We start from the raw sequence: 1,070,793 nt of genomic DNA, 5'->3' as shown, positions 1-1,070,793 counted from the left end.
CGCAGCAGGACGCCGTGAAAGCCGTGATTTGTTTTTCTGCCTGTCCTCTAACTGCTCTGCCGTCATCGTCGTTCTGTCCCAGAATAACACCTTCCCTTTCGCTCAGGCCAATAACCACAATTACCCTAACTCCGGGCCACCATCCGTGCGTCCTAAATGGTCTCCCTGGTTTGTGTCTTGCCTCTGGATCTTTTTACAACGCAAAATTACATCGCTCTTGCTGGAAATGCACCATTTCCCATAGCAGTTAAATACTTTCCAGTCTCCTGTCCCTGACCTCAAACTCCACAAATACACCTGTTGTCATTTGTCAATATCATGTAGGTCGTTCAGATTAGAGGTCCCAAGAAAAGCCTTTGCTGTCCACGCTGCCTAAAATAAAATAGTATCCCACATTTTATCTCTGGTAGAGCACTGTTTTCCTTTCTCATACTTAATGATACATAAATGGTATGTTTATGGTCTATGCCCTCTTCTAAATGATAAATGATAAATCCTGTCTAAACTTCACTATGGAGCACTTAGGACACAGCAAAGTGCATGGCACATAAAAAATAAGCACTCAGTAAATATTTGTTAAATTATCACAACCCCAGCTCTGATAGGTATTAGCCTATTACAGTGTGGTAGTATGGAACCAGCCAGTAGAGGGAGAATAAGTGAATGTATTATAGTAAATCTTGAATCCGCAGTGATGCAACTCTTAATAGTACACAAGACATGAGAAAGTGCATTTGATAGTCCTCCAGAACATGCCTGGGAAGACAAGAATGGGAACCCAGGTGGTCTAACTCTGAAGCCCACACTCAGTATTCTGAAGGAAGGAACGTTTATTGTCTCTTATTTACTCAATATTTTTTTTCACGAAATAAAAACTCCTGCATTTCATGTAAACAGTAATTTACCTTCCAAGATGATTACATCCCATCTTCCACTTCAGTGTCACAAAGATTTGAGTTTAGGCCTGTTTCACATTCAAAATTTAAAGTCTACTAAATCCTGTTTGATCATCTAGTATTAATGTATAGAATGTTGGTGAAATGACACATTCAAAACCTGTGGAAGTTTTTGGTAACAAGGTGAAATTGATATAACAAAATTAATCATTTTTAGGTAAACAAGTCATTGGCGTTTAGTACATTGACAACGTTGTGCATCCACCACCTCTATGTAGTTCCAAAAGGAAATCGTGTCCCCATTGAACAGTTGCTCCCCATTCCCCTTTTCCTGCACCCAGTGGCAACCACAGTCTGAGTTCTGTCCCTATGGATTTACATCTTCTGTAATGGAATTATACAATATGTGACCTTCATGTTTAGCTTACGTTTTTGAAGTTCATCCACATTGTAGCATTTATCAATACTTCATTCCTTTTTATGATTGAATGATATTCCACTATATGTATAGAATATAATTTGTTTATTCATTCATTCATCCACTGATGGACATTTGGGCCATTTCCAACTTTTAACTGGTGAGTAGCGCTAGTGCATTTGAGTCCCTGTTTAATTCTTTGGGGTATATACCTAAAAGTGGAATCACTGGGTCGTATTCTGTGTTTAACTACTGGAAGAACTGCCAAACTGTTTTCACAGCTACTGAGCCATTTTACATTCCCACCAGCAATGAGTGTTTCCATTTCTCCACATCCTAGCCACACTTGTTATTTTGTTATTTTCTTTTTTTTATTATATCCATCCTAGTGGGTGTGAAGTGGTACCTCATTGTGGTTTTGATTTGCATTTCCCTAATCAGGAACGATGGTAAGCATCTTTTCATTTACCTGTTGGCCTTTTGTATATCTTCCTTGGAAAAATAGGAAACTATTCAAGTACTTTGCCCAATTATGTTTTTTAGCTCTAATTGTTTTCACTGAAGTAGTAGTAATAGTGAGTTAATGTGAGACAAAGTAAAATCCAGGACTACTCAGATTTTTCTTCTTTTTATGTATTTTTTTATTGTGGTAAAAAACAAAATTTACCATCTTAATCACTTCTAAGTATACAGCTCAGTAGTGTTAAATATAATCGCAGGGGCACCTGGGTGGCTCAGTTGCTTAAGCGTCTGACTCTTGATTTCAGCTCCGGTCATGATCTTAGGGTTGTGAGATCGAGCCTCGCACGTTGGTCTTTGTGCTGAGTGTGGAGCCTACTTAAGATTCTCTCTCTTTCTCTCCCTCTCCCACTTGCTCATGTGAGCTCTTTGTCTCTTTCAAATAAATAAACCTTTAGAAATATGTATATAATCACATTGTTGTGAAACAGATCCTCAAAACTTTTTCATCTTGCAAAACTGGAACTCTATAACCATTAAACAACTCCTCCTCCTCCCCACCCCACCCCTGGTAACCACCATTCTACTTTGTTTATATAAAGTATCTCAAGTAGTCAGATTCATAGAAATGGAATCATAGATATGGAATCGTATCTTTTTGTGATTGCTTATTTCACTTAACAATGTCTTCAGGGACGCCTGGGTGGCTCAGTTGGTTAAGCGTCTGCCTTCGGCTCAGGGCATGATCCCAGGGTCCCGGGACTGAGTCCCCTATCGGGCTCCCTGCTCAGCGGGGAGCCTGCTTCTCCCTCTCCCTCTGTTGCTCCCCCTGCTTGTGCTCTCTCTCTTTCTCTGATAAATAAATAAATAAAATATTTAAAAAAAAACACGTCTTCAAAATTCATTCTTGTAGCATGTAGAAGCCTTCCTTTTTAAAGCTGAGGAATATTCCTTTGTATCTATATACCACATTTTGTTCATTCATCTGTTGATGAGTATTTGGGTTACTTCCACCGCTTAGCTGCTATGGATAATACTGCTATGGCAGGTGAGAATTCTACCACTGAACCACCAATGTGTGAATAATGCTGCTATGAACATATATGTGCATATACCTGCTTAAGCCCCTGCTTTCAATTCTTTTGGATATATACCCAGAAGTGGGATTGCTAGATCATATAGCAGTTCTGTTTTTAATTTTTTTTAAGATTTTTATTTATTTCAGACAGAGAGCACAATCGAGGTGGGGGAGGGACAGGGAGAAGCAGACTCCCCACTGAGCAGGGAGTCCCATGCTGGCTCGATCCCAGGACCCCAAGATCATGACCTGAGCTGAAGGCAGAAGCTTAACCGACTGAGCCACCTGGGCGCAACTATTTTTAATTTTTTGAGGAAACTCTGTACTATTTTTCAGAACGGTCACACCATTTTATAATCTCATTAGTAGTATACAAGGGTTGCTTGCTTACTCATTTTGAATTAGCATGTCTTGTTGAGTTGTAAGAGTTCTTTGCATATTCAATATTACACCTTTCTTAGATATATGATGTGCAAATATTTTCTCCCATTCTGTAGGTATCTCCACTTTCTTGATAATGTCTTTTGATGTACAAGAGTTTTTTAATTTTAATGAAGTCCAATTTATCTTTTTTTTTCCTCTATGATCATGCTTTTGGTGTTATATCCAAGACAAATCCATTGCCAAATCCAAAGTCAAGATGATTTACCCCTATATTTTTTTTTTTAAGATTTTTACTTATTTGAGAGAGAGAGAGCATGAGTAGGGAGGAGGGGCAGAAGCAGAGGAAGAAGCAGAGTCCCCAATGAGTAGGGAGCCTGACATGAGGCTGTATTCCAGGACCCTGGAATTATGACCTAAGCGGAAGGCAGGTAAGTATCACCTGAGCCACCCAGGAGCCCTGTGTTTTCTTTCAAGAACGGTATGGCTTGAGTTCTTATATTTAGGTTGTTGGTCCATTTTGAGTTAACTTGTTAATATGGTGTGAGGTAGTGAATCCAACTTTATTCTTTCACATGTAGATATCCAGCTGTTCCACCACCATTTTTTAATGAGACTATTCTTTCCTTCACTGAATGATCTTAGCACCCTTGTTGAAAATCAGATGGCCATAAATGTATGAGTTTATGAGTCTGGACTCTCAATTCTATTCCATTGGTCTGTATGTCCATCCTTATGCTAGTATCCTGCTGTTTTGATTTGTAGCTTTGTAGTAAGTTTCAGAATTCAGGAAGTCTGAGTCCTTGATTTGGTGGTTCTTTTCAAGATTGTCTTAGCTCTTTGGGATGCCTTATAATTCCATATGAATTTTATGCCTGTTTATACAAAATATGCCCCCTTGGAATTTTGAGAGAGATTACATTTAATCTATGGATCAGTTTTACCATCTTTACAACATTGAGTTTTCCAATTCATAACACACAATGTCTTTCTATTCATTTAGGTCTTCTTAAATTTATTTCAGCGATGTTTTGTGGTTTTCAGCTTGCAAGTCTTTTACCTCCTTGATTAATTTTATTCGTAGGTATTTTATTCTTTGGGATTATTTTCTTAAATTTCCTTTTCAGATTGTTCATTGCTGGTGTGTAGAAACATAACTGATTTTTGTGCATTCATCTTATTTCCCAAGACTGCTGAATTTATTAGTTTTCTTGTGGAGTCTTTGGCATCTTCTATTTATGATCATGTCATCTGTGAATAGAGATAGTTTTACCTCTTTCTTTTCAGTTTGAGTGCTATTCATTCATTCATTCCTAATTGCTCTGCCAAGACCTTCCAGTACAATGTCAACTAGCAGCGTTGAAAGCAGACATCCTGTGTATGTAGTCTTGTCAGTTTTAGAATCACCTGAAAACTTTTGAGGAATAGAAACAATAGCTGGGATTCCAACTCTGTTTTCTATTTGGTCTTTTTTTTTTTTCCTCAATAGTAAAGCTGGGATTATAAAAGCTTCTCTTGGAAGTCAACTGAAAGCTTTTCAGTGATAAACGTCTAGCGCTTGTGTACTTCCTGATGCATAAATGGCTCACACTAACCTTTGCCCTGAAATTTGTCATCGCTCCCAAGAGGCTTGGCTGTTTCTATATTTAATTGCACTGTCTGGTGTGTGACATGCAATCTTTTGCATACATGGCAACCTTTTGTTTCAATACTGCATCACAATAATTTTAAGAATATGGTCAACAACAAATGGCGATCCAAAGTATGCAAAATTGAACTTCATGACACTGCTCTTTCAAGTACTTCAGTTGCATTAAGAAGCAAATGAATAGGGAACTGTCCGGGAGAGAATGGTCACAACTTACCTCTCAGCCTTGTGGCTGGTAAAATCACTTGGCACTGATTTAAGACTGGTTTTGATGTTGAAATGCTGAACTAGAAAGGAATGTGAGTCTTAGAATTAAGAAAACATGGTACATTGCAGTAAAAAAAAGAATGAGGAATATCTCTAGAAAATACATAGCCTGGTTTCCCAGATGTTTTTGAGTGAGAAAAGTTACTTTTTTTTTAATAAGAAAGGGAATGATAAAATAGAGATGTGTTTGTTAATTGATTACCTAATTAAAGTGGTTACTTTTACCAAGGGGCAGTAGGGTAGAGGTGTTAGCAATGACAACAGAACGTCCCTGGCTGTGGAGGCATGGATTGGCCTGGCTCCTGCCAGATCCCTGGGTGGGCTGGCTGGCTCTCTGACCATGGCTAGAGGGGCCGGAGCCAAGGATAGGGCCCTTTCAGGAGCTCCAGGTCATAGACAGGAAGATCTCCTGCCAGGTCTTTGTGTCAGCAGGACTGTTCACAGGCTGCTGCTGAGATGGGCTGGAGTCCAGTTCCAGGGCTGTTTCAAAATCTGCAGTTTGACCAAGTCTGACAGGCTTACTTCCAGGGGCTCCTGGATCCCAGCCAAGAGTGTCTTGGAGCCCGTTCATAGGCCACCTCAGGGTTTGCAGCCAGGACTGAGGTCCCTATGGCTGTTACCCAAGGCACCGGTAGGTATGACTCCCCCCAAGTCCTTTAGCATATGGTGCTGCTGACAGAACCAAAGCCAGATGGGTCTGTAGCCAAGTCGTCAGGGCTACAGAGCTGTTTCTGCATCTGTGCCCATGACCACGGTTGGCGAGCCAGCAGCCTCGGTGCGGGCCTGCCTTCTCAAAACAACTCTCCTTGGTCTTGGCCTGCATCAGGGTTCCACAGCCTACCTGGATCTCGAGGCTCCACCAAAGGCATTTTTGTCCCTGGTTGGATGCCAAATTATTGTTGTCGGGGGTATAGATATGAGCAAGGGATGTCTTTTTTTTTTTTTTTTAAAGATTTTGTTTATTTATTTGAGACAGAATGAGAGAGAGAGAGCACGAGAGGGAAGAGGGTCAGAGGGAGAAGCAGACTCCCTGCTGAGCAGGGAGCCTGATACGGGGCTCAATCCCAGGACCCCGGGATCATGACCTGAGCTGAAGGTAGATGCTTAACCAACTGAGCCACCCAAGCAACCCTAAGCAAGGGATATCTTATTTGGCCATCTTGCTGACATTTGTACTTTAAATATTCCTTTTATAAAGGTTTGACTTCTGTGTAAATGTTGTATATATTTTTAAAAATAAAAGGATTTTTTAAATCATAAAATTTAATCTAAACAGAAACAAATTAACAATCAAATTGAAATATAGTCAGATAAGAAATTTCAAGAAACTTTTGAATACAGTATTCTGTGTATTCCTGGTGGGGGATATATTCTAAGGACTAAAAGAAGTGCAAGAAGGTCTTAAATTTTACTTAGTAAATTTGTTAATGATAGTTGTATTAGTCTCATAATTCTGAAACTATGTTGTATATATTGTAAGATATAGAGCCAATAAATCCATTGATGTCTTGGGAACCAGGATTTTCACTGTGGGATATGTAAATGTAGAAAAAGTATAGAATCTTGTGGAGTTAGATTTGAATTGGAGGTATCAGTATGCACTCATATACACACAGTGTGTGTGAATGGGGGAATGGGGAAGGGAAAAGGAAGGGGAAAGAAAAGATATTTGGAAACAACTGGTAAAATTTAAATATGGATAGTGTATTAGAATGTATTACTTCAATAATGTTAAGTTTTAGGTATGGTGTGATATTGAGGCTATGTGGCAGAATAGCCTTATTCTTAGGAAGTGCATGCTGAAGTATTCAGAGATGAAATATCATGTAATTTACTTTCAAATGGCTCAGGAAAAATATATACATAAATAATATATATAATATATATACACCAAAGGGTATATATATGGGGGAAGTGGAAGCAAATATAAAAATATTAAATGGGGGGGTGCCTGGGTGGCTCAAATCAGTTAAGGATCTGACTCTTGATTTCGGCTTAGGTCATGATCTCAGGGTCAAGAAGTCAGGCTCCTTGCTCAGTTGGGTGGGGATGGGGATCTACTTGGATTCTCTTTCTCCCTCTCCCTCTGCCCCTCCCCCAGCCCATGCATGCGCATGTGTGCACATTCTCTTTCTCTTTCTCTTTCCCTAAAATAAATAAATCTTTTTAAAAAATGGTTAATTTTCACTTCATTCTTTCAAATTTTCTTTGGTTTTGACATTTTTCAATGCAAACAAAAAGTTAAGAAATGAAGAGATTCAAGGGGTAGAATGCACAGAACTTTATATCTAATAGAAGCGGGAGCGGAGGGACAGCTATATCAGGAATGGCACCTGGATTTCTGCCTTGTCACAGGATGTCATCCCTGAGATGGGGAGCTTTGAAAGAAGGGCAGGCATACAGAGAGTGACGAGACTTCTGCTTTGGACACACCGAGTGTGAAGTGTCTGTGGGATACACGGGTGGAAACATCCGACAGGCTGTTGGACATACAGGTTTGGAGGCTGAGTGACCGTGAAAATGGCGAGCTTTGAGTTGGGGGCCTCTGTTAATCTGCTAGAGCTGCCATAACAAAATACCACAGACTAGGTGGTTAAACAGCAGAAATTTATTTTCTTACAATTCTGGGGCTAGAAGTCTGAGAACCAACGTGTTGGCAGGATTGGTTTCTTCTGAGGCCTCACTCCCTGGCTTGTGGATGGCCTTCTCTCTGTGTCTTCAATGGTCTTTCCTCCATGTGGGTCTGCGTCCTAATCTCTTCCCCAGTCATATTAAATTAGAGCCCATCTTGGGGCGCCGGGGGGGCTCAGTCGTTAAGTGTCTGCCTTCAGCTCAGTTCATGATCCCAGGGTCCTGGGATCAAGCCCTGCATCGGGCTCCCTGCTCGGCGGGGAGTCTGCTTCTCCCTCTCCCACTCCCCCTGCTTGTGTTCCCTCTCTCGCTGTGTCTTTCTCTGTCAAATAAATAAATAAAATCTTAAAAAAAAATTAGGGCCCATCTTGAAGACCTCATTTTAATTGAATTACCTCATTAAAGACCCTATCTCAAACTAGTCACATTCTGAAGTACTGGAGTTAGGACTTCAACTTAAGAATGGGGGTCAGGGGCACAATTCATCCTGTAACAGGGCCTGAAGGTAGTCTCGCGACCAGGAGAAACCTGACCAAACAGAATACTTTTTATGTTCAGTAGTGTTAAGTTAAAATAATCCCCAAGAACAATCAGTAAAAGTAAAATTTCCCCTAACTCACTGGTAAATGAGTTTTTCAAGTGGTGTTTGGAAAAAGGGATATTTTCCAAAGGGAGGCATAAATAGAGAAAGGAAGAGAAGTAGTAAGGGAGGAAATGAGTTTGTGCATTTTGGTAAGCTGTCTCCTATTTGGCCCAAGTCAAGGAAACAGGAAAAAAGAAAGATCATTTTAGGCACAAAAAAACAAAATTTCAAGGGCAATTTCTACTTGTAGGAAGAAACTAATTTTAAACATGCCCCACTGTGTTTGGGAAAGGAAGTGAAATCAAAGAAATGAAGTTAGGAAAACTCCTTGGCATTCTTTCTGTAACTATATCCAGGAGCAAGAATTAGAATGGATTCCTCACCCACTTGGGTCAGGGACTAAGGGATGTTTTTGCAGAGTTGTGGCAAATAAGCTCGGCATATATTTATGAAATATTTGGTGGTGGGAAGGAAGGAACAGGAATGACAGGAAAGGTACAAGAATGAAGCTGGCTTTTTGTTTATTTGTTTGTTTTAATCAAATCAAGTCACTATATTAGGGCAATCGTTTTGTCCCATGTGTTTTCATTCCTTCATAGCTGTGTGAACTTGGACGACTTACTTGCTCTCTCTGTGTCTTAGTTTCCCCATCTGTAAAATGGTGGTAATACCTTTCTTCTAGAGTTCTTGTCAGGGATAAATGAACTTGCAAGTGAAAGAGTTAAACAGTTCTTGGTGCACAGCAGACTCTCGATGGAGGTTAGCAATCCTCCTCACCCTACACCACATCATCATCACGGTCAATAGCCAGGTCCCTCTGATTTTGTTCGTGTCCTTCCTGCTGCCGGCAATGCCTTCCTTTCTCCTCTCCATCTCCTTTAAGTTGTGCTGCTTTGGGAGTCTTTCCCTGAGCATGTGAACCCACGGTGACCTCACTACAAGATAAAAATGGAAGTCTGAACTGGGGGCTGAGGTGTAATGAATGGATTGATTCAGATGGTGGACAGCCATGGGGAGAGTCTTCAATAACATCATTTAACAAACACATGCTGAGCACCTATTTTATGTCAGAACCAAGCTAGGCGCAGGAGATACAGAGATGGAAAAGGATGGGCCTCCTTTTCAGGGTCCCAGGGTCCTGGGATCAAGTCCCGGCATGGAGCCCTCACATAGATGCTCCCCCCCATCAACAACTCCCTTCTCAGCGGGGAGTCTGCTTCTCCCTCTGCCCTTTACCCCACTTGTGTGCGCGCTCTCTCTCTCTCTCTCTCTCTCTCGCTGGCTCTCGCTCTTGCTCTTGCTCTCACCTTCTCTCAAATAAATAAATCTTTTTTAAAAATCTTTTTAAAAAAATACACAAGCAGACAAAGTTGTAGCGGGGCTATTTAAAAGGTTCAATAATGTAGCAAAAGGCATACAATCTAAGTGTCTGGATCATTCCCAACAGCCTAAAAACAGGCTGAATATCTCCTAGCTCTAAAAAGTCTCATTTTGACCCACCGCCTCCCTCTGGCTGCCAGTTCTTTGCAGAGTCCCAATCCCTTATTGAAAAGCTGTAAATAATGGTGCTATCAGTTAACTGTTTTTGTCCTCCTAAAATTCATATTGAAATCCTACCCCCCCAGTGTGATGATATTGAGAGGTGGGGCCTTTGGGAGGTGATTAGGGTGGACTTCTCATGAATAAGATCAGTGTTGTGTTTTTGTTTTTTTTTTTAAGATTGTATTTATTTATTTGAGAGAGAGAGAGAAAGAGCCAGGGGTGGGGGGCAAAGGCAGAGGGAGAAGCAGACTCCTGGCTGAGCAGGGAGCCTGATGTAGGACTCGATCCCAGGACCCCCAGGGTTCACAACCTGAGCCAAAGGTAGACACAGCCTACTGAGCCACCCAGGTGCCCAAGGATCAGAGTTCTCATAAAAGAGTCCCCCCAAAAGCTCCCTTGCCCCTTTGGCTAGCGAGGACACAGCAAGAAGTCTATGAGGATAGTCTGGTGAGGCTCTGAATCTGCCCGAGCCTTGATCTTGGACCTCCTGGCCTCTGGAACTGTAGGAAAGAAATTTCTCTCGTTTCTAAGCCTCTCAGTCTATGGATTTTTGTTATAGCAGTTCAAACAGACTATACAGATAAATTGCTACACTTCTTATTTCCACTTTTTCACCTCACATTCCTTCTTTTCAATAAAAAAAATGCTTAAAATTTTAAAAATTACGGAAAAGTATATAGCTTTCTCACCCCATCTTCCAGTTCCACCTCACACCATCCAGTTATTTAGTAGTATTAGTTTGTTGATACATTCAGAGGTTGTTTTTTTGGTGGTACAAATGTATCCCATCTTCCTTTTTAATATAAATGACAACACACCATACATGTCATGCTGCCCTTTTTTGTTTTGCCCTTAACAATACATCATAGGGAACTTTCTCTTTTAACACATAAAGAGCTTCCTCATTGCCTTTACTGGTCTCCTCCTCGTTGACTTTTTTTTTTTAAAGAATACCTTTTTTTTTTTTTTAAGATTTCCTAGTTGACATTTAAGTTGTTTCCAGTCCATTACTATTACAAAGAAAGCAGCGATTACACAGCGACCCTGCCGGCAAGTCATTTCCCATGTCTGGAAGTAAAAGCGGTAAATGACTAGAAGTCGATATGCCTGGTCTGGCGTACAACAGTTGTAATTTTGATAGATCCGGCTAAGTTGTTCTCCATAGGGCTGTCACCTTTCACGCTCCCACTAGCAATCAGCAAAGGACCTGCTCCGCTGAAGGCTTGGCCAGTGTCCTGGCACCTTGCACCTTGCGGGCTGTAGGCTGCGGGGAACCCAGCCGGGAGGCGGGCCGCGGGGGAAACACAGCTCTAGGGGTCTCTCTGGGCCCTCTGCCTCGCTAGGAGCTAGGAGCACATGCCTTCTCCCGGCTGAGCTCGGGAACCCCCTTCCCCCACCCCACCCCACCCCCAAGGCGCTTGGGGCAGAGGAGAGGCCGTGCTTCCTGCACAATCCCCTCTGACTTCCAATGTTCCACGCTCCCGGCCAGAGCCTTCTCGGCTTCTTTTTCCCTCTCCCTCCCCTCTTTCTTCCCCTACTGCCTCCATTTCCCTAAGGGAGGGTTCCCCACTTCGCAACACACCCTAGTGATACGGCAAGCGCAAGCTGGGCAGATCGAGCGGCAGAATGTTCTAAGAAATCACTTCGCCCAGATGTCCAGGAACAGACAGGCAGAGGTCTGATGACCAGAGCCCCAGCGCCGGCCGTGTGGTTCTGATGGACCAGCAAGAGCGAGTGGCTCCCAAGCCTGAAGAACTTTCTGCCACCTTGCGGAAGAACAACACCACACTCTCTAGCAAAACCAGTGCTGAAAGGACTCAGGAGGAACTGGCTGAAGGAAACCTTGATCCTCCTTCTAACGACAGTGCTCGGCCTAAAGGAGAGCACATTTATGAATGGAGAGCAGCTATACTTGGCCCACTAGGTTCTATCTATGAAAGTGGGGTGTTTTTTCTGGATATCACCTTTTCATCCTATTACCCATTTTAAGGTAGCAGTGGTTACTTTCTGCACCAGAATCTGTACAACAACTGGAGTCCTGCTTGGATTATTTCAAAGGTTTTGCTGTCACTCTGTTCTCATTTGACACACGGCGTCCCTGTGGATCCTCTGGTCCAAAGCATAGCCTCTCAGTATCTGACTAACAGAGCAGAACACGATGGGAGAGCCAGACAGAAGAGCAAGAGCGAGGCGGCATAATTCGTAATTTGTATGCGGTGTGAAGGAGCCCAAGGATTCTTCTCGCTGTGCCGCATATTTTATAGCTTTTCCAGGACAGCCTTCTCTGTGTGTGTTGTACTGACTCCACCCACTCCCTGATTTTGTCCTTTGGAGACTGGAAGACTCCCCCGAGAGATACATGCTGGCCTCAAGAGTAGAACTTTGTAGCTGTAGTTAGGTTTGCCACACCTACTTGCAAGTCTTGCTTCTTTGGGATATCAGAATGTATTTTGTGGAGTACTAAGGATACTGATCCTGAAGTCCCCCGGATAGCATAGTGCCTAATTCATTATCTATATAAAGTTATAAAAGTAGCCAGAGAGGACTAGGAATTAGGTCATTTCTATAAAACCCAGATCTATTTGAGTGTATGGTTCATGCTATTGTGAAAAATGTTTTAGCTTTCACTTTGTCAGTTTGTAACGAGAGGCTTTCCTTTTACCCTTTGCAGCTCAGACAGCACCTGATGGATCATCTCGGACACAATAAACATGCTCCTGAAAAAATAAAAAGTAAAGTCTTGGCAGGTGTTACCACACTTCGGGATTTTGTCAGTCTGATAGATGAAATAGCTGTTAGTTTAACGTAGTTATAATTTACAGCTCTATTACTATGAATCAAGCATCTTTTTATATATTCTTCTATTCCAACTTTTACCATTTTCCCCCCATTGGATTATTAGCTGTTTATGTAAGGGAAATTGGCCCTGCATAAAAGTTCTACATGTTTTCCCAATGTGTATCATTTTCTTTTTTTCTCCCTCTCTCCTTTCCTTTTTTAAGCAGCTTTATTGAAATATAATTCACATACTGTACGATTCATCCATTGAAGGTATGCAATTCAATATTAAAAAAATATATCCCAGAGTTGTGCAACTATCACCACAATCTAATTGTGAAGTATTTTTCTCGCCCCAAAAGGAAACCCCATACCACATAGTAGTCATTTCCCATCTCTATTTTTCCCAAACTACCCCACGCCCCAGCCCTAGACAACCACTCATCTATTTCTGTCACTATACGTTGGCCAATTCTGACATTTCGTGTAAATGGAATCACACAATAGGTGGCTTGGGTAACTTTCTTCTTTCACTTTGCTTCTATTCTTTCTCAAACCTGCTACAGTCTGGATTTTGTGTTCACTTACACTATCCTTTAAGAGGTGGTTAACTAGGAGTGCCTGGGTGGCTCAGTCCCTTAAGTGTCTGACTTCGGCTCCGGGTCCTGGGATCGAGTCCCACGTCCCCCTCAGCAGGAACTCTACTTCTCCCTCCCTCCCACCCCCACATGGCTCTCCCTGTCCCTCCCCCTCTTGCTCCTGCTCTTGCTCTCAAATGAATAAAATCTTAAAAATAAAATAAGGGGCGCCTGGGTGGCTCAGTCATTAAGCATCTGTCTTCTGCTTGGGTCATGGTCCTGGGGTCCTGGGATCGAGCCCCGCATCGATCAGCCCTGCTCAGCGGGAAGCCTGCTTCTCCCTCTCCCACTCCCCCTGCTTGTGTTCCCTCTCTCGCTGTGTCTCTCTCTCTCTAATAAATAAGTAAAATTTAAAAAAATAAAATAAAATAAAAGGTGGTTAACTCTAGCTACCTTACATGTTTCTGCTTGCCCTCCTACCTCCCTAGCTGTCCCTTCTTGCTGCCTTTCAAGCTCCTCCTCCTCTTCCCTCTGGACATGAGGGTCCCCAGGACTCAGTCCTTGCTCGTCTTCTCTCTCCTACCTCCACCCCCTCGCAGCTGCTCGTCTGGGGAGACCACTAGCTTGCTCTAAAAGTCTGTTCCCCTAGAATTCTGGTTCCAGGAATATGGAGTAGACCTACATTCCCTATTCCTCCTGCTAAATACAATTAAAAACTCTGGACACTGTATACAAAACAAGTATTTGAAACGTGGAGAGAAGAAGACAGGCTGGCCAGGGACATCAGGACCCAAGGAATGGTATGGTGGGGACTTCTCTGCATTTTCTTCTTGCCTCGCACATCCCCAACTTGGAAGTGGAGAAGCCCGCCACTCAAAATGCCAATAGGCATAGACCAAAAATTCCACAACAAAAGCTTGTTTACTCTTGTCAGAGGGACAAGTCAGGGGAAGTCTAACAGGGCAGAAACATTTAGAGAATAACATTCTGCTCCAGCCAAACACCACAGGAAAAACAAACAAACCATGGCCCAACCCCAACCATACAAGCAAAGGCTGAGTGGACACCTAGACTTCCACTCTTATCAGCCTCTTCTGAGGTTTTCCAACAATCCTGCTGGGGGAAGGGGTGTCAGAGAAAGCTCAGTAGGGAGTTGAACTTTCAGCCCAGCTGGCCAGTCAAGAGCCTCCCCTGCCCCCTGTGAAGTCTGGGGAGACTATATGCAGAACTTGGACGTCCACCCCCACCATCGGTAAAGAAGATTCCCCTCTCTGGTGTCAGTTGGACGATCTGGGTATCTCTCTCCACCTGGTAGGACTTCCCCTTCCCCTTCAGAGGAAGCCAGCGAAGACAGAAGGTTTAGATAAGATCCATAATTTGTATTATGCATAACTTCGCATAATACAAAAATATTGAGGCTTTGATAAAAAAAAAAACACTCAACATACCAAGAATGAAGAAGATTTCAAAGTGAGAAAAAAAAACGTAAAAGCAGAGATGATGGTTAACATTACCAGACAATGATTTCTTTTTTTTTTTAAGATTTTATTTATTTATTTATTTTAAGTAATCTTCACACCCAACATGGGGCTCAAACTTACAACCCTGAGATCAGGAGTGGCATGCACCACAAACTGAGCCAGCCAGACCCCTCTCTGCCTGACAAGGATTTTAAAACAGCCAAGATACAAATACTTCAGTGAGCAATTAAGACTATGCTTGAAATAAATGAAAAAAATAGAAAGACTTAGTAAGAAAACAAAGTCTCAGCAAAGTAATGCAAGCTATAAAGAAGAACTAAATGGGAATCTTAGAACTGAAAAATACAATAACCAAAATAAAAAGCTCAGTGGGTGGGCTGGATGGTAGAATGGAGGGGATAAATGAACCAATAAACTAGAAGATAGAAAGACAGAAATTACCTAATGTGAACAACAGATGAAATAGATTTTAAAAAATGAACAGAACTAAGGGAACTGGGAACTACCAAAAAAAAAAAAAAGGTGGTGGAGGTGGGGGGATGGGGTAACTGGGTGATGGACATCGGGAGGGTATGTGTCATAATGAGCACCGGGTATTATGTAAGACTGATGAATCACAGACCTGTACCCCTGAAACAAATAATACATTATATGTTAGTTAATTGAATTTAAATTAAAAAAATAAAAAAATAATAATTTAAAAAAATAAAAACAAAGAACAAAAACAAAAAAAACCCAAAGTCTAATATTCATGTCACTGGAGTCCTGGAAGGAAAGGAAAGAGAATGCAAGACTGAAACAGTACTTGAAGAAATAGTGGCTGGAAAGTGGTAAGAAACATAAACCTACAGATTCAAGAAGCTGAGCAAACTCCAAATGGACTGAACCCCAAGAAATTCACATCAAGACACAACCTAATTAAGGTTCTGAAAACTAAAGACGAAGAAAAAAAATTTTTTTACGATTTTATTTATTTATTTGACAGAGAGAGAGACAGTGAGAGAGGGAACACGAGCAGGGGGAGTGGGAGAGGGACAAGCAGCCTTCCCACTGAGCAGGGAGCCCAATGTGGGACTCCATCCCAGGACCCTGGGATCATGACCTGAGCCGAAGGCAGATGCTCAACGACTGAGCCACCTAGGCGCCCCAAAGAAAAAAATCTTAAAAACAACCAGAGAAACACAACATCTTACTTATTAGGAGAAACAGTTTGCAAGACAGTGGATTTTTCATCAGAAACCATGGAGGCTAGAAAGAAGTGGTGTAATATTTCTTTTAAGGACTGGGTGGGAGGGAGGTGGGGAAAAACTCAACACAGAATTCTATACCCAGAAAAAGTATATTGCTTGGATGAGGGGGGAAAACAAGACATTCTCAGAGGAAAGAAAGTTTAAAGAATTGTTGCTAGCACACCCACTTAAAAAAAAAAAGTCCTGTAGTCATTCTTTTAAAGATTTTATTTATTTCAGAGGGAGAGGGAGAAGCAGATTCCTTGCTGAGCAGGGAGCCTGGTGTGGGGCTTGATTCCATGACCCTAGGATCATGACCTGAACCGAAGGCAGACACTTAATTAACTAAGCCACCCAGGTGCCCCTAAAGGACATTTTTTAAACAGAATGTATATGATAAAAGAATGAAGCTTAGAACATTAGGGAAAAAGAACAGAGCAAAAATATGGGTAAATACAACAGACTTGCCTCTTCCTCTTGAGTGTTCACAATAATGTTTGATGGTTATTTTTTTAAAGATTTTATTTATTTACTTTTGCAAGAGAGAGACAGCACACAAGCAGGGAGGAGGGGCAGAGGGAGAGGGAGAAGTAGACTCCCTGCTGAGCGGGGACCCTGGTACGGGACTCAATCCCAGGACCCTGGGATCATGACCTGAGCTGAAGGCAGATACTTAAGCGACTGAGCCACCCAGGTGCCCCTGGACCTCTTATTTTTAGACAACTTTTTCTCCCACTTCTCTCAGAAGTACGAACTGCCCCAATCTTCCCTCATTCTCAACATGTTTCCAGGTGTTCATATATACTCTACATTCCCCCCTTCCTTGGCATAGAATTCTGTTAGGATACTTGATTTCAAGTCACGGAAACCCAACTCAAACTAGCTTAAGAAAAAATGTGACTTCCCTATAAAGGTCCTGGGGTGTCTTGGGAACACTTGTATGTGGCTAGGTCCCTGGGCATAGTGGGAGCCAGGGACTTGTTTTTTCCATTTGGACTACCATTTGTCTGGACAATTCTTTTTGGAACTGCTTCATTATTTCTTTGCACTTTTGACCAGTTCTGCCACCTTGTCCATCCCTCTGGTGGGACAGGTCATCAATAGTGCCCAGGTTCAAATTTCTATCCCATTAGGCAGTCAGAGCTGCAAGAGCTCAATTCTGATCCCAGATTCCCACTGATGCATTCTGATCAGCCAGCTTAGGTCAAAACCCACTGCTGGGCCAACAAACTCTAGCCACAGAGTTGGGGTCACAGTGTGTTACCATGACTGTTCCTATGGCAGCCACCTGAATGGTGTAGGGGCAGGGGAAGGTGGGAGGTGGGCAGTCCCCATCAAAGAAGCCATGGAAAGTCCCAGAAAAGGAAGAGATGCTGGGACAGATCAAACAATATGTGTCTACTCCACGCCTTTTCTTCTTTCCAGGTAGACTGTAAGCTCTTAAGTTTTCAATTCTACCTATTTCCATCTCCTTCAGGATCTAGTTTCATGAATTACCCTTTTATTTTTCCTTTACATTTTAAATCTGTTCCTCTACCTGGGATGCCTTTCTCTTAGGCTGAAATTTGCTCAAGATTCTCCTATACTAAAGGAAAGTCCCATAACTGTTCTTCAAGATCCTGGCCGATCTATGGACCTTTCTTTTTCACCAAAAATAGGTCACCTGGGTACTCACATTTTAACCCACCTGACTTCTTCCATCTTGACTTACTCCACCTTCATTTCCCCAAGGTTTCTTGGTCTTTGAAAGGCTGAAGACAAGGCAGAGTGAAGGAGGCATGGAGTTTATAGGCTGTTGTGATGCATCCCTTCCAGTGGGTAGAATGTCTGATGTGCCAGGGTCAACTCCCTCAAGGTACATCTCAGGAATCAGAGAGCCTAGCCTCAACGGTTGGGGAGGATTGGGAGCATGGCACTGACCAGTCCCTGACCTTTCTAGCTTCCTGGTTCCAGAGAGTCTGTGGTCACAGCACCACCTGGACACCACCCAGGCTGCCGAGAGCTTGTTTACCAAAGGCTCCCTGGTTAAAGGCCTTCTCACGCACAGGCCCGAGAGGATTTCTCTCTCAGGCCGTTTGCCATTTCCTTCGTCAGGGGAGGGTAACTCCCTGCCATCCTGTGCCCTTGGAATGAAGAGAACAGGTAACAACCACAGGTTCAACCAGAAATGCTGCTTTAATGGTAGCGGTTGCTAAAGGCTGAGCCCTTCGCCCTCACTCACACTGCCTTTCTGGTGCTCTCGGCTACATGGGTGCTTGTGGGGGACCGCCCTGTTTAGTGAAGTCCATTGCTTCTTTAGCTTTTAAAATTATGGAAAGTTTTTTTTTTTAAGATTTTTATTTATTCATTTGACACACAGAGACAGACACAGCAAGAGAGGGAACACAAGCAGGGGGAGTGGGAGAGGGAGAAGCAGGCTCCCCGCTGAGCAGGGAGCCCGATGTGGGGCTCCATCCCAGCACCCTGGGATCATGACCTGAGCCGAAGGCAGACGCTTAACCAACTGAGCCATCCAGGTGCCCCTAAACTTATGGAAAGTTCTCAACACATACAAAGTAGAGAGACTATTGTGTCTACCACCCAGTTTCAGAACTTATCCATTTAAGGCCAGTGTTTTCCATCCGTACCCTCAAACCGACTTCCTCCCCATTCATTCTTTTTTTAAAGATTTTATTTATTATGTATTTATTATTGTTATTTATAATTTATTTATTTGTTTGTTTTTTGATCTAAGACATAGTCTCCAGGCTCAGAATTGTGGCTGCAGGAAGCAGGGACTCCCCAGGACCACACATCAGGAACATGGCGGTATTTGCTGTAGTTTACGGACAGACTGTCAGAGGCTACTTCCCGCCCTTGTCCCTGGGCCCCTCTCCTTTCTCTAATCTACGCTGGAAAGCCACAAACAATTTGTTAGGACTGGATGTATATATAGTACAAGTCAGTCAATTCTGATTGGAAGTCTGAGGCTTTTGCCTATGTCTGCAGTGCATGGAATTTGTTAATGTGGGTTTTGACCGCGGCTTCTTGACAGAGAAGGTGTTACTCTGTTAGAGAACTAGCTTGCAAGGGGACAAGGGCTCGCTAAAGCAGACATTCACTCATCTACATGTGATTATCGAGCTCTTGTTCCATGCCTAGATGCTTTTCTAGGGGCCAAGGATAAAGTGGTGAGCAAAACAGAGGCTGTCTCTGCCCTCATGGAGCTTGCAGTCTACAGGGAAAGTCAGACATTGAAGATTGCATAAATAATTCATTACAAGTGTGCCGCAAAAAAGTGCAGGTACCACGACAACAGACAGCAGTGGCTCTGACCTTGTCTGAGGGCGTCAGGAAAGGCTTCCCAGAGCAGGTGGATTTTATGCTGAGAGAAGGGAAGTTTATGGCCAGGGGAAAGGGAATTGAAATAAGGGATGCAATTCAGATATAAAAAAGGAGTTGTGATAGATTGTACTCTTGATTCCAGATACTTGAACACACTTCCCTAACCCACTGTCAGGGGACTTGACCTTGTCATTGGCTGTGACCAATAGAATGTGGTGGAATGGGTGTGTTCCGTGACTGCCAGAGCCTTTGAAATCCATCCCTAGTTCTGCCATTCCTGGGTGCCCTCTGCCATATGCCAGATCGGGACTGCTTCTTCAACGTGGGCTCCTGGAATGAAGAAGACACGTGGAGCAGAGCAGAACTGCAGTCACCCCAACTTAGAATGTCAGCAAATAGAACAGTCTTGTCACTGAGATTTTGGGGGACATAACGTAATGGAGGCTGACAAATACAGGAGAATTAAGAGTTTCCTAAAAGAGGTAGGACATGAAAGGGGGAGAAACAGAAGACCACTTCAAATAGTCTAGCCTGAGCGATCAGAAGATGGCCAGGTTACTGACCCAAAAGAGAAGCTAGGAGGGAAAACTGTGACTGAGGCTTGGACTTGTTGAGTTAAAGGTGTAGGCTGAACCTCCGCGAAAGATCTGTTCTCTCTGCAGCTGAGAAGGCAAGTTGAAAGACCAAAGGCAGGTCAGGGTTAGACAAAAAGACGTGCGAACATGATGAGCAGACAGAGCCCTGAGAGGCCCGTGGGTTAAGTGTACTCACCGGAGGCGGCAGGACCAGAGAATGGGGGCCGGCAGGAGGCGGAGCCTCGGGCGTGGCCACATTTCCGGAGGCCTGAGGAACCAGGGACCCGCCAGTCCCCGCAGACTTGAGCGGCCCCACTGGGCGAGAGAGGAGCAGGTGTGCCCGGTTAAGAAATAATAAGCGCTGTTGCCTCCCTAAAGGGGGAAAAAAAAACCAGAACGTAGACCAAAACTCTGGCTCTCACTACCATTCACAGGAGCTGGAGCTGAGTCACCTGGGGATCTTGTAAAAATGTTAAAAATGCACATTCTGATTTAGTAGGTCTGGAGCGGAGTCCAAGATTCTACATTTCTTAGGAACTCCTACGTGACGCAGATACTTGCTCCTCCACGTTTTAGTAGCGAGGCTGTGGGGAACAGAGGAGAAAACATGCAGGTGCAATCAGTAAGATTCAGATTAAAGGAAACTCTTCATGGCCACCCAATGTCTTAAGCAAAAGCTGGAGAAGAAACGTACGGATTTCCTATCGAAACCTAACAATCAGTTGCAATGTGTAGCCTTTGTTTAAATCCCACGTCAGAAGGCAAATACTTTTTAGGACAAATGTGGAACAGGAAACACTGGATATTTGCTGATACTGGGAATTATTGTTGGTTGGGAGAGACGTTGATAATGGTATGATGATTATGTTTTAAAACGTGAGTCTTCAGAAGGCTACTACCTTTTTTTCCCCTAAGATTTTATTTGACAGAGAGAGAGAGAGCGCGCGCTCGCGCGCCAGCGCGCAGAAGCAGGGGGAGCAGAAGAGGGAGAAGCAGGCTTCCCGCGGAGCAGGGAGCCAGAAGCCGGGCTCCATCGCAGGACCCCGGGACCATGACCCCAGGCTAAGGCAGATGCTTAACCCGACTGAACCACCTAGTCGCCCCCTAAGGGACTATGAAACATCCAATAAAAACTGTCTGGGCGCCTGGGTATCCATGCTTCCTGCAGCCACAATTCTGAGCCTAGAGACTTTGTCTTAGATCCAAAAAAAAAAAAAAAAAAAAAAATCCTTGCTTACTTTTCTTGTTTCCCTCCTAACTGAAGAGGGCGAGCAGACTCTGAGCCCCTGGTTTCCTGGTGATGACTAGGGGAAAAGGAGGATGGTCTCTCTTGGGCTCCTGTCTTCATCCTCCTTTTGTTGGTGGCAACAGTCTTGGCTTGGATTTGATTTTTCAGGGAAGCAAAGCATACTGTCCATAGGGGAGTTTTGCCCTGCCGTACATCGGCTAAAAGAGTGGTTCTCCAAGGTCAATGTGGGTTGGAATCTCCCGGAGGATTTGTTAAGACTGTTGGACTGCACTTGCAGAGTTTCTGAGTCAATAGGTCTGGGGTATGGACCTAGAAACGTGCATTTCTAAGAAGTTCCTAGGTGCTGCTGCTGGGCTGGGGGGGCGGCCCTTTGAGAATCACTGGCCTGAACAATGAGCCTCAAGCAAGGCTATAAGGACAAACTCTGGCCAGACCGGAAAATGCAGAAAATCTCATCCATGATCATGCGCTTTGTGCTTCATTGGCACGGGTGCCTGCAATTTTTTCCAAGGAAGACTTTGTGACTTGATGATTTCCACTTGTAGAACCAGTTGAACTGGATATTTATTATCAGATATTTACTTGGACCAAAGAAACATAGTTAAAAGCTCTGTAAAAAGAGAAGATGATGGCACCCTGCCTTCCCTGCAGGGGTAGTTCCCTTAAACCCGCTCTTCATGGATCTGTACCGCTGACTCCTATTTGGACCAAAAGCAAAACAAGCAAACGCATGGTCAGAACTCAGCCGTGGCCTCTTCCCTGCAGTCCTATCCCCCACCCCGCTCTCCCCAAGCTCTCTGCTTACACCTGATTTCAGAGTCTTCTATTCCACCACTGAAGGTAGTTGCTAAGGCATATTGTTACTATAAATCAATTTCAAAATCAATCGCCAACGGTAGGTCCTAATGTTAAATTATTAGGTTATATTCATTGAAAGAAATGACAACAATGGGGAGAGTTGATGACAGCATCAAAAAAACTTTAACACAGTCCCAAGAAGACCAACACTGGTGTCTTTGGAGAAACATCCTTTGTGTCCCTGATGCTGCTCACCAATGGCCTTTGGCTTAGCACTGTCTCTCTGTGCAATTGTAATTAAAACCCAGGTGGCTGGTTTTGATCTTGAACTAGGATGGTCATTGCCAATAAGAGTTCCTGCGTAGGAGGAAAACTCCTCATCATTCCCTAGCAGGACCTGCAGAAGGAGGATTTATATCCAGTGGATTCTCTATTTCAGTGGTGCTAAAAGTCACAATGCTTTGCACTGTAACATCCTGAAATCCAGATACATCTTAAGGCAGATGGCATTTTATAATCACGGTTGGCCAAGTGGGGGTCAAGATGTGTTGTCAGTGCCTGAACATGCACGAACTCAGTGGTTAATCCTGGTGGAATGACTTGGCACCTGTAATCTCCATGTTTCTGTCAACAAATCACCTAAGGACTGTCTGGAAAGGAAACATGATGCCTATTGTCTGAAAACTTTCCCTTGCAACTTTCAGGTAAGATCAAGAACGTGCCAGCATCAAAATATGTACACCAGGTTTGGAAGCATTCAGGAGAGAAGTGAAATTTAAAAATGCTGCATCACCAATGCCTGGTAATTCACAACACGAGGACACCAATGACTCAGTTGAAAAATGACTAAGAAAAAGAATAGAGGTTCTGAGTGTGATTATAGGAATTCCTTAATAAGTTTATTGTGCTTATATTTTCCTTTTTATATACACACAAGAGTGATATAAAATAAGTATGTCTAAGTCTAAAAGCTCTCATTCAATAAATACTTAAAAAGTCTAAAAGATAAAAAACATTACAAAGAGTTTTGGGGCACCTGGGTGGCTCAGTTGTTAAGTCATGATCCCAGGGTCCTGGGATTGAGCCCCGCATCGATCAGCCCTGCTCAGCGGGAAGCCTGGTCCTCCCTCTCCCACTCCCCCTGCTTGTGTTCCCTCTCTTGCTGTATCTCTCTCTGTCAAATAAACAAAATCTTAAAAAAAAAAACCATTACCAAGAGTTTAATTGGGTATATCTTTTTTTCCAATAGCAGCTCTCAACCTTTTTGATCTGAGGACTCCTTTTATACTGGAGATTGAGGATCCTAAAATTCTTTCATTTATGTGGTAATATCAATCAATATTTATCATATTCAAAAAATTTTTTGAGACAGAGAGAGTGCATGTGTTCGTGTGAGAGCAGGAGGGGCAGAGGAAGAAGGAGAGAAATCTTAAACGGGCTCCATGCTCAGCGCTGAGCCCCATGTAGGGCTTGATCTCACCACCCTGAGATCATGACCTGAGCCCAAACCAAGAGTTGGATGCTTAACAGACTGAGCCACCCAGGCACACCTCATATTCAAAATTTAAAGAGACTTTTAATACCACAGAACACACAAGCACAGATTCTATTAGCTGTCAGAGAGATAATGGTATCACCTAGCCTCTGAAAAGCTCCAGTGTGCACTGGTGAGAGAATGAGATCCAAAGGGGCAGATCATGTTGCTGTGTTCACAGGAAGAGAGTTTTCACCTTGTGGATCCTCTGAAAGGGGAACCCACTTTCAGAATCACTGGTATAATGGTGTGTTTTACACCAGTAGAGTTAATACAGACATGTTTCCACCTTAAGTACTGGAAGGAGTAGAACGTGGAAAACTGGTGTTGGACAATTGGGAGTGCTGCGAGGCATGGAGAAATTAGCTGATTAAATGTCCTCTGTGGCTGTGAGGAATATTCCCCCTCCCATTCAAGTGGCCAGCTCACACTGGGTGTCCTGCAGGCCTGAGTCATGCCGACCTTAGGAGAAGGTACCCACGGACCTGGGTTCCAGGACGGTGGAACTGGCTGTCTAGGAGGAGGACAGAAGTTGGGACAGAGGAAAGGAGGAGTGTGGTTTGCTCCCCAGGGTAAGAAAGCTGGATTTTTCTGGAGACAAACAGAGGAGCTGGGGCGTGCAGTTTCTGGAGATCTGGGGAGGCCTGCAAATGGCTGTGTGGGTATCTGCTGATGGACACTGGGGCGCCAGCCAGAGTTCCCCTGGACAGTCAGGCCTAGAGAGGGCAGTGCCTGGGGAGCTGCTGGCCTTCAGAACACCATGCGGTTTCGAGCAAGCAGAGGCTAGTGCCAGGCACCACAGACTGCTGACCAGAAGCTCCTTCTGCCACTGCCACTGTCCTAACCTGGTAATCCTCAAACCCCACCCCAGTGTTGGCTTTAGAAACTACAGCTGCAAAGTAGTCACCAGCAGGTCTGAGATCACCGGCATGAATTTGATTTCTAGCGCTGCCTTACTGGCTGGGATGGCATTGTCAATAGAACCCACTTGGCAGGATTCCCCCCGCCCCCCAACAGCAAGGAAGTGGTGCGTGGAAGCTCCTCAAACAGTGCCTGGCATCATAAATGCTGTACATATCATCTCTTGCACTTTGGATGTCCTGGGGATGTCATACCTGCCACACCGTGTCCTCCGAGTGTTGCTATGGCTAAAGTTTCGCCCTATGTTTAATTGATTAAAGCCCTAAGGCTGGAGTCCAGGGGACCAAGAGCGTCCTGGAAATTGCAGAAGTGCTCTACTGAACAGAGGGTGGCAGAGGCTGTGTGTGTGTGTGTGGGGGGGGGGCCACAGAGCCGGCCACTCCAGCCTGCAAGGTCTTCCTATTCTAGCCCATGGCACTGGGTCCTGCCAAGCAAACCCTTACGGGCTTCAGAGGGACTGAGGGCTTTTCTTTGAGTGTGAGCCCGGGCGTCCCACGCAGGGCACAGCCAGATCAGTGCAAACTCCCTGAGAGTCCACAGGGGCCTGGATCCTCTGGGGGGGGGGCGTGGGGGGAAAGTCGTGGCGCCTGTGAGTCTGAGCCGGGGAGGTGGGCGTGGGCAGGCATAGGCAGGCACCGGGCCGGGCCGTCAAGGTTTCTGCCACCTGCCGTAGCCCGTAGCCAGGGTATCTGGACTTGCCTGGAACTCTGTCCCCGCTTCCGGACTGCCCCTCTTCCCACATGCGTCCCGCCCCTCGGCTGGGCGTGGCCTGCTCCTACCCTCGCCTTCCCCTCCAGGGGGCGGAGCTGGGGGAGGGGTCCACGAGCGAGTCACGTCCAACAGGCGGAGCCGAGCACTAGGGGGCCGGCTGGGGAGGCGCCACATCCGGCGGCTGACTCGTCGTGTATAAAGCCGAGGCCGCCGCAGTCAGCGTCCAGCAGTAGCCCTGGGCTCTTTTCGGCTGCGGGAGCCGCTGCTCCAATGCCCCACAGCGGCCATGAGCATCCCACACTGGTGGGACCAGCTGCGGGCCGGCAGCTCGGAGGTGGATTGGTGCGAGGACAACTACACCATCGTGCCTGCCATCGCCGAGTTCTACAACACGGTGCGGGAGCGGGAGCAGGGATGGCAGGCGGGCTGGAGGGAGGGGACCGCCCCTAATCGTGGCTGCGCCTGGAACCTGGACGTGGGTCTCTGCGTGTATTCGGGGTATGCTCTCTCCAGGGCCAGAGTCGATCCGCGCGCCCCCTCCTCTGCGCTCTTTCTAGCTCTCCATCTGTCCTCTTCTGTCCCTATCCCGACATCTGGGCTCATCCTCCCCTTGTCATTTCCGTCTGATGGCTCTATTGTCTTGTTTGACCGGCACCTGTCCCGAAGCCCGTGGTCCGTGTCAGCCCTTCGCCCAGGTGGGTGACTCAGGGGCTGGTGAACCCGCCGGGACAAGTCCCTTCCTCCCCTAGGATCTATGTGGTGTGACGCACTTGGGTCGCATTGTGCGGTTTCTCCCTGAATACCTGCCGGGGGGGGGGGGGGGGGGGAGGAGGGAGTCCCCGGGCAGGTCTCAGGAGCAGGGCCCAGGGCTGCTGTGCTGACTGGCCCCGCCCCACTAATACACCAATAATAGGTCGAGTTACTTTTGGCCAGAATCACGTTAATTGCTACTAGTTCCTAGTTCTTTGCCTTTGGTTACCAGGCTCAGTCCAGCCCCCAAGTCAACTCCCCCAGGCCCGTGCCCTCTCCAATGATTAAGCCTGGGGAGTGAGCGGGAAGTTTGGGAGTGATTGTGTGCGTGTTTCATGGGCTTGCCTCGGTCCCTGCTACGGGCAGGCTGAGACTTCCCCACTGCAGTAGCCTGTGTGCTGTTAGTATTTATGGGAGGGAAAGCTTGATGCTGGCAGGAAATGCCTCTTCTTTTCGTTGTGCGGGTGGCTCCAGGTTCTCAGACCAAATAGAAGACTCTGCATGGTCATTTCTGCAGCTGCTCAACCACACACACACACACAAAAACAGGAACTCCTGGTTTACAAGTCACTGTGAATTTGAGGTTGTTCTTTCGGATTTTCTCCTTGGATTTGCTGGAGAGAATATACTTGGCATGAGTCCGTCTGGAGGGATCTCCGATGAGCTTGTCCCAGCCCTTTCATTCATTGATGAAACTGAACTGTAGAGAAGGGAGCGGTCATACTCATGTCTCCGGCACAATCCAGAAGTGTGCGCTCTCCCTCCTTCTGCCCTCCCAAACACTCCTGCTTCTTAATTAGGACCAGGTTAGTTCTTCAAGAAAACCTGGCCCTCTGCTGTCTATAGATCCTGTAAAAGACTAGTGGAGGTGGCTACAGCTCACTTGTTGAACCCCTTCTTTCAGGGTTTACTCTTAGGGGTAGACGTGGGGGCGGGGCACACAGGATGGGCTGGGGATGGCTCGGTACTTCCAGTAGCCGTAACTCATTTTCTCCTTTTATAAGGTGGAGAGTACTATTAAGGATTTCACCAGAGAGTTAAGGAACAAATGACAGGCTGGGGACAAGTTCTCACACACCCAGCAAGGTAATGACCTGTGGAGACCGAGGCCAGCTGAGAGTCAGGCCTGGTTCCTTGGCCAGAAGTTCATTTATAGCTGTTCTGTGCCTGTCTTGAAAAGCCCCAGAGTGCTGGATGAGGGGGGGAGACTTTATGTTGTTGCTACTTTTAATCTAGTCCCTTTGGAGCTGTTGTGGAGTGAGTGCCAAAGTTTTTTTTTTTTTTTTTTAGAAACGAAGTGTTGCTCTTCTCTTGCAGTGTCTGTAGGTGATTAGCCTGGTTGGTCCTCCTGACAGGACTTATTCTTTGGAATACTCCTACAAACCACAAAATTTGCTTTAGCCCCACAGAGAGCTTTAAACCTCAGAGCAGTAGTTGGTCACCTAAATTTGTTGAGTCTAGGTCCAAAGAGCTTAGCAAAAACTGTTTCCTTCGCTCTGTTTCCATGCCCTACTTATTTCTGAAGCTTATCATAGGACAAACCCATGCTTATCCTTCTCTCGTATTGAGGAAGACAGTCAACTATTACACGGTGATAAACAGCTCATTAAATCCTCATAGGAAGGCCGCAGCTCTAATTATCCATTTTAGAAACATCATTACTAATTTTGAGGAAAAGTTTAAGGAACTGAAGATACACAATCGGGAGGACTGGGAGCGGGATCTAGAACCTTCTTAAGGGGTCTTGGGGGTAGCACATCACTACTGCAACTGCAGTCACTACTGGCTACCATGAATTGTTTGCTAGGTGTTGAACCTCTGCTGCATAGTGTACAATCACCCTCAGTGGTGGGCCCTCATTATTAGATCCACTGGATAAAAGGAAGAAACCAGGGTCTGGAGAGATGACGCAATTTGCCGAGGTCAAGAAAATGGCAGAATTAGAGTTAGAACTCGGTCCATTTGACTCTACAAAGGTACTCCTCCTGAAGATGCAAATGCCGTATAGCTCCTTTTGACTTCTTTATTCTCCACAGCACAGCTGTTTATGATTGAGCCATTCTTTAACTGGAAACTCCTGCATTGGGACCATATGAACCACAGGATAAAACTCATGATGTTGGATATGAAAAAGTTTGTTTAGTTTTTTGTTACAGTTGCCTGTATTTTAAAATGTTCACCTTAAAAATAAAAGTTACTTTACCAGCAAACATGGGTTTATTTCGGAAAAAGAAAACTGCCGTTCAGGACAAGCAAGCTATAGGAAAGCCATGGGCAAGACCAACAAAGGAGAGGAATGTTATCTTATGGAAAAGGAGGAAGTCGGGAGGGGTTGTTTTGAACTGGAGAGCTCAGGGTGATTGTTTCCCATTGGCTGAGTTGCAGGGGTAGTGAATTTCTTGTGGGAGATACAATGTACATCTTTCCCTGTTGGGGCCTGGAATAGATCATTGGTTCCTGTTGGGGAATCTTCTATTTGATATTGAGTGGTTGGTATGGGCTTCCCCCTGGAGCCTCCCCTTCTTGCATCTGGAGTCTAGGTCAGTGAACTTTCCACTTACCAATTTTCACAAAGTAGCATGGTCCTGGTAAAAAATTCAGAGTGCGCAAGTTATAAAGTGAAAAATCTGTTTTTGTGTCTTTTCAGACCTTTTTTCAGGCATTGTACAAAACACATGCATTTGTGTGAGTATATAAAATACATATGTCTAATGTATACACACAATATCTAAGTTTTTATTTAACCCAGTTGAGATCACACTACACAAGCTCCTCTTGATGTTTTCACTTAATAGATCTTAGAGATGGTCCTATATTGGCTCTGAGTTATTTTCCTCTTTACAATGTCTAATCAGTGTTGCATTTAATGGATTGACCGTAATTTATTCACCCACTCAGTCTCTTATTGATGGACTCGTAGGGCAGTTTGTTTTATGCTTTCATTTTGGTTTCTAGAGAGCAGTGATGCAATGAATATCCTTGCATGTGCATCTGGATGTGCTTACACAAGTACGAATCCTCTAGAGTGAATTGCTGGACAAGGAGAGTGTTTACTCGAAGACTGATAATTATTGCTAAATGGCCCACCAGAGAGTACCCTGGTTTATACTCCCACTGACAGTGTTTGGGTGGACAAAGCATTTTGCTTTGGGGCCCTGCAAATCTCTGTTGCCTCAAGACTTGTCATCATCCTTTGCTTCAGCCAAGCCCAGATCTCCCTTCCAAGAACATGTCATGTTCTTCCACCGCCTTTTGCTTCTGCACATTTTGTACTGTTTCTTCCACATACAAATTTTATTGACTTGAGTTCCTTTTTATGTTTTAAATTTCCAGGCTCTAGTCACACTGAAGAGAAGTCCTCTAGAACGCAATGCTTTAGAGAAAAGTAGCATCTGCTTTTTAACCACTGGCTTAGCTTTTGGGGACTCTGTTGCTGGGCAGGGACTCAGGGGCTCAGGAAGAAATCCACTGGTGCTGAGAAAAAGTCTTGAAGCAAAATATATGCATAAAACCAGCCCATCATCTGTCGCCTTTCCCAAGGAGCTCTGCCACCCATCAAGATAAGGAAGTTAGTTCTGATACGCTAAAGCCCATGTCCCTGTCGGGCAGAATGACCTATATCCTGTCTCTGTTCATCTCTAGATCTGTCTGTTTACTGGGCAGCTACCGTGTGCTTGTCACAGAGACCAGACCTGCAAACAGTCATCTGGGTGGTGACGGCCAGACCAGAGAGGTGTACAAATTGGCAAGGGTATTATTAGTATTCTGCATGGGCTTGGTGTGCTGTGGGGGAATTTCGCAAGAGGTCTTCTGAGTGTGGTGGCCAACTTGTCCTGGTTTGTCCAGGCCTTGCCCGATTTTGAAGCTGAAAGCCCCATGCCCTGGGGAACCCTCCTCAGTCCCAGGCCGGCCAGGACAGTTGGTCATCCCAGAGGAAGGAGGGGAGCAATGGAATGGAGGATTAGAAATCTGCATGCAGTCAAGATGCACAGACCACCTACCCAGCCAGGGGAATACCCCTTAGCTGTTTCTGAACCTCATGTTCAGAAACACTTACAGCCTGTTGCTTTGTCAGCATTTACCCTCTGCCTGGGAAAGTGCACACTCCCATGCATCGGGAGGAGATTGCTGTCTGTTCCTGAGATTATTTTGGTGCGATGTTATGGAGGAATTCGTGGAATGAGGAACTTTCTAAGGAAATAATTAATACATTTTAAAATTGCGGTTTCCTTTTAATTAAAAAAAAAATCTGTTCTGCAGACATTAAGCAAATTAGTTCTCCAAAACAGTAGGCTTTAAAAAATACCCTTGGCTGAACTATTCAACTTGAGTGACCCACACAATTGTTAGGGGAAGTTTCATTTCTCAGAAGAGATGGAGCTACTAAATGTGTGTTTTAACCAGGGCTCGTTTGCTTTTCTGTATTTCTTTCGGAGTTCCTTCCTCTTTTTGTGTTGGGGAGAGAGAGTCTCCCTCCGATTTGGTCTTTCCCTTTTCATAGATGGAGGGCTTTAAAAGGCATGGTGAGTGCTGTGAATTGTGTAAGACTGTTGAATCACAGATCTGTACCTCTGAAACAAATAATACATGTTAAAAAAAAAAAGATAGCAGGAAGGGAAAAATGAAGGGGGGAAATCGGAGGGGGAGAGGGACCATGAGAGACTATGGACTCTGAGAAACAAACTGAGGGTTCTGGAGGGGAGGGGGGTGGGGGGATGGGTTAGCCCGGTGATGGGTATTAAGGAGGGCATGTACTGCATGGAGCACTGGGCGTTATACGCAAACAATGAATCATGGAACACTACATCAGAACCTCATGATGTAATGTATGGTGACTAACATAACATAATAAATAAATAAATAAATAAAAGGCATGGTAGAGGCCGGCTGTCATTGGTAGCAGGGCTACGGAGAGGCAATAAGGTGATTTCCCTGTTATCTGGGAGATGTTCAAATGGTGCTTCTAAGTTGAACTCCTTAATATGTGCTTTAAGAAAAAAATGTTTGAAGTCCCATGACTTTCCTGCAGGTGTAATGAACGACTTCATGCCTTTGTGAGTAGTGTGTAAACATTTAAACGTGATTAACACAGAAACCAGCATTGTACCGTATGTTACCTAGAATTTAAATACAAATTTGAAAAGAAAAAAAAAAGATAGGAAAAAAAGTGAAGAACACAAGTCAACAGAGCTTGTTGGGAGTCGGCTTGGCAGGAGCTGGTTGCACTCGTAAGGGAGATTGCAAGGACTTGAGGCAGTGAAGACAGGGTAAAAAGCAAACCATGTCCTACCGCCCCCCCCCCCCCGGCCTTTGTAGAAGGGGTTGTACATTGGGGCTCTTTCCCCTGGGGAGGGACTAGATAAACCGCTCCCACGTGTGGCACTTACAGCAAATGAGGTCAGTCTATCTGAACTACGGGGAGAAGGTTTGCGTAGCCTATTGTTGAAGGCAGAGTGATAATGTTATTATATGTGATACATATGTATTCACATAAATGCAAGGAAGATGACTCAAAGGCTGTGAATCTGAGGATAACCATTATCCCTCGGGAGGAGGATGGCAAGGAGACTTTCAAAAAAAAAATTACAGAATGAAATAGGAGAACACATATATGTCTAAGAAAGGAGAAAGATCAGGTTTTGAGTTACCTCTGGTATAATAATTCCATTTTCCCTTCTCCCCCTTTCCTTCCTTCTCTGCTTAACAAAAGGAGTCACACTTAAATCACATCACAGGTGTGCAATGCAGGGATAAGTCAGGATTTTTAGAGAACCAGTGAGGAGTTAAGCCAAGGAGGTCAGAGTGTGGCTGGGGGTGGTGGGGTGGGGCTTGGTGGGGAAAATCAGCTCTGGGCAGGGGAAACAGCTCAGTGCGGGTTGCTGCTCTGTGGGTGATTGCCTTTTTGACCTCGGCCAGCCTGGGGAGCCCCTTCTGGGTGCTCACACATTGCCCCTTGTCAAACAAGGGATGGTCTTGAAATGCTCTCATTTTTACTCCTGAAGATCTCTCGTCCTTTAAATGATTCGTTGGAAAATTAAAGGCTGTGATAGTAATAACAACCAACAGCTTACTGCTGACAAGGTACACGCGTTGGCAGAGTGGTAGAGATACTAGAGTCCTTGTACATGACTGGTGGGAAGGTAATATGGTCCAGCTACCGTGGGAAATGGCTTGGCGGTTCCTCATTGAGTTAAACATGGAGTTACCATTGGATCCAGCGATACCAGCTTGGGCATATACCCAGAAGAAAACAAATCCTCAAAAACGTGTATGTGAATGTTCATAGCAGCCCTGTTCACAACAATCCATCGATGAGTGAACAGATGAACAATGTGGTCTTCAGATGATGGAATATTATTTGGCCACAAAAAAGCAGGAAGTATTGTACGTGCCACAGTGTGGATAAACTGCAGACCCGTTGTGCTAAGTGAAAGAAGCCAGACACAAAGGTCATAGTGTGTGTGATTCCACTTTCATGACATACCCAGAATAGGTCAACTCATAGACATGGAAAGCAGATTAGCAGTTGCCAGGGGTTGGGGGTCGGGGCTGGGGGGGGGGAGGGGAGCGGAAAGTACCTGCTTAATGGGTATAGGATTTCTTTTTCAGGGTGATAAAAAGGTTTTAGAACTAGGCAGAGGTGATGGTTGCGTATTCTGAGGGCATTTAATGACATGGAATTGTATACTCTAAAATGGTTAATTTTATGTGATGTGAATTTTGCCTTGATTTAAAAAAATTGGGAAAACAAAAAGGGGAGCTGGCTGTGACCTCCTAAAAACAAAAAGACAAAAAAAAATTAAAAACAAAACTAGAGGGGAGATTCCAGAGTTACGTGGACCAGTATGGTCATCACTAGGCACCTGTAGTTGTTAAGCATGTGGAATACAGCTGGTTCAGATGGAGACAGGCTGTAAGTATGAAGTTCACTCTGGACTTCAAAGCTTTATGTGAACAACAGAATGGAAAATACCTCGTTAATGGTATTTAAATAGTGATTAGGTGTTGAAATGACAGTAATTTGAATATATTAGAGAAGATCATATATTTTTGAAAAGCCAGCTCCCCCCCCCCCCATAACAGGCTTAAATCCATACTAAAATGTGAAAGTTTGATCTTTACCTAAAAATAGATTTGATCAGGGGAAGAAATTGACAAAGGCAGACCCTGGAAACTAGGAAGCATCCTGCCTTCGTGTGGGCACCGGAGAAAAAAGCTGGCCTTGCTAGCAGAAAATTTGGGGGAGCTGGGATGTCTAGTACTCACCTCCATATTAAGCTTTATTTTTTACCATTACTAAGTGTGGGCCTTACCTTTAAAAATGTATGTGCAAGTAGATCAAAGTGCTTCACAGTTAGTCTTGGGCAGAAAAAGAAGATTCTTGGAATCCAGAGAGGGGGCTGGGCAGCTTTCATAAATTGATCATGGGAGCAGCTATTAAAATGCTGCAAAGAGATGGGAAGAATCCCCCAAATGGCCATAAAGAAGGCTTAAATTTCCCTGTATCTGCAGTTAAAAAAAAAAAAAAGAAAAAAAAAAGAGATCTAAGAGCTTAAACAAGACGTGTGACCACATTCATCCCAGTTTGCAAAGCTCATATTTGGAACACGCTGCTTTATTTTTTTGCCCCTTTACTTAATATTCATCTTTTCATTTTCCATCCCCCCCCCCAGATCAGCAACGTCTTATTTTTCGTTTTACCGCCCATCTGCATGTGCTTATTTCGCCAGTACGCAACATGCTTCAACAGTGGGATCTACCTAATATGGACGCTCTTAGTTGTAGTGGGTAAGTGGATTCGTGTTCGAACAGGGGCTGAAAGGGAGGAAATGGAATTCTGCACACTTCCTGTCCTATTTGAACATTATGTTTTGTAAACCAAGGTCACTCTGACGTCTTAGCGAACTTTTATTTTTGCTTTGACGCCAGAAGGAGGACGCTTCTGGACACGGGCTGGACACCAGGGGTGACGCCAGTGATCACTTAATGGCACGTGAGGGCTTATTTCTCTAACAGCTGTGGGGGCTGTGCCAGTGCTATTTTCTGAGGACTTGTGAAGAAAATCACACAAAAGCGATTGAGCTCTGATGAGACTTTAGTGGATCAAAACGAGAAAAAAAAATTCTAGATGTTTGATCCTTCCATTGTTCTGGGAAATGCTTGTATAATTTCCATTTCCTTCCACAGGCAGATTGGGAATTCTTAACGGCGAGACAATGTTGACTTTTATTGAAAGCCTCTTCCCCCCAAAGCCTCAGCCTCGTGGTAGTGGAAGACAGAGTGTTTAACTGGCATTACTCAAGCTCTGATGTGCTGATCTTGGGGCCCTGCTTGCAATCCTCTTTCTAGGCTTCAAGGCTGCCTGTCTGGGTGGTGTGTGTTTCCTCCTTCAGCTGCTTCTTTCAGTGAGAGTGTGATCTGGTGATTGTGACCGTGGTTGGTCGAATGGCTGGCATTCAGCAGTGTGTTGGATTTGTGGGTCTGTTCTTCTGTGGTGACTTTTTTTTTTATTGGTTGTAATTCATTCTAGGAATTGGATCCGTCTACTTCCATGCAACCCTAAGTTTCTTGGGTCAGATGCTCGATGAACTTGCAATCCTTTGGGTTCTGATGTGTGCTCTGGCCATGTGGTTCCCCAGAAGGTATCTACCAAAGGTCTTTCGGAACGACAGGTAAGCTTGTGTTAAAACAGTTATGTTTTACTGCTGAGTGCAGCACACCCAACATCTCCATGTATGTATCAGGAAAACAGCACACAGTGGCGCCTCACCTTATGATGAGCTTATCAGATACTTGTTTAATATCCACTGATTGTTTATGCTTTTAGACCGTACACTGATGAAAGAGGGAATTTTAATATGCTTGGCGAAGAATTTATAGGATATTAGGGGTAAACGGTCAAGTGTCTCCCTTAGAGGATATGAACAAAAGTGGAAAGATTTTCAGTGGGAGAGGAATTACTGAATGGTAGTTCAGAGACCTTTGATTTTCTGCTAGAACATTTCCTTGAGTCCAATCCAATTCTACCATTTGATAAGTTTCTAGAATTCCATTAAGGAATTGGTTTTTGTAGCTGTAGATCCCATGGTTGTCAAATGGTATTGGTTTTACCTCTGCTGAGATCTACACACACACACACACATGCCCGCCCGCCAGGCTGGAAAACCAGAATTTCAGGAAGGGATGCTTATATGGTTATTCATCCAGTAAATATTTTTTTGAACCCTTACTCATTTTTTCCAGACACTGGGATATAGCACTAAACAAAACAATAGAGCCTCTTCCTTTAGTGAACTCATACTGAAGTTGGGGAGGCTACAAATCAATGAACAAACAAACAATACAATGTTAGGATAAGTGCTATGATAAAAAAATGAAGCTGGAAGGGAGGTAGAGGTGACATAGGGTGCTCATTTGGAGTTTGGTCAGGGAAAGCCTTTCTGAGGAGCTGTATGAGGTTTGTTAATATCCGAAGGAACCAAGGAGAGTCAGCCTTATAAAGAGGAGAAACGCTCCTAGAACATATGACCCACGCATATTTCTCTGAAGGACGCTGTGTTGTATATGGATCCATATTTTATATATGGGTAAATAGTCTAAAAACATGGATTCAATTAAGCAAGCTGTTGGTACCCAAGGAAGAGCTGTGCTAGGAAAATAAAGAAGTTTTCCTGGTACTGTGGATAGGAATAGGGATTTTGGAGCTATTAAAGACAAAGGCTGTTCTCTATGGATGGAGGTGGGGAAGTGTCCATAAAACATGCTGGCTGCAAAGAGCACATGGGAGAACTGTGTGTGGGATAGCATAACTGTGGAATGAATTAACTAATCTTTCGCGTCTAGGCCTTTGTGTGCGCATAGAAATACCTAGACGAGGAGGATAAACAGCCACTATCATTGGCTATTCTTAGGAATGGGGAAGGGGGGCGCCTGGGTGGCTCAGATGGTTAAGCGTCTGCCTTTGGCTCAGGTCACAATCTCCAGGTCCTGGGATGGAGCCCCACATCGTCGGGCTCCCTGCTCAGCAGGGAGTCTGCTTCTCCCTCTTCCTCTGCTCTCCCCACTGCTCCTGCCTCTCTCTCTCTCTGTATCTCTCTGTCTCAAACGAATAAGTAAAAAATTCTTAGCTGTAGGACCCCGAACCCAAATGATCCTGCAGCAGCCCCTGGAACGAGGCCCCGCAGGTTGGGCCCAGCGTGACCCACGGGCCGCGTCGGGGACGCCCTGAGCCCAGGACATGCGCTCCCGTCTCCGAGGAGCTGTGCCCATGAGCACCAAGCGGCGCCTAGAGGAAGAGCAGGAACTCTTTCGAAAACAGTTCCTCTCTGAAGAGAACATGGCCAGCCACTTCTCTCCACTCAGCCTGCACAATGACCACCCTTACTGCAGCCCCCACTCAGGAGCCCTTGCTCTGAGCTGCCCTGAGGCCCTCCGGCTCCTGAGGCTAGGGGACACCCCCACCCCACACTACCCTGCAACCCAAGCTGGGGAGGTAATGGAGAGCTCTGAGTGCTGGTGGGCAGTAGTTCTGCCCACCTTCCTTCTTCCTCACAACAGAGAAGACCACCATCCCCACTAAGGAACCAGGTGTTCTGAATATTCTCCAGAGCAGGCCTCTGGGCCCCAGGACGCACGCTCAACAGAGGAGGACACTGGATCCCACAGAGCCCTGGGGTGAGAGGGGCAGGAGGGACGAGAGCACGGGAAGGGAGGCATCCCCCCCAGAACTGAGTAAAGATTGCTGAGCATATGAAAAAAAAAATTTCCTATAAAAAAAAAAAGGAATGGGGGAGGGAGTGGGGGAGAGAACTTTCACTTTTACCTTTAATCTATACTCTTGTGCAGGTTTGTTTTTTAAACAGAGAGCACATGTTACTTTTTAATACTAAAAACGCGTTTTTCAATGAAGTAGGGAGAAAACATACTTCAGATGAACCAGCTGTACCGTCTTCACTGTACAGAGCAGGGTTGGAATTAAATAGTGTTTTCTTTGACTGTCATTGAGCAGATAAAGGATTCTCAAGGTTACTTATCCAAAAAACGAGAGTGAGAGAGCCAGCAGTTGATAGGAGGTGACGAGAAGGGCATTCCCGGCTTCAGGAGAAATACGGTCTCTGCTGGCTGTGGGCTTCTCAGTGGAGGAAGGAGGCTTCAGCGCGTGGCAGGTTGGCTGGGGCGGTTTGGTGTCTAGTCTTGTGCTTGCTTTTCCAGCTTCTGGAGAATGACAGGGAGTGCTTAGAAAGCCTCATGAGGTGGAGAAGGGGGGCAGCGCCAGGCAGGGTCAGGAGGGGCTTTGCAGGAGGGGCTTTTGGGCTCCGAGAAACATCGTTTACCTTTGGCCTGTCCTGTCGAGTCAGAGGGTGGCCACCAGTCACCTCCATCCCTGCCCGAGCCTGGTGGGTGGTAGGTGGAGAGCTGAGGAATCTCTTTGCTCTTAGATCTGATCTTTCAAGTCCTGGGAGCTGAGTGAGAAGCTTCACACAGGAGAATGGTTTTGTTCTTGGCACTCTGGAGGTGCCACTTGAAATTCCAAGCGACAGTTTTGTGTGTGTTCATAGTAGAGAATCTTTTTCTTTTATTTTCTTTCTTTCTTTCTTTCTTTCTTCGTCGTCGTCGTCTTCGTCATCTTTTTTTTTTTTTAAGTAGGTTTCACACCCAGCGTGGAGCCCAACACAGGGCTCGAACTCATGACCCCAAGATCCAGACCTGAGCTGAGATCAAGAGTTAGATGCTTAACCACAAACTGAGCCACCCAGGCCGCTCCTGTCTTTTTGATTTCTTGAAGGGAGGGGTGAGGGAATGTTATGATCAGGAGAAAAGAAAATGGGGCAATGGATGTAGTTATAAAGCTTACCAACTTTAATAATGAAACTGTACCGTGGGACAGAGAGGTGACCACTTAGGACTTTTTTTTATTGCCGGCACCATTTCTCTGGGGAGACGTGACCATACTGTCTTCAGCTCGGAGAGAGTCCTTTGGAGCCCTGAGCACCACAGATGTCTATGTCCCTGGTTTTGGAGACTCCCTGGGTTTGAATCCTAGCTTCCCTGCTTACAAACGGTGTGACTTGTCTTGACTCTTTCATTTTCTATTGCGTCATTTGTCAAATGAGGTAAATAATCCTCTCTTGAGAGGATCCTGCAGCACACTGTAGAGTGTTAGAAACATGGCGAGTGCTCAGAGTTAGCTTCCAGTACTGCCACACACACACACACACACACACACACACACACACACACTGAAGGAGAGAATGGGAATGGGAGATGCGAATGAAGATAAGGCATGTTATGGGAAAGTAGCACACTATAAATAAGGATTTCAACTCTATTTCTCTGCCTTCAACTTGCCAATAACAGGGACAACAAGAAGACAAAACCCCTTTTTGTGGGCCTCATTGCCCAGGACGGGGACAGGGGCAGCTCTGAGTCCAAGTGGCAGCCAGAACAAAAACTTCATGTCAAAACGAGGATTTCTCTAGACCAGGGATGGTGTGGTTTACCTATCCAAGTTAACGTCTCTTTTTGTGGTCTAGACTTTGCTGGAATATTTCTAAAAACACATTAAAAGTAGTTCCAGTGTGAGATTTCTGGAGAAGGGGCAACAGAGCATGGTGGCTAAGTGTATCAGACGGACATGGCTTTGGGTAATAGGGTTGGTTGGTTTGTTTGTTTTTTTTAAAAGCTCTGGTACCTCATTTTGCTCATCTGTAAACTGCAGATATTAAGAGTATCTTATGGGGTTGGAAATATAGGGGGACATCCTAGAAGGTGTACAGTGTCTTGTCCAGAGTAAGGACTCAATAAGGGCTAGCAGTTGTTAAGAATAGCTAATATGGATAAGTTTTTTGAAGAATGTCTAGAACAGCAGGGAAATTATTAAAGTTTACCATATAAATAGGAATAATTGGCAAGTCAAAAAAACCCACATTTTTTTATCTTGCCTAGAATGTCCTAAGAATCATCATACACTCAGCTGCTGATGGTTATTAATAATTTTTAGACATTTGAGAAAAAAAACCCTAAGAATAAAGAACTATGATGGACTAATTGTTTCCATTTCTTAAAGATTTATCCTGCTGTGATTTTTATGATTTTGCCCTCACTTTATAATCCAATTCAGGTTTTGAATCCTGAGTTACCAGGCTGGGGTCTGGCCATCCTGCTCTAGCTGGATGACTGGGGGCCGGGGCCTTAGACTCCCTGGGCCTTATCAGTTCCTTACTTAGAAAAGGACATGGGTGGGGGCGCCTGGGTGGCTCAGTCGGTTAAGCGTCTGCCTTCGGCTCAGGTCATGATCCCAGGGTCCTGGGATCGAGCCCCACATCGGGCTCCCTGCTCAGCGGGGAGCCTGCTTCTCCCTCTGCCTCTGCCTGCCTGCCTGCCTACTTGTGCTCTCTCTCTCTCTCTGTCAAATAAATAAATAAAATCTTAAAAAAAAAAAAAAAAAAGAAAAGGACATGGGTGGACCTTCCAGGACCAGATGCTGTAATTCTGTGACTATCATGGGCTAGTTGTTCTACATAGGTTATGTTTTAGTCCTAAAGTGTGGTTTAAAGCAGTGGATCCTAACTAGGGTATCCCTTGAGGGTACCTCTGGGAAGTTTGTGGACAGGTTTTTGGTGGTTACCGTGAAGGAGGTTTTATCATCCATAAAATACATTTCACTTTGGAAGAGCAAAGGGGGCGTTACCAGGTATTTGCTATAGAAAAGGAGTACAGGGTCTGGCAGGGTTGCAAACCTCTGCTCTAAAGGGTGGCTGATGGTAACAGCCGTAGCAGCTTTGTTACGTTATGTTGATGGTGTTGGGCTGTTTTGATTTGGGGGAATTGAGGAGGATGGGGTGATCGGGGTTCCCTGACCCGGTGTTCCAGTTTGAGCCCATAATGGGCTGGAAAGTGGAGAACACGACCAGAGACCAGGGGTTGCCTGGTGTCACTGATAAGACAACACTCTGTCAGAACTCTGCGCTCCTGGACATGGCCAGCTCTCTTGTCCTCAGGACCTCTAATGACTCTGGGGTTGGCCGGTCTGGCTCTGTGACTTGTGTGGACTTCTGCTGGCTGAGCTTTTGTCTGCTCAGCCACCTTCGTGAAGCGCATTCCTCCACACCCTCTGGACCGACATGGGCGGCGTCTGCCTCTGTTCTCCTTTAAGCGAGTTTTGTCAGGCTTGCTGCCTTTGAACTGTTTGGTAATGCCCTCCGGAGCCTTTGGGGATTGCCACACCAGCCCCGTCAGATTTTCCTTGAGAGCTGCTATTATTCACAATAACATTATTTAAAATAGCACTTATTCTCACACAAAGGGAATGATAACAGTAATAGTGGATTTTTATTAGCACAGAACCATGTACCAGGCACCATGTTAAGTGCTTTAATGCTTATAGGAACACCATGGGGTAGGGGATCTTCATTTTCATATGGAAAACGTGAGGCTTGGAGGGTTTCGGGACTTGACGAAAGGTCCCATGGCTACTAAGTGACGGAAGCAGCAAGTGAGCACATATCTGTTAGCTGGAAAACCTGTGCTTACGTCACTGTTGCCCGCACTCCTGAACCATTGATCTAGAGAAGTAATGCAACTTACAAGGTTTTTGTTTGTTTGTTTGTTTTAACTGTTCATCCAATCTAAAAAGGCTGAAAAGCCTTAGTACAGGTCATAGCACCTCAAAACCCAGTGAAAGAGTTATTGTGGGTCCCCAAGGGCCATTTGCATGACGGGGATGGGGGAGGGGAGCTGCGGGCCATCCTCAGGCTGGAGCAGGCAGGCTTTCCTCCAGTGGCGAGGGATGCCAGCCAAGGCCAGGAGGAAAACAATTCTCCTGAGGATTTGCTGCCTGGACCCTTTCCCGCATATGTATTTTTTCTCTGGTTGAAGTTCAGGGCTACACTTCCTGTTCATTCCAGTCAGAAAGTTGGCAGCTCAGTCAATGATTTCCTGCACCTTGATGATAAATGGTTTTCCTCTTTAAGAGATAAATTTGTATTTTGGAGGTTTCAGTGTACTTTGATTTCTCTATAATGGAATTTCATTCAGATGAGTTTCCCAGCTGTGACCTGTTCCAGGGCTTTTGGCCAAGGTAAATTGTGCTAATGAGGAATAAAAGAAACTTCAAGAAAATCATGTGCTCCTAAATTTCAGTCATGGATGAGGCCTTGGGGATCATCTAGTCCAGCTTTTCACTTTATAGATAAGGAAATGGAGTCCCAGGGAGAGAAGGAGGAGAATGTCCAGGATCACGTCGCCACTTCTGGCTCTTTCTCCTGAAAGTACATCCACTGAAGGGTGTGAGGATGGTATTTTTCTTGTTTCTTTTTTCTACAATTTTATTTATTTGAGAGAGAGAAGGTGAGAGCGAGCACATGCGTGCGTGGGCACGAGTGGGGGGAGGGGCAGAGGAGGAGGGAGAGGTGCCAAGCAAGCTCCCTACTGAGCACGGAGTCTGATGTGGGGCTCGATCTCATGACCCTGAGATCGTGACCTGAGCTGAAATCAAGAGTTGGCTGCTTAACTGACTGAGCCACCCAGGTGCACCGAGGATGGTATTTTTCTAAGATCTGTTATGTCAAAAACTTGTCAATGCAAAATTCCAGTGCACGCTAGTCTAAGTTGCCAGTAAATAGACGGTCTTAGAATTTATTCTTAAGACTTTTCGCTATATGTGCTAGACACAGATTTTTTTTTAAGATTTTATTTATTTGACAGAGAGAGAGCACAAGCAAGGGAGGTGGCAGTGGAGGGAGAAGAAGAAGCAGGCTCCCCGCTGAGCAGGGAGCCTGACATGGACTCAATCCCAGGACCCTGGGATCATGACCTGAGCCGAAGGCAGACGCTTAACTGACTGAGCCACCCAGGCGCCCCAGATTTTTTCTTTTAAGCTAGGGAGCTTTGTGGTTTGTAAATGGTCCCTGTTTTTCTTATAAAAGTCTTCCACGCTCAACCTTGTAGAACAGGGGTTGGCAAGCTGGGTCCTGTGAGCCAGATGGATCCACTGCCTGTTTTTGCAAATCAAGTTTTATTGCTGTACAGCCACGCCCATTGCCTTACCGCTTGTCTACAGGGGCAGACCTAGGGAGCTGCGGAGGTCCGAGGACCTGCAAAACCCAAAACATTTGCACTCTCACCCTTTACAGAAAACGTTTGCTAGACCCTGCTGTACAACATCTGAAAAAAGTATAGAAAAAAGTAACACTAAGAAAATAGTTATCCATATCTGACCCTCAGGGACTGAGATGGATTCTCATTTTACCATTCTCCTGGCTAAATGTTTGTCAGATTTCTGTTATTGCCTAAGCATAAATTGCTAGAAGTGGAATTCCTGAGCCCGTGAGCGTGAGTGGGTTTGAGACTCCCAGTACTCGGTGCACAACTCCCAGCTCGCACACTTGTCTGCAGTTCCTGTACTTCGCCAGCATTCACCAAACAAACGAGAGCTCCTTGGCTAACAGTTTGGTTTGCTTTCATTGATTCAGGGGCAGGTTCAAGGCGGTGGTCTGCGTCCTTTCTGCTGTCACGACTTGCCTGGCGTTTGTCAAGCCCGCCATCAACAATATCTCTCTGATGACCCTCGGGGTTCCTTGCACTGTGCTGCTCATTGCAGAGCTAAGAAGGTGGGTGCCTTTGTTTTTCCCACCTGCCCCTTAGGCTGTCCCTGGGTTGGGAACACACCAGCTTCTGTTTTTGTCTTTTTTAGATTTGAGAGAGAGAGAGAGAGAGAGAGAGAGCGCATGAATGGGGAGAGGGCCAGAGGGAGAGGGAGAATCTCAGGCCAAATCCCCGCTGAGCGCAGAGCCCAACAGAGGGCTCGATCCCACGACCCTGAGATCATGACCTGAGCTGAAACCAAGAGTCGGTTGCTTAACCGACTGAGCCACCCAGGCGCCCGGCTTCTGTTTTTTTTGTTTTTTTTTTTTTGTTTTTTTTTACTGCCCTCAAGTGTGGAAGCAGAGTTTGACTCTTCACGTAGAGTTAGTTCCTGACTGTTGGATTGGAAACACATTTGATGGTTTGGCTCAAAATGTTAATCTCACTTCCAGAAAGAGGGGAGCGGCTGGTTAGTGGATGCAGTGCATCCCAATGATCCGAAGCTAGCTTAGCAGGAACATCTCAAGGACCTGGTGAGTGCCTAGACCAGCTTGTGAGACTTATTTCTGTACAAAGAATAGATTTGTTCATATGAGAAGAATAAGAAGAAAAGTCCTAAAGAGGCCATTGCATTCACACACAGAAGGAAAAACAAACGTCTCTATACAAGGCAACATTGACTGGAGGCATAATACTGTTGACTGTGCTAGTCTCTCGGACACTTGGTTACTTATTTGCAACCTATCCGGTAAAGCCTTTGCTATTTGCTTAAGGATTTTCCTTTGGAAAGTTCTGTACTCAAGTTCAGGTTGATATCTAGAAACAGTTTAGCCTTGTGTGTACGTGACTTCTTCTTTAACCCCAAAATACATCAGACCTTATTGTAGTACTCAGAAAATGTTGCTTTTTCTTTGTGCCCATCTTTAGCAGTGCATTTTAATTCATGACTTTCTCATTGTTACAGACATGGTATTTAACCGAGGTCTCATATTTATCTTCTTTTGTGTGAGAGTTGCTCGTGTGTTGACAGCTTTCTCTCAGTCTTTGTTTTGAGAGGAGATACATGGTTCTTCCCACTGCTTTGCCTCTGGGGGCTGCCTTCGGCTCAGGTCATGATCCCAGAATCCTGGGATCGAGTCCCGCGTCGGGCTCCCTGCTCAGTGGGGAGCCTGCTTCTCCCTCTCCCTCTGCCTGCCGCTCCTCCTGCTTGTGCTCTCTCTCTCTCTGACAAATAAATAAAAAAGGCTTTAAAAAAAAAAATACTGGCTGGCAGACGAAGGATGCTGTCCGGTCTTGTCTTGTTGGCTTTCCTCAGTAGCCTTGAAGGAGTGGAAAAATAAGAGACTGGTTTCAGAACGCTAACAGGATTTTGAAGCTCTTCGGAAAACACACAAATTGCCAGTAAAGAGATCTGAAATGAATTTGTAATAGTCCAGGGGTACTGGCTTATATTAGGCCTGAATTGAATAGAATGTTCAGGACCTAGCTATGTTTCTTGAGAATTCATTGCAGTCTAGTTCATTTTAACTCTTGATACTATGTTTTAGCCGAAAATTTTGTTAGGAAGTAGCTTAAGGAAAGGGAAAATATTTTTAACTCATAATATTTAAACAAGAACAAATGAAGGAAGACAGTGGTTAGGGCAGATTGCGGTTTAAATAAATTATGCTTCAAGAGTGTGACCTATGAACAGGGAAACATTTTCCTTTTTTTAATTTTTTATTTTAAGATTTTATTTATTTATTTAAGAGAGAGAAAGCACACAAGCAGGGGGGAGGGGCAGAGGGAGAAGCAGACTCCCCGCTGAGCTGGGATCCCAGCACAGGACTCGATCCCAGGACCCTGGGATCACGACCTGAGCCGGAGGTAGACGCTTAACTGACTGAGCCACCCAGGCACCCACATTTTCCTGTAATACTCTTGATCTTTGTACATGATTACAAAGGAAATCATCTGTTTCATACTTAAAAATTTTTGCCCCTCGGGCGCCTGGGTGGCTCAGTCGTTAAGCATCTGCCTTTGGCTCAGGTCATGATCCCAGGGTCCTGGGATCGGGCCCCGCATTGGGCTCCCTGCTCCGCGGGAAGCCTGCTTCTCCCTCTCCCCCTCCCCCTGCTTCCGTTCCCTCTCTCGCCATGTCTGTCTGTCAAATAAATAAATAAAATCTTAAAAAAAAAAAATCTTTGCCCCTGAAAAGCTAGCCCCACTGCAGCTCATTGGGTCTCCATCATTACATTTACAAATGGCAGCATCATGGGAAGTATCCCTCCTTCCTGCCGGGGTCTGTCTTTCTGCCTATGGATCATTTCCTCCATTCTCCTATACATACTTTACTCCTTCCTGTAACTAGTCTACTGGGGCCTCACCCCTCCTTAAACCGTCCTTCCCATTGGCTTGTAAAAACACTTGAGCCTCTCCCATCTTCCCTAGCTCTCAGCCTGGGCTCAGTCCAGGTCTGTCTCCAACCACCACCTTTCTTTCTCTCAATTGTCATAGCCCAACGTCTTAGAAGTGCTTACTGTTATATGTAAGTGATCTCTATGCTCAACATGGGGCTCAAACTCAAGACCCCGAGATCAAGAGTCACACGCTCTACCAGTTGAGCCAGCCAGGCACTGCAGCCCAACGTCCGTAAAAGTTGTCTTCGTCCCTCAGCTCTCCTGTCTTCTTCAGCCCACTCCCATCTAGCTTCTGCCCCACTTCGATACCTAAGTCCGCCTGGGTTGTATGCCCAGTGATGGTTCTTCTGTAAGAGTGCTCTTCTCTCAGCTGCTTGCACAATTCACCACCCCTCATCCTTGACACGTTCTTCCCCATGCTTCCTAGGACACCACACCTGCCTGGGATTCCACTCACTCTTTGGCAGCTTCTCTTCAGTCTCTCATGTGAGCTCCTTGTTTGCTACGCACTTTTGCATGTAAGGGTCCCTTAAGGGGGACCTCTCACTTTGGCTTTCCTCCCTCTACACTTGGCCCTGGAGGATCTCACGGACAGCCATGGCATTCGTTACTGAACACGTGCAAATGACTCCCAGGTGTGTGTCTGACTCTGTCCTTCCTTCTTCCTCCACCACGGCGCATCTAGCCTCTGACGCCACCTGTCACAGCTGTCTTGAATTCAACCAGATTCCTGATCTGACTTTTCTAGTTCCGGTTCTCTTAGTACTTCCAGCAAATGGGAGCACCACTTACCCATTTGCCCAAAGCAGAAGCCTGCTCCTTCTTTCTTCCCTGAACATCCTGTCTCATCACTTTCATTTTTCTCTTAGTTGACATGACGATTGACATCAAGTTCAATATCCTCAATAGGGCCCCTATGTGCCTCTAATAGTCTTTTTTAGCTGACCTTGCAATTAGAATGAATGTCAAAATCCTAACATGGCCCCCACCTGCTGATCTGTCCTGCACGAAGCCCCCCCCCCCCCACACATTCTGTCCGCTAGCTGTTCTGACCTTTCCTGGCCCCCAGGTCCTTGCTCCTGCTGTCCCTTCCTCTGACTCTCCTGCTTGGCTCACTTCTGGCTCATCGTTGACTCACCTATTTGGCTCAGTTGCTCATAGCACCTCCAACTTCTTTCTGCACCCCTCCCAGATGTAACTGAAGAATTATTCGTGCTGGTTTTTTGTTTAGTGTCTGTCCCTTTTCTTGATATAGACTCCATGGACAGGAACAAGGCCCCTATGTTCACCGCTGTGTCCCAGTTCCCCCTGAGTCCCAACAAGGAAAGAGAAGATGGTTGTTGGCCTGCTTTGATACAATTCCCAGACAGGGGATGCCCTTACTGCTCTTTGCATTTCCTTCCGGGACCTTCCCTGCTGACATTAGCGATAATCTGTAATGTAGCAGCTAAATATTTCTCCTCCGGCCTCCCTCTGCTCAAAGGAGCTAGGGAAGCTTTCTGTTTCTCATTAGCCTTGTTGCTAGAGCTTGTTTCTAGTTTTTTATTTTCATTGTCCTTTCTGAACTTTCTCTCAGACCATGTGGCAACAACATTTTATTTGGGGTTATGACCGGACATTTACTGAAATTTGTGTTGTCATATTATGAAGTGATTCAGCTGCATTTAATATATTTTAAAGTAGGTGTTTTTTTTTTTTTTTCCTGATTATAGGAGTGAGTCTGTTAAGGACAACTTTGAGAATACAACAAAGGGTTAAGAAAAGGAGAACAGATATCAGCTCAGATTTTTTTATCCTATAATAGGGTCCTGTTGTATCTATCACCTTTGATCTGTTTTTTTCATTTAATCTCACGTTGGTATTTTGGTAGGAGCCCTGAGAAGTGGGAATAAAACCCAAAGGAGCCCAGGTTTGGGCAAGACCCAAATGCAGATAGGCCTGGTCAGCAGCAGGTAGCAGGACCTGTCCCTCTAGCAACAGAGGAAGGGACCGTACCAGGCCACCCTGAGACCCTGACTTTGCAGGGCTTTCCCCCCACATGACTCATCCCTGGCAAGAGAGACAGAATGTCACTCGACACAGGCACTGCCTCTCCAGCATGCTGTGTTCTGGGGTGTTCCTTAACTCAAGGTTTCTAGGTTTAATTGAATTGAGTGTACATGGGTTCTCTTGTACCAAATTGTCTATAGTTGTTGGCACTTGTTTGTCCGTTTTCATTTTATCTTTTAAAATAGCGAGGCAAGAGGCCTTTTCATTTTTTTTTTTTTTTTTTAAAGATTTTATTTATTTATTTGAGAGAGAGAATGAGAGATAGAAAGCACGAGAGGGAAGAGGGTCAGAGGGAGAAGCAGACTCCCCGCTGAGCAGGGAGCCCGATGCGGGACTCGATCCCGGGACTCCAGGATCATGACCCGAGCCGAAGGCAGTCGCTTAACCAACTGAGCCACCCAGGCGCCCGAGGCCTTTTCATTTTGCCTTTCACAAGTGCCTAGCATGCATTCAAGAGAATTTGGTACCCAATCAACGTGGGTACTGTTTAAAAAAAAAAAAAATCTGGGAAAAAATGTGCTCCTTAGATCACTGGAATCCAATTAACATTTTCCTTTACTTCCTTGTTTTATTTATTCATTCAGCTAGCATTTATTTCATGCCTCTTCTGGGTCATACACCGTATATACTTGGTGAAAAGCAGGTAGAGTTCCTACTCTCGCCGAGCTTACTGTCTACTCGGATATTAGACCTTCAACAAATAACTACACCAATGAAGACAATGTCAGTTTGTGTTGAGTGTTATGAAGGAAAATGGCTGGTGCTCACGGTGCGGATGACGTAGTAGGGGTGGGGGCTGTCGGAGAAAGTCTATTTGAGAAGGCGCCCTGGAAGCCGAGACCTGAGAAGGCAGAGAAAGCTGAGCTGAGAGAGAGGAGGAGCCTCTGTGAGGGCGAGAGGTTCAACAGAGCTAAGTAGGAATTTAGTGTCTCCAGCCCTGGGCCTCTATTGTTTCAGAAATTTTTTTTCAAGGAATACATTTAGCTCTCCTCCAAAAGGGCATTTGTTTTTTTGAGTAGGCCTTTATGAACCTACTGCCCATCCTGGTTTCGCTGATGCTTCCTCAGGCGGCTGGGAAAGGTACCAACCAGTCAGGTTTCTGACACTTGTACAACAAATATGAACAAATAGCTGCGGCCCCTTCTCGGGGGGCAGATGTTACGTCGGACTCTGGGTCCCAAGAGAGAGCTTGACTGACCTGGGAGTGGTCTGTGGAGGGAAGGAGTCCCTGAGGGAGGGCCAGGAAGGACCCTCAGCCACCAGCTGCCTCTGGGCCTTCCCACCCTAGGACTGGAAGTCACCCCCTCCCCGCTTTATGAACGATTCAGGAACAAGGAAAGGAAATGGAAATGGAAATTTCTCTGGGCTGTTAACTGAAAAACATTTCTGAAAAACGTTTTGTCCTGGCATATGTGAGAGCTCTTTCATTCAGCACATAGTGGGAGCCTTCTGTGTGTCCCCCGCTGTTCCAGGGGAAGACCAACTGTCAACAGGGAAAACATGGAGGCTGCTAGAGGGGTTATAATCCCTACAGAGAAATTAGAGGAGAGAAGAAGGAAATGGTGGGGGCAGCGTCGCTTAGGGGGTGGAGACCCGTGGTGCAATTGTTAACAGTGGTCAGGAAAGGGTTTACTGAGGGACATTTGAGCAGAGACTCGGGAGTCGGTGAACCAGGTGGTTATGTGAGGAAGAGCATTCCAGGTGGCAGGAACAGCCAATGCTAAGGTCTGGGGAACATGACGGGGCTATTTGAGGAGCGCAGGGATCCTTGGGGGGGCGGGGAATTGAGGAGAGGCAGCGAGGGGCAGAGTATGTAGGAAAACAGGAGTTCATTATGGACATGTTAAATTTAGGTCTGTGTTACACATGGGTGGACATGTCCGGAAGGTAGCTGCATATGTGAGTCTCGAGTCAGGGAGAGGCCTGGGTGAGAACACGGCTTTGGGAGTCATCTGTGTATGTACGTATGGTATCTATATCCACAGGCTTGTGGGGTGACAGGATGTTGGGTGGGACCTCCAGGGCCGAGGGGCTGGGGTGGGGAGGTGTGAGGAGCCAGAAGAAAGGGGCCAGCAAGGTGGGTGACAACCCAGACTGAGGGTGACTTGCTTTCTGGATCCCTGTGCAGGTGTGACAACGTGCGTGTCTTCAAGCTGGGCCTCTTCTCCGGCCTCTGGTGGACCCTGGCGCTCTTCTGCTGGATCAGTGACCGAGCCTTCTGTGAGCTGCTTTCGTCCTTCCACTTTCCCTACCTGCACTGCGTGTGGTAAGCCCCAGCCACCGGACGGGGGTCTGCACTGCGTGTGGTAGGCCCCAGCCACCGGACGGGGGTCTGCACTGCGTGTGGTAGGCCCCAGCCACCGGACGGGGGTCTGCACTGCGTGTGGTAGGCCCCAGCCACCGGACGGGGGTCTGCACCCGCTGTTCTTTTCCCTGCACGGTGCGGCAGGTGTGCAAGAGGACGGAGCACGGCCTGGGTGCATCTCTTTCCTCACAGAGACGGTCAGACCTTCCGGAAGCAACGGAAGGTATTGTCAAACGCAGCATAGGCTCCAGGGAGCAGGCTCAGCCGGAACAAAAAGACCTGTTGTGTGTGCCTCGAGTCTGCGGTCTCTTACCTCTAGCTCCATTACTAAAGCATAAAGGAGTTTGAAAACCGAATCCGTAACCTGAGCTCTAGCTAGATCGTCCAGGGTCGGGTGGGGGTGGGGAAAGCTTGGGACAGAGGTGATGTGGGGACTGGGATGCCCGAGTGACCAGGTGAAGGCATCACAGGCCAGCTGGGGACAGTCTCACCCATTCACTTTACAGGTAGAGACCGATGCCCAGAGAAGTGAATTCATTGTTCAGGATCACTCACCTGGGAGTTGAGTCATTGGGAACTGGAGCAGCTATGCGTTGGCATGCTCAGGATACACGGTTAAAGGAAAAAAAAAAAAAGCAGTTTATTAAACAGCATGCAGACCCCTACAGTCAGAACACTGAGGAGGAAGTCGGGTGGTTTTTTCCTATGAACTGCTTCAGCACCCAACCCAGAGCCCTGTTTCCCTGTCCCCCAGAACTTCTGATTGCAAAAGAGAACAGGGATCTAGGGAAATCTGCTTTAGAATGTCCCTTGTAAATTGAGAGCCCCCAGGGAGAATTCTAGTGGTAAGGAGTTGGAAAAACTTTATTAGGTCCGAGGTTCAGAAGACGTTTGACTTCTCTCAGGAGATGCCTAAAACTCTAGGGTTTGAAAGAACTCGTGTGAATTTCCTTGAACATGGGAACTTGTATAGATCTAGCATGAGACCCGACTTGCTCTCAGTTTAAGGCCTGGGGACTCCAGGACTGTTTGCAAAAGACAGAACAAAGAGAAACGGCACAGACCGGAGATTCCAGTCTGAGGGTCCTTTTCCTGGTATTTTTTTTAGGTTCAACCTCGACTCACACTAGTGAATTTACGCACTGTAAATTTGAGTTATAACGGAGATAATAAAATGCAGATTTTAAGTGTATGCTTTGATGAGTTTTGATATATGTATACACATGTGTAAATATGACCTCATTCAAGGTAAAGTACATATTTTTATCAGTCCAAGTATCTTGGTAACGTTAGCTATTTAAGCAAAATTCAAAAATTAGATTGTAATAACTTTGGCTCAGACTTGAATTTGTTTCTAAGTTTGGTATACTTCCTGCTTTTTCAAAGTTGAACCGTATTTTTGTCCCAGTTATGGCATTTTAAGAACAAATTTAAACAGAAGTATAGAGGGGCTTTCATAATTGTGTGCACCAAAGAGTGATAATTGTTAACAGCCTGAGGTTAATCCTTCCAGATTTTAAGATTTTCAATTTTAAGTAATTACTGTCCCTAACGTGGTGTTTGAACTCACAACCCCGAGATCAAGAGTCACACACTCCACCGACTCAGCCAGCCAGGTGCCCCTCCTTCCAGATTTTTTTAAAAAGACGATTTATTAGAGAGCATGCACGCAAGCAAGCACGGGTGAGTGAGCATGGGAGGGGAGGGGCAGAGGGAGAGGGAGAGAGGAACTTAAGCAGACTCCACGCTCAGTGCAGAGCCCAACGTAGGGCTCGATCTCACAACCCTGAGATCATGACCTGAGCCAAAAACAAGAGTTGGCCGCCTAACTGACTGTGCCACCCATGTACCCCACCTTCCAGATTTTTCATGTCTATTTCTCTAATTCTACTTTTTAAAAACATAGCATCATTCTATATGTGATACATGTGTTTTGTTTTGCTTTTTCTTACATAGGGAGTACTAGGTTGTGGACAACTTTCCTTACCAATGCACACATATTATCTTCCATTTTTTTGTGTCCAGTTAATATTTCACATTATAGATGCTTTAGAATTCATTTAGCCAATCTCTCTATTAATAGATAATTAGGTTATTTGTTCACATGCCTGAACATTTCCTTTGGTTAAATTTTTTATATCTATAGATGCAGGTACATATATAGATCTCTATCTCCAAAGTATTAATGCACACTTTTTATTAAAGTCTCTTTTACCCGTACTTTCATATATACTAGATATTAACTCTTAAATCTTGTTAACCTGATTAAAAATATTTTTATGTCTTTGTAAAAAATTAGCATTATTGTTGAGCATCTTTTCCAGTGTAAGTTCACTGTGCACATTTCTTAGGTTGAAAGGTACTTTTCATTTGTCTTCCGTGTGCAGTGTTCCTATTTTTAAAAATTTATATCTAGCACCTGGTGTCTGGCACAGAGTAACCAGTCATTACTGTCCAATAACTGTATGTATTATGCAAATTTGCATCATTTTCAAGAGTACGGAGAATACTACATTGAGCCCTCATGGAGGCAACATCCAGTTTCAGTATTTATCAGCCTGAGGCCAAAGTCAATCATCTTTACCCACGGCCTGCCCCCACCCTGATTGTTTTAAAGGGCATTCTGTGAAATGATTCCTTTTTGAGAGTTCTTTGGAATATAGGGATTTTATTTTTTTATTTTTTTGAGAGAGAGCACATGTATGCGAGGGAGAGGGAGAGGGAGAGGGAGAATGCTAAGCAGGGTCCATGCTCAGTGCAGAGCCCCACAAAGGGCTGGATCTCAGGATCCTCAGATCATGACCCGAGCCAAAATCAAGAGTTGGTTGCTTAACGGACTGTGCCACCCAGGTGCCCCAGAATATAGGGATTTTAACTCTTTGGTCATATGGTACAAATATCTCACCCCCCTACCCCGTTTCCCATTGGTCTTTCAGTATATGATGGTATTTTTGTGCCCTATTGGTTTTCAACCTCATGTTCTCCCATCGTCAGTCTCTTCCTATAGGATTTCTGGACTTTTCAGTATCAGAAAGGCCTCCCCCACCACAGTTCATAATAATATAGTCAAAGAAAATATCTTAAAAATAGGTTTTTGGTCTTTAGCTCATCTGGAATTCAATTTCAGTCTAGAGTAGAGGGAAGGGTTACCTGCTTTTAAATGGTCCCTTGCTTGATAAAAGATTCATGTTAAAACTTTTTACAGACACAGTAAAGTAAAAAAGTTCCCCTACTAAACTGTAAAAGCAGTTTAGTCAGTATAAAAGGATTTGTAATAAAGGCCATAAGCTATGTATAAAAACTGTTGGAGGAAGAAGGCGGATCTTATCATCAGATGTTCTCAGTTGGTCGCATCTTCTTAGCACCTATTTTAAATCCTTGGGCCTCGGTCTTCAGGGTTGAGCTCCAAAGGCATTTGCATGTTTGTTCCTGTTACCACGTGGAATATTTCAGAACTTTCTATAACAGGCCGTGTTTGCTCCAGATTTATAGCTCTCCTGCTATTCCGAGGCTTGTTGGTTACCTTACTCCTTCCTTGTTGGAAGGGGCGCTGTGCAGTCCTTCCCTTCAGGGAGGGCGGAGCGGGGCGGGGCAGAGCAGGAGGGGGGGAGGGGCAGGCTCGCCGGAAAGCGGCCATCTTTGTTTGCGCCTGCTGGGTGCTCACCTCCTGTGTCGTTTTGCAGGCACATTCTCATCTGCCTTGCTGCCTACCTGGGCTGTGTATGCTTTGCCTACTTCGATGCTGCCTCCGAGATCCCCGAGCAGGGCCCTGTCATCAAGTTCTGGCCCAGCGAGAAATGGGCCTTCATCGGCGTCCCCTACGTGTCGCTCCTGTGTGCCAGCAAGAAATCACCGGTCAAGATCACGTGATGGCAAGGCAGTGGCTGGCTTCTCTGCTTGTTTTCCCTCCTGCACTGGGCTTCGCTTGCCGGCAAAGACAGCCGGTGGTTTGTAGAGTTGGGGGTAGGGTCTGTCTTCTTAGTATTCTGTTCCCTTGAGCTCTGACTAGCGTGTCTGTGGCCCACCAGGACTCCAGTGTGCATGAGGAGGAGGGTCTGCCCCGTTCCCGAGGATGGAAAGTGCAGAACTGAGGGCCACCAGGTAGATCTTCTCAGTGTCCCTTTCAGATGCAGTGACTGGTTGGGCTGAATCCTTTGTGATGGCAGAGCAGTCCTTTTGGGGAGCCTCATTTCCCAGGAGGAGTTTGCTGCAGACCCCACGATTCCCATGGGCTCTCAGAGTGGACGCTCTTGCTGACATACAAACTCTGTGACAGGCAAGACGGGCTGACTGATGGAAGATGCCAGGGATTTTCATTTGGGAAAACAGTCCTAAAATAAAAGCAAGCCAATGAAACCCCCACAGGGCTTGTGGCTGAGGAGGCTGCTAGTCCACTGGGAGATCTCAGTAACTGGATTTTACATGTGCTTGTGAATCCTTTCTCTACTACCTCTGCTGAGTGACGGGGACTTCAGAGGAGGGTGAAGCAGACGGAAAAACCCTCTGTGCCAAAAGCTACACTCCACTTTAAGCCATTCTTGAAGATGAGCACAATTCCTAAATGTCGACTTTGTTGCCCGCCCCCCCCCCCCCCCCAGCCCAGTGGCCTCCAGCACACCGAGAATAGGTGTGGTTGAGCCCTCTGCACATAGACCCCTGCTCCTTACTGCTGAGCTCTGTAAGGTCAAGGCCTTGGGATGGTCACGGTGGGGATCCTCGTTCAACATCTGGAGCCAACACGAAGTTCTGGAAACTTTTGCTGATGGGAAGCCTTCTATTCTGGAAGTCCGGTATTTCCTGCGGGAGTCGTACTCCATAGTCTCACAGTACAAGGTGCTTCCTGCTGTTTCTCCGAGCATCTGACCACTGCTTCTCTCGAGGACTGAGGGGACTACATGCTGGCTTTTGGGGTTGCGGGTGCAGTGGGCAAGTCTGTTGCCTTCAGAGGTCTTCCTCAGCTCAAATGACACTGGCTACCACTAACCTCTTCACTGGGCTGAATGAAGACTCCAGAATGGTCATCACGGTGTGTGGGGGGGAATACAGGGCCTCAGGGATACTCACTGAAGCTCCGACATCTCCTGCCTTGCAGCATTCCATTGTGAAAGAGCAGGAGGAGGTGCCCTTGTGAGGGCAGGAGTTGTGTCACCAAGGACCGAAGAGTTGGGCAGTGCCAGTCCGTGGCATGTCTGGGAACTCTTGCTTTGATTAGAATTTTGTACAGGATCGAAGGTGAAAAGTCCAATAAGGAGCAATGAACCGAGGGTTTAAAAATGAATGACATTGTTCTCCTGTGGTTTTCAAGTTATTTTTAGCAGAACCCTACTTACACTAAGAAATCTTGAGGGAACCCAAATGTGAGAAATATGTTCTATCCGTTTAAGTTTATTTGAAGGTTAAACTTATCTATTTCTCTAATATCATGCAGTGAAAGTGCAAGTTAAATTGTGGTTTCCATGGTAAAAAATTTGGTGTTGAAGGAGTGTACCTGTTTATTATGGTTTAAAAAAATACTTTGAAGAAAGGTATTTATGTATTTGTGGGGTTCTAACGCACCTCTGACACCTAGGTGGTTCCATCCGAGAGTTTTAAAACTGTGGTCTAGAATTTTTTAAAGGGAAATAGCAGTCCTCGATTCAGATTAATTTTACCAGGCATGGATTCTGGGCTCATCCATTCTGCAGTATAAAAATGCTCCAAAGTAAGGGGAAGCTTTGATGTACTTCAGGTCCAGCTGTCTTAGTGTGGAAGCGTGGTTGGGGAGAGGCAGGGGTGTGGGAAGTGTTTGTGTTATATGTGAGGTTTAATTGCTGTCTTGGGAGTTCCTCAGTGATGGGAACATTGTTCCAGCAGTCAAGGAGGGACTGTGTCTCCCTAGCAGGTAAAGGGGTGGATCCCTGAGGAACATCACCTCCAGCTCTCAACTCTTTGACCTTGCTCTTCTGGAAATTTCTGAGTGTCCTTTGGAAATAGGGATACAACATGACTGCTGGAAATAAGGAAATCAGTGCCCCCAACTCACAGAGCTGTTTCCATCCATTTTCTACAAGACAAACGATTTAGTTCAGATGTCAGAAGGGATGTTTTTGCTGTTAAACCCAAAAAACAACCCCCCAAAAACAGAAGGCCCTTCTAGAGATTGTTTTTAATGAGCTGAGGGCTGATAAAGAAGTACGGAATGGGTCTATTTGAGGACAAAAACAGAACTCTTGGACAAAAAAAATCACTCTAGCTTGATAGTGTGAAGATGGTAAATTGAGAAAGTAGGAGTTGAACAATCTTTTTTGAAGTTAGTCTTATGGCATCATACTTATATTTACATTTATATTTATGATGCTTTTCTAGCACTAAACACTCTTGAAAGAAAATTGGAAAACTACAGGAAAGTTGAAGAGAAAAAAAGTCTGCGTTTCTACTGGCCAAGGACAATCATTGTTAATATTTTGGTATTTGGTGTATTTCCTTCTCATCTTCCCCCTTTCCTCCCACCACAGAGTTGTAAGTAGCTGACTTTTAGAGTGGACAGTTCATCCGATTGCTTGAATGGATTTTAAATGCCAATTGTGTGTTTTTCATGAAGAGCAGCTTTTGGGACACACACCGGTTGGAGCTGTACACTTGAGAGCTCATCACTGGATTCTGACTTACTGCTGAGTCTTTTTAAATTGAACCTGGCATGAATGGGTCCTAAGAAATAATGAACTGAATTCTACTTTTCGAGAGGCCTCTGCTCTTGGATTGACAGGTCACGGGAAACCGCTGTTAAAAATAGGGCTCTACAGGTTTTCAGATTTAAAAAAAGTGAATAGCTTATTAATTGATGTGCAATCAAGAATCTTTTTGTTTTTTTTCCCCTAATAATGCAGGGACATGGAGATTTGATGTTTGGGAGTTAGTCACAGTGAGGGGCTGCCGTGACCTATCACAGTTTTATTCTGCTTAGATAGAATTTGCAAGATCGAGAACCGGCAGGAATTGGATCTAAGATATTAAACATTATTATCCTAGTTACCAAGCAATCATTTAAGTCTGATTCTTATTTTACAGTGTTTGATTGAATCTTGATTTTTAGAAAAAAATCTTTTCTCTTTATGATTCTGATTGTATTTGTTAGCACTTCAGTGAATATATTTAAGGTGTAGGGGGAAAAGATACCTGACTCTGGTAACAGGCTACATTTTGGGGGAAACTAGGCCTGTCCCTCGGATGAGTGCCCACAACGTTATTTGCGGACCCAAGATGTTCTGTTGGGGGGATCTAAGCTTGATGGTCATCAAGCACAGACTTTCTGAAAAATACCGTAACTTGTTCTTTTTATTGAATTCTCAGGTGTTTTAAAACTTCTCACCAGTTCGTCACGCTTATGTGAGCCGGCGCCATGTCGGAGGCTCTGAGAATGGGATGGAGTCTCCTTGGCTCTTCATCCCTGGGGGCTGACGCGCAACCATCTCTGGAGGATGGGGGAGGGCCGAAGCTTGTCCAACGAGCCCCCCTCTCCTAGCTCCTTTTCCCCAAATGAGCTTGGAACCTTTCATTGCCAGCTCTTTGCCTGGGTGCTACCATTCCAGCTGGCTAAAGAGAATTGGCAGGCCAGATCGGGGTTCTCAATGGATTTTAAGGACATTCTCCTACAGATTTAAAAAAAAAAAAAAAAAAAGGACTAATTGAATGGTTTCTTTCTCTGTTAAACCAGATTGAAGACTATTTTATAATCACAGTGTGTAATCAGAGCATATATATTTTCAGATATATCCCTTGTTTTATACTTTATAGAGTTGTGCGGTATAAGGGTGGTGTACCCACTGGCTGTGGTAGCATTTAGTCTCCATTGTTTGGGAGTGATTTGAAGCCTTTTGAAATGGAGCTTTTGCACTTTATGCTATTTTTGTGAGCTATGATGGTTATATTCGATATTAAAGCCGTAAGTGGCATTGTCTGTGAATATGTATGTTTGTGTTTATTTCCAAAATGATTTCTGAAATACCTGAAAATGAAAAATGCAGTTAATGGATTGTCAGGCAAAGCACATTTTCCCCAAATCAATGTGTTAATGAATTTGGGTGTCGTTATTACTAAACATACTTTCGATTGGAGTAGTTGTTTCTTCTCAGAGCTTTGAAATTAACATGCCTAGTATTTCCCATATGAAGTGCCCCAAATGCACAGTGAATTTCTTTAGCAGGAAAATTCTGTATGTACCTGTTTTTAATTCCCTATGACCATTTTTTTTTTTATTATTAAAGATTTCATGGGCCATATTTAAAAGAACAGTGTGACCATCAGGAGAGAGACGGGGTCAGGGTCAGCATTATTGGCATCATTACAGTGGGTTTTTTAGACTTTTTTTTTCTGGCCTGGGTGAAGGGATAAGGAATGGCCACATAGACTTTTTACAAGCTGGTGGGAACAGGAGTCTTCTCCCTAGGAAAATGAGTATCCATGTAATTTTCTGGGAATTCGGCTATCCCTAGGAGCCACCCAAATAAAGAGCTCCCGCAGGATAGGTCACTAGACCAGGATTCAAATCCTCCTTGGGGCTGAAATTGGTCACCTCCACGGGTCTGCGTTCCCAACTGGCCTCTAAAACCAGTGGTCTGCCCCTCCTCTAAGTCAGGACTTGCCATTATGAAGGGCTGGAGGGGGAGACCCACGATGCTAGCAATGCACATTTTAAGTGTCCTTAACAAACTGGGAGCTTACATTTGCCTCAAGGCTCTTTCCTGGTTTATAGTAGCAGACCCTCCATATGATTGTATCAGGGTCTGTCCTATTATTCTAGCTTTTGTATAGTTGAATTTTTCCATAATAAAAAAGTTTAAGAGGTAGAACATTTGGGGTTTTTGTCCTTCATGCGCTGGGGGGGGGGCTCAGCCTCCTTCCTGCCCCAACGTAAGGGCACTGGCAGCCTATTTCCCCAGCTAAGGATTTGTCTTAGAAACAAAGGTGCTCACTTAAGGCTATCTCCAGGCCTGGTGGGTGACACCCCACCTCCCTGGGAAGTCTCTCTGGATGGTAACTGACACAAAGGGAAAGATCAACCTCAAGTGTTTTTGGTTGGTTTATTTTATATTTCTTATTAAGACATTTGATTCAGCTGCTTTTACAAGAGAATAGAGACCGTATCACTATCTTAAAAATTTAACAAGTAGCAATAAAAATCAGTAGCTTTTGCATTAAGGCTAGTCACAAGAAAGTGGCTTATGGGAAGGCCAGGAGCATGAAGAGACACAAAATGGACGGTGGTATTGGTGACATTTGCTAGGGAAGGAGGTCTGAACAAAGAAAGCCATAGCTACGGGGTGGGAAGGACCGGGAGCGACTCATGGAGTGATATTGCCATCTTGTGGCCTTTTCAGGTATTCCTCTCAGTGGTGCACTTGGAGAACTTCCCAATAGCAAATCACCACCGAACTCAATATAACTATCTCAAAACTCCCACAAGTCACACAACTTCTTTCTGTGTCCAAGTAGGTGTTCCTGCTTTTTTGCCCCCAAGCATCACTGCTTTTTTCCCCCCTCCTCGCTTCCCCCAGCGACTCCTTCACCCTCTAGATGTTTGATCTCAGAATTCTAAAAATCGGCCGGATACCATAAAGCAAATGGTTTCCTGCACATAAAACTGAGTCAACATAGTTGTGATCTAGAGGAAGTTTTTTTTTTTTAATCCATTGGAGTTAAGTTTTGGGATTAATCGTTCCGTTTACACAAGTCAAATGCCAGTACAACCCCAAAAATCTTTAAGACTGAATCCAGTTTGAACCAACACTTGGCAAATAAATGCCGGCTTTGTATTACACGTGCTAGCTGCAGAGGGCTGTATGATGAACAACACAATGTGCCCTGTGCAGGAGGAGAGAAACTGCCAATTGCTGAAATCCGTGCATACAAGATGCATCAATAGTGCTAGGAAGGCAGGCAGGAGTGGTAAATCTGAGCCGTGGGGTGTTGCTTTGAGACTTCTAAGCTTTAACTGATGGACCGCGAGCCATATTTAATAATATATAATCTCCCAGACCAATGTAAGAAAGTGTATATTGCCTAGGAGTAGTGTTTTCTTAAAGTAAACCCTATTTGAGAGCTCAGCACGTAAGTTAGCTTTCACACAAAATGGTCTTGTTTAGTCCTCACGACTTTGTGAAGCTAGTATTACTATTATTCCAGGTTTGATGATGATAAAACCGAGGCTCAGAAAGGTATTTTGATCACAGCCATTAGGTGGCAGAGTCAAGATTTAGATGCAAGGCTTTCAACTCTTCTGTTTCTACAAAGGATTTTAAAATTTATTATTTTTACTTAAATTCAATTGATTAACATACAATGTATTATTAGTTTCAGAGGTAGAGTTCAGGGATTCATCAGTTCTATATAACACCCAGTGCTCATTACATCACCTGCCCTCCTTAATGTGCATCCCCCAGGTACCCCATCCCCCCACCTCCCTCCCCTCCAGCAACCCTCAGTTTGTTTCCTTTGATAAGAGTCTTATGGTTTGTCTCCTGCTCTGATTTCATCTTGTTTTATTTTTTCCTCTCTTCCCCTATGATCCTCTGTTTTGTTTCTTAAATTACACATATCAGTGAGATCATATAATTGTCTTTCTCTTATTTTCTTAGAATACCCTCTAGTTCCATCCACGTCGTTGCAAATGGCAAGATTTAATTTTTTTTAATGGCTGCATAATATTCCATTGTATATATACACATCACATCTTTATCCATCTGTTGATGGAAATCTGGGCTCTTTCCATAGTTTGGCTATTGTGGACATTGCTGCTATAAACATTGGGGTGCAGGTGCCCCTTTGGATCACTACCTTTGTATCTACCCAGTAGTGCGATTGCTGGGTCTTAGGGTAGCTCTATTTTTAACGTCTTGAGGAACCTCCATAATGTTTTCCAGAGTGGCTGCACCAGCCTGCATGTGTAACAGTGTAGGAGGGTTCCCCTTTCTCTGCATCCTCACCAACATCTGTCGTTTCCTGACTTGTTAACTTTAGCCATTCTGACTGGTGTGAGATGGTATCTCATTGTGGTTTTGATTTATATTTCCCTGATGCTGAGTGGTGTTGAACATTTTTCATGTGTCTGTTGACCATTTGTATGTCTTTGGAGAAATGTCTGTTCATGTCTTCTGCCCATTTCTTGATTGGATTATTTGTTCTTTGGGTGTTGAGTTTGATAAGTTCTTTATAAATTTTGGATACTAGCCCTTTATCTGATAATGTCATTTGCAAATATCTTCTCGCATTCTGTCGGTTGTATTTTGGTTTTGTTGACTGTTTCCTTTGCCATGCAAAATTCATTTTGCCTTTGTGTCCCTTGCCTTTGGAGACGTGTCTAGCCAAAAGTTGCTGTGGCCGAGGTCGAAGAGGTTGCTGCGGCCGAGGTCGAAGAGGTTGCTGCCTGTGTTCTCCTCAAGGATTTTGATGGATTCCTGTCTCATATTTAGGTCTTTCAACTACAAAGGATTTATTTTCGAAATGGCAAAAGAGGTCAAAGGTTTTCATATGGGTGGGCACCAAGTTGGGAATATCAGGTTCATAACTGTCCTGTTAATACACAGGATTAGATAAAATACAGAGTAGCAGGGGGCATAGAGGAGGTGCTTAGTGAGTGGCAGCTGATAAGATGATCTCCCACCAGACAGTCATGGAAGTCAGTGTGGCCAGTGAAGAGCTGCACCCCATCCCCCATACTTCCCAGGGGTGACAGTGTGTGTACACATGGGAATCCTCCTAATCCTGGTTCCACAGTCCAAGCTCTCTCTTTCCATAGTGACAGATTTGCAAATCCAAGTCTTTCCTGGCCATCTCTGGACATCCGCTAGGCACTTCACATTTGCCTTCATTCATGCCTCTCAAACTTGCACCTTGTACAGTTTCTCAGTACGCCATGTACTTTCCATTCATTTGCCAGGGAAATCCCTGCCTTCCTGCTGTTGTCCATATCTAACCTAACAGTAAGAGAAGCCTCTGGATTCCACTTCCCCAATGTCTTTAAAATCCATCCATTTCTCTCCATCCTAGTGAAGCAGCTACTATCTCTTGCCAATCCATCCTTCATCTGGAGCAACAGCCTTTTTTAAGATTTATTTGATGGTGGTGGTGGCGGAGGGTGGGAGGAGACGAGTGGAGGAAGGGGCAGAGAGAGGGGGAGTTAATCTCCAGGAGACACTTGGCTAAGTGCCGAGCCCGATGCGGGGTTTGATCTCAAGACCCTGAGATCATGATCTGAGCCAAAGCCAAGAGTTGGCCACTTAACCAAATGCACCACCTAGGCCCCCCTCTCCCCGCCAGTCATCTTTCTGAAGAAAAATCTGACCAGGTCAATTCACTGCTCAAAGCCCACCAATTCTTCTCCATCGCTCTGAAAGCAAAGCAAACTTAATCTTTAAAAAAAATTTGGGGGCGGGGGCAGAGGGAGGGAGAGAGAGAAACCCAAGCAGACTCTGCGCTGAGGGCAGAGCCCGATGTGGGGCTTGACCCCACAACCCTGAGATCGTGACCTGAGCCAAAATCAAGAGTTGGGCGCTCAACTGACTGAGCCACCCAGGCATGCCCCAAAGCAAACTTTCTTTGAGGGCCTTAACATGATTTAGAATCTCCTTCACCATCTGGTCCTTGCCTTCTTTTCCAGCCTTGTTCTGAGCTGCTCTCCTCTTGGACCCTTCACTTGAGCGAAGACATTGGTGTAGCTCTACATGGTCTTTCACATGGCCTTCGGGCCTTAGTTACACAGTGCTGTGCAACAAGTCACTCCAAACTCAGTGGGCTTGCAGCAACAGATTTACTCCCTTAGGTCATAAATTTGGGAGCAGCTTAGCTAGGTGGTTCTGCCTCAGCTTGACCACCAGCTCATGAAGAACTGATCAGCTGGGGCTGTAGTCATCTGAAGGCTTGACTAGAGAGGTAGGATTCACCTCCCAGGTACCTCACTCACAGGGCTGCTGGCTGAAGGCCTCAGCTCCTTGCTGGGTAGAGGGCTCCGTAGGGCTCCTCCACAATAGGGCAGATGACTTCTAGACTGAGTGACTTGACAGAACAGATGGGAAGCTACAAGATCTTTTATGACCCAGCCTCAGGAACCACAGTCATTTCTGTAACATCCTGTTATGTAAGTCAGCCCTGTTCGGTGTGAGAAGGGACTACACAAAGGTACCATGAGTTAGGGATCACTGGGGGCCAACCTGGAGGCTGGTAAACACAGGGCCTTTGCAGAAAAGATTCCCTCTGCTAGAATACCCCATAGCACATGCTCCTCACCTCCCGAGACTTCGCTTCCTTTCAGGAAGCTTTTCCTATTACTTCCCTCCTTCGTCTCCTTCCCCCCCTTTATTGCAGCACTTTTCACACTGTGATGTAATAAGGGCAGGGGTTAGGTCTTTAAAAATGCCCATTGCCTTCCAAATCTGGCACAAAGGAGAAATTTGCAGAACTCGATTCAGGGAACCGAGGACTAAACTGGGGCACTGGTTGTGCGGTGAGGAGGGATTGCCGAAGACATAATGAGGGCAGAACCAGCCACTTTTCCAGCGAGTCAGAGTGGAGGGCATGGGAGAGTAGTCCAGAATGACCCCAGCTTGTGTTTGCTATTTCTGCAACAGCACAGCTTAGTGGCTCAGAACAATCCGAACGTCATCTTGTAGTTCTGGAGGTCAGAAGTCCCAAATGGGTTTCACAGGATTAAAATCAAGGTGTCTTCAGGGCTGCATTCTGGAGGCTCTAGAGGAGACTTTGGTGCCTTTCCTCTCTCAGCTTTTAGAGACTGCCTGCCGTTCACGGTTCATGGGCCTCTTCAATCTGCCCCACTGGCACTGCTGGCCCAGGTCCTTCTCAGGCCGCCATCTTCCCGGTTCTTTTCTGCCCCGCCCCCTCCTTTACTTATAAGGACCTTGTGATGACCCAGGGCCTACCCAGGTAATTCAGGAGAAACTCCCAGCTCAAGGTCGGTTATTAGAAACCTCAATTCCATCTGCAACCTTAATTCTCTTTTGCCTTGTAACCTAACGTACCCAGCCTGTCCCCATGTGTCAAGTTTGTGTGGTGGGAGAATAAGGGTGCCAGGAGTCAAACCAGAGATGTCAGAAGAGGAAATGATGAGAAGATAGTGCACTCTTAGTGAATGCTGGTTGTATGTCCCATACTTCACTATACAGGTTCATTTTATCCCACAACTTTGTCCTTCTACGCTAGTAATGGACGGGATAGTACATCTTTGTGGGCTTTCCCACCAGTGGGGGCTCCAGGAGGGTGGGGACTTGGCCTAGCTGTCTACTGGGCAACCAGAACCTGATGTACTTATAGGAGCTCAGCCAACATTTGTTGAATGAGTGGACAATTCACTGTGTCTTTGCTCAGGCTTCCAGAACAGAATACCACAGGAAGGAAGCTTAATCAATGGCCATTGATTTCTCCCACTTCTGGAGGCTGTGAAGTCCAGGACCAAGGTGCCCACGTATCTGGTGCAGCTGGCCTCCTGCTTACAGATGGCCGCCTCCTCCCATGGTAGGGAGGCAGAATGCTCTGAGATCTAGTCCTTCTCCCTAATCTTATCATGAGGTTCCACCCTCATGACCTCCTTTAAACTGAATTACCTCCCAAAGGCCCCAGCTCCAAATACCATCCTATTGGGGGTTAGGGCTTCAACAGGTGAATTTTGGGCAACAGAGTCCCTAACAAACTACATGAGGGAGGTTTTTATTCTTTGTTTTCTGGATGAAGTCCTGAGGCCTCACGGAGCTGACTCTGGAGTCCAAGATCACAGAGCTGGAAAGTAGCTCAACTCTCCCTCACCCCCAAACCCGGGCACCTTCCTGGCTTTGTATGGCATCAGACAAGGAGGGACTGTGGCCACGGGCTGAATGGGGAGAGTGAAGGGTGAGCGGGCCATGATTAGTAGGTACCGGGCACCTTCTGGGTGTGCCGAGTCCTTCTTCTGTTCCAGGTCATTGGTCACAAGGCCTTGGAAACTAGTATCCTGACATGGAAACACAGACGTGCAGAGGCACGGTCACCTGCCTGAGGACGTGGAGCTGGTGAGTGACAGAGGCAGGGTCTGGAAATCCCAACTTCTGCTCTCACACCCACTCTATGTGGGTGTGGGTGTGGGTGTGGGTGTGCACACGTCTTTCAGATTGGAGTTTCCTGTGTTTACAGTAGCAAACTACCATAAACCAGGTAGCTTAAAACAAGAGGAATGTAGGGACGCCTGGGTGGCTCAGTCAGTTAAGTGGCTGCCTTTGGCCTGGGTCATGAACCCGGAGTCCCGGGATCGAGTACCACATCAGGCTCCTTGCTCAGCAGGGAGCCTGCTTCTCCCTCTCTCCCCCTCTGCTTGTGCTCTGTCAAATAAATAAAATCTTTAAAAAACAAACAAGCAAACAAACAAACAAAAACAAGAGGAATGTGGCTCTTGCAGTTCAGGAGGCCAGAAGTCTGGAAATCAAGGTGTTCACAGGGTTGGTTCCTCCTGGAGGCTTGGAGGGAGAATTGGTTCCATGACGCTCGCCTGGCTTCTAGTGGTTGCCAGCCATCCTCATTCCTTGCCTTGTAGATGGATGCATTCCTCTACTCTCTGCTTCCTCGGTCACATGGCTTCTTTCCTGTGTCTCTGTTGGAATCTCCTCTCTTATAAAATCATTCATTAGGGGCACTTGGTTAAGCGTCTGACTCTTGGTTTCAGCTCAGGTCACAATCTCAGGCTTGGGAGATGGAGCCCCCCTTCGGGCTCTGCACTCAGCATGGAGTCCGCTTGAGAGTCTCTCTCTCCCTCTCCCTCTGCTCACTCTTGCTCTAAAATAAATAAAATCTTAAAAAAAAAAAAGACACCAGTCATTGGATATCAGGCCCACTGCAATCCAGTAAAACCTCATCTTAATTACATCTGCAAAGACCCGATTTCTAAGTAGGGTCACTGGGTGGACATGAACTTTGGGGGGACACTATTCAACCTACTACACCTTCCCACAAGCTGTTTCTTGCATCTGCCAAGAATGTGGGATCCCCTGCACACATGCTTAGCCAAACACCAGAATCTAGTGTTTCAGAGTAGCTAGATTCTCACTGTACACACACACACACACACACACACACACACACACACACACACACACACACATCCCCGGGGCTAATTTATCTTCTCTGGTCCCTGTGAGTTTCTTGCAGTACCTTTCATGTTCCCCCATCTGAGCTGGGCAATGTGTGCCCCACCCACAACCAGTGGTGGAAAAATAACCTTGAGAAAAGGAGTGGTGGTAGCCAAAGGAAGAAAGGCTTGCGGGTGGAAGTAGGAAAGAATGGGTCTGAGGAAGCTTGCCTGGAGCTTCACTTGGCAGACAACCCCTTCCGTCCTGGACAGTCAGGGCGTCTGGTAGGGAAAAGCCAGGCAGCTATGCACCGCCCCAACACCTCCTCATCTTTGTAGTGCTAGAGGCAAGCCTGGGGCTGACCTGGCAATCTGTGTTTAGGAGATTGAATCTAAACCTCGATTTATCAATCAATCAAATCATAAAGCAAGAACAGTTCAGGGTGTGGTGGCAATGCCTCACTGGGACAAGGGAGTCTTCCTGGATTAGAAGGCAGTGTCGGAACAGAGATGTCCAGGACTGATGAGGACGACACCGAGTAAAAGATTTCAGTGGGTGGGACCAAGCTTGGCAGAGGATGGAGCCTTTGTCAACAGCACCTGTTCTGTCTGTCGGGAGTAGGAGTTGTTGTATGTTGGGGGAGGGGGCTGGGGGGAGGGTGGAGAGTGTTGTGCAGGGAAAGCTTTGAGACAGATCAGCAGGAGCTATGCCTAGGAGTTGAAAATATCAGAAGCAGGGACTAGGACCTGCAAGACCCGTTGTGATTGTGCTTCTCGGTCACGTTGGAGAGAGGCCGCCTGCCGGTGGGGACTGGACTAAGGCAAGGATACACTTGAGCCTGGGTGCTGAGCTGGCGTGGGGGTGCGGTGGAGGGTGGGGGAGCGGGGTGAGCACCGGCTCCGGAGCCATCGGCCCGCGCCCGGGCAGACGCCCACCAGGGGGCAGTGCAGCGGAGCACGATGTGCGGCTTAGCTCGGGGCTCGCACGCGGGGCGCCCAGCAGGCAGGTGCCAGGCACCCAGGGAACTGGCCTCCCTTGCGGGCAGGAGAGGTTCTCCTGTGCGTGCTGCTCCCCTCCGTTGGGAGGTTTTCAGTCGAGCTGCGGTGGCTGACTCCCGGCTGTAGGCACGCGCCTCAAGGGGCAAGGTTTGGGTTCTGTGGGGGGGATCCTACCTGGGCTTCTGGAGTGGATTCACCCCAAAGCTGATCACGTGCTTCAGGGCTCCTCGCTTGCAGGGGTCCACCCAAACGCCTCGTGCATTTTTAAAAGTGATGCCCCCAAAGTATATAAAGTTTCAGGCCGCACAAACTCAGGCTCTGCCTCTGGGTGGTTCCTTCCTTGAGGATCTCAGTCCCAACTCAGAAGATGCACCAGCAGCCGCTTGGCAACCAGCTCAAGTGCATGCACAGAGCAGAGCCAGAGGCTGAGGTCTGGGGGGGTGGGGGGTGGGGGGGGTGGGCACAGGCTCATCCGTGTAGCCTAACCCCAAATCTAGTTCCAGAATGCTCACCCCCTTAGTCCCCTTTGTTCGGTGACATTTTTAGGGGAAATCCTTATGTTGTGGGCCTCTGTTCTCGAGTACCCTCATTTAGAGGTTCCCCATCCTCAGCTCTACTAGTATTCCCATCAGGAGAAGTCTCCCTGTGGGGGATTGTCCTGTAAATTATTGGCTCTGCAGCAGCATCCCTGACCTTCACCCACCTAGATGACACCACTCCCTCCCTAGTTGTGACAACCCAAAGTGTCTCCAGACATTGTCAAATGTCCCCCGGGGGATAAAATTGCCCCTCATTGAAAACCACCCACTTGGAGATATTACACTGGCCAGGAGGCAAGACAATTTCAGCTTTCCTTTTCCAGTATGTGTCATGGTTAAGCCTCAAGTCTTTTCCAGAGAGGCTGAATGGTGGCCCCTTCTAGATCCTCTTTCTAGAAATTTCCACCCAGAGGTTGGAGGTTCCACAACTTCCGTGAGTTCAAAGCCCTGGTCCCAGGCAGGGGGCAGGGGGGCTCAGTAGGCTGGACACAGGAGGTGGAGAGCCTGGTGAGGGGCCACAGGCTCCAGCCCCAAGAGCTGTGGAAAAAGCAGCTGCTGACCTGGTCTGAGGAGCCATGCTCACCTCCCATAGCTTCAGTCGTCTGGCAGGAACAACAGTAAAAGCTGGAAGGGATTGGAGAGGTCATGTAGCCCAACAGCTGCCCCTTCCCTTTAAGGAAGTGCTTATGAGAATTCTGGGGTCCAGGGCCTGGAAGGGCCCCTTCCAGAGCTGCATGGTTATGAGGTAGAAGGACCACATCCAGGTCTTTGGACTTTGAGCCCAGGGCTTTTTTCCTGCTATATAGGGAATCTCTCCAAGAGTCTCCGATTTTTTTTTTTTTTAAGATTTTATTTGTCAGAGAGAGAGAGAGAGCGCACAAGCAGGGGGAGTGGCGGGCAGAGGGAGAAGCAGACTCCCGCTGGGCAGGGAGCCTGATGTGGGGGGTGTGGGGCTCAATCCCACGACCCTGGGATCATGACCTGAGCCAAAGGCAGACACTTAACAGACTGAGCCACCCAGGCGTCCCGGAATTTTTTTTTTTTTTTTTTAAAGTAATCTGTACACCCAACATGGGACTTGAACTTACAACCCCAAGATCAAGAGTCACATGCTCTCTACTGAGCCAGGTGCCCCCAAGAGTCCCCTGGGAAAATGCAGTCTTCTTAGAAGACCCACACCATAAGCTATAGGAGTGATTGCGTACCAAGTTACCCCAAAAGCAAGTGGCTTCAAGCAAGAGTAAACATTTACTCCCTCTCAGTGTCTGAGGGTCAGGAGTTAAGGAGTGGCTTGGCTGGGCAGTTCTGGCTGAGCAGTGCTTAGGAGTTTCAGTCAGATGATGGCCAGGAATTTTGAATAAGAGATCTCGTCAAGAATTCTAAGCCTTAGTTTCCTCATCTGTAAAATGACAGAAGTTACTTCGTAAGTTTGTTGGGAGGATTAACGAAATAATATTTGAGTGGCAGAGACTGTTCATTGCCTACCCGAAGATCTATTACAAAGAAAAGGGGAACTGAAGTTCCAATTTTTAGCTGTGAAGGTGGCCACCTGGAATAGAAGTCTGCATTTCTGCAAACCCCCCACCCCCCAATCACTTATCTTTGAAGCAAAGTAGAAATGGTAAAGTGGTAGCTTTCAGGAATCTGGCACTGAGGGTTAATTTTATGTGTCAACTTGACTGGTTCAGAGATGACCCAAGAGCTGGTAAAACATTTCTGCATGTGTCTGTGAGGCTGTTTCAGAGATTAGCGTTTGAATCAGAGTGAGTGAAGATGATCCCTTACCAGGGTGGGTAGACCTCATCCTATCCATGGAGGGCCACTCCAGAACAAAAAGGTACGACAAGGAACGCTTGAACATTGATGTTCTGTTCTCTTTCAGATTTGGACTGGGACTTACACGCTTGGCTCCCCTCCCCTTCGCAGGCCTCCAGGCTTAGACCAGAATTACATCATTGGCGTTCCTTGGCCTCCATCTTGCAGAAGGCAGACGATTGCATGAGTGAGGCCCTCATAAATCTCTATCCATCATATTTTTTTCCTATTTCTCTGGAGAACTCTCACTAGTACACTCTCCTTAAAAGCAACTTGTATCTCCACTTATTCCTTTTCTTGGCTGCCCTTCCTTTATTCTTCCTAGAATGTGGAGGTGGTGGCTAGAGCTCTGGTTGCCATCTTGAAACAGGAATAAAGCAGCACACCCTTGAGAGGACAGAACCCTGGGGTTTGAGAAGTTTTGTGGAGAAGCCAGACCAGCCCTGGACTGCGTTGTGATACAGAAATCAACTTTTTATTTGGGTAACTTATCTAGGTTTTCTGGCTCATGTAGCCAAACTGGAGGTTTACTTCATTACACCTCAGCAAATGCCTGGTAGGCAGGCGGTGCTCAGCACAGTGGTGAGTTTTTCCAAAGGTGGGGTCAGAGTGGTCAACCACATGCCATCACAAGGATGGTGGACAAAGAGCACCAGGGCCGGGGGACCTGGGTCATATTTTCAGCTCTTCTCTCTTGAGCTCCATTTAATTTTCTTCCATGAAGAGAGGCTGGACTAGCACTCGAGTTTTCAGTCTGTTCTCAGCAGCAGATGGGAACCAATATATGAAAACAGCAGAACTTGTAATCCACCCAATCCTTTTGGTTCTGGCCCTGAACTGTCCTGGGAGTTGGGGGGGGGGCAGTCCTGAGGTATCTAGGAACATTATTTGACCAACACAGAACCGATGGATTCCCCAGGTTGTGTCTAGGAGCACCAGTGTGACCCTAAGATGCTGAGCTCATTCTAGGCTCTCTAGAATGCGCCATCATTGGGGGAAAGGGGAATGGCAAGCCCCCCCCCCCATGGTCCTGGGTTCCCCCAAGGACTCTGGCTTTAGGTGTGCTGATGCTAGAGCCAGTGAAGGAAAGCACACAAATTCATAACCAGGTCACCCCAGGAAGCTTTTCCCCTTTGCAGTTCTAGGCTACATGTTACATCGGATGAGCCAGAACTTGGTCAGTGTTATCAAAAACGGGAACATGTGAAATTTCACGTTGCTGGGGCTGCAGGATAGAGGTCAGCCTTTTCTACCCACCTAAGCCACAGGTGAAGGAGTTACACCACAGATCAAGAAATGGGGGCCAAGACCTAAATCCTTCACTTGAAAATTGGACTCTAGACTGCAGGAAATGAACAATGTTGCTGTAGAATGCAAACCTCTCCAGCCTGTCGCTGTGGTCACTGTTCATCAATGGGGCGAGTCAGCATATACTCAGTCCGGTTATGTGAGGGTGGGAGGAGGTAATCCACAAACATTCAGAGACTAGGTCAGGAACTAACTCTTTCTCCAGTTTCTTCAGTGGTTGCTTCAGTGTTTTTCTTATTGAGAAGGCTATGGGCAAGGAAGGGAGCCCTTGGAATATAGTGGTTACTGCTATTCTTTAACACACAAACATTTCAAAGTTTTAGGTGGTCAGATTGGATAGTTTCCTTAGCAGTAGCAAATATCCATGTGTGTGTGCACCATGCATCCAGACACGGTTGCCTTTTTAATCTTTTTCTAGCTGGTTTATCAAGTCCTCATCACAACCGGAGGTGGCTATGGTATTTGTATGCATCTGATGATTAAGCCTGCAGTTTTCTATAGTCCCCACCTAGCATGCCTGTGGGATGCCCTGTCCCCACTGGCCACAGGGCCTCACAGAGGTTCTTTTCCTTTAAGGCAGGTGCAGGGGGGTGGGAGAAGCCTAGGAGCATGTGGAGGGGGGAAAGGCCTTGGGGCAAGGTTGGGGGGGGGCGGCACACAATCTCAGTGACCTGCTGAGTCAAGTGAGAAAAAGCCTTGCAGGAAATTCTGCTAAGTCCAGCAGGATGTGCCATCCCGAGAGCCACACATAGGTTCAGACACTTACTGACTGTTCTGGAAGGACAATGGAGGAGAAACGTTCACCAGAGCAGGTTTTGATTGCAGACTTCCACTCCCCCTAGTTCCTTGCAAAAATCACCCCCAATACAAATGCTCTTGCTTTTAGTTTTTCCTCCAGGATTATCAGCCAACCAGCCACTGGATTTGGCAAGTTGGCTATGGAATAGAGGTTGGAGCTTTGACTTGAACTTCGGGAGTCCTGGACCGGCCACTTAATAGCTGTGGGAGTTTGGGCAGGTGGAATTGCTTTGTGAACTACAGAGGTCTGTGTACAAAAGCACAGGGTGAATACTCAGGGCACTCTTTATTGAGTGACATCGCAAGCTGGTGGCCGTGACCTTGTTAATGTGGATGCTGAGAAGTGTTTTTGGCCGTCTTCCCATCTACATCATGGTTTAGCGATTGGCTAATACCCTCACAGGGAACACTTCTGAGCAGGTTAATGAATTCCATCACTTGGCACCTCTCCAGGCTCCCTGGTCTCCTTCTTCCAAACTACACACCATCTATATGGAGTACCCTCCCTCTCGTGTCTGCCATTTCCATGCACTTGGCCCAGCTAGCTTTCTTCCCTTTCCACATTTCCAACACCCTTACTTCTCCTTCTCCTTCAGGATTCTATTTACCTAACACCTCCACCAGGAAGCTTTCTTTGCTAACTCCCCTGCCACTCCCTCGCAAGGTTGGCTTAGGTGCTCTGTGTGTCCGTAGCAACTTCTGTTTTCCCACCACGGGGCACATCAAACTGTATCCAGCGGTCTTTAACCCAGAGAAGAAGTGAACAAGATACCTCTGCTGGGGAAAGTCTACACGTCCTTCCTAGCATTCTAGAATTACTCAATGTTTGAACTGGAAAGGATCTTAAATGTTTCCTGGTATCCCATCTTCACTTTACAGAGGAATAGCTGGGCGGGGAAAGATTTTGTGATTAGCCCCAAGGCCTACAGCTACTTGCTAAGAGAAGTGAGTCCAGAACTCAGGTCTTCAGACAACAGAGACTTTTTCCCTTCCATATGGAAGGAGTGAGACCAGGGCTTGGATGCTGGTGTATCCTCGTACCAGCAGCGTGGCTTTGAGCCACTGCCTTCACTTGGGGGTGTCTGCGCATGTGGAAGGGAAGAACAACAGTACTGAAGACCTACCATGATTGCGGGGAGGATCGATTAATGGTGAGCAGAGAGCCCAGTGCTTGCTCAGGAACAGGGGTGGGGTTATGAATTTAAAACCAGGCAGCTGTTGCTAGCTATCATTATCTTACATGGGCTGAACTGGATCCATGATATGGTTTGGCACCATTTTTATCTTATGGGTCACTCCCTCCATGTAAGCTCCATCAGGGAAGGTGTATGTTCGGCTCACGCTGAATTCCCAGAGCTTAGAATAGCACCTGGCCCACAGTGGGTGCCTGGTAAATGTTGATTGAAGGAGCAAATGAAGTACCAAGGGAACCCATGGGGTGGTTAGAGATAAGTGACCCGTCCAGTGGTCCCTGGTTCAGGACTTCTTTCTTGGTCTTGGAACCTGGCTAGCTTGTGTCCCCAAAGAAACTTCCCTTATCCCAAACCAGAGAACCCCAAACATTTTCCCTAACTTCCCTCAAATGCATGACAAAGAAAGGATTTCTCTTGAAGAGAAAGGAGAGAATGCCTTCTCTTAACCTCCAATGACAAATGGAACCTGCAATACACACGCCTACATGGCTCATGTTCTCGGAAGATACAGTAGCATGCATCTGGAAAAAGCCCATTTGAAGCCAAATTTGTGTCAGTTGCTTCTGTCAGTCTGAGCTTCCCCACCGGAGTGTAACACAATGACAGTTCCACCCAGTTTTCTGTCCTTGCTTCTTCCAAAGGAAACTTTGATGGGGAAAAAATTTTAGAGGACACATGGGGAACAAATGCCTAGCCCATAGACTAGCATTTATGCATTCTAGCTTTCTGTGATGGAAATGTTCTATAACCTGCACTGTTGGGCACATCGGCACCAACCACACGTGGCTATTGAGCCCTTGAAATGTGGCTGGTGCAAATAAAGGAGTTTATTTAAATAGCCACGTATCATTAGTGGCTACTCAACATAGTGGATAATGCAGATGGATGAAGAATGGGAATGTCCTCATTTGGCTATTTCCCAGGGACCAGAATCAAGAAAAGCCCACCAGCTTTTCCGTGCTTTTTAACGATAGGTGCCCCTTGACCAGCTTAGATGAAGAAATGAAGTCCTGTTCCTTTTCATATTCAAGCCACAGGTCTCTGAGCCCTTAGTCCCAACTCTCTTCTCTCCTGCTGGGCTTCTCCCTCCTCGGAAAGCTCATAGACTCCTTCTGGGCCTGCTCTGCCCAAAGGTGCGCAGGGATCATGCTCCGCTCCAGGAGAGAAAACCACAAATCCTGGCTCTTCTGTTGCTGCCTCGGCCTTGGCCACTAGATGTCAGCAGTGCTCCCTCAGCGGACCTCCAGGCACAGGCGGGTGTGAGGTCTGGGGACATCTGGGGGGCAGAAAGTGGAGGAAAAAGTCCCCTTCCTGAATGGTGGAACGAAGACAACCGTACCAGAGGCACCAAGCCACGTATGGATGTGCAGGGAATGTGTGCAGGAAGCTGGATGGGGCCCGGAGAGGTTGGCCACAGGACTTGCCTGGATTCCTAGTCTGGTTGTCCTAAGGGAAGATTGATCACTCATTCTGCTGAAAGAAGAGGCCCTTAAAATACCTGCTCTCAGGACATCTGGGTGGCTCAGTCGGTTCAGCGTCTGCCTTCGGCTCAGGTCATGATCCCAGGGTCCTGGGATCGAGCCCCACATCGGGCTCCCTGTTTGGCAGGGAGCCTGCTTCTCCCTCTCCCACTCCCCCTGCTTGTGCCCACACCCCTGGTCAAATAAATAAAATCTTTAAAAAGGATAAAATACCTGCTCTCTTGCCTCAGTGGACATCAGCAGGCAATACCCTTCATAAGAAAATTGATGGGCTCAACCTGCTGTTGGTGTGCTCAGTATCTGTGGTCCTCTGAGAAGGGAGAGGTTCTCGCAGCAGGAGAGGTGGACAGACAGACTTGGGTCCTGGGCCCGGCAGCACCACTCACTTCTGGTGGGTCTCAGGGGGAGCCTCCCCAACCCCCTGAGCACCTGTACCAGAGAGAAAGTAAGACTGGCCACACATTTTTGCAGATCTTTGATTTTGTCTCCAAGATTAGATTTTTAGTTTCCCCAACAGCTCACAGCACAGTAAGGGCTCACATCGTGTTAGTTGATGGAATACTAGTTTGAGGGTTATTTAATGTAGTGGGGCAGAACTGGATTTTTTTCCCCCCTCCAGGTGAGACTCAGTGGTACTCACCCCACCCCCAACTTTCTGGAGTCATGGGGATTAGGGTTTAACTACAGCCTGACCTCCAAACCAGCTTCTTGATTGGGTAGGTCACTTAATCCTTCTGAGCCTCAGTTCCCTCATATGCAAAATGAGGGCAAGATTTACCTTTCAGATGGGGTGATGGCTACTTTTATAGGTCAGTTTCACTGGGCTTCAGGTGTTCGGTCAAACATTCTGGGCATTTCTGTGAGGGTTTAGGATGAGTAACCCTTATATCTATAGACGTTAAGTAGAGTGCCCTCCATAGTGTGTGTGGGGCCTCATCCCATTAGTTGAGAACTCGAATAGAACAAAGAGATCAGTCTCCTTAGAGCAAGAATTCTCCAGCGGGCTGCCTTTGAACCTCATCTGCAACATTGGCTCTTTCTGGTTCTAGAATAGATGGCTTTTGGGGTTGAACTGGAACAGTGGCTCTCCTGGGTCTCTAGGCTGCCCACTGCCTGCAGATCCCTTGTATAATTCCTCATAATAGATCTCCGTTCCCTCTCCCCCCATACGATTGCTTCTGTGTCTCTGGAGAACCTGGGTACAGAAGGCCAGGAGGGCTAACAGAAGTTATGATGTAAAAGTGTGTAGTATATACCCAACGTGTGGAATAGAGACTACTTTGTTAGCCAGCCTCCCAGTTCCCCTGATCAAGCATTGAATAGACAGAGGAAGAGAGAGTTAGACTCTGGGCCTTGAAATTCACTGGTCACTCTGTTCATGTTGCCCACTGGCAGAGGGCCACCCAGCTTCTGTCACTTTATTCCTGTGTTAGACATTTCCCCTGCCCTCTCTACCCGGCTCTCTTCTCCCAAGTCTTAGACCAAGAAGGCAGGTAGTGTTCTGTTACCTGTCACTAATTGCTTCTGGGTAAGAGTGGGAGCAAGAGAATTCTTCTCCTCAATAGTCTCTATTAAGCCACACGTGTATTTGGAACCTGAAAGGTGAGGGGGTGGGTTCATTATGCTTTTTCAGATACATGAGCTCTCTTCTCAACGGAGTGCTTCTCACCAATTGGTAGCAATTAGAATCATTTTTAGTGTATTTGAAAAGTTTTTTCCCTTACTGCACTTTGGAAATCTAAAGTGCTTTGCTCTTGTGAACTTTCTTCCCCCAACTTATTTACAATGAACACTTTAATAAAAAAGAAAAGCCCACTTACACGATTGCATTTAGGTCATTTTAAAAATGCTTCTTCTCATGGCTTAGAGCTTGGTCTGCATGTTGGTTTTCTACTTGGCCTAACACAATACCATCAGCTTAGCAGCTTAGAACACCACCTACTTAGGATCTCCCAGCTCTGAGGTCAGAGGTCCAGGCATGGTGTAGCTAGCTTCTCTGCTCAGGGTCTCCCAGGACTGAAATCAAGGCATCAGTCGAGCATTTTTCTCACCTAGAGCTCTGCCAAGTTTATCCAGGTTGTTGGTAGAATTCAATTTCTGGTGGTTGAATGTCGGAGGATCCTATTTCCTTGCTGGTTGTTGCCTGGGGGCACCCTTGGTTCCTAGAGGCCCCCCTCCATGGCTTACCACTAGCCAGGCCCCTCTGTAGGCCCCCACCTTCTCACACTTTGAAACTCTTAAAAGAAAGGCCCAGTGCCTTTTAAGGGCTCTCTTGATTGGGTCAGGCCCACCAGGGATAATTTCCCTTTTGATGAACTCCAAGACAACCGATTAGGGATCTTAATCACACTTGCAAAACCACTTCTGTCCTTTAACACAGCGACAGGAATGACAGCATTTGCATTATACAGAGTCGGGATCCTCAGGGGTGGGGAGCTTGGCTGCTCTATTCATTTCCCAGGGCTGCCCTAATACGTACTCCACGCTGGGTGGCTGAAACAGGATTTAGGATCTCGCAGCTGTGAAGGTTAGAAATTTGAGATCAAGGTGTTGGTAGGGGCGTTTCCTTCAGAGGGCGGGGCGGAAGAATCTGTTCCGTGCCCCTCCTCTGGCTGTGGGTGGATGGCCAGCAATCTCTGGCCTTCCTCAGCAAGTGCAAGAGTCAACCTCTGCCTTCCTCTTCACATATTCTTCTCCCTGGGGGAATTTCTCCCTTTTATAAGGACACCAGCTGTATTGGGGAGGGGTCCACCCTGCTCCATCATGGCCTCATTGCATCAAGTACTGGGTGTTAGCACATCAAGCTAGGAATGTGGGGGAATACAATTCAAGCCCTAACAGGTGCCATCTTAGGATTCTGCCTTCCACAGCCTGCAGAGCATCCTCATGATTAACATCTGTACCCAGTGGTTCCTTTTGGGAGTCTCCTGTCCCCACAGGAACACTCCAGAATTATAGTACATATACAGTCCATTTCCTTTGTCCTTTTCCCACCAGCTGGGGTGAGAAGGAAGGGGGCGGGGATGATCGACCCGGTCACGAGAATCGTTTCCAGCCTCAGATTCTCAACCAGCAGCATCAGAACAAGGGGGCTTGATGTCTCCTTCAATTCACCTTGGCTTTGGAAGGATCCAGGGGGACTACCCTTTCTCAGGCCACCACTGGAGTTTTTCCCTCAGTGGCTTTTGCTGCTTTCTGGTCCACCTGGGGACCTTGATCCCTGATAGGGTTCCCCCTTTCCGAGAGGATTGGGATGGGCCTTCTGCTACCACACAGGCCATCCCTCTGGCGCCATGTGCTTATACTTTCTCTTCTCTCTGAATGCTCAATCAGGGGTGGCAAACTTACGGCCTGGGGTCCAAATTGGCCCTCTGCCCATTGTTGTGGCGCCCGAGAGCAAAGAACGGGTTTTTACACGTTTAAGTGGGTTTAAAAAAAAATTATTTTATCACACCTGAAAATGATATGAAATTCAAATTTCACTTCCCATAAATAAAGCGTTCCTGGAACACAGCTGTTTGCATTTGTTTACCTGGTGTGTGCCGGCTTTCACATTCCAGTGCTTCAGCCCAACAAAGCCTGGACTGTTACTACATGGCCATTATCAGAAAAGTTTGCCAGCCCCTGTTCTAAATGGTCATATTTGGGAAGGCAGGTCCCTGGACCCTCACTGAAGTTTTTCTTCTATACTCTTGTTCTTGGTGATGCCATCTGGTCCCAGGACTTAAGGGTCATCTGTTGAGGACTATATGGAGTTACAGACTCCTGGGTCTTGGGTAACCCTTTGGCTGCTTGCACCCTTTGCTGTGCAGTGGGCCGCCAGCAGGCCTTGTTGGTTCTACCACCAGAACGGCCCTTGAACCCAGTTCTTGCTCTCCATCGGTCACTTAAGCCAGCACTCTCTTTCCTGGACCACCATACCCTCTCATCTCATCTATTCTCCACCTAGCAGCAAACGTGTGATCTTAAAAGTTAGTTTCCCTCATGTCACTCCTTTGCTTTAAACCTAATATAGCTGCTACTGTGCCTAAGGAAAAAAACCAACCCAGACTCTGTACTCCAGCCCCTGGGACCCTACAGAATCCAAACCCTGTTTACCTCTTCATTCTCTTCAAGGCCCACTTGCCTCTCACTAACTCTAGCCACAGTGATTTTCTGTCAGCTCAAGTCTGTCAACTTGTCCAAGGGCTTTTTACCTCCACCTTCTGGAATGTTCTTCCACCTGCTCTAACAATCACAGACTCCTACTTATTTTCAGGTCCCAGATTACACATTGCTTCTTTCATGGTCTTCCCTCACCAACCCAGCTGTGTAGACTTCACATTCTCCGTTCTTCTGCTTTTACACATTGCTTATTTCCTTGTTGGAGCCCATCAACATTTATAATTCTATTTATCAGGCTATGTGTTGTCTTTCAACTAGGATAGAAGCTTCAAGCGGTCAGGGAGTTAGGTCTGCCTTCTGCACGGAATCTTCAGTGCCTGGCATAGTGCCTTTCATTTAGTAAGTTTATAATATTCATAGAGATAACTAATGAAGAGGAGGCAGAGTTGGCAGCGGTGGTGGTGGTGGTGGTGGGTGGGGGGAAGCATCCCAGAAGCCTTCCCGAGTCACTGAAATGGAGATACTGTATTTAAAAAAATTACTTTAAAAATTAAAAACACTTCATGGAAGCCACATATCTGTGTGACAGTGACTTATTCCAACGCAAACACCTGTGTAACCACTGCTAAGTCAAGAAACAGACCTTCACCACCATCTTTGAAGCCTATCTAGGTCCCTGTTCTAACTCCCATTGCCGTCCTTTCCCCCTGACAAGCCATCAATTTCCCAGTTTCTTTTTTTTTAAATCTGAATGTGCTTCCATAGGCACTACAGTTTCATTTTGGACGTTACAAAATGGCAATATTCTGTTGTTCCTTTGTCATTAGCTGGAATACTTTTATGCAGCAAAAAATTCTCATCTATTTTGTTAGCCAGTGATAAAGAGCATATAGAAAAACAAGAGAATCAAAGATGTGTCCTATGTTATCAATTTAAGTTTAAAATTGGTTCCCTATCATCCTCCAAAAAGGACCAAATATATGTAATTATGAACTCATTGATTTAAATGTATCTGATGGATTTCAAGCCATTGCTATTATTTATATGCCAATTGTTCCATCTTTAACCAGTGTGGCTAAGTTGGTTCTTGAATTTTTCTGTCATGACCCTACTAATTGGTAGTTTCCTTATTAACCAGTAAGAATGTGTTTCAGGGTCATTTTGTCCATTTCTTACTAGACCTGGACTCAGACATTTAAGTAATGGCTATTTCAATGAAACACTATTTCAAGAACTAATCTAGGTTCTAGCTAACGGGTTGGTCATGGCTTCTAATTCTTTTTGGTGGACAGAGCTAGTAGATAGATTTGAAAGTCATGAGAGAGGTGAAGAATTACTCTTTGTAAATAGTCCATAGTACCCAAATCCTTAACACCTTGTGGACTTAAAAGTTCTCCAGTATTGTTCTCTGTGGGAAACATGGCGGCTTTGCCATCTGAGTCAAGCCCTGGTCTTAGTGACGGCGTTCTACCGACCTAAATACTTCCATTACAGCTTTAGTTAAAAATAGCACTACTTCACTCCGTTTTCAACTGCCACATGGTTGCCACACAGGGGCTCATGTGGAGGCTGTGTCCCCTCCCCCAGAGGTGAGATCATCCCTATAGATAGCTTCAGTGTCCCCAGAGTTCTTGTTAGCACCTGATCATTCCTTCCTGCCATGCTGTTCCTACAGTACCTTCCCAGCTGCTTGTTCACTCCCTCACATCAGGTCTCTGGAAGCCTTCCAGGGCTGCGGAACCCTCCATGTACCTCAGCTTTCACATCTGTGAAATGCAGAGAACTCTACTCACCTCATCAAGTTGTGAAGTTGAGATGAGGTACCAGCTAGACTAAGGCTTAGCACAGTAAGTCTTCAATAAATTTGTGCTTTTATGTTCACACTAGCCAGAGAATGCGCTCTCCAGCTGCAGGTTAGAAACATCTGAGAAGGCTTTTAAAAGAGAAGGACGATCCTTTGAATTCTTGGAGGTTCTGACTTCATTGGTCAGGGCAGTTGGAATCTTTCCAGTTCTTGAGGGGATTCTGGAACAGGGGTTTGCAACCTATACCACAAATGGTCCTCTCCATTAGCACTTTGTTGGCCCTCTGAGGGGAGCTACTTTTGTGCCATTTTTTTATTTTTATTTTTTTTAAAGATTTATTTATTTTGAGAGAGAGAATGAGATAGATAGAGCACGAGAGGGGGGAGTCAGAGGGAGGAGCAGACTCCCTGCTGAGCAGTGAGCCCGATGCGGGACTCAATCCCAGGACTCCAGGATCATGACCTGAGCCGAAGGCAGTTGCTTAACCAACTGAGCCACCCAGGCTCCCTGTGCCATTTTAATACATTTTTTTCCTGACTCTAGTACATAATAAATGCTCAGTCATTGTTGGGTGAATTAAAGAAATGAATCTGGTCCCACTAAACCTTAATTTTAGCAGTCTATTAAGTGTGGGGAAATCCAATTTTTAATTATGATAAAAGCAGCTACCATTCGTCGAGTGCTTATAACAAGTACTATCTCACCGGTTCTCAAATTTGGCTGTGCACTGAAATACCTAGGGAGATTTTTGAACTATTGATGTGGATAGCTCCCACAACCAGAAATTCTGACTTACTGTATCTGGGTGCTGTGTGGCATTGGGATTTTTTTTTTTTTTTTTAACTCTTCCAGCAATTCTAATGTTCAACCAAGTTTGAGACCCCACAGCCCTATCTCATTGAATCATGGCAATAACTCCAGGAGGTAGACTGTTTTTATCTCTGTGGTGCAAATAACTGTGTTGGAACATTGGGTGATCTGTGTTTGTGAAAGAGATTGAGGGGCTATTTATGAGTCAGGGTGGAGTTTATCAACTGTTGGCTTGTTTAAAGTCTTAGAATTGAGCCACAGGCAGGTTTAGCAGAGGAAGAGCTAGGCTGTTAAATCTCCCCAGAGTTAGAGGCCCAAGAGTAGGGTTCTTCATCCCAGACCAGAAAGTGAGCCTAGAAAAGGGATAAAAAGGAAGATGGCGGCAATTAGCTGAGGAAGGGTCGAAGAGTGAATGCTGGCAAGCTCTTCTCATTCTCCTGCCAGCAAAAACAGCTGGCTGCTCTTTTAATAATTGTCTTCTCCAGAAGGACAAAACTCATTCTACAGAGATGCTTCTGTCAGCAGCTGCAGTGGCTGGTTTCAAAGGCAGGGGTGGGGGAGGAGTAGAAAAGACAATGTTCATGATTTCTTTTCCCTCAAATTTATTGAGCTAATGTGATAAGAAAAGAATGTATTACTAAATCAAGTAGCTGGGGGTCTCTACAGATGGGGACAGCATTAAACAGTACGCCCACTATGGTAGCATCAGAAATGCTACCTTCTCCATACTCTCCTCTTTGCTTAGAATGCCCTTCCCACATTTTTCCCTCTGCTTTTCCACCTGGCCTGCCTTATAGGATGGAATTCCTGGTACAGAACCCGAAGAGCAGGTGTGTGCCCAGCACTCCTTGGCAGACCTCAGCCATCCCCGCTGTTACAGCTGGCTGGTATCCTACCAGCTTCAGGATTCCTTGAGGATCCTGCCGTGGGTGAATGATTTGTGCTCAAGGTCTGCTCTCTGCAGAGGGGCTGGACAACTCTCTTCTCTATGCACTCTCAGGCCTCCCTCTGGCAGAACCCGGCCAGACTCAGGCAGACTTTCTTTCCTCGGTCTTGTCCGAAGGTCTCTGTGGTTCCCAGCCCTCACAGAGATACTCCCCAGGGCCCCTCTCAGGGAGAGAGCTCTCCCTCTTCAATCACCCAAGGGGGGCACCTCAGAGCCCATAGCTCAGAATGGGCTCCGGCCTGGAGGCTGGATCATCTGGAGTCACTGCAGGATTTACTCTTAATGTTCCCGTAGATTATAGAGCAGTGTTAACTCTAGTCCTGTTGTACATGACATCCCTAGCATTTATCTTATAACTGAAGTTTAGACCTTTTGACCACCTTCCTCCAATTTCCCCTTCCTCCACGCTCCACCTCTGGTGGCCACAAGTCTGAGGGCTTTTTCTAGGACTTTGGTTTTGTGATTCCACATATAAAAGAGATCATACAATATTTGACTTATTTTGCCAAATGCCTTCAAGTTTCATCCACATTGTTGCAAATGGTTGGATTTCCTCATTTATGGCTGAATATTGCATTGTATCTTCATGGATCTTGATGCCCACATACCACCTGTCCAGGTTCTAGCTGGAGACCCGAGTTTTTACTAGGTATATATGGTCTTTATGAATAGCAGCTTGGTGGTGGTCAGAATCTGGAGGTGGCAAACACACTCCTACCTATTTCTCAGTCCCTGACTACGTCCTTGAGTAGATGTAGCCAGTAATTCTGCCAAAGGGAAGAGCGGGGGGCTCATTTCTGTGATGTGGGGAGTCTCCATTTCAGGGCTGTTCTGCAGGTAGGTTAAAGAAATGGACTTCCCATGATAGTTTCAAGAATTACTTACTTAATGGTTTGAGTTCTTTAGAGAATTACAGGCATGTGCCTCAGAGTTCAGAGCAGGAGGTACCCAATCTCGCATCTGTTAATGACAGAGACCCTGCAGCTGTCAAAATGCGAAGTTCTGAAAGGTTCCTATTTTTAGAGTTTAAGGAAGAACACTCCTTTACCCCACGGTACACTGAACAGTGAAGAACTTAAGAGCGGACCACTGGGCAGTCACATTGTTTCTTCATGTACTTATTCAACATTTATCGTTGAATGCCACATTGCAAACACCGGGCTGGGTGTTGTGAGATCTAAAGTTAAAACCCAAATATAGCCTCTCCTTGTATCAGCTCTGGCTATATGACAAACACACCTAAACATAGTGGCTTAAAACAAACTGAGGTTTTCAGTGCTTTGGGGGGCAGCTGGCTAGTTTTTCAGAGCTGATTCAGCATCTGTGGCCAGCCAGGGGCTGCTGGTCTCAGGGGTTCTCTGCTTGGCAGGGGTTGGACGGGGGGCTCATGCTTCCAGTATAAGCCTAGGCTAGCCTCGACTTATTCATGCAGTGACTAAGCAAATTCCAAGACAATGAGTGGAAGCCTGCCAGGCCTCTTGAGGATTAGATTCTGAACTGACATAATGTCCCTTTAGCCATTCTATTGGTTAAATCAAATCCAATGCCAGGTCAGCTTCCAGGAAGGGGGGACTACCTCCTGATCTGATAGTCCTTGCTAAGGAATTTGGAAACAGAGGAATAATGGTGGCTGAATTTTGCAAATGGTCTAGCTCAGTGCCCTTTGGTCTGGTAAGAGAGGGGAAATTATATTAAGTGTTCTTTAAAAGTCCCCCCCACCCCCAACTGCCAACCTCAGTCTTTCTCTAACAGGTTTACATTTTACAGCACAGAAATCTAGTAACTCCAGTTAAAACACGGAGTCAAATGTCTGGTACAACACGAGTATTGTACGTTTCTACTTTTTAATCTATAAGACAGTTGGAGTAATGCATAGATCAACCGCCAAGCTGCTGACCCTAGGGTACAGTTGGTAATGTATTTGAAAGGCAGACCTGTAATGACATAATCAACATTCAAATTGTGCCTAGGTTTTGTTGAAACACACGGTATATCTGGATACATACATAACATTTCTTTAACTGGAGACAAAAAAATCATTTTGTTAAAATGAAGGATGTGAAACCAATGAAAATAAGCTAGAAGCAGAGCCATGCCTAGAAAAGAGGATTTTTTTTAAACTGAGCGTCTTTTTGACTCTGGAAAGTAAACACCTGTGAAAGGAGGGGCTGGTGGTGCCAACACCAGATGCACCTCATTAAATGTGTCACATGCTCATTGTGTGACATGTGTCCTCTGGGTCCCCCATGGAGGGAAAAAGCCCTACATGAGTGGTCCTCAAACTTGTGTGCCCAAGAATCACCTGGCAGGGTGGGAGATGATTCTTATTAATACTCTACCCCTCATATCTTCCTAATTCCTGCAGGTAACTTCCACAGGTCGTAACGATCACACTTGGAGGCTCACTGACTTTATCTTAGAGAATTTTTTGTTCCAGAAGCAAAGCTTTTAAAGATTTTATTTGAGAGAGAGAGAGAGAGCGCACACAAGGAGGGGGAGAGGGAGTAGCAGGCTCTCCGCCGAGCCAGGAGACCGACGTGGGGCTCGACCAGGACCCTGGGATCATGACCTGAGCTGAAGGCAGATGCTTAACGACTGAGCCACCCAGGTGCCCCCAGAGACAAAGCTTTTAAGAAGGAATTAGGACTGTCAAACTTTCTCCGTATCAGGCAGAAAGGATCAACCCTTTACTAACCTCTTTCTCACAAACTTATGGAGAACCTGAGATATAGAACAGCAGTAACTCACTAACCAAACGCCTTTCCAAAAAAAAAAAAAAAAAAAAAAAATCCCTATTTATCTCAAAGGGGAGCAACTGCAGCTGTGATTCGTGGATGGGCACAGTGCTCGTTTGAATGTCCTCTAGGATTGTAGATCTGTGCAACGGAGGGGTACAAAGATTTTGAATCCACCTATCTACACTCCATTCTGTGGACAAAGAAACTGAAATAAAGGGGCTTCTCTAAAGTGGCAGAGATGGGACTAAAACCCAGGTCCTTCTGATTTTCAAAAAAATGGTTAGTGTTCTCAAAATAGTCTGCTGCGCTCAGCGTACTAAGAGCTCTTTGGTGCTGGTTCCCTCATGAGGCAGCCAGCCTAGCGGTGGAAGAGAAGACCCCTCCCCCAGCACTTTCTTAAGGCCCCTTTCTGATAGCAGTGCACTGGGTTGGAGTCAGGAGACCTGGAGCCGGGTTCCTTAGCCCCAGCCAGGACGCTGGATAGAGCGCCACACCGGGGACTGTCAGGGGGTATGTGTGCTGGGGTTACCCTGCCATGCTTGCCAGCCTCCCTCTATTCTGGGTTCTGAGAGGCGGCAAGACACGCCTCCCTGCAAGATCTTCACACCTGCTTAGAATCTGCGGGTGCGGGCTACGCGTCTACGTTCCTCCTCTTTCCCCACGTGAAGCGTCGTTAATCCATTATGACTGTTATTCCAGCAGAGCCAAACCCTGATTTCAGAGTGCTTTTCAAGATGGCTCTGTAGGCATCCACTTTGGATCATCCAGGCAGTGAGAGGGGAGAGCTGTTTGCAATCCTGCTTCTGTGTGATTGTGTAGGAGAGTGATTCTGAAATTGACGTCCCAGGGAGTAGGGCTTACAAGACCCCGGGGAGGGAAAGAGCAGAGTCAGGGTTACTGAAGAATAGCTGTTGCTCAGGGCTGGTTCCCTGGGGCAGTCCAGGTACAAGATGCTAGCCTCTGGCGGGTGGGGGGCGGGGCTTTCGGGATCCTTCCCATTGTATCGCCTCTGGTCCTGTTAATGTAACAAAGACCCAAGATGACCAGCTGGACCCGGGGGTTCAGTTCACAGCCACAGAAGAGAGGGACCCCCCACTGATGGAGGTCAAGTTGATGTCCTTGACTTTCCTGGTGTGATTCTCAGCTAGTTGTGCTAGCTTGTGACCAACAGAAAATAAAGGCTTGTTAGTCAAAGTAGAGCCCAAAGACCGGCACATTGGCCTCCCTGGGAGCTTGTTAGAAATGGACAATCTCCGGTCTCATTCCAGACCTACTGACATACCAATTCAGACTAACAGGTTAACAAGTCATGTATATAGGTGATTTATATGCACAGGAGTGAGATGCACCAGCTTAGAAAAAAAAAAAAAAATCACCCTATAGCCCAAAGACTTCAGACTGGTTATTTTCATGGTCTGTGTGCCCAGAAATGGGAGCTCCTTGGCTGATGTCGAGTATATGACTGGTCCAGTCTTTAAAGGTAGCTCAGTGTGTGCAAAGGCACCAGGAGGAACAGGGAATGACTTTGTGATCCACGGTGTTCTGGAAAGAAAACCTTGTTCTTATTTTGTTCAGCCTTTTTTCTTCCTCCCTCTGCTATTAATTCTTTGCTCTTCACTGCTTGGGTCCTAATATTCTGCTTTCAGAATTTCTTCCAGCCCTCTTGGTTGCTCAATTACCTGCTTCTCCACCACCTTCCCGTTGGCTCAGGGTTTTGACGGAGGCCCCGATTTTGCAGAGCACACCGATATGGCTTTTCTCTACCTCCACTGATGTTGATTTGCTTATCACATTCAAAAGGGCCCAGAATCTTCGGCAATTCAAAAGGCAAAGAGGGTTTGGAGCAGAATTGCATAGTGGATCCTATTTGCTGACAAGACACCAATCTTACTTAATCAGTGCCTGAATTTGGAGTTCTTTACCTGTTCTGGAATCTACTGAATAGCCCCCTTGGTCTGGGATTCTCATTTAAGCAGGCACAGAATGGCCAAGTGACAGATGCCCACTATGTTAAACCAGGTGACATGCCCTATAGTCTTCTCAGCACAAGGCTGGCTTCTCTAGGACTGCCAGCTTAGAAGACTGCTTTTCCCAGCACCAAGTAACCGCTAAGATTGCTGTAATCCCTACATTCATTGCTATGGGTCAACCGCCATGGTGTAACCATTTCACCATGTCCTCTTAATATTTAGAAAAATGAGGATTATAAGAAACAAGCCAGGGGGGAGGTCTCCAAAGTCTGTCAAATGGCAAGGAGATTAAATGCTAAAATGTTCCACATGCCTTCACTATCCTCATCCAGGCCATTAGTTGTTGGCACAGGGCATCTCCCAGCTGCCATCCCTGGCTACCTCTGGCTGCCAACATTTGGAGAAGGTAGATCTCTTTAAATTTGAATAATTGATTCAGGATTAATGTGATTCCTTAACTCAGACACTTAATGGAAATGGTGGCAGATTCTTAAGATTAATGAGTACTATGATTAATTGCTAGTTATACCAATGGTCTTAGGTTTATTTTTTTCCTCTGGGTTATTTGGGTGAAGACTTCCATTCCTCCACCATGCAACAGATTAGCCACCAACCACATGTGGTCACTTCAGTTTGAGTAAAACAGGAGATGTACTCCCTCGTTGTACCATCCCCATTTCACCTGCTCAATAGCCAGAAGTGGCTAGCGGCTACCGATAAAGGACATTTCCATCCTCGGGGAAAGTTTTAGACAATGTGGACAAAAGCATAGAATTTAGAACATGGCTGAGTCTTCCAAAGCTCATTTCTCTTAAGCTGAAGGACCTTGGACAAGTCATTTGATGTCCCAAGGGGCTGTTTCTACATCTGTTAATACCACCTGCCCCATAGGGTAGCTGTGAGGATTAAAGGCAGTGGTCCTTCTGAGACTGGCTGGTGTAAGCGCTCACTGTTCTCCTCCTTCTGCCTGAACAACCTCTCTCCCTTTGCCCCTAGATCACCTGCAGCCCTGGGAGCCTGGTCTGAGCTTTGCAGTCTGGCCAGGAGCAGAGAGCATTGCTCACTGGTAGGCAAAGGGCACCTTGGCCGGGGGTGGGGGGAGGGGAGATCCTGAGGCTCTGATTGGGATGCCTTCCCAGGCAGGCTGAGGGAGCATCCAGGGAAGGGAGGAGTTTGGATTTTTCTGCACGCTCTGGCTTAGATCTTAGCCTTCCCTGCAACCAAGGTGGGGGGGCACAATCAATAACATTTGTTCCTTAAGTAAGACACCCAAGTTTCAAATGAATGCTTATATAGCAGTGGTTCCCAAATCTAAGGGGCATCAGAATCAGCTGGAAGGCATGTGAAAACAGTTGGCTGACCCCAGCCCGGGAGTTTCTGAGAATGTGCCCTTGAGTTGATACGTGTTGCCCGTGGCAGCTGCCCGGAGTCCTGGAAGCCAGGGCGCCTTTATCCGCAAAGAGCAAATCACCTGTAACCTTGCGTTACGTTTAACCTTGGATGTAGTGTTTCCCTAACTTGGTTTGGTGGGGGTCTAGGAGTCCAGGAATCCTCGTGTTTGAAAAACAGAGCCCCGCCAATGCAAGGTCTTACCAGTGTTTTTCCACGGAGAGAGCTTGTGGCATTTTGAGTGGAATGATTTTTTTTTCTTTGCAGGACTTTCCCCTCACTTTGCAGGATAGTTAGCATTGCTGGGTCTTAGCCCCTTAAATGCCAGGTGGTGCTCCAGAGTCACGATACAACCCCAAGCCATTTGCACCCATTTTCAAATCCCCTGAGGGGCTGGGGGTGGGAAGTGGGGGGGGTGTCAGTCTGATAGCTTTTAGGTGAGAGCTATGGAAAGCCCGAAGACCATCAGGTTTGCCTAACACAGCTCAGCCTCTGCTCTTTCTGGGTCTGGGACATGGAGCTAGCCCATCTTCAGGACTCTTTCAGCGGGGCCATATCCATGGTTGACTATTTTGCCTGTAGAAGGCAGCAGCACCAGGAGCTTCCTGGTTGCATTTTAAAGATTTGAGAGACAGCGAGAGCACAAGCAGGGAGAGGGGCAGAAGGAGAAGCAGACACCCCGCAGAGCAGGGAGCCCGATGCGGGGCTCGATCCCAGGACCCTGGGATCATGACCTGAACTGAAGGCAGACGTTGAACTGACAGCCACCCACGTGCCCCTTCCTGGTTGCATTTTAAAAATGTGCAAGGTGGTAGTCAGCCTAGCCTCTCTATTCTTCCCACCTTACCCTTTTTTTGGCGGTCACCCTGAGAGAGAGAAACTTTCAGAGTGCCCCTGCTGGCCTGGCAGCTGATGGCCTGGAATGTCGCCCAGTGAGCAGCAGGAGTGTTGGCTGGAGCCCCAGCTGCTCTTCTGGAGTGGCGTGGAAGGAGCGCCCCTCTCCCTGCAGCCTAGGCATCTGGCAACGCTTGGCAGCTTGGGAAGCCCGGGTTGGCTGCTCTCCTAGGAGGCTTTTACCCCACGTTTCCCCTCTGGTTCTCCTGCCCCACCCCCTGTGTGGAATCTAAGAAGCCAAGTCAGTCTCTTATCATTTGACGAGTGTCTGCTACCCAAAGGCAGATGTCAAAGTGGTGGACAGGAAGATGGCAGTTGCCCCTGCCCCTTACTCCAAAAAGGGGGAGAATGTAGAAAGAAAAGGAGAAGGTCAAGCAAAGGTCTGAGGAGGGGAGATGGTGCTCTTTTGGCTGCTCAAGCCCCATTCCCTTGCAGAATATGAAGAGGACACAGGAAGGAATTCCCCTTAGCTCCCTAGTAGAATAGTTCAGAATCTTCAGATTTGATGTTGCCTTAGAACCAGAACAGTTTTCCTTTTTTCGAGAAACATCTGAAAGCTTGGCCTACTCCTTTCTAGAAGCCCGTTTTTCCTAGGATTATTTCTCTCGGACTTCCTGGCCCACGCACCTCCACCAGGCTCTCTCCTGCTCTGGCTCACGCCCGCTGCCTTCCATTTATCTTCTTGCTGTGAAACAGGCGGCACCTGTCCTATCATTGGCGGCTCCTGGAGCTCACGGAGGCTGAACTGCCTTCTGAACCTCCTGGAGGTCGCTCTGGGGTGCTCCCAGGAGTCCTGGCCGTTCGGGGCCCTCATCCTGTAACTCTATCCTGTTCATGACTCCAGGTCCTGGAGGGAACTCCAGGCACACGATGCGACGCCCCTAAGATCCAAGATCTCAGAACACATCACTGCTGAAAAAACTCGCCATCGTGATGCTAAAGTGGGCTCAGGGCAGTCCTCGAGTCCCCTGGACCTCCTCTGGTGGGGAGAAGTCCATCAGCAGTGGCCCAGGGAAATTATTAGCACCGAACCCAGGCAGTAGTAGCAGAAGTGGCCTGGCAGAGAGCTGATTGCCACAGTCTATGTCAGGTGCACTTAATCCAGGTGGAGGCATGGGAAAGCGTGTGGGGGGGGGGGGCGGGGGGAGGAGGCCAAGTGGTGTCAGGCAGCCCCGACCTCCTGGCTGACCGCCTTCTCCTTCCATCATTTTACTTTTATGGCCTCGCCCCCCACAGGCAGCCTCAGCTTGCTCTTCGTTCCCACCGGAGCGTTCCTCCTTTCACACTGAGGTGCAAATGACCGGTGACAGCAGAGTGATGGTGCCTAAGAGCTTTCTCCCAGCCTCCTTCTCCAGATAGTTGTTTATGATGGAAACTTTCAGTCATATAAACACAGAGTAATATAATGAACCCCCATATATCCATCACCCAGCCTCAATAATGATCAACTCGGAGCCAATGCCGTTTCTTCTCTGTCCCTCAAGCCCTCCACCCCCAGGGTCATTTTGAAGCAAATCCAGGGCATCATTTCTTTTCAGGATGTGCAGGACTTTCTTGAATCTTGATCTGACCATGTCACATGAGGGTGAAGAGCTTCCGGTGGCCTGAGAGAGTCCAGGCGGCTTGGGTTGGACAAGGTTCTCTGCAATCTGCTACCGCCCACCTTTTCAGCTCCCATCCCTCCATCACTTGGCAGACCCTACCTACCGTTCTAGCCACACCAAATGTTGTTTCCCCAAATGCCACACTTTTTTCTCATCTGTCACTTGGTACAAGTTTCTCTAGTTAGACTTTTGGCCCTATCCTCCCCCCCCCCCCGCCAGCTTCAGGGACATCTTTTCTCTGTAGCTTTCCCTGATTTCTGAGATGGAGCTGATCAGGTCCCCCTCTGGGCTCCAATGTCACACAGACACCTATTTAGAGCACTTATCAAACAGAGCGATATTGCTTACCCTAAGGTAGGCACTATTCTAGGGGTATTCCAAATAAATATGAACTGATTTAACCCACATACAACAACTCTCATGAGGTTATAGGTGGGAGAAGTAAGGCACAGAGAGATTTAGGTCGCCCAACTAGGAAGTGGCAGAACTGGGGTTTCAAACCCAGGCGATCTGGTCTCTTAACCACCCTCTAAGGCTGCTTATTCCAGCGCAAGTCCTGTATTTGTCACATACTTGTTGTCCTCTACCAGCCAGCGGAGCTTTGAGAACAGGCTGGGGCGTACTCTCCTTGCCCCCAGTGGTAATGCCTATATCTGGCAACTGGATGCGGGCTGGTTTTACGTGCGGAATTTGAAGAAAGACTGCAGGTGTTTTGGATGTGCCCTTTGGGCACAGCCTCTTGGCTGAGAAGCACTGAGCTGGAGAGATAAGGCACCAAGACAAAATTCTAGGCAACAGTCTGGGATGGAGGAGGAGCTTGAGGATGCTGGGGTCAGGGTGTTTCTCCCGTCTTTCTCCCATCTCCCAGGCTCGTCTAGAGGCCATTCCTGACCTAGGAATGGTTGACCTAGGCCAACAGGAGTGAGGAGCATTACTTTTCTTGCAGAGAACAGTTTTTTCTTTTCCTTTTCCCCTGAAGTCTAGTGGAACTATTACGGGGATTGATTGCACATTTGAGCAAATTCCTGTGAGGAGACAGGAAAGCGTGAATGTTTACAACCTTCTCTGACCTGATTCTATTTCAAGGACACGGGTCATTAGGTACTGGCAGCAGAGCGCTGCATGCATACCTTCCAACTGTTCTGTAACCAAATTTGGACATAACTTTTTTTTTTGGTCCCTGAGGTGTTATTATTTACCGGAAATTCTATGATCAAATCCCAGCAGCAAAAACCTTTCTTTCCTTTCTACACAGTTCTCACTAATTAGAAGCTGTCATTATTCACTGTCTGGCTATAACCTAACTAATGACCTAACTTAAGCCTTTTAAATGGGAAGACTTCTTATCACGGTTGCCTAGCAAAGACTATACACAAAATAAAAACCAGACCTTAATATCCAGTTGGACAGCTTACTAGTGTGACCTCAGGAAAGTAGCACTGCCTGTTTAGCTCTCATTTTCTCATTTATTGGCTGGGCTAGAATGTGACAATAAGGTTTTGTCTTGCATGCCAGGAGAAGTGATGGGTACTGGCTGCCTGGAATGCTCGGCTGGAAAGTGTAGTGGGAAATGGTGCTGTGATTGATTGATGATGTCTGCTGAGGGCCAGGGAGCATGAGTGGTGTAATTCACCCAGTGTTTGCCGACTCTGGGTTTGCAAGGTCCTAGGGCTATCCCTGTAGGGATATACAGAATGTATTTAATGTGTGAGCTGGCCCTAAAGGCAAGATGGACCAAGCAGGAGGTTCGTGTTTTAGTGTGTTATTCATAGGTATGGTCCCCAAAGCCTCTGAAAGATGTGGAAATCCTGGGGGCTTTGGTGTACCCCAGAATTTTTTATGTCTTGGATGAGGCTGACACCTAGAAAGAGAGCTCCTCTTGGTATGTTGTTAGTAACTGAGCTAGGCTTTTAGATCCCCAGGGCCCAGGCACATTGCTGAGTGAGGATAGGTGGGGGGCTGAGCTCAGTGGCATCCCAGGAAGAGATGGGCTTTCTGATGTGTGCAGTGTTAGAGTACTGAGACAAACAATTAGGATTCCTGTAATCTGTAAGATTAGGAAGTGTCCAGATATCCCAATAAAGGACCCACTTAAGACACCTTCTCAGTCTTAGAGAGGTTCTAGAACTTATTCAAAGTCACATGGGATGGGGAGGAGGGAGCTGACATATACTAAAAGGTTACTGTGATACTTGATACTTGGTTATATCAAGACTTCTGTATATTTGGTAATTGTCAAAGCATTTGGACCCCAGTATCTTGGTATTTGTGACTAAGGAGTGTTTTTTTTTTTTTAAAAAACCAAACATTAATTACATGGGTGTTTGTAGGCCAACTGCTAACCTAAATAGTTGCAAAGGCAATTTTTTTCATAACTTTTTATTTACAAATATAATTTGATAAAACTTAATAAAAGACTCATGTGATATATTTTCCTTTAATACTTTATAAGTTAATCAGATGCATACCATAATAGATTTTGTTGTTGTTGTTTTAATAGAGAGTTCTCATGATTTTAGTATTATACAACTTTAAGCTGAGACTATACTCAGAAACAAATTTAAAAAATGGTATTACAAAAGCATGGGGATAGTAAAAAAAAACCCAACCCAAAACAGCAACAATAAAAAAACCCATGAAGTTTTTGCTGTGCTGTGGGAAATCATGTGTTTATACTGACATAAATCTTTACTGAGGCCAAATGTAAAAACTAGTCCTAAAAGGTGAAGGCGCTTTTGCAATTCCAAGGTATACTATGGTTTTTTCTTTAGCAACATAACCTGCAAAGAGTACAATCTATTCTAGAGTTGCAAATAAAAAAATTGATGGAAAACCTAAATATTCTTGGTGAAATTTAGATCTGTAAAATTGTACCAATAAAAACTGGGTTCAGTCAAAATCCTGGAGAAGATTCTGTTAAAAAACAACCTTTAATCGAGTAAATTTAAGGATCAGATCGGCTTTATTAAACAATTAATAGATTCGGCAATATCCCATCTAGCAAGTAGAGGGGAGCTCCACTGAGCTAAAGCAGAGAAAGATTTTTAAAGGCAGAGAGAGGGCATAAAAAAAAAAAGAATTTATTGCCAAGGAATGCATTGTTTAGACAAGGTTGCCCTCTTAAGGGCGGTGGAAGGGGTCTGTCAGTAAATTTCCTAGTATTGTCCAGGAAATTCCATGTTGACTGGCTAAAGATTACATTCCTGAGGGGTTGAAAATGCAGTTAGGTTAGGTATTAAGTTTTGGTTTAATGATTTAGGGCCTAAACCTAAATGATGCTATTTGGGGCTTATGGTTTTCTTTTTAACAATTCCCAATAGCTATTCCCAATAGTAACTATGGTGGGTAAAAATTTTGATATGGGTACAAAACATAACTTAGTTGATGAGTTGAGTTCCTATTTTATTATTTTATTTTTAAAGATTTATTTATTTATTTTAGAAAGAGAAGGAGCGAGGGAGTGTGGGGGGTAGGGGGCAGGGGGTGAGAGAGGCCTGAAGCAGACTCCCCACTGAGTGGGGCTCGATTCCAGGGCCCTGAGATCATGACCTGAGCCTAAATCAAGAGTCAGATGCTTAACTGACTAAACCACCCAAGTGCCTCCCATTTTAAAACTTATACAGAAAGCAGCGTCTCTATGAAAATTTCAATAAAATAAAAATGGTTAGAAACTGTTCTCTATAGACAATTGATCAAGGATTTTAATCAACCTAATGAAAGTTGCCTGAAATCAGCACTGGTAAAATTAGCATTAATGGCATTGGGATGAAAATATTTACATTCTCAAACATAGATCAAAATACCATCGGGGCCACAAACATCACTGTGTTGAATGCACTGCTAAAATGTGTGTCCCTTCTCCCTAAATATAAAGCAGTTCCTAAATCCTCATCTCTGAGAAGTGGGATTCATTTTGGAAGGAATGAAGATGAGAGCAAGCACAGATTTTAAGCTTTCCTTAAAGTTGACTGTTTGCCCTCAGCCCATCCGCTATGCGGATGGAGAAACAGACCTTTAAATCTTCCTCTGGGGAGGAACCCAGCTATGAGGACAATGCCAATGGATGTTCATTAAAGAGGTCATCTCGGAGCATGATTTTGGGATTGCTATTGTATGGTTGTGGCTTGCAGAAATTCCTTCAAGAGAATGGCCAAGCTTTGCCCAGGAAGAGACCCGGAGATACATGAGAGGCAGACCTGTTAGAGCCAGATTACATGTGGTAAACTGTCCATCCATGTGGAATGGGCTGAAGGAGGAGTCCCAAAGTTAAGCTTCAGGAGTTTCTGATCACATGGAGACCATTTAAAAGTTGAGGCCAAATGGACTCTCCCTGATTAAATTTTTACTTCTGCACTGTTGTGGGTGGGGGATAGGAGATTGTGTGTGTGTGTGTGTGTGTGTGTGTGTGTGTGTGTGTGTGCGTGCGAGAGATAGAGAGCACGCATTGCTCTTGAGCAAGCTGAAAAGGCAACATTGGCTGAAGTGCAGCCACTTTGACCTTGCAGACTGAATTCTACTTGACAGAACTGTAGTAGTTCTCAAGCAGGGGTGATTTTGCCCCACCCCCACCATACCCCCCGGGGTACGTTTGCCAATGTCTGGAGACATTATTTTTTGTTCGTTGAAATTTGTACCTAATGGGTAAAAGCCAGGGCTACTGCTAAACATCCTATAATACATAGGACAGCATCCACCAACAAATAATTTTCCAGCCCCAAATGTCCATGGTGCCAAGTTGAGAAATCCTATGATGGAGACACCAAACTCAGTCAGTTGCAGCTGTTGTGCATGTATTTTTTTTTTAAGGAGGAGTTTAAGTTTAGGAATGCCGAAAGAGGCCCAACACTTGATTGACTTTGGTGTTTTCACCCTGCCTAATGGCTTGTGTGGTCCATAATTTTAAGTCTTGGGACTTGGGGTAATTATGTACCTCATGGAAGAAGGCAAAAAGCTCGTTTGGGTATTGGAAGGACTCAGACTTAGTTTTATATTCTGACACTCACTGTGTGAACTTGGGCATGTAACTGAACCACTCTGGGCCTCACATTTCTCTTTGTAAAATGGGAATAAAATGGTACCCAACTCAGTGAGTTGTTATGAGGATTAAATGAAATGTATACAAAGTACTTAGCATTAGTGCACACACATAGTTGTTAACGTTTGGATTTGTGGTCAGAACAGACAAGAAAGTTAGGAACAGAATGAAGAATCCAACCAGGCAATAAAGAGATTAGTTGAATATAATCTTGAGGTATAGAAAAACTGGCTGTAACTCAGGTGGGCTACAAAATTCACCTATTCAAATGAGGAGACAAAACTGAAAGACATTTCGAGTTAAAAAAAAGTAATGGTAAAGATGCTCATTGGATCGCAAAATTAAACTCCAGCTGAGAGGCTTGGGCTTGGTGAGGAAGGGGCTCTCCATAGACACGAAACAGAATTTGACTCACAGTCTGAGTGCTATGTGACTATTGTTGGCTCCAGTAGAGTCATCTTGTATGTAAAGATCATGTGTCATGTTCTGGGGTCCATTCTCTCAAAGATAAATCATGGTATTGTGACTCAGGTTCAGTCATCTCTTCCTTATTCTGCTAGAATCTGCTCATTAGTCAGTAAGGTGATATTGAAAAATAGAGATAATAAAGTAAATCGAATTGATAGCATTAATATTTTGGTGTGGTTTAGGAATAAGTTTTATAATCATTGGGATGTTTTGTGTGCATCTGTGTTTTAAGATACTTTAAATAAATCTGGCATATGAGATAATCAGATTAACATTTGAAATGCATAACTGATATTAGACTCACGATATTCATTTTGAAGATACAGATTTTTATTGTTTGTAAATAGTATTTAAATGTAGGAGAAAACCTGGTTTACAATATTTATTTGATATATTAAATTAATTAAGAATTACCAAAGTGCATAGGGAAGATTTTGTTTTTTTGGTTTGTAAGTCTGTCAGGCTTTTGGAGTATTTCAGAAAATTAGGTATGTTAACTGTGTAAAATTTAAAAAGTGCCTGAGGGAATTTAATTCATAAGTGAGGTTGACTATTTAGAATTTAATCTTTTAAACTTTTCAGTTACTTGAGTATAATCAAAGAAAACAGTGATTGTGAATTCTTATTTTTATATAAAATATTAGATTTATAACAAGATTCCTAAATTGAACTTAAAGGCTTAGGGAACACTAGGCTTTTAAATATATAATTTCAATATATTTAATAAAAATCTAATTGTTTATATAGTCCTTTCAACGAGGTTCCGTCAGACATTTAAGAGCTCAAATGACATTAGTAAGCATTCAGTAAGTGGTAGTTGTAATGAACAGTACGCCTTGCTTGCCTTTTTGTTCCTTTGAATCCCTGCAATGAAACCTTTATGACTGTATATCTATTTCTTGAGACCCTGAGGGTCCTGATTAGCTGAAGGCAAGGATTATTCCAAAAACAAAACAACGTTTTTTTTTTTTGAGTCAATAATTTTATTACTATCATTTTTCACACCGAGGAGACTTAGTTACATAAAGTGATATTCTATGAGTTGATACCAGTAGTAGAAGCACAAAGGTGTGGAAAGTGTAACAGGAACACAGTGAAGAAACAAACGCCCTTTATCAAGTGAAGTTCATGTGACAGAAACACATTTTACTGCAGACAGCCTATGTACAAATAAGTATAGCTTTCGGTCTATGTATAGACATATTCACAGAGAATAAACTGACACAAACTCTCCATGTATCTGTCATCCAGTGAAAACTGCATGTAATAAACAAAACACACTGAAAATGACAAAAAAAAATTTGGAAGTGCATCAGCTGGATTCTTGTTAGGGGTTAAAATGCTTCTTTAAAATGGAGGCAAACAGAGAAAGCGTGAGACGACATCTATCCCTAAAAAGATCCTTTACAAAAATGGCATTCTGAGATTTTTAATGTAACCTGTCCAAAAAAGAGTTTATGTGTTCTAGGGCAAATGGCTATGTTGGGGTCAGCGTCGGCCACATTTTCTGTTTTACCAATATGCAAAGAACAAATGTATAATTTATCTTTCCTCTAGGGCTAACAGCAACTGCATTAAATATCCAGGAAGGTAGCTTTGGCTACTCCCATTTTTGATGGCTCTTTGAGACTGCGGATTGCTTGGAGATAGAAGTTCTTGCTTCTGGAGCTCTCTCAGACTCGAGCAGAAGAAACATCTGGGCTAGATGCAGGGCACAAATACGGCCTTTGTGTGCAGGGTTCAACAGGGCTACATGTCAACAGAGGCTCCCTCTTCCGGGTGGAGAGTCTCTGCCCTTTGGAGAAACTGTTCAGACCACAAAAGAGTCCCCAACAAGAAGATCACTGGCTCTGGGACTAGATCCTCTCCCTTAGGGCAAATGGCCATTTAAGCATCAAATTGTCAGGGTCATTCAATTTAATATACGTGTTTACTCTATATTGATAATTTAGGCACCCAGTTGTGGTGAATATTTCTAGGCTATTAAATGCTTTTTGGTCATTTTTTTAACTTTCCCTCAAATTACACAGAAAGTTGTGATCAAGTGAAATATTAAAGTTTTTAGTTGTGGGGACCTCTGTGTGTATAGGTAAGTAGTCTACCATACTGGTCAGAATTTGTGTATTTTAGCAGAAAGGGAATGCATTATGAAGTCTGTTATTTTCTATGTCCTCCCAAGGAAGGCTGATAATGTCGGCATAGGAAATTATCGACAAATTGTATATCTATATTTGCCATTTTTATAAGGGAACTTCTTAGGCCCATCCTACATTTATATAAAAACTCAAACAAACCTTAAATTTCCCAGGTATGTATTTGCCTCATTATCCATTTCACTCACCATATGGGTGAACCTTGCTTTACATAACAAATGGATTCCTGAAAAATACTAAATCTATAATTTAGAAAGAGAAATACTTGCAATATAGTATCAGAACTTGCTATTTCAAGGAACCGTGTCACAAGCTACTTTGAAGATGAAGAATGCTTTTGTGAAATGAACAATTTCTTTCATTTTCAGAGTTTTATTAAAGTACACATCTAAAATTTATCAGTAGGTTAGGATTGTCTAGAACAATAATTGTATGCAATAAAAAATGGAACAGATAAACTCCATTTTACAACAAACAATACAAAACAGGAATGACTCATGACTGCTTATTGATTGACTATATTCAGAAGCCCTGAATATATGTATTATTGGTATTTTATGGCTTTAATTAAGACAATTGTCTCTTGTGAAGTACTATAAAGTGCAATATTAAAAAATTAAAAACCCAAAAGGCATCCATTGTCCTTCAGTTTTATCCTGATGAGAATTGGAGATTCATTTAATTAAATGGCAAGGAATTATCTATCCTTACTGCATGCATGTAATTTGATCCTTAAAATTATTTAATTCAGGGATTCATTCCTGTGTGTGTGTGTGTGTGTGTGTGTGTGTGTGTGTGTGTGACATGATTTAAAACATTAGTATTCTCTTTCGGTGAGTTGACTGTTTTAAGAACTATCAGTCCCAAGGCTTTCGTTACTTACGGATCCATTACAAAGGAACATGCAGCTCAGTATGTGAGAATGCAGGAGAGAATTCCCATCCTTTTGGTGAACTGTAGCTTGGTTTCCTGGGCCAGGACCCAATCTACAACCACACAATTCCTATTCAACCTAGCAATTCCTATCCAACCATTTCTCCTATTTCCTATTGGAGTGAACATAACGAATTCCTTTTGGTAAATCAAAGCAGGTAGAGCATTTGAATGATTTCCAGTGGTGTCTCCCCCACTTACAGTTCTTTGTGAGTGTCGAATTATGACCTTAAAAATGAAGCTCATGAGCTTGCCCTCCCTCCCCGGGCCTCATGCTCATGCTGCATCCCGTGTTCATACTTTTCTCCACTGTTAGTTCTGTTGTATCAAGGCCCTGCTGGTGCTCAGAAGGTATTTCTGTGACTGTACTGTCTTAGGGTTGTGAATTCTGTTCGCACTGTAGTAGCAATCAGGAGGGATTTTTTTCCCCTAAGAAATCGCCAACTGCATGAAACAGAAATTGTTGGGGGCAGGGGCCCAGCATTTTTGAATATTCACATTAATGAGGAGGTGCAGAAAATGCTCATTGGACTTGCCAAGTGCAAGCAAACCGGGGATTGGTGGGAAGAATCTCGATGGGGAGTGAGCGCTGAGTCCAACCTGGACTTGAAAACTGGAAATGGCATTAGAAATAATCAGACTGAGACTCAAAAAGGCCAAGTGGAGACTCAAAAAGGCCTCAGAGTAGGAAAAATGGCTAACCAAATGCACTGGGGCAGGCTGAGAAATGCACCAGCTTCACCTCCGTGTCTTGGAGAAGAGATAGCAAAGTGACAGGGAACAGAAGATGGATGTGAATTAGCAATGAAATGTGACTTTCTAAAAGTAAGAGCAACAGAGGGGTGCATAATAAGCATTAGGTTTGTGACGGTAAGTCAGCCTTGTCGAGAACCGACTTGTGTCATGATTAGTCATAAGGTTCTATAATCTAGGAGCAACCGAAAGCATTTAAAAAGGGTGAGTAGAGAAGAACTATAAAAATCAAGAGGGTGAGGAAAAAAGGACTCTGAAATAAAACTCTAAAGACACTTTTGATGAAAACAGAGAAAGGGTCACATAGTGGCGGCTCCCAAGTGTGTCAGGGGTACCTGGTGAAAAGCGTCCAGACTCAATTCTTTTCTGCCCCCCAAAAAGACAGAGGTGGAGTCATCAACTGTTGGGCTCGGGTTAACCTTCTGGTTGTTAATGTTAATAGTTGATGAAACCTGGTTCCGCCAGGAACCCCTACGCCAGGACCCGTCTCCTGCGAAAGAACTGTCCTTTTGATGAGGGTGATAGGTTGGATGAACGGTCTTAACAGAATTAAACCTTTGGCAAACTCAAGGCAGATTCCATGGCACTCTTCCAGACAGGTAGTTATCTGTTGTTTTGTTGTTGTTGTTTTGTTTTCAATTCTTTAAGGTCTTCCAGTCTGTCAATCAATCATTTAGTGAAAGTGCTCTGGCTTAATTTAGTGTTCTATGCAGTTTCCCTTGTACATTAATTTGAACAGAGATGTCTCTCCAGCTGTAATTACAGGGTCATTTTTGTCTCTAAAAAAACTGGCTGACTTGTGGATTCACTTTATTATTTTTAGCTCTCTCTTGCTGTTTTTAAAGGACACTTTGACCAGTCAGACGAAAGACCACTGTGGAATTCAGGTGGTTCTGAGCAAGGCTGGCACCCCGGGGGGTGCGGAAAGCGTGGAAAATGGCAGCACAGACATTGTTTGGAGGGAGGCGTCTGGGTGGAAAGATGCGTTACTTCCATACCAAACACAAGTGCACCCCTGCTTTCTACAGATGCTTGAATTCTCCCGGCGATCACATGCCATAACCTGTGCAGTTTCAAAGCTCCCACTGAAGTGAAAAAAACAAAAACAAAACCCCAAAAACCCAAACATTGCAATGTTGTAATGATAAGTAATAGAGTGGTGCGCATGTCCTTTATTGCTTTTCTTGTTTGTTACATAGTTTAAAGACTGTGAAATTAAAGACACACAAAGAGACAGAAGCAACGAGCTAAGCTGAAATAGTGGGGCAGGGGCATATGACCTTTCTGTCCCAAGGCCTTCTAGAGACGGGAAGATACTTTTATCTTCGGCAAGCACGTTCTTATAATTGGTTGAAAAAGCCTGAAATTTGTAATTATTTTAAACTACATGGGGATATATATCAGTGTGACACTTGTTTTCTTGGCAATCGCTGTAAAAGTAAATACATTTTTCCTTTCTTCCTTTTCCTTATGCTTCATTTTCCCCTCAACTAATTCTCTTTTAATGGCAAAGCCCTTACTTACTAATTAAAGACAATATTGCTGAGGGAGGTTTAGGAGTTGAAGATGTGTCTTTTTAAAAATATTAAGCCACGTGGTTATGTGAGATCTGGCTTAGCAAGAATGAGCATTAGCTTCTATATCAAGCCTTCAGGAGACTGCTGATTTCCCCAGAAATCACCCTGAGGACAGTTTCCCTTTATTTTTTCTGGAATAGAGCTGCCACTTCTAATATGGCCACTTAATCAGTGGAGTAACAATCTGTCCAGGTGGAAGGAAGCACGACATCCTCGTAATCTTGTGTGTGTGTGTGTGTGTGTGTGTGTGTGTGTGTGTGTGTGTGTGTGTGTGTGTGTTGGCAGGTGCAGGGAAGAAAGCATACTGATGTTTCCCAAAATGCTTGTATTCAGATAGGTCATCAGACTCCTGTCACATATTCTAACCCAGCAATCTCAGCCGAGCACTGAGCAGAAGTCCCCTCTTCTTCAACTGAGTCTCTGGCCAGCATCTCTAGCTGTTGTCATTTCCTTGGTCAGCTTTCTGTTAAGGTGGTCTGGGGCGGGGGGAGCTTCCCTTTACGGCTCATCGCCCATCTCCCTGTTACGGAGGAGTTGAAGAGCTGTGAGCGTTGGTGGGGGGTTTGCCAACTTTCTCCCTGCCCAGGAAGGGATGTACATTAATATTATCAACTGTCTCATCAGTGAGGCAGCTGTGTTTTGCTGAAAGGCCTCCAAACCACCTGATTCATGTCTTTCCTAGAAAATAAATTATAATGGCCCCTGTCAGGTGGCACCTGTTAGAAGCCTTACAAAGCATTTTCCCTGACTATGAATCAGTGTGTGCCTCTTTTTATAATCTTCTGGGCAAGGCTTTAGGATATTCTGCCACAACTGCCAAATTGATAAACAGCCCTACACCTTGGTCTGTGCACATGTACTGTGGCTTCCTGATCGGTCACTGCTGGCCTCAGCTTAGGTCCTGGGAGAACGCATAGGTACCATCCATCTCATCTCCAGCTTCAATGCTTCAGGGACTAGTTGGGTTCAGAAGGCAGCTGGACCCAGCACAGGCATTTCCTGATGCAATTTAGAAGGTTCCGTTTGGGCATTCCTGGTTTGAGCCAGGTTGCTCTCCTGTGCGGAGGCTGCCTAGGGTGACGGGAGGTGACGGCAAGCAAGACCTGCTTGGTTTGCCATGGCTGACTGGAACCCTCTGGGCACGGCTTGTTTGTTTAGATTGAGAAGCAAGAAGGTGGTTCTAGAATTTTTGATATTTATACACCCTGCTACAAGAAAGCAAAGAATATCTGTGGTCTAAGCTTTTCTGTTGGTATTCTTTGCCTGTACGTCAGCACTGGGGCTATGGCTGGCCATTTCCATAGGCTGTAACTCCCCTCTTGGTGTGGGAAAGTGTATAGGATGGGGGCCTACTGTGTAGGTTTGTATGTACATGTGCCCAGAACAAACCTTATGAGGTCAGGAAGAGATGTTCCCTTGGGCTGGTGGTGTGGGTGACTTTTCTTTTCCTTCATTATGACAGACTTGATGTGCCCTGCTTTTGAATCCTGAAGGTGACAGGTCAAAGGGTGATGATGTAAGCGGGTGTACATACAGATCTGCTATAAGGATATATTTATGTATGTATATACACAGGCATGCAGGGAAAGGGCTAGAGATGACCTGCTCAGGAAAGTTCTTTCTTACAATTGTTACTGATTTGAATGCTTTTCAAGATCCACTGTTGCATTCTCTACACTGCTCTCTGGACTTGGCCTAGCCCAACACATGACCTCACAGACACATCCTGAGGACAGCAGTGGCAGGGGAAGGGGCCTGCATACCAGCCAGCCAGGGAACACAGCTGTTGTACATCATGCTCACTGCTCCTCACAGGGGCGGGAATGGGCTCCTAAATCCTGTCTCCTCAAGTGCAACTCTTCATTAACAAGCACAGCATTTCGTGTGATGTGGAGCTCCTAAGGCAAGTAAAATGCTCCGTGGCCGCTCCGTACAGGCTGGGTCCTCACCTTAAGTAAGCTGGGAACGACTGGGAAGGAGTGCGGGGGCGGGCAAGTATCAGCAAGTGCTGGGACAAGAACAGGGCTACAGTGGGCGTTCCTCATCCTTTTTTGGTTTCACGTAGTTTATCTGCAGCTGCGTTAAAGTCACCTGTTCAAACCTTCCTTCAAGTAACAGACCAGCCAATAACACATACTCACACAGTAACCCAGTTTGCGCCCCTTTGAGTAAAGCGCGGGGAAAACGACCCGAGGTTTTGACCAAAAGTTCACTTACCCATTCTCTTTCCCTCTAAGGAAGTAGCACAGATTCTTGCCTCAATACAACACCCTGCCCTTGATGAAGATGCGCGCTTTTCTCACACAAGTGACCACCCGACTTCGCAAAGCGGGAGAGACTCGAAGGCCCGCCTCCTGCGGGGCGGCCATCTTGCTTTCTTGCTCTCCCAGGGAGCCTCCACTCAGAAGCGCCTTCCGCTGGCGGGTGATGCGCACTTCCTGGTACTGCCACGCTCTGTGGACGGAGCTGGGGTTTTCTGGAAGGAGCCCTGGGCTTGATCTGGGGCTGTCAGGTCTCCCTTCCTCTCTATTTAATTGTGAGTTGTGCCTCCTGTCTCCCCACGTTAGGAGGTACGTGCCCACAACCCAATCACAGGAGGCATCAGGGATACAATAGACTGGAGACATCTCGTATAGTTCCCCATAGGTGGCGTGTGCTGCCTTAGATGGAAGATGGGTGCAGAATAATGGGCCATCCTCTGTTTACTTTTGCAACTGACTGGAAGGAAAGTGTGACTTGGGCGAATGAAAAACTATTTTTTTCCCATCAATTTAGTTTGTCTTTTCCACCCCCCCACCCCCCATGGTTTTATTTTCTATGGACATAGACCTGAGAAATCATACAAGGTGTCAAGCAGAATTTGGGGGAATGAATGAAATGAAAATGTCACATGAATGCGGAGCAAAATCAGGAGGTCAAAACCTTGGAGTTACTGGCTTGGGGCCAGCGTGAGGAAGTCTTCAGTGGACTCAACGCTCGAAAGAGTCCCACATGGGGTCCTGATGGAAGGAGAGACACAGATTTTGCACAGGCTTTAACCAAATCCTGGTCCTGGTACCACCTGCGGAGGACTCAAAAACCTTCCCGGGTGCGCTGAGTGTAGAAATGCCTTTCCAAACATCTCTAAGCTGCCTCAATCCAAGCAGTATTGATCAGAATCAGTTTAGTTCTATTGGTGGAATAATGATTTCTATAGGCACTGAAGCCCTTTATGAACCACATTGGAAGATGCTTTAAAGAACTACGCCCTTATATTCCCATTAGGTGGCAAGTTCCACTGAGCCCCTCTACTGGATGATATTTCTTATTATAGATTGCAGGCTCTCTTGGCAGGCATTTTGATTATATGTGAGCCCTTAGCATCAAAATACGCCTAAATGACAATCACAGCTAGACTTGCCCCCCTTTTTTGGGATGATAATGGGACATGCATTAGAACAATATAGGTTCAGTTTCTATAGTCTTGTTGTCCTAGAAGAGCACTAATTTGGTTTGCAGTTATATTTTCTACTTGCATGCTGGGGCAATATATAAAAAAATCCAAAAAATTCCAACCCTGGTCACCTCTCCCCTGTCCCCCAAAGCAATATCCACCCAGTCTGGGTTTTACCTCTGTCTGTCCCACATAACCCCATGGGGTTTGGTCAGTGTGCCCCAGTGGGGGTGGGCAGATAGTCTTCACTGTTTGGCTGGTGGGAATGTTTTGGAGGTCTCAGCTTAGGGTCCCTACAGACCCTCTCCACCAAGCCCTCCCTCCTGCAACATATTTCTCTAAAATGCCCACCTTACCAGGCAGGATCCCAATAAGTCCAAGGTAGGCTGAAGGTCACAGCAATGATTCTATTAGTTTACCTCTTGCACTTAAGAGGTAAAGCTCAGACCGAAGGTTGATGCCCCTCTTCAAATAGGTGCTATAAATATACTAGAGCTATCCCTGAAAAGATGCATTTGTATTTATATATATATATATATATATGTGTGTGTGTGTGTGTGTGTGTGTGTGTGATGATTTTATATATATATATATATATATATAAAATTTTTCTTTGTGTTTGTATACAGGTATGTATTACTCTATAGGTATGAAAGGAGAGGTATAATACAGGAACAGGCAGGGGTGTGTTCATGTGCATCTATTTATAATTTGTATATTTTGTATGTATACATAGAGAGAGCCTCTGTCATTGTTTGCATCATTACAATGAATGTACCTCCGACCAGCGAGGAGTACCTGTCAGTGGTGAATGGAGAGAAGCCCCAAATGGACGGTTCTTGCATGGTCTCTTGCATGAAGTGGTTTCAGTAGGCAAGGTTGGCAGCAGCTTGTGAAATGAGTGGGCCCAGTGTAAATCCATCCATCCTCAAATCCGCCAAGGAGGGACACTTGGAAATGCCCACGGCTGTGTGCTAGCTGCCTCTTCTGGAGCGGTCAAGGAGCCTAGAACCCAGGGCGGGGAGGGACCATCCATGCTGTTAGTTCAAGCTATGGCTTTTCCTACTAGATGGAGACAGGGCACACAAGAATCCTGTCTTCTAGGAGGACACTGACCACCAGGAACACAAAGTAGAGGCCGAACATGATGAAGCCCAGCACTTTGTTCATCCGCCATTTGCAGAGTGCAATAGAGAGAATGACGAAGAGCAGCATGATGAACAGGAGGACGATGGCACAGAAAAGGCCGTTGCTGCTGACAGCCACTGGTTGGAACCTGTGAATGATGGTGTACAGGAGCCAGGGCAGTGGGAGCCTGTGAGGGATAGATGGGGGGGGGGGGCAGTCAGACATGCTGAAGAAGGCTTATGGTATAACCTCAGCTTCTTGGAATCTATAATCTGAGGAGGGTGTCTGGTTGGGTTCACTAGGACTTGTGTGAGGTCGGCCCAGGAAATCACATACGGAAGTCAGGTGAACTTCAAAAACCTTTATCTATTTCCCGACTGAATTAAGGAGAAGAGAGAATTTGTTCTATGGTTGAGTAAGATCAAAGCTGTGACCACTGCAGGTGATTTTATTTATTTTTAAATTTTTAATTTTTAAAATTTATTTGAAGTTTGATTTATTTTAGAGAGACAGCGAGTGGGGGGGGCGGTGGGGCAGAGGGAGAGGGAGAGAGAGAGTCTTAAGCAGACTATGCATTGAGCGATGAGCCTTCCATGGGGCTTGGTCTCATGACTCTGAGATCACGACCTGAGCTGAAACCAAGAGTCCCATGCTTAACCCACTGTGCCACTCAGGTGCCTCTATTTATTTATTTTTAGAGAAAGATAGAGAGAGAGCATAAGTCGGGGAAGGGGCAGAGTGGGAGAGAGAGGGAGAGGGAGTCTCAAGCTCGGAGCCCAGCATAGGGCTTGATCCCATGACCCTGAGATCATGACTTGAGCCAAAACCAAGAGTCAGAGGCTTATCTGACTGAGTCACCCTCTCACTCCAAAAGACTAGTATGACCTGTGCAGGTGATTTCTGAATGTGATTTGAAATAGTGTTTCTTTCTTACCCTAAAAAGGTGAACTGGAAGATTTGTACAGGATAGGAGAAGGAGCAGACAAATGGAGAAAAGGCATAGAAATCAGTGGTGAAAATGGCAACATTATTTTTAGGAATGGAGACAAGGAATAGCAATGACTTAATTAACAGTCTACCAGCCAGTGAAAATATATGATACATGATACAATATAGCTGTCTGAGATTTATTTTGGAAAAGATGGGACAACCTTTTGACTAAAAATTGGTCTTCCTGAAAAATTTGAGGACGACAGTATCTTACATTTGTGATGTGATTTTAAAAAATCTTATTATGTATTTTTATACCTGTTCTCTCCCTTTGAATTTGACTTTTAAAAAATCTGGTAACATCTTTTGTTTCCTATCCAGAGTGGCGACCCTGGAAGACATCAGAAAAGCTAACGGTCAGGTGCATCCTGGGAATGAGTTAGGACTCTGAGTGAGAGGAAAATGGCCGACAACACGTGACCCACGTGGCCTGTGCCATCTCCAAGTGGCTGGGTGAGACACAGTTCTATCCATTGAGCCTAATGATGGAACGTTGGCTGGGGAAACATGGACCCAGCTGCCCAGCTGGATGAGGCTTCTGCAGAGTCTTAGCCTTTGGTTAAGGGAGATTCATTTCTGGCCTGACCTCGGAGAAATGGAAGAAGAGGTGCTCTTTTGAAGCACAGAGTTTTCCAAAGGAAAAGCAAATAGCTTGAGAGAAATAATGAGGTCAAGGGGGTAGTGAGTTTACACATCTGGTCTCCTCTGCTGGAGGGAACAGGTGAAGGCAGAGCCCATGAGTTAAGAATCTTTGAATATCCAGGGCTTGGCACATGCAGGCCCCATCTGGGTACATATTTAACCTGGGCAAAGCTGAAGTGATTGATGCAATTGCCTCATGACAATCAATACAGCTGTTTTGCTCACTAGAGCCTGGCTGGGAGGCGCTGATTTCCTCCACCATGCCAGGAGCAGAGGGGTTGCACAGGCCAGCTCTGGGCACAAGGTGCAATTCCAGCTCTCAGCAGGAGGGGGCAGCCCTGGCATCCTGCCATCAGTAATGGAAAGTCAGGAAAAGAGGGAGCGGGTGTGTGTGTGTGTGTGTGTGTGTGTGTGTGTGTGTGTGTGTGTGTTGGGGTGGAGTGCTTGAGAGGGGATGGTTCAAACATGAAAACCTCCACTAGGGACTTGTCCTGGGGAGCTCTTCTTCCATACTTCCCATCTCTTAGGAAGAAAAAGACCGAAACCATTGTACTCCTATTAAGCTAGATGTACATGTGCCCACATACACATCGAATTCTGGTGAAACTGTGCTTGATGGCACTACAAATAGGTAAAAACCCTTTGTAGGAAAAATTACATTTTTTTTCATGCCTTTAGATCTATCAATTCTATTGTCAGGGATCAACATAAGAAATATTTGAAATGTTGGGGTGCCTGGGTGGCTTAGCCGAATAAGTGTCTGACTCTTGATTTCGGCTGGGGTCATGATCTCAGGGTTGTGAGATCGAGCCCCAGGTCCGGCTCTGCTCTGTATGTGGAGCCTGCTTGGGATTGCCTCTCTCTCTCCCCCTCTTCCTCTGCCTCTCCCCTGCCCACGCTCACTCACTCTCTTTCTCTCTCTCTCAAATAAAATAAATAAAAATATATATTTGATATATACATAATACTTGCGAATATAACTTTATTCAGAAAAATGATCATTTCAGTATTACTTTGAGTAGTGAAAAACTGGGGATACCTTAATCTCTAATAAGAAAAAACTGGTTAAGTAGCAAACTACTAAGTCGAGATAATGTTATGTAGCCATTAAAAATCATAAGCTTATAATGATATAGGCAAATACTCATGATGTAATCCTGTAGTTGAAATGAAGGATGAACATAAAAATGGCAATGTAATTTCAATAATATAAACCATATGAACTAAAACAGGGTGGCGGATTATCATTGATTTTTATTTATGCTTTATATGTATTTTCTAAATCTTTTACCATGAGTATGTATTAATATTATAAGCAAAAGGAAAAAGCCAGCAAGACTATGAAATAGCTTTTATACTCAATATATTGCTAACAAGTTCATCAATTGGTATAAACTCTTTTTGAAAAGTATACATCAAAAGCCATTAAAATGCTCATAATCTTTAATAAGTCTTGAAGGAATTTATCCTAATAAAAATAATTAAAAGATGAGGTTTTCTGCATAAAGGTCTTCATCAAAGTACCCATAACTGCCAAAAATTGGAAAAAGTAAAAAAACAAATTGTGGCTCAACTGAAAAGCAACAGGATGAAATATTTTGAAGTGATAAACTGTTAATTATGAGAACTAAAAGAAACTTGGAAAAATAGTTGATTTACTAACTAATAGATGTCTACATTGTGCCAGGCATAAATGGCTTTAAAATGGAAAAATAAAAGCCCTCCAAAAGGACAAAACTGAATATTCACGAAGAAAACTTTGTGAAATATTTGGAAGATAACACACAAAAATTAAATGTTGCTTTTGGGTAGTAGGGTTAAGGGTTATTTTTCTTTACATTTTCATTTAACCTGCGACTATATATATAATTTAAGAACAGTGAACATAAAGCATCTTGCAATTCCCTAGAATATTTATTTTTCAAAAACATGACAAGTAGGTGTTATAATTTTTCCCAACTTGTAGGATTTTCTCTCTTTATACTATAGCACATTTTATTTTCCTTTTTTACAGGAGATTGACCACAAAAACTACTCTAAATGTGTAAGCGGTGCAACTGAGAAATACTGTGTCCGCTAGAGACACCCTTCCTTTCAAACAGGTACCCTTTAAGGCAGTCATTCATACATTCATTCATTCAGTCTGCAAACATTTGTCAAGGCACCGCCATGCATTAGGCATTGTATAAGGCTTTGGGGAGCTGCTTTTGAGCAGTTGACAGTCTAGTGGGCAGACTGATAAATATGACCATGACAAGAGTATGATCTGCAGAGAGGACCAAGGAGCAAGAATCCCCAGTCAGGCCCAAGGGCATCAGGGAAGCTGGGATTTGACATTGGTAGGGTAAGTTGGAGTTTTCCAGACAGACAAGCAGGGAGGAATCTTGAGTGAGAGGGGCCTGTGAAGGAAGGAAATATGGCAGGAGAGGGAACCTTTGGAATTCAGAGATGGTTAAGACTGTGGGAGCTCAGGGCAGGGTTTTATGCAGAGTGTTGTGGTGGAGAACACAGACTCTGTGCAGACCCCAGCTATCTCACTTACGAGTTTTGTGAACTCTGTGCCCTTCTGTTTCCTCACCTGAAAAGTGGGGATCATAATACCTACGTCATAGGATCATTGTATGGCTTAAATGGATACAAATGTACATATAGTACACAAAGTAGACACTGAATGAGAAAACACTAGGTAATGCAAAGGTATAAGAGAGACTAATATTCAGGATGTTCAATGCAAAAGTCGATCCATTTTAGTGAGTTTCTAAATTCAAGTGTCAAGAGCTCAGTTCTGGGAACATAGGATCACATCCCATGTTTTACTTTCTCAGGGGTTCTCATTCAGGGTTATTTATCAGACACTTTTACTTCTGACAAGTTAAATGCAATGACAGAAATAATAGCACCCCACCTCAGTCTGATCCACTTTAGAGATTATTCATATTGAGAACTCCCGTTTGCTTAACTGTAAGAATAGATCTTGTCTTCTGACTTTCAAAAAACCTAGAATATCTTTACCAGCATACATAAATGATAATGCCAAACCTACTAGCCTTCTCCAAGGAAGGAGATGGGATATTTTTGCTGGGTCTATGTTTGTTCCAATCTGTTTTATGATCCAAAATCTCACCCAAGGCTGGTGGGGACTTTATTTAGAATTAGAATATGGAAAAAAAATACAGGAAAACTGTACAGCATCTCCATCATACCTGAATACTGAATATTCTTAACTTGTGGCCAATGCCATTATATAAGCAAAATTCTTAAAGTATTTCCTACAATAGCCACTGCGTATGCAGGTGTGTGTTTCTGCCTACCTAGGGGTAGCTTATTTTTCACTACGTTCTCTGAAAATGAAAAATGGAGTCAGTGAACTTGAATGGCACTCCCAGTGTTTACTTTCTATTGGTATCGGTTAATTTTGGGCTCAGAGATCCTGGTCGTGTCTCCACAGACTCTCAGAACTCAAAGACAGTGATAGAGCTGGTGTGTGCACCTTCACAGAACTATCTCTACTCACCCTACGGTGATGTCAAAAATGTTGCTTCCAACGGAGCTGGACACAGCCATGTCCCCGAGCCCTTTCCGGGCCACTATGACACTGGTGATAAGATCAGGGATGGAGGTCCCAGCAGCCAAGATGGTCAGACCCATAATCTCTTCACTAATGCCAATTGTCTCTCCAACCTAAAAGGAATGACAGGGACACATAAGAGTTTCTGAAGTCACAAACCCAACAAACCCACAAACATTTCCATGTAACTCCCTTTCTTTGAAAAAAGATTTGTTTATTTATTTGAGAGAGAGAGAAAGCAAGAGCGCATGCCTAAGTGGGAAGGGCAGGGAGAGGGAGAGATCAGGAACGTTCACATGAGGATTAAACAGATAATTTCAGGAAAGAGCTCTAGGGGGACTGAATGCAGTCTCTGTGTGATGTCTGTTAAGACTGAGCAAGGGAGTTCTAAAAGCCAACTGGCCATTGGCTCCAGGGCCCAGTGCCTGACAATGGTGCCAAATCCTGTCACAGATCTGCCTTTGGATTAACAATTGAACGTTAAGGACGGACACCGAGTGTTCCCATTTTTTCTTTGACATCTCCTAGTGTCTGTAACCCACTCTTAAACACTTTTAGACTACTGTTTCCATTGGAAACTTGATTTGGGGTGTTTGGGGGTTTGGTAATACATGACTGTAAGTCAGCAAGGCGGCTGTGGAGAAACCAGCAATTAGGGAACCACAAGTCCAAGGCCTGGCTCTGGCATTTATTAAGAACTTGACCTATTGTTAAGTTAACCAATCGTGTACTGTCTTTGATCCTTGCTTTCTTATCCTTATAGCGGGGATGATAATACCTACTTTACAAGGTGGCTGGGAGGACTAAGAAGATCATTTGTGGAAAAATCCTTTGCAAATAGTACAACATTAGTGAAAAGCAATGGGGCATGGTTATTATGTTTTATTTTGCTCTTTGCCTTTTCACCCTGATGAAATCTATTTTGGACAGTTGGTCTAGCCTCGGATGGAGGCTTCTCCATTCTCTTGAGCAACTTTTCTAAGAGTCTTCTTGGGACTTTTAAAAGCTTTGTGTATTTTCTGGAGCTGGCAAACTGCAGTTCTGAAAACTTTTAAGGTAATGATTTCAATTTAGTTTTCAACAGCCTACTCGATGACATTCATCATTTTTGAAAAAAAACCTCAAAGGGCCAGAGTAGCATGTGAGAATAAGGGTTTTTAGGGAACAGAATAAACTCGTTTTTATTTATTTATTTTTTTAAATATCTGATTTATTTATTGGACAGAGAGATAGAGAGCACAAGCAGGCAGAGTGGCAGGTGGAGGGAGAGGGAGAAGCAGGCTCCCCGCGGAGCAGGGAGCCGAACGTGGGGCTCGATCCCAGGACCCCGGGATCATGACCTGAGCCGAAGGCAGCTGCTCAACAGACTGAGCCACCCAGGTGCCCCAATAAACTCGTTTTTAAATACCTTTCGTGATTTATAAGTGATAGCTTGGTTTACACTAACTTAAAATCATAGCTGGGAGCTATTTTTGTTTTGATGGTCAGGTCCACTCTAGAGCCTGGCTAGCTAAACTAGTTTACCCTGTCCTCATGGAGCAAAGATTCACTCTTCCCCATCAGAAAGGAAGTCTATGGGGGAGTGTGGTGGGTGGCTCAGTCGGTTAAGCGTCTGCCTTCGGCTCAGGTCATGATCCCGGGGTCCTGGGATCCAGCCCCGTGTTGGGCTCCCTGCTCCGTGAAGAGTCTGCTTCTCCCTCTCCCTCCCCCCTCTGCCCATCCCCTCTCCTGCTCTCTTGCTTACTCTCTCTCGTCTCTCAAATAAATGAAATCTTAAAAAAAAAAAAAAGAAAGGAAGTCCATGTGAGCAGAATCACTGCTCTGATCACTATGGTCTCCCTAATACACAGAATATAGCCCAGCGTTTAGTAGACTCTCAATACCTATTTGCTGAATAAATCAGCCAATCCACATACTTAGGTGATTTTACTAGCATGTTTTCCACTGATTCTCCTAGAAAAACTTAAATAAGGGTGCTGTGCAGGAGTGCCCTATTTGAGTAGAATCTCCTTGATGACCTATTTTTTTGGGTAAGATTTGTAATGAAACATTTTCAGAGACTCTGAAGATGCTGACTGAGTGACTGTCATCCCCAATAAATAGGCTGATTCTTCGAGGGAGCTCTACAGCAGTGACTACTTTAAAACAACACTTATATTTAGAGTTCGAATGGCTCTTTAGACAGAAAAAAAGCAAAAATTGAAGAAGGGTGGTTTGGTGGTGTGGTTAAGAGGGACGGCTTGGATACAGGGAGACCTGGGTGCCAATCTGCCCCTGCTGTTCCCAGTATGTGGAAGCTAACATCCCCGAGCCTCAGTGTTCCTCATTTGTAGAATGGGGATAATAATATCCACCCTCAAAGCTGTTGTGATGATTATATGTGATGATGAGACAGAGCAAATAGCACAGTGTCAGGTATAAATAGTCAATAAATATCAGCTATGCTAACTCAGACCCTACTCCTTTCTCTCTCCAGCTTATCAGACTGCAGCCACTGGGTTCTGGCAGCAGAGACCGAAGCTAGTGAGTAGGTGTCAGTCTCTGATGTGGGAGATCACCAGGATAATGAAGACTTTTTATCGTACATCCAACTCCTGATGAATCTGTGCGGCTCCTAGAAACACTTGCGCTAATTGAGAACTAGTCTTCCTAAGTTCATTTTAAGACCATTTCACTGCATTTGGCTTTCCATGAGTTAGAGGCAAGATGACAGGCACAGGGATGGGACAGCGCTTATCAAATTGGCAGCATGAGAGAAGTTAGAGTTAGAAAGGACATCAGCCGTCTCTTGCGGGGGAGGGAATGCCTTTGTTTTCTAATGCAAGTAGATGGTGGGGTGACTCAGAATCCAAATCCAGTGCTGCTCCGAATATCTCGGGCTGTGGTTCCTTGCCTTGGTTTAAGGAGGAACTGCAAAAATGTCATATTGGCGAAATGAGACACAAGGTTGTATCTGACTCTTAGAATTAACATCTCCTATTCGATGCAGGATGGATTTTAACCATATGTTCTCATCACCCAAGGAATTTACTAATTTCATGATGCAAAAACAATAAAAGGTAACAAAAACTAAAGGAAAGTCTGCATAAAGCATTTTATGGAAAGGGCATTTATTTTTGGCCAAACAGTAGCTAAATAATGATATTAAATAGCATTTCTTGTTGGTAAGACTGTGGATAACAAAACAGTTGAGCACTAAATGGTGCATTTGTTATCTTTCTGGCTTTTTATAGCTCAAAAGTACAAGCAACAGAATTAGAGCTAGACTTCTTTGAACAGAATCTGCTATTTTGATCAGCTGTCTGGATGTCTTAAAAGAGAAGAGCATTTCTATAGGAGACAAGAAGGGGAAGCTTCTCATTCATTACTAGAAAGTAAGGTTTCTCTTTATGCACTTTATGTTCCTGGGCCTTTTGGCAATTAATATTGTTCTGGGCACTGTGTTTGCATTTTTCTACAAGAGAATGAAAAGGAAGCAAGAGTATGGAATTAAGATAATCATTAAAAAGGACAGAAAAAGATGGAAATCTATAGGATGATGTTTTCTAGAATGGCTAAAGAGAGATAGCTAGAAAACAAGTGAGAAAAAAAACCCCACCACTTTTTTCTTTATCAGTATATGAAAGAATAAAAATAATAATAATTATTTTTTTAAGAATAAAAACAATTATTAAGAAAAACCATTACTTGTTATACATGGCAAACAGTCCTTCTAGCCTGGCAATCTGGAGACTGAGAGGCAGCTCATCTTCTGCAATAATTTCTGGGTGGTATTGGTAGCAAATGACTTTCAATGAATGTGGAAAATCCTGACTTTGGGGCAAGCAGAACTTCTTCCGGGGGGTCAACAAGTTTTTGGAAATATCCAGGAAGAATAATCTGAAGTCAAACATCATAAAATGCCTAGGATAGGAATAATATAAAGTATCTCGTGGGAATAATACTGGGTACACTAACTGACATTCCCAGTGGCTTTTTTTCCATGATGTTATATGTTCTTTTTCTTTAAAAAAAATCAAGGTGTAATTTACATACAGCAAAGTAGAATTTTACACCCAATAAAACTCACCCTTTAAATAAGTGTATAGCTCTGTGAGTTTAGGTGAATGCATGTAGTCCTGTTTCTCCACATCCTTATCAACATGTCTGGGTTTTTGAATATAGGCATCCTAGTGGTTGTGAAGTAGTATCTCATGTTTATTTTATTTTATTTCTTGAGAGAGAGAGAGAGTACGTGTTTGTGAGTGGGTGGGGGGAGGAGCAGAGGGAGAAGAGAATCTCAAGGAGGCCCCCCACCCAGTGCAGAGCCTGACATGGGGCTGCATCTCGCAACCCCGAGACCGAACTGAAATCAAGAGTTGGACGCTTAGCCAACTGAGCCACCCAGGCGCCCGTTATGTTTATCTTTAAACAACTCTCTCTCGAGATACAATTCACATACCACAAAACTCACTTACTTAAACTGTATATATAATTCAATATTTTAGCATATTTATAGATTTCTAGAGCTATCACCATAATTTAAATTGAGAGCTTTTTCATCATCCCAGGAAAAAACCCTGTACCCATTAGCAGTTCCTCCCTATTCCCTTCAACAGCCCCAACTCTAGGCAACCATTAACTTTCTGTCTCCCTATTTTTCACACTTCATATCAATGGAATCATTCCAAATATGATCTTTTGTGACTGTCTTTTTCATTTAGAATATTAAAGGTTCATTCACATGGAGCATGTACCAATACTTTGGTCCTTTTTATTGTGGAATAGTATTCCGTTGTATGGATAGACCACATTTTGTGTATCTGTTCAACAGTTGATGGACATTTGAGTTGTTTCCACTTTTTGGCAATTCTGAATAATGCCGCTGTGAACATGTGTGTATACATTTTTATGTGGATGTTTTCATTCCTCCTGGGTATACAGGCAGTGGAATCACTGGGTCATATGGTAATAACTCTATGCTTAACATTTTGTGGACTGCCGAACTGTTTTCTAAAGTGGTTGCATTATTTTACATTCTTACCGTCAATATATAAACGTCAATATATAAACAATTTCTATACATCCTCTCCAACACTTGTTAATTGCCTGTCTCTTTGATTATATCCATCCTAAATGAGAGCCAGGTGGTACCTCATCATGGTGTTGATTTGCATTTCTCTAGTGAATAATGATGCTGAGCATCTTTTCTTGTGTGGGGGGGTATTATCCGTTTTGCATATCTTTGCTGAAATATCTATTCATATCTTTTATCCATCTTAAACATTAGGATGCCCATAGATGCTTGCCTAATATTTATTTATTTATTTTTTTGAGTAGGCTTCACACCCAACGTGGGGCTTGAACTCATGACCTTGAGATGAAGAGTCGCATGCTCTGTCCACTGAGTGAGTCTGGTGCCCCTTGCCTTTTTATTACTGAGCTTTAGGAGGTGTTGATGTATATTTTAGGATTATATTAAACAAAGAATACAAGTGGGAAGTTTGAAATTTGTGTAGTTTATAATGGAGGATAAAAGCATGGGTTCTGGAGTTTCAGAGCCCTGGGTTACAATCTCAGTTCTGTTATTTAAACCTATATGATCCTGAGCAATTTTATTATTATCTCTAAGCCTAACTCCTTTATCTGTAAGTATGAGTAATAATGGTGCCTCCTTCATGGGGTCCGTGCCTATGTAGAAGGTGACTGTCAAAGTCATGAGGATGAAGTGATGTGAGTTATCCGGCATCTGGTACCTATTCAATCAATAATGGTTACGACCACTATCTCTGAGAATGTGAAATGTTTGCATTTCATTCTTTCATCCATGTGTTACAACAAACAACTCCTGAGAGTTTATTCTTGTGATGGCCACTAGGACTGGCACTGAGTTAAAAGTGTTGGAGTAATGTGGGTACACAGTGAAAGGGTTATCTTTGTATTATTTCTAAGAACTGCATATGAATGTACATTTATCTTAAAATTACAAGTTTAATGAAAAAAAAAGGTGGTAACAGCAAAATACATCATCATTCTAGCAAACTGCAGTTCAAGGAAGAAACTATTTTGTCTCCAGGTCTCTTCCTAGAGCCAATTTGAAAGGCTGGTGAGAGCATGAGGTGAGTGGCTGCCCAAGAGGAAATAAGTGTCATGGAGTTGGGCAAAAGCTTGACATTCTTCCTAGACTGGGCTAGGCCTGGATTCAGGCTACAGAGGGCAAGAAGAGTTGCGGTGACATTCTCCACACAGATGTCCAGGGTTATGCTGATTTGACTCCCCACCATAAGAAAAGGTCAGGAGGCATGGGGAAGTTCAGTGGGGTAAAATCCTTTAGTCCTGGAATATGTACCTTGTCTTGTTGGACATAACACTACTATTCTGACTCTTTCCCAAAGCAAACATGTCGATGAACCCTGTGGCAACCACGAGCAGAACCAGGCAGATGGGCATTCCTCTCAAGGTCTTACCTGGTGTGCCCACCAGACCATCAAGTAAGAGAATACAGCAATCCAGGTGATGGAGCCAAAGAACGTGATGGGAAAAAACTTTCTTGATGACTGAAAGAGAACCAGGAAGAGGCGAGAGCATCAGTGCCACCCATGAGATGGACCTGAGAGACCAAAGCTAAATCCACCAGTACTGCTACTCCTCCCCCATTGCCTTCCATCTTTGTAGGTTCAGCAATCAAAAGGCCCTGCCTACCCTCAGTCAAGCTGGGCCAGGAAGATTCTCTCTTGGGAATGTTGGTTGGAGCCAAATCATCACCAAGCTCGTTCCTGAGATGGAAGTCTCTTGAAGAGAATGTCTGTTCCTGTTGTTGGCTGCTCAGATGCCCCCTGTCCCTGTCCTTCCCATGGCCTTGTCTCTCAGTCTTGCCCTCAATCCCTTGATCACCCCATAGCCTTCCTCCATCTCCTGTTCCCTTCTGCTCAAGTTCATCAGAATCAGTTTCTATTGCTTCACCCCATGTATCCTAGCAGTCCATTGGCCAGAAAACCTAGATGATTAATTGCTTTTAACAAGAAGGATCAATAGGTTCCAAAATAAGTTCATCTTACTGCCCCACAAATTACTGGGAAAAGCCACATAGTAGAAGAAGCCATCACCATAGTTTCTATAGATTCCTGAGGACAGCCGCCTTCCAGGACGTTTGAACCACTGGTGTAGAGTTAAGAGCAGACAGAGGCCCAGCACACTGCTCTCCACAGAGGTGGCAGAGTAGATGATCTTGGGACGGTTTTCTCTCCTGTTCTCCACCCCAACTGTATTATGTCCATTTCTGCTTTGAGCACTGGCCTTCGTGCAATCTCAGGCTTACAGTGTGAGCACTTTATTTTTTAAAATTCAATTATAATGAACATACAGTGTTATATTGGTTTCAGGTATACGATACAATGTAATGATTCACCAATTCTATACGTTGCTCAGCGTTCAGTGTGAACACATTTAGTTTCTTTCAAACATTAGCCAAAATCAGACACTCCAAATGCAGTGTTTCTTACCTGATAGGGAGATCAGGCTTGCACGGGACTGCAGCGGTGTTTTGTTGATAGCTTTTTTTTTTTTTTTTTTTGCAAAATTGGGGCCCTTTAAAACATGCTCAGATAGCAGAATGCCCTCAGCCTTTCACCTATTACTGCCAAACACTTTTTATTTCAAAGCTTTCCACTATGAGAAAAAAATCTCATTTTTTGCTTTGATAATGCCATCCAATTTTGTCCAGAGAAGTGAATCCTGGAGTTGACTTGGATGAAAGCTATCTCAATTGTCTAAAGAGCTGACCTTGGGCAGTCACACAGAATGCTTTCTGTGATGGCTTTTGAGAGCTTCATTAAGAGGAAAAGATAAACTTGTACCTAGTAATCTTTTGAATATCTATAATAATAACAAACATAGTCTCTATCACGCCAAACCAGGCGTATGTTCTCTTTACTAATTTTGAGTTTTCAATATATGCTTTTATTATCACTCATACCGTTCTATTTCACAATAACCATTTCTTTCACTTAACGAGTGCTGCCTTTTTTTGGGCTATTTGTTAGCTGCAGTTATCTACAAGACCCGTGGGCTTGATTAAATTGGGGGAGACATCAGGCCACAGGGAAAAGGAAGAAAATATTTTGGCTAAAGACTCAGGCTCCTCATGGGGGCCTGAGCACTTTAGTGAGTTATGGAAAAAAAAAAAGTAATCAATTTTTCAAAGTGGATGTTGAGACATTCACTTCGGAGGGCGAATTCCTTTAAAGCTAAGGATTCAGCTGGATTCTGGAGACCAGATTCCCCAAGTCTTGGAATTGCCAGCACTAAGAAGGCAAGTTTCCCCAGACATGGCATTTAGCTGACTGGAGTCCCCATTCTTTTCCTCTGGTCACAAGTTACTGTTTCAGGATCCTAAGTGGGATGAGCGTTTCATCTCCGATAGCCAGGCTCTGTAGCAGGGAAGGAAAAGGCCTTTCTTGTGATGTGGGGCCCCACATGAGATTGGGGCAGCCACCAGGATGTAATTCTGAGCATCCTGTGAGGGAATGGAGTACCATCTCCATACTTTATGGTATGGTGTATGTACTGGAGATCTTGGGAGAGTCCTCATTTCATAGATTGCTCATTTTACAGCTTAGGTCATTTATTAAATATATAATTAATATTTTATTTATTATGCCTTCGCACATCTGTACATTGATGTAATGTGACAAGTCAGAATAAAATTATTTGAACATATTTCTCATCTGAAGAACATCATCCCTGAACCATGGAACATTCCTAGTCAGAAGGTAGAAACTAAGGAAGCAGACTAAGGATGTAAAGGAACTAAATTCACATCAACATGCTAATGAAAACCTCTTTCAATGATGCTTGTGATTCTTGATCAAGAGGTCAACTAGTAATTAATGGACATCTATGTGTATCTAGTGTTCTATTAGGGGCTCAGTGAAAAGGAATTAAAGATAGTTTTTCTTTTGTGAGTTTCCAGGTCTTCATCATAAACTAGGGGTAGGTAAAGGCTGGGTACCTACTCTATACCCAAATCTTGAACTAGACCTGAAATTCAAACCTACATCTGTCTGACTATCCAGCATGTATTCCTGATATTTAGGTTATACTGATTTGTTCTTAGAGAAAAAAAGGGCCAATAATGCTCAAAATATGCCCACCTATGGACATAATGATGATGATCATTGTAATACTAGCCTGTGCTCTGAATGTCAGAAGATACACAAGGAGCATCAGGGAGATAGGGGCTAGTATTCTGGCTGAACAGCCATCTGCCTCACCCAACCTGTCATACTGTTCCTGATTGGGAAGCATCAACCCTTTACGCATTGGCAGTTTAGTTCAATGTTTCCCAACTGTCCAACTACCTTATCCTTTCCAATCTCACAACCCAGGTAATTCCTTCCTCTTTCATTTTTTCTGAACGACTCCCCTTATTTGGACTCTATGGTCTCATTCCAGATGTCACTGCCCAGTCGCACTTGTGCAATTATTTAGTTACCAGTCTCACTGGAAGGAAGAAAATAGCCCTTGAAGCCAAGGTCTGACATGTCAATTTTTGGTTAGTAAAGGTGGCTCATCCTAACATCTGCTGGGATGAACCTCCTACTAATTAGCAAAAAACAAATTGTGTCCATGTGCCGGCCATTTTGTTCCCAATGTAATGGTTTGCGTGTATAATTGACAGCTAATGTTCTCATTAGAAGCTTTTAGTACATCAGCGTGATACTTTCTTGGCTTGAAAAATGTTTCTGGACGTTAGCTGGTTGCACAAATTGGCCATATCCTTACTGATCTAAATTTGACAAATATTCACTGAGCATCTATTCTGTGTAAGGTTTGAGGAGCATACACATCTAACAACAGTCCCCCAAACAATCCTATTAAAGATGAAAAGTGTGTTCTCTGGATGAATATGACCAGTATTGAAATCCCTGCTCACAGATTACCAGTAATGTGACTTAAGACATATCATTTCATCCCCTAAGCCTTAGCTTTTTCATCTGTAAAATGGGGGGGTGTGGTTAACAATATCTGGTTGTTCTGAGGATTTCAGGTCTATAAAGTGTCTACCAAAGTGCCTGGCACATAGTAAGAGCTCAGATAATAGTGATGGTTCTTACTAGATGATGTTCTCCTCGTTTTGGTTTTTAAGAGACAAGGAAACTGAAGTTCAGAGAGGTGCAAGTGGCTGCAGAGACCAGGCTGAGGTTCTTGGCTTTGCCTCTCACTTGCTGGGTGTGCTTGGACAAGTCACTAAACCTCTCTGGGTCTCAATCACTTCTTTCTTGCTAGAACTGTGCGCAGTCCACAGCAGACACAATAAATACTTGGTGAACAAACCAATGACTGGTATAAACTGCAAAAACAGAGCTGACTTCTTAGGTATCTTCCTAGTTTAGATGGTCACGCTGTGATGCATTTAGATGCATTCCTGTTTTGTAAGAGCACCCATCCTCAGTCAGGAGAGAATATAACTTTTGGGGGTCTTTATTTCCTTTATGATTTTCAATGTTTATCAAAGACATGTTCCTTGTTAAGCTTTATATTTTAGTTCTTTTGCTTTGAAACCAACGCCATTATTTGAAGAAAACGATAAAAGTGAATTAATCTGAGCTGGAAGTGTGTATAATCCAACAAACACTGTCATATAATTTGCATATAAATGAAGTGGAAATAAAAACAAGTGGGAGTACTGTTTACTCTGAAACTGGATGGATACTAAAAAATCATGTTTTCCTCGTAATTACTGTCAAGGTTCGGAACGTTCATCTCCACGGGTAATTCAAAAACCACTGGGGAAACAGAGTGTCAGGTACTCCGGAGGAGCAAATGCTTATTAATTAATAATTTTCTCCTCTCTTTTTCTTCTCCCTTGATATTTTTTCAGAACGCCCTGGTGGCAGTGCATGAAGGCCGTGGTAGACTGCCAAAATGGCCGCAGCGACTTCCAATCTTTCTTAACAAGAGTCAAGGTCTGTTTCCCCGTCCTTTGAATCTGGGCTGGCCTTATGACTTTCTTGGACCGACAGAATATGGTAGAAGTGACAGCATGCAGAATCCAAACTAGATCTCAAGAGGCTTTGCAGCTTTCATTCTTGCTGCCCTTGGAACTTGGCCATCACGTGCCTCAGCTCTGGCTAGCCTACTCAAGCGTCAGGGACCGTGCGGGGCAGAGATTAGCTTTTCCCACTGACATACTCCTATGCCAACAAGCCCTCAGCCCTCAGCCAGATCAGTGAGCAGAACTGTCCAGCTGAGCCCAGGACAAACTGTCCATTCAGAGAATTCTGGACTAAAAGATCGCTTCCTTTTTTAAGTCACAAAATTTTGGGCTGGTGTGTTACACAGCAAATGATCACTGATACAAGATCAAACCTACTGAAACTCTTCTGTGCTAAGCACAATCAAGAACCCATTTGTTGTCTTTTGTATCAACCGGCATGGTTTCTTTCATTTGGCATTGTGTACATGCAAAGGATGGCCATATAATCCATCTGCCAAACCAGCATGCTTTGGGATTAAATTGGGACTATCCCGGGCAAATGGGGATGTATGGTCCCCTTAAATTTGCAGTGCGGTAGTGGGGGTTATGTCTTTATGCTTTCCTTAATCACAGGATGTCACGGCCCGCAGGGAATCGGGAGCTCTTCTCTCCCCGTGTTTCACAGAGGAGGAAAAGTGAGGTCCAATGACGAGAAGTGACTTTCTCAAGGCTGCGCAGCTCCTGCGTTATGTGGGGGAAAACCCACTGTCGTCAGCGTGGTAGAATGAGAACGCTTATGGAGTCAGGAGGCTCCTGTTCGAATGGAGCTGCTGTCACGGACACAGCTGTGTAGTCTTGCTCTATAGTGATATGCCTTGTTTCTTCTACTAAGTTTAGAGCTCCTTAAAGATAGGAATTGGGAGTTCTGTGTCTTCACCCATTGGCCACAAGCTTGATGCTTGGCACCTAAGAGGTACTCAATAAATATTTCGCTGAGGAAATTTTAAAACAACCAAACGCTCTGAGAGTCGCATTTTTTGCTTGGGAGAGCACACAGTGTATGTAGAAAAAGAGAGGAAAAAAAAAATCCAGTCCGTCCCAGGGATGGCTCTTGGCAGCGCGAAGGGCAAAAGCCTCATTGGCTACCCTGGCCCAGAGGCCGGCTCTCAAGGCTCGTGCACAGTGAACGCCCAGTCCGTGGTATTACAGAGGAGAGCATCACGTACAGCTGTGTCTTCTTGCTCTGTATCTCTGGGGGCTGTAGAGTCAACCAGCACAGCTGTCGTGATCTGGGGAATTATTGCCATGGTGGAGTCCTGTGTGTTGTCCAAGAGTCGCTGGTTCACAGCTTTGATCTCCCTTAAGTGTCCTTGTCCTCTGAGCTCAGATCACAGAGATGATCGGCACTCTGCCAGGCCTTGCCCTGGGAGTCCCGCCCAACCTGAGCACCCAGGCCTTGATCGCTGGCCTCTTCCCTCCACTCCTGCACACTTTCCTGCCTGTTCCAGTGGCTGTGGGCTGACACCCTCTCAGCCGTCCATCAGCCCCTTCTACTCGGGGCCACGCTGCACTAGGCCGGCCGCATGGATTTAGGAAGGCGTGTCTGTCCTCTGATTTTCCTCCCTGGGGCAGAGCAAAAGCACTGGTCTGAATAGCAGAACAATGGAAGGAGAGAGAGAGAAAAAGAGAGAGCGTGTGTGCAACAGCACACGTGAGCACGCACATCTCAGAAACGTCACTGTGATGTGAGCCGTGAAGGAACGTAACACATTCCAGCTCTTTGGCTGGAGGTTTCCAGGAAGCCAGGCCTTTACACGGAGCAGATATTCTACAATTGCATCGTGAATAAAGTGTTGCTTGAAGTAAGCCACATCTGTTACATGCCCCCCTTTACTGGGAAACCTCTCATGTTGGGAGTCCTTACATGAGGGGGTCCTTTTCTGGCTTGTAGGTGACGAGACATGGCTCTCCACCAGGCTGGATTGCCTATAGGCCAGGCCAGTCACACAGGATTTCTCTTCTGTCTTCTTCAAGTATGGAAAGTGGGATCACCACGGGGCTCTTAGGACTTTGGCTAAATTTTGCTGTATGTTGCCACGGTGTCCTATTGCAAATGCTTTCAGAAATGATGTTCTTGGACTTCTACTTTCTGGTATCATGAAATATGAGGGGTGAGCCCAGGCTGTGTGGTCACACAGACCTGGGTCTTAATCTCCACTCTATCCCCAAGGAAGTGATCAGGCAGGAGTTCATTAACTTCTCTGTGCCTAAGTTTCTTCCTACTTATGCCAATAATATATAACATTATATATAAATTATATAAAATATGTGTGTGTGTGTGTGTGTGTGTGTGTGTGTACACACACACATTCCTATGCTAGCTGTTTGAGATTCTACAATGTAGCTTATTGGAAATACATGGTACATAGTACATACTGATGCATAGTAGGTACACACCTTTGTTGAATGAGATATGTATGTAGGGCCCTAATAAAAAGTACAGCTACTTGTTATCATCGTTCCCTTACCCTTTGGGGCACTGGCCTAAAAACCCAGTTCAACAGGAGGAGAGATGTTCTTTTGTTTTGATCTCTATTTAGGTTGTATTTTGCTGCTCATAAGATGGTATTGTGTTCAATGCACCTGGTACATACTAACGGTAGAAGAGAATATTGATTATAGTAATGATAACAATACAGGATGGAGAAGATCAGACAGGTAGGCATTTATACTACAAGAATGCATTTCTTTAAATTATTTTTTGAATTGAATGAATGAATAATGTACACATACACAAATACTCTGTAAAATAAAATGTGAGTTCCCCTCCTGCTTCAAACCTTCAGTTCCTCTTCTCAGAGACCATCACTGTGGTGGTTTGAAAACATGGTTGCCAATTCTTGGACACTCCTTCCATTAAGGGTGTCATAGCCTATATGACGCTGATATATTCTAGATAAATTTTTTGTCTCCTCCCCCTTAATCAAGACAAATTTATGACTGCTTTGCGTCATGAATAAAGTGTTGCTTGAAGTAACAAGTCTAGTCTAGTCAACTAGACTCTGGTGGAAGTGACTCTCTGTGGCTTCTAGGTCATCAAAGACCATGCAGCTTCTGCTGTGTGCTGCTGGGATACTCATTCTTGGAGCCCTGATTTCTTATCTACGATATCTGACTCTCTTGAGGCCACCATGCTGTGAGGGAACCTGAGTCGCATGGAGGAGCCACATTTAGGCTCTCCCATAGACCATCGCAGGTGAGCCCAGCCTTTGAATCATCTCTGCCCAGGTCCCAGGAACATCAGCGAAGAAGCCTCCAGATGAGTCCATCCCACAGCCAAAGTCTTCCCACCAGAAGCCTCAGATGTTGTGGAGCAGAGACACGCCATCCCCAGTGTGCCCTATTTGAATTCCTGATCTACGTGATCCACAAGCAGATCAACATGTTTGTTGTTTCCGCACCACTGTTTTGAGGTGGTTTGTTACAGAGATCAGATAACTCGAACCATCACTATTATTGTGCACCTTTCCAGAGAGATCTGAGACATATATAAGTGTACGCATGTTCATACGTCACCCTCCCTTTCCTCTTAAGGCAAAAGGAGGCAGCCTATGCACACTGTTATATACCGTGCTTTTCACAAGGAGTCGACTAAACAATGATCTACTCACCGGTTTGCGGACGTCAGGTAAGGTAATCCAGAGAGGAAACACTATGGGGAAAACAATTAGGAACGTGACTTGCTTGCGGGGGTTGGAAGGCCAGGCCAGGCTGAGAGGCTGGTCCTCCTCATGTTCACCCGTCTCTGTGGTCTGTTGCAGAAAAACAGAGATGAAAGAATAAACAAACAAAAAAGACAACAATGTACAAGAGCAAGAGCACAAAGCCAGGGAGGGATGCTCGGGTCACCATCAAGGGTTTTCTTGGGTCATCCCAGCAGCTTCATCACATGATTTTTAGGTTTGTCCGAGAACCCCGTCTGTCACAGTCTGAGTCCCGGGAACAAACAAGACACGCGCACCCAGGAGGACTGAGGAACTTCCTTTTCTCTCCCCGAACACTCTTCAGCTTCTCCCTTGAGGGGATCATTCAGCTGGAGTGGGCTACAGCCAAGATCCATGGACTTTTTAAGAGAAACCATTTCCGCAGAGCAAAAGACCCAATGCCCACCTTCTCCTCTTCCCTTCACCTTGAACACAAAGCTACAGGCTTCATTATGGGAATCCTTGGAAAGGTGTTTTTAAAATTAAAAATTAGAAAAAATTAAAATAAATATCTTATTTTTTATTTTTTTAAAATAAATTTATATGTATTTACAACATTGACTTTGAGTGGGCAAAGGCAAGTAACCATAGAAACAATTCAGTAACAATACTCAGCTTCCCTCCCAGGCACTGGAATAGTCAAGCTCATGGATTATTGTGTGGTTGTGAGTTTTTAACCATGCACAATCATCTTGTTAAATTCTAAGCCATTTTAATTCCAGCCGAAGGCTTATTACGCAAACATGTGTCCCATTCTCAGAGAAACAGAGTATGGGGGTTGAGCACGACACGGAGCCCAAAGGGTATCAACGGCACAGGACCTCAGAGTCTGGGGTGAACTTGAGAGCTTCTGACTTAGAAGCAAGTGGCCAGGGTTTTATGTGCCCCTTGCTGAAGTCAGTGGCTTCTGAGGTCCCAGAGCTAGAAGGGACAGAAGGTAGCTCCAGGCCCGGCAGGTTGACCATTAGCCTGTCAAGATGGGCCCTCCGAACCTTCAAAACAGCACTGCAGACAGCATCAATCACTCCCTTCCCTGCTTGTTTAGAAATGAAAGTGCAGCAGGAGGATCAAGCATCAGATCTAAAAATATCTACAGGAACTTTTCCATGGATGCTTCCTTTTGAGACCATATAAATAACCCTTGTAGGCTTCGTGAAGCTCCTGGCCCCCTGTGGCTCTTGCTTCCAGCAGTGTGCCCTATTTCCAGCAGCAGCCCTGACACCCCCACCCCCTGCAGCACACCATCTCCCTACGAGGTGGCACAGGGGGCGGGCTCAGGCCAGCTGGATGGGAGGAAAGGACTCCACCAGACGCAGGGCTGGGTGTGAGGCCCGACGCACTGCGGTGTTATGTTTATTTATAATTTAAACCCTAGTACTGCCGAAAGGATTTGTAGTGGTTTACATAATCACCCACACTCTCTCTCCAAGAGTGAAAATTAAGTAAATATATGTGTAAAAGGAATCTTAAGCCATACTGAAAAAAGTTGGTAATCACAGGTCCTATCTCTCTGGGCATATGTCCTTGGCAGTGGGTAAAAGAGTTTATAAGCAGCAAATATGAGGGAATTAAGAGGATTAGGTAAAAAGGCAGAATTGGGAAGTTGGCACAGTTGTATTTTTTTTTTTTTTTGTCATCTGGATCCTCGTTAAATATACTTCTCACGCTCTCCATCTCTTTGTTATGCACCATGTTGGAAAAGAAGAAAGATAAAGACAACAATCTATGTTTCCTCCTTAGGAAACTAGAAAAAGGAGAGCCAATTAAATCCAAAGTAAGTAGAAGAAAATAAATAATAAAAAAAAGTTACAGGAGAAATCAATGAAATTGACAGGGAGGGAGTCAGTAAAGTCAACAAGACCAAAAGCTGATTCCTTTGCTCCCCAATTCGTGTGGTTCTACCCACTGCTTTCTTTTCTCCATCCTGAGGGCTCCCCTCCCTGATGCAAGCTTGGGTGTACTTTCTCTGGCTTCTCTTCTGAGACAACACCACGTCCTCCCAGGAGATACAGCAGCTGTAGGGCCCACATGAATAATCTCTCTGTAATGAGGCCAATGAGGATTTAGGAGACAGGTGCATTTTAACTGCTCCCTCCCAGACGTGATCTTTCTTGTTGAACCCAAATGAATGACTCCCCCGCCACCCCCCCATCGATGCCTCAGAAATGGGGAGAAATCATGGGGATAGTTGAAGCATTGCATCATTCCTAATAAGTACCTCATCTCACACCAGATGGGTGGTTTGATTCAGGTAGAGGATTCCAGCACTTCTCTGAAGACTCCTTGAGCTGATCTGACAAGTTCATCGAGGCTCCTCCCCTTTCCAGGATTGACACTGCCCCCCCTCGCCCCCGCCCCGGGCCCATCTCACACTGCCATCTGCAATCTAGCAACTTCCCCCTAAACCCTAAGCTAACCTTTTTCTGAGAAAAAACAAAAGCAACTCTTTATGACTCATATCATTTTAATGACACCAACAGATGGTGACATTTCATCAATAACCCTTCTGCTTATAACCTACGGATTAGCTCCTTTCTCCATCTGCCAAAGTTACCAGGCAGGCAGTGCCACTAGCAAATAGCAGAAAATAATTGTCTGTTTAGATGCATAAGCTCCAAACATACTACTGTCCAGTGCAAACAATTAGCTATATTGTACAGCTGCCAAAAGCGACGTTTGAGGTGGCGTTGCTAGGGCAGAAGTGGGCAAGGGGAAGAGCTTGGGCTCGGGCCATACAAACAGTGCTCTTCAGGCAGAATCCACACAGCCCTTTGGGGAAGAGTCCTGCCACTGAGTACAGGAGCCCAGAAGCTTGGGGTGGATTTGAAAGCTGTCCTAGGAGCAAGGCTGTCAGCATATTTGGGGGGAAATTTTCATTGTCTTCTTGCCAAGTGCAATAGCACTCTGGTTCAATGGGCGACAGCTTGCAAGCTGGTCAGAAAAGTGGGAAAAAATATACCATTCAAAGTCTGGAGCCCGTTTTGCCTTTGCCCAAGCTGGGGCTGCTAGCATGTTCACTGGCCTCAGCCCTGGTGAGAGGCCACTGAGGTTACTGCACCGATTTTTCAATTTTTCCTAGAGTTGTGGCATCTTGGCTTTGACCTTGTAGCAATCCTTCCTCGCCTCCTAAAGCTTCTGTGGCGTGTCCGCAGAAAACAAAGCAATGAAAAATGATCTGGAAAAAAATTCAAATGACTTTTGATAGAAGGGTCTAAAATAGTTTGATGTCTGCTGGGGTCTCTGTAGAAGCCCTAGAACTGTGTGAAACCAGGGCCAGCAATCACTGCCTCAAGGCTTTATAATTTCTGATATGGGAAATCTGAGACTAAACCACATGACTTTAAGTTCCCAGAGAATGTGTGCTGGTTGTCGGAGCACGAAGGGATCAGGGCAGTGTGGTGGGAAGAGGGGATGCTGGAGAATCAGGAGTGCTGGCTTCCGGGCTCTGCTCCTGCTGTGATTTCTTGGGCAGGGACCACCATCATGTGCAGGTATTCATTGAGTGCCTTTTGGCATGAACTAGTGCACTAGGTTCTAACTCTTGGTTCCAAGGAAACTTGGATTTAAAACAGGAGACAGAACAAATGGCCCCTAGGTGGCTCAGTCAGTGAAGCGTCTGCCTTTGGCTCAGGTCCTGGTATCAGCGTCCTGAGATCGAGCCCCGAGTCGGGCACCCGGCTCAGGGGTGCTGGCAGAACAGATGGCAAGAGCTTCTGATTCTGCCTGTGCCCTCCCCTAATTCCTCTGCCAAAACCCTGACCCCAATACCTCAGAATGTGACTGGATTTGGGGAGAGGGCCCTTCAGATAAAATGAAGCCATTGGGGTGGGTCCTTGTAAGGTGTCCTTATAAGAGATTAGGACACACAGAGATGCACCAGCGGTGTGCACGCACAGACGAAAAGGCTATGTGAGGCCACCATGAAAAGACAGCCATCTGCAAGTCAAGGAGAGAGGCCTCAGTGGAAAACAACACCGCTAGCACCTTGATCTTGGCCTTCCAGCCTCCAAACTGTGAGGAATCATTTCTGTTGTTTAAGCCATTCAGTCTGGTATTGTTAGAACAGCCCTAGCAAACTAATATAGTGCCTAGCTGCATGGTGGATAGAAAGCCCACTTTCATCGAGGCCCAGAATAAAGACTCTGTTTTCAGCCTCTCTTGCAATGAGGCGTGGCCCTATGAGGTTTGGGCCGGTGGGAGGTAGCCAGAAAAATCCTCCGCAGCTTCGGGATGTATCTTTAAAGGATGGAAGTGTGTCCTTCATCTCTCCTTCCTCCTTCCTGCTGGCTGGAATGGGAACATTTGGGAGAAAAACTATAAAAGGATCTGCGTTCCTGACACGCCATCAAGAGCTGTTCTAGTCCTGAGCTACCTAAACTGACTTGAGAGAAATAGAAAATTCTGTCTTACTCAAGCCACTGTTACTTTGGGTTTTGGTTGCTCCCAGTGGAACCTGACCTGGACTAATCCAATGTCCTCTTTATGAGGAGTCAAGGGGGAATCACATCGCAGCACTGGGAAAAGTCATGCTTCTTTTCAGAAACTTTGAAAAATCTTAGAAATACTGTGACTCAGGTAAATGATACTATTTTTTCCCCTTCCTGGGAAATTCAGAGCCAAATTTGTAACCTCCACCCACAATCACAGCTCTAGGGTCTGTCTCGCTTCCTCCGGTCCCACTCTTTCCTCTTCCTTTACATCTTGTGCTGAATTTTCTCAAAAGTCTTCATTTTATCCTTTTTCCTCAGACATCTTTTTACAAGCAGCCTCGAATCTTTGTAAAACAAGGTAGGGCAGACTCAAAACTGTAACTCATCAGGGGCTGAATGGAATTATTTGGATAACTCTCTGTGTGTGTGTGTGTATATGTGTGTGTGTATGTGTGTGTATGTGTGTGTGTGGGTGTGTATGTGTGTGTGTGTATGTGTGTGTGTATGTGTGGGTGTGTGTGGGTGTGTATGTGTGTGTGTATGTGTGTGTGTATGTGTGTGTGTGGGGTGTATGTGTGTGTGTGTGTGGGTGTGTGTGTATGTGTGTGTGTGTATGTGTGTGTGTATGTGTGTGTGTGTGTATGTGTGTGTGTGTGGGTGTGGGTGTGTGTGAGGGAGAGAGAAAGAAAGAGTGTTACCCTAAGTGACAACTGGACAATCACCTTCTAGGATTCATTTATCAAGACTGAAGGTTGGACCCTGGAGGTCCGGCCATCAGAACACTTACAGATAGAAGAGAACAGTTCCAGAGGTCAGTTGGTATCTATTGGGAGGTCTCTGGAGTCACCACCTTATTTTTTATTTATCTCATGAACCGGAGGATAGCCACAGCCTGTCCATTTGTGGCCTACTGTCACGAGAATCTTTTTTATTTATTTATTTATGTATGTATTTATTTATCTATCCATTTATTTATTTATTTAAAGGTTTTATTTATTTGAGAGAGAGTGAGAGAGATCACAGAGGGAGAGAAGAGAAGGAGATGCAGATCCTGCTGAGCAGAGAGCCGGATGCGGGGCTCCATCCCAGGACCCGGGGATCGTGGCCTGAGCCAAAGGCAATTAACCAACTGAGCCACCCAGGGGCCCCTCATGAGACTCTTTCTAGCTTCTTTGCATGTACATCTTATATACTGTTTTTACTTGTGCCTGGCAGGGATGGTTTGCTCCAGAAGAGGCATCAGATTTCCAGTGGAGGGGTCTGAGCTGGATTCAGCAGTCTAGAGGTTGCTTCTCCAGCTAGAAAAATATTTCTTGGGAGCAATCCAATTGCTTATTCTTGTCTGTGAAGGGCATTGTGCAAGATTTCAGTGTGAAGGTGAGCCCATTTTAATGCAATCTCTTCTATCAGAGAATTATAATGAAAACCCAGGAGGCATCTGAATATAGGCCATCTTCAAATTCAGTTTCATCGATTGCTAATAACGTCTTATCTCCAGTTTGCAAGGAGCAATCTCAGAGGATCACCTGGATCTGCCTAGGTTTGAGCTCGGTTGGGGTTTGATTCGAGTTGGAAGTGAAGTTCTCACTTCTCTTTCCCCTACAAAAGGACGACACACTTCAGCTCTTGGGAGCGCTATTTCTTCTCCCTGGGGAGCCCCTTCAGTGTGGCATGATGCTGGAGAGAATAACATACCAGCACTTAAATAGCCATGAAAAACAGAACTCATTTACTCTAAAGCATTGGGCCATGGGTAAATTGGGTGAAGGTTAAGATTTTAAGTGGTTTGTATTTCTCCTTAAAGAGAATGATCCTTAACATATCTGCTGTTGTTGCTGTTTCTATCATTTGTATCTGTAGGAAAAAAAATAAGTTTATATCTCCATGTTGTTCAGCCACATAGATGCCCATATGAATGACCAAATGGGGCAAAGCTCACCAAAAGAATGTGATGCGTGCTAGGAATCACCTACAGGGCCTAGGGGGGCTGAGAGTGGGAATACAGATTCATAAAAACATCTGCTGAGCCTAAGGAGTGAGGTTGGATGGATGCATAAGGAATATTAAAAATATCACACTCCAACCAAGTTTTCAACAAGGCACTAATATAATGTGTAATGTCTAGACTATGCGGGGGCCATTCATCTATAGACTGGGGATGGTAACTCTGAGGCAACTGTAGGATGTACAGTGCCTGGTAGAGACCTAGGGATCAATACACGTTAACCCTCTTCCCTTCTGCCATGAATCTTACCTCTGTGATTAACTAGTGGTGAGGTCTTAGGCAAACCAATGGGAATGATGGCATGGCCAAAGAACATATACTACATGTGATCTGTAAAGCACCTGGTCCTGGTACCCCTCACTGCATTTTAGGCCCTAGCAGCCCTTAAAATCTGTGTCATCATGAGGCAGAACTTCTTTGCCCCTGCAATTCTTTACAGTGGGACCACCTTTCTGACCAAGAAATTCTGTTACTTGGTTCATCGTGTGGACACTGATAGATCATAAGAGACAAGCTGCAATCAAAGCCCTCTGAGATCATTTAGGATAGGAGCTTTAGGCTCCAAGAGAAGGAGCCCCAGAATTTCAGGGTTGAAGGGCACTGGTCCATTGAGACCAGCACCCCGCTTTGGTGAATGTGGCCCTGGGATGAAGTGGTATGCTGAAGAAAGGTCACGGTGTGAGGCCGGACCTGAGTTACCTCCTACTTCTCGCCCAGCTCAAGGCTCTTTCCCCATTTCACACTGCCTCCCTTCCTTACTCCTAAAAAAAATGTATGCTAAATAAAAATATAAATGTGCATTTTGCCCAATTACACCAGCTTTATTTGCAATAAACTTGACCTATTAAACCCTATACTAGCTATAGCAACACTAAGCATTTAATCGACATAATTGTGCTTAATTTTATCGAGCCTACAACTGATTTCTGGTGCTTTGGATGGCCCACATTGCTGTTCTTAGTTGCATTCTTTTCCTTTTCTCTGAGTCTGCTGCAGACTGAGTGTTTGTGTCCCTCTGAAATTCATGTTGAGGTCCTACTCCCCAGTGTGATGGTGTTCGGGGGTGGGGCCTTTGGGAGGTGATTAGGTCATGGTGGCAGAGCCCTTGTGACTGGGATGAGTGTTCCTATAAAAGAGACTTCAGAGAGCGAGCTTGTCCCTTCCGCCATGTGAGGACACAGTAAACAAAATGGCCATTTATGAACCAGGAAGTGGATTCCATCACCTGTCACTTGATCTTGGACTTCTCAGCCTCCAGCACTGTGGGAAATACATTTCTGTTGTTTCTAAGCTATTCGTGCTATGGCATTCTTGTTATAATATCCAGGGCAGCTTTGAAGGGGAAATAAAGAGCAGATTTGGGGGGTATGTGGATAGGAGGGCACACTGTGATGCCTTCTTCCCTCCTCTGTCTCTGTGGGTAAGGTGCCAGGTGCAAATTTAAAAATGAAATGTGAGGCTAATATCAATGGATGCCAGGACTTCAAACATAGGTGAAAAAGAAAGACTTGTTTTTTAGTACCTCTGTCCAAGGAAAAAGTACTGAAATCTTGCCCAGGCTTCTTGTGGTGGGGTGGGGGGTCGGGGAGGTGACAACTAAGCCACATCAATGGCCAAAATGAGGGCTTGAGATTTGTTGTGCACTTCATTGCTTGATGCTGCCCCCGATTCCCACCACTGTGGATAATCTTGCACTAGCTACTTCTAAAATGAATGTCTAGGGGCCATCGTAGAAGATGGATTAAGCCCTTTATAATAATAAACTTTCCTGAGGCTAACTTTAGCAAGAACTGAAATAGGAGGTGGGTTATTTCCGGACTCCAGCATTCAGTGTTCAAAGGCCAGTAGAACCTCAGGGGAAAAATATGGACCACAAAACAATGTTGGCTTTAAACAGGGACTATCTGCTTCTCCTCCAACCTCTGTCCTCTTTCATTATTGAAGCATTAAAAATACTCTCCTTGACAAAGATGGCATGTTTTACTTTTCCAATTAGATTTCCTTGGGAGCCAGTGAAAAGGTGAGTGTGCCAGGCTCTGAGAGAGAGAAGAATCTTGAAGGTGACTTACCCAATGAAGGAATTGTTGGAGAGGGATTAATAGATCAAGAAGACCCACTTCTGCTCCAGAACAGTCTTTTACAACATTATTGCTGTTATAAAATTAACTGAGATAATTCATGAAAGTTATTCAAAATGGTATAGTGAACACTCATGAAAAATAATAGTAATAATAATATCCAACATTTACTAAGTGGTTATGAAAACAATTTCTTCAAAGACATCTAGGAGAAAGAAGTTTGACAAGTGAATTAAGATACTTCCAGCAATAAAATTCTATAACTCAATTAGTTGGCATAAAAGTAGAAACTAGTAATTTTGTTCCTCCAGCCATGCATTCATCCAACATTTACTGAGTGTTCACTGACTGTAGTGATATCGACAACCTAATTTATTTTCCTTTTAGGTAAGATGACTAAACAGAAGTCCTTTATAAATAGGATGAAAGGGAAAATTCCACAGCTCTATGGAGAAAATGCTATTTTATTTCAGTAGGTAGGCTGTAAGTAGACTTTCTATCAGAAACAAAGCTTCCAAGCAGATGGCAAGACTCATAATATTGTGACACCTTGATTCTGTGTTTTGTGCAGAGCTCAAAACAATAGCAGAGTTGGAGCTCTCAAAGGTATGCACAGTCACATTTTAATACAGTGAAAGTCTCCGAAATCAACAACTATTTGGCAAGTAAAAGGTGCCTCCCAAGCAACATTCTAGAGAGCGCTCTCCATTTTGTAAGCTCAAATCACACCAGTGCTTTACAAAGGAAATCTATTAAAAAATGAGATATTTAGGGGTGCCTGGGTGGCTCCGTTGGTTGAGCATCCTACTCTAGATTTAGGCTCAGGTCACAATCTCAGGGTCGTGGGACTGAGTCCCACCTCAGGCTCTGCGCTCAGCAGGGAGTCTGCTTGAGATTCTTTCTCTCCCTCTCTCTGCCTCTCCCCTGCCCCCCAAAATTAATAAATAAAAAAATTTAAAGAATGAGATATTTAAAAAGATAAATATCCATATGGTTAGTGTATTAGTCTGCTTGGGCTGACGTAACAAAATGCCATAGACTAGGTGGATTAAATAGAAGTAGAAATAGTGTTAAAAATTTATGATAAACTCCCACCCACAAATACCAGCTGGCTTAGGGACGGATGGTAAGTGATTCTCTTCTCCATTTTTCCCTAAATTGATTGGTCAATTAGTGGGGTCAACATACCGGTGGCCTTCATTATATCTATCACAGAAATAGAACATCACGCTTGAAATTGGCATATGAAAAAGATTGACCTATAAAAATATTCACTACTGGGTTGCGGATCATTTTGGTCTCACAGACCCAAAAATCTGTACTCAAAATCTCTAAGTGGCACAAGAAAAAATAAATTTGGGGGACACTAGAGCCATAGTTCAGGATTTGCCAAGTTAAGTTGTGTTGTGATTCATTTTGAAAGCAAACTCAGAGTTCTGGGACGGGTCAGCTAAGGGCTCTAGTGGCTAAGGGAAACCTCATTTGCCATTTGCTCGATTTTTCTCTCTGAAAAGGGAAGGAAAACAGGACAGTCTGGAAGAAGAAAAACTGTTAGATCCAAATGATGGAAAACCAGAGAGTTGCATTTGGAAAAAATTGTTATTTACTCAACTCTAAGATGAGTACTTAGTGACTGTTAATAATGGACAGAATGTTTGTGTCCTTCCAAAATTCATATGTTGAAGCCCTAACGCTTAGTTTGACTGTATTTGCAGATGGGACCTTGAAGGAAGTACTTAAAGTTAAATGAGGTCAAAGGAGTGGGTCCCTGATCCGACAGCATTAATGTTCTTGTAAAAGGAGACATCAGAGGGTGCCCCCCACCCTGCCTTATGTGTACAAGGAAGGCCATATGAGGACATAGAGAGAAGGCAGCCACCTGCAAGCCAGGAAGAGAGCCCTTGTCAGGAAGTGAATTGGCCAGAACCTTGATCTTGAACTTGGAGACTTCAGAACTGTGAGAAAACAAATTTCTGTGGTTTTAGCCATCCAGTCTATGGTATTTTATGGTAGCCCAAGCAGACTTACACACACTGACAATATGAATATTTATCTTTTAAAAATTTCAATAGTTTTTTTTTTTTGGCTTTGAAATAAATCATTGTGTTCACTTGCTGTAATTTATTTTGAAATCATCTTTTTTTTTTACTCATTCTTTGAGTCTGAAAAATTCCTTTACTTTTGTTCTTAGTTTCTCAATGTCATTGCATTTTTATATATATTTTTACCAATATACCTCATTCTTTCCACTCTGTTTTTTATCTTCTATGTTTCTATCACTTTTTTCTAAGAGATATGTCAAAAAGAGGCAAGTCAAAAGCATCTTATTTTTGGAAGGATGCACCATCTGAGACATTTATACTGCCTTCTGTGTGGACATCCTGAACCAACAGACCTAACATTTAAGTAGCAAACAAATTTTTTAAAAAGTGATAAATCTCTGCCCACCTAGTGGTAAGAAATAACTCACTCCCCTTATAATACCATCATATGGTTTGTTTTATATATAGATGGAAAAATAAAAAAAAACCCCAAACATCAAGAATTTAACATATTAAAAACAAATAAGGTTTCACTCAGCAATGGCAACCTGAAAAAAGCGTAATCTGCTTCTACATGACTTTGAATTGAAATCAAGTTTTCAAAGGATCTTGCTGTGAGTGATGGAGCTGTCTGGACCTAACTTCTCCGAAAGCCAAGAAACCATTTTATTGCAATATAAAATGGCATTTGAAGAGTCTGGTGGAATGCAATTGCTTTTCTTCACTATGCATTTTGCCCAAATAATTCTGAGGTGCAACCTACGGACAAGATGGATTGCTTTCTGTGTTGCTGTTGTAAATGTTTTTTTTTTTTTTGTATCGTTTTCATGGGTTTTGTAAATCTTGCCGATACAAATCATAAAAGATTTGTCAACATAAAAGCTACCGGAAGAATCATAAAAAATAATTCAAAAATAATTCCCATCATTTTAAATGGATTAGACTTACTCATAGGAAGAGTAATATTAATGTCAGTATTTTTTTTTTCCAGGGAGGTAATAGAGTTTTTTTTCCTTTTTATTAATAGTCGGCCCTTAATGTACTTTATGTGCATGATTAATAGACATTCTTCAAACTCTTTCAGAAAGCACAATGACAAATGGTGTTATTAACAGTAAGATTCTCAGTGAATATATAATTCTTTGTTGATTTCAAATTTAGTCAGAAATTTGAGTCTGATCTTAATTTCATTTTAAAATGTATTTGAAGGCCTTTGGGTGCATCTTAAGCAGTTCGTAATTATTGTTCAGGTCATCAGATATACAAACTGGATCTCAACTTTTCCTTAGAAAAATATATGTATAGGTTTGAAGAACAAATGTTCTCTCTTTCAGAAATGGAATGAACTCCTGCAGTAGGGTCTGTTAGGTAAGACACTATAATATCTACTTTCTAAAAAAAAAATTGTATTGGGTTTTCTCTGATACTAATGAGTTTCTTTTCTGAGGCAATCATAGTTCTAACATGGCGTGGGCCTTGAAAAGTCCAGTCAGATGGAGAATCTTTGGATATTCTTTTCCTTTCACTATCGGGCCTTTGCATCTCCCCCCAGCCCTGCCCTGTGCTTTGGCAGCGTCAGGCACACAGACACATCCCACTTTCCACCAAAGCCTGCATTTCTTGGGGGCCAGAATCCTCTTGTTAGGCTTCACTCCTGTTCCAAGAGGTTGAATAATCCCATCAATAGAGGGAAATGCGATCTTTGGCTATTTTCAAACTTTCCAAGATGGCAGCCCTGGCTCTTACACCTTAGTCACTGAGGAAAGATAACTGCTCTTTGAATAACAGGAAGGTTCGAGGTTCACAACCCTCTGTTAAACCTCACTATTGCCGAGAACATAAACGTTTGCTAACTAAGGGTAATATTTTAGGAAGACATCATGGGGATTCTAGGTACCATCTGCTTCAATAATCTTGGAAATCCCTATCAGCGCTAACATTTTTGACCAAAATTTATTATGAAGTCTCCCGAAAGAGCTCCAAAACTGAAGAACAACAAGAACAACCGGTAATAAACTGCTACCTTGTTAATGATGCTGGCTTTTTTTTTTTTTTAACCACCCTCAGAGATCCAAATTTAATGGAAAGGAGATATTTCTGTGCATTTTGTCTTTTTTTTTTGAGAAATCTAAAATCAACTCACTTTCATCATCTTTCTCTACTCACTCTTAGTCACATAATACTGAAACATTTTTATCAGCACTATGAGGCTTTATGAAAGCAGACCTTAAAAACTCTCCTGAGCTTAGGTAAAGGCCAATGCTAGACTGGGGAGAAATAAATCAGGACTGAGTTCTCAAAGGGAGAAAGGAAGGGCTTACCACACTAAAGTGATATTTAAGTGTACAGAAAGCAAGTAAGAAAAGAAGCATGCATTTTATACATTCTTGGTCTGTTTATCTTTTTTTCCTAGGAATGTGATTTTCTTATATAAATCTGTTTGCCCACTGGTGCACCTGTGTAACTTTTCACCAAAGCAAGGACAATTCTGATTTCCCTAAGGACAGAGCGAAATCTTAGAGGCAAAATGAAATAAAAGCTGCAACATATAAAACACCAGCTCCCGATACATGACACATAGGACACAATAAAAAAGAAGTCAGACTTTCAGACTGCAGAATCTAAGACGTTTGCAAGGCATTGCCCCTTCTGCCCTGTCACCGTGAACGTGTATTTAAAGTGTTCTGCCGTGTCTTGCATCAAGCACCATGATGCATTGAGGTTGGGCATCTTCATGCAGCAATCCACCCAAGTGCCATTACCTGGCTGTTGTCTAAATGGCAGAAGGAAAGTGTACGAAAATGCTGGGTTCTGGGTGGGACTGTTTCTTTCAATTGTCTTCCGAACCTGGATAAAGTCCCAACACTGCAAATTTGGAGGCGACTTCTCTGCGGCAGCTGGAATCCATTCTGAGTTAAAATGACTGCATTGTGTCAGCAGTCACTGGGAGGAGATAATTAGCACCAAGCCGTTTACAAGTCAGATTATTTCTTGGTTCTCCAGAGAACGTACAAATGAAGCAAAAAACCTCCTGCAAAGGGGCTCCCTCTGTGAAAGAGACTATTTTAAAATGTTCTTCATTGCCAGTGTCAAGTCTGTACTGGAGAAAGCTCTCAGAGATGAGGTGTCAGTGTAAAATTAGTTCCCTTGTAAATAGGGATTTTGAAAGAGCAGGTTAATTACATGAGACAGGCTCAAGTCTCCAGAGAATACCAGCAGTGCGTGTGTGGTGCATGGGCCTCATAATTTCCATTAATAAAGTCAGGATGCACACCTCATTCTTCATGTAGTGTGATAAACATACAACTGGGAAAGAGATGAAACTAACACCATAAAGGCACTGAATATTTCTGGGGAAGCTGTGCTTTGGGGAGTGAAGGGGGGGAAGGGGCTGAGTGTTCTGATTTCACATCTTTATTCTGATTCTGGAGTCCTAGCCCTAACGTACCTCATCACCCAGTGTCCTCAGCCTGGCAACCTCAGGATCACCTACACCTTCATTTCCTGTTCCCTCTCCAGGTCCGGATCTGCTCAATGCCATCTCAGACATGGCTCTCAGATCCAGCCGTTGGCTGTCCATGTCACAGCCAATACTTGGTCTAAGGCCTTGTCACCTGGGCTACTTGATAGATAACCATTTTTTAAGTTTTACTAAGTACTGCTCATAATAGCAAACACCCAGGCAGTGTTTTCTATGTGCCAAGAACTGTTCTAAGAGACTCTAGTCTCACGGTAATGGTATGAAATAGGATTATTATCCACGTTTCACAGAGAAGGAAAATGGAGAACAGAGAGGTTAAGTAAGGTGGCCGATGTCACAGAGCAGGTAAGTGGTGGATCTGGGACTTGGATTCATGTGGTCTGTCTCCAGAGTCTCTGATCTTACACTACTAAAACATACTGATTCTGTTTTAATTTCACCCATTATTTTTATCGTTGTTGCATTTTTTGGAATAGGGAATACAGGTACCTGGTTCAAAATTTAAAAGCTACAAAGCTGCGTACCGAAAGGACTCTTTGCCGCCCTGGTTCCCCATCACCCACACCCTGGTTCAGGAGGTAGTCAGCATGACCAGTTTTTTCAGTAGCATCCCAAGCAAATATATATGTCATTTCCCTCCGTTTTCTCCCCTCGTACAAATATCCTAGACTGGGTACGATTAGGCAGTATGCCTTTTTCATTTAACATATATTGAAGATCATTCTGTATCAATACATGAAGAGCTTCCTTATTCTTTTTCTTTCTCTCTCTCTCTCTCTTTTTTAAAGACTGCAGATGGTCTAGGGGTGGGCAAACTTTTCCTGTAAAGGGCCAGATAGTAAATATTTTAGGCTTTGTGGCCCATATGGTCTCTGTCACATATGCTGCTAGTGTTTTTTTTAAACCTTTAAAAATGTAAAAACATTCTCGTCTCACGGGTTGAATTAAAATAGTCTGCAGTCCAGATTTGGCCATGGATCATAGTTTGCTGATCCTTGAACCGAGAGGCTCTTCCCTTGCTGCCCTGTATCTAGTCTTCCCTCACTCTGGGCCCTTCTTGAGCATCCTGAAAGCACTATGCTCCTCTCTTCCAAATCTGACACTGACAGTGCTTCCTCTAAACCCTCTGCGGCTCCCCACTCCTGACAGGGTGAAGTCCAGACTGCTTGGTGGAGCCTCCAATGCCCTTCACGATCCACGTATTTTTCCATACCTTCAGGTCTACTGCACTGGTCCATGCCACCATTAGCTCTCAGCCTCAGCTCCTACAGTGACCCCTTTGCCCCACTATTGGTATACAACCCTCCTGCCCCAAATTCACTCTCCACATGGCAGCACAGCCCTAGGGATTTTGTAGAAGAGCAGATCATATCTGGGAAGCTCCAGTGGCTTGTTGCTACCCTAGAAGGAAGTCAACTTCTTTATCACGGTCTACAAGGTGAGCCAGCTCTGCTTGGCCCTCCTGTACCACCTCATTGTCAGCACCCTCCCTCCCTCTGCTCCCCACCCACCAGCCACGCTGACTTTTCTGCTCCTCGAAGAAGCCTAACTCATTTCTGCCTCTGCGGGTGCTGTTTCCTTGGCTGCGACCTTGGAGTTCAGCCTCAGTTCAAATGCCACTTCCTTAGTGAGGCCTCCCCGCAGCTCCCAACCTACAAGGGCCCTCCACAAGTCCTCGCCACACCACCATGCTGAATTTGCTTCTTGGCCCTTGTGGTCATCTCTATCTTGGTTCGTATCTGCAGATTCTCTGCTTGGCTGGAACATGTGGGTGTCTCCAGGGCCCAGCCCAGTGCCTGACACATATTAGATGAACACTTAAAATTTTTCTGATTGAACAGTTGAAGAGTTTCAACCCCATTTACCTTTCTTAGTGGATCTCTCTTCATTCCTCACCTTCTGCCTCAGTCTCCGGGTCCACTGGCCTTCTCACCCATCACTAAACATGAACTTCCCTCTTAAGGTTTTACACCTTTGCACTTGTCATCTCCTTCTCTGAGCAATGAACTCCTACTCACCCATCAACACCCAGTCAAATGTTACCTCCTCCTTGAAGCTTTTACACTTTCTCTTGTGTCAACTTCTTCCTCTGACAGGCTCCCAGAGCACTTTGCACAGAGCTCTGTGGTCACACTGGGCTATAATTACTTACCACAAGTGTTTGTTTATTTATTATATCCTGAATACCCCCAGAGATTTTATATATATATATATATATACACACACACACACATATGTATATGAATAAGTATTTTCTTATCTGTTTATGTGTGTTTGTCCATCTATAGCATCTCTATCTATATATATTACATTTTCATTTTACTTAAACAAGCTCCTTCAGGGAAGGAACACCTTGGCTGGGATTTATACGGTAAGTGTGGGCACAGAATAATATAAATAGCAGCATTTAGCTCTGTGCTAAGTGCTTTCCATACATTTTCTCATGTAACTCTCCTAATAACCCCAAAGAGGCCGGCACCGTTATTATCTATAATTTGTCAACGGGGAGTATGAAGCGAGATTAGGTAACTCGCTCCGGGTGGATCCGCCATTCCCCACCAGGCTGTCCTGCGGCCAGCACGCACGACTCCTCGGAGGTCTCTTTGCCCTTGAGGTGGTGCACAAAACTGTCCTGTTTCCCTGTGTGAGACCTGGGGGGCACGACTCTGCTCAGAGAGGGGCCAGGTGGGGCTCTCTCACTGCCCTGCAGCAAGGTCCTCCCTTGTGGGGGGCACAGATGTCCCTCTGCCAGCCAGATGGAGAGGCACAATGAGGATGCTGCCCTCCGCACACCTGTGACCGTGCCATCCCCAAGGGCAGCCAGATGTCCTTGGGGCCCACCTCCTGTTGCCACATGCTGTTTAGCCATGTGGACATAAGTGGCTCTGCCAGCTTACACTTGAGCTAATGCGAGGGGACCACAGAGCTCTGGGCAGAAGGGCAAGAGCCTAGAAGGCAGAGGAGACAGGGCAGAAGGAGCTCCCTTTCTTTATCATTTCCTTTCGTTATTTCTTTTCTAGCTTTACTGATGTGTAATGGACAAATACAAATCATATCTATTTAAGGTGTACAACATGGTCATTTGGGGTGTGTGTATGTGTGTGTGTGTGTGTGTGTGTGTGTGTGTGTGTATATACATATATATATATATATATATGAAAAGCACAGCAAAGGAAACCCTTCCCAAAATGAAAGGCAATCTATGGAATGAGAAAAAATGTGTGCCAAGCCATATATCTGATAAGGGGTTAATATCCAAACTATATAAGGAACCCCTACAACGCAATAGCGAAATAAAAAAATAACCTGATTAAAAAATGAGCAAAAGACCCGAATAGGTATTTTTCCAAAGAAGATATTCAAATGACCAACAGGTACATGAGAAGGTGCTCAATATCTTTACCATTTCCTTTAAGTGAGGAGACTTTTCTTGCCTATTCTTTCAGGGAATAAGGGCAACGGGCAACAATTAGCATGTTTTTTTTTCCCCCTAAGAAGTGCAGGCTCCGTTGCAGAGTGTATCCTGGCATAAAGGAGAAGAGGGTGCTGGAATAGATTTGTTGTAGTCTGGCTTCTGTTTGTGGGCACCATGTAACTTTCCAGCTCATTGGGAAAACTCTTTCTAGAGAAGTAGGTCACAAACTTTACAGCAGTGCTATTCAAAGTGAGGTCCTTGGACCAGCCGTGGCAGAACCATCTGGGGGCTCGCTAACTTTGCAGACTCTGGGACCCACTCCAGACCTGACATATCCAATTCTGAATTTTAACATGATCCCCCAGGAGCTTTGTAAGCACATTCGAGTTTGAGAAACATCGACCGAGTGTGCCTGATGAAAATGTGAGTTGGGGCCCTATGCCTTAGAAATCCTGATACACTTAGTGAGGAGGAGATCCAGAAATGTGGCAAGCATCACCTACTTTTGGGTGGCTCTGTTTCCTTTTGTGAGCAGCTGTGGTCCAGAGGCAATGCTGTGTGCTGGAAATAGTCCAGGCACTGCATTTAGATGGACCGGGGATTGAATCTCAGCTCTGCTACCTACCAGCTAGGTAGTCCTGATTAAGCACTTCATCTTGTCACGCTTTAGCTTCCTCAACTCTAAAATGGAGAAAGGAAAGACCTACGCCTTCAGCTGTGAGATTTAAAGGCAATATATGTAAAGTGCCCAGTACCAAGTCCGTGGCATAGAGCACGCGGAAAGTTGAGTATTACAACTATTAAATCGAACAGCTGCCTATTGGTTGCACCACTGGATGGCAGAACGGGCCAGAGTATTGATTAATTTCTATTGTGGAGAGAGGGAAGGCCAAGGGGCGTTAACCAGGGTGTGATGGCTGTAGTTTCTTGGTTACTTACCCTTAATCTTAAAGACACATCGAAAGGATTAGACTGTGACAGCCAACGAACTTTATCATTTACTGAGAATCACCGGGAAGCGAGTTTAAATGTTGATATCTGGAAGATGTTAACCCAAGATTCTGTTGCATCAGGTCTGGAGTATGGCCCAGGGATCTGTATTTTGATCTTGGGGAGATGAAATGGACGAGGCCGCCGATCTCACTCTGAGACTCAGAGAATGTGTGAATTCATTCAGTACACGAAGAGCGTGACACACGTGGGGGGCCTTTGCTGGTACTGAGCAACAGACGCGAAGAGAACCCATTCTCCCGGGTGTCTGCCCTGCCTGGGAGCGTGGGCCTCCGAGAAGGGAAGCTGTGTTAGGACATCAAGAACAAGGGGAAAAAGCCGTACCTGGGCTTCTGCAGCTTCGATGGTGTGGGAGAGATTTCCATTTTGTACGGGTTCCGAAGCATCACTGGGTGGTGTCATTTCAACCTCCGTGCTGGTGCTGTTTGGGAGCTCTATTTTTTCTGTGGTACAATGTAGACACACACAGAGAAAGCAAATGGAGTCAACGGGGGTAAGAGCCATGTTGGAAGGAACGTCCTGAAATGTTGGGTCAAAGAAGACAGTGGTCCTGGAGGGGTTAAGGCCCAGGGCTGGGGTGGTGCCAAATGGCAAAGGATTTTTACCATTCTTTCCAATACCTCTCAGCGTTTTCAGTCCTCCTCTCTTTAATAGCTCTCTGGCTCTCTCAGTCTGGCCTGATATCTTGAGTCCCCATTCAGCTCCCCTGGCACACATTCTCTATGCTAGGCAAAGTCACCAAGTAGCCATTCAAGAACATGAACACAAACATTTTTTCACCAAAACCATGCTCAATCTGTACACTAATATTATATCCAGGACCACACCTCTTGCATTTTTTTTACATCAGGATCTTCTCTTTTATACAACATTCTGGAAAGGATATTTGTTGGCTAGGGACCCAGGAGACTTGGGTCCAAGACTTTGTTCTGCCATTATCGGGCTGTCACTTCAGGCAAATCTCCTTTCTCTGGGTTTTAGGAACCTTATCTGTGAAATGAGGGGGTTTAACTGGTTGACCTTAAGGCCCACTGCCTCCAGCTCGAATTCTCTAGGTGCGTTGCACGCACAAGGCTGCCAGTGTCTGGGTGGTGGGGGCAGGCTCAAGAGCCCGGCCTTCTCAAAATGCCTGGAGAATGCTATTCAGCACATTCTACACCTGGGCATCCTATGGCAAATAAGGCGAGGGGAAGCCGAACAGGTAACAGAGGGAAACGTCTGTCATTCCTAAGTGCGAGATAACATCTGCCTAGCATGAAGCCACAGGTCAGCAGGTACCAATTCCAGTTTTCCTCTGGGAGTTAGAAGTGCCTCCAGGGTCATGGTGAAGCACTGGGACTCTCTGATACTGGGCATCTCAGACAGGCCTGGGCTCATACTCTGGTTCTACTGCTTATGCTGTGGGATGCCTAGTAAGTAATTCAACTTCTCAGAGATTTAGCTTCCTTGCCTGTGCAAATGGGGTGATGTGCTAATACTGTTAACAACGATACAATCAAAGGGTACGCCTGCAAAAATTAAACAAGAACATGCATATAAAGCACCTGGCACAGAGCTGGGACAGAGCAAGCAAGCAAGCAACAAACTATTCTGATCATTATTATAGTCACTGCCTGGCACTAGATGATTTCTTTTGGGGGCTCAGGGGAGCACCTCATGTGATCAGTGATCAGCACCACCAAGGTCTGCCATGACTTCAGTGGGAGTGAAATAGAAAGGTGCTTAGGCCTTCTGTCTGTGCTGGGACCCCGTCACTCAGTTCAGGAGTGACCAAGTGAACCGTCTGGCAACTTAGTGGGTGTGGCATGGGCCATGTCCCAGTCTTCTTGGATTTCAGGAGACAATGAAGCCTTGGGGGTCTGTGTCAGGCTTGCCGGGAGCATGGTCATGCTCCTCGGTCTCAGATACAAGCAGTATCGGGCCACTCATAGAGTGTCAGAATGTTTGTTTCTAGTAACTTCCGAAGGACGACACACTTTTATCAGTAGAAAATATTTTGAGAGTTACATAAAAATGATTGGGCTTGAGGTGGCCACATTTTGGAAATCACAGGGAAGTGTTTCTGTTGACTCATGTATTTAGTGGTGGGATACAGAGGCATAAGTATATTTAAATACAAAAAGCCACAGAAGCTCAAATGTATTTTATCTTTCCATGTTTTTAATAGTAGCAGTGTTATGTATGTGGTGTTTTGCTGTATGTGGCTGCACCAACTGATCCTAATATGCTTGGTCCAGTCATGAAAAATACCAAACACCAAGTACCTGGGGAAATATTAAAACTGGGTTTTGGGGTGTCTACTGGCTGAAGTGAGACAACATTGAGATCAGCCCACGATGGCCAAACCTGACCCTACCAACATGGGACGATCAGGTCCCAAAGTGGAATTAAGATGTTCGAGAACAGACGTGAACTGATGAGAAGAAACAGCTCCTGCACACAATATTTAACATCTCAGCTTATTCCCCTCAGGTTTTTCTTTTCATACCCAATAGAATCTTGACTGTTCCTTGGCCAAAGGTTGTCAGGGAGCCAGAAGTCAGGCAATCAGGAGAGGCAGAAACTCTCCTAAGGAGTGTCCCATATTTTGAGTGCAACACTGTTGCATTTTGTCTGCAGATCATTGCAGTTTCTTGGGCAACAGCACTGTTTGTAGCAGAGATCCAGATTAGGTTAAATTTAGTCTGAATTTAGAATTAGTGGATTATATTATAGTTGCAGACAGGAGAGGAGGAACATCATGTTCCGAGTTAAAATAAGATGTCTGAATGTCACGATCTGGTTCACACGGGCACTCAGAAAAAGTCAGCCCAAAGAGACCTGGGCTGCAATTGCTGAATTCTTGAGAAAGGAGAGGTGGTGTCACCTCGCAAGGACCCCGTCACTCAGTTCAGGAGTGACCAAGTGAACTGTCTGGTAACTTAGTGGGTGTGGCATGAGCCATGTCCCAAGTATAGCGTGTCAGCATCTGGTTACCAGGCAAGAATCTCAGAAAGGATACTCTCACATTTTGTTAAACATTAAAAAAGACAGGTGTATGTGTGGGTCGTCCTTCTGTGGAATTCCTGAAATGAAATGATTTTCTACTCTTCAAGGGAAATGCCTGGTTAGAAGCCGGTTTTACTTTAGGTTCCTCAGAGAATCATTTTACTCTTCTTGGAGTTCCCCCGGAGTAGGTGACATAGTGTATCCATTTATGCCCTGTGCCCCCCAGGGAAAATGGGCTCTTGCGGACACCCAGGAACGGGCTGAGCTGCAGGGTTGCGGGTCCGCACCGAGTCAAGGGGCCCACGCTGGGCCCTGCCTCCCCGCGCCCCTCCGTGCTCTCCGGGAACGGCATGGGATGCGAGTTTCTCTGCACTCACCCACGTGATTGGCAGCCCCGTTCTGCCTCTCGTTCTCATCCACCTGGCATTTCTTCTTGGCGATCTTGTGGAGAATAGAAGCCTTTTCTCTGAACCTCCCTGAAGCAAGAGAAAGCAGTGGAAAAGGAGACACAATGAGGAGGAAGATAAAGAGAGGGGCTCGCGGAAAATGGCGAAGCACTGGCCCAACAGGCACGTGGCTTGCACAACTTTCTGCTCAACCCAAACACCCTGTGCCCTGCATGAGGGGTACGTTCTTACCTTTGTGGATTCTTTGAGATTCTCTGTTGAGAATCTCAAGCCACCAGACCACAGATGAAAGGTTTGCCTTGGACGTCCTCCCTCCCTCCTGCTTGCTTACAAAATAAAGGAAGGCACCAGTCATCACTAAACCCCCCTCTCCTGCTGAGATCCAAAACAGGTCTAAAAACATGGAGCTGCTCTAGAGACAGCCATTTCTCTGGAATTAAATGTCCATCCCAGAACTGGCTTTCGACCATGAAAAGCCAAGCCCAGGGGTCCTTTGAGTTGACTTCGGTTTCCAGACATCTATCTTAACCAACATTAAAGTTTCTAAACGAGCTGGGAGGATGCATCCCAGCTCTCCAAATTAGCTGAGTCAGCAGCAATTAAAGCATCAAGGAGGCATCTGCTTCCACCTGGGGATTTAGGGCAAAGAACGATCAACTGAGCACAGCAAGTGAAGTCTGCCGGTGATGAGCCACTTACGGGAAGGTGCTGGAAAAATACTCCAAATTCTCAAAATCATCATTTCAAACAGCTATACCACAAGTAAGACACTTAATTTCTTCTCCATTATTGACATAATTAATGGTTAAATGCATGCAACAAGCACAGGAAAATAAAAAGCATGCAAAAATGTAGGAATTAGTGAAACATAGCCCATTTTGCTTTCTTTTTTAATCCTTGATCCCCTCTGCACCTCCCCCCGCCCTGCCCAGGAACATTCAAGGTACAAAGGAGTCTCATTTTAAATGGACTGGTTCTTGCCTAGATTCAGATAGGATGAGCCCTTCAGTGCACCACAAGCTCTACAGTGTTCTCAGTAGGGATTTGTGTTGGCTGGATTCTCTAGCGTACTAACATGGGAGCTCATTTTACCTTTCTAGTTAGACCCAAACGGAACCAAACCAAATCAAAACCCAGACGTTTCTCTTGGAGGGTCTCTTTTCTTAGGATGGGACATAGTAGGTCGACATCGACTTAGCTCCCCCTCCTCACGGATGGAAGCCATGGAGTGTGGTCATAGCAGTGACTTGCGTGACAGGGTGAGGGCCACAGAAGCTGGAAGCTAGAGTGGCATCAGCTGATTCCAATGGTGAAGGTGACCCCAGATGGAGCCCTTTCTGTTTCCCAGCTCCATCAGTCATAAGCCCAGGCACCTTGCTACCACAAAGGCGGCCTCTAGGACGGGAACGCCTCTGTGTAGGCGATGAACGTGCACCAGAGCTCACACTCTCGAAGGGAACAGGAAAGGAAATGTAACACAGAGCCAAGTAGGCTGGCATGGGGCTTGGGCTTCATGAGGAATGAGGAAGAAGGATGAGGTGATAGGCGCGATGTCCATCTCTGAGGGAGCTTGACCGTCAGCGTTAGGGTCACCATGCTGAAAGGTATTTTGAATTCAGCTGTTTTTATTTAATTTCTGAGGGAAACTGGGAAGAAAGGGGGAAAGAAAAGAAAGCCTGGGGATTAGGAGGAGGAGGAGGTGAAAGGGAATAAGAAAGGCCAGAAAATGAAGAGAAAAAGAAGGAGTTCAAGGAAGGAGGAGGGAAGGAGGCGGTTGTGACTGCTTGCAGTTGGCAGCGTGGGTGCCAACCTCTCTCCAGGCTGCCGAACCTAGTCTTATCTGCTTCTCCATACTCTGCAGCCATAAGCCCGAAGAGGTGTACTTCTTGTGGGAGACACTTCCAAGAGGTCCTCACATCGTTTGCTAAAAAGCCCAGAAGACGGAGAAAGAAGTTCGGAAACATGGAAGATGGTGCTTCTACCAATAAAACGCTTCAGTGGTCTCAGGGTCACTGTTTGAACTTAGAACCTTCTAAAGCTCTGTGAAGTGAAGATGGGCAATAATTGCCATTTAACAATTACATAAAAATGATAATAAAGCAGGAAAACATTCAGAAGACCAGACAAATAAACCTGTGGAAACAACGTGAAGTAACCCAATCTAAGGAATGCCCCAAAGTCTGGAATCACGGCAGAGAAAATATTTGACAGGAAACCGCTGATCGCCTACCGTGTGCAGTTACAGGAGTATTTTCAGGGCTTAAATGGAGACCAGAGGGAAATGATGAGGAAAGGCACCCCAAAGCATGGAAGGGTCCTGCCACTCATGGGCTGGCTTTCCCAAATCCTCTAAAGGCAGGCTGGGAGCATAGGGTAGGTAATGATTCTAGACTTGGGATTTTGTAGGTTCTCAAACATTTTCACAAGTCAGCAAGGACTTTCTAGATAGCGTGTCCCTACTTTTCCCACTGCAGCAACACTTGAGATTTTCTAGGCGGCTGAAAGGTGGGAGGGGTTGGCTCTCTTTGTTTTCTCTCAGCGTTTAGCCCTAGGGGCAGCCAGGCAATGCTGGGAGGCTGACTGAGACCTCTCCTTTCTACACACTTCTTCAACTTCTTTAATTCAACCTTTGTCCCAGTTGGCATGACCTGATTACCATTCTGCATTCCTCCGCAGCCTAAAAGGATTTTTCTCTTAAAGATGAGTTTCTAGAAAAGCAGCAGTTGAAATGCCACCTTCAGAATTCAGCACTCAGGTGTGCTCCTCGAGGGTGGTGGGGCAGAGCCTGACAAAGTAAGGCAGCTCCTTTCAGCCCAATGGACACCCCAGGGATCACCACAGGGCGCCTCCTGAGCAGAGTCGTGAGGATGGCTGGATAGACAAGAGTAGGCATGAGGTCCCCGGGGCAGAAGCCAGCACAGAACCTGTGATTCTCAAAGTGACCCTCTCTGTGCCTTGGGGTAGGAAGGAAAGGCACCTTCAGGACCTATGCAGCTTGATGCCACAACCTGGGGAGAACACCAAGTAGGTTGTATGTGTGTTGGGGACAGCACAGTATTGTGGTTAAATTTTGGACGTGACTTAAAGGCAGGTAGATCTGGATTGAAGCCCTATCTCTTTCAATGACCACTGGGCGAGTTTTGGTTAAGTTCCTGAATATTCCTGAGCTTCAGTTTTGCCATCTGTTTAACAGGGATTCCAATGGCATTGGCTCATGAGTTAGACGCAAGGCTTAAGTGAGAAAATGTGTGCAAGGGGCTTATCACAACACCTGGCATTGGAAGAAGTCTGTAAATAAGAGGAAAAAGAAAAACTAACGAAAACCACAGGGGCAAGGGTGACATGACCCCGAGTTGCCTTAGGAGAATTGTTGGCATCTTCTCTTCTCTCAATGCAAACATGCAAGCCTGGAGAATTAGCTACACCCCGACCCAGCGGTTTAAAGCCTAGTGGGACCAGTGTTCGGGTTTCAGTGGGTCCTCCGAAGTCAGTTCCAAAACCGATTAGGAAAAGGATCACTTTGCATCTTCCTGAAATTGAGAAGTCAAGGCGATAGAGCTGCCATTCTGTGTCTTAAACATTGATACCTTTGTGATCTGAAAATGGAGAGATGGTGGTCAGCTTTTCCCCATCATCTGGGAGGACAGAGTTCAGGCAAGGAATTACTGCTGCACCATGATCTGTGGGCTCCAAAGAACTTCCTGATGTACGAGGGGTTTTAACTCCTCTGTGTCTCAGGCTCAGAATTTTAAAAGGGGGATCATACACCCTTCTCATACAGCTGTTGGAAGGCTCAATGGGTTAACAGACATCAGGTTAATAATACACATGGCCTCTGACATACATTAAGTGCTCAGGATGTCCTTCCCATGAAGTGTTGAAAGTAAAAAGATTGATATTCACAACAGGATTAATGTTTAGCCGCCTCAGGTGGGGGAGACCTTGGCAGAAAAGGGGCTGCTTCCATAAACTATTTTAGGCATGGACTCCACATTGGCATTAAAGGCTGACACAGAGGGGCAGATTTCAGGAACAACTGTAGCTCTGTGCCTGGGGATAAAGGACGAAGACATTTTTGGGTACTTTTCAAAGTGAGGGAAGGAGTGATTTTTAACATGTTTTAAGGCAACCTTAAAAAAATATACTCTGTTGTGGTGCGAAGCCTTAAAGTGTTGTATTTTTACATAGCGACAGATATTTGTATACTTAAAATCTCGGAAATAGCAAACTCTGCTCAAATCGTGAGGCACCTACGTCAAAACCTAGTACACAGTTTTAATATAGCTTAGCTTGTTCTGAAATTTGCAAAAGAATACCAGCTGAGTGTCCTCAGGGGAGCGTGTGTTGAGGGGGTGGTAGGGAAGAGCAGAATGAAAGATCAAAGCAGAGGGACCTAATGTGTCTAAGAACAAATTTCGAGAAACAATCAGGAATCAAAATCCTTGACCCTATCACCCAGACATAAAAGAGAAGCCCCAAGCTGCACAGCAAAATAACCTTCAGGGGGTCTGTTCACACAAAGGGAATGAATTTTGTTTCTGTTCTGCTGTTAATTAATTAAACCAGTCCCTGGAAATTCCTTCACCTCTTTCCCACCAAGCCTGTAACAGGCAGTGTTACAAGGGAACTCTTTGGGTTGGTGATCAGATTAACTTCTAGCTGCTGCAGAACATTCTGAGCCTCAGCATTGCAGAAAAGGGACAAAAGAGATATATAGATGCAAAGGGAAGCACACCTCAGTGAACAGAACTTGGTTTGGGAGAAGAAAAGAAAAAATGAAACAGAAGGGAAAACTTGAACATAGTGCTTTTACATCTATTTTTGTGTTTTCAGTTCTGCCTTTCCCATCTCTGTCTTTGAAGTTTAGGATTTGGCAGGTAGCTTAGAAAGCAGAAGTGCAGCTGGACGTTCCTCTTGTTTATTCATTGCCTTTTTTTTTTTTTTTCTGGAAGCAGAGACTCAAGTCAGAGAGGCCATCATCACTGAGAAGGCATGCAATGAAATTGATGTGGCCATAAGCAAACACTGCCCTTGGGGTCAGCTTGGGCTCCTCTCTTTCCCTTACAGCCCACATGCTATCCATCAGCAAACTGGTACCTCTGCTTCCAGAATATTTCAGAAGCTGACCTCTTCTCCTTCCTCCCCTCCCAGGCCTAGCAACCATCCTGCTGGTCTACTCACCAGCCTGCCCTTCCAGCTTTACCTCTGTCTCCCAGGCTGGTCTCACCCTAGTATCCTTAGTGATCAATCGGATCATGTCACTCCTCTGGGCAAAATCCTACAGTGGCTCCCCAGGTCAAAGTGAAAGCCAAGGTCATTACCAGGACCTGTAAGGGGGGTTAGCCACCGAGGCTGCCCTGCCTCGTCCTTCCCCTCTCTCCAGGCTCACTCTGCTCCAGCCATGCTGGTCCCCTTGTTGTCCCACCTCAGGGCCATGGCATTTACTGGTCCCTCAGAGATCCATTGTGTTCACTCTCTCAGCTCCTTCGAGTATTTGTTCAAATGTCACCTTCTCACTGAGGCTTCTCTGAGGAGCCCATTTAAAATTGTAGCCTCTCTTTCTCCAGTATTTCCTATCCCCAGCTTGTTTTCTCTAACATTCATCACCATCTAACATACATACTGATTATCTGTTGCTTTCCGTTAGCAGCCAAGCTCCACGAGGATTGGGGTTCCCATGGGTCTCGTTTTCTGTGGTAACCTCAGAGCCCCATAGGGCTTAATAAATCCTTCTGTTTGGGTTTCTAGGCAAGTAGACGAGGCAATCACTCCTTAGTAGGCTTCTTGTTGGCTAATGACCTAAAGTAAATCCTTTCACGTCTACCCAAACCAAAGGCCCCAACCCTACCCGTTGAACCCCAGGAACTTCCTGAGGTAAATAGGAGAAAATGGGGTGGCTAGGTGTCCACAGCCCAGAGACGGGTGACAGGGGTGTGTCAGTCATCCCCTTCCTGCACATTGTGGGGGCTGACACGGTGGGTGCTGAGAGGGGTCTTTGTGACAGAGGAGGTGCAGAGAGCACAGTAGGGGGCAGAGAAGGGAAAGCAGGGCTTTGGCTTCTCCTTCATTATCAAGATGCTTCTCCTCAAGACCTAACTGAAGGCCCGCCCTGAAGGTTTCTTTAATGATACTTCATTCCAGTCCTTGAAGCCCTCCTTCCCAAGTGGAAATCCATCACTACAATGGCATTTTGATTATACCTCATCACAGCCCTGATTCCAGTTTGCTGCCCACATATCTGCTTTCCCATCAGACAGCAGGTTTCTCTGGGGAAGGGACCTTCTCTCGCCATCTTGTATCCTTCAACAAGCATCTTAGAATAGTGCTTGGCACATCATGGGCACTCACTGAATTCTAGTGAAGTTCTCCCTACGTCAGCTCTCTTTGGAAGTATGAGCTTTGCTTTCAAGTGGGTGCAAGTCATGAACAATCTTCCACTCTGCAAATATTAACAAAACCTGCGCTGTGTACCAGGCAGTGTTTGGCGCACAAGATAGATCTAGCTGGTGCCCTGTAGAGTCACCGCCGAGAGCCAGAGAGACAAAAAGCAAGGACTTAAGGTTCATGATGGTGGGGGCCTTCTCAGAAGGGTATGGAAACTCACAGAATAGGGAATGTTCCAAGATACAAGATATCACTTAGCAGCTTGAAGGAATAAACTCCTCTTCATTCTATAAACTGTCTTCATGGGGCAGCTTCTTCATCTAAGAGGATCTGGTCTGACTTTTATTGTTTTGTTGTTGTTGTTGTTGTTATAAGTAAGTTCTATGCCCAAAATGGGACTTGAACTCATGACCCTAAGATCAATAATCGCATGCTCTCCCGACTGAGCCAGCCAGGTGCCCCCTGATTTTTATTCTTACAAGCAAAACATTGCAAAAAATTTTCACCTTAAGCAAGAATGCCAAGAACATAGAGTGTATTTATTCCTATATTTATTTTTGAAGTACAACCACTAAGCTATTTTTTCTAATTTTTGTGAAGCATCATGTAAAACCAATTATGACTACATTGATATTAATGGAAATTAAACCAGTATTGTAATGTTTTGTAAAATGTCTTTAGTAAATATTCTGTGAATGAACCATATAATAAGGGTAATCAACATAATTTAATTGTATTTGTATAGACATAATCATAGGACTAGCTTCTGTAATTAATGAGAATATATACATAATTGTATCTCAACTGGTGGTCATCATGTAATGAAATGAAGCAGCCAGATTTCCTTATTAAGGCTTTAAAAAATGATTTTCCATAAGAATGACCTTCAGAAACACCCATAAAGAGTGGATCTTTCCGCATGTGAATTGATTCTATCGTCTCCCCTGGCATGGTCACCTTATCATTGGAAATGTGGAGTGCTCTCATAAATATTTTGGAAGACTTCCAGTGCTTTTCAAAATTTGCTATCTTAAAGATTGATACTTTGTCCTTTATTCCAATTTCTTGCCCCTGCAGGGACTTTGCCTACTCACTCATCGTGAACCTTCAATCCTTCGTTAAGTCTCTCCACTGGGAACCTTTCTCTTGACTTTAGGTTTCCTGCTGGCACTGCCCTCTCTTGCCTTCCCTTCACAGCCAAGCCTCTGGAAAGGTCAGTCTATGCTGGGGCCTTGGAATCCTTAGGGCTCCTTCGTTCACCTCTTCACTCTGCATCTGGCCTTGGCAGCATCACTCCACTGAACCTTCCCTTGGCCACTTTTTGCCTCCATGTGACTGGGTCTCTCAGGGCATCTGATATTCTTCACCCCTGTCCTTGAAGTCCAATCTGATTTTCCAGGACTCCTGAGAGTGACCCTTAAGCTGCTCTTCCCTAGGCTCCCTCCTTGCTCCCTGACCCCCATGCCCCACATTCTCCCAAAGAACCCAATGGACTTCCACCTGAATATCGGTGATTCCCAAGTCAGATCTCTGGCTCTGATCCTCTTATCCAATGGACTTATGAACACTTCACTTGGAAGCCCCCCACCCCCCGACAGTTAAACTCAGTATACCCCACATTCCCACACATCATCTTTTTCCTGGGAATCCGCCTGTCTCCTTGCATTTTCTATTGGGGATTTCCTCACTCCTAGGGTTTTCCAGCCATCTTAGAGATCCCCCTCACACCCCACATTCAGTGAGTTGCCAACTGCTTCTGAGTCTACCTTTGGACACTTTAGGTCCAATATTTCCAGCCTGGATGTTGATTACAGTCTCTTAGCTTCTCTCCCAGTTTGTAAGTTACACTTCTAGTGGTTTGGAATGCCCCACACTTGTTATTTCCTGTCTTACTCCTTTTTAAGACTGTTTTAATGCATCTCATCTCTCAGGAAGCTTTCCCTGAGCCCCTTTCCTGGGCTGGCAGGGCACCCGGGTACTTTCCTCTATCACAGCACTGATACCTATTCTATCATACCCATTATCATAGACCCACAGAGGCATTTTACCAACCTCTCTCCAGCAAGCTGTGGGCCCCTCAAGGATAGGGGTGCCATTTCTCATCCGCTCCCCAGTGCCTATTACTTCGGCTGTCGTTAGGGTTTATGGATATAACAATATTAACACAAACGACAAAGGGTGTGTGTGTGTGTGTGTGTGTGTGTGTGTGTGTGTGTGTGTGTGTGTGTGTGTGTGAGGTGCTTACAGTGCTTGTTATGTGAAAATCTATTCATAGTTTATGTTCCTTCTGGGGCAGAGAAACAAGGAAGGACCAGAAGCACAGTGCAGAAAACTCACCAGGCGCTCTTCTTCGTTAAGGCAGTGATTAAGCCTCTAAAGTCTAATAGTGTTTACAGTTAATATTTGTCTATTTCAAGACTCTTTTAAAATATATACATAATCCAATCAAGTTCAGGCAAAATTGGAATTTTACAAACCAAAAAACTTGCAACGGGGAGCAGTCGCAGAATGTGGTGTTTCAGGAAAAGAGCCAATTTACTGAACTTAGCTGAAGTTGACACTGCTGGAAAGCTAATGTTCTTTATCATTTTAGGTCACCTGCTTTATTATTTTAGGAATTAATTTTCTGTAAATTTCTATCTCATAGACAGAGATACAAATGGCTCACAGACACAGAATTCTCAAAGGGGTTTCTCTGATCTCAGCTTTGGAGTTCTGAGCCAGGTAGGGGTTGCCAGATAGAAGGTTTGAATGTCTTCCTCTTGTTCCCATCCTTTGCACCCTGCAGATATCTAAGAGATAAATGACTAAAGAATCACTGTACTAGGGCAGACCTCAGATCTCAAGACTCGCCAACATCCAGCCCCACTACCACCTGAGGGGTGCAAAAGATCTCTTCAGAGTCACTTTTCAAAGCCTCTATCTTGGATACGTCTCTGCAAGTGGGTTGTGACATTAATGTACTCATTTGGGCAAAGTTTTGATTTGCTCACAGTACCTGACAAAGAGTGGGTGCTCAATAAATGTGTATTGAATGGTTACTCTGACTTGTATATAAAAAAGCCGAGCTTAAACAGTTCTTTCTCACGATGAGCCTATATATTATCCATTTATTTATCTTGATGTAAAGTGAAAGACTTTAGATTTGGCTGACATTCATTCAGGAGCAGCCCCTAGATCATGTACATGCATCATTTCCTGTCACCTGGATTTCATGTGTCTGGGAACTGTCAATTAATTTGAGTTCCTACTTCCTAGTTTCTTGCATCCTTAATGTTACATTGTAAACTGGTGTCTGTAAATTTCATTTGGAAGCAGGAGTTTGCAACAGAAGTGCCCGGCACATGCTGAGCATTCTTAACTAACTGCTCCTGAGGGCTTAGTGGTCCATGACTAAAATGAGATGACTCAGTTCATTTCAGATTTAATCAAAAGAGAAACTTACCATGCTTAATTGAACATGCCAGCCTCCTGGTATTACCGATTCCCACTTTTTTTTTTTTAAGAGAAAGCTTCATGGGGGTGGGAAATTATATCATTAACTTATAATAATAGTATTCAAGTTTGACTAATGAAGGCAACTTAACATTTTCAGCTCTAGGGATGTCAGAAATAGACAAAAAGCAGCATCCACAATTTGCCTTCTGCTGCAACTTAACACCTTCTACATATGCAAAGTGACAAAATCTGCCTTTACTTGCCAGGTCCAATCTTTCTGCTTTTACTGCTGAGCGGTTTAGATCACGAAAATAAGATGCAATGAAGTTTGAAAAACTGGATGTATTCTAATTAGACTTCCTTGGTCCTGGTTTTCAGGAAGACTGGATTTATCCACACAGCTGGTTTGGTATTTCTGACAGATCCGATACAGGTTACTAGCTGTGTAGTCTGGTTATACACACTTACTAGGCTGCTGTCTTCCTAAGATCCAGCCCCAGGGAGATACTTGTAAGAATACATCTCTAAAAAAGTAATGTGGTTAATAGCTGTTGAGTTAATACATTTTTTTTTGGGTGGGGAGAGGTAAGGCAGAGCCTTACAGAGAGCATCTGGTCAAGTGCCTTGAGATATCCTCTGGTTATGGAAGGTTGGACTGAATGAGTTAAACCATAAACCTGGAATGAATGAAACATAACATGGTATTGGAAATGGTGTCTGTGCACAACGGGGCTTCCCACTTTGGTAATTGGAAGGCAGAAAGTTAACTTGCAGTGTACTTCTCAGACATTCTCAGGGATGTTGACAGTCTTGTGGTAAGAAGGGTACATGCTGTGGTGGAAATTGGATAGTCTGTGTGGGAGGAAGAGCCTTGTCATGTAATTTACAGAGGAAAGTCTTCCATCATAACTGTACCCTGGCTTTAACTCACCTTGGGTAAAAAAAAAATTCAGGTTTCTAAAACAAGTAAAGTAGAAGGTAAGTTATAATACAAACGCTGATCTGCTTTGTATGGAAGTCAGTTATGAATCAATGTTCAAAGGACTTAGTTAAATTTGTTGGATGATCTCTCATTCACTGTTGGTGGGAGCACAACCGGGTGCAATTGCTTTGGAGGGAAGTGCCCTCCAAAGCAGTATCTTTCAAGATTTGAAATGTGCATATGCTTTGATCTGGTATTTCTATTTCTAGGGACTTATTTCATATGTATACATTCCCTACTCAGTAGAGTTTGCTCTGTGGGCAAAGAAGATGCTCATGTCATGTTCTAATAACTGGATAAATCCACAAAAACTGGAAATACCGTAAATGTCCATCAACAGGGGACTGATGGAACGAACCTACCATGGAAGAGCCAAGCAGTGGAATACTATGCGGCTACTCAAAGGAATGAGGGCAGTGCTGATATGGAAAGGTCTCCACTATATGCTAATAAACAAAGGCCAGGGAACAGCATATAGAAGAAAAGAGCCTACATCAGAAAACCAGTAAGAGTGGATCACTCTAAGGAATGAGGGGAATCTGGGGTAAAAGGAAGACTCCCTTTTATTGCCTTTCCTTAAATAGTGTTTGCTTTATACCTCTGTGTGCGTGTAATGTTTTTATCATAAAAAGGAATAATTAAAATTACTTTGCAGTTACACTTTCTACTGTGCTAAAAGTTCCTATCTGCAACTAAAAGGGAAGATAGTTGCTGTTGTTTTAAAGGTCTATTTCACAGGAACTATGTAACGTCCTATTTGCTACATATGTAGCCACATTAATCAACAGTTTATCTCTGAACTGGATCACATAATACCCAAGCCTTTGATTTCAGAAGCTATGTCCCAGGAACCTACCTACCCACAGTCCTGGTGGCGGCTTAACCAAAATGGAGGATCGAGTTTTCAAAAGGTTTAATCTTAAGTGTAAATTCTAAACCAACGGCTGCCATCACATTTAGTAAAAGGCACCAGGGCAGAATCTTGGACATGGGATTGGAAGGGGCATCAAGATGTCCATTATCTGAACACTCTTGTGAGATGGAGGTTTCCTTGGCTTCTCCTGCCTCCTTTTGAGGCAGGCCATTGCATCTTTGGCCATGTCTGTAGGAAAGGTCTTCCCAGGCTGGGCTGAACTCTCTCTCTGAATTGAGGAGGGCTCCTTCCTTAGCCTTCCTCACCCCCAGCTGGACGTAAGGGGGTCCCCAAGAGCTCTCCTCTCCTGGAAAGATAGACCCTACTTTATCACTGCAAACTTGTCTGTGAGGCCAATCCCAAGTTAGAACTTCTAGCACATTGGTAGGCTGTTCCCATTCTATCCTACATCCTTGTCCAATTCAGCAGAGCCTCTGGGGCCTCTAGCACGGTCCAGAACGCCTTCATCTCCATGTGGCTTTGAAAATGCCTGACCTGACTCAGTCTCCCACCTCTGCCGTCAGAAAATCTGTGTCTACATCCTTAACCTCTGCTCTGAATATTCTCTTTGCCTTTCTGTTTCAGCTGAAACTCAGCTGCTTCCTGAAGGTCCCTTTACTCTCCTGAAGATCCCTTGAAAGGGGCAGCTGCTTGTCTCTCCAAATGCCCCACACTCCAGCCCCCCCTTCCTCACTACTTTTAGACTGTTTCTCCTCCCTCCTTTGAAGCACAAGCCACCCCTACCACCTCCACTGCAAATGGCTTCCTCATCCCCCTTCCCTCATTCCTGCAGAGATCAGAATGCAATTCACTATTGATTTACACCATGGCTCCTGTCACTGGCCTTGGTGACTTTATCGGAAAGCCCTGCAACGCTTGGTTCCTCACCACCCCAACCCGCTCACCTCCAGCTCCTCTTCCCTCCAACTCACCATATCTGCCCAATCCTGCCGCTCGGCCCTAAGCTTTATCATTAGCAATAACCGCCCCACTTCCAAACTCCTGATTTGAAGCATCTCACTTTGTGTTCACCACTCTTATCTTTGTACTACAACAATCTCTGATTTCATTGGTCAATTCATTGAGGCTATCACCTTGTCATTGCCTTCCTGTGGCACAATTCCTTGACTTCTGGGACGCCGTTCTCTCCTGGTTCTCTGCCCACCCCAGTCTTCTTTGCCGGGTCTCTACCTTCTTCCCAGACTCTAAACTTTGGAGTCCCCGGGGTCAAACCTGACCTCCTCTTTCCTATTGATTAGTTAGGTATTCTTACCAGTTCTGTGGCTTTAAAGAACACCTCTAATATGATTCCCAAATCTGTATCCATAGCTTTGACCTTTCTCCCAAGATCCAGACTCCACCTCCAGTGCTTCCCGCACGTCTCCATTTAGGATGTCTCATCGGCATTGCAAACTTTACGTGAGTTTCCAACATCGCTCCTGTAGCTTGCTCTGTTTTCCATCCTCCCCATCAACACACAATTATGCAAAAGTGATAGTTCTCTTTTGTGGAGAGATTGCATGTTGCCTATCTGATATCGATTCCCTTTTCATTTCCTAATGATATAATACCTAAATTATTTGGGACAGCAAATCACCTGGTTTAATAAATTACATCTCCAAGCTTCCTTGAAACCAGGCGTAGCCATATAACTGAGTTTTGGGCAGTTTTGCTGGAAGGGTGTAAAGGGAAGCCTCCTGGGACGCCTGGGTGGCTCAGTCAGTTAAGCATCTGCCTTCGGCTCAGGTCATGATCCCAGGGTCCTGGGATCGAGTCCACATCGGGCTCCCTGCTCAGCAGGGAGCCTGCTTCTCCCTCTTGCTCTGCCTGCAGCTCCCTCTGCTTGTGCTCTGTCAAATAAATAAAATCTTAAAAAAAAAAAAAAGGGTGGGGGAAGTCTCCTTAAAAAGAAGGTGAAACAGCCAGGGAAAATCATGTTAGCTCTTCCTCCATTCCTGGAATATAGGCCTGATGGCTGGAGCTCTAGCAGCAGCCATCTTGGACCATGAGGTGCCCTTGAGGTTGAAAGTCATATATTAGGATTGCGAAGCAGAAGATGGAAGGAGCCTGGGGCTTGGATTACTGTAGAGCTTCCATATCTGCCATGTACAGCCTACCTCTGGAACTCTTTTATTGAGAGAGAAATTAACGTCCGTCTGACTTAAGCCACTATTAATTTGGATTTTCTATTATACATAGCTGAACCTATCCTGCTTGATATATGAGTGTATATAACAGAGTCTTATCCATTTAGGCAAGGATTAAAATATAATGTGAAGGCCACAGATAACACCAAAGGCCTGTGCTAAGACTACATTTTCAGAGGATACATCTTGGGCAGTGGAAAACACTGTTAAATGATATTCCAAAATTCAATTTCTCCTTGAAAAATAACTGAACTATTTCACTGCAATTAAGAACATCAAATGACTGGTTAGACTATGTGACCTTTAGGTGCTTTTGTTTCTTTGAGATAATGGGGGTTTTCAAAACTCAGCCACATGCCTAATTTAGGACCCCACGATTCAGGTAAGACATTAGTTTCTCAGCTTGGTAAAGGGGCTCTTGGTTGCCATAAAGCCGTATCCTTAATTTCATTAAGGAAAAGGTCATTGTAATTTTTTGCCCTTGACATTGCAACAACTTTTTATATCTTTTTTTCTCTTATGCAAGTGAACAAAGACTTTTTAAATGATGGAGAAATGATTTTTCCTGGAAATGGCTATTCTTAAGTGGCAATGACTTTAGGACCGTACATTGCAGGTAGCTTTCCCCATACATCACTTCTTTGCAAAATATTAGTCAGGATTTCTGTCTACCTATCCATCTACATATCTCTACGAATGTTTATTTCCAAAGAGTAAAAATTAGTAGTTCTATATAATGTGATTGGTGGAAAGGTCACTTCTCTTTTTAATTCATCTGTTCTATCACGTAAGTTTGTTTTCTTTTGAACTAGCTTTCTAACGTTCTCATTTGGAGTAATTTTAGTACGGAAGTCAAGTTCAATTTATTGAGAATTTTCCAGAGTGAGAATGGTATGTAATTTTGGTATCTGCAGATAAGAAAGAAACTATGGGTTATTAGCTTCAAGTAAACGTTGGAGACTGCCCTTCCAAGAATATGTAGTCTTACTGCACAAAGAAATAAGAGGAGGGCCACCCATGTAGAGGGATCTGAGGTCATCAGAAGACCACTTCTAGAGTAATTTGTTCATATCCCTGGAAACATCTTTTTATAGATCCTTGCGAGGAGTAAGGCTTACTAATCTAGCAAGTCTAGCCAAATGTGTTGTACAGAGTGGGTGCTCCATTATGATTCAGTGAACACACATTAGTATCAGGTGGCCAGTAAGACTGTTGTCATCTTGGGATGCAGGAATGAGGCAACGGAGACATCACCTCTCTGAGAAACCTGCCCTCATTTCCCAAGGCTGAACATGATGCCTTCTGCTGGGATCCCCCTCACCTTGGTTCTGTCCATCACACCACTCATCTCTTGGCCTGTGTCCTCCACTAGAGTGTGAATTCTTTAGGAGAAGGGTTGTCTTTAATTAGCCCTGCACTCAGTCTAGTGTCTGGTACATACTAAGTGTTGTTGAGTCAATGCATTAAGGAATGAATGAGGGAGTGAATAAGATTCTGATTAGCTTGGGGTGGGGAGGAGGTTGAGTGTGGCCCAGGGAGCTGTTCCTTCCAGTTTAGGTCCTAAGTCACTGAAGATGGGGGAGGGGGAAGGGCTCTGAGGTCAAGGACACATTTTTAAAAATGTCATGATTTTGTCCAGTGTCTGAGAGTGAGTATATTATTTTACTAAAATAACTTTTTTTTTTTATGGTGGAGTGTTCAAGTAAGGGCATGTTTTATTCAGTAACTCCTTGTTGCTCACTTTATGATGTCCTCATTCTAAGTCTGTGGTTGAAATCTTTCCCACGATTGGTTTCCATCAAGCATTTCTTCCTGCTCCCTATACTGACACCATCTTGAACTGTCCAGCTCCTCATACCACCTGGTACGGCAAACCACAGTGGTGCCAAGAGGGCAGAGCTTGGGCACACCACAGTCCCGAGTTCAGGTCCCAAGTCACCACTTACTACCCCTGAGTCCCAGAACCAAATACTTTGCTTTTCTGAGTCTTAGTTTTCTCATCTAATAAAATTCGTCTTTGAGCTTTGGCTTTCTCATCTTCAAGAAAATCTACCTTGTGTGGTCATTGTAAGGATTAAATGACATAGAATATATAAAGCCCACAGCACTGTCCCCGGCAGGTGGGAGGCACCCAGTAAAGGCTGGTGTACTCCCATTCTTTGATCCCTTTCTCAGCCTGGTAGGTCAGAACTTACCACTCCTCCTTTCCCAGTATCCCCAATATTGACTGGTCCTTGGGGTCCAGTTCACTTTCTCCACTAATCTTCCCCCTGACTGAAAGCAATCCTTCCTCTTCCTGCGTAGCCTGCCATCTTCTTCCAAATACCTATGGTTACCACTTTCTTCCTGGTGGCTCAGTGCTTATTTCTCTCCCTGTCTATAAATTCTGTGGGGGCAAACAGCTCACCTTTTAATCTCGTATTTTCCCAAAGCACCTAGCAAAATAATTTGCATATAGCAGGTGCTTAAAATCGGGAGCTGAATATGTGCAGGATAATTCTCTATATTTAGGAAATCATCACTCAATTCCTCTTAAGAGATGGGGTGGCATAGAGAATCCATCTTTCCATTTGCTCCACTTGAGGGGAAAAAAAAACAAGCCCTTATTTAAACCTCATTTAAAGTAGCTGACCTCACGTCCCATCCAGAGAATTTCCTGGAAAGGGCTACAAAGGATGACTAGTCGTATGGGCAAGTGTAATAAAGCCCTGCTCCAGAGCTAGTCACATCTCGAAAACTGTGAAAAGAGATGCTTAACACGGAGCGGGGTATTTCCTGAAGGCCAGCTAGCCCACGCTTACCGCCCCGACCATCTTCGTCTGTAGGACACTTCCTTCAGTTGTACGACATGGAAGAGGCACCAATCATTGTTCTTATTTCTGATGGGAGGGGAGAGGCCCTCGAGGGTTTGAAGAAGTCACGCGTGGCTGTGGCGCGGTCTGAGGTTACTGAGCTGGCTTTGAGCCTTTTAGACAGAATCCCAGGGTTGGGGGTAAGCCGGGCCTGGCCTGTCGCGGAGGCGGCTGCCGGAGGGTGTGATCTGATGTGGCTAGAGGAAGACCTCCTCTTCAAAGTATCCCTTCTGTGAGTACCTTCGGGGGATGGCTACGTGTGGAGAATGCTTATTTTCAATCTTTCAGAGGTTCCTATTCCAGGGGGAGGAGAGCACCCTTCCTCAGCATTTCCAAAACAGTCCTGCAAGAGGCTCCATGGAAGAAAGAGTTCTCTGATCTAAGAAGTCTGGGAAATACTATGAACTGCATCCCTCTCTCTGACTTCCTCTGTGTTGCAGCATATAGCAGCATATATCACATGGGAAAAAAAATACTATTTAAACTCAGAAGCTCTTCCACTTAGTAAACTATGAAATCAGACTTTCTTTCTTTCTTTTTTTTTTTTTTTTCTGGGTTGTTGCAAAATTCCTAGTGACATCATATGAAACCAGTACATCATAGAACACGATTTAAAAATGCTGCCTTCACTACGATTAGCTATTACTGTACGAGGGATGAATATTCAGCTAGGAACACAAAGTGATATGCAAGAAGGGATGGGAAAGGGAAGTATAAGAAATGTGAAAGGGGGCGCGGGGGGGGGAGCCCTAAACAATTTCCCAGCCTTGCTAAGGGCTAGCCATGATCTTCCTTCCAGACATGATTTTGCTTTTGTTTTCCTGCCTAGAAAGCCCAGTTGTTATCAAGTGGACTCATCGGATTGCAAGTAGGCTTTGTGCTCCTCATGTGATCTTGAACTGTCTGGTTTAGGGGGTCTGAGAAAGGGAGAGCTCGGGTGGCAACCTTTGCTCAAATGGATGTGGAAAGAGGCAGGAAAGGAGCAGAGTAAGGGGGGAAATGGGGTGCTTAAGGCAACAGGGAGGCAGAAGCTGCCCTGACAATGGGAAGGTAAGGGTGGAAGGCAGAGGACACGAAGAGTAAAGAGAGAAAGTAGAGGGTTGTGATGGGTCTGGTGGAAGCCAACAGACCCACCTGCCACCTGAGCCATGAAACGGAGGCTGGGGGCTAGCGAGATGCCTGGGAGGAGCCATCAAACTATAGAGTCAGCGAGTCCCAAAGCTTTGGCTTCTCAAGCCAACCACCAATGAAACTCCAAGTGGTCTGAAGACACGGAATAAAAATGAGAGGTCGGACAAGAGCCTTCCTTTATGTTCTGGACTGGTCTTTCTATCCTCTTGGTGGTAGGACACTCATTCTCATGGCAGCTTTCTGTCCCCCAGGGCTCTCAATGCCCCAGGTTCTTGGGAGGGTCCTGGGCCATAAGAGGACCCAGTCTAAGATCCCCTTCATGGCCTGCTGTTTTAGAAACCATCACAGTGGTTAACTGAGAGCACAGCAAGAGCAACAGAGGAGGGCCTGGGGGTTGTGCTGAAGCCAGAGTTGTGAGGGGAGGAGAAGGGCTTTCTCTTACCAAGGGCTGTCAGATGTTCACTTCTCGGATGCAAAGCAACTCGGAGATCTTTGGCAAGCTAAGGCAACTTAGAAATACTAGACGCTGAAAACAGGATATGCAACACATTTGGGAGTTTCTCTCATGTTAAAGATAAAATTAGCTGATTCTCCTTCTAGGCTACCTTTGGATTACTTGTCAGAATCAGTGTAAAAGTCACATGAAAACCCCACGTGTTTTCTTTGGCATCACAAATATTGTTTCTTATTCACAAGGTGGAGGTACGTGTGGGGTGAAATGGGGGCTGGGGTGATAGGATAACTCCCTTCAAAAGAACGTAGAATTTTCAAATCGCTCTTCCATGGTGAACTTATTTCAAGAGAAGTGATTTTCATTGGATCAAGACGGTGCTTCTGGATAGTGCCTGGAGTTCATTAGTAAATTCATTTTAAAGTAAATCTCTGCCAGGTTTCATTTACTACTCAGGGGGAAATGGCTAAAATGATATGCTCAGTTTCACAGAGTGTGAACCCCAGTGAATTCAGTTCCATGATGAGCCCACAGCCCTCTGCATCAGAAACAGGTCTCCAGCTGGTTTGGGGTGGAGGAGTTACTTTAGATCACTCATTCCTTTGCATAGATCGGAAGGCATAACAGGGCATATTAAAACAAGAGTGGTGACTGGGTATGTGTCTGTGTGGTGTTGTGAGCACAAGCAGGAAATAATGCCGACCCAGTGGGTGTGTGCTTGTGCTTATGTTGCTGACACCATTTCTCTGAGTGTGTTAACGCAATTGAGATGGTTTGGATTCTCTGAATGGAATAACATGATTACCCATGGTATTGCACGTCTCCAATCCCAAATAAACACGATGGCAAAAACTAGACGAAAATGTGGAAAGAATAATAAATCACACAATGTCACTGAAGTCATGCAAAGAGGAAAAGAAGATGAAAAAAAAATGGGCAAGCACCAGACACCATAAATGAAAAAAAAAAAAAAGCCAGTGCATACAATTCTAAAATCATTCTTACCTTCTTCAGTCATTGTGTCATAATATTTTAGTTTTCCATATGATCCAAGTTCTACAACATCACAGTAAAAGACACAAAGATAAGGAACGAGCTGTAATGCAAGAACTTTGTTTTTACACATTCTTAATTAATCAGATTCAGAGTTATACTGTCAAATTCCGCAATCGTAACTATATAGAGATGTGCAAACATGGGCCCATGTGGCAGACAGCCTTCACGGCCCATTTTCAGAAATCACTTGAAATATGTTATTCTACTGGGGGTAGGATGTACCCTGCATGACAGAAGAGGACACAGTTATTTTAACATCTGATGAAACAGAGTACTCGGCAAGAGAACTTCACACCGGGTCTAGGCTTGGCCCTGTCATTTGTATAGAGGTGATGCTCTAAGAGAAAGTGTCGATCAAGGACAATGTCCGGGGCCCTGTGGGGCTTGCAGCCTGGCATTCCTGGCCAGGGAGCCTCGGGCCCAGAGCTTCCTTTCACAGTTCCTCTGCAACAGAACCACTTTCTAGAGATTAAGGAGGCCACTTGGGAAAACCCAAATGCAAAACCAGCTTCTAAACTCCCCTTTGACTTTTAGTTCACATTTTCGACAGAAAACAGTGAATACCAGGAGTACAGCCTGCTGAGAAGAGCTGCAAAAGGTGCAGAGTGCTCTGGGAGGAAGAGGGAAGACACCTGGCTCAGGCAGGTGACAGAGGAGTCACGTCTCCCAGACTGAGGCACAGTCACCTGCTGCTCCTTAGATGGCAGGGGGCAGGAGGCTACCAGCAGCCCCTCCAAGTGCAGGGATCGGCAAGGGCTCCGTGGTCATGGACCCCACCAGCAGAAAGCGCAGCTGGGCTGAGTCAGCTGGGGGTGGGAAAGAGAGGAGGCCGGGATGCACTGTGTCTGTTTTCTTACTTCAGTTCTAAAATAGAACCTTTCATTCTTGGTCATCTGAAAATTCCAGATTGTTTTAAGTGACATGGTGAGTGGGTTAAAAATATTTTTCCTGGTCATAACAACACTCTCCCAATAAACCTCAAGAAATTAATGAGACTCGAGAGATGTTCCTGTGATTGTGCTGAATGCTTCGCTGGCTCATTAACTTGGGAAGCCAGTGAAAATCCACATATGAATCAACTAATAATTGATGGGTTTTGTGAGCAAGACGAAGGATTTAGCTTAAAAGACAATAATAAATATTCTTCCCTTTTATGTTTGTATTGTACATTATAAATATATTACATATATAATATGTATATGTACACACACATACACACATTATATATACTCTTTTTCCATTCTGCCTAAAATTTTACTAAAGCTATTTTAGCACACTGATGAAAAATTATGCCTCGAGGAGAAAAATCACCTCATCCTCATCTTTCTGCAAAAACCTGCCTCCTCTGGTTTTGTTAGATACATGACAAAAGGCATAAGTACTTCAGTAAGAAATTGAATTTTGTGTAAATAACAAGAAAGTCTTTTTAATGACTCCTGGGGATTGCCTTCAGTGGAATATAATTTTTTTCTGGGTATTTTAAGAACAGTAGTCTATTATACATATGACATTGCACAAACTTGGAATTCTTAAACGATCTAAATACCTTCATAAATATTAAACACATGTTCATGGTGGCTTTACACATAATATATGCGTGTGTGTGTGTGTGTGTGTGTGTGTGTGTGTGTGTGCATGTAAAATCTTATAGTAAAGTTCATGAATTATATCAGCCAACTCATTTTTTTGTAGCCTCTACTCTTCCCCTGAGGTAAAGCGGTAGCATAAGCAGCTGCTATTCTCAACTATCTGCTCAGGAAACAGAACGTGGGTGGCTCTGGGTTTTGCAAAGTGGGGTGTAAACCATATTCTATACAGGAAAGATACACCATTGCAATTCTTATGGATCTGTCATTTTAGATGCAACCTCTCCATAGACACACACCTGTTTTCATGGATCAATTACAAACTGTCAAACATCTGCTTGTGACAGGTGTGATTATTTTTTTACCCCATCTCTTATGGGATCAGGTATAAATAAATACAAACACATTCTTCCATTGTTCTATTTTTACACAGTCGGAATTGGAACCGTTCATGTCTGACAAGGCTCACACATGGCTGCTGCCGCAGCAACATCCAGATTGTTTCTTAGCTGCTTCCTTGGATGAATGGGACAGAAGGCTAAGAACTGAATGGAATGGATAAAAAATGAGGCTAAGACGGTGCAAGAGAGGGAATACGAGTAGTGAAAAGCCAAGTAACGACAGGTGACATAGCAACTCGAAGCACAGGGAGGAAGTCGGACAAGGGAAGAGCATCTTGCCCAGGTGAGGGAATCCTGCTCGTTGCATACTAAAGCAAAGGCAGAAAAGAACGGGAAGGAGACCAGTCTGCTAGAATCATCTTTAACGCACACCGTGATGAGATAGTGAGATGCTGGGCTCAGGCTTCCCATGCTCTCAGGTGGTCAGGGCAGCATCCTGGGGTCGGTGGGGTGCATCTCCAAGAGCTGGTGGCTCTCGTTCCTGAACCGGGGCCTCGGGGGATGCAGGAAGAGGGGTGGGACAGGTGACAAAGATGAACATGACATGCACACATCAGCCAGAGCCCATCACACACCTGGCTGGTGTCCCACAGACCATGGATGCCTCATGGAGAGTGGTCTCAGCCACCCTGAGAGGGCCTGAGAGGGCCTGAGAGGCATGAATGAAAACTGATCGGCAAGGGGAAATGGCCTCCAGTCAGCACACTCCCCACAGAGACTAACCAAGGTACCATCACACCACTGGATTAGGATTCCAGCTGGGCCTCAGCCAAGCTGAGTTTCCTTGGGATAGGAGGAAGTGCGGGAGCTCAAGAGAGGGCTGTTTCATCCCAACTGGCAACACCCATTATATCAACTGAGCGAGAGATAGCTAAGACCGGAAGAGGGATGAATCACCAGTGAATATCATCCTGGGTACCACCTGGTGTCTCTTCACTGTAACATTTCTCTAAGAAACCCACACAGCCTAAGAAAAAATTCCAGAACCTGGGGGTTGGTGTTGGGAGTTGAGCCTGCAGGGCGATCGTGAATGCCGCCTGTCATGGTGACCACACCTGCTTTCACGCTATTTGGACAGCTGCGGCCACGGGCATCCATGCTCCCAGATCTCTAGGACTGATAGAGCCTTTTGTCAATTCCTCCGTCCTCTTCTTTCCACGTCTTGCAACATAATGGCCTGCTTTAAGGTGCCTCCCGATTCCTGTCCATCCTTTCTGACTGACAAGTCAAGGGAAGGGTTTTATCTTCAGTCTCAAAGAATCAGTGAATAAGGGCTAGTGTTTTGGGCTCCTACTCTCCTCTCTTCAGAATGGCATGGATACAGATTTCTCCTTTCCAACACTGACTTTCTCAGCTCCACTTTTGAGGCCTCTGGCATTCTCAACCCCCTTTTCAGCCAATCTTCCCCGACAGGAGCAGGAGAAAAGGGACTTCTCACCTTTTGGGCCTCAAAATTCTGATACATAAAACCGAAAGTCAATAGCAGCATCTATGCTGGGTTCATAATATTGGAATGCAAAACAGAGGGAGAGAAATCAGGGAGAACAGGTATTTATTACTTAAGTGTTAGCTGATAGGAAAACAAAATGATTCCTTGTTCATTTTTTAAGTCAAAGAGCTTCTTCATTTTTGGTATTAGTTTGAACTCAATGTGGAAGACCTACAAATTAAGGCTTTCTCAGTACAAAAGATAGTCTCTCAGTCCAGTTGCCTTACCTATCGAGAAGGTGTGTACAGATACTGGATTATATCAACCCATGGAAGGATTATTTTCAGTAGCAAGTGGAAGTTAAGGACATGGGCTTTGAAACCAGGGTGTAGGCTTGAATCCATGGTCTACCACTTATCAGCTGTGTGACTTTGAGCAAATTGTTTGACCTCTCTAAGCCTTGGCGTCCTCAGCTGCAAGGGGCATAACTGTACCAACCCCATAAAGCTGTGGTAAAGAGTAGATGAATAATAACACCCACTACGCTGTCAGTAAGGGGCAGCTTCACTACTGCAAGCACCACCAAGTAGCCTGAAGGAGAACCCGTGGGACATGGAGCAGAGCAGTGAGAGAATTTGGTATTTTACACACGTCTGTTAAAGCAAATTCAACACTACTTAAAGAGGTTTTAAATCCATATTCATTGCTCAGCACGAAAGGCTATTGTGCCACATCGGGGCCAGCATGGAAAAGAAATGTCTTCATCAGTCCTCTCCTACTCGCCGATCTATGGGGAAGGTCACAATGTGGACTGTAACCATTGGGATAGCACGTGACGCTTCATCTATCTAAAAAATACCAGTGTTCCATTCGGGACCTACGTGCCTGCCTTTCTAATTTTGCACAAAACCCTGTCTCTCTAATCAGGTTATCCACATGTTGAAGGCAGAGACCCTCTTCCTCTTAGAGCTCTTCCAACAGAACCCAGAACAGTGCTTTCCTCTTATCGCACGCTCTCCTCACATTTCTTCAAGTGCATAAATGCACAGCTCCCAAATGACAGTGAAGTTTAGGTTGCTGTGGTTTGTTAAACTTCCCTAGAAGCTGAAGTTAGGAAGGCAGGCACCGATGCCTGAAACTTCTTGACATCATTATCAAGGTTAAGAATGCTTCTGAGTGAGATGGACAAGATGGCTGATTCAGAGTAGTGGCTCTACTACTTATGAGCTGGGTGGTTGTCTCTGAGCCTCAGTCTCTTCTTCAGTTAACATGGGGACAAGAACAAGGGTGCCTGGGTGGCTCAGTCAGTTGAGTGTCCGACTCTTGATTTTGGCTCAGGTCATCATCCGGGGGTCCTGGGATGGAGCCCTGCGTCAGGCTCCATGCTCAGTGGGGAGTCTGCTTGAGGATTCTCTCTCCCACTCCCTTTGCCCCTTCCCCCACCCTGCTCATGCTCTGTCTTCTCTCTCTAAAATAAATAAATAAATCTTAAAAAAATAAAATGGGGACAAGAACAATAAATACCTCTTCTTTTTTTTTTTAAAGATTTTATTTATTTATTTGAGAGAGAGAGAATGAGAGAGAGAGAGTACATGAGAGGGAAGAGGGTCAGAGGGAGAAGCAGACTCCCCGCTGAGCAGGGAGCCCGATGTGGGACTCGATCCCGGGACTCCAGGATCATGACCTGAGCCGAAGGCAGTCGCTTAACCAACTGAGCCACCCAGGCGCCCCAATAAATACCTCTCTTCTCAGGAGGGTTTTTGGAGGATCAGATGAGGCCAAGTATATAAAGCACTGGGATGGTGTAGACATCCTTAGTAACTGGTACCCCCCTCTTCATTGTCTGCCAAAGGTCCAAAATGAACATCAACTCAGCTTAGCAAGAGGTTGCTAATAGGTTGAATCCTTTTCAAACTCTGATTATCTCTGCAGGTGGGCACCAATGTCAATGTCTACACTTGCCATGTGCAAGTCAACAACACCCTGCTCCCGCCCCCCCCAACCCAGACTTCTTCCCTTAAACACAAGGAAAACTGTCTAAAGAAAAAACTTTCCATTTAGTGAAAGGCTGCCCTGGTTAACTTCCAGAACCATGTGTTGCAGTTTTAGACCGAGGGTGGGTTTTTTTTTTTTAATTTGTGAATTTATTTCTATTACTGAAATGTTGTGAATGGGGGAGGGAAGTGTGACAGTTGAGTATTTGTAATCTCCCATCCCACTAAATGTAGCATTTACAGTTGCAGATCTATGTAATTTTTAATTTTCTTGCAGCATATCCAGCCTAATCTTTTCTCTCTTGTCTTTGCCTCATGTGAAAAACTTGCATTACAGTTAGCACAAATTCTGAGTTAAAAGGTATTTTCCAATACAGCCCAGCGTAAAGCTTTTGGTTTCATGTCACCTCAAAAAAGGCTGCACGAGCCGCCACAATTAATTGCTTCCCATTAAAAGGCTTTCTTTGGTCATTATTTTTTTATATCCAATTCATACCAATGCCAGTAACTTCTTTAACTTAAGAATGATCTTGGAGAGACTGAGGTTAAATGGGGAAAGAACCATGAGTCCTCACTTCCTATTCAAGTCAGAAGGAAAGGAATATTTTAACCTTCAAAATCTCACTCAAAAGAAGCTTTCAAAGTACTGACTCACTGCCAAAGCTTCTACTTACCATTCTGTTGTGGGGGGAGGGGATGATGTTCACGTGTTAAGCTTCTCTAAGAGGCTCCTAATGTGTGCACGCTTGCCCGAGGACAGCTGTCCCCTACATGTGGCCAGACATAGATGTCACATGCAAGGAGTTACCAGAGAGGCTTTTGCTCTATGGAGTTCTTTGACATCTGACTCTTCCCTTTCTATGCTAACCTGTACTTCTTTTTCTTCTGCAAGATGAAAACCTCTCACTTACTTAGGCTTTTGGACGCCAGGCAAGAACTGTGCAAATGAAAATAAAGGGCTCAGCTGGTGCATTGTCTTCCATCAGCTATTGAGCTTCAAGAAGGATTTCTGAATAGACTGCTCAGGAATTTATCACCTGATTTTCATGCCCTCTGAATCTCGCCCCTTTGTGAAATATTCTTCCTTTTCAGGCTCCCCACAAACCTGGACCCACTGGTTTGTCATTGCTGATATTTCTGTTGCCCCCTCTCTCCCTTTCCTTGTTTATGTCCACCTGCTGACATTATTCTGGGGCCCGAGCTCCCAGCAAAACACTGATGTTACATCACCGGCCAAATCCGGAGTCAGATCGGTCCTCAGCATCTGGCCCAGTGTCTGGGGCACAGAAGGCATTCTGACAAAGCACGAACGAAGCACTGGCACCAGGTAGGGAGGTGAGCAGAGTGGGCTGGAGACAAGGACAGGGAGAGGCGTGATTAGGGACACCTGGACAGTGCATGCCTACATGGGCAGTGATCACACACCTCCAGCTCCATGAGGAAACGTGGGTACAGTGTTGACAGACCTGCTGATTATTCAAGGGAAGCCAGATATCTGGCTTTTTATGTCTGCTTTTTAAATGTTGGCAATGGATTCCAAATTAAAAAACACCACCTGGAGGGGGCACCTGGGTGGCTCAGTCAGTCAAGTGTCTGAATCTTGATATCGGCTCAGGTCATGATCTCAGGGTCGTGAGATTGAGCTCCGCGTCAGACTCTGTGCTGGGTGGGGAGTCTGCTTGAGATTCCACCCCCCTCCCCTGCTCCTGCTCTCTCTAAGAAAAAAAACAACAACAAAACAAAACACCACCTGGGTCTCATATTTGGCTCATCGATTTGTAATCTTTGGCTTAAAATCAGGTTGCTTGGTCTAACTTTCTTATAAATATTAGTTGGATGAATGAGTGAACAAATGAGACCAGCTTGATTATTGGAACTGGGAGGGATCCTTGCTAGGCAATCCTTCACCAGAGGGTGAAGGACTTGGGCTCACTTCCTTGTCTCTCCAAGCTCATAGATTTCACCTGGTTTAAGTACCGCAGTGTGCTCATCTCTGGCTTAGAACCAATTGAATCTAATTACCTCAGGCTCCCCTAGGACAACCAAGGTGGAGCCCATATCAGGCCCACGGAGCTGCTAGGATCCTGTGACTAACTCCCTCCTTATGCGTGTTCTTGCCCAGCCAGCTCTGCCTTCACACGAGCCAATGGAGTGGTTTTGTTTTGTTTTGTTTCAAATCTTATTTTGGGAAGGAATGAAAGCTGACCATTAGGTATAACTGTTCCCAATGATCTTGCAAGGAACTATCTGGATTATGAAAAATCCAGTGGAAGGTTCTGAGAGGTAAGTTAGGAGCACAGAGGGAGGTGCCGTATAATTACATGGGAATTATCATCCACGAACAGTGAACAAAAATGTGTGGTCATCACTGTGGATCATCCAGATGGTTCATAATGAAATGCCCAAGTGAGTCCCCAGATATTCTGACTTCTTATAAATTTGCCACCTAATTTGCAGCCTCCCTCCTCTGTGGTGTTGCTTAGCAATATCAATGGTTACTGATTTCTGTCCTGTGAGGAGCTGACTCAGGCCATATTTCACTGTAATTTACATGCTCTTGATGATCAAGCAAGAAAAACGGGACTTGGATGTGCTGTTCTGTTGCTTTCCTTTTGAGGTGGGTTGGGGGCGGGAGAGAGTACAGGACAGAGCAAGCAGGTTTCTGGGAAGGATTTTTAAAGAAAAAAGGGGAGCAACCTACGCAGGAGAATCAACCCAAAACAGTGAGGCTAAAAAAAGATTTCCTGGGCTTCTAGGAGTATCCTTTTAATTGTGTAATTAAAATCTCAATACCAACCTTAACATAACTTTAAATACTGATACTCTGTCAGAATGTTTTTCTCCCCAAAGGGATAGAGAAAAGCAAGTGATGATAGAGCATAATAGCTGTATCATTTAGAGTTAGGAGCCCTACAGACCTTGACCTGACAACTGGGTCAGCTGTGTACTAGCCATGAGACCTTGGGCATATTACTTAACCTCTCCGATACTCTTGTTCCTACCCTTCTGTAGGGAACAATAATGGTTGTCTTGTAGGGTTGCGGTGAGGACTGCAGGTCCTTAACACATAAGTGACACATATATTCATTAAACATATGGTAGGTATTATTATGGCTTTAAGGCATCTATTGGTTTTCCTTCAAATGGGTAGCATTCTTCTGATCTTTACAAAATCAGAGTGAACCTGGTATCAAGAGACCACACCAGGATGCAGAACATGGAGATCTTGTAGCATGGTATAAGTTTTAGAGTCAATGGATATGGGTTCTAATCCAGAGTTTAATTCTTATTAGATATGTGACTTTGTAATAAGATACTCCTTAGTTTACTCATCTGTAATGGGGCTAATTCTACTACTCCCTATTGCATTGTTGTAAGGGGCTTCACTCGATGCCTGGAACATTGGAAGTGCTTCATCAATGGAAGCCATCATTCTATGATTGCGCCAAAGCCCAGTGAGTGATGAGTATCCAGGCTAACACAGTAAGTCACGGTAAGTAACCTAGCATTAGAAACTTGTTCTATCATCCTTTTGCAAGCTTATATTGGAGGAGAAACAGGTAAAAGGAGAAGAATGACAAAAATAATGACCAATTACATCATGACAAAGGAAGTCTATGAATGTCATATTCTTCTAATCTGACATCAAGTACATGGAGACTGTTCGCATTTTTTAAAGAAAGTACAACTTGGGGAAAGAGAAAATATAGTGATCTTTTAAGTTTTGATTTTCAAAAGGAAAGCTCAAAAGGGACTTCAACTGCTTAGGAAAGTGGGTATTGTCCAATGGTTAAGAGAGTGAGTTCTGAGGTCCAACAAATCTGGATTTGAACATGGCTCCATCAGTTGCTTCTCTTGTGTCCTTAGGCAAATTATTTAACTGCCCTAACTTTCAGGGCCTTTATCTATAAAATGGTTATCATAGAAGTTCCTATCTCATAGCGTTGATATGAAAATTAAATGAGTTAATTTATATAAAATGCTTAACACAGTGTCTGCCACATAGTAAGTATTCAATAAACATTAGTTATTCCAGTGATTGTCATTATAGTTGTCTCTGTGGGCATTTATTCAGAGTTTTGCCTGAGTAGTCAATACTTTTTCTGGTGTCTTCTTTTTTAGCTGCAGTCTCCAGGGAGAAAATGATATTGTCAAAGAGAGTGAAAGACTATAGGGTTTGAATAACAAAGAGCACAGCGTATCAGGTACCATCCGTATAACATTTGGAATTTATTTCTTATTTTCAGAAAATCTGACCTCTTCTAATAGCAAGGTATCTAAAACATGTTTTTGATAAGTTTTTTTCTGTGTGGGTAAGGGGTTAGGAAGCTAACATTTTCACTAATGACATCTTCTAACATCTTGAGCACACTTTTGCATTTCTGGAAATTGAAAGATTATGTTTACAAAATCAAGCAAAATGTACTTTCTGATGAAGGCTTATCAAATTTGGGGTGCCGGATGCTGACACATAAATTACTCTTGAAAGTGGCAAAACACTCCATTCCTTTTTCCTGTCTTCCTCCTTCCCCCAGACTCCTTTTTAAAAAAAAAAAGGACTTAGGAGGTGGTATGTCTAGATAGGCCCATCATTTTCTTTTGTAAACACAGGAACTTGGCTCTATTACATGTGACCAAGATCCATAAGGTGGGGCCCCAGATGGTGCTGATGCTTCTATATCCTAAGCCACACCCACATCCCAACCAGTCAGGAAGCCCTAGCAGTTCTACCCCTACACGCCCTCAACTCTGTCTTTTCTGCGCCATGCCCACTGCCCCCACCTTAGTCCAAGGCTCTTGGCCATGGTCTTATTTGAACTCTCAATTCCTGATCTTTCTCACCTCCTACTGTCTCCTCCCAGCACCTCTCAGCAATCTTTCACACTTTCCAGGGTAATGCTTTCAAAACAGAAAATCCAAATACGATAGCTCTGAAACCTGAACTTTTTGTGTTGGACTTTTATTAGGTTTCCTAGTTTATTCGATCCTTCAGAACCCAGTTCTGACATTCCCTCCTGCAGGCAGTATCCCTGAACGGCCCCCATCCCTGGTGGGAGTCAGGTCCTCCTGTGTGTCTGTTCCAAGTACATACTTTTGTTGTGTGCTCATCAAATGCACCCTAACCGATTTGCTTTTTGCCCTAGAGGGCAAAGAATCATCCTACTCATTTTGGTAATTTCAGCACCCAGCAGAGTTCCTGGCACTCTGTAGGTGTTCAAACGTTGCTGAATTGAATTAGATCTCTATTTAATAGTGCACTGTTGATCTTCTTCAGTTTAGTTGCTTTGGTACTGATGCCTATGGTTCCTTCCATTTTAGTATTCTAACCCTGCAGTTTCAACTATTCTGTTTCTAGTGTCTCTGCAGGGAGGAAGATGTCTGTGGCCTCAACTCTTGGATTCCTTTTCACTGCCTCTATAAAGTAGGAGGATTTACGTCATGCACAAACCCCATCAGTAGAGTCCTTGGCACACAGAAGACAAAATGGCAGCGATATCTTGGAAATGGAGGTGGTAAAAACACTGGTGCAGAGAATGGATGCTGCATGCTGGCTATGGAACAACTTGAATGTTCTCCTGGATCCCATCTTGCAGCCTGGCTGGATGCAGTGGTATTCTCCAGGCAGAGAGAATCGGTGCTAAATTATATCCAGCCACTGGGTCAGCACAGCTGAGTTTCTACCCTATGATGTACTGAGCATCAAACAGTATCAGAAAAGCACACAAGAAAAGCATCCTAGGGGAAGAGAGGAAAAGCAACACAATGAAAAAACAAAACAAAACACTCCAGCCATCTGGGGGGGGGGGGGAGGTGGATAAAAGGCAAGGGATGAGAGAGAAATCTGAGAAGTTAAAAGAATTTGAGAACAGAATGAAAAAGAAGGGAAAAAAAGACTGCGAGAAATTAATGCCACTAATGTGGAAGGAAATTAAAAGTAAAAACTATCCTTCTGATTATGTATCTTGTGCTTCAGTCTTGTCCAGGTTGTCATTTTACTGATTACTTGGATCTCTACCACGACAGAAACAATCATCCCAAATTAGGAAGAACTTAAAGGATCAAATTTAAAGTAGAAAGAATTGGCATGCAATTCTTTAAATGTCATTAAGTGTAAATCCATTTACCATTATTCCTACTTAAATGCCATATTGTATAACGTGGGACTCTACAAGTGAGTTTAACATCCAGAGGTGAAGATACGGTGGAAGATTAAGATGTGTTTCATAAACAGTCCATTATACACCTTAGATCAAATAGCAAATGCCTGCCAGTGAACCAGAGATCTGATGATGTCAGATGAGGCCAGCCACGGCAGGACCCTCTAATCCCCACGTATATAAATGGTGGCCTGACGACGTCTCTGCAGGATGAAAAAATTAGTAGAGTAATTGCTTTTCCAGATTTTTATCAATATGTTAGAAAGAGGAATTTTTTTTGTTTTGTTTTTAGTCTGCTGAACATCTGAAAGCTATGAAGCCCAGATAAAATCAGGACTTTCTGGAAGGAAATGAATTAAGTACCATGTCACACGTTTTCCTTCTTGTCCAATGGATAGGGCCACTTCGTAAACACATAAACTACAACCATACAGCCTCAGGATAACTTTTGCTCCACTAAATACCTGGCTGCCAAAAAGAACAGTTCCCATGTGATATTCTAGATAGGTATAATGGTATCTAAAAAATTGGCACATGGCAAATAGGCTTCTTTTTAAGGGAAAATATGGAAAAGATAATTCAACAACTTACTACTGAATTACCAAAAAGTATATGAAAATATGATTGCAAGGAAAAAGAGAGAAGAACAACTGAAAGCAATTTATTTGACAAATATCTACATGGGACTAATGATGTGCCAGGCAGTGTTCTGCGTGCTCTATGAATAGCACTGTAGTCAGTATACTTAATAGGCCGAAGAGACAGATATTATTATCTTCCCTGTTTTACAAAAGAAGAAGCCAAGCTAGAGAGAAGTTAAATAACGTGCCCAGAGTCATGCAGCAAGTAAGTGGCAGACCAAGGTCGCTGGCTTCACAATGGGTCTAACAACTACAGGACGCTCCTCCTGCCATGAGTCGGCTGGGAAGAGGCTCCCATGAATGCGCCCAGCAGGGGACGGAACCCATCTCAATAGGCAATGGTGTATGATGCTACCTTTATGCTCCAAGGGTTGGCTCCTCATTTTCTAATCCTCACTAGCATTAAGAAGATGGCGTACACTCCTGAGGTTTAGAAAAGAGTTTGTAACTTTTTCTAGCACGGAAACGCTGCATGACCTATCGCGTCATGAATGGAAATGTGCATAGAAAGGAAGGTGAATCACTGGATATAGTCTTTTCAGAAATGGCAGAGGAGTATTTTCATCACAAAGAGTTTTCTGGGATGAAACTGACTCACTATGATTTTTAACTCCTGGTGATGATGGTTGTTCTGGTCTAAAGGCCATCACGTTGAAGCCAAGCTGCCCTTGCTAACCGTTATTTGGGATTAAGTTGCTGCCTCCCTGGGAAGTCAAAGGGAGAAATCCCCACCCCAGAAGTAGCCATGTGGGGTTACCGCAGCTGCATTCGGAAGCTCAGATGCAGCAACGTCGTTTAAACTGGTTTTCAGGAAGTTGACTAGTCTGGGATGAGCACTGGCTACCGTTCCCCCAGAGACTTATCTCTAGTGGGGGCTTGTAAAGAAAAATCTTTCCCAAAGGAGCAACCACTCACATCAGCTTGCAATAGGAACGTGTTTTGTGCATGAATGAGTGAATGAATACATGAATCCCCACACAAATAAGCAATCCATCTGATGATGTAGACCCATAAGCTTTACGTAAACAACAATCTTGCCTGATTCTTGATGTGTGTGTGAATGTGTGAGTGTGTGTGCATGCACACATGTGTGCATGTATATCATACAGTCTCATTCGAGCCCCTAGACAACCTGTAAAGGACAGTTGGGTGTGGGGTGAGGGAACTCTTTGTAGTGGCCCAGGCGAGGAGGACAGGTTTGGGGGACCTGATATCGTGGGGTCACAGAGAAACAGACCCTGAGAGCAGCTTGAGGATGTGTGTTTCCAACACGATCAACCTCCAGAGGTGAGCGTGCCGCACAGTGCACATCCCAGACACGAGAGTCAAACTGGGCAGAGTTTTGGCTCCTATCACAGCAAACTGTCTCCTAACTGAAAATGAGTCATCCAACCTGCTCTCCATGAAGCAAAGCCCCGCTGTTCATGAAGCCAGCAGAGGTGTCTTTAGTGTTTCATTTGGAAGAAAACACCTTTGAATGCTCTCATGTCCCAGATGGTATTTATGTATCAACACCCATTTTGAACGGGCAGTCGTCGGTAAAATCAAAGCGCGTTTTCAGCGGTTGCCCCCGTTCTTTGGTCCTCCACATAATCATGCCTGTGACAGCTGCTTGCTATCTCTGGAATTCTGAGTCCTTCGCTCTGAAGGAGTTCTCACTGCATCTGCTGAGCATGTGATAAGTTCAAGAGCACAGAGATGAAGCTGTAAGATTATGGATGCTTGTGTGTCTTTTTCCTTATTCGTGCTATGTATAAGCGCAAGTGCCATCAAAATTGGGTTTTTGGCCACATTCCTTTGTGGCCTTTATTTCAAAGCAAATCTTGAGAGAGAGGGAGAGAGAACCCCTTTCCATACTCAAAGTCATTGATTTCAATAAGGCCATTCACATTCTCTACGTGCCCCAAATGAAACTTATTTGTAACGTGTACAACCCAAAGAGAGATTCAATTTCAACCATCTTGGCTGTTCAAATCCAAGAGTAATGCTTTACTATTCCCCAAAGCGAGGAGCTATTTGACTTGTCCATGCATTTGCTCTGTGAGAGGCATGAATAGTCTGTCTTCCTCTAACCAGGCATTTAAACTACTGTCGTCTTATTGAAAACACAGCCAGTAGATTGGCTTTTATTCTTCTCCAACAAAGATGTTCACTCCTGTTGCCTATTCACTTACCAGCCGAGGCTGCACGCAAACATTTTTCTTGCTAATTTAAATTGACCTATGACTTGGGATAAAGAGAAAGTTTACAATACTGCCTTTCTGGGCCAACTTCCCCACATTTGGAATGAAATAGGCCTGCAAATGACTTGCTTCTGGGATCAAATGACAACTTATGAAAACCCATATTGAAGCTGTTTTTAAAAATAGAAGCTAGGGAAATAACAAGTTCTACTGTTTGGTGAGAAAAAAAAAAAAAAAAAACCCAGCAAGCAACAGAACGTTTTTAATCTTAGTGTCAGCTTCAAGTTAACACTAAATGTATAGGTTAAGGAATTGGAATGATTTTACAGAATAGATGTTTGGCTCTGTGAGAGATGGACATGCGTGGCGAGATGGGAGTCCTGGCAGCGTGGAAAGCATTCAGTCTCCGAGGACAAACTTAGGAGCTAAGTGACTATGAGCAAGTAACGTCACTCTGCACCTCAGTTTAGTCAGACCTAAAACACACAAAAAATTCCCACAGCCACTGTGGAGGGCATCGCCTGAGAGGACTATCAGCTGTGTGGCACAAAAGGCGCACTTACAAATTCCACTCCCACGTGTTCCCTCTTCACCATCTGTGAGACCCTTTGCTTCCTACACTTGGATTCAAGCCTCACACCCCAAGATGACCTTCCTCAAGATCTGGCGAGCCGAGTTCACCGCCCCCCCCCCGAGTGTCTATTCTGCCCACCGCTGTCCTCGGTGCTCTATGTGCCCCAATATGGCTTCCCCATTTGGTTCATGACTCTGCCCTTGTCATTACATGATGTTGCCTCCATAAATGTGTGCTTTCACGGCTTCAGGATTGAGGGACTTGTTCCTTCAAATAAATGGTTCTAGTGCCCCAGGAAGCCCCTCTCCTATCCCCCAGAGTGCTTCACCTAGAGCGATGAACAGATTCCACGGGACAGTGGCTCTCACGCCTTATTGCTGTTCCTTAGGGGCTGCCCCCTGGGGAGCCCCAGCTGCCTCGGGTCCAGCGTCTCCTCCTTCCTGCCAAGTACTTCAACCAGAGCATCTAAAAGCTGCATTTTGATCTCTGATGGGCCTATTTTCCCTTTTTGTTCTTCTTTGTGAAAAGTGTCTTTGCTCTTCTTACTTATTCTATATAAATTTACAAACCAAATGATGAAGTCCCGTGAAATATCTTTTTCGGGATTTCAATTAGGGTTGAGTCGCATTTAGAGTTTAATTTGGGAAGAACCGATATCATTATAATATATCAACATTTATTTAGATTTTCTATGTTCTTCAGAAATGATTACTTATTGTTTTTGCTATAAAGTTCTTAAACATTTCCTCTGGGTTAATGTTTGGTACTCGATGGCTTTGTTGCATTTTACAAGTGGTGTCTTGATTGCTTTTATGTTGATTTTCACTGATCTAGAGGAAGGCTATCGAATCAGGCACATTGCTAAAGGATTTGTCCTGAGTGAACTCAACAGTTCTAACAGTTTAAAGTATTTTTTTACTCTTCCCTGTGGGAACTCTTTTGAGCAAAGTTTCTACTGTTAATTTTTTGTTATAAGTTTGAAAACCCATGGGAAGAGGGTGAAAAAAAATAGGTATTTGCTACTCATTTGTGAGGCTTTTACAATTGAGATGTCCTGGAATTCAGGTCACCGAAGCTGCCCGCTCACCTCCCACGGCCTGAGCCAGACTGATAAAGCACAGGACAGATGGCCCAGGGATGTCACACCAGCTCCTGGAGGGGGAAAGGAGGGAGCAAAACTGTCCTTCAGGAAGGCAGCAGCAAGGCTCCCAGGACGCTCCCCCAACCGGTCTGAATGAAGGTAACGTGAATGCGTTGGCTGGAGAGTCACAACAGTGACACTGGCCCTGATAACGTGAAGTGAATTTACAACGGGAAAAATGTGTCTGTCTTTCTAACAGCAAATAAGGTAGGTAGGAGTGCAGTGTCATTTTCAGACATCTCCTTACGGGATTCTGAAGATTTTGTCATGAAAAACAGCCTGAGGGGAATTTCACAGCAGGCATGGGGGACCCACTGTCCCAAACTGCCTCAAGTGCCGTAGTGAAATCACCCTTCAGTTCCATGATGGCCCGCTGGGCAAGTATGATTTCTGCTTTTGTATTGCCAAGGTATCAGGGGCACTCATCTGTTAGATCTTGTTATTCATAATAAAATTGTTTTTGTAAAACAAAATGTAAAATCAAGTTTTAAAATTCCACAAGGCAGGAGACATTACTGGGATTGTAGAAGATAACCCCAGAACCCACGGAGATGGAACGAGGAGCTGCTTTTGTGATTTTCTTCTCCCACACAATTTCACACACAATTATGGGGTAGATGCTATTTTATAGGTGTTTGATGTGGTAAAATGAATGAAAGACTCAGACAAACTTTTTAGGCTTTCATAGTGATGGTAATTCTTTGACTGTATAAAATTAGGCCCCTGGAACACAATAAATAAAAGAACCAAAGGTATATCAAGGGGAAGAGGAGGAAATGAAATAGGAGAACCAAGAGTTGGGAAAGAAAAGCAGAAGTGGGCAGGACATCTCACCAAGAAGGTGAGAGACAGCCAACGTTTCCCACCACGGCAACCCCATCAGAACTAGAGGGAGATTGATTCAATCATCCAGCAAATACTGACGGAGCATCTACCTCACATCAGTGTCATGTGAGGGGCAGGGGACACAACGGTGGTCATGGCAGAAATGACCGCTGTTCCCTATTGCAGAGACAGCCCTCAACTGACGAGGACTTTGTCAGTCACGACCAAAAAGAGCCCTTTAACAGGGCATGGGCTAAGACAGTCCCCATGGCTACAGGCATAGAGCTCTCCAGCAGGAGAATCATAAAGGCAAGCACTCATTTCTGCATTCAACAAATACACAGTGGGGTCCATATGCGTGCTGGGCCCTGGAGATACGGCCTGCCCCATGTCCTGTCCTGTCCGAGATATCAGGGGGACACAGGCAGCAAACAACAAGTAAATACATTCATGGTGATGAGTGTTACAGAGAAATAATAAAGCGGGTCAGGGAAGATCCCAAACTCTGCCTTATTGTCACTGTTTTGGTGTTGCTACTTTTCTAAGGCTGAATGAATAAGGCCTGTCTGGTCAGGTGACGTGGGAAGGCTGATTTGAAGGAAAGGCAAGCAGGGGCCATTTGGATGTTTGGGGGAAGAAGGAATATGTGTCCAAGCCCTGAGGCGGAAGTGTGCTTGGAGTTTGTGAGACGAAGCTGGTGGGCAGCCATAGAAGTGAGGAGGGGAAGGAGGGCTGAGCGAGAGGAGGAGAGAAGGGGAGGAGTGGGGAGGACAGCAGAGAAGGGCACAGAGGAAGGGAGGAGGGAAGACAGGCAGGGCCCAGGGGGCCTTAGGGCCACTGTAAGCCCTAGAGCTTTTGCCGTTGGTGAGATGGTTGAGCAGAGGTTGGGCATGATTTAACTTCTGCTTTCAGGGAACCAGGCTTCTTAGATGCCAGGTTTGGGGGCATGCCTTTTCTGGAAGAGGATCCAGGGCCACTGGATAAAAGTTGGACTTGTGGGCCAACAGAGAGCCCTTTGAAGGGAGAAAGAAGGGAAACGTCACCTTTCCTCTCTGTAAATCAGGAACCTGAGAAGACAGGATTAAGGCTACCAGGGATAGGAAGAAGAAGGGGAACGCATTTGACCGTTGCTGGGATCTACACGGAGATCCATGTTGGGGGAGGCAGGGTGCCCCGTTCTGTCTCCTTTGTAAGCTGGGGCAGTCACACAGCTCTGTGGTGACCTATGTGATGGAAGTGGAAGTCTGCTTCTGGGAACACTCAGGTTTTTCTGATTAAAAAAAGACAGCTGCATGGTCTTCTTCCCAGAATACAGATAAAAGGGCGGGGGAGGGGCGTTGGAGGGGAGCAGCTGTCTAACTCTGAGGGTGAGGATGAGAGAAACAAGCTCTAGACTGAAGAGTGAACAGAAGGACTCTCTGTTCCTCATGGCAGAGGGGAGCTGTATGACCAGCCTTGGACTGCTTCCTATTGGGCTTCTGGTTAAATAAGAGAAATGGAACCCTAAAAAGCTATTAAGACCAATCTGGAAAGGCTATAATATACTGTACAATTCCAACTCTGTGACATTCTAGAAGAGGCAAAAACTATGGAGACAGTGAGAAGACCAGTGGTTGACAGGGGTGTGTGTGAGTGTGCATGAGAAGCATGAACAGGCAAAGCACAGAGGGCTTTTAGGGCAAGAAAATACTGTTTGATATTATAATGATGGATATATGTCATTGTACATTTGCCTAAACCCATAGAATATACAGCACCAAGAGGGAACCCCAAGGTGAACTATGGACTTTGGGTGGTTATGATGTCAGTGTAGGTTCATCCTCGGTAACAAAGGTACCATTCTGGTGAGTGGCGTTGATAATGAGGGAGGATATTCCTGTGTGGGAGTAAGTGGTATATGGGAAATCTCTTACCTTCCTCTCAATTATGTTGTAAACTGAAAACTTCTCCAAAAAAAACCCAAAAAATAAAGTCTTAGAGAAACCTCTTACATTGAGCCATGGCAGTTAGATTCTATTACATGACACTGAACATAATTTTAACTGGAAAATCACTGCCAACACTCAATGAGCACTAATTTAATGACTGGGGGGTACTATTGTAATGAATGCTCACCATAAGCTTTTATTAGTGAAGCTATCATTCCCTTTTACAGGTGAAGAAACCAAGGTCCTAAATGGCGGAGCACTACTAATCATAAACATATGCTGGTGATGCTATCATTATCCCATTTTAAAAGTGGGAAAACTGAGGTCCAGTGAGGTTGAGAAGCTTGCTCAAGGTCTCAGAGCAAGAGGCCGAGCCAGGATTTGAACCCAGGCAGTCTGACTCTTGGACCACAGGCTGACCTCGTTGCTACATAGCCAAACTCTAATGGCATTCCACATGCCTTGTCCCCACATCAGCCTCCGCATTCCATCACCCAGTCATTGGGCTCTCCTGCAGTTGCAGAGTTAGCTACGGGGTCCCTTTCCCTGTGTAGGGTAGTACCCATGTCATCCTGGACAAAGAGGTCAACAGTAATTCATGCACTGAGAAGCAGCTGAGTTAGGAGAGCAAGGTGCACAGAGGGCCCCCAAGAGTGGTTGGCACTCAAGGCATGGGGCTATGATGGGAGGATCCAAGGCCAAGGCTGGCCTTGCTGCAAAGGCACGTATATGGGAAATTCACATCTTATGAACCAAGCGTATAACCGGTCCAGGGATAGGTCAGAGGGCCTGCAGTTTAGGCTGGCACCTACACTACGACAACAGGGGACAGAGTCGGACGTGAGATTACACGAGGCAGCAGAGTAACACAAGAAGCTCAAACACAGACTGTGAGTCAGGCAGATGTAGGTTCAGACTGTGGCTCTGCCATTTGTTGCCTGTATCACTTGGTGAGGCAAGACGCAGCCTCTTTACACTTTGGTGTCCTTCTCTGAATGAGGGAGTAGGGCTAACATCAGGGTTACAGGAGATGGCTTATGTAGACCACCCCACAGGGTGCCCGGCTCACAGTAAGCACTCTGCAAATACTAGTGAGCGGTATTGTCATTTAGACAGATTGATAGGAGAAGCTATCCAATCCCAAAGCGCTACATCCAGCATCCTTATTTTAGGTTCATAAAGATGTATATCTGGGTAAATATAATGGCTTGTTTCGAGGAAATGTTAAAATCAATATGAGACACTGAATGTACTAGAAAGATCAATTCAGACAGCCATACTGTGACCCCCCCGCAATTAATAATGCCAGCTTTCTAGGGCTTTCTTATGAAAGAAACAAATTCCTTATTCCAACCATTTATGTGAGCTATAAGCAGACTCCTTTCTTTCATGAACAATATCCTGTTCATTTTGTGGCCCTTGGAAGGGCACTGCTCCATCTTGTTTTGGACTAAACCTTCATCCAAGGCAGCCTGACTATGGCTTTGGACATAGTCCAGACAGACCACAGCGTGGTCTGTCCAGAGCACACCAGTGAACACACAAACTAATCAATGATCAATGATATGTGTCCCTGAAATAGACTGGGTTCGATTAAAGGTGGTTTCAAATTCTTTGGTGTCTTTCCATTGAGAGGAATTTCCTTCTCTTGTTCTAGAGTCTGGGCTGGGCTTTGTGACTGCTTGATTGGTAGCATGCCGAAGTGACGTTCGGGGACTTCCCAGGCCAGGTCACTGGAATCCTTGCTGCTTATCCCTGAGCCTCTTGGAAGATTTGTTCTCAGAACCCTGAGCCACTGCGTCCAACCATGTGGAAAGGCCCTGAGAAAACATGGAGAGTCAGAGGGGGTCCAGCTGAGCCCAGACTTCCAGCTGTGCCTTCAAAGGTGCCAGATGTGGGGCGCCTGGGTGGCTCAGTTGGTTAAGCATCTGCCTTCAGCTCAGGTCATGATCCCAGGGTCCTGGGATTGAGCCCCATGTCAGGTTCCCTGCTCATCGGGGAGCCTGCTTCTCCCTCTCCTTCTGCCCCTCACCCTGCTCATGCTCTCTCTCTCTCACTCTGTCTCTCTCAAATAAATAAATAAAATCTTAAAAAAGAAAAGTGCCAGATGTGAGTGTAAGGCCCTTTCAGACCTTCTAACCAGCTCATCTACTAGCTGAATAACACCAAATGACCTCCATCTATACCACCGGGAAGGGAAGAATCACCCCGCCGATCCCTGCCCAGGTTCCTGATCCAGGAAATCATGAGCAATAATAATATAGTGGGACTTTTAAGCCACCTGCACCTTGGGTGCTTTGTTACATACAAACAATAGATATGTAACAGCTGGATCTGTGACTCAGGCTCAGAGGCCAAACCGACCACCAGTTAGGGCAACGGCTCAGTCACTATATCGTGGAAGACAGAAGCCCTTGTTTCAAGAAAATGAGACCAAGGGACAAAGGTCTTTTTGTAAGCCATCAGTCCTAGATGACGTTTCCAGATGAAGCTGAAAATTTGCCTTTGTGAACACTGACTCTATGGCCCGTGGGGCCAGTGCCTACCGAGGTGGCTGCCAGGAGCATCGGGGAGCCGCCCTTCAGTGTAACGGGGAAGCTGCCGCAGCGTGCAAGCCATCCACTGGTGATGTAACCAGCACGCTCTATATTGTTAAAAGGTGACAGTTTGGCACGAGGACGTGTGAATTCAAGTGATTAGATGCAAACTAAAAGAGAGACGACTATTTCTGAGAGCCGTGGGTTAATTTTTTGGCTGTTCTTGGAACGGAAAATGATTGTGAATTTTGGGGGAAAAATACCCAAGCAATCTGTTTTCTTGGCCGCGTGCTACGGAGCAATTTTAAAGCATTGAAGTGCTTTCCATATTTTCTAATCACTCAAGTCCAGAACTGATTACGGCTCTCCGCATTCTCTCAGATTCACACCACCAGAGCACTGCCCGTCTTTCAGGGAGAGGTTTCTTTCACCTTGAAAGCAGGCACCGGATTCGGAAGGCACATCTTGCTACAGTGGGAACAAACACTTTAATTGCACACAGCCCCACAAGGGCCAGGTGTTTCGGAAAATCACTGATGGCTCGACTCCGAGACAAACCCAGATTCACTTTTTCTTATCTCACGGAAACAAAGCATAACCTCTCCCATGAAAGAGGAAGAATGAAAAGCCCTACCAGAAAGTCAACTCTCCCAGACAAACACCAGAGAAATTTAGATTTTGGGGACTTGTGGGCATGGACGTGCACGCATGCATGCAGGCACACAGTTGTATATACACGGAATATCTCTAGAATGAGCCCTGATAATTGGGTGCTGTGTGGTTTTCTCTAGGGAGAATTGGGGGGCTGAAAAAACTGGGAGGTTGATGGCAGGGGGAGACTTATTTTTTTATCATAGCCTTTTGAATATTTTAAATTAAAAAGAATCAGGGGTACCTGGGTGGCTCCATTGGTTAAGGCCGACTCTTGATTTTGGCTCAGGTCATGATCTCAGGGTTGTGAGACGGAGCTCTGTGTCGGGCTCTGTGCTCAGAGGAGAGTCTGCTTGTCCCTCTCCCTCTACTCTTCTCCTCTCATACACACACACACACACACACACACACACACTCTCTCTCTCTCTCTCTCTCTCTCTCAAATAAATAAATAAATAAATAAATAAATAAAATCTAAAAATAAATCACATGATGCATTATTTTTCAAAATAATGAAACAGAATAATTCCAAACCTGTATATGATACTTATGATCTGCTAGGTAGTGTGTTAAATGCTTTATGTATATTCACTCCTTTAATCCTTACAACAACCTTATGACGTAGGCATCCTGATTTTATAGATGAGGAAAATGAGGTACAGAGAGGTTAGGAAACTTGTCCAAGGTCACACAGCTAGTAAACGCAGAGCTGAGATCTAGACCCAGAGAGTTTGGCTCTGGAATCTGTCCTCTTAATTACTACATAATACTGCCTTGCAAAAAATTAACATACTCAGTTGCCTGCTCATAATCACATTGGGGCGGATAAAATGGTTCTTTTCTTCTCACATGGCCCTTCAGGGTGACGGCTCAACACAACCCAGATACAATCCACGCGGCTTTAGAGGGCTTTGAAATTCTGGGAATATCAGGTCAAAAGCTTGACATTGGCCACACTGCTTAATCTTTCTTGAGTTTTAGCAGCTACTCTGTGCCAGGTACTCCGCTAGAGTTCGGGGGAAACTAGTGAATAAAATAGAGTTCCTGCTCTCTGGAAATTTACTGCATCCTCAGGGAGACAGGCAGTAAACAAATAATCACACAAATTACAATGCGAGCAATAAGGACAAATGAAAGGGGGCCCTGAGAGATGAGGATTGGGGCTCTGATTTATACTGGGTGGCCGGGAAATGTCCTGTCGACAGCCGGCTGAAGAATGGGCAGGGGAAGTGGAAGAGGGCGGGAGAACGAAAAGGATTCTGGGTAGGGGTCATAGCCCATGCAAAGACCATGAGGCAGGAAAGAAGCACCTGTCTGAAGACAGAAAGGCCTCTGTGGCTTAAGCAAAGGGAGTCGAACCGAGTCTGGAAAAAGAGGCAGATCATACACACCATGAGAAGTAGCTCACAGTTTTTTCAAGAGCCATGGGAAGCCACTGCAGGTTATCAGTAGGAGTGACACAATCTGATTTACTTTTGAAGAGGACTACTTGGGGTGCCGTGTGAAAAACATGCAGAGGAGGAGGCAAGGAGGCAGTGAGAAACCAGTTAAGAAGGCCCCAACAGGAATCCAGGCAAGCGATGGGGATGGCTCGGAATAAACAGCTGGCCGGGAGAGGAGGTCGGCTTGCGATCTCCTTGGGTGGTATGATATTTTATGCGATTAGAATAACAATGTTGGCTATGCAGAGTAATTATGGAGCGTAAGTTCACAGGTGTGAAAATGCTTTGTCAACCGTAAAGCATTGGGCAAAGGTAACTCTTACTACAGAAGAAGAAACCAAGTACTAGAGAGACTCCAAGTTGCCCAAAGTCACACAACTCCTTAGTGGCTGGGAGGAAGCTGGTCTGCCATCCCTTCACTCCTTCTTTGGGGTGATGGCGTTGGTGGGGGGACCCAGGGGAATTAGAAGAAGGCTAGTGACCACGTGTAATTCCCTCGTCTAGTGGGCCTCTGAGCGAAGAGAGTGATGACATTCAGGACGCCCCTGGCTAAAGACTACCTCTAGTAAATAGGACTCACGATCTATTCTTGGAGAATATCATGTCAGCTATAGAACTCTCTGGGGTAGAAAATGGAGACATTTCATAATCAAAATGTTCTGTAGTGAGAGGTGACCCCACGATCCTCACCTATTATTCTGGGTGAGAGCTGAGTATGTAGTGAGGGAAGACAGGACCCGGGGAGCCGTTCTTGAGGTCCCCAAATGTTCTTTCCTTCATCTGAATCTCCTGATGACCTGTACCCCTGAAATTATTCAGCCAAGGTTTATATTGGGAAGAGCTCTGATTTATGTGACATGATATGACAGGCTCATCGCACGTGTCCCAGGCCACGCTCTTCTAATGATTCCTGTTAGCCCCCACGTAACATCAGGCCCAATTACAAGGTCCAGAGATGAAGGGAGAATATACTAGCTTACATTTGCACCCCTTGCTAGCAGCCTAACTCTGATATTTATTTGACACATAAGATATGTACCTACTGGAAAATTAAGTTTTTAGGACAGTTATGCAAGTTAAGAAACAGGATGAATCTGTGAATCAGTAAAACTTAAAGAACATAATACCAGATTCTTTGTGATGGTTCACAGGATTACCCTAGGAGGTAAACCAGGCCTGTTGAGACTGATCCTAAGCAGTTACCTGCGAGAAGTCTCCTTGGACGCTTAGCCCAGCCACCACCCTCCAACTGCCAAAGAATCAGGACAATATCAATGTTCTACAGTGAACATCATTCCCCAAATTATTCACAGCCCTAAGTCATGGGGTTCTCTTCTCTCTTTTTTAAAAATGCACAATTAATCTCCATCTACCGCCTCATTTTGGAACTGAGGAGAGATGATGAAAGAGAGCTGTCACTCCAGTTGGGAGGGAGAGAAACCTTTTTGCCTTCTCTGCCTCATCACCAACTCTTTATGCTGGAAGCATCAAAAGACAGAATCAGTACACAGACCTCAGGTCCTACTCCTGGCACAACACTCTCCAACTGTGAACTGAACTGCTGCAGATAAAGCACACCAAGGGCCCAGGGCTTCCTCTGGCAGATGCTTCCCACGAGGACAGTGGCAGCCTTGTGTGATGGAAGCGTTGTAAACATCCTCTACGCCCCCTCCCCCCGCACAAGCTCCCCAACTAACGCCTGATATTTACCTTCAGCGAGTGGGTCAAGGGTGTGAATCATGAGCTGGAAGATGCTATTCCTCATGAGACTGTTGTGGAGAGAAGCAGAACTTCCACCTCGCTGGAGACGTGGCTTAGTCTGAGCAGAGAAACCAGACAAAAACGCTGTTAGTTCTCGGAAACCATGGGCAAGTGTATTGCAGATACACTCTCACTTAAGTCTGGTGGTCACTGATTTCTGTCACATGATGACATGCTATTGTAAGAAAGATGTTTAAAGCGCATTTCAAATCCTGCCAAGGAATGGCTTTCTCACATCCTAAATGAATTCATTGCTACCATTTTTTTTTTTTTTTTGGAGCTTACTAAATGCTAGTCAATGTACTATACGCTTCACCCCCACTAGTTTATCTCAATCTCACGATGAGCCCTCTGAACTAGACATGGTCATCATTCCCTTTAGACAGATAAGGACACTGTCTCAGAGAAGTGAAATGAGACGAAAAATGGTGGATAGAGAAATGGATCTCAAGTTTGTTTCTCTCAAAGTTTGTTATCTGAACTGGTGGATGGTCTCTAAAATGTTTAGACTGTGCACCCTATCTATAAAAGTTTTGAGTATGCATATATGTATCTATCTCTGTCTCTATATCCACACATACCAAAATATGAGCATAGTTATGATAAAACATTTGCAAAAGGAGAAATTATGAAGAATAATATAGAAAGTAAATGATAGAGGTACTAATATTTTCTCCTTGCTCCCCAAAAGAACAGCTTGCGTATCTCCTGGGGTACCTCATCTCTACCCTGGGGACCACAGTTCTAATTCATGAAGCCCTGTGGTCTATATTAAGAGAGATATAAAGGGAAAGAACCTCCTATTAAGAATCCACTGAAAAACCTCTTGACTTCCATGCTGGGGGGAGGGGGGGGCTCCTTTTGCATAAACTACTGGTGTGACCCTTTGGCAATGAGGTGAAACTCACAGGTAAGAGAGGAAGAAAGAACTTCTAGAGATAAGTTACCAACAAACTCTTTTTATGGCTCTTTATCTTCAAAAGCAAATAAATTTGCTAAAAAAAGACACCCTACACCCGCAGGATTTGATGGATGTTTATCCTGACTAGGAAGTGCTTCCTCCCACTTTGGTTGATTTTGTGCTAGTTCTCACAGGGGAAGAGGCTTTAGAAGCAGCCAAGCTTTACAGACAGCCAGATTTAAGAGGGAGCAAGGTAAGGTAATGTGAAGGAATTAATTGCTTATTGAAATTTTGATCCAAAATCTCAACATAAAATTTTTCTGGGGCCAGGTAAAAATAAAATATGATTTTCCATGAAGTCTTCCAACTATCTACATTACAGGGCTTTCCAATATATCCCATCACAGTCAAGACCCACAAGGGGGCTTCCCAAGAAGAGTCCCCCAAGAGACTTCACAATCATATATATTTGGCAAGCGCCACATCCTAGACCAACCCACCTTTAGCATTTTAAGATACACATTAGACCACTGAGTGTAACACTAAAGAAATCTGGTTAACTTGGTTAACTTGGACAGTGCCCCGAGGTCTCTTATTTTGTAGAATACTTATTAACAATCGTGGTCCACCCATTTGGGGACAAAGGTGAAAGCCATGGCAACTTAAAGTATGGGCAAAATGCCAGTATGAGATACATGGAGAAATCTGAATTTCTTAGTGTGATTTTATTATCATTGATATGCTATCAGAAATCATACTCCTAACTCTGACGGAAGAAGAATCAGAGGATATTGTGACACCGATCGTGAGTTCCTCAAAGCAAGAGATTGGGTCTGTATCCCTAGCCCAGTACCAGATCTGGCATATCTGATGGGCTCTCAGTGAATGTCCTGAGTCTTTGCTTTGAGCACTACAGGAGGATGGATGGCGTCATATGTATCTTTATTACTAGTCTTTTCAGTTTTAAAAATCTGTAACATTTTTAATGCGTTGTAGTATTTGATTCAGATGATGAAGTTTCAAAATATTTTAGGGGCAAGGTTAAGAGACTTGACTAGAGTTGAAATGTAATCACTGTTTGATGGCTGAACACACAAAACTCTGAAGGTCATTTCCTTGCCATCTTGCACATTACAGAATGGGATATGTTAACTGGATAGGAACTGGAAAATGTGTTTGTTGTTAATAATTTGTCATAATCACTGTTACTATGCTCATTCTGGGAAACTGGAAGAACTTTGTTGTGGAGATCTTCATTGGCAAAGAATTATATCTCTTTGGGTATTCTTTTGGGTATTAGGTATATATTAAATACATAAGTCTCATGCAGCATTTCTTTTGATGAAACCAAAAGAAATTTCCAATCAGAAATTAAGGGCATGCAGATACATAAAAAATAGATATCAAGCATTAGATCCCACACTGTCCCCAAATATCAGCTCAACAGCCCATGGGATGCAGTTTGGAAATATTTCCTTCTTTCAACTCACATCAAAGTTTATGCCAAATGAAAGAGAGAAGGCAAACTTTTTGAAATCTAGTCCCAGAAATAATTTGAGTATCAGTGAATATCAGAATACAGTTGACACTAATTATAGGACTGAGTATACGTATATACCGGTAGATTGAGCCGTTTAAGTATCCCAAGGGGGAGGATGGTTTGTTGAGCACATGAGCCCTCCTCCCCAGCCCTGTCCCACACTCTCCACAGGCACACGAACAGGTAAAGACAGAGCCACTTCTTCCTACCGGTAGAGCCTGCTCATCCTTGTCCCTGGCTGTAGATGACTGCAGAAGAGAAAAAGGCAAAAAACAAAAGACAAAGAAATAAATAAACAACAAGTCCCATGTCGGTTTTACATTTAATAACAAGCATCAGTATAAGGAAAGATTTGGCTCTTTCTGCTTCTGGGCAGGGAGGAACCAACACAGGGGGCCAACGGTATAGATTACTAGCCAATATATAATGGTTTATTGAGGCCCATGGTACATTCTCCTGAATGCTCAAAAAGGTGAATGGCCATCCCAAATGCCCAGCGATGGAGGGCAGTTCAATCCACTATGGCCCATCCATGCAGTGGAATCCCATGGGGTCATTAAAATAAACGAGGTAAGTACACATGTACTGACATGCAAAAATATCTAAGATATACTGTTCAGGTGACAAAAATTAAGATCTTATCTGTCATGTCATTTTATAGAGGAAAATAAATGAACAAAGCTTTAGTATATGTAAAGAAAAAATGCTGCAAGAATCAACAGCAAACCACTATTGGTGGTTATTGTTGGGGGCTGGGATTACAAGGAAGTATCATCTTCCAAGTATTTTGGAGGGAGTCCACATTCACCACCCCATATATGGTGAATAAAATAAATCCTGAAGAATTTGGACCCCTGAATTGAAGACTAAAATCATCACATGCAGAATTCAGATAACACACCTTTTCTGCCTCTACCACTTCAAGTTTTCCATTCTAAAAATGGAAATATCTGTCAAGTAGAGAAAGGTTGACTAAAACACCAGGGCACTTGAGGGCCTGGTTATCTGTTAGGAGAGAACACTGAAAAAGGGACACAGGAGTTCTACCAACATGACCCACCCAGCTGGCTTTGCTTTGTCAATTTAATAGGCATCCTCCTTCAGCAGAACCAGGGCACCATCCCGTTATCTTTCCAATGATGTGCAGGTACCTTGTGACTTTCCTCATGCTCAGACCACACTGCTTTTGTCACTACACCTCCACTACGGGTTCATACAGCAAGAACAAACTGGAACCCTGCTCCCGGCTTGCCTCTGGTCCTCCCCATTAGTGTCTTTGGTGATCAATGTCTTCAGGAATAATCAATCCCATATGGAGATGAGTACACGGTGCAGAGCTGTTTTAGAACCTGCATGAACCCAGGCTCTCTTTTTTAGTCCTACCACACGTCTTTATATATAAAGAATGTTAAGTTGCTCCCATATCCCACCTAAAATATACATTTCCGTGTACAGAAATGGAAAGGATTCTTATAATCCTTTTATGATTTTTATTTGAAATTATTGGCTACATGCAATTCATTTAATTATGACTGGCATGCTTGAGATCTTGGAACATGAGAAACTGAATCCATAATTTGTTTTCACATATATTGTAACTTTTAAGAAGACTAAATCTCATACTTAATGAAGTTGATACTAAATATTTGTAGACATTCAGTTAAACATAATAATCTTGTGAGTACCTTTTTTAGATTTTAGAGTCAATATCAACATATATTTTTTCTTCTGGTTCCAAACATTTTTATGGGCCCTTGAAGAGCTTGTAAATCTCAGGCCCAGACAGAATTGTTCTGCACTGGCTGTAATTTTTTTTTTTTTTTTTTTTAAGAGAGGGAGAGAGGTGGGGGAGGGTCAGAGGGAGAGAGAGGGAGAGAATCCCAAGCAGGCTCCACGCCTAGTGCAGAGCCTGACAAGGGGCTGGATCTCACGACCTTGAGATCGTGACCTGAGCAGAAATCAAGAGTCAGATGCTTAACTGACTGAGCCACCCAGGCGCCCCTGCACTGGTGGTAATCTCTAAGCACAGCCCTTGGGCATTCTAAATTCGCCATTCCCTTGATTTGGGGCTTTCTCTCAGAGACTTCCCCAAAAACATGAATAAGGCAATATCGCTGATTCCCTAGTTCCCAGGAATGTGCTTGGAGACTGAAGTGGACCTGAAATTGTTCTTTGATTTCCCTTTTTTTGCTCTGAAGGCACTGTATGACCCCACTTCTCTCTGGCAGGTCCTTTCATTTTCTCTTCTTCTACATCAGACAGCTCAACAAATGGCCCCACATTTTACAGAACAATCCCCCAGGGAAGTTAACCAGTGCAGCAAGCTCAGCCTTTGGACATACAACGAGATTAGCTGTCAGAGCACGCCTTTTCAGTTAGCAAATTTACACCTTGTGGCTAAATGGGAGACAAATAATTAGGAGCTGGGATTGATACCACAGTGACACTGCAGAACATGAAGGAACAGGATGAAAAGGAGGAAAGAACTGGGTGGTCTTTATAAGAGCAAAACCGTAACCAGCCACAAGTTTGGATTTAAAAATATATATATATATATTTAAAGAAAATATGTGAGGAAGGAAAGAAATCAAACCTGTCTTTTGGTCTGCAGGGGAGAAAAAAAGATCTGCCCCATTGACTTCCTTTTTCTCTCACAAGCAAGATGGATCCTAAGACACAATAAATGGAAGGGAAAGGCCTTGTGCATTTCTACAAAGAAAAAAGTGAGTGCAGAGCAAGGTCTGGACTCCTTTACAAAATCTCCCACTGTTTCATGTCAGCAGAAGTTGACATCATTAGTTTTCTTTTAAGTGTAACTTGCAGACATGAATATATATCAGATTACAACATGTATATTTCATTATATACATAAATGGCAACTGAGGTCATTAAGATACCCCTCCACTTTCCTTTTATGTAGCCCTGTTGCAAAAGAAATGAGAAGTGTGCCGTATGGTCATAACTGCTCATTTTTGGAGGTTCACCCACATCTACTGATAATTCCTCATGCTCATGGGACTCAGCCTCACCTTAACGGCATGGGGTGAAGCCGCTTCACAGTCCTAGTGATGTGATGCTGATTATGTCAGGAATTCAACTTCAAATGGGTATTAATTACACTGGAAGTAACTAGTGAAGATAACAAAGAAAAGATCCAGATGTGTATAGCCGATACTTATAGGCCTGTAGTATTTCTAACCACTGAATAATTTAGCTAACTACCTGGGTTTGGCGTTGGCCTCAGTGTTGTGAATTTATTTTCAGGGCCACTGAACAGGCGGCAAGTTCATTTTCATCCACTGTATACTACAGAAGACAGCTTCTTCAAAAGAAGACTAATGGGATTTTAAGGATTGATCTTGGCATTCTTCTTATGCATTTTGTGTTTAAATGCCCTCGATTTTAAACCCCCCAAAATACCACACATTTGGGCTGTACTAATTTGAAAACCCAATTCCTGGTGGTCAGTTGAAAGGCTGTACCGGCTACAGGAAAAATTTGTTAAGCCAATTGGGAACATATGTGGAAATTCTTGAGGAATATTTAAAAGAATTCATAAAATGCATCCCCAAGGGTCCCAGGTTGGTGTATCAACACAGACCCTCCTCTTCATTCATGAAAGAAGGACATCTACAAGGCCAGGCTATAAGGAATACATCTTTTACTTAAAAGAAAATATTGTAATTCAACCTTTTATTTAGCTTAAACTAGCCTCCTCCCTCATCACTGCAAGTAAGTGAGAAATTGAGCAACTGGAAGGATGCCATTAGTATCTGTTGTTCTCCCTGGTAGAAACCTCAATTCTATACAGGAATTTTGCTACCTATTTGTTACGTGGTTTGGAAGTGCCCCACACCCATTAAAAAACCCATAGCCCATTCAGAAAGCATTTTTTAAAAAGATTTTTATTTATTTATTTGAGAGAGAGAGAATGAGAGACAGAGAGCATGAGAGGGAAGAGGGCCAGAGGGAGAAGCAGACTCCCTGCCGAGCAGGGAGCCCGATGTGGGACTCGATCCCGGGACTCCAGGATCATGACCCAAGCCGAAGGCAGTCGCTTAACCAACTGAGCCACCCAGGCGCCCCGGAAAGCATTTTTAAGACTATGAACCATTCATAAGCCCTTAAATTGTTTCTCTTCCTTTGACCTCAGAAACCACCGGTTGAGCAATGATTTCCGTGACTACAAAGTGATCTGAACTTATACAGAGCTTTGTCTCACATACAGGCCCCACTTCCACCTCAGACACATCAACATTAGGCAAATATGACACAGTGTAGCTTTATCATAACCACACAGTCCTTGTTTCACTCTGACCAGTAAATGCCCACCCGCAAATCACATAATCAAATGGGTCCCTGGAAGATGTCATGTACCAAAAGACAACTGGACAGTGGTATGGCATCAGAGATAAGCAATTACTCACAACAGTCAAGGAACATCCATCAACTTCTGCCACTATAATCTCTCACTAGATCTGTGAAATGCACCAGAATTTATTGTGCCAAGGACCCAGAAGCACTGTACAGAGTCTATAAAAACAAATTTGAAAGTATTACTGTTTTGTCATAAATGTGACCTAAAACATATATGCCAGTGATTAGAAATGTTAATCCAATATTTAACTGACACTATTATGGCGTCTTGGAATTTAGAAAGGTTGGGTGGAAGGGAATGATGGATTTTTGCTTAGGAAATTAACAAGGTTGTATGAAATGACGTCTTCTTTTTCTTTCAATACACTTAGCTGTAACAAACAATAACTTTCAAAACCTCTCCTGGAAAGAGATGAATAAACCTCAAAGTCTATGGGAAGACTAGAAGGTACAAAAGTCTCAAGCCTGAAAATCTAAAAGGAAAGAAATCTTACCACTTAATCAGATGCAAAATCATCACTGTCTCCCTCTCTTTTTGGTCTTAGCAGACTCTCTAAAACATTGAAGGGGGAGGGATTAAATAAACTCCTAAAGAAAGTAATACTAAGAGATGTAAATTCAAATGACTTTTACCATTGGTTGCTGGGTAATTATCCCACTATCTCTGCCCATTAAGAAAGTGAGAGTCTCAAAGATTAATGAAGGACTGCAGGTGGCAGCCCAGGATGCAGGAATACCCACTTCGCAACCCTGGTTTAAAGAAACACCTTGGGGGGCACCTGGGTGGCTCAGTCGGTTAAGCGTCTGCCTTCGGCTCAGGTCATGATCCCAGGGTTCTAGGATCGAGTCTCGCATCAGGCTCTCTGCTCAGTGGGGAGACTGCTTCTCTCTCTCCCTCTACCTGCCGCTCTGCCTACTTCTGACCTCTCTCTCTGTCAAATAAAACCTTTTAAAAAAATAAACACATTGGAAAAAATAAGAAAGAAACACACTGGAATGGAATGGAAAGAAAGGGTAGAAAATAAGTAAAAAGTGTAGCAATGGAAGCTCACATTTTGGAAGCAAAGCGTTTAAATGGTTTGCTTGAATAATTCCCATGATCATATAATATTTGGGATGGTGGAAAAAAATTTCAAAAGAATAGGTATTGCCCAAAATAATGACAGTTAAGGAACAACATTTTGCCTTGTAGAACAGAGTGGCTTCTGGGATGAGGAAAATTCCATTTTTCAGGATGGTGCGAGGTGACTTGTGTAGGACACTGTAGGATGGTTTACTGGGCATATCCTAATTTGGCAGCTGAGGGAGGAGGAGATGACAGAGGAGGTTATATTTCCTTGACTTGGCTTCCACGAATCAGCATATCTCCCATATCTTAGCAGGCCTGGTTTTGATCAGGAAGCTCTGGAGGTTGGAAAATTCAGAGAAGGCAGAACTCACGCCTGAGCCAAAAGGACATTCCCCACCCCAGGAACTCTGCAAGTTTCTGTTCAACACTTTCACTTAACAGGATGTCACTTGTGAGAAGAAAAAGGGAAATATCTGGATCAGAAAGGCTGCAGGCTTAGCCGTGAATTCAATTTCTGCTGGAGCCATTTCTCATTGGGTAACATTCTGAACTAGAAGTTCTCTGAATCCAGGAAGCCAGGCTGTGCAGAGATGATATGTGAACGTGTCCAGTATGAGCACCTCTCACATCTGTTGAGTCGTGATTTGGATAGGGTGAAATAAGGTCCCAGTTAAAACTTGAAAAAAGCTTACCCCATGAGAGGGCAGCTACTCATAACAGATGGGATGGGGCAACTGTTATGATCTACTCTAAAATTGGTAGGAGATACAGTTTGGAAATTCCCGCTAAGGCCAAGGGGACAGTAACTGACCAGCTGAAATCTACACAACTGCATATTATCAGTGTCTCCAAACTTCACTGATCATATACCATTATCAAAAAATTCTGAGCAAGTATCACATACATAATGTGAATGTCTATCATCTATCTTCTAAATGTATTTTTAAAAAAAAGATTATTTGAGAGCACACTTGTGTGTGCACATGAGGGGGGAGGGGCAGAGGGAGAGACTTTTTAAGCGGACTCCCTGCTGAGCTCTTGGGCTGGATCTCAAGACCCATGAGATCATGACCTGAGCTGAAACCCAGAGTTGGACGCTTAACCGACTGAGCCACCCAGGCACCCCTATCACCAACTATCTATCTATCTATCTATCTATCTATCTATCTATCTATCTATCTATCTATCTATCCATCCATCTATCAATCTATCCGTCCATTCAACCATCCATCCATCCATCTATCATCTATCCTATTTATGTGCTGCTGTCAATCATTAAGTAAACATAGACTAATTTCTTCTCTCTCTATTTTAAACAATTTATTTATTTATTTTTGAGAGAGAGAGAGAGAGAGAGAGAGAGAGAGAGATTTGGGGGGATGAGGAGGAGAGAGAGAGAGAAAATCCAAGCAGAGTCTGCACTGAGTGAGGAGCCCCACACGGGGCTCGATCCCACGACCTGGAGATCATGACCTAGGCTGAAACCCAAGAGTTGGACGCTTAACCGACTGTGCCACCCAGGCGCCCCTCTTCTCTCTCTTTTTAAGAAAATAATACTTAAGTTGGTACACAGAAAAACAGTAATCCTCTTTATATAAATGGAGAGAAAGAAGTGGGATGTTCCTCAGCCTGTTTCTGTACGCAGGATGCTAAGCTCCTGTGTTAATTCACTTAATTAAGGAATTAACAACCCAACTATCACTGTCATCTCTCATCTCCCCGCCAAAATCCAGATGTAGTTAATATACTTTGTTGTATTCCTTGAGCAATCCTCACAATTGCTAATGAACCGTTTTGATATGCCAATCAAACACAATCTGCTGGTGGTATTCTGGCTATAGTTACACAAATTTCCTTTGACCAGCAAAGAATCCCAAATGCACTCACATATTAAGTCTGGATTGCCTTGCTTCTTTGAAGGAAAAGTGTCTAAGAGGATGTGAGTTTTAAAGAAAACTCCAACAAATGCTGGTGCTGGATAAACCACAGACCGATTTGCCGCAAATCAAATAGATTCCAGTCATAATGGATAACATTTACTGAAAGTTCAATATGTGCCAAGTGCTTTATATATAAATATCTCATTGAACCCTCAAAATAGGTATTATAACCGCTCCTGCCACCTTTAATACATAAGGACCCTGAGGCTGATGGAAGTTGGATAATTTGTTCAAGGCCACGTAGCTAGTCAGTGGCAGAGTTGGGATATGAATTCAGACAGCTGGGCTCCAGAGCCCAAGCACCAGAGAAACGAGAAAGGGGAATTTTCCTTGCAGTGGCCTGTGGGAAGGAGCCTGGAGGCACTAGACTCCAAATACAATAAAAAGTTTGTGTACATTAAAAGCTATTTATGAGCTCTAACTTCCAATAGAGGCCAGAAAATGGTATTGCTAAATGACTGATGTGAACGAAAAATGACAGGTTTTATTTGTGTTTGGTACAAAAAGTGGATGCCTGGGAATGCAGCAAGAATAGAGGTTATTTTCTCTGTCTCTCCCAGCATTATTATTTAGACTCACCTATAATTATCATGAATTTTCATTATTGGTTCTATCTCTTGAAGGTCATGGAGGCACTTTTTATGACCTTCACAATGGCATAAGTTCAAATTAACTCTGCAAATTAGATTATCCATGTATCAGGTTGACGTGTATGAAGGAGTTTATAGCTCAGCAGTAGGTGGGAAAAGTTGGGGCCCTCTTGTGGTCCCATTTATCACTGTGGATGTACGATATCAGTCTATATTTAGTTGACTTGGAAGCACGTTGTGCCCAGTCTTCAATTTATTTCTGTCACTTGAAGGACTACTGCTGTTTCTTTGTTTCAAGGAAAGAACAGCTCAAAAAAAAAAAAAATTAGATAATCACATTCTCAGTGTCTGAAGCATTAGTGAGAGACTCTGAATAGGAAGTTTTGAATTAAAAAATTCAGTCATTTAAAAATACTTATTTGATAATATTTATTGGACACTTACTATATGCCAGGCATTCTTCCAGGTTCTAGGGATACATATGTGACCAAAACTGTAAGAAATCTCTGTCCTTGCGGAGCTCACATCCCAGAATATATTATTATTGTAAAATTAACTAGACAGAAAGGACAGTAGTTAGATCACTTAACATTAAGTGTTATATTTAAGGATATACTTAAGTGAATCAACTGTGGCCTAACCATAACTTTTATAAACAACCTTATGATTAATTTATTAACCACACATTAAACATCCACTCTGGTTTGAAGAGAAGCTGGCAAAGGCTATGAAGAATATAAAGAACTCAATTCTGTCTATAGAATTATAAACCCAGCATATAGAAAAGGGCACTAAATATTTAAAGTGCATCTTGAAAGTAATAAAATTGGAAGTGTGATTAATTTTTGGCAATATTATTGGCAACAAACTTTGTAAAAGAACTTTCACATTTTTAAGACTAAAAAAAAGAAACTGAACTCCAAGGAGAACAAAAGACTGTAATTTGAATGTAACTTTATGATTTTGGTATATGTAACTTTTCACTTTTATGATCTCCTAGATACAGTGTAACCTCATTAATATAACATATTGATTCTCCACCACATTTTAACTTGTGATCTAGAAATTTCACTTTCACCATACCAGCACCTGGCTCCTACGGGATGTGATACAATTTCCACATGCGCAGAAAATGAGAGATGCCAGATTTCCTCACCTTGGTTTTGGAATTCCCAGGAGGCAAATGTGTATCGCATAAACCCAACTTAAATATTTAATAATACAAATGAAAATGTAATTAAACTTTGTGTAAAACAATAAAGGGCACAACTATGAAGTATACAACATTTCCTGTCGAAAATGTACTGATATTGAGAATTGGTCCCATTTCTTGACCTGCTCTCTTGTTCCCAAGAGAACCCAGGAGGGAACTAAGATCATTCATGTCACAGAGATGGGACAGTAATGGCATTCATTTGGGACACTGCTTGGCTACATCCATATTTCATTCACACTTGCTGTATCTCCCTATTTGCTTCCTAGTTCATTCTTTTATATTACTTGTCTCATTTCTCTCTTTCCCATTACTGAACACCCTTCTGAGGGCAGAGACCATTTTTCCCCATTTTACATTATTTCATAGTACCTAGCACAGTGGTGCTAGATGCATGTTGAAAATTAAATAAGCTTGGTGATGGGTATTAAAGAGGGCACATATTGAATGGAGCACTGGGTGTTATACGCAAACGATGAGTCATGGAACACTACATCAAAAGCTAATGATGTAATAATGTATGGTGATTAACATAACATAAATAAAAATAAATAAGTGAAATTAGATATATTTTTTAATGAGCCTATATGCTCAAGTATAACAAAGTTGGAGGCAAATAGCTTCTTTTCAGCCCAACATGGAACTATGTCACTGTTCTCTTACCATTTGATACTGCTAATGACCCCACTCTTTCTTGATTTATTCTCCTCCCATGTATCTGAGATGTATACACTGACCAGGCCTCTATTTCCTCATTCTTGTGCAAATGTAACAATATAAAACCTCCCTTCTTTGAACTCCTATTTTAAAATTGGCATTTCACACTTATTCCTGATTGCTGGTGTTTGCCACTTTTTTTGCTTGGCTGGGATTGTCAACCTCTTGAACATAGGTATTTTTGCAACTTTGAACATTGATGTCTTGATTGACAGTTGCAAAGAGGTGGGTCTAGGGCTTTGCAAGGAAGGAGGATGCTCAAATAGGCAGGAAACTCATTCTGAGAGGGAAAAGAGTTGAGGGGCCTGGATCCAGTGTTGGGGCTAAGACCAGGGTCAGCAGAAACTATTTTGACTAATAGTGGCATCAGTAAACAGTTCTTTGGCTTAGTCCCTGGGACCATGTGCCCAGTCACTATTGCATGGGTCCTTTAACCTGAGAGAGCCAGTCTTCCTTTTGGTGGTCCAATACAGGTGCACCTGTCCTACTAATGGCAGAGGAGAGTGTGGTAGTAGTGATCTTTTAGCTGGCAGAAGCACTGAACGGAACAAGGCATTAAGGAGCAGGTCCATTGGGCAAGGACCATGATATACCTGGGCACCCCAGGAAAGCAGAGTGCCTGGTGAGGACTAGAAGTCCCACGAATGGGCTTGACATGAAGATGGTTAAATTCTAAATTGTCCCCCTAAGACTACTGCAATCGAGGGAAGTGAGAGTCACATTGAGGTTCAAATTTATCCTCAACATCTTCTGGGCTCACTTACCTTTCCTATCCAGAAGGCAGTCCTGGCAAATTGCCATTTTAGCTCTTTTATTTGTGTCCTATCCTGGATATGACCAAGTTATTCCCTCTTGCTCCATATGCCACATATTTTCCTTCATGGTATCTTCAAAATCACTCATTCAGTCTCCAACACATACTTAATGAGCACCTTATTTATATGTGCTGAACTGTTCTAGGTATGGGGATACAACAGGGAATCAAACAGCCCAAATCCTTGCTCTTGTGGAACTTATATTCCAGTTTAAATCTCTCTTCTCAGACATAGTCTTCCAATTAAGTAGCAACAGCAGAGTTCATATAGAAAACCCCTGCTGACTTTTGCTGAGCACTCACTACGCTTGAGATACTGTGCTAAATGCTCACCTTTTTCACAATCCTAGGTGGTAGAAACTAATAGGAAGCATTTAAAAAAAGAAAACCTTTTCACTTTGAAATAATTACAGATTAACAGATAATTACGGATTAACACAACCGATTGTAGTTGCAAAAAAAAAAAATGTACAGGGCGGTCCTATGCACCCTTAACAGGTCTCCCCCACCCCAAGATTACATCTCATATTAACTATAGTTCAATATCACAGACAAGAAGCTGACTTTGGTACAATCAATAGAGTTCATTCAGATTTCACCAGTTATATGTGCATTTCCTTGTCATTGTGTATGGTGTGTGTGTCACCCTGTGCAATTTAATCACATGTGTACCTTCATGTAACCACTGATGCAACTGAAATAGTTAAGTGTATCATTACCACAAGCTTGCCTTGTGCTACCCCTTTATATCTCTACCCACCCCCTCTCCTCATCCCTAACCACTGATCTGTTATTCATCTAAATTATTTCATGATTTTATGTAAGTGGGATCATGCAGAATGTATCTTTTTGAGACTGGCTTTTCCCACTCGGTACGACTTCCTTGAAGTTCATCCAAGCTGTTGCATGTATCAAGAGTTTGTTCCTTTTTTACTGTTGAGTCGTATTCTATGGTATGGACGTACCACCTCCTCCCATTGAAGGACTTTTGGATAGTTTCCAGTTTGGGACCATTGTGAATAAAACTATGAACACTGATGTACAAATGTCTGCATAAAAATAAGTTTCATTTCTCTGGGATACATGCCCAAGAATACAATTTCCGGGTCATAAGACCATTTTTAGTTTTAGGAAAAAACTGCCAAACTATTTTCCAGAGTGGCTATACCATTTTATATTCCCACTGGCAATGTATGAATGATCCAGCTCTTTTGCTTTCTTGCCAGCATTTGGTATTGTCATTATTTATTTTAGCCATTCTAATAGGCACAGTGATATCTCATTGTGATTTTAATGTGCATTTCTCGAACGGTTTATGATGTTGAACATTTTTCACGTACTTACTTGCCTGGGTCCAAGGCACTACTCCCTTTGCATTCTCTAAGTAAACATAAAACACCCTCTGAATTCACCTTCCAGGCAGGATAGAAGGAAATTTATTCAGTAAATGGAAGCCATCTAATCTTCATAAAACTATTTAGGGAAATCAAGAGCTTTAATCATTAACTTTTCTTTGAACAAAAAGTACATGATTTTAAAAGTATTTTCAAACATCATGCATCCTTCTAATCACATAAAAACAAAGTATAAACAGAAAAAGAGAGATGAAACTGAGGTCTGCCATTTAGGGAAGACAGTGCTCTATTTTTGCTGGTGAAATAGTAATGGACTAACGATGTTGGAAGGTTCAGGCCTTAAAATAAAATTTCTGGTTCCAGATAGTGGCTGTGTTCTCCTAGGGCATATCTTATCTGTTATCTGTCAATAGCATAGCGGAAATTGTGTACTATTGAAAACAGATGTAGCCTTGCAGTAACAGAAATGGAAAAGATATGCTCTGGGAATCCTAACTGCATTACACTCAAATGGAGCCAGGAGGTATGGATACTATGATTAGTACCATCTTCTTGGCCAAATATTCAGCACTATTTTCAGTGCTGGAATTAAAAATCTGTTGCAGAATTAGGGAATGATGACACGGGGAATATCTTGTAGAAGCAGCTTTCTTTGTAACTACTGCTGGCTCTGAAGCCTTGGTTTTAACCATTAGGAATTTCTCAAAATAGTTCTACACACATCATTTTGTAGCAGGTTCTACTACACGAGTTATTGCCTGGAGAGCTTCTTAACTGCTCATAATAATCACATAGTGCTGTATAAAGTATGATATGTCATCATTGGAAGTTTATTTTTTGCTAAAGTATAGTAGAAACACTGGACATCTTTGGGCAGGATTCTAAACCACAATGAAAAATATACTGGACCGAAGAGAAAATGATGCTCATCAACTGATGGAAGAAAATCCACTCTGAAAGTCAAAAACTGTGCTTATATTAAAATTTTTCTCAAAATAATGTGTTTATTCACTATGTTTTTATAACAAAAGATTTCAAACAAAAGAAAAGTTTGAAGAAAAATACAATGAAAAGCCATATTCCCACTGCTTAGATTCAGTAACTATTAACATTTTCTGTTTGCTTTATCAATATATGTCTATATTTTTTTTTTCTGGATCATTCTAAAATAAGCTGAAGATGTCATGCAATCTTCACCCCTACACATTTCACATGCGATCTTCTGAGGATCTGGGCATTATCCTATATAATAATAACATGTGTGTGCATTTTGTATGCATGTCATAGGTGATGTTGCATTGGCAGAATAACACTACTCAATGTGGTTTTTTTTTTGACAACATGATCAAATATGTTTCTATTTATACTTTTGTCTCCAAAGTTAGTTAAGCATACGTAAAACAAAATATCCTTTTTATAAGTCAGAGACAAATACCATATGATTTCACTCATATGTGGAATTTAAGAAACAAAACAAGTGAGCAAAGGAAAAAAGAGAGAGACACACACACATACACACACCTAAAAACAGATTCTTAACGATAGAGAACAAACTGGTGGCAACCAGAGGGGAGGTGGGTGGGGTGTGGGTTGAAAAAGGTGATGGGGATTAAGGAGGGCACTTGTCCCAGTGAGCACTGAGTGATTCGTGGAGTGTGGAATCACTGCATTGTATACCTGAAACTAATATAGCACTGTATGATAACTATATGGGACTTAAGATAAAAACTTAATTTAAAAATATCCATTTTACTTGCCAAGACTTCCTCCCTTCTCTACTTATCCCACCATGACAGCAGGTCACCAATCATTTGGTTCATTAAAAAAAAATGTTGCTCCAGACACCAGTACTCATTTCCTGCCTGCTGTTGGGTATTAGCTTATTGATGAACAATATTAAGCATATAGGCCTCCATAAATGCAAACACTATTTAATGCTGGAATTTGGGGTCCACAGTCTGGATTTAGGGAAAGAATGTGGGAAATTTCTGATAATGTAGAATTTTGCATATGCATAAATTTTCAGGGGTAGGAGGAAGAGCAACCATAACTTCCATGAGATTCTCGGAAGTGCAACCCTAAGAAGGTTAAGAACCATTGATTTAGTGGCTTCAAAGTGCTTACCCTTTGGAAGCTGGGAGATATAATTACAAAGGGCATAAATTATCAACTGCTAACTGACAGAATGGAGGTATTCCAGAAAGACTCATCTATTCTATCCAGCTGACAGCCTGGTGCCACTGAGCTGGGTCCTGGCAGAGTGCTGGAGCAGAAGGCAGCACGAAGCGGATTACACACTCTGACAAGTTCCCAATTAGTTCAAAGTCTAGGAAAACGATCTGAATGTTACTGCAGATGGCCTAACTCTCTTCAGGGGGCAGAGGCCAGGCAGAGCGCCAGAGGTCCGCTCCAGGGATGAGGTACCCATCTCGTCCAGACTACGTTTGTTCCAAACGTTGCCCCTCAGTAGGCTTTGACAGCCTGTGCGGCGGTTTGCAACCGTGACTGAGCTCACCTTGAAGAAACACAGAAGGGGGAGCAGAAAAACCCCAAATAAACAAGTGAGAAAAAGGAAAGGAGCCTCTGGATACCTGGACATTTTAAAAATGGGCGCACTTTCTTGCAAATGCCAAGGGGAATAAGACCAGGGTATCACTGGGAAGTACCAGGCACTGTGCTAGGAGTTCTTACATGGCTGTCTCACAGTATTAGCAGAATTAGCAGTATCTCCCTTAGCATCTTTGTTTATAGCTGGAAGGAATGGAGCAATTGGGTGGGGTAAGGATAGCTAGTTACTCAGTGAGCTGACGTCTGTTGAATGCCATTTCCCATCACATTTTGTTGTTTTATAAATATTCACTCGGCAGGGGAGGATAGGTATGGAAGACACAGTGAGAAAGAACAATAAACAAGTGAAGTCAGCTTACACTGTGGGGTCATTTGCTTCCTGTGCTTTATTTTGAGCTAGCTTCTGCTGAAAAGGCATGCTGAGGGACAAATCCATAGCACTTAGCATTTGAACCATTTGCTTTAAATGCATTATCTCATTTAATATTATAGCTCCGTAAGCATTACCAATCCTATTTTACTGCTGAGAAAGTAGCCTGGAGAGGCTGAATAAAGAGCCTAAGGCCATGGATGTAGTATTTGATGAAGTTGAGGTTCATGTTTAAGACTGGCCCAGAGGGGCGCCTGGGCGGCTCAGATGGTTGGGCGTCTGCCTTCGGCTCAGGTCATGATCCCAGGGTCCTGGGATCGAGTCCCGCATCGGGCTCCCTGCTCCTTGGGGGCCTGCTTCTCTCTCTGCCTCTCTCTCTCTCTCTGTTTCTCATGAATATATAAATAAGTATCTTTAATAAAAAAAAAAAAAAGACTGGCCCAGAAACTTGTTCTCTGTAGTCTTGAGGCTATGGACCAGGTGGGATCAGGGACATATGTTAACACCTGGGAGGGCACAGACTTTTAGGCCACCAGAGAGCATGTAGTTGGATGAGAAAAGGTTACTTTTTTTTTCCCCAAATGAACCCTTGTTTTATCCAATAAACACATTCTTGAGAAGTTTTTTAGAAAACTGAGTTTTAGTAAATTGAATTTCTTTTTACTGCCAATGGATATGCATTAGGCAGATGATTCTTTTTTTAAAAAATATTTTACTTATTTATTTAACAGAGAGAGAGAGAGAGAGAGAGAGAGAGAGAGGAAACACAAGCGGGGGAGTAGAAGAGGGGGAGGCAGGCTTCCCGCTGAGCAGGGAGCCGGACGCGGGGCTTGATGTGGGGCTCCATCCCAGGACCCTGGGATCATGACCTGAGCCGAAGGCAGATGCCTAATGACTGAGCCACCTAGGTGCCCCTAGGCAGATGATTCTAATACTTCCTGTTTACCCACATTGGAGATCCACAAATAAGCATTTAAACATCTTAGGATATCTAAAGGAATCTCTATTTTGTTTATTTTTTGATAATGGATAATTATTTCCCAATGAGTTAGATTTTGACATTTGTATTCTAACATTAAGTATTAAGAACAACAATGATTAGGAAAATAAGTAATGGGAAAGCTCACTAAAGTGGAGTCAGGAAGTAGGCAGGGGGAGCTCTCATGCCCTACTACTTGTAGTCAGTTGAAGACCCAACAGGAAGTGATGAACTTGACCGTACATGAACTTGACCTTGCCCATGGATTCTACTCTACTATTCCAGCTGGAGGAAGAGAAACTTTCCTGCCCTTCCCCCACTTGCCCCCCTTCCCCCAAGAGCTCAGCCAATGAAAAGCCACCATACTTTGAACTCCCAGTTACTCCAATGGACTTTTAGTTTATAATAGCCTTCCCAACTTACCCCTTTTTCTCCACAAAAAAGTGTACCTCTCCTTTTCAACTCAGACTTGCCTACTGTTTTGCTGCAGCTTGTTTCTCCCAGATTGCAATTCTTGTTTATTCCCGGATAAACCCATCTTTTGCTGATAAAATAATTGGCAGTTTTTATTTTTATGGTTAACACAGCGTGTGATTCAAGAGGATAAAGCCATGGAATGACACTACAGAATAATGAAAGTGTTTTAAAAGCCCTGGCTCTGCCAGTTATTAGTTCTGTGGCCTCTAGCTAGTTCCTAGGGGGCTGGAAACCTGAGTTCCTACACTGTAATATGTAGATGACAGCTATCTCAGAGGGCTGTTTAATTACCAAATTAAGTAAGATGATACATGTAAAATTCCTGGATCCCTACTGGCACTTAATAAACATAGGAGAAGAGAAAATCACAAGAATCTGTCATTGGAACAATTAGATATATCTAAACTCAGAAGATGGCAATCAGGTTGGAATCCTTGTCTCTGAACAAATACTGAATCTCTCAGAAGTTTTGACCAAGAATTGCAGCTTCACAGAACCATGGAGAAGGGGCAAGGCAGTCCTTGTCATCCCAGTCAGACGGGAATGGAGTCTGCTATGATTTGTCCATTTTCTCATCAAACAATCAGCATTTTGCCTTTGCAGGTGGTTCTACCAACATGAAGGTTCTCTCCCACAGCTCTTCGTCTACCCTTCTCCCATAATAACCTTGTGAAAAAAATCACCAGGTGAAGCCACTATACTATAGGGGAACGAGTGGGTTTTCCCCATTTTATTAATTGTGGTAGTTTGCAAAATGGTTACAATTATTCTCCTCCCAGGTACCTTTGCAACAGTGACTTTGTGGTGCCCCCCGCCCCCCCATCAGGAGGTGGAGTCTATTTCCCTTCCCCTTGATCTGAGCTAGTCTTGTGACTTGCTTTGGGCAATCAAATGTGGTAGAAGTGACAGTGTGCTGATTTCCAGCCTAGACCTCCAGGGACCATGCATGCATCTAGATGTTCTTTTGGAATCCTGCCCAGCCACCATGTGTACAAGTCCAGGCTAGCCTGCTAGCTGTCCCCTGCTAGACGTCATGCCAGACATCATCTCGATGACAGACATTACAGCTGAGCAGTGAGGCAAGTACTTTAGGGACGTGTATGTACGTGGGACACACTCCGGTGTTTTTCTCACCAATGATCTCGTTTGGACATGCAGTTTACATTGGCAATTTCTGGATAACCAATTTCCAGTGGTAATGATGACAGCATTTTGCATTAGTGGATTCTCAAATCTCAAATAGGGAAACTGAGATAGACACATCTCCTGTAATATTAGTGCTGCACTGAGAGTCAATAGCTTTTAGGTCCTGCTAAATCCACTTATCCACAGTTACTCAGAGAGGAAGCAAGTCAACCTTCACAACATAAGGCATCATGATGAGGGAAGAGAGGGGAGGAGAAGCTAAGAGAGAAATATTTCTTGTTAACTTGGGAAACCTACAAATATTTATTAAGCAAATAAATACACACTCTTAAAAATTTGTTAATGGATTTCTAAGATTCTTCATGCTTCAGTATAATAACTGGAGTTCTTTAGGTGAATGAAGAACTTAAAGCTGCCTGAAAGAAATTAAAGTGACCGGTTGACAACCTGGTAAATAAGATAAACCTCTTCTCTGGGCTGGAGAAGTCACAAAAATTATGATCATAACATATTTAAGCAGTCAAAAAGCATTATGTCTTATGCAACTTTAATATGCCTGGAATGTTTCCATGAAAGCATCATCAGTTTTGTCTAAAAATGGCTCTCTTGCTGTTATTAATCCATGTGCCTTGCTGAGCACCTACTGTGTAAGTAAGAGCAGATCCATTTGGAAAATAAGAAGTTGAATCTTCACCTTTTTTAGATGGTGAAGTTGGGTGCCTTTCTGTATTACTGGGCAAAACAGCTTCAGATATCTTGGGCTTATTTTAGGTTGCTTAAACATTTTTAAAAACTTAAACTAATATTTATGTTTTTGACCATAAAACAATATGTGTTCACTGGAAAGCACAGGTCTTGACATGGAGTTTGCAGAGCCAGGGCAAGGGTGAAGAAAATGTCTTACTTGCCTCATGCACAAAAATTTTGGGGGACACCATAAAGCTCAGTAATATAAGTGATATAAATGCAATATTTCAAAAATCAAAATGAATGCAAAAATTCCACAACTAACAAAAGATCAAGATTTTAAAGACCGGCTTTGACCCTGCATGTGCCTGACCCTTTCTTACTTACCTTACCTGAATCCTGGCCCTGGTTCCAATAAAACAGCAGTTATAAAAACAAGAAGCTGAAATCCTATGGTATTTGTCTTTCTCTGACTTATTTCACTTAGCATAATACACTCCAGCTCCATCCACGTTGTTGTAAACGGCAAGATTTCATTCTTTCTTTTTTATGGCTGAGTAATACTCATATGTGGAATTTAAGAAACAAAACAGATGAACAAAGGGGAAAGAAAAAAAGAGGCAAAGCATAAAACAGATTCTTAACTACAGGGAACACACTGAGGGTTGCTGGAAGGGAGAGAGGTGGGAGAGGGGGTGGGTTAAATGTGTGACGGGGATTAAGGAGGGCACTTGTGATGAGCACCAGGTATTGTATGTAAGCGACGAATCACTAAATCCTACTCCTGAAACTAACATTACACTGTATGTTAGCTAACTGGAATTTAAATAAAACTTGAAACCAACAAAGAACAACAACAAAAGCCAACCAGCAACCATGGGCTGCAGTTTGCCAACCTGATTTTAATAAAAAAACACTGCACTAAAATCTTATTTATTAATTTTTATAAGATAAAAAATTAAGAATTTTTATCTTAATTACTTAATTACTGAGATTTTGGGCGCCCCCTTCATTTTGGGCCTTGCTCACCTTGCCCTAGTCCCAGCCCTGGGAGTTTGGATTTTGTTTTAAGTGCAAATGGCAAGCCAATGAAGGTTTTCAAGCAAGTGATTGACGGAACTTAAGGTTTAAAAAGACGGCTTCAGTTGCTGTAGAGACTGGAGGGAGGTCAAGTGTGGAGAGTGGGAGATTAGTTAGGAGGCTGATGTCCTGGTCCAGTGATTCTACTCTCGTCCAAGTCACCAAACCACTCTGAGGTGAAGACAGTGGCCCCTCCCTGTCCTCACAGCTCATGGGCCGTGTCAGCGTGTGTCTAACTTCTGTCATTCTCTCCTTGAGGATTTCCTTCTACCTCACCAACTCTGCCCTCTTCTGTTCTCAATCCCTTGGCCTGACACACCATCAAGAGACCCCTCTAGTCCTGACTTTGTCCCCTCTGAACATGCATATCCATCTGCCACTTAGCCACCTCTATCCATTGGCTGTGTGAAGTCTGTTGCACCCACTAGACCAAGTTCACTTTCAGAGATATTAATGCCTTTCTCTCTGTACTATTGAAATCAGTCCAATCATACACTTAGATGTTATAAAACATCTCTATATTTCTTTGGTTTATTTTAGGTTGTTTAAGCATTTTTTTTTAACGCTTAAAATAACGTGTATGCGTTTGGACTATGAAAGTTAGTTTTGGACTAAACTAGTTAGTTTGGACTAAACACATGCTTACTAGAAATTTTTATTTCCACTCCCCAACCTGTTAATCTTCCAGCTACCTTTTCATAGAGGCTGGCACTACCATCTACCCAGCTGTCCAGACCCCCCAACTTAGGAATCCTTCTTAATTTTTCTCTTGCCCTTTTGTCCTACATTCAATCTGCTAGCAAATACCATGAATTCTAGTGCCAAAATGTGTCCCCATCTTTCTTTTAATAAAATCATCACCAACCTCAGTGGGTCTAGTAAGGACATGGCTCCCACACAGTTAAGGTAGGGACTGCTCCAGATGGAAGAAGCTGGGGTGACAATGGGTATGAGGGTGTGATGGGCATTGTTGAATTCCCAGCACAGGCTGTAGAGAGGCAGACTGGACTGGCTTTTGGAAGGCAGAAGACATAGCCTGGAGAGAACTGGTTCTTGATGCACCTGGGTCTCTTCTGGTAGAAGAGAGGCTAGAAGGTGTCCCAAGTTTAGGCCTATCACACACACCCTCTCCTATCCTGTGCCGGGTCCACACATCTGGATCTGGGACCAGAGGGAGGAATACTCCAGCAGCTGGTTGGTCTTGGAGGGAGTAGGGTGATTTTAACGAAAATGTGTCTAGTCATCATCTGGGAGGTTGCTCAAGCAGGCAGGGTTGGCAACAATGCTCAGCAGAGCTTAGCTTAAGTGGCTCAGAATCCATTGCCCTGGCACAGGGGTGACACCAGGTGGCACTTTCCAAGCTCAGAGTATCCTCCTTCGGGAGCCAAGTTCGCCAAGGTAGAGGCCACTAAACGAGCAGCTCTGCCTACGGGTCCTGCTCCCATAGACCAAATGAATGAAATTTGCTTGCTTGCTTTGTTGTCGGTTGATCTGGCTCTGATGGTTGCTTATACAGGGCTGTGACTTCTCATGTTTTGTGACTGCAAGATCCTGCTTCTAGAGACGGCATTCATTTTTTTTTTACAGATCTGGTTGAGTTCGTCCATCAACTACCCACTTACAAAAATCAGTGGATCTGATTTAGAAACTACTGATTTTAGGTGCTCTTTGCATATCCAATGTAAGCTGTCTGACCGTATTAAGATGAAGAATTTTTATCTTAATGTTAAATATTAAAAAAATCATGAGTACCTGCTCTACTTATACCTGCATCTTCCTAAACTCAGCAGCCTCTATAGTCTAAAACTCTTAGGCTTATTATCTCTTTCCTGCTGAAATGTCTTTTTGCAGAGATCAAAGGACCCATTTTCAGGCCAGATGTTATGTTTTTCACTAATCTTATTTCTCTGAAATACTTCTAGCTTAGTTTTTGACATGTCTCTGGTACTTCACACTTTGCTACTGCCATTAGATTTGAACAACGGGTGCAAATAACCCTAAAATGGTAGCAAATTGAGCACAGAGTCTTTGGGTATATTTCTCTGTATGTGGAGTCTTAGCTACTAAGGGGCCAGCAAGGAGCCCAGTGAGGATATGCTCCAGAGAATGGTTGAGAGGGGCTTGTTGGCACAGAAGCCATGTCCCAGGACAAGAGCCCCACATATTCTTGCTACTTTGGAACGAGCAGCCTTGTCCTGTCTGAGCCTCCTCTCTGTAACATCTATTTACAAAAATAACTACGAGTACCCGTGTATGCCTTGGCTGTTTGCAAAGCATTTGCAATATGTCATGATCAATATACTGCTTAGGATCACCATTCTCAGCATTACATTTTTTCTGCACCACATGAAGATGACACTGAGTGCTGGCACCTGCCCAGCCACGGACCAGTGATGTGCTTAATCCACAGAGTGTAGGACTGCCCAGATTTTATATCTTTGCAACCGTCCCGCTTGTGGAAGCTTGTTGGAACTCAGCGGAGTGGGGCTGAGGTTATTGTGATAACCTTGAGACCACTCTAATTGGTGAAAGTAAATTTACGAACTGGGTACGTTAGTCGTTATGATAAACCACCGATGACACACCTCACACCTAACAACATGCTCGTCCCACTCAACGCTGCAGTTGGAAACAGCTTCGTGAGGAATGGCATCTCTCATCTAAAGATCAAAGATTTATGTAAAGTGAGAATAAGGTGTGGTGTTAGACAAGGCAACGGTGGAAATGATTCAGTGATTCAGACGAAGGTAGGAGGAAGACTGGCTTCTGAGGGATTAGGACATTCAGCCTAAATGGACATGGTTGTAATTTTTTAAGGTAACACTTACTGCATGCTTCCTATACCAGGGAGGGTCTTATGATTCACTCAGTGAATCTTTATAACCGCCTTTGAGAAACATTCTGTTTTCATTCCTAACTTATGGAACAGGAACATTGAGAAAACAGAAGAAGGGGAAGAATAAGTCATTCACCCAAAGCACCCAGGCAGTCTGGACCCAACGTCTGTGCCCTTGACCACCATGCTACTCTATCTCGATTTAAGCTCACTTAATTTTAAATGCCAGTCCTGTTTTCCTCACCTGACTTTGGCTTATGCATATTTTCTCTACATTTTTACATAAGTAATCTGCTTGAAACATAAAGAGTTCATGTTTATGTTTAAAAAAAACTAATGATGACATTTTTCATGTTCTGCTTAGTGGATACTTGTAAATAACTGAAAATAGGATTCTTCATAAGGAGTATTTGTCATCATCAATGTTAGTTGTTTGCATTGAAAATTTTGTAAGTGAATGACTATCTTAGTATTCTCATTCTGTGATCTCTAAGTAGAAAAGTATTAAAAAGGGTCTTTTTCATGAACTAGCCATGAATTGGAACTTCTAGAACAAATTTGGAATAAGCATAAAACTAAAGAAGTAGAATAGGAAATCTATGGTACTTGAAGATGAGAAAAAAACAGCTTATTCTATTCTATTTTATTTTGTATAGGTTAGATGCTCCTCATCTCCACTGATAATAATAATAATTTTAGTATTCAAGCTATACACTATAAAGATATAGACAGAGGGGACACATTAGCAAGAACATAACAAATATCTGAATGTTATAATATATCCAACTCCCAGAGATTAAATTAGTACTGTATTAATATAATTTATACTCATGTTCATTTGTAAAGACAAAGATAACTGGAATTTTCATCATCGTAGGAATATCTCATACTATAAAATTGACATTATTATTTTACTTAAAATTTCTTTGCTCCTTATAGAGTATGCTGCATTATTACAATGATTTATTTAGGACTATTTAGCCTAATCTAGTTTGAGAGCTTATGAGTATAAAAGAAAAGTAAGGACATATTCTGTATTTTGGAGTAAATTCACCACATGTAACAAACACGATGCGTGTTTTAAATGTGGTGGCAAAAAAAAAAAATGTGTGCTTTTAAAACATGATGGCAAGGAAGGGTGTGGAAGAAATGGGACTTAGGACAAAACGTGGAAATTATGAACATTTTTTAAGTAGGTCCCAATGACAGTGGGTCTGCGGTCATGATCAGCATGGACTTGGGTGATGGTGGCGGTAGGGGAGGGGGTATCTTCAGTAGCCCAAGCTCCCAAAGACTCTGGCCCACTCCACACCTCGATTTTGGGATTTCCTACATTGGTTCTGCAAGAAAGAAGACCTGGCACAATTTTTTCACCATGAATCACAAATATAAATTTTTCAGGTCTGCAAGGAACCTCTGAGGGAATTGTCCTTCCTCTCTTTTTAAAGAAGAAGAAACCAATCCCTAGAGAAATGGCTGTGTTTGAAATGCAAAGAGCACTGGGCCTGGGTCAGATGGCCCACTTGAAGTGATGGTCCCGCATCGTCCCACTGTGTGATTTTGGGAATGTTACCAGCCTCTGTGGCTCCAGCTTCCCCAACTATAACATGATGATAGGCCTTCCTCAGAGTGATGTATATGAAATTCCCTTGGAAATGATGTAAAGCCATACAATACAACCTTTGCTATCAAGTAACCCACTTCAGACACAGTTCTGTAGGATCTGAGTTTGAGCCCAAATGCAAAGACTTCTAGCCATTTTGTATAACCAAGGGTCAAACAAACAGGTATATTTTGGTATATCATCTCATACATTTCTTTTTCTCACAAAGTAAAATATAAACCATTTGAGTTTCTTGCTTGTTCTCAGGCTCCCCTTGAAGAAGATTTGAAGAGAGACTGTATTTTCACCAACAGATCATTTCTCTTCTCTGAAATTGCCCTTGCCACTGATTATAAAAAACAAAACAAAACAAAACAAAACAAAACAAAACAAAACAGAAAAACCTGTATCCTCCTCAGAAGCAAGCAGGGGGGCTATCACTTTAGGGCTGACACACTTTCTTTCAGAAAGAAATGCCTCTTAAAGCTTTGAATGCTGAATTCAAAACATCAGCGATGTCAGGCCAGGTTCGCCTTTTAAAGAAAGGTCACGGCTGTGAGAATGGACCTGTGTGCGGGGCCTCAAATTGAGTGGGATCAGATTGACAGGCAGAACGATTTTGATAGAGAACAACAAGCTTTCCTGTTTCAAGGGTGTGCTAATCAGACAAGAACAAGACATAAAGACACTGTTTGCCAATCTTCTCCCTGCCTGCTATTATCTCGTTGGGCATGTTTAGAGTAAAAAGAGGTTTTTGTGGCTTTTAGGGACCTAAAAATATGGCAGCAGCCAAGTGTCCCTGGCATGCATTTCCCACTAGAATTCCTTCCCTCATCCTCAAACGCATATGTACACACACACACAGGTAAAAGAGCTGCAAGTTCTTTAGTTGTACCTCTTGTCTGGAACACCATCCTTGGCCATCCCCCCTGTAGAAGCTGGATTTCTCTCTATCCTTTAACTTTCACCTCTTCCATGAAGCTTTCCAAGATTTTTCCAGATAAACTTAATTTCCTTTTCCTTCTTACCCTGAGAATTCCTCAATTATAGCAGTATTCGCAGTCTGCCTTTAGTGGTCTATTTTATTTGTTTCCTTCCTATGTTGTGAACTCTTCCTTGACAAGGAGAAGTTAGTTATCTATGTTTCTCCAGGAGAAAGTAAGGTGTTAGCAAAGATATTTATAAGAATATTTCCCTGTCAAAACTCTTTAAAGTTGTCCTTTTATCTCAGGGAACTTATAGATGGTCTGCGCTGGGGTTTCCTAAATCTTCTTTATTGGAAATTTTGGCTGAAGAGGACAAGACCATGAGCAGATCTCAACAAATAGAGAAGGAGCAGTGGGAGGGATGAGAAAGAGGTGGCGTTCATGGCTCTGTTTTCATGTGACAGAAGTCCCTGAGATGAGATGGGGCAGCATGCAGTGCTCAGAACAGCACTCTACTGGTTTAGGAATATCATCGAGGGGTCAGGGAATTGGGGCATTAAAAATAATTTAAGGGTGGGACAACATAAACCTATTCAAAAGAACATTTCTGGATTAAGATGGAAGGGGGAAATAAACAAGATTTATTATCAGCAGGAAAGAAGGCTTATGAAATTCATCAGTAGGGGACCATTTATGTTTCTGTTGTTAACCCCAATCCTTTAAGTGAATGTAAGTTCTCACCTTTACAAGAATCATTAACTCCTCTCAGTAGATGGGAAAACGCTTGATTTCACAAGCAGCACAAAGAGAAGGCTTGTGATAAACGAGGTTACAGGGGTCTTACTTGAGTTGGCCAACATCTATTTTATAGTGGATTGTGGATTCACGAGGATTGTGAACCCTGAGTTTGAACCTCCTTCTATTGGTGGTAGTGGTAGGGGGGATTTGTGAAAAGCAAGAAAGGAGGATAAAAGATAAAAAGCTAACTAGCCAAGACGGCCCTATTAACTAGTTCTCATAAATAAAAATGGCGCAAACATTAACTGAAGTGCCATAAACTGTATTAGGCAGTGGGCAGACATTAGTTCAAATAATAGATACAACATCCCTGTAAGGTGGTTATTGTCTCCATTCTCCAGATGGGCAGCAAAGTTAAGCAAGGTATTCTAAGGTCATCCGATTAATAAGTGTTATTTTCACGTCTGTCTGATTCTAATAAAGAAGGTCTGGTTCTAATAAAGAAGGAGAATCTGCCAAACAAGGATAATACCTTTCAAAAATATTAGGTTTAATGGATTCAGAGGAGTAGCAAGAGATGAGATGGGGACACTGAAAACCAAAAACCAAGAAACAAAGAAACAAAACACCCAAAGGAGTTGGATGTCACTGATGGAAAGAATTACAGTACATGAGAGAAAAAGTGAAAGTAAGATAAAGAATCAAATTGGCTAAAACTAGAACCTGCACCAACATAAGAGAATGCTACAAAACCTGGAAATTAAGCCAAATCATTTCAGGAGAAGCGAAGGAAATAAAATTCACCTGTAGGAAGAAAGCCCCAAATGGGAGACAGTTTATAAGCATTATTTGGAATAGGGAAAGCATTAATTCTATTCGGCAGAAGGGAACCAGGTAGACACTGAATCACTGACAAGGGGAGATACCTCACCAAACAGGACACTTTTAAGATTAAGGGGTTCGGGTTGGTTACTTAGTTTTGTGTTTATAAAACAATCCACAAAAAGGGTCAATTTGTATTCAGTTTCACAGACTCTGTACCACCCACATGTGTTGGCAGACTGGGAAGGCTAGAACAGGAAGGAAATGACTCAAAGTTATTTAATAAAACTGGTTTTGCTCAAATTGTCTGGGCCTAAAGTTATTCATTCCAAAATAAGAAGGCTTAGTGAGTTTCACCATTGTCGATCATGAACAAATTACCCTTTCCCCTCCCCCGCACAATTCTTTAGAAGATGTAGATGATGGGAAATTTAAATACTAGAAAGGAATCAGTGCCAAATATTACCCAACCTGTAAACACTGTAAGTGTTTAGAGGTTTGGAGATATAGCTAAATAGCTTTGAGAATTAAGGTATACAAAACTTTTGCTTCTTGAGTTGAGGCAGTAGGCATTTTGTATTTACGTTTATGGTAAGTATTGAAAAGTATGAAGCGTTTGTTTTTAAAAAGATAATACTTGTTGATCTGCAGCTTGCATTGTCTTGCACAAAAATGTATTGGGTATTTCAAAATCGACAGGAAGACATGAAATACTAATGCATTTAAAAAGAAAGCACTGATGTTATACCATTCAGTTTCGTAACTTATCATTCTTCATGATAAGAGACAGGGTTGGGGAGGTCAGTAAGAATACTATGTTTGGACCTTAATGTGGGGCTTCTTTCCAACATTTGAAAAATCACTTCGAAAAATATGGTCTAGTACACACTGACATTTGGAGAGAGCATGTCTGGATCAAAGGATCCCCCAAATGCAGGCTTCATTTGGTCCCAAGTACTAGCATGTTCAAGCATCTCTGTTCAATAAAGTATTTCTGAGGCGCAGGCCATAGTCCCCCAGTGACATGTGATTCAACTAGGAAATATGGATGGTGCACAGGAATAAGATTTAATAGCTGACACATAATAGTTTGCCCAGTTGGCTCAGTTTGCCAGGTGGTCATCTTGATCTAGCTCCAGCAATGGTGACACAATATAAGAGCATCCCCCAAATCAGAAAGCAGTTCAGTGCAGTGTGAATTTGCAGTAATCACCCAGTTGCTAGTTCTTCTGTCCAGAGTGCACGTTTGCAGTTAAGTGTCCTAGCACAGTGGCTAAAGAGTGCAGGATCTGGAAATAGCTGCAAGAGTTTGAATCCTCACTCTGTGTACACCTGGCAATGGAACTGTTCTACACCTCCGTCCTCACTGGAAAAAAGGAATATTATGTTCTACCTCATAGGCTATTTTGAGAATTAAAGAAGGTAATTCACGGAGAAGGTCTTGGCATCTGGTAACTAAGTGCTTAATAAATATTAGTTCTTATTAGCAGATTCTTTGAAAATAGATTCAAGAGCTGAAAATTTAAGAAACTAAAGATGTAATACCTCCAGAAGACAGAGAAATAGTGGTACTAATTGGGTCCCAGGAGTCTACTCTGGCAGTAAAGACGATGGATGCTGAAATGATTTAATCTACTGGTTAAGAGAAACAGCCCAAAACAGATTTCTGCAGGAGCCCAACCCAGGGAAAATTAAGAAGTGGTCATCACATGAAGACAAAGAAGAACAACCTGATGAGTGATCATAGCTAACATTTCTGGAAGCCTCTGGTTTACCATTAGCTTGACCTGCAACTGTGGATTGGCCCTGATGATCTGCTCCCTGCCCCCAACCTCACATCCCACAAAACAGCTTAGATGTGGTTAGGGAGAAGCCTGTGGCTATGAAAGAAAGCAGAGAGCAAAGCTAACTGGCCAAATGGAAACGGAAACCATGACCTTGGCCTCATTAAAAAGAGTCAGCAATGTCCCTGAATAGACGAGTTTTTCCCAGAGAGCTAAGCCATCTGCAGAGAAAACAAAACATGGCAGCACACACATACACACAAACACATATGCATACACAAATAAAAACACAAAAGCAAACAACAAACAAGATTTACAACCAAAATAGAAATTAATTCACAGGTATTTTTACAAATCAGTTTCTGTTTTTCTTCTGGTGCCAGCGTCAATAGCCTTCTATGAAGTCAATTCTGTTGGCAGGGTTGAAATGCTTCTGAAGTGGAGAACCACACTATAAGTTACATTTGAAGAGAATTCATAGCTAAGTGGTCAACTTGAATTGATAGGACATCCACCTGCCTCAAAGATAGTGTGCCGCTTTCCAACATTTAAAAACTGGAAAATGAGTATTTCTTCAGAGACAAGCTCAGATGTGGATCTAACAGTACTAGACAGTACAGATCCAAAGCCCTGATGACCTCATTCGCTTTTACAATGTGATGTGAAACAAACATTCTTAGTAAAGCTACAATACCCCAACGAGGAGCTGGGTCAGCAGTAATTGCACTTAATAATAATGCAAGCACTTAAAACACTACTTACTGTTTTAGGCACCTTAGCATGTGTTGGCTAGTTTAATTCTTGGAACAACCCAATGACAAAGGTGGTATTGTTATTTCTATCTTACAGACAAAGAATATGAAGCAGAGAGAAATTAGGGAACCCGGTCAAGGCCATATGGTGAGTTGAGTCAGGATTAGACCCAGGATTAGACCCAGGATTAGACCCAGTTAGACCCAGTCTAACTTAGAAGCCATGATTTTACTACCACTCCCCTTGGTAGCCAATGGGTCCTCCTGGGACGGATGAAAGATGACATCCGGCTCTAAGGAACATACAGCTTGCCAATGGGACATCCTCCCCCCTCATCTTCATGTTTCTCTCTCCTTTTACTTTATGAGGGCTATCAAGCAAACCATCACTATTTTATAAAATTAGGTTAAAAGTAAATCACAGAGTTGTCTTATCTAATCAATGCCTTTATTTTGCAAATGAGGAGACTGAGAGATCAAGCTAATGGCCCTAAAACATTACTGGGATCATCAAACTGATGCCAGTGTACACTGTAATAGGACCCATTCCTTCCTAATCTTCCAGGTTTCCCGATGAAGTTCTCCAGGGACTTCAGCCACTTCCTTACAACTCAGTTTTCAACCCTGACCATAGTTATTTCCCTCAGAGAGAAGCCAGTTTTCCTCCCCCTACAGACCTTGGTTCTTCCCTTCCATGTGGGCAGTCCTCTGTGAGCTGGTTCCAGCAAATTCTTACTCAGGTAGACTGCCTGAGTGCTGGTGACACCCAGGCTAATTTGTTCCCTAAGGTGATGCTCACTAAACGTCCTTGCGCTTGGAGAGAAATTTCAAATCTTTTTGAATCTCTACTGCTAAAGCTAATTAGTAGCACCTTCTATTTAATCTGTATGTGATTAAAGGTTATTGATTATTATCTTCTCACCTTTCTTTTGTTTGTTTTGGAGGTAGTGTACTTCCTGTAGTTCCTGGCTTTTTGTTCCGTGAAAGGAAAGATTTGGGGGGCGCCTGGGTGGCTCAGTTGGTTAAGCGACTGCCTTGGCTCAGGTCATGATCCTGGAGTCCCTGGATCGAGTCCCACATCGGGCTCCCTGCTCGGCAGGGAGTCTGCTTCTCCCTTTGACCCTCTTCCCTCTCGTGCTCTCTATCTCTCATTCTCTCTCTCTCAAATAAATAAATAAAATCTTTAAAAAAAAAAAAGAAAAGATTTGGAATTAGATATTACCATGGTAGGCTAAATAATGCCCCCCAAGATGTCCATGCCCTGTCCTAACCCCAGGAATCTGTGAATGTGTTACTTTTTATGGCAAAAGGGACTTTGTGGATGTCCTTGTAAAAGAGAGGCAATAGAGTTAGATTTAGAGAAAAAAAAAAGACTACAGAGCCAGAGGTAGGGGTGAGGCACTGGGGATGGAGGAAGGTGCCATACACCAAGGAATGTAGTTTGGCTTCTAGAAGCTTGAAAAGGCAAAGAAATGCATTCTCCTCTGATGCCTCCAAAATAAATGCAGCCCCGCCAACACCTCGGTCTTAGAATTCTGGCCTCCAGAACTCTAACATAATAAATGTGTGTTGTTTCAAGTCATAACATTTGTGGTACTTTGTTTCAGCAGCCTTACGAATCTAAAACAACCATACTTGTTCAGATCCTCAGGCCTGCTCAAAACTAGTGTCCTTCCTTTCAACCTTTCCTCTTTGTAGTTTGTCCCACCAGATTCAATGATTCATTCATCCATTCACTGCGCTCACCTAATATTTACGGAGCCCCTGCTATGCACCAGGCACTGTGATATCGTGAACACAACAACATGCCCTGTCTTTTTCCTGCATACACCCATGACATTCCTTCCACGTTCTATGCCCGATCCATTACCTGCCAGGGAAAAATCAACTAGTCGTACACACCAACACACCTGGCTTTTGTTCATTCTCACTGTTCCAATTTGGGACCTTGACACTGACTTACGATAAACTCAGCCCACCTCAGGCTGCCTACTGCCCACCCCTCAATCCTTGGACACATTCAGCTAAGCGAACATGCCGCTCTTGAGGACAGAGGCCTTTCACCCTCAGGGCCTGGGCCCAGGTCCAGATAACAAAGGGTCAAGAGCAAACAAGATTTATCACTGAAGTATCCTACAACATCCTGGCAAGAAGTGAGGGTACACTCTCCTGAGCACCATAGCACATCGACGTTTTCTTAGGATACTTGATCACGTGCCATCTTTGATTATGATCAGAGTAGTTAGATTGCCTTCTCTCTTCTTCTAGTGTAGGGACCCATTCATATGTGCATCTTCTTCGGTGCCTGACATGGTAGGTGCTCAAGAAATGTGCTGAATGAACACAACTACAAGCTAGCACTCATCGTGGATAACTATTCCTGCCTCACTATTTATCAACCCTGATTAATATTCTTCATTCTGAAGGCATTGTTTCTAGCTAAAAAGTTTTAACCTCCCAAAGTTATCCAAATAGCCATGCTGACAAGCTTGATATAAAATAGTCCAAATATCAGTAGAATGTTGAACTTGGCATCAACTTTGGAGTTAACTTAGTGATTCCTCTGTCATCATTACAGCCTTGGGGCCTAGAACAGTGCCTGGCACATAGTAGGTGTGTGATACATGTTCGTGGAATAAATGTCCCAATGCTACAGTGGTCTGGCCAGGTTACATCTGTGCTAGCATCTCTCTAATGCCTCATGCCCAGTCTCATCTGCTGGTCCTTGGAGTTGCTGCCTCAATGTCAAGGTGTTCTGTGATTCCACCTCTCTGCCTGACTATACACCTGATTTTTGAAGAACAGCTTCACTGAGGCATAAGGTACATACAATTCATCCACTTTACATGCACAACTTGATGAGTGTTGGCAAATGTCAATGTCATGAATCACCACTACACTCATGATACAGACATTTCCATCTTCTCAAAAGTTTCTTCATGCCCCTTAGCATTTAATCCCCTTCCCAATCCCTGGTCACATGCAACCGCTGATGGGTTTTCAGTTATTCAAGTTTTGCCTCTTCTGTAAATGAAATCATACAGAATATAGTCTTTTATATCTGGCTTTTCCCCATGTTTCTGAGATTCATCCATTCTGCTGCATGCATCCATATCTATGAGTTTATCTTCTGTCTTGTCTGGGTGTATTCGGCACTTGGTGTATTCCTGACATTTGGCCTGGCTGCCTGTCCTCCAGCACCGTGTGCTCCCAGGAAGCTGAGGGGTCTGAAATCATGGCCTTTTCTCCACATGACAGACCCCCAATTTCCAACCACATGGAGAGCCTGCCCTTCTCCTCACTTAGTTAGCGGCCCCCCTTCTCTGTCTACTCCTTGCCCCAGTGAGGAACCAGGAGATTATCTTCCATCTTCCCTCTCCCTTAGACATATTATCCATTAGTTTCTTTCCAGGCAAAGAAAGGGGGCGTTGCAAAATATGGTGTAAGAGATTGTTTTAAAAATGTTTGTCTGGCAGGTCTGAGAACCATGCACCATCTGCAATTCTTTGTGAGCAACTTGAGGGTAGAGATCCTTTCTCATTAACCTATGGATAACCTTTGTTCTTGCCCCCCAACCTCAACGCAGTTTATCATCCCAGTTCCGTGGTTCTACCCATTTCCAGTATTGTCTCATATTCACCACTGCCCTGCAAGTATGAGTATTCACTTTGGAGACAATGGAAGGGATCTTGGGCCAAGTCTGCAACACACACATGAGTGATCATTCCCTCATTTTCTCAGGCCCAAGTTCAGCAAAGCCATTCTCCTGATAAATATTCATGGCTGATGGTCTGTGACTTAGTTATAACCTGTGATTCATATTAGTTTGTTCTAGACAAAACAAGTAGACAAAACAAAAGAAAATAATTCTCAGGAAATGTCCAAATAGTCCATTACTCTTGAAATTTAAATTCCAGGGCCTCACACATCTGTAACACAGCCTCAAATTCAGAAGTATGTAAAAGAAGTATCGGTCACCGCAGAGGGGAAAGATTCCTTACCAAGCCCATCTACCTTGCTTTAGTAATATATGGAAAATAGGTTAATGATTTAACATTCTTAGTTCCCCCGGGTCTTTGTGATAGCCTCTCATACTGCTTAAGTAGCCTCATACAGAAAACTGGAAGGTGATGAGACCACCAGAAGCTGACCCAAACTGCATTCTAAAGACATAGAAGCTAATCGAAAGAGAGGAAGATGTCTTCTGAGCCATCTCTAGAAGTGCACAAAATATTTTAAAATACATTCAAAAAATGAAAGGCTAAAAAGAAAAGATCAAATGGAATCTAATAGACTCTATTTCCCAAGCAAGGAAGAGAGTGGTGAGTGCTCCCTAGAAAGGTTTCCATCAGAAATGGCACTTGACGCGAACAGGCTTCACGTCTCCGTATTTGTTCATAGTCCTTGTTCAGTGATAAGGGGGGATAACTAGGTGTTATTACATTAATTGGTGAAGGATTTTCTTTGCTACAGATTTAGAGACTTCCCCAGTGGTACAAATTCCAGCCACACAAAGTTCTTCTAAGAAAGACTCTCTTAGGGCCAGTGGCAAATGGGTCTCAACTCCCCTGCCAGTTATAGTTGGTGGGTGGAGGTTGTCTGGAGAGCTGTGGTGAGGACAATTAATAGTTCATACCTGGCTGGGCTGGCTGGGAGAGGCCACTGGCATAGACTCATGATGTCTTCCGTGGGCACAGGAGGAGGGCACGGGGGCTTGAAACCCCACTTCATGTTTAGCATTCCAACCTGAGGGTGTCACAGTTGATTGTGAAATGGGATCACGGGAGGCTCTGAGTTCTAACTGCCCCAGGCAGAGCCCCAATCACTTTCTCACACATGGATTTCTGAAGCTCCATCTGCGATTACGACAAGTGACCCCTTCCAGAACTGTTTGTGCAAGTCCTCAGATCATCAGCTTCAATGCTGTGCGCTAGCTTGTGTGTCTCTCCGAGACCAAGGAATGGATCGTTTCCATAGACAGCACTTCCATTTAAGTCAAATTGCGATGTAAGATGCCACAATGAACAGAATGCAAAGTCTTTGTGGTTGCCAAGACTACAACCAATATGAAAAATGAAAATAGAAATACTAAAAACTTATCCGTGGGAAGTCAGGATTGCTCTGTGTGGTGAATTCTGTCGCCCTTCCACCGGTCTGATGTCATCCCTGTTTGTGGATAACAGAAACTGCTCTTTTGGTCTGCAGAACTCTAGGGTGATCTTCTCTTAGTTGTGACCAGTCTAAAATCTGTAGGGTCTCACTGCCTATCTCAAGTCTCTCTGATTTCTACTTGATGCCAGATACCCTCTCTGAAATCTCTTTCATTGCCCCCCACCCCCACTGATGTGACTTTTCTTTCCCAGATTCTCACTTTTCCCATTTGGAAGATTCCCATTTTTCATTCCCACCTTCGGAGCCCACAGAGCAGACTCACACTACTCCCATGTTCCTTGTTCTCAGCTCTTGGCATCTTCTTTCCAGCTCCTTTGCCTCTTTTGAAATCTGATGTGCAGCTGGGGTCTCTTTGCACTTCTCACCCCTCTTCTCCTCCCACTTGTGGTTGAAATGCCTTGATTTCTCTTTTTCCACCTGCTTCCTCTCCCTGCTTCCTTGGGTTTAGTCCCTGGGACCTCTCACCCTCCTGGTGAAGCGGAATCCCTTCCCTGGTGTACAGCATCTACCCCTCCCACCTCCTCAAGGATCTCACCCCCACACGCACTCACACCCACACCTGCAGTGGAGGCCCGTGCCCCAGGCTGCCCTCCACCAGGGCATCTCTCCCTCTGGCCCTCCTAAAACTCCTGGGTGCTGCCTTCTGTATGGTGACAGTTTGTTGACTGGTGGCTCTGGGTATCCTACCTTTGCAGTGGTCAAATAACTGCCCACCTCTGGCTTCTGGAAGATGTCTACTTCAAATACAGGCAATAGTCTCAACTCAATCTCAGAAGAACCTTGAAAGAGCCATAGAGATTTAAACAGGGCCAGCCCGGGGAGGGAAGAAGAACCAGTTTACTTTCACAACAGGAGAGACCTACTGCTATAATCTTGGCAGTCTCTGTGTCGTCACGAGTGCTATGTGTTCAGTGGAAACTTAGCCAAGCACTCTAGGTCCTTCACCATTATTAGTGTTTTTAGTCCCATTCCTCTATAATCCTATCTGTTGGCTTGTCCCTTACCTTCTACCTTCTCATTTACGCCACCAGATCTGTTCATGTCCTCTGTGATCTTTGTGCAGTCCCGTTTCCCCTGTCCCCAATCTCCACGTGCCCCAACTCCACTTTTTTAAGCTCCAACCTAAATGCTATCTTTTCCACAAATCCTCTCAGATTTCCTACTGCAGAGCTATCAGTATTCTTTTTTTTTTTTTTTAAGATTTTATTTATTTATTGGACAGAGACACAGTGAGAGAGGGAACACAAGCAGGGGGAGTGGGAGAGGGAGAAGCAGGCTTCCCCGCCGAGCAGGGAGCCCGATGTGGGGCTCGATCCCAGGACCCTGGGATCGTGACCTGAGCCGAAGGGAGATGCTTAACGACTGAGCCACCCAGGCGCCCCGCTATCAGTATTCTTATCAGTCTTAAACCCTCACTGATTGTGACATGTAGCGAGAGTTATCTGTGTCCTCCTAGACTCTGAACTCTTGAGGGCACCAGCCACAGGATCGCCTCCAAAAAATGTACTTGGAGTACAGGACTGGCCCTGCCTCCATCATGGAAATGACCTCAGCCTTCGCCCAAGCTGCTCTCTGGCCTGCATGGGTCCCAGGGGTTGAAGAACATTCACTTGGGTTTATGACTCAAAATATCAGAGAAGGTTGCTGAGAAAAATGATGGTAATTAGTTTCTCTTCACTCCTCCTCATCTAGTCTTCACCCACTTCATCCTGTTCCATGCTCCAGGATGCCAACTTTTAGGAACTGCAACCATGGGCTGCTGTCCTTGCGCTTCCTGTTGGACTCAAGCAGTGGGGAGGTGCCAGCAAGAGATCCAGGAGATCAGAGGTTGGGAGGAGAAAGAGGTCAGAATGTTTTTTTCCCCAGCTCCCCCCGCTTCCTGCCTGGCTGCCCACTCTCAGGGGCTGCAATTCCCTCCCCAAGGCCACAGCTCCAGTCAGGCATCCTTTTCTACAACCCTGGGTAGCAGAAGCTTCTAGAAATCCCGTCCTTTGCACTTTCAGGCAAGAGATGAACCCAGGTGCTTCAGAGACACGTGGGGGCTTCCCTGAACCTTACTGTGTTGGGTTGAATTGTATCCCCCCAAAAGAGTTGCTGAAATTCTAACCCCCAGTACTTTAGACTGTGACCTTATTTGGAACTAGGGTCACTGCAGATGTAATTGGTTAGCATAAAAGTAGGGCGATCCTAATCTAATACGACTGGGGTCCTTATAAGACAACAGCCATGTGAAGACAAGGGGGACAGGGAAAGAAGGCAGAGTTGGGACTTAGGTGGCTGCAAGCCACAGAGCACCAGAGCCTGCTGGCCACCACCACCAGCTCAAGAGAGACGAGGGAGGATTCCCCAGGAATCAGAGGGAGCCTAACTTGATTTCCAATACCTTGATTTCCGACTTCTAGCCTCCAGAACCGTGCGATACTAGCTTTCTGTTGTTTTACTCCGTTCAGTCTGTGAAGCTTTGTTACAGCAACCCTCAGAATGCAGCCACCTGTACCTTTGACAACAGTCCCTTCATTAAATTCTCTTCAATTACTTATTTTGAGTGTGCTATGTTTCTCCTGGGTCCCTGACTTTCCTAACGTGAAAACCTAGGAACTGGACCCAGGGCTCTGATGGCAAAACTCAAGTGCTTATCCTCCATAATAATTCTAATAACCTTGTGGGTGAAACTTACACAGTGCTTATGTTAACTCCCTTAATGCCATTCGGCCTGAGCACAGTGTTGCAGAGTGTACACTCATCATTGATGACATGCCTGATTTTTTGCTATCAGACCAGCTGTGTCCACGTTAACTGGCAGAGCTCTGATGAAGAATAAGCTCTTGAGAAACTGCTTTCCTAAAGAGGAGCAAATACCCTCGGAATGGGACAAGTGGAAGCCAGGGTCCCTGGAGGTCAGGATTTTCAAATATGCTCATGAGCTTCTCATGAATACCATTAGGAGCAGAGTCAGGCAAGTAGCTCAGGCCCTGACCTCCATTAGCCTCAAAGCCTAAAACCACAGGGCAGGATCTCCATTTTTTAAGGTGAAGAGGCAGAGCATTGGAATTGTGAAGGGGCCAGGCCCCTTTTAAATGCAAATAGGCTGGCTAGTTGGCTGCAACGCTTCCAGCCTAAAAAGAACTAAAAAGCAAGCAGATGAAAGGTATAGATCTGAAAGTTGGCCTTTGTCACAGAGGATCCCTCTGATTGTTCAACTCGAAGACTCTGTCTTTACTTACCCCAGTTCCTGCCCCAAGGAAGCAGGTGGAGGAAGCTGCGCTCTGAGTAACTACTGCCCTACCATTTCTCCTTAAGGATGTCACTATTTTTAGAAGTGACTCATTCATATAAGTGCAGGCCCTGGTGGGGGGAGGCTTTTCATGATGACTTAACCCTTGTGTCTAGGTGTTTTTATATTTATCCTCCTACTTTATCCCTCCTCTTGACTTGATTCCTTTGATTCAGGGCACCAGTGAAAACACACAAATCCTCCTTCGAAATAATTTAAAGTGTTCTCAACCCAGATATCTGAGAAGCGAGAAAGTTCTCAAAAACCTCTGTGCCTAGGAGTGAGAGCAAGAAAGAGGAAGTGGCTCCAAGCTTCCTGAGAAGGGGCACAGGGGACGGAACAGCCAAGTGGAAAGAAAGACTGAAGAAATCCGACTTCAGAATGCCTTATATTTTGCTCTGGAGTAGCTGGGAAAACTGCGTGTCAGGAATTGGAAGATTTAGAATTCCTGGGGCAAAAGCGCTTCACACTAAAAAAGGCAGCTTCCTGACTCCTCTTGTAAAGGCAAGCTTATATTAGAACCCCCAGGACAACCAACACCACCACAAAGCTTACAAACCCCTTTACACACTTTATCTCATATAATCCTTAGGACACAGGGAGTGGTATGAGACAGACAGGGTTACCATCCCATATGACAGATAAGGAAGCTAAGGCTTAGAAGGGTTTTGTAATTTCCTAAAGGTAACACACCAATGAATGCTAAAGCCAGGCTTGGAACTCAGGTCTGCCTGAGTTGTGACATGCAGTATTTGTGGCCCACTGGGGCGTCGTTGGTACATAAGAATCTACCAACTAACGAGCCTACTCAAGAGCTAGTTCTTGAACATTTTGGCAGACCTTCCCACATGGGATTAATTGCCTTCCCCAGTCAGGAGAAGCTCCATCTAGGTGATTCTGTGGGTTTGCTGGAGAAGAGAAATGGTAAAATTTTTGCCATTATGAGCACTTTGGTTAAATAACCTTTCTTGTATTCCCCCTCATCCAACACAACAAGGTAATTTACCCATGACTTGTATATTTCACATCCATGTATTTTTGTTTATTTAACTGACATTAGCCCTAATTACCACCTTGCCTGTTTTAGAGTATGAATCCCTATATACCATGAACATTACTGTATAAACCACTAGATAAGGTACCCAACACAGTATCAAGGCAGGATCTTCTTTTAGCATCCTTTGCATTAAGAAAAGTCAGCAATTATCATAAAATCATCGTGTCCAGGATATTTTTCTTTTTTTTTTTAAAGATTTTTATTTATTTATTTATTTATTTGAGAGAGCGAGAATGAGAGAGAGAGAGCACATGAGAGGGGGAAGGGTCAGAGGGAGAAGCAGACTCCCTTTTGAGCAGGGAGCCCGACGTGGGACTCGATCCCGGGACTCCAGGATCATGACCCGAGCCAAAGGCAGTCGCTTAACCGACTGAGCCACCCAGGCGCCCCCAGGATATTTTTCTTTTAAGTTCTTTAAATACAAGAATAAAATATTATGTTGGATCAATTCAGCTCACAATTTCTTTTCTTTTTTTTTTTTTAAAGATTTTATTTTTTTGACAGAGAGATAGAGCCAGAAAGCACAAGCAGGGGCTGGGGCAGAAGGAGAGGGAGAATCAGGCTCCCTGCTGAGCAGGGATCCTGACAAAGGACTTGATCCCAGGACACTGAGATCATGACCTCAGCTGAAGGCAGATGCTTAACCGAGTGAGCCACCCAGGCGCCCCCAGCTCACAATTTCCTGTGGCAGAGGGCTCATGTGGGGCACACCTAGGAGTTGTCTCACAGGACATCATCATGAAAGATTAGAGACATTTCTTAATTCTCCTGTGAAGATCCTCATGCAGGGGTCTGTACCTGTGCCTTCATCCGTATCTTCCTTGAACACATATTTATAGCTTTAAGAAGTCACAGTGTTGAGGAAGTTCACAGAAAGGGCATGACAAGACTCATTAACACTTTCATTTTTTCCAAAACTAATCATGAGATAATATTTTAATGTTCTGTAGGGTAACCCTTAACTACCATCCAAAGTGAAACATTAGGAAGCCTCTCTGTAATTTTCCATTGTTACTGCCAGAGATGGACATTTCTTCCTCTTTCTCATTCACATGAAGCCTATCAACATATCTGAGTGTGAATGCTCAAAATGCATCATTTTATCAAAACGCCACTGAGAGTTTTTCACCTGTTCCATCCAGTCTACTCATGATGCCCTAAATGGGTCTTGCACTTTCTACCTTGGTGCTTACACACTCATCACTCTGCTTTTGGAAAATCCTTCCTCTTCCTTCATATGTACCTGAGCCCTACTGATTCTCCACAGCAGTGTTCAAGTTCCATGTCCTTCCCTGTCATCCCAGGCCAAGACTTTTCAATCTCAAGACTAGCACTGTCCAATAGAAATATAAAGAGCTACATACACAACTGTAAAGTTTCTAGTAACTACATTTAAAAAGTAACGACCACAAAAGATCTTAAATAGCCAAAGCAATCTTGAAAAAGAACAAACTGGAGGTATCACAATCCTAGATTTCAAGATATACTACAAAGCTGTAGTGATCAAAACAGCATGGTACCGGCACAAAACAGACACATAGATCAATGGAACAGAATAGAGAGCCCATGATATATCATCAGTTAATCTTCGATAAAGGAGGCAAGAATATGCAATGGGAAAAAGACAGTCTCTTCAATAAATGGTGCTGGGAAAACCGGACAGCTACATGCAAAAGAACGAAACTGGACCACTTTCTTACCCCATACACAAAAATAAGCTCAAAATGGACTAAAGATCTAAATGCGAGACCTGAAGCCATAAAAATCCTAGAAAAGAACACAGGTAATAATTTCTCTTACATCAGCCATAGCAACATCTTTCTAGATATGTCTCTTGAGGCAAGGGAAACAAAAGCAAAAGTAAACTATTGGGACTACATCAAAATAAAAAGCTTCTTCACAGCAAAGGAAACAATCAACAAAACTAAAAGACAATCTACTGAATGAGAGAAGATATTTGCAAATGACATTATCTGATAAAGGGTTAGTATCCAAAATATATAAAGAACTGATACAACTCAACACACACACACAAAATAATACAATTAAAAAATGAGCAGAAGACCTGAACAGTTTTCCAAAGAAGACCTACAGACAACCAACAGATGCATGAAAAGATGCTCAACATCACTAGTCATCAGGGAAATACAAATCAAAATCACAATGAGATATCACCTCACACCTGTCAGAATGGCTAAGATCAGAAACACAAGAAACAACCAGTGTTGGTGAGGATATGGAGAAAAAGGAACCCTCATGCACTGTTGGTGGGAATGCAAACTGGTATAGCCACTGTGGAAAACAGTGTGGAGGTTCCTCAAAAAATTAAAAGTTGAATTACCACATGACCCAGTAATTCCACTACTGGATATTTACCCAAAGAATACAAAAACACTGATGTGAAAATATACGTGCACCTCTATATTTATTGTAGTAATAGCTAAATTAAAGAAGCAGCCCAAGTGTCCAGTGACAGATGAATGGATAAAGAAGATGTGACACAGACACACACACACACACACACACACACACACATACACATACATACTCACACACACAATGGATTATTACTCAGCCATAAAAAAGAATAAAATCTTGCCATTTGCAATAGCATGGATAGATCCAGAGGGTATAATACTGAGTGAAATAAGTCAACCAGAGAAAAACAAGTACCATATGATTCCACTTATATGTGGAATTTAAGAAACAAAACAAATGAATAAAGAAAAAAAGAGACAAAAAACTCTTAAATATAGAGAATAAACTGATGGTTACCAGATGGGAGATGGGTGGGGGAGGGGTGAAATAGATGAAGGGCATTAAGAGGTGCAAACTTCCATTTATAAAATAAATAAGTCATGGAGATGAAAAATACAGCATAGGGAATATAGTTGATAATATTATAATACTGTTGTACAGTGGCAGATGGTGACTATACTTACTGGTGGTGAGCACTAAGTAATGTAGAGAATTGTCAAATGACTATGATTTACACTGAAACTAATGTTATACTTCAATAATAAATTAAAAAAAGAGAAACAGGTAAAACTAGTTGTAATCATAGATTTTACTTAACCCAATGTATCTGTATTAGTATAATCTCAACATGTAATCAATATAAAAATTAATAATGGGGTATAATATAGACCAGAGTATATTTTATACCTACAGGACATCTCAATCAGACTAGCCACATTTCAAAGGCTCAGTCCTGGCATGTACTGGGTAGTGTAGCTCAAGACTGTACCATCCTTGAGGACAAGGGCAGTGCCTGACACACTGTAGGAACCAAATGCTCATTGCTTGAAGTTCTCATTTTTGGGTCACAGCCATGTCTTTGTGCTCAGGGTGCAATGATCATCATGCCCTGTATTAGTAACCCTCCAAGACATGCACATATCCCCTCAACTAATTTTCAAGCCCTTGGGCAGAGACCCAGGATTACACTTTGATACTTCCACAGAGCATATTGAGCTACCTGTGGTCCCTAAGCCTGGAGTTCCCATCCACATCTCCTTGTCTTGGTACATGTTTTCGCTTCTGCCCAGAATGTTCCTTCCACTTCTCCTTTAAAAAGGCAACATCTGCTCTCAGAAAAAGCATCTTGTCCCCTGACACTTTTCAGTTTGACTTAATGCCTATTTTCTGAACATCTTTTATCAGGATTTAGGTGGTACTTTCACAATTAATTTGCTTATTGGTCTCATTCATTGCCTCATGCATTGTGTGTTTGTGTGTGTATACATGTATGTGTATTCCCTGTCTTACTGGTTTTAGATCACTAATATCAAACACCACCCCTATAAAATTAATGCAGAAACAGTATATAGGATATATATAGCATATAGGATACACTAATAAAATATTAATTTATCTATATAATTTTGAAAGAAAATAGGCTTCTGCCTGAAGATACACTCTGCATTTATCACCTGCAAAGCAGGTCAATGGCTAAGTGTTCAGTAACGGTAAGTTCACTCCCTGGAAAAGTAAAAGGAAAAATGGGATCCAACATTCACCAATTGCTTTTAGTCACCTATGCCGTCTCATAGAACTCTCATGATAAGCCCACAAGGGAAATATCATTACCCCTATTTGACAGATGAGGAAACCTAAGTTCAGAGAGGTCAAGAAATTTGACCAAGGCCACAGAGGTAGTGAGTGCCCAAAGAGGAGATGTGATCCAGGTCTGTCTCTGAAGCTGATCTTTGTACCAGTGCTCCAATTACAACAAAGTTCTAGAACAGTTGCCTTCTGATCGTTTCAAACAAACCCTAGCTCAGGGGTACTTTTTTTTTTTTTTTTAACAGATAATGGAGAAAAGTACAATGCAGAGCCAGGCATCTCTTCTATCTCCATCCCCCCACCAGGATAACCTGCTTTCCTCTCCACTCAGGCAAACATAAAACGTAGTGACAAAAGATGCTTCCAGACTTGGCAGCAGAAGAGATTCCCGGAGACACAGGGATGGATTGGATCAGCAGGAAAGGCCCTGGGTCTACATCCCCCAGGCAGTCCGGCTGTCAGGGGACAGGGGTCAACCCCAGCTTTTAAGCGTGAGAAACAGCTTTACTGTGCCCATCCTGTTTTCCAAAGAGGCTCATGTTTTCTCTCTCATTACGCATTTCGGCCACCCCCTGCACGGGAGTCTGCCTAAACAACCCCCAATTGCACTGATTAAACCAAGTGTACATACGCCCAGCAGTGTGGTTGGTGCCGTCACGGGCAATCCCCAAGGCCACTGAGACGCAAAAGCAGGACGCTAAAGCTATTAGTGACAAACCGAAGCGACGGGCAGAACACCAGAGTGCGAACCCAAATTTGCAAGCAGGGATCGGCTTCCCTCCCAATCTTCCATCTCGCCTCTGAGAAGCAGCCGGACAGATGGAAGCAGAGGATATTGGCAGGGCTGCCCTTGGAAGCATCTGCTGTCCTGAGCACTGTGGCTCCTCCCTCTGGAGGGTTGTGACCCGCAGGAACGTCGGATGGGTTTCCTCACTAGGCTTCTCTGCAGGCTCTGTCTGAAGTCACGTCACACCATAGATTAGCACCCTTGAGTGCACCTAACTTGAATTTGGATTTTGATTTGTTTTATAATGGTCCTTGTATTCTACTCTAAGGAGATGCAATATACAGAGATCAGAATAAAAATAAATTGGTAACCATTATCGACTGTGTTTCTCAAGGGATTGGATGCAGGGTTTCTTGAAAGGTCATGTTTCCTCGGAGCACTGAGAATGGAGGTTAGCTCCCAGATAATTCTTTAGAGGAAAAAGTCTGGCAATAAGTCATAGCTGCCATTTCCTGAGTGGTCTCTATGAGACGGGCACTCTGATAAACACTTCATAAGCATATCTCCATTACTGGTCACAGGAGCCCTGGCAATGAGATACTGTCATTCCTGCTGAATGAATGAGAAATTCAAAGTTTGAAGAAGTGCAAAGTCAGAGGGCAAGGCTGCTGTGGGTTGAACCGTGTCCCCTGAAAAGATAGGCTGAAGTCCAAATCCCTGGTACCCGTGAATGTGACCTTATTTGGAATAGGGTCTCTGCACATGTCAGCAGCTTAAGATTAGTTCATATTGGACTAGGGTGGGCCCTAAATCTGATGACTGATATATTTTTTTGAAAATTTTATTTATTTGAGAGAGAGAGCAAGCGAGCATGAGCGGCAGGGAGGGGCAGAGGGAGAAGCAGACTCCCCGCTGAGCAGGAAGCCCGATACGGGCCTCCACGGCAGGACCCTGGGATCATGACCTGAGCTGAAGGCAGACACTTAACTGACTGAGCCACCCAGGCGCCCCTGACTGATATTCTTATAAGGAGAGAGAAATTGGGCACAGAGGACACACACACACACAGAGGAAAGCCACATGATGACAGAGGCAGAGATTGGAACGATGCAATTCTACAAGCCAACGAATGCCAAGGTTTGCCAACGACCACCAGAAGCTAGGAAGAGGCAAGGAAGATTCTTTCTGAGAGCCTTCGGAGGGAACACAGTTCTGCCAACACTCAGATTTCAGACTTGCAGCCTCTAGAACCGTGAGATAACAAATTCCTGTTGTTTGAAGGCACCCAGTTTGTGGTGCTTTGTTAAGGCAGCCCTAGGAAACGACCACACCTGGCACCCAAACACCAGGTTCTCTGATTGTAGAAACCCTCCATCTTCCTGGTGGAACATCAAGGCTGCCTGGCGCGTGTGCTTATTGAGATTCCAAGGCTTCACTCTTGCCATATCTGATCTGCCTGCTCCCGAGGCAAACCAGAGAGAGGCAGCAAGCAGGGCAATAGCACAGTGTATCAGAGGTGAGTTTTCCAAACATGGCCCTGGGTGAAGGGGATTGAGATGGCATCAGAACAGATGCAGGGGGCTTTCTAGGAGTGCTGCTCCTGTCCAAGGAGAAAGGAAGGTGGCCCGGACCCACATGGGAGCAGTGGGGATGCCGTGGAAGGGATGGCTTCGGGAAGTGTTGGCAAAGTAGCATTGTAGGACTGCCGACCCATTGGATCTGGGGTGGGTATGAGAGCTATTGGCTGAGAAGCCATGGTTTCTGGTCCGGGTAACTGGGAAAGCAGTGGTGCCCCAGGGAGGAGAGGGGAACAGTTTGCTGTGACTGATCTTGACTGGACTGACTGAAAATGAAACAGATTGGTTGCAGAGTTCCCTATGGGCATCAGGCAGAAGTAAGTATGAACCCTGGGGTGACAACACACTAGCTACAGATGAGACTTAACCTCATGGGGCCTTAGTTTCCTGATCTGCAAAAGGAAAGAATGAGGGAGAGCCTGGGTGGTGCAGCCCATTAAACATCCGACTCTTGGTTTCAGCTCAGGTCCTGATTGCAGGGTCCTGGGAGCAAGCCCCACGTCAGGCTCCACACTCAGCGCGGAGTCTGCTTGGGGATTCTCTCTCCCTCTTCCTCTGCCCCTCCCCCACTCATGCACGTTCGTGTGCTCTCTCTCCTTCTCAAATAAATAAATCTTAAAAAAAAGTAAGGATGAGGGTACACTGTAGTATATGTAAAGGATAACGTAAGCAAATCATAAATGGTTAGCAAGCAAATCATAAATGGTTAGTTTTTATAAAATATTTTATAATTAACAGAATGATTTCTTCCTGAACCCTATCACGACACGCCTTTTTAATTCTCGTTATTTCCAAATGAGGCCGAGGGGATCTTGTTTTTATTTCTTCAATTAAACTGTGAAAAAAATGGGAGGAAACCTTGTGGTGGTGAAGGACCAGGGCAAGCTCCCTCTGACGTCTCAAGGAAAAAAAAATATTTTCTGGCTCTCTGTCCCTGCAACTATACAGTCTCCATCATTCTTAGTGCAGAGATTTGAAATCTTTGATTTAAAAAGACTGTAAATGAATCAAAGCCCAGCAGTGTAGAGAGTATGTATTTATTTCCAACAATTCATGGGAACAGCGTGTACCGGTAATAAAGTAGCACTTTCTCCTCCCTAGCAGATTTTTTTCCCCTCTAAAGGTCTACTAAAACTGTTAAGTTTTGTTCAGTGCAGGACATCTTGTCTTTTTCCCTGAGGTTATATTACTTGGTGCCTTTCATGATTTCAGATAGTAAACCACTCGATAAGTGGGGCTCTGTTCCTTGTCCAGGACATTTTAGCTATTATAAAGCACAGTGAGTCTACCACGACAGGTGCTATTTATGTGCACATTTTCAGAGCTACCCAAACAATAATTTTCACTCTTAAAATATCTAAAATAAAACACTCAGTACATGTTAACAAAGAGCAGGCCCTTTTATATTAGTGTAATTGGGGTCTGTTCTTTCAGCTTGAGATACTGATAAATCTAGGTGCCTCTACAACGGAGAATAACTTGATTTCCCTATTTAAGAACAAACCTAAATGAATTATCATATAAAAAGAGAAAATAAAATCTTAAGGATCACAATTAAAGGAAGAAGGTGCTAAGATAATAAAGACAGAGATCTTGCCAAAGCCATTTCTTCTCTAACCTCTGTATTTTCCTCAAGTGTCTCACAAATATTCAAAAGTTAACACCCTGTGATTTATCCTTCCTACTCCCCCCCCCCCCCACTCCCCACAGACTTGTTTCCTCCCACATTTCCGTCTTGGTTCATGGTCTGGAGCCTTCCCGAACCTTCACGATCACTGCTTGAGCCTGACCGGTCACCACATCCTCCTGACTTGACCTCCCAATCACTGCTTTGCCTCCTTCCTTCTCTCCAGCCCCAAGTCTGTCCTCTGGACCACACATTCTTGATGGCCTCTTAGAGGATCTTCTTGCCTCTAGGTTTGGAGCTCCACTGCGGTCAAAGGGAGCTTCTTAAATTGCCGTCTCCCTCTTCCCGGGTGAAGCTCTTCACTGAGACCTACAGACACTGGAGCGCCGCTCATTGGAATGGTGTGGGAAGCTTGCCCGTGATGAACTCTTCCTCCTGTGGAGCCGCTCCGCCTGAACAGCCCCTGATATTCCAGTTGCCCCATGCTGCTTGTGGCCTGTTGCTCGCTCTTCCTGGAAGTGTTTTCCTCCACCTTGAAACCCTAGAGAACTATGCTTAAACACACCACTAGTTCTGATAGCACCTCCTCCAGGAAGCCTTCTGTGACCTTTCTCTCTCACCCACGGCCACCTCAGCACCCCCTTGGACCTTGGACCCTAATGCTATTCTTGTACATTTTACACTGTGTTTGTCAAGGATTAATTTACATGCCCTATCTTCCTGGCCACGCTAGTGGCTCCTTGGATGTGGAGACAGTCTCTAATTCATCTCTGCCTCCCCAGCAAAGCAGCGTGATGCCTGGGCACTGGAGGTACCCATCGACTATCGAAGTGAATTATGTTCCCAGTTGTTCATTGCCAACATTCTACCTTGATTCAGTATCACCTCCTACTACTCTACATCCTCCCAGCCTATTTTAAGATTTTAATTATTTGAGAGAGAGAGAGAGAGAGAGCGCGCGCACGAGTGGGGGCAGGGGCATGAGTGGGGGGAGGGGCACACATGGGGGGAGGGGCAAGGGAGAGGGAGAAGCAGACTCTCTGCTGAGCAGAGAGCCCCACGCGAGGCTGGCTCCATCCCAGGACCCTGAGATAATGACCTGAGCAGAAGTTAGATGCCTAACTGACTGAGCCACCTAGGCGCCCTGCTCCCAGCCTATTTTATTTTCCAATCTTAGATGACTCTTATCTTCATTTGATACATGAGGAAGGTGAGGCTCAGAGCATGCAGGCCATTCTCAAGACTGCACTGCTAGTGAGTAACAGTCAAAACTTGATCCCAGAGCTCAGAGCTTCCAGCGCTGCACTCTGCTGCCTTCCCAGAATATAAGCGGTAGATTGGGACCAACTTTGTAAAGGCATAAAACATTTCCACAGCTGCATGTCCATTCTTCTTCTTCCCATCCTCCCTCAAAAGCCCTTCCCTCCTCTCCTCCACCTGTGGATGTCCTACTTCTACTCCCCCTTCAAGGTAGAGTTCAAATGCCCCTGACTTTGAAACATTTTCTCTTCTTGCTGGTTTGAAATAGTAAGTTTCCCCTTCTGTGCAAGCACAGTATCGACACACACGCACACACACACACTCACACTCCTACATCTTCTCTTTGATGGCCTTAGTTATTTTCTAGCTCCTACAGTGGTTATTTCTGCAAGACTTTCTCCTTCATTCAACCAAAGTGCCACAGTGGGGGGACCGGGTCTTTTCCATCTTGGTATGGCCACAGCACCCCACACAATGCTGTGCACATGAAAGATATTTCATAAATTTTGGCTGAATGAGTGTCATATTTCATTGGTCCCTCTCTGTCTGAGAATGGGGGCTTTCGAAATATCCTTGCTCTGATAACCTGAAAATAAGTATCCTACCCTGTACTTGGCTCAACGGTACAATCACATCTTACACAGTACAACTGTTCTTCACAATTTGAGAGAAAGAGAAGAGAATAGGGAGGGGGGAGGCATATGTCATCTGGTGCTGAGTCCCTGAGCACCAAAACTAGAAGAGAGAGGGAGGGTGCAGGAGAAGCGAAGGAGAGAGAGAATGATTTCTGGCTCTGGAGACCATTCTCAGCCAGGAGTGTCACATGGCTCCCCTACGGTGCGTGTGGAAATGTGTGTGTGCAACAGGAACGGGGGCGGTGGGACAAGGCACTGAGTGGGCCATGGTGGCATCGGTGGTCAGAGCCCAATGACATGCTCAAGGCCCCAGAATGCCCTGGGCGGTCCCCCACAGTGCACTGTGCTGCCCAAAATGCTTATGGTGCCTCTGTTAGTTTTTTATTGCTGTTGTGACAACAGAAACTCAGAAACTCCCACAACACATTTACTCTGTTACACTCCTATAGGTCAGGATCTCACCCAGGCCTCATTAGGTTACAATCAAAGGGTCAGCAGGGCTAATACCTGTCTGAAGGCTCTAGGGGAGGATCCATTGTCTTGCCTTCCTGAGCTTCTAGAAGCCACCCACATTCCTAGGCTTGTGGCCTCCTGCCTCTACCTTCAAAGCCATCCATAACGGGTGGAGTCTGTCTCCCACTGTGTCACCTGATCGATCTCCCCTTCTGCTGACCTCTTTCATTTTCAAGGATGCTTGTGACTATATTAGTCCCATCTGGACAATCCAGGGTAATCTCCCCATCTCAAGGCCATCTGGTTAACAACCTTTATTCCATCTTTAATCTTAACTCCCCTTTGCCATGAGATATAACATATTTTCAGGTGCCAGGGGTTGGGAGGTGGCCACTATCTGCCCTTGACGGAGCCCCCACTGAGAAATCCTGGAGGAACCCCCACACGTGTTGGTAAGTGGTGATGATCTTCTGAGTTAGATCGGTCTCCTCCAGGACAGGCACTTAGGAAATGGTCTGAACCCAGGGAGCTCCATAATTTAACTAACCCGATGAAATTCTCAGCACCTGGTGGAAATATCACTGCATTCTCAGAGGCCTCAACGTTCCTTCCCGTTCCTCATGGGACCACTGGAAGCCATCAGGAGTATCAGACCTCAGTCTTAGGATCCCTCCTCTTTTATAACTGGAGATGGGAGGCTCAGGTGAGAATTAAGGTCACAGGGAAGCATGTTATCTCACCACTCTGGGTTAGTGCTGTGCTTTATTAGGTATTTTGACATCCTAGGTCCCAATGCTAGAAGCTTCCAAATATGACCACACAATGACACATTTACAACTATTTATTACTCATGTAATCTTATGAAATTCAACCCCCTACAACAGTCACATATTCTATGAAACTCGAAAGTAAAAAGAAGGGGGTGGGAGGGCTGGGGTGGCTGGGGAATGTACACTGGGGAGGGTGTGTGCTATGGTGAGCGCTGTGAATTATGTAAGACTGATGAATCACAGACCTGTACCCCTGAAACAAATAATACATTATATGTTAATAAAAAAATTTAAAAAAAGAAAGTAAAAAGAATTCATGGAATCCCGTGCATGACTTGTTCCTTAAAATAACAATAATTATTATGGCTAATCATTGCAAATTGCCAGATGCTTTATGCACCATATTTCATTTTTTCCTTATGACAATCCTGTCGATTTACTCCCCCTTTACAGATGAGGAAATTGAAGCATAGAGAGATTACATTATTTGTCCAAGAGCACATGGCTAATAAGCCCAGCCAGACTGTGATCCAAGCTCTGCCAGCCTCGAGAGCATGCCCAGGCCCATAAAAATGCGTTGTTGGGGGGGGGGGAAGAAGAGGCAGACATTGCCCAGACTTTGTATGTCTCAGAGTGAGGCTAATTGTTCTGTGTGCTCTGTAAGTCGCTCTGCACTGTCTAGGTCACCAGGTGGTAGAGCAAAGCCTGCTTCGTCTGTACTGGATGAACTTTATAGCTTTCTAAGGAACATTTCTGGTATTCCTGATAAAAACTTAATCCAGCCATCAGGCCTGAGACCTCCAGCTAATTAACCTAAAGTAGTCAGATTAGAGTGGGGTTAATTCTACAATCATTAAAAGTTATTTAGTGTTTCTAGGGAATTTTCTTTTCCCTTTTTTTTTCTTCACTAGGAAGTTTTGGTAATATAGAATCCCTTAGATCTTTGTTTCAAGGGGTTTCCCCCAAACACCAGCATTTACCAATTATAGAGCTTACCAATGATTTGTTGAATGTGTGAATGCGTGAAAATAGCATTTAAAAATTAGATGCTTTAAGAAACCTAGAAGTCTATGCTTCTTACATTAGCAATGGTCATCTCTGGGTGGTAAAATTATAGGTAACTTTTGTTTATCTGTATTTTCTATTTTTTCCCACAACGAGGCACTTTCTCCACATGTATATCTTACATAGTGGGAAAAGTTTTTTTAAAGAATTTTTTTTATTAGAAATTAGGTTAGTAAGATAAAGACTAAGAAAGAAGCATATAAAACAAGATAATGAAGTCTTGATTATTTTTACAATCGGCAATCCTATTCTGATTCAAATGTCACATAAACCTGATAAAACTTGGGGCGCCTGGGTGGCTCAGTCATTAAGCGTCTGCCTTCAGCTCAGGTCATGATCCCAGGGTCCTGGGATCGAGCCCCGCATCGGGCTCCCTGCTCGGCGGGAGGCCTGCTTCTCCCTCTCCCACTCCCCCTGCTTGTGTTCCCTCTCTCGCTGTATCTCTGTCAAATAAATAAAACCTTAAAAAAAAAAACAAACCTGATAAAACTTTGTACCTCTATCTTTGAGGTGTATACTAGGAAGGGCAGATTTGGCTTTGGAGAGAAATTATTTTATTATTTAATATTTAATTTCTACCCAAGGGATTCCTCCCTTCCTTCCTTCCTTCCTTCGAGAGAGAGAGAGAAAGAACAGGGTGGGGGAGAGGGGTGGAAAGAGAGGGAGGGAGAAAGAGAATTTTAAGCAGGCTCCATGCCCAGCATGGAGCCAGATGAGGGGCTTGCTCTCACAACTACCCAAGGGCTTTCTTTACAAACATTTTAACGATGAAGTTTTTATTAGAAAAATTCAAATTAAGGTGAATAAAACCTTCAATTCTCAGGTAATTTGAAAATTTAAAATCAAATAAATATTCTCTATTTAAAAAACTATGCAAATGTATTTACTATATCTCTATAAAAATTGTATTCTATTATATGTGGTTACATTACATATAATATACACTCTATATACTATGTGGTATTATATGTTATAAATTGACCTAGATACAATAAGTATAGGCACATATAAACATATGCTTATATAAGCAAATATTTATATGTAACACACAAATATATGTAAACAAATATGTACAAATATAAACATAAAATATAAACACATGTGCACAAGCACACATTACAAACAGTGAACAGTGGATGAAGGAGCCAGGCCCCATGCAGCAATGTGCCACAGAAAGATCGTGGGGTTTCAACCAGACACTGCTGGTCTCAAGTCCTCTCTCTGTCACGCTTGCTAAGTAATCTGAGGCAAGTGACTCCACCTCTTTGAGTCTCTTTCTTCATGGCGACACTTGGGCTCAGCACACCAACCCCCAGAACGGACTCAGGGAGCAGGCCCAGCAGAGTCCCTACTCAGGAAACGGCAGCTATTTCCAATTGTTATCCTGACTCTAAATTGGGTACTTTCTACCACCCCACCCGCAGGTGCTAGTCTATGTAATTTTCAGTACACTCTCCTATGTCCATTTGCAGCCCACTCTGCAGTTGCCTTCCCAGCCGGAGGACTTCCCGGAACGTGCACCCTGCCTGCCTGCTTCCCGAGACATGGGGCCGGGGCAGTGACGTGATGAAGGCAACTGAGTAAAGCATTAGCCTTTTGCTTTCTCTCTAACTTGGCTGTCTAGTGTGACACTTTGTCTCTACATAATAGACACCGAAGGTCCTTTTTCTTGTCCTCATTTCTTAAATTTCACTTTTTACCCAAAGAAAAATCAAGGGCATTCCCATAAGGCATTCCCATAAACAGGTCAAGAAGACATCTAAAGAGCTCCTTCTCATGAACAAATACAGATGCTTTGCCTTTTCAACGAATTCCTGATAAATAGCTCGTACTTGCCTGCCACTAAAATAAAATTCATATAAAAATGAAAATGTCTGGAGCCAGGAGACTGCCTCTCTGAGAAGCTATCACGGATTTCTTTTAAATACCTTCTCACTGGGTTGCCTGGGTGGCTCAGTTGGTTAAGTGTCTGCCTTCGGCTCAGGTCATGATCCCGGGGTCCTGGGATCGAGTCCCGAGCCTGTTTCTCCCTCTGCTTGTGCTCTCTCTCTCTCTCTTTCTCTGACAAATAAATAAAATCCTCAAAAAAATTAAAAAAATAAGTACCTTCTCACCATTCACAGAATTGACATGAATCAACTAATAAATGATGCTACAAATTGCTAGCTCTTCCAAGTAACCGAATACAGAAATGTCCCTTCATAACATAAGTGGGAAAAGAAAACTAGTTGTGTAAATGTGCAGTTCTGCATTAGGAGGTTAATGAAAAATAATCTGTTTTACTCTGTCGACGCTATCACAAAACCCACAAAAGCAAAGGTAGTAAAACTTACGCAACTGTGTCCTGAGGTGAAGGAGTTTCAAATGAGCACCAGGCAGTCATGCCCTGATCCCGCATGAAATCTATTAACACTGAGAAGTACTACAATGGAGGCTACAGGAGAAGCACGTGATCCTGCTAGAAGGAGTGTCACTTGGGCTGAGGTTTGAAGATTGGACAGTAGCAGGGAACTGGGCACTCCAGAAGTCTCAGATATGGAAAGACCTGGATGCACAGAGTGTCAGGGCCCATGGAGAGAAGAGTATGGCTCCTGCGGCCCACAACCAGGCAAACCTGCTGCCCAAAGGCTGAGGACGAGAATGACGATGAAGGGAGCTGTCCTGAGAAGAACTTCCTTAAATCTTATGGGAAATGCTGATAGTTCTCTCTATATGTCACTTTCATAGCTGAAATGATGAGAGTATAAATTTCACTTTGGGGGGGTCCCTTGCCCTTACAATCTTTCATATGACCCAAATTTACTTTTTTAAGGGAAAGATTCATGGCTTCAAAACATTTTAAAACCCCTTGTCAATTTCACAATGTTGAGACGTTCACAAATACAACTAGTGACAAACTTCTTTCTTTCCCATCAAGAGCCGACATGGTAAAGGCTCAGAAAGTTCTGTTGACTTGAAACACTCCAAATATTTGGCAGGTGTGGGTGTGTTTCACAGTGCATCTAGACTCAGACTCCTTCGTGAAGGCCCTGCCACCATGACCTGGTCCATCCCTTTCTACCTGGTAAGTGCAATAGCATCTGAATTGTTTCTGGGTTTCCCTGTTCCCATCCTCCCGCTCATCTTAGCCTGTTCTCAGCAGAGCAGCTGGCGTGACCCCACATAAAATGTCAGAACATGCCTCTCCTCTGCTGAAAACCTTCCAAACGGATTCCCATCTAGAAGCAGAAGCCAAAGCCCCTACAGAGACCGTCCAGATCTATATGGCCCTCCATCCCGACCACCTCTTCCAGCTCACCTGTCCTTGCTCAGGTCTGCTTCGGGGTCTTGACCTTGATTTTCCTCTCTGGAATGCTTTTCGCCTCAGATATCCTATAGATCTTAGATCTCTCCGTCCTCTCCTTCAAGTCTTTGCTCAAATATCACTTTTTCCAAGGAGACCTTTCTGACCACATTATTTCAAATTGCAGCCTCCCCTGCCCTCCAGCATTCCCTCCCTTTCTGCCTCAAGTGTCTCTGTAGCCCTTCTCACCTGCTAGCATCCTATCTAATTTACTTATTTCATTTCCCGGCTTCCTTCCCTGGAATGTAATCTCCAAGAGGGTAGGAATGATTGTTTCTTTGGTTCACTGCTGTATCTCCCAGCTCGACCCAGTGGGGTTCTGGGGTATAGTGAAGAAAGCCAACCAGGTGTGGTCCAGCAGAGAAACTGGGTCTCACTGGGATTTCAGTATTTCATTTTTCCCTTTGTCCCTGGTTCAGACTGCTCCGCTAAAAAACAAGTTTTGGAGGCGAGACACTTTCTTTGTAGCACAGCCATAAACATGAAAGTGGTGGGCAGTAACAGGGCCCCCTAATGTACCAACAGCAGGTGTGGCTGTTTTTCTCAGGGAACATGACCATTACACACACATCCCGAGGATCTATAGATTAATGAGTAGGGACATCATTTACTTTGCCTCTCTAGAGATTCATTCTGTCAACCTTTGTCTGGGAAACAGTAGATTATGTTTGCAGAATAATTGAGAGAACACTAGTTTGCAAAAACAACTCCTTCACACGCCGGAAATAGGCACTGATGGATGGGTTCCACCAGTGTGATTTATCATAATTTCTTCTGCCCAAATCCACCAGCTTCATTTTCCTGTTGACATTTCTCAGGCAGTTCTCTCTGCCACAGGTTAATTGGAGCTGGGAACTCAAGAGGGGCCTCTGACACTCATTATCCTGCATCATGGATGTGCTTCGTGTGAACATTTACCAGAGGTGAGATTCTAATTTTAACAACGTTGCTGTGTTGTGATGAACACCCAGAAATGTTTGCTGGGCCGGAGTAAGGTCCTCGGGGTCTCAGGAGGCAAGCGTGAAATTACACTGAGGGTTCCTTTTGGTCCTGGGAGTAAATAGTTGCATACAAGATTTAGGTAGACAAGTGCAAAACCTGGACAATTCGGTAAGCCCGAACGGGAGAGACATGACCTTCAGCTGGACTGCTAATGAATATTAAGAGCAATAAAGATGTCCATCTCCTATGATAGTAATCCTCCTTCTTATAGCTGTTTCCTCCTCCTGTGATTTCTCACTAGAGTTTCAAAAGGGGAAAACACTTCAATACCAAACCCCAGGAGTGGAAGCGTCTCAATCTCTGTGGCCATGGTATGCAGGAAACCCCAAAGGAAAGGCCCGTTTCCATGGCAAAATGTAACCAGCACATGATCTGGTGTGACACAGCCGCCGACCGGCGAGCAGGAGGAGCCCCGCAGAAGTAAGCACACAGGTGCACCCTAAGAGATAGCAAGGCGGCTCTCATTTGGGATCAGATACATGTATAGCTGATCTTAAACCACACCACTGCTGAAACCAATCTGTACTTATTCTAAGCAAATGATGGAAGATATGGAAGCTTTTCGAAGATGGGGTCCAAAGAGAAACTCCAGAAAAAGTAATGGCTGACATCCATTGTCCATTCTTCTTTTTTAATTTTTTTAAAAAAAATTTTTATTATGTTAATCACCATACATTACATCATTAATTTTTGATGTAGTGTTCCATGATTCATTGTTTGTGCATAACACCCAGTGCTCCATGCAGAACGTGCCCTCTTTAATACCCATCACCAGGCTAACCCATCCCCCCACCCCCCCCAGAACCCTCAGTTTGTTTTTCAGAGTCCATTATCTCTCATGGTTTCTCTCCCCCTCCGATTTACCCCCCTTCATTCTTCCCCTCCTGCTATCTTCTTCTTTTTTTTCCCTTAACATATATTGCATTATTTGTTTCAGAGGTACAGATCTGTGATTCAACAGTCTTGCACAATTCACAGCGCTCACCATAGTACATACCCTCCCCAGTGTCTATCACCCAGCCACCCCATCCCTCCCACCCCCCCACCACTCCAGCGACCCTCAGTTTGTTTCCTGAGATTAAGAATTCCTCATATCAGTGAGGTCATATGATACATGTCTTTCTCTGATTGACTTATTTCACTCAGCATAACACCCTCCAGTTTCCTCCACGTCGTTGCAAATGGCAAGATCTCATTCCTTTTGATGGCTGCATAATATTCCATTGTGTATATATACCACATCTTCTTTATCCATTCATCTGTCGATGGACATCTTGGCTCTTTCCACAGTTTGGCTATTGTGGACATTGCTGCCATAAACATTGGGGTGCACGTACCCCTTCGGATCCCTACGTTTGTATCTTTGGGGTAAATACCCAGTAGTGCAATTGCTGGGTCGTAGGGTAGCTCTATTTTCAACTTTTTGAGGAACCTCCATACTGTTTTCCAGAGTGGTTGCACCAGCTTGCATTCCCACCAACAGTGTAGGAGGGTTCCCCTTTCTCCGCATCCCTGCCAACATCTGTCGTTTCCTGACTTGTTAATTTTAGCCATTCTGACTGGTGTGAGGTGGTATCTCATTGAGGTTTTGACTTGGATTTCCCTGATGCCGAGCGATGTTGAGCACTTTTTCATGTGTCTGTTGGCCATTTGGATGTCTTCTTTGGATTTTTAAATTTTTTTAATTTTATTATGTTATGTTAATCACCATACATTACGTCATTTGTTTTTGATGTAGTATTCCATGATTCATTGTTTGCGTATAACACCCAGTGCTCCATGCAGTAGGTGCCCTCTTTAATACCCATCACCAGGCTAACCCATCCCCCACCCCTCCCTCTAGAACCCTGTTTGTTTCTCAGAGTCCATAGTCTCTCATGGTTCGTCTCTCCCTCCGATTTCCCCCCCTTCATTCTTCCCCTCCTGCTATCTTCTTCTTTTTTTTTTTAAACATATAATGTATTATTTGTTTCAGAGGTACAGGTCTGTGATTCAACAGTCTTACACAATTCACAGCGCTCACCATCGCACATTGGGGAGGGTATGTGCCATTGTCCATTATTCTTACTTTGTATATGTATTGATTGCCTGTACTGTCTTGGAGGGAGATGGATTGAAAAACAAAACAAAACTGAAAGCAGTTGTTTGCCCCCCACCCCCCAAAAAAGGCTTATGGTAGAAAAATGCAGATTAACTAAGGGGGCAGTGAAGTCATGAACTCACAGTGACTCTTCTGCTTTGCAAACCTCACTCCTGGTATAATGTTGCCGTAAGATTCTAATGCAGGGCTTTTGCCGAAGAGAGGAGAGCAGGTCCCTTGAAAGAACAATGAATTACCTACTGAGTGCTTACTCTATGCCAGACACTGCGAGAAGCCTGTGGTGAAATCACAGAAAGCAAAGCCCCCTCAGGCAAGGAGTTTACAGTTTAGTGGGGGACTTGGGGGGGCATGAACAATGACAAAGCTGGAAGTTTTGCACCTTTGTTCATGGGCTATCACTGGAGCAAAGAGCAAGGGGTGATTGCCTCAGCAGAGGGAACTGAGAAGGTTTCAGGGAGGTGACATGGACATGAGTTGTATTGTGAAGGATGCAGAGGAGTTCACTGTCCTTCTGGAAATGGAAGGGTCCGGAGAAAACGGTGGCCATTTGGTCTGGTTGTACGCAGCCATTCTGATCAAGTGACCTGCATTACACACTCAGCTTCTGGTGTCCCGCCTCTAAGTTGTGCTCTGAACAATTTTTTTTTTTTTTAATCTCCAAGGAATGTCTTTTAATTTTTTCATGAAAGATGCAGCCAACCAAACTTCATTAAACAGCATTTAGTTCATTTTTCCACTTGTATTAACTGGAGGCTTCCAATGAAAGCTTCTGAAGCAGCCCGAGAACAAACAGAACTGCAATAGATGTACACGGGGCAGCTTTAATGGGGGCATTAAAAATTTGGGGGGAGCAGACATTTAAGAAAGCTGTCGGCGATCGGGTGCCAAGGACACCAGGTAGGGGGCCTCCAGTCCTGCGCACAAGGGCTTCCCACACCTCTTTGCCTTCTCTCACTTCCTGGCAGGTCCTTCCTAGGTCTCTGGCCCCCTGCTGTCTTTTCTTGGAGGGTAGCCCTTAGGATTCTATGGTTCCAAGCAAAAGAAACCTTCTGGTGTAACAGAGAAAAGGGAATTTATTGGAAAGAAATGGGGGACCTTCATGGATCGAAGGAAAGTCAAGAATCAGGTTTAGAAATAACAGGTATAGGGTCCTCTGAGGGTGTAGGCAGCATGAAGAGATGGGTAGTCTCCCTGAAGGGCCAATCAGCTCCAAGCTTTTTTTTTTTCCTTCTGTTTTGGGGTCATTTCACTCAAATTCCCAAGGCCCAGGCGAGAGACAGAGTCTTCCTTCAACTGTGTGGTTTTTGATAAAAGAAGCAGAGATTGCTCCCCTCCCCTGCCCATGGAACTCAAGATGCCCCTTAGGGAAGAGGAACCCCCCCCCCGCCACGGTCTCCTTCTAGAATCAGGGTAACAACCTTAGAGCGACCCTTCACCAGGAAGTCCTTTGATTAAGATGGCAAGGCGAGATGGTGCACATTTGCTCAAGCAGTCAATACTTGTGGCTGGGGGCGGGGGGTAGCGCTTTACAGAACCACACTCTAACTGAGCGTGACAGCGCCGAACAACTAAGGACGAGGAACCCCCGAGTCTGTTTGACAGATGAAGATAAATTTGATCATCGTGCAAGTTCCTTCTAGACTTGCTGATGGCTGGAATATGGTTCTCCCCCGTACGGAAGCCAAATGGCTAGGAGAGGAAGTAATCAGAAACCTGGAAAAATCTATCCCAGAAGATAACAAGATGGTAGCATTGCAGTGTGGAATTTGAACCTGGGTCCGCATCGACTTTATCATGGACGAGTTTAAGCCTGGATGAGTTAACCAGTTCATTGTGTCTTAAGTATGAGATGTATAAAATGGGATATTATTTACCCACATGTGCATAGTCCTAAAATTACATATTTTATAAACCATTATGAAAGTCTATCAGGGATTCATGTGGTAGACGTGAAGGTGGGATCCATGAGGGAGCAAACAGAGAAGTAAATTCCTTTAGCCCATTCCAGTGGTCCCACATATCAGGCAGTGAGTGTGACAGAAAAGGGCTCCGAGTAGCTCACGCTGGGCACATTCTCCATTCTGGAACGACCGCTCCAATGTGTCCCAGGCCATGTTTCTCAACTCGTCTTCAAGCTTCCAAGGTTTTCATCTCATGGCTCACTTCCTTTTTGGGGTTTGCCCCTGGTCTCCTCCCACATGACTTCAGTTCTAACTCTCTGGTTTTGACCTTTGCTCCCCGCCTTGAGTCTGACTTAGGTTCCCACCAGCTACAACTTTTGGCTATTTCAAGATTGACACCCCAAGTTACAGGATTAGTTCGGGGCCCTGTAATTTAAGTGGCCAGTGTTCCATTCAGGAGCTCTGATCCCTTAAAACAACCCAGACGATGACTAAAACAGCCAGTGTTCCTTAAGTGTTATTCGGCCCTGAAGTTCAGTGGGAGTCACCTCTATGCCCCCACGTGTGCTTTCCAGTGTTTGCGCATAAACACTCTGCCGCTTCCAATAATTTCTCTATTTTTTCCATTTCATTAAACTGCCAGGCAATATTTTCATGTGCTTTTGAAAAGCTCTGCCAAGGCTGCTTTCAATGATGGGTGAAATGATTTCTATAAATAACTTGCAAATCAATTTATTTGGCTTGTAGAGATCTTGATGAAGAAAGGTGCTATTAAATGTGAAAAATCAAAAACGCCATTTTGGTTGAGAATAGGTTCCTGGTATTCCAGGAGAGGTGCCCTGAATAGAGAGTAGCCCAAACCTAGGCTTTTATAATTCTGGCTTAGTGCCTGTGTGGCTTTTGGCAAGTCCTATCACTTCTCTAGAACCTGTTTCTAATGCAAGACGAGGGAATAACATCTCCCTGGTTGCCCTGTAGCAGAACCAAAATGAGGGAACACATGAAAATGTTGCTGATAAGATGCTGGCCACTTTCGGGTAGGCTGCAGATATTTTCCTTAAATCTGAATTTGAAAGCAAAATAGTGATTGAGGTACATGGGTAATCTCTGGGGATTTTTTCAGTTTCAAAAAAGAGTTGCACTTTAGTTACATTGACTGAAAAGCAAATTTCCTTAGAATGGCCTTTGTTTTTATCTTCATTTTCAAGATGCAAATCAGAATGTGTTCCTGGTGAGAAAGGTTCACCGAGGAAATATACTAGGCGTGCATTGTAGAATTTCTTTTTTTTATAATTTCACTGATTCTGGGTTTCTTATCTATTCCCAACATTCATGTCCTTCTCGAAACGGCAGAAATGTCTGTAATTTTGCATGTCTCCTGATGCCATGCTGAGAGCTCCCAGAATCTAAATTCTCTTAGTTAATTTGAAGAAATACGGTGCCTCATAGGGTTAATGGCAGATTGTGAGAGCTATCACTGAGGATGTAAGATAAATTAGCTTGGTTCAACTCTGACATAAACTTGACACTTTAAATTCTATGAAAAAATTAAGGTACATTTATTAAAACTAGACATCTACAATGAAGGAGGGTTTTCTTGATGTGTAGGAGAGAGAACATACATTAGATACCACGCTGACACACTGGTCACATTCTTCATTCTGAAATAGCCACCCCAACGTGTCCTAGGCCATGCTTCTCAACGCGTCTCAGAGCTTCCAAGTTTGTCATCTCATGGCTCACATCCCTTGCCCCTTTCCTAGTTGTTTTACTTATTCTTACTTCATCATATTTTCAATATAACCTCATAAAACCTATATCATCGTCACTTTCCAGATGAGGTGACTGAGGCTCAGTGTGGCTGATTAAGTGGACGGAACCATGAACAGTGCCGCTTTCCTGGCTCCTCAGCCAAGGCCCTTTTCCCCAGAGAAGTTGCAATGGTTACACTAGGTCTCCCCAAGGAGGGAAAAACAGCCACTAAATCAGCCACTTAATCGTACAATTTTTTTTTTTTTAAGGTTTGAGCTTTTCTCCAAAGGTCACTTTCTGAGTGTACTCAATTGAGAATCAGTAAGATTCATCCAGCTCGGATGATTTGATATTCTTACCAGTAGGAGGAGCTAGTGAGAGAGATTTGGATGTTAAGGAGTTACGGAGCAGATCTTTCAACATATCTGACGAATGTTTGGAATACCCATTCTCTTACTGTGGTAATGTGATACATGACATCATGTTTATTACGGTTTTCAAAGAGTAAATGCCACAGCCCAGTTGACACGAAGGGGAAAGGACTTGCCAGTTTGGCACATCTAATGTAACCTTCATCACAGGCAAAGCCTTCCACTTCTGGCCACCTGTCATTATATCAGGCCCTATATGAGATCTGATGCTTCTCAAGCCCAGCATCCTCTTCTCTTCTTTCCAGAAACAGCAACTTGTCTGTCTTGGAGGACCCCTCTCTCTTCTACTGTGAGTCCATTTGATTTGGGCGGGGATTCCCCACTCCCCCCGCCCCGAATGGGAACTCAGACTCAGGCCTGTCAGTCCATCTCACCTCCTGGCCACGGCTGCAAGCTGGTCCAAGACTGGGATTGTTGGCCGACCCAGTGGGAAAGAGGAGCTGTCTTTCCTTTGGGGATTGTTAGGTTCTGAATATTTGCGTCCCCCCAAATTCATATTTTTTTTAAGGATTTTATTTATTTATTTGACAAAGAGAGGGAACACAAGCAGGGGGAGTGGGAGAGGAAGAAGCAGGCTTTCCCGCAGAGCAGGGAGCCTGATGCGGGGCTTGATCCCAGGACCCTGGGATCATGAACTGAGCTGAAGGCAGATGCTTAATGACTGAGCCACCCAGGCACTCCCCAAATTCATATGTTAAGCTCCTAATGCCTGGCGTGATAGTATTAGTAGGTGAGGTTTGGGGCGGTGCTTAGGTCAGGAGGGCTTTACCCTCTTAGATAGAATTCCTCACAGAGGAGACCCCACAGAGTTCCCTAACGTCTCCCACCTAGTGAAGACATGGGCAAAAGGCACTGACAAAGAATCAGGAAGTGGGCTCTCTCCAGACCCCGACTCTGGGGGGACTCTGATCTTTGATTTCTAAGCCCTTGGAATTGTGAGAAATCCATTTATAAGCTACTCAGTCTCAGGTATATTTTGGTGTAGCAGCCCAAACAGACTAAGATGGGGTATTAAGCTGATGTGATGTAAGCTAAGAGCTGCTGGTGGCTTCTTGTTTACTTGTTTAGTGCTTACTCGTGTTTCCAAAGAGTCTGCCTGAGAATGAAGCTGTCCCAGGGAAAAGCAAGGCGGAGTGCAAGAGACAGACAGAGACAAAGCCCAGATGGTACGGCCTGATGCCTCCTGAGCTCCAGCCAGGCCTGAAGTTACGGGACAATTCTGCTTGAAAAACTACAGCATTTTCTTTTTAAAACTTGTTTAACAAATACAAATGATTCTGCTTCATATGCCAGGCTCTTACGTACTCTCACTTAATCCTTATCCTAAACCCAGAAGTATAATTTCCCCCCATTTTCCACGACACTGAAGCTCAGCAAAGGCAAATCATTTGAACAAGGCCACGTTCAAACTCTGGTTAGGAGTGAACTTGGAATTCAGTCTGGTTCCAAATCCTCTTCCTCTGTAATCCACCGGCTATCACCTTGGTGCTCAATAATGGATATTCCCAGGGCTAAGTGGATCTTGGTAGGATTGAAAAGTGTGAATCGGGTGTAGCATAGTCACCAGCAAGGGAAGTCTATTTCCTTTCTCTGTGCATATGAGCATGTGCGTGTGCACTGGCAAAAAATAAAAAGCATCACATTCTAACAACAGGGGCACCTGACAATTGGTTCCATAGTGAATACCTTTGAAGCTGCCCAAGATAATTTCAGACACCAGAAGCCTAGCACAAAGTTGGCCCACTGGCAACACTGGTTTCCTGAAGGAGTAACCAAGAAAGAATGAGATGAACCTACAGACCTAGAATGCACCTGCCTGTAAGAGATAATTTGGAGGGGTCTTTTATCCACACAACCACAGGGCACATTGAAAAGCCAGAGGTCCAAGGACAGAATGATGCTCAGTGTGGTTTCTTGCCAACCTTCCCATGACTCACATGAGTGGGGTTCCTACAAGGCAGGCCCAGGCTGTGAATCCTCTACCTCTGGGGAAGAGGACATTTTAAGGGCATGCAAAGATACATGAGCAGAAAACAAAGGGCCACAGGGAATCCGTCTTCCCAGGGCTTGTGGTGACCAGCGACCATAGTGAAGGTTGTGTTCACTCAGCCTTAGACCTCCTTGTGCCATTGCCATGGTTTTTCCATGTCTGTATACCCTATACTATTTCTAACCTAGGGCTTTTCTTTAAGTGGACTCACTTTTCTTTTACTTAAATACTTCCTTGCTGATTCTAGGTAATAAATTTAGAGAAATCAGGGGTTTAGCACCAGTTTTTCTAGTACACATTAAAGTAGGCATGTAATCATGAAAAATGTTTGTCGTACCACCTAAATCCTTTCAAGTGCCACTGTGGTGTTTATGCTACTCATGGCGAGGTATGGTCTATGGAACAATGACATATGACTGTGCCCCAAGTCAGACACAGCACATGTGGGGCCTACCATTCTTCCCCTGAGATGCTGAGTAGTCCCAGGGAGCCTGCATTTCAGAGCTGTTTGCACGAACCCCTCTTTTTCTCCTCTCCTCTGCTCAGACACAGCTCCAAAGCCTTAGGTTTATATTCCAAGGGAGGATGGGTCTACAGGCAAATACAAAAATTGGAACGCAGAGTAAAACAGTCAAATGTGGGACTTTTTGTAAGAGGCTTGCCTCCTCTATTATCTCCTGTCCACAGGAAGGAGTAAAGAACGACCAAGGAGTTCACTGCATGACCCCATCTCTAGAGGCAGTGGATACAAATGATATACGTATGTCATAATGAATGGGAATTATGTACACATAATTTATTCCAGGAGGCTTAGTAGGAACAACATTAAGCAGACACAAGCCATCTATCTTTAAAAGGCACAAGACAGTTGCCACCTGAACTTTGGCAAGAGACTGATTCCAACAGTGATGGGCTTCAACAGTGGTTTCTTTTCATCTGAATTTTATAGACACTAACAATGACCTGTTTTGATTCTCTTCATGTCATACTTGAAAAAGCATGATTGTAATGTAGACATTGTTTGATGGTGGATGACAATACTACAAAATCGCAAGATGAAACTGGAAGTCTTTCCTTTTTTTATTCTTTCAATTAACGTGTTTTAGCTTCTCTGTGGGTAAAATATGCCAGTAGTAAAGCATAAAACATGGTTTTCCTTCTGAATTGGTAGGAAAAAAATGCCTCATAGATTTTGTGATTTCAGATGGAGCACTCTTCCCTTCCTTCTAATGATCACTCTTTATTCTCTCAACCTGTTTTATTTTTCTTCCCAGCACTTGTCATTATGTGTCACTATCTTATTTGCTGTGTTTACTGTCTCTTTCCTCCCCTAGACTGTCTAATGTATGAAGACAGGGACTTTTCTTCTTCCTGTAGTTTCCCCAACGCCCAGCAAAATACCCAGCACCTAGAAGGTGCTCAATAAAAATTTGTTGGATGAATGAATATTAATGACCAAATGTATACAATTACCAAATCCTCTCATTTTGCAGGCTCTACTCATCAGTTACCAGATCTGAAAAATATACACCTGTTAGCCATTTGAGCTTTGGTTAAGGTCATTTAACCATATGACCTCTCACAGTTTATGTGTCTCTACAAAATGGAGACACTATCAACTCATGCGGTATTTATGAGAATAAAATGAGGTAACATCCATGAGGTGTTGGCCCCTCTCTGTTAGCATCTGTGTACCTATCCACGTGTCTATCCATGTATGAATGATACAGGATCTACCCCGTATTATGTGAACCATAAATGTTTTTAAGTTTATTCACTTTTCAGTCATCAATTTTACTACAGAACGGAATTATTTCTTTTCCGGTTCTTGGCGGTCCTGTCCAAAACCAAGGACAGGTAATCAATAGATGAAAGCATTACCTTTATATAACTTAACTCTTACTCATCATGTATCTCTAATATGAAGAGGTTTAAAAACACAGTGTTCTCCCCAGTCAGGTACATTTAGAGGGCAAAAAATAGAACAGGACATTGACGAGATGGATAAGCACGGAAATCTTTTCTGTCTCTCCTAAAAGGTCAGTTTTGTTTTTAAGATGCATCTCACATAAAGAAAATAGGAGGAATTTGAGTTTTGGGAAGGTGATTTACAAGGCACTTTTTCTTTCTCTCTTTTTTAAGTCATTCTGCCTGCCTGTCTTCCCTCTTTTCCTCCTTCACTCTTTTCTACCCTTCTAAGGGTCTTTGCTCATTAACTAGAATTAATTTTTTTTGGTTGTTTTCACATAAGATAAATATCTAAAAAACTAGGTAGGTCAGAAGGAGGAAAGAATGGCCATAGAATCAGTGGGAGGAGAAAAAATGGTCATAGAAGATTTCCCAGAAGATTAATGTACATTAAATCCTCTTCAAATTAGGATTTTCACCATGAAGCCAAAATGAACTGGTTGAACTATAACAGAGTTGCATATTCAAACGTGGTCAACTGGTATGCTCTACAAAGACCCTGAATCATTACAATGCCTATTCTAAATAAATACATTTTTAAAACATTAGAAAAATAATGGCCTATTTGCTCAGGAAAATAATAAATGATGGAATTGCAACTGACAGGTTAGGGGTATTCTTACAGACTATTGTCTTAGCCATTATTTCCCACCCAGTTTAAATGACTCTAGAGGTATCTTATATGAGGAAGGACCACAAGAATTTTACAGATTACATTTACCTAAGCATTTATTCTCCCCAGCAATGGAGAATTTTCCTTCCACTTTATATCTTCTTTAAGAACTGATTTGTTATGCAGAGGGAAAAACAAAGTATATATACTATATGTATATAATATATATAAAAATATAACATATATAAATCTATATTTATACAAATATTTTTCATATATTTGTATATTTCATATATTTTTATTTCATATATTTATACATATAAAATATATATTTTTTTTTGAGAGAGAGAGAGAGAGAGTAGGGAGGGCAGAGGGAGAGGGAGGGAGAGAGAGAATCTTAAGTAGGCTCCACATCCAGCATGGAGCCCTATATAGGGCTCGATCTCACAACCCTGAGATTACGACCTGAGCCAAAATCAAGTTGGATGCTCAACTGACTGAGCCACCCAGGTGGCTCAATAAGATATTTTTTCTAGTACTTGTTTGATTGGAGATTTACAATTTATTTTACTTATAGTCACAGACAAAGAGAAGCCAACAGGAAAAGTAACAGGCTAAAAGACTTTCTAAAGATGAATGCTGACCACAAAGGAAAGAAAAGAACTGATTAGATGAATATGCAGAATTAGTATGTATCAAGGGTTGAAAATGCTTAGGCCAAGAAGTGCATTTTAAGTTGCACATATTTTGGGGCACCTGGGTGGCTCAGTCAGTTAAGCCCTGACTCTTGATCTCAGGGCTTAATCTCAGGGGTTATGAGTTCAAGGCCCGAGTTGGGCTCCATGCTGGGTGTGGAGCCTACATTTAAAAAAAAAACTGCGTGTATTTTTTAATACCACTTCTGGGAATTTATCATAAAGAATTCAGATACGCATAAAGATTTGCTATGCGAGGACAATGATGCCAATGTTGGTTATAGAGGTAAAAATTTGCAGATCCTTGTTCCCTACACTTTTCAGGCAGGTGAGACTACCTATGGAGCCAGGAGGCTGAATGTCAGGAAATTTATTCTGGGAAGCAATGGAGGGATACCAGACCCCACCAAGTGCCAGCATGGAGTACCAGGAGAAAATGGAGGACAAAGGAAAAGGCTGACCCAGCTCTTCACCAGGTTGCTTTCTCTGCTTCTCCTCCACCAGGAATAGGATGCGGAAGGAGCCCTTCTGGAGAAAGTGGTGACCCCAGAGAAGTTCTCCGAGGGACTTAATTTTGGAGGAAATACAAGGGCCAGCCAGCCCCTTATTCATCCTAGAGCAGGGGACATGTGGAGACATCTCTGATTGTCATAACCAGAGAGAGGTGTGTGGTGCTACTGACCTCTGATGGGGAGAGGCCCAGAACATGACTAGGCATCCTACACTGCCGAGAACAGCCACCCCACAGTGAATCGTCCAGCCCTAAATGTCAGTGGTGCTGCTGCCGAGGAACCCTGTCTTTGAGGGAAGTTCACGGGGTCATGCTTGGTCCCCTGTTCCCATCACTCATGCAGGCCCTCAACCAGCTCTTTCAGACTTTGTCCTTAAATATGAATGGCTGACCCTTCACCACACGTTTGAAGAAAGCCCCACAGTGAAAGTCAGAGCTGAAAACAAACACCAACCTAATAAGAAAAACAACCTAGTATGAACAACGGATCGGAGGAAAGAGAGACCACGCAAAACACTTAAAAAGAAAAACTGTAATTGGTACAACTGAGCCTAACATGCAATTTGGCAACATCCAGCAAATTTGCAAGCGAACTAACTGACCCAGCATTTCCTATCGCAGGGATAGGAACTCAGGAACTCCTGTGCAGGGTGCTAGGTCAGGTGCACAGATTATCTATGGCAGCATTGTTTGTTAGTAGAAACATTCTTTTTGTTCACCAAGAAGAGAATGAAGAGATTAATTGCGCTCTGTTCATATAACCAAATACCATAAACCACTTCAAATGAATACTCTATTTCAATACAGGTAAATCTCACAAATCTAATGTTGGCTTAAAAAAAGCCAACTGCAGTAGACCATATTCATTGAGATACTATCTACACAAAGTTAGAAATATGTACAACTTTACTATGTATCCTTAAGGATTTGTACCTGTCTATTAAATCTGTAAGGCCATGCATTTTAGCTATTTACCACATTCAGGATGGAGGTTACCTCCAGAAGTTGGGTGGGAAGGAAGCGTGACTAGGAGGGGCATGTGGAGAATTGTGACTTTATAATGGTTCATTTATTACATTGCTTGTTATACTTTCCCTTTATATTTTTGGTATAATTTAAATTATATGATATAAAAACTGTTTTTTAGTATCTTCAGAAAGATAAAAAGAAAATATGGCATCCAATAAAATGTATTGAGTCTCATTCATGAAGTAGGAATTAATTTCTAAAATTACAGTTGTAAGAAAATTTACTGGGTAGTCAACTTATCCCATGCTTTAAAATCTAAAATAAAAATGTGTAGGCTTTCTTTAAAAATCTTTGTAGTTTAATTTCAAATACATAATTTAAATTTAACCCCAGTGGCATCATTCTAGAACAAACTGAGTTTTTCTTTTCTAATAACAGTATATAACTGAGTTGTGTACCTGTTTGGAAAGTTCTATAGATTATCCCCAATAGGTCATATTGCCATGTGCAGTCATTTTCTTCTAAATGTTCTCTATGCTAAGGATTGGGGAAAATGATGAATTGCTACAGAAGAGAAACTGATTATATTTTAGGCATTTAGCAGTCATGGTCCAATATAGAAACTCTAAGAAATTAAAAAACAACATGTTTGTCAATTTTTAAAATCTCATCAATGAATTCAGTCCCTCAGCTAAGTGACTGCATCAAAGGCTTTTAAAATTGTAATAACAACTTCTGCCATTACATAACAAATGCCTTTTTCTTTGGCACTAATTTGTTCTAACTAGAGAAATCATTTGGGAATTGAGAAAAGCATAAAAGTCTGTCATTTTTAATTGTATAAATAAATGATGAAAGTTGTGAGTGGATTAGTTTTAATTTCCTTTTCCAGCTTAGCTAAAATTGTCATTTTAATTGTCATTTTAGAAACCCTGTCTATTTTAAAATATTGTACACCAAGGAATGAAACATTTAAAGACAAACATATTCAGCAGGTTAAAATAAACATGTTTCATTATTTAGGAAGAAAAAAGAGCCTCAAAGAAGATACAATTTGTACTTTCCAGTTTTCACTGGCTTCATAAGTATACATTTAAATTGGCTTTGGAAACTGAAGTGACTTCACCACTTTTGGATATGATTGTAAAGTTCATCTGAAAAATTCATTTGTAATCTAATCATTGCTTCATACATAGTGTGCTTCCTCTAAAAGTGAAAACTCTATGCTTTCTTGATTAGTAAATACATATTAAGACCATGGCCATCGACAAAACAAAGCAAAACCCAAAGGGCCCAAAATGTTTTAATATGGAAGATTTGTATCCAATTTAATTTCCCCAGCTAGTTATTTAGATTTATTCTAGCAAGTGTCTTTAAGATGAGGAGAGCCAGCATAGCTATGTTTACAAAAACAAAACAGTGACCGAGAAGATGCCCTCTAAAATGAGATCTGTAAGATCTCTTCCAGTGCTCACCATTCATTCGCTCATCCTTTCATCAGGAATGACCCCCTCCTTCCCTGCCTCCCTTCCTGATACATCCCGTGTGCCATGCACTGTGCCAGACTCTGAGAATAGAGAGAGAAACCACGTGAAATGGGCTCTAGCCATAGGACATCAGCATGAGAAGGTGGAAGGAACTGTAAGCCTGAGTATCTACTATATATGGACTTCTCCACACTCTGCAGGAGAAGGACAGGCACCCTGTCCAGGTGACACATGCTCATACACAGCTCATACACTTCTGTATGGAAGCTTCAGCATTTCTGTGGCCTTTAGTTCGTGCAGCATATCACATCGGGTTTCCATTTATTTATAGTCAGAGACATGGAGGCACAGAGAAGGGACCTAATTCATTGAAAGTCACAGAGCAAGTCAGAAGGCTAAAATTACAATATAAGTTCTTTTGTAATGTTTTCAACAAATGTATTGAGAACCTGGCATGTGTCTGGCTCAGAGCCAGGAATTGGGGACAAGAAAGATGAATAAGACCCAGTTCCTGCCCAGAGGTGTTCATGCTCTCACGCAGGCACTGGCTCGACGTGGGAGTTCTGGGAATATTTTAACATTTGATTGTCTTGGTACCCACTGCTGGGTCTCTGAGGATGGTGGTATCATATGTGGATCAGAACCCCTGATAAAATACACATGCAGAAGCAAGTTCAGCTTGGCTGTCATTTTTCTAATGCCCAATTAGTTTTCTTTCCTCTATCAATCTTGCAAAGGTTTTAAAATAACAACATGCAAGATGGAGAAATCACCCCTCTCGTCCACTGCAATTGGAGATGTAAATTTTACGTTTAGATACCAAAATTGCAGCATGATGTCTAACAGTTTACAACCAAGAATGATTTCTATGTTCACCAGTAAGTGAATATTTAAATAAATTAAGGTTATGTTCTTGCAATATTATGGTATGTGAGACAGTTACTTAAGATTAGTTAATGACCTGGGGAACTACTCATCCTCTAATGGTAGAAAGCCTGGGTATTAAACTCTATACAACACGATCTTACTTAAAATAAAACAACAACAATATACATGCATACCTGCATTATGTACACTGGAAGGAAATGTATCAAACTAATACTTGTGATAATTTCTGGGCGTTGATATTACAAGTAATTTTTCTTTTCTTTTTTTCTATATTGTCCAAATTTTCTGTATGCGACCCCATTAATTTAATAATTAAGAGAACAATTAAGTCTCAGTTAAATTTCTTCTGACCAGAATGATTCTCTGAAATGAACTGCCTGCTACTGACTCGTTTCAGGCCACCATGACTCAGCCCCTTCTGGTCTGGACACAATGATGGACTGAAAAGACCATGAGACCCAAGCCCTACAACCCAGACCTGTTTTACTGCTTACTAGCTGGATGTCTTTGGGGAAAAACAGTTCTGAACCTTTGTAATTTTAGGCATTAAACGTGGCAGTTGATGTCTGCCCACAGGTGAAATTTAAAGAGAACATAAGAAAATGCCTTTTTTATTTTCAGAGAGAGAGAGTGAGCATGCGAGCACATGAGGGAGACAGGGGCAGAGGGAGAGAGAGAATCTTAAGCAGACTCCACACTGAGCACAGAGCAGGACACGGGGCTCGATCTCACGACCCTGAGTTCATGACCTGAACTGAAATCAAGAGTCAGATGCTTAACCAACTGGAGCCACCCAGGCGCCCCAAGAAAATGCTTTCGAAAAACATTCTATAGATGCAAATTACACCTTCCATGAGAAGAAGGCAAGAGAGTACAGATGCTAGAATCAGACTGAGGCCCATATCCCATCTGATCAACTTTTAGTTCCATGGCGTTCATCAAATTATGTAACCTCTGCAAACCTTCGCCTCAGCGTTTGTAAAGTGAGCTATCAATGCCTTCTCCAGGGGGTCAGTGAGAACCAAACCCCTGTGTGATGCTCAGTGCAGGCTCCATTCCTTCCTTTCTTAGGCTCTGTCTTTCACTGCTCCACCCTTACTCTGAAACAAGGATAAACCAAAACCAAAACCAAAACCAAAACCCCTCCAGCAGCAAGCATCTTCTGTCCTAACTTTACAGCATATTTATTTTCGGTATGTTAAAAATGTATAGACTCTTTTTTTCCCTTTTCCTGCCCCTAAATGGTCTGGACCAGTAGCCTAGAGTCAGTGCAGCTTGGGAAAGTCAAGGTGAGGATGTGGACAGAGTCTTGAAGTTGGCCACACAAAGGCCCTGAAGTTGGCCACACAAAGGCTCTGAAGTTTGCAGCGCTTCCCATTAGGGCAGGCGGAGTAGGAAGGGTGAGTGTCCCTGCTTTTTTGCATGGAAGTTATTTCAGCCTATTATGTCTCCTTAGATTTGGGGCTTATCTCAATATACGTGTGACATTCTGTAAATGTGCAGAACTCAGACTTTCTCAGGCTCGGCTTCTCCAGTGTCAATTGACAAGTGCACATCTCGAATGTTTCCTTTAATTAACCTTCTGCATTTTCAAATCAATTTTCTCACTTCCTCCTGGTGTTACTGCTATTCTAAGGAATGCAGACCTAAGGGATCCACATCTCAAGGCTCTAAAGGTTTGTATGCCCAGCCTGGAACTCTGTACACAAATAGATACCTAAGCACATCCTCGGTCTCTTCTGCACAACCAAATTTTAAAAGTTCAAGGGCGAGATTAAAGTATCAGGGGATCCAGCCCTAAGTTTGATTTTTTTGACCTCTGGGTTTCCTTTTGCAAGAATCTTTCCTTATGGAAGCATTGAAGATTTTTGAGAAAGGGGGCAACTCATGTTAAGGTCCTCCCTGTTCTGGAAAAATTAATCTGTAAGATGTTGGGGGATTTTCTGGAAGGGCTGATCCAAAGGGGAGGTGATCCAGGAGGCCAATTAGACAGGAAGAGCTGATGAAGGACACATTAGGACGGACTGTTGGTGTCCTGTCCATTTCCCTGGAGTCTGAGCACATTAGCATGTTCTGGCTGATTTTGGATCAGTGTCTACCCCCCTTTACCAGTGAACTGAGGGATTCACACTTCCATGCACTCAGCCAAATAACTGACACGGGTTAATACATAAACATCCCAATTCCCTTGCTCTCTGGGTGGAAGAATTCTGTGGTGTGTTATATTTATTTCCTATTACTGTTGTAAAAAATGACCACAACTCAGAGGCTCAAAGCAACTCTCTAATTTGCTATCTAATAGTTCTGGTGGTCAGAACTCCAAAATGGGTCCAAAACGGGCTAAAAATCACGGTATCAGTAGAGCTGGGTCACTTCCGGCAACTCCAGGGGAGAATCTATTTCCTTGCTTTCCAGCTTCTAGATACTGCCCTCATTCTTTGGCTCTTGGCCCCTTCCGCCATCTTCAAAGCCAACAGCTTAGCATCTTCAAATCTCTTTTTGACTCTGGACCCTGCCGCCTCCCTCTTATAGGGAGCCTTGAGATTACTTTGGGCCTATCTGGATGGTCTAGGTTAATCTCCCCATCTCAAGAGCCTTAATTTAGTCATATATGCAGTCTCTTTTACCATTTAAGGCAACATATTCACAGGATCTGGGGATTAGGACATGGCCATTGGTTGGGGGTGGCATTATTTGGGCTACCACAGGTGTGCTTTACACTGTCCCCCAGTTTCCTCCTGAGGAATAAGCTCTAACCACCCCCAGTGGTGGTGGCTTTATAACACACCACATTCGTCTGCTTTCCCTTCCTTGCTTACTTCCTACCTCTCCTATCGCTCTCCCTGCTCTTGGTGTTTTCTGGACCTCCCAGGTAAACTACTTGCACTCCAAGCCTTGTCTCGGGGTCTGTTTCCAGGGGAACCCAAAATTAAACCCAAACTGCAAAGGCAGAAGCTTATGGTAGACAAAAGGAAGAGTCAAGGAAGTTGAACTGGGCCATTATGGGAGAATGTTAAGTCTGGGGAGTCAGAAGGGCATCTGAGTTTGAGAAGGAGATACTGAGTTCTGTTTTAGTTGGGGTGACATCAGGATGACAACATGGAAATATTAAAGGAATAGAATGTCTTCTATGAGGTAAGGTCCTTGAGACAGGATAGAAAATGTTGTGCTTAGGACTTTTTTGATAACAACTTGTTAAAGAAACAAATAAGAGACCCAAAGGGCATTGCCATCATCTGAGGTAAGGAGAATAACTTCCACCCCAGCGGGGCCTGAAATGTCTAAAATACTGGCTCACACTTTCCCTTTTAGAAATATTTTTAATCTTCTTAGTACTTTCTATACCGCAGGCAGGCACTGTTCTAAACACATTTTTTTTTAAACCCCATTAAATCCTTGTTATAAGCAGAGGCGGTAAGGACTATTATTCTTCCCATTTTGTAGTTGAACTAAAGATCAGAGACATTAAGTAACTTGTCCAGGAGACTACGGATAATGGTCAAAGCAGGATTTGAAACTAAACGGCTTCAGCTCCAGAGCCTAAGACTTTAATCACTGTATTCTCCTGCACTGGTTTTGGATATATGGAGAAGAGGAATTCAAGAAGCCTCCTTCAGGTCTTATGAAAATAAGCTGCCCACGATTTGGTCTACTTGCATCACGAGTTTGGGCAGGATCCTTCACACTGAAGATTTCTTTCTGTTCTCCTCAGAGAAGATCATTTCTGTCTGTTCTCCTCAAACCAATCACACTGGTCCTCATCTTAATCCCCCTTAATTTAATTTAACCCAACTACTGCACAGTCCAGGTCTAAAACCATTGAATTGAATCATCTGATCCTCCCCGGACCAGCAGGAAGATGTAGCCTCCCAGAAGCCCTCCCCGGAGAGAAATCAGGGATGAAAGTATAAGATCCACAGAGCCAGAATCTCTTAGTTTTCATTCTGGCTATAAATAACTGCATGATCTTAGTCAAATCATTTAATCTCTCTCTTGACTGATTTCATTTCTTTAGGTAGAGATAGAATTAAGAAGATCTGCCCCTTCTTTGAGATATGTCACAGCATTACCTGGAAAATTCTAAAGTGAACTTGTTTTGAGTTCTAATACAATAGCAGAGCATAGTAAATCTTTTGTTTTTGTTTTTTTCCATGAATGCAGGTTTCAGTCAAATCTTTCCCAGTAAAGTATCCTCTGTACAATTGGTGTTCCTCAAATATTTATTATTTTTGGTAATGAAAAGAAATGTTTCACTGCCAAGTTAACATACTCTCCAGTTTGTCCTCATTGTACTGGTATGTGTTGAGCCATCCCAGTTACTTTGATCAACTCCCTTAACTACATTTATATCTGACTTTTTTTTTTTAGTCAGAAACAAACTAGCTTTTCTATGCTCTTTGGATACTTCTGCAGACTGAAACAATGGATAGTCATTTGTCAAATAATAGAACACTTGACTTTTTGGTCTATCTTTAATCACACCTGGGTAGTTTTCATTGAGAATCTATTATGTCTACAGTTCTGTTGGAGAACGAACCCCAGAACTGATCTTCCAGTAGTTTCCATAATAACAGCTAAAATAAAAACTGACATCCATGTATTACCTTACAGTTGGAAGGCAGCTTTCTACAGTTAGATGTTTCTTAAGCTTCAGTCATTTTATGACATCAACACGATCTTTTGCTATATTTTCATAACTTATGCTCTACTATTTACCAACCATTTTACTTTAAATTGTCTTGCCTTTTTTAAACTTAAATAAGCTCATTTAAAAAATGAACTTCATATTACTACCATAACTAGCAAAACCGATAATGCTTGCCATAAACAGAAAGTAGATAAATGCAATGAAAACAAAACGACACTTCATGCCTGTTAGACACTGTTTCAGGCAAGGGTCCCTGAGCATGAGATCACCTTTTATTTTTTTGGTGAAGGGTGGGGGAGTGAAAGAAAGAGTTGCATCTTTGAGTTCAGAGACAAATAAACTCCAAATTGAGAATTTGTGAGTCATTTAGATTCGGGGAAATGGTCTAATGGATTATAGTCTTAATTTGCACAACCACCTCGTTATTTGTTAAGTAAGCTACACGGGTACTATTCCCATTTTACATATGACAAAACCAGGGCTCAGAAGTCATGTGACTCACGCCTTGATTCCACCGATGGTAAATAACAGAGCCAGGCCTCAAAAATAGGCCTGCTCATTTCAGATGGTGTGCTCTCCCTTCTGCGCCAAAACCCTCTGTGGAGTAAGCCCCCAGGAGACGGGGCACAGAGGGCTTGGATGAAGCACGCTGAAAATCCATTCTCTCCAGCATTTCATTAGCTAGCTACAGAGCTGAGAGATGCCAAGTGGCATATTCAAATGGCATCAGAGAAAGTAAGTGTGCTTCCAGATAAGTGACTCAGAGACTAATGGTGAAAATACTTAGCCAGTGAGCTCACCATAAGTGGGATTGAGAGGGAAGACTTTCTGGAGGAAGTGAGATGAGAATGGCACGTGAAAGGGAGGATTAAAATTAGAGGAACTGAAGACAAAGGAAAGGCATTTTAATAAAAACAACACGGTGATCACAATTACCCAAAATATCACAGAAAGCTCTGTCTTGGTTCACTGCAGCTAGGGGAAAATGCAGACGTGACAGGAAGTGCTGTGGCTACAGTTTGGTCTTATGTGCCATGAGGTGGACTTCATTATGATTTCAGTCTCTTTACAAATATATTATTTCCCTTAACAATATTTATGATCCAGTAAGCTACTTACAGGGCTTTTTTTCCTAAAGAAAGAATGATGGGTGTGTACAAATATTTATAAAGGTATGCCTCATTGACAAGGAAACCGGAAATAACTCTGACGTCTGACAAGATGGGGCTTAGGTACACTGACTTTGACACACAGACACTGGGGACACAGCTCTCTTCACGAAGGGTGTTCACGTGTGCTACTGAATTGTGGCTCCTGGACTAACATCATCACCTTCATCTGAAACTTCTTAAAATGCAGTTTCTGATTTAGCAGGCTGGAGCCGGCTCTGAGGTTCTGCATTTCTACCAAGCTCCCAGCGGTTCACACATGCATTCAAGTTTGAGAAGCACTGAGGTAGATGATCAGTGGCACGGAAAGATATCTCCAATTAAATGGTCAATTAAACAAGTCTATTTCATGCAAATTATGAATAGGACACTGGTGAGTTTTTAAAAGTATGTATAATTTTTACATAAGAGACAGACAAATATACACAGAAAGAGACAGAGAGACAGAGAGACAGCAAGACAGATAAGAATATACACCCAAATCCCAACAGTGGCAGAATTAAAGGAGATGTAAGTTTTCTTTCTTGTTGGCTTCTCTGTATTTGCTACTATGAACATGCCTCTTTGAAAAATAAAAGCAATACAACTCTCTTTTTAATTCCTTTTCTGTTTTCAGAATCCCACTCAGCTCTTTCCGGAAAAATAAACATGAACCAATAGGCTGAACTGGAAGAAAAACAACCCACAGGGATTTCATCTGTGTAACATGACACTGTCAGAAGAAAGACTTAGAAGGTAAGAATTTTCCAGTAGGTGTGAAATGAAGCTGTGTAACCTCTACACTGTAGTCCCTGGAGCTCTTGGGAACACCTCAAAAACAAACAACTTAAAAAAAAACACGAGGCCATGAGGCTATAGGAGCATAGACATCTTCAAGACTGCCCACTGGGAAAGTATTTTTATGATGAAACAGATCAATTTCCCTTAACAAGTATTTTCCATGGCTTTATTCTGACTTCCGTCTGGGAAGATAGATTCCAACGGTGTTGGCTGGAAGCTGAAAGAGGACCTAGGTGCTTTGTTAGAATGATTCTTAGCCTGCATTCTCTCTTGGAAAATTTACCTTAAACTTCATTCCTTTCTACCAGTTGTTTTCCATTTCAGTGACCCCTTTATTTCAGCATATTGGGGTAGGAAAAGGACTCAAATCCCAGCTTCGCAATTTCCTAGCTGCTGGGACATTTAGGCAACAGAAGTAAAGGGCCCACATCCCTTTACACAAAATTGGGGGAAATAGTTTCTACTTCAGTCAAGAGAACTAAATGAAATAATGCATGTAAAGCATTTATTATGGGGCATTAGGATAATGCTTAAAGAATTGACTGACTGGTTCATCATCAACAACTACGTATTGTGTGTTCACCATATGCCAGAAACTGCTCTGAGGGCAGAGGATGTGCATGATCCTAGACATTTTCCCTTATCTCAAGCTTCCAAGCTCAGGGGATTTACTCAAGGAAACACCGTTACTCCACCGTGTAACAACCGAACAACAGGGAGAGGTCCATCTATCACGGGAAAAAACAGAGGTGCACCTAACCCAACCACAGGGGTGGGGATGTTGAGGAAGTCTTCCTGGAGGAAGTGACATTTATTGGAGAGATGATGGACCAGCCAAGAAAGGCTGGAATGTTTTAGACAGTGGGACTACCACATTTCAAGGCTCAAATGTGAGAAAGACCACTCGTGTTCAGGTGCTTAGCAGACTAAAAGGGTGAGAATATGAATTTGGGGTAGAGGGTGGGGGCAGTGGCAAGAAGGGAGGTGATATTGGAGGAGTCAGTAGAAACCAGTTGTGAATGGGCCTTGGGAGCCATGTAGAAGAAGTTTAACTTCACCCAAAGGGCAGTAAACATTGTCAGGGTCAGTCATGGTCTGTCTGGGGTTTTTGGCAGAATGCTCTGGCTACAGAGAGGACTGGAGGTGAGGCAGGAGAATTGGAGACCAGCTAGGAGTTTGCTGCATTAATGCAGGTGAGAGATGAGCCTACTCTGAACTAGGCCAATGTCAGTGGAAGTGGATGATCGCAAATGGAGTGAGATTGGGGATTAACTGGAAGTCGGGGTTGATGGAAGAAGCAGTGAGAATGTACCTAAAAATGCTTTTTTTTTTTCCTTCCTGCCCTCTCCATAGAGATCTACTGGCTACTTCGGGCCAGGGGAAGATTAACTCAGCAGCAACAGAAAAAATATTCCCTGGTCACATAAGTGGAAACAAAAGTTTCCATCACTGAAAAGACTTCAGGATCCCCTATGGACCGTTCCTGGTTCTCCTTAAGGAGTAACTGTTTCAGGTTTGTACAACAGGCTAGCAGTTCTCAAAGTGAGGTCTAGGCATCCTGGAGGGTCACTGAATTTACAGTTAGGGGGGCTGTGAGGTCAAAACTATTTCATATTAATTCTAAGACACTGTTTGCCCTTTTCGCTCTCATTCTCTCAAAGCACACGATGGAATTTTCCAGAGGCTAAATGTTGGTCGTGATGCATTTGCTGTCATGGATAACATTACATGTGCTTCAATTGTCTTGGGCTTTCAAGTTTTCTCAGTTTTGATTTTGAAAGATAGTAAATATAGAAAATCAACAAAAGCTCTTTGGGGTCCCCACTAATTTTTAAGAGTGTAAAGGGGGACCTGAGACCCCAAAATGTGAGAGCCACTACTATATGCATTTAAAGAACATCTTAAAGGCATGCACTCCCAAGGGCTCAGCAAAGTTATGAGTGAGAGTTAACTCTACTGACTGTAGAGCCTAATCCTTATCTGAGGTTTGCTGTCCTTTCAAATCAGAGCTATTTTTTGTATAGCATAAGGATAATACCTGGGATTTAAGGATGCCACCTAACTCAAGACATTGAAGCACAGGACATACAGTTTACTAAGTAGAAATATGAGATCTCTATCTGTGATTCTGAAGATACTTCGTTCTTGAAACTAGTTTTTAAAGTTAGAAAACAGAGTCACTTAGTAATACTCATAGCTGAGAACAAGCTCTCTGGTGTGTGGGCAGAAAAGCAAAATAGAAGCTGCAGTGGTGGGCATGTGGAAAATAACAGTAAGGAGAAAAGATGCGCAACTAGACTCAGAAAACCAGGAGCTCTACACTCAAAAGTTTCCATCACTGAAAAGACTTCAGGATCCCCTATGGACCATTCCTTTAAAAAATTAAGGGAGGGCCCCTGGGGTGGCTCAGTCAGTTAAGCATCTGACTCTTAATTTCAGCTCAGGTCATGATCTTGGGGTCGTGAGATTGAGCCCTGCATTGGCTCTGCGCTCAGGGGGAGTCTGCTTAGGATTCTCTCTCTCCCTCTTCCCCACCCCCACCCTGTTCCTGCTCTCGATCTCTCTCTAAAATAAATAAATAAAATCTTTAAATCAAGATTAAGGGAAATGCACTAGCTAATCAAGCACAAACCTGGCAGTCACCTACTCACCATCTGAAGAGGTCTGGAGACAGCAAAAGAAGCTTTATTGTGCCCCTGAACAATACTGGGGTGTTGACCTTCCAAGAGGTCCTTGGATGTCTCAGCATGAAGAGCCTGGAGGGAGGTCAGAGTAAGAGCAACACAGGAAAGGGCCCAGGAGACTGAGGCCAGTTAAAACTTGAGACATAAGACCAGGTTTCCATATGGCTCTTAGAACGAGAAATCCGTAAGTGCTAATGTGAAATCATCTCCCAAATAAATAAAGTAGAAAAAAAAACCAAAGTGGAGAACAGAGTGTGTAATATAGTCTCATGTGTGGAAAAAAAGAGGTGGGAGTCTATGCATATAAAAATGCTTGTATAATCCTAGACTACTGATAAAAGAATCTATGAGAAGTGAAATGAACAGAGCCCCGATAGGAAGGGATATTGGGAGACTGGGACTTACCATGCCCAGTTTCCTACTGTTTGGATTTTTTTTAACTATGTAGAGTTTTTCAAGTAATAAAAAAAAGTTACAATGAAAGTGAAACATCTGAATGCAAAATAGGATTCATTCATGGGTAAATCAAAGAAGACTAAGAAGTGCTCGTGACTGAAATGTATGAAACCCCAGAAAGGGTGATATCTTCTAGTCTTGATTTATAAAACAAATGGCTGTCCCAGAAATTTCTGAAAGAGACTGATTTAAGATATCTTCTGCTTTTTAAAAAAAATTACATTGAGCTCTATTTAGCAAATAAAACATCTTATCAACTTATCATCCTTAACAAGTACTGCAGGAAGGATTTAGATAAATTCATGAATTATTTTGGATTTATTTATTCTTCTGTCAATTTTTGCCCTTTTGCCTAAAGACAATAGCATTTGAATCTAACACTGCTCAGAAGTGAATGGTTTCCAAATGTTTTATATTATAGGAAATAAATTTTAAAAAGTTTTTCTGATTGTAAAAACAATTCATGCTTGACTGTAGAAAATAAAGAAAACATGAAAAATAGTTATTTAAAATTAGAATAAACCTATGTACACAAATTTGAGCATTTTATACCATTTAACCTTGTAGCCTAAAGATTTTGCTGTTTAATGAAAAAAATATATTACGAATTTAATTTTTAATGATTAGCATAATGATTTACCGATTGCTTTGTTGTTGCTCCATTAGATTACTACTAATTTTTCACATTGATAACCATCATTGCAATTAACATTCATGGACATTTCTTGTTGAGAGTATATCTGAGCACTTGTTGAGATAAACTCCTTGAAATGGAAATTCTGAGAAAACTGTAGCAATATTTTAAAGTCTTTTAGTGCATTCTGCCAACCTACTTTCAATAAAGGTTGTTCAAATTTTCATGGAAGGACTTCAGTATGATTTTTAAAGGATTAATAATACAAGAAAGCATGGACTGTAGCCATGCTGGATGAGCCCACTTAAAACCTGCATTGTATACCTGGGCTCATCTTTTACAATCTTCTTCCACCTATCACAGCAGCTGACCCTACGTTCCTATTCTGTCCCCGCGCTGAGACTCCCCTGGGCTCCAGCTTCTTTTCCCTGATTGCCCTCAATGTGTCTCCATTTCCAAAATTAGGCTTGTGCTTTAAGATCATCCCTTCTTTGGCTACCATTTACATCTAAGTTTTGAAATAGCTTCTCAAAATTCTTCCTGTATATTTTACAAAATAAATTCTGTTCTTTAATTATGTACCTAAAATTATCTGTCATTTTCCTATATCAGTAATATGAGAGAATGAATTGAATACTAATTGAGTATCCCATTTGTTGGAATCCAAGGCTCTTGTTTTTTTTTTTTAATTTCTAAATGTATAGGAAATAAAAAACACAAGTGCTAATGGAACAGGACTTGGAAGGTGTGAGAGAAAGGCGACAGGAAAACCCTGAGGAATTTAGAGTAACATCACTAGACATACCAGACTTGGGTTTGCATTCCAACTTTCAACTTATTACCTGTGGGATGGTAGTAAGTTTTTAAAAATGGCCAAAATTCTTTGCAGCTCCTTCCATCAAGAATCAACGTCTCATTGGGGAGGGTACGTGCTATGGTGAGCACTGTGAATTGTGTAAGACTGATGAATCACAGACCTGTACCTCTGAGACAAATAATACATTATATGTTAAAAAAAAAAAAAGAGGAAGATAGCAGGAAGGGAAAAATGAAGGGGGGGGTAATCGGAGGGGGAGACGAACCAGGAGAGACTGTGGACTCTTGAGAAACAAACTGAGGGTTCTAGAGGGGAAGGCGGTGGGAGGTTGGGTTAGCCCGGTGATGGGTATTAAGGAGGGCACCTACTGCATGGAGCACTGGGTGTTATAGGCAAACAAGGAATCATGGAGCACTACACCAAAAACGAATGCTGTAGTGTATGGTGATTAACATCACATAAAAAAAATAATCAATGTCTCCACCCTTTGAGTGTGGACTCATGAGATGATTTGCTTTGACCATTATAATGAAGCAGAAGTGATGATGTGAGAGTTGCAAACCCGGGCTATGGCCTTGTTTTCATGGCCCCTGCTGCCACCACCAAGTGCACCAGACCACAGCTGTCCACTAGAGAGGGCAGTGAGCATGATGGCTGAGGCTAGCCTACACCAACCACTCCCAGCCGACTCAGTAGCAGACACAGCGGTCATAAGTAAACCCAGCCCAAACGGGAACTGCCATGCCAAGTCTAGACCAAACTCTGGCCCACAGAACTGTAAACTAAATAAATGATTTCTGTTTTAAGGCGCTAAGTTTTGGGGTGGTTTTTTATGGGGCTAAAAATTAACTGACACAGTTACCTTGTGTATATCAGTTAACCTTTCTTGGTTCTAGTTTCCTTATAGCTCACACACACACACACACACACACACACAAATAAGTGCTCAATTCAAAGTTTCCTTATATTATTAATATTTAATTATTTGAGAACAGTATTGCCCAATAAAACAATGATTGAATGCTCCATGTCTGAGCTGTCCAATATGACAGCCATAGTCACACGTGGCTGTTGAGTGCTTGTAATGTGGCTAGCACATCTGAGGAACTGAATTAATTTTATTTCATTTCTATTAATTTAAATTCAAATCGCCACAGGCGACTAGTAACTACCATATTGGAAAGCTCCATTCTAGAACTTCAGTGGACTGCTCTTCCAGATCTCTGGAGAGCCAACTTGAAGATCCCCCACCGCTGGGTAACATAGCTGAGGAGAACTCACTCCTTAGGTAGACAAGTAGCTGAAACCTTTTTCTTTCACAAAAACCCAGAGTCAGCTTCCTACGACATCTGCTAGCAAAGCTGGCTAGTTCTCCTAGGAGAGTTGTGGAATAGGAGTTTAATAGAGTGGGAAGCAGGGTCAGAGAACACAGAAGCAGAGGTCTTGACTGTTACCCCATGGGACCTGGCTGTAAGCTCCTCTTTTAAATTCTTTTCCCAGTAAACATGCTTTGTCACCGAGTTCCAGCCACACAAACCCCCTGGTTTTCCTCAAATGTGCCAAATGAGTTGCCATCTTGGGTCCTGTTGTGTATTAATTTAGCCTGGAATGTTCTTGCCTTAGATGAGGGTTTCTTAACCTCAGTGCTATGAACATTTTGAGCTGAATAATTCTTTGTTATGGGGGCTGTCCTGTGCATTGTAGGATGTTTAACAGCATCTCTGGCCTCTGGTCTCTAGATGCCAGTAGCACCCTCCCACCCCCAGACCAGGTTGTGACAACCAAAAACATCTCCAGGTGCCGAATATCCCATGAGCAGACAAACAGCCCCCAGTTAGGAATCACTGCCCTAGATACCCGCATGATTCACTGCCTCACTTAATTGAACTCTGTACTCAAATGTTACCTCTAGGGAACCTTTTTTTGGAACCCAGGCTAAAACAGAAACCCCCTCTCTCTGTCCCCTTTTTCTGTTTTATCTTTCCTCATAGTAACCTATCACTAGCTAACCTTGTATCAGATAGTTCTTATTGTCTGTCTTCAATGTTTTGTATATTGTTGTAGCCCTAACACCTAGTACCCCGACAATGGTAGATGTTTTGCAAAATCTGTTGAATGAAGGAAGGAAGGAGGAGGGTTCCCCTTACATAGTTGGAAGAAAAAAAAAGAGAAAGTTCTCATTTTAGGGGAATGGAGACATGCCACCAATGGGAAGGCTTCAATTCTATGTAGCTACTGAAATCTGTATTGATGGTTACATATAACAATTGCCGGGTTTTAAGAAATTTTCTAATAATGGGCACACTTTTACTCACCTTCTCTAAAAGGATGCTTTTAATGCAGAAATAAAACATTTTTAAATGTATTTGTCAACCACATTTATGAGTAGCATGGGCTTTTGAGACCTACAATTAGTCATTTTATATCAAAATACTATGTTCTCACCCATTATGAATATCGATATCTGCCTGCCATTGAGCGAAAAGCATTCTCAAAATTACAAAAGTATCTGATTAAAGACCTATAAGTTGAAAATGTATTTCTAAGAGGTTTTTATTAGCATTACTGTAATGCTAGGCCTATCAGTTTAGTGGGTATTAACCAGTCTCCAGCCCTAGTAAGTTTATTCATGTACTGAAGTCCTTACTTAATTATATGATTGAACGTATTTTTTTTTGGAAAATTTGTTATATTCTTTCTGAATTCCTTAAGACATATTAAACTGATTTCTAAGATGGTGACTTTCTTCTGGAAAGAACTACAAGTATCCAAGAGAAATTACAAGTGCTAAAAAAATCGCACATTCTGGAGGAGGTAAAGATATCTCCTGACTGCTGGTAGATTCATATGAATGGTCAGAATACTCTCACAGAACTTGATTCTAGCCAGCTATTAAATGCAGCTCCATAACACTCCATCTCCTGAGACTCTCTAGGAAATAACTTCTGAATACGTTAAGTAGAACTTCCAAAAATTAAGTAATTCTTTCATAATTTCCAAGTCTTCACTAATTAAAATCTTGCTGAAACACACAATGTCACAATACTTCCTTCTCTTTTAAAACAGAATATCTGTAACTGTGTATGTGTGGGTGTGCGTGCACGCGCACCCGTGTATGTGTGCGTATGTGCGTTCCCACGTGTTAATGACCTAGGCTCATCCTTATGAACAGTAGCTCTTTTGTGAAACAGTGCATATGCATTAAGCTAGGGTGGGTTCGGTTCTCAGGGTTGGGACCCCAAGAGTAGCCCTAGAATTTACTTCTCTCATAGGTGAAGTGCAGCATGTCCAGAACCATGATGGCAATGTAAAAAGCCTGCCTTTTCCAAAATGGATTGCTGAATCCAAGACTGAAAGTAACCCTTCCCTTGTGGGGTTCTCTTGATCAAAACAAACAAACAAACAAACAAACAAACAAACACTTCTTTGCTCTTTTTAGAGTCTCATTAGCCTCTCAGTAACCTTCCAAAGCTTGTTTGTGATCTCTTCAGTCAGCCCTCTTGGCAACTCACATCACTCATCTATTTCCCTTGTGTGGAGGAGGAGGATTCCTCACTATTAGCCCACGAATGTATGTGAGAAGAAGTGGGGAAAACCTCCTCCTGAAGTGCCTCATTTTCTCTAACTCCGTTAGCATCATCGGAAAATGAACACACCCAGAGATTTAATACCAGACTCTATTTTTCTTGAAGCATTCCCCAATGTTTGACTTTGAAAAGAATTCTAGATGCCTACAAAATGCACTTAGTGGACATAAGTTTGGATGTTTTGTGTAATATTTGTAGAACATATCAAATGTTTCTTTTATTTTCTTTCTAAATAATATCCCAGTTGATACATGGGCAGGAAGGAAAATGATCTAAGATAGTAATCCTGCCTCTTCAAGGTTAAAGCCATAATTGCCTAGCTGGAGCGTAGTTGAAGTATCCTCAAGTAAGACTCAGACTTGAAATAATCTTTCCCTGAAGGTACTAAAAAAAAATGGAACCTCTTGGGAAGTATTCTTCATCCAACTATGCATTAGCCTGTCCTCTGGAATCAACACCGTGACTCCTTTGAAAGCTCTGTACTAAAGATTTTTTTTTCCTACAAGGTAAAGATTTTATATTCTAGGAGTCTATAAGACTAGCCCCTGCAGTTTTGATCAACCTGTCCTCATTATGTTTAAAAACCAGGGACAGACCACAGCGAATCTGGCAAATGTGACCAAAGCACACTATTATGTGTAACTCCGAGGGTGGGGGACTATTTACAAATGAGTTATATGAAAGGAATAAGCAGCTCCATTATATATATATATATATATATATATAAAACCATTATATGGTGTCTATTTAAAAAAGTTAAAACTAAAGTACCTAGCAGAAAATACCCAATGCCTTAGCCAACTAAGAATCTGTTGTTTTTTTAATTTGCTCTTTAAAATATGTCTTTTCACATTGTTTTGAGTTGCAAGTCATTGTGGGGGAGGGGAAGGGAAAGGTATTTTCTCTTTTCACTGAGAAATACTCAAATAGAAGAGGTACCTCCATTCAGCCAAGCATAGCAGCTTATACATCAACAGAACATACAACATAAAAGCAGAAAGCTTATGAAGCGCATCTCTTTCTGACCAAGTTATACAACAGAGAAAAATGAATAACACACTTGTCCAGGCTAGGTTTCCCAGGCTTGCTCATTTCAAGTACCCTTGGGTTCCATTTTCTCTTCCTATTTCCCTTTGCCTTTCCCAGTCCATAGCAGGGTACTGTCTACAACACGCTCACTTCCAATCCAACTCCATATTTCCTTTATTCTACAGCCAAAGACTCTACCAGATGACAATGATGATGGCTCATTCATTATTTCATTCAGCATACATATTGTGGAGTACTATACGCCAGGCAATATGTGAGTCCCAGTGATAGAAGAAGGTCTCTAGACTCATGGTCATTAGCCACTATTTAATGACATGTCTGAAGGCTTTCAATAAACTTGATATGCAGTGACACCCTTGTGTGATCTCTGGGGGGTATCTGATTTATCCTTATCTGAAATATGACCCTCCCCACCCTAGACAGCAGTGTTATCCTAGAGCTGATGTCTGATAGTTGTTTTTGGACCAACCATGTATTGTGGGACTGCTGAGATCTATAATAATGTTTTGATAAGCCCTTCTGCTGGCCTCCTCGAGTTGATCCCTTCTTTCTCACAGGCTCCTAGTGTTTATATCTTATAGCCACCATCATCCTTCTCATCCAAAAGCCTCTTCCTTTTCCTCTGTTGTTTGTCATCTATTCTCTGCTTCTGTTAGCTTCTTTCTTTTGCTTTGGTCATGTCTTCATGCGTGTGTATTCATGCTTTCAGTCTGGTCAGTCCATGGTACTATATAATCTCTAGGTGTCCAAGTCTTCTTGGTTACCATTGTTACTTTTGTCTGCTCAAAGTCTGGACAAAGGATCCTTTCAAACACACATTTATCTGTCTCCAGCAATTCCTTTCTCTCTCATCAAACCTGGTTTGTTTGGTGCTATTTCAGATACTTGAAATTGTTTATAATTGGACATCTGAGTTCTGCATAATGGATGAACTACTGCAGTTCACTTTGCCAGAAACAGTGAGAGCTTTTCCGGAGACACCAGGTACACTCACATCATTTGACAAAATGTAGAGGAAGAATTAGAAGGTACGAGCTAATGAATAGCACCCTAGAAACAGGCCAAAGGGCTCTAAGCTTTGCCATATATTTCTCTGCAACCTTGAACATACTGTGCTGACTCACTGGTTCTCATTTTCAGAAAAAAAAAATGGGAATGTTAGATCAGAAAGAGACCTACACTAAGGTTCCATGGGAGAAAGGTGCCTCATAAATAGCCTAGCACACTCCAGTTTATTTGGAAGTGGTGGTAGAATGAAATGGTTAAGTCAACTTAATTCTTTGATTAACCAAGATTTGCTATTTGCACAATATATGGATTTCTAATGTTCAAAGAATGAGGATGAATGCGCTTAATAAAAAGATGCTACCAAAATATTTGCCTCAGAGGTCATAAAAAACATTAAAACAATAACAGCAACAATAACAACAACCTATTTGATTTTTTTTAGGATTCTAGAAAAATGGAAGTCTATATAAATTTGTTTAAATTTGAAAGTTAAACTGATACACGATAAAGTTACATAATATCTACTTCACCTGATATGGGCCCAATATATTGCTTGAGATTCTGTATTTTTAACCTGGCTTTTAATTTATTTTCTTAGTTGTTCTCTACAGCGTCTTCTCTTTTTCCAGGATGAAAATTATTTGAAGCTTCTTGCAGTGATTATATTGAATTAGGCTTTCCAATAAAAGGGTCTAAGAATTAGTTTTTTGATGCCTCAACTACCTGAAAATTCAAAACCTTAGAGGAAGACCATGCCTGCATATGTTAGGATTAGGATATATGAAGACAATGATGACAGCTGGGTGACTTAGCACTGTGATAGCATCACTGGGCTACTTACACTGGCACCTCTGGCCCTTCTTGATAGGTCACCATGTCATGGATACTGAACACCACGAATGGGAGATGAATTCTCATGCATGTTCAAATACTCGAATCAACAGTTCCCACTGTGGGAATGCCTTTCTATTATCTCATTAAAAGGTGACCCATTTTCACTCCTCTTCAATTTTTGGAACTTTAAAGTGTGGTGTCAACTTATTTCCCTCATGACTCTCTCTGAAATTATACTGGAATCTTGCCTTTCGAAATTTCAGAGCTGGTCTGAGAAAAGTGGGACACATTTCCCTTGACACATTCCACTTGTATGAGAAAGAGGAACCCATCTGCAACAAATTGTCAAACAGAATACTGGCAGAAAGCAGTAAGTCCTCTGCAAAGTAAGTCTCACCAGCTCCCTTCCACCTCCACTTCATATAATATTCCAAATGCCAGGATTCCTGATGAATCTTCCTTCTGGGCACGTACTGCTAAGTCTTTATTGTTTGACATTTTCTGAGGCATAGTTTCTCATCCTGGTGCTCACAGTCACAAGACTTTCTTTTCCTTGGTTACCAGCATCATGCTTTGGGTCAAAAGAGTCTCACTGTTCCTCAAGGGACCTATCACAACACTCTTGTCACCAAATTAGTGGGGAAGGAAGCATGGCTACCATCTTAAAACCTGGTAGGTGATGAGTTATCCAGCTCTAATCTCTGTAAGCACTATTATTCTGTTTCATATCTGACCTAGACTATTCCACATAACTTTTTTGTTGTTGTTTTATCCTTGTTCTTAACAATGCTCTTAGATGATGCTCAGTGCTCTCAAGATGCCTTCACCATGTTGGTTCCTAGACCTTTGTTGTACAGGGTAAGAGCTGATGTTGAGAAATGAGGGGAATCCAGCCACTGGAGGATTTGCGTTTAACCCCCCCCCCACACACACACACACTAATGGCAGAAGAAAAAGGGTCCAGAAAGTGAAAGCAGAGCTGAAAAAGACAGGAATCAGCATGGGTTGAATTTAGGAATTTATGAAAAGTTTCATTTTTGATTAAGGTAAAATCTTCAGTATTTATAAGAAGTGAGCAAGTTCACTGACCAAATAAAATGGATTTCAAAGCTAAACAAACTTCATGTAACTTCATCTCAATGACTCAGAATGTTTTGTCTCATGTTATTATCTACCTTTCTGGATTATTCTCTCTCTGAGTTTCCATTAATGTACATCATAGAGTTCATCACAGCTGGAAATAATGTTTAGCAATATATATAACATATACAATGTTATGTGATTTCAAGCAAGCCACATCATCTTTCAGGGTCTTAGTCTTTATTTGAGACAACTCTAAAGTCCCTCAAAATTCTATTGGAGCTCTATGATATGGTTCATAAAATAAAATTCCTACAGGGGCCAGGGTATGTTGCTAGTTTTGTGATCGACCAACACAAGCAATGCTTGCCTTGTTATGTTGTATCTTAAAAATCCTTGCCTTGCTATTTGATATCTCTGTGTGTGCCAAACAAAACTGAAGGAGGCTGAGTTTAATTTGGGGGACATCAATTTGACTCTTTCTGAGAATCTACCATAATTTAGCAGACTACAAAAGGACTTGTAGAAGACAGTACACGAACTGTTCAACAATTGAGTGGGAAAGACCCTTTTGAAAATGGAAGTGCTCACCGGAGACAGCCTTGTCTGAAAATGCAAGGGTGAAATTTCACAGTAAACATGTGGATTATGAGCCCTGAATTTGTTCATCACTGGTCACTGTTAGTAAACTACAGAAGTGCAGGAAGAAACCTGCAGCTGTCCATGGTGCTTAAGAATTCTCCATAAAGCTAGAGTCTGAGGTACAGGAATACTTTATACTGAACATATTGCATGTTAAAACAAACAAACAAACAAACAAACACCAAAAAACCCCCAACAAAACACCAAACCACCTCAGTCTGGGCAAGAGAATCTGATGTATTCTTGACTTAACTCAATAGCAAACACTTAAGTGGAAATTCATGTCCTCAATTTCCTTTCCGTAGTCCTGAAACAATTTGTGTTTGTACGGTAGTTGGTGCACGTATGCGTGTGTGTGTGTGTGTGTGTGTGTGTGTGTGTGTGTGTGTGATTCCTCTGAAAGCTTCTACATATCTCCATGATGTTAATATTATCTTGACTTTATTCTCTAAGTTTCCAAAAAAATGCTTGATACAAGTGATCATTTATACAAAGTCCCAGTAATTCTGACCTGGACTGTGTAGTTCTGTGATATATAAATGTCAATTTCTGACCCTTCTTCTTACAAGTTTCCCTTCTTGGTAACTATTCCCTCTTATAAATTTAAGAAAAATCACTGTTGTCCCAAAGTGATGGGAATTAAAAATTTTCACAACACACATACACACACACAGGTTAAAAAACAGCATCTAATTCAGAAATTTTCCACTCTGAATACCTCACTTTTAAAATACAACTCACTTGGTTTGTTTTGAAATCAAAACATCAATTCTGCATGTTCATGAAGATCCAGAGCAAGATGATCTCTGCTGGATTTCAGCTACAGTCATCCTTTTCCATTAAAAATATTCTTAAATGTTGACCCTATGTTGATACAGGCTAGAGGAGTTCTTGGGCAAATCTGGATTATTTCTTTATTTTGGAGCTAGTGATTTGCCTTGGAGTGACAACAATAAAAGAAGAAAAACAATAGAAGAAGAAAAGGGAACAAAAATATGTATTCCAATAAAATAACTGAAAATGGAAGTGTTCTCCCTTCCTTTGTAATGAAGGTTTAAAAAGCCTTTAATCATGAGATGATGATAAATCTGACAGAATCAGAGAAGTTAATAAAGAAATTAAATAATAAATGGAAGTGAATCTTAAAAACCATTAAAATAGGAGGCTCTTTAAAATATCATTTAGTTCCCATCATTTCAGACACTTATGTGTCTTCCTCATTCCTATGACTTCCTAATGAAACAATTCCATAGTCCTTATAAATCAATCATTCTAACACACAACACCCTTCACTTGGGGAATATTTTCATACAATCTAACCTGAATCTTTGCCATCTAAAGCTTATTTCCTTTTTTTTTTTTTTTAAAGTCTCTCTAGCTGTATATTCATGGAGAAAACACTGGTCATTATTCTTTATATAACTGAAAGCAGTTACCAAATTAGTGTGGCTTATTGCTCTTTTTCAGATAATAGACCTTATTTCTTCAACCTTATTTTGTATGCATTTTTCTCTCCATTTTCTAGTATAAGTTATTTTTCATGATGCTTCTCCAAATTTCCCATATCCCATTGGTTATACAATCCCTCCTAAGAGGAGAAACTACCTATTATATTTTTAGTATATGCTATTTTCATGGTCTTACTTAATTTTAAATGTAAGTTATAGAAAACAGTAAGTAGTTTCATGCATAGTAGTAGGTGGGTGCAAATAGATTTATTGAGGTGAAAAAAAAAACTGGATTGGGATGCCTGGGTGGCTCAGTTGGTTAAGCGTCTGCCTTCGGCTCAGCTCATGATCCTGCGTCCTGGGATCAAGTCCCTGCATTGGGCTCTTTGCTCAGTGGGGAGACTGCTTCTCCCTCTGCCTGCCGTTCCCCCTGTTTGTGCTCGCATGCTCTCTCTGTCTCTCTCTGGCAAATAAATAAAATCTTTTTTAAAAAAATGGGATTAAGGAATCCTAGAGCAGATGAAATCTGACACCATCATCAAGAATGTTTCTCAGAAAGTTTGTGAGATTAGAAATTCTATTGAAGCAATAAAAAATATGAAGTTAATTGGGCTGAACTGAGAATGTTGGGTTGGATACATATTTTGATATCACTTTAAAATAAAAAATATTATGACTTGCTATATAGTAAAATGAATAAAACTTCCCCTTCCTTCGGCACTATTTCATCTTCAACAGGGAACCTGAGAAGAGTTGATTAATATTTGTAGTTCTTATGAACAGCAAAAAAAATGCATGATAAATCAAAACAGTCTTTAAAGGAATAATGGGATATTTCATCAGAAAGAACCAGTTAATAATATCCGATGCCCATTAGGTACAGGGATCTGAATTACACTCTCTCGGCAGTTACAAAGGAATAGGATATTTAATTCCTGTCTTCAAAGTACTAACTTTCAGCCGGAAGGGCTGAGGCAACAAAAATGCAAGTGGCAGAATCACACAAAAATGATAAAGAAGACTTCCAAACAACCTGAACACATATCTATTACTGACTCCAGGTAGGAAAGGCAGAGAGGGAAGGAGAGACTTTACAGAATATTTGCAGGTGCTAGAATGAGGTGAAGCCAGGATGGAAAGATAGGTTTTGAGTGACATTGTTAAAGGCTCTTTTCCTGTCCTAATAGGATCTGGAAGGTCACCTCTGAAAGTAATGAAATCCTCTCTGCACTGCAATAAGATTTTTCAATTTTTAATTCAAGGAAAATCCCCAAGCAAACGGCACATAAAATACTGGGGCTTGGGGTGGTAGTGATAAAATTATCATCAAAATTTAAAAACCTGTCAATCTAAGCAGTGCACATGGATCCATTCTAAAATAAATTACTATATTGTTTTAAAATGACAGATGCCACATTTATCACGCACATTCCTGCAATCTAATTCACAATAAGTCTCCAAGTGGCTTATGGCAATTATTTTAGGTGCTGCTTTATCTAGCAGTCATGTCATTTGTTCTCTTTTTCTATTTCTGTTGCAGAGATGTGAAAGAGCTTTAATTTATTTCATATTTTTGCTAACGACAAAGAAAAATAAGATGCAGTGAAAAAGAAGGAGCCCACAGAACATCTGGCACTCCTCCCCCATTAAAAATGGTATTTAATACAGGTGTTTCCACTCCAAACATTATATTACCTTCCATTTAATTTACAGCCAAAATTTCCTCCCCTTAAACTCTATCTAAAGTCATTACCTGAATCCTTCATAGTGACTTTAGCATAGATTCTCTGAAACAAGCAATTTCTGCCATATGACTTCAGTACTGATTATAGCACTAGAAGGGATCCTAAAAAATATTAGGGCTATTACCCTGCCTTCCAGTATAGCTGAGTCAGATAGAGACAGATCATTTACTGTCCTATTCATAGAATTCTCCTTGAAAGATAATTTCAAGAGAATTTCTTTTAATAATTAATAACAGAAGTTCAGGGCCAGAGTCAAAGAGAGAAATCATTGAGGCAAAATTCACAACGGGGAAAGTCTTCTATACATCATACTTCAGGACAGTTATTATCACAAAGAGCCTATTTCGAACACTTTTTGAGAACTTACATACTGGGTCCTGTACAAGGTATATCTCTTATAATATGAACATTTTGCCATATTGAGTATTTGCAATTAATAAATTTACATTGGTTGAATGCATTAAGCTATTGAGATGTTTTTGATTTATGAAGTGATCTAACCATGGTATGATATGATTGGTGGTACATGGATAGTAACGTTTCTATCCAAACACATGTTCTGCCATAATCCTACAATTTAATTTGTTATACAGTGATATTGATAGCGACACAATTATTATATCTGGAAGGGAATAATAATTCATTTGAAGAAGAATTGAAGAGCAAGTCATCCCAGAACACTTCTGTTTTGGATAACTCAGAGCTACAAAGTTTGGTGAACACAGACTCATGGTTAATCTCACACACTTGGTTAAGTGCATGGCTGATTATTGCTCAATCAGACTTAATGAGGCTTGCTACCAGGAAAAGAATGACATTTCAATACACCAGAATGCAATAACATCTGCTTTTCAAACATGACACAATTTTCAACAAGTCATTTCCTTTGAGAAAGGTGATGCCTTCAAAGTTAAAGCTACGTTGAAGATTCAACAAATATTTGAAAGTCAACCATGCACAATTTTGATCTGGACTAAATGCATTGGATACAGGATAAAATGTCTAATGGAGTTGACATGGGTTTTGCTTTTTCTTCGTAGGGGGAGTTGGGAGGAGGTCCTGCCAAAAGGTAACATTATTGATACAAGGCCAGCTATATTACTTCTCTTTCAGTAAGGTAATGCCAAATGGCTTTTTTTTTTTTTTGGTGGCATTTATAAATGGAGAACAGCAAGTTTATACACAATCTGATTACCCTCAAATGCTCCAATTCCAAAAAAGCCACATTATTAAGTTCAGAAATAATTCAGTCTTAGTTTTAAAAAGAAAATAAAAATTATTTAAATTCTCTCAAGTTTTAATTCAAGCACAAATTGTAATTTTGGCATATTTATACATTTAAGCAGCTTTGATACCAATAGGGCATATTTCTTTTTTTAATTTTTTTATTGTTATGTTAATCACCATACATTACATCATTAGTTCTTGATGTAGTGTTCCATGATTCATTGTTTGTGCATAACACCCAGTACTCCACGCAGAATGTGCCCTCTTTAATACCCATCACCAGGCTAACCCATCCCCCCACTCCCCTCCCCTCTAGAACCCTCAGTTTGTTTTTCAGAGTCCATTGTCTCTCATGGTTCGTCTCCCCCTCCGACTTACTCCCCTTCATTCTTCCTCTCCTGCTATCTTCTTCTTCTTTTTCTTTTTTCTTAACACATGTTGCATTATTTGTTTCAGAAGTATAGATCTGTGATTCAACAATCTTGCACAATTCACAGCGCTCATCATAGCACATACCCTCCCCAATGTCTATCACCCAGCCACCCCATCCCTCCCACCCCCCACCATTCCAGCAACACTCAGTTTGTTTCCTGAGATTAAGAATTCCTCATATCAGTGAGGTCATATGATATATGTCTTTCTCTGATTGACTTATTTCACTCAGCATAACACCCTCCAGTTCCCTCCACGTCGTTGCAAATGGCAAGATCTCATTCCTTTTTACGGCTGCATAATATTCCCCAATAGGGCATATTTCAAATATAAACATGAGTTGGAAAAGATACCATTAAAAGTAAACCAATAACCAAGCCACAGTTTAACCAAAATCATACACAAGCTTCAAGAGCCATTTAAATCTCACCTCTTCCTGTAGCCTCCCCAACCTTTCCCCCTGGAAACCACCTCCCACCCCCTTCACAAGTCTCAAGGCTGTGGTCTGCACCATTCAGAACTTTGTCTTATAATGTAATTATTTTTATCCACTATAGTATATACCAGTGGGTGACTCTGCACCTCAAGGGCATTTTTGCAATGTCTGGAGACATATTTGCCCCAACTAATGAGTGCGGGGGCGGGGGGCGCTATTGGTAACTAGTGGGCAGAAGCGAGGGATGCTGTTAAACCTCCTTCTGTGCCGAGCAAGTACCCTACAGCAAAGAAGTATCCAGCCCAAAATGTCAATAGTGTCCGGGCTGAGAAGCCCTGGAGTATACCCTGCACACTGTACATCTGATAAGTGGTTAACTTCATACTGCATGTTGTTAATTACATATAACTCAGTCAGTTGTTTCTTTAGTAGCTAACGGAGCTAATGCCAATCCAGACATGCCTCCTTCAGAATAAGCAAGGAGTTTAGGTAAGAGAATTTGGCTCAACGTTTTATTTTTACTCTATTTGGCTTAGGATGAAATGTGTGCAAACTCTGTTGAATGTTTTGATAAAAGCTTTCAGATTTGGAGGCAGTCTACAAAACAAGCTATCTTCCTAGGGCTTCGTTTATACCTATTACAGCATTGTATTTTATTATTTTTTTACAACATTTTATACTACGTGCACATTAATTTTTGTCATTTTAAGGGAAATATAAACAAGAAAATGAGATGGTGTATGAATGAAGGTTAGAGCATTAAAAATACAAACGAAGGCCACTGTTACTGTGGTATTTCAGGGGTGAGAGTTTGGGAAAACAGCTTATATGCACTCCTTCTCCATGTTCCAAAACACACAGAACTGAATGGGTGTGGGTCCACAGTTCAGCATTAGATGAGGCGTATCATTGAGAGTTTTTCCCCTACTCCCAGCATACCCAACAGTTGCTCACATTTCCCTCTGGGGCAGAGTTATGCCAGATTTGAAAGAAAAGTCCAATTCTTGCTATGTGTGGGCCCTTTATATGTAGACTTACATGGTATCAGGAAGAAACTTATGCTTCAGGTCTGTATGGGCTTCTGTTCAGCAAGGCATATTTACAAACACTGTGATCTCTCTCTCTTTTTTTGCTGTTAAGCACGGTTTTATTTTATGTTTTATTTTATTATGTTATGCTAATCACCATATTACATCATTAACACTGTGATCTCTTGATTCTTGAAGCAACCTCATCTCTAGGGAGGCCATATCTTCACCAAGGAAAGAAAGCAGAGTCAAGGCCTATATGCCCTGATTAAATTTTTGCCTCCAGCTTTATAGGACTTCAAAAACCAATCTCCCAGGAGTCACCTCTTGGCAAGACCTTCCATTATGCAGACAAGCATTTCACATTAAACATGGTGTAGGATTACACTTCCTTTCAACTGGCAGTACAATATTCTAATTGCCTGCAAGAAAATAAAACTTCAAGAGTATCTTATGTCCAACCCAAAAGGTAAAAGGAGAGGGCAAAAATCTCGGCAGTGTGGTTATGGCTTCCAAACAGCAATCAGAAGGCAGAGCGTTCCCCCCAAAACAGGAAGGGAGTTGGAAGAGAATGCTGTGATCGGTGCTCAGACCTCAGCCACCTTCTCCAAACTGAACAGAGTGCGAAATGTGATTTTGCTCTCTTCAGAATGATTACCCAATTCCTGTTGGCTAATAAAACCAGTTAGCATTAAATATCCTCTAGTTGTCATGCAGATGACTCACTTAAAATCACTGGATAGCATTATTCACATATGGTTAACTTAGTGAAATTCATCTGCAGTTTACCAACTGTTCTATAGAATACTTTCTATCCTGTAGAATTGATCTGTTTACCCCAAGGCAAAGTCAACCGGATCTATAGAGTCTTTCTTTTCTTTTAAACCAAGGAAACTTTTTGATTAACTTTAAAGTTAAAATGAATGCTCTGGGTCCATTTGGATTTTTTTCCTTCACATCAGAAAGACTGTATTGTATCTACTGTTTGGCAGTCCAGGGCGGATCATAATCCTGCTGGATGCCTCCGTGAAGTCAATGCCAGACTTATTATTTGTACCCACTTCATTCAGGCACGGAAATAATTGGGGATGAAATTTTTTCACTACTAAAGAAGCAAAGATCATGTCATCTTCTTTTAAGGAAAGTAAAAAGAGCAATTCTGTATCTGTAAGCTTTACCATACCTGGTTCTTCTTATCAAGGAAATCTGCTGAGATTTTAATGCTATACGATCCTAACTTGAGTTGGCACAAATACTAGACATTTTTCTGTGGACAGACTCAAAGAAGAGGGGGATCTTTATGCAGTGACTTTTTTATCTCAAGAAACAAAAAAGAGGGGTGCCTGGGTGGCTCAGTCATTGAGCGTCTGCCTTCGGCTCAGGTCATGATCCCAGGGTCCTGGGATGGAGCCCTGCATCGGGCTCCCTGCTCGGTGGGAAGCCTGCTTCTCCCTCTCCCACTCCCCCTGCTTGTGTTCCCTCTCTTGCTGTGTCTCTCTCTGTCAAATAAATAAATAAAATCTTAAAAAAAAAACAAAAAAAATGCTTCAGATATAATCCAGATTATGAAAAGTGGCCTTAAATAACTTGTATCACATACTTAGCTCATAATCACATCTCTTTTTTGAATTAAGAATTTGACAATATAATTCCCCCCTTCTTCCCTAATTATATTTTCTCCATACACCCTGCATCCTCCCCCACACTACATCATTTACTTATTTATTTGGTATTATCTGCTCCCACCTCCTCCTTCAAGAAGGTCATCTCCAAGAGGGCAGGGATTTGGGCCAACTTCATTCCCTGCAGGTGCCTAAGCACTTAGAACAGTGGCTAGCATGTGGTGGACACTTGTAACTATTTGTTGGATGAATGAATACCACATCTTTCTTTCTTTGTCTGTTTTTAAGGTCTTCAAATAATTTCACTGTAGACCCTTTTCTAGAAGAAATATTTTTTAAAAATTCATTTATCCTAAGTATTGAAAAAGATGACTCTATCCAAAAAACTACCCTATAAGAGTTTACCCTATCTCTAAGATCAGATCAGTTTTATATTTATTTGAAAACAGGGTCACTACTGAAACCAGAAATCATAAACTAAGATTATTCTCAATTCTTTCTCAGTGGGTAAGCGGGTTGCTTCCATTCTCCACAGCACACCCCCAGAAGTTCATAAAAGGGAAAGAAAGGTTAATCTTAAGGGCCTAAATAGCTCTGGGATGCCCACCTCATCAGGCCTTCCCAAGTGAAACAGACAAGGTCCCAAACAGTTCAACTGCTGGTCAGGTAAGGAAGTGGGGAGTTGGAGCGGGGTTATGTGTCCTGGGTTTGGAACCTGTGCCTTTCTAAGTGAATCAGTCCCAGCTCAGGTCCAAAGAATACAGTCCCACTTGCTCTTTGGGTATTTAATGTTTTCTGAAAGGCAGATGGTCTCATGTGAGTTGATTGGTATGACTAGCATTTTTAATGAATTAGTGACAAAAAAGAATTGACTCATTCCTAGCTGGATAATTTTAAAAATACCCCACTGAAAAGAATGATATCTCATCAATTCAGACAAATGGGCATTAAGAAAGCTAAGTTGGCTGTCCTTTTAATATACGGAGTATTAGCATTTTCCAGAGCGTCAGGTTGGTAATGCGGTTTCAGCTCCAAAGACTACACCTTTTATTCATTCTGCTTTGTTGTAATGAAAAAAGTCTTAAGTTGTCACATGTAATGATTATAGAAGGTTCTCAACTCTGGCTGGGAGAAAAAGGCAGGCATAAAATTCAAAGGCTACATCATGCTTATGTCAAACAAAACAAAACAAAAACAGCTGTAACCCACATTTTACTTTAAAAAAAAGTTTAACTGAACAGACCTTTGATGTAGGAAACTCTGCATATTGGAAGGCTCCTACATAGAAGCCCAAAGAACTCTAGGCTAGCTGCTTTTATTCACTGACAAAATAAAAGATGTCTCAGTCCATCTGCGCTGATATAACAAGATGCCATAACCTGGATGGCTTGCAATATAGAATTTATTTCTCACAGTTCTGGAAGCTGGAAGTCTGAGGTCGGAGTGCCAACGTGATCAGGTGAGGGTTCCCCTTCAGGTCGCAGATTTCTCCTTGTGGAAAGGTCTGGGAGACCTGTGTGTGGGGTGTCTTTTATAAGAGCACTAATTCCATTCATGAGGGTTCCGCCCTCATGGTTTAAATACGCCCCAAAACCCCACTTCCTAATATCATCATGTTGGGCATTAGGATTTCAACATATGAATTTGTGGGAAATGTAAATGTTCAAATCATAGTAAAGGGCATATTCAATAGCAACAACTTGTTTTTATTTGTTTGAGCTGAGGTTTGAATGAAAAAGCAAAGTGGTGTACCAAAAGGACTGAATTTTGCCATATGTAAATTAAAAACAAATCAAAATCATTGACTACCAAAAATAGAATGGTGAAGTACATGAATCTGGGAAAGGTTCTATTTGGCTTATTCATCTCTGGAACAACTGTAGTTGCCATCACCTTGCCTTCCACATAGGAAACACTCAATAAATGCTTGTGGAATGAACTGGAAGAATGAAAAGGAGAAAGGAACTACCATTTCAATGAATGAATATCCGTTCACCTCACTGGAGTCCACAGGTAAATTCAGTGGATTGTTGTTTTTGCTAACACATTCCAGAACAGCAGGGCTATCTCCCTCAGTTCCTTTAAGCCTCTGCTCAAATGTCACCAAAGGAGAGGGAGGCAATGCAGCAAGAACTACAGCATTATTTCATCACACTTGAGGTGGAATGTGTCTTTGGAAATGTTAAATGTGAAACTTTATCTTGAATTTGATTTGGCAATATCTATCAATGTCTTGATTATGCATGCTTTTGACACAGGGATTGCATTTATCCGACAGAGACATTACATGATTTATCTGCCCATGTGTAGAAAAAGAGAAATGCAAAGATGCTCAAAGAGAAGTATGATTTTTGTGATTGTGGGAAACAATCTAAGTGTCCACCAATAGGGAAATAGTGAAGTGAATGATGATCCAACCTTACTATGGGATGCTAGGCCAGTGTTTCACAGAATGAGGCAAATCTGTGTGCAGCAACATGAGAATATACCTAACTTATATATTACATGAAAAAAGCAAGTGCATAATATGATGTCCAAGAGTCATTTTTGTTTAAAAAAACATATGTATACCTCAATATCACAAAAGTCATCTATGAAAAACCCACAGTGAATATCATTCTCAATGGGGAAAAACTGAGAGCTTTCCCCCTAAGGTCAGGAACACAGCAGGGATGTCCACCATCACCACTGCTATTCAACATAGTACTAGAAGTCCTAGCCACAGCGATCAGACAACAAAAAGAAATAAAAGGCATCTGAATCAGCAAAGAAGTCAAGCTCTCACTCTTTGCAGATGATATGATACTTTATGTGGAAAACCCAAAAGACTCCACCCCAAAACTGCTAGAACTCATACAGGAACTCAGTAAAGTGGCAGGATATAAAATCAATGCACAGAAATCAGTGGCATTCCTATACACCAACAACAAAACAGAAGAAAGAGAAATTAAGGAGTTGACCCCATTTACAATTGCATCCAAAACCGTAAGATACCTAGGAATAAATCTAACCAAAGAGGCAAAGAATCTGTACTCAGAAAACTATAGAACACTCATGAAAGAAATTGAGGAAGACACAAAGAAATGGAAAAATGTTCCATGCTCATGGATTGGAAGAACAAATATTGTGAAAATGTCAATGCTACCTACAGCAATCTATATATTCAATGCAAACCCTATCAAAATACCATCAACTTTTTCAAAGAAATGGAACAAATAATCCTAAAATTTGTATGGAACCAGAAAAGACCCCGAATAACCAGAGGAATGTTGAAAAAGAAAAGCAAAGCTGGGGGCATCACAATTCCGCACTTCAAACTCTACTACAAAGCTGTAATCATCAAGAAAGCATGGTACTGGCACAAAAACAGACACGTAGATCAATGGAATGGAATAGAGAGCCCAGAAATGGACCCTCAACTCTATGGTCAACTCATCTTCAACAAAGCAGGAAAGAATGTCCAATGGAAAAAAGACAGTCTCTTCAACAAATGGTGTTGGGAAAATTGGACAGCCATGTGCAGAAGAATGAAACTGGACCATTTCTACACCACACACAAAAATAGACTCAAAATAGATGAATGACCTAAATATGAGACAGGAATCCCTCAAAATCCTAGAAGAGAACACAGGCAGCAACCTCTTCGACCTCAGCAACAGCAACTTCTTCCCAGACACATTGCCAAAGGCAAAGGAAGCAAGGGCAAAAATGAACTATTGGGACCTCATCAAGATAAAAACCTTTTGCACAGCAAAGGAAACAGTCAACAAAACCAAAAGACAACCGACAGAATGAGAGACGATATTTGCAAATGTGACATATCAGATAAAGGGCTAGTATCCAAAATCTATAAAGAACTTATCAAACTCAACACCCAAAAAACAAATAATCCAATCAAGAAATGGGCAGAAGACATGAACAGACATTTCTGCAAAGAAGACATCCAAATGGCCAGCAGAAACATGAAAAAGTGTTCAACGTCACTTGGCATCAGGGAAATCCAAATCAAAACCTCAATGAGATACCACCTCACACCAGTCAGAATGGCTAAAATTAAGAAGTTGGGAAACGACAGATGTTGGCGAGGATGCGGAGAAAGGGCAACCCTCCTACACTGTTGGTGGGAATGAAAGCTGGTGCAGCCACTCCGGAAAACAGTATGGAGACTCCTCAAAAATTTGAAAATAGAGCTACCCTATGACCCAGAAATTGCACTACTGGGTATTTATCCCAAAGATACAAATGTAGTGATCTGAAGGGGTACATGCACCCCAATGTTTATAGCAGCAATGTCCACAATCCCAAACTATGGAAAGAGCCAAGATGTCCATCAACAGATGAATGGATAAAGAAGAGGTGGTATATATATATATATATATATATATATATATATATATATATATATATATATATATACACACACACACACACACACACACACACACAAAGGAATATTATGCAGCCATCAAAAAATGAAATCTTGCCATTTGCAATGACATAGATGGAACTAGAGGGTATTATGCTAAGCGATATATGTCAATCAGAGAAAGACAAGTATCATATGATCTCACTGATATGAGGAATTCTTAATCTCAGGAAACAAACTGAGGGTTGCTGGAGCGGTGGGGTGGGAGGGATGGGGTGCCTGGGTGATAGACATTGGGGAGGGTATGTGTTATGGTGAGTGCTGTGAATTGTGTAAGACTGATGAATCACAGACCTGTACCCCTGAAACAAGTAATACATTATATGTTTAAAAAAACAAAAAGAAGAAGAAGATAGTAGGAAGGGAAAAATGAAGGGGGGGAAATCGGAGGGGGAGATGAACCATGAGAGACTATGGACTCTGAGAAACAAACTGAGGGTTTTAGAGGGGAGGGGGTGGGGGGATGGGTTAGCCTGGTGATGGGTATTAAGGAAGGCATGTATTGCATAGAGCACTGGGTGTTATATGCAAACAATAAGTCATGGAACACTACATCAAAAACTAATGATGTAATGTATGGTGACTAACATAACAATAAAATAAAATTTAAAAAATATGTATATTTACATGTTTTTATATATTTTCTATTGCTTGAATTGCTTAAAATATGCATATATTACTTTTGCATTAAAATGTCTAAACATCTAAAATATTTAATACATATCTTTTCTAAATATGTATGACTGCATTTAAGTTCTTATTTAATAGTGTTTTCAACCATTCCTCTTCCTATCTACACTTAAATCCTATGGCTCTCAGGTTATTTTTTACCTTTGGTAGTAAAATTTTCTGATAATTAAAAAAAAAAGAAGGTACTCATCTTTTAAGCACTGACTATACTTAAAACTGTGCAATTTTCATTCCATTTTGCTTCACAATCTATTTGTTCAAAAGCTAAGTGACACTGATTTGTCCTGAGGTACATCTTTTAAAACAAGTGAGCACAAAACAAACTAGCTTGTGCATAAGATGACCGATAAACCAAGCTTAGCTATTCTTGTCATTTATATTTTGTCTCGATATTGAGCCAGTGAATAAAGTTTAGGAAGTGGTCTAGGGGAGCCTTGGTGGCTCAGTTGGTTAAGCGTCTGCCTTTGGCTCAGGTCATGATCCCAGGGTCCTGGGATTGAGCCCTACGTCAGGCTCCTTGCTCAGCGGGGAGCCTGCTACTCCTTCTCCCTCTCCTGCTTCCCCTGCTTGTACTCTCTCCCTCTCTCTGTCAAATAAATAAAATGCTTTTTTTTTTTTTTAAAGGAAATGGTCTAGCTGGGGGAAAAGATGTGGATTTTAGAATCAAGTCCTGGTTTGACCCCTGTCTCTGCCATGAAGATGACTTACTGTAAAATGTGTTTCTTGTGAGGATAATATACATAGTGCTATGGACAGAATGTTGGTGTCCCCTCACCCCCAATTCATTTGTTGAAGATGATCTAAAACCCAATGTGTCTGGACTTGGAAGAGAGGGTCTATAAGGAAGTAATTAAGGTTAAATGAAGTCATAAGTGTGGGGCCCTCATCTGATAGAATTAGATGCCTTTATTTACCCCAAAGATACAAATGTAGTGATCCGAAGGGGCATGCGCACCCCAAGGTTTATAGCAGCAATGTCCACAATAGCCAAACTATGGAGAGTCTAGATGTCCATCAACAGATGAATGGATAAAGAAGATGTGGTATATACATACAATGGAATATTACGCAGCCATCAAAAAATGAAATCTTGCCATTTGCAACAATGTGGATGGAACTAGAGGGTAGTACGCTAAGCAAAATAAGTCAATCAGAGAAAGACAAGTATCATATGATCTCACTGATATGAGGAATTTGAGAAACAAGACAGAGGATGATAGGGGAAGGGAGGGAAAAATGAAACAAGACAAAACCAGGCAGGGAGACAAACCATAAGAGACTCTTAATCTCAGGAAACAAACTGAGTGCTGCTGGAGTGGTGGGGGGTGGGAGGGATGGGGTGGCTGGGTGATGGACACTGGGGAGGGTATGTGCTATGGTGAGCACTGTGAATTGTGTAAGATTGATGAATCACAGACCTGTAGCCCCGAAACAAATAGTACATTATATGTTAATAAAAATAAAACAATTAGATGCTTTTATAAAAAGAGATATCAGAGAGCTCACTTTCCCTCTCCTTCTGCCATGTGAGGACACAGCAAGAAGGTTTAGTCTGCAAGCCAGGAAAAAGTCCTCTCCAGACAGTGAATTGGCTAGAATCTTGCTCTTGGACTTCTAGCCTCCAGAACTTTGAGAAAATAAATTTCTGTTGTCACAGCCCCCGAGTCTGTGGTCTTTTGTTACAGCAGCTTGAACTGATTAATACACAAAGCCTGGGTAAAACATCAAATGCAGTACCAAGTTCAGAGCTGACATTGAATAAATGGTGATTACAGACAGTTCTCACTTTGCACGGGAACCTGTTAGTGGAACCTCACGCACAATGGCACCGTGTCTTTGCTCTGCATGGCAGCCGCCCCCAAAATGTGAAAAGTAAGGACTGTCTGGATACTTATATTTATTATGATAATCATTTATTGCACTTACATTTCTGTGTATTTTAGACATATTTATAAAAACATACACATTGTTAATAATAGAACTGTTATACACAATAATAATAATGATGCCTAGAAATCATCAAAGAGACATTGATTATAGTCATCAGTCCATTCAAATGAAACCGCTTTTGGCTTTGATATAAGTGGATGCCATGATCCCTAACCACTGTGGATATTCAAGGTGAGAAGCTAAAGGACTGAAAATTCATCCCTTAGCTGAAGTGATGATCTTAGTATTTTATACCTCTTGCCATGAAGAGAATGGAGTGTTATAGAGAAGAAAACTGATTGTCACCTTGACATTGAGTGATGACTTACAAAGAAGACAGAAGTTCTGAATGGGGTGTAATGCCTGTAGGCAGGTGGCAACCTAAGCTAAACCAGAGATTCGTTTGCCTTGATGGTACCATTGCTTATGGAGAGAAAGAAGAGCAGTTCCAAAATCCATAACTTAATATTAGGGGAATTAAATGATTATGTAAATTGTCACCAACACAGACAATTTCTAAAGGTGCACAGTGTCATCAAATTGAGCTGGATATGAACCCCAGCTTTGCAACCTACTCCCTGTGAGTCAATTTCTTTAACCACTTGAGCATTATCTTCTTGGTCTGTGAAATGGGTGTAACAACATGTACTTTGCAGGGCTGTAAGGACTGGAGGATGTGGCAGAAAAGGGCTGAGATAATGCTGGCATATTGTAGGGGCTCTAAAGCAATACCTCTTGCCATGTTTTTTTGGATGTCCAATACAAAACCTTAAAGAGTTGCTTGTAGGGTTAAGAAAAATCATGAAGACTTGGATGTATCTGAAAAGGGGCAGGTGCAGAGACACCTGTCTAGCTACACTCAGTGCAGGGCCTGATCCCCAGTGGGTACCTAGTTCTGTCTGCCACCCAAACAAACATTCCAGGTAGTTTAGCTCCACTGGCTGGCACGGAAGAGGCAGAGGTTGGGGGGATAATCTCCACATAGTTCAACTGGCTTCCAGAAAAAAACCAACAGCAACAAACCCTGATTAGTGGCTTGGACCGACAGGGCGCTGCAAGACCAGCACTTGTGGAAATACTAGAAACACTGGCTGTGTAATGGCATGAGCACATCCATTCATATGAGTTCTTCAGGGCTGGTGGTCTGTCAAGTGTTCCAGCAATGTCGAATCTGCCTCAGGATGAGATCCTAATATCACACCTGAGAACTACCTCTTCTCCATGGCCATGCTGGTTCTTCCTCTGCAGGTACCCTGCCTGCAAATGCCAGCTGCATTCCACATGCAGAACCCAGGGCTGACCATGAAATGGAGGGCCTGGCTGCTAGGATCACTCTCTATTATAGGCCCAGCTGCCTTCCCGTCTGCCTGTCAGGCTGGAGAAAAGGTTGAGAGCTGAAAATGTGTAAATAAGATAGCCCCAACTATTTAAAAAAATGCTGATTTTTTTTTACATTAGCCATTCTGTGAGTACAACCTACGAATTAGCCCATAACCCCCCCCCTTTTTTTTAATTGAAGAAATGGGCAAAAGCCAGAGGCAAGTATCCCGTACACCATGTCAGGCTCAACTGCTTACAAGGGAAGAAAATGGTGACCATAAAACCACATAAGGATAGAACATTTCAGAAGTCTTCACATGTGACTGGTGAATAAAAAAATAAAAACAAAAAAGGCTAATATGGGTCCAAGCTAACCCTTGGTATCTAAGCTGCTCTCTGGATGGGACCCTGGTCCAAGTTTCCAGGCCTGATAGCCTTTGGTTCTTGAGTCTCAGCAATGAGGAAAACAGGGCACTGTACCTCCAGGGGGCTCTGGATTTAGAATTTTCTTGGATCAGTTCTCAGTACCTTTATGTGTGAATACTCTTTTGCATCATGTTTCAACATAGCTGGCCTAAGGGGTATCAGGATCAAAGCTCTTGATTTCCTTCAGCCCAAGAACACCTCACCAGCGGAACAATCTGTTTCTTCCTTTTTTTTTAATTAGGTTTTTTTTTTAAGATTTTATTTATTTATTTGACAGACAGATAGAGAGCACAAGTAGGCAGAGCAGGCAGAGGGAGAGGGAGAAGCAGGCTCTCCCGCTGAGTGGGGAGCCCGATGCGGGGCTCGATCCCAGGACCCTGAGATCATGATCTGAGCTGAAGGCAGATGCTTAACCAACTGAGCCACTTAGTCGCCCCCGGAACGATCTGTTTCCTTCTGTTACATTGTTCTTTTTAGCCAGGTCTTGTTTCCCAGGATAATCTATGAAGGGATTTTGTAGAGAATGCTGCTCACCACACATAGCATGGAGTCTAGCACAGTACTCAGCCCCTAGCTTGGCGCCCAGATTTGAACAGGTATTCAGGAAATGTTGAATGAATGGAAAACATGAAAAGAGGAAATATGCCCACTGTTTTATTTCTGGAGAGATCCCAGTATCCCACCCAAGTTTTCCTGATATAAAATCTCTGACTTGTGGTTTGCAGCAGTTCTCCAGTGCCCAATGGGCCTCTGCTTTCTTCATTTCTGAGAGTTAGTGGCTCTGGTCTCTGGGGGGAACCTTTGACCTACACTGGTGAGTCAACATACATTTATTGGACCAAGTCCTGGTGAGGAAGACAGACAGCCCCTGCCTTTATGAAGTTTACATTCTAATGAGAAAGACAGAAAACAAACAAATACTTCATTTCATGTGGTAAGTCCATGATGAAACACAAAAAACAAAGGAATGCAGAAGAAAGGCATGAGGTGAGGCTGTTTGAATTAGGATGACGCAGGCAAGGCTCTCTGAGGAAGCGACATTTGAGCAATGACGGACAAAAATGGACAGAGCAGTTTGAGCCAGGCAAACACATCTTTAGAAATAAAATACTTGAAAACAGTAACACAGAAAGTGGGAAGGGATTAAATAGAACTAACATATCCTAAGATTCTTAATACACATTGTCCAGAAAGTGGTAAAAGTACTAATTTATACCAGACTTCAGTAAGTTAAGCCTGTGTGATGTAATTACAGTTTTAATAAAATAATAAAACAGAGGAAGTTAACAAAATATAGTAATAATAATCCAGAAAGTAGCAAAATAACAAGAGAAAAAGAGAACTGAGAATGTTGGTAAGACATAAAGAAAATAAATAAGATGATGGATTTAAGCCCAAATATATCCATAATTACAGCAAGTATGAATTGACTAAACATTCTAATTAAAAGACAAAGATTGTAAACAAATGATTGTAAATAAGATTGCAAGGCATGCAGCTTACAAGAGACACACTTTGATTATATGGGTATGGAAAGATTGGAAGTAAAGAGTAAAAAATTCCAGACAGAAATTAACCAAAAAAGGCTCATATGGCTATATTAAAATGAGACAAAACAGGCTTTAAAGCCAGAAGAGTGACGAGAAATCAAGAGGGCCATTTCAGAAGAATAAATGGGTTACCTCAACATAATGATATAAGAATGTGCAATTTATGTGTCTAATAACATAGCTTCAAAATATACAAAGCAAAATTAATAGAAAAATAGACAAATCTACAAACATCATGAGAAATCTCAATGTACTTCTCCCTGAAATCGATAGAAAGAGCAGACAAAAAAAAATTGATATTGAACTAACTGAACATTTGAAGATTGTGATAAACACGGATGCTGACTATCTCTTCTTCTATACAGCGCTGAACCCAAAGTCCTAGCCAGACTCACCCAAGGTCATTTGCAAGGACAAGGGTAAGAAGAAAAATGGAGGCCACATTCTATCCTCCAACCTTGAGAAGTTTACCTTTATGAGGACAAAATAAAAAAGTAGAAAACTAGTATTTTTATAGGACTTAAAATTGACAAAGTATCAAAGATGATTAAATTTAATTATTATGGTACATATCTGGGTGTCTTGTTGATGGACTGGCCATGTTTGCATAAGTCATACAAGGAATGCATGAATAATTCATCAATTATTACATATTTATTCCATAAGATTATTTTTATAACTTTGCAAATTTCTCATGTTGTTATGGGTTAAGATTTTCATAGAATAGGTAACATTGAAAGTAATGATTTAAAGGATTAAAAAATAAAATATGATTGCATTCGAAGTATATAAATTTTAATGTTTTTATAAGAAATAAAGAAAATGTAAAATATCAAAAGTTTTTTGATTTCAAAAATGCCACTTTTCTCCTAAAATCCTCAAAATTATATATTAAAACTAAAGGCAGGATGCAAACAAATTAGTGAATCTCAAAATTTTTAAATCAAATTTAAAGAAACTTGATATTTTATGTTTTTGCAAATTTAATAAATTTGATTAAATATTGTTATAAATTTAAAACATTTTCAATTCTAGCATTCAATGTTCTTCTATATGCCAGTGAAAAGAATCAGTATGAAGCATCACATACATTAGATCTAGAGTTAAATACAAATTTCAGAGTAACATAAGTTGTTTTCTTCTGGAAAATGCTCCTCAACTGGGATGTACAACGACTGCAAAAATGTTGATTTATGCAAACCTGTCAATCCCTGGGACCACAAGTAAGAGCATAAAGAGAACACAGAAGCCAAAACTAGTGGGAAACAATGCTTCATTATTCAAGGAATCTATGCATTCACGCTAGCTAGGAGGAGAGATGTGTCAGGTTAATTAATCTGCCTTTTACATTAAGTGCTTCTGCCACTCCAACCTCCCCTCACCACAAAGCAAAGCAGTGTTTGTCCCTACTATCAACACAAGACAACTCACAAATTGTCGTGGAATCTGGACACCATCACCTTTTGTTTCAAAGACAATGCAAGAGATGTGGAGACCCACTTTTGGGGGGGGCTGGATGGTGTTAGGGTTAAAGTGGATATTTGGGGTAACATCCCATGTGAAAGAGGAGCCCGTGTCTTTTTAAAATAAATGTATTATGTTCAATGTGTGTTTGTGATATGCTGGTCTAAAAGTGGTATTGGTCCTAACTAGTGCAATAAACCAAAAAATAAAAAGGTATAAAGATTAGAAAGGAAGAAATAAAGTGTTAGCATTATTTGCAGACAACATGATTGTATACACAGAAAAAAAATCAAATTATTTTCACATAAACTATTTGAATTTTGAATAACTGAATTTAGCAGACCAATTAGATTTCCATATGCAAGCAAAAGGCAGAAAATAAAAAATGTAAAAAATTAACCATTTAAAATGGCATAAGCCTATGAAAATCATACATCTAGGAATAAATCCAATGAAATAAATGTATGCAAAGCCTCTACAAAAAAAACCCCTACATTACTTAGAGAAATTTAAAAAGTCTAAATCAATGTAAACTTACAATATGATTATGGGTAAAAGATTCCATTTGCAAATAAGTCATTTCTATTCAAGTTAAATTACAGATTAATGCAATTCTAGTCAAAATTCATTCAGGTAGTTTAGAAATTGATAAGCCAATTTAAAATTTACACAGAAATTAAAAAAAAGGCAAGAATAGCCATGAAAGTTCTGAAGAAGAACAAACTTCAAGAATGTACACCATTAGATGTCTCAATCCTTATTACAATCAAAAATACATGGTATCCACACAAGGATATACAAATAGAGAAACCATAAACAGACTCATACTTACACCATCACTTGATTTATGACAGGTAAAACTGCTGTGCAGTGAGGAAATAATAATCTTTTTAAGAAATGGTGCAGGTCAATTGTATATCCATATGAGGGGGAAAAAAAAGACCTTGTTCTGTATCTTACATCATAAACAAATTTCAATTGCAGGTGGATTATAGACCTAAACGTGAAAGGTTGGGGAAAAAAAAAGCTTCTAGAATATAACACAAGAGAATATCTCTATCACACTGGAATAGGTAAAAGCTTCCTAAACAAGAACATGATAAGCACTAACTATAAAGAAAAAGTCTGATAAATTGGACTACAACAAAATTAAGAACTTTTATTATCAAAGACACCATTAAGAGAATGAAAAGGTGAGCAACAGTGGGAGAAGATACATGCAATGTTTATGTCCAACAAAGACTCAGATACAGAATATAGGAAGAATTCCTACAAATCAGTAAGAAAAAAGATAGATGACCCAGTAAAAGCATGTAAAATACTTGAACAGACTCCTTAGAAAATATATCCAAAGAACCAAGCATTAGAAAATGTGCTCATCATGGAAACACAACCTAAAATTATAATGAGATACCATGACACACCTATCAGAATGTTTAAAATGAAAAAATACAGACAATGCCAAGTGTTGACAAGGATATGGAGCAATAGGAACTAGTGGGAGGTAAATTGGTCTAACCACTTTGAAAACTGTTAGACAGGATTTATTGAAGTTGGACATGTGCATATTCTAAGATCCCACAATTCCTTTCTTGACTTATAACCAATGGGAATGCATTAAGATTGTTCATAGCAACATTTTTGTAATAGCCAAAAGCTGGAAACAATTGTATATCAATGGCAGAATGAACAAATAAATTGTGGTATTACCCTACAGTGAATTAGCTCAGGACAATGAACATAAATGAACTATGGCTACATGCAACAACATGTTTACATTGCACTAACAACATTGACCAAAAGAAGCCAAACTCAAAAATGTACACACTATATAAGTCCATATATTCAAAATTCAAAACAGGTGATAGTAGTCATTCTTTAGGGAAATATTGGGGAGAGGACCTAGAAAAGAACTATACAGGGACTCTGAGTGGTTTGGAACATTCTTTTTCCTGATCTAGGTGGGGTTTACATGAGCATGTTTGATTTGTGGAAAGTCAGGAAGCTGTAACTAAACATATTGAATTGTTTAGGAATAAAATTACATAGTTCAATGCGAAGCTGGAGGAATAGAAAGGGAGTGTGGGGGGATAAATAAAACACAAGTAGCCAAATGCTTATGATTGTTATAGTTGGGTACTGGGTACAATTGGGGGTTCATTGTATTTTTCTTTGTACTTTAGGTACATTTGAAATTTTCCACAGTAAAAATAAATTATTTGCAGAGACCTACAACAGCCTCATGATGGTTTACTGTCCTCTATGACTGAATTCGTTTTACTGGCTTCATTTGAAGGTTAATAAACACTGTTAAAGCTGACTGTCATTTGAGGACAATCATTAAGATGATGCTACATTTTGTATGCCTTTCCTGGCATCCCGAGGGCTACCTAACTCTTCCTAAGAGCTCATAGGTTTGGCTTCTTCTGCCGCCATCCACTAGCCTTCTTGTCTGAAAACTTTTGTGCCAGTGATGAAATTATTGTCTCTTAGATCCAAACCCACCCTTATATGTCCTGGCTTTCTGAAACTGGGGATGCCACCCTGCCAACTAGGTTTCTGATTTGCCAGCTGACCCTGTGGTTCTCCGGAAAAGGGAGCTAGAGGGAGACCGGAAGTGTGTAGGTGGAAGAAGGGACTTGCTCCTTCCTCTGTACTTCCCGCGCACTTCCGGTCTGTTTCCTGATCCTGTGAGTTTCACCCCAGGGGTGGCACTCCTTTCCCTTGGCAGCAGCTAAAGCCAGCATGCTGTTTCTTGTAGAATCGGGCTCATAGCCCTCTGCTCAAAGACCGGGGCATCAGTGAGCAGCCTCCTCCTCCAGGTTTCTAAATTTTAAAAACTCTAACCTCTTCCCTGTTTCTCCGCTTCAGCTGCTTCCTGCATTTCTACCTCCCTGGTACCTTACAGTTCTCTTACACTTTAGGTAACTTTATACGGAGGTAACCATTCTTTAGGTTAAGTTCATCCTGTTCAAGTAACAAGTGAGATTCCTGCCTCCTCACTGGATCCCCACCGATACAACCTTCAAAAATTATAATCTGGGCTTGACCTAAAGCTACGGACTATTTTCTTTTACTGAGCACACGTTTGTGTAAAATATCAAACGCCTCTTCTTCCCACCCCAGGTAAACAGACAAGAACAATTTCAACTATTTGAATATTCAGCTATCTCCATTCTTACTTTTTTTTAAAAGGACCATTAAACAAGTTTTGGCTTAGCAATGCTGTGATTAGCATGGTGTCTGCTGGAATAATTTTGTCTGAAATGTATCTGAACTATCAGCCACACATCTCTCACATGTTTACATTATGTCTCTTAGAGGCTCCCAGTATGAATGAAATTGATATGGCAATACTGCAATTCAGAGGCAAAAGAGCCAAATTCCATCTCAGAAGCAATCACCATCAAGGCACTGATGTCGTTAACATGCGAGAGCTACAAGGTAGGTGCTTATTTCAAAGCAGATGAGAGAGGGACACCTGGGTGGCTCAGTCCGTTAAGTGTCTGCCTTAGGCTCAGGTCATGATCTTGGGGTCCTAGGATCGAGTCCTGCATCGGGCTCCCTGATCAGTGGGGAGCCTGCTTCTCCCTCTCCCTCTGCTGCTCCCCCTTCTTGTGCTCTCTCACTTTCTCTCTGACAAATTAAATAAATAAGATATTTTAAAAAATAAATAAAAGCAGATGAGAGGAAAGTTGCATGTTATATGAATGGGTATCGCCAAAACCAGAGAATAACCGATTGCAAGTGTAGTCAAAATAAGCTGTGGGAAGATGGGCAGGTATTATCTTAAGGAAAACAAGCCAGTAACACTAATGAATTCACCTGGACTAGACTAGCTAAAAATAAAAGACAAGAAACTGGCAGCTCGTCTATTTCCTGTTAGCCTGTTCTTTGTTGCCCATCTTTTCAGAAGGCGTGAAAGCAGGAAATAAACCCCTCAATAGTAGAGAAGTTATAGAGCCTTCTTAAATCAAGAAGATATTCCCCTAAGTTAGGAAATTTTCTGTTTTCCATTTTTGTTAGACTGCCTCGTAGTTGTAGCCAATCAATATTTGTGTGTAAAGCAATCTCCTCTGAGCAAATTTCCGAGACATATCCTGAACACAGCCGTCGTTGGTGTTCTATTTAATAATCTTCAATATTTGTATATAACAAGAACCATCCCCCAAAGAGCATTTTCATTAGCATGACGGCATTGAATTCTAACAATTGTCTTACGGAGTAGAGCTGGTATTACCATTCTCCTCTCTGTACTCCCTCCCCTATATCCAGTCTAAAAATTTTTTTAAGCACAGGGAGGTTGGAAACTTTTCTTAATTCAAATATAGGACAAGTGGCTAAAGAGGGGCTAGATCCTGCTCTATGATTTGTAGCCTGGCCCTCCTTTTCTAAAAGCACTCTGACCAGTATTAGAACATGTCTCCTTTCAAGAATAAGGCAAACTAAGAACTGACCTGTGAAAGGAATCAAAGACCTTAACCTCTCACCCCTTTCGACACAGGTACCTATCCTTAGGACTATCCCCTAACAGGACACTGAGTCAGTTGGTGTCTGTGGACCATAAATGTACTCCTAATGGTGAGAAAGCAGCCCTCCCTTTGGAATGGATGACAGCTTCATGGCACCATATTGTGGCGTTTGGAGGGAAACTACCGGGACCCTTTATCAACAGATGGCAATCCCAATGGGACATGGGAATTTCTTTTTTTAGTTTTCTTTTTTATTATGTTATGTTAATCAACATACATTACATCATTTGTTTTTGATTTATTGTTTGTGTATAATACCCAGTGCTCCATTCAATACATGCCCTCTTTAATACCCATCACCAGGCTAACCCATCCCCCAACCCCCAAGGACATGGGAATTTCTAATTAAAGCCAGAGAACTCTTTTGTGTTTCAATGAAAGACTTAAACAATTTTTAAATGTCTTTGAATTTTTCATAAGTCTGAGAAAAACCTGTTATTTTGAAAAGTAAGGGAAATTCAGTGCTTAACATCTCTTACAAAATAGCAGTATGTAAAAATTAAAAAGTCAAAATCAGTATTGGTATAAGAAGGCCGTTAGAGCTGAGTTGGATAATTATGTCTGAGGTTATGTCATAGGGGTCAATCAGTTTTTCACTTCTGTTCATGAGAAGCTGATCATACACTGATTTGTAATTCTCCTTATAAATTATACAGAATTTTAATCAGCTGCTTTTTAGGGAAACAGTATTTGAAATACAGGTGACACTGATTTTCTACATTTTTTAAACAATGATCATTTACTGTACTATAAGTACAAGGTGGAAGAATGAAGTGTTTTCCTTCAGTGACATTTCTCGGACTTTGCCATTGTCCCAGAGCAGACGACAGAGGGTGGGTGTTGGTGGGGGCTGGGCAGAGGCCTATGGCCCAAAGTGGTTGCTGTAAAGTCTAATTTCTTGGAAGTCTGTGTTATATCCAACAAAGATAGAGAGATTTTGCATTCCACCATCTGTTCTTGTTTGCATAATATAAAAATGTTCTAAATTACTTACTAGGTAAATTATTTAAGTGCTGCCCCCTTCTAAAATATCTAGCAGTAAAATTATGCTCCGATTCTAGGGCTCTGTTTATCCTGAGGCATGTTACTGCCTTTCTGGATTCAAAAAGCATGGAGATTTAGATGCATTTCTTGGTGTTCTAGAAACTGCACAGGGCACACAGGCCAACGGCATGAATGCACTGATGTTTTGGTGAGGTTGCGGGCGAGGGGGATGCTTCTTAACTTTATTAACTCACCTCTAAACTGGAGAGTTGTGCTTGTTTGATTAGTCAGTGGTTTAAAATGAAAAATGGCTTCACCCCATTCAGTACTGGATCCTCTGTCCTGGGTCCTTCACCTTCACCACCATGCTGCACAGTGTTGCTGGAGGAGAAGATCCAGTCTATTTCATTTCAAATGGGCTTGCAGAGCTGCTCTGTGCTGTTTTATTACCTCGTGTCCACTCTCTGGCACATTCTGTAGCCAAACCTCTTCCTTCCCCAAGGACAACAAGCCCCCTCCCTCAGATTCAGAAGAGGATCTTGTCTATGTCACTGCAAAGGCCAAGACCATGGTCTTCAATTCAAAATAACACTTCCTTGCTAAGAGAGTAGATCCTAAGAGTTCTCATCATAAGAATTGTTTTTCTTTGCTTTTTATTGTATCCCCAGGAAATGACGAATGTTAACCGGTTGGAGTCAGTTCACAATATATGTAAATCAAACCATCATGCTGTCCACGTAAACTTATACAGGGATGTATGTCAACTACTTCTAAATAAAACTGGAAAACAAATGCCACTTCCTTCCTTCACTTCCATCTTTTCTCTTTTCTTCCTTTCCACTTCGGGGGAGACAGATGTTCTCATTCCTTCCCCAAACCAACTCTCCCCCTTGTGTCCTTGATACAACCATCTCCTTCTTCCTCTGACTAGTATTCCTGGTACAGCTAGGTTAGACTTTTGTTGTCGTCCTGGAGGTTGCCTCAAGGTTCCAGAAACTTCCTTGAGGCTAGTTCGCCTGCCAGGTGATTCTGTCCTTGGAAAGGTATGGGCTGGTGCCCTCAATTTCCGCTTGAGCAACATTGCCTCTTAGCAAGGATATAAGCATGTTCAGGAACCTTCTGGATTATGTCTTTAAAGCACATGTGCGGTCAAATCACCCCTTGATACCTGGCTAAACAAGCAAGTTCTGGAGGTCAGATATCTAAAATGGGTTTGCAGGACTGTATTCCTTTTGGAGCCTCCAGGGGAGAACTCATTTCCTTACCTTTTCCAGCTTCTAAAGGCTACCCATGTTCATTGGCTCCTGGTTCTAGGCTCCTCCTACCTCTGCTTCCATCTTTGTAACTCCTCCTAGTGTGCATTTTCTTTTTGTCTTTTTTTTTCTTTTTTAAATGCATGAGTGCACACGTGGGCGAGTGCAATCCTCTTTTCAACTACACGATATCGTCAGGAGATAAGCAGCTCCCTTGTTTTCAGAGCCTATGGCAACCTTCTAGTAAGCTCATCAGTGAAACATTCAAATATTTTATTTAGTTTCTGTGCATCAAAGTCAGAAGTCACCCCTAAACTAGAAGCAAAATCTAAATGGAATGAAATCAGCAGTGCTGATTTTTCTAGCAGCCATGACAGGCAGGGGAAATTGCTAATCCTGATATGAAAATATTCAATATCTCTATGCTATTAGAGGAGTGCCCGAGGCGACTCCAACTGCAGACAGTGTGTGTAGGCTTACTGTGACTAAGTGTAATAGAATTCAATAATAAAAAAAAAAAAGCCATTACCGTAACAGTCTAGTGTCAATAAAATTGATACTGCTTCTGCAATCAGCTAAAAATTACAAAATATACCCAAGGGCATGCAATGGGAAGCTTTTAATTTTTGATTGACCCAGAGAATTATTTTTCCCTGATTCTGGTATTATTCTCAAAATAGTACTCCCTACCTTATTTCTTTAACTCGTGTATTTAAAAAATGAAGGCCAAAAAGCCTACAGAGGATTCATGGGGAGGCTAAGCTAAGTGCTATTTCTGACAAGGAAGATTTATTTTGTGCACTTGAAGATATGTATTTTTAGTCACACTTGCTTATGTTGTTGGTGTATGTGACCACTGTAAGAACATTCCCAAAGGTGTTCTGAGTGCCTTTTGGGAATTCATAGAAAACTTTCTAACTGTTGCATCTTTGCTGTGGAATGGAATTCCAACAGTGAAGTCCGCACTGTTACTTCATAGCAATACTTCTGGGGGGAGAAAAGCCAACTCAAAGAACAATCCCATTTGTTGCGTGTTTGTGTGCGCCCGTGCTGTGCTAACCCTCTCCAGATCGCTGTGATAGAATCTCTTCCTAAAATTATGAAATATTTTAAACATTCAAAAGGTACAGAGAAGATACTAATCACCTGTGAATCCACTGCCTGACTTATTCAGACTTTAGCATATTGCCCTATTGACACTTCCTGGAAAGAAGGTATGACAGATCAAGTTGAAGCTCTCTGTCCTCCCTTCCTGTCCCATTCCTCCCCTGCTTTTCCTAACCCTGATTTGCTATTTATCATTCCCATGCACTTTTTATACCTTTACTTTCTCTCTCTTATATACATACATGCATATGTATGTATCTCGAAAACATTTCTATAACTGGTTTCATAATATACATAAGCAGCTTGCTTTTTTTGCCCCACATTATGTAACTTGATACACATATCCTTAACCTCAATTTCTGTAGCTGTCAAACAGGGATAATAAGCCTACCTACAAGAAGACTACATGAGGCTGGTAAAGTGATTAGCCTGGTGTCCGGCCTGTAATAGGCAACTGACAGAAGTTAATTACAAAATTTTTATTATCATCTGACATACCAAGCAGTCTTTCCTGAGATCAGCCAGAGCAAATTCTTCTTGCCTTATCTGGAAATTAACTTTTACTATGAACGTCCTCCATACACTCACATGACCTAAGAACAGATCAGATGGAGGGAGCACTGTAGGCTGCTCGAACTCACTCATGACTGCACAGACACACCCCACACGCACAAGGACTATGCACAGGGACCGACTGCGACTGCCCTGCTTTAAGCCATTTCACCCACACAACTCTGTGCATTTCGCAGGTGAGGAAACAGAGGCACACGGAGGCTAATAAATTGCTGGGGATCAGAAAGGTAGGAAATGGTGCCACTGCAGGATGCTAAATGCAGGCCTGTGCTCAGGGCTGACACTTGGCTCCATCTCGACCTCTCAGCCCATCCAGATTTCTCTGTTTTCTGGTTTTGCAAAAGGGGCACGTTCACAAAAGAGATCTGCATTAGCAGAAGGCCTACGAGCCTCCCTGGGGATTTGTTGAATTATTTACTAAAAACAAATACCCAAAGCCATTAGCATTTGACAGGGGCTCACACTCAGCTGAATTGAGGCAGATATAAATATGTTGTGCAGGAGAGCAGATCTGAGGTTTCGGTTCCCTGGCTCCCACCAGTACTCATAAACAAGCAGGCACAATTCCCCCTTTACCATGAAACACTGGTTTCTTTGTGTTCAACAAAGTAACAAAACATTATTCTCTTCCCTCTGAAATTACACCAAGGAATGACACAGGAATTTTTAAGACTGGCCTTCTACTGATGTGGCGGGGTACGTGGCAGAAAAAAAAATTATTGAGGCATTTTCTGAGCGTGTTTAATCAAATGTGTAGCCACAGCTAAACAGTAAGGATTCTGTAGGATGGTTGCCAGATGTGGCGGGTTGGTGAAGTTCGCAGCAATATTGGTCAGCCCCTTTACTAGGTAGCCGAGACCCAATGGTTTCTGTTGTTCCTTTTTCGTTTTGGGTTTTTAAAGAACACAGCTCAGACATCTTCTCGGCTTTCTAATAGCACTGGTCTGACCAGAAGGGTTAAAGCATCCCTAGGTGCAGAACGATGGAAGAAGCACAGGATACAGTTCAACCTCAGGGGAGGGTGATAAGCAACCCTTCATTTCAAATGGAGAGAGTGCAAGAGGAAGTGGGTTTGTGTTAAATTAGAAACAAGAACCTCCTCCTATCTTGAACAGGTTGCTGCACCAGATTGTACAATTTCTCTCTCTCGACCTTGTGGTGCAGGATAAAACACATCTGATCGGATCGGCACAACCAGCTTCCAGAACTATTTCCAGATGCCATCAATAAGCCCCAAAGAGTCTCATGAATCAGCAAGACTGATGTGAGCATTCCAGACACTGACCCAAGTCACCTCTCTTCTTGCCCTGGGCTCAGGTTACTCAGGGGAGAGAGGTTAAAATAAATGACAAAAGGGCATGCAATACAGATTTCCAGCATCCTCAGCAAAATGTAGGTATTCGCTAATTCTGTTTAAAGGAGATAGGGAAATAGCATTTCATTTCTTTTGGCTGATCTCCCCGTCTGAATTTTATTAAACCAACCAGGATCTCTTTTTTGGCTCTCTTTTTATATTTGGTTGGGTACCTGTTTGTTGTTTTTTTTAAAGGTGTGTGTTCAAAGAATAAAACAAAGACCACCAGAGATCTAAAACAAAACAAACGAACAAACAACCTACAAAGATAATTTATTGTGTGGGGGATAAGGGAGAACCAGGGCCATGTCATTCCAGAATCGAGTTCAGCTGATCTCCTTGTGCTAAAGGCAAAAGGAGCCATTTATTTCTTATTAGAAGAGTTCGAGGCAAGACAAGAAATGTTCCAGGTGGACTGGGTTTAGGGAAGCCAGGTTTAGCAAATAAAAACCCAAGACGCTCAGTTAAATTTGTATTGCAGGTAAACTAGCAATCACTTTTAGTATAAGTTTGTCCCGTGCAAAATTCGGGACATACTAAGAAATGATTCCTTGTATACCTAAAATTCAAACTTAATCAGTTGCCCTGTATTTTACCTAGTAATCCTAATGAGGTGAGGCTTTGTGGGGGTCAGGGTCATGCAGCAGCACGTGTTTATGGGCCACAACTTGGGACGGAGTAAATTTTTATTTAACAGCATAAAGTCATTGACGCACTGCAGCTCATTCTGCCACTGGGACCATGAACCAAATTCCTCCATCTGGAATACCCTTTGTGATGAAGCCTAGTGAAATATACCAAATTGGGGAGCCATGCAGGCCGCTCCTAGACTCTAGAACTCAAGCCAAGACACAAAGGATCACAGTTGCCAGGGCCTCCCGGACAAGGAGGGTGTAGATTGCTATTGGTGTTGTGGTTCAAGAACAGCAAGTCTTTGAAGGGGATTCGGACTTCTGGTTTGTGAAGCTGATTGGAGGATAAAGTTTTCCCAGAGGCCCAGAGTACAGAAAGATTTACTGGGACGACTGGAAAGGCGTAGGGGTGTGACAATCTCTCTCTTCAAGCTTCCTGGTGAAGAACTTCTACCTAAATGTCTTCTACCTGGCTATCCCAGAAGGCTCTCACTCTCAACACGCCAATGCTTAATTCACTCTCTTCTTCTCCAAACCCGCTCGTCCTCCTAGAATTCCTGTCTCAAGTGTAGACCGCACAGCAAGGCTGCAACAGCCGCAGGCGGGCAGCCTCCGTGTGCCCCGCCCCTGCCCCGCCCCTGCCCCGCCCCTACTTCCTTACACCTCAATCAACTGTCACATCCGGGGAGGCTGCCTCTCAAGTCCCTCCCCCTGTCTCTCCCTTAGTTCAAGGGGGTCAGCTGTCAGCGTCCCTCACCTCACCCATCAGCAAAAGGGTCTTCACAGAGCCCCCTCCCCACCAGCCATTTCCTCTTTTCGTCTCCTCATTGCTAGGAGGTAACTTTCTAAAATGCGATTTTGAGGATGTTTCTCCATTTCTTAAAAACCGATGCGGCTTTTCGTGCCTGTAGGGTAAAATCCAGTTGCCTCCGGGCCGGCACGCAGGTCCTTCAAGGGTTGGCATTAGTCTTTGTTTTCAGCCTCTCAACCATCACTGTCCCCCAACAACAGATGGTGGCACGCTACGGCCAGTTGTCTGCCATCTGATGCTCCTGCATGTTAAGATGACTTGGTAAAGACTGTTCCTTTACCTGGAGTGTCCTCTGCCCTGCTGGTGTCCAGCAAATCTGTCCTTCTAGACCCTGCTCAAGGGGTAGGCCTGCTTCTGGGAAGCCCTTTACCGCTGGAGAGAGGTTTCTCTGGTTCCCTAGTCTGTGCCCACATAAGCACATTGTGCCTGCCTTCACTCCGGCGCTCTTTATGTATTTTAACCCTTTAATCCTGTCAACAACCCTATGGGACCAATACTACTGTTATCTCTATTTGGTAGAAGAAGCAAAGATGTCAAGGGCCGGCCGATGCTCCATGGCTTGTTCAAGGGCGGCTTCAACTCAGCTGCGAAGCAGAAGCACCTGGGGAACCTTCTAGGAATACTGATGCTCATGCCCACTCAGGAACCACTGAATCAGAATCTCTGATGTCCTGGGACCTGCAGGAGCTTATTCAAACTTCCCAGGTGATTCTAATGTGCAGCCAGCTTTGAGGATCACCGAGCTACTCGCTTCATCTGAAGAAAATGTGACCAATATTGGGGAGAGAGGAGTCGGACGATTTTTAGGGGGAAAAGGGACCCAGACACTGGCCGCTGAGAGTTCCATGGGTCTGCCAGCATGCCCCTAAGTCTCCCATTAAGCATTAGACTCCTGTAGATGACTGAAGGGCCACCCGACGTGTTGCTCTGCATCCTTCCCCAGAATTGCAGAGAGGACCACAGTTCTTTCTTTAGTACGTGCGTGACCTGAGATCAGGAGTGGGAAGGGGGATGGAGACAGCTCTCTTCCAACCTGAGAGTGTACTTTACCAGGCCATGAGGGAAGGAAGTGACTGAGTTAGACATTTCTGAGCACATGCACTCTGATTCTGCCTAATCTGCTCCAAAGCTAGGACCGGTCCTGTTCCTCTCTGTGCACCAGCAGCTTCTCTGCAAAGAAATCATTCCTTTGCCAAAATTAGAATGTGCAATGCACTAACCATTTTCTCTTTTCTCGAAAAGCTGTCAGAAGGCAGAATTTGACCTTAAAACTGTTCATTTGATGAGAGCCTGACAGGTATTTGGTTATGTGACATTGGCACTAGCTGCTTCCCAGGGAAGAAATGAGGAAGAACAAAACCTAGAGAAACTAGGTGCAGAAAGAATGAGGCGTTGATCCAGGATGGGGATAAGAAGGCAGGCGATTTTTCTTGGCAGATAGAAAAGACCTAGGAGAGGTGCGTGACTTCAGAAGTGTTAGTAGGAATCAAACGTGGGACAAAGATGGGGTTCATAACGTGAAGGAGAAACCCAGAAACAGAGGGGTTATAGCTGCATCCTAGTGAGCAAAGGATTCCTTGTGGCTGAATAAAGAACATCTCGTCTCTTCCAGAGTTAAACGCAATCATCAGGGCGAATGAAGATGCCTTTTAGCACAGGCTCTGCAGTCACTCAGTCCTGGGCATTTGGACCCTGGCTCAACCCCTTGTAAGTTCTGTCCCTTTGAGCAAACTCCTTAAACACACAGATCCTCGGTTTCTACCTATGTTTAATAGTCTTACTAAAGATCTACCTCATAGGGTTGTGGGGAGGAAGAAACAAAGAATCCACACCAACAATAATAGCTAATTTTTATAGAGGGGTGTATGTGTATAAGTAATCTATTTACCTAATCCTCACAACAGTCCTAGGAAGTGGGTACTATTATCATGCCCATTTCACAGATGAGGAAACTGAGGAACAGAGAAATTAAGTGACTTCCCCAAGTCACTGTATTGTGACTGTATCTGTATTATCATACAGATAATACATGGCCAAGCCAGATTTTGAACCAAGGCAATCTGACACCAGAATCTAAGCTCCTAACTACTACACTATGCTCAAAATTCTCTATATGTATTAGCAGACAGAATAAGGACAAATGTCAGAGGTATGAAAAATGGAAATGCCAGGACTCCTAAGTGACAGCTTCCAAACAGGGAGTCCCCGGATCCCTCAGGTACCAGGAGTGGGATTTAGATCTAGACTCCTTCTTTATCAGATCCTTTTCTTTGCATGCTCTGGCTGGCTGAAGAGCCTTGTATGGAGACACAAAAGGCCCCCTTTGATGGCCTCAATCACCAACAGCTTCCCTGACTCAGCAGACAGAGAGGAGAGGAACACCCAGCTGAGTCATTTCTCATCTAACCACATCTCTCAACTGGTCGCGCCACCCCCCCACCCCCGGCCAAGTCCCAGCATTTTTGAAACCCTGAATTGTATCTGGGTTGACAATCAATAAAGCTTTTAAAAACAGAGATGGCTCTTATTCTGGAGAGTTCTAAGTGCTGATGAGCAGAGCTAAAAACGTGGAAAAAAAATTAATGACCCTCAACTATGAACATCCCCAAATAGTTTGTCCATTTCCTGTGCAATTGGGTGCTTATCAGTCAGACTGGCACACAACCAATCTTCATTTTTTAAACTGTCATCTTCCCATAATATCATGTTCACCTCTAACTTCTATGGAATGAATTAAATTACACCACTGTGAACTGTAATATCCAAACCTCCAAGTTTCAAAGACCTTTTAGTACTTCTTTGTTTTGGTATGTTCTCATTTTTTTCCACCAAGCCCAGTATTTGCTTACTTAGTCACCTGTTTAGAATAAGATATTCCTTCAAAACTACTGTCCCACCACAGGTATGCACTAGTAGAAAACCAAACTGAGGACCGGGCAGTGATCCTACGGCATCTGACTGTGGATTAGATGGGAAGAGTGACTCAGTCTCCCCAGACTTCTCTCTGTCACTGCAGAGGCAGGAGATGTACCCCACAAGCCTCTTCTGCTTCCCACAATTGACATCTGCCAGAATCTCCCACCTACGTCAACCACCAAGCTTCTTTGAGAGAATGAAGCAGTCTTTCTAGCAGGAAAGGTATGTAAATTATTAAATCATATATTTGAACATGCATGCAAGAGAGATACCCTTCAAAAAACCAAATAAAGGAAAAACTAAAGGCCCTAAACTTTTCCACAACCCTAACAATTTAAATTACATTATGGAGGTCAGAACACTCACTATTTCACTTTCATGGAGGTAAGCCACTGTATTGATTCCTCAGAGACTCTGAAGAAGGGGTCACAACCTCTGTACCAGAGGAAGAGGGAGGATGCCCCTTCCCCTGCAGGCCCTACCCTACCCAATGCCTTCCCAGGATCTAGTCCACCCCTCCTTCAAGATTCAATTTCTCCATGAAGTTGTCTCTGGAAACGTTCCTTTCCCAACTGGGTGGAGTTAGGCAATGGAGAGGAATGTGAACACAGAGCTTAGAATGTGACCCATTCTGTGAGAGCCCCCAGCCCACCTATCCCTCACTGTATGACCTTGGGCACATCCACCTCTGAGTGTGGGACTCCTCAGTGACACAGGTCTGGTGCTCAGCATCTGGCCCACCTTCCTTCTGGTATGCCTTCCTGAACTGCAGGGGTTGGCCAATCTGGCAACGACATTTCCCAGCCTCCCTTGTGGCTGTGGTGTAGGATGTCATGGAGGTTTAGTTGATTGGAGACTCTCAAACTCGATTTAGGAAGGGAAAGTGAGATACATGCTCTGCTTCCACTACTTCTGCTCTTTCCCCTGGCAATCACAGAGAGAATTTCTCTTATTAACCTGTGGTGTTTAGTGACAAGGATCATAATGCCAAGAGGCAGGGCACTGGTGGCTTGTTCCAGAAACAACAGTCCCAGGGGCAGCTTCCTGATTCCTGCCCTTCCTGATGGAGGCAGAAGCAGCATCTCTTTGGGGCAGGCCAGGCCTACTGTGTGGTTCTGGAGTCACGCCTGGAGACCTAGCCCTCCCAGTGATTTTGCAAGCACTCTGCTCCTATGTTAAAACCCTCGCTCTCTTTAAAACAACGGGGCGCCTGGGCGGCTCAGTTGGTTAAGTATCTGCCTTCGGCTCAGGTCATGATCCCAGCGTCCTGGGATTGAGCCCTGCATCGGGCTCCCTGATCAATGGGGAGTCTGCTTCTCCCTCTCCCTCTGCCTGCCTGCCTGTCTGCCTACTTGTGACCTCTCTTTCTCTCTCTCTCTCTCTGTCAAATAAATAAATAAATAATCTTTAAAAAAAAAACAATAGGGTGGTTTCCAATTTCTGCAACTGAGTCCAGGCTGACACTCTTCTCCATCTTTCAGGGTGAGTGAGACGACTAAAAGACCAAAGGAAGCACAGCAGTTGAGAACATAGTCTTGGGCTCACATGGCCTGGTTTTTAACCCTGGTCCTGTCTCTTACTCACTTTGTAATTACAGGGCAAGTTTCTTAATGTCCAGTTCCCACATGAAGGGGTTATTATGGATTACATGAGTAATACATGTAGAATGCTGGCCACAGTACTTGGTCCCTAGAAGGAATTCAATAAGTGTTTCTTTTTATCCCAAGTTCCCATGGGACCCTCTGTACACTTCTGTGATAGAACTTATCATATTGTATTGATTAGCCCTCTGTGAACACAAACCCAAAGGGACCATCTATAACATGGGAGTAAAGAGCATAGGAATATCCCAAATTCCAATCAAGGAGTAACCTTAAAGAAGGAGAACTGAAAACTACTTCTAACTGATTACCTGGAAACATAATTGTCTATATTGTACTGTGTTATGTGCTGGGTTATGAACAGGTGGCCAGGTGTTTCAGAAGCACAGCAAAGAGCAGGAAGCATCATAATGAGACAGAGTTGTCCAGGCCTGTCCAAGGGCTCTCAAGGGTAGAGGAAATCTTGGCTGAGCAAGTGTAAGGTCATCCTGACTGTGGTGAGAGTCTGTCAAGCATTTTAGCAAAGCAACACTTCTTAAATCCATCATGATGCCATGATCTGGCTTCACATTTTGTTATCTCTACAGAGCCAATGTGTTGGTCAGATCAGTCAACTTGACAGTTTAATTCCTCATTGCAAATTAATAGATTGTCACCCTGATTATTATAATTTTGTTTTCCATGTACTTGCTTACTGGGGGATAATAAGGTACTGATTTTCTGATTTGAGCTTTCCGTTCGGTTTTAGAGATGTAGCTCTCATTGTATTTTAATGGGCTCTAATTGGATTTGTATTAATAGATAGCAGTCATAATGAGCTTGGGCAATACGAGTCCACCTCTGAGAGACAATTCCTTTGCAATGCACCATCACAATCAGGTTTATGAGCCCACTGGGCTGACAGCCAGGCTCCTGAGCATGGCAAATTCACCAACGTAAAGGCCACCTGCTTCCAGTGCCCTGTGTAGTCAGCCATAATCTTCAAGTGTGAGCATCCAAACTGGATGCAATGATCTACTTTCTGGCCTGAGCTCCTGGTGCACAATGACCATGCATTAGTCAGATTTTACTTCCGAATGCCCAACTGAGCACCAGGCACATACATAGTTGATATGTAATAAATATTTGATTCACGAATCCATAAATGAATGTGTCTTTCTGCAGAGGAATTTTTTGTTATTGTTGTTGTTTTTTTTTTAACTATAGAAACCAAGAGAAAAAGAAAACAGTTCCAGAGGGACTCCAAGAAAAGGAGAATCATGAGCTTAAATATTCTATGGTGATTCTTTGAAAATACTCAAAGCTTAGCTATTGGTGTTCCAACATTTTTGCATAGCTTTTTTGTTTTCATTTTTGAAGATTTATTTATTTATTTTAGAGAGAGAAAAAGAGTGTGTGCATGCACAGGTGGGGGAGGGGGAGAGAGAGAGTCTTACGCCGCTATGCATTGAGTGTGAAGACTGATGTGGGGCTTGAGCTCACGACCCTGAGATCACAACCTGAGCCAAAACCAAGAGCAGGACGCTCTACCATCTGCGCCACCCAGGCTCCCCTGGATAGCTTTTTATACAATGTTGTTATCATGGGTGCCTTACTTCTTTATTGCTGTCTAACAAATTGCCACAAATTCTGAAACTTAAAACAGCATCCAATTATTGTCTTGCAATTTCTGTAGGTCAAAAGTCTGAGTACAGCATGACTCTGCTTGGGCAATCATGTTATTACGTGACAACTAATTCACCTTTGGGAGGCACTAAAGATTAAAGTAGCGTTCCAGAAGCCAGAAGCGTTCCAGATTATTCTGGAACTAGAAAACCAGATGTTATCTGATGCTATTTCAGATGGGGTTCTTTGAAAGAGGTCTTGACATAAGTTTGGTCACTTTACTCAGAAAAATACCATGTTGCTGTAGTCCTCCCAGCAAATGCTCAGGCTTAGAGAAGATTTTGTGGGGAGAAGTCTATGGCACCAGAAATGTATAAAACTAGAGCTTGGAATCCATGCTCCAGGCTTCTGCTCTGGCCTCTTAACAACAGAAATGCTGACCTCAAAATTCCAGAGTCAATCTCTTCGATTTGCCCACTTACAATTGAAACAACTGACTGGCCAAATGATGACAGTGTCAATTCTGGGAAGGCAAGCCTCCATCTTCTTTATCTCTGTTCAACGTGCCGAGCATGGGGCCTGTCCTACATTTAGCACACCATGTGTTTGATACATTTGAGAGTTTTATTTTTTTTTAAAGATTTTATTTATTTATTTGACAGAGAGAGACACAGCGAGAGAGGGAACACAAGCAGGGGGAGTGGGAGAGGGAGAAGCAGGCTTCCCACGGAGCAGGGAGCCCAATGTGGGGCTCGATGCCAGGACCCCGGGATCATGACCTGAGCCGAAGGCAGACGCTTAACGACTGAGCCACCCAGGCGCCCCACATTTGAGAGTTTTAGATAAAGCTAAACACAGCAGCAAAATACACAGCTGGATCTTAAAAAATGATCAATCCTTAGAAGACTTCACTGGTTCATAAATTTGGTTGCAAAGAATGATAGAAAAAAATGTAAAGCAATTTCTTTTGTTTCTTTTCCTTCTCCTCTTCCTTCCTCTTCTTGCTTTAAGGAATACTCACTTAAAATTGGAAAAGGTTATTATTTTATTTGTTGGCAAAGATGTAAAACAGAAATATCCCCTTGGTAGTTAAAAAATGGTGGACGGGGGTGCGGGGCGCCTGGGTGGCTCAGTAGGTTAAGTGTCTGACTCTTGATTTCAACTCAGGTCATGAACTCAGGGTTGTGAGATCGAATCCCAATTCAGGCTCTGTGCTGGGCATGGAGCCTGCTTGAGATTCTCTCTTTCCCTCTCCCTCTGCTCCTCCCTGCCTCTAAAAAAAATGGCTTGAGGAAAAGGCAAAGCTCAAATACCCTAATAAGCCAATGGGATTTCCTAGGCTTCTAAAATCACAACCCAGTAAAGATCTTGACAATGATCTAGACAAACCAACATGGAAACTTAAGAGATTCTACCACTGAGTCTGTGCTAGCATCATTTCAATGTCAAACAGGAAGAGCCAGTTTCCAGAGCATGAAAGAAAAAAATAGCCTATGACCCACCAACAGACACAAAGTCCATACTTTTGCCTGAACTAAGTTGGTGAAGAAGACAGACACAGAAAGGGCCCACGAGTCCCAGTTCCCATCATCATTTGCTCGTCCACATGATTATTACTTGAGCCCTTCTCTGGAAGAGAGAGGAAAGGACCACCAATAACCTGTTGTACTGCACTTTGCAATTGGGACCATTTCATACGGAATTCTCACCTTCCCTTGTTTGTGTCCATTAGGTCTTTAATTAAAAAAACAAACCAACCTAAGAGTTAGACTCTAACATTGTTTGGAAAATAAATTCTACTTGCTCAAAAAGAACAAGAGAGCATGGTTTCCTTCTGTTGGCCCTTGGAACCAGAAAGTCCCATAGGAGTGTTGTACATCCTAAAGGTCATTCAGTGGGGTTGCCTTGTGCCCATAAGGGGGCCCAAGGGGAGGGGAGACCCTTGTGAGATTTGGTTTGTTTTTAGTAAGGAAGATGACCCCCCCTTAAAGAGCATGGTAACCCAATACCTCAAGAAACGTGTTTTTTTTTTTTAAGATTTTATTTATTTGACAGAGAGAGACACCGCGAGAGAGGAAACACAAGCAGGGGGGCGTGGGAGAGGGAGAAGCAGGCTTCCCGCCAAGCAGGGAACCCGAAGCAGGGCTCGATCCCAGGACCCTGGGATCATGACCTGAGCCGAAGGCAGACGCTTAAGGACTGAGCCACCCAGGCGCCCCATCAAGAAAGTTGTTTTACTACCTACTAATCACTAGTGTCTGTCAATCATTCCTGCTAACTGGACAAGTTGGAGCTAAAATATATCCTTCTCTTCTACTAAAATAAAATCATCTGTTCTTCTTGACTCCATAGCTTACCCCATACTGCAACTTACCTTTCCTCTGAGACTTCTGGGACTGACTGCAAAAAAATGCTTGCACAGCTGTTTTGTGGCAAGACTGCACCGAAATCAGTAGGCAGCCTATTGATTTTTGTGAAGACACTCATCTTGCCAAGCAAAGGGAAATAAAGAACAATTAGCTTACTCAGAGATCCTACTGTTTACAAAGAAAATCAAACGAAAGACAACAGGCGCCTAGGCCGGGAATACAAAGTGTAGCCCTTCTACTTAGCTTCTGATTCTTATCAGGCCTGCCATATGGTAGCGAGTCGGCATCACTTAAGTACCAGAGGACCTTGTTCTGAAATTCCACAACCATATCTGGTTGATCAGTGTAGGTGTCCAACTCACCAACAGATGGTACCCAACATTGTACCCATTAAACGCTATGATCTCCATAACCATTTCATAATGAGATTGGACCTGATAAGATCAGGGAGCAGATTTTCATTCTGCACAGAGATTCTGCCAGCTTTTTGACAGCAAAGTGACTTTATGGATTAAAAGCCTCTGAAATTATCCCATAAAAACAGAGCTATAAGCAATATTCTTCAGCCAGTTCTGAAGTATAAAGCATTTGGGGGAAAAAAAGGCAGCAATGTAGCCATATGGACACTCTCACTTGGATGATGAAAAATTGAGCGTGTAGAAACAGATCACTTAAAATCATTGGTAACTATCCTTTTCAATAAAAAAATACTCTGGTTGCCCTTGGTTTGGCATTGATCATTCATTCAATAATTGTTTACTGAGCATTTGTTATTTGCCAGGCACTCTTCTAAGGACTCATGTGTGAGCAAAATAAATTCCTGCCCTAACGAAGCTTGTATTTCAACAGACTTCTACGTTTCTATAGGAAACCATGTCCTGGCTTACCTGGGGCTCCCAAGAGAGTGAGAACACCACCCGGTAGGCCCACTGAACTACACATAAGTGCCCTGCTATATCCTGTTGTCAAAAAAATAATGCAGTCTTTTAAAAGAAGATGGGTTAATGTTTATCACTCTGCTTCTTGGCTTCCCAAGGAGTACAGATTTCTGTAATTCAATCTGAACCACACAACCTGATTTTATTGAATGTTGCTGTGATCGACAGATTTTATTACTCATCAAAGCATTTTTCAATCAGATTTCGGAAATCCGTTGAGAAAAGAGAAACAAAGAGAGACCTTGCCCAAGTCTTAGAACATGTTCGCCCATTCCCCGCAGCCTTGCAGTTCGTCCGCGGACCTCTTACTTAGTGCTGCTCACCCCGAGCAACCTGTTTGGCCCAGGATCTCCTCTCCCTTTCGCCACTTACTCAAGGAGGAGCTGCTCCTGCAACTCTCCCCTCTTTGCTTCATTGAATCTTCCCACTTGCCCGTGTCATGCCCATGACTACACCCACGTGCTAGGGTTCTTCCCACCTGAAAAACATCTCCTGGCCCTACATCTTCTCCCAGCTTGTCCCCCATCTGTTCACCTGTACACCTATCTCTAATTCCCATGCTCCCATTTCCCAGACCCACTCCAACAAAACTGGTCTCAGCAAGTCACCAAGGGCCTCCTTACTGCTAAATAGATCTCATTCTCTGTCCTTGTCCTACCAGGTGACTGCCTGACCTCAAGAAAGTATCTTGAGATACCTTCTGCACCCGACTTCCTCATTCTGCAGGTGTTCTTCCTTCCTCTGTAGCTGCCTCTTCTCCAGCTCCTCCACCTCCTCCTCCTCCTTTCCCTCCCATCTCCATGCTGGAAACCTCAGGACTCAGGCCTTTGGCCTCTTCATGTCTTCTTCTAGGCTCACTCACGGCGGATTTTATTCAGTGCCTTGGCTTTACGCGCTACCGAGAGTCTCAGGATTTCTGAACTTGTATTTCTAATCTGAATTCCAGGAGCGCCTCTAACTGCCTACTCGACATCCCCATTTCGGTGTTAAACTTAACCATTTAGGTCTCAAAACTGCAACTGAAAATGGAGCCCCTGTCTTCCACCTGAGACCTGCTCCTCCTGAAATCTTCCCCATCTCAGTTAATGGCAATTCCACTCTTCCCGTTACTCGGGCCCCAAATCTTGGCATCATCCTGCCTTTCTTTCTTTCTGTCACACCCTGTACCTGATCCATCAGCAAATGCTCTTGGCTCTACCTTCAAGAAACGTCCAGAATTTGGCCACCTCTCACTGCCTCCGTTGTTACTAACCTGGCCAGGCCACCACCATCATCTACCTGGACCATGCACCATTTACATGAACATGTAGGTCACTGAGCTCCCACTCTATAGTGCCACTCCTACAAGCTACACTGAACAGAATTCAGACTCTCTCAGTGTTTCTGTGGGATTATCAACATTAATTATTATATGACTTTCATGCCTGCTGGTGCCATAAAAAGATGCAGTACTCTGTTTTGAACCTACACTTACCCCAGACATATTTTTGTGCCGTCTCACAGTTCTTCAGATTCTTGTTGCCATTGGCTGTCTTTCTGATGTGATGTGTATCTGCAGATGTGTGTAACTTTGTATGTGTGCCCCGCCCTGAGGTGTATGGCTGAGGGGTGAGCAGAGCCTGTGTTTCATGCCAAGACATGAGTCCTGGTGGGCACTGTATTTGCCCACCTCGAGGAGATGGCACCTTTCTCTCTGCACAAAGATGCCTTCTGCTCATCACATCCTGCACCTATAAAGCTGTCTATAGCTAGAGGAGGAGCGGGGTTGTGCCTTTTCTAATTGGTCTGGTCAGAGCAGGGAGCCTTTTAAAATCTGCTTAAAGACAGTGACTAGGTCAGTGGCAGGCCTGGCTATCTGTGTGCATGGACAGAGGAGTCTCCCCTGCCCCACAAAGGCTATGTTGGTTGCTTCTAATTTCTTTATGGTCTGGGAAGCCAGGCAACCTAACTTGTTTGAACTTTGTCTACGGGAAAACATATCAACAGAATCTTATAAAGAGACTTCTGCAGTTGTTGCGCAATTAAGGGCCTGAAATTTAGAGCACTCATCTTCTGGCATCTATTTCGCTCTTGAAAGTCCACTTGGCCTTGGATCTTGGTTCTGTTCTGATCATCCAGACACAGGACTTCCAGAAAAATGGAAGTTTATGAGATTACAATCATACACAAATATAGACTGCCAGACAGTGGTTTATTATTCTCCCAAGATGACCACGTGAGCATTTTTTCAGGATATTCACCTTAGAGTGGTCCTTTCCATAAAGACAATGTATGTGAACCTTACAGGAAAATGTACTCAAAATCCTTCTGGTCCTATGTCCTAGTATTCTCATTCAGTGCCTGTCACTGTCTCTTTGTGTCTGCAGTCCCATCTGCCTGTGGGCTCAGACAGACAGTGATCCATTCCTATCACCTTGTTAATTATAGCGCTATCCCACGAGACAAGGGGAAAGCTGTCTGCCCCCGTTTCTTGATGTAGAAAACCCGGGGACAGATAGACACATATGTAACTCATGAAATGTTGGAGCATTTAATGGAGTAGTAAGAACACAAAAATATTTTAAAATAGGGGTGCGTGGGTGGCTCAGTCGTTAAGCGTCTGCCTTCGGCTCAGGTCATGATCCCAGGGTCCTGGGATCGGGCCCCGCATCGGGCTCCCTGCTCAGCGTGAAGCCTGCTTCGCTTCTCCCTCTCCCACTCCCCCTGCTTGTGTTCTCTCTCTCGCTGTGTCTCTCTTTGTCAAATAAATAAATAAAATCTTTAAAAAATATATTTTAAAATAGGGGCACAGAAACCAGAACTGTTTCAGAACAGCCATTCAGGGAGTCGGTGAAATTCTTGAACAAGCATTTTTACCCCTAGACTTGTGAGGTTAAGGTTAAGAAGAACAAAGAGCATCTCACAGCACATCACAAAATACTTCATATTATTTTTGTAAAGATGGCTAAAAAAAAAAAAATCTGTAAACCTCTATAACCCAACTCTAAGGCTTTAAGAATCTTAATAAGAGACCTCATGCTGATAATATTCTTAAAATGAGCTATTCAACTACAGAAGGGTCTTCCTGTGATCCACATTTGCAAGAAACTGAAATGGTGGTATGGTACTCTAAGCACTGTTTTATTACAAATAAATAATAGAAATCATGCGCCGGGACTGCTGAGAGCATAGCTCAGCATTGACATACAGCAGACATACCGATCCAAGGTGACCATGTGCTGAACATCACTGACATTACCAGGCATTTGGGGCCTGTCTCCCAGAGCCCCAGTGAAGTGAGATAGAGTTGGATTCATTTTTAGCACAGTTTATGATTATCTACCGGTGAAGCATGTGGTGCTACTTCCCAGGGCATTCAAATTCTTCCTCCTAAAGCACAACATTATCTTGTCTTGTTCTATTTATTTTCCTTAAGTGTGTATGACTTGCAGAGTGCTAACATGCCAAAACATATGCTTCCTGAGTCTGTTCTCCCACCTCACCTTCATTTAGACTTTCAAGGTCAGAGCTATTTGAGGCTAGCCACTTAATTGGACTTAAAATAAAAGGCAGCCGAAAACAGCAGATTTGTAACGGTCCTTCAAAATAAGCATCAAGAGAGCAGCCTGGCACATCTGAACCTATTTAAATAAATCAGCCTCTTGTTCAGGGCCACAAAACTCCATCCACCATACCACCAGTCACTGTGCAGCTTAAACAAGCTAGAAGCAAGAAAGAAGATGTTTCCTAAGCCCCTTGGTAACTGCTGGAGCTTTGAAACAATTGTGCATTTTTGTACCAAGCACAATTGCTTGGAGAAGTTCTCTTTACTCTCAGAGCATGCTCATTAATCAGGTTCGTGCAATTACTGCTCATGGTAGACAATGATGAAGTAGATCATTACCATATTGTTATTATTTACAGTATGCTGCTCCATACACTTACAAAATTTTGTTTAAGATGAAGGCAAATGTTCCTAGAGCCTGGAGTGGGAAGATTTATATTGAGGAGAGAGGGGGAAATGGACAGGACTGGCCCACAACCAAGATATGTAAAGCTAAGTGCCAAGGTCCAGATGGCATAATGGACTAGGCTCTCATCTGGAAGTGAAGGCCTGTGGCCCAACTGCTTTCCTGACAGGGCTTCTGGGTAAGATGTAGGGAGGGGGATTTGATGACAAGAAACTCTCTTAAATAATACAGGGAGAAGAGTCAGGAGTAGGTAAGGAGGGGTGAGGCAGCCAGCAGACCACAAATATCTGGGGACCAACGTTCAAGTAGACTCACACATTCCCATGATCTCCATAATCAGGAAGCCCTGGATCCCACACAAACTCGAATCCTCCTCCAGTCCTTAACTTCAAGGGGATCAATCTTTTCTCAAGAGCAACTAAACGGAAGAGGCAGCTTTAGGGTTGGACCCAAGGGACCCAAATCACTCTAGATATAAGTATGGGTAGAACAGCTTGGAGATCCAAGGGTCCCCAGTCTAGGAGCTGCCCCATCTATGGAGCACATTCCTTAACAACCCACACAATAGGAGAAAATATTTGCAAATCATATATATGGTAAGGGATTTGTATCCAGAATACATAAAGAACTCTTAAACTCAACGATAAGGCAAATAACCCAATTTAAAAAGGGGCAAAATATTTGAATAGACATTTCTCCAGAAAAGATATACAAATGGCCGATAAGCTCATGAAAAGATGCTCAACATCATCATCCTTCAAGGAAATGCAAATCAAAATCATAATAAGGTACTATTTCACATCCACTAGGATGGGTATAATCAAAAAGACATAATAGCTGGCAAAGAGAAATTGGAACATACATTGCATTGCTGGTAGGCATGCAAAATTGTGTAGCCACTTTGGAAAACAGTTTAGCAGTTCCTGAAAATGTTAAACATAGAGTGAACAATGACCCAGCAATTCCACTCCTAAGTATAGACCAAAGAGAACTGAAAACATACATCCACAAAATACTTGTATGCAAATGTTCATAGCAACATTATTCATGATGACCCCCCACGTGGAAATGATCTCAATGTTCATAAACTGATGAATGGATAAGCAAAATGTGGTCTAGCTGTGCAGGGGAATATTCGGCCATAAAAAGGCTACAACATGGATGAACCTCAAAAACAGTATGCTAAGTGAAAGAAGTCAGACACCAAAGGCCACATATCACATGATTCCATTTCTATGAAATGTCCAGAACAGACAAATCTAAAACAACAGAAAGTAGATTGATGGCTAATAATCTACGGGGAGAGAGAAAAGGAGGAATCACTACTAATAGGCATAGGGTTTCTTTTTTGGGGTGATGAAAATGTTCTAAAATTAGACAGTGATGCTGGTTTTACAATTCTGTGAATATACTAAGAACCACTGAATTGTACACTTAGGCTAAATCCGATGGTAAATTAGAATTCTATATAATAAATAAATAAATATTTTATTTATTTATAAATAAATTCTATAATCAATTATATCTCAAAAAAAAGCTTCTTAAAGCTACAGCTGGAGTGATCTGACTTTCAGACTTGGGGGTCCTTACCCATCCTGATACCCATACTTGCAACTTGAGGGGACTGGGGAATTTCAAATGACTCCTATTTCCTAAGTTGGAAATTTGTTGTTTGCCACTTGACTTTAATACATAAGCCATTCATGGTAAGATTTTTTTCCAGACCCAGACTTTTTATCACGAACACTCATCACTACCATTCCCAACATCTCTCACAGGGCATTAGGTGCCCTTTACACTCTTACCTATGAGCCTGGGAACAAATACTGCAAATGGGATTGGTTAGTCCCTGAGTCAAGGGCAGTGACTGAATCCAAGGCAGAAAACACAGATGCTGACAAACCAACATCAGGTATAGCCGTGACCGGATGGAGACATGACAAGCTAAGATGAAATATTGATGGTGCACATAAGAAAAGAGTAAATGCATTTATAGGGCAAGGACAGGAGGGCTCAGGAGATTTTCACAGCTGAGTGAGGTTCAGTTTCATAGATAGGGAAACTGCTTCTCTCTTAATCCTCTGCAAGAACGGAGGGAAAGCAGGTTCAAGTCCGAACACCGAGGATTTGGCTATTAGTTAGGGATTAGTTGGGGCAACTGCCCCTTCATATGGCTGCGTGGGAGGCATGGCGGCAAGGTCCTGAAATGACAGGAGGAAAACACCCTGGGGAGCTGGGGGTGGGGGTACAGACACTGGACTTAGGGACAGCAGGCTAGTAGCTCAGGGAAGGGACTCAGATGCCAGGAGTAGGGCATCTTTGGGTAGGCAGGTGGGGCAGTACTCTGCTAAGCACTTTTCCTGTGCAGTCTCATCAAAATTCACAGCCTCTCTATGAAGAAAATTCTATTATTTTTCCGAACTTATAGATAAGGAAAGTAAGTCCAGAGAGGTTAAGTAACTTGCCTAAGATTGTCCAGCTAGGATGGTCACACTCTATCCCAGACTTAAATAATAATTCCATCGTGTTAAACCTTCACTGTCATACTTCATCTCAGAAAACAAAGTCCCAAGTTTCTGGAACACACCAATGCTCGGGGTCTACCACAGGCCTAAAATAACAGAAGTGGTTCGACATGTATTTAACTGCTATCAGGTGGCATGGAAAAATGAAACCAACTCAGCCGACTTGAGGGGTTAGGGCAACAGATGAGATTTAAGTGGGAGAAAGACGGCTGCTAAAGGTGAAACCTGTGTTTCTACCAGCAGCCTGCTTGCTCAGCACAACGTCCATCAAACAGCAAGAGAGAAAGGGACTTACCATGCACCGGAAACTTGGCCCCTTCCAGGAAGGTCCTACGGATGGGTAAAGAAGCCCTCATTACCACTCCAAAGGAACTAATCTGCTCCAGTTGGGTTCCTTACTTGGAAAAGCCCTTGGAAGGAGGCAAGTTCAGGGCTTCATTACCTGATCACCTCCTCTATTGGCCAGTCCATAATTACAGGCATATACTTGTTTCTTTACCATTCATCAAGAAGCACAGGGGCGCCTGGGTGGCTCAGTCAGTTAAGCATCTGCCTTGGGCTCGGGTTGTGATCCTGGAGTCAAGCCCCGTTGTCGGGCTCCCTGCTCAGTGAGGAGCCTGCTTCTCCCTCTCCCTCTGCCCACTCGTTTGCTATCTCTCTCAAATGGGTAAATAAAATCTTAAAAAAAGAAATAGAGAAGCACGGAGTTATCAGAACTGATGGGGATCTAGGAGATAAACTGGCCTCTTTATTGTCAAAGAGATGTTTGGGGCAAAAGAGCCTGGACCAGGGTTAGACCACCACAGTGTGGGATGAAAAGGACATCATCTCACGAGGCTTGGTTCCAGCCAATGTGGATTCTGAGTGTATCCTTTAAAGCTGTAAGCATGGCTTTACTACTGCCTGGTGCCCAGACCCTTTCCAAACCCACTAGCTTTTACCAGCACGAGAACCATGTCTGCATCGTTTTGCTTACAAATCCAGCCTTTGAAAAAAAAGGAAACCAACCTAATTGAAATGCAGCTTTGGTCTTCTTGCCAAGGTTCTGCTTTCCTCTGATTTCATCTCCCTGTTTCATCCACATTTCTTTTCCACCCGATGACAAGCTCACTGGGAAACAAGGATGAGTCGAGGCTCAGGGAGCATATCATGCTTTGATCTGCCCCTTCCTTCCCCTGCAATCAGTCTATGTCAGAGCCAGAGAGCAAGACACAGCTTGGTAGATGCTGGCATTTTAGGACTCTGCAGAAATCTGCATTGGTCAGAGGGCTGAAGTGACCCAGCTGAACACGGAGTGTGTGCGCTTGGAGAGGAAGCCAAGACAACATGTGGATCCAACTCTAAATGGCTGAAACAGTCCCAACCATGAAAATCAGCATGGATTTATGTGCACATAAGGGTCCCCGTGAATTCATGGCTCTGAAACTCTAAACAGTCAATTAGAAAAAGAAGTTGACCCACCACCAGCCCAAAGGGCACTTTGGTTGAATGAAGAAAAGGCACCCCTTTCTCTGGGCAACCACAGTTCCAGACCAACGCACACAGCTTATCCAGCAGAGTGATGTCTGAATTTCTGTCCCTATTCATCCCCTTGATCAGAAAGATGCCCTTGTGCAGTAAACTAGCACAGCTTTGCAGGGCAGCCCTGCAAAGAGGAAGAGAAGAAAAAAGAAATTTCTTAACATGATACTATTTTTTAAAACTCAGGTGACAACTCATTGGTGGGTCATGAAATTACTTGAGAGGGTTGAAACTGGTATTTTTGATAATATAGAAAATTTAAGCAATAAAAAATTCATCATACTTAGATTTTATTTTTATATGTGTATGTCAGCCTATGTTACACAGAATGTGCTATGTAACACGACAGGTTAGGATGGAAAATGGATTTCTTAGTGGAGGTCATGGTAAAAAATATTTGGAAGTCACTAACCGAATGGAGCCTAATATGTAATGTGAATCTAATTTGGAAGGTTTGCTTTGTGTTTATCCCCAATTGTCCAGTGAGAAGCACCAGGAGAAGGAGCAGACATTTAGGAGTCAGACCCAAGTTCAAATGCAGTTTAATACCACTCAATTGGGACCTCAGGCAATCACTTATGTTTCCTGACCCTCAGGTTTCTGAGGATTCACAAAGTTTAGGTCCTCTCTTGCTGGAGAAATCAGAGAAGCAAGGATGAAAAGCCACAGCTAATCTGACTTCTGTCTATTAAAATCTGCTGGGCTTTCTGGGTCTGTTGAAATGCCTGTTCATTCTCTGAATCACATGCAGTAACCAAAGGGTTTGCTTTTAATATAAGTAGAAGGAAACAAAGCAAGGAAAAGAGCACCATTCTGTATCCCTAGATAAACATACTACATTCACAGACATCTAGTCAGTTAAGAATTTTAATGCCTAAATTTTCTTTCTTGTGAGGACAGAGAGTTTCCAAGTCTACGAAGTAATCCTACCCTTTTATTTATTAGAAGGATGATCTTACTTTACCTTCCTTGAAGTTTGTACATTCATTTTACTCATTTATTTATTAGGAGGGGAAACAAAAGTTGAATATATAGTATCTTCTGTGCCATAAGCAAGCTTGGACCTACACATTTGTATTGATAAAATTATTGATGGTTTAGCACCTTATAAGAATGGCTTCACCTTGTGAGGAATATTTATAGTATTGTTTTAATTTTGTTTTTCTCATGAACATTAATAACAATTTGAACCACAAAAACTCTATTTACAAACAACTTTTCAGGAACATACAAACTGAATAAAGCAAAACACACCTAAATTACTAACTAGCTTACTCTTCAACGATCCAGCCTTGAGCCTCTTTATTTAGACCATTCCTTCATTAGAACTGGGCTGACTTGCTGTCCGATTATAATGCCAAATCTAAGAAGAAGTTAAATACCATGGACAGCTGCTTTCTAGGCCAATGATGGCCTAGCACCGAACAGATCAAGGGACCTTCATCACCCAGGCCAGAAGCACAGCAAAATGCTCTGGATGCCCTGAGATTTCACTGCTTCACATCCTGCAGGATTCAGAGTTATTCCTAGCCAGCCATTGGAGAGGTTTTTAGAAGAGAGTCCCAATCATTTAAAAATAAGAATACCCTGAAAACAAAAATCTCTGCTCAGCATTGATATTTCTTAACCCCAGTTAATGGCCTACTTATTTCAAGCAAAAGTCTACACAATAAAATTTCAGGACAATAAATGCATTTGGAGGTTTCCTTAGAGTTTATGATAATAGCTGGCCTGCATATATTCACTGTATGTGAACAAGGGCTTATAAATATCATACTATGACAAATAGCCTATGCCCCTAAGGGAGACAATGACCTGCTTAACTCAGTGATTCACTGGCATGAATTCCAGTTTTTAAAAACGTGAAATTCTTGAATTTAAAATAATTTATTTTAGGGATGTTTGGGTAGCTCAGTCGGTTGAGTGTCGGATTCTTGATTTCTGCTCAGGTCATGGTCTCAGGGTTGTGGGATGGAGCCCCACATCAGGCTCTGTGCTCAGCAGGGAGTTTGCTTGAGAGTCTCTCTTTCCCTCTCCCTCCGCCCCTCCCCCGCTCACATGCACGCTCTCTCTCTCTCAAGTAAATAAATAAATCTTTAAAAAAATAATTTATCTTGACTCACTTTTCATTTAAGAACAGATGATAAAAGGAAAAGAACTAACATTTATTGAACCCACATTTGCCAAGGACTATGTTAGCTGCTTAGTGTTCATTTCTTCATTTAATAGTTTTCCTAGCTCCATTTCATGTTCAAATTAGGAAACCGAGGCTCAGAGAATTTATATAACTTCTGAGATCACCAGGCTGATTACACACTGGGTTCAAAACCTTTTTTTACCCTGAGTCAAAGCCCCAGATCTATTTACCCTGTCATGACACCACACAACTTTTTAAAAAGGGTCTTATTATCACTAAAAGAAATAATAGTAGTAACAAATAAAAACCATACACAGGGTATAAAAATTAAATGAGATGAGAAACTATTAATGTCACTATAAAAAAGTACACAGCTCACATCTTCCCATGCTTCCCAATTGCCCCATGACATATACCCTAATGGAAACAAATTAGAATTTTCAACTTGTCTGTGAAGCAAATAGTTTCCAAAACAGTTCACTGCCAAAAGCCCAGCAGAGTTGATGATTTTTTAGCAAGAACATCTAAAATATGTTTCCTCTAGTTTCCCAAACTCCCATGCTCCATAGTTGTACAAAGAAGACCACAAAAACATGCTGAGTATTTTGCTTCCTAAATTCTTCTATAGTACATTCCTTTCCATGAAGACTTCACTGAGGGCTGCACTTGGGTTACAGTCTCTTTCCTGCAAGGTTTGATGATATCAGAAGCACTAGTTTCTGTAGGATGGTGGGGTATGTAGTCAGAAATCTACTCTGCCGGTTAGAGAACTAGATGGCCACATTCAGGGACTCATCCCTCTTTGGGACACATTATGTTCAGTGCTTGGGCATAAGATTCTGAAATCAGGCACATGATAAAGACAATGCTAAAACAATTTTTTTTCCCCAACAATACTTCAAAAGTGAAACGGCAAGGTGAAATTTCCTGAAGGAAATCACCTATCATTATACACTGTTCCTCCTAAAAATGTGTTCTAGCATTTTTGAGGAATACCAAACAAGACATAGCTATGCTTAAAAAAATTCTATTCCCGTGATACTTTATAGTTCAATTTAGTTACTGAATGCCAAAAGAAATAATAACGATTAAAAGGAATAAATTAAAGCTATTCAGTGCTAACAAGGGAAATAATACAATGAACATATTTTGGGGGGAAATAAGAAACAGGAGAAACAGACATGAATCTAATCTACTTTCTTTTTTAATTAGATAAATCCAGAACTTCCAAATTTAAAAACTGCACAATATTAAGCATAGCACTAAATTATGGATTTGAATAACAACTGTTAAGGATTGTCAACCTAAGCTGCTGACTTTTAAAATATCATAAAATTAACATGACAGTCACCTACTGTAGTAGGTAAAGATCCTGCCAGAGCTACTAAAGTAGCTCAGTGCCCAAGCACTGAACATAATGGTCCCAAAGAGGGATGAGTCCTTGAATGTGGCCATCTAGTTCTCTAACCGGCAGAGTTGATTTCTGACTACATACCCCACCATCCTACAGAAACTAGTGCTTCTGATATCATCAAACCTTGCAGGAATGGTTTACAATTGATTAAATATTGCCTGTAAACTGTATTTAAAAAGTTATTCCCAAATGCACAAAATCAGCTCCTCCTCAAATCAGAATATAAAATCCCCCTGCAATCTTAAATACACCATCAGATTGCTCTGCAAATTGCTTTATCACAAATGTTGTCAGTATAACCTTCAGCAGAATCTGTGATTAAGTTAGTGAAGTTCCACTGTTATGTAACAAAACAAAATATAAAACAAAAATATACTAAGCCCTCGAAAAGACTTTTTACCCTTGATGTGCCCAGGATATTTATAAGACACCAAATTGTTTCCTTGACTTTAAAAAAATTTGTCTTTCCCTTGGCAATTATTAAGTACTCTTAATTGAAATAAACACATAGATTATTAATGTGAACTGCTCAAACTAGCCATCAGGCTTGAGGGATCATCCTTTTGGCTACAAAACTAGAGTGGGGAGAGGGGTCCAACGATGCCCTCAAGGATATGTATTCAGTTCTAACATCTGAATGCTTACTTGCCATGTCTACTGCTAAATGACTTTTTTTTTTTACTAGTTTCTAACAAACAACCATACACTGAGTGAAATGTCAGAAAAAATATAGTAGAAAACATTTTTCTTTTACACGTAATAAACAGCAATATTACTGGTGTTTTGGGTTTTTTTTGCTTCCATGTCATGGTTGCTACAAAAATGATGGGTGGTCATCCAACCTGGACATAAAGAATTATGCTAAGTTAATATCTTTTATTTTGTTGATAAAATATCTCACCCTCCACTCAACATCTTTTTTTTTTTTTTTTAAAGATTTTATTTATTTGACAGAGAGACACAGTGAGAGAGGGAACACAAGCAGGGGGAATGGGAGAGGGAGAAGCAGGCTTACCGCCGAGCAGAGAGCCCGATGTGGGGCTCGATCCCAGGACCCTGGGACCATGACCTGGGCCAAAGACAGACGCTTAACGACTGAGCCACCCAGGCACTCCTCAACATCTGTTTTTTGCATACATGAGATTTTTCCCAGATACTAGTATGAAAAATCTGCATATGTATTTTGGTTTTCTGTTTAAAATCACATTCAGAGACAACACTCCAATGTTAGGATATAAATCAGAACTTCATTACTATACTTAAGATTTTATTGGTGTTGTTTATCCATTATTTAAAAAAATTAGTTTACGTTTTTGCAGATCAATTTATTCTCAGCCCTATACCAATCTGCTCACCACCTAAGTGGAAGAATGGCCACTCTTCTCATGAAAACTCCCTCAAATTCTACTGTAAAATTATCTTGGGTGATGTTTATCATGGCATGCAAAATGGGTCATCAAGCCATGGAGACAGACAGGAGGGCTTGGCAATGATTCCCTCTCATGGATCTCCACCACCTCCTGGTCAAGTGGTCTGAAGATCATCATGTGGATCAAGAAAAATGGCCATGACCATTCCAATGACCAGTCCTTCTGGGCCCTGCTGCGGACCTAAAGGTACAGCCCTGGTGACACAAACAAACTTTCTTCCTTAAACATCTTTAAAGAGATGGTTCTTGACCATTGTCATGTGCCTACTTAAAAAAGAAAATACCTGCAGTTTGCTAAGCTACACATACACATACTCTCCCGTGAAAATTCAATGGCTCACAAAATCATTACGCCTACTTCCAGATGTAAATAACTTTTGAGTCCACTCTGGGATACTTACATAACCTATATTTATCAGTGTTTTACTCTGAAGCCAGGAGCTTGAGAACCTAGGAGATAACCACCAGAATATCCCCAAATTCTGTTTTCCCACTGCCCCAAAGCAATCTGCTATCCACACTAGCCCCAAACACCATCCCATTAAAAAAAGTGGCAGATCTCGAAAACATAATTATTCAGAACATTAAATAAACAACCGCCACCACCAACCTTTGCTTGGGTCTCTGGTGCTGTCACCTTGACGACTTTATTGCGATTTATCATTTGCTTCGCCCATCTTTCTACTTGGACGTTGAATTTCATGAAAACCACATAGCCGAAGTAAGCTGTTAAGAGAAGCAAGCTTTCCCACCACATGATAACATTATCCAGGAAAAATATGATCAGCATGATCAAGTCAACGATGTAGAAGGACACATCCCGAAAGAGTGGCCACCATGTCAGGTTTAAGATTTCTCTAGAAAACAGAGCACACATGCCAATAACAAAGAGGATATTGAACACTGCTGAGCCCACGATTGTGCCTATGCCAACATTGCTGTGAGCAATAAATACCCCTATGAGAGACGTGAAAAGTTCTGGGGCTGAGCCCCCCGCAGCCATGAAGGTGGCTCCGGCCACATCATCAGAGATGCCCAATTTCTCAGTGATGACAGTCAAAGAAGGGACAAAGAATTCATCACAGACAATGGCTAAGGCTATGAACATGTAGATCATTCCAATGACGTGCAGAATGATGGCACCTTTTCTTCGCTCCTCGAGGGAGAAGATGTCTCTTGGGTAGTCTCCTTGGGCATGATCTGTAGTGTTCTCAGATGTGCCTTCCTGAGAAAGAGATGGCTGTGGAGTATAATCCAGAATCTTGTCATTTAAATCTAAGAGAGTTCTCTGATGGTGACCGTGTGCTGCGCTGGGACCACTTGCACCAACAACCTCTTCTGTGCTCTGTGTCTCTGTCTCAGAAAAGGCACTGATTGAAAATGGGACAGTGCTAATGGCTACTAGGCCCATGAGAAGGCCCAAGATTCTAACTAACTTCAGTTTTTTCCTGACATTATAATGTCTCCTGAAGCCAGACAGTGACTTCTCCAAACACCATTTCTCAAGGAAAGGGATGGCAGTGCTTTGGTGCAGATCCATCCTGGGTCTTCTAGTGGATGTGGTGGTCTTCCGATTGTTGACTCAACCAGACGGTTCTCTCATACTTTTCTTCACTTTATGGTCAACGGTGCTTGTGGGGCCCTTCCACAATCAGGGGTTCTTATGCTTCACAGGAAATATTTTCGACATTTACGCTTAAAGGAAAATTAAAACAAGGAGAGGTAAATGATAAAATCATATGTCTTTTCTACAAAAAGAACTTTGTGGGTATGATAAAGTCCCATCTTGTGTTTGACCTTGGGTAAGTTACGTAACTTCTCTGTGCCTCTGTTTCCCCATCTCAGAAATAAGAATAATTACAGCACCTGCCACCAAGGACTGTTTTGAGGATGAGACACTTAGAATAAGATGTGGCACCTACTAAGCACTTAATAACAATCATGTACGTATAAACTCAAACATTTTGGTAAATCCAATGTTGGTTAGACTATGTAGATGTGTGTGTTAAATATAAAAAAAATTGTAGATGAAAATCTATCAGTTTATCCCACCTTTAATCACGTAACAAATAACCGCCCAGTGATAAAAGATACCACTTCTTTTAGAACTGTCTAAGTACTTGACAACCAATAATTACTCACTGCATTTTCTTTCAGCCCAATTATGTAATTCCAGTTAAAGGCACGCTTTTCTGATCTAATCTATCATTTGAAAGCACTGAGTGTCGGAGGAGATAGCACTCTTTTCCTATACACATAAAGACCTCAGCATCTTATTTTTCATGAAAAGCTTCTCCTATGTCTGATGCAGAAAAATAGCCCCTTAAAATTTTAAGTTTACAAAAGAATGTTCTGGTGACATGGATTGTCTTCCCTAAACATCTAGATATTGTTTTCAGCTAAAGCTTATTTTTAAAAACAACCTTAAGTCATGTGTAAAATAGACAACATAGTAAATCAAACAACTCCTAACAAGTAGGCTATTTCTAGAGACTCAACGTGTATTTCGTAAACAATATGCAAGCTGCAGCAATACCTCTGTCCACAAAATCTGACAAAAATAGCCCCAACACTGACTCTTCTAGTAGGTTAGATATCCAAGCAGTTTTCATTCTCTATCCCACAGAGATGGGTAAAACTAGATATCTAGACACGACAGCGGCTATTCTGAAGGTTCCTATTTAAATTTTTCTTTATAAACACTGTTGTTGCTTTTTATATCAACGATTTCATTTTAGAGGCTCGCTGAGATCATTCCAGGTGTAAAATAAGCTAATTAAACACACGCCATTTAAACACTGGGATTAGCCGCAGCTCAGGTTTGCAGAGCAGAGCAAGAACACAAGTCAAACCAGGCTAAGATGCTGCTACCCATCACAGAGATTCTCGGCTGGCTGCAGATGTCGACGCTTAGCACCAAAGATTAAGCGACTCACAGGGCTCCGGGGATTGTCACAATGCCTGGCCAGGGCTACCGGCAGGGACAGACTCAACTCCCAGGGTGCAGGATCAGCTCCAGCGAGCCGGTTCCACCTGCAAACCCGCCGCTCCGCTCCACCGGAGCTGCCTCTGCCAGAGAAGTGCACCCCCAGCCGCGCCCCAACTTTGCCTTGTGTGGTCCCAAACTTTCTCTGGTGGGTTAATAGGAAAATAAAACTAAAGGACAGACGCCCCACGAGCAAGCGGGGACGCAGCTGGGGAAGGCGCTTGGCCCGCATCTCCGCGACTCGTTTGTGGGTGGTTTGGGGAAGGGGAGCTTTCCTCTGGCGTGTCTTACCCCGACGGCAGGCCCTGCCCCGCCGCGCCCCCCACCTCGGAGCCGGAAGCAAGGGTGGTTGGGGTGGAAGAAGCCGGGGGCTCGGCCGGGGGCTCGGAAACCGAGCCCCTGAGCGGAGAGAGTTCGCTAACTCCTTGCGGGGCCTGGGGCCCCCACGTCCACCGCGAAGCCACCTGTGAGCCTGTGGTGCAGCAGCGGGATGCGCGCCACCGGATCCGGGGACAACGACCACTGCGGCCACCAAGCCTGGAGGCTGGCGGGGACTCGGCCGCCCGCACTTACCGGGATCCTCCAGGAGGACGCGCACGCGGAGGGGGCCCGAGCGCGGCCCTCCACTCGGGTCCACCGCTTTCTCTGGTCCTCCGCCTCCCTGCTCCGAGGCCCGGTCTCCGGCTCCGGCTGGCGCTCGCCGCCGCTCTCGCCGGCCGGGGCTGGGCTCGGGAGGAGACTGAGCAGCGCGAGCCCCGCGCGCCGCCCTTGGTGCTGCCCGGCCCCCGCCGGCCCCTCCCTCTCGCCTCTGCGCGGGGAGCGTGGCCGCAGCGCGCTCAGCTCCCGCGCCCTCTGCTCCACGCCTTCTGGGTGCAGAAGCTACGCTGGCAGCCGTCTCTTAGGAGATTTCTCCGCAGTGGGGACGGGGGTCAGGATTTGCTGGCGAGCAAGGACAGAGAGGAGAAATCATACAGGTCGGTGACGCGCCTGATTCCCACAGCCTGAAAAGTGCTGCCAACTTTGGGGTTTCTCTATAGCCGGGCACCTCCTCTCCCAATTAGCTGCAAAAAGTGACAGCCGTCATCTATTTCTTTAGGAGGCTGTGTAATGTGTAATGGTGGAAAAGACGTTCAGTGAAAAGGCATAAAGGCCTGCAGGGCTGTGAGTTCAGGCCCAGGAGTCCTGAAATCTCGGGTTTGGAAGGTTGGGACACTGAAGGATCTTGAGTCTTGCGGGCTGACCTTTCATTTAATGGGTGATGAAACTGAGACCCAAAACGGTGTCATTTTGAGTCACAGGGCTCACATGCTGGCTTCTGGACTCCCAGCCCAGTGCTCTTTCCTGACCTGTTTGGAAAGCAAGATTTCCTGGACCCCAAGAAATTGAGTCAGTCTTTTTGGGGATCAGAGGCAGGAATCTGAGCTAAAGAGTGGAAGAAGATGAGACAAACAGGTTACCCTCAGAAGCCTTTAGGCAGCCCTGTGACCAAGACCAAAACTGTCAAGAGGTACCCACCAGGAAGAAAACCTTTGGGGCTTTTAGCTCACCGTTTTCTACTCTCTTCACCCTCCACCCTCCTCTTACTTTCTGACTTAGAGGGGTTTTCATGCCTTCCTGGGGCTGGGGGAATGTCCTTATATCCAGAAAGCTCACTACCTCTGATTTTGAGGAAAACTCTTAGGTTCAGATCTCTATATTTTTTCTTGATAAATCAAGAGAAGCCTTGGAAACGGACAAATCCCTTTTTCTCCCATCAAAACCAGGCATTTAAGACTACTGTCTTACTAAGGATTTCAGGGTCCTATTTTGGAAGTCACAGGCTGAACTTTTTTAATCTTTACTTTTTATTTTGGAAATTTCAGACATATACAAATGTAAGAGGATAGTGTAAGGAACCTCCATGGGGCCATTATCAAACCATGGCCAATGCTGTTTCATCTCTACCTCTTTTTCCTGTGCCATCATTTTAAAGCAAATCCCAGACATTTTATCTGTAAATATTTACAGAGAGCAAGGAAGCTATCAACCACTACCAGGGTTGTGTCAAAAGGACTGAAGAATCTATCAAAATAGGTTCCCACTAGGCAAGGATGGGTCATTTTGAGCACCCAAAATTCATAATAATTGCCATTATTTCAAACACATCAAATATGATTATATCTGTAAGTTCCTAATGATTCTAAAGCAACTCAGTTGATTGGTCACTGTTGAGGAATAAAAGGGAAGGAGCTCACTATTTTGAAGCTGTTTTAGAGAAAAGAGAAAAACATGCATTTATTTTGCCTTTTCTAAATACAGAATGGACTTCAGGGTAACCAGTTAGGTATAGTTTTACTCTGCCTTTGTCTTTATTTTCCTGGTCTAACAATCCTAATATTCTCTGATGCAGTGGATGTCTCTGGCTACATGGGGTGGGGTGGGGGTGGGGACTGGATCTTCTATACAAGGTTCTGCTTAAGAGGAGAAAATTGTAATATATTTTTATCAATATTCCTACAACTATAAAGCACCAACTCTTTATTTTTTTAGATACCTGCATAAGTATAAACATTAGCTGGCATCATATTTACCCTTTTATTAACTGTGATTTCTTTGAACATAGAATTTATAGGAGTCATTGGTAATTACCAGTTAAGAATGTTGAGCTCTTTTTGTAATTCTGGAGGGGAGCCTTTCAAAAATGAACAATGAATTTTAAAAAGCGTGGGATCATCCTTAAGCTAATAAGGTCTTTCTTTTTTTTTTTTAAAGATTTATTTATTTATTTTGAGAGAGTGAGAATAAGAGAGAGAGAGAGAGTACATGAGAGGGGGGAGGGTTAGAGGGAGAAGCAGGCTCCCCGCCGAGCAGGGAGCCCGATGCGGGACTCGATTCCGGGACTCCAGGATCATGACCCGAGCCGAAGGCAGTCGCCCAGCTGAATGAGCCACCCAGGCGCCCGCTAATAAGGTCTTTCTAATATAAAACCGCCAAAGGGAGAAAGGAACCAGGTTCCGGTTCAAGATGGAGACCTAAGAGGATCCTGAACTCACTTCCTCCCGCAAACGCACCGAATCTACAGCTACGTGGGGAACAACTTTCTCTGAAAACAAAAAACAAAAAACAAAAAAATACCCAGAAACATTGGCTGAGAGACTCCTACTTGTCAGGTAAGAGAGGCTGGGACACAGTCTTGCCAGGATCCCCACCCTGGGTGGGAGGACCGACCTTGTGGAGGGAACTCAAAAGGCAGGCCTTCTCCCTGAGGAGTTGAGGGCTTTGAACCCCCTAGCAAGGCACCCCTCCTTTAAAGACCTGCACCTGACAGACAAGTCCCCCTGAAACATTTAGCATTGAAAAACCAATGGGGGTCGCACCCACGAGCCCCCGCAAGGCTGTGATGACCTGAGAAGCAGCTCTTAAAGGGCTCGCTCCGACTTAGCCACCCCAGGGCCCAGGGCAGAAACCCTGGTTCAGGGGCGCCAGGATTTCGTGTGGGGAGCCCCCTTGCGTGTCCTGGAGCTTTGCCCTGAGGGTCAGGCATCCTGTCTGACACACATGTGGGGCCTACGGGGTTGCTCTCCTGGGTGGGAGCCTGGCAGGCGCTCTCTTTCGCTCTGCTCCTGTCTTGCGTCGGCAGGGTTCCCGCGCCATCTTCTTTGTGTTGCGGTGTTTGTTTTTAATCCTAGACTTCTCCTTCTTTGGTTTTTCTTTCCTGGTTGGGTGCCATCTCTACACGCTGCCTCTGCCACAGGCCTGGAACAATCAAAGAGCTAGTTCTTGGCAGGCTGTGCACCTCCCCCCCCCCCCACCCTCCACCCCAGGGCTCTGCCTAGACAGCAGCCTGAAACACACCCTCGGCCTTTCTGTGGAAGAGGCTCATTTGCGTGTTCTGGAGCTTTGGCCCGAGGGGCAGGCTTGACGTTTGGCATACAGCTAAGGGTCTAGACCAGTGCATACCCTCTCTGTGCTCTCTCTCTGCCTCGCTACAGCTCCCAGGTATCTCCTGGGAGGCTCCTACACTTGTCTGGAGCCCCGATTTTTGCGACGGCTGCCAAGGACACGTCTAGGTCGCTTAGCACTGGTGGCCTGTGGGGCTTACACTTAGCACTGGTGGCCTGTGGGGCTTACACTTGTGGCCCCGTAGGACTGTATATATTTGCATACTTTAAAAGCTGGTACCTGGGGGTCTGGCTTCTAATCAGCCTGCATCTCTGGGCTGAGGTCCTCCCTTCTGGGACACTGATAGGTCTTGGCACTCCCTGAACTACAGTTACAAATAAAATAGGCTGCGTGGACAATCACAAAGGTTTGAGAGATAAGGAAGAGCTAGGACAAATTTGCAGAACAAGGTTCATCTGTTATATGAGGCCACTCCTGTGGGACTGGAAGAGTTGGCTATTTCATCTAATGCATAGAAACCAACCCAGAGAGTCAGGGAAAATGAAGAAGCAGAGGAATAGGCTCCAGATGAAAGAACAGGATAAAACCTCAGAGAAAAACCTTAATGAAAACTGCCAAAGGGCTATGAATTAATAATTTACTAAGCACCCATATCATTTGGATAGAAACATAGAAACATAGGATGGCATGGTGTATGATAGGATTGGTGAGTTCCCCTTGCTTCCACCCAAAATGACACCCCCAACTGGCACTGTGCCTACAATTTCACCATTAGAAATTTATTGTTTTGGACTTTTTATTTCATATCTTCTCCATAATAAGCTGAGAATTTTTAAAAAGTAAATGGCTCTAAAGTTATAATAAGCAATTCTATATTGTTTTTCACTTGATATTCAGTCTAAAGGAAAATTTTCATGAGGGGAAAGTGGAAGAGAGATAGCTGAGCCAGGAAGTTGTGGGCAACCAAGAGACAACATGAAATATTCACTTTTTACTTTGTCTGTTTAACCACCTCTTTTTTCATTCTCCTCTCAACACACAACCTTCTTCCTTTCTTTCATTAAAATCCCACCCTTTCTGTTACTAATATCTGCAGGTAATCAGGGCACAAAGGAAGGATTCCCTATGCACAAAAGCAGTAATTCTCATCCTTGACTCTCATTCAATATTAGCATCAATGGAGGGATGTTTTTAAAAGACTCCTGACAATGACCCTCTTCTTTCCTTCTTCCTTTGAGCTTCTTCTTTTATTTTTTTTAAAGATTTTTATTTATTTGACAGAGACACAGCGAGAGAGAGAACACAAGCAGGGGGAGTGGGAGGAGGAGAAGCAGGCTTCCCACTGAGCAGGGAGCCCGATGCGGGGCTCGATCCCAGGACCCTGGGATCATGACCTGAGCCGAAGGCAGATGCTTAATGACTGAACCACCCAGGCGCCCCTTCCTTTGAGCTTCTTGAGGACAAGAATCAGTATCCTATATTTCCCAGCATCTAACACAGTGCTTGGCATTTGTTCAACACATATCGGTGGCATGAATTCATGAGTTGATGGCAAATGCAGTTACTCAGAGGAGAATGAATCCATCAGGAGGTACAGGTTCTGCCACAGTAACAAAGAGCTCAAAACTCACAGTGGCTAGAAATAAAGGTTTTTGTTTCGTATTTATGCAACCTGTTCTTTGTGAATTTTGTCATGTCATGCTCACTCCTGACTCCAGGCTGGTCACTATCTGGAACATTGCCAGTTGCCACCAGAGAAAAAAGATGCATTGTACTCGATTTTAAAGCTTTAGCTGGGAGGTGACGCATTACTGCCGTTCAGATTTCACTGGCCAAAGCAAAGCGCCTGGCCATATTTTCAAGAGAGCAAGAAGGTACAGTTGCACTATGTGCTTGGGAAAGAAGGGAAAGATTTGGTGGCCGGCACTAATGACTACCACAGTGAAGAACAGGAACAAACAAAGGGAACTAACATGTTGCATAGCTGCCCTGAACAAGTTTTCATTTATCTCTTCTAGCTCATGACTTTTATCACTATTATTCCCATTTTACAGATGGAAGAAACTGAGGCTCAGTGAGGTTAAGTAGCTTACCCAATATTAAGTGGTTCTCATTTGCCCAATATTGGTTCCAACATCCAAGTTCTTTCTACTAATCCTCATTTTACATGACTGAGATTTTTAGTCCCTGCCTAACTAAGAGTTAGTTGCATTTTTTCCTGTTGTGATTATATCGTTAGGTGATGCCTGTGGGATTCTTTCTACCACCAGCTGGTCTATAATCTAGGATAACTTTCTACTTCCTAAGAAGATCTGTTTTGCTTATTTAAAAATCACAGGTGTAAATACCAAAATAAAATCCTGACGTTCTCTGAAAAATGTTCTCCTTTGGCTCCCAACCCTGGGCCGACTTTGGGCCAACTTCGTTTTCCTTTGCATTTGGCTCATTTTTTTGGCCAGTGGCTCTCCCCTTCCAGTTCAATAAGAACCATAAAAGCAGAAAAAAATATCTGTGGGGTTGAGGGATGTAAGTACAGACTTCTTTGCTTTTGACAGTGGTTTTTGCAATAGCACTTAAAGCAACACACCTAAATTATTGCTCTTTTTTTCTTTTTCATCTATTTAGATAATGAGAGATGATGAATGCCTGAGATTCTTACATTAGGGACAGGAATTTTTCCGGGCTTAAATGCTCAGGAAGCACAAAAATTGAGTTTCTCTCTGCAACACCAGCTCAGCTCAGGCCTCCTGGGCACCAAGGTAGGCACAGTGCTGAGGCAAGGCTTACAGGAGGGCAGGAGCGTGGTCTATTGATCCCACCAAGGGAAAACCCTGGCTGTCTTCCTGATTCTAGCAGGGACTTCCTGAGTGACATCCAGGGTGCCCCTGACACTTAGGGGCTTCTTTTCCTTGCGACCTTCCTGTCGCAAGGAAAGAAGGATAAATAATACTGGTAAAAGGAGACCTGCTGGGCAAAAGGCAGAGTCAGGACAGTTCACTGGGTGGGCAAACAAGGAGCACTTCTTTCTAACAGCTCAAAAAAAGTATACACCTGCTACCTTCCTTCTTAAACTACATTCTCTCTTTACCTATCTCTGGCTCAAAATTTTAATATAATATAGAGTTTAAGATACTGGGAAAGAAGAGATATGTGCCTTGAGCATAAGCTTTTCTTCCATACGCTTTGACTTCTTTTCTAGTTTAATGTAGGGCAAGCCAGCTGGAATGTGCTACTGGATCTTTGGTTTTGAACACTGAAATAAGATCCTTGTTTGATTCAACTCATGAAAGTAAAATGAATGTATCACTAATCATTTTCCCAGTTCAGGGGTCTCAGGCTGTTCAGTTCAGCAACACCCCTCCCCCTCCAAATAATGGATATGTGTGTGGTGGTACGTTTGGGGGTCCTGATACCTTGGGAGCAGGCCTCCCCTGGCCCAACACTGGGACTCAGTTAATAAGTCTGTCTGGTGCTCCTACTCATCACCTCCCCAAATTAGCTTTTATCGGAATAAGAGTGATACCTTATTGTGTTAGGTGATAGAGTGATACCACCTGCCACCCCATTTTGCTTATTTCTCAGTTTGTTCAGAATCGAGACGGACAACAGGTCATATCAAATACTGCAAATAGTACTACAAGGCTTATTTAAAAAAACTGCAGCTTTTTCTCCCCACAACTCCTGCTTCCTTGTCCCGGATGTATCATTTTTGAGGGTTTTAGCTGTTTGTTTGTTCTTCCCTGGTCCTTATCATTACCTTTCAAAGTAGTGGGCTTGTTTTTTCATCTCTTAATTTTTCCTATGGGGATGTTAGCTATTAAATTCCTATTGTTAAAGAAAAGGATTTCTTCCTTTTACAGTGTCCCCACACTCACTCCCTAAAGCCCTCATCTCAACATAATCCTCTCCCCATTCTTTCAACAGAGTTATGTCGCCATTTTGAATAATTAATATTCACATATTTAATCAACAATACATTCTTTGAATTATGCAAATATAATCATCAGTTGAGTTGTCTAGTATACGAATTCACCCCAAACTCTCTGATGGCACTGTTCATTTTTCCCTCAGTATTTTCAAATGTCTCAGTTGATCTGCCTGTTGTGTGGTTCCCCCTCAGGAGACATCACTCCTACCTTCTTTGCCTAATCCTCTAATTAAGGCATATTTTTTTCTTCTCCATTTTATTTCTCTCAGAAGATTTTCAGCTTTATCATTTAATCCTTCTAGTATTAAAAAAGGCCACTTGTTATATTTTTAATTTTTAAAAACTCTATCATGTTCTTTGACTGTTTCTTTTATATATACTAATTCTCTGCTTTTAGTCCTTAGGTCTAGCAGCTTCTCTTCCCTTGCTTAGATAATAAAGCCTCATAAGGCCACAGACTTTTCCTGCCTTGTTCATTACTTTATGTTCAACACTTAGAACAATGAGTGAGAATGGCCATCTTCTAACTACACAGGATGGGGAAGGATCTTTGGAGATGTGATTGCTTCTTTAAGACTTTCAACGAAGCTTTCTATCTTCGGGGCCTATCCTGTGTCCTTGCTCAATTAGTTTTCTATTGCTGCTATTAAAAAAAAATAAACAACACAACCTCAGTGTCTTAAAATTTAAACTTAAAGTGGTTCTGTAGGTCAGAAGTCCAGTATAGTCTCACTGGACTAAAAATTAAGGTGTCCACAAGGCCGTTTTTCTGGAGGCTCAAAGGGAAATCTGTTTCCTGCTCATTCAGGTATTGGGAGGATTCTGCTCCATGCACTTGTAGGACTAAAGTCTTGATTTCCTTGCTGGCTGTCAGCTGGAGACTGTGTTCAGTCTTTTTTTGTGGTTCATAATGAAGGCTAATAGATCATAGACATTTTGTGTTTAGCCATTGGGTGTTTATTTCTATTCAAGCCACTTTGGTCAGCACTGCAAATCTGCTTGATACTCCCTCCCTCTCTCCTTCTTCACACTCCAGTTTATTTATGTGGTATATTAGTTTCCTCTGGCTACCAGAGCAAATTACCGCAATCTTTGTAGCTTAAAACAACAGAAATTTATTCTCTTACAGTTCTGGACGCTAGAAGTGTGAAATCAAGGAGATGGCAGGACTGTGCTCCCTCTGAAGGCTCCAGGGCAGGATCCTTCGTTATTTACCTCTTCTACCTTTTCTGGTGGGTCCCAGCAACCCTTGGCATTCTCTGATAAGTAGCGGCATCCCTCCATTCTCTGCCTCTTTCTTCACATGGCCTTTTCCCTTGTGTGTCTCTCTATATCCTCTCCCCTCCTTACAAAAACATCAGTCATTGGTTTTAGGACCCACTCTAAATCTGTGATGATTTCCTCTTGAGTTCTTTAGCTACTATCATTTACAAAGACCCTATTTCCAAAAATAATCACACTCTGAAGTTTCAGGTAGACGTGATTTTGCTGGTGGGGTGGGGGTATTCAACCCAAAACATGTGTAGTTAGGGTCCAAGTCCGAGAAAACAATAAGGCTAGCTCACATTCTGACCACTCCAGCCTTGCCAATCTATGACTTGAACCTGTGGCACTAAGGTATATTCTCCCCTCACTTAGCCTACTTTAATTATTGTTTCAAGCAAGAGATTAGATTTCTCATGCCCGCCACTGATCTTGAGGGAATATCATTGACCTCTTGCTGTTGGGAACTCTGGGAATTCACATGTGTCTTTCTCTCATGAATGGGTTGACAAGGATGAATCTTCTCTGCTAATACTCTTCTCTGGATATCTCTACTTCCCCCCAATAACCAGTGGTAATTTGCCTCGTAATTTATTCTACTGAGAGGACCAATGAACTTCCAGTCTTGACTTGGCCAAGTCCTTAGCAAAAGTATTAGGGAAGGGTCACTATTTTCCCTCAAATACTTCCTGTTCTGACAGTTTTCCATACTAGGCACACATCAGACTGTAACGGAGAACATCCCTTATATTTTTTATTTTTTTAAAGATTTTATTTTTATTTATTTGACAGAGAGACAGCGAGAGAGGGAACACAGCAGGGGGAGTGGAAGAGGGAGAAGCAGGCCTCCTGCTGAGCAGGGAGCCCAATGTGGGGCTCGATTCCAGGACTCTGGGATCATGACCTGAGCCGAAGGCAGTTGCTTTACCGACTGAACCACCCTGGCACCCCGAACATCCTTTATTAAGAGTAATTTTCTTGATCCTTACATGGAGCTGTCCATGCAGACTTAGGACTGATAGTTAGTGGCCAGATCGGTTATTAAAATACTGAAATATTTCTATACCTCTTGGTAAATGTTATTATAGCAACAGTGAAGTTCATTCATAATATAAACTCACTAGTTCTAGTGAAATATTGTAGGATATATCAGCAACCCTTGATAAATGGCCACCTGTCATAAAAACATCTGAGAAACAGTGATAGCTCTATAGTTAGTTGGCCGAAGTCCAGTAAACAGTGCGGATAGATTGTGTGTTCTTTATAAAGCTGCCTGTGATTTAGGAGAATGACCAGTTTATCTTCATCCTGGAATTATAGTTGCTATTGAATCTAAATAGTGTTTTTTATTTGTCTCTTATAGTTACTATGTTGTAATTCTTGTGTAAGTATATATTTTAATGTTTTGGAATGTAAGTATTTATAACAAAATGTTGAATAGAAATACCTAGAATGAAAGGACAACAGTTTGGATATGTTTCTCAATATTTCTATTAAATATAATTAACAGGAATAATTTGAATCTGGGAGTATAAAGAAGAAATGACATCAAAATTTTATTATTAAAAGGTAAAAATGTTAAACATTTTATTAAATTAGGAATCAGGTGATGGGTATTAAGGAGGGCACATACTACATGGAGCACTGGGTGTTATACACAATGAATCATGGAACACTACATCAAAAACTAATGATGTACTGTATGGTGGCTAACATAACATAATAAAAAAAATAACTAAAAAAAGACAAATAAACAACAAAGAAATAAATAGAAGGAATCATGTTTTGTTAAATCTTATGACTTAAGCATAAGAAATTTATGATCATCATTAAGGAAAAAATTTTAAAATATCAAGAGTGAGTGAAATAATAAAAATTCAAAAGTTCAATAAAAATTCAATAAATATTTCAAAAATTTAAGTCAAATTCTTAAGAAAGTAAATGAAGTTACTTGAAAACTCTTAAAAAGAATGGACATTTTTAGGCATGAATATTTAATAGAACTGTGAAAAAAGAATGATATCAATATAGATACATAATTATAATCTATATTGTAGTCCTGGCATGTCGAAAGCATAGGTTTACTGGAGCACCTGGGCGGCTTCGTTGGTTAAGCATCCGACTCTTGATTTTGGCTCAGGTCATGATCTCAGAGTCATGAGATTGAGCCCTGCATCATTGGGCTCTGTGCTCAGCGGGGAGTGTGCCTCTCTCCTTCTCCCTCTCCCTCTGCCCCTCCTTCCTTTCCTCTCCTTGCTCATGTGCATGTGCATGCTCTCTCTCTCTCAAATAAATAAATAAATAAATCCTTAAAAAAATATATGTTTACTGACAATAGAACACTACTTGTTTTTAAACTTTTTTTTTAATTTAAATTTTAGGTACAGTTTCCAGGGTAGAATTCAGTGATCTGTCACTTACATACAACTCCTAGGGTTCACCATAACAAATGCCCTCCTTTATACCCATCATCCATCTAGCCCATCACCCACCCACCTCCCTCCATTAACCCTCAGTTTGTTCTCTATCATTAAGAGTCTCTTATGGCTTATTTCCCATTCTTCTTTTCCCCCTTCCCAATGTTCGTCTGTTTCCTTTCTTAAATTCCATATATGAGTGAGATTGCATGGTATGTGTCTTTCTCTGACTGACTTATTTCACTTAGCATTATACACTCTAGCTCCATTCATGTCATTGCAAATGGCAAGATTTCATTCTTTTTGATGGCTGAGTAGTATTCCATTGTATATATATACCACCTCTTTATCCATTCATCAGTCAGTGGACATTTGGGCTCTCTCCATTGTTTGGCTATTTTTGATAATGATGCTATAAATTGGGGTGCATGTATCCCTTCAAATCTGTATTTTTGTATCCTTTGGAAAAGAACACTACATTTTGAAAAACATAAATCAAGAGTAAAATTTCAATCAGTATTGATGTTTCAATTACTTTATGTAAACACAGAATAATTTCCTTTAAGTTTTTTTTAAAGATTTTTTATTTATTTATTTGAGAGAGAGAATGAGATAGAGAGAGAGCATGAGAGGGGAGAGAGGGGAGAGGGTCAGAGGGAGAAGCAGACTCCCTGCTGAGCAGGGAGCCTGATGTGGGACTCGATCCTGGGACTCCAGGATCACGACCTGAGCCAAAGGCAGTCGCTTAACCAACTGAGCCACCCAGGTGCCCAAATAATTTCCTTTAAATGAAAAATTTAGCCCCTTAAGGAAATTTAGAAATTGCTTTTTTCTTTTCAATATTGATCTAATAAGCTAATATAAATATGTTATAAAGAGCTGACATAGATAAGATCGGAAATACTATAAAAAGTTTTTGTTGGTAGTGCCAGAAAGAAATAATTTCAGTGAAATATGTTGACATAAAAATTCTACTGAACTTTATACAGATGTGCTAGTGTAATGTTAAAGAGAAAATTTGGAGTTTTAAGCATGATTTAAAATTTTTCTGGATATTTTAATTTGCTATTAACCACCATATTCAATAATATCTGGATGACAACTAAAGATATAAAATATATATTTTTTATTATGTTATGTTAATCACCATACATTACATCATTAGTTTTTGATGTAGTGTATCATAATTCATTGTTTGTATATAACACCCAGTGCTCCATTCAGTACATGCCCTCTTTAATACCCATCACCAGACTAACCCGTCTCCCCCCCTGATTCCCCCCCTTCATTTTTCCCTTCCTGCTATCTTCTTTTTTTTTTTTTTAACATGTAATGTATTATTTGTTTCAGAGGTACAGGTCTGTGATTCAACAGTCTTACACAATTCACAGTGCTCACCATAGCACATACCCTCCCCAATGTCTATCACCCAGGCACCGCATCCCTCCCACCCCCCACCACTCCAGCAACCCTCAGTTTATTCCTGAGATTAAGAATTCCTCATATCAGTGAGGACATATGATACATGTCTTTCTCTGATTGACTTATTTCGCTCAGCATGATACCCTCCAGTTCCATCCATGTCATTGCAAATGGCAAGGTTTCATTCCTTTTGATGGCTGCATAATATTCCAGTGTGTGTGTGTGTGTGTGTGTGTGTGTGTGTGTGTGTGTACCACATCTTCTTTATCCATTCATCTGTTGATGGGCATCTTGGCTCTTTCCACAGTTTGGCTATTGTGGACATTGCTGCTATAAACATCGGGGTGCATGTACCCCTTCGGATCACTACATTTATATCTTTGGGGTAAATACCCAGTAGTGCAATTCCTGGGTTGTAGGGTAGCTCTATTTTCAACTTTTTGAGGAGCCTCCATACTATTTTCCAGAGTGGCTGCACCAGCTTGCATTTCCACCAACAGTGTAGGAGGGTTCCCCTTTCTCCGCATCCCCACCAACATCTTTTGTTTCCTGACTTGTTAATTTTAGCCATTCTGACTGGGTGAGGTGGTATCTCATTGAGGTTTTGATTTGGACTTCCCTGATGCCAAGCGATGTTGAGCACTTTTTCATGTGTCTGCTGGCCATTTGGATGTCTTCTTTGCAGAAATGTCTGTTCATGTCTTCTGCCCATTTCTATTGGATCATTTGTTCTTTGGATGTTGAGTTTGATAAGTTCTTTATAGATTTTAGATACTAGCCCTTTATCTGATAGGTCATTTGCAAATATCTTCTCCCATTCTGTCGGTTGTCCTTTGGTTTTGTTGACTATTTCTTTCTTTTTATCTTGATGAGGTCCCAGTAGTTCATTTTTGCCCTTGCTTTCCTTGCCTTTGGCGATGTTTCTAGGAAGAAGTTGCTGTTGCTGAGGTCGAAGAGGTTGCTGCCTGTGTTCTCCTTTAGGATTTTGATGGACTCCTGTCTCACATTTAGGTCTTTCAACCATTTTGAGTCTATTTTTGTGTGTGGTGTAAGGAAATGGTTCAGTTTCATTCTTCTGCACATGGCTGTCCAGTTTTCCCAACAGCATTTGTTGAAGAGACAGTCTTTTTTTCCATTGGATATTCTTTCCTGCTTTGTCAAAGATGAGTTGACCATAGAGTTGAGGGTCCATTTCTGGGCTCTCTATTCCGTTCCATTATTCGATGTGTCTGTTTTTGTGCCAGTACCATACTGTCTTGATGATTACAGCTTTGTAATTGAGTTTGAAGTCTGGAACTGTGATGCCCCCAGCTTTGCTTTTTTTTTTTTCAATATTCTTCTGGCTATTTGGGGTCTTTTCTGGTTCCATACAAATTTTAGGATTATTTGTTCCATTTCTTTGAAAAAAGTTGGTGGTGTTTTGATAGGGATTGCATTAAATGTGTAGATTGCTCTAGGTAGCATTGACATCTTCACAATATTTGTTCTTCCAATCCATGAGCATGGAATGTTTTTCCATTTCTTTGTGTCTTCCTCAATTTATTTCATGAGTATTTTATAGTTTTCTGAGTACAGGTTCTTTGCCTCTTTGGTTAGATTTATTCCTAGGTATCTTATGGTTTTGGGTGCAATTGTAAATGGGATCGACTCCTTAATTTCTCTCTCTTCTGTCTTGTTGGTGTATAGGAATGCCACTGATTTCTGTGCATTGATTTTATATCCTGCCACTTTACTGAATTTCTGTATGAGTTCTAGCAGTTTTGGGGTGGAGTCTTTTGGATTTTCCACATAAAGTATCATATCATCTACAAAGAGTGAGAGTTTGACTTCTTTGCTGATTTGGATGCCTTTTATTTCTTTTTGTTGTCTGATTGCTGTGGCTAGGACTTCTAATACTAGTTGAATAGCAGTGGTGAGAGTGGACATCCCTGCCATGTTCCTGACCTTAGGGGGAAAGCTCTCAGTTTTTCCCCATTGAGAATGATATTCGCTGTAGGTTTTTCATAGATGGCTTTTATGATATTGAGGTATGTACCCTCTATCCCTATACTCTGAAGAGTTTTGATCAAGAAAGATGCTGTACTTTGTCAAATGCTTTTTCTGCATCTATGGAGAGGATCATATGATTCTTGTTCTTTCTTTTATTAATGTATTGTATCACATTGATTGATTTGCGGTTGTTGAACCAATCTTGCAGCCCAGGGATAAATCCCACTTGGTCGTGGTGAATAATCCTTTTAATGTACTGTTGGAGCCTATGTGCTAGTAATTTGGTGAGAATTTTTGCATCCATTTTCATCAAGGATATTGGTCTGTAATTCTCCTTTTTGATGGAGTCTTTGTCTGGTTTGGGGATCAAAGTCATGGTGGTCTCATAAAATGAGTTTGGAAGTTTTCCTTCCATTTCTATTTTTTGGAACAGTTTCAGATAATAGGTATTAATTCTTCTTTAAATATTTGGTAGAATTCCCCTGGGAAGCCATATGGCCCTGGGCTTTTGTTTGTTGGGAGATTTTTGATGACTGCTTCAATTTCCTTAGTGGTTATAGGTCTGTTCCAGTTTTCTATTTCTTCCTGGTTCAGTTTTGGTAGTTGATACATCTCTAGGAATGCATCCATTTCTTCCAGATTATCTAATTTGCTGGCATAGAGTTGCTCATAATATGTTCTTATAATTGTTTGTATTTGTTTGGTTTTGCTTTGATCTCTCCTCTTTCATGATTTTGTTGATTTGGGTCATTTTTCTTTTCGATAAGTCTGGCCAGGGGTTTATCAATCTTGTTAATTCTTTCAAAGAACCAGCTCCTAGTTTCGTTGATCTGTTCTACTGTTCTTTTGGTTTCTATTTCATTGATTTCTGCTTTGATCTTTATTATTTCTCTTCTCCTGCTGGGTTTAGGCTTTATTTGCTGTTCTTTCTCCAGCTCCTTTAGGTGTAGGGTTAGGTTGTGTATTTGAGACCTTTCTTGTTTCTTGAGAAAGGCTTGATTTGCTCTATACTTTCCTCTTAGGACTGCCTTTGCTGCATCCCAAAGATTTTGAACAGTTGTGTTTTCCTTTTAATTTGTTTCCATGAATTTTTAAAATTCTTCTTTAATTTCCTGGCTGACCCATTCATTCTTTAGTAGGATGCTCTTTAGCCTCCATGTATTTCAGTTCTTTCTGACTTTCCTCTTGTGATTGAGTTCTAGTTTCAAAGCATTGTGGTCTGAAAATATGCACGGAATGATCCCAATCTTTTGGTACCATTTGAGACCTGATTTGTGACCTAGGATGTGATCTATTCTGGAGAATGTTCCATGGGCACTAGAGAAGAATGTGTATTCTGTTGCTTTGGCATAGAATGTTCTGAATATATCTGTGAAGTCCATTTGGTCCAGTGTGTCATTTAAAGTCTTTATTTCCTTGTTGATCTTTTGCTTAGATGATCTGTCCATTTCAGTGAGGGGCGTGTTAAAGTCCCCCGCTATTATTGTATTGTTGTCGATGTGTTTCTTTGATTTTGTTATTAATTGCCTTATATAATTGGCTGCTCCCATGTTAGGGGCATAGATATTTACAATTGTTAGATCTTCTTGTCAGATAGACCCTTTAAGTATGATATAGTGTCCTTCCTTGTCTCTTATTATAGTCTTTGGTTTAAAATCTAATGTGATATAAGGATTGCCACCCCAGCTTTCTTTTGGTGTCCATTAGCATGGAAAATGGTTTTCCACCCCCTCACTTTCAATCTGGGGGTGTCTTTGGGTCTAAAATGAGTCTCTTGCAGACAGCATATTGATGGGTCTTGTTTTTTTTATGCCATCTGATACCCTGTGTCTTTTGATTGGGGCATTTAGCCCATTTACATTCAGGGTAACTGTTGAAAGATATGAATTTAGTGCCATTGTATTGCCTGTAAGGTGACTGTTACTGTATATTGTCTGTGTTCCTTTCTGGTCTATGTTACTTTTAGACTCTCTCTTTGTTTAGAGGACCCCTTTCAATATTTCTTGTAGGGCTCGTTTCGTGTTTGCAAATTCCTTTAGTTTTTGTTTGTCCTGGAAGCCTTTTATCTCTCCTTCTATTTTCAGTGACAGCCTAGCTGGATAAAGTATTCTTGGCTGCATATTTTTCTCATTTAGTGCTCTGAATATATCATGCCAGTCCTTTCTGGCCTGCCAGGTCTCTGTGAATAGGTCTGTTGCCAATCTAATGTTTCTGCCATTGTAGGTTACAGATCTCTTGCCCCGAGCTGCTCTCAGGATTTTCTCTTTGTCTCTGAGACTCGTAAGTTTTACTATTAGATGTCGGGGTGTTGACCTATTTTTATTGATTTTGAGGGGGGTTCTCTGTGCCTCCTGGATTTTGGTGCCTGTTTCCTTCCCCAAATTAGGGACATTCTCTGCTATAATTTGCTCCAATATACCTTCTGCCCCCCTCTCTCTTTCTTCTTCTTCTGGGATCCCAATTATTCTAATATTGTTTCGTCTTATGGTATCACTTATCTCTCGAATTCTGCCCTCTTGATCCAGTAGTTGTTTCTCTCTCTTTTTCTCAGCTTCTTTATTTTCCATCATTTGGTCTTCTATATCACTGATTCTCTCTTCTGCCTCATTTAGCCTAGCAGTTAGAGCCTCCATTTTTTATTGCACCTCATTAATACCCTTTTTAATTTCAAATTGGTTAGATTTTAGTTCTTTTATTTTTCCAGAAAGGGTTTCTCTAATATCTTCTATGTTTTTTTCAAGCCCAGCTAGTATCTTTAAAATCATCATTCTGAACTCTAGTTCCAATATCTTACTAATATCCGTATTGATTAGGTCCCTGGCAGTCGGTACTGCCTCTTGTTCTTCTTTTGAAGGTGATTTTTTTCTGTCTTGTCATTTTGTCCAGAGGAGAATAGATGAATGAGAGAACAAAATGCTATCAGGGTAACAATGACCCCAGAAAAATATACACTAAACAAATCAGAAGAGATCTGAAACCAGGGGAAAAGAAATAGAAAGAAAGAAAAAAGAAAATGATAAGAAAAAAAAAACAGAATATGGTCAAATATGATCAGGCTGGTACATAGATCAGTGCCACACACTAGATTTTGGGCCTATTTTGGTCTGTTAGAAGAAAGTGCCTCCCAAAATTTTAAAGAAAGAGAAGCTTATATATGTACAAAAATAAGGGTAAATACGATGAAGGGATGGACTGTGACTGTAAAGATGAAAATTATAAAAGATTTTATAAAAGGAATTGATAAGATAAGAAGTTGGTTGAAAAAAGAAAGAAGAGGATTTAAAAAAAACAAAGGGAGAGAATATGATCAGGCAGGAGACTAGAACAAAGCCATATACTAGAGATTTAGGGTATATTTTTGTCTGTTAGAAGAAACTGTATCCCAAAATTTTAAAGAGAGAACAACTTATATATATATACCAAAAATAAGATTAACTACTATGAAGGGATAGAATATGACTCTAAAAATGAAAAATTAAAAAGATTTTTTAAGAAGGGATTGATAAGATGTTGGTTGAAAAAGGGAAAAAGAAAAATTTAAAAAAATAGAAAAGAAAAAGAAAAAAATAAAATTAAAAAGATTAACTTTGAAAGACTAAAGAATCATGGGGGAAAAGCCATGAATTCTTTGTGCTGTATTCCCCTAGCGCTGGAGTTCGGCCATTCTCATTGATCAGTAAACTTGGTCTTGGCTGGCTGCTCTTGCTGATCTTCTGGGGGAGGGGCCTGTTGCCGTGGTTCCCAAATGTCTTTGCTGGAGGCAGAATTGCCCCGCCCTTGCCTGGTCCGGGCTAAGTAATCTGCTCAGGTTTCTTCTTGGGAGCTTTTGTTCCCTGCAAGCTTTCCGTACAGCTTTGGAGGAGGAGAGTGAAAATGACGGCCTCCCAATCTCTGCCCAGAGGAGCTGAGAACTCGGGCCCTGCTCCTCAGTGCGCCCCCAGAGAAAAACAGTCACTCCCGTCTCCTCGGTCTCGGCCGCACTCCGTGCTCACCCGGCCTGTGACTAAGCGTTTCTATCTCTGGCACCCGACCCTGTGTGGAGTCTCCAAACCCAGCATATCCCTGTGGTGCACTCCTGCGCCGCTCCTCCCGGGGGAGCGAGGGGAGTCTCCCCGGCTCTGCCGCTTGTTGGGTCCCTGCTGGAGGAGCAGTGGCCCGACTGTGCCGCGGATCACAGTGTATGGCAACCCCGAGCTGAGAGCCCGCGCCTCGGCTCCGTCTCTGCAGCCGGCTTCCCCGCTCTGATTCCTGGGAGCTCTGTCGCACTCAGGCACCCCCGGTCTTTCTGTGACCCCGAGGGTCCTGAGACCACACTGTCCCATGAGGGTTCCACCCCCCACCCATCCCCCCTCCCCCTGCTTAGCCACTGGAGTGACGTCCCTCAGCGGAGCCGACTTCTAAAAGTTCCAATTTTGTGCTCTGCGGCTCTAGCACTTGCCAGAAGCGGCCGACGGAGGCCCCCTCCCCCGCCGTCTATCCTCCCGAATATCGCCTCGGATTCACTTCTCCGCACGTCCTACCTTCCAGAAAATGGTCGCTTTTCTGTTCAGAGTTGTTGCTATTCTTTTCTTCGATCTCCTGTTGAGTTTGTACGTGTTCAGAATGGTTTGATCCCTATCTAGCTGAATTCCTGGGACCAGATGAAATTTAGGTCTCCTACTCCTCTGCCATCTTGCTCCTCCCCTCAAAATATATATATTCTTGATAACTTTATATTTACTACTGTTCATCAAAAAACATCAGAGAGAATTAGCTAATATTTTGGAAGATAAGGGAAATGAAATAATGAAAATTAGAAAAATATTTGCACCTCAGTTGGCAGCTTGTAGTGCTAGAGCTAAAAATTAGTTTGGAAATTATGCCATTATTAGAAATTGTGAAAGGGGGTAGTTAAATATTTGAGAAATGAAAAAATTTCATTTTGAAATGAATTGGAGAACTAGGGTTTTTAATACATCTTTACTGAGATGTAGCACACATACCATTAAATTTATATTTTAAAAATGTACAGTTGTTTTTAGTGAAGAAGAATTTTATTTAGTGAGGAAGAAATGATACTGACAATGAATGGTGGTCTAGAACATCTGATGTTGTGGAAAAATAAGGACGTGTGTGTCCTACAACTTTTTTTTTTTCAATATTGTTTTGGCTATTCTGGGTCCTTTGCGTTTCCGTATGAATTCCTACAAGGAGGTCACCTAGGATTTTGACAGGGATTGTGTTGAATTTGTAGTCTAATTTGGGGAGTGTTGCTATCTTAACAATATTAAGTCCTTTGATCCATGAACATGGGAATTCTCTCTATTTATTTAGGTCTTCTTCTTCTTCTTTTTTTTTTTTTAGGTCTTCTTTAATTAATTTGTTTCAACATTTTTTTGTAGCTTTTCAGAGTACATGTTTTATGTCTCTTTAGTTACATTTAATCCTAAGTATTTAATTTTTTTCAAAGCTATTATGGATGGAATTGTTTTCTTAATTTTATTTTGGGATTGTCCATTGCTACTGTAGAGAAATACAACTGATTTTTGTATATTATCTTATATCCAGCAACCTTGCTGAAATCGTTTATTAGTTCAGTCTTTTAGTGGGTCCTTGGAATAGCTTATATACAAGATCATATCATTTGGAAATAGAGAGTTTCACTTCCTCCTTTCCAATCAAGATGCCTTTTATTTCATTTTTTTTCCTAATTATCTTGGTTAGAACCTCCAGGACTATGTTGAATAGAAGTGGCAAGAGCTGTCTTTTCCTGACCTCAGGGGGAAGTGTTCAGTCTATATGCTGGCTGTGGGTTTTTCACAGATGGGCTTTATCAGGTGAGAAAGTTCTGTTCTATTTTAGTTTACTGAGTGTTTTTATCATGAAGAGGTATTTGATTTTATCATGAAGAGGTATTGGTATCATGAAGATGCAGGAATGCTTTTCCTGCATCTATTGAGATGATCATGTGGTTTTTGTCCTTTATTCCGTTGATATGGTATATTACATTAATTATTGTCAGATGTTTGGAGATTTTGTTTTAATAAATAATATTGTAATTGAGATGTCAGTACTTTCTTGAACTTTATAAGAAAGAAATGTTTCAGTTATTAAAACTGACATTAATTTGGCAAACTATCACAGTGATTGAATACATGCTAACATATTATTGACACCTGTCAACATAATGTGATAAAGAGACATGATGCTGTCGATAATGGAATAGCCTTGCATGAAAGCCCCCCTACATTTCATGGAAAATATTGACAAGTCTTGATTTTGTCATTCATCATATTGACTTACACTCTTCGGCTGTACATTTAATAAGGATGCTTGTGTTTTACATTTTAGATTGTTAGTAAAATAATTGAATAAAGCAATGCCATTGACTGACATCCCCTGTGCTATTCTTTTAGAGACTGCTGTCCAAGTGTACATGAATCCATTAATCAATTCTTTAATGTTTGGCCATTCCCCTGATAAGAAATCTACCCAATAATGTTATCATGAAGGGCACATAACTTCATCTTATTCAAAAATACATCTTAGGAAGCTTATTCAAAATAAAAATATATATGGTTAATTTCATTGTACTGTGTGCTCTGTGAGGACAGTTACTTTGTTACTGTGTTATCCCCAAACCTTGAACAGATCCTGATACACATAAGGATCTTAATAATCATGTTACATGAGTGGGTGATTTCAATCTCTTGTACTAACCTAGTAAGCAATCAAAAAAGGAAAAGAAATTGGGATACCATGATTAGTTCTTGGTGAATGATTGCCTTCAAATGCATCCAAATTATGAGCTTGAGAATTTTTTTTCCACTGTTAGATCCAGGTATTGTGTAGCCTGAAGTTCAAACACTTTCATGGAGTTAAGAAAAATAATATAAACTTAGTCATAGGATTTTTTTTTTAGTCATAGGATCTTAGATGAGGCCTGGGCAAATGTGGGTCCCTGAGGCTTAAGATGTATTAGCTTTCCAGTAAATTGTCTTATCTAAAATGTCACAGTGAATGGATGCTTGTATAATGAATGAATGCATGCATGCATGCCATTTTTTCCTCCTAAAAACTAAATCAAAACTTTTTCTTTGCCTCATTTCACTCTATCTTTGATTGCTTAACTAGATGAAATTAGAAAGGGTGTGCTGTTTATTGATATTAGGATAATTTAGGCTAAAGAGCATTATTTAATTTTATTTTAAAATTTACTTATCTGGAAAAATCATAGCAAGATATAAAATTCTGAAATTTAAAGTTTTAAGGAATGTGGTAGAATCAGCATGGTGTGAAGATTGAGCATATAACGGGAAGAACACACAAATCAGGAGTAGGGGGCTTGACTTGAGCCATTAACTAGATGTATGACCCTGATTAGGTCCCTCATTTCTTTGCAGCTTCAGTTTTCTCACCTGCAAAATAAAGGCTCTGGATGAGATAAACTGAGGTTTCTTCTGCTCTGAATTTTGATGCCTGTTTCTAAATAGAATGGATTCAAAAATTCCTTTCTGTAAACATAAAATCAGATGTCAAAACAGATCCTAAAACAGAAATACAGGGGAAAATGCTAATTTTACATGATGTCTTCTATCTCATTTGAGATTTTTCCTTTATAAAAAACAAACAAACAAACAGAAAATGGACTTAAAGTCTCTCTAGCATTTGGATTCTCTCCTCTTTTGGAAACAATCTTACTGGTCTGACCCTTGAATTTTACAACCCAAATGGGACCATTTGTAATCTCAGGAATTTAAGTCAGTTAAGTGGCATATCTTTATGGTAACAAGGGACAGAAGGAATGTTACAGGTTTGAAATATATGTAAGAACTTGGCTCCTGCCATATATCTGAACACAGCAACATCATCTTGCCTTTCCTGTTAGTCTAGGAAGCTGTTTCTTAATTTTGTTATTCAATATGATATTTTATTTTGCTTTTCTCACATCCTTTAGGGTGAACCAACGTGTTAGAAGAAAAGAGTGCAACAGTGGATTCTGTTAGAAAGAACAAAGGGGAGAGAAATTTGGTATATTTAGGAGGGAGCATAAAATGAACGGCTCAAGTAGACTTGTAGCTGCAACCAAATCTAAATATAACAGGGTTACTATAACTACAAAGGTGGCATATTTGATTAAACTGGATATGAAAGTATTTTAAAAGCTAATTGTAATTGGAGGAAATCTGCCATTTCAAACTGCAGACAGGGCCCCCACCTCCTCTGATTCTATGGCTACTGAAAGGCCTCTGCTTTATTTTTTATTTTATTTTTTTATTATGTTCAGTTAGCCACTGTATAGTACAACATTAGTTTTTGATGTAGTGTTCAATGATTCAGTAGTTGCATATAACACCCAGTGCTCATCACAACACGTGCCCTTCTTAATGCCCATCACCCGGCTGCCCCATCTCCTACCCCTCTCCCCTCCGAAACCCTCAGATTGTTTCCCAGAGGCCTCTGCTTTAAACAAAAATTATTGCCCTGTGACACTGTAAAGTACTTGGAGTTCCCTTGCATAAGGGGTACTTTATACCCGTTCCAACATTGTGACTCTGATTCCTCATTTGTTCAGAGTCAGGGCCTCAGGACCCTTTTTTTGTGATGAACAGCATGACCACCTGAAAAATCATTAAGGCATAGTCATCCATTCTGAATGGATAGGACTCCCAGTCAATTCAGAGAACATTTATAGAGCAAATTCTAAATAGAAGGAACTATGGGGGAAATGCAGGTAGATAAATTTGGGTTCTGCTACCTAAGGACTCCCTATAGATGGGGAATTATACTGAGTAATTTTTTTGGGTTCTTTCTAGATCTTGTTTCAGACTCCTAAAAGAAATAGTTTCTATTTTTTTTTTTTTTTACAGTTAAATATAGATGGTGCTGGAAGGTGCCTGAAATAAAACCACCACGATAGTGTCAGCATTACCAGATTAGACAGATGTTTGCGAAACTACTGCAGTATTCTCTCTCATCTCTGGTAAGTCTGAAGGACACACATGCGGTCTGTTTTAAAAGGCATGTGAGTAATGAAACTGGAACACCCATGAAAGAAATGGATGACATTTACATAAAGAGTATTTGACCACATAACTCCTTGTCTTTAGAAAAATGACTAATAGCTCTAAAACAAGAGTTTTCTGATACAATGTGGGACGTGAACATTCCAAGATTATTTAAGAAGGTTTTTCTACTGTTAAAAAACAAAATTCAACTGAGTAAGTTTTATAAGTCTTACTGGCTTTATTCAGCAATTCATGAATTGGGTAGCATCCCATCTAGCAAATAGAAAGGAGCTGCGAAGAGCTGCATGAAATGAAAGACTTACAGACACAAGAGGGCAGAAAGGAATTATAAAAGCAAAACACAGTTGGTTTCAGGCAAGGTCATCTTCTTTTGGGGGATGGCAGGGGTCTGTCAGGCAGATTACCTTACTAGTGCTGATCAGGTAATCCCAGATTGACCCGTATAAATTTCCACTCCTGGGAGAGGTTGAATATAATTAAGTTAGGTAGTAAGTCTTGGCTTGGTGATAGGGGCTTAGCCCAAGTGACTCCATTTGGGGCCTTTTGTCTTTTTTTTTTTTTTTTTTTAACACTCTCCAGACCACAAAGAGGGCTTATTGAAGAGGGGCTGGACCTCCAAAGACTGCAACATCTGAGTTTTACTTCTGGTTCCCTCAGGACCACTAGTTACATATCTGCAGATAAATTAGTTAATGAGTATACTCTTCACCTTTTGTTTCATTCTTCTGTTACTTTTCAGTTATATACAGTTTTGTTTTTGTTTTTAATGTCCACAGGAGTTACCTGGGGGATAGAGTGATTGGCTAGTTTTTGGTTTCCTTCTTTATGCTTATGTTAAAAAAAAAAAAGAAATCCATCAACAATGAATTTTAAAATGACACCAAGCCCTGTTGGATTTTTCTATTACACAGGAACAGGTTAAGTGCTCTGAGATATAACAGAATACAAAGAAATAAAGACTAAAATTTTAAGGATTTTGAAAACATGTACCTGGCAAAAAAAATTATTTCCTCAGCATGCTAATCAACCAGAATGTGTCACACTTTGGGAAACTCTGATTTTATGCCCCTGGGCCATAAAAAACCAGACTGTGGCTGGGATCCTAAGAAGCAACAAAGAGAAATTTAGCTCTGAGTGAGTAGGGCACCGTAAGGAAGGCCTGAATTGCAGATAGGAGGTTCTGAGGATGAGGGGACATTGGCTTGGAACCAGAATTGTCCCACCTCCTCCAAGAGCCCTTGTAGCTAGGCAAGGCACAGTGCCAGGAGACCAGGTACCAGTCACAGGGAGCATGGATATCCAGAGTAGAGGGAACTCAGTGTGTGAGGGTGAGCATCTAGTAGAGCAAATGAAGTTCATATTTGTAGTCTTTTTATCTAATCTATTAATAAAGTGTCTATAAAGACCAGATGTTTGTTTTTTAATATTTAATTAATTTATTTATTTGACAGAGAGAGAGAGAGAGAGAGAGAGACAGCGAGAGAAGAGAAGGAACACCAGCAGGGGGAGTGGGAGAGGGAGAAGCAGGCTTCCCCCAGAGCAAGGAGCCCGATGTGGGGCTCGATCCCAGGACCCTGGGATCACGACCTGAGCCGAAGGCAGATGCTTAACCGACTGAGCCACCCAGGAGCCCCATGACTAGATGTTTTTTAAAAAATGGTATAAATAGGGAAGAAAAACTAGGAACTATATTGAGAACCTGAAGAACTGATCAGCTTTAATGGTCGTAGGTGGCAATGGGTTTCAACAGTTTGGTAAAATTATACACATTCATAATATAGTAGAAAGAGGGAGTACTTGTGTAACCCAAGATGATAGAATATCCTGATATTTGAAAGAGGAGTGTTAATTCAGTTAATGAATCCAGTAAGGTAGCTGGTTCTAAGAAAAACCATGATAAAATTCATAGCTCTCTTTTATATAACCAGTAACTTGTTAGAAAACAAAATGGACATTGAGATCACACCACAATAATTTTTTAAACCATATAATAGGCAATGTTAAGAATAACCTTAGCAAGAAATGGGTGAGGTCCACAGGAAGAAATGGATAAAACTTATAGAATATTTGGCTAAATAGGTATATAAAATATCACATTTTTCTTCCTTTATTTATTTTTTAATTTTTAAAAAAGATTTTATTTATTTATGTATTTGAGAGAGAGAGAAACAGCACGAGAGGGGAGAGGGTCAGAGGGAGAAGCAGGCTCCCCGCTGAGCCGGGAGCCTGATGCGGGACTCGATCCCGGGACTCCAGGATCATGACCTGAGCTGAAGGCAGTCGCTTAACCCGCTGAGCCACCCAGGCGCCCACATTTTTCTTCTTTTTAAATTTAATTTAATTTAATTTAATTTGATTTGATTTATTTATTTGACAGAGACTGCACAAGTAGGCAGAGCAGTATATAGAGGGAGAGGGAGAGGCAGGCTCCCCACTGAGCAGGGAGCCCGATGCGGGGCTCCATCCCAGGACCCCGGGACCATGACCTGAGCCGGAGGCAGACGCTTAACCGACTGAGCCACCCAGGCGCCCCCAGTTTTCTTCTTTAAAACATGCGTATAGGGAACATTCCTAACAATCAACGTTTTGGAAAATAAAATCCTTCTTATTTTTCCCCAAACAGTTTTCACCCCCAGAGGTGCCAGAGTTAGCAGTTTGCTGCATATCTTTCCAAATATTTGGAGCATTTGGTTCATCTGCATCACAAACTTACATTTGCAATGGGTTCATTTGCATATGCTGTGATTACTAATACATTTGGTTTTGATATATGTCAAACTTTTTTTGACTGGTCTATTTATCTTTTTCTCTTTTTTTCTGGACTTCTTTTGGAGTAATCAATTTTTATCATTCCGTTTACCCCTTTATCAACTGTTATTTTTCTATCCTTTCACTATTTCTTTAGAAGTTATGAGATTTCATCATGTAGTCCTGATTTATTATAGCCTAATATGGATTATCTTCTACCACTTTCCTAATATTAAAACCTTTAGATCATCTTAATTCAATTATCCCTCTGTTAACCTTATTTTAAAACCCTGAAAGACATTGTTTTGTATTCTCAATGGTTTTATTTATCCTTTCCATTGTTCTTCTTTACTTCTTGCATTTTTGTGTTTCAGTCTGGGATTTTTTTTTTGGTCTGGAAAACTTCCATTAGTACACGTTTTCTGGTAAAAATTACATTTCGTTTGTTTGAAAACTTCCTTATTTTGCCTTAATTTTTGAAGGATATGTTTACTATAGAATTTTAGTTTTAAACTTATTTCCTTTTTTTCTCTTGTTTTTATTAAAATATCGTTGACACACAATGTTACATTAGTGTCAGGTGTACAAGTCTATACGTTATGCTGTGCTCGTAAGGGTAGCTCCCATCTGTCATCATACAGTGCTATTACAATACCATTGCTATATTCCCTGTGTAGTGCCCTTCATTAAAATTATTTCCTTTCATCACTTCCAAGATGTCATCTTGTTATCTTCTGATGTAAAGAAGCATTTAGACAAAGTACAACATCAGTCATGATGTTCTGAACAAAGAAGTTCTGATTTTGTTTTTGAAGGTAATATGCTTTTTTTTCTTAGCTGATTTTTAAAAAAAAATCAGTTGCCCATGATCTCTCCATTTTTTTTTTCTTTCTCATATTTTTTCTTCTCTCCTTCTGGAAATCCAATTATATTTACATTTGTTTTTTTTATTATGTGTCTATTATACTCTTGTAAATTTTTAACCCTTTTTTTTTTCTTAGCGCTTCCCCCTAGATATTTCCTAGCAAGCTCTCTTCCACCTCAGTAATCCTCTTTATTGCTGTCTCTAATTGAGTGGTAAACCCGAGTTTCAAGTATTGGGCTTTTCGGTCCTATAATTTACATTTGATTCTTTTTATTATCATTTATGATGAAATTCTCCATGTTTTTCATCTGTTTTGTCTAACGTATTAGTCACTGCTATTTTAAAATCTTTGGTAACTCCAATATAAGAGCCACCTGTGGTCCTACATCTGTTACCTCATTTTTCCCTTCATTTTAAGTCATACTGTACTGTCTCTTGGCATGTGTAATAATTGTGATTGAATGCCAAACATTGTTTATTACTATATAGCCCCCAGATGATTTTATCTCCTTCCAGAAAGTATTCACCATTTTCTTTTCTAGGCAGAAAGAATTGGGTCTGATTATCTCACTTCATTTAGGCACCGAGCTCTGTAGTTTTAGTAAGTCCCTACCTACCTATATTCTCCTCTGCTTTTAAGCTATAATTAGCCCTTCAGGGCCTGACCTGTTCTCTGGGCCTTTCTTTCCAGAAGGTCCTGAACTCTAATCCTTGACCTTTAGCTAAAACTCTGTTCTGTTTTCCAGAGGCTTTCTTTCTGCTTAGCTTCTTAGCCTCTTGCACTGTGTAGTTTCAGAATTTGATAATTAGTTAAAGGAATAAACCAGCCGCATGTCAGGCTCACTTCTCTGTACCCACTCCCCTCCCAACACACACTCTGTCTTGTCTTATGATGTCTGTAATTTTGACTCGCTGGCCCCATGAAATGACCAAAATCTTTACTTGTTTCTCTATTGGCCCTCAGCATCCCTCTGTGTGTGCAAAGCCTAGGTTCTCAGCCTCTTGCCCTAGCTCCAAATGGACATATACCCTCAGAGAAAAAGCAATTGCAGTTGCTCAGTTCACCTCTCCATTGTTGCTTGCTCTCCAAAATCTTGGTCCCTCTAATTCTGGTTGCTTTAGTAGTCCTTTAATGACTTTAAACGTATTTGTTGTTTGCTTATTTTGTGCTAATTCGTTCTTAGTGGGAATGTTGCTATGTTATAAGCCATTCCATCATACCCATCAATATCTTGTTCAGACTTAGTCATATGGTCACATTCTACATAGTAAAAGGTAATTTAAAAAGTTTTGAGTAATAATATGCCTAACTAAAAATCAAGATGCCATTCTTAGGAAAGATAGGAAGAATGGGTATCAGGGTCAACAACTTGTGCTGTGTTCCAAAGTGGATAGTGGAAGTCAGTTATAGTTCTGGGGTGGGTTGTGGGGAGTGGTCTTCCCACATGAGGGGCTTTGGGTTTCCAGAACACACCCATGCCAGAATTTGACCGTTTTTATGGCCCTCTTACTAAAGTACTATCACCATTTAGACATTAGGCATCACTTTGTAAGTTTCGCAGCAGGTCCTCTATGTGGAATAAAAAAATGAATCCTCTGTTTAGAAAGATCTTGCAAATGATATCTAAGTTTCTAAAATGGAGATGAAGTGTAACTGTGATGAACACTGGAAAAATCATGTCTGAAAACTGTTTCCTCATTATGTCAGATATGCAGTTGGACAATGTGGTCCTGAAATGTGGTGAAAAGAAAACTCAGAGAATTCTAAAAGATCATCTTTCAGACTGATTGGTCCGCAATTTGAAGGTTAATAAAAAATGTTCATTCTTTTTCAAGGTAGAGCTTCAGAATATAGATTTTGGCTAATGTGAGAGAACTTCCTTATTAAGTTAATCACTGCAAACATTGGGCTCTAACACACAGATGACATCTAAATTTTGAGGGTAAGAGCTCTCTTGGCACCCATTTCAATTTTATGGGAATAATCAGCCAGTTAAGAGCAAAAAGCAGTAACTAGAGGGGTCCTGGGATTCTCCTGAAAATTCTGAAAAAGGCACTTAATATTTCTAACTCTGATTTTTTCCTTTTTCAGTTTGTTGCAGAAAATAAAATATGGCCTCTGAGGATATATTCGTTATACCAATGAAATAATAATTGGAAGGTTGCTTAGTTCATTGGATGGGCCCTGGGCCAATTTCCCTAAACCCTGTTCACGCCTAATTACTAGCTCACTTAAAATTCAGCACTTTATTAATTTTTTCTTGGCATCATTTGGACTGTTTGATTCTCTGCCTTACTTCTAAATATTTCAGACACTAGTCCATTTAGTTCTTAATCTTGTAAAATCAGATATGTGTGTGGAACCTATCCCTAGAAGAAGGCATCTCTGCACAAAACCCATAGACTTTTGCCTGCAGTTTCAGGAGATTTATAGACTCCTTGGAGCCCATGCAAAGACCAATTTTTATCTTCTAAATTAAAGGAAATATAACATATTTAGATTTTTTTCTAATATGTATTTATCAGATTTTGAATATTTTCTGAACAAATACGTTCTTTGGTATCCCCCTTCTGAACATTCTACTTTTCAACATCTCAAGTTTATAATATCATACTGAATTATAAAACATAAGGATCTATACACAACAATGGCAGCCGGTATAATGGGCAATAGAGCAGAAGTAGTACCAAAGACTTCCATGTTGGGACAGATGTTATTATCCATTTATTTTTCGCTCTGTTTTTTTAACCTTAATCAGAATTTTTTTGTTTTTTGATGGCCCTGAACGCTCCACACACACCCTCCTTCCCCCCTCGATGACTTACATGGTACTTGGCAACCAGTTGCTGGTATTAGCAGGGACATTCTGGTTTGTTTTAGTCCCTTGCATATACTTTCCTACGAGGAGCACCTTATACATGCTTTTCTCTCTGCCGTTCTTTCTCTTTTTGCGTAGTTAAATTCTCCTTATTCCCGGCTGGTTGGTGAGTGGCTTCCCTCACGTGGTTATTTAGGGACCCAGGTTTTTTCCATCTGATAGCTCTATTGTCCTCTAGGACCTCAGAGTCCTCTGCTTCCATGAGGGAGAATAGAGGATAGAGAAAGCACCCACTTAAAATCACCTTGACCCAGGGGTGCCCAGGTGGCTCAGTTGGTTAAGCATCTGCCTTTGGTTCAAGTCATGATCCCAGGGTCCTGGAATCGAACCCCACATCAGGTTCCCTGCTCAATGGGGAGTCTGCATCTCCCTCTCCCTCTAACCCTTTACCTGCTTGTGATCTCTCCCTCAAATAAATAAATAAAATCTTTTTTAAAAAAAAAATCACCTTGACCTAGAAGTGACAAGCATCGCTTGCAAATGTACTCTGATGATAAAAACTGCTCCCATGGCTGTACCTAAGGTACAAGGGGGTTTGGGGACATATAACTTCTTTGTAGGAGCACCTCAACACTAGAAGAGGGAGCATGAAGGTTTGATGGCATCTACCTATCTCTGCCACACTATTGTGTACCACTGGCATCAAGCACAATGCAAACCAATAGTAGGCACTCAATAAATATTTGTAGAGTGAATGTAGTTGTTTGTGATGAGTAGTAACATAACAATTTCACATCTGGTGTACGGGGTTTGGAGAAGGAGCAGCTCCGTTATGGTGTAGATGCCCAATTTACATAGTCTCAGAGTAATAATCCAGGAGAGACTGTGCTTTCTTGGGCTTACTATGTTAGAGTGCACCCAGATTAGGGTAGCTTCACTCTTAGATCTTCAGTCTGTTGGTTTGTATCACTCCACAAATGCATCAATAGTAATAGAAGAAGCAACTGTAGTGAATTATGCTGAGAACCCAACCAGAATTGGTTTTATCTTGGCCATTTCAAACTGCACTAAGAGGTTAATTGCCCAAAAGGGCCAAAAGAGAGTATAATGGGTGCCTGGGTGGCTCGGTCGTTGGGCATCTGCCTTTTGCTCAGGTCATGATCCCAGGGTCCTGGGATCGAATCCTACATCGGGCTCCCCACTCAGCGGGAAGCCTGCTTCCCCCCTCCCAAAAAGAAAAAAAGAACAGATAAATAACCAATCAAAAGTGGGTTCAACTGATCATTAGGTAAAGATCTTTGAGCAAACCTGTTCCCAATGAGTGAATTTATACATGTATAATATGTTTATTTTATATATATATACACACACTTTATATATATATTAATTTTTATAACAGCCATATGAAGTATTATACATATGAAAAATTTGGCATATATAGAATACATCAGGAAACTGTAATTACATTGTTTGCGTGTTTGAAAGAACCATTTTGGGGTGCCTGGGTGGCTCAGTTGGTTAAGCGTCCAACTCTTGATTTTGGCTCGGGTCATGATCTCAGGGTCACGATCTCAAAGTTGTGAGATGGAGCCCTGCAGTAGGCTCTGCACTCAGTGGGGAGTCTGATTGAGATTCTCTCTCTCCCTCTGCCCCCCCAAAATAAATAAATAAATCTTAAAAGAATAAAATAAAATAACCCTTTTGCCATTTTGTATTATAATTAAGACTTGATTATCAAACGTAAGAGATTGATTATGTAACAAATGAAATTATGTTTCCACCAAGTCTCTAAATTTTAACCTTATATTTCAAAGTGTGTACCTTTAATAGGGACTTTACAAGATTAACAGGGACATTCAAATGACCATGAAGAAAGAGCAAATACTTATCATTTACAAAAAGTACTTTCTACAGAAGATATTATTAGCTTTATTAACATATTTTCTTGGTTTTAAGATGCACATTTTCATGTATTTTGACATTTCTGAAATGGGAATATGGCTTATATTCAACAGGCATGTTTAAGTAGTGTCTCTTTGTTTTCCTTCCCTCTGCTTTTTTCCTCCTCCCTCCCCCATATCCAACAAACAAGCCAAAAGCTCTTATTAAATTGTTGTCTTACTATCAAGGGAATAGGGTGATATTTTCTAGTTCCTCATTCCTGTCCCCTGGAGATACCCCTTCTGCTTATTAGCTGTGTGAAGAGAAGTCACCTGCTTAAAATTTCCTATTGCGGGTTAAACATCCTTCCTTAGAGGATTCTGTGAACTCTGGAATCACCCATCTCTAAGACATGTCTAGACTATTTCTGTCAGCCGACGCCATTTTCTCTGCAAACCAGTCTCATCTGAAGAGTTTCCACACGTGCATGTCTTTTTGCTGTCCAACTGTCCTCGCTGTCCTTCATGATAGCAGCAAGGGATTAATTTTTAACGACCCCAGCCTGCTTTTTATGATGGTTGGTCTTATTATTTTTTTATGTACAAATGGTCTTATGATTCAATTACAAGCAGAAGTACAGGCACTTTGTTTGGTAGATGGCTTTATTTAACCCCCATAAAGCAGAATATGAATATTAAAAAAAAACCAGGAAGTTGTTTTCCGAGAATTGTAAGTATAAATTCATGAATGAGAGGAGCTCATATCTAGATTTACATGGAAATTGGGCAAATCATGTCTTATCCCTGCATTTAATCCCTGCCCCCCCCAGTTTTGAAAACTGGTAAGATCTAGTGGAAGTATATAAGATTGGACATAAGGCAAGGAATTTTAAAAGTGATCAGGTGTCATAAAAGAACACATTGCCTGAGGGGGTGGGTATGTGGAGGGGAGAGGATGTTGGTAGGTACCCAGCACCAGCTGCTTTGCTGAAGGTAGGAGGGGGCTTAGGGGAGGACTAAAAAGGGGAGGGTCTGCTGCTCAGGACCAGAAATGCCCTGACTCTCTGCCAACATTCTATTTGCTGTCTGCGTGGGGTCATTTTACCGGAGTCGACAGTTTTTCTTCTGGATCACTGATGGACCTTCAGCAGCCCTTTTCTCTACCAGCTAGTCCCCACACTGCCTGCCGTCCTCTCCCCATGCTCTTTTTCTTACCCTTCCTTTTCGTCTTCAACTCTGTTCTCACTTTTTTGGGTCTCTACACAAGAAGGACCAAAATCCAACTTCCCCAGTAAAGCTCTCATTGTAGAGACCACACTGTCTTAATGTACCTGAAACTCACAAGATGTGAGGGTTTGCATAGTTTTTGGTCCTCTGTGCCACTTTTTAGCACACACGCTCTCTCGCTCTCTCGCTCTCTCTCTCTCTCTCTCTGTGGGTCTCTGTCTCACTCCCCCCACCTCCCCCTACTCCTCAGTGACCCATAGCATCATTTCCATGGCTCACATGGAGGGATACCGAGAGCACAGTTTGGAGCACAAATGTGTTTGACACCTGCCTCCGCTTCTCAGAGACTGTAAGACCATGCTGAGTGCTTGTGAGGAGTCCATGATTCACTGTGAAGAGCATCTAGTAGAGGGCCTGGCCTTTGCAAGCACTCCATATATTTCTTCAGTTCACTTTCTTAGCAACCACCCCCCCCACCATCCCCATTCTTGATTGTGCCATCTGCACAATTCTTAGAAAGTCTTTTCATTTCTGAGAACTAGATTTTATCATCTGGATCACAAACTGGTAAGGTATTTCAGTTTCATCTAAATTAATGGCCCTTCTGATTTCTTGCGTTCACAATTCTTTATTATCCTCTATCGTAATTACCTTCATCTTGAACAGCTTCATCTACAGGACCTTGAACTTCAGCTCTTTTTTTGACTATCTCCATGTAGACTTGAATCACCTCTCTGCAACACTAGTTGTATAGAATTACCACTTATGATGGTGTCATTTGTTTTTAATGAGGACTCAGTACGGACAAAAATGGGCCATATGTGCAATACAGAATATCATTTCATTGAAAAAAAATCACTTCACAGCGTCAATTTTTTTTTTTTAATTTGCTTTGTTACCACAATCTAGGATATTATTGGCTTAATTGGCTTCCTTGACCACCCAGCAGGAGTGGTCAAGGAAGTGATGAGTGATGAGGTAGCAGGTCTGTGATGGAGATAGAAGTCTTTTAGTAGTTTTCCAACAGAGTGCCAAGGCACCTCCCCAGGACTGCTGTGGAGGCCTTGAGACTGCTGTGAGCACAGCCTATGAACATGCTCTATCTTAAATATTGGGTTTTATGGCTAAAAGAAATCTGCTAGATACTGTGTTTGCTTCAAGTATGCCAGGACATTCTTGCCCCAGAAAAAGTAAGTTATTTTGGGGAATCCCTCAGGAATCCAAGATCTTTAAAATTAATTGACATATATTTACAATAACACTTTCTACGTATTTACTTGTCATGGGGCATTGTGCTGGATTTTGATATGCAATAGTTTATTAGATTCTCACCACAACGCTGTGAGGTAAGTATTATTAGTCGCTGCATTTTACAAACCAGGATGCCAACTCTTAGAAAAGTTAAATAATTTACACTAAATTACACAGTAAGAGCTGGGCCCAGAATCATCCAATTGAAACTTCACCCTCCCAACTACATTAGGATCTCTCAGGTGGAATGAAACGGATGGACTCTCCAAAGAGCCTTCTGTTTGTTCCAGGACCCAGTAAGGCCCTGTAAGGTTCACCTGAGCAGTTCTGCAGTGCGGTGAATCATCTAGACCCAGTGGACCTCAGACTCCTACCCTTCCCTAACTGGACATTACAGGGACTCTGAGGACCTTGGCATTGACCCATGAGCAAAAGAACCAAGCAAAGGACATTAAATGGCTGGCATATGCCTGATTATATGAATTCTGGTCACCAGCTATATCAAGTACATTTATGTATTTTAGTCTGGCTGCCCAGAGAGAAGACCATTCAAGTTCTCCTTGTCATATCTCAAGCAGTCTGAGTAAAAATCAAGTCCATTGTTTTCTTTTTAAAAAAATTTTTATTTAAATTCAATTTAGCTAATATATAGCGTATTACTAGTTTCAGGGGTAGAATTCAGTGATTCATCAGTTGCATATAACACCCAGTGCTCAGTACATCAAGTGCCTTCCTTAATGCCCCTCACCCAGTTTCCCCACCCCCCCACCTACCTCCCCTCCAGCAACCCTCAGTTTGTTTCCTAAAGTTAAGAGTCTGTCAAGTCCATTGTTTTCTATGCCTCTTAAAACTCATCCGCCACTCTTACTGTGTCTTCCATCTCTCCTCTCTACTAATTCATAAAGTAGAACCACTTATGAGCTATTTTGAAACTCGAAAAAAAAGCATGTGTTTTTAAAGCATGTCCCCAAATAAATTTGAAATCAAATCAGTCTGAACAATTGTAGTGCTGCAAATGTCATTGGATTCTCAATTACATTTGATTCATAGACCTTTTATTTCCCCAACTGAATTTTAAAAGTGATTTTTAATTTGGCAGATATAATATTATCTTAAAATTTATCCAGTTGTTCATAATACAAAGAAAAGAAAGTTGTTTATCATACAAAAACTTCCAGTAGTGAGAAAAAAATCTCAAACCATCAATATGCCAAATATTTATCTTCTTTCTGAAATAAAGTTATTAATTTCCAAATTTTTGAGGAAGAGATACGTAGTTGCTGTCACCAGTCTGCAGCAAAGAGGAAAAAATATGAATTACGTAGCCAGGTTTTTACAAAGCTAATATATTCAAGCTAGAGGACCGTCCTTTATGTTGAAGTTATGGCTTTCATACTATCCTTGTGTTAATATGCTCCATCTTTTTTAAAATTATAGTAATAATAGATGTAGGGTTTTCTGAAATCTTTCTTTGATGAAATTTGCAAAATCAGGAGTTCTATATCTGTACCCCCAGACATGAAGGATTATAGTCCTCCATAAAACCCCAGAGTCTAAAAATATAGTGTACATAGCTCTTAGTGCAATGTCTTTTGGAGAATTGTGGTTTAATATGTGTTTATTCATTTCGGACTTCACTAATCACTGAGTCCTTGCCCTTGAGGAGTCCATGGCATCCTAAATTCTTGTTCAGAAATTTCCACTTGTATTAAATGTTGGAACAGAAACGCAGATCTGGCTTGGGTTCTGTTCATATGATTTTAAGATAATTTAGTGGGGGAGAAATGGCTTTCTAATTATTTGACATTACACAATTGTTACATTGGATTATTTGGGGGGAAGGGGCTAATGCTACACAGCTGCAAGTAAACAGAGATGTGAGAAAACAGAGAATGATTCAGAAGATAAGAAACAATAGAACTTTCTGCCTCTTTTACGATACTGCTGTCCCATCTGTTCCTTTAATACTGCCCATTGCTTTTATATCCCTGAGAGAAGTTTCTTGTAGAATTGAATGTTAGGAAAAATTTTGTGTGCCCAGAAGAACAAACTGCTATCTTGTATCAGATAATGTGAATCACATAATTTATACTCTTTCTCTTTTAGCCTTGGCTGCCAAGTTCAGTGTGCCAAATGTAACTCTTGGTCGGTCAGCAGGTCACATTAACCTGTCTTTCTCAGTGCTTGATATAAATCTCTTCCTCCACTCTGACTTATTCTCTTTTCAGATTTTTTAAAAACTGCCTTTACGTACATGTGTTTCTGAGGTCTCAATTACAAAAACAATAAATACATCCCCAATGAACAGAATGACCCATAGTGGCAGAAAAACTCGGAGCTGACACAGCAGGCAAGCACAACACATATTTTGCTCGTCCCATGTCAGCCCTTGCACACCATCCTAATCCCCATGAATTTATTTTGAGTAATTCCTTTTTTCACTTCATGCCAGTAAACAAGTAGCCTAATTTGCTTAGAACAGATAAATGGTGAATTCATGTGGCCTGCACTAATTATTTGGTCATTTTATGTTTGGATGGAAGAAGCTTCCAACCTGGGTTGCCTGCAAGGCTTGATCCCAGCTTTCAATTGGATTTCCAAAGACTTCTGTTTTTCAATGGGAAGCTGCAGTTCAAATTTGTCAACTGTCAGCGATTCCCTTGTGACAGCCATTCTTGTGTGGGATCAGATTGTGTTATAATCCCTGGCATTGTTATTTAAATTATTCAGAACAAAGGGACTTTTCTGAATTTAGATGTAAGTTAACTTGATAACACTAAATTTTTTGTGTGTACAGAGGAGGAGGTTTAAATTGTAGATTTGCTGAAAATGTTATGCTCAAACTCAGGGGAGAAAGTGAGCAGGTTAAAATTTTGGCTCTTCCATATTCTATGTTAAATGACTTGTGCAAGTTATTTAGCTTCTCTATGCTTCTGTTTCTTCATCTATAAAATGGGCAAAATGGGAGTAATTGGGTAAATAAATATATGATATATATTTATATCATATAAATAAATAAATGATATATTGTAATGTAGATAAAATATTGTATATAAATTATATATACATATTGTATATGAAGTATTGAGTGTAAATGATATACAGTATTGTAGGTAAAGCACTTATAATGGTCCCAGGGAGAGTTATCTATTATTAATATTTAAGAACTATAGAGTTATAATTATAGATAATAAGAGTGACAAACAAATGTTTTAAACGCTTTCTAAATATGTTGCATACACTTTCACTTAAAGGGCAGTAGGTGAGATAAAAAAAATGTAAAAGTCTTCTAACCACAAAAGCTTCTTCTTTAAATTGTGATATGCTTCAAGTTCTTGCAGTCCACAGAATCGGATCCACTCATTCTTGTGTTCCCTACTTGACCGGACCACTTATCGATCAGCAGATGTTTAATAAACGTTGACCTGAATAATCTGCATTCTGACTAGCAGCTACTCAAAGGCTATATTTATTTGAGTGCCAAGGATGTCCCAGGCACTGGGGGTAGAAAGATAAATAAAACATGGACTCTGCATGCAAGGGAAGCACAACCTAGTGGGGAAGGCACACTTGGAAGGAGACAGCTGCATCCCTAGCCAAGTAGCGTGTGTGAAAATGTGTAGGGGCCTAGCGGGCATCAAGGGGGCGCTGAGACCCCAGGGGCAGGGTGGGTATCAGAGGAGGTTTTCCAGGTAGTGCAGTCTTGCATCTGCTCTGTTTGGGGATTAGGTACTAAAGTCAGCAAGTAAAGCAAGAAAAAACCGAACTAGTATTAGGTCCAGAGTACCATTAAAAAAAATCTCTTAATTGCCCATTAAGTATGTATAGAATAAATTCTGTACAGATACACATCTGTATACATGTGAAATGTCTCTGTTAATGTAAAGTATATAATAGTAAGTATACAAGCAATATTTTGCAGTATTTTAGTTTAAAAAAGTGTTATCGTGCTGAGGTTATAACATTAAATTCAGTTAATTTAAATGTGCATATGATGAGATTCTGTTCACATTGGCTAATGAACATTGCACTATTATTACATTTATAACAGTAGTTTGCAAATGTTTCATTAGAAAGGTAAAGCACCATTGGAAAAAAAAAGATTTATGTCTATTCTTTTTTATTTATTTATTTTAATGAGAGAGAGAGCGTGTGTGTGCCCGAGAGCAGGGGGAGGGGCAGAGGGAGAGAGAAAGAGAATCTTGAAGTAGACTCCCTGCTGAGTGCGGAGCCGGCCTGACTTGGGGCTCAATCCCAGGACCCCGAGATCATGACCCGAGCCAAAATCAAGAGTTGGCTGCTTAACTGACTCAGCTACCCAGGTGCCCAGATTTATGTCTGTTCTTAAAATGGAATTCATTATGAAATAGTTGTGAATATGAGTGACAATAAAATGTCCTCACCAATGTATAGCCTATAGCATAAAAATGTATCTATTTTTGGGCTCTAGACTTTCTGTCAAGCAACCACGCAAACATCTTTATCCTTCTATGTCTGGAATGTTATGACTCTAAGAAGACATAAACATAGCAGGCACCAGTCTAAACTGTGAAGACCAAAACACTGATGTGATATTTCATCAACAATCAAGGATATTTAAAGTGAATGTTTCTATAATGGATTTCGACACACAAAATTCTTAAAGGATTGTTGTGGGGGAAAAGAAGAGCTGATACATGTGAACAAATTTTAAAAACAGTTGGCTAAACTTCCCAGCAGGTTATTTTCTCAGAGAAGAGGCCCAAAGTCTAAATCTTAACAAAACCTGCTTCTTTCATAGGATCAATATTATAATATAGGGTTATGTTTCTGAGTAAGGGCCTGGTTCTCAATTCCTTATAAGAATGCTCTACCAAGATTATATAAATAAATGCCTGTACATTATGAAAACTTTTAAATTATTAAAAATCGATTAGGCAGGCATCAGAATAATGGTTTAAAATTATATTTAATATGATACAGTAGTATAAGGTATTATTCAGTGATCTCATCTTCTTTCTCCATAATTTAGTTTATATTGCAACAAATGACAAATCCAAAGAATTCTTGTACTGAGAACATTTTTAAAAACAAAGAAAAATTGAGGAAGTAGATCATCTGAACTCTTCTAGATTCATTCATCATCTAGAGTCAACAGTTTTTAAATGTAAAAAGCATTATGTACAAGCAATTACACCTCCTTGTAAGTATGCTTACATTTTATTTACACCTTTATTAAGGTATAATTTACATATCATAAAATTCACCTGTGTTAAGAGTGCAAGTCAATGACTTTTAGCCATTTATAAGTTGTGCAGCCATGACCAAAATCCAGTTTTAAAACATGTCCATCATTCTCCCCAAAGTCCCTTGTGCCATTTTCAGTGTGTTCAAGCTCCTTTGCATTTTTATATAAATTTTAGGATCAGCTTGTCAGTTTCTTAAAAAAGAACATCATATTGGGATTTTGTTGAATCTGAAAATCAATTTAGGAAGATTGTCATCTTAGCAAGTGTTTTCGCATTGCTGTTGTAACAAATGACCACAAGCTGCGTGGCTTAAAACAACACAAACTTATTATCTTACCGTTCTGGAGGCAAGAAGTCCAAAATCAATCTTACTGGACTAATGTCAAGGTGGTGACAGTTCCCTGGTGCGGTTCCCTGGGCGACAGGCCCATTTGTAGAATCTGATGGCTGGGACTGGGTGGAGAAACTCAGTATGTGGCAACAGGAAGGCAAATCAAAACCCTGGGGCATATAGGAACAGGGGCTGTCGGGAGATCCAGGCAGGTAGTCGGCTCTGGAAGCACCTGGGCTCTCACCCCACCCACTGCTGTCTGGGGAGAAGACCCCTCTGATGAGTAACGCAGAGACCTGGAACGAGTCAGGGCATTCTAGTGTTAAGCATAATCGTTAAAAACAAAGTTGTTTGATGGGCGCCTGGGTAGCTCAGTCAGTTGAGCGTCTGCCTTCGGCTCAGGTCATGATCCCAGAGTCCTGGGATGGAGTCCACATCGGGCTCCCTGCTCAGCGGGGAGTCTGTTTCTCCCTCTGCCCTTCACCCTCCTTGTGTTCTCTCTTGCTCTCTCTCAAATAAATACATAAAATCTTAAAAAAACAAAACAAAAATAAAGTTGTTTGGAATCAGAAAGCTTCAAGAGATAGTATGTTCCTAGTGGGAAGGTTTGGATGGTGGAATCAGATAACTGTGGTTTTATTTAAGAAGTATTTATTGATGAAATAACACGCATGTAGTTCTCAACACCAAGTAAACCATCTCAACCTTATTTTTTATTATAGTCCCACTTGTACCAGGGGCCTCATCTAACACCTGGAGGTAATGCAGAGTGAACTGACATTTTCCACAGAAAAGTCAACCCTTCCTTGAATTTCATTTTCCTTCCTTTGAACTTGACCACAATCTCACATTTCAGTTTTTTAAAAGCTTCTAAGTGTTAATTTTCAAGGTAGACAAACTCAAAAGGTCATAGAAAGCTGACTTTTTCCCTAATCCTCATGAGTTCTTTTTTTATTTTTTATTGTTATGTTAATCACCATACATTACATCATTAGTTTTTGATGTAGTGTTCCATGATTCATTGTTTGTGCATAACACCCAGTGCTCCACGCGGGACATGCCCTCTTTAATACCCATCACCAGGCTAACCCATGCCCCTACCCCCCTCCCCTCTAGAACCCTCAGTTTGTTTTTCAGAGTCCATCATCTCTCATGGTTCGTTTGTCCCTCTGATTTACTCCCCTTCATTCTTCTCCTCCTGCTATCTTCTTCTTTTTTTTTTCTTAACATATATTGCATTATTTGTTTCAGAGGTACAGATCTGTGATTCAACAGTCTTGCACAATTCACAGCCCTCACCATAGCACATACCCTCCTCAATGTCTATCACCCAGCCACCCCATCCCTCCCACCCCCCACCACTCCAGCAACCCTCAGTTTGTTTCCTGAGATTAAGAATTCCTCATATCAGTGAGGTCATATGATACATGTCTTTCTCTGATTGACTTATTTCACTCCGCATAACACCCTCCAGTTCCATCCACGTCATTGCAAATGGCAAGATCTCTTTCCTTTTGATGGCTGCATAATATTCCATTGTGTATATATACCACATCTTCTTTATCCATTCATCTGTCGATGGACATCTTGGCTCTTTCCACAGTTTGGCTATTGTGGACATTGCTGCTATAAACATCGGGGTTCACGTACCCCTTTGGATCCCTGCATTTGTATCTTTGGGGTAAATGCCCAGTAGTGCAATTGCTGGGTCGTAGGGTAGCTCTATTTTCAACTTTTTGAGGAACCTCCATACTGTTTTCCAGAGTGGTTGCACCAGCTTGCATTCCCACCAACAGTGTAGGAGGGTTCCCCTTTCTCTGCATCCCTGCCAACATCTGTCGTTTCCTGACTTGTTAATTTTAGCCATTCTGACTGGTTCCTCATGAGTTCTTAGACTCTCTGTTTTAGTCTCTGTGATAGAGATTTACTCTATTTTTTTTTTAATGGAAAACCATAAAATTTTTTTCCAGTTGAAATTATTGTATTCTATGATGTGGAACTTGGGGCTTTAACTACCCATTGCTCTTGGGAGTCAAGTTAACCCACATTACATTCAGGAGAGAATCTTTACCTGATAGGAGGAGGAATGGACATTTATCAGGTACGAATTCTTGGAGGCAACTCAGTTCTATTATGAGGATTTTAATTCTACCTTAGTAATGCTGAGAGGTAAAGGATATAATGCAGCACTCAAGCTGCAAAATAGTCTGACTGGACACCATGCACTTGCCCAGACCCCAGTCACTGCCTCCAATGTCCATCAACGTCCTGGTTCAAGGATAATATTTATTGCCTGCCTTAAGGGTAACTAGTGCAACCGTTTCTCTAGATCAGCAATTCTAAAACGTTCTGGAGTCATGAACTGCTTTGAACATTTGCCAAAAACTGTAGACTCCAAATCCAGACAAAAATTCTGTAAACTTGTACATACACTGTTTTTCAGTTAATATAATTTATTGCACTGGAAATTGATTTCCTTCACCTAGAATAGAAAAATGTTTCCCAGAAAGAATTATATCTTCCATTCTCATTTTTCATATAAATATAATTGAATCCTTGCTTTTAAAAAATGTTAAAACATGCAAACAAAATTAAAAGTAGAATTTAATTCTAATAGTTTATTTCAGGATCAAGGAGGTTGTCCTTGGTCTGTTTGAGAACTTGGAAATGGTGTAATGTTCTTGAATATGTATGAGTTTGACCCACATGCTTTCTAACGTTTTACATGAATAGCCGAAAATTTTTAGAAATGTAGATGGTATCAGTAGCTCCCTTTGCCACACAAGGACGGACTTATTTCTGGGTGCTTGAATTCCCTCTTCCAGTTGAATTCACATTGTATCACCTTCTTTGTCCTTAGGCAATGAAGTGAGCTTTGTCTGTGTCTGTGATGCCTGCAGGCAAGGTCGGAGGACCCAAAGGTAGGGGGTCCCGTGGAACCAGCCAAGAGGGTCCTTGCCTTCATGCAGGATGGAAATCAAGCATGAGCCAGCAGGGGGTGAAAGCAGAGTTTATTGAAGACACATGTATATGAGAGAGAGAGAGAGAGAGAGAGAGAGAGAGAGAGAGAGAGCTACTGACGGAATGTCCGGGAGACTTGGAAAGGAAAAGAGCGCGAGTCTTATCTTTGGGGTCTGGCTGTTCTTATTGAGGATGGTGGTCTGGTATATGTGTCCTCTCAGGCATCCAAGAACAGTTAGAACAAAGACAAGGGCCCAGGTGTTATTCTTTGGAGTCAGGGAGTCTTGGCATGGAGATGTCTAGCTCCAATGGTCTGGAATGCACATAGGATAGCTTCCTCTGGGTCACTGTCACCTGGTGCTTCCTTAAATGTTATTTATTCTAGAGAATCACTAACTCCTTGTCCCTTACAAGGAGGATGTAGGCTATTTGCATGACAAGGCATGTGTAAAGTGAGGTATGGGTTCATATTCTAGTAAGAATAGAAGCCAGAAGAGAAGCAAAGGGGAAAAAATGCAGCTTTTTCTCTCATGGGGTCCCTTCTGTTTCCCTGTCTCATCTGCATTATTGATGCTATCTATCTCATCAAGGAAAGGATGTCTTCTGAATCTGCGTTTCAAAATGTTAAGCAAATAATCTGAGCAGAAGTATTTTTCTGCCGTGTTCGATTGTGTCTTCAGATTTCTGCCTACACCAAACTCTCTAAGGCTTTATCCTCTCTCCTCTGTTTACAGAAGCACTTCCTCTAGCTTTAAAAGTTAGCTCAGCTTTCGATGTCCAATTTTATCTTCCAGAATAGAAAAAAAAATAGCTTTGCCAAAATAGTTTTTGTTTTGTTTTTGCCAACATCTCTACTGGTGACTGAAGTTTTGAATGGAAAGATTTTACTCTTGCCTATGGCCACAAGTATTGCCAAGAAAATCACCTCATGAATGAATATCTTCCTGTCAGTTTACACTGAGGAGGTTTTCCTTTTCTCTCTCAGGAAGTTGAAATTTCCCCCTGACGTTTCAATCGACTCTCCAAAAACACTCAAGAAAGCCCGTGATCTTCTCTTTAGTAGACAACATTTCTATGTTGCTCTCCTTTCTTAACACAATCATTTTAAAATGAGGTGAAAGAAGGCCAAGGCTCTGATGCAATGGAGGACTTGCTTTAAGTAGATGATGACAAAACTTCGTCAAGTCCGTTGGCAGAGTCTCTGAGCGAAATGCATGCTGATGAGGACAGCGATGAGTCATGATGACATACGGAGCCTCTTTGTTCATCAAAGCTGCAAACCAGATGTGTTACCAAGTCCTGCAAGGACTCCATCTGTGCCCAGAATATCAAGATTATCCTCATGGGGAAGTTTTCTTGGCAAGGAAAGTTGTCACCATTTCGGAGACAGTGAGGGCCTTTGAAGTTTCAAACCAGGGCTCAGGAGAGAGGAATCCTTCTTTGAAGTAGAGGCCTGCCCCCCAGCAGCTAAACGACAGTATGGAATGAGGTGAGAAATACAGGGGTCTCATCCACTGACATGTTGAAAGAAAAAGGACAAGTAGCTGCCAAGTCTTCTAAGATGGGCTTAGAAATAGGAGAATTGGGGGTGGATTTTGTCACTTGAATAAGACACTGCCTCAGATTTCTTCCTCTGTTTCAAGTGACATCCTAGCTTGACTGTTTCCCAAGACACATGGATCCACCAAAAGGCTTCTCCAGTTTTGCCTGGTAAATGATAAACAACTTTATTCAGTGCCTCAAAACAAGGTTTTGTGTTTGGAAAAATTTCAAGATTTAGTTGAATCCCAACTTTTTTCTTACAAAAAAACCCCCAGCAACAACAATCCTCACTGTTTGGCTAGGGGAGAGGTCTCTCTTCAGCATTGTTAGCTCCAGCAAACTTATTTATGAAAGCCAACTCAAAGGACACATTAGTGTTACTATACTTCTTTTTCTTGAATATTTTCCAGTTTAGGCCAGAGTGCTCATAAATGTAGAAAAGATGTCTGTAATCATAATTGCCAGAGCATGTTCACTCGCATTTATTTAGAATGAATCAATATCTCGACTTATAGATTGACATTAAAGTGTATTTTTTTTTAAAGATTTATTTCTTTGAGAAAGAGAGAGATCATGTATGAGCAGGGGGAGGGGCAGAGGGAGAGGGAGAGAATCCCAAGCAGACTCCCTGCTGAGCTTGGAGCCCGACTCAGGGCTCAATCTCAAGACCCTGAGATCATGATCTGAGCTGAAACCAAGAGTCAGATGCTTAACCAGCTGAGCCACCACGGTGTCCCTACACAGTTCTCTCCCTCTCTGCGATAGCCACAAGGAAAGTTTATTGTTATCTTGAAACACAAAGTGAATCATGTTTTCCTCCACATGGTTTCAAGATTTAGAACCATATTTGTAGTCCACCAAAAATATTGAGTCAGTATTTCTGAAATCTTGATGGCACTAAGTCAGTTTGAGCTGCCATTTTAAACAGTTATTTTCTGATTATTTTTGAGAAGGACTATTTTCTATGTTAAGAAAAATATTTTCATTTCTCTTTTGCAAAGGTAAAGCCAAAATCTTACTTCAGAGAACTTTGGACACTATGGGAACTAAATATCTCTGAATGTGAAATTGAAATTGACCTTCTTTAGGGTATTCATATCTGTGCAGATTTTTATGCTATTGTCTGGAAGAAGGGCCTGACACTGAGGGGAGGGGGGATCATGATTTTCTTCCCTATTATCAGGCCCCAGTGAAAGTTGGGGTCCTGCACTTTCAATAGGGAAGTCAGAATCAAAAATTCATTTGTGGTAAATAAATAAATCTTAAAAAAAAAAAAGAGGGGGGAGGGTTTGCACGGCACCTGGCTGGCACAGTCAATTAGGCATCCGAGTCTTGGTTTTGGCTCAGGTCATGATCTCAGGGTGGTAAGACTGAGCCCCCCATGGGCCCCACGCTCCGAGCAAAGTCTGCTTGAGATTCTCTCTCCTCCTGCCCCTCCCACTCGTCTCTCTCTCTCTAAAATAAATAAATAAATCTTAAAAAAAAAATATTCATTTGTGGGCAATAAGCTGGAACCTGCCACTAGACCAAGTCTGAGGCAAAGGATAAGGGAGTAACTGCATTAGGTTTGGCCTATGGATTCTAGAAGTTGTGACCATTGTAATATCTAATTAGTTTACCTTTTCTGTATAGAAATTCTCTTGTGATATTTCCTTTACTTTTAGTAAAGTCTTATATATTCTAGAAATTCGCCTCTGGTGTGGAATTGCCGAGCGTTTGGAGGGAAAGAATATGGGGAAAATAGCAGAGGTCTTGGCATGAGGCTGGTTCTGAGATGGCCAGAAGTGACCTGCTAAAGTAAGATGGCAGGCTGGAGCACTTGGGTGGCTCAGTCAGTTAAGCTTCTGTCTTTGGCTCAGGTCATGATCTTGGGGGTCCTGGGATTGAACCCTACATCAAGCTTCCTGCTCCACAAGGAGACTACTTCTCTTTCTGCCCCTCCCCCCTGCTCATGCTCTCTCTCTCTCTCTCTCAAATAAATAAATAAAATCTTTTAAAAAAATTAAAGATAAAGTAAGATGGCAGGCTGGGAAATAGTCACCACGTGACCATGACTACCAAGACAGGATTGTGGCGTTATGGAGGCTTTCTGCAGGGCTCTAGATATACTCACTGAGTGGAACCTAGAGAAAGAGTGGACTGCCTGTGGTCCCATGGAGTGGGCACTTGGACTCTTGCTTTGAGTATTACAGGGAATAAGGACACACAAGTGCTGAGGTCACTGTGACTTGGAGCATACAAGAGCGTAGAACTTCGTGGCATGCACTCAATGTATGTCATCAACCCTAGTTCCATCTTATCCTTATTTTTTTAAATTACTCCTATAAATTTATGTATGTACTTAATTTTTCTGTGTTGTGAATCTATATTGTACTGAGTCTTGTGAATAACACCAGCAGGGGCAGATGGCGTTGGCTAGAACTCATGGTCAGAGAGGCAACAGATGTGTCACCACCCTGTGTGGAAGCACCTTGGAATGGGCAGATCTAGAGTGCTCCAGGGAAGAGAGAACAGCATTTCTTGCTCTTCCTTTTATGAGTGAGCATGCCAATGCCCTTGTCAGTGGTGGGGACTCCTTGTTGCCAGGCCGTCAGTGTTTAGGTGCCTGCTTTTGCAGCAGCACTGGGAATACATCTGCATATCACCTGGAGACCTGGAGACCAGTGGGAAGTCTGAGGCCTTGCTGCAAGGGGAAGTTGGAGTTGGATGCAAGTTTCCCACTGGGAGAGGGAGGAGGGCCAGTCCCAGCCAGCTCACCGTCTGGTAATCCAGGAGGAGCACCTGAATTTTTTTAAAAAATTAATCCTCCTTGTTACTCTACAACATCTTTGGAAATTATCTTAAATCCCTTTTGGAGGAAAGCAGGATATAAAAATTAACTAAAAAATAAAATAATAAGGGTGCCTGGGTGGCTCAGTTGGTTAAGCATCCGACTCTTCATTTAGGTTCAGGTCATGATCTCAGGGTTGTGAGATGGAGCCCTGAATCAGGCTGTACTCTAAGTGTGGAGCCTGCTTAAGATTCTCTCTCTCTCTCCCCCTCTCCATCTGCCCTCCCCTCCTCTTTCTCTCTCTCCCTAAAATAATAAAATAAAATAAAAATATAATCATACTGACAATATCCCCTCTACCCCACTCCCCAAAAACCTGAATCATACTACCAAAAAGAATACTGTCCTTTGAAGTAGTGCTCTTTAGAGACTGTAGGCAATAGTGTCTCCATAATTCAGTACATGCTTGGACTTCTCTTTGGAAACCACCTCTAAAGCCATTTATCAAGCACAGAACAAAATCATCATTATTTTATGCCAACTGGACATGCTCTCTCAGTCTGCTGATCTTTATTCCTTCTTCCCTTTCTTTTTCCTGTTGAATGCACTCTTTCCTTCTTCTGTCTCTTCCTCGTTTTCTACACAAGCAGCAGTGACATCTTGAGATGCCATGCTGGGGCTGGTGCTGGCATAGAAGGGGAGGTGCTGGGAAAGGGGGCTGTGAGATAGGACCAGCTGGGGGTCAAGGAAGTGAGTTGGAGCGCAGAGAGGAGGTTGCTTGGGGTGAAGTAATTTGTATGCAGTCTGCAAAGGGGTATTTTACAGCTGAGTGCTGTACATGTGAATCCTGGTAAGGTGAAATCACGATAAGTCAAATAGCTGTGAGTTGAAGAACATCTACCGAGAACATCATATAAATGTCTTGTGCAGTCATTATTACTTTTGTTTTAAAGGAAATAACAAGTTGTTTGGGGCCCAACAGAGCCTTGTTACAAAGACGTCTTGAATGTTAAAATGTTCCTAGTTTTGTGTGTCTGAATAGTTATGTTTTTTGTTTTGTTTTGTTTTTTTGTCTTATAGGAGTATCAGAAAAACATTCCCCCAAAGCTAAAAATGCAATAGTAGAAAGCCAAGAGACAGCTAGCAGACAGCCAGCAGAGGGCGCATGGATTAGAATGAAGTGTCTTGAGTCCACTGCTTTTCCTTTTTCTTTCTTTTTTTAAAATTTCCTTAGGTGTAAGAAGTATTTCAAATATGGATTCAAAGGTCAGCATTTGAAATTTTTATATTCTTCTTTGCTTTCAGGATTCAAGTATTTGTATAGAGGAATGAGTGAATTTTTAAAATAATAGTAGTGAATAAAAAATAATATACTTCACAATTACCTTGATCCCATTCTTTTTGAATATGAAAATACTCTCTCCACAGTCCCTCTTACACCTGGCTCTTAACATTGTTTTCCTTGATTATCAAGATAAGATATCATTCTGAAAAATAGAGGGGAAAAAAAAAGCAAAACAACAACAAAACCCCATACGAAGAGTGCCCAGAGTTGAATGAATACTAATTGTGATTTGATTTATTTTCTTCTGCTTTTTTCCCATGCACATTTTCCTATTTAAAATTATAAAGAAGCATTATAATGGGATTACTTTTTTAAAGGAGCACTTATGGCAAATGTGCAATGTGGTGAGACATTTTCTTCTTAGTCTGCACACAGGGATTCCAGGCTTCCAAGACTAGACTTACATAACAGGCCTCAGAGAACCAGGGCAATAACTCAGCGCTCGTTGGCTTACAAACTTACATCATGTATCCCCCAAAGTTATCATCTGATTGGGTTGGTGAGCCGCCACTCATATGGAGAGTCCTTATGGACTAAAGAGGTTTAACCTTCCTTATGGCCACTTATGTATAGTTAACACTAGCTTAGACACTGATCCCTGGACCAGTATGTCACGGCTAGGGTAGTGGGGCTAACTTTCCTTAGCACATAGTATATTCTCAATTTATGTAGAGATTAGGTTATATAGGAGTCCAGTGAGAAAAGTTGATGTGCTTTAGGGTGGTAGTTATGAAAAATACGAAAAATAAAAAAAAAATTCTTGATTTATTTGGAGACAGAGCCAACAGTATTTAAGTGAATATGGGAAATGAGAAGGAAAGTCAAGGATGGCTTGAGCAATTGGAATAGTGGGGATGCCAATTTACTGAACTGGGAGGCTACAGGAGGAAGAGACTTGAAGGGGAATAAGAATACTATTTTGGATATGTTAAGTTTGAAGTTTACATTAAGCATCAAACCAAAGATGTCCAATGTACAAATCTTAGGTTTTAGAAAGAGGTAACAGGTAGAGGTATAACTTAGGAATCACTGAGGAGGTGGTGTAGTATAACACAGGATAGTACTTAAGAGCAGGTAAGTTGCAGCCAGAATGCCTGGGTTCAAGTCTTGGCTCCATCTTCTATTAGCTGTGACTCTGGGCAAATTATTTAATTTCTCTCTGCCTCAGTTTTTCTTTTAAGATGATGATAATAATATGAGCTATCTCATAGCACCATTGTGAGGGTTGATTAATATATGTTATATATTTAGAATGGAGCACAAAGTAGGGGTGTCAGTCATTAGTCCTATTATTATCATATGACTGCAGTTGATATTTACAGCCATGGTTCTCAATGAGATCACCTGAGTCTAGCCAGAGAAGATGTTGAAAGACTGAGACCTGAGACACTACAATCTCCATAGACTGAAGGAAGAGGAAAAGGGATCAATGGAACAGACTGAAAAGTGAACAGGATGAGAAGGAAGAGAGAATAATGTTGCCAGAAGTCAAGTGAGCCTTTTCTAGAAGGAAGCAGATAAATGTATCAAGTGCTATTGAGAAGTTTAATAAGATGAAGCCTGAGAACAACCTGCCGAGTTGGGCAACACAGAGACCCTAGGGGACATTATAGGAGCTGTGCGGACCAGAGCAATAAAGAGCTCATATGCAAAGGAGAACGTTATAGAATTGTATCTTTATACTCTAGATTTACACACATTTTGGCAAGATGCCCCCAATATGACCGCTCCATAGAGACTGAAATTTCTGAGGGAACAGCAAATTCCTAATTCCCATGCCATGCTCACTTAGGGGCACGCACTTATCGAGTGGAAATTGCCAGCGCCATTTCAGAAGTTATTTTTCTCATTTTATTTTTTGCTGGGGTCATAGAATTAAATTTGCATGAGTTAAATGCTGTGATACCACTATTCTCTCAAGCTAAGGCAACATTCAGCATAAACAACCACTCAGGGTGGTTTCCTCAAATGGAGGTTGGGGAGTAGCAGGTACTTTCAGTTTCACAGATTCTTCCGCAGTACATTTGTCGCGTGCCCTCCTTTCTTCATGGTGTGAAATCATGAGAATTTCTCCATGTTTTGCGCATTTGCAGAAACGTCATTTTTAATAACCATTTAATAATTCAACCCATGACTGTTCCATAATTCATTTAACAGTTCTTCTTTTGCACGTTGATGGTGTTTACATTTTTTAATTGCTGCAAGCACCACCAAAATAATCTGTCCCGCATTAATCTTTGCCTTTGCTCTGATTATTTTCTCGTAGGGGGTGGTGGTTCTCGAAAGTGGGATAAAGTGTGAATATTCTAATAGAATAAAGACTCTTGATATACTGTTAAATAGCTTTCCAGAAATATTATACTGTTATAAGATATGCCAGCAGAGAGAGCATGCCTATCCCAGCACACTCTGGCCAGTATTAAACACACATGTATAAGTCATTGCTGTTTTTATTAGCAAAAAAAGGTATCTCGATGCTGTTTTGATTTTCAGCCTGAAGGTTAATGTCTTTATTTGCTCAGTAAGCATTGCATTTTTTTCTTCTGAGACTTTTGTGTTTCTGTTCCTTTGCACCTCTGGTTTTTGGCATCTATGATTATATGTTATCTTGATATTAGTATGACATCTCTTCCTCGTGACTGGTAGCTTTTAAGACCAGCACCACATCTATCCCCTACACTTTCCTTAGTCCCCTGAAAAAGCAAGGGAGGAAAAAGTTGGCTAAGAAAGCATACATAAATCATAGTTCTGAGTTTAGTAGAAGACTCAGTATTGCCCACTGTCAGTTTTAACCCACTAGAGGTTTGGTCCCTCTGTAGGAACTTTCTGGGACTTGACAGGGATGGGGGATAGGAGGTGGCAAAAAATTGAGAATCAGCTTCCACCCAGTCCTTCTTGGGCAAAAGTAAAAATATACAAGTTATATATGTTATAGTATATAAGAAGACATACAAGAAAATACATAGTGTAGAATAGTATGTAAGAAGATATACACATTGTAAAGATATACAAAAAACCAACCCATAGATTGGAACATTGACCTCAGTAATTCAAATATAAACAAACAGCAAACAACACTGAATAACATCTGGAAAAATGACACCTTTGAAAATCCTATTTTGAGCTGTGCTTCATTGAATGAAAAGGATAGTTCACGGAGGCAGCTGATATATGATTCCTGTTGGGGCTCCTTCAGTTCCATTAGATATACAGAAAGATTGATGAAAATAATTGCGCTCTAAGAGAAACTGGTTAAACAGTTGTGACTTAGAACATGAAATGATTAAAATTACCTAATACAAGAATTACAGCAATAAGGATTTCATCAATTGCTTTAAGAACCACCGGAACATTTAATAGTATCATGTTTCACCAGGCAATTGTCTCTACTTCTTCAAGATATTGGGATTTGCCAGTCTAAACTTTTTATCTATCCCAGTGCTGACTCATTGAAATGACTCTGAATTTCTGATATCATAAATAGTGTGTCCAGACTGGAATTATATATAGATGCAACACATGCTTTCCTGAGTTGTGTACAAATCAAAGTTTTACAAATTTAATAGAGTTTTTTTAAACATGGTCATAGATTAGGAAATTTATATTGTAAGCATCAATTAAAATGAAAAATATAGTGTAGTGTTTTGTAAAGCAAAGAACTATTTTATTTTAAGATTTATTTATTTATTTTGAGAGAGAGAGTACATGCCTTGCTCACATGTGAGTTGGGGGAAAGGGCAGAGGGAGAGGGAGAGAGAAACCCAAGAAGACTCCCCACTGAATGTGGGGCTTGATCTCAGGATTGTGAGATCATGATCTGAGCCAAAATCAAGAATGGGACACTCAACTGACTGAGCCACCCAGGTACCCCACAAAGAACTATTTTATAAGCAAATAATCCTTACCTAATTTATTGGCAAACTGTGAACTTGCTCAAGTTGCTTCATATTTGGGGCACTCAGTTCCTTCATCTGTAAAATGATGTGTCTTTACATAATTTTAGATGTATCTCTAAGGCTACTCCCACTCGGGTTCATGATAAGTACTACAGATAGACAGAAATTGACCTTGTTAGAGCTCTTCTCTATAAAGTGGACCACTTGTTCTAGAAAAAGTCTGGAATGGTCAATGCACCTAATTTAGAAATTCATCTGTAATGGTCTTTTTACTTAGGACTTTATGGCAACAACATGTATTAGTTTAGAATAGCTGACCAAAACTGTCAAATTTCTTTTTAAGGAATTCAGTGTTTATGAACAATATTCCTTAAGAGGCTTGTTTCCTCTACCACATACTAATGTGGTTATTATTGCTACCTGATGATATTGGAGGACGAAAAGCTTCTCATTCTGTGTACGCTATGCTGAGGCTATTCATATATAGGTTCTGTGTTTTCACTATTCTGAACACTATCTATAGTTTGAAAAGGAGACAATGAGCAAGTTCTCCTCTCTCCACGTTTTTTAATTTGAAGGTTTGTCATTGTGCAATCTATGTTAGCCAGACTCTTTGTTGGAAGTGACTAAAATGCAACTCAAATGCTTACGTATATGTGTGTGTGTGAGTGTGTGTGTGTGTGTGTGTGTGTGTGTGAGTGTGCATGAAGTTCACGTAAGGAAATTATGGGATGGACAGGGCTGGGGCTAGCCATATAGGATGATGGAAATTCTTTCAGTACTCTCTCACTTCTTGTTCTTTCCACATGTCAACTTTATCCTGCGGGGGATAGGGGAGGATATGGTCGCCAGTGTCTCTGGGGACATATTCTTATAGTTCTTGGCAAGAAAAGACAGAAGAAGCCAAGAAGAACTGTGACTGGACTGACTTAAAGGACACGGCTGTCCTGACCCATCACTAGGGCCAGCTGCATGGGGTGCGGTGAATCGCTTGGTCAGGATGGGGAGTGGGCACTCCCTCCATAAAATAAGGAAGAACAGTTCTTCAGTGGAAGGGAAGCTATGTTATTACTGGAAGGAGGGCAGGGGCCTGGGTAGACACAAATAATAGATGTTCAAATGATAATCAGTTTCCTGTAGATGATGATGAAGATATTTTTATGTGTAGAGAACTTTACAGTTTATAAAACACTTTCACATACACCATGTCTATTGATTCTCACAGAAATCCCATGAAATTTGGCTACTATTCCCATTTTACAGGTAAGAAAACAAGTTCAGAGTTCAGCTCGAATGTGCTGTAGTGGTGATTAAGCACTTAATTAATGGTTAACATAATTTAAAAGTATCTTCCAAACTTTAAGTGGGCTTTTTGCATTGTCACCCTGTAGACAAATGCGGTTCCATTATGTTTTAATATTTCTGAAAAATTTTTATATAACAAAAGAGTATTTCTTTTAAAGTTCATTCCTGGGGTACCTAGGGGGCACAGTGGGTTGAGTGTCTAACTCTTGGTTTGGCTCAGGTCGTGATCTCAGGGTCGTGGGATCGAGCCCCATGTTGGGCTCTGCACTCAGTGTGGAGAGAGATTCTCTCTCTCCCTCTCTCTCTGCCCCTCCCCCTGCTCTCTCTCTCAAATAAATAAATCTTTAAAGTTCATTCCTAAGCAGGTGCAAATGTCTTAAAAGTTCTACTCATAACCTTCCTTTCATTCTCTTCGCCCAAATTTGCTATCTTTCCTTCTACAGTCTCCCAATATCTTGATCTTTCTTGCTCACTGACAAAAGCTAAAGTGAATGAGGATCATGCATTAAGCAGCCCAGTTTTGTCTTCTATATCATTCAATGTCTCCAGCCTTGAGTATGTAATGTGACTCAGTTTAGAGTGATTCAGTCCTAGTGGCACTAGTTTTTTTTTTTTTTTAGAATAACAAAAAATATTTTACTAAAACCTAAGATTTACAGAAGTTTCCAGACAAGCCATACAAAATGGTCACAAGCTTTTTCTTGAAGGAAGGATTCTACACTTGACAGCAAAGTCACAGTGTTATTAGCGAGGGCTGTGATGTTTGTTTAATGTTCCCGTTTTGGTTCAAACAATCAAGCTTGTCCATCTACAGCATCTAAATAAAGTTAGACTTGGCTAGAGAGCATATTCTAAACAACTGGTTAGCTGCTTTTAACCAATGCAATTAGATCACCATAAAAAGGGGGAAAGGAGCCCATAAAATTAAAATAAAACTACCTCTCCCCTTCAAAAAAAAAGTAATAAAGAAAAACACCCACACCCCTGCAGCTAACCCTGACAACTACCTTCATTCACAGTGCTTTATACTCAAACCATGATGGGGGAAATGAATAAAAGCAGAGAAGGGCCCACTGCTTTTAAACGTTTCTAGTGGCACTAGTTTTATGTGTAAGCTTTTTATTTTTGATTCTTGTGGTATTTCATTAAATATACCATTTGTTTGTAGGCTTAAGGCATATCCTGGAAGAGTAGAAATGAGAAAGACTTGTATTTAGATAAATTATGGTTCTATTGTGGGTTACCATTTCCTAATGTCTGAGATTAGAGGTGTCAGGGAAGCTGACTCTCTGAGTGATACAGAATAGGAGATTCATTCCGCATAGAGAACCTATAACTTCTGGGTCTGGGGGTCCCAGCATCTGTCTCACTGTCATTCTTATCATCTATCTGGGGAAATCCTGGATGACTTCCACACTTACATCTGTGAGTCATTCTATACCTTTAGTTTCTTTCCACATTTTCCTTCACTCTCTCTGAGCTACTGACTCTTAAGGTTGTACTGTAGACATGACACTCACTAAAACATGTTTCAAAATGTCTATTTGAAGCATTCTTCTCTCTACCCATTACCTCTTATCCTTTCTCCTCAGTTACTCTGGTGTTCCACCAGGTACTTATTCTAATCCTTTGTCCTACTACATCTTCTCTTTCCGTCACACACTTCATGTTCTCACTTCTGTCCTCATGCAGCTTAAGAGTCTAGAGACCACCAGTATAACTACTCCCTTACAAACCTCTTTAAGTCCCACACCCCTCTCTTCCTCTTTCATCATTCCCTTGAAAAATCCCTACTCAGTTTAAGCCTAACTGTCTGTTTACTCTGTGCCAGCACCCAAGCCAAACACTAGAGAGAGATAGCAGGATGGAAGCCACTGCCATTTTGTAACCTAGATTCAGAAGTTACATCACTTCTGCTGTATTCTATTAAAAGCAAGTCAGTAAAGGGGTGCCTGGATGGCTCACTCGGTTAAGCATCCAACTCAATCTCAGCTCAGGTCTTGATGTCAGGGGCAAGCCCTGTGTTCAAGCCCTGTGTTCAAGCCCTGCTTTGGGCTGGAGTGGAGTCTGCTTTAAATGAATGAATGAATGAATGAAGGTCAGGAAGTCCAGTCTGTGGTCAAGGGGAGGGGACTGCACAAGAGCATGGATACCAGGAGGAAAGACTCACAGGGGGCCATCTTAGAGGCTGCCTACCACATCCAAGTTGCCAGCGACCCATTTCTTACCAATACCAATAGGCAATTTTCTGTCCTCTGCTCACTGAACCTCTCAGTGGCATTTGATACAGCTGATTAACCTCTTCCATAAGACATTGAGTCTCTAGGTTTCTGAGACAGCATACTGGTTGGGTTTTCCTCATTAGTGACTTCTTCTCTACTGACCTCTAAATATTAGAATGCCTGAAGGCTCTTCCCTTGGCCTTCTAGTTTTGATATCCACATTCTTAGGTGATCTCATTCTACCCCATAGCTTTGAATCCCATCTAGGTGCTGACAAATCTCAAATCTGTGGTGCTCCAGTACCTTTCTGAAAAGCTCTAGAATCATATATCCAATTGCTTACTCTACATCTATTTCCACTTAGATGTCTGATAAACATCTCAAACTTCACATATCTAAAGAAGAACTATTGATTTCTCCCAACTCTGCCTTTCTTCCCCATCATCTCCTACCCCAGTATTCCCCACTGCTCAAATAAACATCCTGGATTTCATCTGGTGCTTGACCTTGATGACAGTTGATGCAACTGTCAGGGAATGGGAGTTCTGATTCTGTTCAAGTTTTAGAGATTTGTGGAGCATGAGCTTTGGAAAGACAAAGAACATTAATAAAATAATCGCTACTATTTATAAAAATACTACTTGGATACCAGGCATTATTCTAGGTGAATTAAATTTATTTACTCTTTTAATGCAGTCCTTCCAACAATTATAAAAATAGGTATTATTATCCTCATTTTGTAGATGAGGAAACTGAGTCTCAGAGGGTTTCATGAAGGTTGTATTTAATTAAGGTCTCATTGTTGGTAGCACCTAGGATTAAGTTCAATGCAAGTGACAGTAGTGACTAAAACACCTCAGCTTTATTTTCCTCCCACAGGCCACATGGGGCTAGTACAGTGGCTTCATCTCCATCCGACTCTGTGGCTCATGTTGCTCTCTGTCCTCCACACAATGTTTCCATCTAATGGTCTAAGATGGTTGCTCTAGCATCAGCTTTCTGTTGGCAGAAAGCAAAAAGAGAGGGGGGAGAGAAATCTCTTAAGGACAGTTCTTAGAAGTTACACTACCTGACTTAGTCCATCAGGCTGCTCTAGCAACTTAACCATAAACAGGGTGGCTTATAAACAATGGAAGTTTATTTCTCACCGTTCTGGGAACTGGGAAGACTATGATCAAGGTGCCAGCAAATTTGATGTCTGGTGAGAGCCCTCTTCCTGGTTCATAGACAGCTGTGTCCTTATGTAGCAGAAGAGGCAGGGAGCTCTCTGGGGTCTCTTTTATAGGGGCCCTAATCCCATTCGGGAGGGCTTCACCCTTGCTGAACTAATCACCTCCCAAAGGCCCCACCTCCTAATACACATTGTGGGTTGGGATTTTAATATGTGAATTGAGAAGACACAAACATTCAATCTATCACAACACTGACTAGAACTTAATCTCCAAAGCCTTGCACAGCTGTAAGGGAGACCTGAAACGTAGTCTGCCACAATAGGGATGCAAACCCAGGGCTGTGTGGTTCTTGAGATCACAGCCTTTCTGTCATCCCACACTCTGCCTCTGAGTACCTTAGCGACTGAGGGTTCCAGAGACAGCTTTACCATGTATCCTGTGGCAGCCTGTGTGCCCCTGAAACTCAGCCTCTGTCACATATGCTACAGGTGAGGGCTTGGTTATTTCCTCAGCTTCTTGCTCCCTCAGGATTTTGAATGCCTTTTTATTTAAGTAAGCTCTACGCTCAATGTGGGGCTTGAACTCACAACCCCAAGATCAAGAGTCACAAGCTTTACTGACTGAGCCAGCCAGGCGCCCCTTGAATACTTTTATATACGCATCTCATATGTTATAATTACTTGTTTTCAGTTTTCATGAATCAAACATGGGCTAATTGGTAATGTTTATTACATGAATAACTGACTTAACGAACAACACAATTTTGTTTCTGTATGTCTAGCACATTGGCCTTTTACAGATATTCAATAGATACATGGACGGATGGATGGATGGACGGGTGGATGGATGGATGGAAAATCAACAGCTTTCCTAATTCAACATTTTTTCTTATTTTAGATAAGCACAGTCTACACTCTCAGCTAATCCCTTTGCCTTCAGGGCTGGGAGAAGAGAGAGAAAAGAAAAAAAGAAAACAGGAAAAGGAGACGAGGTATACTTAACAAATTCTCTCATCCCCTACTTCCTTCACTCACTTTAGTATTGATGCCACAGTTATGAATTTTTCTATTCAAATGGGCCTTGATAATATGTCCTGGGAAATGTCTTGAGGATGCCACATTCAAGCCTGAATGGTCAATGTATTAATGTTTCAGGATTTAGGAATATTTGGGGAAGTCGCAACTAATTTTGTTCAGTGAAAGCATACATACTTTCGCTTTGTGACATCTTCACTACATAAAATTTTATATTTCAAAGCCCTAAAGATGAAATAAATTTTTAAAAATCCCCTACGAGGTAGTATTGGTAAATTCACGGTTATTTCAACCCCATAAAGAAGTAAACATCATCATATTCCTCATGAAAAACTCCAGCAAGAGCCATTGGCATGGTCTGAATATAAACATCTAGCAACTAAATGACTTTATCAAGCTACAATCCCTGTGCTCAGCGATTTAGAGGAAATCAGCAGCTTAACCAAGGTTTTTTTTTTTTTTTTTTTTTTTTTTTTTGCTGAGCAATTGGGGGCCAAAAATAAAACACTATTACATCAAACTGCCGACAAACAAAAATCTGAATAAGTTCGCTGTATTCTCAGGGCATTTCTGTACCTAATGAGCACAGCTGAGCCCAAAGGCGTCAAGATGTTCCCCGCCATTAGGCAATGGGGTGGAGGATTATCCAATAATTCCTGGGTGGTCATTGTGAGTTCTTTTGGGTAAAATAAGGGGAAGGTTAAAAGAGGATGCAAATATTTTTTAATCAATGAAAGAGGGAACTAATACATTCCTCTGACCTTTTGATTGCAGGGAAGATACATTATCTGCATTAATTAGCATGTTGAAAAATTCCTTCTGGATTGCCAAGTCCCTTCCTATGAGTAGTGGGAAATAGGTTTGTAATATGATGTGCAGCAATCTGTCATAACAAGCTAATTTTTTGGACTTTGTCTCTGAGTACAAATGAAATGTGAAACAGCTTAGTAAGTTGTGTCGCATTAGTCTTCCTAATTGGTGAAAAAGGTTAACATTTGTCTAACAACATTAGTGCACAGTGCTTGGGTTTTGAAATGCCAGTTTGCTTAAGATACTGGGTGTTGTTAAAAGGAAATACTTTGGGAGGTAATATAAATCATTATCATCTCTAGCATAGTTCTCACTTGTTGAACACTAAACAAATGGTTTCATTTAATCCTTGGAGGGAAGTACAACTGGTGTTATCACCATTTAACAGATAACAAAAATGGAGGATTGAAGGAACTAAGTAATTGGCTCCTAAACCACAAAGAAGGTAGTCAGAATTTGAACCCAGGTCAGTCTGACTCCCAGAGCCAATATCCTTTACCATTCATCAGTACGGCCTCAGCTTTTGTCCTTCTAACTGGGTGCCATTTTGAGGGTTACTTAGCTTTTTCTCTGCCTCAATTTCCTGGTCTGCAAAAGGGAACAAGAATAATTTTGTGTTATTGGGATTGTGAGGTTTAAATTATATACTGGATATAAAAATGCCTTATTCCACATACCATGCTATTATTATTCTTTTAAATTATCACATTCGAGGGTTGGGAAGAATCTAATTATCACCTGCTTTTCTCATTTGGTGAGGAGGAGGAATAACTGAGTAAATGTTATTTATTGCTAACAGAGCTCACATTCATGGTTCCAGAATGCTAGAACTTGGGAGACTCCACAGGAAGCTGCCTTTGTAGTAACTGATGAGGAAACTGAGACCCAAAGAGCCAAGTCATCCTTGGGGTCGTAGACTGGGAGAACCATGCCCTTGGTGAAACTATTTTCAAAGCTACTAATGAGCCTCTCCATGTGAGTACAATGAACTCTTAGCTCCTCTTCTTGTATTTTATTGTTAAATGTGCCACCAACAATGAGTTATCGATCAAATATATGCTATGTCTAACATTTTTTTCCTATTTATAAATGTGAAAGATGAAATTTTTCCTTTCTGAAAACTTAAAAACCCATAGCCTGTGAAAACTTACACTTTTCTCTGAAGTATATTAAAAGATGCATAGTACAGTGCTTGCTTCGGCAGCACGTACACTAAAATTGGAATGATACAGAGAAGATTAGCATGGTCCCTGCACGAGGACGACACACAAATTTGTGAAGCATTCCGTATTTACAAAATAAATCAATAAAAAATAAAAGATTACTTTTAAAAACCAATTTGAGAGAGCAAATCTAGAGTGATCACAATTCTGTTTTGATATACATTATTTAAAACTTTGGGTTTTATAAAGGTACTCATTTTTACCTTGCAAGTCCTATAAATAACTATTAAAAACAAGAATTCTTGGGGTGCCTGTGTGGCTCAGTTGGTCAAGTGTCCGACTCTTGGCTTTAGCTCAGGTCATGATCTCAGGGTCATGAGATCGAGCCCCATGTCGGGCTCCATACTTGGCTTGGAGTCTGCTTGAGAGTCTTTCTCCTTCTTCCCCTGCCCCTCCCCCCACTCATGTGTGCCCTCTCTCTTTCTCTTTCAAATAAATAAATAAATCTTTAAAAAAAACCAAGAATTCTCAGTTAAAATGGGCAATAAACACACATCCTCATTATATTTGATTTCTAAACATTGGTCACAAAATGGAAAGGGCCTGAGATTTGAATCTATTATGTTCTCAACACTTTAAAACATTCTTATTTAATCATCACGAAGCCCATGAAGCAAATATCATGCCCATTTTGAAATGAGACGATGGAGGCTCAGAGATGTTTAGTAATTAATTTACTGAACATTATAGAGCTACAAGAGGCGAAGCTGAGATTATAACCTGACTCTTTATGATTCCTGAAACTCAGGGTTTTTCCATGATTCTAGTTTGCTTTGAACAAAATGCATTTGAGATTTATCTTTACCGTACACGGTATTTCCCATCGCACTTTTCATTGTACTGATCATATCAGTTACAGTCCAGGCAGAGGAAGAGGAGCTGTGTATTTTGGAAATCATGACTTTAGTTAGGGATTAGAGCTTGCATGACTGTGGGGAGTTGCAAAGGAAGGCCTGGGTGGGGGGGGGGGAGGGGGGGTCCCTGGGTCAGAGAACAATCTCTAGGCACTTTCTCAGAAGCACTGTTAATGCACACGGTAAGTCAGAGCTTGTGGGAGAATCTAAAACACTTTGTGCGTCTGGCTGCCAGCATGGGATTGCAGAGAAGAACCTCATGGAAGGGTCTGTGGAAGCTGCCACCCCCACATCTGCAGCCAGGTACGTGGTGTTCATCTTACCTACAACCTGGGGTGTGTATTATGGCATGCTTACGGGAGAAGGCACGAACTCAACAGCTGACAGACGGGAGCCCTCGTGATCTCTGGTGGGTCAATCTTGTCAGCCTCATCCCAAGCCTTATCCCCTTTTTCTTTAGCTCTTCAAATTGTATTTGTCCTGTAGGTTGTGTGTCAGAATCCAATGGGCTGAAGCATGGGACAGTGCTGAGCACAGTGCCTGGCACAAAATAGAAGATCAATGATCACTCTACTTCTGGGTTGTAAACAACAGCACCTGCTTCAGCTCGTTGAAGCAGAGGATGAATTTATTGCAGGTCATTAGGTAGCTCAGAGAATTTCTGGGAGGGCTGGATCCACTGGAGGGCACACAGACAGAAACAATATCAAACTACCCATGAGTTTGTATCAGAGGCAGCCCTCTTGCAGCCTTCTCTAGGCACAGATATCATAACAAGCAAAGCTGATGTTGGGCCCTCGATTCCAGAATTGGAATTTCCCAGAAACAGAGGTCTCTGTTATTGGCCACCGCAGGAAATGTGTTTCATGCTCCTGTATGCTCACCCTGCTCTCTTCTAAATCAAATCTCACGTGGGCGTGTCTGCCCAGCAGAGCCTGGATCACACACCTGTGCCCTTACTGCAAGGGAGGCTGGGAAAGCAAGGGAGAGAAAGGGGTAATTTGTCTAAGACTGACGCTCTCTGCAGGTTGCCTTCTACACCATGAGTTCCTCCCCTGGAAACTTCCTGGAAACTGGCTATAGCCCAGTTGGCTTAAGGCAGTCAACTCTGGCCAACCACGAGGCTCAGGCGCTAGCACTCTGATCATACCCAGGGAAGGCTGGTACTTCTGCAGTCTTGAATGCTGCTTGGTTGCTGGGGTTCAAGCAATAGTTTACCATATCCTACAACTACAACTGTGAGCCTTGGTCCCCAGCTTCCGCATTATACCAGAGGAAGGCCTGATGTTCCCCAAAGCCATGAAAGATGAGGGTAGGGCTGGAGCCAGTTTTCTACCATGCCATAATACTACGGTACACTGACCCCTAATTACCTGATGAGAGGGGCCAGTGCTTTTCTAATCATGTACCTCGTAAGCCCCATGGCCCAAGATTAAGGTCACTCTCTGGGATTCTGCTGTCTGGCCTTGTTAATCTTCGTGCAAATGCCTTAGAACTGCTGAAAAACAAACTGAGGTATATGAAACATGTTTAAGAGTTTACTTGAGCAAGAATCGATTTGAATTGGGCAGTGCCAAATGGGAAGTGGTTAGGAGCACTCTGCCCACAGGGGCCAGGGGAAAAACTTGATAGAGAAATGTAGAAATTATGTGATTGGCTATAGCTTAAAGCCTGCTTGGCTGTTTATGATTGGCTATCTTTAGTATTTTGATTTCATAACCTGAGGCATTTGTAAAGGTTAAGGTTTAGATTTTGGTCTGCTTATGTTGGCTGCCAGGGTGTTAGAGTCACTCCTCTCTATTGACCTCCTTGTTTAATGAGTTTAACAGAATACAGTGGGTAATAGGGACCAGTGAACATGCAACTGCTTCTGTTTTTGTGAGGTCTATTCACTTATTCATTCAGTCAGTCCTTGTGTGTGTATTGAGTGGCATTTTCCCTTTTTGCACTGGTGCAAATGTCTGGTTTCCACCTTTGGGAGGGCGGGACTCTTCATGTGGAAAATTACCCAAATATGGGAAAGGTGTTCAAAGATGTTGGGTGGCCACAAAGCCTGACAGGTATCCATTACCCTAATAAATACCAATTCCTAATTCATTCCCCTTCCCTCTTCCTTACTGGCATATTCCATGTGGACTCCATAACCTTAAGAGAGTAGACTTTGACATCAGGCATGCCTGTGCAGGCTTGGGTTCCAGTTTGGCTACTGCTAAAACCAGCGTGGCCTTGGGCAGTTAGCATGATCTCAGGAGTCTCAGTTCCCCATACCAGGAAGGCTTCTCTCAAAGGGTAGTTGCTATGATTAAATGAAAGTATGCAAAATCTTACCAATATGTCAAGCACACAATAAACATAGGAGAAATGCCAGCGATTCTTTTTTTTTTTTTTTAAAGATTTTATTTATTTATTTGACAGAGAGAGACAGAGCGAGAGCAGGAACACAAGCAGGGGGCAGTGGGAGAGGGAGAAGCAGGCTTCCCACAGAGCAGGGAGCCCGATGTGGGGCTCGATCCCAGGACCCCGGGATCATGACCTGAGCCGAAGGCAGACACTTAACGACTGAGCCACCCAGGCGCCCAATGCCAGTGATTCTTAAAAGAAGACTTCAAGGAGAGTTCTCTCCAGCTCTTGACTCTTTAGGGCTCAACCTGATGATAGTTCATTGTGTTCTTTTGCTAACACTCACCCAAAAACTAAGTTCCAGCGGCAATTCTGGGACATCTACTCTTCACCAAAGCAGGGGCAGGGAGGAGAGAGAGGACTGGAAAAATTTGGAAGGCTCATGACAGTTCACTCCTATTTATTGTAAGTAGACGACAAGCTTCCTCAATCTGAAAGTCCAAAAGTTCAAGGCAGCGTGGCGGCGGGCCAAACTGGACCTGGGGGTCCCGGTCCACCGTAGAATTCCAGCATTACTTTTTACTACCTATGGGGCCTTGGGCACTGGAACTTGAGACCCACTCACTTATTCTTTCAGCCGGTCACTCAGTCAGCAAATACTTATTGATCATCTGTGTGCCAGACTGTGGACTGGTGTGAATAATACAGAAAATTCTGTAAGGCAGAGCGATGTGGGGGCAAATACTCCTGACTCACCGTGAATGGTGTGACAATAGGGTGCTTACAAGCTAGAGCAATGGCGCATAACAGAGAACTTTAGTCTTTCTGGGTGCAGGGAATGACTCAGAGAAGGCCACACAGAGTCGGCAACATTACAGCTGGGTTTTAAAAACTGAGTAGGAATTTTCAAGGCAGACAGTGGGGTAAGGACATTCCAGACAAGGAGAAAAGACTTTCCCCATACAACAAATTAATCCTGACCTTACAGAAATCAGAGGGCTTAGGTAATCAATAACCAGCTATTTTTTAGTGGATAAAGCCTTTAACAACAAAAAGCTCTTTATCATCACCAGCAGCGGCAGTGACAATGACCAGAGTACCACCAGAGCTGTTAAGTGTCAGTTCACAGGATCTGGTCTGGGCAGAACAGGGGTTCTCTCCATGGAATGAAGGCTCACTCTGGAAGAGAATATTGATGGGGTCACTTGCCTTGGTCCCTGGACCTGTCACATGCCTGTTGTAAATATCATAATACCAGTCAACTTTATACTGGTGAGCTGGGTCTCTAGAAAGGTCTAGAATTCTAAAATAGGACAAGAGTGTAAGGTAAGGTAATCACTCTATTACAATTAGGTCAGAAGGGAAGGAGAAACAGAAATGGGCTATGTGAATTAGCATTTGTGAGACGTGTGAGTATAGTTATAATGTGTCCGACATAGTAAACCAATATAGTTTTATTTCCTCCCTGAGTCATGTTCCTGTACAGTCTTTTGCCTCCATGGCTAAACCTTAAGGCTCACTGCTTTAGGAGAAGAGAGAACAAATCCTACCCAGGAAAAAGCCATTGAGTTTCAAAGTCTATAGCAAGCCTTGAAAAGAAGACTTTTTCTAAATAAAAATGTTTCTGTCATAGAGAAGAATAGAACAGTGGTTGTTAGAGGGGAGGGCAGTTGGCGGGTAGGCAAAATGGGTGAAGGGGTGAAGAGGTACAAATTTCCAATTATAAAGTAAATAAGTCATGAGGATGTAATATACAGCATGGTGACTATAGTCAATAATATCGTAGTGTATACTTGAACGTTGCCAAGAGAATGAAATCTAAAAGTTCTCATAACAAGAAAAAAATTTTTTTTCTATAATTTTCTATGGTGATGGTTGGTAACCACAGATTTACTGTGGTGATGATTTCTCAGTGTATACAAATATTGAATCATGTTATACAGCTGAAACTAATATTAGTTATATGTCAATTATACCTCAATTTAAAAAAATGGAATGGAATGCATAAAATTTCAGATACCTAATCTATATTTGTAGAGAAGTGTGATTTTAGTTTACTTATGATATGCTTATTTGCACAGAAAAAATGTAGACATTTATTAAACAAATTGAAATATTTGTTCTTGCAGAATAAATAATAAATACAAATAGGGCAGTTTCTAAATTTCTTAAACTCCCATTCGACAGATCAAGTGTCAAGCCTCCTGAGACTTGATTCTGCTTAGGGAGTTTCTTAGTCAGTTTGGGCTGTTGTCGCAGAATACTATAGACTGAGTGGCTTCAGCAAAAAACATTCATTTCTCATAGTTCTGAGATCAGGATGCCTTCATGGTTGGCTTCTTGGTGAGGGCCCTCCTCCTGGTTCACAGCCCACTTCCTTCTTGCTGTATCCTCACACAGGGGAGAGTGAGCTCTGGAGGCTTCATCTCTGTATAAGGCACGGATGGCGTCTGACCTCATTGAAACCTAATTACCTACCAGATGCCCCAGTGAGTACCATCCCATTGGAGATTAGGGATTCAACATATGAATCTAGGGCCTCACCGTCACAGGGAGGCATTACTCAGGATGTGATGGAGAGGAAACAAAACGTCCAGCCCTTCTTGCTCAGGTGGGCTGCAACAGGAGGGAGGCAGAGCCAGAGCCAGGCAGAGGCATGTTATGATTCTATTTTCCCTTCTTGAAGCTGCACTCTGATAGGAGACCTCAGAAATATCCAGCTAGGTATGAGAAAATTATGGGAGTTAGAGGTGGCCAGTGATGCGGGTCAGAATATGTTACGCCGAAATGTGGTGCCTTGGCATAATGAACATTTTAAGATGAAGCAGTTTGAGAAATGGCAGAAGCAGGAAGGACTCTCAGACCTCCCGTGTCTCTCCCCAAGCAGGTCATTAAACCCTCATGTGAGAGATGTTCTCCCTATGCCAGGAGGAAAGGAGCAAGCTTGTCTCTGCAGATGAGGGGTGATGAGAAGAATCTGGATGAACAGAATTTGCCAAGTTTCCCCCGCAGCTTACTACCTTTAGCTCATACGCTTTTGTCCTATTACATCTTCCCTCGTATAAACATGCACAAGTTTCACTGTTCCTTTGGGTCTTCGTTTCCTTATGCAGGCTCCAGTGTTACATAAAATTTATATTAAATAAATGTGTATGCTTTTCTTTCATTAATCTGTCTTTTGTCAACCAATTTACACGGCCTCAGAGGGAGAACCCAGCAGGGTAGAAAGAAAAGGAATTTTTCCTCCCGTACAATGGCTTCTGACGTGATGCTAGAGGAAAGCTGTGAGCCTGAAGGGTTCTCATGTGTGACCTCTTCCAGTATGACACAGAGTGGTGGAAAGTGATTGAGGAGTGTGAAGTTGTACTCTGTGAGGTGCTCCACGACTTGTCTGGCATTCAGGGAACCCAGACGTTCCCTCACGTCTTGGTGAGTAGGTGCGCATGCTCTGAGAGAGCCCTAGAGCTGTGCAGTGTCAAAGAAGCCCCTATGCCAAGACTTTGTAACAGAAGGAAGATGGCTGAGACTATGGGTATCATTTGTGAGGAGCAGCATGTCATCTCAAAATGTCTACTGGGTCATACCTCAGGGGTCGCTGGCCTGGAGGCTAAGCAGACCGGACATGTGACATCGGAGACCTGCAAGGATCTAGGACCTCAGTACTTGAAATGTATCCAAAGACCAGCAGCATCAATATTACCTGGGATCTTGTCAGATGTGCAGAGTCTTGGGTTATCACCCCAGACCCTGTGAATGAGGATCTGTATGTACCTTAACAAGGTACACAGATTATTCACATCACATTTAAGTTCCAGAAGCCTTGATCTAGAAGACATTGTGTGAATCCAAGGGCTCTGCCTCTCCTTTACAATCCACCATGAGATGTATAGCACAGTCACCCTCTACAGCCATGTGCTGTCTTAGGGAAGAGCAAAAGAAGGGGGAGAAAATGCGAAAGACTCAGCATTATCCAAAATAGACTCAGTTATCTGAAGAGACTCTCTGAGTTCCTGAATTGGGTCAAGTTTCCTGGGTTGGACCAAAACTGTCCCCCTAAGGTTAAATCAGTGGTAGAAAAATAACAGAACTACATTTTCTTTGATCAGCGCCTTTTGAGGGTAATGGTTGTTCTTTTTTTTTTTTTATTAGTCATGATTCTTTCTCACCCAGACCAGATGAATAATGTACACATTGTGTGGTTTCTCATTTGCTGTTTCATATTGCTCACTTCCTTTTATAGTCTTTTGTGCATTTAAACTTTTTTGACTCCCCTCTACATGAGTGAATCCATGGGTCTATGACATGAAATATTTTTGTAAATTTGCATAGCAGGAGACCCAGCTTAAGGCCAGTTTTTGTTTTTGTTTTTTTCCCCTGCCCTGAGATTCAGTCAAGCCTGGACATGTCTGCACAGCTGCTAGAGAAGACTAGCAGGACTCTATTTATTTCAGGCACTAAAAATCCTCATAAAAGAGAATTCATCTTAAGGGAAAAGAGTAGTAGTAAAGGACAAAAGGAGCACTGAGTTTCATAGTATATATAGCAAGTCTTGAATTAGGCTTTTTTGGCAAAACAGTTTCTGAGCCTCTTCAACATTTTATTCAATAAAGTGCCAGGCCTCAAATAAAGTTTTGAGTTAAGACTTGTTTGAAACACTAGTTATATATCTATCTGACTCATCACCCTCCAAGCACGCACACCCTTGTTTTGCAACACACTTGGTGACTACTTTATTTATTCATTCTTTTATATCATTCTGTGTCTTTTATTTTAAGCCATATGCATGAATTATTTTATGTTAAAATAAACTGTTACACATATACACACACACAAAGTGCCAGCCTTGTGGGTCTCAATTATACTTAGAGGGGCACAACCCAGGATCTGACAGAGAGGGAAAGCAAAACCCAGCCCTTCTGGCTCAGTTGGTTCAAAGAGAGGAATGCCCGATCAGAGGTGAGGAGTATCACTCAGACCGCCTCTTACCAGTTCAAAGATATGAGAGCCCATCAGGCATAACCTCCTTCAACTTTCCAGTATTTTCTCTATAGACACTTTTATTTGTTAACCCATCCTCAGCAACTTTTCTCTTGTCTCAGGGCATGTGATGTTGCGCCTTTTGTGAAATGACCTTCGCCCTTGCCCCTATCCCTTCCCACCCTCTTTAAGGGGCTTGGCTGTTGTTGGGGAGGAACAACCTTGCCTTTACCCCTCTTGGGTTCGGGTCTGGAGGCATGCAGAATAAACTAACAAAAGACAAGTTAACAGGAGTAAGGCACAATATTTTCTGAATATTTATTTACACAAGGGTTCGTGGAAAAGAATTGAAAATTCAAGAAAGCTATTGGACTCTATTGGAAGCTATTGGGGGCTTATATAACATTTTAATGAAGGAAAGGAGGTTTGAGCATCAAGAGAAGATTGAACATCAAGGAGTGAAATCTATGGGGGAAATTAATGGAATATAAAGGTTATTTTAGTAAAGTTTGTTTATGAAAACTCATCTTGCTATTGATTGTCTATCTCTGATGGTAAGAACTGCTCTTCTCTTCCTGATGGTGATGGGGGCAGCTTCACAAAGAGAAATTTATGCCCTGTTTTTTAGGCCGATAAGAAGAGGGCAGAGAACTCTGCCTGCATCTGTTGATTCTCAGTTGCTGTCAGCTCGAAATAATCCTTAGCCAACGTGGCCTCTTTGGGGGTGGCATATTTGGATCTCTTCACTATATCAAGCATACATTTCCTCTGTTATAACTTCGTTTCCTTCCCCAGTGGCTTCTTCCTCTCTGCTTGTAAACGTGCTCAAATCTTTCTCATCTAAGGATCCATCCTTCTAGTGGCCCTTCCACATTCACTCAAAATAATATTTATTCAGGGTTTACAAGCACAGACATTGATCTAGGTGTTAAGGACGTTGTGGGTGAATAATACAGATACAGTCCTTGTCCTCCTGAAATGTATAGTCTGTTGTCCAATCTCATTTCCTTTTTTTTTTTTTTTTAAGATTTATTCATTTCTTTGAGATAGAGAGAGAGAGTGCGCATGCATGCAAGCAGGGGGAGGAGCAGAGGGAGAGAGACAAGCCGACTCCACGCTCAGTGTGGAGCCTGATGTGGGGCTCGATTCCAGGACCCTGAGATCATGACCCGAGCTGAAGGCAGATGTTTAACCGACTGAGCCACCCAGGTGCCCCTAAATATATATATTTTTTAATGATTCCCTTTTTCCATCCCTACCATCAGGTTTCTAGATTGGCCACAATCATCTCTGGCTCATCAGTGGTCATTATAACTGGTCCTCCTGCCTCTGGTTTCAGCTCCGTTAGATCCCTCCTCCAGATGTCAGCTATAAAGGTCACTCCTATGCTTTTGATCCCTCAGAGACTCTCCATTTCCTATCGGATAAAGTCCAAATTCCCCAGTGGGGCCTCACACTTTTGTCACTGCCTTCATCACCAGCCTCCCCTCCCTGACTTGTTCTCTGTCCTTGCAGGTTCCACATACAGCATGTCCAGTGTGTGTAACTGCTTAAGCTCAAAACTGCCAAGAACATCCTTTCTTGGGCTCTTTTTGCTCATGGACACCTGGCTATATTTCCTAGCCTCATTTTTCAAGTTTTGGCTTTTTGGCTTTTTGCTACCTACTCTAAAAATCTTCCCAGGTTTTTCCCCTTCCTTTTTTTTTTTTTTTTTTAAAGATTTTTTAAATTTGTTTGACAGAGAGAGAAAGAGAGTACATGCAGGGGGAGTCGCAGGCAGAGGCAGAAGCAGGCCCTCCGCCGAGCAGGGAGCCCGACACGGGGTTCGATCCCAGGACCCTGGGATCATGATCTAAGCCAAAGGCAGACGCTTAACCGACTGAGCCACCCAAGCGTCCTGGTTTTTCTGCTTCCTGAAGGGAGAGATGGGTGTCCTTCCTCTATGCTTCCGTAGTGGCTGTATGTATCGCTATCGTTAGCGTCACTATGCTATTATTTTATAACTACTCATTCTGTCTTTCTCACCAAGCTTTGAGGTTCTTCAGAAAAGTGTTTGGAGCATAGTAGGAACTCAATAAATATTTGTGGAATGAGGCATGATCTGCGCTTTTCCATCACTAGATGAGATTCCCCGGACTGTAGACATGGAACTTAGTCCTAACTGGTTTTATTGCATAGTGTCATTGGATAACGAGCATCTCCACCAAGAGATGAGATGTTAATGACTCTACCTTAGCCTTTCACTCACTACTTCATTAAGCCTGTCCTGTGGTGGGAAATGTACTTCACCCATGGCTATAAGATAAACACCCATGATGCACATTCATTACCACTTGTTTTTTATTTCCTGCCTCCATCATATCCCAGCACACTGGTTTCTCTTTCCATTGAGAATAAAATCAGACATTTAAGGGTGAATTTGGGAGTTAGGTAAACAGATAAGGCTAAATTTGAGAAAGAAACCATGTGTGTAACATGCCATTGAGCCTTTCAGTGTCTGAGACCTAAGGTTATCTTTGTTCACTTATCCAATTAATTGTATATAAATGTGTATTTACATTTTAAGCATCCTTTGAAAACTACCACATAGCTTCACAGAACGAGGATTGATCACAGAATGAGAATGCTTACTATGGGGTGTCATGAAGGTATTCAAACGCCCAGTGCAAGGACTGAGGGCAGCCGTTAGATGTTGGGTAAACCCTCTGTGGAAATCCACATCCTCCTTACATGTGCACAGATGCAAATGTTCTAGCTGGAAAAGACCTTAAGGGATTATTTTGGTGAACTCTCACTTTACAGATTCAGAAACCGAACCCATTAGAGGTTTAAGTCAGTGTTCTCAGTGTTCCATGGACAGTGCCGGGAAGCAGTATGTCCTGGAGAAAGGGCTACAAATGTGAATTTTCTGTTTCCATCCATCAGCAGGAATTTGACTGAGGTGTGGGTTGGAAATCAAGGGCTTCAGTAAGTTGCCAAGTTATCCTCCTCTTTTCCACGGAAGTCAGGTAGGACCCTCACCCTGCCACACCAGTTCCTTGTGATTCTTTCCACCTTTGTGCTATTCATAAATTGGATAAATATATCATTCTTGTTTACATCCACACAGTTTATAAAAAGTTCACAAAGACAAGACTGCATTAGAGCCTTCCAGCTTACATTAGAGCTTCCTTTGCATTATATCCCTTTGGGGTTCTTCATTGCCTGATTGGTAATCCTCCCAGCTGAATTTTATCCAGTGTTTATTTCTCTATCTTGTCCCAAATGATGTCATGAAAGATGACCGATGCCTGGCTGATACTCAGAGCACTGGATCTACCTTTTCCCTCAACTTGCAGGCTTATGAAACTATCAGAACATCCTTTTTAAAAATTAAGATGAAATTGTTTTTTATTTCTAAATATTCTCTCTTTCCTCAAAGTCTCTCCTGTTTTTTTTTTTTAATCTTTCTCTGACAATGACTTCTGCCATTCATTGACTCTTTTCCTCTGTTTCTTTTAGCCCAGTTTTGTTTTGTTTTTTAAAATCACGTCTACATACTCATTATTCTACGTACGGAGGTGGTTTCATCTAGACCAATGACTTCAACCACCATCTATTTGCCATTGACTCCAAAATCTCCAGCCACCCTGTCCAAAATGTAAGTCCCATATTCTCAGCTATATCTGGTGATTGGCGGCAGCCTTGTATTAGAGGTACAGCCACTTTCTGTCTGCCTACACCCCCTTCTTAGGGAATATGCCTTCCTGCAGCCCATCAAGGGTAGCCATGCAGATCACCATGTGACCTCTTCCCTCAGGCCATAGCTGATTTTACCAGAGGGGCTACCTGTTCTAAGCCAGTCCAGTCAGTTTCCTTTGCCTGGAAATCCCTGGCCAGAAAGGCCCACAGCTATAAGGTGATACAGGGCTTGAGACCTTATCCAGTTGATAAATAAGCAGAGGAAGCCAGTATAGAGAGAGAATCTGGTGAATGGGGCAAATGTGCAAAGTGAAGCCAAGCAAAGGGCAATAGGATTTCAGAAAGATCAAGATTGAGCAGGTGGTTGCCCAAGAATTTTCTGGTGCCAGTGAGACCCCCTGTTGTGTTGCCTTCATTGTAGTTCTTGAAATGCAGTCATTCATTTCTCAAATATTGTTTGATAACCTACTTACATCAGGAACTTTGGTATGGGCCAGAAATATTTTGCTGAATAAGAAAAATGTGGTCTCTGATCTCACACATCTTACATTTGAATCTTTTTTCAGAGTAAATTCCTTGTCACTTGCACATGTCTGAGTTTGTTTCTTGCAATCCAGTGATCCACGGTCAGTATATAACTTAATTCTTAATATATCCCAAATCAAACTTTTGATCCTCACTCTGCCAGCTCCTCAAGAAAGCCCAATCTTGATCAGTGGTATGGTGGTACACCCTTGTTTTTAAAAGCAAAAACCTTATATTTGCGTTTATTCCTCTTCTGCTTAATACATATCTAACTAATGGCCAAATACTTTAGATTCTACTTCAAAATGTCCTTTCCTTCAGATATTCCTTTTTATCCTTACTTTTATCCTCACTTTTAGATCCCTGACACTTCTCACCTGCAGTGTTTCAACTACATTTGTCAGGTCCTCCTGTGGTCAGCCTGCCCCTACGTTGGCTCATCCTCCATGATGCCACAGCGCTCCCTCCTAAGACCCATTTGTCATCTTGACACCCACCCCTCAACATACCCATTGCCTCCTTTTTGTTCCAAGGACAAAGTATAAACTTCTTAAACAAGAGGCCCTACATGACCTGCTCCCAAATTCTTCTCCATTGTTCTCTCCCACAACTTGGACTCCAGTGATTTCCAACCACATGAAACACCTAGCATTTCTGAGTTTGTGTTTTTCCAATACACATTTCTTTTTGTCATAAATAATAATGAATTAAACTTGCTTATAAAAAAGTCTTTTTGGGGCGCCTGGGTGGCTCAGTTGGTTCAGCGACTGCCTTCGGCTCAGGTCATGATCCCGGAGTCCCGGGATCGAGTCCCACATCGGACTCCCTGCTCAGCGGGGAGTCTGCTTCTCCCTCTGACCTTCCCCCCTCTCATGCTCTCTCTCTCTCTCTCTCTCATTCTCTCTCTCAAAATAAATAAATAAATAAATAAATAAAATCTTTAAAAAAAAAAAAGTCTTTTTGTACAACCCTAATATTTTTTTAAGGATAAATGCCTAGAAACAGAATTACTGCACCAAAGTCTATTTTAAGATTTTTGATTTTAATCGTTAAATTCTTTTATTAAAGAGACTGTAACAATTTGCAATCCCATTGATGTATGAAAATGCCATACCTCATAGACTGAATATTATCACTTTTTGACATTTGCTAATTTAATGGAATGATAGCATTTTATTTAGTCCTTTTTTTCTGTTTCTTTTCTTATGTGAATATAGTTGACACACAGTGTTACATTAATTTCAGGTGTACAACTTACTGCTTTGACAAGTTTATACATCGTGCTACATTCACTACAAGTATAGCCATCATCTGAACCATTACATCCCTATTACAGTATGATACTTTTTATTCCTGTGATGTACTCATTCCATAACTGGAGGCCTATATCTCCCTAATTCAATTTTTAAAAATGAATACTTACACTGAAATTGTAGTATGTTTTATTGGAGTTATCCAGATGTTTATATTCTGTATCCATTGTTCCATGAAGATTTTAGTATGTTTCCTAAAGAACTGTCTGCATTCTGAGTTCATGATGGATGGATGCAAATACCTTGTCTGTCTTACTTGTGGCAAATTTTCTTCTCGGTGTGTTGGGTCTGCATTTAGTTGTGATCATTCTATTCTTTGACTTACAGAAGCTTCACATTTTCCTTTCAATTCAGCCTTCCAAGTTTTCTTCTTTGTATTTTCTTCAACAGCTTTTAGATTTGGAATGTCTTTATTCACAAAAGGACCACAAAGATGCTTTTCTCTCTGTTTCCAGGTTTTGATCACTTCTTACCACCTGGACTTGGCTGCAGTGTCGTCTTCAGGAAAGATTTAATTTTATTTTTTTCTGAAATTTTAGTCTCCATTTTTTTTATGATGGCCCAAAAATTTATAGCTGGTAGGGCCCATGTTCATTGACGATTCTTCCTCCTTATGGCCTTTTTTGGCATTTCATGTGTATTTTTGCCTCCAAATGAATTTTATCATCACACTGTCAAATATTTTAAAAATCCCGTTGAGATTTGGATTGCATTTAGACCTATAAAGTAATTTGACATATTTACAACATTCATTTTTCCCATCCAGGAACATCATATATTTTTCTATTTGATGTCCCATAGCCAGGTTTTGCAATTCTTTTGATATAGATCATGCACATAAACTTATCCCTACAGTTTTGTATCCCTTTCGTTGTTAAAATAGCAAATAGGACTGTTTCGTTGTTTTTCTATTTAAAATATACTCTTGCTGATATGCAATAAATATTTCAATTTATATTTTTGTCTCAAATCTGTACTTTAATAATTTTTCAATAGATGCTTTGTAGTTTTAAGGTTACATGATGTGATATTATTTATATATAGTTATTATGTTGTCTCTTCATTTTCTTTTTAAGGTATTTTTTTTTTTTAAAGATTTTATTTATTTATTTGACAGAGAGAGACACAGCGAGAGAGGGAACACAAGCAGGGGGAGTGGGAGAGGGAGAAGCAGGCTCCCCGCCGAGCAGGGAGCCGGATGTGGGGCTCGATCCCAGGACCCTGGGATCACAACCTGAGCCGAAGGCAGCTGCTTAACCAACTGAGCCACCCAGGCGCCCCTTCATTTTCTTTTTTTTAAAGATTTTATTTATTTATTTGAGAGAGAGAGAGAATGAGAGATAGAGAGCATGAGAGGGAAGAGGTTCAGAGGGAGAAGCAGACTCCCTGATCAGCAGGGAGCCCGATGTGGGACTCGATCCCGGGACTCCAGGATCATGACCTGAGCCGAAGGCAGTCGCTTAACCAACTGAGCCACCCAGGCGCCCATCTCTTCATTTTCAATAACTAGAATCTCTTTTCTTTTTCAAATATTAATATAGTGTTCAGGACTTTAAAGACAGTATTATATAATAATGGGATGGAGGGAATCTTTATCTTATTCCTACTGTTAATGGGAATGCCTCCAGTCCTTACTTTGCTGTTAAGAAAATGGCTGGCTATTGGTTTAAATTAAATATTCTTCCTCACATTAAGGAAGCATCCTTCTATTCCTGGTTTGTGAAATGATTTTTTTTTTAATAAGGAATTAGAATGGAATTTTATTGCCATCTTGTCATTATCCTTTGAAATAATCATACATTTATTCCAACAGGGGATATCACACACACATACTGATTTCCTAATACTAAGTCATTTTTGCATTTGTGGGAAATACTTCATTTGGTTGTAGTATTTCATTTCTTTGATTAACTGCTGAATTATATCTGTTAGTGTTTAGGATTTTTCATATCTATCTTAAAAAGTAGGATTAACCTGGAGTCTTTATTGTTGTTGGTGTTATTTGTGTCATTTTGATATCATGTTTATCTGGCTTTATAAAACAAAGGGAAGCATTCTGTCATTTTCTATGCTCTGGAATAGTTTGTGGGTTTTAGATTCATTCAAGGCAGTTTCCTCTCTCTTGCTTCTCCGTGTCACACCATTCCCTCTCCATTCCCACACCCCTGTTTTCACTTGCTTCTCACCTGGGTCACCATTCTGAACCATGGGAAGTTCAGGGTGAGATGCAGGTTGATGTTACCTGCATGCTGCAAACACAGCCATGGTATGTCTCCCCAGAGTCCAGCTGTGGATGCCTTAAAAGAGTCTCAGCAGGAGCCATCCAAAAGGCATTCACCAAGAACACCATCCAAATCAGGAAGCACCTGTGCCACAGGGGGTCTTAGAGAAGCCCAAAGATCGGGGACAGCCAGTGTGCTAGCCAGAGGAGGCATGGTCTGCCTCTGGGGAAACTGCTCGTTGCAGATGTCCAAAGGGGGAACTCCAAGGAAAACACCAGAGCCGTGGGATGAAGGGGCCAGCCACTGTGCAAGCACCACATAGGAGGTCCTGTTACCATCATAGAATGTCCCAGGCAGGTAAGATCAGTTAAGTCCCAAGGTTCCCTTCTCCCTTCCTCAAGACCTGAATCTTAAGCAGAATGCAAAGTCACCTACACCTCTCTTTGCCTGAAATAGGCCAGTGTTGGAGGAAGGGGAAAATTTAAATTAAGTGAAAGTTGGACTTCTGATATTATACTGAATGGGGTTTTAATTATTTAACAGTTGCTGGAGAACTTCTATTACCAGAAAGTGCCTAGAAAGCTATGGAACCTATCCAAACTTGTGTCAAGGGAAATGATTTCACAGAGCAGAGTGAGAGAGGGTAGTTACGTGAAAGATCAGTGCTGGCTTCTGCTTGTTCCCACTGAGTTCAGCTCAGTTGGCATGCAGGCCCAAAGGGGGCACTGAGAGTGATTCCTGGCCTTCTCTTATATGATTACTTTTAAAATGTTCTACTGTATTGTGCTTTGGAAGTTGATGGCAATACACTGCTTAATCTAAATCTTGGACATTGTAATTTGCCTTTTATCGATAGAGTCTGTAATTGAAAATAAAATGAAGGACAGGGAAGAGCTTGAAGGGAACAGTGAAAAAGGCTCACATGAGATTTGGGCAAAAGAAATCTAGATGCCAATGTATTTGGGACAAGTAAAATGTATTTTAAACAGTATTTAACTGTATGTTAAACATCACAACTCACAGTTTTGGGGGAAAAAAAAAAAACCTTTTTTCCCCCAGAGTCCAAAGCATTTCTAAATATATTGGAAGAATCTTAATGGAATGTGGCATTGTTTTTTTACTTTGATCTGGGTATTTTTAATGTTCTGTTTATTTGCATTCTTACCTTTTAGGTCAGAGCCTGAAAATAATATGAGGTCCTTGGTATAGTCATGTAACATTTGATGTATTTCCTTTCTTTGAAGTTATATTAAGGCCAAGTTTATGTTAAGAAACAACTTACCAAATTCATTAGGTATAGCAGCTTGGAAATAAATGATCTCTTCTAATTATCAAGAATGTTTAAGATCATTTGGTAGGATTTTGACATTTCCAGATTTATCCTCTCTTTTTTTTTTTTTTCAGGGGGGAGAGGTTTGGGTAAATTCATCATGATAGGAAAAAATAGTTTTAGGACAATTCTCACATCTGCCCAGGATTAATTTAGCACTCATGATTTTTCAAAGCCCACGTTCCCTAGATATAGACTCTGAGGTACAAGCAGTTTATTTAGGGGGAGATGCCAGGGAAGTGATGAAGTCAAGACGGGGAAGGAAAGGAAGCCAGAAATTACCACTGTGGGCTGTCTTACAGAGAGCCTCTGAGAGACTGAGGAAAGCGTGCCTCAAGCTGGAGCTCATCCACCGTCTCTTGCTGGTTGTTGGTGATGAGGTGCTGGGGTGCCAGTGGGTGTTAAGTATCTAGCACTTCCCACAGGCCTATGTGTGACAGGTCTCTATGACCAGAGTCCTCAGGCAGTAAGGGACTCTTGGCCTCTGGAAGAGCTGTGAGCTCTGAGGAGATCTGGACAGGACAGCTACAGAGTCTGCAGTACTCGAGCTGGATTTGAGAGGCGGAAGATGGTAGTGGTAAGATTGCGGAGTCTAGAGCCAAACTGGGTTCAAACCAGCTATGCCCCTCCTCACCTGTGACCTTGAGGAAATTATTTAAGCTTTCTGTGCCTCTGTTTCCTCATCTGTAAAAAAGGAGATAGTAATAGTACCTAATCTATTGTTGTGAGGATAAAGTGGGTCAGTATAGATAACGAGCTAAAAATAGCATTGACACATTGTAGGCTGTCTAGCTATCTTTACCATTTGGGAACTCCAAAGTAAATTGCCAACCCGTTCCCAACAGTGCACCTGTGCTAAACAATTACCATTTACCTGTGTTCTCTTCACTGTCACTTAGTGACATGAGACACCTTCTGATAATTTTAATATCTTCACTAAGAACTCAGAACTTATAAAAATAGAATTATCCTATGACCCAGCAATTGCACTACTAGGCATTTATCCAAAGGATACAAAGATAGTTATCTGAAGGGGCACCTGCACCCCAGTGTTTATAGCCGCAATGTCCACAATAACCAAACTATGGAAAGAGCCCAGATGTCCATCAACAGATGAATGGATAAAGAAGAGGTGGTGTGGGGCGCCTGGGTGGCTCAGTTGTTAAGCATCTGCCTTTGGCTCAGGTCACGATCCCACACTGGGCTCCCTGCTCAGCGGGAAGCCTGCTTCTCCCTCTCTCTCTCCCCCTGCTTGTGTCCCCTCTCTCACTGTGTCTCTCTCTGTCAAATAAATAAATAAAATCTTAAAAAAAAAAGGTGGTATATATATACAATGGAATGTTACACAACCATTAAAAAGAATGAAATCTTGCCATTTGCAATGACGTGGATGGAACTGGAGGACATTATGCTAAGTGAAATCAGTCAGAGAAAGACAAATACCACATGATTTCACTCTTTGTGGAATTTAAGAAACAAAACAGATGAACATAGGGGAAGGGAAGGAAAAATAAAATAAGATAAAAACAGGGAGCAAACCATAAGAGACTCTTAACTATAGGGAACAAACTGAGGGTTGCTAGAGAGGAGGTGGGGTGATGATGGGCATTACGGAGGGCACTTAATGTAATGAGCACTGAGTGTTATATGCAAATGATGAGTCACTAAATTCTACCCCTGAAACTAATACACTATATGTTAACTAAATTGAATTTAAGTAAAAGAAAAAAATGAATTAAAAAAACCTCAGAATTTAGCATGCTATGTATGATATTGAGTAACCTCATCTCAATTGGTATTTAAAGTTTATTTTCCATTCAGGGTACCTGGGTGGCTCAGTAGGTTATGTGTCTACCTTCAGCTCAGGTTATGATCCCAGGGTCTTGGGATCGAGCCCTACCTCAGGCTCCCTGCTCAGCGGCAAGTCTGCTTCTCCCTCTCCCTCTGTGCTCTCTCTCCCTCTCTCTCAAATAAATAAATAATCTTAAAAACAAAAGTTTATTTTCCACTCATATACATATAGATGTATTCATCATTCAGGGGAGCATTTAAACCCCTCCCCTAAGCATCTTTTGATAAAGTTCAGTTGATTCTCCTTTTCTCCTGGAGATCACACAATACTTAGGCCCACATCTCCACAGAGGACCCTATGGTCCGAGGCCACTTCCTGTCCCCTGCCTTGTCCCTTATCTTCCATCCATGGTACTTTGCAGACAAGAGGCCCCAAGTCCCACTGGTAATTCACATAACAGAAAGCACATCTGTTATTTATATGGAATTTGAACTTAATATGATAGGAGCAAAGCACTTTTCAAAATAACCAAGAGGGAAGAAAAGGGTTAAGAAGCCTCTATGGCCATAAGGCACAAATTAAAAGCAGAGATATAAGAAATGATCCTCTTGGGGCACCTGGGTGGCTCAGTTGGTTAAGCGACTGCCTTCGGCTCAGGTCATGATCCTGGAGTCCTGGGATCGAGTCCCGCATCGGGCTCCCTGCTCGGCGGGGAGTCTGCTTCTCCCTCTGACCCTCCCCCCTCTCGTGCTCTCTATCTCTCATTCTCTCTCTCTCAAAATAAATAAAATCTTTTTAAAAAATCTGTTTAAAAAAGAAATGATCCTCTTGTCCCAAGAAGGCTGGGAGTGGGGTTTTATGCTCTTTAAATACATCTGCTTCTATTCACACACATTTGCATGTATGTCCACCACAAGCAGCTAGAGAAAAGTGAGTGATTCTTTTAGCAGATAGAAAAAAGAGAACCAAGTGAATCAGGCCCTTTCTGTTATTTCACGAGCAACCATCTAGACTCAAAGACTAGGCCAGGAATTCTGAAGTGGAAAATTTAGTGTTTTGCTCAGTAATTTTATAAGCCATCTCTCTAAGTATCGGATAGCTTCGAGGAGTTGTATTTTTTTTTTCTGCTAGTTTGCCCCTAAGTATTTGAGTCCATTATTTTCAAGGGAGCCAAGAGATCTCCTAACAAACTGCACTGGCTTCCTCTGATGCTTAAAAAAAAAAAAAAAAGAAAGAAAGAAAAGAAAAAGAAAGAAAAAGCAGTTGGAGAAGTTCAATAAAATATTTTTATGCACCCTATTTATTTTCCTAGACATTTAAATTTTTCATGCAGGCCTGGCATGCTCAATAATTCAAGATTATTTCAAAATGGCCAGGTTTTATTTTCCATGGATTATCCTCAGGGACTAAAGGTTTAAAGAGATGACAACCATGAAAAATCCCAGAACTGCCTCCAGCCATGCACACTGGATACTATCTCTACCAAAAAAGTAACCCCTGTCTGCTCCATAGGAGGCATCCGACAGTTAACGTAAATAATACCACGTTGCACAGCTAACTTTAGAGCAATGGGGCCATCTAGATTCCAAATAGGGAAGTACTGAATGGAAAAATCCTACCTGGGATTAATTTCTAGAGGAAACTTGAGATCTGGGTGCTGAGAGGATGAAAGGGAAGCATGTATGTGTTGGAGCCTCTTTAGCAGGTGATCAAGACAATTCAGCTGCATGATGACTCTCCTAGGTAAAGCACATTGAACATTAAACGTTAAATATGTATAAGCATTTAAATTAAATATCGTAAACCTCATATATTTTATGAGTGTGTTGGTATAAAAAGGAATATATTCCTGTTTTATATTAAAACACTTTATTCAATCTAAAAGCTAACTTTTTATTTTTATTTTGAAAGAAATCAAAACACTTGTGGGACCCTAGAAGTACTGGGGGCCTTAGGCACTGTGCCTAGTGGATAAATCCTGCATGCACACATGAAGGAAGTCAGGGGCTTCTAAAGTCCAGAAACCTTCCTTCCCTTGTACTTTGTGTACTGAAAGTTGTCCAAACATGCGGAAGGACCTGCCATATTTCTTTGTATTCCCTGCACTTGTTTCATCTTTTAGAATTTCTCACATCTATAGTAAGGTAGATGACACAGGTAACATGGTCGTGGTGGTCTTTTTGTTCCCTAAGGGCCTCGTTGAATTAATGACACTTCTCACCTAGGAAACCTCTCAGATTGTAGGAGATATGGTACCCTAGCTGTGATGAGACATACAGCGTCCCTCTCAGAATGGCTCCAACCTGGCTCTCTGCCCCCCCGCCCATCCACCTAGCCACACATCAAGAGGCAAGTGCTTTGTCGTTTTTCCCCCCTCTTGAAAGTCACACAGCATCAATTCTGCTGTCCTGTAGGTTGAAGCAGTCACAGCAACCCCCCACCCACATTTACAGAAGAATGACAAGGTCACCTTGTAAAGGAACACGAGGGAGGAATGTGATCTGGCAAATGTCCCCTCCCCAGAGACAAATTAATAGTGGTTTGAGGCCATTTCTAAAGGGAAGGGGGTGGCGAGGGTCATGAACATAAGTGACATTTTGCCCATTTTGGTGTACTGCAGTCATCCCTGTTTCTTTAAGAGACAGGGAGACACCCCAGGTAGGCTCAGGTGATGCGGGTTATCGTGGAGTTTTGCTAAGGAGTTGGGAAAACAGAAACGGCAGAGGGTGGCTGGTATGTCCTTCTTAGCCAGCTGAACCACGCCGTGAGGTTTTCTTTAGGGCTGTTGGGTTATGACGTCATCACTTGATCCCTTCTCCAGAGCTCAGCCATCAGGCTGCTTTCTGGGGGGGACTCCACCACCCACTTCTCTGGCCCTTACTGGTTGCCCCGCTGTCTGTTCCCGCCTCCCCATGGCTTTTACCTGCATCTTGTCTTGGCTGAGTCCCCATCACTGCTCTAGTGAGCTGTGTGCATCGGTGGCAGGAAGCCCGGTGCTTCCAGACAGCTTTGCCAGCACAAGCTGCTGGCACACCCTCCTCTGGTTAACGTTGATTTTATCAGGGATACTGGGGCACTTGGCAGCAGGGTGGGAGAGGAGTGACTCCCTGTCTATCTCGAGAGTCACACCATAGCGGTTTCTATGAGCTCCTAACTATGGGGCTGAAATTTTAGAAGATGGATTTGCAACAGTCCATAGTAAATGTGACTGTGAATCTAATCATGTATCACAGGCATCCCTGCTTCAGAAGGGAGTTCTTTTCCCAACTGACTCCTAGGCAAGAGCCAATAGGGCTCTCAGGTCATTTGGCTCAAGAGAAATACCTCTCATTGCCTGCAGAAGTTAATTTTCTAAGACTGAGACCAGGGTGAATAAACAGGGAGAGAAGCAGGTGGAATCTCTGAGAGTAAAACCCAGCAAAAAAGTGAAATAACTTTTTAACCAAAGCAACTGCCAAACTCCTTAATATCTTTCTCTCCTCCTGTCTCCGTGAGAGTCTATTGTCTGCTCTGTAATTGCTGTCCTTGAGCTCATTTGGCTCTTAAAGCAAAGAATCAGGCCTTTGAATGCAGTACATTCGGAACCAAACCGTGAGTCTGAATGTGCCACACTCAGTGCTCTTGTAGGTCAGACTTCAAGTGGAGTTAATTACCACAGGCTCTTTGGACCCAGAGCAAGCCAATGCATCAAACTGGAAATTTCCGTGGCACCCTTAAACTTTACATCTCTGGTGCCGAAGTAAAGCACAGCTTGCCTCACATAAAGGAACATATATCATCACCCCCAGAATGACCAGCGACCTCAACAGACCTGCACAGGTATGCTCTGGAACAAACATCGGACTTTCTCTCTGTAGACAAATCTAGGCAGCACCTTTATTTGTTGATCAGTCAAAAAATATATATATTTATAGCGATCAGGAAAGAATACAGAGGAGCCTAGAGAAAGACTGCTACTTAGATCTACAATTTTGGTTTGTCTTGTAGATACAGGCACAGAAAAATGGAATTTTAAGAGCCTATATTTACTTGATCTTTTTGTCGCAATCTCTTAGACTCTAACACACATGAGAATTTTTGGCATGGCAGATATCCAAGACTGTGGTGAGCCTAAACATTCAGAGTATACATGTATATTTCTAAAAGTGTAACTTTATGTACAGATGTATTTTATTCCTAATATCTTAGTTCTTGCTGCTGAAAAGCTCTCTACATTATTTCATCTGTGAACGCTAGTACCAAGATTTGAATATTTTGTTATTTGGAAATGGGGGAAATCCTGCAGAGAAAAAAAAAAAAATGACCAGAATCTTCCTTATGCGTTTTTCAAAGGAAAGCTAATTATTAGTTGAGGAAAAAACTTGGGGTTCCCCCACGAGGGACTGCATCCTGGCCAATGAATCCATGTAACTGCCTCCCTGGTCTCTCCTCCTCAAAACTTAACTATGTTTGGCTTCTGGATAGTGTCAGAAGCAGAAGTAACACATAGTCTTGACGAATAGAGAACCAGTTTTTCCTGAGGGACATTTTAATCACGTACTACACATGTGAATCCTTTTAAAGAAATCGCTAGGTGCAGTCCCCACCTCCGTTAATCTGCAGGGTGAGCGAGACACATCTGTCTTTTAGTTGCGCAGTGTTTTCGAATCAAAACAAACACACCCTTCCACGGAGAAGGGTCTGCCGTCCCAGTCAAGGTTTCGGCTCGAGTTCTCCTTTGTGATGCTGGGGACGTCTTCTCTTTGGGCCCCGGAGGTAGCCATCTCCCGGCACCTCCCCACGTCAAGATCACCCGCGGCAGCGTGTGCTGCAGTCCTGAAGCATGGCCACTAGATGGCGGGAGGGGACTGAGTTGGAGCCCCGGCGGCGGCTCCTTTCACCCTGCAGGGGGAGGAACACTTCTGTTTCAGTGCTTTTTCTTCCTGCCCCTTTGTTTGACTTCACCATTTTCCGTCCTCCTTTCTCTCGGCTGTAGTTATGTGGCTTGCTTTTCAGCACCTCCGTTCAAGGAAAGCCAGCCCGGCTCGGTCTCGGGCGGCGCGGGCTTGGGCCGCAATGACCCTGGCTCTCCCGCGCCTGCCGCCCAGCAGCCCACCGCAAGCATTCGCTCCCAGGTCCTCCGCACCATTCTTTTCAAATGTCACCCGGTCCAGGGCCAGGTGTTCATGTCTCAGAATAGGCACACAGCTCTGCATAACTTGGAGGTAGTGCTATTTATGCAGGTATTACCTAAACAAAACAAAACAAAACTAAACTAAAAACAGCTTCAGACCGTGTAAATCAGAATATTATAATCTTATGATGGGGATTAAAAAAAAAAAGATTCTATTGAGGGGATGCAGACCAAACGGGCCCCAGACCTTGTATTGGAATTGACCTTCACTATATGGACCCAGAAAGGGGCATAGAAGGGGATTGAGAAGGACTGCTCTGCTAAGATTTTTTAAGAAGACATTCTAAAGAGCACATCAGTTTTTTCTTTTTTTTAAAATGACCTAATAATCTGAGAAGCCAAACCAAATGCGGACTCACCCGCCTGCCAACACTGAGCGAGAGGGGCTGCCAGGCCTTGGGCCCCCACAGTGGAGAGTAGTGGGGTGGCAGTGGGGGTGGGGTCTTCCAGGTCTCTTTCACACCGATTAGAAGTCTGTGTTTTCCTTGAAGCATTGGAGTAATTCCCATTAATGTTAACAGGATTTATGAGAATAAGAGTTGGAGAGGCTTTGGGGCCAAATCCCTAGTGGGGTCTTCCCTACTCCAGTTGGACCTGCAAGGTCCTCGGAGTGGCAACGAGTCAGAAAGAACCATAGTAGGTGGAATTCAAGAGCACTTCCTAGGGAAGTTCTGCTAAGTTTTTAGCCAAGTCTAGTTTCCTAGGGGATGATAATGGTACCCACCTCGTGGGGTTATTTTGAGAATCAAATGCAGGAATGAAAGTCAAGTGCTTAGTGCAGTATCTGGCCCACATATATCTGCATCTCAGTGAGGATGATTAGTATTCATTTGGGCCTGTATTGGCAGCTTATTCCTATCAGGCAGAATCTAGTTTTAAGGAAACACACCTGAGTGCCATGATGGAAACATTTCATCATAAAAACCCAAGCAGGTGTGAAATGAAAATCCCTACCTTTTCCAACATGCTACCCCCCCAACCCCCAACGCACACACATACTTGGGGTGAATTAGACAAGGTAGGCCGAATTTCTCATCTCCCCTCTTCTTTTGCTCTGTGGCAGCAGCGTGATTTATGGCTCTGCGGGGAGAGCCGACCAAACTCAGTTGTTTCAGCTGACCTTCCCTGTGAGTTTTCAGGTTGAAGTGAAATCCAATGGGGTGTGAACTGAAACTCAAGACTATCTTCTGAAAGCCCAATGCACTGAGCTCAGTGAGGGATCAAGCCAAACTAAAACCAAACCGTCCTCCCTCTTGCTCGGGGCGCCTGGAGCTCACAAAGCACATGCCACTTCAGAGCCCTGCCCCGTAAGGAAGGGTCTGCAGCACCTGGCTGGGAGCAATGGGCCATTGTCTTCCCGGCAGCAGCAAGTCCTCTGCTCACCCCTGGAGCTGGCCCTGTGCCAGTGCCCTTAGCAGCCTGGCAGGCTTTTGTCTTGGGGGCTCGAGGAGCTCGTTACATTGGGAAAGTGAGACTGCCAGAATACTCACGGAGGCCCAGTCAGGCTTTCTTCCCACAGCTGGGAAGCAGGTTCTAGCTCTTTCCAAACCACTGATACATTCTAGCTGCAGCACACAAGTTGGGGCTAGGGCATGGAGATGCAGAAGCTTCTCAGAAAAGGGAGTCATTAGTGTCTCTCTGAAAAAGCCAGTGTGGTTTCTAGGAGATTCTGAAGTGATGTTCTTAGCACAGAACTAGAGTCTAAAAAGATGGAGGGAGAAGTTACTGGTCAGGGTCAGGGGTTAAAAGCATGAATTTTGGAGCCAGACAGACCTGAGCTCCAGTCCCAGCCCACATTCTTCACAGCTGAGTGACCTTGAGGAAGTCACTGAATCCCACCGAGCCTCTCTTTGCTCCATTTCTCTGTCCATTCTTCATCTTACCCTTCCTGGCCCAACACGTTTTATACTTTGTATTCACCAATCAGAAGGCTGCAGCAAAGAGGGGTTTTTATCAATCTAATCATCAAAATTAATTGAGCAGCGTGCTCAACACTTTATAGTAATTTTATTTAATCCTCAGAACGCTTCTATAAGGTAGGTATGATTCACATTTGACCAATGAGGAAATAGAGATTTAGGGAGGTTGCCTTAGATTTACAATGACCTTTCTAAATTATAAGTCTGGGTATGTTAGTCCTTGGTTTAGAATCCTACCATGGATTTATCTTCAGGATAAGATAAAATTCTTAACACAACACACACAACCCTTCACATTGTAATCTTTGTGATTTGCTACTTGGCCAGCGTCATCTTTCTAATTTCTGGATTTACAGCCCACCCTGTGTATCGTTCTCACACCTCCCAGGCTCTGCACAGACTCTTTCTTCTCCCTACCCCTCCTTCTCAGCCAGACAAATCCTGACTATCCTTTATCATGTGGCTCAGGTACCTACCTACTCACAACTAGGTAGGAGCAACTTGGTGACAGGTTTTGTGTCTTTTTTTTTTAAAGATTTTATTTATTTATTTGACAGAGAGATAGAGAACACAAGTAGGCAGAGAAGCAGGGAGAGGGAGAGGGAGAAGCAGGCTCCCTGCAGAGCAGGGAGCCCAATGCGGGACTCGATCCCAGGACCCTGGGATCATGACCTGAGCCGAAGGCAGACGCTTAACCGACTGAGCCACCCAGGCGCCCCACGTATTGTGTCTTTTACTCTTGTATCCTCAAGACTTAACAAAGTCCTTGGCTCATAGTAAGGTGATCAATAAATGTTTGTTGAGTGAATAATTAAAATATAAAAAGGTATAGAAATGATAGGAAGGCAGATTTGTGCTCTAAAGTCCTTTCTAACAGAGCTATCTATGAGTGACAACTCCCAAGTTTTAAAGAGAAGTATTCTAATCTAACAAATATGTTATCTATAGAATCATCATTAGCAGTGGCAACATTTATATCCCTTGAGCTTTGTTACGGGCCAGGCTTGTGTAAGTAAGCACTTTACATGTATTATCATGTTAATTTCCATAACAAGCAAGTGATCAAGTATCCTGAGTGCCCCCTCTTTCCAAAACAGGAAGCTGAATCACAGGGAGGTTAAGAAACTTGCACAAAGTCATTGAGCTCCTCGTGGTAAAGGTACCCTTGCAGTCTGACTTCATAGCTCATGCTCTTCACAGCCACTCGCGGACTCTGCGGAATTCACAGGCATTGGTAGAAAAGGTCCTGGCCAATTAATAGTGGAAAAGGCCTGTGTTCAGTAGCACCCGATCATTAAAAGTTTTGAAAATCATGGGATGAAAACTTGCTCACTTTGTAACTCAGCATTTCCCCAGATGATCGACCCTGGCCACTTTTGGAGGGTGTGAGAACCCCTGTTCACATGTGTCAGGTCACTAGAGTAACAAGGCACATAGATGAGGAAACACTGTCCTGTAAGATGATGCCTTTGGTATCTCCATCCTCTTTCCAGATCATCCTACCACACTGATTCCATTTTGATTTTCCCAAAACAATGCTTTCATCACACCACTTCCCTTCTCAAAACCTGTCAACATGTTCCCCCATCCCGAAGGTTAATTCCAAATTCTTGAGCCTGACACCAAAGAGAACTGCTTCTGCTGCCCTTATTCTGGATTCGCTTCAATGCAGCACTCGTGCAGTGGAGAGACCAGGATGCCGCTGCCTCAGAGCCAGCCATTCACATTCCTTGTTTTGAAAATTTTGATAGGTTCTGCGAAGTCGGTTTTTAAAGAGGCTGGACACAATGATATTTGAAAACTTATATATCATACATTTTGCCCCAGAGTCTTCTCAGAGAACATCTGGCTCAGTGGTTGTCAATCTTTTAGGTCATGAACTCCTTTGCGAATATAGGGGAAGGAACGGAGCCTCTTGGTGGGGGTACACATAGAGACATAGTAACTAAATGTAATTTTAGGAGGGTTCACAGATAACCTGTGGTTCATGAGTGGCTGTCAGGTTAAGAGCCTCTGAAAAAGTCCAACCTTCTCATTCACAGTTTGGGAAACTGAGTCCCACGATCTCACATGATTGTACTCATTCAGATAGCCAGCTATCCAGCAAGTGGTTAAGCTAGAATTTGTTCCCAGGTTTTCTGACTCTTTAAGCATATGTCTATTTTTAAGGTTTCTAATGAGGGAAACTTGATTAATTTTACTGCATACCACAATAGGTCTGCATGGAAGGCTTATCTCTTGTGTTTCAATACAGGATTGGGTTTGGGGAAATCCATTAAATTCATGTGACATGAGCACTGACCAACAGTGACTGATACTTTTCCAAAAAAAGACATTAAATAATGATGATCACAGAATATGAAATAAAAGAGCAGGAAGCAAAAGCTCATTAACCAAAAAACACGATGGTTGAGATAGAATGACAATATTCAAAGCTATAAGCTATTAAAATGAAAAGGGACACAAGAACGTAGCCCCAGATGAGTAAGAGGACAAAATGTGCAAGGTCAAGATGATCTCCAGATTGTAGTCTTGAACCGTTGGGCATTCAGACTGAGGCCAATAAATTATCCAAGTGAAAGCTTAGCAGCAGAGCAATTATAATTGACAACTGAGAAGGGTGAAAAACTCACAGAACTTCCATGTTCAATAGTCGATTTAAAAATGGATTTTTTTCAGCAATAAGTATAGGCAATAGCTGAATACTAAATATAAATAAAGATATTAGGTAGTAATACATCTAGCACATAAAACACACAAGGGAAAAGTAACAATTCTTTTCCATCATGCGAAAATATATTTAGAATGTTAAGGATGTTAATTTCATTCCAATGTCCCTCTTGTTGTAATTAAGGCTTATGAACATCATACTGACGTAGATAATCCATTCACTTACACATATTCCTTTTCACACCAAAAGGGAGTAGATGTAGACAATAAGAAAGTCTAAATTGATTGACAAGCCTACCACAACTTTTAGATTTAAATCATAGATAAAATGGTACATGTTACCTTTCAATTAGAGAGACTGACCGATTTGGTTTGCTCAGCCCCGCCCGTCCTGGATTCAGCATGGGAAAGACATTTGGTCACTCGACTTCAAATAACCACCACCACTCCTCGAATAATTATGTCTCTATAATCCATCTGTATAATTTCTAACAAATTCATTGAATAAAGAAATAGAAACTGAAGTTGGCTATTTCACATTACAGACCAAGCTGGTTCATTTTTACTTTAGAGATTTAGCTTTTTTTCCTTATGTAGAATGAATAAGTTTTGTTAATTTAGTAAAAAATCATCCGTTATGTATCAGCCATAATGGCTAACAGCTGAAATTTCTCATATATTTACATACCATAATATTCATGGCCCCATTAAACATAGAGTAGAAGAACAAACAAATACGAGGAATAAATTCATGTGGAGAAACTCTGAAAAACATTACTGAGCCATAAGAGAAAAGGGAAACCATTTAAATAGTCACAGATCTCAGGAAAACATTTCTGTTCTGTAATGGTCAATATTTCTTTGTCTCGGACGAGAGCGTGTGGTGTAGAGATGAAAGCTTGGGAAAGAAGGTCGGAATTCCTGGTTATATATATTTTAACTGCCACTAATTTATTGCCGAATAACTTTGGACAAATTATGTAATCCAAGTTTATCTCGCATAAATCTTTTGCAATACTGTAGTGAAATTTAGCTTGTAGAAATATTATGAGCCTAAATTAATAACAATAACCTTGCATCCCTTGAATGCTTTATGGCAAATTTAATATATGTCAGGATGATTTCCATTTCATTGTCTGGGTGACTAAGATCAGCAGAAGCTACCCGAGTTCATCCAGCTTATATGCGGAGGGAGAGGGGCTAAAACTCAGAACTTCTGACTTCTATTCTGGTGTTCCCTTTCGTTTTCAACTCTTTCCATTGTGGTTCATATTTTTTGAGGCCTTTGAGAATCTCATGACAGCTATATACCCTCTCCTTATAAACAACAACCACCACCACCACCCACATGCATGGGTCCCCCCTGACACAGGCCTGGGACAAGCACACAAATGGAAATGGGGACCTACGTGCCACATGACACAAGATGTTTCCTCATCCTTCCAACCCTGTTCTGCCCATGATGCCATTGATGCCATCATCCTCTTGAGCATTTCCGAGGAACCTAAGACTGGAAAGCCAGGTTTGAATTTAGAGTTCTTGGGTCTCTTGGAGTTTCTCACTCGAACGTGGTGGCTGGAGAGGGAGCTGGTCCTCAACCCTCAGCTGCTAACCCTCAGCCCAGTCCGCAGCTTGCCCTCTCCCCTTCTCTTTCCATCCCTGGGGAAGGTGGGGGGGTTTCCTAAGCACCTGTGGTATAAAATCCCACCCTGCAGATTCCACCTGTGTCTGCACTTTTGTCTACAACCCTCCTTTGCCCAGAGTGGCATGAATTGCCCCCAGGAGGATGAAGTTGGGGAAGAGACTTGGGCTCCTTAGGCTAGGAATTCCAGGGTTTTAGGAGCAGAACCATGTGCCATGAAAGGAGGGGGTCAGCTTATGGTGGGCACGTTCCCTTGGCCTCTGGGACACTGCATCCTATTGAGAGGGGCACAGCCTGAGCAGGGCACTCTACAGTATTCCATTTGCCTGATCCAAAAACAACACTACATGCACACATACTCAAACAATTCTACGGTATGTACAATTTCTGATGATTCACCACCCTTCTGTAGCTCTTCCATAGATCCCAGATGAAGAACTTCTGATACCATTATTTAGTAACAGTAAATCCCATCTGTACTGCTCTTAATATAGTATAAAATGCGTTTACACTCAAAAACTCAGAACCTCACTCATTTAATTCCTAATTTCTTTCATTGATTTAATTCACTCATTCATTTGTCAAAGAACATGCCAGAGGCTGGGCTGTCAATGAGGAATTGCAGCAGTGGGTAAAAACAGATTCTTTCAAGGGGTTCAACACAGAGTTGCCATAGGACCCAAGCAAGTCCATTCCTAGGCATAGTCAAAAGAAATGAAAACATATGTCCGCTTAAAAACACTTGTACATGAACCTTCATGTACATTATTCATAATAGCCAAGAAGTAGAAACAGCCCAAATGTGCATCACCTGATGAAGGGATGCACAAAACGTGGTCTGTTCACACGGAATATTGTTCCCCAATAAAGAGGAATGAAGGACTGGCATATGCAACATGTGAATGAACCTTGAAATATGACGCTCAGTGAAAGAAGCCACATGCTGAAAACCACAGGTAGTAGGATTCCATGTATATGAAATGCCCAGAGTAGGTAAATCCATAGAGAGTGAAAGTAGATCAGTGGTTGTGGGGAGGAGGGATCGGGGGTTACTGCACAGGGGTAGAGAGGCTTCGTCGGGTGATGAACATTTTCTGAAATTAGAGTGGTGATGGTCACTCGACCTCCTGAAGACATTAAAACCCACCGAATGGCATACGTTAATAGGCCAAATTTTATGGCATTTGGTTATATCTTTTTATTTTTTTTAAGATTTTATTTATTTATTTATTTGAAAGAGAGAGCATGAGCTAGGGGGAGAGGGAGAAGCAGACTACCCGCTGAGCCAGGAGCCCAGACATGTGGCTGGATCCCAGCACCCTGGGATCCTGACCTGAGTCGAAGGCAGACGCTTAACCAACTGAGCCACCCAGGCGCCCCTGATTATATCTTTTTAAAAAGGGAGGAAAAAAAAAAAAAAAAACCACAGGGATGAAAAGTACAGCAGAGGAAATATAGCCAATAATATTGGAATAACTTTGTATGGTGACAGACGGTGACTACATTTACCATGGTGAGCAAGAATTGTCGAGTCACTATTTTGTACACCTGAAACTAATAACACATTGTATGTCAACTACAACTTAAAAAAACGTGGGGAAACAAAAACAAAACAGATCTTGTTCTTCCTTTCATGGCGCTCACAGTCTGGCTCCATGGAGACCTCTGCCCCTATGAGGGCAGGCTCCGAGATGGGTGGCCGGGCGCCAAACTGGCCCATCTTTTCCTCTGTGCCCCGCCCCCCCCCCACACCTGACAGGCCAGTGAAAGACTTGGCAGGAAAGGAGCAGATGGCTTTATTTCCCAGTGTTGGCTTCCCCAGTGACATCCTCAGGCCTGTCGTGCCCCCCTACAGGCTCCCCCCTAGCCCACGTGTGGGCCCCTCTCCAGTCCCCCGCCATCTCATCCCTCGCTGCATGTGTGCTTGGCAGAAGCCAAAAAAGCAACCAGCACATCCTGCCTAATTTAAGTGGTAATTTCCTTTGGGAGTTTCACTCAAGTACAGCCCTGGGAAAATCGTGGCAAAGAGCTTTCCAAGAGGAAATGTTACTCTGGACTTCCCGGAGAGTTTTTAAGACGGGGAACTTTCTCTTTTGCTTGACGAGAGCCTCTTAAGAGTAGCTAATTACAGAGAACAAAGGGGTGGTTCGGGGTGGGGGGGGTGGGAGGGGTAGGGATGGGCCAAATAGGTGAAAGGGATTAAGAGGCACAAACTTCCAGTTCTAAAATAAGTCAGTCATGGTGATGAAAAGTACAGCACAGGGAATATAGTCAATAATATTGTAGTAACTTTGTGTTGTGACAGATGGTGACTACCCTTACGAGCATTTTGAAATGTATAGAATTGTCGAATCACTATGTGGTACCCCTGAAACTAATATAGTATTGTATGTCAACTGTGCTTCAATAAAAAAACCAGAGTGGGGATGGAGGGACTCTACCGGGGGTGTGGTGTGTGGAGGGCAGAGTGGTGTTTCTGTTTTCTGCCCCTCTAAGGAGCTATGGAGGAGGAGATGGTAGAGGAGATTTTAAATGTAGAGGTTTGGGTGGAGGAGGGAGGGCTGGTAGAGGCCTCAGAGATTTGAGATTTGGTCATCCTTGGAATTTTGTTTTCCTAACGGTAAAGGGTGTTGGTTCCCCCTTTAGCCATAGGGGTAGGGTAGAGTGGGGACAAAGTGGGGTGAAAAACACTTCTCACTATCGGGCGGAAGATACCTGCGTGTCATTGGAATTGCTGGTAAAAGTCAATCCCCAAGTCTCCACCCTGACCTACTGTATTAGAAATCAAGGAGGCCGAGATGGGGGTTCTAGCCCAAGAATGCGTATTTTTAACGACCTTCCTGGATGATTATTAAGCAGACTAAAGTTTAAGAGCCTCTGGTGGGCACAGGTCCTTGCTGCTGAAGATTTCAGTACTGGGTGGGCTGAGGGTTTCCCAAGAGGATCCAAAAGGAACTAAAAGCAAAAAAAAAAAAAAGAAAGAAAGAAAGAAAAGAAAAAAAAGAAAGAAAAAGCAGCAGGTTTAAGAGGGACTAGGTAGAAAATACAAACTAATGGCCCATTCCATTAAGAGAAATTAGGAAACAAAGCAAAGCTGCCACCAAACCCTCCTGCACTCATCCACTTGCCCCGGGCACAAGCTTTTTAGCAATGTTGTGGCATTTAAAATGATGCATTATAAATTTTCCTATTATACTGGAGAAATGAGAGCAAGCAAATATAATCAGTTATGGCAGATCTGAGTCAAAGGATTTATTTCGGTATTTTTAATTAACTTAGTACACAGCTTTGTTAAAGCAGTGCTTCTCAACCTTTTCTAACTTCTGGTCTTTCCCTCAAATTTCGGAGCAAGGTAGTCAGGTGTGTTTTTTTTTTTTTTTTAATCTGTCTCCTACATAATGTTATAACATTAATCATAATTTTTCAAACCCATGCCTGTCCCCATCTAAGAATTCTTGCCATCTGGTCATACTTTCTTTGATTCCCTGCCCCTCTACTTTATTAGATCCCTGATAAAACACCTGGGCAGTTTTTTTGACACCCCCCCCCCACTCCTCTCCCACCTCACTTTGCTGCTTCCCTGCTTTCTCTCAGTGCCGCTCACCACACCTACTCTTCATTCTTGTCTAATTAGCAGCCCCTGTCCTTGCAGTTAAGACCTGGCTTATTGTCTGTACAGGGCATGGCTGATGCTGAATGACACGCGAGGCTGTCCTGCCCTTGTCATCTTCGCCCGAGCTGTCCTAACTGCTCTTCAGCAAGTCCCCTTTGTGTCTCATGTGTGTCCCAGCATGAGGAGCCCAAGGGAGGCATGTCACCAAGGTAAACCATGGAGAGGTCATAGAGATAGATCTGTACACTCCACCGACCAGCTGAAGTCAACACAACCCCTAATTCTGAGCCTTTGAAGATGTGAAAATTAATAATTAATAAAAGGAAACCACACTTAAGATGGAGTCGGGAGACCAGAAGGGGGAGCTCTCTTGCCCTACCACTCATTGGTCAGTTGCAGAATCTAAGGGGAAGAGAAGTACCTTGCAAGTCTCATGCTACTTATCTAGCTGAGGAACCCAGCTGGAGGAAGAAAGATCTCTCCTCCCCCAGCAACAGCCCAGCCAATGAGAGACAGTCACAACTCAGCCAATGAAAAGCCACTACACTTCGAACTCCCAGTTTCTGCCAATGCACTTTTTGTTTATAACAGCCCAACATCCCCTTTACCTTTATAGGAGAGCATTTTTCTCCATTGATTTGAGGGTTTGGCTCTGTTTTTGTCTTAGCTTGCTTGTTCTGAGTTGAAATCCTCTGCTGTTCCGAAACAAACCTATTTTTTGCTGGTAAAATAGCTGCCAGTTTGGTTTTTAAGGGTAACAAAGCAACTTTCAGGTGGGCGGTGTTAAGAAAACAAAATCCAACTGAGTAAATTTGAAGATCTTACTGTTTCTACTAAGCCATTCATGAAATGGGGCAGCATCCCATCTAGCAAGTAAAAGAGACGCTCCAAAGGGCTATAGGAAGGGAACGGTTCTTAAAGGCCTGACAAGGAAGTCATAAACAGAAAAAAGGATTATTTTAGGTGAGGACAGCTTCTTTTGGGGAGGAAGGATTTTATTGGGGGGGATTACTTCATCTTTCTTTTGGGGGATGGAAAGTCCCGGCAGATTAGGTTGGGGGCTGCTCAGAAAAGTCCTGAGTGGGAAAGACTACGTTTCTGGGGGAGGTTGAAACTGTAATCACATTAGGTATTAAACTCGGGTTTGGTGACGTGGCCTAGCCTAAGTGACTCCATTTGGGGCCTTTCCTTTGTAAGAGAGTCAGCAAGAAGCTAGGAGGAGAAAAGCTTTTTTACTGGAAAGAAGGAGTATTAAGCAAGTACCTTAAACATTTTTGGAAAGACAAACTTTGAAACCCAAGTTTTCAAGTAACCACAAAAAGTTTTGAAAGCATTTCACCTGGGTATCAGGTAGACGCCTGCACCTCATTGTTCAAACTTTAGTTTAAGCTGTATGTTTCCTGTAACTGAGGCTGCCGCCGAGATAAAACTGAGAGCTTACCATGATGTCTGGGACCCACCTTGCCTGTGTTACCATCCTCATATTTTCTAGGCCTCCTTAACTATTTAGCTTTGGATTCATCATGTAGACTTTGTGGCCTTACTGTTCTGGGACTTTTGTTGTTAGTTGTCTTCACTTGTTAGAATTTGGTAGCTCACGAGAGTACACACAATTCAAAATCTGGGAGCGGGGGGCCTCTGATTAGAAGATTTATATCTTTAAAGTTCCAAAGGTAAGAAATGTAGAACTGAAAATAATGTAAACATAAAACACTTGGAAGTAGAGGAGGCTTCTAGTAAATGAGCTAAGTCCTCCCTTTTCATATTAAGGTGTCTAGAGATATTATCTCAAGTTGATAAATGGAGAAAAAGAGGTTAAGCCTCTTATCTAGATTTATGGAGGTACTGCTAAAGGAACTAAAAACAAACAGTTAAGAGGTTGAATCTGGGGAGCAACGGATGGGGGTGGAGGCAGAAAGCAGAGGGGCAAGACGTGGCTACTTTTCACCTTAAGTTCTTCTGTCCTTGTTGATTTGTTCCCACGCACATGTAGTTGATTTTTTTTCTTTTTTTAAGCAAGAAACAAAGGGGAGAGAAAGAAAAACATGGTGGGAACATAAAATTGAGTCAAGAATTAGGTTTAAAAACACACACCACATTGATTCGCACATTTGCTGCAGCTGGGCCACACATTTGGCTCCCAGCTCTGCAAGGGCAGTCGGGGAAGGAACCCCTGGTCAGCTGATTCATATCATCCACACATGAAAACAAACGAGTTCTTTGGGAGAATTTTGCCTGCTCTTTGTTATTAAAACATCAAAATGAAATTTCTTCCTGGAGCCTTCTCAAGAAGACACGGAGATGCGATTAACATCTTCAACACGCTTTTCCCCCCGCTTAGAATGAGTCTCAACCTGAATAGTTGATGTCACACTCAAGTGCAAATCAGATAAATAATTCCAATGGGAACCCAGCTCCCTGCTTGGTCTAGGGTTAGACTTTGGAATATTTGGAAGATTAGAAGTAGTTTTATAGCAATAGAATCCTTATTTTTAATTTTTAAAAATTAAAAATGGAATTTCTCTGAACTTTACTGAAAATTATCAGATGACCGTGAGCTTGAAACTATACTTTCTAATGAGAACCTGGATTAAAACTAATCAGTGTTGGCTGTTGAAATTTATCCATGTATCCTAATAACCAGTCAAGTTGAGAGAATTTTGTATATGACATTTGTGTCTATGCAAACAGAAAATATTATGAACACAACCATATAGATTACACATATATAAAATCTATGCACACATATATTTCTCTGGACATGGAAGCTGTGTTCTAATGATGTCTTCACAATGCATGTGGTGGGACAACCTTATAGATGAAATGGTTATATTTCTAGTACTTTAGCAGTTAAATAACATTGCACAGAAACTAATATTTACACCAACAATTGTGATTTGGTTATTACAGAAGCAATATGTTTATTAAAAATGCAAATATATGAAAAGGAGAACATAAAGCACCTGTTAATAGAATTACCACTCAGCCATTTGGTGAGTTTTCTCTGTATGTGTAGATTACAAATGAAATAATATTGTAAGATACATTCTTAGAGACTATTTGCTTTAATACACTGTTTTTATTTTTCCATGTTATTAGCCATTCTTACAAAAATATTTTTTAAAAGTCTGCATAACCCATCATTTTGGTACATATTTGGGTTATTCAGCCAATTCTCTACTGTTGGACAACCATTTTTTAAAACATAGAAACTCAAATTTTAGGGCTGAATGGTTAGGCTTTTAATATGCTATTTTTTTTTTTTTTAAGAAAAGTCTGACAAAACAAAGATTCTAAACAGGATAGAAATATTTTGAGGTTGACTTGACTTATATGCACATGGTTTTAAGGCTACTATTGATGTTCCCAGTACTTTGACGCTTTCAGTTTTAGGAGAAATTTCACGGTCCTGGATAGAAGTATGGTTTATTAAAATGTCTTAAAGCACTAACTATAGACTCTGAAATAGTTTTATTTTGTTTCATGGTATTAAATATTATTGATTAGACAAGACACTAAAAACTCACCCTGACCAAGTTTCTGGGTCTCTTTCCCTTATTTTGGTACTTAAATGAGCAGAAATATGACTTCTGGTTTAACCCTCTACTGCACTGGTTCTTGAATTGTACCATGGCTCCTTGGTGTCCTGTAAGCTCGGCTGAGTTTGTTGTTGTTGTTGTTTTTAATCACTAAAATTCAGTAATCATTGTCTTCTCTAAATTTCTGGGGGGAAAAAAGTCACCAGGTATAGTTTTCTAATTTCGAAGTTTTCCCTCCACAGATTTTACTTCAAACTTTAGCATTTGCTACAGCTTGTCTCCCTGAGACAACTTATAAAACTTAGGAACAAGTGATGATGAAATGGTGATGGGAAATGGGAAAACATGTTAGGTGTCTGCTGTGTCTGGTCATATTTTTTTCATGGACACGACTGCTTATGGTAGATCATATAAATAGATAGGATTACTAGCAGAAGGCATATACTGTGTCTGGGTTCTAGTTTATGTAATCGAATGGAGTATAGTAACATATCCTGGTGTTCTGCAAGGAGTACGGCACCACGTTGGTGTTCTATCCTTTAAACCTATCTGAGAATTGGGGAACCTGGGCGGCTCAATCGGTTAAGCAAGTGACTCTTGATTTCTGCTCAGGTCGTGATCTCAGGGTTGTGGGATTGAGCCCCATGGGGCTCCACACTCAGCAGGGAGCCTGCTTGAGGATTCTCTCTCTCTCCTTCTCCCTCTGTCCACCCCTGTGCCATCTCTCTCTCTCTCTCTCAAATAAATCTTTAAAAAATAAAATATATGTATGTATATAAACCTGAGAACTAATGCTGTAGATAGAACATAAATAGCCAACTCTTAGTTAGTGATAGCCATGCTAAAAATCACGACTTGTGCCCGAGTCCTCCAGGCACACTCAGATAAAATGCTCTAGCTTGTCTGGAGTGTTCTGTGGTAGCACAAAACTCCAACACGTTTTTCTTAACCCCAGGCTATGCCAAAAGTGTTTGACTTGATTGTATGCTCCTCTCTGCCTGCTTTCCCACTTCTCATAACACCCCTGGGTAGGGTGACACTCCCATCCCCACTGTACCCAAGGGAAATGAAGGGTTCAAGGGTAAGAAACTCCTCCAAGGCTACAAAGCTGTTAAGTGCCACTTTTGCATGGTTTTCCTTTAGGGTATTTCTCAACGCTGCTCCCAGCTCCTGTCTGAAGGAGAGAGTGAGAGGCATCTGGTACTATGTTTTCAGGGCAGCTGAGGATTCTCGAGTGTGGGGCTTGGGAAATAATCCCAAAGAGGGGAACGTTCGCAAGAGGCTTTTGCTGACTGCTTTGTATACCCCTTGCTACTATACGGAATTTTAGGTCTTTATTTCGTGGAAGACTTTTTTTTTTTTTTTTTTTTTACTCGTTGCGGGGGTAATTTTAAGGACCAGGTCCTACACTGCTTCACACATTTGTGGCGGACTCCATGTCTAGCACCTGTGTGTGACCTTGGAGAGGTGGCATCTTCTCATGGGGCCTCAGTTTATTTGCAGAATTAGCAGCTTGAACGAGATGATGCTTCTGGCTCTTCGAGCTCCTGTCTTCTGTGGCCCTGTGACCCAGAGGGCAGGCAGGATCTGTGAACCCTGCTGCATTTTTCACGAGCGTCCCTGTGGGCTCACCATGTCAGGGCGTCGATAGATTCAGTTCTGAGGACTTGCTGACCTAGGGCTATTCATTCACTCCCACTCAAGGTGAGAACTTAGAAAATGGTGATTTTATTTGGGACAGGCCTTGTGTCCTACAACGCATGCTCCCAAGGGTGCTCTCTCAATGCCCTGTTCAAAGCACTGCCTAGCACACAGCCGAATCCCAGTGTGACTTTTTGTAAAGCCAAATGCCACTGACAAAAAAAAAAAAAAAAAAACAAAACGAGAAAGCCTCTCTCATTTTTATTGTGTTCCTGGCCATTCCAAGAGTCATTTCCTTTCCTTTCAGGGAGATAAAGAGACATATATTATGTGGGCAGAAGATGCTGTGTTCTGGTCAATAACGTAGGCCACAGAGGTCAATGGCTTTAAGCCAAGGCTGGCTGAAAGCTGCCATAAATTTTCAAAGGTGGGGGGGAAGATTTAGAGACTGATGTACACTGGCTGAGAAGAGGAAAGACACTGGGCATAAATGGCCCTCTAAAAAAGAAGAGTATCAGTCCCATAAAATCCTACAGCAGTCTATACAGGGTCCCTGGAATGGGGAGAATTTTGCCCACCCAAGTTTTACTATGCAGCAGAGACAAATAAAAAAGGTCTGAGAATAAATCTCTGAGGCCAATCTGTCCTGGGAGACTGAAACTCGAAGCCCTCTTCCCTGACTTTCTCATTCCTCAGCATCTTCAGTGTTGATGAGCTGACTCCAGGCTTGATGGCACAGCCCCATAAAGCCTCCATTTTGTCTGGTGTTAACTTGTTTCGCTTTCTGAAGGTCTACTTTATGGACCACTGTAGTATAGAAGGATCCTATGTTCAGGCTACCCAGACTCCTCTTGCTGGAGGACCCAGAGAACCACAACACCTGCTTTAGAATGCCACCAGATTTATTTACCAGATTTTGTAGAGGATTGGGAGTGTGTGCGTGTTTGAAAGGGTGAGCTGTGTTGTGAAAAGGAAGGATGGCTTTTTCTATTCTAAACCCATCTGAGCTAAAATGCCCATCATATGGCATTTGTAATTCTGTACTTACTGCAAGTACATGATAAATTTACTTTTGTTTTAATAAAATTTAAGGATATTGTATAGAACAAGATACTGGATGAATATACTTGCCATGAAGGTCTGTTTCTGTCCCATAAAACACATGACAAACACGACTAATAAGGAGTCATTACTGCGAAGTAACCCACGAGGGATACTTTGTGGCCGTGTGTATGTGTTTGCACACGCATGTATATGTATGTTTACAGGAATTTCTCTCAAAAGATAAAATATGAAAATTTAGGGATTTAAAACAAAAAATAATCTAGCAGCTTAAAAAAAACTTACCTTGTTTTATTTACCTATCATTCTTTACCTCAGTTGGCATTTTGCTAGCCTTCATAGAACACTGAATAGTTTTCTAAGCCTTACACATGTTTTATCTCATTCTGTCAACCCTCTGAGAAACTAAAATTCAGTAAAAGTAAATATCTTAATTTTCAGCAGCAGAGCTAGGGAAAAAATAGCAGTGAACACTGATGTGGCCTTTATATGTGACCGAGTTGCTGCTGAGCACATCACAAATATCAGCTCCTACCCTCCCAGCGAATCTCAAAGATACAGATGCTGTTACCATTGCCTTTTTATAGAGGAGGCCACAAAGGTGCAGAGAGGTTAAATAACTTGCCCAAGGTCACCTGGAGAGTCAGTGGCTGACTTGGGCTTTGGAGCCAGGTGCTATCCAGGCCACATTTCCCGTAGGACGAATTTGAAAGGAAACTGCATCTGCAGTCACAATGCAGGCCGTGGGCACATTTATATCAATTGTGAAAGAATATGGGAATTTCTTAGGGGGAAAGAAAAGGACAGCTTAACATGGTTAAACGGCATATTGTGTTTTTAATTTACCCTGGCTAACACAATCACCTTGTCAGCTGAGTATTTAGAAGTAAGAAGATATTTATAACCAGATTGCTTAAGTGTCCTGAGGCCACCATTTAGGTCCATATGGCACTGTGCCCAGGAAGATGTCATCTGTGTCACAAAATCCCTACTTAATCCTGAGAAGAATTTAGACCTAAGAGAAGGTGAAGCCTATTGTGCTGTCATAACTGGGACAGTGATTGTCCTAGATGTCGACGGTGTAGCCTCCAGGCACTGGCAAAACCAAAAGACATGTGAACCTGGAAAGAAAGTTCTTGGTCTCTTCCACTGGTCGCCTCTAAAGAAGGGCTCCAAAGGAGCTTTCTAGAGAAATCTAGAAATCTACCTGAGACCCTGAATTAGAACTAGAAGTAGGTGTTTGTTTTTTGGTTTTTTTTTTTGTTTTTTTTCCCCAGAAGCTTAATAAATTATCGGTCATCTTTATGAGGGTCTTGGAATATTAAAATATTTTTTAAAAGCTTAAATGGGGTAGCAACAATCGTGTATTTTAAATGATGACCTTAACCTGATTAATGCTCTTAACACCTGCCTCTAGCTATAATGCACAACAAGTGTGCTACTCACAGAATAATTATAGGATATATAAAAATATATAGGTATACTCCACTAATGGGACACTCATTTAAAGTTGTATAATGAACGGCTTCTGTTACTGTATTGAAAGGAACAATTAAACCTGGGCTTTCATGTGCTCACCCTAATTACTTTCTACCCTAGAAGAATTTTATTCGAGTCTACTATTCCAGCTATCTTTCATAACTTGCTCCCAGGAGGGAAGTACGAAGAGGAAGAACTGTTTATTTTCATTATATCTCTTATGTCCCTTTTCATTAATTCTTTTTTTTCCTACAACTCAAGCCATTTCTTTATTGTTTTAGAGTATATACAGTGCTTTTGAGCCCAGCAACTGCCCAAAACCCACTATTAGTTGCTAGCAAGAATCTTTCTGAAAGAAACCTCGAGAGTGCATTTGTGCCTCTTCTTGGAAAATGTCAAGTAGAACATTTTGCAGCTCATTCTCTGCTGAGATATCTATATATTCATATATAGATAAAAATATATCTATCTATATCTGTGTCTACATCTGCATGTGTATATTTTTTGGGGCTGACCCGAAACGCAGAATGGTATTATCTTCAACACTGCACAGTTTTGTCATTACCTCAAGTAAGAAAAGTACTGCTCCCTTTTATTTGAAAAGCTTTAAAAAGTTACTTGGCCTGCTCTATTCACTGATATTTGAAAGCTACTACAACTTGACCTTTCATTCATCAAAAATATGTTGAGATTCTACTTGGTGTAAGACACTGAGCTAGAAATTGGGAATACAAAAATGACTTCAAAAAAAAAAAAAAACCCAACAACCCTGCTGTCAAGTTTCAGCGTCCCTTTATTTCTTTTGGACCATGAGGCATGATGTTCACTCTGGTAGAATGCACAGCACCTGGGTGGCAAGAGGCTGGAGAAGCTAGAAGTCCTATTTCATTTATATGTGCCCTCATTAATGGGCTTCTAGGTGTGTGTGACTATAATATATGATAGATTACATATATGTACACATGTGTGTGAGTATGGTAGTTATAGGGGAAAACGACCGTTCTGAGGTGCTGGACTTAGTTGTTCAGTCATATTTCCATTTAGAGGAAAAGATTGTCCAATTTCTGTTTGATCCGCCCCCAGCTTGTCCCCTCAGTATTCTCTCCATGGATGGGGCTTTCCTCCACACATGTCCCTTTTGTACATACAGAGTGGTCCTGGTAAGTCAAATCATATACATCTAACTCAGCTGTTTCTCTTTGAATTAAAGAATAAGGACACCAAATCAGAAGATTAGTATGTTCAACACAGCATTGAGTTGTCACGGACAAGCATAAAAGACATTAAATTGCAGACTCGGCTGTGGCAATTTTATTTGCAATTTCTCTGAATCGGGAACAAGATGCCTCTGCTTTATAAGAAAACACTAGCAGCACCAGGCTCTTCCAGTACAAAAACAGGTGGAGAGATGGCGGGGGGCGGGGAGGGGGATGCGAAGAGAAAGTTGGGGGGGGTAGGTAGACCATCAGAGAGAGAGAGCAGGAGAAAGCAAAGCAAGTCTGTGGACATGGACTCCCTTCATGTGAGAACTATTCCTCAGTCCCTACAGCTGCTCACCAGACTAAACTCCCCAAACATTTTAGATCTATGTTTCCTTTTTTCTTTTCCATGTTCATTGCTTTATACAGTTAAAACTAGAAGTGAAAAGGAGCGATTTTTCACCTTGTTGTCGAGGGCGGACCACAGCAAACACCTTGGTTTGGCGAGCGGTTAGTAAATGCCAGGCACTAAGCACCTTACCCTGATCGTTACATGGAATCCCCACAACACAGCTTTGTGTTAGGTGTTATTATCACCCTTATTTTGGACATGAAGAGACAGAGGTTCAAAAAGATCTCACGGATGAGGCAGCCAATAGTTCTCCAAAGCCCACAGTCCGAGTTCCTAACGCTCAATGAACCTCTGATCGTTGAAACGGAGGTCTCTTCCCATTACTGTATGAACAGACTGTTTGGGGGCATACATCCCTCAGGGACTTGGGCACTAAGGGAAGTCCATCTCTTCCAATGGAGACTGCCAAGTTCCCATCCCACACCAGCTGCAGCTTTGGAAGTAGCCGGGCATTTTCGAGATTGTCCAGGATCTGGGCACCCTCCCCAGATGCAGTGGAGAAGACTGCCACTTTGGGGTCTCAGTCACGTTCAACTAGGAAATGCGAGGACTTTGGAATTTCATGTTTATTGTGGTCAGTGGTGAAAGTTGGCTAAAGTGGTTTTCTTGAAACTGCAGCCCCCTCTTAACCCTCACTTAGTGGTTCATAATTGACCCCAAGCAAACTGTCACCAAGCCTCTCCTGCCTCCCCCAAACTTGAGTACTGCTAGTGAGTAAAACTACTCGATGGTTTGAGTGGAGTCCTAATTAATGAGTCTGAGTCCTGCCTGACACAGGCTCATTCTTACCTGGTAAACTCATTAAACCTCTGCTCTTCATTTAGCCACGGGTGACTAGAGTATCATAATTTCCACCAAGTGTGCTCAGTGATTTACTGGCCCTTGAGTTTCCCACATTCCCATTGTGTCCCATCTGAGGAGCTCCATCAGTATCTTTAGAAGTTTTTTTTTTTTTTTTAAGATTTTATTTATTTATTTGACAGAGAGAGACAGCGAGAGCAGGAACACAAGCAGGGGGAGTGGAAGAGGGAGAAGCAGGCTTCCCGCTGAGCAGGGAGCCCGATGTGGGACTCGATCCCCGGACCCTGGGATCATGACCTGAGCCAAAGGCAGATACTTGGCACCTGGGTGGCTCAGTCATTATCTTTAGAAGTTTATTTAGTGAAATGAGAAATCTCTCTGATCTATCCTGAATTCAACAAGTTACCTTTAAAGACAAATGAAAGCAAACCGCTGGCTCCATAATTTCAAACAACCCGTCTTGCCCTAACCGTAAATCAGCGAAGGGGTCTGAAACGCAGTTTCCAGACAGACCAGGCCATCCCCTGAGTTCATGAGACAACCTGTGCTTTAAGGACCAGTCCCCACCTCCACCAGCCGATGCTAGCCCTTCCTCTTCTTGGATAAGAAAGGGCCCAGGGGTTCCATCTCCATTCCCCACATCCGGTGGTTTCAAAAATAAAGGCAACTTGAAATCCACAAAAACAAAGCAAACACGCACACACTCACATGCAGAATTCAAGGTTGTCCTCTATCTGCTTTCATTCACCCAGTGACTGCCCAGGTCAGCACATCAAAGAGAATTCTCAGAAAGTGCTGTGTTGTCATTGTTGTTACTGCTGTGTTTGTGTCAGTGTGGAGATCTCTACAACACTGCCTCCCTCTCCCCACCTGAGAAAATCCACAAAGCTCCAAAAGGCCAAGGTGAGTTGGTTTCTAGTTTTAATGAATTCTCCTAAAGCCCCTGTCGGGAGCAAGTCCCCAGTAAGTGTTTTAGAACAGTGACAGCTTTGCAAATACTGTAACATATGTAACTTGGACTGGGTCAATACATGGTGGGGAAATCAGATTGTGAGCTGGTCGAGCTGTTCATTTTGGCTGTCTTTACAATCAATCAGCCTGACCAACTGAGCCTGCAGTGATACTCGCTGATTATGGAGAAAGCTAAAACAAATGGATTGGCCATGCTGTCCACCGGGGCCCATTCAAAAGCTACAGCCTCTGTCGATACATAGCCAGGTGCCATCTTTGAAAATCGGTTATCAGAGATGACTTCTGGGCCCATCTAAAAGGGAGACTGCATTTCGACTGCCCCGAAAAAGTGGATGCGTTCAATTTATTTCAATAAATTGCATTCCGTAGATACTGTAGACCTATTTCAGAAGCCCGAAGTTGATAGGTGTTGGTGCCAGGCCACAGCAACAATGATTATCCTGCTGGACCCCAACTTGCGTCTTGTTTTTCCTTAGGGTAGCTCTTGCTTTTGTGCTTAAGTCAAAAGTTGTAAACAAAGCAGTCATCTCAACTATATTTCCCAACTGTGAAGATAAATTTCTTTCAAGAAGATCCAGGTTCCAGAGTGCTATGCAGGACTCCTAAGCCCTTTCTTTCTTTTCTTTTTTCCTTTAAGATTTTATTTGAGAGCAAGAGCAAGAGTGAGAGCACAAGCAGGGGGAGCAGCAGAGGGAGAGGGAGAAGCGGGCTCCCGACGCGGGGCTGGATCCCAGGACTCCGGGATCATGACCTGAGCCGAAGGCAGACGCTTAACCGATTGAGCCACCCAGGCGCCCCATCCTAAGCCCTTGCTTATAACCTGCACAAGTGACTGGACAGATTCAAGCTACTGTGGCTCCTCACTGCCTTCTTTACTACCAGCCAACTCATCCGTGACTGCCGGCAGGATACGTGCATTGTGTGAGTCCAAAGGTCTCTGAGTTGGTGGGTTGAGGCTAAGATGTTCCAATAAAAATGAAGGCAGCCTCCCAGTCTTTGCCCAAACTTGATTCCAATCACATCTGCTTGGAATAAATCACCTTCACAATATTTTCTTCACAACTTCTCCAGTTATAATAGAGATAAGAAACGAAGAAGCTGCTTATTAACATTTCCAGATAGAGAAGAAGAGGAGAAATTCATCAAAATAAATCAACGCAAGGACAGCATTTCCTCCTCTATGGAGTTTCCTTCAGGTTCAGGTAGAGATTGCAAGTCGATGGGCCACTAAAGAAATAGGGCTAAAGCAAGATGGGGGGAATGCATATGTTTAAAACCTTCATGTATTCATCATAAGCTATGATCTTTAGGGTATGCAAGCATTATGGACTGTCCCTTTCCACTTAAGCAGGACTCTGGAGGCATCAAATTAAGGGAGATGACTTCATGATGAAATGGGTTTTTCTGGACACAAAGGAACTTGCGTGCAGGTCAGAAGGTGGAAGGGATGGAAGAGGTTGGATTAGATCAGTCTAGGAAGAAAGCAGAACGAGAGGTGATGAAACAGTCGAAGGCTTTTAAACACACTGGGGCAGAGACTGTTAGTTGTCTCAATAATCCACATCCATTTTCAAAGTTTTATTTTAGTAATAGGACCTCCTGAGTTTTCGCTGAGTGGCTGTCCAGTTGGAGACAAAATTTACCGGCCTTCCTTGCAGCTTTGGTATTTATGCCTTGACTAAATCTGGCTGATGGGCAGCGCAGAAGTGATGTGTCACTTCTGATGATGCTTTAAGGAAGCTAATTGCTCTCCACTTTCTCTTTCTTCCCAAACACCTCAGTGTGGACGTGGCGGTTCATTTTTGACCATGCAGATGAGGGCAATCTCTAGTGGATGAGGTAAAGAAAGAAGGCACCTGGACCCTTACACCACCTTGTGGAATGGAACCACCGCACACTTCTGGACTGCCCCCCAGTGTAAACCGGCTGTTTAGAAGAGAGGTGGTTTAGCGCAGTGCCTTGTGAATCCAAGTGTGGTCAGATCAGCAGCAGCCCCGGGGAGCATATTAGAAATGCAGAATCTCTGGTTCCACCTCAGGCATGCTGAATTATATATAATCTGCATTAGATTTTGGAGCCAGAGCCTGAGTTTATATCCAAATCTGTGACTTAATTAGCTGTATCACTTTGGGCAAATTATTAAAACTCTCTGTGACTCAGTTTTTTCATCTGTACCTGGGGGATATTAATACCTCCCTGAGAGGGTTGTTGTGAGGATTATATCAGTTAATATAAGTGAACAGGTTGATGTAGTGCTATGTAAGGCTTGCTATTATTATTACTATTATAAAAAACAACTTTGTTTAAGCCACTTGGTCTCTGGTAATATACAGCCTCATGAAGCTTGTATTTTAGTGGAAGAGAGAGGAATGACATGGAGATGGGGATTATCTATGAAGTTTGGGTCTCATTATCAGGTTGTGGTTCAGACTGTGTGTCTTGATTACTAGGTTGGAAAATTTAAGCACCATGAAAAGAGGAAGTGAAAAATAGATCAAAACCTCCTAGGGCCAATGAGGTTGTGGTTATTACATAATCTGTCTAGGGCCAACAAGATTTTTGCTTAAGAGACTTTTGGTGACCACAGGAAACCTATATTCCAAAGCAAAGTCAGAAGATTACTAAGTGGGATGGTTGGCCCCCAGTTTAGTTCCCTGATTGGGCTCACTCATTACTGAAGAGCAGGCAAAGGCCCCTCCCTGAGGCCTTTGATGGGTATCACCAGGAAATATCACTTCCTCATGGAGAACCTTGACCAAAATGGGAATTCATTCATATAACTCTGGGAAGTGTCCAAATCTTCCACTCACTTTTTTTAAATTGTGTTTTTCTTAAGTTGTCACGGTTACTTATATATTTTGTTTTTTACTTTTTAAATCTGTGATTTATCTTTTTTTTTTTAAGTGTCTTGACAGGGAAGAATTTCTAATTTACCAATTTACCAATTTTTTTCTCTTATAGTTTGAGTTTTTTGTGTCCTATTTAGGAATCTCAATGTCACAAAGATTTTATCTCATTTTTTCTCTAGAATTTTAATAGTTTTAATTCTTATATTTAGTTCTATGACACAGTTTGAGTTAATTTTTGTGTAGACAGTTTAAGTTAATTTTTGTATAATGTGTGGTGTGTAAGGGTCAAGGTTCACTTTTTTTTTATGCATATATTTAGTACCCAGCATAGTTTACAAAAAAACAACCAAAACCACTCTTGGGGTGCCTGGGTAGCTCAGTTGGTTAAGCATCTGGCTTGATTTTTGGCTCAGGTCATGATCTCAGGGTCACGAAATTAAACCCCAAATTAGGCTCTGTATTGGGTGTGGAGCCTGCTTGAAATTCTCTCTTCCTCTCCCTCTGCCCCTCCCTTGGCTCATGTGTGCTCATGCGCGTGTGCTCTCTCTCTCTCCTTTTCAAATAAATAAATCTGTTTTTTAAAAAAAGACTATCCTTTTTCCATTGAATCGTCTTGACTCCTTTGTCAACAATTAATTGATTCTAAATGAAGGGTTTATTTCCAGATTATTTAAATGTTTATCCTTACACCAATATCACAGTATCTTGATTACTGTAGTTTTGTGATAAATCTGGAAATTAGGTAGTATAACTCTTTCAGTCTTCTTTAACAAAATTGTCTTGGCTTATCTAAGTCCTTTCTGTTTGATATAAATTTTAGTAATGTTGGAAAAATAGGCCTAAACACGGGCAGTCCTGGGAAAATTGGCATGTCTGTTCCCCCAAGCGAGTTTGGAAATCATTGATTTTTGCAACTTCAGCAGGACTGTGCATTAGGCAATAAAACAGCATTTTCTACCAGACTTCTTCAGTCTTATTTTGGGATTCTTTAGATTCCATTTTTTTTTTTTTAAAGATTGATTGATTTGAGAGAGAGAGAGAGTATGTGTGAGCAGGAGGTGGCGGGGGGTGCAGGGGCAGAGGGAGAGGGAGAGAGAGAATCTCAAGCAGTCTCCATGGTGAGCTGGGAGCCCAACACCAGGCTCATTCGCCCGACCCTGAGGTCATGACCTGAGCCAAAACCAAGTCAGACACTTAACCCGCTGAACCACCCAGGCGCCCGTAGAGAGTCCATATTATATCAGCCTCTGTTTGTAAGAATTGTGAAATGATTCCTTGGGCTTTCCAACCCCCTTCTTTGGAGGAAGCAATGCAACCAAATCTTATTTTATACAGAAGCAGAGTGTCAAGAAGGCCAAAATTGCCATAACTAGTCAGTGAACATCTCTATGACTTGCCAATGCTTTTTAGGGGAATTGGCAGCAGTAAGGGAATCAAAAAGCCTAAAATCCCAAAGGAGAACACAGGCAGCAACCTCTTCGACCTCAGCTGCAGCAAATTCTTCCTAGAAACATCGCCAAAGGCAAGGGAAACAAGGGCAAAAAACGAACTATTGGGACTTCATCAAGATAAAAAGCTTTGGCACAACAAAAGAAGCAGTCCACAAAACCAAAAGACAACTGACAGAATGGAAGAAGATATTTGCAAATGACATATCAGATAAAGGGCTAGTATCCAAAATCTATAAAGAACTTATTAAACTCAACACCCAAAGAACAAATGATCCAATCAAGAAATGGACAGAAGACATGAACAAACATTTTTCCAAAGAAGACATCCAAATGGCCAACAGACACATGAAAAAGTGCTCAACATCGCTCAGCATCAGGGAAATCCAAATCAAAACCTCAATGAGATACCACCTCACACCCGTCAGAAGGACTAAAATTAACAAGTCAGGAAATGACAGATGTTGGTGGGGATGTGGAGAAAGGGGAACCCTCCTACACTGTTGGTGGGAATGCAAGCTGGTGCAGCCACTCTGGAAAACAGTATGGAGTTTCCTCAGAAAGTTGAAAATAGAGCTACCCTACGACCCAGCAATTGCACTACTGGGTATTTACCCCAAAGATACAAATGTAGGGATCTGAAGGGGTACGTGCACCCCGATGTTTATAGCAGCAATGTCCACAATAGCCAAACTGTGGAAAGAGCCAAGATGTCCATTGACAGATGAATGGATAAAGATGTGGTATATACAATGGAATATTATGCAGCCATCAAAAGGAATGAAATCTTGCCATTTGCTACAACGTGGATAGAACTGGAGGGTATTATGCTGAGCGAAATAAGTCAATCAGAGAAAGACATGTATCATGATCTCACTGATATGAGGAATTCTTAAACTCAGGAAACAAACAGGGTTGCTGGAGTGGTGGGGGGTGGGAGGGATGGGGTAGCTGGGTGACAGACATGGGGGAGAGGGTATGTGCTATGGTGAGTGCTGTGAATTGTATAAGACTGTTGAATCACAGATCTGTACCTCTGAAACAATACCTTATATGTTAAAAAAAAGAAGAAGAAGATAGCAGGAAGGGAAAAATGAAGGAGGGGAAATCGGAGGGGGAGACGAACCATGAGAGACTAGGGACTCTTAGAAACAAACTGAGGGTTCTAGAGGGGAGGGGGTGGGGGGATGGGTTAGCCTGGTGATGGGTATTGAAGAGAGCACGTACTGAATGGAGCACTGGGTGTTATATGTAAACAATGAATCGTGGAACACCACATCAAAAACTAATGATGTAATGTATGGTGATTAACATAACATAATAAAAAAAAAAGGAAAAAAAAAAGCCTAGGTTATGGAACAACACAAATATTATTTACCTAATAAGCAATGATCAAAGTTCTTGTTTAGTTTAAAAGCTATGAAAGTAGGTAATGAAGTCCCCCCCCCCCCCATATCACTGCTAAGATTATTTAGTCTGACTTTAAAGCAGTACAGGGGTGCCTGGCTGGTTCAGTTGGGAGAGTCCTGCTTTTTGCTCAAAACCCTTAATGCTCCTCTAGGTCTGTTCTGTGAACAGAGACCTGATGGCCTGGGCAGCTCAGACCTTCATCACTGGGACCTTGTTCACACAGTCAGTGCCATAGTGTCCCAGCAGGGAAGGGCATCCTGGCCTTTTCTTAGTCCCCCTTGTCAAGGTCCTGATACTTGAGCTCTGGAGTCCCTGGCTTTCCAAGGCTGCTGCCCGTGACTGATGGAGGAGGAGTCGTGGTATAGGGTTCTCGAGGACCTCATCATGCCTGACTGCCTAGCGGTACATCCCGGTGGGGGAAGGGCATCTTGCCTAGAAGCCTGCTAGGCTCAAGAGCAGGTCTTTTAGGTTCTCTCAAAGACATTGAAAGACTGGGATCCAGGTGCTTTAACTAGATAGACTTGAGCTGAGTCCTTGTCCCCACAGTGGAATGATGTGGCCACCATGCTGAGAAATATTAACGAGGAACAGTGTCCAGCTGCTGCAAATTAGCAAAGCTTCCCTGAAAAGTCTGCCCAGAGGTTGCTGTTTCTTCACCATTTTGGAGCTGCCTGAGGCCTGAGCTCTACCACTGAGGACTTCTGAGACCCACATCTATGGAAAGTGGTGCAGTTGCACCCCAGTGATGGTATACTGGATGTGTCTGAGCCTCATGCACTGATCAATAAGGGCCGGCTGCCCCAAGTCTCAGACTCCAGTATTATCCCCTGCCCTTTAGGAGCTAAGTGACATTGGGCAAGACACAATCTCTCTAAGCTTCAATTTCCTTGTCTGAAAAATGAGGATAAAATACTTGTTTTGTCTACTTCACAGAGAGGTTTCTTGTAACATCAAATAATCTTTATTCTTACTGGCTTTATGAGGCACTGGAGGCATCAGATAAGTGTGTGAAATAAAAGGAAATGTGGGTGAAAATATTTTGTCAAGGTTAAAGGGGCACACGAGTGTCGACATCACTGCTTGTGACTTTTTAATAGTAAATACAGGCTAAAATGTCATCATTTTTATGTTCAGTGAGAATCAACCGACAGTTTCGAGGCTCTGCTTTTGTACGTGAGCCTTTGGGAAGGAGTGGTAAGTCACACACAAGCACCTTAAGCCTGGAAAGGCCATTTTTGTGTGGTGAGCTCCAAAAGAATTAGAAGCCAGTGTCCTTTCACTGTGGCTCTTTTCCCCTAAGACTCACACTTCGATTCTTGCTAATCTACCTCTCATTGGAAATGTGTAAAGGAAAAAATGTGGGTCCCCTAGCTCAGGGCTGGAGATAATTGGCAGAACACAAGAGAAGAGTCTGTGATCAGGGGAGGGTATAGAAGTGAAAAAGAGGGACCTGGGAATTGGCGAGAAGAAAAGATAATGGACAAGGAAAATCAATCCTCCTGATTGTGGCATGTAGAGAGAAGGGACTAAGCTATAAAAATGGAAAGTGGGGACCTTAGATTCAATCAATCAGATGCCATGTGGACATAGCTTTAAAAAATGAGGCTATTATCGCTCAAGTTCATTTGACAGAGCTTACATGTAAGAGTTCAGTGATGATCACTCTTGTCCACAATCGTAAAATAAGGTGCCAAAGTGATTTATCACTCCGCTCCTCTGATATACCCCAACTTTAAGAAGTATCTATAAATTTTGGATTTCACCTTTAAAAACCCTTATGTTGTAAATGAGCCCAGTATCTGGCACACAGTAGGCATTCAATAAGTATTTGCTAAATAAATGAACTGAAAGGATGTAGACCTACTTGTGTTAATTTGTTGTCATGGAGTTGGAGGGTTCAAGGCTGGAAAAGAATACATTTCCCTCCTTACCCTTTTATTTCCTTAAACAAACATGAGACTCTCAAGACTCTTCCAGTCTTTGTAGATAACTTAATAGCTGGTGCTCATTTAATGATTGTTGTTAGGCACTATGCTAAGAAGTTCACGTGATCTCAGTCAATCAATGTAAGTGAGAACATAATCACCCAACTTTCAGGATGGGAAAAGCAAAATTCAGGGAGGCTACTTTTAGAAAGGTCACGTCACTCCACAAAGGTCCCACAGCTGGTAAGTTGAGATCAAGTTAACCAATTGCATATGGTTGCCTTTAATAATTTTATTTTAGTAGAAAGGACACTAGGAAGTGGAACAAGAATTGTAACTACCCTTTTGTAGGTGCTTAGGGCCAGAGGAAAGTGTGTATAGAGGGTAAGCTACCATTAAAACCTGAACACTTACCTGTTGGCAGTGACCTTAAGAATAGATGGAGGAGGGGCACCTGGGTGGCTCAATCAGTTAAGTGTCTGTCTTCGGCTCAGGTCATGATCTCAGGGTCCTGGGATTGAGCCCTGTGTCAGGATCCCTCTCAGCAGGAAGCCTGCTTCTCCCTCTCCCTCCGCCCTTTCCCCTGCTCGTGCTCTTGCTCTCGCTCAAATAAATAAATAAAATCTTTAAAAAAAAAAAATAGATGGAGTGACTAGGGCAGAGGCTTTCCAATGCTTTTGATGCAACCAAAGTAAGAAATGCACACACACATAATCATACACACATACAATCTCACAATCATGCACACACAATCTCACACAGGCACAATCACACACACACACACAATTACACATACATACATAACTGAAATAAAACTTTCATTAAGCAACGCTTACTATTACACTTCTTTCCTTCCATTCTATTCTACTCCAGTATTTTTCTGAGTTTAGTTAGCACACAATGTTACATTAGTTTCAGGTGTACAACAGTGAGTCAACAACTCAGTACACTATGCTGTGCTCACCACAGGTGTAGTTCCCATCCGTCACCATGCAACACCATCACAGTATCATTGACTCTATTCCCTATGCTGTAACTTTTATCCCTGTGACTTAGTCATTCCATAACTGGAAGCCTGTGTTTCCCACTCCCCGTCACCTATTTTTCCCAGTCCCCCAATTCCCTACTCTCTGGCAGCCATCAGTTTACTCTCTGTATCTATAGGTCTAATTCTGCTTTTGGCTTGTTTATTCATTTGTTTTGCTTTTTAGATTCCACATAATGATTGAAATCATATGGTATTTGTCTCTGTCTGACTTATTTCACTTAGCATTATACCCTCTAGGCCTATCCATGTTGTTGCAAATGGCAAGATTTCATTCTTTTTATGGCTGCATAATATTCCTGTGTGTGTGTGTTTGTACCACAACTTTTTTTATCCATTCATCTATCAGTGGACACTTGGGTTGCTTCCATATCTTGGCTATTGTAGATAATGCTGCAATAAACATAGGGGTGCATATATCTTTTCAAATTAGGGTTTTCATTTTCTTTGTGTAAATACCCGGTAGTGGAATTACCAGATCATATGGTACTTCTATTATTTTTTAATATTTTACTTATTTGAGAGCGAGAGAGCATAAGCAGGGGGAGTAGAAGACAGAGAGGGAGAAGCAGGCTCCCTGTGGGGGGCTCGATCCCAGGACCCTGGTATCGTGAGCTGAGGCAAAGGCAGATGCTTAACTGACTGAGCAACCCGGGCACTCTGATACTTCTATTTTTAATTTTTTGAGGAACCTCCATTCTGTTTTACTTTCTTACACTATATACAAAAATAAACTCAAGATGGATTAAAGACCTAAATGTGAGACCTGAAGCCATGAAACTCCTAGAAGAGAATATAGGCAGCTATTTCTTTGACATCAGCTGTAGCAACATTTTTCTAGCTATGTCTCTTAAGGCAAAGGAAACAAAAGCAAGAATAAACTATTGGGACTTCATCACAATAAAAAGCTTCTGTACAGCAAAGGAAACTATCAACAAAACAAAAAGACAACCTACTGAATGGGAGAAGATATTTGCAAAGATATATTCAATAAGGGGTTAATATCCAAAATACATAACTTATACAACTCATTGTCAAAACCCCCCACATAATCTGATTAAAAATGGACAGAGGAGCTGAATAGACATTTTTCCAAAAAAGACACACAGATGGCCAACAGACACATGAAAAGACACTCAACATCAAGAATCATCGGAGAAAATCCAATCCAAACCGCGAGATAACACCTTACATGTGTCAGGATGACTAGAATCAAAAACGAGAAATCACAAGTGTTGGTGAGGATGTGGAGAAAAAGGAACCCTTGTGCACTGTTGGTGGGAATATAAATTAGTGCAACCACTGGAAAACAGTATGGAGACTCCTCAAAACATTAAAAATAGAAATATTTACTTCAGTATTTTAAGTGCTGGTTGGGACACACTTAATTGACCTCACACGCACTCCTAAGTTCTGATCTGCCAGTTTGAAAACCACTGAGCTAGAAGGTAATAAAGGTGATGGAAGGGGCACAGACTTTTGATTCATTCACACAAGGTGGGGCTTGAATCCCAGGCTGCTGTTATGTTAACTGTGTGGGCTAAATCAAGTAACCTCTTCTTTGAACTTTCGTTTCTCATCCACAAAATGGGGATAATAATATCTACCTCAGAGGTTATTGAGAATGGCAAGCAATGAGCAATGAACGTAGACACCTACACTGGCACCTAGTATCTCTCAGAGGTATGATGACAGCAGTTTGATGAGGCATTCAAAAATGAAGAGTGCCAGGGTGCCTGGGTGGCTCAGTTAGGTAAGTGTCTGATTCTTGATCTCAGCTCAGGTCTTGATCTCAAGGTCATGAGTTCAAGCCCCTCTTTGTGCTCCGTGCTGGGCATAGAGACTACTTAAAAAAAAAAAAAAATCGAGTTCTGGCCCTGGCACTAGCCAGCTGTGTGAGCTTAGGTAAGTAATGTCTCTAAACTTCTAAATCATGTCATCTCTCTAAGCTTCATTTACTCACCTGTAAAAAAATTGGAGGAATAGTAATACCTACCTCATGTGATTTTTTGAGAATTAAGTGTAATCATATACATGTAAAGCCCTTACCACACTACCTGGTGCTTAGGAAGCGCTCAATAAATTATTGGCTATATTAGCTCTTCAACAAATAGATCTGTTATTGTCCTGGAACCCTCTAGACAGGTTACAATATTTATTTTGACAAGACAAACTCAGGATTTTGTGTGTGTGTGTGTGTGTGTGTGTGTAATCAAAACTGCCTTTATTTTGCTCATCAGTATTCTCTAGAGGCCAAATCAAACTTGGCTGCAGCAAAGGAAATCATTTTTGTAAAGAAAGGTTAGGTCCAAATTTGATTCCCTCTCCTTGTTCTTCTTTGAAAGTATTTCCACAAAATCCAATCTTTGGCTTCACACTAAAGGCCTATTTTTAGTTTGAGTAGACTTTACCAAAAAAAAAAAAAAAAAGGAAAAACAAACAAACACTGTGACTCTACACACCATGTAGTGGGGAGTGAGTTTACTTTTTTGAGTTCAGCTAAAGAATGCTATCGCATGGTCTCCTGCCTAAAGCCTTCCTTTTTCCCACTTGTGTGAGGCAGCCTTTAAGATGGCCTCTAAATGATCAAAACCTCATGGTATTCATACTCTGTGTAAACACTCCTCCTGTTGAGTGTGAGCTGTACTTAGTGACTCACTTCTAACTGAGAAGATAAGGTAGAAATCTCAATGTAGGACTCAGAGTCAGTCATAAAAGGCAGTGTGGCACCGCCTCTCTCTTCTGCATTCCTTGCTCTGGGAGAGGCCAGCTGCCATGTTGGGAGTAGCCCCATGGAGAGGCCCATGTGATGAGGAAGTAAAGCCCTCTTGTCAGTAGCCGCGTAGGTGAGATTGGAAGCTGAATCCTGCAGCCCCTTCAAATGACTACAGCCACAGCCAGTAGTTTGACTCTGACTTTACCAGAGATGCTGAGCCAGAATGACCCAGCTAAGCTGCTCCCGGATTCATAACTCTCAGAAACTGTGAGATGCTAACTGTTGTTTCAAGCTGCTAAGTTTTGGGGATGGTTTGGTAGGTAGGAATAGATCGTGAATACGCTGCCCTTGAATCTTGCTTCCCACAGCATCTCATTCATTCATTCCCTCATTCATTCCATGAATGTTTATGAACTCCTTGCTACTTGTCGGGCAGTGTAACTACCTTCAGATCCTCACTTTGAGGAGCCTACAGTCTAGTGGTAGAAATACTATGTGCAAACTAACAGTGAAAGTGCTGCGTACATGTGAAATGCCACCCATGTGGTTTTGCCGGGGCTTTGGGGACGTGGAGGAGGGAATGGGAACTTCCAGCCTGACCAGAAGAAAGGGGGATAGAGGTAAGAGATGGCACTTGACTTAAGCCTTGACACCAAGGTGTGATGGCTTTGCCATGTGTCAGCTAGGCTTTGCCATGTGTCAACTAGGCTAGGCTGAACTACGTTCCCCAGAATTCCCTTTCTTCTATGTTTCGGTTTAGGGTGAGGCACAAGGGAGATTCGGAAGCAGCAGCCATTTTGTAGTGCACACATGTCACTGCTGATCTGCTAACTTAACTTGTTGGCGTGAGGCAGCACCAAGCCTGTGATTGCTCTACCTTGCCCTGCATCCTCCTTTAGCTTTCCTGACTTCTGGGCCGGACATGTACATTTAGCTCTGTGATAAAGGGGTTTGGCTTCTGAGGAATAGTCTCCTCACCAAAGTGAGAGGCAAGAGCAGACTAGGTTTGGATTGTTCCTTGTGCCTGGGGTGCCAGGCTTCCTGACTGCCTGCCACATGGATTTAAGCTCCAGTCTCAGATGACAGTCTTCTAGAGACTGCTTCACCAACGCCCACAGTTGTGGAAGCTAGTTCTCTGTGACATACATGAGGTCCAAGGTGAATAGGTGAAAGAGATGATTCAAGGCAGAAGGAACACTGTGAACAAAAACACGGAGGGGAAAATGTAGGACTGATAAAATTCTTAACCACTGACACACCCTTGGTACTGACTCACCAGAATCAATGTTGGTCCCAGCACTGACCGGCCAGAGTGAACGGTGGCACCAGCACCAGCCAGTCAGAACAGATGCTGGCTGTGGTACCCGAGCAGGGTCTTCAAGGGTTCTGACTGTTCCCCTTTAGTTACTGAATTATGGAAACTAAAGGGATGTCTGAGTGGATCTTGAGGTGGTTAAGAGCATTTGGGCCATCAAAGATGTGACTATTTCCCAGCTGGAACAAAAGTGTTTTCTACTTTAATAACTTGTGCTCTTTCCACATGGGGGCCCAGTGTACAATGGCTGCAAACGGTAGTCTCCTTGATAGTGTATGCAGCCTGTTGATTGAATGGGTTGCCCCAAGAGATCTTGGAGACAGCCTTTTCAGCAGACATTGATGTCTGACCTCATGCTATCCCCAATCCAGGCTCCAAACAGGTATGTGGGGTGCCTTTGGAAAGCGCCAGGGTCCGTGTTCACCAAGTCATCATGTCCATCTGTACCCACCTGCAGAACAAGGAGCATGTGATTGAGGCTCTATGTAGGGCCAAGTTCAAGTTCCCTGACTGCCAGAAGATCCACATTTCCAAGAAGCAGGGCTTTCCTAAGTTTAATGTGGATGAATTTGGAGACAAGGTGGCTGAAAAGCAGCTTATCCCCAATGGCTGTGGGGTCAAATATATTCCTAGTCATGGCCCCCTGGACAAATGGCAGGCTCTCCACTCATGAGAACCTCGGCACTACTCCCGTCTTATTCATGCCCACCAATAAATCCTATTTCCTGTCAAAAAAATTTTTTTAACAACTTGTACCATCATATTGATGCATTCCAGCTGAATGCCAGCTCTGAAGAAAATATGCAAGGGGAGTGCGATGAAGAACAAATTGTTTAATGTGACTGGAACATTGGCTGGCTTGGGGTGTGCCTATAGTTTTCAACCCCAGTTACTCAAGTCAGTGAAATTGATTTAACCTGTTGTGTCTTATGTGGCTATAGTCAAAATAGCTATTAAAATGGTTCCATGGAGAAATGCAACTTAATCCAATTATAGGAGACCAGGACCCTATCCTTTTACTAAATGAAGGATCAGAAAACAGGAATTTTAGCCTCTATTCTGCCACTGACACACTGTGATCTGGCAAGTCACTTACCACAACTCATCCTGAAGCCAGAATGTGGTGACTTGACTTAGGCTTTTCTCTCTGCAATTTTCTGGAGATCTGGAATGCTTTTCCATTCCTTAAAACTATAGCCACTAGTCCCTTCAACTCTGGAGTCAAGACAAATTTCACTCGAAAAGTTTGCTTTGTACTTTCCTGCCTTGAAACCACAATTTTACTCCTACCATTCCTTGTTATGAGTTGCATTTTTCTCTCTCTAGGTAACATCACAACTCTAAGTTTATCCCTCCTTTTGAGTGATTTGATCTCTCGGCAAATTATTTACGAGGTATTTCTTTTATACCTCATAAGGTCCCCTGGTACTTAGAAATCTGTATACAGCAGGTGCCTATTAAATACTTAAATATTCCTGTATCATTTGGTAAGTTTTCCAGTTCCAAAGGGAAGTCAAGCAGGACATTCTAAACTAAAATATTTAAGGGTTTTGGATTGCGTACAGCTCTGTGTTGTCTCTGCCTCCCTTCCACTAGCATGAATAATTAAGAATAGAGTTGGACCCCTGTGTGTGCATGCCCATAATAGCATTTGTGTGCATATAATAATGGTGTATAAATTAACTTCTTTTGCTCCAAATGAAAAGGCAGCCTTGTTCAATGATGAGTAAGTATGAATACAAAGAGCATTTCGGCATCCTCAGAGCGATTAATATCTCTTGTATAATATCTCAAACTATAAGAAATTAGTATTTGCCATTCAAGAGAAATTCAAATCATAAACAAAATATATATATATAGTCAACCCTGAGATACTGAACAGAAAGGACTATAACCAAAAATCTTAAGGCTTTTGAAATTACTATGAGGCAACTTTTCCTTCTTCAGCCTGGAAAGTTTCCGAAAAAGTGAGGTAGGTCTTTCATCATTTCTACTTGCCTTGTTTTTGTATTTAGCAACTATATATTTAATTGAATTTGAATACACTTGCTGCAACCATGGGTGAAAAAAAATTAACATATACACTTAGCATGACCTTGTGAAGCATACAAAGCAGGACAGAATAAGAATTATTCATCCTCATTCTGTTTCCCTGGAATAAATCCTAGGTTGGTCCACTGTTACTAAACCATTTTTCAATAATAGTTCATCTGCCAGCATTAGCATGAATAAATTTCCCCTCACAGTATAGGAAGCAATTCACCACTTTCTTTATCTTTCTTAAGCACATCCAATCCTTCAACAAGTTCACTTGTCCACTTACACATACAACTAGGTATATATAGCTCCTAATTCTTAGCAAACTTCTCATTCCCCAATACAAAAATGTCTCCATCTACCCCAGTAGATTTAGTCAGAATTGGTCTTCTGAGTCCATATTTTGCCTCCTGTAGATTTCCTTTCATAAAGAGCATCACAGACGCTTTATTCATTAGCATTCTGAGTTGGTCCTCTAACGTGGGGGTAGCTCTAATGCAATTTATATTCAGTTCATCCCATGCTTCTAGTTCTTTACATCAAGCCCCCCTATTTGTGCTGAGGATAAGGGAGCCAATTGGAAAAGGTTTTGAACCCTTGGCAATTTCACCGTAAAATCCACCAAAATGCTATAATCTGTATGCAATCTTCATTAAGAATTTCTGCCACCTGCTTGCTGAAGCCACAGCACAGCTCCACTCATAATCACCATGCAGGGGGCAGCATTAGTTAACGTCATTAGACAAATGTTGAGATCTTCTTTTGCATGTTCAATAGCACCAGGTGGGAAGAAACTGCTAGATCCAGGCATGGAACTTTGGGGGCTAACTTGGGCTTATGCATTAATCAGCCAACTTTTTGAGCATCCACAAAAAACCAAAAAGGCTAGACTGCCAGTAATTGTCTGTTGTTTTTTCCAGATATGTTAGGGACAGTGTCAATTTTCAACTTCACTGAGGGTGATCTGTAGGAGCTGTGTGGGCAATGAGCAAATCACTTAACCTCTCTGTGCCTCAGATTCCTGGTCTATAAAATAGGGATGATAATTGGATCTACCTCCTGGGGTTGGTTTGAGGATTAAATGAGTCCATACAGATGAAGCACTTTGAACGGAGCCTGGAGAGCTGTTATCACCCTCTTCCTCCTCATCTTTGTTTTGCTAACTCTGCTTTACGCTGTTCCTTTAACCGCACTGGGGACCCCACAGTGCCCAAATGGGGAGGCAGGGAGTGATTGGCCCCTGAGGCTCTGAAGAAGCACAGCAGCTTCTCCTGTTTTTTGTTTTTTTTTTTCTTGTTTAACCTTCATTCTTGGGGCACTTCCTAAATGCCAGTCCCTATGCTAAACTCTTCACAAACACATTTTCTCATGTAAACCTCAAAACAAGCCTAAAAGGAGAAACGCTACTGTAATTTCCATTTTATAGATGTGGACATTGGAATTTGGAGAAGTTAATTTGCTTATACAATTAAACTCCACAGTCTCTAAGAAGTGGATGGCTTTCTTATATGTCATATTAACTTTGCTTTAGAGGTTACAGTCACCTCAAGACTAGTTATAAGAACTTTGAGAGCTGAAAGGACCTTTACCCTTGATGTAATCCACACGAAGGAGTTAAGCCTCAGAGAAGTCAAGGACTTCACCCAAGGTCACACAGCCAGTTGTGACCAGCTGTGACCCAGGACTTTTGCAGGGATCCCTGCCCCTACAATGCACTGCTTTTTATCTTCATGTTATTTTACATAATTAATAGAGCCCTTCAAGTGTGCAAATACTTAAAAGTATGCATTCCTCTCAGGGCATGAGTTTCTTCAGCACGGAAATCATATACTTAAATGGAAAATTAACTGAAGGGAGAAAAGAAATACTTGGGAGAGGTTTTTTCTTATTTAAAATTAAACACAATTGCTTTAAGTGAGCAACATCTTAAAAGATGGGATTAAAGTCCTACCCCAGAAGCCACAAATATGATAATAAAAGGTTTACAGTGCTTGTTATGCTAGACATTCTTCAGTTCCATGTTTCTTTCCTGTGTTTTTAACTAGCGTGGAACTGAGGGAATTAAGTATTCTTTCAGCTTCTCTTAAGCCTTTTCCTGCTTTAAACCTGAACGCCTGGGGCGCCTGGGGGGCTCAGTCATTAAGCGTCTGCCTTCGGCTCAGGTCATGATCCAAGGGTCCTGGGATCGAGTCCCAAGTAGGGCTCCCTGCTCTGCGGGAAGTCTGCTTCTCCCTCTCCCACTCCCCCTGCTTGTGTTCCCTTTCTGCTGTCTCTGTCAAATAAGTAAATAAAATCTTAAAAAAAAACAACACCTGAATTCTGTATGGCAGAGAAGAAAAGGGAACTCCTTGTTCCTGCATCCACCCCATCCCCTGCCCCATGCGGCTACACACACACACACACACACACACACACACACACACACACACACACACACACACACACACACACACCCTCTCAGAATGAAATCTCATTTTTTTTTTAAATCTCTTCTTTCTCACAGCCTCCACACCCTCCCCCAAACCCCCCCCCCCCAAAAAACCTAAACCTCAACATTTGGCTCAGTGACGTTCTCTCAAGATCAAAGTCAAATGATCATTTCCATGAAAATCAAAGTAAAGTCAGTCTCTCTCCTTCTCTCCCTGGAAAGCCTGGGTTTCCAGCCTGTGAAAAACTAAAAATTCCACACTTCCCCTCTTCTTAGGACGAAACCCTCTGCTCCCTCTTCCTTTCTTCAGCTGCCTCTTCACTTCAAGCACATTTCTGCTTTTCTGCAGAGACGGTGATAGAAACTTTCAGTGTCAAATCCAAGAACTAGCGACTGTTAGTGTCTCTCTCTTCCTGGGGTCAGCAATGCCTGCGAGGCTTGAGGTGAAGATGGGACAAGAGAGCCGGGGGGGGGGGGGGGGGGGGGTGGCTGGAACAGAGCAGGGAGGCTGGAACAGAGGGGGAGAGGGGCAGGAGGTACAGTGGGTAAGGTAGGAAAGCCCTACTTAGTGACTTCCTATAGGTCAGGCGTCGCCGTACAGGTAAGAAACATACTCTTACTTTACATGTGAGTGGCCTCAAGTTCACAGAAATGGTTTAAAACTTTCAAGGTCACAGAGCTTGTGAATGGTCTAGTTAAAATACTAACCCAAGGCTGTCTGACCTCAGAGTCCAAGTTTTGTGCCAGGATGTGAGGTCAGTGACAAATATGAAGAAGAGTGGAAGGGGCTCTGTGCAACACCAGGATCCCACCGTTACATACCTTCATACATCTTTATGATGAGTTATCCACCTGACCTCGTTTAGCACAAATGATGGGCCAAAAGCAACTGCAAGCTAAACTGTGGACGAGGACTCTGCCCCCTGTCACCGGCCCACCCTCCCTCCGTGCTCAATCGTACATATGCCCAAGTAGCTCCTATATTGCAGGGGGACTCAGGAGGTTGTGGTTTCGCTCTTAAAGTGGAAGGGTCCTTTCTGAAATCATTGCTGCTGTCCAGGAACCCTCCCATAAAATCACTAATTGAAGCGTTAACTGATAATAGGACTCCATACTTCCCTTTTGACCAAGACGTCATCTGCGAAGTTTCCCACAAGTGAAAATAATTTTCCTCCTCAAGAAATGGCAATAGTAATTCTGTGCTAGTTAGAAAATGCCTTCAGAAAGGAAATACAGTTTTTTTTTTATTTGAGAGGAAAATATCAAATAACTAACACAGGAAATCTCCCTAGAGTCTACCTCCAGTAGGAAAGCTCATTTTATATTTTGCAAGTTTTATGAGAAAAGCATTCAACTCTAATAAGTAGCTATTTGAGTATTATTCCTTGTGTGTGAAATTCATTTGTTGAGACTAGCATAATACCATGGGATGAAGACTGGTCCCAATAGGAGCTATAAGTCATCCTAGGGATTATGACATGAAATGTTCAGATATCCATTATTAAAAATGAATGTTTTCTTTTGCTACTTTTTGGCCTAGTGGGGAAAAGAAAGAAAAGTACCCTACAGATTCCATTAAAACAAACAAACAAACCAAATCCTAGAGTGTATATTCAATAAAATCCTGGCTTGACACACGGTCCTGAGTTGGTAATATGAATCAGCAAGTGGTTTTCCTGATCTGATTGGACAGGAGTATAAGGAAATGGAAGGCAAAACAAGCCTTTAATGAGCACGCTACCCTTGCCTATTGCCGTGGTACATTGCAGCACTGTTTCACTACTACTCTGGACTTAGATCTGTGACCTGCTTTTTGGCCCATCTGATTAACAAATGTGTGGCAAGTAGAGACCTGAGAAGTGTTTCAGTTCCCACTTGTTCTTGTATTCTGCCATAGCCATGAGAACATGTCTGCATTAGTCTGCTGGAGGATGAGACACACACAAAACAAAGCTAAGTCACCTGTCACCCCAGCGGAGACGATCCTAGATCAGTCAACAACCAGACGATCCTCCCACACATTAGCAAGTCCAACCAAGACCAGCAGAATTACTTAGCTGAGCCAAGAGCAGCAAAGCTTCTGAACACACCTTTTGGAGGCAGGAGTAATAAATATTTGTTGTGTGGTTTATGGTGGTTTGTTATGCAGTGTTACTGTGGCACTAGATAATGGATACAAAACCCACAGTTAGGAAATAGTTTCTGGATATCAAAACATATTGTAAGTTGTGTTGCATGTTATGTGAAAGCCGCGGTAAAGATTTGTGTTAAGATAGACTGTAGCCCTGTATGGGTAAACCACAGCCAGGTAAGAAGGGGAAGGATTCTCACTTAAAAGGTAAGCTCATTTCCCTACCAATCACTCAAGGAAAAGGAGTATCTCCCCAAGTGGAAATGAAATCTAAGAGTAAGGGTCATAGTCAGGTAGGCGCTATGACAGGATCTCTCCTAGGAGAGGATTTCTCTAGGGTCCATTCAGAATGACTTCTGCTTTATGGGGATTGACCAGGAGCTGAGAAGTGAAGGGTTCAGGGGTTTCCACATGACAATGATGATGATGATGGCATGTGACACTTTATTGAGCAGGTTGCTTATTTTGTCCCAGGGTCTCCACTCAGCTCTTGATATGTATTAGCTCATTCAGTCTTCATACCAGCCCTGTCGGGTATTGCTTTTTCTCCATTTTATACATGCAGCAGTTGAAGCCCACAGCTATCATTAAATAACTTGCCAAAGACAAAGAACAGAGCTGGGTGGTCACCAATCTGACTCAAGGACCTCTATGCCATCGGACCATGGAACCACACATCAGACAAGTGGGGTTGGGGCCAGACTTGATACTTTGTACACTCAGTTGTTGTTACTCTGTTTCTGACTTGGAATGGGAAGGAATTTCATCCCACCATAAGGCCAGTATCATGGTGGCAGCAGGAAGGGAATAGGTAGAGAGAGCTGGAGTGAGAGAGAACAAAAGAAAATACCAATGGGAAGGTCAAGCTGGGGACAAGGTCAAGTGCCCTTAGTCAGGTGCTTTATCTCATTCACTTTGTCCAGGATATTCTCAAACTGGTGCTGTTTCCTTAGAGTTTTGGGGTTTAATTTTATGGCAGAGATTAGAATTTCCTTATGTTTTGTACTTGGCACTTTTCTAAGCATTTTACATACATTATGCATTGAATTCTAGCAACAACCCTTCGGTGATTAAAGATATTTTTTATCCCTAATTTTAAAGATCAGTGTGATTTGAAATGGAGTTTCTGGACTGATGGCAGGCTGTGAACTCTTTTCAGGCCTCAGTGAGATGAGAAATTGAGGTGAAAAATTGAGAGTAGGTGTTTAGAAACTTTTAACAATTAGAGCAATGTTTTGCCTGTTGAATCTAATAATCTAAAACAAAATGAGTATATACTCCATGAGTTTATGTTTTCTATTTCATTTTCCTGGTAATTCATTTTAATGCATTTTACAAAAGCATTTTTCCTCAAATGGATTAGATATTTTATTTTATTTATTTTTATTTTTATTTTTTTAAAGATTTTATTTGTTTGACAGAGAGAGACACAGCGAGAGAGGGAACACAAGCAGGGGGAGCGGGAGAGGGAGAAGCAGGCTTCCCGCCGAGCAGGGAGCCCGATGTGGGACTCGATCCCAGGACCCTGGGATCATGACAGGAGCTGAAGGCAGATGCCCAACCAGCTGAGCCACCCAGGCGCCCCTGGATTAGATATTTTAAAAATGGAGTTTGAGAAGCACTTCTGGATAATAGGATTGAGGATCAGAGAAATAACTTGCCAAAGTGTTAGTCGTTAAGAGGCAGAACAAGACTCAAACTCAAGTCTTAATCCAATGCCCATCGGATCACTTTATTATTAAAATTAACATCCAAGTTGATTAAGACGGTGTCCACCTGCATCTGCCTATTTAAACAATGATGTGAAGTTTGACTGCGGGGGGTGGCGGGGCGGTGGGGGGGGGGTGGTTGGGAGGAGAGTAGTAGGCACCGGGGCCTTTCTATTGACAATCAGTCAAGTACTTACAGAGCATAGAAATAGGACTTGGGAGCTGAACTTTAAAAATCAAAAGAATGCCACCAGTGTGAACCTGTAATACACACAGTGACAGCATGATTCTTGCAGATCCCTTGGAAATACCAGCACAGAGCTTTTTCCTTTGCTCCTTCTGCAACTCCCTCAAGGAGAAATGTAGGAAATACAGAAAACTCTCATTTGAGAAAAATTGTCTAACAGATCCTACACCAAGTGAAACAGTTGATTTTGTGGTCTTAAATTCAAAAGCGTTTCTTCCCATCATCTGTCAAAGTAAAACTGTGCCTTGATTATCGCCAGTAGTAGTAGATCTACAAGGGCTTTGGAGCCAGACAAACCCAGACTTAGGTCCCGCTTTTTCCTTTTTTTTTTTTTTTTCTCTGTAACCTTGGCATCAAGCTAACCTTTCTGGACTTTTTTTCCTCATTTGTAAAACGTGAATAATTCATACCTCCTAGGATTTTGAGATAATTTAATAAGGTAACTCGTATAAACTGCTCTCATCAAGTATGAAGTAAGAGGATAATTACATCAAACGCCCCCAAACCAAATACATTTAACCAGCTTGTTTGAGATCCTTTCAAATGCTGTGGCTGTACCATCTCAAAATAATTAACTGAAAGATTTTTTTTTTAATTTAGTTATTCAGCAAGTAGGTTTCTTTTCAGCAAGGAGTAAAACAAGGTCATCTGACTCAATTTTAAAAATTGAATTAACTGAATAGTTTGCATGTTTTGTTTCCGTATGTAGAGAGTCTAATAATTCAGGATAATTCTGGTCTATTGTACACTGAAAACTGGTTTCATTAAATTTGTGAGGTAGTCACTTTTATGGATTACTGATAATCTTATCTCACAGGGATGTTGGGAGAGCCAAATTAGATTATGTAGTATATAGTTTCTGGTACACAATAAGCCCTGAATTAGTATATTTTCCCTGTATTCCACTTTATTTACAATTGCCACTGTTTTTAGGTTGATGTCACTTTATAGCATTTGATTAGGTACAATGATTAGCACCTTGGTCAACTTTTTTACTTCAAGACTTAACAATGAAATTATTTGTACTGTGACGGTGAAAATATGGGCACACGTGATTTAAAGCCATTATGAATTTGCCTTGAAGCTCTATGGTGAAATTTCTTCAAACGAATGATAAGAAAACCTCTCTGATACACGATCCTCAAGGTCTGCACTCCAGCCAGTTTCTGAACTGGTATGGTGCCTTTGGCATTTCCTCAGCAACTGGCCCCTAAATTGTGTCAACAAGTGCTTGTGTACCCTTTATAGTTTCGCCTAACCTTTAATCATTCCAGCATTCTTTTCTGAACAAAACACAAACCTGTGCTTTAGATCATTAATTGATTTTCCTTGTGACATCCTGGGGATCTGAAGTCTGAAGTCTCTTTCGGGAGCATTTCAGGCAACACTGGAAGGGATTTCAGAACACTCTAGAGGACCAGTTAGAAAACCAGCTGCAATCTCACCCCAGACCTCTGGAAGGAGACGGTGTTCACCAAGTCTCCATATCAGGAATTCACTGACCATCCTGTGAAGACCCACACCAGAGTCTCCGTGCAGAGGACCCAGGCTCCAGCTGTGGCCACCACCTAGTTTTATACAAGAAAAATAAAGTGAACTAAAAAAAAAGAAAAGTTCTTTTGTTAAAAAAAAAAAAAGAAAACCAGCTGCAAACATTGAGTAATTTTATTTCCATCCTCTGGCTGTTGCTTTGGTGGAATCTACAGATTTTAGATCCTTCCAGAGCACACATAATAACAAGATCGCAGGATCATTTAAGCGTTAAATGAGATTAGGTATATAAAAGTACTTTTCAAACTATCAACCATAGACAAAGGATATACAAAGCTCAAATACTGTTATTTCATAGGATGCTTTTACTTCTCTGTGGTTCCTTTATGGGCACAAGATGGCTGCTGGGGCCAGATGTCACATATTTATTTATATGACTCTGTCCCAAGCAAGAAGGGAGGAGTGGAAGGATTTTTCAGAATTTTCTTTATTTGTATCAGGCAGGAAAGTCTTTCCAGAAGCCCCCCAATCCAGTTTTCATTGACCCAAACTAGGTCACATATTCGTCCCTAAGGGAGGATCATAGAATTACCCATTCCAGGCAAGGAGAAACAGGATTATCATGATTGGTTTAGGCCAAAGGGGCACAAATGGTCTGATTTAAAGATCTCTGATATTTAGCCTCTAGTCTTAAGAGCCTAGCATAGCTCTTTTGGGCTCCCTTACTTCTTGGCTCCTAGCCTGCTTCCAATGGATATTTCTCTCATCTCAACACTCCCTGGACATCTTGACTATATGTTCTGATTTTTCCTCTTAAAATATACTTTTCAATGAAGGAAGTATACAATCTCAAAAAAAAAAAAATCTTTCAAGTGTGCCTGAATTCTGCTACATGAACTCTTCCATGTATGTTTCCTTCTCTGTACCTCTTGACCATCCAGGCCAATATGGAATTCATGAGAAATGATGAGCTTTGGAATCAGTTGGACCAAAATTTTAATCCTAGCCCTCTTACAACTTAGTTAAGTCATGGAACCTCTTTGGACCTCCATTTCCTCATCCGTACAAGGAACATTAAATGTCTACTTCAAAGGATTTAGTACAAGAATAGAAAGTACCTGGCAACCAAAAGAAATGATCCATTTTTTGTTATTTTCATCATCAAGTCACACATCAGTTGCTATGATTGCTGTATCTCAAAACCTGGTCAAATTCTTCACTCAGCTCACTTGAGTTGGAGACTTGGTTTTTGATGACTTATTCTGGCTTTAACGCTGTACTCCTTTAAGGGCACACTCATTGTTTCCAATATTCTGTTCTTTGCTGGTTGCAGTACAATTCTGGATAAAAGGGTCTCAGACCCCTGTGCCCTAGTCTGAAAGACATGACAATAATAAATGCTTGTGAAAATAAAAAAGTAAGATAAATGTAATGAACCTATAAGAACAATAAGGATCAGCAATTGCAGTCATAACAAAGACTGGACAGGTGGCTAATTGCAGTGGGTAACCTAGGCTTTGGCAACTTGAATAGCAACAAGGACAGTAAAACTTCAAAAGACGACATTATGCAGTATTGGTAAAGAGAGCAACTGAAACAGAGATCAGGAGAAGACAATGGATCAAAAGAGAAAGGGACTTGGGCATGACCCCAGCTATTCCAGTAAATGAACTATTGAGAAAGACTTGGAAGCACAAAAGATATTCCTTTATTTCCTTTATTTTTTTTTTTTGAGATTTCATTTATTTATTTATTTAGAAGAGAGAGAGTGGAGGGGAGGGGCAGAGGGAGAGAGAACATCTCAAGTAGACTCCCCGCTGAGCATGGAGCCCGTCCTGGGGCTTAATCTCACGACCTCAAGATCATGACCTGAGCCAAAATCAAGAGTCAGATGCTTAATTGACTGAGCTACCCAGGCACCCCCCCATTTCCTTTAAAAGATAATGAAACATTTATAATTAGCTGTATTTGTTTAATTTAGATACATAGTCGATTTATGTTATAATCTTTTTCTTGGTGTATTGTTACACCAAGTATTTATTTTTATTTCATTTTTGGATACATAGATCTTCAAAAGAAGCCAGGCAACATCTAATACAGTTCAATCTGGCTCTTGCCACTGATCATCCCTCGTTGTGTTCATCCGCACTCTTACCCGCACAGGGCTAAGGTGAGGCGAGTTGTCTCACCCGGGTCTCCTATCTCCCACCTTACATTCCTGCGGAAGATCTGAATCTTATGGTGTTGGTGTTAAGAGTCCACGTTTCTTCTGACTTCAATTACCAGTATGCAGCCCTGTTTCCATTCATCCTCAGACTTTTCAGCTCCCTCCTTGGCTTTTCTGGCCTATACCCAACCAATCCAGGGAACCAATCCTCAGAACCAGTCCTCTGTGGAGCCTTGCCCTGGGTCCCAGTCTACTTTCAGGTCTCATTCCCGGCTTCAAACTCTGAATTTGACCTGCTGTTCCCTGAGTTCCCGGGCCTCCCCAGATTCTGAGCTATATTTTGGTTCAACCTCATTCTTGCAATAGTGAGAACACTGAGAGGGAAAGAGAAACCAGGATCTCACCAACACTTTTCCACTTTTTTGGGCCCCGTAGTCCTACAGGCAAGGCCCAACACTGAGATGGTGAGGACGAAGCTTCGCACCAAGTGGTTGTTTAGAAAATGCTCCCTTTTTCTGTCATTAGTATACTCCTCTCTTCCTAACTTTAAAAAAAAAAAAGATTTTATTTATTTGAGAGGGAGGGGGGAGAGAGAGAGTGTGTGCAGGTGCGCGCGTGCATGCGCATGAGCGGGGTCGGGGGCGGGGGGCAGACGGACAAGCAGACTCCCCACTGAGCAGGAGCCTGACTCAGGGCTCCATCCCGGGGCCCTGAAATCATAACCTGAGCTGAAGAGACACCGACTGAGACACCCAGGTGCCCCTACTTAACTTTTAAAACAACTGTAACCCCTAGATCAGAACATCAATTTTATTTCTATGGAATCTCAAGAGGAGTAGCTTTAATTTCATCAAATCTAAATGATGATAATAACAGCAACCTTTCATTGAGCGCTTAATCGTGATAACTAATACACTCATCACTCAGAACCTCTGAGGTATCATTGTTGTCACCCCCACTTTATGTATGAGGAAACTGGGAAACAGAGAGGCCAAGTAACTTCCCCACGATCATACAACAAATGATTGCCTGACAGGATTCGTACTTGGACATTCTGCAGTCTGAGGTCTCAAGCATTAGGTCACATGCTTCTAGATCTTTGATATGGTCCTTGGTATAAATAATTAAATAAATCATAGAGGATATGCAAACTATGAATTTTGGCGGGGATTTTTTAAGTTTGGAGATTTTTAAAAAATTTTGCATGTGAAAATAGATAATTCATCCTTTAATCAAAAGGATGATGCATTGAGATGTGTGATGATGCTCTGAGAAGCACATAGTTTATCTATAGCCTGAAGTGTAAAGTCATTTATATAGCCTAGCTGATTACAAATGCAAGGGTGCTCTGGTTGCCTTCAAACTGCAGGAAAAGCTAGAGGGCATGTATAGAGGCATGCCAGCCCTCCCCAGCAATGCTGCTTTTAATAATTATGATGGTTAATAGCAGTGATAACTCCTCATACGTATATAGTGTTTTACAGTTTATAAAGCATATCTCCATGATTTATTTCCATTTTTGTCCTCCTGATACTCATTTGTAAAATGACTGGGCAAACAGCTCATTTAATTAAATGAGCAAACTGAGGAGTAAAAAGATTAAGTGACTTGTCCACAGTACTTCGATAGTGGATGACCACAGCCAGGTAAGTTCCTCTGCCACACACCCTCAACCCAGGTGTTTGTTACTAGACCAGACAAGTCCCAGATATATGAACTTAAAGGAGCTTTTAGTATCTAGAAAATAATCATTGGATTGAAATGTTTAATAGCTAACTGAAACATGATGATAGAAGTTTTTCTGTCTACTCCAGAAGTGGTCCACATCACTGTGATTTTAGACGTACCTTTATGCTGTAAGTGTATGGTTTCTCTTCTGTCATGAGAGGACATAATACTCTGAGTTAAGAAATGGGGACCAATAGGAGAAGTTATTTTCAAGGCAAAACAAAAGAGGGATCTGGACTGTGTAAGGAAAGCCTACAAACAACAATAAAATACAAGACACTCAACAGGAAAATGGCAAAGCAATTAAAAATGGAAAATTTAAATGGCGATATTCTAGCCCACTAGTAATCCTAGAAATGCATTTTCTCCATCAGTTTGGAAAAAAATTAGAGAGCTGCATAATGCCATGTGTTGGTGAGGATATGGGTAAAGGAATCTTCACACACAATTGACAGGAAGATGAATATTTTGGTTCTGCAACCAGTTCTGATTCATGGGGGGAGGGGCACCCCGCCACTTCCAAACAAATAATGTTCTGACACCAGCTGGGTGTCCTACCATTTAACTCACTGTCTATCACAAAACAGTATCAGGTCCCTTGGGTTAAGGTGTCAATCCTATGAGACAACCCCACCACCACCACCCGGCCCCAGTTCTGGCCAATGGCAAGCTCACCTGTGCTTCTCACCAACTGAGTATAAGTCAAGAGTGTCCCACAACCCCTTCCTCAGCTTCAATTAATTTGCTAGGTGGCTCACAAAGCTCAGAGAAACATTGTTCTTACTAGATCACTGGTTTATTAAAAAAGGATAAAACTCAGAAACAGCCAAATGGAGGAGATACAAAGGGCAGGGTATGGATAAAGAGTGCAGAGCCTCCATGTCCACATATACCACTCACCCAGCACCCCAAGTGTCCACCAACTCAGAAGCTCTCCAAACCCAGTCCTGGGTTTTTATGGAGGCTTCAATTCATAGTCATGATTGATTAAATCATTGGCCATTGGTGATAGATTCGGCCTCCTTCCCTTCTCCCCTTCCCAGAGTTCAGGGGTAGGACTGAAAGTTCCAACCCTCTAATCACTTGATTGAGTCTCCTGGCAGCCAGCCGGTGAGTACCTATGGTTGCCTCATTAACATAACAAAGGACACCTCTATCCTCTCATCACACAGGAAATTCCGAGGGTTTTAGGAGTTAGGTGCCAAGAACAGTGGAAGAAGACCAAATATATATTTATTTATAAATCACAGTGTCACAGCAAACTAGCATAGCCATTCAGGAAAGTAGTTCTTTGTGTAATTAACATATATGTACTTTATACCCAGTAATCCTGCTCTTGGGTATAAATCTTAGAGAAGCCCTCAACCAATCTGTAAAGGAAAATGTATAGGGATATTCCTTGCAGCATATTACTTAGGTTGGAGGAAATTCCAACTTTCGTGTGTCCTTCACTAAAGAATTAGATGAGTAAAATGTGTATCAAATGCATTTGATAGTGTATTATGACCTTGCTAAAAGCAATAAATACATGTAATTACAGGAATAAAAAATAAGTTTCTTGAATGAATCTTACTGAATGAAAAGTTGAATGAAAAAAGAAATATTTAGATTTCAAATCCATTTGTGTAAATCACAAACACATTCACAATGGCATCTAAATACCTTCAAAGGTACTCCTCGGCTAAATCTCATCATTGTGTTTAGGCTTTTACCAAAGAAGGGAGGTCCAACTATCTTCAGATACCTGCTGTCTTCCGCCTTGCACAAATCCCCAAAGCAAGGCAACATCAGGGGTCCAGCTACTTGCCTGAAACACAAGAGAAAGGGAAAGATTCTGTAAATCAAGTCCAAATTAGTATCTCAGGATAGCGTTCCCACTTTAGTGAAGGAACTTGCACCCATCTTCCTGTCTTCTTTTCCTGACCTTGCTGCAGAGAAAAGAGGTACACACAACTAAAGACATACTTAAATACGTGCAAGTGGGCACCTTGGAAGAGGTGGCAGAATGTAAGTTGAGATAAGGATAAAGGAGAAAGATAAGGAAATCCAGAGTGGGACCTTGCTTTAGCCGATGAGGGTCATGAGCTATGAACTAAAGAGAAAGACAACCTCTTTCCTCCTATGGCCTTTCCATAACCCCCAGGAGAGTCTTGTTAATAACTTAAATTTCCTGCCAGGAGAGATAGATAGGTACTTAGGGGTAGATTTAATTTAATTGCAGAGAATGAGAGAATGGGCATTTCTGCACTTTTCAATTTGTCAAATAAAACTCCAACTTGCATCAACTACATGCTTCTATTCATAGAAGAGTCCTTTACTAAGCAGGTTTTCCAGCTTTATAACTGCATGTAATGCCCTGTATAATATCATGTCGCTGTCTGTATCATGACCACTTGATGCCATCTTTAGCAAAAGGATAGAGGCACTTTTATCAGTTCCTTAAGAGAGCTTTAGAGAGAAATGATAAGTTTCAGTGCACTCTTGTTCAGAAACAACCCCTCGTTATTATCTTTAGCTTGCTTCAATTGCCAATTGTTCTTTGAGTTGAAGAATGTGTTACTCAGTAGAGAGAAAAAAAATGCGACCCTAGGATAATTTCTATACTCTTAAAAAAAAGTCTTGGTTTAAGGGACAGGTGGTGGTAGTAGATGAGGAAAGGAGAGAGAGTCAGTGCAACCAACCAATACTATGATTACCAAGACAAATTCAAGGAAAGGAAAGGGCATATTTTCTTCAAAGTATTTAGCAACTTTAGAAATATCAGTTGGTCCCAGCTACCTTTAGACAAAACAAAACAGACAGATACCCACATCTAACTCTTCGGGGTGGGGCAGTGGAGAAAATGAATAATTTTCTGGGTTGTCAGAACGAAGGTCAGTGAAGAGAAAAGTTATCTTCTTGCTAATGAGTGGCTGTGGAGGTGGAGAGGAAAGCTAGCAGAGACAGGAAGGAAGGGGCACGTGAGTAGCTCTGTTGAATGAAAAAGGCAAGTTTTTCCTGTACACTGAGGAAGGCCTTAAGGCCAAACCAGATCATAAAGTATCAACAAAAGTTCAGGTATGTTCTGTGTGCCTGTGGTGACACATGTGGGCTCTCTTTTTTAAGTGGTAAATTAGATCTTTGTCTACAGGTGTGTGAAGAGCAGAGGCATGAGCTAATGATCCCAGCGTATGGCAAGTAACTGAAACCTCTCTCGGGCAGCTTTTCAGCATCTTTAGCTTAGACCTGACATGACAGCCTGTCCTGGCATACTTGGGATGATTTAGAACAGTGCTCTCAAACTTTTATGTTCACATGAATCATCCAGGGATCTGATTAAAAATTCAGATTCTGGTTCAGTATGTCTGAGATGGTGCCTGAATTTTTGTATTTTCACCAATTTCCAACTGATGCCAATGTTGCTGGTCCTCCAGGCCGTACTTGGAAGAAAGAGCAAGGGTCTAGAACACACAGTCACAGATATACATAGCTATTTTAGATGTGTAATATACACACATGAACTTGGACACACACATAGGTGCAAAGAAAGACATTCACTCATTCACTGAAACAATAGATTTTGAGTACATTTTTTTTAGGGCAGCCACTGTACACATACAGACATACATATGAAGAACCTCCAGATAACACACTTTAAGACTGATCTTTGCAGAGGGACCTTAAAATTACAGAATATTTCTTTGGTTTCCCAAGACACACATACTTTCCCAGCACCAATCTCTTTAGCCTTACTTTCCTTACTCTTAGTTACTAGACTTTCCTTACTCTTAGTTACCAACTTTAGAATAGGCAGCTGCCCACATGCAGAAAATCCCAGTATGCTAAAGTATCTCTCTTCACTGTCTAAAATTCTTAAAATGGCTGTATTGGCATAAAGATGAGAACATGGCTATTGAAATGATACCTGGGCTCCAATTTCAACTCTGTCATTACAACACAACTTTAACCTCCTAGGGCTCCAATTTCTGCATTCACAATATATGGATAAAAAGTCTCCCTCATGTGGATGGCTATTCACCTAATTCAACAAATATCTATTGTCGGTTGATTGCCTGCAAAGGACATAGAAATGAAGTCGATTCAACTTCTTGACACAAGGAATTCATAGTCTAGTAAAGAAAACAGATGTGGTAGAAGGATGTAAAAGAAATAGCACAGGGAGGAATTGATTAATTTACCTGGGGCATGGGTGAAGTCTTCCTAGAGGAGGTGATAGCTAAGCTGGGCTTTGAAGGATGGGAGGAGTTATCTGATAGAAAAGGAGAAAATAGACCCATGTTTCTCAAAATTAATCTGCATCCAAATCACTGGAGTTACAGATCCTGACTTAGTTGCTGGGACAGAGCATGTAATTCTGCATTTTCTAACAAGCTTTAAGTAATGCTGTTGTTGGTCCTACACCTTAGAGAAGTGAAGGAGTTAGGCATTCTGGTTAAGGAAATAACCAGCACAAAGGTGCACTGAGAAACAGTATGGTGGATTTGAAGAATAATAAGCAGCTGGGAATGGTTGGACCATCAACTGTAAGGTAAGAAGTCGTGGGAGTTGATGCTGGAGAGTGGGCAGAGTTGGATCAAGGGAGAATTAAATGAAAAGACATGAGTGACTCTTCTTGGCACTTAGTAGGGACTTCAGCAAAGTTGCAGGATATAAGATCAACACACAAATATGTTATATCTTTCTATTCCAGCGGTGAACAATCTGAGAAGGAAATTAAGTAAACAATTCCATTTACAGTTGCATGCAAAAGAATATAATACCTAGAAAAAAAATCGAACCCAGAAGATGAAAGATCTGTACACTGAAAACACAAAACATTGCTGAAAGAGATGAAAGAACTATATAAATGGAAAGACATCCCGTAATCGTGAATTGGAAGACAATAATATTAAGATGGAAATACTACTCAAAGTAATCTACAGATTCAGTTCAATCCCTATCAAAATTCTAATGGCCCTTTCTGCAGAAATGGAAAAGCTGATCATCACATGCATATGGAATTGCAAGGGGCCCTGAATAACCAAAAGATACTGAAAAAGAGCAAAGTTAGAAGACTCACACTTCCTGATTTCAAACCTTACTACAACACTGCAGCAATCACAATAGGATGATACTGGCATAAGGATAGATGTATAGACCAGTGGAATAGAATTGAAAAACCAGAATAAACCCATACATTTATGGCTAATTTGTTTTTGACAAGGATGCCAAGACCATTCAGTGGGAAAAGAATATTCTTTTCAGCAAATGGTCCTGGAATAACTGGATATCCACATGTAAAAAAAAAAAAAATGAAGTTGGGCCCATACCTCACACCATCTGTAAAATTTAGGGGACTTGGGGAAAGGAATGTATAGAGACTCTCTTTACTTGCTGTGTAATTTTCCAGTAAACCTAAAAATACTCTAAAAATAAGTGTAATTAAAAAAACAGGGGCGCCTCGGTGTCTCAGTCGTTAAGCGTCTGCCTTCGGCTCAGGTCATGATCCCAGGGTCCTGGGATCGAGCCCCGCATCGGGCTCCCTGCTCCACAGGAAACCTGCTTCTCCCTCTCCCACTCTCCCTGCTTGTGTTCCCTCTCTCGCCGTGTCTCTGTCAAATAAATAAATAAAATCTTTAAAAAAACAAAAACAAAAAAGTCCAGATGAGACAGGAATCCACATTACTAGAATAGCTACAATGAAAAAAGACTGACAATAACAAGTGTTGTTGAGGACCTGCAGGATCTGAAACATACACTGTCAGTAAGAGTTGAAAATCATATGCCTATTTTGGAACATAGTTTGGTAGTTTTTTTGTAAAGTTAAACATACACTTACCACATGACTCAGCAATCCCACTCCTGGGAATTTCTCCAAGAGAACTAAAAACATATGTCCATAAAAAGACTTGTATGAAATGTGCATAGCAGTTTCATTTATAATAGCCAAAACATTGGAAACAAAAGTTCATCAACTGGTGACTGGATAGACAAATTGTGATACAAATATATATAATAGGCATACTACCCAGAAATAAAAAGGAATGAATTACCGATACACATAACTTAGGTGAATCTCAAAAAGTATTATTATAAGTGAAGTAGCCAGTTATAAATACTACATACTATATGAATCAATTTCTATGAAATTCTAGAAAAGGCAAAACTGTATTGACATAAATCAAATTAATTTTTGCCAGGGACCAGGGTCAGAGAGGGCATTAACTATGAAAGGAGGCAAGAGAATGTTAGAGGGGTACTGGAAATGTTCTAAATCATGGTTGTGATGGTGTTTACCTAATTGCACACATTTGTCAAAACTCACCAAGGTGTACATTAAAAATTGAATGTTTTCATATGTAAATTACACTTTAATAAGGGTGATTTTTAAAAGCATTGAAAAAAATGAACTCAGAATGGATCAATGACTTAAATATAAGAGCTAAAATTATAAAACTCTTAGAAGAAAACATAGGGGTAAATGTTCACAATGTTGGATTTGATAATGAATTCTTACATATGACAAAATCTAAGTAATCAAGAGCATTAATAACAATAAACAGATAAAATGGATTCTATCAAAATTTAGAGTTTTTGTGCATCAAAGGACATTATCAAGAGAATGAAAAGATAACATACAGAATGGGAAAAATATTTGCAAATCACATATCCAGTAAGAGTTTAATATCCAGAATATATAAAGAACTATTATAACTCAATAACAAAAAGACCAACAATACAATTAAAAAATGAACAAACGACTTACATAAACATTTCTCCAAATAAGATATAAAAATGGCCAAAAAGCACATGAAAAGATGTTCGATCTCATTAGCCATTAGGGAATTGCAAATCAATGGCTCTAGGATGGCTATAATAAACAAATGGAAAAGAACAAGTATTGGTGAAGATAAGGAGAAATCAGAATCCTTGTAATTGCTGGTGGGACTATAAAATGGTTCAGCTGCTGCAGAAAGCAGTTTGGCAGTTCCTCAAAAGTGAAATGTAGAATTACCATTTGACTAAGCAATCTCAACCCTCTGTAGATAGCTCAAAGAATTGTAAAGCAAATTCACGTGTACCTGTGTTCATAGCAGCACTATTCACAATAGCCAAAAAGTGGAAACAACCCAAATGTCCATCCGTAGATGAAAGGATAAATAAATTATGGCATATACATGCAAAGTAATGTTATTTGGCCACAAAAAAGGAATGAAGAACTGACACATGCTACAATGTGGAGGATCCCAGAAAATACTATGCTAAGTGAAAGAAGTCAGAAACAAAATATTGGCCTGTTGTGTGAATCCTTTTATACAAAATACCCAGAATAGGTAAATCCACAGAGATAGAAAACACAATGATTGTTACCAGGGAGTGGGGATGGGAGGGAATAGAAAGTAACTGCTAATGGGTACAGATTTCCTTGTGGGGTGATGAAAATATTTAGGAACTAGGTAGAGGTGGTAGCTACACGATATTTGTGATTGTACCAAATTGTTGACTTTAAAATAGGTAATTATGTTGTACACTTTAAGTTTATATATTTTTGTCTTATCTTCATAAAGCTGGGAAAAAATTATAAAACACAGACAACCCAGTACAAAATAAATAAAATGGTTAATAGGTGAATTTCAACTCAAGTTGAAAACAAAAAGTGATGAACGACAATGAACTTGAACTCAAGCAGAATCAGTGACAATGGAGGGAATGAAGCAGATGAGGAGTGGTATGGGACCAAGGAGAGTGAGACAGAGGAGGAGGGAGTCAAAGGTGATGCTGAAACTTCTCACCTGGAAGAACTGAAACTACATTGGGAATGTGGGAGGAAGATCAGGTTTAAGTGTGGAGACCATGAGCTTAGTTGGGTCATGAGGATCCGAGGTGCCTGTGGAAATGTGCAGGTGGAGTGCTCTCACAGTCATACATATCCTCTGGAATATAATGGGGGAGCAGAGCTATAGGATACCCTAGGGGACAGATTTTATGCATGAAATTCCCTTCTGAAGTAAAATATTGATCATGTACGAGAAATCATTAACTTCTACCTTCCTACTTTCATGACACGAGTCTTTGAGTAGATTCAGTTTTGCCATTTTACTTTATTGGCGAAGACTGAAGATTATAAATATCAAGGATTCATCTAGGGACCCATAGCAAATCCATCCTGGAGCCAGAGTTGGTCCAGTGCTGATGCTCTCACCACTCCTGCTTCAATACCACACACACTAGGCACCATTTCACTGCTGACAGCATCATTGGGCTTAATTCCAGACTGCAGGACCAAGAATTATATCACTTCTAAGGCTGGTTGGCCTTCTGGGGAAATGTATCTATTTCCTTAAAAGTCTTTCTAATTCTGGGGCGCCTGGGTGGCTCAGTTGGTTAAACGTCTGCCTTCGGCTCTGGTCATGATCCCAGAGTCCCGGGATTGAGCCCCACATCGGGCTCCCTGCTCTGTGTCTGAGAGGATCCTGCTTCTCCCTCTTCCTCTGCCTGCTCCGCCTGCTTATGTTCTCTCTCTCTGTCAAATAAATGAATAAAATCTTTTTTAAAAAGTCTTTCTAATTCCAAAAAATTGGGGGGATCAGGTTTCATTGGTATCTTAAAGCTAGAGTAAAGTCATGGGTCTTAGCAAACTCTGTTTTAGCCTGAGAATCCTACGTCACACATCTGTACTCTTAATTTCCTCTGGCCACTTTCGCTGCTGTGTCTTCACTCATTTACCACTTTCACCCAAAGAAAAGGGAAACCGTGAATCCCCGGGTAGAGGAAACTTTGCTGGGGACGGGGGGGTGGCGGGCACTGAAGCAACACCACCATCTCTCTATATTCTTACCACTCCCCACTCTGTGTTCATACCCATAAGCTCCAAGTTTGGTAGTCCATTGGAAATGTCAATTTCATTGAAAACAAAAATACTTTTGTAAAATTATACTAAAGATGCATCCAAGAATCAAGAAGAACTTGTGAGTGCTATATAAATAGTTCTTTATTCACATCTGGAAAACATTTGGTAGGGGCACCAGGAGGGGCAGATGAAGTACAGGTATGTATAGGAATCTAAGTGGTTTTTTTTTTTTTTTCTACTTTTCTTGAATCCTTTCTCCCTACAACCTCTTTGGCTCCTCTTTAGTCTTTCCAAACAAGCTCCCTTGGAAACCTGCCCTTGCAAAGTTCTCCCTGTCTCCATTTAATTCTCTTTTCCTCCTTTGTAGCTGGTTTTGAGCCACACGGCCCCAGATGGTCAGTCTGGGAACAGACACAGGCTTTTTTCAAAGAGACAGTATTGATTCTCTCTAGACCCACAATGACCTCTTTCTTCTGCTTCTTCTTACTCCAGTTCACAAGGCTTTTAATCCTCACTGAAGACAGTGCTTCAATATGGGTCAGAGAATGGGCCACAACTCAAAATCCACTGTTCCAATCCAGGAAGCTTCGATTGGCACAAGCAGCATTCCATTAAGTGGGGTCTGGTGCCATTGTTTTTGACAAGGCTCTCACCAGCTGGTCTTGATATGCTTGGCTAAGATTTAGACAAGAGAGGGAGGGTCTGGCTTGAATGGGAAGAGAGACAAGAGCTGGCTTTAAAAAGGTGATACCCTCAGGACAAGCTTGAAGGGACAGGCAACAGGCGGTGTCCCCCACAGGGGTGGTTCTGCTTTTGTAGAAGAACCAAGAAGGCAGACAAGACACAAGTTTTTACACACTTAGCTGTCTCTGGAATAAAACTGAGCCCAGAAAAACACTGAATTTACTCATTCCAATTTGCATGCCCACCTTTGACACCAGATCTAAGGAAAACCTATGATGAAATAAAACATAAAATTCTGGTTGAAACTTTAATTTTCACAGTAGGCATGTGAAACACAAACATGCTCACAGCCATTAGATTTTTCTTGTGGGGAGCTAACTTTCCTAGTCACCTGTTGGAAATATCATTTATCCGGCAGCAGAGAAATACGAGATGTCCTTATGAATTCTGCAGCTCGCTAATACACCGGCATCTAAAAAATGTGAACGGTGCTATGTAAAACAATTTAACAAAATACGTTTTAATCATACGGATATTAATAATAAACATTATGTATTATTCTATGCCTGTTTAAGCAGAATTTGTCAGATATAATAAACTTATAAAGTAGCAATATTATGAATGGTTGGGATCACTAGTCTTAGAATCAATAGAACTGCCACTCACCAGCTGAATACCTAGGATGAGTCTCTTAATTTCTCCAAGCCTTTTTCTCATTCGTAGAGTGGAGAGTGATAACACTATGCACAATGAGAGTGAGTCAAAACTCTTAACATAAACACTCAGCATAATGCTGGCCTGGCATAAGCACTTATACCTTTTATTGCTAATTTTTGATGATTTCGGAGTCATCATAAGGGATGTCAATTATTGCACCTAGCCCAGTCAATCCTTTTATGTAAGTGTCTGTTAAAGTGGATATTAATACGTGAGGTCCCTATAGGCCATGCTTTATGCTAAGTAATCTGTCCCTATTCCTGTTTCTTAGGTTTTGCTTCCCCTTGCTGCTTTCAGTCTGATCTCCTTATAAACTAAGAACACCATTCCCTCTCCTGCTCACCAAGGAAACTAGATAATCTTGTGTGCTAAGTCAGTAGGTTTAAACTTCCACCCAATTCTAAATAAACAGACTAAGGCTCCAAGACTTCCTTGCAGAGAAAAGTACATGGGCTTTATGACAGTTCGTTCTTTTAACCGGCAGAGAGGTCTCTTGGAATGAGGACATGTCTGTCAGAGGAGAGGAGAACAGCAGCGTGTAGAGAGGGAAAGGTGCAAAATCATGGAGATGGGCCAGGCCATGTGGGAGAAGGGGGAGACGGTGCCCTGAGGGAATCAGGTAACTGTGACGAAAGGCTGTCCAATGATGAGATTGGAGAGCTAGGGCTCAGCTATTCAGGGTAGTGTATAATATTAATAAAGAGGACTAAAACTGTAAGCATTTTCAACACTTTGGGTGCTACATTAAGCATTATATGCATATTACCCCACTGAATCCTTACCATAGTCCTGTTAAATCTATACTATAATTGTAGGTGACCGTAGATGACAAAACTGAGGCTTGAAAAGACTAAATAAATTGCCCAAGGTCTATCCAGGACTACTTGATTTCAAGTTCTATACTTGTAACTACCATGCTAGTCTCTGCCCTAGAATTAGTGTCTGAGAATAATTTTGGCTTCTCCGTGGGAGCGAAGGGGAGCTAAGTGGGGTTCTAAGTGGAAAAGTAATGTGATGAGATTTATTTTTAGGAACATAACTCTGAACGATGGGTTATAGAAGAGAGAGGCTGAAGGTAAGGAGAACAGTCTGGACGTTCAAAATAGATCCGAGCAGGACCTAAGCTAAGGCTTTGGCATCAGGGATAAAGAGGTGGGGAGGGACTCTTGAAACATCCCCAAGGTAGAGGCAATAGGACTTGGAGGACCGGCTGGTTGAGGGCAGAGAAATAGGGTATCTTACCCAGGGTTCTAGACTGATGTTTGAGTGGCTGATATGGCTAAGCTGGGGCAGCACTTTTTTTTTTCCTATTTAAATCCTTTCTTTCTTTTTTTTAATTGTTATGTTAATCACCATACATTACATCATTAGTTTTTGATGTGGTGTTCCATGATTCGTTGTTTGCGTATAACACCCAGTGCTCCACGCAGAACGTGCCCTCCTTAATACCCATCACCAGGCTAACCCATCCCCCACCCCCCTCCCCTCTAGAACCCTCAGTTTGTTTTTCAGAGTCCATAGTCTCTCATGATTCGTCTCCCCCTCCGATTTCCACCCCCTTCATTCTTCCCCTCCTGCTATCTTCTTTTTTTTTTTTTTAACATGTAAGGTATTATTTGTTTCAGAGGTACAAGTCTGTGATTCAACAGTCTAACACAATTCACAGCGCTCACCATAGCACATACCCTCCCCAGTGTCTGTCACCCAGGCACCCAATCCCTCCCACCCCCCACCACTCCACAACACTCAGTTTGTTTCCTGAGACTAAGAATTCCTCATATCAGTGAGATCATATGATACATGTCTTTCTCTGATTGACTTATTTTGCTCAGCATAATATCCTTCAGTTCCATCCACGTCACTGCAAATGGCAAGATTTCATTCCTTTTGATGGCTGCAAAATATTCCATTGTGTGTGTGTGTGTATATATATATATACCACATCTTCTTTATCCATTCATCTGTTGATGGACATCTTGGCTCTTTCCACAGTTTGGCTCTTGTGGACATTGCTGCTATAAACATTGGGGTGCATGTACCCTTTCAGATCCCTACATTTGTATCTTTGGGGTAAATACCCAGTAGTGCAATTGCTGGATCGTAGGGTAGCTCTATTTTCAACTGTTTGAGGAACCTCCATACTGTTTTCCAGAGTGGCTGCACCAGCTTGCATTCCCACCAACAGTGTAGGAGGGTTCCCCTTTTCCTGCATCCCCGCCAACATCTTTTTATTCTGTCTTCTAGGGAATTGAGATATGAAGGCTCTCATTCAAAAGGAACCCATTATCAAACATGGTTGGGTTAAATAGGATTGTTTTGCAGGACTTTTCGATATGTTTAAACACTACTGTTCATTGGGAGTTCTCAAGGGAACAACTCCATATGCATCAGGGGATGTCTAGGAGCCTTTGGCAATATGGGTCTGGTGCTCAGGAGGGCTGGGCAGGAGGTAGAGCTCTGAGGATTGTTTCATTCAGATCTTTGACAGCATTTCTGTCACAGTGACTGCTCACTTGATAAGTGTTGCCAAATAAAGATATTTTTTAAAATTCCAAAACCAGTGGCTATACAACAGGAGTTGGAAATGCAATCTGGGTGAGTACTAAAATATATCTACCTCTGGGTGGAACCAAATAGCTTTATATATGAACTGTGTACCATCCAATTCAAATCGGCAAGCTTCTGGGATGGGGATAAAATGTTTATAGACTGAATAAAGAGCCAAAGACAAGATGTGGTTCATTGTTTCATCTGCCTCTGAAAGAATCAGGAGGGCCCAGGGCCTCACTGGAACAGGCTCAAGGGTTCAGAGTAAATTCAGCTCGGTTGACTGGGGACATCCTTGCCTCACAAGAAAAGCCACCCATGCCCTTGTTTGTAGAATCACGTCAGCTCTTTGTACATTGGCAGAAGTATGCGCCCAGCTGCCCATGTATGTGGTTTCTCTGGTCATACGGTAAAAGGACTTGTGACCTTAAGTAACCCACAGGGTTTAAATGACAGAGCACAAATTTCTTTCTGGCCACCACGGTGCAGTCTGTTGACCTATCACTGTGTGTCAGCGTGGGGCAGGGTGATGCTTACTCTCAAAGACCAGTTCAACACCTGGTACCTCCATGGTTGGTTCACTTAGTCAGTGGCAGTCCCCAAACCAAGATAACCCTCATGATTTTTTTCTCTTACTCTAATTAAACTCTTAACTTGTGCCAGGCAGTGTTACGAATGCTTTATAGATATGAACCATCCCCATAAGGTAGCATCATAACTATCCCTGTTTAATAAATGAGGAAAATGCGCTACAGAACCGTAAAAGCACACAGCCCCTCACGGCAGAGAGATGAAGATTCTGGTTCTTATCTTTTCATCCAGAAGGTATCCAGAGACTAATCATATTACTTCTAGCAGAGTTTCCCAGACTTTAGTCATTCACATACCACATACCAGTGATTGTTGGCATACCTACATACCACCTTTAATATTATTTAATGTATTTTAAAACTCAACACACTCTTAAAACTTCAATTTCCCCCCAAGATCTAGAATATAGAAACTCATATAATGCATGTGTTAATTTTTTTCTAATCCACTTGAAAATAAATTCCTAACTTTTATAATTTTGTCCATGTCCTTCCTAAAATTTTTCCTATAACCATTCATGGACAGACATTTACTTTTCCTCTGAACAGCTTACATTGTAAACTAGAAAATTATTCATTCCAAACATTAAATATGTACAATCATTCAACAGAGTTAACAGTTATAAAGTATCTGGTACTCCATTCAGGGCAAGGTACTCCATCCACATTAATTCCTCATTCCACGCCCTCCCTCCATGAAGCCGAACCTGATAACCAGAGCCCACACAGATTTCTTCCCACCCCGGGCCAAAAGTATGCACTAGGTAATTGAACATTTTACGGTAGACCATCCTACTCTCTAATTATGTCTTTCCCCAACAAGATGTTAAGCCCCTCTAGAAATATTACTGTTATATTCCCATAACCACTAATAAAAGAGCTTTGAACTTCGTGCTTAGTGATTGATAAAGCACAGTCATTAATGCCCATGGTGAAAGTGATCAGATCTAAACACAGGAAGAGCAGAAGAAAGACACGGTAATTGAGCCCCTGCTATATGCCAGGCAGCCTTCCGTTATTATCCTGTTCACTTGTAATTAATCTCCACAGCAGCACTGTGTGTAGGAAACTGAGGTGAAGAGGGGCCAAGTAGATTGCAGAGGTTCATGCTACTGGCAGGTGGCAGAGCTGGGAGCAACACGGAAATCTGGCTGATTCCAGATGAGTGGCTTTTTCTACTGCAGCAGGCTTCTGCACTCTGTTTCTAGTAGAAAAAGACACTTCAGGAGGAGGGAGGACAACCTTCTTCATCAGGAAAAGACACCACAATTTCTCATTATCTCAGAACATGAGTCCTCTGCTGACAAGTACTAAATTAATAGGCAATAGCAAACTGTGACCATTGGCAAAAGACTATGGAAAGAAAGCCTTAGCATGGATGGCCAAGGTAATTAACCATCAACACAATAAATTCCGTGGGCAAGAGTCTTGGGCAGGCTCTCATTCTCTGCTCTGAGTCATACAAGTTCCCGACTAGAGCATGGCCAATTGGTTTATGTGTCCGAATGAGCTGGGCACCTGTGGGTGCAGCAGCTGCAGGGTTTCTCATCTTGACTCATTCACAGCGGATTAACAAATCATCCCTGGGAGGGAGAGACGACCAGGCCCTTGATTCTGTTCAAAGTCTCACTTAACACTCTTGGATTGAGAGGCGGGCAGGAGTTGGCAAGCTAGAAGGGAATGACCAAAGGGGGAGCAGAGCAGCGTCTCGGGGACCCAGAGGACCTCCACATGTGTGAGGAAGGGGCACTGGCTGCCATCTGCCGACCTGCAGACGGTGTGGCTCCATGCACTGAGTTTCAACAGCTTTCCACGGCACCCTAAGCCCCTTCCTTTCGTCTGCCCTGGAGCCAGCCTGTGCCGGCTCACTCTGCAGAGAGAGAGAGAGAAAGACACTTCCTAAAGAGGTCTCTTCAAATATGCAGAAAGGGGTGGGACTGGAGGGGTCTATTTCCCACAGAATGCAGATTTCATTAATTAAAACTAACTAAAATAATAACTGTCTTAAAAAGCCAAGGATATTGAATTTCAGTAGGAGCAAGTGCCATTATTTTTTTAATTTGGGGGATGGTTAGGGGATTTAACCCCTGTGTGAGCTAATATCTCAGAGCTTGAGTTTTTTTCCATACAAGGATAACTGTTCCTTCATGCAGGATTATTATGGGAGTGAGGATTGAAGACTGGCACATGAATTTACAACAAATGTCAACTCTCTTCTTTTTCTTTCATCTTCCATGAATATCTTTTGGACTTAAAAATAAGAATCTTGGGGGGCACCTGCCTGCCTTAGTTGGTAGAGCATGCAATTCTTGATCTTGGGGTCGTGAGTTCAAACCCCATGTTGGGTATAGAGTTGACTTAAAAAAATAATAATAATCATGGTATGTAAATTATATTTCAGTTAAAAATCTTAATCAATTCAACATTAAACTCTTCTCTTATGACCTCTATCCTCCTGATCTCTACCTTTGAAATATATTCATCCTTCAGTCTCTCTTTCAACACTCATGCCTCAAGGAGAAGAGAGGGTAGGAAATGTGTGTGGGTATAACAGAATGTCCTGCCCTCTGGAAGAAAAAAATGTAGAAAGAGCTAAATTTATTCCATGGGAGATACTTGTCCTGTAAACCACAGGATCCAGGCTCTGAGGAGGCCATGTGAGAATACCTGGGGACCAGGATCTTTTCCATCTAACACCGGGCATTTTGAGCCAACTGCCTCACAGAAGAAGGAGCGCTTAATGATGACCATAGGTCATGTTCAGTCAGAGGCCAGTCTCTGAAGCATTTAACACGTTTGGACTCTTTGCCCTTCTTTACCAAATTATCATCCTGCTATAATCTCCATTTTATTGATGAGCCAGTTGAAGCACAGAGAGTTTAGTCCAAGATCATCCAGTTGATAAGTGAAGAAGGCATAGCCATAGCATCCAGGCCTCAATCTCTCACTGCTTCCTAATGTTCAAGAGATGGGGCACCATATATTTACTCTAGGCAGCATGGCTTATGCCTCTCCCCACCTTGGACGTGAACAGGTACATGCTCAGTGCTGAGCTAACCTCTCAGAGCCCACTCTCAAGAGGCAGCCGAATGAGGTTCTTTGGGTGAGAGGAGGGAAGGGTGAGAGAGAGCATCGTCCTCCAGCTTTTTAAGAAGATGGGTGCCTAAAAGATATTCCAGAGACACAGAACAAAAGGGGTGTCATCAGCAAAGATACTGATGTGTGCAAACTGCAGGAAGTGTGGGACGTTGGAAAGAGCATGAATGGGGGAACAAACATGAGGCTGGGAAGAAAAAGCAGGCTCCAGATCTCAGAGAGCTTTGTTTGCACCAAGGAGTTTGATTTCATCCTTCAGGTCAGTGCTCCACTAATTTCTCTGCTTTAAAGTCTTAGGAGAGTGATGGCTTATCTCCTTAAGTACTGGGTCAGGAGCCAACAAATCCAACTGTGAAGTTCCTCTGGAATCCCATGTTTCATCTTTGACAGCCAGGAAAACTCTGTGTTGTATTCCACAATGTATTCATATTTGCTAATATAAGGGTAAGCTTTTACATTTATCACCAGTGGCATTACAGAAGATCTGTCCTGTTTATCCTGTGCTCTCCCATGCTCCACGAGGCCCCTTTCCTCAAAGTAGCCCTTCCCTGGTTCGACAATGGTAGGTCTAGACGTGAGGAGCCTGACAGTCCATCTAGGCAGTGACGTCATTGGGTTTGACTTGTAGAAAGTGGTCACAGCACAGAGAACGGCGTGGAGAAGAGGAAGGCAAGACAGGGAGACAACTGGTCAACTGGTCGGGAGACGATGCCAATGTTACAGGCAAAAGGTGGTGCAAAAACCAGAAGGCAAACAATCTCCTGAGCCCTTCAGCTGGGTGTTTTTTGAGGATAAGAACCAAAAAAGAGGTATTTTCCTCAAGACGGGAAGAAATGTCTAAAGTTTGGTCTAGAAGAGGATCTTTACTCTTTCCTCTTCGTAATTTGTATCATCTTAATGTTGGTGCTGGATTCTCCATAGTCAGACTAGGCATGAGTTTAGGGTACCAGCAGAACCGGGGCACAGAAAGTGAAATTATAGTGCTGTCATCTATTTAAGCTTTATGTCATTTTGAAAGATGAGTTTATTTAACAATTTGATACTGTTTTCATTTTTACTTTCATATGGGTGTGGGAGTACTATTATCTCTCATGATGCTCCTTAAGCTCTTAATCCAGTCCTTAAACGGGAGGAAGCTGAGTTCCTCCATCTGTGAGCCCAGAAGGGAAGGGGTTAGGGTCATTGTGCACATTCATTCCAAGGGTAAGGTTCACCCAAAGACAGAAGGGTTTTCCCAATTGCTGATGTACCATTACTGATGGGGAAAGGCACAGGGAAGTTGTACTGAGTAGTTAAAAATGGTTTCATTGCTGAAAAAAAAAATGGCATACAACAGCAGCTGTGAGCCTGGCAAACAAACTTCAGGCTTCACACTTCCACACAAGTTCAGCTCTGTTTAGATCCCACTTGAGGACATGCTTGGATTCAAGCGATAACATTTTACATGCCAATGGAAACACTATTTAAATAAACAGTTAATTTGCCACTATCCCTCCCTGCAAAGGTGAAGCTCTCATTTTCCTTCCCACCTTAAGCCAGAATTCAATCCTGATTTTATCAATAGAGAATGCATCATTAATTTTCCCTGACTCCTTCCAACAGGCTCTCCTCATTGTAAGCTCTTAGTTCATATCTGGCATCCTCATTTCCTGGGCAAAAAAAAAAAAGCCAATAACATTGGGGATAAGCCACAGCAATAATAAAAATTATGGTAATAATAATGTATCTCTCATTTATTTAGCACTTAACTCTGTGCCAGTGTCTGTGCTGGGTGATTTACATTCACTATCTCAATGGATCTCCATGAACAAATCAGCAAGATCTGTGATCATCATCACCTTCATTTTATCCACAAAAAGACTGGGGTTTAGAGAAGGCAGAGCTGGGATTCAGACCCTGGCAGATGAAATCTGTCTCTCTTGGCCCATGAGCTATATTGACTGCTTTCTGCCAACAAGCTTGGGTCTTCCGTCTGGGGGGAGCTCAGCCAGAATTGGTCTACACGTACCCCTTTTTGAGTTCAACCCCTTCCTGTCAGTGGTACTTCCTGAAGCATTTCAGTGATGCACTTCTGGGTCACCTCTACCCTATGTCAGCCTTGTGGACATTAAATGCCAGGGCCACACTTGTCCTTTTTAGCTACTGCACTTCTTTTCCTGAGGACATGCTATTTTCATTAGGATTAAAATGGCCCTCAGCAATAAATATTAAAAACCTGCCCAGTGAAAAGACCAGTTTCCTCAGAAGCTTATGAGGATTAGAATTTTTAAGTAGGCCCTGTTACATATGATCACCCCTCTCCTTCACCACCCCTTTGTGTGCTCCCACACGGGTGTGCTTTCAGCATCAATCAGATGTGGTGTTTTGCTCAAATCTGTTCATACTAATTGTCTGCCCATATTGCTGCGTGCTCTGGATAGAATGGTCCGGGGAAAATAGGACCTCACCCCTTCTCCCACCCCTGAGGGGATTCAGATTCTGTGTGCTTGATCTTTGTTGGTGGCGAGATGAAAACGCTTGCTATACATAGCAGCTTTGCTCCTTGATGTTCAACGGGCAGCCCCTCGCCTGGGGAACCTCAGCCATCCTATTTGTTACAGAGCCACCCACAGAAGCCTCAGACCAGCAGAAGCCAGGAAGCAGCTAGTGGGAATCTCTGATCCAGCAGAGAGATTTGGGAAAGTAAATTCTTTTGGGTATGGATTGTGGTTCCACTGCTTCATGGCATGATATGGTGATCCTCAATTTACTCATTTCTAAGATGAAGATGATAATACCTACCCATTGGGGCTGCCGGGAGAGTTAAAGGGGCCTACATAAAGTGTTGAGCACAACGCTTGTAGCAGGGAGATGCTCTTCTGAAAATTAGTATCCTCCCCTCCCCTCTCCCCTCTCTGGCTGCAATCCTGAATCGTAGGTGAGGCATTTATTATCCTAAACATCCCTGAAGACTTGTGGTTCCTGCATTAAAAACCACATTGACTGTTTCCAGCTAATTGGGTGTCCTTGGGTCTGAGTTTCTCCATATGAATATATGAGCTTGGGAGTTTTAAAGAGTATACAGTAATTATGTTCTTGGACAAATGGTACATTTTCTAGAAAAGCACAGAGAATTTATTCAGCACCCGGAGCTGGGTAGGAATTACTTGATATATGGGTAGAAACTCACAGTAACTAATGATTTACAATAAATACTTCAGCAAAGAAAAGTCTGGGTATACTCTATATTTTATCCTTCTGGCAATGAGCTACAAAAGGTTTGCATCTTAAATCAACTGGTGGTTTGCACCAGAAGGATGTGGTCTAAATAGATTTGTATGACGGGGCAATTACTCATCATGGAAAGGACCCCAGCTGCTGTCGTGGCTGCTCCCTATGCAGTCAGTGAGCAAGCAGTTATGGAATTACAGAGCTGACCTCCTGTCCACTGCCCCAAAGTTTCCTGAGCCAGAGTCATAGGGGATGTTCATCGGTGAGACCCAGGAGGCACAAAGAGCTGTCAACACCCACAGCTGGGAATATACCATCTAGAAGGGGCCCCTTGTCTCCCTCCTTATTTTGGTCCCTGGTGCTGATTTTGGCAGGTGGCAGGAGAGCTCAACCGGGACTGCCCCAGTTCAGGATCCTCGTGGCCAGAGTGCTAAGGATGGTGTGGAGAGGTCCAGAGACTGTAGTTTTGGGGGCACAGGAAGTGCAGTTTTGTGACTCCCTGAGTGCATGACCCGGGGCGGGAAAAGCACATTTCTCTGACTTGCTGTATTTTTAGCTACACAATGGAGATGACAATTCCTACCTAAAAGACTCTTGTAAGCTAATGTGCACACAAGTCGTTGGCACTCAGTGAGGATTATTATCCCACACTTTCTGTGCCAGTTCTCAATACACAACGTGCAAGATCTTCATCCTCAGTGAGCTCAAGTCTCATTGGAGGGCGATATAGAAATAGCAGAAGACAGAAAGCACATGTAGACAAACCCATGATAACTGGGACAGGAGCTCAAGGAAGATCATGAACTGGCTCCAGGAAAACGGATCCTTTCTCCCACAGCTTCCATTTCTGCCACCTTTTTGCATTTGGGTTTTTTTGTTTTTTTTTTTTTTTGTTTGTTTGTTTTTTTTTTAGTGTCAGTGTTTTACAGTTTTAAGGCTCCGATTTTGAACTAAAAGATGAAGCTTGGCTTTGGCTGAAGCAAAAAGAAAAGAAATATACATGCCAGACGGAGAGAATTAATAGTAAGGTGTAAGACTCTTTCTCCTTCATATACAGAGAAATGTCTCATGGGAAAACAGAATCACTGTGGACAGGAGAGTTATGTGTAAGGAGGTATGGGGGAGCGAGGCAGAGAGCATCAGTTGGAATTACTGTTTTGTAAGTTCAGAAGGATTCCCTGACCCCAATAGATAGTAAGATGAATACTATCTTGGTATCCGAGACCAGAGATGACCACCCGTTGCTCTAATGGCCATACTCTCACTTTTATTTATTTTTTTTAAAGATTTTACTTATTTACTTGCCAGACAGAGAGAGAGCGCTCGTGAGAGGGAGAGAGAGAGGCAGGCTCCCTGCTGAGCAAGGATCCCCATGTGGGGCTTGATCCCAGGACCCTGGTATCATGACCTGAGCCGAAGGCAGACACTTAACAAACTGAGCCACCCAGGCACCCCCACACTCTCATTTTTAAAATAAATAACCAAATGGAAGGGTGGTAGTTGCATCCCATAGGTCACAAAGGAACAAGCCAAAGGCCAGACTGTGAATCCCTGATAAACAAGATGCCCTGTCCTCATAGATCTGTGCAATGAATGGGGGTAAGGGTGAGCAGGGAGTGTGTATCCACCTTCCTGAGAAGCTGCATATTCCTACGTGGACAGCACCTGCCAACTCTCACGGAACCCTGTTCCCCTCCACTAGCTACACTTGGTGGTCCTGTGTCAGCCCTCAGCAGCACAAGAGCTGTAGCCTGAGTCCAACCCTACATGGGGAGGGAGGAACTGCCCTGTAGAATGAACCCCGATGAGGGCATGGCAGGAAGGGGACAGGGCCAAGGCAGCCAATTAATTTTCCTGTGCTGCTTAAATTGTTATCTCCCAACCTGCTCTGCTGAGAATAAGCATAACTGTCCCCAGGATGTTAAGGCCCTGTCTTTTCAGTAAATCACATGGAAATCAGAAGTAGACTCACTATGTAACTCTGAATAGAGGTACCTCAATCCACGCTCCAGTGGGAATGGTGGTTTGGTGGATAGTCCGCTCCCCTCCTTGTCACATGTCACCTGCCATCTTTGAGACCTACTTGCCTCATCGTGAACAGGATTGCTAGGCATTTTCCTACTGGGCCTTTAAGACTCTTGTTACATGGATCTGGCCATTAAATAGCTATGTGTCCTCTTTATGAGGTCTCCAGCTAACAGTCACCTGTCCAAAGAAATGACATTTTACAAAGCAACACCTACTTTGATCCAGAACTAAAGTATTTAGTAGAGCAGTACCTCCTAAAAGGTGTTTCTTGGAAACATCATTGGCCCCGTGGTATGTTCCCAGAAAAATGGACTTCATGGAAAGTATACAATACAGCCTCTTTACACACTAGCACATTGAAGGTGGGAAGTATTGTTTATACGAGTTCAACCCAGCATTTCCAAAATTTATTTGGTCAATGAATTCTTTTGCTTTCCAACATCTAGAGGCAGCCCTCAGCCCTGGTTTAGTAGAACATACTTGGGTAAGTGCTGACACACTCTGGAAGGATTGCTTCTGTTCCATGCTCTCTAGTGCAGAGACAGGCATTCTGTTTTTCACCACGTGACTTCAACATCAAAAGAGTAATAGTAATACCCATAATGCTCTCATTCTATGCCTCACTTCAACACTGTGTCTACAGAGGCAGACAAGCCAGCACTCTCTCACCAGTGATTGGGAGGTTTCTCTGTGCAATATGTATTGCTTCCATCTTAGGGAAACAATTAGCATTTTGTTCTACAAAAAGGCTTACTGCAATTTACTAATTTTTCCCCCTAGTAAAAATGACCAGTTTGATATCCCCTTGAAGAGATAATAGTATAACACCAGGAAAATCCACAAATGACCCAGGGGCACCATCAGGCCTAAAAACAGAAGGACCTTCACCATACTTATCATTTCCCAAGCAAACCCTACAACCAGGTCCTCTTATTACACCCATTTTTCACATGAGGAAACTGAAGGTAACTTCTCCAGGCTCTTACAAGAGAGCCCAGGCTCTTAACCACAGAAGAGCAGGTAGCTGATGGGGACCCCAAGGTGGTACCTTCAGAGTGACTGCCACCTCGGAGGCCATGGAAGTTCCTGACATTCCCTCTTCCAGATACAGAGTAGTTAAATACTTCTACATTTTTCTGCCATCCCTGCCCACTGCCCATGTCTGATGGTTCCAGGAGAACTTGGCCACAGGGGCTGGCTGTCTTCTGTTTAGCAGGGTCCTTATTAGCTGTGACCTCTACATACAGCCTCTACCTACCTAGAGGGCTGGCTTCATGGGTCTGCATTCACACGGGGCCCTGTACTGTGCCGTTGCCATCTTGAAACTCTTAAAAATTAGACAAGTACGTGTTGCTTTGTAAAATGTCATTTCTTTGGACAGGTGAATAAGGGGCCTGCCACATTACTTTTGCCCTAGGCCCCCCAAATTATGAAGCTGGTGCTGCCTGCCTCTTTGATGTTCATTTTGTTTGTCAAAGTGGATATTGTGGTAAGAGGATTTTGTGCAGCAAATCTCTGTGAAAGGATTCTCCCCGAAATGTATGAAGAAGGGCCACTGCAGATGATATGTAGCAACTAGCTAAACAATTTGAACACATAACACACACTCATGTTAGACAAGTATGCCTGTGACAAGGATGATGCTCCCAAGACTCAACTCCAGCAATTAGTCATATATCCACAGGTTAGCCAAAATCCACACCTGAATCCACACCTGTTCTCTGCATCCATATGGTTGACAAGGACCCTGTTATCAGAGAAATGCATTGTTCTAGGACAAACTGCTTTGTTTCAGGAAGTTTTATCTACAAATTATGAGCTATCAAAATATTGATAGCTTTTGATGGAGTAATCCTACTTTAAGGAATGTAGGCTAAGGGAATCTTCTTTAAAAAGGGAAGAAAATATATGAACCCTGATATTCAGTGAAGTGGTAGCAAGAAGAAAAAGAGAAAGCAAAGTAAATGTTCAGAAACAGAGGGATGGTTAAATTGAGTTCAACTTATTGGAAAATGTGTCAGGAGTTGGTAAACTTTTTATATAAAGGGCAGAGTAAATATTTTAGGATTTGCAGGCCGTAGGGTTTCTGTAACCACTAATCAATTCTGCCACTGTAACAGCCGCAAACAAAGCAAAAATGAATAACCATGGCCAAGTTTCAATAAAACTTTATTTGGAAAAACAAGCAATGGGCCAGACTTGGCTAACGAGAAGTTGTTTGCTAATCCATGGCATCATCATCATTTGAATGATGATTGTGAAGACTGTATTACATGGGGTAGTTAATGAAAATGAGCAGGATAAAAAAACTGTATATCCTCAATGATTGCAACTGTATATTTGTATGTCTGTATATTTTAAAATCTGGAAAGAAAACATACATATATGCAAGTGGTAGTTGGGCTGGAGAGCTAGGATTATAGGGTGATTTTCTTTTCTTTATTCTGAGATTTTTCTCAGCCTTGATGTTCTTTCATATGTCTAATGCTGAGTTATGTATAAAATAGATATAGGTGCCCATCCCTTAAAACCAAGCAGCCAACGATGCTTAGGAAGCATGGGCTGTGCTTATGCAATCTCCACTTGCATAATAGCCTCTGCTTCCCAAATCTTTAGTCCCCAACATTTGGAGGTTTCCCTTCAATTAGCATTATATCAAAAAGAAGGACACTTTTGCTGACCAGTGCTCAGCTGGGCCCGTGGCCACTGTGTTGGATGGCCTTTTCCAGGGAAGCTGGGCACATCACTGAGCATTCCACACTCTGCAGTGGGAGAGAGAGGAAAGAGAAGTGACATTCTTTGAAAACCATGCTAACTCTATCTTACGATGGATCCACCAGTTAATAACTGAACATAAGCTATCATGAATTTGCGTTGGGAGACCACCTGCCTAAAAGACTCTCTTGTTTTGTTTTGTTTTATTGAACTATGGGGTGGTCTCCATTAGTGGATTTCACCGTATACAGATTTAGTCAAAGCCATTATTATATTTAAATTTGTTGAGCTGGAGTTTTATAAGAGATTTATCCCCAAAGGAAATCGACTTGCTTTTGTATATGTGTTCATTTCAAAATGCAGTATCTTGTCTCGTTAAATCCCAAAGAATGAGGGATTATAACAAAACGAAGCAGGCACTGCTTTTATTAAGCAGGCCAAACAATGTGCAGTAAAGACGATGAGTTTTCTTTTATTCCTTTGGGATTGCATAATTGAACCTGAGTTGATATAAGGGAAGACTTCTGAATGAGACAAACTTGAAAACAATCTCATTTAAAATAAAAACACATTTTTTTTTCTTTTCTGGAAGGATCTGATATTAAATAAGAGATTTTTTTCTCTAGTGCTCCAGTCTGTTAGTTATCATAACAAAATAATTTCCCAAACTATACCTCTTGTTACTGGTTGTCATGGAAATAGTTGTGCTATATCCACAGTTGAGAATTAAAATATCACAATGAAATTCATAGAGAGGAGAGTGCTTGGAGAAGTCTTTAATTTTAATCTGCATGCATCTGATAATCACCTCAAAGATAAATGGTTACCATTCCCTTTATCCACAATTGATCAAAAAAAGTCAGGCAAATAGGAAGGCCCTCTTCTCTTTTGTACAAATTGTTGGGTCTACATTTTGTAGACCCTGGTAAGAACTGGGAGAAAGATGTTCAATCACCTGGCAATTGTAAAAATAGAAGGCTTTAGGAAACATTAATTAAAGAAACATCTTTTGACAGCTTGATCTATGCCTGATACTATGTTAAAGGCTTTACATATATTAGCTAATTTAATCTTCATAGTAGCCCCAGGTATAGACGCTGACATTGTACCCATTTTACAGACTAAAAAAACAATAAGGTCAAGCATCTTGCTCAAGGTCACAGAGTTACTAAGTTGTTGAGCAAAGACTTGAACTCAGGTCACTGGGATTCTAAAACCTCTCTTAGTAGCTAGTCCAGTATGTTGCCTCACCAAAGAGAAAGGTCCTAAAGGATTGGGAAAGGGAGGACTTTTTTTTTTTTTTTTTGTATATCAAAAGAGGATTCTCCCAGGAAAAAAAATTCTTTGGGGTAGGAGTGGAGGAAGATAATTTTACATTGTTTGTAGAATGTGACTCTAGTCTATGAAACCAAAGACCAGTGGTTTAATCAGGTGCTAAAGATGGAGTAGAGATGGGAAAAACATGAACAGTCAAAATGATCAGGAATTCCAGGATCTAATTCCCTGTTTCTAAAACAGAACAAACAACAACAACAACAAAAAACCTGAAAAATTTAAGGTTATTTATCATTTGAAAATAACCTGAAAGTTGCGGATGGGGCATAGGGTCAGCTGGAAACTAGTGTTTCAATAGCTTCTCTTAGGAGATTTGGACATACATTCTGTCATATCATATCCATGTGCTTATACATGCATAAACATAGTTACCCAATTTATCTGGCTTTATAATGGACTATATGATATACCCTATATAGTGTCATACAATATATATACATAAGAAACCCATTTTAAAGCATTTTAATTAAAAAAAATAAACTATATTCTACATTTACTTACCTTTCTTATTTATAGAGCATATTAATTTAACATTTTCTTTTTTTTAAGATTTTATTTATTTATTTGAGAGAGAGAATGAGAGAGAGAGAGAGAGCACATGAGAGGAGGGAGGGTCAGAGGGAGAAGCAGGCTCCCTGCTCAGCAGGGAGCCCGACGCGGGACTCGATCCTGGAACTCCAGGATCATGACCTGAGCCGAAAGCAGTCGCTTAACCAACTGAGCCACCCAGGCACCCTTAATTTAACATTTTCTTAATGACTTAGGGTAATCACCAGAAACATTACATATTATTCTATTCCAAAGTTCATGGCTTTAGGTGTCATTGAATTCTAGGGGACTGTCTGCTCCTACCTCACGTGACATCAGGCTACTATGCTCTTAGAAACCTGAAGCTTGTAATTTGGAGGCAGGGTGGGTCTTAAGCAGTGTCAAGAAAATAGTATGTGCTTTGGAGTTTTAAAGACTGGGATTGACTCCCAACTGTGTGTTCTTGTGTAAGTCACTTAAGTTTTGTGAGCCTGAGATCTTCTCATCTATAAAAATGGGAATAAATTGAAATACCTTACTTAGAGCATTGTTTTGAGGATAAAAGAGAATATATATATATAAAGGAACAAAGTTAAAAATGCTTAGTAAATGGAAATTTTTTTTATTTATGTCACCTTTTTGTCAGTATCCTGGTTTCCTACCATTTTTACTCCAGCAAAATCTCAGCTCTTAATTAGCTCACTCTTTCAAGCTGTGGACTGATAGATGACAGCTGATAAAGCTTCCTAAAATTAAGCCCTGGGTAAGAATAAATAGGCTCTGAGCAAATAAAAGGCATAGTTCTCAGATTGCTTAAAACCAGACTCCCAGCTCCTGATCTCTGGTCTAGAATCTTGAACAGGGATGGTAAACAGGTTTCATCTTGTATGCCAACTCCAGTCTCTTGGAAGTGGCTGTCTGTAACACTGGGTTGAAAAGGATTCTGTACCTGGGTCCTAGTTCAGCATGAAAGAGGACAGTGATCAATTAGTAATGTCTGCCTTGGGCAAGGGATGGGGTGGGGTGAGGTGGCTGGCACATCAGTCACATATTTGCAAAACCTAATCTAGGTTTTGCAAATCCTTCACTGTCTCTCACTTCAAAGATGGGGAGTCTTTTAGAACCTGGTGCCATTTGCGATGGAGCTGAACACACATCTTCAAATAAGCTTCAATTCTTGAGCTTTCCGACTCAATTATCTTCCTATAAATGAGGGGTGTATACATGTATGAATATATGTGTGTATAAACCCACATACATAAACCCTTATATGTGTATACAAATTCATTCATGTGTCTTTATTGAAAAGTCTGAATGCATTGGGGATTCTAACATGAAACAGTTTTATTTTTCACTAGTCAGTGTTCTCTGCTGTTATGTTTAAGGTCCATTTGGGCATCTTCCATGACTTTTTGTAAAACTTAATTGTTTAAAAAAGAATTAGTTCAGCCCAGTTTGAAAGTCTAATCCCAAAACTAATCCCAGTTTGAAAGTCTAATCCCAAAACTCTCCTTTTCTCTGTAGCACAGGCTGGATCTGTATTTCAAGACACTTGCAGAAGTGAGGGCAAGTGGGCTTCCCTTTAATTCCTCTTCCCCTTCCCCCTCCTAGGTCAGGCTTTGGGATACTTCCGTTCCCCCCAGCCCCATCCATTTCTGGGTCTCTGGGTTTTCTGGGAAGGGGAACTTGGGAGAGGGCAGAACTCCCTGGCTGCCTATCTATAATGGAAGACAGTTTGGTCTCACTCTGGCGTGGCTCAGTTTTGTCTGCCAGCAGTGGCTTCTGTGCATGGAGAGTTTACACGTGGTTTTAAGAGGTGATGGTCGTCTTTACTCCACCCCTCTGTTGCTGACAGGTAGTTGTGTCTACCTTTGTAGACATAGTTCCTCACCTCTACCCCCCTCTCCAGATGGGGCAGCCTTCACTTGGTTGCCACCTGGGTAGCCCCATAGCTTTTGCCTTTTGCACTGGAGCTGTGGGTAATTGACATTATACATTTCAAAGGTAAAAATGGATCAATGCCCAACCCCCCCCCCATATTCTTCTCAAGTACACTACACTGTTGTGGGTCAGCCTGCTATCATTAGAGACCTCTAGGAAAGAGGCAGACTCCAGACTCCACATTCCTCATGCTACAAACTCCAGAGGATGCACTGAACTCCCACTCATTTTCTCTCCACCCTCTGCTCTACCCCACTGGCAGGGCCAAGGAAGATCTTCAGGTTTCTAGCTCAAAAGAATATGCAGTTGGCGTGGGGAGATGCTGGTCTTCCCTTCATTGGGAACCCTTAATTTCTGAGTCATTCTCTTAAGTGCCCCTTCTTTATGTTTATATGGTTTATATTCAGCTATAAGTTCAGCATCTGGTGCTGGGCGAACATCAGCAGCTCAGGCAGTCGGAAAGGAAAGATGGATATAAAGTGGGGGAGAGCGAGAACGAGCTGCAACCCACGAGGATGAACTGGAACATGTGTCAATCCTTCACTGTCTCTCACTTCAAAGATGGGGAGTCTTTTAGAACCTGGTGCCATTTGCGATGGAGCTGAACACACATCTGACCCAGGAGTTGAGCTGAAGGAGGAAATCTGATAAGAACCAGAAGAGCTGTGGGCTGTAAAATGCTTGTAAAATATGCTAGCGGGTTCCTGACAATATGCTTGAGCATAAGCTCGGTGTCTGAGCTTCTAAGAGAAGGCTGCTGCCTCCCTTCTGCCTTGCGGTTCTCCTGGGAATTCCTCTTGTGGCCAATCCTGGCCCAGACTGTACTGAGAAGGGGATTCTGGAGAACAGTTCTAGCTTGGCTAAGTTACACAGCACAAAATGCCTAGGACTTTTAACTCCAGTGATTCTTTTGTTTCCACCCACTTCCAGTCTTCTCATCTAGACGTGGATGGGGATCAAAATTGGATGGTGGCTAGTGGCAGTACAGCTAATCTCTTAAGAGTCCTGGATGGAACCTAAACCCATTTGTTTGAATGTGGGCTCCCTGATTCCTCCTGTTCTCAGCTTTGGGTCCTGGTCACCATTTCCAAGGCAGTAGGAAATGTTTCACTACGTAAGACTGTATTTACCTAAGATTGTATTTTATCACACTCCGTAAGGTTCTATTTCACAACCCCATTAGATGAGATTATACTTTAAAAGAATCTTCTGAGAAGGAAGGGATCAGTACCTGGACCATGCTAGTGTACTGTTAGCTGTTTAGACATTTCTCTCTATCATCACCTGAAAAAGTATAGAAGTATAGCAAGCAAATTTAAAGTATAATGACAATTTTGCTAATTTATATCTGTACCCCAGACTGGAAAATCCAAGCCAGTGCTTTTTAAACTATGAGAGGACGAACCATGAGAGACAATGGACTCTGAAAAACAAACTGAGGGTTCTAGAGCAGGGGGGGGATGGGTTAGGCTGCTGATGGGTATTAAAGAGGGCACGTTCTGCGTGGAGCGCTGGGTGTTATACACAAACAATGAATCATGGAACACTACATCAAAAACTAATGATGTAATGTATGGTGATTAACGTAACAATAAAAAAATTTAAAGAAAAAAAACTATGAGAAGAGTGTAAAAAATGATATCAACTACTTGATAGTTATTAAAGAACTCAGAATCCATTCACTTGGATATTGATATTAGGGAAAACATAAAAATGTAATAGATACTTTATTGATTGATACATATAATATCTAATTCTAGGGCTTGGATTAGAAAGACATTATTCAGGATATAAATATAGATGTATAATAGAGACGCTTATGAAATAGTTCATGAGGTTAAATGAACTGTACTCTACATTGATTCCTAAGTGATTTCCTGAATATGGTTTGCTTATAATTTATGTTACATTCACCCATATCCATCCACTACCAAAAAGGATCTGAGGTGACTGATTTTCTAGACTTAACCTAATCCTGTGCATAATTCAAGATAAATAAACAATGAACTATGTATGATTTATTTAACTCTTTCACTAAAGCTGTCTAAATATTTTCTCTAAGTACTAAATATTTCTAAATCATACAGGATATATTTAAATTCAGTCACTGATTTGTTGAAAGTAAATGTAATAAAAACCTACAACTACATGCACACACATGCAAATGTTCAGAAAAAGGCATGGGAGGATTCAATCCCAAGTGTGAGCAGCAGTTCTCACTGAGGAGGAGAGAGGCACTGTGGAGGGAGGCAAAAGGGGAATAATTGGTATTAGGGGAGAAAAAGAAGGGCTTTCATTTGCAATTTTTACAATACATGCGTGTTCATGTACTACTTGTATATTTAAGGAAACAAACATTTCTAATTAAAAGTTAACGTCAATTTTAATTTAAAAAGGCATAGATCTGTAAAAAATTTAAACAGACCGATTACCAGCAATGAAGTTGAATCAGTAAACAAAAACTCCCAACAAACAGAAGTCCAGGACCAGATGGCTTCACAGGCAAATTCTACCAAACATTTAAAGAAGAGTTAATGCCTGTTCTTCTCAAACTATCCCTAAAAATAGAAGAGAAAGGAAAACTCCCAAATTCATTCTAGGAGGCCAGTATTACCCTGATACCAAAACCAGATGAAGGCACCACTAAAAAAGAGAACCTACAGGCCAGTAGTCCTGATGAACATAGATTCAAAAATCCTCAACAAAATACCCGAATCCAACAATACCTTAAAAAAATCATTTACTGTGATCAAGTGATCAAGTGGGATTTATTCCCGGGATGCAAAGGTGGTTCAACATTTGCAAATCAATCAACGTGATATATCACATCAATAAGAGAAAGGATAAAAGCCATATGATCATTTTAATAAATGGCAGAAAAAGCATTTGATAAAGTACAACATTCATTCATGATAAAAACCCTCAACAACGTAGGCCTAGAAGGAATATACCTCAACTTAATAAAGGCCCTATATGAAAAACCCACATCGAACATCATACTAAATGAGGAAAACCCAAGAGCTTTTCCCCTCAGGTCAGGAACAAGACAAGGATGTCCACTTTCACCACTTTCAAAATAGTACTGGGAGTCCTAGCCACAGCAGTCAGATGACAAAAAGAAATAAAAGGCATCCAAATCAGTAAGGAAGAAGTAAAATTTTCACTATCGTGAAAACAATTGCACATGATATTATATAGAGAAGACCCTAAAGACTCCACCAAAAAACTGCTAGAACTGGATAAACAAACTCAGTAAATTTGCAGGATACAAAATCAATATACAGAAATCTGTTGCATTTCTACACACCAATAATGAAGCAGCAGAGAGAAATTAAGAAAACAATCCTGTTTACAATTTGCACCAAAAATAATAAGATACCTAGGAATAAACCTTACCAAAGAGGTGAAAGACCTGTACTCTGAAAATCATAAAACACTGATAAAAGAAATTGAAGATGATACAAAGAAGTGGAAAGACATTCCATGCTCATGGGTTGGAAGAACAAATATTATTAAAATGTCTATACTACCCAAAGCAATCTACACATTTGATGCAATCCCTATCAAAATACCACCAGCATGTTTCACAGAGCTAGAACAAACAATCCTGAAATCTCACGGAACCATAAAAGACCCCAAATAGCCAAAGCAACCTTGAAAATGAAAAACATAATTCCAGACTTCAACTTATATTACAAAGCTATAGTAATCAAAACAGTATGATACTGGCACAAAAATAGACACATAGATCAATGGAACAGAATAGAAAACCCAGAAATAAACTCATGATTATATGGTCAGTTAATCTTTGATGAAGGAGAAAAGAATATTCAGTAGGAAAAAGAGTCTCTTCAACAGATGGTGCTGGGAAGACTAGACAGCTACATGCAAAAGAATGAAACTGGACTACTTTCTTTCACCATATCCAAAAATAAACTGAAAATGGATTAAAGATCTGAAACCATTAAAATTCTAGAAGAGAGGACAGACAGTAATTTCTTTGACATTGACTATAGCAACATTTTTCTAGATATGTCTCCCGAGGCAAGGGAAATAAAAGCAAAACTAAACTAGGAGTACATCAAAATAAAAAGTTTCTGCACAGTGAAGGAAATAATGAAACTAAAAAGTAACCTACTGAATGGGAGAAGATTTTTGTAAATGACATATCCAATTAGGGGTTAATATCCAAAATATATAAAGAACTTCTACAACTCAACACCCAAAAGACAACCCAATTAAAAAGTGGGCAGAAGATATGAACAGACATTTCTCCAAAGAAGACACACAGATGGCCAACAGACACAAAAAAAGATGTTCAATAAGACTAATCATCAGGGAAGTGCAGATCAAAACTACAATGAGATATCACGTTATACCTGTCAGAATGGCTAAAATAAAAAAACACAAGAAACAACAAGTGTTGGTGAGGATGTGGAGAAAAAGGAAGCTTTGTGCACTGTGGGTGGGAATGCAAACTGGTGCAGCCACTTTGGGAAACAGTATGGAGGTTCCTTAAAAAGTAAAAAGAACTACCCTCTAAGATCCAGTGATCATGCCACTGGATATTCACCCCCAAAATACAAAGATACTAATTCAAAGGGATACATGCACCCCTGTTTTTTGCAGCATTATTTGCAATAGCCAAATTATGGAAGCAGCCCAACTGTTCATCAACTGACGAAAGGATAAAGATGTGGTATATATACAACAGAATATTATTCAGCCATAAAAAAGAATGAAATCTTGCTATTTGCAACAACATGGATGGAGCTAGAGAGTATGATGCTAAGCGAAGTCAGTCAGGGAAAGACAAATACCATATGATTTCACTCATATGTGGAATTTAAGAAACCAAACAGACCAACAAAGGGAAAAAGATTAAGAGATTAAGAGAGAGAGAGAGAGAGAGAGAGAAACCAAGAAACAGACTCTTAACTATAAAGAACAAGCTGACGGTGACCAGAGGGGAGGTGGGTGTGGGGATGGGTGATATAGGTGATGGGGATTAAGAGCACACTTATCATGACGAACGCTGAGTAATGCATAGAATTGTTGTGTCACTATATTGTACACCTAAAACTGATATAACACTATGTAGTTAACACTATGTCAACTACAGTGGAATTACAATTAAAAACTTACTAAAAAAATTATGTCAGTTTAAAAAAAGGCTATGTAGGAGGTGTCTATAACCCTGAGCTCAACCCATGACCTGGGATTCCTAATGTTTAAACAAAGTTTAACCAGTGAACGGGTAGATTCTCCCTGGCTACACACCCTTTCTGCTCACGTGGCTGCTATAAGTATTTGATGGGGTCATGGATATAAAACACTTTGCAGAGGAACTGGCATATAGTTAGCACTTAACTATCAGGAATGACTGCCGTCTTTATGGGTTCACAACAAAATGGCATAGACCTGGATGAAAGTCATTACATCGTATGCCTGTTAATAATTATAATGAACTTTTCTATTTTTGGTGTGAAAAGATCTTTATCATATAGTAGTAAGTGAAAAAAGCAATATTTAAAAGCATGCTCTGGGTGAGTACAATTTTATAAAACTCTGGAAAGTGTGTGTATGCTTGTATTTTTGCATGTGTGTGTGTAGAATTGGTACGAGGTTAATCTATACACCAGAACATTAAAGTGGTCATCTCTAAGTGGAGATTGCAGGTGGTCTTCTTCTCTTATGCTGTTTTTACCTTTACTTTTAAAATTTAGGAAAGTCAAAAACATTTAAATCAAAGACTCCATTAAGTTCAACATCATTTAAGTAAGATGATCTGGAAAGAGTACCTTCCAGGTGGCTCTTTTCCACAGTCTTTATTTTTCATTTGTCCCCTTGGAGATGAGGCGTTTACACTGTGTACACTCATATACTTTTGAGACCATATACTGCATGATAGACATAATTTATATATACATAGTCATGTGTATTTGTGTATATACATATCCAAATACAGAAGTAGTAGACAAAAAATGAACATCTTCACACTAAGTAAGTAATCATTATAATACAAATAATTAAATAATTTTCATTTTTTAAAAAGTTACATGGGGACGCCTGGGTGGCTCAGTCAGTTAAGCATCCGCCTTTGGCTCAGGTCATGATCCCAGGGTCCTGGGATCGAGCCCTACATCAACAGGGAGCCTGTTTCTCCCTCTGCCTCTGCCACTCCCCCTGCTTGTGCTCGCTCTCTCTCTCTGATAAATAAATAAATAAAATCTTTAAAAAAAAGTTACATAGATAAATTGTAAGGGAAGTGTGGATAGGTGTGTGTGTGTGTGTGTGTGTATACAATTCATTTTTTCTTAAAAGTATTTAGTGGATTGTGCTGATTTATACACATTGCACACACACATAATATAAAATCTAAGGCAGCTGTCCCAATTGTTAGTAGTCCAGATAAACTCACAATAGCCTCAGCACCAGGAGAATGAGCCCCAGGTTTTCTTGCTCTGGTGTGTTTTCCATGGTGCAAAGTCCATGGGGGCAAAGAGCAGTGAGGCAGCATAGGTTCACCCAGAGTCAGACGGTGGTGCCAAAGGAGTTTTCCAGAGAATGGGTGGGCTCAGTACCATCTCCCATCGGAACCACGCTGCCCATTCCTTGTGCTGTCTTCTGCTGTCTACTTCCCAACTCCCTCCTAAACTCCAGCTCAGATCATCCCACCATGTGTGGGGCTACTCCTAGGAGCCATGTACTTATTTTACATCTGGAATTTCTCCTTATATGATTATTAGAATGAGGAGCCACTACCCTCCCGCTGCACCAGCATCACCCCCCACCATGCCTGGTAGGAGCTGGGACAGAACCGCTGGGACTTGGCTTCCCCGCAGGCTCTGCCTCAGTTGGCTGAACTCCATCCATGACCCCAATTCACCACACTCTACTGAGGTCCAGAATGAAAATAGTCTATATTCTTGTCCTGCCTGTTGCTTCCAATATCTCCTCTAAAACCCATGATTTAATTTATTCTGGATCTACCAGCTACACCTGAGCCATCTTCCCCTTCTTCATTGTTACTTCATTTAACATATCTTTTCTGGCCAGTACCACCCAACACTCTCTCGCTAGTTCCTGTCCTTCTAAAATGTCTTTGTTCTTGGGATGCATGGGTGGCTCAGTCGGTTAAGCTTCTCCTAAGGCTCAGGTCATGATCCTAGCGGAGCCTGCTTCTCCCTCTGCTTGTGTTCGTGCTCCTCTCCCTCTCAGATAAATAAATAAAATCTTAAAAAAATAAATACATGTCTTTCTTCTCTCCTTCTGAAAGGAAACACATCTCAGGATTTCCTCACACTCCTTCCTTCTCCGTATCATCTATCAAACCTCCTTCCACTATTTTCCACAAAGAAGAGGGTAATTTTGCATGATAATATTGTCAAAAACAGAGGCGCCTTGCTGGCTCAGTGAGTAGAGCACGTGACTCTTGATCTCAGGGTTGTGAGTTCAAGCCCCATGGTGGGCGTGTAGCCTACCTAAAATAAATAAATAAATAAAATAATAGTAATACCAAAAACATACACAATTCTTAAGGCAATTTTTATATATTAATCTGTACAAAAACCTTCAGGGTAAGTACATTATTAGCTACAGCTTACAGATGAGGGGACAGGGCCACAGAACCATCAGACAGCCTGCCCAAGGTTTCATAGCTTCTAAGTGGTGGCGGGGGTGGTTCAAGCCAACTCAGTCTGGGGTCAGAGGCCAGGCGCTCAATGACAGCACCTCCCTCCCTCACACAATCTCTATGATTGAAGTCCAGGGCAGTGTGGTCACTGATCCACGTGCTCACTCTCACACACAAAGGAACTGTGGCAGCTAAGTTATATTCCTGAAGAAGAGGTTTCTGCAGCTTCCTTCTTACCAATTCCTTCCTGGGACCTTAGTCCAGAAACTTGGTGGCCGGGATGTGAGTTGACTGTTACTAAAGACAAAAAGTCAGTCACACAAACAATCCTGGTCTGTGGCTGTTATCCCGCCTTGACTCTTTCCTTGAGCAGCCATTTATCTGCTAATGAAGATGATCACATCACAGATCTGAAAGGGGTAAAAGCAGGTACTAAAACACCTACTACACCCTGGGCATTATCCTAGGCAAGGTCACCTGAATTAACTTGGTTTGATTCAAGAAGATGATCGGGGGCAGGTATGACCATGGGGAGGGTGGGGATCTGGAGTCAACAGCAGGCAAAATACAAAGAATATTAAATTAAATTTAAATGAGAAGTGCTTCAGTTATTAACAGAAGAGAAAATGAAATGGCACTGTGCATCTATTGCCATTTAGACACTGAGCAGTCTGAAAAATCAGTCCACTCAGTTATAAAAGCTATAATAGACTGACTCTCGAGTCACGCCCACATATATTTTCGTAATAGATTTGAATGAGAACATGCAAATAAAATGCGTGGCCCAGAGGTTTGAAATGATCCATTTGACCTGATCTCAAAGTAGTGCAACAAAATATAGTTAATAAGATCAATACACAAAGGACGGGTTTCCCATGCTTGCTTTTAAAAATATTTTATGTAAACCACTCTGTATTTCCATGGAAACACAAAGAGAACCTCATAGTGAGGTGAGCAGGAAGTGGCAGAGAAAAGGGACAAATTAGCAGCCTTGGTTACTGTTAATAATTACCTGTGTAAAGATGATTGTGCAATTTCCAAAAGCAATCTTTGTAGCTGTCACTCACTTGTGATCTCAGGTTTCACTGGGACTGGAAACCAATGGTTTTGGTTCATTTCATTTGCATTCAGAGAGGCTCCCCGCCCCCCCCCCCCCCCCCCCCCCCCCCCCACCAATCCAAGAGATGATAAAGTTCTTTTTCTCCTGTCTTGCTTAGAAAGAGCACTCAGCTGCAGGAGAAAAGGCACAATCTGTTTAGCCTTAAGGTTACCTACTTTTTCATTCACCCAGCTCTTGGCTCCCGGTGATTTTTGTTTAGGGTTCGAGAAGAGTTAGCCAAATGCCCGGAGAAGCAGCTGTTTCTCAGAAACAAACTGAGAAGATAAACAATCGACCCTCCTGTTCCTCAGCTGGGGAAGACAAATGGCTGGCCAACAGGTTCAAAAAAGTGATGTTTTCAAGGAGTGCCTACCACTCGACTTGAGAACATATTTTCCAGTGAGTGAAAGGCCTGTGGACCTTGTGGAGCTGGGACCTTCTGTACTGTAAAGGAATATGGTGCTCAGACATAAGAAAAGAGCCTAAGAAGATCACACTGGTTCCTCTAGCCTTTAATTAGCTGCATCTCCACGGAAACACTTTCCCCTTTTCCCAGTTGTCTCTGTAAATCAATTTAGAGCCACTTTGCTTAGGCTCCAGGCAGACAGAGCAGGATCACAGCTCTTCCAAGAAGTGTGAGTTTCTCCCATTTATCATCCTAGGGTGCTTGCTTCAAAGCCGAGTCCGAGGACTACTCAAAGGCAAACAAATCTAAACAAAACGGGCCTCTGCTGTCTGGATTGGGTCGAAAATCTTGAGAATGTGTGGCAGAAAATTCCAAGCACAGACCTGGAAAGCGATTTGCAAGAGACCTCACAAAGGGCTTAGAAAAAATAAACAGTCAATGAACTCCCCTCCACAAACACACAGACTCACTCAAGCCATGGGACTGGAATAGAAATGTGAACTTTATTGGAACCCGTATTTGGCACAGGAATTGGTTTTCCCAGCTTTGGCCTTCAGCAAGGAGGTTACTACTGAATTATTGACAATGCTGCCAAGCTTGACAGCCTTTTTACATTTATTGGTTCCTACTGCAGCCTGTAAATATTTAAGCTATTTGTGGTGTTGGGAATGTGATTATGTGATTAGAATTAGTGGATTCTCTGATAAGGAAACCCATGGGGTTTATAGATTTAAAAAGAGTATAAAAATGTGTGTGTGTGTTGTGTGTGTGTGTGTGTGTGTGTGTGTGTCTAGCTGATTTCAGTCACTATAAAAAAGAGAGGTACTGAGGTTTTAAAGCCAAAACAGAAGTCTAGTCCCAAAGCATGAAGCATCTGAACCCAAAGAATTTTGGACGAGCATTTTCAAGTGCTTTTCAATCCGTGGACATCTGTTGACTTACTGAGAAACACCTGAGGGGCAAAGGAAACTCTTGTAATTTGGCCATCTGGTCATCTTCTGGTTCAAGCATCTGTTCTTCTGGACCCTCTTCCCTAGACCACCAGACAAGTAGCTTTCAATGCTTTTTGATCTTAGCCTACTGCAAGAAATGCTTTTTCACCATGCCACTCAGGATATTTGCAACACACTCATAGATATTATGGAAATTAATGTTCCTAAAATAATACGCAAAGTCCACTTTGGTATTTTCTGTTCTATTCTGTTGTATTTTCTCAAATGCTTGTCATGACTCACTAAATTAATTTTATGTCTCACTAATGAATTGTGTCCTGCTGTTTGAAAACATTGTACTAGCATGAATTAGGCTGAAGTGCAGAACCTGTAATCACCCTGTATCCCAGCTCCTAACACTTGGCCGCTTGATAAGTATTTGCTGAATAAATGAATGGCGAACCAATAAATGGATTAAATTGAAGTTAATAATATCTATCCAGTATGTTAAGCAGAAATATTGGTCAACCTGGAATATCATTTAATTTACAAATTAGAAAAGGTACAATCATAAAATCAAAGGGAAATGTTACCTTTCCAGTGGTGGTTTTGGATATTTCAGTGAATATTATTACCTTTTAGCCAGCTCCTTGATAGTAATAATAATAACTAATAACTATGGCAGTAGCAATCATAATAATAATAGTCCACACTTATCGATCAGCTACCATGTATGCTGGGAGGTGATGCTATGAAGATGGATGCCCCTAGTTCCTGTTCTTGGAAAGTTCCTGCTATGACCTTCTGCATCTCCCAGTCCAGAAACCAAATGTCCTGGAATTCTAATTACAGGCAACATTATGGTCTTTGGCTAAATGGAAGTGATATCTCTAAAGGAGCTGGAGGTGGGAGGGAAAAGATCCATATGCAAACAGCTTTCACAGACTACTTTTCCACAAACAAAGACACAAGGAGGTAGAAAAGGAGTAGAGGATGCATTGCTGCTATTAAAGAATTGTTCTGGACAACTTCTCTTGCCCTAAACAAAGACACTATACCATCATGTGGAAACTTTGTCATGATAGCAAGGGAATATAACACATTGGCTAAGGGCTTTTCTATGGTCAGAAGAATCTGTTCAAATCCTAGACCCCTTACCAACTGTGTGGCAGGGGTCAAGTTGCATATTCTTTCTTTGCCTCAACCATAAAATGGCGACCAAGTATGGTCTATTTCATCGGGCTGTTTTAAAGCAGAAGTCACAAATGCAACTGCCTACAGGGGCCTGGCAATAATGTCAATGAGGTAAGGGGGTAAAAAGTTCGGAGATAGTGTGGGCTGTGGAAAACTGAAGAGCCCAGACCCTCTTTAAAGCACATTCAAATTTATATTTGGGAAACAAGAGTTCAGTCTATGGGCCAAATTGGCCTGCGTGCCACCAGTTTGCAATTAAATAAGACAATGGTCATAAAACACTTCTCACAGTGCCTAGCACATAGTAAGCACTCCATAAATTGAAGCTATTATTAGCTATTTTTTTTATCACATTTGTAAAATCCCTGGAACCATTTGCAGATTCTCTTTAAGAGAGAAAATAAATGGTCTCAGAATTACTCCTTTGCATGCCTCAGTTAATGGCATCATTAAAAATATAGACGGGCCTTAGGCGAATCCAGGGATAAAGGAACTAGAGGGGCCTGTGGTCTGTTGTCTGCAGATGAGAGAATATGAACAAGTTCATGCCTAGGAAGCCAGAACCATCTCTGGGCCCACACTTCGGGGACCCTCCTGTAGCATTTGCAACAATGAACAGCGAAGCGGTCCCTTGCAGAGAAAAAAATGCATTCCTGACAGCTGGTGCTAAACTCCTGCCTGTCCCTTCCAAGGCAAAGGAATAGAAGGCTCTGGAGTTGGGCAGACCTGGGTACAAGCCTCATTTCTGCCACTTGCGGTGCACCAGGTGACCGTAAGCAGCAGGCACGAACGCTTTCTCCTCTGTTGTAATGGGTTAGCCGTTGCCGTCCAGCCAGCACTTGGCCGCCTAAGAGGGGCCCAATACTTTTAACCTTCCTTCCTCCCCATTTCCTGTGAATGGTTTTAAATGGTGGTGGCTTATTTTTTTCTCAAACATCATCTTGATTGCCATCTGCCTAAAAATGGGAACAGGATGGCGCCCCAAACCTCCTTTGTCCCGCTCGGTCCTCATCCCTCCACCGCCTTCCCTGATTCACTCCCATGGGTCCCAAATGACCCAAATGGCTGCCCACCCTTCCCTCATTCTGCGGTCATTCACAGAAACGTGCCATTCTACTCGGGCTTCCGCCCAGCCTCACCGAGTCCATCAGGCTTACTAGAAAGCTCCCCAAAGGGCAATAAAAAGTTTATGTTAACCTCAGGCCCACCTGCAGCATCTCTCGAGTACACATCCTCCTGTCTGCGCTCCTCCTTTGATTCCGGGCTTTGTAAATTTTTTACCACATGTTGTCAAAAGCCTGGCAGATCCCCAAATCCTTCCCTGATAACACTCTTTCTCTTTAAACAACCTGGCAGCACTTCTAAGTGAGAAAAAGCCCTAAAATAAAATACACTGTGTTTAGTCTCTAAGGTCATTTCCTGGCTTTGTCCTGCAGTTTCTGTTTCCTCTAACTAATCACCAAGCGACAGTCCTGGATTTATTGTGAGGCTACTTGAAAGTTTGGGTGAGCCTCTCGGCCAGACTGCACACCCCCTCCATCACTCTTCCTCCCACTCTCAACAATTTATCATTTGCTGTGATTTAGTGTGGGGGCTTGAGGTGCAACTCTAGCAGGAGCCCGATCGTCATCACAACAGCTTTTCAAAAGGCAAAAGGGCCAAGCCATCATGATCTGCACAGCTGAGCGCTGCAGTCACGGCGGGGCCCGTGGGTCTGACAGGGAGCGGTGTGTCCATGTTGGCGTCCTCATCAGTTTATTTCCAGCTTTTATACGAATACCTGGCCTTTACTAAGTATTTACACGGGCAAGGCGAATTGCTTTAGTTCATTTACTACTCACAACCACCACGTAAGGTAAGAACTCTTACTGTATAATTTTAGAAGCTACCCCAGCTCAGCGTCGCAACCCGAGCCCATCTGACAGCAGAGCCCATGCTCTCAACCCCGGTCTTGGTTGATCTGCTGTATTTGAACCACAGTGCTGATCCAACAATGTTGAATGGTCCCTGATCACAAGGGAAAAAAAAATCCAATCGCATTTACTGAGCACTTAGGAAATGTCAGGCAGCTTTTGAAAACTTCCATAGATTATCACATTATACTCACAACAACCCTACGAGGGATTATTCTTAGGAGTTCCAGTCTACCAATGTGGAAGTGGGATTCTGTGGCAGAACCAGATTTGAACGCAGCAACATAACCTTTAACTCCAATGTCAGCTGTCATTGCTAGGACGTGTGTGTGTGTGTGTGTGTGTGTGTGTGTGTGTGTGTGTGTGTGGTAGGTGAATGGAGTGAAATGAGCAAACAATGTGACAAATACTAAAAGACAGTGTGCCAAGCCCCATGTTGGAGTTACAAAAGGATGCTGTGGATGCATCAAAAATGGGCCTGTTTTAGTCTGTTCTGGCTGCTATAATAAAACACCATGGAATGGGTAGCTTAGGAACAACTGAAATGTATTTCTCACAGCTCTGCAGGCTGGGAAGTCTAAGACCAAGGCACCAGCAGAATCCGTGTCTGGTGAGAGCCCACTTCCTGGTACGTAGATGGCTGCCTTGTTGTTAACCTGCTCACACGGCAGAAGGCGTGAGCGAGTTCCCTTGTCGAAGGGTACTAATCCCAGTCCAGGTTAGTTTTCAACATATGAATTTTGGGAAGGCACAAACAGTCAACCTATAGCACCTACATCGAACCTCAGGTTTTTTTTTGGATTGGTATCAGAGAGTGGATGATGTTGGAGGTGAACCTTGAAGGAGTAGAAAATTTACCATGGTAGAATGTTCTGTGGGGGTTCTCTGGAGAGCACATTTCAGATCGAAGGAAGAGTATGTGTAAAGGCATAAAGCACGACAGCCAGGATTGAGACATGGCACTGGTGGTGTGGCTGGAGGCGAGGAGCATGGCATGAAGTGGCTTCACAGTGGAACAGGGGCCAGATGTGAAAGGCCTTTTAAATTGTTCTACCACAGGCACCTGCACGGCTCAGCCCGTTAAGCATCTGACTCTGGGTTTCAGCTCAGGGTGGCGAGATGGAGCCCTGCGTTGGGACTCCGCGCTCAGCACAGAGTCTGCTTGTCCCTCTTCCTCTGCTCCTCCCCCGACTCCCACTCTCTCTAAAATAAATAAATCAGTAAAGTCTTTATAAAAAATAAAAACAAATTGTTCTACCACACTTGAAATCCATTCTGAAAGTTATGGGGAGCTTTGAAGAGTTTTCAGGAGAGGAATTGTGTGGTCACGTGTGTTTTAGATAAATCACTATCTAAGGGGTGGACCAAAGAGGAAATCCTATCTGGGTTCTAGAGAGAGGGGGGCCAGGGAAGGGGCTGCTGCAGTAACTGAGCTTAGCAGCAGGAGGAGGACCTGAGCTTCTGTCACAGAATCGTGCAGATGGGAGGTCTGCCATGGGGGAGCACAAGTACTCCCCGTAGGAGGACTCCAAATGCCATACAGTGAGCAGGGAGGCCCCCAACCAGCTGTACCCACAGAGTGAGCCGGTCATCTGGTCGCTCATCACATTTCTGGTGCTCCTGTGAGCTCTGGGGTCTCGGCACAACTTCTTGCACCATCCCCCATTTCCAGCTCCATATCTTTGCATATGCTAAATTCTTTGCCTCTGAGGGCATCTCTCACACAGCTCTCAATATGTGCCAGTCACTGTTGTCGGAGGTCTGTGAATGGTGACTCACGTCATTCTTAGAAGGTAGGTATGAGGTAGCTCTAACCATAATTCGTTTTACAGATGAAGAAACCATTAGTAACTATGTAGTAAAATGAGCCCTTTTAGAAGAACAACCAGGAGAGAGGAGAGAGAAGGGGAAGCTGCAGATGTATTTCTCAGAATGGGATGTGGTGTAGTTAAGTGATGAATTTATCCAGTCAGAACCCCCACCTACTCCCACATCACATCTTCGAGGGCCAGCATTTCCTGCCAGAAGAAACCCTTTCTGTGAGGAAAATGTTTGTGAGACTGCCCTGTTATTCCTTGGCCCCTACAAAAACATCATGGATGATGCCATGGGAATGCCACTCTGCCTTCGATAAAACATAAAAATACCCCTAAAGACATACATTTTATTCAAGATATAGATGTACACCCACAAACTATACAAATAGAAAAAAACTTATTGTTTATTGAAATGCTAAGAATTTGTTACTTTTTTTAAAAAAAATGAAGAGTAAGCCACTAACAAATAGATTATAACTAAGTTTTAAATGAATGGAGAATAACCATGAGGGAAGTATGTCCTTTTTTGTAAATGAAGAGACTGCTAGGAACAAGAGCGATGTCTATCACAGCTATTTGAGGATTCACTAAGAGACACTGTCCAAAGCTGCCATAATCCTGGGCCTGGAGCATAGACTCAGTAAACATCCATTCCGTTCCTAGCTTCCCAGGGACAGAACTGCAGCCTGCAGACCAGCCCCAGAGCTGACTAGGATTTTAGCATTTGTAGACAGTCTAGAACTCAGCCACAAGTCCCCTCTGCTGCTCTAGGACTTGGGTTGTGCTAGTAAATGTTAAACAACCAGTACTCAAAAAAAGGAAGGAAAAAGCCCCGATCTGTAACATTCCCCCATTTCTGCGGTGCAAATCCTCCCATGCTGACTGATTTCAAACTGTCGACGTGACATCAGAGAACACAGAATTGGGAAGAGATTTGCACAACTGGCCACCCTTGGCCGGGTCTGTGTTTGCAGTACACAACCGTGCCGAGGACCCTGACCACATGTCTGGTCTCCTGGGCTCCTGCTTTGCTCCCAAGATCTGATCTGTACCTCAGACACCCCTCTATTAACCATCTTGTCCAAGTCTTAAGTGTGAGTTACTCTGGACTGTTTAAGTTGGTTAATGCTTTGGGTGGGAGCTGATGTTGTCTCTTCCAAACAGGAGATACGGTCCCCCCGACCCCTTTCTGGAAGGAAAGTGTTTCTATGAAACCCTTCATAAGCTGAAATGGCATAAAATGAAGAAGCAATTGCCATTAATGTGTATGGAAAATACTTTGAGTGTTCCTAGACCCCCAAAATAATGTGTCTTACTGTTTTTTGATACCTTAGGACAGGTCTTGCTAATGGGTACACAAAACAAATCTAGATAGAGCACAGATGCTCACAAAGTTCAAAGTTATGATGGCTTGATGCTGAGATGTTGAGTGTAGTTCCTTGGGAAGGAGTTTGGGGCACGCACTGCCTCTGTAAAGGCTCACTGCAAGGCAAACCCTGTATGCCATTTTCACTTTTTGCCTTTTCTTGTAAAAGCAAAACTCCTCTTCACATTTCTTTTGGTTAGAGAACACAGTTACTAATGTAGGTCTTTTGTAAAAGCGAGGTGGCATAAAGTGAACTCTCGAAAAGCAAGGGATACCTGCACTTCAATTTAAATTCCCTAATTCTCTCTTACCATGATTTCAAATCTCTGCACTGTTTAATTAACGGAGAAGGATAGCTCTCTTGTATATTTGGCCCAGAGCAATTAAGCCACCAGCAAAGTTTGCAGGGAAAGGAAGGATGATCGTTTAATTAGAGGTTAAATAATGAATTATTAATTATTGAATTGAGTTAGTATTCATTAATTAGTTTATAAAGTGCAATAATTACATCTTTTGTGTTTTAATATGGAACTGTGTTTTATAATTATCTGCTAAGTCAATTATGTAGCCATTAGCATTTTGCCCAAGGGTCAGGTTACCATTGTTTTTTGTTCTCTGCAGACTGCAGATGACAGAGGAATACGGTAACCGCGTTCTTTCACATAAACGGTATCCTGTTTATGGTAAAATGTTAGACAACTTGGGTCACCAAGTCAACTAACTCAGGGCAGTTAATGTAGACAAGAGGACAGACCATTCTGCATCATCTGTATTAGAAGGAATTCTGTCAAGAGGGAGAGTTTCCTGCTGTGAATAAGATGGCAGTGGGAGCTAGTTCCAGTAGGGGCAAGGTAGGACCCCAAACAGGGAGGCGTGGGGCGAGATGGGGTAAGGATAGGCGTGGGGCTAGGGGAACACACACAGAGTAAAGACTTCTACTTCAAGCTGACTTAATTGTTTCTTATTCCCCACAGCTGACCAAAAACTAGAAAATGACAAGACACAATCCCAATTTGCCTTTTTTTCCAGCTGGTGTTCTTTGTCTTTTCGGGATCAAGGCCCCCTTTGAGAATCCAAAAAAAGGTATTCTCTAAATAATATACAAACAACACTTGCACAAGAGGTTGAATGCAATTCACAGACCCCGAAGTCCATTCGTGAACTCCAATGAGGAGTGAATGTGAATGAGGATTATTTGGGGGTCCATGTTAAAATGCAGATTCCCAAGCCCCATTCCCATAGATTTGGATTTCCTGGAAATACTCATTTTAAACACATACTCAAGAGAATTTGATGTGTCTGAGAACGTGACTCCATGGTTCTGCAAGTTAAAACCCCCTCTTTGTGTTTGCAAAAAGACCTCAAGGAGCATGATACCAGTGAAAAAAATAAGAGGGTTCAACTCAGATAGACCTGGGTCCAAAACCGTGTTGCTCTACTTCATTGCTAGGCGTGTCGTTTAGTTGTTTTTAGACTTAGTTCCTTCGTCTGTGAAATGGATATAACACCTAACGTGCAGGGCTGCTGAGAAATAGATGAGAAGATGAATTGGAAAATGCTGGCCATAAATAATGTTTGTGATCTCCCTTTTAATCTTTAGCAGACAAGGTAGATACTTGATAGAAAAAAAAATGTAACAATGGAAAGAATTGTCATTTCAGAGCCTGGGAAAATCTGAATAGTTGCTGATGAAATGCAGGAGTTTTTACATGTGTTGGCCAGCCTTTGTTACATCATTCTCACCCTGATATAGTAAATGAGAAATATCCAGGCCAAGCAGGAAGGGCATTAGCTTAGAAAAATTAAGGAACACTTTAGCACTAGAGATCTTCTTCTAAACTACACTGGAAGAGTGAGGATGAAGTTGACCAGAGAGAGAAAGTTACAGACATGGGAGTGGTTTTGTCAAGGATGTAAACGTTATTGAAGATGCCTCAAAAGCACTTTCAGCTCTAGCTGAAAGTCCCCAGTCCCCCATGCCTGGTTATTGACATACCCCTTCCTTACAAAATGGTTTCAGTCTGTCTAACATTGTTTCTTTACTAGAGGAATGTTCTTCGGGTTGATGTAAAAGCACAAGCTCTGCTCTACACAAATTCTATGTGTGAACTAGATCTCAGATAAAATAAAAGATGCCTCTATTGATTTATTTTGGCAACTCTTTGTTTAAGACACTGCATTACATTTGCCTTCACGCCATTCTTTTAGATATTCTACAAATCGACTCAGCTACTGGGGAAACTGTGCTTATTCCTAAGTACTTTGGCCCTTTCAGATTCAAGAACCAGTAGCTACTGTTTCAAATAGAACTGGCATCGATCCCACAATTGTCTGTGATTGCTCAACAGGGAAAAAAAAATCTTCATTTTAAGGGAGCTTATGTTACAAACTTATATTGATGAACATGGGTATTTGAAATTCATGCTGCATTTCTGCTCTAGGAATATCATAAATTGAGACATTCCCCCAGATTTTCTCAATAATCCATTTTTCTAGAATGTGGCTAAAATATACCATGTAACTAAATAGAAAAGATAGAAAAAGCCAATGCTATGCTATTTTTAGAAATCGAAAGGAAAATGAGAAACAATGAATTTAGTGAAATGCTGATGACCAGGGCTTGAGTCCTCGTTCTGACTTTTCCTGACTTTGGGAAAATCACTTAAGCTCTTCAAAGGTCCACAATGCTTAGATTATGCAAATCTTTAACTTGATGTCTGGAATTATGTCAATTCCAAATAACTTAGTTAAATTGTGATGATGAACTAAGACAGTGCTTGTAAAGCTACTTGCACCCATCATATAATAAGTGCTCAATAAATACTATCATTACCAATATTGTTGAAAATTTAATTATGATGTATAGGTTGGCTAAGAATATGCTAGTTCCTAGAAAAGCAGAGACTTGCAATGAAAAATGAAGCTGCGGAAGAAAATCTCTATCAAGTTTTGAAAGGGACATCTGTCCACTTTTGAAAAGCTTAAAGGTTGATGATGGGGGGTTTTTATCTCACCCGATTTCATACCAAAACATCTGTCTTTCCTTTTTCCTGGAAAGGAGATTATCAACAGCAGAATAGTTCATCCTTATCTGAAATGGCTAGGATTCTATTTTAGCTCCTACAGGAGTGAAGAGGGAGAGGAAAAAGGAAAAGAAGGGGAGAAACAGAATGACTCATTAAGGTAATTGGGAAAAAGAAGAAAGAAAAGATGAAGAGCACACGAGGTTGCCAAGAATTGAGCGATTCTCTGGGGGAAAGAAGTTGTGAAAAGTGGGAGAAATAGTTGCCAATAGCTCTGCACACTATCTCCCCACCTCCCTAGTGGCAAGAACGATTTGGTGAAGCTCTGGGGCAAGAGTGTGTGAAACGCTGGTCGCATTTATAAGACTCTAAGTCAGGACTGATGATTTGAGCGATGTCTAACAGAGCGGTTCTCAGCTGGGGGTGGGGGTGGGGGATGTGATCTTGGCAGTTGTCTGGAGACATTTGTCTGTTTGGCAGTTGTCTGGAGACATTTTTAATTGTCATGATTTCATGATTCTGGGAAGAAGGGAGAGAGGACAACAGATGAGGGGTGTTCCTGGCCACTAGTCGGTAGACATCCCACAATGGAGGGGCCCAGCCCTTCACAACAAAGGATCATCGAGCCCAAAATGTCAATAGTGCTGAAGTTAGAAATCCTGACAAGTGTAATCAGTGTAATCTGAAAAAATTAGTTTTAGGATTGTGATTATAATAATGCTACTTTATTTTACTTTTTGAGAGAGAAAGAGTGCACCCAAGGCCGGGGGGGGGGGGCGGCGGGGGATGGGCAGAAGGAGAGAGAGAATCTTAAGCAGACTCCTCACTGAGTGCGGAGCCCCCCCCCCCACCGGCCTTGACACAGGGCTTGACAGGGGGCTTGATCTCAAGATCCTGAGATCATGACCTGAACCAAAACCAAGAATCAGATGCTTAACCGACTGAGCCGCCCAGCTCCCTGACAATAATGCCATTTTAAAAGGCTAGGGCTGAAAGTATCAGAATTGGCAGAGTTCACAGAAAATGTAATCATTCTGCATTGTCTGACAATGTGAAGTTTGGATCCTCCCAGGTTTCAGCCCCTTGGGCTCATCTTAACTCCAAAGTATGGCAAAATGTTATAAAAACAAGCTTCCCCCCAATATTCCTGTATCTTTGGACACACCAGTTCTGGAGCTGCTAGCTTTCCTGTGCTTGAATTCCAACCCTGCCTACAGTAGCTGTGTAAGCCTGGCCAAGTCATTAGCCTCTAAGCTTCGCTTGCTTCATCTGTGAAATGGAAGGAATGGGAAGAGAACCCGCAGGAAGTTGTGAGAGAGGAAGGAGCTAATCAATGTAAAGTGCCCAAGACTTAGGTCTCTGTGCCCAATACCTTCGTAAGGACTTGACTGTTTCTTGGTTTCTCCTAAGGCTAGAACTACATAGTCAGAGGTGGCAGGCCCAAGACAGGAAGCCTGACTCTCAACGCAGTGCTCTCTGCAGATGACCCTATGAATAAAAGTTCAGTCCATAATTTCAGAAATGTGGAACATGAGGCACTTTCACATATGATGCGTCCCCTTCTCCTGCCCTCTCCCCTTCTGTGACCTTTCTGCAACAGAATCAGTAAAAGTTCCAGCCAAAAGGCTTTTCCCCCAATATAAAATAAGGAATTAAACTAAAACCACTGGTTTCCTCATTTGCATTAAAAAAATACAGGTTTTGCAAATAAGGAGCAAAAATGGATTGTTAGATCACAGGCCTGATATGACAGTGGTGCGGATAATAGGAGGAGCAAAACTACACGGAAGCAGAGAATAATTTCTGCTGCTTAGGAGGCAGGAAAGATAAGCCAAGAAAGGTGCTAGAATGAAAGAAGTTACATAAAAAATTTTTAAAACAAATTCAAAATGTGTTTTTTAAGAAAAATGGATGGGTCTTAAGTGGAAATGGAAATTCAACATAATATAAAATGTCACAGAAATAATGGACTAAGAGAGAACAGATGTTAAAACTTAAATTAAAAAGGTGTGGGTGAGGGAGAAAAGGAAAGCAAGAGGAAAATACAGACAGAGGGGGAGAAGGAGGCAGCATGGTGTGTTGGAAAGATGCTGAACCAGGCACTGGACCTCTGTGTTCTAGCTCCGTCCTGTGTGTCTTGCTCTGTGACCCTGACGAAATCCCTGAACTTCCTCGGGCCTCCATCCAAATGAGGGGTGGATTAGATGGGGTCTGCTCTGTCTGGAGGCACTCTGGGCCTTGTCCTGGTTAGTTGCAGGGGTGCAGAGCAGATCAGGGAGAGCTGGAATCTGGAGCTGAGCATGCCCACTTGAGGGGCAGCTAGGGGAAAGGTCGGTGGCAGGGTGGACAGGAAGTCCAGTTCCGGGGCAGAAGGAAGGAATGGGAGGGTGCAACAACAATGGTGAGCACTAGGGGGCAGAAGGTGCTATAGCAAAAGTGTTCCTCTGGGTGTTTCTACAACTACAGCAGGTGAAGCAGGCAGGTAGGAGGTTGGCATCATAGAGATTGGCCGTCAGGCTCCAGCTTCTGGGTTTTGGTTTGGGGCACGTTTCCCACTCCCTCAGAGTGGCTCACTGGTGGGATAACTTGGAGCTCAGTGCTGATGACATGGAGGTACTGGGTACAGGGGAGGAAAATGGGGACCCAGCTAGAAGGAGTGGAGGATATGGTAGCCACCAAGTCACAGAAACGAGGATAAGTTTCTCCTATATAAGGGGAAGGGCAGGGCTGAAACTGTAGGGAAGACATAGCAAAGATCCAGGGTGCCAGATATGGGGATGTGGATCAAGTTCTCTCAAGCTCTAATATTCATCCATTCATTCACTCAGTATAGGGTCGCAGTCAAATCTTGGGCTCTGAAGATGTGCCAACTTGAGGTCAAGTCTCATGTCCTCCATCTCCCAGCTTGGTGACATTGGGCGAGTGACTTAACACTGCTAAAATTCAATTGTAAAACATGGCTGAAAGAATCTCTGAAGGTGGTTGTGAAGTATCTAAATGTGGGCTTGGCACCATCCCTAACACAGAGTATGTGCTTCATACATGTAAGCTATCATCATTTGTTCAGTCCAGATTTATTTAACCCTTACCAGCGTGTGACTCCCAGTCAAGGGAGATGGAACAACTCTTTTGTTGCTCTCTCAGAGCAATCTTGGTGGTAAATGACAACAACAGGTATATGTGAGACGTGTAGGAGAGACACTGCACTGAGGAATGTGTAAAGCAGCTGGAGACACTCACGCTAATGCATACAGTGCAGAACGATTCCAGGTTGAGGGTGGGAAAGAGGGTTGGGGAAGACGCAATAATGAATCAAATGTTAGCTGTACTGTTGCCAGGACTTCTGAGCCCACAGCAAGACATGAGAGGGCCCGGCCGGCTCCATCCCAACATGCGTCACCCAGTTCTTTTGAACTTCCACCAAATGACCCAACGCAAAAATGGCTTGAAGGGCAGGAATCTGAGCTCCGTTTGGATCTGTTTCCCTGAGTTCCATTTGCAGACTTATTCTTTATGGCTGCCCAAAAGTACATGAAGTGAATTCTGAGGTTCCAAGTGGTTCCAGAACCTTCTGGAATTGCCCAGAGTCCCACCCCCCCCCCCCCCATGGCTTCCACTCGTCAATGAAGATACAAGTAAAGTCTAATGTCAGGGCTATTTACCATTGCTGGCCCTCTTGGCAAGCTGACTCAGGGAAGGGAAAGGAGAGCACTTCTTAGAGCCTACTTGAGGTACTTTCTTCATGTGTTTTGTTGTTTCATCCTCAAGACAAACGTGAGCATGAAGTCCACCAGAGGCAGATGAAGTAAGAACTTTAATAAGTTTCTGTGGGTCACACAGTCTATGGGAGATAGAAGTTGAACACAGGCTTGTTTAACTCCCAAGATGATGCTTTTATTCTCTCCTAGAAAAGACATTTCTGCTAATAATAGACTTCCAGTTTTTAGGACATCCACTTTTTTGAAGGTAGTGATGTCTAAAAGTAAAGCAGATTAACCTGTGTGTATGCATGTGAGTGTGAGGAGCATATGTGTGTGTGTGTGTGTGTGTGTGTCTGAGAGAGAGAGAGAGAGAGGTTCTTTTATGTATAAAGCAGCAGACCCTCCCCTCCCTTTTTCATTCCAGTGTAATCTATGCACATGCAAAATAATTACTTCTTCCTGTAGGAAGTGTCAGTCCTCCAAGCAAAGAAGAAAAGGCTACAGCATATGTTACCGACACATGTTTTTGCTAGTCTTGTCTCTGTTCCGCCTGCTGTGGCAATCAGCTTTTGCAAATACTGTCACTTACCAAATACAAAAAGCATGTGAATGCCCAGCCAATGGCCTGGGATAAACACAACCAGGCTTTCTGACTTGGAACATCCACCCAGAACAGAGGCTTTGTTTTAAAAGAACAAAACCAGCCTTGTATCATCAAAATCATTTGTGGGGAGAGAGGGGGCAGTTAGGAGAGCGGAAAGACATGGCCCCAACCCAACAAACTGCTTCAGGGTCAGCCTCATACGTATGAAGGAAAATTGATAGTATCTGATAGTGAGTCTGCTGAATCCAGCCAAGCCAGAGATGGGTGGGGCTCAGAAACACTGCTGGAGAAGTTGGTATCTGGCCAACTAGCTAAGTAGCCAGTTGGGGGTCTGAGAAGCACATGCACAGAAGGGCTTTGAGCTCTGCCTCTTGGCAGGACGCCCACCCATCAAGTTCTTTCAGAGGGAGTGTTGGCAGTGGGCACTCCTAATCCCAGAAGCACTTGACAGGTAGGCCGGCTGCCGAGAGCCCCCCTGTTCCCCCTCAGGTGCCAGACTCTGCACTTTGGCCACAGCAGCTCCAAGCACGACGATGAGACAAAGGAGGGGAGTCTGGCACCTATGGTGGGGAGCCTGTCATCTTGTGGTGGGACATTTGTTGAGTGCTTCCTGGCCTGGGGAGTGTGACACCGAGGGGCACGCTGTCCCCGGTGAGCAGAGCATGGCAGGAGTTGGCTGGGGTCAGGAGGGCACAGCTCTGGGCATCTCCAGCTTGCCACCTGTCCAATACTTGTCAGAGGGCAGCCTCTATGCATATTTAAATAATAAACAGGGAAACGATGGTGGGAATTTGCAGCATCGGCTAAAGGAAAAGAACAGTCTCATTTAAAGACAGTGTCCCAAGAGAAATCTGAACTAAATTTGCCCCCCTGAGGAACTCTGGGATACTGAGAAGGCATCTGAGATTCCGTTTGTATAGCACACTTGGGCCTTCTGGAAGAAATGCTAGAGAGGATTTTTGGAGCCTACAGTTAGAACTAATGTCCCTGAAGAAAGAGTAGAAACCCAAAGTGCCCGAACTTTGGGCACTGAGTCCTGGAGGAAACTCCCCCTCTTCCGGGTAGGCGTGGAGTGGCTCGGACTTCCTTTTTGGGAATGAGGCCTTGTTGGGGAGGAACATGCTTATGTGACCTTCCAACACCCCTACTTCAGGAATGAGGAATATATGTGTTACAAACTGAATGTTTGTGTACCCCCAGAATTCACATGTTGAAACCTAATCCCAAAGTGGTGATATTAGGTAAGGTCTGTGGGAAGTGCTTAGGTCATGAGAATGGAGCCCTTACTAATGGGATTCGTGCCCTCATAGGAAGGAGCCAGAGAGCTGGCTCACTTTGTTTCCACCCTGTGAGGATACAAGGAGAAGCAGGCGATCTACAATGCAGAAATAAGACCTCACTCAGAAACCATCCACACTAGCACCCTGATCTTGGACTTTCCGTCTCCAGAGCTGTGAGATATAAATTGTTGATTAAGCCACCCAATCTATGGTGTAATTTGTTAGAGCAGCCCAAAATGATTAAGACAATATGCTAAGCGTTGCAGAAGGGCCTTTGGGGCCTTAATGGGCTGCAATTGCAGGAAGGAAAACCACCATCTCTGCTGTGCCAGGAGCAGGATTTGTGCAAGCAGGATCCTGAGCTGCCACAGACCTGCAGGGAGGGTGATGAGGAGCTTTGGGCTCATTTTACACTTTGAGGCAGGCTGTGCTCAGAGCTGCAAAGGCATCTCCCCCAAACCCCATCCCCTACCACCCAAATTCCCTTTGCTGGTTCACAGGAGGCCAGAGGGTCCAGGAGGAAGAGTGTGGACTTAAGTCCTCCCTGGGTTCTTCATATTGCACATTTTTCTCTCATCTAGCAAACTGATGATGAAAACTATGCAATGACCCAAAAGATCATAAAGGGAAACTGATATAGAACTACAAAGTTAGAAAGCTCCAGAGAAATGCAAATTGTTATTTTCTACTACACAGTTAGAATTCTCCTAATTATCCTGTTTTATTTATTTGTTTGTGTGTGTCGGCCCTAATGCCACCATGCATACATCTATTACTAACAAATTAGGCTTCCATAATATGTAGCCAAGCAAAAATCACCCCAGCAATTCATACTCGGTTGTTGTTAGGCTAACACATGGCTTACGTAGGTGTCATCCCAGTATGTATGCTGTGATTTGATTTATCTGATACCTGGCTGTTGACCTCTTACAGAGGGCTTCTTGAGATCAGGAACCATCTTTTCCATCCCTGCCTGATCAGCTTCTAGCACCATGTCTGGTACAGAGCATGTGCTTGGTACATTTTTGTTGAATTGAATACAACTTCAGTTTAGCTGCTTTAAACCTTTCTCTCTTTGGGTCATTCACTCATGCATGTGGCAGAAATTTATTGAGAACCTACTACATGGTAGACACCGTGTCAGGCACTGGGTGTACAATGGTAAAAGGGAGCTTACAGCCTAGTCATGAAGATAGACATATACCAAGCGATGACACTCCTCAACATATGATTATGAAAAAAGAGATTTCTCAGAAACATGTAGCAAAGCGAGGTAGTAAGGTTTCTCTGAGGCAGTGACACTTAAGCTGAGATTGGAAGGCAGGGCAAAGATTAATGTGGTCATTTAAAGTAAGACATAAAAAGAGAACACTTACCACTTACGTACTATTACTGCGTGCCACACACTGTTCTTGCTTTTATTCTCCAACAACGCTGGGATGGAACTGCCATCATTATGCCTCATTATGCAGGTGAGAAAATCAAGGAGGTTAAATAAGAGGTTAAAAACTTGCCTGAGGTCCTACAGACAGTGAGTAATGGGGTTTGAACTTGGTAGACTGGCTCTGGAGTCATGTTCCCCACACGTGGAGAAGGAGACCAGCTTGTGCAAAGGGCCTGTGCCTTAGCAAGCAATAAACAGCAGGTCTACTCACCCCCAGGCTGGACAGGCTCCTCCCAGCTGTCACATCAAGTCTTTTCCTCCACTGACAATTCCCTTTCCTAAGGAGAACTTTGGCCAGGGCAATGTCCTCCATCTTGTTTTATCTGTAAGGTACCTTTCATGATGGTAACAAAAAATGTTTTTGGAGCCAAGGCACTGAGGCCAGGTGGTGCCCACCGTGTGGAGAGGCCAGAGGCAGTATCTCAACAAGGAGACTTGTTGGCATCCATCTTCATACTGTCTAACTGCTTCCAGAAAAAGAGAGGAAAGGAAAAGAACAGGCTGACCTAGGCCGGTTTCCCTGTTGCATCTGTGACTGCGAGTCGCGGAGTAAGGAAGCACTTACTTAGGCAGACAAAGCAAAACTTCCACCAGAATGGCAACACCAAGGGCTTTTTCATGGGCCCTTAAAATCGGTTGTCAACAGAAATGCAAATGGAGCCCGTCTTCATCTTGAAGCCATATGTCCTCTGCGATAGGAACATTTTTTCCTGCTGAGAATACTGTTTGGGGTTTACTTGGTGTGTACTGTATGGTAATCAGGGCGGGGCAGTAAGAGGGAAAAGCGAACGCCCAAAGAGCTACAACTGAACGTGGATGATCTTTACAGAGACAGAAAAGAATTCGCAAGCTGAGAAGCCACCTATCACCTGCCATGAGGGAGAAGGAAAGCTGCTTAGCGATGGGCTTCGCTCATCTCCCATCCCCAGGGAATCTCGTTTGCTTTCCTTCTCACGTATCACCTTCCAGTTTTTGAAAGCAATGTTTTGCCTCTCCTTAAGTTAGTAGCTAGCTGATAGTACTAGTCTATACATAAAGTAGGTAGGTTAGTTAGTAGCTAGCTGATAGTACTAGTCTATACATAAAGTAGGTAGGTTAGTAGCTAGCTGATAGTACTAGTCTATACATAAAGTAGGTAGGTTAGTTAGTAGCTAGCTGATAGTACTAGTCTATACATAAAATAGGTAGGTTAGTAGCTAGATGATAGTACTAGTCTATACATAAAGTAGGTAGGTTAGTTAGTAGCTAGACGACAGTACTAGTCTATACATAAAGTAGGTAGGTTAGTAGCCAACTGATAGTACTAGTCTATACATAAAGTAGGTAGGTTAGTTAGTAGCTAGATGATAGTACTAGTCTATACATAAAGTAGGTAGGTTAGTTAGTAGCTAGACGACAGTACTAGTCTATACATAAAGTAGGTAGGTTAGTAGCTAGATGATAGTACTAGTCTATACATAAAGTAGACAGGCTGGTAGTTAGGAATTAGGTTAAAGTAGATAAAATGGGAAGAGAACAGAGACAGGAGCAGTGTCATGTGGCACCTATGCTTGTCCCAGCTTGATCCTTGGAGCAGGAAAAACCCAGGATCTGGGTATAACCTCAGGTCATTAATAATAACTACCATTTATTGAAGCCAGGAACAATGTGAAGTGCTTTAAACAACTTGTTTAATAGAGTTCCCATAGTACTGTGAGGTTAGTTTTTATATTCTTGGAATGTCTAGCACAGTGCTTGGCACATAATAGATGCTCAGATGCTCTTCACGAGAGAGGGAACACAAGCAGGGGGAGTGGGAGAGGGGGAAGCAGGCTTCCCGCGGAGCAGGGAGCCCGACGCGGGGCTCGATCTCAGGACCCTGGGATCATGACCTGAGCCGAAGGCAGACGCTTAACAACTAAGCCACCCAGGTGCCCCAGGCGTTCACCTTCTAACCACCTAAAGCACAGGAGAATACATGTATGTGATCAAATCTGTTGGTGAGATCTTGCCCCATGGGGGAGAAGGCTTTTCTACATTGGCCGACATTGAAAAGGAGGAGCACAAGCCAATGATGGGTCAAAGGGGGCATTATTTAGAGAAATTGCTTCAGGTCTTATAGGCACACAGCGCTAGACTGAAAAATATTCTTCTTGGCAAACGAGTTACAAAGTAATTAAAGGAGTCAACATTCAAAACAGAGAATTGAAAATCTAAAACAGGCAGAGACAAATAAAACATGAGTACAGCTTCAGCTGGCTGGGGAAATACCAATTAATAGAGCTATCTCTAAAAGAAAAAGATGGAATTCTCTTATGTAATCCCTCTTAGTACTTTTTTATTTAACCAGAGATCTCAATATTTCTAATGTGAAAAAATTTTAGAAATAGCAAAACCAAGGTTTAAAAATCCTCCCAGAATAATTTACGTTCACAGTTTTTTTTCTGCCCATTCCTATTTTTAACTATTTGATGGGTGTTGGGTGGTTGCTGGGATCTTCTATCCCATTCAGAGGACAGGCATCATTGAAGAGCAACTCTAAGTGGCAAGGATTTCCCTGGGATTATCTAGCAATAGAGAAGATATTAAGATGGACAGCAAACTCTATTTTCTTTCAGAGAATGAGGAAATAGTCGAAGTGGAAAAGGGACTATTTTCTATTTTGTGATGGTTATTGTTCCAGAACCATCACATCAATCAATCAGCAACTGTATGTTTGAATACCTATGAAAATGTTCATATAATTCATTGTGTCACACCTCACTGAGTGGGTACCTTAAGTCATTCAGTGACTCCAATGAATTTTTTTCCCTTGGAGTATCTTACTGGCTCATAGTTTAGCAGCTACCAGTTTTTGGCAGTGTGTAGAAAGCCACAGACACTAAAATGGGTGACTCTACTTTAATTCACTTCTAAATATAATCTCTCTGTGTGTTTCTCTGTGTTTCTCTCTCTCTCTCTCTCTCTCTCTCACACACACACACACACACACACACACACACACACAGTCACTTATGTAGTTTCAATCATGGTCCGACTAGGAAAACAGAAGTCACACTAAGTATACAAGAGCACATTTACTCCAGATGACCAGTTACAAAGATAATGGAATACTTGAATAGTCACATGGGGATCATGTTAGCAACCAAGAGATTGGCAACATCAGGAAACTGCTGCCATCCTAAACTAGAAGGATTAAAGGAGGTTTACCAGAGCCCAGAGGCAGAAATCACTTGAGTGGAAGCTAGAAATGCACTGCATCTGCTCAGGGAAAATCAGAGCAATGGAATAGACACAGCCACTTGGGAGATGGCCCTGGATGCAAAGAGAAGTGGAAAATCACCCAACTTCTTTCATTCTCTGCCCACAGTCTTACTGGTGTGTCCCATTGGTCAAACTTAGCAGGAAACCAGCTGATAGGAGACACTGGGAAATACAGCTTTCAGGTGTCAGTCACTCGGTAGAACTGAGCAGAGGAGGGAAGGGACATGGAACATACCTGGTGTCAACAGGCCAAGAACTGACATAAGCATATGCCCACATATACACACACATACATAACTTATTTCCAACATCAGCATTGTCCCTCTCTGAATTTGAAGCTATGAAGCAATGTAAAATAAATAAGGCCAGTCATTTGCAAGATAATTTACTCTCCAAGTCTACTTGACTTTATGATTCCAGGGAATCTTTTTTTAATCTGGTCAGGATGCAGCTTAGAAAAAGAAAGGGGAGAATAGAAAAACCAAATGCTTGATTATGTGTTAGGATCAGTGTTCAATGCTTTTTAAGCATTATCTCACTTTATCTTCACATCAACCCCATAAGTTTATTATAGACTTTAAGATTAAAGTTGTATATCAACCGTGGTGCACAAGTGAAGAAACTCAAGGAAGTGAGTATATTATCAATGATAATACAAGTAAATATTGGAGCCTAGTTTTATATAGGTGGGTCTGACTTTAAATTTTTACTGACAGCATGCAGCCTAGGATGTAAGTGATACAAAGTTGAAACCTATTCATTTGCTTTGCATTCTGCAGTTCATTATAATGAAGCAGTGATTGAAAATAGGAGAAGAACAATTTGAACTAAAGAATAATAAAAGGATCTCTGACTTTCAAATTACAGAGGAAAATGGAAAAAAATTCAATAACCAAAATATGGGAAGAAAAGGAAAAAATTAATATGTAAAAGAAGAAAAATTAGAAAGCACATAGTAAGATAGTTTATCTAAGCCCAGATATATCACTAATTATATTAAATGTAAATGTACTAAGTGCACCAGCTAAAATGAAGGTTATCAAACTGGCTAGAAACACAAAACTCAACAATATTTTGTTTACAAATAATATATAGAAGACACAACAGAGATAGTTTAAATGTAAGTGGAATGAAAAAGAGTATTTGGCTAGCTAATACTAACCAAAGTAATGATGTTAATATCAAGCAAAAAATATTATTAAATATAAAGAGGGACACTTCATAAAGTTTTAATCAATATTAAAGATCAGTCTAATTTTTTATGCATTTAACATAAAAACTTTAAAACATATAAAGGAGCTTTCCAACCAGGGCCCGACAGAATGGCTCCCACGAAGAAGGGTGGCGAGAAGAAGAAGGGCCGTTCTGCCATCAACGAAGTAGTGACCAGAGAATACACCATCAACATTCACAAGCGCATCCATGGAGTGGGTTTCAAGAAGCGTGCCCCTCGGGCACTCAAAGAGATCCGGAAATTTGCCATGAAGGAGATGGGAACTCCAGATGTGCGCATTGACACCAGGCTCAACAAAGCTGTGTGGGCCAAAGGAATAAGGAATGTTCCGTACCGCAGCCGTGTGTGGTTGTCCAGAAAACGTAACGAGGATGAAGATTCACCAAACAAGCTCTACACACTGGTTACCTATGTACCTGTCACCACTTTCAAAAATCTACAGACAGTTAATGTGGATGAGAACTAATCGCTGATTGTCAAATAAAGGTATAAAACTGAAAAAAAAAAATAAAACATATAAAGGAAATTGACAGAAGTACAAGAAGAAACAGACAATAATCACACACTAGGACGTTTACACATCAGAGAAACTGATAGAACAGACAACAAATTAGTATGGATAGACAAGATGCAAACAACATGATTAACAAACTGAATAACATGATTAACATACTTGACATAATAGATATATAGAGAATAATACTGTCAACAATTGCAACATACCCATCTTAGTGAAGCACACATTGAAACTTTACTGAAAGTTACCATATCCTGAGCCATAGATTAAGACAAAGGCACTCTACCTTTGTTACTATAGATTAATTTCTCTCTCTCTCCTCTTTCTTTCTTTTGCACATTCCTCTTGTTTGCTTGTCTTGGTCTTTGTATTTCATTTTGGAGGATTTCTGAAATGTATGGTGATTTTTGCCTATTTGTTAATATTTAGAAGAGCTTGTTTTAAGCTATAAATATAGGAAGAAGGGCTTTAATTATGCACTAGGGGACCCCTAATGTCACTGTCTGTGGTCTTTTCTCTGGGATGATTCAGTTTCACTGAGAAAAATACTAATCCTCTTTTCTCATGTGTAAACTCAGGATAACAATAGTTTCTAAGCCACAAGGCTATTGTAAGGATTAATGAGATAATCTATATCAAGTGCTTCAAATATTTCCTGGCACATTGAAACGTCCAATATATATTAGCTATTATTATTTGAAGTTTTCAACTACTCTCATAGTTTCTATATCATTGATTATATGTGTTGATGGTACCCAAATGTATATAACCAATCACTTTTTTAACATCTCCATGTGGATGTATCTAGGCCAGACATAACATGTTCATTCTCTTCTATCTCAGTAAATAATCATTCAATAAATCATTACTGCCTTAGTCAGCTCAGGCTGCCATAACAAAATACCATAGAATTGGATGGCTTAACCAACTAGAATGTATTTTCCACAGTTTTGGAGGCTGGAAGTCTAAGATCAGGGTGCCAGTATGGTTGGGTTCTGGTAAGGATCCTTCTCCTGGCTGGCAGATGGTCACCCTCTCACTGTTTCCTGATATGGTGGAGAGAGACTGAGCTCGGGTCCTTTTCTCTACTTATAAAGACACTCATCCCCTCATGGGCATCTCACGCTCATGACCTTATCTAAACCTAATTACCTCCTCAAAGCCCCATCTCCAGATACCATCACATTGGAGTTTAAGGCTTCAAGATATGAACTTAGGGGGATATTAAACATTAAGTCTATGAAGGAAAATTGACAGATGGAAACAGACAATAATCATAATACTAGGACATTTACACATCTGAGTGACCGACAGTACAGACAACAAATCAGTATGGATAGAGAAGATGTGAACAACATGATTAACACACTTGACATCACCTTTGCAATTGCTAAAACCAAAATCCCAACTTGGCCTTGAATCTTCCCCTTTATGAGTTTATGGCCTTTCTCCCCAACCAAAATGGATGCTATTAGACTACAAAGACATTTTTGGTCTTCTTTGGGGTATGGGAAGTATATGCCTGCAATGGCTGTGTCTAAACCAGCATATACAATAAAATGAGGCATTAAAATGAAGAATAACTGCACTTTACAACCTTGTAGCTGTAAAACCATATTCGTTAAAGGTTGGATTTGTTTCAAACTGGTTGATTTTCCTCTTTGCCCATTTTTTTCTGTTTTTGTTTGTTTTCTCCTCGCTTCAATCCACCCCTAATTACTTTCAGATAGAGCCCTCACTCTCTTCTCCATTTGGATGTTGCTGTATCTTCTTCTCTCTCCCTTATAACATTTGCTGATGAGGACTCTCTACCTGGTTCCCAATTTTATCCCTTGACTGCCATTTCCTGGGCGCCTGGGCATCATAAAATATCCTTGGATTCTCCACAGCAGAATGTTGAATTTGGAAAGGTAGACTTTCTTTCAGATATTTTTGGCTTTTCCTTTCAGACTGCACTGTTAGGCCTTTGGGGCTTCATGTTGTTTATTCTTGGAGACTTCCTGGAGCGTCAAAAATGGCTTAAAATGATTAGTATGCTGTGCACTGGCATATAAGACATTCAATCATCCTACAACCGAGCTGTATTTCAATGAGATTTGCGTAAAAGAATCAGAAACATATGGATTTCATCCTTCCTAACTACCTCTACTTTTTTAAAAGCAGGGTCTCAGCATTTGAGCTTCTCTGGATATAAAATGTTTGAAATTGAATGAGATAGGGCAAATAAGAGTGAGAGAGGCTTTCCCATTCCTGATGGCTGTCTTATCTCTTATATCATCCTAGTTAGCGATTACGTGTTTGTTAATTTCTGCCCAACTTCTCTCTCTCTCTCTCTCTCTCTCTCTCTCTCTCCCCCCCCTAGGTTTTCCTTCCTTACCATAAGTCACTATTAACCCCCTTCTCTCCCTCCATCCTTCTGTCCTAGAAATAGCTACCTGTTGGCCACTGCCCTGCCCTACCTAAGCTCACATCTTGAGAGGTGTCAGAGGGATATAAAACCAAGGAATTCCAACACATTGTGAAAGTGTCATGATAGAGAAGCATAAAAAGAACTTTGAGGGGAGAACAACTTTTGGGGCGCATCTTGTATTTTCCTACCTTTTGTTTGCATTATCACTTTCTTCACAGAAGTGCTTTCCATTGTATTTTTTTTTTTCTTTTGCCTCTGGTCTCCATTTCTGGTCTTTTTTCTCCCACCTGAGTTTTCTACAGCCACATTGGCTCTTTCCAATTCCCCATTGTAAAAATTCTTTATCTCCATCTGGTGCTGCATATGCATGAGGGGTTTGGTGCTTTCCTCTCCTAGACTCTTATCCATTGTCCTTCATGGAATCCTCACAGTTGGAGCCTTTTGCTGCTCTTAGGCTGCCTCAGTTTGGTGTAGGTCTCCAGAGAGCAGAGCTAGCTCCTGGTAGAGCATAAGCTGAGTGACTGCATTGAGATCTCCAATTGCACAGCACAGAGTATGTGGCCATGAGTAGATAAGACTGATGTAATTCTATCACAACATGGAAATAAAATGAAGTGTTGCGTTACGTGAGTAAATAGACACCCATAACAGATACAGTCCATGGGACAATCAGCAAGTCTGATTAATATTACCACCCCCCCTCCCCCAATAATTGCATTAACTCAGCCCCCTTGCTGCCAATCATAAAATATAAGTCAGGAAGCATTTCTCTAAGAAGTTTTTCTTTAAGCACCTCAACAAACTAGTGTCATTTCGTTCACCTTTACCCCGTTGAAGCATTCTGCTAAAAGACAATGAAATATTATCAGTTATGAATATGTCCAGCAAGATAGGAGATCTTAGAGGGTCAGGAATGTTATAGATATGAACATAAGTTCAGGTGATCATTAAGCTCTTTTCCATCTATCTACACATTTCCTTGCTGCATCAAGCTCTTTCTCATCCCATAATGAACTAGCTAAACATCTGTAGGTCAAGTATTCTTATGGGAGAGCTAAAGAGGAGATGCTATTTCTTCTGCAAATTGTCCATTATGGGATTCACAAAATTAAAATTGAGGTAAAACTGAAGGAAACAAACTACATGGTACAAGAGAGGGGTTAAAGTACATAGTATTTGATTTGATTTTTAACATTTTACCTAGGAATCACTAATATACTGCTTAATTATTTGCTAGGCACTATTCTAAGCATCTTACAGATATTAAAATGGGTAATTTTCATAACAGTGCTTCAGTAGGGGTACTACTATTATCCATGATTTACAGATGAGAAAACTGAGACACAGCAAGATTAAGTGATCTGCACCTGCTCACACATTTTAAGGGACAGAGCAAGGATTTAAATCTAGGCATCCCAGCTCCAGAGTCCATGTTGTACTCTGCTATACTGCTCTGCAATGGTAAAGATTGCAGATATATATAGTAGTTAAAAGTTTAGAAATTGGCTGTAGTATTTAAATTCTAAAAGGAACCGGATATATGCTAGAAGCCATCTGCCTCACAAAGATCATCTGTAAAATGGGAATAGTACCTATCATATAGGAAATTATGATATTTAAATTAGTTAACATTTTTAGCAAAGACCCTGGCATTTGATTATAGTGTCCATTTTCTCAAGAAACAAAAGCCACACTGAATACTATGTATCCATGCATTAATGAATGAATGGGTGACTGGCTGGATAGATGATTAAATAAGCAAATAAACAAATAACCATATTTCCCAGATTCAAGGGGAGGAAAAAGACTCACCTATCAATGAGAGGAGTATCGAGGCCACACTGTTTGAGAAGGATGGGGGATGGAGGATGTTGTTGTGGCTGACTGCAGAATACTGTCTGCCAAACAAGGTTCTCGTTCCAGTTCTATGAGCAAACCAGTAGATCTCACTGTATCTGGTCATCCCGGTTATACACTTTTTCTAATGAAGTAATTATGTAATAAGTAGTGGGCATTTTTTTGTTTTTGGCTCATTGCTACTCAAAAGTGTTCCTCATTTGGGAGAATTCCCTATTGAACATGTCTAAATAGAAATCAGATCCTTACCTTCCACTATTTTTTTTTTTATGTTTTATTTATTTGACAAAGAGAGCACAAGCATGGGGAGTGGGAGAGGGAAAAGGACCCTGGGATCATGACCTGAGTTGAAGGCAGGTGCTTAACCAACTGAGCCATCAAGGTGCCCCCTTACCTTCCACTATTAAACCTGCTGACAATCCAAAGCTAGGGCGCATGACCTGATCTCAGCTAATGTAACTGCTTTTGGTCTTTGAAGCTTGACTGGGTCACATTAAGACCTAGGGATAGATAGATATGGACATATGACTTTGTTCTAGAAAAGGAATGCCCAGAAGCGAGTGCATCTCCACGCACTTGAATGACCCGAATGAGCAGATGACCCTATATTTCCCTCTTATTTCTCCTTTTTCAAATAAAAAGGAAAAGAAAATCAAACCTTTCTCTACAGCACTAAATTCTCTATAAATCATTTTAAATTATTTGGAAAGAGACATTTCTTTTAGTTCTTCTTGCGTGGTGTTGGAAGAAATCTCTCTCTCTAGAGCATTGATTTCATTTTGAGCCTACAATGGAGATTAAAGACATAATTTTTTAAAAATCCCTAGTAACTTTTTGTTCTCCGAATTGAACACTTGTTGACCTAAGTGTGTATGTGTATATACATCATATAGATTCATGGGGCGCCTGGGTGGCTCAGTCGTTAAGCGTCTGCCATCGGCTCAGGTCATGATCCCAGGATCCTGGGATGGAGCCCCGCATCGGGCTCCCTGCTCTGCAGGAAGCCTGCTTCTCCCTCTCCCACTCCCCCTGCTTGTGTTCCCTCTCTCGCTGTGTCTCTCTCTGTCAAATAAATAAAATCTTAAAAAAAAAAAAACAGATTCACAAATATTGTATTAGAAGTACAAGTCCATTATTACTATTCAATATGGAGTTTTTTCATTTGAGAGGAATGGTAATTCATTTCATTTGTTTAATACATTACACTTTCAAAGCATGTTTTCATAATTCTCAAAACTGTCTGAGGTGGATATTATTAAACTCATTTTACATATGAGAAAAATGAGGCTCAAAGAGATTATTTTACTTCCCCAAGGTTAGGAAGATTGCAAGTATCAGAACCAGGACATGAAACCATATCATCTGATTGCACTCCAGTAGGTTATCAAAATTATCACACATTATTTTCCATTGGACTTGGTGGTTATCCTTCAAAAGTCCTCATCTTGATAAACAAAAACTTTAAAATCAGATCTAATAAAGGAGCTCAACATTTAACATTAAATTTACTGGTCAGAAAGTTCCTGGCTCACCACTAGGGATTTTTAAATGATGGAAAGAGAGCAGTTCACAGGTTGTGCTGTTCTCTCTTTCAACCATAATTTTTCTTCTAGGTTTATAGTTATGGTTTGGCGTTAAGAGTACAAAGCAGTAAAACTTAATTGAATAGAAGCCAGATCAAGGTCTTTTCAAGCTGGACATAATGTTAAGTAACACAAATACAGATGAATCAACATTTAGAAAAAATTTCAGTTACAAAGACCCCAGGGAAATCATAACTCCTAATTTATAAAATCTTCCCACCATGAAGCATAGTTATTGTGACATACACAGGAATAGGCCCATAACTATTATTAATGGAAATGAAAACTATGCAAAATTCGTATCTAGAGGCTCAAAGTGTACTTCTAATACAAACCTATGCCCTACCAAAAAAAAAAAAAAAAATACAAAACAACAAATATTTGCAGGTCACTCAGATTTTCCTTACTTTAGCGTGTAGGAAAAATGACTCCCCCGTGTAAAACCTCTTACTAAGTCACATTAAATACATTCAATTCAATAAATACATTAAATACAGTCTTCCAGCCTAATTTCCATTGTCTTATAAGTTTGAAGCCCCCTTTAATGCTGATGGAATAATATCCATCATTCTGATACTTTGGGAATTTTTCAAAATGCTACTTTGATATCATATTTTGCCCCATGCTATTGTAGTTGTACACTCTTCTCCCTATTTCTGAGCCAGAGCTGTCCTACCCTGGAGGTAATGAGTGTGCTGACTGTGGAGAGATATTAGCCAAGACGATCCAGTTACTGTGGTAGGCTGAATAATGACCTCCTAAGTATGTCCACTTCCTAATCCCTGGAACTTGTATATATATATTTCCTTCAGAGGAAAAAGGGAGATTGCAGATGTGATTAAGTTAAAAGTTCTGAAATGAGATTGTTCTAGATTATTTTGGGGGCCCAATATATTCACAATATATGGTAAGTAGAGGCAGGAGGACATCTAAGAGAAGATCAGCAAGGATATGAAGGACTTGAGGAATACTACAAACCAAGCAGACCTCACAGACATACATAGAACACTCGATCCAACGATAGCAAAATACACATTTTTCTCACATGCAAATGGGATATTCTCCAGGATAGACCATAAAGCCACAAAAAAGTCTCCATAAATTTAAAAAGATTGAAACCATCCAAAGTATCTTTTCAAACCACAATGGAATAAAACTAGAAATCAATAACATAGGAAAACTGGAAAATTCACAAATACGTGGAAATAAAACAATACTCTATTAAATGGACCAAAAAGGAAATCAAAAGGGAAATTATAAAATACTTTGAGATGAATGAAAATGAAAACACAACATACCAAAACATGAAATGCAGCAACAGCAGTGCTCACAGGGAAATTTATAGTTGTAAATTCCTACAATAAAAAGATCTCTCTCAAGTCAATAACCTAACTTTACACCTCAAAGAACTAGAAAAAGAAGAGCAAATTAAATCCAATGCTAGGATAGGAAGGAAGAACATAATGAAAATTAGAGCAGAGATAAGTGAAATAGATTCTAGAAAAAACAGAATCAATGAAATCAAAAGTTGGTTCTTTGAGAAGATCAACACATCTGATAAATCTTTAGCCAAACTAAGAAAAACAGAGAGAAGATGCAAATAACTAAAATCAGAAATAAAAGTGGGGACATTATTATTGACCTTACAGAAATAAAATGAATTGTAAGAGAATACCATAAACGATTATTAAGCCAACAGATTTGATAACATAGATGAAATGGACAGATTCCTAAAAACACACAAATTACCAAAATTAGTATTTCTGTTTCATGACAAAATAGAAAACTTGAACAGATTTATAACAAGTAGAGAGATTAAATCAGTAATCAAAAGCCACTCAACAAACGATAGTCCAGGACCAACGGCTTTACTGGTGAATTCTACCAAACATTTAAAGAATTAGCATCGATTCTTCTCAAAACCTTCCAAAAAAATAGAGGGAACACTTCCTAACTCATTCTATGAGGCCAGTATTATCCTGTTACCAAAGCCAGACAAAGATATCACTAGAAAAAAAAATTAAAAACCAACATTTTTTATGACCACAGGTACAAAACTCCTTAAAATATTAGCAAACCAAATTCAGCAACATATAAAAGAATTATAGTAAAAACCCAAGTGAGATTTATCCCAGGAATGCAAGGTTGGCTTCATACATGAAAATCAATTAATATAATATATCATTGTAGCATAATAAAGGATAAAACCCATGTGGTCATCTAATAGATGCAGAAAAAGCATTTGACAAATCCAACATGAATTCATGATTAAAATCTCTCAGCAAACCAGGTATAGAAGGGAATTGCCTCAACTTCATAAAGGGCATCGATGAAAAATCTTCAGCTAAAATCATACTTAATGGATAAAGACTGCAAGCTGTATACTAAAGAAATTAAAATTAACCAGATTGGAAAATAAGAAATAAAATCTTTATTTTCAAGTGACATGGTCCTATAAGTAGAAATTTTTGAAGAATACACACACACACGCACACACACACACACACACACAACCTTAAGCAAGGTCACAGAATGCAAGGGCAATGTGCAAAACTCAGTTGTATTTCTATATACTGGCAACAAACAATCCAAAAGTAGATTTAAGAAAATAATTCAATCACAAAGAACAAAACAGAATAAGGTAGTTAGCTATAAATTTAACAAAAGTTCATTATTTGCACAATGAAAACAACAAAGCATTGCTGAAAGTAATCACAAAATATATCAATAAGTGGAGAGTCATTTCATGTTCATCAATTAGAAGTTGCAAGAATCTTTTGTAGAAATTGACAAGATAACACTAAAATGTACATGGAAATGAAGGGACCTAGAATAGTCAAAACAATTTTGAAAAGGGAAAGATATCAAGACCATGTGGTATTTGTATAAAAATAGCCCTATGGATCCATGGAAGAGAATTAAATCCAGAAATAAACGCTGACATTTATGGTCAGTTGATTTTTTTTTTAACATTTTATTTATTTATTTGACACAGAGAGAGACAGCGAGAGCAGGAATACAAGCAGGGGGAGTGGGAGAGGGGGAAGCAGCCTTCCCACAGAGCAGGGGGCCCGATGCGGGGCTCGATCCCAGGACTCTGGGATCATGACCTGACCTGAAGACAGACGCTTAACCAGTTGAGCCACCCAGGCGCTCCTGGTCAATTGATTTTTTTAATAAAGGCACCAAGACAACTCAGGAAAAGGTAGTCTTGTCACAAAGACAAAGCACCATATACAAAAATTAATTCAAAATGTATCATAGATATCAATATAAGAGCTAGAAGTATAAAATATCTAGAAGAAAACATAGGAGAAACTCTTTATTACCTCTGGTTAGGCCAAGAGATCTCAGCTATGATAGGAAAGGCAAAAGCCATAAGAGAGAAAACTAAGAAATTGGACTTCATCAAAATTAGAGCTTTTGTGCTTCCAAAGACACCATTAAGAAAATGAAGGGGCAAGCCATAAAGTAGGTGAAAATATTTGCAAACCATGAAGGACTTGTATTCAGAACATATAAAGAACTCTTAATGCTCAATAAGAAAGCAATCCAAATACAAAATGAGCAAAATGGCATATGAATGGCTAACAAGTACATTAAAAAGTGTTCAACATTTATGAGTCATCGGAGAAATGAAAACAGTAATTTGCTATTGTGTAGCCACTGGAGGGGCTAGATTTAAAAAAAGACAATATCAAGTGTTACTGATGATGTGAAGAAACGATCTTCATAAATTGCTAGTGGAAATGCGTATCTAACTTCACAAAAACAGTTTGTGTTTTTTTTAAAAGTTACATAAACTTACCAAGGAATTCAGCCAACAATTCCACTCTTAAGAATCTACCTGAGAAATGAAAACATATGCCCAAAGACTTGAAAATTACTATAAGACTGGAAGCATTACCACAACGGGCCCAAACTGGAAACAATCTGAGTGTCTATCAACCTGACAAGTAGATGAATAAATGTGGTATATTCGTACAATAGAATATTATTCACAATCAAAAGGAATTAAATCATGATATATGTTAAAACATGGATTTAACCTCAAAAACATGGTAAATGAAAGAAACCAGATCCATAAGGATACACACTGTGTGATTCCATTTACATGAAATGTACAGAAGTGCACATTTATAGACACAGAAAGTTGATCAATGGTTGCTGGGGTTGGAGGTGTGTGAGTGGAGATTGCAAATAGGCTTGAGGAGAAGTTGGGGGGCGATGGAAAAGTTCAGTACAAAATGATTGTACTGATGGTTGTAAAACTTTATAAATTTATTAAAAATCCCTGAATTGTACACTTAACTTATGGCATATGAACTATATTCCAATAAAGTTTTTTTAAGTTGTTGGAGGAAAAAAATGTTAGCCAGGAGGAAAAAAAAAATTAAGATTACATAGCCTGCTGTGTTTACTTTTATCGTAGCACTTAATTATACTTTTTCAAATCAGCTGTCTTCTTCTCCGACTTACACTCCCCATTGGAAATGTAAACAGAAGCATAACTGATAGATATGTTAACTGTTCTTTCCTGCTCAGGACATTATCCCACATTAGATCCTTCGGTGAAGTGTGTCTGTCTTGGCCAACTGACACCTCAAGCACCTGGTGCTGAAACCAGAGACGGAAACCAGAAAGAGCCAGGAGAGGAAAGAGAACAAAGGCCCATGATGCACAATTCTGAGAAGCCATGGTTCGCAGAAGTGTTCAATGCACCCTAAGAACCCAGTGTGAGAACCCCGCTGTGATGACTCTTCGCCCTGCCAGCCAGGCCAGGGCGGGGAAGGGATGGATGCTAACCTTGAGGAGAAAGGGAGGAAGTGAGGAGAGAGCACAGTGTTGGCAAATAACCCGGTTTTACACGCTTTCTGTTATTCCAAAAAAATGGTATCCCATGGATGGGCCGCGAGAGGCATGTGAGGGCCATTTGTCTTATCAGACAAACTGAAAACATTTGGTTCGTGGCCCTAAAACACCGAATCCTAGAAACTTACTATCACATTCCATAAATTTGGGGAAAACCAGACAGGATTGGGCAGGGGTTTTATTGAGGAAAAACCTCTGCCGAACCAGATCACAGGAGCTTCCTCTCTCTGCATGGACTGGGAGCGTGGTGTCTAAAGCAGGCTTTACCCCCACAGCCTCTGGACCAGACAAAGGGTCTTATCTGTGAATCAAAGTTTAATGGTGTGACAGGCTGGGGCAGGTTCCCATCTCATCCATATTTTTCCCTGTAAAAGGCAGAGGAGACAACAAGATGCTGGTTCCCCATGTGTGCAGGTGGAGGTTTATGTGAGCTGAGCAGAGGAGGGAAGAGAAAAGGGGGAGGCCATCCTCCAGGAAACTGACATTTCTTAAGGGCCCCTACACCAAGCACTGTGCGCCAAGCCCTGTTTTATTTGATTTAGTCCTTCCAGCACCTTGTGGGATGAGGATTTTACCTGCATTACAGATCAGAAACTAAGGCTCAGAAATATGTCCTACCTATCAGATAGGTAACATTATACATTAGATACAGGTAAGAACTTGCAGCTCCAAATTTGGAGGGACCAGTGTTGCATATTTAGTAAATGGCAGAGCTGGTATTTAAATTCGGGTCCCTGGGAGCCCTGAGCCTCTGTGCTGTTACACCACATTGTGTCCATTCAGGTTCGGGTGGTTTTAAAAAAAAAAAAGTGTTCGGCCTTTCAGCTTAGTCTCTCTGATTTCTTGTTTCTGGATGATAATAAGCCAGCCAAAAGTCCTCCTGGGAACTCTTTCCTCCCCTAGGGCCCAAAGAATAGAAAAACGCCACCGTGCCCTTGAAGTTTCCCTAACAATCCCAGCTATAAAGGCCGGAGTCAATGCTGAGAGGATATTATTAACAAATGGCTTAAGCAAAATCTTCAGAGGGCTTGCAGCCACCCACACCATTTGTAATGTCTTAGGGAAGAAACCCGATCCAGAAAATGGCTGGCAGCAACAAACCCCAGTATCAGACGTCTCAGAGGAGGAGGATCATTGCCTTTAGAGCACTTGTTTTATCATGGACAATAAAAGGGTTCCAGTGGATTCAACAAAAAATAACCAAAAACAAGGCTATTTTTAAAAAGGCATTTATAGGACTACGGCTTTCATTTCCTTTGCCTTTAGATCTTTCGCTTCACATTCTGAGTAGCAGATGCTGTCGTATAAGGAAGACCACCTGCTTTCCAGGGCATCTCTGCAACAAATAGCTTTGAGAGAGAGAGAAGAAAGATCATAGGATAAAAAGGAGAGAATTAGAAATGGGGAAACGGGAAATTAAGAAGTTGGCTTAATGCATAGCTTCTGAATTATTCAACTGCTAGAAAGCTGACAGATTTCTTTTGACATTTGACTGTCTCACTCTGAGTCTCTATCCATATTCCACTTTTTAAGGACCTACTTTAAGAGAATTCTGTCCATCTGCACATATTTGTGACATATTTATCTTTCCTCGCAAAATGTAGACATAAAAAATTTATAGAACATAGGTATTAATTAAATGGTATTTTAGTTTTAGAAAAGTTGCTCGGCTTTAAAAGGACTTCCAGGGGTGAATCTTTGGGTAAAAGGTATCTTCTTTCAGAAATTAAAATAGCTCATACTCACTATCCTTCCCCCACCCCATTACTTAGTACTTTCGAATTTCAAAGTTTCTAAAACTGCGTTAAACTCTTACTTGAGGCAACAGGTATGCCTTGAGTCACTTGAAATTATAACCTCAAAGGCTCATTCCCCACATGCCAAGGAAAATAAGACATTAAGGAAATTATTCATATAATTCCAACCAAGTTAACACACTCACCTGAAACATACCAGTAATTAAAGTAATAACAGGAAAAGTCTACAGTTTGGAAGACTCAGGAAATAATTTGTTCTAGAAAGCTGTATTTTCCATATACTAAAATTTTTCCTTTCATTCAATACCCAAACATTGTTATTTTAAATTTTAACTGGTTTTAAGATCTTTCTCAAATATATCAGACATTGCTTTGCCTTCTTAACAGTGTTTATTTAGCTATAATTTATTCTATTAATACTTTCAAAAAGGATTTCAGAGAACGATTAAACTTTATTCTCTACATAGTTTGAACTCTTTTTGATGTCCCGGTGTCTTCATATCAAACACCAGTGACATTATGAGGCTGTAACAAGGCAATGCCCTTGGAGAGATAAGCATACTAAATCATCTTATTCTATGGTGTCCATATCCTCCTGTGTTGTTTTACTTCTTATATCTGTTTTTTAATGTTGCTCTATCTCTTCCCTTGCTGCCAAGCAATTGCATTTTGTTCATGTGACAAGGCTACCTCTGATGGTCCCTTCCCTCTCACAAAGTATTACTGCTAATATTCCACAAGCGTGGAAACCAGATGACCCATTAGAATTAAAAGGTGTTAAGTAGGGGCACCTGGGTGGCTCAGTCGTTAAGCATCTGCCTTCGGCTCAGGTCATGATCCCAGGGTCCTGGGATCGAGCCCCGCATCGGGCTCCCTGCTTGGCGGGAAGCCTGCTTCTCCCTCTCCCACTCCCCGTGCTTGTGTTCCTACTCTCACTGTCTCTGTCTCTGTCAAATGAATAAATAAAATCTTTAAAAAAAAAAAAGAGGTGTTAGGTAAGGGCTTAAGAGGTTGAAAGAAGCAGGTTGAAATAGGTTTCCCTGAATAGAGGTGACAGATGGAATGCAGAAGCCACAATATTTGAGATATGCTCAAAAAGTATTTGTTGATCTGAATTCAAATTTCACTGGACAGCCTGTATTTCTGTTTGTTAAACTTGTCAACTCTAAGAGGCACTGCTGACCAAGAGCCTCCAGGCTGTTCAGTGCAATGGTTAAGTGGAGTTGACCTGACCCCAACCAGATATGGCTCTCAAAGAATTCTTTAATTCTAGACATTATGGCAGCAAAAATATTCATTGAACAGTGACTGAAATCACACACTCTGAAAAGAACCACACACTCTCTTCTATTTAGCTAATGTATAAAAACGTCTCAATAAACTATAAAGATCATTCATTAGGGTGCCGGTATTGATCCTCATCTTCTTTTTGTGATGTACCACTCACTCTGCATGGCTAAATGAAGAGACTGTGGGCTAGGCTGGGTCTTTTTTTTTTTTTTCCTAGATTTTGCTAATGTTCTTGTGCCTGTGTTGTCTGTGGTTGGGGATCCTTAGAACCTGAAGCTGAAGAGTATTCTTAGTTCTGCTAATGGAACTATTTAAAGTGACTTCAATAAACCCATCTTCAAATGTTGGTTTTTCTGGATATTTAACCTCCTGGACCGTACTCTGTAAACTGACCATTAGAATGTACATTTTTACCTGGGACAGCTTAACAAAGGAGACAAGAATATATGGTAGGGAACTGATAGTCTCTTCAATAAATGGTGTTGGGACAACTGGACTCTTGCTTTACACCATACATAAAAATCGACTCAAAATGGATTAAACATTTGAACATAAGACCTGAAACCGTAAAACTCCTAGAAGAAAGCATAGGAGATCATCTCTTTGACATTGGTCTTGGTAATGATGTTTTAGATTGGACACTCGAAGCAAAGGCAACATCACTGGCATCCCATAGTTGCCCACTCATCCCTTGCAGATCACAAACTTCTCTCTCCCTTTTAAAGTAACCATTATTCTGCCTTCTTCGGTAATGATTTCTTTTCTTTCCTTTATATTTTTACCACCTACATATGCATCCCCAAAGAATATAGTTCCGTTGCCTTATTTTTTTTTTACATTTCTAGAATGGGATTGTGCTGTATTCAACATTCTTTCCTTTTTTTTCGCTCAACAATACATTATATTCACCCATGTTGTTCTGTGTAACTGAAGTTTTTTCATAATTCACTCTTTATATCTCTCTTCCAGTGGACTCTCAGCATCATGTCCCTTCTCTTCACCATTATATTCCCACCACTTCTTAGAATGTGCTCAAAAAATAATTTTGTGTGTGTGGAAACCGAAACCGTCTATGTCCCCACTGCTTACGGTCCACATTAACAAAACTTTATTATACCAATCTTACTCAATATTATTTCATTATTCCAGGAAAATCCTGCCCAGGAAGACAAAAGTTGCAAATAATTTTATTTTTCATTTCAGAAACTGCCTTTAAAAATCATTTAAATAAACATTAAACTCTCCAGTTCTTCAGTAGATAGCATCAAACAACTGAAACGACTATTCATTCTCCAAGATTCTTTGAGCACTCGCCTCCATTGGCTCTGCCTTGTTGTATCCACCAGTGCTAGACTATTATATCACACTTCTCACCTAGCCTTAGTCATGTGTCCACATTGAATGACTTGCCTTAAACCAAACTCCAAAACTCCATGAATATCCTGATTTTGTCCTCTCCTATAGATACACTCAAATTCTGTCAAGACAGTGGGTGGTAATTACACAAGTATTTGCTCTGTAACTATTACCCTTGCCATGGTAAAAATGAACTCAGCTTTGTATTGTAAGAGGTCCTTTTGATGATATTTTCAGGCGGCCATCACTGTGCATTTGATTGAGTTTGTAAATGAACCAAAGAAACCACAGGCAGCATATTCAGGTTAGCGAGTCAGTGTGCTTTGGCACCACACAGCATTCCTGCTAACTGCTAAAGCATCCAGTACTTTGCAAAGATTAACAGAGAGGCAAAGCTTTTCATGGAAATGAAATTATAAAGGCCTGATACTTAAAGATTCTACTTTATGCAGAAGCATTAGGAAAGTCTAAGGATAGATCTTCAGAACAAGATATTAATGATTCTCCGTAACTCTCTAAGGACTTAACAAATAGAACTTCAAAACAGGACTGCTTAGCCCACACTTAATGCTTTCTAAGAAAAAGTAGAGAGCGTAGTCTCAGGTGTCTGGACAAATATGCTTCATGGCCAACAAACTTACTAATGCCTCAAACACACTGACCCTGAGAAATTGGAGTTCCACTCATTAGAAGAATGAAGGGTCCAGAGTCTCTAAGCATCATTACCACCATCACTGATGTCTCACCCTCAGTTCAAAGGGTCATCTCGGGATGAAACAACAATGTAATGGATGCGACCTTTGGGAACCTTAGAATGGAGTGTTATGCGCATGAGATTGATATCCATCTCCTAATCCTCAGAACCTGTGAATGTTACTTTATATGGCCAAAGGGACTTTGAAGATATGGTTGTTAGGGACTAAGATGGGAAGATTATCCTGGATTATCTAGTTGTCCTGATGGAATCACAGTAATCCCTATAAGAGAGACAGGAGGAGTCGGAGTCAGAGTCAGAGGAGAAGGTGATGGATGACAGAAGCAGAGATTGGAGTGATGGTCTTCAAAGATGGTCTTTGAAGATGGAGGGAGGGACCATAAACCAAAGAAGGCAAAAAGCTGAAGAAGGCGGGGAAACAAATTCTTCCCTCAGAGCTTTCACCTTAACCCAGTGAAACTGATTTTGGGCTTCTGAGTTCCAGAACTGTAAGAATAAAGGTGTTGTGGTGGAAGTCACTAAGTTGGTGGCAATTTGTTACAGCAGCCATAGGAAGCTAATACAAACAGATATTATACATGGTCCCACTAACTAAATTAAGACCCTGTATTCCTTTTGGATCGTTATTTAACAAATTATCACAAATGTGATAGCTTAAAAACAACACACATTTTATTATCTTGGTTTTCATAGATCAGTTCAAGCATGACTTAGCTGGGTCCTCTGTTCAGGGTCTCACAAAGCTGCAGTCAAGGCATTGGCTAAGGCTGGGGGTCTCTTCTGTGGCTTGGGGTCCTCTTCCAGGCTCATGCGGTTGTTGGCAGAATTCATTTTCTTGCCGCTCTAGAACCCATGTGTCTTGGAGAGTCTCTGTTTCTTCCATATCTGACCTCTAGACCCTCTTATAGTGGGCTCATCTGATTAAGTTGGGCTCACTCAGGATAATCTCTTTTTTGATTAATTCAAAAGTCAACTGACTCGGGATCTTAATTAATCTCGTAAATCTTTTCACCTTTGCCATGTAACATAACCTGACCTTGGGAGTGATATCCCATTCTTTTCTCAGATCCTGCCCACACTCAAGGGAAGGAGATTATACAGGGTGTGTACATCAGGTAGTGGGGATATCGGGGGCTGTCTGAGAATTCAGCCTCCTGAAGACACATAAAATGTCTTTTATTATATGCAATGTGCTATTTTAACATGGTTAGTGGATGTTAACATATATATATATATTTAAGTTCCATAAATTTAGCTAAAATTCTCATTCACTATTTCTCTTTTTTCCATAAAATCTTAGGTTCCTAACCTAAAAATTCTCATATTTCTAGGATTTACAGAAAACCTAACCCTGGCAATAGAGGAAGTTACTTTTCTAGATACAAATATATGTTCAGTGTGTATGTAAATATACATAATCCTAAAAAAATTTAAATATATATATATCCTTATGCTGGAAGTTATTCTGTTTTATTGATTAGGAATCTTGGTCAGTGGAAAACAAATTGAGTGGCCTAGAATTATGAAACAAATGAGTCAGTGGAGGCCTGCGATCAAAATCCAGGTCTGGACGATTCTTGTTCAAAGTTCTACCCACTGTACCATAATATAATCGGTGTTTGCATCTCAGAAAACACATTATGAGCTCAATATTAGAATTCAGATTTATATGCTATCGATGGCAATAATTTCCAGCAGGACAGTATAATACAAGTCCTCGCAAATGCTGGCATTTTCCCTTCACACCCCTAGGGAAGCTTTAATCTTCCAATATTCTCAATTAAGCACTAATCCTGTGTTCTGTATTGCCTTGTGTGTGTGTTTAAGAAATTGACATGGCCTCATTGCTCAATGCACACATACTATTTATAAGGTTCGTGTCCTTGCCACTTAATCACGGAGTCCAATAATTTATTATTCATTTTTTCAGGACAATTAACGGTTTTGTTGGCAGTCATTTTACAGCTACAATTTGGCAGTCCTGATGAAGTCATGTCCAGTGACCAAATGGAAATAATCAGAAAGAAATAAGAAAGAGAGAGAGAGGAAGGAAGAAAACTTGTATCTTTATTTGGTATCCCCTTTCTTCAGAGCTTTTTCTTAGAAGCCCATGGGTCAGTATAGATCAAGTTTTTATTGAATATGCTGACCCTTTAGGCCCAGAAGGGATCTAGTAGGTTTAGAATTTTCTCTAACATTCCACACTGCAAAGAATGCTTCTGTTTTTTTTTCTTCTTCTTTGCTTTCTCATGGAAATCAGAATTTCTAGTGCAGTGGACACAACTCTAGGACAGAAGCTCGGGGTTGTGGCTTCTAGTTCCAACTCTGCCTCTAACAAGTTCTGTGATTTTAGCAAATAACTCAAGGCCTTGGTTTTCCACCTAAGAAATAACAGAAGACTTCTAAGCTCCATCCAGCTCTAAAATTCTATGAATTCTCTATTGAACTAAATCCAAATGAAGTTCAGCATCTTTATTACAAAACATTAGTTTGTGTCACTACTTTGGTATTACTGCTTTCATTGCTTTTTAATAGCTTGGAAACAACTCAGATTCACTATAACAGCAAAGTAGAAATGAAACAGGGAGCAGAAATCATGATAAAACTGCCATCTAATGAGCACTTCATATGTGCCTGGCACCATCCTAAATGCTTTCCACATTCTATTTGATCCTCAGGACAGTGTTCTAATAGGATGATTACCTCCACTTTACAGATGAGGAACTGGAGGCTTAGAATGGTTAGGTGTCATCCCCAAGTTTGCTTTGCTCAGCCAGTCAGGCACAGAGCTCAAGTCTACCACTGGACTCCAGAGACTGTGTTTTTAGTTTTTCCCATCACTATCTGCCCTGTCAGTTGTGCAGTGGTCAGTCAAGCCTAACATTGCCCCACTGGGGGATAACCCAGATAGGGAGCATACCGTCTGCTTCCCATTCCCCCTCCCACACCCTCTTTGGATGACATGGGGTAGAGGTCAAATGGCTTGGAGGTGTGGGGTCATTCCTTTCTGCTTTCAAATATTCCACTTCTCAGGGTCTCTGCTGGTCTCATCAGCTTTAAGAATCAGGGGAGTTAAAAGGCAGAGCTCCCTCTAGCAAATCTGGAAGACCACCTGCATTTCTGCATCCCACATGACTCCTCTTTACTGATGTGGAAGTGCGGGCAGAAATTGACCTCTCTTTTTCCCAGTCTTAAATTATTGTGAAGTGAATACAGGACACTTCAAAATTTAAGACTGATCAAAAGGGTAAAAGTAAAAAAGTTAGAGTTCCCTAGAATTTAATAGTGGAATGGCCATTAGAAATCAGTCTTATTTCCTACATGATAAGAAATGATTTAATGAGTTTGTACAAGTCACTCAGCTACTCAGCGTGGTAGGAACAGAATCGACACCCCGTTTCTTGGCTCTCTTGGTTTGCTGCTGTACCTACCATGGGGAGTTCTGATTTACAAAGAACACAAGACACATCACTTTAAGATTTGAAAAGAACACAAGACTTGTAAGCTCCATCCAGCTCTAAAATTCTATGAATTCTCTATTGAACTAAATCCAAATGAAATTCAGTATCTTTATTAGAGGAGAGTGCCCCGTAAGGACCAGGGCAGAGACTGAAGACCAGACTTTGCAACTGCAAACCAGAGAATGCCAAAGAGTGCCAGTCAGCCACCAGAAGCTAGGGTGAGGCAAGGAAGGATTCTCCCCTACAGCCTCAAAGTTCCTGCTGACACCTTGATTTTGGATTTCTAGCCTTGAGAGCTGTAAGAAAATAAGTTTCTTTTGTTGTAAACCACCCAGTTTGTTTTGACAGCCCTGGGAAATTAATATACTTGTTGATTTAAAGTAATAATTATTGCGGCCTGTTGGGTATAATTAGCGATGGATGTGGCAGGACGACAGAGCAGAGTATTATGAAAGCATGGGCATTGAGAATAAAATGCCCTGAGTTCAAAAAAGGGAGAACACAAGCTTTGCAACTACCTTCCCAAATGTAAACCTGCTTGGCAGTTGTTGGGGTTGTTGGGGTTTTTGTTGTTGTTGTTGTTGTTGTTGTTTGCATAAGCCTTCCTGCAGTTTTCTGTAGAAACATACATATGCTTCTTCTTTTAACACAAGTGGGATTATCCTATTCTGTGTTGCCACTTGTTTTTTCCACTTACCATGGACATATTGCACATTGGCCGCAAAAAGATTTGCCTCATCTTTTGATGGCTACAATATTTTCATTGTAGGACTCTACACAATTTATGCAACCATTCTCTGTAGAAGGACCTTTTGTTTGTTTCTGGTGTTTTGCTATTTTAAATACTGGTACAATGACAGCAATGTCATTGTACCAGTACATATATCTGTGTATACTTGGCAAATATACCTATGGGATAAATTCTTAGAAATAGAACCTGTAGGCCAAAGAGCATGTGTTACCCAATCACCTTCCCAAAGGACTGCACCCAGTTTTAACCTCTCAGGTTTTGAGAGGACCCATTTCCCCACGCCACTGGCCACACCAGGTACAGTCAACAACTTTAATCAATACTGGACAATATTTTTCATATTCAGATGTTATTGGGTGTGGGTGGAGAGAGAAACTTTCTATGCTGGAAATTATGACCCAACCTCAAAAATTCTAACTAATGTTATTTTTCTCCTCTAAGGGAAAATATCCTTCCCAGATAGATTATGTTGTAGCATTGTTCCCTGAACCGTGCCACATCCAGTTGGTTAATCCCAGCCATCCCTCAGCACCTTTCAGGGGATTCTCACTGTGACCTGAAAAATACTTTGACTTTCCAAATCCTGGGTTGAGGACTTGAGTGAATTTCATGCTGCTCCACTAATCTTAGGTCAGATAAATTTGTCTGTAGCGCATTGTACCTGAGGTCTCTTTTCCAGTTGACTCAGATTTTATGTGGTAATTGTTTGACATTGATTGACAACATTCCAGGAAATCAAGAGACAAACTTGATACCCTCAACCAGAGGGCCTGCCCGAGCCGGCTGCTCTATTTATTTGGGATAGCTTGCCTCTTATTAACCCTGATTCTGTATTTGTGCACATTGGCTTCTCAGCACCTGGCAGATCCAGGTCCTGAAACCTGCTTTTCTGGCTAATTCCTCTTTTCCAGAAGAATCATGTGCAGAGAGTATGTTGGAGGGACCCCCACAACCTCCATCTTTATCCCAGTTTATCCCCATGTCTGCTTGCAGACCTCTGTGCCTGACACCCGGAAGCAGCAGATTTGCTGTTCCTCGAAGCCACCATTCTCCTGGCATCCTTGCCAGCAAGGGGCTGCAGCCCCTCATGCCACCCGCTCGCTCCCCAGGCTCCGCAGTGGCATCTCTCTGCGTGACTGCTCCAGGGCACCGTCACCAGCTGGCTGCCTGTCAGCAGTGTGAGATGTAAATGTCCCTGTGCTTCCAGCCCTCCTCTGCCTGGTTCTTGACATTTTGCTGTAATCTGGAAAAGGGAGCTAGGAGATGCTTTGAATTCCCCACCTCTAGTCCCCACGGTGGGGCAGGGAGGGTGGGGGCTGCAGCCCATCTCCTGGAGTGGATCTGAAATTCTTCCTCAAAACGAATTCAGAAATGCAAAGTATGGATATGTTACCACAGTAAAAAAGAAAACCAAAAAAAAAAAAAAAAGAAAGAAAGAACAATAACAACCAAAAACAAATTAAGAGCTGAGCGCATTCCATTATTCTCCTTCCAAAAAAAGCCACCGAAAATAAGGTCTTTGATCCAAACGGTATCTCTCCCTCCTGCATTATTATGTGTCTTCATAGAGAAACAGGAGGGCAAGTGTGCCCTTCCTCAGCATGACTTCCCTGATTTTGAGGGTGCTGGAAATGTACATATGTCAGTGATGTACTAGCGCTGGGGATACTAAGCATAGCCTTTTGTAGATCTCACTCGGACAGCAAATGATTAAGTCATGGATCTGAACTTCTGAAATTTCTGTCTCATAGTTACAGTGGAGTCATGGATATTTTCACCTCCGGATTGCCTCGAACCTTCCCTTCCCACGGGTCTCTGTGCTATCAGAGCACACACCATCAGGTGGAAGGCATAATAAAGTACAATGCCCACAGCTTTCATTTTCCTAAGCTTCCCAGCCTAGACTATAACAGTATTGTTTAAGTAGTATCTTAATTACACTTATAGTACAAAATCAAAAGTAATATATCCTGTATGTCCTATCCACGCAGCACCTCATCCCGTTATAGTGCTCTTTGGGGCTTCAGGGAAGGCTACCTTCATCTCCCGTTCCCCCTTCCCAGAAGCTCTGCACCAGCTCTCACTGGGAGGAAATGGCAGACACCATCCTTTGTATACCCCAGCCCGAGTCTGGGCAGGATCTGGGCAGAGAACTACAGAAAGATATAAAGAAGTGAGAAATGAGGCAGAGGGTCCCAAACCAGATGGGGCTAAAACATGGAAGCAGAAAGAATCATGGAGAAGGATTTTGATCCCAGCAGTGTGACCTGATTACCGCACCTTCTCACATGCTGTATTAGAGATGCATTAGCAGCTGAATTGCCATTCACTCGAGTCTGCCAGTGTCTGGAAATCATTTTAAATACCATTTAGTAGCATTTAGATTGTTTTATGATAACACAGTACCCATTGAAAGGATTATTGAGCTCGTATTTGCAGTGGCCTGGGAAAAAAAATAATAAAACTTATCTCTTCCAGAGATGACTCCCACAATTGCCCCTTCAGCAATTATTCATTCAGGAGCCTCTCTGCCTACATACATTAGAACCTAAGATAAATTGGCATATGTTAATTCGGGGCTCTGCTGTGGGTTTCTCCTTCAGGAGTTCAGGCTCTCATTACCTGCTAGTTGATGCACAGGATCCGGGACTCCATTTCCTCCAGTTTGGTGTCGCTGTTATAGTGTTTGCTCTGAGCCAAAGTAATTTCTTTTCCTTTCCATATACCTATTGCTCCTCTAATAATGGGTTTCTAGGGCAATATTGCAAATAATAAGCCAATGGTCAGAGCTCGCGTGCTTGCCTCCAAAAATAATACCTCATTAGGCAGCAGATCTCAGCTTTTCACCATGGAACAGGGAGATTTTAAAGTTAAACCTGGTGAGCTTCTCAGCAAGCACCTGAAAGGTGAAACAGGTTAGTGGTGGGCTACACTGATAGGGCTTGGTTTGGGAGAACCAACGTTGTACATCTCTTCCCAAACCCAGGTTCAGTGAGTTGCTATCAGGCAGGTAACCTATAATTGGCCATGAATATTGGGAAACACTACAGATCAGAATTTTCTTCCTCCTTCGCATCCTCTGTCTCTGCCTTTTCTGTTTTTCATAGAGCTGATGATTAAGCATATGCCACACTCCCCCACCTCATTGGATGCTCAGAGTGAAATGGTTCCCCAGACACAGCTGGGTGGAAACCAAGACTCACTCATTGCTGTGGCTCACCATGAAAGGGGGCTGGTCTGTTCCCTGAGTAGCACCGCCTCTGACACCAGGCTCACTATTTCTATCCAATTCATTCAATCCAATACCTACAACTCCAGCTTCTCGCATATTCCCTTGGACTGTAACCAAGAAACTTCTGGAGTGAAAGTACCATGAGCCTGATTATACTTGGTTTTGAAAGGGAAAATCCTTCTTCTTTTCAGTAATTTAGTTTGAGGTTGGGTGGATAGTTTAGGGTTTCGCTGGCTTCGGGAGAATGGGAAAAGATCGCTTCTGTTATTACATCTATTGTTTTCCTAAAACACTGGAAGCCAGACGAGTCCCAATGTCTGTTTTTAATTCCTTTAGCTTAAGGCTTTAATTATTATCGAATCAAAATTTCATTATATAAACTCTTATTATAGTCTATGTGAAAGAGAAAGACTTTCATGGGGGATGAAAGATACAGAGGACAGAGGGCTCACGAGAACGGAGCTCCCAAATCAAAATGCTCTCACTTTAGCATTATTTCTAGAACTAGCCTAGACTATAACTGTGTTGTTTAAGTAATATCTTTTTTAATTTTTTATTGTTATGTTAATCACCATATATTACATCATTAGTTTTTGATGTAGTGTGCCATGATTCATTGTTTATGTTTAAGTAATATCTTAATTACAAAAGCCCATTGTTCAAAAATACAAAGGGCCAAGTACAAAAGCGAAAGTAATATATCCTATCCATGCAGCACCTCATCCCACCGTTCATAGGTAACACTGGCAAAATTTTATAGTGTACCTTTCCAATTTAAAATAGTATATTTGAGTGCTAAACATACTATTGCCTTTGATTATTAAATATTCATCATATACTCACAATAGTTTCAATTTCTTTTCCAAATATGCTTTTACTCAGACATACAGACATCAAACAATGCTCATTAATATTAAAAACCTGGCCAGTTTGCCGCATTAATTACAAAAACCTGTGGTTTTGCTGCTTTCCCCTTGGAATATTTTTCCAACTTAACCTGAATACACTAGAGAAAATGCAGAGGAAGTGAGAATCCAGAAGCCGGCTCAGCTATAAGGGTAGGATTTTCTGCCCCCAAAAGATATGTGATCCCAGAAGGGGGCAACCAGCAGAGGAAGGGACCCTTTGGTAGAGTCAAATGCATAAAAAAAAACAAAACAAAACAAAAAAACCACCTCACAAAATGCTCACAATGGCAGCCCTCTGCTGTCTCCTCTCCAACATATCAAGGGCCCGGATTTCCTGGCTCGCGTCCTCAACTACAAAGCCCTGGGTCATTTCTGGGACCATGTGGCCCATAGTGCCGGGGCATCTGCTTCAGGGCCTGTCACCTCTGTTCCCCAGGGCTTTGAAGCTTGAGATTCACGTGTAATTCACAAGGAGCCCCAGCCTCCCAGCCTAACTGGTGCTTTGCATTTGCCTGTTTCTGATTCCCACCCCCATGGAGGAGGTGAATCCTTAGGCTGTTGAAATGGACTTTGCACTCCTTTAGCTCAGGCCTCGGAACAGTTTCCTTGTCAGCAGAAGTGGGCTGTGCCCAAGTGCCTTGCTACAGGCTTCTCTGTGGCTGGGGGGCCTCCGCTCCTTGATATTGTTTCCATTGTTACCGTGTCAGGCTTATCTGGGCAGTGAACAGTCTATTTCCAGGCCTCTCGCCTTTGCTCTTCCACTAACCCTTCCTGTTTTGTGCATCGCTCAGCTTCTTGGAGCCCCACAGCTCCTAAAGCCTGGGCAGCCCTGACCTATTTGAGAAACGTATTATGTTAATCTTTCGGCTCAGGCCCAGGAGCACCTCATCCCAGAGCATCATGGAGCAGCTGGGAAGACACTTGCGGGGGGTGTGGTTAATATGCGGGAGCCTGGTCTTGAGCACCCTTGCCCTTGCCGGAGGTTATTTGAATACTTATGCACCCCCCTCCCTCTACCCCCCCCCCACACACATACTTCCACTATATGCTCTTTTCTAGAATGATGATGCAAGGGAATGGCCACCTTCCTGAATAAAATACAGCTCAAATCCTCCAAGGGCGGTGGTGAAGTTTAAATTTCCCACAAGGGGAAATGATAGCTGGACCGTGTATGTCTGGCTGTTATATGGATTTGGGGCAGATCTTCACTGCCTCTCTGCTTCCCCATCATGCTAGTCTAAGGATTAGAGGTTGAAGAGGCCCTGGTTCATTCATTCAATAAATATTTATTGAGCACCTATTGTATACCAGACATTGTTCTAAAAGCTAATGATATCGAGGAAGATGCTTGATCCTCTCCAGCTTCCCTGTAGTACAACTGGAACAAGGATGGAATGTTTACATAAGAATAGATGTTAATAATGGGACATAAATAGAGAGAACCCAAGAAATTGAAATTATCTGGTTTACAAGATACACTTGATCTCTGGGGTTCATATATCAGGCCACATGTGAAATCTCAGCCTCGATATTAGACTCACCGCTCAGGAAACCATTTACATAAATCTACTACCCTCAAAGCATAGACCCCACTGCTCAAGTCTCAAAGAGAGATAATATTTCCTCTCCCTGTAGCTTAGAGCCTGTCTTGTTCTGCAGGAGGCAAAATGGATATAAAATCATCATGTGTTTTTTGGATGCTCTGTAGCCTGCCTTTCTCCCTTTCCTACTTGATCTAAGAAAGATTTTTTTTTAAATGTCTTGATTTACCATTTCTAGTATTTTTCTTTCAACTTCTACTTGTATTTGTATGCCTGTTTTTATTGTGTTTATTCTAATAGATAATATATTTGGTTCATAAAGGTTTAAGGCGGTAGTTCCTTGCTTGTGGAATGAAACCATGGCCAATAAAAACAGCTGTCTTTGTTCTGTTTAATGGTTTCTGATGTGAATTATACTTCCATAACATTCGGATTCTCATTTCCTTTATATTTTCAGATTTTTAAATACATTTATGCACCCTTTTCTTTTTATCTCTTTTGAGTCACTTTTTTTTAGGTAGGCCTCTTTGAAAGAGTATGTGAATGAATTTTGTTTTTCGATCCCCATGAAATGTTTGTCTTTTAGCAGGGAGAATGATGTATTTACCAAAAATATGTAAGACATCTTGGGTTACAACTGTATCTCTCAAAATTTCTGTGGCGCCATTATATTCTCACATTTGGTATGACAGAGACAAGCTGAATTTTTTGTTTTTCCTTTGTAGAAATTCTTTTTTAGTCTGTTCGGATGCTTAGGGAGCAGTGCTTCTAAAAGTGTGGTCTGTGGACACACGAGGGTCCCTGAGACCCTTCAGGGTGTCCATGAGGTCAAAACAGTTTTCCTAATTTTACTAAGATACTCTTTTCTTTCCCAGTGTTGACATTTGCACTAGAGTGGAGTACAAAAGCAGTGAAGCCTTAGCAAGAATCAAGGCTGTGGTAGCAAGTTGCTCTATTAGTCCCTGGATATTCTAGTCACTGATAAGGAGAGGAACTCGTAAGTCACTTCCGCAGCACATCTAAGTATGAGGACTACCTTGAGGGGAAGAAAAACCCACTTGGGCAATTGTTTGAATTGCAAACTGAAGTAGTCACATTTTTTATAGAGCACTCCTTTTTACTTGAAAGAACAACTAACAAACTATGGTAACTCAACCTTGAGTATTTGTCAGACCTTTTTTTCATGGACTGAGACCGTCACTTCGAGGAAAAGTATTTGCTGTCACGGATAATATTTAAGCTTCCCGGCAAAAATTAGAGTTTTGGACAACTTTGAACCACCACTGTGAGCTTGTCAACTTTGCAACACTTTAAGCTTTTCTGATGGTATCAACCGGTGATATCAATAAATGTGATCTTTAAAAATTGTATAATGAAATGTGTCCACATTTGGAAGATCTTCATAACTCAAGGAAACCATGTATTTCCGAATGACCAATGAATGATGTCATAATATATGGGCAAAGATCCATTTAAAGCATAAGATAGACCAATGGATTTTGCTAAAACTGAGCATGAAAGTTATTTAATATAAGTGCATTTCCATATTTCCATAGTTAACCTTTAATAGCTACCACTTTTCAAGTTTTTGGTGCAGCATTTTAAAAATATCTATAATCGTCTGAAAAGGCTGTTAAAATACTCTTTTTTCCAGCTACACATCTGTGTGATGCTAGATATTTTTCAAGCACTTCAACCAAAATAACATGTTAAAACTGAGTGGAAGGCAGAAAGAGATGCGACTCCTTCTGGATTCTCCTAAGCCAGACATTGGAGAAATTTGCAAAAATGTAAAACAATGTCACTCTTCTCATAATTTCTTTGTTTTGGAAAATATAGGGCTTTTTTCATTAAAATATGCTATTGATGTTAACGTGTAATGGGCTTATTTTTTCAATAAACACCTAAATATTTTCTTCACATTCTCCATTTTTATTTCTAATATGGCAAACATTGATAGATATAATCTATATAAGCAAAGTCCTACCCACATATGTCCAAATCACAGCTTTCCTGACAATTTCATGAGTCCCCTTTAATAAACACTTACCTCTGAGCATGTCATGAAGACTTTCTGTGTCGTGCCAACTAATTGCTTATCTCTTATCATGAAGTTGCCTTCCATCTCATCTACTCATCTTTCAGTTCTTCCCTTGAGTGTCCTTTTCTCAGGCCAGATTTCCCTGATGTTCCAGATTAGATTAAATGCCCTTACTACACACTCCATACCCAGCTGCATTTCTCTGCATATTGTTCAACATACGTGCAGATACTCGAACAAGGTCTGCTTCTCGCTAGATTCAAAGTCCCTGAGGGTAGGAACCTTGTCCAAGTTCACAACATGATTTCCAACATCTAATACCGTACCCAACACTTAGTAAGTAGTCAACAAATGTTTTAAGTAAGTCATTCATTAATACATTTTGAATATACCAATGCCACTATTAATACTTAAGGAGGTTAGTAAGACTTCTTTTTATTACCACATACTCGTTTTCAGTCTTAATATTTCATTTTCCAAGTAGTATTTATTTAAAATTCCTTTCACCCTGATCATTTTCCTTTTTCAGGGATGATTTCTGGTTTTGTTTTTTCTTTTTCATTCCTTTCCCTTACCCTATCCCCCTGGCTCATTTAGCCTTAGAAAGAAATAAACTTCTTTTTTTTTCTTTAAGATTTTATTTATTTATTTGAGAGAGAGAGAGAGAGAGAGAGGTAGCGAGAGAGAGCAGGAACAAAGGGGGAGAAGGAAAAGCAGGCTCTCTGCTGAGCAGGGAGCCCAACGTGGGGCTCGATCCCAGGACCCTGGGATCATGACCTGAGCCGAAGGCAGACACTTAACCCACTGAGCCACCCAGGTGCTCCAAGAAGGAAACTTCTTATAGATAGACTCTTCCTGGAGACATTATGGTCTCTCTACAGCCTAACTTACACCATAGCCCTAAGTCCATGAAGGCAATTTATGCAGGCAGGCAAGGCCAGGATTCCTTGGAACCACGGTCTCATTTCTGGACTCTTGAGGAAATCCTACCTGTACTTCTTTTGGAGGCTGATAACTCCATTAGCAGGTAGGATGTTGAGTATCACAAAAAAAGATATGGCTTTAAATGCAAGTTTTTACAAGAGAAATTGTACTTTTATTTAAATCTCATTTAAGGTCTCAGTGACTTCTCATCATCCTTTCTGAGAATATGTTTGAAGGATGGAAGTGGCACCCAGGGACAGGAAAGACCGGGAGGGGGTCAGTGGAGAAATGCTCCTGCATTGCCATTTTACTCGGGGCTAGGCTGGCTCTTCACCTATGACCCTCACAGACCTTATTCAACATATTTTTGTAGTGTAGTAACGTAAGAGAAGCTGCCATGTAAAAGGTGCTGGTGCTTTCTATATGGCCTATATTCATAGAGACTACCTACCTTGAAGGAGATCTTTGTTCTCAGAAGACTTATTGGAACAGCCCATTAGTTAGGAAAATAGACCAGTTGATATTCATTGCTCTTGAGGAATGGTGTGACAGATCATTTTCATCTTCATAAAGGCTGTCTCATCCCGGGGTGCCTGGCTGTTTCAGTCAGTAGAACATGTTTCAGTCAGTAGAACATGAGAACTCTTGATCTCAGGGTTGTGAGTTCAAGCCCCATGTTTGGCGTGGAGCCTACTTAAAAAAAAAAAAAAAAAAAAATGGCTGTCCCAACTAATACCCCTTGGGGGACTGAACTCTGAGGTCTCTAGGTTAAGCAAATTTATAAGTAAGTCAAGAAGTTTCCTGGAAGGAAAGGAATGGAGACTTGACCTCTTCCCTTTTGAAGATTAATGGTATTAAAATCTCTAATGATTTGAAGTCGTTTTGGGTCAGTCTGGAAAAAAAAATGTTAAAAAGAAAAAGAAAAAAAGAAAGATACCAAAAGCTGCCAAAAAAGAGCTCACAATGAGGGAAGGGGGCGCACACGTGTGGAGAGGAGATCACACTGAAAACCATGGCTACATCATTGAAAGCCTGGGTAAAGATCTGTGAACCTGGAGCCCTGGCCTGGGTGACAGGGGATAAATACATGTGAGATTAACACTGGGGAAAAAGACCTCCCTTTTCTCCCTCAATAATAATTGTAGCCCCCTTTATACCAATGAATAGAGACAGTATCATACCGTGCCAACTCTCATGTATTACACCAGGTGTTAGCCACGGAAGCAACAGGAATAAAATCTGGACTCTTGCCAGTGAACAAGATTCCCTAATTCTTCCTTTCTCCACAAGGAGTTGAACTCTATCCTTTGCCTTCTGGAATGAGTAAGCCCATGGAGTATTTAGATTATTGGGGTAAAAAGGACCCTAAGAGAGATACTAGACTTTCTGCTCATCTAGGTAGATACGGAATTTAAAAACTAATATGAATAAAAATAATTTCAGAAATATATGTAACCTCAAGTCTACCCCAGGCTGGTGAAGCACATTGTGCAGAAAGAATTAACATACAGGCTTAAGACTGTTACCCTCAGAAAGGCCTGTTTGTAAGGTTGGCTCTAGGCAGGCATCTGGAGACCTGGGTTTGAGGAATATTCCCACGACTCTGACAGATGGGTGGCGCACTGGGCCTAAGCTGTGCAAACAACAAGGTTTATACTCCAGACCTGCTTGTCTTCTGGGATCTCAAATTTTGAGACCTGCTAAGCATAGGGTATCTGTGTGACCAGTCCCAACATAAACCCTGGGCCTCAAGTCTCTACTGAGCTTCCCTGGCAGACAGTTCACACGTGTGGTTACAACTCGCTCTGGAGGCATGAAGTGTGTGGCTCCACTGGGAGAAGACCTTTGGAAGCTTGTGCCTGGTTTCCTCCAGACTTTGTCCCCTGCACCTTTTCCCTCTGCTGGCTCGGCTTTGTATCCTTTTGCTGTAGTAAATCATAGCCAACCATCAAGACGACATGCTCAGTCTTCCCAGGGAATCACAAAACCAAGATTGTGATCTTAGGGGGTCCCCCAACACACAAGTAAAACACATTATTTTTTAAAATCTCCTTATGTTTTTGTATTTACTATTGTATTCTTATACAAAAAGCTATTCATTTTTCTTACATATTAATAGTTATGTTAATTTTTTAACCATTTTCTACTTCAATGTCAAGCCGTCTGAACTGGAAGGGATTTTAGAAGAAATACAGTCCTATCCACTCCCTTCATGAAGAAACTGAAGCCACAGCAGAAAAAAAATATAAGGTGGGCTTCAACTGGCTTTAGGAATGAGGGCTTAGGACATGTGGCTTTTGTAAACCACTTTAACCCTAAATACAAAGTCACCATATACAGTCCTTAAAATAGTGACATTAAAACAAATATATATTCATATATTATATAGTTATATATAAAGTAAATATATATATATATACATATATATATATATATGTATATATATATATGTCAGTGGCCTACAATGTATTTTATAGCAGGAGATTTCACTCTTGCTCTGAAATTGACCCAATTATATTAGGGGTTCAAGAAAGTCTGTTGACATGAAAACTATTTATTTATTTATTTATTTATTTTGCAGTCCATAAGAAGTTTATTACATCTTCAAGTCTTCAAGACATTACAGTGTAGACTCCTCTCCCAGAGAAGGATCCTTCAGACACTGGGAACCACTATCCAGATGAATGGTTCATTTGTCATTTTCATAGGCAGCTGGATTCTTCCTCTTGAAAACTATTTAAAAGCTTCTATAAATAATCAGATCAACTGCAAAATAAAATCTCACCCAAAGTAGCCCAACTTTTTCTACTACATGCATTTCTTTTTTTAACTCTGACGTTAACCCAGATCATTGTAACAATTAAAGGCTGACTTGTGTACTTTTATCATATTACAGTCCTACCAGTCTTTGCCTCTTTTTGGTCTCCAGACTGCAAAAGAACACGTCTTACCTGCAACCCAAAGTATCAGTAACACATAAGACTATGGAGTACCTCTCTTTCTTAAATTTCCCTTTTGGTCCTCTTGTGTGGATGGCATTGAGCAGGCTCCCTCGCCCTACTGCTTTTGGTTGGATTTAGATAATGGGAGGCCCTGGCAGGTGAACTGAAGGGCAGGAGGAGACTGAGGTGAGATATTTATTCCCACTTTCCCCCTACTCCCCCTGCAGAGTCACTATGGGTTGGCTCAGTCCCCTTATTGAAGGCCAAGGTTGCACTCAGTCTACTCATCCCTCTCCAGTTTGTTCTCTGCCCTTGCTCCTTGAGATCTAGGGTTCACGTTGCCATCCAGGTGCTGCCAGCCCAGAGGCACTACACCATCTCTTGCTACTTTTCTGAAAGATGTCCACACATTTATAAATCAGCCCTTAAGTAATCTTTCCTCAAATTTCCATTTTGAGTATGCCATCTGTTTCTGCCAGGAACCTAATGGATGCAAACATTCTTTAACCCTGGCTTTAACCCTTGATGACCAGCAGCATCCACATCAGCTGAGAGGATTTTAGAACTGGAGATGCTTGGGCCACTTCCAGACCTACTGAAAGAGAATCTTCTTCATTTTAACAGGATCTTCAGATGAGTCACGTGCACATTAAAGTTTGAAAAGCACTGGCTTAACACATCAGTGGATATACTCAAATCTAGCATTAGAATGTTAATGGCTTTATTGAAAGACTATTATCTGGTCCTTAGTGTCCATGCTTCTCCAACTCTTCATTATTTGATCCAAGAAGAGAATACAAAATCTAAAATGAAAATGTCCTTATTTGGTAAACCTAGAGAATCTTATGTTCAAAAGTTGTTGATTCTAGTCTCAAAATAATTTCATTTTAAAATCAGTAGAACATTTGGAAGGAAAAGCAGAGGAAAACAGTGCTTACAGATATAGTTATGAATAATAATTAAGTCCACCTATGCCAAACACCATGAAAAAAGGAAAACAGTAGAGTTAACTGGATGAAAATCTTTGCCATATTGCGTACAAGTATTGGTAATTGGAGCCTCATTTGTCAGCACTAAGCTATTCATATTGATTTTTCTACCTCTGCAAACTGGAAGTCTGCGATGCAGAATGAAGAAATAATTGTCAACAAGATCTCTCTGGATGGAAAAAAAAAAAAAAGAACATTTAGTCAAAATAAGAAAGCAATCCTTGGTAATTTTCGATGCTTGTCTACATGTAGAAAGCAAAGCAGAATCCAAGGGAGGGTTTAGAACTCTGCAAATTTGCTGGTCTGTTTAAAACACTTCGCACATTATTCAAGGAAAAATCAGACACATCATGTATGCAGATAGCCTTAAAGGCTTCCTTCCAGGTTAAAGAAATTTATGAGAATTCGGTTTAAGCTATTCATCCTCCTTACCATATAAGATTACCTCACTTTGCACCAGGTGTTCTTGAAAATAATCTGCAACTTCCTTATATTAAAGGAGAAACGTTTGATTTATAGCTTGGGTTTAAACCTATAATGAGGCATTCCATTCCGAGTGATCTCATAAACCCAAAGCAATAATAACCCCAGGGTGTCAGTGTATGGGAAGCCCTGCCTGGATGGACATTCTGTAGTCTGGTATCAGCTCTTTTTCTCTCTGCTCAGCATTGCTGGGGAGTGCGGTCTCTGGGGCTCCAGACGGGGGCTTGGCTGAAGGCATGCTATCTTGGTGGTAGTGGGCCAATCTTTAACAGACTTCCTCCCCTACCTCTACTCCTACATCGTTCTTTTATCTAGTTTGTATGATGCAAGAAGACAGAGTAAGGCCTTCAATCTCCCTAGATGCCAGGCCAACAGTCTCGTGGTGAGAGGCACCTGGTTAGAGTTGGAAGAGCACAGGTCTAACAGGTTGCTTTGGGCTCAGACTGTGGCTCTATTATATAAACTGTTTGGACCATGCCATCTCAGGCAACAGCCCTGCCATCTGCTCAATCCCCAGAGTTTTCCACCCACAGAGCCCTCACCTGCAATTGAGCATCTCCCAGTCTTATGACCGACCCCTTCGTCTTGCAGTCACCTGGGCTCTTTCCCCAAACTTGCTCAGGAAATCTTCTCAAGCCCTTTCGAACCTCATAGCTCTGGGGAGCAAGGCAGCAGAGCATAACAATCAAGAACGGACTCTGGACCCAGCCTGCTTCAGGTCAAATTCTGGCTTTGCCATTTAGTAGTTTGGAGAGAGTGATTTGAATTCTCTGTGCCTCAATTTCCTTAGTGGAGACGTAATCATTACTATTTTAAAGGGTATTGTGAGGATTAAATGATTACCATATAAAAAACACTTAGAATAGTGCCTGTCAAATAGAAGAAGGCTATTTATATTTATGATGATTATTATTATGTTCATTAAAAATAGATTCTTGATTTACAGTAAAATTTATCTTTGCTGGTTCTTTGCTGAAGTCTTAGCTCTTGAAAAGTTTGATTAATATTTTTACTTGATAATTATATTTTGATTGTAAAAATTCAGAAAATATAGCACTGTTAACATTTTTCTATATTTGCTTTTAAGTCTTTCTTTTTATGAATTTTTTAATCCATTATATTAAAAGCCATATATATGTTCCCTTTTTTACATACATATTAAAATATATGTTTAAAAAATATATTCATATAAAGTATACTTTTATATACATTTAATGCATCATACATATGTATTTATATATTATATATTCATTATTTATATTTGTTATCCTATAAATACATTATATAATGCACATACTTATATAATATGTGACATTATATACATATATTTATAGAATTTAATCTGTATGGACTTAATATACACTTATTATATGTTAATGTATATGTAAATTATATATGAGATATACATTTATATTATAGTACATATAATATATATTTATACAAAATTGAACTCATAAAAAGAAATTTACATATGCCCTTTTTAATAAACATAACATCACAAATACATTCCCATGTCAATAAATATTCCTTGAAAATGTGACTTTTAGTAGCTGTATAGCATCACATTACATAGATGCCACAATATACGTTATGTGATACCACAATCACACCATCTCCTGTTTTCTGTTTTTGCCTATTTCCAATTACTCTTCATAAGCAATAATACTTTGGTGAATTGTTCTTTTACATAAATTTCTATGCACTTTCTGCTGCTTTCAGCCAAGATGGAGTAACGGAGATCAGATTTATATTCCCCCATCAAAAATCTAAAACAATCAGAAAAAACATGAAGCAATGGTTTCAGACCTCAAACAACAGGCAGCGTAGGACAGTGACCCCTGAGGGAGGGGAAACACATGAGAGCAATTCTCCCATTGCCCCGGCTTACTACCTGTAAAGAGAGGCCAGATCACATCCCAGGGAGAGTCCAAGCAAAGGTCCGCAGTTATACTAGACAATAAACATGGGTTTGGGAGTTTGAAGAATTTAAGGTAGCAAAGTATCAGAGAGGAGAGAGCTCCACCTAATAGAGGGTTATCAAACTGACTGTTAGAATGTTGCAGATATCTGCACAGGAACCCCACTCCCACCCAGCAAGGCCAAGGAAAGAACCACCCTCACAGGGGTAGATGAAGTAACCTGTGCGACTCACGCAGGGCCAGGAAGAGTCTATGTTCCTTCCAACCACTGGCAAAATCTCATCCCTGGAGGACCAGGCAGAGTGCTCAGGAAGCAGTCACCGCAGCAGGGGGGCAAAATTTGCCATATAAAAATGACTGCTCTAGGGGCACCTGGGTGGCTCAGTCGGTTAAGCATCTCCCTTCGGCTCAGGTCACGATTCCACAGTCCTGGGATCAAGCCCCGCGTCAGGCTCCCCGCTCAGCAGGGAGCTGAGTCAGTCTGCTTCTCCCTCTCCCTCTGCCCCTCCCCTGCTCCTGCTCTCTCTCCCTCTCTCTTTCTCTGTGTCAAATAAATAAAGAAAATCTAAAAACAAACAAACGACAACAAAAGAAACGACTGCTCTGGTCCCACCTAATGAAGTCTAAAAGCTAAGACCAAAAAGGACAAACTGTTCCCAAGGAATTTACCTGCATCACCTGCTAGTATTTGCTCACAGATGAAATGAGGAAAAAGTTCCCGGAGAACGCAGTGTCATCACAAAAGTGCCATAGTGCACCTAAGGAGAAATGTTTGGAAGAAGATAAGCCTAGCCTGCTGTGGAGAAGGGGAAGTTCTGATCCAATAATGTTCTTCAATCAGTCCATCCATTCAAGTATATAATAAGCCTCTATGCATTTTAACACCAACCAGTACAGACAATGCCTTCTCTACAGTGGTCAGCCACTGCTTGGGGAGCGAGGATATGGCCAATTCCTTTGAACCCTCTGGCCAACCTCCCTGCAATATGCCTATATAATGAAGGGAAAGAAAAGCATCTGATGAACATGTCAAATCTGGTTTCTTAAAATACAATCAAACTGCACTTCCTCTGAAGGCTTGATTTGATTTGTGCTAAGCCAACAAAAGGATCTGCTGGTAGACCACCCTGTTATGAAAGTTGCTGACACTTTGTGTCCAGGACAAGATGAACAGAGAATCTGCTCTGTTCCTGTTCTTGTATCACACACTCTATGAATGGACTGTCTGTGGTGTATTGAATTTCTCCCATCGTCTTCATTCCAAAAATGGCTATTAGATGGTTTCAATTTGAGACAATTTTCAAGCAGTGATTGCATCAAACTGGAATCTAATTGGGGGAAAGTAATTTCTGGAAAAATCCCAAGCCAGGAGATTTTCTATCTGAGAAAATTATATACTGAGGCTGCCAACTCAGAATGGAAAGCTTAGCAGCATTAAACACAACTCTGCCATTGTCCATTTTTGTACCCTGTATTTGGTGAAGAGCCACACAGGACAAGGCAGAAGTTGCTGAGATTTATTCTGTGGTTGTCTCAAGACCAAAGAATGAGACATTTGAAGGAAACTTAATGATAATGTCTAGGACATTTTCTGACTTCAGAGACTCAGGACATGCCATGCCTTTGCTCAAACTGCTCCCACACTGGAATGCCATTCTCACGTCTCTAAATTGATCCAACCTCTTCCCGAGACTTACATTATCCAAAAGCCTTTGCTCTCTGCTCCAGCCTCATGGATCTTCCTCTACTCTAAAATGCTTGCAGATCTTGGGAAACCTAAACATTTAATGAGGTGTGATTTAAAAAAAAAATAGCGTTCGTTGTTTTCTGACTGTTTTGATGGGAAGTGGCACATCATCCATCATAGCAATTGATTCAATTCAGGGTCCACCCCCTCCCCGAGTAGCAGCTACCCACTGGGTGCTCATAGCACCCTGCGCTGACTGCTTTCCCAGCAGCTACTGCACCGTGTTGTGTGTTCAATGCTTGTCTCTCTTCCACTAAACAAGAGTTCCATGGGGCCTGAGATCATGTCTAGGATGCATTAACATTCCCAGAACACAGTACAAAGTAAAACTCAATAGATATACTTATGGAATAAGAGAAAACGAATAAATGAATGCATGAATAATAAATGCATGAATAAATGAATAAATTCTAGAAGCTCAATAACTACTTATTGATTGATTCATTGTTTCTGGGGCAAAAGAACAGAAGCAGCGTTGTGCTTAGTGGAAGTTGAAGATAATACAAAACTTAGATCATTCCTAGCAAACATTAATTGTAATAAAGGAAAGAAATGAGAAACAAAAGCAACCACAGTCATGTTAAGCCTTGTTAATACCCAAAACATGAGCTCAGTTATGCAAGCATACAAGTCTCTTTCTTTGGAACAATCAAACACTGTTTTTTCTACTCTCATCCTCCAGGAAACTCACCTCCACCACTTTGGAGGGAAATACAGTCTTGTGCTCTCATTTCATCTGGTAGGATTAGGCTGGAAATGTATTTTGGCAGGGACTGATGGCCCCACCTACCACCCCATCCTCGTGCCCAGCCAAAGATAACACCTCCTTTCCTAGCAGGTAGGTGTGGTCAAATAACTAGCTTCTGGCCAATGGTACATGAGTAGAAGTGAGGCGTATGGGTTCTGGAAAATTTCCTCCAAAGAAGGAAATATGTTTCCCCCCTTTCCATCTGTCCCTTTTCCAGAGGCTAAAACACAGAGGAGGGCCGAGGAACAGCATGGAAGGACACTGCATCCCTGATATTGGGTGACGTACTAGCTCTTGCATGAAAGAGAGATCATTCTGCAATTTTATTATTTCAGGGTCTCTTGTTCTTCAGACAAGATGCCTCTAAAAGAACACTAGAGAAAAGATGAAGAACAAAACTCGCCTTTGTAAAATGCTTTCTGTGCAACAGGTACTCTGCTAGATGACAATCCTAGAGAGTACTCTCATATTCCTTGTGTTAGAAACAAGGAGCCTGAAGTTAACAGAAGTCAAATAACTTGCACAAGATCACATGGCTGGGAAATGGTGGTGCCCACATTTGTTGGTTTCCAAAGCCCATACTCTTTCCACTTGACCATAACAGTGGAAGTGATCGTAAGAGATAACATTTATTGAGTATTATGTGTCAAAATCTGTGTCGAGCATTATGCATGAATTAACTTACTTAATTCTGACAACTCTTTGATGTAGGTACTACTATTGCATTTATTTTATCAATGACGAAAGGGCAGCTTAGAGTTCTTTAATAACTTTCCCAAAGGCACAAAACTAGGAAGAGGCAGTGTCACAATTCGCACAGGGTCTGACTGACTCCAGAGCTACAAGTCTTACCCCTCTGCCTGACTACAAGCACATCTTTAGATTAAGTTATTCTTCAGTTACAAAAGGAATAGCCAATGCCCAGAGTTTTCCATTAGGATAAAGAGCAAGCCATGCTTCTGAACCCAAGGGCTTAATATGCTCATATGTGGCCAATTTGACCCCAGTGTAGAGCTGGTGAAAATTAAAAAAAAAAAAAAAAAAAAGCCCTTTTATTAAATTATTTAATGCACAAGAACTATGTAATAAGACCAACTGTCAATTTGCTATTACCAGTGTTTACCTTACTGTCACCAGCTGTTAATTTGCAGCCCTAAATAGATAAGTCATTGTATACAAGCTGAAAGAAATTCATTATACATGATTGAATAATTTAAGTTTAATTCTGCTAAAATCCTATTGAAAAACTAGGGATGTTATGGAGTATGATGGACAAAACATAGACGTAAATAAAGCTTCTGTAGGCCCTTGGCTGAGGCTTGAATGATGCTCAGTACTTTTTAAGTGGCCATTGTGGGCTCACTCAAAAATAAAACTATTAATTCTGTTCTCAAATATAGAGTTTTGTTTTTGTTTTTATTTTAATATTTATTTTAAATCATATGTTCCACTAACAGAAGCTTAGGTGTTTCTATCAACCCATCAATACAGAAAAAGGGGATTTATTCCAAAACTGCAAAGTTGGCTCAACGTTCAAAAATCAATAATTTGCCACATTGGTAAAGGAAGTAAAGCCATATAATCAGCACAATAGTTGCAGAAAAGGGACTTGACAAAATTTAACACCTCTATAACAAACATTCTTGGCAAACCAAGAAAAGAAGGGAACTTCTTCAATGTGATAAAGGACAACTATGAAAAACCTACAGCTAACATCATACTGTATGGTATAAAAACTGAATGCTTTCCCCAAAGATTGGGAACAAGACAAGAAGGTCTACTCTCACCTTTTTGGTTCAACGTTATACTGGATTCCTATCCAGTACGATAAAGAAAAACAATGAAGTAAAAGTCATTAAGGTTAGAAAGGAAAAAGGAAATTGTCTCTATGCAGAGACAACATGATTGCTCACGTAGAAAGTCCTAAGGAATTAACATTAGTTCCCTATTGCTGCTGTAGAAATTACTACACATGTAGTAGCTTCAAACAACACAAAGTTATTGTCTGGCAGGTCTGTAGATTAGATGTCCAATATGAATCTCACTGAGGTGCAATCTTGAGTGTTGGCAGGGCTCTGTTTCTTTCTAGGGGAGAATCTGCTTTCTTGACTACTCTAACTTGGAGAGACCACCCATATTCCTTGCCTTGTCACCCCCTTCCTTCACCTTCAGAGTAAGCAACGTTACATCTCTCTAACCACTCTTCATAAACAAATGTTTTCTCAGACTATGCATTGCCCTTTGCTTTTCTTAGTGGTGTCTTTTGAAGAACAGAAGTTTTAAATTTTGATTAGGTCAATTTATCATGGTTTTCTTTTATGGTTCGCTCTTTTCTATGTCCTATTAACAATGTTTCCAACCTAAGGTTGCATAGCTTCTAGAGATTTTATAGTTTTAGCTTTTATGTTTAGGTCTATGATCATTTTCAGATCCATTTCAAAATAATTTTTTTATATCATGGGTGACAGGGTCAAGTTGGTTATCCAATGGATCTAGACCATTTGTGAAAAAGAGTATCTTTCTTGTCAATAAATTGCTTGTATATGGGCAGGTCTGTTTGCAAACTCTATTCTCTTCCTCTATTTGCCTATCCTTTAGGCAATAACACACTGTCTCAATTACTGAAGTTTTATAGTAAATGTTGAAATTAGGCACTGTGGCTCCAACAGTGTTCTTTCTCAATCTCTTCTAAAATCGCTGTGGTCATTCTAGATGCTTTGCATTTCCCTATATATTTTAGCATTTCCTTGCTAATTTCTACCCCAAAAACCCACTGGGTTTTCATTTGGAATTGCATTGAATTTATGGGTCAATTTGGAAATAATTGACATGTCAGTAATATGCAGTCTTACAATCCATCAACATTGTATAGCTATTTATTTAGACCTTTAACTTTTTCAAGAAATACAATACAGGTTTAGGGAGCCTGGGTGGCTCAGTTGGTTAAGCAACTGCCTTCGGCTCAGGTCATGATCCTGGAGTCCCGGGATCGAGTCCCACATCGGGCTCCCTGCTCGGCGGGGAGTCTGCTTCTCCCTCTGACCCTCTTCCCTCTCATGCTCTCTATCTCTCATTCTCCCTCTCTAATAAATAAATAAAATCTTTAAAAAAAAAAAAAGAAAGAAAGTCTAAAAAGAAATACAATACAGGTTTTGACGTAGACATCTTGTAGCTTTTCTGGTTAGGTTTATTGGATGCCATTATAAATGGAATGTTTTTAAATGTAACTTTACAATCATTCGTCCAGGGGTGAGCAAAATCTTTTTTTTTTTTTTTTTAAGCTGAAAAGGTACAGATTGTGTTTACAGTGTCCTTTAACAAAGGAATGAAAGTCAAGTTTGGTCTCCCATCAGTCAGTAAAAGTTGGCTGAGTACCTACCTTATGCAAAACTCTAGCTGCCCCAGGAATACAAAGTTGATTACATACAATTCTCTAGAGGATTTTTTTGAAGAAATTCTATCAGTGCTTTCCAGAAGTGTTCACTTCTTTCAGCAAGTTTTTAACTCAGTGGTTCCCCTGGGGCATTTTAAGAAAATACAGATACCCAGACCCCACCCAAAGCTACTCGTAAGCAGAAATTCAAAACTTCCCTATGAAGAATTCATTCCAAAGTACGATTATCCTCCACACATTCATTTTGGCCACAGTGCTGTTTTCCTTCTTAAAAAAGGAATTACTGTATTGCTTTCATCCTTACACACCTAGACCTTTATACATAGCATGCATTATACATAACCTCAAAGGATGGGTGGGTGATTGCTTGCTAACAAAAACAGAAGGAGAAGGGAAATCTGAGGCAGCATTCTCTGTGATCTCCTGGGAATGTGTTCATTGGACTGAGGGCATTTCAGTGAGGTAAACTGGGGGACACCAAAGGTTCTGAGGAGGACTGCATACATAATTTGCCAGGCTAAGTGAAAAATGAAAACCTAGGTGACTTGTTCAAAAATTATTAGGAATTTCAAGACAGTGAAAGGAGAGCACTTATCCAAGTGTGCGGCCCTTCTAAGCATGGATCTCTATGCAGCTGCATAGGTTACTTGTCGGTGAAGCCAGCCCTGGTTCTGAGGACGAGAGTGCTCTGTTTATATTCAACAGTTCCGCACACTCGCTGGTAATCAGACAGGCAAAGTCAAGGGGTTGATTGCATTTCCATCCCAGTGGCCATGTTAAAAAACAAACAAACAAACAAACAAACAAAACTCTTGAGTTCTGAATTTTTTATTTAACCCTCTTTTGACTGCTAGAGAAATTATTTGAAATGACCGTCCTATATCCACGCTCTTGTTTTGGACAAGGATACATAAGTTTAATGTTTCGAGTTTGCTTTATTGGCCAATTCCTATAAAACTTAAGAACCTGAGAAGAGGACTTGAATTTTTACCTTTTTTTTTTTTTAACCTCCATTTTTACCTGAGAGTTGCTAAATGCCATTCCTGTAGCTTTCAGCTTTTGTCTTAGGAGAAGCCACATCTACTGAGCACCCAGGGAATGTTTTATATTGATTTTTCCTAAGAACAAAACCAGGAAGGAAGAAATATTTTCTCTACTTTTCAAATGACAAGCCTAAGGCTCAGAGAAGTGAAATAACTTGTGTAAGTAGGGGGTACAGAGAAGTAATTAAGATCATTGACTCAAAATCAGGGCATCTAGGTTCAAATTTCATGGTTGTACTTACATGCGTGATACTTGGGGAAAATTACTAAACTCCTATGAATTTTATTTTCTGTAATTGTACAATGGAAAGAATAATATCAACTCAGAGGATTGCTGTGTGGATTAAGATTATATAAGTAAAGTGCCCAGTATGAGGTAAACATGTGGTAAACAGTGATGATGATGATGATGATTTTTTTTAAAGATTTTATTTATTTATTTGAGAGAGAGAATGAGAGATAGAGAGCACGAGAGGGAAGAGGGTCAGAGGGAGAAGCAGACTCCCCACTGAGCAGGGAGCCCGATGTGGGACTCGATCCCGGGACTCCAGGATCATGACCTGAGCCGAAGGCAGTCGCTTCACCAACTGAGCCACGCAGGCACCCAACAGTGATGATTATTATTAAAGTCACATCTAGTAAGTAGCAATAGTCGGATTTTTTTCTCCTTCGATGAAGATAGCTTTGGTAAATTTCCACTCTTGTTTTAGATAATCCCTGGATTAAAAAAAAAGCCATAAGCATCAACTGCTTTCAAGTTGAGCTTGAGGCTAGGACAAGAAACTATTACGCGCAAACACTGGAGAAGATACTCACAATATATAGTGCTGACTAACGTTTTGAAAATGCCACACTTAGCTATTCAAAGCTTTGACTTTCTCCTCTCCTCCTGATTATTAGTCTTAAAATACCAAGAATATCAACTCATAGAAGAGTATGAAGAGTTGTCTTATAGATGCACTTAAATGAGTGAACCGCCTTTCCTAGTACTTTCTGTCCTTCCCTGAAACAATGGTAGGACATTTAGCATATTTTACCTCCTATTATAATTTTCCTCTTGGGGGAGTTTTTCCAAGGGGAAGTGGAGATAAGAGCCCTGATCCTATTTTATTCTTCCTGATATAACTGTGTCTTTGGCTAAGTGCCCTGTATACAGTAAACAGGAAGATATGGTGGTTGATTACAATGGGCAAGGGAGAGGAGAATTGGACCAAAGTATTTTCAGAGTTCTCCAAGCTCAAAAAAAAAAAAAAAAATCTGTGATTCTGTGCTGCACACCTATAGAGGGAAAAGGCAGATATGTTTTGTTTTTAAGTAAGGCTTACAGGTTTGTTTGGGTTTTTTTTTTTTTTTCCTTTACAAAACCCCTTCTGTTCATTGTAAAAATGTTGGATAATACAGAAACGTAGAGAAATTTAAGAGAAAAAATCATCCACATTTCTACCCTCAAAGCCAATCATATTTTGATGTCCTTTCTTTAGGTGGCCTGTTGTTACCAAACTTCTGCCTGTACCCTTCCGTCCCCTTCTCTCCTCCTTCCTTTGTCACATACTTAGTGCCTTCATGCGGCCTTTCCTATATTGTCCCATCCACAACTCTTGTCAGTTTTACCTTGAGAAGCTCAACCAGGTTCTCACAGTGAATATCAGAGAAAAATCCCCTCTTGCTTCCTACAGGGGAAGGGGGAAAGGTGGCACAGTGTATCTCTGTGGCCGTATGGATAGTCTTGTTTGAATAGAGGGTCAAAAATCTAAATTTGAGGCCTTAGATCTCCCACCCCAATCCCAAACCCCCTTCTGTCACGGTTGAAATTGTAGACAAAATTTCAAAATGGGATCCCATAGTTTTGCTTCAGCAAGATGATGTTTGCCGACCATTTTGAAATACACCAGAGCATTCTGTTCTTAGCAAAGGGTTGCCCTTGCCCTCAGGGGAAACTTTAACCAGAGCCTAACCTTACAGGTGTTTTATCAGAGCCCAACCAACCTGGGGAAAGGGAAACACCCAACTCCAGCCGGCTCTAGCCTTCCATACAGAGGAAGGGAAATATCCAACCCTACACATTCTAACGGTCCTGTCCCACCTTACAGGGGACTGAGAAACACTTGTGAGTTTCACAGTCCAGAGGCACAGACTCACTAAAAGACTGAGACCTAATCATAGGATTAGAGATTACCTCCCGTCGCCCCGCGCTCATCACCACTTACTACAGGCCTCTTCATGGCAGTTCCTTTTACCCAGTGCTGTCAAGTCCAGCTTAGGCAGAAAACAAAGTTTGCAAAGATAGGGCAGACATCACAACCAGACTCAGATATGGCACCGATGTTGGAATTATCAAACCAAGAATTTAAATCACCTATGATTAATATGCTCAGGGCTCCAGTGGATAACATAGACGGCACTACTTACTAGGCAATACAAAACTCCTTCCCACAGTGATTTAACCCATTTACACTCCTGTAGCCTCCTACATCTCTACTCCTGTCATTCTACATCCTTACCAACTCTTAGCCTGAGTTTTTAATTTCTGACAAACTGGTGGGTATGAAAACATCTTTCTGTGGGTTCAAATTGCAATAGATTAGGTTCAGCATCTCTTTATATGTTCATGAAACATTTGTATTTCTTTTGCGAAAGCCTGATTATACCTTTCACTTTTTTTTTACTAGATTGTTCATTTTCTTTTTGATTTGTAGAAGCTATTTTCCAGATATTCAATATCTATCAGTCCATTGCCCTTAATCTTCCGACTTCCACTAATTTACCCGTGGCCGTCAATCAACAAAGGTTAACTTTCTGTGGAAACACTCATATTCATGCCTATCTAATCGTCTCAAAATTTGTTTCAGAATTCAGCAAGGAAAATTAAAAAAAAAAAAACTTCTGAACACAATTGTTATAATTGAACATACTTTTTCTTTTATCCTTACCCCAAAGCTAGGGAAAGTGATGGAAATGGGTGAGTCTTTAAGGATCAAAAGTTTTCAACAAAATCTTAGAAGAGGAATTTTGCTCATTCACTGCTTGACTGCCCACCTTTATCTTTTTGGTTTGACAGCACAATTAAACATACATATATTTTATGTTCGTGAATAACCTTAATTCCCCTAATTATATCGGCTCTGAGCTGTAGGCAGAAACAGAAGGTGTTGGGGGGCGGGGAGAATGTGGAGCCAGAAGCAAGGAACTTTATTGATGTTGCCTCTGTCTATAGGGTGTATCATATTTTTAGGAAGAGGAGGAAAAAATGCATTCTGAACTGGTTTCAGTTACTTATGTTACAGAGGGGATATCCATGCCTAGAACAGCTTTCATGGATTTATTTGCCAATTGACATAAATTAAAACCAGACCAAACTTCGTTCCTTCTCTTGAGTTTTTCTCTGGTAGATTTTCCTTGCCTTCTCCCTGTACTCTCTATCCTACCCCAACCTCTATCCTCTCAACGTCTTTAAAAATAATTTTGCTTTGCACATGTTTTCTGCTTTCTCAGGAAACGTTTTCCCATTACTCTAGTTCCCATTCTGCCCAAGGGAGCATTTTCTTCTCTCCTTCCGTTCCTTCATTTTAATCCTCTCAATTACATAAGCCGCTGCCTAGAATCCCTAATGAACATTCGGAAAGAGGAGAGGGCTAGCTCAGTCTTGTTGATTGAGTGATTTTAATTTTTTTTTTTTTTTGAGACCAGGAAACTTGAAGCCTAACATCTTCTTTTAGGAAAAGATCCTTTTTATATTAAGACAATTGTTTACATTTTTTTGGTCATTTTAACAACTGAGGACTCCTTAAAATCATAAAAATTTCTAAGCACAAAATCTTATCCAGCTCTGAAAAGGCAGCCTGCAATGATGGAAAAAATAAAGAACACTGTCCTTTAATAAGATTTTTTGAGTTCAAGGGCCCCTGTTCCATCTCTTCCCTGGGCAGGCCCTCCCTCTGAGTCTGTTTGCTTTTCTGTAAAATAATGTGCAGGTATGGAGATTTTCAACAAGATAATGGTCAGGAAAGACTTTGCTCATTGTTCCAGTTAGAAGAACTCTAAGTTAAGGCAAAGGAAATTTATTAGGATTTAGGGAGCCAAGAGATGGCTGGAAGATTAGGGAATGCCCATCACCAGGAGCCCTAGCCATGCTGCTCTGCAGACTGAAGCATCAGCAACTGCAGTAAAACCCAGGGAGTAGACGAGGGAATGAATAAGCTAAAACCGTGTCCGGTCCCAGGGCAGTTACTTACCTAGAGGAGAAATGGCCACCCTATTAATACCCTAATCTTTTCCCCAGCCAGATAGCCAATTTCCCAAAGAAAATTTGGATTCTTTTAGGAAGGAGAAGAGGATGCTAGATGACCAAAAATTAACCAATGCATACATAGGTTCTCGGTGCTAATTTCTCTCCTTGAATAAAAAGATCCAAAGAATGAAATTAGGCATACTTACTTCATGTAAAACGTAACAGTCACCCACCCAGAATGACCATGTTCCTCTGCCCAAATCTTGCTGTCCTTTAAGGTTCTGTACAAAACATCACTTCTTCTCTGAAACTTTCCTCCACTATCCCAAACTGAAAGGCTTTCCTCTGAAAACACCTCCAACCCACATTCCAATACTGGATACATACTACCTGCTATTTGCAATCCCAGCCATTTGTGTGTGTGTGTGATGGGTCTGTGAGAGAAACAAAAGCCTTACAAAACACTAGTTAGCTTTAATATGTGTGATAAATGTTGATGCTTTTTGATTATATTCTATTATTTTTAATGCTGATGATACTAAATTCATTTCACAACATGCCGATGAGTTGCCACAGTTTGAAAGTCACTGACCTGGTGGTTGAATGGGGGCTATGGACTCAGAGAAACCAAGTTCAAGACCTGCCTCTGTCACTCAGATGTGTGGACTTAAACAGGTCACTTTGCCTCTCTGAGCCCCAGATTTTGTCAAATAGAAATCATAACCATTTCCTCTACTTAAAATAACTGTGAAATGATATACACAAAGTATGAAACATAGTATCAGGAATGTAGTAATGCTAGCCATTGTTAATATTAAATACTTAATAACCAGTAGAATTAGAATAAAAGTGTAGAAAACTGTGAAATGGGAAGAAAAAGAGAAATGTCAGCCCAAATATGGTAATGTAACATTCTTCTTCGAATGGACAGGATCTTTTTACAAAGCCTCAGGTGATGATATTACTAAGGTAGAATTTCCTTCTTTTTTGCCAGATTATCTGAATAGTTCTTATTCTTGGCCAATTTTAAAGACAGAAAGTGACCTGGGGTTTGGATTTTTCAACCAGGTGATAAATCTTTCCATCGATCCATCTTCTTCCTTCCCATCCACATGGCCCCATCGGGTTTCCCTTCTTATTCTTCATTTCCCTTTTGGTATCATAATCTACATAGTTCCTCAAACTAGAAACTTGGCCTCACTCCTCAACAACCCAACCTCCACCCCTAACAATAAATTCTGCCAATTCTACCTTTAAAGTATCCTTGGGACCCATCACTTCCTCTGTGTTCACACTGACACTGCCCTCGTTTAGGCTCTCTTCAACCTTCCCTTGGACTATCATAGGCTCCTGTATGGTCTCGCTGCCCATCTCCTCCAACCACAAATCCACTTTCTTCTGTGCTCCCTAAGTATTCTTTCTAAAATACAGATAAATTTTCATGTAACTGTTGTGTCCCCCACTTCTGCCACCAACCTGGGTTTATATACGATCCATTGCTCCCTGTAGCCTGCAGAATAATCTCCAAATTTCTTAGTGTTACATCTGAGGCTCCCTATGAATTCATCCTTGGCTGCTTTTCATCTTCATCCCCTGCTGCCCGTGAACCTTCAGACCCTTCCAACCTTGTTCAATGGATGAATCACACTCATAAGCCTCCGTGCCCTCGTAACGTGCTGTTCCCTCAGCCTAGAATTCTATTCTCCTTTTCTGTATGGAAAACTTCTATTTACCATTCAAGTCTTAGTCTGTCCATGTATTCAATAAACATTTATAGAACACATAAATGCTCAAAAGTTCTTCTCAGCAATGGGAGTATGAAGGTGGAGAAAGAGAGTTCTCACCCTCAAGGAGCTCTGTCTAATAGAAGAACTGTGAAACCCTGGCAGGATTCATCACTTTCTTCCCCATGCTATCTGAATACTTTATACATAACCTTTAGTGAGGCCTTTATAACATTATAGCCTAGCTCTATGCTTATGTATATGTTCCTCATCAGACAGTAAATATGCCTCAAAACCAGGGAATATCTCATATTCTTGCAATATCAGAATCCACTCCAGAGCCTGAAACTCCATAAATAATGTCTCTTATAAGAATGAAAGTATGAGCTATGTAAAATGGAATAGTTTAATCTCGGATTGATTTCAGCAGGACCCATATTACCAAGTCCAGGTCAGCCGTTTATTTAAGTCTTGAGTCTGGTGAAAGAAAGGGTGGAAAAGACAGATGATTCATGTATTTTAGAAATGATTACATTTTATATTCCACACAGTTTTTCTTCTCCCCTCTGTCCATTATTCAGTTCTTAAGATTGTGAAGGGACTGGTCAAGGAAGAGATATCATCTTCAAATGTGGCCAAAAAGAGGTACAGGCCCTGAGAGAAACATTAACCTAATATTTATTATTGGATCATATGTCTTAAAAGATTGTGAAGATTCATGTAAATAGAGACCATCTAGAATTCCCATTACCGTTACTTCTAATAATAATGTCAATATCATATCAGCAGGATTTTTTTTTTTAATACCAAACTACAGTAATTATAATTTACTTGACTTTGGGGCTGCATTCTTCTAATGTGTTAAAACTAGATTAATCAGAACAACATTCAAAAGGTAGCCTGAAATTTTCTAAGGCCTTTTCCTCCAGGATCTCAAAACGTATTAACAGTGCCTCCTTTAAAAAAAAAAGTGTTTTGATTTCCTATAGAATTAAGAGACAAGAAATAAATCCATACATGCATGGTCAATTGATTTTCAACAAGGATGCTGACTACTCGACGGGAAAAGAATAGTCTCTTTAACAAATCATGCTGAGACAACTGGATATCTACATGCAAAAGAATGAAGGTTGAACTCTACCTCACACCATATACAAAAATTATCTCAAAATGGACCAAAAACATATAAGTTTAAAAAAAAAACAACACAGGGATAAATCTTCATGACCTTTGATTAGGCAAAAGATTCTTACTTATGACGCTAAGAGCATGAGCATGAGCAACAAAACTGAAAATAGATAAAATGGGTTTGATCAAAATTAAAAACTTTTGTGTATCAAAGGACACTTTTTGTGCATCAAGAAAATGAAGATAATCCACAGAAGGAGGATAATATTTGCAACCTACTTATCTGATAAGGATCTAGTATCTAGAGTATAAGAATTTTTATAATTCAACAACAAAAAGACAAACAAGCCAATTTACAAAATGAGCAAAGGACTTGAGTAGACGTCTCCCAAGAGAAATAGACATATAAATGACCAACAAGCACATGCAAAGATGCTCAGCATCATTAGTCATTAAGAAGTGCATGTGAAAACCATAATGAGACACCATTTTATGCCTACAGGGATGTCTATAATGTTTTTAAAACCCCCAAAGTGAAAAAGCACAGGAGTTGGTCAAGATGATGTGGAGAAGTTGAAACCCTCATACACTGCCAGGGGAGATGTAAAACGGTACAGCTGCTGTGGGAAATGATTGGTGGTTCCTAAATAAGTGTATTAGTCAGGATTCTCTAGAGAAACAGAGCCAAGAAATTTATTTTCAAGAATTGGCTCACACAATTATGGAGGCCGAGAAGTCCCATGATCTGCCATCTGTACGCTAGAGACCCAGGAAAGTGCCTCATATAATCCATTCTGAGTCTGGGGCCCGAGAACAAGGGGAGCTGATGATGTTTCTTCCGATTCAGATTTGAAACCTGAGAACCAGGAGCACAGAGAGCAAGAAGAGATCAATGTGCCAAGCAAGTAGTCAGGCAGGAAGAAGCAATTTTTTCCTTCCTCCACCCTTTTGTTCCATTCAGGCCCTGAATAGATTGGATGAGGCCCACCCATACTGGGGAGGGCCACCACTTTACTGACTTCACCAATTCAAATGCTAATGTCATCCAGAAACACCCTTAGAGACACACTCAGAAATAATACATAGATAAATATCTGGGCACCCAGCGGCCCCGGTCGAGGTGACACATAAAATTAACCATCACAATAAGTTAAACATAGAATTACCATAAGACTGAGCAATTCCACTCCTGAAACTGAACCAAAAGAATTGAAAACAGGTGTTCAAACAAAACCATTTACAAGAATATTCGTACAGCACTATTCACAATGGCCAAAAGATAGAAACAACCCAAATGTCCACCAGCTGATGAGTAGATAAACAAAATGTGGCGTATCCACACAATTGAATAGTATTCAGTCATAAAAAGGAATGGAGTATTGGTACATACTACAGCATGGAGGATGGACCTTGAAAACAAATTATCCAAAATGAAAGAAGCCAGACACAAAAGGCCACATGTTGTATGATTCCATTCATATGACATGTCCAAGATAGGCAAATCCATAGAGACCAAAAAATAGATTAGTGGTTGCCAGGGTTTGGAGGCAGAAAGGGGAACAGAGCGACTACTTCCTGGGCCCAGGGTTTCCCTGGGGTGCAGAAAATGTCCTGGATCCAGATAGAAGTGATGGTTGCACAACATTGTGAATGTACTAAATGTCAGTAGTGGTAAATTTCATGCTATGTCTATTTCACTGCAATAAAAAAAAAAAGTAAAGATTTCCCAGCAGTGGATTTTGGGGCCAGCAATTCCCATTTCAACCTGAAACCGCTATAGAAAGACTCTTTGCCTGTGGATCTAAAATGTGGTTCCCAGCGGCACACCTTTGGCCAACTTTATGGCAACTCAATTCTCCAGTGTATACTAATTCTAAGAATAGCTCATAATGGCGGGCCAGGAATATATATATTTTTTATTTCTTAAATACTTGCAAAACTCCTGCTATGTGGCAACCTCTCTATTAGACACTGGAGACACCATGGTGAGCAAGACCAATGAGAAATCTACTATCAAAGAACTTAAATGCATGGACAAGAGACAGACAGGAAAGAAAGGAAACATAATTTCACAAGCATCCGCGGTTACAACGAAAATGAAACAGAGTGACATGATGGAGAATGATAGGGGAAGACGGGAATCCAGTTGAGGTGAGAGCCTGAATTCAGGAAGGAGCTGCTCCCAAGCAGAGAGAACTGCGCCTACATGAGCCTAAGACTGGAAAAGCCAGGGCTTACTCAGAAAAGCCTAGAGCGGCCAAAGCAGAGTAGGTGGGAACTGTAGGCAGAACTAAGATCCAGTAAAAGCTGTTGGTTATTGGGAAGCCATCGTAAGGTTTTAGGCATGTGAAACCATGATCTGATTGGTGCTTTAAAAAGCCCCGCCCTTCGGCTGCGGCACTCTTGGAGAATGCTCTGTCGGGTGCAGAGTGCAAGTAGAGAGACAGTTGTGTTCGAGTCCCCACGAGAGGCAGTGGTGACCCAGAAGTGGGTGGGAGCAGCAGAGGTGGAAAAAAAAAACCACCCAAGATTCCTCACCCTGTCCCCTGCCTCCCATTTTCGGCCACTTTTGCCTTTTGGCAAAATGCCCCTGCCCCAAACCCACTCTTAGTACCCTGCCCCAGCATGACTTGGCTACCAGCACCTTGTCAGGACCTATCCTATGCTACTCTCCTTGCCCGGGCTGAGGGGCAGAGGTCTGAAAATACCCATGACAAAACAGCAACAACAAAAAAATTCAGAACAATAGCCTGAGATTTCTGCTATTTTCCTGAATGTGGGCTCTGTTACAAGTACGTTGGTCCAGACACTTCCTGTTTATAAAAGGAGGTCCTGCAGTTCAAAGCAGGGCTTGCTTTAAGGAGAGGCAATACGTGCCCCTGCACACAATAGGAGCAAAGGCTCTTAGCTCTGTCATTATTCCATGCAGGCTGGTCCCTAAAGGGCACAACATCCTTCCTTGGAGAGTAGTTTGTTTATCCCATTGTCAATGGTGAACCCCAGACTGGGGGCCCAGATTCTGGGTCCCCTCTGTTTTTTTCTGCTGTTCATCCTTGAGGACTAGCTTAGGAACTGAACCAGAGACAGAGAGAGTAGACCAAAGAATCCAAATTAGACAAAGAATTTGAATGAAAGGAAAAGGACACCTGTCAAGATACATCCTAGACAACAAAACTCGTACTTCACCTTCTGTAGGGAAGGCCTGAGGTCCTAAAGGAAGATGCCTCACATGGATTCCATGTTTAAAGAAAAATATAACTTTTCTGGAACAAGAGGTCAAAAGCCTAAGAAGCAAGATTCGGGAGCCTTTGTGAGATGAGAGAAGGCTCTAGGAGGCTTTGATTATTCTTATTTCAATGCGTGTAACAGCTGGAAAGGAAGAGATGCCGAAAGCTTGGGGAGCTACCGTTGACTCTTGCAAAAGTTCGGAGGTGTGGCAGTCAGAGCCTGGACAAGCCCCCACCCCCCCACACACAAGTTTTCCTAATTTATAAGCAAATGATCCCACAGCACATTCAGGCTACAGTAATCTTAGTAAAACTGTCCTAATAGAATAAAATTTACCGGCAGGTTAACCTGACATACATAGCTAATGGGGTGCATAATCATGACTGTGCTTTGGAGTAATTAGGCATAAATGGTAAATAGTTTACATAATTAAGTATAATTGGTTACTATTACATAACTGAAGACATTTTAGCTTTTCTTTTCTCACCTCAAGTTTTCCAGTATCTGTACTGCTATCAGTGGGGCCCCATGTCCCCAACACTCACAATGAATGATCGCCATCCGAAGGAACAAACACCTAAACCAATGGGTGTGTGAATGTCACAGTCTCTCCCTCTACTCCTCCTAAGTCTTGAGGTCTCCCTTGTCCTCCAGCGAGGGTCCTCCTTGGGTAGAACAGCTACTTGGAGCTTTATCATGCAGAAAGAGAAAGAAGGCAAGAGAAACAAGACTAGGGCTGAGAATGGGGGGAAAATTTGCAGGGGAAATTACAGAAGTGTCACAAAAGGGAGTTAGACAACGCACAAAAGGGGAATTCTCTTAGAAGTATTCTTGTGATTCACTGTTGCATCAAGAAATGCAAGCAAAACCCTCGAGTTATTTTGAAATTTCTTTTGATTGCTGGATATTACTATTATTTTTTACCATGATCCAGCTCTGAAACTGGATTGCACAGATCAGGAGATTGTGTGTTCATCATTATCATTATCAAACACTGAAACAAATATATTTTTAAAGTTCTCAAATACCAGTCCATAATCGCTTGAATTCCATCTTCTGTAATTCCTATGCTATGTGTCAGGGCTGAGGACCCCTGTGCTGTATCCAGTTCTACTCTGCCAAGTCTCGATCAATTGAGGATTTTCTTTTTTTACAAATGTGGAAAGCGTTGTGCACAGAAAAGACCATTTGCAACTATTTGATTGATTATGATTGCTACAATCATAAATACTAAAACCTAGGCTTTCTCATGTCTTTAGGATCATCTTATAAATTGTGTCAATCTATTTAAAAAACTAGTAATTCTAAAAAAAAGAAAAAAAACTAGTGATTCTATCTTAAAAGAAAAATATAATGTATGCTTTTACTTTGTGTTATGTTTAATGATAAATTTAGCAGATTAAATCCCACTAAAGGGTACAAACCATTTATAAATTAATTAAAATATCTTTAACGTTTTTCTGATACTTTTTGATGTGTCTGTTTGACTAGGCTACAGTCTTCCAGTTAATTAGCCAAACATTAATCTAGGTGTTGCTGCGAAAGGATTTTGCAGATGTAATTAGCACCCTTATTCAGTTCAGTTTAAGCAAAGGAGATTATTCTGGGTGAGCCTGACTTTGTCAGTGAGAAGGCCTTAAAAGCAGGGCTGAGGCTTTCATAGGAAGAAAAAAAGAAATTCCTCGTCTGGACAAAGCTTTGGCCATGTTGATGGAGTTACAGCCTACTCAGCTCAGGATCTTCCCTAATGACCTTCCTTACATAGACTTTGGGTTTGCTCAGCCAGGCCCACCATTGCACAAGCCAGTTTCCTTGTGATAAACCACATACACACACACACACACACACACACACACACACGCACACACCTCCTGCTGGATCTGCTTTTCAGATTGAATTCTAACTGATACACATTTTAGATCTGATATAGCTGGAACTCTCACAAACTTCAAATGCCTGACAGGGCAGACTTACAAACCCTACAAGCAAAATTTCTATTAATCTAATAAAAGAAACTTTTAAAAGTGGAAAAAAACTAGGTTTTCTTAAATATGCAACACTATTTCCAAACCTAATCATAGTCTTACTTTTTTTAATTAAAAAATTACACATTTAATAATAACATTGCAGGGGCGCCTGGGTGGCTCAGTCGTTAAGCATCTGCCTTCGGCTCAGGTCATGATCCCAAGGTCCTGGGATCGAGCCCCACATCGGGCTCCCTGCTCAGTGGGAAGCCTGCTTCTCCCTCTCCCACTCCCCCTGCTTGTGTTCCCTCTCTCTCTGTGTCTCTCTCTGTCAAAATACATACATAAAAATAATAATAATAATAATAATAATAATAATAACACTGCAAATTCAAACCACAAAGCAAGCATCCAAGTTACTCTAAACTGTCAAATTTTCTTACTATGTCAAAGAACTAAAATAACAAAACAATGGATTATGAGAATTGTTTTAAATTTTTTCCTAAAAGCACAAAAAAATAACTATGGGTTTAACTTACTTTGTTTTATATATACGTGTGTATGTGTGTGTGTGTATTTGTGTAAGTTGCCAAAGCTATAATGTCACTTCGCTAACTCTTTAAAGGTCATAAAAGTAAAACTGAATTTGAATCAGGGTCAATAGTTTTATAATTCAGATAAATGTTACCAACAACTGACAATAACCTCATTCAACCTCAAATACATTCAAGAGATTTAATTCTACAAATGTGTCAAAGAGAGTTTTAAAGACAAATACTGAAGAGATGTATCTAAATGTGAATTTCAGTTTAACCTAATAAGGTCAATTCTATTGGAACCTTCCTTGATTTGACAGAGGGAAAATGGCTAAAAAGCTGGAGGTGTCTGAAGTGAAGAGAAGGGGATGTCAATAAGAAAACATGGGAGCAGAAAGCAGAGGACAGAATTTGGGGAATGGATCCAATGATGGACGTGTTTTTGTCAAAGCCTTCATGAAAACCATTATATAGGTGAGGGCTGGAGCTGGGGGAGTGGAGAGCAAGAAGGATAGTTAAGAAAACTTCCTACAGAAAAAGTGGCAAAGCTTGATGAGGCCACCGGAAAATTCTAGTGTAATTTGAGAAGCAATGCTTCAGGTCAATTAATTGATTCTAAAAACTACCTGTATCTCAGCTTTAAAAGAAATATATATATATTTATATATATAAATATAATATATTTATATTCATATATATAAATATAATATATTTATATTTATATAATATATTATATGTATTTATATTTATATAAATATATATTTATTTTTATAAATTTATATTTATATAAATATATATATATATATATATATATATATATATATATATATGGGGCGCCTGGGTGGCTCAGTCAGTTAGACATCTGACGCTCGATTTCGGCTCAGGTCACGATCTCAGGGTCGTGAGATTGAGCCCCATATAGGGCTCTCAGCATGGAGCCTGCTTGAGATTCTCTCCCTCTCCCTCTGCCCCCACCCCACTCACATGCACTCTCTCACCCTCTCTCGCTCCAAAAATAAAAAATAAAAAAGAAGAAGAAGAACTATATATGATGAAGTTAAGGACTTTTTTTTAAGCAAAAATTCTCCTGGAGGAAAAAGAGAGAGAGGGAAGAAGGAGAGCGAAAGAAAAAGAAAGTAAAAGAAAAAGAAAGGGAAAGACAGAGATAAAGAGAGAGACACTTCCAAAGGTGGGGAGAAGGGGTCTGAGGTCACGGAGGCCAGGAGGCTACTTCTGGAGAGGTGAGGCCACTGAAACCCCAACAAGGGAAATGAAAAGAGGTCTAGGTTTAAAGAATCGAATGGAAGTTTGAGTGGAGTCTGAGAATGCAGATGTGGAGACCGATGGGGATGAGAGCAGCCAAAGACAGAAGAAAATTAGAGAATCGAGAAAGGGGAGCATCTTCAGAAGTGTTACTAGATTCCCTTTAATTTCCTTTGAACAATTCAAATAAAGCCCAGAACTACACTGTAATGACTTTTGCTTGCAGGATTGTATGTCTAACTGTACCAGCATGTTGAGTCTGGGCCCCCAGGCAGCCTGGGATCGATCACATATTTTGGAAAGTGATTCACTAAATCCTTAGATCAGAAATGGGGAAGAAGATTTTGTCTTGCTTGCAAAAGTACATATATCAGCTACTTTTCCAACAGAGTCAATCTGCTTTACAAGGGTCATCTCTTTCCTTTTACTCGGGGATAAGAAACCTATCTGACTTTTGTGGGTTTATATACTTTTAAGGCACTACATTATGTGGGTTTCAAAGGAAATCTACAATACTAGTGGCAGTGTCCATTTATTCAATAATTCATTCGGCAGACATCTGTGAAGAAGCTACTCTGTGCTCAGCACTGTGCTAGATTCTGAGATTAGGGAGATAAAACACGGACTCTTCCTCTGAGAAACATGCAGCCTGGCGGACTGTGAATTCATTCTTCCAATCCCTCTGGAAAGTAGTTCAGCCACAACTATTAGAAAGCATACAGATTTCGCTCGCCCCAATAAATCCATTGCCAGAAATTTGACCAAATGAAATAATTTTTGTAACTTTTATTTTTAATTAATTTCCGTGTAATTTAAACTTTTAAGTTTTAATAGCCTTAGTCAGACAGATGTCAGTTCAAATCCCATGTCTGCCACTTATTAGACTATTGCTTAGCTTCCTCTGGGTAGCGCTACTTGTAAGACAAAGATAACAATTCCAGCACATCGAGTCATTAGAAGTATTTACTGAGATAGCATGCACATCATTTGTCACTGTGCCTAAGATACGGAAGATGCCTTATAAAACAATCTTGTCTCCCCTTCGGTGGTAACCACAGAAGGATTACAACTACATAAAAATCTATAAGCTTACAAACAAGGCTGAGAAAATAACGTTCTCAAACAATTTTGCTAAGGTGATAGGGTTATTGGGTTGGTTTTTGTTTTCCCTCTAATGTTTTTCTGCAGCTGAAACTCTGAGCTCCAAGTTCCAAATAATATTCATATACTTCGTTGTGTTGGGGGACACGATTCTTCGTCTTTTTCCAAAGGCAAGACACTTTTGAAGCATCATGAGAAAGAGCAATGCTTTTGGGTTTCCATGCATCATTGGGGCTGGGGATTCAGTAGCACTATGTAAGCCGTGCATTTATTCACAACTCAAGAAACATTTTTTGAAGATCTATGACAGGCCAGATACTGGGCCAGGAACTCGGCGTTCGGCATGAAGTGACGTGATTCTTGCCCTCAAGGGGTCTATTTCTGGCCTTTATGGACAAATAAATTTCTTATTAAGGAACAAGTAAATCCTACCACAGAGTTATGCCTGATGTTACCACAGGAGCCTGGAGGAGAGGCATCTACACCAGACTGGGTAGGGAGGGATTCCCAAGGTGGTGCTTAAACTGAGCTTTGAAGGATGATGAGGAGTTAGTTAAATAAAATAACAGAGGAGCCATGCTAGGAAGAAAGAAAAGTCTATACAGAGAAACAGCATGAGTGACCATGGGCGCCAGAAACCATCATTCCACACTTAACATTTACATTACGTTCTCTGGAATTGTTCTTTAGATGAATTTAAACCAATTTTCTCAATTACTGAGCTTTCTCACACGAGAAGAAAGAGAGCCCTAACTCCGAAATTACCTCAGAATCTTCACCTTGATGGTGGCCTCTCTCCGAGGAATACAGAACAATAGCAATGATTCAGGAGAGCAAGGAGACCGAGCATCTCCTCAAAACAGTCATTTTTCTTGGCCAGGTTAGTCTGGCATAAGATGGGCTTACCTGGAGGAATCAACAGCCCTGAACTTTTACCCAAAATGCATCTGCACACCTTTCCCCTTCGTGCCAGCTCACCTCCCATTGCGAACTCTTTGGTTACCTTAAAGGCAAGAAGTGGAGATGGGCAAATGGAGCGTGACTGGCCAAAATGGTGTGTTTTATTATAATTGACATAAAGCTCTCTGATCCATAGACATTATAGTAAATGGAGTCATATCTGTCACAGGATTTAGTTCCGAAGTTTGGATAGAAGGCACAGGAGTGTGGGCAAAAGAACTCTTGAACATCCCATAAGCCACCCACAAAGAATAATGTGCATGTTTTGTGTTGATGACCCTGTTTGATATTATGTGTGTATAAACGTATAATGCATCCAATTGTGGGAGTGTAAGCGTATAAGGCATATAGCAAATGGCATATATGCAAGATAAACATTTAAGGCATTCTCATATGAATTATTTAAAAGAGCACTTGGATAGCTGAATTTAAAAACTTAAACTTGTGATGGGTCCCCACTTTATAAATCCTTGTTCAATACTAGTGCCAGTCCAGGAGCCTAGGATTTTTAGAGACCTAAGGAATTTATTCTAGAAGTGTGAGCACAGGACTTAGCATCAGAAGACCTAGGATCCAGTCCTGCCACTGTCACTTATTGATAAAGAGGCCTATGGATTTATAAATCTAAGTCTTTATTGGGTTTTTCCAAGATAGTCTTGGAAAATATTCATTGTCTATATTTGGCATTTGATGTGTTGGCACCGTGCACCAGATATGGTAGTAAAAGACCCATGACTTCTCTCCCTTTCTCTACTTAATAAAATTCATCCAGGGACCTTTTTATTTCCCTTGGGTACCTTCACTCATTTTCTCATTCACTACTCAATAAATGTTTAGACTATTTTTAGAGCAGACTATTTTTAAACTGTAACAAGATTTTTAAACAGAGTTAAAGAGGTTTCCCCACAACTTCATGTATGGAATGAAAGATAGCCACAGGAATCATAATGTATACAATAAATTGGCCACAGATTATTTTTCAGAAAGCCAGTCTCATTCAGCATTGACAATGATTGAGCTGCAAAATTAGGGAATACAGTGAACGGCCAAGGTTTTAGCCTATCTACCAAACTGGTACTAAGAGGAGAATCAACATTGCCCCACTGGTTCCTGCCCTGGGGTTCCCGGAGGTCATGTGTATGATCATCACTGTCATGGGTCCCCTCATCTGGGAAATCCCTCAGAATTTGGGAAAATCAGCTACCTTTTTATCTTGAGCTCTGTGCACTCTAATGGAGATAGCCCTTTTTCTAGGAATGGCTAAATTTCATTTTTCAAAGATGGTCCGTACACTAGGCTCCACTGGGGATTTCGAAGATATCACGGGACTGTTTTCCAAATAATTCACGCTCAATAAAATTGCCAAGGATGCTTTGCCATTGGATTTTTTTTTCAAATATGGGTAATTTAATCCATATGTTGCTCATTCATAAAAATTTCTACAATGCAGTTTAAGATTTTTAAAAGCCACTTGTTTTCCCAGGAGGTCCTGGGGCATACTTAATGCTTTTCTAGAAACTATTTTTAAATCAAATTTCCAAACAGGCAGCTCCCTTTTCCTTATGAAATCTGGATCCTGAAATTTTAGGTTGGGTTGGAAAACAGATCCCAAATGTTTTGCCTGTTATTTTGTTTGTAGACTATTTATGCTAAGCTCTATTTCACTGGGAACTTCAACTCCATTTTGTATGGAACTCAGTCTCTTTTAGGGAAAGAAGGACTATTAAAGGATGCAAGCAATATTAGTTGGATTCCACTGCACAGTTTGGTTTTTTTGTTGTTGTTGCTGTTGTTTCACCCCCTGCAAGTGAAATCCTGCATCCCAAGAGCTAATGGAAAGATCCTAAATTTCCTTCCTCATTTAGGGGCTGTGTTTTCCCAGGGAACTAAGGTTTCATTTAGAAAATTACTTTTTCAGGGTTCTCATTATTCTACTGCCCTGGAAGGTTAACTTACGTCCTGCAGACATGAGGTGACATCTCTGTCTCAGCTAGAAGCACTCTCCCCCGAGCATGTGGTTCGAGTTCTAACCTCAGCAAAGCTGTTCCTCTCCCAGGCGAGGGCCCCACCCACCATGCCTGTTCTCAGGCTCTGCCTTGCTTTTCTCCTCTTTTCAGCGTCTGTCTTCAAAATGGTAAGATCTGCCTCAAGAACAGCCTAGAAAGCTGCTCTCCTCCCCCACTGCTCCGTGCCTCATAGTCACCCTCCGCTTTCTTTGGTCCGAAACCAACTGTGAATTCCCGTCTGCATTGCTAAGTGCTAGGAAAGCTGAGAACTCAAGAGGCTGCAAATATTGTGTCTTTGTTTTGCTTGTCATTTTGAAGTAAAGCTAGTTTTTTCCCTGCTTTGGGAGAAAAACTCTACCATGCAAATGGAAGAGGCCTGCGAGAGTTCCCCGTTCCTTCATGGTTAGATGTAGGACTTCTGTAGAGTTTGTAAACCACTTCAAAGAAAAAAAGAGAAGGGGCACCTGGGTGGCTTGGTCAGTTAAGCAGCCGACTCTTGGTTTGGGCTCTGGTCATGATCTTGGGGTTGTGGGATAGAGCCCTGCGTTGGGCCCTGTGCTCAGCTCAGAGTCTGCTTGTCCCTCTCCCTCTGCTCCTCCCCCAACTCTTGCTCTCTCTCTCCCTCAGTTAAATAAAATCTTTTTAAAAAAAGAAAAAAGGAGAAATGAAATTACATATTTAATGAGTGAACATGTAGAATTCACCACTGGGAGGAGGTGACTTTTTGTTGGGTGCATCTAAGTGACGCTCACAGGTATGGATATTCATTGTGTATAATTTTATTTCATTCCCAGCCTTGTTTCCTTTTATTTTGGAGCTAATGTTGGCTGTGTGTCTAGTTGTGAGGGCAGTAAAATGGAATCAGCAAATTACACTTATTTTTCATCCTTTTCCAGGATTTTTGTTTGTTTCTGTAGCAGCAACGTCCACCAAGTTTTCCTGTATATTGCCTTTTTGCCAGAAAATGCCGCATATTAAGTAAAATGTTCTATAAAAACTAAAAACAAAAACAAAACAAAAAACAAAAACCCAAAACTGTAGGACCTCTGGAGGCCAACTGACTGCCTGAGTTAAAAATCCCAGCACCAGCACTCACTACCTGTGTGACCTCAGGCAAGTCACATTAGTCCCTCTGTGCCTCAGCTTCCTTATCTGTAAAATGGGTATGACAAAAGTGCTGACCTAAAAAGATTATTGTGAGCAATGAATGAAATGAAGGAGTTAGAACAGGACCTGGCATATAGTCAAGCATTCCAAAACCATTAGCTTTCCCAGAATCTCTTCTGTATCACTAGCCTCCCCCTCAGTTAACAGATACTCTTCAGAGAATTCCCAAAGGCTTGTTTGAAGAGACATACGCTCTATGTTTGCATCTACCTGCCATTTATCCCACAAATATCTATGGAGCTCTTGTTATGTGGCCGGCTCTGTGATAAACACGGGGGTATTATTTTGCCCCCCTAAAAACATAGACGCAAGACTCATTTTCCTCAAATGGTAACAAAGAAAGCCAAATGCTCTCTTCTGCCCCTACCCAGCTTCTGTTTGAATCTGTGTGGTGAGGCTGGAGAAGTAAATTTGTCCCAAAGGATTCTCGCACACCAGAGAACCATTAAATTAAAAAGCACTGGTGCTTCTGGGGGGAAAAGACTGGAAAATATCACCACTTTGCATTAACAGCATCTACCCAGCAGACCCAGGCTTCTGACCCAGCCAAGGAGCCCCTTTTGCATGGAAAGAGCCCATGCCACTGAATGAGAGTAAGTGATGCATTCCCATCCAGGTGCCCTGGGACTGATGTGTGCTGCTCTTTACTAGTAAACGGTAGCTACGTGTGGCAATCCCAGCACACTGGAAAGAGAATACAACCCTAAGGAACCATAAATCACCTGCATTGATTCTAAAATTGACTGAGATGTGGCTAGAGAGTTGTTTGTTCAGAATTTAATTTGATTCACCAGCCATTGGACAGGCCTTTATTTGGTGTTAAACTGCTACATTTCCAGCTACTGAAGCTGACTCAGGTGTTCCTGAGTTTTTGTCTTTTTTTTCTTCTTCCTCCCCAGAACTGCAGTGGAATACATTCCTTTCAAACCCCGCTTCTGCGTGTGTTGAAAAGCACTCAAGTCAAAGCTGAAACACACTGATCAAGTGACATGGTAAAGCTGTAGCGCCTCCCACATGGGTGAATTCACAGCTGGGCACAGCTGGATGTGGCTTAGGTTTGGCATCTTCCTACCGTGACCTTTCTATTCCTTTATAAAGACCAAGACACAGCAGAAAATCCAGACCAGTGTATTTATAGCCGTCGGGTGCAGTTCCAATTGGCAGGCCAAAATGAAAAATATGAGCCCCTTATTTCCAGCACTCAGTTAGCTAGCTATCTGAAACCCTGACCTCGGAATTTCTTACCTTCTGCTTTCGACCCGCTTTCATCTCCTTCCGTGTTGGCTCTCTGTACCAAGCCTCGCCTGAGCCATCCCATGGGAATGCTCCATATCCAAGGTTGTGGCGTTCCTTCTCTCCATCTACGACCTTCCCCTTCTCCCATTTCCTCATTCTGGCTAAGGCCATTTCTCTCCTGTTTCTTTACTCACTCCCGGCCTCAAAAGTCCATTGGCAAGCTTTTGATTGCATTTGGCCTCCTCGCTTAGCTTGTGCTCTGAGGTCAGCTATATTTAGGTGACCTTTCCTCATTCACGCCTTTAAAGTGCCTCTATACCCAAACAGTAAAGGCCCCACCCCCCACACTAGCCATCTGTAGAATGTGTTCCATTTCTGGGCCTGTTCTGCGGGACTTGGAGGGAAGTCTTGAATTAATTGTTGGCCATTTACAATGTGCCCAGTCCTTCCAGGCTCCCCTCCAAAGCCATCTCCTTCTAGATGTCCTTCTTGATGGTCTCAGCCAGATATGACTGCTCCTATCTACGAATTCCCACAGCTCTTTTCTCATGGACCGTTTACCTCCTTATACCCTTTCATGTTTCCGTAGTCTAAATAACCTTATCTTCCCCACAAGATTATGACTCCCTAAATGCAGGAATTATGTTTTATTTATCTCAAGCCTATTCCTTTGCTTTTTGCTGTAGTGTGTGTGTTTTGTTTAATTAACCTGGATGGGGCAAATTGTCATTTGGTAATACCGGTAATTTATAACCCTCACATATTAGCCAGTGTTTTTATACATTATATTTGTAGCAAGTATTTCTAAACATCTCTGTGCCATTATGGCAAAATCATGTAGCTTGTATAAGTGAGAAAGAAGTTAAAATTGAGGAAAATCCCGACCCAATAAGAAAGAGGAATAGCAGTCCTTCTGTAAGGGAAGGGGACATCAAAGAGAATAAGAGGAAGGAGAGCAGAGATGTGAAGACACAGTCCTCCAGAATTCAACTAGTTTGTGTAGGGCTCAGTTAGAAATGAGGAACCCTAGATAAATTGGGGAGGAAGGTAGCAAAGAAGAAATCCTAACTTACTAAGGTTATGCCATGTACTACAATCTTCATGAAGAAGGCATGATCCAATATGAAGTCACCTAGCAGTGGTGTGTAGGTGGTGGCTTCATGGAATTGGATAGAGAGAGAGAGCGAGCCTGAATTAGTGTCCCAGCCACCCTTTGCTCTCTGAGAATGGAAGAGATATGCACATTCCCTTATGCCAAGAGACAGCCAGGGATACAAGCTGGGAGACTGTAAGCCAAAGGCTGCAGTGAACTAGAGCAGAATCTTCTAAGTGAAATGGAAGCTGTGAAAAAAAAAAAAAAAAAAAAACACAGAGAAGTGAAGAAAACTCAACCATAGGAGGTCACTGGGCCCTGATCAATTTAAGAGACTTGCCAGGAGAACATCAACTATAGACACAAGCTGAGGGCGCAGTGTCCAGATCTATAAGAGAAGCTCACAAGAACTGCCTGCTCCTCTCCCAAGGGAACTCTCCCCTTAACCAAAGGGCTATGTACCTGTCTGAAAGAGACAAGGATATCATTCACTGGGGAGCTTAAGTGTGCCTTGCTCTACAGAGATATATACATGAAGATATCTATGTTTACACATTTATAGGTATCTAAATACACAAACACATACGTACATACACACATGTAAAAATATATACTGTCATGGAAGAAGACAGGTAAGTTTCCTCCATCTCTACTTGAGTGACCCAGCAAGTTCTAGCACGACAACATTAAGCTGTAGGCTCAAGGATCATCCAGGCTGTTCCTGAGGCTGGCTTGGAGGTGATTTTCCTATCCCCATCCTTTCCCCCCAGAAGGCAGCCCCATCTCTGGCCATGTCGAAGCCTTTTTTTTATCTGCTGGATTGCCCATGTTCAAGCAAGGAAGTATCCGCTCAAGACTATCATTTGGGAATTTTGTGATTTTTCAAATATCTGTTCTGCCCTTTAGTAGCTCTGTGACCTTGAGCAAGTTTCCATGTCTGCACATTTCAGATCATCATTTCTATGACATGTAACTATGACAATGAAAAAGAAAGACAGCATTTGCTGGATCTAGCTGGTACGCATAGAAGACTGCATTATGAAATCAAAGTTGTATTCCTTTCTGTCCTCTATGTGCTACAAGTCTTGGCTCCTTCCCTGTCTATGTTCTCTTCCTTATTCCCTTCCACTGTTTCCAGGGACTTGATCCCACAGTTCTCCTCACTCCCTCCAGGACCATTCATGGTCCTCTTGCTGTTGTGGTTTTCCTCTTGATCATCTAACATGCCCTCATCTTTCCTATCCTGAATAAAACCCTCTCGAGCCACGACTGTCATGGCTGGGTCTCTCAGTCTCACTTCCAAAATCACTGTTAAGAGCGTTCAGCTACCTGCTGACTCTACATCACAGTCTCAAATCTCCTTTTAACTGCAATCTAGTTTAGATCCTAACCATTCTACTTGGAAAAACCCGTTCTCTTGATTCTCACCGATGACCCACCCTTCCTAAAACATGAAATACTTGAATCATGACCCTTGCCTTTCTAGAAATGCCAGTGCCTTAGGGTAAAGTTCTGATTCTTCACGTTAGCATTCACCTCCTACGACCCCAGTCTATCTTTCTATACCCAAGATGGCCATAAAGACAAAATTAAAATAAAGAATTCCATGACCATGGAAGTCTAGAAAGCTTTACTTACTATTCCTTTCTTAGAGATTCTTAATGTAAATTATGATATTAAAGTCTCTGTGAGGAGCTATACAGGAAAAAAAAACTTAATCAATGAATAAGTGCCTGCCTCTTAGTAATATCCATGAAATACTTACTTTGATTACTATTCAACCTTTTACTATACAAATCTTAGCTCAAGAAGTTTGTAAGGTACTAGAAAATATGCTTTGGGCTATGTATTTGTATCTCTCCCAGAACCTTTCTAGGACTTGGATATAGTATGTGCTCCATACGACCTGGAATGCCAGGTTATGTCCCATCACCAGAGGAGGCATGAATTTTCCTTGCTTTTTAAAAGAAATTAATTTACAGCACATTTGTCTGAAATGAACAGGAAAGCAATGAACTATAAAATCTCTATGACACCAGTGTTTTCTTTGACTCTCTCAAAGGCCTCATTTCTCCATAGGACTTAAGGAAGGAGTGGGCATTTTTTTAACCGCTCACTAGAGCCAGGAGCCAAGCTTCGGTCAAGTACATGATCATGTGTCAGGTTCATAACCCTATGAAATAGACAAGATATATCCACATCTTTGCTGATGATAAAACAAGGCTCAGAGTCACCCACCAATGAAGTTACACTGTCTGTCTGCAAATTCAGGTATGCCGATCCCAAAAATCTTTGCCCTTTGCATAAAACTGAAGCTTTTGCAAACAATGAGGTGAAGAGGGACATGCAAATGTTCACGACGAAAACAAGGGAAGGAAGCCAAGATGAGAAAAGCATTTGTCCGGTGGCCTGGGTTATAAGTCTTTGCCAAGAACATTATAAGGAGGAGACACTGTAGCTACGAGCTGCGAAGTCCCAATCTTAGGCCATGGAGAACCAAAAAGAAGGAGAACTGACAAAGAAGGAAATGACAGTGTGCTCTGATTGCCTCAGCTGCTGCAAAGCTACCTGCCCTGGGGGAACCATAAACTGTAAATTGTAAACTGTTTTTCTTGCCTTGGGTTGATGCTGATCACCCGATATCATGAAAATTCGACCAGACTATGCTTAGCAGATTGTCCCCTACAGAAGATGATGAGAGAAGAAACAGAATTTCTATTAGAGCCACAGACTGTGTTTTATACTTTTCCCCACACTTGCTAACAAACCATTAAATCATGAGTAGTCACTGAAAGCCATTTGAAAATGAATGAATGAATGAATGAATGAATGAAAATAGGTTTATGCCAGAGAACTCTTTAAATTCCCTACCTCCCCTTAATTAGTTATGGTAGACTTGCTATCTATGAGGAATTAGGCATTTGTAAGTAAAATTATTTTGAAATTTGTATTCTGAGAATATAGCAACATTCCTTGTGGGTGGCTTTGTACATCAGTCATCAAAATGTCAATATTTTCTACACACATGACTATAATATTTTGATGTTGCTTTATCATAACACCTAGTGTCCACTCAACACTACCACGCATTTTTAACCTCAAAAGCAAATCAAACGGTATCTTGTCAATCTACGTTGATTGTGCACCCCACTGATGGAAAAACCTCTCCCTCTACATGACACCGATAATGCTCCTTGTGTGTTACAGGGTGAGCAAAAGCAGAACAATGAGAAGAATGTAGCTGGGTGGCAGCACTTTACTGAACATTTGGATGATAGGGTTAGAAATAAAATAACCCCCTTTTCTCAGTGTTTTCTGCAGAGGATTCTTGGACCCTCTGTGAAACCCAGTTCTACAAGTCTGTTTTCTGCAAAATTACTGGCAGATAGGAACTTTTCAGCTAGCACATGTCAGAGCCTCTGCCAGGAATGTAAGCTGTACAATAATTTTTTTTAGTCTTTAGACACCTAGAACAGAAACCTTAAACACCCAAGTGTCAAAATAAGACAGATAACCCAATAAATTTGCTAGAGCCGGGACAGGGAAAACAAACACAGCCTTCTGTTATACGGATGTCTTTTAACTCTCTCTGACCACTAGCCTGAAACCTTAGCCTGCCACACGTCTTTCCTGTCGAGCTGTTTATTTAGACTCCTGTAAAGCCTCTCGGCACCCATTTTTAATTTTCAGCTTGCTTCTTGTCAGCTTTCTGAAAAGCATAGCAAGATCCACTGTTTAACAAAAACAGACACAAATCAGGGAAGGAGGAGATGGATGGCGGGAGGTGGTGGGTGCAGGCGCCTCCCAGCAAGTGTGAGAGAAAAGCATTCCTGGTCCCATTTGTTTGTGACTGGGCGTTAAGGGTTGCCAATCGAGGTCATTCAATCTTGCGGGCTTGGGTTTAATTATCTGACCATTCTTCCTTTGGCATATTCTGCGTTCATTCATTCATGAAACACTCTGTAAGTGTTCTTCTGTAACATTGGTAAGAAAAGGAATCTTTGGTTGGAGTTCATTGCATTCTGGTAGTTTCCTGTGCTTGATTAGAGGGTTTGGGGAAGCTGCAAGCAATCATCTTGTCCTTCTAGAGAGGAAAGATAAGAGGCTTGAATTCAAAGATCATCATCAAGTAGTGTTATTTTTTTTTTTAACATAAGTGATAATCCACGGAGTAGCAACTATTTGTCAAGTAATGTTCCATGCGAAGTGCTGTGCCTGGACCTACAGGTAGAGGGACCGTATTTTGTGAACCAAAAATTGGAAATTCAGAGTCTCACGTGAAATAACCGTGGTGGGTTCCAACTCAAGAGGCGGTTAGGGAGATGGAGTGTGGGTGCCTCAAGTCCTGGAATCCACAGGCCTTTGATGACTTAAGGAGAGCAGGGTTACCGACTATTTAAAAGTGGGCTGCTTGCTTTGTGAAAGCAAGGCTTATGGTCTCGGTAGTTGTGGGAAATAGAAAATACTGCCACCTCTTCGCTGTCTCTCGACTCCCACTCCCATGCAGTTGGAAGCAATCTCTGTTTCCTAGGAGCGCAGAGGCTCAGTTTATACTTCTTTGATAGTATTCATTCATTTCTACGGTGGATAGCAATTTATTCTAGAATCATTTATCATATAATGTGTCCTAATAGTAGTGTATCCTATTACATAGTGATTTTCTTAAAATCGTAAGGTTTTGGGACACTGGTAGGCAAGAAAGGAAAGAAAAATGTTCTTAGGGAAAAGAAAACCCAAAGTAAATTGCACCCACGATCCCACTGCATGTGTGTGTGTGTAGGGGTGTGTGTGTGTGTGTAGGTGTGTATGCTTACATAAAGGAAGAGGGGAAAGTCAGATCATCTCCAACATACAATCCCACCCCTCCCCCAGGGTTAGCCACTGCAGCATTTGAGTGCGTTCCTTTCCTGGATTTTTCTTGTGCTTATACCTGATCTCTAAGAATATACATGTATATGTATGCATATAGGTATATATCATCACAAACAGCACATATATGTGCATTTCTTTTACACAAAAGTGGAATCCTGCTATACCTATTGGTATACCACTTATTTTTATAATAGCATTTTTTATGTCTATCTTGTCAAGTCAGTATGTACTGTTCCATGTATTCTTTCTAATGGTTGCTTAGTATGCCTATATAAATATACCATTTTTATTTAACCAATCCCACAACTGCAATTAACAGCCTTGTATATATATTTTCACTGATTGGTATAATTATTTCTGAAAGATAGATTCCTGGAAATAGTAATGCTGATAACTGGGCCTGGCCTTTAGTTATTCATTTGTCAAAAGAATGAATTTGAGGTTGAGGGAGAAGGGATCATAGGCAACAGAAACACAGAGTCTGGAAGACAAATGTTGGCAGGGTTCATCCAAACACTGTTGAGAGAAAAGGAAGTCAGAGTCTCTGACATCAGGTATCTGTTTCCATTAATAAGGGATCTCTCTCAAGAGATCAGTGTCTCCAGCTTTCCTGAGTCATCATTTTAATTTTAGGTAATAATTAGGTAAATTTAATAGTATCTAATTCTTATAACTTACTCAGATTTTATGCTCACAAAGCAACATTCTGAATGCCATATGATTTCCCCAAAGATTTAACTTGAGAGAGAATTGAATATAGGAAAAATGTAGATAGTAAGCTCTCTGCCAGTCTGTGTTTTGGGTTCACATAAATCTGCCCCTGAGAAATGGATCCTCCCAGCATGCTTATAAAATTAGTTATTGAAACTACAGAATTAGTTTTTGAAACTGCAGAATTACCTATGGTGCTTTTTGGAAGACATCCTGTCATTAATACAGTCAACATCTCGTCTCCATTATGTATCTCCACTTTCAAACTTGGTTAGACAGTAAGCTCCTAGAAAGCAAGACCCACCACCCTTATTTGAGTTTGTCATGCCTACAGCTTGAGGGCAATGGCAGAGTGGGCATCAGTTGTCGTGTCAGTTTCTCAATGTTTTTAACATTGAGATCTCCTGGTTCTGCCTCTTAACCGTAACATCAACGCTGCCTGCACCTGACTCCACTGTCTTCAGTCTCACTCTCCTCAAAAGCACACAAAAATAGCATCCTGTTGTTTATAGAGCAAAATACAGTTCCCTAAGGGCTGGCATTTAGGACCCAAGATCTGGACCCATCATGACTTTGCAATCCAATTTCTCACTATACCTTTCATTTCCATCTATATGTGTCTGCTTATGTTATTTTCTCCACCTGAAATGCCCTTCCATTCCCACCACCCTCTCCTTGAGAAATCTAAAATATAGATCATAGGAACAGAAATCTAATATATTGTAAGATAGAAGGTATAAATGTTTCCCTGATGGGCAGGGGCTTCCATAGTAAAACCAAGGTTGATAAGGTTGGGAGATGGGCAGGGATGGGGGAGAGTTTTGGACTCACGAATCACATGGGCCTATTTGCCCCCACCCACCCCCGACCCTATCCCTGGTTTTTCTTTTTTTTTTTTTTAATTTTTTTATTAGCATATACTGTATTATTTGTTTCAGGGTTACAGGTCTGTGATTCATCATCAATCTTACACAATTCACAGCTCTCACCATAGCCCATACCCCCCCAATGTCCATCACCCAACCACCCCATCCCTCCTACCTCCCTCCACTCCAGCAACCCTCAGTTTGTTTCCTGCGATTAAGAGTCTCTTGTGGTTTGTCTCCCTCTCTGGTTTCGTCTTGTTTCATTTTTCCCTCCCTTCTCCTATGACCCTCTGTCTTGTTTCTCAAATTCCTCATATCAGTGAAATCATATGATAATTGTCTTTCTCTGATTGACTTATTTCGCTCAGCATAATACCCTCTAGTTCCATCCACGTCATTGCAAATGGCAAGATTTCATTTTTTTTGATGGCTGCATAATATTTCCATTGTGTATATATACCACATCTTTATCCATTCACCTGTTGATGGACATCTAGGCTCTTTCCGTAGTTTGGCTATTGTTATCCCTGGCTTTTCTTTTGAGCTGTCCTGCCCACCAAAGAATAAGGTTTAAAGGAAATTATTTTCATAAATGGTCATGATTGTGTCTATATTAACATTTTTTATAAAAGTAAATTTGGCATTATATTCAACTTTTCTTGGGTGAGCAAATGGAAAAGTAAGTTTGTGAAACTCAGAAATTAAATCTGTATTGTCAGATTGACATGAAACTGTCCCTTAGGACTGAACAAAAAGAGAATTCTTCATTGAAGGGGGGGACATCTTTATTTCTTTCTAATATGAACCAATGTGACATTTGTTTTATTTTTGAACTTGGTTATCTGACACCATATATATATATATATTTTTTTGACCTTGGTTACCTGATACCACCACCAAGCAATCATTTATAAAGTTGTTGTAGAAAGTCTTTGGTCAAAAGCTCCCTGGTAATATTCATTATAAATTTAACATTTTTCCTTCTCCTTGTGAAAAACCGGTAATTATTTAAAAATTTGTTAAATGTTACTCTAATATAAAGCAACCCAAGATCTAGAGCACCTTTCTCAGGATTCTTATTTTATTTTATTATAATATATGGAACATGCAGTGCTTTCCAAGTTCCAAGGATTAACCTTTGTCTAAAAGTTGCCCTTACTTGCTGTTTACCTTGCTGCTAAAGAACAGAAAATCCCAACCATGAACCCTCCTCAAATGAAATATAGACTTGTTTGGATGTCTTTGCTATCAATCAGTTCTGCCCCCCAAAAAAGATTATCAAAAGACCCAGAATACCTCTCTACTTTGAATCAGATGTCCAGTCTTCTCAGTATCCCCACCTCTGGAGTTGGGATACCCTGATCTGCTAGATACATATATTAAAAAAGGGGGGGGGGTAAAAATTTCACAGAGGACTGAAAACCATGTGGTAAGGAATAAATAATGTATAATAAAGTTTTGAGACAAAAATAAATAGACAACATAATAATAACGACTGGATTTTTGCTTTCTTGATGTCTGAAAATACCTTATTTTAGAAGAAATAAAAATTGGGCCATAGCTAGAGAAAGGAGCTAGTCCTGAGTTTGGCAAGTGTCCAGTATAGCTGTGCAATAAAGATTTGATCAAACAGAACCCAACTCAAAGATTCTAGACTTAATCTGAAATAAGGATTTATTTTTAAAAGAAAAACCCACCTGCCGTCCTACATCTGAGGATATCCTGTGGTCAGGACCTTATACTACCAGTCTTGAGGAAATAGCATCACAAAAGAATACAATTAACCAGGAGCAAAGAACTAGATCTTATGTCTATCCAGTATGACTTCCTTAGGTGAGTCATGTAGTCATTTTAAGTCAATTTTCTTATTTCTGAAATTTGGATAATAACACTTGCCTCCCTGTCTCAGAGGAAAATTGAGAGTATTAAATGAGGTAATATAAGTGAGACTGCTCTATGACCATAATACATAATTGTTGTTATCACAATATCAATTTCTTTTCAGCCCCAAATCATCTCCTTGTTCTACATAGTCAGGCAGGTACTCTATGGTCAGAATAACTATATGTCCCAGATTTTCCTGGGTGACCTAACTTTTAACAGTTCTGTTCTACCGTCCTCATGAGTACACTCCTCAAATCATGTATCCTTAGATTGGAAATCACAGCCACTTAATCTTTAGTGAGATGTGTCCATATGCATCATATAATTAGAAGTCTATACACAGGGGCGCCTGGGTGGCTCAGCAGTTAAGCATCTGCCTTCGGCTCAGGTCATGGTCCCAGGGTCCTGGGATCGAGCCCCACGTCTGGCTCCCTGCTCAGCGGGAAGTCTGTTTCTCCCTCTCCCTCTGCCCCTCCCCCCAACTCATGCTCACACTCTCTCTTTCTCTTGCTCTCTCAAAAAAATACAATCTTTATAAAAAAAAAAAAGTCTACATGCAAACAGTATTCTAATAGTGATCTCCTTCTGAAAGTCATAGAATGCTCAATACTTTTATAAGTCTTTTATAAGAAAACTGGCCAAATGCAAAAAGAAAGAGAATGAAATAAGGACCCATCTCAAGAGAAGAAAGGGAAAACAGCTATCAGAGGTGTCTGTTGCCAACCCAGGTCCAACTTACCCTCTGAAATTGGATGAAACTAACCTCTTATACTTTTGACTATGGCATGAAGCCATGAGAGCCCCTTCAGTGAGAGGCAGTTGTGAGTTATGACTAGTTGAGAAGAAAATGCCTTTCAGAGCAAGCCTTTGGCAGCTGTGGAAACTGGATTAGAAAGGAGTTAATTTAAGTGCACAAATAAATAGAATCCATATACATGGGTATTAGAAATGTCATTTTTGACATTTAAAAAGAATAGATCTTGACCTCAGCTGGAATATGTATGTCTGAGCCTCCTATCTCATTCCTAGCATTACTAACTGGGCACATTATTGCTTGGACACTAAATGAAGAGAAATGGCATTCCGTCACTGGATCAACACGTTACTTCCGAAATCCCAGTTTTAACACAAGGAGTATGTTGACAATGGATGGAGCATGCATACACCGAAAACCTCACACAGTGCAGCTGGTAAATCACCCAGAAAGCCAAGTCCATTTAAATGCTTATGAAACCTCAGAGGAAAAATTCAAAACATCTTTTTAAAATCACAGTTGAAAGTAAAGCGATATCTTCCAGCAGCCATAGGCTGGGGAAAGAGATGGCAAAACCTGGTTTTTTTCCTCCCCTCGGGGAGCCCACCTTTCCTTCCTTTGTTTTCTATGTCTTTATGTTAACAGAAAGCAATGAGGGCTTATGTTTGCATCCAGGTCGATTCTAAAACATTGAGCAGATTTATATAACAAATCCCCAGGACGGTGAAAGATCCCAGAGAGAAACTGATATGGTCTAACTGACCACTGCGATGTCTAATTTAGGCAGCCTCTGGGTACTTCCAATAGCCTTCATCTCTAATTCCAGTCCAATTTGGCTGTTGGGTCTCAATTCTCATTATGCTTCTTTCCATCCATGGCTCAGCCATAGCCTTGGTAACTACGCACATGCACCCTGAGATTTTTTTTAAAAACCTTTTTTGTTTTGAATCTAGTAAGCTGAATTTGAAACATCTAGGAAATAATCACGTCCCAAAAGGTGATTGGGGGGGCAGCCATATTAAAATGACCATAGGCTGCACGGTAAGTGTCTTCAAGTTGGTGACTATAACACAAAAGCAGTCATAGAGAATACTAAACAAGTAACAATGGCTATGTCCTAGTAAAACTTTATTTATGGACACACATATCAATTTCACATAATATTTTATGCATTATACAATATTATTTTCCTTTGGAGTTTTTCCAGCCTGTTAAAAATGTAAACATTCTTAACTCCTAAACCATTCAAAAGCAAACAGCAGGACACATTTGGCCCCATAGGCCACAGTTTGCTGACCCTTGTCTTAGAAGCTCAGAAGGGAAAAGAGCCCTAAGGAACGCTTTGAGAAGTCACTCTAGGAAGTTAGCTATGGGTGCAGCCTCTTCCTCAAAGGTTAAAGGTCAGTCGTGTGTGCTAGTCATTAGTGTTGTCTAGTGACTATTTCCTGGTCTGCTCCTGGGCCTAGGGTGGCATCATCCTTTCCCAGACCCTTGTAGTCAGTGTGGTCATATGGTTTACTTTGGCCAAGGACCTATAAAAAGTGACATATTCCCTTCCAGGTAAAAACTTCAGGAGCAAAAACATGATTTACCATATTCCCTTCTCAAGGTTAGAGCAATTATGAGTGGACAAAGTACCAACTATTGACCTGCAGTACAAGGAGACTGAGCAAGAAATAGAATTCTAACAAGCCACTGAGATTTTGAGATGGTTTGTCATCATAGTTTACTCCAACCTGTACTAAATGCAACCAGCTTATTATATACTATGATCAGAGGACACTTACGGTTCCTTAAAATGAAACATTTGTACTCACTTCAGCAGAAGACAGCCTCTTTGGCAACTGAAAACTAGTTAGCAAATGTAGCATGGATCTTTGTGTCTTTGGACTGTGGAGAAAACTGTAAAATGTAGGTAATTTTTGTTTAATGATTCTATTCAATGCAGATGAAAGTATGATAAGACAGGTCGTCTCCTATTCTGTTAGCAGGAAAACAAACTTCTGTAACTTTTCAAGGAAGCTGGTTTCCTGTACTCATTGGTGTCTTTCACAATTTTTCAAACTCTTTGACCATGAATTCTACTATTAGGAATCTATCCTAAAAAAATAATCAAGGATAATCAATGATAACAGGCAAATACTTATGAATAATGAGATCTGTTTTTGTTAAAATAAGGAAAGGAAAAGAAAAAACCCTGGAAAAATCGTGTCCAACTTTATGGAAAAGCCAAAAATTATGTTATATTCATATAATGAAAAAATTACAGAACAATTTAGGTTAAGTTTATGAAGAATTTTAATGGCAAAAACAGATGATATATTATACATAATACAAATGGTGTAATTCAATGGTTTATACATACATTACATATGATACATGTAGAGAGATACAAAGAACACTGGCATGAAACACACCAGAATGTGGTAGGGTTACAAATGGTTATTATTTTATTCCATTGATATTTTTATATTTTCCAATTTTTCTACAAGGAATATATATTACTCTCATAATCAAAAAAGCAATAAAATGTATTTTTTAAAGTAGTCCCAAGCCAGCCAGCTTTAGACTCCCCCATACAGAGCACCAAGTTCTTTTCCTCTTTCCATAAGCTATGAAATGCCCAAGTACCCTCTTTATTGAAACCCCCCCCTTCCTAACAGTTTTACTTTGGACCCCAAATTAAGTTGTACGCATAAGATCAGCCCCCAAAATCATGACTCATAGAGATCCACACTGAAAAGAATGACCTATGCTCCTTGCTGACACTGGCATATATAAATTCAGACCTTATTTCTATTTAATTTAATGTATTATCTTAATTCTTGTAAACGACTTGCTTCCAGAGGGTTTCATAGGCCTTTTACACCCACCTTTCAGCCTTACCGTCTCCACTCTAATGCTAGCTCGCAAATCTCAGTGGCTTACCAACTAATTCTTGCTCACTTCATAGCCTAATCAGGTATTTGGTGGGCAGCCTGCTCTTTGATGATTCCAGCAGCCTGGGTTCTTCCATTGTATGGGACTGCCACATGCCAAGGCTTCTTTAGAGGTCTTTGTTGGAATCTAGGAATTCAGCTAACCAACAAGCAAAGAGAGAAAGTTAGAAGATGGCCTACAATCACTCTACCTTCATTCCATTTGCAGAAAGATGGTCACATGATCTCATGTAACCACAGGGAGCCTGGGGAATGTAGACTTTCCATACGTTTAGGAAGAGGGGATGGTGTTGAAGGATATCAAGCCCTTCTCTGCTGTATTCATTACAGGCGACTGACAGGAGTTCTCAACTGTCCGTATCACCTGTGCGGGTTTACCTTAATCCCTTTACTAAAAGAACTCCTCCACCCAGCTAACCTTGCTCCTGCCAGAGCTCCCAAATTCCCTTTGACTCTCACCTTTAAGAAGCTTCTCTAAATGTTTCAGTCACAGTGAACTTGTCCTTTTCTCCGTGGGCCTGTTGCAGGAATCTATGCTATAACACTTCTCAGAGTCTGACCTGTGTTAGAGAAAATCGTGTATGTTTTTTCCTTCATCAGAGCAAAGGGACCGCACTGAACTAGGTGTTACACTTTGTGGTCTCCCCTGATACCTAGCATGATGCTTTCACATAGTAGGCACTCAGTGAAGGTTAATTTCCTTCCATGCTTTCCATCAACATTCGTAAAAGCTAACTGAACAAAAATGCACTGGCTTACTAGTTCACATAAATACTGGTTTTAGCTCTCCCTCTTAGTAGATATTATATGAAGAACATTTATAGGATGTCCAGAAGAACCATCCAAGAGTGTGTGAGCTTTAAAACCTCTTTGGGGATTGATTTAAAAACCAAAGGATCTAGCATAAGATTTCTTATTCCTCTGATAATCCTGTTGTATTTTGCAGATTTTAAAACTCTCTGTGGATTTTTCCTTTTCCTGCAAAATCCAAGTTCTTCAGTAAATCAACTTTTCAGTCCAGTGGGTATAAAAACAGACTGTATAGCGAATGGGCTTCAGCTTTGCTGAGTATGCAGGCAAATGGGAAAAAAAGCAAAGAAATAAAATAAAAGTGAGAGGTGTGAACTTTCCCCATCCATCTTAATGGAGTGCTAACCTTCCTGCCTCACGGTGACCGGTTGAATTCTAGAACTATTAAACAATGAGCTGAAATCCAAACATTCAGTCTGGGAGTGAAATCTCCTTGAGAAACAACAGCTGTGTCCAGTTTTGACTACAATTCGGGCTTAAGAAAGCAAACACATGCCAAATAAAACTGATCTTGGCTGTCCTCTGTCAGTTTTCGGCTCTAGAATCTCTCCTCTTTGCTCTACCCTGAAAGGTTCACCCTGTTTAAGAGGTGGATGGGGCACAGAGCGTGGCCCTGCTTTTAAAGATGGCACCTGAGACAGGGAACATTAAGTCGAAGACCTTATCTTTCATCAAGGAGTGCCTCAAAACTCTTAGAATTTAGGATCTCAGCAATTGTTGGTGTTCACCATTTGGAGTGATCTGTATGAAGTCCTGCTCATTTAAATAAGGGCTCCGCAAACACATATGGATTGCATAGAGGGAAAAGGCACAGAGGCCAAAGACTGGCAGCAGAGCTTAACAAGAACACAGAAAGAGCAAGTAAAAACATTCATTTCCAGGGCATTCTTCTTCATAGTCTACTTTATAAAATACAAGGGACTGGAACCAAGTGACCAACAACTGCCCACTGGTTCTGATGGTTTGGTAATTGCAGAAAAGCACCAGAGAAAAAAGAACACCTGCTTTGAAGCCAAGTCAGAGGTGGGTTTCATGTCCAGCTTCAGGACTTAGCAGCTGCTTTACCTCAGGCAAACTCCTGAATTTCTCTTAACCTATGTACCTCATCTTTAAAATATGAAGAATAAGGGCACCAGGGTGGCTCAGTCGGTTAAGCATTTGCCTTCGGCTCAGGTCATGATCCCAGGGTCCTGGGATCGAGCTCCGCATCGGGCTCCCTGCTCCACGGGGAGTCTGCTTCTCCCTCTGCCTCTATCCCTTCCCAACTTGTGCGCTCGCATGCTCTCTCTCTCTCTCAAGTAAATAAAATTTAAAACAATAAAAATAAAATATGAAGAATAACATTGGTTCACAACTGTGTTATTTTGAGAACTCAAGGACATCATGAACACAATAAGCAATCAAAATTGTAATTACTCTTCCATGATGACTAGGGGCTCAGGAGGAGTTTTGGGGGAGCCTTTCCTAATACACACTCCTTTAGTTTCTCCTACCACCTCGATTTTGCCTGGCTAATGGCTGCAAACAAACAAAAAAACAGAAACTCCCACTGAGGGGCACCTGGGTGGCTCAGTCAGTTAAGCATCTGCCTTCAGCTCAGGTCATGAACCTAGGTTCCTGGGATCGAGCCCTGCGTCGGGCTCCCTGCCCAGCGGGGAGTCTGCCTCTCTGTCTCCCTCTCCCTCTGTGTGTGCTTGCTCTCTCTTGCTCTCACTCTCTCTCAAATAAATAAAATCTTTGAAAAAGAAAGAAAGAAAGAAAGAAACTCCCAGTGAAATCTATGCAAAGAAAAAAATAATGAGAAAGTAAAACACTGAAAGGTTAGCAACACTATTTTGGAGTATAGGGTTTTGGGTGATTTGTGTTTCTTTTTATCTGCCTTTTCCAAATTTCCTATATAAGCATATTTGCTTTTAAATATTTTAAAAAATATTTTTGACTAGAAAAGAAGGGTGAACCCTGAACAAAAACAGTGATCAGTAGACTAGTTATTCAGCAGCTCTTTGCAGGTTGCTATACATAAATTAGGCAAATGTATATCCAGGTTTCATGGATCGGTTCTACATGTGGATTTTCTGTTCCATGTGTTTGATTTGGTCTGTCATGTACCATTACTTTGTATTTCAAACGCTGTAACAGATTAGAGAAAACACACATGATTCCCACCTCTCTGGGAACTTAGATCTTAAAAAGGTCTGTGTATATTAAAATAATAATGAAATCAAACCATGTGATCCCTGAGCAGAAAGCAAGCACACATGAAGGTGGGGAGTGAGGAAATCACACTGGGTGCAGACAGCCCTGAGTACATAAGCAGAGAACTCCTCTGGATCTAATGGAATGCTTCATGTTGATTGGTGGGAGAGATGGCAAAGAAATAGAGAATCTGGGGAAGGTTAAAATGCAAGCTAGACACGGTGAAAGGCTTTTCATGAGGGTTGAAAAAATGCCATAGGGAAGGAGCGCTAAGAATTCTGGAATTGCAACGATTGTAGAGAAATTCACGGATGTTGGGTTACAAAAAAGGAGAGTTGATGAATGCAGATATTGGTCAGGTAACAAAATGACCTGTGATGCAACTATAATCACATTAGCTTTTTGCCACTTTAGTACTTCTTAAATGTGAAAAATTGGATACCCTATTTAATTAAAATGTGGTTGGCTGCATGTAATAGAATGTGTAATTAAAAAGTGACCCAAGGGACGCCTGCATGGCTCAGGTTGTTAAGCCTCTAACTCTTGATTTTGACCCAGGTCATAATCTCAGGGTCATGAGATTGAGCCATGAGTCAGGGTCCACACTCAGTGGGGAGTCGGCTTCGGATTCTCTCCGTATCCTTCTCCATCAGCCCCTCCCCCTGCTCATGTGCTCTCTCTCTTTCTCTCTCCCTCCCTCTGCCCTCTCTTTCACTAAAATAAATAAATACATCTTTTTTTTTTAAAGTGACCTGAATAATAGAAGCCCAGAGGCAGGTGGTCTCAAGGTTGATTCAGTGACTGAATAACATCAAGGATCCAAACTATTCCAAGCTTGTTTCTCTCTACCGTCTTCAGAGTGTCAGGGCTCCCTGCATAGCTGCAAGATGGACACAACCATTCCAAGCACCATATTCTCATTCAGCCATCAAGACAGCGGGAAAGAGTGGTGGTGGGGATGGGGCAAGGAAGGCAGGAGTAGCAAGGAAATTCTCCGGAAGTGTCTCTCTATTCTTATCAGGGAGAAAGACATTTCCTCTAAGCTCCCCGACAAACTCCCCTTATGTTTAATGGCCACAATAGAGTCAAAAGACCACCCCCATCAAGGAAGGCAGGAAAGCAAGGGTCTGCATTTTTAGTTCCTAATGTGGGCTGTTGTCCCTCCCCACATGAAAAATACAGGGTAGCAACTAGCTGTTACATAGAGGATTAACAAGGGGCATTACAATTATCATTTATTAAATAAATTAAAATGCCTTCCTTCTGTTAATTCACTTCCAAGTTTTCTCTTCCTACAGAAAACTTGCTATTTCACCAAGTGATTCCATTGAATTAGTTATTTTAGCAGATATCACTTAAAATAAATGTACTTATACTCCTCATAACACCTCTCCTGCACGTGCACGTATACACGCACAGTAAACACTCCTAATACTGGTCTCTGATTTTATTTTTTTTTTTATTCTTCCTACAATGTTTGTCCTTTGGCTGACATTACAGAACAAGATCCTCTCATAATCACAGAAGATAGCACTTATTTCTTGTTCTTTAAATTTTTGTAGACTTTTCCTTTTTTTGTTTCAGATGTAACTAAAGGAATTGTAACAACAATAAAAAACAGAGGCCAAGCATGTGTGGTTTCTGTGAATGTTTACCTTTCTTCTGTGAAGTTTGAAAGAAATATTTTATAAACACTTTTGAAATCATACAACAAATGATGAAAATTATATGCCCTGAGGCATGGAAAGAAAATTAAGCAAAATAAAAGTTACAGAAAAATGCAGCACATAATTGGAGCAGCTCCTACTAACTTATTCAGATGCCATCAATATAGTAATTTTAAAAAGAAAGGTAAATATACATTCATCATAGTTTCATTTTTAAACAAATAAAACTTGTTTCTGAATAGTATTTGAAATCAAATGCCAGCTGTCCTGGATGAGTTAAGAATGATTGAAAAGTGAAACTAAAAATAAATGACAAATACCTGTTTTGTTTTGCTTTCCAATAAAAACTCAGTACAACACCAAATAAGGAGAGCGATTTAAAATTTTCATGCATTATAATAATTGCTTTGTAATTAGAACACTTCATCTTTTATAAGAGCTTATTACCTGTGTAGTGTATTCATCTGCACAAATATTCCTGAATTCCCTCAAGTAATTAGTTTCATGAAATATTGCTGGATGGCACATTCTCCCTCACCATTACTCCTGAGATTTCATAAAATACAAGCACTCTTACCACAATGTTATGTTGAGAAATGTAATTAACAGAAAAAATTATACGATATTCATGTCAAACATTACTTGGGCAAAATGCATATAGACCCTAAGTATTCCTAGATGACCTAATTAGGCAAACCAAATTTATCTCACAAGCCTTAGCACCATATTCCTTCTCCAGAGAAAACATTCAAGGCCTTGGGAAACATCTGATTCTGTGTTTAACCTCATGGCTTCCCAAGACTCCGTATCATGCAGTGAATCTATGAAATCACCCAGGAGAATTCCCTTCAGTTCCTTTTCAGTAAAGTCCTCATCTCCTCATCTTTCTAACCCACTAGAGCCAGTCTTACCTCCCTGCTGGCTCCTCTTTATGAGATCTTTATTTCTTGCCTTCTTGGAAGCCATGGGCCTTATGAAGTCTTTTATTCATCATCTGTCCACCCAAGGCACCCAGTTGTGGAATTCTCTCTAGTAATTCAGAAGAAAGGAAACTTCCTTTTGTTTGACAGTGGCATCATACAGTTTTCTTCTCCTTTCTTGTTCGTACTGAATCCCACACATGCTCTTCCACCTACCTAATGCCCCACCAATATCTAAAGTTTATCTATGTAGTAGAGTCTTGCACCTTTGTACTGTCCTCTTAGCACTAAGTACAAGAAAGTTACTTCAATTTAAAGGTAACTATTGCTGCAGTATTGCAACACATCAATTAACATTTTCCCAAGTCAATAGCACAAAGATCAAGACCAAGGCAAAGAAAGGAAATCTCTCTATTCACCAGACTCAAAATTGCAATTGATTTTCCAATAAAAAGTGGCTGTCATGAGAAATGATTGGCTCTGAGACTAAGATGTCTAATAAAGCTACTATAACTTATAAGCAAAGCAATAAGACAATAAAAAATGATTTTTAAAAACATTCATTATAATTTTTACTATCAATTCATTTGTTAAACATCTAGTAAGTACTCACAACTTGATAAATAAGTAGGGAAGACACAGCAGAAATAAAAAACACATCAACTGTGTTAAAATGAAAAAGTATGTTTCTATTAAGGATAATTATCACCACTTGAATCAAATCTCTGTACAAAACTATAAGATCAGCAAGAGGGAATAAGGAAATATGCATGACCCCTACATTTTAACAATACCTCAAAATACCACAAACTTTCAGTTACGCATGATAACACCAGTTTTCAAATTCCCACAGAGCTCCACATTTACAACATGTTTACGAATGCAGAAAATAGAATAAAATGGCTTGAGAGACTCCATGAAAAGGAGAAGAGAGTAGAGTATTTGGATGGAACACAGAAAAAAACACACTCAAAAAGATAAAATCTAACATTAAATGCTGAATGATCTGGGACTTGATGTTCCAAACAATGCCTATAGGAAGGGACTTGAAAGTGAGACATGTTAGAGATGGCAATTTCAGAGAAACCTTGCTTCTGTGGGAGAATTTGATAAATACAGAAAATACTGTGACCCTTGGAGATATAGCAGTGATGAGAAAGAAAGAAAAAAGGAGAAATACAAAATAAATAATCCTATAGAAACAAGAGAAATAAGATACATCAATCTTTCTTCTTACATCTACCACCATCAGCATCCTCCATTAGAGAAATTGTGTGATACTAAAGAGGGCACTCTTGAAACTTAACCACAAACTACCTAAAAATGAAATCTAAAAAAGCAATCCAGTTTTATGCGAAGATCCTTTAAGAAGAATATAAAACTGAGTTCTAGGGGAAAATTCTCCCCAATAAACCATAAGGCAGAAAAAACAATAACTAACTTCCAAAGTAAATTAAATAGCTGTAAGCAATCATTTAAAGAGGTTTTTTTCAGATTTTTTTTAATGCCTAGAATGGGAAATATAAAAACTAAAACAGCCATAGGGAAAAAAAAAACTAGAAAGAAATGCAGTGAGAATTGCTAGAATTCAGAAAAGAACTTGAAAAAGACAAAGTCATGAAATGAGGAATAAATAACTAGTTGCACAAGGGAGAATCAGTTAAAATGAAAAGTTAATAAGATTTTGAGGAAAGAGAGGAAAACAAGTGAGAATGAAAATGAGAAAAGAAAGAAGTAAAAATGATCAGAGAGTAAAGAAGGCAAAGAAGGTCCAAACTGCATATAACTGGAGGCTCTGAGGAAGGAAAACAAAACTATGGAGTCAAAGTAAATACTTATAACCAAGTAAATAAAAGAATATTTCCAGAAAGAAAAGAATATTTGAATCTATATAGTGAAAGGATCACAATATACCTGGAAAAAAAGGACATAGAATCATCCCAATCACCCTTCTAGACCTATACTAGTAAATATTATATTTTGAAGACCAAAAAAAATCATCAGGGCCTTCAGGCAAATGATCAAATTATCTATGAGGGCAAAAACTTAGGCTGACATCAGATTGTCAAGAGCAACATACAAAACATGGCCACAGTGAGGTTGAATATTTAAGCAATTCAGAGAATGAAGTGCATGTCAAGAATTTTATAATTAACCAAGCTTTGCTTCAAGTGTCAAAGCTGTAGGAAAACAGTTTTGAGTATCAGTCACCTCAGGGAATACTATACACATGAGCCATTCCTGAAGAGTCCACACTAGAGCACTGTTTCTCAATCTTTTTTTCCCATTATTGCTCCACTAAAAAGCTTTTTTAGATATTCCTAGACACGCATTCCACACCATGAAATTTTAATACCTCACCTATCCTGTGTATCTGTTTATGTACTGTTGTCCTTTGGAAGGTTACATGCCAGTGTAATATGGCCACAGGAACCAATTTTAACCCTCTTGGATGTACTGAAGAACAAACCTCTTTTAACCATGAGATAACTGAAATTTTTTGGAGAAGGATCAATGAAGCATATATTTAATTGTAGAGATAGAACTAAAACAATGGTAAGGACATGAGATGAAAGTAATATTTAAACATTTTATATTCTGGGGCACCTGGGTGGCTCAGTCATTGGGCGTCTGCCTTCAGCTCGGGTCATGGTCCCAGGGTCCTGGGATCGAGCCCCGCGTCGGGCTCCCCGCTCCGCGGGAAGCCTGCTTCTCCCTTTCCCACTCCCCCTGCTTGTGTTCCCTCTCTCGCTGTGTCTCACTCTGTCAAATAAATAAAAAAAATCTTTAAACATTTTATGTTCTGACAAAGTAGAAAGAATATTAACTCCCCAAAAAGAGAAAAGGAGAAAAGGCAAAGTCAGATAAGATCATTTGCCACTGTCTAGGTAATCGGTGGATATCGACAGATAATACCTATTTAATACAGGCAAACCAGGTAATAAAAACTTAAGTAATATGGGGATTAAAAAGAATACATATAAAAATAACCACCTAGAAGATTCCTGACTGGATGGGAAAAAACACTATGAAGGACAGGTATCGGGGCAGTTAACAAAACTGGGATATGTTCTACAGATGAAAACATTGTACCAATGTTAACTTTCCTGGATTTGAGAGCTATATTTTGGTTTCCTAAGAGAATATCCTTGTTCTTAGGAAATACACACTGAAGTATTAAGGGATAAAAGGATATGATCCATGCAACCTACTCTCAAATGGTATAGAAAAAAATGTAATCATGAATACTGATAGATGATAGATGATAGTCAAGACAAATGTGACAAAATGCAAAAAATTGGTCAATCAGAGTATGTGGGAGTTCTCTATGTTATTCTTTCTGCTTTTCTATAAGCTTAAAATTATTTCAAAATAAAAAGCTTAAAAGGGAACTTATGAGATATGACACCAAAAGCATAGGCAACAAAAGAAAAACCACATAAATTGGCTTTATCAGAATTGACTTTTGTGCATCAAGGAACACATTAAGAAAACTAAAAGTCTACAAAATGAGAGAAAATGGTTGCACAATCATATATTGGATAAGGGATTAATATCCAGAAAATATAAAGAACTCCTATAATGCAACAACAATTAAAACAAAAAGCAAAACCCTAGGGGTGCCTGGGTGGCTCAGTTGGTTGAGTGTCCAATTTTTTTTTAAGACTTTATTTATTTATTTGTCAGAGAGAGAGAGAACACAAGCTGGGGGAGTGGCAGGCAGAGGGAAAAGCAGGCTCTCCACAAAGCAGGAAGCCTGATGCGGGGCTCAATCCCAGGACCCTGAGATCATGACCTGATCTGAAGGCAGACACCCAAACCAACTGAGCCACCCAGGGGCCCCAAGTGTCCAACTTTTGATCTCGGCTCAGGTCATGATCCTGGGGTTGTGAGACCAAGCCCTGCATCAAGCTCCATGTTGGGCATGGGGCCTGCTTAAGATTCTCTCTCTCCTTCTCCTTCTGCCCCTCCCCAACTGTCTCTCTTAAAACAAAACAAAACAAAACAAAACAAGACAAACCTAGTTCGAAAATGGGCAAAGAACTTGAATAGACATTTTCCAAAGAAGATACGCAAATGGCCAATAAGCTCATGAAGAGATGTTTAATATCTTTAGTCTTTAGGGAGATGTAAATAAAAACCACAAAAGATAGCAATTTACATCTACTAGGATGGGTATAATTTTTTTAAAAACAAAAAATAACGTGTTGACAAGAGTGTAGAGAAACAAGAACCTCATGCATTACTGGTGAGAATATCAAATGAGGCAACCACTGTGGAAAACACTTTTGTGGTTCCTCAAAAAGTTATCAACCTATCATATGACCCATCAATTCTACTTCCAGGTATATGTCCAAGAGTATTGAAAGCAGTGACTCAAATCAATACTGTACACCAATGCTTATAGAAGCATTAGTCACAATAGCCAAGAACAGAAACAACCCAAGTGTCCATTAACAGATGAATGAATTTTTAAAGGTGGTATATTTATAAAATGGTATATCATTCAGCCATAAAAAGGAATAAAGTCCTAGTACATTATACAGTTTGGATGGACCTTGAAAACTTTATGCTAAGTGAGCTAAGCCAGACATAGGACAAATATTTTAAGATTGCATTTATATGAGATCCCTAGAATAGGCAAATTTGTAGAGACAGAAAATAGAATCAAGATTACCAGGTCCTATGGGGACAGGGGATTAAGTAGGTAGTGTTTTATGGGTACAGAGTTTATACTGAGCTGATGAAAACATTTTGGGTTAGAGATGGTAGAGATGGCTATACAACATTATGAATCTATTTAATGCCACTGAATTGTATACTTACAAATGGTTAAAATTATAAATATTATGTATATTTTACCACAATTTAAAAAAATTAAAAAGGAATATATGTGGGAAAATGATTTTGTAACTTCAAATACAATACAGGATGTACTAGAAACCCTTCAAGTATTCTCTGTATCTTAAATACAAAGAATCTGGCAATACAAAGAATCTTGATATTTTCCTTAAAACAAGAAAGCAAGCAAGCAAACAAACAATAAAACACTTTAAAATCTTTTTTAGGAAAAAAATAAAATCTTCTTAGGAGAGAGAAAACCCTGAGTTATAAATTAATTATACCACTCACTATACACTATCACTATATTACTTTTTTATTATAATCTAACTATATTGTAAGTTCCTTTATGTTGAAAATCATTACTCACCTTTGTGCTCCAGGCCCTGTTGTTGGATGAATAACTGAATGATGGAGGGATAAATTAACTGGACTAAGGACTCAAGGAGCTATTACAAGCTAAAGAGAAACCAAAGTCCAAGAGGGTTGGGGAAGAGAACATGGAGGGGGTCTGATCTGAGATAGGAAGATATGAAGGATTTGGAAATGCAGAAAGGTAAAGTGAGGACTCATTGAGTGTGAACAACAGAGAAGCATGGACAAGTCACAGGATTCCATCAAGTACAATAGCACTAGGATTTTTTCTTTCTTAACCTTAGAGGCACTATGTTGAAAGCTTTTGCTTCTTGGGTTAGAGCCTCAGTGAAGCTCCAAATTGTCCTGTGAGCAAATATGAAGCTTAATATTAGAATAACCAGTCTTGTCTTCTATTCTGCCCCCAAATTAGCCATTTTTCTGAGTAAAGCCATTTTTCCAGTATCTTCTGATTTAGTTAATTTTAAGTTAAAGTCAAATGATTTCTGATTTATAAAGTTATAGCTGTGATTTTAGTTACCTGAATCAGATGGTGAATCAAACCACAGAGAAAGAATCAACACTCTGTGGTTCAATCACAGACTATTTGAACTGAAATTTCAAGGACAAAAAGAAAGGTCAACAAAGGTTTAGGAGAGTAGTAAGAAACCTCTTTTCAGGAATGTAGTCATTGAAATAATTTCCTGTAATCTCCCCCCAGAAATAAACTCTGGAAGGGTCTGGAAACAGCAACGTCTTAGGAACATAGTGTACTATTTTGCAGATGAGAAATGCCAGCCATAGGAGCTGTTGAACATGCATAAATTTTATTTCCAGGAATTCAGCCAGGTATATAAATGAGGGAGCTGCTAGTAGACATTAATGACTATAGTGTTGGTCTACTTTGAGTATAAATTCTACCTCCATGTCTATTCTTCCCTCACTAGTTTGAGAAAATAACTAGTCTTGAACTTTAATGTATTGAAATTTGAAGATGCTAAATGAAAAAAAGCATGTTGCAAAATCTATAAATACATATGTACTAATATAAGCATTAAAATTCTGGAGAAATATACATTGAACTTTTTTCCTTAGGATTTATTTATTTGAGAGAGAGAGTGAGAGCAAGTGCAAGCATGCAAATGGGGGGAAGGGGCAGAGGGAGAGAAAGAGAATCTCAAGGAGCCTCCCTGCTGAGCACAGAGCCAGGCTTGGGGCTCCATCTCAGGACTTGGAGATCATGACCTGAGCTAAAAATCAAGACTCCTCCACTTAACCAACTGAGCCACCCAAGCACCCCTACACTAAACTTTTAATAGCTATCTAAAGTGGAAGATGAACAGAGTGGATGGAGAAGCAGAGAAAATTAGGGAGAATTTCCTTACTATCTATTGTTCCTCATATTTTTTTTTCTCGTGTGTTTTAACAGCAGTAATATTTATTAACACTTAGTGTGTACTAGACACTCTTCTAAGTGTACTTTAGATGCATGAACTCATGTAATATCCACCTAAATGTCATGAAGTCAGGAATATCCTTATCCCCATTCTATAAATATGGAAGCTGAGGCCGAAAGAGGTTTAGCACCTTGCCCAAGGTCACAGTGCTAGTAGGTCAAGGAGTCAGGATCCAGCCCAGGTGAAATGGCTCCACTGTGCTGTACCTTCAAGCACACAACAATCTGATACTCAGAGAAGAGGCAAAATTATCACTCATGAAAGGAACATAGCACTCACTCTAAAGAACTATTACTACCCTGGGGCAGGGCTGGATAGGGCTGGCAGGGTTCAGGAAAGTAATAGCAGCCGACCCAAGCTGTCCAATCAGAATTGTTCTTCCAGATTTCTTCAGCTAGATCTGGAGGGGCAGGCAGGATACTCAGAGAACAAAGAAGAATGCATATTCACAATAAATAAACAAATAAATCTCATAAACACGACTCACTGATTCACAGAAACGTCTATTTCCAACCATTAGCATGGTTATTTTGACCATCTGTCTCCATAGCCAACATTAGATTAACTGGTATGTACTTTTACTCATTTCTGTGAAGTGCTTTACTCGTTTCATTTGCTCTTATTCTTCATAATATAACCATTTGTTAAATATACACGTATGGATTTCAGTTTTATATTTTCATAAGACTTTTTTTTAAGATTTATTTATTTTGAGAAAGAGAGCAGGCGGGGAGGGGCAGAGGGAGAGGAAGAGAGGATCTCAAGCGGACTTCGTGCTGAGCGCTCAATCTCAGGACCCATGAGATCATGACCTGAGCTGAAATCAAGAGTGGGACCCCAGCTCAACCAACTGAGCCACCCAGGCACCCCTCTCATAAGACTTTTTATATAAACTTCCAAAAATAAAAAATACTTTATCCGACCATACTTCCTGACTTCTGATTTTTTCAATGGTCACTAAAAGCTATGCTAGTACCGTATTTACTGCTCACCATCTTTAGAAGGAAATATTCATTTCCTTTCTCTAAATTATTTCTCCCCAAGGAGCTGCTCTGTCTTCTCTGCAGCAACAGAACAATACCTACTCCAAAGACTCAGATCAGAGTAGCCAAAGGGGTACAAATGACCCTTTTTCCTGAGGAACAGGAGTCCAGGAAGAGGTGTCAGCTCTAGTTATATGATCTGATCCAATCTTGAGAGGAAGTGTATGGTGGTTTTGGAACGAGCCAAGTAAGCTGTAAGATCGGGAACCAAATTCTCACCTATAGTAGCTCCAAGTCTTAAGTTGCTCCTTAAAGCTTCAGGTAAATAATAAATTAATTAAAATATATTCAAAATATAAAGAAAATAGGCAAGGCAAGGTTAACAAAAACTAACATTTATTGAGTGCCGATTATACCATATACAGTAAATGTTCACAATAACCTGAAAGCAAGAAATAAGAGTTCTTATTTTGAAGATGCGGGAAACTGAGTCACAGAGAAATTACATAAATTGCCCAAGGAAGCAGTAAGTGGAGAGCCGAGATTTGGACCCTTCTCTGTCTACCTCAGGGGTCCATATTTTTCCACTAGACTGCATTACTTTTTTCTAAGCCAATATGCCACTTCATCCATTCTAGGTAATTAATTACTCCATCATTTATAGCATCCAGTATTAATTATAGAGTCTGGATTGATAAGATTCTGTGTATTTCTCTATTATAAGCTTAAACATTTTCAACCTTACAGGTGCAGGAATTGAAATGTTCATGGTGTACCCAGATCCACAGCTCTTCTCAGAAACAAAATCACACTGGTTTTCCTATGCCGATTTTGGCAGGGCAAAATGTTTCTTAAAAGGCAATAAAGTCATTGTCAGGGTCCTGTAGCCATCAGCTGTAACTGTCCTCCACACCCCCTGTCTTCGGGTGCTAGACTGCTGTCTGCCTCCCCACCATGCCGCCTGCAAAGGGCTTTATTATTACCAGCTGAGAGCCAAGGCAGCTGAAGGGCACATTGTCACTACAGTTTGCTCCCCCACATGTCAACATATTCTGAAAGCTAGTGACATCTGATTTTAGCTCTTTGCTGCCTTCTGTTCCTCTGGCTTTGACAGATTTTAATGAGACAAATGCTAGCCGTGGGTTTCCTTTATCCATCTTCCCCTACCTCACCCCTCAGGAACTCACATTCTGCAGCCATCCTTTGCAAAATGGCAAACCCAACATAAAAACTGCTGATAAAGAGGAATAGTCCTATGGCCAGGAGGTAAACTTAGAAGAACCCTCCCGGCCCGTCTGACATCAACCCCTGCCTCTACCTTTTCAGTACCAGGCATACTTCTGACACTCAGGGACATGGACATCAAATCACTCATAAGAAAGAAAGAGCTGATGCTTCCAGAAGTCTTTTGTGTAATGTAAATGCTAGGAAATGTGTCAGGTAGGACTCAGGTTCTTTGGCAGGTTGGGAGATTTGGGGTTTCTTACCGAAACCCAAGCAAGTCAGCAGGTATATTCTCAACCCAAATACCTAGGAGGATTCTCAGAATAGCAACGATTCACTGAGGATCAACCATGTGTCAAGTACGATTATCCTCGAAGTTGAAGCAATAATATACTTCTATGACACTGAAGCCCAGTTTGAGGTTGGACAGACTTGTGTCCAAAATCACATTTCTATCACTTGGGGACTTTGCTTTATAGTTTGAAAAATGCCTTTCCATATGGCAGACCTCCAGCCTGATGAGCTAGGATTAGAGTGACCACCTCCATTCCCTCATTTCCTACCAGATTTTCTAATATCTCAACTTAGATGTTCAAGGGTGGAGGGCAGCTGGAAGAAAGAGGAGACCATATAAATTCTGAGTAGGTAGGGGAAGACTTTTGGGGCACAGAGGATTTGTACCTCGCTTGCTGGGAAAGCAAACACTCATACCTGGCTTACCCTGTGGTGCAGAACACTGGAATGTCTTCAGGATGATGGTCTGAGATAATGTATCTCATTCCCTACAGCTTGAGCAGAGCCCACTGGTAATTGAGAAGTCCCCACATGCCCCAGTAAGATGACAAAGGGAATGAAGTGGCCTGGTGTATGGACGGACAGAAGGCCCCAAATATGAGGCCATCATGACTGAAGGCTGTGGTAAGATTTTCATGTATCAGCAGATGTTGGTCCCCGGCCAGAGACCACATGGGATTCGTTTTATCACCAACAGAGACTGGACAAGGACCTAGAAGCCAGACAGCCCTTCTCCTGTGGCTATGGTGCTATTTATGGAAGCTTCCCTCTGTATACAGACATCTTCTGGAAGAAAGAAAGGAGGAGAGAGAAGAGGAAGCAATCCTGAAAAACCCATGCTTTACTCCAAAGTAAATGAATTAAGACTGAGATGACACTTAAATTGACTAGAAAAAAATCAGCCATAACAAAATGGAATAGAATAGGTTGTGAGCCCTAGGACTTAAGAGAAAAGTTGAATTCAAATATAGAAAAAGAAGAAAATTGTATTTTGGTACATGTGAGTTGCAGAGTGTGCTAATATTACCTGATATATGTGTTGTTCATGTTTTTATCTATTGCTTAAAGTTATTGAACAAAACTGGACAAAGGAGAGAGCTTGGCATACATATGACCAAAGAATTCTTTCTGAGACATCAATCTATAAATCAATATCCACTGATTACATTGATACAATACAAAGCAATATACTTGTAGTCATCCATTGTGCCCCTTACTTTACATGAGAATATCAGTAAGGATTTGGCCATTGCCTAGCTGAAATCAAGATACAGAATTATCTTCAGAGAGTATAAAGTAAGAGTATGAGTAAGAATGAGTAAGAAATATGTATAGGCCCTGGGGTCAGAAAACCTCTTCAAATTCCATAATTTACTAGCTGAGGAAGACTGTATAAATTACTTACCTTCTCTAAGATTCCATTTTTTAAAGTTTTATTTTCTGTAAAATGAAGGTCAAAATCATCAATAATACCTGACTCAAGACCTGTTATGAAGATATGAGGATCAATTGAGGTCACATATATGCTGAATATTCATCAGCACGCAGATTTTGGCTATTATCTCTTGACAAAGGACAAGTTGTATTTAAATCTCATTATTTCAAAAGGAATGGTTGATTTAGAATATATCTTTGTAACAAACCCATGTTGGCTCCTGGTGATCTCCACTTAATTTTCCAATTAGTTATAAGCCATCCATTTAAAAATTCATCCAGAAATTTTGCCATGGACAGTTTCAGACATCCCTTATCCTTTCATGCCCTGTGGACAGAGTAGATCTGCTTTGTGGACTTTTTTTGGCCATCTCTCCAGTTTTCTGTGATTCCGCGAAGATTATTGGCATGGTTCAATGTTTGTGTTCACAGTTCTTTTAAATTTCCTGAGACCTTAATAGTCAGAGCCTTGAAGACTTGTGCATAATTATCATCCTCCTTTTCCCTCCTCAACTAACCTGTTCTTTTCTTCCTTTTTCTTAAGATTTTATTTATTTATTTGAGAGAGAGAGAGAGAGAGCATGAACTGGGTGAGGGGCAGAGGGAGAGGGAGACACATGCTCCCCGCTGATCAGGAAGCCCCACATGGGACTCGATCCCAGGACCCTAGGACCATGGCCTGAGCTGATGGCAGCCACTTAACCATCTGAGCCACCCAGGCATCTCTGTTCTTCTCTTCCTATGTCAAGTGAAACACATACATCTCTCAGTCATATTGGGTTTCTCTTTTCCAATTTGAAGATAATCTTCCTAAGAAGAGCTCTGCTTTCTCTTAGTTCTCTTGTAACATAGCATAATGTGCCACAACCAGTGCCAACTGGCAAGACTAGTACAGTCTGAACTGTTTCCAGCAGCACCAAGTCACCCTGCTCTGTTGGGCACAGAAAGAAGCTTGGTAAATAAATAAATAAATACATACATACATACATACATACATACATACATACATAAATTCATGTCAATACATTAAGTATAAAGGTAGGGAAAAAATTTTAAGTAAGTAACCAAAATCTTAGCAATCGATGTGCTTGAGCCACAGTCTTCTGTTCTTTCTACTCATCTGAATGTCCTAAGATCTCTTTAAGAGGCAAGAATTAGTTTTGAAATTGTCTTCTAAAAAAGTTTAATAGTTCAATTCTCTTTATACGATGGTGATAAGACAGTTTTTTGGTGTTTTGATTTGTTTTCTTTTTAACTACTCTGTCTTAAAAAGTTGCTTACAAGAAATTCTCCCTGGAGAGAATGCAATGTTGGACTCAACCTAAAATCTAGATCCAGGTTAGTGACTCATAGCTGGACTTAGGAAAAGAAATTTTAGTTTGAGTATTTATGGAGATGGGGAGCAGAGGGGATGAGAGGCTAAGTATATCTGATTCCTGATCTCAAAGAACATTTGGCACATTTGAAAAAAGAAGATTAACTATAATATAAGTAAGTATCCTATTTTGTATTAGAAATAGAAGTATAAGAAAGAAGTTCAGAGACTAGGAAGATATGCATTGCTGGGAGCAGTATGTTCCCAGCTGTCCTATACAGAAACATGAGGGATGCTCCCTCTTGGAGAGTCATATTGTTTGTTAGCATATTTAAGCTTCTGAGAAGTCTGCAGTTAAGGGAACTGTTTAACTTTGAGTAACTACCATTACCTAAATATATTTGATTTGCATTCTGACCTTTGGGCAGGGGTTGGGTGGGGGACTGAGTTCTGAGTGCTGGCCCCCTGCATACCCTCCAGACGTGGCACCTTTAAAGAGGTGATATGCTGACTAGATTACTGTTGAGACTAACATGAAAGATGTGAGAGGAAGTGGTATGAAAGCAAGACCTTGAGACAGTGTCCCTCACTCGCCAGTAGAGCAGGTCCTGTTCTCCCTCACCCCCATGCCATCCATGCACCCAGGCTCATCTCCAATGGTCAGGACCTGGTTCGGCCCTGGCCACTATTCTGTAATGGAACAGAGCTTGGCTGACCTCAAATATGGCAGTGCCCTGATATGCCCATAGGCTCTAAATAAGGTCTATTTTTTAAAGCCAAAGTTTCCTGTCATTCATTTAATTGCCCTATGATTTGCCATTCAAAACAAAGGGCACATTTCCCAGAATGGGTCATAACAGAGATAATTCTGTCTCCATTTTCTCCTTTCCCTTAATTAAAAAACAAAACAAAACAAAACACTTCTTCCCATTGCTTATCCGATGAAGCCCAAACTTCTTAGCCTGGGGTACAAGGTCCTACACGATCACTCATCTCGTGCCACTCCCTCATCCCTCACCTCTGCTACTGGCGTTGTGTGATTCTTGCAGTTCTAGAACTCTACCGTCTCCCACCCTTGTACGTGCTGTTCTGTCTGCCTGCATCCTTTCCCCCTGAATCTTTGCCTGGAAAACTTCTATTCAAATGTCATTTCCTCTAGAAATCATGCCCCCTCCTTCACCAAGCCTTGGCTAGATGTACTCTTTTGTGTTCGCAACGTTTGTGGATTTGGTGGCAAAACACTTATCAGATCATATCATAATTAATCATGGTGTAGGTCAGTCTCCCCTAGACCCTTGCTACTTGAAGTATCAGAAATGCAGACTCATCAGACCCACCTCAGACCCACTGAATCGGAACTTTTTTATTTTTTTGAGGGGGGAGGGGCAGAGAAAGAAAGAGAGAGAGAGAATCCCAAGCAGGCTCCCCACCCAGCACGGAGCCCAATGTGGGGGCTCAATTTCACAACCCTGAGATCATGACCTAAGCTGAAATCAAGAGTTGGACACTTAACTGACTGGGCCACCCAGGCACCCCAGAATTTTCATTTTAACAAGATTCCCATGTGATTCCTATGCTCATTAAAGCTTGAGAAGGCTTCCCTTATAGGTAGACTGTGAGGGGCCTCATGAGGTGAAACTGTCTTTCAGCTCTGCATCCCCAGTAACTACCACGGCATCTGGCATGTCCTGGGAGCTAAATTTGGCACTGTGCCTATACCTGAACCCCACCTGACCTCTTAGATTGGTTTTTCATCCCCGTCAAGAGAGGGTTAGAGCCAGAAGCTATTTTCAAGAGCAGTCTTGAAGAACTCCTATCACAATAGTTTGTGGGGCCTACATGACAGGGTGCAGCCCAGGGCCATTCTCCACATCTCTCCCGTGGGATCCATCACTGCGCTGGGAGGCCCACATTCCAGGCCTGGGCCTTGGAGTTCTCATTTTAGTGCCATGGCAAAGCTTCGTCAGCTCACTTTCTGAGGAGCAGCCAATCTTAACAAGGGGGAATCTGTTGTGAGCAACTGGTCGGGGGTCGGGGCACTCCTAAGGAACTCCAAATAGCATGATAGAAACAACTGCAGGGGTCAAAGTTCCTTTATAAACAAATGGGAGCAAGATAGTGGGGCAGGCAGAGTAATGGCCCTCCCAAATATGTCCATGTCCTAGTTCCCAGAACCTATGAATGTTATCCTATGTGGCAAAAGGGGCTGGTGAATGTTACCAAGTTAAGGATCTTGAGATGAGGGAATTGTCCTGAATTGTCTAGGTGGACTTGGTGGGGTCACAACAATCCTTATAAGTAAGAGAGATGCAGGGAGCATGAGAGCCAAAGGAGTAAGAGAAATGACAACAGAAACAGGAGTTAGAACGCTGTACGAAGGCGCCATTAGCCAAGGAATGAGAACAGTCTCTAGAAAGTGAAGAAAGCAAGGAAAGAGATTCTTCCCTACAGTTTCCTAAAGAAACCAGCCCTGCTGGCACCTTGATTTTAGCCCAATGAGACCCAAATGGGACATCTATCCTACAGAACTACAAAAGAATAAATATGTGTCATTTTAAATTGCCAAATGTGGGGTAATTTGTTACAGCAGTACTGGAAAGCTAGTATGAGTAGGAAATCTCAGCTACTCATATGAATGTGGATTCCCTTTTGCACACAAGCTGGGCCATGTGGTAACGTCTGGGTTATGCAAACTAAACTCCTGCTGTCCCAGGCTGCCAGAAATGATTTTATTTCCAGCTGATCAGCTCTTGGAAAGCTCTAGAAAGGAATATACTCCCTTGGGTGAGGGGGAGGAGTAAGAGGTTGGTTCTATCACAATTTCAAAAGATCCAGCATTTTTCAAGCAGATGTACTCCTTCATATAAGAATGCTCTCCCAAAGGCATCTTCCTAGCCTAAAACCCTGAGTAGTTCTCAAGAGCCAAAGCTTCCAGAGAACAACAATGAACTTGTCATCCTGTGTTGATAAATTGACTGCTGGGAGCTCTGGAGGCTTGGTGGGGAAAGCCAGTCATCATAACCATGTAGCAAAAGTCCCTGGGGCCATCAATGCAGAAAACCAGTAGCTTCTATTAATAAATCAATCCCTTCCCAGAAATGTAGGTTTTTTTTTTTTATTACTGTTGGTTTATGGGGGAACCTTAAAGAAAAAAAAGGGGGGGATGTCAGATCTGTCTAGACCATGAAATCCACCTGACGTTATGATTCTTATGGACCATTTGCGCTATCCCCTTTGAAAGATCTCATTAAAAGTGGAGCTCTCAGCAGCTTTGAATTCACATGGCAGGGGCCTCCCTCTGGAGAACTAACAACGGTCTAGATGCCGCAGAATCCCAAATGCTGGACGGTTTCCTTGGTGTCCACAGCTACCACTACTTTATCAAGATTTCTGCAAATCGCATTACTTTAGCTACAGGTAGCTGACTCTGCATCTCTTAGAAGAGGTTTCTCTGGAGTTTCCAACCCTAAAGGGGCAGTGGGGTGCAATTTGGCTTTTGAAAGGGAATACCCCTCTTACCTGCTCAGGGCAGTGTTCTCAGTTCGAGGCACCTAGGAAGGGAGGGAAGATGGGCTTCTGTTCAGAATCTAAGACAGCCACAGAAAAGGGGCCCAGTGCACGTACAGGAGGAGTGACAGCTTCATTCCCGGCCCCCCACCAGGAAACCATGGCAGGGGTTAATTAATTTCCTCTCTAGCTATTCCCTAGGAGAGTTTGCATTGGTCCATAGCTGTGTGAACCCACAACACTCCCTGTGTGAGGCCTGGTGAAGGAGGCAAAATGAGCTTTTTGCTCATTGGTATCTTTGTTTCTCTCTCTCTCTCCCTCTCTCTGGAAGTAAGTCAGGTAATTCTTTGACTGTGCTGAGAAGGGGCAGCACCCAGGGCTGTCTTCAGGAAAACTGCAAAATAGACAACAGTTGCCGCTGGCTTCTCAAGGTAACGTTTTTAGGGCCCCTACATTTATATACAACCTCTCACCTCTCTTGGATCTACCAAATTAATCTAGGGGAAACCTTAGATAATATCTGAAATGTTTAAATCACCTATTATATTTATTTAATAAATATAGATCTACTCTGTACCAGAGACTGGAAAGAAAAGATCTCCTAAGGGAAATAACATTTACATTTACTAAGCACCTACTATGGGCCATACATTGTGCTCATTTATACTCACAATTCTGTGAAAGTACAGATTCCTGGCCCCATTTTATAGATGAGAAAAGTGAGGCTCAAAAAAGTAAAGTAATTCACCCAGCATCTTATAACTAGTAAACTGTGAACAAAACAAGAAATTAAACCTGGTGTGCCTGCCTCTAAGTCTGTGCTTTTTCTGTACCTAGCTATGAGCTAGAAATCTGGAATTAAAAACAAGAGAAATTTTAAAATCTAGGTTCAACTCTTGGCTTTGCTACTGAGTAGTTGTATGACTTTGGCCAAGTTATTTAAATCCTTTAAGCTTAAATGTTTTCATCTTCAAAAAGAGATGATAAAAAAATATCTATTTCATAGGATTGATGAGAACTAAATAAGGTGAATGTTTGGTGCATTATTTAGTACAGTACGTGGTACATAAGAAGTTTTCAAGAAGTGTTAACCACACATGATGATGATGACTTTTCCATGCTATTCTCAAGGAACTTATCCTGTGATGGTAATTCCCTCACCGACACATTTCCTCTTTTCTAAAATTTTAACATTTGAGATTGACTTTTGAGGATTGTTTCTCCATTAGCAAAGATCTCAGACTGAGTGATCTTGAGTTATTCAAGATCATAAAATGGGCCAAATCAAACTGTAGTCACTAGGTTTTCTAGACCACTTCTTCTTGGGACAGACCAGACCTTGGGATCTCTTACTCCCCCTCATAAAAATATCTATTATTACCTTTAGTTTATAGAATATCACTGATGATCTCCTTCATAAGTGTATACTTTTTGTAATTATTGTTGTAGCAGACATAAGAATATCTCAAAGGGTTTTTGAAAAATTACAACCTCAAGATCCTCACTCACTTTTTCCTCTCGGGCCTTGAGTTCACAAATGGTGCCTCCCCTTGCCAGGGTGGTTTAGAGGGACAAAGGCAAGTGTCCGAGACCAGACAGGAAATGCAACTGCGCAGCCGCCTGGCAGATGTCCTGGTAGTGTCTGGTGAAACTGAGGCAGCACAGGTCCTGTGACTAGGTAACCCCATTCTTCAGTCAGTGTTTCAGAGAAATTCTCATACAGACCCATCAGAGGCCACCTCAGAGAATGTTTGCTGTGGCCTCTTCAAGACAATGGAGTGTTGGGGGCCAACTGGCATCCTTTAAGAGGGGAACAGACAAGGAAACTGTGGTGAATGCCCACTAAGGAATACTATGCAGCAAGTAAAAGTAATGAATTTGATTTGAGTTTAACAATGTAGATAGATCATAAAAAATCTGGGGTGAGAAAAGAAAGTGAGATGTACAGCATAAAACCGTTTATGTAAATTAAAAACATCTACATACAAGGTAACATGACTTGTTTTAGGAGGATACACACGTATTTTTGGATACTGTTCAAACGTATTAGAGGGGACTTGCATTAACCAATGAAGAGAATGTGCTGGACATAGAGGGGTATGATGAATTCAGCTTTCTTTTTTTTTTTTTAAAGATTTTATTTATTTATTTGAGAGACAGAGAATGAGAGATAGAGAGCATGAGAGGGAAGAGGGTCAGAGGGAGAAGCAGGCTCCCTGCTGAGCAGGGAGCCTGATGTGGGACTCGATCCCGGGACTCCAGGATCATGACCCGAGCCGAAGGCAGTCGCTTAACCAACTGAGCCACCCAGGCGCCCCTGAATTCAGCTTTCTACAGCTCAAGTCCAACCAAACCAAACCAAATAAGAGAGAGATGCAGCTCAATTGCAATAGGCATACAGAGAAAAGCATGAATTATCCTCATTTGAAAAGATCAAAGTTTCATGAAAGTCATAGCATTCTAGCTGCTGGAGAGCAGGATTTAGGTGGGTCAAGGTGGGAAAGGCTTTTGAAGGCAGAGGTGACTACATAAGCAAAGACTCTGAGAGAAGGCAGAAGTACTTCAGGAAAGGGTCTAACATGCATGTTAAGAGATGGTTGGAATGGGGCGCCTGGGTGGCTCAGTCAGTTGAGCATCCAACTCTTGGTTTCAGCTCGGGTCATGATCTCATGGGTCGGGAGATCGAGCCCACATTGGGCTCCTTGCTCGGCAGGGAGTCTGCTTGAAGATCCTCTCCCTTTGCCCCTCACCCCACTCTCTCTCTCTCAAATAAATAAATAAATCTTTTTAAAACGTGGGGTTGGAATAGAATGCTTGAGAAAGTCAAGTAGATGGATGAAAGTTGGAGGTAGGGGAAGACCTTCAAAGCCACGCTAAAGACTGTGTTTTGAATACAATGGGCAACCAGTGAATGTTTTAGATTGGGGAAGGAATAGCTCTTTTTGAAAGATATTCTGCAAGCCAAGTTATAGGTAGAAGGGGAGAGAATGGACTGCAGTCAGATAGACCCGTCCTTGGATACAACAGGAATCCTTTACAGCACAATCACGTAGACCATATGAGAAATGCAGATTTTTAGACCCCATCCCAGTTCACTGTGTCAGAAGTTATCTAGGTAGAGCCATGGTATCTCGATTTTTAAACTAGTCCCAAGGTGACCCTTACTTACCTCACTGGGGATTGAGAACTATATCATTTTCAACCATGACTGCATAGGAGAATCATACTAGTTGGGGAGATCTTTAAATTCCTGCTGCCCAGGCTATTGGTCAGACCAAACTGAACTCTCCGGGGACAGGGGAGTCTGGGCATCAGTATTTTTTTAACCCCCCACAAGTAATTCTACAGCCAAGGTTGAGAACCACTGCACTCCAAGAAGCCTCCTTTAGATAACTCAGGAAGCAGCAAGACTTCCTCCTCATTCCATATTCATTTAATCTCCAGCTAATTTGATTCTCCACTTAATTGGATAAAAGCCTCGGGCCCTAAATCACTTATATTAAAAATATAAATTACCTACCCTTTTATTTCAAGAACCCCAGGCACACAGTGCAATGCTTTTCCATACCTGGCAATTGACATTTGATTATCATAAAAGGACCAAAGTTGGAATTAAATAAAAGTAGTAAGATCTCCACTCTGGTTGGGTCTGATGAAAAGCAACAGTGACAGGTGCTAGAACATGCCACATACTTTGTATATTAAGTACACCATGAAATCACATGCATTTAAAACTCAAACACAGATATTAGCTGCATATATCAATTAACATGACAGGAATGGGTTTGAAATAAAGAAAGCAACAGACTGGGTTTGTAACCTGGAGCAGCGCTAAGACACATAAATTAGGCTTCGGAAGTCTATTACTTATTAGTCAGTGAACAGATTTCTCATTTAAAATGGTATCTGCCTAGATGTTCCTGGTGTATCCTCCCCAGCTTTCTACTAAAATAACTATGGAGACACAGAAAAATAAGAAAACTTGAAAAAACACACCACCCAAAACAGAGACTGTCACTCAGTGCCAGAATCTGGGAAGATTTTCCATTAAATAGAAGGAAATATAATGTATTAAAAACAACAACTGACATCCCCCAATGAAATGTAGCTAATACTTTAATGTAGAGACAAATAACTATCAAAGTAGCTTTTAAAATTGATGCTGAATGCTGAAACTGATAAACAAGATAGTTTATTTAGAGATCATAAATAGTTAGGATGTTGATAAAGAGAAATAAAAAACCCAATAGAGAAGTATACAAAAATAATCGATTAATAAGAGACACAAGTTTTTTGAATAAGAATACTTTGTATTGGGGCACCTGGATGGCTCAGTGGGGTAAGCATCTGACTTCGGCTCAGGCCATGATCTCAAGGTGCTGGCATCAAGCCCCAGGTTGGGCTCCACGCTCAGTAGGGAGCCTGCTTCTCCCTCTCCTCCTGTTCACTGGCTCCTGCTCACTCGTGCTCTTTGTCACTATCTTTGTCTCTCTCTCTCTCTCTCAAACAAATACATAAAATCTTATGAAATGAAATAAAATAAGAAAACATTCAGTAAACATTATTGAATATATATATATACATATATATATATGCAGAAAATTCCTGGGTCACAGGATATGCATGTCTACACTAGGAACACTATGCTAGGAGCTTTTCCAAAAAGATTGTATAGTCACATCAGCGCTTTAGATGAATTCCTGATATTCCACATCCTCAAAAACATTTGGTGGCAGCAAACATCTGATAGGTATGTTTTTATTGATGTTTCAGTTTACATTGATCTGATTACTAATTAGGTTTTGGAAAATTTACATACATTTATTGGCCATTTGGATCTCTTATGAAGTTTCTGTTCAAATCTTTTGTCCATTTTTCTATTGATTGTTTACCTTTTTCCTCTCAATTTGTAGCATTTCTTTATATAAACTGAATACTAATACTTATGAATTATATGTGCTGCAAAATCCCCTACTTTTCTCTCTTTTTATTGTGTCTTTTATTAAACATTTGCCAGCACTCCACTGAGTTTGGCTGTCCCTTTGTTTCACTGTTTCTGTACAAACTGCCCTCTCATTGTCTATAATCTAAGTGATTCCTTAAACTATTCTCCTAAGCAAACTAATTTCCCACTCAAAACACTCTCGACAATTTTAAAATAATAAAAATGTTACCCCATTATACAAGGTTAAAAGACAGATGACAAATTTTTTACAATGTAATTCATATGAGAGAAAAAGTTAATATCCATAATATACAAAAAAGAAAAGGGTTATATAAACCTATAAGAAAAAGTCCAAGAGACAATTCTTAAATGGGCAAAAAAATAGAAACAGCAATTCCTAAAGAAAAAAAATACCAAAGGTCAATAAACATATGAGATCTGTTTAATACCATTAATTAAACAAATGCAAGTTGATATAATTTGATATAAACATTCATCTCTAAGATCAGTGGTAAGTACAAGCTTGGGCAAAAACAGTGAGAGTGTGAGAAATGGAGAGCAGTTACTGAACAGTTAATGGAAATAGAAACTTGTGTGCTTACTGAAAAACTATTTGACAATATGTGTCCCAAATAACCCCCAAAACATTATGTCCATAACTTTTGAATCTAAAATCTACTTTCTTAAAGTTTACCTTAAGGAGATAATTGCCTAGATATGAAAAGACAGATGCAGAAGGCTCTTCATTGCAGCATTAGTAATAGTAATGAAATCTCTGGAAGGTCCCCAGGCTTGTGGATGACTCCCCAAGAGTACGCTTTCACTGTCTAATGAGTAGGTTTCAGAAAGATGCCCAGCGGGCTGGACTTTTTGTTTGCCCAACACATGTAGCTGATTTCTGTTTAATGTGAGTTCATTGCCTTCACTTAAAAATCAGTCAGTTTCAGGGCCCCTGGGTGGTACAGTCATTTGAGCATCTGACTCTTGATTTCAGCTCGGGTCATGACCTCAGGGTCTTGGGATCAGGCCCTCAACAGGGCTCGGTTCTCAGCGTGGAGTCTACTTGGGTTTCTCTCTCTTCCTCCCTCTGCCCCTCCACACTATTCTCTTTCTCTCTCTAGAATGGATAGATGAATCTTTAAAAAGAAAAATAAAATAAAATTGAAATTGAAATCAGTCAATTTCACTTAAAAATACTGATTTAGGACTTCTCTGGAAAAATCAGATTCAGTAACTCTGAGCCACTTATATTTCCACATGATAAACATTAGCAGGATTGAATATAAGCTTCTGAGTGGTTTGTCATTTTCTTATCCAGTCCTGGCTCACTCATTTATATTACCTGCCTAATACCCACGGCTTTTTAGTGTACAGTCCCCAGGGCTAAAATTCATTATGTCCTGCCAAGGTCACTGATCTGCCAGGGATTTGATTTTTCCCCCCTTTAAGACAACTTCTTTTTCCTGATTATAAAAGTAAGGCATATTCACTATATAAGATTTAAAAGTACAGAAAGGCCTAAAAAAGCAACAGATTTTAGTAATATTATCCCATTCTAAAAATAGCTCGTGGGAATAGTGTATGTGTTCTTTTAATCCTCTTGCCCATGCCTGCATCATCTCATACAAAGTTGAAATTGTTTTGTATTCTGGAATGTTCCAGCACAGCATGTCCAAACCATTGCATCGTAAACAGGGCTCCATCATTTTTCACGACTGAATAATGTTCCATAATATGACCATAACAGTTATTTATTTCTTTAATGTTGGGCATTTAATTAGATTCTTTATGATTAGGGAGGTTGTTTTATTTTTCTTTTTACTATAATAAATAATGCTGGAGTGAAGATCATCACCATAGCTTAGTGCGTGTCTGTATTATACGTAGGAGAGAGTCCCAGAAATAGAACTCTGGATCAAAGCATATGAGCATTTTTAAGACCCTCGATATCTAGAGGATTGCCAAATGGCTTTTCTGTGGGTTTGTTGGGTCAACTGATATTCTCACAATAGGGAAAAGGGTCCCTTCTTGAGTTTGTACGCTTTCCCCCAAATTCAGATACTATGGGGCCATTCTCACCGTGAAGGCTTCTAAAGTCAATTTAATTCTGTTGATTGGAGCCATTGTCCATTATCAGTTAACACCTTAATAGTCTTTGTCAACCAGGGCTTTGCCAGACTATAGAACAAACACGGGCAGAATGGATTCAAAAGACCAATATCATGCCTAAGGTGAGCTCTGCAATCACTCATGAATGTAAATGTGAAATATGGAAAGGTATCCCAAACGCTAACCTTGACCTCACTGTTTCCCCCTGCAAATCCTTACTGTAGGAAGATCAGAGGGCTATCTCCCAAGGAAGAAAATTGCTGAAGACCTCTCTGCCACTTGGCTGCATCAATAAGAGTGACGCGGGGGGGGGGGGGGGGGGGGGGGGGGGGGGGGGGTCACAAAACCCTCCATTTCCAAAGACAGTTACCTCCAGATGTGACTGCCCCAGGTGCCGAGGCTCCCCACCAGATGTGATCCCCTGGGAGTTGAAGTGGCGGGGGGCAAGCTCAGAGCACACAGCTGCAGCTGATGAGGTCATCAGCACAATTTGGGGGACTAGATGAGTTCACTGGGGAAAGGGAAAAAAACATGTCACTTTTCTTTTTTCTTGTTTGAAGTCACTAAGCTTCAGGGTTCAGGAGGGAATTGTTGCTCTGACTTTATTCTTTGGGAGGCGGGTGGCTGCCTGCCAGAGGCAGCTGCACGCGGGGTCATTTGCATTGCATGCAGGCTCTGGTTTTAGAGGAAGCTCTTCCCTTCCTTAGATCCGCTGTTTCTTTCGAGTCAGGGCCACCGCCTCGCACAGATTGTGCTCGCTCTTTCATCTTTTCCCCCAGCCCTCCCTCTCCCTGACTTACGCGGTGCAGTTTAACAAGCTTCCCAGACAGGTCCAGCAGGCTCATCCCGACAGCTTTGAAAGCCAGCTGGTGGACAAAGGAGGAATTATTTCATACACTCGTGGCTGGGTGCAGGAGAGAGGCACTTTGCGGAACACACGGGTTCCCCGGCCTCCCTCCCTCTCCCTCCCTCTCTCTCTCTCTCTCTCTCTCTCTCTCTCTCTCTCTCTCTCCCCCTCTCTCCCGTTCTCCTCCTCTCTCCGCTCCCTCTCTGTCCACTGCAGTCCACCCCTAGGTGCTAACACCTTACAGCCTGGACCTGGGCTGGATCTGACATCCGGAAGGACAGTTACTATGGCTGAACTTTCAGCTGGGTCTGGCAAACCTGATGGGGGCCCTGAGGCAGCAGTTTCCCAGAAGGAGGAGCAAATTCTCTTTTGTGTTGGGGCACATTCTTGAAGTTTCACCAAGGTGATGCCACGGGGCCAAAAGGGACCAAAAGAGATGGGGATCTCGTTCTCCAAAGTGGGGAAAGTTGCTTTCAGTTCAGTGAGGCACCTCTTTTCTTTTGGATGTGGCAGTGGGAAAAAAAAGCAGAAAAAAAGTGTAACAGAAGGTAGCCTCGGCAGAGGACAGGGGCGCGTGGCCTTTTCTCTGCAGAGGAAAGTGTGTTCCTAGCCTGCCGATTGTTGATTCACTGACAAGAGTGTTTCAGGTGTCATTTTATTTATTTATTTTTTCTCTCTCTAGCTAGAGATGATTTCAGCCATTACTTTAGAAATGGGGACAAATGGAGAATAAGTGGTCCACTTCAATTTCATCTTTAAAGCTTGGACTGGATAGAGGCCAGGGACCAGGAGCCAATAAAAAGAACAATCTGAGATGTGTAACAGTCACTGTTGGGTGTCTGTGTCATGGGACAGGCACCATACATTATTAAGTCCCAAAATGTTCTTCTTCTCCTCAGAGAATCTAGCAATAGATAAAGCAAAGAGCTGCTTAATCATGTCAGATGCACTTTGCTTCTTACCGGTAGCATTTGGAAGGTCTTGATTCCTATTACTAATGTCGCTGTGAAGCACCTTGAGGACGTTGAGCATTTTAATCCTTTAGAGTGAGGACACTTCTATTATCTGGAATCCAAATAACCAGTATCCTCAATACTTTCTCCTATGAGTCGTTTTGAGAATAAAGAGGCAAAAAAGAGGAAAAGGTAACATGAGATTTTTTTAGAATAATATGTTTCAAGGGCTATCATAGTCGCCCAGGTATCCTGCTACCTGGTTTTCATAGTGATGATACCAAGATGCTCCAAGTAAGAAATGAAAGTACCTTTATTCACCAACCAATACTAAACACCAGTCACCACTTCCAACACACCTTATTTTGCTTAATCTTCATTATAAGCTCACGATGTATTTCATCCCCATTTCACAGACTAGCCTCTGGCTCTACACATTTTCTCCTCCTCCACTGCCCATATATTTCCAGGGCCAAGCACCATGGAGTACTTTCACATGGAGAGTCCATTTTTGGCCCTGCCATCTTGTGTCACGATGCCAGGCGGGTCAGCACGATGAGGCTGTAGGTGTGTGCCTGGTAGCCATTCCTATACCAAGACAGCCAGCAACAAAGTGACCAGACATGGAAGTGACTTTGATCCTCATAAATCTGTCTCACTAAACTCAGATTAAATGTATCTCTAACTCTGGATCCTTCCCTTTGGATCACTCCGACGCCATGCAACAGGAGGAGAAATAGAGCAGAGCAGAAGAGACTTGGAAATGGAGGTAGCGGTTGACTCACTGAGCCTTGGTTTTAGCAGATTTTGCAACAAAAATGCAAACATGTGAACACATTGTTAGGATCCCTCTCAGGGCCTCAAAAGGGGCCCAGGAGCTTAAGCTTTATTAGCTTCATGGTAAATTGGCCTCTGCCCAGGGATCCTGCCATTGTCCAGAGCATTTGGCATTGACTTCAGAGCTTACTTCATGCTTGTCTGAATAGTCTCACTGGTAGCTTTAAGGGTTGATTGGATTTTTGGAAACAGCCAAAATCCTTTGGACTCGAGCGTTATGGTTCAGGTAATTGGTCAAGATGTGGAGTCCTGTTTTCAGGTCAGAAGTTTGGGTGGTGCTCTATAGATCATTAACTATATCTGAGAACAGTTCTCTGAAATAGGGTGTTTGCCCTGAAAATAGCAAAGTATAGCCCAGGATTATTCCAAGAGCATTCAACAAAGAAGTGGCAGATTCCAGTTTTCAGCTCCCAAGAACCAAAGTCCAGAGTGTAACGCAATCAGTTGTCTGCCTCCTTCACGTGCACAGAGAGTGGAACCCAGGGCAGGAGTGCCACCCGGCTATCCACTCCAGACACTAGGGATTTGCTTATCCTTACAGCTAACAACTACCATGAGCTGTCTTTGGGGAAGGGTTTTGTTTTGCCCAAACTTCATCCCAGGGCTTTAATCTCACTGCATTTGTCATCTTCAGCCTCACTGAATACAGAGAAAGAGAGGCTTCAACCAGCTTGCCAGAGAGGTAAATAGGTTTAAACTTCACCACAGATGGTCTCATCTCTCCGTGCCAGATTTTCATCAGGAACTGGTGTAGCTAGTGACATGGCAAAGAACCACGACTATGCCTGGCTCTTGTCCACCTCTCGGATCACAGAGACCAACAGGGAGATGGAGAGAACAGACAGTTTGGTGTGGAGGAAGGAAAAGGGAACCGAGGGATTGAAGGGGAAAAAGAGATCTATCACATAAGGTGGGAGACGCATCTTAACACAACAAGAGTGGGAACTTAAGCATATTGTGTACGATCTTAAGTTTACTGACTTAATGCCTCAGTCTACAAAGGACCGATGCCCCCCTTTTATTTTGAGTTAGGGCTGAAACCATTCTTTTCCATTCTCTTCTTTGGGTGTGTGGAGAAGGGAAAGGTAACATTTACAAACTGTTTATTATTTTAAACTTTCGTTCTTTCTCTTTCCCTACGTCCTCACCCCCCACTTGCTCACTGTGTTCGATGTCTTTTCCTCAAACACATGGCAATGGGAGGAAGTATGTATTTGCCATTGCTGTGTGGCCACACCTCAGCAGTTGACTAGAATGGGGAGAAAATAGAGGCAATAACAACAAAAGGAAGAAAAAGGGAGAACCCTGACTTGGCCCGTAATCTTTGGGTGCCGGAATCCTTCTCCAGCAAACCAATCCCCTGTAGTGTGTGTGTGCGCATGTGTGCACACGTGTGTGGGTGCTGCTCATCTCTAAGCCTGGGTGAGCACAGAACACTCAGATCTCCATACATTTCTGGGATATATGAGGCTGAAGACGTGCTCCTAGCAGCCGTCACGGTCCAACCAATTATCAAAGAACTGCTCTCCTGATCAGGTTTTGTGCTAAACACACCAGAGGAAGAAAGGAAGGGCTGGTGACTGCTTGTTTGGCATTTCTTTGTAGTCGGGGGACTTTTCTTCCCCTGAGGTGGTTGTTGTTGTTAACCGGGTTTGTGTGAAACCCCTTCCGTGCAGAAACTGGGGCTTCCGCTTTGAAGCTGGAGTGTCTTTGTTCTTCACCTAAGTTGGTGCCATTTTAAACAGAAGCATTTGTACTGAAGTCTGGTCAATGCCCGCCACCCAGAATTCAGGCAGGCTATTTGCCAAGAGGGAAAACACAGTGATGGTGGAGCCGGAGGGGACAGTTCTGGGGTGGGGCCGGAGGAGAGATGGGAAAGAGTTGCCTGCATATAAAAATACAGAAAATACAGAATAAGATGCCACAAAAATTGGCTTGGATTGGTGGGTCAAAGTTCACAGTTCTCTGGAATTTGAACACTCCAAAAAGTGGAATGGAGGAGGGGAGAAGGCAAGTGGAATGTATTATTGGATTACAGAAAAAGAAAAGGGAGCAAAGGTAGACGTTTACAAAATATAATCCCAATAGAACCCCTTGATAACTGGCACTGAAACCAGGAATGGGTTTAGGAGGTATTGATACAGACAGCAGTAGTTTCTAGGGTTTCCCCCAAAACATGCCAATCTTACTTTCTGAAATTTATATTCAAAATTTTAATTTAGGAAATAACTCAAATGTATTAAATGCTAAATTTCTAATGCACGAAAGCAGATTTCCATCTCATCCAGAGTCAGGCTTCAAGGTTGGCAAATATTGCTTATTAGCAAAGTTGACTCGAATATCCTTAAATCTCCCATTAATTACACACATCCCTGAATAATAATTCTTCTCCACACTAAAGTTGGAGAACCACTGACCTCAAAGAAGAAACAAACAAACAAGACTAGGTTAGAATATTGTTTTTCCTTTAACAGCGCTACCAAATTCAGGCGTGATTGGGACAAGAGAGGAGACCTCTGTATGCTCAGTGAGAGTCTTCTTCAGCACAGAGTCCCTATTACCTCAATGCATGTTATGATTTGTTTGTTGCCGTGACAATTAAACTAGTCCATGTAGTTCTTCTTATGGCAGGGAGTTACCCCTAAAGTTGGCATGTGAATTCACTCCTGATTCAGCGCCACTGTACATCAAAGCATTAACTTGTTGGCTCAGCCCTACCACTAATTAGTGGGGGAACTCAGGCAAGTAACTTAAGCTCTCAGTACTTCTATGTATTTGTGGACTACATGGCTTCAAATCCCTTGAGGACTAACAGTCTATGCCGCTACAATTAGAACCTTACCTTTAGGCTCATAGCATCAAACTGCGTTTTAACTGTATGCCATACATTAGGACAGCAACAGGGTCACTCAAGTAGGGAAAGATCATCAGCATATGGGAGCCAGAGGCTGCTCCCCACACTGGTTGGACACTTACAGTCCTGGACCTTGGGACTCAGTGATACCTAGGGAAAACGGGCAAATACACTATCACTAACTGGAAAAAAATGCATCTCAACCCAAACTCTGGGGCAGTGGCCCTTCTTATTTATGTTTTTTGGGATGACCTATGATACATACACATTCACAGACTCATAATGTGGGACCCCTTCAAACAAATATTCTTTGACTATTTATTCAAAATGTGGAGTTGAGGGAAAAAGAACTCTTTTCCTAGTAACAAAAAATTATTTTCCGAAATAGATTCATATTACTAATTTACTCTCCTGGGCTGAAATAGACTCAATACACCAAAGAAAGTTCAACAAAATATAGTGGGAAAAGATGAGTGACTTAAAAATATTTTAAACATAGATGTAATGAGCTCTTAAATGCAAAAGAAGTATTGCTTACATCTTTGAACTCCAAGTGAAGAAGCCGGAAGGGTAAATCATCAAATTGCATTGACTGGAGAAGCATACACAGTAGCCAGGAGACAATAAAGCCTCCTATAGTTGAAGTGCTGGATGCCTGCTGAATGAAAAGTCAGTAAAAAGAATTCACAGCACCACCACTTTTCAACAACCTGGTCACTTGATGAATTAAAGATTTAGCTGGAAACAAGAAGCCTGAGTTATTCTCTTCTGCACAATTGTACTTTTGCCTTATAAATGGAAGAATCTAGAAACATGACTATATTGCTTGTATTTATCCAACATCAGCACCAAGCGATCATTAAAGAAGATCATCTTTTATGTGAATGTCTGATAACAAATATGAGTGGTGTTGAAATGTTCAAAGTGCTCAATCCCTTTTTAAAAATCTATTGATTAATCCTGGAACCACCAGGTCCGCAGAGCGCTGATCTTGCAAAAGCAACAGTGGATAAAACTGCTGGTGTCGGGTCTGGGCACAAATCGTGGCACCAAACTGTGCCAGGAGCCATTGTGTTCATCACCACCACACACAAAAAGTAAAGACAAACAAGCACTTGTTTCTCTTAATCTTATGTTTGCTAAAACAAGAAAAAGTATTGCTGTTATTAAACTTGGCTCTTCAGTACACATTTTTTAACTCTATGTGGCAAAATGGGAAGTACGCCCAAAGCACCTCTGCATATGAAAGTGTGATAGTTTACTTCTGTGGATGTCTTGAAGAAAAGCACTTGTGTGCCTGAGTTGTAGGCTGAATGACTTATGTAAAAACTGGCTATTTAGACTGAAGTATTTACCCGACATTTTCTAGAAAAGGAAAAAAGTGAGCCAGTCACTTGTCACTTTAAAGAAAACAGCTGACAGTATTTGTTGCCAGTGATGAAACTTGAACTTCCAAACACAACTTAGAATTCTGGTAAACTTGTCACCGCGAGCTTTCTAGCTTCCCAGTACTTACAGACTTTTCTGATGAAGTCAGCAGTGATATGAATAAATCTTTAAAATTTTTATGTTTATTTATGATGTTTCATTATGTTATTATATTTATATTATGTTTATATTATGATCTGATGTTTTTGTAATGAAATGTATCTGTGGTTCACTCAGTGAACCAATATTTTCCAAATGACTAATACCTGATGTTACAAAATCACACTGAGTTAAAAGATCCATTCGAAATGCAAGGTAGACCAATACATTTTCATATGACAGAATACAAAAGGTTTATTAATTAATTTCAGATTCCACACTGCAACGACTTTTAAGAAACTATCACTTGTCAAGTTTTGGTGTAATGTCAAAGAGGAATATCCATAATTAGTGGAAGGGCTACTGAAATACCTCCCCCCTTTTCCAACTACATAACTGTGTGAGCCTGGATTTTCCTCAAGGCCTTCAACCAAACAACATCTCCCATCAGACTGAATGCAGAAAACAAATATGAGAATCGAACACTTACGAAGCTAGGCTTGGAGACTTGTGAAAATGTGAAACAATGGTACCCTTTTCACTAAATTTTTTGTGAAAGAAAAATAACAAGATACAGTTATTTTCATTTATGTTAATGTGTAATCGGTTTATAATTTTTAATTAGTTAATAAATCTTCTTTAAAATTTCTATTTTAATTTCTAGTACTATGCATAGATAGTACTATATATGCCTCATCAACAAAAGCCCTTGGGGATCATCAATAATATTCAGGAGAAAATAAAGGAGTCCTAAGACCAAAATATTTGACAAGTGCTGACTTATACTTTTATACACTTTTTTTTTTTAAAGATTTTATTTATTTATCTGACAGAGAGACACAGCGAGAGAGGGAACACAAGCAGGGGGAGTGGGAGAGGGAGAAGCAGGCCTCCCGCGGAGCGGGGAGCCCGATGCGGGGCTCGATCCCAGGACCCCGGGATCATGACCTGACCCAAAGGCAGACGCTTAACGACTGAGCCACCCGTTGTTTTTACTCTTGTTTATTCTTCTGTCTCCCTCATTATACTGAACTCCTTAGAGAGGATAAACATTGTATCTTATTTGAATCTGTAACTATCTTGGGTGCCTAGTTCTCAACAGATATTAAGTAAACATTCACTGAAGGAACAAATGAATAAATTATTCAACGTTAGTGTCTGAAATTTTCCTGCATTTTGTAATATTGGCCTTGGTCTCACTGACCAAGAAAATCTTCAGCAATTACAATGTCCAGGTTGTAAATAAAAATATAAAGGAAAACCACACATTCTTTTGTCTATCTCCTAAGATCATGCATGACTTACCCTTCGCCTCACTGCCCCGACTCCCTGCCTCATGCTTCACGTTTCAGTGGCATCAAACTGCTGCTGAATCATTCTTTTTCATTGCCCCCACCCAGGATCTGGAAGCTGTTCACACACACACACTCTTCATAGTTCTAACTCTGAACTTTGAAGATTCAGATCAGGCAAGGCAATGAGGCTTCTCTCTGTTCTCTGAGCTACTGTAATACACTCTGTATATCTTTTTAATTGCTCAGGCAATATCTTGCCTGTAATTATTCGTTTGTGTGTCTGTCTTCCTTTCTAGACTGTCAGTTCACATGTTTTTGTATCTTCAGTACCATACCTCTGATGCTTAATGGGTGCTTAATAATATTAATTAGACTGAACTGAAATGCTCCCCATCCATAATGTTTAAGTTGAGGTGTAAGTCCTGCAAAGTCCATTCCACTTCACTTTTATTGAGCACTTACATGTGCCAGCCACTATGACTGGCATTGGGGATTACAAATATTTATATCAATGGGGGAGAGAGAGAGAGAAATGGCAGCAATATTATAAACAAACTACATGCACATGTTTCTGTGGAGCTCAGGACAAGCACATTCTTTCAACAAATATTTAGGACACCTTCTATGTGGCAAGACATTGTGCAAAATACTAATGGAAGTGTGTCCCTTCAGTGAACTTAAAGTCAGTTCTTATGAAGGAGACAGGCATTAAACAAATGCCACATAAAAAGTATATAAATTACAAGTGGTATGCAGGACCAAGGAGGAAAAAGAGTATAAAGATGCCATTATTAGGGGTCTAATGTAGGTGGAGGAGGGAAAAAGGATCAGAATAGGGGTTTCTAAGGAAATGATTGACATGTACCAGAGTGTAGGCATGTGTAGGAGCGAACCACAGGCATACCGGGAAAAGCGTCCCATGCAGTGCGCAGAGTGGTTAATTTGGCTGGGGCGGAGGGCATGACATAAAAAAAGTAGGCATTTGCCAGTGTCACCAGGCTAGCAAGCTAGAGAGTGAGGTCTGGAGAATGGGAGATAGATAGTATGATACAGCGCAGAGACCTAAAAGAAGCCTCGAGCTAGGTCTGGATACTTCATTTTCCTCTCGTGATATGCAGAACCACAATTCTGGGTGGTCTATATTCATCTCACATAAGCCCTCACAAGATAAATGGAGCCCATTTCCTCAAGTAACTACTGCTAAGAGAAAAGTTTTCTTCAGATGTATTTCTCCATCAGCACTAACCCCATAGGGCACCTAAAAATCTTGATTTATCATAAATGTTTCACCCAGAATACACACAGAGTAATACAAATGTGGCATATTTAAATGCACTCCGCAGAGAAATTTGCTGGCAGTAATCACAAACCATAAATAAAGGAAAAAATAGCCCAGCTATGGTTGTTTCCAGAATGAGTAGATAGACCCCTACTCAGGCTATTGCCTGGAAACGAAAACATAACTCAAAGAGAGTCATGGCAATGTTATGGGAACACCCATCCTGGAGCTGGGACCAACTTTTACTGAAGGGTCAGCCACTCGACGGGGAAGATACTAGCAAAGCTCCATGAATTTCTTCAGCTCGTTTGTTAGACATGGGGTGGAAGGAAATGGAGGCTGGCTAATCAGTGGCATAGGTCCCGTTGGTTAATTAAGGTACACTGCCTACAGTCAAACCCCAGCTCAACCGTCTACTTGCTCTGTGACCTGGTTAAGTTATTTGACCTATCTGTCACTTATTTCCTCCTCTGTAATATGAAGTCATACCTATTTCATAGACTATGAGCATTAAATGAGATAATATAAAATCAATGTTTAGCAAAGCACTCAGTAAATGTCAGCTATGATCATGATTGCCCATGACCAATCCGTCAAGAGTTTTTCCAAGTCTCAACGCACCAGGCCTCAAAACCAGCCTAAAAGCCTTTTTTATCTCCATCTGTAACCACTTCTTTGGCATCTTACGGACACAGTTTTTGTAATGAATCACCCTGTTTTTAGTCTTCTTGCAGATATAACACTCATTTGATGAAATCCTAGCCAACCACCCATGCAAGAAAACTACTTGTTTTTTTTTTCCCCTTCCTGATTGCTCAGAACCTTTATATCCTGTTAAAAACATTCTAAGAAAGCCCTCTCTATTAATATCTAAAACATGATTCTAAAGAGCCCTTTTCTTCCCTGAATTTGCCAACAGCCTCCTTTCTGCTCCAAACAGACACTGCAGTCTGAGAATTGCAGTTCCCCTCTGCTGCCACTCACTAACGTGAACCCCCACCCAGACGTGGGCATGTCGCGAGTCCTCATTTCACATCGGCAACACCTTGAAATCAAGTGCCGGCCACACTTACCCTAAGACCAGGCAAAGCATGAAGTAATCACAGACTTTGGTATTTTTCCAACCACAAGGCCCCTCAAAGTCCAGTGTGTCCGTGAGAGAAAAGTGACTCTTTCTTACCTAATCCTCAGTGGAACAAGGATCAATAGAGACCACATCAAGATTGTGCAGGTAAGAAATAAAGACTTTCACAAGTATACATTTGGTTTAAGCATGCCTGGAATATGAAATAACTAAAACAACACCCTTGACCTTTGCATGAAGACTTTCATAGCAGTATCTCAGCATCTCAAATGGAAGAAAGTACTTAGAACCTTGAAACACTTTTTTAAAACCTGCACAAAGCTTAATTTAAGGGGGCTTGCAGACAGTTCATTGTCAGGAGTTTCTAACAACTGTTATTTCTTCCTGAATTCCAAGAACCAAGTGCTCTGAAGTTTACGTTCATATGGGATGAATAAACTCGCCACAGCATTAAAAGAGATAAAATACTTGATGTGGTTTTATTCGAGAGGCAGGTTTAGCCCCCCTATACACAAACACACACACACACACACACACACACACACACAGGGCCACTACCTGGCAGATGGCGGAAGGCAGGTGGCCCCCACGGCTGGGGCTAGACTAACATCACACACAAAATTTGAAGCAGGTTCTGGCAACCAGAAAAGTAATTTATGACGGTAAACAAATGGCTCTCAAAAAAAAAAAAAAAAAAAAAAAAAAAATATATATATATATATATATATATATATATATATATATCTCTGTCAGGTGATAGGAAGCAAGGACAAAAGACAAACATTTGGCAAAATAGCCCTTAAAGAAAAGAAGAAAGGATGGACCAAATCATCATGCCAAAGGTTTTGTGCACCGGAAGGGTGCCATGCCATAGGGCATGTGAGTAATGAGGGGAAAAGAAGTCTGACATAAGATTATCATCACAATCACACAGCTATGCCCCAGATCCTTCAGGTCTGCCTCAGTCAGAACAGTCAACATAAGCCCTTTAGGTCTAGAATGTGCACCGGAAAAGGCAGAACTTTAGGTTATATGAGGAGAAACTTGACTTTGGCAAGAGGAAGGGGTAAAAATTCCTCCTGTGAGGGCCATGAAACATAGATTTGATTCTTGAAGACCCCTCAGAAATGACTCTTGGTGCTAAATTCGAGAAAACAACATGAAAATTTTAACAAGTATGTGCTCTCCCGATTGGTATTGGCACTTGACTCTTCTCTCTTTTAAAAACTATCCTTATTTTTGTGATTGTTAAAAGAATATATGTTCACTGCAAAATTAAGGGACTCAGAGTGAGTATCGAAACCAGTTAGCCACGGATGTCAATCCAAATAATTGTATCAAGTATGGTTGCAAAAGCAAGGGCTTCTATAAATTACCCTTAAAGGATTAGATAGAAAATATAAAAAATTATAGTAATAATTGAATAAAAATAATTTAGGGAAAGTCCCCAAATTATATTTTTTTCAGAAATTAGGAAATATAAGAAATATATAAAATATATTTTTATTATTCATGTAATATATAAAAATATAATATTAAATTCTTTGTCTAGAAAAGTCATCTCAAAAGATCCATGTGTATTTTTTACTTTTATAAATAAAGAGACATTGGTCAAGGAACAATTTTTTTAACTTAAAAAGAAATAGAATTAAAATAGAAAATGAACTTTCTAGAGCACTGTAGAAGATAAAAGAAAGTATAGTCTCTCTGAAGGGAAAAAAATGGGAAAAGACAAAGAAGCCTAGAGAGAATAATTAAAATATGACATTAGAAGTAAAATCAAAATAGTTACATCAATAAATGGGTTGAAATTCCCTATTAAAGTGCAAAGAATTTCAAAATAAATTTTTAAAATTCAGTGATAGTTTGTTAAAAGTGATAAACCTAAATTATAAAGATACAAAAATGTTAAATGTATTCCTTCCCCTTAAAAATAGGTGCCACAATATTGATACAGAAAAAAAGGAAAATTCAAGGCATAAGCATAAGACAAAGTATAATTTCATATTGATAAGTGGTTCAATTCATAATGAAGATATGAGTTAATAAATTTTATATACCAAAAACTCATTGCATCCAAATATACAAAAGGAAAATGTAGATGCCTGGAAAAGAACAAAAAAAAATTTGTTAAAAAAAAAAACAACTGTCCACAATAGCCAAACTGTGGAAAGAGCCAAGATGTCCATCGACAGATGAATGGATAAAGAAGATGTGGTATATATACACAATGGAATATTATGCAGCCATCAAAAGGAGTGAGATCTTCCCATTTGCAATGACGTAGATGGAACTGGAGGGTGTTATGCTGAGTGAAATAAGTCAATCAGAGAAAGACATGTATCATATGACCTCACTGATATGAGGAATTCTTAATCTCAGGAAACAAACTGAGAGTTGCTGGAGTGGTGGGGGGTGGGAGGGATGGGGTGGCTGGGTGATAGACATTGGGGAGGGTATGTGCTATGGTGAGCGCTGTGAATTGTGTAAGACTGATGAATCACAGACCTGTACCTCTGAAACAAATAATGCAATATATGTTAAGAAAAAAAAAAAGAAGATAGCAGGAGGAGAAGAATGAAGGGGAGTAAATCGGAGGGATAGACGAACCATGAGAGACGATGAACTCTGAAAAACAAACTGAGGGTTCTAGAGGGGAGGGGGTGAGGGGATGGGTTAGCCTGGTGATGGGTATTAAAGAGGGCATGTTCTGCGTGGAGCACTGGGTGTTATACGCAAACAATGAATCATGGAACACCACATCAAAAACTAATGATGTAATGTATGGTGACTAACATAACAATTAAAAAATAAATAAAAAACTGGTAGAAGGGATTAAGGGGGAAAACAGAAATAAATGACTTAAAAGCCAAAAAAACCCAGAATCAATAAATACATTCATGCATAAAATAAAACTTCAAAAAGTTCATATAATTTACCAACCTTTTCTCCTTAAATCTAAGAAAGAAAAAAGGGTGGGTAAACACAGACATGAAGATTTTCAAATGACAAGATAATACTTTATTTTATGCTAGTATAACGAAGTGGGCAGTATTCTCAAGAAATAGATATTACCAGAATTGGCTCAGGAACTTAGAAACTAATACAAACTAATAGTAATTTAAAAACTGGAAAAAGTTGTCAAATATAGTAATAATATTTTTTAGTGCCTACTGTGTGCTCTGTCTTGTATCAGGGGCTTTATTCATCATCCCTGATATAACAACCCTGTGAGGTAGGTATTACCATCTGTATCTCTCTGTCTCCACAGCATCCTGTATTTCTGTTACAAAAAAAAAAAAATTAAATTAAATTCTGTTATTATCACCTGTCTTCCCTACTAAAGTCTAAGCTCCACTGGGACAGGGCTGGATGTTTTGTGTCTACATAAGCATCCCCATATCCCCAGCACCTGTATTTGCATTGAGCCTGTCACATAGAGTAACTCAATAAACTATTTATTGAAAGAATGAGAACTCTGGGAGATCACAGTATAGTAGAGTAAAGAATAGAACGGTATGGTATAGAAAAATCACAGTCTTGTCTCATTTATATATATGGATGCAAAGATCCAAACTTATATATCCTATCTGATAGATAGATGATAGATAGATAGATAGATAGATAGATAGATAGATAGATAGATGATAGAGAGATCTTACAGATCCTATCATATACATATATATTCAACTATAATGTAATAGTCACACTTCTAAGAAACCTCATATTATTGGGGCACCTGGGTGTCTCAGTTGTTGAGCGTCTGCCTTCAGCTCGGGTCATGATCCCGGGGTCCTGGGATCGAGCCCCGCATCGGGCTCCCTGTTCAGCGGGAAGCCTGCTTCTCCCTCTCCCACTCCCCCTGCTTGTGTTCCCTCTCTCGCTGTGTCTCTCTCTGTCAAATAAATAAAATCTTTAAAAAAAAAAAAAAGAAACCTCATATTATTGAGAGCTATGTTTAAAGACAATTATTTCTATGGAAAGAATGAGAAGAGTCACAATAACAAAGTTACTTTCCTGCAGGAAGTTTAATAATATTTTTTAATAGAAAAAATTTGTGTAGCTATAGCAAACATATCCTGAGCAAACCCGGTCTTTGATTATGGTATGTGCTTAAGTAAAGGCTTGTCCTGTATCTTCCAGTCCTGTCATTAGCCCAGGACTTCTTATACACACTTAACAACACTATCACCTTTATCAGACCACTTTTCCTTTTTTCTTGTACTACTTCCATCAGTAAGCTGATAGCTTCACCTGTCACCCTTAAAGTGCTAGGCTATTGCTTTTGTCTGCCTGTGCCTCGCCTGACCCTTTTCTGGTAACAAACCTGCCCCTGAGATGGAGGGCCCATGACCCAGGCTGAGCCCTGCGACTGCCTCAGCCCACACCAGCCCCAGCCACAATGAGTGGCCCCAGGAATGAGCCCTGACCCAAAATGTGTGGGTCAATCACCCTAGAGAGAAGGCATGCCAGTGTCTCATGCTCATTCCTGGTCCTGAGGTCTTACTATTCAGCCATTACTTTAAATCTGCAATGTTCCTAATATCCTCCCAATAAAAACTTTTTGTGCTGTTTTTGTTTTTCAAGTTACCCTGAGTCCGTTTCTGTTACAGCGTTTAAAAAAACAAAACAAACAAAACAAAAAACTTAATTGATCCATTTTTGTTTGTTTGTTTTTTATTTTTATTTTTATTTGTTTTTGTGAATCTGTTCTTTGGCTTAACTGTTTAACAGTTACTGCTCTATGTCAATTAATATAGACATGTGTACGGTTTAACGTTCATTTTGGAAAATTTCAAACATATTAAGGAGTAGGGAGATTAAAATAATGAAATCCTATGTACCCATCTCCCAGCTTCAACAGTTACGAGATTAGAGCCAATTTCATTTCATCTATCCTTTTATCAACTATAATGTATTATTTGTTTCAGGGGTACAGGTCTGTGATTCATCAGTCTTACACAATTCAGAGTGCTCACCATCACTGGTGAGCCACCAGTGTCCATCACCCAGCACACCACATCCCTCCCACCCCACTCCACTCCAGCAACCCTCAGTTTGTTTCCTGAGATTAAGACTCTTATGGTTTGTCTTCCTCTCTGGTTTCATCTTGTTTCATTTTTCCCTCCCTTCCCCTACAATCCTCTGTCTTGTTTCTCAAATTCCTCATATCAGTGAAGTCATATGATACTTGTCTTTCCCTGATTGATTTATTTCACTTAGCAAAATACCCTCTAGTTCCATCCACGTCGTTGCAAATGGCAAGATTTCAATTTTTTGATGGCTACATAATATTCCATTGTGTATATATATATATATATATATATATATATATATATATATATATACCACATCTTTTTTATCCATTCAACTGTTGATGGACATCTAGGCTCTTTCAATAGTTTGGCTATTGTGGACATTGATGCTATAAACATCGGGGTGCATGTACCTCTTCGGATCACTACATTTGTATCTTTGGGGTAAATACCCAGTAGTGCAATTGCTGGGTTGTAGGGTAGCTCTATTTTCAACTTTCTGAGGAACCTCCATCCTGTTTTCCAGAGTGGCTGCACCAGCTTGCATTCCCACCAGCAGTGTAAGAAGGTTCCCCTTTCTCCGCATCCTTGCCAACATCTGTCATTTCCTGACTTGTTAATTTTAGCCCTTCTGACGGGTGTGAGGTGGTATCTCGTTGAGGTTTTGATTTGTATTTCCCTGATGCTGAGTGATGTTGAGCACTTTTTCATGTGTCTGTTGGCCATTTGGATGTCTTCTTTGCAGAAATGTCTGTTCATGTTTTCTGCCCATTTCTTGACTGGATTATTTGTTCTTTGGGTGTTGAGTTTGATAAGTTCTTTATAGATTTTGGATACTAGCCCTTTGATAGATCCATTTTTTAATGATAAATCACAAAGCCATTCAAACAAAATGAGAGGTTTTTTCTCTTCGAAAAGAGCAATTTTCTATTGCAGTGTTAGTTCCTGGTATCAGTGGTGCCTTGGGCAGTCAGTCTAATGCAAAATGTGTTTCCTATAATACATCATATTGTATCCAGTTTGCTTCAGGAGAATATGTGCTGTAAGGAAATGCCAGAGCTAGAACTGGATAACCTGTCAGAGATTACATTTGATCTGGGTTTCTTTCTCTCTGTCCTCTCCCAAAGAGGAAACAGAGGACAGCCTAGGTCTTCCTTGGAAAATGAATTCCTTCTAAGACAAGAAGGAGAGGGGAGGTTGGGGGATAGGCATATTTAAGAGGTGTGTGTTATACAGGTCTTGGCCTCCCTTAGGTAATAAGCTCTATTGTTTTTATCGGAGAAGGGAGAATTGTCAAGTGTGTCTGTTGAAGAATCAAAAAAAGGAGCATTCCTTTTTGATTTAATGGCACACACAGACTATGATAACATTTGAATGCACAATGGGGTAAACAAAGAGGTTGATCAAAGTTGAGGTTGGTTGGGGGGTTCCCAACAGTCAATCCAGGTAGTAACTCTTGGTTCTGACCCTCTTTTATTGTCTCTCCTGGAACAGTGATAACATCCAATGCCTCATTTGTGGTAGGTTCAATCTACAGGTATCCCTGTTTTTTTCTTTTTACCATTGAACAAAAAGCTGGCTCAGTTTTTGAACAAAGGTTTCTCACAGGATGCTTGTAAACATTGTGTATTCCACTTGTAATAATGCTTCAGAGAAAGATATACAGAGATCTTGGTGGGCTTTAGTTGAGGATAATAGTTAATATTCACAATTGGTTGTTTCCACCTTTTCCCAAGGAAGAGAGAGGAGAAAAAAATAATTAAATGTGTTTTGAGCTCATGGGGACTTCGGACACAAAAAGGAATTTGGAGAATGTTATCTCAAAGATTCTTAAAAGCTGATTAAGACTAAAAGAAATGTGTGCATATGCTCACCAAGAAAACAAAAATGTTCATCATAGACTAAAACTGAAACAACCCAATGTTCATCACCATTAGAAAGTGTAAATATGGTCACACAATGGAATACTATACAACAATGAAAGTGGAAAATGTCAGACTACATGCAATGAGGCACATGAAACTCACAAAGCTAATGTTGAGCAAAACAAGGCAGACATAAAAATTGCCAACTGTGTGGTGAGGATGTGGAGAAAAGGAACACTCGTGCACTGTTGGTGGGAATGCAAACTGGTGCGGCTACTGTGGAAAACAGTATGGAGCTTCCTCAAAAAATTAAAAATCGAATTTCATATGTTCCAGTAATTCCACTACTGGGTATTTACCCAAAGAAAACAAAAACACTAATTCAGAAAGGTATTTGTACCCCTATGTTTATTGGAGCATTGTTCACAATAGCCAAGATATGGAAGCAACCCAAGTGTCCATCAATGGATAAAGAAGATGTGACATATAGGGGGCTGGGTGGATGGGTTAGCCTGGTGCTGGGTATTAAAGAGGGCATGTACTGAATGGAGCACTGGGTGTTATACACAAACAATGAATCATGGAACACTACATCAAAAACTAATGATGTAATGTATGGTGATTAACATAACATAATAAAATAAAATTTTAAAAAATGAAGATGTGACATATATACATTATAATATTACTCAGCCATAAAAAAGAATGATACCTTGCCATTTGCAATGACATGAATGGAGCTAGAGAGTATAATGCTAAGTGAAATAAGTCAGAGAAAGACAAAAATACGGTATGATTTCACTCATGTGTGGAATTTAAGAAACAAAGAGAAAAGAGACAAACAAAAAAATGAGATTCTTAAATACAGAGAATAAAGTGGCTATAAGAGAGGAGGTTGGGTGAGGGGCTGGGTGAAATAGGTAAAAGGGATTAAGAGTACACTTATCTTGATGAGCATTGAGAAATATATAGAATTGTTGAATCGTATCCAAAATGTACAAAGAACTGATACAACTCAACAACCAAAAAACAAATAATCCAATTTTAAAAAGGGCAGAAGACATGAACAGACATTTCTCCAAAGCAGACACACAGATGGCCAACAGACACATAGAGAGCTGTTCAACATAACTAATCATCAAGGAAGTGCAAATCAAAACTACAATGAGATATCACTTCACAACTGTCAGAACGGCTACAATCAAAAACACAAGAAACACAAGTGTTGACAAGGATGTGGAGAAAAAGGAACACTCGTGCACTGTTGGTGGGAAAGCAAACTGGTGCAGCCACTCTGGAAAACAGTATAGAGGTTCCTCAAAAAGTGAAAAATAGAACTACGCTAAGATATGGTAATCACACTACTGGGTATTTACCCCCAAAACACAAAGATACTAATTCAAAAGGATACATGCACCCCTATGTTTATTGCAGCATTATTTACAACAGCTAAATTATGGAAGCAACCCAAGTGTCCATCAATAGATGAGTGAATAGAGAAGAGCAGTATATATATCACACACACACACACACACACACTGGAATATTATTCAGCCATAAAAAAGAATAGAATCTTGCCATTTGCAACAACATGGATGGAGCTAGAGAGTATAATGCTAAGTGAAATAAGTCAGAGAAAGACAAATACCATATGATTTCACTCATATGTGGAATTTAAGAAACAAAACAAACAAGCAATGGAGGAAAAATTGAGAAAGAGAGAGAAACAAACCAAGAAACAGACTCTTAACTATGGAGAACAAACTGATGGTTACCAGAGGGGAGGTGGGGGGGGGGTATGAGTGAAACAGGTGACGGGGATTAAAGAGGACATTTATCATGATGCTCACTGAATAATGTATAGAATTGTTGAATCACTGTATTATATACCTGAAACTAATATAACTGTTAATTATTCTAGAATTAAAATTAAAAACTTAATTAAGAAAACAAAAAACAAAAACAAACAAAAATACAAAATGCTTTATAGTTCACACTTACAAATAAAAAAGAATTGTACACCTGAAACTAATACTACACTGTATGTTAATTGTACTTGAACCGAAAAAGAAAAATTCACAATTGTATATAAAGTTCAAGTTCAGACGAAACCGATCTGTGCTGTTGCAGGGGGGCGTTGAGTGGTGATCAGAAAGAGGTTACTCTAGGGCATGGGGGAAAGGGTACTTCCGGAGTTCTGTTGATGTTCAACATCTTAATCTGGGTGCTGGTTACACAGATCTGTTCAGTTTTTATAATTCACTCAGCTGGAAACCTACTATTTGCTCTTCTCTATATGTGTACAATACTTTGATATAAAAATTTTAATTGACAATATTTAGAAAGAACAAGGAGAGGGTGGGGGTGGTTTTCTCAGCCAGTGAGTCCTAACCTTTTTAAATGTATGGCACAGAGAGACCTTGATAATATCTGAATGAGTATCAGGGAAAAAAAAAAAAAGAGTTCAGTCAAGCCTGAAGAACTGGTCTAGGGGCTCCACTGCTCTGAGAGCTGAGACGATCAATTTCTTAGAATAGTCCCTTGTCGTCAAAAACTAATGATGTAGGCACAGCCACCGAGCACCGCTGAGGTTGCAGCCATGGACCAAGTGTCGTCTTCCATAGCCAAGTCAGTCCAGGGAGCCAACCGGTCCAAGACCCAGGACGCCCAGGACCAGCTCCTCCACCCCACCGGTGTCTTTCAGGTTGCAGAAAAGATGGAAAAAAGGACATGTGCACTCTGCCCCAAAGACATCGAGTATAGTGTCCTATACTTTGCAAAATCAGAGAATATAGCTGCTCATGAAAATTGTTTGCTGTATTCTTCAGCACTTGTGGAATCTGAGGATCATGATCCACATAATCAAGACAGAAATTTTGATGTGGAATCAGTAAAGAAAGAAATCCACAGAGGACGGATGTTGAAATGTTCATTTTGTAGTAAAAAAGGAGCCACCGTGGGATGTGATTTAAAAGCCTGTAGCAAGACTTACCACTTCTGTGCCAAGAATGACCACGCAGTTCTACAAATTGATGGATCTCGAGGAATTTATAAAGTGTTTTGCAAACAACATGCTCCATTGAACGACGCTCATAATGATCCACTCCCAGGAACGTCTGGTACCTTCCATCCTCACTACAATCAGAGGGCCAAACAAGGACGTGGACTGAAAAGAAAAAGAGGAAGGAAGAAATGTCTCTCAAAAGACATTCATCCACCTGAAACGTTGACATTAGATAGATTCATGAAGGAAGAGGAAGGCAGACACACAGCTGTGAAGACTGGTTTGCTTAAGAAATGTAAGGGAGCAGGGCTTCTTAATGATTTATTTGAAGAAATATTAGACAAACTTCATTTGATTCAAGAAAGACTCATGGGTGACACTGCTTCTGATTCAGACCATGAAGAAATCGAGACTTTACTTTTTGACTGTAAATTGTTTGAAGACACATTTGTAAATTTTCAAGCAGGAATACAGAAGAAAATCCATCAATGTGAAGAATGGCAGAAGCAACTGAATGACGAGATTGGGGTACTTAAGGACTTAAACCAAACCATGTGCTCTCTTCAAGGAGATAGAGACATGATGTCAAGTTGTACTTCAGTATCTTCTGTGTCTTCTAAGGATTACCATTTCCTAAATCAGGAATGAGGCTCAGTTGCAAGCAGGCTACAAACTGAAGACCTGACCTGTGGAAGCCACACATCTTTAGAACTAGGCCTCTCCTGTCTCTCTGGACTTCAGGCTTCAATCCTCATCAACTCTTACCTGTTCTTGCTGATTGACATTTCATTTGATCCTGCCTCCCTCTTATTATCATCTCACTTCTCTCCAATAAAATGTTTCTCAGATTCTACTTGAGTAAATTGGATCACACCTCCCATCTCTCCCACCCTCTGCACTAAAAATCCTCTGGTAGCTTCATGCTGGTGCATTCCGCCCCCCCTCCCCCCACTCCAGTGATCTACATTGATTCCAGTAACACACAGGGTGCTCCTGGAAGTAAAGGCTCCCCAGGGCCTTTGCACATCTTGCTGTGAAGCCTTAACTGCTCTTTTACCTTTCTCTGCCTGTTCCTCCTGCAGTTCTCACTATACCAGTTCTACTACTCATTTCATCAGAGTACTTTTCCTTCCCATCACTTCCCAGTGTAACCCACTGTATCTTACATCATTCTGTTAGGGTACAAGCTGTCTGAGGGCAAAAACTCACTATTCCTGTGTTTTGCTATCAACACATTCCCAGCACCTAGCACGCTCAATAAATGTTAAATAAATGCAAAAAAAAAAAAAAAACTAATGATGTAATATATGGTGATTAACATAACAATAAAAATTTTAAAAAAAGAATAGTCCCTTGTCGTCATTAGTAGTACATCATCCATGACTTTCCCTTCTAGCCAGACGGATCTGAGTGCACAGCCAAGAAGGACTGGGAGAGCATAGATTCAGACACTTAGACTTGCAGAAACACATCCTCCCTCCATATCCATTGACCCTCTCCAGCTGTGGCTTCCAAACCCAGTGTGGCCATTTTTGGCCGCTGCACAAGCATTAGAGACCCCATTTGTCTTCACAGTGCTACCCAGGTCTCACCATACAAATGCTTTCCAAATTGCTTTCTCCTGGAGAGTATCTGTTTCAAATTATTGTTCCCCAGATATTTTGGGTTCTTGTTCTCCGATCTGAATCACATCTAGCTATTTCCTGCCCATATTCCTGATCTCGGTTGGCTTTTGGTATTGCCTTTCTATCTTCACTGGAACTTTCAACACCTCCCACTTTTGCATCCTCCAAGCATTTTGTTAAATCAATTATATCCATTTTTTCAGGGATCTCAAAGAAAACAGTCAGCTGGAAATTAGAAGCCCGAGATTTAGGGGCGCCTGGGTGCCTCAGTCGGTTAAGCATCTGCCTTCGGCTCAGGTCATGATCCCAGGGTCCTGGGATCGAGCCCCACATCGGGCTCCCTGCTCCGCGGGAAGCCTGCTTCTCCCTCTCCCACTCCCCCTGCTTGTGTTCCCTCTCTCGCTGTGTCTCTCTCTGTCAAATAAATAAATAAAATCTTTAAAAAAAAAAAAAGAAGCCCCAGATTTATTTCCTGAGATGATGCTATGAGGCTTTAGGCAAACACTTTGCCTTCTCTAAAAGGGTATGGTCTGTGAGTTGAGGTAACCCTTTTCCTAGATTCCCAATATAGGAGCATAGGAGTACCTGTAACATTGAGCCTGAGGTTCCAAAAGGTACTCAAAGAGAAAATTAATTCTAAACAAGGAAGTCACCACAGGCCACCATAATTAAAACCTACACCATCTCCAAATTGATTTACTCATTTGCTGTGATTGATTTTCACACCAAAATCTCTATGAATTTTACCTCTCATATTTGTCCATTCAGTTACTGATGTCTCTGATTCAACCCTGGTAATAGAATTGTTTCCATGTCATTGATCTATAATTAGATTTTGCTATTCCATTCTATATTCCCTTGGATTCAAATGCTCCATCCAACTGTTCTGGCCCCATTAAATAAGTTGTTTTACCACCACCACAACACACACACTCACCTCCCCCTCACACACACACACACGCCCTCAAGCTTGTGTTGGGAGCATTGCACACCACTCCAGAAGTGTCTGTACTCCATATTTAGAATGTCTTCAAGCCAGGGATTTTTAGACTTAGACTTTCTGGATCAGTCGAAAAAACAAATATAACAGGGGTCACTGTCACAAGATTGTTCCCTGGAGTTCTAACATCTTATGAAATCCTAGTTCTGATGCTGGACATGGCAAAATAACTTATTCAAGTTCATATGGGATTGGCTCAACGAAAGGGGCCCATATCTTTTAGTACCCAGTTGTGTTAGTTTTCTATGCCATGTAATAAATTACCACATTCATCTCCCAGTTTCTGTAGTTCTGAAGTGAAGGCACAGCTTAACCGGATTCTCCACCACAGGATCTCATCAAGCTGAGGTCTGGCTGTTAGCCAGAGCTGAGTTCTCATCGGAGGCTCAAGTGGGGAAAGATCTACTTCTAAGTTCTCATGTTGTTGGCAGAATTCATCTGTTTGCACTTGCAGGACTGAGGTCCCCATCCTGCTGGCTGCTGGCTATTGGCTATTCTCAACCCTGAGAGGCTGCTCAGAGTTCCTTGTCATGAGGCTCTTTCTATGGGCCCTCTTATAATCTGATAGCTTACTTCTTCAAAGCCAACAATGGAAAGACATTGTTTTTTATTTCCAGTTTTACTGAGATATAATTGACATATAATATTGTATAAGTTTAAGGTGTACAACACGTTGATTTAATACACTTATATATTGCAAAATGATTGGCAGCATCATATTAGGTAACATCTCCATCCTGTCACACAATTAGTATTTCTTTTTTTATGGAAAGAACACTTAAGATCTACTCTCTTAGCAACTTTTAAATATATAATATAGTATTAGCTATAAAATATTAGGTCCCAGAACTTCTTAATCAAGATTAACTGGAAGGAGAAACATTTTCTTTGCTAAAATAAAAATATACCATCCTGAGGATCTACTAGGCCTCCTCCATTCTGCTACCAAAAGCTGAATAACTGACCATATGACCCCTTTTTCTTGAAAGCTAGGAAACTGAGTTACTCAATGAAATTTGGTAGACCCCAGAACATTCCCATTAATAGATGGTTCTACAGACACATTGTTAATACGGATAGCAGAGAGTATGGAAAAGACCGTGTACACTTGCTGGTGAAATGAACTAAGGGGAATATTCCTGGTAGCAGGTAGATACCCCCAGTGTGAAGCAGGTTTCCACTTAGATATAGGAACACACTGGAAAGCTACAGTGAGGAGGTTTGTTACCTATGTCAGTGTTGGAACTGGACACTGACTTGAAGAGAAAAGAGTGAGACTTTTCAAGGAACTCACCTCGGACTGAAAAAACAACAACAACATTGTTTTGTTCTTCTTGAACCTCTTTGGCACTGCTTCTTTGAGGCTAGACCAATTTTGGAGATTTTAATAAAATTTCCTGGGTTGGATGGACTCAGACATTGGCTGTGTTAAGCTTCTCTTAATTGGGGGCTCATGGGTGGCTCAGTCGTTAAGCATCTGCCTTCAGCTCAGGTCGTGATCCCAGGGTCCTGGGATGGAGCCCCGCATCGGGCTCCCTGCTCCACGGGAAGCCTGCATCTCCCTCTCCCTCTCCCCCTGCTTGTGTTCCCTCTCTCGCTGTGTCTCTCCCTGTCAAATAAATAAATAAAATCTTTAAAAAATAAAAAAGGTTCTCTTAATTGGCAAATTGTGCTTATGTTAAGCAATTCTTAACAGTGCCTTCACTGATAGATTATTAAGCTTTAGGTAAGTCAACAGTAGCTCTTCCTCAAGATCAATGACCCTTGGCACAGGATAATTGCCATGAACACTTGTATTTCCTGTTCCTGCATCTGTGTGGTCTTTGGATATTGGCACATTTGGCAGGGCACATGATAGAATATTGAGTGCACAAAATTTAAAATTACTAGACTTGCTCCTGGGTCCTAGGTGTGCCATGACTGGTTATGTGATGTTTGGCAACCAACAATAATTATAATTCATAATTCCTCTTGATCTTAACTGTAAAATGGAAATTGATATAATAAAGGGTGATTAAAAGCACTTTGTCCATCCCACACTGTAATAGATTCTGGTGGGGCGAGGAGGGTAGGAGAGCATGGTTAAAGAATTATGGCTCAGTTCTTGCTTTCAAATGAGCTGTCCTATCTACCTCATAGGGTTGAAAATATCAAGGGAAGTGGTTTATATGCTTTGAAAAAGTGTAACGTGCTATGTAAGTGCAATTATTACTTTCACTGAAGAAAACATGCTGGTTTCTATAGTTCAAAATAATTTGTTTTCCTGACAACATGATGCTTCCATGTATTTTTGACCAATTCCCTATCCCCCAAAATTGTCTGTCTCTTTAGGTCAGTGACAGCATCCTATAACATTGTCACCTGGAGAAATGGAGGTCATTCTGTCCTTCTTTGTCATTCCTTCTTCAATTTCCAAGACACTGACTACCCTCAGCTCTCGCTTATAAGGGCTTAGTGGAAAAGCAATCCCTTTGTTTCAGCACCACCTTTGATGCACCCCCATGCTGACTCCAAACAGCTCATGTTCACAAAATTGAGCTTTCCTCTTATTCTCACATATTCAGTCAGAGCTCCATATGGGTAAGCAGGAGATCCCAGATGGCCTGACCACTTCCTGGATCATAAAGCTTCTCAGTATATATAATAGAAATCTCTTTGACGATCCATGTATTTGTCAGGATTTGTTACACAACACATGTCCCAGGAAAGTCTCCTGTGATTTCCAGCACCTCTATCATAAGCCCAGAAAGAGAGTTGGTTGGTATGTTTGTTTATTTAGCTTTCACTTGGGCAGTTGGTTGCAACTCTTTTTCTTCTGCATGTCTCATCATCTCCTTACTTAGAACACAGTCACGAAGCCCTTACTTAAAAAAATACAAGAATGCTAAGATCCAGGATGGAACACTAATGCTCTAAAATAGTGTCATGTTCTTAGTTATTTGAAATATATTTCTCATCAATTATTTGAGTTCCCCGGCTCTCATCTACCTAAGTGGCAAATACCCAATCTGAATAAATTTTGGCACAACAGGAAATGCCCAAGACTTGCTAAATCTAAGATAAATTTTACTTTAAATATATGTAATTATTTAACAAATATGTAATGGGGGGTTCCCTGGGTGGCTCAGTTGGTTAGGTGTCCAACTCTTGGTTTTGGCTCAGGTTATGATCTCAGAGTCCTGAGATCAAGTCCCGTATTGGGCTCCATGGTCAGCACAGAGTCTGCCTGAGATTCACTCTCCCTCTCCCTCTCCCTCTGCCCCTCCTGATCATGCTCTCTCTCTCTCTCTCTAAAATAAATAAATAAAATCTTAAAAAGAAAACAAAAAACAAATATGTAATGAATTCTTACTATGTATGACACTGTTGTGGGTGCTGAGCGGAGTAACAAAATAGACAAAAATCCTTATCCTTCAAAACATCCTTATTCTTATCTCACTAGAACTTATATCCTAGTGAGAAAGAGGAGAAGAAGAAGAAAACTATGACAGGGAAGAAGAAGAAGGGGGAGGGGAGGAGGAGGAAGCAGAAGAAGAAGAAGAAACAGGTGAATTGTGATAAGTACCATGAGAAGTACAACAGGAGTGGGGATGGAACTTAACATTTTAAATGCCAAGAATAGACTATGAGGATGAGGGAGAAGCAGATGTAATGGCGGCTTAGGGAAAGTGGTGACAGCGAGAGTGATGAGAAGATGTCGCTTTCTGGGTTTGTTTTTAAATTAGTGCCAACGGGATGGGTGATAAAGTGAATTGGAGAGAAAGAAAAGACCGTGAACATGAGAGAACTAACTTGGGGTAGAAGGTGAGGGACTTATTTTGAATGACGAAGGTAGAGGAGGTGTTAGATGTTTGAAGAAAGAGGAGAAAGTATGGAATAGAAATTTAGGAAGGAACAGAAAGGAGAAAGACCCAAACCATAATAAATAGTTATTTTCTAAAATTGAAAAAAGACGTAAGTTCTCAGATTGGAAGTGCATCTCCAAGTCTTGAACAGAATATGTAACAATAAATTCACACCAGGGGCATTTGGGTGGCTCAGTCACTTAAGCATCTGACTCTTGATTTTGGCTCAGGTCATGATCTCAGGGTAGTGAGATCGAGCCCTGCGTCAGGATCTGCGCTGAGTGTGTAGCCTGCTTAAGTTTCTCTCTGCCTGGGCGCCTGGGTGGCTCAGTTGGTTAAGCAACTGCCTTCAGCTCAGGTCATGATCCTCGAGTCCTGGGATCGAGTCCCACATCGGGCTCCCTGCTCGGCGGGGAGTCTGCTTCTCCCTCTGACCCTCCCCCCTCTCATGCTCTCTCTATCTCATTCTCTCTCTCTCAAATAAATAAAAATCTTAAAAAAAAAAAGGATTCTCTCTGCCCATTCCCCCTCTCTAAAAATAAAAAATAAAAACAAATTCACAACAGGATACATCATAATGAACCTGCAGACTATCAAAGAAAACTAGAAGACAATTAAAGCTCTTAAAGAGCAGATTTTTCCTTCATTGCAATCAATGCCAAAAATAACAGAATAAGATCCTCAGGGTTGACAGGAAATAACTGTCAATCCACAATTTTTATGCCCAAACAATCTTTCAATTGTGTAGACAAATAATGTCGTTTTTCACCACAGAAAGACTTAGGGCTAAGCTTACCACCTACAGACCCTTACAAAGGAAACTATTAAATGATTACCTTAATCAAGAAGAAAAATTAACCCAGAAGGAAGAAATGAAACAGTGAACATACACACACACACACACAAAGAACTAAAAATAAACTATTTTTGAATTTTTAAAGCTACAACAAAAACTCTAAACAAAATTAAAAGATGGGAGTGGGGCAGGCTATGGATCCTGAAAGCTGGTAGAAAAAGATATGCTTATATATTTTGGCAAACATCTAAGAGTAGCAGCTAAAATGGTAGGCAAACAATCTCGTTTATAAAACAGCAGAAGGGAGGGGCGCCTGGGGGGCACAGCTGATTAAGCATCTGACTCTTAGTTTTGGCTCAAGTCACAATCTCGGGGTCATGGGACTGAGCCCTATGTCAGGCTCTGTGCTCAGCGCAGAGTCTGCTTCAGACTCTCTCTCCCTCTGTCCTCCTCCCATCCCCCACTCTCTAAAATAAAGAAATAAATCTTAAAAAAAAAAAAAGCAGAAGGGAGAAAAGAATGTAGGAAGAATGTAGGTATCCTATCAGTCCATGAGAAGAAAGGAAGTAAAAGAAAATAAGCAAGAATAAAGAAGGTGATCAGAAAACCTAAAATAAAATGGTAGAAATAAATTCAAATATATCAGAAAATGCAACCAATGTAAGTATTCCAACCTACCTAATAAAAAAAATAGCTTGGCCTCCACAGTCTTTTGTAGGCAATATAAAACTAGACTGTGTCTTTGTATCCCATATGGTGATCTCTGTTTCAGAAAATAAAAGAAAAGGTAACATATCCAGCTCATTTTGCAAGGTTAGTATAATAACACTGATATTAAAACCAGACAAGGAGTATAGGATTGTATAAGAAAAAGACATTTGCAGAGAGTTGCAAAATCCTAAATAAAATATTAACAAATCATTAAGCAGTGTATAAAAAACCAAGCAGTCTATCTCAGGAAGGTTCAGGATGGTTCAACATAAGGAAATCTCTCATATATCTTAAGTACAGATTAAAGGAGATAATTATATAATTATCTTAATAGATGCAGAAAAAATCATTTGATAAAATCCAATATTTGTCAATATTTCTAAAAATCTCTGCAAACCAGAATAATAAGGGAACTTCCTTAACACCATAAATCTGTAACAAGCATTATCTTAATAAAACATTTCACCTGCTGTGACTGATTCACTTCACTATTGTAACAAAAGTCCTAACTGATAAAATAAGAGAAAAAAGGAAATAAGTAGTCTAAACCTTGGGAAGGAACAAGCCAACTTCTCTTTATTTGCTGATGATTTTATGATTGTCTAAGAAAGAGTCTAGGCAAAGTTAGAATCAATAAGAGAGTTTTAGAAATACAAACATCGGTGGTGTTCCTGTGGACTAGCAATAATCACATAGAAAATGTAATAGAGGGGCACCTGGGTGGCTCAGTCAGTTAGCGTCCAACTCTTGGTTTCAGCTCAGGTCATGGTCATGATCTCATGGGTCATGCTCAATAGGGAGTCTGCTTGAAGATTCTTTCCCTCTGCTCCTCCCCCCACTCGCACACGCTCATTTGTTCTCTTTTTCTCGAATAAATAAATAAATAAATCTTTTTTAAAAAGAAAATATAATAGAAAAAGAAGATACCACTCAAATATCAGTGAAATGTAAAAAAAAATCTAGGGATAAACTAAGGAAAGATATGCTATAATTTTATGAGGAAGGCTTGAAAATAGCATTGAAGGACACAAAGACATGCCATAAATACAGTGACATGCCATTTTCATTGATGGAAAAAATTCAATAATAGAAAGACATCTAGTCTTCTCAAATTAACATATTAATTAAATTCCGATCAAAATCCACCAGAAATTTTCATGAAACTTAAAAGGCTGATCCTAAAATTTATATGGGAGAAAAAGAAAGACAAAAAGTATCCCAGAAAACTTTGAAGAACAAAATGAGTAGTTTGGCCCTATCAAATATCATGATTTATCATAAAGTTGTAATAATTAAGAGAGTTTGATACCAGTGCGGGTGGGAATAGACACATCAATCAATGGGATAGGATATCAAGACCGAAAAACAGACCTGTGTAGATCAAAAAAATTGACCGATTACAAATTAGTGGGGATAAGATGGCTTATTCAATAAATGCTGTTAGAATAATTGGCTTTTTTTTTAGGAGACGGGGCAGAGGGGTAGGGAGAGGGAGAATCTTAATCAGGCTCCACGCGGGGCTCCATCTCTCAACCCTGAGATCACAACCTGAGCCGAAATCAAGAGTCAGACGCTTAACTGACTGAGCCACCCAGGTGCCCCGGAATAATTGGCTATTTATATAGAAACTAAAATTACATTCTTTAATCTACAGCTCCCCCTAAATTCGTGGATGAATAAAGATCTAAATATGACAAATAAAAACTTAAATTGTTTAGAAGAAAATGAAGTATGTCTTTATGTCCCTAAGCTAGAAAATAATTTCATAATAATTGCACCCAAAAAAGGGCATAAAACCTAAAGGAAAATATAAAGTCAACTTTATAAAAATGTAAAACTTCTGCACATCACAACACACCACAATGTAAAAAATTATACGCAGGGAAAAGGTGTTTGCAACATATTTAACGTATATGGATATAGATATAAATATACATTAAACTTCAGCATGTAGTAGATATTTTAGCATGGTTGAAAGGACCATGCTCAAGTATCTACTAATGTAGATGTTTACATTCCAGTAATTCCAGTGTTTCAAAAACTTTAGGTTGTGCCCCCTTGACAGGGAACAAAATCAATTTTAGCGGGCACTGAACCAAACAGAGGGGTAGGGAAAGAAAGGGAAGGAGAGGAACAATACATTTAGATCTTTATTCATCCATGAATTTGTGTGTATGTGTGTGTAGATTAGGGATACAATTTTGCTTTGTGTTCTACGTAAATAGCCAATTATTCTAGCACCATTTATTGAAGAATCCATTTCATCCCCCACTAATTCACTAAATTAATGAAATCAACTTAGTAAGCTAGGAATAGAAGGAAGGTAGAGGGGAGGAGAGAGGAAATTGTATCAGAATTTAGATCAGAGGTCGGAAGGTGTAGTCAATACCAGTGATGACTCAGATTCCTTTATGGGGCTAGTGCACTCACCCCCATCTGCTGCTAACTGCTTACAACTGAACTCTTTTCATTGGCTGATGGGAACCACTTCAACTGGAAATGCCTGAGAGGTTACAGTCCTCCCCCAACCCCCACCACCAGGTAATCTACAGCCAATGGCTTATAAATAAGGGGCATGAAAGTCAGGTGCCTGTGCCTCGGTGAGACACATCTGTGGTGCTTTCACAGCCCAGAATTCCCTAAGAGCTCAGACTGAGGCTAGACTTTGGCAGAAATCACATCTTTGCTTAGTTCCTTCCTCTCTTCTGTCTTGCTTCCCTCACTTTCTTAAAGGTTTTCTCTTGCACAAGCAACTCTGTCCTAGGCTCTGCTGTTAGGGAACCTAACCTCAGAACGGAGGGTAAATGCTTTTAAGAGTTTGTGTATGTGTAGCGGGTACTTACGTAAAATACATTGTCACAAGTTTGGGGGGTGCCTGGGTGGCTCAGTGGGTTCGGCTCAGGTCCTGATTTCATGGGTTGTGGGGTCGAGCTCCATGAAGGCTCGGTGCTGGGCAGGGGGTTCTGCTTGAGATTCTCTCGCTTCCTCTCCCTCTGCCCCTCCCCCACCTCGCTCTCTATATCTTTAAAAAAAAGTCGGGGTGCTTCAACTCTAGGAAGAATCATGCAAAGGAGAGGAGGGAGGGGAATGAAAGTGAAAAGAGGTGGCAGGAATTTTCACTCATATCTGAAATACTGTCCTTACGAATGTTGAAGAAATTTGGAAAAGTTTGGGTTTTATTAAAGCTGGGACATGAGTGGGTACACCTGGTATCTTCTATATGTTATGGGTCTGATGATTTTTCTGACGTTCTCTACTTACCTGTTTACTTAAAATATTTCATGAAAAAAACAAGAGCTGGGGGCTCTAACTCGTCGTTCAAGCCTGTCCCACTCTCCTCCCCTGGTACACTCCTCTGGGGACATCTATGTGGAAGCAATTTGCTCTTTTTTTTTTTTTTTTTTAAGATTTATTTGAGAGAGAGCAAACACAAGTGGGGAAAGAGCAGAGGGAGACCATCTCAAGCAGACGCCCCAGTGAGTGGGGAGCCTGACCTGGGGCTTGAACTCACGACCCTGAGATAGTGACCTGAGTGGAAAACCAAGAGTCCTTGCTTAACTGACTGAGCCACCCAGGCGCCCTGCTCTTCCTTTTTGATAACAAAACCTTATGTAAAATGTTTCCCTCCTTCGATCTTTATTCTAAGGCCACTCCCAGGAGAACTGAGTTATATGGAGGCTCCATAATGCTAACCTCTGTTGGTCTTTATGGTCAGCTTGTGCTCTCAATTGTTGTGGTGCTGAGGTTGATTAATTGCGTCTGTTCCTGTTTGCAATCCCAAATCCTTTTATGAAGTGAGCAAAATGTGTATGTCCACAGGAAGGGGGGAAGGGAAGAAGACACAGAGGGAAGAAAGGACAAAAGAAAAGTTCGAGAAACAGAACCTGGGAATCACAACACTTGTCAGGGGAACAAAACCCTACACCATGAAGATGGCTATTTCCTTTCAGTTTCTAAGGCTGAATCAGAATGAACTGCTTTGGAGAAAGCCCCAGTGGCCAGTTATATTTTGACTGCAGGTTGGCTTGTTTTTGTTACTTTTTGAATGTGTAAGGAAATCAAGGAACAGTTGTCTCCCCCAACCCCTCACCCTCACCCGCCACCACCGTGGCCCATTGTAGCTTCATATACCGTGGCTCCACAAGTAGAGGCTTCCCATATTGTCTGTCAAAAGCTCCCCATACTGCATATTTTCCTCTACCGCATTTCGGAGTAAGGTGAAGCATATGGGGAATTCGCAGGAGATCAAGTCCATCAGCCAGGCATCAATCTGTAGTGATTTGTGGCCATGTACATATAAAGAGACCATAGTTGTCTGCTAACTGCATACATATGGCATCCGGGAACGTAAACTCACAGCCTTTGCCTTCAAACCACATGCTACCCAGGGAGGTAAAATCGTGGTTCACAACATGTGGGTTGTGACCCTGAGTAGTCCGCCAACATTTGGCAGGTGGGCTAGAGATGAATTGTGTGCCTACTGCAATTTCCTTTCTTTGGGGCTCCCGTGGGTATATGCGCGCCCCTATTCTCTAGGCCATGATCTATATATACCTGGTACAGGGCTGCAGCAATAGTGACGAAGACCTGGCACAATATACATACATCTTCCTGTCTTGTCACCTAGCGGGCACGTTCTTCCATCTGTCTTTATTTTAAATACATTAGATACATGTTTATATTGCATGGGCCTATGCAACTTTTGTAATCTCTCTCAACCATGTGTGCATCCTAACAGCCCCTATGGGGAAACCTGACCGTTTGCAAATACATACGTCCAGCCAGTGAGGTGGACTCTGACTAACATCAGGGAAATAATTTAGGACTAGAGTCCTTGTTCTGATTTGAGTTAACAGAAGGGGGTGGGGGACCCCGTCGTAAGGACCTACTTGAATAGCTTACCCCCCACACTCTCATCCAAGGGAAATTCCCAAATCTTTTCTGATAGATTAACTACATTGTTCATTCTGTAAGTCCAAACATCAAGAAGTAACTTCATCTTAGCATCATTATTAAGCTCCTTTTAGACGGGTTTATGCTCTGGTTCTGAATCACCTTGAAATGTTGCCTCTTCGCAAATGGGCAGGTTTTCATATACGCCAGAACACAGAGTCAATTGTTTTAAAATATAAACATGATAGGTTGATTCTGCTGCTGAACTCAATTACATATTTTAACTACACTTTGCCAACGAAAATCTCTGGTTTGTTGATGGTTTCTTTGGTATGTGATGGTGTATAACCTCACTTTTCTTCAGCCTTGTGATTCTGTAATAACCTGGCAAAGTGGTCCATACCTATTTGCATCATCTTCCTGGTGTCTTAATACCCAGTCAGCCATAAAAATACTTAATGACAACTCAGCCCCTCGAGTTGAAGGTCTAATGGAGAACTAAAAGCATAATCTTATGCATGCTTACACATCTCTAAGGAGAAGCCTGAGCAGAATGAATTGCAGGTGACTGGTACCATGAAGCAGCCACGTTTCCATAAAGCTCTGTTACAAAAACAGTGTCTTCTATATCCTTCCACATGGCTATCAGCATGACCTTGGGGCATTCCAGAACAGTCTAGGCAACCAACTAGGCTCAACAACCACCTGAGCTCAGGCTGGAGACCTGATCTCTTAATATTGCCACCTATAGTTTCCCCACAGCTCTACTGGGACAGCTGCCCCAACGAGGTCTTGCACACGTCTCCCAACAACTAACAATAATATTCAGGGACTGTGTGCTATGAAATAGACCATTTTCCCCCCAAAGGAAATAGTTACAGAAACTCCACTCCATCCACGATGAAAACAACCTGGTCCGTTTTCTCTTTTCAGAGTTCAAATCTGCACCCTCTTTGTTTCAAAACAGCATTTTCACTTGCCTTTGCAAAACTAAAAGGCTCAATGAAGTCCACAAAAACAGGTCATATTTTTCTCCAAACCTCCACCTCCTGTAACACAAAGAAATGCTAGAAGCTTTGAAATGACAAATTCCTTCACTTGCACATTCTCAGTTTACAATTCTCAAATACAATAAGCAAAACTTTCTTTTTGTCACAGGACTTGGGAACAAATGAAATTGTGGACGGTTTTCACATAATCTTCCCATAACTAGAGATTCTAAACAGTGTTTTCCAAGGATCAAACCTTAGGGGTCAAAGTCCTTGGGTTTCATCTTCTTTGGGGGACCGAGGCTTTTCTGCAATTTTTGCTCTCAGGTACAAAGACTGGCTCTGATGGGAGGGTCACAGATCTGTCAGCTACTTTTATGGTAAACCCAGCTGACTTACATATGCACTTATGCAGGGAAGTTGAGGACGGAGCATGCATCCCCAAGTAAGGGAGTAGGCACCCAAAATTAAAAAAAAAAAAACTCAATAGAAAACAAATGAGTCTGGAGAATGAGAGGTGAGGCTAACTCGGAGTAGAAGGGGATAGACTGGCTGGCTGGATCACGGGCACTTGCTGTGACCATTTTCTCAGCTCTGTGCTATTGCCCCGAGAGGGAAGGAGAGAAACACCCCTATTCTCCCTGATCCAGGTAGAGGCTGAGACCTAGAAGAAAAGCGGACTGTGACGACCTCCATTGTGTGTACAATTCAACCTGGCACCCAGGCCCCAACTTGTCGTGGCCCCCCACTCGTGGATAGCTGGAAGCATGTGGAAGAGAAGAGCCTCCAGCAGAGGGAGGAGAGATGGTGATGCTAAGGCACTTGCTCTAGATATGGGCATCTGAACAGCAATAGACAGAAGATAAAGCACTGTGGTGGTTGCAGCATTGTGGATTCTCCCAGAAGCCCCAAAGGCCACCAACCAGGGCCAGTCACCCCTGGGAACTTGGACTTGTGTGGAGTTATGGAAGTAGATGCTTGCTTTGGGTCAAAGAAAGCAATTTAGGAAAGCTGCAAGATCTGGGGCAGGTGATGGGGAGAGGGAGTTGTGATTTAGCCACACTATTACTCTACTGCTCTCCTGTAACCCCCAGTGTGCTAATCTTTGGGGGAAATACAGGCTATCCAAGTTCCATTTCCATTTGTTTCTTGTTAAACACAGCTCATCACATTCCTATGGTCAAGACAGAGGACATTAACTTGCAGGAAGCAGTGTAGTACAGTGATTAAAAATTGAGATCCTAAAGTCTGAGCTAAGGTTCAAATCCAAATTCTACCATGTAATTATGTGAACTTGATCAAGTGCCTTACCATCTTGGTGCCTTGATTTTCTTTTTTTGTTTGTTTTCAACTTATTTTATTATGTTAATCACCATACATCACATCATTAGTTTTTTATGTAGTGTTCCATGATTCATTGTTTGCGTATAACACCCAGTGCTCCATTCAATACATGCCCCCTCTTTAATACCCAGCACCAGGCTAACCCATCCCCCACCCCCCTCCCCTCTAGAACCCTCAGTTTGTTTCTCAGAGTCCATAGTCTCCCACAGTTCGTCTCCACATCGGATTTCTGCCCCTTTATTTTTCCCTTCCTACTATCTTTTTTTTTTTAAATATAATGTATTGTTTCAGAGGTACAGGTCTGTGATTCATCAGTCTTAAACAATTCACAGCGTTCACCATAGCACATACCCTCCCCAATGTCTATCACCCAGCCACCCCATCTCTCCCACCCCCCACCACTCCAGCAACCCTGTTTTTTTCCTGAGATTAAGAATTCCTCATATCGGTGAGATCATATGATACTTGTCTTTCTCTGACTTATTTCACTTAGCATAATACCCTCTAGTTCCATCCACATCATTGCAAATGGCAAGATCTCATTCCTTTTGATGGCTGCATAATATTCCATTGTGTATATATTCCACATCTTCTTTATCCATTCATCTGTTGATGGACATCTGAGCTCTTTCCACAGTTTGGCTATTGTGGACATTGCTGCTATAAACGTTGGGATGCACGTACCCCTTCGGATCACTACATTTGTATCTTTGGGGTAAATACCCAGTAGAACAATTGCTGGGTCGTAGGGTAGCTCTATTTTCAACTTTTTGAGGAACCTCCATACTGTTTTTCAGAATGGCTGCAGCAGTTTGCATACCCACCAACAGCATAGGAGGGTTCCCCTTTCTCCGCATCCTTGCCAACATCTGTCGTTTCCTGACTTGTTGATTTTAGCCATTCTGACTGGTGTGAGGTGGTATCTCATTGAGGTTCTGATTTGGATTTCCCTGATGCTGAGCGATGCTGAGCACTTTTTCAGGGAAGCAAGGGCAAAAATGAACTATTGGGACTTCATCAAGATAAAAAACTTTTGCACAGCAAAGGAAAACAGTCAACAAAACCAAAAGACAGCTGACAGAATGAGAGAAGATATTTGCAAATGATATATCAGATAAAGGGCTAGTATCCAAAATCTATAAAGAACTTATCAAACTCAACACCCAAAGAACAAATAATCCAATCAAGAAATGGGCAGAAGATATGAACAGACATTTTTCCAAAGAAGACATTCAAATGGCCAACAGACAGGTGCCTTGATTTTCTTATTTACATAATGAAAGCATAAGATATTTATTTTAGAGCATGTGCACAAGCTGGGGGAGGGGCAGAGGAAGAGAAAGACTCCGAGCTGAGTGTGGAGCCCAACATGGGGCTCAATCCCAGGACCCCAAGATCATGACCTGAGTCAAAATCAAGAGTCGGATGCTTAACTGACTGAGCCCCCCAAGTGCCCCAATGAAAGCATAATATTAATACCACTTCAGACTTCTGAGGGCGTAGTGAATCAACTAATATACCTAAAGAACTACAACAGTGCCTAGTGTACACTAGGCACTCAGTAAACAGTATATTCAAGTTTTATTTGTTAAAATTGGAGACTCTTAAACAAAAAGTGCCTCAAAGGTTTCATTCACACAATGGAAAACGTGCCAGACATGGAGCAAGGCCTGGAGATCAGCAGACAATCACATGGCTCCGTTCATGACTTTGTCAACCTCCCCTGGTAGCAGTCCAGTCTTGGGTTCATTATCATATGCTTTTTTTCTTATTTTTATCTCGAAGTGTCTAAACTTAGATTTTTGTGTGTTTTGTTTTTTTTTTTTTAAATATCTGTCTCCGCTTCCAAGAGCAGGGACTAGGATCTAGAGATCGTTGTAATCCTCCTTGTCCAACCCCAAATCAACATCTTAGATGCTCAAAGAATGTTTGTTGAATGATCCCTGGTTATTTTTAGTTCATTCATTCACTTTCTAGATATTCTCAGTAGAATGCAGCACAATAGAGGGGACAAGTGGTGAGTGTTAAATATCTTAGCACCAACAGTGCTTTCTTAAAAAAAAACAAAAAAACAAAAAAACAAAAAAACATGCCTCCCTGGGCTAATCCTTTCTCCAAAGGGAACCTGGAAACCCTGGTACCTTAGCCTTAAGTTGGTTTCTCATCTGAAACAGGAAAACATGGCATCCTGGTTGGCAAGTAGGTAACCTAACCTCCATTTGAAATTCTCAGAAGGATACGTTGATACTATTCGAGTGGAGGGTAGAGAGGAAGAACTTACCAGAAATAAGTGTCTATATTATACATAAATAGCTGTTTGGTTTCCAGAAGTCTTTCTGCCAGTGTTGGCTGGAAAGGAAAAGGATCCTCATGCATGTAAGCACTCCACTGATACTGGCAAGAGGCTGCGAATCAAAACTTTTCAAAGACAAATTTTCCTCTGTGCTTGATTCTGTCAGAGAGATGTCCACTTCTCTTGGCCATAGTCACGGTCATGTTTGGGACCTACTGAGCAGGTTGTATCTAAACCAATCGAGTCCAAGCTCTAGGACCAGCAAATGCTGAATTTACAATCCTGTACTCAGAAACCCCTGAATAATTGAACTAAAAAAGACGCCAGCATCCTGAATAATTGAAAGGCTTCTGCTGCACAAAATCCGTCTTCTCTGGCCCTGAAAAGTAGAATTGTTTTCACCTGTGGTGGGTGGAACTGTTTGCAGAGTGGACCGCAGCAGGAAGCTTGTCAAGGCACTGGTACCAGACTGTAGGGTGATTATGCGATGTGGAAAGTATGTGCCTATAATGTCTTAATTATGGCTCCCTACTTGTTTGGTCCTGCAGGGATCAGGGATGGGTTACAGGTAAACGTGACCCAGATCAATGAAGGATGGAAGAGGTGGGCCAGCAGAAGTGAGGTGTGTCTTACACTGTCAGGCCAAACTAGAGACGGATTCACAAATGTGAGACCCAAAGGAGCCCTCCAGTCTGGGGTCTCAGGGCAGGAGGGAACCCCCCACCCCAGGCTACTCCTTTGGCCAACTTTCTGCTTTTGTGTAAATCCTGCAAAGAGAACATGTCAAAGTATTCCATTCATTCTTTTTAAAAGAGTTTATTTATTCATGAGAAAGAGAAAAAGAGTGCATGAGCAGGAGCGGGAACAGGCAGAGGAAGAAGCAGGCTCCCCACTGAGCAGGGAGCCCAACGTGGGTCTCGATCCCAGGACCCTGGGATCACGACCTGAGCTGAAGGCAGACCCTTAACCGTTTGGGCCACCCAGGCACCCCTCCATTCTTTTATGCTTTACCGAGCACCTACCATTTATACTTTGTTGAGCATAAGGTATAATCCTAAACATCTTCAATAATGGCCACCATTTAATGAGTACCTTCTAGGCACCAGGCACTGTGCTAAGTTAAAGTAGGTTGTGTAATTCACTGTTAAAAGAGAAATTGAGGCTCAAAAAGGTTAAGTAGCTTACCCATGATTACTTAGCCAGCAAATGGCAGGCCTGGGGTTGAGACCGAAGTCTTTTGGACACCAGAGTCCACCTTTTCTGCATCACAGTATACCACCTTCCTCTTAAATCTTCTAAGGATTGCAGCGGACACTTAGAAGTTAATGGAGGGTGGAGGGAGAAAGAAGGTAGAGAGGGAAGGCATCAGGAAGGTGTTAACACCAAGTAGAGGAGGTTGGGGAAGCACACTGAGAACACTGTTGTACCATGTATTTGGAATGTTTCTTCTTTCCTATTTTGCACTTCATGCTTAAGAAAGAGCACTTACCTGGCACTAGAAAGGAGTTGGGTTTTTGTTTAATTCTTAGTAAGACTTGATCTCGGCAGTCTTCATGGGAATGATTCAGCTCTCTGTTCTGATAAATGATTGAGCTCTGGCTTGGTGGGCAGGTCTTCCCTGTCCTCTAGACAGATGAAATGGCATAGTTCCCATGGTGTAGAGTAATTCTCAGTTGCAGCCCTAGAGTCAGGTGCTTCTGAAAGGCCATGTCCCTGGGTTCATTTATCGCAATGCTCCAGAAGACTGGGTTGGAGGCGACATCCCTGTTCTGTGATTTAGGAGTCCTCTCTGCTTCCCAGAAGATCCCAGGGGCGCCCAACTGGAAACGGATTTGTGGGTGGTCCAGCTGAGGCTGAATGAAAGGAGACGCCTGGGTTCTATTTCTACCTATTCAGATTCAACTACATTTATGGGAGGCTTGACACCTGCCAAGGACTCTGATGCTTTCCCGTGTTATTTCATTTTACCCCCACAGTCCTCTAGGAGGCAGGGATATTTTTCACATGTTAGGAATGGGGGGAGCAGGGGATGGCCTGCAAGAGATGAAGCATCCCACTCATAGTCACAGGCACCCTTGACACAGTAAAACCAAAAGCTTTGACCCTCCCATCTGCAGTTTTTCCTTCTCATAGACTGAGAAACCCATGAAGCCATCTGTACCAACATTTACATTTCCCTTAGATGGGGATTCTGAGTAGCTGCTTCTAACACCTAGCCCCCTCCCCCCAGATCAAGTCATAGGTGAGCAAAATAAAAGGGGTCCTATTCTGTGAGCTCAGTGGACAACGGAAATCACAAATGAAGTTCAAGAATAAAGCAATCTATAAGGTTAGGGAGCCAGCACACCCCTAACAGGGGCACATTTGAAGGGTTCCAGTCAGTCCCCCTTCTCTCCTTCTCAGGCTCCTTCTAGCCCTGAGAGGACTCTCGCTTGCATGCCTTTGGGATGCCCAAGTGTGCCTATCTGGGCTCTGTGCACATCCCTACTCAAATCGCCACCAGGAAAAAGCCCACCAGGTCCTGGAAGTGAGCTAAGGCTAAGGTTGCCAGAAAACCTACAGGATTCCCAGTTAAATTTGAATTTCAGATAAATAATGAATTATTTTTTAGCATTAAATGTGTTCTAAATATTTCATTGGACATGTTTATACTAAAATTATTTTACTGCTTATCTGAAATTCAAATTTAACTGTGCATCCTGTATTTTTATTTGATAAATCTGGCAACCCTAGCTGGAGCCCTGTGGTCAGAGAGTCCAGGAGCCTGGGTATCCAGAGTAGAATCTAAAATGGAAGGGGGCCAGGTAAGGGGGAAGGTGGGTCCTGGGTAGGCAGAGCCTCCTGGCCCCCCAGACTCCTTACCTCCTGGGGAGAATTTAATCCCTGTGACTGTAATTTGGGGCTGCAGACTCCTTACTTCTAAAGCTCTGGGCCCAAGACTGGGGCCCCTCTTGCCCAGGTCTAAGAGCAGTTACTGGTAGCAGGAGGCTTGGATTAGGGACACAGGACAGTAACCGAGCTTGAACTTTGGAACAAAGAGACTTGGGCTCCACCCTGGGCCTTGGTCACAGTCTCTTAAACTCTCTGAGCCCCAGTGATCTGAACTGTGTGTAAAATGGAAGCTCGCTTGGATTAATATTCGTAAGAAACCTAGCCCCATGTTCAGCGTACAGTAGGTCTCAATACTAGCAGCTTTCACTCTCACCTGAAAAGAGCAATCTAGGAAAATGCTTTGAGTTTTCTGCCTTTTTTTTTTTTTTTTTTGCCATTGAGTTGATTTGCCTCAGCTGAGCTGGGGAAAGGGGTTTCTCTTGCCCATTCCTGGGTTGGGAAAGGGTCACTCTGTTCAGTAGTAGCTGCCAGTGAAGCTTAGGGAGAGAGACTGGGGGCTTGAGTATCTCAGGAGAGGTGAGGATTTGAACTCTTACCTCCACGAAATCCATATCCCTTTCTCTCCCTTGCCCCTTCTCTCCCTCAACTGTTGTTCATTCCTGTCCCTGGGGCCTAATGGAGGGTGAGGCCCCATCTTCTTCAAGGAAGTAGGGAAGGAGAGGGAGCAGAGTGGCCACTTTCCCTGGCCTGAGATGCTATGATGTACTTACTTGCTTAATACATCATACCTTGCTCTTCCATCTTGGAAGAAGTCTGCCTTGGATGAGAATTTAATCCCTGTGATTTGTAACTCAGAGCTGCACACAAAGGGGGCCCAACAAGCTCACCCCAAGGCAAAGTGATGAGTGTTGGAGGAAAGATGTAAATGAACTTGGAACTTCATGAAAGCAAAGAATCCTCTGGATTTCAGTTTCCCTGCTAACCACCACTCAGGGCATCTTTCTGCATGAAAGTCAAGAGGGAGAAGTAGAGTGGAGGGGGGTTGAGGATCAACTGGCTCAGAGCCAAACTGAGCCACTTCCTTTTTAATTCAGGAAATGTAATGGGAATAGAATTATCTTGAACTCTAAGGCAATCAGGTTCATTTCTTTCACAGATTATAGCAGGGTTTGAAATGACTAGGGACGGAAACAACCGTGGAGTTGTCTCCCAAGTCCAGTCTCTGCCCCGAAAGCCCACTGCGTTGGTGGCCTTTCTGCCCATATACATGTAAGTCAAGGCATAGATTCATGACTTTTACCTTCTCCAAAAGTGGAGCCTTCTCTTCCCTCCTCCTCCCTTCACATCCACCCTCCTCCTAGAAGGGATTCTTCACCTTTAAGTTACAATAAGAAATGATATGGAAAAAAAATGTAGATCCCTAAGCCAAGAAAAACCATGTGTCTCCAGACTTCACCACTACCTTTAGAGACAACCAAACATTTTGCTCACCTGGTGGTAATGCTGAGGTTTTCATTCACCTATAATGTTAGAATCTAAGACATGACCTTTAGAGGAATACACAACTTTTCCACTTGAATGAGTTTGGAAATCATAAGCACTATACAAATTACCAGCTCAATTTATCAAATGTTTGTTGAGGGTCTGCTAGGGAAGTGGGTAGCCTAATGATTAAGAGCATGGGCTCTGACCTCAGCACCTGTGGCTTCATCTGGACTCCACCACCTACTAGTTGTATGACCTTGAAGTTATTTTTATCCCTTTGAGCCTAGCTCCTTCGTAAGCTGAACTGAGAGTACTACTTCATTGTGTTGTTGTAAGAATTAATTGAAATAATATAAGGCAAGTATCCATAGTGCCTGGCACAAAGTAATTGTTCAATAAACTGGTCAGGGCCTACAAAGATGATCATGGTCTCTGTCCTCAAAGTCTTTGTCTCTGGGCTTACCACCTTGAGTAAGAATAAAAGCTGGAAATTGACCTCTATCTTGGGAGTAGGGTACACCACCATATTTGGGGGGCATATCAAGGTTCTCTAAACAAACAACACCAACAGGATATATATATAGATATATAGGAGATTGATTATGAGGGATTGGCTCATGTCATGTAATCATGAGGGCTGAGAAGTCCCACCATCTGCCATCCATAAGCTGGAGGCCCAGGAGGACCAGTGGTGTAATTCCAGCCCTAACCTGAAGGCCTGAGAATCAGGGTAGCTGATGAGAGGAGTCCTGATCAAAGTCCTAGGGCCCAAGAACCCAACCCATGGGAGCCAATGGTAGAAGATCCAGTCTAAGGTACAAAAAGACCCGGGATCACTGATGACCGAAGGCAGGAGATGATGGATGTCCCAGCTCAAGCACAGAGCAAATTCACCCTTCTGCCTTTTTGTCCTCCTCGGGTGCATTGGATGATGCCTGCCCCCACTGACGAGATCAATCTTTACCCAGCCTACCAATGAAACCCTGTCACAGACATCCCCAGAAAATGTTTTACCGGCTCTCTGGGTGTAACTTCACCCAGTAGTTAACACATAAAATTAATAGTCACATGGGGCCATAAGCCACTAAACCCAGTGTAGAGATGGGTGGAGGGGAGCTGGAGGAGAATGGGGTAACCGAGCCAAGCCTTGAACGCTTATTAGCCTGGATTTGGCAGCCAGAAGGAACAAGAATAGCAGAGGCAAGACCGAGTGTTATGGCTTCTTAAAAACATGGTCACTACACTTATTGCTGTCTTTTCTCCTTTCTACCAATACCAGATCCCCTCCAAATTGAATCTAGTTGCTACTACTCCTAAAGCTCACCTCTTCATTCTCCTATAAAGTCTAATCTAAATTCTAACGACCCACCAGCCTCTTTCACCAAACACAGCTTCTGCCTTGAGCACCCTATCCCCTCCCCCATTCTACGGACTGAAGCACCCCAACCCAGAAGGTTCCAGCTAGCAGCCCAACTGCAGATTTGCCTTTCTTTGTCCTCCCTCCCCACAGCCTGCAACATGGGCTTGGCTAAAATGCTTCTTTGCCTCACTTTCCCTATCCATAAAATAGAAGCACGTGCTCTCCATTTAGATAAAAGGAGACTCGTCGGCTACAAAGGCCCTCGAAATCTTGAGAAGTGGGGCTGAAGAAACACTACTTACAAATAAGCAGCGAGGGGCAGCTGGGTGGCTCAGTTGGTTAAGCATTTGACTCTTGATTTCAGCTCAGATCATGATCTCAGGTTCGTGAGCTTGAGCCCCGAGTCGGGCTCAGCACTGGGCATGGAGCCTGCTTGAGATTCTCTCTCCCTCTCCCTCTGCTTCTCCACCCCCGTTCATGCACACACACACTCTCTCTCTCGTGCTCTCTCTCTCTCTCAAAATAATAAAAAATAGGCAGCAAAAGAGGAAGGGCATCTGACTCAATACTTCGCTGGGTTAGTAGGCTGGTTTGATCACATCCAAGGTTGAATGATTGTTATCAATCAACTAGAAGTGCGGAAATCCAGAGCTTGGACTCCAGCAAGATAAAGCTGTTGCATATGTTCAGAATTACCCTCCAAGTCAACTAACTGCGGCTGGTCCAGCGGGAGAAGCCAGCTGTCCTGCAATAGGGCCTCGACCTCTACTGCTGTGCAGGGAGGGGAGGGGAGGGGGCCGGGGAGAGAGGTGCCTGGGAATTCGGGTGCAGGGGTGGATGTGTTGGTTTTCCTCGTCTCACCAGTCCTGACTCTCGGATGCAACAACCTGACAAGGGAAAGAACCACCCCCGCCCACCCCCAAAGGGCTGCAGTGAAATATCCCGATGCTAATTAAAAACAGAAGTTAGAAAGTGGAAGTAAACATTGCTCAATGAATGGCTTTGTCATTTGCCAAAACCTTACTTCTTAGCGGCCTTCATTTAATTAGTCTTTCACTATTGATCCGCTGTCAACTAAGCAGTATATGCAGACCACATCTCTTAACTCCAGCCGGTTCTTCAAGCCTTGGAAAGATGGGAGGAGGGAGGGGCTTAGAACAAATCTACAAGCCAATTGCAAAATGAAAAGTTTCATTTCCCGTGCATAAGGTGCCAAGACTTTTCTTCAAACCCAGCAGTGTTGTAGTTCTCAGCTGGGGGAATTTCAAATTAGCAGCAGCTTCCATGGTTTCTTACGGACCTCCTTGGTTAGACAAAGGGACTCCGCTCCCACCCCTATATTGTTTTTACTTCTCCTATTGCTAAGCTTGCACTTACATCCTTTTTACTTTCTCTTTGCACAGTTTTTAAAAACTATAAATTAGCACCTTCATTCCCTTATGGCTGACATCTGCATTTCAAGTGAGAATGCATTAAAATCCCCTTTTCATTAGGCTGTCATAATCGGAAAAGTACATAAGCAGAATGCTGATGTACTGGCTTCCTTTTTTTGTGATTATATTTATGAAATACTTGATACAGACAATGAGGTACTACTTACTAATTTTTATAGCATACTAAGTAGTACATGATACTGTCTGTGGACACATACATATACGAGTAATAAAAATATTTAAACATGGGGCTCCTGGGTGGCTTAGTCAGTTAAGCATCTGCCTTCAGCTCAGGTCATGATCCCAGGGTCCTGGGATCGAGCCCCACGTCAGGCTCCCTGCTCCGCGGGGAGTCTGCTTCTCCCTCTTCCTCTGTCTCTTCCCTGCTCCTCTCTCTCTCTCTCTCTCAAATAAATCTCTAAAAAAAAAAAAAAAATACTTAAACATACTTGGGAATGATAAACATCTCCTCCTGTTAAGTGAGGAGACTTTTGACCTAAAATAATTTTACTAGCCAACTTGTAAACCTGTTTACACACACACACCCCTCCGCGGGCACACCCATTCTCTGTTTTGTTCTCTATATGACCAAGGAATTCTGGAATTTTACTAGCCTAGAGCATGTCTTAGAAGACTTAGTTTTTCCTTTAAAGAAAAGGAAGGCAGAGGAAATGAGTTTGTTGGTGGCAGGGATAGTTACTGGCCTCAGATTTGGGGGGGCGGGGTAACTGCTTTCCAGGAACTCCCCTCAGCCTCATTTAGAGGCTCAAACTTGGCTTGAGGCCAGCGTGGCCCTCAAGGCTCATGAGGTGTCCCCTTTTGGAGATTATTTCTTAGGTTTCTTTAGTTTTTTATTGGTGGATGGGAGGAGTAAGGACCAGGGAAGGGGAAGAAGGAGGACCAAGCTGGGATTTCTAAATTCAAGCAGGACGTCCTGTGCCCTCCCAGCCCATGAACGTGCACTCACATGGGCCCGGCAGCCCATGCAGGAGGGTTTACGTTAACTCGGGGAGTCTGGACAGCTTGGAACGGGTTCCTTTAAGAGGCTCCAAGCCTCCAAGGAGCACCCCTGACGCTAGCAGTCCAGTCAAGGTCGTTTCACAGAACAGTGAACTCCGGGGCGAAAAGAAAAAAGCATCCGGTTAAAACATGTACCTTTGAACAGCAATGGGCCAGACTCCAAAATGAATCTTTATGAGCTTCCAAGGAGACAATGGAGGGAAGTGGGAACAAGTGAAGAATCAGATGAGGATTTCAGCATTGGGAACAGCAGAAAGGCGGGAGCAGCATCCGTAAAGGGCACCCTTTAAGCCAGCAGTGAGGGATAAAGGAGGCCAGATGGCCCTCACCCCCAGGCCAGCCAGAGGACCCGTCCCGCCCTGCGCACTGCCCTCCTGAGAAATGCAGGCGGGCAGCCCTCAGACCCTGCCAGGCTGAAGCCCTGCCTTGAGTGGCAACTCAGAGTGGGCACCAGCCCTGAACATCCTTGAAATTCTGCTTGGGTTCCCAGTGAAAAATTGTTCTGCCTTCAAAGCCAAATGGAAGTTTGGTAGAAGCATGTGCTTTCCCCTTAGGTTCAAAAGAGAAATTAATATCCCCACCGTCTTGCTGTGCATTTGTGTTTTCCTTTTTCAAGTGGAAACGAGAAATGAAGGAGGCATTCTATAAAAACAAAAGGTATTACAGAATAACCGTATCGTTTCTTCATAGGAGCAAGTCTCTATTTTTTTTTTTTTTTTTTTTTGAAAACAGAAGTGCGATTTACTCCGAAGTCCATCAAACCTAGCACAGGTTTACCTCTGGAATTAAAAAAAAAAAAAAAATCCTCTATTTTTGATAGGGTCTCATCCTGATTATTTACCCCCATTCCATTTTAAAACATGAGCAGTGTTAATGGTCGCAAGGCAAACATCTGAAATGATATCCATGTGCGTTGGCAGGAGTTAGCACCGGCCACAGAGGTTACAGGGAAATCCCATCCTTGGCCATTTATTCCTATCGAGCTTTTAATTTTGCCAGGAGAGTATTTTTATAAGAGGAAAGATTGAAAAAAGTTACTGAACTGCAATCCTGTATTAGGCCCTAGTGACACAAAAATGGATGGAGAAAGATCTCGTGGTCCATGGTTCCTGCCCCCAAGGAGCTCCTACCTAATGAGGGAAGTAAGGAAGGTGGAGAGAGGCAGGAGGATGGATGTTACTATCGAGCTGGGTTATCAAGTTGTGCGGAGTATACCTGAGGAGCAATGGTTTCTGGAGGACTATAAATGTTTCTGGGGAAACTACACCTAGATGATACTGGTGAAACAAGAAAGGTAAGGGAAGCCCAGAGGCGGTAACAAAGGCCAAGAGGAGTAGAAGTGTGAGATTCTCTGGGGGCAGGCAGGAGCCCAGTTTGGCCAGAGGGTGGAGACTGGGAGGGGCAAGGAATGGCTGAAGACCCGCTGGGAATGTGGGTCTAGAGCTACATAGCAGTTTGTCAGAGGCTTGGATTGCTGTGCTAAGCAAGGTGGACTCCCAAGTTAGAGGGAGGGGAATAATCAATGGAGAAAGAATACCCCGGTCTTCATGGGTTGTGTTGGAAGGTGAAGAAGATCAAGATTTTCCAGTAAGGAGCACTTGAACTATGGCAGAGCTGCGGTGAACAAAAACAGGGAGAGATGAAGTCCGTTTGGATTTGGAGAGTAGGAGGTGAGCTTGAGAGCAAAGTTCCTAACCAGGTGCTTGGCTAAAATAGGAAATAATAGTTCACATCTACTGTGTGCGGTTATGTGCCAGATCCACACTCACCATTCTAACTTAATTCTCACTACAACCCTCTAAGGTAGGCACTACTGTTATACCCACTTTACAGATGAGGAAAAGGAGGCAAAGAGAGCTTTGGTAACTATCCTAAGGTCACAGATGAGTAAATGAGGAAGCCAGAATTCAAAGTTTGTAGTGAGTGTCCAGGGAGACCAGACATTATACTGCCCACAAAGAAGGAGATGGGGCATTTAAGGGAAAGAAGTTAGATCACGTGTATACGTAGTTTTGAGATGGCAGCAGGATACCAAGACAGATGGCCAATTAAGAGTTGGAAAAATAGGGTTGGCACTTGGAGATTCATTCTTTCAACAAATATTTCTTTAGCACTTACTATGGATGTACCTGGTCCTGTGTCAGAGACGGAGTTACGACATCACCAAAATGTTTATTGAACACCCACAAAGCAAAGTGTGCGTGTATCAAATTGTAGTAAAGCAAATCCTTTTCATCGCACGGCTCAACACATGCCCTTTAAAATCATCCGGAGATAGCTCCTTCTATAAAACAAATTATTTACCCCTTAAGTACCTGTTTTTGCAATTTTGGAATTATACTGGCTTTCCTTAAAGCAAAACACCCTATAAATGTATAAAAATTCAGTCAGGAAGAAAGAGTTCATTTTTAACTTTATGAACGATTCAGCACGTGTTGGGCTCAGGAAATAATAAAATAAATACATCTCCGTCAGTTATGTTGATAGACTTTAACGGGAAGGCCACAGTAATGAAGGGATGCCTCTAAGTAAACAGAATGCAGATCCCCCTCAGGAAGAGAGGGAAGAAACTCAATCCTGAACTTCAAGAACACTGGCAGGGCAGGAACAGGGCCCATGTTTGTTTTGGCCCGTCCTGGCCCCTCAGCCTCGGTTGTACCATCTGCACAAGCACACCTCAGCTGTCCAGGCCCAGCAGGAGAGCCCTGGAGGGTTCCCAGCATTCAGACCAAACCCTTCTAGACCTGCCACTCCCCCGCAGGACAGCCTCTGAGTGAAATCTGCTCCAGCTCAGCCTGTAAAGGGGGAGGGGCAGGGGAGCAGCACCAGGATCCCTGTCTGTTTCCAGAGAACACAACTTTCTGGTACCATTTTTCTGCTCCAAATGACCATTATACAGTGTGCTGCATAATTATACAATGAGATTCCTTGCACAGAAAAACATCTAAGACCGTTTATATCTTGAACTTAAATAGCATCTTCTGCTAAGTCCTTCAACTGACTTTCAGCTATCCTCCCGTTAAATCTCCGTAGATTTCAATATTGAAAATATTTTTCAGCAGTGGCCTGAAAATCCAGGCTTTTCCATGATTCCACACTCTAGCTGAGAGCCATTACTGACCGGTTTGCCCGCTTGGAGAATCGACAGGTTGTTTTCCTTTAGAGCAAATCCCATGGCGGTATCATTCTCACTCTGGCCTTCCAGAACTTCAGCAGCAGCTCTAAGATGGTACAGTCAGTCTGGCTTCTCCCGCCTCACTCCATACTTCAACTGTGTTCCAGTTAGGGGCTTTTCAGGTGACTGTCCACCAAAACCAAGAGGCCACATAGGATAATGGGTAAGAGCACGGGATTGAAGCCAAACTCCCTTCCTGTGCAAATTTCCAATCTCTGTGAGCCTTAGCTTCTTCGTCTGTAAAATGGGAATAACAGTGCCTCCTAACATACCCATGAGCATCAAGTTATTACACACCAAGTGCTTAGATAGTGTAGGCCCATGGGAAGCATTCAACAAATACCACTTGACCAGATCGACACACATATGAAGGGAAGAACCCCAGAAAATCTGGATTCTAGACCCAGATCTCACACCAACTAGGTGTGTGTTCTTGAGAAATTCAACCTCTCGGAGACCCCAGCTCAAGAATCAGAGCCAAAATGGATTATTCCAAGCAGCTTCTTCTAGGGAGATGGCTGTGGCTGGGACCAGCGGTGATGCCGCAGACCCCTGTGGGAGTTTCCTCCAGGCCACAGTTCGGCTTCCTCCGGGCCACAGTTCGCCTCTCGTAGCTCAAGACTGCTGCTGTCTTGCCTCAGGGCCCTAATAGGTATAGAAGAAAAATCCCAAAAAGGAAAGAGCGTTTCTCTGGCTCTGCCTCAAAGGGCTTCCCCCTCTTATCAGGGACAAATGAACTACCCAACCCCAGTCCTATGTACAACTATTTCTGGCATTTATTTTTCTGAGGTACCTATATGGCAGAGCTCCTAAAGAGCCTTTATAAACAATAAGGGATCCTCTAAACAGTCACTTCCTCCGGAGATCTGCCCATAGTTCTTGGGCAGATCTCCTGTTCTTCGTCTCTCTTCTTCTCCCCATAGAAGCTGTTCGATGTACAGCCACAGTCTGCCCAGGTGAGGGAGCATAGCGGACCGAGATCCCACAGTCCTGTGCTCAAGGTGAAGACAACAGGGTCATGGACCCTGGAGTCAGCCTGCCTGCCTAGGAGTCCTACCAGCTGTGTGACCTTGGGCAAGTTGCTTAACTTCTGAGCCTCCGTTTTCTCAGGGGATAAATAGATGAATAATAAAGGATCTACCTAACCTGGTAGCCTCAAAGATCAAATGAAATAGTGCATGTCAACTGGCCCAAAGTGAGTGCTCAATAAACATTAGCTAGGATTATAATTGTTGCTCGGACATTTTATAGCCATGAACTGTGAGCACGTTCCCTAAAATCCCTGAGCCTCCATTTCCTCCTCATCTGTAATCTGGGGGACAAGAGACACCTTCCAGGTTTATCATAAAGGTTAAATGAGATGATCCATCTGAAGTGTCTTTACTACTAGTAGGCACTGAGAAAATAGCTGCCATTATCCTAGAAGCATGATAATTAAATCTAATAGGCAGTAAGGAAAGGGTGGTTACAGCACCTGAGCGGACTCCCAATGCCAAACTCTTGGAATCAGGAAATAGGCCTTACACAGATCTAGGCCTATCTATATAGATTCCTGCACCCCTCCCCCCGACTCAGCTCTACATTTAAATGAAAGAAAATGTGTATTACAGAATTTCCTTAGGGACTCAAACGAAAACCAAGAAAAGTTACATCCACAAGTGGTTTGGGGTGAAGGCCCATTTCCCAATTTTGATCAATGATGTGCACACTTCAGGAAGGATTTCAAGCCAGATCAGTTAGGGTTATCCCAGCCCTATCATGCACAGCATCTTACTTAGTTCTCAGAATAACCCTATCCTGTAGCCAGAGAAATGATCACTAACCCCATTTTGCAGGTGAGAAAACTGGGAACTGGAAAAATCCTTCTGCTCTGGCTAGGGAGGGGTGGAATCAGAATTAGAACACAGGTAGCCCAGGGCACCTGGATGGCTCAGTCGGTGGAGCCTCCAACTCTTGGTTTTGGCTCAGGTCATGATCTCAGGGTCGTGAGCTTGTGATCGACCTCGAGCTCCTCACTCGGTAGAGAGTCTGCTTGAGATTCTCCCTCCCTCCCCCTCCCCATTTGCTCCTCCCCCGCTCTTTCTCTCTCTCTCTCTCTCAATCAATAAATGAATAAAATATTAACACAGGTAGCCTGGCCCACGGCTCTGTAAGCCATCTGCTCAAATGTTTAGTGGTTGACCTTTTGGACCACAGGTGACAAGCTCCCACCTGGTGCCCCTAGCAGACAGCACCGATCAATAGTAGCTCTTTTCTAATGAACCCCAGAATCTTTTCAGCACAGCCCTTTGGGACCCATCACCACTTGATCAAATCTGTCAGGTGAGGAGAAACTTTTCCATCACCCAGGCACAAAATCTTAAAGAATGAAAACTCCAATCCCTCCAGCAGGGACCTGTCAGGTCATAGAAACGGTGTATGCACACACATCTCACGTGAGTGTGCTGAACACACAAGCATAGGTCTTGGATGAAGGAGAAGCCAAGTCACCTTTAGCTCAATGTCTTCCTATGGTGAAGTGCTAGTTCAACACTGCCCTATCTTCATATTTTAAAAAACCTTAAATCTGGGCATACATGTAAAATCTCCCAACTCTTCAATACTAGGCAGCCCAAATAAAATGCACGTCTGGGTCATGCACAGCTCAGAGGCCATCAGTTTGCAACTTCTGACATAAATCAAGTCTTGTGATCCTTGCCTTTCTCTAAATTCTGAGCATCCGTTTAAGCTTCGTGCCCTGATTCCTGGAAGCTCAGCTCTCACCTCGATTAATGAGATCACTAAGATGCATCTGGAAGAGCTGCTCAAAATATGCAAGGCACCAGCTGGCTCCGGTGTTTGCCTCCTCCAGACAGAGGGGTCGGGGTTAGTTTCTGCCAGGCTTAGCCCACAGGGAAGGAAAAAGAGTGGAAAAGGAAAGAGCCCTCTTCTATAACATGGCGAGGAAAGCCGGGGAGAGAGGCACAACCAACCTTTGGGAAAATCTTGAAGGTTACATTTTGAGAATTTCCTCTCCACTTTCCTCTCTTCCCAAACCTCTGCTACTCTTCAGTATTTCCTCCCAACAAGGTTTCCTGGATTTCCACCCTTATCCCTTTTTCAGCATCCCTTCCAGAAGGACATGAGTCCAGTAAACTCAGTTGTGAGTTTCCTCCCTCCCTCTCCAATCTGTTTCAGCAAGGAAAATAGGTTAATGTAAACAAGGAGAAATTGATCAAAATGTTAGCTGAGGCTTTCTCCAATAGAAAGCTATTACAATTTATATTCATTAAACACTTGCATATTTGCCAACTCTATGGTCACTAACAATCAGCATTTTTATAATAGGGAGTAAAGTTATTTTTCACAAAGAAAATATTAAGGAAAAGTATCAAGAATTTAACTTTACTACATTATACTACATTATTATAATCACAACTGTAAGATTTATCAGTTAAGATACCTTGGGCCACAGCAAAATTTTTTTTTTTTTTTTTAAGAGGTTGGGGCGGGGCAGAGAAAGAATCTTAAGCTGCGTGTGGAGCCCGATGCTGGGCTCGATCCCACAACACTGAGATCAGGACCTGAGCCAAAATCAAGAGTCAGATGCTTAACCAACTGAGCCACCCAGGTGCCCCTAGGGCTATAGCAATTTTTAAAATCTTCTCAGACTGACAAGAAAAAAAAAAACTTAATTTTTTTTTTTAAATAAAGGTCTAGAGGTGGGATGGCTCCAGAGATGGTTCCAGCTCAGTGATTCTCAAAGGGTTCTTGCTATCTTCCCTCTGCCACCCACAGTGTATCAGTTGTGCTAGAAGGCAGCTTCCCACATAGACTCAAGATGCTGCTGTGGTCCCGGGCACCCCAGCCGTGCACCACCGTGCCCAGAGGTAGAGTGGTGTTCTGTGCTCTCAGTCGCCTGGGAGCAAGGACATCTTTCCCAGAAGCCCCCAGCTGACTTTGCCACATGCTTCACTGACCAGGACTTCGATCAGCTGGCCGTTCTTAGATCAGTCACTGGCAAAGAGAAGGACATTGCCATAAATAGCTTAGGCAAATTATTTCTGATGGAACAGATATTGGGAAGCCAGCCACAAGGACTACAAGATACTGTGTTCACACTATAAATAAAAGTAGACTGCTAAGGGGGCGCCTGGGTGGCTCAGTCGTGCCTTTGGCTGAGGTCATGATCCCAGGGTCCTGGGATCGAGTCCTGCATCGGGCTCCTTGCTCAGTGGGGAGCCTGCTTCTCCCTCTCCCCCCACCCTTTCCCCCGCTCGTGCACACCCCATCTCTCAAATCTTAAAAACTACTATGAACAATAAGATCATTTTAAAAGTCATTTTAAAGAGCTCAAAGTCTACAAATAAGACAATATTCAGTCAAAAGCGTGAGTCGGGAAATGCATGTGGGTTGTAATTCTAATATCACTTTACATTTATGTAGTAATTAATAGTTTGCACTTTTCTCACCAGTTTCTCCATTGGGGTGTCCTACCTCTAGGGATAGCACTGCAACCATTATTCCATCTTCCAGAAAAGCAAGCGGTTGATCATTTTGTCTCTTGTCAAATGACTAGCCAGACATTGAGTGGGGACATGGTGACCGGGCTTTTGACTGCTAGTTCACATATCCTTCTAATACACCATATCCCTCTCTCCAGAAAAATGCCTAACGGGGGCACAGCACCTGCTTCCCACAAGTACACTCATCTATAACCTCATTTCCTTCTCAGAACAACACTGTGAGACCTCCAGCAAGGGTGGAATTACCTTTTTTTTTTGTTTTTAAACAGATACAGGATATTGAGGACCAAACAGGCTGATAGTGCCAAAAAAAACAAAATGAAACAAAAAGAAAACAAACTCAGGTTTGGGTGAGTTAAACCAATTTTCATTTGTTTCATTTTTTACTACCAGATGGTAGGTTTTTTTTTTTTCCTTTTTCCGTATCCCTAGCTGTCTCTCAGTACCTGGTCCTAAATTGGCAAGGATGCCTCCCAAATATGAGACCCCATTCCAACTGTTGACACCCTAGAGCCCCTTCCGGCTCCAGGCTCCATTGGCCTTCTGTTGCGCCTGACTCAGCATGAGCCCCCCTGTGAGCTCCTGGAGCTTTCCCTTCATGGTCGCCTCAAGGCTCTCTGACCTTCCAATGGGATCATCAGCTAATCTTACCAACAAATCGGCTGAGGAAAGACTCCAGCTTCCTGGCCTTCTAGGGAAGAACAGCAGCATTCTAGAGAAAAGGCACCCACTTTGGTAGTCTATCCCAAGGCAGTCATCCCTCCAGTGAGCACTTTAGGGCAGGGTAGAGGGAAGTCTTGCCCCTTGGAGTTGAGGTGGGAGCCATCACTCCTGTCATGGTCCTAGAGGCCGGCAAAGGGAATAGCGTGAGACAGCCGGAAAGAGCCTTGACCTGAGCGTAGGCATGCCTACTCTACGATCCAAGTACCTAAGGTCCCATTTGCAAAAATAGATTAACTCCAGCTCAGCCCACTTGCAAGAGTCCTTATAAAATGTTATCAAACCATTCGTGAATAAGATTGGGGTCCAATAGATGTGTAGTTATTCAATTTCATACCTGCCTCTGAGTGGATGCCTTTTAATTGGGCATTACTCTGACGTTGGTTGCTTACGCTGTCTCCCTTCTGAGTGTAACAGGAAGACAAAAGCAGAAAGATGGGTTCCCACTGCTATTTATCCCAGTCTAAGGTTCTGGGGTAGGGCCCTTCACCCTGGCTCTATGTCGGAATCAGCTGGGGAGATGCTGGCTCGTCTAACAGTCCGGACTCTATTCCGAGCCAATTAAGAGGTGGGCTCCAGGCATCTGCACTCTCAATTGCTCCTCAGGTGATTCTCTGAGCAGCCAGGGTTGAGAACCACTGCACTGGGGTGATCCGGTAGCAGAGAGATGAATTGGAGTCTTTTTTCCTTCAATCACGCAACCACACTTGAGGGACGGAGTGACAATGGTCCATTCACAAGGGGTCGGAACATCCTTGGTCCTCCTACTCGGCAAGTGGGTCAGTGCAGCCAATGCTATGTCATGACCCATTCTGGGCACTGCAATTCTCAGAACTACTGGAAGTTTCCTATCAAAGGCTATAAAATGTGACTTGCGCTTGAAGAAGGGAGGCCGGTGAGGGAGCAGCGTGTAGGAGAGAGGGAATATGAGGTTGAAAGAGCTAAAAGCAAAAAAAAAAAAAGAGACAAAGGCAGGCAGGGGGGTGGGGCACGGAGAAGCAGCAGCAGAAAATAAAACTGCTGATAGTGGCTTTCAAAATGCAGACCTGCTTTCAAACCATATGGCGGAGACATTAGCTTGCCTGTAATTACTACAACATTCTCCACTGCAGAATGACTTTCATTAAAACCCACGGATTGAGGCACTTGGAATTTGTGAATAATTTTGCTTTGAGCTCTGGCTCTATTATGCTTCTGTTTGGAGTCGATATTTTTTAAGGAGAGAGATTCCACTTGTTCATCAAGCAACTATTTTGGAAATAATGCCATCAAAATCAATGTAATGAGCATTTATCTAGCACCATTGTGTGCCAGGCTCTGTCCTAAGAGCTGGAGGGTGGGAGGAGACGAAGAGGGTTGACCCCATCCCTTGGCCACATCCATTTGACAAATATATTCATGTCAGCATGTCAGGCCCCCTGCAAGGTGCGAAGGAGGTGGGGTATCCCTAGAAGACGATACAGACGATGACTTGAAGGGTCACATGGGCATAACCCCTCAAACATCCATTAGTCTGTTTCAGGTGGTGAATGGAGGAGAATGGCAAATGCATTCATCCTCGACTCCAGGGGCCCCTGGGCTAAGTCGATAGTGACCTCCAGCCAGTGAGCCATGAAACAGGCAGAAATGGCAACTTTTGGTCTCATGATGCAGTGAGGTTCTAAGCAGGCTCCTGGATGGGGGGGCCAGGGAGGGACTATTACTGTCTCTCTGGAATGGAATGTGACCAGAAACTCCCAAGTTCAGGGTTTAGCACATCAAACCCTATTTCTCAGCCATTCACCACTTAGCCCAGAAATGACCAAGAGTTTCACTTTTCAGGTCCTCTCTGATCCATTGGTAATGACTGCCATGGGAGGGGGCATTAAAGAAGAGAGTTGCTGTCCCTCACTTAGCACAGTCTCTGTTCTTGTCGTCTGTTGCTGTCCAACAAACCACTGCCAACACCAGTCCTTTAACCAGTGGCTTCAAATGGCAGTTCTTTATCTTTCTTATGAGTCTGCAATCTGGGAAGAGCTGGGAGGAGACCGTCTGATTCACATCTGATCTGCACAGCATCAGTGGGGCAGCTCATTTGAGCCTGGAGGATTCACTTTTAGGATGGCTCGCTCGCATGGCTGGCTGGGTGGTCCTGCCTCTGGGCGGGGAGCTCAGCTGGGGCTATCAGCCAGGAGCCTCATTTCCCTTCCATTGTGAGCCTTTGTAAGGGGCAACTTGGCTTTCCTCAGAGCATAGTAACTGGGTCCCAAGAGATGATGGCAAGTACAAGGCTCTTAAGACCTGGTCCTAGAAACTGATGCAAGGTCACTATTGTCATATCCTATTAATCTGCCATACTGTTCTTGTATTTCGGGAAGCAGGTTGAACTCAAACTTCAGTTGTTGGCTAACCTTATGATGAAAGAGTGAGGGAAAGGTCAAGACAGAGGGCTTGGGAGGAAAAATGATTTAGAATGTGAGACTTACTGTTACAGTCGACTCTGCTCTGCTGTGACCTACCTGCTAAGCCTCTGCTCTGGTACATTCTCAAGAACTTCAAAGGCTACACAGTGAAGGCCTAGAGTCCTGCCAAGCCTTTGCCATCATTCCAGGAAGTAGGGTGTCTGCTCCTGTACTTCATAACTTTCTCTCTCTCTCTCCCTTACCCACTGAGCCCTACAATTTCCCTAGTGTGTCTTCTGCCCAACCCCCACCTTTTGGCTTCTCTGCTCACCCAAGGTTTCTCTTCACTTTTCCTACCCTTACAGACTCTGTTATCAGACATTATAAATTCTGTGATTTGGCGAATCCAACTTCCAGTCATTTATATATGCAGGGGAGAGACTAGGCTCCGATTTTCTAGAGCTGTGCATTCAGGGAGGGCTTTTTTTTTTTTTTAAGATTTTATTTATTTATTCATGACAGACAGAGAGAGGCAGAGGGAGAAGCAGGCTCCCAAGGAGCAGGGAGCCCGATACGGGACTCAATCCCAGGACTCTGGGACCATGACCTGAGCTGAAGGCAGACGCTTAACCACCTGAGCCACCCAGCCACCCATCAGGGAGGGCTTTCTGATGACCCTGTTGATGATTCCTCTACCTTACCCAGGCATAAAGGCAACCCTTGGTGTCAATGAATTCCAAACAGGCTTGTGGCTCTTTTTATTTTTATTTGCTCCTGTCGTGCCCATTAAGCATGAAATGGCTCCCAAGGGAAGAAAGAAAAGAAATGGAAAAAATAAAACCCTAAGATACACACACACACACACACACACACACACACACTTCCCTAAAGTGCACAAGTGTGTGTACAGCAGTATTATTCTCTTTGCATCATAAAAATATTCTTCTATTTGCCTTCGGTTACCAAAAGCTTAATGATTTTATATTATCAGAGGATTCAGCACTTTCGGCTAGTATAAATTAGAGGCTCTATCAACCTGGATTTAAACTTGGTGTTGTGGGTTTTCTGAGACCTATTGTTTCAGCCTCTACCCAATACCTAGAAATTCTCCCAAGTCTCCTGGTCTGTCATGTACACGACCAGACTGATTTGATCCTAATTGCAATTAGTAATAAATACACAGTATGGATAAATTATTTTTTAAAAACTTTTTTTATTAATGTAATATTTGTTTCAGGGGTACAGGTCTGTGATTCATCTGTCTTAGACAATTCACAGCGCTCACCATAGCACATACCTCCCCAATGTCCATCACCCAGCCACCCCATCCCTCTCACCCCCCCATGACTCCAGCAGCCCTCAGTTTGTTTCCTGAGATTAAGAGTCTCTTATGGTTTGTCTCTCTCTGGTTTCATCTTGTTTCATTTTTCCCTCCCTTTCCCTGTGATCCTCTGTCTTGTTTCTCAAAGTCCTCATATCGGTGAGATCATCTGATACTTATCTTTCTGATTGATTTATTTCGCTTAACATAATACCCTCTAGTTCCATCCACGTCGTTGCAAATGGCAAGATTTCGGGTTTTTTATGGCTCCTTAATATTCCAGTGTGTGTGTGTGTGTATTATGTCTTTATCCATTCATCTATTGATGGACATCTAGGCTCTTTCCATAGTTTGGCTATTGTGGACGTTGCTGCTGTAAACATTGGGGTGCACGTGCCCCTTCGGAGCACTACATTTGTATCTTTGGGGTAAATACCCAGTAGTGCAATTGCTGGGTCATAAGGTAGCTCTATTTTCAACTTTTTGAGGAACCTCCATCCTGTTTTCCAGAGTGGCTGCAGCAGCTTGCATTCCCACCAACAGTATAGGAGGGTTCCCCTTTCTCCACATCCTCGCTGACATCTGTTGTTTCCTGACTTGTTAATTTTAAGGATGGCTAAATTTTTCAAAGCTCAGAAATTTATAAACAGACAAAAATAGAAGCAACACTCGCCTAATCTTTAGAAATGTTAAGCTCCTGAGATTAAAACCTACCTCGTTATAGTTGTTAGCCAAGCTGAAGAGTCTTGCATAGTTCTGTAGCTGGCTTACTCTACACCAGTGGTCCAAAGCCTTCCAAACATGCCAGATGCATTCATACAGCAGACAAGAAAAGCACTGCTGTTAGAATTAAGTTCCTGCTCAAACTAGCAGTGTGAACTTGGCCTCTGGGAGACGGCATGTACCTAAGTATGGAAAGAGAGCCAAATTTAAAACCAACTGAATGGAGTTTGAATCCCCACTCTGCCACTTACTGGCTTTTTTTTAACTTGACTGGTTCACTTAACATTTTCCACTGTCTTTCCCTCATCTGTAAAATGAGAGCCAAAGTGCTCACTTCATCAGTTTGTTACAATTTGAGTAAAATAATATACAAAAATAACCTGGCACATAACAAACTCTTAATGATGGTTGAGTCCCCCTGGGCCTCTTTTCCTAAAATGAGTAGGCCCAATGGATCTAGATCACCACAGAGAAATGGTGTTCATTATGACCCTGGCATGGGCCCTCAGTTCATAGTCTGGTTATGAGTAATTAAGAAGGGGTACATCCAGAAAGATCCTCAAGAACTAACTTGGAAGAGCAGGTTGAGTACTGAGAATAAGTCCATTGTTTTTGTGCCTTAAAATTTTACATTATAATTTCTGTCTCCCCAATTCCCTCCCCTACCACACACACACACACACACACACACACACACACGCACACACACACAATGTGGTAGGCACAATAATAGTCCCCCAAAGTTGTCCATGTCCTAATCCCAAGAACATGTGGCTATGTTACCTTACGTGGCAAAAGGTACTTCGCAGAGGTGATTAATTTAAGGACCATGAGATGGGACAATTACCCTAGCTTATCTGGGTGGTCTCAACATAATCACAAGTGCCCCAGGAAGTGCAAGAAGAGTCAGAGTTAGAGGGACATGTGACCAATGAAGAATGGTCTGAGAGCTACAATGTCCCCCTTCCTCCATCTTCAAAGACCACAACATGAGCCAAGGAATGTGGGTGACCTCTAAGAACTGGGAAAGGTAAGAATGGATTTTCTCCTAGAACCTCTAGAAGGAATCACAACTCTGCAGACACCTTGATTTTAGCCCAATATGACCCCATTTTAGATTTCAGACCTCCAGAACTGTAAAATAGTTTTGTGTTCTAAGTCAATAAATTTGTGGTATCATGATATTTTGATGTAACAGCAGTAGAAGACCAGTACCTATGGATACTTACTATGACTAGTTTGACAAAGTAACCACCGAAGCCCCAGAGAAAATTCTAAGAATACTACTACTGTAGGAGGATGAAAATATCCTCAATCAAAAAATTTGTTTCAATGAAACTTTTAATATATCCACAATGCCCCCTCCCTAAGGTGGGGGGTGAGTGGGAATTGAAAACCCCTGGATGCTCCCCAGCAGATCAGTGAGTCTTATGCCTACTGTTTGGGAAGTCACCAGAAACCGTACCAGGAACTTCATCTCAAGTAATTATAAAATCTTAGTGTCCCCATTCAAAAGAAAGCTTTCTCATTGAGAGAATTAAAGGGGAAATTGATAAATTTTTAAGGTTGGGAGTTGGGGAGGGGCATCTTCTATTACACTAGAGATCTTTGGCTTCTGGGTAGCTAAATACAATTAGATATCAATTCTCAGTTTCATTTTTTTAGAAACTTATAAGACATAGGTCAGGATTAAAATACTATCATAATTGTATTTTCTTTTTGATGTAAAGTTTACTATTTTCTGTTGGTCTAGTAAAGCCTGGCCATTTGGGAAAACGCAGAAAACACCAAATCCTTTGAAAGCCCCATCAACAAAAGACAGCATTGTTCAGATTACATTTCCTCTAAACTGATAGGAAAAGGACAAATAACCATGTAGTACCATTATTCTCTGACCAAGCTTTCTCCCAGCTTACTCAGAATTTTCCTTACAGGGAAGTAAAACTGACCCTCCCAGAGAAGGGTCCCACTGGGGTCAGACGCACATAGTTGAATTTTGGTTTTGGCTTTTCCTACCTGTGTAAATCAGCTCTTTCCAGCAGGCTCCATTTCCTCATCTGTGAATAAAGCCCCCTTGCCTTTTTGTGAGGGTCGGAGATAACTTATGTAAAGCATTTAGTACATTGCTTGATAAAGGAAAGTGGTCATTGCTGGATCAAAAGTAATTTTTCAGGAATTTGTCAACTGGGATCTTCCGGGATTCCTGATGGCTTTGCCGGCCACCGGTCCTGAGCCACTTGTAACTCTGCCGTCTACCAAAAAAGGACCTTTACCTCAGCACAGCCCAGAAATAGTCATCTAATCCCTAAAGCTGGAAACTGGCTGTCTTCCATTTATAAAGCCCTATCACAGGCATTCTCTTATTTCATATTTGGGCATCAGCCCATATAAAATGGAAACCACCAAGCTAGATTTGTTTAGAATCCACTACATGGGGCGCCTGGGTGGCTCAGTCGGATAAGCGTCTGCCTTTGGCTCAGGTCATGATCCCAGGGTCCTGGGATCAAGCCTCACATTGGGGTCCCTGCTCAGTGGGAAATCTGCTTTTCCCTCTGCCTCTCCCCCTGGCTTGTGCTCTCTTTCTCTCTCTCTCAAATAAAAATCTTAAAAAAAAAAAAAATCTACCATGTGGATGTTACACTCTGGCCTCCCCTTAATGGACTCCCTCCACTGGAATGTTCTCCCCATCCTCCTCCCGCTCCCTACTCCATTACACCCTCCTTGGTGTCCACGGTGGAGTTTGTACATTTCTCTACTGTCATGTGTCTCTCTACTCAACAGAGTTGGTTTTAATTTTTTTCTGATATTGAGAACAGAAACTATAACCTTTTTATCCTCTCCCCCGGTGCCTGGCAGAGTAGCCCTTAGTAGATGTCAATTAATGTTCACTGAGTGAATAAGTAAGAGTTGAGTAAATGGGTGGATAAATAGAAGGAGTAGTTTCATGGATTGCTTCCACTCAGTTGGAGTCTGCACTTCTGGTAACACTGGGTCCTCTCCATAACCCGAGACCCCACCCATTCTCCAGCTCATGAAGAATTCTAGAATTCACATGTAGTTTTCCTTCCTTCGCTACTGATTCATTCTGAGGTTAACCTGGGGGGCCTACTAGCCAATGACAGTTTAAGACCTGGGTGGGGGAAACTGAGGTGAAGGATTCTCCATAGTTCAGCTTTCATGCTTTCTAGTGAGAAACTAGAACACTTCCAACATTCCAGAGACCTCCTTCAGGATGGGCTCCATGAACATGGCAGCCCTTAATCACCATGCCCTACATTTCTATGTGAAGGAATGATGCCCTCTGGAGCAGTGCGGAGTCCAGCCCTAGTTTTGCTCTATAACATGTGTCCCCTTATGAAGACTTTGGCAATGTTCCTTGCTGCCACTATGGCAAAGCCAATCCTGAATACTTCCATTGTTGTAGGGAGTAAACCTGCTCCTCTTCTCTCCTTGTGCCCTCCTGGATGTGCTCCTTCAAGACCCTGGACAATGAGGGCTCTGAGTAAACTTCAAATATGGCTGAGAGATACAGATCTCCTCTCTTGCCCGGGGCTCTTACTGGTCTCCTCCTTGCTCTGCACTTCTGGGCTGGTCAGGTGTCTGGAATGACTAACTTTTGACAAGAGAGACCCAGATACCACTTCCTCCTGCCAATCTTACTTCTGTCACTGTCAGCCCCGAGGGCCCCCAACTCCAGCAACACAAGGCAAACTGTCAGGGCCCAATAAATAATGCAAGAGACCTCGAGGAGTTGAGGTATAACAAAGGCAGTCAAGAGCAGGGGCACTGAAATGACAATGGTGCCATTCAGATCCCTGCTCTGATGGAAGCTGAGCAACTGAATGGGGCAAGTCCCATAAACCACCCAGCCGTGGCTCCCACACCTGTAAAATAAGGATAATGAGATCTACTTCACGGGGTCATTGAGAGAATTTAAATGTGTTCCTCCTCATTGAAAGGGCTTTTGAACAAAGCCTAAGCTCTGGATAATCAAGAATCATCGGCTATTATTTCTCAGATAATTCAGTTATCTCCTCCACAGTGGGCAGGACCAGCAAAACAATAAGTCAGGGCGGTCAGCGCTGGTTCACCTACTACAGAGGAAACATGTCCTGGCTCAAAGATTTGCCTGAAGACACCAAGTGAAGAATTTCTAAAACCAGTCTCTTCTTTGTGGAATGGTGGAGTGAGCAAACGTGAGTGGAAGTATGAGACACAATAGACCTCAAACCCTGTATCCGTCACTGACTAGCTTACCACTATGGAAATTCGGGTGAGAGGCAAGTTCCATTTTGAATTCCTTCTCTGGAAGATGGAAGCCATCAGTAATCGCTATTTCACAGGCTCCTTGTAAAGATTAAATGAGATGATGTGGAAGATCATTTACCTGTGACAAAATGGAAGTGCTCGGTATTTGTTCTTCCCATCCCTAAAGTCTTCATTTCCTAGACGACCGAGGCTTAGAGAGGTTAGCAAGTCCCCTAAACTCTATAAACTGTCACTCCTGTAAAATAGAAAGGTTGGGCTCAATGGCCTCCCAGGGCCTATCAGTTCTAAAATATGTAAAAGTGTAAAATTATATATGTAAAATAGGTAAATATACCTATTTATATTTAAATATATTTTATATATTTATATTTAAATATATTAAATATACTATTTAATATATTTAATACTATAGTATTAAATATACTATTTAATATATTAAATATATTATATATTTATATATTAAATATATATTATATAATTATATATTATATATTTAATATATTAAATATAAATATATTTATATTTAAATATATTAAATATACTATTTAATAGGTATATTTATATACCTATATAGGTATATATATAGGTATGTAAGGACACCCTCCTTGGTGACCTATGGAGTCACCATTGTTAGAGTATCTTCTTAATGAGAATGTGCCATTTTTTTTTTTTTTGCCAGTCCAGCAGTGAGCATGGAGGTCTAGGACTCAGCCCATAACCCCAACCTTGGGTCCATCAGCACAGGGTTCTCACCACTTGAGGGTTATTTCCAGGCCAGCCAGAGAAGCGGCAGCCTGCAAATGTCCTGGGGCATGTCCCTGCTCTCGTAGCAGGCTCCAACAGGAGACCCGCATAAATGGCTGTACCACTAATGGCCTTCCTCAGTCATGAAAGGATTAGAGCAGAAAGGTCAGACACGGCTTCTGGCAGAGGGCTGAACAGACCCTGCCATCCATGTGTGGATTCTGGGCAAAGGCAAGGAATCAATTGTTCTGGATTTTTGCCAACTGTAAAAGAAAGCTGAAGAAAAGTCACCCAGTCCCTGCCCTCAGATAACTCCTTTTTTAGGTTCCACAGAGGCCCAGGTTGCCTTGTTTTGTACATCTACGAAGCACCTAATTCACGTTTCTTTCCAGGACAATTCAAGAGACAAATGCCATCATAAACCATGGAACCCAAAACTTCCCGAATCATCAGAGCTACATTTCACAACCTATATTCTTTTTTTTTTTTTTAACATTTTACTTATTAGAGCGAACACGAGCAGGGGGGAGGGGCAAGGGGAGAGGGAGAAGCGGACTCCCCACTGAGCAGGGAGCCCAAAGCAGGGCTCAGTCCCAGGATCCTGATATCATGACCTGAGCCAAAGGCAGACGCTTAACCAACTGAGCCACCCAGGCGCCCTACAACCTATATCCTTCTGATCACCAAGAGTCTCACCAAGTTCAGTAGGTCCTACACAAGCAAGTTTGACAACTCTGCATCCTTAAAAAAAAAATCACAGTATGCTTTATCATAGACCAAGGCGGTGAACAGTTCTGATTTAATAGAAAACTAGCTTGATTTGCTTTAATGGACAAATCAAAAATTAACCTAAAACATAGAGCCCCTTTAAAAAAAAACTTCTGTGGAGATACAAGTGTTCTTCAGACCCAGTTTGGAAAATATAACCTATAGTATTTTTAAATGGAAATGAAATTAAATGGCCTTTTTAACCATAAAGATATTTTCAAGATGTTACAATTCTAGTTTTCACCATCATGACCACCCCCCTCCCCCAACACACACACCCACTTCAAACTTGATTAGGTCTCGTGTTAAGTTTGGAATAACAATATGGCAGCTGCTTGTCCATATCCTGTTGGGAACTGCCCCCCTCAAGGTCCGTGGGCCTTGTGGTGGCCAGAGTGGTGGCTCTTTTAGCCCACTGCACAGGCAGACCCCCTTCTAGGCCTCCACCATCCCACAGCTCTACTTTTCCTAGCGTTTGTTGGTGGAGGGGGGAAAAAATCACATTCTGTCAAATAAAGGGGCTCCATCCTTTAAAGGGGCCTAGAGTAGGTAGTCAGGGGAGACTCTGAGGTGAGGAGTTAGAGGCCCCACCTTCCCAGAGGCTCTTGTAACAAGATTTTGATGCACATTCCCAGAGGCTAGAACAGTGTCTGCTTCATGGTAGGTGATGGATGAGTGTCCTGCAACGTGCCTAGTGCAATTCAGTGTTCTATCGATGGGAGAATCATTGCCTCTCCATGAGCTCCTCGAGGGGAAATAGGATTTCTTTTCATTTTGTGTGCCTAATATCTGTAATGGGCCTGGTTCGTGGACTTAACAAATAAGTGTGTGACAGAGTGAATGAAATCAGTGAATGACCTTGAGTTTCTTCTTGGTCCCTTCTTCTGGCTGCCAAGAAATGGAACTAGAGCACCCAACCCTCTTCCAATTACTCAAAGCTCCCTGTCCCGCTGGGGGCGCCTGATCCCTCATTTCTGTTCCTCCCCCAGGGCCATTTCCACCACCTTCCCATCAGCCAGGTTCTCTGCTATTAAGCTCCTGTGCCAGACAGAGGGAATGGGGAGTCACCGGCCTGAAGCGCAAACCAACCACTTTCACCTCATTTGCTTGAGAAAATTCCCACTAAGGTGGGAAGCAGGGCTTGGGGATTGGCTCCCTCTCACACTCAGGTGAGACTGTAAATAACGTAAGCAGAGGCCACACTTGGAAACTGAAGGAGGGGAGGGGAGGGGAGGGGAGGGGAGGGGAGGGAGGAGGGAGGAGAGAGAGCTGCCTTGGTGTAGAGGGTAGTAGCCCCAGAGACTTTACAACAGTCTATCCCAACTCTTCAGGATCTACACTCTCCTGTAAAGGATTCAGGCCCTGGAAGAATGCTGATCTGAAGATACTTAGTTAAGATATTCTCTCACCTGCCCTTAACTACCAGAAATGGGTGCTAGGTGTTTCGGGGGGGGGGGGGCGCGGTTAGGAAGAGAAAAGAGTCCTCTTAGGGGAGTCCCATTCTGGGACATCACCTCCAACAATTAGCTGGCAAGAGGGGGACTCACTATGGACCCTTTTCAGTTAGGGGATTTTGTTGTTGTTTGTTTTAGGTACAATTTTGCTGCTAAGGATTTAAAATTTGTTGCTTTGACCATTTGCAAGTGACCCCAATGGGCCATGAGGGGAGGAGAGCCCTTTACTTTGCCTGAGACATGAATCTCCATGCTCCACAAATCCAGTCTGGTGTGGAGGGAGGAGTCTTAGCCGGGGAGCAGTCTCGACCCCACCTAAATCTCAACACTCCTATAGCTCTCCCTTAATACAAATAGGTGTGACCCTTTTAACCACCCTAGAGGGTAGATGTATTATCCCGGTTGTACTGATAAGGGAATGAGCTACACCCATGATTTGGAGAATTGGGGCTAGAACTGTCTCCGAAATATTCCCCCTGTACTTTGGTCCTGGATCCAACCCCAGTGCCCCATTCCTCCGTTCCTCTCCCTGCTCCGACCCCTCACCCTCCCAAACTTCCCTCTCTTTGCTCTGCTCTCAGCTCTTAAAAGTTTCAAAGGGAGGTAGGGGCCAGTTAGAAGAGGCCAGGAGAGAGCAGGATTCTGGGTGCCTCTCTTCGTGCCCAGTAGCTCTGCTGCTTCTGCTTTCTGTGTATTCCTAATCTCAGCTGCACTTCAATGTCCAAACAAGGGGAGCCCCAACCTCCCTTCTACAACCAGAAGAAGGAAGTACAACCCCCATCAGGATTTCCTCAACTACTTAGAGCCCTACCTTTTTCTAGTCACCGTGATCCCATTTTTTTTGGTTTTACTGAATTTGTCAATCTGGGCCATAGAGCTTTATGTTTTGTTTGTTCATCTTCTTCGTATTGACCCAAAATAAGAATGCAGCCCCCTTCCTCTTGATATCCTTCCCATTCTCACCCATAAAGGAAGATTTCTGGACTATATTTTTACTGGGGAGTTGGGGGTCATAGTAAGAAGTTTCTGCATAGTCCCACACAGCCTATAATTCAAGAGTATTAGTCATGATGATTTAAAACAAGCCCTCAGCCTCTCTGTCCCTCTCCCTCCCCTCTCTTTGCTACCCATCTTCCCACCATTAATTCAAGTTTATTACTTCTACAAAGCCTTGAGTTGTGTCCTGGTTGCCTTCAAGTGACTTATCAAGGTATGCCACTAAAATAAGGTTCTTTCCCTAAGGAACTCCGGTATCTGCTGGAAAGATAATGATCCTTCTCAGCCCAACTACATACCTGCTCATTTATTCACTCATTCATTCATTCATCCATTTAACAAATATTGAGTGCCTCCTCGGTGACAGAACCTGGGGTTGCAAGAGTGAACAGCAGGTCCAAAGTCCCTGTTATGGAGATTGACCTTCTATCAGAACTCTGCATAAACTACATTTAGAAAATAAAAAGTTGTCAACATAATAAAAGCTGGAAAGCTGAGGTCTTAGAATATTTTTAAGAAAGCATTAAGCTGACCACCATGGGTTGTTACTATTGCTGCTTATCCTTCTTAAATGGAATAGGGGATAGAGGGGGAACTTGGTTCTGTTCTTGAAACCCCAGTTTTCTTTTTTATTCTCCTCCTTTTTGGAAAGACCATTTCCTCCTCTGTTCCCCTAGGTGGTACTAGCCTCCTCCTGTCTACTGCTTAACCCTCCCTGCAATGCACAAAACAGCACAACCCCCTTCACTTGGTCCCCTCTGGCCTTCAAGGTGGTTATTCCCAAGGAGTTGTTCCTGTAAGCACTTCTGCCCACCCATCCACCTTTCCAATCTCCCTCTTCTCCCACCTAAATTCATTTATGTGCCCTATTTTGAAGATGCTCTCTGTGCTGGGTGGGTGTGCTGCTTTGTAGGTCATTAAACTGTCCCACCATATAATTTACAGATCCCTCCAATGATGCATGTCTGACTGGAGATGTCACCAACAGATGTCTGGGGAGTTAACATCCTACCCAGAATATGCGCTCCTGCAGTTTCAACAGTTAGACTGTGTGTCTTTATTCTTCCCCCTCCTGGGCTAGTGGGTTTCACAGATATAAGCTGCTGTTTCTTTTATGGGATTTCCTTTTTTTATTTCTCCTGCTCCTATCCAACAGATCATCTTTGAAGAGTAGCTTTACAACCGACTGAGATTATCGGCACACGGAAGGCCTCTCTCACAGTGCTACGAGATACAACAGACAAATGCCTTCGATGTATTTCTACAAGTGCTTTTATTCCCAAAGCATCTTAGGAAAGAAAAGCTCAAACAAGAGACTGGCACAAATGTCTTATATAGAAGAAAAGCTTCAAAAGCACCAAATAATTTTTATACTATTTTAGTTACTGGGACTCCATCTTAAAGATTTGAAGAGGCTTACAAAAATGCATAAAATACGTAAAACAAAACAAAACAAAAAAAAGTGATAAGGAAATTCAACTGAAAAGGAAATAAGGAAAGACGAAATACCCTTTTGCAAGGATAATAGAAAACTTGCCAGTTATTGTAGAAAACTACAACCCTTTGTTGTAGTTCTTGAGAACTCTTGCCAGACATCTCCCGGAGCTTTCTAATGGCCAAAGCAAAGAGGAAAACCTGTCAGCTTCAGAAGTCACCTCTCTGGAGTGGGGAGGGTGGAAGAGCACATTTCTTTTCTCATCATGATTTGGGGCTGCTTCTGCATTTAGTGGATGAGTTCAGCAAGGCTACATATCCTGCGGTGCATAGCACAGTCCTACGTTGCAGAATTGTCCCGTCCAAAATGCCGGCTACACACCTTGGACCAGCTTGTAGGATTCACAGAATCCAAAATTCACAAACAAGCCAGTAATTTGAAAGAAGCACTGGCACTGAGACCAGAAAACAATGTCCTTCTGAGACCTTCTAAAAGGGACACACATCGAGACCATCTCATGGACCTAAGGAGATTCCTGTGACTATTCTTAATATCCTCCAGGGAGAATTGCTGCTGGGAGTCTCATGGTTTGATCTATTCCTTCACGTGGATAAGTCTGTCTGGCTCAGACTCCCCAGTTTTCATTCCAGTCCCACCAATGTGAGCTGCAGTCACCTGATAGTGTTCCAGACCCTGCCCTGGTACCCTGGGAGTTGTAAAGCTGACCAGGACCCCATCCCTCTCTCAAGGAGCAGATCTTCTAATAAGGCCACAGTCCCCTCTAAAGCAAGTTGGTAAATTGATCAAATAAAACACCAAACTGTCTCCTTTCTCTCCCATAAGCCTATAAAGTAGCCTTTGTAATAAACCAATAAACTGAGCAGGTGCTTCAAAACAATGAAAAGAAGAAAAAGCATTGCAGCTGCCTCTGAGGAAGCCAAAATTAATGATACCTCTTGTTCCAGTCTGGGTTCTTGGTGGCAAGCTCTAGAAATTTACCCTGGTTCTGTTCAGCAGAAGAGATGTTTATCAGAAGATTATCCAGGGCCGGGAATACACGAGAAGCTGGAGCCCACCGAAAAGGCAGTAGACTTGCCCCGGAGCCCCACAGTGATGCCCTGGGCATGCCGCAGGTGTTGTGGATGAAGATGAAGAGCCATCAGCATTGTACCCCTGAGCCACGTCCCAAGCTGGGATCTGATTGGCCAAGCGTCAGTCCTATGCCCACCCCCTGTCTGCCAGTAGGTGGGATGAAGAGAATCGACCCTTTGGGACTTCTACAGTGGGACACAGGGTGTGTGTCCAACCAATACCACACAGAACAGAGGATGTGGACAGCCAAAAAGTTGACACTTGTTCCCAAGACCTATGCACTTACATCTCTACTCATTCAACAGATGTGTGCTAGCCACTGCTCTGAACACTTGAGGATAGGACAGCGAGCAGACCAAAGTTTCTGTTCTCCTGAGGCTTCTATTCTAGTGTGTGGGTTGTGGGGTAGGGGTAGACAATGAGCAAATGAGTAGATAAAGATGACAGTTGTTATGACCTCAAGGATTATGGGTTTAACTAGAACAGGGAAGTGGGCTGGGGAGCGCTGGGAGCTGCTATCCTCTATGGAGTGGTTGTGGAGGGACCATGTGGCTATCTGGGGGAGAGTATTCCCAGCCAAGGGGACAGCAAGTGTAAAATGCAGGAGCACACATTTAAAGACCAGCAAGGGGGCCTGTTGCTGGCGTGGGGTGAGGAGAATGAAGTGGGAGGTGAGACTAGAGAGGAGGTGAGGGGATAGACGGTGCAGGGAGATCTAGGCCACATCAGCTCACGGTGCAGAGACTTGGTCCCAGATGTATCAGTCACTGTTCCTGCCCTAGCCACCATCCAGATGAAGAGGCAGCCCTCATGCAGCCATGTTTTATGGCACATGACTTTCTCCCTTGACCCTCATCCCTGGATGGTAGGATCAGGGCCGGACTCCTGATCCAAGGCAGCACATCTGAAGGCTAGCCAGGAAGCTAGGGCCATGTAGCCTGGCGTGAACAGCTGAGGATGACCAATCAAATTCCCTTTCTGGAATCCCAGCTGAGAAACACCAACAGAAAGAGGTTCTCAGCAGAGGGATCTGAAGCTAAAAGGAAACCTAGACCCAGGGTTGGATCAAGGCTTATGGCCAATAAGTGGTGAGAGAGCAGACACACAGAGTAAAGCAAAGAGGCCATGAGTGAGGATCACAGAACGTGACAGTGACATCTCCTTCTAGATGTTCAAGCCTTAAAGCTCAGCAAGTCTGGCCTCCATCCCACCACCAAGAAGATCACACCTAAGATAGCACCACACATCATCCTTCTTAAAACCCCACTTGCTTCCCAGCTGATTATGGATCCTCAAAAGCTTTTTCTAATGCTGCTCTATCCAGGCCAAGTTTAGAGTCAGGGTTGTTTTACTCCAAGCTTGTGTTGGAGATATGTCTGTAGTGCTAAATCTTTAAAATACTGTGCATATTGTTTAATTAAAATGAAGGCTATCTATCTTTAAAAGAGATAATATAGATGATTTGGTAGGTCCATCAGCAGCTCATTGATCCATTTCTAACCAAGATGTTTGGACAATCCTCCTTCCACACTACTAGCTTACTTGGCTAATAAAATTAAATGGCAAGGAGTTCTATATTCTTATTTTCTGGAAAGTATAATTTAGAAGATAAAAATCACACTTTAAAGGACAGGAAAATCTTTTCTTACAGAAATCACCTCTGTCTGGTCTTGACCAAGTTAACGAACTACTCAGAGCCTCGGTTTTCTAACATGTAAAAGAGGGTGAGTAATCGTTTCCTATTTTGTCATGTAAATGAAGAGATGGGGGGCGCGGCGGGGGTCGGGGGAGAAGCGCATGGATAAGCATGAATTGACACAAAGCAGATGTTCAATAAATCTTCCTTTCCTGTCTCTCTTCTCCTAACTATATTAGCTCCTAAGCAAAACCTTTTTGAAGTAGTTTCTTACTCTGCCTTTCCACTGTGGAAACCTCAATGCTAATAATCACTGCTCATTTCCTCTCTCAAAGTCCTTTGGGGCGTACCTCCATAGGTACATAGGCTTTACCTCCAAAGATTGCAATAAGGCCAAACATGAAGTCTTCAATAAAATATAACTTTAATGAGAGACTTCAACTTCATTTTTTTAGTATAATTGACAATGTTATACTCAGGTGTACGACCTAGTGAGTCAGGTGTACAACATAGTGATTCAACAAGTTTATACCTTATATTGTGTTCACCACAAGGGTAACTCCCATTACAACACCACTGTAGTATCATTGACTATATTCCCTATGCCCAACCAGAAGCCTGCCTCTCCCACTCCCCTTCACCCATTTTTGCCCATCCCCCACACCCCTTCCTTCTCTCAACCACCAATTTGTTCTCTGCATTTATAGGTCTGGTTCTGCTTTGTTTGTTCAGTTTGTTTTTTAGATTCCACATATGAGTGAAATCATATGGTATTTGTTTTTCTCAATCTGACTTCACTTAGCATAATATGCTGTAGGTCCAACTATGTTGTTGCAAATGGCATGATCATCCTTTTTTTTTTTTTTTTTACGAGTGCATGTGTGAGCAGGGGGCAGGGCAGAGGGAGAGGGAAAGAGACTCTTAAGCAGACTCCCCACTGAGCATGGAGTTCAACATGACCCTGAGATCATGACCTGAGCTGAAATCAAGAGTTGGACACTTAACCAATTGAACCACCCAGGCGCCCCAAGATACCTCCTTTTTTTAGGCCACATAATATCTCACTGTATGTATATATACCACATCTTCCTTATCCATTTGTATATTGATGGACACTTAGGTTGTTTCATATCTTTGGCATTGTAAATAATGCTGCAATAAACATAGTGGTGCATGTATCTTTTCAAATGAGTGTTTTCATTTTCTTTGGGTAAATACCCAGTAGTGGAAACCTAAGGAAACCAAGTGTTTACACGTTTTATTGAAGTATCAAATATATTCAAAGATATGCATTAGTGTATTGACTCCTTAGTATAGAGCTTGATGAATTTTTACAAACCAAAAACACCCATTTCACTAGCTTCCGGACCAAGAAACAGAATATTACCAGCACCCCACAAACTTCCTTCATGTTCCTTCCCAATCATTACTCCCCCACAAGGAAAACCACGATGCTGACTTCTAATTACATAGATTTTTGCCTTTTCTGAACATTGTATAAAGGGAGTTATACAATATGTATTCTTTTGCATCTCCTTTTGTGCCACATAATGTTGATGAGATTTATCCGTATTGCTTGTAGTGGTAGATTGCTCATTATCATTGGTGTATAGCATTCCATTTGGGGAATATACGCTAGTTGATGTACCCATTGTAGTGATGATGGGGATTTGGGTTGTTGTCAACCTGGGACTATTACAAATAGGGCTGCTATCAGCATTCTAGTTTAGTCTATATGTATATTTGCTGAAAGATATAATCTGGGGGAAACTGACCTCTCTCCAGCATTAAGTATTCCACAATATGAATATGGTATATCCCTTCCTTTATTTAGGTGTTTTTAAATTTTCTCTCAATGTTTTGTAGTTTTCTTTGTTGAAGTCTGGCACATTTTTCATTAGATTTATTCCTAGGTGTATTACATTTTTGATGCTATCATAAATGGTATTGGGACTCGGTGGGATTTTAAGGAGTTGGAAAATTTAAATAGTCTGAGCTTTCCTGCCTCTCTAGATAAGAATCATAAGATTTTTCTTTTATTAAAATTGTGGAAGGAAAATTATTTAAATATTCCAAACTGTTAAAGCTGACAAAAGGCAAAACAAATAGGGCCAGAGGCTGTAATTAGCCAATTAGGATGTCAATGACATTCCAGTGTTCACTTCCAACAGTATCCAATATGCCCTAAGAACCCCTTTCCAGAAAAAGTATCCAAAAGAAACAACTTGAAATTCTATAGTTTATGTAAAAGAAATGAACTCTTTTGATCATTGGTCAGAGGTTAGTTCTTTTTCTGATTTCAAAATTTGAAAAGGGAGATGAAATCCAACATTTATATACTCTATTATATAGTGTCAAGTGCATTTACATAATTATCTCTTTTAATTCTCATGACAAACCCATATGCCGTTAGCATTTACTCGATTTTACAGTTGAGGAATCTGAAACGTGGAGAGATGAAAGCCCTAAATCACACTCCATTGGTGATGGAAATGCAAATCCAGCCCTGACAGATGCCAAATGTAATTCCCCCCCTTCTTAAAAGAAACCTTAATTAGTAACTTTCCAACAATTAAAGACCTGTTCATTATACTTCTCTATATTTTTCAAAATTTCGATAAACAAATGATTTTTCTAAATTTTTTTTCACTTAATACCACTTCGTGATCACGTCCTCATGACTTTCCCTATTCAACACCGTTCTAACATCTGCATATTAGCTCATCAGTTAATCTGCCATAATTTTTTAACCAAAAACCTGTCATGTTGGATACTTCGACTATTTTTCACATAACAGATAATTCTACAGTGAACCATACATCTGTATCATTACAACTTTGCACATACTTGTGATTACTCCTTTATGATAAATCCCTTCTTGACCTACTCTCCTGGGTTAGAACCTGTTCAGCCTCTTTAATACCCATGGCCAAATCTCCACGCCCCCTCCCCACCCCGCCCACTTCTCCCCATGCCCCTGAGACTGGTCACAGTTCCCACTCCCGTAGCTGGGGAGAATGGCCACCTGCTGAGTGTCTGTACTGGGTATTGCCACATAGGAAAAATATTTGCCACTTGGATAGGCTTACAAATCCTATTTTAATTTACATTTCTTTAAACAATACTGGTTTTGAGCATCTAATTACTGATCATGTGTATTTCTCCTTTTGGACATCAGTGTTCCTCCTGGAATGGTCTCTGGATTACCAGCATTAGAATGCCGAAGTGTATCCTAAATAGGCAGATTCCTGAGTCCCAACCCAGACTATTAATCACATGCTGGGGTGGGGCCTGAGAGGGGAATCTTATTTTGTTTGTGCTCTGTTGGCAATTCACATGCTATTAGATTTGGATAACCATTGCCCCCCTCCATCTCACCTCTGTCCCTTCCATACTTAGTAGCAGCAAACGAATGGCCAAAGATTTGGTTCTTTGATGAGTCAAAATCAGCCGGTTATCCTCACATGAAGCTCTTGTTCAGCCATATAATCTCAAAATGTGCTTTCAGGTACATTCATGGCTGCAGATAGACCTGTGAGGATGTGATAGTTCAAATCTGTCCTTGTGAGTAAGTTTAGAACACATTTTTGGTGGCAGAGTCAAGTCAGTGACTGAGGATTTAGCATCTGGGCCCAGCAGGATACTGACGAGATAGCAAAAGAACGGATTTTAAAAGCAGAAGCTAAAATTTTTCTCTTGACGTGTTCAAAACCTTCTGTAGAAGCCATGAAACTAAGGATACCACTATAGAACGAAGCAAAATAGCGTGCCGTCCAGTGCTGGCTTTTGAGGGTCAGATGAAAAGTACAGCACGATGGGCTCCTCAGCCCCTCCTGTGTCTCATCCACCCCCCCCCCAAGGACCCATGAAATAGAAACAAGAGGACTGGTTTTCCTGAGGACAGCACGTATACGTTTACAGGCATTTGGTTCCTATTTTTAATGCCTTACAGGGAGTTTGAGGGTCATAAAATCTACAGTGGTATTGTTTGGGAACCAGCTTTTTTTTATTATGCCTTTGCAATGCAAACAAACAAAACTGCATTCCATTTGCAGTTTTGAAATGGTCTATAGTCCAAGGAGCACCTACGGTTGTTGACTACCAGGCCAGTAGGACCCAGACTATAAGCCAGAGCTAGTAGGATGGGCAGAAGACAACATGCCCTGTTGACGTGCGGGAAACAAACATCCGCTTCCTGGGAAGGAAGAGGAAACCGTTTTATTGTTGCCAACCATCCTGTGCTGATCCCCCTTTGCCTGCAATGTGCTGTGTGCTTTTTGTGCCCTATCTCCTGTATCCGCATGACCTTGACCCCAGGTAGCTCTGTATCCGTCAGGAATAGGTCTGGTTGGCACCCAAGCCAGCCTGGCTAGAGCAAACGAAGGGTTGCTTTTCTCGTCTACAGTGAGTGCAGAGAACACGCCTGGGACAGAGTTGGTGCTCCATGGATGTTGGTGGGTGAAATAAACGAACGAATGAAGGAGGCAACAGCAGGACTTGAACTCAGGTCTCGTGACGCCCAAACCTCTGCTGCCGCTCCATCATGCTGCCGCTCCTAGGGGTTGGGACCAGCAGAGCTGCCTTTCCTGGCCAGAAACTGTGTGCAGGCTTGGCCCTGGAATAATAACTGAAAGTGTTTCCTCTGCTTCCATGAATTTTGCATTCATAGACGCACGCAAAAATTCAGAATTGAAGCACACACAAACACACACACACTGGCCCCCACACAGTGATCACAAGTCGGGGCTGGAGCATGATTGCCTCAGCCTCGGCCGAGCTCTGCCCTCTAGGGAGGCACACAGTGCCCCCTCCACCCCGCGCTGGCCCCTGGTGTGAACCCCGCCGCTTTCCCAGCCCAGCAGAGCTGCCCTCGGCACTCTCTGCTGAAAACAAGGCACAGAAACCAGGTTCCTCCTGGCGGTGCAGAGCGCAGCACGCCCGGTAAGGCCCCACTCTGTCAAACAAACAATGTCTAAAACCCGAATTCATACTGAGATGGACCCAATTCTCTGACAGGCGTGTTAAATGTGATTAAAGCCGCGGAGCATTCCCCGCATGCCCATCTGCTGCATCGAGGAGCCCACAGCTGTTCTGATTTCCGACGTACAGTTTCTTGTCAGTTGTTTCAAATAGATCTCTTCTTGCACGTCATCGGGGCCCTCCCTCGTCGGGTGGCCTTGGCCAGCGTCTCTACACAGTCCCTGAGATCCACATGCCTTTGGCCGTGGGTCTGTAGAGGCATGTGTGAGCTCTGGATGGTGCAAAAATGTGTGATCACAGGGAAAGCTTAGCGCTTTCGCGGCTGGAATGAATCTCTTGGATACAAAGCCGTGGTGATGCCACCACCCACGGGCGGGTGCTGCGGGGTGAGAGGGAAGAATGGGGACAGATAAGTTGGGGGGCTACAGAGAGCCACTCTTGAGATGCCCACCAGCTGCCATAGAAAGAGCTACAATGGAAAACATTCTGAAAGCTCTAGAAGACCAGTGAGCATGCTATTAGGGGATTCTGGGGGAAAGAGCGGAGGCAGAGATCAAGACAGGCTTTGCTGGGCAAGGGACAGAGTCCACAGAGGCCACTGGAGACGTTGAGGCCAGAGGATGTGTCTAAGAACTAGGCCAGCCAGCACTGCACCATTCGGCATCGTCGTAAGAACTTTTTTAAAAGCCTCCCCCAATGTGGCTATGGTCCTACACCAGAGTACATAGCCTGGCAAGCATAGCAAAGGCTGGACTTTTGCCCTACTTTCCCCTTGGCCAGGATTCCTTGTGCAGTGAGCAATATGCGCAACCATACGCACAAGCTCTGGCCAGGGGAAGAGTTCAAAGGTGGAAGCCTAAGGAAGTCACTATCAGAAGCAGCAGGGAGACAAGATGAGTGAAAAATGCCGCCCTCAAGTCATCAAGTAGGAACAACACTAGCATATGAATGTGGAAAATACAGGCGAGTAGAAGAGAAAAACCAGAAGAGAAATAAGAAAAGAATGTCAGGTGGATTCAAAGTTGAAGCCTCTTTCTAGCTCCTGGTACTTTGCTGGCAATCTTTGGTGTTCCTTGACTTCTAAATGCAGTGTCCATCTCTGCCTTGTTTGGAGCATGGCATTCTCCCTGTGTCCCTCTGTCTTCACGTGGTCATCTTCTTATAAAGACATCAGTCATCCTGGAAGAAGTTATTTCAAAAGGACAGATTGTTGCTTCACAGCGCCCTACGAAGTGAAGCATTCTACCTTGCTGCCCCCGGCTGACCAGCCTGAATGGATGTTCTGCATTCTGGGGAAAAACCTAGAGCTCTTCCTTGTCTCTGAAATCGATTCAAACCTTCCCCTCAAAGCCCGTTTTGGGGGGCCTGAGACACCAATACTATCTTAAGATATATGTTGAAAAACAAGTCCGTGTGAAGAGAAAAACCTGAGTATAGTCCCTGGAGTTCTATTTATAGACATCAGAAATCACTTACTGATTTTCTTAAAAAAGTGTGTATTAATTGAAAGAGAATCTGGTCACTACACAAGAGCTGCAATTTAATCCAATAAATGTTTGCTGGACAGATATTCGGTTTCAGACCTAAAGGATGCAGGTAAATAAGACCCCATCCCTGACATCAAGGAGTGTGTGTCGGTGACGGGAGCGCATGTGCCACCTGGGACAGTGGCAGGTCTGGGACAGACCCAGGCCCTTCAAGTGGCTGGCGCCTCCCTGGCACATGTCCATCTGCAGCATGGAGAGCCACGGAGCCAAGCAAGAGCAGTGCTGGGCCCGGCCCAGGCAGCTGCCTGAGGTCCCGTACTGGATCCAACAGCTCCGGGCCTGGTCTCTGACAGCTCTCAGACACAACACAGGTAGTTCCCTGGGTGTTTCCTTGGGGAGGCTGAGCACCGTCCAAACAACGGACAACAGACTTCAAGGGCCCTCCCAACCAAGCCTTTTTAGGTCACAGACGGTGCTGTGTTTATACTCCCAGGGATGGAACATCCTTTGCTCACAGCTCCCCCATCTCCCTCCCTTTGGCAAATGTCTTGGATTCTGAGCAATCCGCACAGATGTGTTGTGAATCACTGTCAGTTCAAGTACACAATATTCCTCGACCTGAGCCCCCATCTGCTTGCCCTGCATACCTCCCTGTTCCAAGGGCCAGTGGAGGCCAAGTCCCCAGAGCAACAGCAACCCCCCCAACACCTTGGAACATTCAGCGATGGCAGGTGAGACCGCTGCAACACTAGGTGAGTGATACCCATGACGCCTAGTTTGTGCTGGGCAGAGTCCTAGGAGCCTCGACATCCCCACTTCCCTGGGAGCGAACAACTGTCAGGTCCATTGTCAGGATGAGGGAAGAGGCTCCACGGGGTTGGTTTGCCCAAATATTCCAGTGAATGAGGGCGCAGAGATTCAAAATCAGATGTATTCTTTCTAATGTGGACTGTTCTACCTCTAATCGTTAGGTTTTAGCAGTGTGTGGACTAGACACTATGCTAAGTGCTTTGTAGGTATTGGGTCATGTGATCCTTCCAAAGAGCACTGAGCAAGATGTGATTGGGATCTTCATCTTAAAGATGAAGGGAGACACAGAGGTTAGCCAGACACGAGAAGATGAGCAGAGAGCGAGCTATCCCTTGAATTCCACGTTTCCTTTGCCCTTTGCCTGGCTGGAGGCCAGTCGGCCATTTGGGGCAAACCCAGGCCCATAGGATTTCACGTCTTTCTCGAGAGGATGTGCGGTCATGGAGTATCTGAGATATAGTTTGGGGGTTGGGGTGTACATAAATTGCCCTCAGAACGTTGCCCCCTAAGGAAGGAAGAGAAAGAAAAGTTTGGGGCAGGGGGCTCTTGAACTAAAGACACAAGAATGGCTACATGGGAAACTTGGAAGTTTCTGAAGACCCATAGAATGTGCAGGGCAGGCGCATCCAAGGGACAATAAAAAATAGCCCTTCCTTGTGGGTACCCCTTGGTCCCAGATCACAAAGAACCTTCACGGACATGAACACATATTTTATTTGGAGAAGATTCAAAGGTTTTATGTGTAAGGCAACATAACCTCTGAGAAAGTAGCTAGGGAACAGGGAAGGATGGGGTTCTGGAGCAGGTGGGCACGTATGGAGGGTGGTCCCACGAGGGCGCCATCAGAGCCAGGAAGTAGGCCGATGGATCTGGAATGAATCAAATGAAAGCCAGAAGTAGCCACATGCCTCACACTCACTGGAACGGGATTACCCCCATGGGGGGTGTCCAGTATCGGACGCGGGCATGTCTCCACTTTAGTTTGTCAACTTGGCCATCACTGGCCAGGATGGGGAAGCTCCTGACAAGCTCACTGAAACGATGATCCCTGAAGACCCAAAATGGTCCACAGGGGAAGGAAAGACCACTCCCTCCCTACTTCTCACCCCACGACTAGAACCAAATTCAGCTGTAACTCCCCTTCACTGAGCACCTAGATGATGCTGAATATTATTTTAATTTTGAAGACAAGACACGTGCTCAGGTTGGGAGTTGTTCTGTGCCCCAGGGGGTGGAGCCAGCATCCAAACCTGGACCTCTGGCCCCAAGTACATTTCTCTTCTCACCACACTGTGCTGCCTTCCAGCAAAATCCGCTAACTCTGGGCCTCCACAGTAAACTAAACCCTGTGTTCAGTAACTCCAGTCACTTTGAATTTAGGGAAAAGCCTGTCCTTTGGACCGGAATCTGCTCTATAAATTCATCTTTGTTCCTTCTCCTTTCTGAGAGTGCAGTATTCTGAATTAGAGATAGGTGACAGACAGACAGACTGGTGGACTTTACCTGGAGCTGTGGAGCTTAGCTCCTCCACCACACTTCGTGACCTTGGAAAGCAGCCACTTAATTAGCTTCTCTGTAAAATGGCCTTGTCTGAGCCTCTCCTCCCAGGACCATTGTGCGAACCCCGTCTCTGAGCGCGCCCACTACCCTCACAGACTCTCACTATTCTCCTCGGCATTAAAACTACCCTAGAATTGTGTCCAAGTTCCACAAACATTGTCTGAAACATTCAGAACGTCTGTTTTTGACATCAAGTTGGCCCAGAGGTTTGACAGCCTGGTACCCGGAGAGTCCCACCCAAGAACATTCCCTTCAAAACCGGTTCCTGTTACAGCAACAGTCCTGACTTTAAAGACACTCCCTCACCTTATAAAAATGCCCCAGCCAGCTCAAGCCATTCGGCTTCAAATATTTAATTAATACCTTCACAGGGGTCTGGTCCTTGTTAAAGACTCTCGGGGACCATGTCTTAGGGGCAACGCTTTGTTCTAAGCAGCTCTATGTGTTACAGAGAAAGTGTTGGAATGTGCTTTCCATTAAAAGCAGGGAAGCTGGCCTGCCCGCTGCTTGCAAACCTCTTTGTCATCACAGCGACACATTAAGGCATAATCCAAGTACAACATACAAACACAAACAGTGTAAATCCACCCACTTAGTAAAAAGAGTCCCGGTAAAACCACAAGAAAGGTCTGGTAATTAGCTGAGGGGATTAAAAACTGGATGAGCGCTTCCTTTACCTCCTCTCTCTCCTGAAGAGGTCCTAAGCAAAGCAAACAAGAGCCAAAACACAAAGCACTCATTCGGCTCAGTCTTCCTCCAGCATCTTCTGGGCTTCTCAGCCTGGGGCAGGGAAGGGGGCCCCAGTGCACAGTCGCGCCTCCCCAGCAGACCAACCCACACGTCGCCCACTTTGTCTCAGGTGCTGAAGAACCACAAACGCTGGCTAACCTTTTTTTTTTTTTCCTGCTTACAAAAACTGGGCAGGCCCAATTTTGACATCTTGGGAACATCCAGGAAAAGATGAAAAAGACAGTGAAGATTTAATCCTAACCCCAGCCCCTGGAGTTGACGGATGCATTTTGCTTCTTGTGAGTGTGTGGTTTCCCAAAAGCGTTACCACCAATTTAAACTTTATTTCCCGCCTCTTTTCTCTTCGTACTACACCCTGAGCGTTTCCCTCTGTCATTTATTTTTAATTATCAAGGAAGACGCCGGGGAGGGCTAGACCAACATGAATATAACCAATGATTTCCTATACGGCCAACACGGAGGTCCTCCGAGTTCTTCAGGGCTGTAAACAATGTGATGAGAGCATCTTCATACATCAGTCTTTGGGTTGTAGCTCTTTCACATCGACTCCCAGAAAGCGAATGACTGAATCCGTCTATGGGGATTGTCAAAGTATTGACATAGGTTTAGCAAAATCTCTCCCAAAAGGCCATACTGCTCTGTTCCCTTACCAGCATGGGAGAACATCTACCTCGCCACCCCCCTTTTCTTTTCCACTTTGACTAAGTTCGATACGGCTACATGATTTTCTTTCTTTTTTTTTTTTTTTTTTTAAGATTCCATCCATTAATTTGACAGAGAGAGAGAGAGTGAGCACAAGTAGGGGGAGTGGCGGGCAGAGGGAGAGGACCCCGGGATCATGACCTGAGCCCAAGGCAGATGCTTAAAGACTGAGCCACCCAGGTGCCCCGCTACGTGATTTTTTAAAGCAGAAAACCTCTTTGAACCATCATGAGGCTGATGCCCCTTTTCATGCATTCCAGAGGCCCGCTAAAGAGAGGTGTCCCCCCATCCCCCGCGCCGACCTGAGGGATTTGGAAGGGAACTCTGAAGGTCTCTTACAAAATCTAACATGGTTGAGAGCAGGGATTTCCACTCTGGCCCCTGTGCTGCAGCCAAGATCTTGGAAGAGTGTTTATTTTTCTTTACTTTTCCCTTTTGATAATCAAATTTAATGCATTCATTGAAAATCCCACAAGTCTGTTCCCTTTCCCAGGAGCAGAATGAAGTAATGGAGTTCCCACATTCTGACAGCGTGGTTTGGAGTCCACTAAAAATGATAGCCCCCAGCCCATAGAGCCTGGGTGAGTTCGAGTAAGTGGAGGTTTGCTACAACAATCCAGCAAAGGGAGGTTTGCACCAGAGCCCTGGAGATCTTCCAGCACTTAGCTGCCCAGTGATTCCCTCCTACAAGGGTTGAAGCCTTTCCTCTACCTGCCTGCAGCCCTATCTTGATAGGTAATTGAGCTCTGCTATCGGAAGAATCCATTTTCTCATGGTTAGAGATCCAGCCAATGCTTTTCCCAAGTAGGGGGAGCCTTGGGGTGTGATCTCAAGGGCTCCTGGCCTTTGCCTCCCGCCTGAAGCTAATGCGAAAAAGGGGAGGTAGGCTCTCAGCTCAGTGTGTGTGGGTGTGGGTGTGGGTGTGCTGAGCTCCTTCTGCTCTGGGAGTTCAGATAGCGCAAGACTTGAGAAGACCTTCAGCCTCATCATCCTTAACTGACAGTGGCCACACAAGACGGCCAGCCCGAGGTCCCCTGAGAACCTCCGCTGCACTTCATGACCTGGCTGTTAAAGATCATTCCAGGTATGAATTTGTCGGTCTCAGGTTTTCTGTGGGATGACTCTGAAATACCCAATTGGAGAAGCTAGCTGAAGTTTCTACTCTGAAGGCCTGGCTTGGATATCTTGCTGCCTCATAAGGCAGTGCCTCAAGCTGGGTCTCTGGGCTTGAGTGACAGGCAGGTTAACTATTTCACTGCTGGACGCCAGCTCCCTCCCCAGCCCTCTAACCCCCAGCCCACAGTCCTAGGGGTGCATTCTGCAAAGGCTTAGGAAGCATGCAGGAAAACTGACCATCCATCCTGAGGGCTTTTTTTTTTTTTTTTTGAAGAGAAAAGATCTTTAGAAAGAGTCCACAGTACTAAACACATATAAAATTTGGTTTTCTTTTTTTAAATAAGGAGGTATAGAGCAGAACTTTTTTTTTTTTTACAAAGATTCTCACCAGCCAAATAATCCTCATTGATATTTTACATCAAATACATGTGTAAGTTTAGGAGGTTGAGATCATTCAGAAAGGTAGGAAATTGAAAGCGGGCAAATAATGCAAAACCTACCTTACCCGTCAGAATAAACGCCGGGGTTGCTATATATTCTTACAGATAAATTGTTCTAATCACGTACATTTTGAATTGTACTAGGTTTTCGGGAACGCAATCCTTACATAAAATGAGAGCACACCACACTATTTGCATCCTCCTACATTAGAGAGGAGGAAACCAAATTAAAGGGCAGAAAAAACTTTCTAGAGTCTCAGAGATAAAGCAGCGGAGCACGGATGTGGGCCCAGGTGTGATCCTAGAGTCACCACACCAACCGTGCCTACTGATTCTAGCATCTCCTCCCCCGCCCCGGGTCACTGTGGGAAGTGGCCAGCATCCTCGTTGCCTGGTGCAGGGCCCACCGCCCCACAGCCAGCCTTACCGGCACACTGTGCCCCTGCTCACATCCCTTCAATGACCCTCCCCTTCATACGCTCTCCCAGCAGAGCTGATTAGCTATGGAAAACATTGGGTAGAGATTGGCTTTTTAAAGAAAGTGGGACCTAACAAGCACAGTGGCATCATATTAATAGTTACGAGAGTTGCAGTAGGTGACTACCTAGCTCTGCTAAGGGCTATAGGATGAGAGCGGCTAATGTCTTAGCAAGTTTTGGGCCAAGAGGTGGTAATCGCAGCTATCACTTTGGGCCTTAACCCCTTTGGAAATGGGACAGGAAGAGGGATTCACCTGAATAAGTAAATCAAAGTAAAACCGTTGTCAATTATGCCCATATCTACGGCTGTGTGTTACGTGCATCAGCATAGAACACCTCTATGAGGTCGAAACTATCATCCCCATATATAGATGAGGACAGGGAGACTCGGGGTTGTTGAACAAATTTTCCAAGACCACCCAATGGTGAGTGCAAGCTAGAACTGGTTTGCTGGGGCGGCTGGAACGTAAACCCCACAGACTGGGGGGCTTAAGCAATATGTATTTCTGCCAGCCCTGGAGCCTAGAAATCTGAGATCAAGGGAAGGGCAGGCCTCCTTTCTTCTGAGGCCTCTCTCCGTGGCCTCTAGATGGCCATCATCTCTCCGTCTTCACATGGTCACCCCTCTGTGTGCCCGCACCTTCTCTCCTTATCAACTCACCAGTCCCATTTGACCAGGGCCCACCCGAATGACCCCATCTCCAAATACAACCCTGTGCTGAGGTACTGGGGGCAAGGACTTCAACCCGGCAAGGAGGGGGCACAATTCAGCCCAGAACAAGTGGCTGAGCCAGGACTCTGCTTCAAGTCCGTGATGCTGGAAGCTGGTCTTGTTTCCATAGCCCTGTGTTGCCTTGGAATTCCAGAAAGATTCCTTCACTTCTTTGGCCCATTTCAATGTGATTTAAGGAGCCACAGAATAGACAATGTCTATTTATAATTCTTACAGCTCTTTTAACCATAACGAACACAAAAACTCAAGGCCCAAAGTACAACAATCGATTTGTCCCTACTGCTGGCTTATGCAAGATGATGGAGCCTTTATATCATTATGTTGTTTATTTCTCCCCACAATGTTCCAAGGATAAAGGACTGAAGACCTCTGTTGCCCAGTGGCTTGGACTGAGCTGCACGTTCTTGGCTGGGATCAAGGCTCCTCTCCATGTCCTGCCTGAGGACCCTCTGGTGGGGTGACCAGGCCACAGCCAGCCCCGCGGAATGTCCACAGAGCAGGCAGGACGGGGATGGCTTTGTCCAGGGCCTTTGTCTTCTCCAGTGAATAATCTAGCCATGCCACTTTGCGATCCTTTATGCTGCTTGCCAAGATGGACTCACTTCACAATTTCTACCACATCTGCATTCAACCTATGATGTTATTTACTTTAAAAAAAAAAAAAAAACAATTGTTCTTGTTTTATTTAAATGTATCTTTTAAGAGAAGGCTTCTATAACTGTCTTAAATGGAACACCTGTAAGTTTTGCCGCAGAAGGTAACCACAGAAAAAGCACAAGGAAAAATAGCACTAAAGTCTAGCTAGATACAGTTGCTTACTACCCCTCTCTCTGCTAAAATAAATAAATATTGAGAAATACTACCAGTGATGTGAGACTTTCTTCTAATTGGAGGGTCAAAACACACTTGAAGGTGGGAAGAACTTTCTCAATGTTCTCTGGGTCTTTGTCCCATCCCAAACTCATGCCACTCACATGCAGGAAATGCTTTCTACCTCTCAAAGCACTCTTAACAACCACCCTCTGTATAAGCAGGGCAGACATTTTACACTTGTTTTCAATGGAGAGAAAATTCCAGCAAATGGTAGGCACTCTTAGATACTCCTAAGCCCCAGGCAAGCCGCCTCTTTGGAGTTCAGAGTTGGACAACAGTGTTTGCGGTCCAGGAACAAGGTCCAGGTCGGGGAGGAGGGAGGGCAGGAAGGCTTATGGCTAGAGAGATGGCTTTCTATAGTGGGCTCAGCCCCTTCGTTGTTCTTGAGCCAAGGACTACACAGCGGGAAACCAAAGGTAGGTTCAGACACACATGCTAGACCCAGGTTTCCAGGACTCTGCCTCTGACGGGGCTGCAGAAGGTGCTAGAATAACATCCGCTTCTCCCAGGGAAGGAGGGACCGCTTGCTGTTCTCTTTGCTCAGCTGTGGCAAATGATTTGACCGCAGGCTTTACCAGCTTCTTCCTTTCCTGTTTTTGTTTTACAAATAGCTGACCGAATTCTCAAATCAGAGGACACTTTGAACCCTGGCTCTTAAAGGGGGGTCACCAACCCCACCCGGGAGCTTGTTAGAAGTGCAGTATGTCCCCGCCCTCCACCCTCCACACCCGCGTCCCACCTCCCAGATGGATGGAATCAGAAGCTTCAGGTGAACAAAGTCTCAAAGTAATTCGAACACACATTACTTTTTGAGAAGCATGACTTTAAAAGACTGCAGTCAGGACATCACCCTGGACTTCAGGCTACAGATCCTTCAGGTGTGTGGTTCTCATGCTCAGAGCGAGGAGCCACCACTCTGAATGTTGCTCCTGTTAGGAGCACAGGTTCTAACCCAGGGTCTCCTACTTACCAGCTGGGGGATCATAAGCAAGTCACCCAGTCTCTCTGGGCCTCTGTGGCTCACTTGTAAAACCAAGAGAACAAAATCTACTTCCCAGAGTTATCAGAAGTAATCCATAAGAATGCCCGCAGAGCACTTCACCAGGTACCTGGTACGTGGTAAGTTCCAAGTCAAGGTGTGTATTCAGTAAATACGCATTGAGTACTTTCAGTGTCCAGGCTGTGCTCCAGGCTCTAGGGGTATAGCACTGAGCAGGACAGACAGGGTCCTGCTCTCATGGGGCTTACATTCAAGGGGTGAGGCAGAAAGAAAAAAAAAATCCAACTTTCAGTAGTAAGAAGGATCCTGAAGAAAATGAATCCCATGAGAGAGTTGTAGGAGTGGGAGTCAGCACCATTTGCAGGGGGTGCCCAGCATGGTGGACCTGAGGAAATGCCATTCAAGCCGAGACCCCAGATTGAGGAAGGAGGCAGTCACCAATAGGTCTAGAGGGTCACCAGGCAGAGGGGCAAAAGCCATGACCTGGGACCAGCTCGGTACAGGAAAGGAAGACAAAGGAAGGTCACATTGGCTGGAGTGTAGGTGTTATAAGATGAGGCTGCAGAGATGGGTTGCTTCATTTCTTGATAGAAATCGCTCTCTCTCGGAGACTTCGTCCTTCAGCTCTATAACCATCCATTGGCTCTTTTCAGAAAGCCTTTCCTGTTCACCCACAGGACAGATGGCGGATGGGCTGACTTGGAGACCAAGAGTGCTCCTTGTCCGAGTTCCCAGCTTCATGGGGGTTTACCTGAGTTCCTACAGGAAAAAGAGGCACTTCGGGCCCAACACCAAGTGCTTTGGAGAGGGAAGGGAGACTCTTCCAAGTAGAGAGCCCCTTCCTGGAGGGAGTTGATGTCTCCAGGGTGGGGTATATTTCCTAATGACGTCCCAGAGAAGCTGACTGCGCCAAATGCTATGGAAGGCGTGCCCAGAGCAGCCAGCAAGATCAGATTCAGAGTTTTCACCAAATGTGGGGTGTTAGCTGGTAGCTCCAAGCTTGCCTCCACTGTGTCAGCCTGCATTCGAGAAGTTTTAGACGGGGGGGGGGGGCGGCGGGGGGACAAGTAGCTTGCTTCAGAGGCTTAGACTTCACCTGTGACGTCACACCACATTCTGTAACCAAAATCACACTTTACAAAGAACTGATGCATGCTCCTCACTTGATCCTAACAACCCTGGGAAGCAGGGTAAGTCTCTCATCCCTATTTTGTAAATGCTCAGAAAGATTACAGCCTGGAGGGATAGAAGCAGGACTAGAAAGCCGATTTTCTGGCCCCTGGCCGGTGACATTTTCAATGGACCAGCCATTGCTCACAGTGCATACCCGTTGCCCCCAGAAGGTTCCCTTTCTTCCCACCTTCCCAGCCTCCCGTGCACCCCTTCTTGCCATTGCTAACTTTGGCTTACTTTCTCCTTGCTCTCTTCATTTTGTCCAAAGCATAATCTAGGATCATCTCCCTAATTTAAGGGCAGCTACTTAGCACCTTCATTCCCCTTTGCCATGTAACCTAACGTATTCTCGACTTCTGGGTATTAGGAAGTGGACATCTCTTTTCTGGATTATTCAGTCTCCCACATGCAGTCTTTCCCTGAGCAGCCATTTCTTAGCAACAACTTCACCCTATGGAAGATTTTAGACCACACTTGCTAAGTCACCACTATCATCAGCACCCACATGCCTCCAAACACTCAGCCAGGTGTTTCTAGTTTGGGATGATTTAATCTTTAATAATCTTTATATTCTTAGCACCCCTGGGTAGGCACAAATCCTTAATAATACTTAATTTTTTTAACTCTATTTGCTCAATTCTTAAAAAAAAAAAAAGGGGGGGTGTGCCTGGGTAACTCAGTTGGTTAAGCATCTGACTCTCAGTGTCAGCTCAGGTCGTGATCTCGGGGTCGTGAGATCGAGGCCCGTATCGGGCTCTGTGCTGGGCATGGAGTCTGCTCAGGATTCTCTCTCTCCCCTCTGCCTCTCCTGCTTGCGCGCTCTCTCTCTCTCTCCCTCTCCAAAAAACAAACAAAAACAAAACAAAACTCCTCCATTGGAAGGAAGAACTCCACACCCAACCCCCTGAAATGTTGATTTGGAGAAAGTTAAGTCCCACTTTGCGTGGAGACTAACCCTGAAAGGTTCAGTTCCAAAGGAGAAGGGCTCTGCAACCATCTCTGCTGGAGAAGGGGGAGCCGTTTCAGGGTCTTAATTAGAACGTGCGTTCCTCTGACAATCCACCTAGACGCTGTTTGCAGCTATGCAGTCTCTGCAGAGTGTGTCAGCATCTCCCCTCCTCCCAAGTGGGGCCGTTTGTTTTGAAGAACGCCTTAGAAGCTGCACAAATGCATTCAACTGGTTGCTTTGCTAATTACATCACACGTACCACAGTTACCACGGCAGGCTGAATCTAATTATGGTAAATGCGTCTACACTGAGATTTCCAGTACACCCCGAGAGAGGTTTTGAAGATTTCAGGCTTTGGGGGGAAAAAGGCGGAATGGAGTCTGGCCACCCTGTTCCGTCGTCTGGGGTAATATAAACACAAGGCAGGGCTCTTGGTAGGATTCTTGAAACAAACTCTCGAAGGGGCCAGAAGGAATGGAGTACACTGTCCACATTGGATGGCTCCCTTTAGAGAATTCTGTGCTGAGAACGCAAAAAGCCCAGCTCTTTGGATGCCAAGGGAAAATTCAAGACTCTCACCTGCCTCTTCCATTTCATAAGCTTTAAGTGAGCATCAGCTTTTATCAAGAGCTCTGCATGATGGTTTGGGAAAAAAACTAAGGCAGATGAGGCCAGCTGAGGGCAGGCCAGTCTATGCAGGATCCCGAGCAGCCTCATGATTTGGTGCTACTTGAATTGAATATTCTTTGTTTGATATTTATTTAGTGGATATGGGAGGGGGGAAGGATTTAATACTCTTTGTATACAGAAGTAAATTTGCTTATTTTACCTCCAATTGGCTGCAATATAATGTTCAAGAAATTTTGCCATTTACAAGAGTTTTTGTTTTCTTCCCCATTTTAAATTGTGATTTGTTTTCAAATCAGACAATTTTAAGCAGAAGGACATACTGGCGAGTTTTGAATTCAGGCAATAATATAATTCCCTCACTGCCAATAAATAGCACCCTACCAACAGCATGTGATTTCAGAATGATGGCTGACTGCCTATCACCTTCAGGCCACACTGTCCCCTGGGTGGTCTCAGAAGAGTGCGATATTCTTGTTACTATATATTTTTCATATGCAATTTATAATTTGAAAAAAAATTTGCCAGTGTTATTGAAATCCAATTTCTTAGGTTTATTCTAGTTTTATTCCTCAGGTTGCTATAAGTAGGATCTTTTCTTCTCTATTTTACAACTGATCACTGTTCCCATAGTTTGGGCTATTTTTTTGGTACTGATTTAAGTCTAAATTTTGTTTATAGCTGCCTTTTTGAATTTTCTTATTCATTTTTGTATTTTTTTCCTATTAGTTTCTTATTTTTCCCCCTTAAATATATGATCATATCATCTACACATACTCCGACCCTTCTGGCAAGTTTGGAACTCGTTAGCCCCTTGTCTTCTCTGGTTGTTCTGGCCTGTGTCTCTAGACACACCTCTTGAAAGGTGCTAGTGAATTTGGAAGTCCTTGGTTGGTTGCTAATTTTAATGGGAATGTTTTTCGTGTCTATCCATTAACCATGACTGCAGCTTTTAGAAGAGGATATATATTTTTGGTTTCATGGAACTTTCTCAATACAGCCTGCCTTCACGCCTTTGTACATATTTCCCCTCCTTTACTTGGGAAAACTGTACTTAACCTTCATGGCCCCTTTCAAATTCAATCTTTAGCATGAAGTCTTCCTTATGACTCAGGCTATTAGTCTTCTGCTCTTCTGCTGTCCCACAATACCCAGCTCATCTTTCATTATATGTAGTACAGAATACATTGTTTTGTAACCGTCTGTGTCTTTCCTTAGGCCGTGAGCCCCCTTAGATCAGGTGTCTTGTTCAGAGCTTACTAAGGTGTGGACCAGCTGAGCTACTTCTGTGAGCACTGATCTAATAAAGGACCGATCCGTTGACTGAGTCTCAGTGTATAATCTCTCTTGGCCCCATGACTAAGTACTCTCTATAGGGAGTGGTCCCCAGTTGATTATCTCTTGCCCTGACCTGTCCATTGAGCAAGTTCATTCAACTGCCAACTTGATTTATGCCAATTCAAGCCACACCACCACATGTATCATGTCTAAAACAGAATTCTTGATTCCCTGTGCCACCAAATCTGTTGCTGATGAGCCTCCCACACCACCTATCCCTGGAGTAGCCAGTGGTACTAGAGTTACCTGGACTCCTTTCTCTCTCGCCTCTTACACCAAACCATCAACCAGGCCGGTAGGAACCACTACCAAGACAGAGTGTGACAGTTTTAGAATAATGTGAAAAGGAATTTGCCATTTTTACAGATACACAAAGCATAAATGCCTGTGTTTTGTTTTGTATGTAAGAGACCAATACCAGTGGTTGCCTTTAGGGAGGGAAATGGGATGGCTGGGATACAGAAATGGGAGGGAGGCTAGCTTTCCACCCTTCCGGCTCTGAGTTTTGAACCATGTGCCTGCCTTACCTCTTAAAAACCAATTAAGGATCAGAAGGATGAAGACAGTAGTCGTTTTACTCTGTGATTTGAGACTAGAGTGTGCCGCGGGGGAGGAGAGGGATGGTTCGCAGAGATGAAACTGAATAACGAAACCGATCTTGCGGAATTATGAACATCAGAGAGAATATTCTTAACACTTAGCAGAGTGCCTGGCCCGTTTTAAGTGTCCAGTAAATGTGAGCTATTATTACCCACAGATTACATAACAGGATCACACATCATTTAGTGAGGTGGGAGTTTTGATTTTGCAGGTTTAACTAGGGTAGAGTGAATTCTCTGGTTACTCTTTTCGCGTTGCACATCCAGATGGCGGGGTCTGGTGAGGGCCAGCTGGGAGTCCCGAGGGTCCCGACTGTGGGGGCGAGCCGGAGCTTGGCCTGGAGCCGTAGTTCCCGGCCCAGCCTCGGCCCCGAGGGCATCCGGCCCAGAACACACACCTTTCCACCGGGGCAAGCGGAGCCTGTAGGGAACCCCTGCCCGGCTTGCACCTTGCCGGGACTTAAAGGAGCGTGCGCTCCCGCCCCCTTGGGCACAGCCGATTGGATAAAGCCTGAACACCTGACCCAAGCTGAGCCAATCAGATTTTCTTCTTTGTGACCGTGCCTCTCGAACCAAAGGCGAATCCGCTCATTGTCTCTCTCTGGCTGGTGGTGTGTCAGGTTGGGGTGGGAGCTGTGGGCTAGAGCAGCAGTAGAACCCAGTGCTCTGTAAGACGGAGGGCGCCCAGTTGTCGGTTCCAGTCCCTTCTAGAGGCACAGGTGTATGAGTGCTTTTGTGACTTGTCACGTGTCTCTGGGTTCTTCAGATTTATGTGTCTCCCTCCCCCCCCCCAACCTTTTTCTTGAGGCCAAGTTAACTTGGTTTCTGTTTTTTTCTGTTGTTGGGGGAGGGGATGTAACCAAACCATGAAAACCCATACAGACATTGACAGTGATAAACCCCAACCTCCCTTTGATGGTTACAGAGTCACACGGGCCAAGCCCAACCCGCGGCTGTGCCCTTGGAGACCAGCTGGGACACCTCCCCTGGAAGGCGAGCCCTGTGCAGGGAAAGGCAGTCTGTCTGGGGTACTTTGGGCTGCTGAAGGTGGGTGTGGAGAGCTAGACCTAAGGGGCTTCCCCAGGGTATCGGCCCTGGCTGGGGTGTTGGTCTCCTAGAGGAGCGCTAACCAAGTACCAAGAACTGGGGGTCTGGGGCGGGGGGATTAAAGCAACACAGGTTTACTGGGTCACAGTTCTGGAGGCTAGAAGTCTGAAATCCGTGTCAGCAGAGCCACGTCCTTCTTGAGACCTGTCAGCTTCTGGGGGTGCCTGTCCATCCTAGGCATTCTGTAACGTAGAGCTGCTTTACTCACCTCTGCCACCACAAGGCGAGCTCTGTGTGTCTGTCTGTCTTTCGCCTGACATTCTCCTACGCTTGGGTCTGTGGCCCAATTTCCTTTTTATAACAACACCAGTCAGTGGATTAGGGCCCCCCCTTAATGACCTTCGTTCTACCTGTAAAGATCCTACTTCCAAATAAGGTCACATGCATAGGTGGGGGGAGGTTAGAACTTCAACATATCTTTTGGGGAGCACAGCTGAGCCCACAGCAGCTGTCCACGGAAGAGCAGTGCTGCTACTCACTGCGTGGGTTACTGTCTAGGCAGGAAAACCCAAACCACTAGGTGTTTAAAGCAGAGGGGATGGGGCACCTGGGGGGCTCGGTCGTTAAGCATCTGCCTTCAGCTCAGGGCATGGTCCCAGGGTCCTGGGATCAAGCCCCACATCGGGCTTCCTGCTCAGCGGGAAGCCTGCTTCTCCCTCTCCCCCTCTCCCTGCTTGTGCGCTTGCGCTCTCTCTCTCTCTGTCAAATAAATCTTAAAACACACACACACACACAAAGAGGAGATAGAAGATGCTGAGAAGACAAACAAGAAACCGTGACTGCCCTAGAGATTAGCAAAAGCAGAGAGCTCCTACCATGTCTAAGGCAAAGGCAGGGAGTGAGGGTCTGTGTTAGGGGCGCCTGGGTGCTGGGTCCCTCCCTAAAGTGGAAACTAGGACATGGCAGCCCTGTCCTGAGGGAGCTGGCGCCAGAGAGAAGAGAGAAAGGGAAGAAACAGCTGGCCTTCCTCCTCCTGCCGCCTCTGATCTCCCACCCAGGCCCCCGCCGGCTGGGGAGCCAGCAGACGCGGGAGCCCACCGGGATGGCCCTTGCCGCACAGAGTGAGTGAGCGAGCAGGAAGGGAAGGAGTGGAGCAGAGGGCGAGCAGAGCCTGCCCTGCTAACCAGAGCCTCACAAGAGCCTGTGAGAATTGGAGCCTAAGCAGCTGGCTCCAGGTCGCCAGCTCCGAGCCCCATCACCTCTTGGGTTTGCGCACGGGCTTGTTGCCGGGGCCCCAGTTGCTTTTCTTCCACTGTTCCCGGCTCTGCACGGATTCGCTCTCCTCTGTACTGCCCCCGCATAGACAGCCCTCTCAGTAAGGCAACCAGTGGAGGGGGAGACCTTTGGGGAGGAAAAGGGCAGACGGCCACCCATTGGGTCACCATCACCATCTCCACGCTGTCCTCCTGCACTTCGGGCTTTTTCTCTGGTCTGAGACCAGGCCTGCTCCACTCGCTCTCGTTCTGGACCAGACCTGAAAACATCTGAACCACGCTTCCCCTAACACCTTCTTTTAGCCTTGACTTCTCAACCCTATCATGACTCCTCAAGGAGGCCCTCTTTCCCTCAAAGCAGCCTGGTGTGTCCCCTTGGCTGGGATCGTTCCTCTTGCAGAATCTTCATGCATTTTCAAATTCGGGGCCTGGTGGTGTAGCCTAATGAGCCGTGTTCATGTACGGGTGGTGTTCTTCTGTTTTTCCATGTCTTTATTTCCACCGGGTTCCGGGCTTTATACTCCTTTGCTTGGGGATTTTTCCAGAGGGGAAGTAGAAGCTGAATGAAGGGCCTGCTCTTCATGTAAAACACTAACCTTTATGCCGGAAATGAAGGGGGACAGCCATGCCTCCCGTGACAGGAAGAGCAAGAGAAGCAGCTCTTGGAGAATGGCAGAGTGGATGATGGTTGGCAGTGGCTGAGCTTAGCAAAACCAGACATAAATGTAGCCAAGTGTGGTACAATGGTTCCCTAGAGCCCATTTTCTAAGAATTTGGCCTTTTTAACCATCTTAAGCCCTATATTGGCCTGGCTTCTGCCAAGAATAAGACCAAAAGATGTTAGGGGTGAGTCTGAAACACATCATGGACTGGACAACGATAACCCCTCCCCTACCACCCACGGGTGGCCGGGGCCCTTAGCCTTAGGTGCTGCCCTGCATGGGGAGGGGTGGTCTGTCTGTGTCTGAGACTGAAGGCGGCCGTGTGGCCGTGCCCGGGGAGCTGTGACTAGACCTCAGAGTGATGGCTGAGTGGTGTACCTGGGAAGCCAGCACCCACTCATGGCCTTCCCTGTTCTGCCTGCCGTCCTGAGCCCCCTTGTCCATCGAAGGCCCGAGAGCCCATAGGGATGCCTGCAGTAGCTCCCAGGCTCTTGGGACCAGAGGCCCTGAGTTCTCAGAATCCTCCTAAAAGCCCTGGGCTTTCAGGGCAAACCTACGAGCTGGAATTTCCTGCTGCTCTGGCAGGATGAGAGCTTAGTCCGCTTTGAGTTCAAGAAAATAAACAGAAATGTGTTTTTGCACAGGAATCGTGGACTGAGGTTCATGGCCCCTCGGTTGCATGTCTGACTTCCCCAGGTCCCTGGTAGCCAAGGCTGTCTGCCTCCCCTCACAGCCCAACACCTAGTAAGTGCTCCATCAATATTTGCTGGAACTAGTCAAATCTTGGGAGGGCCCCTCTCTTCTTCCTGCAGCCATGGCCTGTGGGCATCAGCCCCAGGAGGCATCAGTCCCGACTGTCCTCTAAACCCCGCTGACACACAGGAGGGGACGACTTGGGCGGTTTCTGTCCAGGCAGGCATCCCCTCCGTGGTGAGGAACGCCTCTGAAGTTGCCTCGCATCCCAGGGCTCCCTGGCCCATCCTTTGAATTTTCAAGTGCCCCAAGCTATTGTGAGTGCATTCTATGTTTATATTCCAAGCCGCTTGAATCTATGCCTTGCAAAAAAATGCAAGTTGGAAAGTTAATTCATTCCTTTATGTCAAGGTAACTGCAATCTCACCCTAATCCTCTCTTGTCAAAGACATTGCTACCATGCAGGGAGTTATCTTTTACAAGAGACACTTCAAGGTGATTTAATAACAATACTTGCAGTGAGTCACATTTTCCCTGTAGTCACCCACTCTTTGGCCTGGGAGAATAGGTTTCAAGTACAGAAGAAAGAAGGCATTTGGCTAGGCTCCGTAGCCCACTTACACACTCTCAGCCAAAGGCACACCTTCAAGAAAAGAGAAAACTCTAATGAGCACCTGTGGTAACTAAGGTACCAAAGGCATCTTTCAGAGCGATGTTATTTTTGTTGGTTTGCTTTAGGGCAACCTGTATTCATCCCGTCTCTGAAGCTTCTTAGGACCCTTAGGAATTTGACAGCTGTGGATAAAGAGGCAATTTCCTATTGAAATCAATTAATGATACCACAAATACTTACCGAGCCCCTACCACTGACTCTGAGCCCAGCGCTGATATTAGGCTTTGCCAGTGGCCCTCACCCAGCTGAGCATTTCCTGGAGTAGCTCATACTGCTGCGCATGCTCACTGTCTCTGTCCCTCCCCCCCCCCCCGGAACCTCCCCCCCCCGCACTCTTTCTCTGAGTTGGAAAACTAGAAATTTATGTCACAGATACTCCTTTTATTTTTTTGAATCTTATCTGCGCAATAAAAGGAATCGGAGTGGGTTTTTCTGATCTAACCAAACCTCGCTGCACAGTGGGAGAACGTTTGCTCATGCTTCACACTTTCTCATTCTTGTCACACACTAGATCAGCCCAAGAGGCAAAGGGCACTGGCTGGATGGTGGCTAAGCTTCAGGAGATTTGGGTAGGAAAGGCCAGCAGGTGGCCCAGTCTTGAAGACTGTTCCGCTCCAGAGGGGTGAAGTCTTCTCCCACCGCCACACCTCGAGACTCGCCATAAATGTTAGCCTCACCCTGAGAGGAAATTAGGCTAGAGAGCAATCTCAGTGGGTACTGTCTCTGAAAAGCTTACCATAATGTCTCCCTGAAAAAAAAAAAAATACATAAAGTACATTTTTAAACCAACACTAGCCAATTAAGACGAGAGGACAACTTTGCCAAGTACCAATTATTCCCTCTTCCAGGTGGAATTTTCTAGGCATGCCAGTCCTGGTATGTCTTGCCACAGGCAGATTCCCTACCCCTACCCATAAAAACCCATGCTGGCTACTCCTCATGGATTTCTTAGTGTGTTTCTTTCAACTGGATTTCTAAAACAAGGAACAATGTAATTGGCGTGTAATGACAGGTTAACAGGATTGTCTTAACAGATCCTGTGTATTTTCAGTTCAGACTTTCACCAGCCAAGATGTTCTCTGTACAGAAGAAAACCGACCCGTCAGAGCCATGAGAAGACATGCCGACCCGCGGGAGAGTTGTGACCCAGACTGAAAGAGTCAAGTTTGCATCTTGATTAGAAGAAGAAAAAAAAAAAACAAAACAAAAAACTCCTGCTGTTCTTATCCATGTGTGATGTCATATTCTGAATACGGTCATTTCAGGTATAAAATTACTTGGAGTTTGGCCACCTTGAACCCTCTGTGAAATGAGATGGGAGAGAAGAGAATTGAAATCGTTGGAGGCTTGAGCCGTCGGGGCTAAACTTTCAAAAGTTAGAAAAACAAAAAGCAAGAGCGGCTGCCTTGTGCTGACAATCAGTCTCCCCCATTCCCCCCCCCACCCCCACCATTGGCTTGCCTTGGCTGGACCGAATCCTCTGTCATAACAGAGAATCTAAACTACCAGCAAAGCACCCTTATGCCCGGGAGCCATTCCAGGGAAAACAGAGCAGAACATTTGAGCCTGGGATACTTACCCAAGTCCCCTGTGGCTCTGAGGCTCGGGGGCTCTCTGCATGAGGTCCTTGCAATCACCAGCCACAGTCCTGGGGCCGGGGGGTGGGGGGGGGTGGGGGGGGTGGGGGGGGTGGGCAATCTCCACTCTTGCCTTCCAGGAGTGGGGGTCCCTCCCTCCCTGTGACCTTTGTATGAGCTAATGATCCCACCTGAAGTGCACAAACACGCCTCCTGGGGTCTCCAACCAAAGACAAAAGCTTAAGCTGAAGGAACCTTGTGGGTTTTGTTAAGGCCCGATTGGACGTCTAGGAGTGGCACCCAGGCGTGGGTGCGGCCGGGGCTGAGAACCACTGGTTTAGCTTAAAACAGTTGCCTTGGCCTCCCCAAATAGATGAGTGACCAAGGCACCCCATCTTCCAGATGAATGATGCAAATAAGTGCTCAGACAAGGTGCTTTTGGTGTCCCTTGGGGGTGGTGGCAAGACAGCTGGAGAATGATGGTCCCGGGGTGGGGCCAGAGACCGCCAGGTGCTAGACACAGCATTCCAAAGCAGATGCCGGTGCCGCAAATGCACACGAATGGGGGAGCCAAAGCCAGATCTTTGCCATCAGATAGAAGTGTAGGACCCAAAAAGGAAGCCCAGAGAAGGAAAAAGGAGGACCCAGAGCTGGGCTTTCAGAAGGCAGGGGCAGCAGTGATTTATATACCAGAAGGAAGCTGGATTCCACGCTGCACGTCCCATGGGAACACCACCGTGACAGACCTTCATCCCTGGGCGTCCCTGCCCTCAGCTCTTTGGCTGGTTACAGTCTTCAGTAGCTTTAGTTTGGTCCTGTGTAGGAGAGGCAACTTGGTGGCGGTGGGGGGTGGGTCGCAGCCTTGAGTTCAGATCAACAAACATTGGTATCTGTTGACTGGACATCAGTTCCTGGGATTTCAAAGCACTGGGCATTGAGGCAATACAGGGATAATGGAAGAGAAATCTAAACCGCTCTGGGAAATCCAGGACGGTCGCTGAATTAGTTGGGGTTCTCCAGAGAAACAGGACCAATAGGATATAGATCGACATCTAAGAGGAGATTTATTATGAGCTTTGGGTAATGTGACTGTGGAGGCTGAGCTCTGTCACAATATGCAGTCTACAAGCTAGAGAACCAGGAAAGCTGGTGGGTATAACTCAGCCTGAGTCCAAGGTGTGAGACCCAGGAGCTCCAGTGTCCAATATCTGAAGGCAGGAGAAGTTGGAAACGAAACTTTGGGCTTGTTCTGACTTTCTGTTCTCTTTGGGTGCTCACAGAGTTGGATGATGCCCACCCACATTGGTCTAAGGGAGGATAGCATCTTAATCAGCAGACGGGGTAAAGCTAATTTCTTCTGGAAACACCCTCACTGACAGTTCTCTGGGTTCCCTCAGCCCGGGTCAGGCTGACACATAAGATTAAGCCACCATAGTCACTGTGCTTCCATACCTCAGAGAGGCATCTTGGGTAACCAGAGCTTTGGGCTTTGAAGCTTTTGCTCCTGCTTGTGCTCCTCATGCGTGACCTTTCCCCTGGAGCTGGTTCTGTCACATGTTGAAGACGGACCTGGCTTAGGTTTGCTCGTGCATGAGAAAGGATATTTGGCTTCCACTGGATGAATATTTGGGCTTCCACTCCAAATTTTCTTTCCACTCCTTTCACGTGTCTTTCTGAGAGAACAACTTTGGATTTTCAAAACAGAAACAAAAGCTTCACACCTTTGCGCCACAGAGGTGGGATCACATCCTGTGCTCTTGAGCTTTCCATCTGGACTCTTGACCCCAGCAACCTGGAGGCTTCAGTCCAAACGCCCTACCACCAAAGGAGGGCCTGTGCTGTTTGTGGACCTTGCTCTAGCAAATTTAGAGTAACCCAATCCCACTTTTCCTCCGCTGAGCAACATTTACAACTATCACCTTAATTAATCGTGTTGAATCTTGGGTACTGGGTTCCCTCCATGTCCAAGTTTAGCAGCCCCCATGAGCTGCTTAGTCCTAGTTGCATATTAGAATCTCTTGAGAAGCTTGAAGAAGTGCTGGTACCGGGCACCCTACCACTCAAGATTCTGATTTAATTATGCTGGAGTGGGCCATGGTGGTGGTATTTTTTTGTTGTTGTTTTAATGTTTGCTAGACTTCTTACTATTTCAGCCAATCACTGCTAATTATTTTTAGCGAGTGAGTGCTTATAACCAATCTCCCGGCCCGATTAACAGCAGCTCCTACATTTCCTCCTTGATACTAATTAACAATTAGTCATCTCCAATTCCCTACACGGATGTCTGAAGATTGGGGAACTACTTTGACAAATGCAAGTCTTTTTAAATTTTTTAAATTTTTATTTATTTTTAGAGAGGGGGTGGGGATGGGCAAAGGAGAGGGAGAGAGCGAATCTTAAGCAGGTTCCAAGCCCAGAGAGGGGCTCAATCTCACAACCCTGAGATTGTAACCTGAGCCGAAATCAAGAGTTGGATGCTTTAACCAACTGAGCAACCCAGGAGCCCGGGAAGTCTGACATTTATAATGAGACTAAGATGCACCAGCTGTTCTTTCTGAATCTGTTCTGAGAGGGTTCTAAGAATTTCCCACAACACTGAAGGTTAGTGGCTGAGAGCTTACTGACTTCAAAAGGAGAGAGGGTATGTGTGACGATGGGGCACAGTTGTCCTTGCCATCTTCCAAGTACTACCTGCTATCCTCAAGTTTACTGAGCCTAAAAGTCTTAAGTCATAGAAGCAATGTGTGCAGCCTTGGTCATCAACGTATTTTCAACTTCAGAAAAATCTACTCCCAAATTTTGCCACATTTTCATTCTAACAAATAAGAAACTGTCGAGTGTCTGGTCTGCTTGGATCTTTTTATCTCAAGGAATATTAAAAAATGCTTATGTCATGGGTCAGGAGAAGAAATGGTGAGGATTGGATTCATTCCAGACTCACTTCCAGTTTCCCAGTGAACTTTGGATATATGCTGTCTCCTGATACTTGTAATTTAATCCTGATAATAAAAGGGGGAAGGGGGACGTCGCCACCATGCAGGAATATCTCAGGACCCTTTCATCCCAGAGTGAAAACACCAGGTCCTAATTCTAAGACACTTCCCAGACTGAGGTGTGCCTCTGAGGTCTTCAGTACATTTTGTCTTGATCTTTGCCAACTTCATGATCTGATTTTTACTGGCTGGGTCTGTTTCCTGTCTCCCTCCCATGAGGTCCTTTGGGGCTGAGGCTGCGTCTTCTAAATATATCCGATCGGACACAGAGTAGGTACTCAAATGTGTGGCAATAAATGAGTGAACAAATGAAGAATCCATTCCCCCAGAGCTGGCTGGGAGTAGTCTGGTTGGAGGATGAGAGGGAAAGGTCAGGGCTGTGGGTACCCTGCGCAGGGGCAGGCTCCTGAGATTTATTGCTCGGGCTTCTGCCTCCATCTGTCCACCGTTGTGCTGCCGGTCAATATCGGTAGTTGTTGAATAACATTCATTTATACATTATTTAGTAGGGGCAATCAGTCAAAGTCTCCATGATTGTGGCCCGGCTTTTTCAACTTGCCTCTTATCTGTAAACACATTTCCTGAGCTGCTCTATCTTTTCATCTTGTCTAGGTGATCTATAGCAATATCCCAGAACCTGCCTATTTTCTCTTTAATCCCCTGATGGATTATAAATAGCCTGCGCTCAAACTTCCCAAAGCTTTGAAGGCAAATTCCTGCTTTCTGAATTCCTATCAGTCTCTTGCTCCACACTCAGACCCCTTCAGGAGACCGCCCTCCTTCCCCAGGGCAGACAAAGCCTTCTACACGTCTCTGCCCTCATGCTAACGTAACACTACGGCCAAGGACCAGGGCGTGGACCGACAGCTGCGAATACACACATCGCTCACTGCTTCAAACACCTAACAGAGGTGATTAATGAAGAGAAATCTAGCATAAAAGAACGGCAGGGGAGAATGCAAGCAAAAGAGAACAATAAGTGACCGGAAATGGGAAGGGGCAAGAAGGGGTAAATGAACAGTGGGGCGGTGGAGAGAGCCAGGTTTACGCTCTGTCTCTTTAAAACGCTGCACATTTGCTAACCCACCTAAGTGTGTGTGTCCAACCGCCTCTGTAGTAAACGCTGTCTTAAGAGACAAAAATGGCCTGGGAAGAACGCAGCGCTCTGATACCTTCCGATCCTTTTTATTCTACGCACAGAGAAAAAGAACCCCATTGCCTGACTTCCTACATTTCAGAGAAATTCTTCATCAAGGCACATAGTGGATCCCGGGACCCACCGTTTTCAAGGGCTCCCTTTAATGAACACTTCGGGATGTTCACTTAGGACAGGAGTGAGCTGCCAAGATTCACTCCATCCTCCGCTTTTAAAATTCACTCACACTGCAGACCAGAATCCTCTCCTCCCCTGCTCCCTGTGGCTGCCTCCCAAGCCAGAGATTGAGCAGCCAGGTTGCCCTGCCCTGAGCTCACTTCTTCCTGCGTATTCATTTTCAGTCTCCAGTTAGTGCCTAATCCATTAAAAAGCACTTATTCTAGCAAACCTCTTGAGCAAGCGCTAATCTGCTGTTTCTCAGCATAAAATCTGTGGGGCTTAGCGGATGGGGTGGTACTTAATGAATGCAATCTCTACAAAGCCATCAGCAGGAATGCACACAGGACCACCTCAGCTTTCTGTGGGCATGTTCCGAGCGGCTCCCAAGGCATCCTTAAACGGGTACCGTTTTCAGCCACCGACCTCTAAGCAGCCAAGTCTTCTCCACAATGAATGCCCCTTCCTGCCCCTATAAGGGAGTAACCCCTACTGGAATGGAGTGAACAACCTTTAGAAGAACAAGTCAGTTTCTTAAGATCTAGGGCCATTCATCTGGAAGACCCCAAACTTTGTGAATATGTTTCCAAAGACCTGATGCTTTGAGATTCTAGGCCCCTCATCCCTGGAACAAACATTTATATGTTTCGTGTGGGTTTTCTTGGATTATCTCGTTGAATCCACCCCAAATTCCAGAATGATTTTTAAAATAGCAGTCAGGTGATGACACTCATCTGTACAGAACTCTCCAGTGGCTTCCTGTTTCACTCAGAGGAAAAGCCAAGTCCTCGCTCCAAGCCATAGTCAGGGCCCTGTGGTCTGACCATGTTGCCTACCTAGCTACCCTTCTGTATCTCCAATCTACCTGTGCTGGTCTTCACGGTGCTCCTCCGTCCCCTTGTCACATCACTTGTCCTGCTGACTGTCCCTGGTCTCTGTTCAAATGTCGCCGCCTCCACGGGGCCTTCCTTGGCCATCAGATATCCATAGTAGCCCACCTCCACCCTATCTTCCAGACCCTGTTTACATGTTCTCTATTCCAGCCCCACCCACAGCCTGTTACCTATTTATTTACTGTCTCCCCCCGATAGAATGTAGCTGCACAAGGTTGGGATTTTGTTTTGTTCACTTCTGAATCGCCGCAGTCTAGAACAGTGTTCTCAATAAAACATTCTTGAGTAAATAGATGAATAGTCAGGCAGTATGCTTGTTACCTCCATTTTACAGTTGAAAAAGGAGTTTAGGGTAGCTAATGAACTTCTCTAAGGTCATGAAGCTATGCCAACAGTACTAAGGGCGTACTGACCCCCCTTTCCACGCTCAAATGCCTTCGAGGGATATATTTTTTCTAGGTTCATTCATTTGAAAGTGGTTTTGACCAAAAGAGGAAGCAGAGATAGAAGATAACAAGAAACCAGTGAGGGAGCCGGGTTTGGGGCCTGCTGTGTGATCTCATACTTCCTTCAAACTCACCTCTGAGGTTCTCCTCTCCTTCCTCTTTTTTTTTTTTTTTTAATTTTTTCTTATTTACTTAAATGATCTCTACACCCCACATGGGACTTGAACTCACAACCCAGAGATCGAGAGTTGCATGCTCTTCCAACTAAGCCAGCCGGGCACCCCTTCACTCACTCCTTGCTCTTGACATGGATCAAAGTCCATCATTCCTTACTTCACCAAAGTCAAGTGAAGAGAAGACCACATAAATTTTTTCCAACAATTTGAGGAACAATTTGTTGTTGTTACTTGCAAATATTTTGAAACCATTTACTGGATGGCATCTTCGTAGGAAAGGAAAGCTTATATAAAATGAGACAAGCCAACCTCAATATATGCTAGAGTCTGTAAGCTCCTACGGGGTGGACACACAGTTAGGGAAGACCATGCAGCAAGATGGTGAGGGCATTATCTGGCCACCAGCCAACAAGGAACTGAGGCCCTCAGTCCAACAGCCTGTAAGGCATTGTGAGTCCTCCCACAACCACTAAATGAACTTGAAAGCACATCACACCCAAGTGGAAGCTTGATATAATCATGGCCTCGCCGGCATCTTGACTGCTGCCTTGTGACAGACCTGAGCCAGAGGACCCAGCTAGGCCACACCTAGATTCCACAGAAACTGAAAAATACATGGTGTGTTAACCTGCTAAATGTTGGGGTTATTTTGTTACACAGCAATAGGTAACTAACACAAGTGTGAGATGTGTGTAGCAGAGGTTCACACTACAAGGGTCAAGAGAGCACAGAAACTTGGAGTCATAGGCATGTAGGATGTACACTGTGGAGGACAGGATTATGGGACCCTACTTAACAATGCAAAGTTGTTCATGCTGTTCTCACCCACAATAGCTGTCTACCTAGCCAGTGGATAAAGCCCAAGTTTCTTGGTCTGGCAACAAGGACTGCCATCATCTGGCCTCTGCCTCCTTCTCCAGTTTCATCTCCTGCTTTCCCCCTCCCTGCCCCCTATCTTTGAGTCATGCCGAGCTACACATACTTGTTCTAAAACTGTTCTTTGTCTATGCCACTCCTCCTTCCCAGAATGCCTTGCTGTACAGGCTTGGTTTCATGCCACCCTGATACTGTGGTACTCCATGCAAACCCCCATACCGGCCTCTCCAGTGACTCTCTCATCCCCCACACCCCCATCCCGCAACCTTTGATTTTCTTGTCTAGCACCCCTCTAGCTCTAAGCTCTCTACTGAGCCTCTTCTTCAACTTGGTACCTCAGAGGCTGTTCACAGGCTGAAAAATCACTGAGGAAAGAAAAACCATGGGATGGACTTGCCAGGACAACAAACAATTATTTATTGGTTTTACTGTATTTGATACCATGCTGTTGAAATAATAATAGAGCAGCTTACAATAAAAAGACCCATATTTAAGGTCAGGGGCCCACAAAATCAAAAGCCAGATTGGAAGATGAAAAAGCAAAGCCTCCAAACTGCAGGTATATTTGTCACAGCGGAGGATTACATTTCACTCTGCCCTTAGACAAACAAGAAAATTCTAGAACTATTAATTTGCCTATACCTTGCACTTTGCTCATGTTGAGAAATCCATTAAGAGAATGGGTTTCACAAGGTTTGTCACAATTCAGGTTCCCATCCTATGTATCATTTCTTTTCACCGATATTCAAATCACTTGAAAGAAAGGTCACCGGGTTTCATCTTTATTCAACAAACCAGAGCAGCAAGGAGCAACTATATACCGACCCTGTGACAGACACTGCAAGGCACCCCAGACTGCTCCTGGTTGTTGATTTAAAAAATCAACATCTAATGTTAATGCCTTTCAAGAAATCTGTCTTCCTCTCCACTTGCTACCACCTGAAATTGACGGGCTGACCCAGAGTTAGATCAACATAGGGATCCCTCAAGCGGTGAAACCAACCATCTTCCTCATAAAGAAATGCTGAGGGAAGAAGGTAGCAATGACACTATGTTAGAGAAAATGTCTTTCTTACAAGGTGTAGCCTATCAGATGGAGATACTTGATGACTCTTTTTAAATATCTTTAAGTCAGTGGCCCCTTAGCATGGATGCCTTCCATTTTGAAGAAAGAAAATACTGATGATTTAAACAGTTCAGCAAAAATTTGTTTCCATATAATGGGCTTATTGTCATGAGGGATTTTCATGCAACATCAGTAATGAGCCTTGGAGAGAAGGCTTTGAATCCTAAGAAAGAAGAATGACTTAGGGACACCTGGGTGGCTCGGTCAGTTAAGCATCTGCCTTCGGCTCAGGTCATGATCCCAGGGTCTTGGGATGGAGCCCCACTGAGGTCTGCTTCTCCCTTTGCGCCTCCCCGCTCTTGTGCTTTCTCTCAAATAAAATCTTTAAAAAAAAAAAAAAAGAATGACTTAAAATAAAATTCTATTCATGCTTACTATCACTTTTGGTCCACAGAAGAGAATATATCCAAACCTAAGCCGAAATCTCTGCTGGGTTGACTTATGACCTAAAGGAACTCTCAGACCATGGAGACTCCTTGCATGGCAAATGACTCTGAGTTTTTACAAATCAGTTGGGTGTGAGGACATGATCGATGGGTTGATGATTTGACTATGTAGTGTGCTGAATACCACCCGTAAAGAGGACTTGGATGTCTCTGGACAAAAATTCTTGCACCTGAAAATCCAAACGGTGAGTCATATGGAGGCTAACAAAGCTACTATATGCCACTGAAGGGAGAAGGTGAAATAATTTCAGGGAAACCATTTTTGGACCTTGGTTACTAAGCAAAGACATGAGGAAATAATGCATTCATAACTTTATTCTTTTTGTTTTAGTTTATTTTCTTATACCAGAATTGCTAACAAATTTGATTATATAAAAGAAACTTTAAAAGTTTATACTGGGTGCAGGTTGGCAAAATCAGAACAGACTAAAGACTTCAGTGGCAACATCTTGTCTCCTTCAGGGAAATTTCGATTGGTGCATTCTTAAGTACTTCTGGGTTATTTTTATCCAGATGGATTTGCATCTGATTTGCCTCTTTCTATGCATAGCTCTTTGGAACACCCTTCCCCCTTTCTTACTGATAACTTAACACATGACCTAACAGGGAACTAACATCACTTTCCAGGCAGCCCTCAACCCACAGAGAGTCAGGATAATCACTCAGGAACAAAAGTACTCAGTGCTACTTGGGAATGCCCCATCCCTTGTACACCACCAAGCCACCCCAGGAGTATTGGCCCCAAGGGCAAATCAGCCAGATGTCAGGACTGAGGGTAGGTGTGTGGGCTACACTGCTCAATGTAAGTAAAGGCACAGCTTGAAGTCATTTGCCTCAGAATCCTAAATGGCTATGCAGTGTCTCCTCATCTGGAGTACACGCTGGACCTGCAGCATTTTAGGCCCAGGCCCCAGAGTCTGGGTCAGGAAGCCTGGGCTGGAGATGGGGCCCAGGAATCTGTATTCATAACAAGTGACTGGTTAGCATCTTGGCCTCCTGGGAAGCAGAATTAGGATATCTGAAAGTGCCAGAAGATTGATACTAACACTGTAGCCCCCAAACCTGGGGGCTGTATTAGAATCACCAGAGGAACTTTAATAATTGGGAACTTTAATAATTCCCCTGCTCTAGGCCTACTGAATCAAAATTGCTAGCGGTGGGACCTGGGACTTAATTTTTTTACGCTCCTACCCTGGCTGTACATCAGAATAATCTGAGGGGCACTGAAAAATCCCAATATCCTTGGAGCGCCTGGGTGGCAAGGTCAGTTAAGCGTCTGCCTTCAGCTCAGGTCATGATCTCAGGGTCCTGAGATTGAGCCCCGCATCGGGCTCCCTGCTCAGCTGGGAGCCTGCTTCTCCCTCTCCCTCTGCCTGCTGCTCCCCCTGCTTGTGCTCTCTCTCTCTGACAAATAAAATATTTTTTTAAAAAATCCCAAGATTCAAGGCCCTGTGCAGAAAAATTGAATCAGGGGGCACCTGGGTGGCTCAGTCGGTTAAGCGTCTGCCTTTGGCTCAGGTCATGATCCCAGGGTCCTGGGATCGAGGCCCGCATTGGGCTCCCTACTTGGTGGGGAGCCTGCTCCAAACAAAAACAAAGAAAAACTGAATCAGGGACCTCTGGAAGAGGGGTAGCTGGTCCAAGCCCCCTAGGTAATGCTCACGAAACCAGACCACAGCTCAGCATCCGGGAACCACGGCCTGAGATGGTGTACGATGGAGCTGAGGTCACCGGGTTTCATCTTTATTCAACAAACCAGAGCAGCAAGGAGCAACTATATACCGACCCTGTGACAGACACTGCAAGGCACCCCAGACTGCTCCCGGTGCATTTGCTTGAAGTTGAACTATTTATTCAGGGCTATCCTTGAAAAAGCTTGTGAAACTCAGATCAGATTAAGTTTGCCATCAGCAATGGGAATAAGAAGGCTGAGAGCCCGGAAAGGCTGTTCGGTCTGCCTGCCAGCAAAGGATTTCCATATAGCTTCAAAGAAGTTCTAACCACATGATGACATTGTTGCTCGGGAGTAAGAAGTCTCTATCCCAGCAAAATGGAAAGGAGATCCTGTCGCCACAGCTGCTACATTTTCACAAGCTCTTCAAGAGAGTGGTTGGCACATGGTAGGCACTCAATAAATATCCGTTGAACGACTGACTGAATTTCCATCACCGCAGCTAAAACCTTAAATAACCTCCTAAGGTAGCTCACTGTGGAGTTTTCCCCAGTTTCTGAAAAAACTCACCACCACAGTCATCATCACAATAGGACACCATGAACAACTGGAACTAGTAGGAAAATTGCTTTAATGTTTAATGTGGGGCAAAGAAGTTCTACTGAGCAATTTAAGGAGGCTTTATTTATATTTCCCAAATGATGGGTATTTCAATACTGGCATCTCCCCATCTGTGATAGGCACAATCATGGCCTCCCCAAGATAATGACATCCTAATCCCTCAAACCTGTGACTATATTACCCTAAATGACAAAGGGGCAGCTATGATTATGGTTAGTTAAGGATTTTGAGATGAGGAAATTATCCAGGATGATCTGGGTGGTTCAAAGGTAATTACAAGACCCATCAAAGACGGAAGGAGGAGGCAGAAGGTCAGGGTCAGAGGGAGATTTTAGGAAGCCACACTGATGGCTTTGAAGGAAGAAGGGGCCACAAGCCAAGGAATGCTGGCAGCCTCTAGAATCTGGAAAAGGCAAGGAAATTGATTCCCGCCCCCTCCCCTGCCCCACCCCAAGAACCTCTAGAAGGATTGCAGTCCTACTGACACTCTGATTTTAGCTCCCAGAGGCCCATTTCAGACTCCTGGAGAGAGAGAAAAAAAATGTGTTGTTCTAAGTCACCAGTTTGTGGTCATTTGTTATAGGAGCAATAGGAAGCTAATACATCACGCCATTATAAGGGAAAAAATACAGGGACTAAGAGTAGCATTTCACCATAGTGAGGGCTGCACTGGGTACCTGACAAAGTGACATGGCCAACAATACCCCATCGAAAGTGTGGAATGCTTTTAAAAGAGCACGTTGCTGAAATAAGAGTTTTGGAGATCTTTGCTGTAAATCAAATCACAGGATAACAATGGTCACTTCTCCATGGCATACACGCTTGCCTTAAAAAAAAAAAAAATCATTCTAAAGGTCTACATGGTAATAGATTAGAATGTCTGGCTAACCAAGGTCACAAACCATTGCTCACTCCAGGTGAAATGGCCAACATTAGCAAGAGCTGGCCTCCCATCCAAATACCCCTCACCAAAATGGCAAGCCACAGTTGTGTAAGGACGATGATGCTTATGCTGTATAATGACCACCTTCAGAAGATGTTATGAAGTCATGTTTGGAAGGGCATGCTGTCCGCCTGTCCTTGTATGACCCAGGACACTCACTCATGGCATGGTTGTATAGGATTGTAAGTTTGCAGCCTTGCAAGTGGTTCCCAAGGGCCTGGAACCTATGACTTCAGGTTTGCCAATGTTATCACTAGCAACTGAACTCACCAGGTAGAAATGTGTTCAATTCTGTCTTATGTGACCTGGATCTGAGGCCAAAAAGAGACCTGGAAACTGTGATGTTTTACTTCTGGTTTCATTTCCTACCCATGGGCTGAAAACACTTTAAAGGTAGCAGTTGGTTACATAGCTGAGGACCTGCAAGAAGGTATACATGAAGATGTCCAATAACCGTGGCTGTGAGGGTAACGGACATGCTACAACAAGCTGACAATTAGGAGGAAGACACTTGAGGCCGAATGGCAAACAGCACCAGGACACTCTCATGTGTTGGCAAAATCCTCCACCAAGAGAAGAGAAGATTCTCATCAGCCTCCAACAGCAGAAGTCAAATTCACTACCATGTACTGAGTACTTTACTATAGAGCAGGCACAGTGTGCTGAGTGCTCTCCAAACATCCAATCTTCTCAAAGCCTTCAAACAGAGGTACATTGTTCAGTCCATTTCACAGATGAGAAAACAGGTTTGGGAAAGGTCAATTTACAGAGCTAGGAGTGGCAGATCTGGGATTTAAAGTCAAGCTTTTCTGTGTCTGATTTTTGTCATCACACTATACATTACCTTTAGTAGCAGACTAAGACATAATTTTGGAGAAAGAGAATGACGTCAATGTAAGGCAAGAGATTTATTCATTTATTCAACATTTTTTGAGTGTTTATCCATGTGAGAAATTGTGCCCACCTCAGTTGGGACCATTAAAATATCAAAGGATATCAGGTAGCAGGACCTGGAGACAGAGTGGAGAGCAGCAGAATTCCAGAACATGCTCCACCAGTGAGTGAGAGAAACTGCCCACTGAGTAGCTCCAGCAACAGGCTGTTCAGAGTGACGCCGCAGGTGACCATGAAGAGGTAGCAGCCCCAGCCTAGATGTCTGTTATCCTGTGCAGAAAAACACCACACCCTCAACAGGCAGTAGGCTCTGGGAACGAGACGAGGGACCCAATACAAGGAATGGGTCCTCCCTGCACAAGCTGTAGAAAGAACCGATGGCTCAGGTGGGGACAGTGGTGGGGACGTGAGGTATGGCCCAGGGACCCCTTCAACTACCAAGGCTCCTGAGCCACACTGAAAATGCCCTTTACAGTCTGGATCCTAAGGGCCTGCCCCTACCTTGAGAGACTCTCCTATCACCAGAAAGAGCCCAACGCAACCCCCTTTATTATTATTGTGCACATACCTAAGTGATAAAGAAATGGAAGGATGGATTTTCAGTTTGGCATGTTCCAAAGTATATTCTTTAAAAATAGGGTGACCGCATGTCCTAGTTTGCCAAAGACAGCCTGGGTTTGCTCATGTTGTCCCGGGATAATTATTAAGTGTCCCATTTCATTCTCAAAAATGTTCCAGTTTCAACAATAAGCTAAATGGTCACCTAACCCAGAAAGCCACTTCTGGGGATATTAATAGCTATGTGCTCCTTCTCTGAACCTGTAAGCTCCCAGTCTACGTTACAAACCTCAAATATAAACTGTTTTGATCAAGGAACTTAAAAGGAAAACCGCTGTTATCTTGTGTAACTACTGTTGTGTGATATACACTTTGGGCAATACTGCATTAAATAAGGTTAAACAAGTTTGGTTGTTGTCAGAACATAGGGCTTCCCCAGAGATTGAATACAGTAGCATGTCATGAACATACAGTGGAGGGTCATTTACTGTGCAGTTTTGCCAAACTTAAAACCTTTTTTCATGACATGTCTTAAGAGGTGAATGTTTACAAAATGCTCCCACATTTTTGTTCAACAAATAGGAGTGCTTAGTGTCTAGGAATTGTTCTAAGGCCTAGAGAGCCATCAGTGAACTCGAAAAGTCCTTGTCCTCATGGGGCTTACATTCTAGCGGGGAAGACAGGTAATAAATTTGTAAACAAATATTGTAGTATGCAAACCAATGACCTATCACCCAAGTGATTGACGGTCAAAATAAAAATCACAGCCTCTGCCAATTGAGTATTCACGAAGCAACCTGTCTTCAGACATGAGTTAGCAATGGTTCATGTCCGTCAAAAGCTATTAATGGGTGCCATGTTTTCTTAGTAGAAACAAATCTCTTTAAACAAGTCCACCCCCCCAACCCTTGAACTGAGTGGACTTCTTTTATCATTCTCATTAACGTAACTGTGCCTTTGGGGGAGTCCATCTTCTGTCAGCTTTTGTTTGGGAACTATATTCATAATACATACCTTTAATATTCTTTTCTGTCTATCTAGAACTGAGGTGTTATTGAAAACAGCATCACTTTCGAAGGAGATGTTTTTATATTTGCCTAGGACCCAGGGAATAAATTAGAACAAATGGAGAGTTATTCCATTCTATGCCACACATCTCTAGGGCTGGGATGAGGGACAAGGAGGAGCTTAAAAAAAAAAAAAAAAGAAAGAAAGAAAACCACGCACACACACAAAACTCCTACCCTTTGATTGATTCTGTGCAGAATAGAGACTCATATTTAAATGAATAAGCCAAGTTAAAACTTTCCCTCCTGGAACAAAGCAAAAGGAAAGCCTCTTTATGTTGCAGGGACTATAGATGCCACGGGTTGAGCCTGTCCCCAAAGCTTCCCTCCACTGCTCAAAAACTAAGCCATCTTGCTGCATTTAGCACTTCTCACCAGACCACCCACCCAGACGTGGATACACAAACCACATGTGCGAGGAATGCTGTTGGGCTAGGAAATCAGTATCACTATTTCAACCTTATTACTTGCACAGACAGCCCTTTTAGTGCAACTCACTTGTTTTATCTTTTCAATAGCTTTGATTATTTTCTTTTAATGGCCTGGATTTATCCTTTTCTACCCTTTTGAAACTTCAGAACTCTGTGGTGGGGGCTGCATGTGGTGGAAGACATGATTACGAGGGGAAAATGAGCAAACAGCTTTGCCTTTACCTCCCCCGCCCCTTGGGGCCACCTATTCTGTGCAGATTGCCCAGTGCCCTGAGTGATGATAAAAGTGGGCTCAGAGGCCTTCCCATTTAGGTGGTAGACTATTTCTGTTGTTACTTAACAGTTCTAGGGCCCAGTTATAATTACTGAAACGTCTTTTTGTCTGTGTCATATATTTCTCTCCCTCGCCCTTGGGAACCCTATTGGTTACCCTCCTTTAATTAAGGGGGAAATGAAGACCAAGAAGCTAAGCTGACCGCCCAGGGCAAGTTAACAACCTCTGGAAAAGCCTGGAAATGCTGCTACAAAAGGGGACCACGTAAACAGGAAGGTGTGGATACTATTACCTGGCAGAGAAAGCGGAAGCCCTGGAATGTGCTCAGGATTTTCTATTTGGGTGGTATCCGGGCAAGGAAACCCATAAAATACCCTTTAGTTGCTCCACTAATCAGAACAAACAAGTCCATTAGTTTGGAACACCATGTCCCCGGACTACCAGGCGGATGGGTCTGGGCGTCAGCCTTGGGTGAGTTACCAGCTCTCTCCAGGACCCCTTGCCTATCCAAGCGGGAACACAATTTGGAGAGAGCTGGTAGAACAAATGTACTGGGGCAGTCGGTGTCTCAGCACACTTCCTGAGTGAGAGCGCTTGGAGATGGCATCCGGAGTGGTCTTCAGCACACCCAAGCTGCCTATCTTGACTCTCTCCTCACTGGGGAAAATGCAAGGCCATTATTTTAAAGTCAACAAATGAGTATCTATCCAGGCTGAAGCAAGGGAAGAGATTGGTCCAATTCAAGCATGGTCATTAGAAACCTCAGCTACCAGCCAAGCCCATCTGGGACTGATGCTTCCACACCTAAAATCAGCTCCTAGTTGACAGCATACAAGGCAGTCCACTATAATCTCCACCATGGCTTGTCAGCCTGAAGATAAGGTGACTTTCTCAAATTTGCTGTTAAGTTTCTTTGCTCTTAACCCAGGAATTGGATATAATGCTCTAGTTATCTGCCAAACTGAAAGTATTCTATTCTCTTTGAAGTAGTTTCTCCTTCCTGTCTAATCAAGGTAGCATTTCTTGCCGCTAAAGTAAATGCAGAGCCTTTGACGGACTGACTTTGTCTAGTGATAGCACGTTGTTTAATTTATGCACCAAACCTTCCAGAGAAATAGGGGGAAAGAAAAAATGCCACGCACAAGGAACCTGGTTTATTCTAAGAATGGGCCCCACCGTGTCTTGCCCAGTCTCTGCAGAGCTTGAAGAATGACTGGTTTTAGGACACAGAAAATGGTGCTAGACCCTGGGGACTCAAGATGAATGGGGGGCAGGACTGTGCCCTCAGATGGTTCTGATCTCTCCATTCATTCTTCCCCAGGACCAGCATCACTTCTTGAGAAAGGCCCAGGGCTCATTTTCCCCTGTATGCAAAGTGAAAACCAAACTCTGGTCAAATGACTCTTAACAATTAGTAAGACTATACATTGTAAAGAACATGGAGCCACAGTAGATTAAATATGAATTTAAGTAAAACACCTATTTCTGTCAATCTGTACTTATATTTCAACATGGGTTTTAGAGATGGGAAATACATCTTACGAATGCCTTGTAGTTCACATAATAGCATCTACACACACATACACAGTGTATCTTTCAACATAACTACACATACACACTCCATTAAAAAAGATACTGACAGATTTAGAAAATGTATTGGCCTTGCACTGTTAGTCTCAAGAATACATTTTTCCTTCATTTATTTTTGCACCGCACAGTAGCTCTGGCCACCGTGAAGGATCTGTCAGCATTTCCATCATAACTCTATTTGCAGATACTGGAGTACACGTGCCAAAATCCATATTTACAGTTTACAGACAGCGGTGGCTTTGTCTTCCTCTTAAATTGACTTCTTCAATGCATCTTTACAAGCAATATCCAGGGACGGCAGGGACTATGTGATCAAAAGCATCATGTAAAACAAAAGGGGTCAAAGATGTAGACTTCCAGCCCAAGATTAAACTAAACCATGGGAAAGGGACTCAGCGTTCACTGCAGCTGGAGTTGTCTCTACATCAGAGTCCCCACTTGAGAGCCACAGTCTGAAGCAACATTAGGATATGAGCATGTGCGTGTGTGCCGTACACAGCGTTAGAACACAAAACGAGAAAGGCAGGACGCAATGCGCATACAGATCGCTTTCAAAGCGCGAGAAATGAACACAAGCCACCAAACACGAACGCTGACCATTTCCAGCACCGGACATCCAACTCCGTTACCTGGGTTGAGTTAAAACATTTAAGGGCAAAGTCTCTCGTAAACCAATGTTAACTATTGTTAATGTGTGGGGTTTGAAATGCACGGTACGTGGGACGTCATGCAGGCCCAAACTGTGAACTGTCTAAAAGGTTAGCTGGGTTTGTAAAAGGTATGATCAGAAACATTTTTTCCCCACCATTTCTGGTGGGAGAAACATGTTAGTGGAAGAAAACCAGTTTCACTGGCTCTTTCCACAAAAAGGTAATTATTCCGATCAGAGAGACTGGCTTAGCAATTTAAAAATGTTTAGAACACTCTTTGGAATTTTTTCTTTTAAGAGTTTTTATCCCCTAATCTCAAGTTTTTACACTTCTCCCTACTTTTTGACACAATACTCAAGCATATATAGACACACCTCTTTGCATAAAGGTAGAGGGAGAGGTGGACATTTTTGTTGCTGACATAATTGCTCCATGCTAGGGGAAGCATCCCCTCTCATACATAATCCTGCTGCAAAACCAGAAGCAAGCCAATTTATAAGGGGGGGAAAATGTTCTGTACATATATCTTTCCCCCATCAAAGTACTGGAGGAAAATGTAAAGAAAATTTCTCAGACTCTGGCTGTCTCAAACCATATTCACACTCACCCAATTGATTTTATTTGAAACCTATCTAAGAAATTAAACCCTGCCATTTTCCCTTTGTGCTTAAAAAAACCAAAGCCACCATCAGGATACACATGTGCCAAATATACTTTTTAATAGGTTTCAATAGTGTTTATAAACGTGGCAGAACTGAGGGGGTTAGCTGAAGAGAAGTATAACTATTTGAAATTAACTGAAAGGGGATTTATTATTTCCGCATTTAAAGATTTGGTAAGAGTAAGAATACAACTTGCCAAAAATCAACAATGTGACCCTCACTCTATTGAAATTTGGTGGAAAACTCATTTTGCTGTCTCCATGAGGATTAGTGGATGGGTAAGTTTTCTTGAATTTTGTTAATATACAAACTTCCATTCTGATGATAGTCTGAAGACATCCGCTTTATTGCCTAAATTTTAGGCCTAAAGTTTATCACTGTAATAGCTTCCCTTCTCATTGTCCTTTTTTGTTTGGTTGCTTATGTTACCTAGTTTCCTGATAAGTGGTCAGAGGAATGAGAAAAATCTTCACACTGTCAGATAATTACCACACAACTTAGTTACAAAAATAAAAATGGCCTCAACTACATATATACATTTCTAGTTACACTACACAGATATTTTAGTTAAACCACATCCATTTCTGGCTTAATGAGAATATGTGGATTAGCAGTTAGAAATGTTTAAAGATTTCTAAATTTTGCAAGCAATTCATGTAAGCATCACCCTCCCCTTTCATCCGCAAAGTTAAAAAAACTAAACACAACTAAAACCACACCTAAAACCACACACATCAGTCACCTAATGTCCACAATGACTCCAAAAGTTTCTCTGGAGTTAAACATTGAGCAGAGGACACACAACAAATGCTTCAAGGACTGTTCATGCCAACCATCAAGAATCGTAACGTTACCAAAAAAAGTACACTTGTCCTTGGGGAGGATGCTTCAGAAGTAATTTACAAGGAGAATGGCTGTATTATAATTTTTTAAAGGAAAAAATAGTGTCTTTGGATAGAAAAAAACAATGTAAAAAAAATCCCCTTTTCAAAATGCAGAAATAACTTCATTATCAATCTGCATTTACATTACTGCCCAAAAGAATGGGTCTGGAAAGACCATTTTCTGTATAGACACTAGTTAATCTCTGTATGAAAAGACAGCATCTGGCACGGGAATAAACAAGGGAGAGCCTAGAGACTGGTCTATTCGCACACATAGAGGCTTTCTTAAGGCTGATCCAGTGAATGAACCTTTGGATCCAGAAGTATTTCTTCATTTTCCTTCGTTTCGGTTGAGTTCCTAGCAAAAACTTGGAAGATGAGCTGTTCTCACTTGGCATATCTCCATTTATGGAGAGGATGGAATAATGACACCAAAAGGACTTTGGGGTTTTTTTTTTCTTTTAAAAATAATTCGCTTTCTTTTGCATGCCACAGGACAGATTTCTAGTTTTAAAACAGGGTACATCAAGAACAAAAATAGCCCCCCCCTCCCCAACCATCTTTATTTTCACCAATACAAGAAATCCTTCTGGAAACATAAGCAAGTGACTAAACAGGATCGAACCACTGAATCTACAAGTTAATACATGATCTGTTATGGCGGAATAACCAAGAATTTTCCCCCCAAAAAAGATTTTAATTTTCCAAATATAAAAGAGTCTAAGAGGATCATATGTGAACAAAAATCTCTTATTCCAGGTTTTATGGTAAAGATGGATAACACACTGGCAGCCGAAGAAAGCTGAAACTCTTACTAATAAATAGATCCAAATTAAGAATTTCTACAACATTTCTTTAGAAAACAGAACCAGAATTCTTTTTTTTTCTTTAAACGATGATCCTGTGGAATGCCTTTACTTCCGTCTTTACCTAATATTAGAACAGTAAAACAGACGCAAGGATGTTGATGACAGCTCAACAACGCTGGATGCAGGACGTTTACAGGTACACTTGTTTAAAAGTCCTACAGGTTTATTGACTAAGGCTAGACAACAATTCATATGATCCTATTTGGTGCATTTTCTACCATGGTCCAAGATCATTATATGGATACAGCCAAGGGCTGGGCCCCAACTTTCAGGAGAAAGACCACAAAGAAGAAAATCAGGGTGGCAATTTGGTCCCCCCAGTTGATTATCTGTGTCCTGGAACTGGAAAAACAAAAGGTGGCAAATACAGACTGCAACGAGTAAAAGGACTTGGAAAAGTTGGTGGAGAGTGGCACGGTATACAAGTAAGGTCACTGGGCTTGGGATGGCAAGGGCGCTGCATTGAAAGAGCATCCGTGGGACCAAGTACTTATAATGTCTTGTGGTGTCATTCCCTCAACGACTTTAGAATATCTGTATGCGATAATAAATAGATCAGTTATGTAATAAGGCAGTGTGTTGAATATGCATTCGTCCTGTGGAATGAACCACCACAGAGAGAGAGATACATGATACCATACACATTCTTTAAGTTTTCTTGTGTTGTGTTTGATTTGTTTGTTTTCAAGGCTATCCAGGCTAACTCTTCCCGGGGATTTCCTTGGAGAGAAGAGTGGTCCGCTGAGGCTGGTTTGCTTAACCTCTCCTTTATCAAGAGATGATGACTGGCTTTAAAGAAAAATAAAGCTGAAGGTTGTTTGATTTTTATTTTTTCCCTTTTGGTTGCATCATTCTGAGTGTTTTCATATAAACAAACAAAAAAAAATCACAACCAAAAAAAAAAAAAAAAACAATAGTTTTTGATGCATCCAGTTGTTGTATCCTCAGGATGTTCCAGATGTTTCCAGGTAACTCTGTAGTTTACGGACTGTGGTTTTGTCCAGCGAGCAAAGGTCAAAATCAAATGTCGTGTTTGTGATATGAAAATGTCCAGTTTCTTCTATAAGGTTCACAATCTAGGGAAGTAAAGAAGAGAAAGATTGGGCAATAAGCAATGGACATCACAAGGCAAAGAGAGAGAGAGAGGTGGATGGTATCAAATATGGAACCAAGAGATTAATATTCTCCTTTATAGCAAGAGGGTCCTATGCTATTGATGGCACGGAACTATCCCTTAGCCAATTTGGTAAGCCAAAGGATGATTAACCCCGTGAAATTCTCAATCAGAGCTGATTACCTGTTCTCCTCATCCATAGCCTTTAAACTGATTCCTCCTTTCAAGTCATCAATAGACTATTTTACTGTAAGGGTGGTTAGGGGAAGATACAATTTCAAGACCCTTTTAAAAAATAGTTATTCAATGGATAGTGACTTTACTTACTAGATGTAAGGAAATTCCATCCTAGAAATAACAAAACTCCTTATAAAGTACACACACACACACACACATATAATAATGATTTTTCTTTCTGATTATGTTATTGAAAACTTAGAAAGTACAAAACCCACAAAGGGAAAAAGAGAAACCATCTACAATCCCAGCCCCTGAAGACCATGGGTAGTAACTAGAGGAAGGGGGCTGGAACTGTTTTGTTGCTTGATTTGGGTGCTGGTTACAAAAGATGCGTTCACTTTGTGAAAATTCAGCTAGTTGTACACTTTGTTGTACCTCAACAAAATGATTAAAAACCTGTATTTATTACTTACAGTCGTGTCCCATTTAGTCCCTTTGATATTTGGGGGTATGAGTTATCATCTATAAAAAGAAAGAACCTTTGTCTCCTCATGTGGCCTAGTCCTACCTCGTTTCTTACTGTACGGGCTCCAACTTTCAGACGTAAGATAAAAGTGGTGGCAGAGGCACTGCTTTGTCTTGCCTTGGCTTTCAAGAGGAGACGTCGAAGGTTCCAATGTTAAGAACGAGGCTGGTCATTGGTTTGAGAGAATCTTTTATCATGTTAAGTGTCTTTCCATTCTTATCTTACTCAATTTTATCAGAAATGGACGCTGTGCCGAGGTAGTATGGACTTGAGGGATGTATGTTGTGGGTAAACTGGGATGGAGGGGGGTAATTTTAGCAAGCTTTGCAGGGGAGAGAAAAAAACATCAGGATGAAAGAAAAACATATTTGCACAGAGAAAATGGGCAAACTCTTATTTATTTTTCGTTGTCTGTTACTCCCCTCCTATCACTTGCTTCTCATTTTCTTTGGTTCACCTTAAAAGAGAGAACAATTTTAATTATTTAGCCTATTATTTATTCAACAGAGTTTCAGATTACCTAATTTCAGGTGGAAAACAGCAGAGAGGAAACTTCTGACCCTCTCTTCTTAGAATTAGTTTTCTTTAAAAAATGGTAAATTTGTGAACTATTCCCTATGCGTAAAATGGCTCTCAACAGAAAATGTGTTCCCCATTCCTGACATATTTGACTTCCACAGAAGCATAAAAGATATACTGAACCCTAACCCAATTAATCGCCCAGCTCCAGTCTGAGCGGCTATTGCCTTATTCAATGTCTGGAACTCTTTTTTACAAATAGAGCTATGGGATCATAATAAAACAAATTACTCTCACTATGAAATCATCATGACTGATACAGCAAACTGCCTACCTATTATCCCTTTATCCTTCCTTTTTTTTTTTTTTTTTAACAAAGAGAAGCTTGATTTTTCTGGAAGTAGCCACAAGCCCTGCTAAAACACTTGCCTCCCCAGACCCACTTGCAGCATTTGGCAGATACTGCTACTTCCTACTTATTTGTCAGAAGTCACTGGGATTTCAGGACCATTTTTGAAAAGGTTGTAGACCATGAGTATGTGTTTTCTGGTCTCTGTCCCCCCTCTTCCTGTCTGGAATAAAGATGGAAACCTATCTTCCCCTCAGGATGATGAGTGCGAGAGGGGAAAGATGGAAGATCAGGAGAGCAAGGAGTCTACGTCCTCAGCGACCTCTTCTGTTAAACCACTGGACCCAGGCTTCTAGTCTAGCTCATGCATCAAGAGACTACCAGAAAGGGTGTTCCCCATTATGGTTAAAGTACTGTATTCACATAAGAACTTATCAAGCAAGAGCTTATTAACACTAAAAGATCTAAAATGGACACTTGTTTGTTTCATCAGTTACTAGTTACCGAGCTTTGGTAAGTAACCCACATACAAACTTTTCAGGGCAACCAAATGCTTAATTCAACTGATGTTAAAGACATACTAACAGTAGTTTCCAGAGTAAATTATCTTTTTTGTGATACTATAAAAAAATACGATAGGGCTAGGGAATATGTGTAATCTTCAGGACAGAAAGAGATAGGCCTTCAACGTACACAATGAAGGCAAATAAGAATTCTCCCAGAGTGTGACCTCTCTCCCCAACGAGCTGGCCAGGAGGGGAGCGCCCAAGCAACCGGAACAGAGTCCTGCATTTCGTGTTATCAGTTCTGACTCAGCTCACTATCTGAAGGGCACTGCACAGAACATGATAACCTGAGCCTCCATTTCTTCTTCACCTACAAAATGTGGACGACGACTCCTGTTCTAGCACACAGGGTTGTGCAGAGGATCAAGTAAGATAATAGGATAAATAAAGCTTCTTTATAAACTAAATTGCTACACAGATCAGGGCAACATGATTATGATTACCATATAAATATAAACGTATCCTTAATGATCTGGGAGGTAACTGTACAGCACATGGACTATCAGACCCAGCGCTTTCTCTGCCTCCCTTCATTGACTGTTAGCCATTTCATTAGCACTAAAACAAATGAAGCAGGGAAAATGCCAGAAGCTAAAACTCAGAAAAGGCCTACTTGAATTTAAAAAAAAAAAAAAAAAACAATTATAATAAAAGTTGCAGGGGTAAGGGAAGAGAGCAGGGAGGACAGGAGAGGAAGGAGAGTAGTTACATCACAATGTGGGGGTAAAGGATAGTCCTAGATTCTCCCTTTGAAATGGTAACTCACTCCTTTAAGAAGATAGCTTTCTCTGACTCAGTATAGCTGATGACTAATTACTTAACAATATGTAGAAACCAGAGCAATAAAAATACCTTGTAGAAAAAGACACTTGATTTTAAAGCAAATAACCCCACTTGCCCGCTAGGAAACGGGGGTGTCTCATATGCACCGGATTGTCCGGTAGGTTTCCAGTGCTCAGATGACAGGCCGCCTCCCTCCTCCACATGCGGCCCCGCTTCCACCCCACCCCCCGCAAACACACAAAGAAATGAAGGGGATCCGATCAATCTCACTAAATGAGGCCCACATTTTTATGGGAGCTTGTAAGAATACATCAAGGTAGACGCAGAGACAGCCTTAAAGTAGTATTAATAGCAGCGGCAGCAGTCAGGGCGTTCGGGACCATTTGCCAAAGGGAACAGCATTAATGACTCAAATTACTAGAGCATGTACCCACGTCCTCAATTAAGTAAAAACTTCATAAAGAAAAATAAATGTGGGTTCCTTTCCAGGAATCCTGATAGTGAGAACATCAGAAGCACAGCATTAACATGCCTTATTCCAATGACACAAGCCCCAAAGCCTAAAGACACCCCACTGGTCCCCGAAGGATGCCTCTCTGCCTCGTTACAGGAAAGGAACTGCCTTACTCTGCCGATGTGGCAGGGCTCTACCTTGCTGTTGTCAGCCCGCGTCATCCTGCAATAATGGATACCTCCTCCAAATAATGATAATAAAAGACAGAGTGCTGTAGATAAGAAGGCAAGGGTACATGGTGTGGATACTTAGTGGAAAAGGAAGAGTATCTCAAATGCACAACTCATTCTTCCCATCATGGTTATGGGGAAAAAACATTTGTGATGGATTATTTCCTGCCATGTAAGCCTTTTAGGGGGTACCATGGCAGGCTGCCTTTTAAAAAAAAAAAAAAAAAGTAAGGTCCACTTGTTAAATCTGTAGCTCTTTCCCCAACCCTGGTTTTTAATTATAAAAAGGTAGATGCATTATTTTTAGCCTAATTATATTTCTTTAAAAATCAGAGTTCTTGGGGCACCTGGGTAGCTCAGTCGGTTAAGCGGCTGCCTTCAGCTCAGGTCATGATCCCAGGGTCCTGGGTTCGAGCCCCGCATCAGGCTCCTTGCTCAGCGGAGAGCCTGCTTCTCCCTCTCCCTCTGCCTGCCTGCTGCTCCCCCTGCTTGTGCTCTCTCTCTCTCTGTGTGTCAAATAAATAAATAAAATCTTAAAAAAAAAAATCAGAGTTCTTTCTGCCCAAAAGCAGCCCTTTCAGTGAAGGGAAGTAATGAACAGGCTTTGCTTTTAACCACTGCTGCCTGCAGGGGATTCAGGTCTGGGAGATGTTAGGTCTTCCTGTAGAATCGCCTGGGCTACGGGACAGGGAAGTGCTGTTTTCAGTGGGACCACGTGGGCCCTCCCCTGGGGGAGGAGGCAGGCCATCAGGATCCTGGCTGTAAAGGGTTCGGTAACATGAAGGCAATTTCCCAAGAAGATGGAGATAATCTTCAGCAGAACACTTCTCAGCATACCACTCATTTCCCATCTTCCTGAAGACAATTTTAAAAGTATAGTAGCTGTTACCTAAACTGTTAACCTGTCTTCTAAGGAAGCCCTGGCTCTTCTTAGAACTTTTAGTTCATCCTAAGATGCCAAACCCAGACTCAGAGCTCAATTGCTGGGGGAGGTGAGAAGTGCTCAATCTCCCTTTCCAAATAAAGGTGGAATGCACAGTTTGAAGAAAAATCCAATTATTAGTCCATCCTAGGTACTCAGATCTGGGTTTGACTGTATCCCCTGTACTATATTTTTACCTTAAGGGAAAGGGGCTTAAGAACACAGGCTCTCTTGATCCAGGGCTTTCTGTTCATTAAGCTAGATGCTGGGTGTCCCCAGAGTAAAACAAAGACATTAACCACTTTTTGTGAGCCAAATAAAACTGTCAGACCAGAGTTTTTGATAGGACGTGTTTAATACTAGAAGACTTCGGATGTGATCCTGGCCTCACCAGAAATATCATCGCAGGTGCTCAGGTCCGCATGGCGGAGAGTTAGTCGACTTTGCGGAATGCACTCCGCAAGATGAGCAGCTCTCGAGGTGGAGAATAACATTAGTCCTCAATAGTGCTATGTTTTACAATAGGAATTAATTAAGCAGTAAACCGTGACAGGACATGCATCATGGTATCATAATCACAAGCCTCAGCTGCATTACAAGGCAAAAGGCCAAAGACTGAGAGCTTTCAACCGGCCTGGGAATGCAATTAGGCTGAAACGCTGTGTGTCCTGGAGCGCCTTGATGCCAGGCTAAAAATTCATAGCCATCACTCTCTCCCTCTAGGACACTAAAGTAATCCACTTCGCCAGAATTCTCGAGTAAGCCACCTTCCCTCACGATTCTTTCAAAGGTCAAATTAAAGGACAATATGAAATCGGGAATGCCAATGACACCCCAAGGTAAGACCCTGCCAATGGCCTCCTTCCTCCACTCACTGGCTGGGCTTTCTTTGTGAAGGTGTCCCAACCCTGCCCAAACATCTGTTTCATCTCCTGTGAGACTCACTACTTGGACCCGGCTTGTGCATTATTAGCTTTATTGGACAATTGCTCCACAGTGGTTCAGAGCTGGTGTTTAAAAAGGGATAGAAAGGGATGGGAGTATCAGCTAATAGATTTACCATCACCATTCAGTCAATTAACCCCACGTAATTGGTAAATGGCAAGCTGAACAATTTTCATTTCTACACAAGAACGTTGAAGAAAGATACTAGCAGAGGACTAGAGTAATTCTTAGGGTAAACCACTCCAATCCGGCTCCCTTACCCATACTCGCTTAAACGGAAATGCAAGAAATGCAACTCGTCCCAATGAAGAATCCTAGGTCTGTAACAGTTTCGTTTAAATCTGAAACTCTAGAAGGGTTAAAAAAAAAAAACCTTATCAGACAAATCAGGCAACTTGGCGGGTTTGAAAGTGCATATTTATAGATTTCAGCAAAAAATGTGCACAGAATATAAAAGTGACCATCAGCCATTAAACATTAAAAAAAATAACCCACACACAGCTGGGGTAGATTAAGTACTACTTCAAGTCATTTGAAAGTAGTAATAAAACAAAATTCAAACAGTGAACTAATCTACAAACCCACCCTGGAATTTAGAATGCAACCTTCTCTCTGGGTGTTAAAGACAAGGTATTTATCAGCAGCCACTGTTAATGCAACAAATACATGTACTGTAACTACAGTAAAATTAAAAAGCACCCTCATCTTCACAAAACATCCAATTGTACTAACAGAAGCCTCCCCACTCCACAAGTATGGCACAGTTGAGTTCCTAAGACTAGATGTATGTTGTACAAGATAAGAGAAATGAGAAAATATTTCTTTCCCTTCAAAGAGCTCTGGCAAAAGGTTACTCCATTGAATCACAAATGTTTATAACACTGGACTGAAATTCTTATCACTGTTTTCTCATGAAACTAGAAGCCTGGCCCCCAAGGCTTTTGCATTCCCACTCTCCCCCTCCCTCAGCCCACAGGCCAGTGTCAGCCAGCGGATTTCCGAGGAATCCGTGCATTCCAGCACCATCGCCTCCTCAAGTGACCCAGTTTTCCCCACCTGCAACACCAGGCAAGGGAGATCATCCACACCGAGCTCCAGAGCAGACTTCCAGGTAGCCTCAGCAACGAGCACTCCTCCCACCCCCCAAAATACTTCTGCAGGTGGCATCACCCGGGCTGACAGCGCAGGGCTGGTGTGACCTCCAGGGGCTAGGACACGACCCCAGGATGAAGTAGGCCTTGCAGCTTCTGGAAAGGGTTGTGCTACAATGCATTTCTCTCACCTGCTGCAGAATGTGTCTCTCCCTCAGCGTCATTAACCTTCTGTGAAGTTCTACCAGTTCATCTAGGTAGGCCTGAAAGAGAAGAGTATCCCCCAAAAGAACAAGCACTTTAGGAAGCAATCCAAAAATAACACAACAAATAAGCAGGAACACACAAGCAGCAGTTGGAGGTTCCCCATTCTAGCTCCCTGCCCTAGGCTGTGTGGAGTCGGTGCCCAAGGCTCCTGCAGACTGAGTCTCTCTTGGCCAACTGTTACCCTTACAAAGCCAGCTTTTTTACGAAGGGCAAATTCTTGCACTTATTTACTCTCAACAAGATTCAAGGGAGCAGACCCACCCTCTCCCAGTAACACCCTCTATAGGGAGAAAGGGTACTCAGTGGTAAATTGTGAGTTGTATTAGCACAGGTTTTTTGTTGTTTTTTTTTAATTCTTCCATCTCAGAAGATTAACTAGGAGAATAAAAGTCTACATTTGAACATGGAAAGTATAAATGCACATAACCAATTATATCAGGACAAATTCTTTAAAAAAAAAAAAGCTTTCCCAGTCATACCTAACAACATCACCAACATCTTATGAAAGACAGGGATGACTATCCAAATTAGCATCTGGTTTGTCAAAAGCTCCCCTGAAGGGGCAGAAGCACAGCTCTCTTTCCATATGCTCAGGCTCCAGAATCTTTGTCTGCATAACTGCATGGGTTTTCCTAGCGCCATTTGCCATGAAGGCAAAGGAAAGGTGGATGAAGCTCTAGTCAGGCCTGCCTTGATCCCGCAAAGCATCTTACAACCCTGCCCACAACAGAAGACTAACCCCCAAAGGGTCTTGAAGTCAGATTTCGATTACATGACGTACACCTGGAAAGCACACTACACTAGGATCAGGTGTCCTGCTCACTTACGGCTGTGATTCCTCCATCCTCCACCATGGTTTTCTTACCTCCCAACTCAATGTCCCCAAAACCCCTTGGCAATGCAGGCATCACGGCAAATGGTAGCATAAGGGCCCAGCACCCCACTGAAGATACAGGCGAGACTTGGAGAACCCGAGAAGTGCTCATCATGTGGGGGTGTGGGGCACTTCTGATGAAGACACGGAAGGAGAGCCAGCACGGATGGTCAAGGGAGACACCAAGAAAGGGAAGCTAGTCGGTGCTACAGCACTCCCGGAACGCCCTGGAAACCTACCTTGTCACATTCACCGTTCTTTATTTGCTTATCTGATTTGCTTTGCTTTATTGGACTTTTCACTTCAAGAATCTAGGGATCAAAGAGAACACTGGTAAATTTGATTTCAGGCACTTCGTAGTGAACCGGCCCCCTAAACAAAGGCACTTAGGCATGAAATGTCATACAATAATATCACTTTCCAAATAGCACTTCTCCTCTCTACATTTTTTTTCCTCTCTTCTAATCTCACTCTTTCTTGGAAAATAAAGGACTTCTATCTGAAATGCTGAGTCAGGGCAACAGACTTAAAAAAAAAAAGTTGACGATAAGGAAATTGATCGAAGCTTCCAAGGCTGCTGCTTTTTTGTGACAACACTCTCACACATATGCACAGCAGCTGAGTTATACTGGATTATAGTCCCCTCTGGCAAGAATTTTTTCTTACTCATTCTGCTGTTTCAGCATGACTACCAGTGCTCAGCATGCTCGGGATGATAAAACAAACACTCAAATGCCCTTTTTAGTACCTGACTTTCAGAGTCTAAAAATTACTCAGATTCACTAACTGGATGCAGCTTTGGAAATGAAGATGGCCATCAGTTACACTAGTTGCTCCCAACTTGGGATCCTCCGACTCAAGAAATAAAGGGGCAGGACTATCTTCTGTGTCTCAAGAAATGATGTGTTTACCCATGATAAAGTACCAAGTGCCTGACCTTCCATCTGAACCGATTACAGCTTAGAGTATGAACGGAAGTTCTGCGTGCTGTTTATTAAGCTTCCGTGGGGAGCTAGGTTTTTAATGAACTAGAAGGAGAAACAAATTATTATTTAATAAATGCAGTTGGTTTATTAGAGTCCTCAAAATTGAGGATTATAAGGGAAATATTTTTAAACAGGCCTTGTTTAAAATCGCTGAGATCCACTGAATTTACTGATGAGTGTTTACAAATGTATATAAACATAAAAAGCAAAGTAATTTGTCTTTTTCATGATAACCTCATTACCAAATGAGTTATAATCAGAAGCTAATAATGAGGAAAATACCAAATAAAGGATATATTTACGAAGTCTCACGTTCATTCCTACTGCTCTTTATCCATTCTCTGCTCTCTCTCTCTTTCTCTCTCACACACACACACACACACACACACACACACACACACACACACACACACAGTTCTGTTCAAAAGACTACCATATTCCATAACACAAAATGACTTTAAAATGAGCCCACTTTTAGTAAGTTTCTGATTGGGCTCAGAAACTTAAGTTCAGGTCCTGGCCCTATTATTTAAAATTTTTGGACCTCAAAAAAGATGAGATGAAATAAACAAGATGAACATGATGAACAAGATTCAGCTGTAAAATGTTATACTACCAACAGTTTACCTTTTGGGGATATAGGACCATGACATTCTGGAAAAGACCAAATACTTTAAAAGGGTATATTTTCCTTTGAATTTAGAATAATGCATGGGTAAGAAGTGAGCTTCAACAGAGTCTTTCCTGAGAATTGCCTCTATGTCTTCATTTTTAACATTAAGATAACCAGATGACCAATCTGACCAGGCTCAGTCACTTAAAATACAATGCTTTGGGCAACACAAGGAAATTACTTAATTGCTGGGGCAAGGCAATCATTTTTAACGTGCTGCCCTGTAAAGGAAACCCAACACTCCACTACATTCAGAATTTCCTTCTCTGTTGTTGTTGGAAATGAGACCTCAAGGGGAAACTCCGAGCTCGGAGACCGAGGAGTAAGTAGGTCAGTAGATGGCACTCCTCGCCAACTCAGACACGCAGTTGGGCAAAGCAGACAGTCGGCCGAGATTCCAGGCCAGAGAGAGAAACAGCGCCTGCGTGCTTGCCTTCTGCATTAGAAAATTGAATTCTGTTGCCATCATATCCCGCTCTGCCCCCCTTCACTGCACTCTGGGGGTCAAAGTGACTAAGGGCTCTACATTTGTAAGGCAACTCTGCTAACTAGGTTTAGAGAGTTCTACCACCTTCTCCTCAGAGCAGAAAATAGAACATTCGGGGCACTTAAGTCCCACCCTACACATTCCGTAAGTGCTCCAGCACAGAAGGCCAAACTACATTGAAATCCTAGTTTCTTTCTTCTGAAGCTGCAGTGGCAGGAACAAAAGCTCCGGGTGTCAGTGATCTGCCTCAAGTTACTGAGTGGCTGCCCAGAGAGGGCTCAGTTAATCTTCCTTCTTTGATCTCTCCCTGCTCCAAAATAAACAGCTTTGTCAAAACCTCATTCTGAGAGAGCTTGAGCCATGCTGAAGACAATTGTTTTATTTATGATCATTTCTTATCTTTAAGGAAACGACTCCAGAATATAGAAGTATAGCACCTTGTCTTCCATGGGCTTATTTCAAACCAGTTTAACTGGATGGACTTTTTAATTTCATTCAACATGCCTTGCAGGCTGAGAGGTAATTTATGATATTCTGAATATTAACTTGAGTCCAGCAGATAACTTCCTTCCCTCAAGGCCCCCACCCCCACCCTTCTCCTCCATACTTTCAGCCAAAAAGGATCTGGAATTTTGATTTCATTTGAAACTCACGTAAGGGAGGTTCAAAGTTTAATAATAATAATAATACACATACACACACAGCCCTCTGATTAAAATGGCACAGCACTTACTATTATTCCCTATTAAGTTTTACTGAAGGAGACAGCCACCCAGACTGCCAAAACGCACCATTTATACACATGGTAGTCCCCTAAAACAGAACTAAGTTGCACTTCAATCCTTAATATGAGGATATGGCTTGAGAATCAAACTTTCAAGATTATTATTTTTCTGTATCCCTTTTGAGAGGACTGACAACTCAATTATTCAGGAGATGGATTCTCTGATAGGTCTTTCATGTTAATGATCGCTAGTAGCTCCTAACAATACTCAGGTTAATTACTTGCTTTGTTGACATGTGGCTCTCTGTCTGTTCACTTTTTATCAATAGTTAGAAAATGTTTGACTCAATTAGCACTTTCTCTTTTCCCTAGTTCCTGGAAGACTTGAGAACGGGTGAGGAAAACTCTGGCTTTGTCTCGTAATTTACAGAAACTTGAGAGATCATTATCAACTTGAAGACAGAGCCACCCAGGAAACTCATCCTCAGAAGGCCTAACCGTGAAACAGGAAGTCTGTTTTCATCTATTTTATTTGATGTGAAATTTCAAATTATCACACATACATTCAAATAAAGATGGAAAACACATTCTAGGGTGAAAATCAGGGGACTTTTATATTTTTAATTAATTCTTACTATTTCACTTCACCGGCAGGGAGAACTAAGAAAGACTAGCTAATTTTTAAGAAGTCCTAGAACATGGACTTAAAGGGACAGCAACACACATCTGACCCGAAGCAGGTGATTTGAGGGGTTAAGAAATCAATACTAAACAAAGTTTTAAAACCCTTCTCTTGCTCTCTGTTCCAAGACAGCTCCAAGGAGGTTAAGTGCTCTTGTGGTTCTACACCTATTTCCTACCCTAGACTAGCTAAAAGTGAAAGCATATGGACTTTCTTATTATGTTATAGGTGCATGGAGGAAGTGACATATAACTGAGTATTCCTGACAGATTGATGATTCACATGTGTGAAGCTACATTTGTCGAATAAACATATGCCAAGGAACAAGTGGTATGCTATCTAATTGGATAAAGTAATTTTTACCCTCACCAGATAGATGATACCATTCATTTTTTTTAGTCCCGTTTTGCTAGACAGGTTTAAAAAAAACAAAAAACAAAAAATAACTGACAAAGAATCCAAACCTTTCCCTGAAGCCAAGACTTGAGCCAAGTCAGCTCAAGCCTGCCCATCCAGGAAGTTTGAAAGGCAAGATCGGGGCTTTGTGGAGCTGCATTTATTTATCAAGCTCAGTCTTAACCCTGACTGGGAATGAAGCTGAAGGGGCTTAAGGAGGGGCTTACCTAATGCCCCTAACTCCTGACAGTGCCCCGCTGCTGCCCGTAAGGGACCCTGGTTCTAACACACTCCCCACCGGAAGCGGAAATAAGGGTTCCAGAAGCTTAAATTAAATATGCAAATATATTCAAAGTCCAAATTCTATCCTTTGCCAGCTTATACGGAAGCACAGATTTACAAAAGAAATTCAAGTTATCTAGTTAGCCAGCCCAGGGCTCTTCCCAACTGATTGGCAATGATGGTTATGCCTTTATTCTTCACCTGCCCCAGAAGTTCTTGATATGTGGTGGTAGGCAGCCACGTGAGATGGGAGAGCTGGCCGGGCCAAGGGTATGACTGGCACTGGAGCTGGGGAACGCAGGGATGCAGGGAGGTAGGGTAAGGAGTAAGAATGTACTAACTCCTTGAACAGCCAGTCTGTAACAGATGATGAGGCTGGGCTTGCATTTACATGTAGTCCACAAAGAAACTGCAGCTGAATGAATACGGTGAGGCAGAGAACACTGATATTATTCCTACTCCATAATGAAGGCTTTAAGTTGTGGATAAACTTTATAAATGAGGTATTTTAAATTTTAAGAGATCTTATGCTTTATGCAAAATTTAGAAAGAAAAAATATTCAGCTATAAAAATCACATTTCCCAGTAAAGCAAAGATCACAAATTCAAGGACAAGGCTGTTTAAAATTGTAGGACATCTGTGAAAGAGTAATTTCAGAGAAGTCAGTTCTTTTATTCTCAAGTTCATAATATTCATAGGGTAATGTGATTAAGCAATTATTTTAGAGGTCACAGGGAATCTGCCTAAACAAAGAGATAAGAATAGCTTACATAAATGAGTTATCAACTCAATGCACTATGAGGCTTTTATAATATTCATGATATTTGAAATCAGTTTATTTTAGAATTTAAAATATCCCATTCTTAATCATTTGTTTAACAAAAGCTCTTCATCATAGCTTTCAAAGTTTTGCATAGACCTTATCCAAATAACTTTATTCTGAATTGACTATTAAATAAATAAGACTTCCTTTTTGCTTGTTTCATAACAACGATAATGACCATTATTTATTCTGCATTTTATTAACTATTCCTTACAATTCCAAATGATGACCCTCTTTTCCTGGATGAGCAGCACACAGGGGCAGAGCACCTATAATAATAATAAACATCTACTCCCATCACTGAGTGCCAAGTAGGCATGAGCATGACCCCTTGCTCTTTACAAATATAGTATTCATCATTGTCCCAAGAGTCGGCGAGGCAGGTATTAATATCCCCGTTTATGGATGAGGAAACTGAGAATCAAAAGTTCAAAGTTAATTTCCTACCAGTACATTACTGTAAATTAGTAAAACAAATAACCAGGCTTTATCCTAGCTCCAAAGGTTATATTCTTTCTAATTCATTAAATTAGCCTACTTACTGCTGAAGGGGGGGGAAAAAAACCCACAGGGATCAGGAGAAAATGAGCAACACTTTCTGTCACCGTCCCTTCCTGCATCGATGTAACTAACCCATCCAATGAAACATACTTTTCCCATGACAACAAAAATTCTTTCACCCCAACTATGTGTTTATTCCAAAGGTTGCAGATTCACATTTATTTGCTAGTGAGAGAAATTTTGTTTAAAATTAAGGGATAAAAAGTTCTGTGTGCTTTGTAAAAATGATCACACCTCGCTTGGCAGAGTCCTGAAGAGTGCAAACTCAGCAATTTACCTGGTTGTTGTTGGTTTTTAATAAAGGTGGCGGGGGTTCATGATGTAGGGGTGAAGAAGCTGAGCTGCTTTCACTGTCGCTACCGTCACTTAAGCTAACTCTGAAAAGAAACAGAAGTCACACGCATCAGTCTAGACAGTTGTTGAAATATCTATGGAAATAGGCGCAGAGAGCAAGGAATCCAAACACGAATCACTGGAAACTTGGTGCAACTCCTACAACCGCTAACCCATACTGGCACTTACTTTGGGTTGGAACCGTGTTAAGTGTTTTAGTGCCTATTTCTCACTTATTGACCCTTATTTCAACAGATGGGGAAACGGACTTCAACTAGGTCACTCGCCTACAGTCAAGAGGTAAAAGGGGTGGTTCTGGGATTCAAACCCAGGCAATGGTACTCAACGTTGGTGCTCAGCGGCTATATTGTACTGGCCCCATTTATTCTTATATCTCCCTGCTCCAACCCCACTCGCCTGCTATCACCAAGCATGTTACCCAAGCTGCCAGGTCAGCAAAATTAGATATTTTGTAGGTTACTACCTTTTAGTTTCCTTTTCCTCCTGCCTCTTTGCTATGGGTGAACCCAGGTTGTGGGAGTGGAAGCCCAAGATGCTAGACCCACACCAACTATTTCTACCGTGTAATGATTCAAGGCTGTCCCTAGTCTTGACCACTGCTACAATAATTCATTGGAAATATACTTCAGCAACATGAAGAGACAGTGTGTTTGGGATAACTGCTTTCGAGAAAGACCGTATCTTTCAACAACCAAAGACAATATAAAAACGTCACCCCTCCCCTGTTTTTTTTTTCCTTTCAGAACAAAACAGAATTTTCTTCATAGCCAGGGTAGGAGATATTTCTTTATTCTACTCTACTGAATGTATACCCTCCTTCTGAAATGTCCTTCAGTGTTTGCTCTCTCTTTGGTTATACAGTCACCTAATATAATATTCTTTTCAGAAACAGAAAATGCTTTAGAAATCAGGATAGTTTTTCTTTTGCTCTGAATAGGCAATCACATTCCAGCTCTATAATATATTCAGATAGACAAGATACAAGATAGGAAATGAAAAGGATACGCTGGGACATCCTTTTAGCAAAAACTGATGGAACTTGTTTTTCTTAACTAAATTACATTAATGAAGTGTTCCGTTGAAGCGCTGCTTTAAAATGCTTCTTGACTGAAGTGGAAGGCTGAGTATTTAAACTGATTAAACAGTTGAGACTTCACAAGTGCAAGGAAGACCAAATGTTACATTGGCGCTGCTGTACTAACAGCACATGTCAGGCGGGGGAAAGAAGCGGATCTCCAACAACGGGGATCACATCAGACAATGCACAATCCTGAGCGATTTGACCTGCACCGACTCAGGGCAGGGGGCAGCAAGTGGGTGGGCAACGGCCAATCACGGAATATCCAGATTTTCTAAATAACAATAACTGGAAATTGGCTAAATAGGTCATGCATTTTTCATCAGGTAAATTTGAGAGCAGCCAGCAGTCAGGATTTTGGTGGTTATAAATATGCTCACTGCCACGTTCCAGTCCATTTTTAGACTTTCTGTCCTACCAATTAGTTTCCTTCTTGTCAGATTCAAGAGTTCTAAAGGGAAATGTTATAACACCAAGGCAATAAGGCTCCTTATTTTCTTCTATTCAAAAAAAATTTTTTTTAAAAATATATATGTATATATATATATATGGGTGAGTTTGGGAGACAAGGTGGAGAAAGAGGTATTGGGTCTAAGTATTGATTAGGGCCACACGGAAGCATCGCTGAGAGATCTGAAAAGGCGTATATACTCCGGGGAGCCCTTCTCAAAGAACACTAAGGAATTACTGATTAGTAAACATCCGACCTGTCCAGCTGGGACTAAGATGGTATTCTTTTAAGGAATTTTAGGGCCTTCCACACAGTAATGGATAATGGGGAAAGATTTAATGTGATGTATTATAAATGTAATTGGATTTTAAGTTCAAGTAGATTCATATTTTTTCTACTCAAACACATTAAAGTAAGCATGCCTATTTGTTTTCCTCATGATAAAGAAATAAAGCCCTCAAGGCAATTTCAAGTTGACTATTAATTATAAGTGACATGAATTACCATCTTATAATGTGGAATTATGCCTCACAGCATTAAAGCTACTTAAGGAACCTAATTGTCAGCACACTTAAAAGGAATTTATTTGCTGGAAAACACACACAGGTGATCCTAGTTTTAATTAGGTCACACACATAATTCACTGAAGCCAATTACGTATTTCTAACTACAAACAGCAAACATACTTCCTCAAACTCTGAAGCTATAGCAACGGATCCTCACAAACTCTTCAAATGAAAACGGAGTTGATTTCAGCAGTCAGTCCTGCTACCTTGGCATAGACTTTGAAAAACAAGGACTCCTAATAGGATGTTTTCCCTATAGAATTTTTAGAGGAAAAAAACCTCTGCTTTCTGAGAAAAGGGATACACAGTTCCCTGGAGAGAGGAATAAAAGCATGCCTAGGTGACCCAACTTAAATGAATGTGATCATTTCTTGCCACTGTTTTTGGTGTTGCACACCTTTGCCGTGGTTATATACTGGTAAGTCTGGGGAAAAGGCATGATTCCATTGCTGGGAGGCGCGTTCCTGCCAAGACACACTCACCTGCGGCTTCGGCTGCCTCCTCTATTTACAGGTCTCTCCATTTCGGAGTCATTGTCATTATCCTCTGCCTCATCTGATTCCTCCTCATTGTCATCGGAATGCAGATCTTTCATGATAGACCTTAAAGGACCTGAGGAATGACAGTGTACCACAATCAAACACACGACTTCATACACATGTAGTCATATTGGACACAGGGGACTGCTATCCAGCACTGAACGTTGGCCAAAAAAACAAAAACAAACAAAACAAAACAAAAAAACACCCCCACTATTATATATATTTATACAATTGACAAGACATATCTGGTAGTTTCTGGACTGTAACATCTAAACGAAACTACTGTTTTGACAACAGATGCCCCAGGATGTTCACTGGAAAATCTCTATTTCCTAGGAATGTTTTTCTATGTATTTTTTCTTCCCTAAGAAAAATTACACCTAAAAAGGAACAGAAAGATCTATTAGTAAATTGAATGTTTTGTTAGGTTAATCCATGTATTGAAAAGTTGAGGCTAATAAATCACCGTGGTTGTAACTTGTTCTTGGCAATGCAGCCTTTGTGTGGTAGTTTTTGATCTATTAAGGTTTAGCTGTTCCTTTTATTTCAAGGTCAATTTCAGGTCAAGCAAGCATTTCAGTCAAGTTCAGATTATAAAGTATTTCAATTCCATGGTGTAATGTCCTATCTCTGATCTTCATATTGATCTTGGACACAAGGTCTTGTTCAAGCAACAATTTTATGCAGCCAATTTTTATTTTATCTTTTAAGAAATTCCTGGCAAAACACCAGCATATATTTGCATAAATAAAACCATGTAATAAGTCAGGTGCCCAGAAAATTCAAGAGAGTACCCAGTATTAGATGGGAGAGAAAAAAATTAAGTCATATCTAGTTTTATTCTAGAACAGGACATAACTGGGGAAAAAAAAAAAACAAAATTCAGCGTGGCTTCTTTTCACTTGACTGCTCTAAATGTGATGAAAACAAGATCACTCTTTTTTATGTTAAAGAAGAGATTGTGGAGGTAATCAAGAAAGTGAGAGAGGCACTTTTATTCTGGATTAGGCAATTCCTAAAGCCTAATCTAGGACATGAATATCTTGAGTTATCACTAAATCGGCTCTAAAATAAGTATTGATTCTCTGCAATCTCAGACTCTGCAAAACCCAAATTTCTCTACCTTTGGAAGTCAGTGTAACAAGAAATCTGATTAGCCAAAATGATCACTGTCTTTTATATTTTCCTGGAAGCTTAGCCTTAGCCCAAATACATACAACAATTTAATCCTTTTCAAAACATACAAGGCCGTCAGGAATTGAGTGTGGTCAATGAAAGAGGTCATGTGCAACATGATGCTCAAAAGCAAATTATTCCTTCATATGATCCCACTTTTCATGTTAAAAAAAGGGGGGGGGAGACCTTACTTGAAGATTTGCACACATCAAAAAGTATAAAATATATATTTAATGTTCTGGCTTAAATTTCTTTATTAGATTTCTTTCAATTTAAATTTCTTTAAGCTCAAGCAGAGGGAAAATAAATTTTAAAGACAGCAAACTAACACTTGCCAAAGAAAACAGGTCTATTAATCTGCAGAAAAAAAATAAATAAATAAAATGAAAAATCTCCAGAAGAGAGAGTAAAAACCTATTTCTCTATGTCAGAGCCTCTCAACTCCAGCTTTTGCTATTGTATTTCCTTTGGGAGCTCCCCGGAATGGGCTGTGTCTATAATCCTTTTGGAAAATGGGACTCTGATGACAGGGACTGGAAAAAGGGGGATTTCTAGAGGCCAGCCTCATACATCAGAACAATACTCAAGTGCATGCCTAGGGGAAATAAATACAACTGCATAAAAGCCAAGTTATCATTCCAATAATAAAACAGTAGAAAACAGGCCATAAATCAACTCATTAAGATGTTTTACGAGGAAAATGTCCCATCGTTTGCCTGGGAGATACTGATACCTTGTTGCCGGGGTTGGGACGGTGTGAAGCTGGAGCTGGAGCTGGAGCTGGAGCTGGCAGGGCTGGGTTGTTCAGACTTTAAAGAAGAAGAGAAAGCCATCATCAATAAATTTATGGGACACACACATCTAAAATTAAAAAACAACATTACTGCTCAAAAATACTTTGCTCTGCAAAAACTGTCCGATGCTGTGCAAGAAAAATGAATACACATTGCATTATGCCAAAAACAGCGACACAGTAGAACCACGGTATCCTTTTTGTTTTCTCCACCATGTTTTACTAGATGCAGAAACAAGGATATAAACTCAAGGATGATGAGACAAACACCTGGGTGTTGACATGACGGCTTTGATTTCACTCCTGTGTTTGCTGCTATCCAAATCTCTTTCTAAAAAGATTACCTTGATTACCCTTTCTGCAATCTTTGATTGACTCAACTGGTTAAAACGTAGTGGTAATGAGGCCAAGGTCATTAGTTCAATCACATTACGAGCCAGTTAATTTCACTCTGGTCCAAGGCCATGACCCAACCCTAACCCCATTCATCCACAGTTCACAAATGGAGGTAATGTTCACAAGGAGATCTGGCCAAGTCCCACAAATGAGTCAATGGGAAATACTGCCACTACTTTAAACACACACACACACACACACACACACACACACACCACACCCTCTAAATCCACAGCCTATGGATGCAGGGAAAGAACATCAGACACATGCCCTACTCTCTCACCATAAATTCTCCTCATCCCTTAATACCCAGAACACGGTCCACATCCTCCCTTACCTGTCCAACTCACAGTTGTCTTCCTTCTCCAAACCCACTGAAAATGTGGATCTCATCTGTTTGCTTATCTGATGTGCTGCACTGTTTTGCTGCCTCTGATGTGTGTGTCTCCTCTCCAGTAGACTGCAGGGACTTGAAAAGGCAGGGGTGCGGGGGGTCTGTCTTGTGCTTGTTATCCACTCATACTCAGCATAATGCACTGCATACAGCAGGCACTCTGCATCTGGGACTGAAGCAGAGCGTTAGGCCCTCTGCTCTACCATCTGCCAGTTTTTATGAGGCTTTACAGTAGGTAAAGTTCGGAAGAACAAATACATGGACAGAAGTGTGCAAAGAAATGGATCATACCATCAACACACTTGAATTTTACGTATTTAGGCCAAATTGAAAATAACTTCATGCTGGACTATTTCTATCCCATTTCTAATGTGCTCACAGTCTCAGCTATACACTTGTTATCTGAGATACAGATGAGGTCTTTTCACGTACAGGACATTATCTTCTTTCAACTTCGCTCATTGGATGACCAAGTTATCGGGGCCTTGTGGAAGACAAACTAAGAGCACCATTAGAAGCCACTAAATGAGGAGGAGAATCTCAGTTCAGTTGATAATGCAGTTTTCTCACCACGGATTTTTTTTTTTTTCATCTCCCTCTCCAGCACTGAATCCCAACCCCCTTCTCTGCAAGCAACACCGAGATCCAGGCTCGGACACAAGGAAGCACTTTCAGGCATTCCTAATGCACACTTCACATCCTCAGGCTGGATGGGAAAACAGGTGTCAGCAATCTACCACTCATTCCGCAGGAAAAGAGCCAGACAGGATCTCTAATGAGCGGCAGGCAGCCACCAACCCTTTACCCACTGCGAGATTTACTTGAGCTTTGCAGTACAACGTCCGGCACATTGCTGTCTGTGGCCCACAAAGAAGAGCTGGTTTACAAGCACAAACGCCTGTGTGAGGGACTCTTCATTTCTGTGTTGAGTGGCTCTTCCACTGTTGAGCCACAAAAGTGAGCTACACACTGCAAGGGCATTCAGTTAGCAGTTATGTGCAATGCCCAGCTGCAAAACATTTCTCCTCTCCAAGTTGCTCTTTTCAGCCATGAAAAGTGTCTGCAAACGGTATTATTTTGATAGCTCTGGAAACCATTTGGGAGCCAAAAGAGAGGTTTCCTTACAGTGAGTGGAGAGAGCTCTAATTCCCCCTCCTGCTGGACCAGTCATGTTGCACTGGACATAAAGAAGCCATTCTGCCAGAGCTATTTGCTGAGAGTGACACTAATCAGGAAAGCAAGAGGGGATGGTGGCCATCTCCCCAACCACCCCATGCTAAACTTGATCCATCTGTCTCAAGCCTCATGCCAATGCTAGAACCAAACCTGCAGGCAGCCTTCTTTTAGCTTCTTAACCACAAACAAGGTTAGTAAATCCAGTTACCAACCCTCAGAAAATTGACGAAGAGTAAAGAACATAATACAACAGGAGAAAAGGCTTTTATTCAATGTTTATCATTACCGCCATGCCTGATCCACAAAGCATTTAAGGTTTATGGTAGAAGACACATTAATTCACCGACAATATTAAAACAGAAACTTTAAAGCAACAGAGGTGAATGGAGAAGGATAAAATGTTGAATGATGGGCAGCAAATCCAATGTCCTGGAAGCTTTTTGTAACCAGGACAAGGATTTGTGGTTTTGGAGCCAAGCAGACCCCTTGGGATGATCAAAGACAGGGAGTCTCACAATTTCATGGGCATTAGAATTACCTGGAGGACTTGTTAAGACACAGACAGCTGGGTCCCACTCCAGAGTTTCTGAGTCAGTAATTCTGGGATAGGGATGAGAACCTAGATTCCATAAAAGTTTCCAAGCGATGCTGCTGCCGCTGTTCTGGGGACCAACCAGACTTTAAGAACCAATGATCAAGGCTCCAGAGATTTACAGCCATAGATATTCATCAGAATCAGTCAGGGACATTCTATACATAAGGAAATTCTGATTAAATGGGTTTGGTGTGGGGGGTCCAGGCATATTTTGTTCAAACAAATGATATTAATGAAAATTCCAAGTAGAACACCGCTGATACTATGTTAGTCATTTCTTTACCTCTAAATGCAAAAGCATGTTTTGGAAAGACTCGCAAATCTAAGAAAGCATAAGAGAAAAAAAAAAGCATCATGAGAAAAATTAGAAACTTACTGATGTATCCAGAAGTAGCATCCCTGCATACTCATCAAAGTATTTTGCAAGAAAACACCCGGAAAGAATGCAATTACCTCTCAATAAAAACATCTAAGAAGCATGTACAAAATCATGTCATAGTGGATGGACCTTAAACTTACCTAGCCAGACCAGGACAGAATTCAACTAAATGGTAACTGTTCAAAAAGCCATTCTGCTACTAGATGAGGCTGACACAGTCTTCTATTTTATCAAATCCAACCGAACGGAGCTGTTGTTCACTTTCAGTCTGTATTTTATTTGAAAATAAAATCATATTTATTCTCCAAAAATGCAAATCAAGGATGATTTTATAACCTAGAAAAGGTTGTTTGATTTATTTTTTTAAATATTCACCATAGACAGAGCTAGAGTAGGGTCTTTAAAATACCCAAGGACTGAAAAGATTACTGCATCCTCTTTTCCCCTCCTTATGTGTATATATGCCAAAACCTAAATATGGGGAACTTCAACGAGGTTCTGATTTTTCCATTACTAATTTGATACTTGTTTCTGAAATATCAAAATTCTCCCCACTAAAAAAAAACTTCTGGCTTCTTCCTGTTGATGCCCAAAGTCACATGTTTAGCTTACCTCCTGAGTAATCAAACACTAGACATGAAGTGTCTTTAAATGGCATGCTCCACAGTGACAAAAGTCTAGTCTTAAGAACCTCAAATTCGGGAGACAAACCTTAAGAGACTCTTTTTTTTTTTTTTAAAGATTTATTTATTTGAGAGAGAGAGAGAGAGAGAATGAGAGAGATAGAGAGCACGAGAGGGAAGAGGGTCAGAGGGAGAAGCAGACTCCCTGCCGAGCAGGGAGCCCGATGCGGGACTCGATCCCGGGACTCCATCCCGGGACTCCAGGATCATGACCTGAGCCAAAGGCAGTCGCCTAACCAACTGAGCCACCCAGGCGCCTATCCTTAAGAGACTCTTAACTATAGGAAACAAACTGAGGGTTGCAGGAGGGGAGGTGGTGAAGGGCTGGGGTAACTGGGTGATGGGCATTAAGGAGGGCACATGATGTAATGAGCACTGAGTGTTACATGCAACTGATGATCAATCACTAAACTCTACCTCTGAAACTAATAATACACTACATGTTAATTAAGTGAATTTAAACTTTAAAAAAAAACTCAAATTCTATGACAATCATTATCATATCAAACATTCATGGAGTGTTAAAATTTAGAAATCTTTCACCTTGCCTGCTCAAGCCTTTTCCCAATATTTAATAAAAACCTGACTTTATTCAGATTAAAAAAAAAATCTTAAGTTCTATTGCTTACTTTGTAGGTTTTGGGGAAGACTGCTTAGGCATTAATGTCCTCATATAGTAAGGACACTGAGCCTCATGTAGAAGTAAAGTAAAAACTCCTAGCCCTCTACTCTTCCAATGGTAGCTAATCAACATTTGGTTGCTCCTCATATTTACAATAGACCACATACTCCTTTTTGCCTAAAACAAGATATATCTTTACTACCAAAACAATGGCCTACCAAGATTTGCAATGGAATCTTCAACATTAAATGGCTATGCAAAATCATTTTGTAATGGCTTTTCAACAGAGGATTATTTTTGTCCAAGACAAGTAAGAAAAACCACATGTTTACAACTCCTACAAGTTAAGTGCTTCAAAAGAGAACACCTATCAAGGCAGGTCACACGAGAGGCCTTGTAAAATCTGGCATTGTTTCTTAACACTGGGAGCAGGCTTCCTCCTTAGGTAATCAGAAGATAAAAGTTCCATCTTTTCTCACAGGCAACATATATTTATGACGTGAATTTCAACTGGATCTTTAAAACAATCAAAATAAAGAAAAAGGTTGGAAGAATAATGTACACCTTTTTTTCCTTCAGGGGAAAGGGAGAGAATATAACAGTCTAAGTAGTTAAACAGAAATTATTTTAGACACATTGCTACATTTTTTTCACAAAATTTCTACCTTGTTTAGAAAAAGAAAACACATAGCCTGCAATAAAAATTCTTTTTTTTTTTTTTTTTGCACAAATATCCAGAAAGACCATGTCAAGGGTGAGTACTAATCAAAGAAAACACAAATCTAAATATACTTTTATTTACGTCTCTATTCAATTTCCACGACTGAGCTACTAGGTTCTTGTCAGTTCAGTGCTTCCTTCACTACAAATTAATAATCATCTGACACTTTTTTTTCTTAGCATATAGTATCATTTAAAAGACTGTCTCATTTATAATGGATGTGGACTGAATTTACAGTGGCAGTCATTTCACAATATACACATATATAACATGTATAACACTGTATTAGCTTACAGTGTGTGACATGATTTGATACATCAATTATAGCTTGATAAAACTGAAAAAAAGAACTACCTTATTTAGTAATAAGAAACTTACTGTAAAAAAACTTATTTAGTAATAAGAAACCTTCTGCAAGAAACTGAGGATAATCCAACTCAACTTTCAAGTATACATTTAATACATTTTTAAAGAAAAATGACATCCATTTTAAACAACTGTGGAAATTGTTCATCACATGAATGCATTCTCTTACCAATTCCCATCAATAGCTAACATATTGTGATAGCTGTTTCGTAAAAGGTAAGCTCACAGTTAAGCAAAGAACTAAGTATTAAAAAGTTGTGAAATAACACTTAGATTAAGTTAATCTAACAAGAATGATGCAAGAGTGACTTGTCAAAAAGCTAGAAATGAGAACTTTTATTTCATTTAGTTTTACATTAATACCTGCTTCAAAATAAACATGCTAAAAGAACAAAATTTTATTTTTTTTAAAGATTTATTTGACAGAGAGAAAGAGGGAGGGAACACAAGCAGGGGAGAGGCAGAGGGAGAAGCAGACTCCCTACTGAGCAGGAAGCCGGCAGGGGGCTTGATCCAGGAATCCTGAGATCATTACCTGAATCAAAGGCAGACAATAACCAACTGAGCCATCCAGGCACCCCAAGAACAAAACTTTATTATATAGAAAGGTATATGAAAATCCGATTGGACAAACATCAGGCAATAACTCTAACCTCTTAATATATCTTTGTGTAGCCTTATATTATTTCACTCACTCTACCATGAGAAAGGCAAGTGCTACAGACTGAATTATGTCCGACCAAAATTCCTATGTTTAAGTCCTAAACCCCCATGTGATGGTATTTGGAGAAGGGGCCTTTGGGAAGTGATCAAGTTGAGATGTGGTCATGCGGGTGGGGCTTTCCTGATGCGATTAGTGCCCTTATTTAGAAGAGACACCAGAGAGCTTGCTCCCTGTCTCACTCCCGGCCCAGCATGTGAAGACACGGTGAGAAGGTAACCAGATCCAAGTCAAGAAAAGAACACTCAGAGAGGAACCAAATCAGACAGCACCTTGATCTTGGCCTTCCCAGCCTCCAGTACAGTAGGTAATAAATCTCTGTTGTTTAAGCCACCTAACTCTACGGTATTTTGTTATGGCAGCCCATGCTGATTAAGACAAAAGGACATATTTTTTATCCCCATTTAATTGCTGATGGAACTAAAGCACAGTAAGATTAAGTGGCCAGTAGGTAATATTTAGGTGGATTAGCACCAAGTTTTCTGACTTCTCATCCAGTTCTCCTTCTACTACACCTATTAACCTTGAAAAGGTGGAATTAATTTAAAGCAGTATTCTGAACACACTAACACCCTTTTATAACACCAGTCAGGGAACAGAGTTTTCTATGTCACTGTGAAAGCTGCACTGAATATCCCTCTGTCCCTAAGGGGTATCTTGCGATTGGCACCCAAAGCAAACCAGTGATAAAACAAAATACTTCATCCCTGGGTCTGAATGTGTGCATCTGTGTCAATTGCTTCTAACATTTGTCCAATCGATACTACAAGAGATCCTGGGTACTCACCTCGCTAGTTTGATAAGTTTTGTTTTTAAAAGCAAGGACTTTTCGGGGTGCCTGGGTGGCTCAGTCGTTAAGCGTCTGCCTTCAGCTCAGGTCATGATCCCAGGGTCCTGGAATCAAGCCCCACATTGGGCTCCCTGCTCGGCGGGAAGCCTGCTCCTCCCTCTCCCACTCTCCCTGCTTGTGTTCCCTCTCTCGCTGTGTCTCTGTCAAATAAATAAAATCTTTTAAAAATAAATAAGCAAACAAACAAACAAATAAATAAAAGCAAGGACTTTTCTCCTAGAATGGCATTGGTACTGATCAAGAAGACTGACATCAGACAACCCACTATGATCATTTATTTTATTTGCCTTCCAAAGTGATCTAGTCTTGTTACTCAACTCTCCCATACAATCTGTACATAATCTCCAGGGGAAAAAAAAAGATTTATTGCTTTAAATAATTTGCCAACAGGTCTTTCTTTGAAAACAAGGTGAAATTGGGGAAAGGACACTGGAATAGGCAGCTACAGCTTGCTGGACAGTTTACTCAAGTTACGGCTGGACAGTTACTCAAGTCCGCGACCACGGAGGAGACACCCCATCTCTCTTTGGCAAACCCTCTCCATTTGTAGATATTATGACAAATTAAATGAACTTGATGTTAAATTATAAGTGTATTTAGCCTGCTGGGCCCTTATATTATCAAAAGCTATCATCATGCCCATCATTTGCTGGTAAGAGAGAAAGATCCTAAGAATTACCGTCTCTACGGATAGAAAAGGTCCTATTTTTGTGACCTATTCAAACTCACAGACAAAATCATCCTGGATGCCAAGATAATTGGCTTTACATTGTGGTGCCTCTGGTTTTAACAACTGCATTTGCTTTCTTCCTTATGATTGTCCTCTTCGCTGCTATTATTAAATGCATCACCATTTGTGCCCTGTCTGAGAACACAGAATCCCATTAGGAAACGAAATGGCCTTGGGGAACAAGGGTCTAGAAATCTTTCCAGGAGACCCTTTTCCACACTTAGGGATGGCGATAATTTTCTTTTAGTTTCCTGTCTTTTAAACACAAGAGCCCCAAGTCTTGTATCTCTCATAGTCAGTAGGCTGCTACTGACTACTGTGGCCAGAAAGTGGCAAAGTAGTGTGGCCACTACTGTGGCATCTTTCAAAAAATGCAGTTGTTGCAAGATGGTGTATGTGCCAGATGTGTTCCAAAAATCCCTCACTTGTTAAGAGCTATAGGAATGAGAAATCATCTGGAAACAGGCCATTTACAGTTGTACCACCTCTAAGCATGTTGCTATCCCTTGAGCAAAGACCGTGTGCAGAGAAGTTGTGTCTCACAAGTGGCCATAAAAATATACCACTGAGTTATAATACCAGAGACGTATCTTTTAACTGGTCCTTTTCCCCCCTCTCTTGTGTATTTTGAGGATTAGGGTCGAGAAAGAAAAAAGTTACAAGTCAGAGGGCTTAGAGCTGTAATGCCTCACAAAAGAGAAAGAAAAAACAAGTTTCCTCATGGAATTGCCCCATAAATAACCATTATTGAAGCTGACCAATGAACATCAAAACACCACTGCTCATCAGTTAACAATAAGATCCTGAAACTTGTCAGAACAACAATTCAGTTGCTTGTGAAATAACCCACCTGTGCAGAGCGCAGGACGCTCCAAATAATGTAAAAGTATTATATTCCCCTCTCTCTATAAGGGCAGTGTTGAATTGAACAGAGTCCTGAAAGTACGTTATATGTGGTGTGGTGATAAACTCTCAGCTTTGGATTATAAAATTTAAAATTATTAAATCAGGGTATCATAAAGATAGTAATTAATTGAAATGCAGTAAAACACAGATACACCTGAAGAGATCATTTGACATTTAATTGCATTTTCTCATTAACTTTAGACGTTTTTAAAAAATGGTTTACTTGAAAAAGGCCAAAGAGCATTTGACACCTATAGAATCTTTATAGACTTACACAAATGTCAAGAAGTTTTATTAATTTTCATCTTTGGACATCTTAGAGAATTTTCCCCATTAAATGTGAAGCTTAGATTTACGATCATAGCAGTGGCATCAAGACTTCATTTTATTTGCAAAGACCTTTATTTCCATGGTATTTTGACTTCCAAAATAACCAAAGTCCACTGAGAAAAAAAAGTATTGATTTAAAACTATCCAATCATCACCAGGTCAAAATGCAACATTTCTCATTATCAGTCTATTATTTATCACAAAGACTGTTGATAGTTGCAAGGAGTAAGTCTTTACAAGCCTTGTATCTTCCTAATTAAAATAACAGTGCATTTTTTCAGGTAACACACTGAATCCCTTTCTTCTAGATCAGAGCGCTCTACAATTCCTTGGGTGTGGGTATGCACATGCAAGTGCACATAGATGTATGTAAGGTAGGCCACAGGGGTAAAAGAAAAGAAGAGAACCTTTATTCGATTAATACTTTTCTTTTTCTTTTAGTTTTTCAAGTATTTATATGTTAGCACAGCTATTACTACAATTTAGAAATATACATACATTGGGGATAAATGTTTACTGAAAGAGATGAGTTTTAACATCAACTCTATAGATAATTATCAGTTTGAATTCTGTAATCTGCATGCTCAAATCTTAATTATATCACATAGATTTCAAATTCTGGAGTGCTAGGTGCTAAATATACGAGGCCAGTATCGTATCAATTTATCTAGAGACCATCCAGATTTTTGTATTTTATAATATTTTATGCTCAAAATTGACTTAGAGCTTAAATTTTAATTTTTAAAAGTTAAATAGAAATCCTCTAACAAAGCTTCTTACTAAATAAGAGGTAACACAGACATTTAAAAGATTTTAAAGCGCACAAAGACCTTCACAAAATACTTAACATGACCTCCCCCACCCCTGAAATTTGAAATTATCTTTACTGTGGGTCTATCCGGTAGTTTTATAGTGTTTGCTGAAAATGACACATTAAGTGAAACTGAAAATTTTATAAACAACCTAACATCTAAATATGCTATACTTACACTCACTTTTATTTAAAGTGTTAAGTACTAATACAAAGTTAATAAAAATAAAACTTTAAGAATTCCCCTTGATCTTAGTGAAAATGAACTGAAATACCAACAACATAGCCTATTTAAGAGACTGTGCTCATGTGAAAACATTAGGAGGTGGACTTTTTTTTGTTTGTTTTCTTCTCAACGTACCCCCTTAAAAAATGTGGCATTTAGAATCAACACATCCTGTATTAGTAATATTAAATTCCTGTCAAGAACAGGAGGAAAGCTACTGCTTCTAAGGCTCTAAAGGAACCTACATTTCCATGCACACATATAAACCCAACAGTTGCTTCTCTTCATAAATCAATCTATTGTTGCACTTCATAATGAGAAGGCAGATTTACTGCCTTTTACCGCCTTTTCTCACCATCAGAAAGATGCCTATTTGGGTAATAGGACGTTTCTCTTCTTCAAGGGTGTTTGGGATTAGGGAGGCAGGGGCAAGAACCTTTAACATCTGCTCCCTTCAAGTGAATGACACCTCTAGTTCTCACAGCCGGAACGCTGAGAAGCAAATACCCTTAAGTTGACAAAATTCTCTAACTTGAAGAAGCATAACACTTTGAGTACACTGAAGACACAGCTCTCAAACACACATCTGGGATTTGAAGGTTATACTGTAAAACTGTAAAAACATATCATTTTGCTGGCTAACACCGTAATTCAAATGCCATAAAATCATCATCACAGACAAAAGGAGTTTGGAATAAAGACCCTTGATTCCATAATCATTCTGAATTTTCTCTAACTCTAAAAACACCTCTGAAGTATGGGCTGGTAAGACTTTAATCATTTGTCATCCTAACAGTGCACAGTAATAATAAAATAGTTTATAATATAAACTTACATTCTTCTAGCTTTATTTACTTATTTTTCCCTTAGGAAAAACTATTTAAGAATGGTGAACTTCAGACTTTAAATTAAAAACAAGAGAAAGGCAAAAAAAAAAAAAAAAAAACAAGAGAAAGGCACTCGACAGCATCTAATTCTTAACCATCTGCTTTTAAAAAATACACACACACACACACACACTCACCCACTCACTCTAGTTAGGCTAAACATTCTTAGCAAGTAAGTAGATCTTGATGGATCTAAACAGAAGTTTCAGGAATCCTAGTGCTACTTGGAAACACTATCTTTAACAGGCCTCAAGATTCTGACAAGCAAATGCAATCAACCATAAATTAAAAGCAGAGACACCAGCCACTACAAATAAATAAAGTGGGGCAGGTACTGGATTCAAGAAGAACCTCTATTTTTGGGGAAAACTAAATTGTCTTCTGTCTGAGAATACGAGTATTGCCTAGTGAGCTAGCACTTCTTGTTACTTTGGGCTATCTTTTGTCACTTAAGCAATGCTTTCTGACAGTTTTACAGGCTGTTATCCCAAGGACTTCGGTATTTATGGCCTTTATTCACTTGGGCTTTCTGCTCTTATCCACTGGTTACTAATCACTAAATAAGATTTTTTTTTTTTTTATGGGACTGAAATTAGCTCAAAGGATGTCCTTCAACAATGGCAGCTCAGGCCAGCACCGGCTAAAGGTCTTCTCCTCAGCCTCTTCCTTGCTCTCCTCAATTTTCTCTTCCCTACAGACAAGTTAATGAGGATTCAGATCCACGCTGTTCAATTAGAGCCCCAGCACACATGATTTACCGCATTCTCAGAGGATGGTTTGGAACTGTTTCTGAATTGATCCTCAGAAACTCATTCAATTTCAATATCTCAAGAATGATTTAAAGACCTTAAACTTGTTTTTTAATCTTCATGAAACAAGAGCATTCCCAACTCATACAATCACTATTCAGGAAAAGCTCAATTCCACAAACCTTCACCATACCCATCCATGCATGCATGCTTCAAATATATACATTATAATTTAAAACTTCAGCACATTTAGTTTATAATATGGCATTCAAATTTCTTCCTCTATAGTAAAGGCTACTTATTACCTTTTTATCCATTATACTTAAAAGGCCAAGTGCTGAAAAGCAAGTAGAAAACACAGACTCGTCTTTCCACTTAATTGCATTTGACTTAAACATCTCCTAAGAGATTGGTTTTTATCTTATAACAATGTGAAATGTGTAATAGATCACGTCCCCTTTACCAGCTGGCTGCTAAAAACCTGAAAGTCAAATTAGTCCGGAAAGTGGTGTTTTCTTATAGACTAAAAAAATCAGAAAGAAAATTAGAAATATTGATATTATTCTCATAAACTTCCTGATGAACTGAGCAAATTGCACAATTCCCTGAGTGTGGGCTGAGCAATGGGGGAGGGAAGGGGGGGAGAAGGGAGAAACTAGCTGTGAAGCAAACACGAAGGCTCCACTTACTGCTCTAGAATAGAATTTACTAAATATGACTCTTCCTGGAATGAAAGGGATTTATTATGATCAGCTTCTGTTTTCTCTGAAATTATGCTGAAATGAAAACATTTAGAAAGGAAATGCTATTCAAAAAAAGTTTCTTAAGCCTTTAGATATTTCCATGCCTGGGTAAAAACAGTATGTTCTACCCCATCAGAAAAAAATAATTTTAATTTATGAGATTAGTATTTACATGAAATTACTTTGCCCACTTACATAGAACATTAACTATTTGGACATCTAGAGACCCATATGGTAAATTCTCCTGAATATAGTTCCAGGAAAATCTCTTTCTGCCAATGAATGTGCATGCGTTATGATATTCCAAATATAAAACTACATAACTCTCATATTTCTCTAGGAAAAAAATGGTAGACCTTATTGCCCGCGTAGAAAATTTGCCTAACTCTGAATAAACACTACGTTCTTTAAATTTTGTTACTACTTACCTTAGTTTACATTTGTCACATATGTTAATCTGTTAAGGTAACTTCCAAACAGGCATGCAGTATAACTATTAAGTAAATTAAAAGTTAAATACATGTATTTGTTTAAGAATTTACACAGCAATAATTTTTTAAAAAAATAAGACAGTCTCCCTAGGATTATCAAAAAAATATTAAGGAAACATTTTCATGTGTAATTAAGTGGTAACTAATTTTTATCAAATACCCTAGTAGTTAGATGACAAGGGGTGTTATTTTTTCATAAGTTGTATTTTACACTGTTTGCTCTTATATCTAAAAATGTGTGAATGGGCAAAGAAAAACATTTGGCTATATGGCTCTTCAAAAATAAGGTATATAATTATGAAAAAATGAAAGACCAGTATAATTCTTTTCTGAATGAAAAGATTCATTCCAGATTAGTAAAATACTTACAAGCCTAATCCTTAGCTTCATTAAGAAAATAAAAGGAAGTCTATACTATTATAATCATGAGCAGAAGAAACTTCTAACTTCTATGTAACTTCTAACTTCTTTAATGTGTATTTTAATAATTCCCGGGTAGATAAAATATACGTAAATGCTTTGAAGTCAAGGGAGAAGGGTATCTTTTTTTTTTTCTACTTTAAATCACTCTGAAGGAAAAAAAACGCACATGAGGGTTCCATTATATGATGACGTATTAGAAAATCATACCTATTTTATAAACTTCTCTATTTTTTTAATTAGATTAGTGCATGCTATATGCAAATTAGTGATCTAAAATCAGTTAAGTTTTTCCTGAATTCTCCTATGAAAAGAAACCCCCTGTGTCTTTTATTTCTCTCCTCATGCTTATCCCCCTCTTTTATTACCTTGTAGAACATCCTAGACGCTGTCTTTCCTATGAAGTGATTGCTCATGGTAAATAAACTTTACATACAGCTGGCCTTTAAAAATCAGAAATACAGCAAGCAAAGAAATCATCCTCACCTCTTTTAAAAGAAAACAGAGTAGCCCTCAGGAAAACAGAAGTGCCCCAAAGTTCACATGCGCCGGCAAGGAGTTGAGAGCTGTTAAGAATGATCCTCTTGAAAAGAAAGAAGTCTCCTTAGGCACCCACATGTATATTTAGATTAGAATGGCGGTTTAAATGACAGCAAACACATGGTCATGACTTCCCAATTGCTCATGCATCCAACACACACACACAGGCTAATCAGAAGCAAACATCCACCCCAAACTGTTTTAGAAACTAGCTTCTTCCATCTGATACTACCCTCTGTGTGGTAAGCATACATTCTGCTAAAGAGATCAGATGTCAAATACTTAACTCCCTCTCTCAGTATACCCGATCTTGAATCTCATTGCTTTAGTATTTCGGAACATTTCTCTAAAGTAACTGTGACTCAGCAACTTAAGTCAGCTGCGTACACTCCCTGCTCCAGCCTGAAGTTTTATGAAGCACATAGTAAAGGAATGACCATTTGAAGATTCAAAATCTATTTGTGTCACAAGTATTTTAACGGTAAGACTTGCCCGGCCTATCAGTAATGCGCTCCTATTCCATAAACAGGGCAAAGTCACTGCAGAGGATCACATTTTCTTGCACAAATAAAGGGTGGTAGGGTCAAAAGGTGGAAATACGGAACATGAACTTTAAGCTCCTATTCATTACTGGGGCTCCAGTAACACTTTCCAGTAAATAAGAAAAAACAGGAAACACAGAGGGCATTATTTGGACACTGCTATGAGCTATACCTATGACACTGCTATGTCATATGTTTGTATATACACGTGTGTTATATGTATGCACATGTATGGAGATTCATACATAGTAAGATGTGTTGTTAGATGCAGAAAGTCACACACAGTTATTGACTCTGTGATAAAAGGACAGGCTATAAAAAATGGCAAACAGGGGCACCTGGGTGGCTCTTTCAGTTGAGCATCTGCCTTCGGCTCAGGTCATGATACCAGAGTCCTGAGATCAAGTCCCATATTAGGCTCTCTGTTCAGCGGGGAGCCTGCTTCTCCCTGTACCTTTCACCCCTGCTCGTGATCTCTCTTCTCTCTCAAGTAGATGAATAAATCTTAAAAAAAAAAAAGTTATTAAAAAAATGGCAAACACCTAGGTCGCTCAGTTGGTTAAGCATCCGACTCTTGGTTTCAGCTCAGGTCATGATCTCAGGGTTGTGAGATCCAGCCAGGCGTCAGGCTCCTAGCTCAGCAGGGAGTCTGCTTGAGACTCTCTCTCTCCCTCTATCCCTCCCCCCACTTGCATATGCTCCTCCCCCTAAAAATAAATAAATCTCATTTTTTTAATGGCCAACAATTTTAAAATAATTCTCTTACTTTTGACATGAATTTTGCACTTACATCTGAATGTCAAATACTCTAAAACTCAAGGGTTTAGAGTGAAGGTGAAAAGAATACAATAATATGATTTGGGGTCAGGTTCTAGAAACATTAGTCCTGGTGTGAATCCTGATTCCACCACTTTCTAGCCAAGTGACCTTAGGCAAGTAACATTATCTCTCCAGGTCTTGGTTTCTTCATCTTTAAAAAGAGGGAATGTAGTTCTACTAATGTACTACTTCACATTGTTAGGATGAGAACGTAGATAATGCAAGTAAAGCATTGAGAATAGAGCATGGAATAAATAGCCACTGTTAATCACCAATTACAACAACTGTAGAAGTATAATGCCTGAGGAAAGTCATGTATTTGTCTATTTGGTTTGCTCACCCCTCCCCCTATAAGAGTATTCCCAGAAATATATCTGACACTTTAAGAAATAAGGCCATCTCTTCTAGACCGATCCAAAAAAATTTTTTTCCCTTTAAACTTCTCTTGGAGGAGGGAGCTGATAAAATGCTTAGTTCAATGCTTGATATAACAGCACTGCACAAAGGACCTCTACACAAACAGAATAAGCGAGGATGAGAATGAAAAACTGATAGTTAATCTAAGAACAAATCATTTACAGGCAAGAATTGTCTGATTAGGTAATTCTGTGAATTAAGAATTCACAGAAAAAAGAAAGTAAGACTCATTTAGGGCATCCCACTGATTGAGACCCATAAGCTTTTCCACCCACAAAAACATGGACCCCAAGAGTCTCAAGAAAAAGATCTATTTAAAGAAAATACTAATACCATGATATTGTTCCTGACATTTCATCTCAATTTTACAGACATATACATGTCTGTCACATGTTAACTTGTCTTAGGAGTTAGTGGAAGAGATATTTGTCCTGTGGTTTTGCTACCTTATAAAAGTACTACAAGGAAATTCAGAAGTGGGTAAAACCTCAAACTTAATTGGAACTTCTTTACATTGTCTGACAAATTAAGACTGTAAATAGCATTATAGATCATCTGTTCATGTGGTATCATCAATGTCAAGTTATTTCCCTTTCTTTGTTTGAAAAATCACAATCACTACATGCAGTTCCTGCACTCCTAATAAGAGGTTCTGTTATATACTGAAGTAAGCAAATTTGATATACTTGAGAAATAAGATTACTTCCAATGTTAATGCTATCCCAAAACTTGTTTTTAATGTTCATCTGTACCTATCATTAAAATTTAATATAACCTAACACAATTATCATCAATAGGATGCAGGTGTTGGGTAATTATATTAGTATCAACACTACAGGCAAATTAAGATTTCTTCCCATGTGATGGAGTTCTGATAAATATCAATTCGTTAGTTTACTGAATCCTGAAGATCAAAAGGCCCTGCATATGGCACTAATAAATCAAATAGAGTCATCAAATCTACAGTCTGTTTTCTTTGGCTAAAACTGCAGCTTTACTTACAGAGCCTTATCTACTCCTAAAAATTCTCTGCCAAACCAAATTTAACTCACCAAGAGTACAGAAAATATAGCACTCCCCAGCTGCTCCCTCCTGGGCTTTTGAAGTTCAGGGATACTATTGTATGGTGGTCTAGAATATCTGGTCTGTTCCTCTCCCTTGCTTTTATAGATCTCATAATCAACTAAACATTCATCTGGAAAATAACAAGTTACGTCTAGGTTCAGACTGGAAAGTTAGAAAATACTTTTATTTATTAATGAAACCTACCATTAATAAAGGTATGAAATAAAAACCTCTAAATTATTTAGCACAAACATACAAAAAATAATAAAATCTCACAAGACTTTTTTCTCACTCTACTTAAATATCAATGAGAATTCCTGATGTTGGGAATTCAACTCAGGTATTTATGGTCTAATCACTTCCTGACAAACTGACCCTAAACTTTGTGTTTAGTAGTATAATATACATCTGAAATATCTTTTTCAAATAATACAGCAGTATTATTTGAAAAAGAAGGAGCTAGGAACAGATAATACAAGCAGGAAGAACGCCCAGAAAAAAATTCCATTCTCTTTCAGCTGGTTTCTCTACAGAGGATATTCTGATGGATAAACCATTCTGTTCCATGATATTTCTAATCTTGAAGGAAATGTACAAATAAGTAGTGGGATCATGCTGTTTTATTATTTTTTTATAAACCTATACTGTACTTTAAAAAAAATTTTAAAACATAATGTTTGAAATATAAGCAAGAAATAAAATATATTTTCTTGGCTTGAGACCGTCCTAAAGCAGTAAGAAATACTCCCTTTTTATGTCCAAGAGGAATTCAGAAAAGTTTAATAATTGGCCCTAATAAGCTGTAATCTCAGCTAAGAATTTTTGTTCAATGTCCAAAGTTTCTCAACGATTGACATTTTGGACTGGAAAATTCTTTATTGTGAGGAATGTCCCGTGCATTGTAGGATGCTTAGTGGCATCTCTGGCTTCTATCCAGTAGATGCCAATGCGCCCCCCCCCCCCCCCCCCGCCCACCATACACACACACATACGTGCCTAGGTCATGACAATTAAAAAAAAGGTCTCCAGACAATGCTAAATACCGGGGCGGGGGGGCAGGCAAAATCACCCCAGGTTGAGAACCACTACTCTAGGCTAGTGTTTTCTTACAGTCGCCTATAGGGGTTTCATATAATCATATACCATGACAGGCACAGTATTCCATTTTAATAAAGTTCTAATTCTGAGATCACCATGAAATGACACTTTTGGTCTAACAAAATGCATTTCAATGATCGCTCTCTGGTATTCACACAAGGATACATTTCAGAGGAAACTAGAACCTCTGCCTTCTGAGATATTTGCATCCAATCTCTCACTTCCGTGATCTGGCCTATAATTCCACTTTAGTTCTCATAAGGCACCGCTGCAGTCCCTTTGGTTGAAACCAAATTCCCACTTCCAGTTGGTACTGCCATTTCTGCATTCCATATCAGAACAAGTACAGACACATGCCGTTTGGTGAACAGCATCCAAAAAGCACCATGTGAAGACACGTAGTTTACATAATTTTCTCTGAAATCAGAGTTTGTGGTTAGAATTGGTGAATACAAGAGAGGTATTATCAGTTGGTTTACATTTAGAGAAAGCCTGTTCTGGGCCTGAAGTGACACAATACAATATTTAGAGAAGAATTTCCAAGGCACAAAGAGTGGGGAGAAGGATCATTCAAATCCCTCTCTGGTCAGTAGTCCCAGGCCTACCCCCTTAGAAGCCAATAAACCCAAAGTCTGACAAGTTAGCCTCTGAAATGGGTGTGGTTTTCTTTTTCTTGGCTATAGCTTTGCCAAAGAAAGACCTAGAAGGACTTGGTCTGGTTGCTGTCATCAAGATTTGTTTGGAGGCCCAATCACTGGACTACTGAACCTTGTAGGAGTGAACAAAGCCTATTAATAGAAGCGCACAGCTGCCACAGTCATCACTGGAGGTGACAGACTCCATTCCATGGATGCCCCAAGCTTCTATTCTAAAGATGTGCTGAAATGATACAGCCAAGAGAATATACGACCACATCAAATATTCCAGACCTCAGAGAGTTCCCAGTAAGAAATGTCAACTGCCTTCTATGGCTATTAGTACTGGCCACTCTGCTCCTATGGTAACAGGCATGCTATTTTCTGGATATACATGTAAAATTCCAAACTGTCCTGAACTGAACCTAGATAATGAATTTAGGCCATCTATTGCTGTTCTATCCTGATATCCATTACTCTCCAATGTACAAATTCTGCTTCTTAGGGCCTTAATATATTAAGATGTCTGTCAGTCCTTTTCATCACAGATAATTCTCTACTATTCTGTATTTTGCTTTGTGTAGGAGTTATTTGAATACGTGCATTAAACATTTCCCTCTGCAATCCCACTAAGGACAAAGATGAGGAAAGAAAGTACATTTTACTTACTTTGCACCCTCTATAGAGAGAGTTGGAAACCTTTCTCAACCTATTACTAAACCAACAGTAAACATTTTAGACTTCACAAGTTGTACAGTCTCTGTTAGAACTACTCAACTTTGACCCTGTAGCTTGAAAACAGCCATGGACAATATGTAAACAAATGGGCATGGCTTTGTTCCAATAAAACTTTATTTACAAAAACAAGCAGCACACCACATTTGGTCCAAGGGCTTTGAAGTTTGCGGATTTCTACCCTATGGGGTACTTAGCACAACTTCTTGCTCATAGTGGGTTAAACCAAATTTCTCTGATTTAATTTACCGTATCATTTCTCCTGGTCCATTCCTGTTTGTACAAACAACATTCTTTGTTTTTTTGCAAAAGAAGAAAAAAAAAGCTTAATGACCTCATTTGCTAGCTATGTGGTTTTCAACTCCTTTAAGACACTCTGATGGCAACTAAACAATTTTATCCCATGAAAGAGCAATGTTCTGACCTTGTTGTCCAAGCTTCTCAGAGTTGTTGTGAGAGTCATAACTGTGACATATTATCCTGAAGAGTGAGTTTTCATGCCAATTATACTGTTGAATGTGTACAAATAAAGTTCTCATCAATAAATTACTCTTTACCAGATAAACAGCAGTCCTTCTGACACAGCAACATCTTGAAAAAGGCAGTTGGAAAAAGTTACAAACTTAGAATTCCAAAGCCACTGCAAACCCCTACAGGAAGGCTATCCAAAGGTCACTCATTTAGCAAAGCAATTCGTTAACTGTTTTTGAAAGACCAAGTATTTAAAATGGGTAAATTTTAGATATCTGGAAGTTCAAGTTCTGTAAACAGAAACACAGGACCAGCTCGTGGGGGGATGGGAGGGTAACATCATAATTGCCCAAAATATTATCTAGCCACGTAAAATAAGTACATGTGTTTTAAGTTCAAACTGACATCTGTGAAGATTCAGTGTTTTCATTCTCACCTAGACGAAACGTTCCAAACTAGAATCTTTAACCAAATTGATCCTTGTGTAAACTTCAAAACAAAAAAATCAAGTACTGCTGAATGAATTAGAAAACTTGTACTTGACTCTCTCTTTTGAATACTTATTCTAATTAACAACAAACTGGTCAGCTAAAAAGAAAAATCAAAGGTTTACAAAGAAGATAATAGAATTTTTTTTAAATGAACCTGTTTTCCCTCAAAAGAATCTCCCATTAAAGGGCAATGATAATAATTATCAAAAACAAATTGCAAATCTTAATAATTTCCATATTTTTATATAGTTGCATAACAATACAAGAATTCTCCCCACCAGTAATAAAGATGTGGGTGGGGGCATATAGTTTATTTTGTTTTTTTGTACTGAGGATACCTAACTAAATGACCCAAGGGGGCATTCCACTGGAGAGAAAAATAACCCATCTCTCTCAACATCTATCAAAATTCTCTAAACTTTCTCAAGATGCTCAGAGTTAAAAAGAAATAGACAAATTATGCCAATAAGAAGGTAACATTTTATCAAAAACTCATTATGTAAAACTAGTAGCATTATTCACCATAGCCAAAAAGTTAAAACAATTCAAATCTCCATTAACTCATCAACAGGGAAGCAAATTGTGGTATATCCAAGTAAGGGAATATTATTTGGCCATAAAAAAGAATGAAATTCTGCTACATGCTACAAAACAGATGAACCTTAAAAACACCACACTGAGTAAAAGAAGCTAATCACAATAGACAGTGTGTAATATGATCCCATTGATATGAATTGTCCAGAATTGGCAAATCTCTAGACAAAAAGTGATGAGTAGATGGCTAGGGAACAAGAGAGAATCTGGGAGACAGATGATGGCTAAACAGTACGGAGTTTTGAGGTGGGGAAGGGGCAATGAAAATGTTCAAAAATTGATTGTGGTAATGATGGTTGCACAGCTCTGTGAATACAATGAAAACCAATGAATTGTACACTTCAAATGGGTGAACTGCACATATGTGAATTATATAAAGTTGTTTTTAGAAAACTACACTAAACTAAATATTTCCTGGCAATTGCTCATTCAATTATTTTTCCTTTTCTTACTTTGTCCAGTATGGCAATTAGATTCAAACCCTATGTTTTTAAAGACTGACATAATTAAATTATATATACTTTGGGGATATTCAGCCCATCAGATTATTATGGAAGCTCCTAAAATGGAAATGTTATGAGACTCAACCAGAAGAATTTAATGGTAAGTTTGGCAGTAACCTTTCTAACAAACTACAGATAAAATGTGACACATTAGCCAAAGTAAACAGTAGTAGATTTGATAGTGTTACATTAAGAAGAATAAAAATTAGATAAATATGTTGAGATATTTGGAGGTAAAAGGTGGCAAGTTTAAATAGAGAACTAAAAAGTAGGGTACTGGGGCACCTGGGTGGCTCAGTCAGTTAAGCGTCATACTCTTGATCTCAGCTCAGGTCTTGATCTCAGGGTTGTGAGTTCAAGCCCTGGATTGGCTCCACGCTGGACGTGAAGCCTACTCAAGAAAAAAAAAAAAAAAAAGTAGGGTATTAATCTTTCTCCACAGTTGTAAATATAGATAGGGCTTTGAAAACACAACTTAAAACCTTGTTACACAGTCTAACTTCTACTTACTGGAAAAAAAAATCTAGTATTAAGGTAAAATAAAAATAGCGATACAAGTATACACAGATCAAAATATTGATCCCAAAATAATCATAAATGAATTCCTTCATGTAAAACATATCAGCAAATTTTGTCCATATGAAAGATGTCTTTTATTGACTTGCTCTTTCATGGCTACTATGTGTCTGGAAAAGTGTTAGCACCCTGGGGAAACAACGTTGAGCTATGATTCCTGCCCAGAGGCTTTACAGTCTAATTTACGGTTTAACATTTAACTGCCTTTTGCTTCAAAATTTCACATTTATGAAGAACTCTAGCGAATTGGCTGCTACTATTCAAAGATTTAAAATCAAGGTTAGCAGTAGGAATTTACGGTCAGAGAAATCATTTCCTTCCTATAATAGGAGGACAAATTAAATATTACATAGGTTAAATTGAGGTGTAACTTATGTGCAGTAAAGTCCACAAATCTAGGTGTACAGCCCGTTTAATTTTTACATATGTAGACACCCATATAACTATCATCAGGTCAAGATCGAACAGTTTCCATGATGACGACTTTGGACAATGGTTTGCTAAGTGATGACAATGTATTGCTTGGTTGGCCCTAGCAACTCTCCCAGTGAACTGGGTAGAAGATTTTGTAAAAGGCAAGCCAAATGATATTGGTGAATCATTTTGTAGTAATAAAATCACATCTAGATGACTGATCATCTCTGCATAGAAAATGCTAGGTAATTACTAGAAAAGGGGAAAATGGTACAAAAAAGAAGAAAACAAAGCAGAATTGGTTTCTACAAACAGGACTAATGTAAGTGGTAAATGAGAGAGACTATACATGAAAGGAGTTACATTGATTCTGCCCATGTTTATTTTGCAGGGAGGGTGGACAGTATGAGGAAATTGTTACGGTTAAGGCATGGAATCAAAGACATCACACTAGAGCTCAGGAGCAGCATATTGTGAGCCTATACGAATCCAAGAGCAGCTCACAACACATGGAATAATTGTCCCATTCCATCTATCCATCCATCTATTTATTTATTTAACATTTTCACAAGAAAATATTCCAGCTTACGAAAAGGATCCTATGCTTCTCTGTCCCGACCCACTTTCCACGTCTACCTCTTTAAAACTTAATCATATGCTGGGGGGTGGGAGGGAGGGGGTGGCTGGGTGATAGACACTGGGGAGGGTATGTGCTATGGTGAGCGCTGTGAATTGTGCAAGACTGTTGAAGCACAGATCTGTACTTCTGAAACAAATAATGCAATATATGTTAAGAAAAAAGAAAAAGAAGAAGATAGCAGGAGGGGAAGAATGAAGGGGAGTAAGTCGGAGGAGGAGAGGAACCATGAGAGATGATGGACTCTGAAAAACAAACTGAGGGTTCTAGAGGGGAGGGGGTGGGGGGATGGGTTAGCCTGGTGATGGGTATTAAAGAGGGCATGTACTGCATGGAGCACTGGGTGTTATGCACAAACAAGGAATCATGGAACACTACATCAAAAACTAATGATGTATGGTGATGAACATAACAATAAAAAATTTAAAAAAAAAACTTAATCATATGCCGTTGCATATAAGCATTATTTCTGTAGGCTACTCCACACTATTTTTCCTAAAATAAGGTAGGGTAAAATAAAAAAATTCTTTATCCCTATCAAATGTCATTCTCTGAAGTTGAAGTTAATCAAAGGAACACAAGTGTGTGATCGATGTCCAATGAATAACCAGAAATTACACAAGTTTGGGAAAACTAAGATTTTACTACAATCTATTATACTATTCTATTCTGCTATTTATAATATAGTACATATTATATAAATTGTATAACATAAATATATAATATGTAACTATATAAACATAATGCAGTATACTATATACTATAGTATATGATAATATAATACAATTTTTCTATTACTACAGTCTCAGATTAAACTAGTTCTATAACACTGATGATCCACTAAAAGTTCCCAAGACTTTTCTCTCCCATAAAAACTGTCTCTAAGGCTGATCTGCCCTTATCTTTTACTAATCAAAACAATTACTTGATTTTCAAAGAAGGAACTTTTATTTATCTTTGTTAAATTTCACTTTCTTGCATTTTAGTCCAGCTTTCTACTTGCTTAAGAATATTTAATCATAATTCTGGGATAATATGTAATACGCTATCCCTCCCATCTTTGAGTCACTGGTGAGCATGACTTCCATCTTTACAAAACTCACTATAGAAATAACAAATAAGACATGAAAAATGCAAAAAGCTCTGTAAATCTCTTTACAGGCTGACACGAACTCTTTAAATACACTTGTTCAGGCCACACAAATCCACCTACCTGAAAAATCACCCGGTTTTCATATCTCCTCTACCCCTCCCTCCTGTTTCATTAAAAGACTGATGAGTCATCACTCTATTCTCTAGTCAACCTTATAATAAGAAAATTAGATTATTTAGGTATAAAAACCCATTGGAACCTAGTGATAGCCACAATCCTTTTCAAATGCTCCTTAGCTGCATATTTCAAATTCAACTCTAGAGTTTCATTAGGAAACAATGGGGGATTTGCCAATCTGCAGTTTCGGGAATCTAAGGATGTGTCAGGACTACTCATGGGAGACTGTGCTCACTTTATCACCGCATGCTGACTGTTTTATTTCCAGGGCTAAATACTCCTATTACTCATTGTAACACTGTCTTTAATGGTAGAATTACATTATCTTCAGCAGACTTGCTATAAAGATTGCCTCTTAATTTCAAAGTTATTCAATGATATAATTCTGCCTGTGTGGGGGAGGGGCAGTGAAAATGGTCAAAAATTGAGCAATTGAGCATTTTGCCAGCACATAATTACACAGAGGGTGGAACGTTGTAGGTTATTTGCTAGGAAAAGGTCAGTGACTGAGGGCGGCATGTATATGCAATACCTCCTTTTTTATCCCGAGGCCGATACCTGACGTAACTACTTTTAATTGCCTGGCAAAAGTAATGCTAATTGAAAGAGAAACAAAATCATTATTGGCCCTAGTAATAACTAGTCATGCTTTTTTTTTTTTAAGTAACAATCACCTAACAGAAACAGGTAAATATACTTTAGGACCACAGAAAATTAGCATAACAAGAACAAGTGATAAACCCTAAATCGTGATATACTTATAACTGACATCATCGATTTGAAACCAATTATAATAAATTGGTTCTGGTTCTTTGATGCTTCACTTGAAAGCGTTTCATCATTGATTTATAAGACTTATTATTCCCACAAAGTTTCACATCGGAAAAAGATTTGTAGTCGTTTTAATTGTCCTTTACAACAACTCTATCAAATTCATTCAGTGCTTCTTTCCAGATGAAGAAAATGACTCATACAGAGTTTGTATAATTTCTACTAACTCCTCCACAAGGGGCAGGCTTGATTGATTCCCACATAGGCTTCTGGTTGCAGGCTGAGAGCCCAAACAGAGGGGATACGCCCCCCACCCAAAGCAGGCAGGGGGTAGGGTTGAGGGAAGGGACCTCCTCTTCCAGAATCAGAAGCAAGGTTTCAAGTATATGCCACTTGTGGAGGCAGGGAAGGAGAGAAGCGCTTCCCCACCTGAATGCAAAATAAAACACTACCTAAGCCAAGCAAGAGGATGGTGAGCAGTTTTAAGAAATCCAGCTATGGGGGGTACCTGGGTGGCTCAGTCGTTAAGCGTCTGCCTTCAGCTCAGGTCATGATCCCAGAGTCCTGGGATCAAGTCCCGCATCAGGCTCCCTGCTCCGCAGGAAGCCTGCTTCTCCCTCTCCCACTCCCCCTGCTTGTGTTCCCTCTCTCACTGTGTCTCTCTCCCTGTCAAATAAATAAATAAAATCTAAAAAAAAAAAAAAGAAAGAAAGAAAGAAAGAAATCCAGCCATGGTTCCTCCTACCTAGACAATGAGCCTATTGGTGACCTGGCCCTGAGTTCAAGGGTCCCACAAAGGCCTAATGGGGAAGGGGGGGCGATGAGAGAGTGGGTAAGAAGGGGAAACCAAACGGTAATAACTTAACTCAATACCCCTAACAGGAAAACTGGGGATCTGCAAAGAGGATGCCAGCTCTCTGTTTAGGAGTGTAACTCTACAACCTGGAGGGAAGAACTGGTCTACTCAGAATATGGAACTAGTTGTAAACTTACTCCACCACTCCAGAGATCACCTTAGTGGGGGAGATTATCTTCATTCACACCATGTTCAGCACTAGCTATAAGATAGAGCTGTAACAACCATGGAAAGTATTTTTAAATTCTTCCTCAGAAAAGACAAGAAAATAAGAAATAGAGTAATAGAAAATACAAGAAAGAATTTGGAAAATAAGGGTTCTAGAGAAAAACAAAGTCCTGACCTATTTCAATATTTTTTTGAAAATAAGCCTACTTAAAGAAGCTGTGTCCTGAGGGTTTTTTTTGGGGGGGGGGGAAGTTTGTGACGGGGGGTTGTGGCAGCGGGGTTGGGGGGATAAGTCCAAGGTGACCCATGTGAGAGAAGGGTAGATGAAAGAAAGGTCCCACAAGCGTAATGAAAAGCCATAATCTTCCCCAAGTTCATTGGTCACCACCTGTGAAGCTAATAGTTGGAGGAACCAACCCATAGTGTCTCCCAGAGCAACAGATGGATCAAATGAATTAGTCAGTGCCCTTCCCAGGATGCTGGGCATAAAACACTTTGGAGGGAAGGTGGTTAAGCAGTGCATCCTGCCGAAACAAGCCTGACATCTGCTGAATCTTCTCCCTCGGACTCCAACTCCATACTGGATATTTCAAATGGATAACAACTTGAAAGCTCCACATGGACTTCGCTTTCATTATTATTATTTCAAATGGTAAATGTTATCTACTTAAAGATCTTACCTTGGCTCCATGCCCTGGCAGAAGGCAAGATTTTTCCGCTAATAAGGGCCTGGAGGCTTTACAAGACCACAGGAGTTTTCAAAAATATTCCTACATATTCATAATACTCAAATTAATAGATCTGATGCCAGATGTAAAGTGGCATTTTATGGGTAGCTTTAAAAGGTACTAACAGGGTAACTTTTAAAGCTACTTTAAAACATGCAGCTATGAATCTAATGCAAAACCATGTTGCCTTTTGATCTTGGCTGTGTGTTCACTATTCTGTAATGAACTAATCAGAAAATACTTGGCATCTTTCTCCCCTGGAAAGATATTTGGCATTCAGGAAAGAAATTTAGGTTAAACACCTTTTAACTGCCCTTTCTGTAACAATTAAAAGGTTTTCCTTTGACTTACTGACACGGTTCACAACCACACACAATGAAAGCAAAATAAATCTTTCCTACGTTGTACGTTATGCACCCTAAGATGGAGTAAGCCATGCTAGCCAAGGCTGCATTTTTATTGGATTTAGGCTGCTAAAAAGCCATCAAAAGTAGTGACAGCTGAGCAGCAGGTAAACAAGGTGAAGGAAAACCACTGATACCTATACTTCAGGAACTTCTGACCCTGTGGTCAGGACAGATAGGCTTCTTGGGAGAGTGCACAGTATTTGGCTTCAAAATTCATGATCTTAATCAGAAGACAAGATGAAGCATACTGGGCAAAAGCCAGCCAACACATAATGAACACAAAGCGATTTCACATCAAAGCAGAATAAACTCTATCAGCTAGAAGAATGAAATGCTTAGTGTAGACCATGTTTTCCATTATTTTTAAGCATAAAATCATTTCTCAACATCTTTTGAGCAGGATTTTAAAATTTGGGAAGTCCTTTACCCATATAATCCTAACAGTCAGTGAGGTGGGCATTACTAGGATCCCCACTGTATTAAAAGTGCGGGGGGCAAGTTTAGAAATATTCAGATTCTCTTAACATTTACCAACTACCAACTACACGCCAGGTACTGTTTGATACTCATTTGAGTCACACAACAATTTGGGGAGATATTATTCACATTTCAGAGATTACAAAATCAAGATTCAAAATGGGTATTTTGCCCCTGATCACAAAGGGAGTACAACTGTCAGAATTGGAGCTCTTAAGACTCTTTCTGAGACACTTTTTTTACTTGGTTTATAAAAATACAGGGTCTGTGTTCCTCACCAAACTATGGACGACCAGCTTTCCTGGACCACACTATGGTCTATAAGCCAATTCCTATGTCCATGACATGTACGTGAGCATACTAAGGTTGCAGGGAAGTGTTGGTGGGTGTGGATGCTACCAAACCTGAGCAAACCTATAAACTCATCTGGAAAATGCTGCATCCAAGGTGAGATATGAATAAAATCATCATTCATAAAATGGAATAATGGGGGGGAAAGGAGAGGTAAGAGATTGCTGTTCTGGAGTAAGGCTCATTTTTAACTCAAGGATCAAGAAAAAAAGTACCAGAATCATAGGTGAGGAGCAGTCAAGATTTTTGGCTAGTGAACATCCGACAGAGAGAAGATTCCAGAACAAGTAAAAAAAAAAAAATACACACACCCCTTAAATATTTTACTTAAAGTTTATAAATACACATTAATCAGCTCATCTTTTGATGTCGGATCAAGGAGTTTTGACTAGAGTCTAAAAAGTCTCACATAAACCACACTCAAGGCATTATCTATGATCACCATCTATACATAAGCAATTAGTCAGAAACTTTCATAGCTGTTAGAATGCAGAGTCCTACTAAATTCTTATGATTTTTCCCTTGGTGTTTTACACCTATTTTGAGAGCACATTTTCTCAAGGGACTTCCCTTCGGATTTCAGCTGAGTTTCCAGTTACTTTTTGTGGACATTATTGGTTTACATAACATTTAATTAATGAATGTGATTACAAGTAGAATGGACATACATATTTAGGAATAACTACATTGGCTTCCTGGTGAGTGTACCACTCAACTTGTGGGAGCAGAAGTCCACAGTATAAGAAAGTGTCCACCAGTGAAGAGCACACTGAGCAAGTTTCATAGGGGAATGGTGAGCAGTGTTACCAGGGCAGGCCCATTAGCTGAGCGTCCTTCGGGTACAGTCCGTGCATGGTCCCGTAAGGGCTGGGTAGAAGGGTAACTGCTGAGGATGCACCAGCATGCACATTCCATTTAGGGAATCCCCAGAACTGAAGACAGGAGGGAATCCATCAATATATAAATTTTATGATACCTTAATAAGGTTTCAAGGTACATGCACTGTGGCAATGTATTTCCTTAACATAAGTTGGCTGTGATAACATTTTCTTTCCAAAATCATGACTGCCGTCTTTAATTCATTTTTTTCTCTTAATAAATTCAACCTCCCACAGTGACAAATTATATGTGGTTATAATTTTAGTTTTATAGTGTAATCATGACTCTTAAACCACCCTTAGAAATGCTAACAGTCTTCAATGAGTATAATTAAATATATATTTGAGAACTAAGATGCTAATTCTTTAGGGAAACTAAATGTATCCCCCACCTCTTTTTTCTCTCTGCCTAAGTGTTATTGTTGAATACAACTGTTTGGTTTTTTTTACAATGCTTGCCCCTTGTGGTTAGGAACATAAATCTTTTGTATTTTGCATTCTCCCACATATACAATAAACATTTAATTGCATAGTTGCACATACTCAAATGTGATGGTTTAATAAATACTTAACAACCAAATTAAGGTTATTAATTTAAAGCTAATCTGTCATGATAATTATGCAACCTGAGAAAACAGAAGGGGGAAAAATAGTTCCTTTTTTATAGTATACAAGTGTTATTTTACCAGTTTCAATAATTTCAAGAGTACATACAAACATTAGAGGGAATATAATCATATTTCATGATCACAAAGACAGCAAAAACAAGGTGGTCGTATAACTTTCATGTTATCATGCCCCTGCACAGTCCCTATAGGAAACTGGGAGGCAGAAATTTCTTTCACTTCAACATCCTGTTATTGAGATTTCTCTGAAAACTATTTGCTTTTTTAAAATACAGAAGCAAATGTTTTGGGATTTTAAACTCTGACATCCCTCTGCTGTCTCAATAAAAGATTAATTTGTGGTCCTTGCCTTCTTTTGTTATGTTTGTGGTTTAATACTCTTCATTGTTAGGATCAGTTGAAAAAAAAAAAATCTCAGGTCATTTTATGGGAGTTTTCAAGAGCTCCACACTCCTTGGCTAGCTTATATCTCCAACACAAAGACACGTAAAGTGCAATCTAATTTATACAACTTGCTCTCTGTGGCCTCCAATTTATCCCAGGATTCTGTTTTATGGACTTATTTGTAGAGGGGTGCTTACACCCTGAACTGTGTGCCTCTGGGAGGGCCGAGACCTGTCTTCATAGTGAACTCTCCCACTCACTGTGGCCTGTTTACTGCACCTCGATCAAGGAGAGGGGCCAAAAAAAATCATATTTCCAGATCATTTGGATGTATTTAAGACTCTCTAACTATAAATACATAAATTAGTTAAGAGGAGTCTTTACTGTAAACACATACATATACATAAGTATAAATAAATCTTTGCACTGTGACTCAACATTTGTTGAGAACCAAGTGCTAGGCACAGTACAAAGAGCTGAGAAATCAGATAATTGAGAGGCAGTATCTGTCCTCAAAATATTACACTGATTGGGAGAAAAGCACTTTAATATGAGAGAATAACAACTATTGTCAAAGCATACATATTCTTAATGGAGGGAGCACCAAGGAGAGAGGGATGAATTTAGGCGGGGCAAGTAATTTAGAAATGCTTCAAAGAAAAGGTGAATATTAACCAGGTCATAAAAGACCAAGGGTATTTCACTAGGGCATAAAATAGCAGGGAATAATGTAAGAACTGAAGATTGCTAATATTTTAGGATCACTAACATATAAGGGGAGCAAAGAAAGCTGAGGTTGGAAAGGTCATATTGAAGAGTTCTTAAAAGTGATACTTCAAAAAAAAAAAAAAAGAGAGAGAGAGACATTCTTGAAGGATACTATGGAACCAAACCCATTCTTTTGAAAACTGGTTAGGCAAAAAAAATCAATGTTTTACTTTTCATGTACAAACTGTACTGGTGGTTACACAAAAGGGAGAAGGTGGAGAGTTGCTCTTTACAGGTGAATTCTGGCTGATAAATGAAGAATGATGGAATAAAAATACTGTCAACTTGCAACCCCTAATGAATCAATGCATACAGGCACTGAGCACCAACGGGTGCTAACCTCACACACACAAAAAAAGATTAACCTCACTTCACACATCACCTTTTCATCAGGACTCCTCATGGAAGGTACACAACTCTACCCAGGAAATAGTCTGACCTGGAAACTAAAACCAAAAACCTGGGGCACCTGGGTGGCTCAGTCGTTAAGTGTCTGCCTTCGGCTCAGGTCATGATCCCAGGGTCTTGGGATTGAGCCCCGCATCGGGCTCCCTGCTCTGCGGGAAGCCTGCTTCTCCCTCTCTCACTTCCCCTTGCTTGTGTTCCCTCTCTCCCTGTGTCTCTCTCTGTCAAATAAATAAAATAAAATCTTTAAAAAAAATAAAAATAAAAAATAAAACCAAAAACCTAACCTAAATCTGACCATGCTTCTAATTTACAGAAAATATACCACAAAGATACCGTCAACACAATCTAAACTAAGAAACTCCGTAAGACAAACAACCTAGTGGTTTTCTTTCCTTAAAACTTCTATATGAAGAGAGATGAGAACCTATAGATTAAAAGAAACTAACAAGACATTTTTATACATTTCAAGATGTGAACCTTATTTGGATCCTGATTCAAATGAACTGTAAGAACAAAATTTATGACATTTTGATTCTATTGGAAACTTGCCCAGAAATTTGATACTAAGAATTATTAGTTTGCTCAGATGTGATAATATTTTAATTCTGCCTTTTAAAAATCCTTATCTTTTAGAGATTCACACTGAAATGTCTATGAATGAAATAATATGACATCTTGGATTTCATTTAAAAATATAATGGGGAAGGGTCGATGGTGCTACAGTTGACACAAACTGGCCTTCAGTTAATAACTGCTGAAGCTGAGTGATGGAAAAATGGCGGCCTCATTATACTATTCTGCATATTTGTGTATATTTTAAATTCTCCATTAAAAATATTACCAAAAAAATGGGTGCCTGGGTGGCTCAGTTGGTTAAGCATCTGCCTGCCTTTGGCTCAGGAATATGATCTCAGGGTCCTGGGATCGAGCCCCACATCAGGCTCCCTGCTCAGCATGGAGCCTGCTTCTCCCTCTCCCTCTGTTCCTTCCCCTGGCTTGTTCTCTCTCACTCTCCCAAATAAATAAATAAAATCTTACAAAAATACATTACAAAAGCTGGAAAAAGGCAATGCTAAAGAGAATTTGGTATTTAGCCCATATGAGATCTAGTGTTTTGAAAACAATGAAATGCTGTATGAAAACAGCAATATTAAAGATAATATTTTTAAAAAGACCACGACTTTAGTTATTTTACATCCTTTTGCATATTTCCTTCCAGAATTTGTCTGTGTTTCAGATCATTATGCAGAGAAGGGCCTACGAACGGAAAGAGAGAAAACAGGAAGATTAACCCAAAGTCTCCAACCTCAGTCAAGTTGGGTGGTGAGAAGCTGAGGAGTAGCAGCAGGAGAAGGGACAGACTCACAGACCTTTTAAGAGCAAACCTGACAAGGCATTATAACCTACTGAAATGAGATTGAAGGGGAAAAAAATAATTTTCATAGTGCCAATCATTACCTAAAATTAGATATCTCAGTAGAAGGTAAGCTCTGTGCCTGTCTTATTCATTGTTTTATTTCTAGGGGCCAACAATACATGAGAAGCACTCAGTAACTGTTTGTTGAAAAAATATATTCAGTAATAGCTGATATTTCTAACTTGGGTTAATAAATAGATGCAGTACATATAAATTTAATTAGGAGACACAGGTGTTTGGGGATAATAGGTGGAAATGACTAAATATACTCAGCTGTTAAATAACAGACATCTGAAAAATGAACTAAACTTTCACTGAATGAGAAATCCACTGTGATAGACAATCAATATGGCAGCTTCATGATGTCATCAAAAATCCAGTATTTTCTTGTAGTTTGTGCTCCTTTATCCTTAGGATATGCTTTTCACAATATGGCTGCTAGAATACAAGCCATCACATCCAATTTCCAGGCAAGAAGTAGAAGAAGGGAAAAGGACAAAATGGTACATGCCAGCTGAGTCAGCTCCTTTTCAAGATCTTTTCCTGTAACTCCCACCTAATAACTTCTATGTAAATCTCATTAGCCAGACTTGGTCATATGATCATATCTATCTCCAAGGAAGGTTGGGGGAAATGTTCTGACCATTACTACCACCCCAACAAAATCAAAATTTTGTTAGTAAGATTAAAAGTAGGATAGATATGGAATAAACAACAAGCAGCATCTGAAATATATATAAGTTCAGAAAACGCCTCAAGTATCTGTTGGTCAGATGTTTCAAATTGGTAGCTTTCTGAGAACAGCTGGGAGGCAGAAGAAGAAAATATAAAATGTACATTGGTAAGAGATGACTGTGCACAGAAAGATTTATAGCAGAAAAGGAGACTGGCCGTGGCAAACTTCAGGGTGGTAGAGGAAGCTCAGGTGGCAAAGGGAACTCCGAGAATGTTTAGGAAGATCAGGGTGGGTATAACAGGGCCAAGGAACAGAACAGAAAAGCAAGTCAAAGGTGCCAGAAAGATCAAACCCAATACTTACCAGACAGTTTCTACAGAAGAATCTGGAAGACATTAGTGACCTTTCCAGGGGTACTTCTAAGAGGTTACAAAAGCACAAGCCAGACCGCAATGGGTTGGAGAATGGGAGCTTTTGAGATATCTGCCAATGAAGGGAAGGAAATGAAGGGCCTACAGTCTGAAGAGCATCGAGGTTAATCAGAAAGTTGGAGGCAGGTGAGCACAGGTGTGAGGCTGGCTGTTTGGTAGGAGGGAAGTTCTCCATAAGTACACTTGTAGCGAGATTAAGGGCAGCAATACAGGACACAGAGGCAGATACTGAAGATACTGGAAAGCAGGTGGCAGTAGGATTCAGGTTTCATCTGTAAGAATACTAGTAGCTTGTCCAAGGAAAGGCTTCATTGATAAAAAATGAAGAACTGAGCACAAATGTAATAAGGTTTTGAATGCTCTTTCCATTTTTTATTATTAAACAATAGTAAGACCTTTGATTTGCCAGATACTTAAATGAGTCATTTTCTGTTTAGCCTAATGATATTTTCCCCCCTGAAATACAGCAAGCCATGATTATGCTGGTTTTTAATTTCCTGGAGATAATCCAGGATGACCAGGCACAAAGTCTATCAGATTTATCCACCAATTAATCTAACATACACTGAGACTTCAACAATATCCTCACTGAGATATGACATCAGGTATTTCAGGTGGGATTCTGCTGGGGATATGAAATGTGAGGTTCATTCATTCAACAGAAGGGCACAGATTTAAATGCAGGGCCAAGAGCTGACACCAACCATACGCCTGATGAGCATAAACAACCCATTAGGAACCACTTGGTGGTATCAAGTGGAGGATAGTTTGGGACAGGAAGCGAGGGACATGTGAGGGGTTATAAACTGTTTGAATTGGAAGTGATAATGGTCTGCCCATTAGGGGCCTGTCTGTTAGGGCCCTTCCCCCCCCCCCCCCCCCCCCCAGCAATGAGAGCTCCATGGTCTTGGGCAAGTTTTGAAACTTGGCTTCAAGTTCTCCTCTGCAAAATCGAAGTTCTTAAAGGAAATTTCTCAAGTCTCTTTCTGCTTTAAAATTCCTATGATGGGAGCACCTGGGTGGCTCAGTTGGTTAAACATCTGCCTTTGGCTCAGGTCATGATCTCAGGGTCCTGGGATCGAGCCCCGCATCAGGCTCCCTGCTCCGCGGGGAGTCTGCTTCTCCCTCTCCCTCTGCCTGCCACTCTGCCCACTTGTGCCCTCTATCTCCCTGTCAAATAAATAAATAAAATTTTTAAAAGAAATAAAATAAAATTCCTACGATGTTTTTAAATCATGAAATAAATCCTGTCTTAAAGACAGTTGTTCATGGTTTCTAAATTTGGCCTTAAACCTTTCAGAGGGCATGTTAAGCCAGAGTGCGTTTTCTAAAGAAAGGAGAGACAAAAGAACTATTAATATGACGGGGATAAAGAGATGGGAAGCACAGGACACACCACCTCCTTCCTTCAAACCTTTGTTTTTGGGAATAAACTGTGAGACTCAATGGTTTTCTTATACAAAACAAGGAAGAATGTGCGTGACTTATCTTTACAAGGGGGAAGGGACTTGTTGGAAGTCTGAAAGCTGCTGGACAATGAAAGCAGGCTTGGTAAGCAAGCGTAAAAGCATGACTTGGGTCCAAGATCATCAGATAACCCAGCACTTTGAAACAACCCATCACAAGATCAGCAAGAAGTGTGATGTTAACCTTTAATTAAAAGATCCCTGGAAAATAATAAGGGAGGGGAGGAAGCTTGAAAACACAGTGAGTACTTTTTAACACTGAAAATGTGTCAGGTCACCTTGATTAGAATTTGTCAGATACTAAGCATTTTAAACTAGGGTGGACTTTCAGCAAGACTATGCTTGGATTCCTAAAATAATCTAAGGTTAGGCCATTGGAGATGTCACTGGAAGTGACTTTTTTTTTAATTTATTTTTTTAAGATTTATTTTTAAACTTTTTTTTTAAGATTTTATTTATTTATTTGTCAGAAAGAGAGAGAACATAAGCAAGGAGAGTGGCAAGCTGAGGGAGAAGCAGGCTCCCCCATGAGCAAGGAGCCCCACACGGGACTCGATCCCAGGACCCTGAGATCATGACCTGAGCCAAAGGCAGATGCTTAACCAACTGAGCCACCCAGGCATCCCAAGATTTATTTATTTATTTGAGAGAGAGAGAGAGAGAGAGAGAGAGAGAGAGAGAGAGAGAGAGAGAACGCATGTGCACACGCAAGCCTGAGCTGGGGGAGAGGCAGAGGAAGAGGGAGAGAATCTTAAGTAGACTCCTCACTGATCACAAAGCCCAAGGCAGGGCTCAACCTTACCACCCTGAGATCATGCCTGGAGCCAAAATCAAAAGTCAGATGCTTATCCGACTGAGACCCAAGAGCCCCTGGAGATGACATTTTAGAAACACATGCAGGAATTAAACAACAACTATGACCATAGATTATAAATCACTAACTTCCTAGACTGTGGCTTTGCATCTCCCATTTTTATGAGAACATTTACCAACACCAGGTCTTCACGGAACACAATTCATCAGTTACCAAACAAAAAAGGTTAAGTCTTTGTCTAGGACATAATTAATATTTTTGCTTCAACTGATAACTGAGTGGCAGTTTGCATCGAAAATCTCATTATCATTAAAATCGACATTGTATAGTTCCAGCTTAACTGGTCTAGTCTTTTGAATCCAAGGGTCTGCTGTTGGACCATGGTTCCTCAACTACGCGCCCCCACCCCACCCCCCGGTCAGGACCAGGAAGGTAAGAAATAGTCAGATATGGCTATGTTCCAAGAAAAAAAGAGTTTACCTTCCCTCTTTTTTTAAATTAAGGTAAAACTGGCATACCATATTCTATCAGTTTCAGGTGTGTAACATAGTAAATCAACATTTGTATACGTTGTAAAATGATCACCATAGTAAGTCTAGTTACCATCTGTCATCATACAAATTTATCACAACGTTATTGACTATATATATTGTCCATGCTGTACATTATAGCCCCATGACTTTTTTATAACTGGAAGCTTGCACTTCTTGATCTCCTTTATACATGTCACCCTCCCACTGCCATAGCTCCTCCCCTCTTGCAACCACCAAATTTTTCTCTGTATCCATAAGTCTGTGCTTTCTTTTGTTTTGCCTGTTTTGTTTTTTAGATTCTACATATAAGTGAAATCATTTGGTATTTGTCTTCCTCTGATTTATTTCACTTAGCATAATACTCTCTAGGTCCACCCATTTTATCACAAATGACGTTTCATTCTTTTTTATGGCTGAATGGTATTCCATTGTAGATATCTATACCACATTCATTCGTCCATCAATGGACATGTAAGTTGTTTCCATATCTTGACTATTATAATTAATGCTGCAATGACCATATGGGTACATGTATCTTTTCAAATTAGTGTTTTCCTTTTCTTCATATAAATACCCATGAGTGGTGGAATTACTGGATCATATGGTAATTCTAGTTTTGATTTCCGAGGAACCTCCATACTGTTTTCCATAGTGGCTGCACCATTTTGCATTCCCACCAACAATGCACAAGGTTTCCCATTTTCCCCACCTCCTCACCAACACTTGTTATTTCTTGTCTCTTTAATAATAGCCATTCTGACAGGTGTAAGGTGATATCTCATTGCAGGTTTGATTTGCATTTCCCTGTTGATTAGTGAGTTGAGCATCTTTTTTGTGCCTGTTGACCATCTGTGGACCTTCTTTGTAAAAATCTCTATTTATAGATCCTTTGCCCATTTTTGATTGGATTTTTTAATTGAGTTGTAGGAGTTCTTACTATATTTTTGATAAAACTTTTATCAGATATATGATTTCTAAATATTTTCTTCCAATCAGTAGGATGCTTTTTCATTTTGTTGATGGCTTCCTTGACTGTACAGAAGCTTTAGTTTGATGTAGTTTCAATAGTTTATTTTGCTTTTGTTTCTCTTACCTTTGGAGTCAGATCCAAAAAACATGGTTAAGACTGCTGTTAAGGAGCTTGATGTATATATTTTCTTCTAGGAGTTTTATGGTTTCAGGTCTCACATTCAAGTCCACCAGTCCATTTGGAGTTAATTTTTGTATATGGTTTAAGGCAGTGATCCAGGTTCATTCTTCTGCATGCAGTTGTCCAGTTTTCCCACCACCATTTTTTTGAAGAGAATGTCCTTTCCCTCTTGTACATTCTTGCCTCCTTTGTCATAAACTGTTTGATTATATATCTGTGGGTTTATTTCTGAGCTCTCTATTTTGTTCCATTACCATGTGTCTGTTTTTATGCCAATACCATACTGTTGGATTATTATAACTGTGTAGTATAGTTTGAGAACAGGGAGCATGATACCTCCAGTTTTATTCTTTCTCAAGTTTTGGATATTTTGTGATTCCATTTAAGTTTTAAAATTATTTGTTCTAGTTCTGTGAAAAATGCCATTTGAATTTGGATAGGGATTGCACTGAATCTATAGATTGCTTTTGGTATTATGGACATTTTAACAATATTAATTCTTCCAGCATATAAACATGGAATATCCTTCTACTTATTTTTTATCTTCAATTTCTTTATTTTTAAGATTTTATTTATTTATTTGACACACACAGAAAGAGAGAGAGAGAGAGAACAAACAGGGGGAATGACAAGCAGAGGTAGAGGGAGAAGCAGGCTCCTGCTGAGCAAGGAGCCCAATGAAGGGCTCGATCCCAGGACCCTGGGATCATGACCTGGGTTGAAGGCAGCCACTTAACCGACTGAGCCACCCAGACACCCCTCTTCTTCAATTTCTTTAATCAGTATCTTGTAGTTTTCAGAGTACAGGTCTTTCATCTCCTAGGTTAAATTTATTCCTAGGTATTTTTTTTAGTGCAATTGTAAATGAATTGTGTTCTTAATTTCTCTAATAGTTTATTAATGTAGTAAAATGCAGATTTCTGTTCATTAATTTTGTATCCTGCAAATTTACCAAATTCATTTATTAGTTCCAAAAGTTTTTTTGGTGTTGTTAGAGTTTTCCATATATATCATCTACAAATAGTGATGGTTTTACTTCTTCCTTTCCAATTTAGATGCCTCATTTCTTTTTCTTGCCTAATTGCTGTGGCTAGAACTTCCAATACCATGGTGAATAAAAGCAGAAAGAGCAGGCATCCTTGTCTTGTTCCTGAACTTAGTGGAAAAGCTTTTGGCTTTTCACCACTGAGTATGGTATTGACTATGGGTTGGTCATATATGGTCTTTATTACGTTGAAGTACATTTCCTCTATACCTTTATTGAGAGTTTTTTTTCACAGACGGATGTTGGAAATTTATCAAATGCTTTTTCTGTATTTATTGAGACAATCACATGATTTTATCTCTCATTATGTTAATGTGATGTATCACATTGATTGATTTGCAGATGTTTAATCATTCCTGCATCCCTGGAATATATCCCATGTGATCATGGTGTCTCAACCTTTTAATATATGACTGAATTCAGTTTGCATTAATAACTGTTGAGGGGCGCCTGGGTGGCTCAGTCGTTGGGCGTCTGCCTTCGGCTCAGGTCATGATTCCGGGGTCCTGGGATCGAGCCCTGCGTCGGGCTCCCTGTTCCGCGGGAAGCCTGCTTCTCCCTCTCCCACTCCCCTTGCTTATGTTCCTGCTCTCGCTATGTTTCTGTCAAATAAATAAATAAAATCTTAAAAAAAAAAAATAACTGTTGAGGATTTTTGCATCTTTGTTCATCAGGTATACTGGCCTTTAATTTTCTTCCTCTGTAGTGTCTTTGTCTGGTTTTGGTATTATGATAATGCTGGCCTTCTAAAACAAGAAGTCTTCCTCTTCTATTTTTTGGAAGAGTTTGAGAAGGATAGGTACTAAATCTTCTTTGAATGTTTGATAGAATTAGCAGTGAAGCCATCTGGTCCAGGACTTTTGTTTGTTGGTAAGTTTTTGATTACTGATTCATCAATCTCCTTACTAGCAATTGGTCTATTAAGATTTCTTTTTCTTCATAACCCAGTTTTGGAAGATTATAAGTTTCTAGGAATTTATCCATTTTTTCTAAGTTGTCCAATTTGTTGGTGTATAATTGTTCATAGTAGTCTCATGATCCTCTTTTTCTGTGATATCCCGTTTTAACTTCTTTCATTTTTTATTTTATTTGACCCTCCCCCTTTCTGGGGGGATGGTGGTGGTGAATCTTGCTGAAGGTTTGTTCATTTTGTCCAAGAACCAGCTCTTAGTTTCATTGATCTTTTCTGTTGTCTTTTTTAGTCTCTATTTCATTTATTTCTGCTCTGGTCTTTATTATTTCCTTCCTTCTACTAATTTTTGACATCATTTGCTCTGCTTTTTCTAGCTCCTTCAGGCATAAAGTTAAATTGTTTGTTATTTCTCTTGTTTCTTGAGGCAGGCCTGTATTACTGTAAACTTCTCTCTTAGAACCACTTCTGCCACATCCCACAGATTTTTTTAAAATTTATTTATTATTGGGGGGGGCAGAGGGACAGAGAGAATCCTGAAGCAGACTCCCCACTGAGCACGGAGCCTGACACAGGGCTTGATCCCATGACCCTGAGACCATGACCCCAGCCAAAACTGAAAGTCGGGCACTTAACCGACTGAGGCACCCATGCACCCCCACCCCCGATTTTCATATATATTTCTGTTTTCATTTGCCTTTGGGTATGTGTTTGTTTCTCCTTTCATTTCTTTTATGACCCAGTAGCTGTTCAGTAACAGGTTGTTTAATTTCAATGTATTTGTGGTTTCTCTTTTTTCTTCCTGTAATTGATTTGATCTCAATCTCCTTGAATTTATTGAGACTTGTTTTGTGGCCTAACATATGATCTATTCTGGAGAATGTTCCATGCACACTTGAGAAGAATGTGTATTCTGCTGCTTTTAGACAGAATGTTCTGTATACATCTAGTAAGTCCATATAGTCTAATGTGTTGTTTAAGGCTGGTGTTTCCATATTGATTTTCTATTTGGATGATATATCCATTGATATGTAAGTGGGGTATTAAAGTCTCATACCATTATTGTATTCCTGTCATTTTCTCCTTTTAGTTATGTTAACATTTGCTTTATGTATTTTGATGCTCCAAAGCTGGGTACATATATAAATACTGTATCTTCTTGTTGGAATAACCCCTTCATTACTATGTAGTTCCCCTCTTTGTTTTCTATTACAGTCTTTGTTTTAAAGTGTATTTTACCTGATATGAGTATAGCTATAAGAGCTTTCTTTTCATTTCAAACTACATGGAAGATCTTTTCCCATTCTTTCACTTTCAGTCTGTTATGTGTCCTTATTGTTGAAGTCAAACTCTAGTTCTAGGCAGTATATAGATTTCTTTTTCTTTAAATCTATACAGCCACTCAGTGGCTTTTCATTGGAGCATTTAGTCCATTTAATTTTAAAGTAATTATTGATAGGTATGTACTTATTGCCATTTTGGTTAACTGTCTTTTATAGAGTTGTTTTTGTACTACCTGTTTCTTCTCTTTCTCTTTCCTTGTGATTTCATGATTTTCTTTAGGGATATGTTTAGATTCCTTATTTTCTTTTATGTATTTAGTTTAAGTGTTTGCTTTGTGGTTACCGTGATGTTCTCGTATGTCATCCTATGCATGTAAGTATCTATTTTAAGTTGATAACAACTTAAATTTGAACACATTCCCAAAACTCTACATTTTTACTCCCCCAACCGTGTTTTTGTTTTTGTTTTTTTTTAGATTTTTTTATTTATTTGACAGAGAGAGAGACAGCGAGAGAGGGAACACAAGCAGGGGGAGTGGGAGAGGGAGAAGCAGGCTTCCTGCCGAGCAGGGAGCCCGATGCGGGGTTTGATCCCAGGACCCTGAGATCATGACCTGAGCCGAAGGCAGTCGCTTAACCAACTGAGCCACCCAGGCAGCCCCCCATGTTTTGTTTTTTGAGGTCACATATTACATCTTTTTATGCATCCGTTATCTAACTATTATAGTTTTAGTTAATTTTACTACTTTCATACTAGCTTTGTAAGTGATTAGTCCACGACCTTTACTACATATTTACCTTTTCAAATGAGACTTTTTACATTCATATGTTTTCTTGTTATTAGTTTCTTTTCAGCTTGAAGAAGTCCCTTTAACATTTCTTGTAAAAGCCAACTTAGTAGTGATAAACTCATTTAGCTCCTCTGGAACACTCTCTCTCTCTTTCAATTCTGAAAAATAACCTAAGTAGGGTACTCTTGGTTGGAGGTTTTTTCCATTCCATTCATCACTTTGAATATATTACACCACTCCCTTCTGGCCTGCAAAGTTTCTGCTGAGAAATCTGCTGAGAGCCTCCTGGAGTTTCCCTTGCATGTAACAATTTGTTTTAATCTTGGTGCTTTTAAGATTCCCTTTTTATCTTTAACTTTTGACAGTTTGATTATAATGTCTTGATGTGGTTCTCTTTTGGTTCATCTTACTTGGAACTCCCTGGAATTCCTGAACCTGAATATCTCTTCCTTTCCCTAGGTCAGGAAAGTTTTCAATCATTATTTCCTCAAGTAAGTTTTCTGCCCTGTTCTCTCTCTTGTCTCTTTCTGGGACCTCTATAAAGCAAATGTTATTCCACTTGATGTCCCATAGGTCTCTTAAGTTATCATCATTTTTTTAAAAACCTTTTTCCAGGACACCTGGGTGGCTCAGTCGGTTAAGCGTCTGCCTTGGGTTCAGTTCATAATCCCAGGGTCCTGGGATCCAGTCCCACATCGGGCTCCTTATCTCCCACTGCCTGCTGTGCTCTCTCTGACAAATAAATAAATAAAATCTTAAACAATAAAAAAAATAAAAAATATTTTTCCTTTTTGTTGCTCTGAGAAGTTAATTTCATTGTTTTGTCTCCCAGCTCGCTGATCGTGGATAGTCCAATTCAGTTACTGTATTCTTCAGCTCTTTGACTTTGGTTTGTTACTTTTTTGGAGGGCGGGGTGGGGAGAGAGAGAGAATCTTAAGCATGGAGTATGCAGCCAAGGGCTCTCAATCTCATGACCCTGAGATCGTGACCTGAGCTGAAACTGAGTCAGATGCCACCATCTGAGCCACCCAGGTGCCCCTGTTTGCTACTTTCTCATATACTTTCTCTTTTTATCTAAGTTTTCACTGGGTTCATCCATTCTTCTGAGTTCAGTGGGCATCTCTGTGACCCTTACTTTGAATTCTTTATCAGATACATGACTTATCTCTGTATCATTAAGGTCTTTTTCTGAGGTTTATTTTATTCTTTGATTTGGAACATATTTCTCTTTCCTCATTTTGCTGGATGCTCTGTGTTTCTTTCTGTTATTGGGCTGAACAGCTACCTCTCTCAGTCTTGAAGGTGTGGCCTTGTGTAGGTGATAAACCTTCTCAATGAACATTGCCCTAGCTCTTGGTTGTCTCTCAAACCTTTGTGATTTTCCAAACTGCCTGATTTATTCTTGATGTGTCCCCATTGTTGAGGGTGTGCAAGATCTATCACTGTTCCAAGGAGAGGAATCTCATTTAGCACCTAGTTTCAGGCTGACTGGGAGACAGAACCCTCAGGGAGGAGCTTTTAAAATATGCAAATATGTGGGCTGCAATTTTAAACCCTCCTGGCTTCCAGACCAGAATATCTGGAGGTGTCCCATAGGTGACAGCTGCAAAAACCAGGGCTCTAGACAAATGTATGAGCTCCTTTCTGGGAGGCCATGTTGAGCTGTAGTGAGGCCAAGGGGGTTTAAAAGAACAGTGTCTCCCTGCTTACATTCCCTGGAAGCACCTAGATGTATGGAAAACCTGAAGCCTCCCTCTTAGGCTGAAGCTCCATTCTAAGTCAAGAGGCCTTTCTCATAGGAAGACTGGGGTTGTGTTTAAGTCTGCTGTCTGTGCAGTGCCCGGGGGGTTGTTGTAGTCTGCCAAGAACTGTCTGATTATTACATTCTTGTGGAGCTCAGGACTATCCGCCCCCTTGGTCACCAGAGCCAGGTGATCAAGGGGCATCCCCTGTGTGGATTGCATGTGCTCACTGGTTTTATGTAGGCAGCTGGAGGTGGGGCACACTCACCAGCTTCAGAAAGGCAGCAGCAAAAGGTCTTGACTGTAAATATCTGTAGACCAGGAATATAGTGGGAGAGTGCCCCTGGCTTTGGGCTACAAGTGGAAGAATACCATAACCACTCATGCTTGCCTGCCCCAGCCAGGGAGTGGGGGAGTACTACAACTGCGCTGTCTAGCTTCAGCAAGGCAGCAGGATAGAGCTGCAATTGCTCACCCCCACCTGTCTTAGCAAGGCAGTGGGAAGGGTGCCAAAACAGAGCTCACTTACCTGTGCTAGCAGGGTAGTTTGAGAGTGCGAAAATAGTGTCCCCTACTGCCTCCATTACCAGGGAGAGTTTTGACTGTCCCCTGCCCCTCGAGCAGATACTTTTAGATTAGCAACTGAGTCTCCTTCCTATTTAGGCACTTTTCACACTGCTCTTTTTTGCTGCACCTCAGAGTGAGTAAGACCACATGCCAGCCCTTTCAAAGAGGAATCTCAGTTTCCTCCAGCACTTTGGGTCTCTTGGATGTCAGCCCCGTTGGTTTCCTAAGCCAGACATTTTGGGCACTTTTCTTTCCAGTATAGATCCCAAGGGTCGGGCACCTGATGTGGGGAGCACCAACCCCTTGCTCCTCCAGGAGAAGCACTGAGTCTCACTTTTTGGTGAGACTGAGTCTTTGCCTCTCCTACCTGTCTTGATGTGGTTATTTTATCTCTTTTTCTAGAGAAGCACTTCATCTAGTTTTCAGATCTTTTTCAGAGGGAAATGGTCCGTCCATATGTAGCTGTAGATTTGCTGTGTCCATGGGAAGTAGCGAGTTCAGGATCTTCCTACGCCACTATCTTGTAGAACTCTGAACCTACCTTCCTTCTTCAGGTCCTTCATGAGTACAACCCTTAGATGATGCAATAAAGTAAACGGGACCTCTCACAGTAACACTGGCCATGTCTTGTCCCAAGTGTGAAGTATATGATACAATCTAATAAGATGGTACACTTGGGATAGACTCCAAGGAAGCACAGCTTTTCAGTACTTTCTGCAATTCTGTTTCTTAGAAAATGTAGGGATGCAGAGGAAGCATGAGCTGATCATCATTTTGGAAATCCCAGCCAGGTCCTCTTGCTCCCCATTATTCATAGCCAAGTATCCAAGTATTGTGGCTACATCTTATTTCTTACTCCACCCCTTTCAATGAACTGTGGCACCATTACCTAGTTAATCTTCCCAACTAGATTTTTTTCTGGAACAGGTTTTATCAGTGCCACAGTGGTTTTCACTTGATGTGATTTCTCTCTCAATAAGGTTTAACTGATGATATGGGACAAAAAAGCATGGGGCTTGGCATTAGTGAAAACTGGCTTCAAATTCTAACTCGGCCACATCTACATCTATAGGAGAACAAAAGCTATGACACACACTACATGGATTAAAAAGGGGTATCAAGGGGCGCCTGGGTGGCTCAGTTGGTTAAGCGTCTGACTCTTGATATTGGCTTGGGTCATGATCTCAGGGTCCTGGGATCGAGTCCGTGTCAGGCTCTGTGCTCAGCATGGAGTCTGCTTGTCCCTCTCCCTTTGCTCCTCTATTTGTTCTCTCTCTCTCTCTGTGATATAAATAAATAAATAAAATCTTAAAAAAAAAAGAGGGTATTGAGTGACAATGTCCAGCACACTCCCCGCAAGAATAGAGTTCGATAAGGCTTCCTTCATTCCTGATAAACCAGTTTGATAAATTCGTGGCAGGATTCACTTATAAGATCTCTCTTCATTCTCAGTAAGGACAACACAGAATAAGCTACGTTTGCCATCAGTTCCTTTTTTTTTTTCAAATTGTTTCCTCTGATCAAAAACGACTTGTCCTGCCTACTCCACCCCTCATCCCCTCTTATTCATGCTTTTCTTTCTTCCAAGCTCAGCCTAAATTCTACTTTTGTACCATCTGTACTATCCAACACAGTGTTTATATACAGGAGTATCTACCACATAAATATTTTCGAATGTTACTAAACATCACTAAGGTAATCAAAAAAATACCTTTAAAAATTTAAACTTGTTTAGAAGGAAATGTTTGTAGGTACTCAAAGTGATATAGCAGTTTATCATATGTAAATAAATAAATAAAGAGCCACAAAATAAAGCAGATGTCAAGAACTTAAAAAAAAAAAAAAAAAGTACCATAATTCTAAACACTGAGGTCCCAAACCAGGGCACCTTACTTTCCTTACTTACTTTATTTATTTAAAATAACATCTTTCATGCTCACTGATTGGAAGAACCACTATCATTACAACATCCATACTAACCAAAGCAATCTGCAGAGTCAATGCAAACTGTATCACAATACCAACAGCATTTTTCACAGAACTAGAACAAATAACACTAAAATTTGTATGGAACTATAAAAGACCCCAAATAGCCAAAATAATCTTGAAAACAATGAAAAAAGTGTAGGTGTCACAATCCTAACTTTCAAGATATACTACAAAGCTGTAGTATTCAGAACAGTATGGTACTAACACAGAAATAGATAGATGGAACAGAAATAGATCAATGGAACAGAATAGAGTCCAGAAATAAACCCAAACATTTTTATGGTCAATTAATCTATGACAAAGGAGACAAGAATATACAATGGGAAAAAGTCTCTTCAACAAATGGTGTTGGGAAAACTGGACAGCTACAGACAAAAAACCCCCCAAAAAACAAAGAAAAAGAAACTAAAGAAACTGGACCATTTCCTTACATCATACACAAAAATAAACTCAAAATAAATTAAGGACCTAAATCCGAGAACTGAAACCCTAAAGTTCCTAGAAGAAAACATAGGCAGTAATTTCTTTGACATTCGCTGTAGAAACAATTTTCTAGATATGTCTCTTCTGGCAAAGGAAACAAAAGCAAAATTAAACTATTGGGACTAAACCAAAATAAAAAGCTTTTGCACAGGAAAGTAAACTATCAACAAAACAAAAAGGCAACCTACTGAATGGGAAAAGATATTTGCAAATGATATATCTGATAAGGGGTTAATATCTAACATATGTAAAGAACTTATATAACTCAACACCAAAAAGAATCAAATAATCCAATTAAAAAATGAATACAGGACCTGAACAGACATTTCTCCAAAGAGGATATCCAGATGGCAAGCAGACTAACATCAGGGAAATGAAAATTAAAACCATGATGCAATATTGCCTCATACCTGTCAGAATGGCTAAAATCAAAAACACAAGAAACAAGTGTTGATGAGGACATGGAGAAAAAGGAACCCTCATGTACTGTTGGTGGGAATGCAAATTGGCACAGCCACTGTGCAAAACAGTATGGTGGTACCTCAAATGTACCCCTATGTTTATTGCAGCATTATTTACTATAGCCAAGATATGGAGCAGCCCAAATGTCCATCCACAGATGAGTGATTGTAGAAGATGTGATATAAACCACATCTTCTACCACAATGGAATACTACACAGTCCTAAAACAAGAATGACATCTTGCCATTTGCAACAACATGGATGGATCCAGAGGATATAATGCTAAGCGAAATAAGTCAGAGAAAGACAAATATCATATGATTTCACTCATATGTGGAACTTAAGAAACAAACAAAGAGAAAAAGAGAAACATAAAAAAGCAGACTCATAAATACAGAACAAACTGGTGGTTTTCAGAGGGGAGATGGACGGGGGATGGGTGAAACAGGTGAAGAGGATTAAGAGTACACTTATCATAAGTGCTAATGTACAGAATTGTTGATCGTTATATTGTACACTTGAAACTAACATAACACTATATGTTATTTATACTTGAACCAAAAAATGGTTAAATAAATATGTAACATCACATCACATCACATCTGAGGATCCCATACATTTTCTCTCATGACCAAGAAAGGCAAGAAAATTTTCTTTTCTCTGTGTCACCAATTCTGAGTATTTCTCCTTATCCCAGCGCCCCCACTGGATTCAAAGGCAAAGTTTGTTGTCCCCAAATACGTCAGTAAATACTTTTCCATTTTCTCCTAACAGAAGGCTCTTCGACGTTATCTGGGAACATCTCACTGTGCAGTCACCTTTTGTGACCTAAAGTAGCCTCTTAGGGGTGATTTTTCTTTGTGGACCTTGACACTGCCTTGGAAGTTTACAGTCTACAAATTGTTACGTACTGATAACAATTTCTCAAACTTGATTAAATAATTACCTAGACACCAAAAGAAAACCACTCTCTGACCTACGCCATTTGCATTATCTTGCCCCCGATTCACAGAAAGTGCAGCCTACATTTTGAAGAACTTACAGACAGTATAACATGAAATTACAAAATATAGTTAGAAGATTCAAAAAAAAAAAGAAGTGATCTTCAAACTATAGGACACCATTTGTTATTTGGTGGCACCTTCTGGGAAAGCCTGATATTGCAGCTCAGCTCTGTTAAACATAAATTACTTGCAAAAGCAAGTGAGAAAATTCTGGGAGCAGGAAAACAGCGCTGATGATGTAATAATGTGAAATCCAGAGCCATGAGTCGGTCGTCCTTGCAGCAAGCCTGTGTGAGAGGTCAGAGATTCTTGGACACTTCAAAGCTCCTCCCTCACTTCAGGCTATGGGTGTCTACCCAGCTCTAAGGACAACCTGTCACTTCCCGAAGGCTGTTGGTAAAAGCCCAAATCAATAGGTAGGTCAAACAAACATGACTCATAAATGGAACAAGACTATGACATCAAAGGCTTTCACAGTGTGAGGCCAATTTCATGAAAGCCCAACTCTGCAAATGTAATATGAATTCATGGGAAAATCAGATTTGCTTCATTCCAAATTCCTGTTGAGTGAACTCTCTACCAAGTGGGATCAAATTCTGGATCTACCAGCTGGCAACTTTAGGCAAGTCTCTTAACCTTTGAGCCTCAGTTTCCCCATCTATAAAATGGGGATAATAGTACCTATTTCATAAAGTTGAGAGTTAAGTGAGTTAAAACAAGTCAAGTGCTTAGACTGGTGACTGCACATAGAAAGCACTGTTTAACTACATGTTTAACTACAACCATACGGTCTCCCTGTGGTATGGTAAGGCTGGCCATGCAAAGATCATGTTGAATCACATCTTTGATTTTGTGTCTAAAGATGACAGATGAGACAATTAGGTAAAGATCATGGGCCCTAGAGTAAGAAACAGTAGTGCAATGAATAGGTGATGCAGCTCTCTTAAAGGAAGCTCATGGAATTTATTGAGAGATTCAATTCAATACAAGTAAGTAAAAATATGGACTTTTGGCAATTATTGGTGGTAACCAACTGTGCAATGATAGAACCTCCTGTCTGTCCATGGCCCTCAGCTACCGAAAGGCTTCTAGGGAATTCTTTAATTTAAAAACTAAGAAACAGGGCCCTGGGTGGCTCAGTCGTTAAGTGTCTGCCTTCGGCTCAGGTCATGATCCCAGGTTTCTGGGATCAAGTCCCACATCAGGCTCCCTGCTCAGTGGGGAGTCTGCTTCTCCCTCTCCCACTCCCCCTGCTTGTGGTTCCCTCTCTCGCTGTCTCTCTCTCTCTCTCTGTTGAAAAATAAAATCTTTAAAAAAAAAAAAAAAAACAACTAAGAAACAATTGAGGCTGAGTATGGTACCCAAACAAGAAAGAGCGGAAGCCCCCTAACTCTGTCTTAAAGTAAAAATCTCCCTTTTAAAAACTGCTCCAAATCCTGTTTTGGACTAAGTTAGTCAAGTGGCTTAATAAATGAACAGTCGATTGGCTGGACCATCCCCTCCCTTCTACCCATCACATCTTACACAGAAAACAAATGCAAAAGCATTTGAAAACAAGGCCAGCTTAATTTTAATGAATGTTCCACAATGAGCTGAATCTACCCGAGGAAGAAATGCAACCCTTCAGGTATGTTTACCTCCGTTATAAAATGCAGAGAACAGGAGTCCAGAATGAAGCACCTCCCCACCCCACCGCCACCCCCCAGCCAGGCAGGGCAGCCCTTTAATGAATGGCCTCTCCAGCTGCTCGCTCACCATACTTACAGATTTTACAGCTCTTGCATTTGCTGGAATTACAAGTCATTAAAAAAGCCACTTTGAAAACACAATAAAGACCTTCTTCTCTGACTGCCACAACCTTCCATCACATAAAAACCTAAGGCCAGTGCTTCAACACCGGGACGTTTACTGCCAACTCCAGACAGTTTAAGCAGGGCAAGGAACAGGGTGGGGTGGGAGGAAATGAGGCACAACAAAAGAAGGGAAGTTTCTTTTTCCTTCTTTTTTTCTTTTTCAAAGAACTTCGGCTAAGGTGGTTTGCAGTCTTTATCCTGCAGCTGAACCACCACCCGCCCTTGGTAAAATGCTACCATCTGATGAGATTTCAACTTTTTCCCTCAGGAAGATTTTATCCAAGAAAACACTGGTTAACCAAAGTATGGAAAGACAGGATTACAATCTCATTCCTCACACTGCAGGTTGAAGTCTGTAACATTTTATCAAATGCAATCTGCCCATTTTCAAGGAAAGACAACTAAAACTTTTAACGACAGCGCTTTTAAATTACAATTAAATCTCTATAAAGCAAAGCAAAAAGCAAAGACAATGATAAGGTAATTGCTACCATAGCCAAATCTGATTATAAATAGTTATTCCAATTTTATTTTACTCTTTTTCCCCTCATTCTCTGTTATGAAGACCAAACTCCCTCATATCACAAAACAAGATCAACTCCACAGACTTCTCTTCAGAAGCTGAATTATATGAAAAACAAAACCTAGGAAATTACAGGAAGGGCAATAGGTATTTTGGGTTCTTTTTAATTGTCAATTAAAGTTTAAACAAGTTAATACAAACTCCAATTATAAACTTTTACTTGACTCTGATACAGATTCTCACCCTTCCAGCTGCACTAGTAAGGTCACTTTCCATAAATGACCATCATGACCACAAAATGATAATTTCCTAAACCAAGAACAGCTTTACTCTAACGGGAATTACCTAGGTCCTTGAAGGTAAAATATTCTTCATGCTAACATTTACAGACATAGCAAAAACATGCTCTTATGATTTCTGTATTTGCTAAATGCTCACCCACTATAAACCAGTCCTTCCGCCTCCCTATCCACCCGCCTTGTAACTCTTGAATTCTGTAGGGGGGGAAAAAATCACTGATGTACTTTCATGTGATAATATTGAATTTCTTTAGAAAAAACACTTCAGGGATTGCAAGATGTATTTAAAAATGATTCTGTGTAACATTAATAATAACCCAAAGGTAACTCATTTCTTAGAATGTCTTCTTTTAAGAGGAACAGCAATAAAAAAAACAACCAAGTGCCTCCCAAATGCAGTGCTAGCTATGTTCTTGTCCTTTATCTATTTTAACTTAAAAGCTAAAAGATCCTGGGAAACTTTGGCTTAATTTCTGATTTAAAACTTAGACTCTTCATCCTGTATTTTTCCAGTTACCATGCAACAAATGCATATCAATATCAAGGCCATATACCTCAAGACAAAATTCAGAGCAATAGGACATAGATGCCAAGTACTTTGTCCCCGTAAAAACATATAGCCCACACCCCTGAAAAAGGACATTAGAATTCTACGGTATTTTTGAAGAGCAAAAAATCTCTTCTAAAGCTATAGGTCATAAAGATTTCCAGAAGCCACATCATACATAATCATAGTTAACTAATATTTTTTGGTTAATGTGCTATGTACTTTCCCCAGACTGACCATTTTTACAATAATCCTACATAGTAAACACTATTATGATCTCCATCTTACAAAAGAATTAACTAAGAAATACAGAAGGTTAAAAACGTTTGCCCAAGATCACTGGAAAAGCTGGGCTTCCAAACATAGCCTAACATCACAATACAAACTCCTTAATTACTCGACTACTTGACTACCTACCTGCCTGCCTAAGCACTTAACAAATAAACAATCCCTCAAAAAACATGTAGGCATGGATGTACTTCTACTTTTCTATGCAAAGTATATAAAAATCTTAACCCAAAAGAACCATTTGATTCAGCAATCTGAGCTTCCTAATCCATCATAATAACACTGATTTTATTCTTATATAAAACTTGAATCTACCTTAATTATGGAACAGCTTCTTTAAAAAGTTCTTCCTTTTAATTATAACTAACGTGTACTGAGGTAAGATGTGCACTTCACAGGCTTACCAGGTCAATAATCTTTTCTCCCTAGCCCTTCCTAATTCTTCACACTCTTCCAATTTCTTTTTTTGTCTCTTTCTTCTGTTTCAAAGTCCATGATCTCTGCCCATTGTGTCTAAAATTACCCCACTACCCCATCTGCCATAAATGAACACGAGTCTGGCTCATATTCAAATAACAAAGCTGGAAAGGACGTTAGCGAGATCAGGTCATCTTATCACACTTACTCAGATGCAGACACACTCACCACCAGGACACTGTGAACAGTGCCCCCTGAAACTGGGCCTGTCCCAAGCTAACAAATCCATTACTGGCCAAGGGAGGATTTGGGCTTCTCGCTGCTCTCCATTACAGTGGCCTCTCACTCCTTCTGTCTTGCCCACAGGAGGGACACCAAGTGGGAAGAAAGCCAAACAAAGGTGATTTCTACTATTGGATAAAAGGAATTTCAGCCCCCTTTTATCTCCTTCGCTCACAGAAAGGTGTTCTGGGCCCTGGCTTACCTGGAACCACTTTGTCAATTCTCTTTGTCTCCACCACTTACACACAGAGAATTAAACCAACAACAGCAACAATAAAAGCACTACCACCAGAAAAATGATAAAGGAAGTACATTTGTTGGGTTTTATACCCAAATAATGCCTAAAAGTCTTTAGAGGCTTTCTCGTAATGATGTGCAGAACCCATTTTAAAAAGTAACAATCACCGGATGTGTGGCTCTGATATGTCATGAATTGTTTTTGAAAACTTGCTACCTATTGTAAGGAATTACAATTCTAATTCTTCACTCCAAAAGATTTTTTAAGATATTGCTTTGGATAAATATACTAAGTTGAACATGAAGTTTATGAAAAGCCCTATCTTATAAATCATTCATAAAAGGGAGGGAGCAAGAGACAAAAACAAGAATATACAGAGTTATCTAAAAAGAATGTTATTTGTGATAATTTCATGTAAAAAGAGCTTTGCTTTACGAATGTCATTTGATCTCATAAATTAGCAAACATTCAAGAACGATGCCTTTCAGAATCTGATCACGACCTACTATAAGGAATACACACATCCTATGAAATAAAATTTTTACAAACCATTACCTACCCATACTAATTATAACATATTCTGATTTTTTTTAATACTGCTGATGACATGCTAAATTGGTTTCATGGCTCACCAGTGAATCACAAGCCACAATTTGAAAACCTCTGCTCTACAAGAATCACAACATGTCAGAATACGTAAAGACAAAGTTGCTAAACCCACAATCTTGATAGACTAATCACACCCCAAGAGGCTCAATGAACATTTTAGGGTGATTTGAAATAAAAGTCAAACATACAGAAAAAATTTCCAAATAACATCTGCATTAAGAACAAGTTTTGTATTAAGAAGAGCTAAGTAAAAAGCACAGGAGGAAAAATAGATGCTTGAGATACACTGGAGCAAACCCATTAGTTCTCACCTTCATTCAATAAACTATCACTCTAAAACATTGCCAAACACTAGGACAAATTACGCCAATATCTTGTATTTTATATGCTACTCTACTCCCAATCTGGTTTTCTATTAAAATTTCAAGATCGGGGGGCGCCTGGGTGACTCAGTTGGTAGGGCATCTGCCTTTGGCTCAGGTCATGATCTCCAGGTCCTGGTATCGAGCCCACGTAGGGCTCCCTGCTGGGGGAGGAGCCTGCTTCTCCCTCTGCCCCTCCCCCCACGAGTGGCTCTAAATAAATAAATAAATAATCAATCTTGTATTAAAAATTCAAGATTAGGGATGCCTGGGTGGCTCAGTCAGTTAGGTGACTGACTTTCGGTTTCGGCTCAGGTTGTATCTCAAGGTTGTAGGATGCAGCCTCACGCTGGGCTCCGCACTGAGCATGGAGTCGGCTTCAGATTCTCACTCCCTCCGCCTCTGCTTCCCCACCCTCTGCCTGCTCACACTCTCACGAAAATAAGTAAAAATAAAATCTTAAAAAAAATTTTCAAGATTAGCTATAGAGGGTAGTAGGGAAGGAAGTAATCCCTCAACAATTGGGGATCAGTGCTGACACCATGTCCCAGCCCTGGCTTCCCTTCTACTGAGTGCAATTTCAGAAGAGATTCTGCTGCACAGTCCCCCCACCTCTGCCAGCATTTGAATTAGGAACGTGTGTATGAGACGGAAAGAGAAATATTCTCAAACTGCCAGCCAGTTTTAGCCAGACATCTGCCTTGATCATTGTTTAGAAATACTGACAAGCCAAAGTAAGGAGATTATTTGGTCTGATCGTAACTAATAAGCAACTGAAGGTGGCAAAAGTTTGTAACAAAGCAAACGTGAGTTCATAGTAAGTAATGTTCATTCTCCAGAAATGGAATGGAATACCTTTCAAATGACTAACAGTTCTGTCACTAGAAGTGTTAAGATTTCTTACACTGGTGGGAAATTAGAATAGATAACGTGAAAATCCCTTTCATCTCTGAGAAATCTGTAATTATTGGTTTAAATCTCCAACATCAGATAACATTTCTGAGGGACGTTAGAGGGTCAGATGGTCTTTTAGGCATCCACAAAAGATAATCCTACCCATCAGCAAAAACATAATGAAGATCACACTCCCTGCCCCCTCCCAAATCAATGGCTAGCCAAGGAAAACAAAATCAAACGTTTCATTTTCAAAATACCACCACCTGATTTCACAAGCACACATATAACTCAAAAATCTACTGAATTATTCATTTTAAATAGATATTCAGTACATTGTGACATCAATTAAAAAAAAAACTGCTTAAAAAAAAAACACATTACCAGCTTTCCATCTTTGTAAACAAATTATTTCCTTGCACCAACCAAAACGATCAACATTAGAGCCGCACCCCAATATTTCTAACTTTCTCCTTCAAATTTATTTTCTCATATATTCAAGTTCTATTGCCTTCTTCTCATTTTCCTAAATCAGCAATCACCGAAAAGCATAGTAAACTAAGCTCTAATGCGCATCTCAATTCTGCTGCTGCTATTCAAATGGCCCATTATTCTATTACGGAATGTATCTTTCCTTTAAGAATTTAAGTCGCTGCCCAAGTGTGTGCAGATTCTTTAATGATCTTATTTCCTTCCTTCCATGAGTTAAGGAAATTCACTTCTAGGCACTTCCATGCTACCACTTCATGGCTCAGCTGTCATTTTCTTCCCTGGCTCCTTATCCTGCAGCCACGCGAAAGAGACTCTGAAGACTAACAAGGGAGAGGAGGGAAACCCACAAGGCTACTCACGTCAGATTTGGAGGACATGTTCTCCTCTGCGTCGGAATCGTTGGGATCCACGATATCATCAAACGGCGGTAAAGTTGACTTCTTCTTCTCGGAGGTCTCGCTTTCAATTTTGACCTTTCCCATCTTGACGTGAGACTTATCTTTCGCCTGTTTTTTGTCGGCAGAACACGTGAGGATCAGTGGGGGCGCGCTGGAGAAACTCTTAAATAAAGCCTCTGAGCTACTCTTCTTCCTTTTTTTGGCTGAGAGTTCTTCGGAATCTGAAGCGGGGGGCCTTTTACTAGGAGCCTTCTTGTCTTGCTGCCCACTGGTGACGGTGAGTAAGTTACTGTCTGGCTTGGGCTCTTTTGACATGGGTTTCGGTTCCTTGAAGGCCATCTTCGGAACGATCTTCTCTTCTTTCAGTGGTTTGTTTTCTTTGGGTTTCTTAGAGGATTCTTTGGAAGATTTGTTGTGATCCCTGGAAGGTTCTTTGAAGGCACTTTTATGTTCTCTGGAGTCTTTAGAAGGTTTTTCCTTGTGCTCCTTCATTAATTTGTGAGGCTTTGAAAAACTGGTGCTGCTGCTGCAGCTGCTGCTACAGCTGCTGCTGCTGCTGCTGCAGCTGCTGCTGCTGCTGCTGCTGCTGCTGCTACTGCTGCTGCTGCTGCTGCTGCTGCTGCTGCAGCTGCTGCTGCTGGTGTGGATGCTCCTGTTAGGGTCCTGCAGAAACGGGACAAGAAGATGTGACTCAGAGCTGCGGAGCGACCAGGAGGCGCAAGCCCGCTTCCCGGCATGCTCCACCTCGACGAGAAGGATCTCTCTTTGACCGCTCGCAGATGCACTGCAAGACACAGCCAGAGCCTCAGCCTAACAGGTGGGCACGGGCTGGGTGAGGGCCACGATGGTCCAGAAGTTCAGGGGGGCCCAGCCGTCTGCCCCAGCACGACGAGCGTGGTGCTCTAACCGTCTCAGTTCAACAGGTGTTCACTGAGGGCCTGTCCTCAGATACACAGAAGGGTAACACACGGCCCCGACTCTCAGTAATGAGGACGTAGCCGGGAGCTGTGGGGGTTCCAAGAGCCACCGATAATGTGCTAGGACAACAAAAACAAGGGGGGGGGGGCGTTAATTCTGTGGGGGGCCTGGGACAAGAATAATTCAGAAGTGTATGGAGAATTCAAACCTGAGCTAGATACTCGAGGATCAACAGGGAATTACTATGAAGAGAAGAATGAGAAAGTACTTGGAGACCAGGGACTAGAGTGAAGCACAACAAGGAGGGATCAAAGCACAGATTATGCTTGGGGCGCAGCATTCAGCTACAGCAAAGATTGAGAAGGAGACAGAAAAACAGCCAAGGGTCACAGAGTTGGCTAATATTAATCCACAGGCCGGATGACATTATATTTTAAATGGCTTTTTAATATAAAGAATCACAAGACTCAAGAAAAGAAAATAATTCTCAATTTGAAATAAAAGGCAATTATTTTTTGCTATCCAAATTTCAACAGCTAAGGAATAGGTCTCCCATCTACTAGCAAAGGAAAAAAATTAACAGAACAAAGATTTTTACCTAATAGTTATTAAATGGACTGAAAAGTCTTTAGTAATTACTGTTGTGCAATGATGAGGAAAGAGTTCATCACTGCCTATTCCATTCTAAATGTGTTACCTACTTTTTCACTCATATAAGTACCTCAGAATATATAGCCTACACAGAACCTTTCTATTTAGGAGCAAAATTTAAATCCAGACTTAACATATTTGTGAACCTCTACCATTAATAGTAAGAATAAGAAACAGAAGTAGATCCTTGACATGCAAAAATCCATACCAATACTATGAAAGAAAAGTTCTTTCTTGCTTACTTCCACCTCCTAATGGAACCAATGACAAATAAATGTCCAAATTTTCAACCAGAAATTACATCTCCACGGTTTGCTTATTATGCTGTACCTCTAACTCACCCACTTAAAATCAGTGCTATGTAAGCCAATCTTGTATCCCTTCAATATCTAGCACGATACAGAAAAGATACTGGGCAGGGGCTATGCTTTTCCCTAAAATGAACAATACTTTTAGGATCTATGCTCCCCCCGCCAAAAAAGCATATATATGAATAAGCATCAGAAAGTAATACTCAATGTGAAGCTAACAACCAACAAAACTAAAAGGCAACCTACAGAATGGGAGAAGATACTTGCAAATGACATATCTGATAAAGGATTAGTATACAAAATATATAAAGAACTTATAAAACTCAACAAAAAAAAATAATCCAGTTAAAAAATGGGCAGAAAACATGAATAAGCAGACATACAGATGGCCAACAGACACATGAAAGGATGCTCAACATCACTCATCATCAAGGAAATACAAATCAAAACTACTATGAGGTATCACCTCACATCTGTCAGAATGGCTAAAATCAAAAACACAAGAAATGATAAGTGTTAGCAAGGATATGGAGTAAAAGGAACTCTCTTGCTTTGTTGGTGGGAATGCAAACTGATGCAGCCACTGTGGAAAACAGTATGGAGGTTCCTGAGGAAGTTAAAAATAAAACTACTCTACGATCCAGCAATTACACTACTAGGTATTTACCCGAAGGATACAAAAATACTAATTTGAAGGGATACATGCACCTTGATGTTTACAGCAGCATTATTGATAATAGTCAAATTACAGAAAAAGCCCAAATGTCCATCGACTGATGAATGGATAAAGATGTGGTTTGTGTGTGTATATATATATATATACACACACACACAATTGAATATTATTCAGTTATGAAAGAGAATGAAACCTTGTCATTTGCACCAAATGGATGGGACTACAGAGTATTATGCTAACCGAAATAAGTCAGTCAGAGAAAGACAGATACTATATGATTTCACCTGAGATCAAGAGTTGGATGCTTAACCAACTGAGCCACCCAGGCACCCCTATAAATGGAATTTAAGAAACAAATGAACATGGGCGGGGGGTGGGGGGGGAGGAGAGGAAAACCAAGCAACAAGACTCTTAACTACAGAGAACAAACAGATGGTTGCGGGGGGGGGGGGGGGGGGGGGGATAGGTGATGGGGATTAAGGAGGGCACTTGTTGTGATGAGCACCACTTGTTGTATGCAAGTGAGGAATCACTCAATTCTACACCTGAAACTAATATTACATTGTATGTTAACTAACTGGAATTTAAATAAAAACTTAAAAAAAAAAGGAGGTACTACTCAAAATGAAAAATTACTGTTCTATGTTAGTGGGATTATGTACTTTTTTCTTCTCACAATTTTTTTTCTCATTTGCTCAACAAAAACAAAATGACATATACCAATTATTCCATTTATTTTTCTCAAGTGAGCATTTGGTTTCAAACTTCTAAAATGGATAAAGTTACTATGCAAAGACATGCTTTTATGCACCAAACTAGATGATTCCTTACAAAACATCTCAATCTGAGAAAAAAAAAAAAACCTCAATCTGAGATTTAAAAGCAGAATGCTAAAGATAGTATTCATATTACTGAAACTACATTATTTTATAAATTCTATTACAAGACATTTCCTGGCATGTTAAGCAATACTATGAATAATTAAAATAAAGTATAATGGGCAAACTAAATTAAGGAAGAACATGTGAAATCTAATATCCTTGAGTTTTTTTTTTTTATTGGTTTGTTGACTCACTGAATTTTGGTAACTTGCAATCAGTATTCTAATTATGGCTCTATAACACCCAAGCATTGCTGCTTAATATTCAACCTTCATGGAGTATTACACATATTTTTATAAATGTGACTTTTAAAAATACACAGATTTTTACTTACCAATATGTTTCCTAATATTAAGCATTAAAAAAGAGTAAATTTCAGTACCAAAAAAAACAACTTCTACAGAGGTCCTTCTATGATTTTTTTTTTTTTAAGATTTTATTTATTTGACAGAGAGAGAGACAGTGAGAGAGGGAACACAAGCAGGGGGAGTGGGAGAGGGAAAGGCAGGCTTCCGGGCGAGCAGGGAGTCTGGTGAGGTGCTCGATCCCAGGACCCTGCGATCAGGACCTGAGCCAAAGGCAGACGCTAATGACAGCCACCCAGGCGCCCCCCGTGATTTATTTTTAAAACCCTTTTGTAGGACAAACTAGAATTCTTAATGCAAAGTCCACAGCGGTATACAACACAGACTCTTGTGTCACAGAAAGTTTAAATTCATCTTAATTACATACATATGATGTTAAGTATAAAACTCCAGAAATTTTATAACTTTTTACTCCCACGTAAGGTATTTAATGCCCACTGTCAGCTTTTCACCAACTCAACAAATCTTCATAAAAGCAAGCCACCCAGCTATTCTCGCACCTGCCCCTTTACCAAAAAGCTCTCTTTAAATTAAGACAACTGAGAAGTAAAAAGAAAAACATATTCTGTAACAACGCCCCAAATAAATAGAAATTTAAGAAATAACAAAATGGGGGCACCTGGGTGGCTCAGTCGTTAAGCATCTGCCTTCAGCTCAGGTCAGGGTCCCAGGGTCCTGGAATCGAGCCCCACATCGGGCTCCCTGCTCGGCAGGAATTCTGCTTCTCCCTCTCCCACTCCCCCTGCTTGTGTTCCTGCTCTCGCTATCTCTCTGTCAAATAAATAAAATCTTAAAAAAAAAAAAAAAAGAAATAACAAAATGATGGAAGAATGGTCCCTAGTATACTGGACAACATTTTCTTTGTCCTGGGCCTTGTGATAAATGGCAAAGTTCAGAGGTACTGTCTGTCCCCTGACTCCAGAGTCACACATGCAATAAACGTAAAACAGAGACTTAGATGCAAAGTCAGGAATTAAACTGTTACTGACACAGAATAAAAGCTTTTACTAATTCTCAGCTATCTATGCCATATATATTGGAGATCAAGCCACTGGCTTTTTAAAATTTTTACTGAACTATTAACCTCAACATTAAGTGCCACTAAGCAGAACAGACTAATTACCATTCAATGCGAAGTTTACACGTGTTGTGTAATTCAAATTCTCTTTGCCTGAGGCTCATTAGGACAAACTGAATATCAATATTAGGGAGAGCAAGTGTGCATAATTCAAATCTCAAATATTTAAGGCAAATGAGTGTTTAAACATACATATACATATTTGCACTTATTTACTACCTATGAATATAAGATACAGAATTTTCTTTCATCCTCTCAGATTCTACTGAATGCTTCCTTGTTTTAATTTTCTGGAACAGAATGGGTCCTTTTAATGTATAATCTCTTCTAATACTACTTGTCAGCAACTCTAGTAGATAGCTCACGAAAAGGTCTTAACTAGTGGACAAAATAAGGTTTTCTGATTATTTGTGGCTTTCAACTACTGTGTTATCACCATGTCTTCTTCCTAATGCCACTGATAATACAAAGCTGATTCTTTCTCCAGCTCCTGTCTCTTCTCTTATGCTCTAATTTTTGGTCTCTGTCCTACTTCATAGTAGTTCTCTGTCCTAGCTTCTGTGTTGTACAAGATTTTCAGATCATTCATATCTTGTTCAGTGAAATATGCATACGGACAAATAAACCCTCCCAGAAGAGCTTTATTTATCCAAAAGCAATAAACTCTCCTCTAAAAGTTTATCTGTCCACAGTGCATCTGAAAAGGATACTTCCTAGAAACTGTAATATAGTGCAATAGAGTATGCATATGAAAGGCTGGGTAAAACAGTCAAAGATAAGCTTTCAAGCTAAAAATCTCTCCTGTAACACCATTAAACACATGACAAATGGCACAGAGGGGTGACCATTTGAAGCTAAGAATAAAGTATAAAAATTCAGGATTCTGGGGAAAAGGAGGACCTTAAATTTGACTTACCTCCCCCAACTTTAATCCCAAATCCAACCCATTTACCTTCTTGAACCAGTCAGCTCTGGGAACCAACAGTCAGTGAATGAGGCCTGAAGAATGTGGCCATGGGATGATGGGCATCTTGAAAGAGGACTGATACAGTCTTGCTCTGCTCTGGGCCCTAAGCAAGACTCAGAAAAGTTGTGCACACAGATAACATGCACAAGTATGGCCAACCTCCCTGCTCTAAGGATGTTCAGGAGGCGCTCAACAGGAGGGGAAAATCCCCTCTACTCTTGAGGCTGGAGATGCAAGGAGACCAGAAGGAAAGTAGAGGGCCTCTCAGGTGTATACACATGAAATACACAACATGCCTGTGTCTACAGTAGAGGCTGAGATGCCTATACCTTTCATCACTTATAGGATTACAAAAACCTAAGGTCTCCTAACAACTCAACCTGAACCCCAATGCACATATAAATAACATATCTAGGAGTCGGTGAGAGTAGGAGAGAGCAGAACTACCAGATTTTCTGAAGGACACAGATGAAACACTAAGGTCAAAAACAGTATGAATGCTTCAGAAGAGGCACAACAGAGAACAAAAAATAATTTCCATGGATTTAAAATATTAGCCGAGATAAAGGTAAAAATAGAACCCCCAAGCTGAGTAATTCAGTAGATAAATTAAAGGACAAGACAGACTCTAGACGAACCATGAGAGACTATGGACTCTGAGAAACAAACTGAGGGTTTTACAGGGGGATGGGTTAGCCTGGTGATGGGTATTAAGGAGGACACATATTGAATGGAGCACTGGGTGTTATATGCGAACAATGAATCATGGAACACTACATCAAAAACTAATGATGTAATGTATAGTGACTAACATAACATAATAAAATTTTGGGGGGGGGCGCCTGGGTTGCTCAGTCATTAAGCATCTGCCTTCGGATCAGGTCATGATCCCAGGGTCCTGGGATCGAGCCCCATATCGGGCTCCCTGCTCGGCGGGAAGCCTGCTTCTCCCTCTCCCACCCCCCCTGCTTGTGTTCCTGCTCTCGCTATCACTCTGTCTGTCAAATAAATAAATAAAATCTTTTAAAAATAAATAAATAAAAAAAATTTTTTTTAAAAAAAAGGACAAGATAGACTCTAGATGATGGCATGAAGGATCAACTGGAAGAAATCTCAAAGCATAAAGTAAAGATACAAAAAGACAAAAATCATTAATGGAAAAGAGAAGAAACCTGAAGAACAGACTGAGGAGCCCTAACTGATGTACCAACCATAGGAAGAGTTCCAGAAGAATCTCTGGAAGGAGGAAAAGGAAAAGATAGGAGAGAAGCAATAGTTAAAGTAATACGGAAAAAAAGTAAAGACTGAATTGCAAGTTCACAGGGCTCTTCAAGATCCAGGCAGGACTAATAAAAGAGACACACTCAAGAACATCATGCTAAAATGCCTCAACTTTAAGGATAAAAATAAAACTTTACAAGTTACCAGAAAGAATAATTACTGAAAACTAAAAAAGAATGAAATTACATGGGACTTTGTAACAGTGGAACTGAGAAGAACAGTAAAATTGAGACTTCTGGGAGAAAAAGCAGAACCACCCAAACATCCTACACGCACAGTCAGTGTGAAAGAAGTGTTTGCCAAAATTTAAGGATTCAAAGAGCACATCATCCACTGCCCCATCTAAGGAAAGGACTTGAGAAGGGATTTTAACGAAACAGTAACTGAATTAGAAATGAGACCTTTCAGTGTGGGAAGATGGAGAGGAGAGGAAACAAGAGTGCAATGTACCTTGCCTTCTATACAGAACTAAATCTAAATGGATAATCAACTATCTGGAATATGTAATAGAAGTACTGAATGTGAATTACACACACACACAAAGGCTAACAAAAATCTGGATCTAAAAAATTATCTGTAGAAATTTAGGTACGTTAGAGAAGGTTGGAGTATCAAGGTGAAGGAAAATGTTGGTATCATTTTTACATGGTAAAGTAGAAAAAAATTGGATTATGAGCCAATGAAAGGGAAGGTGGCCAATAATGAAATGGAAAAGTACAGAACTGCCACATAAACAGGAGGAAACTCAGAAATGAATATCAACTTGAAAATAAAAGCAAAATTCAGAAAAATGGAAAAAGTCACAAACATAAGTAATAAAATCAAGTATTACAGAATAAAAAAGGAAGCTGAATTCTCCCACTGAAAGACAGATTGTTAGACTGGGTTAAAAAGACAAAGGGCATATACAGACTGTTCATAAGAAATACAACATCAAACAACAGAGAAAGTTTTAAGATGAAGGAATAGGCCAAGAACTATGCACTAATTGGCCCCAAAAGAAAGAAAGCATGAGTGCTACATTCATATCACACAATGTAGAATTCAAAGTTAAGAGGACCAAACAGCATAAACCGTTTAGAAGCTATGTTATATGAAGCAAAAGGTATTGAATATGAAAGAAAAACTTGAAAAACATTTCACTGAAATGAGAAATCACTAAATCTTTGTCAGAAATGGTCAGATTTAATGAAATGAGCATAGACATAGTGAAACTGGCAGAAACAATCCACAAATTTAATAATTATATATAAAACTTTCTATCTCTTGCATAAAGTTTACAATTTTATATGTGCCCATGAAACAATGAAAAAAATCAATCATAAAGGTATCATAAATGAACTTTAAAATAATCTTTTAAATGCTTGAATGGATTATATTGGTTGGTCATACTCTAATAAAATTAGAAAAATCAAGACAAATCAGTCAGAAAAAAAATAATGAAAAGACCATTTCATGTAAAAAATCTAGGAGCACAGGGGCGCCTGGGTGGCTCAGTCGTTGAGCGTCTGCCTTCGGCTCAGGTCATGGTCCTGGGGTCCTGGGATCGAGCCCTCCATCGGGCTCCCTGCTCAGCGGGAAGCCTGCTTCTCCCTCTCCCACTCCCCCGCTTGTGTTCCCTCTCTCTTGCTGTGTCTCTCTGTCAAATAAATAAATTAAAGAAAAAATCTAGGAGCACAGCAAAACATATGCTAAAAAGAAAATGTATACCCTTTACTGTATTTATTTTAAAAAGGAAAAGAAGGGGCAGGGCAAGGGGGTACAGGGGAACCAAGCATAAGAATACACTTAGTACTCACTCTGAAAAACTAGAAAAAGATCACAAATACGCAAACATTATAATACCAAATATAATGAAGAAAGTAAAATAAACAAATTTCGTGAACATCTATGCTTTAAAATAATGGTCTTAAATGTATATTGAGGTTGAAATTTTAAGGAGAAATTTATCAAGTTAATTCTGACAAATTTATCAAGTTAATTCTGACTTAAAGGAGATCTACAATTTCTTTTTAAAATCAACTAGAAAAGGCGAAGTTATTTGAATTTAAAATCATGATCTAGGGCGCCTGGGTGGCTCAGATGGTTAAGCGTCTGCCTTCGGCTCAGGTCATGATCCTGGAGTCCTGGGATCGAGTCCCGTGTCAGGATCCTGCTCCTTGGGAGCCTGCTTCTCCCTCTGCCTCTCTCTCTCTCTGTCTCTCATGAATAAATAAATAAAATCTTAAAAAATAAAATAAAATAAAATAAAATCATGATCTACTATAAAAGAAATAAAACTGAGGAAACAGTAACATAAATATTTCAAAATAGGTAGATGAATACCCCAAAAAACAGCCACACAGTTGGGGTATTGGGGGGAGGTAGGATTGGGGGAATAGTGGAGCAAAGTGGACTGCTGATAATTTTGATGGGCTTAATTTTTATGGACTTTTTAGTACCATTTGACTTTATAAATATTTTTCTGAATAAATATTAAGACAAGATTGTACAGCAGATAACATCTCAACAATTGGTAGAACTAATGAGGAAAAAAAATAACCAAAATTGATTTGAACACCAAGGCTAAAACTGGAAGCAACAAGGCCCAAAACTTAACATTTATCAGTCAATAGGTAGGGAGCTAAAAGAACATTACACGAGAGGAAAAGAAATAGTACTTGAGAAGAGCAACAGGGGTCTTTCATTCAAAAACAATCTAAATGGCCTGTACATTAAAAGCACATCAAATATTTATACATATATGAGAAAGAAAAAGAAGTCTGCTGTTATAGAGTACAATGCTTTGGAAGGTTTTACTTGTTTTTATATATTTTTTTTTATAATGTTGGATCATTTTTGGTTTTTTTTTTTTTTTTAAAGATTTTATTTATTTATTTGAGAGAGAGAGAGAATGAGAGCTAGAAAGCATGAGAGGGAAGAGGGTCAGAGGGAGAAGCAGACTCCCTGCTGAGCAGGGAGCCTGATGCGGGACTCGATCCCAGGACTCCAGGATCATGACCTGAGCCGAAGGCAGTCGCTTAACCAACTGAGCCACCCAGGCGCCCCATATAATGTTGGATCATTTTTGGAGGTAATACTGAACCAGGAAGTTAGAAGGAACTCTACAGTATACCTCCACAGCTCAGGGAAGAAAAAATAAAGCCTCTTCTAGACCTGACCAGGGAGAAGCAACAGACAGATTGAAGAAAATGAAGAATCACATCCTCAAATTCCTCAATTTGCCTGGATCTGTATATTAGTCAACTAAATAATAAAGATATAACTACACCTACAGAAATATAGTTAAGGCTGGATTTTGCACAAATGACAAAAGATACAGCAATCACCCTATTAGTAACGAACAAATAAGATGAAAGAGAATCAAAAAATGATATTGATCATTCAAGGAGAGAATCTAGAAGAGTAATGGATTCCCCTCAGCCATACCAGGCTATGAGTTCTGCCAATTCTTTATTAAGACAGATTGGCCTTAATAACAGGTACAAAGAGCATGTCTGGGAAGCAAAAGAGACACACTTGAGGACTTGAAGGAGGAAGTCAGTAAGAACAGCTATTCATTATAGTAAGATCATCTGGTAGCAATATAGTGGAGAGGCTGCAGGTGGGTACAGAGTAAAGAAAGGCCACTTAGAGGAATACTGCACTGGGGGGATGATGATCATGGTGGCAGTGAAATGCTTACTAGTCCAGACTCTGATGTAGCAGCTTTCCAATGACTAATTCAACAATCTTGTGAAGTAGCTATTATTAGCTCCATTTGACAAGGGAAAGAGCCTGAGGCACAGAAACCAATGTGCCCAAAGACCTATCTATAATTAGTGGTAGAACTGAGATTCAAGCCCAGGTGGTCTGGCTCCAATGCCCATACTCTCAACCAGTATACATCTACCAATGTTTCAGAGGTCAGTTGGTTTTGAAACCAACTTGCCAACATAACCTGAGCTGGAAATGAAAAAAGGATGGGTAGAAAGGAGTAGGGGCTCAATGACTTTCAAAGAACAACAATGACATGCCTGCCATCCAGGCAGAACTACATAAAGGAACTTCTACTTAGTTCCATTAGAGGGGGTACAACATATTAGTTTTTGGTAGGTGGCAAATAACTTATTCTGAAATCAGTGGCTCTCCCAATATGTTTCAAGTGCCTTAAACTTTGAGTCTTTGTTACCAAATAACTATTTTAAACTTAACAGACATTAAAATGGCTATGTTCAGAGGGCTTGTACAATACTGAAAAATCAACCTTTCCTCTAATATACCTGCAGAGCACATGTTATCGCCAATTATTTTAAAGAGTATCACAAAAGTATAAGTTCCATCTCAACTCACAATTAAATGTTTTCAAAATCAATGTAAAAATCTGCCACACTATATAATTTGAAACAACAGAAATTTATAGTGCTCAAATAAATGATCACCTCCACAGGGGGTAGGGTAGGGAGGTCACTGAATATGAAAACTAAAGGATGTTACAAGGGCCTCCACAGAAGGTATTTAAAAAGAGCGGGAATGTGAGAAATTTAGCACAAAAACAAGGAGGCAATTTTAAAGCCCCAAAACAAATAATTGTACAAGGAAATATAATAACAGGACATACCTTAGCTGTTAAGAAACATTTTAACTACTCAGAACCATGCACAGTGTTTACTGATTTTCAACTTGTAGAAATTAATTTAATCAACTCTGCCACTTGCTAAGTGACTTACATTTCTTTGTCGGTAAAATGGAGACCATACCACCTAAACCATCAAGGTCAACTTGATGATTAAATAAGTTTAATATATGTAAAGTCTTGTGTGTGTGCCTATTTGTATGCAACTTATATAATTAATTTACTTATAATTAATGTGCTTGGCACATAGCAGAAACTCTGGAAGTGCTTTCACTTACTACTTACTACTAATACTATCATTACTACTACAGATAAGCAAGAAAACTTAAATGTGTTATGTAACACAATATTATCAAGTGTGACGACGAAAAAGTAAATGTTTGGATGACAAACATAAAGGTAGAAACAGGTACAGAGAAGGGAAAGAAATTCTAGGATACTCTGAGGTTCCAAGTTGAGAAGCAAAAGACACTGTCCAGAGTTGGTAGAACAAAAAGGTTCAATATCTAGAAAGTTAGGGACACCTAGCTGGCTCAGTCAGAGAAGCATGCAGCTTTTGATCCTGGGGTTGTGAGTTTGAGCCCCACACTGAGTATAGAGGTTATTTAAAAATAAAGGCCTTAAAAATATATATATCTCCAACTTATATCCAAGACAAGAATTTAAAATGGTGTCACATACTAGGAGGAAAAGCAGATGGAGCAAATAGGCTAGAGTCTCTTGTGGAAATAGAAGGATAAGCATATAGCTGGAAACTCTGGGCAGTAACTGTAGAGCTTTAAAAAAAAAAAGAAAGGAAAAGGAAAGAAGAGAAAAAAGAAAAGAAAATAGAGAAAGAGAAAGAAAAGAGAGGAAACAGTTAAATTGTTTCCTTCCAGGAGGTGGAAAGAAGATGGCGGGGGGAATATAGGACTTCTGGGTTTTGCTAAATACCATCCCTTGCTATTTAATTCTTTTAAACCATGTACATGAATTATTTTGATATAAAATAAATGTTTTCAACCTCCCAAAGGTACTTTTACATTCTCTCTTCTTTCATGTATCCATTTGCACTTCAGAGACTTTGTGAAATAAATTTTGCATTAGAAAAAGAGAAACTATTGAAGTAAGTGACCGCTCTCTTTGTGTGTTTTTAAATTTTTTCATTTTTCCTACTGATGTAGTCTGAAAGTCTTTTTGTTTTTGAGCAAACTGCAATCAAGCTCTAATCTACAGATTTAGCTTAAGATACTTAGATTACATTCTGAGTTTTATTCATTATACTTATACCATTTAAAGATGAGGAAAATAAATCTATAAATCACATTTACAACTGAGAAATGGAAACAACTGAAAATTCAGTTCTAAAGTGAACAAGTAGTATGTATGTATGTATTTTTAAAGATTTTATTTATTTATTTGAGAGAGAGAGACAGTGAAAGAGGGAACACAGGGAGAGGGGGTAGGAGAGGGAGAAGCAGGCCTCCCACTGAGCAAGGAGCCCGACAAAGGGCTCGATCCAGGACCCTGAGATCATGACCTGAGCCGAAGGCAGAGGCTTAACTACTGAGCCATCCAGGCGCCCCAAAATAAGTAGTATTTAAATTTTCATTTCCCTAGCTCTTTGTTCAAAAGCATTAAAAGTAAACCCAATTAATATTTTCTCCAATATTAAAAATATATTGAAGTACTGTATTTGCATGTAAATATAAATTTAACTGTAAAGTATCAATGGCAAAAATATTCAGTATTTTACAAAATAATATTCCAAGGAGACAAGATTTTAAAAAGCCCTCCTTTCTCAAATGACTAGTTTCAGCTATCTACTATATACTATAAAATACTTTTGTTTCAGAATCCAATCTCATTTAAAATGCTTCTATTCATACACTATTCCCTGACTTGCCATGGCTTAAATTCTAAATTATTCTTAAATACTGTTAACAGTTAGTTATATTTAAAGACTTTGCAGTTTCAAGTAAACTTGTTACTTTTGTGGTTTGAAACTAGAAACTTGAAGTAATAATTATATCATTTCTCTTTCTAGGTTTATATATATTTAGCTTTGTACAATTTCCTTTTTCTTCAACAAGCTCTAAAACATATCAGCCAGATCATTCTAGTCTTCTCTTTTAGTACTAGCTAAATTGCTGACAATGAGGCTTGATAAGCAATTGTTACTCATAGAGAAAAGTCAATCTTCAACATATATGGGGATGGAGTAGCTGGAAGTGTAAGATGAAAAACAGTGACTGGCATATAAAAATTCAACAAATCATTGCAAAAATAAAAAACCCAAACAGAGACACAATTAAATAATGGGAAAATATAATCACAGTTAGGCTCTCCTGTCTCAATAGTTATTCTTACACATTGAGTCTCCAGGATATGGGAAGAACTACATTAAAACTAGGTGCACAATGGCTTCTGGGGGGAAAAAACCTAATTTGGGCAATATGGTGGACTCTTTGGGAACTCTCACTATAATACAACCAGATATTGGATAATTACAAAATTCTTCATTGCTGGGCTTATTTTTAAAAAACGAAAACTCTAAGAATCAAGAGTATATGAAAGAAAGAAAGAAAAAGAGGAGAAGGGAGGGGTTAAAACGTGAACTGTGAACTACAGTTTTACATGAGATGAGGTGCCCAAATGGCATACAGGCCTATGTTCTCACATGTCTCCAAAGACCAAACCTGAAGTCTATAGCCTATTTGGAAACCTGAACTTCAGAGTCTCTCAGAAATTGAGGAGAAGCCTTCACAAATCTGCTATTAGAGAAAAGTACTCTGAATTCAGACTTCAGGATTCCCAAAGTTCAGTTAATCAAATATGAACTCACAAAAACACAAGCCACCATGATCTGAGAGTCTGAGGAAGGGCCCTAAGGATCTTACATACGGAATCATTAGATGCAGAATATATAATAATAATATATAAAGTGTGAAAAAGAAAAAAGTGGGAATCCAAAAAGTGACCAAGCAATAAGAAATGAGTAAGAAAGACCAGGACACTGAAAAGAAACAAATAAGACTTTAAGAAATGGGAGGGAGGGAAAAAAATCACCGTTGGAATTAATATCTCAATGGATTAAACAGCAAATTAACATAGCTGAAAAGAATTAGTGAACCAGGGGCGCCTGGGTGGTTCAGTATTAAGCGCCTGCCTTCGGTTCAGGTCATGATCCCAAGGTCCTGTGATCGAGCCCTGCACCAGGCTCCCTGCTCAGCGGGGAAACCTGCTTCTCCCTCTCCCATTCCCCCTGCTTGTGTTCCCTCTCTCCCTGGGTCTCTCTCTGTCAAATAAATAAATAAATAAATAAATAAATAAATCTTAAAAAAAATAAAAAATTAGTGAACTACAAGACAGATATGAAGACTCTGCCAGAAAGCACACAAAAATACAAGAAAATGGAAACTATAAAAGCTATTAAGAGACATGGAAAACAGAATAAAAATAATAAATATCTAATCAGGGACTCAGAAAAAAATATGGAATATAGGTGACCATAATGGCTGAGAATTTTCTAAAACCATAAAAGCCATGAATCCACAAAAAGAGTAAGTACAATATAAAAAAAGATATATACATAAATGAAAAGGAATTTACTCCTAGACACATTGTACTAAAATGAAGAACACTAGGGGCGTCTGGGTGGCTCAGTCGTTAAGTGTCTGCCTTCAGCTCGGGTCATGATCCCAGGGTCCTGGAATCCAGCCCCGCATCGGGCTCCCTGCTCGGCAGGAAGTCTGCTTCTCCCTCTCCCACTCTCCCCGCTTGTGTTCCCTCTCTCACTGTTGTCTCTGTCAAATAAGTAAAATCTTTAAAATAACAAAAAAAAAAAAAAATGAAGAACACTAAAAACAAAAAAGATTGTAAAAGCAATAAAAAACAAGAGATCACCTACTGAAAAAAAAAAGTAAATGAGTGGTATGCTACAGCTGGCTAATACAGGCTTACAAGAGCCAACTGTTCAATTTTCAGGAATTCTGTGAGCCAGTTTTTTTTTTAAAGGTCATTAGTAGAAGTTAAATTATATAAATGTACAAGTAGAAAAATATGAAAAAGCAGTGGTAAGAGATGAAACTCATCACTTCCTAATTATTTTACTACATATTTTTAGCTGTGCTCTCGAAGTAATTACTTATGTCTATCAATCAGAATAGGGGAAATAGTTCATAACTGTGTGCTACTGCACACCCTCCTCCCAGCTCAGCAAAACTGACCCAACACAGCATGAGTATTACACCACAGAAATAAATAAACCTAAAAACCAAGACTTTTTCCCCCAGGAAGGTAACTGCTGAACATCTACTATCATAACCCTGAATTAGACTGACATTAGACTTCACAAAAACAAAATGTTATTTTCAAAGTATTGCAAGTAATGTCAACCTAGAATTGTATAACCAGCAAAACCACTTTTCATAACAGAGGCAACAGTCAAAACTTTTATAGTATAACAAAAATTGAGTTTACTAATAGGAGACTTTCACTAAAAGAATTTTCATAGGATTTACTTCAGGAAGAAGGCAAATGAATTCAAGAAGAAATTATGGTAGGGGTGCCTGGGTGGCTCAGTCGTTAAGCGCCTGCCTTCAGCTCAGGTCATGATCCCAGGGTCCTGGGATCTAGCCCCACATTGGGCTCCCTGCTTGGCAGGAAGCCTGCTTCTCCCTCTCCCACTCCCCCTGCTTGTGTTCCTGCTCTCACTATCTCTCTCTGTCAAATAAATAAAATCTTAAAAAAAAAAAAGAAGAAGAAATTATGGTAATGCAATTAAGATAAAAGTAAAACAAAAAAACCCAACTACACACATTTGGAATTATAAAAACACATTTCTAAACAATTCACAAGGTAAAAGAAGAAACTAAAACAGAACATTTCAAACTCATCATATTGATTAAAGAAAACACTACACATTAATATTTGTGGGATGCAGTTAAAGCAAAAATCTTATCTTTAATGCTTATATTTGAAAAAAATGACAATCAGAGAATTTTGGAAAACAATGGCATAATAAACTCAAGTAAAAGGAAGATTATAAAGATTTTTTTTAAATGTAATAAAAATTTCAACAAAATCCAATGAAAAAAATTTTGAAAAGAACTAATGAAATTCACAGCCCTTTGCAAAAGATTGAAAACAGAGGAGGAAAAAGAACCAATAGAAACAACAGATAGGATAAGAGGAATATACCTGCAAGTACAACACAGATTAAACAGATGAGAGGGTGCCTGGGTAGCTCAGTCGGTTAATGCGACTGCCTTCGGCTCAGGTTATGATCCTGGAGTCCCTGGATCGAGTCCTGCATTGGGCTCCCTGCTAGGTAGGGAGTCTGCTTCTCCCTCTGACCCTCCTCCCTCTCATGTGCTTGCTCTCTCTCATAAATCAATTAAAATCTTAAAAAAAAAAAAGAGATGAGAAAGCAATAATTTTTTACCGACAAATTTGAAAGTAAATTCTTAGACAAATGTGACTTACTAAAACTGACCCACAAAGAAACAAAACTCAAGCATAATCCTTTATTAAACAAGTAGTTTAAAAATCTTTCCACAAAGAAAATATCAGGCCCACAAGGTTTTACAAGCAAATTCTAGAAAAAATTATTTCAATTCTCACAAGAACTCTTCCAAAAGATGGAAAACCAGAAAAACATTTCTCACTTCATGTGGTGAATATTATCAAAGTAACAAAACTTGCCAAGAAGGTAAGAGAAACATAAATCAAGAATATGGATGCAAAATTTTTGAAGAAAATAGTAGTACTATTAACCAGTTGGGGAAGTGGACGCTAAGAGAGCAAAACAAATTGGTTTTATCTAAGAATTTCCAAAAATATCCCAAGAATTTATCCCAAGAGGAGTTTAGCATGATAAAAATGCTGTTAAGCACCATATTAACAGATTAATGATGAACAAAACCATCTGTTCATCTCAAGTGATGTTAAAAAGTTGTGTGATAGAAAAAAAAAATCCATGTATGATTTTTAAAAACAGAAAGAAAACAAAACTCTTAACAAAACAGGACTAACAGATAAATTTCTTAACATGACAAAAAGTAGCTACTAAATCCCATGCAAACAACATTCTAAATGGTGAATTACCAGAATTATTTCCTTTAAAATAAAAAACAGTCGGTGTGCCTGGGTGGCTCAGTCGGTTAAGCGTCTGCCGTCGGCTCAGGTCATGATCCTAGGGTCCTGGGATCGAGCCCCCGCATCAGGCTCTCCGCTCAGCGGGAAGCCTCTTCTCCCTCTTCCACTCCCACTCCCCTGTTTGTGATCCCTTTCTCCTTGTCTCTCTGTCAAAAAATAAATAAAATCTTTAAAAAATAAATAACTAATAAAATCAAATCAAAAACATTTATACTTAATGGTTTTACTGGTAGTTCCCTACTAACAGAAAGACCACAAAAAGGCAGGGGAAACAGGATAGACAAACACAAAATAAGAAAAACAGTATGTCCATTATTTACATATTATGACAGTCCACATTGAAAATCTAAAGGGACTATACATAAACACTAGAATTAGGGACACGTGGTTGGCCTCAGGCAGTTGTGTAACTGAGACAGGTTATGAGATGGAGGCCACATGATGGGTTCCACACTCAGTGGGGAGTCTGCTTGAAGATTCGCTCCCTCTGCCCCACCCCTCCTATGCACAAGCACACACACTCTCTCTAAAATAAATGATAATCTTAAAAAAAAAAATTTTTACGGAATAATTAAGTTTAGTAAGAATCATCAATCTACAAATGTAAACTGCCTATTTTTTAATTAATTTTTAATTCCAGTATGTATATTTACACATCAGCAACACACAGAAAATAACAGTCTGCGTACAAGAGCAATTAAAAAAAATTTAAGAACGTAGGAATAAACAAGAACCAGTTAGACCTTTATCAAAAATATCTTAACATTTTAACAACTTTTAAAGAAAGCATAAATAGATAGACTAGCTTCATGGATAAGAACACTCATTAGCCACATATTCATGTAATTTTAATCCAAATCTAGCAGTTTTCCAAAGAACTTAAACTGATTCTAAATTTATATGAAGAAAAAAGAGGTTTGCTATTAATGTGGACAAGTTCTATTACATCATTCATTTTAAAACTACAGCAATTACAACGTCATGATATTACTACAGAGATCAACAAACTACCAAGTGGAATAAAAATGAACCACATCCCCCCAACTGATTCACAGATATATGAAAATCTGACATTGGACAATGTAGGCACTATAGATTCCTGGGTAATGTAGACAACTCAATATAATGTGCTGGGATTGCTTTTCTATATAGGAAAATAAATTTAAATTAGACTCTTACCTCATACCATACATAAAATCAATTCCAGATGTTTGAAAATATTTAAATGTTAGACAAAACTTCTCAAACATGTTAGAAAAAAATATTGGGAGATTATCTATATGACCTTGGGGTATAGAAGAACATAATAAGCAGGACACAAAAGAGAAGCTAACCATAAAAAATCTGACCACATTAAAATTAAGAATTTCTGGGGGGGGTGGGAGGATGGGTTAGCCCGGTGATGGGTATTAAAGAGGGCACGTATCTGCGTGGAGCGCTGAGTGTTATACGCAAACAACGAATCAATGGAACACTACATCAAAACTAATGATGTAATGTATGGTGATTAACATAACATAATAATTAAAAAAAAAGGAAAGAAAAATAAATTAAGAATTTCTGTTTATCAAAAGATACCATAAACAGAGTAAAAAAGCCACTAAATAAGCAAACTAGAAAAAGATAACTACAGTAAATATAACCAATGAATCCATATCTCCAGAATATAAAAGACCCCCAACAAATAAAAAAGTAAGCAGAAGACATGAAGGCATTTCACAGAGAAAGAAACATGATTGGCCACTGAAATGTATGCTTAGCCACATTACTAATCACTGAAATACAAGATCAGACAGTGATAAGATATAATTTTATGCCTACAAAATGGGCATAGATGAACAAGTCTGACTACAAAAGAGTGCAATGGAATTTTTTTTTTTTTTAGATTTTATTTATTTATTTGACAGAGAGAGAGACAGCGAGAGAAGGAACACAAGCAGGGGGAGTGGGAGAGGGAGAAGCAGGCTCCCGCCGAGCAGGGAGCCCGACGCAGGGCTCGATCCCAGGACCCTGGGATCATGACCTGAGCCGAAGGCAGTCGCCCAACCAACTGAGCCACCCCAGGCGCCCCACAATGGAATTTCTTTACATATTGCTGACATAGGACTCAAAATTGTTACAACTACTATATAAAATATTAAAAAGCCAAATATGTAAATGCCCTATGACTCAGCAATTCCATTCGTAGGTATATACCATAAAGCAGTATTTCTCTAAGTGGGCCGGGAGACCAGCAACATCAGTATTACTTGGATGATTTTTAGAAATGCAGATTCTGGGGCGCCTGGGTGGCTCAGTTGGTTAAGCGACTGCCTTCGGCTCAGGTCATGATCTCAGGGTCCTGGGATTGAGCCCCGCAATCGGGCTCCCTGCTTGGTGGGAAGCCTGCCTTCTCCCTCTCCCACTCCCCCTGCCTGTGTTCCCTCTTTTGCTGTCTCTCTCTGTGTCAAATAAATAAACAAAATCTTTAAAAAAAAAAAAGAAAAGAAATGCAAATTCTTTTTTTTTTTTTTTTTTAAGAATTATTTATTTAGGAGCACCTGGGTGGCTCAGTTGGTTAAGCGTCTGCCTTCGGCTCAGGTCACGATCACAGGGTCCTGGGATGGAGCCCCACATTGGGCTCCCTGCTCAGTAGGAAGTCTGTTTCTCCCTCTCCCTCTGCCCCTGCTCCTGCTCTCTCTCTCTCTCATGTGCTCGCTCGTTTTTTAAAAACTTTATTTTTAAGAGGGAGCACATGTGCACGCAAGTGAGTGTGCACGGGGGTGAGAGAGGGAGAGGGAGAGAGGGAATCCCAAGCAGTCTCCCCACTGAGTGCAGAGCCCTATGCAGGGCTCAATTCCAGGACCCCAAGATCAAGACCTGAACTGAAGCCAAGAGCTGAACGATTAACCCACTGAGCCACCAAGGTGCCCCAGAAATTCAGATTCTTAAGGCCCATCCCAGACTTACTGATTAAGATCTGTGTAGTGGGGCACATAAGTCCTCAGGTTTACTAACTCTCCAAGCGAGTCTCATGTGTCCCTACAGTTTGAGAGCCACTGATTCAGAGCATTGTTATTCAAACAGAACCTATTAGTGAGACTGGAAAGCAGTATGATGGATTGCATCACTGTCTGCTAAGTCAACTGGTATAAAATAAAATAGATTGAGTCCTGTGTAGTAATGTAAAAAAAAAAAATTAATTTACAAAGCTTTGGTCTCATTTGTCTATCTATATTTATATATATGGGTCCTGTCATTATGGAGAACGTATCTTTTTTTTTTTAAAGAACATATTTCTTACTATGGGCCACAGTCCATAAAGTTTGAAAATCCGCTGCCCTAGAGAAACTCCTGCACATGTGTACTGGCGACATGCCCAAGGAAGTTCATAACTGTATTGTTCACAGCAGCAGGAAAAAAATAAAAAATAAAAAAAAAAAAATAAAGGGGTGAGTCTAGATATCTAGATAACAAGGGAATGGATACACAAATCATGCTATATGGACCATTATACAGCAGTGAAATCAGTAACTTAACAAGAACAAATCTTACACAGTACTGAGTAAATAAAGCAAGTCACAGAAAATTACCTACAGTGTTATACCATTTTCCTAAAGACCAAAAATAAGCATAGCTGAACAAATAGAAGGACAGACACATTTGTGGTTAAAACCACATTTAAAAGTTCAGGAAAAGCCAGGAGAGTAGTTGCATCTGGGAGAGGAAAGGATGGACTAGAAAGGTATACATGGGTAGTCTGAATGGCACTACTTATGTGCTAATCCTCATTCTTAAATTGAATGATAGGTTTATGGTGTTTGTTTTATAATTTACATATAAAACACACACAATTCTCAGATGTATCAATTATAACGTAGTAACATTTTTATATTAAGAAAAACTTAAAACTCCTGATGTCACAACCTTACAGCCTAGGAAGAGAATTTCACATTCCAATTCAACAGATATTTATTAGGTGTTATGAACAAACCATAAACATTGTCTCGTTAATCCTTTAAGAGTCCTGTGAGGTAGGTACTTGGCAAAGGTAGGTAGGCAGATTCTTGGCAAAGCATAGGCAGTCAAATATATGCTTGAATAATTTTACAGTGCAAAATGAGAAAGAGTTTGAATATATGCTATATGTAGTATAGCTCTACCCTCAGGACTTAAAATGAAATAAGAGATCATTAACTCTGTTAACAGAAAGGAGCTTATGATCTATTCTTACTGTTTCTACGTTCTATTATTTACTACCAAAAGTATAATGAGAAAAATCACTTTTTTCTCTGAAAGTATCCCTGGTAAAAGGTAGAGAAACTAACAGACTACACAGGGTGGAGTTGACTAATGTAACATTTGTGTATTGCTAGAATTTCCATTTTGCCCTTAAAAGCAGTTAGCCATATGTGAGGAAGCAGCACTCTTCAGGGGGAAAAGAGGAACTACAGTAACAGAAGAAAAGAAATTTACCAAGGCTTAAAAAAAAAAAATCTGTGACACATTTAGTCTGTGCACTCTAATAAGAACTACAGTTTAAAAAGTGCAAAGTCAAAACCTTTTTTTCATTGAATACATATTAATGTAAATGAACACAGTTGGGGAAATGGTTTGCCTTAGAAAATCATTTCCATCCTTCACAAAGAACAATTTCTATTCACAGGGCTTCTGCAAATGCATGGGTTTTTCTTGTTTTTTAATTTGGTTCACTATTGTGTCCACCCAGTGCCTGGAATGACTGAGTCCTAATAAATGCACAGTAAGGTATCTGTCTTTGAATGAATTTATACCCTAACTGAGCATTTACTATATTATATATTAGGACCTCAGGGATGACAGATCAACTATGTTATAGTCCCCCCCCAACCCCTATCCACACAGAGCTAACGTAAGTGATTAAATCAAAACAAAATGTGCCCTTCCTCTTCCTGAACAAGTCAGTCCAAAAGCTATTAGGTAGGGCCAAGCAAAGTAAGCAACAGCAGGGGAGGAGAGGGTGGTAATTATCAGGAAAGGCAACTATGCGGGGTCTCAGAGCCACTAAAAAGGGGATGCTCCTTGAAGAAATTGCTCAATCTAAGGCTCAGATAAGCAAAATAGAAAATGAGCCTAGAACATCTTCTTGTAGCAAAAACTCAGGAAGTGTCCAAACACTGATCAGAGCATGTCAAAAAGACACAGAAATCAGACTGAAGGGGCTCCCACTGGCCAAATCAAGATCATTTAAGCATGAAAATAAATGACAGTAATAGATTATAACTCAGTGAAAAAGATATATATCCATGAATCCATGATGATATAATAAATATAAGAACAAACTTAAGCTTGAGGAGGAATGAGAAATTTACATTTTCTCAAAATATCTCCCAGTAAAATACTCATTAATTACAAAAAGGGGGGGGGGGAGTAATTTACAGTGGAGAGGCCCTGGCAGACACCATCTGAATCACATTATCAGAGTGACATCCCAGTCGTAATGGGTACAATGAAATCATGATCATATGATCAGGTGCTATGCAAAGAGTCTGGCATTACTTCTATAATATTCCTGCCAGAAATGCGTATAACCTGAATCTGGTCATGAGGAACCAGCACACAAACCTAAATTGAGGGCCATTTATTAAATAATTGACCCCGGGGCGCCTGGTGGCTCAGTTGGTTAAGCGACTGCCTTCAGCTCAGGTCATGATCCCGAGTCCCGGGATCGAGTCCCACATCGGGCTCCCTGCTCAGCAGGGAGTCTGCTTCTCCCTCTGACCCTCTTCCCTCTCGTGCTCTCTATCTCTCATTCTCTCTCTCTCAAATAAATAAATAAAATCTTTAAAAAAATAATAATTGGCCCTGAATCTTCAAAAAATTTCAAGTTCATGAAAGTCAAGGAATTACTGTCAGTTCAAAGGAGACTAAAGAGACATGACAACCAAATGATACATTGATTCTAGACTGGATCTTTTTGCTATAAAAATAAAGGACATTAGTGGCACAACCTGCAAAATTTGAATGGGATCTGAGGAGCAGAGGTTGGTACCACATCCATACTAACTAATTCCTGACTTCAACAGTTGTATTACAGATGTGTAAGAGAATGTCCTTGTTTGCAGGAAATAAACAAGAAAGTATTTAAGGATATTGGAGCAAACCATGCTGGCAACATACTCTCAGATGGTTCAGGAAAGAAAAGCTCTTTGTACTATATTTACAACTTTTCTGTAAGTTTGAGATTACTTCAAAATAAAAACTTACGAAGTAAATAAATAATAGTATTGGAACAGCCTATGCACAGAGAACTAAGGGACCCCTGGGAAGAGCATCAAAATCAGAGGAGGTCAAGAAGCATCCCCAGTCCTGTTCAATTCACTACACTTGGCTCTCTCTCCAAGGGCCCATATCATACTGAGAAGACCTAAAATGCACCATATTCTTCTAACAAGAATCTAGATACCATCCCAAAAGGAATCAAGGCTTCCTTAAACAAATTACATTTGTCAGGTAAATCAAGGATTTCCTAAAGAAAGACATGGTTTGCTTTCAAAAATTCCAAATGAGTTTGTATTTTAATACCACATACAAAAGCAAAGAAAACAAAAAACACACGTGGTCTGAAGTCCTCACATTTCCTCTCAACTAAAACCAGTTGTTTCTGTTGAAGAAAAAGACTGTAACTTTGTAAATAAATATTCAAAGATGTATTTGGCAACAACCTATCTCTGGCTTATCTGGGAAAATCTGCTCCACTTGGTAGGATTTGCTGTAGACACAAAACAGTTTTATATACATTCAACTGGACCATCTAAAGATCTTCCAAAAAGACCAACTTTCCAAAAGAGGAAGTATTTAGTTTTTACCATCCTTGGTCTTCAGAAGCCCTTTGGGGACAGGGTCCAAGAATAAAGTCTCTGGCACCCCACTAAAAGAAGTGGATGCCTTAAAGTACAATAATTTTTCCTCCTAAAAGCACACTAGAGTAGCCTGGTATGGTGGCTAGAAATTTTCCTTTTCTTTCCTTTTCCTTTCTCCCTCCCACCTACCCTCCTGCTCGCTTCCATCCTTTCTTTCATTCCTCCTCTCCTTCCTTTCCTTCAGAAACTGAGCAGGGTTATTCTAGTCCTCTGAGTTGATGAGAATATCTTATCCCTGAAAATTGGCCAAGGGTTAGAGTCCGGTAGAAAGAAAAAAGAAATCCAGTGTTCATTCAATGCAAACCCAGCATTTGCATTAAACTTGGCCCACAGTAGGTACTCAAACATTTTAAAAGTACTTTACACTTCTTCTCTGGATAAGGTAAGCACTAAGCTACAAAAGTAAAATTATAAGCTTCCTGAAAGGGAATTTTTATTTTTGTCTTATCTAAACACAGAACTACCTGGGCAGGAGGAATACAGGTTGAAGGCAAAAGGGATAGGGCAAGACTCAGGAAAGTCCTCTCAAATTTGATTTTCAGAAGCAAGAAAAATTAGTTTTGTTCACGGAATTTCAATCTATGAAGCAAGGAGCAAAAGAATAAAAATCTCCTACCAGAAGTCTTTCAGGACTTGAAAATCATCTTGGATTTCCTGAACCTATCCTACCTGTCCTAGATTCAAATTCTCTGAACCATTTTTTTAGGTCATGTATCTTGATCCTGGAATGTGTATGTGTGTGTAAGAGAGAGACAGACAGACAGTGAGAACACCAAGAAGTCAAAACTGCTTCCCTAAAGAAGTGGCAAGCCAGTCACATTAAGCTGATTCCAATTAAATATATTACCATCCAACTTTCCAGTCTCAAAGAGAAAAATCTTTTCATATTTAAACGCTCAAAGGGCGCCTAGGTGGCTCAGTTGGTTAGGCGACTGCCTTCGGCTCAGGTCATGATCCTGGAGTCCTGGGATCGAGTCCCGCATCGGGCTCCCTGCTCAGCGGGGAGTCTTTTTTGCCCCTGACCCTCCCCCCTCTCATGTGCTCTCTTTCTCTCTCTCTCAAATAAATAAATAAAATCTTTTAAAAAAATAAAATAAAATAAACGCTCAAAGAATCACCACTACCCCATGACTTATGTGCATCTCTACTTTCAAAAACCTGGTAGACGACAAAGTTATTTGTTGTCTTTTTCATAAGCTGGCTAATGTCAAGGAAAACCACTTCTAAAGTCATGCATGTTCTTGCTTTTCAAAGGAAAAAAAAAAAAAGACTCCAAAAAGTTATGCTTGCCTCTAATTTATGGAAATCAAAAATGTAACCAATCCCCACAGAGACGCTGATGCTGGCTTAAGGAAGTTTGGTGGTGGGAATGCAAACTGGTGCAGCCACTCTGGAAAACAGTATGGAGATTCCTCAAAAAGTTGAAACTAGAGTTACCCTGGGGTGCCTTGGTGGCTCAGTCGTTGGGAGTCTGCCTTCGGCTCAGGTCATGATCCCAGGGTCCTGGGATTGAGCCCCGCATCAGGCTCCCTGCTCGGCGGGAAGCCTGCTTCTCCCTCTCCCACACCCCCGCCTTGATCGTGTTCCCTCTCTCGCTGTGTCTCTCTGTCAAATAAATAAAATCTTAAAAGAAAGAAAGAAAGAAAGAAAATAGAGCTACCCTATGACCCAGCAATTGCACTACTGGGTATTTACCCCAAAGATACAAACGTAGTGATCCGAAGGGGTACGTGCACCCCAATGTTTATAACAGCAATGTCCACAATAGCCAAACTATGGAAAGAGCCAAGATGTCCATCAACAGATGAATGGATAAAGAAGATGTGATATATACACACATACACACACACACATATACATATACAATGGAATATTATGCAGCCATCAAAACAACACGAAATCTTGCCATTTGCAACAACGTGGATGGAACTAGAGGGTATTATGCTAAGCAAAATAAGTCAACCAGAGAAAGACAAGTATCATATCATCTCACTGATATGAGGAATTTGAGAAATAAGACAGAGGATCATAGGGGAAGGGAGGAAAAAATGAAACAAGATGAAACCAGAGAGGGAGACAAACCACAAGAGACTCTTAATCTCAGGAAACAAACTGAGGGTTGCTGGAGTGGTGGGGGGTGGGAGGGATGGGGTGGCTGAGTGATGGATATTGGGGAGGGTATGTGCTATGATGAGCGCTGTGAATTGTGTAAGACTGATGAATCACAGACCTGTACCCTGAAACAAATAATACAATGTATGAGAAGAAGAAGAAGAAGGAAGGTGGGAGGAAGGAGGGAGGAAGGAGGGAGGAGGGAGGAGGAGGAGGAAGGAGGAGGAGGAGGAAGGAGGAGGAGGAGAAGGAGGAGGAGGAGGAAGGAGGAGGAGGAGGAAGGAGGAGGAGGAGGAAGGAGGAGGAGGAGGAAGGAGGAGGAGGAGGAAGGAGGAGGAGGAGGAAGGAGGAGGAGGAGGAAGGAGGAGGAGGAGGAAGGAGGAGGAGGAGGAAGGAGGAGGAGGAGGAAGGAGGAGGAGGAGGAAGGAGGAGGAGGAGGAAGGAGGAGGAGGAGGAAGGAGGAGGAGGAGGAAGGAGGAGGAGGAGGAAGGAGGAGGAGGAGGAAGGAGAAGGAGGAGAAGGAGGAGGAGGAGGAAGGAGGAGGAGGAGGAAGGAGGAGGAGGAGGAAGGAGGAGGAGGAGGAAGGAGGAGGAGGAGGAAGGAGGAGGAAGAAGGAAGGAGGAGGAGGAGGAAGGAGGAGGAGGAGGAAGGAAGAAGGAAGAAGGAAGAAGGAGAAGGAGGAGGAAGGGAGGAGGAGGAAGAAGGAAGAAGGAAGAAGGAAGAAGGAAGAAGGAAGAAGGAGGAGGAGGAAGAAGAAGAAGAAGAAGAAGAAGAAGAAGAAGAAGAAGAAAGTAGGAAGGGAAAAATGAAGGGGGGGAAATCGGAGGGAGAGACAAACCATCAGAGACTATGAACTCTGAGAAACAAACTGAGGGTTCTAGAGGGGCAGGGGGTGGGGAATGGGTTAGCCTGGTGATGGGTATTAAAGAGGGCACGTTCTGCATGGAGCACGGGGTGTTATACGCAAACAATGAATCATGGAACACTACATCAAAAACTAATGATGTAATGTATGGTGCCTAACATAACATCATAAAATAAAATTTTAAAAAAAAGAAGAAAGTTTGGGTGGTGGGGGAGCAGATTCCTAATTACCATTTTCTCCACACAAATTGGATTTCAGAAGCAAGAGAAATACAGAGAACTTCATGAAGCAAGACAAAAAAGATAAAGTCTGCTGCCATCCACGAGCGAGCTGCTCCACTCCAGCCTGTCTTCAGGAAGGAGATTACTGCTCTAGTAACCCTAACATAACTAAGAGAAGTGGCTCTGGGGACCTGTTTTAATTTCTTGCCTCTTTTAATTGCATTTTCAAAAGAAAACTAACATTACTCTGTATTCCTGTAGAACAAATATGGAAGAACAGTGAACTGATACCCTGACTCAACTCTCCCTTGATCAATCATTTCAGTATTTGATGCCTTAGTTCACTCATCTGCAAAACGGGGAGCTTGACCTATTACAACAAAGAATACCTTCAGCTCTGAAAAACACATACATGGCTTCCTCGTTTGTAAATACAAACGAGGAAACAGGCCAATAGAGATAACTAATTTGTCCAAAATTACACAGCTACTAAGTGCCAATGCCAGTCTCTAAAAATAGAAGGTCTGTTTCATAACAGAGTCTGCCCTTTTAACTGTGGGGTATGTTCTCTTCACCAAAAGAGATCAGAATAGGTGCACAGAAAATCAAGCAGTGAGAAAGCTACTACATCCTTCAATAATCCATACAGCTTTTATTATTACCTTCAAGGCTGATTAACCAAGTACAGTGTTTATCTTTGTGCCTGTGAGACATTCACACCCTGTTATTGCTCTGCAGTGTAGAGACACATACATCGTTTACCTCAATGCGTTTTCATTTAAGAAAAGCCAATCAGAGAAGATTTAACTACAATATGCTTTTTTAATTAAAAAGAAAAAAAAAGAGCTGAAGCCAAAATCGGGAGTATGGATATAAACCACAAAAATCCCTTCAGGTGAAGAATAAAAAAGAACAAGATTCAGATAAGGATGATCCCAGGGGATAGTGTGGAGGGAGGGAGAGGGGGAGGGAGAGAGAGAGAGAAAGAGAGAAGCTCCAGAAACTTGACCCTGGAAGAAGGGCATGATGGACAAAACAAACAAGTCCCTTCTTTATCACGAGAAGAAACAGAAATCTAAAAAGAAAAAATACAGAAGGAGCATAAGGGAAATAAGACTCAGTAAGAAAAAGTTTCCAGCCTTAGCCCTGGGACCTGTCTGCAAAGCAGATAAAGTCCATCTTAAAACTGGAATAGAGTGGAAGGCATGCTTACTAATGACGACTGTTACTAAGATCTAGGATTTCCCTGATCTGGAGTTCACTGATGCTCTCTTTCCAAAGCATTCAAAGGTCAAAATTACCTGAAAGGAAAATTCCACTTTATTTAATTTTTAACTTTAAAAAAATAATATTATCATTACCCATTGTGTGAAATTCCCAATAGCAAGACCTATAGTAAATTATTCAGCTAGTCTTCCAGTTTTTGTAGGTATGTTCTTTCAAAGAGTTAGCCTGGTCTCACAGCCACTGACATTTGAAACCCCTGATTTAGCACATTGGTCTTATCAAAAGTCCTCTTGCTTCCTATGCTTAAACCAGACCTTTATAGAGATCTATGGATGTTGCACAATAGTGTCATAAACTAAAAACACAAAGCAGGGTGGCAGAAAAAGAGGCTAAGCTAAACCTTTGAAAGGACATGGCTATTAAAAACTGGAATATTCTTTTTTTTATTTAAATTCAAGTTGGTTAACATACAGCATATTATTAGTTAAAACTGGAATATTCTGATAGCAAAATTTCGATAAAGTTTTATTTATTATTTCCCCCAGACACTCCTATCCCGACTATCTCAGACAAGATAGTTTTAACATCAAAAATCACCTTTGTCTGGCCAACAGACACATGAAAAAGTGCTCAACATCGCTCGGCATCAGGGGAATCCAAATCAAAACCTCAATGAGATACGACCTCACACCCGTCAGAATGGCTAAAATTAACAAGTCAGGGAACAACAGATGTTGGCAGGGATGTGGAGAAAGGGGAACCCTCCTACACTGTTGGTGGGAATGCAAGCTGGTGCAACCACTCTGGAAAACAGTATGGAGGTTCCTCAAAAAGTTGAAAATAGAGCTACCCTACGACCCAGCAATTGCACTACTGGGTATTTACCCCAAAGATACAAATGTAGGGATCCGAAGGGGTACGTGCACCCCAATGTTTATAGCAGAAATGTCCACAATAGCCAAACTGTGGAAAGAGCCAAGATGTCCATCGACAGATGAATGGATAAAGAAGATGTGGTATATATACACAATGGAATATTATGCAGCCATCAAAAAGGAATGAGATCTTGCCATTTGCAACAACGTGGATGGAACTGGAGGGTGTTATGCTGAGTGAAATAAGTCAATCAGAGAAAGACATATATCATATGACCTCACTGATATGAGGAATTCTTAATCTCAGGAAACAAACTGAGGGATGCTGGAGTAGTGGGGGTGGGAGGGATGGGGTGGCTGGGTGATAGACAGTGGGGAGGGTATGTGCTATGGTGAGCGCTGTGAATTGTGCACGACTGTTGAATCACAGATCTGTACCTCTGAAACAATGCAATATATGTTAAGAAAAAAAAAAGAAGAAGAAGATAGCAGGAGGGGAAGAATGGGGGGGGGAATGAGAGGGGGAGACAAACCATGAGAGACTATGGACTCTGAGAAACAAACTGAGGGTTCTAGAGGGGAGGGGGGGATGGGTTAGCCTGGTGATGGGTATTAAAGAGGGCGCGTTCTGCGTGGAGCACTGGGTGTTATACGTAAACAATGAATCATGGAACACTCATCTAAAACTAATGATGTAATGTATGGTGATTAACATAACAATAAATTTTTTTTAAAAATCACCTTTGTCTGGACCTATAAATAGTGCCATTCCTATAAATGGTGGTCCAGATGGTCCCCTGCACAAAGATGCTTGGCCTGCGGGATGAGGACAAGCTGAAATCCCACTATGCTATGTTCCTTGGGCCAAGGCTTCATGGGGCAGGGAGAGGTAGGGATATGCATTTCTAATTTGCCCAAAGACACTACAGACATCAACCATATGGGTAGACTTGTCTCTATAACCCACCCAAATCTATCTCTTGAATCACCAAGAGTTATTGTTAAGACTGAAGTTTGTAAAGTTAACTAGATTTTTATTATATTCCATTTTTACTTTGACAGTAGTTGAAAGGACCAGTTTGTCTTCTGGATAGGGCATCCTTATATTGCTCAATCTTTCCATTAACGAAGACTTTTTGTATTTAACCATTTCACACTACCACAGGCCCCCAGATGACCAGCTAAGGAGAGGGAAAGCAAGAATAACAGCTATAAAGACACATTCCAAAATCTACATCTACCATTATTAAAATACAAAATTTTCCAAATAACAGATCTAACATGGCCCATCCAATTACAAAAAAACACTAGACCACCATATTTCCATGAGAGTCATCAGAGACATAAAGAGAAAATAAAAACATAGAACACCTTACTGGTAACTTCTTAACAAACAACTGAAATCTCTACATCAATCCTCTGAGGTGTGAGGATGTTTTTGAACTAAAATAAAGTCATGCAGTGTAAAACAAGAAATTCATGTGTAATACATTAAGTGCAAATACAAACATCCTCTGAGATCTCATCTACATGAGAAATACAATGGTGACAATTACTGGATGGATTAAAATGATGTATTTTTTCTTCCTTTTGCTTTTCTAGAAAGTCTACATTTTTCTAAAGTTAGCACATATTTATTTTAAAAACAGGTAAAAAGTCAGATTCCTTCTTGGGGCTAAAACATGTTCTTTCCAGTAGAACACCATTATTATGTCAAAGTCTTGGAAGAGAAGTCTTTTATTTTCACCTTTCTAAGTAACAAAAACTATGATTTAAACCAAAGCATAATAAAAACCTACAGAAAAAAGAGGTCATTTCAATAAATAAAAGAATTACTTGCTGACTGGTTAACTAGGTTCCACGTTTTATTTAATAATCTCAAGTGGGAGGAGGGGATATTATGCTTATTTTAGATTTATACCAACCTAAAGTCCAAGGTAAATTAGCAGCAGATCCGAGAATTGAATTTGTGCCTTCAGATTTCAAATCAAACCTTCTATGACACCATGGCTGTGTCCCTTGTGGTGATAAAGGTTATTATATTAAACCACCTACCACTTATCCTTACTCCTCAAAAATGAAACATGAATAGCTATTTCAAGAGTCTCAAACATTTATTTTTTAAACAGATCCCACCACTGTCAGGTTTTTGTATAACTTATGGGACAACAAAAACTCAGCTAATAAAATAAAATACAATGTTAATTATAGCTTCTCTTCTCTACCCCCCATCGCAAAATTTACTTTTACTTAGTATTATAGAGTATGAGGCAAAAACAATACCCAGTGGGGACAGTCAAGGCAAACACCTGCTCTCATAAGCAGTTCCTTTACTAGGATGCTAGAAGTTACGGTAATAGATTCAGGTATGTTAGATCAACTTCGTAAGTGGCTTTAAAACAAGTACGTAATGAACTACGCGAACCCAGAAGAGAGGGAAAAACTGAACCAACAGTTTTCAATTGTAATATATGTGTATTTAAAAAGAGAAAGAATCGGAGAGCCTGGGTGGCTCAGCTGGTTAAGCGTCTGCCTTCAGTGCAGGTCATGATCCCGGGGTCCTGTGATCGAGCCCCACAATCGGGCCCCTTGCTCAGCAGGGAGTCTGCTTCTCCCTCTCCTTCTGCTACTCTCTCCTTCTTTCTCTCTCTCTCTGTCAAATAAATAAATAAAATCTTAAAAAAATAAAATAAAGAGAAAGAATTGTTCATTTTTTAATTTGAAAATCTCCAACATTTACACGGTTTCATTTTTTTCTTTTCTATTCATTTCTTATTTTCTTGGCTTTTTGTGCACTGGGGGTGGGCATTAAGGGTAGGCTTACATGTTGCTTTTCTTTCAAATATCACAGCATTTCCTTTCAAGACTAAATTAAGGCTCCTACATCTAGTCAGCTACACCGCGGCTCCTGGGAGGTCTGCAGAAAGAACCATAGCACGCCCTCCAATGCTGGGAGTTTAGACACACTCGACAGAATTTTTCCTAGTACACACTGGGGAACATCTAACTGTTTTTCTCTTCCCCTGAGCCTTTGTTCTGTTTATGCAGTAAGCATATCTGAGCTGAGGACCTCGTGAAAAGTGTGCCCCGCTTTTTTCCCTCCTTACTGAAAAAGTAGGTAGGTAATTAGGAAAGAAGGAACAAATGAAGGCACGCAGATTGTGTTAGACCACAGCTATTTTGGGGGGCATATTTTCAAAAGTCCCCAATGTCCTGCCTTCAACTTCTGTGACTCTGGGTGAAATTAAACCATAAAACCACTAAATATGCTGAGTGACATAACTTTCTACTATGACCATGCTTTCCCTAAAAATTTACGAGACCAATGTTACATTTGGAATGATGCCCCACAACTCTGACATTCTATTTATCATTTATATGTATGTTCTACTTTCATGATTTAATTTTCCAGGCTTGCGGGGAAGGGGATATAGAGAAGAGAAAATAGCATATACGACAGAAAATTAACCTCAACTCTGACAAACAACCAAATAAATGAGGCAGCCTGCTTGGTCCTACGTTTATTTAAATAAATCACCTTTTACTGGTGCTGGTGAAAAACAGCAGCATCCTTCTATCTTTTGAGGCAGGTAATTACAGGATGATATAGATCAGAAAAATAACAAAAAGGCACACTTGTCCCAAAACAAATATCCAAAAATCAAATGAAGCTGTCCAGCAACAGCCACTAAAATAATCTTCCATGTATTATTTTCTTTGAGTCATTTTAAAAATAAGCAGCCAGCTATCCATCCTCTGGGCACTACTGGGATGAGTTTGCCACAAAAACCACTTACATTTTTAGAAGCCCAAGTCTTGACAAATCAGTTCCTAAGAACATAATTTGTTACACATTGACAAAAGCCTGAAAACACAGACCTTGGTTAAAGAGGCTTCCATATCTTGTTGTAACCTTTCCAAATGCAAGTATGTGGGAAGAATACCCATAAATTTCAGTTGAAACTGAAACACTTAGAATATTTCCAATTTAAAATACATTAAAATGTGGTCTTCGAGAGGAAATGAAAATAGCTTTTAAACATATGAAAAGATGCTCATCATCATTCATAAGTGAAATCTGAGTTAAAAATTAGATATTTTTCACCCACCTGATTGGGAGGGAAAGAAAGAGTTTAATAAATCACCGTGTGGAGAAATAGGTACTCTCACACATTGTTGATGCAAGCACAGAGTAGTATAACCTCTTTGACAGGCAATTTGTATATGTCCATCAAAATTTAAATTCCACTTTGCCTCAGAGCCGTGATTTTACTCCTAGGAATTTCTCCTACAGATATACTCATCTTTGTGCACAAAGAACTATGTAAAAGGTTATTCATTACAGCTTTATTGGTGGCCTGAAGGAAGACTGACTGCATGTCATTCTGTATTACGTATGTATTTACCTATTAAAAAAAAAAATGTAAACTTTGGGGGGGGGGAGAATGTGATCTATACTGTTTAGAAATTAGAAGTGTTCTAAATTGCCCTACAAAAGGAAATACTAAACAGCCCTAGACAAGATTCATTCCAGAACCAAGCAATAAAATGCTATGTTCAGATGGCTTGCACAGCTGTATTAGTGAAAGCTCCTTATCATGAGATCCCTCTGGTCCTTTAATAACCAAAACCCCTTGGTGGGGGACTGCCATGGACTTGAATGCCACTTCACAATAAGCAGTGTTTCAAAAAGATCCCAATTTATTCCTTGCAAAAACATATCATATATAAATGTAACTGTCACTCCGAGAAGCAGGACTGCATTATGCTGCAGACTTAACACAGACTGTAAGCATGTTCCCCATGTCTTCTCCAGCAAAGTCTGCCAAATGGGCGTCTGAAATGTCCTATTGAAACAGGTGGTGTCTGAACAGAATTGGATTTCTGCCTATAGAAACCCTAGTTTTAACAACTGCTATGGTTAGTTTTAATTTTCAGTCCTCAAAATTAACTGCTTGCCAGTGATTCAGAAATAGACTGAACAACATGTTTAGACTTTGCCCTGTTTAATTGAGGAAAGCAAGCAAGCAAGGAAAAAAAAAATCTACCAATCCTACCACCATTCCATAAAGAACAACAGAACCACAGCAGACCATTTGATTTCCAGGCCAAAAACAGGGGAGCAGCTATAACATAAACTTGATTCTCCAAAGATACTTGCCCCTTTTGTGCTTTCTTCATAGAAGCATAAGGATACAACTACCATGCTGAACATACTACTTAGGAAATCTTGTAAGAAGCCTTATATGATTTGCTAGAAATTTAGAATTAAGAACAATGATAAGAACTAATAATTTTTCTAATGAAAACTAACATCTTAAACGATATTCTGAACAGATCTTTGTTTCACATTACACAAGCAAAATACAAGCTTCCAGAATAAAACTCCTTGAAAAGAGATACCGTGGGCTAATATTCTTTAAATCCAACACAGGTCCACCAATGTGCTAGTCACACTAACTGGTGGTAAAGATGTCTTCCTGTGACTCAATCTAGAACAGGTTACACCACCCAGCACACCTTTTTCAGAGTACTTTAAGTGCTCGACATACTTATGGTTAAAGATCTGTTAACTTTCTAAACCAACAAAGGAAAAAGAACCAAGGGGCTGGGTATCTGTTAAGTGTCACACACCATGTTTGGACATTCCCAATGAGGAAAACACAGTCTCACCCATTTCACGGATGACAAACTGAGATTCAAAGAGATGTCATTATTTTCTTCAGATAGAAGATGACAAAGATGAGCTTTTTACTTAAGTCTGCCTGATTTCGAAACTTTTCCAACGATATCACACTCCCTCACCACAGGAAATCCCAGAGAGCTGAGTTAGTAGAATGATGACTTCCAGCTATAGGATGTACACTATCTGCATCTTAACTTTGCCAACACCCAAAAGAAAAACTCATCCCCTTTCATTCAGTCAAATGTAATGGATGTCAAGCCCTTCAGCAATTTTTCAGTAGGACTGAATTCTAGCTACTAAGAAGGTGATCAAGTAAATAAAAACAAAATCATCTACTGTGATCATACATCCTTAAAAAAAATCCTGACATCCTAAACAGCATTTTGAAAATCATTCAAAAAGGATTCATCAGTTCATTTATACAAAAACAAGTAGAAATATTCTCAGTGGAATTCAGAAGTACTTCTCAATGGGGTATATTTGGTCCTTTTGCTTAAAATCCAAGGACAAATGGACATATCAAGTTTTACCCTCAAAAGTTTATTGCTCACTGTCCTCTACCCTTCTACCAAACAAAAAATAAAATAAGATCTCAAAATAAAAAGCAGTCTCCTCTCAGGAGCTCTCAGATTGTTCTTTTCCATTTCCTGACCCCCACCTTCTGCCTTTTACTTAAGGCTTGACGGGCTAGATCCCAAACCAAATCTACAATTTCCCTAGCAGCTCCAATAAGGTCTCTCATTTAGAGGAAACTACCTCTAGGGTCTTGTAAATGAAATCATTCTGTATTCCAATATTCTCAGAAAACAATGCTTAATTACAAATGTGTCCTTCCCTCAAAAGTTACTTTTTTCTTTTAAAGCAAAATATCCAAAATGTATATTAGGGACTACTCAACAGAAGAACACAGGGTACATTTCGTTGAGACTATTCAGAAATGAGTTGAGTTGTAACATTAAAAAAAAAAAAAAAAAAGTCACATAGTTAGTGGTTTATAGGTTTTGAAAGTAGAAAAAAAATCTACAATTTTTCAAGATTCTTCTGGCAAAAAGCTCTTTGGAATCCTTTTCTTTTAATAGTTAAAAGCATTTTTTTAAGATGCTACTAGCTCTAAAAACAACCTTTCTGATCTCTTGAAAAGCCAAGTTCAACTTTTAATAGTGTTATATACTTTCTGTTTAAAAGAAAAAATAAGAAGGAACCATAGCCCAAACAGTAGGCCTACTCCACTCATGCCTGAAGCTATAATGATTTCGCACAGTACGTACATATGATAAGGATTGAGTTTTTCCTGTAAAGGCAGAATATATACATCTATGTCACACATATAATGGTTAAGTGTAAGAAACACAGCACCCCTCTCTCACCCTAAAACCCAGGGAGGGGGAAAAATGTTTATCTGAAGAGACATAGTCATGAACAAGATTTCAAATAACAAACATCAGAACAAAGGCAACAAATTTACAATGACATGGATGGAACTAGAGGGTATTATGCTAAGTGAAATAAGTCAATCAGAGAAAGATAATTATCATCTGATCTCACTGATACGAGGAATTTGAGAAACAAGACAGGATCATAGGGGAAGGAAGGGAAAAATGAAACAAGACAAAACCAGGAGTCCCTGGGGGGCTCAGTTGTTAAGTGTCTGCCTTTGGCTCAGGTCATGATCCCAAGGTTCTGGGATCAAGCCCTGCCTTGGGCTCCCTGTTCAGCAGGAAGCCTGCTTCTCCCTCTCCCACTCCCCCTGCTTGTGTTCCCCTCTCTTGCTGTGTCTCTCTCTCTCTGTCAAATAAATAAATAAAATCTTAAAAAAAAAAAACAGACAGAACCAGAGAGGGAGACAAACCATAAGAGACTCTTAATCTCAGGAAACAAACTGAGGGTTGCTGGAGTTGTGGGGGGTGGGAGGGATGGGGTGGCTGGGTGATGGACACTGGAGAGGGTATATGCTATGGTGAGTGCTGTGAATTGTGTAAGACCAATGACTCACAGACATGTACCCCTGAAACAAATAATACATTAATGTTAATTAAAAAAAAAAACACAAAGGCAACAAAAGCAAAAATAAACAAGTAGAACTATATCAAACTAAAAAGCTTCGGCAAAGCAAGGGAAATCAGCAACACAAAATGAAAAAGGCAACCTACAGAGGCAAGTATTTGCAAATCATCTGAGGGGTTAATATCCAAAATATATAAAGAATTCATACACCTCAATGGCAGAAACTACAGTCTGATTTCAAAATCTGCCTAAGAAGACACACAAATGGCCAACAGGTAGATAAAAAGGTGCTTAACATTACTAATCATCAGGGAAATGCAAATCAAAATCACAATGAGATATCACCTCACACTTGTTAGACAGGCTATTATCAGAAAGATAAGAAATGATAAGTATTGGAGATGATGTGGAGAAAACGGAATCCTTAATGCTCTGTTGGTGGGATTGTACACTGGTACAGCCACTATGGAAAACTAAAGATAGAGGTTCCTCAAAAAAAGTTAAAAAGAAAACTACCATAGGATCCAGCAATCCCGTGTGTGCGTGTATGTGTGTACAAAGGAAAATGAAAAACAGGATATTGAAAAGGTATCTATGCTTCTATGTCCACTGCAGCATTATTTACAATAGCCAAGACCTAGAAACCTAAGTGAACGGAGAGAATAATGGAATATTATTCATCTATGAGAAAGAAGGACATCGTGCCATTTGTGACAACATGGATAAAACTTGAAAGTGTTAAACTAAGTGAAAGTCAGACAGAGAAAGACAGATACTCTATATCACTTCTTAAAAAGCTGAACTCCTAGAAACAGAGACTGGAATGGTAGCTACCAGGTGCTGAAGGGTGGGGGAAAATGAGGAGATGCTGGTCACACAGTACAAGTGTTCACTTATAAGAAGAGTAAGTGGAATGCAATGGAAAGCAATTATATATGGCAATCATAATTAATATTATTGAATTGTGTATTTCAAAGTTACAAAGAGAGTAGACCTTAAATGTTTTCACCAAAAAAGAAATGGTAATTATGTAACATGATGGAGAGGATAGCTAAAGCCATGGGGGTAATCATTCTGCAATATACAAATGCACAAATTCAATACAACGTACATCTTAAACTTATACAATGGTATATGCATGTCAATTATGTTAATAAAGCTCCAAAGAAAGGTTTTGTTTGTTTGTTTAAGATTTTATTTATTTGACAGAGAGAGACACAGCGAGAGAGGGAACACAAGCAGGGGGAGTGGGAGAGGGAGAAGCAGGCTTCCCGCGGAGCAGGGAGCCCGATGTGGGGCTCGATCCCAGGACCCTGGGATCATGACCTGAGCTGAAGGCAGACGCTTAACGGCTAACCCACCCAGGCGCCCGAAGATTTCTAATAAAATCAAAATGGCTGATAAGTTAGTAACACAACGACAGCGTGCATTAATATCAAGACAATGATAAATATTTACATATCAGGTAAGAACAATACAAGGTAGACAAAAATCTAGGTAAGCCAAAAAAATGTTTATTAGGGACGCCTGGGTGGCTCAGTCGGTTAAGCGGCTGCCTTCGGCCTGGGTCATGATCCCAGGGTCCTGGGATCGAGCCCCACATCGGGCTCCTTGCTCAGCAGGGAGCCTGCTTCTCCCTCTCTCTCTCCCTCTGCTTGTGCTCTCTCTGTCAAATAAAATAAAAATCTTAAAAAAAAACAAAAAAAACACAAAAAAATGTTTATTAGTCTACAGATTCCCACATTTCCATAAATTTTCCCATACTAACTGGACAGAACCTATAGGATTACTATTATTTCCAAACACATTTTTAAATTTTAATTTTACCCCAAAATTTACTGGTATCAGTCTCTTAAAGAATTTATGTTAAGTAACTTGTTTGCCTGAATATTTCACATTTCAACTTATTTTAGTGGTGTCAAGACACAATCTAAGCCTAACAGAAACAAATCTACCAGCTTCAAACAGCACTTCAAGAAATACAAAGAAAGAAAGTCAAGGAGGACAGTTCTGAGAGAAGGCTGAGAAGAGGAAGGCAGAACTCTACTGGAGACCTTGTCAGGATGCAGCAGTGCACTCTGCAGCATTATCACTGACCTGTAACCTCTTCAGCTTGCGAGCAAGCCCTGAGTGCTCTGGGACTAAGTGGTGTTTCCAAAAGTTCTTGTATCATATTTACTCTTTCCTACGACTCTTATCAGAAGCCTGAGGTACTCAAGTTTCAGAATCCACAGGCTCCGATCACCCACCTAATGACATATCTGAGAGGAATAATGAGAAGCATAAAATGCCACCATCATAAAAAGAAAATAGTAACAATCAGGATTTAAAATGGACCGACTCATTTTTTTGATCGAAGTATAGCTGACATACAATATCGTCTTCGTTTCAGGTGTACAACATAGTGATTCGACAGCTATATATATTATGAAATGCTCGCCATGATAAGTGTAGTCACCATCTGTCACCATACAAAGTCATTACAAGCTTACTGACTAAATTCCCTATGCTATACTTTCATCCTTGTGACTTATTTATTTTATAACTAGAAGTTTGTACCTCTTAATCCCCTTCACATTTTTCACCAGTCCCCTACCGTCCTCCCCTCTGGCAACCACCAGTTTGTCCTCTGTATTTGCAAGTCTGTTTCCGTTGGTTTTATTTTGTTTTGTTTCTCTGTTTGACTTTTTTTCATTCCACATCTAAGTAAAATCATAGTATTTGTCTTTCTGTCTGACCTACTTCACTTAGCAGAATATCCACCCACTGGGTCCATCGGTGTTGTCATGAATGGGAAGATTTCATTCTTTCTTTATTGCTGAGTAATATCCCATTACATATATGTACCACATCTTCCTTACCCATTCATCTATCAATGGACACAGAGGGTGTTTCTTGGCTATTGTAAATAATGCTGCAATAAACGTAAGGGCGCATATATCTTTTCAAACTAGTGTTTTCATTTTCTTTGCGCAGATAACCAGGGATGGACCAGTTCATTTTTAAGGGCACAGCCACAGGTAAATAGCATCAACACTGTGTTCTTGATAACTATAAACAGAATAAAATAGGTTTAAAAAAAAAAAAACACCACTTCCTTAATAAATATATAATAAATCTCTAACTTTAAAATGAGTTGTATTACAGGGGCACCTGGGTTAAGTGTCCGGCTCCTGATTTCAGCTCAGGTCATGATCTCAGGGTCCTGATGGGCTCCATGCTCAGGAGGGAATCTGCTTGATGATTCTCTCCCTCCCTCTCTCTCTGCCCCTCCCCCTACTCATGCTTGCTTGCACTCTTTCTAAAATAAATAAATAAATCTTAAAAAAAAAGAAAAGTGAGTTGTATTACAAAAGGCCATTTCTTCATGAAGACACATTTCCCCATAAAATACTATTAAGTGGTGGTTTATTTCCAAACCTGGCCCAATACCTATTTAACCCATAACGTACTGACATAGTAGAGTACTGAATGAAATGTGGTAAAGGGACTTACAATGCTCCAAATGCATATTAGTATTTCAGCTGAAAGGATAGGATCTTGGCAAAATAGGACTCCAAAAAATGGACTTCACGAGTTCCACATAACCCAAAATGTTCACACAACTGTACATATGGGTGATTTTCTTATGAGAGGGTCCACAGCTTCTCCAAGTGGTTGTCTCTAACTCGACAAAAAGGGGTTTCAATAAAGGGAAAAAACTTCTGTGCTATACAAAACCAAACTCTTCCCTGCACAGCCCTCAAATAGAGCTTATGAGAGAAATGAGGCATTTTGCAAAGTTATGATCCACACATGTTTACACATATGATAAGAGCATCGAGGCAAAGCTATCAAAAACCTTCCAGGAAAACTAAGTGAAGGAAATTCTAGAGTAAAGAACATATTTCAACATTTTATGGGGTCAGAACTGCCCACAGAAGATGACACAGGAAGTTCATCTGAAGTGGAAAGAGAATGATGGTCCAAATGGCACCCACTGTAGACTTCCATAAGTCAGTAGCATTTGTCTGTACAGCTGACTTAGCTGCAAGCAAACATTCTGTACATTTGTGTCTGCACAAAACCCCACTTAAAAATCATTCCCCATCCTAGCCAAATCACACAGGCAAAACTTGGTTACCATGATCTTTAAAAAAAAAAAAAAAAAAATCCGGGGTGCCTGGGTGGCTCAGTCAGTTAAGCGTCTGCCTTTGGCTCAGGTCATGATCCCAGGGTCCTGGGATTGAGTCCAGCATTGGGCTCCCTGCTCAGCGGGGAGTCTGCTTCTCTCCCTCTCCCTCTGCACCTCCCCTGCTCATGTTTACTCTCTCGCTCTCTTTCTCTCTCAAATAAATAAAATCTTAAAAAAAAAAAAAAAATGAGGGGCGCCTGGGTGGCTCAGTCATTAAGCGTCTGCCTTCGGCTCAGGTCATGGTCCCAGGGTCCTGGGATCGAGCCCCACATTGGGCTCCCTGCTCGGTGGGAAGCCTGCTTCTCCCTCTCCCACTCCCCCTGCTTGTGTTCCCTCTCTTGCTGTGTCTCTCTCTGTCAAATAAATAAATAAAACATTAAAAAAAATGAAAGAAAACCCATCTTTTATCTACACACAATTCAAATAAACAAAAATGTGTATTTAAATAACCCAAGCCTGTCATATGAATTACTATACTTTTTCTATTAATTTTTCCCAAGAAAATCTGGACAACAACCTCTTTTTATATAATTTTAAACAGGACTTTCAACTTTACCGAAAAGTTTCTATAAACTGGTATGACAAAGTTCAGACATTGTTCTTTGCTTAACTGAGGAAAGTTTATTGTTTTTGGCTTTTTGTTAAAATAGATTTGAGCTGCACAGACTATCAAGCTATTCCAACCAACAGTGTAATTTCAGATTCATACCTACTTAAAAATTTCGTGTTTGCTTTCTTCTTCATCCCAAACCAGGAGTCCACAGCTAAGGCATTAAGGTCCTTCCTCTCTCTTACCTCTCTCAAAACATTAGTACACTTCTTAACACACTAGCAACTAGTTTTTGAACTGAAGGCTTTCCACAAGACAGTGCCCACTTACCCCTCCTGCCTTCAGCAACTTTCTTCTAAACTCCTCTGTGGGGTTGTTGAAAGTTAGCTTTTCACAGCGGAGGTGATTCACTGGTGGATGGCCTTCAAGATGCAGGAATAAGTCATAATCAAAGCGGACTTTCTTAGGTTCTTCCTAGAGATTAAGAAAAATTTTAAGAAAGAAAAGAGAGAGTTAAGCATATACAAATTGTGAAAGCAAAGTTTTATTCTTCAGAAGGAACAGAAAAGACCCAGGTAACAGCTATTGTGTCAAAGTACTGGAAAAAGAAAATTTCATGGGATTATCTACAAAGCAAAAGGCAAATACCTAATGAATCGGTCTCTTGTTTTCTGAGAGAATAAACTCATCATTTTTCCTTTTTCCTGTAATATCTCAAGTGGTGTAACACCACCAACACAACCACCCAACTAGAAACCTAAGATACCCCTGAAGCCACTTCGTCCCTTTCTGACGCCACCCCCTCCACCCATCAGCGACAACTGCCATTTTCTCTCCTAAATATTTCTCGAACAAACCCTCTAATCCATAACTCTTATTCACTGCCCAAACTATAATAAGCTCCTTTCTCTAGTAGGCCCTTCCTACTTCAGGACAGATTTATCTTCAATTCCTCCTTCATTTAGGCCTCACAATTATCCATATGAAACAAAAATCTAGCCATTTCACAGCTTGATTAAAACTTCAAAAGCTGGGGCGCCTGCGTGGCTCAGTTGGTTGGGCGACTGCCTTTGGCTCGGGTTGTGATCCTGGGGTCCTGGGATCGAGTCCTGCATCGGGCTCCCCCTGCATCTCCCTCTGCCTCTGCCTGCCACTCCCCCTGCTTGTGTGTGTGCATGCACACACTCTCTCTCTCTCTCTCTCTCTCTCTCTCTGTGTCAAATAAATAAATAAAATCTTTAAAAAAAAAAAAAAACTTCAAAAGCTGCCAACTGCCATTGGGATAAAAATCAAAGCTCACTTGAATGCCTCCTAAGGGCTTTCAGAACTTGGCTCTCGGCTCTTCATCCCGCCACCCTGTGTCCACCCATCTCCTGGTCCAGCAACACGTGCTGTTGGGTGTTCCCAGCATTTCCTATGTTCTAGGCTAACTCTGGGCTTCACCTTTGCTTTGTGTTACCACCCTCATTGCCCGCCTCCATTCCTCCACCTTTGTGTCAGCTGGGTAACTTCTACTCCTCCTTCTCCATTCAGGTTTCACTTTGGGGATGGATTCCTAGAACCCACTCCCAATTTCCCACTGCTTCTCCTCTGCTCTGAGGGCATCTCTCCCGTCCTTGCCACAGCTTAGGGTAACCATCCTATCCTGTCTCTTTATCCTGCTTAATCATAAGATTCTTGAAAGTAGGAGCAATGGTTGAATCATCCTTGCACCCCTGACAACTAGTTTAGCACCAGTGCATAGCAGAAATGCAATAAATATCTATGAAATGAACCAGAAGGATGAAATAGCATCAGATTCACGAGGCCACAACCATCAGAATTTCATGGTACGCAAGTTCTACTCTCGAGCCATTATTTTAGTTAGCTAAACACTTAAACCTCTCTACACACGGATTCTTAAGCATTCCAGGTGCAATGAAGACTAAGGATAATGACAATAACTAATATGAATGTTAACAGCGATCTCATTTAATTCTCATAGCTCGCCTCTAGGTCACCTGTGAGCCCTGTTTTGCAGGGATGGAAATTAAAGGACTGGAATTTGTTATATTACTTTATATAAAAATGTCTTTTCTGTTACAAATATTAACCATCCCTGTGAAGTGTTATCATTTTTTTCATTTATCCATTAGCTTTGCCATTTTGTTTATTTTTAATAGCTTTGAGAAATAATTCACAAGCCATAAAATCCACGCTTTAAAATATACAAGTCAGTGGTTTTCAGTATACTCACAGAAGTATGAAACCATCACCACCATCTAATTTTAGAACATTCTCATCATTCCAGAAATAAAACTCAAATACATTAGTAGTCATTTCCCATCCCCCCAGATCCTGCATCACCTTGTACCACTAATCTATTTCTGTTTTTCTAGAGTTGCCTGTTCTGTGGATGCGGCATTTCATACAAATATATGAACATACATAAAATGCATATACAATATGTAATCCTTTGTGACCGTCTTCTTTCATTTGGCATGATTTTCCAGGGTTCATACACGCTGTAATGTGTCAGTAGTTCCTTTTTTACAGCTGAATAATATTCCATTGTACGGGTATCCCAGTATTTGTTTATCCACTTATTGGATAGACATATGTATTTTTTCTTTTTAGCCACTGTGAATAGTGCTGGTATGAACATTTGTGTACAAGTTTTTATGTAGACATGTATTTTCATTTCACTGGGGTAAATACCTAAGGGTAGAATTTCTGGGTCCTGCCGTAACTCCATGTTTAACATTTTTACAAACTGCATTACTGTTTTCCACAGTGGCTGCACCATTTTAAAATCTCAATAGCAATGTATGAGGTATTTATGTTTTTTAATATATAACATTCAAATTCTACATAGTTAGATAAATCAATGTTTCTCTTAAAAGAAAATTTGTGGGGCATCTGGGTGGCTCAGATGGTTAAGCGTCTGACTCTCGATTTCGGCTCAGCTAATGATCTCAGGGCCGTGAGATGGAGCCCCACAACACGCTCTGCGCTGGGTGTGGAACTTGCTTGGGATTCTCTCTCTCCCTCTGCCCATCCCTCCCCAGTTCACTCTAAAAAAATTTTTTCTTTATTTAAAGATTTTATATATTTATTTGTGAGAGAGAGAGAAAGAGCGTGCGCACAAGCACGGGGAGCAGCAGGCAGAGGGAGAAGCAGGCTCCCCACTGAGCAGGGAGCCCGATGCAGGACTCGATCCCACATGACCTGAGCCAAAGGCAGACGCTTAACCAACTGAGCCACCCAGGCATCCCTAAAAAAATTTTTCTTTATTTAAAAAAAAACAATTTGTTATATTATTATTGTGATGAAACAAAGTGATTTGAACCTACTTCTTTTGACTCAAAAGTCTCAGCACCTGAAACTGTCAAAATGTAGGCATCTCCTGCTACAAATTTATGGTTTCCACCTCCTCACCCACACTTCCCCAAATCAGTCTCCACTCATTCGCTCACTAGCAAGGCCTGAAAACCTGCTCCTTCCCTCTCTCATCGGGATACCCTTTCTCCCCTGGTTTTCCTCACACTTAACTGGCATTCCTTCCTAGTCTTCTTCCCTGACCCTTAGGCGTCCTTTAACTTTAGGCAAAGTTCCCCAAGGAGCGGACACCCATTCACAGGGAGTCACTTCTACCTACAGGACAATGACTCCACTACCTATACCTCCAGCCCAGCTCCCACCTGATGGCCAGATATACGTGTTCCACAGTCTGCCTACATCTCCACTAAGTTGACCCACGGCAACAGCAAAGTCATGGATTATCTTAATCCGAGTTTATCTTCATCTGTCCTTTCTCCTATCCTCTATATCTTGGCAAGCAGAAATCCTAACTTCTTATCCAAGTTAAAATACAGAAAAACCATCCCCAGCTCTTTCCTCCTCCTTTGCTCATCACATTCAAATAGTCTCCCAGTTCTACTTAGAATCCCCACTTAGGAACTCTCAAATTCAGCCCCTTTATCCAGTTGCCATACCCCTGCCCTAGCTTAAACCTTCATCACTCCTCACCTGGGCATCTCCTCTATTTTGAACCCACCCCATTCTACCTCCCACAGTGACAAGACAGTGATCTTCCCACAGAAAAATCAGATTACATCTTTCCATTGATATAAATGCCTTTAATGACTCATCATTTTCCACAGGATAAAATCCCTCTTCCTTGGAATAACCATCTTCGTCTTTAATACCTTCCCTGCATTTCCCTTGTTCTCTCATGACACCCTGTGCTTCCATAATTGTGAAGCACTTGCAGTTCCCAACACTTCACATTATCTCATTCATTTTGCCTTTCACATGTACTGCTCCTCACGCCTACACTGTCTTCCCTCCCAACACACCTCTCCTCCCTTGCTTGCTTAATGCACTCATTATTCACAACACAGCTAAAGCATGAAATCCACTGGAAAGTCTTCCTAATATTTCGATTCCAATGTGTATCAGACAACCCTCTTATAGCATTCCTTTATTAATGTAATTATCACACTGAATTATGATCATTTTTTACTTACCTGCCTCTCCTCTAAATTGTAAAACAATCCACACACCTTAGAATTTAAATTAAAAACATAAGAAGGGCTGCTTTCTGCCTTATAATTGGGTCTGTAAATTTGTAAAGCCTTTGGGGAAGACAATTTGGCAGTATCTATCAACATGCTAACCCAGTAATTCTTAGAATCTCTTCCACAGAAATATTCAAATATGTGTGCAAAGATATAGATGATAAAATGTTCGTGGTAGCATTGTTTGTAATGGAAAAAAAAAACTGAAATGATCTTCGAGTGAGTATATCATTGAATACCACACAGATGTTTAAAAAATAGATTTGGAAATACTGCCAAGCGGATTAAAGGTAACTCACAGAAAATATTAAAGTATGATATATTATGCCCCTGCCAATCTCTACTCAACACAGATTTTATCTGGGCAAATGCATGGGGTAATCGGGAAAAGCTGTACCAAATAGTTAATAATGATTAAACGGAATCAAAAGACATACTCCTGCAGGGGCGCCTGGGTGGCTCAGTCAGTTAAGTGTCTGCCTTTGGCTCAGGTCATGATCTCAGGAGTCCTGGGATGGAGCCCTGTGTCTGGCTCTGTGCTCAGCGGGGAGTCTGCTTCCCCTCTCACTCTCCCTTTGTGCGCTCTCTCTCTCTCCCCCAGATGAATAAATAAGATCTTTAAAATAGATATATACATATATTCCTGCAAACGTTTTTAAAGATAAAAATATACTGATGAATATAAATCATTACCAGCAGAAAAAGAATGAATAATAATATCACTTCACAACACTTAAATACAAAAATAAAATATATATATCACTTTTCCATGAAACTAAGGGTAAGGACCACAGAGAGTGACTATCTTTCTATGAATCCTGAGTGCAATTTTCTTTTAAAGTTTTGTGTGTGTGTCTTGTTTGTTTGTTTTTTGAGTAAGGAAAAAGCCACTCACAAACCTTGCATTCTAGCCAACTGATCTCTTTCCTGGAGAGCAGACTTCAATATTATGTCAATCTATGCTCCTCAGGAAAGATTCTTCTCAAATTGCAAACAAGAAAGTATGCATTTATTCTATATATAAAGCTAATACATTTCCTCGTAGAGGTGGAAATCTGGTTTTGGCAATATCAAATTGTCCCTCTCATTCTGCCTCAGTCCTTGACATTTACTCAGGTACCTTCTCTGAGGACAGAATGAAAGAGAGAAGCAGGGGATCCTTTAAACCTAAAATGCTACAGTCAATTATGTTTTCGTGTGCCTACTGGTTTAAAGTTTCTGCAACACTCCTAATTCTCATAGACAAGCTTGTTTTGTTGAACACAAATGCAAAATAAGATAGAATGAACATACACAAACTCAAAAGCAGCACTGACAGACACTCCACCTCCCGCTCTGGGTAATGACTCTGACCTCTCAAATAAATGAGCAAAATTGAGACAGGCTTATTAGAAGCAGGAAAAGCAAAAGATAGAGATGGGCCCGAGGACAGGATGATATCATCCTTAATATGCAGTAGGACTCTCCCAAGATCACATGGAAGTCTTTTTGCAGCTTTCTTTCATCTCTAAAAACTCTGAACAATACTTTTCATAAACCATTACTGTAATGGATGTTTGTTCTTCAAGACAGAGTTGAATCAACTCCGGGAATGAATAAAATGATAAAAACTCAAAAGAAATAAAATGTACATTCTGGGGGAAGAGCCCAGGCTCCTAAATTTTTACCCACAAATCATTTCAGTAGAAAGAGAAAAGAGAAATATATCCGGCTCAGAGAATACAGCAAAACTTTGGTTTGTTAAAAAAAAAAAAAAAAAAATTCCAAGGTAAATGAAAAGAGATGACAAAGCAATAATTTCTAACTAAAAAATTAATAACATACAGAAAAGAACTTTAAATACGACACCCATGTATCTTCCGCTGAGATTAAAAAGATGTTAACACACCTTTGCTTCAAAGGATACAATTTTTTTTTTAAGATTTTATTTATTTATTTGAGAGAGAAAGCACAAGCAAAGGTAGGGGCAGAGGGAGAGGGAGAAGCAGACTCCCTGCTGAGGATCCAATGGGGGGCTCCATCCCAGGACCCTGGGATCATGACCTGAGCCGAAGGCAGACACTTAACTAACTGAGCCACCCAGGCGCCCCCAAAGGATACAATTTTATAAATATAAGCTGCTCTATGGCTCCTCCCCAGGAACCAATGCTTAGTTCCCATGCTGTCATTTCAATTCACACTCTTGTGCTACGTATGTGTATTTCTAGAACATTATTTATTCTCAGCTTCAGTGGCTTATAAAAACATACATAAATGGTATCATAACCATATACTTCCGTAACTTTTAAGTTGTCAGTCTTGTTTTTGAGACTTATCCATGTTGCTACATTAACTGCTGTATAGCATTCCGTGTATTCCTAACCCACCATTTAGTGATCCACATCTCTACATAGGACCAATCAGGTGTATCCCACTTTTTCATATTACAAACACTGAAATATAGATGTCTCATTGTGTACCTATAAAAATAGCAATTATTAAATATAAAATCTTAAAGACAATCTAAAACTAGAAAATTGAAGTAAGCTGATATGGACGCTATACAGAAAATCTATTTCATGGTGTTCAACTCAAGGGTCTATTTCATAATGGCCCCAAAGGAATTACTGCTTTCCATCTCATGTGCCTCTTTCTTCCCTCATTTTTTTTTAAAGATTTTATTTATTTATAGTCAGAGAGAGAGAGAGAGCACAAGCAGGGGCAGCGGCAGGCAGAGGGAGAAGCAGGCTCCCCGCTGAGCAGGGAGCCCAATGCGGGGCTGGATCCCAGGACCCTGGGATCATGACCTGAGCCGAAGGCTTAACTGACTGAGCCACCCAGGCATCCCCTTCCTTCATTTTTTTAATAAACTACAATTCCTCACAAAATGAGTCAAGAAGATGAGTCATAAGAATGACTACCCAAAGTGCCGAGAAGACTGAAGCTGTGTGTGTGTGTGTGTGTGTGTGTGTGTGCACATGTGTGTGGTGTGCAGAGAGATTCCAGTTATTTCTGTAAGCAAGGGAATTGAATAATTCAGAAAATAAATTTTTCTATTGAACAGACAGCCTGTAAAAATGACCAGAAAAGGTAAAAACAAAGGAGAGAAGATACTTCACTACAGCATTTTTTCCAAACTGAAGCCAGTACAATGTTAAATTGACTTAAGGAGATAGGAACAGAATGGTACAGCCATTATGATCCTCCCACAAGAGATCATAACTGTCTAGCCCCTCATTTCTTTGGAACAACACCTTTTCTGGCTTGAAAGCCTAGACTCTTCCTACGGGCAGCCCAATGCCTAGATGAAATAAAACACTGGATGAGTGACAAGAGGGAAGAAAAGCACCACATGATCTTTATTAATTAAACTTCTAGAATTATTGAGGGGCACCTGGGTGGCTCAGTAAGTTAAGTGTCTGCCTTCGGCTCAAGTCATGACACCAGGACCCTGGGATCGAGCTCTGCGTCAGGCTCCCTGTTCAGCAGGGAGCCTACTTCTCCCTCTCTCTCCCTCTGCCTGCAGCTGCCCGTGCTTGTGCTCTTTCCCCCCCTCTCTGTCAAATAAATAAAATCTTTAAAAAAAAAATAAAATTTCTAGAATATTGAAAACAGGGATGGGTAGAGATATAGGCTCTCGCTCCTTCCCATAAACACAACCACTTTAATTGAAAATCAGTATTTTTTAAAAATGGGCAAAAGATTTAAAGGGTCGGGTGCCTGGGTGGCTCAGTCATTAAGCGTCTGCCTTCAGCTCAGGTCGTGATCCCAAGGTCCTGGGATCGAGCCCACATCGGGCTCCCTGCTCCGCAGGAAACCTGCTTCTCCCTCTCCCACTCCCCCTGCTTGTGTTCCCTCTCTCACTGTGTCTCTCTCTGTCAAATAAATAAATAAAATCTTAAAAAAAAAAAAATTTAAAGGGTCATTTCTCCAAAGAAAACAAATGGACAATAAGCATATGAAAAGATGTTCAAAATCATGTCATCAGGCAAATACGTATCAAAGCCATTTCACATGCACCATGATAACTACAATTTTAAAAAAGGAAAATGACAAGTGTTTTCCAGGATGTGGAGAAACTGGATCCTTCCCACCACTGCTGATGGGAATGTGTAATAGTATAGTCATTTTGGAAAACAGTTGACAGTTCTTCAAAAAGTTAAACATAGAGTTACCTTATGATCCAACCACTCCACTTAGGTATATACCCAGGAGATTTGAAAACATGTCCACACAAAAACTTGTATATGAATATTCACAACAGCATGATTTACAGTAGGCAAAGGTGGAAAAAAGTCAAATTTCCAGCAAATATGAATTAATAAACAGAATGTGGTATATTTATACAACAGGGTTTTATTCAGTTATTAAAAAAAATACTAAGGATATCAATGCATCCTATAATGTGGGTAAACCTTAAAGACATACTAAGTGAAAGAAGCCAGGCACAAATGGTCACACATTTATATGAAATCACCAGAATAGGATAGTACATTGAGAAAGGAAGTAGATTAATCATTGCCAGGGGCTGGAGGAGGGAAGAATGAGTGACTGCCCTAGGTACAGGGTTTCACTATGGGGTGGTGAAAATCCTAAGAAAGTCATAGAATTAGATAGTGGTGATGTCTGCACAATATACTAAAACCTGAAGAGTTGCACACTTTTAAAAAAATGAATTTTATGATATGCAAATTATATCTCAATTTTTCACATAAAAAAAGCTAAAAGCTGGTTTTAGGGAAATCCAAATTGAAATGAGAAAAAACAAATCAATACATCAGTGTGAAGTCATATCACATGAGCAGACATAACGCATCTCAACAAATTCTGATTTGATAAAAAATGTGAACATTTCGGTAGTATTACTGAGAAAGGTAATCATTAGCATTTACCAAGTGCTTACTTATACATGAAGCATTATTCTAAATATTCTACACAAACATACTGCATCTAAACTTCCCCTAGCCCCCTTATGAGGTAGATACTCTTACCCTATCCCCATTCTATAAATAAGAAAAGTGAACCCCACAGAGGTTGAGCAATTTGTAATATTATATAGTCTGTGTGTTTTGCTACATATATACTTTTAAATCCAGTAAAATCTATATGTCAAGCTGATATAATTGTATATGTATGCCATGTGTGTGTGGCAGCTATAGATAAATGAGAGATTATTCTTTGCAAGTGTCTAAAATCCTAAAAATATGAAAATGAGAAAAGGAACATTTCACCGAAAAAGCCTAATTTCTCTTTTCTATTTTACAAACATATATTAATCTTCTTTTTCAAATGGTAATCATTCTTCTCTTAAAAAGGAAAGTTTAATGAATTTCATATAATCTGGCTTCACATAATTGAAATTATCTTTAGCCACTTCCTCTAGAATTAAGGGTAACAATAGCCAAAATTCCTAGAAGACAAATTTAACTGTTATTTTCAAATCATCTAGTGACAGAAGTGTTTATGAATCAAAATTATTTTGAACATCATTTGTTTAATGGAGGATCTTCCACTGAAAGATTAATGGGTAAAGATTACATACCTTGTTTTTAAAATAAACCTCAATTGGCAAAATGAAACCAGCATACCCAGATTCTTCTACTTTGTAAGGTGGATCTTTGCACACTGCAACATTAAAAAGAGAAAATACGTGAGAGAAGAATAAAAGACAAAAAGACATTCTTTCTTTTGGGGAAAAAAAAAACCCACTCTACTATCTAGATCATGCTCAGTCTTCACAGCCCTTTGCTAAATCCCCATCTGCATCTCTGATCTATCCTTTACTCCCCCGAATCTACAATAATTTTCCTAGGTAAAGCAAATCTGTAAGCTATTTGTTAAAATCTTGATGGGGACATCTCATCGCAGTCAACCATGATTAGTAATAACTCGACTTCAGTTGTTGTCACCCTGCCCTAAAGCTTTAGGGAAATTGAGGATAGCTCCTACGATCCAAAGCTTGAAAGTTTCCTAACAAAAGTACTGTCTATGTCAGGTCTTTGATGTAAATTCCCCCATCCTTAAACCCCTCACTTTTTGGATTTCTATGCCAAAAAGTGGCAGGATATCCTCCTTCCTTAGAAAATCCCAAATCCAGAGTCTCCCAATGTTACTGGTGCCCATAGTGTCACTATTCCCAGTTCCGCCCCCCCACCAAAAAAACTTAGGCGAGACTATTTAGGCAAGTTCTTGGGAAATGAGAGACACCCCCAAGAAGCTAAATATGATTTCATACCACTAGAATATCAATTAAATCAAAATCAGTCACAAGCCAACTGAAATTATTCTAGCTAAGACTGCATTTGATAGTATCACAAAGAAGTAAAAATGTGGATGCTGAACATCAAGGCAACACAGTCCTCTCTATGTGGCAGCTCAAATCCTCTGCAGCAGGGCTCCAGTCTACCTTTGCAGCCTTCCTCTTTTGTCACCCATCAATCCTCCTATGCTACATTCAAGTGCACCAACTCCCCCCAAATATGCCCAGCATGTCCCAACTGTGCCCTGTCCTCCTGCCATTCCTTCCATCACACTTTGATACTACTGTTAGTATCCTCTCCAGTTCAAATTCAAATTTCGTCACAAATTTTGTGGCCTTTCCAGACCACAAAGTACTATCATCTCTTCCTCTTTTACCCTCCCAAAGCATTCACTGTCTGAATTACAGGTTTGACACTCAACAGAGTTCCCCATTACCATATATTCAGGAATCTCATCTGTAATTTCCTTCCAGTCTTCAAGGACAGAAATGTTCTGCCTCAGGAAGATAATGAGTGTCAAGTGTCAAGGGCTTAGGCACACGTGGGTGCCAATCCAGGTTCCACCTCAGCCTAACCAGGCTACATCTGGTTACTGAAAGTTACTCTAATTCTCTGAACATTGGGTTTTCTTCCATTGTAAGGATTAAACAGGATGATGTATATGTAAGACACAGCACAGATCCTGGCACACATAAGTTCTTAAAAAGTGACTGAAGTGCGGCAGGAAATCTAATCCATGAAATATCCAAATGTCATATAAACTTTTCAGATGAAAATAGAAAGAAGACAGCAAGTAGAGCCCTGGATTTTGATTATAAGACTCAGGTCCATGGCCCCTGGGCTAAGAATTCTCCAGACAGCTTCCATTTTCTTTAGCTTTAAAAAAGAGAACACCATCGGGGGTGCCTGGGTGGCTCAGTCGGTTAAGCGTCTGCCTCTTGGTTTCAGCTCAGGTCATGATCTCAGGGTTGTAAGATAGAGCCCCATGTCTGACTCCGCGCTGGGCGTGGAGGCTGCTTAAGATTCTCTCTCTCACTCTTGAGAGAGAGAGAGAGAACCATATACCCAACTGTAAGCATGGCCATCAAGATGCAAGAAGACTATATATGTGTAGAAATTCAAGTGTAAGTTATTTTTCTTCTAGACGACGGTCATGATATACATGAAGATTGGTTAGACATTCCACAAGTACAACCACGGTTATAAAGAGGTATATTGAAGATAGGATTTTAACACTTGGACGTCTCCTTTAACCCACCTCAGGGACCCTTCCCCAAAAGGACATCAGAAGTCAATCAGGACATCAGAAGTCAATCAGGAATGAGGAATCTCACCTGACTTTACAAGTGTCTCTTAAAAAAAAACAAAAAAAAACAAAAAAAAAACGAAAAAGCAAAACAACTCAGAGTAGCTTCAGTCCAGCATCCACTAACCACCTGCCGACCTGTCATGAATATTCAAATATCCTGGACCCTTGGGAGAGGATATGCCACCAAAAGCACTGAGCACTCCCCACCTCACCCCAAACAGAAGGCTCGTATCACACCCATGACATTTGCAGACTGCAAAGCCTCTCTGCCACACAGCAGTTTCAGTGTCCAGGTCGTTGGGGATTAATCATGCCAATGTCACTTGAAGGAAGTTTATTCTGTGGGCTGCGGTACATGCCAGGGAAGTTATGGCGGCTTCTCTATACCCCCTTTTGTTGAATTCATTCTCTCTATTCTGCATGCAAATTGCTTCTATTATAGGAAACAGCTGTTAGTGAGCACATCTTCTAGTTGAAAGTTTGAGATTTTTTCCCACCCTCTAAAGGAAATGATGTGTTATATATTAATATTCCGTGAAAGTCTGGTTTATAAGAAACTATTTACCAATGCATACCTCAATTATTTTTAAATGCAATATTTTCATAAATAACAATAAACAATGTCTGTAGAGCACCCTGAGTTCTTAATTAGAAACAAAGAATAGAAACTTTTTATACACACTAAGCATGCCAGAAAATCTGTAGCAATACAAATATAAACTTACAGTCCCAATCCGAAGAAAGCCAAATTAGGGGAAGTAGTTTATTTATTCAAGTATCTTATAACCTAAATCATTAACATGAATTTCTAACCTAGTTCTTAAAAAGAAACAGGAGTTCAAACCAAGAAACATTTTAGCCAGGGATAGTACATTAGACATAAAGCAATTATTGTTAAACTAAAAGGACCACCTTTGGGACTTCCCTGTGTCACTCAGAAATGCTTCTTCATTAAGAATCCATGTTCTATCATCACTGGCTACTGTGTCACCTTCCTACGATCTAAGCATCCTAAACCCTTCAACTCATTCCTCCTCTGAATTGTTCGAGAATCAGATAATCTTAAAATCTATGTAATAAAAGTTTCAGAAGTTATTAAAGGGACATTCATCTTTGGAAAGCCATCAAATTTTTTTAGGTGACAGTAAAGTGGGAGGACTAACATCCATTCTTTAAACTATGCAAATTAATATTCAGCAGAAATCCCTGGAAGCTCTCACTCCTGTCAAAATCCAGCCCAGACGTTAGCTCTTTTAGAATGTCTCCCTTGTTCCTCTTCCAAGCTTCTTGTGTTGCACTTATCAGGTCGGTGCATTTATCAGACTGGCAAGATAACATTCACTCACCTCTCAGACTCCTCCACTAGACTGAGCCCCTTGAGGTCAGCAACCCCATTATTACTCATATCTGTAACTCCGGGCATTAACACTGAGCCAAGTAAAGCAACAAATGTTTGTTGAATTGAATTTTTTAAAGAGGCATGCCATCCTTCACTGATTTACCATTACTAAAGAAGTTGCTTTCTGGGAGCACTCAAATTCTTCTCCAAACCCCCACGCCCTACAATCAACATGAACTTTTATTAAAATGGGTAGAGGCGATAGGAAGTGTTGCCACAGAGGAGCCTTCTCCTGAAAGCCAGTACTCACATGGAACTGGTTTTAATTCTTGAAGTTTGCTTCAAGAAACTGAGTTCACAAATTGAGCCAGAGGATACCCAGGGTCATTTTGAAACTAACATTATACAGCCATAAATAACATGTTCCTGCTCCTCTCCTTCCACATACTGCTGCTGCTCAGGTATTCCAAGGCTCTAACTAGGAGACATTTTCAAAACATCTCTTTCCAAGTAATCACATGTAGCATGAAGGTCTACCAGCACACAACACTCATGCCTGAGAGTGAACAGCCCAAAGTGTGCATAAATAATGAGTAATTGTAGTTTTTTTTCCTTAAAATAGCTTCTCAAAACTAGGCACACTCCCCATATAAATATGTAGTATAATGCTAGCTATATACACTGACCATTAACCTATTTAAGTTGTGCAAAAAATGCACACAAGGAAGAAAAACCAATGAAGGGGGGGAAAAGGTCATATTTTGGTTAACGTGGAATAAGTCAAAATCTTATTCCCTTACCTGAGATTTTTAATATTCTTCATTTAGGAGAAAAAGGCTTCAACAAAACAAAACAAAACAAAACCCTGTGCTTGGTACAGGGAAATAAATGCTCCTTAGATGAATAAATAAATTTGTGCTATTATCATAAAGTTCACATACAGACACAATAAATAAACTTAATTAAAAGATCCCATTGTTTAGCCCTAAAATGAAAGAAAAAGAAAAGAAGAAGCTCTTACAGATTCATAAGACCCTCATTTAAAGCTTTAAAAAAAATATCATTGGGCAATAGTTTTTTCTCTAATCCTCAGGAAAACAGCTGGTAGATTCCTCTCCAGTCTGTTTGCTTAGACACTATGATTTATGCCCATCTGAATACTTTTGTTCAGGACACGGCCCAGTTGACCATTGATAATTATTGGTTTTACTTTATTTACAGTGCAGAACCCTTCAGGAAGGAAACACACTGAACTCTATATAATATAGACTGGTTATTACCAATGCTTTGTGCTAAATGTCCCTTCCAGTTTGAGCATTTTGGACTCCTTCCCTTCCTGCTTGAGTTCAGAGCCCCCAAGAACAGTGAAACAAGGGGCTGCCTGGCCCATGTCTCTGCCCTCAACTGTCCTGTGGGAGCATTTAGAAGTCTAGGGCTAGCATCTAGCAGTCTGAGCACCTCACTGCCATTGAACATGGTAGCCTTTACACTTGTGACATTTTGAAAAGAGCAAAAACCAACAGTTGGGTTTTGCTTTTGTTTTTATAAGCATACACACATGGGAACACACACACAAAGATTCTGCCATTGCTTCTACTCAGCCCATTTCAAAACAGGTATTTCTAAATGGCAAAAAATATTTCCCCCCTTTGTGCCATTTCCTCTGTCTCCCTGAAAAACGACTAAAAGTAACATCAGGCAACTTTTGAGTTCCATTGTTGAGGTTTTTACCTTGTTGTGCTGGTGGTTGTTTTTAATTCAAAAGCAATTCTAAAAACCAAATTGCTTCCTATGCAAAATAGAACTGTGGCCACACAAGATAAATGTCCAATTAACTTTCACAAACTTTTTTTTTTTTTTTTTAAGATTTTATTTATTTGACAGAGAGAGACAGCGAGAGGGAATACAAGCAGGGAGAGTGGGAGAGGGAGAAGCAGGCCTCCCACGGAGCAGGGAACCAGATGCGGGGCTCGATCCCAGGACCCTAGGATTATGACCTGAGCCGAAGGCAGACGCTTAACCGTCTGAGCCACCCAGGTGCCCCAACTTTCACAAACTTTTAAGAAACAAGCTAGATACAGTTAGCTAACTGAACAGACATGGAACATATGTCCACCTCTTCAGGATTCACCACTCAAGGACCAACTCAAATACCACCTCCTCTGGAGAGCCTTCTGCCAATATTGCAAAACAACAATGGGAGTTTCCCTCTTCAGAGTTTAACCTCTTTTTTCGTTGATCCTATTAGCTAGTCTATTATATATGCTACTATCAAGCTCCATCCCCACCCCTATTTAATCTATGCTTCCCAAGGGCTACAGCTGTGCCTCCAGCCATTTCTCATCTCTGAACCCAACCCATCATTTATGAAATGGAGTTGAGTCAATGGAACATAACTTTAGTATGAACTTCAAAGGAAGAGATGGACAAGCCTGGCCGTCGTACATGGATGAACTGGAGGGTGCTATGCTGAGCGAAATAAGTCAATCAGAGAAAGACATGTATCATATGACCTCACTGATATGAGGAATTCTTAATCTCAGGAAACAAACTGAGGGTTGCTGGAGTGGTGGGGGGTGGGAGGGATGGGGTGGCTGGGTGATAGACACTGGGGAGGGTATGTGCTATGGTGAGTGCTGGAAACTGTGCAAGACTGTTGAATCACAGATCTGTACTTCTGAAACAAATAGTACATTATATGTTTAAAAAAAAGAAGATAGTTGGAAGGGAAAAATGAAGGGGGGAAATCAGAGGGGGAGACGAACCATGAGAGACTATGGACTCTGAAAAACAAACTGAGGGTTCTAGAGGGGAGGGGGTGGGGGGATGGGTTAGCCTGGTGATGGGTATTAAAGAGGGCACATACTGCATGGAGCACTGGATGTTATACACAAACAATGAATCATGGAACACTACATCAAAAACTAATGATGTAATGTATAGTGATTAATATAACATAATAAAATTTTAAAAAATTAAAAAACAATAAAAAGAGAAAAGAAAGGTCTAGATGGCAAGCACAGCATAAGCAAAGTCATTAGGAAAGTTCAACAGTATAATGGGGCAGTCACTGTAAGCGGAAACACAGAAAATGATGAAGAAAAAAACAGATAATATGGATAAAGTTTATACTTGTATGGAGAACCTCATCGCATACATACTCAGAAAGCCCAGGTGGGCAAAAAACGGATTACATATATAAAAGAGGGATCATTAATTTTGAAATGTTACAGAAAACTCCTAGATTTGGAAAAAGAAGTCAAGATTCCAAATTGGCCATGTTGAAAAAATCTTAATGGTGAACATAAAAATGACTTCATTTGCTAGTAACTTGGAATCTTTACTTATATAAAGACTTAGAATATTCCTAGTCTCTCTCTCCAGAGGGGAAAAAAAGGGAGGATTTTTTTTTAAATATATGCACATTTTTAGCTTTCAGAGCACTTACGTCATTAGAGTTAGCAAAGCCTATCTAACGCAGGTTAAGTCAATATATTTCACCTTCAGAGAATATAACTGCGATGTTAAAACAAGCCTGCCTTCATGATCATTTCTTCAAGGAATGTATAACAAATGAGCCAACAAAATACAAAAGTTGCCCCGAACTAGATAACATTATGAATTGTTAGGAAATAACTAAATACTCAATCTTACATCTTTCACTAAAATTGACAGTACTTCTGCCAACCTGCCTCACGATAACTCAGTATATGGTGCTGCTTCAAAAACTGGCCTAGTGGAAATGTATTTCCAGGCTAATTTGACAGGAAATAGCAAGAGTATATCTTCAGAGAAACTGCAACTTAGGACAAACCCAATTCCTTCATTGAGAATTATTCAAAGAGAAAAATCTTAAGATTTCTTTCTCAAAGATGACCATCATTTTTAAAGTTAAACCTTGGGGACACCTGGGTGGTGCAGTAGCTTAAGCATCCAACTCTTGGTTTCAGCTCAGGTCATGATCTCAGCCATGAGATCAAGCCCCACATCGGGGTCTGTGCTCACCGCACAGTGAAATCCGCCTGAGACTCTCCCCTCCCCCACCACATGCGTGCGCACATCGTGTGTGCTCTCTCTCAAATAAATCTTTAAAAAAAAGTTTAAAATTAAACCTTGGACAAAATACTTTTCAGAATACCATATTTCAGAAGGTCCCCTAGAAAAGCAACATTAGTACATGGAAAATGGTCTTCTTGAAAAGTAACTGAGAACCTCTCAGTATCTAACAGAAGCATCTTCATTTCAGTGTGTATTACCACATCAAAAAAGCTGGCCATCAGAAACAGAGTTTCCCCTTTATGGCTTTTTATTATTTAACCAAATACCTAAGGAGCTATTGAAGAATCACATTTCCTAAAATAATCACCTCATGACTTCTGGATGTAGCAGAAGTAAACAACCCTTGGGACAGCCTCTGGCATCAAAGTTTTACCCCATGTTTTGTACTTGGCCCAGCTGTCCCTAAACCTGGTGCTGCTTTTTATTTAAAGGGGAAAAAGGGTGGCTCAGTTGGTTAAACATCCAACTCTTGGTTTCAGCTCAGGTCGTGATCTTAGGGTCTTGAGATCAAGCCCCATATGGGGCTGGCTCTGCACTCAGCGGGGAGTCAGCTTGAGATTCTCCCTCTCCTTCTCCCTCTGCCCTCCCCGCAACCCCCGCACTCACTTGCTTGCTCTCTCTCTCAAATAAACAAATCTTTTAAAAAAAATAAAGACGGGGGAGAAAGAAATGTAATGTCTTTGCTTATAAAATTATCCTATTTTCTCATTCATAGTAATTCATTTTTTTCTCAAGAATATTAGCCTAATTAATTCAAGCTAACAGGAACCATATAATCATAGGGCTACAAAGATAAGGTGGAATTCTTGCTCTCGAGCAGATGACAATCTAGCCAGAGACACTGTTGTCTGAGTACAGAATCTATGCTAGAGACAAGACAGAGTAATGAACACAACTGACATGACCTCTGCACATATTAAACTTATATACACTGATGAGAGGCAGGTTGGGCAAGGAGGAAAGACAGAACACGAAGCAAGAAAATATGAGAAAGTATTGAGTAACAAGAGCTATGGTGGAAATGAAGCAGGCTGATGTGAGGAGAATGGAGGGCTCCTTTTTATTTTACATTAGTATTCTCTTCTCTGAGGAAGTGACATTTAAGCTGAGACCTGTGTTCGATAGGCAGGAAACAAGCGCTTTTTAAGTTGCCTACAAGAGGAAGATATGAAAACCACCTAAGGAAAGTTTGTCCTTAGGTTAGCTTCCAGGGCTGCTTAGCCCCTCACCTGGATTTTTTAACTGAGGTGAAGGCACTTCCTCCCTGAACATCGCCTACTTGGGACTTCTCTTCCATCCTGAATTCACCATTTAACACTCACATAGGCTTGGCTATTCTGATTTCACAACCTCATTGATCCAATCTTAACATTCTCCCAATGCTACAAACTCCCAAGAAAACAACATACCTACTTATAAAATCTTCATTATGATTCTTTCTCCACTGTGAAGGTTTTAAGGTAAGTACCATTCTTGGGAATTGTATAACCTAATCTTAAGTTTTATATATATATATATATTTTATATATATATTCATTATTATATATTAATATATATTACATTTATTATATATATTACATTCATTTATATAAGTATAATGTATTTGTTATAATATAATTTTATATATTATTTATATAATATTTATATATATTTTTAAATCTATTCTTGAAATCTCAAGAGTTCTTAAACACAGTACAGAAGAAAGTGTCTAGACTAAGGAACACCAGCCTTAAAAAGTAGTGGATTTTAAATGCAATTTGAGAAAAAGAAAGATCACAAATGAAAAGCTATCTACTCAAGGGGAGGGAAACCCATGCTACGAGTAAAACAATCACATGAGTCAGGAGAGAAAGGAAGATTACAAGAGTGATGCCATTTGAAATAAGTTACAATTTTCTCAAACACATAGACACTCATTTGAAAGGAATACATGAACTGAAATAAAAATGTTTTAATAAGTGCACAGTGTATAAGAGCCACTTGGAAATGTGTTGCCCCGTTTTCTTGTACAGCATACAATTCCATTTTCAATACTTGGTAAATTCATACTTGCTAATTAATTTTTACTTTATCCTTTTCAGTAGGAAAAACAAATGCGGCCAGGGAAGGAATGAAAACTGTTCTAACTTCAGAGGAAGGGTTAGGGACAAGATTTCTTTTCAACATCTTGTGGACTCTACTTTGTTTTTCGATTTAGCATTTGGCACAGAGAGAGCCTATCCTAAGTATCTTAAATGATTTAAGCTCCATTAGATATTACAAATGAAGACAGAATGAGGGTGAAGCTCATATGACGGCAATGGTTTAAACCTTGTGCATACGGGAATGCGGTTCCTGTCTAGCCTGACAATCTTTCAATCTCCTCAAATAAACCAGGGAAATCTTCTATCACCACCCTTCTAAGACGAGGATTTGTGAACTATGTTCCAGGAAACCCTACAGCCCTGTAGTGTATATTGCTTTCACAAAAGCAATAAGGTGTTTGCCCCAAACAATGAAAATTTAAACAGCCTAAGGACCAATCCTGAGTTTTAGATACAGTATTAGGGTCCCTTTGGATTATGTGAGAGGAAAAAAAAAAGTAACTCACTGCAAACATAAAATCTGACACTACTGTTCAAAAGTACATTATAAAAATTAACCTATATCATTAAAGTAAATCTTCTTTTACAGAGTATGATTTTTTGCTTGCTCCTACAATACATGGTAGTGATCTACTATTTTCTGCCTATGCTGACTATAAAAGTGGGCTACATCGATTTCTCAGTTTGATTTGTAGCTCTAACGTGTCTTTGGGCTAAACAGAAAGAGACAAGAACAGGAGAAAAAGAGCTCCTACTCTTCTTTGTAGGTCAAATTTTACAAAATACCTTCTGATTAACAAATCCAGTGCTAATTGCATGGTACCTCTCATGGTCTCTGAAATCGAGGAATTACTTAGAGGAGGAAACAGTAAAAATATAAATGAAAGAGACATCAGAATTGACACAAAAACTATTAATAGCCAGTATTCTAGATAAGAACTCACAAACTGAAAAGCTTAGGGGACAAACCAGGGAGCAGCAGAGAAAGTCAGTCATTGGTTTAATTTTCGTTTGTTTAAAGAAAGCAGGTCTGACACTGCCCCCCAAAAACAGGAAGAAAAGAACACTGTAATGAGAAGGAGTGATTCTAGAAAAAGCTTATGAGGAAAAGATTAAAGTACAAGCTGGAGTGCATGAGACACCCTCATTCAGTCCAAGGTCCCACCTTGGATCCTCACATAACACATTCTGTCCTCTCAGTTATAAAAATGGAGCTAATGCGATTACCTCCATCAGACAGTTCCTTAAGCTTTAAGAGAGCGTCCATGCTAAAGACATAAGTGAGATAATCCCTATAGAGCTTCAGACACTTCATGGAAACTAGAAACCATCCAGTTATCGAACAGCAATCAAATTCAAACTGTAAGCATTAGAGAACTTGCAAAAATATGCTCCCCCGAAAAAGACAAATATAATTTAAATATATCTATTTCCAAGTAAATATACATATTTACAATCAGTTTAACTAAACATTCTTAGACCTGGTTTTATTGCTGGCCTTACAGATTCTCGACAGGGAAATTTGAAAAAAAAAAAAAAGAAAGAAAATATTCTTCTTTTTGGAATTCTTTCAGCTCAATCCACCACTAAAAGTACTAGCAGTGGGTCCACACTGTCCGCCCACTTCAAACTCATAAAGCTCTAGTTAGGGCATACTGCGAAAAAGGCAGTAAACAAAGCTTCCAAGGTTGTGTATTCCAGAATGGCAACATAAAGATACTGCAAAAACAAACAAACAAGTAGAAAATACAAATGTAGGGGCGCCTGGGTGGCTCAGTCGGTTAAGCGTCTGCCTTCAGCTCAGGTCACGATCTCAGGGTCCTGGGATCGAGCCCCACATCGGGCTTCCTGCCTAGCGGGGAGTCTGCTTCTCCCTCTTGCTCTGCCTGCCGCTCCCCCGCTTGTGCTCGCGCTCTCTCTATCAAATAAATAAATAAAATCTTAAAAGAAGAAAAGAAAGAAAATACAAATGTAAACTGAATTTGAGTCCTGTGGTGTAGCCAAAGAAAAACTAGCAAGGAATCAAGAGACATGATTCTGGCACCATTTCTACCAGACTCAATGTATGACCTTGGGAGAGTCCCTCTGACTACTCACTCCAGACCTTCTCGGTCATCTAAAGAACCATTCCACTTCAGAGGTGGCTTCTCATCTAAAATTCTAGTATTCCAATGACAAGTCCTATGTGCTACTTCTATCTGAATTTGAAGGTAACTACACTGTCCTCTTTAGTATCGTTGCTTAAGCATAAACCATCTATCGGTTAAACACCTCATCTGCTATAACACAATCAGGAAATTGGAATAAAACAAACAAAAGAACAATAAACCAAAACAAAGAATCAGAATCACACAAATTTTTAGGAAATGTTTCCTGGTAAAGCCTTTTACTTGAAGGAGAATTTTACTTTGATAAGACCAATAAATAAGTGAATATTTACTTTCCTTAACAGAGGCTGTCCCATAACCCACCCCCCAAAAAAACCCAAAATTTTTTCTATAAATTAGATTTTCATCTTCTTATTTCCATTTCAATTATGACGTCAAATTAAATCCACTAAGACCCTGTTTTACATGTATAAATCAAACTAGAAATTTGATTCCTCAGGAACTTGATATAATTTAGTTACAGCAGCATATCAACTCAAGTATTAAGGAATGAAAGATCAGAACATACTGGCAGCATTTATGAGAAACATCATGCTCTTAGAAAGCTAAAGTAAAAAATTAAATCAACTGTTTGCCCATTAGGAATAGCACATTATGTAAAAAGCCCTTGAGTGTTATGATTTTACTATATATTGCACTTGTAACACTCTTGTTCTTAATCACACTGAAACATATTACATTGCTTTTTAAATGGAATGCACCCTGCCACAATGCACTCAATCTTAATAGTATTCCAGAACAGCATGCCATATGAAAGATAGGTTGATGAATAGGTTTATGCCCTATTCAAGGAGATGAAACAGCTCAATAGAAAGATTAAATAAGGCTCCTGCCAGTGGTTGAAATCTTAAAGTCAAAGAGAAGGACACAACTCAAACCAAATGTTACAGGCAAAGGTCAAACAAGAGAATAATTAAGACCCTAACTTGAAGAGCTAGCTAATGTTCACTCATTCAGTGTAAATCAGAAGAAAAATTCCTCCTCTTAAAGTGTGATCATAACTTTCACTGAGTCAGTTCCAAAAGATAAATTATAAAAACTGAATGAAGCTGAGCTATGTCCCAAAACAACCTTTACAGGGAACCACTCCTCTTATGAAACAATGAAGCTTGCATGCAAAATTACACAGTAAAATCATTAATACCACACTTCTAAAATTAATCCTAGATTTATTAAGTATCAAATATTAATAGAAATATAAATTTTGCCAAGAGCCTTTCAGCTCATTTTTTGTGGAATTCTATTATAGCCTAATTCATGTATATAAAAAAACATGAAGTTTACAAAGGGTAAACTAGCAACTTATGTTTCCAGAGTACATTTTCTGTTTATTGAATGTCCAGGCACCAGTCCCAACCCATTCTAACAGGGGATCTAATTAAATGGATGAATGTATTTCTCTCCATGTAAACGTACTACCTACACAATGGAAATACTAACTCAGCTATAAGAAAATTTGAGTGAGGCATAAAATAGTGCTAAAACAATAGGAAAAAGATAAGTTGCTTATCGTGCTTGTAAATATTTTGGAAGCATTATAATCCCATCTGGAGAAAAATCTGGTTTATTTAAATTTATCATAAGACAAAGGTACATCTGTGTTTTATAAAAGTCATTCTCCCCGTGTGCTGTCATATCCTTGTGGAAAACCCACTGTCTAATTTAGTTTCTCTTCCAAGTGGTCAAATTTTTTGGACAATAACGTCTAATTAGGATAGCACCTAAATGAACTAAGTAAATCATGTGAATTAATACACACATGCTTGTATCATGCCCATGGAGCAAATGCAATCAACCAGAAAAAGACTACCAAGAAATCAAACAAGGTTTTCCTACTCTATTAATTCCTTTCCCTTGTAATTCTGTTTTCACGAAGAAATGCTGAGAGAGAAACTCTAAGTCCATCTGACCACAGTCTGGGGTCAGGGAGGGTGGAAACTAAACAATATAACTTGAAATATCACAAGAAGAAGTTTTTAATGTTTCATAATGACAATTTATTTATAAATAAATACAACTGCTCTCAGACATATCCTACCAACACGTACCATATGCGGCAAAGAAGTCATTTTCTTTCTACTTATGACAAAGAGCAGTAAGATATTTAAAGACACCAAATTTCAAATAATTTCTTCCTTAGAGATAATAATAAAGGTATGATTTATTTAACACCTTTCACCAAGTCCCTGAAAGACCGCTGATGTCACATAAATCCATAACGTAAGGAAATAAGTAGCCCAAGAGCCCTGCCAGCACCCCTTTTTACAGATGGAATATGACAACTTAAGCAATTTACCCAGAGGTTAGGGAGCTAATTCCTGGCATTCAATCAATAAATATTTATTAATGGCCTCTATGCTGGATGCTTGAATGCAAAGTTACTTTCCTCTTTGTGCTTATTTGTGTCTTCTCACTTTTCCACAAAAAACACAAAAATTCTTACTATAATAAAAAATGTTTAAAACAATAATGTGATGCTGAAGGAAGTTAAGACAAACTTAGAGAAGAGCAAGGTTTCTAGAATTTGAAATATTTAAAAGTCAAGGAGAACTGAGATCAAGTTTTCCACTTAAGTATATCTTCCACTATACACCTTTTCCTATGGGGGGAAAAAAAACCAAAACCAGTATGTTCATAGTTGAATTCTGTAGAGAAACCAGATTTAAAGCCAACAAATCTGTGTTCTCTGCCTGGCTCTGACATTTCCTAGCTCGAGTAACTAACTTTAGGCATGTTACATAACTTCCTTCTACCCCAGATTCTTCTATCCCTAAATTAACAAAAAGCATCACTGTGCACATCCAATGTAGTATTTTAGGTATGTTATGAGAAAATCATTTTCTAAATGCTAAATTCCTACCAAACATTAGTCTTAACACATGACTATTTTGCCAACAGTTATGCATACTTCCACTAAATGGAATCAAAGATGCCATTTAGCCAAAATTTCTGACTAACCAAGAGGTAGGTGTTAGACATTAAAAAGACAGTCCCTGCCCTTAAGAACACCTCCCACCATTTTATGGAGATAGGACTCTTACAGGATGTGGATATTATGCCCCATCACCAATAAAGCAAGGAAAATGAAGACCTTGAAAAAGAAAGATTCCCACGATTCTGCTAAACGATTAAGATTAAATTAATGATCTAAATTTGTGAGTTTCTTTGACAAATATCATTTACTAAGACTTCACATCTTAGTTTAACTCTTCTGTCCTCTCTCCATGGCTTTTAATCCCAGCTTCATTTAGATAATGTGTTATGGCTACCAAAGTGTATGTTTCTACAGATTTATTTTGATATTAACAACCCCAATATTATTTAACTCTATTAGGATTTTCATTTGCCTTAAATTTATTGAGGTAACAAAAACTATATTAATAAACTATTAAGCAAATTTTTCAAGTCACTAATGGTTTTTTGTGGGGGAGGTTAATCTTCTGTGATTCCCAGCATCACTACCTAATTATTTTCAAAGCAAGTGTGTTGCTAGCCATTCCTTGATTCCTTTCACAAGGATTGCACTTATTATACACCAGGACTAAAAATGCAAGCATGAAGAAAATAAGGACTTATCCTCAAAGAAATCGTAGTTAGGTATTTTGGATCCAGACATTTTAGATCCCAATTAAAAATTTCAACTTAAGCCCCCCTTCCCCACCCATTCCCAGGTTGTAACATTAAATGAAAGTTCCCCATCTAGTAGCAATAGTTCATTTTCTGGATGGAACAAACATCTGTGGTTTTAAACTAACCATAGAGAAAGCACGTGCACTTTTTTTGTTAAAAGAAAAACTGTTCATAAGCTATACTACAAGTACTAAGTAAAGCAAATTTAGAAATATATTATGTTCTAAACATAGCATTTCCTTAATATTAGTTCAGCAACTTAATGACAATTCAATCTTCTCCTAGTCAACCAAAAGTCAGACACTCTCACTAACAAACTTCAATTCTTTCCATTCTCTGTGGTGTTACTAACACAAGAAGAAGGAGGAAGAGGAGGAGTGGGGGGAGAAGAAAGAAGAAGAAGAAAAAAATCTTAGCTAAGACTCTGTTAGTTTACACTAGAGCGGTGGTCTCTGGATAAGCAACGTGAGCATCACCTGGGAAATGTGAGAAATGCCAATTCTCTGTACCTACCCCAGACCTCCTGAATCAGACACACTGGGGTAGGTAGGCCCCCACAGTCTGTTATCCCAGATCTTTCAGGCGATTCTGATGCCTGCTCAAGTGTGAGAGCTGCTGCCCTAGAGATGCTCTCCCGTACTCACCCTCGTCCAAGCAGAATGGCTCTCTCTGTGATTCAGTTTTTTTCATTGCTTCAGTTACACAAGCTGTTTCTTCCTCCGCCAACTGGGGAAGTTACTTCCTTCATCCCATAAATTACACCATTTTCTAAAACATCACTGTTTTTGAAAGGACTGAAGGACTGTGTATAATTATCCCCTAAAAATTTTTTCTAAAACTATTTTAATATAAAAATTGTTATAACACTTAGTTTCACCAACTGTATTAAAAAAAAAAAAACCAGAATGAACGACAAAACAAAATGCTCAAGAGTAAGTTTATGATTCTTAATGTGATAATAGCACAAAAGGTATGTCTGTTTACTGCTCAAACAGACCCTGCCAGGAAAACATGGACATGGTCACAGAAGGAACGTTCTAAACATCAGAAAGCTAAACAACAGTTGCTTTTCATTGGTTGGCAAGGAGTAAGACTGGATCCAAAATTCAAGCCTAATCGACCAGATAATATGCAAACTTTTCCCATAAGAAATGTCAAGAACAGAGTAATCTCATAATGTCACTGCTATGAAAACCATGATCCCAAAAAAAACAAAAAAGCAAAAAAACAACAAAAAACCCAACTGTGCTAATAAACTCAAAGAGCAAAATAGCTGCAGGCTGTTTAATAGTAATGACTCAAAGCCTGGCCCATGTACAACAATGAAGCACAATACATAAATAATTATTGTGCAACTTGCAAATTACTACTGGACTTTCTAGTCATTGCATAAGTAGAATTTATTGTACCACACTCTTAACGTCTGTTCCTAGAAGGCTAGAGATGATGCCCAATAGAAGTGTCAAATGACTAGAGACATGGAATAAAGTCGATTCCTTTAACTGATGATAAAATAACCAGCCCCTTGACACACGGGGGCTCTGACCTTGCTGCAGCTGCTTCTGATTTGCAAGTGTTGGCTGGGAGTATCTTTTTCTGTCTCTTGGCTCCTAAACTTGCAATATATCATTTCTGAGGACCTTGACATTATTTCTATAACTCTTTAATTATTGGACTGATTTGAAACGAAAGATTCTTCAGTAACTTAAACACAAGACCACACAGAAACTTATAATAATGTACTTAAATAAATGAATTGAGTGAAATGGAGGAGGGGGTTTGGAGGAGTGGTAAAGAGCTTGTATCTGTTATAATGTAAAAGCTAGCTAAATTTAGAAGACTAGAACACCTTAACAATTAGCTTTGGGTAGACATTAATGACCAAATGCAGCTGTGAGTACTTTCATTTTCAATGACTAGCTGCCCCACAAGTTATATTTATTATACTAAGCCAATTATTTGTCAAGTCCTTGCTTATAAATGGACCTACCCTATCTTTCACTCTGGTTCCTGTACATGAATGTCCTCACTCATATGCTTTGTAGCAACCTCAGTGCACCCCCAAAAGCTTCTGCCTTCATTCAGCAAAGACCTTGAGAACCACATCTTAGCTTTTATGCCATCCTGGTTTGATTTCATCCTACATACAAGCCTCCTCTCTGATCTAGTTGTTAGCTCAGAAGATAGAGCCCTACAAGCACTACAAAAAGGGGGGGAAAAAAACAGACCAAATAAGTGTCCTAGGGCTCTAATTTATTGAGAGTTAATTTTCTCCCACAGCTTGTAAAGGGATTCTGAAGGCAACAACCATGAAAAGCTCTTTAAATAAACATACTCATTTGCAAGAAAATGTTCTAAATATTTCTATTCTAAATCCCATCCGGACTTGTTGAATATTTTTAAACGGTTGATAGGTGCAGAGAATAGTGTTCTAGCCAATGGAGGACTTTATTATCATAAGTCATTATCCAAGACTTGTGGCTGACCTGGAATAACTTGATTCTATGAAATTACCAAAGGACTATGAGCCTATTATAATGGCCACTTATCAAGCCAAAACTTTGAGGCTACTTGACATTATAAAGCAATGGCAAGAGAAAAAGAACAGAAAGAATGAAAAATCCATTGTCCTAAGAGTTGATTCATGCATTTTAAAGGTCGGTGTGATTTATACAACCTTAAGGCTCAAGGTGAAGTTATTTGTGCTGATGGGAAGGCAGTCTAGAAAGCAAAAATTCAAACACAGGAGAAATGCCAACCATTTGATTGGTAATGGCTATGCTTTCTACAGTAACTTTTTATAATGTATAAACAGATATCCCTCAGTAATCTACCTTTAAAAAAAGCCACATCACATACCACTAAGTCTTTACAGATTTTTACAAAGATTCACATCAAATCTCCCCATAGAAGCCATCCTGCATTTTATTAACTTGATGGTATGATTTCAAATTCTGAATTGTTGCATTAAAAAAGCACAAATCACCTCTGGTTGAGAAATATGCAAGAATGTGTCAATGTATCTTAAACAATTTCATACAATCTGCTACTATTAGACTGCTGTATTAAAATGAGTCATGCATATTAAAGACAATCCAACAGGATCAGAAATACATCATTTACAGTTGATTAAATATGGTGCTTGGCTCATTAATTTAAAACCAAACAAACAAGCAAACAAAAAAAAAACTGGCCCAAAGTCCTTGGATCAGGAATGGAAGCCCCCATTTTCACATTAGTTTTATGGAAAAATCACATTTGACTTTCATTACTTTGATTTACATTATCTACCTTTTCCAGGAATTTGGTATACCCTAAATATGAGGGCTACTGATCCACCAAAGTTGAGTCCTCCTCCAAAATAGAGATATTTGATTTTGATGGGTTGAAGGTAGCCATACCAGTAAAGCGATCAGTCAGGGTGTTATTTCAGTTAGCAACAAAACTGTCCTATGGGAGAAAACTACACATTTTAGTAATGCATATTTTCCGAAATAGCAAGTAAGAGAATGCTACCTAAAAATGTTCCCAAATGTTCCAAAAACAGTTAGGAAATGACTATCCCAACATTAATGCTTCTATTTGGGGAAGACATTTCTGGATAAAATGCCTTATGATAAATAAGGCTAACAAAACAGAAGGGAAAACTACTATACACTCTTGGTTTTGTGCCATCTTCTCTACGAGTACTAAAAAGGCAAGTCAGTGGGTTTGTTTTCTAAACAAGCTAGAGAGACCCAAATTAGAGAAATACTTTTAAGCAGAGTCCCCAAGACAGCAACTTTACTTTGATGAATGTATCTCAGAGTCAAATATGTCATGTAGCAAAGGTTCTTCGTAGACTTCAGCATACTTCATCCACATGTTCCTTCGTCATTATATTATGCAAACATAAGTTATAGCAGCAGTCAGTTGTAAAATTGTACCAAAAAACCCCATCGACTTTACATCTTTAAAATACAAAAGTAATGGTACCTTAATTCAAAAGCACGGAGATGCTATAATAAATGATAATATATAGCTATGAACCAAAAATTTAACAAAAAGTTCACAGAATTATATTGGAAGTTCTATTAATCATATCATACCTGGTTGAAATTCCTTGGAAATGGCAATGAAACCTAATCTTCTAAGTATTTAAATGAAAAACATTTTACATTCTAAGACAGTATCTTATCCTGAAGCACCTCTATTTCTAATAATAAGTGATGTCTTCATCCTAAAGACATTTCCTTAATTTCTCAACATTAAGCACAAACTGTTAATAATGAAGAGATAAAAATTATCAATTAGCTAAAATATCATGGTTTAAACTCATACCAATTACTACAGAGTATGTTAAGGAATCTACCCTTTAAAACAAAGTCTTTACTATCTGTGAATAAAGGCCAGGCTTCAAAACCTATGGTCTTTTGTTTCTTTCCATCATGTTATAAACATGCTATAAATAGTTTGACAGACAGTTTCACCTTTAATTGAACCAACTCTGACTACAACAGGGATATGGACTTTTGTCTCCTCCCTTCCCTGGGGCCTAGTGGGATAAATGCCGGAGGGATTCCACACAGGCTTTAGATGTCTTGGACTTAGACCCTATTTGTTTTGGAACCATGGGTTCCTTTCTTATTAAATTCTTCTATTTGCCAGGAGAAAACTGGAACAAAAATGAAAAAGTCTAATGTGTTGACTTCAAGGTTTGTTCCATCAGTCATGATAGGAAATTTCAAGGCCTTTTTTTTTTTTCTTTTTAAGGCAATAAATTCGACAAGGTGCTTACACTTTGTTTTTTGTTTTGTTTCGTTTGTTATAAGTAGTATTTGAGAGAGAATGTGAAAGAGAGGTTCTGGTTTACAAAGGCACTGGGCTACAGACCCTGATGTAGTCTCACATTCCCAGTTAAAAAGTCTTTGAAAGCAGACCTCCCCAACATGGAAACAAACTCTGCCACCCAAAGCTGAAGCTGACTACCAACCTATCTGAGCATAAAGGATGGCAAAAGGGGACAGAAAAAAAACCCTCAGAAACCCCTCCTCTCCTACCTCCTCTGGGACCCAAGGTCCAAGCAGAGCAACATCATTTCTCCCCAGGACTCAGTTCCTTCTATAAAATGAGGGAAGGGTGGAGCTGGTGTCTTTCTGCCTCCACCGTCCTATTCCAAGGACATGCTGAGAGGAACTAATCCGAATGCTGTGCGTTTTATCTGTAAGCTCACTTTTACCCTAAAATGAGATGAGCAATCATGGGGATATAAAAGCTACAAAGAAAATCCCAAAGAAAAAGAAATATTTTCTCTGACTCTATGTTTCATAGATTACTAACCCATAAAACATTTAGGGTTGTTTTGTTTAAGTGGGTAGCAGAGGAAATGCTGTTCCAGCCTTTGCCAACTTCATTCCCTATTCACGACTGCCCAAGGAGGAGGTCCAATCATCATGCGGGCTGGATCCAGCAAAACACAGCCTTGTTCAAAGACAAGGATACCCTCAGCCCTGCCGTAGGGCTGAGTGACTATGGCTACGGTTCCAGCTATAAGGCACGAGAAGGCACCTTGCAGCCCGTCGGTGATCTGGCATTCTTCCTGTGCTGGTGGCAATGCACCAGGGAGCAGCCCCTTGCTCCTCTACGTCTGCAGTCTGCCCCCTGATATGTGAACTGAAGTTAACATGACGTGCTTTCCATGTTTACAGGGCTCTATAAACACTGCTGGCTCTCACTGAAGAGGTGCACAGAGGAGAGGGGAGGTAAGCTCTGTGAAAACGGAGTTGTGTCTTGTGCAGCACGGGACTCAGCAACTAGCACCATCCCCAGCACAGAACAGGTGCTCAATAACCATCTACCAATTGACAGACACGCGCCTCTTGAAGGTAAGCCAGAAATGGGACCCAGAATTATGGCTGGTGAACTACACGCTGTGACACCACACCCTGTCAAGGGACAACACAAACTACCCATCAAGGGTCTCATGAAGCCGTCCCGGTCTAGGCTCAGAGAGACCGCAAACATCTTCCCTTCTGCTGCAAACCTCCACGGCAGTTAAGACACAGCTCCAGCAAGGTGCAAAGAGCACAGGCCTGGGAATAAGACGACCGGTTTCAAATTCTAAATCCACCACTTAATAGCTATGACCTGGGGCAAGTCACTTTAACCTCTCAGCCCTCCTCCTGTGTGACCCGGGACTCCCACTTACTTCACAGCCCAGTTGCATTTAGAAATGAGGCCGTGTTTGTGCAAGCACCTGGGGTGGGGGTGGGGGGGAGGCAGAGGGAGAAGGGCTGGCTTCTGCAGAGGTGCGGTCCCACCTCTAGGAACTCAGAACCCAGTCTCCACATAGGGCTCCGAGGGGAACAGCAGCTGTGCCAACGTACTTGAGAGACTAATGAAGGAAGAGATTGACAGCACCTCGTGACGGTTTGGATTTGAACGCTCTCGATTAAAGAGATCCTGGTCTGCCCTCATCTGGCAGGGCCTGAATTTGTCTTCTCGTGTTATTCCTAACATGAGGAGCTCTTTAATTACGGAGGGGGGAGGGGTGGATCATTTGGAAGGAACTGCTTAAAATGGTTTCCTCTGTAAGTTTAATGTTCTAATATGACATAATGCTGTCGGCTGTTTGGGGTTTTTTTTTGGGGGGGGGGTGTTGCTGGCTCTTTATATGCCTTTAGGTTTCTTATGAAAGTTTTTAAGTTTGTATTTGCACCGCAAGGCGATTACTGTGAAAGGTGCCTTTTAAGCACTGCAACTATTTCCCTAATTCATTTGCTTTTTATGTTGTTACTGCTGTTGGCCTCTCCTTACACTATCTGTCTTTTTTCCTATAGTTTTTTTGTTTTGTTTTGTTTTGTTTACAAGAGGGAATACAGGTGATCCCCCTGTCCCTGCCTCAGACAAATCCTGGAAAAGAAACCAGAAGGTTTTCAAATTAGTGCCCTGTTTCTAAGCTGAGCCCTTCCCCTGGGAGGAGGTAACCTATTTGACTCAAAGGAAGCAGTTCAGAGAGAGGAGAAAAGAATAAAACTTAGAGAAGTCAGGTACAACAGTTTAAAGTTCCAGGTCGCCCCTAACTGGGTAAGTATGACATTTCAGGTTAAGTCACAACTCTCCTGTGACTCAGTTTCCTTAACTTGACATAGGCAGTAGTAATCTGTCCTAGCTTGCTTTCTGGGGATACTGTGAATAACACTGTTTCGAAATGTAAAAATATACCAGAAGTAAAAGGTATCAAAATCCACAGGTGAAATGTCACACAGGTAATAATATTCATTTGTGGATATAACCAAATTTGAATAAACTTGTGAAACATTTTTCAGAGAAATAATGTGCCACAATGATTCAATTCCCATAACTTATAACAATGCTGTAGTACATATAATACAATAGGATGAGTTATGTGCAAGTATGAGTAGAAATTATCTAAATCCTATGCTCTGAACCACTGCAACACAATACTTCTGCAGTGCTGAGTTAAGCTTCTGGTGTCCTTAAAACATAAAATGGGAAAATATCACAGCCTATAACAAGGTGCAGTCCTTTCTACAAATACAAAAGGTATTATTTTATCTGTTCCCCTCCTTTGCCAAACCCCAGATCTACTCTCCCCCTGCCTTGGTCTTTGGAAAGCAGATTTAAGGCAACAAAGTAAGCAAAACGTAGAGGAAAAAATATGAGAGCTAAAATAAAATCAGAAGTTAGCACAAACAACTGTTGTTGCTGCCCTGACAGCCAAACCATAGGCCACAGAACTGGTGGCGCATCCTGGGGCCTTTCCATTTCAATCCTTCCTACTTCTTCAAAGAAAGGGGCCCAGAAATAAATAAGCATGGGAAATCGCTCTTCCACTAGCCCCTGGGACAAGGCCTCCACTGCTTTCCCTCCCGGCTCCTTGCCTTTCATCTGAATGCCTCTAATTCTGGAAGTTCCCCTTCACACAAACAGATCCACTTGAGAAATCCCTAGGCTGAGTTGAGCAAAGACAAATTTCCATATGGAAACTCCACAATGGTAGATTGACAGTTTCAGACACAGCCAGTCTGCTGCCCACCAAGAGGGTGAGGATTCATTTTCTTCCATGTCGAAGAGACAGCCTCACCCTGTGGGCTGGGCACTTCAGAGCAATTTTTTTTTTTTTTTTTTTTTTTTTTGAGAGAGAGAGAGCACAAAGGGAGCAGGAGAGGGAGAAGCAGGCTCCCCTCTGAGCAGGGAGCCTGATGCAGGCCTCAATCCCAGGACCCTGGGACCATGACCTGAGCCGAACACAGCTGCTCAACCGACTGAGCCACCCAGGAGCCCCATTTCAGAGCAATTTTGCTCTTTAAGACACAAGTGCATTTCTGTACAGCCCAACAGAATCAGAAAGATGATCACTTAATCCACAAAGGACTCACGCACCAACTCACTTGACAAGCCCTCCTATCCTTCTGGAAACAAGGAAAGGCCATCCAATAAGAACCCATTTAAGATCTCAGAGTGCCTCATGTAGTGATGGGTAGACAGTAGATGCTCAATTAGTTCTCTATTGGCCGCTTATTTATGAAGTGCTAGGTGCTACAAATACAAAGATAACTAGAGCAGAACAACTCTGTTCAAAGAACAAGGCTGTAAATAAATGATTATAATGTCAGCAGTGTAGTGTTAGCAGCGGGGGCAAGGGACAGAGGTAGCACCAAAAAAAAAAAAAAAAAAGGATCACAGTGGGCTTCAGAAGATGTATTTAATAGATATTCCTAAAGGTAAGCCTTAAAAAGTATTATTGGTAAAAACTTACTTATGATTCAAGAACCTAAAGTAAGAAGAGAGAGAATCAGAATGAGCAAAGTATTGCCAGTCACCTGCTAACCGAACGCCAAGCTTTCCTTGATGAACTCTCGAAGAGTAGTTCTGAGGAAATGGAATATTAATATATTTTTCTAATGAGGAACCGATGTATTTCAGCCAGGCAGCTGAAAACAGCGAAATCAGCTAAAGCTCCCACTAAGACTCTTGGCCAATTCTTGATTTAATTCCCCAACTGGTGTCAAAACAGCCATTTTTCTATTTTCCTGAGGAATCTGAAAGACCCCAGACCCAGAAAAATTTAATTTGAGACACCTAAGGAATAGTCTCAAATTCCACAATGATCTGATTTTGTCATCCCTGATGTCACTGTGAGGTACCCACTATGACTTAGGAATCAAACTGTTCTCACCCACTCCCACCCCACCACCCCACCACCCCCCACCATCACCCTGTAGATCCTTCTCTCAATAACATACTGCCAGTTAAGAATTCCTCCCACTTCTTAGGCATGGAGCACCGGAGAAAATTCAGTTACTTCATATTTATTTGAAAAAGGCTACAAGCTACTTATCAAAGTCAAGACTGTGTCTGAAAAGCTAAAGCAGATCTTTTTTTTTTTTTTAAGTCGAACAAAAGAAAAGTTCCTTCCTTAGCACTAAAAAAGAAGCATTGCCACCCAAGATCACACTGTGGTCACCCAAGTAGCAACAACTTCAGAGAACCATCTCTTAACTTCTTCCTGTCACTGCAAGGGTGGTAGAAGGTTTTCTATTCAGTAAAAGGACATAAATACAAAAGGAAATGATTTAAAGGGCCTATTACTCACATGAGGACATGATTCAAAAAAAGAGAGAGATTAGGGATACTACAGAGCCAATGGTATGGGGAAAGAGTTGGTTGTCCATTAAAATAACTGTGGCGAGCCAAATCCTCACTACATGTTATTTTAACCACAGCCTCATCTGGTTACCTTTCCTAAGATTTCACCACTAGAATCAAACTGGCAAATCGTCACTCAAAAGAATATTAAATTCTAGGGCCAGAAGGAACAAGGAAGTCATTCAAAACACCTCTCTCTAATTCAAGATTACCACACCTTAAGGCCAATCCAAATAAATAAGAACTTAATGACTTCTTAAAATTATGCAGAGAAGGCATTTTTAAATGCCTAACTCAACTGGCATCATTTCTAGAGTTCCGTATTTCAGGAAATACTTATTTACTTCTCACCTAAGTCCCTCCTGCTGTAGCTTATTCTCATTTCATCATTTTAGGCTATCAGCAATCATATATTATACAATTTTTAAGTACTTCATATATTTCAATATCTTTTCCAAATCAAGGAATTACATGTCCATTTTTCCTATAGTTTTGGACGACATATAACTTCATACTATTTTGAATATTTTTTCTTAGAAATTTAAGTACCAACTTTGAATTAGACAAGTTCCAAACTAGTAGCTCTCCACTTCATTGTGCAAACAAGAAAACAACTTGCTTATTATTATGTAAGAGAGAATGAAGATTTTATTAAACAATGCCTTTTGAAATTTCAGCTCCTAATTTTACCTTACTACCATGCCAAGACTATCAGCCTCTCCCAAACCTTTACCATCTAGAGTTGATGACACCCCACTTTCTAGAGGCTAAAGCCTCAGATACTCCATCTACCTTCTTGCTCAAAAAATGTACAGTCTCAATACAAATTCCATCTGACATCTGAAACCTCCAACCTACACGTGTTGAAGAAATGTACTCCAAATTCAGTCTTCTCTTATCCTGTCCAGTTTAACCATTTCTACAGATTCTTCTAGATACCTGTTTAGACCTTTATCTCCCAACCTAAGAAAGTTAGACTCTTTATCATAACATGCTCTATTTCCCTGTCTTAGTCACTCCTGAATTTAAGAGGTGATATCCCACACAAATATATATAAAGAACATATACCATCAGGAATTCCTACCTATTACTAGTCAGGAGGTTTAACAATAGATTATCATAAAAATACAGAGCTCTGTTAAGTCCCAAAGAGGAGAATGCATATTAACTAAGATAAATAGTATAAGAGGCACTAAAAGACTGGTTTCATTTTATTATTTTTATCCAAGAGAAGTTCCAATGATTGTACATTTATTTCTCAGGTAATGAACCCCTCTCATAATGGGGGACACCAAACATCTGTCCTTGCCATTTACTTATTCCTCTTGTTTCTTATACTAATTGTGTTTAACACATTATACAATACCTCTTGACTGTTTTATAACCTAAAAAACAGACTCTTCCCTCACCCCACCTCCAACTGTCTTTGCAGATCTTAGAATTATACCTGACTAGGGGCGCCTGGTGGCTCAGTTGTTAAGCATCTGCCTTGGGCTCAGGTCATGATCTCAGGGTCCTGGGATCAAGCCCCGCATCGGGCTCCCTGCTCCAAGGGAAGCCTGCTTCTCCCTCTCCCACTCCCCCTGCTTGTGTTCCCTCTCTCACTGTGTCTCTCTCTGTCAAATAAATAAAATCTTAAAAAAAAAAAAAAAAAGAATTATACCTGACTATTCAGCCGCTGAGAACTGGAATTGACAAATGACAAGTTGTCATGGCTTCTTCAGATGCAAAAAAAGTTGTAAAAAAGAAAAAGGCAATTAGAGGGCAACAACTGTAAATAATTTCAGACCCTAAAAGCAAAATGACCATTCCATACTCAGCAATCCATATTAAGGCAATGATCAGAAATGTTCAATGACACACCACCATAGATACTCATATATCACTGAAGATAATTACGATTTTTAAGAAGTAGCAAATACATATGCACACACAAAAGACCCCAAATAGCCACAGCAATCTTGAAAAAGAAACATAAAACTGAAGGTATCACAATTCCAGACTTCAAGTTATATTACAAAGCTGTAGTAATCAAAATAGTATGGGACTAGCACAAAAATAGACACATAGATCCATGGGACAGAACAGGAAACCCAGAAATAAACCCATAATTATATGGTCAATTAATCTTCAACAAAGGAGGCAAGAATATACAATGGGAAAAAGAGTCTCTTCAACAAATGGTATTGGAAAAACTGAACAGCTACGTGCAAAAGAATGAAACTGGACCACTTTCTCAGACCATACATAAAAATAAACTCAAAATGGATTAAGGGCCTAACTGTGATACCTGAAACCATAAAAATCCTAGAGAGGGCACAGCAGGAATTTCTCTGACATCAGCTGTCAGAGAATCTTTCTAGATACGTCTCCTCAGGCAAGGGAAACAAAAACAAAAATAAACTATTGGGACTACACCAAATAAAAAGCTTCTGCACAGAGAAGGAAACAATCAACAAAACTAAAAGAGAGAACATATTTACAAATGACATATCCAATAAAGGGCTAGTATCCAAAATATATAAAGAACTGATACATATTTACAAATGACATACCCAATAAAGGGCTAGTATCCAAAATATATAAAGAACTGATACAACACCAAAAAACCCCAAATAATCCAATTTCCAATTAAAAAATAGGCAGAAGACATGAACAAACATTTCTCCAAAGAAGACACACACAGATGGCCAAAAGACAAATGAAAAGATGCACAACATCACTCATCAGGGAAATGCAAATCAAAACTACAAGGAGATAACACCTCAAACCTGTCAGAAGGGCTAAAACCAAAAACGTAAGAAACAAAGATCAGCAAGTAAATGGTGGAAAAGGAACCTCTGTGCACTGTTGGTGGGAATGCAAACTGATGCAGCCACTATGGAAAACAGTATGGAGGTTCCTCAAAAAGTTACAAATAGAACAACCCTATGATCCAGTAATTGCTCTACTGGGTATTTATCCAAAAAATACAAAAACAGCAATTCAAAGGATACATGCATCCTTATGTTTACTGCAGCATCATTTACAACAGCCAAATTATGCAAGCAGCCCAAGTGTCCATCGACAGATGAATGGATAAAGAAGATGGGGCATATATACATACAGGGGGGTGTGTGTGTGTGTGTGTGTGTGTGTGTGTGTGTGTGTGTGTGTGTGTGTGTGTCTCTCTCTCTATACCCACAGTGTGCGTGTGTGTGTGTGTGTGTGTGTCTCTCTCTCTCTCTCTCTATACCCACAGTGTGCGTGTGTGTGTGTGTGTGTGTGTGTGTCTCTCTCTCTCTCTATACCCACAGTGTGCGTGTGTGTGTGTGTGTGTGTGTCTCTCTCTCTCTCTCTCTATACCCACAGTGTGCGTGTGTGTGTGTGTGTGTGTCTATACCCACACACAACAGAATACTACTCAATCATAAAAAAGAATGAAACCTTACTATCTGCAACAACATGAATAGAACTACACAGTATAAGGCTAAGCAAAATAAGTCAGAAAAAGATATATACCATATGATTTCACTCATATGTGGAATTTAAGAAACAAAATAAACAAACAGAGGTGGGCAGGGGGAAGAAACACAATCCAAGGAACACACTCAACTACAGAGAAAAGTGATGGTTACTAGAGGTGGGGTGGGTAGGTGAAATAGGTGATGGGGACTAAGTACACTGATCATGGTGAGCACTGATTAATACAGGACTATTGAAAGACAGTACTGTACACCTGAAACTAATATAACACTGTATGTTAACTACAGGGGATTAAAATTTAAAAATTAAAAAATACATATTTATATGTTTTTTTAAATGACTATCAGCAAAATATTAACATATTTCAAGTGTAGGATGCCACTAATCATAAACAGATTCAACATCACTGTATTCCATACTAAGAAGAAAATATAGCCAGGAAAACTCCTCGAACTGATTAGTAGACATATACCAGTTTCAAAGATGTTAAATGCAGATCTCACAATCTATGAAATATAGCAGTTATATCATTATAGTTGATTTATTATTTGCAGGCATATGAACATACTGTAAAAGATTTGGCTAAAGATGGTGTCCACAAAAGGGCAATCCAGCAAACTGATCTTGGAGAGAAATCTTATCAAGGAAGGTTTTTTGGGGTTTTTGTTTGTTTGTTTGTTTTTTAAGATTTATTTACTTTAGTGAGGAGGGGAAGGGGAGAGGGAGAGAGAGAATCTCAAGCAGACTCCACACCAAGCACGGAGCCCGATGTGGGAATCGATCTCACGACCCAGAGATCATGACCTGAGCTGAAATCAAGAGTCGGATGCTTAACTGACTGAGCCACCCAGGCGCCCCTCAAGTAAGTTTTATTTTCCTTCTGGTGTCACTGTATTTTCCTTTTAGGCCTCTTCAAAGTTTTGATGATGAAGCTATCATGGGAGAATTCTAATACATACTCCACCATGCTCTCCAAGTTATTCCTTTAACCCTTCGCTCTTGTTTTCTAACACAGAATAGTCATTCTACCATCATGACCCTGCACTGCTGTGCTGGAAAAGTGTCTCCATTGCTTAATACTTCCTCAACGGACACACTCGACTGCCTACAGCTCATAGAACTAGAAAGGTTTCTATTCTTTTGGCCTTTATGCCCTTGGCTCTCCTTATTACCCACCTGCCTAGGAGAAACTTCTTCATCTTTCAAATCTCAATCCCAAAATTACTCCTCTTCCCTGCCTTCCCCACTAAGACTTTCCAGGCATCTTCCTCATAAGCTCCCCGCCTCCCAAATTATAAATTTCCCCTCTATAGCCTATATATAAGCAACATTTAGTGCGCTTGAAATCTGCTTCTCTGGTCCCCTACAAGTCTGTAACCTGTAAAATCTATAAAAAGAACCACTTTTTTTTTTTTTTCCTGCTTGGTATTGCCAGGACCCAGTATGGTACTTACCCCAAGTATTCAAAACATTTGATGAAATACTGAAAACAAATTGTGAACATAAGAACACTATGACCCAGAAAACAATAATTATATAATCACACTCACATCCTGAACTCAGTTAAATATTTTCAAAAGATAAGGAGTATGGCAAAGGTCTTTGAAAACATGAATCAAACTTATATAAGTCCCCTGGTGAAAATCTGTATTTTTCTTAATCAGATTTTTAAAGCAAGAGCATATTCATGACTCGGTTAATGACTGGATTTTACATATCTAAATTGCTTTTAATTGGTAAAATTCTCTTAGGGAAATATAAATCCCACATGATTTTAAGAGAGTTTTTCACTAACTGGCTCCTAGAATAATTGATTTATATAAATAAGGAAACCTAAACAATAGAGCTTATTTTCAAGTAAGTTATTTGCTGTGATATACCTTCACCTGCTTACTTCTCATATCCTCCAAAAATAAATAGCTATGAAATGTTACGACCGTAATAATATAGTGCAGAACAGAGCCAAGACTTTAAAAAAATCATCAATCACAAAAAAAATCATCAATCACATAAAAAGAGATGCACAATATATTTTATTGCTAAGTTTCTAAGAAGTTACTATACTTTATGCTTTAAATTATCCTGTTTTTGTAAAAGAATATATAAACACATGCAGACATGAGTGTGTGTACACAGAGTGATTAAATACCTACAGAAAAGACTGGAGGGGTAAACAACAAACCTAACAGTGATTTCCCCCTAGGAGTGGGATTGGAAAATAAGGAGAGATTTTTACATTTTTTGAATGATGAATAAATCAGTGCCATTAATTGTAACTGCACTGTGCAAACAGACTTCACTTGATCTAAAATGTGCACTATATATGTACAACACATAAATATACAATTGCCAAAATAATGACAAAATAATATTAGATGTCTGCACAAGTGTACGTATTACTCTCAGCCATGAAGTTAACACTTCCTTCACATGCAAGCCATAGTTAATCATACATTTCCTAAAACGCATTTTTGTCTGTCATCAGTTATATTCAAGTGTTGAGCTCTGCTTTTTCGTTTGCCAAAATATTTTCACTGAACTCTTGTATGCCTTCAAGAAGAAGGACCACTAATACCAGCATGATTCAAAACTGTTTTGAAAACCCCAGCACATATAATAAATACAACAAACAAGCAAAGATGATCCATACACAATTACTTGTGGGAAAATTACTGTCTATCAGGGAAAATACAGAAAGTCCACTGAAAAAGTTCTGGAACCAAAAGAATCTCCAGAAATTAGGTGATACACAAAAAATATATATAGCTTTCCTCCATAGTACAATAATCACATTCTGGAATCACGCCTTCCAAAATACAATGGAACAAAGGGCTCCATTTACAAAAGCAACAAAAACTTAAGGAACTCAAAACACATATTACCCACAAACAAAGCTGTATATCACTTTACTGAGAGAGCTAGAAGACCTGAATAAAAGAAAAAATATAGCATGCCCTTTGACAGGGAAGATGGAATATCACCCAAAAAAAGGTTAATTTCCCATAAATCAATCCATACCTTTACCACAATTCCAACAAACATCCTGTCTTCGGTAAGCCAACACGAACATAAAGCAGTCTTGACAATTAATGAGAGAAATGGGGAAGTCCGCTAACTGGCAACCCTCCAAAGAAAAGAGCGGCTAGTAAATAAATATATGAAAAGATAGTCCAACTCGCTGGTTTAAAAAAAAAAAAAAGGCAAAAGACAGTATTTCTAAAAGATTGGCAAAGAATTTAAAATAAGATAAGATCACACTCCTACAACGCAAATTGGTATCAGGCGCACGGCAATAAATCTTTCGACTTATTCTTCAAGGGCCAGCTCACGGTTTGCCTTTATGAAACTTTGAACTGTCAGGAGGAGTTGCTCCTACAGTTCTGTCATTACAGGAGAGTCTGCATGCTTCCAGGGGATGTCTAAGGGCCTCCGTCTGCTGGTTTATTCCCCCAAAGGCAAGGGATGTTAAGTTTTACCGTCTTTGTATATCAGCATTTGTTAATTAATAGAAAACTGGAATAGAGAGGAATCTGGGAGTAAACAAAAACCCACTTAGCTACTACCCATGACATTCTATAACAACAAAACCACCTCCACCTGAGAAACGTTATAGAAATGCACCATGGCTATTGACTGTTTTATGTTAAGATTCTAAGACAGAATTACTGAATCAGAACATGAAAAAACAAAGTACATGTACACATATGCACCATGGCTATTGACTGTTTTATGTTGAAATTCTAAGACAGAATTACTGAATCAGAACATGAAAAAACAAAGTACATATACACATATTTGTCTATGCTTATTACCTAAAGTCATGGCAGAAAAGACATTAGCTAAAAAGATGGTGAAGCTGGTGCATAAAAGTTGCAAGGCAGAACTAGTTAATTCTACAAGGTCCCCTGCCTCATCTTTCATTTGCTCTCCTGGTCTACCACAGGTAAGGAACAAAGGGTTGAAGCGCTTCTTGTGAAACTGTGGCCTCTATTTACCTTTAACTCCATCTATCCAAGGCTAAAAACTTGCTGCTGCTATTTAGGAAAATCATAGGACCTTCACTACTGGAATGAAATTCTATTTATAGCCAACATATCATTCAATTGTTTACAAAATGAATGAACAATACTGCCTTTGGAGAAGCCTAGAGCCACTCCTGAAAAGACAACCTAACCAGTTTTGAACTCAAGCCATGCTTTCCCCAAACCCAGAAAATTGCTATGTATTCCCTAATCAGTATCATTCAGGAAAACTCCCACCTTTCTACAATGAGAAAGAAGACCATTTGCCCCCATTCTAGAAAAACAGTCAGTCTGTACCAGTAATGTAGTTATCAGGCAAAATATCCACAACCCAAATGGTATAATTTATGAACACCTCACTCTTATCAAACTAATTTCAAAACAACTTTATGGCATGTGAGACATATCTATGTCAAAAATCAAGACCTTAGCTGTCTAAAAAAACAAGGAATTATTCCCAATGAACTCTAGGAGTCATAGACTAAACATTCAAGATGGGAAGTAAAATGATCTGAAGAAAAGCCAAATTGAAAAAATATATATATTTAAGAGAGATGAGTATCAGCAAAGCCCTTAATTCAAAGTTCAAAACTTTATTTTCTTTTCTTCAAAAACATAGCATTTTAAAGACAAGTTATATTCATATATTCCCAGTGTTCAAATCCTGCAAATAAAAAGTAATCAAATATACAAGGCAGGTAAAGGTTACTTATTAATTCCCTAGGCAGTAAATTTAATCTGATACCTATAAATCAACTCTTCCTCCCTGCCCCCAGACCATACCCCCAGTCACGCCTTGAAGGATAAATGTTTTGTTAAGGTAAACATTATAAAAACAAATCAATTAAGTCAAATTCATAGAGACAGAAAGTAGAATGGTGGTTGCCAGGAGGAGGAGAGAGAAAGGAAAGGGGAGTTATTGTTTCCCTGCATACAGACTTTCAGTTTGGGATGATGAAAAAGTTCTAGAGATGGATGGTGGAGAAAGTTATGGAACAATGGGAATGTGCTTAATGCCACTGAACTGTATAGTTCACAATAGTGGAAACGAAATTTTATGTACGTACATTTTACAGTTAAAAAAATTAATAATCATGGGGCACCTGGGTGACCCAGTTGGTTAAGCGTCTGCCTTTGGCTCAGGTTGTGACCTCAGGGTCCTGGGATAGAGTCCCTCATCGGGCTCCTTGCTCACGGGAGGAGCCTGCTTCCCCTTTGCCCCTCCTCCCTGCTAGTGTGCTCATGCGAGTATGTGCTCACACACTCTCTCTCTCTCCTTCTCTCTCTCAAATATTTTAAAAAATTTATAATCAGACTGGTGATCTATAAGACAAATTGAACAATGTATATCAGTTGAAAGAAAACTGAAAAACTGTCAAGAATTTAGAAGACTCTAAATAAATGATCTCAGAATAACTTCCTCAACAAATTAAATAAATATGATACTTTTAACCTATTTAGATAACATGGATTACTTTTTAAAAATACTTTTAAAAAGGCAATATGTAAGGGCGCCTGGCTGTCTCAGCCGGAGGGAGCAAGCAACTCTTGATCTCGGGGTCGTGAGTTCGAGCCCCATGGTGGGCAGAGATCTTACTTAAAAAACAAAACAAAACAAAACAACACAGAATCTGATTCTTTCAAAGAGCTTTTAAAAGATGTGTTCTCCTGAAATGAAATTTGGTAAAAGAAGGCTCGAATTCAGTTTATAGGTAGTAAAGGAAAAGAACAAATAAATGCCCAGTTTTCCACGAGAGAACAAGATTGCCAGATGAGTCTGCAAAACATACAGAAAGATCAAAGGAACAATGAATGGACATTGTTGATCCTAGATTTAGACAGAAAGGCATTCTTGAAAGAACTAACCATATGCATGCCCAGCCAGCCCTCATTATCAGATTCAAAGGCAGCAAGGTAAGCAAGGTACTTGGGTAAAAAGTGTTTAAACTTTTTGGCACAAAGGGTTGTTTCATGTTATGCATCTTTTTAGGAAGGGGAGGACAGACATGTATTTTTGTCTAAGAGTCAGAAAAAGCAGAAAAGATTCCAAGACATCACTTATGAATGAAAGGAAGTAACAAAGTGAACACTTTTCCACAAAAGTATATTAAATAAACTCCTCATTTCTCTTTGCATAACACAGGATTAAGGCGGTGGAGGTTATAGGGGATGGAGGGATGAACAAGCCAATCTGATGGAAAGAGTATAAGAAAAATAATTTTTTTTAAATGTTAATGAGGAGGGTCCCTGAGACAAATAGGTTTCCATATATACAGACTGACCCATGTAAATATTCTAAAAACACTGTCATTAAAAGGCTTAACGCCTTTTCAAAGATCTTGGCTTCTTAAAGGTGATGATTTATACTCTTCTTTCTTGGCAGATCTCCAATATGTCTGATTAAAATCATGAAAGGAAGTCCTAGATTTGCTGATTGGGAAAATGTCCCGAAATGGTAAGAGGAATGCTGAGTGATTATCACCTTGCTGGCCACTGTGGTTATAGGTTCAGTGTTAAGGAGGCCACCCTGAAAACAGCAATAGGGCGCCCCCTTCTGCTGGGGCAGGTGGACAACTCTACGTCCAACTATCAACAGTATGCTCTACTTACAACCTATCTTCTTCAAATACAGTCACGGGAGACATGGTTAAGAGTACATAAAAGACTAACAAATCCTTGATGAGTACAAGACAAAATACGTCAAAATTTCTGTTCCAATAACAAAAGGTTGTTGGCAGCTTATAATACAAGAACAAGCTATTTTATCTCCGTGATTTAATGAAAATGAAAAGTAGCAAAAAAGGTAACGGGAAACTCATTTCACAGTGGTACCAGAAATATTAAATCATTCCACAGTGGGACCAGAAATATTAAACGAAAGTCCTACAGTACTTTTAGTAAGTCCAAGAAATAAAATGAATAAAATCAGGGTGCCTGGGTGGCTCAGATGGTTAAGCGTCTGCCTTCGGCTCAGGTCATGATCCCAGGGTCCTGGGGTCGAGTTCCGCATTGGGAGCCTGCTTCTCCCTCTGCCTCTGTCTGTCTCTCATGAATAAATAAATAAAATCTTTTAAAAAAATGAATAAAATCAAAAGAGAAATTACAGGGGCACCTGGGTGATTCAGTTGGTTAAGCGACTGCCTTCAGCTCAGGTCATGATCCTGGAGTCCCAGGATCGAGTCCCACATGGGGCTCCCTGCTCTGTGGGGAGCCTGCTTCTCCCTCTGACCCTCCCCGCTCTCATGCTCTTTTTCTCTCTCTCATTCTCTTTCTCTCTCTCAAATAAATCAATAAAATCTTTAGAAAAAGAGAGAGAGAAATTACATTCAAGCTATCAACCAATGGCAGATATTTAAATAAATATATGGCAAGCCATAAGGCCCTAAAGATACAAAAAAGTAAGGAACAGTGCCTACCTACAAGGGATTTAAACAATTTACTCCATACTCCTCAGGTAAACATGTGATTTCTTTCATCACTGCCTATCACTCCCAGACTATTCCTCACTACCATTTTTGAGCACGATCACAGGCAGAATTCTGAAGCTGTCCCGAAGATTCCTGTCCTCTCATTATTCAGTCAAAAACTAGTCTGGGGGCGCCTGGGTGGCTCAGTTGTTGAGCGTCTGCCTTCAGCTCAGGTCATGGTCTCGGGGTCCTGGGATCGAGCCCCTCGTCGGGCTCCCTGCTCTGCGGGAAGCCTGCTTCTCCCTCTCCCACTCTCGGCCATACCACCCTGAACGTGCCCGATCTCGTCCGTCAAACAAATAAATAAAATCTTAAAAAAAAAAAAAAAACTACTCTAGGTACTGCTGTGAAGAGATTTTGCAGATGTAATTAAGATCACTAATCAACTGACCACAGGCTATAAGGATTATCATGTATTATGCAGATGGTCCTGAGCGAATCACAGGAGACTGTAAAGCAGAGAACCTTCCCCAGCTCTAATTAGAGAGAGATGTGGTACAAGAGGAATAGGAGAGATGCAGCAACAGCAGAAGTCAGAGAAATTTCTCAGCATGAAAAGCATTTGCAGAGCCCTTGCTGGCTCTGAAATGTACAGGCCCACATGCAAAGGACTGGAGAAATCTCTAGAAGCTAAGGCTGGCCCAGCGGACAGTTTACAAAGAAACAGACGTCAACTCTCCAACCACAGGAACTAGAGTCGGAGGACAACCTGAATAAGCCCAGGAGCATATTGTTCCCTGAGCCTCCCAATGAACAGCCTAGCCGACCAACGCCTGAATTTCAGGCTCATGAAACTCTAGTAGAGAAACCAGTTGAGTTAATCCCAGCTTCTAACCTACAGAACCAGGAGAACGCTATTTGTGTGGTTTTCAGCAGCTATATTTCTGTTTCTCTGTTATGGCAGTGACAGAAAAGTAATGCAAGTATTTCCATAAAAGTGCTCAGACATAACAACTCCTCTCATTCTCACAACCACCCTGAAAAGCTACCTCCTTCCACCGCACAGATGAGGAAACAGAGGAATAAAAGCGTTAAGTAACTTGCTGACGACCAGAGTGGTTGATGGCTGACTTACATGTAAAAAAGCTAACTGGCCCATAACATTTATGAGTTTAAAATTTCAGGGTACCTAGGGGCGCCTGGGTGGCTCAGTCATTAAGCATCTCCTTCGGCTCAGATTAGGATCCCAGGGTCCTGGGATCGAGCCCCGCATCGGGCTCCCTGCTCCGCGGGAAGCCTGCTTCTCCCTCTCCCACTCCCCCTGCTTGTGCTCTCTCTCTCTCGCTGTGTCTCTGTCAAATAAATAAATAAAATCTTAAAAAAAAAATTAAAAAAAAAATTTCAGGGTACCCGGGTGGCGCAGCAGGTTGAGCATCAGACTCTTGGTTTTGGCTCAGGTACTAACCTTGGGGTTGTGGGATCAATCCCCACATCCAACTCTGCACTGAGTGCCGAGTCGGCCTGGGATTCTCTTTCCCTCTCCCTGTGCCTCTCCCTGAATAAAATAAATAATAAATCTTAAAAAAAAATTTTTCAGCTAGAAGATGACTGAATCTTACTCTACAACAAAGTAATTTATTTTTAAAGTTCAAAAAGAAGAAACTTTACATAGTTTCAAATGAAAAAGTTCTCTAAATCAAAAGGACAATTTTATAATGTCCTTATAGCAGGTAACCTGAGAGAAAAAACATTGCTAAAAATAAATACAAACCTATGTAACCACATATTTGTTCCTATACATTCAAAAATCAAGATAGATATTTAGTCAATAAAAGGTTAAGGCCCCTCCCCAGCCAGCGAAAGTGCAAGGGGAGTGGGGGGCAGGCAGAGGGAAAGGGAAAAGAGAGAATCTTAAGCAGGCTCCATGCCCAGCCCAGAGCCCTACGTGGGGCTCAATCTCATACCCTGAGATCACAACCTGAGACCCAATCAAGAGTCCAAAGCTTAACCAACTGAATCACCCAGGTGCCCCTAAAAAGTTAAGTTTTTTTGTTTTTTGTTTTTTTTAAAGACATTTATTTATTTGACAGAGAGAGAGAGAGCACAAGTAGGCAGAGTGAGAAGCAGGCTCTTTGCCGAACAGGGAGCCTGATGCGGGGCTCGATCCCAGAACCCTGGGATCATGACCCGAGCTGAAGGCAGACATTCAACCGACTGAGCCACCCAAAAAGTTAAGTTTTAATGTAAAATCACTTTTCTTTTTATTCTTAATCCACAAACCGATTAAAATATGGCATTATAAGAAGAAAAAAGTTGGGTACCTGGGTGGCTCAGATGGTTAAGCATCTGCCTTCGGCTCAGGTCATGATCCTGGGGTCCTGGGGTCCTGGGATCAAGACCCACATCGGGCTCCTGGCTCAGTGGGGAGACTCCTTCTCCCTTTCCCTCTGCCTCTCCCCCTACTCATGCTCTCCCTCTCTGTATCTCTCTGTCTCAAATGAATAAACAAAATCTTTAAAAAATTTTTAAATTTAAATTAAAAAAAAAAAGAAGAAAAAAGTTAAGGGGCGTCTGGGTGGCTCAGACGGTTAAGTGTCCGACTCTTGATTTTGGCTCAGGTCATGATCTCAGGGTCGTGAGACTGAGCCCCGCACTGAGGGTAGAGTCTGCTTGAGATTCTCTCTCTCTCTCCCTCTGCCCCTCATTGCACTGGCACTCTCTCTCTCTCTCTCAATAAAATAATCTTAAAAAAAAAAAAAAAGCAGAAGAAAGTTACAGCCATATGAGAGCTTTTTTAAAGGAAAAGTGAGGAACACCAGTTACACCACACTATCCAGACGCTCATACTCCTGCTCAAAGATGAATGAATAAGGAAGATGTGGTCCATATATACAATGGAATATTACTCAGCCATCAGAAAGGATGAATACCCAACTTTTACATCAACATGGATGGGACTGGAGGAGATGATGCTAAGTGAAATAAGTCAAGCAGAGAAAGTCAATTATCATATGGTTTCACTTATTTGTGGAACATAAGGAATAGCAGGGAGGACATTAGGAGAAGGAAGGGAAAAATGAAGGGGGGGGAATCGGAGGGAGAGACGAACCATGAGAGGCTATGGACTCTGAGAAACAAACAGGGTTTTCGAGGGGAAGGGGGTGGGGGGATTGGTTAGCCCGGTGATGGGTATTAAGGAGGGCACATACTGCATGGAGCACTGGGTGTTATAAGAAAACAATGAATCATGGAACACTACATCAATAACTAATGATGTAATGTATGGTGACTAACATAATAAAATTAAATTTTAAAAAAGCAGAAAATTTCAGATAAAAGGCAATGATAAGGGGCACCAGGGTGGCTCAGTCATTAAGCAACTGCCTTCAGCTCAGGTCATGATCTCAGGGTCCTGAGATCGAGCCCCACATCGGGCTCCCTGATCAGGTGGGAGCCTGCTTCTCCCCCTGTTTGTGCTCTGTCTCTGTCAAATAAATAAATAAAATCTTAAAAATAAAAAAAGGCAATGATAATATGGAAAGAAATCGGGGGGAAATATAAGCCAAAATTGAAATCTATCATTTATTTTATGAGGAAGACAGACTCAGAGACAATCACCTGCAATGGTTTTATGAGATGAATAAAATTTGTTTACTAATCTTGAAAGGGTTACTGCTTAAGACAACAAAAAATTTAAAAGCAATTTGGGTTTCTACTCTCTGAGATTCAGTCAAAAATCAATTTGAAAAATCAAAAACTACTATATTCCGCAACGTTAATTAGCAAAAGTACAAATGGGAAAAATATTGGGGGGGGGAACCTTTAAATAATCACATAATATACCTGCAACTTTATTAATCAATAGTACTTTCCTCTAATGATAATTTGTTGTGTATAACTTTTAAATAGGTGTTTTTTTTAAGATTTTATGTATTTATTTGTCAGAGAGAGAGAGACAGAAAGAGCACAAATGGGAAGAGGCAGGCAGAGGGAGAAGCAGCTCCCCACTGAGCAGGGAGCCCAATTCGTGACTGAATCCCAGCACCCTGGGATCATGACCTGAGCCAAGGCAGACACTTAACTGAGCCACCCACGCATCCTTTTAACCTTGAAATCTTGATTCCCAGAAAATGAGGCAAAGATCTGGAAACACAGAAGGTCCTTGGTGGATGGGATACATAATTTCCTCTTAAAAAAAAAAAAAAAAACCCTGGATTTCCAACATGTAATGTGATTTTATATTGTTAAATAAACACATATTTGGTCTTTTATGTACAAATAATATATCTATGTTGTTTTTATATTCAGTGATATTTTTAAAATAGCCTCTTTAGATAAAGACAATTTCTAGTCTAAGAAGTATTTTTTAAGTTTAAATCTAGCATAGATAACAATTTCAATGCTAATGTCCTATTTTTAAACATCTTTGTCATTATGAATTATGTATACGCATTGACATCAATCATTAATCTGCAGGTGTTCCTAATGTAAATTGCATATACCCGTTTAGATTTCTTCCAAAGGCTAGTAGCATACTAATTCTAATTTAGAAAAGTAGGCACCAAGATCTTTTTAGCCTGAAAGCTCTGTGAAACTGAACGGGCTAGGAAAGGAACTCAGAGATAATTTGGTCATGTTCTAGTTCAAGTTGAATGGTAGCTTCATGGACGTTCATTTTATTATTTTGCTTTTTACTTTATATGTTACTTATATTCTCTTATATGTACCAAATGTTATGTAGTTAAAAATTAACTTATAGGGGAGCCTTTGTGTCTCAGTCAACTCTTGATTTTAGCTCAGGTCATGATCTCAGAGTTGTGAGATCAAGCCCCACATCGGGCTCCCCACTGGGCATAGAGCCTGCTTAAGATTCTCTCCCTCTCCCCCTCCCCACAGTGCCCTCTCCCTCCTCCCTCTAAAAAAGTTAATTTATAGTTGATATACATTCTTCAAAATATAGTCACAAACATAAAAATGATGAAAACAGTACTTCATTAATTCCTACATTTATGTATATATCAATGTCTTGGAATTAATTGAAAAAAATATTCTCTACAGACATTTCACTATATAGAAGAGATCATTACAATCCAGAAAAATTAAAAACCACTTGAAAACTAAAATTTCTCAACTAAAATAAGAACTCCAGTAAAATACACATAGAAAATATAGCTTATAGACCTGGTCTTGCAAACCTTCTGTTCTGGCTGTCAATCTATTGTGAGAAGACACTAGGGCAACTAAAATGATGTGGGCTAATTAGAAATTCAGGGTTTTTTGAAACTTTATGGAGCAACTAGGATGGATTTATGGCTTACCTATCCAACTGTCTTATGTTTACATATATTTTTTTAAGATTTTATTTATTTATTTGAGAGAGAGAGAGCACATGAGACGGGGGAGGGTCAGAGGGAGAAGCAGACTCCCCGCCGAGCAGGGAGCCCGATGTGGGACTCGATCCAGGGACTCCAGGATCATGACCTGAGCCAAAGGCAGCCACTTAACCAACTGAGCCACCCAGGCGCCCTGTCTTATGTTTAAAATTTGGCTAAGAATAAATATTACAAATCAGTCTATAGTCTGAATTGTGAGACAGTTTCTATTTTTTTCCTATGGCAGTATTATTCTTGTTTCCCTCTTTTTCTTCTATTTGCTTAGTGAATCACAACTACCTCCATACATTTGCCCTAAATTAAAGTCAAGAGGGCTAGGAGTTAAACATTATAAACTTATTATTAGAAACTTTATCTTCAAGTGTCCGCCTACTCTTACTTATTAGCAAAATATTTTTAAAGGCATCTGCCATATAAACAACTCATTTCCTTAGAAAGAATCCAACCTATCAAAACCTACCAAAAGACCAATTTTTAGCCCAATTTTTTTCCCTTTTCAACAAGTGTTAAAAACAGGTGTCAAAGATAGAACCAGGTTAATTTGAGCTGTCCAACTCCAGCTTAGCTTTTAACACCTTGTCATAACATCCTTATCTTTTAACACTCAGGAAGGGTTAGTATTTCTTTGTAAACAGTCCCTCAACTTCACAAAGAACTTTTAAGGAAAGGTGTCCTATAAGAATATGAATTTCAGTTCTGGCAATCTGACCTAAGAAGAAAATTCTGATCAAAGAAAAGTATTATACACAGATGTTCATTATAGTATTATTCATCCTAGAAAAACATATAAATTCACTTAAATGTCTAAGAAGGAATGACTACCCAAATGATATTTCTTTTATAAGTGGAATATTATGCAGCCATAGAAAATAACGTTCACCCCAAAAATGTGCAATCATATGGGAAATAAGTTACATTACAGTGAAGAAAAGGGCAACTACATTTTTTAAACTACATAGAAAAAAATTAGAAAGTACACTGGGTTTTCAAATTTTTTATTGTCTTTTCCCAAATGGTCTACAATGTGCATGTATAATTGTTTCCTCTGTAACACCACAGTTATTTTCCTACTGTTCATGCTTTAAAATATGTTACTGTCAAACAATAAAAAATAGAAATAAAAACAGGAGTGCCTGGGTAGCTCAGTCAGTTAAGTATCCAACTCTTGATTTCAGCTTAGATCATGATCTCAGGGTCATGAGATCGAGCCCCACATTGGGCTTTGCACTGAACATGGAGCCTGTTTGGGATTGTCTCTCTCTCTCTCTCCCTCTGCCCCTCTTTCGTTTTCCCTCTCTCTAAAAAAATACAAATACAAATACAAATACAGGGCGCCTGGGTGGCTCAGTTGGTTAAGTGACTGCCTTCAGCTCAGGTCATGTTCCTGGAATTCCAGGATCAAGTCCCGCCTCGGGCTCCCTGCTCAGTGGGGAGTCTGCTTCTCCCTCTGCCCCTCCTCCCTCTTGTGCTCTCTCTCTCTCTCTAATAAAATCTTAAAAAAAAATACAAATACAAATAAAAAACACTACTGTCATTTTAACACCTAGCCCCCATGGAATGCATACCTCCTTCCTTACTTTTCTAGAACATATACTTCCACACACTTAACCATCTGAAACACAGATGAAAATTTTTCAGATAACTACAGCCTCAATCTTTTGGAAGATGCACTTAGAAAAAAATTCATTTATTATCTGAATACTAGAGTATCATAGTTAAAATTAATTTGGTTATCAGTTATCATTACAGTAGATAAACACAATTTGACTTCCAGAATCCCTGGGAATTTTTTCCCACCTGTGTCAGATCCTAGGGGATTTTTACTGTTGTGGATGATTTCTACGGTCTGTCACATCATCTATAGAGATAATAGCCATTTGGTTACATCTCTTCCCATTCCTCAAGGAAGATCAGATTTATGCACTAATTCAGAAAGCTTTAAAGATGCTCATTTTTTCTTTGTTTTTAACCTTCAATTACATAAAAGCTCAAAATTAACAAAAACTGAGTCATTTTTTTAAGATATAAGCAAATAATTCTTTGAAGTATTTGACTTTATCTCTCTAAACATTTTTTCCTAGCCTCAAATTCATATTTCAATATTTCCCAGATAAATCCAACTGCCTGAAGTTTTCTTGGAAACTATTCAAGACCAATGTATTCAATATCACTTGGTACAATTTTGCTAGGCTGCCCATCTTAAAGGTTTAAAAAAAAATGGTGACAGTTAAAAATTATTTTCAAATTAGTTCTCCATTTTTATCCTTCAAACAGGCAAGTTTTCCCACCATGAACATTTCCTCAATATTAAACTCTTCTCTTCATGAACTTGTCCATCATCCTTATGCAGGGACCATGCTAATCTTTTCTGTATCATTCCAATTTTATTTTATTTTTTATAGAAGCAACCACAAACTCTTCTCCAAACACAACCAAGTTAGACCTGAACTTATTTTAATACCCACAAAAAATCATTTAACTTTATATATATTAACATTCAAGGATGTAATTATTTTATTAGTTTTATAGATACAAAGAGATCTTTCCAGAGGAAAGAAATAAGCCCATAGTTGTACTCCACATATATCCAAAATGATTTTTCTTCCTCCTAGGGTAACTGGCATCTCAATGAGAGGCTGGCTTTTAAACTACACCACTTTCATAAATTTAAAAATGTAATACACTTACAGCTAGTTGAATGGGAAATGCCTATACTTCATTCCTGCCAAACTATTAGCAAGCTACTTAACTAATGGGAGTCTACCACTATCTTTTTGTCCTCCAGACAAAAACGGGGCATATGGGAAAATCATTTTTCTATCTACTACACTTAACTGTAAAATGTTGAATACTATGGGCAGCCACACCAAAAATTATACTCAGAAAAGCCTCTTACTTGCTTCAGAGTGTGTTCTACAAACCTGGGAACTTAAGAGAAATAAAAATCTCAGACCCTACTCCAAACCTACTGAATCACAACCTACATTTACCAACAAGATGCCTGGGTCAGGGCCTCTGGATGGCTCAGTTAGTTTCAGTTAAGCATCTGCCTCTGGCTCAGGTCGTGATCCCAGGGTCCTGAGATGGAGCCCTGCATCAGGCTCCCTGCTCAACGGGGAGTCTACTTCCCCCTCTCCCTCTGCCTCTCCACCTTGCTCGTGCTACCTCTAACTCTTTCTCTCAAATAAATAAATAAAGTCTTTTAAAAAAATAAAATAAAATAAAAAGATGCCTAGGTCATTTGTCAGCACATTAAAGTTTTGAGAAGCACTAGTCCAGAGGTTAAGACAAAAGGCAGCATGATAAACCATCTCCTGCATCCACATTCTAAGTTGTGCAAAGCTACACAAAATCTAGTCAGCAATGAATAAGTCATTCCTAGAGACTGTCGGTAAATCTTTTAATTAAATCAAGCCTTTCCACAAAGGTAAAAAACAACAACAAAAAAGAAACATGATGCTTTGTGCCTATTAACAGCATCTTCATTGCACTACCAGAACTATATATTTTTAATAACGTGCTGAAAATAGGTACATCTGTTCTCCATCCTCTATCAAGAAAAGCGTTCTTGCTAATGAATTTTCCTCTCCTTTTCAAACCTATAATTGTGTCTTATGGATGAAATCTATTTCCAATTGTTTGAAGTTATTTTAAAGAAGTTAAAGAATTTTAACATAAGCATCCTAATTTGACCAATTTTAGGAAGCATTTATTCACTGTACAAATGCATTACTTAGGTATATTTGAGATAAATACATGTCCCATATCACAGTCCCTGGCCTCACTGTAGATAGTATGTTATACCTGTAACAAAGGATCTTCACATTTTCAAGAAGGATTTTCATAAGAAAATATCAAATCATAGCCTACTGGAAATTTGTAATACAATCTGACTCACAAAAGTATAATTTATACAACTTTCCAGAGGCGTATCTAAAATGTAATGTGGTACACCTGTACTGACCTGTGCTCTGCTGGTCTACGGATTTTTAAACAAGATGCTTCTATAAGGACTTCAACTAGAGCCTACCACAAAAGTGCTCTGGGAATAACTTTATCCCTCTACAATCATAGCCTTGTTCTAAACAGAGCCCTTAAGTAAATTAAATCTTAAGAAAAACACTTTTTTGTTTGTAAAGAAAGAAACATTTCCTGAATGCCAGAGAATGTTTCCTTGAGAAACTGTTTATGTTACTGTGCTGAAAAGGTGTTTATGTTGCTATAAACACCTTCCTTGTAAGAGGGGATGGAGAGTCTCCCTATTGTTTACATTGTAATCAGCCCTGATTCTGAAAAGATCTACCCTTATTCCTCATGCCCAGACTAACTCACTGCATTCTGTCCCAATCAGATCACTCCCAAAGCTATTCTGTATTTGTTTAGCATAATCGACCCATTACGTAAGAACAGGGGACCGTGGGTTCATAACTGGTACTACAATTACCAAGGCCATTAATTAGCAGGTTGTGGTGGTTTATGCTGTGTCAAATTTGTTAAGCACAACTACATTTCCTGGAATCTCTTCCCTGTATAGTTGCAGCTTAGGGCTGACCAAGAGCAGAATTTGCATAGGTCTGGACAGATCTGTATGGACTTGGAAGCCATTACTCTCTGAAGGTTGTTATGGTTAGAACAGTGACCAGGCAGGCTCTGTGGGCGGGTTCAAGCTTATCTTTGCTCTTCTCAGATCCCTATCTACCTTTCCAAACTGGTCCTGTAGGTCAACAGCAACTCCAGGCCCCCCCACAGACACAAAGAGATGGTACATATGTCCAGAGGCACATGAGTCCACGGCCCCCTGCCCCAGGAGCCTTGTCTCATGCTTGGATTCTCAGACTGACTAGTCGGGGACTCCACTCATCCTCCAGCTTGCCTCCTGGCCCTTCATTTCCCAAGCTCCTACCATCGATCTTTAAGGTTTAATTTCTATAATAAAACCCTTATTACATAACCCATTATGGTCTTCTGTGATTAAACCCCAACTGATTCTAAAGGTTTGGTTTACTTGTTGGCACTAGATTTAAATGGTCTCTTGCCATTAAAGACATGGCATATTCAACAGTAAATGGCAAAGCGAACTGTGCCTGCTCATGCTCAGCTGATAAACGTTAGTAGAATAGGACCTGGAGTTTACGCCCCCTTCTTAACCCTAATTTTTCCCATATAACTTTTCTCTTTTTGTTCTGGCCTTGAGACATAACTGACATATTAAAATATCACATATGGGATGTGCATAATTCAATGTTTTGACATAAATATACACCAAGGAAACCATCACCACAGTCAAGATTATGAACATATCCATCAACCCTAAATGCTTTTTCATGTCTCTTTAAAATCTTTCCCCTCCCTGGCCTGCCCTATCTCCCAAACCACACCTCCCATAACCACTGATCTTCACTGTCACTTATAATTACTTTGCATTTTCTAAAATTTGATATATCTACATATGGAATCATACAATATGTACACTTTTGGGGGAGGAAGGGAGGAAGTTGGCTTCTTTTACTCAATATAATTAATATTAAGTTTCATCCATATTTTGTAAATATCAATAGCTGATTCCTTTTTATTGCTGTGTAGTATTTCATTATACCACAATTTGTTTATCCATCTCCCTGTTGGTGGACATCTGGGTTACTTCCAGTTTAGGGCTAATACAAGTAACTCTTAAGAACATTTGTGTAAAAGCCTTCCTAGGGAAGTATGCTTTCAAGTCTCTTGGGTAAATAGCTATGAATAGAACAACCAGGGGGTTGTATACTTAAGGTTTTTAAGAAAAAGAAAAACTGTCTTTCAAAGTGATATACCATTTTAAGTACTGAACCAGCAATGTATAAGAGTTCCAATTGCTCCATATCCTCATCAACATTTGGTACAGCCATTCTTTTTAATTTTAGCCATTCTAGGCGTAGTGTAATAATATCTCATGGTAGTTTTAATTTCTATTTTCCTAACAACTCGTGATACTGAACATAATTTCATGTGCTTCTTTGAAATGTGTGTATCTCCTTTCTTGAAATGTCTTCAAATCTTTTGCCTATTTTTAAATGGGGGTTTCTTATTATTGGGTTATATATCTTTATATACTTTAGATTCAAGTCCTTTGTCGGATATACGCTTAGCAAATATTTTCTCCCAGCCTGTGGCTTATCTTTTCATCTCCATAACTTTTGAAGAGCAACATTTTTTCATTGTCCCTATCTAACTTCAGGTACCACAGTAGCTTCCTAGGGTTGCCATAACGAAGTACCAGAAACTGGTTGGCTTGAGGCCAACCAGTTTAAATTTAAATTTAAATTTAATTTAATTTAATTTAATTTAAATTAAATTAAAAATTTAATCCTTCATGCTAAAAGACAGAAATCAAGGCAATCAAGGTGTTGGCAGGGCCAACCTCCCTCTGAAAGCTCTAAGAAAGAATCCTTCCTTCACTCTGCTAGCTTCTGGCTTCTAGTGGTTTCTGGCACACTCACATTCCTTAACTGTGGTGGCCTAACTCAAGTCTCTGCCTTGTCTTTGCATGGCTTTCTTCTCTGTGTCTCTCTGGATCTTCACGCCACCTCCTTAGGAAGACACGAGCCACTGGACTTAGGGCCCACATTAATCCACTATGACCTCTATAAAAGACCCTATTTCCAAATAAGGTCATGTACACAGGTATGTAGGGGTTACAATGTCATCTTTCGGCAGGGGACAAATTCAACCCATAAAAGGCACTCAGATTTTAATATTTTAAAAAGCACACTGAACAATAAATTATTCAGCATAAATTCTGGCCTCCTTGACAACAGCCTGGTCTTGCCTCATTCACTGTTCCCATAGAGATAGACCCCAAGCTCATTTGCAGGATTTCTTGCCCATGACCTTACTTCCCCAAAACAGATTCCAGTGACACAGTTTAGTTTAAGCAACTACTCTTGGCTAACCCCTCTTTATCAACTATTAGGTAAAGGTAATGTGAAGAGGAAAATATTGTTACATGACCTTCTCTTTTATGATCTCCCCTCCTTGACCTACGCCCAATTAGGGTACAAAAGTTTGGAGGAACAGGTTAGGGCAGTGACAACTCTCAATATGCGCTAAGAAGTGCTTCTTCTAGTTCTAGCCCTGTCTTCCTTCAATACCACCTACAAGAAAACAGAAAATGCTTCTCCAAAGAAACATGTTCTAACGATCAACTGCTGAATAAACAACCCCAAACTCAATTTAAAAGGACAATAGCCATTTTACTATCTTTCATGGTTTCTGTGTCAGGAATTCAGGAAGGCTTGGCTGAGCAGCTCCGGCTCAAAATTTCTTATTTGGCTGCAGTTAGATGGTGGCTGGAACTGCTGGGGTCCAGGGAAGCAGAAGGCTGGCTGGACATCTCAACACAGTTAAGTCTTCTCAGTCTCGCCTCACAACTCAATGGCCTCAGGCTAAATGGACTGCTCACATGATGGCTATAGGTTTCGTAACCAAGCATTACATTCCAGCCAACAAAGAGGAAGCCACACAGACTTTCATGATCTAGCTTCAGAAACCACCTAGAATCATTTCTGCAGTTCTTTGTAGGCTGGAATAGTCACAAGAGCTCACTCAGCTTCAAAGGGGAGAAACAGCACCCCCACTTCGTGATAGGAATGTCAAAATCAAATTATAAGAAGAACATGTATGGGCGCCTGGGTGGCTCAGTTGGTTAAGCGACTGCCTTAGGCTCAGGTCATGATACTGGAGTCCCAGGATCGAGTCCCGCATCAGGCACCCTGCTCAGCGAGGAACCTGCTTCTCTCTCTGGCCCTCCCCCCTCTCATGTGCGCTCTCTCTCTCTCTCTCATTCTCACTCTCTCAAAATAAATAAATAAATCTTTAAAAAAAAGAAGAAGAACATGTATAATGGGAGATAATGTGGAAATATTTATAAAATACAATTTACTCCCAAACATATCCTCCTGGGGCTGTGAGAACAGGGGACTGCTCCATACAAATTAAAGGCCAAAGACAAGCTATATACTAAAATCCCTGGGGCTCAATGTTTTGCCCATTCTTGTTTCTGCCAATCCTCTTTTCTTTCTTGACTATTTACAGTCTAGTATACACTACCGTCTCAGGTACTCAGGTGCAGTGCGTTATAAAAAGGAGAGTCAGAAAAATTATTTACCCAAAGTCACACAGAGAAACTGATGGCAAGCACTTCCCTCTCATCTGTGTCATTCACAAACCCTTCCACTCCAACATTCTTCCTTATGATCAGGGCCCAGAAACCTAGGTTCCACTCTAGCCCTACCAATAAATAATTATTAAGAACTATTGAGGCACCTGGGTGGCTCAGTCAGTTAAGCATCTGCCTTTGGCTCAGGTCATCATCTCAGGGTCCTGGGATTGAGCCCCACATCGGGCTTCCTATTCAGCAGGGAGTCTGCTTCTCTCTCTCTCTCTCTCTCTCTCTCTCTCTCCCCCCCCCTCCCTCTGCCCCTCCCCACCGCTTGTTCTGTCTCAAATAAATAAAATCTTGGGGAGAAAAGAACTATAATTCAGAGTTTCATGTCATTCTTTCACTGGTTTCAAGTTAATTTCTCATTGAAACACACACACACACACACACACACACACACACACACACACACACACACACACACATTTTCCTTAGCCAAAGGTGAATGTGTTTTGGATAACTCACCAATTATGGTTCATGGTATCTATTCACTAATTTGAGTGCCAAGGAATTGTGATTTCTCCCTTTCTATTTCCATAAATCATGATAAACCACAAATCTTCATTCAAATATACCATTTTTAGGTACTTCATTTACTTTAAGATTCACTCATTCTCTATAAAATGTAATGGAAAATAAACTAAATTCCATACAATAAATATTTATGGAACACCAACTGCATGCCAAGCCTTCTGCTATGTGCTAGATGACAAAGCTGAGTAAGGCACAGTCTCCTGCTTCTTACATAGCTAAGCATCTAACCATAAAGGCAAATTTACCAACAACCATTATATAACCACACCACAGGCAAGCCTTCTTAAGACTTAGGAGACTCAGTTAAAATCACACACAAAAGAAATTACCTTTAAGGAAAAGTAGGTAAGTACTTGAGAGAAGAAAATGAAAGGCGTCCATTGTAGGCAAACGGAAAAGCATAAGCAAATAACCCAGGGTGGACGGACTATATGGCTTGATAAGGAACTACAAGTGAACTTGAAGTATGGTTACAGGTACCTGGCTATTTGTGAACAACCATGAGGCTAGAAAAGTAGCAAGGGCCAGCCTGTGATGTTTCTTACAGAGTACCATAAAGAGCTGAATTCTATAGGCAACAGACAACCACCAAATACTTTCAAGAAGCAGATAAACTTGAGGAGACCCATTTTTTCAAATGGTAACTGGCCACAATGTAAAAAATGGTTTGAGGAAAGGGAGCCTGGAAGTAGGAAAAACTACTAGGTTTGGGTCGAAGAAAAGGAGGGGCCAAATCCGGAGTCAACAAAACAGATACAAGAACATCCGATCTGGTGACTGATACATTGAAACAGGGCTGGTGGGGAGGGGTAAGAATCAAAGTATCCTGTCAGAATGAGAATCTACAGAAGTTGGTAAGAAGCATGTGTCAAAGTCAAATAGATCAAAGGCTAAGAGGAAATAAACCAAGAGGACAGTGATTTTAAACTTACTTTCTGCAGGAAGCTTGGTTAATTACAGAACAATATCCATAAATGGCATACTGAGTGATAGAATATGAGCTAAGGAGATAATCACAAACCCAAGGAGTGTGACTTTTCATCCTGGGGATCATCTTAGTCCCCTCATAAACCATTTTTCTACTCCTAAGACAAAATTGGAAGGTAGAAACCAAAGCGCCTGAGATGTCACGGAACAAGAACTTTAAAAACAAAGTCATGGAGAGAAATAACAGAATAAAAATGGCATCTGTACAAAGTACACATATATAACAGCAAAAACAACATTGGGCAGGGGATAAGATTTTGAAAAGGTTAGCCTGTAAGCTTTAAAATAAAACCTTTCCAGGGGCGCCTGGGTGGCTCAGTCGATTAAGTGGCTGCCTTCGGCTCAGGTCATGATCCTGGGGTCCCGGGATCGAGCCCCACGTCCGGCTCCCTGCTCAGCAGAGAGCCTGCTTCTCCCTCTCCCTCTGCCTACTTGTGCCTCTATCTCTGTGTCAAATAAATAAAATCTTTAAAAAAAATAAAATAAAATAAAACCTTTCCTGTTGTAGTAATTCCTCATTTGTTCTTACCTTGATTGGGAAGCACTCCTTCCTTTGCCCCACTGGAAGATGCCTGAAAGGCCGGTGATGAAATGCACTTCTCTTACTACAGAGAATGGTAGTATCAATGGGCTGATTTGCACCAACGGTAGGTCAATTTTTTCTCTTCTCCTTTGCTTCTACATCCTCACCTTGGTAGGCTTATATTACAGGTTAGCACTAGGCCTGGCATGTAACATTAGAATATCTCCAAGCACTAAGGGCTCACATTAGCTACTAGCATTAGATGCCACCTATGCCTGACCCCAGTTTGGCCATTTCTCAGCTCTTTTTACGTTGAGCTGAAATGTTCCTTATGGTCCATCTTCACATTCCCAAAGAAAGCGAGGAAAACACACATTTCTGTTTTGCCATCTCTGAAAAATTAGGGACAGTGTTCACTAGTCCAAAGTCACCTGCCTTGCTTATACAAGGAGGAGAGGCTGGTGAGCACTCTGGGCCCACCAGTTAGACTGCTGGCTCTCCCTTGCTTCTGCAGCCTCTCCGTCCTGAACATAGTTTCCAGAGCCATAACCATTGAGTAAATACTATTTTTTTAACTTTTAAATATTAAACAACCACACAAAGCCAGTCTTCAGTGAAACATGTTGTTGGTATAAGGATACAGATTTCTGGCTTTGAATCACTTCCAGTTATTATGCATTCCAAATCACATGCCAAAATTTTAATGAACTTCCAAATTTACATTTATGAAAACAGACCCTGGCACACATAAATGGGCTATTTTGCCATATCACTTTTCAAAAGGTGCCTCGTAGCTAAAATGATTCTGAGCTGTCTTCCATCATTCAAGATGAACTCTACAAAAGAACTAAGTGTTCTTACTTTTACACTAATTTATTCTACATTGGTTTTACTCAGCATATGGTAAGCATATGGGAAAGAGAAGTGTATCTGGAAGCTGTTAGAACTGCATGTAATCAAAATTTACCAGTAGAAACCTAATTTGATTAATTGAAAATTAAAGTTGCAGTTAATCACTTGCTATTTAAGAGAGAGGGAGAATATCACTTAAAAATGAATCCTTCACAAACACATAACATTAATTTTCTTTGTTGCAAATCAATACTTACTATTCAATTGTCAGGAGCAAGACTGCAAGGTACCCCTAAAGTCTCCAGGAGGGCAGGCCCTGGCTTAATGCTAAAGTGAATAGTCAATTTTAAGGACAGTATCTACTTTTGACAAAGAGCCTGTTTCTTAAAACATCCCTCTATCAGCTAACTAATCTTTAAAGGGGGGAAGGGGACAAGCTGAGTTGAGGTCAAGTTTTCCACCCATACTTAGCTCTAAATTTGAGCACTTATATACAGTCTACAAATTTTTATATATATATATATATATATATAATCTGTTAGTTCAGAATCTCCAGCAACCCACCTCTTACCTTACAAGGTACGAAAAGATCATCAGCCTCTGATGAAAACTGATGATCTGAGGGAATATTTCTTAAGCCTAAAATTGCCTGCTCTGAGTGACCAAGGCCTATGCTCAAAACTTCTATTATTTTTAAAAAATGACAATGGTATCACTATAAAAAGATATTTATAGAAAGATCAAATCTTACATAACCTTTCTAAAGCTTGCCTTAAAAACCAGACCCTTACATGTTTCCTCCATCCCTCCCAAACCTCTGGTATAACACAGTAATCAAAACCAAAATTAATCTCATGTTCAAAGCTAACGGATGATTTCCCAGGATTACCCAATTTCCTCCTGCCCATGCATGCAAGATTTTGCTTACTAACTATAGTAAGCTCATTGTCTTCTTCAAAGGCAGAGCAGCAGTATTAGAAGAAAATTAACCAATCACATAATACTATGCAGCCTATTCCCAAAATGGAAAAAAAAAAAACACAAAAAACCCTCAAGCAAAAACAGACAAGTCAACAGGCTCAACATTTTAAATGTTAAAATCACCATAAAATAAAAAGAAAAAGTACATTTTACAATAACAACATATCATCAATCCAAATGAAGTGTACCTAATATCTAGGCTAAGCGTTAAAGTATAACACATAAAAAAAAAGAATAAAAGAAAGAAAGCAGCTTATATGGGAAGAGAAGTAGGCATACTAAAGCTGGAAATTAATTAGGAACATTAAGATATTCAAATTTACATTCCCTGCTGCTTAAACACAAAAAGGGAGGTTCTGTTGCAATGTATCACAATAAATTATTTTAGGCTCTCCTACTGACAAGAATCATAATACCATGCTTTTGAGATTGCTTTAAATTTAAAATACATTCAACTTCCCCGTCATAAAGACCATTAGTAAATGTCTCACAAAACCCCAGGTAAAGGCAAAACCCACAGAATGCTTGAAATGCATGAGTAATAATGACAACAGATCTATTCCCTTACCTTTCCCCACATTCCACCCTGCCTCCTTTATAAAAGAAAATGTCTTCAGTCTTATCAGTTTCCTTTCACAAACACTCTGCTTCGTGTATCCTCAGGAGGCCCATCCACTAAAGGCAGAATGAAAGTGTTTACAGATGGTAGAGAGAGATAGCGGAGGACACTACCCCAGAGCCAACACTATCATCCCGGGATCTAGAGACCTAAAGAGAAGAAATTCTAGTCAACAAAACCCCAGTCATGGCTTTAGTGAGGAACTGAAAGTAAATCTTGGAGGTAAAGAATGAAGAAGACAAAAGATGGTTAAAGATTCAGGCTATAAGAAAGGATTGGACAGATAAGCACAAACTACTGCTTTACAAAGTCAGACTCCATGCAATTCAAGTTTATAGAGACTGGCCTCTTGAATTAGAAAGAACTAAATAAAACAAAAAATATTAAATTTTCTTTAAAAAAATCTTTTTTAACACAGATGGCAAACTATAGCTGGCATGTTCACTAAATAAGTATAAAATAAACATATAGACCCCAAAGGCCCAGCTCTTAAAAAAATGGCCAAGGATCCCAATTTTACTGTACTCAAATCATTTCTAATTTATGGCATCACTAATCATACACCTGTCATCTCTATAGCCTCAAGGGAATTAGCAACCAAAAGAACATGTTACATGATTTCATTTCAAGCAGTTTCATTTCCAAAAGTCGGGTGATTTTGTAGAGAAGGGTGGTGAAGGCATGACAAGGAATTACAACCCAAAATAAACCAACAGAAATTATAAGAACTAGGGCCCTGCTCTTTCCATGCAGGAGAGGTAACTATTGTATTAAGCTCCCTATTTCCCCTAGTATACAGTGCCCACAAGAGTTATTTTGTGAAGATCTACATGAACACCAGGTCTGCTTAGATCTGTCAAACTCTTTCCATTCAGAATCCAGATTGGGTCCCCTCAACATCTGGTAGCACAATCACTGAAGCCTACCTAAGCTGGTGATCTATTTTTTAGTGTGTTCACTATGGGCAGTATATCCATTAAAATGTGGACTAAAAGGTGTATTTACTCTGCTTAAATTTCAGATGAATATAGTGGGAAGAAGAGTTTATTCTTTGGAATTCTTTATCTCTGGATAAAAGTGGTTATCACTCTCTAGTAGGACCTAGTCTGAGTCATTAAAACACTCTTGCTGGGGACGCCTGAATGGCTCAGTAGGTTGAGTGTCTGCCTTCAGCTCAGGTCATGATCCCAGAGTCCTGGGGTCTAGTCCCACATCAGGCTCCCAGCTTAGTGGGGAGTCTGCTTCTCCCTCAGCCTGCCCCTCCCCCTGCTTGTGCTTGCTCGCTCTCTCTGACAAATAAATAAATAAAATCTTAAAAAAAAAAAAAAACCCTTGTTGGAGGGTTGTTTCTCTTCTACCTTGCTTTTTCTCCTGAGACAAGTATTTATTAATATCTACACTTGAGGTTTTTGGTTGTTTTAAGCATAAACAATTGAACTACTGTATGTGATAACATGTTAAAAACAGCTCACCACGGCAAGACTGTAATTATACCACAGCTCAAATCACTTCTGTTATGTACACATCAATGCATCTTTCACTAGCAAAATAACTTGTGTCTTATATCCACATACATCTTTGAAAACAGATTACAATTATGTTTCATTAATACCACAGATTTTTGCTTTATATTCTGCCAAGTAATTTAAGTAACTTTTGTTGTAAAAAGAACTATATCCATCAGAGCACAGTACAATGTCCAGGATACAGAATTTTAAAAACAACTTAATTTGAATCTGATATGAACTACTTACAAACCTGGGCAGGCCAGTTGACTTCTTCGAAGATTGGGGTTATCAACAATACTCTCTTTATCTCAGGTAAATTATAAGGATCAAATGTGAAAATGTTTCATGTACTCAAAATTCCTGTACAAAACATAAAGGACTGACAGATTTTATTATATAAACACTTAGTAGTTCTGTACGGCAAAAGGCAAAGGCACCACTATCAAAGAAGTAACTAGAAGAAAACAATCGCAAAACACAGATGACAATGGATCAATACCTTTAAAGAACTCCAACAACTGAATATGCAAAAGAACCCAAGAGACAAAAATGAGCAAGAAATAGAAGAAATACAAATAAATGAAAAACAAAAGACATAGTAGTCAACCTCACTGGTAAGCACGAAAAAAAAAGATGAATTTTGCCAAAAGTTGGTGATTGTTAATATTCAAAGTTGGAAGCACTTATGGAAATGGGCATTCTCATACACTGCCTTTGGTGGGGGGGGGATTTATATAGGTCTACATAATCTTCTAGAAAGACATATGGTAAAATGTTATTAAATTTTAAAAGTCACACATCCTCCCATCATTTTTAATATTTATTCAACTGAACTATAAGCACCAGTATTCAAAGATAATATACTCAGGGATATTTTTCCATTACTGTTTATATGAACAAAAACTGGAAGTGTGATTGTCATCAACAGCAGAAAGGCAGAATAAATCAGTTGATTCTCTCTATAAAATATTATTTAGCCAATAAAAATAATGAATTCTGAGAAATGGATAAATTCCTAGAAACACATAATCTTCCAAAACTGAGTCTGGAAGAAACAGAAAATCTGAATAGATGAACTACTAGTAACAAAATTGAATTGGTGATCAAAAAAGCTACCAAAATATAAAAGTCCAGGACCAGACAGATTCACAGGTGAATTACACCAAACATTTAAGGAAAAGTTAATACTTATTCTCCTCAAACTACTCCCAAAAATAGAAGGAAAGCTTCCAGATACATTCTACAAGGCCAGCATCACCCTGATACCAAAACCAGACAAAGTCATCACAAAAGAAGAAAACTACCAGCCAATATCCCTGATAAACAGAGATACAAAAATCCTCCACAAAATATTAGCAAACCACATTCAACAACACATTTAAAAGATCATTTACCACAATCAAGTGGGATTTATTCCAGAGATGCAAGGATGGTTCAATACTTGTATATCAATCAATGTGATAGACCACATGAACAAAAGAAGGATAAAAATCTTATGATAATGTCAATAGATGCAGGCAAAGCATTTGACAAAATTCAACAACTGTGCATGATAAAAACTCAATGAAGTAGGTTTAGAGGGAACATTTCTCAACATAATAAAGGCCATATATGAAAATATCACAGCTAACATCATATGTAATGGCAAAAACTTGACAGCTTTACCTCTAAAATTAGCAAAAAGATAAGAATATCCACTCTTGCCACTTTTACTCAACATAGTACTAAAAGTTCTAGCCACAGCGATCAGACAAGAAAAAGAAATGAGGCATCCATATCGGTAAAGAAGAAGTTAAACTGGCACTTTTGCAGATGACATGATACTATACATAGAAAATCCTAAGGACTCCACCAAAAAACTCCAAGAAGTAATACAAGAATTTAAAAAGTTGCAGGATACAAAATTAATACCCAGAAATCAATACATTTCTATACACTAATAACAAAGTAGTGGAGGAGGAATTTAAAAAACAATTCCATTTACAATTGCACCAAAAAGAATAAAATACCTAGTAATAAACTTAACCCAGAGGTGAAAGACTTGTACTCTGAGAACTATAAAACACCAATGAAAGAAACTGAAGATGGCATAAACAAATGCAAAGATATTCCATGCTTGTGGACTGGAAGAATATTGTTAAAATTATTACCAGAGCAATCTACACTCAATGCAATCCCTATCAAAATACCAACAACATTTTTCACAGAAGTAGAACAAATAATACTAAAATTTGTACGGAACCACAGAAGACCCTAAATAGCCAAAGCAATCTTGGGAAGATAAAAAGAAAAACAAACAAAGAAAACTGGAAGTATCATAAGCCCAGATTTCAAGATATACTTCAAAGCAGCAGTAATCAGGGCACCTGGGTGGCTCAGTCGTTAAGCGTCTGCCTTTGGCTCAGGTCATGATCCCCGGGTCCTGGGATCGAGCCCCGCGTCGGGTTCCCTGCTCAGCGGAAAGCCTGCTTCTCCCTCTCCCACTCCCCCTGCTTGTGTTCCCTTTCTCGCTGTGTCTCTCTCTGTCAAATAAATAAATAAAATCTTACAAAAAAAAAAAAAGAAAAAGCCTGCAGTAATCAAAGCGGTACAGCACTGGCACAAAAAACAGACACATAGATCAATGGAACAAAATAGAAAGCCCAGAAATAAACCCATACTTATATGGTTAATTAATCTGTGAGAAAGCAGGCAAGACTATAAAATGGGGAAAAGACAGTCTCTTTAATAAATGGTGGGAAAACTGGACAGCTACATATATAAGAATGAAACTGGACCAAAATAAACTCAAAACAGATTAAAGACCTAACTGTAAGACCTAAAACCACAAAAACTTTAGAAGAAAGCAAAGGCAATAATTTCTCTGACATCAGCTGCAGCAACATTCTTCTAGATATGTCTCCTCAAACAAGGAAAACAAAAGCAAAAATAAACTATTGGGACTACATCAAAATCAAAAGCTTTTGCACAGCAAAGGAAACCATCAACAAAACAAAAAGGCAACCTACTGAATGGGACAAGATATTTGCAGATGATATATCCAACAAGGGATTAACATCCAAAATATATAAAACTCAGCACCAAAAAAAAAAAGAGGAGGAAGAGGAGGAAAACTGGGCTGAGAACCTGAATAGACATTTCTCCAAAGAAGAAATACAGATGGCCAACAGACACATGAAAAGATGCTCAACATCACTAACCATCAGGGAAATGCAAATCAAAACCACAATGATAACCTTACACCTAGCAGAATGACTACAATCAGGAAGGCAAGAAATAACAAGTGTGGTAGAGAATGTAGAGAAAGGGAACCCTTGTACATTGTTGGTGGGAATGTAAATTGGTGCAGCCTCTGTGGAAAACAATATGGAAATTCCTCAAAAAAAGAAAAAATCAGTTTTAATTTTTTTAGAGTATTAAAAATAATTTTAAGTTATTAAAAATAATTTAAACTATAAATTAAAAATATAATATGATCTAGTAACTCTACTTCTGGGTACTTACCCAAAGAAAATGAAAATACTAATTCAAAAAAATATATGAACTCCTTTGTTTACTGCAGCATTATTTACAATAGCCAAGATATGGAAACAACTTAAGTGTCCATCAACAGAGGAATGGATATTGAAGATGTGGGGTATATATGTGTGTGTGCGCACATGCACACATACACATATATACAATGGAATATTGTGCAGCCTTAAAAAAAGGATAAGATCGGGGCGCATGGGTGGCTCGGTCATTAAGCGTCTGCCTTCAGCTCAGGTCATGGTCCCAGAGTCCTGGGATCGAGCCCCACGTCAGGCTCCCTGCTCCGCGGGAAGACCACCTCTCCCTCTCCCACTCCCCCTGCTTGTGTTCCCTCTCTCACTGTGTCTCTCTCTGTCAAATAAATAAATAAAATTTTAAAAAAAACAAACATGTTTTCATTCCATAATAGATTTTTCTTAGAAGTTTTATATGGCAACAGCATACCAGCATGAACTGGTAATAACAGATACTTGCCCATTTCGATAAGCTGGTATGTTCCCCTTACCTTAAACCAACAGTTCTCAAATTGTGGCCTCAAGACTAGCAGCACCAACCCCACCTGGGAACTTGCTGGAAATGCAAATTCTCAGGTCTCACCCCAAAATGAATGAATCAGAAACCTGGCGGGGAGGAGTCCATGTCATGTTTTAACAAGCTCTCCAGCTTGTTCTGATACCCACTAATGTTTCAGAAACACTGCCTCAGACTATCCATGTAAAAATAGCGTGTACATGTACAAGTGTTTTTATCCCACACACCTGCAAAGTTTAACAGTAATAATGCTGTTTCAATAGCATAACATGTAACATCATCATCCAGTAAAGTTCATTTGTTATTGGGTTTTTTTAACGCAACTGATTTTGTTTTCAAGAAACTTTGTTCCTCTAAGTTGGTAACGGAGGTTATTACTAAAATAGCTGTGACCATCACCAAAACTGCTTCTAACTTCATTGCCACAGAGCACAATACATGACCAAACCCCTCCCCTTTTGGCTAGAACTCCTGCTGTTTACGGTACTTGCCTTTTTGCATTCACCAGATGTAAAATGACTTTACTTAAACACATATATACATACATACATACTCCACTGTATAAGACAATTCAGCAAACACAGATGATCTAACATCTACTATACAAAAGACACCATATTAAGATACTATACCTAAGAGATAGCAAGTAAGGCCCTGGTTCAACAAATGTGCAAATCAGTTGGAGAATACCATGCAGAATATGGCAAAGACTCAGAGCTCTCCACCAAAAATCTGTTCTTGCTTCCATGCTACACAATATTCCCCTGCTTCCTCTACAGTAGAATCGTTGTATGAATAGTGCTTACCAAGAGTGTGAGAAGTGATACATGACTTTGGACATCTTAGACTTTAAACATCAGATATGCTTCTCCTTCTGTCCCACCCCCATGAAACCTAGACCTAAACCTGCCGGCCACAGAGCTTCAGTCATGCAAATGACAACAATGTGTCAGGATGGGGTCCAAAAGACTTGGAAGGAACCAGGATCTCAGAATTAACATAGATCCGCCAATCTGGGGGATATCTATCAGGACTTGCATAAATGATAAAAACATCTTTGTTATGGAAGTCACTATATTCTTAGGTCTCTTTGTTGTAGCAGCCTAGCATAGTGTGACTCATGAACTCTATAAATCCTTGTAGAAGACTGCCTAGTACAGTAGTACTACTAGTACTGGTAGGCTACAGACACGAGCTCCCCTGTGCAGGGGCTACTGGAGGGAAAACAAATTTTTGCGTCACAGTAATGGACAAGATTTTCCTGTGCCTGCCCCCTTCCCTTCTCAACCCCAGAAGAGGGAAGACTCTAGAGTGTGGCATTACCTTTCTAGAGAACTAGTCCCTGCATCTGGTGCTGTGAGTCATAACGCCATTGACAAAGATTTCAGTTTGATGGCCCTACTTAACACTTGTGTCTCAGGGACCACGGGGACTGCCCTGGTTCTGAACCATTTCAGAAACCCTGATGAAACCTCAGACAATCCACGCCCAAAAAATACATGTGCAAAAAATGTTCTCACACATAAAAAGTTTCATACTATTTCAAGGGGCTTGTGCCCCACCCCCCACCCCAAAGCTCATGCAAAGAACCCCCAATATGAAGGTTTTGTGGTTGGGAATATGTCTGAAGAAAGAGGAGCTGATGCACATTCTGCACCAGAGCAACACGTATTTTGTGAAGACTTTCACCAAAAAAAAAAAAAAAAAAAAAAAAGGCGGCAAAGCCAATGAGAGAGAGAGATCCAAAAGATATTCGCCATAAACCCAGACCCACTCCCAGGTCTTCCCTGCTGTGAACACTAGACCTGCCTCAAATATCATCTCCTGATTCCTCCAAGGCTTCACCAAACTCCACCTGTGATCCACATGAAGGAGAAAGTAGTTCCATCACAAAAGCTTAGATACCAATGTTTATATAAATAGCTCTTTTAATCACAACCAGCAAAAAAGAAGTCCAATTCTGATAGGTAGCCTCACAATATATATATATATATATAGAAAAGCTTAAAAATCTCTATGTATACACACCCAAATAGTTTAAATTACAGTTAATCAGAGAACTTCAACAGTCTTACTGTTCTCATTCCTTGGCTTACCTCCAAAATTTTCATTACCTGTCAGGTCCCCTCTGTTATTCCTCACTTTCTGTGTCTCTGGAATGTTATTTTATTAAATAATTGTCATGCCAAAAGGCACATACTACTATAAAAGTTTATTTGCTAGGCTGAGCAGAAACATCTATTTCTTTTTTGTCAAGATCTATTATAATGCTCTATTGCCTACAGAGTGTGTAGAATCATTTCCAGATTCACTTGAACCAAACAACAATGTGTTTCTCCTAACAGGGCACCAAGTAGTTGCAATAATGTAGAAAGATTATGTGGAAATCTTGAATTGGTAACAGATTTCACCTGAACTCTGTTTCCAAAACTCTTTGTAGCAGATTTGACAGGCAGACTAAAAGGTAAAATCTTTCCCAAGAAAAGCATATTATTTTTACAATATCATGAGATAATTGAAAATGTGTTGCAATAAATTCGACTGACATATTTTAAGTACCTACTAAATTTCCAGTAATATGCTGGAAATTACTATCCACTTTAAGGACACGTGCTCCACTTTATTAATTAGCTATAGGAAATAACTATACTTACATAGCATTTGTATTTTTCAAACTAGTCTGATTCAACTTGTTTATAATAAACATTTATTTACTGTTCATGTGTTATTACAGATTTTTTTAAGACCTTAAAGAGTCCACTGTCTATTGCATATATAATGCTCATTCAGTATTATAATGCTGTCAGAATTTTGGACAAATTCCCTTAGTGACACAGAATGGGAGAAAAATTCTCTATTGGGATAAAAAAAAATAGGCCAATAGTTACTGCCTACTGTAGAGGGCTATAAAAACAGCAATCAAAAAGAGTTTCACACACTTAACATCATGGTTCTATCAAGAACTAGAGGAACTAGAAGCAGTGGCCCCCATAGCAATGATCACAACGAGCACCCAGAGCTTGGTTTCTAAATGCTATTCCCCAATAAAAGGAACAAAGGCTCTTTGGAAAACCGGATGAATCCAGGGCTGCAGCGGTGAATATATGAGATGCACTTGGACAATCTCATAGGGTCACAAAATAAAGAAGCAAGGGAGAAAAAAGACAGATACATGTCAAAAAGCACAGAAGGCAACCTGCAGAATTCCAATGGATAAAGTTGGAACAATCTGAATAACAAAATATACAACAGCAGTATAAGCCCAAGAATATCCATGTACCATACTGATATAAATAAATAACTATATGAATAAACAAACGGACAATGAACAACTTTTCTTTATAGAAGAATTCCAATTAAAAAATGAGAATAAGGGAGGGGTGCCTGGGTGGCTCACTTGGTTAAGCATCCAGCTCTTGGTTTCCAGTCAAGTCGTGATTTCAAGGTCATGAGATCAAGCCCCTAGTCGGCTCTGTACTCAGCCGGCAATCCGCTTGAGATTCTCTCCTTCTCCCTCTGCCCCTCCCACTCGTGCTTGCTGGCTAGGTCTAAAATAAACAAATCTTTCTAAAAAACTTTAAAAATTAATTAAAAAATGAGAATAAGGGAAACAAAATCACCATTAGAACACCACAGTGGTAACTGCTACAGGCAAAGTGGACAGAAGTTTAAGCAGAAACCAAATATGCAGTCTCAAAGTATCTCTCCCACAATATCATAGAGAAAAATTGGAACTTTATAGTGGAGAATCCTAGCAGAAACCACCTTCACCAAGTGAACAAGGTTTAACACCCAGTAATACATGCTGACATCAGGCACTCCTTGGTATGATGCACTGAGAAGGGTTGGTCAAGTGGGTGGTCTCCTTCCCAATGGACATATCACCACAACCTAATCATGAGACAAACCCCAAACGGAGGGACATTCTACAAAATACCTGGCCAGTGCTCCTTTTCCTATTTCTGCAAATCTTCATAAAATTACCTCAAAATAAAGGTTTTAAAAATACAATAGAAAAGAAAAATGAGGGTGCCTGGGTGGCTCAGTTGGTTAAGCGACTGCCTTCAGCTCAGGTCATGATCCTGGAGTCCTGGGATCGAGTCCCGCGTCGGGCTCCCTGCCCAGCGGGGAGTCTGCTTCTCCCTCTGACCTTCCCCGCCTCATGTGCTCTCTCTCTCTCTCTCTCTCTCAAATAAATAAATAAAATCTTTAAAAAGAAAAAAAAAAGAAAAAGAAAAATGATCCCAATCACACCAGCAACAACAACAAAAAAATACCAGATATAAACCTGATGAAAACTGCAATAAAATTATGGAGAAAATTATAAAATTTTATAGGACATAAAAATAGGACAGGATTAAAAAAGAAAAATATTTTTTAAAAAAGAAAAATACACTAAATTCACAGACTAAAGGAAGCTAACAATTCTCAATAAAGGTTAAGATGGATTACTATTTTGAATTTAAAAGAGAAAGGGACTATTTTGATTTTGTTGACCCTGTAAATCGTTTTAAATTAACTAATGGGGGGCGCCTGGGTGGCTCAGTCGGTAAGCGTCTGCCTTCGGCTCAGGTCATGGTCCCAGGGTCCTGGGATCGAGCCCCACATCGGGCTCCCTGCTCAGCGGAGAGCCTGCTTCTCCCTTTCCCTCTCCCTGCCACTCTGCCTGCTTGTGCTGTCTCTCTATCTGTCGAATAAATAAATAAAATCTTTAAAAAAAAAAAATTAACTAATGGTCCAGTTAACAGTAAGTTCAATCTTTTGTCATGAGAATGATAAAGAAAAAAATGGTGTTTTTTTTTAATTAAAGAGGGAAAAATGTTAGAAATACTTATTAACCAGAAGAAATTTAGATTAGCATTGAAATTATAAAACTTTTAAAATTAATGTTTTCTAAATGCAATGTGGTACATAGACGATCTAAAACACAAAGGGTATTAGTGGAAAAACTAAAGAAATCTGAATAAAGTCTGGGAGTTTTGTTGATAGTGATGTGTCAGTATTAGTTTAATTTTTACAAAAATACCTGGTAATATAAGACTTTAACAATAAAGGAAATGGTGAGAGGTACATAGGCATTCTCTGTACTATCTTTGCAACCTTTCTGTAAACCTAAATTTATTCCAGATAAAAACTTTGTTAATATGCCTTATCACTTTGTTATATAAATGATGTCTCAGTGGGAGCATATATTCTGCCACAGTGGCTTACTTGACTATCTGAAATACATATATTTACACATATACACATATATCTCTCATGATACACGTGGTTAAATTCACAGATTATCATTAAGTCTCAAACAGAATAAGCTGGGCTACCATCACATATTTGGCTCACAAATCCTATCAATCTATCATTTAAAAAGTACTTATTTTGAGTGTACTTTGTACCATCAAGTCCCATCCTAAATGCTATGAATTCCAACTTCTCTCATGCAACCAAACTCTAGTAAAGTAGGAAACTATACAAATAGAGAATTCTGTGAAGACTAACACAAGAAAATGGTTAGAGATTGGACGCCTGGGTGACTCAGTCAGTTAAGCATCTGCCTTCGGCTCAGGTCATGATCTCAGGGTCCTGGGATCCAATACCGCTTCAGGTTCTGCACTCAACGGGGAGTCTGCTTCTCCCTCTGCCTCTGCCCCTCCCCAGCTTTCTCTCTCTCTCTCTGTCTCAAATAAATAAATAAAATCTTTGAAAAAAATAAGAAAAAAAAGAAAATGATTAGAGATTAATGTAAAGAACACAATAAAAACATGCAAGGGTTCGGCGTACAGAAAGAAGGGATGACTGACCACCTGGTAGGCAGTACAGATGGTTTCCTTGAGAAGCTGATAGTTGAACTGAGTCTGCAATGAAGGGCAGGAATTGACCAACCATAATGGAGAGAGAATATTCTGAGAGAGGGGATAACATCTCCAAGACACAGGGCAGGAGAATCCAAGGCACATGTGGAAATGGCAACATTGAGAGAGAATGCTGACCCATGGCCACAGCACATCGTCACAACAAGCCAGAGATGCAGCGGGATAGGTGGTGTCTGGAGGGCATGTGTGTGTGTAAATGGGAGACAATACAAGTGAAGTTTGAGTTCAAAACTCCCAAGATGACAGAAGAAGGAATAATTTAATTGTACCTCAAATCTAAATCTCTATCAAGACTTTTGGTTCAATACCACAATTACGGTAACACCACCATAGAAGAAAGGCTTAAACTGCCAAAGAATTTTAAATGTGGACACTCAGAGTGAAAAGAAAAAGTAGGAAAATGTGTTCTCAAGTAATGTATGAAAAAGACGACTCTGTGCTTTCTGTTCTTTAAATCAGTATCGAACTCTGATTTAATGAAGAGAAATCCCTTATTGTTCATGATACCATAAGCAATTAAGACCAGCTAGGACTCATTAATTGCTGAAAAAACAGCCATAATATTCTCATTCCTTTTATCCAATGCAGCTTGTTATAGGTAAATACAACCTAAAAGAAGAGATATGGGGGGCGGGGGGGAATGAAGCAGAAGAAATGCATAGAAACTAAAGGAAGAAAGATGCCATTTGATATTAAAAGCGAAAAATTATAATGTAATTCTCACTGTCACAGCTTTTTAATACTCTGAAATCATGCTGTGGGAGGTCTCCTCATTAAACCAAATATAAAAATATAAAACACAGTTATTTTTAGAACCTAGAATCAAATTTTGATACAAAAAAATTTTTAGAAAGACCCTCCTACCATCACCATTAAACTGTAAATTTTTTTTATTTTTTTAAGATTATTTATTTATTTGAGAGAGAACGCAAAACGAGAGAGTGAGAGAGCGCAAGAGCAGGGGTAAAGGGCAGAGGGAGAGGGAGAAGCTGACTCCCCCCCTGAGCAGGAAGCCCAACGCAGGGCTCGATCCCAGGACCCTGAGACCAGGACCTGAGCCAAAGGCTGCAAGCGGCTTAACCCACTGAGTCACCCAGGCGCCCCTGTCAATGTTTTTTAAAGTATCAATGAAATAGAGGAACACGTTTCATATAGAAACCTCTTTTAACATTTACACTTCAAATAAGACATACTAAGTCATCTCTTTCAGCTTTAAAAGCCACCAAAGGAAACAGTAATTTAAAAAATTAAAATAACTCTGTATTATACTTAGGAATAGATAAATTGAACATTAAAGCTTTAACATTATGTGAAAGAAAGCCATGGCACATTTTAAAATAAGCTTTTCCTCTCCAAAATATTGATATAACCATTCTGGACCACAATACTAAAGTAATTACTCTTTAGAAGATACAATTATTGCCTACTAATGCTTTCTTTTTTTAATACTCTAAGGCAACTCTGTTTTTCTGATATTAAATTTTGAGGTCACATGTAACATTTATTGCCTCTTATTTCAAATATTCAGGGAAGCTCATGCCCAGTATGTGCTTCTGGAGGGAAATAATAATTCTGCAGTATAGCATAAGAATAAGGAAGAAAAATAGCAGGAGGGGAAGAATGAAGGGGAGTAAGTCGGAGGGGGAGGCGAACCATGAGAGACGATGGACTCTGAAAAACAAACTGAGGGTTCTAGAGGGGAGGGGGGTGGGGGGATGGGTTAGCCTGGTGATGGGTATTAAAAAGGGCACGTTCTGCATGGAGCACTGGGTGTTATGAACAAACAACAAATCATGGAACACTACATCAAGAACTAATGATGTAATGTATGGTGATTAACATAGCAATAAAAAATTTAAAAAAAAAGAATAAGGAAGAGAACAAAAATAAATAAAAATAAATGTTCTGTCTCTATTTGTAGAGACACAGAATTAATATTATCCTTATCCTGGTTCTTATATGACAATCTGCATGAAAATGTCTATAAAACTGCTCCACAGAACAATGAATAATGAAATATTTCTGCCAGATAAAATGCAAAATAAAAATTATCTTTCATACTTTTTTAAAGCAATGGAAGAGAATTACTGTGACTAACTAGAAACAACATTCTTCAATAAAAATATTAAAGGAAATGCCTGTGGCACAGAGTAGCTGTCATGAATGACCCACCACGTTTTACCAGGGGTCTCAGGTGGGATTACCACTCATCCTAGCTTCCCTTCCCGTTCATACGTGTCCAGCAGAACTCTGAATGAGCTCCTGCTGGCCACTCCTTTTCACTGAAGGTTTCCCAACTCCAAAGCCTCTCCACCCCTGCTTATTTTTATTTTTTAAAGCATTCCCAAAGGGAGATAAGAAGTTAAAACTTTTCATTCCAAGAGGAAGAAAACAAGTAAGAGACCCTGGGAAAGGACCCCCTCAGGCTACAGCGGGAGCCAAGGTATCTTCGTCCTTCTGGAAGGCCACCTACCAGCTTGGGGGGGCGGGGGGGGGGGGAAGAGAAGGAAGGCAGAAAGGGGAGAGGACATGAACAAGAAAGTTAAGGAACTAAAGAAGAAAGACGAGACAAAAAGGAGCAGTGAACAAAAGTACCTAGCTCCTTAACATTTATGAGTTCTGCTAACAGAAAGACAAATTCGATTCTTAGGGGTTTTTTTTTTTCTTTTTTTTTTTAAGTACCAAGGTTTTAAATGAAATTTAAAGCTCTTGTTTTCATTCCTCCTATCAAATGTAACAGTATCCCCACTACACATGCTTCTTATTTCATTCATCTGTAAACCATTCCCGTCAACTCTCAAATGCAGGTCTAGTCAATCCCAAGGTCACTGGGCACACATGCTTCTCCATTTAATAGGTTTGGGATACAACCTCCTTGCTGTAAGATATTTTTTTTAGCTCTTTTAATGTGTCAGTCCAGGATTTTAATACCTTTCATCAAACTATTACTCATAACTGGTCTCACAAGACCCAAAGTAGTTTAGCTTGAAGTCTGACCCTCTAAATTTACATGTTGTGACATTCTTTGAAGGTATTTATTAAAAATCAGGGCAAGGATATTTGTACTGAGACCAAATAAGCAATATCTTCTGTAATTTCGGCCACAGCAAAGAAAGGCTTGGATGTTGACAAGGTAGGTGGGAAGGTTGCTGTGCAGAATATATGTTTAAGATCAGAGAGCACCATAATATTTCGTGTAAAAAAATTCCATAAAGTACTCAGAATGTAAAAATCCAGTAAAACCAACAAATGTTTATTAGGCAATTAGGCACCCACGAGCTGTCTAAGCACTCTGCTGTCAATGATAAATTTTTTGTAAAGTAAACTTATTAAAGTTTAGTGTACATGCATACAGAAAAGTGTAACAAATCCTAAGTATATAGCTTAATGAACTTTCATTAAATCAACAAACCAGAGTAACCACCACCCGATTCAAGACATAGAAGATTGTGAGCTTCTCAGAACCTGCCCCAGCGTTCCCTACCAGTTCTATGCTCCTTCAAAATGCACGTGCCCAAAGGGTAGCACAATGCTTTTTTTGAACTTTATATTAACAGAACCATAAAATACATACTCTTCTGTGTCTGGCTTCTTAAGCTAATGTTACATTTGTGAGATTTTTTTCACGTTGTTGAATATAACAGTAGTTAGTTCATTCTCACTGATGTATAGAAGAAATGTATTATTCCACAGAAGGAACATTCTACGATATATTTATCCATTCCACTACTGATGGACGTTTTAGGCTATTATGAATAGTTCTGCTATGAATATTCTTGTATGTCTTGTACGTGTACGTACTCACACATACGTACACTCCTAGGAGAACAGCCAGATAGGTATGTCTAGGTTTAACTTTACTGGCAATTTTCCAAAATGATTGCACCAATTTACATTCTTACTAGCACAGTATGAGAGTTTCAATTGTTCTCCATTCCCATCAACACCTTGTCTTTCTTAATTTTAGCCATTGTGGTGGGTGTGTGGAAGAATCAGACTGTGGTTTAAGTTGCCTCTCTGTAAGAACTAATGAGGTTAGGCAACTTTCAACATGTTTATTGTACATATTTGGACACTTTTATGAAGTGAAGTGTCTAATGTTAGTCTTTTATCCACTTTTTCTACTGGTTGACTATTCTGTATTGATTTGGCCAAGTCCTTTATATATTATGGTTCTAAGTGCTAGGAAAAAGCTTTGGAACAAACATGACATACATACGTAAAAAAGACCCAGGACAGTGTAAAGTCAAAGGTTAAAATTCTGTCATCAGCCTATAAGTGTACAAGGAAGGATCAATCTAAAGCTGTCAGACAAAGACACATAGAAAAGGGAGAATCTGAGGTGATGAAGAAATTAATCAATTTAAATAAGTGGAACAAGATGGAATAATCATAGAAGAATAAAGAGCCATGAGCAGCAAAATTCAAGTCAAAATGAGCCTTATTCATGGGTGAACATTGTTTTTCCTAAAGCTCAAGTCTTTACTGGGCACCAAATAGGCTGGATAAAAATAAAGGCAGATAGAGGTGGGCTATGGAGTTTTCGAGAGGCCTTTTTTAACACTTTAAACACATTACCTTTTTAATCACCCCAAGTCTGCAATATGGGTATTATCCCCCCATTTACCAATGAAGAAGTCAAATAGCTTGCCTAATATCATAGGTAATGAGCAAGAGAACCAGACTAAGAATCAAGGTCTGCCTATGTCTAAAGCCTACGATTTTTCTACTAGAGATTCTAGATCTCAACAAGCACCATTATTATAAAATTTAATTTCTACTATGGTAGCTCCCAGGAACTGAATCCAAAAACAGTCATTAAATTAAAGCATTAGAAGCTTCAGAGCTTCATATAGGTACTACTTGCCTTCTGACATAAGGCATTTCAGAAAACGTGCTCTACTCGAAAACACAAGGAACAAATCTGAAAAGTCAAACAACACAGCTGTTCTAGTGCCACACTTTGAAAACATCAATGCTGTAGTATCTTTGGGTGAAAGATATGAAATGGACACATTTATTGTAGATATCCTGATTTCAGAAATGAGAAAAGAGGTACGCCTCAGAATCAAAGAAGCACAGGAAGTACTGTAAGACCTGATCTATTATTCCCAGTGCAATGGAAGTTTATTAAAATCCCTAATTATCTATCACATTTTTAGAAACAATCTTCAACAAAATAGTTCCAGCATTCGGTACATGTTCATTAATTGTGGTTGTGGCTTTTTTTTTTTTTGCTTCATCATTAAACACAGCTTAAATCTAATGAGCATCTAATTGAGGTTAAAGACACATCCTAACGATTTCCATCTTTATCTCAATTACATTAAGATTATAGGCTACACCCCTGAATGTGTGTACAAATATATACACATGTGCACTCATACATAGCCACTTTTCCATGCTTTCAACTTATTTTTATAAAATGGGGTAATGCAACAAAATAGTTAATCTAATACACTAATACATATTCCTGTAGAGACAGGGAAAACATGCCACCAAAATCCAACTGTTAGCTGAAAAGCAGTTATATTAGTTTCCTATGGCTGCTGGAACAAATTACCAGAAACTTGGTGGCGTAGAACAATAGGAATTTATTCCCTCACAGTTTTGGAGATCAGGAGTCCAAAATCAGTTTCACTGGGCAGAAATTAAGGTTTCAGCAGGGCTATGCTCCCTCCAGAGGCTCTACAGGAGAATCTGCTCCTTGCCTCTTTCAACTTCTGGGGGCTACAAGTAGTCCTTGACTTGTGGCCACATCACTCCAAACCATGCCTCCATCTTCCACTGTCTTTTCTGTGTGTCTATCAAATCTCCCTCTCCTTTCTCTACAAGGATGCTTATGATGGTATGCAGAGAAAACCCAGGATAGAGATAATCCAGGATGATCTCCTCCTCTAAGCCTCACAACTTAATCATATTTGCAAACTACTTCTCACTCTCCAAACATGTAACACTTATAGGACATGGACGTATCTTTGGGCCACCACTCAGCCCACTCTAGCAGCTTACTGTAGGGCTGTTCTAATTACTCGTCAGTTAATATATTAAAGTCCCAAGTGTAGAAAAGTAGTGCAGGAAATTTCAACCTGTACTGTCGTGAAGTTCAGGGTGCACCCAAGTCCAATGTCCAGAAAAATCAGAACTGCCCATGTCATACTATAGATGTCCATTAGTGGTAAAAATCTGGCACATGATTATCAACTCCAGCTAAACATTAAATCACCTGCAAACATTTTACAACTCTGATACTAGGGCCCCACCCAAGACCCCTGAAATTAGAATCTGGGTGTACAGCCCAGATCTGGAATGTTTTGCTTGTTTTTTAAACTCAGGTGATTCAAATGTGAAACTAGAGTTGAAAAACTAGCATCTGTAGCAGAAAAGTTAAAATGGGATGGATACCTTAATTATACAGGGAAAGGGTTTTTGTTTTTTTATTTGTTTAATGATTATAACCAATTTAACACAACCAATTTTTCTCCTTAGGGACAAAGGATCCCTTTAATAATCATATCCTTCATTTAATTTGAAAATATATTGATATCAGAAGTTCTAAATACTTACCTCTATAACTCTTTTTTTTTTAAAGATTTTATTTATTTATTTGAGAGAGAGAGAGAGAGAGAAACAGTATGAGAGGGGAGAAGGTCAGAGGGAGAAGCAGGCTCCCCGCTGAGCCGGGAGCCTGATGTGGGACTCGATCCCAGGACTCCGGAATCATGACCTGAGCCGAAGGCAGTTGCTTAACCAACTGAGCCACCCAGGCGCCCTTACCTCTATAATTCTTGCAGCCAAACCAGAATATGTGAGCAGGACGGCTAACCAAGAAATAGTACAAAATAAATGCCTTGTTTCATTACAAGGATCCATGAGTTCGTTTAATCGACACTGCTTTAACAGTACCAAGTAATGCTTGCTTAGAACAAACAGGTCATGAAAATATTCATATTATATTGAGATCATTTCAGAATTATGCTTATTGTTTCACAATTTTATTTTTATATGGAAGACCATTGCTAAGGCATGGAAAATGACAGTCAAGATTCCAAGACGGTAAATCTAATTTTCTATCACTCAGGCTAAGTATTCAAACCGAGGATGTTCTTTTCATGTCTCCGATTCCTCTTCCTTCTTTTTGGGACCTGCTCTTTTAGCCATCTATCTAGGGGTTTTCTTACCACCTCCACTACAGAGAAAAAGGGAAACTCAAAAGTCAGTTGATTCTGTTACGGTTTATTTTTGGAAATGTTTCATATTAAACAAAAGTAAGCCTATAAATAGCAAAGGTTGGGAGCAGGGAATATTGTTAAGTTTGCTTAGGAATATGTTTTATTTTGTTGATCAATGTGATAAATAAGTGTAAAATTGGTAAACAGGGTACCTCAACAAATGGATTTCACAAATGAAGGATCAAATCAGGAAATAATATAAAGGTTGGGCTTCCAGTGTTACCCTTACTTTTCATTACACTGATAAAAAATTACCAAGAGTAGAACACACATGTTTCCATATGAAAACCGTACATAAGAATGACTAAACTTTCTGGGGCACCTGGGTGGCTCAGTCATTAAGCATCTGCCTTTGGCTCAGGTCATGATCCCAGGGTCCTGGGATTGAAGCCCTCATCAGGCTCCCTGCTCAGCAGGAAGCCTGCTTCTCCCTCTCCCACTCCCCCTGCTTGTGTTCCCTCTCTCGCTGTGTCTCTCTCTGTCAGATAAATAAATAAAATCTTAAAAAAAAAATGACTAAACTTTTGATTTGAGATATACATTTTTGTTTTTATATAATGCAAGGCAAAATGTATGCCCAGTGGAAAAAGAACTTCAAAGTCCCTTAGGGAATATTCCACCTAACTCACCTTTCAAATTTTTCAGAGCTTAAATCTGTCATGATACAGAGGTTAAGGTGTCAGTTCCTAGATGACATAAACGGGAATTTATACAACTTTCTTTCAAAATCTGAAAAACGTTTTTCAGAAATTCACATCTATTTTATGTGTCCTTTTCTCTGGTAAACATCTTCACAAAAAAAATTACTAAATATAAACTGGTATTCAGTCTGCCACAAACCAAAAGTACTTGGTAAACTGCTTACTTCTTTTTAATGAAGTGCGCATTATATACTTTATTTATGTCACACTTTTAAGATTTATTTATTTATTTTAGAAAGTGGGAGAGAGAACGTGCACATGAGTGGGGGCAGGGGCAGAGGGAGAGGGAGAGACTCTCAAGCAGACTCCCGGCTGAGCGCAGAGCCCAGCCTGGGGCTTGATCTCATGACTCTGAGATCATGACCTGAGTGAGCTAAAACCAAGAGTCACAGTCCCAGGCACCCCTATGTCATACTTCTTTTTAACTCAAATATATTTTAACACATCTACTCATATTCGTAGATACCTCTTTGTTTCCTGCCCCAAAAAGAAAAATCCAAGAAAGCTTTTTTCATGACACACTACCCCTTGTTTCTTCCCCTCTATCCATTACAGTTGCTTTTTCAAATATACTTTCCTTTCAACTTCATATTCATGTTTTCTTTTTATCTTTTTAAAAGCACTGCTTGTCTTTATTTTAATTCTTTGTCAACTACTTAATTGGGATTTCCTCCTGCCAGCAGCCGCTCTAATTCTATAGCCTCTCCGAAAAGCAAGCTTCACTTCTCATTTATCTTCCCCTAAACTTTTTCCTTCTCTCCATTTCACTCGCAATATTAATTTCAACCAATATCTAATAGGAAGTATGCCACTAAATGTATAATTGCATTTCACATCAGACTAAGAAACTATTGATTCTCCATCATTTCTGAAATATAAAATATACAAAACAGGAATTAAAAACAAATTTTAAAAATCTCTGGGGGGAAGGAAGATGGCTTGAGGTCTCCTTCCATATTTCCAAAAGGTGTCTCCATCTAATCTGCATCAGAATCTGTGTAAAGTACTGATTCACAGGAAAGCTAAGAAACTTAATTTTAGTTTATACTAAGTAACTAAAATATTTACAAAACATCCACTCTTTGTTAATATAATGACAGGCAGCATTATTCAAAAATCCGACAAAAAAACAAATTAATTGCAATGTTGTTTTCACAGCTGTGTTCAATTACAGATTTGGTATTGGCCCCTAAATGCCATGACTTCAAATAACAGATTAAACATTACAAGCGATCGTTTAATCTGTGAAATTAAGACATTCAAGTATATGACAACGTCTTCACAATCATCTAGAAAATCCTGTTCGGCTAAAGTGACCCTTAAAAACATTCACCAGCAACACTTTAAAAAGGTTTTTGTTTAGAAATACAGTACAGAAAACCTAGGAAATGTAGAAATACACATAAAATTTAAATTCACTCATAGTCCTACCAACCAGAAGTAACTACTGTTACATTTACAGAACAGAAAAAGACATCAAAATGTTATATATTCATATATGTGAAAAATTAACATAATTGAAGTCATATGGCATATAATTTGGGCCTACTTTTTCAGTTTATATCATGAACTTTCCCCAGGTCGTTAGGATATCTAAGAAAATGTCATCTTATTGGCTGGGGGGCGGGGAGGGGGACAATCTATCAACAGAAGATTCAACACTTACTGCACAAATAGCAGATTTTCAAAGGAGAAATATTTAGCAAATTATATTAGTTGAAAATTTTCTAAGACGTTTCTTTGGAAAGTTACTACCATGGAGAAACTGCTCCAACTTTTAAAAGTAAGTCAAATAGCAACGGCAACGATGGAAAAATATCTTCATTATAGATTCATCTTCGGAGTTTTCCACCTCTGAAAAAGTTGAAGAAAGGTCCAATTGAAATAGGGATCCTGGATTTCTACTTCAGTCCTATACAGAAGCTATAAAACAGATCATTTCAAATAATTTAAAGTTTAAATCAGTTATGAATTAACATAGAAGTGGAATCACCACCCTGTACACCTGAAACTAATGTAACATTTATGTCAACTACACTCAAATTTAAAAAAAGCATCGTTGTTTTTTTTTTAATTAGTTACAACTTGATAGAATTATATGAGAAGTTCTAAGCTTTGGTAGAACTGTCCTTCATTTCTACCCTGCCTTGCCCTACCTGGATGAATAGAAAATGAGAGTTTAAATTAAAAATACACTTTTTTTTTAAGATTTTTATTTATTTGACAGAGAGAGAGATCACAGGAAGGGGGAGAGGGAGAAGCAGGGAGCCCGATGCAGGGCTCAATCCCAGAACCCTGGGATCATGACCTGAGCCCAAGACAGATGTTTAACCAACTGAGCCACCCAGGCATCCCCAAAAATACACTGTTTTTCTCAAGAGTACTCTCAACAGGCACACTATGCTACAATACAAATAGTTAAAACCAGACACAACATGGTCTACACAAACAAGAATGAGCATTCTGAATGACAAATACCATGTCTTTGGCAGCAACGTAAACCCGACAAAAGATACTCAGTAACAGCACGGTCAATCAGGTCTACCCCAGAAAATGCTGGTGCCGAAGAGGCCAGAGCCCGCAATGCTTTTTTAGACACCACGTACTTTTAATAGAAACCAAGAGGAAGGAAGGAAATGCGCATCCAAAAAAAAAATCAATCATAAAATATTTGAGTAATGAGAGACAAACAGTTACTGAAAGAAAACCGCATTCGCTGGGCAGGAACAGGCTGTGCAGGGAGCATGTTCAGGATGACAAGAGGTCCTGATGGGTACTAAGCAGGGGGGTCTTGCGGGAGCAGAGGTGCTCACCACAATGAAGTACACTCCAGAGGACCTGGAGCCTGCATCTCAACCCACACATGCTCCACAGCCTTTAAGACATCACCATGTGCTCAAAAACTGTTTGATACTGGCAAATGTTAAAAACAGACAGCAGTGGGAGGATGCCCATCCATATCTCAGCTAGAAATAGCCAAGCAAGGCATAAATTAGACCCAATGAAGTTGCCTCTTCATCCATCAAGAGGCAGACGGGGGGATGTGATTCTATTACTAAACAGAGAGTCGTGGCAGTAAGGGGAGAATGCCTCAAACTCATAAGGGCCTCCCGCACTTATTAAATATAAAACAGCTTTTAAAAGTCCATCACAGGTATATTTCTGACTGTAATTGTGAAAGGGGGATTTTTTTTCTCCTAATGTAGTCAAGCAGGCAAAGAGCCAATCACTCCATTAGAAAAATCAAAGAGACAGGAATCTATGCTTTGTCATTAATTCAGCCATGGGAAGAGGAACACTACTAGCATCTTTAAAAAAAAAAAAAAACTGGAAAGCAGAGGATACATGGATAGCAGAACACAAAGTGGAAAATGCCTTTGTGGTACCTATCCTACAACTCTGGCCCACGCCATGTCCTTGGAAATGAGCAAGTGTCCCAAGCTTTAACAGCACATGCAATGATAAAAGAAGAGAGCACTTCATCATGAAAAAGACATTTCTGACTCTAGATTTTGATGGCTATGATTCAGACAGAAAGAATATACTAGGTTTATCCAACCCCTTCCTTATATCTCAAGTGAGAATATAAGAGAGAATTTAATAAATTCTTAACTGTGAGAATTTCATAAAAACCACTACACTGGGTGATAAACTGAAAATGCTCTATCCCTCTGGTTCTTTTGGAATCAGTCTAATGAACCAACTGGAGGCAAAGACAGCTTAGGAAAAAAAGTTGAGTAGAGAGGAGGGTAATACCATAGTCAAGACAAAGAGGCTCTGCTTCCTGCTGGCACAACACTTTAATCAAAGCCCCTCTGATTTAAAATTGCTCTTGAATGCTGAGGAGCCTTCCTGGAAGACAGACCTGTTTTGTTTTGTTTTAACAGAATCCACCGTGCGGCTTTTTTTTTTTTAATTACAAAATTATTGCAAACTATCCAGCCAAGGCTATTTCTTCTCAGCTCCGGTATGTGACTCCTCCTGCAGGTAGTGGCTGTTTAACTAGAAAAATAAAAACATTGCCAACAGGCACATACTGTGCAGAAAATATAAGTGCTACATTTATAGACAGGAGCAGCTTTATAGAACATCTAAGATTGGCAGCCCAAATGAAGAACAACCATCTGGTTCTTCACTTATAACTAGGGTTTCAGCCACACAAACATCCAGGAGCATGAAACCTAGGTGCCCTGCATTGCCAGTGGTAAAGCTATGGACGGGAAGCCACTAAGTAGCCAATTATTTAAGGCCATATATGAGGTGTTCCACCTATGCATTCACATACTCTTACCTTTCACTTAATTGCAGATATTAAATATATTACACATTACAAAATGGCTTGGAAAAAACAGACAAGCACTCAATGTTATTACAGCTGGGCAAGAAGCTGCTAAGACTCAATCAATGTATACTACTACAGAGGATTGGTGCTACACACAGGTGTGTCTCCCTTAAGGCCAGAGATGTATGCTACAAAAGTAAAAATATTCCATTTGTCTGGAGCAGGGGGTGGGGTGATTTTTTAGTATGTTAGAGAAGTCTAAAACATAGAGAAAAATATGTGTTGAATTCCTTTTGTACAAGAAAAGATACTTTAGATACACTTTCTCGGAAGAATGCTTTAACTTCCCTAGAAATGATCATCTCACCATTTACAAACATCTTGAAACATAAATTCTAATGCATGATTTTCCTAATAAAAGAACACTTGAGATATAACACAGTATGTTAACTACACTGGAATTTAAAATTTAAAAAAAAAACTTGAGATTTTGTATTCATTTATAGCTTAAAAAAAAAGATGGGAGGATATATAATCTCAACAAATCCTTGGTTCCAATGGGAACTTCCATGTGTTTATTTTTTCAAATAGTGCAGTAATTCAAATATAAAGCAACACAAGCTATAAAAGTTAAATGTAATTAAAACACCAAGAAATGGAATTTGAAAGCACTACCATTAAATTTATAAACTTCCAACCCTTTAGATGATTTATTGCAATGTGAAAATAAAGTCTAAGTTGTAAAATTTATCTGACAGACACGGCATATTATAAGCACTCCAATATCAAAGCATCACTGTGGTTTATGCTTTTCAAATACATTAATCTTCATCTTATGCTTTGTCTTATACATACATTAAAAAAACTAATTACAAACCAGAAGACAAATGATAAACTATATGGCAGCATTTGTAATATCCCTTAATATAAATGCAATGTCCATATAATTATTAAAAGATCTGGAAACCTCCACAAACCTAAGAATGTATAATCTCCTATTACACCATCTAAGTTGTCAAGAGTTCTTAAGAACAGCAATAATGTGTGCCCCATTTGTTCATTCTTTCTGATGGAACTAGAAAGGTTGGCCATCTCAGAACCCAAGAATTTAGCCAATGTCCTAGTTATTATTTTTAATATTCAAAGTAATAAAACACACACACTTGTAGAACACTTAATATGTGCCAGGTGTATTTAATTCACTCAGCCCTCAGAACATTCTTGTGAGGTAGCTTCTAACATTAACTTCATTTTACAGACAAGGAAACTAAAACAGAGAAGTCAAATTACTTGCCCAAAATTTGCAAATAAGAAAGTGGCATAGCTGAGATTCAAACCTGGGCAATCTGGCTCCAGACTCATAACTTCTTAACCATGTTTCTAGACTACACCATATTAAACAATCCCAAACTTCCTCCCTGCCTTCCCACCTCCATCTGAAGATCAGGAATACCTGAGGAGGCAAACATTCCTAACTAAATTCACACCATCTGTCATCCCTTTTGAATAAGTAGATTTACATACCAAGTTGTTCTAAACATGCTTGGGATGAAAGGGGAAAAGAGAAGAAAGAAATTCCCTTACATATCCAGGAAAAAGATATGGATACAAAAATGCAAAAAGTTATAAATTATGAAGAACTGAAGAAGGCATTTTCAATAGAGATTTCTAAGCAATCCTAGTCAGACACTTAAAAAACATGAAAAAAGCCAATGCTTTTTAAAAATTAGTACAAGAGAGTAATCAAAGCAGTTGATATGATACCGGCATAAAGACAGATATATAGACCAATGGGCCAGACTAAAGAGCCCAGAAATAAACCCTCAGATATATGGGTTTGGCATCTTTGACGAGGATGCCAAAACTAGAGAACAGAGAATGGAGAAAGGAACATCTCTTCCAACAAATGGCACTGGGAAAACTAGACAGCCACATATGCAAAAAAAGAAAAGACAAAGAGGAGGAAGACAAGGAGTAAGAAGAAGGAAGATGAGGAGGAATAGGAACAAGCAGTAGTAGTAGTTGGACCTTTATCTTACATCCTACACAAAAATTAACTCAAAATGTTTTAAAGACCCACATGTAAGACCTGAAACTATAAAACTCCTCGAAGAAAACACAGGGGCGGGGGGATGGGGAGCGCCTGGGTGGCTCAGTCGGTTAAGCATCTGCCTTCGGTTCAGGTCACGATCCCAGGGTCCTGGGATCGAGCCCCACATCGGGCTCCCTGCTCTGCAGGAAGTCTGCTTCTCCCTCTCCCTCTGCCTCTACCTGCCTCTGCCTACTTGTGCTCTCTCTCTCTGTCTGTCAAATAAATAAATAAAATCTTTAAAAAAAAAAGAAAGAAAACACAGGGGGAAGACTTCATGACATTGAATTTGGCAAGAATTTCTTAGCTATGACACCAAAAGCACTGGCAACAAAAGAAAAAACAAACAGGACTAAATCAAATTTTAAAACTTCCATACAGCAAAGGAATTAATCAGGAGAGTGAAAAGGCAACCTATGAAATGAGAGAAAATATCTGCAAACCATGAATCTGATAAGGAGTTAAAAGAGTACACAAAGATTACCAACTCAATAACGAACAAATAAAATGATCTTTTTAAATGGGCAAAGGATCTGAATAAACATTTCTCCAAAGATATGCAAACGGCCAACAAGCATATGAAAAGATGCTCAAAATTACTCATCATAAAGGAATACAAATCAAAACTACAGTGAGACATCATCTTACACCTGTTACAATGGCCACTCTCAGAAAAAAGAAAATAATAAATGTTGACAAGGACGTAGAGAAATTGGAATCCTTGTATACTACTGGTAGGAATGTAAATTGATTTAGCCACTATGGAAAAACAGTTTGGAGGTCCCTCAAAAAATTAAAAATAGAACTACCATGTAGTAGCAATTCCACTTTGGGTATTTACCTAAACTAATTAAAAATAGAATTGTGAAGACATGTTTACATATCCACGTTCATTGCAGCATTATTTACAACAACCATGAGGAGGAGTAACCTGAATATCCATGGATGGATGAATGGATAAAGAAAATGTGGAGGGTGAGGGCGTCTGGGTGGCTCAGTTGTTAAGCATCTGCCTTCAGCTCAGGTCATGATCCCAGGGTCCTGGGATGGAGTCCCACATCGGGCTCCCTGCTCCAGGGAAGCCTACTTCTCCCTCTCCCACTCCCCCTGCTTGTGTTCCTGCTCTCGCTATCTCTCTCTGTCAAATAAATAAAATCTTTAAAAAAAAGAAAATGTGGAGGGTGAAAGGCTGGCTGAGTCGGAAGGGCATGCAACTCCTGATCTCAGGGTCATGGGTTCAAGCCCCACATTGGGTGTAAAGATCACTAAAGAAAGAAAGAAATAAACTTGAAAAAAGAGAAAAGGAAGTGTGGTATATTCATACAATAGAATATTCATCCTTAAAAAAGAAAGAAATCCTATCATATACTACAACATGGATAAATCTTGAGGACATTATATTAAGTGAAATAAGCCAGTAACAAGACAAATACTGCAAGAATCCACTTATATGAGGTATCAAAAACAGTTCAACTCATAGAAACAGACAGTCGAGAGAGACTGGACTTGGAGAACCAAACTGAGGGTTACAGAAGGGAGGGAGTAGGAAAATGGGGTAACGGGGTGATAGGTATTAAGGAGGGCACGTGTGGTGATGAGCACTGGGTGTTATCCGCAACTAATGAATCACTGAACACTACATCAAAAATTAATGATGTACAATATGCTGGCTAATTGAACATAATAAAAAATAAAAATTATTTTTTAAAAATCTAAGAAAAATGAAAAAATAAAACCTATTTTTCAAACCATAAATAAATAAATAAATAAAATGCAAAGGGTGCAGTGAAAGGAAGCAAAGCAATAAAAAGAAAAGATTAACATATTAAAAAAAGAAAGAAAGAAACAAAGTAGAATGGTAGTTGGCTGGGCCTGGGGGAAGGACAATGGGGAGAGTTGTTGGGTGTAGAGTTTCAGTCAAGAGGGATAAGTAGATTCTAAGGATCTGTTGCAAAACAATGTACATGTGGTTGACAATATTGTACTGTGCTGTTGGGGGGGGTGAATTCTGTGGCCAAAAACAGGACTATACAACAGGAATATAGTACCTAGACATAAAGTCTTATCTAACGACCTCATATTTTTATTCATGTCTCTTTAACCCCATTAGATTTAAATCAACCTCAGCAGCAAATCTACTTATATGACAGTCATTTGAAATTATAAAAGGGAGATGTTTGAGATGGTTTTTCATATTCAATAAATATTAAACTGGTCATTTTATTTCCAGATGACTTTTATTTCTTGTGAACTCTTCCAGAACATGATCTCCCAACACAAAGGAACATAAAAGTATATAGAAAAGCTTTCAAAGACACAGATTAAGGGAAGACAGCCTAACACAGTGCTGTTCAACAGAAACAGAACCACAGGCTACACACGTAACTTAAAGAAAGTAGCCACATTTTAAGAAAGATACTGGAGAAATTAGCATTTATTATATTTCATTTAACCCAATATCTAAAATGTTTCCAATATAATTAGTATAAAAAACTGAGATACTTTAATATTCTTTTATCCATACTAAGTCTTTGGAATCTAGAGTATATTTTATACTTACAGCACATTTCAATTCAGATGCTAAATTTTCACTGGAACTACTTGACAAGTATCTAGAGTTCAAAAAATTTACAGTTGAAAAAGTAGATTCACATACGTAAGTTGTTCCAAACATACTTACAATTTTCCAGTAATAAAATCAAGTCTGATTTAAATTTGTGTTTTTTTTAAGATTTTATTTATTTATTTGACAGAGAGATAGTGCGAGAGCAGGAACACAAGCAGGGGGAATGGGAGAGGGAGAAGCAGGCTTCCCGCCGAGCAGGGAGCCCGATGTGGGGCTTGATCCCAGGACCCTGGGATCATGACCCGAGCCGAAGGCAGACGCTTAACGGCTAAGCCACCCAGGCGCCCCTTAAATTTAAATTTCATTAAAGTTAAATAAGATTTAAAAGTCAGTCCTTCAATCTAGCCATATTTCAAGTGTTCAATAGTCCCATGTGACTGGTAGCCACCATATTGGATAGCACATCTAACAAGAACGTGTAAAGGCATCTCTCCTATTGGTCTTCAGCATGCATTTATGATTACTCTGATGGCATCTAATTGGTATAACCTGAGATTAAAGCAGTTCCTCCTTCCCAAGACAGGTGTTTTTGTTTCCTGGAAGGCAGTCAGCATTTGAAGTTTGAAAAACAGTACAAGAAAAAAGTGTAAGTCATCCAGGGGGATGCTAAATGCAGATTAGATCTGACATCCCATTGGAATACTTACAGCAAATGGATTTTAATTGTAATAACTAGTTGCTGGAAACACCAACAGTAATATATGCTTGCCCTAATTATGTGAAATTGCCCTAACATCTATTTGGATGGTCCACTTCAAAAAAATTCATCAAATTGGGGCACCTGGGTGGGTCAGTCATTAAGCATCTGCCTTCGGCTCAGGTCATGATCCCAGGGTCCTGGGATACAGCCCCGCATGAGGCTCCCTGCTCGGTGGAGAGCCTGCTTCTCCCTCTCCCGCTCCCCCTGCTTGTGTTCTCTCTCGCGCTCTCTCTCTCTCAAATAAATAAAATCTTTTAAAAAAAAAAAATTCATCAGAAAAAAGCCATCCCCTGTCCTAAGTATCCTGAGGGCTCTGGGCAACAGAGGGCAGCAAACAGTGGCAACGGGAGAAAATTATTCATCTAAATGCCTTTGAAAGTTACTCCTGGACCACATCATCATTGTTGGGAACTTGAATCTGCTCAAATTGACCAACACGCTCATTTTACTCAAGGACATCAATAAAAAAATAATACAATTAAACACGGTGTTATGAATACCACCTTCATTTGACAAGGCATTAACTACTCCGATCACCAGTAAATGATGGGAGGTTCCTTGGAACCCCCAGAAAGAAAAAAGGCAGGTAGCTATAAAGTGTGTGGACCAAAACACTGAACTCAAAGGTAAAATTGACAACAGGCTTTGCTTTCTCTACAAAGAAAGATCATCTTTGTTACCAACCCAACATGATTTATAACAGCAACAATGACTAACTCTTAAATAGTCCCTAGTAATAATAGCAGTAATAATAATAATAATAGCTACCACAGGTGTGTCACTCTGTGCCAGCAATTGTTCTAAGCATATATTTCACATATTCTACAGACACTGTTTAATCTGCACAATAACTCTGTAACTACTTGATGATCCTCATTTTGAAGATAAGGAAAGAGAACTTAATGAACAAATGTCACGCAGGTGACTGGCAGAACACCCGAGATTTGAACCCCAACTGCCTGGCTCCATACCACATGCTTTTCATAGCACCTCAGTGTATGGCCAGAATATTAAATCCACCTGGGTTGGTTTGAGAAGACCCGTAAGACCACTAACTCCTCAGAACTTTGAACTCCACCCTGACAGAAAGAGAAGTAGACGACACTCCTTCCCACTCTTGCCCACCAAAGATGCCCAACGATCCTTCCACCGCGACTTCCGTCTCTCTTCCCAGCACCTACAACGTAGGAGATCTGGCTCCAGAGTGTTGTTAATACAATCAACTTAGGGAATTCCTACTCCACTGCCCTTCCCATCCCACCCATCCCAGAGATTTCAAACACCTAAATTTTGATGCCAGCAGAAATTCCATGGCTTACCAGTGGGGGTATATGACCCATGAACCAGGGACTTGTTCCCAACATCGTAAGCTACAAACCACTTTTAGTAATGGGGGCACAGAGCATGCATTGAAATTTTACCTATAATTCAAAAACTCACAATTCTACTTTAGACAGTAGTTCCAAACCTATGTATCAGGGCTGATAATGGACTGCCAAGTGACTATTTCTTATTTGCCCCCAAAGCTCAAAGCACCTTATGAGGGAGATGGCTAATAAAGAATAATGAGGCACCCACATGAAAGACAGAGATAAAAGGCCTTAGGCATGCGGCGCTTCTTAAATCAGAGATGCATATTTAGCCATGGCTTTCCACCCTGCCTGGTCCTCTTATTACATAACTCTCTTTTCCTCCACTTGGATTTCTTCCTTGGTGCCATTTGTTTAACCACACATACTCTTCCATGTACCGTTTCTTTAATAAGTTAAAGCTTGCTTAATCTGTTTAGAAGTCTTCTTTAAATGACGAATTCTGTTGAGGAAAAAAATACTCATTACGAAAATTTAATAGGTAAAAAAACATAAAACAACATCTTAGCTAAAATTTTCAAATGGCCTCAGCAGCCATCAGGCATGAGGATAAAGAAGAGACATCCCCAATCCTTGAATTTATTTTTAGGCTCCCCAAGAAGAATAACATACCTGGTGCCTAATTTCTAAGGTACTCTGATAACATGATACATGATAACTGACTTGAGCTTCTTTCTGTGGTCCATGCAACTCTTTAAATCAATGGACTGTACAGAGTAAAGACTGCTTTTGAAGCACTCTGCTCACGTACCCACTCAACGTCCTATCCCCCAAAGGTGATATTTCCTTTTTTCAATTCCCTTTTGGTAAATTATTACATGGAACTGCATTCCCTGGGAAAAGTCCAGAAGACATATCTTCTCACTAAAGGAATCCACCAAACATTTTGCATCCTGTAAATTCTCCTGGCTGGTTATGAATTTAACAACCAGCCTTTCCCATGACATTTCAGTTCAAAAACAAACCCAAAACAACCTTCAAAGCTCCAAGTGCTGACATTCCAGAATGAGAGAGGAAAAAACTTGCTTAGTGAAACAGTTTTTGATTTCCATATTCCACATAGTTAATTGTATCAAATCAAATTTCATACATTCCCAGTGATAATACAAACTACCTAAAGGACCCAAAACACAGATTCTATGAAAGGAAGCAAGCCATATATTTGTTTATTACAACCTCTATTTTGACAGAATTTGGTATTATTTTTGAGTATTAATATCATACTCTATCGACATAGTAATATTGCCTAGGATTTATGGAGCACTTTTGTAACCACCTGAAATTAACATTAATCGTTAAGTCTATATTCAATCCCCATCCCCCTGTGTGCACATAGAAACACATAAACCTGCTCTGATAAAATCAGCAATTACACTTGTTTCCCTCTCTCAGTTGCCAAGTCATCAGATCCACCCACCCGGATCCCCTTAGGACTGTAAAGTTTATGGATTACTTATTTCTCATGGTTTTTTTTTCCCCCTGACACACTGTAACTACTTCCCTTTTATAGAACTCTGATCAAATCTCAGAAGCATTATTAGAGGAGGATAGTAAGCAAGAGAAGCAAAGATGTTTTAAGATTTTTCTTTCTTAGCTGGAGTCTTGTTTGCAAAGAACTTCAGAGTCATGCCAGAGCCTTCTTACAACACTTAGAAAGGAAACATTCTTAATCCTAATTAACACAGGAAAAGTAAGGTTAAGCAAGTTGCAGAAGACCACCCAGGAGATGCAAGGTAGAGTTCAGATGCCAGGCAACAAGTGCTGCCTTAAAAAAAAAAAAAAAAAAAATCATCCTAATTTCCTAAGCTACCAAACTCCAAAAAAATCTCTTTAATTAAGGCCAACGTCACTCATGAAGTAATTTTTATATTGCAACCACCTCATTATCTCCAGAACCACTAGCAGCTAGGCTCTAGCTGCTTGGACATCTCCTGCTCCAGTTTTTGTGGAGGTTAAAAAAAGAAGGAAAATATAGAGATGTGGAAGGTGAAGAGATAGGAGGACAGAACCTACAAGCCCAGTAACTGGTGCAACCTTAAGGGTAAGTGTTGAGTTTCTGATAAGCTGTTGTTTTTAAGCAAACAGTCCACGGTGGTATTCTTCACAAGAATCACTTCTGCTGTCCAAACAAACCTTACCACTTACTTGAGAAGTAGTTTAAATAGAAAGTTTAAGAAGTCAAACGCAAGACTGCGTTAGATATAAAAACCTCACAGAGAATCTGCCTTTTCTCACCTGGCAAGGTCCCAAAGATTCAGTAATGAGCCTTATAAAAGTACATCCTAAATGTTATTGTAAGTTTATTTAAAAGGTACAAGTTAAAAAATAAAGAAAAAAAAACAAAACTTGGAAAACACACAAATATTTTTTTCTAATACAGACTTTCTTTGTATTGGACATGAGAAAGTACCAAAGAAAATTTGAGAATCTGACCTTTTATTATGAGTAATGGGTGTTTTTCTTTATGACCAGAGGTCAGAATCCAGAAGTAAGTCCTTGTTTTACAGTTACACTTTATACTTTAACCTCACGAATCTCAGGGTAATCTTAAATGCCACTTAAAAAAGTCCCCAATTCTCAACACTAAGAATAACCCTGTAGAAAACGGATTCATAAAGGGGAAAAAAAAGAAGGCTGCCATTTTGATTATTTCTTCTTCCAAATGACTCAGAAGAGCTTATGTTCATGTCTACAAGGAGGCGGCAGTCCTTATGACTGACTGCACATAACCTCATTCACAACGAAGCATGACTGAGCACCTTTTGCCAGGCATGGTGTTAGGTGCCCTGAACATCATGAGTCAGAATTCCTTCTACTCATGGAGCTCACCAATTCCAGCTGATCTCAATTCATCCATAACACTAAGCAACATATACAGAGCACCTACTAGGGCCTGCCACTGGCGCTGGGCATCAACATTTTGTCTACAGACATGCTGTTCATTTTCTTCCTTCCCCGATGAAGTGATGTGTATCCCTCACCTGTGACTGAAAACACAACTCCAAATACTAATGCTAGCATTCACTGGGACTTTCTCAATGAAGCTGGTCAAATTATTTGATCTCTTTTTTTTTTAAGACATTTATTTATTTGAGAGAGAGAAAGAGAGAGAGCAGGAGCAGAAGGAAGAGGGAGAGGGAGAGGGAGAAGCAGGCTCAATCCCAGGGGACTCAATACCAGGATGCCGGGATCATGACCTGAGCCAAAGGCAGACGCTTAACCAACTGATCCACCGAGGCGCTCCATTATTTGACCTTTTTAACACTCTTACTTTAGAGATCTAGAAGACAAGAAACAAACAGGAGCTTGAATATGTTAACTAAGTTTTTAGGACTACAGTACATGCTTTCCTAACTTCTACAAACAGGAAACAAACAAATTTACAATACAGAAATATAGATATTCACAACACTGATGGCAAAAGAAAATGTCCCCATGGTGCCTGGGTGGCTCAGTTGGTTAAGTGACTGCCTTCGGCTCAGGTCATGATCCTGGAGTCCCGGGATCGAGTCCCACATTGGGCTCCCTGCTCAGCAGGGAGTCTGCTTCTCCCTCTGACCTTCCTCCCTCTCATGCTCTCTCTCTACCATTCTCTTGCTCAATAAATAAATAAAAATCTTAAAAAAAAAAAAAAAGAAAATATCCTCTTTAAAAAAAAAAGAAAGAAAATGTCCCCAGAATACTAAATATTAATTAATTTGTGGAAATTTTAGAAACTAATATCACAAATCTCTGAATCAAGTATTTCTCTTCAGAGAAAAGCAAATCAATTGTAATGGTCCAGCAGCTTTCCATACCTTTGAGAATGACAACTAATCCCTTCCACATAAATTTTCCTTTTCCTTTCTGCTTAGTTCCAAATACTGTTTGTTCAAACTAAATAAATTTCATATTTATGATTTTTAACTGGCATCACACTTTCTGCCTAACATTTTTCATATAACCCCTCATTAAAGAGACATTAATGATTTCAATCAGACCAATTTTACTTCCTTACCCAAAAATTTAATTTCCTGTACAGTACTGCTTTCATTTCAGCTTTGGGGAAAAAAAAAAAACTTAGTTCACAATTTTTTAAAGACCTCTGTTCCCTATTATTTAAGGAAATTCATAGCCTGGCAGAATATAAACCAATACAAGTTGTTACAAGTTCTGTTACTCGTTTCTGGAAAAGGAAAGCTCCTAGTACAATCATAAAAACCAAGTTCTACTTTCAAGCTCCTATCCCACCTTTAAAACTCATTTTAAAAATTACTGTACACCAAAAATGGGTGATAGGAATAAAATACGGCATGGAACAACACAATAGGCAGTACTACATGCAGTAGTAAAGATTTCTATTACCAATGAGAAAACGATTTATTTATTGGACAAAACAGTGAAACAGACTTCAGCAAAAAAAAAGCTAATTATATGCATTTTAAATTCTTAACTGAATTCCCTTCCCTCACTCTGATAAGGATACCAAGTTCCCACTATGCTATACACTACCTGGGTGATTCCTTCCAATTAATATATACTTAACAGCTACTAAGTACCTCTCCCATAATAATATACTTACCAAGAGGCATTTTGTCCCTTTCCAAATCTGGTTTGTGTTCTTAGGTAAGGGAGAGTGAGATTTGGCCATCTGCACTTTTAATTGTAAACAGATCATTTTCGGTCCCATAAACCAATGAAAAGAGGATGGAAAGTACTACTTTTTAATATACTGAAGCGGGGGGTGCCTTGTGGCTCAGTCAATAGAGCATGCGACTCTTGATCCAAGGTTGTGAGTTCAAGCCCCACGCTGGGTGTAGAGATTACTTAAAACCTTTAAGGGGCGCTTGGGTGGCTCAGTCAGTTGAGCTTCTGACTGACTCTTGGTTTCAGTTCAGGTCATGATCTTAGGGTCAGGAGATCAGCTTCCCCACCGCCCACACCAGACTCTGCTCAGCAGCTAGTCAGCTTGCAGATTCTCTTGGTCCCTCCCCCTACTCACACTGCACTCTGCCCCTCCCCCCCCACTCACGCTGCACTCTCTCTCTAAAATTAAACAAATCTTTAAAAATAAATAAAATCTTGGGGCACCTGGGTGGCTCAGTCGGTTAAGCATCTGCCTTTAGCTCAGGTCATGATCCCAGGGTCCTGGGATCGAGCCCTCCGTCGGGCTCTCTGCTGAGCATGGAGCCTGCTTCTCCCTCTCCCCCTGCTTGTGTTCCCTCTCTCACTGTATCTCTCTGTCAAATAAATAAATAAAATCTGTTTAAATATAAAAGTAAAAATAAAAATAAATAAAATCTTTGAAGCAAATGCTTTGTCAATACTCAGTGAAGGGGAGTCTAATAACTACTGCTCACTCAACTGTGGAAAGAGAATTTAAGACTGGAAGAAAACATGATTTTAATTTGAAAGGATTCTCACCTCAGATTACAGAACTTCAAATTCTTGCTCTACTTTTAGAATGGATGATATATGAGGGTGTGGTTAATGCAAGAAAAGCCACTCAGAACTGCAACCAGTGGACCAACATTTAATGAAAAAATTACCTTTCTCGGGACACTGAAGAATATTTACATATTCAGTTAAAATGTCTAAGATAAATGAATATATTTCAGTTATTCCTTTCTTTTTTAAAAAAAGATTTATTTATTTGAGAGAGAGAGAGAGTGAGAGCACACAAAGGGAGAGGGAGACGGACTCCCCGCTAAGCAGGGAGCCCCATGCAGGGCTCCATCCCAGGACCCTGAGATCATGACCAGACCCTAAGGCAGATGCCTAACCGACTCAGCCACCCAGACACCCCCAGATATTCCTTTCCTAACTAACAAACCAACTAGAACTAGACCAAGTAGCTGTCTCATGTTGAACTAGAAGGGTTTTGTGGAACTGAACAATGCTTAAGGTGGTGGCCACGCCTATCACCTCCCTTCCCCCCCATGCCCTACCAGACCAGTCTCTGGCCAGCCTCCTCCTGAAGGTCATCTAACCGACCCCACAAACCATCTTCTTAACCTGAATTTAACTGGATTCTCCTGCTGATTTTAATGCTGGAAACGGTATTTTGGCTTAAAAATCAGTTTTCAGTGTAAGTTTGGATGTATGTAATCCCTTAAGCTACACTTCAAGAAGCTAGCACTGAATTCCTCGACACACAGAGCTGGGGAAATACCAAACTTAAAATCGTCCTCGTTACACTACATCCTACAGCAATGGTCTTCAAACTGGGTTATATAGGCACTTCAGGGTACATGAAAACTGCTCTAAAGGAAAGAGATCAATTTCTCCATCCTCAGCTTCGTCCTGTTTTCCTACAAATGATATGCCTGAGAAGACTGCTAGAGAATGCTCTCTTTCCCAACTGCCCTTTTCTCAATTCCTCTAGAGAACAGACAAGTCAGCCACACCCACACCTCACCAGGCATTATACCCCCAGAGCACCAAAGAGAACCACTGGAAACAAACAGGCCTTGCTGGAAAGAAATGTGTAAGAAATAAAAGCATCTAAAAGAAAGGAAGCAAAAAAATAAAAAATAAAATAAAATAAAAGCAAGCGCTTCTGCGAGTCAGATCGCTGCAAACTGAGAGCATCCAATCTTTGAGCCATCAACCAATCATAAAAAATAATTTTTGATGACGGCTTGGTGTGAGTTTTACTGTATAACTTCAGAAAGTGTCCAAGGAATTGGCTGTCCTTGCTACAATACTCCTTTCTTTGTTTTTAGGAACAGGTTTTCTCAGTGCCTGCATATATATATATATAAAAAAAAAGGAAAATGGAAAAATAGAAGTGATGCCAAATCTTTTACTATCTACTAAAAAAATGCCTCTGGGCAGGAAAAAGCACCCAAATATATAGTAAGGGAGAAATTTTTAAAGAGATACATTTTTACTTTATTTCTTTATTAATCATTTATCAGAATTTGCAATATAATCATGTTATTTTGATCAACTCTATTCTAATAATTGAAGTGTTTAAGCAATTATTTCTGAATTGAGTAATCCTTGCAAGCACAATACATTTTTAAGTTTTTATACATTTTTATGGCAATGTGATAATCAACAAAAGACCCTGAAACATGAACGTGTACTACATTAGAATAAAACTTTGGGGAGAAGCAGGATTAGAAGAAAAGTTCAAGGCTAACAGATGAGTTTCCAGTTAAAGAACTTGTCGCTTTTTTGAATGCATGTGGCTGGTATAAATGTTAGATTTTCATCGACTACACTGAAGACTACCACATTCGAGTTTTATTTTTAAAAAGTGAATTTCTACAATATGCCTGAAATATTACCTTTTGAAACAAGCTGTACTTAGGATGAAAGTTTAGATAGAAGACATGAAGGCCACAGAGCCACTGCAGTGGCTATCAGCCTGCATCTGCTGGCTCTCCTTCAGAGCAATGCTACAGCTCCCCTTCCAGCCCTTAACTAGGTCTGTACCTGCAGTTGGAGTCTCAGAACATCATTTCCTCCACAGGCTTGGCGCTTTCCTTCCCACCTCCTAGCCCCTGGTCATACTGTCAGGAAGATAGACCCCACCCTCCTCCAAATCCCACCATTCTCCCTTTCAAGACCAGCTGTTGGTCAGGTGCTATGAACTGCTAATTCCGTAAGAAGGCAGAAAAACAGGGCGCCTGGGTGGCTGTTGGTTGAGCGACTGCCTTAGGCTCAGGTCATGATCCTGGAGTCCCGGGATCGAGTCCCACATTGGGTTCCCTGCTTGACGGGGAGTCTGCTTCTCCCTCTGACCCTACCCCCTCTCATGTGCTTTCTCGTTCTCTCAAATAAATAAATAAAACATTTAAAAAAAAAAAAAAAAGAATAACATAGTGGTGACAGCACAAAATCTGATGACAGGTTGCCTGGTTTCAAATTCTGGCTCTGCCACTGACTAACTTGAGCCAGTTACTTAATCTCTCCATGGTCCAGTTTCCTCATCTATAAAACGGAGATTATCATCAACATTACCTGTTTGGGGTTTTGTAAAAATCGAACGAGTTAAAGCATTTAAAACCCTTAAAACACTGCTCAACACACCATTTTTGCTACATCATCATTAGTATTAGCACCACAATTATTACTACAACTACCTTAATCACACCATGGTACAGACTTTATTTTAGAGGCACAAGCCCCCATCTTTACACATAGCTGCTTCTCATTATCCAAGCCAGGCCTATTCAGTTGGAAGGAACACAAAAGAACATCTATCCACCACATCTGTCCGCACCCAGAGGAAGATGGCTAATGCCAACACAAGAGGGTCCATAAAAACTCTACGTAAGTCAACTCATGTTAAGAGAAAGAAACACTAGGAAGGGTATTGTAATTAACAAATAATTCCACTCTGGCCTTTCCTCATGGCCTTAGCCTTTACGTTTCAAAGACAGAAAAATCCTACGGCAAGAAACAGAGAAAATCCTTAGAAAAAAACTCCTAGGAGAAGTTGTGTTTTCTATCCTCAGGGCTTTCCATTATCTTGCATTAAGAGACAATATATGGAAAATAAATGGGGGAGAGGGATAATCTGGACGTGTGACCAAGGCTTGGATGGCCTCCACTTTTTTTTTTTTTAAGATTTTATTTATTTATTTGACAGAGAAAGACACAGTGAGAGAGGGAACACAAGCAGGGGCAGAGGGAGAGGGAGAAGCAGGCTTTCCCGCTGAGCAGGGAGCCCGATGAGGGACTCAATCCCAGGACCCTGGGATCATGACCTGAGCTGAAGGCAGATGCTTAACAACTGAGCCACCCGGACGCCCCGGCCTCCACTTTTTTTAAGTATGGAAACTGACAGGGATCCCACTACCTGGCCCTGTCCGATCATTCTGACCTACGGCTGGATGTAAAAAGAAAAGGAGTCTATAGGAAGGAAGCCAAAGAGAGTACCTACAAGAGGACATGCACTGGCAGGTGTGCGGCTACAGAAGGGTCGAATTTATGGACCACGACAACACCCTCACCCATCCCCCCCAAAATCACGTCTCTAGGAAAGAAAGTTTCTTTTCAACAAATCTGCCATAATCTGCCATAATAAACGTAGCCCTGTGTTTGGCTTTGAGGAAGCACCTCCATAAACCTAACTGCAATGAACCTAACTTTTTAATGGCAATAAAACCTAACTTAACTTGCAGCGAATGCTAACCAACATCTTCCGCTGCCTCATCCATTCAACAGCGCCCAGAAATACTGGAATTAAACATCTGCTTGAAATACAGATTCCTGGATCCCTAACAAGTCTGGCTCAGTCTGGCGTAGGACTCAAAGACTCTGCATTTTTAAACAAGTACCCAGGGAACTCTTGAGTACACTCCAGTTTTATAACCACTGCCTGAAACACAACCCTGGAATATCACTTAGTGAAGGCAGTTCCTATGCACTTTGCCCATTCTGAGAAACTTAGACATGTCGGCGTCATTTGCATCAGTGAACTCTGTTCCTCAAGGCTAAAACTATGACTGCTAAGTGCTCTGTGTCGGAAACATTACACCTTGCAAAGAGAGAAGTGGAGAGCATCTTTCTCATAGCTCGGATGCACAATCCTGGCGAAGAGTGTCAGCTGGCCTGGCTTGGATAATACGACCACTGCTTGTCTTCCCACTAAAAGGCTGAAGGGTGAAAGCACACGGAGGCACAGTGGTTGGTTTATCCTACCCTGAGCGCACCTTTATGGCCAAAGTCTGTAAAGCAAAAAAAGGGAATTCAGACAGATAAGAGTACCTGGGAAATCATTCTCAATTGGGCAGTTTCCCTAACTGGTATCTACTGTAAGTAATTTTATATAAAAAAATATAAAGTTATTATTATACCCTGTTTACAAGAGGACTCCATTTTAAAACAGTGATATTGGGGTGCCTGGGGTCGTTAAGCATCTGGCTTTGGCCCAGGTCATGATCCCAGGGTCCTGGGATAGAGCCCTGCTTCGGCCTCCATGCTCAGCGGGGAACCTGCTTCTCCCTCTCCCACTCCCCCTGCTTGTGTTCCCTCTCTCACTCTGTCTCTCACTGTCAAATAAATAAATAAATAAATAAATAAATAAACCTTTAAAAAAAAAGAAGCAGCAGCATCCTGATGGGGTGAGAGTTCCCTTTATTTTGGCATCACACCTTCACTTATCTGACTTTCCCCTCCAAATAAATTGCTGGGTTTATCTGATGGGCGGTCTCGATTTCAAAGCCTCATCCGGGGGTGGCAGAGAGGCGTGGTGGCAGGCCAGGTCTGAGGAATCTTCCTACTTACCGCAGAGCTTTCTGCCAAATCACTTTACATCTATGAAATGCACCATGGCACACTGTTCAATGTGAGTGAGTCTCCTCCACCTGATTTATGAAGGATAAAGTCCTTTGTACTATCAAATGTTGGGTATCTGTTCTTACCGCTGCCTGAGGGAGCATAAAATATATATTTATGGAGCAGTCACTTATGAATGTTTGAAATGTATGAACCTACTAAAGAAGTTGGGTAAACAGAAAAACTGACTTTCTGTTAAATACAGAAGTTTTGTAGCAGAAAGAATACCAATGTGGAGTCGAGGGACCAGGTTCTTAACACTACTCACATACTGGCCAATCTAACTAGTCATTTTACTTTGGGCAAAGGCAGGTAAACTCCCTGAGCCCTTGGTTTCATCAGACATAAAACGAAGGAGGGCTAGGTGACAGGATTTCTATGAGCTCTCACTCTATGACCCTCAACTCTCCAAGAAATCTCAGCTCTTGTTCTCTGCGCCAACAAAGATGAAACATATTGTAAGGTTTATACAGAAATTCATTACTGTCTGCTTATTCCTGCTGTGGGTTCCGGAATTACAAGCCTAGGAAATGGCAAAATGATAGCTGCCATGCACAAGCCGAAGTAAAAAACAATAAATAAAAAAATAACATCTGGAGACCCAGGCACCAGATCTTTTTGAATACGTGCAAGCAGAAGGTATGGAGTCATTTACCAAAAAAAAGCCACACAACTGCTATTTTGGAAGATGCTCTATATGAAAATTAGCAAAACAGAAAAAGTTCTATTTATACATACAAAGTAAGCATGATTTATACCAACTATACTGTCACTTATTCAACAAATATTTACTGAGTACACATTATGAGCCAAGAGCTGGGAAGAGAGCAGAAAACAAGACAGAAACAGTTGCTGGTTTTTTGGAGCCAGATAAATAGCAGGAGAGCCAGGTTAATCAAAATGACAGAAATAATTATTACAGATGTGGTGGCTCCAGCACCAGGAGTTCCAGAAAACCTAATAGCATAAGAACCCAGATCAGAGGGTCCTGAAGTCTTTCCTCAGGGAATAAACAGTTTACCTGAATGTAAACTGGGGGAGGGGGAGTATAACAGAAAAGAACATCTCAACAGAAAGGATAACCTTAGAATCTATCAAACTTTACATCTATAGGGTCGAGTTCCAGTCCCCGCTCTGCCTTCCAGATTCAACCCCACCCAAGAGGACTACTTTATTTTTTTACAAAGCGGGGGGGGGGGGGGGGGGGGGGAGGACACCTGGGCGGCGCAGTCATCCGATTCTTGATTTCAGCTCAGGTCATGATCTCAGGGTCCTGGGATAGAGCCCCATGACAGGCTCTGTGCTCAGAGGGTGTCTGCTGGAGATCTTTTCTCTCTCTCTCTCTCTCTCTCTCTCTCTCCCCCCCCCACCCCGTGCTCCCCCCCAAAATAAATAAATAATTTTTTAAGTCTATAAATAGAAGACAGTTTAGATACACTTTGGTACACTGTTAAATTTAATAATTTGAAAACAAAGGGACCAGGGTATATGCATCTACTTTAGATAACCTGAACACTATACTAAAAATTTAACTCATTGTGACAAGCAGGTCAGAATACATATCTGGAGAGTCACTAGAAACAAGGGGGTGGGGGGCGGGGGTTGCGCCTGGGTGGCTCAGTCAGTTGAGCCTCTGACTTCAGCTCAGGTCGTGATCTTGGGTCCTGGGATCAAGCCCCGCATGGGGCTCCATGTGGAGTCTGTCTCTCCCATTCCCCCTCCCCCTGCCCCTACTCATGCTTTCTTTCTCTCTCTCTCATATAAATAAAATCTTTTAAAAAAATAAAAACAAGGAAAAAAAGGGGAAATCACTGGGGAATCATTTCCCCCTTTAAAAAATAGGAATGAAGAAATTCAAACTCTTATTTCTGAAGACCATCCCCAAAACAATCTCAAAATAAATTAGCGTAATTAAAAGTCTTCTGATTAAGAGAAAACTCCAGTCCTTTCCAGAGACCACCTGGGCAGCCTCAGAACTATTATTCTTCTATGTTAATGATTCCTGGTTTTAATCATCGTCTTTATAAAAAAACAAATAATCATTGCATTCCAGTTGACAATTTGTGTTCCAAGTTTCCTTTCCAAAATCGTCTTTAAAGTCCAAGGCGAATAAAAGCCACCATGCATAGTTGCTTACAGAGCTGACAAGGGATCCTTGACTCCAACAGACCTGATTGGCATCAATGATTCAAGCACATTATGAAAATCTCCACACAACTCAAAAATTTTTTAAGTACAGAACTGAAGTTTACATCCACAAATCTGTTTGATCTCTGCAGTTGCAAAACCATATGGCACACAGAGAAAAACAAATTATCTCTGCTTATGAAATAAGAACCTTCTGTAGGCTTTGGGCCAGACCAACAGCTACGATTGTCCTAGTTGTTGCATATCACTGTAATTAACTCTCTCTGATCTTCTTGAAGAATTGAGAGTTCTGTTTTGTGTGTGTTTGTTTGTTTGTTGTTGAGGGGTGTGGAGATGAGAGACAAAAGCTAAGGAGGATCACCACTTCAGTGGCGATGGGGAGAATACTAAAAGTAACCTCAGACACAAGAATTTCAACGTTCTCTACAAGTATTTTAAATGTGGTATTTTTTGTACTTTAATCACATCTACTGTTGAGGAGATAGTCAAAGCCACGTCATATTTACAATGCAGTGCAGAAAGTTGTGTTGGTAGAAAAGGCTATGTCCTTATCCTAAATGGCTCTGTCATTTCTAGAAGAAAACCAGTTTCATAATCAGTGTATTTCCTACTCAGAGGCTACATAAAACTAACGGCAAAAATATAACATACCAAGGTGTTATGCACAAACAATGAATCATGGAACACTACATCAAAAACTAATGATGTAATGTATAGTGATTAACATAATAAAAAATTATTTTTAAAAATATATAACATACCAAATGACACTAAGCAATATAAAATGTGGTTGAGTATTGCTGTCCCTGCTTGCATTCCTGCCTCTAGCCCCCACCACAAAATAAAAGTTTATCTATTCACAAAATTAAAGTTAAAAATAATTTACACCCCCCCAAAAAAAGGTAGTACTTACTATCTCTAAAGTCGTAAGGGAATTTAAAATCTGACCTGTGACACTAACAGGATTTAAGAAACTACTTCAAATATACACAACCGATGGACTCTTAGCACCAGCAAAAACAATCTCAGAGACAATTTGGTTAAACAGATCCAGAAACATACAAAAGAATATGCAAATGAAGAGTGACAAGAAAAAAAGTAGTAAATATTTTTAAAGGGAAAAGGATCACTTCCTAGAGACATACGTAATTTTATATAGAAAGGGTATTTAAGAGCATGATCGGGCAGAAAGAATTTATAATTCTGATTTCCTAAGAGAAACGACATTATTCTGAAAAATAATAGCTTCAGTAGGCCCATCTTTCCACTTGGTGGGACTGGAATTATGAAAGCATTTCCCTAACACTTGATAAGATAGAACAGGTGACAAAGCACGTTCTCTTCTGAAGGGCAAGGCTTGGAGTCCAGCTAATGTGAGTCGTGGGATCTCCAAATCACTGGGTCACAGCAGCATTCCTGCCATTTCGTCTGTATTTTACTTACATTGTACCCAACCCAAAACCTTCCACGGAGTCCATCCCACCACCACCAAACACACACAGCTCAGAGCCCAGCTGGCATGACCAGCCCAAGAACGGCAGCGAGAGGAGCACAGCCGCCTGTCTGAGCTGTCCCGCAGGCTCCCAAGAAACAAACGAAGCAGGCGGGGTTCAAGGGAGAAACTTTACCTCTTCAGCTACAATCACCTCCAAACGTAAGTACCTTGAAAACCTAAAGATTACAAGTACGGTTCTGGGAAAATCAGTAACATGTCACCAAGTAACAGCACGAATGGGTTTACCTGGAATCCGATCTGCTTTATTTCTAAGCATCCTTCCACTTTTTTTGTTAAGATCACTTTCTTTTTTTTTTTTTTTTTTTAATGGGTGTTTTTTTTTTTTAAGATTTTATTTATTTATTTGAGAGACAGAATGAGAGATAGAGAGCACGAGAGGGAAGAGGGTCAGAGGGAGAAGCAGACTCCCTGCTGAGCAGGGAGCCCGATATGGGACTCGATCCCAGGACCCCAGGATCACGACCTGAGCCGAAGGCAGCTGCTTAACCAACTGAGCCACCCAGGCGCCCTTAAGATCACTTTCTAGGGGCGCCTGGGTGGCTCAGTTGTTAAGCGTCTGCCTTCGGCTCAGGTCATGATCCCAGGGTCCTGGGATAGAGCCCTGCATTGGGCTCCCTGCTCCGTGGGAGGCCTGATTCTCCCTCTCCCACTCCCCCTGCTTGTGTTCCCTCTCACTGTGTCTCTGTCAAATAAATAAATAAAAACTTAAAAAAAAAAAATCACTTTCTATATAGGGGCACCTGCGTGGCTCAGTCGTTAAGCGTCTGCCTTCATCTCAGGTCATGATCCCAGGGTCCTGGGATTGAGCCCCGCATCGGGCTCCCTGCTCTGTGGGGAGCCTGCTTCTCCCTCTCCCTCTGCCTGCCGCTCTGCCTACTTGTGCTCTATCTCTGTTAAATAAATAAATAAAAATCTTAAAAAAAAAAAAGATCACTTTCTATATAAAGGTGAACTACAATGGAGAATATCTTTTATCCATTCACTATCTAATCTTGCTGTCCCCAAGTCAAGTCCCTACTAAGGTGGGGGTGGCATCCCATACTTATTTGGCAGCTAATATCTGAAGACAGTCTTTTCCTTTTCTTTGCTTTTCTTTTGGTTGACAATTTGTTCAAATAAGCCATTCAATTCTGGATACATACATTTCTGGTCTCTTTCTATGAGCAGGGGCAAAATATTCCCCAAAAAGTCCATAGGGATGTCTAGAATATGCAACATCTCTACCTACTCAAGAGTAACCTTGGCTTTTCTGCCTTCCTGATGGCACTTTTAATTCCTCCCACAACCTAAAGCTTCTCAGCTGGATTAGACAGTCCATTGTTTTTCTCCCTTTCCCCTTTAGTGAAGGCCTTGTGTACACCTCTTGGCGACAGACAGAGAAAACAAAGGGCAGCCAGACCTATAGATTTCTGTACTTGACCTCCTTTATGTGGTAAAGATGTTGATGTCCAATACTGCAATAAGAAAAAGGAATGTGAGTTGCATGCATGACAGAGAGAATGTACAAAAGAAGAAAAGCAATCAGTCAGAAGTTCTCATTGCCCAAGTTAGGATATAACAAAAGATGACTTTTTTAAATAAATTAATAAATAAAAGAATCCAGCCAGGACAGAAATCCATTTAGCAAGAAAAACCCATCAACAGCACAACATTTTCACAGTAGCATGCTGGAGTTTTCACGTTTTGAAAAATGAAACACTGACTGATACACTTAGTCAAATATTCTGATCTGTCATCATTCTAAATATATGGGCCCATCTTTCAGCAAACAAATTAGCAGGTAATTATCATCACTGAACGCTCACCCTTCCTTGGAAGCTCTATAAATACTTAGTGATCATGACTGCCAATTACTGGGCTTCAAACATAAAATACTAGAGTCACACTACAAAAGTCCATAGTATCAGTCAGAAGTAGGGAGTCAGTAAAAGCCTTATGCACTAAAATTCTTTCAAAGGAAGAAAAACAAGCGGACGGAAAATAGATGATGCTTACACCCCTTTATTTGATCATGGAGAAAAGAATGAATCTTGAGTGATGAATGACCCCAGTATATTTTTTCAGTGTCCAGGGTCAGATGAGCAGTCCCAAATTTGGGAAAAATTGCAAACTGAAAGGAAAACAGCCTTTCTACCCAAATCCCCCCACTGAGAGGAGCGCAAAGCACATAAGCTTCCCAATACAGTTAAGAGTTGCAAAGTCTCCAGTCCTCCGAAATGACTCATACCGCCTCCAAGATTCTGATTTCAACAACAACCAACTATTTTCTGAGGGCAAAAGGGGAGGAAAGTTCTTAAATCATTTAATTCTGCCAATTAGTTCCGCAACTATGGCATTAAAGAACTATGGATATTTATCCACTGGAAGTGATCAAAAAGTGGGCTCTCTTAATGCCTATTAAATAGTGCTGATTTTCAAGCATCACTAACCAAGGTCAAATCTGAACCAATGTGAAAGCCTCCACTTCCCCATCACTAATCCCTTGAGCCATCCATTCTTCCAAAAGACAGATGTTTTGTAGGAAGGGAAAGAAATACCACACAGTATGTGTAGCACTTAATAGGACTGCTTTCTACATTAAACTCAGCATACAGGACTACCATTTATCTATGAAAAGTTAAAGAACGAAAATACCCTGAAAACTTGCGGAAGTGTTATCGCAACAGTACTGACATGTACAGAGACTCAAAGAATTAAGTGCTTTATTCCGTATAAATTAGGGCAGATCTCTGTTTTATTGCCTAATGATGTGTTTTTCTTGGTATTTAGTTTTCTCCCATCAGTTGGAGGAATAAAAGGAGATCCCCTTAAGCATTTGTTTCCAATTGACAAGATTATCTTCAGTAAGTGTGTTGCTGGTCAAACGGATCAAGCTTGGGTTCCAACAGGCTATACTCAGAAAAGTTTGAGCTCAGAAGCTGGGGGGTGGGGGGTTGGGCAATGAAGGAAAAAAACAAAACAAAAGCAAACAACCAACAAAACAAAAAAACACAGTGAGCTATAAGGTAAATGTGCCCCCTTGATGGGGCACAAATACTGAGAATTAACTTACCAACTCACTGCCCAAAAGGGAAAGCTTCCAGGGCGCCCCAGTTGACCCGAGAACCTTTATGGCAGGACAACTGCCATAAAGACCACCCCCACCCTCACAATCTGATACATACTGCTAGACATCCTTCGACTTAATGGAATATCCTCATTGAAACAAAGTTAACCGTAGTCCAGTTCTACAGTTCACCTATAATCATGAGTTTAAAAAACTTACCCAGGTTCATTGGAAACATAATCCCCAAATACGGCATGCTTTTCAGAAATATTTAACATGTTTAAAAATGTATTTAAGCAAATATATCCCCAGTCCCAAAAGAAAATTTAATTGCATGTTACCTCTCTGCTCCCCAGGAAAGAAAAGCTATGGTGCCCAGAAATCTGTTATAAGCTAGTCACTATTGAAACTCCTAGCAGGGGCGCCTGGGTGGCTTAGTCGTTAAGCGTCTGCCTTCGGCTCAGGTCATGGTCCCAGGGTCCTGGGATCGAGCCCTGCATCGGGCTCCCTGCTCGGCAGGAAGCCTGCTTCTCCCTCTCCCACTCCCACTACTCGTATTCCCTCTCTCGCTGTCAAATAAATAAATAAAAAATCTTAAAAAAAAAAAAAAGAAAGAAAGAAACTCCTAGCAAAATGAGCTGCTTTGTCAATCTTGGGCACATTCTATTCCCTTTGCATGAGAAGCCTTCTCCCTATCTTCCCACGTCCCCCCCCCTTCCTACCCGGGGGAAAATCTGTTTTTAAAAATGTTCCTTGGTCCCCGCTCTCCATGAAACTAATCATTTTCCCACCATATTTTATATGCTTCTTGTACCTATCACAACGAATCTTTACTGTAATTGCATGAACAAAACATGCCTATAACAAGTTCAAACATTACCTAGACATATACAATAAAAACAGGGTCCTCTCCTCCCTCCCACCCCTGTTAACCATTTGGTACGTCTCCTTCCAGTCCAGTTTCTATTCTTAAACATGTACCTGCTTATCAGTACAGACCACAGACTCCATGAAAGCAAGAACTTACTCACCTCTGTATCCAGCACCTGGCACACTGCTGGTACATATAGGTGCTAAATAAATATTTAATCAATCAATGATCAGAGTTACAAGCAACAGAAAAGCAGGTGTCTACAGGAGTCCTCATGAGGGCTCCAGCAGCATGAGGAAACAGATATAAGCATTCTTACATGTGCCTGTGTCCGAACCCATGTGAGATGTGTTAAGGAACACAAAGCATCTGAATCTACAGGTCCAGGTGGTGCATCAAATGGCCAACAGTTAGCCAACACAGGGATACCTAGGTACAGCAGCACACCTGTCTTTTGTGAAAAATACCCAAATCAACTGACCTAAAAAGGAGATTAATTCAGGATTCTGGAAGGCTGCTCTGTCCCTAAACCTCAAGGGTAGTCAGGACATTCATGGGTTACAAACTGCAGCTGAACCGCGTTTGAAAATGTGTGAATTCTTCTTGGGGAAAAATAGGAATCTCAAATACACCCAAAAGACCAAGAGAAAATGTTATCATTCAAAGGCCAACAAAAAGCTATTTACATGTCAAAACATTAAGTCTGAAAGTCTTAAAATTACGGTGGGTCTCTCTTCTGCAAGCATCTAAACTTACGGGCTTCCATTACCAAAAGGAGAGCTGGGAGTAGTACTATACTAAGTAAAGGTTTTAACATAAATTATTTAGCCAATTAAGATATGACTCAGTTGGGGCACCTGGGTGGCTCAGGTGCTTAAGCATCTGCCTTGGGCTCAGGTCATGATCTCGGGGTCCTGGGATCGAGCCCCACATAGAGCTCCCTGCTCGGCAGGAAGCCTCCCTCTCCCTCTGCTGCTGCTCTGCCTGCTTATGCCGTCTCTCTCTCTCTCTCTGTCAAGTTAATAAAATCTTAAAAAAAAAAAAGATATGACTCAATTTAACAGTATAAACCAACCCATTAACCTTAATTTTTTAAAAAGGTCATTAGCCTTGCTAGTAGTCATAATCTCAAATTACCAAAGTCACCAAATGATAGCCACCCCAAACCATAATGAGCTTAAACATAAAATGGCATAGAAACTATTCTATATCAAAGTCCTTTTTAGCAAATCTTCAGCTTTGAGCTTTGAAATTAGAATTAACTCAGTTCAGGGGCACCTGGGTGGCTCAGTCAGTTAAGCATCTTCCTTTGGCTCAGGTCATGATCCCAGGGTCCTGGGATCGAGCCCCACATCAGGCTCCCTGCTCAGCGAGGAGCCTACTTCTCCCTCTCCCTCTGCCACTCGCCCTGCTTGTGCTCTCTATGTTAAATGAATAAATAAAATCTTTAAAAAAAAATTAACTCAGTTCATCTTTACCAGTTCACCTTTTCCTTGTCAGGGTTCCAGAAACTGTAACTTCAAGAATTCATTTGGCACAAGAAACATTCCACGACTTGGTCAATAAAATAGCCCTGACCACAATATCATCATTATCCAGATTTATAGAATGGTACAGTGACCAAGACATTGGGTAAATGTCCAACAGTAACATATATTTTGAAATGAACAAATTGGCTTGAACATTAACCAAGCAGGTCTTCTATTCAGCCAAGAATGGCTACCCACAAACTAAGACTAAGGCTTCTAGCTCCGAAAGCAAACAGTCCTTCAGTCTCAAGAGAGAGAAGAGAAGAGAAGAGAAAAGAGAAGAGAAAACCTGTTTCAAGAACTACTCCCACCCTCACATCCTACCCACCAGAAGTCCTTACCTCCATCCCCACCCAGTGCTGCCTTCAGAGACAAATAAGGTGTTGACTGGAGGCCTGGTTCTGTAACTATTCAACAATCTCAAATTAATGAAAAATAACTAATGCAACCCCTAAGCTAAGAAGAATTAAGTACAGTGACCAGAAATAGCTACTTGAATATACTCTAAAGTAAAAGAGGTTAAGTGTATTAGGGTGGGGGATGCCTTAGAACCTGTGACAGAGGGGCATCGGGGTGGCTCAGTTGGTTAAGTGTCAGACTCTTGGTTTCGGCTCAGGTCATGATCTCAGGGTGATGAGATGGAGCTCGGCATCGGGCTCCGCCCTGGGCAGGGAGCCTGCTTAAGATTCTCTCTCTATCCCTCTACCCCCCACGACCTGCCCCCCTCAAAAAAGAAAGAGAGAGAGAGAGAAGAGAGAGAGAAAGAGAGAAAGAGAGAAAGAGAGAAAGAGAGAAAGAAAGAAAAGAAAAGAAAGAAAAGAAAGAAGATAGAAAGAAAGAGAAAGAAAGAAAAAAAGAAAGAAAGAAAGAAAGAAAGAAAGAAAGAAAGAAAGAAAGAAAAACTGTGACAGATAACTTTTTTTTGTGACAGATAACTTTTTAAGAGCACATGCCAGTGACATATTTATGGGTTAAATGATAAGCTGTCTAGGTCTGACTTCAAAATAAATTCAGCTGGAGACAGTGGGGAAAGGAGGCCTGGGTGACGATTCTGATGACACAAGGTTGACTATAAGTCCGTGAGTTGATAATTGAGGCTGAGGAGTGAACACATAAGTGTTTATTATAACCGTTCTATTTTTCCAGATATCTTTAAATTTCCATATTAAAAATTGAGTGGGGGTGTGAAAGTATATACAATAAAATGCTAAAAGTAACGAACCATTGGTGGATGGATTTGATTAATTTTATTCTCTTCTGTGATCTTTCCAGCAAAAAATAGTATCTCTTCTGTGTTCAAGAAAGTAAATATTTGCTATTAGCAGGATGCCGACTGCTGAGACATTTCTGGTGGGACAGGACACTATGACCTGGGTGACTTTAGAAGCCATTTCTAAGACAACGCACCAAAAGTGAGATTCAAATTTAAGAGAAAGCTATTGTGCCCTGAGGCATACACAACCAAATCCACATAAACAAAGCTTCTGTGAGGATGTAACAAGTATAAAATGAAAAGAATCTGACAAAATATCCTAATAGAAAGTTAAACGAGTTAATTCCTCTTCCTGAAGGGCAATCTCATCTGTTTTAAAAGGTTTATTTTCCCTTTTAGCTGAAGTTGATTGAGCCTTTGCTATGTACAAATAACTTGACTGTATGCTCATCTAATCCTCACAATAACCCCAAGAGGAAGTACAAGCATTATCCACGTTTCAGAAATGAAGATACTGAGATTCAGAGTTTAAATAGAGTGTAGTTGGAGCAGGGATTCCAACCAAGAATGTAAGAATCACGTCTTTGTCTTCAGGATGTCTGAGAGGAAAATAGGAGAGGAAACTCCCAACAAGAAAGTGAAAAATTAATCTACTTCCAAAAAAAAAAAATCCCCAAAGTAAACCAGTCCAGAGCCTGAAATTCCAACCTACGCCTATGTAAGAGTAACATTTACACTCCTCCTGTCCATCCTCAAGACCAAGGCAGGGAGAAATGATTGTAAAGAATTTTTTTTTTTTTTTTAAGATTTTATTTATTTATTTGAGAGAGAGAGAATGAGAGACAGAGAGCACGAGAGGGAAGAGGGTCAGAAGGAGAAGCAGACTCCCCGCTGAGCAGGGAGCCCGATGCGGGACTCGATCCCGGGACTCCAGGATCATGACCTGAGCCGAAGGCAGTCGCTTAACCAACTGAGCCACCCAGGCGCCCAGGGAGAAATGATTGTAAAAGGAATACATCAACAAGCTGCATAAATTGCAGTCGGGTCAACCAGAGTAGCTATAGCACTTGCAGAGAGCTTACATGTGTCCCACTGTGCTACTCACAAACCCTCTAAACGACCCACCGTCGTTCCCATTTTACAAAAAGTGAGCCTTGGAGAAACCAAGTAACTCGTGCATGATATCTGCTAATAAACAAAAACCGGTTTTCAGACTCAAAAAGCCTCCACAGCTACTGCACACACCATGAAACAATGTCACTCCTTGAAAAACAAGGCTCACTCCCCCTTCTGAATCAAAAGTTCAGAAGTCCACTCCGAATAGTAAGCATCTACACTCCCAAATTATTAACACCCAACCAAAACAGTCACCGAGGTATCCCAAGACTTTCCAAAGTCCAAGAAGTGTTTTGGAAAGATGAGATTTGGGAGGCCCTACAACATACTGGAAACTGTGCTTGGATATTATGAAATATACACAAGCCAATGATTACTACCCTAAAATAAAACTTCAACAAACAGGCACTACGAAACTTCAGTGGCATCCTCAGCATTCAGAATGCCCCGTTTCAAAAAGAGATGTGACATGAAGAGAGGATTTCAAATCCTAGCTTCTCCACTTAACAAGTTCCATGACTTCAGGCATGTCATCACTTAGCCAATTTGGGAATCTCACTTTTGGTCCCTCTTAGTGGAGCTAATAATACCTATTTATATGTAAAGCGCCTAACTCAGTGCTTGGCAATCAAGGCAAAGCAGAAGCTCTGGAAAAGCTTCATCCCCACATATAGTGCTGTGGTCTCTACCAGCAAGCAGTCTTCTTCTTTCAGGAACCCCAAGGGAAAATGAACCCTCAGCTCCCCGTTTGTGGATCAAAGTCATGCCCCCAGGGGGCCCAAACTATCTCCCCTCTCCTCTCATAATACAATAACATCTTTATAGTAAAGATCCACAAATTGGGGGGATTTAGTTCAGTAACTCTTATTTTGCAATACTATAATTTTACTTTATTGGACTTTCAGATGGGCTTTGTTTGGCATTTGATTATTTCAGAACCAACTTCCCACTTAAAATTCTAGACCTTGGCTTTGATAATGGAATATGAAAAATGCCAGGACATTATATCTGTCCAAGGGACAAAAACTCTGTGAGCAGCCAGAGATTGTTTTATTTGTTTATACAGTGACAACAGGAAGAATTCCAAAGAATCAAGTCATAGAATCTTAATTTTCTCCCGTCAGCCCTACCAGCTTGGTAGTAATAAAAAGCAATCAGAACTCAAAGCTATTTTGTCTTTTTCAATTTTTGTATTGTGTTATTTACTAATGCTCAATACAAATAAAAAGCAAAACTAATAAGGCCAAAATACATTTTCAAATAAATATGAAAATTATTTCTCTTGCATCTATCAGTTTGACCAATTTTTCAAGCTAATTACTTCAAACTATTTTTGTTTAAATAAGACTTTTGAAATGTCTATGACAAGACACATGTAGACAAGTATATACTTAATGACATGAGGAGGAAAAGGGATTCTGAACACTTAGGAATTTTTTAGTTCGGTTTTGTCAGTGTCATACAGCTATCAAACATTGAAACAAAAATTAAACTCCAAAGGCCCACTGTAATGAACAATACTGTTAAAAAAAAAAAAGATTAAGTATCAAATTAGTTCGCAATTGTGGGAATTCTTAGCAATTCTTAGCAACACTGACTGTTTTCCTTTAAAAAGTAACCCTCAAAAAAAAGGAGAAAAAAAAACCCTACTGGTCTGAATCCAGACCCAACAAATTCCGTATTTTTTACTCCTTTTAACTCTCACTTCCCACTTAGAAAAGGCAGGCTTAAGGACAAAATAGACTCTGACCTTTAAGTGTAACTTGAAAAAGCCATAGCCTGAAGATGAGTCATACACAGACTTTGTAAACTAACAACACAATTGTTAGACTGTATTTCATACAAAGAAACAAGGAGTAAAACTACTCACTGAAAATAGAAGGCATGTCTGTGTGGCACAGAAACACACAGTGGCCCAGTCACACAAACAAAAGCAAGGACCACCACTCACACACACATACACATGATCCCTTAGCAAACAAAGACCTATTTTCATAGAGGGCTAATTCAACTTCATAAAGAAATCAGTATTTTACTTAAGTCTTACGAACACAGGTGAGCTTATAACTTCTAAATTTCTCATTCCACTTGTTAGTTTCAGGGAAAAAAAAATTCTGGCCTATTATCTGAAAGAAAATAAGAAAATCTCTTTTGCTCAGTGTTTTCTCCATCCATAGACATAGTCTCCCCTTTACAAAATTACACACTTGCATACATAAAGGAGTGCCTATCGGCCACTGCCTAAAGCAACCTGAAGAAACCAATTTGGTTTGTTCTGTTGATCTTTTCACATGGCACACCAAGTTTGAAAACTAGATCAGAGTAAAAGTATCACGACATCAGAAGGATTTTTTAAAAACCAAGGAGACACCATACAAATAGTACCACTAAAATGAAAATAAATAGCAAAAGATCTAGAAAACAAGTTAAAAGAGATTCAAATAAGGTTAATTTTTAAGTGGACAAAATAAAGCTACAATAAGCTAAATAGTTATCTGAAATATAAGTTATAGAATCCAACACAATTTAAGAGAACAAAACCAAACAGATCAAGTGTATGTCCATCTTAAATCTCCCCTTGGTAGGGGCGCCTGGGTGGCTCAGTCGTTGAGCGTCTGCCTTCGGCTCAGGTCATGATCCCAGGGTCCTGGGATCGAGCCCCGCATCGGGCTCCCTGCTCCGCGGGAAGCCTGCTTCTCCCTCTCCCACTCCCCCTGCTTGTGTTCCTTCTCTCGCTGTGTCTCTGTCAAATAAATAAATAAAATCTTAAAAAAAAAAATCTCCCCTTGGTAGAATGGAATCAAGTTGCTACCTCCAAAAGTGTTTTTGAAAAAGGGAAACATAATTACAACAATATTAATAGTAGTTACTTACTGAACCGCTCTATGCATACAACACTAATCATCTATCTCACTTAATCCTCATCAAAACCCAAAACTATACATTTTCCCTTTTTACAGATAAGAAACTGAGATTCAGAGACGTTAGGTTACTTGCCAAAGGACAAAATTTGGTACCCTTTTCTGGGACAGGAAGAATTGCTGATTGGTAATCCCTTTAAAGAATAATGAATCATTTTTGGTTAATATTCTTAAACTTGAAAATCAAAATCACCTGAGGGATTTGTTAAAATGCAGGTTGTGGGGTGTTGAGCACCTCCACCCCAGGGTCTCTGATTCAACAGGTTCCCTGCTGGGTCCGAGAATCTGCATTTCTAACAAGTCCCCAGGTGATGAGACTGCTCTGGGGACCACACTTAGAGTCACTGCTTTACACAAATTATAATGAAACACACTAAACATTTAGAGAGATGATGAAAGAATGATGCATTGTGTTCGATGAGACATAATTCCAGTGTCTGAATTTTCAAATTATTTGATTTACAAACCTTTTGAAGAACAACAGTTCTGTGAAAAGTCACTGTGGTATAAAGTAGTATATTTTTAACCAGGATTAATTCTGCAGCACTGCCCAGTGTCTATATCTTGACCCACAACAGTCCCAAGAAACATTAACTCTTTCTACCTCTCTCATCCAAAATTACTTACCGCTATTTGTAGTGATTTATCCCCACATTTGATATATTTAATAACCCCAGTTAGAACAACAGTAGGGCAAAATTTTCCATGTAATCTCCCCTCCCCCATATTTTCAAGGCCCTATATGATATGTTCAGACACACAAAAACGTCATAAAGTAGGCTAGAAGACTAATCTAAATATTTAAGTAATACTGACAATATTCATGAAGAACTGAACCCTCAGATCTTTCAAAATGTGGAATACTCAAGTTTGATCCAGGAATATTACCATTTGTTCTTATCTTTCCAGAAGATACTGACCTGGAGAAATGCCCTCAAGAGAAGAAAACACACACACACACACACACACACAAAGAGAAGAAAACACTACTTTCATAGCACCTGTCCTCTTGGCTCATGTACCTTTCTCAACATCTCTGTGACTTCACCTCAGCTAGATCAATAGCCCTGGGTTCAACTGAGATTCACCCTGGCCCATCTCTGACTTCCACATCCGTAAGCTGGCGAACCACTCAGGCAACTACTGCAGACTTGGAAATATATTCTAGCCCCCTTATCGCACAACAGGGGACATCAAGAGAAGGGCTCCCCTGCCATACCTCCTGCCAGATGCAGCCAGGACACATCTGTAAGGTGGGGCTGTGCTTCAGAGGCTTAAGTCCTGGCACTCGGTCCCCAGTTTGAAAAGCGAAGAGTCAATACCCAACACCCACATCATGCTGCCAACCAGGCTATGGGGTCCTGACCTGACTGCCGTAATAATGGGAGGCTGCTTGACTGCTCAGCATCCTGATTACAGCATAGGTACCATTTTCCTTGGCCAGCCAGTTCTGTAATGTTATTCTGGGAATCATTCCTAGAAATTCGACGCAGAGCCTGCTCTTCCCACGCCTCCAAGATACATTAAGGACTTAATTCCCTCATTAAATCCCTCTCTGCTAAAACTGGCTAGAGTGGTCTGTTTTCAACAGGTGAATCCACACCTACATACTACTAAAAAAGAAAAGGATTCTTTTGGGGGCGCCTGGGTGGCTCAGTTGGTTAAGTGACTGCCTTCGGCTCAGGTCATGATCCTGGAGTCTGGGATCAAGTCTTACATCGGACTCCCAGCTCAGCGGGGAGCCTGCTTCTCCCTCTGACCCTCTCCCCTCGCACGCTGTTTCTCTCTCTCTCCCTCAAATAAGTAAATACAATCTTGGGAAGTAAAAAAAAAAAAAAAAAAGGATTCCTTTTAATTTATTCCTAGTGAAAGGAAATCATCTATAGCAAAGGGAAGTATTAGAATCTAGCATAACAGGGGCGCCTGGGTGGCTCAGTCATTAAGCGTCTGCCTTCGGCTCAGGCCCTAATCTCAGGGTCCTGGGATTGAGCGCAGCATCAGGCTCCTTGCTCAGCGAGAAGCCTGCTTCTCCCTCTCCCGCTCCCCCTGCTTGTGTTCCCTCTCTCGCTGTCTCTGTCAAATAAATAAATAAAATCTTAAAAAAAAAAAAAATCTAGCATAACAGAAGAGACAGACAACAATTGGGAAGATCTGGATTCTACTCCAGACTCTTCTACTGACCTTCACTACATAGGAATTTAAGACCTGCTGGATGAATTAAAAATTTAGATAAATCATCCCTCCCCTGGTCATATCGGGCACAAAAAAGGTTTTCAAAATTTTTGAATCTTTCTGAGTGAAGGTTTGTTCTAAATATTACAGAAGCATAATAAAAAAGGGTGATTAATAATCTGGGCCTTGGATTATTCATCTGAAAGTGGGAAACCTATCAAATAAAGAATGACAGGGGCAGCTGGGTGGCTCAGTCGGTTAAGTGTCTGCCTTCGGCTTGGGTCATGATCCCGGGGTCCTGGGATTGAGTCCTGCCTTGGGCTCCCTGTTCAGTAGGGAGCCTGCTTCTCCCTCTCCCTCTGCCCCTCCCCTCTGCTCATGTTCTCTCTCTCTTTCTCTGAAATAAATAAAATCTTAAAGAAAAAAGAAAGAATGACAGATAAAGAACACTACACTGTCCCATAAAGTAACCACCACCACATGTGGCCACTGAGCATCTGAGGTGTGGCCAGTGCAAACTTAAATATATTTGGAACAATGTGAGTATGTGAATCTACTTTTTAAACTGTGTATCTTATAAAATCTAAATACACCAGATTTCAAAGACTCGGTACAAAGAAAAACAGTTTAGTAATTGTTTATACCAATTACACACTATAATCAGTGTAAGATACTGTGCAAGATAATATTTTAGATATATTAGGTTGAACAAATTATACTTTACCTGTTTATTTTTTTAAATATAGCTATTAGAAAACTTAAAATCACAATTCTGGTTTCCTTTATATTTAAATTTCTATTCCTTAAAGGATATAAAACATACAGCAGTTTTTGAAAGCAGAGGTAAGAGTAAGAGTAAGTCAAATTAGCAGCATGGAGAAATAAGGGGATATATGCTTCTATAAAGAGCCACGAGGAAACCTAAGAAGCATCTCTCCAAATAAGACTTCTAAGCACCCAAATAATTTACTTACAATCCTGACCTACAAATGAACAAATATAAATAAATCTTTAAAAAAAAAAAAAGCTCAGCAGCAAGCTGATGAGAGTCATCAAAGGTGTATACAAAGTTAATTTTCTATGAAACAGCCAAGTATGAAAGGTATGAGGAAATGTAGTCTTGTGGTTAGAGGGAAAGAGCTCTTTCTTCTAACCCTACCCTTTTTATTCACTACTAAGTCCCAAAGCAGGTTAGGGACACGCAGGAACGACTAGACAGGACACGGTACCAGCATAAAGGTGAGGAGTCAGGCCTCCAGCCTGGTGACCCAGAGAGGTCAGAGTGGCATGCCTCGCGAGGCAGGACGACGAGCTGGTGGTTGTTTTTTTTTCAGGGGAGGTGCAGGCACTAGGTGAATTCAGACTTTACATGAAGGCCCCAGGTAGCTTTTTGTAAGTACAACTAATTAAGTCTCATCAGACTTGTGTGGGGTAAATAGGGAGCAATATCCCAGTTATACTAATGAGGCCCAAATAAAGAAAGCCCTTGCTTGTTGTCACCTTAGCAAGACCCAAGAGCTCTGGCTTAAGTTACCACCGTCCCACAGTATCAAACGTCTACCCACCCTAGTCATGCATGTGCAAACAACTACAGTCTTGCTAATGGTCCTAAAGACAAATGCTACTACCCCCTTCTTAGCTCTCCTTCTTCCCTGGGAGAATTTAATAACTCCTTAAACCAAACAAACAAAAAGGTCAAATCCCTTCTCTCCATTTATGGAAATTAAGTAAAGCCAAATCTGCTGCTGTAAGGAGACAGTGGAAGAGTAACAGCTCAAGTTTTCTTGAAGCTCAGCTTGTAACTTTGAACAAATTTCTTAAGAAATACCCTTCCAGAGACATGTTCCCACTCTTTATTAGTCCTGAATAAATCCCAATTGTGATCCACCACTGCAAAGCTGAGAGCTTTCATAAAATAAGTTCTTAGGCTCTCTTGGACAGCTTTTTAATCCATTTGCTTTGAGCAATTTTATCCAGAACGCACACTCTGTGTATAAGGGCTAGTCCTAGAGAAGATCAAAGCTGTGAACCAAAAAGCAATCAGGGATGGAATGACTTGAAATATAAAGCAGTTTTCCTTCCAGATAGGCAAGGCTAACCAATGTTTCCATTATGCACCCTCCCCACAAACATGCCTAGGTAGACAGAGCCTTGAAATCAAGCAGTCAAGAGCACTGCCTTAAGGAGAAAGAGTACCCACCCCACCCACCAGTTTGAGGGACTGGACTGGACCTGCAACACTTTACGTAAGGCTAACCTGCCTAACCACCTAAACAGAAAAGCTTCTGTCAACAGAGTTTATTTTTACGTATACAGTATATTCCAAACAAGCAGTGCAAACTAAGCTACATAGTGTTCATTAATTCATACAGAAAGATAAGGAATGCCAAATTCCTTTTTTTTTTTTTCAAGATTTTACTTTTAAGTAATCTCTACACCCAACTTGGGACTCGAACCTCCAACCCCGAGACCAAAAGTAGCATGCTCTGCTGACTGGGCCAGCCAGGCACCCCGATAATGCCAAATTCTAAATCAAGGTTACCATGGATATATCCATTGCTTTTTGGTGCCTCTTTAAATTCAGATTATCAATGGATTCATATATGATTTAGGGTTGATGAATGAACCATGAAGCATGGATGAACTCACTAATAAGCCTCAACAATTGGGACACTGCTGTTACTTGCTGCTTTGATACTAAACTGAGAGGGGTAAGTTAATGTTTACCTTAGCATTATCAACATGAAGCTCGAAATGGGGGGAGGGAGACTTTTAAGCAAAGGAAGTACATAAACAAAATTAAAGAAGTGTTAAACAAATTCATTTTCACTCTCTTCAGAAGTTCCATTTACATACTGACAATGTAAACAGCAGCTACAGTTATGCTTTGATCTGCTAATTACAAAACATTTTTATCTTTGGGGCACCTGCGTGGCTCAGTTGGTTAAGCATCTGCCTTGGGCTCAGGTCATGATTCCAGGGTCCTCGGATCAAGTCCCACATCGGGCTCCCTGCTCAGCGGAGAGCCTGCTTCTCCCTCCCCCTCTGCCTGCCTCTCTGCCTACTTGTGCTCTCTCTCTGTCAAATAAATAAAATCTTAAAAAAATGTATTTATCTTTTCGTTAACTTAGGAGTTCTAAGAGACCACTTTAATGATTACAAGGGCAACCTAAATAAGTCTTCCCTAACTCATACTAGAAATTCATTTGGAATTTTTTTTGGGGGGGTACTAAAGAGGCTATGCAATTCGCCTTTAACTCTTGACTCCCATTGTGAACACAACCGGCCAGCCTCCCCAACAGGTGGGTCTCAAACCAGAGAGCAGCTGATTAAAATGCTCAGGCTGTTAAGGCCCCTGGCAGCCAATGAAAGTTAGGAAGATTACTCCATGCTCAGTCAACGAAGCACCTTAAACTAATTTCCCAGATACTCAATGACCAGGAAACACTATGCAATTCTATCAGGTACCAAGAAAACATTCCACACTCAACCTTTCTTCACAGATTTAACCCTTCAATTTGATAAGAGAAGTATTATCACCTTTGCCTGTTTCTCTAAATAATAAACAGAAAGGAATCTGAGGGTCTCCATCATTACTTAAGCAGAGTAGCCCTCCCTCCAGTTTGAAGATACCTGGTTTCTCTCTCTCTCTCTTTTTTTTTTTTTTTTTTTTTGAGAGAGTGTGGGTGGAATGGAAAGTGCTGGGGGGAGGAAGAGAGGGAGGCAGAAGAAATCTTAAGCAGGCTCCATGCCCAGGGAGAAGCCCAATGGAGGGCTCAACCCCATGACCCAGAGACTATGACCTGAGCCATAATCAGGAATCGGACACTTAACCAATGGAGCCACCCAGGCGCCCCTCTTTTTTTTTTCTTATTTTTAAAATGAAACAAAGTCTTGAGGCGCCTGGGTGGCTCCGTCGGTTAAGCATCTGCCTTCAGCTCAGGTCATGATCCCAGGGTCCTGGGATCAAGCCCTCAATGGGCTCCCTGCTTATTAGCAGGGAGTCCTCTTCTCCCTCTACCTCTCTGCCCCTCCCCCCACTCATGCACACACACTTGCTCTCTCTCAAATAAATAAATAAAATCTTTTAAAAAAAATAAGAGGAACGAAGTCTGTATCTGGTGCTCAAATCCAACTGCAATGAAAATTTTTTTCTGGGGCGCCTGGGTGGCTCAGTTGGTTAAGCGACTGCCTTCAGCTCAGGTCATGATCCTGGAGTCCCGGGATTGAGTCCCACATCGGGCTCCCTGCTCGGCAGGGAGTCTGCTTCTCCCTCTGACCCTCTTCCCTCTCGTGCTCTCTCTCTCTCATTCTCTCTCTCTCAAATAAATAAATAAAATCTTTAAAAAAAAAAGAGAAAATTTTTTTCTGAATTTTTTTATTATCTTAATTTCAAGTTGATTCCCCTATAAAACAAGGGTGAATGCAAAATACCTTTTTAAAATTAAACTACTTTTAAAGCAGTTTAGGTCTACAGAAAAAGTAGCAGAAAGTACAGAATTCCTATACATTTCCCTCATTTCACCCCTTCCCCGTTTCCCTATAAATAGCATCTTAGGTTGGTGTTGTACATTTGTTAACAACTGATGCACCAATGTCGATACATTATTATTAACTGAAGTCCATAGTTTAGAATCCCCTCTTTGTGCTGTGTAATTCTATGGGTTTTGACAATTCATAAGGTCTTGTATACACCATCACAGGATCATACAGAATAGTTTTACTGCTCTAAAAATCCCACATTCCACCTATTCATCCTTTCTTCTATCCTCTCCACAAAACCCGTGGCAACCGATCTTTACTGCCTCCACAGTTTTGCCTTTTTCAGAATGTCATTGAGCTGGAATTACATAATATGTAAGCTTCTCAGAATGGCTTCTTTCACTTAGCAATATGCATTTAAGGCTCTTCCATATTGTTTTATGGTTTGATAGCTCACTTCTCTTTATTGCTGAATAAAATTCCACTGTATGGATGTACCACAGTTTATCCATTCACTTACTGAAGGACATCTCAGTTGCTTCCAATTTTTGCCAAGTACAAATAACACTGTTATTGAACATTTGTATGCAGATTTTTGTGGGGGAATAAGTTTTCAACTAATATGGGTAAATACTTAAGGAGCACAATTGCTGGATCAGATGGTGTATTAGTCTACCATAACAAAATACTATAGAATGGGTGGCTTGAACAACAGAAATTATTTCTCCCAACTGTGGAGACTGAGAAGTCCAAGATCAACATGCCTACTGATTTGGTTTCCAGTCAGAGTTCTCTTCCTGGTTGTTAGAGCATGACCTTCTAAGTATAGGTCCTCAACATGGCTGAGGGAGAGAAGACTGATCTCTCTCCTGTGATTCTTTTCTTTTAATGACACTAATACTATCAGATCAGGGCCCCACTTTTAAGACCTCATTTAAACTGACTTACCTCCATAAAGACTCTTATCTCCAAATACAATCACATTGAGGTTTGGCCGTCCAACACAGGAATTTGAAGAGTATACATTCAGTCCATAACATATGTAAGAGCATATTTATCTTTGCAAAAAATTGCCAAACCCTTCCAAAGTGACTGTTATCATTTTGCACCAGCAATGAATGAGAGTTCCTGTTGCTCCACATCCTTGCCAGCATTTGGTGTTGTCAGTATTTTAGATCTTAACCCTTTTAATTGGTATGTGGTAGTAATCTCGTTTTGTTTTAATTTGCAATTCCCTAATGACACGATACTGAGCATCTTTTCATATGCTTATTTCCCATCTATTTTCCATGATGAGCTATCTGCAAAATACTCTTTTCACTATGCTAAAAGTATGTTTACCAAAGCATAGTCTGATGGACACCCGTGAATAGGATCACCTGACTGCCTATTAGAAATGCAGAAGACTGGGCCCCAGCCAGTATAATGCGTTAGACTTTTCTAGTACACTCAAGACTGAGAAACATTAAATGGACAAATACACAACTGAAGAAGGGAAGAACAGTGAGAATCACCAATGGTCATCCTCACTTTTACAAGATTGATTGGTTAGAGACCTGCATCCATTATCTTTTCCTCACTGGCTGCTGACTTGTAAATCTCAAAGTCTTTTTTTTTTTTTTTTCTTTTTTTTAAGAATGAAAGTAGTATGAACAGGTACTGCCATGTTCAGGAAGTCACGGCTAGTCGGTGATGGGAAAAAGAGATTAGGAATTGAGATGTCTGACCCCAATCTCCCTGGAAATCACTGGGGGTGAGAGATGGGGAGACAACTGCTTCTACTCCTTAAAAATAATCTAACCTGCCAAGAAAGAGAAGAGGCAGAAGTTGTGCATACAGCTGGGAAGCTGAGATAAGCAAAATACCATGGAAGCGAATTATTCAAACTATGACAGGTCACAAATCAAACTCAAATTTAAAGGCCCTAATAAGCCTCAAGGAGATTTTTTTCTTCTTTCTTTCTTTTTTTTTCTTCTTGCTTTCCAAGAAAGGAGAGGAAGGAAGGGACAGAAGGTAGTAAAGCAGTGGGACTTGCTGGTTAAGCCTGGGGGAGGGGAAGAGTTAACCCATTCCTCAAAGGGGGTGGGGGTGGGGAGAAGAAAAAAACAAAAATAAAAGGGAATAGGAAAGAACTACTTGTGGTACAATACTTCTTCCTTATCTATCCTCTACATCCCTTATTTTGATCTTTTTAAGCTTGACATGAAACCTAGAACGTTTTTAAACCAAAAGCGTGATTCTTTCCTCAGCAGTAAATCTGATGAATTAATTTTCTTCAAACTTACTAAGTAATAACCAGCCAAGCCTTTATCTTTACCTTTATCTTATCAAACATCAAGAACAAAATAAAAGGCAGGATTCTGCAACTTAAAGATAATGCTATTTTCTCTTAGTTTTTTTAAACAAAAGTTTATATTTTATTGAATATTTCCAACAGATAAGCAAGCGGAGAAAATGATTTCTAATAGGTTCATATCTGCAAACAGAACTTTTTTAAAAAGCAGTAAGACACAAAACAGATAAAAATGATTTTCTTTCATGGCTAAAATCAACTATAAATCAAACTATTTACTCAAAACTTAATTCTTTTGGTAATCGCAAATAGTAATAAATTTTTTTAAATCACTGATTTATTATCTTATTTACAACACATTCTCATACATAATCTCTTTTTTACTCAATCCTATTATCACTATTCTGAGTGAAGTTGGGGAAAGCTAATCTGTCTATCCTCATTTTACAGATAAGAAAGCAATCTCTTGAAGGTTAGGGAAACTTTTCCACTACACACAGCAGAGCCAAATTCTAATTCAGAACTCTACTCTCCAGGACAAAGGAATCCTCTACGCTTTCCACTTTGCAATAATACAATAATGCCTAAATTATAAGACACAAAGAAAAATCCCCATTTTAGCCATTAAAAGAAAAAAAATCCATAATGTGGTTTTAGAGTGCACTGGGAAATCCTCTTAAGAAAAAAAGAATTTGAGGATCGAGCATTCATAAGTTTTTATCTCTCGAGTTCCTTCTGTGATGATACTTACTAGTATTCCAGACCACCCTGTCAACTGGTGATTTCTAGGCAGCCCTTAAAGATACAAAGTACCTACCAGGATAAAATACTCTATGGGTAATGAATGGCCCATTTACAAAAGTCATCTATGCCAGTTGTCAGAAGTTGGGAAACCTTTTTATATCTTTCCCTTCACCAAGCATTCTAACTTCTTTTTTAAAGATTTATTTATTTGAGAAAGAGAAAGAGAGCATGCATGGGGGGCGGGGGGGCGGAGGAAAAGGGAAAAAGAGAATCTTAAGCAGACTTTGCCCTGAGCACAGAGTCCAAAACTGGGCTCAATCTCAGAACCCTGAGATCATGACCTGAGCCCAAATCAAGAGTCCGACCCTTAACCGACTGAGCCACCCAGGCGTGCCTAACTTTTTTTTTTTAATCTGACTTTTATTAAGCGATTCATGGATTCATGAATTGGGCAGCATCCCATCTAGCAAGTAGGGGGGAGTTCCACTAAGCGTCCTAACTTAGCTACGGTTATACCATTTCAATGGGTATGACCCTTCAAGCTTCTAGACATCCAGGAAGCCAGGATGGATGACAATGGCAGTCATGCTTTCCTAGGAAATAAGAGTCCCCTTTTGGGGCACCTGGGTGGCTCAGTTGGTTAAGTGTCTGCCTTCAGCTCAGGTCATGATCCTGGAATCCTGGGATCAAGCCCCACGTCGGGCTCCCTACTCAGCAGGAGTCTGCTTCTCCCTCTCCCTCTGCCCTCTGCTTCCCCCACACACCCCACCCCACTGCCTCTCTCAGATAATAAAATAGGTGGGAAACTGGGATTTTTAAGCTCACAATCTATCCTAACTTAATAAAATAAATAAGTAAATAAATAAGAGTCCCCTTTTACCTAAGTACTAAATAGAAAGAGCCCCTACACTTTTTGCCATTCTAACCTCCCAAAAGTATATCTACTCCTGAGTAATAAATAATATCACCATTTTAAAGCCTTGGGTTTCAGGAAGTTTATAAAACCTTGGTTTTCAAATCCATATTACTTTCAAATAATGGTGGCATTTAAGTAAATTTAGTGGCATTTTGAACTTACCAGACCTCTTTTTTTAATCTAGTTTATTGTTCTCCCTAACTTACTATGGGCTGGGACACTGGGGAAGATGAGTTAAGTCGCTGCCCCTACTCGACAGTAGAGGCACTCCAACTTAGAATCACCAGGGAACTTGTTAAAATGCAGGTTCCTCCGGCACCTGGCTGGCTGAGTTGGAAGAACATGCAACTCTTGTGTGGTCGAGGGTTCAAGCCCCACGCTGGGTGTAGAGATTACTTACATAAATTTTTAAAAAATAAAAATAAATAAAATACAGGTACCCAGATTTCACTCTCAAAAGATTCTGAGCCAAAAGGACTGGAAGACAGTGTTCAGAAAGCAGTACATTCCATTGTACGTGGTGATCCGACAGGTGTGTCCAGCAAACACTACCACAGGAGGGCTCATGCTGGCCCACAAGACCAACATATAAACATTTAAAAACAACTTGTGGGGGCGCCTGGGTGGCAGTCTGTTGAGCATCTGACTTTTGGTTTCAGCTCAGGTCGTGATCTCAGGGTTGTGGGACCCCACACCTAGGGCTCCCCCCCTCAGCCCAGAGTCTGCTTGAGATTCTCTCTCTCCCTCTGCCCCTCCCACTCGTTTTCTCTCTCTCTAAAATAAATCTTAAAAATATAAGTAAATAAAAACAACCTGCGAGTGCTAAAGACCATAAAAAGGGAACTGGCTATGGGTAAGGCACCGAAGACATTCCAGACCGAGGGGGGGTCACCTTTACAATGGCACCAAACTGTGAAATGTTTGGGAAACAATGAAACAAAGAATCATCTGAAAATTAATCTATGTCCAAACTGTGGACTCACGCTAAAAGGGATTTTAAGACAAAGATGTTTAAGGAGAAAAGATTCACAGCAATGATTGGCTGTGTATTAAAAGTGAAAGGTGCTTTTTTTTTTTTTTTTAAGTGAAGGGTACTTTCAAAGGAAGATTAAACTAAAAGTAAGAAGATGAGTTCCCAAATGAAAGTAAGGCAGAGTGTTTTTTAAGAAATGCTACAGAAACAGAATGAAGAGGTACTGGTGAACCACCAATCATATTAACATCCTTTCATTCCCAAGTAAAACCAATAAAACCTACACAAGACAGAAAACAGGGCAAGCTCATAGGTGGACATTTTACCTATTCCCATCACTTATCTCAGCAACATAAAATGAAAGGTGGAAAATTGGATTTTTAAGCTCACAATCTATCCCAACTTAAGCCTAGCATGTGGTTATTCCTGATCCACACTGCCCTTTCCCTGCCTTATATGTGGCTTTAGATACAACCCAGACTAATTTACTTAACTATGTGTATAAATACTTAGGCATGATTGCTGGATCATATGGTATATTAGTCTGCTCAGGCTGCCGTCACAAAATACCACAGACTGGGTGGCTCAAACAACAGAGACTTACTTTCTCCCAGTTCTAGAGGCTAGAAGCCCAAGATCAAGGTGTCAGCAGGGCTGATTTCTTCGAGGCCTCCTTCTTTTCATGCCTCCACATGGTCTTTTCTCCTTATACCTATATCCTAATCTCTCCTTCTTGCGAGGACAGTCACACTGGATTAGGGCCCACCCCAAACACCTCATTTAACTTTAATTACCTCTTTACAGACTATCTTCAAATACAGTTAATTCTAAGGTACCGGAGGTTAGGACTTCAACAAAGAATGGGGGGGAATTAAAAAATAAAGTACTATTACTTCAAAAAGTTTGAAAAATTCTTTAATAAAGACTCATAAGCACAAGAGAAATCGAGAAAGAAAAAAAAACACCCACTACTCGCAGGGCTAGCTATACCCCTCCTAGAACCCATGTTCAGTGCGGCCAGAGGATTACTAGGAGGTCTGTTCCATACTTCCAAAATCAAGAATCAGCTCTAAAACTATCCTGGGAATTTTCACTCACTCCCTAAGGGCAACAAAATTTCAGACCAGTTGCTTTCACACCCATCCCCAATGATAAAACCAAAGAAGCAATGAAAGAGAAGGCAAAGGGGGGAAAAAAAAGTTGATACAGTTACATTCCAACACTTGCTTCCAAAGCTGTTAAGTGTATGATGGCATTCTTGATGTCCATGCCCAGAACTTAATAAAAACTCACAAAATTTTCCTGAACTGTAGCTAAATCTACAGAAATAGAAATTTCTTTTGAAACAGCACGACTCTTCAGAAGCCATAAGCATATTTAAAACCAGGAAGCCCAGGCAATGTAAATTAAAATAGACCTAAACATTTGACTAAAATCAGTCTCCTCCCTCTAGAACCCACCTTCCCCAACAGATCTCAATGTTTAAAAATTCCTGAAAAAACTACATACAGAAATTTATATTTATATATCATTTTCACTAAATTAACCATAAAATCAGACAGAAAGCATTTGCCATGAAACAAACGGTTTCAAAAACCATATTATTAATGGATAAAAATGGAGGGAGGGAAGAATGGAATAGATGCTACGTCTATCCTTTTAAACTCAAGCGCTACTGAACTAAGAAAATCACCAGTATGCAGTCCCGGTGAAACAGCTGATTCAGGTTCATCCATAAGGATGGTCAATAGATAACTAAAAACATTACCCATTACATGGGCGCCTGGGTGGCTCGGTTGGTTGGACGACTGCCTTCGGCTCAGGTCATGGTCCTGGAGTCCCGGGATCGAGTCCCACATCGGGCTCCCTGCTCAGCAGGGAGTCTGCTTCTCCCTCTGACCCTCTTCCCTCTCGTGCTCTGTCTCTCATTCTCTCTCTCTTAAATAAATAAATAAAATCTTAAAAAAATTTTTAAAAATTAAAAAAAAAAATAAAAACATTACACGACCATTTACGGAACATGACATTTGAAAGATACAAAGTATCATCACACTGGTCACTTTGTAATTACAAGGGGAAAATTACAACAGATTCTGCCACTTCCATCAAGTGATAAAACTCAGTATCTCTAGTATTAGGGAAATCAGCACTAGGTGCCTCCTGATGTGAAGTACAACAAGAAGTACCTTGAAAGTTTCTCGCTAAAAACACTTACCCTAAACTGAACAAAGCTTATAGATCTAACTTCAACTCACAAGAAATACAGGGAATAGAGAAATCAAGTTAAATGGCTCCCCAAGGAAACAGACAAGTCCAAATTGTTGGAGTTTCTCTAACACAACTGGCCTAGCCTCTTAAGAGCTGTCAATGTGAAGATCAGACAGGGGGAAAAAGAGGTGGCAATAGGGTAATGTCCTAGACTAAAGGATACTACAGAGACATGACACCTTAAAGCTATTTTAAATCTTAGATGTGATCAATAGTTTTGTGTTTTGTAGAAAATCACCGTTCTTAGGAGATACACTGCTAAGTTTTTAAGGGTGAGAGGCCATGATATCTGCAACTTACTTTCAAGTGATTGGGAGGTATAAAAATAAGCAAAGAGATAAAGCACTTGAAGCAAAGTATTAACAATTGATGATGCTAAGCATTCCCTGAACTATTTTTTTTTTTTCAACTTTACTGTAAATTGGAAATTCTTCAAAAGCAAGTTGAAGGGGTTGCCATTTCATGAAAATCACAAATAAAAGGAGTGGAGACTGCTTAAGACTAAAGACTTGCATAAAACGTGACGGGATCCTGGCTTGGGGAGAAAGAACCAAGAGATATTTGGAAGACAAGTGGATTTTTATATACCCCTGACATTATATGATATTATGGACAAACTGATCACTTGTTTCCTGTGTGCTAACTGTAATATTACTATAAAGGATAACACCCTGATTCTTAGGAGATGCATGCTGTAAGTATTAAAGGTCAAGTACTGTGACTACAAGTCATTTTTTAAATGATCCACAACACAACCAAATATGGCTATATGTTAATGAATTGTGGCATATGAACATTTGCTCCATTATTCTCTCAACATACATTTTATAGTTTCTGTCAAAATTAAATGTTAGTTAACAGTATACTACACCGAAGGCTTCATATTTCCTTTTGCATTTAATGAATTTATTATCACTACCTTCTTACGAGCATATGGGAGGAGCAGAGACTTTATTTTACAGCATGTAATTGCATTTAAACATGCAGTATAATTAATATTCTTTATCAACATCAGAGTTTCCCATATTTTTTAGTTTGTGAAGAAACCTGTGAAGATCCTCCAGGGTTTTGAAAAATAAGACACAGGGAGCTTTCCACACTGATGAACACGTGGAGATTCCAGGAGAGTATATACTCAGAGAGTATACTCAGAGAGGGCATGGAAGCTCCATACTCTTGTCCCATACCTCACCCCATGCCTTTCTTTAATCTGACTGTTCCCGAGTTACATCCTTTATAATAAACTGGTAATCTACATGGCAGTCTAGATGCACTTGATTAACAACTCTGTGGGGGGAAAAAAAAAGAAATGTTATTAAAAAATGGAACTGGCAATAAGGTACCTAATGAAAATGTGAAAGCAGGTACCCCTGAGAGGTTATAAATCCTCCTGTGAGAGGTACCCTCCCAATACCTGGAGTAAAGGAAGCATCCTTATCTCTGAAGACAAAGGGACGCCAGAAGAATCCCAACAAACAGGACTTGCTAAATTTCTTCCATTTTACTACAATTACCTCATACTCCTTAATCTGTCATATTCCTCCACAATCACCCATTCTTCATCAAACCTGGCATAAAAATACACAGGTCTAACTATTTCTTTGGGTCATTTCCTTACAAAAGCTCCTATGTCAGATAAAACCTATCTGTGTGTTTTTCATCCTGTTTTGGGGTTTTGTTTTTTTTTTTTTATTTAAGTAACAGGGACACCTGGCTGGCTTAGACGACTGTGCGACTCCTCTCGGGGCCGTGAGTTAGAGCCCCACACTGGGGGAAAAACTTACTTAAAAAAAAAAAAAATCAGGACGCCTGGGTGGCTCAGATGGTTAAGCGTCTGCCTTCGGCTCAGGTCGTGATCCCAGGGTCCTGGGATCGAGTCCCGCATCGGGCTCCCTGCTCCACAGGAAGCCTGCTTCTCCCTCTGCCTCTCTCTCTCTCTCTCTCTCATGAATAAATAAATAAAATATTTTAAAAAAATTTCTTTTGCTAAAAAAAAATCAATAAAAACCTTTAAACAAACAAAAAAAAATTTAGAGCACCTGGGTGGCTCAGGTCCATGGGCTCAGGTCATGATCCAGGAGTCCTGGGATGGAGCCCCTGGATGTACTTCCTGCTCAGTGGGGAGTCTGCTTCTCCCTCTGCTCCTCCCCCACCCAGAGCTTGTGCTCTCTCCCTCAAATAAATACATTTTTTTAAGTTTTTTAAAAGGTAACATATAATTTTATATTAAAAGTCCCATTAGATCCTTTTCCTCTACTTTCCATTCCCCATAAAATTACATATACCATCTTAATTCCACTGTAAAAAGAAGTCCTGGGGATATGTTACTATTTCTCTAGTCCAGCTCTGTCCAACTATGGCAGGCACTAGCTACACACAACTATTAAGCACTTGAAATATGGTTAATGACTGATGAATTGAATTTTATTTTATTTTATCTTGATTAATTTATATTTAAATGTCAATAGCCATATGTGTCTAGTGGCTATTGTTTTGGGCAAGGCAGCTGGTAGGTATACACAAAACTTAAGACATGAAAGGCAACATAATTTACAAGCTTAAATTAAGGACAGGCTTCAGGGAAAACTGTTTTATAAGCTTTTATCACCAGCTAATTCTAGATCAGGAATTGCCTCCTATGGACTTTCTTAGAGCACTTTCTCTTTACTTCAAAAAATAAGTCTTCAATAAAAGTTTGCAGAATGAAATTTGTACAGCTTTAAACCTACCCCAATCAATAGAATTACCAGAAAAATTACTACATTCCATCAAACGTATAGGAGTGTCCTAAGATGTCACAATTGTCAAGATGATAAAAAGGAACTGATTTATTTGCAGTTTTCATTTAAAATAATAAGCTCCTTTAGAACACTAAAAATATGGTTTCACTTACAAAAAGTTATTTACACACACACGACCAGGAACATCTCTTGTACAAGGTAAGAAATGCCTGGCCCAGAACACTACAAAACATTGCTGCTACCATATTCTGTCACTTACCTACTATTTCATTTTGACTACATTACTTAAACCCTGTGCCTCAATCTCCCCATCTTTAAACTTAGGGTTACTATATTTACTTTAAAGAATTATTGTGAGATTTACTAACACATTAAAATCCCTTATAATAGGGGATCCCTGGGTGGCTCAGTTGGTTAAGCGTCTGCCTTCGGCTCGGGTCTGGATCCCGGGGGTCCTGGGATCAGCAGGGAGCCAGCTTCTCCATCTGCTTGCTGCTCCCCCTGCTTGTACTCTCTCTCCTTCTCTCTCTCTCGCTAGCTCTCTCTCTCTCTGACAAATAAATAAAATCTTAAAAAAAAAAAACACTTAGAATAGGACATATCCATGCTAAGCATTCAACGAACATTGTTATTACTTCCTTCCCATCAACTAAGAGCTATATTTTTGATGGATGGAAACAAAATAAATATATACACAAAACTGGAATACAGTTACTAAAACAACTAGATATACTTTTTTAATTAGGTCTTGCTCAACCTAGGAAACAATGCTCCTTTAATAAATAATATTGGGACCATGAAAAACCCTGGAATGTTGACATGTGCCTCCTTTCAGAGGAAAGGCATGCCATCAAGGTTTAATTTCGTTCCCAAATGTATAATAAACATGAAGATAATGTTTTGTGTCAACATTTTTGTTAATGAACGTTAGGCAAACTTTTTTTAAGATTTTTTTTATTTATTTATTTGAGTGAAAGAATGAGAGAGAGAGAGCACATGAGAGAGGGGAGGGTCAGAGGGAGAAGCAGACTCCCTGCCAAGCAGGGAGCCCAAAGCGGGACTCGATCCCGGGACTCCAGGATCATGACCTGAGCCGAAGGCAGTCGCTTAACCAACTGAGCCACCCAGGCGCCCCTAGGCAACCTTTTTTTAAATAACAGCTTTACTGAGATAATTCATATACCATATATTCATCTATTTAAAATGTGCAATTTAATGGTTTTCAGTATATTCAGACATGTGCAACCATCACCATAGTCAAGTTTGGAACACCTTCATCATCTCAAAAAAAAAAAAAAAAGAAAGAAACCAAGAAAGAAAGAAACCCTGTACCCTTTAGCTATCACCTTTTCTTTCCCCCAAAACTCCCCAGCCCCAAGCAACCACTAATCTAAATTCTCTCTTTATAGATATCCCTATTCTGGACATTTAATATAAATAAAATCATATAACATGTGGTCTGTGAATAGCTTTGTGTCACTTAGCACAGTGTTTTCAAGGTCCATCCATGTTATAGCATGTATCAGTATTTCATTTCTTTTTATGGCCAACTAATATGCCATTATATGAATATACCACATTTTGTTTATCCATGCATTATTTGATAGACATATGGGTTGTTTCCACCCTTTGGCCACTATGAATAATGCTGCTATAAACATTCACATGCAAGCTTCTGTTTGGACGTTTTCATTTCTCTTAAGCAGATACCAAGGAGCAGAATTGCTGGGGTATATGGTAACTGAGGAACCGCCAAACTATTTTCTAAAATGGATGCACCATTTTACCTTCCCTCCAGCAGTGTGTGAGGGTTCTGATTTCTCCACATCCTCCCCAGTATTTTTTATTATAGTCATCCTAATGGATATAATATGGTATCTCACTGTGGTTTTGATTTGCATTTCCCTGATAACTAATCATGCTGGACATCTTTTCACATACTTATTGGCCATGTGCCTTTCTTTGAAGAAATGTCTATTCATATCCTTTGCCCATTTCTAACTGAGTTATTTTTCATATTCTTGAGTTATGTGTGTAGGTATTCGAGATACAAGCCATTATCAGATATGTGATTTAAAAATATGTTCTCCCATTCTCTGGGTTTTCTTTTCTTGATAGTGTCATTTGAAGCACAAACGTTTTTTATTTTTATAAAATCTAATTTATCTATTTTGTTGTTGTTGTTGCTCATGTTATTGGTGTTATATCTAAGAATCCATTTCCTGCCAAATCTAAGGTCATGAAGATTAATCCCTATGCTTCCTTCTAAGGGTTTTATGGTTACAGCTCTTAGGTCTTTGACCAATTTTGAGTTAAATTTTATAAATGGTGTCAGGTAGGGGTCCAATTTCATTCTTTTGCATGTGGATATCCAGTTCTCCCAGTACCGTTTATTGAAAAGACGATTCTTTCCTTAGTAAATGGTCTTGGCACTCTTGTTGACTAAAGACACATGGGTTTATTTCTGGGCTCTCAACTTTATATCACTGACCTACGCATCTATCCTTATGTCTATACCACATTGCCTTGATTAACATTGTTTTGTAATAAGTTTTGAAATTGGGAAGTGTGAGTCCAAATTTTTTGCTCTTTTTCGAATATTTTGGCTATCCTGAGTCCACTGCAATGCCACATGAATTTTAAACCAGCTTGTCAATATGTACAAAGACACAAGATAGGATACTGACAAGGACTGGACTGAACCTGTAGATCAATTTGGGGAGTATTGCCATCTTAACAACATTAAGCCTTCTGATTGACGAACATGGGATATTTTTCCATTTATTTAGATATTCTTTAATTCTTTAATTAGATATTCTTTAATGATGCTATTATAAATGGAATTGTTTTAATTTCATTCCTAGATTGTTCAAGTATACAGAATACTACTGATTTTTGTATCCTGCAACCTTGATGAACTTGTTTATTATGAGAGTAGTACTGGGGCACCTGGGTGGCTCAGTCGTTAAGCGTCTGCCTTCAGCTCAGGTCATGATCCCAGGGTCCTGGGATCGAGTTCCGCATCCCTCTCCCACTACCCCTGCTTGTGTTCCCTCTCTCACTGTCTTTCTCTGTCAAATAAATAAATAAAATCTTTAAAAAGAGAGAGAAAGAGAGAGAGAGTAGTACTGGTAGTACTCCAATTCACAGAGTGACCATTAGACAGACTATGTAATTCTTATACTCAGTACTCTGGCACATAGTGGGTGTTTTTATATACCTTATGTATTTTTATACATCAAGAGCTTTACTAAGGTATATATGTTTATTTAACACCTCTTATGTGTAAAAGTGTGATACAGGGATTAAAGAAAAAAAAAAAAAATCCCGTCCAGAAGGAACAAGCAGTCTTAGAGCAGAAATAGATTCTACTTGTCCCTCAAGTGATTTGTCTAGATATCAGATAAAAAAAATTTAATAAGCTTTCTTTTGCAACAGATTTGCCTTCATACATTCTTTAAGAGTCTCAATAAAATAAAAGTAAGAGTCTCAGAAAGCTATCTACTTTTGAGCCATGCAAATGAGGTTCAGTCCTCCTTACTTTTTCCATGTTTATTACTAGACTCTTCCACACTTCTTCTGAACACAAGTACTGTTGCAGAGCAATGCTCCTGCACTGCGCTTGACCAAAGTGACTGGAAAGTTTGAGAGTCTTGTTATTACTATCTTTGGTTTTTCTTTCTCAGAAACCTATTTCATGCTTTTCAGTTTCCAGAGAAAGGACACAAAAAAAGACATGGGGACCCAGGGGAGGGGGGGATACAACAAGTAAGGTTCCTACAAGTCTGCAGGCTCCAATCCTACTATTCCATAGAAGTTTTCTAATATTCTTTAATAAAAACAATTTCATTCCAAACAGTTCCTGGAACTTAAGACATCTGCTTATTGTTCTAACACACCATTTAAAAATCAACCAGGTCCCCTTTTGTCTCAGCAACATTTGCCGTACTTCTAAATAATTTTAAAATTCCAGTTATCTGTTGGAACAATAACAGTCACAACCTACAAACCACAATTTGTACCACAAAGTCCAATCTCAGCCCAGATCTAATTTTGGCTTCACAACAGCTTGAGCTAAAGGAGAATTTCACTGCATTGTTCAAGTATGGTCATAAATAGTCTCTGGAGGGGGAAAAAAAGAAAGCTAAACAACATAAAATGCTGTATAAAACAAAAACGGTACAAAATATGAAAAGAGATTCAGGTTCAAACATTTGCTACATAAATGCACACATAACTGTGCTCATCTCCAATCTTCACTTACCCCATTATGCTTCCATAAAACTCCACTCTTACATCAACTATAATTCTTAAGTTGTACTGAAACGTATCTGCTTCTAAGTCTCTCCCCCCTCTCCCCCCCCAATACAAGTCTCTGAGCTTTTCAAGGGCAGACAAGTCATCTGAACAGATGCAGAAATCTGGGTGAGAAATAGGATGAGCAACATGAGACATTTCCATCCCACCCTAACATCACCTAACCTACAACTTCTTAAAAATGGCTTTTATTTGATTTTTTTTTAAAGATTTTATTTATTTATTTGAGAGAGAGAGAATGAGAGATAGCACGAGAAGGAAGAGGGTCAGAGGGAGAAGCAGACTCCCCACTGAGCGGGGAGCCCGATGCGGGACTCGATCCCAGGACTCCAGGATCATGACCTGAGCCGAAGGCAGTTGCTTAACCAACTGAGCCACCCAGGCGCCCAAAAATGGCTTTTATTTGAGAGAGACAGAGAGAGAGAGCCCGCACACAAGCAGGGGGAGGGGCAAAGGGAGAGGGAGAAGCAGGCTCCCCGCTGAGCAGGGAGCCTGATGTGGGACTCAATCTCAGAGCCCTGAGATCATGACCTGAACTGAAGGCAGACGCTTAACCTACTGAGCCACCCAGGAGCCCCTAGTTTGTTTGGGTTTTTTTCCAAATTTTTTTTTTTTTAATTTATTTGACTGAAAGAGACATAGCGAGAGAGGGAACACAAGCAGGGGGAGTGGGAGAGGGAGAAGCAGGCTTCTCGTGGAGCAGGGAGCCCGATGTGGGGCTCAATCCCAGGACCCTGAGACCATGACCTGAGCCGAAGGCAGACGCTTAAGGACTGAGCGACCCAGGCGCCCCAAAAATGGCTTTAGTTTTGTTTCTACCCCGTACTTGATTCAAAGGCTAACAGCTGATATTAGTCCTTCTTTAAGTGAAGACTACAGTCTCAGTAAAAGTACGTGCAGATCATACCCTCTCCTGATGGAAACTGACATAGCATATATGAGAAACGACACAGGACAAAACAAAGTTCTTTACCAGAACTTTGATTAGTAAATTAAATTTATTTTAAGTTAAATTAGTAAGTTAAATACATTGAAGCTGACCTATCTGATAGTCAGTACACCTCTAAAATCCTGTTTTCTGAAGTGTTGAGCCATTGAAATGGAACCAAAGAGAAGTGATACATTCAGTATCTGTCCAGCAAACCTTGTGGAAAAGCTAACCAAACTGAACAAATCAGAACATAAGTTTCCAATTTTCTTTTCCAAATTAGTTACTTTCCTCAAACCCTATTCTGCTGCTCTAGGCTGCTGATTAGGTGGGGAAAGAGAAACAAAAATTACAGGGAAAAGCAACATGTTCAGTGATCAAGAAATGTACCAAATTTCCATTTATCCAGAAAACTCAAATCACCAGAATTTCCTTATTAGTACCATGCAATGACAACTGATACTTACTTATATGATCCTAAGACAAAGTTTTCAAATGCCTTTAGAATTTCAGAAGGAAAATGAGTTACATTCTAAAACATTTTAGTAACAGGATGTAAAAGACACATGAAAGCGACCACATTTCTCTCCATCACTCATTTTTTTAAGTTATTTTAGAGAGAGAGAGCACACGCACACATGAGCACAGAGGGATGGAGAGAGGGAAATGGAGGAGAGAGAATCTCAAGCAGACTCCCCGTTGAACTCAGAGCCTGACGTGGGGTTCATCTCATGACCCTGAGATTAGGACCTGAGCCAAAACCAAGAATCAGATGCTCAACCAATTGAGCCACCCAGGCGCTCCTCTCCATCACTCATGATAAACAACACCAAACAAGTACTGATACTATACTGAGCCAGCAAATGCCTCAGAATCCTTCTCACTAGACCAAACTGGAAATAGAGACATGACCTAGAAGTACAGTATAAACAGTAGAACAGTAGTGAGCTTATGATTTGAGAGTCAAAAAGGCCTGAGATTCAATCCTCAAAAACAGTGACCATATAATCTATCCTCCAAAAAGCACCAGTTTTGAGAGTGACACAGGACAACAGGCATAAACTGGGACAATCCCCAGGAAACAAGACATATGGTCACTGTACTCAAGCCATATGGACCTTGGGCAAGTTACTTGAGTCTTGGATCCACATCTGTAAAATGTGAATAAAGAGTAGAGAATTAAACCATCAGTAACTATAAATTGCTTTCCTACTCCTTTTGAGCTATATAACCCTATATTCTATGATACTAATCTAGAGGGCACTGAAACTCTAAAAACACCATACGCCTTACCAAAGAACACATCAAAGAAATGAAAATCCATCCTTGAGAGAGTCAGGATTTTTTTTTTTAATCCACACATTCTCTTTTTTATTAGACTTTTCTCTTGCCATTAAAACAACAACAAGAGCCGAGGCGTGCAGCCGCCGCCGCCGAGCCAGAGCAGGGGCAGCTAGCGCCGCATCCCGCTCTACCTGCCGACATCCTGCATTGGAGAACTTGTGACCCAGGTGTGGCTCTAAAGAGCTGGCCGGGGAGGGACGCTGCCCAGCTGCTGCTCTTCTCCTGTCTCCTGTCCCCTCCCCTGGCCATGACAGAGACCCGTGAGCCAGCTGAGACTGGGGGCTATGCCAGCTTGGAAGAAGACGATGAGGACCTCTCTCCAGGCCCCGAGCACTCCTCTGACTCTGAGTACACTCTCTCAGAGCCAGACTCCGAAGAGGAAGAAGATGAAGAGGAGGAGGAGGAGGAGGCCACTGATGATCCTGAATATGACCCTGACTACAAGGTGAAGCAGCGCCTGGGGGGAGGCCGGGGGGGCCCATCCCGCCGGGCCCCCCGTGCAGCCCAGCCCCCAGGCCCCCCAGCCCAGCCCTGCCAGCTCTGTGGCCGCTCGCCCCTTGGGGAGGCCCCACCAGGGACCCCGCCCTGCCGGCTCTGCTGTCCTGCTACAGCCCCCCAGGAAGCTCCAGCCCCTGAAGGCAGGGCCCTCGGGGAGGAAGAGGAGGAGCCACCTCGGGCTGGGGAGGGCCGACCAGCTGGGAGGGAGGAGGAGGGAGGAGGAGGGAGGAGGAGGGAGGAGGAGGGAGGAGGAGGGAGGAGGAGGGAGGAGGAGGGAGGAGGAGGAGGAGGGAGGAGGAGGAGGGAGGAGGAGGAGGAGGGAGGGGGAGGAGGAGGAGGAGGAGGAGGAGGAGGAGGAGGAAGAGGGCACCTACCACTGTACAGAGTGTGAGGATTCCTTCGACAACCTCGGGGAGCTGCATGGGCACTTCATGCTGCATGCCCGGGGGCAGGTGTAGGGGGAGACCCCACCCAGGGAGCTTGGCCAAAGGGGTGGGGTGGGAGGAGGGGGCAGAGGAAACTGGGGGAGGGTCACAATGGTCATGGGGGATGGGGGTAACGCCGATCTGTGTCGTCTTAGCAGTAGATGTGTGAAGGCCAGAATAAAAGCCAAATTCTGTGAAAAAAAAAAAAAACAACAACAACAACAACACCTTAGTTCAAGTTTGATACCTGGGCACAACTAGTCACTCAGAACTTTGTCTCCACAGCTTTGTTTTCATAGCTTCATAAAAGCACTCATCTTGTTTTTTGTTTTTTGACAAGCCTGATGGCACTCTTATGCAACAAAAATTACCTCTATTCCTGCTGTTATCCTCAACGTTTAAAGCAATTCCTGGCACACAGTAAGTGCTCAGTGTTGGTTGAATAAACGATCACTACTTTAGAAATACAACCCTTCATTACTCAGCCCTAACCCTGCTATATATTCTCCAACCCCAAGGATGGTCTGTAACTAACCTATGTCCTTAACCTTCCCCCAACCTGTTTTCATACTCGGTGATGAGTAACAGTGATCCAGGATGATTCTTCTCTATAAAGTCCCTTCACCTATTTCCCTAAGGGGAATCCATCTTGAAATCCAATTAGGTTTCCAGCTTTTAGGAGATTCCCCTCCCCCCACCTTTTTGTCATTTTTTGAGAACATGCTTCTTTTTCTCTTCAACCTTTTTTTATTGAAGTTTAATTGACATACAATATCTTATTGTTTCAAGTATGTTTTAAATCTTGATTCAGCTGCTTCTGACTCTTCAGTTTATTTGAAAAAAAAAAAAAGACAAAACTGATTGTCCCCCAAACCAGACTTATCTCGACCAGTTTCCCCTTCTTTTCTCCTACTCTCAATGAATTCTCTTTATCCAATCAAAACTTTAGCACCTTTGCCCAAAAATTAAGGTACACATGCCAAAGGCCACTCTACTTACTACTGATCAGAGTCCAATGAAAAAAATTAAAACCAAAGCAAATTAATACAGCCCCAATTCAAAAGCACTAGAACGCCTTCAATGGTAAAATGGTTTTAAATTGTGACAAACCCCCAGGGGTCCCTAGGCATTTTCTAGAGTTTCTTTAAAAAGAAAAAAAAAATGTAGTCAATCATAGATGTGTTTGCTTTTTCTCTGCCCCGCTGCCCCAGACTCAGACTGCTCTGGGGCTGGGGGTTTCAAGACAAAACAATGAAGCATTTGACAACCTCAAAAGGTCTGAATGCCATTCTGGAAACAGTCAAACTTCACTTTGGGCTGCTCATGGACGTACAAACCGTGATACACCGCCCACCTTGAGCTTGGAATATACTCTAGGTGAGAGTAACAGCTTAGGCACTTTGTATTCAAAAAGACCTCTCTAGCAGACACATCAAGAATAGTTGTGAAAATTTCCTTCTGTGTATTTCCGAAATGCCATGAATCCTCACCCACCACCTCAGTAAACAACCTATGACTACTTGTTGAAAATATAACTTATGTGTAAAGAAAAAACTTCGCTCTAGCAACAGCAGATGGTTCTTATCCAAAGCTAAATAAAAACAGTAAGATGAAATGTTTAAGGTCTATTAAGATAGAGTTGGAAACTTTGTGATATGCACTGTCCCCCTCTCCAGAGAATTCCTTTTGCTCCACAAAAATAACTTTATTCAGATGGGAATAGCGAAAAAAAAACTGCAAAACAGAAAGAAGTGTAGTCTCAGTGTGAGTACAATATTAAATGTCTTGAAAGCAGACAGATCCTCAATAACGGAGCTTCAATAAAAACTTCCTAACCCTTTCCTTTTTTTGTTCCTTTGAGAAAATGGTGAAGCAATTTGCATTTACAGCTTAGTTCCTGTTTCCAAAATACCCCTTTAACTTTTTCTTTTCTCTTTTTATGGTAGGTATAAATAGCACCAAATTGTCAAATCACAGCTATTTTGTGTGCTACCTATACAAATAGGTCTGATTTCTGGCCAGCCATAAAACAATTACTGCCGAATTCCTCTGGCTCTTTGATTTCCAGCTTGTCCACAGGGCTTCAAAGCTAGCCTCCAGGACTTTTCTTGGGACACTGCTGAAAAACAACCTCAACAGAAACACAGAAGATAAAATGTTCCCACTCCTATAAACACACAAAGACATAACTACAGAAATAAAACAATTTGGCAGCATTGTGGTGGGGTTTCTTCCCCCCCAAGAGAATTTAAGACGTCCAAGTACTTTGAATTGTTTTTTAGATGTGGATCAAGTAGGATTTCGTCCCCCTCATGCATATGGCTATTTTCCCCATTTTCAAGCCTCCAAAAATTAAGAATTACTCTGCTTTCAGAAAAATTTTCTGATTTACTAGAATAACTTATCCCATGGGAACTTAATGGGATGGAACGAAAGTTCAGCTTCTTGAGCACATAAATAACTATATAGTACAGTATTTATTCAATGTTGCAAAACTCATTCAAGCTAGAAGCTTTGTGTAAGGCTAAATTTGGTCAGCATATCAAACAGAGGAAATTTATGTATGGGCAACTGTATGTTTTGAGTAAACTAACAGACCTTAATGTTCACATGGCTTATGAAAAAATCACTCTAGGTGGGATGGCACACGCACGAAAGGACCTGACATATACAGCACATACACGTGCTGAGGGTACCGGTCAAGCTATTTCCAATTAAGCCACAGCAAAAGCAATACACCCATTACAAGAAAATAAATGCTAATTCCCATTAGAGAAACTTACAGTTTGGCATCTAAGGTGCGTGGCAAATGTGACGTGATTATAAAATCTCCCAGTGCCCAGGTTCTTATACTAAAGTTTTATTAAGGTTGATACATACACACCCCAATAGCTATGTCCCTGCACCTAAAAAGAGAAAGACGTGTTACTTTTTAAAATTCTTCTTACCGACGACAGAAAGCCAAATCAGTTTTTCCTCAACCCAATACTTTTGGCAGCGCTATCATAATATGCCAGTTAAATGAAAAAAGTATTTCACAAAGTAAGTAGTTGGCAAACACGTCATTCTGAATTAAAAGTAGAGACGACACAGTCTCCTCAGGATATGAAAGACCCCAGATACATGCATACAGGGGGAAGACTACCTTTGCCCCCAAAAACCTGCCTCTTACTTTTCCTCCTCCTCTCTTTACCACCTGCAAGAATCAAGCAATTCTAAAACACTGATCCAGACCTGATTTTAGCACTCTTCTGTGATCTTATCCAAGGAACAACTTGTACATATTTATCCAAGGACACAGAGCCATATTGTTTTTTTAAAATCTATACAATATATCAACCCTTGAAGTACATAGATGAGCCCTCTCATTATAACCCGAAAATTCACCGCTCTAAATTGGAGCCACCTGTTTACAGCTCTGATCTCAAGTACACAGCTTTTATCTCTTAGGTCAATTTTGGCACCTAACATTAGTACTAAATTTCCTTATAACAACTGGATTATGGAATCTCTCAAATTTAACTATATTTTCTCTCCGTTTTTTTTTCTTTAACCAAGGCCAAATGCATTAACATACAACAAAATTCTCAACGTGAGTGATAAAAATGCATTAAAAGTAACCTTTAATCCATGCTATTAACTGATTTTATTCTATTTTGGCACGTTTGAAGTAACTCATCTAAGGATTAGTTAGGCTTTTCTACACTTCTTTTTATCAGGACTCTACCATTCTTGATTTAGTTTTGAGAGAAAAGGGTTTGCAAAAACGATAATAATCTCACAGCTGGAGATGGCTGGCAAGTCCGTTAGTGCTCATTGTGCCCTTAATTTGCAGGAAGCCTTTGTGCTGCTTCTACCCCTCGTTTTACATGCTGAGCAGTTTTCACTGATAAAGTACTTATAGACCAGTTATTTTAGATTAACGAAAAGCCCAGTAAAATTTTATGTAAAATGGCTGTGAACTTTCTCTTTAAAATACTGAAATTATCTTCCGTCTCGATGGCATGAAAATCTTAACCCTGATCATTTGCCTCAGTAGTTTTCATCTGAGTAGGCAAAGGGAGTCTTAAAATTTTTAAGAAGTATTATTTTCAAACAGAGAACAAATCCAAAATTTTAGACTACGAATTCAGATTGAATGGCTGAAGCCTCAGGGCAAACACACTGATTTAATCACATAGCAGTAGGTTTCAAAATCTTGCCTTCTTCAGCCTTCACAATGAAGTATTTCCCTGCCCTTTAAACCTATGACAAAGATGCAAACACACTATGCAAAAAGAACCCAATATCGTTGGGATTTTTAACACTATGACATCAATTTTGAGAGTAGGTGGCACTGTTTTAATTCGACACTTACCCAAAATGAGATTTTAAAGCCATTGACTTAGTATTTCCTCTGGACTTCAAGGCCCAAAAAGGACATTTAAATACCCAACTGTCATGGATTGTAGGTCAAACTCCTTTTCACAACTTTCCACAATTTTCCCAATTCCCTAACAATCTTCAGGTACAAACAGCCAAGTCTAACAGAAAAGTCTAAGTTTTTAAATCGGCCTCAATATAAGCAAACCTGTTGAGATTTGTCATACTCCAAGATATGAAACTGTTTTGTAATGGAGTGCTAAAATTACTCATTTTCTGCTACACTACCTTCCTATAAATCACAAGTTCAAATTGTGATCAGAGAGACTCCTATCTAACACAGCAAGGACATCGTTCATACTGAACACAGCAAGGGTATCTGCAAAGTAGAAATGATAGTGTCTGAAACTAACAGGGTTAAACAACTTCTTTTGTGAGGACACTAGCAAAATCTACAGCAGCTGTCTAACTTTGCCTTCAACGATCATAGCAAAAGCTCAAGGAAATGATCCAATACACCGCCAGTCTTTAGTAACCAGATCGTTTCTATTTCATTTTCAGCCAAGGGAATGGATAATGAAAACAAAATTATTCCTCAGTCAGAAAGTTTACTTGACAAGCTCATTTTTACCAACCTTTAACTTTTATTCACATGTATGGACCTAGGAGCGGTTTCTTTTTTGTGTGGAGACAATCTTAATAACTCTTAAATGCTCGCTACACAAGATAAACTTCAGATGGCTATCACTGCTTTAAACTCACTTACAAAAACTACCGGAAAACTTTTTAGCTATTCAAGGACTAATCCTGAGCTAAAAAAGAAAAGGCAAACATTTAGTCAGTGCCATAAACTGATGAGACACATTTTAAAATGATGTGAATTTCGCAGTGAAGAAAACTGCGTAAGTCACATCATTTTACATATGACCTAAAACAAGTGTATAATAATTTTTACATGAGAAACACACTCAGCTCCTCCAAGCCTGCAATTTTCCACCTAAAATTACTTACATTGTTTAAAATAAACAAAAATGAGCTCTCATCATAGATCATCTGGCTTTACCAACACATCTGGGATACCTGCTCCTAAACGCTTTTCTCCACTTAGCGGATGGAAAACAGGTATTTCAGGACTTAAGAGATAAGTACTCGAAACAGAAATCCGACATTCTTCAGAAATTAATTTTCTCAAGAATGTAAATAAGGGGAAAAAAGTCATCAAATCAGTGACCCAACAAAGTTATGCTATCACACTGGTGAATAACCACCGGTTCACACTGGGAAGAAACTCCCAAAATTACTTTCAACTAAGTTATACAGGAATGGTCATGACAGCAGCAGTCCCCATTTCAATATTTACAACATATAAGTAAATATATTATTTTATTTAAAGTTCGCCTAAAGAAACATTTTTTTTCCCCTAAAGGGCAATCTCAATCCAGTATTTAATTTATAATTCCAATCCTGTTTGCCTCCACAGAGGTTTGACCCAAAGCAATTTGAGTGAAATTTCAGGTTAGTATACATTTCGGCCACATGCCACAAGCAAAAGATACTGATTATAAACCTATCTGATCTATTTTTTTATTATAATAGATCCTATCATCTTAGAGTATCTCCGGTAGGAGAAACAGAACTTCAACAACTTAACATTTGGAAATGACTACGAGTTGTTGGTTTCCTAAAGGAAAAAAATTAAAACAAAAAACACCTATGAAGAGTTAAAATATACACACAAATGGGTACTCCGGAATTGACATGTATGAATGGCTTACTTGTTTTAAAAAGGAAACCTCAAATCCTGGGTTAATAATATGTGTCACTTTTAGGGATTTAAACCATAAATTCTTCAAATAAAACTAAATAAATGGATTTGTAAGTAATTAACTATGGGACTTCAATCATGTAAAATTATCTCTGTATATTCTCTATGGCTCAGGAATTTAACTGGTTATGTTCAAAATAATACACTTAGTGGGTCTTGGAGCCCACTGCCTGTGAAATCTCCCATGGAGATTCAAGACCACCCATTGAAAATAGTACAACATTACTGCCTCGAGCAAGAAGCTGGTACATAGGACTGGTTATTCAAGTCTTTTAAATACTATTTTATTGAAGGATTGTGGGAGGTGGGGGAGGGGGCCAAGGGGGATTCATGAGTGGATGGGGGAGGAAACTCAGACAGAAAAAAAGAGAAATTTCTAAAGCAAAGGTTCCAGTAGTGCCCCCCCCACTCCTCATCGCACCCTCCCCCCTTTTTAAACAGCTACATAAACAAAGTAATAAGTGCTCAATTTCAGGGAGAATTACATTATACTCCATTTGAACAGGCTACCAAGTACTTTTATTTGAAAAGCTGCTTCTCTTCTGTTATAAACAAATTTAGCCGGCACCAATTTCAGACGAGAGAAGATGGCTAAGGGAGATGGGAGGCAGAGTTAGGAAAAATTCACTCAGTGTCTTAAATAGTTGATCCAATAAAGATCCTTTAGAGAAAACTGTAAGTCTATTTTTTTTTTCTCCCAGTAGGCAAATCATACAGGAGGGCTTTTCTTTTCTAGCATACTGCACCCTGTCTCTTTAAATTCCAGGCCTGCCCCATTTCCCACGCATTCAATGAAAGCAACACGTTTGCTGGCCTCTAGCCCACAATGTCAAGTAGTTTTCTTGCTATTGAATTTCAAGATTATTCTTTTGGATCATTTGCCCTTTAGTTTTAAGCACGCCAAAGCAAAAATAATGTCTTTCTACAATAACATAAAGAAAACTCTGAGGCCTTTACAAGTCTACAAGGAGAGAACACCTTTTCCTTTAGTTCCTCTTTCACTGCAAAATATGCTCCCACTCTATATGCTCCAAATAAGGGCCATTTATACATTATCTTGGTCTACCATAGCTTTGTCTGTACTATAATAAAATTCTATGAGTATATTTAATTTAGTACCAAATTTGGAATTTCTAACCATCTGCAATACTCAAACCAGGTCTTCGTATTACTCAAACTCTCAAGGCTTTCGTGTGGTCCCCTGAGGATTCAGTTAAAAAAGGTTTTACAACAATTACTTGATTTTCTATATCTGCAGTTAAGCCACCTACATAAATTAATAAAAGTAGTAAGCAAATATGGGGAGCTGTAATCATGGGACCAAAGAGTCTATTTTCCTCATTTTCATACACATCTTAATCCTGAAAAAAGAATCCAGGCCATTATGAATCCCATTTAGAATTCTCTCCAAAGAAATAGAAATGGTTAAATAAAAATTTATCAGCAGAACTAAATGAAGCCCATGGAAAATGTTACTCCAAATGCTAGCAAATGGAACTTAAAGTTTTTAAAGTGGCAATTTTATTCAAGCAGCTAATAAAGAAATGCTCTGATCACAAACATCAATTTTTGCATTTCACATCCTGAGGTGGAGTTAATCTGTCATTTATGAATTTTGTAAAAGCAGCTAAAACCAAAGGGAAAAGACTTATTATTATTTGATGTGCAGTTTTGATATGCATTTGCACATACTGCTTTCAATGGTTATTTTAATTTTAAAAAGGTAAAGATATTAATATCCCACAGATCATAATATCATGGACTTAACTAGATGAATTTTGGATTGCAAAGAGACCTTTAAGACAATTAAAATTAACTCCGTCATTTTGCAGAAATCATTTCTCTTAGTTGTGTTTAAGGAATGTTCATATTAATCTATCTGTACTGTATATAAAACATGAAATTACATTTTCATTTTTATTTTCAAAACTTCTGGTTATTTTTGTAGTTTATATATGAAATATTACTTAAACTGTTTTAATACTAAAATACTGTTTGTGTTTACACAAGTATGTATCCATCCAAAAAGAACCACCTCTTCTTTCCCTGCCCCAAACATTATTTTTGTCTTGCTTTTTAGTAGTTGTTTGGGTACTTTTTATTTCTCAGAATTTAACATTTAACTTCCAAATTACATACAAAGACACAAACTGGAAATGGGTCTTTATTTGCAATTACAGATCCCATTTATTCCTGCCACTATTACTATACATCTAAGCATGAGTATGCCCTTTCATTTGCTGTCAATTTTTAAAGTCAGATTTAGGCTCTGGAGAATTTTCTAATACTACACACATCAAGATAAACACACTAATTAATAAACTTATCAAAACTCCACAGGAAAAAAAAGATTCAAAACATTCCTAAGCACTTCAAAAATGTACACTGTACTGAAATATTAAACATGGTTGTCTTTCTGTTACAAACAACATCTTACATGAATCATGTACTCATAAATCAGGTTAATCTGATTCATTTTACAACTTCAACACAGCAACTTTGTTAAGAAAGGTAAGAATATGATTTACGTGTTTTCTTTAAAGTTTATAATCAACTTTTGAAACATTTGTGCGCATATATATATATATATATATATATATATTTTTTTTTTTTTTTTTTTGCACAGAGAGAGAGAACGCAAGCAGGGGGAGTGGGAGAAGCAGGCTTCCCGCCGAGCAGGAAGCCCAATGTGGGACTCGATCCCAGGACCCTGGGATCATGACCTGAGCCGAAGGCAGACGCTTAATGACTGAGCCACCCAGGAGCCCCCATTTGCGCATATATTATAGTACTATTAAAGGAACACTCAGAATGACAAGGTGATTAAAATTTCAAATAACAAAATATGAAAGTGTTCCTTGGGAATGACATTTTTATGTTCTAAATGAGATTAAACTTAAAAAAAAACTAAAAAGTACTGTAAACATGTCCATATGTACATTTAAATATCTAGTTTTACCTTCACATAAGTAATATGTCTTATTCAAGAAAGCTCGAAAAATTCAGTAAATTTTATAGGCATCTCTTGAAAGAAATATAGGCATTCCTTTCTATTTGCTAGATAGGGGTGCTGAATCTTGGAATAAAGCCAATTTTATATTTTAAAAAAAATTTCTTGATATCCCACCTCCCAGAGATAACTCCTATTAACATTTTGCTATAGCATTTTCTTCCCATCTTTTCACTAATGTATTATCTCTCGCACAATTCTCAAAATGTGAGTAATGAACAATTCTGGCCATTCTGATATAAAGATAATGGCTCGAATCAAATACTAAAATCAATGATGAAAATAAACCAAAGCCTCTATAGAAAGATACTTTGTCAAGTAGCACTAACTTCAAGCTACTGAGTAGCCTTTACAACATAATTCTCATTTATTTGCTGCTGTCTTTAAATTGTCTGCATTTGTGTATTTTTGTATGTTCATATAATTAAATCCTTGGCTCTAGCATCATTCACAATTCCCTTTAACAAATTGGAATGATAACTAGAATTTTTTTTAAGTTAGAAAGCAAGTCATAAGTAAAAAGTGAAAGGGTAATTGCTTTTCAAGACTTCAATTAAGCATCTGAATTATTAAATAAAAAACCCTGAAGGTATAATGAGTGATCAAATATTTGATATACCATACTTTATTTTAACCTGTTTACATGATAAGTCCAAGTCCCCAATTATTTCGTTGATAATAGAAACACAAGTAGTTCTCTGAAACATGATGCTTCAGAAAAACAAACTGAGTGACAAAATTTCAAGGTCTGGACTACATTATATGAAACAGAAAAAAAAAAATCAGTTAACTTTCATGAAAAACCCAATGGTTTAATGACCTGGTCAAGAGCCATATTTGAAGCAGAAGTTGGAATGTTCCAACTTACAAGTAGTGTTGATGGCTGGCATAAATGGCACTAATATTACCAGAAAGTAACTTTTCATAACAAAAACGTAATCACCTATCTGGTTAATTACCCTACTTCCCTGTTACTGCAGGTGAATCTTTTCACCCAGTTCACTGTTCACTCACCATTAAAAAAGGTAAAATCCCAATATACTGAAGTTCATAGCAACATTTTCTTTTTTCAAAAAGAATTATTCCCCAAACCACCACATTATGAAACGTAAGAAATTAAACACAGCAACACATGTCTATCCATGTGATGACCAATACACAGTTGACATCTAAAGAAATGGTAGTTATTTCATTAGGAAAACACTAGATCAAGTATATGCTCAGAACTTACCCTTAAAAAAAAAAAACTAAGGAAAAATAATATTTCAAAGCTGGAAAAGCCCACGGAGCTTATTCAGTCCAAACATATCCCTTCTGCCTCCCAGCCCAGGGCCTTTCCTACTGCATTGCTAAATACTGCTCTAAAAGCTTCTGGAATACATCTGACTCCTATTTTTAAAGTTAAAAGGCTAGTTGTATTTCATGGATTAAGTAGTTAAAAAAAAAAGTGATAGACCTGGCCAAGTCTCTCAAATTTGTGACTAGCTTTTTAAAAAGCATCCAAAGTAGGTGAAAAAAAGACTAAGGAAAAAAGACAGAAAAGGAGAAAAATTCATTTTTGCCTATAACATAGGCTAAAGCCCATTCTAGAAAATGTGATTCTCAGCCAACACAATGTTTCCTGCTAAATTCAAGTGGTGCTTCTGTTTACACAAAGTCAATTATTAGAGATACAGAAGAAATCAGTTTCAGAACACGGACTAATAATTTACCACCTAGGGGAGTGGAAGCTAAAGTCGGGATTCAAAAACTCTTACCGACTTGCAATATCTGCCTTTATGCTGTTGCCAAAAACTTCCCACGTCCAGACTACACTGATGGACGGTATGAGTACTATCCGCAGTGATAACATAGGTCCCATCTCATGGGATGTGTAACTAATGCAACATAGGAGGAACAATGGACACATATACAAGGAGAGGCCAGTGCGGGACTGATGGAGCATGGAACATGTGCTCCTGCTCAGTGTTTATATGACGAGAAAGTAGCTTCCCACTGCTCCTTACTATTTCTGTGCATAGGTAGGAAGTCATACAACAGGCATCTCTGATAAGACAATTTGGAGCTACATCACCATTTTCAATAAACTACCCCACTAAAAGCAACCAAATCCCAACAGTCTAAACTCTATTTTTCACTTAGTCACTCCAAAACAGTTGCTTATAATACAGGAACAGGGAAAGAAACTAAACAAAGGAAAAGTTTTTATAAAATAAAGTATTTCTTCAAAACAAAGAAACCTTCCATTACGCAGCAACTCATATTTATGAAGTATTTGGGGTGAAAGGTATGGATAACAGGAAGTCTAATGAACCTTGCTTTTGGACATCCAAAATGTTACAAATGTATATCAAAATAAATAGGTACCTAGAATAATCTGATAATAATCTCCCCCAACACCACCCTGGGAGGGACGGGGAAGAAGAAGGACATAAAACCTACCTGCAGTGATTAAAGGCATCATGTAGACTAAATTTATATCCAGATACATTAAGAGGCAAGCAACTCTCCCTACTCTGTAGGCCACTGCTGTTATTAATATTTTAGGAAATTGTTAATGTATATTTTGCTTTTTAAAATCAATACATACACACAGGATTTGGCCTGGTATTGATGGGAAAATAACTAATAATTTCTGCTGAAAAGAAAAAAATCTACTTTTGGCAAAATTAAATATTTTAAAATTTATTTGGCTCAGAGAATATCAATCTTCTGACATGGATAATAACTCTAAATTCAACTATCATCTTTGTAATCACTTATTAACATTATTTTAAATAAATGGACCTCAGAATTAAGCTCAAGATAAGCCATAATTTTCTTAAAAAAAGATGCATTGATTTTATCCAAAAAGTTAATTGTTAACTACTACATACCAACTAAATCACACCCAAATACTAGCCTTATCTGTTTAGAAATTCAATGATAATAGCCTTCTTCAGGCCTTAATCACTGCAAACTTACCACACTTAAGTTAAAAGGATTACATCATACAACATTATTTCTTAAAACAATGTTCTGGATCCTTTATGGAATTACAATCCTACCATGGTGGGGAGGCAAAATATCAGGGGATACCTACCATTCAGTAACAATTTTTCATAATGATTTAATTGCAAAGGAAACCTTAAATTAATCCACACAATAAATTTGATTCTGCCTGAAAGTAGCTGTAGACCTTTTCCCTCTTAAACAGCATCTACCATGGTTACCACCACTTAATTAAATCCTAGATCATGTCTACAAAAGCAGTTATTGCTGAACATTTGTCTAATATAAGTGAATAATTATTCAACATTTTAAAAGTAAACATTTACCACCGTTTATTACTAGCTATCTTTTTGCACCAGCACACTTGTGACTCATTGTGTCTACATGCAAGATCACTTCACATTTCTAGGCTTCTGATTCAAAGTAAAAAGAGAGGATAAACAAAGATGAAGAATCTCAAATGTCTTTTCCAGCTCTACAAGACACAAGCACGTTGAAGGCAGGGACCTCCTCTTTCTATTACTTCTCCCCCAGTCCATTCCCTGTATCCTGCACGTATAAAGTCTGTTGGTTAAGCACATTACCAAGCCCACAAATTATATTCTTAAACAAAACCCCAAAACCACACAGGAAAACAAAACAAAATAGATCAATTTGGCAAAATTAAAAACTTGTGTATGACAAAGAGATACCATACATTAGGCTACAAGAAAAAGAAACAAAAATGAGACAAGATATTTTCAATGCAAATAACAAAGGATTAACATCCTACAGATAAGGAAAACACAAAGATCCCAATCGTTTCTTTTTAAAAAAAGACAAAGGATATTTTTAAAAGTCAATAAAGAGGAAATCCAAATGGTCAGTAAACATATAGAAAATGCTTAACCCCCTAGAAACCAGAGAAATGCAAATGAAAAGATACCCTATTTCAACTAAATATAAAAATAAGAAATCTGAAAATATCCAACGTTGGCAAAGCTGTACAGAAAATGGTACTCATTCCCTGACACAGTATAAACTGTCACGACTACTTTGTAGAGCAATCTGACAATGTCTAATACAAATGAAAACGTACACACAACTCAAATTCCAGGCCTATATCCAAAATCTTGTTCATTTGCACAAGGTAACAGGTTCAAAGATGTTCACTGCACAGAACAGAAAATGACCTCTATATTCTTCAATAGGAGAACAGAAAATTAAGCATAGAACCTTTTCCTACCATGAAAAATACTGAAGAGAAGAAATTAAAGGATATGAATTGGCTCTCTACAGATAAAGGGTGTGTGAAAAGGTTCAAACACATAGAGTGGGGGGAAATAGCAAGATACAAAATTACTCACTCATGAAAATGTTCTGGAATTAAACAGTGGCAACTGTCACACAACTTTGTGAATATACTAAAAGCCACTGAATGTTACACCTTAAAGGGGTAAATTTTATAGTGTGCAAATTATGTCTCAATTTTAAAAAAGGATTCATCCAGTATGATACTCTTCATGGAGATTTTATAACATAATATACTATTACTTGCGGCAATGTAAATGTGCGAATGTACATAAACAGAATGGAAGTCTGAAGAGTTGAAAGAAAGGCTTGGGAAGCATCTAAAAACTTTAGCTGCATCTATAATACCTAATTCTCTAAAATCAAAACAAAGAATCAAATATGATAAAATGTAAACATTTATTCAACCTTGGTAGTGGGGTTGTGAATGTTTGTTATATCATTCTTTCCTTTGTATCTTCCTGGTTTTTTTGCGTGGTTTTGTTTTTTTTTTATTGAGAAATACAACAATGGCACAAAACAGTCATATCATAAACGACAAATAGTAAATATACACATACCTAAAGATATGCAGCACTGTTAAACAAATGCAAATAAAAATGAAGTTTTGCTTCATCCCGCAAATTGACAAAGATTTACAAAAACAACAACAACAACAAACTGTTAATTCCCAGTATTGGCAACCATGTGGGGAAAAGGGAATTCTCCCAACCTCTGGGGAAGTATAAACTGGTACAACGTTTTTGGAGGGAAGTTTGGTAATGCATTTATCGAAATTTAAAAGCTATACACCTTGTCTCAACTATCTCCCTTCTGGGAAATTTAACACAAGAAAATTACAGGAAAAACCATAAAAATCAATGTCTCAGATGCTCATCATAACATTATTCATAACAAATTAAAACTAAGAACAATCTAAATGTCCATGTGAAGCTGTAATAAATGTATATTCGATGTAATACCATAAAATCCAGCTCTGAAAAGATGGCATTTCACCGTATACCAGGAGGGTAGGAATGTTCACTTATGCTGTACCCCCAGCTCCTAGAAGTGTTCTAGTCACATAGGAACTCCAAAAATTACCTGTTGAATGAATTCAGGTTAATTATAGTTAACATGTGTGTGTTTGTATATATAGATATAGATATCTACTAAAATATTTATTATGGTTCTCTGTAAAGAATTTTCAGGTAACTTTTTTTTATTTCTATGGTTTGATTTTTCATAATGAACACACCTGTAAGTTAAGAAAATAACACTATTTTCAATTGCATGTAAAAAATATATGGGTTCCTCATAAAAGCCAGACTATACACTGTACAAGTTCTATAACTGTAAGTTTAAGAAAACTAATGAATTACCTGTAATATCAATGGACTCTTTCCAGACAAATTATATTCTCAAAAATGAATACAGCACAACAGGAATAAGGAGACCCACAAAATACAAGAGAATAAAAGATTAAAGCATGAAAATGTATGTTACAAGGAAGAGGATGAACTACAGAGACTCTGGCCACACACACAAAGCAAAATGTTTCAAAAGAATATTAATATGTATCACTGAAACAAGAGAATTTCTCTTTCTACAGGGCAGCTTCTTGTTTGAGGAGTAAAACATAAAATCAAGCAAGTTTAAAAGCCAAGGGAAAAAATTATAGAATCCGATAGTACTTCCATGGGGACAGTGAGAAACCCTGGGATCAGAGATCAAAATTATTCTAAAATCTGTCCAATAAATATTAGAGTCTAAAGTTCAGTAATACACCAAGTCCTTGCTTAATTATGTAAGTGGGACAATTGTGTTTCACATTTCCTCCCCTCCAAAGAAGCTAAGCTTTCCAAGTCATCTTCTGCAGACGTAAGTCACTAAGAAAGTTAAAAAAAAAAAAAAAGAAAGAAAGAAAAAGAAAAGAAAAAAATTTTCTGCATCTTAGAACTGCAAAAGTTGTGTTAAGTAGTAGGGGTCATCTGTAATAGTTGACCAGAAAAACAACTTAAGGGCTAAGAATTGGCCTGTGGAAGACCACTGGAAGGAAACTTGAAAGAACCAAGAGAAAGAACAAAGAATCTTTAAGGTAAAATTATGAAACCAATTGATACCCCTGCCCTATCTACCTCACAGAGGTACTTCTACAGAGGGTCACCTAAAATAACAGATGTAAAAGGCTTCTGCTTATACAAATAATATGCCATAAACTGGACAATGATATTAACTATAAAATATATCCACTAAAACCCAAGTTTGGATTTTCCTTTTCTGAAAAAAATTGTTAGATAATTGTTATAATGGAATTTAACCATGCAAATACCTTGGAAGACTTCTTTCCTCTTTCCATTAAATGTTTTTATTAGCAATGACAATAACGGCTTTAAAAAAATCAGCTTCCATATACTAATAGGGCAGTTGATCTGTGCCAGGTTCTGTGAATATTTTATATCAGAGGTTCTCTGAGTGTATTCAGGGACCCCAGGATCCCCAAAACCTCTCCCAGGGATTGCCTATTTTTATAACAACTCTAAGACATTATTTGCCTCCTTCACTCATTCTCTCATGAGAGTAATGTGGAGTTTTCCAGAGGCTACATGATGTGTGATAACCCAACAGACTGAATGCGGAAGCACGTAAGCTGATCCAGTTATTTCAAAATATCAAAAAGATTTGTACACAAAAAAGTAAAATAATACATCTCTCACTCCTTTTTCTTGAAAATACTCATTTTTCATTAAGATACTATTCACATGCTACCTTTAATGGGTTGATTATTGTTATCTTTAAGCAAATTAATAAATAATTTTTAAATGTTTCAGGCTTAATTTCTAATACTGTAAATATTGATAGATATAACTTCTATAAAAAAAGCTCTTTGGAGTCAATTTTTCTTTTTTCTTTTTCTTTCTTTTTTTTTTTTTTATTTGACAGACAGCAAGCACAAGCAGGGGGAGCAGTTTTTAAGAGTGTAAAGCAGTCTTCAGAACAGTAAATTTGAGAACAGCTGATTCATATTTAATCCTCAATTTATGAGGTAATGGTCCTATTCTTTCATCATTCCAGGAACACAGTTGAGAAGACAAGTGAGAAAACAGACACAGAAAGGACTTGCTCAAGATCACACAAGCAGTAGGGCGCCCAGGTGGCTCAGCTGGTTAAGCGTCTGCCTTCCGCTCAGGTCATGATCTCAGGGTTCTGGGATTGAGCCCCGCACTGAGGTTCCCTGTTCAGCGGGGAGTGTCTGCTCCTCCCTCTCCCTGCTCCTGCTCTCTTTCACACTCTTTCTCTCAAATAATAAATAAAATCTGAAGAAAAAGAAGATCACACAAGGAGTCTCGCAAGCCAGCTTTTGAATACAAATCTGTAATTCCTAACCCTAACTCCTCACCACTGAGCAACAATATCTACCCAAGATAGTTCTATATTGGGTCTTTACTCTTTGTCTTTTAGTCTTAAGAAGTAATGAGTGCTCACTGGAATGTTTTAAATATATAGAATTAACTTTAAAAAAAAAACACTACAAAACAACCTCCTCTCACTGCCAACACCGTGAGCACCCACTAGAGAAAACTACCGGTAGGAGCTGGGTTCCCACTCAACCAAAATTCATTTACTTATACACATACACACATACATTTTTTATCTGTACAGGCATATTTTTTTAAATGGGATCACACTGATTTATCGACTTGCCTTATTTCACTTAATATCTCTTGCAGATCATCCTGCATCTACGAATAGATTTACCCCCTTTTAATAGAACTATTATTTAACTGTACCCAGCTGGGGTCCCCTATATAGCTTGCTTCCAAATTTCTGCTGTTTAAAAAAGTCACAAGAAATATGCTGTAACTTTGTGTAGTTGTAAAGCTGTATCTGTTGGAAAATCCCTGGAAGTAAAATTGCTGGGTCAAAGGATGTAAACATTTAAAATCTTAATAGATGTTGCCAAATGCCCTCCAAAATGTCCGTGCCTGATTTACATTCCCACTAACAGCATATGAGATTTCCTTCAATAACTCAGCTTTTAAGTGTCTTGGAAAATTATGCCATATGTTGCTTCAAAATGCCAAGTAGTAGAACGGCTGTCAGTGGTCATCTTAATTCAGTACAGAACTCTACACAAATCTTCTAACACTCACTGAATGTATCAGAATAGTTATCCATCTTTATTTTTTCCTAAAACCTTTTAAATACCTCAGAAGAGAAAACACACCAGGTGCACGCAGTATCTTCAACTACTTTAGTCTCGAATTTTAGGTACCCTGATAAAAAGTTACCCAAATTATTTCAGAAGACTCCTTAACACAAATCAGAACTACGCAGTAACGCTGGGCTCAACCATTTAAAAGTTCTAAGTGTGGATTTATTATGCTTTATCTGCCCACTCAAAGGACTAGGGCTACAAATAAGAAGCTATCAAATCATACCAGTGGCCAAATTGGCTTACATAAAATAATAAGCAACAGATTTCGTATCATAAATGTCAATGGAACAGACTGCAATAGTTAAGAATGGCTGTAATTGAAAAGAAAGTTCACTCAAATTCACATCATACTGAAAATGAAAACATTAATATTTTAAATGAAATGTTTTGAATGTGACCATTTCAGTCATATCAGACTATTGTAAATCTTTGGTACTAGTAAATAAGATATGGTCTTTTTTTGCAGTAGATAGTTTTAAAATGCATTATACTCTGACCTGCCTATTCTGTACCGGCTAATGGATATTCCAGGCTTCACTATCTCATCAAAATCTCTCTTCTAGGACTCTGTGCTAGTAATTTTAAGTTGAAAGTCTCCAACCCATCTTTGGGACAGAGTAAGCCCTCATTAATTCAAGTCCAATTAGCTCAATTCTGAAATGGTACATGTAATTCTCATTAGGCAACAAGTTGAAAATACTGTAATTTCTTCCTCTACAAGTTCTCATGATATTACTGTGAAATAAAGGAAATCAACCTGAAAATCAATTTGCTTTTCCAAACCAAAGATTTACAAAACTAAGGACTCATCCATCTTCGTGGCTGAACAGTTCATCCTCAGTGCGAAGGTCCACTTCTGTTTATCAGCTACTGTATATAGTGAAAGTGATTTAACCTGTCATTATCAATAGCCATTTACAGCTTGGCATATGTGCATTTCTTTTAAGTATCTTGTAACTCAGATTTTTCACAAAGCCATTCTTGCAGTTTCTCCCATTTCCAATTTCTCACTTACAGATCTATAAAATGGCCAAATACAGCACCTTAAAAGGTACAGAAGTAGACTGCGCAATGCCTGGCATCCTTATTCTGTATTTATTCTTATCATTTTGAAAGATGTTATAAGCGCAAAAATAAGTCCCAGGATTAAGTGGCATGTTTGGTGTTACTTGAATTTACAACTAACTATTCCCAATGAACAGAGAAACCTTCTCTTGCAATCTGAATCATGTGTAATTACAGTATGACAAGGTCTCTCCTGGGCTATGTAAACTGGCATTTTTCCCAGGACTTGTCACATCATGGGAAGCACACATACAAATAAAAATCCAAAAATAAACATTTTAAAACAATGGCTTATAGACTAAAGAAACTCCACAGTTGAAAATAAAAAATTGAAGAGCCCAACCAGCAAGCAGGCATCTCTCACTAGAGACGCCTAAGACATCAGTTGTTATCAAGCAGCTTACCACGCCTAGCAACAACTCCCAGGTGTGGGCTTTGCCGGGCAGCACCCTTGTGTTCTGTGTTCCCTCTGGCTGGACAGAAAATCATTAAGTAGGGGAAATGCAAGGGAACATCTCCACAGACACACTGAAGCACAGAAACAGTGGTGAAATCTGGGGAGGTTGGTCATCTTTAATTTCATAATGTCAATTGCTTGATTGTTAAGGCGCCTAAACAAAGTTATCTTAAGAGCTACATCTTCTGCCAACTGACTTAGTTTTCCTAATACAATAAATATTGCTTTTTTTGTTCCATGTATTTCATTTCGAAGTGAGTAGCAGCCAAGTAGTCCTAACAGTGGATACCAAGGATCTTAGAAGGTGATTTCTTTTGTTTAAACTCCTCTGCCGTGGCTCTACAGATACATGGAAAAGGGAGAGTTTGGAAAAGCATCACACCCACCCTCACACAGTGACAGAAACTTGACAATACTCATCCTAATTACAGTGTTGAGGACATATGAAGTAAAAGATCTCTGGCTATATTTTGATCTAAAATGCTAACAAAATTGAAATGTTATTTCTAGAGGCCATGCATATTCCTACCCCTCTATTGGAGGCTGGATTCATTTATTAACCATCCAGCAAAGCGCATCAAATTCAACTGTTCAAGTTTTCAGGAAGAGCTATACAACAAACCACTAAAGGCAAAACATGCAATCCTACAACCCATTACATGAGCTCTGGAAACAAAACTAAGCATCAACACAAACCTCTGCCACCTCGAAGGCACACAGCATTTCTCCTTTCTTTATTCAGCTCCTCAAAGCTCAATAATTTCCAGTAGCTCTAAGCAGAATGGATTTATTATGATGTTACTCTAAGAAACTGCAGGAGTTCTAGATGCCAATAAAGATTACGGATCAAATGTAAGATAACTACTAACCATTGTGTCGAGTTAGATAAATAAACCTGCTCACAAACAAAGCACCTTATTGTATTTGTACTGTTACCTCCACTAATCCAACTAAAACAACCAGACAGTAGCTTTCCGGAGGCTGAAGGGAATAGAAATCGGATTTCTCAAACCCTCTTTAAATTTCCTCCAAAATAACACCCCGTTTCTTTTTTTCAAAACTGTCCTGCCCTTTACGGAAAATGTTCGGGAGCAGAGGGGCTGAGCTGGATTATGCAAACTAGAGTTCCACGCTAAAAACCAAGGTGGGGAAGGACTGAAGCAGAAGACAGGACCACATCGTTCCTCTGAAACTTAGCTTCGACCTTTGCAGGGACCCTCTTCCCCGCAGATCCTATGGGGCAGAGACTTCGGAACGCTGCTCAAAAATCGAAGGAGCAATCAAGTGCTATCGGGGACTAGGGATGAGTAAGCCGCCCCCCCACCCCGCGCCCCGACTAAGCAGAAAATGCTGATGGTGCCGGGTAGGGGTAGCTAAGCCACAGAGAGGAAAATCTGTGACAACCGACACCCAGTGGAAGGCAGAGAAGACCCTAAAGAGAGGCGACTTCTCAAGACGGAACAATAACTACATCCCATGCATTCCTTGCTAAAAACACAGGTAAATCTCAATTTCTCTAGGAAAAAAAAAAAAAGGCGCAAGCTGTTTATTCCCTCCAGCCCCACCCCCCCACACACCTCCAAACCCAACAACTAATTGCACCTTCCCCCACAGAACCCGCGGCTAACCCCAGAGGACCGGTGAGGGCTGGCTTGGGATGAATAAACACTCGACACCTGACGGTCCTTTCTCGGCGGTGACTTTCCCGAAGCCGAAGTGGCGCGCGCGCGGGCGGGAGCCCGGACCTGGCCAGCGCGGCGCCGCGCACCCTGGTCCCGAGGCGACGCCGGCGAGCGCGACGCGGGGGGGCGGGGAGAGGGGCAGGGGGACCGCCCGGGCCAAGCGATTGTTTCCTCCGCGAGCAAAGACATTTTTTATCAAGCTCCTTTTGTATTCGAGCCCTACCTCTTTTTGGCCTAGGAAAGCTTTCGTGCAAGTGGAAGACGACTTTCTCCACAAAGTGCTGTATGTTACTGTGCTCCGGGCCGCGCACGAACACCATCCAGTCGTGGGTGAAGCCCTCCACGGTGGGTTTTTTCCTCACCTGGGCGCGGTGCCCCAGCTCCAGCTTCACCTGCACGGCACACTGCGGGCAGGGGGAGGAGAGACAGCCGTGAACAACAGGAAGGCGACCGTTCGACACTGAACATTGCGCCTGACATTTTTTTTCCTCCTTCTTGAAACGCACATAAAAGGAAACGGCGGTGCCCTCTGCATCCACGTTTCACGCGCGTGGGCGCGCACCCCCCACACCCCCAAACACACCCCACCCGGCCCGCCCGGCTCCCGGCGCCCGGCATCCACACCCGCGGGGATTGTAACGGAATGTTGCCCCCAGTCGGGAAGGGGTTCCGGGGGTCGGGGGGTGGGGGGGAAGTGGGAGAGCACACTCAGCCACTACGAGCCCGACAACAAATGCATCGGAAACAAATTAGAAGACAATTAGGAGGCGATGCCGGGGCGGTTTCCCGGCGTGGGAAGGGACGTAGCCGGGACCCCGAGGGGGGACTCTGGTGAGCCCCCTCCCTGAAAGTACCGCGGCGACAGGCACACGCCGAGGAAGTCTTTGTGTACGTGTGTGTGTGCGTGCGTGTGGAGCGCTGTGCCAGGCGGAATGGAAACTACAGGCAGCCTCTGCTGATGGGCACAAACTCCCGTGCTCTTAGCACTGGGTTCGTGCACAACAAAAATGAGACGTCGTCACACACACACACACACACACACACACACACACACACACACACGCCCGCAGGAAAACACGCCGAGGCATCCATAACTTAAGGCACCCCGCACCCCCCAGCGAAAAGCCCCACGCGATCGGCGAGGCCAGCCTCGCAGAGCCCCCGAAACACACTTCCAAGAGCCAAAGTGGCCCCAAAGTAGCTCCCACCTCCCCCAAAAAATAAAAATCAGAAAGGCAGGGAGGCGGGCGGACAGCCACCGAGGCTCGACTGCGCTCAGCCCAGCGCGGGGGCAAAGTTGCGTGCGGCCTCGCCGCTGTCAGCCCGCACACTCCGGCTCACACAAGCGCGCCGCGGAGAACGCACCATCGTAGCGGCTGCCGAGGCTGCTCGCCGCGTCCCCGGACTGTGCCCGCGGCTCCCGGCGGCGGCGGCGGCTGAAATATGGCTGAGTTATTATTCGCCTTCTTCCACCGTGTGTGTGTGTATGTGTGTGTGTGTGTGTGAGTGCGCGCGTGTGAGCGAGTGCGCTTCTTGCGATTGCAAAGAGAGGCGAGGAGAGAGGGAGGCGCGGGGGGGGGGTGGAGGGGCGAGTGTGTGTGTGTGTGTGTGTGTGTGTGTGAGAGAGAGAGAGAGAGTGTGTGTGTGTGTGTGTGTGTGTGCGCGCCGGGGGGGGGGGTGAAGGGAGGGAGGGGAGCGGAGGCTGAGGGAGAGGCAGCAGCTCCCTGCAAGCCGTACCAACCTTTCTCTAATTGGAACCGCGGAGCGCTGGCGCTGTCTGGGCTGCGGCGGCGGCGGCGGCGCAGGGCGAGGGAGGAAAGGCGGGGGGGGGGGGGTCTTTTATTATTATTTTTGCATGTACTTACCGAGCTAGCCATGCCTGGGGGCCCGGAGGTTTGCTGGGGTGTTGTGTGGTACCCCCCTCCCCCGCCCCCCTCAGCTGTAATTCATGAAGAGGCTGCTATGAATGAGAGCGCGCCCAGGAGCGGAGGGTAGATGGCGGACATTCTCTGCCTTTTTCCCCCCGCGTTCGCTTGCTCGCTCGCTCGCTCGCTTATTAAACTCAGCCCCAAAAGCAAAAGCAGCAGCAGCAGCAGCAGCAGCAGCTCCAGGGCCAGAGGATGAGATTCCGGAGCATGCGCCGTGGCGCCTGACACCCGGGCTCCGAGCCTTACGGGGCGGAGGGAGGGCGCGCGGGCGGGGCGGAGCGCGCGGGGAGGCCGAGCGAGCAAGCCAGGGGGAGCTCGAAGGAACCAATCACCGGCCACCTCCCGAAACCCCGGCGGCCCGCACCGCCACACTGGAACGCCCTGCTTAAAGTAACAGGTTCCTACTGGGGAGGAGGGGGGAGGTGGAGCAGAGGGCGGGGAAGGGGCGCTAGAGTTGGAAGAGCGGCCAGCTGGGGAGCCATCCCGGCCCCTGGGTAAACTCTCGCCCTACAATAAAAAACGGATTAAAACTGCTGGAATGTAGCCACTGCCTAGAGCCCCCAGCAGCCGGAGAAGGGGTGTTAAATCAAGTCTTAGGCGTTAGTACGCTCGGGGGAGGAGGGGGGAGAGGGGGCTTTCTTTTACTTTCCACCCCGTCTTTTTGTGGTTTTGTGCTGAAAAGGCAAGAACTCAACGCCCAAACAAACTTATTTAGGGACAGAACGAGAGCAGTGCCACTCTACAAACAAACAAAAAGCACTCGCTGAGACTGTTATAACCGGCAACAATCCCCTTGGCCCCCTTCCCCATCTACTCACAGGCACCCGCCCACCGGCCCCACTCCCCGCCTTTCTGCCACCGCCACCGAAAATTCAAAAATGAAATGAACAAAAGTGCTATTTCCTTCCAAGGGAACTCCTCCCGCTTTGGTAATCCCCGGCCGGGAGGCAACACAAAGCGGTGCCCAGGTGAAGGTGAGACACCTGCGAGTACCGGGTGCAGACCCTCAGGGACCCGGCTTGGAGTTGTTTTCTTCGGGAGGCTTCCCCTCCTGACGGCCTGGTGGGTTGCATCAGAACGTGAAGGATCGTCCTCTGAGGACACGCGGGGCAACTGGGAGTCTTAAAATAGCAGATAAAGTTAATACTGGCTGTAATGTGCATAAATTGGATTATAATCTTTAGGCGTATTGGTGACAGCCAGCGTAATCCAACTCTGGGTATTAATCCGGTTAGGCTCCCAGGTGACAACCGGCCGCAAGAGTGTTCCCAGAGTCGCGCTCCTGCAAAGGTTCCCACTCGGGATGTATTGGGTCTCAGTGGCCCGGGGTACAGCAGCGCGGGCACGCGTGGGGCGGGGGGGGGAGGAGTACTGACTAGTTTCCTTTAGCTACGCGGACAACCTTCACAAAGGAAACGGATAAGATCTAGACGATTGATTTGAAAGTGAAAGATGGGTGTAACTCCAGTTCGTTAAAGAAAGATCCTTGCATCTTCCTAGCCCTCATTCCTTTTTTGCCCGTCTGTGTCTGTTTTCTTTCCTCACCTTTTTCCCTCGCCTCCCAACTTCTTTCTGAATTTTCCTTCAGCTTCATTCTCTTCTCCCTGCCTTCCCTCTTTATTTGCCTCTTCTCCTCTTTCTAGCTCAACTTTCTGGCTTTCTTTTTCTTTTCTTTCTTAAAACCACGAAAGCAAGTTGTCTCAGCTCGTGGATTAAAGAGAGCAATGTGGGGAAAGGAGGTTACCTGGGGCATTCGGACTCCTGGTTGCTGGTTTTCAGTTCTCCCAGCTGCTCACAGAAAGAGAACCCGAATCAGATCAGAGCACTTCGGGCCAACTTTAATTTCCAATCCATCCCTCCAACTCGAGTGGTTTGAACTACTTAAGATTGACACTCTGACCTCTCCCCTGTTACAACCTGGAAAACTTCTTTGGCTTAAGGACCCCAATTCCTCCCACCCTTCTTTTGGATTTAGTAGCATAGAGTGAAGGGAACCACTGAGGGGAGAAACATTTTAATCCAAATCCAAGGGCTTAGATTTCTCAACTGACCCACACATACATAGATGCGTATCATCTTGCATAAGTGTACGAGCAGGTCTGTGTGTATCTATCAGGACTAAGTTTACATAGACATAGACAAGCTGTGTGTTGGGATCCACATGAAGGGTGGACCCCCATGCTCCTATGCATTATTCAATTTTTGATAAAATAATTAGAACTCCTTCAAAATAATAAGATAGGGAACTGATGGTTATCTGGATGTGCCATTAGGATAAAGCCATTTCCAATAAGGCAGCAACCATTGGGCAGTGAGTGCTGCTCAACACACAGGTGAAAAAAAACAATCTGATTGTAAAGTTTTGAGTTGACTATCTAGAGTTGGGCTAACTTCTTCCAATTCTCTCTGTAACCTGTCCCTGCGCTGAGGGACTGATATCTCTTTTTTGAATTATGTGTTTGTTGGATTAAAGTTTATTCCAGGAGTCACCAATAAGCTTTAGCATCAGAGAGGGTCTTTTCCCATTACCCCTCCTTTCTCAAAGACTCCTTTAAAAACCCAGTGTAGGGGTAAATTTCATACTCTAGACACTGAAAACATAGATTTGGTCAGTAGATGGCGCATGGAGCCCTTCCACCAACGTCCTTACGTGACCTCTTTACAACAAAAAGACCAGGAGGAGGAGAAAAAGAAAACACAACCCTGAATACTCCAGATTCAACTTTTGGGCAAAGGAATTTATGCCAGTCTTTCAATGTATCATTTATAACCTATTCTAACAAGCTGGTTATTAATTAAAAGCAATCAGAACAGAAATAACAAAAGATTAATTTTGTCCAGCATACCTGGAGATCTTTGCACTTTAAGTGAGGTACAAATTGTGAGAAAGCTTTTGAATACTTAACAGTACAATTATAGAAAATATTTTGCAAATAAATTTTAAGACAAGCTTCTTCAGTACTAAATATTCCAAAAAAATGTTTTTTAATGGAAATGCTTAGGGATAAAACCTTCCAAAAAGCAACTATTTTACTGAAGTTCACACTGTAGTATATAGCACAATATGAAACACTATGGGATTAGTTTTGAGGAGCAGAAAAGAAAAGCAATTGACATCATCATTTCAGATAAAATGCTTGACAAAGAATAAAAAAGGAGGGTGTCTGGGACAGATCTTAATTCCTGATCAGCACCACCCCCATCAACGTAGCTCTTCAACCATTGTTTTGGCTTGAGCACTTTTATTTACAGTAGTTTTGTTTAGTGTGGAGTTTGAGGCCAGTTTGGATGTTTCTGGCACAACATAAAGAAGTCCTTTAAAGAGTAATTAGGGGGTTAAGGAGCAGTTGTTGCTTCTTAGTAGGATTTTATCTAGTTATTTGTTGTGATAGATTATTCATGCATAAGCTTAAGTAATCAAATCAATAAAAATTAACCATTGTTCATCCTTTTCTGTATGGATTTGGGGGGAAAGGGAAAAAGATGTATGAAAAAGAAACCAGATAATGGGACAGACACTAACCAGACATCTGACAAATATTAGACTCGGAATAATTAAGGATTTTTTTTTTATAATAGTGCACTTTTTTCTGTGTACTTTATTCATGTGTTCATTCAACAAAACCATATTTTGCTCCTTCCATGTGCCAGGCACAGAGTTAGGCTGTAAGAAAGTAAGAATGACAGGGTTCCTGTTGTAATAGTTTACGACCCAGGGGAGAAGTTTCACCAAATGTTTTTTTGTTTTGTTTTGTTTTTTATAATTTCTTATTACCTAAATTTGGGATAGAGATCTGTGTCACACAAAAGCAAGCAGCATCCAGATTTGTCATGAACATCCCAAGGACAAGAAAAACAGTAGCACAAGATTAGAAGCTGGGACTCATTGCCTTCAATACTTCAGATCGCATAAATCTTTCACCTTTTACGCATTGCCTTCAATTCCATGGGTTAAAACTCAGATAAGTTGGGAGGGGCGTTGATATCTTTTTTACAAAAGCCAAGTCCTAATTTCCTTTTCCTTCATCTGAAGTGTTTTCTATGTTCACCTTATTGCAGCTCTTTTAAGAAACATTCACAATGAAAGAAAGCTTACTAAGCCTTTTCAAGATCACGAGCATATTTTCTCAGTTGAGAGTCTCCCCGTTTCTTATGGAAATTTTTGGTTCAAAATGTTACATTTTTAACATTATATTTAATTCATGATTCTAGATAGTATATTGGGAACACCAGAATAGTACAAATCATTACTGCTTTGAAAAAACAATTGCTTTGATATCCATTTAAGCACCTAGTCTAGGACTATTTCCAGTGATAAGAAATACACAAAGCTTTTTTAACCACCAGAGCCTCTTCATGTGTAAATTATTCCCTGAGAGTAATTTAAGCAATGCACTTATACATTCAGAAGACAAGAGTGCCTGCACAGTAATAATTTATTAATTTAGTGGGCTGTATTCCTAATTCAAAGTATAGCACCCCAAGGCCTGAAAATTAATCAAGGATGTTATGTAAGACCAACAATATGAAACAAGATAAATATTGGAGGTCAGTTGATATAGTGTGATTGAAAATGTCTTCCTAATATATACAAGAACCCCAGTGGAATATTTATAGGTAAAATACATCTTAAATTGAAATTACTTGCTGTAAAACAACCTATCTTAAAAGTAGATTATCTTTATGTATTTCTGGCATCTCTTCAAAAGCTACTGCATAACTTCCTTTCTTTAATGATTTGGCCTCCTTGATTTTCAGTGGAAATTCGGTTTTCATATATGATTTCACTTTTCCCATTCACATATTATGAATGGAGAGTTAAAATAATCACTTTGTCCGGAAATCATAAACTATACTTTGTCTTATTTGATAAAAAATGGGAAAATAACATATCAGGGTTATGAACTAATACAAACAAGTCAAACTTCAATTAAAACTGCAAAAGAGGGGCATCTGGGTGGGTCAGTCGATTAGGCCTCTGACTTTAGCTCAGGTCATGATCTCAAGGTCCTGGGAGGGAGCCCGGCCCCAGGCTCCAGGGCTCCGGGCTCAGTGGGGAGTCTGTTTGTCCCTCTGCCCCTCCCCCCACTCCTGCGCGTGCGGATAAATGAATAAAATCTCTCTCTCAAATAAATGAATAAAATCTTTAAAAAAAAAAAGAAAAGAAAAGAATTACAAAACTGCAAAAGGAATTTAGGAAGAAGAAATTACTCCTTTCCGTGTATTAAACGGTCTGACAGTGGTTTGAAAATAGTACTGAGCCTCTAAGAAGTGAGTGATTTACCACCTTCTGGTAGGATCAAGTATCCCAGTTGGGTTAAACTATTTACAGTCAGCTCTGAATAATCCATGATTATATTATCCACTTTGTAGCTAATCTACAATGACACAATTTATGTGTAGGGTTTTTTTATGTTAATTTATGTTAGAGTTTGTTTTTTCTTAACTGAACAAAATGCACATGACTGTATCTAATTGCCAGTTTCTTTTTTTTTTTCTTTCTAATTGCCAGTTTCGATTCATACTTTTTTTCTCACAGGAGAGCGTGGATACTAGTCCATTCTATCTCTTTTAAACCCCATTTTCTGACTGTTATTAAGCAATTTGTCATCCCAGGGATAGAATGCTTTGCAAACAACTATTGATCTAGGAAGGAATACAAATTGATAGGAAAGAAGGAATATTCATTTAGCAGTGTGCTGAATCAAAATAACTCCTAGAGGCTATTGCTAATTATATTTCTATTATGTATCCTCTGTGAAACCAGATGAGGAAGAGTTAGTGAAGGATTATCTTCTCAAGTGTAGTGGTAGCAATTGGGAAATTTCAAGATGTAACAGGAAGTTAAAAATCACTTATGAATAGCAAAAGAACTTTACTTATTTCTATATAATTAGAACTTCAATATATATTATTTCAATCATTTGCCTTATGTTTCATGACTTTGACCTTTTGGTTTTATTATTAATTCAATGCATTCTATTAACTTTTATTGGCTGTCCACTGAAGGTCAGCCCCTGTACTTGGTCCTTTGAAATCAGGACACAGGTACAGGATGCCTCTAACATTCTCATTTACGTCAAGGCATTTCATAATTGCCTTAGAGTTGATAGGTTGTTATAACAAATAAAGATTTTTTTTTAAGATTTATTTATTTAAGAGAGAAAGAGTACAGGAGAGAGGAACAGAGGGAGTCTTTTTCTTTTTTTTTTTTTTAACATTATAGTTATCCATTCGAGAGAGATAGAGCAAGAGAAAGCATGAGCAGGGGAGAGGGAGAAGCAGGCTCCCTACTGAGCAAGGAGCCTGATGCATGACTAGATTCCAGGATCCTGGGATCATGACCCGAGCCAAAGGCAGATGCCAAACCGACTGAGCCACCCAAGTGTCCCAGGGAGAGAGTCTTAAGCAGACTCCACACTGAGCCCAGAGGCGTACCCAGGGTTCCATCTCTCCACTCAGAGATCACAACCTGTGCCGAAACCAAGAATCAGTCACCTAAACAACTGTGCCATCCATGCACCCCACAAATAAAGGTATTATTGAGCACATAACAATAAACTCTTGTTATTTACTTGTATCTCTATTTAAGAAAAAAAGATTTAAAAGGAAAAAGATTTAGTTGTAACATTGGCAGTAATTTTTACTTAAAAAAAACATGATTGAGGGGCACCTGGATGGCTCAGTCGGTTAAGCATCCGACTCTTGATTTTGGCTCAGGTCATGATCTCAGGGTCATGGGACAAGCCCTATGTTGGGAGAATCTTAAGATTCTCTCTCTCTGTTCCCCATGCCCCTCCCCCTTAAATAAATAAATAAATAAATCTTTGAGGGGAAAAAAACATGATTGAAAGTATTTACTAAGGTCACAAACAAGTACTAAGAGTACTTCCAAATCAAAATTTCATTTTCAAGGGCTCCAGTTGGTCAAATTTGGGACAATTTGAGTCTCAAAAAAGAATCTATGAGTTCATAATGATAATTTAAAAAAAAATAACAAGCAGGTAAAAACAAAAGCTTCTCCATACAGAAAGATACCTGCTAATTAATATATGTAAGAGGAATATTAGAATTAGAAAAATCATCATTTTGCAGGCACCAAAGCTGTAATAGATTTAGCCAAGGTTCATCAATATATGCTGAAGGTTTGGAGTGAAAGTTTTTAGAAAATACATTATTCACAATGATATAATGCCCCATGGCATTACCACAGATTACATATCATTCACAAAGGCAGAAAAGGATCTTTACAGTGAAGAAATCTGGGGGACACCATTTAATGAAGTGACCAAACTTGACATCACCAATAATGAGAAGAGCTGACATCATGTGCCTCTTGATGTGGTATGATAAAAAGCATATAACATCTAACATCATGGATGTATTATTTCTGCCAAAAGTGTTTGAATCTGTGAGGAAGAAATCAGACATATCAAGATTGTGTGGGACATTTTACAAGATAACTGGCCTGGGTTTTTTTTTGTTTTGTTTTTTTCTTTTTGCTTTTTGGTGGTGGTGGTGGTGGTGGTTTAGTAATCTCTATGACCAATGTGGGGCTTGAACTCAGGACCCTGAGATAGAGTTGCATGCTCTAATGTCTGAGCCAGCCAGCCACCCCAAGTAATTCACTCAATTTACATAAGCATACAAAAAAAAAATTTTTTTTTAAGTAAGCCCCAGGCCCAACGTGGGGCTTGAACTCTTGACCCTCAGCTCAAGAGTGACATGTTCTATCAACTGAACCAGGGCAGGCACCCCATTGGCCTGGATTCCTGAAAAAAATCAATATCTCAAGAGACGCCCTCACCACCACCAAAAAGTGAGGAAATGATTAAAGACAACTAAAGAAACATGACAACTAAATACAATTCTTAATAGTTAACTGGATTCTATTTTTAAGTAATCTCTACACCCAACATGGGACTCAAATTTACAACCCCTAGATCAAGAGTTGTGTGCTCTACTGACTAAGCCAGCCAGGCACCCCTGAATTCTAGATCCAAAAACAAATATAAACTAAAACAGCCTGGGTGCCTGGGTGGCTCAGTTGGTTAAGCGACTGCCTTCGGCTCAGGTCATGATCCTTGAGTCCCGCATCGGGCTCCCTGCTCAGCGGGGAGTCTGCTTCTCCCTCTGACCCTCTTCCCTCTCGTGCTCTCTATCTCTCATTCTCTCTCTCAAATAAATAAATAAAATCTTTAAAAAAAAAAAAACAGCCTAAGGAAATTCCTGCAACAATTGGGGAAATTTGAATATGTACTGTCTATTGATGGTACTATGGTATCAAAGTTAAATTCAGTAGATGTGCTAATGGTATTGTGGTTATATAGCAGACTATCCTAATTCTTAGAAAATACATGCTGAAATGTTCAGGAAAGTGTCATGATGTCTATAACTTATTCTTAAGTAGATTGGTTGAAATAATTAATACATAAAATTATATAGAAATATACATTGAGGTAGAGAAAAACAGAGAAAGCAAATGAATTGAGGTGATCATCATACTGCCTTTTCTATAGTTTGTTTGTTCTTCAAAATATAAATTTTAGGGGGAAAAGGGATCCTCAAGATTCGGAACTAAATTCTGAAGTCATAGTTCATGTTTCTTCAATAGTATTTCTTTTTGTTTCAAAAAAAAAAATGCTACGGGCGCCTGGGTGGCTCAGTTGGTTAAGCGACTGCCTTCGGCTCAGGTTATGATCCTGGAGTCCCAGGGTCGAGTCCCGCATCAGGCTCCCCGCTCAGCGGGGTGTCTGCTTCTCCCTCCCCTGACCCTCTTCCCTCTCGTGCTCTCTATCTCTCACTCTCTCTCTCTCAAATAAATAAATGAAATCTTAAAAAAAAAAATGCTTAACAAGGATAAAAGTAAGGAAAATGGGAAGAAAAAATGTTATAATTTAAAGGATTTTATTTGAAAGAAAAGAAAGAGGGTTAGAATCTTTGTTTGGCCATTTGAGGCTTTATATTTTCTCTTTTCTGCTCACCACCAAATTTGCTTCTGAATTATAATAGTTTGATAGCTTCTGGTTGACTGACATGTTTGAGGTCAGCATCTTTGGTGATCTTAGCTTTTCTCTGGCAATGAAGGACTCCAAAAGGGAGCAAGACACAAGACATGGGTTTGGCATAATCTGCTGAATCAGTGACAATATTTTCATGTGAATGTTCTTTCAGAAGTAGACGATGTGTGTGAAAGGTTTCCTTCATGAGATTACAGCAATGTAAAGGTCATTCAATTCTACAGACCGCTCAATTGTGCCCCATTAAGCATTTCTTGAAAAAGGGGTGTGTGTGTGTGTGTGTGTGTGTTCATAGCATTCAAGGACTGCCAATATTAGCATTGTCTAACTTAGAAAGATTTTTTTTTTTCATGGCTTTTATCACTGACCCTGTGTATAATGCACTGACTTTCCTTTTTTATTGCTCAAGGACAGCTGGATGAGTAACCTTGGCTCATTTAGAAACCATCCAATGCTTTTGTTCTTGGTTAATATTTTTTTAAAAGGTCACCTACATCTGACACCTGTCAGGTTAGCCCCTCTCAGAATCACGAATAGGACCTTTTCTTGATCAAGTACGGCCAATGCATAATCTAAAGATGGGCTAGCAGCTTCAAACAACAGATTAACAGATTGTTTTTTAGGTTCTCATTTTAGGGCCAGAATCTTTATGGGGATTTTTTGGGGCCAACCATGCCAAAGAAAGGAATGTCTAAGAGTAGACAAAATAGGAATAAGGTAGAGGGCTCTGTGTTTCTTTTCCAAACTTGGAAGAGAAACTACTCATCAAACTAAGAAACTACTCATTCCTTAAAATGTTGGTTGGGGTAGAGAAGGTCAGTAAGTAAAATAAGTGGAGAAAAAAAAAATCAGGCCCAAAAATAAAGAACAAATAAGGTAAATTCAAACCACTCGGAGAACAAAAATTCTAAACTAGAGCACAAAATAAAATGTATGGGAATTATAAATATATTATCTATACTGTGGAAAAAGTCCTTGCTGAAAAGGCAGAGTTTTAGAGGCAGGTTTTGGATTTTATTCAGCAACACCAACTGATAGCCATAATTGCATATAATATAGTCCATGTCATTTCTTAATTACTGACTTGTTATACTGTAGCTCTTACCCAAACTGTGGTTACTCTGTAAACAAACGGCCTCCAAGTGTCTTTTGGAGATGTCAGACCTCTTAACCTTTCCTTCAGTCAAGACCTTTAATTCTCTTATACAAACCTATATTTAAAACTCTGTATTGGTCCCACTATATGCCCAACATTTTGATCAGAGAGCTAATGGCAATGGTCTTACTGTAAGTGAAAACCTAAGTTAAAACTTAAGGAGGTGATCCTTTGCAAATGGCAGGAAAAAGATGTAAAGAGAGTTTCCAGGTCACAACATAAAATATCCCAAACCATTTTTGTCTTCCTTGATTCACCAACTTGGTACAGATTTTTTAGCTAGACACTCAAGGCTCTGATTTTCGTTGTTTTTATTTTAGGAAGAATAGGAAGCAGTCGTGATTCTTCTAATCCTAATTAAAACTAAAACTGGCAATTACCATAGTAGTATATGAAATTGCTTCTGCTCCTACAGTCACCCATCTGTAAAACTATTAATGGAATACATTTAAAGAATATGAAACAGAAAATAACCAGTTTCCCTAACATTATAGACTTACTTAACAAATATTTATCGTACACCTATTATATGTTAAAGCACACACAGAATTACATTTTGCAACTTTAGATAGAATTCAATGGAAAGACAATTTGGCTGGAGTGATGTTGGTTAAAGGGGAGAGGAATAAATATAAGAAAAAGAGAAGGCACAGAAAGAAATACTTGGAATAAAAAAAAAGAAATACTTGGAATTATGTAGAGAAATAAGAAAATCTGCAAAAAGGCAATGTCGAAAACTTTAAAGTTCCTTGGGATAATATATTTCCTAGAATAAGTCTACTTTTTTTTAAAGTCTATTTGTTAAATAACAAGAAACAATATGAATAATATGGGCATAGTTAGGATTTCATAACAACTTGGAAATGGAGAAACCAGGGCATTTCTCATTGCTCACAATTTTGCCCTTATGAAGAAATACTATCAGGGTTAAGGTACATCAACTTCATTCTTCCAGTTGGAAGAACAGATTAGAACATTCCTGGCCCTGGTTTTATTATAGCCACTGTCTTTAACTTCCTTTGTTCCCTCTACTCTAGTAGTTGATCATATTGGTCATTTTGAAAAGCTGCTTTGTGTTTCATGGGCAAAAACCTTGAAATATTAGGTCTGAAGGTAATTGCTGAGGCTTCATTATTTAATTTTACATGTTTGGAGTCAAGAGTTCATTGAACTCATAGGAATATATATGAGAAATGCTACAAAGCAGTATTAAATCAATCTTAGCAGACTTTTTTCCTTTTAAAAGTGTTGACCTACATGTAAATTGGCTAAACTACTCCTTAATGTCAAAGATAAAATGATTTAACTCTTGGGTATAAGCAAGCCCACTTGGCAAAACTGGGGAGCACAAGAAATTCTGAGCCAAGCACATTTCTCAAAAAGGAAGTTCTTTGACATCAAGAAGTTGTCTCCAACTGGCAGAGTTCAGGAACAGCAGACTTTCCCAAAATAACAAATTTGAGACATCTTATTCTATTGTAGCAAGAGAAAAAAAATAATCTTTCATTAAGCTAATAGTATATTTAAATTAGGAATAAAGGCCCAAAAGTAACTGTTAAACCAAAGGTGAAAGAAGTATTTTTAAAACCCCCAAATCGGTTCACATTTGAGAATACACATAGTTTTCCAAGTCCTCATTCTCCCTGAAAAAATCACAGTGAAACTAAAATAAAAGTCTGGCCTTGTTAAGTTATGATAGTTCTCATGTACCCATTACTTAAAAGCCATTTTCAGGAAAGAATACATTTTCACAAAGAACAAAACCACAAAAAATGGCAGAATGATATAAGAAGTGGGGAAAAAAGGATTAGTAATTGGAAATTTTTTTTTTTTTTAAGATTTTATTTATTTATTCATGAGACTCAGAGGGGGAGAGAGAGAGAGAGAAGCAGATGGAGAAGCAGTCTCCCAAGGAGCAGGAAGCCTGATGCGGGACTCGATCCCAGGACCCTGGGATCATGACCTGAGCCGAAGGCAGATGCTTAACCATCTGAGCCACCCAGGCGCCCTGGAAATTTTTTTTAAAGATTTATTTATTTGAGAGAGAGAGAGCACTTGAGCACGAGTGAGAGGTGCAGAGGGAAAGGGAATCTCAAGCAGACTCCACACCAAGTGAGGAGCCCTTTCGGGGCTCTATCTCACAACCCCAAGCTCATGACCCAAGCCGAAACCAAGAGTCAGACACTCAACTGACTGCGCCACCCAGGCGCCCCAGTAATTGGAAATTTTTATTTTTTTATTTTTTTTAAAGATTTTATTAATTATCTTGACAGAGAGAAACACAGCGAGAGAGGGAACACAAGCAGGGGGAGTGGGAGAGGGAGAAGCAGGCTTCCCGCGGAGCAGGGAGCCCGATGCGGGGCTCGATCCCAGGACCCTGGGATCATGACCCGAGCCGAAGGCAGTCGCTTAGTGACTGAACCACCCAGGCGCCCCAGTAATTGGAAATTTTTTAATGAAAATTTGAACTCCCTGCTTCTTCGGTTAAAAAAAAGAAAAAAGAAGAAGATCTGGGCACACAACGCTCACATACCTGAGTGCCAACTCAGCTGACACTGAATCCAGGCTGCTGCATTAGACTAGGTAATCATTGTCCAATTACCTATACTTCTGCTCATTTGCTCAACCAGTCTAGACCTCGAAACCATATTTAGGGTAGAGCAGATAATCTTATCCCTAGGATCCTATTGTTGATATGGAAGAGATGTGGATAACCTATGCTGAGCAAACCATGGTCAGCAGGCCAAATCAGGCTTTAAGAAGCCCTTTAAGCTTAAAAAACAAACAAGCAAACAAAAACTTGTACTTTTTAAAATAGCTAAATAAAAAGGTATTTCATGACATGTGAAAAGTATTTGAAACTCAAACTTCCGTGCCTATAAAGTTTTATTGGAACACGGCAAAGCTCATTAGTTTTGCTTTTGTGCTACAAGGGCAGAATGGAGTTACTGTAAACAGAGATCATATGGGGACTCATGAAGCCTAAAATATTTTCCATCTGGCCCTTTACAGAAAAAGTTGCTGACGCCTGATCTGGAACAGTACTGTTTCAGGACTGCTTTTCCTTTAGTGTCCACAGATCTTGGTCACACCACTCCAAGGAATGAAGAGGTAGACCAGGCGAAGAGTGGTGGGCAGCAAAGCAAGGTTTATTGAGCGATAGCAGGAAGTTCCTGAAGAGGTAGGTGGCTGTGGGAATTTCTAAGTCTAGGGGGTTTTTATGAGATTGTCCTCTGGCTGGGCTGTTAAATCCGATTAACCCTCCACGAGTCTCACCCAATCAGGTTTTTGTCCATGCACTCATCTACCTATCAGGTAGTCATTCCCGTGGGAAATGGGGGAGGGCTCCTTCCAGGGTGGTGTTTCCCAGCCTCTGGGATCAAGAGGGCAGTGGCTGCCATGGCCCTACGGCATGCCCACCAGCCATAGGCCACCAGATCAAGCTCTTTGTTTAAATATCCCACTGACTGTTAAGCTGGTCCCCTGGGCATGGGTTAGGATGCCCAAGGCCATTCTCTTCTTTTCTATAAAGCCTAGAACTAGATGGGGTCTTGTAAGTGTAGTTTACTCTTAGGACGAGGGGTCCTTTGCCCCTGCCTGCCATTCTCCTGACTATTTTCCATTTGTACTCTCCAATAAAAAGGTAATGTGAGCCATGTATGTAATTTTAAATGTCCTAATAGCCATATTTTTTTAAAGATTCATTTATTTATTTGTGGGGGACGAGCAGAGAGAGAATCTCAAGCAGACTCCCCTTGAGTGTGGAGCCCGTCGTGGGGCTAAATCTCACAACCCCGACTTGAGCCAAAATCAAGAGTCAGACACTTAACTGACTGAGCCACTCAGGCACCCCAAGATCTTGTTATTCTTAAATATTTAAGAGTGCATGCACTCTTTGCCAATAGCACTGTTCTAGATTTGAACCCAAAGGGTGAAAGCTTCAAAACTTTAACAAATATTTTCTAGGAGGGAAGTTTTTGGTCAAAAGGCTGTAGGTGGGGAGAAAAATCTATAATCCAATCCTCCTTTCATTTCCATAGAATATGGGAATGAACACCTCTTGTTGCCCTATAGTGGAGGAGGCACATCTCATGGGTGGGAGTCTGACACTCACAGGCCTGTCATTTGTGGTGGAAGGATACAGATGTTAGCCACATGGAAGCACCATGTTTAGAAGTAGACCAAACAAAAGCAACCCTGAAATCTGGGCCTGCTCCAAGATGCTCTTCATGGAAAATTCGGCTTCACTTCACCTAGTCGCCCAGTTAACACTCCAGAGTATGCTAGGGTTGTTCGCATCAATTCCTTGAAACTGGAGAGCAGATATGGCGATTGCAGAGCCTCCAGAAAATCAGGCAGAGGGAAGATTGGGAAATTCCCTGCGGAAATGGCAGAGGAGAAGTCCCGTGCTTTGCAAATGGGCACGATGGAGACCTTGAAAAGTCTGCAAATCCAACTGGGAGCACCCTGTATTGTTTCCCGCTTTGTCTGACTGTTTTCATAAGTTTCTGTATCCACGGCCATTAAGGAAACTTTCTTTTTGTCTGCGTCTGTTGGCCTTTTCCTTTCAATCATCGTAACAGTCTTACTGTGAAAGTACCACACTAAAAAAGAACCTCTGTCAAGGCAGGGGGACCAGAGGACAGAGAAGATGAGTGGGTTGTCCTGCAAGCAGATGGGAAAAGATACCGCCAAAAGCTCCTCACCTGGTGAAGGATGCAGGGGGAAGATAGGAAATGCCATCAGCAGAGCGTGAGTCCAAACTTCAGCTTCCCAATCAATCCCACACTCTGCTTGAGTGGGATTCTTTTTTTCTTTCAGAAGACATTCCAAGGAGTGGCCTCTTCGACTCTGGCATTCCAAGAGGAGTGTCCCCTCTCTTGTCTGCTCCTTCTTTGTCCAAAACCAAGTACAGAAGGAGCCAAAAAAGGAGTAGGAAGCCTTTCGCTCTCCTGGCATCCCTGTATGCCTACACAAAGATACGGGAAGAGGAAGCCATCATAAATGCAACTTAAAAAACTATTGTGTTTGGGACGCCTCGGTGGCTCAGTCGTTAAGCGTCTGCCTTCGGCTCAGGCCATGATCCCAAGGTCCTGGGATCGAGCCCCATGTCGGGCTCCGTGCTCGGCGGGAAGCCTGCTTCTCCCTCTCCCACTCCCCCTGCTCGTGTTCCCTCTCTCGCTGTATGTCTGTCAAATAACTAAATAAAAATCTTTAAAAAAAACCCACAAAACTATTGTGTTTGGTTTCTTCCAACAAGATTGTATATAAAACTGCGTGCTCTGAAGAAAAGTTTAAGAAAAAATAGCCTTAATCCAGATTTAGGTATTCAAACCCAAGACACAGGAAGTATACCCTATCTGTATCAGGGAAGGGGCAAACAAGCAGTTGATGGAGATGAGACTGAAGGATGACTAAGAGTTCGTCACAGGGACAAGGAGGAGGGACACTGGAAGGAAAGACTTAACAGAGAAGTCTTCCCTCTGTCGGGAAAGACACAAGGCAGGGTGGGGCAGGAGGTACCGGGACCTGAGAGAGCTCAGTAGCCTGAGGGAAGAACAGTGAAAAGAGATGAGGAGCCAGGTCCAGAAGGGCGGTGTGTGTCCAGCTAACAAGTTTCTCTTCCTGTGAAAGCCACTGAAACTGTGAGCTGAGGAGTAGCAAGATCAGATTTGCATGTTAAAAGGATTACAGGAGGAGAATGTTTGTCCCATAGTCTTAAGGAATGTGCCATGAGAAGACAAGATTAATGGTAAGCTACTTATTAAATGGACTAGAAGAAGAAAAAACAGTTAAGATTATAAAACTAATGAAAACAATAAGATTTTGAATTTAACAAAGACAATAAGTCAGAAAGATTTGAAGCCACTTGAACCAACACTATATTTTTTTTTAAAGATTTTATTTATTTATTTGTCAGAAAGAAAGAGAGGGAGTGCGCACAAGCAGGAGGAGTGGCAGGCAGAAGGAGAAGCAGTCTCCCCACTGAGCAGGGAGCCTGATGCGGGACTCAGTCCCCAGACCTTGGGATCATGACCTGAGCCGAAGGCAGACGCTTAACCGACTGAGCCACCCAGGCGCCCCAAACCAACCCTGTATTTAAAGATGAAGAAGAGAAAGCTTACCTAGTAAAGAAGTTCTTGACCTCATTCCTGATCCAGGAAAGATTAGGGAAGTTGCGGTTTCTTTTTCTTTTTTGTTTTCTAAAGATTTTATTTACTCATTTGACAGAGACACAGCAAGAGAGGGAACACAAGCAGGGGGAGTGGGAAAGGGAGAAGCAGGCTTCCCGCTGAGCAGGGAGCCCCATGCAGGACTTGATCCCAGCACCCTGGGTTCACGACCTGAGCCAAGGAAGACACCCAACGACTGAGCCACCCAGGCGCCCGGGAAGTTGCAATTTCTAAGCAGTCCCCAGAAATGGCAAATAATGGTCAATGGTTGGGTATTATAAACCAGTTTTTTATAATACGTACAGAGATCATGAGAACTAGCTAGTAGCCTCTGAGCACCTCACTGAAGCATGGTTTATCCTTTTTAAGAGATCTTTCTTTCGGGCACCTGTGTGGCTCAGATGGTTAAGCGTCTGCCTTCGGCTCAGGTCATGATCCCAAGGTCTGGGGACTGAGTCCCGCATCGGGCTCCTTGTTAAGCAGGGAGTCTGCTTCTCCCTCTCCCTCTGCCTTTCCTGCTTCTTCTCTCTCTGTCTCTCCCGCAAATGAATAAATAAAAATCTTTTAAAAAAAAAAAAGAGATCTTTCTTTCCACGTAATAATCACACAGCCATTTATTTGCATGTAGGTTTCTTTGTGTATATAGATTTCTTTTTTTTTAAGATTTATTTATTTATTTTAGAGAGAGAGCATGAGAGGGAGGGGCAGAGGGAGAAAGAATCCCAAGCAGGCTCTGTGCATGGGGCTCAAAGTGGGACTCAATCTCACAACCCTGAGATCACGACCTGAGCCAAAACCAAGAGTCGGCTGTTTAACTGACTGAGACACCCAGGCGGCCCCTGTATACATAGATTTCTAATAGAGGACGTAGTATTTTGTTTTGTTTTCAATTTTAAAACATGGAGGGAGGTAATTTGTTTTAATCCTTAGTATATATTTTATTAGACTTTTTGTAGGTTATTGACTTTTAAGTTTTAATCTTTTCATTCTTTCCTAGTGCTTATGTCATGGTTTCTTTTTCTTTTCTAGATTTTATTTTTAAGTGATTTCTCCACCCAAAGTGGGGCTTGAACTCACAACCCCGAAATCAAGAGTCACATGCTCCACCAACTGAGCCAGCCAGGAGTCTCTCCCCTCTTCTTTTTTTTTCTTTTTTGTTGAAGTGACTGATATTTTCTATATAGTTTTATTTGGTTTAATAATCGTTCATTGACAGGGGCGCCTGTCTACCTCAGTGGAGCATGCAGCTCTTGATCTCAGGGTCATGAGTTCGAGCCCCACGTTGGGTGTGGAGTATACTTAAAAAAAAAATTCACTCATCGACAAATATTTTTTAAATGGATTTTTTCCATGAGTAATCAATAATTGACAAGGCAGACAAATCTGGCTACTGCCCTCGTGGAAATAACCGCTGTCTAGTGGCAAAGCAAAAAAAAAAAAAAAAATTATAATGTGGGGCGCCTGGGTGGCTCAGTTGGTTAAGCGTCTGCCTTTGGCTCAGGTCATGATCCCAGGGTCCTGGGATCGGGTCCAGTCTGCTTCTCCCTCTGCCTCTGGTTGCCTGCCTACTTGTGCTCTCTCTATCTCTCTGTCAAATAAATAAATAAAATCTTTTTTAAAAAAATTATAATGTGATATGTACAAGGAACATGGCAGAAACTCACTTTGCCTACCCAATATCTGTTTACCACATCTTTCCTGCTTAGAGAACCCTACTTTTGTTGGGGGCAGGAAGCATGCCCAGTTGTAAGGGATTATATTTCCCCCAAACAGCTACACCAATATCTTGATCCTGCATGTTCTTCCCAAACCTTGTCACCCCCACATCAAGAAGTAAAATCTATTTCCCCTCCCTTTTAACCTGCGTGTGTCCTTGTGTCTGCCACAGGGAACAGAGTACAACACAAGTGATGTAGGAATTCTAGGCCTTGGTCATAAAAGGTAATATGGTTTCCACCTGGGTCTCTCTTGGGACCCTCACCCTTGAGACTCAGCCACCATGGTGTGGGAAGCCAAGCAGCCACATGAAAAGGTCATGTGAAGGTGTTCTAACCACAGTTCCAACCGTGTGAGTCTTCTTGGCCGGCAGCCAGCATCAACTGCTTCTGCACTGAAGTCAAGTGCAGCACAGACAGCCTGTTTCTGTTGAGCTTTGCCCAAATGGCATATCTGTGAAGAAAAAACAACAGCAAGAACAACATGTTTTTATTTTAAGCCACTTAAGTTTCATGTTGGTTTCTTACACAGCAATGGATACCCAGAGCACCAACTTTAAAAACTACATTTCCCAGCCTCCCATGTAGATTAAAGTGGCCACGTGACATAATTCTTTCCACTAAGTTGTAAACCACGGGATGAGGCTTCTGAGAAAGACTCAAGAGATGCACGACTGCAGGACCTGGATCTTCTGCTCTTCCTTCTGCCTACAATTCAGGGTGACAGCTAGAGTTCCAGCAGCCATTTTGTAACAATGAGAATGAGTGCTACACCCTAGGGATTCCAGAATAGAAAACTAGAAATGCCGTTCAACATTTTTAGGTAACGCAAATTGAAACTACACTGAGATACCATTCCACACTTCTAAAATGACAAACATCTCGGGCGCCTGGGTGGCTCAGTTGGTTAAGTGTCTGCCTTCGGCTCAGGTCGTGATCCCAGGACCCCGGGATGGAGCCCCATGTCGGGCTCCCTGCACAGTAGGGAGTCTGCTTCTCCCTCTCCCACTGCGCCGACCCCCTGCTCATGCGCTCGCACTCTCTCTCTCTCTCTGATAAATCTTTTAAAAAATAAAATAAGATGACGAACATTAAAAAGACTGACAAGGGCGTCTGGGTGGCTCAGTTTGTTAAGCAACTGCCTTCGGCTCAGGTCATGATCCTGGAGTCCCCGGATCGGTCCCGCATCGGGCTCCCTGCTCAGCAGGGAGTCTGCTTCTCCCTCTGACCCTCCCCCCACCTCATGCTCGCTCTCTCTCTCTCCCTCTCTCTATCTCATTCTGTCTCTCAAATAAATAAAATCTTTAAAAAAAAAAAGACTGAAAAATGCCAGATTTGGGTGTGAATGTGGAACAACCAGAACATACATACATTTCTAGCTGGTGTGTAAAGTGGTTACCAACACTTTTGAAAACTGGTTAGAAGTTTACAACAAAAATAAAAATACACCTATTCTATGATCCAGCTATTCAACCGGATTTTATTAAATTTAGGTTTTTATTAAATTTGAAATATGAAAATATACATTTATAGAAAGACTTATGTAGGAATGTTCAAAATAGCCATAAACAGGAAACAATCCATAAGGTCAACACAAGAATTGATAAAACGGATAAACAAGTTGCAATATATATATACTACCTGGGAATACTATTTGGCAAAAGAAAAGGAAAAAAAAGTGACTCCTATATGCAACAACATGGATGAATCTCAAAAACACAGATGGAGCAAAAGAAGCCAAACGTGTACAAATATATGCTATATGATTATACTTATATGACATTTAAGAACATGTAAATACCTAATATTAGGAATTAAAATCGCAACAGTGGCTGCCTCACGGAGAGATTGACTAGAGACATAAAGAAACTGTCTGGGGTAATGGAAAACTTCTGCATTTCAACTGGGGTATTAGTTACCCAGGTGTATTCAGTTGTCAAAACTCATCAATCTGTACACTTTACTAAGATATGTCTATTTATGTTATTTATTTCAAAATGGTTAAAAATAAATATGAGCTTTCCTTGCAATTGTTTATTTACTCCTAAGAACCACTCAGAGGAGCTAAGACTTCAATATTTTTGATTTGCTACTAGAGCTAACGTACAGTAGCACTGTTTAAGCTAATATTAAGAATTAAAATATTTTTGTGACCAGGTCTCACTGACCAGTAAAATACTATCTCTAATTCATTTACCCAAAACAACATATTCCAAATAAAAACATATTGGACATGAATTTTCTTTCTCCTTTTCCCAAGCTAAGATAACCATAACAAAAATTTTTAAGCAATGGGGCACCTGGGTGGCTCAGTCATTAAGCGTCTGCCTTCGGCTCAGGTCATGATCCCAGGGTCCTGAGATAGAGCCCCGCATGGGGCTCTCTGCTCGGCAGGAGGCCTGCTTCTCCCTCTCCTACTCCCCCTGCTTGTGTTCCTGCTCTCTCTGTCTCTGTCAAATAAATAAATAAATAAATCTTTAAAAAAAAATTTTAGGCAAATCCCCATAACAGCAACTAATAGGGTTTCTTGATAAAAAGTGATGCCTAAACTGAGATCAGAATTACAGCAGGATTAGCAAGGAAAAAAGGGTGAGGTGAAGTCCCAGAGGCAAGAGAAAAAAAAATATATGGTGTGTATATATATGTATACATACATACATATATATGTGTATATGTACATACATAGAAATTGAAAAATCATCAGTGAATTTATTGCAACACATGCAACCCTTGAGAAGGCTGATATAACTATCTAAGCAGAAGAAATAATGCTTGACTGGGAAAAAGACAGAACTTTGAAGGATATCTTAATCTAGATGGTGGTTAAATAGGTCGGTACACATGTAAAATTCATTAAGGTTTAACATGTATATTAGTGCGCTTTACATAGTTATCTGCATATATGTTATGCCTCAATTTAAAAGATATATGTGGGGTGCCAGGTGGCTCAGTCAGTTAAGTGTCTGCCTTTGGCTCAGGTCATGATCCCGGGGTCCCGGGATTGAGTCCCACATCAGGCTCCTTGCTCAGCGGGGTGTCTGCTTCTCCCTCTGCCCCTCCCCCTGCTCCTGTGCTCTCTCTCTCTCTCTCTCTCTCTCTCTCTCTCCCCCTTTGAAATAAATGAAGTCTTTAAAAAAAATTAAAAAATAAAAGATATATACATTATATATATGTATATATATATATAATATTTATTCAACTATTTACTCATCAGTTCTGAATTTCAGAAGAGAAACCTGGGCTAAAGAAATATTTAGTAAACATCAATGTATATAGAAGGTGTGTTAGAGAATGCTATCTTTCTATATAATACAGGTTTAGCTGGATACATGGCTTCCCAAATAGAGACTCTATGTCTCAGCCTCCTTTAGAGTTAATTGTGGCCATGTGACTGGGTTCGTTTTCTGACATTTAGCAGAAATGACATTTGCAACTTCTAGCCGTGCTCTTTGTAGGAAAGAAGCATGTCCCCCATTTCCATGAACTTGAATGTCGATATGGTAGTAAAGTAACTGAGACCACATGGATGAGGGCCATATCCAAATAGATATCATAAGTTAAAAGGACAATGGGTTCTCTAACCACCAGACCATCATATTATTCCTGGAGCACATATGCAAAATATTACATGAGAAATAATTATCTTGTTTAAGTAATTTTCGTCTCTTGTTACAAGACTCTAGCATTTATTTGAACTAACCCAACTATTATTTAAGCCCAAGGGAGAAGGCAAAAAATGAGAAGTGCCAGGGGAGAGTGGAATTGTGAAGACTGAGGAAAAAGACAAGAAACGAGTGGTCAACTGTGTCAAAGGCTTTGATCCATCAAGCAAGGAATGGATTCAAGAGCATCCCTTTGGGATGCTCAATTTCATTGTGTTTTGATAAGTCTTAACATAATCACTTACCCACAGCATCCCCATGAACCATCTCATCTCTCTAATTGGAGCTAAAGCCAGTAAATTTCTTCTAATTTTTGCTTCTGTTCTACTTGGTCTAGTAAACATTGCTTTGTCTTTGTTAAAAATCTCACTAACACTTCTCATCCATGAAGGATTTTGTCAAATTAATATTGTGTTTAGATAGACACTCTGGAAAGTGCCAATATTGGATCCATTTTAATTTCAAACTAATTAAGCTTGGACCAGAACCAACTACCATGACTCAATCAGTACTCTTACCAAAAATTATATGGTATATTAATCTGGCAGAAAGAAGCTACATCCTTTTCTGCCAAAGTAGTTAAGTTAGTCAATAGTCTTCTTATGCAAGGAACAGAAACTAAGGTTGGGTGGGGGGCGCAGAGATGGGTCAGGGAAGAATTCAATGGAAGGTCCTGAAATAGTTCACAGTTTCTGAAGGAAACAGAGCTGTTCTAGGAGTCTCACCTGGAACCAAGGGCTCAATGCCACTCCTTTCTTTTCCTCCCTCACTCATCCCCTCTGGCTGTCAGTTTTATGCTTACGTACATATTTACATTTTTGAAGGCAAGAGCTACATTTTGTGCTTTTATTTTTATTTTGTGGGGTTTTTGTTTGTTTGTTTGCTTGCTTTTACATTTTGTGCTTTTAGTAATCATAGTAGGCTAAAGAAAAATAGTAATAGTAGGCTAGATCCCTAGAAAGGGCATTTGGGATAAAGAGTATGGACTTTTATCAACTTCTTGACAGATGTTACCAATTACGTTCCAAAAATATATATACCAATTTAGACTCTCAATGGGAGTGTATGATTTGGCTTATTTTTGAAACAACTTCAACAGCTTCAAATTTTATAAATTTTACAGTCTTCATTTTTTGATAGAATACAATGATATGTCCTTGATGCCTTATTTTATAACTATTAATGGTGAATTGTTTCACTTTATATCTCTGCTTCTGAGATTTGTCTATACATTGTCATTGCACCTTTTCCCATTAAAGTTTCAGAGTTTTCATTATTGATTTAAACTACTACTTGCTTTTTGTCAGATGTTTTTCCTTTGTAATTTACTTTTCAATTTCCGATGGTTTCTTTTAAATATCTCATGTAGTTAAGTCTTTGATTTTTGATTCTTTTGTGCTTACCAATTTATTTTAAGTTTAGACAATTTTTCTCTCAATTCAAGAACAAGTAAATAGTTTCCTAAATTTTTTAACTAGGACTCTGGCAAACATTGGTTATATTTCAGGCACATGTTTTAATATTTGTTTATCTTACATTAGGATAGCTTTTTAACTAGGACTCTGGCAAACATTGGTTATATTTCAGGCACATGTTTTAATATTTGTTTATCTTCCATTGAACACCTTTCACATTTAAATCACAATAAATCTGGAACTTATTTTAGTATATGTGTTAAGTTGGCAATTTAACTTATCAAAGCCAGCCGATGTATTGAATAATTTTTCTTTTACATATTACAATGTGATACCAACTTTATTATTTGTATCATTTTTATAAATAATAGTATTTATTTATGATCATTCTGTCCCAAAGATATGCTTATAAAAGTTTATACAAGTAGCCCTCTATTTCATGGTTTTTTTACTTATTTATTTATTTTTAAAGGATTTTATTTATTTATTTGAGAGAGAGAGATAGGGAGAGAGAGCACGAGGGGGCTGCGGGGAAAGGGAGAAGCAGACTCCCCGCCGAGCAGGGAGCTCTACACAGGGCTCCATCCCAGGGCTCCCAGATCATGACCTGAGTGTAAGGCAGATGCTTTACTGACTGAGCCACCCAGGAGCCCTTCATATGTTGTTTTATTTTATTTTATTTTATTTTATTTTAGATTTTATTTATTTATTTGACAGAGAGAGACACAGCGAAAGAGGGAACACAGGCAGGGGGAGTGGGAGAGGGAGAAGCAGGCTTCCAGCTGAGCAGAGAGCCCGATGCCGGGCTTGATCCCAGGACCCTGGGGTCACGACCTGAGCCGAAGGCAGATGCTTCATGACTGAGCCACCCAGACGCCCCCTTCATATGTTGTTTTAATATCTTTTGATACATTGTGGTGCAAATCCTTGCATTAGGAGACTTCTGGTTACAACTAACAAAAATGTATTAAAGTTACTTAAAGCAAAAGGGAGACTATGCATGGACCAATCAACTGTGCTCAGAGGTCAGGATTACTTTGAACGGAAGAGACAGATATCAAGGCACCTTTATTAAATCCTTTGAGCTGGGGAGAGCACCCAGTAGGTACTCATTGTTCCTGTCATCAATTTTTCTTTTTAAAAAAATGTCTTGGCTCTTCTCTATTTTTTCTAGCTAATCAACTTTAGAATCACTGTTTCAAGCTCCAAAAGATATTCCTATTTGGATTTTGATTGGAGTTGCATTAAACCTATAAATTAATTTGAAAAGAACTGACATTTTTATAATAGTCATTGTTACCTAGGAAAAAAAATGGGTAGGACTTCCCATTTATTCAAGTCTTCTTTTATGTTCTTCAGTAAAATTTTGTAGTTTTATTTATATCGTTCCTGTCCATTTCTTATTATGGTTATTCTGAGGTGTTTTATATCATTCATTTTTAAACCAATTACAATCTGACTTCTACCATTAATCTTAATTCTTTTGTTACTAAAAAAAAGGGGGGGAAGCAGTAGAAATCATTGGAAGGACATTGAGGAAACTCATAGAATTAAAAGAAGAGAGTTTCCAGAAAAGGAAACAGGGCTGATATCAGGGATGACGGGATCCATAGGCTGAAACACCGATGCGTCTTTCAGGCTCTCTCTCGCTCTCTCTCCATTGCTTGTCTCTCATCTCTGCATATCTGTGTATTTTGACCTCACATAGTTCCATTATCCAAAAGAAAAGAGGATGTTTTTGCCCACTTGTTCCAGATAGAAAGATCCTAGGCAAATGACCCATAAACGTATGAAATGATGCTTGCTCCATCATATTCACAATAACAGAAATGCAAATGAAAACAACACTGGAATATCATTTCTAAATTATCAGATTAGCAAAGATCTAAAGGTTAGTTTAGACAATTTGCTCTCATACATTTCGAGTTGAGTATAAATTGGCAATTTGGCACTATCTCACTGAATTAACAGTGCAACCCAACAGGTCTTCCTCTGGGAATTTATCCCGGACTTTATCCACTCATGTATGAAATGATGTATGAAATAGATTACTCATTATAGCATTATTTGCAATACCAAAAGACAAAATCAGTAGAGGGTGTACATGATGACACATCCCTATACTGGGAAATAGCCGCTATGAAGATGTTCTTTATATGATATGGACTGGGCTCCACGACCTCATGTTGTTCAGAAAAATCAAGCTATGGTGTGCATAGGTTGCTATCCTTTGTGTAAAAACAGGAGGAAAAAAATAAATGTAAATTGTCCTTCAGGTAGGAATGATCTCCAGAAAGATACCCAAGCGCTCTTTGCACTGCATGCTTCTAGAAAAGGAAACAGCATAGCTGGGAAATAGATGCAGAGAACAGCTTTCTCCTGCGCGCCCCTGCGTACTCTCTCCCGCGCGCCCCTGCTGCGCGCCCCTGCGTACTCTGTCCTGCGCGCCCCTGCGTACTCTGTGTCGTGTGCATATATTACCAATTCTGAAGTGTAAACACAACTAGATTTTAAAATGTTCTTCCGCATTTCTCATTTATGCAGTAGTCTTTGCTTGTTGTTGAACTGACAAAATAATTCCAAGGCTCAATTATGATTCTTTTCCGAAGCAAAATTTGAACCTTGTGCTAACTCACAGGTGGCAGTGCAGGTGAAAAGTCTGAGAGAGCAGGAGATGGGGCAACTGGAAGGTAGAACAGGCTTTAGACATTAGTCTCCCATTTGGGAGGTCTAATACATTACCTGGTTGCTCCAAATATTAGTTTATCTTCAAAAGTTGTTAAACTGGGGTGCCTAGGTAGCTCAGTTGGTTGAGCATTCCTGACTCTAGATCTCCGCTCAGGTCATGAGTTCAAGCCCCGCGTTGGGCACCACGCTGGGTGTGGAGCTTACTTGAAAAAAAAAAAAGGTGTTAAACTAAACTAATGCTTGGCGTGACTGATGTCACATCTCTGAAATATAAACATGATACAGTTCTATTTTCCAACATCTGCCGCCACTGTGATAAGCTGAACTGCTTTTTGTCATGGACTGCGAAATTCCTCAACAAGTACTGGATTTCATAACCATCATTTTCAGTCACTTTCAGTTACTAAAACCAGCCCCTTGAGGACGTAAAGTCCCTCTCACTTTATTTATTTTACAGTATCTAGAAATCTTTTTGTACCACGTGACTCAAAATGTACAAGGTGTGTAAAGGGTCTGTAGTAGAGACGTCTTTCCACCCCTTACACACGGGGCCTTCCTTCGCTCTTGGTTATGCAGGTTATATACTACACAATTCTAGTGGTCTCCAGTCTCTGTCATTTAGATCAGTATTTCTCAGGATTTAATGCTATAAGAAACACCTGTAGGTCTTCCTTAGACAAAGATTACGATTCAGTAAGTCTGGGGTAGGAACTGAGATTCTGCATTTCCAATAGGTTCCCAGGTGATGCTGATGCTGCTGGTCTGTAAACCACACTTTGAATAGCAAGGCCTTTATGTGATTGATGCCCCAAGTATATAGCCTGTGTGGCATCACCTAGGAGCCCTGAATCATCCATTTCCCCTAAGGTTCCCAAGTTTTAAATATCCTTCCAGATATGCTCTATGTGCATGCAAGCATACATGTATGTAAATATATTTAATTTTTTATGGAAATGATAGCATATTACATACATCGTTCTATATGTTGTTTCCCCCCTCACTTACTATGTCTTGAAGCCTATCGGTACACATAAAACTGCCTTCTCAGGATGCCTGGGTGGCTCAGTCGGTTAAGCGTCTGCCTTCAGCTCAGGTCATGATCTCAGGGTCCTGGGATCGAGTCCCATATCGGGCTCCCTGCTCAGTGGGGAGCCTGCTTCTCCCTCTGCCTGCAGCTCCCCCTGCTTGTGATCTCTCTCTCTCTCTCTGTCAAATAAATAAATAAATCCTAAAAAAAACCCTGCCCCCTCTCTTTTTTTTAAAGATTTTATCCATTTATTTGAGAGAGATTTATTATTACATATATAAATATTACAGTGTATAAATATTATTTAGGTAATGAGTTTTCAAATGGTGAGAAAGCAGGCAGCCCTTCTGACATGCCTGCTCTCAGCTATGCACCTCCCCCCACCAACACTTTTCTTCTTATTCCAGCAACATCGACCTGGAACATCTATCCCATCTCCACCACGGCGAGGTTGCGGAAGGGGGAAGGCTTGGTCATTGCACCACAGTTCTGTTTCTTTCCTAAAACTTTACTGGGATTAGTCAAATCATGTGTGGACATAGCTGGTCCTATAGCTAGCAATTCTTTCACTTAACATGTCATTTGTTTTCAGTTCTAGGCTCTGAGAATATATGAAAAATCCACCCAGGTACTCCCCACTACCATTTTACATATATTAGTTCTCGTCTGTTTGACATCCCTCTCACCATTTTATATCCAGTATATTATTATTTCTATTGGTGAAGTAAAATAAGAATTACATATTTCTTATGTTCTATCAAGGACATTCATTAATCTATTTATTAGTGATAACATTTAATAAATTATGATAGTGATAATGATGAGGTATGCACCAATGGGCTAAAATAGATGAGGCCAAGTTCTAGAACCGGCTCTGTTAGCAGTGAAATTCTGCTCTTAAAGAAAATCTTTTAAATTTGTGGTGCTCTGGTTACATAGAACCTGTAGCTGAGATACAACAGTCTACAGAGACAAGAATTAGTATTATTTTACATTCACTATTACTTTCAATATAGGAACTTTGGGAAACCTCTAAAACTTTATTTTTTATTCGATGGTTTACCTTTTTGGCTGATTATTTGCTTTTCTCCTTCCTTCATCATTTGACCAGAATATCTGAGCTTGATTTCAATATTTAATGTATTTTAATCAAAATTTATTAAGAGTATGGACTATTGTGGCACCTGGATGGCTCAGTTGGTTAACTGGCTGCCTTCAGCTCGGGTCATGATCCCAGGGTCCTGGGATTGAGCCCTGCGTTGGGCTCTCTGCTCAGCGGGGAGCCCGCTTCTCCCTCTCCCTCTGCCTGGCACTCTGCCTACTTGTGCTCTCTCTCTGTCAAATAAATAAAATCTTAAAAAAAAAAAAAAAAGAGTACGGGGCTATCACTAACTACCATGCTAGGCATCGGGTCTATAGTAGGGCAGGAAACAAACTAGCTTTCAGTTATTAGGGTGCTTGCAGTCTGGAAAAGGACTCAATGAAAGGTACACAAATAATAAAAGGGAATGAGCGAGTAACCTCTTTAGGTATAGGGAGTGTGGTGGTGGTCAGAAGGTTTACAAAGTAAGTTGTTAAAATCAAGTCAGGGGCGCCTGGGTGGCTCAGTTGGTTAAGTGTCTGCCTTCGGCTCTGGTCAGGATCCCAAGGTCCTGGGATCGAGTCCTGCATTGGGCTCCCTGCTCAGTGGGGAGTCTCCTTCTCCCTCTACCCTTCCCCCAGCTTGTGATCTCTCTCTCTCCTCTCTCAAATAAATAAATAAATAAATAAATAAATAAATAAATAAATAAAATCTTTAAAAAAAATCAAGTCAGAATGGGGTATCTTTCTTGAAAGAAAAAGTTTGGTTGCTTAAAAAATTGTACCTCCTAATAGTAAACCAACTGTGAACCCAACTTCAGAAAGAACAACAGAGGTATGCTTTAAGTCTTGTCTCTTTTCCCAGATGCAGTCTCATTAGCAAAAAAAAGGGGGGGTAAAGGAAAGGTAATTGTCTCCTCTCTGTTAGATCTACGGATTTTACACTTCTAGGAAAAGACTGGGACTGGCCCTCAGAACCAGTCTCCTTGGAAACTGAGCAAGCAACTAATATTTGGGTCTTGGAGAGTTTTCTGGATGTCACAAAAGGATCTAGGATTAGGGCCTGTATTATGAGAACCGGCCCTGCGACTGTCGGCATGGCCTGGGGCTCTCCATGAAGGTCCCTTGCTGGGTCTGCAGTCTGTGGCGCACCTCCCCAGAGCAAGCATCCCCTGGCTGCCCTTTCCAGTGGTGAGGGACCAGGGTGTTCAACAGCTTCACATTACAGGGGAAGAACTCACCACTCAGGGACCCTGGGCTGAGAGATTAGGGTGGGGAGATGCCTCAGAAGATGATTGTGACCATCCCTAATTTACTTTGATTTAGAAAAATAAAGAAATATGGCATGACCTGAGAATGATACAGCAGTGTAAGAGTAACTCATACTGGTAACAAAATAAATGTTTTGAAAGTTCATCCTGGTGAGATCTCCTAGTAATCACAAGGCAATCAAGCACCACTACATTTACAACAAATGAAAACCTCGAAGATTATTGTGTCTGAATCAAATTGGGCACTTGCTCAGACTGGGGTAAAATTGTGTCTTACTTGTGGGTTTCTGGTTACTAAGGATGCTGGTAAGAAGTAGATTTTTCAGGACTGCAGAGGTCCCCAAATTAATCCCTTTGCGGACTTAGGTACATAGGACACCAGTATGTTTTCTAGTAAGGTTTTCTTTCTTTAGGCATCAGAACTTTCCCTAAATGAGTTGAAACAGTAGGCCTTGAATTGAAAGCTGAATGAAACAACTGGATTGTAATGCACTGGTTTGAATTTACCTGCAAACACCATATTTGAAAAATGAAGGTGTGATCAGCTAAAAGCCATACATTTTGAAAGCATGGATGGGGTTCTCCCGCCTGGGCCAAGCAATGTTCCAAACACTTTGGCTATATTAACCCACATACCCTTACAATGACCCTATGCTGTAGATACTATTATTATGCTCATCTTAAAGGTAGGGAACAGAGAGATTGTTCAAGGTTATTCTCAGCTAGGAAGTGGTAGAGCCAGACTATGAACCCACGCAGTCTGGTTTTAGAGTGTATCTTGACAACTGGATTAATTGCCTTTTCATATAGTCAGTAGTTAAAATTAGGGAAGAACAGGGCGCCTGGGTGGGTCAGTTGGTTAAGCGACTGCCTTCGGCTCAGGTCATGATCCTGGAGTCCTGGGATCGAGTCCCGCATCGGGCTCCCTGCTCCGCAGGGAGTCTGCTTCTCCCTCTGACCCTCCCCCCTCTCATATGCTCTCTCTCCGTCTCTCATTCTTGCTCTCTCAAATAAATAAATAAAATCTTAAAAAAAAAAAATTAGGGAAGAACATTGGGATCCCTTGTGGAGAAGGTCTATATAGAGGTAGAAGCGGAGAGGGAAGGATAAACTCTGATAAAACACTAACATGTAGGGCGTTAGCAGAAAAAGAAGATCCAAAGCAGAAAGCAACAGTTTGTTCAGAATGGGAGAAGGAAGACCAGGGTAAGACCATGTGGTCAACAGTGTCAACGCTATGGAGATGTCAAGTAGCAGAGACAGAAAGGTGTTTGCTGCATGTGAAAAGCAGGAGGTACTCGCCAGCCCCAGCAAAGGTCCTTTTGGTGGAGTTTTGGGGGAGAGTGATCAGAAGTCAGTGATTTGAGAAGTAAGCCAGAAAAAGAGCATGCAGAGCGAAGAGTTGAAGAATCATGGCTGGGACGACTATGAAAGAGTTTAACACAGACTAGAGGGACACGTGACAAGAAAATCTGCTTAAAGAATGAAGTGGTTAGGGGCACCCGGGTGGCTCAGCTGTTAAGCGTCTGCCTTCAGCTCAGGTCATGGTCCCAGGGTCGTGGGATCGAGCCCCGCATCGGGCTCCCTGCTCTGCGGGGAGCCTGCTTCTCCCTCTCCCTCTCCCCCTGCTTGTGTTCCCTCTCTCACTGTGTCTCTCTCTGTCAAATAAATAAATAAAATCTTAAAAAAAGAAAAAGAAATGAAGTGGTTGAACATGTTCATAGACCTTGGGAGATGAATCAGCAGAAGGGGGAAGATTTAAGACAGTGAGGGGACAATTCCATAGCAGGAATGTGTTTGAAGAGACTGGAGAAGTGATATTCAGAGAACAGCTAGAGAGCCAGCCAATGCAGCTGGAAGTGGGTAGAGTAAAGCCTGAGGCTCGTGGTCTTCTCTGACAGGTAGGCAGGTAGTTATACAATAAATGTGATGTAGAGGAGAGTAAATCAGAGACGACCAAAGCCCTATGAGGAACAACTCTGAAGGGCAGTTTTGGCTCCTGAGCTCCTGGACAGGTTGACAGGAGGTTTTGTCCGGCTAGCTTTGGGTTCAACTCTTTCCTCTGTTCAATGCAGCTTCCTGCCCTGACTTTTGACAGGGGTTTATCCTTTATAAACCTCTTGCACCCTGAACAGATATCTTTTCAGAGTCAGCTCTTAGAGATCCTAATCTGTGAAGCACCTGTATTTGGTAACATTCTAAAGATTTTATTTCCAATGGGAATTATATGTTATAGCAAACCCAAGAAGCTTCCACTTAAAGGAATAATTAAAATAGCATCATAGAAAATTCTTTGTAACCTGTTGTATTTCAACATCACCACTTCCCCTCCCCTTCAATTTTACTTAATATTAGTTTCAGGTGTACAACATGATTCAATATTTATATCTATTGCAAAATGATTAGCACAATAAGTCTAGTTAACATCTGACCCCATGCATAGTTACAGATTTTTTCTTCCTTGTGATAAGGACTTTGTAACTTCCAAATATGCAATAATACACTGTAGTCGCCATCCTGTACATCACACCCCAACATCCTCAACATAACCCTTTATTGTAACAATTCTAATAGCAGCACTTATAATGTATCTTGTTCTCAGCAAACAAAATAACCATGTAACAAAAGGGTTTCTTTGTTGTTGTTGTGTTGTTGGAACAATGGCTGCTTACAAATGAAAGTAAATTAAAAGGAATTCCTTTACTTGATGAACTATTATACTAACAGTTTACCTTACTTATCACATGTACATACATGCATGTGCACACAGACACATATGCTAAATTGACCCCTTGGTTTGAATCTCTCGTCCACCATGTCCTTAATCATTTAATAAAAATTTATTAAATGTTTTGTGTCAGAAACTATTCTAAGACACAGCCCTGTTTTCAAAGAAATCACAGTCTAGTCAGTGTTTGAATAGTATTACCAGAATGCTTTTAAATTTGTGGTTTGGGAACATCTCAGTTGGTTAGGATTCCCACTCTTGATCTCAGCTCAGGTCTTGATCTCAGGGGTGGTGAGTTCAAGCCCCGTGTTGGGCTTCGTGCTGGGCTTAGATGCTACCTAAAAAAAAAAAAAAAAAAAAAAAAAAGACTACATAAAATTGTGGTTTGAGGAGAGCAATGGGTAACATCAAACCTGAAGATCCCTCAGTTATCAGCATTTTCTGAAAAATTTTTCATTCAGGTTTCTGTATTTTCCATTTTTCTAAAACATATTTTATGTTAAAAATCATCTCAAGGATTCTTACAAAATATACTTGGTATGATATTTTCCCCCAATCTTCATACTAGAAAATAAAAATACAGGAATTATGTATATTTATAATTTTCATTAATGTCATAAAGTAAATCAGTTGTGGATGATGTTTAAAAAAAATTTCATAGTTACCTATTTGTGTTGTTATTTTATCTTTTTTTTAAAAGATTTTCTTTATTTATTTGAGAGAGAGAGAGAATGAGAGATAGAGAGCACGAGAGGGAAGAGGGTCAGAGGGAGAAGCAGATTCCCCGCTGAGCAGGGAGCCTGATGCGGGACTCGATCCCGGGACTCCAGGATCATGACCTGAGCCGAAGGCAGTCGCTTAACCAACTGAGCCACCCAGGCGCCCCCGTGTTGTTATTTTATCTTAATGAGATCAGATGAGACAATAAATTTCAAAGTACTTCTCAAAAAAAAGTACTTCTCAAACAGTAAGTAATAATATTATCAGTTTTTATTATTAATTATTAATGAAATAAGATATTAAGCCTTGTTTTTCCCCCTCAAGATTCTACAGAAAATCTAATTTAAATTCCGCATAAGTATGCTTTCTTTCCTAAAAGTTCTTTTAGGGGTACCTGGATGGCTCAGTCGGGAGAGCAAATAACTCTTGATCTGTGGGTCATGAGTTTGAGCCCCATTTCGAGTGTAAGAGATTACCTAATAAAATAAAATAAATTCTTTTTTATTTATGTATGTATAGGCCTAGAAGTACTTAAAGAAATTTTATTTATTTTATCGTAGTAAATTCATATCTATTTGTGATATGATATTGACCAAGTGATCTGACATCTACAATGACCATAGATATATCTACTTTATTTTTTTATTATTTTTTGAAGATTTTATTTATTTATTTGACACAGAGAGAGAGAGAGAGAGAGTGAGAGAGGGAACACAAGCAGGGGGAGTGGAGAGGGAGAAGCAGGCTTCCTGCTGAGCAGAGAGCCCAACATGGGGCTCGATCCCAGGACCCTGGGATCATGACCTGATGCCAAAGGCAGACGCCTAACGACTGAGCCACCCAGGTGCCCCAAATATTTACTTTATTAAAGGAGGTTAAAAATAACAATAGCTCAATTAGTACTGATTCTATTTAAACATTCAGAAGATCAGGCCTCAATAAAAACAGTTATTCTTATTGAGTATGTATTATTTATCAAGTACTTTGATCATTCCAAAGACAAGTAAGACTCTCTGTCTTTCTAAAGAGTTTATAATAGGGGCACCTGGGTGGCTCAGTCGGTTAAGTGTCTGCCTTTGGCTCAGGTCATGACCCCGGAGTCTCTGAATCTAAGCCCATGTCAGGCTCCCTGTTTGGTGGGGAGTCTGCTTCTCCCTCTGCCCCTCACCCCACTCTTGCTCTCTCACTCTCTTTCTCTCTCAAATAAATAAATAAAATCTTTAAAAAAAATAGTTTGTAATATATTCAAGAAGAATAAGGCAAATAAGCACTAAGAGAAAAATCCCATAAAGATAAGATCAGATAGTACAGAGCTTCAAATGCCAAGATAATAGCTTAATTGTGATGATGGTTTCAAAAGTGTGTACATATGTCAAAGCTTATTGAATTGTACACTTTAAGTATATACTGTTTATTATATGTCAAATCTATCCTAATAAAGCTATTTTTATTTACTTTTAAGTAAGCTTTGCCTTCAGTGAGGGGCTCAGAGTCATGATCTCAAGATCAAGAGTCACATGCTGTACTCACTGAGCCAGCCAGGCACCCCAAAGCTATTTTTAAAAACACCAAGGTGAGAAGATTTTACATGATGTTATGCATAATGGAGAATACTGCATTTCTTTCTTTTTTTTTTTAAAGACTTTATTTATTTATTTGAGAGAGAGAGAGAGCATGAGAGAGGGGAGGTCAGAGGAAGAGGCAGACTCCCTGCCGAGCAGGGAGCCCGATGTGGGACTCAATCCCAGGACCTGGAGATTGTGACCTGAGCCAAAGGCAGTCACTTAACCAACTGAGCCACCCAGGTGCCCCCCAACCTTTCTTTCTTAGGAAGCTAGTGAGAATGTAAACTGAGAAGGAAGAAGGGGGAGCAAGAGAAAAGAAGATCCACAGGAGGAAAGAAGTGAAGAGGTTTTGATGATGATGATGATGCTAATGATTCAGGATGTCAGCAGATCCTAGGATGACACTGTACAGCTGGTATAGAGAGAAATCAGGAAGATAAATAGATTCAGGAGGGATTTGTACTCATAAAAAAATGAAACATATAGGGGCGCCTGTGTGGCTTAGTCATTAAGCGTCTGCCTTGGGCTCAGGTCATGGTCCCAGGGTCCTGGGATCGAGCCCTGCATCAGGCTCCCTGCTCCGCGGGAAGCCTGCTTCTCCCTCTCCCACTCCCCCTGCTTCCGTTCCCGTTCTCACCGTGTCTGTCTGTCAAATAAATAAATAAAATCTTAAAAAAAAAAGAAAAAAGAAACATATAATTACCTGATGTGTTTGGATATACTGAACAAGGATTTACAATTTTCTATGAAAAGATTTACAGTTTTCTTTCAGAGTTTGAGGTTGATTTAGTAATAGATAAATGGAAAAGTGAGCAAATGAAAAGAAATGAGGCAATCATTAGTGCCAGGAAAAATTTTTATTTTATTTTTATTTTTTTATTAATATTTGTAATATTTCTTTTTTTTTAAAGATTTTTATTTATTGAGAGAGAGAATGGTAGAGAGAGAGCACGAGAGGGGAGGAGGTCAGAGGGAGAAGCAGACTCCCCACTGAGCAGGGAGCCCGATGCGGAACTCGATCCCAGGACTCCGGGATCATGACCTGAGCCGAAGGCAGACGCTTAACCGACTGAGCCACCCAGGCGCCCCAGGAAAAATTTTTTAATTGCACAATAATGAAAATGTTGTTATAGGGCACAAAGTATATTATATATAGATTCAGCTGTGAATAATGTTAGTAAAATTGGATAAATATAAACATTGAATATTGATTTAACCCCAAATTGGGATACAACTACATTGTAAAGATGGAGACAAGAGAAAGAAAGAGAGAGAAAGTTTGCAGGAGGAGACATATATGAGAGATTAGTCCTTGTCTTTCAAAGTAGGAAGTCCACAGATATTATCTAAAACTTTTTTTTTCAAAAAATCAAGAAATATTGGTATGACCTATTTAGCATTTGGAAGGTAAACAGTAGGAGAAAAAACCTAACAGATTTGAACATGGTGGCCAGTAGAGATCTGGAATCAGAGGTAAGTTGGGTTAGGTCATAAGACTGCTCTTTTTGTTGTTAACAGTCCTATGCTATTTACTTTGTGTTTTAATTATTTACCTGTATTATTAAGTGATTATTTGGTGGAGATCATGAATATTACATATAGTATGAATAAAAATAACTGACTTAATCTTACTTAAGTACTTATGGCTTAGAATAAAATTTCCTGTTAGAGCTCATATACAAATTCAGTAAATACTTAGTCTTAAGCAACCTAGATGAGAGTAAGGGTGGTGTGCTAGAAAATCATTATGATTTAAAATGTGGTTCTGTGGTGACAAAAATACTGACGTTGGAGAGGTGCCTAGCTAGCTCAGTTGGTAGAGCATGCTTCTCTTGGTCTCAGGGTTGTGAGTTTGAGCCCCATACTGGGTAGAGATTACTTTGAAAAAATAAATAGGGGTGCCTTGTGGCTTAGTCAGGTAAGCCTCCAACTCTTGATTTCAGCCCTGGTCATGATCACAGGATCATGAGATGGCGCCCCATGTGGAGCTTCGTGCTCACCACGGAGCCTGCTTAAGAT

At 41.3% G+C, this 1,070,793-nt stretch overlaps 7 protein-coding genes, 2 long non-coding RNA genes, 3 other non-coding genes and 2 pseudogenes across 26 annotated transcripts; 11 read left to right on the top strand and 3 right to left on the bottom strand.

Annotated features, from left to right (window-relative positions):
- Positions 1-5,892: 5,892 nt before the first annotated feature.
- Positions 5,893-12,102, top strand: LOC113934117 (annotated as a pseudogene).
- Positions 12,103-23,492: 11,390 nt separating this feature from the next.
- On the top strand, positions 23,493-57,110 carry ACER2 (alkaline ceramidase 2). 10 transcript variants are annotated; one of them, XM_027615236.2, is made up of 7 exons: positions 23,493-25,475; positions 33,505-33,619; positions 34,362-34,503; positions 42,304-42,441; positions 48,717-48,823; positions 48,992-49,129; positions 52,852-57,110. In XM_027615236.2, exons 1-7 carry the CDS (start codon positions 25,368-25,370, stop codon positions 53,121-53,123), a joined length of 1,020 nt encoding a protein of 339 aa, XP_027471037.1. In that variant the 5' UTR covers positions 23,493-25,367; the 3' UTR covers positions 53,124-57,110. The 10 variants fall into 10 exon arrangements, with proteins under 10 accessions (XP_027471037.1, XP_027471032.2, XP_027471038.1 ...); XM_027615231.2 differs by lacking the exon at positions 33,505-33,619; XM_027615237.2 differs by lacking the exon at positions 48,717-48,823 and having other exon boundaries at positions 48,992-49,083.
- Positions 35,979-36,410, top strand: LOC113934795 (annotated as a pseudogene).
- Positions 57,111-96,104: 38,994 nt separating the features above from the next.
- Positions 96,105-340,634, bottom strand: SLC24A2 (solute carrier family 24 member 2). 3 transcript variants are annotated; one of them, XM_027616210.2, is made up of 11 exons: positions 340,465-340,631; positions 337,516-338,600; positions 194,156-194,194; positions 191,455-191,563; positions 166,204-166,254; positions 146,871-146,969; positions 143,830-143,948; positions 124,951-125,091; positions 116,769-116,858; positions 110,269-110,435; positions 96,105-105,309 (listed from the first exon to the last, which is right to left on the bottom strand). In XM_027616210.2, the coding sequence occupies exons 2-11, from the start codon at positions 338,443-338,445 to the stop codon at positions 105,060-105,062; spliced, it is 1,995 nt and encodes a 664-aa protein (XP_027472011.1). In that variant the 5' UTR covers positions 338,446-338,600; positions 340,465-340,631; the 3' UTR covers positions 96,105-105,059. The 3 variants fall into 3 exon arrangements, with proteins under 3 accessions (XP_027472011.1, XP_027472012.1, XP_027472013.1); XM_027616211.2 differs by lacking the exon at positions 194,156-194,194 and having other exon boundaries at positions 340,465-340,634; XM_027616212.2 differs by lacking the exon at positions 166,204-166,254 and having other exon boundaries at positions 340,465-340,632.
- On the top strand, positions 314,399-317,098 carry LOC113934702. The gene is made up of 4 exons (XR_003523769.1): positions 314,399-314,526; positions 315,020-315,205; positions 316,113-316,207; positions 316,794-317,098. It is a non-coding gene; the product is annotated as an uncharacterized LOC113934702 (long non-coding RNA).
- On the top strand, positions 340,382-711,489 carry LOC113934118. The gene is made up of 6 exons (XM_027614655.2): positions 340,382-340,865; positions 342,867-343,040; positions 398,260-398,353; positions 400,006-400,181; positions 706,983-707,055; positions 711,373-711,489. Exons 1-4 carry the CDS (start codon positions 340,382-340,384, stop codon positions 400,067-400,069), a joined length of 816 nt encoding a protein of 271 aa, XP_027470456.1. The 3' UTR covers positions 400,070-400,181; positions 706,983-707,055; positions 711,373-711,489.
- On the top strand, positions 400,395-400,501 carry LOC113935238. The gene has a single exon (XR_003523978.1). It is a non-coding gene; the product is annotated as a U6 spliceosomal RNA (small nuclear RNA).
- On the top strand, positions 458,484-458,618 carry LOC113935197. Its single transcript, XR_003523949.1, has one exon. It is a non-coding gene; the product is annotated as a small nucleolar RNA SNORA70 (small nucleolar RNA).
- LOC113934941 (60S ribosomal protein L31-like) lies at positions 531,416-531,852 on the top strand. The gene has a single exon (XM_035723491.1). The coding sequence runs from the start codon at positions 531,433-531,435 to the stop codon at positions 531,808-531,810; it is 378 nt and encodes a 125-aa protein (XP_035579384.1). The 5' UTR covers positions 531,416-531,432; the 3' UTR covers positions 531,811-531,852.
- LOC113935126 (PHD finger protein 11-like) lies at positions 655,718-656,770 on the top strand. Its single transcript, XM_035723490.1, has one exon. The coding sequence runs from the start codon at positions 655,718-655,720 to the stop codon at positions 656,768-656,770; it is 1,053 nt and encodes a 350-aa protein (XP_035579383.1).
- A 15,697-nt stretch (positions 711,490-727,186) lies between the features above and the next one.
- LOC113933934 lies at positions 727,187-732,268 on the top strand. The gene is made up of 4 exons (XR_003523542.2): positions 727,187-727,302; positions 727,509-727,630; positions 730,211-730,310; positions 731,984-732,268. It is a non-coding gene; the product is annotated as an uncharacterized LOC113933934 (long non-coding RNA).
- A 16,290-nt stretch (positions 732,269-748,558) lies between these two features.
- On the bottom strand, positions 748,559-1,034,747 carry MLLT3 (MLLT3 super elongation complex subunit). 4 transcript variants are annotated; one of them, XM_027616703.1, is made up of 12 exons: positions 1,034,492-1,034,747; positions 1,032,850-1,033,030; positions 878,635-878,717; positions 868,885-869,028; positions 826,040-826,741; positions 771,228-771,303; positions 769,259-769,388; positions 766,605-766,704; positions 760,952-761,023; positions 759,763-759,834; positions 758,741-758,829; positions 753,778-754,169 (listed from the first exon to the last, which is right to left on the bottom strand). In XM_027616703.1, the coding sequence occupies exons 1-12, from the start codon at positions 1,034,501-1,034,503 to the stop codon at positions 754,166-754,168; spliced, it is 1,665 nt and encodes a 554-aa protein (XP_027472504.1). In that variant the 5' UTR covers positions 1,034,504-1,034,747; the 3' UTR covers positions 753,778-754,165. The 4 variants fall into 4 exon arrangements, with proteins under 4 accessions (XP_027472503.1, XP_027472502.1, XP_027472504.1 ...); XM_027616702.2 differs by lacking the exons at positions 753,778-754,169; positions 758,741-758,829; positions 1,034,492-1,034,747 and adding exons at positions 748,559-752,968; positions 1,033,992-1,034,137; XM_027616701.2 differs by lacking the exons at positions 753,778-754,169; positions 758,741-758,829 and adding an exon at positions 748,560-752,968.
- LOC113935172 lies at positions 922,186-922,295 on the bottom strand. Its single transcript, XR_003523930.1, has one exon. It is a non-coding gene; the product is annotated as a U6 spliceosomal RNA (small nuclear RNA).
- Positions 1,010,932-1,011,779, top strand: LOC113935005 (zinc finger protein 428). Its single transcript, XM_035723492.1, has 2 exons — positions 1,010,932-1,011,525; positions 1,011,659-1,011,779. The coding sequence occupies exons 1-2, from the start codon at positions 1,011,071-1,011,073 to the stop codon at positions 1,011,777-1,011,779; spliced, it is 576 nt and encodes a 191-aa protein (XP_035579385.1). The 5' UTR covers positions 1,010,932-1,011,070.
- Positions 1,034,748-1,070,793: the final 36,046 nt, after the last annotated feature.

The sequence above is a fragment of the Zalophus californianus genome, chromosome 13 (assembly GCF_009762305.2).
Source record: "Zalophus californianus isolate mZalCal1 chromosome 13, mZalCal1.pri.v2, whole genome shotgun sequence".
NCBI lineage: Eukaryota > Metazoa > Chordata > Mammalia > Carnivora > Otariidae > Zalophus > Zalophus californianus.
The sequence above is the reverse complement of the archived record's forward strand: the minus strand, read 5'-3'. Positions and strand labels throughout refer to the sequence as shown.

What these genes read in the sequence shown, in the direction of transcription:
- ACER2 (XM_027615231.2), top strand. Translation starts at nt 24,782, where the DNA reads ATGGCACTGGGTCCTGCCAAGCAAACCCTTACGGGCTTCAGAGGGACT. An exon ending in TCGCCGAGTTCTACAACACG is followed by an intron (nt 25,476 to 34,361) that starts GTGCGGGAGCGG and finishes AATTCATTCTAG; the next exon opens with GAATTGGATCCGTCTACTTC. An exon ending in CCCTACCTGCACTGCGTGTG is followed by an intron (nt 49,130 to 52,851) that starts GTAAGCCCCAGC and finishes GTCGTTTTGCAG; the next exon opens with GCACATTCTCATCTGCCTTG.
- SLC24A2 (XM_027616210.2), bottom strand. Translation starts at nt 338,445, where the DNA reads ATGGATCTGCACCAAAGCACTGCCATCCCTTTCCTTGAGAAATGGTGT. An exon ending in AGGATGAGCAGGCTCTACCG is followed by an intron (nt 191,564 to 194,155) that starts GTAGGAAGAAGT and finishes TTCTCTGCTCAG; the next exon opens with ACTAAGCCACGTCTCCAGCG. An exon ending in CCTTGACCCACTCGCTGAAG is followed by an intron (nt 166,255 to 191,454) that starts GTAAATATCAGG and finishes GTGATGTTGTAG; the next exon opens with AACTTGGATCATATGGAAAA.
- LOC113934118 (XM_027614655.2), top strand. Translation starts at nt 340,382, where the DNA reads ATGCGCGCCACCGGATCCGGGGACAACGACCACTGCGGCCACCAAGCC. An exon ending in GAGAGACTCCTACTTGTCAG is followed by an intron (nt 343,041 to 398,259) that starts GTAAGAGAGGCT and finishes TTCTTATTTTAG; the next exon opens with ATAAGCACAGTCTACACTCT. An exon ending in AAACAGGAAAAGGAGACGAG is followed by an intron (nt 398,354 to 400,005) that starts GTATACTTAACA and finishes TATTGCTAACAG; the next exon opens with AGCTCACATTCATGGTTCCA.
- LOC113934941 (XM_035723491.1), top strand. Translation starts at nt 531,433, where the DNA reads ATGGCTCCCACGAAGAAGGGTGGCGAGAAGAAGAAGGGCCGTTCTGCC.
- LOC113935126 (XM_035723490.1), top strand. Translation starts at nt 655,718, where the DNA reads ATGGACCAAGTGTCGTCTTCCATAGCCAAGTCAGTCCAGGGAGCCAAC.
- LOC113935005 (XM_035723492.1), top strand. Translation starts at nt 1,011,071, where the DNA reads ATGACAGAGACCCGTGAGCCAGCTGAGACTGGGGGCTATGCCAGCTTG. An exon ending in GAGGGCCGACCAGCTGGGAG is followed by an intron (nt 1,011,526 to 1,011,658) that starts GGAGGAGGAGGG and finishes GGAGGAGGAGGA; the next exon opens with GGAGGAGGAGGAGGAGGAGG.
- MLLT3 (XM_027616701.2), bottom strand. An exon ending in CTTTCCTAGGCCAAAAAGAG is followed by an intron (nt 878,718 to 1,032,849) that starts GTAGGGCTCGAA and finishes TTAATGTTGCAG; the next exon opens with TGTGCAAAGATCCACCTTAC. An exon ending in GTCCCAACCCCGGCAACAAG is followed by an intron (nt 769,389 to 771,227) that starts GTATCAGTATCT and finishes GTCATTCCTCAG; the next exon opens with GTCCTTTAAGGTCTATCATG.